Genomic DNA, 1,031,957 nt, shown 5'->3' on the forward strand with positions numbered 1-1,031,957 from the left:
CCGAAACTCTCTCCCACCGCCGACTCCGGCGTTACTAACACGACCGATGCCCACTCGTGTGGCCGCCCGCTGTTCCACTCCACGCACTCGATCCCCAACTCGTCGCAACGGTCCTTGATGTCGCCCCGCAACGATACCAACGGTACCACCACCACCGTCAAACCGCTTGAACAACCCGCCGGCAACATGAACAACATGCTCTTGCCGCCTCCTGTACCCATCACCACCACCACCGGACTCTCTTGTCGCATGATCGCCCGCAATGCCCCTTCTTGTACGCCCTGAATCTCGCCCCTTTCCCCAACATCTTCTCCAACTGCCCCTGAATGTCCACCTGCCTCATTGCCCTCCATCGCTTGTCCTCTTCCTCTGTCGCCTGCCCGCCTGTCTCCCGTATCTGCCGCCCCTCCCGCCTCCCTCTCTTATGGCCGAATCGAACATGCAAAACCTATGCCACTCCTGGCTAACCCGCCGGAACCCTAACCGCCTTGCTTCCGTACTAAACAACGACTCGCTGATTGACCGCCCATAAATCCCCTCTCCTATGCGTCCCCGTGCCCGCTCTGCCCGTGGAATGCGTCTCCTACATCTCCCGCGCCGTCTTTCTCCTCCCCGCCATCCGTCGCCCGCATCTGGCCGTGTCTGCGTTGTTGACAATATCCATAATCGACTTATCTTTGATGAACCGCCGGTAAATCGCCTTTACCGCATGCCTCCATACCATGATTCCTAATTTTTCTCCAATATAATCAATCCCACCCGTCCAATCTCTCTTCCTACCCGGTCCGTACCCCATCGCTCTGCCTGCCATAAATGATGATGCTGCTGGCTCATTTGCTGTATATCGTCGCCCGTTGTCTCTTCCCTGCTCCTTTCTTGCCCCTCTCGTCGCCATTCTCGCCCTCTCGTCGCCATTCTCGCCCCTCTCGTCGCCATTCTCGCTCCTCTTCCTGCCCGGCTCGTACAATACCCTCGGCCCCGGGTTGACCGCTCCCCTATTCTCCTCCTTTTCCCAACCGTACCTTGCGGTCGCCCTGCATCTGTTCGCTTCCTCTTCACCGCCATGGGGAACGCCCATGCGCTTTCTTTCTGCGGCTCCCATATGTACGGGCTGCCCCAATCCGACGACCCGCGGCTTGCGCCCCTGACCACTACCCTCCAAAACGGAACCGCCAACCACACGTAATACGCCACCAACTCGCCCACCTCCCGCGGTAAATACCGGTGGATCACCTTCGCCTTTGCGCTCATCCCCATCGTCTTGTTGTACATCGTCACGAATACCATCAACCCGTCCTCGACAAACAACCCACGCGTGTCCCCGTCCGCCCCGTTCTTATACTGGACCGTAACTAACTCGGTCCCCCGCGCCGGCTGCCCGCCGCTCATGTGCATCAATACCAACAACTGTGCCCGGAACGACTTCATCGCCTCGCCGAATTCTTGCACCCGGTCCATCTTCCACCGGATGCCCTTGCCCGACCCTGTCCGTTCCGCTTCTCCCCCCCGTCGCTCGCCTTCCTCCCGTCGCTCGCCTTCCTCCCGTCGCTCGCCTTCCTCCCGTCGCTCGCCTTCCTCCCGTCGCTCGCTGTCATCGATAAACTGGCCGCGTAACCGCTCCTCGCTCGCCACCCGCTTGGCCAACCACACCTTGCCGTCAATTCCGCCGAATGCCGCCGCGTTCCGCGCGTCCTCTATAAAACTCCAACCCGCCCTCGTCTCGGCCGCGTTGTCCACTAACCGGTCCCATTCGATTATCGGTATCGCCGTCGACTCTTTTACCACCTCGCCCTCGTCGTCCGTCTCCAACAACAACACTTCCCGCCGTAACTGTGCCCTTGCCGTGTGCAACAACCCGTGTATCATCATCCGCAACGACGACATGCTGATCTGCACATGCCCGTATAACAACTCGTCCCCGTGCCAATCCACCACGCCGTCTGCGTTTGTGTTTGCCCGGATCGCTTTGCCGTACGCCCGCAACCGCAATATCGAATCCATTGGCGACGGCCGGCCATTATACGCTATGATGGTCATGAAACGCTGCACCATCCCCTGGACGCGGTCAAAATGGCTCCGCGCCTTGCGCCTCGCCTCTTGCTCGCTCTCGCCGCTCGCCCGGATCCTGTTCTGGATTTCCTCCTCACGCCCCCGCTTGGCCGTATATAATACCAACATACGGGCCACCGTCACGATTGCCGACAACGTGGGCGTATATATCAACGCGCTCTTCCAACCGTGCCCGACGTGGATCCCCAACACGGCCAACCCGCTGTATAATGCGTTCTGATACTCGTTGTCGCCCACATCATGGTCTAATAATGAAATGAAAAATGCTAATACGCAACGCTCCAACTGTTGCGTATCGTCGCCGTCTTCGTCTTCTTCTTCGTCGCCGTCGCCGTTGCTGTCTTCCTCTAACCGCATATGCGCCATTGTCGCTATATACGCGGCTTCTTGCAATTGCGTGAACTTGTCTGCTTGGCGTTGCGTTAAATGGTATGCCGGTCGTTTGTTGCGGATTCCCCCTTCTTGGCTGGCGTCTGTGGAACCTGTATTATCATTTTGTTCCCGCGCGTCTATCGCTTCGCCCTCCTCTCCCTCGGCCTCTCCCTCCTCTCCCTCCTCTCCCTCGTCTCCCTCGTCTCCCTCGTCTCCCTCCTCTCCCTCCTCTCCCTCGGCCTCTCCTTCCTCGGCCACTGCTAAATGCTGCGTCCGCCACACGTACGCCATTATCGATTTCCACGACTCGCTATACCGCTCCATCGTTTGGCCTTTCTGGCCCGAATTGAACGGCTTCTCGTTCGACTGCCCCCCGGCTTCCCGCCTCTCGATATAATTCATTGCGGCCGACCCGACCACCTCGGCCCGCGATGCTTTTTGTGCCCGCCAAATTACCCTCTCGATGGCCAATAATACCCTGGCCAACGCTTTTTCTCGGGTTGCTTCGTCCCTACCTGATTCTCCCTGGGTTTCCCCCTCCCCGCCTGCTTCGTCGCCTGCTTCGTCGCCTGCTTCGTCGCCTACTTCATCGCCTGCTTCGTCCCCGCCCCCCTCTACACCCCCCCTTTTGTCGCCGTCTGCGTTTTGTCCACCGTCTGGGTCTGGCCGCCGCGTCGTTCCTGCCAACCACTCGCGATCGAACCCTCGTAAATGCCGGGGCCAACCCGTCCGCCGGATCCACATATTGGCTGACAACCTGGGCTGGTCGTGGATCAATGCTGCCGCTTTCTTGTCCCCTTCCTCTATTGCCTTGGCCAACTCTTCAAACTGCGTCATAATCACCTTATACCCCGTGGTGCCGACTGGGCCGCTTCCCCTGCCGACCCCGCCCTCCGTATCGGCCGCCGGCACAACCTCGAACAAACGCTGCAATGCTCCTGTTTGCCCGAACCGCTGGCAATACACGCCGTCTACCCACACCTCGCCCATGCCGCCTGCTGCTCTCGCCCCGGCTTTCCCGCCCTGCCCCCGCGGGTTGACCCATCCATGCTCGTCTCGGCAATGCTTCTGAATATCTTGCTTGGTCCGCCGGATGTGTCCGCACCGCATGCACTTCTTGCCATCGCTCCAAACGGGCAACGGCCTGATCGCTGGCACAACTCCGGCCGGGAACTGGATCCCATGGACGTCGGCCGCCAACGTGCCACCCTTCTCTAACTCGCCCGCCTCCTCGACGATGCGTTGGCGCACTTTCTTGGCTATATGGCGGTGTTGCGAATGGACGTGATACGCGATCGATCCTGCCGTTACCGCACTACGATGTTCGCGGCAAATCGCCAAACGGTAATCGGGGGAATGTATAAACAAGTTATTAAACAACTCCATAATTCCGTTTAAATGCCGAATAACCTGAATTGGTGGGTACGTGGTCGGTTGGTTGGTATTGAATTGATTTTCTATTTTCCTTTTACCTTCCTTTCTTGAAATCTCACCTTTTATTTCGCCGGGGGTGGTTGGTTTTTTTGGGGGGTTTTTTTCCCTTCATTTCCCCTTTCTTTGCTTTTTTTCCCGCTTCCCTGTATGTTTTCAAATGGTCAACTACTTGGCTCGTGCATTACTGTCGCTGAACCTACTCGTGCATAACCAACCATATGTCTACGGGGCCAATGAACCATGTGTTTAACATCGCGGCCTTGGGTTCGACCGGTCTACCTACGCGCAGCGGGTTTTAACCATTATCTCCCTTCCTGACAAGTCAAACTAATTGACAGCCGGATGCTCGAGCAGTTGGACTTGACTTGGTCCGTGCACCTCGAATCAACCGACCAATCAGCGGCGGCCCATCAAGCAGTTCGACTCGAACTGCTTGGGGCACCGAGTTCGACTCGGATCGATTTCTTGTCGGCCGCTTGGCCCGTGCGTCACCGTCGCCAGAAACACACCTTCTGACCTTGAATCGTCGATGCACGACCAACCGTATGTCTACGGGGAAAATGGACGGCGGATTTGATATTGCCGCACTCGTTTTGGTCAATCTACGTGCGCGCAGCCACTTTTGCCCATCGTTTTCCCTATCAAAAAGTCGAACTGATTGACGGGCTCAATCCTCCACCAGTTCGACCAATCAGCGGCGGCCCATCAAGCAGTTCGACTCGAACTGCTTGGGGCACCAAGTTTGACTGGGGTCGACTTCTTATCAGCCGCTTGGCCCGTGTATCACCATCACCAAAAACACACCTTCTGACCTTTGAATCGTCGATGCACAACCAACCGTACGTCTACGGGGCAAATGGACAGCGGATTCGATATTGCCACACTCGATTTGGTCAATCTACGTGCGCGTAGCCACTTTTGCTCATCGTTTTCCCTATCAAAAAGTCGAACTGATTGACGGGCTCAATCCTCACCCAATTCGACCAATCAGCGGTGGCCCATCAAGCAGTTCGACTCGAACTGCTTGGGGCACCGAGTCCGACTCAGGTCAGCTTCTTGTCGGCCGCTTGGCCCGTGCATCACCATCACCAAAAACACACCTTCTGACCTTTGAATCGTCGATGCACAACCAACCGTACGTCTACGGAGCAAATGGACGGTGGATTCGATATTGCCGCACTCGATTTAGTCAATCTACATGCACGCAGCCACTTTTGCCCATCGTTTTCCCTATCAAAAAGTCGAACTGATTGACGGGCTCAATCCTCCACCAGTTCGACCAATCAGCGGCGGCCCATCAAGCAGTTCGACTCGAACTGGTTGGGGCACCGAGTTCGACTCGGATTGACTCCTTGTCGGCCGCTTGGCCCGTGCGTCACCGTCGCCAGAAACACACCTTCTGGCCTTGAATCGTCAATGCACAACCAACCATACGTCTACGGGGCAAATGGACGGCGGATTCGATATTGCCGCACTCGATTTGGTCAATCTACGTGCGCGCAGCCACTTTTGCCTATCGTTTTCCCTTTCAAAAAGTCGAACTGATTGACGGGCTCAATCCTCCACCAGTTCGACCAATCAGCGGCGGCCCATCAAGCAGTTCGACTCGAACTGCTTGGGGCACCAAGTTCGACTCGGATCGACTTCTTGTCAGCCGCTTGGCCCGTGAGTCGGCCGCTTGGCCCGTGCGTCACCATCGCCAAAAAACACACCTTCTGACCTAAATCGTCAATGCACGACCAACCATACATCTACGGGGCAAATGGACGGCGGATTCGAGATCGGCATGCTTGGTTTAGTCATTCTACGTGCGTGCAGCGGATTTTGCCCGTCGTTTTTCCGGTGAAAAAGTCGAACTGGTTGACAGCAAATCTTGAACCAGTTCGACTCAAATTCGTCCGTGCACGGGTTTTGGGCGACCAATCAGCGGGCGCGCATCAAGCAGTTCGACTCGAACTGGGTGTGGCATAACAGCCAGGAAGCGGGCGCCTCAGAAGAGAGTACGATCAGCATGGTCAGAGAGAGAAGAGAGAGAAGAGGACCCGTCCACCAAACTGGCCCTGAAGCAGAGCCGCCCAGAGAGGCATAACAGCCAGAGAGGCATAACAGCCAGACAAGGAAGAGAGAAGAGAAGAGAAGGCAGGTACGCCTGATCAAGGTGGTCACAATAGAGAGGTCCACGGGGCTAGGCCCGGCCTAGAGCAGAGAGAGAGAGAGAGATTGACAATAGGTTTTGAAGAGAGAAGAGAGAAGAAGAAGAAGGAAGAGAAGCCACCATGGCCACCGCCACCAGAAGGCAGAGTGAATTGCTTCTATTCTTCCGTTCCAGTCTTTCCACAAAAGACTCTCTCGTATACCTCCTCATGTGGCAATTACATGACGTATTCCAGTGGCGAAGATTACGCATCGTAGGTTCCAGCACCTTCTAGGCCATTCCATCTGACACAAACTCGCCTCCGTCACATCATATGTGACGTCAAGAGAATTGAACCTGTTGATCTTGCCTTCTTAAAGAAAACTACGTGAGTCATCTCGATATCAATGGAAAACGATAGAATTTCTATAGTTTCTATAAAGCAACCCATCCTCCCGGACCCTTCTGGTGTCAAGCTAGGAAAATGAAATAAAGAGGATGAAGTAGAGATAGCTAGAAGGTATTGTACTAAACATCTTGCGAAAAGCCAATTGTAAAGACTTGTCCTGATGAACAGCCGATAGACATCATCCTCCCGTGGACAGCAGAACAGGACGGGCGGTATTCTGGTGATAACCATACTACGTTCCGGCCGTTACAATTAATCCAAGTTTGGTCGTACCCCCAACTATATCCATTAATCCCTAGATTATCTGGCGAGAGGGCGGCTGACCGAACTGAGTCGCTGTGGCCTTCTAGCGTTTGCAGGCATTGCCCTGAGGCGGGATCCCAGATCTTGATGGTATTGTCATATGAACCCGATGCGAGCTGCTGGCCATCTGGTGAGAAGGCAACTGAATAAACCTCGGATCTGTGGCCTTCTAGCGTTTGCAGGCATTGCCCTGAGGCGGGATCCCAGATCTTGATGGTATTGTCGTATGAACCCGATGCGAGCTGCTGGCCATCTGGTGAGAAGGCAACTGACCGAACTGAGTGGCTGTGGCCTTCTAGCGTTTGCAGGCATTGCCCTGAGGCGGGATCCCAGATCTTGATGGTATCGTCGGCTGAACCCGATGCGAGCTGCTGGCCATCTGGTGAGAAGGCAACTGAATAAACATCGGATCTGTGGCCTTCTAGCGTTTTCAGGCTTTGCCCTGAGGCGGGATCCCAGATCTTGATGGTTTGGTCGGCTGAACCCGATGCGAGCTGCTGGCCATCTGGTGAGAAGGCAACTGAATAAACATCGGATCTGTGGCCTTCTAGCGTTTGCAGGCATTGCCCTGAGGCGGGATCCCAGATCTTGATGGTATCGTCGGCTGAACCCGATGCGAGCTGCTGGCCATCTGGTGAGAAGGCAACTGAATAAACATCGGATCTGTGGCCTTCTAGCGTTTGCAGGCATTGCCCTGAGGCGGGATCCCAGATCTTGATGATTTTGTCGTCTGAACCCGATGCGAGCTGCTGGCCATCTAGTGAGAAGGCAACTGAATAAACATCGGATCTGTGGCCTTCTAGCGTTTGCAGGCATTGCCCTGAGGCGGGATCCCAGATCTTGATGGTTCTGTATGAACCCGATGCGAGCTGCTGGCCATCTGGTGAGAAGGCAATTGAATAAACATCGGATCTGTGGCCTTCTAGCGTTTTCAGGCATTGCCCTGAGGCGGGATCCCAGATCTTGATGATTCTGTATGAACCCGATGCGAGCTGCTGGCCATCTGGTGAGAAGGCAACTGAATGAACCATATCGCTGTGGCCTTCTAGCGTTTGCAGGCATTGCCCTGAGGCGGGATCCCAGATCTTGATGATTCTGTATGAACCCGATGCGAGCTGCTGGCCATCTGGTGAGAAGGCAACTGAATATACTGAGGATCTGTGGCCTTCTAGCGTTTGCAGGCATGCATTCCAGTCCGCTTCTACTATTGGCTTCGTACTGATCCAGCTAGGTTCTTCCGCCTTAAATTTCTTTTTCACTAGACTGGAAGCTGGTGCAAATATGAGGGCTGATATGTACGCTTGGAGAGGAGCTTGCTCGATTATCCATCTGTTGTGGAGAGCGAACCGATGTGCATCTCGAACAAAAGCCGTTAGCTGCCTCTGATCCGTGTGTTCCTGCATCTCTATTAGTATAGCTCTCTGACGGTAGTAAGTTATACATACGAGTAGGAGCTTAAGCTGTCTTATGGCAATGACACCCTCCGACATAGCTTGGAGTAAGCTAAGAGCTTCGAGCCAGTAAAGGTACTTCTGCTCAAGGAAGGTCTGGATCGCATCCAGTATGTCGTTTTGCGGCACGTCCTTATCGGAAATTGAGTTGTAGAAATGGTCAACCCAGAAAACGCACGAGTACCGTACTGTGACTAGTGGGTCTGGAGATGGCGTTTGAACCTCGTCGATTGGGAATCCCGGTATACTTAAGCCGTATATGTCGCGTTGCAAGACCGTAGACATTGCAGTGAGCGACCTCGAGAAGATGATGTGGTTGATATCTTTTTCCCCAAAGGGGAAGACCCAGTTGAAAGCCTCTCGAGAAGCTTGGTGCGCGGCCTTTCCCTGTAGAAAGTCTTTAGCGGATTGGTGGATGAAATGAACAATTTGTCCCCGAAGGGTTAGGAATGAGCCGCAGATCCTGATAACTTCTTCTAGGGGCTTTAGATCATCTGAAATGTCGTCTGGTATCTTGATAAAAGTAGACTCTAGATTATCCGAAATGTCGTCCGGCATGTCGATAAGAGTGGAATCCAGATCATCCGAAATGTCGTCCGGCATCTCGATAAGTATAGTTAGTTCCCTAAGGCTGATAGGTCGGCGAACAATCGTAATAATGGCGAGAATTTGCTTGCAGAGGTCTGCATCTTCGGAGCAACGAATCTGTTCCATCATTCGCTCATATAGGGAATTTAACCCCTGGGGAAATGAGTGTAATTTTGCCCGGGTATGCCGCTTCTGAACCTCGTTCGCAAGTGCTTGACAGACCAAGGCCACCCAGAGAAATGTGCCGTTCGCATGAGAAGAGAGATAGGCCTGCACAGCCTTCTTCATTGTACTATTGTACTGTTTCCGGCGAGATAAATCGAGAACTTTGTGGCGGATGTATGTGTTGACGGCAGTGGCGACAGATTCGGCATTAAGCTCGAGGCTTAGCTTGGCGTTCTGCGCCGCCATCGCCAAATGTTCCTCAATCTGCGGCCAGTTGCGACTTGAGACTATCCACTTGACACGAGGAGATACACATGACATTTGGGCGACCAGGTCGAGAAGCCGCAGCAGGTCAGTGACGCACTCGTCAAGCGCGTCGATGATCAAATAAGTCGTCCTTAATCCCGGATCTTGCAGGATAGCGGTGAAGATCTCTCGCAAGACAACCCACGAGTTCGTGTCCTCAAATGCTCTTTTGCCAGCGACATTATACTGTCCCCGTACATGTGAGATGAGGGCTGGTTGTTCGCTGACAAGGAGGTAGATTAAGCCGCGAAGGACGGAGGTGGCGTTGTTGATACGTAAGTCGGTAGCCTGGCAGAAGAAGAATGACAGAAGGCAGGATGGGGTAGACATCTTTAGTTCGTCTATAATGCCGCAGAGCAACATAGTCTTGCCCTTACCGGGGTCACCTTTTATCCAGAGGAGCCGGCTTTCTTCGCCGTCGCGCCATTGTTGGAATTCGACGTTGCTGAGAACCCAGCGGTACGCGTCTTTCAGGAGTCCACCCTTTGCGGTTTCGATACGCCCCTTGTCGTGGCGGGGGTCGGTGACACGTAAGTCGGCCAGACAGCGGGTGTCGGCCTCATCCAACGTTGGTTCACTCCTTGAAACTTTAATAATCTCCTCTCGCAGCCGTCGAAATGCTTTATCTTCTCCTTCGCCGTACAGAAGTGGCAGCTGGACGTCGAAGATGCCGAAAAGCGAGTATGCCCTATCTTCTTCGCGTGTTGTATTGCGTTTCTCAATCCATGCCATTCGGTTATGGACACTGAAATCAGACAGACGGCCGCATCGGAGGGCCTCGAAAGGAATCCCCGTCATGTTATGAATAACTTGCTCCAGAGACCTCTTGTCTCCAAGACGCAATTCCTCTTTGGAGAAGAATTCGACTGATCCCGGAGCAATGAGCTCTTGGAGAGTCCACCCGCGGGTGAACCACCTACTCGCTCGAAAAGTCGCTTCCCAGACGGAGTTATCGTCAATGCCAAGAACAGGGGTCGAGACGTCCACCAAATAGGCGTAGCATTTAGCCGCATTACGGTACCACCGAAACATAGAGTTGATCGCCTCCTGTAGCTCGGCACTGCTTGACTTGTCGATGCAGCATGTGTCGACCCAAAAGAACTTCAACCCATCTCGAGAAGCCTGATCTCCGCAAAACTGAATCTTAGCATAGCCAGCCTTGTTCTTCCCTGTACCGTTCATCAAGTCGCTGAAGAGGACCTCTTCGTTACCCCATGTGTGCGAAAGTATCGCGTACGGCGGAATTTTGTCGATAAGATCCTCCGTTAGGCGGATCCCGCCTGTGTCGTCGCGTTCCAGCAAGCGCATCGCCCAAAGACTGCCGAGCTCTCAGTAACTATTGATAGGGATGTTCGTCGGCACAAAGGGGGAGCGGACGGACGGTGGGACGGCTCAAGGGTTCGCTGGATCTGTAGGTACAACAATCAGTAGCTGAGGCTGAGAAAGCTGCCTAATGCTAGACAAGAACTACCTACCGTGGAAAACTGTCGTAGTACTTAGCACGAAATCTCGATTGGGGGGTTGAAGCTCGAAGATTGCTGCTGCTGTTGTCACTCAGGCCCCAGGAGTTTCGATGTCCAAATCACAACCCCGCACGTCAGGCGTCTGATTGCGTGGCGCCTGAACGGCTGGCGCCGGCTGTGCACACTCGAAAGCATCGTGATTGGTACAGTGGGCAGCAAAAAGTTCTAATCTGCTAAGAAGTACCACGCTAACCTAACCAGGCAATCAAAGCCCCTCAGTTCTTGGTATACCATCCCTTTGCCTCCAAAACAGCTGCTACACGTTTAGGCATCGTAACCGATAATCTATATAGAACCTCCTGGTCAGTTGACCACCAGGACTCCTTTGTAGCTTGTATTAACTGCTGTAATGCCTCTTCCGTATCTGGTACTCGCTCAAGCTCTGGATATAACCTATAGATCTCAGCCTTCATAAGAGCCCAGAGGTTCTCAATTGGGTTAAGGTCTAGAGAGTATGGTGGCCATACCATAGCACGGATGCCTAGCCCAGTAAGAACAGCCCGTACTACCCTCGCAGTATGGACTGATGCATTGTCGTGCATAAAGGTATGTCTAGGTTGAATGAAGCCTGGAAGGTGGGCCGAATATAAGCAACTAATTACCCATCTAGATACTCCTTGCCTTGCAGAGAGAGGATCGCCATCAAGAGGAACCAGGCCAGTGCGTATATCGTGGCCAAATGATAGGGGATCTCGGAGGTCTCGTAAATATTTGTCAAAATGGTATGTAGAATTGATGGATGGGCGAGAGCGGAGCTCGCGCCCACGAAGCTAAACATGGAGCTTGTGAGAATTCCTTATCTAATCTACCTATGCATGGTCCAATCGATTCTCACGGCCCTTGCGCCGCCAGTAGGCCCTTTCTTCAGATGACGTGTTTCCGTCATCAAACCCGAAACGCGCTATGCCGTGACACTTCCACACTTCCAAAATGGAACCTTTCATACTGCTCCCTTTTTCCCTATCAGCTGCACTTGCTAAGTGCCCGCGCCACGACACCACGTGCCGTGACGGCAGTGATAAAGAAGAGTCTGAAAAGCTGGTAAAGAAAGTACTGGTGAAGGAGCCGCATGTTCGTGAGTCCCATAAGCGAGTTTATAATACACTAGCAATAGAAAGAAGAAGAAAGCAATGAGGAGGAAACATTTAGCAAAGAGGACAGAAGAATAATGAAATATTTTATCACGATTATTTCGGTAATCTGAAGATAAATATAACAGGGAAAGTACCCCAAGCACGGGTAATACAAGAGATTGATCCGGGAGTAAACCAGTCAATGAACTGTGTTGCTTACTTGGGTAGGCTAAGTTCTATCTGAATAAGCGTAACTATCTAAGGTTTATAAAATGCACGCAATTCACATAATGCTTCACCAACAACTTGTCATCGTTTGCGGAAGAATGAGCAAAGTACTCCAATCAGCGAAGATCCAAGGGACCAATCTTCGAGAGAGATAAAGTTTACTTGTCGCATAAAAAAATTCGGACAAACTGACTAAGCGACAAGCTCGACTACAAGAAGCTGGGACTATTCAAGATTCTAGGGAGAATTTCGACGTCTAACTGCAAGATTAACCTCCCCAGCATGCAGGAAAGGCAGGAGGAGGTTCCCGCCAAGGCCGCTGCCAGTTTCTCCACTCACGTAGACCGGCCTGAAGGGTGATCGTCACCTAGATCACGGAATGCGTGTGCAATACGTGAAAAGTAGGTAAAAGGATGATGATGAAAGGAAGCTCGGAAGCTCTGCCCCGCCAAGGATTTGTGAAAGCTCCTTCGGTGGGGCAGTGAGCGAGGCCCAAGCGCCTAGGCCTAAGCTCTGCTAATCTATGTACCTAGGTATCAAATTACACATGCCTAGTCATGTGACCCTCCGTTGCACTCTCCATGGCACAATCAGGCATCATGTGCCTTGGGTAGGCTCCCAGGTTTCTCCGTCTTTCAGGTGGTATAGCATGATGCCAAACCCACGCTGTGCGGAGGCATCAATCTGAAAAAAGAGCTGCTTGTTTGGGTCGTGATGGTGAATAATCGGGGCAGACTCGTTGCAGATGATGTCTTGCAGGGCTTGGAAGGAGAGCAATTCTTCTTCTGTAGGCTCGAACGTAGTGGCCTTGTAATAGTTTGCCCGTCTCTTCAGGTGCCCGTTAACGACTCTGCCTTCGTTCCTTCCCTCGGCCAGCAGGGCGACCTTTCGAAGCTGTAGAGGTCCGACTATTTTGGCATAATACGGAATGAGGTGACGCAGAAAACCTGTACTCCCTGTGACGGCGGTCCACAGCAACTAGGAAGAAGGTCGCTAGTATTGCTATACCATTGTCTAAGGATTCTAAGATAAGGAAAAGAAAGGAAGAAATTCTACAAAGGTGTGATCCCGGGCTCAGGGAAGTGGTGGTTGTGCCAATTGCGCCCCATCAGGTCCCCAGTCCCGATTGGGGATAGTGCCAGGTAGCGTCATGGCGGGGTTCAGTGCAGCTGGGCGCCGACCGTGACACTCCCGATATATGTCTCTAAATCCTTCAGTCTGGCTGGAAACTTGAGCTTCTTGAAGGCCTCAACTCGGTCCTTGGTGGTGGTGAGACCAAGGCCGTCGACGCGGAAACCGAGCAGCTCAACATTTGGGTAGCCCATGTATGACTTCGTTGGGGAGATCGCGATGTTCTTACTAAGGAAGAGCTTGAACAAGGTTCGTAGGTGGCGGAGGTGGTCTTCTCTGGTGTCTGAGAAGATCACTATGTCGTCTATGAAGGCTCTGCAGTAGGAGTGGTCGGTGAGAAGCCTGTCCATGAACCGTTGAGTGTAGGCGGGAGAGTTTCGATAACCCATGCCTCGAGGACTAATTAAGGTAAACCGGTCTCTGTGTGGTGGGTAAACTCCGAACTGGTAGAAGAATGAGGTTGCGTCTATGGCCGTGATGTATGTTTTGCCTCGTAACGAAGCTATCACTTCCGCCTGTAGGGGCAACGGGTAGTTGTCTAGGACAGAGACCCTATTCAGGGATCTCAAGGCGATGACAACTCGGCCTTTTTCTAACCCGTGAACAGTACGCCATACCACAAAAACGGGCGCTGCAAACGGTGTCGGTTCGTGAACGCATTCCATGCGGTTTTCCCTGTGGAGCTGATTGAATATAGTATCGAAAACCACTCTATCACCGCACAGTCAGCTAATTGAGGCAAGGCTGCAATATGGTCGCTGTATTCGTAGAATCTGAAGCTAAGGAAGAAAAAGAAGGAAGCAACCGAGCCCCGCACTAGGTGCGAGAAGTAGGTTGAGTGTGGGTCACGTGCCAAAGCTGTGCACGGACCACTGCCTAAAACAGGTGACAGGTGAGGCCTGCCGGACCCCACCGGACTGTAAAGGAAGAGCAACAACTGGCTAGGCCACTGCCGCTAGCACAAGCCACTAAGCCACGTTAAGGCGCCACAACCCACAAGCTTTCACAAGCACATGCAGGACTGAGCTCCTGAGCATGTATATAAATAAGTGGCCCTCGCCCCCTTCCTTTGCGAGGGCCAGGTTGAAGTCTTCCCCTAATACCAGTCATTGCTCGTAGTTCTTGTTACCTTCATTGTGACCACCTTGATCTGGCGTACCTGCCGTCTCTCACACGGACCTTGCCGTGACGGCGGCCTCGATAAGAGGCAGCCTGAAGCGTGTTGCCATACCTGCCACCCTGTGCATTCACATCGGCGCCCTTCTCGAGCAGCATCTGGACGATCTTATCGTAGCCTTCATAAGAGGCAGCCTGAAGCGCGTTGCCATACCTGCCACCCTGTGCATTCACATCGGCGCCCTTCTCGAGCAGCATCTGGACGATCTTGTTGCGGCCTCGATAAGAGGCGGCCTGAAGCGCGTTGCCGTACTCGCCACCCTGTGCATTCACATCGGCGCCCTTCTCGAGCAGCATCTGGACGATCTTATCGTGGCCGTCATAAGAGGCGGCCTGAAGCGCATTGCCGTACTCGCCACCCTGTGCATTCACATCAGCGCCCTTCTCGAGCAGCATCTGGACGATCTTGTTGCGGCCTCGATAAGAGGCGGCCTGAAGCGCGTTGCCGTAGTAGCCACCCTGTGCATTCATACCGGCGCCCTTCTCGAGCAGCATCTGGACGATCTTGTCGCAGCCTTGCTTAGAGGCGGCCTGAAGTGCGTTACCGTACCTGCCACCCTGTGCATTCACATCGGCGCCCTTCTCGAGCAGCATCTGGACGATCTTATCGTGGCCGTCATAAGAGGCGGCCTGAAGCGCATTGCCGTACTCGCCACCCTGTGCATTCACATCGGCGCCCTTCTCTAGCAGCATCTGGACGATCTTATCGTGACCTTCATAAGAGGCAGCCTGAAGCGGGTTACTGTACCTGCCACCCTGTGCATTCATATCGGCGCCCTTCTCGAGCAGCATCTGGACGATCATGTCGTGGCCTCTAGAAGAGGCGGCCTTAAGCGCGTTGCCGTAGTGGCCACCCTGTGCATTCACATCGGCGCCTTTCTCGAGGAGCATCTGGACGATCTTGTCGGAGCCTCGATAAGAGGCAGCCTGAAGCGCGTTGCCGTACATACCATTCTGTACATTCACATTGGCACCGTTCTCGAGCAGCATCTGGACGATCTTATCGTGGCCTCCATAAGAGGCAGCCTGAAGCGCGTTACTGTAGCGGTAATTCTGTGCATTCACATCAGCGCCCTTCTTGAGTAGCATCTGGACGATCATGTCATGGCCTCTAGAAGAGGCGGCCTGAAGCGCGTTGCCATACTCGCCACCCTTTGCATTCACATCGGCGCCCTTCTCGAGCAGCACCTGGGCGATCACGTCGTGGCCTCTAGAAGAGGCGGCCTGAAGCGCGTTGCCGTACTCGCCACCCTGTGCATTCACACGGGCGCCTTTCTCGAGCAGCATCTGGACGATCTTGTCGCGGCCTCGATGAGAGGCGGCCTGAAGTGCGTTACCGTACCTGCCACCCTTTGCATTCACACGGGCGCCCTTCTTGAGCAGCATCTGGACGATCTTATCGTGGCCTTCGGAAGAGGCAGCCTGAAGCGCGTTACCGTAGTGGCCACCCTGTGCATTCACATCGGCGCCTTTTTCAAGCAGCATCTCAATGATCTTGTCGTAGCCTTCAGAAGAGGCGGCCTGAAGCGCGTTGCCATACCTGCCACCCTGTACATTTATATCGGTGCCCTTCCCGAGCAGCGCCTGGACAACGGTATTGAGACCCTTTAGAGATGCGAAATAAAGTGGGCGAATTGTATTTGGTTCCGGGTGCTCATTCCAATAACATTCAGGGTTAAATAAACGACCCCAGGTCGTATATGCCGTATTATTTTGAAAGAAGTCCAAAATGCTTTGTATGACATTATTCAGGGTCTCCGCAGGTCTGGCATGGTCCATCCAGTACTTTGCCGAGTACCTCGCTAGCGGAAACTGGGTAGCGATATTGGTAATCGACTCTCCGGATTTGATACAAGCAAGGTAGGCTAAGCAACTCCGTGTTATGGAACCCCTAGAGTTTGGTTCGGAAAATTTATATCGAAATGATTCCGGGAGTTTCGTAGATATCAGGTACTCTTTAACGGAAAAATGGGCCAACTCGAGCTGTGTCACCGTTTCCCCAGCAAATCCCTTAGTTACGAGAGAAACTAGGCCTGAACAGAACCTCGTGATCTCGTTGGGACGTGGCAATCTGGAATTTTGGTCAAATTGGCCATGAGGGTCGAGGCGGATGGCTATTACATCCACAGCTTCTTCAACAGTCAAGGGCCGTTCTGAGTATATTAGAAATTGGAGAATTCGGACTGCCTTTTCTCTCCGGCCTTCGGGAATACTTGTGAGAATTCGAGAATATGTTTCATTCAAGTCTTGTGGCAGAGAATCAAGGGCGCTCTGCAGCTCATTGTAGTCCAGGCAGTGCTCGAGGCTATCCAGTTGACATACAGCCCATCGGAACCTGTTTATGAGTAAGCATATGCGGTGCTGCTAGACTCGCGAAGTAGAACAAAAAAGATAAACAAACTTACATTCCGTTAGATTTTCCCCCAATTACGGATTCGATCTCTTTCAACACATCAGGTCTCGAGGCCCATCGCATGAATTCGCTGCTTTGTCGGAGTCTTGCTTCAGTATAGGAGCGAATATCTGCATTGACGAGGTTACTATCCAGAGGGATCATATTTTCCTTATCCATCCATCTACCAAGACCAGACTCTAGCTCTTCCTCGCGCCTGCTTGTAGCGATAAAGTAGACGTTCGTTAGCTTAGAATCAGACAAGGTCTCTATCCAATTTAGCAGTTCGGATCTAGCGGTGCATTCATCCAAAGCATCCAATATGATCTTAAGCCTGTGAGGACGCTGCATCATAAGATGGACAGCTTTAGATAGCGACTCGGTTGTTGGTTGCTTTTTGCCGTCCTCGTGCGAGACAAATAGACTATTCAGCTCCTGTTGTGAATCGACGCATCGTGAATATAGCTGGAACGCAAGCGAACGTAAAAGGTTGTCAAGGTGCTGTTTGGCCTGGTCGCGAAAGTCGAAGAAGAAATCCAGGCACACATACGAGTCTTTCTGGATGTCCTGCAGATGGTCAAGAATGGTCGAGGTGAGGACCGTCTTGCCACAGCCCGCCAGCCCGTGCAGCCATAGGTGTCGGCGAGATCCCAACTTCCACTCAACAAAAGCGGCGCTATCGATAAACCAACCTCCAGTGCCTTCGTGGCGCTTCTCCTTTGCCGTATTAAGATTGGTTGAGGGATCGGGAGGAGAGAGCCACTTCTTGAGTTTGTCAAGATGACCGTCTGACTTGAGACTATCAACCCCCGCATATATACGGCTCGTCGTGGAGTGGATTTCCCGTACGTCGTTCTGAACTACATTACTGTTAACGAAGGTCTATTCCTCCCCTAGATGCGTGCCTGATATGAAGGTAATTGCACTACTTACGTTCTGCTAGTTTCCCTACCCATGACTCTAGCGTGGATACCTTCTGAGGTTTCAACTCATAAAGAAGCTCTCTCGCATATGCGGCAGCTGTCAGCGCTGCATATTTATGCCATTCATCATTTTTATGCGAGTCTGAATAATCGCAAACCCCTCGAATCACCAGGCACGGAAAGTTATTCATCAAGCCCGCGGCTTCCATCTCGAAGCATAGCACGTTAAGCTCTGGGTCTTGGGCGTATCGGTCTCTCTCCGCTGCATCTTTCATGACGGAATTAGCGGATGCAATAGTGCCGTAGTGGACAATGACTTCACGGCTGATAGAACGTAGCGGACGCTCCTCCAACCCGCTAACTTCGCAACTACTGCAGTTCTTCCCATCCTTATGGTCATAGTCGGCGCGAAACAATTGATCTTGGGCCGGACGCCGGTAGTCAGGCATATCATCCATGAGTTTTAGGTGCTCGGCGATTCTATCCGGCTTCCTTGGGTCATTGTGGTGACGTTTGATCCTGGGGAGCGCTCCTAGAAGTACCGTTGGGGGAGCGTTTAGCTGGCCGGTCCGCTGGAATCGACCGTCTGACTGCCGTTTTCCTAAATCATATTGCACCACGCCTCCGAACGCGCCCCGTGGTGCGCTGACCACAACATCACCGAGTCGAATGTCTCTTTCCCGTGTTGGAGCGCCTCCCCCAATGCCCACCATTAAGGCGAACTTCAAGTTGGGGAACGATCGGACCATATCTCTAGCGACGATCGCTGCAGAGCTGGCCCCATACACACCATCTGGTAGGCATCCAATGATCACACTATGTCCATCAATGCGGCCAAGAGTGTAGGTATTGTTATCATTGATCTCATTTGTCTCAGGACCATCAAATTCTTCGTCAAGCATCCGACATGCAGCCTCGTATTCTTCTTGTAGGGCACATATCCAACCAATCGTATAGTCTTCGATAGATGGTCCCGGGATGGGCATGGTCGTGGCTGTATTGAGGGTTTTCTTTTGTTCCGACATAGAGACTATGGTGGTATTGAATGGTCGTTGTTTGGACGGCCCCGGCATCGGGAAGGCCATGGATAGGAGATTTTGTCGGTGAGAAAAATTCCAGCGGCCGTAGCGACGACGATATTGAGCTGGAAGGAGCGAGAAATGCTTGGGAGTTTTGTGAGAGAGATCAAGATCGCCGGTAGGCTCAGACCGTCGAAGGTTTCGGTGAAGCCAAATCGCTATAACGCCATTCAGAAGAAGAACGGATTCTGGGGGTTCTCGACGAGCTATTATAATGTCTTCGGTAGATGGGCGCGTAACAGATGATGGCTAGCTGTGCAAAGATAAAGAAATCTGCGACCGACTTGTTTTTCGTTGCGCGGTTATCGCGGGATGATTGCGGGGTCGAGGAAGCTGACCGCTGTAATTGGCTTGCTTCGCTGCCAATAGCACTGACGTGGCGGAGCGGGACAGTGTCGGCCAGGCTTTCGTTGAGGCTTTCCACTTTCAACCCAAGTCTTGTCGGAAGAAGCCGTTAGGCTACATACATGGCGCACATACTAGACGTGGCGACCCAACAAAGAAATCGCCCCACAACGAAATTGGCCCACGCCATGCCCACACCCACTCCACGGGCGCAAATTATCCATTTCTACACAAAATAACTAGCAAAAAAATACTCAATCCTCTTCTTCGGCCTGTCTATATTGTTCGAGCCCACGGGCGATTATTTCCCGGGCTTCTTCGACTGCATGTGGCTGGCTTTCTGCCCGAGCCGTTTTTTTCCGCTTTGGGGGTATTTGACTAGCTTTTTGTGCCTTGGCGATGTCCTCTATACGTGCAAATCGCTCATTTCCATCTTCATATACCCTCTTACGCGTGCGAGGCTTTGAAGCCTCTAATTCGGTTGTGAGATGCGTAATTTGTGCCTTCAAAGACGCGATCTCTGTATTCTTCAGATCCAGGGACCTCCCGACCTTAGTAAACAAGGCCCGCACACGCCGCTGAGCCGGACTGAGGGCATTCCGAATACTGTCCTGGTACTTCTTGATGTCCTGACTGCCGTGCGGTGTTTTGAAGAGCCTGTCATCGTCGTTCGGGGCCGTCGGCGGCGGTGTTGAAGGCCGGGCCGGGAGTGCCTCATTGTCCTTGACCGCCTCAGGGTCATCAAGTAAACAAGCCGGGTTGAAGGGCCAAATCCCGGTTTTACTGAAGCCCGACATGATGTTACGGGCACTCATGCCTTTACCCGAGGCATCTCTGTAGCAGTAAAGGAACCGAACCTTGTTGACAGGAGCTGACGATGTGAAGCTCGCGAGGGCCTTGGTATTTTCCCTAAAATAGGTCTTTAAAGGTGAAAAGACCGAGCGATCGAGAGGCTGAGACTTGTGCAATGTATGAGAAGGTAAATAGACGAACTGGACCTTATTTTGGAAGGCCGCTAACATGAATTTTTCGTTCATATGGCTCGAATGTTCGTCAAGGATCAGTATACGCCATTCGCCCGGCCTTTGGGGCTTTGTTTGGATCAGGTAGACCTCTTTGAGCCATTTCAGCGCAATACTGGCGTTGCTCCAGCCTGTAATTGAGTAATCGTACTTCCATTCCCGGAATTCCTTCGTCAGGTTGAAGTTATCAGGAAAGTGTTGTCCTTGAAGACTGGCCCCGGTAAATATGATCACGGGCTTCAAACGAACGCCCTCAGCAGTGCCGCATTCGATAACTGAAACCCAGGTTGTTGCATCAGAGCTTTTCACGTAGGTTCGGTTCGTCAGGGAGCTTCCTATGACCTTTCCGGCCCAGGTCTCGAGCTCCTGCATGCCGTGCTCATCCATGTTAGCGATGTTGGCCGGGATGACCTTTTTATCCTTGATTTGGAAGGCCAGGCGCTTGAAGAAAGCTTCATAAGCTTCACGAGTAGATCCGCAGACTCGAGAGGATTCCAACAAGGTTGAATTCTTCATCTTTACCGCCGGGTTGCGGCGTAGGAAGCGGTCCACATATCGCTCCCCAATGGTCTTTTTCGTGCCGGCCTCATTGAGTATAGCTTGAGCGAATCTCTGCACCTGACGACGGCTAGGAGCCCTGCCTGCAGCCTCCTCATTGAGGCACCAGTCGGCTAGGAAGCTTTCCTGCGCATTGGAGAGGTTTCTTTCGGCTTGTTTACTTTGTGCTCGATTTTCTGCCCCGTGGATGCGTTTGCAGAGGGTAGAAGGAGGGATCCCGAAGTCATGCGCGGCCTGCTTCTGCGATGCGCCCTGTTCAACTGCAAGTATTGCAGATTAAATTAGCTGCTCTCGACGGTTCGACATGATGTATTTTGAAGCTATTCGAGCCTGAATTGATGAAGTTGTGTTGTGTTGAAGTTAAAGGGCGGGAAATTAGATGACAGGGGCAGAGATTTCGTTGTGGGGCGATTTCTTTGTTGGGTCGCCACGTCTAGCTAACAAAAATGAGAACAGCCCCCACGCAAGCCTCAAAAAATAGCCTAAGGTTTGATTAGAAAGGCTGTTGTCCTTATTAAGTCTAGGGGTGTATAGGTACCCCTAATGCCCATCAACGAGGGATTTGACAGAGGTTATCTATACTGATGACGGAAACACGTCATCTGAAGAAAGGGCCTACTGGCGGCGCAAGGGCCGTGAGAATCGATTGGACCATGCATAGGTAGATTAGATAAGGAATTCTCACAAGCTCCATGCTTAGCTTCGTGGGCGCGAGCTCCGCTCTCGCCCATCCATCAATTCTACATACCTTTTTGACGAAGATTTACGAGACCTACCAGATCCCCTATCATATACAGAGCGCGGACGACCGATGCTGATAAAGAGGGAATGGCGCCGGGGGAGATACAGAGACCAGATATCTCTATCATGGCAGGTACTATGGTGGGGGGCACGTGACAGGCGGTGGGCGAATGTGGGTCGTGAGCACGCAATCCTACTGATGCATGAAAAGTGTAAATAGCTTCATTACGTGGAGCGCTGGTGGGAGCCCCACTGATGGCGTTCGGCGCTACATCTGGCACGTGACATAGCGGGGTCTGTGGATTTCCAACCTCAGGGAAATCCGCCGCGCCCAACTAGCCTTAGAAAAATCATCACGTTTTATACCTTTTTATACCTTTTTTGCATCCCTCTCGGTATTACCGCTTTAAATGGTAGCTGCGACGCAAGAAAGAGTGATCTTACCACACCACAACTTACTCACGCAATTTGAGGCAGTAGTTTCCTCTACAACCTCAATTTTTCGCGAGCCCGCAGCCACGCGCGCGTGCAAGTGACATGTCAGGCACCTCCCGGTCAGAGGCCTAGCGAAACATCGCAAAGCCTTTGATCACCCCCACTATAGTACAAACCCGCACGCCCGGACCTGGATTAATTCAATCAATTGCAGATGCAAAGGGTTCGCACCTCAGCCGCTAATCTTTAGTAGGCCGCTGAGCATCTTCAAAACCCAAATATGTGGTGATCATTGGTAGCCGCGCAGAAAGGTCGCGAAGTCTAGCACTAGTTAATTGGCTGCTGATCCCCTTGGTAGGTAGCTGAGAGACGAAGGCTACCCCCTCACATTCGTTTTCCTTCATCTTATTCACAACACCTGTTGGCTTGCTGCACGCGACAGGTGTCGTCAATTGAGAATCCACCATGGCCAGCCAAGGAGGATCATCCAACTGATCTGATGCCATGACTGGCGGATTTCCTGAAGAATCGGACCCGGAATTATGCAATGAGGACCACTCTTCTGGACCCTTCTGGACCTCTTTTGGACAAAGGAAATCAGGTCCTTTGGCAGGAGTCGCACACAGCTTCTGCTGGACCATCCACGTACAGCTTTCTACCCCGAGCTCGTCCTGAACACATTGGCAGGAACAAGGAATCCATATTTTACTTGGAGACCGAGATCACGACCAGCCGCAATGATATCAGGAACCAGATCGCGGATTTGAAGAGACCCCTGGGCAGACGAGACGCCAAAACAGCAGCTCAGCTGGAAGACCTCGCCATCAAACAGACTTGCCTCACGGAACAACAATAGTTGGACATGAAGCACATCATCAACTTGCTCCAGACTAGCGAGAGACGTATAGCAGCTGAGCAAAAGAGAATCCGTCAATCCATTCAAGGACACCTCAAAACACAAGCTACGGACAGTCGTAACCATACATATGACACCATCATCAGCCATCTCAGCAATCAGCGTCAGCGTGCCATGCCTGACATTACAGAGGGAGACAAGTCTTTGAATCTGCTGAGGAGGATGATCAGCTAATTCATAGCCCTAAGGCTGACCAAAGCAACCCCAGATCGACTCCTGAACTACAGCCGATCCCCTAGATCATTCGAGGCAATCCCTGAATGTCCCTTCTATACAGCCAATCGTACGCACCTGTCAACACTGCTACTCAGCAGCAGGAACGACAATCCGCAGGCTCGGACAGACATTGCCGACGTCGAGTCACCATAGACCCCCGCCTAGAAGAGCTCGAGATACCAAGCTCCCCGATGATGCCTCGCTGACCTCCTTGGAATAGAAGAGCGAGTATGTCAAATTCCTACAGCGGTTTTACATCGTCAGTATCCCACGTTTTAAAGCTCAAAGACACTGGTTGGTTCTTGCTGGCCCGGGGATAGTCTAACATGATGTTCTCCCTCTACGCAGCCAAAATGGTTTTCTCCTGCTCGAGGTTGCCGACTATCTTTGGTTCTCCCCTGGGCAGAGCAAGTCGAGAGGCATGTGCAGCGACTGGCAAGTAGCCAGAAAACCTTAGAGGTGCAGCAGGCAGGGGCTTGAGAACGACTTTGTGCGACATTGTCAGGGCTGTTCTGTAAGGACTCCTTGTGCTGTTACGGGTGTCGAGTGTCGTGGCTTAGTTGAAGACTGCGTATGAGCGGCTGCGGTCGAGCGGATGCGGGTGAGTGTTTGGTGATGTACATGGAGAGGGTCAAGAAGCTGGAGGTCAACGGTGCCTTTTATACGCATTTTTGCACGCCAGTTCGGCGTGGTCATGGTCATCTCAACTCGCTCCATACTAGCCAAGGTATCTGCGCTTGGTAAGGGAAAATGGTTGGCCGTTGCTGAACTAGGTTGCCTCATGATACGAAACGGGCCAGCAACTTACGGTGAAGTGAGGCGCGGTGGTGGTTGAGTTTTTGAGATTCCTGCTCCTCCGGTGGGGGTTCAGCTCACGTTCGAACGCCTCGGCTAACCAAATCCTACATAACAAATGCAACCAGGGTGGGCGAAATATTTTCAATACAGAGATCAATCCATATCGCTTATCGGCCTTATCGATCGATTATTGATCAATATTGATTCAATACTGCTGACTCATCAAAATACTGCTTAGTCATCCACAATATTGACCTCGGCTCCCAATAGGTGTACGGGATCCCGTGCAATTACGTAAGCCTTCCTTTTTGGGATGCCCGCGCCGTTATCTGTCAGATTTGTTGTATCTGGATTCTCCTCTTTTTCCTTTTTTTTGTTTCTGGCTGACCCAGAGAGACTATATTATAGTACAGTGGGTGGCGATAATGGGTGGCGATAGTTGGTATAAGCATTCTAACAAACCCAATCTAGTTCTTTCTACCCCTTTCCATCTGACATTATCTATTCTCGCGAACGCGAACGCGTCCGCGTCGCGATGCACTCTCGCGATGCATTCAGTTCTTATTCTGTATAGTTGTAATGGCTAGTCTCTCATCGTTTCCCGATGACTGTCTCCCACCTGAGGGTGATTACGAGTCACGAGAGGCCCTATTCCAATCTATTAATAATTGGGCAGCAACACGGGGATATGCCTTTATTGTGGGGCGATCCACTAAGGAGAAATCAGGCAAATTGACGATTACCTGCATGTGTGATCGAGCTTGCCGACCCCCCAACTACATCGAAAGAACGGCAACGGAAAACAACTACCCGGCGAACCGACTGTAAATTCTCAGTCACAGCAAAGCAATCCTTGGATCAGAGCACTTGGACCTTGAAGCATCGACCTGTCTCGTCATTCCTATTGGCCGGCTCCACTTTCAGAGCTATGACTAGCCCAGAATGGGCGCGGTTCATCACAATTTGGCATTCCACTTTCAACGCTACATCGCCGTCGCCGCCGCAGAGCCACAATACGCCGCCTGGCTCACCGCTCGGCACAGCTCCTAGCCGATGATTAGGAAGCCTGCCTAGCGGGCTAGATTGTCCGAATGGCTTCAATTGGAAGCCCTCCCTCGTATAAAACGGTTAGGCATCTGGCGGGCCGTATCGCCCTCATCGCCGAGAAGGAAGAAAAGGTCGGAAAACAATGGACACAACGCTTTATCGCCAGGAACACTCAAATCGGCACCCAAAGAGCGAAGCGTGTTGACTCGGTGAGGCTCAACGGTGCAACCCGGGAAATAATAGAGGAATGGTTCAATTTCGACCTTCCCCCCGTCAGGGACATCAAGCCTGAGGACCGTTGAAATGAAGACGAGACAGGCCTGCAGGAAGGCTAGGGCAGCAACGGCATGGTCCTAGGATCTAAGGAATATAAGACTCTAATCAATAGATCGCCCAGGGCCCGCACCTAGACCCCCTTGATTGAATGCATCTCGGCCGCCGGGCAGGCACTTCGACCACGCGTTATTTTCAAGGGGAAGTAGTTCTCCGCGAGTTGATGAAGGCAAGTTCCGTGTTCATGTGTCTCAGCCTAATAGGTCCCCGAAAGGCCGCAGGAAAGGCGTTCTCAGTTCACCGACGCGATTATGCCATTTTTCCGGAAACCGAGAATGAGGCTTCCCAGGAGCTAGATACACAACCCGGTCAGAAAAGCAAACCCCCTTTCGCAGTGCCTCAATATCGAGACAGGTTATTTGGCCCTCACATTTGAGGACATTAACTCTGATGTAACGATTCATCATGTTTTCATTCTCAACTTAGTATAGCTATGGGACAGCGCTTCGTTACTAGTTCCCGACCCTTGATAAGGACCCGTTCCTTGCGACCGCCGTCAGACCAACTCAGCAAGCGATACGAAATGACTTCCACCTTCACAGCGATAGCCACCACTCTGCTTAATCCACTGGTACCCCATAGGGCAGCGTCCCATTGCCTCGAGCTTTGCACATAAGGCGGCTTCCTCCCTACGTCGCCGTTCCTCTTCTACCAGCCGCTGCACAATCTTTTCGCGCGCCTCAGCTGTGGCTCTGCGACTCGCTTCACGTAAGCGAATGTACTCGTCATCTCTCTCCTCTTCAGCCTGCCGATCTTGTTGCAGCTGTTCCCAGACTTCATCGCTCACCCCGGCATCCCTCTGAACACGGCGTCGCGAGCGTTGCTCTTGTGGTCCTGGGCTGTCACTCTGATCAGTAACTGTGGCCAATTGTTCGCTGTCGTCTGGTCCTGCGAACGCAGGCTCCTGGTCCTGCACCTGAGCTGTGTGGGCTGTTGTGGACATGTCGACCGGTGCTTGCGTGGCTGGCCCAAGGTGCTGTTGCAGCGCTTGATCAAGTGTCATGACGGGCGGTGGCGTGGCATGTTGGCTCCGAGACCTGCGATCGCCCAGCATTGCCTGCACTGCTTGGGTAATGATGGCTTCGCTCAGCACAACACACTTACGAGCAAGGTCCTCTTTGCATTGCAAAACCTTGTTGAACATGGCCTTTGCAAGTTCCTGCACGTCTCGCGCGTTGGCCCAGTCTTTTTGCTCGGTGAGATGCTGCAGCCCGTCGGCTAAAGACAGCCTGAATAGGTGGCTTGGCGTCTCCAGACAAGACAGGTTCAAATCCACGCCTTTCGACCTCAGAACTGTCCGCTGCCCTTGGAGCAAGGTCGTCAACAGTGATATGCATTCGTCCGTTGTCAGCGCCCGAGAGTCTACCACCGCTGGAAATCGCGACGTTAGGCCTGCGTTGACCGTCATCAGGCGATTGATGTCAGCTTCATAGCCCGCCAGGATAATGATGAGCTTCTTGAAGTATTTCTCCTTGGTGACAGAGTCGACGATTTCGTCCATCGCTTCCTTGGCAAAATGACCTTCGGCTAGCCGGTATGCCTCGTCGACAAAGAGGACTTTCCCGAGGGCCTTGTCCAGGAGGCTCTGGACTTTGGGTCCGGTCTGCCCAACATACTGCCCAACCAAGTCGCTCGCTGAGCATTCGATGACTTCGGCGGTAGCAAGGAATCCCATGTCGTAGAAAACCTTGCCCATCTTCCTAGCTGTCGTCGTCTTGCCGGTACCTGGGGGGCCGCGGAATAGGAAATTGAACGGGATGTTCTCCTTGGGGTCCATGTCAAACACCTTCATTGCGCGTACTGTCTCTTGGTACCCTTCAAGCAGTGCCACCGTCTGCTCACAACCAACCGTGCCCTCGAAAAGCTTCTTGACATTGGTTTCCGACCTATCAGCTCGGTCAAAGTTCTCGTCAAAGTGTTGCGCTTCGAGGAGGGTGCTTGACTTCGCCTCCCCCTTTGAGAAACTCCTCTGGTGGCGGGCCTTTGTTGAGTCAAGGAGGATGTCGATCTCTCCGGCGTTCCCAAAGTTAGGGCGGTTGCGAGCCCGCTTTAGCATCTCCATTGCAGTCTTGGCGGCCTGGCTGGTTGCCTGGTATCCTTGCTGTTTCATCTTCATGTCAAATATCTTGCGTAGGTCAGCGTCGGAGAAGTCCTCGAATGTAAAAGCGGACGACATGGGAAATCGTCGACTGAGACCTGGATTGACGTTCTGGAACATGGTCTCCATTTGGTCCTTATACCCGAGCAGGAGAACACAGCGGTCATCTCCGGGCACACTTTGCACCTCGGCCACGATAGTGTCGATGACGGCGGTCTTGTATGGGTCGCCGGTCGAACCTTGGCCTCCTCCGTAGAGCCCGTATGCTTCGTCAATCACAAGCACCTTCCCAACGGCTGCAGCGAGAATCCCTTTGGTCTGCTGCTCTGACTGGCCCAAAGCGGCACCAACAAAGTCCGATGGATTTCGAACAATAACTGAAAACCGTTAGCATTCGTAAGGTCCAAATATTAATTGCGCCAAAACTCACCTTCGCCTTTTGACAGCAGACCGAGTGCGACCAGGATCTCTCCGTACAGCTTCGCCACTGTCGTCTTTCCAGTGCCTGGATTACCAAGGAAGAGTTTGTTCAAGGAATATTGAATCGGCGGCTTCTCCTCGATCTCACGCTGGTAGTTTTGCTGGATGCTGTCCACTAAGGCCTTAATTGACTCTTTGACCGACTCGAGCCCAATGAGGGTCTCTTGCAATTTCTTCCAGGCTTTGCACTTGGCCAGCGCCCCAGATGGTTCCGGTCCAATTAGGTCTTCCTTGGTGAAGAAGAGATCATCTGGTTTTGCTCCGCCTTTGCGCTCCCTGCGTAACCGGTCTGCTTGACGCCGCGAAACAATGCCCAGGGTGTTCTCAACTGTCCGGGCGTTCCCGAATCCCTCCTTTCCGCGACCGAGACCAAGTCTCCTAGAAATGATTCTGCAGTAGAGGCCGCGGAGACCATCTTCGCACTGCATCATATTCCTGTACTTCTTGTTGACCTTCAGCTCAAAAATTCTGAGCAGCTCATCGTCTGAATAGTCCGCGAACTTCATGTCGATTGGAAACCTGCTGGGGAGGCCCGGATTATGCGCGTAAAAGCTCTCCATCTGTTTGTTGTAGCCAGCCAGGACAAAAACAATCTTTCCTCGGAGATTCTCAACTTCCGCCAGAAGGTAGTCAACGACACTAGCACCACCTGGGTTGTTCCCGGAAGTCAGTTGGTAAGCCTCGTCGATGAAGAGAACCCCACCACCGTCATCAAGAATCTCTTGCACCAGCTTCTTGCATCCGGAGACGCCTAGATTAGCCAGTCCTGACCCCGTTTGCTCTTTGAAGCAGGTTCCCGGGACTACTCCCACTTCGGTCATGAGTTTGGCGTACATGCGAGCCACGGTAGTTTTCCCTAAAATTTGTCAGTCATGACCGAGCCAAAGACCAAGGGAAGCTCACCTGTCCCTGGATTTCCAAGCATCGAACAGCTGAATCGTTCTGAGGCCAGAGATACTCCCTGTCGCAAAGCAGTGTCGACTTTTGACTTGATGGAAAGGAATTCCTGCTTGACTTCCTCCAGCCCGACCATGCCCATCAACTCGTCCAAGGCCTTGCTTCGCGCCAGCTCAACCTGCTTCAACTGGTCCCATTCTTCCTTGGCGGTATTGGGCAACGAGTCTCGGGCACTAGATGGGCTGACTTGGGACGCAGGATCCACGCCAGATGGTGCTGGTTCGGTTGCCTTTGATGCAACTCTGGCAGCCATCGCCGCTTGCCGCTCCTTTTGTTTCTGTATTCGTTGTTGGGTATCCTTCAATGCGTCGAGATCTGCACGATGCTGTTCGAGAACCTTTTTCTGTTCCTCCTCCTCAGCCTCGTACTTGTTGATGCGACGCTGGTGCTGAACCTCGTCCTGGATTTCTTGGAGCTGTCGGACATATGCCTCTTGTCGACGTTGGCGATCCTCCTCGAGCCGGATATCTCGCTTGATCAGTCTCTCTTGTTCCTTGTCTTCCAGGATACACGTTTGGCATTCCACTTTCTGTTGACCACAGAGAACGCGTGTCTTGTGCTGCCGCGCACATTCGCGATCGATGAGCTGATTACATTCGGTCCTGCTGTGGTCTGTCACTCGATGGCAACGCGACCTGCATTTGTGAACCCTGCATTTAAGCATGGCGCCGCTATCAAAATTGTTGTCAGCAGGAAGACATGTGACCATGCGCAGAGGGCTTGAATGCTGGGGACAAGGAACTATGGACATACCAGAGCTCAGTACAGCCGCCATCGGGACACGACTTGTCAAAGTCGATTGGTTCCTTCAGCAGCGCAGTCTTCTCTGGGTGCTTTTCGCATCTGATGGGCAGACCATCATACAGATGGTTTTTGGACTTGAGCAATTCAAAAAATGGGTGCCAAGTCGCTCTACCCTTCTTGCTTGCCATGAACGTATCCATGTTCCCGATCAGAACCAGGCAGTCGCGAGCCCTAGTAATGAGGACATTAAGGCGTTCTGGGGCCGACATGAAACCAATGTCACCAGATTCATTGCTGCGGGTAAGAGAGACAATCACGATATTGCTCTCCTCCCCTTGGTAGTTATCTATAAAGTGCAGTCAGCCCTGTTCAAACTCTTGCGAAAGTCGCGGGGATCTCTTACCAATCGTGGAAATTCGAACAGGCTGTTTGTCAACCTTTGACGCAGCTCTGCTAAGAAGCCCGGCTCGAATCAATTCAAACCTGTCCATCTCGCTGATCTCGGGATCATGTTGGTTCTTGACGAATAGGTCCTGCAAAACACGGAGCTGGCCGAGGTACGGCGTCAAGATCACGATCTGGTTCTCTGAGAACCCTTGTTGGCCGAGGTATTTGTAGATTCGCAGGATTACTTCAGCTTCGAACAGATTCTTCCTGCTCTCTTTCGTCCCTGGGTCACGTCGATCTTTGAGTGCTTTGTCGGACTCTTCCAGCTTACCGTGGTTGAAAAACACAACGCAGTCTTGAAGCCCACGAATTGGCGGCCGCCCCGCGGTATCGGGGCCATCTAGCAGGTCAGGGTAGGTTAAGTTGCGGGGGAAGATGGAAATCTCTGGAACCATTCGATGTTGCTTGCGCAGAGTTGTGTGAGATGCGCCTTGTATGATCAGTCGCTCAAACAGCGAGCGGTTCAGGTCGAACCCATCGCCTTTCTCGACAGACAGTGCATAGTTGTTGATTTTTGGACGCAGCTGTTTGTGATCACCAATAAGGATGAGCTGCTTGACACTTGGCGCGAGCGCCGTCAAGATGTGGCTCTCTAGAATCTCTCCGGCCTCCTCAACAAGGATCACATCTGGTGCAGCCGCACGGATCAGGCGAGAGTGAATGGCCGCCCCGGTTGTTGTACAGCCGACGACATGCTTCTGGCGTAGGATGTTTGCGTCTCCTTCGTTAAAGAGAACATCGAGTTGCTCTTGGGTTGTATTGCATTGATGAGCATACTCATAGATGGTTTGAAGGCGCTCATCAACAAGGGACTTGGTCCATCTCTGCACGTGGCTCATCCGAACGGAATTTGGCATGTCCCAGATTGCTCTCGACACCGCACTGACGTCTTTCGAGAAGATGCCAGGGCCATCACCCTTCACCCATCGGTCGTAGAGATAGTCGGGGCCGATCTGCTTCCTGCGCTTCCCAGCGCGACTCCAGTCGGGACTCTCTTCTGGTACAAGGAATGCTCCATAGAACAGCGGATCCTCGAATTCCAGGTGCTCCGAGATTTCCTGCCATTTAATGAGAGCCTGGCTTCTGAACTGTTGAAAGGCATTTCCGAGTTTCGACCCTGAGTGGTTGATATCCGATTTCAGGGAGTTGATTCTCGCCCAGGCGTCTGGGGAACGCCGGTAGCTCCCTTTCTGCGCAGAGAGGAGAAGCGGCAGTGTTCTTGGTGTGCACTTTCCCTTTGCGCCCATGCGAACCATTGCAGCAGGTGGAATCCCGACGTCTTGGAGGTCTTCCAAGAACTGATCGAGAGCGTGGTTGGTGTAACTAATGACGAGTATCCGTTGGCCGGCTTTGAACAGCTCATTGGCAATACGTGCCCCGATGAAAGACTTTCCCGTGCCTTGGAAACAATGTTAGCAAATATGCCAGATAGCCTTCATCGGTGATTCGACTTACCCGGTGGCCCCTGTATCAGACTCAGTGATCTTGTCAGGGCATGGATCAAGGAGTCCAGTTGCGAACTGTCAACTCGAATGTTGTCGGAAGACGGCAGGTTCACCATATCATCTGGGCCCAAGCCATGGCTGATACGCTTTAGGTCTTCAATCAAGCTGTGCAGTTCTGGTGCGACATTGCACTGGACGTCCGAGGCGACTGGGTTGGTAAGCACGTCTTGCAGCGGCATGTCTCGTATGGCTTGAAGTCCGAGAAGAATCGGCTCATATGCAAACACCGGTGTGTCGACGAGGATGAAGCGAATAAGGTCGGCATTTGGCGTTGCGAATGCACGTAAGGCGGTCCGAATAGCTTCTGCATCTGTAAACTGCAGGGAAACAATAGGCGGCGACTTTGCAAGAAGGTCAATGTTTCGGTCGACGAAAGCAAACCCAAAGATTTCCTTGTCTCGGCATAAAACGCCAAAGGCTTGGTGTCTGAGAATACTGGTCTGGTCCTGCAAATACCGCTTGCGGCTTTCGGGATCCTTGCGGTGAAGAAACTGGAGGCCGTCATAGCACTGAACCAGAAGAGTGCATTTCTTGAACCTGTTCCTTGACTCGTCTTCGAATTCAATTCCCACCGGAACAAGTTTGCCTAGCGGAGCAAACGACCTCTTCCCTTTCTTGATACCCGTATCGACTTGCAGATCCTCTCGGAGCCCGGCCAGCATATCTTCCCTGTTAAGACGGAATTGGTTGTCAAGAAGAACGAGGGGACGACTGTCAGGGTCGGCGTCCGAAACCTCCTTGGTGGTCCGGTAGAATGGCGGATGAGTGGAAAGGAATTCGTCTGTTGTCGGGTAAATGCAAATCTCACGAAAATCGGCATGGTCGTTGTCATGGCGGCCACCTGGTCCACCATGCTCAGCGTCCTGTTGAGGAGAGCGGCGAATTTTGAGGTCGTTGCTGATTCTGTAGCCAAGCTCGCGGGTTTCATGATTCTGGGCCTTCTGGAGACTGCCCTTCTCGTCAATGGCCTGAACGTCGGCCAAAACATCGACATCCGCCTTGGCAGGGAGTAAGAGAAGCTCTAGTGCAAGCCATGCAAAGGGGTGCAGAAGATCATCGGGGATTTGGTTGTCATGGAACAGTTTGATCATCGCATTCCAAGTGGTCGAGGGACTCACAATGACAAGAAGCACTTGCTGGAGAAGCTGACCGTCGACAAGGGTCTTGATATCTGGATTGGAAAGGTACTCTAAGAGGGGGAGGGTGTGCGAGAGAATGAACGGGGCGGAGAGATTGACACGGACAGAGATTCTGACGGCATCAAGACCCGGCTTGCTAGAAACCAAGGCCTCAATGCACGCACCAGGCGACTTCTGGGCCCGAATAGCTTCAAAAAATAGCTGGGCATCTTGAGCCAACGTCACTTGACGGTTTCCGGAGAGAACGTCGCGAAAGACGGTCTTGAGGCGCACAGCCCGGCGGTGGTCTTGCTGGTTCGTGGCCATGGTGAGTGTGTCCAACTTGTTTACTTGTCGACGAAAAGGTATGGCAGCGATTTGCAGTGATGGTGGGAGTTGCAATGGGCCTTGTGGAGGCTGTACTGGAGGCGGTATCGATGTGATTAATCAGGAAAGAAGTGGGTGGTCATATGGAAGCGGAACGAAGACACCGGGGACCGTGTCATCAGAAGACTTTCGTTTGCAGCCCTGAACATTCCTGCTCATTTATGGGCAATTTAGAATATGCCGGAAGCCGAGCTCGAGGGTCCAGGCGTTGTGCGACCATGTCAGCGACCCAAGATAAGGAATTGCTGGGACTGTACATAGCCCATAGCTGCCTAGCCCAAACCGCCCCGATGCCTCATTGGAGGCTTTCGGGTGATGAGCTGGCTTGTAGGCCTCCGTGCATGGTGCCACAGGCAGGTTTCAGTGACGAGTCCTCACCGGAATTTGGGCACCGGCCTCCAATCGTTGGGAGGTCGACAGCTGCAACTTGGCGCTGCAACGAATGAGCTACGCAGAGAGGCTCACGGCTGGTTCTGTTTGGTTGTGGAAATGTCCATGGGTCGCGCGCTGATGGATGCAGACGTTTCCGCGATCAGCCCGTGTTCGGGTGCCGTAGCAAATAAGGAAACGAAGTGCAGATTGAGGCCTACAGCCACACAGCCAAACCAGAGGAAAAGGCTCGCAGGTGAGAAAGAAGGACGGGACCGGCGATTCTGGCCTGCGTAGATAAGACACTTGAGAGGCAAACCTGTTCGTCTTCTTCACAGCTGCTCCTTGTCTCGACACGGTCGTCTAAGGAGTAGGTATTCCAGCATCGTGATTCCTAGCACACAGCCCTAGCACCTACTAGATCGACCGATCGGCCTTTCCTCGCTGCACATCCCTTGAGTTGTTAGCACATCGATATTTCTCAATCACTTATCAACCTCACTACAACATTTCATAATGTCATCTTGGTCTCACAAGCGTCGATTTTATCGCAACAGTGACGAACAGAATCGCTGGCAGAATGGTCACAAGACTCCCATTCCCGTTCCAACAACAACGCCTCCACCTCTGGGAAAACTCATACAAACGGTTCGGGTAAAGGACTTGGCGGGCGAATCCAAGAACTTCATCGACTCGGCTGCGATTCGCGATTGCGAGGCCATCGCTTCCTTCAACTGGCTCGATAAGAAAGGGTCCGAGTCCACGGTTCTGACTCCTGGTACGTTCTGCTTTCTGCCCTCTGCTCCGAAGTCCTTGGTCCTCCTGCTGCCGTTCGTTTCAAAGCTGGCTTGTCTTCTGACTTCGTCATAAACCAGGAAAACCGCCTTTGTGGACCCCTCCAGTCGCACCCACCGTGCTCAAGGAAGATAGCGGGACGTATTTCCGCGACAAGAACGCTGCACGATACCCCAAGCATCCCATGGAAGCAGCCATCGTGACCGCCCTTGGTGTCGATCGAGACCTCCCTGCTAAGCTGGACATTATGGCCTGCGGCAGCACACTAGGCAATCTGCTGCGCTTTGTGTGCGGACAAGACAAACCATTTCGTATGCTGGCAGAGAAGGTGGATAACACCGTCTTCTTCATCCGCCGCGAAAACTCGCCGACAGAGTTAATCCCCAACATTCGGGGATTTGGCCACGCTTTTCCAGAGGCATACACCACATGGGAGCTCGATGTCAAAGGCTCCGCATCGCACCAGCGCATCCTTCGCTACACTCTCGGCGGCCTCAAGATTGCCATCCGCTTCGAGGCTGACGGATATGTCAAGGCTCCTCTCGGCGAGCACCCTGTCGTGCCTCTGGCCAAAGCCACTCACCTTTCGTCGGAAGATTCCCTCGACACTCTAGTTGCGGCTCTGTCCGAGAACCAAGTCTCGCCGTCGTCCGTTGAGTTGTCGTCCATTGCGTCGTCGTGCGCTGTGAAAACCAAGCCCGGCGGCAGCTTCATCGGCCAGGAGTACGTATTCGACCTAAAGACTCGCAGCATTAAGACCAAGTTTGTCAAAGACCACCTCGGCGAGGAACTCCCCCGACTGTGGGTGTCGCAAATCCCAAAGTTTATCCTTGCCTTCCACGCCAGCGGCTTCTTCAAACCCCAGGAGATTGAGGTTAGAGACATCCGCGCCGAGGTCGCCAACTGGGAGAAGGAACATGTCGACGATTTGTCTCGTCTCGCCGCACTCGTGCACCGAATCATTGCGATGACCTCCTCTGCCCCCGGCGGAAAGCTTGAGTTGTGCCATCAGACCATTGGCGAGCTGCATGTCAGAGAGCAGCTGCCAGACGCGGGTGACGTCATGTCCACTGAGGTGAGGGCACGCTGGGGGAAGTCAGCGTCGGCCATTGCTGTGGGGATGGATTCTCCAGCTGTCGAGGATCGCTACGAGGACCACTCATCAGAGGAAGACTCAATCTCTGAACATCAAGTGGCCTCTGGGAATGATGGCACTGTTCGATATGAAGGCTGGGACTTTACTAGAAGTGAAGAGTTGGATTTTACCGCATGTTCTTTTGGTGACTGCGGATATTGTGGTCGATGCTCTTATTGAAGGATTTTTGGCCGGCCTAGACCTCTGCTGCCTTGGATATTACGTCCCTCGATGTTGGATACTCGCCGAATCGCCACGTGTCGGGCTATGCTAGGTTGGGCTTGGCCAAGGTGCAAGTTTGTCCAAAATTGTTGAATAACTGTTTTCTCTTTTTCTAATTCTCTACTTTTATTTTTCTCTTTTTCTAATTTCTACTTTTATTTTTCTCTTTTTCTAATTTCTACTTTCATTTTTCTCCGTCTTTTTTTCTTTTCCACTTTACATGAGCCTAACTCTACACCATTATCTTCCCTGGGACCTGCCCATCTTTATTTCACTACAAAACAAACGGAAGCCAGAGTACCTTGGTAAATGAAAAAGCCCAGAATATTAGACAAAGGAACAAGCGCATTGTAATGTGGATTATTCCACGATAATCAACATCCTCCAACATCTGCCAAAAAGATGTCTTCATGAGATCTGGACAATGGAGTAGTCACCTTGGACTGTGTCACCGCCGGTGAGGAAGGGGGTACAGCTCTCTTGATTTTCGACGACAGTGCCGTCGCACTGCGTCATGGAGCCCTTAGAACAGTGGTAGACAGGGGTGAAGCCGACGCGACCAGTAACGCCTGCCGGAACGCCGACGCTATACTGGATCTGCTTCGACGTCTGGTTGGCGAACTCAAAGCTAACGCCGAGATTGATAATGCCGAACGGGTCGCCGAGGGATACAGAGAATCCCGTAGTGGTTTCAAACCCGCTCGAGTAGGTGTTTGTAAATGTGTACGCTGAGTCATTTATTGGAACGTTGCCTGCGCTGACGAGCATGGTGTCCGTCGTCTTCAGGAAGTCGCCGTCCTCACCCGCGTTGGGCTTGTACGAGCCCTCCTGCCAGCCGTCGCATCGCCGCTGAACGGCAGCGGGAGAGGGAGAAGCGGCTGCGGAGGCCGGCGCAGAGGCCGTCTCGACGGGCGCGGCGGGTGCGGGGACCGGCTCGGAGGCCGGTGCGGAAGCGGGCGCGGAGGCTGCGTCGACAGGGCTCCCGACTTCGAGTGGCGTAATGATGGTTCCGTTGGCAAACGTCATATACATGCTCTGGAGGCCGGCAGCGGCACGAGAGCCGAGAATAGTGAGATTGCCAGACTGGCGCGGAGTATGCCCTCTAATTGGCATGCTGCTCCGCTTGATGGGAATGCCCAGGTTCAAGCACTCGGCACTACCGCAGCAGAACTGGACCATGAAGGTTTTCTGCAAGCTCAGCGGCGACGACTTGCACTGCGCCGTGTTGGAACTCGCAATCAGATTACCGCATCCCTGAGAAGTCAGACTGGCCGGCGACTTGATCATGATTGCGCCCTTCTCACCGTTTGGGCACAGAGCATCCGGTTCGGCGTATTTGGGAAACACGTCGAAGAGGATGTCGCCGGTGCCCTCTTCGAACCCCTGGCCGCCAAAAACTGTATTGGTGTCGTAGACCACACAGTCGGGATGTCCTGCACCGGCCGACGTGATACCCGAAGGACAGGAGGCGCACTTTTTGTCAATGCAGAAGTCCGCGACATCGCTAGCGCTCACAACCCCAACGGCTACCAGAGCCAAGGCGAGACGAGAAAACTGCTGCATAGCTGGTCTTTGTCGAGTGGCGTGAATATGAGGGTATCGGTAAGGATGGAAATTAAATGAGACGTGAAGGCTTCTAGTTAGTCCTGCTGAAGTCCTGCTGATGATGCCAACGTGGGAGTGATGATGGAGACAAAGGAATGGAGTAGAATCAGCGAACGAACTACTTACTTATACTAAAAGTGCCGGGATCGGGTAATAGTCAAAACTCGCTTCCCGAAATTCGAGTAGACACAAATTATAGCAACAACACAGTAACTGCCCTCGTCAACAAATTTATCCTCCATTGATTGTGCATTCCCTACCCGATTGGCCAACGGACTCGGTCCAGGGGTGATTGTCGGTCATCTTCATCGACGCTCAAGACGACAAACAGACACTAGCATAATGGCTCCCACGTGTCACAGGCTCGGTTGAGTGAGCCGCGGACCCGGAAGTTCGATAAGAGTGGCGCAGTGAACATAGCACAACAGCGAGCCGCAGTGAACGTAGCACAACAGCGAGCAAAACGCCGAGGTGAACTGAGGCTGGGGCTAGGTTTTACGATGAAAGATGATTGGATTGATTGCCAAGACCGCCGATTAGGGTGAACGCCAAGACGCGCCCACGCGGCGAACGTGGCTGTCAGGAGACACTGCGCCGGGCGCGTGAATTGGCCCATGATTTACGGAGATAGGCCGAAGGAATGAGCCGAGACGTCGCGCCTCACTTGGCAGGAAAGAAAGCACACTGTAGCAACGGAGAAAAGCTGTGGCAAAGGAGAGGCTCGACCCCTGGGCGGCCTAGTTTCATCGGCGGCACGCCTCGTCTCAGTCGCACGAACCACGCTGTGCAGTCGATGCATGGGCGTTCTTTGGCTGTTGCTCTGTCCAGCACAGACCGCGCACACCGGCAACTGTGTAAAAAAAAAGTATAGTGTGAATTCGCCGTGAAAAACTGCGTTATGCAAAACGGAGGTGGCAAGGAAGATCAAGAAGACAGGAGCGTGGCCGTGACGGGCCTGTCCAGAACATGTGTTCCGAAAGGATAGCGGGGGAGATGGCCGGTATTTTGAGTGGAAAGCCATTGCCGTCAACATCTATATAAGCTCTTGACCCGGTCGTGATCCAGGATTAAACAGAACATCATCCTCATCCTCAGCCTCAAGTCTCTTGACAAGCCTCCTCGTCACCCAACAGCCATCAACCAACCAGCCAGAGCCTACTCAACGGCTAAACAGAATTCGGCAGCGCAACAACATCAATCGACGGGGAACACCTTAAGATGGTCTCCTTCACCCATCTCGTTGCGCTCCTGCCCCTGCTCGGCGCCACGTCTGTCCTCGCAATTCCGTCCTCGGCCCAGGGCGAGAACAGCACGGTCCCCGCCGGGCAGAACTCGACAGCCCCAGCCGGTTCAGCCAACGAAACAGCAGCGCTCCCCGGCGGAAAGGTCGGCAAGCACGGTCCGAAGCCCGTCGAAGCCAGGAAGGCGCCGGCCAACGGCACTGCGGTGCTGCCGGGCGTGAAGGGCGGCCCGAAATCCATTGGTGCCAGAAAGGCGCCGGCCAACGGCACTGCGGTGCTGCCGAGCGTCAAGAGCGGCCCGAAACCCATTAGTGCCAGAAAGGCGCCGGCCAACGGCACCGCGGTGCTGCCGGGCGTCAAGGGCGGCCCGAAACCCATTGGTGCCAGAAAGGCGCCAGCCAACGGCACCGCGACGATTCCCGGCGGCAAGGGTGGTCTAAAGCCTATCAATGCAAGGATGGCGCCGGGAGGTATTCTTGAGGCCCGCAGGGGCAAAGGTAAAGGTAAAGGCAAGGGCAAGGGCGCCGGTGCTGGCGCGGGCGCTGGTGCTGGTGCGGGCGTTGGCGGGGCATCCGGAGCCAACGGCACTGCCGGAGCCCTTGGTGACGCGGCAGCGGCAGCCCCTGACACCGCTGCAGCGGCAACCCCTGACGACGCCGCGGCTGCCACTACTGACGACACTGCGGCGGCAGAGAAGCGGCAGGCGTCGGAAATCCCACCCAACAGCCTCTACTTGATCGAGTGGTGGCCGAGCGGGTGCGGCAACGGAGGGGGCGACACGCTCACGGGTGGCGAGGAGACGCTTGGCGCCTGCGTCAACACCGAGTCGCTGTGGGACACGGCGCCCACCACCGATGCCGCTGTCCGCTTCCTGTTTCCTTCCGACGGCCGCACCTATAAGTGGCAGATCTTTAGTACCAACAGCTGCAAGACCCAGATTGCCTCTGGCGAGGGCGGTGGCTGCCACAACGTGCCGACACTGAGTGGCCAGCATGTCGGCGCTGTTATTGTTTTCACCTGAGCGTGAGGTGGGTGCTTTCTCTGGACTAGACGAGACTGTTTAGAGGTAGCTAACCTCTGGAAAGACCACTAGACAATGGTGAAGTGTTCCATACCATGTGCTCTCCGGGAAAGAAAAACAGAGCTGCTCGATGCGGTTTATGAGGAGCCGGCTGGACCGTGGTGTGGTTAGTGACACATTTCCCGGCAGGGCCGGTTAGATTGGCACCGAAAGGGGATTAGACTGCAGCATTGGATTTGTTTGCTTCTAGGCTGTCGTTGCTCCCTTCTCAACTCTCCTTACTAATTAATTTGTATATATCCTTCTGATCATGCATGGGCATGGGATAATTTGGGCCTTTGTAATCGCCGTTGAAGCTGGGGTATAATCTTGCTCGTCCATGCTGGTTATGGCGGTCCTATCATTCTTTAAATACCTTACCCAGGCAGTTAGTTCAACTACAGTCATTACCTCTACAGTGAGTTCAACTACGGTCATTACCTCGCATAGATTCGGGTTATTCACGCTTTAGTGACTCGGTCGATTTGGTACGGGCGTTCTTGCGCGATAAGTACAGGGTATCCCGTCACTAATTTTTTAATTGAAAGGGTGGAAATGAATCTTTACGAATCGAGTTTTTTCTACATTTTCCCGGAGATATGAATCTTGTCATCTCATTGTATTTAATCCGTGGAAGGTCTCCTCTAGCACCCATATTTGCTCATTTTGGTTCCGGTCGTCCAGCTGTTGGCACCTGCCCGTATTCACTGACCTCGGACTCCTTAGAATATACATAGTTGCATAGTCGCATAAGCGATATCTAATACGGTAAGCTTTCCCTAATCCAACCCTATCAAATCAGAACACCCCATTCCTCACCAATCTGAGAAAGATGACCCACCGCCCGCACCGAATGTTTCCAGAAAGCCTCGAAAGCCGGATTCATACCTCTGGCCGCCGCGCGCTCCGTCCACTGCTCAATTGGAATTTGGTCGAGCGTGTCGCTTCTTCAATTCCCATGTGTCCCTTCGGTAATCCACGCCCGCAGGTCGTTCGTGGGCAACTCGACGTCTCCAAGATGATGCACAAACCGCACGTCGCTTGCGGCCCACCCTCTGCGCCATCCCGTCTCCTTCACTGCGTCCATGACGCCGCGCACCACCGTGTCGAGCGTGACCGAGTCCAACGAGCCTCGCGTCTTGCTGCCCAGGGCAGGCACAGCGCGCAGCTCGCGTGCATACCGCCGCACGTTGTGCACCAGGTCGAGCTGCGGGTCGTCGACACGCAAAATGTTCGAAGGCCGGTGCACCCACACGGGCTAGTCGCGGTACTTGGCCTTGAGCTTCTCCAGGAGCACCTCGCTTACCCACTTGCTGCTGGCGGAGCCTGGTGCCAGCTGCCCCGTTCAGCGTCGCGAAGCGCGGCACCAACGCTGGGCCAACGTGGCTACGCGCTGTCGCCGCCGCGAAACTGCACGCCCCACCGCTGGAGAAGTAGTGCAGCGGGACCCTCCTCACAAGCCCTAGGCAGGGTGGGCGGCGATATATTCGACGCCCCTGTACGAATATTTGGCGAATACGATACGCTGAAATGGACAGAAGTTCTAGTGGGTAAACGCTAAAAATTAGTGAGATGAATACTGTAACTTAGCGGGCCGGCGCTAGGCTACAGCGGGTATTTTCCCTTTACGTTTTGCTGCCTGCTTCGCCCCCTATGGTGCCCGCAACAGCAGTCCTCATCTCGCTAAGTTTTAGTGCGTCATATTCGCCAAATATTTGTACAGGGATATCGAATATATCGCCGCCCACCCTGGCCCCAGGGCCGCCAGATCCTTTGTCGCCTGCACGTTCGGGCGACGCAAAGACGCGGACGACTTTAGGTGCGACACGTCGGCGCCGTTGTGGATAATGACATCGGCAGCGTCAAAGACAGACCGAGCTTCGGCATCAGAGAGTCCGAGTTGCGGCAGGACCAGGTCGTCTTCGTGCACCTCGACCTTGTTAGACAGGCCTTGCAGGCGACGGCCGTCCCGAACGGCCAGGCAGTGGGTCCTCCGCGCGTCCGGATTGGCAATCAAGGCCGACAGGGTCCCGCGCCCGAGGTAGCCCGTCGCACCCGTGAGGACAACTGTAGTTTTGGACGAAATTCCAAAGGGCCTTTGCCACTGTTTGTAGATAGAGCGTGCGAGGATTAGTATAGGTCCGGCTGGAGGACGGACGTCAGTGCCGTTTCGTTTTCCCAGTCGATCTCGGCCGACAAAGACTCTGTGGTAGTTGTTTGGTCTCGGAGCTGGCAGCATCCCCCGTCCTTGCCACCAACCATCAGCGCTATGCTCGCTAGGGTGCTCGCGTTGAACATATCAATGAGTGAAAGCTCGATATTTGGTTGCGGAGCTTGCAGCTTGTCCACATGCTGCTCCGTGTCGTCATCTACTAGTAGCACGCTTGGCTCGCAGTCTTTTGCCTTGACAGCCAAGCGGTTCCACGGATTGCCCTGGCCCAGAGGCAAGTAAACAGCGCCAAGTCGCGTGGTGGCTGGGATGGACGCGATCCAGCCGCCGGTGGGCTCTTGGAGGACGGCAACTCGCGAACCTACATTGATGCCGCTGGCGAGCAACACCGTCGCGATGGTATCAACTCGGCCTCGTAGCTCCGAGTACGTGATTGCCTGTCGCCACCATCCTGCTCCCACGTGACCGCTGCATCGGTCGCCCTCGTCTCCATGATCTCATCAATCCTATAGACCATAGTTTCGGGCCAGTTACCACTGTCGACGTTGGGACGCCGGCTCGAGAGGCGACATGACGCGCCTCATGGCGGACCATCCACTCGCAGAGCGAGAGACCCAGACCGTGGCTGAGTCCCGCGAGCCAGTACGTTCTGGATTCGTCCAGAACCAACTACGCGTCCACGGGCTGCACTTGGACCTGCACATCTGAGTTGAGGGCCCAGGATCAGGTTCGCGCCCGCGGCGACAGCTACGCGCGAATAGCCGGTCCGCAGCTGCTGTGCGGCCTGGTGCACGGCGATCAGGCTCGAGCTGCAGGCCGTGTTCAACATCACGGACGGGCCGTGGTAGTACCCCTTGCTGCTCCACCGGTCGGCTGGGATGGCTGCTAACAGTTCTCGCGGCTCCTTCAGGAGCTCCCAGAGCTTGGAGGGCGAGCTGGTGTCGCCGGGGAAGCGACAGCCACTCCCGATGACGGCGATGGGCTTTGGCGGTGCTGCATTGGCCATGTCGAAAGGCTTTCGAAAGTGATTGAGTAACGATTCCACGCTGTGTTGATGACCAGTGGTGTGATAATCGTGCCATTAAGAGACTCTCTACCTTGGACTTGAAGGTACTTCGGCTACAATTATGTCACAATATTGGGATTAGTGAGCAAGAAAGATCTAGAAGCTGCTATGTGATTCTTCGCCACCAGCTTTTGTCAGTATTCATAACTATAAAAGAGAGACTTTGGCCCTGCCAAAGGAAACAAGAGATTAGACCTTTTCAGACAATTCAAGCCTTACCTCCCTGCATCAAATGCTTCATTTCCGTTGCCCTGTGAATGCGCGTGACAAATTATCTATAACTGCTCAATTAGACAGGAGTCCTAGTCATGTCTCTTCCCGGCCTTGGTCGACCGGCCCAGACCTAGACAAGGCGGCTCAATACAGCACCATGAAAGAATAGGAGCCTCCCCGGGTAGTTATCCAGCTGTATTTAAAGACTTTTGTGAACGTTGCCACTCTCTCCTCCCTTTTCAGATGAGTTGGGAGCCTTTTTTTCTTATTACAAATCACAAATACAAATCACAAATACAAAGCAAAAGCAAACTAAGGCGCAATGGCGCCACGCAACAGCCGCTTAGCCTTCTTCATATCACGGCGCAGCGACCGGATGCCGCCCTTGCCGTCCTCGGCCCGGCCGACGTCCTCCTTGCGTATGAAAGCCTCGGCAAGCTCGAGGAAGCGGTCGCTGGTCCTAAACAGCCCGCCGTCAATGCAGTCCACGCGGGTGCCGATGCGCAGCTCCCTCGGCAGACCGAGAAGCGTCTCGATGCGCTCCAGCATGTTGGTCACTAGGTGGATCACCATGGTGGACTGCAGATTGCCAGACTCTGTCTTGCGTGTCGGTAACTGATGCAGTCACGGGTGGACAGAATGTTGGCAAGTTCACTTACGTAGAGGAAAGTTGTCAAACCCGCACAACCCAGGGAGCGGCAGGATAGTGCGGTCATTGCTCTCCGAGATGATTTGAAAATACTGCCGGATGTGCGTAAAGAGGGCCACATGGAGTCTCAGGATGTGAAGGTAGCAAACGAGAATGAGAAGCAGAGTCGAGGTGTCTGGTTGGGCTGCGGCTGGCGAGGTCGCGATGCTCTCAGGCGCCGATGCTAGAGACGACGGCGAGGTGGCGTTGCTGCTGCCGCTGTCTTTGAGAGGGTCCGTCGAGGCCGAGGACGTGGAAGGGTTTGCCGAGGCACCCTGCGGAAGCGGAACATGGCCACCGAACCCGCCGAGGGAGGACGGTGTGTTAAAGTCGGACGACGATGCCAGGGAGGGAGAGCTGGCGATGGAGCTCAAGATGTTGAGATACTGGCGGGTCGTGTTCAGCATGTCCTCGAGCGGTGTCGTGAGGTCTCCCGAGGGGCTAGGGCGGGTGCAGTCTGGGACGATGATGCTCTTCAGACTCACATGGGGCGACCCTCGCACCATGCGCTTTACCTGGGTGGCCAAGTCGAGGTTGATTCTGGAAAGCTCATGGACGTGCCGGACTGGATCGTTGGCGGCGCTGGCGTCGTGCAGGATGCCAAGGTCCGGCGAGGTGAAACTGGCAAGAGGGTGAGTTTCGAAGACGTCTTCGTGGTAGGGCATCCACGGCATGACATTGGCGGCCGGGCCTTGGGGCTGGGTATGGTGCGGATCAGAAGAGGACGGGGAGGTGCCGGCGGGGTTGTCGCCAGATAGCATGTGCTCAAGGCCCAAGATACCACTGTCCCAGTTTGGGGGAGGAAAAACGGCGGCGGCGGCGGCGGCGGCGGCGGCAGCCATGGGGGCGACGTTAGCGACAGGTGGCTGCAGTGGGGGCGGCCTGTCAAACGACTTGGTGGAGACGGCAGAGCCGCTAGTGGACGGAGTCCAGCTTTGATGGTAGTCGGATTGCAGCTGCTGGTGGCGATCCGCGTGTGGTGCATTCGCCGACAGCGCGTCGCCTTCATTGTGCCGGCGACGACGTTTGTTAGACGAAGACCGCGAGACGGGGCTAGTGTCAACCTGACCGGGAACCAGGCCCGCATCGTATTCGGGCTGCCGAGAGCCCCGGCCCCAGCCCCGGCCCCGGCCCTGGTCCTGGCCCTGGATGGAGTAGTTGCGCATGTGGTAGATGGGGCTAGTCACGCATTGGGCATCGGCCTTTGCACAGCGGTCACAGCGGCCTTGGGGGTCAGCGCCTTTGCGGAGACATCGGAGCTTCTGCCCGCGGCAGCGGTCGCACGCAGACCGTCGCGATGACACGCCCAGTGTCAGGGGCTGTTCTCGTCGCATTCTGTACCTATTTTGTCGTCTTCGTGGGCTTGCAGTCTGCTATTAGTGTCGAACGTAGCGCGCGAGGTCTTTGATGGGTTGGGTACAGAGTGGGTGGGGATGACCCGCTACCTAGTGGATGGGGATGACCCGCTAACTACCTAACTAATGGGATCCAATATTATCTAAGCAGACGCTGACCTGCGGGACTACTACACTGCATGTATGTTGCCTAGGCGCATACTTGAGGATGGACTCGGCACAGGACCTTATCCAACAACATACGGCCGTTTACAACGCACCTAACTTGTTAGGCTCATTACTAATGACTCGGAAGGTTGAATTGAACGGCCCGGCAGGAGAGTGCGTCGAGCGCACAGTCCGAGACATCTCATCCCAGAGCATCTTCCTAGAACCAACCGCCTAACCGCATCGCCAACCGCCTAACCACCTCGTCAACTACCTAGGTAATGACGTAGACAACGGATTAACTGCCTGCCAACTACCTAGGCAATGAACCGACTACCTACATACTTACTGGCCTACCTAGGTATTATGCGGACCATTCGCGATACCGTCAGATGGGGCACCTACCTCTTCATCTTTGTGGAACACTCTTCGCATCAAAACGCGTATTTTGCGCATTTGCAGGACCGGGCTTTAGTGCCTTGCGCGTTGAACCCGCGAGCTTTATAATTTTTGTCACCATTTGCAACCCAATATTAACGCCCCATGCCAACTAGTGCCCACCTAGGCAATGGAAAAATAGATTGGTAAATTAATTCATTAGGCCTACCGGGGACATTTGCTCTCTAATTATGGAGCTACGGCTCGCCTGGCACGGGTCGCGCTTGACACGGGAGGGCAACCTGATGCAGCCCTGTAGCTCGAGGAAGCGGTTCTGTCCCGCACTGTATCAGGCCTGGCCCTCGAGCTGAGGCAGGAGGAGCTCGCAGCATTTAAACTTTGGTGGCTGCTACGCCGCAAAGCGCTCACGACATCTGTGGCGGGGTTGCCTTACACATGCCTTGGTCATGTGGGCCCTAGCCCCGCCGAGGAGTTCTCGCCCACACGTTTTGTAGGGAGATTTCCTCCTAGAATTAGTTTCCCAATTCACACATTGTCCATCCACACAACATCCATGACCCAAGCCACTCAAGCTGAGAAATACGGCTGCACCCCAAGCCCGCCGCCGTGTCAATATTAGCACCACCCTCTCCGATTCGACCAAATCTACGCCAAACAAGAGACGGCGGCGAAGTCGGCAGTTGCAGTGCCGTACCACCATCAATGCTGGCCTATCCAATCACGTCCTGGCCTCCGCCCTCTACGACTAGCTACACTTGGAGGAGCTACAAAACATCCATCTTGTCCCCCTGGGTCCGAACTTGGTCGGAAAGCCCACCGAACGCCAACGGGAAGGTAGCACACAATCCTTGGCCGGAGCTTGTCGGCTTATTCTTATGTTGGCAGTCTGGCATCAAGGTCATCCGCCTTCTTAAACTATGGAGCGAAGGAGGAAAGAGAAGGGGAAGCAAGCCGAGATATAATTATATCGTCAAGACTGTTGAGACCCCCGCGCTTTGACACCGGAGGCCGAACCAAGACATCCAACCCGTACTCTACCTGCTTAGGTGCCAGCCCGTGAGCAGGGGCTAGGATTTCCTGCAACCCAGCACGTGCCTCGACAACAAGGCTTCGGTAGCCGGCGCCGAATCCATCAACTCGGGCATCGACTTTGCCATGGTCGGTCTGGCCTGGTACATGATCCGCCCGCTGCGCACGTCGACGGCCACCACCTAGAGGTTGGGCATCATTTTTGCCGTTGGCGGCTTGTAAAAGCTTTCCTGTCCTGCGTGGCCGAGCCTACAAACGCTAACCGCATTATTTCCACCCGTGCCTAGCGTCTAGACCTTGATACAGATGGCGAGCAGCATCTTTTACTGTTGTCCGGCTACATTCATGCCCATCCTGCCCAGCGCGAAGACGCTCCGGCGCCTAGCAGCGCGCGTCACTAGCAGTTCGATGTCGTCCGCTTCTGACAAGACACCGTCGCATCCTTCGACCCGCCAATTCGCGACGACGCCCAGCCAACGAGGTGCGGGCGGCAGGATCCTCGATCAGCACCATACCCATCGGCCAGAACTGGATGAAACTCGACGACGGCGGCAAGCCGGGCGGCATCACCGCCTGGGCCGAGGCCAACTCCGAGAGCGTGCAGCGGAGTGTTTTTGTCGTGTAAGATGCGCGAGCTGAGGGCGGGTTTTGAGAAGAGTATTTGACCGATTTTGGGGATGTCTGCGATTTTTCTGACACGCTGGGCTGTCGTTACACCATTCAGATCACTCGGATTGCTGAAAGAACCATGGTTCGTGCTCTGTAGGAGTAACGTTATACGACATGTCAATGCATATCAACTAAAATTCAGCACGGCGGACCTAGTTCGACACATTTCTATATATACCCAAGCCAGTCATACCACCAGCAAAGCACTTTGAGAGAGTTATGAACTCACCCGTAGCTCTGGAATATAACCAGTGACTGCCAAGTTTTATATTGGTACACAGGGTCGTCTCCATGGGCAAGAGTGTCTGAGAATTGCCTGGTTGAGCAGACAACGAATCAGAGTGGTCAGGAATTATTCGACGTGAAATTCAGTCACTCTGCCGCTTAGTTCGCTCAGTGGAGATATCACGCAGATGGTGTACAGATCTCCTGTGTACCAAAACATTCCTTCCGGAGACGCCAAATTACGGGACGGACCGTCCATTGATCAACTTCGAAATTAAGCCAAACTTTGGATTTCCAAGACCCAAGAATCCTGGTATCGTTCTTGGCCATTCCTTCGGACATCTGCCTGTCAGCTCCGAATTTAGTGACTTCTTCGCTGCCAACTACAAGGGCTCGAGGCGGGTTTCAGATTCAGGCCCCTTTGGCCGGATTAGGCAAATTGGCTCCGAACGTGGGCGGAGTGCCGCCAACCCAGAGCCGGCCTCCGACTTAGGCGTCAAAACAAACGCAAACGGAGCAAGGCGTAGACACCTAGGGCTAACACGCGGCATCGAAACTGCCGAATATGGATGCGAAAGTCGCACAGCTGGGGTCCGAGCCGCGCATGCATTGATGCAACGCTAACAGGTACACGTGTAGCCCCTACAGTTCCTTGCCGAGGCAACAGAAAAGACAGAACGGCGACTTGGTACTTGCTTTACTTGCTCCAATAAAAATCCCTAAAGAATCTCCCCTCTGCCAGACGAGCTCCCGCGCAGCACACCCCCTTGACGCTTACTTACTTGACGTTTAGCTTCCATTTTGCCTTGTGCCAATGATAGTTATTGCGCCCGCCGTCCCCCTTCCTCCATTCCCTCCCCCTCCCCCTCCCCCTCCCCCTCCATTATCTTCCCAGCCCGCCGCGCAATCTTCCTGTCGTCTTTTCCGGGCTAGGTGTTAGTGTCGCACCGGACTGTACAGTACACCCTGAGTGTAAACACGGCACGATGGGCTTACTAGATTTTGGCTTCGGTGTGAGGTCATGGGCGGCGTCACTTGTCTAGCTGGCGCCGTTGAGCGGTGTCATCTACGTCATCGCAAGCTCCGTTTACCTCCTCTACTTCCATCCAGCCTCCAAGTTCCCCGGCTCAAAATTCTCGGCCGTCTCGTATGTCCTGTACTGCTCCGCCTCGTGAGTTCGCATTTGTTTATTTGCTTCGTTTGGTTGGAATGGCTGCTAACTGAACTGCTTGGTCGACTAAAGGATACATGGGCGGTATCCATAGTACCAAGAGGACATGATCCACAGATTTAGCGATGTAGTCCGCATTCCCCCAACGAGGTGCTCTTCTACACGCCACAGGCGGCCATGGACATTTACAGCCCCGCCGTACGCAACCAGGAGCTGTTTGTCAAGACAGACCTCATGGACTTTGGGGCTGGTGACCTGGGGTTCATTTGGGAGTCGGACCCGGCCAAGCGCAAAGCTATGGCCAAGAAGATCTTGCCGGCCTTTAGTGCCAAGGCCATCAAGGAGAAGGAGCCCCTCGTTCACCAGTACCTGGACCTGTTCATCGCCAAGATGAAGGAGCGCAGCAGCGGGCCCAACGACCTGCTGATGGACGACTAGCTGCTCTGACTGAGTATTGACATGGCTGCTCTGACTGGGTATTGACATGGCTGCTGATCTGGCCTACAGCCAAGAGCTGACCAAGGTCAAGGACGGCAAGACGTCCGATGCTGTCGAGATGATCCGCCAGTCCAGCTTCGCCGGCAACCTTTTCCAGCTGTCGCAAGAAATCCCTATCATCGCGCTCGCGGCCACCTCCTTCGTGCCGCTGCGAGTGCTTCGGCTGATCCTGGCAGTGCTGAGGGCCAACGCGGCCGAGGTCAAGGCGCGCATCGACAAACGCGGCAAAGCCAAGCACCGTGACTTTATGGACCACACGATTGAACCAGAGGGTCCGCCACCGGCAACCGAGAAGGAGCTCGTGCACGTCGAGCAGGTGACGTTCCAGATGTTCATCGCCAGCTTCGACCCCGTGCAGATTACCTTCCACGCCGTGCTCTCCTTTACTCTCAAGCATCCCAAGACGTATGCCATCCTGACCAAGGAGATTCGCGACGCCTTCGCCACCTATGACGACATGACCCCGGAGACTCTCACCCACCTCAAGCACCTGCACGCCTTCATCTACGAGACTCTGCGCTTTCATCTGACCACACCCACTGGCATGCCTCACATCAGTCCGGGAGCTACTGTCGACGGCGTCTACGTGCCCAAGGTTGTAAGCACGGTCGTCTCCCTCTTGGCTTCATCAACGCGTACTGGCCCAACTAAAAACACAGGTCGTCGTACAGCTAAGCAACTTTACAGCGACGCGCCACGAACGCCACTTTGCCGACCCGCTTGACTTCCGCCCAGAGCGCTGGCTGCCGTCAGACCACGCATTATATGACAAGCGATACGCGGGTGACAACCTCGAGGCATTCTTCCCCTTCAGCTTAGGCCCGCGCCAGTGCTCCGGGCAGGCCATCGCGTGGTCGCAGACGCGCATGTTTCTGGGCAAGGTGCTGTGGACGTTTGATCTCGAGGGCGTGCGCGGGCACGAGTTTTCGTTTGATCGGGATTTCTCCGTGCATATGTTGTGGAATAGACCCGAAGTGGGGCCAAGGTTTCTTCCTCGCCGTTGACTAGTATTTGCAGAGTGTGTGAAGGGCCGTCGGGAAACACAAGGTAGCCTTGGCTAGATAGTCGTCTCTTCTGTCCTTCTGTACTGCCAACCACAACCTTGCCAAGTCGTGAGAACTTCAAAAATTACCCAAGGTTTTTGACTACTATACACAGACTGGAGACAGCAAAAGCGAATTATTAACAGGCCTCAGTCGGTTGGTTATACCAGGTCTAGGTACGAAAACAGCCTTTGACTGATGTGAAAATCAACGAACCAGACTCGCCGCGACATGCAAAATAAGCTAGATGCCTACATTCCTTGCTCAGGTGCAAGTCTCTATTGAGTATACAGAAACGGAATTAAACAAAACTAGTCGTAATTATTTAACGATTTGCATGTCTCGCACTAAAATATCATGGATATAACATCACAAATGCCCATCCCCTAGGAACCCAACTTTCGGCATCGGTAAAACACCACATCAAAACCCACCTCTTTTTGAAGCCTAGCCAACGAAAGATAACTTGGTCCCTAGGCCCGTCTCACTAACCATTTTCTGTTCAAAATCTTGAGCTCTTATTTGCTCAAATTTTTGGGCGACAAGGAAGTTTTACCGACGCCGAAAGTTAGGTCCTTAGGGGATGGTTGAAGAATTTTATGAGGTCAGAGTTAGGGTTATAGATTGACAGGTGAAGGCGAAGTTCGCGGGATTAGCTTGAATCCCATGGGTCGGGGTCTGGAGCCGTTGAGGCGGGTGACTTGGGCCCTAAACAGTAAAACAAGTCCGAACCCGAACACAGCACTATTCCCAAAAGGGAAAAACGACGCCGAATTGCACGACCTACCAGCGTCCGCGGATTGCACATGCCAACAAGCCACTCCATTCAAGCCTCCCATAAAAGGGAAGCCTCCCATCAAAGGAAAGAGCTTCAAAATATGCACCAAGATGCACGACTATTTCCTCGCTGTAGACTGTTTTCCACAGAAGAAAATCTTTTTTTTACACAATTCCTTGGAGCCACCCTTGGGCCGAGTCTGAGCCCGACGATAAACATTGACCTTTGGCGTCCTGGGGTGCAAATACCTTACACAAGAACCTTGCCGACACCCAAAAGGTATCGTACACGTCTTGCCATCCTCCAGGGTCGAGCACCATACGCATACGCATCACCGCAAGTGGCCTGCCATGGCTTCCGACGCGCTCGTCGACGGCCGCAAGCCAGCTGGCGGCCCTGGTGAGACGGTGGATAAATCGTCGTCGGCGGCCGAAGGCGTTCCTGCTGCCACCGCCGCCGCCGCCGACGTGGAAAAGCCCGAGGAGGAGGAAGAATTTGAGCGCGGCTTCCGTTTCTGGACCATAATCATCGGCCTAGGCATTACTACACTACTGGCCTCGCTCGAGCACACGGTCGTCACGACGGCGGGCCCCTACATCCTGCAGGACTTGGAGCTGAGGGAGAACTTTATCTGGATTTCCAATGCCTTTTTTATTTGCAGGTGTGTCTCCTCCCAATCTGACCCCCGTGTCTCTCTCAATCGCCATCATTTTCAGGGAACAATCAAGCTAACTCGGCTGCTCTGACAGCACCGCCTTTACGCCCCTCTTTGGTCAGCTCTGCAACATCTTCGGCCGGCGCTGGGTGTTCCTCGCCATCGTTTCCATCTTCACGTTGGGCAGCGGCATCTGCGGCGGCGCGACGACGGGCGGCATGTTGATCGCCGGGCGGGCGGTGCAGGGCGTTGGGTCCGGGGGTATCGTGCTGACGGTCAACATCTTGGTCTCGGACCTCTGCCCGCTGCGCAAGCGCGGCCAGTACATGGCTGTGATCCTGGCCATCTTTGGAATCGGCATGGCCATCGGCCCCTTTGTCGGCGGAGCCGTCGCCGAGCACTCGACGTGGCGCTGGGTCTTTTATGTCAACCTGCCCATCGGCGGTGTGTCGCTCGTCACCATGTTCTTGTTCCTGCACGTCTCGTACCACGACGACCGGCCCCTGGGCGAGAAGCTGCGGCGCATTGATCTCGTTGGCAATCTTATTCTCATAGCCGGCACTGTGGCCATCCTGTACTCGCTCACGTACGCCGGTACCATCTACGCGTGGGACTCGTGGCACACGCTGGTGCCGCTGCTGCTGGGGTTCCTGGGATTGGGCCTGTTCGCGGCGTTCGAGGCAAGTGGCATCGCGCCTGAGCCCGTCATGCCGGTGCGCCTTTTTGCCAACCGCACGTCCATTGTCGTACTCATCAACACATTCCTCAACTCGGTCGTCTACTTTTGGTGCCTATACTTCTTGCCCGTCTACTTTCAGTCGGTGGCCCTGTACTCGCCCGAGCGCGCGGGCTATTCACTGCTCCCTCAAGCCGTTGCGGGCATCCCGGGGGCCATGATCGCGGCCATATCGCTGTCGCGCTGGGGCAAGTTCAAGCCGATCCACCTGAGCGGCTTCGCTCTGACGACACTGGGCCTGTGCCTGCTGTCATTGCAGGACGCCGACACGTCCATACCCGAGTGGGCCGTGTTCCAGATTGTGATCGCGCTGGGCATCGGCATGGTCATCGACACGCTGCTGCCGGCCTTCCAGGCGCCCGTGTCCGAAGCCGACCAGGCGGCCGCCACTTCTACTTGGGGCTTTATCCGCGCCTTCGGTGCCATCTGGGGCGTCGCCATCCCCGCCGTCGTCTTCAACAACCGCATCGACGAAATCCTGGATTCCGTGTCCGACCCCAGGGCCCGCGGCCTCTTGGGTGGCGGCGGCGCCTTCCAGCAGGCCTCTGCCACGTTCGTCGAGCAGTTTCCGCCCAACGTGCAGACAGAGATCCGCTCCCTGTATGCGAATGCCCTGCACCGCGTCTTCTGGATTGGCGCTATATTTGCCGGGGTCGCCACTGCCCTCGTCCTCATCGAGCGCGAGGTCCCGCTTAGGAAGCAGCTCGAGACGGAGTACGGGCTGAAGAAGGATGTCGGCAAGGGTGCGCAGCCCGACGCCGAGAAAGGCATCAACTCGGGCGACTGAGTTTGTTCATGGGGTGTTGGCGCCAATGAAGAACCAGTCTTACCGAGCTTGGAGGCTAAATCAGGAGATAGGGATCAATCGGCGTTGTCATTGAGAACATTTCCTCCACAACGTGCCTACCTTAATTCCTAGTTGCATGTAGATAGATGTTCGGTGTTCGCCACATTGCCGGCTTGGCGCATGCGATTCCTGCTCGAATTGTTCGTAGTCAGCTTGCCAGTTTTGGCGTTTCGGTTTGTGCGCCCCTGAGCTCTCCAGGGATTTGTTCCCAGCCGAGCCCACAACATGCATCCTATTATTCTTAATCCCGTTCAATTACTACCTCGGTGATTCAGCCGCAGACTCAGTGTTAGTATTGTTGTTGGCATTTTTCATGTTTCATTGATCATCAGTCGTTACCACGATGCCTTCAATCTCAGCTGACCCTGCTCTGCTCTTAGCCTGTGGGTGGGGAATTTCTGGCGTCGCGGTGAAATATCCCGGCTAGACACATTCAGCAATTAATTAGACCAGATACCATAGTTACTGCAAGTTGCTCCGGGTAGAATCATTTTACGGTATTCAGAGAAACGAAAGTGTGAACATTTACTCCTCATTAACTCGTGTTGAATTAGATAAGGCAAGCAACAGATCGACCCCGGCCCCAGGAATGCCAAGCTTGAAGAATGCGGAGAATCAGGGATATCACCATGCTTTCCAAGATCGCACGTTCCTGGGTCGGCGGGCCGCGACCTCCAATTGTTCGTGCCCCTCCTGGAAGCCTCACACAAAAGTCTGCAAAGTCCCTCGGGTTTCTCAAGCTTCACATCAGACTCGTTGATGTTTGTTTAAAATGGGTTAAGTCGACAGGAACGCTTAGACAGGCCTGGCCCATGACGGTCATACCGCACAGGGTGCTCTGTTTGCGCTTGACATCCTAAGGACTTGGCAGCATTTTTGTTGCCCGCCCGGTGACTTGGTGAAATTATTATGAAGCCAAGCGACTGACGTTTCCAGTTTTTATGGCGAGCGGCTAGTGTCCCGTTCGTTTAACTTTCCCAGCTCCTCGTCTTGGAAAGAAGGCGAGCGTGACTTTGTGTACCATTTATGATATGCTTAGCTTGTACTTGCGTAGCTGATCTGGTCGATCGACGAGCGCGGGAGATCTATTTATCGTCTCTAGGCTCTCCAATATTGGCTTCGTGGCTGGCGGTGAGCATCACCCCACCTTTTGAGCTTCTCTCACGACGGAGCCTCGGCTCCACGCGTTGAGGCCAAACTGGCTTTCCAATGTGTGCGTGATATGGTACTCGGCTGCTTGCGACTTTACGCTTTCTCTCTTGCCCTGAGCTGTCATCTGGGAGCTGCAGATGAAGAAAAAGGAGGAGCTTGGCGTTGGGATTGCCATGAGCATGGGAATTGTGTACTTAGTGGGCCGTTCCTAGCACCCCTGGTTCAGAGTTTGCACAGCTTTCTTGCTAACACGCGACTAGACAGCGCCGGAATTGTGGCTTCAATCAAGATGTCCCAGTTAAGCAAGACGTTGTTAACCAAGACGTCCCAGTTAAGCAAATTTGCAAGCAAAGATTCATGTTTGTAACCTCCATCCTACACTCCCTACAGGCACTTGCACAGCCGATTCTAGACTAGACGGGCTAACAAGAGTCAAATCCAGGGGATGCAGCCTAGCTTATTATCTGGGACACGGCTGAGATCTCGGTGACCATGGCAGCGTCGATTCCGTCAATGCGGGTCCTCTTTGGCGAAGTCAGAACGTCAGCAGCGCGGTACGGCTCAAGCGGGAACTCGGGGGATAGAAGGACATCGATTGTCAAGCCGACGTTTGAGCACCGCACCTTCGAAGTCAATAGTGGCTCCAAAGACGACGACAGCGATAGGGAGATTTTAGGCGCGACGGGTAAGATATACCACGTCGATGAAGTCGACATTGAGTCGCGGAGTGCAAATGACTACGAGATGCCGCCAGCGTCGACAAAGGCCTCAAGCTGATTGATCGGGGTAGTCACGCGGACAGCGAGGCTATGGTTACCTTGGTTATGAAATAAGATACCTAATTGATTACAGTACTGGGTACGGATGCCTCGTGCCTTTTCTGTGCTTTTGGTCCAGGAACCTCCGTGTGGGTTGCGCAACTGAACTGACAACTTAATTATGTGAATGAGCGACTCGGTCGCACCGAGCAGGCCATCGGCTGCTGTCACATACATCGCTGCATTAATTGAGGGCAAAAAGGTGCTTGTATTCGGAAGGTTCAGAAAGGTGGACATAGCCTGAATACCGTAGTATGCGGCATTCGGCTGACACAACCTAGGCTGTAAATGGTCTAGCATGTGCGCCACCTGCGCCCATATGTGGCTTAGATGCGCCCCTTCCGACAGCTGCCGACTGGGCTGACTTGATGATGCGCCCCTGAGCCGAATTAGTATCAAAGAGGAAAAGGAGTTGTCGGGGTCGCTTGAGACTTAATTGGACTCGGATATCGAATTCGAAATACCGTCCGCAAATGTCAACGGCGGTCGTCCCAGCAGGGGCGGCGGCCTGTTTCGTTGAGCCTGCTCTGCGGCACGGGGTCCGACAGGGCCGGCCAGGGCGATTTTTAGTGTTGAGCATTGCGCTGAACGGCCCCCATGACTGCGGCGCAGATGGCAGCCGTCGGCACAGAAGCACGCCTGCTTTGCCCCGCGGGCCGAGCGACGGGGCCTCAAGCAGAGACCCGATTTCAAGTCGGGCGGCGTCAAACTCGGCCGTTTCAAGCCCGCCCTTTCCACCACCGCATTGGCACATTGGATTGCTCGACACATGGCTGCTGCCGCCCATTCCACCGTTTTTACGTCAAAACTGTCACGTTCCCCTCCGCACTGGTTCGTACCAGCCTTTGTTCGTACCAGCCTGCCAAACATTGGCGAAATTGTTTCAGGCCCGACAAGTGCCGACGACACTGGAAACATGTGTAGGTTGCGGGGGAAAGCGTCGCCATCATGGTCGCCCCCAGGTGCGCAGCGATGGCAGAACCTGCCCCTTCGCCTGCCGATATAAACAAAGCATCGCTCATCCGCGGGAGATCGACGGCGATCCTTTTGAGACTTTCCCTGGCTCTGCACCATAGCTTCTCGACCGACTCCCCTCGGCTGTCTGGCCGATCCGACATCATCACCTTCTCTCTCGCCCTCACCCTCGCCCTCCCCTTCGCCTTTGCCCTCGCCCTCGCCCTCGCCCTCCCCCTCGCCTCCACGGCTTTGGCAGCCTCGGGTTAGAGCCTCGGAAGCATCAGACCCAACTCCGGGGACCACTCGTTATCCGGGGACCACTCGTTTGCTAGATTGCATCAAGGACAAGACTCAACATGGAGTTTCCACAACAGGACCCAAATGACTCGGTCACCAGCGAGACGGCGCCGCTGATCGAGCCCATCGACTGCGACAGCGACCACGGCCTCTTCCAGGTCCCTCTCAAGCGGAGGACAGGCTCACCTCTGGGGCCGAGTCAGCTGTTCAAGTCGCCGCCTCTCACGTCGGCCGAGACAATCTCTACGAGGCTGCGCTCGAGCACAAATGACAGCCCACCGCAGCAGCACACAGACTCCCCCATAATCATGTCCCCGGCCTCGTCCGTCTACGACGCGCCAGCGCTGCATGATCTCCAGTCCCCGATCCACGACATACGAGACGGGAGGACCGGTGCCAGCGGCATCATATCGCCCGCCCGTGCCGCGCCGCCCATCCCGCCGCTGGCAGCCGGGCGGCATCACCACCAGCAGTACCAGCAAAGAGCCAACAACAACAGGCAGCCGGACGTGTTCCCGACGCCGCCTGTGTACGACGACTGGGTGGTCCCAGACTCGCCGCGGGAGCGGCTGTCGCAGATGCGTGCGACGCCCGACTCGGCCTACGACCGCGCGCGCAACATGGAGATACACCGCAGCGAGTGGAAGAACGTCGTCTACCGCTTCCCCGTCAAGGGCAAAGGCCACTGGGTCGTCGACTGCGACCTCACCGAGTCGTCGCACGCGCGCCTGTCCGACGTCGCTCGCCGGTCCAGCGAGGGCTTCGAGTGGAACGGCGACTACGATCTGGCCAACATTTACCGCGTCCTCTCCATCGTCCACAAGAAGCTCATGGACGAGATGCGCGCAGAGCGGCTCAGGCCTAGTAATAGTGGCCAAACCCAGGCTGCTGCTGGTGGTCCCGGTGGCGGTAGCGGTAGCGGTGGCGGTGGTGCTGGTGTCCGTGTGGCCTGAGCCGTGTGGTCTAAGCCAATGACAGAAATGTGATTCGTTATTTCTTCAACACTCATGAAACCACGAGCGCCAGCAACTCTACGCGTGACAGTATTAATATATATATCTTTTTACGTTCTTTGTCCTTTACTCTTGCAGTCACTAGGTATGTGGGCGGCGTGAAAAGTCGACTGCGTTGTCAACATCAGCATTAACGGGAGTTGTGGTTCAACATCGTTGGAAACAAACGTCATGTGCCATGTTTTAGTATCTCAATATTGGCTTAGTCTAGAATTAATTATATAGGACCAATCATATAGGGTTGAGTCACGGTGAGGGCCTAGGTAAACTTCCTTTCCAACAAGATCGTTGCATAGTAACCATTTTGAAGCTTTTACTCTGACTCATTCCGTTATTCTTTCTTGACAAAATATTTACCAACCTTTTAAGGTGTGGCTCGGAATTTGCTGAGTAGGTACCTACTTATTAAGTTATCTGTACCAACTCCCCGTGTCCCGCATCTTCCCACTGTAAGTTTCCTCCTTGAAGGATTCTAGATAAGTTGGTCTGTTGGTGTGTTGGTGTGTTGCAGAGGCGCTCCCTTCATTACAAATCCGATATTCGTATCAATATCGGGAACAATGCGGCTGGAGCGCGGATAGCTGGCGTTAAAATCCTCCCAATCCTATTCCGGCGGTGAAAGCAGAAACCCGGTCAACGCTGACCATACTTGGTATGTATGTATGTACAGAATCTTCAAGCCCTGGGATTCGGGATTATCGACGATTGCCCACCAGAGCGGCGCGAGTTTCGTTCTGGACAAACTTCCAATTGTCCCTTTCATTTTCTCATTGAACGTCTTATAAATACAGAAAACAGGGTTCACAAAGGCCAGGAAAGGTCGAAAGTCTCGCCTGTGCCCTGCAGCTCAGCTGAAGTTGCAGCCAGAATTTCGGCTCGCTGTAGGCTGCACCCCTGCATTCGTAGCCAAAAAAAAAAATTGAATCTGTGCAATTGGCCGGCTCGGCAAAGACTGGGCGTATCGGTCTCTACGATCCCGGATCAAACACTTTTGTCAAGAACTCGCTGATCTGATTCGCTCGCTCGCCACGATATTCTCATGTTCCGGGCTGATAAGCCACGTGTTAGGTAGCATTGCTAGGAATATCCGATTCCTGGGGTCTGAACAGAACAAAACAGTTCATAGGCAATCCGTGGCGGTCTGTGGGCGGCGTTGAGGCGTATTACCACCTCGGATGTCAGGCTGCTTGATCCTCCAAGTCTGCTTTGTCATTTCTCAGGGCCAAGGTGGTGTTTGATATTTGTAATCGGCCCTCGCACTTTCTGGTTTACCGCGCGGGTGTCAGCCTGGGGAATTGGTACAGCCCCCTTACATGGGTCTGCTGCCAAGTGCGTAGGGCGCAGGTGAAAGTGAAACAAGCCTACATTAGACGAAGCTTGTCAACGCCGACTTCCGAGCACCGACAATACGCTGCATGACGCACACGGCTACATCACTGCACACGCACAACAGCAAATTACACCTCGCACTCGCATGATCTGTTAGTACCGACAGCTTCATTGCATTGACTGTCTTGGATTCCCTATTGGAAATGGAGATAAATATGTCGGCCGTTCTTGGCCCCATTGTCTTGCTCTCTCTCTCTGTATTCCTCATCAACTCTCGCCTAGCAATTTTACCCCGTTATTTTCGCGCCACCTTCACCCTTGTCCTCATACTTTACCTGCTCCCACCACGCGCCATAGATACCATGTCGTCGCCCTCAGCCTCAACCCTCGCACTCGCCGAGGCCTTCAAGAACCGGCGGTCGACTCACACGCTGTCGGACGACATCACTCTGCCCGACGCACGGATCCAGGAGATCATCCACGACGCCGTAAAACACTCCCCAAGCCCCTTCAACTACCAGGGCAGCCGTGTCGTGCTGCTCCTCAAGGCCGAGCACCACAAGTTTTGGGACATTGCACGCGAGGTTGCCCAGGCCAAGATACCCGCTCAGGTGTTCAAGGAACGCTACGAGGCGCGCATCAACATGTTTCGTGCGGCGTACGGCACAGTGAGTTTCCCCTTTCCTCTGGCAAAGACAACATCGCTAACACTGAGACCACTTAGGTCCTGTTCTTTGCTTCCGGTTCCAAGTTGAAGGATTTGCAGACCCAGTATCCGCTCCTCGTGGACCATCTCCCCCAGTGTGAGCATTCAGAGCCCCCTTGGAGTTGCATAAAGGCTGGCGGGCGCTAAACAAACTTGCACCCAAATAGGGGAAGAACACATGAGCGGGATGCTGCAGTATGCCGGTAGGACACCCCCCCTCGTCCCTCGCTTGTATGATCGCGACTGACATGCAACATGCAATCAAAAGTCTGGAACATGCTCACATCCGAGGGCCTTGGGTGCAACCTCCAGCACTACAATCCCATGGTCAACACACGCGTCGCTGAGGAGTGGAAGCTCCCCGCCGACTGGAGTCTGAAGGCGCAGATGGTGTTCGGCAAGCCGGTAGGCGAGCTGCGGGAGAAGACTTTTGAGCCGGTTGAGGGGACGCGGTTTTTTGTTCACGGCGTGTGAAGCGAGGATATAGGCCCTCCCCCCCCCCCGCGACCAGCAGCATTGCCTTTGACACATTAAAGTTTGCACTTCCGTTTATATAGCGACCTGGCTTTTAGATTATGAGAAACACAAAAGATGCATTGGGAACCGCACACATCATTCAATTATCTAAGCTTTCGTATACTGCTGCCGGTGTGTTCGTTCTCCGTCTCAAACAATCCCCCTCATCCCAACGTAGCACCGCAACAGCCCTTCAGGCAGGCATCAACCCGCCTTTCCCCTCCCCATCACAACCGCCGCAAGTTTCGACCACGTCCCGCATCTCATGTCTCCGCCGTCTAGGAGACGGCCAAACCAGCCCCCTCACCGCAGACAACCAAACCCACAGGACCATCGCAACAACCATCCCAAATACCACCCACACAGCGAGCGCGAGCCACCACGCCACAGCCGGTGGGTCGCTGTCCGTCAGCCCCATCCCCGTGGCCATAAACAGCCCCACTGAGAAGAAGAACAGTCCCAGTAATGCAACAGAGGTCACCAGCACTAGCAACGCCGCGTGCACTCTATTTTCGCGCGGGAGAGAACTGCTAGCCGCGTTGTGAGAGTCGCGCAGCCGGTGGCGCTGGATCCCGGCACGGATCTTTGCGGAGAGGAACCAGCCGACCACAGCCTCGAAGATGAGCCACGGGACGATGAACGTGGCGTATCCGCTGGTGAAGAATTCAGCTACCGAGTTGGTGATGAGTTGGTTCAACGTTGCGGCCAGGGTGCAAAACGAGAGGGGAACGAGGAGGAGCGCCCAGAAGCATGCGAGGAAGAGTGAGAAGTCCATTTTGCCTCTTTCCCTTTTTCTTTCAGGGCGCGTTGCCGTCTGTAATTCTGGCAATTAATTGTCGCAGGTTACTTGTCTGGCCAGTCTTTAGTCCTACTAGCGCAGCTCGGAAGGGGTGAGGACTGAGGAGGTAGATTTCGCCGCAATTGGTCTAGGGTTTTTAAGAAAAATCCCCCCTGGATTGCATTTTGAGAGAAAGGGGAAGAGGAGAATCGTGCTGATGGGGCGAGGGCCAGGCGTCCTAATTAACCTGGCTTGCTCCGTCCTTAGCCCGACGGGGGTCGTAGGGCTGAAGTCGGCAGAACTTGGCACTGTTCCGGCGGCTGAGAGGTTGTCGAAGAGCCGTTGGATGTCCGCGTTCGGGTCTCTGGCTGCGCCTCCACATGGACGCCGAGCCAATTCTGCCAACCAGTAATGATTGGAACGAAGCAATTATCATGCCAATGCCTGATAGGGGTGGGCTCAAAAGATGTTAAATGTTCAACCAATCAAGAAGCAGACCTGAAAACACGCTGAAACTGACTTGGAAACTAGCTATTTGGGCGAGGGTCCTAAGCAACTCTAACCCTTTTTCAGAGAATGAACTTTTTGCCCTGGGCAAGTTTAGGAGTTAGCAATGTCAAGTTCATTTTCAGAACAAAGAGTGCTATTATTTAACAATCGTTACGTTAGGCTCATGCGTGGTTTAAATCTGCCATTCCTGTCCTGGGCTGCATCTGTTGAAACTTTAAGCGAACACTAGCTGCGGACGTTCTCAATGCGCGCATGCACCTGGCTGCTGGTCATATGCAAAAGCTCACTGCCGATTTCTAAATCTGCCTTGACCGTGTTAACCCGAGATCGTACCTAGGAAGCCGAAGCTCGGAAGTTAGGGGTCGCATAGCAGCAGAATGCGTCACTAATTCTTTCCCACCGGTACGCGCATCGGCATTCTCTACGGCTGACGCACTGGTCAGACTTTTACCTATTTGTAATTATGACCACCACCCGTTACAATTCTTCACTGCTTGCCGAGTGCAGCCCCGGGGTTCGGACTACCGCGCGCTTGAACTAGGCTAACTAGGTATTTATGTCCCGCTTCATCACCACCAGCTCAGTATCTTCCCGGGAAAAGGGCCGGGATGCCGTCTGGGACGCCGGCGACAATGTGCACGTTGCAAGGGACTACAAATATTGGCCGGGGCGACAGCACACTAGTCCGGGGTCTATGTCAGGGGTGGCCGCCCTGCGACCTATGCGTTTAACGATAAAGCTCTGATCCGGGGCCCTCTTCTTTCCAGGAACATCGATCTTTACCGACACCCTCATTCTGAGCCTACGGCTCGGTCGCCCTGATCCTGCTATTGTTGTTGTTCCTCTTGTGTTATTGCGCCTTTTCGCCGCTTCAATATACGAAAAGATTAAATCCAGAAAAATACTAATCATGGTGCTTACTTGTCGAATGTGTACAAATACAATATAGAAACAGCCCTACAACAATATCCTCACATATTACACGACATCAAGCTGGTCCCAAGGCTGCTGGACCAGCTGTTCAAGCGAAGTGACCACGTCGTCGAGCAACTTCACTGCATGGTCCTTCCACGACTCAAATGTGACGACTTCGAGGGTGAGCGTGTCGCCGTCGTGGAATGCCTGGATCTTCCACTCCCTCAGTGGTTCTTCGTAAGGGTAGAGCGTCTCGAACTTTGCTGTTTGGCCGACAAACGACAGCGTCTCGACGTGGGCGACGTCTTGGTGAACAACTGTGTCGAACCAAGTCGTCGTTTCCGGGTCCCAGTCGGTGCATTGGCGCACGATCTCGTCGAGGCCCATGCTGTCGTGCGACGACGTTGTCATGTGCTGGTGCTGGAGAGTGGCCAGGAGGTCGTGGCCCGTTTTGATGGGCGGCTCGCTGTCGAACCGCACGCGAGTCGGCACGTACTGCCAGCAGGGGCCCGCGATAACATTCGCGTCGGGCACGCCGGGAATGTCAACGCTTCGGCCAGATGCCACCTCGCCAAAGACGACGTCAGAAACACGCAGACGACGGGCCAGTGTGAGTGCCCAGGCGGCCGAAGGTAGTGTTGCCACCGTGACGTCGCGGCTGCGGGCCGAGATGTTGACAGAGCGGTGGATGGCGAAATGGCGGCGTGACGTTACCGGTATGCCCGGGAGAAGTACCGATATCCCGCGAGACCCGGCGAGGAGATCGCGCCAGTAGGGAATCGCACGGGGTATGCTATCCCGCAGTGTGTAGTTGACAAATGCGGAGAAGGGAAATGAGGGGGACACTGTCTTGGGGTCCTGGTATAGCTGGTGGAGCTGATTGAGGAAGATGGGAAGGCAGATCTCGTCGTACTGGGCATGTGAGAGCCTGAAGGCGAGACTGCATTGATTCCCATTTGTGATGAAAAACCACTTGACAAAAGAAGAGCCGTACGGGATGCGGGTCTGGGCGTCGACTCGGCAGAGCTGGCTGGTGAATTCCTCGGTACTGTCGCCGTCGATCTCGTACTCGATCACAGGGATTGGCAGACTGTCCAGCACGACACCGTAACATGTGCCGTCCACCCGGACGAAGACAGTGCGCAGGATCTCGTTTTGCGACACTAGCTCCTGGCACGCCGTGAAAAGTCGCATCTTGTCCACCATGCCATTGAAGTGCAGTAGTTCATATCGCAGGGAGAACCGAGGCAGCTCGACGGTGCCGCGCACAGCAATCTCCTGAAGCGGCCGCGTGGGGATCACGTCGGAGATCTTCCACGTCTTGTCGGCGAGCTGATCTCGGAAGCGACCCATGAAGTACGAGAGGAACAGGGCCATCGGCTGGTACTCGGCCGCCCTCCCTGCCACGGTTGCCAATCCGGTTGCAGCTGCCTCTGAAGAACCCGACGTCGCGGGTGTGGACTTGGGCGTGGGCGTGGGGGCATTTTGTAAGACCTTGGCCATGTCATAGAGCGTCCTATTCGCGAAGACAAGTGCCACGGTGATGTGCATGCCCTGTTGGCGCGCCTCGGAAACCAGCTTCATGGCGGTGATAGAGTCGCCGCCGCGCGCAAAGAAGCTGTCGCCCAAGTAGATGCTATCTTCGTCGACGTTGAGAAGGCGCGCCCAGATGGCGCGGAGCGTCTTCTGCTTGGCCGAGGTGGCCGTGACGGCAGGAGCTGTCGCTGTTGGGCGCTTCAAGTTGCGGGCTGCGACTGCTGCCTTGGGCTGAGACGTCTTGAGTAAGACACGGAAGGTGGGGCAGTCAGCGCTACTGAAGTCGAATCTCGCCAGGCGACTGGCTCGGTAGAATCGCGACTGCCTCGCGAGCTGCTCGCTGTCCACGCGCTTGGCCCAGTCTGGCCTGGCGACAGCCACGGCGGGCGCAGGCAGCTGACTTCTTGTCTCGATAAGCAGCTCCCCGACCGCTCCGCTTGGCACCAAACGCTGGCTGTCAGCAGCGTCGACGATCCACAGCGACTCGAGCCCATCTGCAAACTCAAACTCAAACGTGTCCGAGTCGGCACTTGGCATCTTGACTTGGTTGCCCAAGAGCTGGAGCTCGTGCATGTCGGCCTCTGTCAGACACTGCACGTCCCCGATCCTCCGCTGCCTTGCGTCTTGGTCGCAAAGCTGCAACACAACGATGCGCAATTGCCCGAGCACGCGCTGGACCGTGTCCTTGTCGACTGTGTGCGAATCGAAGCTCGCCATGACGAGAAATCCGTCGGCCGAGAGCGCGCACACCAGCATGAGGGCGTACGTGTTGAACTTGAGTGCTTCCTGGGCAGCCTCGGCGTCGCCCGCAGGTACCAGCCCGTTCGCCGGCGTGTTCTCGTCGACGGCCACCTCGCCGGCAGCAGGGTGCAGCACCAGACCGGTGCGCAGCTCACACGCCTGCAGCGCGTCGTCGCTCAGCCGCCGGATGTGCTGCAGTCCCGCGTGCTCGTAGGGGATCTGGTTGATCATTTGCTCGGCAATGGACTGGAGGTATTGCTCGACCGTGGCATCGTGGTCAATCGACACGCGGACGGGCACCGTCGTGATCATGGGCCCCTCGATCTCATCGGCGCCAACAATGGGCGCATTCCGACCTGTCAAAGTCTCGCCGAAAACCATGTCGCGGTTGCCGCTGCAGTACTGCGATGCAACAAGCGCCCACGCTGCGCGAATCACAGTGGCAAGCGTGACGGTCGCATTCGTGCAAGCCGGCGGTCTTCGGCCGTCCAACTGGACTTCCAGCTCCAGCAGCGAGTCGGCCTGGGTCTGGTAGCCCTCAAAGGGGAGACGGGGAAACTGCACGCCTGTGGCACCGGCAAGCTGATCGCGCCAGTACGCATCACATGCAGTCCGGTCCAAGCTGTGATTCAGGTAGTGGATAAAGTCCTTGAAGTCGGCAGCCGGTTGCTGCAGTGATAGACCCTGATACAACCGGTTCACGCGGTCGACAACCAGGGGCATGGACCATCCATCATATAAGGCGTGATGCATGCTGAGCACGAAGTGAGCATTTCCACCCTCCATGATCATGGCGTATCGCACCAGCGGCTTGCCGAGATCCATCTGCTCCTCGCGGTCTTTCTTGAGGTACTCTGCCAGCGAACCAGCCGAGCGCCAGACGACAGGCCCCTTGACCAGAACTTGCATCAGCCCATGCTTTGATACCTGAATGATACGCGTGCGCATGATTGAGCTGTCGGCCGAAATGGCCCCAAAGGCTGTCTTCAGGCGCTTTGCTGACTCCATGTTGTCCATTTTCAGGACCCGCTGGGCGACATACGCCTCCCTGACTTTGGCTGAGAGAGCCATAAGCGCCTCTTGAAGTGGTGTGCAGGGGTAAACATCCTCAATGTCGGCCTCGTCCACGTCACAGAGCCTGCTCACCTCACTCCGCGCGTCCTCCGCATTCCAGTCAGCCTCGAGCAGTGAGAATGGTGCAACTGGGTGCTGAGAATTCGAGTCCTCTCCAGAAGAGGGTATCTTGGTGGCCACGACTGCCATGTCTCGCAGCACCGGGTACCGGAAAACATCGGCGACAGTTATCGCGATTCCTTCAGAACGTGCTAACGAGACGAGCTTCATAGCCCTAAGAGAATCGCCGCCCAGAGCAAAGAAGCTGTCCTGGACGGAAATTTCGACTCCGTCTCCGAGCAACGCCTGCCAGACGCGGCACAGTGCACGCTCTGTGTCTGTCTCGGGATGTTTGGACCCCCCCTTTTTGTTCCTCCGGTTGCTGGTGGCTAGTTCCTCGCGAGTCAAAGTAGCCCCAAGTTCACGCAGTTTCTTGCGATCGATCTTTCCTGACACGAGAGATGGCATCTCGTGAAGAGGGATGTAGGCGGCCGGTACCATGTACCGAGGAAGGTCGGCAGCAAGGGACTCGTCGATGCTGGCCAGGGCTTCTACCATTTCCGCCGAAAATTCCAAGGGCTCTACATCGACGTCACTCGCCGCCTCTCTTGGGGAGCCGGGAGCAGAATTGGGGTCGCAAGCAAAGACGACCAGCGTTGGTTCACCACCAATCGGCTTGATGACCTCGGCCGCGATCTTTACTCCGCCTAGGAGTCTACTGCCCAAATGGTGTTCAATCTCAACCAGTTCGACACGTTGTCCCCGAAGCTTGACTTGAGCATCCTTTCGTCCAACAAAAATGATGTCTCCAGACCCATCGGCGTCATAGCGGACGAGATCGCCTGTCTTGTAGAGACGACCGCGCCTGCCAGGAGTGGCGCCGTGCCCGGCCACAAGCCACGCAGGATCATCGATGAAGACCTCGGCCGTCTTTTCTAGCTCGCCGAGATATCCCAAACCCACAACAGGGCCCTCTATCAGCAGCTCGCCCACTGCACCAACCGGAACTAGGCGCTCAGAATCTTGGGGATCTGTAATCCAGCCAACGCCGCCAACGCCCTTGCCAATGTTGCCAGTAGTGAACAGCTTCCTCTCGTCGTCGCCTCTGCCGTGAGCGAATGTGTTGTTCACCGTGCAACCAACGGTGCACTCGGAGGGGCCATAGGCAATGATGACGCTGGTCTTTCCTTTGCTCCAAGCCGCCGCATCAGCTGCCGAGACAGCCTCGCCGCCCAGGCCGAGGACATCAAGCCCAGAAATGACCTTTGGATCGAGGACGCGTGCTACACTGGGTGTCATGTGCGCCATGTTCGCACCGCTGGCCGCAATTGCGCCACCGAGGTCGTTCATGCGATCTGCGTCTGAAGGAATGCAGATTGTGCCTCCCATTGCGAGCGTGCATAGCATGCAGTCAATACTCACATCAAATGCGTAGCTTGCAAACTCAAACACCCGCGATGTTGAGGTGTACCCCACCGCGGCTGCTCGCGGAATCGCGCCGCTGGTGTAGTTGGAGTGTGAAACTACAACGCCCTTCGGTCGCCCGGTGCTTCCCGAGGTGAACTGGATATAGAGTGGTGTTGTCAAGGCCGGGATGAGCGGCAAGGATGCCGATGTGCCTTCGATTCCGTTTCTCAACGTGGCGAACAATTCGTCAGAAACGGTGACAACCTGGCCATTCTGCGGCACGATCTGTCGCGCCAAGTCAGACTGTCCTTGAGAAGCCACAATCAAGCTGCCGCCTGTTTGCTCAACCATCGCCTTCAATCTGGCTTCGGGTTGACTAGTCGGGTCCGTGAGGGCAAAACCACCGCCTGCCTTTATAACGGCCAGCAGTGCAACAATCGTCCAGCGGCTCTTCTCAAAACACAGGGGAACAATAGTTCCGACAACGATGCCTTGGGCGACCAAATAGAGAGCCAGCCGGGTTGACATCAATTCTACTTCGGCATACGTGAAACGGCCATCCCAAGAAGAAACGGCGACTTGCTCTGGTCTTGTCCCAGCTTGGTCGGAGATGATGTCGTGAATGCAGCGGTCGATGGTCGGCGGCAGCTCTGCGTTCCATTTCCAGATTTGGTCCGAGTCGCAGCCGAGAGGGTCGAAAAGGACCGCGATTGGTTTCTCGGGGGTCTTCGTAATGACGCCCAGGATCTCACCCAGCGCTTCCAATTTGCCGAGTGCTTGTTTCCCTGCCGAGGAGCCGTCCGTGTCATTCCGCAGAATTCTCAGGGTGAGATTCTGTCCGTCTCGTACGGCTTCTAGCTGGGACAGCCATGTCTGGTTTATGTTAATCCGGGCCGCCATTGACGGGAAGAAAAACCGGGCAACGCACCTGTCCTTCGTGATCCGGTTGGTGTTTCTGCGACGACAGTCGTGTGACTTTCCCTTCATTGAAGTAAAATGTCTTGCACTGATCTGAAGCAACACCAGTTTGTGTTGATCTGCTTAGGGCGTTCAATATTTCCGAGATGGGTTTGCTTTGTGTGCGGCTCAACTGCAAGCCCGACACGGAAAGTGGGAATTCGGAAGCCGCTCCGGCTCCGTCGGCAGTCCTTCGACCCCAAGATGCCTGCTCTATCCGGTCTTCTTCGCTCCTCCCCCTCTGCTCAAGAACTATGCAGGCCAGAAGCAGTGAATTTTGCAGTTTGGCATCAATGCTGCCGTCGGTCGAAGTCGCGTCGACGGCGAGGCACGGGGCCGGTATGGTTGCTATCGCCACCTCTATGATTGAATTTGCCGCAGTGCGGCGGGAGCCATTCCCGACGCCCCCATAAGGGGGTGCGTCCCGCGCGAGATGCATCCTGCGGTCGCGTGGAGCAGGTTCCGGAGCCTGTGCCGCTTGATTCCGCCCGCGAGTGTGCCTGGATATGCCGTTGTCGTATTGGATGGATGGTGAGGGTGGAGGACGGGTCAACGCATATGGGCATCAAGTGGGCGCCCCAGGCATTGGCTGAAAAGAGCTCTGCGCACAGCTGCGTGTCTCTGGTTCTCCGTGGGTAAAGAGATAGATAACTGCCCCTCACCTTTTGCATGCATGGGTAAAGGAGAAAAGCGAGGCGTCGCGATTCTTTCTACTCCAGAGAACTACCACAACAACCCTGGACTGAGGGCAAGCTAACCAAGCCCAGACGAAACATTCCCACCCGCTCCTGATCCGACCATAATGGCCACCCCCACTCCGTTCATCGGAAGTGGGACTCGCTTGAGGGCTTGCGTGTCTGAGGCCATGGGTGCTGCTTCCCAAGGTCGGTCAAGGGCATCCATGTGCAGCCACCACCTGGAGGATAGCCCCGATTTGGTTAGGGCAGAGGATGGCGACATGCCGCGGTCAGTGAGGAAGTTCTGCTTCCCTCTTGCCTGTTACGGGTCCATCACGGGAGCCAAGAACTGAGGGCAGGGATCAAGAATGTGTGCGATGACTACTACCAATACTGGTTCAGTGGTTCGCCCCGCCCAGTGACCTGCAGCCATCTGCCAGAACAATGCAGTCGCGGGGGTTGATGGGAGGGCGCGCGTCGATACTGGAGAACTATCCATCTTTGGCGCTCTAAAAAAGGTACGGGGCACGGCTTAGGCAGGCGAACCAGGTTAGCGCTTGCTGCCATGTGATGAAATGAAGTGGTCGACCAACCAGCCGGCAACCGGAAGTGGAGAGACGGTTGAACAGGGGGTGCGGATCTGATAACTTTAATGGGCCAATTGCCGGTGGGGCTTGTGGGGGCTGCAATAGGGATATGCCCGTCACGTTGTTTGGCTCTTCTTTTTTTCTTACCCCCTTCCGGCACCTCCGGCTTCGGGACACGGGAAGGAGGGGTTGGTGGAGAGAGGAACAGGACCCGCATGGGAAAGGTTGCGGCAGTGCGGTGCTTTGTCAAAATGAAACACCACGAATGCGTCATCTAGGGTGTAATATGGACACATACTGGTGATCGGCATTGTTGATGCCTTGTTGACCATCTAGGTCTATGTGATCGCTAGGCGTGCGCGTACTGTAAAGTTCCCGTGTGGATATTTCTTATTATATTTTATGGGAACTGGCTTGAAGAGGAAGCTCGTGTAGATTGCTTTGAAAAGTGTCAGTGTCCTAGGTGGCTGGTGAGATGTTTACTTTACAAGTAACCCGCTGGCCATTGTGAATACGCATTTCCTGGTCTCAATCCATTATATCTCGGCCGTTTCCAGACTCATATTCACTTTGCCACCCCAAGCTAAAGACAGAAGATACGAGAAATTCGTTATAAATTCTTTATTCAAAATGCCGTTCGCCGTCCTTCCCGCCCTGATTCCGGACATCCAGGCCGTGTACGACGTTTACTTTGAAGCCTTCGCCGCAGACCCCGATGGCCACGGGCTCCTCGACATTCTGTTCCCGAGCGGCTTCACCTCGGCAGAGTTCCGCACCGCGCACGCCGACGCCACGCTGGCGTGGTGGCACCGTGCCGACAACGACACCCCACAATACACGTTCAAGTGCGTCGACACGGCATCGGGCGACGTCGTCGGCATGGCCATCGCGTACCTCTACACAACCCCGCGCAAGGACGCCGAGCCCTTCAAGGCCGAGTGGCTGGAGGGCGGCCAGCGGGACAAGGCCGAGCGAGTGCTGGCGCCACTGTGCGAGACCAGGGAGCGACTGTGGAAGGGGAAGGCTTACATATGTGGGTCATATTTCACGTTCATTTTTGCTCTTGTCATTGTAATCAATGCTGTAGTTGCTGACATCATGACCAAAAAAAGACATCGAGGTATGTGCTGTGCATCCCAAGCACCAAGGCCGCGGCGCTGGCACGGCGCTCGTGCAGGCCCTTACGAGCCTCGGCGACAGCTGCAACCTGCCCGTCTACCTCGAGTCGTCGCGCACGGCCGTAGGCCTGTACACCAAGTCGGGGTTCCACCGGATTCCACCCGCCGAGGCACGCGTCGTGCACCCGGCGGCCGTGCTGGATAGCAGCGTTGACGTCGAGGTGCCTCTCATGGCGAGGCTGCCTGGGACCAGCACTACAAGTTACACCGCGGCCGGTTCTACTTCGACAGCAGACGACGAGACGTCCTCGGTCCCATGGCTCCTGTCGGAAAATACAGCCGCCTTGGCGGGTGTCGTCGCCATGACGCTGGCTGCCATAGCGTACCGGGGTCTCAAAGTACTACAGCTATAGACTTCCTAGATCAACAAACATATGGCAAAAAAATACGACAAGCTCGTGCGGGAGTTGGAAGGACGGCGGGTTAGGTTTGACAGCTAGGACAGGGGTCGTGGGTGGTGAAAAGGGAGTTCTAGGCGCCACGGAGAAATCAACGTTAAAAAGGGACCAAACAAATTTACTACGGCATCGTACGCACATAAAGACGAATTCAAGGAATGAGTGAATTAGCCTCTGAGTTGCACAGAGAAAGCCATGCAAACTTGTCGCGGGAGAGTCGCGGCCGAGAGTCGGCGGTTGCGTTCGTGTTCGCGTATTCCAACGTCCCACTGGACGATCCTGGTGGGCACGCAGAGATTTTATCAGATCATCAGATAATGCACAACGGGCGGGTGGACAACGGCTAGTAGGGGGCCGAATCCCGGCATACGTTCGGGATGTGTTGCCTGTACGTAATCGCCCGCCCGCTAGTGAAGTGGGTAGATAGTGGGACGTCACGCACGAACCGCCCAGGATCGGATGGCCGAATGGTGGGGATGCCGTTAATGGTTCCACAACGAGCTCGTTTCCTAGCTTGGGAGCTCTCCGAGCTGCTAATGCGTGTGTGTGCGTGTGTGTGTGCGTGTGTGTGTGTGTTTGTGTGAATGTGTGTGCCAGTGTCTGGGCATGGGTGTGAGCGTGCCTGCGGATGCAACGCAGTAACGCGCCAATGCCCTCAGTCCTTGATTAGCGAATGCGAGACGGCACACAGAGAACCACGTGGATGATATTAAAACCGGGTTGAGTCAATCTTCTGTACTGGAAGAGAAGTCGGGTCGGTGTAGAGATGGAGGCAAACTGGCCACGAAAGGCGTCAAAGCGATGCCGCGATGCGGTATCGGGAAGGTGACCCCAACGACAACCCCCAGGATTCCCGACTCAGGGGTCGATAACGCGCCATCAGGCGCCAAGTTTGATCTGATAGCTTTAAACCGGTGACCCTCCAAACCCGTTGTCGCCAGCTTCCCTCCAGAATGGCGACATACTCGAGACTACCTCATGGGGTGCTAGCCGTCGTCACGAAAAGACGGCGAACAGAAGGGTGGCCCGGATTACCAAAGAAGATGCATCTCCGCTGTGGACCGAGGGATTAATTAATTAGACGAAAACTGAAAATGGAGAGGGAATCCTGGATGGGTGACATCGCGCTGCAGCGTGCTTCATAGTGAAGGCTTGGGGCCGTCCATGGCGGGGCTTTCGGAGGGGCATCAGATGAGAATTTTTTATCAGATCCGACCCCTGTCGTCCCTTTTCGTTATCAGATCCGTCCTCGCCAAGCCCGGCATCGGGCATCGCCAGTCGCCAAAGCACTGAGCTTCTCGGTGACTAATGGAATGGTGAAATTTGAAGCCGACCGGCGCAGGCAAATCAGAGCGATATGGGGCATAATGTACTGTCGCCCGGGAAGAAATCGTAGGTAGCATCTTTCAGTCCTCTTAAGCAAACACACCACTCGCGCCTTTCTTGTCGGGTGTTTCCAGCCCGCAGCCGAGATCGAGTCGGACTGGGACTGCTTACCTAAGGTGTGTATTGCATCGTGCCTGCTGCCGTTGCCTGCAGGTCAAGTCAATCGTCCTGGCGCCTGCCGTGCGTGGAATTTGAGCCTTGAGGGAGCTGCAATCCGAGCTGGCAACAATGGCGGTCGAATCTCTTGGAGAGAAGCGGCCCTCAAGTGCGGCGAGCACGGGATTGGCAACACAAACACCAGAACAAGAGACGGCAAGTCAATGTCAATCGACACTACCGGCAACATCGCCGGCGAAGCCAGAGGCGCAACCCAAGCCAAACGCACCCGTCAGTACCCATCTCAGCCGTTGTTCCCTTTAATTTCCGAATAGCGAGCGCGCAGTCTTTTCCAGAACTCGAGGCCCCTTGCTGACACTGGCTTGCGCTTCCCACAGTTCTACGCGCCCCTCTTCTCGTACCTGCGCATCTTCACCGCCGTCGATCCGACATGGTTGGACTACTTACTTCTCTTCACGGGCACCGTGGCGGCCGCTGCGGCCGGTGTGCCGTTCCCGCTAATGGGCATTCTGTTCGGCGAGCTGGTCGACGACATGAACGGTGCGACGTGTGCTGTTGACGCCGAGGCCGATCCATATGCCTTCAAGGACGTCATCAACGACAAGGTTCTGCAGCTCGTCTACATTGCCATCGCCGCCTTCGTCGTCATCTACGTCTACATCTTGTCGTGGAGCCTGGTCAGCCAGCGCCTCGCCCAGCGCCTCCGTGCACGCTATGTCGCTGCTCTGCTGCGGCAGCCGCCCGCATTCTTCGATGCCCGCCTGGCCGCCGGCGAGGTCAGCAGTCGGCTGCACGGCGACATGACAGCCGTGCAGACTGGCACCTCGGAGAAAGTCGGCATCTTGATCGCCAGCATCAGCTTCTTCATCACTGCCTACGTTGTTGCCTTCATCAAGCAGCCGCGCCTGGCCGGTATGCTCATTTCCCTCGTCCCCGCCTTCTTGCTCATGGCCATAATCGGTGGCTTCTTTCTCAACAAGTACCTCCAGAGGTCGTCCGAAGCCACTTCTCGGGCCTCGTCGATTGCCTCCGAGGCTCTCTCCCATATCACCGTCGTACAGGCTTTCAGCGCGGGCCCGAGGCTCGAGGCCAGGTTTGCCAGCCATGTTGCCACAGCCCGTGCTGCGGGAATCCGGAAAAGCATCGCATCGGCTGCTCAGGCGGGCTTTCTATATTTCATTGCCTACTCGGCCAACGCGCTTGCTTTCTGGCAGGGCAGCATCATGGTTGTCGATACCATGATGGGCCGCGGCGATGACTCGGTTGGCCAGATCTACACCGTCGTATTTCTGCTCGTCGACGGTAAGCCTTCCTCGACCGTTATTGCCAGCCCTTGGATGGCGATTCTAACTTGCCGATCTAGCATGTGTGGTCCTTGGCAGCATTGCGCCCTTGTTGCCCCTGTTGAGCGGCGCTTCGGCCGCCTTCCAGCGGCTGATCGATGACATTGACGCTCCCTCGGCCATCGACGGCACCTCAGATGTAGGCACCGTGCTACCGTTTGACACGCCAGGCGCAATTGAGTTCCAAAATGTGTCGTTCTCATATCCTTCACGCCCTGAACAAACTGTGCTCCGCAACGTCAACTTGACATTCCCGGCTGGGAAGTACACTGCCATTGTTGGGCTCTCTGGAAGCGGCAAGTCAACCATTGCATCGCTCGTGGCCCGTCTCCAGGATCCTACCGAGGGTACCATTACCCTCGATGGCTGCGATATCCGCGAACTCAATGTCCGCGGCCTCCGCAGCTTCATCAGCCTCGTCCAGCAAGAGCCATCGCTGCTCGACCGGTCCATCCTCGAAAACATTGCTCTTGGTCTCATCAACTCACCCAAGCCGGAACACCAGCATTTCAAGGAGGCCCTGCATGGGCACCAGCTTGCTGAGCTGGCAGAAAAGGGCAAAGATGCCATCACACCTTCGGTGGCTAACAGTTTTGGCCCCCTCGTCGCCGAGATCGTCCGACTCGCCCAAGACGCCGCCGATCAGGCCGATGCAGCTGTCTTTGTTGAGCGCCTTGAGAGGGGCTATGGAACGTCTGCCGGTCCCAGTGGTTCGCTCGTTAGCGGTGGACAGCGCCAGCGCGTTGCCCTCGCGAGAGCCATGATCCGAGACCCCAAGATTCTCGTTCTAGACGAAGCCACCTCTGCCCTGGATTCGGCAAGCGAACAGCGCATTAAGGAGGCAGTCGAGCGAGCAGCGAAACACCGAACCGTCATCTCAATTGCGCACCGCCTGTCAACGATCCGAAATGCCGACAACATCATTGTGCTCGAGGCCGGCCAAGTCGTCGAGCAAGGCACCTACGAAGAGCTCATGACCCGCGAGGGCGGGGCTTTTGCCCGCATGGCCAACCTACAGTCTGTAGGCGCAACTGGCCAGGGCGAGAGCGGTTCTCGTTCGTCGGTATCGGGAGACTCCATCGAAGCCTCTTCGCTGAAGGGCGAGGTGCTTCTGACGGAAAAGCCCGAGGCTGCAAGCGCCGTGACTCTGAGGAAGATGGCCAGCAAGTCGAAAGACGAAACAAAAGGCGATGCAAAGCTGGATCAGCCAAGACCCTGGGGAACGGTACTTAGAGGGATGGCTCGGCTGGTCCGCCCTTCGCTTGGGTGGCTGGTGGTTGCCGTCATTGCGGCTGTCATCGTAGGCGGCACCTTTTCGGGCTCAGGTCTGATATTTGGATTCACCGTGGGCGGTCTCAACCCGTGCCAAAACAGCGCCGACCGCATCTTGTATCTCGGCAAATTCTTTGGCGGCCTCCTCTTCATGCTGGCCATCATTGAGCTCGTAGCCAACTTCTTTGCATGGTCGTGCTTCGGACTCTTGGCAGAGAGGCTGCTGTACTCGGTACGAGTCTTGTCGTTCCGCTGTCTACTCGAGCAGGGCGTGCAGTGGCACCAGTCGGAAGGTCGCAGCCCGTCGAAGCTGCTGGCCATCATCACAAAAGACAGCGCGGCTATTGGAGCCTTTGGCGGCTCGACCATCGGCACCGTCTTTTCCATCGTCGTCAACTTCATCATCGCCATTATTCTGTCTCACATTATCGCCTGGAAGATTGCCATAGTGTGCTTGGTAACAATCCCCATCCTGCTCGGCGCCGGCTTCATGCAGCTGCGCATGCTTGCGCGCTACGAGGAAAGACACGCCGAGGCGTTCTCGCGGGCCACCTCTGTGGCTGTCGAGGCTGTCGAGTCGATCCGCACGGTAGCCGCTCTCTCGCTTGAGAGTGAGGTGTCGGGATCATACTCGCGGTTGTTGCGCAGCACACGCGACGAGATGGTGCGGGCCGCCGCGTTCACCAACGTGTGGCTGGCGTTATCCAACAGCACCAGCTTCTTGATCTACGCCTTTGCATACTGGTGGGGTTCCCAGCGCATCATAGCAGGCGAGAACAACCAGACCCAGTTCTTCATCATCCTAGTGTCCATGCTGGTCAGCGCTCAGCTGTGGGGTCAGATGTTCTCGCTGGCGCCCGAGTTTTCGCGGGCCCGCACGGCATTCTCGCGCATCCTTGCTATCATGAGCCTTGGGTCTGATCATACACTCGTGGAGAAGAAGGGGGGTGATTCGAGTCCGTCTGACGGCACAGGCAAAAACGAGACCCAAGGCAGTCCAGACGTCGAAGCGGTCGCGGAGACAAACGCCGGCCAGCTCAACGCCGAGAAGAGAGAGGGTGTCAAAATCACATTCGACAACGTTTCTTTTGCCTACCCGGCCCGCCCGGATGTGCCCGTCCTGGACGGTGTGTCGTTTACAATCCACCCAGGCCAGTTTGTGGGACTCGTCGGGCCTTCGGGCGCCGGCAAGTCGACCATCATGAGTCTCGTACAGCGGCTATACACGCCAACGAGTGGGGCCGTGTCGCTGGACGGCGTTGACCTCGCACGCGCGTCGACCTCGTTCAGAGACGCTGTTGCGCTTGTCCCACAAGAGCCGGCCCTCTTTGATGGCAGTGTCAGCTTCAACGTGGGCCTTGGCGCACGGCCAGGCCACGACGCCACAGATGGCGAGATCGAGACTGCCTGCAGACTAGCGAGCATCCACGACACCATCGCCGAGATGCCCGACGGCTACGCGACGGAGTGCGGTGCGTCTGCGTCGCGGCTGTCTGGTGGGCAGCGGCAACGGCTCGCGATTGCCCGCGCCCTCGTTCGCCGCCCGCGTCTGCTGCTGCTGGACGAAAGCACGAGCGCGCTCGACGCGGCAAGCGAGGCGGCGCTGCAGGAGGGCCTCGAGCGAGCCGCGCGGGACACGACAGTCTTGGCCATTACGCATCGGCTGCACACTGTTCAGAAGGCGGACGTCATCCTGGTGGTCGAGGGCGGCCGTGTTGTGGACAGCGGCACGCACGCTGAGTTGATGGAACGGAGGGAGAGCTATCGCGTCAACGCCATGCAGCAAATGCTGCAATGAGCAACTGTCGTGGAAGGCCGCTGTAAAAACTCGGGTTGTCAATATTGTAATAATTAGTTTGGTTGGTTAGATAGGTATTAAAAGTGTGCATGGTTTTTCAACGGAGTTGGAGGTTTAAAAACATGAAAATAGGCGTCGCGATATTCCCGCATAATTCCCGGTCTTGTGTTTTGTGATAAAACGACAAGAACAACAAGGATAATAGATTAGAGGTCGACAGATGAATCGCGTACCTAGCTAGACTCGTAAAGGAACCTGGAAGAGGTTATTCCGAACTTTGCTGAGAGTGTAAAAAGAAGACGCAAAAGTAAAACGACCGCGTTGGGACTCGAACCCAAAGCCTTTACCAACTGAGAGATGAGGAACCGGAAAGTAACGCGCTGCCATTGCGCCACGCAGCCATTGGATTAGGTAATTGTTAAGACTTGCAAGTGAATTATGCCCTATAACCTAGGTAGCTCAGATGTTTCGATTCCCGTTCGATCAGCCGCTCTCCCAACTTTGCAAAACCCACATCAGCACTCAGTTTCCAAGAGGATGAATTAATCGTATTGTTTTGCTTGGGCTCGACTCCCAACCTTTAGATCCCGCGTCTAGTTGTAAAACATGACCGTACTAGTCCTTCCCAGCCACCCCATCTAATTAGCAGCAGCCAGGGCCTGGATGAAAGATGAGGTGTGAGTAGGATTGTCGCGGCTCCCTGTCAACGTCGAGCCATCATGTCCTAACTACTATCAGTTATAAGTGGTGGGCTGATCGACACAACTTAGCTCCAACCTGGATGTGCTGCAGCCGCATTTGACGGTGTAGAAATGTGGGGATCATGAGTGGGCCAGGTCAGGCCATAAAGACAAGACAACGCAGTGGAGGAATCACAAGGTCAAGATGGAAGAAAAAAGAAGAGAAAAAAAAAAGGAGGATGGAGTTGCAGCAGTGAAGCCGAAGCTCCATGGAAAGTCTGTCGCCGTCGGGGTGCCATGGACGACGGCCACGGGAAAGTCAACGAGGCGCCATGTGGGTCGGGAACGCCGCCAAGCAAGAGCGGAGGCAACGGGTAAGCCGCCGACGACAACCAAAAGCAGCAAACAAAGGATTAATGATGACGCTGGGATCACTGACAATGCCTGAAGGAGCCGCCTAGAGGCGCCACCCCCGGATTTCGTGTCGACTGAAGATGAAGATGCGGGGCTACGTCACAAATGGCACTTTTTGGGGTCTTGGCGCCGCCCATTGGACGGTGCCGCAGCTCTGGGCCGTGGTTGACAGCAGGGATCGGGGGCCATGTGCCCGTAACAAAGCTTGGTATCGATTGCTTCTTCGCTCCATCTGGCTCACTGTTCAGTGTGACATCATCGGCCCTCAACAGCAGACCTCTTTGCAGATCACCACCAACAAGCAATAAAGTGTCTATTTAATCGCACCGCCATGGACCGACCGCCCCGACCTTTGTTTCTTCCCCGCAGTTCCCCAGGTCGTCAATCTGGATCGGACCGAGCGAGGAATAAACCATAATTAAGACTAAACCACACTCACACGCACACGACAAGCCGTCGAGATGGTTTTCGGCAGAAGGTAAGCCACAGACACCTGCACCACCTGCACCACCTGCACCACTTTGCAGATCATCTAGCTATGCCGGGCCCGTGCTAACTTTGTCTCCGGCAGGTCAATCCGCATCAATGGCGCCGACTGCGGCGTTGAGGCGCTGCTCCTCGGAGCTATTACGTCTGTCGGCGGGTTCCTGTTCGGCTACGACACAGGCCAGATCTCGGGCATGCTGCTGTTCACCGACTTCAAAAACCGCTTCGGGCAGGTCGACAATGGCGACGGAACCAAGGACTTTGAGCCCATCATCCAGTCGCTCATCGTCTCGCTCATGAGCATTGGCACCATGCTTGGCGCCCTGGGCTCGTCCTACACGGCCGACTGGCTGGGCCGGCGGAAGAATCTCAGCTTTGGCACCGTTTTGTTTATCATCGGCAGTATCATCCAGCTCACGGCCGTCAGCAGCTGGGTGCACCTCATGATGGGCCGTTTCGTGGCGGGGCTTGGCATCGGTGTCTTGTCTGTGGGCGTGCCCATGTTCCAGTCCGAGTGCGCGCCGCGTGAGATCCGTGGCGCCGTTGTCGCCACATACCAGCTCATGATCACGTTTGGCATTCTCATCTCCAACATCGTCAACTACGGCACGCGCGAGATCGAGGACGAGCCCGCCTCGTGGCGCATCGTCGTTGGCCTGGGCATCGCATTCTCGCTACCGCTGGGCTTGGGCGTGTTCATGGTGCCCGAGTCGCCGCGCTGGCTGGCGGCCCGCGAGGACTGGACAGGGGCGCGGTGCGCCTTAGCGAGGCTGCGCGGCATGAAGGACGATCTGAGCCACGGGCTCGTCGAGGACGACATGCGCGAGATGCGCGAGATGATCGAGAAGGAGCGCAACGTCGCTGTCGGCACCTGGAAAGAATGCGTCATCCCAAAGAAGAACGGTGTGCCCAAGCAGGTTTACCGCACCTTTCTGGGCATGGCGCTGCAGTTCCTGCAGCAGTACACGGGCGTCAACTACTTCTTCTACTATGGCGCGACCATTTTCCAGTCGGCCGGCGTCGATGACCCGATCCGCGTCCAGCTCATCCTCGGCGCCATCAACGTCGCCATGACCTTTTACGGCCTGTACATCGTCGAGCGCTACGGCCGCCGCATGCCCCTGTTCATCGGCGCCATCTGGCAGGCCGCGTGGCTGGCCGTGTTTGCCGCCATCGGCACCGCCCTCCCCCCCGAGAACAACAAGGCCGCCGGCATCGTCATGATTGTAGCCGCCGCCATGTTCATCGCCTCGTTTGCCTGTACCTGGGGCCCAATAATCTGGGTCGTCATCGGCGAGACCTTCCCGCTGCGCACCCGCGCCAAGCAGGCATCTCTGGCCACGGCGACCAACTGGCTTGGAAACTGTAAGCTCCTCCCCTCCTATCCCGTCACCAGCACTTGCAAAGTGCACCTCAGTACTGACCGTCCGAAACAGTCATGATCTCGTTCCTCACGCCGCTCGCAACCAGCGGCATCTCGTATTCGTACGGCTTTGTGTTCGTCGGCACCAACATCGTGGCGGCCCTGGCCGTGTGGTTCTTCCTGTACGAGTCGGTCAGCCTCAGCCTCGAGAACGTCGACTCCATGTACGGGCAGAGCAGCCTCAAGCCGTGGACGTCACGCAAGTGGGTACCCCCTGGCTATCTATCGCGCATGCAGCGCGACGACGAGTACTTCAACCGCCACGGCAACGGCCATGCCACTGGTGTCGATGATGACGAGCAGACCGTCGTGCCGAGCAGTCGGCCCAGTGCTGCCGTGGATGCCGAGAAGATCAGCCACGGTGTTCACAAGGGGTCGAACGAAGACATTCCTCGTGAATCCCACGAGGAGAAGGTCAACAAGGTTGTGTGATCGAAGACAAATGCCAAGTCGCAACGAAAAGGCGGTTTGTATGATATGGCTGGTGTCGCTTGTAAATTATGCCCGGCGTTGATGAGCGTTGGACTATCTGCATTTTTATCTCTTCTTTTTTGGGTAGGGTGCATCGGAGCAGGTTCATCGGAGCAGGTGTATTTATGCTACAGGAAAATAAAGCTCAAGATCATACCACTATCCTCTAATATTCTTCAACCTATCCGAGACATGACCAGTCGCCAATCAGCTTCTTGATTGCCGTCTTTACGATCCCTCTTCCATCTGTTCCTTCAGGGGCTGCTCTTCGGCCTCTATCTACGTTGCCACCATAGTGTTACGCTCTATTCTATGCTGATTTCGAAACAGACTATGTAAGTTGGGAGCCATCATCCGTCGAGTGACCGACGAACGCCACCCGCGAATATAATTATTACGGCAAACTAATTATGGGATTTCCACATCGGCCATAACCGATCCCAGAGGTTAAGATATAATTAACAGCCAAAGGCAGTCCACACGCGAATGAAGCCCCAGTGAGCTAGTTTTAGAGCTAGTTTTAGAGCTAATTAATTGTTACATTTCGATTGAAAATGCTGGCCGTTCAATTACTTTGTTCGATTTCAGAAAACTGGTAACTATCACAGCTTTGCTCTTCTCTTACAGCGCGGTGTCTGTCCCAAAGCCGGCGAACTGTGACTGCCATTGGTCGCTGCGAATTTGTTTCGTTCAATCCAACTCAACTGACTTGATTCACCATGCGACAGACAAGCAGTCGACGGATGGCTTCTGAAACCTCTGCACAGCCCAAAGTGACGCTCGCGCCGTCTCTGGGCCCGATAATGTGGCTTCACTTCCCGTTCAACGGAAGTTCGGCAAAGCAAACCAAGAGTGCAGAGAAGCATCTTGTCGCGTTTCGCTGCTGGCACGACGACCCTGCAGCTAATTTTACGGAGCGACCGCACGACTCCTGGATCCGACGGTCGATCCCCCGGAATGCTATCGCAAGGTCCAGCACCCGGGTCGGTCCAGCGGGCGGTTCATGCAAGGCACGGTGCAGAAGCTGGCGCCGCTGCTACGCTAGAGGCCCAACCACACAATGCTCCATCGCATCCCTCTGTGTCAGCCAGGTTTTGGCGGCACCCGCATGCAGGCCTGCCGTCACCCATCACGAGGGATATTAGACGGGCAGAAGAGGTCGGACACGATCGCCTCGAGCGTGCCGAAACAGCCTCCACCAGTCGAAGAATATCTAATGGCGAGAGCTCACCTCATTACGCAGCCCCTTGTCTTCATTCTCTATCCGATTGCTGACCCAACTTGAGCGCCACCATGAAGAGCAGATTTCCTCATTATGGGTGCGGTAGCCGCTGGGTGACATGTCTTACCGCCGTCGCCCTCTTGCAAGGCGTCGCCCAGGGCGCAGTCCAGCGAGATGTCTTCATCCAGCAGCAGTATCTCATCGACTACCTGGGACGGCCGTACAACCTACCCGCCGACACTTTCACCCAGGCATTCAAGTCGTCCGCCCTCGCCACCGCCAACTCCTCTTCATACCCCATCCCCGGGTACAACGTCTTTGCGCGGGCCGGCAACAAGGACAATCATACGGGGCTAAGTGCGGATGATGCCTTGGCCACTGACGGATTCCAACTCGTCGTTCAGGTTGCGGCCGACGTGTCGCTGCAGGGTGCCAACCCGGCAGACCCCTCGTCCTTTTGGGCTGCCGGCGTCGACACGGCCGCCAAGGTGTTTGACGCGGCGCTCATTTCACTGTCGGCCCCTGCCAGCGTTGGCAGCGGCAACAGTTTGAACGCCTCCATAAGTAATGTTGCCAGCCTCGGCAGCGGTAACGGCGACAGTGGCTGGACGGTGTGCGCCGCCGTGTGGCTGCTGGGGCTGTCGGACGCGGCGCTGGCGAACACCACGTCGTCCTCGGCGCCGCCCGTGTTGGACGGGTCGTGCCGTGGCTTGCTCCCGCCAGATTGTGTCGCTGACATGGCGGCCGGGTTTGATGCCGCTGATGGCAACTGCCAGAACCAGACAGTGCCGCAGAGCTGCCGCGGGTTCTTGGCCGGTGGGCTGGACGGGGGCGCTGCATTCAACGTGCCGCAGAGTGAGTCTCGCTGGGTGCCAATGTCCCAGCTATCAAAGTCAACCCGCTGATCATCAAACCATTTCCAGCTCTTCCCAGCTCGCTCTTCACAGCCGGGAACGGAACAAACACCAGCAACCCATTTTTCATCGCCTCGACGCCCCCGCTAGACAGAGGCAACGAGACTGCCCTAGACGCCGTCCGTAACTGGGTCTTCCCTGTCGTCCTGTCATGGACGCACAGCGACCAACAGGGCGTCGACAACGGCACGGCACCCGCCACGCACTCACACGTCGCATGCGTCAGCGCTAGTAAACTGCTCTCGTCCTCTTCGTCATCTGCGGCGACAGGCGCAGAGAATGGAGGAGGGGCTGTCGCTGGGCTTGGAGACATTACCAGCACCGGCTCCTTGTCGAGGCCCGCGCAGAATGGCTGGGCAATGTTGTCGGCTATCGTTATTGTTGTGCTGCTTGGCCAATTATTTGCTCATTGAGACTGTGGAGTTGGATCTGGCTATACGTGCAGTCGTGTAATGATTGTTGTATGATGTATCGTTGCTCGGTTCATATCCTGGCGTTTTCTCTTTATTTTTCTTGTACTTATAGTCAGGGAAACAAAAGTTTTGTTTTCAAATCTATGATGCGTCAAGGCCATCCGTTCATCCATGGGCCGGAATCAAAAAGAAATCTGTGGGCTGAGCCGCTGACCGAGATATTACGGAGCCTACGTCTGTGGCTCGCCAATTCTTTACAGTACGATGAGTCCCACCGGCCGTGTAGGTAACTAACTGGTCAGACTCGAAAGAAGAGAGGTTGCAGTTGTGCTAATGTTGGCTCGCAGCCATCTATGGCAATTGCATCGCCGCCAAGCGAGTTTTAAATCATGACGACAACAAAACCACAAGCGCGGAGTGAGTGTCGTCGGCTCTGATCTTCAATCAGTACGTACCCCGTCACGAGACCAGCAAATATAGCAACATGCAGCGCACAATGCACGCTTTGCTTCCAATCGGATGATCTACCACAGGATGGATTGCCTAAATGGCTACATGCACCGTTTACAACTCTTGTATTGGCCAAGGCGACGGAATATCCTCCGAGCCGCTTCAGGGTTCGATTGCGTGCCTCGGTACTTTGGGGGTTCGTATATCTGAACAAGGCAGGAGGCCATCAACCCCGAGATGCATGAGGCGCGGCATGTAGATTGCGTGCTGGAGTGCCGCGCATCCAGAGAGCCTCCGAGGCTATCTGCGTAGGTACCAAGTAGAGAAGGTGGCCATACATATAATATCGTGTAATATGTCATGCAATGACCACATCTGCAAACACAACCAACGTCCCGAGCCTGCCAAGCTTGTTTCTGCAAATCTGTTTATGGAAAATGTCTCTGGGGTTACAATGGTTGCCTTCGATGACTCGAGGACTAAATTACCTTGCACCTGGGGAATGGAATTATTCCGAAAATGAAAGGGGCAAGGCAAGATCACAGTCCACGGATAAACCACCTCCTTAGTCTGGGAAGAGCTGATACCTGGATTGGGTAGGAACGCGGTGTTAATACGATGCCCCTTATATCATCAGGTGGGGCTTTGGGCACTCACCTTGACTTCCTCCCGCTTTCACAATCCTCACCTCCTTTCCCTCCCGTGACGCGCCCTGTAATACTCGAAAATTTGAACAAGTGCAACGCAATACAAGCGCAATTGTCTCCAGAGACGAGTCCCCCGGCGTAGCTGGTCATGGTCAGTACTGCCGAAGAGATGCGGCTGGGCTGCTTTCTGCACACCTGCCTGATGCAAGGCCGTCAGCTACCAGTTGGGACTTGCCCCTTTGAGGCGGCCCACCCGCCGGCGCTGAGGCTTTAAAACGCAGTTACTGCAGCGCGAACTTCGGCTAAAGTCGGATTATGGTTAGGGTAGCATGGACCAAGCCTCCATCTGCCGGGCTCAATTAATTACTTTCGAGGGCACACATGGTTCTTTGGGCAAACCATGGGGCCAAGTCGCGGGAGCTAAGGTCGCTCCTGTGGAACGGCGCATTCCGGCATTCCTGCAAGGGCTCAAACTTGGTCGGTCGGCATGTGGTCCCCTCCATCGAGAAATTGGAATTGGGTACAAGGAGTACCGCGACTACTTCCTTCCTGATTTGGAAGGAATCATGGGGATACAAGCAAGCTCCTGGGCACCAACCCGGTCCCTCCGCCCGTTGTCTTGGATCTCGACAGTCAAAACCCTTCAGCTATCTAAACAGCCATACGCCCTCTCAAGGTTTTGAGACAGCGAGCTATGGACACTAATTGCATCTAGTCTTACCGCCAGCAACGCCTTTTACAAGGCACAAGGTCAATATACTTCGAGCCTAAGCCGGTTGTGTTGGCGATCTGTTCCAGCCAAAGTTACTTTTGGCATGTGCCTCCCGACTTGACCTTGCCAGCCTGTCAAAAATTTCTTGACCTTGCCAGCCTGTCAAAAATTTCCTGACCTTGCGTTCCAGCGGCTTCTCCTTACAGGCTGACGGCTCTCATTGCGCATCTGCAATTCTCGACTAGGCCGCGCGGCGATTAGTTCGGAGCCCATCGTCGCCATGCTTCTGTCTCTGCTATTCGCGGCCGTGGCGTCGGCCCGCGTCATGGACAGGCTTGCCGCGGTGCCCAAAGACTGGAGGACGCTCGGGCAAGCGGCGCTCGACGAGCCCGTCTCCCTTCGCATCGCTCTCAAGCAGCAGCACACCGAGGCGCTGGAGCAGGCCGTGCTCGAGATGTCCACACCAGGGCACCCAAACTACGGACTGCACATGACACGCGACGAGGTGCGGTCCTATACGGCTCCCTCAGGCCAGGCCACGGCGGTTGTTTCTGAGTGGCTTCGGAAACACGGCGTCGAGCCTCTGGTGGACAACGACTGGGTCTCTTTCACGACGACAGTCGGCACCGCGAACGGGCTGCTCGGCACAAAGTTCGGCTGGTACGAGTACGTAGGGGGCGGCGGCCCCAAGCTCCGGACGCTCTCGTATGCGGTGCCTGAGGACGTGGCCGTCCATGTCGACCTGGTGCAGCCAACGACCCGCTTCGGCCAGCTCGGCGCCAAGAAGTCGACCATCTTTGAGATGCGCCGCCTGGAAACCGTCGACAAGACCCCTACCGCGACGACAAATGCCAACTTTGTCGCCCAGGCCGGCGCTGCCGTTTGCGGTTCCACAATCACGCCGGATTGCTTGAAGTCGTTGTACAACATCAACTACACGGCATCTGCTTCTGCCGACAACAAGGTGGCCTTCGCATCCTACCTCGAGGAGTACGCAAGATACGCAGACTTGCAGACGTTCGAAGAGCGCTACGCACCAGCCGCTAAGGGGCAGAACTTTACGGTCCAGCTAGCCAACGGAGGGCTGGACGACCAAAAGAGCTCCAGCGACAGCGGTAGGCTACCCACCCCTTATCTCCACGTGGTCCACTGGACAGCTAAGCAATTGAACAATGTGCTGAGAAAACGGCTGTAGGCGAGGCAAATCTCGACATCCAGTACATTCTCGGCATCAGCCACCCAATTCCCATCCTCGAATACAGCACTGGTGGCCGCGGGCCCCTGGTGCCGACACGCGACCAGCCGCGCCCCCCGGGAAGCAACGAGCCGTACCTTGAGTGGCTCACGTTTGTGCTCGGGCAGCCCGACTCGGAGCTCCCGCAGACAATCTCGACGTCGTACGGAGAGGAGGAGCAGTCGGTACCGCAAGACTACGCGGTCAAGGTGTGCAACTTGTTCATGCAGCTGGGGGCGCGGGGCGTATCGGTGCTGTTCTCTTCGGGCGACTCGGGGCCGGGCAACTCGTGCGTGCGCAACACCAACAACAAGACCTTCTTCGAGCCCACGTTCCCGGCGGGGTGCCCGTGGGTGACGTCGGTGGGCGCGACAACTGGCACGGCGCCGGAGCGCGCTGTGGGCTTCTCTAGCGGCGGTTTCAGCATCTACCACGCGCAGCCGAGCTACCAGGCAGGCGCCGTCGGCGCGTACCTGCAGGGCATCGGCTCGACGTACGCAGCCTACTTCAACAGTTCCGGGCGCGCCATCCCCGACGTGGCTGCGCAGGGCTCCAACTTTGCCGTCATCGACAAGGGCTTCAACGCGCTGCTGTCGGGCACCAGCGCGTCCAGCCCTGTATTTGCCGGTGTTGTCGCCCTGCTCAACGCCGCCCGCAAGTCGCAGGGCCAACCGCCCCTCGGCTTCCTCAACCCTTGGCTGTATAACAACACGGCGGCGTTCAACGATGTCACCACAGGCTCCGGAGTCGGCTGCTATGGCAGCAAGGACCTTAAGAACGGCGCGCGGTGGAATGCCACCGTCGGCTGGGATCCCGTCACGGGGTTGGGCACCCCCAAGTTCGACAAGCTGCTCGAGGCGGCCGCGCCGGGCGTACCGAATGCCTAAGAGGGGAAAGGGGAAAGGGGAAAGGGGCAAGGTTGGGGGGAAAAGTTGCCCGAAGTAAAGAGTGTCCGGTTGTTAAACGCCGTTGATGCTGCTGGATCAGTAAATTGAACGAAAAAGAATAAAACATAACGAATGCGGAATAAAAAGTAACGAAACCTACGGGGCCACATACCGCGACAGCAAAGCGTTCCGAGTTGTGCAAACCACATGTGCCTGGTTTGAAGTGGATTTGCCGTTTCCCACAAGCTGCGGCGTGCGATGGAAAGAAATCGCGGCAATTGCGTCGTGTAACCATCAAGAGAGTACAGGAGGACAACCGCACGTCAGTTGGTGGGCTGGATCTTGTGTAGAACGAATGTGCATGCTGCGAGTGACGTCCGAGGAATGAAAATGGCGGGAGGAAGTTGTCGGCCTTGTGCTACATAAGGCACGGAAAGATTGACGAAGGATGGATGTTGCGTGCAATCTCGGTCGAGTTGCGGACTCGAGTATGAGCTCTGAACGACCTCCACGGCTTTCAGCAGAGGCCCGCGGAATTAATAACGTTGGAACCATTGGGAAGATATGGATACTGCTTGGCGAGATGTGATTGATGGACGATCCAGGGCGTTCGTGTCCAGGGTGGCTTCAGATAGGAGGCTAAAGTTAAAGTAGACAACGCGTTGAAGAACCCTTCATCGCAGCATGTCGATAGACTCCGCGGCGCCAATAGCAGAGGCCGCGGCCCCCGGGCGCGTGACAGTAGAAGTCGTCCCTCAATGTGCAACCGCACGGCGGTATGCTACCGCTGTCTGAGAGGAACACGGTTGTGTTTCAGGCGACAGCATTTCGGCGGGTGTCGTTGCGTTTGTGCGCGAACCTGTGACTCGGCGTTTGTGAAGTTGAATGGACCCCCCCACCCTGCATCGGGCCCGTCAGCTGCCCCTGTTGATGCGCCGAAATTTACTTGCGCAAGCCAATCACGCTCGAGGCAAGCCACCACCGGCGCAACTGAGGCTAGAAATGTAATTTGTCCACCGAGTCTGGGTCCCTCCCCGACGCGGGGATCTGTCCTGGGTTGCGGGAGCAGCCAGGAACAAGGCGCGCTGCCCCCAGCTCGTAATTTGCAGCCTGAGCCTCTCCACACCTTCAGGGCTTGGATCCAACCGTCGCTGGCTGCCGCAGCAGTGGTGCTGACTCGCTCTGGGGTCTCCTTGGCATCTCGATCACAATCGGCATGCAGATCCTAGAAGGCTGCCTACCGCTTGGGTGGCACAGGAGGCGTGCTGCAACGACTCGTCGGGTTGTTGTAACCTGTAGCACCTACTATGTCTGTATGCACATACGGCTCGCCCAGGACGAGCCGGCAATCCTTTAATGATGAATACGATCAGAAGGTGCATGACAGGGGGAAGGAAGAGCGGGGCACCGTGCGACCCCACAACACGGCAGTGGGCTGGTCACATTCGGTGCTTTTTCTCCAGGCTCAAGTGTTATCCGACATTGTCCAAGGTTTCTAGACGGCCGTCTCTGCTTTCCATACCAAATGGCTTTGTTACGCATGTACAACAAACCGCTTGATGGGCGCACCGTCGGACGCCTTGAACCGACGAGTCACGACAGGCGGGGCGCTGGGAACCGGGTGGCAGAGGCACCAAGCGCTTTCCTTAAGGTAACCGAAGGTATCAGGTTGGAGGGGAAAGCCAAAGGATGGAACAAGCTTTAACCTGCTGGCGTCCTGTTGATGGCGCGCCAAACCCCGCCTCACTTGCCATCCCGACGGCTCATCCCCTCATCAGCCGCCGCCGCTCCCTGCCGCTGCTGCCCGCTGCTGCGCACGCCTGCCATAGTCCTCCAACCTACCAAGATGCTTAGATGCGATGCCGCTAAGGCCGCGGATGCTGATTCTAGATATTGCTGCCTCCCTTGCGCACACCCCGTGTATGTACGTACAATATACATGGAATTAAGTTGGGCGATCGTAGCGATGGCCTGCGCCGCGCCTTACCCGTCCGCTTTGCTTACATCTGCTCGTTAGCTCACGTGGCCGTTCGTCTGGTGTTAATTTTTGTCTCCTTTCCTCTTGAACCCCCGGTTTGCGCCAAGCCAGCTGCACCCAGAGCAAGTCTGTACCGATTGAATCGAGAATAACGAGAATATTCCATGACAGGTGCTTCAGTGGGGTGATAAGGTATGCCTGCGGTTTACGTGGTTTCGAAGTCGTCTAAAGACTAATGGACAGCTGAGATGCAAGCTTTGGTGGCGATCGTGCAAGCCACACCCTCACACAAGCAGCGCTAATCTTCAGCCATCAGACCCCCCTGGTTGTTAAACAGCACTAGCGCTAACTCGCATCCCTGTCCATTTGGCTTCTGGCCCCATCCTTTCTCGCGGCCCTCTCGCGGCCCCTGGCCACTCCACCCAACCCCTAGCGCGCTTTTCCGTCGGCAGCAAGCTACCTTAGCTCGGACCACCTCCAGTCCCACTGGAGCTGGCACCAAGACCCTACAGCTTGGGCGGTCACGCAGCAGCGGCCTTCCCCAGACGGCCCTGCCGACGCAAGACGCAAAATTTATGCTCTCCCGCATTCACGCCTCGCACACCCTTCTTCCCTCCTCCAAACCTTGAATCCCGGGGCCCAGACATAAAAAAGCCGGCATCGCGACATTCCTCGACACGCTCTACCGGGCATTTTGCCTCGTGTGCCGGCGCGCTGTCGAGAAAAGGACTGCTGAGAGGCCAAGCCCCTGGGCGCAAGGGGGAAGAAAAAATTTCGACAACCATCGTCATTGTTTTGGACAACGCAGACCCGGCACCCGCCAGACTACTCGCCACCATGGATCCAAGACAACAGCCCCAACTTCCCTTTGCGCGGAACGCTGCATCGCCATTTAGTCGCCCATCGTTCCCGCCAGTGCCTGCATCGACGCAGCAGCCGTATCCTTCGACTGCTCCCCATGCTCCCTCGACAAATCCTGCATACTCAGATCTCCATTCGCGGAAGCCCTCCGATCCACCGCCCTACTACCCAGCTTCGCGAGCATACCCTCCCGATCCTGGCCCCGGCCCCGGCCACCTGCCGCCGTCGACCCACTCGCGCCACCAGAGCGCGTCGTCGATACCGTCCGGCTCTGCTATGAACCGTGGCATGCCACGTTCGGCCTCGCCGTCGCTGCAGCACCAACATCCGCAACAACAGGGCCAGGGTCAAGGGCCAAGTTCGCACTCGATGGGCGGTCCGTATGGGCTGCCACCTCCGCGACCGCCCCCCGTCTCTGTTGGACCGCCCACCGCATTTCCCCGAGGCCGTGAGCTGCCCGCGCTCGAATCACTGCCGAGGACGGGGGGCTCTGGCAGTAGCATGTCAATCTCCTCGATGCTAGGCGGTCCCTCTCCTTCTAGAGACCAGCCTCCGCCACCTCAATACCCGGGGCCTCCTCCAGGCGTCTCTGCGCCGTCGTATAGAGAGTCGATGCACGCATCTCCCCGCATGCATTCTACAGCCGGGCCCGAATACGTGGCTTTTCGGCGGCCGCAAACACCCGAGCGCCACCGATTATACGATAGCCGAGATCCGAGAGGGCCCGCAGCTGGATCGCCCCAGGGCTTCCACTCGGCCCCTGAAGTTCAGCGATATGGTACACCACAGGCATACCCCCAGAGAGGCCCCCCGCTGACCGCTGCAGAGCAAGCGAGAGAACAAGCGCGCATGGCCGGCAACACGGTGCCTCCACGTCCGAGCAGTCAGCCGAAAGCATTTTCGAATGTTGCTCCTCCCCAGCGGCCGATGGAGATGGGCAGGCCACCACCAACAGACATGTATGCGCGTAGGGAGGACTTGCGACAGTCGGATGAGTACAACCCAGAGCGCCCAATAAGAGTAATGAAATTCGAAGATCAGAGATACATGTCGGAGAGGGAGCGCCAGGAGCGAGAGCGTCAAGAGCGCGACCTTCAGGAGCGAGACCGCCAGGAGCGAGACCGCCAGGAGCGAGACCGCCAGGAGCGGGACCGACAAGAACGGGAGATGGAATTCCGGGAACGGGAGCGCCGGGAGAGGACCATGTCAGGGGGCGATATAGGGCGAGTGCACCCTATGCACCAGCAAGAGTATGCGCGGCAGATGGAACAGAGACCGCCACAGTTTAGTCGGCCTCCAGATCCGAGAGAGCAAGGGATTTGGCCGAGACCGGGATACGAGCAGGCCAGAGCACCTTATGACCCTGCCGCTCATCTTCCTCGGCATCAGGAGTACCCGCCGGCTACAGCGCCGCACTACAACGGCCACCCTCCCTACGCTCCAGTCCCAATCGAGCGCCATCCTCCACCCCTACCCTCATCTCACCAGCACGGTATCCCCCCGGCCAGCCTCTGGGGCAATCCTACGAGTCTCCAGATCGCCAGAGGATGAACCTTATGCATCTCGAACGCCAGCAGCAGCAGCAGCAGCAGCTTCAACCGCGCGGCCGAGAGGAGCCACCCGTGCCGCCCCAACCAGTTGCTTATGGGAATCCAGGAGCGCCTGCCATGTTTGATTCGGCAAGGCTTCGCACCATGGAAGACATGGCTACGCCATCTGGCCACCAGCGTACTCTGCTTGGAGTCCAGGAGATGAATCGCAAGGGTCGCATATCCCCTCTCCCCCAAGCAGTGCAAGGAGCGCAACCCCAACTTGCGGGCCCCGCTGGCGAGCCGGGGATCAAGAGCGAGTTCGGCCGCATGTTCTCGGGCATCGGCACAGGAGTTGGCACAATACCCAGCCCGATCTTGCCATCTGGCGCACAGCCGCCATTCGCGCCCACCGGGTTGCTGAGGCGCGAGGATTCCGACGGTGCCCCACCAGAGGCCAGCGTTGATCCGTCGGTCAAGGTTAAAGGCGAGCTGCCGGCGCGAGGCAAACGAAGGAAGCTCAAGGAAGAGGAGGCCAGGAATGACGACGAAAGCACAGGCAGACGGACCCCTGTCGGTGGCCGCGCCAAGAAGCCAAAGACCCATGGTCACCACCATCACCAGTACGTTGCAACTCCAGTGGGCTCGTCCAGTGCTAACATGTTCAGCCACCACCACCACCATCACCATCACAATCTCGAACAGACAGCGTCCCCTACCGTCCCGGGTAACACGACATTCAAAAACATAAAAGGATCAACCCCAGTTCCATCGCCAACGTCTGCCCTCGCAAGGGAGCTGCCAACCACCCATCACCATGCCGTCCCCCGCAACGCCCCGCTGTCTGCCCACAACGCCAAACCGGCTGCGCCGCCGCCTCCAAGTCCTCCCCCCGTAGTGATCGAAAAGCCCAGGCAGTTTGTCTTTTCGAAAGAAGTTCTAGACAAAGTAGCGGACCGCCCGCGGATCCATCTCGGTGATATTGTTTATGACCCCATTCTTAAGCCGGCTAGGCTCCAAGACCCGCGCACTGGTCGCCCCCCTCGAAGTGGATATTCGTCGACTCCTCGGCCTCTTCCATGGGATCTGATCGAGGGAAAAGAAAACTGCACACTGACAGTCAAGATCGGCAAGGAACACCTCACCCCTGCCGCGCGAGAGGAGATCACGTCTCGGAGGGCCCTGTGGGGAACCGACGTCTACACAGACGACTCTGATGTGATTGCGGCTTGCATCCATGCTGGCTGGATTAGGGGCGAGTGGCCCGAGGACGTGGCTGTGAACCTACTCGGCCTCGACGAGGGGTTTGAAGTATCCGACTTGGCTGGGTTGAATGGACATGGGAGTGCCGTCAGCAACGGCAAAGGCCGCGCGGTTTCGCAACCGGAGGAGCCGGACGATGTTCTGACAGAGCCCCCAGCAGACGGCCCAGCCATCGTCAAGGAAAACCGGGATCTCCACGTCGATCTCCTCATCCTTCCTACCCTGGAGAAGTACTCGTCGACAACCCGGTTTGGGATAAAGAGCCGGGAATTCGGCGGCTTACTCGGGGATATGGAAGAATCGGGCCACCAATCCGGCCAGCGCGCAAGGCATGACGGAATCAGTTTTATGATTACTGGGCTCCGCTGGGTCATCAATGGCGGCACATCGCAGAACCGCCTCAGGGGCAAGGTCCGGCGCGAGAGGATACGCAAAGCGCTGCGAGAGGTGGAGCTTACCCCTTCGTGGGCGGGCGGGCCGAGGAACAGCAGCTTCCACGAAGACGGCACGCTAGAGGTCGCGGGACAGCCGGGAGAGGCCTCTAGCGCCTGGTGGAAGCAGCAGCCTAGCAAACCTCCAAGTGAAGGCGACAAGGAGAACCGGCCCGCTAGAGAGAAATCGGCTCGGCCTGATGGGGAGCGGAACGAGAGCGACCAGGCTGAGGCTGTGAAGCAAAACGGCGCGACGGAAAAGATCGAAGCGGAGGCCCAACCCCAGCCCCCTTCTGAGTTGGAGAAGGCCGCGCCAAAAAAGGACGGGGAGACTACTGAACCGCCGGTGGAAGCACAGGCAGCAGTGGTTGCCGAAGAGGCAGGGGCAAAAGAAGCAGCGGCGGTCGAAGGATGAGCTTGTTCGGGCTGCTTCTCGTACGGCACACCAGGTTTGCTGAGTTTACGGTTGTTTGAAGGGTTCGTTGACTGCGCTAAATACCTTTGCTCTAGCTCTGGCTTCATGTTTTGTTCACCCCTCCTTGCATAGCAGGAAGGCGTTTCGGTGCGGTGGTATTCTTTTCTTTTTATTTATCAACTTTGCTTTCCCGCCCTCTATGTAAGCCTAATACTTGTAAGAACACCACCGCCTTATATATACATTATCCCATAGACATGGGTATATACCTAATCACGCGCCCAGCCGCCCGGGAAGCGCTCGGACATGTGGCTTCGAGTGATTCTCATTCGTTTCTGCGTGTTCCACTTCCGTGAGAAATCTCTCGTCTGATTGCTTAGATGGTTTCTTTGTCTTGTTTTTATACATTGCATTATACAGCTGGCCTCTCTTTCTCATCACCCAACACACGCCTCGGGCCCGTTTGTGTGTTTGCTTGTTTAAAAGTCCGTGACGCGGCCGTTGTAGCTCCAGTCGCCGGCGCTGCCCCACCGCAGCGGCTCATTCTTGGGCCCTCCGACCTCGCCCGTCTTGGGGTTTTTGGGGCCGTAGAACTCGGGCGGCGCGCCCTGCCGCATGCCCGAGCTGAATGTGGTCTCCTCCTTTTCCTGTTCTTGTTCTTGTTCTTGTTCTCGTTCCACTGCTGGTGGCGCCGTCGCCCCGTCGTGGGGTTGCGTCGGCGCTGCTGCGGAGGGTGACGAGACGTGGCGCGACGTCGCGAGCGGGAGCGCTGCTGTTGTGATCGTGTGCGAGTTCAGCGCCGCTTCGGCCGCCCGCTGCAGCCGCTCAAACTCGGCCTGCTGCTCGGCAGGCAGCCGCGGCGGCGCTGGCTGATCCTGCAGGAAGCTGCTTGCCTGGCGGAGGCCCTTGGGGAGTATAGAGGGAGTAGCGGTAATAGTGAGGGTCGGCCGGAGCGCTGTCCGCCGGAGGAGGGCAGCGGTTGCGGAAGCGGCGAATCGCGCAGACATGTTGTCGTTTCTCGGCGGTTTGAGGCTCGGCGCAATGGGGCGGGATCTGAGAGACGGGTGAATGCGTTTGTAATTTTGTATGGCAAAGTTGGCTGCACTCTTCGATTATCTGGGGCGGTCATCGGCGGGCGAACTGTCACGAGAAGGGAGGCGAAATCTGTTCGTCAAGGTCCCACCCAGCAAACCTCGGCCGACGTTTCTCCTGATGACGAAAAGTCGCAAATCGCCCAGCAGCGGCTCAAGGGCCAAGTGGGTTAAGTGGCCCCGATCGCTAGAATAGGTTTGGCGCTTTTCTCCCAGCCCAGAGCTGGCCTGTGCTCTCCTGGCCGGGGTCTCCCTCTCCTCGGCTCCACTCCAACAACAGCTGTTCAGCGAGTTCAGAGGAACTCCCATCCGGTTACGTCCATCAGCAAATGGAATGTTGGTCTTTCTTCTCGTTAACTAACGGCTGTCAATCGGACTGAAAATGTCGCTTCAAACTTGTTCTGGTGGGAGGCAATGGCTTTCATATTTTATGATGCACCTCGACGCCCAATTCGGCTCAAGAACCGCCACTACCCGAGCTGCCTAGAAATGGAATTTGGCACAGCCTTCCCTTCCTGTCGTGTCGTATTTCCATGGAGACTGGCCCGACGTTCGACTCCAGACTCGACATGACGCGACACAACCGATGAGGACGGGTCGGGGAATGCCGGCCCATTGCAGAGACAATGGTGCCATCCACAACGTCTCGAGATCAGAAGCATCTCTAAGATGTTCTCTGCCCGCGCTTGCCGACCTCGCGCAGTATTTCCCCTAACGACTGACAGCAACGTCGACGTGATCTCGACGAGCGCCGACTTCCCGCTTCCTTACTCACAAAGTGGGCTTCGTGCATATTCGTTCTCACTCGCTCCGGCCTGCCATTGTTGGGTGCTACCTTCTGCCGAGCCGAGATGCAGGCGGCGACAACAATGGAATTTCCAAACGCCAGTTCAATCCACAGGTTGCATTTGGGCCCAACACTCCGGCCTTGAGGCCTGAAAGAGAGATCCTCGCCACCTCGTGATTGGCTAGAACACCATTAGGCCACCCCGGCGCAGCATCAGGCCCGCGACGTGGAGCCTTGCCCAGCCATGCTCCAGCGCGTGTGTCCAGCGTAGGACAGCGGCGTGGTCGCCATCCAGACTGCTCCGCCCAAATCGCGGCACGCTGTGGTCATGCCGAGTCGCCGACTTGCCTGCCCCAGCCAATGGACGCAGCACCTCTTACTGGGCTTATCATCCGCCTCCTCTGCCGCGTGCCTGGAAGCTTCCAGGTTGCCTGCGAGCGCTGCGCTGCTGTACATACCGTGTACAGTAAGTGAAGCCAGCGGGAGCCAGCGGGAGCCAGCGACGAGAGCCTGCTGCAAGGTGGCCTGGCCCAGACGACGAGACGGGACCGAAAGGGAACTTTGCGGCGTCCCCCGCACCCCCCTTAGCTGCGCTGATGACACAAAGACATTGGATGCCAGCTTTTTGGCTTTTGCAGTCTTCCACGCGTCTAGCACGCCCCTCGCTTCCCCAGCGACATCTTGCAGTGGTTATGATCAGCAACCAACCACACAAGCCATCGACGACACCTCTCGGCCCCGCCACAGAACGCAGCGTCCATCCGATACTAGCTCGACCCTTCGCTCTCTCCTTAGATCTCTTCTGATCTACCGGTTGCTGCTTTTTTTTCTCTGAGATAGAACAAGACGGAAACAGAACACGAGGCGCAGAAGGAGATATTCATGGCACCGCTCGCGCCGCTGACCTCGTCTATGCAAACCTGCAGCCCCGCATCTGCGTTCCCTTGATGTACCCCGCCAACCATGGACGACGAGCCATACGATGACGACGCCGGCGGCGGCGGCAGCGCGCAGACGGCGATGCCACCCAAGTTCGTACTCGCGCCGCTGAACACGGCGGCGAGGAAGGCGACCGAGCACTTTAGGAACAAGTACTACCAGTACCAGCTCGACAGCCACAATAATACGTTTGGTCTGTGGATAGACTTCTCAGACCCGGCAAAGCAGTCCTTCACCCTGGGCCGCGCCGACACCGACATCTTCCTGCCCGAGCTGCGGTCGGCCAAGGGCGCTTCCCAGATCTCGGACCTGCACGCGTCCTTCCAGGTCGTTGCCGACACGGGCGCCGTTTTGCTCTTCGATCATTCCGACCTCGGCACCACCGAGCCCTTCTCCGGCACCACCACCGGCCACGGCTTTACCGTCAAGTTTCGCAACAACGCCAAGTCGGTGCTTGTCGCGCGCGGCATCAACTCGCGCATCGCCTTTGGCCGCGACAAGTGGTACCAATTCGAGATACAGTGGCGCTCTGACGGCCTGTACGACTTCCCCAGCAAGGACGAGCCATACACCGTGGGGCCCAGGAATTCGAGGGCGAAGAAATACGTGCAGGGGGAAAAGGTGGGCGGCGGCGCATACGGCAATGTGTGGTGGGCCATGGACGTCACGGATGGGAAGCTCATGGCGGTGAAGAAGTTTCACAGCCTGTCAGGCAAGAATCTCGAGTTTGCGACACGCGAGGTTGCCAACCTCTTTAAGATCAACAAAGATACATCTATACAACATGTGAGGACATTTCCACTACACTAATCTTGCTGTCTTGTTGGCCGCCTTGCAGTCCAGAACACTTCGCGTCGGCGAAAGCCGGTTCTGTTGCTGACATGATTTCTTTTCAAAAACAGGAGCACATCCTCCAGATCATTGATTCGGCGGGCGGCGGAGAGAACGACAACTGGGGCGAGATATTCATGCCTCTCAAGTTGGGCAATTTGAAAACCCTGGTCGAGAAAACGCCCGGAATAGACGAACAGTCGCTGGGCGAGACCGTCTTGCGGCAGATGCTGCTGGCTCTGCAGTGCATTTCCAAGCACAACATCGTCCACCGCGACATCAAGCCCGAGAACATATTATGGGAGTACGACGCGGACAACAAGTACCACTTCTGCTTGGGCGATTTCGGGCTCTCCAACGATCCCAAGATCGCCAAGACGGTCGCAGGCACCGAGCCGTTCATGGCGCCAGAGGTGTTCCACAGGCAGGCACAGACGACCAAGGTCGACATATGGTCCCTCTTCGCCACCGTGGTCTGGGTGCGCAATGCCCAGTTCCGCGCCTCGTGCTCCCAGCTCGGGGCCCCGCAAATCCACGCGTGGCTCGTGCACATCGCGATGTCACCCGAATACGCGAGCATCCACACCATGGCGCAAATGAATCCCAAGAAGCGGCCTTCAGCTACGCGACAGCTCGCTATTCTCGACGGGACCGTCGACAACTATGGCGATCCGGCAGCGACGGGCTACGGCGCCGACGTGGGTGCGGACCCTGGGGTGGCGGCGGACGAGAGCCACGTTGGCGAAGAGCTCGGGACTCAGTTTGCGCGGGCCATGAGGCTCCACGATAGCAGTAATCCAGGCATGAGCTACGGGTCAGGCAGCTCGGACATGGTCACGTCGCCCGAAATTCCGTACTACGAGCCCTACACGTCCGGGATAATGGACAATTACCCGTGGGGGGAGTCGGGCGAGGCAGGGCCAAGCAAGGACTACGTGCCTCCTCCGGCAGGCGACTCGAATGCGCCACGTGACCAGCGAGTAAGAATTTTGCACGATTCTATTTGACCGGCCCCTAGTGATCTCAATTGTCGAATGCCATGAACAAATAAGAGCCAAAATCTAATCACTCTTTCCTATATCACAGGTGTGGGTTGCCCCATACGACAATGCCTATGGGCCGCCCGAAGACCCCGATAGCGGCGGAAGCGGCACCGCCGTGCCCGAGCTTTGGACTGCTCGCCCGCTCGTCACCGAGGAGGAACCCGCCCACCGCGAGGCGGCGCGGCGGAAAGCAAGGAACAAGAAGACTTGATACAGACATGCTTCTTCCTGGCCAGCCAAATACCACCACCCACCATCCATGATCTCCGCTCGTTTCTCTGTATGCTTCGCAGCTGTGGTTGGGGAGATTCATATCGTCCGTGGCGCATTACGATGGTAACAATTAACAAAAGAGATTCAACATGGACGTGGAAGTTCATTTGAAAGTTGCATTGGTTTTGGATGGTTCTTCCTTCATCTGCATAGTTCTCCAGGTTGTATGTTGGTCACGGCGTCACTGTGGTCGAGTCGGGAGTCAGAAGTGCTTGACCGAAGCTGGGGACCCTTTGGCGTAATGCGACGTGTGTGTGCGTTTTCTCTTCTGTTATTTTTCGTCGCCATGCTGAGATCGCGGTGGTCTCGGCTGGGATGGGTTCACGAGCGTAGCGGGTGGGTGATATCCTAGGTCTAGAGGGTGGGCAAAAACCGAATGCATAATTGGGTACTGGCGGAGCGCAAAGGAAATGATACCTAAATTCACTTCGAGTCTTCTTCCCGTGCTTAGCCGTAGTAGTCATAGCAATCGATCATATAGGTAGGCGGAAGCGACTAGGTAAGGATGGAAAGAGTTCGAATGGGCGAAGGCGCATGGGGCTTGTTGGGATCCTTTTCAGACTCACCGCTTCATTCTCATTTTCCTCCAGCCAAATAATTTCCCTCGGGCGGCCGAGCCGAAGCGTTTCCGTCTAGGTCTTTCCTGCCCCGCTGGCCGTTCGACGTCACCTCGTTGAACTCGCCGGGGATTTGAAACTGGGTCAGATCCAACGCCACCCCCAAAAGATTTAAAGTGTTACAACAAGAAATGTCCTCAACTAACCAACCCAGAACAATTCAAGTTGGATAAAACTCGGCAGTGAAGTGGAGATTCGGACCAAACCCCCCTTTTCCTGGGCCACTTATCCCCGAGTCAGCAGGTCCGTTGCAGCAGTGTTGCTGGGATCAGACAGTTGCCCGATGCTGCCCAGTGCCAGGGCAATTGCAATAGCGTTGCCGTCGTTAGGCAGTTGCCTAGGTGCTACCTAGGTAGGGCCGTTGCCGCAATGCTGCCCTCGTCAGAAAGTTACCTTATCTACGTGCCGCCCTAGCAGGGCAGTTGTAGCCGTGTTGCGGGCGTTAGGCAGTCGTCTCCCCCCCCTGCCTCAGCGAAAGGGCTTGTTGCAGCCTAGCTATCCATTTTGATTTCTTATCCATACATACGCCTGTACCACAAGATGGCTAACACTGACACTCTTCCTACCGCCTTGGATCTGCTCAAGCGTGAGAGGCATGTCGGATTGCTGCGCGATACAATGGCTCGTTTGTCGAACGACGACGCCCGCACAAAAGAGTACGAGAATATTTTACGCTACTACAGCAACGGACCGCGCCCACAGTTCCCAGAAGGGATTGTCTTGGTTTGGTCAATTAAGGGCAAGGCCGGGCACGGCGGCATAAGCGAGTACCTGCAGCAAAGCTCCGAGAGCAACGATTCAAGCGTTCTGGACGTATTTTTGACATTTCTCCTCAATCTAATCGTCCTCTAATTAATCACGGGCCTCTCCTTGCTGAACTCGCGACTTCATACGTGTCATACTTTAGATGCAGGCCAGGTCGTTCGGAGAACACTTTGTTCCACTCGCACCGGCCCCGGCCCTCGTGATAGTCGAGATGAATTCAACTTATAGGTATGTAGAGTAGGCGCCAAAGATAGGAGACCAAATACAGCTCATCGATCACTAGGCCGTCTTGGCCACTGCCGGTGCCGCTGAAGAGAACGTCTACTAAGTTCGTATTTCTCCCCTTCTCACTCCGTTCCCGATACGAGTTCCCGAGTAATCACGGGGTATTTATACACGGCTCATACTAAATGACACCGCAAGCAGATTGCAATTCAGTTCCGCGCCATTGAAGAACCGCCACCAGCTTAACATGTGAAGGGAGGGTGCACCATAGGTACATGAGGCTCGCTGATAGAAATCAGTACCCAGGGAGTTTATAATGGCCCAAGACGACAACGGACACGGCCTGTTACGACTAGCCAGCCTCCTTAAGAATGGCCCCCTTCAGCCGTCTGTAACAGCTATGGGGAGTTTAATTATCTTATATTGCGCTTATTGTTCGTGGTACTCAAACTACGTAGAAATCCTACAGGTCGAAGGGTTGGTAGATCTACCGGGGGTAATCTTGTGTCTATTCTCCCTCTCTCTCTCTGCGGAACCAAGGTAGGTTCTGCGTGCGACCGGGGTTTTTGTGTGTGTGTGTGAGAGAGGTCCGCGCGCCGCACGTGCCTACTTGCACGTGCGTACTCGCGCGATCTCTGCTTCCTCCCTGCTAGTGTGCGGTCACTAGTATCGCTATTCCAACACTTATTGACCTAGGTAATTAGGTAGCTGGTATATCTAGTTTAAGTTTTACCCCTTTTGGAACCCGGCGTTCTGGAAAATAAAATCCTCGACAGGGAAACCATTTCTCTTTCTGGAGCCTATGCGCCGGGACTTGACAGCGCTGGATAGAGAGCTCCCGTTGTGCCCTGTCAGCCTTCTTCTCCATATTGAATTTGGCTGCGAGGTCCAGGTGCGGGCCCCGGGCCATCTCTTAATCAGAGTCCTGTATTCCTCGGATCTTAGGACCATGCCGTTTCTGCCCTAGCTTTCCTGCAGGCCTGTCTCGTCTTTATTCAACGCTTCTCGGACTTGATGTCCTTGACGGCAGGGAGGTCGAAATGCTTGAACCAAGCCTCTATTATTTCCTTCGTAGCACCGTTGAGCCTCACCGAGTTAATACGCTTCGCTCTTAAGTGGCGATTTGAGAGTTTCTGGTGGTAAAGCGTTGTGTCCATTAGCGTTGTGTCTACTGTTTTCCGACGTTTTCTTCCTTCCCGGCAATGAAGTGTTGTAAGTGAAATGCTATACCTCTATTCCTGGGTAGCCCGGCGCAAAGAGACGCCATTTTTGACCATTTCGAGCGTATTCTATACGCATTCTTCTCCGTAGTCGCACATGATGATGCCGTCGCACATGATGATGATGCCTAGTTAACTCTGCGTCGAATATAGTAGAAAAGAAGGAATTTGGAAAAGAATTGAACAAGTTGTGCGTGTTGAAGCCGTGTGGGCGCGGGTGAAGGAAGTGGTGCCGTTGGTGGCTTACACGCCATGTTCCGCTTCTAGCGTGTTCCGCTTTTGGCATAGTCGACTTAGCCCGTCACAGATAGGTAGTCTCGAATCATACACATAGCCTTAGCCTGTGCTCAGGTTGCAATGAGGAAACCTACGAAACCCCAAAGCAGGGCGGTGCGAAACGCTGCACCTACTCAGTGCTCAGCCATCTCCCTTCTCCTCTACGCTAGTTGCCCAGAGGCACTGGTTCCGCATACGTGATTAAGCTCAGGTGGCCGTCGAGATTTGCATTTGATTCAATCTAAAATCACGTCGCGTACAAACCATCCATCTGCAAACGTCCGCCGTACGAACGATTCTTTTTCACCCGACTAGCAACATTTCATTATACGGCGTAAGTATAACGACGATTCATCGCTCCGCCCGCGTAGTATATACTCTCTATCAACTACGTATCATTAGTTTACCAATCCTCGGGGTTTTTTTTTCGATACGTAGCCCAGCATACGCTAACTACTGATTAGGAAATAGTTCAGCATGTCGTCCACCGCTATAGCCGAGCCCGAGGCTTTCGGCAAGTAACGATATCGGCGCTGCCCAGCTCAAATGCTAACACTCAATAGATAACGTGGCGGTGGCAAACGCGGCCAACACGTCTATTCGCGGGTACCACCATAGTATATAGCCACTACATGCTTCTAGCACATACTCTGAGCTAACACACTAGCAAGCCCTATCCCTTATAACAACCGTGGTGGTGAGCGTGAGTGTAACCACTTTCTAGCACATACTGAGCTATAGTTTAATCCTAGAATTTCTAAGAAAGAGACGGGCCTCTAGGACCCCATAATAGATATCGTTTTAGCTATGGCCGCAGCGAAAAACCTTTAAGGTGGACCGTAATATATTAAGGCCTTTCAAATCTGGAAACTTGGAAAGTCACCCGAAAAGAGACCACATCCCTTTGCGAGATTTAGGGTTCCGAATCGGATTGGTAGGTAGGCACCTAATTAACACACTTTCTGAGCCGTCCTGCAAGGATCTATCTAGCTATAGCTGGTGCTACGAACCAGAGGGATAATCCACGGACCAGAGGGATAATCCACGGACCAGAGGGATAATCCACGGACCACAGGATTTGCTGTTTCCTGATGGAACCTTGAGATTGGAATGAAATGTCTGGCTCAAACGCCAGGCACGTCAACGGAGTCACGAACTGTACACAGTGGGCGCTTCGGAGAAATTTTATCTCTATTCATTTCCCCGATGGGCTTATCAACTCTAGTTAATCTCGGTCATGATCCCCGGCAGGTGAAATCCGGCCCCCAACCACACCCTGGCCGTGAATTTGGTCATAGAAAACATTGCGCACGGGTCACGCGAGGTCAAGAAAAGACCGCTGCTGCCTGTCCTGCTGCCTGTGCCGAGTCCGTTGTACCAGGTTTAACACGCGTCGTGGGCAGGGGTGGGGTCCAAAATGCCAATTTTGTTTTGCTTGGGCCTACGAGACCAGGTAACACTCGTGTACTACTAAAGCTCTCGGCTCGACGACAAAATTGAATCGTCTGTCCTTTGTTGATGATTTAAGCAGGCCGCGTGTCGCCGAAAGCCGAGCCTCTAGCCCATTCATTGCCACCTCGCTCATCGCCCCCTCGCTCATCGCCCCCTCGCTCATCGCCCCTACCTAAAGGGAAAAAAGACGGCAAAAAGATGGTGACATTCGAGAAGCCCTCGGGCCCTCCCGAGCCGACCCCCAACCCCAGTTCCGGCGGCAGCGGCAGCAACGGCTCCGTCTCGTCGGCCTCGGTCGCAGTCCGCCAGTTCTCGTCCCTCGTCCTAGTCGCACTCCTCTACACGGCCGCAACCCCGTTCGAGCCCTTCTCGTGGCTGCTAGGCCCCATGGCGACGAGCGGCAGCTTCCTGTTCGACAGGCTGCTGGCGGGCTTGCTCCTGTTCTGCGCCTTCTACTTCCAGTGGCGCGTGGCGTCGCTGCGCCGCGACCTCGTGGTCAGCCTGCCGCTGCCCGCCGGCGGCGGCACGCAGATCCGCAACGGCCGCATCGAGACGACCACCAGCCGGAGCGCCCAGCTCTGGCTCTGGCAGCCGCGCGACTACTGGCCCTTCGCCGTCAGCGAGGCGGCCCTGCTCATCGTCGCCGAGTTCGTCGCGCCCGAACTGCTGCGCAGGGCCATTGTCGCCGTGGTTCTGGCCGGCCTGTGGGTGCTTGGCTGGTCGGCCACGCCGCAGAGCTACAAGCGCTGGGCCTGGGAACACATCAAGGTCTACCTGTTTGTGTTGGTACTGGACGAGATTCGGCGCATTGGGTGGAGCGGTGGCGGTGGCGGTGGCGGCGGCAGGCGAGCTGCGAGAGGACGGGGGCGGTGGTGAGTATGCAGCCTCACCTACACAAGATGCAATTGGGTGGGATATGCGAGGCACCGGCCTGCGTTCCCTATTCAGGGACCTTGGGTAAAAGATGGGGGGGCGGGGGGACTGTAAGCGAACGTGGGTCATGTTTTGCAGTTGGTTGGGTTCGGGATCCTGTTACTGTGCTACGGTTCGGAATCTTGTCACCCGCCTGTTGGTTGAACCGTTGAAGTCTGGGTCTGGTTAAACAACTACACGAGTAGTGTAGGTAATAAACGCACATGTCTTTTGTTCTTTCAGCCGTAGCAGTAGTTCATACCACCACTTGCCCGGTAGGTACACCGCCATAGTGCCTTGCAAGGTTTCAAGCTATACGGATAGACGAGGCGTGCCAAGCTCGCCAACACGATGTGCGCTTAGCCCTCCCTACTACTTTGTCTGCGCCCTAAAGTCTATACTTATTACATAACCATTAGATTTTAGAGAAGTATCATCGCCTAAGCAGGCAAAGTATCATCCCCTAAGCGGTGCTCTTTGTGGGGGGCAATATTGGTTGCAGGGGCGAGTTTCTGCTGCTCAAGCTTCTAGAAACTGACCAGCTATTGACTGCGCGACCGTCCACCAAAACGCCACACTATGCATCCCACGAAATGACTAAGCTGAGAAAAACAAGTATCAAAGGCGGGGCACTATAAGTGTGTGGCATTCTTCGGCTTACGATTCTTGAACATACCGTCCGACAGCGGCCAGCACCAGAAATTCGCGTCCCGGTCGAGACGAGGTATAGTCCTCGTGATGGCAAACTGGTGTGAATTTTGGGGGATAAATTGGCGGCCCCGATCGTCTCTCATGCTCTGTCTCTCTCTCTCTCTCTCTCTCTCTCTCTCTCTCTCTCTCTCTCTCTCTCTCTCTCTCTCTTCCCTAATCCTCTTCATATACTTATCAGACCTCAAGTCATCATCATACACCATCACCGGAACGATTTCGACCTGACGGAACCTCACAACTTACTCATAGGTTGCCATTCGTCAAAATGCTCACCAAAGTCTTTGCCGCCCTCATGCTCTCGTCCATTGCCGCCTTCGTCTCGGCGGAGGAATAATTAAGTTCCAGTTTTGTCTAGTCTGCGGTTCGTTCTTTTGTCAAAATCCGAATGGGACAGCGTGGCACTTGGCGTGTTGTCGTGACCGGCTCGGGCCGCGGGGGCACTACCCGATACTGCCTTGAGCTCGAGCACTAGTATTAACTACTGGGGTTGGATGCATGAGAAGCTAGTAATGGAGGTGCCACGCGAATTACCTTTTTTCTTTTGCGTTGCTCTTTTCCTTTTTACAGCCTCTTTCTTCTTGTTTACTTGGCACACCTGACTGCAAATGGGTCCACAGTAATTAACTCTGCAAAATCACAACACAATACATCGTTGTTGATATCGCCAAAAAGTCAAATTAACCAGGCGTTGCTTTCAATCTCAAGGTGAGAACTTTACATGAGTCGCGGGACAGTTCTTCGAAACTCCTATTCGGCGATTGAATGTGCTTTGGAACTAGTTCTAGATTAGTATGTGGGGTCTTGGCGTAAATACGAGACGCCGAACGGAGCCGATGTGCTATTCGTCATTGCTCCTTTCGTCAATCGTCTATTTCCGCTCTCGGTACGCGCCCGCGCTATTTCCAGCCACTTGTGATCGTGTCCGATTGACGGCTTTCTATTTTTATTTTTACCTTAACGTTACTTTTACTTTTTCAACAACCACATTCAGCCCCCAGGCGTGTCGTAATTGATTGACATTCTCTAACCTTCAGCCTTGGTAATTGCCTTCCCACACAGCACAGCATGATAACAGCGCTGGGCAAGTCCCTTTTCTACGAATCGGGGCTACGATCGGTCTTCACGACGGGCCGCGATGCGTGGTCAGTCCCCGATGACGTTCTTATTGGCCCCCATACGGAGGTATAAGTGATGGGACAAGATAGAAAAACTAACGCTCTCAATGCAGGCTCATAATCTTCTCGCGCAGCTGCCGCATGATTGCGTACGGGGCCAGCTCGCTCATGCTGGCTCTCTTCTTCGCCGAGCTCGACGTCTCGGACTCGCGCATCGGCCTCTTCATGTCGCTGACGCTGCTCGGCGACGTCGTGCTGGGACTCGTGCTAACCCTTATCGCAGACGGCGTGGGCCGCCGCCGCACCCTCATTGCCGGGTCGGCGCTCATGATATTCTCGGGCGCCACCTTTGCCCTGTGCGAAAACTACTGGGTTCTCCTGATTGCAGCCGTCGTGGGCGTCATCAGCGCCACGGGTGGCGACTTTGGGCCCTTCCGCGCCATCGAGCAGTCCACAATCTCGGAGCTCACCAGCCCGGCTACCCGCGCCGACGTCCTGGTGTGGTATGTGACAGCCTCGAGCCTGGGGTCGTCCCTCGGCACCGAGCTGGCCGGCAGGATCATCGAGGAGCTGCACGCGAGAGAAGGCTGGACACTCCTCGACGCATACCACGCCTGCTTCTGGCTATACGTGGTCATGGGGCTGGTCAACATGCTGAGTTGCAGCTTGCTGTCGGACAGTTGCGAGCTCAAGAAACCGGCCCGAGAAACGGCCCAAGAGACCGAGCCGCTGCTTGCCTCGGCCGAGGGCCCCACAGCCGAAGAGCCCAAGCCGCCAGCGACCAGCCGGATAACTCAGATCTCGAGCGAGACGCGGTCTCTCATGGCCCTTCTCTGGGTCTTTTTCATGATCGATTCGCTGGCGGATGGCATGGTCAGCATGTCGTGGACGACGTACTACATGGACCAAAAGTTCCACCTCCCCCAGTCCGCGCTCGGCGACATTCTGTCGGCCAGCTACTTCCTCGCGACGTGCTCGACCATCTTTGCCGGGCCGCTCGCCCGCCACATTGGCCTTGTGAACACGATGGTGTTTACGCACATCCCGTCGTCGGCGGCGGTGCTGTTCTTCCCGCTGCCCCAGAGCGTCCCGGTCACGGTGGCGCTGCTGCTGCTGCGCGTGGGGCTCAACAACATGGACCAGGCGCCGCGGACGGCGCTGATCGCGGCTGTGGTCCGCCCCGAGGAGCGCACCGCCGTCATGGGCATCACGGGCATGCTGCGGACGCTGGCGTCGACCACGGGCCCCAGCATCACGGGCGTGCTGGCGGGCAACGGGAGGTTCTGGATCGCCTTTGTGGCGGCCGGCGCCCTAAGGCTGGCCTACGACCTCGGGCTGTTCGCCATGTTTATCAACATCAAGCTTCACAGGCACGAGCAGGAGCACGAGCCGCTTCCGGCGTCGTCGGACGAGGAGCAGCACGGCGCAGCCCCCGACCCATCACGCAGGAGTGACGAGAGCTCGTGATTCTGACCTGGGCCTGTCGGAGTCAAGAAATATCATAACAAATAATGCCATTGTTAGAGACGAGACATGACCCTCGCATCTTGATAGAGACGTGCTGTATTCTAGATAGGTCAAGAGCACAGGGACAGGGTTAGGGTTATACTCAGGAAATACTCCTTTTTGTTTCTGTCAAGAACAGGCGAAGGCTCGCCCGTCATGTGCTTCATAGTTCAGGCAGTAACTCAATCTGAGGTGCTCGAGAAATGAAGGCGCCAGTTGCGATTGTTTCCAACACTTGGCGACTGTTCCTCCAGGATTTACAGGTCCCTGTCCCAGGCAGTCGCGTGCCTTGTTGGCCATCCGTTCATGTGGGGCGGCGGGTGTGTTCATCCGTCACGGGGGCTGTTGCTGTTGGCTGTTGCTGTTGGCCGGGGCTGACCTTCCCATCACAGCTAAACTCCAGCGCATAAACTCCAGCGCAATTCATGCAGCGGGCAGAGACAGAACTGCAGCTGCCATGACCAACACCGGCATCTTCAGCGGCGACGGCGCACCGGGGTTGCGCGGGCCGCTGCTGGTGGCGGAGATCACGGCCGTGTGCAGCGCGGGGTTCCTGCTCTTCGGCTACGACCAGGGCGTCATGTCGGGCGTCGTCATCTCGGAATCCTGGCTCGACGCCATGGGCCGCCCCTCGGAGCTCGTCGTCGGCACCATCACGGCCCTCTACGACATTGGCGCCATCATCGGCGCCCTGCTCGCCGCAGTTACCGCCGAGTCGCTGGGCCGCAAGCGCACACTGCTTCTGGGCGCCCTCGTTGTCGCCGCCGGCGGCCTGCTGATGGGCGCCGCCCCCTCGCGCGCCCCCTTCATGGCCGCCCGCGTGGTTGTCGGCGTCGGCGTCGGCTATACGACGAGTGTGACGCCCGTCTACCAGAGCGAGATCAGCGCTCATGCCCAGCGCGGCTGGCACGTGTGCTGCCAGCTCACCACCATGCTGGTCGGCCTTGCGCTCGCCTACGTGATCAACTACGGCCTCTACTTCCGCCCGGGCTCGGCGCAGTGGCGCCTCCCGCTCATCTTCCAGTGCGCGTTCGCCCTCTTCATCTTGGTCTTGACGCCCTTCCTGCCCGACACCCCGCGCTGGCTGGTGCGCCACCGGGCCGACGAGGGAGGGGCCACTGCCTCGCGCGGGCTCGCCGTGCTGGCGCGGCTTAGGGGCAAGCTTGAGGATGACGAGGGTATCCGCCGCGAGATGGCCGAGATTCAGGACGCCATCGCCCGCGAGTCCAAGGAGCGCGCGGCATGGGCCGATTTGTTCCGGTCCCACGGCGTCAAGGCCGACAAGCGCCTCTACCTGGCCGTGGGCATCCAGTTGATGCAGCAGGCCTCGGGCATAAACATCATCACGTAAGAGCCGCCATCTTGCCCCACTGTCACCGAAAAGCCTAACCTTTCCTTTCCAGATACTACGCGCCGACGCTGTTCACAGCCAGTCTCGGCATGAGCCAGGAGCGAGCGCTGTTCCTGGGATGCTTCACGCAGATATGGTACGTCTTCGCATCGCTCGTGACATGGTACACCATCGACCGCATTGGGCGGCGCAAGCTGTTCATCACCATGGCGCTGGCCATGAGCATCATCCTGGTCGGCGAGGCGCTCGCTACGGCGACGGGGACCCGTGCAGGCGCCGTGGCGGCTGTTGTCTGCCTGCTTCTGTTCGAGGCCTGCTTCTCGTGGGGTTGGATGGCCTGCGTGTGGATCTACCCGCCCGAGATCCTGCCGCTGAGCATCCGCGCCAAGGGCTCCGCGCTGGCGACGGCGGCCGACTTCCTCGGCAACTGGTTCGTCGTGCAGGTGACGCCAGTCGGCATCGCCAAGATGGGCTGGCGGTTCTATCTCATTTGGGCCGCGTTCAACCTCGTCAACGCCGTCGTGGTGTGCATCTTCTACCCCGAGACGGGCGGGCTCCAGCTCGAGGCCGTCGACCACGTCTTTACCGAGCAGCTGGAGCGCACTGCATCGTCGCCTGCCACGGGTTTGGGGCTGCTGGTGGAAAAGTTGCAGTGGGCGCCGGTCAGGGTTGCTGCGCAGGCCGTCGAGGAGAGCAAGGCTCGTGCTCGTAGACTTGGAGAGGAACAGGGTCTCCTAGAGGATGAGAGCACCGCAGACTACGGCATATAGTGGCGATTAGTTGAAAATTACGGTGGGGTTTACATCAAATTCTTCCAGGTACGGATTACTGTACACAGACCGAGGAAGTGGATCGCTGCTTGTCAATTTTGGCGTAATTACCTACCTACCTACCTACCTGTACGGATACAGCCTGTCAGGCAGACCACAGCAGCCCAGAAGGGAATAGCTCAGTACACCCCGGCCATCTCCCGTCCCCGTGCTACGAAATGCTTGGCAAAGGCAAGTGGCTCCTGCCGTCTGGGGAAGATTGGAGAAAACAGGGCAAACCTGGTCCGCAGGCCCCCAAGCCACCACTGACGACATCAGCCATTGCTGTGCGCCAACAATCTGGGGGTTCATTCTGGCTTTTAGACGCGACCCAACTCAGCAACACACCCAGCTTTACAATAGGCAAGTTTTTAACCTACCGACAATGGTCACTGGCAATTCGGCAGCAGTAACCAAGTAGCCATATTCTTGCCGCGGTCGCAAATCGTGGAAAGCGAGCATGGCCGACAACAGCGACGAGCTGTCACGGCAGCAGCCAGAGCGAATCCGCCATCTCCCAGGATGGGAAACGCCATCGCACCCCCCCAAGCGCTCGCTGTTCTCGCGCTTGACATCGAACCCGGCCTCGCCATGGAACAGCCACCGCCAATCCACCAGTATTTCGGCGCCCCCGCTCGCGACAGCCTCGGCGCTGCCGTCCAGCCACGTAATAACATTTGAGCCGGCGGCGCAAAAGGAGGAATTCGCGCTCGGCGAACGCAGCGATACCGACGACCCCACCCTCTCGTCTTCCTTTGCCCCTCTCCCATCCGGGGCACCGAACAACCACAGCCCGTACCTGCCGCAGCCGGCGACGCGCAGCAACCGTCTCAGCTCGCGCTTCGACGCCCTCCTGCCGCCATATCGGAGATACTTTGGCGACCGGCTCTCACGGCGCTCGCTGCTGCTCTTTGTGGTCCTCCCAATAGCACTGCTACTCATTCTCGCGCTCGCTCTGGGCCTGGGCCTCGGGCTGCGGAACCGCGGCAGCGGCGGCAGCAACAGCACCGGCGACCCTGCACCGGGCGACCTGCCGCTTCCGAACAAGGGCACGGACAAGATATACACGGGCGACATCACGTACTACGGCACGGGGCTGGGGGCGTGCGGGATCACGAGCAGCGACAGCGACATGATCACGGCGGTGGCGCACTCGGTGTTCGACGCGGCCATGCCGGCGGGGGTGACGAACCCCAACGCCAACCCGCTGTGCGGCAAGCGCATCCGCGTCACGCGCGACTACAGCGAGGCCGGCAAGGGCCTCTTGAGTGTTGATGTTGTCGTCGTCGACCGCTGCGTCGGCTGCCAGCCCACCGACCTCGACCTGGCCCCCGCCGTGTTTCTGCGCCTCGCCCCCGAAAGCAAGGGCAGGGTCCTGGCCAGCTGGCATTGGCTGGACTGACCTGGCCACAGGCAGCGCCTTTGTTGAGTTTCTGGTCAAATGCCCTTTGAGTAATATCGGTTCAGGCGGTGTCTCGACGGCACGGCCGTTGTTTTCTAGCTGGCGTAGCTAGCGGTTCTACTAACTATACATATTACCTCTATCCCGATAGCTTGGTTAGTGACAAACCAAGTCACGGGCTGTGTTTAAACATTGCTGTATTATACCAACATCGCGCACGCGGGCGATGTGGAAGCGAGAGTTCTAGAGATACCCAAAGAGGCGGGAGGCAAAGAAGGGCATCAGCAAGCGAAAGAAATTGTTGTATCATAGCTGTACTATCGTTCCCACATGAGAACCACGGCACTAGTATCATAGCTTCGTGTCATATGGAATACAGAATTATCGTTTGTGGTCCCAGTTATTTCACCTCCGTCTAACCTTCCCACTAGGCACTGAAGTCTGAAGATTAAACGCGACTGAACTTGTCAAGAAAGAGGCTTCTTCACTCCAAGTCGCACAAGCACGGCACTGAGAGTTGCGGTGCTTCATGAAATCGAGTAGATGATATCATTATGGATCTGGCTCCATCTAAGCCCAGCGATCCGCATCGACACCCCAACGCGATCTTTAAACGACTGTTTACAATCACTGGTTTCGCCCCAGGTTATATACACCCATGCCACATCCTGCAGCGATTTTCCACGTCCTTGTCCGTTCACACCCATCCAAAGGAATACAGGAAACGCCTCGTGCATCATGGACCTAGGCGCACTGCCATAGGCCACCGCTAATATTGTGAACCCCGTCTGACCCTAGATAATAGGAATAAAACAAGAAAAGAATAAGAATAAGGACAGCAATTGCGGAGCTCAAGTCTAAAGAGAAACTCTGCATCTTGTCTTTGTACACCATAACCGGGAAAACATCTCGTTCGCGCCTCGCTGAAAAGAAATGAGGGTAAATCCAAACACGACGGAATCACAGATATCTACAAGAAAACTTCCACGCCGACAATGAGCCCGACGCTTGATAACAGCAACAACCAGGGAGGCGGCTTGCCTCCTACCGCTGGTTGACGAGAGAGACGTCGACTGTTTGCCTCTCTGGGAAAACAGAGTCAAGGTAGTAAGACATGCAAGCGTTGCAGGTGCGCCGCGTGCGTGCATGCGTGTGGAGGGAGAACGGGGACAGCTGGCCCGTCTATCCACGCCTGGATGTGCTGATGGCACGGGTTTCACTCGCATGCCCATCCTGGCCACGAAAAGCCCGAGACTTAGTCCCCATCGACTGGATGAAAAAAGAGTGAAGAGGGCGAGGGGGTCGTGAGATATCGACGAAAGCAAGTGACAAAAGAAGATTAAAACAAAATAAGAGATACCAAGTGACAGTGACAGAAGAGATAAGATTCTCTCGGAATAACACAGTGCCGAGGATTCTAGGCGCCTCGACGCTCTTGTAATGTGAACTTGGATGTTTTTTATTTCTGTCGGTGCGACGCAAAGAAAGACGCAACAGTCGGCAGTGATGAAATGGGGGGGGCGACACTCAAGTTACAGCAACGTGCGCGGGAGAGCCGTCAATGGGCCGCAGTAACAAAAGTGAGGTCAAATGACATCTCAGCCAACTCGTCGCGAGAATGAGGCACAAAGACACCATTCTGTGTGATTGTCGCAGCTGAAGAGACTGGCGACGTGTACGCGTGGCTATCCATGCTCATCATTGACGAAGCCATGCCGTGCTCTTGGAGCTGGTCGGGGTAGCCAAAGTTGGACGACGAAATCGGCATATTATGCAAAGACGAAGGTGCGTACATGGAAGTGTTGATGTACAAGTCGGACGCCTGTGCACCAAGGTCACCCTGCAGGCTCTGGAACGAAGGGTCAATGCCGTCAAGATCGCCGGCAAACCCTCCCCCAACGCCGGCAAAGGCGGCGGCCATGTCGTACGTGTTGGGTCCGAGGCACCGAAGGCTAGCTTCGGCGTCATAAGCCAGCTCGTTTTCGATGTCTTCGGGGTCGAGGCAACCGACCGATTCAACACCGTTAAGCGCGAATGCACCTTCCTGGTCCATTGGCACAACCTGCTCGACCATCCAGAGCTTGAGTTCTGCCATGGGCGGCCAGTCGCCACCGCCTTTGCCGCCACGCTTCTCTTCGTCTACTTTGGAGGCAGAGTTGGATCCCTTGGAGCCGTTCTTGGAGCTGGAGCCGCCCTTGCGAGCTGGCTTGACCTTGAAGTGAGTACGCCTCAGGTGGGCGGCGGCATTGTAGTAGGCACCGTACTGCTTGGACTGCAAGCATTGCTTGCAATCACTCAGCGGCTTGACAGCGGACTCGTGATGGGGGACGCCTGCGAGTTCTGGATCACGACATATCCACTTCTTGACTACGCTCTTGTGCCGCGCTTCAGTGTGTCGCCGCAACTCGTGCTCACCTCTAAAGCCCTCGGGGTTTTCGTTGCACTGGAAGCACTTGACCTTTGGGTGCTTGGGGCGTTCGTACTTGGCCTTTGCAATCACGGCCTTTCCGTCCCCATTGGAGGCCGTGTTCGCGGCAGGCTCCTTCTTGATGATCTCGGCAGCTGGCTTGGGCTGAATGTGGGGAGCCTTTGACGCGTTGACATTTTGGCGAACGAGGGCCTCCTTGGCTCGGTGCTTCAGCGACTGGGCTGACTTGATGCTGTCCTTGGACATTGACCGCTCCATGGAAAGATGGTCGGCGAGGAAGGCGTCATCGGGGTCCTCGTCGGAGGGCAGGCCAGCCGACGACGAGGATCTCGTGCTCGACTGTGAATCCGACCTCTCCATTGCGTGTTCGTGCTGTTGCATGAGGGAGGCTGCGGGAGCCGAAGACGGGTAGGCGTCGGGGAAGGGCCCCTGAGGGCTGATGCCGAGGGCAAACAGGTCCGAGTCAACTGCAGACCGTTTTCGGTGTAGAGAATGGCTGAAGCTGTCCTGGCGCACATGGCCGCTTGTCGACCGCTGGGATTGTATCCGGACCATTTCGCTAAACTGTCCCGAGATGGACGCACTGTCGTTCATGGTGCTGTTGGACCTGGTCATGGGCGCTGTCTCCAAGGTCGGGCCCGAAGTCATGGATCCGCAGGCGGATGGAATGTTGGAGTGGTTGGAAAACTGCATGGCATCGTGCGGGGACAGGTGGTTGGCCGAAGAGATCCCAATAGGGGATGCTGTTGCCATGGCGTCGCCGCCAACGCCGATCATGGTGAGGTACTCGGCCACGCCCATCTCTTTGCCTACCGGGGCCAGGGACTCCAGGGTGAGACGCTGGGGCTGTCCAGAGAAGAGCGAGTCGCCGTGGATAAAGGCGTTTGCGGGCTGCTGCAGCTGAGTCTGGTTGAGGTAGTCATCTAGCATGCCGGGCCCGGTATGGGGGAGGCTGTTTCGTGCGGGGGGGGGTTGGTGGAACGGCGGGGCAACAGGGCCCGGCCCCCTCGTCACGAAGGGATTGGATTTTGTCACTGCCATGGCGGTGGAGGCGCTCGAGCTGGACCTCATCATCTTTACTGTTGACGAGGACCCTATAGGGTGAGTGGTCTTTGAACGCTTCATGGGACGCGCCTGGTCCTAACGCGGCATGAGTGGGGCTATCCACGGTCATTTCAGATGGGAAGATGAGGACCTTACCAGTTGTTGGAGATGCTCGACCTTGAGGTCAATGCTTGCAGCCATGCCGACGGGCAGGGCACTGCGGGGGACTGTGTTGCTTCTGGAGCGCACATTTTCGTTCGGTGCCGGCCGCGAGAAGACTTGGTAGTCGCCTGGTCCGGCGTCGAACTCGACATTGGCCGTCGTGGCAGACGAGCGAGCGCGGTTCAGCGCAACCTCGAGCGCGCGGGTCTCTTCGGCCTTTTGGCGCAGCAGTGCTTCGAGCCTCTGAACATTGTCCAGGTTCTGCTGGCTCATGTTGAACCGAGAAGCGGCAAGAAAAGGGCAGGGCAAGACGGAGAAGTCGGCTGGCGATCTCTCAGAGACGGGCAGCTGCGGAGCGATAGAAGACGAGTCGAACACTGCAGCCTCGTCGATTCTTGACTGGGACCAGAAGCGTGCTTGCCAACGGCGAGCAGTGGAGGAGCTCTGTGATTCTCCAAGAAGCCTCGTGTGAGTCAAGGCAGGTTTCGCTTGCAGCAGCGGGCAAGCAAACGAATAACAATGGAAAAGCGGATGTTGCAGGAGGAAATGATTTGGCAGTTGACGGCGAGCAAATGATACTTATCCAGTCGTCTTCCACGAGGCTTCGAGATGCAAGCGCAGGCCCACGGCTCGTGTCGATTCGCAGCGGGCGGTTTTGGAACCAAGAGAGACGGACGGACGACAAACAGCGGAGCTTGGGTCGATATGCAAGCTGCACTGCAGCACTGCACACCAGATCAAAAGGGTGGGATTCGATACTTGGGGGAACATGGATGGATGCGGACGTGGAGGGCGTGGAGGCGTGGGCTGGGCGTGGGCGTGGAGGGCAGGGAGGGGTGTGCGTGGTTGAAAGGGGCACACCACTCCCAGGCCACGCCCACCCACACCGACGATGCCAGCCTGTTTAAAGGCCGATAGCATCCCGCATGGATTCGTACTCCATATGGCGCCGGGGACGAATTCGTTTGAGGACTGCGTCCAAGTGTGTTTTCCACGCTTGATTGCCCTGACGTATCCTGCGTGTATGTAGGAGACTGTTTAATCTCGAGCCCGACTCTCAGTGGTTGGCCGTGGCACTGCCGCACCGACGCCGGAATGGCTTCGTCTCGGCGCGTCGCGCTGAAAGTGCAGTAGTGGACAGCCTTCTGGCGTGCACTGTGTGACGAATCCGAGAGCCTGCTGTGGAACGCCTGGGATGCGCTAGAAATGCACGCTGGAAGGAAGATCTCGTCCCCGATTAGCGGATCCGGGCGGGCCCTCTGCCAGACCGGCCGGCTGCTGTCCATCTGCCACGACTCCCCTGCCCACCGTGCTCCCCCGTGCATACCCTTGTTGCGACCGACTGCAAGCACGCCGGTTTACCGCAGCACAGGGACTACCGTGCGAGAATGGCTGAACTTTTGTCTTGCCACATGCGACGCCCGGTATTGCCCGTCAAGCGTCTGCCACTTGCACTATTGGCAGGCCTGTAAGTTGGCCTGTGGCTTAGGTAGTTGCCGGCCGACCTCTGCGTTCCCCATCCGGCTGGGCTTGGGTTGCGGATTTGCGCAAGTCGCCGGCAGGACAGAGCATCTCTTGCAGACCTGACAGAGCTTGCAGCGGAGAGCTTTTGGTGGGATGTCCGGAGGTAGCCGCAGCAGTCTTGAGCACGGGGCGCACTTGTCGAGTCTGATCAGATCTGTTGCTGCTCGCGAGCGAACTGGGCATCCATGGAAGCTTGGGTGAGGTGGGATTTCCATTTCAGCGTCCAGGGTTCTGGGTGCTGACGTCTTTGCCAAATCAGTGCCAGTGCCGGTGCCGGTGCCTGCTGATGCGCCGGTTAGCGCGCAAAGTCTCACGGGGTGTTCTCAAAAGGTTTTAGGGGATCCGTGTCGGCCAGACTGTCTACCTTTCTGGATTCGATTGCCTCAATCGGACAGTTGGAAGTTGAGTGGTTGAAACTGGCTGCAGCGCTTTTGCGAGCTGTGAGTGGGTGGGTGTGATGCGGAGAGGATGGCAATGAGGGGTCAGGTTAGATGGAATTCTTGCTGATTACTCGGGAGGCTGCATTGAGCGACTGCCACTGCATTGCTTTGGTGCTCCCCTGCTCCTGCCTAGATCCAAGTTCAACTCAAGCGGAGGTCAAGTTGAGCTGTTTCCGCTCTTGGCCGCCCTTGCCTGCTCTTTCGTCTGGGCTGATAGGTTGTTGGAGTCTAGAACAACTGTACGAGTGACCTTAGGTTGGCTGAGGTAATGCGGGCTACCTACGGTGCTTCGTACTTCGCATCCCCTCATCGTCTTCAAACCTGGCCTTTCAGACTCGTCAGTTTCGACATGTACACATGTACAATCAAGTCTTCCGCCTGGCCAGCTGTCTTGCCTCCCGTCCTGCACCGCCAGATCGAACGCTCCCCGCTTGGATCAGAATTTCCCGGCAGTCGTGGCCCAACGGGAACGGACCTCGGATTGGGCACCATTCCCCAGACTTCAAAGACCTGGCTGGCCCGGGATCGAGGTGAGCGGGCGTCAGGACATCTCGTGTTAATTAACTGTCGCAGCGCTAAAGAGCCGGCCGACACACCACCACCATCATCATCACCATCACCATCACCACACTCTCCCCCCTAAAGCGTGGCTTGAGAGGATTGTGGCAGAAGAGCCCGGCGAACACAAACGCTTTTCCGTCAATCATTTGACCAGGGCGGGGGATGTGCATCGCTGCGTACGACTGCACCACGGTAGCTTTTCAGTGCGTGTTGCACTGGGCCTGTGCTGCACGTTAGATAGGGGTGAAGCAGGCAGCCAATTGTGGCTATTGGGAATTGCTGGACTTGCATGCGTCGCCTCGCTGTCAAGGGGGTGCATCAGTCACCCAGCCTGCTTGATTGGCCAAAAGCCCTCCAGAAAGTGAGGCGATGCCCTGACGGCTGTTGACTGGCTGAAAAAGCTGCTGCTGCCACCCTTCGGGCGGCGTTGCGAGCCAGTTTTCCCAAGCTAGCCGTTGACCTCCTAGCCCTCCGCTTCCGTCGAGCAGCCAGGCCAGCCTGGTCGCGTCTTCTAGCGGGCCTGTGCACCTGATTGTCTGCCTCTCTTGGCGGAGCTGGCGGAGCCGGCGGATTGGGCAGGCAGACTTGGGTGGATTGGGCTCGGCTGCAGCAGCCCAAGCTCCATCTCGTCCGGTGGCCGTCTCACCTTGCCATCTCACCTCGGGCTCTGGACGCCCGGTGCAATTGTCCAAGTTGCGGTGCTTAGCGTTGCGCTGCTTAGCGTTGCCCGTGCTGCTGTTGGACCAAAACCTCCGACTTGCAGCCAGACTCCTGCAGGTGATTTCTGGGGATCTCGGGGTTGCTTGCGCCCTCGATTTGAAGTTTCCATTGGTGTTGGATGGTTGAAGGACAAGATGGACATTGGAGGAGACAGAGACATGGAGGAGACAGAGACAGGGAGTCGGAAGTTCAAGCACCGCGGTGGCAGGCCGTTCGCCGGCCCTCGCCCGGACTCTACCGCACCGGTAGGGGGTCGACATCTTGGCTTGCTAGGGAGTGGGCAGAAGTGCGTACGCTGCTTCTGTCTGCTCGCCCTGGCAGTATGTTGTGATACAAAATCCGGGTCATACAGTAGTCGTTCGATTCCTCGGACCCCACCCCGCCGGCGCCGCGTCTCCGGCTTCCCAGTCTACGGGGCACCCTCAATCTGCTTCGTCCCTACAAGGCAAATATTTTGCGGCCTAGCCTTGCCCTGAAATCCGTGCACTGATGTGAAGCAGAAGCCAAGGTGCATCGGAGAATTCACTCTTGAGACTCTTCCAGCTATCCCGACCCAGCCTCCAGGCCGCACTCGAGGCCGGCAGGGCGCACAGTCGTTGGTGTAACAAACAGATGGCCCGGTCTTGGCTTCCGATCGGACCCGAAGACATCTTAGTGCTGTTTTGAGCGAATGGCGCCCAGCGGGAGTCGCCCGAGACCCGTGCCCCTCCCACCCCGACTTTCCGCCCCTTTTGCACCGCCAAAATTCCCCGTACTGTGCATATGCGGTCTTCTCCTGCATATCACGCCTCTCACGACTTTTGTCGCTGATCAGCACTTTGTATTTCAATTTTGGTTGGGCTAGATGCACGCTCAATAAAGGGTGATAATAAATATCCCAGTCAAGTGCGGCCACCTTTGTAACCCCTCCTTCTATTAGGTCCATCCTTTACCGCGGACGACTCGGGGCAAACACATTGGTTCATGCAAATACAGCCCCACCATGACCGCGAGCGAGGGTCCAGAGGAAGCCCGATATCATCTGATTGATGAGTAGATTTTTTTTTCGTGCGGGCTAAGGTGCCGATCGTGGCCGTTCCCTCTGGAGTTTACTGAATACATTGCTAACCAAGCCACCGCTATGGGGTTTTGGTTCGAGGACGTGGCTTAATACGTATCGGCGACAGTCTGGCCGAGTTTGGTAGGGATGGGATAGTTGATCGTCGCTCAAAGATCCCGGGCATGATCCCCGAAGCTGAATGGTGGCCTAGCCCTTCTCATATAGAGAGAGAAAGAAAGCCGAGGAAAAAGGGGAAAGGAGATAGCGAGCGACACGAGAGAGGCCAGCCGACGGGGACTATCCTGTGCCAATCCTACTTTTATTGGAGAAAGGTCGAAGTTTTATCTTTAAGCTGGGTTGATGCTCAATTCGGTGGCCAGATATTCCGTACTTTACCTAATCGCCCAGAAGCAGAAACAGCAGGAGCCGTGCTGCGAGTCCAGGCTCAAATAGAAACGACCGCATACTGCAACGCTGGCAATTTGTGCTTCATCAACAAGCAAGGACATTATAGCCACAATTAAATGTTGTTACTCCGTATAGTGACGATGGCGGAAAGCAGATGCCATCCGTCAAGTGGTATCTGTGTCCGTATCCCGCCCGTAGAGCCAGGAACAAAGCGGGCAGGCACAACCTGTAGCCAACCGACGTGATGACATAATCGGAAAGCGCGCAGTCGATAAAGCCACCTTATCAAGTTGGACGTGCGGCACGGCCCATCTGCAACGTCAAGCCAACACCACCAACATTACTGTCAAGACGACTTGCGCGAGAGGCAGAATGCCACTAACGGCACAATGCGCCGTCTCTCTCTGGTCCTCATAGCCTCGCTGCGGCTTTGTGCTGCGCGACAGCCCGGCTTCAGCATCCACGATGATCTGTTGGCCCACCCCCAGGTACGTAGCTGCAGCTCCTTCTCGCTCAATGGGCCCCTCCACAGCCGAACGCCACCGCTGCCGCGTCGCTGTCGCTGTTGCTGTTGCTGTTGTTGTCGCTGTCCACCGACTAACCACCTTTGTAGTTCGAGGTCATCTTCTCAGACACGTACATTTCCGAATCCGACGCTCTCGCTCTTCTCGAGTCGCCCCGCGCACCCCATGCCACGTACTCCGATGCTTCCTCGCAGACCGACCTGACTAGGAACGTCCGCGAGTCCGCCGCCGCCGATGCGGCCACCGGACGAAGCGATGATTCCGACGAAAATGATGCCGGCCGCCAGGTCTCGGAGACGTACGAGATTATCACAACCCCGCCATCGCGCTACCTTTGCTCCGTCCCTATCATCGCACCGCCCCCGGCCCTCAACCAGACGGCAACGGAGCTCGCCAAGGCGGAGGAGGCACGCGAGCTGACTAGGGCATCGGCTAAAGGCTGGGAGCTGATGAACGGTCTCGACGGGCATTGCCTCTACTTCATGTCGGGATGGTGGAGCTACAGCTTCTGCTATGGCAAAGCTATCGTACAGTTCCATGCTCTACCAAACGCTAAGGGCGGGCCACCTGCCAAGGGCCCGGGGGATCAGGAGTACGTGCTAGGCACAACCTACCCCACCAGCGACGAGATGCAAAGGGCTTCCAAACCGCGACAGCGTGCAGACTCGAACCAAAACCAGAAAGAGCCGCTGGGCAAAGAAGACGTGACTGCTGCGGCTCCTGTCGACGGACAAGGTGCAGAACAGAACAAGGGCGCCGCGCCTCCCAACACGGAGCTCGCGGTCAAGGGCGACCAGCGCTATCTTGTGCAGCGCCTCGGCGGCGGCACCGTGTGCGATCTGACGGGCCGCCCCCGTACCATTGAGGTCCAGTACCACTGCGACCCTGGCTCCAACGTCGACAGGATTGGATATATCAAGGAGGTTACGATTTGCACGTACCTGATGGTGGTGCACACTCCCCGGCTCTGCGCCGATGTTGCCTTCCTGCCGCCCAAAGAGACGCGAGCCCACCCGATCAGCTGCCAGCACATTATCGGAAGCGAGGAGGAGGAGGCCGCTTGGCACAAGCGCAAGACGATTGAGGCGGCCGAGGCCATGGGCGTTGCCGGAGCGCACCGAGAAGCAGCCGCCCAGTCGTCCAAAGAGGCTTCTCAGAACCAGCACGCCGGCATGACGATAGGCGGAGTCGTCGTGGGTGGCCGTCGGGTGTTGGGGTCCGGCGAGGACGGGATGCCGCCAGCCAGGCTCCCATCTCCAAGACACCAGGTAGGTGGAAAGCTAGCCGGGGCCCCGGTAGTCGAAATAGTTGCCGCGGCCCAGAACAAAGAAGATGGAGGCAAGGTCGAGATGATGACCCGAGAGCAGCTAGAGAAGCTAAACCTAGATCCCAAGAAGGTCGAGCAATTTAGGCAAGAGATCGAGCAGTACGCCGAAGGCAACGCCTGGCGACTCGAAGTAGTCGAGATGCCGGGCGAGGTACCCGAGATTGTCGGCGTGGTCGACGTCGACGACGAAGAGGGTGCCAGCCCAGCGACGCGAAAGGACGGAAGGAAATCCGGGGGGGCGGGGACTGGTGGTGGCAGTGGTAAAACAACTGGAAGAGGGAACGAGGACGAGGACGACGAAGGCTCCCAGGAGACCTTCTTCAAGGAGGAGCTGTAAAAAAGCGCACACATTGTATATGCACGGTATGATATGGGATGATACAGCGTTGTTTTTTTTAGGTTATTCTTAGACATTTCGGTATTCTTTTCGATTTCGAGCGTGCGTGCTCCCTGTGCCTGCGGGAGTCTAGATCAATGTGATGCGTGCCCAAGTACACACACCCCTGCATCCCAAGGCCATGTCAAATCCTTACATGCCATACTGTTCACATTATCTTGGCTTTGTAGTGTATTTTATGCCAACTCTTCTGCTCCTGTCGATCAAGACGCAGAGGTGAGCTGCACCAAGAACACAAGGAGGGAACTCCAGTATGGCCCGCACAGTGTCAACATTGCGGAGCCAAGGCGGCACTGGGTAGCTCCTGGCAGGCACATCCGGCATGGCATTCGTGCGTTCGGATCGATCAGGAAACCGTCTGCCGTTCATCCTTTCGTCTAATTACCTACCTACTAAAGTCTTATCAGAGGTGATCTGGTTGTCCGGAAGGGTGTCTTTGCAATCGTACGGCAAATTGGGTACCTTGGCTAACGCGCCTACTCAGGAACGCGTCCAGAACGGTGCTGGGACACTGCTGAGTGGGAAGCCGATTGTCGACGTCGCACACCATGGAAACCTAGGAGAAGAATCAGGGCCGACAACGGGGTCCCGGCCCCGGATCTGGGCCCCCCTGCACCCATAACATTCACAACCCCAACAACGCCAATAACGTCAGCCTAGCCCGGCCTATCGGCCACGCCTCGGTGACTGATTCCATCACGCCTACTGCGGAATTGATTGCCTGTGATCATTATTTAAAAGAGGGTCTATTATCCCATCCTTTGCCTTTCCAACCTCTCATATACACGCACTCATGCCAGTGTTCAAGAATGCTGACTTTCTCTTCACAAGGACGTCACTGCGACCTCCAGTCACCCTTTGTGCCATGCCAGTCAGCAAATCTGGCCTGCACGAGGTATCATGTTCTCAATAGACAAGAACCCAAGCTTAGAGCGCAGGGTTGGGACCGCGAGAAACGCGCCACCCCACATCGTGATGAGGCGAGCGCCAAGTAAGCTCCATATTCCGCAGCCCAGTGACCCGCTTCTCACACGCTTTCCAGATTCAATGTAGGCACCGATTATGGGCCACCTTCGGCCACTATCTCAGCTGCCTCCCCCACCCTGGAATCTTCCTGGCCCAAACCAGGGGCGGACCCCAGCCAGGCTTTCCACGGCAACAGCGTTGTCCCTCCAGGTCGGGGCCAACCAACAACCAGAAATTATCACTACCTCATACCGGAGTGTGTGAACCTCTACTACAAGCACATCTATCCCGTCATGCCGCTGCTGTACATGCCGGAGGTTTGGGCTGTGACGCGCGTGTGTTTCAATGTTTCAGACCTAAACCCTACAAGCCAGAGCCTTTTCTACGCTCTTTCAGCTTTAACGTGTTTCCACATGTCTAGCAATGGTCTGCAAGCCGAGGGCGTTGAACCGCCGGATTCGTGGGACAGCGCCGGGCGCTACTTCTTAGACGAGTGTATCCATGTGAGGAAGTTGTATGGTCTTGTTCAAGACCTCTCAGCAATCACAGTCGTGACGTCCTTTTGGCTATCGGTATCATCATTCGAGATTGGTGAGGCCCGAAATCATGGGGTTATCTTCAAGAAGCCTTGAATTCGGCTCTGGAGCTCGGCCTCCAGAAGAACTCCTCGTACGTTGGCATGTCCTCGGAGGCAATACTTTGGCACCAACGCTGCTTCTGGCAGCTTTTTATGGCCGAGCGGTAAGGCTCTCCGCAAGGTCGATTCCCTTCGCTTATTTGCTAACAAGTTCGGCGAAGCTCCTTTACGCTTTTGCGCGGCAAGTCAATCGTGCCGAGGACGGCAATCATGCTAAAGAAGACGCTCGAGCCTCCCACTGGGCGGTATCTATACGAGTCTCGAGATATCTCTTTGCGATTCCTTCAGCTCGTATCATTGTATCTTCCGCTGGACGAACCTTCTGTCACAGCATGGAACGGCTCGTCTGCCCCTCGCGTCAGCCCTGAGACCAATCTCGCTCCACAGCACCATCTAGCGATTTCGCCAGCGTTAACACTGCAATCTCCAGTGGCAGGATATCTTTTAGAGACGGTACACACTACTGACGCAGATGTCGCCGCATCCTCCGAATCAGTAGAGGGAGCACCCGCCAATCCGCCCGTCGATGAGCACGGCCATAATTGCAACACCAGCAATAAGCAGAACAGAGACGGCCCCCAGAGCTCTGAGCCAGCCGATATACAGACAGTTAATCTGCTCATCACACAACAGTGGCTACGCCTCATCGTGTGGCAGAGCTCCCTCCGGCAGGGGCTGATCAGCTGGAGAGCTCGCGACAAAACGTTGCACTTCGCGTTCCCGCTGACCATTGCCTGCCGCACAGCATCCCTACTGGCGGCACTGCCACGTTCGGCTGTCCAAGTTCCCGGCACGAGCATATTTGAGAAGATATTTCAGATCGGCATATCGTGCATCAACTTTCTCGACGCCTGCGACGCCAACCTTGCTAAAAATGGTGTTTCAGTTACGAATGTAACGGCTAGGTTTCTAGATGGCATAGAGTGGAGGAATGGCGCCGTGACCATCGACCCGGTAGAGTTATTCGTCAAGGCCTTGAGCTCCAACCCCAACAGCCGCACCCAGTTCGCCCGGGACCTGCGGCTGTTTACGAGCATGCGACCACTTGGTATGAAGATAACGCTGACGCCGCTGGTATTAACGCCGGCTCTTCGTAACAGGAGTGGCTATACGCGAGCGCACCTGAGAATGCCTCCAACTTTGCCGGCTGCCCGCGGAGATAATTTTGGGACGGGCGGTGTGGTCCGGTTTCAGGCTGACGAACAGATGATGGGAACAAGTCAAGACGCTGAAGCCAATATTCCATTCTCGACGGGCCGGAGCAGTAATGTATTTGGTATTCCTCCACCTGCGCCGGGAGCCGAAAGCAATTACGTGCCTACGGGTGGTTCTTCCACTGCGGTGGGCACGCCCCTACCGTCGCTCAGACCGACGCAGCAGATGGCGACCACCCACTCCCTGCCGATGAACCGGGGAGAAACCGAAGATAGAGAGGTTGAGTATGGCGGCGGCGGCGGCGAGGCCACAGTGTTCAGCCCTGACGTGCAGCAGCCTGTTTGCTGGTGCGGTCGTTATTGCCTTGACCATCAGCCACGCCCGGGTGATGGGGCCCAGATGCGGTATTTTCCGAACACGGGATAAAGCCCATTTTCTATGCACCTTTATGGCTTGGTAGATCTTCAAAGCACGGTGGAAGATGTAATCAGCGGACTTTAACGAGTGTTCATGTTTCTAGCGGACCAGCTAAGGTACCGGAAGTAGGTACCGGTTCATCAGCGTTGACTGTATTTCAGAGGATTTTAGCAGTTGAGAATATTCGCGAATAATGCTGCATTGCGTCCGATGATATCATTATGGAAGGACTGGGCCCATGTATGCAAGAGCGTTGAGATTCATTCAACAACACATGTTCAAGAATCCTTGACACTTGGTGGGAGAGGCAGTCTCTGTTGCTCGAGGCACCTCAAGTCCATCAGATCCGGCGAGAGCAGCGGCGGGATACAAGTACATTCCCCGGTCAAGTGATATATTGGAACTTGCCATTGCCACAATTGCAACGGGAGGGTTCGTGAAATTCGGCCTTTCTGGGATCTCTGTGACAGACGACAAGTGAGCGTCTGGGTCGTCATTGGCCCCAGGTATCACGAACCATCATCTCCCGTGCCACCACATTGAACACCACGGTAAGAGCTGGTTCATGTGGTCTGGCCATAGTGTGCTTTTGGAAACTACGGCCGAGCACTGGTTGCTGTCGAGAGGAAACAGCGAGTGGAAGCCCACGGATAAACTAGTGGTCAAGAGGGCAGGCTTGTTGCGAGACTTGGGCACGATGGTCGATTTAGAGATGGGAATGAGGCATTGTCATGGCGAATGACATTGCCCCAGAACTTAATACGGCTGTCCGTGAGTGAGAAAGAGTCACATCGTTTGAGATGTAATTACGACGAACAAGATACCATGGAGGCGAATAAGTTGGCAAATATTATGTTGTCTATTCTACACCTAGTCCTCGCCGCCTAGCTCGCCTCCAATTTTAACACCCCAGTGCCACCAATGCCACCACCTCAATATCACCACCCAGCCATCCAACCCTTCCCGCCGAGCCCAGCAAAGCGTTGCCGCAGTAATATTGTCGATAGTCTGTGGTCCCGCCGCCACCCGGAGGCATGACATTGGTGATCATCACGAATGACGACAAGCCAAGCCCACCCTCCGCCACAGCGACCCCCCAGTGCCCAAATTGCCCACAGTTGGAGGCCCACCTCATACCCGGGGTCGAGAAGACCCCCCTCCAAGTCACACCCGTCAATGAGAAGACACCCGAGCCCACGATACCTAGAACGAAGCCTATGGTCCCCCAGTACCCAAAGATGCCCCCAGTTGGAGGCCCACCACATACCCGAGATCTATGCAAGGCGTTTAACCTGAGACCCCCCTCCAAGTCAAAATCCGCCAAGAGAAAGCCCCCAGATCCCACGATCCCCCAGAGCAACAAGCCTGTGGTCCCGCCACCACCCGGAGGCACGACTTGGCGTTCAATCCCGCAGGAGATTCCAAGCCCACCCTCCGCCACAGATTCCCCCCCCAGTGCCCACGATTGCCCCGTCAAGAGAAAACCCCCCAGAGTCCACATTGCCCTCCGTTGGAGGCCCACCACGTACCCGAGGTCTATGCAAGGCGTTTAACCTGAGACCCCCCTCCAAGATGATCCCCCAGTGCGCACATTTGGAGGCCCACCATCACTCCCGGAATCCATGCAAGGCGTTTAACCTGAGACCCCCCTCCAAGTTGCCGATGCGTCGATGCTGGCGATGCTGGCGATGCTGGCGATGACGGCGATGATGGTGATAACAGTGACGCTAGCGATGTTGGTGACGATGGTGAAGTGTCGATGTGTCGATTACGGCGAAGTTGTCGATTACGGCGATGATGGCGATGTGTCGATGTGTTGATGTGTCGATTTAAAAAGGAAGAAGTGTTGGAGGGAGAAAGTGAGCCGGAGGAGGGGAGGGCGGGAGTTTAAATACATTTTGTGGGTGGTCCTTGCACGACGCGAAATTTCGAGAGTGGGGCACCGCGAGGGCAATGGCGGGCGCTGTGTGTGTGACTCACGCGAGTGCAAAATGCGAGGGGAAGAAGCAGAATCAGTGAATGTGAGGGCGTGTCCTATTGTCTGGTGGAGACGCCGGGCAGGCGTCGAGTTGAGGTGTGGAGCCGCCGATTAGGGTCTGCGCTGTCATTGGTGTGATTTAAAAGAGTTGGAAGGCCGGGGAATGCTCTGGAAGAAGGCGGGAAGGGAGTTTCTGCGGGTAGTAGGTTTATTGCGTTAGAAAGTTGAAAGCAAAAGTGAAAGTAAGGTGAGGTGGTCGTGATATTCAAACGCGGGTACGCGGTGCGGCTCAAAACCGTCAAAATCGGTCACTTACACGCTAGGCGACCCATCCGCCCCACCCAATGGTTGCTGCAGCACAGAGAAGTGGGGCTTCCTGCATGGCAACCGTCCTATCAGCCCTACAACCGTTCCCTCCACACTCTGATTAAACCTTGACCGTTCGCGCACTTCAGCTGGTCGCCCCACCCCATCAGTGGCCCTGCCCCATTTACGAACGGGCTGGCGTGACTCTTCGAGGTCCGGCTTTTCTCGAGCTTAACCACTCATTAGAAGCACCTTCGATTAGACTTGCGCTTCATCAAATTACCCCACCTTGCTCGCGGCGTTTGGCCGGTGTGTCTGCCAAGACCACTCGCCTGCTCACCTCCTGTCCCACCTTTCAGCCCTTCCCCGCACAAGATTTCGACACTTGCATTGTGAAGGAAAGAACGTCATTTCGCACCAGTCCTGCGAGCCAACAACCCTTCAGCAGGCGGGACACCACTTCACGGGCAAAACGAAGCGTCCCGGCACAAGCCTAATCATTACAGCTTTGGTCTAAAGCTTCAGCATTCCTAGTCTTTGGAGTTACGTGGAATCCATCTTGGCCTCCTTGCCAACCCGAAGGCCTCCTCCAAGACCCACCTTTCAGCCCTTCCCTGAAGTCGGGTACCCCCAAAGCATCCACGAAAGTCAAGGTAACTTCCCGATAAGAAGCGTCTTCGAAATACGAGATTCCCTTTCGTAATTCGTCCCCGGATTAATAAACTTCCCGACAAGAAAGCATCTTCGATTCACAAAATTTTCTTTCATCATCCATCCCCGACGCAATTCTTTCGCCCTTCATCTCCGATCTCCGAACCAGCCTAATTCCATGCGCGATCTTCGAGGTACCAAAACAAATTCAATTAGTACCTACTCGGTATGTCGATACCTCTGGGCTATTAAATAAGCTGGAAAATACTTGCTAATTAGTTTCATATGTAGCCAACCTCAACATGTCCGAAAGCGGTACAATTCTCGCACCTCTCGATTTCGAGGACCTGAAAGCCAAAGGCTTGGTGTCTCCGGAGAGCGCGGCGGGGTTCTGCCGTATTCACAAGCGCCGGCTAAACCGATCGAGCGACGAGGAGCATCGTAATATTTCCTTCGACGTTTCACTCGAATCATCAGTCGCATTTTCCACAATTCCCGACGTCCTAATATCTCGGGAAACTATGATTCACAATGGGCTATCTACTGAAAAGGCCGATGAATTATGGCAGCAGTGGGATAACTGGCCCCACGATGGGCCCCGCCGTGAGGTTGACCCCGACGACGGAGGTTTACAAGTCTCGTTTCTTGACTTTGTTCTTGGACGCGTTCTACATAAGTCCGATGCTATAGGGGAAAACGATGTCGAATGGCGGGTGTGTTTAGACGCTTGCGGTCTTGCCCCTGCTACTCAGGATGCCATCATGGATCGTCACTTCACCTATCTCCGGCAATCCAATTCTTGTCAATATTGGGTCAGGGATACAATCGAGATGCGCTATGCTGGATTGCAAGAAATTCAGAGATCATCGCGTAGTCGTGAGATGGAACTACGGCGAAGAGCATCACGGCCAGGCGGGCATCCGAGGGACGACGGTACAATTCAAGGAGATATTGAAACGAGTTCAGGCTTGTCTTCGACTCCAACTGGTCAATAGCGACTTTCAGCCCCTGGTCTTCAGCAGCAAAGTACGCCCGGAATGGCCTACGACATTTGGAGCTCGGCGAGCGCCATCGCGTCCCGCAATGCGCCTTCATACACTACACTCTTCAAAGGAATGGACCAGGGTGGCATAGGTGGACTTTTCGACGACGCCAGAACGCTGTCCAATATTGGGACACTTCGAAGTCGAGCGCCGTCGGATTTTAGCGCCACACGATCCCTCTTCTACTTCTCCCCGGACATGAAAGTCGCAGAATATTATGCCAGCTACGCCAAAAGACGCAGCAATTCCGAGTCCGTCGTGATCATCTGCTTACGAATCCCCAACGCTTCGATAGAGACACTATCTAAACCAGATATCCGACGTCTATGTTGGCCGGATGATGCCTGGATAGAACTTGTCTGGCGTTGTCGTACCGGCCAGTCTCTCCCTACCCGTTTACGGACATATCAGGACACCATTCTTATCATTGGCACTATATCGCGGAAACCGGATGCCCAATATCATGCGCTGAGCTCTTGAGAGGATATTACGGAAAGCTATCTACTGAAGGTGGGAGTAGATGGGAGTGGCGATACCGCTGTCCAGTATTTTTTCAATGGGGAGGATGAAGGTTGTGAGTGGCTGGAGGAGAATGGTGCTCGGGATATCAAAATTTTGCCCTACTCTTTACAAGATTTTGAATCGTGGATTGCGGCGAACCCTGTGAGCCACTCGTAGTAATTATGCCGCTGGGTGGTGTTTCTGGGGGAGATATGGGCCTCTAGGATCTAATAACGGAATTCTAATAGCCGTTAATCCTTCGGCAAAATCAGGGCAACTCCACCAAACGGTTTGCTGCGTGCCAAGGCGCAAACTCCTTGCTGCATGACATGACTCGATACCAACCCACTCCTTCAATAAACAAGCATCAAGCAAGATAGCCGAGCGGTCTAAGGCGCCACATTGAGGAATACATCCCTTAATTCACGAGCGAGGGATCCCCCCCGCTCATATGATTCCGTGGTTCGAAAGGGCGTGGGTTCGAATCCCACTCTTGTCAAGCAGTATATCTTTGACTCCCCAGGCGTCATAGGACAGTTCCTTTCTGTATCATTCAAAAGGCCGAAACTAAAGCGACTGCCATTAATTCTGCGTGTATTGGACAAATCTGGTGTAGTAACAAACGGTGGAAGCCTTAATCACGAGAGCTTGTCTCAGTTTCGTTAACTTTTGGTGCTGGGAACTTTATTGATTCAACCTTTCTCGGGCCAAGAGATTATTTCTGGGAAGCGGTTACTGCTAGACACTACACTCTATTTTCACGAGGCGTGTCTAGTTCAGTCCATCTCTCGCTATATCATGACTAGATACTTTCCGAAATATGAAAGGACCCAGGACCCCTACAAACATTTCTTCAAGGGAGGCGGTGGGTTTTGTAGCTCCCGGCACGTAACCATCGAGATTACTTCTCCTCGCCAATTTCTTTCCCATAAGCCTGAATCTTCCCAAGTAACTCGCCAATAAACATTCAGGGACTAGACTGTGGATTTTGCTCTCATGGAGCAAGTGAAAAGATGGATGCAATGTCGAAACCGAAGGCGTTGTAGAAGGAGCCATTTAATTTACGGGGAAAAACTGCAATTGCTTCGTCGAGCATTGTGACCGAGTACCCGGCAAAGTAAAGAATGTCTCACATACGGCCTCTTGTCTCTCGGGTGCTGCACTTGACAAGTTGACATATCAATCTCTCGGCATCGAGCAAGTTGGGACAGGCACGGGATCCCAAAACAGCCCTAGATCCGTGCAATCGCTAGCTACGCGCCACGGTCTAGTCGAGGGTTAGGATGTGGGAACTCTTCACGGTTGTGGCTATCGCCGTCATCAACACGTCATCCATTAGTCGTGGACTGCTAGCTTATATGAAGATGGGATAGTAATTGAGGAGATTGCAACGTTCGCAAAATAGTAAAAAATCACATACACAGACAAATTCAGTGCTTAGAAAATTCAGTGCCTAGATACTAGATGGCAAGCAGATCTGTTGCACAGTGTGGCCGCAGTCCTAGGGCAATCGGGGGCGCCGTGAGAATCGCGAGCATCGGGTCTGCTCTTCCCCGATCACCGGCACAGGCTAGACAGTCCCAAAGAACGTTGTGCACTACCAGACCGCTTCTGGCAGGAATCCCAAACATGCAGACAATCAAGGTGCGCAGCCCAAACGGTGCTGCTTGCTCGTGTGCTGATGCAGTCGCAGAACACGCTCGCCGAGAACTTTGGCGGCCCCATGTCGAAGCTGGGGTCGAACCAGTTCAGCCTCGACGAGTGCCCAGACCTGACGGGAAAGGTTGCCATTGTGACAGGCGGAAGCCGCGGCATCGGCTACGGCATCGCGCACACACTGCTCAAGCACAACATCTCAAAGCTCTACATCCTGTCCATTACCAAGGAAGCGGGCGACGCGGCAAAGGAGGCGATCGCAAAGGACCTCGGACAGGATACGGCCGACCGGGTGACGTGGGTGCACTGCGACCTGGCCGACTGGAAGCAGGTGGAGCGGGTGGCGGCGGCGATCCGGAAAGAGACAGACCGACTCGACATTCTGGTCAACAACAGCGGATGGGGGATCATGACACCGTCGCTGACGAGCTACGGCGTCGACAAGCACATGGCGGTCAACCACATGGGCCACGTGGTGCTGACGAGCCATCTGCTGCCGCTGATGAAGAAGACGGCGGACCGCGGTGATACGGTGCGTATTAGCAACCAGGCCAGCAACGCTCACCAAGGCGCCCCGTCCGACACGCAGTTTGCGAGCCTCGACGAGATCAACAGCGACGCGGGACCCAACGGCCAGTACGGCCGGAGCAAGCTGGCGAACATCCTCTTCACGCGCTACTTCAACCGCAATGTCACCAAGAACGGCTACCCTAACATCCTCATGAACGCCACGCACCCGGGGTTTGTCAGCACCAAGCAGAGCACCCAAGACATCCACGAGCCGTGAGTGCCCTCCCCAGAATCGGGGCGAGAGCCACGAGAGAGCGTGTTGTGCGTGTGACGTTTGGGCTGACACGTCCTGTCCTTCACAGGTACCCCATTGCCGGCTACGCCATGTCGTACGGCATGGACCCGATCAAGAAGGACCAGTTCCAGGGCGCAGTGCCGAGCGTGTACGCGGCGACCATGGCCGAGGACTCTGGCCAGTTCATCTGCGCGCCCGCCATTCCGGAGCCGGGCAGCGAGATGTCGCAGAGCGATGAGTTGGCGGACAAGTTGATGGATCTAACGAGGCAGGTTGTCAGCGAGAGGTCGGGTGTGATCATCTGACGGCTGTCTGAAAAGGGGGGGCCGGCATGCGCGTATTCCCGCACAAAACATTGGCCCCCTCAACCAGCGGAGGAAGGAAGATCTGATTTAGTTGTAGATATCACCTATCCCGATCTCTTGCATCGCTTGCCAAGGGCCATGTCTGCTTATTACACACCTCTTCACCTGAGGATTTGGAGTGCACTCCAGCGATGGCTCTAAGCTCAGTTTAAAGTTGGTGGCCTCTCTCTCTTGATAATCAATGCATTTCCGGCTCAAGTTAGTTACACACTCTTCCCCTGGAGATGAGCTGTATGCCGTGTGATCCTACACGTAATTACATGTCGGATGCGCAGCTGTACGTTGCTGCTGCCGAGGATAGCGTCACGTATCTCCCGTGCAAAGACCAAGGTCTGTGCCCGGGTACGCACGCCGACGCGTGCTTGCAATCTTGCCCAAAGACTCTTGCCGCCCCTGTTACCGTGCAAAGAACCCATCGTGTGCAAGTCTCAAGTCGCGGGTCCTGCACCAAGTGTCTGCATCGCCGCCGGCCCTGTGCCCGGCGGTCGGGACGCGCGAAAGCTTTCTACCCACGCACCGCTGATAGCATCAGACCGCGCCGCGCTCGTCGACGACCGCCTCCTTGACCCTCGACGCGTCGAGAGGAGGTCGGGATAGCCGGGTCCCCGCCCGTGCCGCGGCCCCATCAGCGCCTCGGTGTTATCATCATCGAGACGCGTCGATGCGACGAGGTACCAGACGCGCTGTCACAACTCGGCGTTCGCCAGCTCTGCGACGAGCCACTCGTGCGAATGCTGCACGCGCACATTGCTTGCTGCGGGACTTCTAGAGAGATTGCTGATGCCCAGTGGGCAGGGTCAGAATAGTTACACTCCTCATACACTTGTGTTTGTCGAGACGGAATATCCACAGTAAAGAGCCGCCTGGGCGTCGGTTGGGTATCACTGCAAAGTGTTGTGAGCCTAACTTGGTGATGGTGGCATTGGCTCTGGCTAGGAACTGAGCTACGAGTTACACGACTGGAGAGGGTTGAGGAGAATCCTTGGCCACAGCTGCAATTCACCGAAACTGTCTCGGCATGGGCGGTGATATTTCCGTGGCGTTTTCGTGCGATTCCAGTTCGCGCGAGACTTTTGTAAAAGTGTTTGCTGCCACTGCTGTTCAGCCATCGCAATTGCCCGAGACAGACATGCACAACTCATCACAGGCGAGGAACGAGAGGGGCGAAATTGACCGCTTTGAGGCTTGCTGGACTGGCTTGCTGTATGTGCAGATGCACTGCACGTGGTGCAGGACGCAAGGGATGCCGATTGCCAACCATTTTGCATTGCGCTAGCTTGTGCATTCAATCGTGGGCGGCCGCTGGCCAAACGGTGTGCTTCGTGGAGTGTTGCACATGACGTTGACTTGACAAGCCCAAATGGCTGTGAGCGTCTGCAGCGGCACATCAAGTTCGAGCCGGCTCGAAGTGAGGCCTGGAATTGGATCTGGGCAGCGCTAACCCGTACGGACACAGAAGAAAGGAAAGGGATGAAGGCCCATCCGCGCCAGACCGGGGAAGGTTTCCGTCAAGGCCCGAGAGCTTTGGCCCCTGACCAAGCCAAAAACACGCCGGTTGGACCGTTGGATGGGCGGGAAGAGGGGTCGAGGACTTCCACGCCTTTCGCTGCACTAGCACATGGGAGTCGACGTTGGACTATCAGCTTCTAGCCTTTGACCGAGGCCACGGCAGAATCGAAGACGTATACATTCAACCTTAATTAAGCACCATAGGTGAAGCACCACGGCGCAGATTATGCATGCAGTCGCGAGGTGATGTGACTTTGGCCCACGCCGCTCTCAGAGAGAGTGAGGGGAAGCTGTGCCTGCAAAGTGCCGGCGTCACTGCTCTGTATCGACAAGAACACCGCAGTGACCCGACGGTGCGGACAAACCGGGATGGGTGCAGCCCACCAGAAGCCAGTGTGATCTGGAATCCAGATGCATAACTCGTTGGGCCGACTGGGTTGTTTTTAACGAAACGCTCTAGAGGGCAAGGGGTTTGCCGAATTTTGCAAATTCCTCAGCGAAAAGGTGCCCTTTCAATTCCTCACGACAGCCAGAACGAAGTGTTGTGAATTCGAATTAAAAACCTTCCCGCGTGGGCCCCTTTTCTGACCTATTTCAGTGCCGTCTTGGGATGGCCCCACTCACTCCTTCCAGGTCACAGCGGAACCGGGCTGCCTGCATCCAGGACTCTGGGTTGGAGTGACGAAGCCCGTGATTGGCTGTCAGCCGTGATGCCCCGGGAGCGGGAAATTGTTAGAGGGTTGCAGAGGCCACCCCTGGCCACCCACTGGCCGCCCACTGGCCGCCCACTGGAGGGGCCGAACCCGCTCCTCTCAAGTTCCTTGGCCCACAGTGGCAGCAAAATGATGACACGAGTGACTTCATGGCAATCTGCTCGAAGAGAGACAACAATCCGGCATCAAGGTGCATTGCGGTCTTTGGGCATCGCCGAGTGTTCGGTCTCAATGGTGTGACGACGAAATAGGTGGTTAGCCCTGCTCAGGTGTGAACAGAAAGCAAATGGAAGACGACGGCTATCTGCTGTTAGAGCACTTAAGCGAATGTCACTGTCGAGTGACGCACCCAAAAAGAAAGTACGCTTGTGCCTTCCTGCAGGTGCCAGTGCCAATCAGCTGCAAGGCAGGGACGCTAGCCACATGGAGTAAGCCCAAGCTTCCAATCCTCTCGAATCAAAAAGTTTCTCCTGCGTGCTTGCCTCGTTTGATGCACGCTGATGCACTGTCGCCGCTCGCAGGGTCCCCACGCCTGCCAGTGCTGCCGTGGAGTTCCTTTCCTGTGGTGTCGTTTGGTGGCTCGGCCGGGCTGCTTCGTTTCCGAGCTCCTCCGCTGACATGATCTCCTTTTCCTGCTTTCCTCCTAGATTTGCTGCCTGAACTTCACTGTTTTCAGTGGCCACGATCTCTCGCGTCGCTGCACGTCTGTCTTTTTTACGCATGTCCGCGGATGGTAGCAGTACTCCGTTGGAACACCACTCGCTCCTCCGATTCTCGTTCCTCGCTCCTTGAACCGAGACATCTGACGAAACCACAACGACGCAATATCCTTCCGTTCCTCGCATCCCCTCGGCCGTTCCCTTGCTGACCGCCTATTCCAATTGGCCGCTGGCCCTTTGCTTCGAAGCCTGCCGCTCTCCCTGTTCCGAAGATAAATCTGCAAACGCCTTGTCCGCTGAAAAGTGACAACAACACGCTGCCGGTTTCAATAGCAACGAAAAAAAACGACTGGCGGCATCGACGTCGACCATGATTCCGGTTCCGCTCTTGCCCCTCACATTTCCGTGACTTGACGTATTTGCGACGGACGCTTGCTGTGTGGTAGATCGCCGGATCCCCGCTGCAAGCCGGGTTGTGCCCCTTGACGACTGTCGATATTTACTCAGTTAAGGGCGAACGAGTCTCAGCTAGAAGCGGCCGGCCGTGTTGCGTATCCTCGTTCCTATACAGTGTTGTCAGGTCCAGTAACCCTTGCCTAAGGAGTCTTCACGCCACTTTTTACAGGCATCATCCCTTGACCTTGGCATTCCATTCTTATCCTCTTTGCCTGGCCGGCCTCCGACTCCGTGCGACATTCGACTGCCAGCTAGCCAATCGCTACGGCTGCGACCGGCTGACGTGTGGCTGACGACTTCTTTCTGACGTCTATGCTGCATCCACAAGCAGACGGCGTTTGTCACTGCCCAACATGGAGGGCCTCGGTGCACAAAGTCAATCCGGCGACCGCCCCCGACCCCCCCCCTTCCCCCGAACCGCCTCCAGGTCCAGCACCAGTTCGACCCGGACCAGGATGAGCAACAACAGCTCGTCCTCATCGCAAGTTGCCCCTCCGCACGGACACCGATTCCACCACAACCGGTGCGCCCGAACGCCAACGTCGGAACGATCCAAATCACAACTGTCACGCGAGGCCTCGGAGCAATCCTTGCCCCCCATGTCAACCTTCCTGCAGGAGCGACTAGAACGGGAGCGCAAGGTCGAGAGCGAGCGCTCATTAAGCCGGGCGAGCAACGAGGCCATGAGTGCCTCAGCAGACCTCAGAGCCGTGCAGAGCTCACCCGCCAGAAACAACCCCCCCGAAACCCGGCGGCCTGGGTCGAGTAATGGCCCCGCAGAGCCTTCCAAGAAGAAGGGCCTCGGGCTCAAGGAGATGGAACAGACTCTCTCGACGCTACACAAGCAGAACTTCGACCTCAAGCTCGAGCTATTCCATCGGCGCGAGAGGCAGAATGTTCTTGAGGAGCGCGTCGAGAGGCTCGAGACGATGGAGAGGGAGAAGGCGCAGACCGACGAGATGAACGACCAATTGATACAGGAGCTGGAGAAGCGAGACAAGGCAGTCGAAGAGGCGGTTGCCATGATCGTGGTTCTCGAGGCGCGGGTAGAGCAGCTGCTGCGAGAGCGCGAGATGGTTAGGCAGGTCGAACAGGACGGGCTGTTCTACACGCGGGCAAGCACACCGGTCTCCACCGCCGCACCCTCTAAGTCGAAGATGCTCGACTTGCCCAACAGTACTAAGGCCCTCAACCGGATGCCGAGTTTTCTTTCCGACTTCAGCGAGAACACCGAGAACCTGCGCAATGTCTATCTTGGCGTGCGTGGAAGCGTACTCAGTCTGCCGCGGATGACCGAGGACTCGCACGAGGCGGAGCGCGCTGCCCATAACGGGGTCAGCAGCCCGACCTTGAGTGTTCTCAGCGAGAGCTCGTTCTTGAGCGTGTACGGCCAGAAGAGGCTGGATGGTAGGTCGTCGCCTCCGCCAGACAGCCCGCCGTCCCTGGACGGTGCCGCTGCGAACCAGCCAACGGTGATGCCCGGGTCTCCGGCAATGTCCGCCTCCGCGACGCCAACAAAGCCACGTCGCCAATCTTCCTCTCGGAGCGCCTCCAGCGGGCTGACCCCATTCCAGAATATTAGCGATATCCTGGACATGGGCGGATCGCCTCTCCAGCGGCTGGAGAAGCTCGAGCTGACGCTGAACGCGATGCGCGAGCAATCGAGACCATCCACCTCGAATCCAGAAAAGGACCAGACTCTTTCGGCTCCTGCCCCCCCAATTCACACGCAGCCCAAAACGAAGCAAGAGAAGCGAGAAGCCTTGCAGAAGGTGCTCACGCAGGGCCACTTGCGCCGGGAACTACACGGGCTACCGCCGACCCCGGACACGATCTCAACTTCGACGCTGCGCCGCTACCAAAATTCGGATGACACTTTGGCAAAGGACCGAAACCTAGTTTATGAGCGCAGCTACCTCGCCCTTTCGGAGACGACTGCCTCGCAAAGCTCTTTTAGCGAGGGTGGTGGTCAACAAGATTCGCACAACCCGACTCCACAGTCTGGGACGATTCCCACCTTTGACAATCTCAAGCACCTTCCTAACAACGGAGGTCCCTTTGACAGCCACTTTGCCATGTCTCAGCTCCAACGGCCCCGTTCCGCTAGCGAAACTACAGTGTCGTACCGGCCGGGTAAGAACGGCTGGGACAGCGACAGCTCGGACGAGTTTGTAGATGGGATGGAGTCCGTAGTCAGCTTCGACCCCTGGATGCGGGAGAGCATGAAACCCAACCAAGCGGGTGCGTTGGACCCAATGAGCTCAGTGTCCCAGGCTGGCCCGAACAAGAACGGGGGCCGCATATCACCCGACCTCTTCTCCTTTCCGATCAGCACCGACGGCTGGGCCACACACGCTATGTTCGGTACGCTTGGTGGAGCCGGCTACGTAGGTGCCGGTGGCCAGAGCACTTCTCCCACGCCGATGGCAGATGCACTGGATGCCCTCGGCGAGTCGTTGCCGGCGCCACTGTTTGGCTCTGGTATTATGGCCCCGGCCCTTGCGGGCAATGCCCCCCCGCCGCCTCCCAACAGGCGCTCCAGCCTACATGCAAAGACTGGATCGACTTCTGCATTGGTCATAACGTCTGGTACCGGCAGCATCCCGCCATCGCCTGCACGACCGTCGCCGATGAGCTCAAAGGTCAAGAAGAGTCCAGCCCGGGGTAGCAGAACCCGCAGTAACAGCATCGACGCGCGACCGCATTCTGCTCAACCAGACTTGACAGAAGCAGGTCTGAGGCAGAGCCGGGCTAAGACGGTCCCACCGAAACAGCTGCATTTGCCTCCACCGCAGCCGCAGGAGCCGCAGGAGAAGTCCCCATCGCAGACCATTCCGAAGCAGCGGCACTACCCCCCGACAGCGAGCCAAGCGCCTCGCACCCGGGGATTTAACAACCTCTTCCGGCGCTCGACCGGATCGGCAGAGCAACACCAGCTCGCTGCGCCCTCCAGTGCTGCGGCCACCGAGACGTCGTTTAGCAACGTCCCGGCCCCGATGATGGGTGCCCCGTCGTGGGGCAAGCGGACCTCTCTTGTAGACGACGAGCGAGCCAGCGCAACGCCGCCTCCGATCCTCAGGAATAAGGGTCCTGGGCGATACGAAAACGACGACGGCGGTGTGCCTCTGGACTCCCCGGGCGGCGGCGGGGTGCTAATAGGAAACATTCCCGGGTCAGCGGCGCAGGGTCCCGGCTCCGCAGAAAATGGGGTGGCCCTAGGTGTCAATGGCTCCGTCCCCGCTGGCGGAGGCGGCAAGCGCAAGTGGCTGGGTCTTGGCCGGGTGGGTAGCCTGCGCAACCGTGGGGCCTAGGGGCGCATACGAAAGTATAGCAGGTGACTCGGGTGGGCATTCGCATTCGCCATTTTTACATTTCTTTTTTGAACTGGACGGAGTGGAGATTTTGCTTTCGGCGTTTTCGTAGGCTTGAGTTTAGGCATTTGGGCAGGCTTTTTGCGATTCTTTTCTAGTTCCGTGATCACGAACTCGTCTGCAGTGTAGTTAAATTGAGCATGTCTTTGGGACAGCCCGAGTTGGCATTGCGTTGTTTTGAGGCAATTTACTGGCTCTACAGCCGAGAACGGATGAAAATCCCCTTCTATTGGAGAACAAGAGCAAGACAGGCGAAGTCTCGGCCTGAAGAAGATCTGGGAGTGAGGGATGGGTGTGGCCGTGGTGTGGATGTTGGAATGCTTTTGAGCCCGGGCTACACGAAGGGTTGAGAAAAGGTGAAAGAAGGGAACAGCGCAAGTCAACAGGGCGGTTTAGGATACGTGTATATACTTTAGCGGGACGGTCGTGAATCTCAACGATGGATATTCTTGTATTGCATTACTTTGCTTACACCGTCTCTGAGTCTGAGTTTATCCGTGGTGCGACCTAGCTAATCACCCGGAGCGTTACGTGTTACACCAATTCTATCAGTGCTAGAGAAGAGCAGAGCTCTACGTTTGTGGAAAAGAGTGATTCAGCAGTCTAGGCACCTAAGCAGCGCAAAGAGTGTTCCAAGATCCCAACCCTCCAAAAGTCTCATCTATCCAATTCCACCATTCCCAGTCCAATCAGCAAGAGTGTTCAGGCCTACAGTCCCCCAGAATGTCCCTCGGCTTCGAGCGAGTAGCTCCAACTCAGCCCCATTCTCCATCCTGTCTAGGGCGAAGAAAGTGTCATCAGTTCACCCAGCCGCGGAAGCGGTTGGCGATGTCGCTGACATAGGACGGAGTCGCACCCTGGCCATCGCTGAGGTTGTCAGGGTTCACGGAGCCCGAGTTGTACTCTCGCAGGGCCGGGTAGATGGACTCGCCGCTCCACTTGTTGCCCCAGGTCTTCAGGTTCTCCTTGTAGTGCTTCGTGCCGCCCTTGATCATTCTCGTGATTTGGGCCTGTTCATATATGGTTAGACCTATTGAAGGTGGGAGTGTGTAGGGTAGAGACGAAGGCAAGAAGAGAGAGTTACCTGAGTCAGTCCTTTCTTGCCCGGGAAGCCATCGCAGCCAGTGCACTGCATCAGCCCGGCGGTCGGGACGCCGTCGGGGCTGATGGTGGTCTGGACGCCCACATAGCCGTGGCTCTCCTGCATGATGATGCCGAGGATGACGCGCTCGTCGACGCCGAGCTTAGCCGCGTCGATGATGGCCACCTTGATCTTGGTGATGTCGGCCGAGGTGCTGCCCGACGCGCTCATCGAACCCCGGTTGCACTCGAACAGGTCATCGAACGTGAGCCACGTGTCAATGTCTGGGAATTTCCTCCAGTTCCCGGAGTACGACTTCTTGCCCGTGTTGCACGCCGCGCTCTTGGTCAGCTCACCGCGAGTCTCGAGACCGACCATGGGCGAGGCCAGGACCAGGGGGAGAGCCGCGAGGAGTGCAGTGAGGAGGGGAGTCATGGAAACCATTGTTGCAGTGTTGGGGTGGTGGTGTTTGTGGTGTAGAGCAGGTTGAGGCTGGCTGAGTTGCTTGGATCTGACTGAGTGCTGGTGATGATGATGGGGATATCACAACCTCCAACGGCGCTGTCCATTGCTCTTTTTATGTTTCTATTGACCTTCACACGGTAGACTCTGTCAGTCTGACTCTCTCCTCGTACGACATTGCCAGACACACTCAGCGAATGAGATGCGTTCGCAAGGCGTATTTCGAATCGACACGGCTTACCTGCTCTTGAGAGAGGAGACGTTGCATGGGCAGACGTGTTCGTGATAATGTAAGCTGAGATTATCGTGCAGCGGTTGAACTAAAGTATGAGGTCCTCGTCGACGGCCTCCATTACTGGAAGCTGTAAAGACTTCGCGTCTGTGGCAATATCGGTTTAATCTTTCTGTGGATTGGTCAGAGGATGAGTAACGACCGTCAAGCATAAGCTTACCAGGCAATTTGGTGTATTGGGGCAATGATCCGGATCCGGGGAAGTCTCCTTGTGGAATGTGCAGGTGGCTGGACCAGCACCTAGTACTGAGCCGGGTTTTCTCGTGAAGATTTTAATTTTCACCTTCAATTCTTTTTGCATTTGCGCGTACTTGACGATATCAGGAGATCTGTAGAACCCTTTCAATCTTTAACTGGCGTAGTGCAGATGATTGGTAGCGTAGGTATAAAGATCTTGGGACAGAGAGCCTCAAATTGTTTAATCTGTAGGTAATTAGTACATTCCAGCCGAACTCGGGACCCGGATAAGATGGATGCTGATGTTGACGATGACACCCTCCCAGTCTTGACGGGACAACACTGGCTGTGTTGCGAAGTGCCCGATATTACAGCCGAAGAGAACAGATGGGCCGTGCTTGCGGTGTGCCTGTCTGACATCGAGGAGAATAGCGATTAGCGGGTAAACGGGTTATCGGTTCTTCCTAGCACCTGCATGCGGCCGTCCCAAGCAGCGACCGAGCCATCTGTCACAGACTGCCTCTGCATCGGCAGACAAAATAGACGATCGATGCCTCTTACTCCAAGCAACGGCAGCAATATGGTCGCAACTCCCGCCACACCGTCCGAGTTATTATTTAAATAGACCAGCAGGCAAATGTAACATCCGTGCTTCGCATTTAAAACCCGGAATGGAACGAGTTACACTATCAGGGCCAACCCAGGTAGTCACGGGACACAGAATGCGGTAGCGAAAGACGCTGAAGATGCAGTCTAATTATAATTACAGCCTCGTCTATATTCGCCCAATGCTGATGCTCGCAATACACGAACCGGGCAATGCTGATGCTACGTAGCAATATATACACGGGGGGCAAGGCTGATTTTGGCAATATATACAGAGGTCACTCTCGCCGACATGTCGCCACGATTAACCAGCTAACGTTAAAAAGAATATAGGGGTCGGCTTGGCGTAAGCTATTGTACAACCAGAATGTAATTAATTGACCCTCGCTTTCTATCTCTCTGGCCGGCAGTCAAATATGGCACCTATTCCGCCCCCATTCCACTATTGTCAATCTGGTAGTAGGTAAGTCCATACAATAATAAAAATAGGGAGAGTTTCTATAGACTCTGGACTGATAAAAGCGATCGTGAGATACTCCGTACAGAGGTCTAGCCGTCTCGCATATGCAGTCAGAATGGTGTATGTTGTTTATGGATTAACGTATGCTGTTGGACAGCTGGAGTAGGCGAGTAGATCAGGAGTAGAAAGACGTTGTTTTATATGGCGTTACGAGGAGGAGCCAAAGCCTGGAGCGGGTATGAATGAGGTAGAGGCTGTGATAGTCGCTCCGCTCGGATCTTTGCGGGCGTAGGGCGGACGAAGTTGAGAGATTTACGTGTGCGTGTGGACAGCGCACGTAGTAATACGTCAGGCATTGACTTAGCATACAGAATTAACACATTACCGTTCCATATATTTGTTTTGCTGTTTTTCTTGGAACACCAACACGGTGGGCAGTGTTGGCGCTGGTGTTGGCCTGGATGTGGGCTAAGCCAGGTGCAAGCCACTTAGTCCCCGGGATTAGGGGCACGAAGCCGGCCTGTTTCACTCGAGAGGCTGGGCAAGAAAATAAGACTAACAGCCCAATCATTAACGCTGAGCTCAAGTCAGCTGGCATGGATTGATCAACCAGCGCCAGCTGTCAGCAAGTCATGCCAGCTGCAGCAAACCGACACGCACTGCAAAGCACCTGACACAGCTCGATGAACCAGATGCTATGAAAGACCACAACACAACAGCAAACCGGCAGTAAGGCGAGGCGAAGCTAGCCTCACAAGGCACTGACACAGGCAGTCACATGTAGCTAGGTAGGTCGGGCAAGAAAAAAGGAAGACCTCTACGGAGTACAATATGCCCATATAGTTTTTCGAACACTAACCACCCCAACGACACTGACAAGATCGAGCTGCAGCTTCTAAGCAACTGTTCGGCGTTCGAAAAATTTGCTCATATGTTGGTACGTATGCGCCCACGCGTGCCTGAGTTCGGCGGTAGTAGAGAATGGCGCGACTCGGCCGCAACTGATGAGCTGAGCCTGCCATGTTGCACAACTCTCCGAGAAGTGAAAGGCAGCCAAAAAGGCATATGCAGAGGGCCAATCAATTCGCTCCGATCTCAATGAACCTGCGCTCTGCAAGCCAAGCGCAAGCCACAGTGCAACACAAACGATGTCGTGCCAGGAGCCTTGTTGAATGGGTTGCACTGTTTGGAAAGGCTGGGCCGTTAGTCAATTCGCCGTCGTACCCAGGTTTGGTTCTGCACTGCTCGTCTCGAGGGCCCGAAAGAGTTGAGGTGTGCCCTGGGCCATGGAACCACTGGTCAGTGACTGACTGGCACTTGCAGCTGGTCATCGGTCGGCGACTCGGAATTTGCTGATTGAGGGGGGGAGGGCCGCGCCTTCCTGCCAAAAGTGCAGCCGTGACAGTGTCAATTCGGAAAGACACTCAGCACACATCGCAGCACGCGGCAATTTCCTGTATTGGCGTCTCGGACCGCCCTCCCTTTCCCCGCTCTGCGCTCGTTTCTTGTGCCTGGAAGCAGACACGAACCAATTGCGCCGACTCTAGTTCAATCGGCAGCCTCGAGGATGAAGGGGGGGCATCCATGACCCTTCCCGCCACCAATGGACCGAGCCGACGGCGTCAATCTTCTCTGGGAACTGGGACGGCGCAGAGCCTCATGCTGAGGTCTGTGCCACACACCCAATTTACCATCGGTGCACAATTGGGATTGATTCGACTATGGCCGCTAGCACTATGTAGCCGAGTCAATTCTCGGCTGCGCCGCTCCGGGGCTGATTTGCCCTAGGATCCTGCAGATTGATCGCGAACCTGGGCCATTTCATTCGCTGCCGCGCCCGCCAGGCTGGACGCAACCCTCCCAAATCGGAACAGAGCTGCTCCATGTTTGCCCCCTCTTACTCGCCTGTGGTCGCGCTGGAGCATAAAGAGTCGAGCTGCCAGAGCCTGGTGGTTTCCAGGTAAACCAGGCTCCTAGGTCCCTAGAATGACGCGCCAACATGTCGCTCCGTCCAAATCAGCCGACACGGCCGTCCCTGAACCAAGGTCACCGATCGAATACCTGGGTCGTGACACCTGCAAAGCCACTGACCCATGTTGATCAAGACCTCGCCCCTCCGGCCTGTCTTTCGGCCGAGCCGCATGGCCCTGAGGCCGTTCGAGACCCCCTCCAGCACTATTTTGGATGCATTGAAATTTCCGAGCGCCGTAACTTTCTCGACTTGGAGATTACAGCCGAAGACGGTTCAAAGATCAAGAATCCAATATGGGAGTACGAAGCGGAGCTAGAGCGCCAGAAGCTCAAGGCGCAGGTCAAGACTCCGAACGAAAGCGGTCAGCGTGAAGAAAAAGAGGCGGCCAGGATTGCACAAGAACAAGAGGTGGCAATTCGCGTGGACAAGAAGATTGGGAGTATAGCAGTCGCTATCGATGCCCAATACAAGAGGACGTTGATACTGCGAGAGGCTCTCCGCAACGCACCCGACCCAGGAGCTTCGGCGCCCAGTAACGCCTCCCAGGCCACCACGGCCCCTCCGCCCGAGGTGAAATGTGGCCATCTGGTTCTCCGCGTCGAGGAAAGCTCCAAGGCCTGGAGGGAGTCAAAAGAGTACGAAGATGGGATTCTAAAGGTCCAGGCTTGGAAGGAGAGAGAAGAGTACAGAGGTTGGATGGGAAAGTTTGGGCCATTCCGCAGTGCCTGCAAGAAGAGAGTCGTTGATCGAAACATGCCAGACTCGGCAATGGACCCGAACCGTGAAAAGATCAGAGAAGTGGTCAAGAAACACCGGAATGTCCAGAAACTTGACTCGGAAGTCGGCGACTACGATCTTTTGAGAGATGTCAACGCATATCTGATACAATACACGGGTACGAAAGGCGACAAATCAGTCAATTCTGTTGCATCCACCTTAACTGCCACTAGGGACGTCCCCCCAACAACAGATTCTTTCTCGCTGCCTATGGATAGCTCGGCATCTGCCCGGCAGAGCATGCAAGACGACCATTTCAAGCCCACCGACGAGGAGCTAACAGACATTCGATTCAAGGGCAGGTTTCCCGACCAGCGGTTGTCTATGAGTCTACTCCTCGACGACACACCGGAGCCGGGCAGTAATATCCTCTGGAAAGGGCTCTACACAGAGAAGGATCCGAAGCGCATACGATATTTCCACATTCCGTCTAACAATATGGAGGTAAGAGCTTAGCCGTCTGCCAACATGCCAAATTCCATTCCAGTCAATGTATAGCTGACTTGTCTTGTCTATCAGTGGATAGAGGTAACGAAGAGCTCCAGGTTTCTTGCACTGGACTAAGCTCACGTGTTTCAGCAAGTAATTGCCGGGTACTACGGCGAGAAACGCCCAGACCTCGGGAGCAGCCATCGGGAGCCGCTAGTGAAGACCCAAACTCGAATGCTTCTCAGGCCCCAGTTTTGGCGTGGCCAGCAGAACGGCACACGCAGCGGCGTCGTTCACGCAAGGCATATGCGACCCCTCTGCGAGCGAATATCTTCAGGCAAGTCCACTAGTTTAAAAGTGGTGCTTTACTAACTCGAACAGAGATCAATGAAATCGAAGACAACCCAAAAAACATCGTTCTTTTTGTACGTCAGCCTCGACTTCGGGAAACGAAAAAATTGTTACTAACTACGCTCACTAGATGCCGTATCTGCACTGGGAGACGGACAGAATGAGAAGCTCAGTAGCGAGAATGATTGACTTTGAGTCACAGAAACAGCGTGTGAAGACAGAATCATACAACTTGGAGAAGAGAAAGGAGCGCAAGAAGATCCGGGAACATCTGGTGTCTGGCGCAAGAAAAACAACACACGGAAACGAGCATCCAAACCAGCAGATTATCGACAGGCTCAGTCGTAGCGAAGCACCAGCAAAGAAGGATGACATCCGGATCGAGAGATCAATGTCCCAACTCTTCAAAGATGTTGCTATACACATTGACACTGACCGCCACGGCCGACTGAAACTCAAGAACATGAATCGCCTGGGCCAGTATCTTCTTGACGCTGCACGGCTTTACGAGGGCATGTCGACCTGGCGAGACCAGAATATGCTGGAGAAGTATCTGTACCACGAGCCCCCCCTTCACCCTCGACGGACATTGGACCAATCATACTACTGGACCTTGAAGACAACGAAGGTTCGTGACCGGGATCAGGTCGTTTACCGCGGAACCAACATGGATCTTGAGTTCCGCCACAAGCTACACAAAAAAGAGCCAGAGAAGAAGGAAACAATCTTATCTAAATGGATGCGGGCTAGACCCGCCACACTAAGCCCCGACAGCCCAAAGTCGGAGAATGAGTACCAATGGACGGACCACTGGAGCCGAACAGACGAGCACGGGTGCGACCATTGTAAGAACGACATCAAAAAGGTTTCACAACTTATTATGGTGGACCAGCTGTGGATGTGGGTCCTTGACGAGCAGACCATTGTCACGTCATTTCCGAGGCGATACGGTTACAACAAACATGACCTTTCTGGAATCCACAAGTCGATCCGAACCCGGCTGAAGTCTGCCCGCAACAACCAGATACGATCGGTCTACGACCTTGCCCTCATAATCCTAGACGAGTGCTCCAATACTTTCTTTGATCGAACCAAGACCGAGGTAGGCCGACTCCCGAGTTGTGCGGTTCGACTACTAATACGGCGCAGGACAGTCAACCTCAGGTCATGGATATTTTCTCCGAGGCGATTGGCAATGTGGTTAGTACCGCTGCAAACAACCCACGCTGTAGCGGATGCCTAACCGAGACGCAGACAAACCAACACACCATTTCATTCCAGCACGTATGGCATTGGACGCAGAAGGCGTCGCACGTGTATCGGTCCAAGTCCAAGTTTGTTGACTCATCCCAACTCCATGTCCCCTTGCTCGATATCCACCCCGAAGGTAAGCTGCAGCGCGAAGTCAAGGACATTATCGACGAGCTTGATATCATGATCCACATCCACCGGAAGCAGAGGGAGGTGATCAGGAGATTCTGCAAGCATGTCGAACATATCTTGGACCCCGAGGGCCAGTGGAAAGATGGGCCATGGGATCAGCGACATAATGAACACATGGATTTGCACCGACCAAATCGTTTGCATAACGATCCTGGCAGGGAGCGCGACAGGGCCACGAAAAAGGACCAGCTGTCCTGGTTCCGCATGCAGTCTCAAGAGCTGCTTTCCGAGGTGGACGACCGGGTTGACGAGCTCGAGGGGCTGAGGAAAGGGGCCGAGAGCACGGCCACAAGTGTAAGTCGGATTGCCCGCGCCAGATTCCCAGACCAAATGCTGACACTTCCCAAGGTCAACGATCTTCTGTCGTTGAAGCAACAGCAAGCTAGCGTCGTGCAGGCCTGGGAGTCGGTCAACCAAGCCGAAGAGGCAGTCCGCCAAGGACGGTCAATCATGATGTTCACCACTATCACTATCGTTTTCGTGAGTCGCTTCCAGCAGCCTGCATGGACACACTCTGGTCATTTCAGATATTAACGCACGAGTAGCTGCCTCTTTCCTTTATGACGAGCTTCTTTGGCATGAACAATATCGAGTTTGGAAGCAGTGGCACGTACTGGACCATCGCCGAGCAGATAAAGCTTATGCGTAAGTCTCCAGGTATCCTCTTTATAGCGGTTGTATAGTAACACACTCAGTCCCCATATCCTTTGGAATTGTCCTTATTTCTATCATCGTCACATTCAGCAACCTGTTGCGGGCCAGTGTATGGTCCGTGTACACCTACGTCGTTACCTGGCTCATGGTCAAACTCGGCCTCTACAGGGTCTGGCTTACGTTCAGCGATGAGTGGCACGCGCAACGACTCATGCAAAAAACTGAAGAGGAGGTGCGGAAGATGAAGGACGAGATCCGCAAAGCCAAGAAGATCAGAAGGTCAGAACGGCCCTTTTGCAAAAAGGACAAGGACAACGAGAACAAGGAGGGAGAGGGCACCGAGAACGAGGCAAAGAACGAGCACCGCAGTAGTCGTCCGAGTTTCTTTTCAATCGAGTTGAACAATATTGAAGATGGCCATCCAAACCCGGGTACACAACGCAAACGCACCGCTGACACTGTCGCGAATGGGAACGGTACGGGGAATCACGCAGACACTTCATCCCGAGACCATTTCGCACCGCCAAACGGCCAGAGACCACCCAGTGCAAGCTCGTCGCAGCCCGTCGAGGAGCGAGTGTCAAGGGTCGATGTTCCGAGTGCGCCGGCAGTCCAGATGCAGCCAGAGCATATGGTATGACTAATGTAACATTACTTTTCTTTCTTTTCCTGTTGTTGCGACACTGTTAGGCTATGTTTGTCTCGGGAGTTTCAGAGAGCAGATGAGGACAAGATTCGTGTTCAGTGTCATGTTTGTTTGTGAGTCAGGCGGCGTTTTGACAGCTCTGGCAGGAGGTTTCTGGTGGGGTTCTATCGTCTCATCAAAGACGTTGTTCACACAATAGCTTTTCTATTTTACGGAGAACGGCCCTAGGCCCCTTTGGATTATGATTGTGGGAGCCGAAGCTTCGCGCGGATTTTATTAGCTCAATATTTGACGGCCAACTTCCATGCCGCTGTCTTTCCTGTTTCCCACACCAAATTTGACGCGCCACATTCTATCAACGCGCCCTGAGCGAGGCGAACGACGCGCATCCTTTTTCGGCAATCTCTCATCTCTCAAGCAAAACCGCGCTGTAGTTCCACGCAGGGAAAATGGCGCAAAATTCACTCTGCCGTTTCACGGCGCCGTATCGCGTATCCTCCGGGCCCATGCGAGTCAGCACTGTCAACGAGCACCGCATCTCCTGGAAGAATGACCACGATACGGGCATACTGGAAGCGACATGGCCGCGAGAGGTCGACATGGAGGCTGCGCGCAAGCTGGCCGTTGCTCATCTCCCAGCAGACACCTACAGCGATGCCACCATCGAGCCCTTCGCAAAGGGCGGTTTCCACGTCCTCTTTCTCATGTCGTCCGCCACAGACTCGGCAGCCCCAAAATACCTGATGCGCATACCCCTCCCGGTCGACCCCTTCTTCAAGACGGAGAGCGAGGTGGCGACTGTCAGAAAGAAGGCCATTTCGGTGACCATCGACGGCCGCCTCGGTGACCATCGACGGCCACCTCGGCGAGCATTACGGCCACCTCGGTGACACTAAACAACAAGTATAAGAATAAGGTGTCTGGCATGCCACAAAAGACAGATCAATCAATCTACATCGTTTTCTCCCCATATCACATGCAGTGCAGTACGTCTGACAGCGACCATGGAATATGTTCGGAAGCATACAGCAATTCCAGTGCCCCAGGTGGTGGCATACGCATCCAGCGCCTCCAACGAGCTGGGTTACGAATGGATTCTCATGGAAAAAATGCCTGGCGTCTCGGGTTCGGAGTTCTGGGATGAGACTATGCCATTTGACGCTAAGAAGCGTCTTGCCATCGACATTGCAGGCTACATGAAGACCCTGTTGCAGCTTCGCTTCCTGCTGCTGGGTAACCCGTACTTTTCCGACATCTGGCTCCAGGTTAACTACACGCCCGTGACGTGGCAGGAGCACGACCCAGACTGCAAGCTGTCTGACCCCGACGACAATCTCGGCCTTGACCCCGCCTTCGTCGCCGGTCGCATGGTGTCGCCCAGCTTCTACAGCGGCAAGCGTTTTTTCTTGCAAGCGCATCGCGGTTCCTACGGCACAGCACGCGACCCCATCGTCGCCAAGATCGACCTACTCGGCCAGCGAATTCACCGCCTCACACCCAAGCCCGGCACCGAGTACTATTGCAACACCGATGAGAGCCTGGCTGAGGGTGGACCCGAGGCGCTCGAGGCTTTCGACGAGCTGCGCCAGGTTGCGCCGCGCATCTTTAGCGACGCCGAAGGCCCCGAAGATGCCAAGGTGCTGTAGCACAGCGACTTGTCGGCGAACAACGTGCTCGTCCACCCAGACACCTTCGCGCTCACCGGCGTCATCGACTGGGAGTCGGCAGGCATCTGTTATGCGTGGGATATGGATCAGGCTATGCCGTACTTTCTGAAGGGCATCGAGCTCTTCTAGGAGCCGCCGCCGCGCGGAAGCCTGACCGAGGAGGATGAGGAGAATCTTACCGAGGCCCGCCAGGACTAGGACCAACAGGTGCTGCGCGGCATCTACGCCAAGGCACTAGGGGACGCCCTATTCGACAACTCGCTACATTCCAAGGATGAGGTGAATCTCAAGAAGAAAGTGCGTCATTTGGTGGAGATATTTGAAGATCGGTGGGAGAGCGTGACCTCCTGGCTGAATAACGAGATCGACAGAGAGAAGTATGGCCTGAGTGCTGCCGAGGATAGTGGGGAGGAGAGTGACGAGGAGGCTATCGAGGGAAGCGAAGACGATGACATGAACGAAGGTGGCGAAACCAGCCAAGAGCCTCAGGGTGTGGTCATGAGGGTTATCCTCCGTTTGAAGAGAATGGCGTTAGGGCGTCTGAGTGTGCTGGGATTGTATTAAGGCAATCAGACCACCACCCGTTTACACAAACAGGTCTCATGAGTCAAAACACCACGACATTGGCTTCTATAGTCACTGAAGGGCAGACGTCTGGAGGTTTAAAGGGACCCTGAGTTGGGCTTCTCCAACCCCACCCCAACCCAGCCATCCACAGCAACTTCTTCTCACCAAGGCACATAGCTGGTTAACCACATCGCAATACAAGACAACATAGCACACCCGCTCATCTCAGACAATTTGCTTACATGAGTATCAATGCCTAAGCGCACTTTCCTAGCCTTCCTCGAAACCATCCCGGCCGAAAAGCTGGAGGGCTTCCCGCCATGCAACGGTATGGCTACTATTTATAAGCAGCCAGCCAAGCAGGGAGGGAACTATCGCTTAGAGAAGCAATGTGTAAGCTTACCCAGACCCAGATGAGGAAGCATGTGTATGACTAACCGCACCTTTCTTGATAGTTCACGGCGGATGGGTACCACAACCTGCAGATCCAGGCCAACCGAAAGGCCAAGCTTGCCAGGGTGAGGTCGTTTGAGGCTCCGAACGCGGTGGCCACCGTACTGCTACTCGAGGGCGCCGAACCGGCCGTATCTGCAGAGGAGGTCCGGAATGCCTTCCTTGCCTCGTGGAACGACGAGGGTAAGGCTGTCCATCTCGGCACAAAGCCGGCCGGCCGCCTCGGCTCGGAGCTGGAGCTGGAGCTGGAGCAAGGTCCGAAGCCCGACAAGCGGGGCTGGCGAGGTAGCGTAGCTAGCCTGAGGCGCTGAAAGCTTAATTATGTCACGGTCGGTGATCGAACTCAGGGAGGGAATTGACTGATTCTCGGTCGTCCTTAATCCCGAAACAGCAATCACTTTCTATGGCCTTGCCACGCAAGCAATCATTCCCTATGTCGTGGCACGCAAACAAGTCAGTCGCAGCAGCTATCTAGCCGAGGATGATCTCCCTCCACTCCGCCCTGGACCGATCAAACGCGGCCTTGAACACCTTCCCCAGGCCAACACGGCGGCAGAAACCTTCAAACGGTGACCCCTCGACGAGCAGCACATAGAACAGGTCCCACTCCGACTCTTCCCGCTCGCTCGGAATGTAGTAGCCCCAGTGCGGGAACTCGGCCGCCGTGAACGACTTTGCGTCGGATATGGCAACAAAGTCAAACTCGGTTCTCTGCTCCCCGCCACCCCGTGCCCCCGCATGCCCGTGAGTGTGGTTATGCCCATTCCCTGCGTTGTTCTCGTGATTAGCTGTTCCCTCTGACGGGGAATCTCCAACCAGCGTCACTTGACTTTGGTCTGTATTTCTCCTTGGCACTGCCCCCACTCCATCCACCTCTGCCTCCTTCTTCATCCTGTGGCACTTGCACTCGCAGTCGGCCTCTTTGTCCTTCTCGACCGGCGGCTCCTCCTCCTCGTCGTACCTCCTGGGGTTGAAATCTTCGAGGGGCTTTTTCTGCCTCGCGAACCACTCCGGGTCCAGCAGGATCGACCCGCACTTGTCGCCGCGCCGATCTATGATGTCGAACCGTGCAAGACCCTCCTCGACCTCCTCGTGATCGGAGACGCAGTGGCCCGACGGAGCGACGTCGGCGGGCACGACGCGGAACGAGGCCCGCCACGAAAAGAACTGCAGGAAGATCTGGTCGGGAAACTCCTGCACTGTGCCCCGCGCCCGGAAGGTCCCGTCGACGGGCACATTGTACGGGTCCTCGGGCAGCGTCAGCGAAAACTCGGCGTCGGCGCTCACTCTGCGCACCGCGGCCCGCCCCGGCGAATCGCGATGGCGGCCGTATGCGTCGTACTGAGGGTCTGCTACAGGGCTGCCCATGATATCGTCCGAGTGCACGCCTAGGTTTTGATTGTTATGCACCATGTCCAAGTCGTCCGAGTCGTCCGACTTCCCGATAAGGGCGTCCAAAGACAAGGAGGACCGAGTTGAGCGATCTGATCCGTCCCACTTCGGCACGCGGCGCGAGAATTTTTCCCTCGTCAGGGGCTGTCTGCTGACTCCGTCGTATTTCCTTCCCGTTCTCGGACGAGGCGTTGTGAATTTATTCTCTCTTCTCCGCATGTCGTGTGTCATGTCGACTGGGTTGACTCTGTCATGTCTAGTCCTTGATTCTAAATGAGCAAATGTATTCGCCCTCTCCCGACTGATTTCAGTGCGCACCGACCTGCCCCGTCTGTCCAATTCGCTGCCCGACGACTGCTGATTCTCAATAGACGGGGCGATCGAGCCCGTTTCCACCTCCATGGCGCGGCCATAGCCTCTCCATCTTGGCTGCTGCGTGTCGTCTTCGTCGGAAGGCTGCTTCCGGCGCGACTGGCGCTGACCCCAGACCCTCTTCAGCGTGCCCTGGCCGTCCCGGATACGCCAGTCGATCCAGGTATGGTCCAGGAGCCACTCGTGGACGTCCTCGAGACACCCGCCGACCATCTCGGGCCGGTACGCCATCCCATTGCTCGCCCAGCCGGACCAGGACCAGCTCGGAAACTTCATCTCCTTGTACTTGGGCTCCTTGGTGTGCACGGGCTTGACCAGCCTGGAGGACCGGCCGACGGGCTGCCACAGCAGCGCAAAGTCGAAGTGAGAAGTCGGGAGGCCGAAGAGGAACGGGCACTTCATGGTGTACTCCATCAGCTCGGACATGCCGCTGAAAGCCGCGAGGATGTCGAACGGCTCGGAAAAGTTCCGCTGCGTGTAGAGCTTGACGCAGTGGACGTAGAACCACAGGCTGCGGCGCTTCAGCTGTGACAGCATCTGCAGCGGCGACCGTACCATGTCCAGCGACCAGCCGCGGCCCCTGCGGTCGGCAAACACATCCTCGCACATGCCCGTGGACCGGCACTGGAAGTAGATGCGGCCGCCGGTAAAGATGAGGCAGCGCCGCGACAACAGTCGCTCTTGGAACGTCCACGCCCGCGTGTTCCACTTGGACGCCTCGATACTGGCCTCTGGCGGCTCGTGCAGGAACAGGCGCACCCCGAGCGCGCACGTCTCCGTGTGCTGGGTGCGCTTGAGCCTGTTGTCCAGCGCCCGCAGGCCGTCCCGTGCGTCCTCGCCGTCGGCCGCGCAGAGCGTGATGGTCGCGTTTCCGTATATCAAGTGCATGGCCCGGGCGTTGAGATTCCACGAGTGCGTGCTGTCCTGGACAATGCACAGGGCGTCGATCCAGATGTATTTGATTCCCAGCGAGTGGACTAGCTGGATGCTCTGCTGCAGGGCAAGGGGGAGCTGCGCCATGACGGATGCCAGGCCGCCCGACTTGCGCCTCTTTTGCACGTTTCGCATGTTGGTTTTGTAGTGGCGGTTAGCGCTTTTGCCCCAGACGTAGCTTACGGCCGCGTAAGGGAGGAAGCGGATGTTGCCTTTCTTGTCTGTCTCCTGCGGCAGGGGAACTAGTCGCTTGTTTTCAATGTCGAAGACGCCAAAGTACGGCTCAGTCAAGATGCGGAGAAAGTCCTGCTCGACCCCGAGGTTCCTTGTGCACAGCTTGCCGTGGTTTGACTCACAGAGCCTCATGAACTCTCGGATGATGTTGCCCTTGTACTCTGTCGGGCCGACGCGCCTTCCCAGGAACTGGGTCTCGTCGTTCAGGAGCTGTCGGTAGCCTACATTCGCCGGATCGTATCTGGCCGGAGCCGCGAGGATCAGGTAGGCCACGTAGTCTTTGATGGCCTTCCGGGCCGCGGGATCGAGATCACCGTGGGCGGGAGCCGTCCAGCACACGCGAAGCCTCCGGCTGCGTTTCTGTGGCTTCGCCGAGTCCATCGAGAGGCGGCCGTCAACCTCCCAAAGAACATGGCACGTCGAATCATCGGGTAGCTCGTGATGGTCTGGAACGGCTAGGGAGACGAGGCTGCACAGCTTGCAGTCGTTGTTCGCCCTGTCCCTGATGCGCTTCCAATTGCCCAATTCGAATCGCCTGTTGCAAAGCTGCAGTAGTTCGACAGTCGGATTTGCGTCGACTGCTGCGTCGTCCGAAATTATAAACGTTGCCGGGGTGAGGTTCAGTTTGGCACACCACTTGCAGGTTGGAACAGCCATGCTGAGAGATGGAGTGTGGTGATGGCAACAAGACACGGTGTAAGGTGGCGATCACGATTTGAATGCGAATGGCCAGTGCTCTCTGCCTTTATGGAGATGAAGGTGACGTGGTTTTATTCTACATGACACGCTGCTAAGAAAAGAAGCAGAAAATACAACAACGCCCAAGTCGGAAGAAAACCTCACGTCTGCTAGATGTAACGTTCCCTATCGCACCGGATCGGAAGTTGCCTTTTCGCATTACAAATGCTCTTTGTTTAGTTTAGCTCTTGCATCTCGGTCTGCGAGATAGGTATGAACTCGATGAAGCGGTGAGCCTCAAACACTGAAGCACTCAGCACGGTTTGTCCAGCCTTGTTGAGTCTCGGAGCAGTCCAAGTCCACGATGTAACCCACACACCCCCGACTTCTACCGCACAGAGTGTCAGTCCAAATTGGGTGCAGAATGAGGAGCAAGACGGCCTGTCCAATTGGTAGTCGTACGCCCAGCGTGGGCGCATCTTTGCTCGATTGGGCACCAGGGAGAGGAAACCAAGGGACGCATGCAGCCGGCTGCAACTCGCTCATCGGCAACTGCGCCATTGGTTCCGTGCTTGATGCAGCTGTTATCGCAACCCGAGGTGAGTGCATCATGCACGGCAAGACTGAGCCACTTAGTCTGCATGCTGCAGTGTAATTCTGTCACCAGCCACGCTGGCACCAGCCCTATTTCGGGCTCTCGGATCCCACGGCCCCTTTGTAAGCTATCGACTTTGATCGTAAGCATCCTCACACTGGCTACACTCCTTGCCACAGACTCCTTGCCACAGACGACACGTCGACCGAGGCCCTCAATCTTGTCTCATTGTGTACGCGAGTTTGCCACAAATCAGCACAATGTCTCCTAGCCCTCATGCAGAGACCCTCCCAATGTGGGAGTGCCACCGAGAGACGATTACCCGCTTGTACCTGGTCGAGGACCGACCGCTCGATGAGGTGCGGAGGATTATGGCCGCCCAATTCGGCTTCAAGGCCACGTGAGTTGCCCTCTTGGGTGTAAACACCGAGATCAAGACTTGACGCTGAGCCTGGCGTGCAGTAAGCGAATGTACACGTTCCGCGTCAAGAAATGGGGCATCAAAAAGAACTACACGGCCGACGAGAAGGATGAGATCGCCCTGCAGATAGCCGACGCCCTGGCCAAGAACCAGGAGCTGTCCGGCCTGGTCTTCAACAACCGACCCATTAAGCATCACCGAATCGTAAGACATGTGAGGTCCAAGGAGCCAGGGGCCACTCCTTGCACCCCCCAGCTGTGGGCCCAGTACCGGGGGCGTAAGGACGCCGCACATCAAGTCCCGGGTCAGCCAACCGATCACATTGGTGCGACGCTGCCTTTCTCCCAGACCAGATCTGCCGAGATCATTCTTCAAGCCACCCACAGTTTCGTCAGCTCGATTGCAGACATCACGTCCTGCAGGCCCAGCTGCAATGCAGCAGCGGGTGATCAGTCCGGCTCAGTCAAATCCGGGCCGTCCAATCCCGCAGTCCGGGGCTTCTGGGCTGACTTGGGCAGCGCTCTGTACCTGCTGCGCGTGGGGGCGTTCAAGCTGGGCTGGGAGAACTTCCACGTGGCGTGGCAAAAGGCGCCTGAGGCCGCCGTCTCCGACCCTGCAACTCTGCTGAGGAGGATCTTGACCATCGCCGTGCCCGCTTACCTGGGCCACCTCCCCGGTTTGTGCGGGCTCATCTTGAAGTTCATGGCCGAGCTGCTCCAGATCAGACTCGGTGCAGCCCACCCGCTCGTTCGAGTCTGCGCCCAGATCCAGCGCGACGGCGAGACCCGCAAGACCCTAGACGCCGCCCTCGGTCTCGTGAGAGACTTGTTTGAAGAACGGCTGGGCCCAGAGCATTCCGAGACGTTCAAGAGCCACCTCGCGCTGGTCGTGTGCCAGCGACGGAACTTGGACCTGGCAGCCGCGGAGAAATCCGCCGTGGGGCTGATCCAGCGGTGTCGAACGTGCCCCGGCCTCCACTCCCAGCTCACAGACGCAGTGCTGATGCACGCCTACATACTCAAGGACCAGCGCCGCTTCGGCGAGGCCATCGCGCTGCACCATCAGATCCTCAGCGAGTTCCACGGTATGGGTCTGGTGCGCGACGGGCAGCGCATCGGCTCCAGGGAGTGCCTCGCCGAGCTGTACCGTTTCCAGGGCCACCTCGCGGTGGAAAGCTGGCACCTTGCCGAGGCGCTGAAGGACGCAGAGAGGGTGTATGGGCAACGCGCCGCAGAGACGCAGCATGTCCGGGACAAGTTGAGACGGTCGCTGAAGGAGCGGGGCCGTCTTGATGAAGAGGCGTGACAAGAGCCAGGAATGGCCCGCCGCCTTGTATCCCACCATGAAAGCCATGTATGACCAAAGAGCGTTAGCAGGGTCGCAGTATTCATCTCCAACGAGTGGTAAGCTGCTGTGCTTCATTGTCTGGCGATGCATCTACAACAGCCCATTGCGGGTTTACGATACTCCAGTCTCGTGTTCCCTGCTAGGCTTGCTATTCACAAATGCTGACGGTTAGCAAACATTGGCAGAACAAGAAACAACAAAGACAACGAGGACGCGCATGCCTAAGGGGGGTAGCTCTTTGCTCCTTTGGTACCGGCAGGGCGCCGCGGCCGCCATGGCGATGGCCTTGATTAGAATTATATTTGTCATTTCAAAGCCGTCGAAACAGCGGGAAGTAGGGGAACTAGATTGCTAATTCCTTGCTAGAAGTGTAAACACCTATATTGAATAGCTAGCAAACTCATCGTGATATGTGTCGTCTTGATCGCCGCCCAAAGGCGCTCTCCTATATCTCGCCTATATTCTTGTCGTATTAGGTCTGTCTGCGCTTAGGAGTTGGGTTGGGGGACGGGAAGCCCTGCTTCCGCTTCTGCAAAGCCGAAGAGGCGCTCGTTTCTGACGCTGAACCCAAGCCTCCAAAATCTTGCCGGCCATTGGGTCAGCAAGCAATACGAGGCAGCGGCTTGAGGTGGAAGTTAATCACATACCTTCTTGGATAGACTGGAGAGGCATAGCGACGGTCGGAGCACGGGCAGCCACATTGGGTCCGGAGGGAAGCCCATTCGCTAGCTCTGTAAAGTTTCTGGGATACCAGTGACCCTGTGCGTCCGTGCCTGTGTTAGTAGGCGGGGGGGCATGCGTCGTCATGGTGCGATCCAAATTCGTGTCTGGCTCAGCTTTGATGGGCCTCAAAGCCTGGGGATTGCGGGGGGGATTCCAATTCGAAGGGCCCTTGGGAATTGGTCTCAGGTTCATGGGAGGAGGCTTGATATGGCGACGATTACGATTTGTGTCGGAGGCTGGAGTCGCAGCGACGGGAGCCGGCGTGCTCGGAGGCGACGTGACAGCCATTGCTGAACACCCAGGGTCAGACCAGTATCAAGAACAAGGGTTAGAGTTACTTACCAGCGTCAATGATAGACTGGATCCTCACTCTCGAGATGCCTGAGAGCATTGCCTCATCGATGGTATCGTAAATGGCGCGGAGTTTCTTGCCATCCCCCTCCATAGATCCGTTTCCGGGCCGAGAGGTGTTGGGCTGGTTGTCTGCTAAGAGTTAACCGTTGCACCATATAGTCTAGTGGGAATGTAGTGAAGGGGAAGGAAAGGGAAAGGAAATCAGGCGATGAGGTCAACCGTCGACTTTCAGGTGAAGGAGGTGTGCGACGGCACTTGTGGAATGTGGACACGGGCGGGATCAGGGGCAAACTTTTATAGCAGTTATTGCGACCTTTCGCCATGATCTTCCAAGTGTGCGGTAGCGAAAGCTACCCGTAAGCTCGGATGTCGACGGTCAGTGAGGTTGATTAGCAACGCGCAGGCCCGCCGTCGATTTCTGGAAGGAGGTTGTGGAGGGGAGGTGTGCGCTGTGCGAGATGCGTTATATCAAAGATGCGTATGGAGAGAAGTGTTACGGCAGGAACGCGTTATATCAGAGACGCGAGAAAGGAGGATCAGGCGACTGCCAGCTGCACACTGCCTAACAACGCCAGTCACACGCGGCGCAAAGGCTCATCGCAAGGCAACCGACAGACTTGGGATGAAAATCGAGTAAAATATAGAGAATGACGAATTCGTTCGGGTAGGGAGAAATAGGGTTGGCTGAATTTTTCGTGCAAAGTTTGAAATTTCGGAAGGGTTGCGGAAAGTTCATGAAAAAAATCAATCGTTTTTTCAGTCCGTGCGTTGAGCCCCACTTTTCCTCCAATCTGGCCAATCTAGTTATTTAGCTCTCAACCAACTCGAGCCGGGCGGGGGTGGGGGGAGGATATTTTGTCATATATAACCCTAACCCGAAACATACGACTTTTCATGAATTTCATGAAAAGTGAGATTTCATGAAAAATTCGTATTTTTTCCGAAATATGCCAACACCGGGTAGAAAGGAGAAAGAAAGCGCCGAAGCCGACGGGATGCAGCGGGCAGGGGAATTTTGGGCATTTCAGCAAGGCATGGCCAATCAGATACGTATAGATACGGAAACGTTGAGACCTGGTCGGGCCTTCCTTTCAGGTCAGGAAGGCGCAACGCAGCCTGGCTACTCTTCCTCCCCACCTTCCCCTCTGAGTGGTGCTCTGGGATTCTAGCCCAGCACCGGTCACCACAGCTTCTTGAACCGAATCTTCATCTAGCGGTCGGGCGGCATCGTAGCCGCGCCGGCATAGCGCTCATCCATCGCTATGAGCCTCCCTGTCCGACTTGGTGCCATCGAGCTTAGTCCACTCGACAAACTCGATGTCGAACCGTGTGCTTATCGCAGCCGTGACGATTATTATTTCTTGCTTGGTAAAGTGCCTGCTAGGACACATTTCGCTTCCGCCGCCTAGTCGCAAATCAGTTAATTAACCATTGTTTGTCAGGATCCACGAACGGACAGCCGACGAAGCATATCTTACCGTACGGATACCAGGCACCCGTCCTGCCAGCCATCGAGGTCGCGTACTCGGGTTTGTAGCTCTTGGGCCACCGACTGCCAGTTCTTCAGCTCCGACGTAGCCATAATCTTCACTGGTTGGTATTTTTCACGGCGACAGTCGCGAAACAGAGCGAATTGGACAGGAAGAAACACTCAAGGCACTAGTCCATTTTAGGGTGCTCCTAGTAGGAGCACCCTAAAATGGACTACTTGGGCTTTCTTAAAATCGTACACAGGGGTCCTGCTCCGGCCATCTGGATGACCACCGCTAGTGGCCAGGTCTATATAGAGGCTTGTATGAACGGGGACTAGCTCCCACCAACGGAATGCCAACGAGTGAGCTGAGTTGGTAAATATTGCGTTTTGATTCGAGAATCTGACAAACTGGAAAACTCCCTTACATTGCTCGCAAAGTCAGAGATAATACAGTCCCTACGGGCTGGAGTTCTCCTACCGGGTGGGTGCACATATTTCTGGCAGCCCAGCACATTCAAACTGCACTTTCCTATAAGGTACGACGGGTGCCTCGCTACGTCACTTAGTTATTAGGAATATTCTCAAGCCATATCTAGTTGCCTTATCTCTTGCCTGCCATATAGATTGGCTGTATTATTCTAGTACTGTCACAGCTTCCTGACCGGCTTGGTTTGTTGCAGGTTTGAGCCGTATTTTGTTACCTTATTGCCCGTCGATTGCCTTCTCTAGCTCTTCCTATTTGTGGAATTGGAAATTTTTACTGGGCCGCGGCCGCTGGTGTTTGGCAGTCACACTCTTTTGAAGTACCGCTTGGGGCCCAGAACCTCGCACATCATCCGTGGGCAGCGGAACATTCAGGCACTATTACGACCCAGACAGGACATCGCATCTGAAGGATTCATCTCGTATTCCAAGCGAAGTTCGTGGGTCGGCGTGAACTTGCTAGAGTTCTTGAAACGGGACATGGGAGAGAGCGCGTGGGGGTCGTTCCAGGGCCCAAGGAGCCTCGAGCTGGACCCCAACATGGTTGGTGCGCTTTGGGATTTCGACATGGTCGCCTTCAGCCTGCTGTACGGCCTGCCCAGGTGGATGATGGCGAGTAAGTGGCGCGTGCGGGAAAAGTTATTTGCCCCTACGACCACCGCGGTACTTAGACGCAGCTCGGAAGAACTTCGACTGGGATGGCCTAGATGCCGAGCCGGACTGGGAAGAGCACTTTGGCGCTCGCACCTCAGGCAAGTTGACCAAGTATTTGAAGGAGGCCGGATTCACAGACCGTTCCATCGCCTGCTACATTTCTATCATTGCTCGGTGCCGTAATGACGTGCCATGCTTGTCTGCTGACTACGACAGGATCAACACGAACACGATCCCGATGAAAGCGTGAATGCTTATGTACCTCATCCGAGACCCGGCCCTCCACCAAGCAGCCCGCAAAGAGGCAGTGCATGCACTCGTCACCGATGCAGCCACCGGGGCCCGGACAATTGACGCCGCCAAGCTCGTCGCCCTCTCGCTTTTCTAGCCCATTTATGTCGAGACTCTCCGGTTGCACTTCTCGATGCCCATCACTCGCGAGACTCCGGTTGCACTTCTCGATGGCTATCACTCGCGAGACCACGGCTTCGGTCGTGCTCGAGGGGCACAAGATTCCAAAGGGCTCCTTCGTGCAGGACTTCACGGGGGCCATCTCCCATCTCGACGAGACTATCTGGGCCAAGGGCGGACACCCTGCGGCGGAGTTCTGGGGCGGGCGCCACTTCCGGAGCTACCCGACACTTCCTATACGATAGCCTCGGCGACCGGGTGAAATTACCTTCGTTTTAGAGACGCCAGAGGATCAACCAGTCCGGAGAGCCCTTCAAGTAGACAGTTTTGTCGCCCAAGCACCGCGGACCGAAGATGCCTGGCTGAAGAGAAGAGAATATCGTGGGCTTTCTGACTCAAGATCATCCATCCAGACCTTACAATTCGTCAACTATACGGTACCGTCCATCCGATCCTCGTCCATAAAACCAGATGGAAGTCCTGGTATACAAGCTCTCTTACAAACTTACCAGTACTAGGGGGGATGCCGTGATTTTCAGCAGAGCTACGGAGTAAGCCGGTTTCTGCATACTCTGCCAGCGCATTCTGCAAATCCAACTAAGTATATCGCTTCATCTTTCATTTCTCAATTGAATGGAGAAAAGAAGATAAGTATTGAAGCAGAATTGGTCGAGTTGCAAGCGATTGAAATAGGTGAGTTGGGTGGCGAGCGGCAAGTCCTTGATGACAAGCCTTGTTCCAAATCCAGGGGTGTTCCATAAGCAGACCACCTGACTTACTGATCGGCAATAAGCGAGATTAAATATTTCAAATATTTCCAATCGAATATTTTTTGCCCACCCTGGATCTAGGTGGACCTCCAATCAGGAAGTACAAGATACTCTGGAATGAGTCTACGCATCGGAAGAAGGCGTCAGAAGACACACCGGAGGACATATCAGAAGACGAGCCGGAACACATATCGGGAGATGCTGTGGAACACGCATCAGCCCTTGTAGGCAAAATGAGAAAAGGTTATAACCTTGAGCCCAAATAAGACTGCATCTCATTCTCGGTGCCGTTCCTGATCGTGTTAATAGGTTTTGAGATATTCAGGTAAGCCACTATCATATGCATGGAAGAGGTTCTTTGCTAACTGTATTGTAGGTTACCTGAAATAAACGAAGACTTTAAAATGAAGATATCTCAGGAAGAAATCGATAAGTCAATTTACACCTTGTAGTCTACCGAGCGCATATTGGGAATCAGGCATCTACCAGTTGAGGGCCAAGATATATCGTCAGGTACGTTCTATATATCTATCATCGACCGAGGGACCAACACTTATCCGTTACCAACAGGCCAGAGAGGCGACAAGAGCGCGGGTTATACGCCACACCAACGGAGAACGCGATTTCTCGCCAGTACTGTCGCTGGCTTCTCGGATTTATCGAATGCTTTACAGAGCCAGGAGCCTGGAAATACGAGAACACATACCAGTAAGAGAAATCCTTGGTTTAAGCGCGATAGATAAGGTCAGTTGAGTTCTCCGCCTAACAGTCACGGACAAGGTCTACTAGTTCCTTCTCTCTCCAGCATCGAGTAGACGACCCGCAAGGTGGTGACGGGAGAAGCGCACAGCCCGCATTAGAGACAACACACGGGCAAGCGATCTCTGGCGTATTCAGCACGCAATTTACAGCAATCAACCATAGTCCGGGCACCCTCAAGAAGCGGCACGGGGACGTTAGGCCCCCCCACCAACCTGGCAAAAAACGACCGAGACGCGCAGATCATCGTGCGGATAATCCTCTACCCGCATCCCAACCTCAGAGTCAGCCAGATGCGCTTTTGCCAACGCTTCAGTCGGGGAGCGCACCCAACGGCGCCACGATTCATGACACCCTCCCTTCCAGCGACACGCGCCATTCGTCGCCGAGCGGACCCGATATCGAGGATCTAGGACCCCATGCACCGCCTATCAATCCCACTCAGCAATCGCCAAGCGGAGCCGGTGCTGAGCCGAGAGTTTCTGACAATCAGCCTCTATTACTACCAGCCTTACGAGTTCAGCCATTGCGGGGTATCCAGGTACGAACATCTAACGACAATGGCGCCAATTTGCTGGCACCCCTAAGCAGTGATAATACCGCCCGAGAGCGAAATATGCAAGAGAGAGGCATACGGTTCGTATCTATTAGCTCCTCGTCAATAGCCGGCATATATCTACACAATAGCGGTGGCATTCGTGATGTACTACCTCCCAACGAAGCGCGCCGCTTGGAGTCCGAAATTTATAATGGTGTAACCGCATCATCGAGTACAAGGCACAACGCCAACCCGTCGCTCTGGGGCGCCGATGACGGGACCGGGGGAGCAAATCTACAGGCTCGACCTACCAATGCCGCCGAATAAGCGACCTCGCTACTAGACAATACCGAGCAAGGAGTGCACGGTGTGAGATGCGTCAACCCTACGTCCTTGAGTCAGACCTCAATCTAATCTGCGCCTGGTTTCGAGGGCGATTTATTGATGGAAATCACTAGGCCCGAAGACGGGAACACCTCGTCGGGTACAAGCTACAACGCACATTCCGTACCAGACCTCTCGGTGCAGCAGGAATACGGATCCCGCGTAGTATTATTCTTAATATTAATGTTTTGACTTGCAACCCATTCCTTTAATACCGGCCCCTTGATTGCTTTATTAGAATATGTTATTAATCGGAGATGTATATAACGTATTTGATGAGCGAGTTAGCCATGATAAGCAAGTTGGCCACCTTAACGAGACCGGGTAGCGTGCGCAGCCAAATGCGATAAGAAATTGATAAGATCACTAACAATTTACTAACATCTTTTTGCTTGTGCCCCACCAAATCTCGTTAAGGTGGCCAACTCGCTTATCATGGCTAACTCGCATATCATGAACGTTACTGATATGTTCATTTTTGACCGCTTTATAGATCTGCCGGTGTAAATCGATAGGATGGTACTCGTATATTTCTCCCGGCGTATTTTTTATTTGCTCCTATATCTCCTGTTTCCGCCCGGCTTCCTTATACAGCTATGTAAGGACGCTTTCCTGTTTTTTCTCAGCGATCGATGTTGGGAATAGCTACCTCAAATCCATGGCTATTTGCGACGTAAGGCTTTGGGGATAGGAAAAGGAAAAAAAGTCACTTGAGAAGGGCCCAAACTGCCATTTAAGCTAGAGACCGGCCTCTCGTATTACTACTTGTGAAAATATTGGGTACCAGGTTAGGTTGGAGCCTCAAATGGTGGGGAAACTCAGCAGACTGAAATTACTAAGCAAATATCTAACTCCAATAAACTACAAAAGCACGGACCAGGTTATTGACGTCATTGATATGAAACATCGCCGGCTTCTAGTGCCCGTTTCTTTTTCTAAGACGACTTATTCAAGGAAGTCATCGCGGGGCCAGAAAGCAGACGACCTCAACTTGCTAACTTCATCATACCTATCAGTACCATTTGGCACGCCGCTGGCTGACTCGTCGGCGGCTGCGTCAGGCGTAGATTCAGTTTCCTCCTACGCCCCATTATTAGCAAAATTATTCACTAACGTGTGTGATAAGCGAGATGAACAGACAAGCGAGTTGAACACTTTTGACGCGACGCGCCTCCTCTCTACAAAACACCAAATTCCTCAACAAACTCAAATGTCTCTTCCTTCATACGAAGCTAGGGTGAATTTGGCCCTCAGGGCTATTCAAAACGACCCAAAACTCAGTATTCGAGCTGCAGCAACAACATATCAAGTCACGGTAAATACTATACGCAACCGACGCGACGGCAAACCTGCACGACGTGATACTCCAGCCAATTCGCGTAAGCTTACGGATTTGGAAGAGAAAACGATTGTTCAGTACATCATTGAGCTATGTGCGCGCGCATTTCATCCCCGGCTTTCGTACGTAGAAGATATGGCCAATCGATTGCTACGCGAACGCGACGCGCCCTCTGTCGGTACACGCTGGGCTCACAACTTCGTCAAGCGCCAGCCAGAACTTCGGACGCGTTTTACGCGTAAATACGACTACCAGAGGGCCAAATGCGAAGATCCAAAAGTTATTCGCGAGTGGTTTGCGCTTGTGCACAACACGAAGGCCAAGTACGGTATCCTTGACGAAGATTTGTACAATTTCGACGAGACCGGCTTTATGATGGGCATTATCATCCCCGCTATGGTAGTTACTACCTCTGATGGCCGTGGTAGGGCTAAGCAAGCCCAGCCTGGTAATCGAGAGTGGGCTACAGTCATCCAAGGAGTGAATGCTCTAGGCTGGACTATCCCACCATTCATTATCTTAGCTGGGCAATATCACCTTGCTAACTGGTATCAAGAGTGCAACCTTCCGGGTACCTGGCGTATCGCAACAACCGACAATGGCTGGACTACTAATGAGAAAGGCATGGATTGGATTCGGCACTTCGATTTCCACACAGCATCTCGTACGAAGGGAATATACCGACTGTTAATTCTCGACGGCCACGATAGCCACCACTCCGAAGAATTCGAGACTTACTGCCGGGAGCACAACATCATCACACTCTGTATGCCTCCGCACTCTTCACACCTACTTCAGCCATTGGATGTTGGTTGCTTTGGGCCGTTGAAGAAGGCGTACGGCTGTCAGATTGAGCAGCTGATGCGGATGAACATCACACATATTAGCAAGCTGGAGTTTCTTTGTGGGTTTAGAGAGGCGTTTTTTGCTTCGGTTACGGAAAGGAATATCCAGGGGGGGGTTGCTGGAGCCGGCCTTGTGCCGTACGATCCAGAGAGGGTGATATCCAAGCTGGATGTGCGTATTCGGACTCCAACACCCCCAGCTACAAGCCCAACTACATCGCTACCTTGGGTCTCCCAAACGCCACAAAACCCGAGAGAGGCTGCCTCACAGTCAGCGTTCATCAAAACTCGAATTTCCAACCATCAGGGCAGCTCTCCAACACCAATGCTGACTGCTGTGGATCGATTAGCTAAAGGTACGATAGCTATAATGCACGAGGTGGCTCTTTTGCGTACAGAGGTCTCAGCACTTCGGAAGGCCAATGAGGGGCTTAGTAAGCGACGGAGAGCCAAGAAAACACGTGTTCGGCTTGGAGGATCACTTACTGTACAAGAGGCACAGGATCTACTGGATCAGAAGGCTGTGGGTGGGCAGTTGGTCCAGGAAACACGACAAAATGGTGGTGGTGCAGGGGGGTCTCGTACGAAGATTCGATGCTGTGGCGTATGCGGCAAGCCTGGCCATAATGCACGTACGTGCAAGGAGGCTGCAGAATCGTCTGATTCATCTGTTTCCGATTCAGTTATTGTTATTTCCTAGTGTTGTGGTTGTGTAATTGAGGGTAGTTGTGGTGAGGTTGTGGAAATTGTTCAACTCGCTTGTCTGTTCATCTCGCTTATCACACACGTTACTAGGTTTTGGTGTCAGTGCTTACCTATCCTGAGTCCTGTCCTGAGTCCTCCGGAGCCTTGTTTCGAGTCCTCATCTGGCTTATTGGCAGTGTCGTCAGTACCTTCCTGTTCCGAGTTGCTGTCTAAACTATCGTGAGTTTTAGCCTCTTAAGACGGCATATCAGCCAAATGTTTGTCTATACTGATACCAGTACTTACCCGTTGCTGTAATTCATTCTGCTCATCTGTAGTATCATCTGTTGATAGCCCGGGTTCCACCCTAGTCTTCTCAAGTCAGCTAGTGTCATGTATGGGGTGCTGGTATTTACCGCGTAATTGGGTTACCAATAGACCTCCTCGCCTGATGTTATCGTAAGAGGTATTATAAAGTCAGTGGGGCGCCCTCACTATCCCCAAGGGGAGGCACCCGAAGAATAATCGCTGGAGGTTAGCGTAGCTTATAAACGGGCCATTAAATTGTATCGAGGATCGTTGGTAGTCCGAGCAGAGGTAGTAAGAAAGGTCTATGAAACTTATAATTCCCAGGCTACACCGTATCCGAAGCAAGAGGGCTACAATCAACCAACCCACGTAAGGAAATTACGATAGTGAAGAATTTTGATGCCGAATAGGGCCCGCAGCCGTAGTTGTGATTGTAAACTAGGAAGTGATTTTGGAGGACAAATTGTGTGAACAAGTGAAGAGGGTGAAGAAACGGGCCGGTGTGTCGCCACCAAGGATGCCATTCTGACGTAGAGAGTGCGATAGATGAATAGTTTGAATACCGGGTATCCCAAGAATCCAGAGCCGAGACGTTGCTCAGGACGGTTGAACGGACAAAGACTGATGTCGTAATGCCTCTGTTTGTGATTGTAGTACTATGTGCAAAGCCCCAAAAAGCAGACTCGTATACCGGAACTAGCACGAGTAGACTAGATTGTAAACTGCGAGGTGACCTTGGGCGTCAGAGCGAGTGACATCTCGGAAGGGCCCTTCAGGAGAATCTCGATACGGAGGGCTCGGCAGAAGGTATTAAATTGGTCGCAATCGGCTGCTGTGGAGAGCGGCACTGCTGGTGTAGGTTGCTCAAGCGCGTTTGAGGCTGTTTCCAGTTGGGTTACAGCTTCCCGTATGTGACTGCTAGAACTTGCTTGTCTCTTTAATCTACCTGGGTAGATCACACCACTAGCTCGTTTCTGTTGGCGCTATAGCCCCAGCTCTTCTCTCATAACATCGCGTATTTGTGCACACTGTTTCTTATAGCTGATTCGGTTGCTCTGGTCCTGGTAGTTGTGATTCATGTACTTTTTCGCTTGTTTGAAGGTAATGTTGCAGCAGGTCTTGTTAATACAGTAATCTGCGCGCTGTAAGTTAGCCATTCTATCGAAAACCGACGGAGGATTGGGGCCGTACGTATGGCATAATGCCGCAAAAGGTCCTGTTCCCTCGAAAATTCATTCTCACAATCCTTGAACGGGCATTTGAGCATTGTCCCATCGGTTCCCGGGTGATTCCTGTTGATGGGATCTGCGACGTCGTTGCTGGCGTTGTCGTCCATTTCCAGCCCACAGTATGATACCAGTATATTAATTCGAGCAACTAATAACTCAACTTCCCTCTGTCGACTATGTTCTCCGTGCGAGACAAGCAAGCTGGGCCAGTCTGTCGAGTGCTGTCCTAATTTCGTCCTTAGAGAGTGGTTAGACGGCTTTTGAACAGACCACGAGGCTCGAGTCCAAACTTGTTGTTTCTGATCAGCCAAAACCGGAGCGTACACTTGATTCTTGAGCATGGGGTGGGCATCTCTGGCAGGCTGACGGCGGTGGTTATTTTCAGCACCACCCTTCAATGCTTCGTCATGGAGCTCTTTGACGGCACGCCGTGTGCTCTGTTCTGAACCGCTGCCGCGCCAACACAGGCGGACGCGGTCGTCCCGATTCGGTGCAGCATAAGTGGCAACGTCGACCGGCGCGCTGCATCGTCATTGAGGTGCCAGAGCAGCCACTGGGCAGTGTTGCTCCGTGCGCCGCGCCTGCGACATGTGCGCAACTGCGAGGCTTGCAAGCGCATCGATCCTGTGGCCCTCGACCTCGATAGCAAGCAGGCTGATGAGGCCGGACCCTGGGGTCGTTCCTGTCTTCGGCAGGCTCACAACGATGCTAGCGCTAAGGCTCGCGACGTTTAAAAGGCATCCAGCCCTACCATGTGGTTAGTGGCCACAAGCGCGCAGGACGCCGACGTCTACTCCATCGCTGTGTTCATCGCCGCCTGGTTTGGGACATTGGGCCCCGCACCTCTAGCCGGCTCGGTCCGCGCTGGCGGGCCGAGCGAGACGTGGCTGGCGCGTCCTGGGCCCCTGGGGGAGCTGCGAGCCATGTTCAGGAATGACCTGAGTGAGCCACTAGCGGTGCACTTCTTTGCACCCTGTGTGGTCTTGGCCGAATGAAGTCCTTCGGGGTCGGCGGCTTTAAGGGAGAAGAGGGAAGCGGCAGCGGAGACGCAAATAAGCCACTTTCGCCAAGTGGCGAGCGAGCCACTCGCATCGTCAATCTCATGCTCCACCTGGGTGACCGGCCGGCTGTGGATCGGATCGTCTGCTGGGATGGGAAGGGCCAGGCCAGCTGGGTGGGAACGAGTGCGAGGCACAGTCTACGATAGGTGCGGTGCTCCGGATCCCAGCCGGACTCCCACCCCGAAAACTACTTAAGACAGGACCCGCCGCCGGTTGGTTAAAGTCGTGCTGCGCCAGACGCTACCAAGACAATCCCTGCGGCGCGTATAAGGGCAGCCTGACAGCCTGACAGCCTGCCTAGACTTCCCCGCCAGCAAGTCTGCGGATAGATGCATATCAGATTTTAAACTGTCCATCAGGGGAGCGATTGGCTGCCGGAAATGAAATGCCGTCCAACTCAGCTGCCCCGGTCCGAATGCGACAGAAAGCCGCCGTGCGGTGACATCGGCGCCGATTCTGCCCTGCACCATTGGCGCGCTAAGCCCCTTTGTCGAACGAGCCAAGCCGAAACCCGATCCCGAGGCCGAACACGAATATTCAAGCTAGCCGAGCCCACAGCTCCCAGTGGCGCAAGGCGGGGCGACAGAGGCTTGAAACAGCGAGCAAAAACCTCCGAATCACATGCCGGGCACGAAGGGTCTCAGGTGCCATACCCTGCTGAGCGGTGCACACAGCGGTGGCACTCACCAGGTGGCACTCACCAGGAGCAGATCTCGGCGGTAGCACAACGTCCAGCAGGAAGCTCGTGTTGGCTCCAAGGGCAACCCTTACGAAACTGAGAGAGCACTAATTCGGCTATAGGTGCAGGCGTTGGGCCGGAATTCCGAGTTGCTGTTGTTACACAGTTGGTTCGTCGTCCACAGTTGGTTCGTGCCCGCGGTCTCTCCTGCACCGCTGTGTCACACAACCTCTCGAGGCTCGCTCTCCGTAGGAGGTCTGCTTTCCGCAAGAGGTCTGCCCAGGAGGCGTGATCTACTCCCAAATCCACAACGGCGGCCAGGTCTCCACACATATCCACCCCTTCGTTCAGGGCGGGCCACCCCCCTGGCGCTATTGGCGCTGTGAGTGGAGTTACCCCAGACCGTGAGCAGCTTTTCCGCCGATGTATACAATGTGGCCCTCGCCTCACTCTCTTACCTGGCCGGGCACAGTCCCAACCCAACGCTGCAGTAAGGCGCGATGTACTCGCCGACTGCACGTCGGGCGGCGACCGTCAGCTACTCGAAAATGGTAGCAATGTCGCTGCGGCGCAGGCGCAGGCGGCAGCCCTCGAGATATAAACGCACCGGCCCTCTGGCCATCTGCTCGCCCAGACCCCCCCTCGAGCCGCCACAGCACACAACCTCCAACCATGGGCCATCCTAGTCCGAGAACCGTCGCCGCCGTGAGGGCCGAGGAGGCCGTGTCTCCGGTGCTGCTGCTCAGTGAGAAGGGCTCCGGCTCTGCAAGCCTCGACGGCGCCCTCGCGCAGCAGTACGGCGGCAAGCATGTCGGCGGCTGGGTATCACGCCTGCCGGCATCGTGGGTGCCGTACGTGCAACTGACACGGCTCAGCCCGCCGGCTGCCCTGGCCCTCATCTATTTCCCCCATTTCTTCGGCGCGCTGTTGGCCGCCATCCTGCGTGGCTCCCCGGTCGCCGCGGTCCTGCGGGCTTGTGCCGTGCTGCTCGTCGGCAGCTTCTTCTTCTCCAACGCCGCACACGCGTGGAACGACCTCGTCGACGCGCCGCTCGACGCGGCCGTGGCCCGCACGCGCACCCGGCCGATCCCACGCGGCGCCATATCACCCCGAGCCGCCTTCGTCTTCACCGCCACCCAGGCCGTCGGCGCCGCCGCCGTGCTGCTGCTCTTCCCAGACCCTGCCGGGGCCGCTTGCTACGCCCTGCCCAACATGCTCGCAACCGCCTACTACCCCTGGGCTAAGCGTCATACCCACTTTGCCCAGCTCGTGCTCGGCGCCTGCCTGGCCTGGGGCGTCGTTGTAGGGTGTGTGGCCATGGGCTACGAACCCTTCGCGGCGTCCCCCGTGTTCGCGCTGCGGCTACCAGCAGGCCATCCCAGCCCGCGGGCTAGCACCCCTAGCGTTGCCGTGTGGGTGGCTTCGCTGCTGGGCACTGATGTGCAGCTGGGCGTGTCGGTGCTGTGCCTGTGGGTGGCGTGCATGCTGTGGAGCGCCATATACGATACCATCTACGCGCACCAGGACGTTAAGGACGACGCCGCCCTCGGGCTCAAGAGCCTCGCCGTGCTGTTCCGCCGCCGCACCAAGCCCGTGCTGTGGCTGGCCCAGGCCGCCATGGGCGGCCTGCTGGCGGCGTGCGGTGTGTCTGCGGCCATGGCCGTTCCGTACTACATCGTCGCCCTCGGCGGATGCGCCCTCTCGCTTGGCGCCATGGTGGCCTGCGTGGACCTCGCGGACCCCGCCAGCTGCTGGTGGTGGTTTCGCTATGGGTTCTGGGGGGCGGGGTTGTCCATCGCTGGGGGCCTGCTGTCTGAGTATCTGGTGCGCATCGCCTAGGGGTGGTAGCTCAAGCATGGGTTGCTGTATCGTAGTTCTGTAGCAGATGGCTCTTAAAAGGGGACTTTGTCCTAATGAGTCGGTTTGACTTTAACGTTGTCGCCTTGAATTGATCTTGGACATATTTAACTTGCTCTTTGCGTTGGACATGTTGCTTGATCAATAAGACGTGTTCAGCAATACTGTCGGCACCCGGGGGGCATTCGACACCCGGGAGGCATTTGACGAAGGCCTGCTCGAATGCTCCTTGTGACATTGGACTTGTCTTCAACCCTCTGTGGCTCGAGTGACCGCACCCGAGAATGCATGCGCGCTCCCGCAGACCACCCGGCGCTGTGCTGACGTCTGGACAGAGTAAGAATACAGAAGACTGCTCTCAGCCTCGTGCCTTTCGGCGTCGTTTCCCAAAAAGGGGATGCGGCATCCGCACACCACCTCATGCACGTCGCTGCACGTGGTCAGCACTTTGTGCAATTGCCGGTAACAGCGCTGGTCAATCGTTTGCCGGCTAGGTCAACTCCTGTTTCGCTAGGGCGGCTAGGATTGGCTAGTGCCTCCAGACACCATAGTGACACCGTTGTTAAACGCACGACAGTCTGTTTTGGGCTGGCGCCCGCTTCATATTCCAAGGAAACGTTGCACTGGAATTCTGCGATTACCCTCATCTGGCCAAGAATCGTTGTTCACGGTTTCCAGAACCCAAGGGATCGCTACCCATGCTGTGCAAGCACCAACACGGGAGACAGCATCCAGTCGCTGTGGCAGGTTATCTGCAGTTGGTTGTGAACTTTCAACGAACAACCAACCAGTCTCGACAAGATGGTCACAGATTAGCTTCCAGTCTACCAGAGTTCATAGTCACCAGCCGGCGACCCTTCAAAATTCCAGCCTTCTGGCAATGCCTAGTAGCGTGGTTAGACTCTTAGATTCAAGATCCACCTGCCGAGGACCATACTGAACAGGAGGAGAACCGAACAGGAGGAGAACCGAACAGTAGGAGGACCGAACAGGATGAGAACCAAACAGGAGGAGAACTGAACAGAAGGAGAACCGAACAGCAGAGACGGCTTGCAGGCACCTGAGGCCCAGTGGATGCCTGCCGCTTGTTTCAACGAATGGAATGGAACTTCAGACGCCGCGGACTGCCAGGGTAGGGAAACTACGGTACCAGCGCGGAGCGGGAGCTATCCCACACTAGAAGACAGATGGGTGTGGAGGAGGCCTGGAATCGCGGGAGCCTATCTGGTTGGGCGACTGGCTCAGTGGCGGCTAGGGTTTCCGCTGCATTACCGCATTTCCAACACTTCATACTGCGCCTGCAGTGGACTTTGGCCTGGCAGAGGCCACTGAGGGCCTGTTCCAACTAGGGCCTAGCTCCAACAAGAGTGCTGCTGACGCCGCTGTCCGCCGCCGAACCAGGCTGCTGCTAAAGTTGAGCGCCTCCCTCGTTCCGCGTACCTCTCGATTCTCCGACCAACAGTCTTGCTTTGAGTCCTGATTTGGGCGCCATTACCGCAGACTAGACGTGTCCAGGCCACACGCGCACCATGGGCACAATCATCATCACCAGAGCCAACGGCTCTCTGGCCGTCCCGGCAGTAGAGCACCTTCTTACGAATGCGTCAGACTCGACTCTAGTGCTGAAGGTGCGTAACGATAGCGACAGTGACGCCAACACCAAGGCACTACGGGACGTGATTGCCAAGCACCCGACGCGCGCGTGTCGATTCGAGCCCTCGGCCTCGCCCACCTCGACGCTGCCTACACGTTTGTGCGAGCCATCGCGACCGAGGTGGCCCAGGGCACGCTGCCGCCGCTACAGAGCATCGTCTGCAACGCCTACTACTGGAACCTCGCCCGCCACCAGGAACAGAACAGTGCTTCTCTGGCCGGGAAAGGACGGGGTGATGTATTATCTCAAGAGCCTGCTTGGTCGAGCTTGAGCGGTGGCAGCTGACTCCTGTAGGGTTGAAGGTGTCCTGACTATCACCGACCGGGTGGATGTTGAGAGACGGTGTGCGTGGTGGAATTTTGAGATAGCTGAAAACATGCCCGAGCTGATGAGTTTGAGCCGCCGGCTGCTCAATTGCGCGTTTCAAGTGTTGATTGACCAGCCACTGTTGAGAACATTGATTGAATTGCCACTGAATTCAGACTGAGACGGAAGTGAACAAAATTTAGGCTGCACTGCCGGCAGCTTCAACCAGCTGAAACTTGTCCAATTCGAGACATCGTGGTGAGGCACAATCCCGAGACCAACAGTTACCAGCTCACGGGCATCGACGGCTGGGGGCGCGCTGGCTTCCTGTCCGAGTACGCCGAGCGCCCTGCTTGAGGTCGCATTCAGCTAGGACACCAAGTGCCTCAACTTCATGTGCCTCAACTTCATGGGAGGTCGCGCCCAAGGGAGCAGTCTCCGACAGGGGGCCCAAGGTCAGGGCCGACTTGACGAGACTTTTGAAAGCCGTGGAGTGGTGAGCGGGTTGATCATTATGATGGGCTGCGCGCTGCAGTGACTGAGTCGAACTGATTTTCAATTGCTGAAATCCTGCTTCTGTCCTGCTCACGTGTCGCGGACACGCTCCTCCGCAGCTGCTTCCAGCTGGCTGGCGCAGTGTCGTTGGCCTGCTGTTGGCGTTGGCGTTGGCGTTGGCGTTGGCGTTGGCGTTGGCGTTTCACAACAGGGGCACAGCCGATTTCTTTCGCGTGAAATGGCCTGGCCTTGGCGGTACCTGGAGAGACTTGACGTGCAATCTCTCCACGGTCGTAAAATGGCATTTATGATCTTTCCAGCCTGAAACTAATCGGTGAATTGATTTGGAGGGAGTGAAGATATTTCGTGAAATTCCAACACATTCTCGCATTCGATTTTCACATCCGGATTTTGCATTCCGCTCGGGGGTCAAGTCACTGCAAGTCCCGCTATTCGAGAGGAGGACTCCTGATTGGCTGTCGCAGCTTCAGGCCCCGGCCCGCAAAGGCCGTCGAGGACCGCAAGCAGACGACCCTGTCGGACACTGCACATAAGACTGCGTCCCGTCCACCGAACTCTTCATCTCGCAACTGACGTCATCTCGCACAGCACGTCTTCAGAGATCGCCATGGCAGCCGACACGAGCGCGGAAGCAGAGGCGCTCTGGGACTCCAAAATCTTTCCCGTCTTCTCGGGCGGCTTCCACACCCCGGAGCAGAAATGGATGGACGCGGCCATCGAGCACTTGCGGCGGCGCCACGACGTCATGGGCGAGTATGTTCGGCCCTGCGATGAGATCGGCGAGCTCGTGGCGATAAAGAACATGCCGTATCACGCCGAGGGCGGCTTCGCCATGGACATTGTCACCCGCAAGAGGCCGGAGGCGACGCCAGCCCATCTCCCCGAATACACAGAAGAGGAGTACACCGTCACGATCAACACCGAATTGGAACACGACATCTCGACTTCCGTGGCCAGAGCCATGAAGACCGACCCCCTGGCACTCGAGGTTCTGAATTTCGCCATGGACTCGCAGCCGACCGACACGGCGTTTCATGGCCACTTCCTCCAAGCCACCCGCCGTTTCGAGGGCGAGACGCTCGAAAAGGTGTGGAAGTCAAAGACAGACACGGGGGAGCTGGCCGAGTTCACGCAAGAGATAGCCCCCCTACTCGCCGCCGCCCTGAAGCGCCTGCACGAGTCGGCGACCTGCCACTACATCGGCGTGCCGGGCGAGCTCAAGGCACGGCTGCTAATGCAAAACGTCTTCTCCGACGGGCGCGAGCCGGACATGGGGCCGTTCGAGCGGGCGGGCGTGGTCGATGCTGAGGAGGCGTTTGACGAGTGGGCGCTGGGACATCTCACCCTCGTCGAGCAGGACAGGTGGCGGCCGCTGCTCGCCCAGGACAGGAAGGAGAGGATACAGAGGCGCCGCAGCAAGTATACACCGTTTGTCGCGACGCACACCATGCTAGCAAAGCAAAACATCTTGCTGCAGGCAGACGAGTCGGGTAAGTACGCCGTCAAGGCATTCCTGAACTGGCGGCGTGGCGGCTACATGCCCGACTATGTCGAGCGCGCCCTGGTCGAGACAACCTTCAAGGACGACAGGGTGTGGTTGGAAATCCTGAGGAAAGTGGTGCCGGCGGGCGGGATCTCGACTGCTCAGCTCGAGAAACGGATCGAGTTCACGGCCCTTTTGGTGGAAGAGGGGAGTTGGGGTTGCCCTTGATGGCTGGTGCTGCGGGGAGTGGGTTTGTGTGCTCTGGAGTTGGTGCGTTGACTTTGTCGAGATACTCTGAATGGATAGTTGACAGTCTAATGCCGAACTCTTCCTTTCCGTTCCTTTGTCTTGTTACCTTTGTCTTGTTACCTAGCTTTTATCCTTACTTCCGCGGCTGGCGAAGTTTTTGATCTGAGCCGTGATTCCAAGAGGCCATTCAACAATAGGATTTGCATGCAGCGGAATTGGGTGCCTGCGTGCTTGCCGGCCGGTGTGTACTCGTTCTCTAGGCAAACGGTATGGCGATCTATGAATCCCGTCTTTGCGGAAAAACACTCGCGTCAACGATCCGGGGTAGCTATGGCTCGTTCTGACCGAACAAGTTTGGCATGGCTTGCGAGAACACGTCGTGGACGCGCCGCTAGGTCGCTCCTCGGATGGCATGGAGTATTCCTGCAGACGCCGCGGTTTAATTAGCAGCTCGCAAACACAAATTTGACGCTTGGTGCAAATGTATTGGGCGGGAGTCGCCTACTAGACTGCGAGGGCGTTAAGCATGCGAATGCTTGGATATCAATGTACCGTGCCATGGCGTTTGCTGTGCGGCAAGCTGCTGGCTTCATGGCAACCACAAGCTCGAGTGCCTTGAGCGTTGCATGTATGCAGCTCAGTCCGTTGTTCTCGAGTGGCTGCCTTGTGTGCAAGCTCTGCTGCTTTTCATCCAACTCAGTGTCGATGCCGATTGCTCGTTGGGCGTGTCGCTTTCGTCGACTTGGCGCTGGCTGGTCAACAAAGTATAGGAACGACTGTTGGATACGTTTTTGGCCCTTCGAAATGTCCAATAGATTACGTGCCCGAGTTGGTTCCGACGTCTGGCACGATGGCGATGTAAAGATGGGAAGGTGTAAGTGTTGTTCATTTTTGCGGACGCTCGGTTACGGTTAGGGTTGGGCTTGCTATGTGGGGCACGCATGCCTGGGCTCCGACTGCGCGGCCCGGTGGGCTATTCGTGCCTCTAGTTTCTGTAAGCCTTCCGTCTTCCAAAATCTTCATCAAACCGACCTCTACGGATTTCTGCAAACCACAAACACGAAATATCGCACACAAATGAGGAAAATGGCTACGAGCACCTCCTAGACGACATTATGAAGGTGTGGCTCATGGTATCTACTTGGTGGCAGGAGGACACGGCATGCTTCCGGCTGGTGGTGCGCTCAAGCGCATCGACGAGTCATTTACGCAGCAGCATGAAATATTCAGGATCAAGACAATCAATAGGTCTCGGCTGGCCCAGATGAGGGAGCTGTGGCGCGGGACCTCTAGTTAAACATCCGGGGCAGCTGGGAGGGGAGGGCGGCGGTCTGTAGACCAGCCCTGAGGATTTCAGTTAGGAGAGGCCGAATTAGAGATGGGACCTGTGGGCCGCGATAAAGACGTGGCAGGAGTGAGAACAATAATGAAAATCCTTGTGGTGGACAGAGCCGGATCCGTCTTGTCCAGTTCCCCAGGACAAAGACCGCACCTCCAATACCCCGCACATCCAATGGCAATGGACCTCTACGCAGTGCTGAATTTCAGTGTCTACTCTGAGAAAAGTCTAAACTGCTGTCAATCCCTAAATGTCCAAAGCTTGCAGCACAGTCATTATTTGCCAGCATTAAATTGCCAGCCTCTCACAATGTCAAACCCGCAGGCGCCGCAGCGGGCGCAGTCGCCGTGGAGGGCCAAATACGACAGCGTCGCGCCGTACTTCGACACGCCCAGGATGGGCAACATCAGCCACTCGGGCCTCGCGCCGACGATGCCGGCGTGCGTGCAGCCGTTCGGCATCGATTGGGCCCTGCCGAAAGCCCCGTACCCGAAGATCCCAAACAATTCTATCTGGCTCGACAACATCTTTTACGCCGAGGAGGAGCAGCTCCAGGCCAATTGTGGTATCAAGGGCTGGCAGGTTGGGTCCCTGAATCGGGGTGTTAACTGCGAACCTGTGGTGCAGCCTGGGGGTGGTGGTGGTGATGATGATGACGATGTTGAAGAGGAATACTCGAGCCGAATGGTAAGTGAGACTGGACATATTACTTTGTCTATGCTGATGACATGCAATCCACAGACCAGATCAATGGCACGGGGCAAGAGGAGAGAGGCAGCGACGGAGGGACGATCTGCAAAGCGCCGCCGTGGCGCCGGCCGTGCTGCTGCCGCTGCTGCTGCTGCTGCCGCCGCCGACTCCGCGCCCATCAACCCGTTTCGCTTCGTCGAGGTTAAGGAGGACCTGTGGCACCCTGTCTTCCGTAAGAACCGCTGGTACGACTGGGAGTACCCCATCGACGATAGAGCGGGCCAGCCCATCCAGCCGCCGCAGGTGCGGAGCGTCGACTACCCCGAGCTTTGGAAGGAGCTGCGCATCTGCATCGAGATGGCGGATAAGTTCCTCGAGGTCTCGCTGCATGCTGACTGGTATGTTCTCTTTTCCTGTCCAGTTCTTCGTCATGTGCTGGAGCTGACTTGATGCGGAAAGGCTTCACCACGTGCTCTTTTCTCCGAGAACCAAGGAGGAGCATAATCGAGATGATCTGGGTCCGGGCTTCTAATTCCAGAAACAAGACTTTGACCAGATGCCCCACCGCATTCAAATCGCGCCCAACGGGGATGGAGATGGAGATGGAGATGGACGAGTGGAGGTCGAAGTGAAAGTGGTAGATGACGACGGAATTGATGTAGACGTGAATGAAGAAGACGCGGACGAAGCAGAACACGCGGGAGACCAAATGGATGTGGACGTGGAAAAGGGTGAGGGCGAGGGCGAGGGCGAGGGCAAGGGCGAGGGCAAAGACGAGGAAAACAAAAAGTACAACGATTCACAGCAACGGATCGAGGACTACACCAAGTACATCGTGTGGAGCTTCTACAACTTTGACGACGCGGCGGGCTGGAGCAACATCATGGGCCCCGACGAGTGGCAGACCCGCGGCGTGACGGACTGCGAGAAAAACAAGAACGGAATACCTGAGGGCCTGGAGCACGAAAACTTTGTATCCATCATGCTGAACACGGCCCTGCTGCGGCCCCTTCTGGAACTCCCAGACTCGCGCGAGGGCGTGGCGGAACGGTGCATTATCCGGTATCAGGTGGCGAACTTGGTACGTGACCCCTTGCGACTGCTCCTCCGCCATGGTGCCTGGCTGATCATGACCTCAACAGCTCGTCCACGACCTGATGGTAGGTCAACTCCCGACTGTCGATGCGAAGCTAACCTGGCAAGCACGCCATCCACAGGGTCATGTTTATATTAGACTACGAACATATTTCGGCGTGCGAACCGGTAAGCAGCTATCCTTTGTCCTATTACAGATTCTGTCTAAGCAGCTCTAGCTCTACGACGCCGAGAATGCATCGGAGCTGGGCAGCAGCTGGGAGCAGGCGCACTTTGGCGGCTCGATAAACTCGACGCCATACTTGGAGACGCAGGCGCATCTCGCCGGCTATGTGCTCACGTCTAGACCCTAGCCAGCCGCAGCCATACACGCTAAGCCCTTTAGCATTCTCGACTGCGACGGTGACGGTAAAAGAACCACAGAGTGGAAAAGCTCGCTACTCCCGACGCTGTGGGCGTCGAATTTTGCGTCCCAAGACTACTGGGATGCCGAGCATGCCAGGTACGGCGTTGGCGCGATGAAGGTGACTCCGGTGTTGCAAGCCAACCATACGCAGACGCGTGGAGGCCCCGGCCAAACCAAAGAGGCGACGGATCAAGACTTGGGCCCTCCAGGCTCGAACGTAGCACTGCAATCTGTCCACGACGACCTCGCAATGCGGAAGGACCGTCTGGATCGCCTCCGCCCGTGGTTCGAGAGCGAACTCGGCGTGTGGTCGCGCATCCCGTTCGAGTGGACCATGTTCCGCACCGCCCTCGACCGTTTTTCCGAGGCGGTCGCCATCCGCGACGAGGCGGCGGCGAGCGCGGCGTACGGGACCGTGGCCATCTGGCTCGATAACGTGCGCACGTACCCGGCAGAGATGAGGAGCCGCGCCTTGTACCGCGCACTCTCTGAAATGATGGACGCCGCAAGGCCATTTCGGGACAAGCCGCACACGACCGACGACAACCGGCCGTCCACCGACGTGCAATACAGGCCCAGCCAGGCGGCGCGCGCCAGTGGCGTGCCGTGGGAGTTCACGTCCCCGCTCGGCCGCACCCTTCGCCCGGAAGGACGCCCCCTAATCCCCCAGGACGTGCCGGAAAAACACAATACGCCCCCAAGGAAAGCCAGGCTTATCCTGCTCGACCGGGCCGGCCGCGCCATTGAGAGAGCCCGCAACTACCGCCCCAGTATGGCAGACTCGACGCTGCTGCAGCGCGTCGCCGAGCTCCAGATCCACCTCCGCAGCGAGGTCGAAGACTACAAGCGGGACGACGAGTGGCTGTCGTGGAACTTTAGCTTTCCCGACTACAGAACCAGCGAGGCTGATCCCTGCGACAACCTCGAGCCCGACGACGACGAGAGTGAGGGTGACAGGGCTGGCGAGAGCAAAGAGAGGTGCGATGACGATGCCAACGATGACAACAACAACAATGACAACGACAACAATGACAACGACAACAATGACAACGACAACAATGACAACGACAACGACAGCGACTTGCCCCCTGAAAGCTCGTCGAGCAGCGGATCAGGCTCGGGCGACGACTACCGAGAAATTTATGGCGTAAGGAAGCGGCGGGAACTGAAAGGCCGAGAACAGCCATCCAACACGCTGCCAGGCGGCCGCCGTGTCAAGTACTGGACCATCTCGGAAGTCGCCGGCCACTGGTCCCTGCAAGGTCGCTGGGTGATAGTGGAGACGCGCAGACACCACGGGTACGGCGTCTTCTCCGTTCCAGGTAAGTCGGCTGCCTTGCTCTGCCATCTCCGTAATTTAACTACAAACACTGATCAACCCAGACTCTGCAATGAACAAGAAGCCGTTCCAGAGCCTTGCCAACTTCGAAAGGCAAGTCGTGCACACGCCCTACGGAAAAAAAATTGACACGTTGAAGAATAGCTTGCTCGTGCGCGCGATCCGCGGCAGCGCGTCTGTCGGCAGGCTGCTGCTGCCGCGGCCGCACGCCGACGTCGAGGAGATGAACGGCTTAGACGGCCGCCCAAAGTGGATCTACTTTGGCCAGGACGTCTACGACATCACCAGTGGGCCTCCCACTCCATACTCCATCTTCACACGGAATTACTAACGACACGGAACTACTAACGAAAATGCGCAGAGTTCCCCTTTGCCGACGCGGACGAGGGGCGGTATCTAAAAGGGCCACACGGAGGCAACGTCGCGCTGTCACTGTACGACCGCTGCAGCACCATCGACGTGCCAGACCTGCTGAAGCGGCTGGCGCCGTACCGCTGCGCGACCATCAAGCCGCCACTCCCCAACCCGCTGCCCCGGCCCCGAAGCCAGCTGCCCGTGTACACGATGCGCGAGGTCAGCCGCCACGTGTACCGCGAGACGCGCGTCTAGGTCGTGATTGGGCGGCTCGTGTACGACTTTATGGGTGGGTCCCCCCTTTTCACTCTTGTCGTTTCTCCTGGCCTGACACCCCCTTGCGGGCGGGGCAGACTACGCGGATCACCACCCCGGCGTGGGCGACATAATCTGGCAATGTGCCGGACAGGACGCGACCGGCCTCTTCTTCGGCAACCACGGCAACCGGGCCAAGGCGAAGGCGATTCTCGGGAACTTCGCACACCTGCGCGTCGGGCGCATGGTGGAGGAGTACATCGAGGCCTACGGGCTTCACGCTTTTCAGATCCGCATCGGCAACTACGTGTACAACTACCAGCATAAGTGGCCCAGTCTGTTCCGTCTACATCCTCCCCGTTCACAAGAAGCTCGTGCTAACGGCCACAGGCCTCGTGGAGAGCCAAGCCGGCCGCGCCCAGTGGGGCGGCCTGGGAACGTACAGCCAGAAAGACGCGACCGCGGACGCGGACGCGCGGCAGTACGGCGCCGGCCCAGACCTGCTGCACGCCCTGCAGCAGCGCCGCGAACCGATCTCGGGCAAGATCCGCCGCGCCATCAAAAACGTCGTCTCGCGCGACGAGCTGGCGCGTCACAACCGTATGCGCTCGCTGCAGCATCTGCTGGCCGACTGGCCGTCCGTGTGGGGGTCGTCCGAGGAGCCGCCCAGCGCCGAAGCTTATCGTGGCGGTGGCGACGTTTGGGGGCAGGGGCCCGCGGCGGGCGGTGGTCCGGGCCAGCTGCCGCCGAGGACGTTTGATCCCGGCGACGTCATTTCCGACTCGGTGTATGTCAGTCTTGAAGGGCTGGTGTACAACGTCACGGGCCAGTGTTTCTTTTTCCTCTTTCCATCAATCGCCCCCAGCATGCTCCCAAATGGAAGTGATAAACGACAAGAATTGCTGACGACACCACAGACATGATGCGGTACGGCGACGACGACATGCAGAACGATCTCACCCACTTCGCCGGCGCCGAGATAGACCGCCGACTAGCCCACCAGCTCGAGGTGAAAGACAAGTGTCCGATCGTGGGCCGTCTCGGGCCCGAGCCAAGGTACTCGAGCCAGGAGGAAAAGCGTAGCGAAGACGAGAAGCATGGCTGGCCGAAGAAGCAGTCTCGAAGACGCGAGGGTAGGTGGCCCTTTGCCCCCTTTCCCGTGGATCTGTCATGATGTCATCGGACTGCTTGCTAACTGGCGCATCACGCGGATGCAGATATCAACTACCGACGGCTCAAGCGTGATAATAAGAGGCGGCGGATGGCGCGTCATAACACGCTAAAGATCGGTAGCGGCTCGTGCGGTACCGTGAGGAGGATCAATGTGCGCCTCGAGCTGGAGAGGGAGTATAGGGAAGAACTGGACGACGAGGCGCAGGGCATGGCTGGGTTGTCTGGGGAGGAGCCTACGGATGAGTCTGGGGATGTGATAGTTGTTCAAGGGTGTCATGGCGGTGATTGATAACTACATAGTTGGATATCTGTAGCTTCCGTGCACCCTCTTCGGTCAGAAAATAGCCAAGATTTATCGTTGGAAATAGGCATTGTTCCGTATTAGGACCATTGTTGATTGTGGTAATTTCAACCTTGGGCTCTGGGCTGAGCCAGGGGTTGTGTGTATGTGCAGGGGTTGTATGTATGTGAGGGATGTGTGTATGTGCAGGGATTGTTGTTTGTGTCACACAACATTCTTCGGTCACAAGAGTGCTTGTATTTGGAAGAAGGAAGAACGGCGGGTATATCCTAGGTGCCCTGCTTTATAGGGAAAAATGAGGTCTTTTGTCCTTGAGTGTAGACCCGGAAATGGTCAGCCGGGTCACGTGGCTCGGCTTCTTCCGACAGTTTGTGAGTTGCATGTCTGCCTAGAGCTGACTTCGGCTGCTTACTGTTGGGAAAATTTTATCCTCAGCTCTGCATCTCTCTTTTCATTCTTCCTCGCCATGGTCATCTCAGGCAGACTTCATGGCTGATCCACTCATCATCGTCGGTACGGCTGGGGCCGTCACTGGTCTCGTTGAGGCTCTAGGCAGGATCATTGAGGCAGTGTCGGCGCTTCGCAGCCAGTGGAAGGACGCCAATCTAATCGCGCTAGCGTTTGAGACGCAGCTAGTTGCAATGCGAGCTGCCCTGGCCAAAATTGAGCAGTGGGCCAGCATAGCCAGCGAGCCTCACCACCAGCTCGTCATAGATCTTGGCCGATGCGTATCCTGCTGTCGGCTACTCGTCGACAAGCTAGACGTCGAGGTCGCTCGATTCACCAATTTAGGTGGCGCCTTGAATACGTCAGACAAGCTCCAATTGATCTTCAAATCGAAGGGACTCCAACATGTCCAAAAGTCGATTGAGATTCAGACCACGGCCTTGACGCTGCTCCTCACCGCGTGCAACAGGTGAGCATCTGGTTCTGGCTCGGGCATGGACCAAGACTGACTCCCGCCAGCAACACCCTTGCAGAGCAGAGCGCGCTCCTCCAAAGGCCATCGCCCCGAAAGACCTTCAAGAAGATGGAGGCCGACGCAGCATCCATTATTGTGCTGCGAGACGTCGACTCTATTCTCAGCGGCTACACCGCGACCTCCATCAACTCCTCCAAAAGATCGCTAGTCTTTGAATTCGACCAAGACCTTCTTACCTCGCGCATCTATCAGAAGTGGATTCGCGGGTCTGTTAGGGGTAGTTTGCTAAAACAACAGGGTACTACCCAGACGAGGCCCCCCGGACCGGCTTTGAAACTACTTTCGGATCGAGCGCTTCGCTACTCTTGTGGCTACTATTCCTGCCCGTTCTTGATAACTGGTACTGAAACGCCACCCACGATGGACATGCTGAAGAGAATGAAAGCAAAGTTTCCGAGGATCTACACCAAACGGGACGAGGTTCGAAACCGGGCACTCGTCTTGAGTGCCGTCATTGCTAGTGCACGATCGGTCGCGCGTGCATTATTGAAACTCTTCGACGTTGAGCTAGGAATCCAGCATGGCATCGAGTACACAGACTTGCTGTTCCTAGAAAACTTTGGGTCTGGCAGCACCCAGGGTCTTACCTTCGACTCCAGGTTTCCAAACGCGGTTGAGTCACTGAGAAAATGCAACTGCTTCCAGAGGCTTGAGGATGCTCAAGTCGAGGCTCCCGAGGATGTCTACCCTTGCATCGAGTCCGCAGAATAGTGAGTCCCTACCTGCTAATTGCCTAATATGCTTCCCATGTTGACCTTAAGCTTGTGCCCAGCCTATTCCTGGAGGTTCGGAGAATATGGAGGCCGGACTACATACCCAACGACCTGGATATTTTCAGGTGCGGAAGTAAGCCAAAATGGGCCGGGCAAACGGCCCTGCAGATCAGGATAACACTCGACAAACATTTTTTGACCATCTATGACATACCCTTTGAGGTCTTCGACATGAACTATCCCCCAAACCCTATCATCTTCGTGGTTGACCTGGACCATTACGACCGACCAAACGTGGCCAAGGCGTTGGACTTTTTGAGAGACGATGCCGCACGCCGGTCCAATTTTTGGCGACACGGTAAGGAAGTAATGATCGTGCTCTACAACTCGATACTTTTCAGATCTAAGCTCGCCGCCGTGCCGCTGAGCAAAACGTTTCCAGATTACACTGGTGGGAGCGATGTCGATCAGGCCTTTGCATACCTACTTGAAACTTTCAGCGCTTTCGGCGGACCGTATTACACCTGTAAGTTTGATCCGACCAATCCAACAGGAGATGAGGAAGTTCTCTTGCACATCAAATTCTTTATTTCGGAAGCAATCAATAAAAAGATATTGAGAGACTCGGGTTTCCTGTAACAATTAGCAGCGAATCAGTACACGCCGGGGCCCAAACCGTTCAAGCCGCAATCTTTTGAACCGACAATAGTTACCTAGCATTCGTGATGTGGCGTGACTCTAGAACCACCCCAGGGGACGTAATGATGTGATCCGGTATCTAGAAGATAAATGTAGGAACATATTCGTAGCTACCTAGATGTAGCGGGGGTTGCGACTGTATAATTAGACGCTGTTGCTAGAGTGCCAGGCAGCAGGTATATCTAGTTTTTCTGCTAGTGGAACGGCACACCATTACACTAGATGTATTGAGATTGGACAAAAACGGCGTTCATTCGTAATCTCCACTGGCTGGATACAATTTTACCAACATCACAAAATAGGTACCCAACCTAGGCATAGATTAGGTCAACTAATGCCTTCCTCATCTCCATTCAAACCAAGATGCTTAGTCCCGGCCGAGCTGGCTTTCCGTCTGTGTTCCTGTTAGACGCATAGCCATATTCCAAATCAAGGTTTAGTCCCGCATGGTTGGTCTTGAGAGGTCTGTGCAGGGCTCTGAACACGGCGCCCTGGCGACCTGCCATAAATTCTAGAAGACTTGATTATTAAAGATGTAACCCACCCCTCCGGCTGCGACAACCACTCTCAAGCACCATTAGTTTTATAAGCATTTCCTCGAGTCCGGGAACTAGATCTCTGGTGCTTGTTGTTATCTGACGCGCATGTTCTTTTTTCTTACCATTTTGGAGCGTGGACGTGTCGAAAGATCTGACGTACATTGCTTTTTCCTTTCAACTATTCTATCTTCGGACACGTGCCGGCGGAAATTAGGTAACGGGACAGGGGTCCTGGCAAAAAGAAGCCGATTTTTTTCCTGTCCCCTTGCCCCCAACCAGAACGCGATTCACCACCCACACCCACACACTCTCTTAGGAATCCTCCCACAATGTCGACACAACGAAAGAGGTACGCGGCCGATGCGCCCCAGATCGGCGCCAAGCGACTGAAGAAAATCTGGGATGGCAACAACCGGGCCGAGACACTAGAGGACGCCCTGGAAGAGATTGCCTTTCTCAAAGCCCAGCTGAGCGACGCGCTGCCTTCATTGGCGTGGCAGTGGGTGGGTGAATGAGTGCAAGTTCCGTATTGAATCTGTCCTGTCCTCTCGCCCACCAGACGCATCCCCCGCCTCCCTTCGGCGTGGGGAGAGCCCGCGGCGGCTCAGGCCTGTACTCGGCCACATCAACGACAACAGTTTGACCATTGGAGCTGACCGTCTCGAAACACTTGACTAGTGGCGGGGGCAGCAGAAACTCGCCCTCGCCACGCGCCTTCTCAAACACGCGGTCCTCAACGGCGCCGTCCCAACCCGCCCAGGACCAGATGGGGAACTGCCGGTCCGGATCCCCCAGCGTGGACTGCAAAGAGGTAGGCAGCTCGGTACCGCGGCGCGGTAGTCTTGCGGCGGGTGTCCACAGCAGCGTGTGGCTAAAGACGGCCGCCGACAGCCCGTGCAGCGTGGTGCTATGGAGGTGCTCGTCCAGCACGGCGAACATTCCTGCGAAGCCGCGCAAGATGTCAGCCTTGAACGAGAAGCTGCGCTGGCTGTACGATTCAACCAACTTCCTGTAGATATGAAAGGCCCTGCCGAGCCGTGCACGCGGCGTCATGTCATACAGCGTAGCGAGGTTGAGGAGCGGGTTGTCGCGGCTGGCGCTGCTAACAAGCTGCCCGTCCGAGGGTGCCGCGTCGCTGTCAGGTAAATCTCGGTGTTGCTTGCATCACCCTGTGACGTGTCGTAGTCGAGATCCGGCAACCGTTTCGACACGGTCAGCGTCTCGACTGGCTGAGGTGCTCTAGTTAGTGCCCGGTATGACTCCCGGGAGGCCGGCGTCGGGGCCGTTCCCGTGCAGACCTACGACGGTGGCAAACGCCTGCCCGTAGACAATGAATGTCCGTGTTGGGGATATCGCGGGCCATCTCCTCGCCATTGTCCTGCACCATTCAGAAGGTATCAACCCAGAGAAACCGCTCGCCGAGTTCTCAAACCCTGGCGGAGCGTTTCCTGCGTCGATACAATCTGGACCACTGCACGGTTTGTTTCGGCTGGGTCTGCCATGTCTTGCTGCTTTGCGTGCTATCTGTTCAAGGGCTACCGAGTATGATGCGAAGTGCATGAGCGGGAGAAACAGGAGTATTGTTCGTGATCGAGAGCTGCAAAGACTGGAGAGGGGAAGGTAGCTGCCAAGACGTTCACTCACCGAGAAATGTACAGCTTCCCCTCCAATTAAATGGTTGGCCAGTGAGATGGGAAGTCATGCCTTTCTTGGCGCGCAACGATATCACGAGCCGACTTGGCGTGGCTATCCTAGATAACCCTCGAGTCTGAGTGGGAGAACACCGTTGGTAGTGAGGGAGAGAAAAATTTACATACAGCACCTACGGTTTGAGGATCGACTGGAAGCGATGGTGCAACACCATGGCTAGGATTCGGGCATTGCCAAATTGTGCCCATCTCGTAACCACAAAGCGAGTGGCTAAATTGGTCACAGACTCATCGGTGAAATATTATCTAAAAAAATATATTCCGAGGATTATTGAGTTGAAATACTAGTTTATGGCGTTGTCGTGGGACCGGGGAGTAAGCCGTAGTGTAATAGCCATGTAAACCGCATTCAGCACAAAATGCTTCCTCCAGAATTTCCCGCGGGTTTCGTGTGATGGCGGGTAGTAGATGCTGTGCAAGCGGCAAAAGAGCCACCCAAGGTCTTCCCCGGATTCGCCGCACGCTAACTGATATTTCGTTGGCTTTTTCTCAGCCCATCAAACACCACATCCTTTAGGAGTTCTTAGGCTCAGTTTCCAGCTTCAATTATTGGCCGCAGTGATAACGGCAGTGCCATTCTGCGCAATGACTAGCCTAAACTGCCGCCTCGACAAAGCCTCGACGTGCGGAGTTACAACAATACACCTCACTATCATCTTGTAGAGTGCTTGTGGTTAAGATAGATGAGACGTGGGGGCTTTTAATCGGAATCGGCACATAGGCGAGAAGAATAGGATAAAAGGCGCCCCCTCCCTGACGTGTCTCATTCCAACATCAGCAACCGTAACTGAGCGTTCCCGATCTTGTCAGGCATCGCTACCCAAAGACTCAGTAGTCCACCATGCCGACTTCCTTGACAGAAGCCATGTCCATCTTCGAGGGAAACGTCTTTTGGCCCGCCGCGGTTGAATTCCTGGTGGCGCTTGCGGCTTCTCTTGGCTTTCCCAGGTCCATGGACGGTGACGGCCCTGTTGTCATCGCCGAGAAGATACCTTTTGTCTCCAATATATACATGGTCTTGACAGACATGGGGAGCTTCGTTCGCCGAGTAGGGTACGAACAGGTACTGGTCCCGTTGTCAGTGAGTGGTCCCATTGTCAGTGAGTGCTCGCTAACGGGTAGCACCGCGCTACAGAGACCTATTAAAACTACTTAAAAGTGACACCATATGCTCTGCCTCTTGTGGTCGCCATCTTCCCCCTCTCCCTCCCTGCTACCTGCTGGCCGGTGTTTGCCCCCCCTTGTCTTGTGCTCGTTCCGTGGCCCGGAATGATGGACTTCGGCGCAGGTGGCCTCGTTTCCCTCTGGCCGCACGCACATGAGCTTGACCCTGGAAGCGGAATCCCGCTTCTCACCATGTTCAGATTCTACTTCGCGCGCTACTCTGCGGCATCCGCCATGCCCCAAAGCCCACCGCAAACCTCTGCCCTGGTCTGTTCCTGGGGAGGGCAGCCCATACACTCCGAGTCTGGCGGTCTCGCACCAGGGTAATAGTCATCCCTTGACAGGGTTCACTTTGGGATGCTGGCTGGGCCTAGACGGACAACTGAACGCCGAAAAGTATTACTTTTTTCATATTGGAGAAATGATTCCGCACTGCTCGCGATATGTGGGAGATTGCAGTACAATAGGGCTGATTGGCCACCGACTCAGATGCTCTAATCTCTCCAGCCCACCCCTACTAAACTCGATCAACACGGGAGTGCTAGAACTTTCCTAGCTGGGAGCGCGCTACTCGGATCTGCTGAATTATCCATCCCTCTTTCCTGCGTTCCGCGTCCCCGCGCTCTGGTGCTGGACCTAAGGAGGCGTTCGAAGGCGTTGGTGTTGGGGCCAATGCCTCGTCTCGGGCAATGGGAGCAGGGATCCCGCTTCGATATTACTCGTTTCCTATGTTCTCCCCATATACCCCCTGCGGTTCCCATGTCGTTATATTGGGGTGATCCGGGCACAGACGAACAGGTCCGAAGCCGAACCCGGGGAATATTGCTTTTTTTCGCGTAAACGGAGAGAATCATCCCCCGTTACTTGTGGTAAAGCTCCCAATCTTTGTAATATAAAGGCTAGCTGGTTTCTTTGTCCTGTGGGTGAATATAGGCCACCCAGGTTTCCTCAAACTGCACTTTCCTGTAGAAGCCATGATGCCTGTCTTGCCTCACCTTATCTCCCTTGTACTCGTTTATCCAAGATGTGGGACAACACTACTACCGATCGATCCATCGACGACCAGCTTCCAGAGGCAATTGCCGGCTATACATTATCCTGCCTCCCTCAAGGGCTATTGCTCTTCACCTCCCGGCGAATCATTCAGCAGTCGTTTTCCAAAAAGCGGAAGATGCTATTACAATCCCTGCCAAAAAGTCTGTGTGCATTGACCACCCCACCATCAAATCTCGCGACGCGTCAAAAACACCCTCTTTCTTCAACCACCCATAACTTTCCACAATGGCGCTCAATTCCAGAGCTTTTGGCACAGAAATAAGCGGAAATCGCGGCCCTAACCAGGAGCTATCGAAAGAATCGCTTTCTTCCATTGTCACGGCAGTTATGGCCGGTACAACTAAGGCCCAGGTTGCGCGCGCGACCATCGCGTCCACCGCAACACTATTGACAGGACCTTAGAACGTTTACTAGACCACAAAACCTTATTCGCTCCCTAGAAGTGGCTGCCCCATGAAGTTCAGTGCCGCGGATAAGCGTAATGTGCTTCGTTACGTTCGAAAGGATCCCAAAATCAAGTGGAAAACTCTCCGCCGTCTTTTAGGCCAAGATGGCGTCTCTATCTCTATCAACGCACTCCGACTCATTATCGACGCGTCCAGCATAGGGCACTGGCGTTCCCCAGAGATGCCAAAGCTTACAGAAAACGATGCACGCCGCAGATTTGGCCATTGCCGCTCCTGGCTCCCGCGAGAGACCGAGCTTATAGAGGCAATTTATACCGACGAATGCTCGATCCAGAACGACCCAGATAAAGGTTCTGGGTGGGTTTTTCGTTACAACCACGAGAAATTTGATAGGCGCATGGTCCAGAAGACCCAACAAGCTGCCTCTTTTGGCTTTATGGTATGGGCAGCGATTTGGATGACTGGAAAACCCGAGCTTATCTTTATGGAGAGGGATCTAGGCTCCCTCCGAGGAGGATATAGCTCTATGAGCTATATTTGGGCGCTGGAGGAAGGTCTGCTTCCTCACCTGCAGTCCGGCGAGGCTGAGGGAAGGTTATTTCAACAAGATAATGCTTCCATCCACACTTCTCGCGATTCCAAGGCGTACCTCGCAGGGCACAGCATCGAGCTGATCGACTAGCCACCTCACAGCCCAGATTTGAACCCAATCGAGCATATTTGGAAGCGTTTGAAGGACCTGGTGTATGAAATGCACCCTGAATTTGAGGACCTGAAGGATAACGAGGCTGACAGAGCTCTTGCGATTATGTGGATTAAGGAGGCGTGGGTAGCTATAGATCAGGAGTTTATTCGGGCGCTCTTGGAGTCTGTGCCCCGCTGGCGCCTTGCAGTGCGCCGGGCCAGGGGCTGGTATACCAAATATTAAAGATCTGTCTTTAGGCTTCATTTCGATATTGTTTTTATCTCGGTAGCTAGCAAGTTGAGTAAGAAATGGATGGTTGAAGAATGAAGTGTCAGATCGTGGAAGTTAGTGGGGTGGCCTGTGCACACAGACTTTTTGTGTGGGGGTGTACTACGAGCTCGAGTTCCATTCATTTGCTCAACTGTTCTCTTGGTCCTTTTAGTTGGTTTTGCTGTTGTTTTTGGCCTCGCCCGGAAGGCGGTTTACATTCCCCATCATTATATATACCCGCTCTTTGTCGCTTGGAAATTTTTTCACTTTTGTCTATTCAGGTATCTATGGTATTCTCCACCAACCCCCCCTCCGTTCTCGAATATTATTGACATACTGTAGGTTACCGGCCGCCTCTATACATTCTATATCAAGCATCCGGTGGACGGCCAGAAATTAATACTGGCAGCTTTCGTTATATTTGCGACCTTATATAGCGCTTATATTGTTATGTGGATCGTGCTACTTGTTTATCCGTAGTTCGCTAATAAGCGGTTTATTAACAAGCCACTTCCGGAGTTCTTGTGGTCTTCACCGGCCTATATCCAGTTTGCCATTGGCATTGCCGGCATTGATACGCTCACCCGATTACGTCTACAACGAAGTAACGGCGGGATATGGAAGAACCTTCGGCTAGGCTTTGGGAAGGGTATGGCATTCTGGAGGGTAGTGTTATGGGCATTTACCGGACTAGGGCTGTATTTATTTTCGATAGTAGCTGCGGTATATGGTTTGCCGTATATGGTTCAGCACTCGTCCTGTGTGGCCTCTTGGCTTGAGTTTGAGCTATGGAATTGGTTGACAAAGCTGTTGAGATCGAAGGAAACGCAACCCGGTACTATGAGTCGGCCCAGTACCATGCCGAGTTCCGTAGGCAATTTCTACGCAAAGGATTTAGATAGCGGAGACTCCGTCGAAGAATGGTATAACTACGACTGTAGGAGCCGCCTCGAGTCTGGAGGCAGTGGAGAGTTCGGGGCCAGCCAAGTTTTCCACCTCCCTTTCGAGGCCCAATAGTTGAGGGAGTTGTTTCGAATTAGTGACCACGGTAGATCTCGTACTGTTCCGCCAACTTTCTGCGCCAACTTCCTGCTCCAGGATGAGCGTGGCTGCATGTGTCGGGCGGCAATGCAACTCCGCTTTTTGTGGGCGTGATAAAGAGCAGGGGAGGAGACGAGGCCGGGAAAAGTCCAGTGGTATTCAAAGAGTCGGACGATCTCTAAGGAGATTTCTTGAGCATAGAGGAACCGATTCGCACTTGTTGTTTTTTAATTATACTATGGAGAGATTTCGGGAGTACTTCTTAGCTAATTGGCAGGAGAACCTTATCAGTATAGGTACCTCCGCTCTCCTCGTCTTCCCAGTCATCCAAGCGCATTAGTCGGGATACTCTATACTCGTCAAAATCTCAATTTATTTTCTGGTCTTCTTTTTTACATTTATATCTTGGCCAAGGCTTAGCTATTGGGTATCGGCTGGCCGAAGCCTATGGGACTCGTCGCCTGACGTAAGCATATCTAATACTTGGGTGGTTTTATATTCGTATTCTCTTTTCCTTTCTCCTTCACTTCTATTGGTATTTTCCCCAGGAACGAATTCTCAACCTGTCACAGTTTTACGCGACATAGAATTTCCCTGACCTCAATCCCGGCAAGGGTGCCGCCCCCAGTAATACGACGTCTTCGTCGCGCTCTCGCTCGTCTCTTTCTTTACTTCTTTCCTTGATGCTACATTTACATAACATTCTTCGTACCTATCTTTCTCTCAGGTTCTCGCTCCGCTCTCTCCATTCTTTCCTATTCCCCGAAGCGGGGCTTTGCCCATCTACCCACCGCGCTGCGCCAAGAGCCGAAGAAACTGCCTGCCTACCTGCCTCCTGGCCATTTTTTTTTTCGATAAGGAGGAAGATAGGAAGCGGAGAGGACGGAAATACTCGTGAGTTAACTTGTAACGTATGGCGCCTAATCTGGCCGATAGAGTGCTAATTAATATACGCCTATATAGTACTAGACTATTGCAATACCCGTATAATCTTATCGGTGGCTCTTAGCAATCCTTAGGCACAGGCCTCGTTTACAGCACCGCATCTTCCTCAAACAAACATTCTTAATAACCCTGACCCTTTTATTAGCACTATTATGGAAACCATAGAGGGCTCCCTCTCTCCCTCACCGCCATCATTCTAGAGCCCCTATCCCTCCTATCCCCTTAGCGCGTAGTCGAACTTATAATACACCCTCGACGTTTCGCTTCCGCCCAAATCCGATCAACTACTACGAGGCCAGAGTAGTTTATCCCTTCAGGATGTCAATACGCCACAAAAGGGAGAAATGAATCGGCAGATGGCGCAGGAGCAAGGGAGCACAGCTAATGAGTCGCCGCTCTACGTCAACGCGAAGGAATACAAACGCATCCTAAAGAGGAGGAGAAACTGTACTGGGGAGGGCACCGGCGAGCGCGCAAGAAGCAAGAGGAAGCTACACGAAAGGTAGATGAGGAACGGCAGCCAACTTCCTAGAACGCTGGAGCCGATCGTTGGGGCAAGGTAATACTAACTTTGTAGATTTATTACTTAATATGTCAATTAGAGTTATTAGCCTGGCGTAATTTCTATTCGTTAAACTGAGGCGACCGAGGTCAGGACCAGTTACGTCTTCTATCTATATACTGTCGATGGCCCAGCAATGGAGTCGTCATTTAGATTGGGGTCCACGGAAAATCCTGGGGCAGTCCATTTCCTTGCCGCGACAGACAGATATAGGGATGGGTATAAGAGGGTCCAAGAGTAGAAGCCGGGCAGGGTGGGACCTCAATCCCACGGGGCGTCCACCGCTTTTTCGGTGCCTTAGACGTCTGACTCGGCATTGTAGTGTCGTATGTCTCACTGTGTACTCTCTGCTTGGCCACCCGTATGCCGTCATGGACGGGCATCTTGTCATCAAAGCCCAACTACACAGTCATCCGCGGGCCCATGTATACGCAGCCGACTGCCAACTTCATCCGCAAGATGAAGAAACTCCAGGCTGTCAACCTGGATGATCATGAGGAGGACCCATGTGAAGAGGTGAGGACCTGGGATCCACAGCCTGCCAACAGGTGCTCAAGCCGAGCTTCGGCGGCGGGCCGAGGGGGCGATAAGTCGCGGCTTTCTCGAATGTATTGCATGGCTGTCTATGTGTCGCGTCGTATACTGGACGAGATTGGGCTTCGTTGGCATGGGTTCGCGTATCACGCATCCGGGAGATCTTATGTGCCGTGTTTTTGGCTCCGATATGCTGGTATTACTACGCCAGATTCGACACTTTGGCTCGGATCTAGGGATATTATACTACCTATTCGTCGCCCTAGCCGTTGTGCCGGTTTGCATGAATAGAAAAAGAGTCTGACGAAGGTGCCGTCCGGTTCCGGATCAGCTGATGGGTCGGCGGCTATTCTGAGGGATCCGCGATAGTATTGGGCAACATAAAAAAGGTGATGGATTCGATGATGATTCTGGCCGAGGAAAATCTCTGGCCCTCTCTTGTGGGTAGACCACGCCAGAACCACGCTAAGCTATCTACCAAATCAGGAGGCGGCTACCACCTTCTAGAAGGCTTATCCCTTCCAATAGATAGTTGTACAAGAAAGTGAATTGACATGAGGTGCAAAGAGGCCCTTATCCTTATCTCCTAGCAGCGTCTCACGCTACAATGTGTGCCAAGTCTACTAATACCAAGCGGGGTCGGATGACTATCCTCACTTAAGCCGAACCAGACTCCGAACCAGACGAGGAGGGTCGTCGAATGATGTTCTATCTGGGCTCGACGTCTCGACAGCCGTGTACTGAGGGTTAGCTTCTCTCTGACGCTGACGGGCCAAAGCAACGCGTGCTTGGATGTCACCGATATCGATGGCGTATGTGTTGTGGTCCTGGGGCTGCGATTCAAAGCAGTAATGCATATACCCAGGGCTGTAGACTCGCTTTGGCGGCCCCGATGTTATATGTGAGGACCAAAAGTAGTCTTGGTCATTACAAACGCCCAAGAACTTCCATGTCGTGAATACCAACAATCGCGCCTCGGGCCAGCCCGGAATGGAATCGGATACGACGCTGACGGTGTAGTCGGTATGGCAGCGTGGACAGCTCCGAATGGCGTTGAACGGGATACTGTCGAGACACGTGCAGGACGCTTTGTGGAACAGCGCACACCGAAGTCGTTTGTGTATGTGGGCCGTCTCCGCCGACAAGGGGGTAACTTGCCTGTTCAATGCTGTTATGGGTTGCGAGAAATCGGCGACTTGGTGGGCTTCTTGTTCGGTAAGATGCTGGTCGAGACCGGATCTGGCCATCTGCAGGACGAGAAAGGGGTACTCGTCACTCCACCGAAGGTGTCCACAGATAGGGTCGGCGCTTGTTACGATATGACTGATCTCGTAGAGCGTCCGCGGCGTGATGGCACGGCCGGGCCTAATCCGGGGTGCAAAAAAGTCTTGTTAGCACATGATGAGCGATCGGTAGTAGTTGCTCATCTTGAATCGTGTGAGGGAGAAGCCACGCCCGGTTGATTGGCCAAAGGGTCTTGTGAGATCGGCTGCCAGTTTCTTAGCGGTAGAAGCGTCGACTTCGGGTGATAGACTCATGCGTCTTCCAGGCTTTCGCGACGGATGCCAGTTTAGGCAGCCGACAACCTCCAGTTTGGGCAGAGCGCCTGAGGGGACCTGGCTCTGAGCCTCGGGGACATTCTTGTAATTCCACGTACGCGCTATCTTGTCGCCAGCGTTCGTCGCCGTCTAGTTGCCTGCATATTGAGGCCAGAATGCTCTGCATCTTGAGCTTTATCAATTTCCACGTAGCATGGACGGTGGACATGATGGATGATGGTAATGGATGATGGTGATGGATTACAAAGAAAGGTGGTGTTCTGTCGGAGGAAGCGGAAATTTTGTAGTCAGGCGACAACCCATTTTGCGTAAAATCATACGGCCGAGCTGTATAAAGTTCCGGCTAGTTATCTTTGCCGGAGCGGTGGATTATATTCGCCTCGTGTCCCCAGGAAACGTCCATCTGGCCACTAATTAGCTTTCAGAAGCCGTAGTCGGTAAAGTACGTACCATTTTGCTTCGCCACGAACTTAAATCTCGTCGCAGATACAATCAACGAACCGCCTGCCAATCGCCGCGTTGGTGGTTGGAAAAGAAAACGGACAACATCGAAGTCCCAGGATGTTGCTGCCACGCCAGCGCGTAGAGGTGGAATCCGGACCGGCTGTCGATAGTCATGTATATTCTAGGAGAGGAACGTCGAAAACTTCGAAGTTCGAGAACTGCGGCTTGAGTGGTGATTTGCGCAGACGAGACCGGCCGCTGATAGCCCTGTTGATCCTGGGAGAGGTGTGCTGAGATAGAACCTCGACGCCAAAGATCTGTGACTAGATCTTAACTTTCGGTAGACCGCCTGTTTGTGAAGCTTGGATCGCCGATAGCCGGGTCGATTGATCCGAGAGAAATACCGCTTCCTATGATGAGTGATGCTACTGGTGGGTGATGCCGCTGATAGATGATACCGTTGATGGATGATACCGTTGATGGATGATACCCTGGACCGCCAATGGAAGATGCCGCTGATTGATGCCCAATGTCTGGATGATGCCGCCCATAGATGACACCGCCTATGGATGATGCCGTTGGTGGGTGATGCTGTTCATGGATGGCACCCCGGACAGGATGGATGGTTTCAGAAACAATGTATTCCAGAATGTAGCCAAATGAGGCACAAAATAGGGCCTTCAACCGTGATCCACTGATTGATGTGTAGGAAGAAAAAGGCCTGCCGCAGGTAGGTCCGGGGACCTGTATTGACCCCGTGGAAAAGTTGTTTAATTACAGTGGCCTGTGCAGGCCCTGCCGGGCCCCTGCACCATACCCGATTTGGGTAGGTCTTTCTGACACACCCCCTCAGTTGAAGCCATTCCCAGATTCGACTGCCAAAGTAAACAAAGACCCGACAATGAGAGTATTTCCAAGCCGCTGGTAAGCCCTGTAGTCAACTGAGGTTCCTTCCTTTTCTGCGCCTGTGTTCTTTCTTCCCTTCTCCATGCCTGGTTTTTCCATGCCTGTATTCCTCACTTACGCAGTATATGCGCTGAGTCAATGCGGTGTGCTTCCAATGCAGTACGCTTCCAACGCGGTACGCTTCCAATGCGTGTTGGTGATGATTTCCTTGGTGTTTTTGCTATAGACCTTCATGGTCTGGCCACCCTGTGACTCTGTAGCTCCCTGAGTGGCTCCTGCCTTCCGTCTTTCCGGCTCAGGGGCTTCCTTTTTCCGAATGATCGGGCCTTGTAGTGTAAGTGCTCGCCTCTTGCCGGGCCCTGAGTGGCTCATGCCGTCTGCTCAGGGCCTCACGATGTAAATAGATGGCCTTGAGGTGGTTCCAGGCCTCTGACCGGACCCTTAGTGGCTCATGCCGTCAGTCTTCCTGCTCAAGGCCCCTAATGAAGTAAATGAATGACTGGTATGCCCACAAGCCGGGCTTCCACCCCTGAGTTCAAGGGTATGACAGTATAATGTCATGAAGGTAATAGACAACAGGGTCGCTGACCCCCGTGCCACCTGCATGCCGGCCCATCTGGATCTCTCTCTTGATGTGGGCCTATGTCCCCCTGTTTGTCGGCGCTTCGCAAAGAGCTCTGCTCCGACCTGCAGCCCCACCTCTTCTAATTGGGACTAGCGCAGCTGCCTCTCTTACAAAACTACTGCCTGCAGGCTTCTTTTCCTTTTCCTTTCTTTAGCTTAGTTATTTAAGAATTCAGCCATTCCTTACTTGCAGCCTTGCCTCTTGTATTTGCCTGCTTTACAGGGAGCTCTTTCCTTATGCGATAGAACTTCTATTACTCGACGGTTGTTGTCGGATTGACTCTTTGTTCTTCTTATCTTGCTATATCTACGAACCGAGGTCTTTCGGGAAACGAGACTGTAAAGCTGGTAGGCTTTTCGCAGTCCTCTGACCTGGACGTCTATTTCTTTTTACCGTCGTAGGCCCAGCGAAGACAGATAATATGGGTTTATTATTATTATTCTTACCCCCCTATGCCCGTGGGCTTGTCGGAACTTCTACTGCTAAATACGCAGTAAAATCGTGCTCTGAGCTGATGTGGCCCAGCCCGGGTAAAAAACCTATATCTAAGTTTAAAATAGCTGTCTTGTTGTTTCCATCTTATACGTTGGGGGTATATCCGGCCTGGTTAGCTACCTTCCTGAGCTTCGCCTTCCTTTTCTAGGTCTTCTATAATCCTTACAGATAATCTATACTCAGTGAGCCTTCCCAGGCTAAGCAGCCAGGCTAGGATATCCCGTGTGTGCTGGTTCCCTGCAAGGGCTTGGTAGAGGTCGTTTCTGGTGCGTACTCTCTGGGCCCAGCGGCCTCTTGGTTTTGGCGGCTGTGTACACCACACTGCTATGTGTTCTACTGTTTCTTTTCCTGTACTCGCAAAAAGGAGTGCTGATCTCTGGAACACGGGTTCTGAAAAGGAAGTCTTTTAGGCCTATGGCCCCTGTGCGGGCTTGGACTAGCAGTGAGCTCTCTGCTTTAGTGAGGTCCTCGTGCTTTCTGAGAGCATTGTCACTGAAGATAGGTGCTGTATCCGCTGGTTGCGTGGCTCTCTCTGGGTCTGGTTGGAAGCTAATATGAGTTTATTTAGAATAATAATAATACGAGTGGCGAAGGGGAAATAAGTGGCGAAGGGGAAATAAGTGGCGAAGGGGAAATGAACGGCGAAGGGGAAATGAACGGCGAAGGGGAAATGAGGGACGAAGGGGAAATGAGGCCGTAACGAGGAAAGAGGGGGAGGGATAGCATAACCTAGTCCTTTCCATTCCCTGCTGGCCATATTTCTGGTTGGTCTTGTAAACGGTCGTCGTTGGTTGGTCTGAAGGATACGAAACGGGTGTGCCGTATGTCGCCGCATTTTTGATCGGTGGGCTTCAAGTTGCCAAAAACGGAGGGTACTAGGGGCCGAAAATGGGGACTTTTCAGTCCAAGAAATAAGAATATAGACCGCCAGACCAGTAGTTGGGTGGGTGACCACCAGCGAATCCCTGGTGCTGCATGTTTTTGGACTTTTTACCGTCTTCGCTCTCCGAGCATATAGCAAGCTCTTCTTCCCTGGCGTGCTCACCACTCTGAATTCGATCGATGTCTTGCTCGTCGGGAGACAGCTTAGGGAAGGCGTCAAGGGACATGCACCTCGACTGCAGTTCGGCATCCTGAGCCGATGGCATGAGCAAGAGGTACTAGCGCCGTTGCTTAGTCATATCTCACACGTCAGACACTCTTCAGTATGCAAGCTCGCTTCCACAGGACCCAATGCAAGCCCGCAATCCAGGCAGCCTCTGCATGATTTTCATTGGCTGCTACGGTAATGCTCTGCTTATGGGCATCCGATTCCAACCGGTTTGCCTCGGCGCTCGCAACAATGCAGCAAAATGAGGCCATATTTGAGCTTTTCCAACATGTATTTGAGTTAGTTAATTGTTTTATTTACAAATATTTGACCGGCGCTGAAAAACAATATTCCGGCCCGGGTAAACCCCGGCATAGAAAAAACCTGCCAGCCGAGACGCCGAAAGCTAGCCAAAGCCATGCCGAAGCTTCAAAACAGGCCATTTCGCCGCCAATTTAATAGGCACAATAGCTTGATGGTATCGCTACTGAGCCCGTGTCTCTGCAGTCCAACGATCAATTTGGCCATATAAAATGGGCCCACATATGTCAAGTATATTTACGGATCTACGGCTTCATATTTGTATTTAATTTGGTCTTTTTGCCCTAACGTGGTTTATCACCGAGCGGGCCACCCCACCGAGCGGGCCACTTTTCCTCGACTCCATGACTTCTAGACTCAATTACAACCGCACCACAATAAAAATTCAATCGGAATCCATCTCGTTGTCTTCACCCGATAGTTCTTCATCCACGGGACAGGTTCGTACATTATGCCCAGGCTTTCCGCATCGTCCACAGCACCGAATAGTCGCCGGCCCTGCCTGCAACAGACCCCTATCCTCGTCCTCTTTGCTCTTTTTCTGGCGACTAGAATCTATTTTGGCTATCAAACCGCGCGCATCTTCTACAGAAAGTGTACCGCCTTCTTGGAGTCTCGTACGCTTGGCCCGCCGGCGCTTTGCAAGGGCCTGATTGGCCTTCTGAGTCGTACGGAGCTCTGCCCGCAAGAGTGTCATCTCGTACGCGATTGCCTCCGTACCCTTTGCTAACTGCTTAATAGCGTTAAACATTGAAGTCGGCGAGCTCCCTTGATGGTCGCTAATCCTCTTCCGTACGAATTGGGATTGCGAAACAGCCTCGGCCGCCGTACGTGGCGTGTGGGAGGTCCAAGGGCTGGCGTCGGCGGAGGGGGGGCCAGTCGGTGTTGGCGTCCGAAGCTTAATATCTAGCTTCGATAAGACGGCTTCTGGGTCGAATGGCACTAATCTAGCACCGCGGAATCCAGCTATAATGTTATTAGGCGTTATAGTGTCCTAGTGGGCGGCGATAAAGGCGATCAAGAACTCGGGCTTAGTAATATGGTTGATATGAGCTCTAATGAAGTCTTCAAGTTGCTTGCCGTACGACCGTTTCAAGGCGCTAAAACAACCAATATCGAGAGGCTGGGTAAGGTGCGAGGAATGTGCAGGGAGACAGAGAGTAATGATGTTCTTCTCCTTGCAGTATTGCTCAAACTCGTACGAAAGATGGCTTTCATGACCGTCCAAAATAATCCTGCGATAACCACCCTTCCGCCGGGAAGTAGTATGCTTATCAAAGTGCCGAATCCAATCCATAGCCGTTTTATTATCAATCCAGCCGTTAGAGGAGGGCTTGATAACCCAGGAGGCTGGGAGATCGGTGTCTTCGTACCATGACTTGAGGTGGTTTTTGCCTTGTACGATGAGAAATGGCGGTACCACAAAGCCGCCGCTACTCACGCACTCAATTGCTGTCGCCCATTCTCGATTACCTGGCTGTAGTTGCTTGCCTCGTTCGCGACGGTCTGCACGTGTAACGACCATTGCAGCGCAAATAACGCCCATCATAAAGCCAGTCTCGTCGAAGTTGTAGAAATCGCAGTTTTGGATACTGTACTTCGTACGCATATTCTTTACCAGCTCGAACCACTTCCTGATAAGGTCTGGATCCTCGCAGAGGGCCCTCTGGAAGTCGTAGGCGCGAGAAAAACGCGTCTTTAGCTCTTGACGGCCTCGTACGAAGCGGTATGCCCAGTTCTTGCCGACGCGTTTCGCGCCACGCGTCGTACGAAGGAGATTCGCCATTTCCTCAACACCCTCAATCCGGGGTGGAAATCCTCGCGAATCTAGGTCGAGAACATATCGGACAATCGTTTCTTCTTCGACTTCGGTCAATTGATGGGCGGCGTTACGCGCTTCGCGTTTCATAACGCGGCCAGTCATTCTGGCCTGGAGAGTAGTTCTGGGTACGTCGTACATCTGTGCAGCGCTTCGGATTGACATTTTCTTAGATGTACGGATAGCCTCGATAGCAAGGATGATTTTGGCTTCTTGGGTTTGGTTAGACATTGTATTGGTTGTGGTGTGCGATAGTTTGAAGTGTGGAGGTTATGGAGCCGTGGAAAAGTGGCCCGCTCGGTGATAAACCACGTTATTTGTATTTGCCTATATTTGTATTTGCTTTGCTGCATCACCGTATTTGCATTGTTGCGAGTGCTGGTTTGCTTCTCCAGACTTTGATCTGTTGCTGAGACCGTTTGTATGCCCAACGGCATCCTCGACACCGGCCGGAACGCCATATCTCTTGGAACGGCAAACTGCAGAGCAGCCCTTAATCTCGGCCTACAACGGCGACAAAGGCGGAGACGACAAAAGGTGTCTTGGCAGAGTTCGCGGAGCGCGTGAGTGGCTGGCAAGATCACCGTCGTAAGTCTCTGTGGATACGGAACAAAACATTGCCCCTGCCTGGCCAGTCAATGACAAAAGCAGTGTACCGATCCACCCAGGACTCTAACCTGGAACATCCTGGTTAGTAGTTAGACGCCCTACCGATTGAGCTAGCGGACCTGTTTATATAGTTCCGGTACAGAAAGTTATGTTTTATGATGTCGTGTCACCTAGTTCAGCATTACGGCGACGAAATTCATCTACAGAATGGCTGATGTGCATTTAGAAGTGAAGCTTGTTGTATTCTGTTATCTAGACAGACCGTTCAACAAAGAAAGAGAAGTGAAAAACAAAAATAATAAAAGGCAAACAAACAAGGAGCATAACCAGCCCATTTTGTTCAGCTTCTTCAGCCATTTCCACCATCACCTCACCAGCCCCTAGTTCCTCGCCTAACGGCACATCAAACTCCCTTGGCCTTGCTGTTCAAATCCAGGCCTGAATGATTGGTATCCTCCCAACAAAGTTGTCGAGATACACCTGCCGTCTACACACGTCATTCAAGCACGAGCTGCCAGGCCCGTGGACCTGATTCAGCAGCCTGCTCACATCAAGTCTCACCGGCGGGGAGGCATGCAGACATCGCAGATGACGATCTTGGTCTCCAGTGCGCGGGCATCCAAGACCATCGTTGGGGGGAGGGTACTGTGGGCAAAGGCATTTCGGTGGCCCGAGCATAGGACGGCCGTGTACATTCGCGGGTCGTTCGCATCCATGACCTTCTTTCCGCAGTTTCTGCAGTTGAACGTGTACCGCCTGCATCCGCACCTGAGGGTATCGGCAAGTTCTGCGCCTGGTCCTTGTTTTGGAGGCCGCGGCGCTTGCTGACTCTTCCTCCTTTGATTAGGAACAGCCCATGATGATTTGGCAAGGGTGATGATTGGTTGTTTGAGATTTTGTTTGAAATCGCATCAAATGGAAGAGCTGTTTTGTGCGTTGGCCTTTGATTTCAAGAGACAAATTTGAGAGAATCTGTGAAGAGTCCAGACGTCAAAAAAGGAAAACTCTCACTGCATTTTATACTCCAGCTTGGTAGAGAACCAATCGCATGTAGAATCAGTGGCGGCATTGACCTGCTTGCTATCAAGACGACTCTTGCCCTTAGTCTTAACCTCGTTGAGGGCGCAGTGAATCAAGACGAGTCACCAGACCGACATCCAGAGGTTGTGTTGCTCAGTCCCCAAACATATATCGGCGTGTTTGCGCTATTCACGCCCACCGCAGCGAGGCTATCAACGTGTTTGTTGTCTTGGAAGTTATGATCCTGTAAAACACAACCCCTCGTCCACGACGAGATGGCAAAAGCAAATGCACCAATCCACCCAGGACTCGAACCTGGAACCTCCTGATTCGCAGTCAGACGCCCCACCGATTGAGCTAGCGGACCTGGTGAATTAGTTTAGATTTGGAAGGTGGCGTTTTATACACGCGCGTCCAACAGGAACCCAACACCATGTACTTTGATTCTGTCTGTTCTTATGTGTGTACACGCCATCTCTGCTTACTAGAGCTTTTATCAAAGCGCCGGCAGTTCCTATTTCGTGTGAAAAGGAAAAGTCGAGGTAGAACATACGCCTCGTTCTTATACGCCTCCTTTGAGCCCCAGGCGTCACCCATAACCCGGACACAAACCTCCCAGTCCGTACCACTCATGGAATGTCTGCAGTGATTGCCGATCGCATTTAAAAACGTTACTACATTCTGTTCCCGTACCCAAACTGCTGATCCAAAAAAAAAATAAGTTACATTTGGCCCATTTGGCTAGCTCCTTTACCCATCCCATCCCAACCCGTGGCTCCTCACTCCCATGCTCCTAGCCCGTATCTTCCTCCTACGGCTCAAAGTAGCTCGCGCCGGGTCCGGGCCACACGGTGACTGGCCGTGGCCGCACCTGTCCAGGGAATCAGTAATCTAGCATGGACACAAGGGCTGTTGAGTTGCTCACCCGGCGTTCCCTGCGCCGTCTTTGCTCTTGGCGCGCGCAGTGTACGCAGGTTATCTTCCGCGATTTGATCAGGGCCTTTTCGACATACGCCGAGGGGGGTGGGTTCGCAGGATCCGGCATTGCCTTGCACGTCATGCACTTGGCAATATCCAGTTTTTGGTTTTCTTCCTCGTCCTCGATCATGTGCCCGCACTCGCGGCACTTGAACGACCAAAGGGTGCAGCCGCAGGGCAGCCGGGTCGCCACTACCGCATATGGGTCGGTCGGCCACAGCGCAGGGTTTCTCTCCGGGGGCAGGAGAGTGTTGGGCCCCCCGACGAAAGCGCCGCCCCCGAGATGGTAGGCCCCGTCCGGCATCAGCCCCGGAGCTAGTTCTACGTCCTTTGATGGAAGACAGCCCATGACTGCAAGGTATCTGGAGTGTTAGAGAAGGACATGCAGGGTTGTTGTCCGTTTCTTTCAACAGGCAGAAGGGAGAGAAAGATGATGACATTTGGAACGAAATCTTTTCCTCTCCATCTTATACTCCCAACAACGAAGCCAGGCCGCGTACGTTGCCTTTGCTATAAAATGACGTAGACGCCATCGGACGTACGATGAATCTTGACGGAATGGAGGCAATGGGCCAGGAGCCATTCGGGTCGTGTTTGATCCGCTAGGTAAAGGCACAAATAGACTGTGCTGCGTAGCTCGACGCCTTGCGCCTCTTCAAGTGAAGCGCCCACTCCGGCGTCGTCATCAGGCTTAAGACATCGAGTCAAAGCCCGTTTGCGTTACACTCAGCTGGCAGGCTGGTTATGGCAGTAGGGTGCAGCAAAGTGCCATAAAAGGCGCCCTCAACCCGCCCTGATGCGCCGGCACCAGTCCCTCCCATGCTGCACCTGCCAGTCGCACAGCCAGACCTCCATGGCCATGCCGACGAAGCCAGCGACGCAGATGCCGCCGCTGTCGCTGACTGACGTGGCGCCCAGGCTGAACTCGCGGTCCTCGACCGGCACGTCCTCCATGATCTTGGCAAACGTGTTGACATAGACAGCACCGCCGAGCAGCCCCTCCCAGAAGACGACGGCAAACACAAGATACACCGAAGGGATGAAGTTGAGGAGGGCGTGGAGCGTCAGCAACACCAGGTTGACAACCTGTAGGATCGACGGCAGGTAGAGGTGGCGGATGCGGATGAACGGCGACGACGAGCGCGAGATGAAGACGCCTAGCTGGTACAGGAAGCCGTAGAAGGGGTAGAACTCCCTGAGATCGGCGAAGGGCGAGGCGTCAAGCGGGAACAACAGCGTGGGCGCGACGCCTTGGTTGATGGTGTACTCGGCAATGTACACTAGGAGCAGCGGCAGCATGTAGGGCACGAACAGCGATCTGGAGCGGCGAAGATTAGCCAGGAACGACATCCTGGCGTCGCCCGGGCGCGCAGAGTACGCCGTCGACGCAGCTGCCGGGACAGACGGGACCGACGACGCCGTTCCGGCAGGGGTGTCAAAACTTTCACTCTCCCCATCCCCCTCGTCGCTTGGTTCCTGCTCCGACAGCAGCGGCTCGTAGTCCCTCTGCACGGCGGCGCGCATCGGGCCGTGGGGCAGAACGAGAAAGAAGCTGACCAGCATGATGACGGGCAGGAAGGCCGAGGCGAGCAGGCTGGCCTTGATGCTGAAGCCGATCCAGTCCGTCATCAGCACGTACAGGCCTGCGCCGGCGAGGCCAGCGGCTCCCGTCCCGCTGCCCCACGCCGCCAAGCTCATGTGGCCATAGTAGTGTGTCAGGCCGAGAAAGCTCAGCTCGCCGCCGCCGCTGCTGAGGCTGGACAGGACGACGCCGACGAGCTTGACGGCGACGGGCTGTGACGGGGGAGTGAAGGCGACGAGCAGCATGCCGGCCGTCGACAGGGCGACAAAGACGAGAATGCGAACGGCATAGGGGACGCGGTGGATGAAGTAGGGGGCGACGAGCTTGGTCAGGAAGCTGGGCACGACGTCGGCAAGGAGGACGACGCCCTTGGGCACGTTGCCGACGAGGTCCTGGGCCGCCGACAGGATGATGACGTAGAGGACATTGTTAATGAGGCCTGGAGGTGTTAGAGGGTCAGGGGGTGGGAGGCGGGAGAGAAGGGGGGGGGGGGGGTCGCAGGCGCACCAAACAGCCAGAACGCGACCAGAACGGGTGTGTCCGACTTGTGGAAGAAGCTGGTGACGCGGGCGCGGAAGAGCGCCCACGACGACGACGGCGACCCGGGCAGTGGCAGTGGCAGCAGGCCTAGCGACGAGGGCGATCGGTTCATAGCTTGGTGTGGCGTTTTGTCGCGCGCATGCTGGTTGTGCAGTTGCTGCTCGGATGGTGACAGGCAGGCGGATGGTGACAGGCAGGCGGATGGTGACAGGCAGGCGGATGGTGACAGGCAGGCGGATGGTGACAGACGAAAGATTGACGACGTCCACTGCGGCTCAGGCGTTTAGGCTGCCAAGCAAACTGACAGGGGCTTGCATCACGCGTGCGCTAAGAGAGACCCCTAACCCAGACGCCAAGAGTTAAGCCTGGCACGGTCGGGTTGATGACGACGACATCAGAGACACCTCATCCTGCTGACAGCTTGATCCAAAAAAAAAAGGTTGCAGATTAATTCCAGACATTGTGCGGTTCTCGCTATCTACCAACACCCAAAGGAGCTATTTACAACGCGGCCATGTCAGACAGCGTAAGACACAGCCATAACAAGGTATCACCGTCACCATCACATGCCATCACCATACCCGTCACCGTACCCGTCACCGCCACCAGTTGGTAACCACGGCCCAAACTTCGTTCCATCACACAGCTCTTATTCCATCCCGCAGGCAGCACTAGCCTCTCCACGGCCCGTCGTGCGCCGCAGCACCCGTGGCCGCCGCCCAGTACGCCTCGACCTCACTGCGCCGCATCTCGGATGCCATCGCCTCGGTCCTCCACCCCGCCCGCCGTCTATGATTCAATACCGAACCCGCCCGCGCCGCCCCTCCCAAGACCAAGATCCAGCCCGCCGGAGACGCGGCGGCCACGAGTCAGCTGGCCCACGACGACGCGCCGCCGCTGGCTGCCCAGTTCGCCCGCAGCGTCTCGCCGCGGCGCACCATGGCGGCCGCGCGCCGGCCCAGGTCCGCCACGGCGCGCGACCCGACCTTGAAGGGCGTGAGGAACAGGTGCTGGTGCGGCGCCTCGCAGGGGGCGCCACCAAGAACACACGGCGTGCGCACGTGGCGGTACACTTCGGCCTCGGGCTGGGCGTTTGGGTTTGTGGTGTCAGCCATGCCGCCGTCGCGCAGCTGGCGCTCCACCACGGCGTCGAGCACGAGCCCGGCCTGGTCATGCAGGAAGGCGTCGCGCAGCGGGTACTTATTGCGGGAGGCGATGCGGTCGAGCAGCGACGCGGACGCGCTCGCGCTGGGCTCGTCTTGGCCCTGCGGTGTAGTGCGCCCGCCGCCCGGCCCGCGCACCCAGTCGTGCAGGTTCTCGGCCAGTCGCGAGTTCCACTTGCCCGTCAGCGCCGCCGCGTTGCGCAGCTGCTCGGCCTTGGAGTGGACCGCGGAGAGCGCCGGCCGCGCCAGGTCCCAGCCCGGCGTCAGTGACGGGTCGAACAGCGTCGGGATCATAATGGAGAACTGGTCGGCCCTGCGTCCTTTCATGTCCGTCTCTGGGTTGGTGTTGTCGGGGTAGGCGTTTCTTTTAGCCGTCGCGCCCCCGCCTCGCTGCTGGCCAGCTACGCCAGACCACGCCACCGAGCCCTCGTCCAGCGCGCTGTGGTACAACCGCTCCGCCTCGTCGAACACGCTATCGGCTAGCAGCTCGATGACGGTGCCGCTAATGTTTAGGGGCATCGACGCCAGCGCCCAGACGTCCCACGTGCCGAATGTGAACACCCACAGCGTCTCGTTGGGCCGTGTGCTGGGCGTGCGGGTCCCCAGGAACGCCGACACCTGCCTGCTCAGATCTGGCAGGCTGACCACGGGGAACTCGTCGGCCTGGAAGCCGTAATTCCCGCCGGGGCTGTGGTTGCCCCACGTCTCGTTCATCAGGTGCTCGACGGCGGCGTCGTAGATGCTGTTGGACACCATGGCGTGCGTGTTGTTGTCGGCGGCCGGGACGAACGACTGGTACTGCGAGCATTTGAGCTGCGCACGTTAGCGATGTCAAAACCCAGATGTGACATTGACACTACCTCTTGGCAGAGCACCTCTGTCCATGCCCGGCTCGTCTCCTTCTCGAGGCCGCGTACGGGTGCGGGCATTGCAATGTCGTCGGCTCCAAACACGACAATCCTCAACCCGGAAGCAGATCCGTCCTTGCTACTGCCGCCGTGAGCATATACGTCCGCTAGCGGCGATGCGGTGTGAGCTGTCGGCGTCGTCTCGTCGGGCGTTTTGTCCGTCGCCCAGCCGCGCCAAATGGTCTTTGTCGTTCCGGCTGCGACCGCCGACAGCCCCTGGTGCGGCACGAAGCGGATGATTAGGATGAAGACGACCAGACACGCGGCCAGGTGCAGTAGGATCTTGGGGCCGCCGCGGAGCACGCGCGTCGAGAAGAAGGCCAGCAGCGCGTGCACGCCAAACTTTTCCCGCGGCGAGAGCATGCCGCCTGGGAGCGACGGGATATTGCTGTCATGAGCGAGCATGCCGGCGCGGCGCGCGGCCTGCCGAAAAAAGTCTTGGCGCTCCGGGTGTGTAACAGAGGACGGTGAAAGCGAAGGTATGTTTGTTGTTCTGTTTGGATTTAGCACCCAACCAAGCCGTCACTTCTGGCCACGGAAGATGGAAAGCCCAGATTGTATCATGAAGTCTCGACGCGGTCGCTGCTCTGCGTAGCCTTGTAAAATGCGCCTTGCTGCCTTCGATAAGGCGAAAGAAGTAAGGAAGGACAAAAATAAGGTAAGGAATGGGGTCGGTGGAAAGCTCAAAGACTTTTAGGTATTTTGATCACGGCGTAGATTGAACACGGCCTAGATTGAAAACGTAAATTGAAGACGTAAAATGATGCAGGAACAGAGGATGCACCGGCGGCGAGTTTAACGGTTTAGTAGGCGACCGTTTTAGCTACGGAAGGAGAGATGGACAGACCAAGCCCGACGGCTTCCCGTGTCCTCCTGCCAGAGCGGGCCATGCTGCGGTTACTTTTTGTCTCCCAACCAAGTCCGTCCGTCGGGGTCTGGCAGCTCGGCCCTGGCCCAGCATCTCGCCTGGCGCTGCTTGGATAGTCCAAGCGGGACGCGTGGCCCGGCTGCCAAGACGGGGATGGGCTACATCGGAATGCGGAGATGAATGGTGAGGCGCCGGGATTGGCATGGGCCCAGTGTGTTTCGACGCCCGCCACAAGCGCTACTTCTGTGCTCAAGCAGCAAGTTGCCAGCTAGCAGTTTGCTAGCCCAGCCGCGCCGACAGAAGTGAAGGGCTGGTGGTGGGTTGTCTGGGAATGGTCAGGAGATAGCGACCATGCGCCGCGCGAACGGGAAGTAGCCGGGAATACGGTAGCAGTTGGTACCCTATTCTTATAAAGGGGCCGACAGCACCGCGCATGATACAATGGGCCGAGATAAGCAGAAGAAACAGAGAGATGGCATCCGAGGAAGGGCCTGCTTTCACACACATTCAGTCGTCCGTCTAGGCGAGGTACAATCCACCGCCTTCGTTGATCATCCACGGCCGGCCCTCCTCAACGATATTGGCTCGCTTACTAGTGTCTTGGTGATCCGCCTCGTTGTCTCGATGCTAATAATCGGATAGGTTCTCTTGTACCTCGTTACGACGCACGTCCAACATCAGGGGTGATGCCGGCCAGCTTTTGTCAACGTACACTTTCCAACGAGACATTGCGTACATAGCTTCGTAGCTTTACTCGACGACTGTCGTGTCGAGCCACTAACAGAAACGGCGATCCTCCCACCGTTGGTGCTTGAACGTCGACAGGGCCAGGCTCTAGAACAGCTATCAACACGATGCAGCAGAGCGAACAAGAGCCCAAACATCCAAGACAAACATGGCGTGGCGTCCGTGCATATCGATACGCAGAAACAAAGTTAAGGTTGGCGCGAACCGCCGGTCCAAGGCGCCAGGGGATTTGCAACCGACCGGACGATCCACATGTACGTATTTGCTAGTCGGTGAGCAAGCCTCCTGAAACATGCTGGTGGACCGACACGCGTCGTGCCCACATCCTACGCGTAGGCATTGCTTGCCCTGCGAGTTGGCTGACGACAACGTCAGAGAGGTGAGCGGCGTGATATATTGTCGCTGTCGTGTTCAATGATGTAAGACTCACTTTTTCTAGGTCTTGTTGCCAGGTTAAATATTTCCCATTCCTCTACTCTTCTTTTATTTTCCCTTCTCTCCTCATCAGTTTAGAGCTGCCGGCGCATGCCCGAGATTATATGGCGCCAGTAACTTTGCAAAGGCCACTGCAGATATCTCATCCTGTGAACGATGATTCATGTCATTGACTTCGTTGTAGGCTCTATAACAATTGCGGCCGTGACAAATTGCCGAGGCTGGGTTGATAGAAGAGGATAAATATCGAAAGAGACCGTTACAGTCTGCCAAATGTTAATTCAGCCGCAATGAACACCTAAACCCACGTCTCGTAAGCCCACCCCAGGACGCCGAGCGACGCAAACAGGGTAAAGAAGGGCATCTGCGGCCAGCCCGAGGGCCCGAATTCCGGGTCGACGCCGTCGACGCCGGGGAAGAGCGTGGCCACGAGGCCAGCTACCCAGTACAGGGTGCCGGCGATGACGGCCCGACCCAGGGCGTCTTCGACTCGCTGCGGCGTCGCGCCGTGCGGGAAGAGACTCGGCCACCACGTGTAGTACAGCGTCGCGACCCCCAGCATCACGGCTATGGTGATGGTCTGCGCGCCGTGGAACCTGTGTGCGGTCAGTCCGTGGTCCCAGAGCCCGGTAGCTTGCCAGGGCAGCGAGGAGGGTCAGACGTGCTTGGCATGGGGCGGCCACCGCGGGTTGAAGATGTGCGTGCAGCTGAAATAGTCTGCTTTGAGCGTGCCCGCGATCATGCCGACGGCATCGAGGGTGAGTAGGATCTTGCCCAGCATGTTGGCGTGTTGTGACAAGTCTGAGTCTCGACACGTCTTATCAGGAAGACTGAGGCTGTTTTCGAGAAGCGAACTAGAGGAGCAGCATTCGCAGTTCGCTTCAACGAATGCCTAGCAAGCTCAAATCCTCAGCACTGGAAGCAGACGTCCATGAGAAGATGTTATAGGTGTTGTATGTGCCGGTACAAGCAACATCTCGGCCGAGGGGCTGCATGTATACGGCCACACCCCTCATTTTCAGGCCGTTTTGTGGAGGACGGCAGCTTCGCTCCGGGTGGCCCGTCCGTTTCCTTGGCCAACCAGGCAGCTAGTTGTGGTTACATCACGGCCGGCTTTCGATGGTAGCGATCGCAGAATCCTGGATTGTATACAGAACGTTTGACGGACGTAGGATCGAGGTGGGACATGTTCCTGGTCTGCCACCGGAGACCGAGCAGCGGACCGAGAATTTGTCATGCTCGCTCTCAGCTCTTGCTGTGGCCTTGCAATCGCGAGTGACAGTCATGTATCCGTGGACCTGGCCAGACCGTGTTCTTGTATTACCTCGGTGCCTTTGGGGGCCATGGGCTGTCTCCAGACGATGCTGAGACGACAGGACCTGCCGCACTGTACAGCATGTCTGCGTGGTATAGTATCCGCACTTGGCTAGGAGGGACGTGACGAGCCGGCTTGCTCCGATTTCACCCCTTGAGTTCGTCAGCTTCGCACATGGCCGGTTGGATAAACGTTGGGACAAACGTTGGGACGAGCTGAGATGATAAGCCCGACCAGTCGATTGCCAGAGTTTGAAACGTACCAGTAGACATTGATGAATGACGGAGTGCAAGACAGCTTCCGTTGCTCGTCACGGCACCCGCTCCACACCGCCAGAGATGGCGCAAACCTTAAAAGCAAACCCCTAGCCGCAAACAGGCCAACTACAGTGGTCTGCTGTGGCACTGGTGGCCTGTGGCAGCAAAGAAAGCACCTACTGGACCAAGACAAATTTTGGGGCGGCGGCTCTCCACACACGGCCACCAACAGCCTAACCGGCCAGCCATCTGGGACCAACGCCCCGCCCATTCCATTCTTCTCCAAAATCACCTTCGAACTTTTGCCGCCCGCCCGCCCTGAGGCGTCCAGCTCCCGTCCTTCTTCAACCCACGGCACCCAGCCCTCCAGCAGCCTCTGCTGGGCAAGAAGACAGGGTTGCCCGTGTCGCAGAGACACGCATCAGCTCTTCTTATTTTTCACAACATTCCCACTACTCGGGATTAGATTATCCAATCTCGTCGACAGGTATGGCGTCTCCCAATTTTGTCTTGCCCCTCCGCCCGACGAAGCCTTTCAGCTGGCCTTCCCCACTGCTGTGCACCACCGCAGCCAGCCGACTCCGCTCTTCACCCAACCACTCAACCACGGCCAGACTGCTACCCGCTCCCCTTCAGCCTTGGTTCTCCCTTCGGCCTTGGTTCCTCCCTTCAGCCTTTGGCTCCATGCCCTCTGAAGAGTTTCAGAGGCCAGTGTCTCCAGCTCTAGCAGTTAAGAGTATGGATGCATAGTCGGCGCTTGAATGTTCGTTCGTTAACGTCTCTCATCATCACTAGGCCGAAGAAAGTCATGGCATTGCCCGACGTCCCAACCAACCAGTCCACAAAGCTGCAGGGACTCTGAGCCTAGTCCCGAGCTCTGCTCGCTAGACCGGCGACTCTTTCACGCTGTTCTTCGACACGATGGGGGCCGGCTGATCTCCACTGATCTCTCACAGAGGGCTGTAGATTGACTCAGTTCCCGCCAGCCCCGCCCAAGTAGACCTCGGACACGGCAGTCCGGGACAAGATAGGCAGGCATATCACACACAACAGATCACGCACAGAGATGTCAAAGAGACGGTTGCATATCACACATACGGCGGGAAGATATACCCGACAGTGTGGACAAATTCAACTCGACGGCGGGCAAGCCATATCAACAGACCCTAGCTCTAGTGCACCTGGTGGGAGCATGAAGAGACAAGGGCGCCCAGGGAGCGGCAACAAAAAGTATGGGTCTCGCGCCCGTCTCCGCCATCCAGCAGCTCCATCCAGCAGCTCCAAACCCTTTAGGATGTCAACTTCACACCGACATGGGACCAGCATGGCAATCATCTTGAAGCAAGTTTGCGGCAACCACAAGCCACGTTCACCAGGTTTAAAGCCAGCTGTACACGCACGCGGCATCGCCTTCACATGGGTTCAACAGCGGCATTACTCACCTCCGCAGCGACCTACGCCCGTCAACTTTAGCTCGTGCAGCTGGCCACCCGCCACATCAACAACTGAGCAGTTCGCATTACGTCATGCGACACAACACATGATTGGGAAGTAGGCTCCTATTCCTGTTATATCCATTGTCTTCTGTCTTCGCCGAATAGCGAGCTAGGCTCCTAGCCGAAGTGACCAAGCGCAAGGCGCGACGGCTAAAGACTGCTGGCGGCCGCCAGCCAAAATTGCCAAGGGCATTGTGCCATCCACCAAAGTACTTACCTAAACAAACGCTTCTCCCAACCCCGTAGTCCTTTAGCCCCTCATTTTCCTTATATCATGAGCAAGGCGCTCGTTCACCCGCAAAGCGGATCCCATCGCGCCTCGCTTCCCATCAAAATGCAATGCATGCTTCGTTCCCAGCCCCAGACTTTTAAAGGTACGCCTCGGCGGCAGTATCGGGCCCGTCCAAGGACAGGCCCAAGGTAGGGCTTCGTGTCGTTACGTTGCGAGTGTCGTCAACCAAGACCCGGGATATTTAATATGATACAGGCAAGTGCAAGTATTCCTACAAACAGAAAAAGATGTGGTGGTCTTGGCAGGTGGTGTATTATGGCGAGATTAGTGTCTGCTGGAGTACCGCAGTCCGAGGCTAAGTGTCGAGGATCGTCCGGCACGACCGGAGCAAAGGCTGCTTCAGACGAGCCAGCGAAGCGTAAAAGTGTTGATGCAAGACGGATCATACACGTTCATATAGGAGGCAAGCCAAGTGACCAGATAAGTCATGGTCGGACCAGTCGGAGCAGATGGAAGTGCTGAAGCGACGAGTCATCGAGATCTGTAGCCACGTGGAAGCTTATTCCTCTTCGGAGCTCTCCTCGTCTTCACTGTCGTGATCTGCTTGCGGTGTCGGGTCCGTTGACGCTCTGCCTGTGCCCTCGATCGACTCCATGGGCTCTTGGCTCCCTGAAGCCCGAGGCCCGGCCTGGGCACGCAGCTCGTTGAGCTGTGCAATGCGCCGCTCCTGCTCCATCTTGCTCATAGGTTTGTTCTTCTTAGTCTTGGCAGAAGTCTTGTTCCTAGGCGCAGCGACTTGCGGCGACGACTCGGCAAGCGTCGTCTCCTTCTCGGCACGGAGGTGGGGAAAGGTCTTGGTGACGAGGTCATACAGCTTGGTCAGTGCATCTTCGGTGAGCAGCTCGATATCTAGCTCGAGCTCGCCCGAGTCATTCTCGCCCTGTCCCGTGTCCTTCTTGATGATGTCAATAGCCTTCTCAAGCTGCTGTCCGTCGAGTTCGGCAATTCCGCCCGCAATGATTTCCTTCTCCAGCACGCCCATCTTCCGCTTCGTCGCCTTCTTCGTGCCGGACTTCTTCGGTGCTGCCTTGTTGTCGCTGGGGCCGGGGGCTGCTTTCTTGGAGCTGCCGCCGCCACCCCCCACGGAAGCCTTCTTGCTCTTGGCCGGCTTCGGCTTGGCTGCCTTCTTGGCCGGAGCGTTGGCCAGTTTTGACCGCTCCTGCAGGAGATTCTTTTGCAGCATGGCAACCACAGCCTGGGCAATCTCGACATCGTCGAGCGCGGCTGTGCCCGAGTTGACCATCTCCGTGATTTTCTTTTGTTCCTCCTCGAGGCGCCGTTGGATCGTAGCCAAACGAGACTGCGCCGCTTTCTGCTCTTCATCGAGTTCAGGCTCGGCCTCCGATTCGGCCTCGTCGTCCTCGGAGTCATCCTTGGGGCGGGGGCTCGTAGTGGCCTGCGAGGTTGCTGCTGCTGCAGGCGCGTGGCGCGCCATCCAGTCGTCCTTCTTGTTCATCTCGCGACGGAACTGTGTCTGGAGCCTCAGTGCCTGGCTGTAGACGAGGTGGTTTTCGCCGTTGAAGGTCTTGCAATTCTTCACTATAAGATCGAAGTCCTTCTCAAACTCCTTGAGAGAGGCGTATTCACCATTGCTCATTTTGTTGCTCATCGTCTGGAGGTCCATGGGCTTCTTGATGATCTTGTGGTACTGGGGGATGTTTAATTCGACGGGGTCCACCGGCTGCTGAAAGGGGCCGTTGTACTCAAAGTACTTGGGCTTCCGTATCTCGCCGAGGACCTCCTCGCAGAAACGAAGCTCGGGAGACATCTTCTTCCGTTTCGTCTCGTACACCAAATCTTTGGGGTGTGCGGGTTTCACCGGCCGCTTGGTGCGGCTGTCGGGCTTGGTCGAGTCGCGCCGAATGAGGGGCACGCCGTTGCTACTTGCAGGGATGGCGAACGCAGGAGAATCGACCACCGGTGCCTTTTGGGGCGGAGTCGCAGCGTCGTTGCTCTTAGCAGGACGCTGAGGGGGGGTGGAGGCGGATGTGAGCGTGGTTCTGTGTGGCGCGACGGATGTTGCTTGGCGGCCTCCTTCCGGTCCGCCTTGACTGGTTCGGCAGCAAGTTGCTGCGACATGCGCGAGAGTATGGCCTGGCGGGTCGACTTGGCTGCAATTGTGACATCATGGCCTTCGCCATTGAACAGCACCGAATTCGAAACCAAGAGGTCCAGGTCGCTCTTAAATTCGCCCATAGTTGCGTATTTGGGGCCGTCGCCCCGCAGTCGCTTCTCCATTGCGCTAATGTCGGTCGGGTTCGACACCCTCGCCGTATAGCCGGCCCATAGCTCAGGCCATAGATTCTCGACGGACGACTTGAACATTCCGCCGGCTTTAGTCTTCTTGACTCCAGCAAGCGTTATCCTAATCTGCTTGTTCTGCCAATCCGTGATGGGGTTGCCGTTTAGCGAATCATCTGTCAACGACTTTGGATTCCCGTTCTCGCCGTAGACAGACAACGTAGCGCCAGCTGCCTTATTGCGGTCCGCTCCGTCGTCCTTCTTTGCCATCTTGACCTCGACCTGGTCTGCCGCCGTGTCGACCCGCGCCCGCTTGGCGACAGGCTCGTCCTCGCTGTCGGCGTCGCGTTCCCGCGACACTTTTGCAGACACCTCCGACATGCTGTTGTCTGCAGTTGCAGGCACTGGCGGCGATTGAGCGTCGACGGTCAGACTTGGTTGAGTATCGGCAGCAATGCTTGATATCGGCACATCTACCGCCAGACTTGGCGGGGTGGCTACTTGGGTCTGGGAGTCAACTGGAGTGACTGGCGGCACGTCGCTAATGGCTGTGTCTTGCGTACTCTCAGCCTGGTCGGCAACAGACGGCTCGGCCTGCGACGGCGCATCGTCCATAACGACGTCTTCCTTCGCGGGCGCATCAGCGGTCGAGTCTGGCGCAGCCTCAGGCACTTTCCCAGATATGCTCGCATCAGGAGCTGGTGATTTTGTGGGCGCATCAACCATATCGACATCGCTGGGCAGGTCGGAGTCCATCTTCGCCGGAGTCACTGCAGGTTCGGCCTCTGACTTCTCCACGTCTCTAGTGTCGTCAGCTACTGCCTGGTTTGCGGAGAATGCGTCCTCGTTCTGGGCAATTGACGCGACGGTGGTCTTGGGCGAGACCGACTTCTCGGCCCTATGGATTGGAATGTCCTCCGCTAAAGACTCTGGTGTCGCAGTGCCGGGTGCCGGGTGACTATGGTGTGTTAGTGATTGATGCAGCAATAAGGCATTGCGCGCGACGAGTGCAACTGCGCGTGAGAAAGGTGTGGAATACCCGTTGGTCTCCGCAGTGCCATTGCGAGCCTCCTTATCGATCGCAGTGGCCATCTTCAACGGCTTCTCCTCGAGGAGCGAGCCTTCTGAATGCTGGGTCGTCATAACTGCCATTCGGAGGAGTGCGCAGTTTAAGCGAGATAATGCGACATGAAGCCGGCTGGGCGAGTCAGTACGACGGATGTGATAGAGAAGTTGACGCGGCGATGCGATCGGGCAGGTTGCGCAAATGCGAATGCGCCGGAATGTTCGCGATGGGGATGCGATGCACACGGTGATGGCCACAGACCACGTTGGCAGTCCCAATTGGCGCGAGGTGGGGATGGAGCGGAAGGGACGTGCGCACGCGTGGATCACAAAGAAAGAAAAAAAGAAAGAGAGAAAACTGCGACCACTCACAGTTTCGCGAGTTGCGGTAGAAGAGGCTGAGAATTAAAAGCCGCGGCCGGCAGCCAGCCTCGTGGAATGGAGAGGGTCGGGAATGGAAAAACTTGGGAAGGCGGTCGCAAATGGGGTGGCTGGGTCGATGACGGGCAGGCAGGGCCTAGGGAAGTAGGAAGGATCGCAGCGACCGAAAAGGCCGGGCTGGGTCGAGGGCCAAAAGTCAAAAGCGCGTCGCTGCCTGGTGCGCTGGCTCTGGTTGGTCCGTGGGGGGGGGCTTGTTTTCGTACCGCGTCGCTCTTTTTTTTGAAATCGAATTTCTGGGTGAGAACACATGTCAGTCCCGGTCGGCAGCTCGGGGCTATTTATGAGAGCTGTTTAGCTCCAGCGCGCCGCGGGTGGCTCCGCCTCTGACTGGCTGGCTGGTCTTATCGAGTGCCTTTGAGGGGCGTGGTTGGCCACAGCGTGCACAATGGTCCGTGCACGATTGACACAAGCGGCACTAGCCCGTCCTCACACCAAGTTCGAATTTTCTTCTCATTCCCTTCCTTCAAAGAGTGCCGCCTCCCAGCATCTGCAGCGCTGCTCCCGCCTTTCAGACGCAGTGCTAGAGAGTGCTAGATGCAGATGCTGACGCTTGCCTTGGCTGATGGAGCACAACGCCTGACGATCCGGTGACAACCGCATGCGAACGCTCCAGCCGGCACGAGCCTTCCAGCACAAAGACAGGAACGAAAGGAAAGACCTACTAGCAACTGGAATCCGCAAGGGAATCGCAGGGAACTGTGATGGCGGTTGCGATGCGATTGCAAAGGCCGCTACAAACCGCGACTGCACCGATTGCAGCGCGCCGTGCTAACAGCGATGAGGCAACAGCAGCAACGACCTCGGGGGCAGTGAGTGTCGAGGGGCGACGCGAAAACGACGCGATAAATGCGATGCGACAGCTCAACCACGGCCTAATCAAAGGATAATTAACCAACCGACGCGAATTCGTAGGCTGCTGCTGCGTGGCGCGCTTTAGTAAGAACGTAGAGCACGGATCTCGGGAGGGGTACTTGGCGAGGTACCTTAAGTCCGATGCGTGGAAGGACCGGAAGGCGGAAATCAAGACTTTTGGCGAGCAAAATTGGCGAAATTCTGGAATCGGGGCCAGTGTTATTTGTAGGTTGGTTGGTCGGTTTAGGAAGCCGCCAGCCCAAGCTTCACGGGGCCAGGGAGCACGCCGCAGGGATCTGGGTTCGCCCAGAGGCGGAACGGCCAATCAGCAGCCTCTGTGCCCCACCCTTCCCGCAGGGATGCATTTGCCCCGACCTGGAGTGCCTCCTTGGACGGCCACTTAGACGGCCAGTGAGGGCGACGAGACGAGAAAGAAGAGAGCCTCTGAAGCCTTAGTCAGTGAGCTAAACGGCTATAAGGTCGTTGAGAGAGCATCTAGAGACGAAAGAGCCCAGACGGCGTAGCAGTGTCAAATGCGCCGGTCCTGCCTTGCTGGAGCATCCTCTGGGCGCCTAGCCAATTAGCATGCATCGGCAGCAATTTCCCCCCGTATCCATCCATATTTGACGTCGGGTGCCTTAGGCAATTTCAGGCTCCCTACACAGCCACACTCAGCCGTCCTCTGGTGACTCATCATGCAGCCGTCAGGAGCCGGGGCGAGTCCGAGTCTCGTCACATGAGCAGTCACGGGGAGATTGCGAGTAGCTTATCTGGCCGCCAGCGCACGGGATCGGCCAAGACCGTTGAGGACGAATTGCGGGGCTCAGACAGAACAGAAAAAAAGTTTAGTTGCATCCTTAATTTTTTTCAGGGCTGCATTTTCAACTTCAACTTGTGAGAGCTGCACGGCCAGCCATTACAATTCAGCGGATGACCGAGTCAAAGTGCACTGTCTTCACCTCAGCCAATTCGTACGAGCATCATTGCTGTGGTCGAACTCCCGACTGGTATTCCGCCGATCACTTGGCGCTCAAGGCCGCCTCTCGCTCATTGCCGCAACTGCAACTGCAACTGCACCCGCGACCAGCACTCCCAGACACCATGTCGAGCAGGCGGAAACCGCCAACGATTCTGGCACGGCCCGTGGTCAAGCCTAGCGCCAAGACGCCCGTCATGACCAGGATCGACGAGACGCGGACGGCCGTGTCGACAGGGCTCTCGCCAAAGTCATTGTCGCAGCCCAAGGCCGACGCCATCGAGATCTCGAGCGACTGGTCCAGCCACGCCAGCGGTTCTGACAACGAGGAGGGCGAAACCGACGCTGCCCCCACAGCCGACCGCACAAGGCTCCCCAAGGAGGCCCGGCAGAAAGCCGCTGCCAAGTTAAAACCCGAAGACGGCGACGCCGAGATGACATCACCAAAGGCGGCTGGCGAGGGGGGCGACAATGACGGCGAAGAGGACGACGACGCCGCGGAACCGACCTTTGGCGACCTGGTGCGCGGCGGCAGCTCCACCATCGACGTGCCGGCGGCGCTAGCCGCGCAGCAGCTGCAGAACTCGCTGAGCAAGGCCGAGGGCAGACAAAAACAGCTGACGAGGACAACCGCGGGCGGGCCGCTGCTCAACTCGACGTCGCTCGGTACCGTGCTCAACCAGGCGCTGCGGACCGACGACGCGGACCTGCTCGAGTCGTGCCTGCAGACCAACGACGCCAAGATAATACAAAACACCATCAACCGCATGGACTCGGCGCTGGCGGGCGTGCTGCTCTCCAAGTTGGCCGGGCGCATGCACCGCCGCCCGGGCCGCGCCTTTGGGCTCATGAAGTGGATGCAGTGGACGCTGGTGGCGCACGGCGGCACGCTCGTGACGCAGCCCGACCTGGTCAACCGGCTGGGCGAGCTCAGCCGCGTGCTCGAGGAGCGGTCGCGCGGCTTGTCGAGCCTGCTAGCGCTCAAGGGCAAGCTCGACATGCTAGACGCGCAGATGCGCTTCCGCAAGTCGGTCAAGACGATCGGCAGCCGCGGCGGTGACGACGAGTCGGCCGAGTCCGACGATGAATCCGACGACGACGATGCCGATGAGCCGGGCGTTGTCTACGTCGAGGGCCAGGACGAGGCTGGCGGCGGCAAGACGCTAGCCAAGGGCACCGCCGCGGCCGTGGCGAGGGGCGCCGCGCTGCTGCTGGACGACGAGGACGACGACTTCCCGGTTATAGGCAACGGCGTCGCGGGCGACTCGGACGACGAGTCTGAGGAGGACGACGACGAAGACGTGGAGGAGCTAGAGTCGATCGACGAGGATGAGATCGACCACGACGACGTCGAGTCGGCCGAGGAGGACGAGAGCGACGGCGATGGGCCGCCGGCGAAGGTCCAAAAGGTGTCGTCCAAGTTCGCAAAGAGGAAGTGATTTCATGCTACTAGATGTCTATGCCAGATGGTGCTGCTAAATATGCATGCAAGTTGGTGTTGCTAGATGGCGCATGTAGAGGAGGATACAAAGTCATGTAAATGTACAGGTACCGTCAAGATAAAATAGAATTTGGCCGGTGTCGGCGTCCTGTGTTGATTCCAAATGTCTTACCGTGACTTATGCCTTGACGTGGCATATGCCTTGCAGTGGCTCTTGCCGTGATTGTGCCAGAGTCTGTCATCAACATTGTCACACTGGCCAACGAATGACACATGCTGAACTAGAACTAGAATCTCTTCGACTTCTAAAATGCTCTATCGCGACTTCTATCTCTCATATACATGTAAAAGGTCACGCCTTGTAGCCGCCATGTAGATATGTACCCCAAAGTCTTGTTTAAAACGTCTTGCCCCTCGCAATGCTATGCTATGATGATATGATTCAACTTGATTCCAAAAGCTGATCCAAGTGTCTTGAAGCCGTGACCAGACTCCGGTTCAAGCCCGACGCCTAAAGAAAAGGGTAGACCTGTATCCAAATCCACCCACAAATGAAACTTATCGAGGTGTATGTCCTGTAATCCTATGCCCCGATCAGGGCATGATGCTCCGACGCCAGCGCTCCACCATGTCGGCGTGGGCCTGGGGCGTGACCATCGGCATGCCGTAGGCGGTGCCATATGCCGCGGGGATGCCGTTCATGCCGTTGGTGTTGTACATGGCCACGCCGTTTGGCATGACGCCCGGGAAGGCCGGAGCGGCGTAGTTCATGGCAGGCGGCATCGCGACTGGCACGCCGTAGGCACTGGCGGCGCCGTTGTAGCCGCCAAACTGCGCACCTCCAGGCATGGCCTGCTGCGGAGTCCCGAAGATGGCGGCGTTGTTGTTGCCCCCGTAGGCCAGGCCGTTGGGGATCGTAGCGCCCCCGAGTCCGTTGTTAAATCGCCCGCCCATGTAGCCTCCCGGCTTGAGACCAGAGTTCGTCACGGGCAGGACGGTCGGCATCTGCGCCCTCACCGCTGCCATCCGTGCATCTTTTTCCTTCCTTATCCGGGCCGCCTCGGCCTCTTGCCTCATGCGGTCCACGTCCCGCGGGTCCACCATGCCTCGCGGGGCTTCAAGCGGGTGGCTGCCAAGCACGTCGGCCATTGACAGCCGGCGTGACAGGCGGTTGGCGTCGAGGTTGGCCCTAGCCTGCGCAAAGTTTGCGTTGGTGCCAAGAGGCGTCCCAGCCGGGATTGCGCCACCCGTGGCGAACTCGCGCTCGCGGGCCTCGCGCTCGGCCTGCAGCCTGCGCCGCCGCTGGCCGAGAGTTTCTTCTTCCTCGGGCAGGTCATTGCCAGGCGCCGCGTTCTCTTTGCCGCGGTCGGTTACGGTGTGCCCGTCAGAATCAGTCCCCTTACCCTTGTCTTTGGGGTCCTCGCCGTCGCCGCCAAAGTGGCTGAGAAGTTCGGACGTGAACAGGCCGCTGACGGGGCGAGCGCGGGGCAGGGGGTTTTCGGCGGCCAGGCGAGCCCTGCGAGCCGCGAGACTCTCGCCCTGAACCTCACCGTCGCTTTCCTCGCCTTCGCCAACTTCACCAGAGCCCACCACAGAGCTCCCGGATGGCTGCAGAGGTAGGGCCAGTCTGGACTGCGACCGCATGCCTGGCGAGCCAGCAGCCGGCGTCATTGTTAGCTGGCTCATGCGCTGCTGCATCACGCTCAGGGACAGCGGCATGTGGCCGTTATTTCCACCCCGGAGCCGGTCGCGACGGTGGCTCAGAGGCTCGTTGTCCTCCATCTCGCGGCGTTCCATCAGGCCGAGCGGCCGGTGCACCTCGTTCATGACAGCGGTGATGTCTATGGTTGACCGATTCACCCCGTTCGCAGCGGCGGCCGCCTTGGCCGTGAAGAGCATGCCAAGCGGCACGTCGTCGTCGTCCATGTCCTCGAGGTGGTCGAGGTTCGTGCTCGGGTCTTCCCAAGCGAGGTTGACACGCTTGGCCCCTCTAGCCTTGCGCTCCACCTCGGCGACCGCATCGAGCTCGAGCAGGGTGCTGTGCATTCCGTCCGGATAGGCCTGGGCAGTCGGACGGGTTCTCATCTTGTTGCGCTGTTTCCGCAGCTGCAGCTCTGCGAGCAGTGTTGTCGGAGGTCCGTCGTATGCCAGGTCCCCTTCCTCGGAGCTTTCTTCACTCCCATCTGGGTCTTCGTCCGAGTCGGGTGCGAGCTGGTTCGGAGAGAAGGGAGCGTGGTCCGTGGAAGGCGACGAGTCGTCGTGCATGCTCGAGGCGCGGCTGGCGCCATTGAGAATCCCAAGCGTCGTCCGTCGTTCGTTGGCTTCCGTGTCCGGGCTCCGATTGCCGAGCAGCGAGAGCTGGCTTGCCCGTTTTTTGGGTCCCTGCGGACTGAGAAAGTCGCTCGTAGAGTTCCTCATGATGATTGTCTTGCGGTCGCCCATGTCCTCGGTGAAGGGTCTCTTGCTCTTCCTCTTCTTTTCGCGGCCGTACACCTCGGATCCCAGATGACCGGCAAAGGCGTGGTCCGTAAACGCGCTAACGGGGGCATGTGCTGACGCGTCTAGAATGCTGTCGAGCGTCGCCATGGCGGAGCCGCCCTTTACCTCGATCTGCGGCGTGGTCGAGGGTAGGTCGAAAAAAGCACTCGCTCGCAGCTGGGGCGGCAGTCCTTCGAGAGCCGTAGCACGCGATTGGTGCTTGTCTGTCTTTGTAAGACGCTGCGGCCGGCGAATCTCGCGCTTTTCGGAGGGGATGGGGGGCTGTGGCGGCTGCGGGATGATGGTGCTTGTCTCAGACGGCTGTCTCACGTGCGACGGGTCTTGCTCGCGATCCACCCCGTCCAGCCCAGCGAGCTGTGGCGTCTGGTCCGCGCTCGAAGGCGCCGGGCCGAGGTCAACCTCTGAAAAGCCTGCCATGAATGGCAGGTTATCCTTGCTCCCATGCAGCCCTTCGATCGGGTCGGGCAACCACACGCGGGATTCGCGGGCTGCCAGCGGCATCGCGCTCATAACTTGGGAGCGACGTATGTTGTGTGCCGCCGCCGCTTTGGGCTTCTTTGACAGCTTGGGCGGCAGGTTCAGCATCGCAGGAACGCGCGCGGGATAGTAGACCATCTGCTGTCCCGTGCCCGTATCAAAGTACGTCGACGGTCGCTCCTTTGGAGGGGCGGGCGGTCGCTGTCGCTCCTTTCTGGGCTGTGGTTCTGGGACTGCCGGGGGCTCGTCGACATCGGGGTCGCAGTGGACGCCGTCAAAGTCACCAAAAGCTGTCTGCGCTTGGTCGTACGTCGCGGTGGTTCCCGAAGTAGTTGGCCTCTCCGTTCCGTCGCGGGACTGTGGGCGATAAGGCAAGTACTCGTCGGGCTGGTGAAGCTGTAGCCGAGGGGCCTGGTCGAATTCGTGGTCGAGCATTGGCTGCATGGCCTCCGTCTCAGGCGTGTACATGTCGTCGTCGTCTGCAAACTGCGCTTCAATGTGCTGGTGGGCCTGGGCCCTGATCATTTCGTCGTCATCGTCGTCCAGGCTTTCCCCTGAAGCGGCAGCACGGTCTGCTTCCTCGAGTGCTTCGAGGGTCAAGCCAGTCGGGTTGTTGTCGAGCTCGGCAATCTGGGCGAGAGAAAGTTTGCTCGCAGTGCTCCGTGTCGAGCTCTTGCCCGGGCCATGGCGGGCCACGAACGGAAAGTCTTCGCCGTTTCCAGCCTCGGACAGCAGGCCAGAGTTCTCGGCAACGCCTGTCCTGGGTGACGGCATGCCGGCAGAGCTCCCCTTGCTTCCCGAGCGCAGGAGCGCCGACGAGAGTGATAGAGAGTCTTGCGGGCTCATGAAATATCCTCCGGGCGAGTAGCCTCCTGATCGCGCCGCGTTGTTCGTGCCCAAGATGGAGCTGTTCCTGCTTATGACAGATAGGGGCTGGCTGAAGATGGAGCCGCTTTCCGACGAGACCTTCCTGTCGGCGTGGACGAGGATCGAGGAGCGGCGGCTGTCGCTACGCTTCAGTTCGTTGTGTTCGTCGCGTATGGCGTCCTCGATGGAACTTGTCATGGACAGGCGCTCGGCGGTGGCCTCGAGAGCAGCAATGTTGCCGAGGTAGGCGCCGGATCGGGACCGTTTGTTGAGGTCAGGGGTCGGGTGGCTGATTGACAGGCTAGCAGTCGAGGACGTGCGGACAAGGGGCTGCTCCGAATTGGGCAATGCAAAGGGCACGGGCCGGGTCAGTCTTGTGTCGCCAACAGTAGCGGATGGGAGCGAGGGGCCGACTGCAGAGTCAGAGTTGAGATGGGAGCCCGAAGGAGTTGATGGTAAAGGAGCGGCAGTGCGCGGCACAGGTCGTTGGATGCTGTGCGCTTCGGGGTTTTCCAGGCGCAGCGCGACGCCCTTGTCTCTGTCTCTATTTTCTCGATTTTCGTCGGCAGTGCGGGTAGCAATGTCTTGACTCGCTGTCGCCGTTGACCTACTCGCGTCCAAGACCGTTTTTGCAAGCGTTGCACCCGTAGCAGTAGCTCGAGACGGTGGCGGCGAGGGAGAAACCGTCAACGGGGGCGAGACGAGGCGCGCGTGCTGACTCTTGATTTTAATCGCCGATACGAATTTGTGTCCCCTGGCAGCTGCGGCGGAGTGCAATGCCTGGAGGGCCTCGAACGATTGGATCCTAGCGTTGACGCCGTGCGCTGGGGTGGGTGCAGGCGCTGGCGCTGGCGCTGGCGCGGGTGCCGCTAGGGCCGCTGGGGCCGTCCTGTAAAAGGCCCCTCCAGATTTGCCAATTCGATCGCGCATCTCCAGCTGCTGCAACAGACTGTGTTCTGATTTGGGGCTGCCGCCCACGTCTGACGGGCAATTGTCGCTGACCATGGACAGCGGCGTAAAGGTCTGCTCGGCCAGCGTCATGTACGTCGAGGGCGATGTCGAAGGTGAGAGCGAGAGCGAGAGTGAGGGCGACTGCACGGTCGCTGTGGGCCGCGACGTCGAAGTCGGCGATGACGGCGATGCGAAAGCGGTATGTGTAGGGACAGCGGGCCCTTGGCGGGCGTCGTCATGTGCATCGGCCTGGCCTAAGGCGCTGTACGGATACCTTGCTGCCATGTTTGTTGTCCCCTAGGCAGTGCAGGTTTGCCCGCGGGGGCAGATCGCAAGGGCAGATCCGGCGTCGATGGTTGAATCACGGCGGCATGGGAGCTGCTTCGCCGACCCGTGCTTCCTGGTTTGCCTGGCCTGGCCTGGCCTTCTTGCCGACCTTGCCTTTCCGGCCTGCCTTGGCCTTTACTTAAGGTTGCCGGCCGCGTGCCTAGGGCGTCTAGTGAGCGCTGATACTTCGTAGTGTAAGTCGAGGGAAGGAGGCGAGCAGCACATGGGGTGCGTCTAGATGTGCGGCGAATACTCGGTGGGCCAGTCGGTGTAAGGGAATGTGTCGCGTGCGTGTCGGGACAGACGGGCAGAGACAAACCTAGAGCTAGGGAGAGACAAACCTAGAGCTGGGCCGAGAGGCACGACCGAAGAATAAGGTATTAGGTTACATGTCAAGAGTCAAAGAGACGAGAACCGGGAGGGCCAAGGTGGCTACGGCTACCTTGTTTATCTAGCGAGCGAGACGGCCGGGAACCAGGAACGAAGCATCGGACTACATGTGCACCAGCGGCCAACACACGGTTGGCTGGACTTGTTAATCTCTGAAGGTGGTTGCTCTAGCTCTGCGATATCCGGGTTCCTGCCTGCAACAGGCTGAACGTTGACGTGTGGCACAGGGGGGCAAATCAGGGATGGGCCACAGCGCGGCCACAGCCAGCTGAGTGGCAGTGGCACTGATTGCGGCACCTCTTCCTTCAGTCGTTCGGTGTGGCTCGTGGCTGCTCTCACTGTCTCTCAGTTATCGTCGCGATCGATGCCCTCCACTATCTACCGCATCCACATCCGAGTGCACGCTAGACGACGATCTGCGCAACAGAACAAAAAGAGAGCCCTTGGGGCGGGCCTGACGATGCGGACTTGCGGTCGCATTGATCTGTCTGGTGCGGATATCGTGTGCAAGTTGCATTCCGAGCAATGCGAGACACGAGACACGAGACACGAGACTCTCTCTCCCCGTCGCGCTCCCCTCTGCTTAACTCTGCCTCTGCTCTCAATCGGCGGGCGCGAACTAGTCGGGCAAACAAAGCCAATTTCACAACCTGTCTCTGTCGCTGCCCCTGCAGGAGTGGTGGATGTTGCTGGCGCTGGAACCAAGAAAGTTGGAATCTCCCCACTCCACTAGCTCTCGGCAGCTAAACTTTAGCTCGCCCAGTTCAACCGAGCTGCCTTATCGTCGACCAGGTCATTACCGCGCCTAGCTGGATCTCGGATGCACTGCACCTAGTGGCTGAACCAGACTCCGTAGTCTGACGAATACCGCAGTAGATATCGTAGATAGACAACCTTATCGACCGGGACGCGGCCTGATATTGGCCAAATTGCCAGCGCGTGCACACAGCCATAAGAGGCGACATGTCAAAACACTGGAGTGCCAATATGGCTGCCAGACAAGCCGTAAGCTTTGGAATAGCCAAGAATGCTGCGAGCTGGGTCGTTGGATCCACCCGATCAAACGGCGAGATGCCTGCCACAGTGCCTGCCGAAGACTGCGGTTTACGATGCGCAGAGATCTGGAACCCACGCCCTGCGCCCACCTCGCCAGCAATCCAACCTGATGATGGCACAGGTCCTGACGAGAGCAGCAGCATGGCACAGCTAGGCACCACGGCCGAATGGCGACTCCCAGATACGGGTTAGTTGCCATGGACTCGTCCGCGAACCGGTCCCTGTGCCGCGTGCGCCTTGCAAGGGAACGGCGCCCCGTCGTCATCCAGCGGGACGGGGAGGAGAGCGCGACGACGCCGTGGCTCCTTGACGCGCACGTCTCCCGCGAAAAAAAAAAAAAAAAAGGCACAAACACGCTTGGGCCCTGGAGATCACGATCCAAGCTCACGTCTCCTGTCGCTTTACCAGGGCCATTGCATTCTCTCCCCGGATTCGGTCCCAACCAGACCAGAAGATGAGTGTCTCGTGCGCAGTTTCAACGCCGGCAATCGTCCATCGAGGCCTGCTGTTCGGCACTCTGCGACACCAGCAGTTGAGAAAGGTTGGAACAGGCCGTTGATGACACCCACCAGCATCATGGCCCCCAAGTCCCGGGCTCACCATGCCCGGCAGCCAGCCTCTGCAGGGGCAGATGACCACAGATTGCCCAGCGTGACCCCCATCGCCCCCAGGTTTAAGCTGCAGAAGGTTGGGGCCAGCCGAACTCTCGTCATTTGGGTTGACGTCTCACCGACCGCCCCGCCACGCAGTGCCAAAGCCGTCGCCGTTGCACTTCCAAGCTTCGGCTGCTCGGGCCAAGACGCGGGAGCGCATCCTGAACCCATCGTTGGTCTCGAAGCCAATACAAATGCCAAAAATTAATTAACGGGCAGCCCTCATCTCCATCAACGTTTCGTAGGGCGCTCCTTCGGCTGCCAGAGTCTTGGCTTCTATTTAGGTTCGCTGGCTGGGTGTTTGCGCTGCTCCACCGACTCGTCGAATACTGATTTCTGGAAGTCTGTACCCCGTCGCACCCGACGTGCTTGCCGACCCGTGATTCTGTGTTCTGTTCCTTGCATCTCTATCTCTGTTCCTTGCATCTCTGTTCCGACACTGCATCTGTTCCGACACTGCATCTGTTCGTACACTGCACCTGTTCCGACACTGCAGCTGTGTCGGGCGTGAATTGGCCGCGCACAAGTCTGCCGACGGAGGAGAGAGAAGGAGCATCCCCCCGCTGCACCCGCCGCCTGGGTGCTCGGTCTCGCCCAATGACCGCCCTGTAAACAGTAGGACGCTCCCCCCCTGCAATGCTCCCTACCCGATGGGATCGCTTCATCAGGCAGTCCGCTGAGGTGTTGACCGTGTGCTCCCTCATCCTCTCTTCATGAGATGCAGATGTCGGTTAAGCCAATTTAACGAAATAATGCACCCTCAACCGACGCGCTTCCGTACGCCCATCCCACTGGACCAAGCGGACGAAGACCGCCTATCTCGCAGCGCTGCGAGTGTGTGCGCAACAGGCAGCTGGAAGCCCAGCCCTTATCAGGCCCCCCACGACACCGCGCTAAGCGCAACCACCCCTCCCGTGGAACAACCCGGTCGGCCACAAGGCAGAGATAGTGCTGCGCTGAGCGGATGGCGGCTGGCTGGAGGGGCGATTCATGCAACAACCTAATATCCACGGCCACCACGACAGACAATTGCAACGTCCGGGTACTGGGGTCGTCGGCAAAGTCTTCATTCGTAGCAGACTTGCAACTGAGCTTCTTTGCGTGCAGAAGAAATAGGCCTGTGACACGGCTATGACGCGATTGAGATTACGGGAGGACCACGGGGGCTCGAGGTTGTGCGCAGTTTCAGAGCCACCTTGCTTGGCGACGTCGAGAGCGACAACCCAAGTTTGGGGTGGAACAGGGACACGTTGTATCCTATTGATATACTAATCAGCCAATTTATCTGTGGCGCAACTGAGGAAGACAACACCTCCCGTCCTCCACTCCCGAGTCTGCTTCGACCGCGCTGATATCCGTATCTTTCTGGTGTCGCCCAGAGTCGGCTTCTCGCGATCTCTTATCGTGCGAGTCGGGTTGCGTTGCCAGCCGTCGGTCCCATTGGTGGCGTCCGGTAACATTTAATTTGTTACAGAGGGCACTGGCTCAGATTGAGGTGAGGCTGTATCCGGGCTTTCGGGTGAAATTACGGCTCGTTTCTCTAGGTAGCGAATCACACGCTGTTGATAGCTGTTCCTACATTTCAGTGTCGTTAGCATTTCATTGTGTTGGATTCAGATAGCACCAATTTACAGCACTAGTTGGAATCTATCACAGTAAATACTTTTGGCCCCGACCTCCGTAAACGTTACCAAAGCTACCTTAAGCATCAACCTCATACCTTTGCTCTGAACGGCCTCGATATGTCATCGCCTAGACACACGTTTATCCCTCTCGAGCCTCAAGGTCTGCTTAGAGACGTCGAGGAACAGCTGGCAAGCCAGACACCAACACAGAAGAGAGGATTGCTATATACCTACGATTTACCAAGCTCTTACCGAAAGGTCTTCGATACGGTTGTAAAGCCAATGGTATGTCCACTATCATATTCACAAGACTTTAACTTATAAGCGCCGAAGGCCGACGATATGAAGAAATGGGCAGAGTCGCAACAGAAGGTTATCAACGACTTTGAACGTCCCCGCTATCAGCCGCAATTCTTCCAGCTTAAGAAAGGGGGCGATACGGTGTGGACGGATAATGGCTATGTCTGCCTGATAGTGCCTTTTTTCAACGGTACGATGGAGGTCTTGGTTCGGATTCTGGGTAGTAATAATGAGTATTCGATCAAATGGGAATCTGGGTCGGTTCTCCACCTTGATGAAGCGACGGGTATTCTGCCCTTGCAAGGAGATCTCATATTCCATTATAGCCTCTTCTGCGTGAGCGCAACGGGTGCGGTAGCAACAACTTCACAAGGAACACAGAGCAGCAGGAGGACAGAAGGGTAAAGCTGTGTTGTTACTCTCTTGGTGCTATTATACAACATCGAGAATACAATTGCCGCTTATGCCCCGACAAGATGTTTATAATGTACTATTCATCGCTTAGTTCCTGCATGGTGTCCATTATACTAGGCATAAAGAACTCAGCACCATATAATCCAAACAACTCTTCAGTGCCGCGAACTGGCGGAGAGTCGCCCTTATTGGGGCTAGGAAACAGAGGAGATTGCTCCGTGCCCATAGACGACCACATGACCGAAAGTGAAGGCCGGTCTGCAGCCTGTGGCGAAGCAGCAGCAGCAGCAACAAGCCTATGGGGATGCGACGGAGATTTGGTGCGTGAGATGTCTAAGAAAGTTGGATCAATGTACCCCGTGTTGGGCGAGGTAGGGTCAGTCAACGAAAGATGTGCAACGAGCCGACTTGAATATATAGGTGGTCCATCAGGTACTGGGATCCTTGAACTAAGTCCTGCCAATGAACTGGAAGCTACCATGGAATTTGAGGGGGCTGGTTCCCCGGGCCAGATAACACGGGAAAGTCCGCGTGATTTGATGTCATGGGCAACCGTCTCGTCCACCTGGGCACCCGATTTTCCGTGGTCGTTTTTGTCGTACAGATTTGATTATTCGATCCTATCCTGCGCCTGTTGAGCCGTAGCAGCAAGCCAGTAGAGAGGCAACGTATCTTGAACCAAAACCTTGCTGGAGTTGCCGTGGTGAGGGCCTCCACGGCGGCTGGAGTTGATAGCTTGGAACTCTCTGCTTGTTTCTCGCAAGTCCGTCCCTCTAGCGTCATTATCGGCGTCTAATGCTCGCGGGTCGGTGTTGTTGGTACCAAACGCATGTGTCGACATGCTTGGTTCTGCCTGCGACTGTAACATGGGTGTAGTGTTACCGGGGGAAAAGTTGGAAATATTAGAGGGGTCTGATTGTGTGGAACTGGAATGGACGCGTGAATCTAGGGTGGGAAATAACCTATTAGCATATTATCCCGACTTCCAACGAAGCACAAGACTCACCATCACCAGATCCCGGGCCCCCAATAGCCCGCTCTCCTCTCTTCACCCTCCTGACCAGACTAACGCCGTTATTATTGCTAGAAGTGGACTTCCATTTGGCAGAGAGGATATGATAGTTAGATCGGATTCCTAACAGGATATTAGTAAGTTCTCTTCTATATAATAGTAAGTTAGGCCCTACTGTAGTTATCCACTCGATCATTAGTAATGTAGGTGTTAATGAATGTAACAAAAGATTTGTCTGGTTGGGTGGTGGATAGGACCGAGAATAACTGTCTCTTCTCATCCCTAGAGAGACCATTTATTCGATCCAAGAATTTGGCTCGATGACCAGGGGAGACAACATAAAGAGCAACGATCGCTAACTTCCCCCCTTCTGCGTAAGCTACCATCTCGGTAGAGTCAGCATGCAACTCATTTCGTTTGCACTGAGCAATAGTAGTTAAGACCCGGCCCGTGGGAACATGCTTCTCGACCAACGGGACGGAGAGTATGTTGTGAAGTGTTTGCGCGCAACGGATTGTATCATTTGAAGGGTAGAGTTCGGGATGGTGTATGCGGAGAAACAGTAGACAAGCTCAGGGTGTTTTTGTCTCCGGGTGACGGGATTGATGGGGGGGAAATCCAGTAACATGGAGAGTATTCTCCGTACCAACGAATATGCCGAAAGGCATTAGAAATTTAACTACCTCAAGAACAATGAGGTTCGTGAAGAATGAGCTTGAGATTTCCAATATTACTGTGTATTGTGTGTTCCCACAAGCGTGGGAAAACAGGCCCAATTCTACACGCTATACCGAATTCGACGCAGGGGAGTCTCCCCTGCGTCGAATTCGGTATAGCGTGGAGCCGGCTCTGAAGATGGCGGAGGTGTCTTCGGCCTACCCCGCGTTCTGACCCTGATCCTTTCCACATACTATTTTCGTGATGGCCTGTAAGTACGTAGTCTTCAACTATGCATCGAAGCCGCCATTATCCGCTTTTCAGAGCCGTCTCGTGGAAAAAAGATCACAGCTATGAAACCATGAAAGAATAAGATACTGTCACGGTCGCCACAGGGCTCATGTGACAGGATTGATTCTATTGGCTGCATTGTGCTTAGGGTGTGGCCTGTGCGCACTGAGCACCACTACCTATTTCTCCGCGCCCTGCGCGGACCCCGCGATAGATTCCTTTCTCTTCCTTAGTTTTAAATCCACATTCGTTGCTGCCTTCAACCATTGACATCCCTACTGCGTAAGGCGGGCCGTCACAGGTACGTAATTATTATAGTGCGGAATGTGCACGCTTATCTAAGAGGCGATTGGATACGGAAGCCGCTACCAAAAGTCTTTTCTCACCGCTTTTAGTGTTTTTATGCCGGCAGAATTCCTCTAAAGGGGACTACAGGCGGCCACCCACTGTAAGCGACTGGCCCAGAGAGAGGTGCTCTATAAGCCACCAATAGCGCCGTTGCCAGAGCTGGCGCCACTACGGCGATCAAAGAGAAGAAAGAAGTAGATAGTCATTCTAATTAATAATTGGCTGCGATTGCGATTAATTGACTAGATAGGTGTATCTTAGTATTGAGTTCGTTGTTAGAATTGGTGGTGGGTGGAAATGACCAAGGTGCTGTATTTTTAGTAGGTTTAGTTGGGAAGCCCTGTAGCGGCTGGATTGCCAAGAAGGCGGTGAAAAAAGACTTTTGGTAGCGGCTTCCGCCGCACTAAGGTACCTATTGGTCTGTGGGATCTAATTTTGACAAACGACCAGCCCAAGTCAGTTGATCCACTCCAATTAACCAGAATCCTCTCCACGCCAGAGAGCATCGACAGCGTATGACGGAATTGGCGCCTCTTGTTTGAGATTTTTCCCGCGTCGTAACCCACGCGCTTCGACAGACCCTCCAGTCCACTTCAGTTATCGACATTATCGAGCTGCCACAAACCAACTCCCATCCTCGCCCAGACCCGGCCATCCAGCTACCAGCAGCCGCCTAGCTTCTTCGACCTTTGTTCAACCATTGCCTCTCTCCCGAGCTTACCGACTGTCGCCTTAAATAACGATTGGGGTCATCTCCGACTCCTTCTCCGATCCTGCCTCAGAAGAAGGCCTTGTCGTCCCATCGAACCCGCTCGGGATCTCCGATATACGCTTCCAGCTCGGGACGCGCCTCACAGTCGCAACCGCCTTCCTTATTGACCATATCAATATCTTCCGGCTACGTCTCTTGCCTAGCCCCACCGCGAGACTTAACGGCGCCCTTCTGGATCTCATTCCCCCAACGATACAAATATGGATGAGAACGCAATGGCCCGAGTGGTTACGCTCGCCGAACGTGGTCGAGTTTGTACGACGGACCTACAGACAATGGCCAGGCGAACCTCAGAAACGGTCACTTAGACTATTAGTACGGCGCCCGGACGTCAGGTGGCATGTTACCGTCACCTTCCAAGATGCACCAAAAGTGCCAGAGGGGACCCCGTCATCGCAGCAGAGAAGGGACCTCGAGGATCTCTGTCTCTGCATTGACTTCGACCGCGTACCGCTATCGCGCGACACCGTCACCGAACTCATTCTTTCCACTAAGGGCAACGCTGCGCTGCCGATGAAGGCGGAGCCTGATACGAACAGCTTATATGCGAGCATCGCTGGAAATCTACGTTTCTATACTCGGGAGGATCCGCTCCGGGTACGCTTCCCCCCCTCAACGCCAGCGGCGGGGCGTCGAGGGACATAACAGAAATCACCAAAGAGCAAGAAATAGCGCCGGGGATATGCGTGGTCCGCATTAGCGGAGACGAGAGGCTATACGTCTATAAGGAGGTAGATAGACCTCAATACCAACCTGAAGATTCCGAAATCCTACAACGGGAGCTGCGTAACCTGGAGCAGCTACCCCATTCGGAAGAAATCGTGCGTCTAGTTGCCACCGTCTCATCTATCAACCCGTACAGAACTGCCGTAGCGGACGCGGACAGTTCTGGTGCTTCCTTCCTCCGAGGTTTCCTCCTTGAGTACCACCCAAATGGCACTCTGCGGGACGCTCTACGATCAACGGACTCGGAGGCCGTCTGGCCCTGGCGCCGGTGGGCGCTTCAAATTGCATACGGGCTCAACCACCTCCACTGCCACAACGTAACCCACTTGGATTTAAAGTCGTCAAATATCGTCATCAGCGAAAACTCAAATGCTATTTTAATCGACATCGGAGGAGGCGGTTATACCCGTGAGTGGCTTGCGCCAAATATGATCGGCGTATCCAATCCGATGTGGGAACCCTTTGAAGCTTGGGTAAAGAATGACATATGGGCATTTGGGATGATACTATCAGAAATGGCAAGCGCCTCATACGATATTACAGAACAGAAACTGTTAAATGACGTTGCCTCGCGTACCGCCTCACGCACCTCCCATCCCATTCCTCTTAACCAAGCTATCTCTTTACTCGAGTAGTAAAATAACAACCTATTTGTCATTCAACCATCGTAATCATCCCAGTCAACGTCATAGGACTTGAACCCGCCATTAGAATGATCACCTTAAGCTAGAATTAGTCCGATTATTTAGAATAGTACGGTAGTTGAGCTTTGCAGCGAACCTGGACCCTCACCGAGGAGGTTGGGCTTTGTAAGAGAAGGCAGGTACGCCTGATCAAGATGGTCACAATAGGAGCAACAAGCAGGGCGAGCAATGACTGGTATTGGCGTAAGACTTCAACCTGGCCTGAGCTAAAGAGGTGTGCGAAGGCCATGGTCTATATACACGTGAAAGGGGTTACGAGTCATCCTTGCGTGGCCAGGGTGGTAGTGGCAATAGTGCGTGGCCCTGGTAGCGGTGGCGATAGTGGCGATGGTGGCGAGGGTGGCCCTGGTGGCGGTGGCCATGGTGGCTACGAGGGTGGTTTCCTTACAGGCTTTTTGTCACATCCTTTAATAGAACATGAAGTCCCAGTAGTACTCGAAACCTCTGATCCGCCGTCGTCACAAACTGTTCGGATTCTCTTTGCTTCGTTACAGGGCATTGTGAGGGACTTGGTGTAGTGCCCACACGTACCGACGTGAGTGGTGAACTTGCACATGACTATGTGGCTTACTGTTTTTTGTATTTATAGATTAGGAGATAGGAATATTGGGGGTAAGGGAAGAAGGGCTAGGGAGGAGGAAACTGGAGGCTTTTATCATTTTCCGTAATGTAACATCAATATTCCCCTATTCAAGCCCTTCCTCCATAATCCAATAAGCATGATTATCGCGACTTTATTAGTGGGCCAAAGGACGACGACGCTTTGAACCGCGAAGTCCATGATGAAGCACTCTGACTGGAAAGTATTAACGAGAAAAGCCGCGATTGACGTGCAGTAGGAAAGAAAAAAGCACTCAACCCCTCCTTCGGCAGCTGCACTTCTCTACCCCAAGCAAACAGCAGCACATCCACATTCTTGTAGGTAAAGGAACCAATCACTAGTCAGTAATTGTCAAGCAAAGCCCCAGTCAATGGAAGCCACGCGTCGCCACCCACATCTGCGAGAACGTCCGCAGTCAGCTCGGCGAGAATTAAATCAAGTCGACAAAGAAGCAGTAGGGGATGAGTGCCATCACAGCCATGAAGTTGGAGCACTAAATCTAAGGAAACCTGTGGTTAAAGGAACCATATCTTCTTGAATTACCATTTCTCTACGTTGAAGCCCGAGGAACTAGCGAGCTGAACCCTGTCAAATTCCAGACCCAGTAGGCGCAGGTTGATAAGGGGAGCTGGATAGGGTCCCTGCAGATACTGACCACCTCAGTCAACCGAAGGGGATATATTTGCCTCTAAGCAGCATGCTCTCCTCTGTCACCTGAACTTCGCCGACGAATGGGAGGACAAAGAGTCACTTTCCTGGCGGCCTATAATTTATAACGACGTGAGTTCTTAATAATAATCTTCATCTGCATCACGATGGTCGAGCCGCATTATATATCAAGCCAGGAACTACACTATCTTTCTGGACCAGTCAGATCTCATGATACGTCCCAACCATCGTAAGGTCACGTGCGCCCAATAGATACGTAAGCAGGGAACCCCGCACGAAAATGCTCCACAACCACAGCATTCTCAAATTCCATTTCTAGCATCATCAAGGGGGCAGCTCCACAGCGATTCCGTTACCAACCATGAAGTTGTGTATTATGTGCGGGCCTGTATATAACCCCAAGCCGCGTACGTTACAAAATATGCCCATAATCGCGGATTCTCGGCGCTCAGATCGCCAATAGACGACGACATGCCTATCATCCGCGCCGAGGATATCGTCCGTATCATGGTTGGGATAGGGCCGCTCAACGGACCGGCAACAGAGCCCTTCTGGGTGGTGGCCGAACGGATTATGGCCCACGTGCGGGAATTGGCTGAGCAGGTTGTCTGTCGTCCCGAGGAGATGCAATACGCGGGTGAGAGGAGCAACCTATTAACGTTGCCAATCTCGGCCTTGCCCCTATCGGCTCGAGCGCTGGGCAAAGGACTTTACGAGGACATGGTTGGTAATAACTTACACTTCAGGGTTAGATAATGCTAATGGAAGACAAGGAAAAACCCCTAGGCAAATGGTGCAAGGACAAGGAATTACGCATTGAACCGACACCATGCTATGGGCCAACTTTGCTCTGGCTCCAAGGTGGCGGTGTGGTGTGCCCAGACGATATGGTTGCGATACTCGTATTCGTTCACAGGCCTAGACCGGGCAGCGATAAAGGAGCCCCAGGAGGGATATCAGTACCGGAAGCAGGGTGGGCGACAATATATTGTTTGCTGACGAATCAATTATCGGATATTCGTCAATATTTGCTGACAAATATGCGATATTCGTCGATGCTGAGTAATCAATTTCAATCTCTGCTTAGTCATCCGCCCCCATCTCCCACGATTCAATATTTACAAGCCCTGACCTTATCCAATGCTTCGAACACTCAAGATATTCAACAGTATCTTCACCTAACTGCATCCTTTCCCAGGATATTGTACGGCGAGCCCCTGAAAACACTCTCTCCGGCTCAGCACTCATTGCTGGAATAGACAGGATGTTGATTGCTAGTTGAGATAGTCTTGGCCAGCGTTGTTGTTGTTGTATATTTAACCACCAGGATAATGCTGAAGATTGGATTGGAATTGCAGCCTCTGTGGTATATTCTTCGAATTCGTCCTTTGCTTGTATCATTGGAAGGATATCCAGATTTTGAGCAATGATATCGAATTGGTCGAGATTTTCATCAATTTGCATTGATGATGTTGTTGGAGGTGTAATCGCTGACTGGTCTTTATACTCATCCCAGAGTTTTTTGACAGAATTGATTGCTGGCCGTATCCATTTCTTGTCCCAATTGTGTTTGAGATATATAGTTCGTCGTGACGGATGAAAGATTACCGCTGCTGCATAGAACGGAGAGTCCTCTGTCTTCAGATAGTATTTATCGAAAACAGTCCAGCTTTTCTCGATCCGAGAAGATAGGAAAAGGTTTGATTTGTATGTCGAAAAGCTATTCTTGAAATGCTGAGCAAGAATATCCATGGTGAATAAAACCCGGTCAATAGTTGCTTGATCTCCTTCAGTCATTTTTGTTGCTCGGTAAAACGGTTGTAAAAAGGCCGATATTAATCGAAGATGTTCCCAATCGCCTGGAGAAAGATAATCCTTTTGGAGAGGCTCATACCACGATTTGATATATGAATCAATTGCACCGTCTTTTTCAAGTGCAACAAGGATCATCAAAAACCAACTGTTCCATCGTGTAGAATTATCCAAAGGTACCATTCGGCCGGCAAGTTGAATAAACTGATTCATTCGAGCAGGAGATCCTCGGATATGGGTGATAATGTTGTGGAGTTTGATAAGAGGACTGAGATCAAGAGAGATCTCAGCTTCCTCTATTTCGGTATTTTCACCCTGATCGTCTATTTTTTTGAAGAGAAATGCCTGGACAGCAAGATTGATGATGTGCCCATTACATCGTATTCGATTATTCGATGATGACCAAGAAATTCCCCTCTCACTAAGAGCTGTTTCGAAGATCTTGCAAAGGCTGTCGTTTGTTGAAGCATTGTCGCTAATAATTGTCCCAATGTTTGATAGAATGTTGTAGTCTTGAAGGACGCATGAAAGAGCTTCGTATTGAACTGCTGCATGGTGTGATGGGATAGATGGAAGGCCGATGAGTGCTTTTTGGAGGGTTTCTGATTCGAAATCCACAAAATGGGCACAAACTGCTAAGAATAGTTTCTTGTTCGGAGAAGTCCAGACATCGATCGAAAGGTGAACTTTTGAGTGAGATGATTGAAGTTTTTTCCGAACGATATCTTTGTAAAACAGCCAAGATTTTTTGATATGTTCTCTGATTGTTGAATGTGCTGAAACAACTTCGTTTGAGACTGATGGATTGAGGGCTTTGCAGAGCGTATGGAATCGAGGGCTTTCGACGACCCGGAAAGGAAGGTTGTCAACCACAATAAGCGAAACAATCGCCTGTGTGATAACTTCTTTATTTAATACTCGTTTGAGGATTTGAGCATCAAGTTCAGAAGTCTGGTTGATCGTCATTGCTTTCTCATATAGAGATTGCAATGCAGTATTGCTGAGCTCGTCAACCTTTCTTGCTTGGTTAGGAGCTACGATTCCGTGCTTGGATTGAAGGTGTTGCCGGAAGTTTGTTGTGTTTTGAGCACCCCATGCTAAGCAATATTTGCAATAATACATGCGGTTTTTGCCCTTTCGTGCTGGCTCTCCATCTTGAGGTGGTCGAGTATGTTCCAGAACCAGGCTTGGGGCTCGGCCTGTATCTGAAGAATCCTCAGAAACAAAAGACATCTTCCTTTGATGCGAAATAATGAGAATGAGAAGGATTTGGCAGATTTTGGTGGTCAGGTTGCGTTGGGCATCGAAATATTTGTTGGTTGTGCTAGCTGGCAATGCCAGCTGGCAAGCATGGCTATACAGCTGGTCAGTGTGACCATGCAGCCGTAAAGCCTGACTACCGGCCAGCTGACTAAGCAACGAATATCGTCAATATTTGCGATATTCCGAATACGAATACATCCGCTGACAAATACACGAATATTGTTATTCGTCGCCCACCCTGACCGGAAGAACCCCCTTTGATGGGGATTATCAAATATTCGATAGGCGGTCCTATCGTCATCCCATCACGGTTCGAATGTCAAGTGGGTGATATCATTATTCTTGAGGCAAAGGAGCAACTATTTGTAGGGGAGTGTGCAGGACCTCGTGACATTTGTATGTTTAGTGTTATGCATCGAACATTTCCAAGGAAAGACACGAGCGAAGGAGGGGGGTTTAATGCCTAATAACTATGACTACTCTGGCAAACTTGAAAACCTAAGGAAGTTGTCCAAGTTATCCGGCGAAACTTGATCGAGGCTAGAGGGTTGCTCCAAACCGTCTACTGTAGAAGCGACGTCCATAGTTCGGTAAATTGGAGCCGGAATATAGTTGTTGCCCGAGTGGTTTGCTACTGGCATAATCTGGTCAAGACGCGAGAGCTCGGAAGAGACTGCTGATGCTTCGTTAGTGATGTCGCTTGGTACTACTGGGATGCCTGTGCCCGTTCCGACTCTAATATCCCCTACCCAAACCACGTCTCCTTGGTTGAGCCCAAAACATCCGATTGGGAAATATGTCCAACCAGGGAGACTAAAGTTGCCCGCACCGGCGGGTCTAGAGTTGCTCGTGGTGATTCCCATCGACACATCGCCCACAAATTCGAGCCGCAAGGGGTTTAGCCGCATCACCTGCGGCCGCGTGACTCCAATTTCCCACATGCTTGGTCCGGTAGTTTTCCGGGAGCCATTGGGAAGCCGAGTATCCGGCTCCGTGGCCGCAGGACTTGTCGGGTCACTAGCAGACACCACGGCCGGCGGGTGCATGAGTTGGGCAGCAGATTGTGACCGTCCAGCCATATTCGCAAGCAACTGGAGAGGCGTGGCGTACTGGGCGGGATTTATAGGTGGCTTGGAGGATTCCTGGGTCTGGCCGCCTAGTCCAGCTCGGTCGGGCGGGTTGGGATGTGCAGTCACAGCTAACCAAGAATCTGGGCTAAGCTTCGTGACTGTACTCTGTGTTGAACTAAAACATTCTCTGGAATCGATGGAAGCCCCTGTCGTCGGATCTCTAGGCCAGCCAGCACTAAAAAGTGCTCGTGAGTTGGCGTCATGTCGCCACGTTGGTGGTGAAAGAAGAGGGCTGCCTGGATGAGACTCTGCGATGCGGCTCTGGTTGGTGCTGTTGCCTCCGTATCTCGCCTCGTAAGTGTTTCGACTTGGCTCGCGCTGGGGCCCCGGGCCCTCAGTAGGCATCAAACTTGCCGCTCGGCCTCGCTCTTTTGTAAGCTGTTGGCCATCCAAGCCGATGACTTGCGGATTGGCAATAGTGTCTGTCAAAAATTGAACGCCGTTCTTTTCGAAAGTCTGGAGCTCCCCAAGACCGCCTCTCTTCGCGATTAATATGGAAAGCGATACTTCCAACCCAACCTCTGCCAACTCCGAATTTGTGAAATCTAGGCCTTTGAAGTTGCCAAGCTTGAGGAACGAGCATACTTCTTGATACCTATCTCCCGATTAGTAGAGAATAGGAGGGGACTTGATAATAGCTAACATACTCAAGTTGGGTATAGCTAAGGTAGGCTGGAGGAAGTATCACCTGCGATTGCAGGCAAATCGTGATTGGAATATACCGTAACCCATCTAAAATCATCTCTAGCACCTTCTCTCTTCGTATTGTGCCGAGTTGTGAGCAGTTATGGAAGCCAAAATTTTTCACTGGTTAAGTTAGTGCTTGAAGCCAACGGGGTTTATCCATAATACATACGACAAGCGGCACGGTACACTACGAAAGCGAGCTCTTTCCGAAACCCATAGAGACGGTCCACAAGTTCATTAAGAAATTGACTCCCCCCTTCCCATCTTCGTTGCTGGACTTGCGTTGCATGATCTGGGTGTATTTCGACTTTTTCTTGCTTCATACGCTGGAGGTATCGATAGGATGAGAGCATATGCTTATGCTTCCATGCAGACCCCTTCCCTGGTTTCTCAATTGCATTAGCATTTTCCCGGAGCCGCATCTCCAGATTGTTCTCGTCGTTGATAAGACTCTGATTGTGGCGGTAAGTGACCAGGCGCTCATCGAGTGCGGCGGGGGTCGTTGGATTGGCGTCCTCTATTATTAACTCTTTGATACCAGTTACTAGCTTCTTTATTACGCTTTGAGCGGTGGACCGGTCTTTCGTATCATAACTCCTGGCCTCCGCGCTGGACCGCTCGCCGTTCGACCCGCCACCGCTTCTAGAGGACCTTTTCCGCTTGCCTCCGGCGTTAGACCTCCTAGAGGCTGCCTGTTGCAGTTTCGTTTCTCTCGTCATTCCACGTGGAGAATAGTCGCAAGCTTTTGAGTCTTCTCATCAAATGCTGCTTCTGGGTTATCGATAGGGTTGATGGCGCACTAATTACGTTGTTAGTCGTAGACCGGTAAGGCTCGCCTTATAACTAGAGATATGAAGGTTTCGAACCGCTCTTCTCACATAGCATCATTAGCATAGCTCTAACAACGGGTTTTGCTAGTACTGTATTGTAAAGGAGCAGGCGATAGGCTGGCTGCTGGTAGCGTTATGCTTCGGACACCAAATTTCGAGATCAGGAGCGACGCACGCGTCACGCCTCACAGAGGGGCCCCTAACAAGCCGCAATATAGGGGTGTTGCTCCGTACTTACCCCGCATAACCCATTTTCGCGGCGGGAATCTTCCGAGCGCCGTCCAGTTCCACCAGACCTGCGCGCTCCAACCGACTCGACTCGATTGAGCACACACACCCGCAACGGCGCGCCCGTCATTATTTTCCACCTTCCCCGCTTGCTTTTTTGGACGGATAATGGATAATTCTTCGCCGACGCCTACTATCTCTTTGACATGCGATGAATATGTCACGCTCATCCTTGCCCGACTGAGGACATACAAAAATGCGCCAAAAGGGTTAGCGCTATCATTTGCAAAGACCAAACAAGCCGAAAAGAACACCACAGGTAGAATCTTTCTAGAAACAGGCGGCTTCCAAACCTGGTTCGCTTATTTCCTTATTAAAAACTCCGCGGAGAACAATTTGCATTTCCACGGCAAGGCGAAGTGCCGCCATCTTATCGCCAGTCTTGAGGTCGAGTCCACCGAATTGCGGGCGCGCATCGCTAGAGGTCGCCGCTGCGATCCCATCTGCCCGAAAGGCTCCGTGCTACGGCCAATCAAGGCTCATGGGACCCACCCTGCGGGCAAACGCGGCCGGCAAAATATCGAGTCATCTGAATACAAAAACGCACCACCACCACCAGAGGAACAAATACGAACCTTATCCTATGCAACGATCAGCTTGAACCGGATTATTACGCATTTTCTCTTATAAAACCAGACGTGCCTGAAAATTCACCTTGTCCAGATTGCAAAGGCACTGGTATAGATAACGGGGCTATCTGTGGCGGTTGTAACGGGTTGGGGAAGAAGAGTAGCTAACTACTAGGATTCCTGCGGGTAAGTGTTCTGGCTCTCCTATCTCCTTATAGAAAGTACTCAATCTAAGAGCAGTTTTCTATCAGGTAGCCCATCTTTCTAACGCATCCATCGACCAGTCCTCGTATCACCAAAATCTGCGCCAGCGCACCATGCAGCGTACCCAAGCCCATTACCAAGCATCGTCAGAGCCGCGAGAAGGAGATGGCAAAGACAGCAGTGTCGACGAAGCTGTGGGGCCAGCCCCCGCCCGGAACGCCGATGGGTATTTAGAAGTTTAGGAGGTCGGGATATTAGCAAATGTGTTAGACGGGGAGGTTAACCCGGAGGATAAGTACGTACGAAACATCGCAGCTGTCCTTCCTACCGGGGATGACGAGCTGCGGCGGGTGGATGTGGACTTTGCGTCTTCGTGACGGCTCTGAGAGATGAAGGGCTCAGCCAGGTAGGCGGGGTAAGTGGGGTACTGTGAGTTGTAAGCGCCAGTATAGTATCCACTTTTGGCGCTAGGGAGGCTACCTTTGCACACTGCCTCGATGTCAACATTCCAACATACTGCATTTGGAAGTCTTACATAGTTCAAATCAGCTGTATACACAATAGATTTGTTGTTGTTCATGCATGGCAGTGCTCAAGTCCATTTTGAAGCGTTCAGGCATCCCGAAAAGTCCCAAAGTCCTGGATAGCCGGCGCCGAGCCCTTCGAACCACCGTCAAATTCGACATACCGATGCCTCCCAAAGGCACCAAACGAAGCCGAGCTCCTACGCTTGATGACCATGCTGTCACGGCGTTGCCTCGGAAAGGCCGAGCGAAGAAGCCCCCTGCAAAGGCCGTCGATGCCCTCAAGCAGACGAAGGCCAAGCCGGCTCCGAAGAAGCGTACTGCGCGCGGCGCGAAGAAGCCCACCGATGCCGCGACGATGCCTCTGACGATGCCTCGTCAGTTGACGAAGACGAGCCAGTTATTCGCGCAGAAAGAGAAGAGAAAATCGTCGTCATCTTCTGCAACCGAACCGGAGCTGAGGACGACGTCATGTACGCCGGCACCAGCGCCGTCATTAGCATCAAAGGGGGGCGAGGTCTTCCTCTACGGCCTTCTAGGCCGCGGAGTAAAAGAGCTTCTTGTGGTCGACACCGATACCCCTTCCGCCCGCTTGCTTCTGGATAAACAAGTGCACCCCTTCCATGTCGGCGTGTCGCTCCGTCCTTTGCCCAACATGTTCTCCAAAGATGGACGCCCCCGGGACAGTTTTCTACCTTGTCCCTAAAAACAACAACAAGCGTGCTACGGAGGCTGTTCGAGACCCCGCTAACAGCAATCGAAGATGCATTCTCCCCCACGTCGCAAAAACAAGCCATGCTTGCGAATTGGGCTGGATCAGCCAGTTAAAAAACCTCCCTACCTCGTGACCATCGATATACCGATGACGACGAAGCCGTTCTCGCGCGAACATGTTCAGGAAAGTAGAGACGTCTTTGCATGATCTGGCCGCACAGCTAGTGGCCACTGCGAACCATTGTCAGCTCCGCGAGACCGCCAGTTCACTATCTCCTGGATGATTTTATGGTATTGCTATGCAATGGTTGAACGGAATGAGAGTTTTAATTGTTAGATAAAAATTAACGGAGAGATCAAGCAACTCAATAATACAGCCTCTTCAACTCCCCACTACTAAGCCCCTAAACGCCGAGGATCTATCACCATTGGAGCGATGCCCAAATGCATTTGCCGGTCCTGGTCTGCTTGTTGCTCTGACGCCGCGCTAGCGAGCCTTCCTTTCTCCACCCCCCTCTTCCTCTTCCCCAGAACTCCCGCCTGCTCGGGAACCTTGGCCATTGTCTGTCCATCGCGTTTATGCACATCCGCGGTATGGTCCATCCAAGCTGCCCGGCTCTCGATTATAGCCTTTCGTCCTTGTCTCCCACATTCGAAGCATGCGAAGGGCTCCTGAAAGATACTCCCATGCTCTTTGTTGAGGTGTCGCGAGTGGCTGCTTCCTTCAAAGAACATGTTTTCACAGAAGAAGCAACGGGCGGACCTTTCTTTAGCGGGCTTTCGCTCGGCTGGTCTGACCTCCTTCCTGTGCCGTGGCGGCATCGGCGTGTACTTACGACCGTGGCACGTCTCCACATGGTTGCTCCAGTGCTCTGCCCCGTCCACGACGTGCATCTTTCCTTGACGGTCGCACTCGCCACACGGAAAGGGACGGTCGAAGGCACCTTTACTGAAATGATCGTTCTCGTTGTGCCTTGTCAAGCCGCCGCGGAAGGTAAAAGATTTTAGACAGAATAGGCATTGCCAGCGCTCGGTCTGTTTGGCGACGTCCTGCGTCTTATTATCTCCCAACGAGCTCATAATGGTCTCCACCTCAGTACCCCGGTTTCCCAGGTACGCAAGAAGTAGCTGTGAAAAGACCCGGGCTCGCCGGTATCCTCCCAGATCTTTCTCGCGAAGGAAGCGGCCAATATACGTAGCGACCTTATCGACAGCCGCGGTCCGAGTTAGCGGCTTATGTAGCTTTACCGTTGCCGTTGGCGTAGATAAGTCGTTAGTTGATTGCCCAAGGGCCCTTCGTCTATCCACCTCTTTGAGGTACTTCTATCGCTTATCCTGGACTATAAGCTCTATAAGTTCCTTTCGACGGTTCATGTACGTATTACGAGCCCGTGTCGAATCCCTATGGCCCCATCCTTTACATTCCCGTATTTCGTCGTACTCGTTCTTCACCTCCTGAACATAAAGATGCTTTGTAGCTCTCTTCACCTCGTCAACGGTCGGGTATATCGGAGCATTCTCGTCCCTCTTTAAAGTCGCGCTCCGTAATATTTCGTAAAGCTCGTCGCGTATCCCTGCCGTTTCTATACCAAATATGATCGGCATTACTTCTTTTCGGAGTGCTTCGGGAAGGTAGTTTTGTTGGAAGACAGTCTCGGAGTTGGCCATGAATTGTGACCGTAACGCCGGCGTGAAGACGCCTAGAAGAATATATAATATTAGGTAAATAGAATAACGTGTGTGATAAGCGAGATGAACAGACAAGCGAGTTGAACACTTTTGACGCGACGCGCCTCCTCTCTACAAAACACCAAATTCCTCAACAAACTCAAATGTCTCTTCCTTCATACGAAGCTAGGGTGAATTTGGCCCTCAGGGCTATTCAAAACGACCCAAAACTCAGTATTCGAGCTGCAGCAACAACATATCAAGTCACGGTAAATACTATACGCAACCGACGCGACGGCAAACCTGCACGACGTGATACTCCAGCCAATTCGCGTAAGCTTACGGATTTGGAAGAGAAAACGATTGTTCAGTACATCATTGAGCTATGTGCGCGCGCATTTCATCCCCGGCTTTCGTACGTAGAAGATATGGCCAATCGATTGCTACGCGAACGCGACGCGCCCTCTGTCGGTACACGCTGGGCTCACAACTTCGTCAAGCGCCAGCCAGAACTTCGGACGCGTTTTACGCGTAAATACGACTACCAGAGGGCCAAATGCGAAGATCCAAAAGTTATTCGCGAGTGGTTTGCGCTTGTGCACAACACGAAGGCCAAGTACGGTATCCTTGACGAAGATTTGTACAATTTCGACGAGACCGGCTTTATGATGGGCATTATCATCCCCGCTATGGTAGTTACTACCTCTGATGGCCGTGGTAGGGCTAAGCAAGCCCAGCCTGGTAATCGAGAGTGGGCTACAGTCATCCAAGGAGTGAATGCTCTAGGCTGGACTATCCCACCATTCATTATCTTAGCTGGGCAATATCACCTTGCTAACTGGTATCAAGAGTGCAACCTTCCGGGTACCTGGCGTATCGCAACAACCGACAATGGCTGGACTACTAATGAGAAAGGCATGGATTGGATTCGGCACTTCGATTTCCACACAGCATCTCGTACGAAGGGAATATACCGACTGTTAATTCTCGACGGCCACGATAGCCACCACTCCGAAGAATTCGAGACTTACTGCCGGGAGCACAACATCATCACACTCTGTATGCCTCCGCACTCTTCACACCTACTTCAGCCATTGGATGTTGGTTGCTTTGGGCCGTTGAAGAAGGCGTACGGCTGTCAGATTGAGCAGCTGATGCGGATGAACATCACACATATTAGCAAGCTGGAGTTTCTTTGTGGGTTTAGAGAGGCGTTTTTTGCTTCGGTTACGGAAAGGAATATCCAGGGGGGGGTTGCTGGAGCCGGCCTTGTGCCGTACGATCCAGAGAGGGTGATATCCAAGCTGGATGTGCGTATTCGGACTCCAACACCCCCAGCTACAAGCCCAACTACATCGCTACCTTGGGTCTCCCAAACGCCACAAAACCCGAGAGAGGCTGCCTCACAGTCAGCGTTCATCAAAACTCGAATTTCCAACCATCAGGGCAGCTCTCCAACACCAATGCTGACTGCTGTGGATCGATTAGCTAAAGGTACGATAGCTATAATGCACGAGGTGGCTCTTTTGCGTACAGAGGTCTCAGCACTTCGGAAGGCCAATGAGGGGCTTAGTAAGCGACGGAGAGCCAAGAAAACACGTGTTCGGCTTGGAGGATCACTTACTGTACAAGAGGCACAGGATCTACTGGATCAGAAGGCTGTGGGTGGGCAGTTGGTCCAGGAAACACGACAAAATGGTGGTGGTGCAGGGGGGTCTCGTACGAAGATTCGATGCTGTGGCGTATGCGGCAAGCCTGGCCATAATGCACGTACGTGCAAGGAGGCTGCAGAATCGTCTGATTCATCTGTTTCCGATTCAGTTATTGTTATTTCCTAGTGTTGTGGTTGTGTAATTGAGGGTAGTTGTGGTGAGGTTGTGGAAATTGTTCAACTCGCTTGTCTGTTCATCTCGCTTATCACACACGTTATCTCTTTACAAAAGGCTAACATACCGTCGAGTTTTGAACTAGCACCAACTCGGAGGGAATATGGTCGCCGATGCTCTCGGTTGCCAGATACCAGCCATAGGCGATGCCATGTTTTCCAAAAGAAGTCGTAGTTCATCGTAAATATTTCACGATTCATAAAATCATCCTTCCAGTGGAGCACTAAACTGCGGGTATATTCGAGGTTCGGCCGGCGGAGCATCTCATCGAGAGATTCGAAGGGGGTGTCAAAGGCACCGGCGGCGATGGCTTGGGTGGCGATGAGGCTGACAAGACAGACGAACTGGCAGGGAGCGAGGAAAACTTGAAAAGTTACGCTTTAAAGAAAATTAGTATACTAAAGATATCGAAGAAGGGAGTAATTATACCTTGCTTTTATAGTACCGGTCCCTTGCGCTCGGGCATCTGCCATTTGACGCTTCTCGTGGGTTACTGTGATTTTTGCCACTATCGTGTTCTGCGACGGGTTCTCTGGGTCCGGGACGACTATAAGACGGACATGCTTGTATTCGAACCTCATCAACGAACCCGGTCGGAATCCGAGGCCTGCGAGGACCAGCGTCCAGTGGAGCGCGACACGGGACTCAGGTTGACAAGGTACATCCTCAGCCAGCGTCCACAAGGTATCGAGGAGCATCAAAAGGTCTTCGGCTGTTGTCTCGGCCTTCTCGAATGAAAGCTCCGATTCGCGCCTTAAGTTGAACATTTCTGCAAGATCCGTCCGGATCCACTGAACGTATTAGCACGGGGAGGCCCTTTTATAAAGTCGGACTCTCCTTACATTACTGATATCAGCCACCGGGGTTTCTCTAGAGTCGCCTTTATCCCACCTCAATTTCCATAAACCACGATTGCTGGGGTCGTTGCGCCTCTTGTCTCTGAGGATCGTGTTGTCCGCCTCTGCAACCAAGCACTTCCAATGCATTATTACGGTCTTCGTATCAGTAATCGTCTGGATAGTCTCGTATTCGTCGTCCCCATCCCCGAGGACCGGGCGGGTAGTCTTCGACGACTCAATATAATCTCGAAAGTACGACTTTATTATAGTCTTTTCGCGTTCCGGTCGTTGCAAAGACCCAACCAAATCTGGTCAAAGCCTCCGCCCTTATACTTCTCAACGAATCTAATATCTTATCGTTAACGAGAACAAATAACATGACCTACGAGATCAGGTAGGTACTTACAGCCGCATCGCTTGCCATACGCGAAACCGCTCTTCTTGCAGACGAGGACATACTTTCCGCTTGCTATCGAAATTATCATCTGCGAGGAACTCATCGTCCTCGTCCGCTTTTCGTTGTCGCTCTTTATCGTCGCGCAGCTCGACAGGTTTACTGAGAACGATAACGCGGCGTCGGGACATTTTTGGCGCGACTCGGATGCTTTTTGCTCAATATCTGCGGCAGCGAGAGCTGCCAACAGGAGGGAGGCCCAGCTCCCCTCAAATAGACTTGCGCCGCCGCCGCAACGGCGAAGCTGGCGAAACGGTCATCTTAACAGCGTGCCGCAAATTCGACGGTGTTTTCGTCTCCCCGGCAGACAAACATTTCTCTGAATGTCTGTCGGCGTGGTACCTAGGTGGATACCGACAAATAGTAAAGATCACAATAAATAAATATGCCGGCTAGGAAAAGCCTTTAATTGGTATTTCTAGGATAGAGAAAGATCTCCAGGATTCTAAAATAGGGATTCTAATAGCCTTTAACTCCCTTAGCGAAAAACCTTTAGGGCTCGCCCTAAGTTATTAAGGTCTTTCAAATCTTAGAGAGTCCCCAACTAATAAGCATTCAGGGATTAGAGTGTACTCCGGCCATGCTTAATTGCTACTCGCTACCTATGATTCCCGGATGTGTCGTAAAGCCCATGGTCTTATCATTGATAGCAATTTATACAAACAAAATACGGCACCTGGTGCATCAGATATCGTTTTTTACGGACGAGATGAGGCACAAGGCAGATCCCATGAGATTTTTTAGGTTGGCAGTCATGTTCAAGTTGACTCGTCACTTCACTACCTCTACGTCCGCCTTGAAGGCGATCTTAATAGTACTACTAACTAACCAGCGGTGGGTAACATGATCTGGTATTAGGAGAACGAGGGAACCGCCGATAACCGGCTGGTCGAGCACGGGGACCCTTTTGCGTGTATATGTCCCAGTTGAAACGATCGCTAATGTTTCGTCTCCGGAGGCTATCGCCCTCTCTAGCCAGAACATCTGTTCGTATATGCTGAAGGTGTTGTTGGGATAGCCATTGTAGTTGGACGGAGGCCATACATTGCCCGCAGGCAGTCTAGCGTGATGAGGGATAAGCAGCTGTGTGCCCCTCGCGGACGCGCCGGCGCAGGAATTCGGCGGCTAGTGGTATACCTCTTGCCGTGGGTTGGCCGTTTGCTGGGACGTGGCGCGATTCTCGTCCCAAGACCCAAGTGGATTGTAGGTAAGACGAAGTTGATGTAGCTGCGCACCGAGTCGGGTAAGCTGTAGTTCTCGCATGATACGTGCAAGTCGCCATTGGCTTCAGCAGTGTAAATGTCGTGGCGAGTTTGAAGCAAGGCTTCTGCTTCTTCAACTGTGGCATCAAAAATTGCCCGGTTCGCATCATGAGAGCGGACAATGCGGCTGGCTGGGATGCCCGACTCGCTCGAACAAGCTCTAACGGTGACCCAAGACTCGCGTGCCGGTGCGTATCGGGCAATCACATCGGCTAGCTTGTAGTGGCGGCCAAATGTCGGTGATTGCGGCTCGGACACTTTGAGGACGTCGTCATTGGCAAGGTGCAGATTTTGTTGTTGAAGGGCAAGTTTGAAATGCAAGGGGGTGTCTCTGGGAGGCGGTTGCGACAGGTTTCTCTAACTAGACGTGTTTCCCGAACGCTTTTCGACAACGAAAATTCGTTTGCGGGCACACTCACTTGGCCATTCAATATGGCCGAAGCCAATTGAAACATTCTTTACTGGTTTCGCCAGTTCACGGCAGTGGTGCAACTCGAATGCTACAATGGTCGTGATATTTCCGGGCTACGCGATTCTACCTCGTCAGATGCTGTATTGCTTCCCCGTGATCAGCACCGGATTAACTCCCATTTAGTCATGGAAACTCCGTTTGGTCTGATATCTGACAGGGTATGCGGCTTGAGGGACTAATATCTCGAAATTACGCTGTCTGGTGAAGTATGAACAGCAGTTTCGAGAATGCCAAAAGGCTAAAAGTACGTGCGTCTGAACTCGTGGAATAGAAGGAGACCCTGTCTCTACACGATCATTGCACTGTAAAGCCGAGAAAAGCGCAACCAGAACAACATCGCGAATCTTACATCACTATGCAATTCTCAGCCATCACCGCCGCTCTCCTCTTCGGAGCCGTCGCCAAGGCCTACGAGATTGTCGTGTATAGCGACGTGGGATGGACGGGCGCTGAGGCATCCTTCGCCTATGACGGATGCCACTACCTTGAGTAAGCCTTGCCGAGCTGCTTCGACGAATAACTTGCCTTTTCTGCATCCAAAACTGACGAAAATGCTTCCTATGCAGCTTTGTGGGCCACTCTTGAGACTTTCTCTCACCCGGTGGAGATGGTTGCTGTGTCCGTACGTGCCACACCAACAAAACACTATCCTTCGCGTACGTTGGGAAAATGCACTGACATAACTTATGTAGGCTTCTGCTACGGGGGCGAGCCTGGTGGCTACCGTTGTAAGTTAACCCTATGCTGCCTCTTCTTCAAAGCTCCGGTGAAAATTCACTCTAGATATTAACTCAACGATAATTAAGGCAGCTAATCCTCCGACTATCGTAGCAGCTCTCCTATTGACGAAGTTATCACCGGCTGCGGCGACACGGAGCTGGACTGCTAAAGTACTCGAGTGATATTCTTTAGCGGTGGAAGCGGGGCGATCTTGCATGAGGTCTTCTTTAGTCATGGTGGAGGTGTCGCCCGGAAAACATTGTGAGGGCAGAGGGGACAAGGGAAAGCGACTGTTTACGGGGAGTGGATTCCACCAGATTAGGCTTCCAAGCGACAAAGGGCTGGTGTGGGCGGGAGCGCAGGTTGCCTGCTTCAGAAGACTGCCCTGCCAGGCAAGCATATCGCCTAGTTTCTGATTAGCATAGTTACGTAGCTGGGCGCATCGCTCTTCCTATAGAGATAGCTTGATGAAAAATCGGCTCTCCCTCCAGTGATGTTGGTTTTGGGTGGTGTAATTGGTGTGCGAATTGTCTTTCCTTTTTTTGCCTGTGCACTAACAGCAAGTTATCTGAGACGAATCCAGATGTCCATGATTCCGTAGTCGTGCATGACCCTGAGCTGATGCTGCCTTAGCCTGAGCTGCAGTGATCCTGGCGTGAGTGTTACTACCAGTCCCCAAGCCTCGTTTCTGGCCCCGGCTAGACTTGCTATTTATCAATGCAAAGAAGGGCGGTGCATACCGCTTCAGCAGAACCTTCTAGACTCCTGCCTTGGCATTTCCTCAAAATACCTTGCTACAGTTGGGCAGACACTTCCCCTGTTTAGGTACTAGTGAGCGAATTAACCTTGTCTGTTAACTTACCTCGTGGTAACCGGGAGAGCCTCTTGAAGCAGGCAACTTACGACTTCCCTGTCTTTCCTTCGAGGCTCAACTTCCCAGACCGCAACGAACTACAGCAACCCGTGCAGTTGCAGAAGGTGTCATTCGTCGCCACCGGTTACTTTCGACCTCAGCTAGCGAGACCCACCAGTCAGAGTTCACTGTCGTGAAGACGGACTTCTACAACAACTTGAAGAGCTATATAGCCGCGTGGACTGCAAACCCTTCGAAAATCAACAGCTTGAAAGACGTCGTCGCTCATAATAGGGAGCATGCCGAAGAAGAAGGTGGGATTCCTGGCCGGCATGGAGCGTGGTCGACTGGCCAGGACAATTTCGCGCGCAGCATGGCGTCCGTCCCATAGCATTGAAGGCAGCACATGTAACAATGCGCTCGTGTTTATACGGCAGAAGTCACGCGAGGAGGGTATAGACGCCGCGCTTTAGACTGGGGGTCCTCAGATAGATGGGCTACTAGTCTTAGTTCAGTCCGAAGGCGCCATCGCCTGTCTGGTTACAGCGGCAGGTCAGTTTTGCCACCACCCATCCCCCCGCCCCCTGCCACCATTACGGACTACTATGTTAACGTGACGAAGACTACCCGATAAACGATCCCTGTAGGTACTGACTTGAATAGTAAGTGTCACTCTCCTAAGCGGACTTGGAGCCCAAAGCTGATTCCAGTCGGGCAGGCGTCCCGCCTAGGCTAGCCATCATACAGTCAGCATGCAAAGGGGAGCTTCTCGTCAAGTACGGCTCCGCCATTAAGGATATTGCACGTAAAAGGATCAAGACCAGATTTCGGAATGTTAATATCAAAAACTACATGTATGTTGGCGTCAAGCCAGGGGCTCAGGGGCAAAATGACTTCGACCAAGGCTACATATGTGTACAGAAAGAACTTGTGCTGACGATCTACATATGCATGGTCAAGCTTCCCGGTTTTAACCGGACGTAGAAGAACACTATGTTCTCGTAGGACATGAACAGGTTTTTTCAAGAAGAAGAATTCTACCACGGAATCGCGCACTCTGCGTCGAGGCACAAGCCGTGCTCTTGGTCTTGCTCGTCATTCAAGAGCCAAACCATCGGCGCAGCCCCTAGCCGGTCGGCTTCGCAGTCGACCGTCTGGCAAGCGGTGATCATGAGGCGGCCGCTAGTCGCGTTCATGGGGATGTGGGTGGCTGGAAGTGGCGATTCGCAAGCTGCTACAACACAACCGCGTCGCGGATCCAGAGTTCTTCAAAGTCACCACTCGCTGGGATCTTGACAGCTCCTGCACACGCAAGAAATGGCTCCATTTGTTGCGCCCGGGCGACATCATCCAGATCATCCCGAAAGCCAACTCCCTGGGTTGGGTCAACATCGTCCGGGAAGCCAGCATCGAGATCGAATACCAGCCCGTCGAAGCAGGACCAAGTCCCCAAGCGGGTCATGGTCTACTAGGCCAATAATTGCCTACTAGTTCTAGCAGCTCCGTTACGAGAACCAGCAGATCCGCCTCCTCGTCGTGAAGCCCGGCGCGCCCGGAGACGCCATTCACGCTCGCTTTGAGCACACAAGCTTGGACGGAGCCGCCGAGGACGCGGCGGATTTTCACGCCCTTTCGTACTGCCGGGACAACTCAGCAGAGAGTGCGAATATCGTCTTGGAGACTGGTGCTGAGCTTGGAAGCGAGAACACTAGCGAAGCGCCCTTTAGCGTTTCCGGCGCGGTGGAAAGGGCAATCAGACGGCTCAGGAGCGAGCAAGAGCCATTGCGGATCTCAATCGATGCCCTTTGCATCAACTAGCACGACCTCGAGGAGAGGGCTCAACAAGTCGGCATCATGGGACACATATTCTCCCGCGCAGCAACCGTGCACGTCTGGCTCGACGAGGACGAGACTTCGGGCGTCGAAGTGGCGCTCCCAATCGTGCGAGACATATTCAACTTCGACCAGCGCCTCTGCTCCGGCGGGGAGTGCCGGTGTGCCGGTTCGAAGCACACTCTTCAGGTCGAGCACCTCGAGACTGCGAACCGCGGACTGGACTGGATATCCTTCGGTTCCATGTGGGAGATCTTCAATCGACACGCATCTGGCTTCAGCTCTTTGGCAGTGCAGGCTGCGGGCGGGGAAGGACACGCGCACCTGTCGTATCTCATGCAGAGCCTCTTCCAGCACCCCTGGTTCCAGCGCGTGTGGGTCGTCTAGGAAGCGATTCTCTCCCGGCGGACCCTGGTCCACTGCGGAAAGGAGACCATCGAGTGGCCGGAGCTGCTCATGGTCAACCGGCTGCTCGACATGCCTCAGTACAAGAGCCAGGCGCCAAACCTTCGAGGCCAGCTGACCATGCCCGCCATATGGACCACGCTAGCAGACGCCGGCAAGGTAAGGCAGGAACGCATCCGAGCGGACCACGGCAGGCCAGCCGCCGAGACGGCAGAGGGCGATCGACAGGAGCGGCAGACCATCTTGGACGTGTTCCTCGCGGCGCTGGATCTCAAGGCCACCGACCCCAGGGACAAACTCTTCGCGCTTCTTACCTTTGGCCGGGAGACCTGCGTTGCCAGCGCGATACCGGCGGCCCTGCGGCCAGACTACGGCAAGCCCGCGATTAACGTGGCTGCCGACTTCACGAGATGGTGGATCCGAGAGTACCGCTCCCTCGACATCTTGTCCTATGTTCACTGCACGCCGGCCAGGGCGTGGCAACGGACCCTCTGCGACGACAGCCCGCCCGCGGAGACGGCGGTTCCCCGAGCCGTACCCTCCTACTGTGCAACCCACCGGTAGCGGATCCTACGAGCAGCACCAGGCAAACGAGCTTCCCGCCTGTGTCGAGCCGTGTTTCTTTGTGGCCGCCAACGGCTTGTGCGGGCTCTGCCCTTGGACTGCAAGGGAGGGCGACGTTGTCACTCTGCTGAGCGGAGGTAGTGTCCCTTACCTGCTTCGGTTTGCGCCACAAGATGCGACGGGACGCGACGAGCAACGTTACGAGCTGTTGGCGAGTGCTTCGTTGAAGGCATCATGAACGGAGAGGACATGAAAACCTATGAAACCGAAGCGGCAACGATCACCCTAGTCTAGGAATATTGTGAGAAATTTTCCTGTACCTTGCAAAACAGAAACACTTCAATCTGGGGTCACCGAACCCAATTCTAAGCCACTGAGCCCAGTTCTGGGCCACACCCAATTATATATAGCTCACGGACCTCAGTTCTCGGCCACCGAACCCAGTTCTCGGTCACCGAACCCAGTTCTAGGTCACTGACCCCAACCCTAGATCGCCGAGTCTAATTCAAGGCCATGGACCCCACTTCTGGGCCGCTGACTTCAATTCTGGGCTACTGATTCCAGTTCTGGCCCGTTGACGCAGGTTCGTGGACCTAAGGCACCCAGTTTCTAGTTTCTGGTCATTATTGTGCGCCACTGATCCGAGTACAACCACTGCGCCGAGAGTCAAAGTTGCTGGCCTAGCTAGGTCTTGGGTTGTAGACTACTGGGCCCAATTCTGGGCGTTGATTCACCAAATCCTAAGAGCAGAGACGCTATGACGACTCAGCCAGGTTATTAGGGTGAGCAGAGGTGAGCAGCGCCTGAACAGGCCTGAGCAAAAAGCGGCGACGCATCACATGGGTCAGACCAGGGTGCAGTCGTCTGGATTCGTCTCATCTAACAATTTTACCACCACACAACGGGTATTCACGGGCTGCAACAGGCTTCCAAGGGCTGCAACAGGCTTCCAAGGCACTGCTAGGCCATGACGGTGTGGCTGTTAGTGCACAGGCAAAAAAAGGAAAGAGCAATTCGCACACTCCCACAGCCCCACAGTGGCAAGTGCGTATAGCTGTGGGGCGCACTCAAACTCCTGACAGCGGCCGCGCTTTTTGGGCTTATCCTCTGATTGGTTGGTGGAAGGGTTCTGGTAGTGGGGATCTGGTAGTGTGGATCTGGTAGTGGGGATCTGGTAGTGTGGGAATCTGGTAGTGTGGGGATCAGTAGTGTAGGGATCAGTACTCTAGTGTGCGTGCCCAAGATCGCGCGGTAACCGCTGTGGCTGAGATTCTGAGACTACAGTCATCGCCTTCCCAATCGTACCCAGTCAAAAGTTGCAAAATTGTCCACCGTCTTGTGGCGATATGGCTGAAGCTGCCCTTCAACAACAGCCTGAGCGGTGCAAACTCTGCAGCAACCTCGTAATTGATGACAACGAGCCGAGGGGCACAGGGCTCCATGGAGCGCCCTACGTCTCGTATCTTGAGGGGAGTCACAAGAACGGGTGTCGGTTCTGCGGCTACCTGCTACAGATCCAGCACCTTTTCGGCATCTTTGTACGGTGGAACTTCAACGGTGATAGCTACTCAGGTTACTGCGATCGTCCGACCTTTGAAACCCTCAAAATCAGTAACCCCACTTGTCCGACGTCCAGGGGGGAGCGAATCCTTGTCCGGCCATTCCAAGTACACCATAAAGCGCTCGAGATATATCGAGAGCACTCCGGTGAGAGCTCTTTGATAAGGACGGTATCACGCGGATTACTTACATTTTGAAAGGTCTGCCGAGCCCATTTGGCAAACCGATCGCCGTCGGTGAACGGACAGACTCGGCGTCCACCTGGATATTCCTCCAGGACTGCCTCACGTGGTGCGCAACACATGCATCCTGTGCTCAAGAGGGACCACTTCGCCTCCCCACCCGACTCTTGCACTTTGATTCATGTTCTGCAGGAGTCGTCTCTCTCGTGGAAACCAAGCAGGGTGATGCGATGCCCTATGTTGCACTTAGCCACTGCTGGGGCGGCGACCTTCCCGTCAAGCTCACGACCGCCAGCTACAAGTCCTTCCGGAGCGGACTGCCGCGGGAATGCCTCCCCAACACGTTCCAAGATGCCGCTACTGTCGCAGCTCGTTTCGACATCGCGTACATCTGGATCGATGCCCTCTGCATCATCCAAGACGACGCAGGTGACTGGGTCCAGGAAGCTGCGCAGATGGCTCATGTCTACAGCAATGCGCACTTCACCATATCCGCAGCGTCCTCGAAAGACGGCTCTATCTCATTTCTGAAGCAGCAGAGGACTATGCCACTGGTCCTTGGCTTAGAAGACGATACCGGCCACCTCGACAGTCCACCAGAGCAGCTCCTAGCACGGAAGCGGTTTGAGACGGGCATCCACTCGTATGGCAAGGCGTTCGACGCTACCCTCGATCCAACCGATCTCCGCGGCTGGATCATGCAAGAAAAAGTCCTCTCGCGACGCACAATGGTCTTCTCGTCGGATGAAGTCCAGTGGGAGTGTCGAAAAGCTCGAGTATGTGAATGCTCGGGCATCACGCCCTGGGACAGCAATATCGGCCAACCAATGCACGGGACGGCAAGGGAGGAGCCGCGCAAGGGGTCTCACGGACCAGGGTCGCTCGAGATCTGGCGCAGGTCTAGCCCCGGGCAGAGGCATGAGAGCTGGAACACTCTAATCTCGGATTATACGCTCCGGTCTCTGACCAAAGAGACGGATAAGCTGGTGGCATTCGCTGGCATGGCTAGGAAGTTTTCTTTGTACGAAAATTCAGCCTACTACGCCGGCATCTGGCAATCCACACTGCCGGCTGGATTGTCTTGGTACGTGTATCAGCACTACCGCGTCCGGAGCCTGCTGCCACAGAGCTACATTGCGCCTTCGTTTTCCTGGGCGTCTGTCAAGGGGAATGTCGACATCATGCCGGCGATAGCTTCTGAAAGCTTCAACGCTTGCGCCCTTATTAACAAGGTCGATGTATCCCTCGCCACAGCGGATCCATTTGGCGCAGTGCGGTCTGGATCGATCACGCTCGCTGGCATCCTCATGACCGGCGAGATGCGTTACAATTCCTCTTGGGCGGGGATACGGGTCAATCGCAAGTCCGGCAATCCCGGGGCCTACACGGTTAGCTTCAAGGGTACCGTGGCGTTTACGGACGACCAACAATTGCCTCAATTCTTCCACGACTGCGAGCTTGTCCCACGAGGCAGCAGTGCCGACGCGGACGGCGAACAAGCCACAGTCGGGCGGTCAATCGAAGCGAGCCCAACATCGTGGGGCCCAAGCACGGTATATTTGCTCCCGGTCTGCATGGCGGCGGTCTCGACTACGTCTCCATATGTCGGTATGCACGGCCTCGTGCTAGGGCGGCGGTCCGGCGGCAGCAGCTTCGAGAGGCTTGGACTGTTCCCGTTTGGCTTTGGGGGGTTGCAATTTGACGACATGACAACCTATCAAGAGCAAATTATCAGAAGCTTTGCCGCAGCGGGGACGTTTCAGGAGGTTGTCATCGAATAGGTAGGCAGATGCTTTAGTTATACGGCATCAATAAGTCTCGCGGACTAACTCCGTCTATATAAAGGGTCATACTTCAAGAGTTTGCCCGTCCTTCATTTCCCTCCAGAATGACGTCCGGCCTTAGACATCCATTAGACAGCTGTCAGCCCACTTCCTCGGTGTGATACCGCCCTTCATCCTACCTGGGCGCAGCACCCAGAGGAGGAGCCGGCTCCGGCTCCCTCCCGTAATCTTATATTGTTTGCGAATAGCTTCATTCTATAAGGCGTTGTTTAAGTTGCCACGTCCTACTTATATAGGGCACCACCGGAATTTTCCGTTGCCAGAGGTGTTCCGAATATTGGTTGACAAATTCGACCACGGCTACGTCCCTGTGGAGGTCGATAAGAAGAACTGGGAGGCCTGTTGAGTGTTCCCTACACCTCACGCACCTGAAGTACTAGCGAATTCTAGCCGTCAACACCTAGACGACCGGGGCCTACGACGGCGTACCAGCATCTATTCAAGTTCTCGGCGGACGCCTGTAGGAAGAGAAGCTCTTGGCCATCAGCGGCTAACCCATCACCAAGGCGCTCGACAAGCACCATCACGAGGCACAAACCCAGTCACCACCAGACGAGAGGAATGTAGGGACATTGCTGTCAGTTGACTTCTAGCCTGCATATGATGCCGGTTGCACGCACCACTAAGAACCTGGCACCTTGTCGGACTGCCAAATCATGAAGTCTCGGTTAACATGAGCCAATCGGTGGTTCGCTCGATAGCGCGGAGTACTTACCTATCTTAGGTAAAATAGTCGGACTGGGACAGCATTGAAGTTGACAAGAAAATTACACCCTATCTTCAGTCGAGTCCATGTGCACCAGTAATGCTTCGTTCAGCCCTCGGAATGCCCCCCATAAAGGTCTAGAAGACTACCAATAGTAGGGCGCACGCATGCATATGTAACTATGCCTGGAGGTGCGGGGTTTCGAGCTATGAAAAGCTACTTGGGTGATGCATGAAGGGAGAGGTGAATTGGGGGAATGCTAGTTGGGAGAGAACTTCAAACCTCTCCCTAGGCTGTGATTGGAGACGCGTGAACAAAGTGTTACGGGTTGATAGTGGAATACCCGCAGTTATGCCGTCTTAATAGTACTTTGCGTGTAAAATTCTGTTACGAATCTTCGGTACCGGTTAGCCGAAATCACGAGAACGTCCTATATCTATTTAAGCAACTACGTATTATAAGAATCTACACGTAGTAACCCAGGAAACCCTGACCTAGTACGGAGTACTGCAGGGAGATCCCGGCTACCTACGGAGGCACGTGTCTAACTAGCACAGACTGACATTGATCGGGAGAAAGATGGAGATTTGGAGAGAACAGACTTGCAAGATCAGTCACGGAAAACACAACAAGGGATGGCATTGAGAAAGCTTGTCTTTCAGTACGTAGTAAACAAAGGAAAAGACCAGTTTATGTACAAAACAAAGGTCGAGCAGTTGTGAGCACGCTAAGTAAGTGTGGGCATACCAGGGTATGCCGGTACGGGCTTGTTGAGTTGTTGAGAGCACGGGGCGAATGGCTTAAGCGCGTGAGCCACACCCGCGCGCCACGACATGTGTATTGATTCTTGCAACAAGAGAAAAAGGTGAGAGTGCAGCCGTCAAGTAGCACTAGAAAGGCAGCAATGCAGCTGCGAGACCTTTGACAGGCGCTGTCAACAAGCGTGAAAAAGCAAGTGTTGACAAGGGCTAATATCTAATGGGTCGAATCATAGGCCAGCATCCAGGCGGAGACAAAACATTGGTATATCGATAGCTCTGTTCAAGTTTGCCCGGTCCAACGCAGCCAAATTAAGATGGATAAATAATAAAGCCGACGATGAGGCTGTTTGAGAGTGCCCAGTTGAGGTGTGATGGACCACCTTATTAAGTCTGTTCAGTTTTACGCCACCCCGAAAGGCATCGGTACTTTACGGCTCTCCCTGAAGATTTTTCGCCGAAGGAGGTAAAATACATTTGAATACCTGGGTACTTTAGAATCCTAGAAGCCTGTCTCTTCTCTGCAACACGGCTTTTCCTGGCCAGTATATTCGCGAGGGCATAAAATTTGCTCTGCCCAAGCCACGCTAACAAAAATTCAGAGACTGGATTGCACGTTGTACACTAGCTTCTCAGCACTGACCGGCTTCATCCACTCCTCAGACCTCTGCACAGGACCAGGGCCCATCAACGCCAGCCCATCGGAGACAACCCGGTCCAGACCGCCAGGCATGCGGCGGACAGGGCTCGGTGCCAGCTCGCTCCCGACCGCTCCCGCCAGCCACTCGTAGAACGCCGCCGCGAACCGCCTGGCGTCCTCAGACGCGCGCACGACGATGCCACTGTGGTACTGCACGTCGGCGCCCAGGCCCTCCCACACGGCACCGTAGACGGGCTCGGTCGGCAGCTCGGCGCCGTCCCACGCCTTGCTCTGGCGCGAGCGCACCACGGCCACCCGCGGGCGGTCACCGGGGTTCTGGCGCAGTGTGCTGCACGCGCGCTGCACCGTGCTGCCCGTGGCGATGCAGTCGACGGCGAAGTCGACCCCCCCGGAAGCTAGCGCTGGCACCTGCTCCGCCCAGTCGGCGGCGCGGTAGTCGACCAGCGCGTCGTAGCCGTACGCCGCCTGCAGCAGGGCGAAGCGTGGGGGGCTCGCCGCGCCGAGCAGCGTCAGGGTCCGGCCGCTCGCCTGCGTGCTGCATCGTACTAGCTGCGCGGCGTACATGCCGACGGATGTCGAGGCGCCGTAGATGAAGACAGTCAGGGGTTTGGCCTTGTCATCGTCAGCCTCTGTCCCCTTGGACCACGCGAACGGCGCGGGCAGGCCGAGGCGGTAGAAGACCATCTGCGCAGCCGTGAGCGCGCACAGGCTGACGGCAGCGGCCTGATCGAGCGTGATAGAGTCTGGCACGCGCCACACCAGGTCCGCCGCGCACGTCAAGTACTCGGCGAAGGCGCCGGGCCGGTCGTTGGCGCTACAAGCGCCTTGCAGGAAGCCGGCCACGCGCTGCCCGATGGCGAGGATGTTGTTGGGCTTGGGCTTGGGCTTGGACGTCGGTCCCAACTCGACCACCGTCCCGGAAAAGTCGCTGCCGACGGTGCGGCCCGTCGCGCCCAGCGGGTGCAGCACGTACGTCGCGTCGACGGGGTTGAGGGCCACGGCCTCGACGCGGATCAAGACCTCGCCTGGCCTGGGGCGGGGCCGGGGGAGTTGCTGGACCGTGGCCGTCTTTTGCTCGGCGTTGAGGATGAGAGCTCGCATGGCCATTGTTGCGTGTTTCTTGTGGAGATTTCTTGTTGAACCAAAGTCTGCTTCGAGGTATGATCTGCTTGCATGGCGTCCGGTGTCCAGCCTGGGTGCCAGAATTGCAGCCTTTATGTCTTTCACACGTCCGAATGCGGTCGTATCAACGATGGCCCGCGGGTCAGCCTGCTATCATCCTGGTTGACTAAGGCACGCAGCAAGATGGTGTAAGTCCTGGCTGAATAATCGGCTCGCATGTGGGTGCTGGAATTGAACCAATGAACTCGCATTGTTGCGATGCGGCGGGCCAAGTAAGGCAAGGTATGATTGAGGCAGAATGTTGATCCTGCGGATTGCTGTTTGCGTGTTAGTCGTAGCCGAGGAAAGCGCGTGAAGCGAGCTGAAATCCCGACTAGACAGCAGGATGACACCGAAAATGGACAAAAGAGTTCGGCCCCGACTCGTTGTCTGCGTTGGACCGGGCGGCTTCTTGCGGTTAGAAAATGTTGAATTTTTCACGGTCTCATTCCCGGCGTCGATTGGCGACGATAAGGTACCTCACCTTAGTTGACCCCTCACTAGGTACCTAGCTACAGAGCTCCAGTTCACTGAATGTGCTGGCTCTGTGGTAACTTGTGACGCTGGCAGCCACCTGTTGCCCACTGCTTGCCTTCCAGGGCGCCCCTGCCAAAAAAGGGCTAGCCACTCCAAAATAGCCAAGGTACCTCACCTGCCTTTCTTGACAACCTGGAAATTTTCAAATTTTCTCACCTCCAACCTAAACGCGATCGGACGTGTGCCCAAAGTCGGAACCAAGCAAAGCTTCAGCACCGCCATGGCGGCCACGACAGAGAACCCGGCCGAGGACCCTGGAAAGTAAGATGATTACCACGCTCGCCCTTGGTCCTTTACGCTCGTACAACTGCGCTGCACTGGGTCCTAATCGTGGCTACACTGTACAAGATAGAATGCCAGCCCTGTCTTCTTATAAACGCCATTTCAAGGCTTCATCCGATTCACTCGCCAATAGGCAGCCCGTGCGGCCCCCAGAACCTCCGCTCAGTGCAAAACATGCAGGAGAAGCACGGTTTCTTTTGCGTCGCTGCTTCGAATGTCCTTGAGCACATGTATGCTTCCTGACATGCCTGTCGACTTTGAGCTTGTAGGTGACCATGTCGGCCGCGTAGTCAGGGGTTTCTCTCAGCAGGCTGTCAAACTCGTCCTTTCCGTGCTGCATTGCGCTTCTCAGTTTCGGGTGAGAAAGCCTGACGGCTAGGTCGCGCAGGACGCGGTCGGTTTTTGGGGGCGGCGACTCGGGCCCGTAAATTTCGGCTCAGCTAACCACGCCTGATAGATATTTCAATGCCAACAACTGGTTGTCTGACGTCGTCGTTGCTTCAATTGGGAAAAGCTCAAAGCCTACCGACTCGTCTTGTCTGCGCGCTCCGACGTCTTCAAGAAGATGTGTAATGCTCTGGGTCCCTGGAAAGTAATTACGACACTCCCGGCGTGCCCCAGACCGCCGCTAAACTAACACGTCAAAAGGAGAACAAGACCCGCCTCATCAAGCTGGAGGATGTCGACAGCGCTGCCGTGCAGGCCATGCTGTATTTTATGTACCGCTCCGACTACAATAAACCCAAGAACACGTCGGCCATGCTCTTTCACGCCCGCGTCTACGCCTTGGCCGACAGATACATGGTGCCCGACCTGAAGCTGATCGCCGCCAGCAAGTTCAAGGCCGCCTTCAACCAGTCTTGGTTGATAAAAGACTTCAGTACCGGTACCCAGATACATGCACGTACTTGGCCAAAGACTTCCCGAAGCTCTCCGACAGCGCTTCTGGCGCGGGCGACATTGTATTTGGTGCCGTCTTCGACACGTTGTTGATGGCGGCGCTGGTTCAGGACGCTTCCTCGACATGGATTATGAGCGGTGTACGGATGCTGCAGCCTTGCCAGATCACGGTCTGCCAACTTCCCAAGACTTCATGGCCTGGCCGTGAAATCAAAGTCCGTTGATTTTGCTTGCATCTGAATCATAAGTCCTGCGTTCCTCTCGCTTGGCAGTTGCTTTGCAGCTGCTATCAATCTTACCAATCCTGTGATCAAGCTACCGTCTGCCCCACATCAACCTCTGTTCGTCGAACAACCAACTGGTGGACGCAATGCAGGTCGCGCAGTTCCCAGAGGATCTGAGCCAGGCTTTCTCGGCCGTGAGTTGATGATGTACGACCTCTAGTCGTGTCTCACAGCTGCAGTCTGGTCTCCCTTCTCCTCTCTCGCTCGCCTTAGCCCACAACATCGCCCCGTCTGTGTGCCATATCCGCAACTTTGGCAAGGTAGTCGACGCGTTGAAGTTGGTAAGTCTATCCTGATTTATGCCACCTTGTCGCCGCTCTGACTGGGCACATACCAGGCCGCCAACAGAGCCTCGTCCACCCCCGGCCTGTCTCGTTACACGTCTGTCCACACCCTGCTCCTGCAATGGGAATTCGATGACCTTGGGGTCAGCGACGAAGTGCAGCGGCTCTCTGACGTGTTGCGTCTCAATTACGGCTTTGATGTCGAACACTGGAAGATCCCGTCAGCCAAGCCCGCCCTCAACCTGACGCAGACCATCAGCGATTGGATCGAGCGGTTCGATGGCAACCACAACCTGTTTGTCCTGTACTATGTCGGCCACGGGAGGATCGATGATGGCAGGCAGGTTTTTTTTGGCGCAAGTCAGTCAGTCCTTAAGCTTTCCATGAGAGTCGAGACCTTATTGACCAAACGACATGCAGCCTTCGCGATTCGAGCCACGACCAGTTTGCCGAAATCAAATGGTCCACCTGCGAAGACATCCTGCACAAGGCCGCATCTGACACGCTGTTCCTCCTGGACTACTGCTACTCTGCCGGCTCGGCGTCGCCGCCCCTCCGCGTCTTCTCCGAGACCATGGCGGCGAGCGGCTTCGACTCCGTCGCCCCGCCTCCCGGGCCCCGCTCCTTCACGACGACGCTGACTAGGGTCCTGCACCGCTAGGCGTCCGAGTCGAAGGCATTTTCGGTTGTGAAGCTGCACGCCGAGATCCTCGTCTCGCTCAAGGAGATGCCGCCCCGGCACATCTCCGAGGGCAGCCTGTTCGAGTGGAGGCGGACGCCAGTGCACTACATCCCGTCCAGCGACCTGTGTCCCCCGAGCATCGTCCTGTCTCTGCGGCCTAATTCGCTTCTATCCTCAGACGTCGTGACTCTACGACGTGGCGATGCAGACCCCAGCGAGGGCGCCTCTGTTGCAGAACGTCCGAGGTTGATCACGAGCATTACCCTCTCAGAGGACCTGCAGAGAGACGACGGCGACACCTGCCATCGGTGGCTGGCTTCGTCAGCGCTGGCACCAATCCAAATAAATGCCAAATCAATCAAATAAGGAAATCCGTATTTGCAGGCAAATAAGCCATTTTAGAGGTCAAATTCAGGCCAAATTGAGGGTCAGGTTAATTGGCATATTTGTAAATATTTCCCATTGGTTGAGCCATTTTTGGGCCCAATTTTCCGGGTTTTCCTGGCACCAGGGCAGTCCCTGACCAAGGCCAACCCTGCATTTTCTAGTCCCGGGAAAATCCTCGAATGCCCTGAATTCGAGTGCCGCCGTGCCGCTGCAATGCAACTATCGCCAACCGCTGTAAATAAACTGTCGAATCCTATCTTCCTGCAGCGATTTCCCTGCTTCCTTGGCTCCCGAGTCCTCGACAACATGCCTGCCTCCACCGTTGATGTCACGACCCTCTCGACAAGCCTCCCTACCGCCGAAAATCGTCCTCCTTCCCTTCGTCCGAAGCAATCACGAGTAGCTAGACAGTTCGATGCGCTCCTTGAAGAGGGAGTAGATCTCAAAGATCTAGCAGGAATTGAAGTCAAGGATTGGCCGAGGATAAAAATATCAAGAGGGTCCTTCATACCGGAAAAGTGGGCAGGAAAAACACCAAAAAGGACATCGTGGATTCGTGATCACGGCTACTAGGTCGCCCAAGTCATCAACAACGCCGTCATCGAGTGAGAATACTACTGGGCATACCACTATTGCGAGAAGCTGTTCAAGGCAGAGTCAACAAGCTCGGCGACTATACATTTGGAAAAAGACCACAAATTATACCTATCCAATTCCCAGTCTGGTATTGAGAGGCCAGGAAAAAGGCAACGTACGCTTGAAGTGGTCAATACGAAGCGCGCGAGGCATGTTTTACTACCTCACAAGCTCTCTATAGAAGAGAAGCTCATCGATCTAGTCGTCGGCTCGAACCTGCCTTTCAGCATCGTTGAGCATAAGGGATTTCGTGATTTTTGCATGAACCTGAATGCCGAGAAGACAGCCGCCCTGATTCCTTCCTCGCACAACACCATACGAGAGCATATTCGAAAGAGGTTTGAGGCTGAACAACAGGCCCTACGTGAGAGGTTAGCCGCATCGCCATACAAGAAGCATCTCTCATTCGATATTTGGACTTCCAACGCGACAGTTTCCTACCTAGCGGTCTTCGTGCATTACACCGATGTTAACAGCGCCGTACAACAAGACCTGCTTGGAATGCCGCACCTTCGAGGCTCTCACAGCGGCGAGAACCAGGCTCTCTACATCTCTCGGCTAGTCAACGACTACGGCTTCGCTAATAACGTTGGTTATTTTCAGTGTGACAACGTGGATTCGAACGACTGGGCAGTAAAATTTACCTTGGAGTCGTTAATTCCTGGCCTTGGCCGGTTTTCCCGGGATTCCTTAGCCACAAAGCGTCGTGTACGTTGCTTCGGCCACATCCTCAACCTAGCAGCGCAGGCCTTCATTCTCGGCAAGTCGACTGGCCTCGAAAGAACCTTTGACGATGACTTCATCGGCCAGTTACCGCCCGAGCAGGAAGAAGCGTTGTTGAAGATGTGGCGAAAGAGAGGGCCGGTTTGAAAGCTTCATAATGTCGTCCACTTTATTCGGAGGTCACCACAACGCCGGGATTCCTTCCTACAGGTCGCGCGCAATCAGCTCGGCGATGAAGATGCACAGGAATTCGGCACGGTTATATTTGACAGGTCAGTCGAAGGTTTACAGCTTTGTGGTGATAATTCCACGGGTTGGAATTCTGTTTTCTTCATGATCGAACGCGCGGTGCAATTACAGAGCCAAGTAGATTACTGGTGCCATAAAAATCAGAGCGAGAAGGACCCTCGGAAGCGTATGCCCGCCGCCGACCTGCTACAACCGAGTGACTGGCACCTACTTTCCCTTGTTTTGTCTATTCTTGAACCTTTCAAGAAGATTACAAAGTGGTTTGAAGGGCGCGCGGCTACCTTTCCTGAAGTCCTCGCTACACAGGAGTGGCTAATCGATCTGCTTGAGGATCGCCTTCGAACCCTACACCCGAACCTTGAAGCCATTACCGATTTTACCGGCGGCCCAGTACACACCCACCCAGAGATCACGGTCGCAAGCCAACAGCCTCTATCATTCGGCATAGACAACGACGATGACAACGGCGTGTTGTTTACTAGGGAAGCATCACAACGGTCGCAGCGTAACCGTCGTCTTCTTGCCCGGTTCGACGACTCGGTCATCGACCTACCCCGGCGCCTGCCGACCGGCCAGATCAGGCCGCCCTCCCTCGACCTTGTTGCCGACCTACCAAACAACCCTCCACCCTCCCCGCCGCCCTCAACACCTGATCTTGACGACGATCATCTATCCTTTCTTCGAACAAGCATTGGCCTAGCTATTCAGAAGCTCAGAGAATACGTTGGATTGATGGAGGAGAGCCCAGCATACTGGTCGGCCATGATACTACACCCAGGGCATAGGGAGAAGTGGGTAACCCAGTTCCTGGGCGGTGGGCGGGCCGAAGAAGCGATGAGGGCATTCCGGGGTCTCTACCAGGCCGAGTACGCCGTCATCCCTCTCCCGGTGCCGGTTCGTACGCCTCACGAAGGTCGAGGGAGTCATCTTATTACTCACGACTACCATAATGACCCTGATGACCCCAACCAGAAGGATGAACTAGCTGAATACCTTCACGAAAGCGTCAGGCGGGTGGATAATATACTGGCTTGGTGGAAGGAAAGAAGAGAGCGTTGGCCCCGGTTGTCAAAGATGGCTTTTGACTTGTTGTCAATACCGTCTATGTCAACAGAGTGCGAGAGGGCATTCAGCCAGGGAAAACCGGTCCTTGGCACACAGAGACATAGTATGGTCGACGAAGCCCTGAATTACCTCATGTGTACGAAGAATTGGGCAAGTAAATGAGGATCCTGAAGGTCAAGGGCTTTTTTCCGGTCTCAAAGTGCCATTCAGGGCTCGATTTCCTTGTTTTTTGGTGGAGCGGCAAATTCCGTCAATTAAGTCAAATAAAACCCACCCAATCAGAGAGAGCCTCTTACACAGATAAATACACCATTTTGGGCCTCAAATACAGTCAAATAAGGCTTCATATTTGGCCTGATTGAATTGATGCCAGCGCTGGGCTTCGTTTCCGCTGCTTACTACAGACGTCACCGTCGAAGGAGTCTACCGGGGCTTCTCGACAGTCGTCTTGGTGTCGCTGCCGGTAGCGGCGTGGGATCTCTTGCCGGACATACCGGGTTGCAATTTTGTCTGCTTTACATGCAGCGGTCTGCTTGACATGCAGCGGGAATCTGGCTTCTCTGTCTGAACATGACCCGTCTCTCTTAACCCGTAAGGAAGAGTCGAATACTGCTTCGATAAAATCTTAGTTAGATGACATTTTACAGCAACAAAGACTACTACACTTGTCGACCGAAGCTAACCTGAGCAAGTCTCATCTCCTATATTTCCTTATGGAGCAGATGAGTAAGTGCCAAGTCGCCCGAATTTAGTTCGACTACTTCATGCTCTGACTCCTAACAAGCAAATATATTGTACAGGCCTCAACACTACTAGTGGTCCTGCAGTCGGGCCCGCCGAAGAATACGCTCATCGTCCTGGTTATATGGCCGAAGACCTGCTAATGATTGTCGACGTCAGCCACCTTCATAGCAAAAGGGACGCCACTTACGTTTTGAACAACGGGCCTTCTATGTTTTCGCCTGAAGAAATGGAGCAGGTAGCCTCTAGGTCCATGGTCCCCTGAGTACTTGAGCTTCTGAGAAACGGTAGATCGGAAATCGTCAGCATTGACGGACACTTCGACCCAGCCCAGTTTGAAAATGCCAGCCCGCTCTCATACATATGCGCATTACTCTCGGATCTATTTCAGCAAGGCCGAATCCAAACCCCCACCAAAGGCTACCAAACGGGGTCCCGGGACTTGCCCTCGGCCGTCGTCCTAGAATACTACTGCGGGATGCATTCGGGAGAGGACGGCAGCCTATGTGGTCCCCAGGGCCTTGTTCGCTATCTGATCACACAGATGATCCTGTCTCTCGTGGTGGATCTCCGGATTGTCGAAGCCGAGCTGATAGTGCTGCCAGGCCTGTTCGAGGGCGACGAGGAGCGGGTGACGCAGGGGGACCTGGAAGCAAGCAATCTGCCGCCCGTTCAAGGAAATGTTCCATCTGGTTCCGCAAGGAACAACTGTCTATTGTATTGTCGACAACTGGTCCACGTATGAGAGATCGGGCGTGTGGGAACACGGCTACGGTGCAGTGCTGGACACCCTCCACTACGCTGTCAACGCCCCAGCCAGTCTTGCCAACATCATACTCATATCCACCAGTCCCACCTTCAGTAGCTGGCCGGCTAACTTGGGTAGCGTGGAGACAGCCCTGACAAGCTCAAACTGGCTGTGGTGGTTTTCGTCACGGGTATATGTTGCAGATAAGACCGACCGACGGAGCGATGGTTGTTCGGCTTTGTGAGGTATGACAGTCTGGACTAGCAAGAGTCCAAGAGTTGAGTTGCCGGCTTCTGAAATAACCCGGGTGACTCGTTGAGAGTCGAGACGGGTTTCTAGATATGGTAGTCAATGTTTCATTTTCATGTCGTTGGTGGCCTGCGACTTGACCTAAGCGAGCAGGATGGAAAGAAGAACGAAGGCGGGAATCTGAGGGCTCGGGCTGCGTGACCTGTCTTGATTGGTGGTGGAGCACGACAGACATTGACAACGCTTCGCACAGCCTCAATGCTACCAAGACGCCTCGTCTCTTCGACACATCGAACACTTTTGAAAGCTGGCCCGTATCACAGCAGAACCGCACAACTAACTCCCGAACACATCGCTCCTCGCAATCTGATTGTGCAAAGTACGGAGCACTGAAAGTCTCCGCGTCCAATCCGCTCCCGCACACGACAGACAATGGACGAGGCGGCGGATAGCCCGGCGCAAACCATTCCCGAGAGAGATAGCTATGCGTACTCGCCGCTGCCAGACCCCGACTCGTTCCGCACCGTCGAGGTCCTGCCCGGCGCCGGCGCCGACCCGGTGGTATGCAACCTGCGTGTGCACAGCACCAGCCCCGACGACAACGACAACAACGGAGCACCATGGCCCGAGTACGAGGCGCTGTCGTACGTGTGGGGCGACCCGGCGCCGAGCCAGCGCATCCGCATCCGCGACGCCGACGCCGACGGCGACTGCGACGAGACGATGGCCGTGACGGCCAACCTGCACGCGGCGCTGCGGCGGCTGCGCCAGCCTGACCAACCACGCACGCTCTGGGCCGACGGCATCTGCATCAACCAGGCCGACGCGGGCGAAAAGAGCCACCAGGTGCGGCAGATGGGCGCCTTTTACTCTCGCGCGCGCCGCGTAGTTGTGTTCCTGGGCGGCGAGGCCGACGGGAGCGCGCTGGTCCCGGGGCTGGTCGACCACATCCACGCCGCGCTGCAGCAGCACGACGACGGCAGCGGCATACCGCTGGCGCAGCGCATCCAGCCGCACACGTACCCGCTGGCGCCGGCGCCGGCGGCGATGCCGGAGCCGCACGACCCGGCGTGGCGCGCGCTGTCGGCGCTGTTCCTGCGGCCGTGGTGGTCGCGCACGTGGGTGATCCAGGAGGTGGTGCGGGGGGCGGTGGTTGAGCTGGTGTGCGGCGGCTGGGCGCTGGACTGGGAGCGCTTTGCCGAGGCGAACCGGGCGGTGCAGCACATGGTCCGGCCGACGGGCGACGGCGGCGACGACGACGACGGCGACCACCACCACCGCCGCCTGCACGTGCTCAAGCTCGCCGAGAAGAACTTTGTCAACATGGTCGTGCTGCGGCAGAGCCTGGTGCGCGAGCCTGCTGCAGGAGTGCGCAAGCTGGCGGACGGGACACGACGGGCAGCGAGGGCGCGCGTCCGCCACCGCCCGACGTGGCAGCTGATCGACCTACTGGAGCGGTGCCGGCACGCGCAGGCCACCGACCCGCGAGACTACGTGTACGCGCTGCTGGGGCTGTCGGTCGACGAGGCCGAGGGCCAGCTGCAGCGCACCGGCACCGCGGTTCCCGACTACACGGAGCCGGCGACGCAGACTTTTGTGCGCTACGCCGAGCACACGGTGATGATGGGCGGCGCCATCAAGCTGCTGTACAGCGCAGCAGCCAACATCGGCATCCGTGGCGGCGGCGGCGGTGTGCCGTCGTGGGTCCCGGATTGGTCCGTCCGTGGCGGACCGCTGCATGTGCTGTCGCCGCGTGATGACGGCGGCGTAAACAAGTACTACGCGGCAGGAAGCCTGGGCGCGTTGCCGGCACGGGTGCGTGTGAGTCCCGCCACCGGCTGGCTCGAGGTCGGGGGTGTCGTGGCTGGGCGCGTGGCACGCCTTGGCGCGGCGGCGGCCGAGCCCGGGCCCGCCGACCCGGCTCGGTTCAAGTCCGTGTACCACCGCGACCTGGACGCGGTGGCGCGGGGGGCCATGCAGCTCGAGGAGTTCCTCGCCTCAGACATGCGGACCAGCCCCCCGCACCTCGAGTACGTCTGGCGCACGCTCTGCTGCGATGTCGACCTGCACACGGGCGAAGACATACTGCGTGCCGCCCGGGGGGTGCCGGTTAACGAGGGTGGTAGGAGCGCCATGATTGATGGCTTTGATGCCGTGCGGCAGATCTGGCCGGCCTGGCGGGCTGTTTTTGGGAGTGGCGACGACGGCCCTTTGGACGGTTTAGATCAAGAAGACGAGGCGATCCTGGTGGAGCATATCGGACTGCTGCAGGGGCGGACGTCCGACTACCTGATGGCGACGGCGCCTCTGTGCCTTGGTCGGCGTGTGGCCGTGCTGGACGACGGCCGCCTGGCCCAGGTCCCGCCCGCCTCTGAGCCCGGCGACGTCGTGTTCGTGCCCTTCGGCTCAGCCGTCCCATTTGCGCTCCGCCCGTTCGGTCAGGATAGAGGCGGCAGGCCGCCATTCCGCCTCCTCGGCGAGTGCTATGTCCACAGCGTCATGAGAGGGGAGCTGCTGATCGAGGGGCGGAAGGCCGAAGACGTTGTCCTGGCTTGAAGGCTTGAATGCTTGGAATTGAAACGATACAACTTTTAGTACGGGTATATTGTTTGAATTGGCTTGAAATATTTCCCGTGCCTACCTGACCTACCTTTCATAGGACGCCGTTGAATACCTAATACCTCCCCCTACCTGGTATCATGTGTGTGTGGATGCGCAAAGCAGTTACTCATAACCCGAGTCGCTTGCCGAGAGCCATTGAAAGTTTCAAGCACACTCAACTCGACTTAAAGTATCAATAGGATATCCCCACCTGGCCTTCAATACGTAACCTCAGCTTTGCATTGAGCAGCCCGTGATAGCTCATGAAAGGCCATCAAGGTTAGCTATGAGCTGGAGCATTCGCTCCGCGGCAGCAGAGCCGAGACATAGGTGTGAGACAGGAGCCAATAACAGGTTCTGTCATCTGGAGCTCGTCCGCCGTTAGCCAAGGATCAACGTTTTCACGGCATCAGCGGACTGCCGGTCTCAAGGGATAAGTGCACGCCTGTGCTGTGCTGGGGTAGCCTACAGCCACTCAGCCTACAGCAGTATATAATACAGCCTACAGCAGTATATAATAAGTTGACTAGACTCCTAGGCACACAGATATCTGTTTTGTCTAGCTAGCACAGCGGCACCTATTACATGTGCTAGGCATGAGCTGTGCCCCTTGGGTCGTGATGACGTGGTGAGATCAGTTTGTAGTCCCGGATTCCCGGTTGGGTTGCTTGTGCGGCGCAATCTACGTGTAGCCAATCACGGGACGCGTAGCAATTGGAATCGGGAACCGACAGACGCGGGATGCAGCGGCACTCGTGTCTGCTGTGCCGTGCACTGTGACAGCTCATCTGGCCTCGAATAAATGAGCCCCAGAATTCGATTGCAGCGAGTATGCAAAGGTGGGATTCGAGATTCCACGGAAAGAATGCAACGTCGAAGTGGATGATGGGATCGACATACGGAAGCAGCCAAGATGGGCAACCGGAACACGGAGATAACAAGGCGAATCACCGCAACGAATAATCCTGGACCATAAGGACACTGCCACTTCCCCGCAAGATCCGGCTAAGAGTCCGGGGTTGCCTGGATGCCGCTGTACGCGGTGTTCTCGGTCCCCACCTCGGGACAGTCAAGGGCGCGGCCTTTTACGATGACGCAGAGACTCCCACGCGGCGACGCAGTTTTATATTGCCGCACTGGCAGTTCCCGTTTGAGAAAGTGCTCAGCTGACCAGTTTCCCAGAGCGATCATGCCTGCGAGGGCGGAATTGCCCAATGGCGGTTGCGAGCCGGCGTTGGAGACTGGAACGCGTCCTTTCGGGGATAGGCGGTCTGCAAATGCCGGCTGCCAGGGACCGCCTCGCCCAATCAGCCGGACGCGTTACGAAACGGGCATGACCAGGGAAGGGTGTGCTGCGTGTGGCGACGAGAATTTTGATGTGGGTTGCGTGCCGACAGATCTCTACTTTCGTGCTCCTTTGACATGGGAAACACGGCGAAGCATAACCAAATGCGAACACTGCGATTCATGTTGCGTAGTATGGTGATAGCCTGAACAAGCTAGCGACTGGCAAGCTGAGGCGACTGATCCAACACAACTCCACCAGTATCGCCAGTGCATCGCCAGTGCATCCATCGCCAGTGCATCGCCAGTGCATCCATCGCCAGTGCACCGGAGCAATTGGCGTGCCTCGATGGTCACCTGCTAACCGGGGCTAGCGAGCGGTGAGCGACTGTGGGGGGCCGGCGCCAACTGGGTGCTGATACGCAAGCTGGGCAGCGAGAGCCGTGCTAGCTGTGCCAACTGCAGCGCAGCACAATCAGCACAAAACGGAACAAACAGTGCATGTCGGTGCATAAGTAGTGTGACCGCGTCCGAAGAAGGGCTGGCTCAGTCTCCGAGACCCCCGCGTGGGTTACTCCGCGTTCGCTCGTGGGTCTCTCGGAGCCAGAGTCAGAGCCAGAGAGAAACTGCAGTCGAGGCAAGAAATGGGGAGACGAGATCATCGCAACACGAGCGGCAGGACTGAGGCGACTAAATATCATCCGCGTCTAGCCAGGGCTTGACCCACAGGCGGTAGAGATTGCGGCCATGTGCTCGCAGCGGGCCTCGACAGTGGGCTGGCAGCTCCTTGCTCGCAGCTCCTTGCTCGGGTGCTTCATCTCGGGCCAATATGTGGCTGGCGTTGTGGGTGCCGCTGATGGCGGCTTCGTAACTGTGGTAATTACGGGTCGGAGGGCTGAGTCCCTCGGCTCTCGAGAACTCGTCTCCCATCGAAAGTGGCAAACCACGCCGCCCACTCAAACTCCCCCTAAAATGCAATTCGGCGGGCCACAAACATCAGGCCGGGCTGAACGGCCTCGTAACAGCGTGGGCAGTGTCTGACATTTCCATTTCGTAAGGGAGTGACCGCTGAGGCTTAAGGGGATCCCGCGCCCGGACCGTCACTTGACCGAAAAGGCCACCTGGAGCGTGGCTGAATGTTGTTGCCCTGGCGTGAGGAGAGGCTCCGGCGCCAAGGGCAGGAGGACCCTGGGCTAACAACGGCGTGACCATTTTGGGAATCCATGGACGGGTCTGCACAAAGAAGCTCTCGACTCTGCGAAGCATCTTGCCGCCAGGCCAGAGATAGCAAATCTCGAGAAAGATAAGGTACGGAAGCCGACTTTGTGCACGCTTCGGATCTGCAACACACCCGCACTGCGCGGGCTTGAGAATTCAGGCAGTGTGATGATGATGTCAGTCAGGAGCAAATTGTCAAATGCACCCGGGCGCTGGGCTGCTCTATCCGACGCTCCCTCACTGGCAGTCAGGGCACAGCGGAGCCTTCGCGCCCACAGCATATCAGCACCCGACAAGAAGAGGCAAGCGCGGCCAACCCCCGCTTCAACCCTGCACGCAGGGTGACCAGAAAATCGTTGAGGGATTGTAGCGGCACAGTGCGGGGCTGACGGCTGAACAGTACGGCCCCAGAACCCGGTGCTCGTGTCTCCTCCTCGCCTCTCAATTCACAGCGAGCCCAAGTCACGCGGCCACAGGCTAAGCCGTGTTCGCCAATCCGCACGGTGCCGAGTACATACGCAGCCCACCCCTCCATCCCACGCCCACTTTCTGCCAGGCCCATGCCACTGCGTGGTGGGTTGGCCGCTGTTCGGCCCACGGACTTGGCTGCTAGTGATGCTGCAATAATAACCTACACGCCGTGCCACAGTATCCCCGACCCCCATCGCCCCTTTCCTCCCAGCCTCGACCGACGTACAAAAGTATCTCGAACTCTGCCGGTGCTGGTGCAGTGCTGGGCAGCCGCTTCATTTCTGCATGCCAGAGCGAGACATTCCAGAAGGTGGTTGCCCAGCTTGCCAGACCTAGCACTCGCTCAGCGTCCGTTCAGACAGCGTCACCAAGCCGACGCTCGGCCCCGACTGCCTGCTACTGTCGCAACCTACTACACCCACACACGACTTGAACTTGGAAGCCTCGCCGCTACTACGCCGTCCCGGTCCGCACTGCATGGTTGACGCCCCAATCGACAACTTGAAATGAGTAATTCGCGAGAGAGGCCTCGAGAGCGGCCCCGCCCGCGCTTTGCTCCCATACCCATTGAGACCACCTTCGAACGCTACCGCAAGACAGTCCCCCCCGGCGAGCTCACGCCCAGTCCCTCGCCGCGTTCCGCCTCGCCGCGGTCGCCCCGCGTGAAACGACGGTTTGCACCGCAGCTGGTCGAGTCGTCGGTCCGGAGATCTCGCCGAGCAGGAGACGAGGGGCCCGCCACCAGGCCGACGGACAAGACAGATATCACACCCTACACTAACCACATATACGCCCCAAAACCACGCAGGCGTCCCAGCCACGAGCCGAGCCATGATGTCGTGCCGGTCACGCCTTCGAGGCAGAAGGGCCACGCCCGGCGGGAGTCGTGCGATGACGAGATTGCAGGCGGCGTCTTCGACCTGGTGGCTCGCGATGCCCAGAGGAAGCTGCAGGAGGTGGCCATGAGCGCCTTCCCCAACAGCGGGCAGCGCATCGGGGGTGCCGAGCATTTCTACGTACGGGAGGGGTCCGACGATGACAGCCCCCGGGGGCGGACTACGGTCCGAGGCCCGTGGGCTCACCTGCAGTCGCGGCGGAACTCGTCCCAGGAAGACATCAGCTGGGCGTTCAAGGAGATGCAGGAGCATGCCCATCTGGTGAGCCGGGAAATGGAACGCATGTCCACGATGGATCTCGATAACATGAGCATGGACAGCCCGCCGTGCGACGCCATGGGCCTGACGAGAGGCCCCAGGGCGTCCATGTCCAGTTCTCCCATGTGGTCCTCGAGGATGTCGTCGGGCTCGCTGGTCCCGATCGGGGAGACGCACATGCCGCTGCTTCGTGCCGAGTCCCCCCTCGCCACGATCGGCGAGGCCGCCATGCCGTACCTGCCTCCCGAGTCTCCGCTGATGCGTCCCATCGGCGAGTCGTACATGCCCTACATCCCCTCGGCTCCGCCGGGCAAGTCGGCAAACATGCCATATGTCCCGGCCTCGCAGATACCGGCCGAGACCAACTTCCAGACCTACTCGTCGCCCTTTTACTCGTACGGCCAGGAGAGAGATCTGTCCCTGGAGCGGGCGCGCAACCAGCACCGCATGCGGATCAAGACCTCTCCGCCCATGCTGGGCGACGACCTGACGTTCCGCATGTGTCCGTCGCCTAAGATGACGAAGCTGGAGCCGGACCATCTGTGGGATCTGGAAAAGGGCCAGACGGCAGAGCAGCAGAACCGCGATCCTAGCGAACAGCGCGGTCTGTGGCGCGGGTATTGCTTCACAAACGACCAGACGGAAAAGCTCGCCCGCGTAGATCGACCGGCAATGCTGCACACGCCGCTGCCTCTCCGGTTAGCAGAGGACCCGTTTTCTCAGGCGTTTGGGGCCACCGCTCCCGTCGACCAGAGCGAGCAGACGTCACCCACCGGTAGCGCGACGCGGGCCGGCACCGTTCCGCTGCCTGGCAAGAACGACAACGGACCGCAACACATGCTGCGCCCAGGGCACCGGACACGCACGCAGGAGCCCAAGGGACTGCACATGCTGCAGGGGCTGCAGAACCTGGACGAGCGGCTGCGAAAGGAGAAGGCGGCGGCAGAGCTTGAGGAGAAGATTGCGGCCGAGTTTGACGACAAGTTCGTGACGCAGGTGTACAACTACCTGTCGCTGGGGTACCCGGCGCTCGCGCGGCAGTACGACGAGGAGCTGAGCAAGATCAACCGGATCAGCGTCGAAGAGCTCGAGCAGGACGACGACGCCATCATGGACCACCTGTGGGGCGGGGACGACAACCACGAAGTCTACGGCACCCGGTCGAACCCCGCCATCGCCACCAGCCCCGGCGGCAAGAAGACGCAGCCCACGGGGCACATCATGCTAGATAGCGAAGAGAAGGATGGCATCCGTGAGGAGGACCGCTGTCCGCGGTGGAAGGCGCTGAAACTGTACATCTACGAGTGGGCGCGGCAGCACCCCGATCTCAACGCCATCAGCCCGCTCGCGTGGGGTGTGCGAGAGCGGAGGGGGAGCTGGGGGATATAAGGGGCCGTCAGCATCGCGATGTTGGGTATCAGCACATATGCTTGCCCGCGTTCGCTGTATTTCTTTTGCGCATTATCGTCTGATTGGAATCACATTGGACGACAGTTTCGGGCGACAGTTCCTAACTCTTTTTATTCGTTTTCACTTTCGGCAAGAGCTATTATTTTGAGCTACTGACGACTTTACGACCTTTCCCGTTCTATTTTCCTCTTTGGAGACGGCGGAACTGGTACATATTATTTCCACGCCACGAGACGAGCTCTGGCCTGATTTTGACTCGGTGTGTTTCACTTTGCTTGGGCTTGGTTTTCACAGCACAGGGGCGCGGGAGAAGCTCCAGATGTGTTTGTCGAGCTAGAGAAAAGGTGAAGAGAAAAGGTTCTAGAAGAGGCACGCGGAGGGCTGTTGATAGAACTGGGACAGGACGCGGCGGCGGCAGGCGCGTGTAGGGGTATGGTGTAGACACTTTCTTAGCACCTGGCTAGTGCTCGTATTCTACTAAACAGGGTGTCCCGCGTGTACGAGTTGAGAGACGGACAGCGAAAGCACTGGGTTGGTACGACACAGCATGGCGTGGGCATAGCATGGGCCGTGGCGATACCCGCGTGGGTGAGGGTGGGGGGTGTGTACTGACTGAGTGTACTGACTGAGGGAATATCAGTTGACATGTCCATAGGTGCCCAAGAAGGGGTGAAGCTCTTGTAAGGCGAGAGTTTTGGATACTGGCGAGTGATAATGCATCTTAGCATGCGATGTGCGTCGAGAAGTGGCTTCCATCTTATAGTATTGCATGATAGCGCGCGTTCATTAGATTGACATTTCTGTGCTGATATGTATGTGTATGTGATGTGATGTGAAGGTGTTGCAGTGCTGTAGATTCGCCATTGTTCAAAGGGGTGGCTGTTGTCTCTCTCGTTGAGTGACAAAGGAGCTTCGCAGGGTAGCTCACTCGTGGTTGGCATGTGCACTGATGCTCTGTCTGCGAACGGCAAACAGACAGCAGGTTTCTGATTGTTGCTCGCTTATTGCCCATAGTTTCTTGCACTTTGAAACGGCATCACTTCCACTTGCTCCAAGCCCGTTGCAACTTGCAAGCCAATTCAAGGTCGAACCGCCGTTGCACCAGCTCCTCAGCCCTACGGAAAGCACGGCTGAAGCGCACCGTGTGAATACCACTAAACCTAGCGCCTGATCTGATCCGCGCACGGTGCGCTTTCGCTCCATGCTCTCTCCAGTCTGGGGGCAGGCAGCCCGACTCGCAGCGGCCGACGCGGGCGTCGCATTTCCCGAAAACCGCATCCCGTCAAAGCCAGATCGCCCAGCCCGAGCAAATGACCGGAATAATACACGAGACTATATGGAGCAATCCCCTCTCACCCACCAGCCTCGCCCCGAGGTCTTCCAGCAGAAGATAGTCCAGCTGTACGAGGCGCTTTTCAAGGTTTGCCCGCCCGCCCGTCCACCGCCCGCCAGCCCTTCGCTTGCCCCTTTCTGCAAAGCCTTTATTTTTTAAGCCGTTGCCGTCCGCTTCCGTGCCTCTGGCGCGGAATTCCTGTCGCATTTCCTCTGCGCATTTGCATTGCAGTTCCTAGTGTGCGCTGCTGTTGCTGTCGGAAGCTGTGCGAACAAACGCTGACGTGTCTGAACCTGACAAAAGGTAGGCATACTCTCGGTTCGACAACACTTCAAACCCTACGATCACAGACGGACTAGATTGCGGGCTAGCTGAGTAACGTTGCAAAAGAAGGAGAACAAAACCAACATGAATGGCACTGATTTCCCCCTGCCCCCGATAGGACGACCGCGACGATGGCGAGAAACCCGAGGGCTTCTGGCGCGAGTTCTTCCTGCTCCGCCCCGACCGGGCCTCGCTCCGGCGCATCCTCGACGACATAGGTCCGAACGACCTGCTCCACTACGAGCTGCAGACAGGGCAGCTCTTTGCGCGCGCCGTGGCGGCGCTGAAGAGCGGGCACGGCGTGGCGGATCTGCACGCGCTCGATGTAATTCCCTCTTGCTGCCTGCTTGCGCCGGAAGCGCTGGTCTGGGTGCTGATTGGCGATCCAGACACTGAGCATCTTCATGACGGCCGTGCTGGCCAAGAAGTACACCAACCCGAGCTCCGACATCATCGAGGTGCTGGCCGGCCTCGACCACGTCGACAGCGTGTTTACCGAGTTTGTCGGCGCGCTAGACTCGATCATTAGGAATGGCCGGACCTGTATGCACCCACACCACCCCGTCACTGGCAGCCCAACTGACACTCGCAGTGGAATTACGGCTCAAGGCGGTCGAGGTCGCCCTCTCGGTCACGTCCGGCGCATACCAGACCAGCTTGCTTACCTACTTTATTCAGCGGGACCTGTTCCCGTCCATCATGAAGGTGAGCCAGGAAGCCAACCGTGGAGGCACTGGTGGAGGCACCCAGGAAGAGACTGACAGGCTCAGTTGATACAAGACATCGACAACCCAGCTGCGATGGCGGCGCCGTTCACGCTGGTCGGGCTCCTAGCCAACTACAACAAGTTCGAGTTCCAGAATCCGTACCAGATGCGGCTGAACGATTTCGTCAACGAGGGCGTCATTAAGAAGATCATCAAAAGCGTCGGCTACACGTGCCAGACGATACGGGCTCACTACGTGGAAGTACAGGACGACCTGCCAGAGGGATGGACGCTAGCAAGCACGCTGAATCTGATTGGGCTGGGCGCCATTGCCCCTGGGGGAAAGGCGCCGCCGAAGCCGGCCTACGACGCCGAGACGGCCAAGAAGATGTTTGCCGAACTGTAAGTAAGCCTGTCAATCGTGCAAGCGCCTGCTGACCCCTAAAGGCCGGTCGAAGAGGCTGCGATTCTCCTCGCGACGTACGACTTCACGCACGCCAACAAGCTCTTTTGCTTCAACTTTGTCACGCTGCCGCCGGAAAAGGGCGAGGAGCAGCCGTTCGCAACCTTCATCTCGCTCACCTCGTACCTGCTCCAGCACGCGCACCTCTCGCAGCGCACCACGCTCTACTCGCATCTCAACCTCATGGTGTTCCGGCTGCTCGTCGAAGACCCCGTGCTGTGCAAGCGGATATGCAGCGACGAGAGCAAGGCGGCGGTGCGCCTCTGCCGGCAGCGGTCGCCGTACCTCCCGCTGGTGCGTGGCGAGCGCGTCATGGCCACGGCGGTCATGGACACGATGATCGACGCCATCAACCACAACCTGCGGCGGCGGCTCGACGTGGGGCTGTACACGCTCTGCGTGGGCATCTTGCTGCGCATCATCAGCTACCTGTCGCGGTCGCGCACGCGGCTGCAGTACCACTGGGCCGACCTGTTCCGGTCGCTGCTGGCGCTGGTGCGCTTTCTCACGACGTACGCAGGCGACCTGCGCGGGCTGCCGCAGATCGACGTGCTGCTCGACCACGTCGTCAACCTGCTCGCGCTCGGGCTGTCGGCCGGCGAGGCCTTCCTGCCTACGCCGGCCGCCTACGACGACCTCTTCTACAAGGTGGTCGAGTCGGGCGAGGTGCTGGTCAAGTTCCGCGACACGTACCGCCTGGTGCATCGGCCCAGCAACTCCATATCGACGCTGGTGAACGTCAGCACGCACTACAAGGAGATGCTGGCGGAGAGCGAGGGCGGCGTGGCCAAGCCCATCGCGGGGAAGCGCTCGGGGTCGCAGCTGACCAGCCTCCAGGTCGCCGAGGTCATCAAGCAGGGCTACGAGACGCTGAGCATCCAGACCAAGGAGGGCCTCGACAGCTGGGAGAACTACCGCGAGGCTGACGAGCGCACGCTGCTCAAGAAGATGGCCCGGGCGGCCGTGGCGGATGTGCGGATAATGGTGGCCGAGTACGCCTGGGTGAGGCTGGAGTGAGGCAAGGCTGGATGGAGTAAAGATGTTTGTTCTTCGGAAGGGCCCTGGAAGGAGACGTCGTGGTCTGCTTCTCTTTCACAGGGCAATAGATGATATCTCAGCCTTTGCGTGTTGGATGCGCGTCTTCCACGTATATAATTCTAGTCGTGATGGCCTGTCGCCTGTGTGGGAGCTTCGTTGTGGGTGTTTCGTTGCAATACGCACCGGGAGCTTCGATCTGAAATTGCGCAGTTGCAGGGGCATCCTGGCTCAGGCAATCCGAATGCAAAATTGGGATAGAAAAAGAGCAGGAAAAGAACCCGGAGTGGGAACCAGGCAGCCCAGGCAGTTTAAGTTTCTCAGTATAAATTGAAACCTAGCTTTTTCGTTGAACGGCGTTGCACCCCATGTTTGCGACCGGGCCGCCCGTCTGGTGTCGAGGCTCGAAAGGCCAAAGCGCCGATTCCTAATGTGCTGTCGCTGATTGGCCAGCGGAAACCGAGCGGCTCCCGAGGCTTGGCGTCATGTCATCGCTCGGCTGATCGAGCCAACGTTAGAAATCAAATTGCCGCTTTTTGCAATCGCCGACCGCAAGCAACCTCCAACCGCCCTCAGATCACCCCCCACAACGACCTTCAAAATGAGCGCACCGCGGATGCTCTCCAGGAGAGCCCTCCACGTGTGCCACTCGTGCCGCCGAAGCATACTGCAGTGGCGTGAGTTCTCGGCGACGCCCGCACCCTCCGCCGCCACCTTCCAGTCCTACTCGCTGCCCTCCCAGCCGCCGTCGCCACCGCGCAATTCCTCCGCGCTCGACACCTCGATCGCGCGCGCCACCCAGCAGCCGCCGTTCCCCCGAGTCTACGAGACACGGCCGCCCAGAAACCACCCGCCGACGCCGCTGACCAGCACGCCAGCGTCCCCGGTGTCAATCCCCGAGCGAGAAGCGCAGCAGCCGCGACCGAGCTTTGCGAGTCCAGCGCCAGCAGAGACAGATTCCGCTTCACAGAGCACACTTGCGGTAGCCACGCCGGTGGCACCAACTGCACCGGCAACCCCTGCAACAACATCTGCAGCCCCTACAGCTCAGGGGGCACTACCAGCCAAGCGCTCGCGGCTACGGACGCCGCGCCGGGCGGCCATGAAGCTAACGCCGGCGGCGGTCGACCACCTGCGCGCGCTGCTGGACCAGCCCGACCCCAAGCTGATCAAGGTGGGGGTGCGCAACCGCGGGTGCAGCGGGCTGGCGTACCACCTCGAGTTCGTCGACAAGGTGGGCTCGTTTGACGAGACGGTCGAGCAGGACGGCGTGCGCGTGCTCATCGACAGCAAGGCCCTGTTCAGCATCATCGGCAGCGAGATGGACTGGGTCGAGGACAAGCTGAGCCAGCGCTTTGTGTTTCGGAATCCGAACATCAGTGAGTTCATCTGCCTCCCTAAGTTACTTGACAGAAAGATAGGAAGCTAATCGCGTGTGCTTCAGAGGAGCAATGTGGCTGTGGCGAGTCGTTCATGGTATGACAGCGTGCGACTTGAGTTTGGCTGACGCAGCTGAGCGCCCAGCCCGGACGAGCCTAGACCAGGCTCTTGGCTCGTAGTTGTCTGGCGGCGGCTGCGCAGCATTGATCGTGGTGATGTAAACAAGGCATGCGAATGGCGTTTGGCTAGAAGTGCTCTGCAGGTGCATTGACTCTGTTTTTGTTTCGGAGCCCGTCTCCCTTTGCACATACATACCCGAAGTACCTACACCACACCACACTGTACATACTTAGAATAGAAGCCTGCATACCTAATTTCAGCAGAACGGAGTCACTGGGCCACCGTCGGCGAGCTTACGAGCGTAAGGTAGCGAAGAGAGGCCGTCTTTCGACTCCATTTTGCACCGAATGTTTCCGTTCCGAGGATTGGTGGGCCGGATTGACTACTCCAGGAAAGGTCCTCCGAGCGTAGCGAGCAGCCCGCCGCAGGCGCCCTCGGACGGAATAAAGACAACCTTGCTGATAAGCTCAGCCGAAACTTGTTAATTTTCCTAAGCTCCGAACAGCCTAGAAGCCAAGAGTTAGTTAGGTTCGAGCTGCTCGCGAAATGGGTCAGCAAAGCGGCCCGGAAGCTACCCCACACTCAGCCTGCCGAACCGTGGTGGCGGGACAGGGCTAAAGCACGGGCCCCACGTATTACAGGGGCTACAGTGACGAACGCGTCCTAAAATCCAGCAATAAACGATCGCCCCTCAACGCGTCTCCTAAATCGACGAAGAAAACAGCAATTCGCACCCGACCTACGAAGCAACCATATGCACAACAAAGCAGTATCATCTAGCGGCGGGAAAGAAGTAGCGCCCGATCTGGGCTGCGGTGGTCATGCCCGTGGTAATTTGCCCCATCTGCGACCGGGAGGTCAAGCCGCTCGACATCAACGCCCACATCGACTCGGGCTGCGAGACGTACCTCCTCGAGAAGATCAGCATAAATGACGACGCCAGCGCCAGCTCCAGCGCAGGTGGGGGTGGGAGCGGGCGTACGTCGACTCCCCCCAGCCAGACACAACCGCCGAGCTCGACACAGAAGAAGCGCTCCGCCTCGACCTTCTTCCAGACCCCGGCCGCAAAGCGACAGGCACCCTCAATCCCCGCTACGACGAGCACGACGGGCTCGACACCTTTCCAGTCGAGCTCCAGCGCTGGAGCAGGACCCAACACCGTCAAGGCGGCCGCCGGAGTGAAGCGCAGCTTCGAGGAAGGGCCGGGACAGAGCTCACCCCCGGTAGCAAAAACAGAACCAACCGGGCACTTAGCGGCTGAGGTAAATGGCAATCCCACAGAAATAAAACCCAACGGTATCGCGGCCATGCCCCCCGGCGCGAAGCGGACCAAGACCAGCCGGTCGACGCCGCTAGCAGAGCGCATGCGCCCGACCTCGCTCGACGATGTGTGCGGCCAGGACCTCGTCGGCCCGAACGGCGTGCTGCGCTCGCTAATCGAGTCGGACCGCGTGCCGTCCATGATCCTGTGGGGCAGCTCGGGCACGGGCAAGACGACCATCGCCCGCTGCATCGCGCGGCGCGTCGGCAGCCGCTTCATCGAGCTGAACGCCACCAGCACCGGCGTAGCCGAGTGCAAGAAGCTCTTCGGCGAGGCCGCCAGCGAGCTGGCGCTGACCGGCCGCAAGACCATCATCTTCTGCGACGAGATCCACCGCTTCTCCAAGTCGCAGCAGGACGTCTTCCTCAAGCCCGTCGAGGCCGGCACCATCACGCTCATCGGCGCGACGACGGAAAACCCGAGCTTCAAGATCCAGTCGGCGCTGCTCAGCCGCTGCCGCACCTTTACCCTGCAGGTGCTGTCCCTCGAGGACGTACAGCGCATCCTACTGCGGGCCCTGCAGCAAGAAACGGACGGCGCGGCCGCGCCAAGCCCCCTCGTCGACGACGAGCTGCTGCACTACCTCGCGGCGTTTGCCGACGGGGACGCGCGAACGGCGCTGAACCTGCTCGAGCTCGCGCTGTCGCTCGCCAACAACCCCACGCCGCCGGCGGACAGCGACCACCCGCTGACCAAGGACGACATCAAGGCGGCGCTGACCAAGACGCTCGTGTACGACCGGGCGGGCGACCAGCACTACGACACCATCTCGGCGTTCCACAAGGCGGTGCGCGGGTCCGACGCGGACGCGGCGCTGTACTACCTGGCGCGCATGCTGCAGTCGGGCGAGGACCCGCTGTTCGTGGCGCGGCGCATGGTAGTGATCGCGTCCGAGGACGTCGGGCTGGCCGACAACACGCTGCTGCCGCTGGCCACGGCCGCGTACACGGCGACGCAGCAGATCGGCATGCCCGAGGCGCGCATCCCGCTAGCCCACTGCGCCGTCGCCCTGTGCCTCGCCCCCAAGAGCACCCGCTCCTACCGCGGCCTCAACAACGCCTACTCGGCCCTGCAGGAGCCCGGCGTCGCCGGCCTGCCCGTGCCCCTGCACCTCCGCAATGCCCCGACCCGCCTCATGCGCGACCTGGGCTATGGCGCAGAGTACAAGTACCCCCCCAACTACAAGGACGGGAAAGTCAGGCAGACGTACCTACCCGATGCCCTGCTCGATCGCCGCTTCCTCGAGGATAGGGACCTCGGGACCGAGATCGATCCGGACGCCAACATGGCGGATTAGGGGAATGGAATGTATTCTTAATTTTACGGCCCATGGTTTGCGGTTCATGTCTCTCCCAGACCACTGGGGTCGGGTTTATTGGTTGGTTTGTTAGATATAATAGGGGTTTGGGCTTGGTTTGGCGCCCTTTGCTCTTTGGAGGAGTCACCTAGGATACCGAGGCAGTCGATTTAGTAATAGAGGCGATTAAGAGTTTCTTGTACAAGACGTACGAGGTTCCTGTATACCTCTACAAGCTCTCTGATACGGAGTATCTACCCAAGATTTCTAGATCATTTCTGATTCCCTTTGTAAGTTCTCTAATCCCTAGTACATACCCGGGATGGTTAGGTACCTGCGTGAGCTATGCTGTGATGCCGGACCGGGTACGGGGGGCTGGCCGGGACGCACTGCCCCATAGAATTGGGAGTCCTCCACGAACAGCGGTTCGGGAGGTGCTTCGACACGGAACCGGGAATTCGCTGCGATCGGGGGATCGGGACAGGATATAACACGGAACCGGGGACGTACTGCGGCCCCGGGTATGAGGGGCCGGCCGGGACGTACTGCGGTATCGAGCCCGGAGTCCTCTACGAACAACGGTTCGGAGCGTGCTTCGACACGGAACCGGGGATCCGGATCTGCTGCGACCTCGGGGCCAGCGTCTGCTGCCGCGGCCCGGCAGCCGATAGAGGGACCTTCCTCTGGCACCTCGGCAGAACGACACAGGCCCCACAATAGCACATCCCCTAAAGGTAGTCTTCCAAGGCCAAACGCCAATAGAGGAGACGAGTGGTACGAGACTGAGCGTTATTGTATAGATGAGACCAAGAAAGGGTGGAGAAAAGGATAGTAATAGATAGGACTAGAGTTGGTAAGAAGATGCCCCTTTAGTAAGTTGGAATAGGGAGGAGCAGATACATGGATTTTGACACCGATTGTGAAACAAGCCGTTGGTGTGAAAAGGCCGAGTTCAAACGGACCAGGGCTCCCGCATGTGATCAATCATCAACTATAGCGTTCAATTTACTCTCTCGTCTTGTGAAGTACCTTTTCTTCCTGGAACTAGCTCCTCTGCCATCTCCAAGGACTGTACTCCCACTGCTCCGATTACAGCTCCATTCCGCATAGCTCTGACTAGGCCACCTTTAGAAACCTTCGGTAGGTGTCTAGAAAGCTTTTATTGATGTCTAGAAATCTTAAGTACGCCTTTTTAATGTCTAAAAGGAGGTTACTTAATTTATCTAACACACACCCAAAGCGGTGAACAGACGCTTTACAGTAGCTGAATAGAACACAACTGAATATCGAAAAAACAGAATCACTCAAACACGAACTCTGCTTGATGTGCATTATTCCACGGCCAGGATACCTTCTAAATAACATCAGAACAAACACTAGTACGCAGCAGACTCGTAAACGCTGCCGCTGGATTCCTTCCGCCGCCTCGCCTGGGCTACGTGGGCGCCCCAGTCCGAGTGATGCCCGCCTACTATAGCAATATCCTGCTGGAGCTCTACAGACTCGCTCAGCACATCCAGCTTCTCGATAGCCTCGACTACCTCTCGCGGCGGCTCGGTGCCAAACACGGCCTGGATGTCGCCATACGGGTTGAGGCCAAAGTGCCAGGTGCGGCTGCTCGACTTGGCCATGATGCCGCGCGCCCAGACACGGCGGCGCTCGTAGCACGCAATGATGAGCAGCAGGGGCGCGTTGACGGTGCGGATGATGGCCACGTTGACATAGTGGAAGGCGGCCGGCCCTAGAATGAACTTGAGCGGCAGCATGACGGCCAGCGCGATCATGTTGAAGGGCGGCGGGTACGCAAAGATGGAGTCACTCTTGACGCCCTGGAACGTGAGCACCGCGCGTCGAAACTCAATCTCGGCCGCCGAATTGTCCATGATCTTAGAGAAGGTGTTGGTCAGAATGGCTACCAGGATGGTCAAGAAGAGCGTGTTGCCCAGAAACGCAAACGTGACTGCCAGTGTCGGGCCGAGAACCGCGTGGAAGTCGGCCGTCCGCTCGATGCCCGTGCCGTCCAGACCAAACCAGATCCAGAAGAGCCACTTGCCAATCGTCACATATGTCGGGCTGTTGGCCTGCCACGAGGGCGTGCTGGTGTCAAAGTTGGTCCGCATCAGCCACACCAGCCCGAGGAGAAACCCGGTGAAGCACCAGATGGCGATAAAGGTAAGGCGCATAAAGTCGCGCATCATGGCGTGCATGGCGATGAACACGATGTTGTCGGGCATCAAGTTGAAGGCAATCCGTGTAAGGAGGACGGGCGCAGCTGTGCAGAGGATAGGCAGCGCTAGGTTGATGTCAAAGCCAAGCAGGAGCTCGATTGCGCGGGCCGCGCCGTACATGGCGTAAATAAAGATGAACGTGATGTCGAGGAAAGACCACAGGTTCTGGGCGTGCACTTCCCAGCCATGCTCGATAATGGCAGCAAACTGTTCAAGCACCCAGCCGGCTGTGAAAATGCTAAAGGCGGCCTCGTAGATCCCAAGCTTGCGGGTCCCGTGCGTGTTGCCGTTGCAGTGTATCATGGTGAGTGCATACAGCGTCAGCAACACGGCAAAGTGCCAGAGCTCGATCAGGTTCCGCAGCCGGGGCACGATTAGGCGGCGGTGGTTGAGGATGGAAGCGCGGCGCGGGTCGTAGAGCGACACAGGGTGGTGTTTGTAGTGGTCGGGAAGGATGTCGACCAACGACACAGGGGTATACACGACCAGGCCGCGGTAGACAGCGTCGACGACGCGCTGACAAGCCAGCGACGCGACAAGAATCTTGCTCTCGGACAAAATGGCAAGCTCGAGCGCCGTTAGCTTGCGCTCGCGGCCGCCGCGTTCCTGGGCCGGCCACTGCGGGGAACGGCCCCGGCGGCGGACCTCGTCTGGGGCGGCATCAAACGGGTCAAAGCCCGAGACAAGCACGTTGGCGAGCAGCAGCAGGCCTGGGCGTCGAGGGTGGTCTTCGTGAAACCGACGCAGAATGCGAGCGGCGACGAGCTCGCAGAGGGTGGCGCGCGCAATGTTGACCGTGTAGTGGAGGGCTTCGTCCGACTGGGAGCGGAGAAACTGGACGCGGTTGGCGAGGAGGCAGTAGACGGTGGAGAGGTCGTCGGGGTTGTAGAGTCGGTCGACAAGGGGGCGCACGAGGAGGGACGTCATGCGAGGCGTCCGCAGTTCACCGAGCGTATACGGGTCATCTGTCAAGAGTCAGCCGAGAGCAAGGCGGAAGACGGGCAGGCAGGGACGGGCACCATACCAATGGCCGCGATCATCAGACGCCGAATGCTATTGGTGTCAGCTGTGGCCTAGTCCCGACTCTCCCATCGCCCATACCGATGAATTGACACGTAGACTGGTATTGTTTCTTGGTCACTACTTCCAGTGCCCGTTACGCCTTCATGTTCATGTTCGCGTTCCTGCCCACGGCCCTGTCGGCGGCGTGGAAAGAGAGGTACGGTGGTGTCTGTTTGAGGGGAGCAGGGAGCCGACCCGGGCCCGTATTCGTCGAGGTCGATGTCAGGATCGTGGCCGCGGCGCGGCAGGCTGGGACTGCGAATGCGGCCTTGTACAGCCATTTCGGCGGTGGCTGCGTTGGTCGAGGTTCATTGCGGGTTGGAGATGTCGATGGGTTGGCGAAATCGTGCAGCCAACCGCCGAGCCTCCGACGCTGCAGTGGGGCGCGGCTTGGGGGCTAGGCACGTAATCCTGGGCCAGCTTGGCATTGTGCGTGCCAGGGCATCATCATTGGGGCGTGTGGTGTTAAGTTGCTGGCATCGACGACCAAGGAACGAGCACGGCAACGATGGCCGCCGACGTGGTGTTGCCTCTGCAGACTCGAAACTTGCCATCCCTCCCGTATCGATGCATCGCGCTTTCTAGACGGTAAGGCGGACGGCAGGGGTCCGCACACGAAGCCCTCTCGGGGAAGGGTTCTCGGAGAAAAGCTGGATAGTGCCAGGTCAATTGCTCGCCTCAAGTGATGGACTGATCCGTCTATTAGACTTGATCAGATGTCGTGACAGACGGAGGTTGTTGCACTGAATGCCATGTGCTCCCGACCTGGTGCCCCGCATTCTGCAGTCGTTCGGGCCATCCAGCGCTAACCCTATTCGGCGAGGACGGTACCAATACTGTACGCGTTGGTTGATGCATTCACTTTCTTTCACTGCTTTGAGCCAGTTCGACTTGATTCAATTCGATCTGGATTCTGAAGTTACATTTCCCACTCATCAGACTGAATCCATTCCCCCCAATTAGAAAAACGTCCCATTGAACGCGGTGGCCACGGCCTGCGCCACTAGCTTCTGGATTGCAACGCCCGGGTGATAGCTGTTGAACCACAGACATGACTTGCCGTTGGAGTTTGTGCACGTCGCATCGGGCGCCCCGTATGCCTTTGGGTTGGCCAGCGCCGTCTCCCACGGGGGGCTGGTGTCGACTATGGTGAAGTTCGCCTCCGGGCTCGCCGTCTTGAACGCCGCGACGCGTGTCGGCAGCTCGTCGTTCCACTGCACGATCGCCGTCACCAGGTCGGCGACCTTGGCGTTGGATTTCATCTGCGGCGTCTTGTTGGTGGCTATGCGGCACGTCAGCTCGGCCCACCGGAAACATGTGAGAAACATACGAGGGATGCTGAGTAGCGCAAAGTTCCTGGCGCCGCCTGCGTAGAGCGTGCCCAACAGACTGAAATACCGGTCCAGGTCCTTGTTCAGACGAGCCGCCTCGCCCGACTGCGTGAACGAGTTGCCGACGTCGTTGACGCCAATGAAGACGCCAAAGAGGGCATTCTCAGCCGTCCAGGGGGCGTACGACGGCTTAGACTGCAGGTTTGACGTCCACGTTTTGACCTGGTCGGCGATGCTGGGAACGCTGGACATGTACGCCTGCACGATCGAGTTGTCGACTGTCGCGCCTGCCACGGCGAAGTTGAACGTGAGCGTCAGCGACGTGTTGAGTTGGCTTGCCAGGAAGCCCGCCCAGGTGAGTCCCCCGCTCTGCGTGTTGCCGGGCAGCGGCGGGTTGCCCATGGGGTTAGACGCCGACGGCTTAGCCCCGTTGATGTTGAAGCCGCTCGAGGTGTAGGAATCGCCGCTTTGAGATGTTAGCCGTGGCAATGCGTGTTGACGCGATTCAGGCCGGGTCTCACAATACGAAAAAGTATTTGGTCCCGGTGATTGCTGCCTGCGATATGGGAGCGGCGACGGCGGCCCCCGCGGCGACCAACAAGAAAGAAAGCCGTGCCAACATTTTCTACGATCTTGGCTCCGTTCGAATTACTTATCGTGGCCGTTTGATCACCCGTCGTGCCTTCACCTTTATAATGGTGTCTGGTGGGGAGGTGGTGCAAGCAACGTCCATTAGGCTAATAGGCGAATTGCAGCCCGAGGAAGAGTCCAGCAAAAAGTAGGACACGGAGTTAATTTGTTTAAACAAGTTCAATTCATCCATGGTGGTTTATTGATTGGCCTGCTGCCGACTTCCTGGTTGACAGAGAGCTCGTTTGTTTCTCGACTTGCAGCTTGACAACTTTACTATGTTAAATGTTCGGCTCGAATGAAAGTTGAGAGACCCAAGCTGTTGCAATAAGGGCAATCGTAAATCGTAATTGATTTGAAATGAGTCAAATTCGCATCGACGTGTGCTGGGACGGAGTCTTGCTTGCCGCTTGGTTTGGCGGAGGCTGTGGCCGCGATTAGAACTCTTCCCTGAATCCTCCTCTCGGTCAATGTATCAGGTTAACTGGAAATGCTGATTTACGCGAAGAGGCAGGTGAACTTGATTCTCTTTGGTCTAGTTGCGAGTTGACAGCATCTCAGGGGTAACCCTAACCCAGAAGCTTCTTATCTTATCGATTGCCGTCCCAACGTGGTGGAATGGTGGGGTGGCCCACCGGTGTCGGCAGCGCAGTGGCAGGAAAAGGATCGACCTAAAAATATTTTCACCGTTTTCTTATCGTAGACCGCCGTGCGCAACCATTTTTCACATTGATTGACTGAAGCCGTTGAAAGCACCTTCAGTTCGTCATGTCTGCCATACCCGGAGAGGCGATGCCTCACAAGGCCTTTGACACGGTCCTGGTCCTGGATTTCGGGTGAGCCGCTTCTCGTGCCCCGCCTTCGCGCGCATCGAAATTGAAATTGAAATTGAAGCTAACTCGCGGCCCTCGCAGATCTCAGTACACTCACTTGTATGTCACCGGTGCCAAGACACCCATGTCTCGTCTCTACCTGGACTCATAGCACCCAAGCCATCATCCCACCACCCCATCATCCCATCACCATATTATCCCATCATCCCATCACCCCATCACCCCGACCATCCACAACAATGGCATCCCTATGCTGCCGCCAGTTGAACTGACCATCCCAGAATCACGCGCCGTCTTCGCGAGCTCAATGTCTTCTCGGAGATGCTCCCGTGCACCACAAATATTGCAGACCTAGACTTCACCCCCAAGGGAATCATCCTCTCGGGCGGCCCCCACTCGGTATATGAGGAAGGAAGCCCCCATGTGGACCCTGCAGTCCTCGATCTGAGTATGCCCCCCGGCTCTTGGCGTGCGCCCTGTGCTGACATCTACTAGACGTTCCTATTCTTGGCATATGCTGTACGTCTACTGTCCTGTCCTAGCCACGCCCGCCGCAGCTAACCCAGACATGAATCGCAGATGGCATGCAGGAGATTGCGTACCGCGTAAACCCCGAAAACGTCATCGCCGGCACCCACCGCGAGTACGGCCATGCCAATCTCAAGGCGCAGACGGTCAACGGCCACGTCGACCGCCTGTTCCAGGGGCTCGAGGACTCGATGCGCGTCTGGATGAGCCACGGCGACAAGCTGGCGAACCTGCCCGAGGGCTTCCACACCGTGGCAACCTCGGACAACTCTGAGTATGCCGCCATTGCCCACGGCAGCAAGCACATCTACGGCCTGCAGTTCCACCCCGAGGTCACCCACACCGAGAACGGCACCAAGCTGCTCGAGAACTTTGCCGTCGGCATCTGCGGCTGCCAGAAAAACTGGACCATGGCTGCGTTTCTCGAGACGGAGCGGAAGCGGATCCGCGACATTGTCGGCGAGAAGGGCCAGGTGCTCGGAGCTGTTAGCGGCGGTGTCGATTCCACAGTAGCCGCCAAGCTCATGGTGCGTCTGATTGGCTGCTCCAAGCCCGTGACAATTTCCTCGTCACTTCCAAGTCACGAGGTCCGCTGACATCGAGTAGAAAGAGGCCATTGGCGACCGGTTCTGGGCGGTTCTCGTCAATAGTAGGTTGCCTGTTCGCTTCCAACACGTCTAATCCATTCCAATTTTGTGCTGTTTGAGGAAATGCTTACATATATCAGACGGCGTCATGCGGCTCAATGAGTGCGAGCAGGTTAAGAAGGATCTGACCGAGAACCTCGGAATCAACCTCACCGTTGTAGATGCCTCGCAGGTGTTCTTGGACGGGCTCAAGGGGATCTCGGATCCGGAAAAGAAGAGGAAGTTTATTGGTAAGGCTCTAAGCTCGGACTCTAGCATATTGATTGACAATTGATTCGTTGCAGGCGGCAAGTTCATCGACATCTTCGAGGAGGAGGCGCTCAAGATAGAGGCAGCGGCCGCCAACTCTGATCGGGCGGGCAAGATTGAATTCTTCCTCCAGTAGGTCCGGCAAAGCTACGTTGTGGCCACTTCGCTAACGACATGCACAGGGGCACTTTGTATCCGGACGTGATCGAGAGTCTCTCGTTCAAGGGCCCCTCCGCCACAATCAAGGTCAGTCGAGGTTGTCCCAACTGCATGGCAACAAGTACTGACAGCCTTTTAGACCCACCACAACGTGTATGTCGTCTTCGCCTCCTTGCAGAGCCGATGCTAACTGACCCAAGTGGTGGACTCCCTGAGCGGATGGCCAACGGTTCGGGCCTTCGCCTGATCGAGCCGCTTCGCAGCCTGTACAAGGACGAAGTGCGGGGTACGTCCTGGTCTCCTGGCTGTATATATTAAAGGTCCTTCGCTGATAGAGCTGGACAGAACTTGGCCGTGCTCTCGGAATTTCCGAAGAACTCGTCATGAGAGTACGTCTTTGAACCCCGCCCTGATCATTGACGAATGCTGACTTCCGCACAGCATCCCTTCCCAGGCCGTATGTGTCGCCGCACCCCTTACCCGCTGACATTTGCTAAATAACCCAGCCGGCATTGCTGTCCGGATCCTGGGAGAGGTGACGCCCGAGAAGGTCGAGATCGCTCGTCGCGCAGACAATGTCAGTTCCTTATCCCCTCTAAAACAGGGCAGTAACTAACAAAAGCCAGATCTTCATCACGGAGATCCGCAAGGCTGGCCTGTACAACCAGATCTCGCAGGCATACGCCGCCGTCGACCCCAGCCGCGCCGTCGGCGTCATGGGAGACAAGCGCGTGTACGGATACATAATCATCCTGCGCGCTGTCGTGACCATCGACTACATGACCGCCGAAGCTTGTGAGTGCCTGCACGCACCAAGAGCTAGGAATCGGTGAAAACAATGAATCTAACGAATTCGCAGTCGAGTTCCCATGGGCGGTCCTCCAGAAGGTCATGAACAGGATCATCAATGAGGTGGACGGGTATGTTTCTCCAGTCCCCGAGTGCCATTCGCAACGGCCCCACTAACGATGCTCTTGTGTAGTGTTTGCCGCGTCACCTACGATGTTACAAGCAAGCCGCCTGGAACGATTGAGATGGAGTAAGCCTGGGCAGTAAAAATGGCGTGTGGTGTCGCGGTGCGGCTGGTTTGGGTGGGTTTAAGGCGATGGAGAACATCAAGATCGGGTAAGGCTTATCAAGCCCATGAAGTCATTGGTTTCGGTAAATTCGGATAGATTGGCATAGACAATCAGCTTTCACGTTCCCAACGGCGTGGCGGGCTGTCGGCCCCACAAAAGCACGCCATACCGATTGCCGAAAGGCGTTCAACCACACAGTGAAGCCTTATTTGCCTTTTTCTATCTCGACAGGGACAGTCGCCTTGGCGTACGCTTTCCTCCTACGCCTGCAGCCTGCATTGTTGATTTGAAATTGAGGAGTGGATTTGCCGTGGAGCAGCGAGCCAATGGGATGGCGCCACGATGCTGACGTGATGCCAGGCAGCAGCCAACGACTTTCCAAAGCGATCAAGGCTCTCCTTTCATTCGCCCAACACCAATGTTGGCATCGACCATTGTCCAAGCCCTTGCCTCGATGCCCTCTCCTGGCCTTGCGATTGAAGCAAGCATGGCTGCCAGCGCCCCCAGACTCAAGTACACGGCCGTGACCGGCTTCTTCAAGCACAGCGACGAGCCCGCCATTCCGTCGTTTGAATCCGTGAGCCTCCGCATCATCCGGTTGTGCTGACCGGTCGAGCTTTGCTGACGGAATTTGTCACGACAAAGATCACGCTGCCGGGCCTGGGCCTCATTGACCGGGCCTACGAGACCGACGACACCTTTGACCCGCGGCGCGAGAAGCAGCCCTGGGAGCGCTTCGTGCACTACCTCGGCCACCTCAACAGCCAGGGCGCTACCGCCGACAAGGCTGTCGCGTACAAGCTCATCTATGCCGCCCGCCATGGCGAAGGCTACCACAACGTCATGGAGGCCAAGGTCGGCACTGTCGAGTGGGAGGTATTCCAAGCCACCCTTACGCATGAAGAAGAGCAATACTAACCCTAACAGGCCCACTGGGCGCGCCTCGACGGCGACGGCACGACTACCTGGTCCGACGCTAGCCTGACGCCCACGGGCATCAGCGAGGCGCGCGCTATACAGGTCTTCTGGGCCGACGCCGCGTCTAGCTTCAAGCTGCCGCTCGCGCCGCGGCACTACGTCAGCCCGCTTGCGCGCTGTCTCGAGACGTGCGAGCTGGCCTTTGCGGGGCTAACCGTCCCCGACACGCCAGTCCCGCCGTTCAAGCCCATCATCAAGGAGCTCGTGCGCGAGCGGCTGGGCGTGCACACGTGCGACCGCCGACGCTCGCGGACGTGGATCGCTGAGAACTACCCACTGTTTGCGTTCGAGGACGGCTTCGCCGAGGCCGACGAGCTGTGGAACCCCGACGTCCGCGAGACGCTGGAAGAGCACGCCGCGCGCGTCGAGGGGTTTCTCGATAACTTGTTCGCCAACGATAGGAGCGACATTGTCTCGCTGACGGCGCACTCGGGTACCATCCTGGCCCTGTACTTTGCCATTGGCCACCCCGAGGTCAGGCTTGCGCCGGGCACGGTCGTGCCGGTCTTGATCAAGGCCGAGGTGGTGGAGTAAGACGGTTGTCCGCCTGGTGTTCGTCCTGCCTTTCTCGTTAGAAAATTAGCCTATACGCCTGTTCCACATTTCTAAATGCTTGCTCAAGCTTTGAAACGCCTACTCGACCCACCCGAAGGCCTACTAATATATACGATTTGTTTTCTTCTGCCTACCTTACTCTAGGTCTTGAAGCGACTTTCAAGGTAGAGTAACATATAATGAACACCCTCCGACTTTGGTCGGATCCGGGCCCGGTCGTACGGCTTAACTCTACTACGGCCACACGGCGCCAGCGTCGGGTTCCAGGTGCCAAGCGTTGTTGCAGAGGCACTGACCCACTGACCTAGCAGCGAGCCAGCCATTCAGCTCTTCCGTCGTACTTCGATGCCGTCCCCGGCTGTGCCGTGCTTTGGCGAATACGCACTTGCATAAGAGCAAGTATCTACAACCTGGCCCAGGCCCGGGAAGCGGGGTTCGAATTTCGCACAATCGTGCGATTACAAACTACAGAGTGCGGTTGGAGAGCTTCAAGGCCTGGGCCTAACTTGGGTACCCAAGCGATGGTGGATGTATTATAATATGGCATTTTTAATCAGGCCCACGTCTCTTTACACTTTGACGGCATTCTTCGCCTTCAAATATTCATCTTCCAACGCTCCAACACAGACAGTATCAAGATATTGACTTCCATAGCTATGCCCCCTTATAGCGTCGAGACTGGCGCCGACCAGATCGTTGCCAACTTCGCTAGCGAGGTTAAGAGCAAAGCGGATCTGATCACGGGCGTGTCCCCCAACGGCCTAGGAGCCTTCTTCGCCGAGGCCATCGCCAAGGCATCTCCCAAGCTCATCATTCTCGCCACCCGAAACGTCGAGAGAGCGTCCGAGGTGGCTGCCAGCATCAAGGGCATCAACAGCACAGCCCAGACGCGCATCCTGCACCTGGACCTGGCGTCTTTAGCCTCGGTGCGCGCGGCCGCCCAGGAGGTCAACTCGTACGCCGAGGACATCCACGTCGGCGCCAACAACGCGGGCATCATGGCGGTGCGCTACTCGACAACCGTCGACGGCCACTAGAGCCCCTGGCAGTCTAATCACCTCGGCCACTCCCTCTTCACCAACCTGATTATGGCCATGCTGCTGCGCAGCGGGCCTGCCCCGCGCGTCGTCAACGTCAGCAGCAAGGGCTACCGGTTGGGCGGCGTGCGGCACTTTGACCACGGCTTCCACGGCGGCGCGTCCTACGACCCGTGGTTCGCGTACGCCGCCTCCAAGACGGCCAACATTCTCCACGCCGCCGATCTAGCCCGCCGCCTAGGTAGCAGTGGCCTCGTGGCCGTCAGCCTGAGCCCCGGCGTCATCTACACGAACCTGTCCACCCACGGCGCCATGGGCAAGTTTGACGACCTGTGGGCCTTGCTGCGGAAAGTTGGCGACCCGCTTCGATGGGCCGCCCCAACCTCCTTGGATTCAAATCACGGTGTCGCCATCCACGCCCATGCTGCGCTGGCCCCGGTGGTCAAGGGTAAGTGAACAAATCTCCGTAGTGGCGAGGACCTACTGTATTGAGCTAACCTGGTATGGCATTTTCAGACTTCAATGGCGGGTACATTCGCTCGCTCGACACACTGCCCGATCCGGTCGAGGGAATGTCGCCTTGGGCCATCGGCTACAAAAAATGAGTAAAAAGGAAAAGGAGTGGTGGGGCACGGCACTAACAGACCAGTGTTTAGCCTCAGGCAGCCACTGTTCAGGAGCTCACAGTCTATCTAGGATGTTAGTCTTCTCAGTACGCTCTCACAATTCTTTCACAAACTGAAGTTAATCACAGTAAACTCTATTGCCCTGAGAGCGGTTCTGCAGGGTTTCCTGAGTTCGCTACGCGTCCTTGCGTGCGTACCCAGCAGGTGTTTCCGGTTTGTATGAGAGAAAATCAAGTTCCATTACAAGCAGCAATCCCAGAGTCATATATATAATTAGAACGTTCGACTGTAGCTATGAAGCACCTCAAATCTTCCGGTCATTCCTCCACCCTCCCAACTCTCGTCCGTGGCTAAGCTCCCTCTACTCCTTCTCAAAATTAGCGAATGTAGTAGTCGACGACGGGGTCCTCGTTCCTTTGGCAATCGAACCCGAGCCCACCGCCGTCGTCATCCACATGACTACCAGGGCGAGGACCGCTACGACCGGCGCGGGAGCCGCAGTCTCATCGTGGTCGTTGGGAAACTCGAAGACACAGCACAGGCCTGTCAGGACTTGAAGGCCGGGAGCTGAGGATTCGGTGCCGTAGTCGGAATGCCATGATCTTTCGCACAGGGCTGTTAGGTCGGTAGTTTGAAGGACTGACTGCCTCGCAGGCGAAAGGGTGTGTTCGGACTGGCTATATTCCAACAGATCCATAATTGAAGTCTGTTCAATGCGACCCGATTGATCAGGTCGGTTTTTCTGTATGACGGGTGACAAGGTCGATCTTCCTGTCAGCGGTGTAGGCAGGCACCGTCTTTGTTGTGGATGATTTGGCTATCCGGGCGAAGCCATCACCGGTCGGGCGTTGAGTCTTGTTGCAGCAGATCAATGCTGTCAAGCAGAGCCTATCAATCCAGATCCAACGATTCTATCCTATATAGGTACCTGCGATCTTCCTACAAGAAGTCTACAACGCACCCTTTGATATAGCGAGCGCCCGCATGGGTTTCTCGTGTTTCGAGACGGATACGGTAAAATACATCTCGACTTCTGCGAATCTATTCACCGGCAAGGCGGATAACCTCGCGCGAGTGCTCGTCAAAGGTGCTAGACATGAACCCCAACATGGCTAAATTCCCCAGCCTGAGACAGCCCCGACTCGGCGGTGCTGTTGTTGCTACTTGTGTCGGTGTTGCTACTTGTGTCGGTGTTGCTACTTGTGTAGGTATTCTAGGTTTTCTTCTAGCCATAGAATCCGAACCCACCGCCGTCCTCATCCACGCGAGGAGCCGCAGGCTTGTTATAGTCGTCAGGAAACTCGAAGACACGGCCCCGTCAATCGTCGCAGTTACCGAGACTCGGTAACGTCATGTTTACCCAACGTAGTTGGCGTACCATCACGGCGCCGGCGCTCACTACCACGGCCACGGCCACCACCACCACCACGACTACTACTACCACGGCTTACACTACCACGACCGCGTCCACCGCCGCGTCCACCGCAGCCACGACCACCTCCGGCGATCTGCCCACTAGGTGCAGCAGAAACCACCGACGCCAACCTTACCACGGCGCCATCTTCTCCCGCGAGGACGTTGTTCAAGAGCCTTTTCGAGACGAGTATTTTGTCGTCGGTAGATCCCTTTCCAGACTTGACGACGCCCTTATCCTTGCCTGACGTTGCCCACCCATCAGTTCGGAGCTTTTTGCGTCGGGGTTCGCGATTCTTGCCCTCAGTCGGCGCTTGTGGCGCCGGCTCTTCCGCCTCGCCCAGCTTCCGCTTTTGCGGATTTAGTCTCCAGTCCTACGATGTCTTTATGCTGCTTTATTCACGCCGAGGTCGAACAAAGACGTCGTACTTTACCGACTGGCCGTGCAACTCCCGGCCCAGGACACGGAACACCTCTTGCTTGGTGGCGTTCCCGACCCACATGCTCCCATTGGCCATTGTCGTCTCCCAAGCCCCCGGTAGCAGCAGGCGTCTTCAGCCAGACACCGAAACCCATCTGCTCCACCGGTATCTTGACAGTGGCTTGGACGCTGTTGGATGGAACCATTTGGACGTTCCTACGGGTAGGCGTCTGTCCAAAACCTGCGGAAAAGGATTTTCCTGATACGGCTGGACTGGAATCTGTTCTTGGGCATCGCTTGAAATTGCGCCGAGCCCTCTACGGTTTGACCCGCAGCCACGGTCGCCCCCTCCGTCGCGATACCACAATATAGAGAGCGCGTAGGGTTTTGGGCGAGTAAAGAGGTTGGTGGGAGCCTTGGAGGGATGATTGAGCATGGATAGGTGGTCACGTTGGCTTTTGGGGGGCTTTTCGTCCGACGACAGCCTCACTTTCGACGGACCCACATGTGCAGACTCTAAATTTACCCATTTACCTACGTTACTATTGTTACTATTGTTCCTTCCTCGGAAGGTAGTTAAATTGAGGCCTTCCGTCAATGCCCCGAATCCCCTCTGGCTTCTTGTGATTAGATACTCACTCCTCAAAAAATTCTCCTCTTCACACTATTCATGACCTTCGGAGCCCCTTTCAACTATCCCGTGAGCCTCCCTGCATAGAATCTCCTCAGCTTCTGTAACAGGAGCCTCTGTTTCGATAACCCTCGGGTTGTTCACAATACACCCTCGACTTTTAAATCTCAAGAAGCCGACACCAAATCTCACAGCTTATTTTCTCTCCCCAAAAGTTACGCAACAACGAGCCGCAATGAGTGAGCTCGCAAATACCCCTGAGCCCATGGCCCACTATATCAACACTGGTGCTGTTTCTGAGCACACCAGCTCTGCGGAAAAAAGAAGACGCGAGGCGGGGTCGAACATTCTGGAGGACGAACCAGCGATTCACCAAGCCAAGAGATTGAAGATGTACGGCGAGGCCAACCTTGCTATTGAGCAAGAGTCCCAGCATGAGGATAGTAGTATCTCAGAGAACGGCGATATCTCAGAGGACAGCGATATCTCAGAGGGCAGTAATATCTGGGAGGATAGTGATACCCCGGAGGCCAGTGACACCGCCTCGGCCGAAGACACATCACCCGATCACAGTATTCTGGCTCTCATCATCGCCTGGGCTGTATCGCATCATGAAACCTGGTACTTCGTCGACTCGGCAGCCCTCGAGGCCAACAATGTCCCGGTCTTTGGATTGGGCGACTTCGACAAATTCATCATATGTCTCGAAATCGGCACAACTTGCTTTCTCGCTCAAGTCAACCCTGTCAGCGGAACGGTTTCCGTACTGCAATCTACAAAGTATAACCAAGACTTCAGGGACGCGAAAGCCCAAATTGCGGAATTCATATCGACGCATCTCGTCGGTCACAAATACCAGGAACCGGAAGACGTATGGACTGACTGGAACATTGCAACTCTGCCTTGTGCAAACCGCGATGCTGCTGCAAATCACGGTGCTGCTCATGACTACGACATGGTGTGTGCAGTGACCACGGCCTTTCGATTAGCCTGCGACATAGACTTGAAGACTCCGATTGACGAGAGTCTCGCTCGCCGTTTTCTCCCGCTCTTCATCGGCTTGAGCGCCGAGGTGTCCATCGCCGCCCGGGAGGACTCAAGCTGCCTCGAGTTCGATGCGAAGGAGATGTCATGGAATATGCTCGAGTCGGTACGGTCTTGGATCAGCTGGGTGAGAGACGCCAAGAATGCCGGCGTGTTTTTCCAGCCCTTCCTGGACGCCGTCAACAATTCGGGGCTGTCGATGCTAGATGCCTTGGAGACGCGTTGATATGCAGTTCATCTAGAGCACAAGACGCTACAAGAGATGGGCGAATGGCTGGAGGTCTTGAGCAAGAATGCGATAGGTGCAGAGGAGATCAGCGTAGGAACCTCGGCGGTCATCCGAGAAGAACAAAATGACTAGGCTGAGATGATGCAGAAATGGTCTGGTTCATAGAGCAGTCCGGAGATGTAATTCGTCAAGAACCAGCAAAATTCATTAGCCCTATTGTCTCAAAGCTGGGCAACACGCGCAGCGCATATGCGCAACTCGGTCGAACGAATTCCGGCGGTTCGACAACATGTCATGGAGCTGGCATCGGGGTCGAAGGTGAAGTTAGACTCCATCGATCAGTGTATCGACGAGATTGTAGCACTCGGCTTTGAGAACTAGTCTAATTTCGGCTCTCTAAAACTGTGTCTCGGAAATCACATTCACGTACACGTACAACCAGCATAGATAATTAGTGGTATTACTATTTTAAAGTGTGTGAAACTTCGTGACATGTTCTTTCTAATCCTGTTACGCTCATCCATATCCATCGCTGACCATTACTAGCTTGTCCTGGGCCTCCATTGGCTTATTAGGTTTCAAAGCTTCAGCACAACGTTGGAATTTATACTGCACCGTGTGAAGTCTTTCCCATCGTCTCTCCTCAACTATGTATGCATTCTATGTACCTGGTCCTCTGGCTATACCTACTGCTTTCGGGTGTCCACCTTGGCGACGAAGTTCATCGATACGCAGTGTTTGGACTAAGATGGCTCAGCCCCGAATAGACTTTGATTACGCTGAGATATATGCCGCCGGCCGTGCCTTGGGGATTTCTGCGAGTTTGATGTCAGTCTCTGTCAATCTCATACTTTCATTCGAGGCAGGGCCTGCAATCGACTTGGTTCATTGAGGCTGCCTGAGTGAGAGCACAGCTCCTTGGATGGGTCTAAAACAGGCTCAACTTGAAATCACAGGTGAGGACGTGAGTCAACACTGTTACGTTACTTCGTAATGGATGTTACGTCGATCCCTGTCTTGGTGGCGTTACGATTTGCGGGCCAATCCGCTGACAGGGCCCTAACGCAGCCCTACTGCAGAGCCCCTACTGCAGAGCCTCAAGCAACAACACACTGCCAGTTCTCCAGCACTCTCCGCAAACACCGACTCCCCACGAGTGCCAGATTGCATATTACTAGGTTCAGTGTAGTGGAAATAGCTTGCACGGGCCTTATATGTACATGTGCAAGACACTACGCTGTCAATCAAGTAGGGCTGCGATTGCATTGACAGTTGGTCAAATCAAGCCCAGGCCGCCCTGCCCCCGCCCCCGCCCCCGCCCCTGCATGATCCAATGCAACGCTCCACTTACACCGTTGAGCACAACGCCCGCCCGGATGGTCCATGCTAGTCGACTCGTAATGGATGCCAAACCGTCCCGCAAACTATCGCACAGTGGGCTGTGGCCCATAATCAAAATTCACTTTGCATGTTATTACGTTGGACAGTGACATGCGGCCGGAAGGTTAAGTTGGCTACAGAGTTCTCGCATTGATCCTCTACGTCAAGCGGCCTGGGTCGCCCGCTACACCAGACCGCGCCCTACCACCTCAGCTCTTCGTAATACCGAACTTTTCCAGTGTACCCGTGCCATAGCATTACCGATGTCATCAAACCCCGATCAGTTGTCCTTCTCAATCACAGCCCCGTCACTAGCCAAATCTCCCATCGCCTCGGTGCGGGGCCGAACGATAACGTCGTACTTTATATTCGCGCCATCTCCACCTTTCTCGCGAGCCAGGAGACCAGTCGCTTGCTCGGCTGTGGCGTTCTCGATGGTATGGTGTGCCTGTCTTCTCGATGCGTCCGGCAACCGTGGTGTCGCGTTTTGGCCGTAGAACCAGGCGGCTATTTGTCTCGCACGCCCGCTCGCGCGTTTCGCCGTTTAATTGCATTGTACTGGTTTGGAGAGATGGTTCGTGTGGGAGGTGGGCGTTGATTGCGGCAGATTTGGTGTTGAACTTGGAAAACCGTGACTGTAGGCTGTAGTTGCCCCGCTTCCCGAGATGGCAAGAATTCCAGTCCTGGAGGCAGGCGGGGGAGCGTTTTGGTGCGCGGAATTTTTACGTGTGGGGCTGTCCAAAATTGAGCTGATTTCAGATGAAAACTGGTAAAGATACATCAAGATACATCCATAGTTACGCAATCCTCCCTCCAACAGACCTTCACCCCCAAACCAACTCCGAGCTTCCCAAACCATCACAACAAAACCGCAAGAGAACCGGCCGCGGCAGCTCAAGGTTAGTGCCCCTTCCAGCGGCATTCTACAGTTGACCGTTTTAGTACGCCATTTTCTTTTCGGGGTGGCCGCCGGTGCGGCTGCGCGACGACGAGACCATCGAGTGCCTGCTGGCCGACGATTGACAGTTTTTTTAACAGTATATTATGTAGAGTGCGTCTACTCAGGAATTACATTACTGTGCAGAAAGCGCAGCATTTGCAATGGCTCATAACTTCGTACTCGTCCGATTCGATACTTCCAATCTGCTTCTGTTTGCCGGCTCTTTTCTTTCTCTGTTCGTTGCCCCCCTCGTTGCATGTCATAGGATTTGGCTCGATTGTGCAGGGGTGCGGTTGCAACTCGTCGAGAATGGCTCCCCATTCCGCGCCTTTGGAACACTGCTGCTCTTCGTGGACTTGCCTAGGGCTCTGGGAGGGCCCTGCTGGGGACTTGTGTTTGTTGTTGCTTTGCGCCACACCGCGTTTCTTGAACAACAGCAATTCCCGGACAGCCCTGTGGCTATTCTCTGATGCTACCGAGATGGGCGTGCGCTCGCGCTCGTCACTCGCGTCCAAATCAACTCCATCCTTGCGTAGGAGCTGTCTGACGACATCCGCGTGATCCACGGGAAGTGGTTCATCAGCCCGGCCACCTCCATCTCGAAGCAGAGCACGCCCTCGGCCGCGGCAAGGCGGTCCCGCACCAGCGCGTCCTTCATCAGGCTGTTCGGCCGATGCAACCGGCCCGTAGTGAATGGCCGGGCTTTCCTCGTGCTCTCCCCTCTCACCCCGTTCCTGGAGCAAACTGGGAGTTCTAACGCAGTCCGCTGCGCCGCGGCAGCCCGCCTCGCCGTCGTGCGTCATGTGCGCCCCGAACAGCCGGTCCGTGCCCGGGGCTGGCTTTCCATACCTGCTGGTGAGTCTGGGCTTCTTCAGGACCTCGTCGATGGCGGCTTGCAGCCCGTGGTCCTCGCTCTGGAACCTGGCCTCGAGGTCGTTGACAGCCGCCAGCAGCAGCGTCGGCGGCTGATTCAGGTTGCCCGTCATCCTGAACTAGATGTCGTGTCTTGGACATTAGACCTGTCCTGTGGCGGAGAACTTGCCGTGAGGCCCTGGTCGCCCGGGGCCCCTATGAGAGTCTTTGTGTGGGAAACAGGGCCGGAGACCGGCAGATGAGTCGGCAAAGGCGCGGACTGTGACACGGAATCTGGTAGCTGCTGTGCTGGGCGAGCACTGGAAAGCTGTTTGGCCCCGTCGGCATTCTCCGGACAACATGACTCGCAGCAACGGCGGCAGGGCCCGCAGCACGCGCTGCACATGACCTCTATGAATTGCTAGCTAATTTCTGTGGACAAAGATTTTTGTCAAGCGAACTCAAGCTGCGTTGATTTGATGGCATTAGAGGTTGAAGGGGTGTAAAGCACAGGGGTGTAAAGCACAGGTCTGGCCATTTCAGTATCGTGTCTGTATGACCGAGCAGGGAACATGAACTAGGGCGGTTGAGGACTGGTCGGGCCTTGACACTCCAGCGCCTCCCCGAAGGAGTCAACTACAACTAATTGGGCACGCACCGTACTTGACTCGCGCACTCCTCCAATGCCGCCCAAAGCATTGGATGCGGACACCTCACGTGCCACAGTGCCACGTAGGCACGACTTTGCATGCCCAAGCAGTTTAGGGGAAGCCAAGGTGGTTCGGCGTACATGCCGTTCATCCTCACCACCTCACCAGTGGCTGAAGCCGCTCTGACGAGGTGGGATCAGCCCCTCCAATGGTCGGCCGAGCGAGGCAAGAATTCTCCGATGAATACAGGTTGGGCTCCAATCAGCAGACACACCGACCCGAGTCTTCCCAACCAGACAGTCTAACGGAATTTGGAAAGACCAGGAAATTGCACTTCAACGCCGGTGATAGATGTCAGACGGCTATCAGCATCAGCACTCACCGCCGGTCTATGTCAGCAGACCTACGCAAATGAACCAATTCCGCTGCGTCTAGACGCGCCGTTGCATGTGCATTGCCAGAATAGCATCAACGTCCACCTGCCTCGCTGCCCTCAAAAACACACATTGACAAACCAAAAGGGCAGCACCACATAGGAGCACCTGGGTAAGCGACGGCGTGGTTCGGCCGCCTCCCGCTCTTCTAGTAGTTACCTCGCGTATTCATGTCTTTCCCGTTGAATTCTCCACGCATCTTATGCAATGAATACATGTCTGTATGATCATGAGACTGGGCCATCAGACGGTGTTTTGAATCTGCTGCTTACCCGCTCAGCCCTCGCCTGAGCCGCCGCTCGAAGCCGCCGCACGTGCAATCGCCGCATCTGCTCCGTGCTGGGCACGATCCACCACTAAGGCTGCGTTTGGTTGTGTGTGTAAGGATCGGTAAAAAGCCCACTTTTTAGGTTTAGGAAGACCGCTACCGGACCCCCTTCATATCCTCCGGTAGGCTTTACCAGCATGAACTGGGATTTTGAATCCAGTATAACTACCGGGCGAACCCTGGGCTATTATTGGCTGATTTTGGTGTGTGGAGCAATCTTCCTACCGGCTTTCGCCAAATGGATCCCGGTAAGGAAGCCAATTAACCCTGAAGGCCCTCTTTACTAGACCTTACACGAAGAACCAAACGCACCCTAACTGTACGGTCGGGGCATGGTGTCGACCTTGCTGACGAAGTCGAGGTCGCAGTGCATGCGCTTCGGCTGGCCGCGGCGGTACCGGTACGTGTACATCAGCTTCTTCTCGCGCTTGGTCTCGATCAGGAGACAGACGCGCGAGATTCCCGTCGGAGACGTCGTCGAACCGCACGCTGGCGAGCGCCGCGGCCGAGCTCGCCCGCACCGTCACCATGCCGATCCGTCGCGGCTCCCGCTCGGGCAGCTCGGACAGCTCGCATATCGAGTACGTCTGGCAGTGCGAGTACGCTATGTCGTTTCTGTGGCCGACGCCCTGTGCAGGTGTCTCCGGGACGGGCACGGCGCACTCGGCCGGCCAGTTCAGCCTGTGGAGCACGGGCTCCCAGAGGTTATGGCATCGAAGCGCGTCTCGACGACCTGGTCAAACTGAACTTTGTGTTCACGCAAGACACATCGGGAGAGCACTAGACACTCAAAGTATATCGAATTGCTGGCCAGCTAAGTCCAAGAGAATGAGGACGTGAAAGAATGTTAATCTAGACCAAGTTGCTCGTTCCACCCACACCTTTCCCTCTGGAGCCCACTCCCACCCTTTCCCTCTGGAGCCCACTCCCACCCCATCCAACCACTACACCTGCTCCACTGCTAACTACCAACCCTAGTGGCAGAACGAGTTGAAGGTGACAGGCGGCTGGCAGCCCGACGTGCACAACTGCTTCCAGATGATGGTGCCGTTGTCGCGGCAGCCGTACAGGCCGTTGTACAGCTGGCTAGTGGTAGGACTCTGGCCGGCAGCGGTGGCCGCCGCCTGCAGCGTGGCCTGGTCGTAGCCTGTTTCTAGAAGTTAGCTTGGTTCGGTTTCAGAAGCAGCTTTGGGCTCACGCACCGTAGACGCCGTTGGTCAGGATCCAGCCGCACACGTCGTACGGCGCGTTGCACGCCCGCGTGAAGGCGGCTTCGGTGCCGGCGATGGCGGCCGCGATGGCGAGGGCGATGTTGGCGAGCTTGACCATTTTGAATTTGGAGGTAGGCAGTGCTGCAAGGTTTCTTGAGTATTTGAGTTTGTGGGTTTGATGAGCCTGAGTTTGCGGATCGAGTTGCGAGGCGGGAGATTGACTTTGTACTTATAGACGCAGAGAGCATTGACTTTGGCTTCGGATTTCCAGCTAGTTGTAGTGCAACATTCGTCGACGTGCTGAAGCTTCACCAGTATACCTTGCGATCCCCTCGTACCTTGACTAGACATCGCGACCGGCAGCGGCCCGACCATCCGCCATGAAGCCAGCAACATTCAATATTTGGTTGCTGAGTAAGACTAGCCATCAACAAATGGAGCAGGTTGATGGCTTCCACGAAGGCGAGGCTGTCGGGTGCGTATACGTATGCGTATGGCAGTCAAGATGGCGGTCAACAGACGAACAGCGGTTGCTAAAGGTGGGTAGTATTTAGCGCAAGGCGGCGTACAATAAGTGCTGGTGCTGGCTGGCAGGATGCGCCAAGGCTCACTCTTTTCTCCCAAAACATTCACCACAGGCCTTGCATATACGAAGCCGGGTAAGGGCTGTAGTCTCCGTCGGCGAGACTAGCAAGCCACAGATCTCTGCGTTGAAGCGACCGCCACGTTCCAGGAATCTTTGTCTCGTGGCGTCGGTCAATATTTCATGTGGCTTCAGACACCGCCTGTGAAGGGGCTGGCACAGAGTACGTCCTGGTTGGTAGGACGTTATAAAATCTTTTTGGTGCAACCCACCGCTTCTCTTTGCCCAACTGGAAGCAACTGCAATGTACAGAGTCTATGAAGGCACATGCAAAGACTGAGGATGTGAAGTGCCAACTTTCATTCTGCAGAGCGAGATATCTCATTCTCACTGCAAGACGGAGCAATTTCAACCAGCAACTTCAACCACGTGTCTGTCACAGAGCCCTCAGCCTAGACCTCATTGCCGGGTTAAATGCTGACACAGGCGGCCCGATAGCCAGGTCCAGTTGTCATTGCAATGAGTAAGAGTTGATCTCGCCTCGGCCTATCAGGCAGAGGAGTGTCTGTGGGGGCAGCGGTCGGCGACTTGTCAGCTGTAGCAACGTCGCATTCCGGGGCGGCGGACGGGAATTCCCCTAAATCCTCGTCCCCGGTTCGCCAGGAAGATGCACGCACGCCCGAGAGGTCCGACTACCGAACTTGGGTTTACACGGTAGCCAACTACATTAGACAGCTTGCCAACCCCTATCCTCAACAATGAGTGACCGGGCTGTCGAATATACTGCGCCTCTGTGTCTGCATCTGTCGTCCCGACTTCCCGGCTCACTTCGTACGATGTCCAATAAGAGGCTGAGCAGTGTACTCGACAGCACATATGAACAGCACGTGTGAACAGCAAGGCTGAGGCAAAGCTTCACAGTAAGCACAAGATGCGCCGAAATGATGGACCAAGAATTTTTTCGGAAAGACGGCTGTTCAGCCGGAGCAATCTCCCTGAATCAACCACAGACTGACAGACTGGACGTGCGAGATGTTAGCCCCCCCCTCCCCCACCGACAATCTGTCGTAAGCTACCGCTGCACCAGCAGACAACAGGCGCGCATGTTGCTTGGAGGTCTGGGCAACAGTCCTTGTATCGGCTGTCGGCTGTAAGTGCAAGCTGTATTAGGCCACCGCAGCATCAAACATCAAACACCCCCCCGTGCTCCTTGTTCATATGACCATAGCACTCGTCGCCCATGTCAAACGTCGCCAGACACACCCAGCAGATATGCGTCGCGCAGCCGCCGCACGTGACGTGGTTGCAGCCGTCAATCTTCTCCATGGCGGTGCGGCAGCGCGGGCAGTCCTTGATGCCCAGCGCCTGCTTGACCCTGGCGACGGCAGCGCGCGCTCCCGATGTGTCGTCTCGATGCTCGGCACATGTCATGCCGGGGTGCAGGCCGTGGCAGGCCGTGCAGACGCAGACGAGGCACTTGGCGCACGTGAAGGTGTTCTGCGTCGCAGCGGCATCGGGCGACGATGGCGACGCGCGGTAGATCTGCCCGCAGTCGGGCGTAGGGCAGTAGCGAAAGCGCGCCGGGTGGCGGCTGATGAAGAACGCGAACGACGCTTCCAGCAGGTCTTCAAATGTTGCGGAGGGGAGCAGCTCCTGCAGCTCCGCGAGGGCGAGGACCTGCTTGCACTGCGCCGAGTTCCCGACGCAGGTGATGCAAAAGTCTGTCGGCGACGACTGCGCGTGGCAGAGCGCGACGAAGCAGTCGACGCAGTAGACGTGGCCGCAGGACGTGCGCACCGGCTGCTCTGCGTCGTTCCAGCAGACGGAGCAGTTTGTCTTGGTTGTGTCCGAGGCCGACATAACAGAAGAAGCCTCCCGGCGGGCGATGAGAGCTACGGCGAAGGCATGGTCCTGCTCAGATCCGGCGACGAGGATTCTCTTTGGCGTCGACACAATGTCGAATGTCACCATGTCGTCGCCGAGCCTGGCGCCGATTGTCCTGAATCCGCCGCGACAAGCCCACTCAAACTGGTCGGCGTCGAGCTCAACGACGTGCTGGTTGTCGCCGCCGGATTCATCCTTTACAAGCTGTTCAAGCGCCACTACCGCCCTACTACAGCGCTCCTCGGACCCAAATAGCCGGAGCTGCGACTTCCGGCGGTCGCGCACAATTGCGATGCCGTGCTCCTCCTCGATGCGCTTGAGGCCCTTGCATCCGGCGTCTCCGTTGCGCTGGAAGCTGGCGCTCCAGATTTCGCTGCCGTCGCTGCTAGCTACGACGCCGGCGATCACACGGTCGAGCGAGTCCTTTGCCCGCGCAACCAGGACGGGATCCTCAGCCTCGAGCTTCAGGACGCGGTAGCCGTGCTGGGGTGGATACGCGAGGAAGCGGACGAATTGGCGCTCCCAGACGGCCCTCTGCGACTCGAGCTGCTCACCCACGGCGTCGTAGACGCGGGCCAGCACTTTGACCTTGGACGACGTCATGAGCTGAATCGTGAGCCTCGCAGTCCTGCTGAACGACAGAAGCTTGTTGTTCAGCGTCAAGGCGGCCTCTCGCGCGTGCGACTCCTCGACGAAGCGGGCCTGGGCCTTGACGCGCTTGCCGCCCGAACTGCCCAGCTCCCACCATTCCAGCGGGCCAGCCTGGAGCAGCATTGACTTGACAATCGTGGCAGCCGTGTCGGCGTCGGCGGTGTAGCTGGGCAGTCCCAGCTCAATGTGGCGCGGCCTGGCGAAATCCGGGATCGACGTCATAATGTCCAGCTTGTCCGCCGTGCCGGGCATCTCCAGCATCACTGTCCAGACCCGCCGGTTCGACGGGTCCTTGGACACCGTGGGCGCTTTCGCCTTGACCTTGGTGCCGGCCACCCTGTAGATGCCTACGTCGAACTTTTGCTGAGCCTTCTGCGCCACCTTCTCGGAGCCAAAGTTCAGCCAGGCCGTGCGAATGGGCCGGTGCCATGAGCAGTGGACGCGTCGGCAGTCGACGCGATGCAGGCCGGACCCGCGCGGCATGGGGCTCGGGATAGGGGTGAAGGCGATCTGCGACGAGCCTGTGCGGAGTTTTAGTCTGCTGTACATGGCTTTGGCCAGCACGGGGTCGTCGACATGCACGTCAGCGCGGCTGTCTGTTGCCGTGACACGGACATCCCCCGCCACGTCCATGTCGGTGAGCAGCGCGGTAACGGTCTGTGGAGTGCTGTGTGGAGGAAGTCTGTCTAGGCGGACGCCAGCGATGTCTGAGGGGAGGGACACTTTGGCGACCACTGCGCCGTCTTCAAACTCGGCAAAGCCACCTCCAAGCTCACGGATCCAGGTGTCGCGGTGTTGGTCCTGTATCGATCAGCCACGTGCCTGGCCATACCGGACAGGTGCTTACGTCAAAGGCAGCGTCCTGCTCATTTTCAGACACTGGCGTGTCCGCCCCCGGCGTGTCCGTGCCCTCCGTGCCCTCCGTGTCCTTGTCCTTGGTGTGCTGAAACGGACAGCGGTCGCCGTTCCGGCAGCCCTTTGAAAAGAACTGGCATGGCAGCTGCGCTCTCGAATCGACAGTGGACTGGACAGACACAACGACACTGCCGGGCGCTGGCGATGGCGCTAGCTGGTGTGCAAAGTGGCATGCATCTCCCCGGGCGCAGTGCCCGGCTGCAAAATAGCGACACGGCGCCTTGGCCTCGGGCGAGCCCGACGTGGGCGTCGGAGGGGACGCAAGGCTGGAGGGGCCTGGATGCGCGAAAGCGCAGGCGCTGCCTTTGGCGCAGTGTCCGCGGGCGGCAAAGCGACAGGCAGCCTTGGGCTTGCGGGGGACTGGCTGCGACGACATGGTCAATGCTGGCTTCGTTGCAGAGCGATAGTTAGGTGCTGCGTACAAAGATGACTCGCCATCTTCTCGGTCTAGCTAATTTCGCTGGCAGATGAGGTTGGGCTTGGTTGGGTAGCGACGAAAGCGAGTGCATTCGGCTGTGTAACCGTCCCGACCAACGACTGTAACCGACCGTCCCCAACCGGCAGCGTGAGGCCTACCGGGCAAACTGTTCCAACATAGGCCCCTCGATCATGTTCTTCTTCTCGCCGCTAGTCTCTCTTCCTATGCGTCTTGATACTATTCTAGGCTAATCCTGGTCGTCGCCTGTCGCTCATTGGGTCGGAGAGGTCTACGAACTCGATGGTCCATTTAGCGCCTGGCAGTCGCTGGACCATGCGATCATAGTCGCTGGACCATGTGATTGTAGTCGCTGGGCCCCGTCTGTCGATGGTCCCTAACCATTCGGGGCTCCAGTGGGCAAATTTAGAACTAGATATTGAATAGCGCACAACAATCTTCTCGAGGGAGGGCATATCTGCAACGCCGCACTCGTCCAAAGTTTTGATTCTTTCAGTATGCCAATCACGAACAACCCCTAGGTATTTTTGATAGTGATATCTGCCGATCCTGAATGGGAGACTCCTACCATTAGACAGTATCTCGATGGTCCTCAAACGCGAGCACGTTGCCTGAATCATTCGAACAGCCCGAACACTCTCAGGGTCCGTCTCGATACGAAGCATGTTCGCAAAGCGGATATGCCGCACGAGACGCGCAATAGCCCCGATCTGTTGAAAGAAGGGCTCGACATAATAGCGCGAGAAGGTCGAGGGCAAGGGAGACAGAGGACGGCAAGTGTGTTTCTAGGGAACGGTCTCCAACGGCCAGGAATTGACGTCGCCGAACTCGAATCGGTTATGTGAGTAAAGAATGGGCGCGGCCTCGGCGTTCACGGTCATGCTGGCGCAGAGAAGGGCCGCGCCCCCGCGCTTGCTCTCCTGGATGACGCGCCGTTCGCCGTGGTAAATCCCGAAGCGAAGCTTGACGGCATCGTCCTGGACGAGCACGTCCGAGTAGATCTGGAGGCGGATCTCGGCCGGGAAGCTGAAGAAATGCATTGCGGGCTGTCTGTGCAGCGTTGGAGTGTCGGCGTGATGCGTGTGGTGAGGTGAGGAAGCTTAAGGCCAAGTGCGGGGCCGGTGTGCCTCCGCAGTAGGGTTAGGGCTTGTGCGTGCCGGAAAAAGGCAAGTTCTTGCCCGTGCTTCGCCCCACTTTATTTCGGATTCGTCAGGATTCACCAACCGAATGAGATGTGCAAGGCGGCACATGATGCCCAGCCCACCCACTCCCAAGTCTGAATCCTTCGAGTGCTAACATGTAGCAGGAGGCGGCCGAAACTCAGGCCACCAGCGCCTCCGCCCGTAATGCAATGCACCCAAGACAAAAGGCCTGAAGACAGACGTAGTGTTGCATAAATTCGCCGCAAAGGAGCAAGCAATGACCACGCCATATACCATGGCCCGTCTTATTGGTACAAGGCCCATGAAGTCGGACTTGGAGATATAAAAGAGGATCCGGGGCCCTTTAATTAGACGTCCAGAGACAGCTGGTGCAACTCAACTCGACTCTCTTCCATACAAGGTCGCCTACAAGCATCAAGCTAGCTTGCACAACGTCAAGGTTACGGAATCCCAGCTCGATTCTTTCCCGGATACATAATTTCCCTTAAGACGATGCGGGTGAGTAGATTCCTTGCTACCTTAACGCTGCAGAATCTGAGCTGATGGATCAAGCCGGAATACGTATTCTTCGTGCAAACGGTCGCTCTTCTTTTTACTAGTGCATTTGCCTCCTGTCCGAATGGGGGAGAGGACCTTGGGGTACCATGCAGTGTGGATTGGGATTGCCCCCAGGGTGCTGCATGTATCCGAGGCATGTGTTGTCGCTGAGTAGAGTGCACGTTCTGCGGTGCTAGCCTTCGTTGGAGATGCCGAAAGAATCGCGTGTTGGGCGGCAGAGCGGTGCTAGCTTGGCCCCAAGACGGCTTGCCAGTGATGCGCTGCGGCATTTCCGCGAGGCCCCAGACATCGTGGTACTCGTGGAGACATCGAGGTTGCGGCCGCTAGTTTGTAGCCCTAGAAAAATCTAGCCCTCACCACATTGCTTCGTCGTCCATGCCATGAGCTTGTGCATGTACAGTCTCGTGGTGATATTATCGAGCCATTTTGACGAGCCTTTGAGGTTGCGGCGGCTCGTCGTCTCGTCGTCTCGCTGATAGGCATTCGGTCTTTCGTCGCTGATCCTCGCCGCATACTTTCTCTTGTTTAGTCGTCAGCGACTGGTGGAGAACTGGGATCGGTCGACACCCTCTCGGGAGAGATACTTTCGCGCGGCGTCCTCCGTAGGCGGCCTACAGCTTAACTCGCCGCCGGCTCATCCGAGTCTTCATTTTCGACGACGGGAGGCTGTAGCGTAATGTCAAGTGCGGGGGCGGGTGCGTGTTTCCAGGAATGGAAGGCACCTTGAAGGTCCAAGAGGAAGGCGCGTTGGAGGACCCAACAGAATGACACTTCACAAGTGAATATTATTGACACGATCAGGCAGCCAGACGCATCGAATCACATTTCAGCTACGTGTAGCATTGGTGTTGCACTTAGCGCCGTTTTCTTCGTAGGTATCACATCGCCAGTCGCGATAGCTGTCAGATTTCTGTAGCTGTCAAACTCCACCCTACTGTCACACGAGACTCAACGTGTCTGCCCGAATGTAAAGAGCTCAGTAGACCATTTGCTAATCGGCATTTTGAGCATCAGATCATCGAGATTGGCCCTATCTTTGGCGTGAACGACGCGGAATAGCCTAAAGACTACAACCATCTTCTCCAGCGAGACGAAAGCCTTGATGTGCTTGTCGTCGAGCTCTTTCAGCTTCTCTGGTACCGCATCATCATCGGGCCTGGATATATGGGTGTATGCGTGCACCAGATCTTGACCGTCTTTAAACCAGGGCACGTTTGCTGGACAAATTGAAGGGCGTCGCGGTCCAGCTCGCCGACTGCGTCACGGAGGGGCAGGCGAAGATAGCCAAAGCCACGCAGATTCACTTTGCCGAAATAGTCGCCGAGCTTGTTGACTAGCTCCACCTCAATCTCCTCACCTCGCTCTCCCGCCTCACATTTCAAACGTCACCAGTCGAACTTCACCGTCAAACTTCACCACCAAACTCCGCCAAACCCAAAATCAACTCATCCAATGGGCATCATCCGCCCCGCCCCCGTCAAGGGCAAACCGAACGGGTTCATCGTGCGCAGCAACGACGTGCCGCACGGCATGTACAACGCGTACCACATTGAGCACGACCGGGCGAACGCGCCCAAGTTTCGCTACGGCGAGGTGCAGGTGCCGCCGCCGCGCGAGTGGTGCTACATCTGCTCTGGCAACGGCCGTGGAGGGCCGCGGCGCTGCGAGTTTGCGCGCGCGCGCGACAGGCCCCGCGTGCGGCGGCCGATTGCGTTCCGCGAGGCTGGAGGCGTGTATCCCGACGATGTGCCACAGGAAGATGTTGTTGAGCAGCCAATGGGCAGCGAGACGGAAGAAGTGGACATCACCTTTTGCAACGGCGGTTGCGAGGCGGGACCCGTTGCCCTGAGAGATGTGACGCCAGCGCCGGCGCCGGCGCGCCGCGCCAAGAGGCTGCCCAAGGCTCTCGCCGGGCCGCGCGGCGCCATCGCCGAGGGGCAGAAACTCGCGTGCGACGCGTCGGCGCTGCCCGTGGCGGCGGCGTGGCCGCGGGCCTTGCAGCCAGTTGCGAATGGCGTCACGAGCGAGGATAAGGAGGTGGCGGACCTGATCCGCATGGGCGTGATCCGGCGCGGCGACGGCGACGGCGAGGACATTGGCATGAACTGCATCCCCGCGCCCGAGACGCCGTACACGCTGCGCGTGGTGTCGGGACGGCGGAAGGGACGGCGGAAGGCGCAGGACTTGCAGCTGGGCGCGGACTGGTGGACGCCGGACGACGAGTCGGTTCTCTGGGATGACGGCGGGTGGGTTAGTCGGCTGGGGTCGGAGGCTAGCGACTTGTCGTCATTTGTTGAGGTTGACAGCGGGTTCGTGGGAGTGTGAGGTGTCGTGGTCTGAGTAATGTAAGCTGGTATGATCAAGAGCTTTGATGACGCACCCACCACTTTTTCCCTCGCACCTGCCTGGGGACCTTGGCAGCTGTTGGCAGTTGAGATACGCAGAGCCTATTTTAGGCCGGTAAAATCGTGAAATCGCCCATGCGCTTCCCATGTGCCAATCTAGCTGCCCGGCCGCCCGGGTCAACAACGTTGAAGCCATCAAAACCTTCAAAAGCCCTGAAAACGCGTTTACCGTGGCGTTTTCCATTTTGACGATTTCTTCGTTGCTGAGTCGGCCTCGGAATAAAGGTAACTTGCAAATGGCAACTCTGAGGCCCAGATTTGTACGTAAATTTGCCAAATTCATGGTAGACGCCCAGTTGCCTAAATGATCTATCTGTTCAATCCTGATTTGTTGACACGGTGATGCAATTCCTTGGTGTTGACTCTATCAATCTAGTAACCTAGTCTATGTCAACCTGGTCACCCTCGCCGCCCTTCCTACGAGGATAAGGGTCATCCTCACGGGACAGCGACAGCCAGCGCGAGGGAGCCGGGGACGGCGAGGGCGAGGGAGCTAGGGAGCTCGAATCGTCAGAGGAAATCTCGATAAAAGGCATGACGAAGACTGTGAGCGGAAAGGTGGGTTGATGTGTTCAAGGGTTGTTTGGCAAAGGAAAAGCCTGCAAAGGCCACCTGGCCGCTGCAGACCTTAAAACACCAACTGCGCACACAAATGCCGGCATGTGGAAGTTTTAATAGTGTCATTTTGACTTTGCCGGGCTTCCTTAATGCCCGGTAGGCCGTTGGGTGGCGGCCATGCAATACGGCATTTTACCATACAAAAAGCGGTCCCTGCGTTGCCAGCTGCTAATGACCCCTAGGTAGGTGCGAGGGAAAAGGTGGTGGGTGCGTGCATCAAAGCTCAGGACCAATACGATCGGTTGGGAAATATCTAAAGGCACCGAAAGGCCGCGTTGGTTGCGGTTGCGCACATACGGCCACCCGCGGCCTAGGCTCTGATGAGCTTAATTCTGTGTTTAATCAACTAGTGCATGTGGCACGCCTAGCTTCCTGTCTTCTTTCCAACATAAGCACTCCTTTTTTAGTCTTTTCTTCGTGCCGCTGTTTGTGACAGAAAGCATGTCTCATGGCAAAAATAGACAGACATCGTTTGCTTGTTTGTAAAGCACATGACGCAGCGTTTGAAACCCAAATTCTTCGCACACATAGACCAAACCCGCCCTCCAGCGTCACCCCTGACACGGCGTCCACAGCGTATCCAAAGCAGCTCGCACTTGCTGGCCCGGTCCATCACCGCCAACCGACCCGGCGTGCGGGAGGGTGTCGTCGAATTCAATCGCCTCGTGGGACAGCGAGATCCACAGCGCCACCGTGACCGCCGCGGTACCGTCTCTGGCAGAGCACCCCGACGTCGCGAGCGAAGACCGCGCGCCCTCGGGCGTCAGGGCCAGCGGCAGGCTGAACGCGCCGTCGTAGCCAACACCATACTTGCCATACGGGTTCTTGGCCGCCGCCTGGTCCGCACTCGACGGATTCTGGCAGATGTGAGCAAACCATAGCGACAGATTAGAACCGAAAGACACTCACCGACGCATACGCGACCCGAACCTGAATCTTGTCCACGAAGCTGCCCTTCTCCAGGCTCAGGTACCCAGCCACGGTCGCAGTCTGGATGGAAAACGCGTAGCCCGTGGGGAGCCCTGCAAACGCGAGGCGCGTCGTGCAGTCGATGTGTCCGGCCGGCGAGTGGCTGATCCGCGCACCGGGAAACACGAGGCTGCCGCTTGCGACGGTGAATGCGCAGCCCGAGGACGCAGCGCTCGAGCGCGTGTCGAGGTAGTCGAGGATGTTGGGCGAGGGGTCTCGGTCGGGTGATGGGGGGAGGACTGCAGACTGCGCGGCTTGTGCTAGGAGCAGCGGCAGCAGTGCGCCGTTGAGCAGCGTGTTGCAGCGCATCTTGGCGACTGCGGGTGCGCGTTCGTAACTGGTGATGCCAATTCGCAAGATTTAGTGAGAACGGGCGGTTATATAGCTGTGCACATTCGGTCGGCGAAACAGGCTAAACAGCCAGTGTATTACGGTTCCCCGAGATTGGGGTTGCATCGTGCCTGTGTAACCTCGGATCTAGGAGGTAGATGCGTATGCTGGCCGTGTTGATGCCGGTGGCTGCGGTGAACTTTGCGAGGGCGGAAGATGATGATGAAACTAGTCGCGATATTCGCCTAGGTCTAGTACTCCGGCGCGTCAACGAACTCCCCATCGTCTTCCTGCTCGTGCACATTGTCGCGCTCGCTCGAGTTGATGCCGTCGCTGCCGTCAAAGAGTATCCCCGTGTCGTAGTCCACAGACTCTCCCTCCAAATTGATTTCGTCAAACCAGTAATCATAGTCGTCGTCCCACTCATCATTGACCAACTCTGGGTTGTCGTAGAGCAGCTGCCACTGATAGCCCACCCAACGTCGGAGCTGTTCGTGTTGGCCATTCGCTTCCAGTCGCGATTTTGTTTCCAAGAATTGTCTCGAACCCTAGCTTCGTCTTCTAATCTCGAGGATCAGGGAGCAGAACGCGAGTGCCTCTGCCTGCGTCGGCCTCGATTGCACAATTTCCAACTCATCCACCAATCTTCTTGTGTATACACCCAGAGATATGTAGCGACTTTCATTACGATTGTCAGGATCCAATCCATCCATCTTGACTGATCGGAAGTATTGGATCTGAGCAAACGTGCCATAATAGGCTGTACAAAATAGTATGGACCTGCCCCAGTTATCGACAACGTCAAATTTTGTTCCAAGCTCGACGAGTTGCCTGATGGCTGCCATATTATTCCACGTGGAAGCCGCTATCAAAGGCGTCACGCCACTATAGTCTGTGAGGTTGATGTCGGCGCCAGCATCAAAAAGTTGGCGTATAATCTCGTCGACGTCGAAATAACCTAGGGCTGCATGTGAACCTATGGGAGTAACTCCCCAGTGATCGCGTGCGTCTGGATCGGCTCCGCCTTGGACCAAAGCTCTAACTTTTTGAGCGGAGCTCGCAAGGTGTAGAGACTGTATTCCGTTCCGGTTCCTGGCGTTGACGTCGGCTCCGTGTTGAAGAAGCAGTGTAATCATTGCAGTTGACACTGAACTGAGCTCAGCGGCGATATTCAATGGAGTAGCTCCATCGGTCTTACGTTTTTGATTGACGTTGGCTCCGTGCCGGATCAGAGTCTCGGCTGCTGAAAGGTTGTCCAGCCTCGCCGCCCAGTGCAGTGGTGAATGACCAGAACTGTCGAAGTCGCAGATTCGGGATGGATCCAAGGCTAGTGCAGCCTCTAGCGTGATGTTAGTATTGCCGAGAATAGCTTCGTGGATAATGGTCGATATTTCCGTCTCGTCCTCGTCACTTTCAGTGATTCGTTGAAAGGTCCGACGTGAGTCGACGGATAACCCCAGGTGGCTCGAACCAATCGCAGTGTGCATGCAGAGGGCCAATCGAGTCACAGAGAACGGGGTCCTTGCCGTAGGTTAGCGGGGACGGTCGGGTCGAGTTGGATTCAATGACGACTCTTACCAGCCATGGGGGTCTGGGAATGAAGTGTCGGGAACTTGCCGAGTACAGCGCCGGCCAGGTCATATCTGTCCATGTAGACCAAGAGCTACATGAATTTGATCACATGTCATGATTATTAGCTTTCATCATTGTGCGCCAGTGAATGAGTGTATTGAGAATGTAACAAAGACATCAAATACTTGAGTTCGCGTTCATTCAATATGCTTTCACCCCTATCGTCGATATCTGTGGAAAGAAGCTCTTTCCTGGCTATCATGTCTCGCAACCAATCAACAAGGTTTAGAAATACAGCGTCCCAGACATTCCGCATGTTTTTGACCCTCGGTACTCGGAGATGTAGTGAAGCACCGGCGTCTGTTAGGGACCCCCAGACTGCAGTGGCACATATGGCGCGGCTGATGAGCCAGTTCGGGAAGCTGTAGGTCATTGTCATGGACTTCCGGGAGGTTGATCGACACGAAGAGATGTTGCAGGTCCTCCGATCAAAAAGTGGAATGCTGTTGTATTGGACGAAAAACGAGCCGACAAGAGACCTCGCCCAGCGTGGAGTTCGGACGGCAGACGACGTGTGGCATTGGCAATTGCAGTACAGGCTGCACTTTTGGCGGACAGACGTTTGAATGTGGACCACGGAAGATGGCTGGCTGGCCACGTACGTCGAAGCATCTTCTGGCCTGGCGTGGGTAATCTGTGATTCCAGGGCATCGAACCGGCTGTGGACGGAATTGAGCCGGTGGTCGACAAGATTGGTTAGTTGCTCTAGGTTCTGCTGCATCCTGTCGAAGCCCCCCTCGACAGTGCTCGTGGATGTTGCTAGGATTCCATGCACTTCCACCAGGAGCCGGCCTTGGTGAATCTGGTGGGAGAATCCGAGAAGGTCGATGCAGGCGGACAGGTTGTCGCGGCAGCGTCTTGCTTTCTCGCGCAGGTCGACAAGCCTTTGCCGCCTCGGCTGCCATCGCAACACTGATATCTTTTGCTGGCCCTTTTTGTTAACACCATTGCTTTTGCGCGCGATGTCTCTGGAGATAGCATCAATCTCGTTGACGATTTGGCTGAGCTCTAGCTGAATTTTGGTTACGGGCTCGACGGCGCGCTGGGGGAGCAGGAATCCAGGCTCGGCCGCGGCTTCCATAGTTCCTCGCAGCTGATAGAGCAGCGCCCGGAGCGAGGACAGCTCGTTGAGCATGTCGCAGAATTCTGCCGACGTGTTTTGTAGGGTTTTTAGCGAGTCGATTCCAGCCCCGATCGCCCCCACGGCCTGGGCAAGGGCGATGGCCGACGCGGCAACGGAGAGAGGGTCCATTATAGACGTTGTCGGCGTGCTGTAAGCTGTGGAAGGATGCGGCTTTTGGCCGAGCGACGGAGGTTGGGACGAGAAGAGCTGTGGAGACGAGAAGAGCTGTGATGGGTGGAGGGAAACTTGGAAAAGAAAGGGAAATGAGGGGGTGCTGTCGCCTCTGCGACGAGTCAGGCACTGCCACGCAGGGCATTTTGGTAGGCAACTCGCAGCCATCCATCTTCACAGAGGCTGAGGCGCGGGGGCCAAGGGCCGACTTTCCAACTTCTCCCGAGACCAAGGCACGCATAAGACCACCCGAAAACTGAACGCAAGGCTCCCGAGAAGCACCAGCCTTCCACTCCTGCAAGAAATCCACCCAGAATTTTCCGAACCATTCTCCCCAAGTCCCCTCACCTTCATCGCGTGTAACCTGACGCCATTCGCAACGCGCGCCCGAACTGAAGTTGGCCCCCCAAAGCTCACATGGTTCGTCTACCTCGTCTAGTAGGGTGCTCTGCACCTTGAGGTCGGAACCACACGCAACTGTTGCATCTGGAGAAGAGCGTACACATTCTGGCTGGCTGTATGCTCTGGGCAACATATCTACACGAACGACCAACAGCGCCCTGGTCTCAATGCCAAGTACAAGAAGTAGACCGTCACCACCCGCTCACGAGTCGGGCACCCTCCGCCCTATGGCGCGACACCAGGCCTCAAACTTGGCCCGCTCGATCATGCCCGAGCCGGCGCTCTCAGCAGCCCAAACATCCTTGGTCTCGACAATGGCCTTGGCAATCCAGCTGCTCTGCGACATGAACAGGCTCCCCACCAAACTCCCCGAGACGCGGCCGGCCGCCGGCTGCTGGTCCCCCAGCCGCATGACCCGGCCGGCGAGCTCCTGGCACTCGGCCTCGAGGTGGCGGAAGCGCGCCGGCGCCAGCGCCACCAGCAGCCGCGCCTTGAGGATGCGGCACGTCGTGTACGTGCCGCGCAGGGCCAAGTGCGTGCCGTCGTCTCCACTCTCGTCCTCGCCGGCCGGAAACGCAGACACGTCGCGCGCCATCTCGTCGTCGTCGTAGGACCCGTGCATCCGCAGCCCGATGCGCTGCTGCGCCATGCCAAGCCACACCAGTAGCCGCGTGCGGTCGCCTAGCAGCCGCTCGATGAGGTCGTCGACAGCTTGCTGCGGCGGCGGGCTCGGTGCGCACACCAGCGCCGTCGTCATCTCGAACACGTGCGGCCCGCCGACTAGGTGGCCCCACAGTGCGAGCACCAGGTCCACCTGCCGCGCCAGCGACGCGTCGCCGCTGATGGCGGCCCGCAGCACGCGCAGCCACGCGTCCTCGGCGAGGAAGCAGGATTTGTTGTTGAGGAACGCTTCGGTTACCTGGGCAGGTTAGTTGGCGCGGGGAGAAAAAATGGGAGGGGAGGAATGGGAGTGAAGGGGAAAGGAGGGAGGGGACGAGGAAAGGAGGAAGAGAGGGGACGAGGAAAGGGGGAAAGGGGGGAAGGGGGAAGGGGGAAGGAGGGAAGGAGGGAAGGGGGGAAGGAGGAAAGGGGGGAAGGGGAATGGGGGGAAGGGGAATGGGGGGAAGGAGGAAAGGGGGGAAGGAGGAAAGGAGGAAAGTGGGGAAGGAGGAAAGGAGGAAAGGAGGAAAGGAGGAAAGGAGGAATGGGGGAAGGGGGGAAGGAGGAAAGAGCTCACCGCCGGCCCGGCATGCGCCGTCAGCAGCGCCAGATCAAACTCGCTCTTGAACCTGTCGACGCCGCGCACCTCAATCAGGCGGGTCGCGCCGCCGACGTGGCGGATCCATGAGACCGGCTTGCCGTCTGCGCTGAGCAGCTGTTCAAGAGGTGTTAACAGATAAGCAATGTCGACGTGTCGTCATGTGTAATCAGGGAGTGTACCTCGTAGACGCCCAGCAGCTGCGTCGCACACAGCGTCTCAGGGGTAAACCGCTGCTCCTCATCATCCAGGGCCACCTGCAGGGCCCGCAGCGCTTTGGTATAATGGCCCAGCACATCCGCTTCCCCTCCCCACTGGCCTACCATCATGTGGCGCAGCTTGGCTACGACGCAGTCGGTGGCATGCGTGAGCGTGGCCACCTGGCCGTAGCGGCTGGGGATAAAGGCCAGCAGCTTGCTGCTCCCTAGCCGCGGCGCCGACAGGAAACTCGGGTCAGGCCCGCGGTTCCTCACCTCCCACGGCGAGGGCGCCAGGCTGGCCAGCCCCAGCCGCAGCCCCGTCAGCGGGGCGAGACTCATTAGCATCGACAGGTCCGACGCCGTCACTAGCCTTGCGCCGCTCTGTGGAACGGGGCGGAAGAGCTGCAGCCTGGTGGCGGCGTCGGTGGGCGGCGACGGGCTGGCCAGAAAGCCGCAGTCTCGCTCGCGCAGTGGGAGGGTCTGATAGGCCTGCTCGTACTTGGTGATGCTGTGGGCGGAAGTGGCCGTCTCGATGCATCTCGGCGTTGGTGTGCCATCGTCGTCGCTGGCGCCGTCTAGGGGGGTTGCGTCGTCCCTGGGCTCGGCCTTGACGAACTCGCCCACGAACACGGGGAACTGGCGCAGGTTGTGCTTGCCGTAGTCGCCGCGCTGCCGCCGCGACGCGGCTACGTCTTTCATGGCGCGCCGCCGGATCAGGCTGCGCGTCTTTGCGTCGCGCGGGAGCCTGGGGCCGTCATAGCTGACAAAGGCGAAGTGCTGCGCGTGCTCGGGGTCCAGCATGGCCATGACTTGCAGGCGAGACTGGGTCGATTTGTCGCTGCTGTCAGTGGTCGTCGGCAGGCCTTCTTTTCTTTCCCAAAGAGGGCAGCGAACGCAAATCACTGAATACTAGCTCTGAGCAGCAAAGTCCGGCTGCAACGCTGCGTCATGATAAGGTTGGGTGAGCCAGGGCTCTAGTGTCCGTCTTAAGTAACCGCTAAGTCGTTGACGTGCGTCAGCCAGGGGCCGCTGCTGCTGTACCGCAGCGGCACGTCCAACGCGGCCCAGACAGTACAGTACAGTCAGCCAGGATACCACGGCCCTAAAGGGGCTTAGTTTCGGCCGTGACACCGAGCTAGCTCTTAGGGGGCGCGCTGATTGGCGGCGGCGCCCTTTCTTGTGACATGGTGCAGACGCTGCCTCAGTGCCTGCCAAGTGCCCTCTCGGCAGGATCTGACGCTGAGGTGCGCGCACTGCAGATTCCCCGTGGCCCGGGCAGGCAAGAAGTCTTGGTCTGTTGGTCATCACCGCCAAACGTCACTCATGTAAGCATGCGCCGGTGCACATCGCCAACTAGATTGCGAATCGCCGCCTCATGTGCCCCGTTTTGGGCACTAGAACCCCGGCAGGCGGAGACGAGATGCCCCAATGTTGCAGACTCAACGTTGCAGGCTCAATGTCGCGATCCGAGGCGTCCGGCCGAGTCTCTCGAACCGTGTTGGCAGATGTCGGTTTAGTAGAGATTGAAACAAGTACATAAAGTCAATCAACCGCCGGAAAGATGAGTCCAAGTCGCAGAGCAGAGCAGAAGCATCAACTCCAGTTTTGAGGATCTCAACACGGCAACAAACGTCTCCGAAACCGCAAATCAAAAAACCCCATCAAAATGGCTCCCACCATTGCTGATCTGACCGAGCGCAACAAGTCTGTCCACCTCCCAGAGCAGCTGCAACGCGCGACTGACAGAACAGGGCGACTCTGGCCGAACACACGCCCATTCCGACCTTTGGCGAGATCCAGGCCGCCAACGGGCCGCTGCCCACGACGCTCATCGGTGCGTAATCGGAAAGAATCCGACTTTCAAACTTCCCCAGCTGACAACCCAGTGACGTGCATGGACCCGCGGTGCATTCCCGAGCGCTACTTCAACCTCGGCGTGGGCGGTAAGTCCATCCGCCCCTAATTCCCCCCCCCTCCCCCGTCAGGACTGACACGCAGGCAGAGGTGGTCGTGCACCGCAACGCGGGCGGCAACGTGCGGCACGCGCTGCGCGACATTGGCATCGTCGAGGAGCTGTTCCACGTGGCCGAGCTGGCCATTGTGCATCACACCGACTGCGGCACGCTGGCCTTTACCGAGGACCAGGTGCGCGGCGGCGTCAAGGCGCGCGTCGCCCGCGAGCACTGGGCCGACGTTGACCGCATCACGTTTGGGGCGAATGCCGAGTGCGTGTCTCTCTCCCCTCTATCTCTTTTGTGGGTGTCGCTAATTAGCTGTGTGCAGCCTCGTCGAGAGCGTCAAGGGCGACGTCGCGTGGGTCCGCGCCCACCCGCTCATCAGCGACCGGCTCAAGCAGGGCTGCCAGGGCTTTGTGTTCGACATCAAGACGGGCGAGATCGAAAAGGTCAACGTCTGATTCGGAGGAGGCGTGCAGGTGGATGGGGTTGGAGGTCTGTAGTTCTAAGCGTGATGTTCCTGTTGGATGTTCCTATTGGAATCACCAGGTACCGGTACTGGAAACAACAGGGCGTGCTGCACGCCGAAAGCTGGTGGTTCAAGTGATGGTCATTGTTGTCTATGTGTATCTAGAAGAAAGAGGTGGCCGTAGGCCACTTATATGGAATCTGGGACCCCTACGCCTCCACCGCCGCCTGTCTGGCTGATGAATGCGTTGCTACAGCCACCTCTATGTGGCTGGAATGCGCGTTGTTCCAACAGTTCCTGTTGAAATGAATCAAATTCTACTCCGTTGCCAAACCAAGCCTAGGCCTCGCTCCAGAGGGACACAGCAAGGTGTTGTTGTTGAATTCAATTCACAATATTGAATAGAGCTGTGATCAGCGTACCCGCCCAAATCTAAATTAGGGATCTTGCCGAATGTACAAGGTATAGAGAATGGCCTTGCAATGTCAGCTGCCGGCAGCCCCATGGGGGAAACGTGGGACGGGGGCTTAGGCTAGAAAAAGGGTCACCCTTCACAGTGATTCAGGTTTGAAATCCCACGGTACAGCTGCCGTCCTATTCCTACGGATCTTCCCACACTGTGAAGGTAGGTGGCTTGGCTTGTTCACTGGGCAGCTGGTCTAATTAACACCTTTCAAGATTGGGGCGATCTCCTATTCACAATACAGGAAGGAAATTCAGCTCGACTCTTAATTGGTCAACTTCACCCCGAATTGTTCAACGGAGGGCCCCGCGGTCGTAGGGAGGTATTCAAGGGGGGCCGTGGAATCCTGAGCGAGAGAACACTGACAAGCAAAGCGTCTTGCAACCACCCATTACATCCCACTTCGAGCACGCTGTGTGACAGACCCCCTGCGAGCACCCGACCCGACGCCGAGTTACAGGCCCATTCCAGCGCTCTCGGGACAACCCAACCTAATAACACGCGGGCCCAGCCTACCTTACCTGGTATTCCCGTCATCCAGCTGACACGCAGCAATTGGAACCTCGAGTCCTTAATCTCGCCGCCTCCACTTGTATCCATGGAGACTCTATCCAGAAGAGTCCTCCCAGACTCCACCCCCCAACTTGTCGACAGCGCCAACGGCAGCGCCAGTGCCAGCGCCAATACCAACGCCATGGCGAACCCGACTGGCCATGATTCGGATGCGGTACCGGCAGGTGGAGACGGTTCCGTGTCCCACTCTGGCTCCGGCTCCGGCTCCGACGACGGCTCCGACGACGGCTCCGACTCCTCGACGGCGGACTCCTCGACGGCGACTCAGACTGCACCCCGACGCGCATCATATTTCGTCGCCGCAGACGAGCTCCCCGAGCCGCTGCCGACCGACGCCGCCATCGCGGCACCCACGCAGGTCCTCAAAGACGTCTTCGGCTGCATGGTGGTCCGCGTCGGCGAGCACTACGTCGCCAAGTACGGCACCCGCGTCAGCCTGACCGAGGGCGAGAACATGCTCTTCGCCCGCGACACGTGCGGCCTGCCCGAGGGCTCTTGGCACCAGGCAAACGAAAGGACGGCCAATCAGAGGTGGCCCGGTGCCAAGAAGGGTCTTGGCACCAGGCAAATGGCCCGGCACGCTAGCAGTGCCCAGCGCCAGGCAGCTCCTTCCTGCCGGGCAAGTAAGAGCTGCGCTCTTACTGGCCCGCCATAATTAAATAAATACGATGACCGTGTCCACGGTCTTAGATAGTTCTTGCTTGGTTCTTCAAGCAAGCAATACACATTCGCTGCACTCATACACTTTGAGTGGCATTCCGATTTGACTGTATTACCCGTGCGATAGGAGCTTGCCCTTTGTTCTATCTTCATAATTACCAACCCCAGCATTCTGTGGAGCCCGTGCTCCCTTACAGACAGACGACCCTAACAGTCGAGTGGTTTGTAATGGTAGAACGACTGTAATAATTTTAAAAACGAAGCTGAAATTCTTAAGGGAAGTATCTTCCAAGCTAAGCTTAGGTTTATACTAAACCGAGATAGTAATAATACGTCGTTAAACTCCGCCTAGCACATGGCTTATAAGTATATAGGAGTGAGGGTGTGTGGAGCAGCTGCTAAGGATATTCTGACTCCGTGCCTAGCGTTCGACAAAGTGAAGTTAAGCTTGCTTGCTGACCTCCCAAAACGACAACAGCGTGGGGACGTTAATGGGTCAAATTTGACCGAGGCTGTAAAAACTATAATAGAAAAGTAAGTAAACACTTTTAATTTTGTTCTAGCTTAAGTTTAACGTATATATAGTACTTACCAGGGTTATTATAATACTTGGAAGAATAAAGGGGATTACCCTTGCAAGAATCGAGCTGGGTTGGAGAGGTGCCCGGGGCAAGATATGACAATATTTACTCGAAATAAGGTAAGCAACTACTCGAGGTCGACTCGGCAGTTGCTAACACCGTCTAGACGCTTTTTGTGGGTTGCCCTCGAAGCTCGGATTCGGAGTCATGGCACACTTTATGGCCTATTATTAATATACTGTACGATTTAATATTGAATAGTTCAGATCATTATGTTAGCGTAGTATAGATTTAGTCGTAGTGCATGCGTGAGCCGATCGCAGAACGCCAAGTCACCTAATACGGGCTCAGCATATGCCGAACACTGGAAAATATAAAAACATATTATTACTTAGCCACCAAAGTATGACTCAGTTTACACTCTATCTTGCTTTCTTTAATAGTTTAGACAAATTAATTTATTGTACATCTTGCTTTAATTGACTTTTTATACTACTTTATTTGCCTTGTACTGAGTTATATATTTTTTATTGGGGCTGCTCAGCATATGCTATGTGGCATGCCGGGTCTCTGCCTGAAGCCGAATGTTCTCGCTGAATGCCAGCTAGCCATCCATCCGACCGACATAGTGTACTGTGGCAACCATCTTTAGCAACGATGGGTATGCAGGCGAGCTATCAACAAACCGCGATAGGGTAGTCGGGCGGCTGAATGCTTGCTCCTGAAAGCCAGGAGGATGGCTTGCTACGCTGCATGTCTTGTGCGATCTCTGGCAGCCCGGTCAAGCACTTTAGGGGCCTGCCACACTTTGCTTGGGTTGGGCTTTGTTACACGGCAGTCGTGTGTTTGCTCCCCGCTTCACGGCTAGCCCGCCTGCACCATGTTCACCGAGAGGTCGACTGACTGTTTGCATGTTGTCGATGGTGCGGTCCAGAGCCAGGGTGCGAGTTCCAGACAGTCTCACCGTGGGCCGTCTCCTGCCTGAACAGGACACGGCCCTGCCGGGCTACTCGCAGGTTTGCGGCGGTCGCAGCTCGCACGTGTACGACGGCGCTATATATTCGGTATTGCCAGGCTGTAGGTTTCAGCTGCTTGGTTGGCCCACCCGTGTTGGACTGTGGATCACAGACCATGGTCCATGGTCTCTTGGGCTGCCGGGCGGGCGCGGGCACTTGTTGGGGCGGGGGCTCAAAGCTAGCTGGGCTTCTGTTTGTTGGGGTTCTCGCGTCCACACCACCATGAGTCCAACTTCGGGTTCCACGGCGTCCGGGTATCTGCTGGAACCCCCCCCCCCCCTTTGGCCACCAAAGGGGCTTAGCCCGGGAAATCCCGCTTTTTGGAGGGCAAGAAAGCCCCCTCCGTAGGGAGGTCCCCAGGAAGGTCCCCAGGAAGGTCCCCAGGACTTTGGTCTTTCCAGGCAACGGAACACAAACCTGTGATTAGACCGAATCCAGCCTCCTCTGCGCCCTGCTTTCCAACACCATCCGGCATCTACGCTCTGTCTCGAATGGCTCCGAGCTAGTTAGCAAATGACGACGCTGGATGAGGGCTGCCATGCCACATACGGACAAAGCGAGACCACTACGAAATTCAAAACAGGGTGCCTGTCTGGGTGGCAGAATACTTCATTCTGCACATACATCGAGCACTTGGTGACCCTAGAAAAGGGCTCGCTTTGCATCTTCTTTTCTCGAAACGTAATATTTCAGATCTGGCAGGTTATGCTACTCTCGCACAAAGCTTTCGTGACGCCATCTCTGACCCGACGACCGGCGTCTCCAAGTACTGAACCGTGCGGTTGCTGCTACGGCGCATTGGCGGTGGCAGGTCTAATTACATAGATAGGTAGCTAGGCGCGATAGTTCAAGGTACCTCGATGCCCCTTTTGTACCTACCTACCCATGGACCACGGCGTGGGATGATATTTCTACGGTCCGTACGGACATGCTCATCAAAATACGATGCCCAAAACGCGTTCTTTCATTTAGCCTAATTAATTTGAGGCCGAGTGAAGGTCTGCATTCTCCGCGCCCAACATTGCACCCAGAGAATCCTGCCACGAGATGCCGCCGCCGGCCGGCGGGCTGGGCGCGCTCTAGAGTCTACAGGCAGGTAGCATGAACAGCGCGTCAAAGACTGTATGTTCTTCAATGCAACTACACACGGTGCTCATGTCCCCTTTATCGGGGTCGTTTGTTGATCGTTGGCATTGTCTCATGCTGCGCCTCACCTTGTCCCCACACCTATTGTAACACGGCAAACGTACCCCTATCAAGGCGCAGTAGTGTGGCTCCCAAGCATTTGAGCACATGCCTCTATGCTCACAGCCACCCTACCGTGCTCACATTGCCCTATAAAGGGTACCCTTCCCCCTATGCTCTCTCTTTTGTATAAATAACTAGACCCTTTCCTTTACAAATGCCTTCAATCTACATCCTTTTCTCAATACAGTTCCCCGGCTCTATTTTCTAGGTCACAGCTCTTCTCAACAACACATCAGAACCCGACTACCCATATATACGAGCAGAGCAAGCAGGGCAGGAGGGTCAAATAGCGCCGTTAGGCTCTAGTCGGCTCGCTAAAGCTGTAGGGGTAATTCCTACGACATCTTAGGTGCTATGTCATTTTATCTTGGTTCCCCTAAGGACTAGGTAGGTCGTCGAGTGCATGTATTCAAATTGAAGATTTACAGCACAAAACGTGGTCCCTAAGATGACAGGTGTCAAGGACCCCGAGGTCAAAGCCTCATACATACTTATATTCAAAAATGAAATATCCCGTGGAGAACTACGTCGTTTCCCTTACCCTTATCCTTCCTCTCCTACTGTTGCTGCTGCTGCTGCTGCTGCTGCTGCTGCTGCTGCTGGTCTCCCGTGGCCTGCTCGCGCGCGCATGCCGCAACGGAGAAGCACAACCAGGAAGCGCGGCGCAGTGCGTTGGCCCAGCATGGATATCGCGCTGCCGTTTGTGCTCCCTCCCCAGACGGAAATGAGCTACGAGCACGGTTTCTTTGCGTAGCCAGGCCTCAGCCACATGGCATAATCACGTGCCGGCGAAAGAAAAAACATCCATCAGACGCCTTAAACAGTAAAACAGAAATCAACGCCCAACCGCCTCCAGATCCTGCGGCCACGGAAAGACAGCAAGCCGCCTCTCCACGCCCCTGAAGAAACACACCCCCGGCAGCCACCGCCTGATGCGCAGCTCGGGTGCCACCACTCGCCCCCCAGCAGCAGCAACAACAGCCCCCTCCTTCCCGACCTCGACCTCGAACGAGACGTGCCGGTCGAGGTCGCTGGCGTCGCACTCATCATCACCTCCTTCGCAATCATCCCGCGACTTCCAACCACCGCTGCCGCCGTCCTCAGGCCGCGACGTGGTGAACGCCCACGACGGCTCGCCGCCCTCCCACGTGCCACCACCACCATCGCCACCGGTCCCATTATCCCACACAAACACAGCCATGTACGGCGTCGTCGCCGCACCACAACCGCCCCAAAGACACGCGAGCCGCAGGGCGCCGCCGCCGCGCGCGACGGCGTCGGCGACCTCAGCCGCCATGACGAGCATGTATCGCTCAGAAAACAGCAATTCGCTTCTGCTCCTCGCGAGCTGCGCGTCGCGGCAGAGAAGCGCGTCTAACTCGTCCGCGAGCGAGACGTAGCCGTGCCGTGCAAGGTATTCCACGAGACAGGCGAGGCTCCAGCGTCCCGGCCAGGCCGTCGACCCATGTGCCTTCTGGCCGCCAGTGGCGCGTGTCGATCGTCTTGTGCAGCCGCCACAGGTGGCCCGACATAGCGATGCCGCGCTCGCCGAGCGCGGGGTCGATGAAGCGGCAGCTTTTGTTGAATGTCAGGCTGTGCGGCGCGCTGGCTGGGGTCTGAAAGTCGCGGAAGAGACGCGACGTGAGGTACTGCGTCGCTGTCATGTCGGTTGCTGCGGCGGTCGCCGGGTGCCCGTTGTGCAGGACCTCGCCGTTGAGCAGGCACAACGCGAGCATCGACAGGCTGAGGCTGGCTGCGGCGCTGCGCTGGAGATGCTGGACGTCCAGGCGTTGTGAATATTGGCAGCAATTGGCGGTGATGGCCAGCCGGTTCCAGCGGTCTTTCATGGTCCGCCGCTCAATGTCGTGGACGATGCGCGGCGTCATGAGGCCGGACGGCGGGACGATGAGCTGGTACCTGCCGGCGGCGGCGAGGATCCGGTCGATGGTCGTTTTTTTCCTTGTTGCCCAGGCCGACGAGGGGCCTCGGTAGCGGGCGATCTGGTGCTGGCAGGCTAGGCAGAGACGGGTGGCCTCCTCCATGAAGTCGACTGACCGGATGCACAGCTCCCCGCGCAGGGTGCCAAAGACGGGATGGCGCTGCTTGACGGGTTCGAGGTGTTCGGCGTGTCGGATGAGGAGAGTCATCCGCGTGCCTCCCTTGTAGTTCTCCTGAAAGACCCAGCCGCGCTGCCACCACTTGTCTGCGGTAATTCGGCCAAGTAACTCGAGAGCGTGCCACACGTGCTTTGAGCTTTTGTGATGCGACAGCCGGATTTTGTCTCCATGCCCCCTGATCAACTCGCCCTGGATGGTGTTCGCGAGGAGCCCCAGCTCGTACGCTGATGTGATCGGCCGCCCCAGCAGCCCGACTGGATGCTTACTGCGCTGGTAGACGAGGTCCATGACCTATATGGCCTTCCGATTCTCGATGCAGTTTTCGTGATCACACCCAGGGTCCGTGCAGTTGGGATCGCCTTGGACAATACTGTGCCAGTCAATTCACAGGAGGTCGACCCTGACTGCTCGCATATAGTTGAAAACGCGGTCCAGGACCAGGTTGCGGACCTGGGACGGTTCCCACCCGGCGCCGTCTCTTCTTTGGAGAGTACAGCCCTGCCGTGGGGCTCTCGTGTGCAGAGGCGGCCCACGTGTACGACAGTGCTACATAGTCGTGGCTAGGCTGGAGGGCGTCTATTTGGTGTCGGTCTACTCGTGTTGAAGCATGACCGCCTAGGCAGCTGGGCAGGCGCAGGCACTCGAGATTTCGGAGAAACCGCAGAAGCCTGGGCTGGGTTGCCCCTGGGGTTTCCGCAATGTCGGCCAGCAGAGAAACAATGGACTGCCGCGCGCACGCGCAATTTCAGACAGAGACTGCCTTCTGTCGTCAAGTTTCGCCATACTTGGTCACCGGTTCTGTCAGTTTGTGTTACTGAATGGTGGTAGCTGAATGGTGGTGCGACTCACTCGAGCTTATTTTGACGCTCAAATCGTGAGTCAACGCTCACGTTACACGGCATCTAGTTGCTCCCGACTGGTTGGTTACTAATCACAATGTTAATTCGAATCATGATGTGCTTGTACTAGGTACATGAGCAGAACAAGACTGCTATCTCCAATCATCGATACGTGCAATTAATTGTTTTAATTTCAAGTGGAACGAAGTTCCACGCTTTTAACTCACCCAATAATTAAAGTAAAATAAGCTACCTGACCAGTCAGGAAGGGGTCAGCTGAACGGATGCCTCCGGCGGCGCCTGCCGCGGGCTGTCCTCGTTTCGCTCGAGGGAATGGGTGACTGGGCCATTTTACTAAGAAATTAGTAAGGACAGCCCCGCTTTGTGGCACAACTCGCCAAACTGTGTCAACTGTGTCAACTGTTAAAACTAAAAAACACAGGAGAGTCATCACAACGTAAACAGCATGGTGTTGAGGCAGAAAAAGTCGATTCCGCCATCTAGGCTACACCCGGAACCAACACCTCGCCAGCGTCAACACGGCGCTGGCAATCCGCCGCACGCAAGGCGCTTGTGACGTCGTTCTTGACCTGGATTTGGTCCAGGGCAAAAGGAACGTCAAACATTAAGCCCTGTAGACTAGTAATGCGTGAGACAGCCATATAAGTAAGCCCTAAAGAGAAATCCCGCTCAGAGATATCAAGCACAGCCCTGTCAAGCGTAGCTCCCTGTGACTTGTGAGCCGTGATGGCGTACGCAATAGCAACGAGGAACTGACGGCGAGAGCATGCCGCATTACCGCTCTGGAAGTCCCGCAAGGACTGGAAGATCGGCACCACATTTCTCGGAATAGCCTCATCGTTAGGGAAGCAAGCCGGGCCGTCATACATGTCCATCTTAACAAGCAGAACAAAGGGAGCCTCGCGGCGAGCGTCTTCCACGTCGGCAGCCCAAGCGATATCATAAAACTTCGGAAGTAAGGACTCTACCCAGCTGAACTTCGGGACAACGGATTTACAGCTATTCTAGCCCTCAATACCAGAATAAATTCTCATAATAATTCGATATTTCGATATTCATGGTCTAATTGTTGGATTTCTAGGGGCAAGCCCCTAGGACCCCTAGTGCCTGCAGCGCTCTTAGCCTACAGCGCTTTCCTTCATACAACTTACGCGTTATATCTACTAATTGGGAAATTGCTCCTTCCTGACACAACCAAGACACAGCAAAGCCGCATTTCACGGCTTAACCTGTCCGAGGTTCATCCGATCGACCAGTCCTCGAGTCCATTTCGACACGGACGAAAACTGGCCAATCGCTGTGCGAGAAACTTTCGGCACCCTCACGGTAACATAGAATACAGCCTCTCTACGCCACCTCCGGCTCGCAAGCTCGCCTACGGTGGCTCCGTTCAGCTGAACAACATGTTACACGTCACCCCAACCACTCACGCCGCAACAACCGACCACAACTCGGCCGCAAACGCGAGCTCGCCGCGCTGGCGCATGCTCTCGGGGTCGACCAGCACGCGCAGGCCGACGGCGTCCGCCCCGAGATTGAAGACGCGGAAGACGACATACAGGGCGTCCGTCTGGCGGTCGTTGGCGTTGTTGTTGGACACGTTTTGCATCTGTTCAAAGTCAGTCAATCAGTCAGTCAGTCAATCAGTCAGTCAGTCAGGCAGTCAGTCAGTCAGTCAGTCAGTCAGGCAGTCAGTCAGTCAGCAGCCCGCCTTCTCAAATTAGTTAGAGAGTACTCACCCGCTTATACTGGCCCTTACTCATGTAGAACGGCGTGTTACACGGCCCCGTGGTCGCCTTGACCTCGACGAAGCACTGCAGGCCTTTGACGCCCGCCCAGACGCGCGCGTCGAGGTAGCCGGCGCCGACGAGCAGGCGCGCCAGCGAGCCGTCGGCGTCGGCGTACGTGATGTCGGCCGTCTCGCGGCCCGTCCACGGCGCCAGGTCTGCGAACTCTGGGTGCGCGGCTGCGTAGCTGCGGATCGTGCTCTGCCAGTTGGCGCGCGAGAAGCCGGGCAGGCGTAGGCGCGAGAGCAGCTCAAAGACCTAGTTTTTAAGCACAGGGTTAATTAGACACGAGATGGTATGGGATAGATGGTATGGGATAGATGGTATGGGATGGATGGTATGGGATGGGATGAGACGAGATGGAAACTCACAAACAGCTCGCCCGCGGCGCCGATGCGCTTGTCGCGCTCCAGCTGGCTCGTCGACCGTAGCCGGTACCGGTCCGCTGCGCCGCCGCCGGCCTCCTCGCCTGCCACATCCAGCAGCGCTGCCTGCACGCCCGGCATGTCGAACGCACCGCCAGACGGGAATGTGGTCCGGCGGGCGGCGGCGACGACCTGGTGCAGTAACGCCAGGTAGTCGCTGTCGGGCCCGGCGACAATCGCATCTGGTTCGGCCTCGTGTGGTGCAGCCGCGACTGGCTGCGGTCTTGATGGCGATGCTCGCTGGGCTGCTGCTTGCGATGCATTCGCGACGGGTACGGCCCCGCGCTGGGTGGCAATGCCTGGCTGACGGAAGAGCTGCGGCCGCGGTGCGGATGCTGCGGAGTGAACCGCCGCCGTGTAAGTGGGAGTGTGCTGCCGGGCCGTCGCCGACGATGACGATCTTTCGTCCCGTCCAGCCTAAAACGAACGGCCGGAAGCCCGCGAGTCGACCGACGACGGCGGCGTCTCAACATCGACCAGCGTCTCGCTGCCACTGCTCGCGGTACTGCTCGAATCGCTGCGCTGACGGCGGGGCGTCGGCGTGCGCGGCGGGCTAACAACTTCCACCGCCTCAGCCTCCTCCACCTTTTCCACCTCGTCCATGGTGCAGTCGAGCACGGCGGCGAGGGGAGCAAAGTCTTCGCCGAGGTTGCGGCGGTCGAGCAGAACAAAGGCGTCGGTGCCGCGCGCGAGCCTGAGGCGGCCGCCCGGCAGGCGCACGGGGAAGACGGCATTATCAACAACGAGGCCCGGCGCGAAGGCGGCGCCGCGGTCGCGCCGCGCGGCCAGGAACGCGCTGAAGACCAGCAGCACCTCCTTGGCCTCGGCAGCCGGCAGCTCCTGCTCGCCCGCGAGCTTGCCGTACACAAGCTCCGCTGTCACGGTGCCGACGCCGAGCATGTCAGTGAAGAAGGCCTTGAGCCCGTGCGCGCCGTCGTACAGTGCGTCGAGGACGTGCATGCCACGTATCGGCGTCGCGCTCGACCAGAGGCACTCGGCGGCGCTGTGCCAGGACACGACGCTATCGCTGTCGGCGGCGAGGACGCAGATGAGCGCCTCGGCGTGGAAGATGTCTCTCATGTTGGCTGCCGCGCTGCTGTCGCCCGCCACCGTGTCGGCCAGGCACTTGTATAGCTTACGCATGTGGTCGAGCTTGGCCTCGGTCTTGTAGACGCGCGCGACGTGCCGGACCTCGTCGACGAGGTGCTCCCGCGTGCAGTCGGGGACGCCCAGCGTGCGCGTGAAGAAGCCGGCGAGCGAGGCCAAGTCGTTCGGCGCCCTCGTATGCTTCCACGTGTCCGCGTACGCGTTCTGCAGCGAGCACTTCTCCCACAGATACACGGGCGCCTCCCACACGCAGTCCTCAAGTTTGGTCCACTCGTGCGTGCCGTCGGCCAGGGGGTACAGGATGCACGGCTCCAAGCGCATTGCTTTCCTACCGACACGTCAGCACCCAGACAAGCACAACTGACAGCTCACACTCACCTGATGCGCTCCCGGCACGGCTCGGGGCTGCCCGACTCGCCGACCTTGGCATCGAGGTACTCGTACAATTCAAGAACACGCTGCTGCTCTACCATAGCCGTCTGCTTGGGGTTGCTCTCGACCACACGCCGCAGCACGGCGAGCCCAAACCCAACCAGGTCCCGCTCAAAACCCAACCCAAACTCGGCCCCCAGCGCCTCCCACTCGAGCGGCCTGGTACCATGGCTCAGCGGCGCGTCGAGCGCGAGCCATGGGAAGAAGTCGCCGCGGCGCAGGAACTGGTCGCCCAGCGCAACGAGGTCTGCCAGCGGCAGGAACGCTTCGCCAAGCGGCCGCAACCCCGTCACATCGCCCGACCGGCACGGCACGCTCACGGCGCGCAGCTCGCGCGCCATGGCCTCGGCCTCGCCCGAGATCATTTTTCCGTATGCGCCCTCCCAGCCCTCGCGCAGCACGCCCACGAACTTGTCCGGCCGGTGTGCCGCCACGTACCGGCACGCGGCCGACAGCACCACGCCGTCGCTGTCCGCAATGGGCACGTGCCGCTGCACGCTGAAGCGCGCAGCCAGCCAGTCGGTCCAGGACATGTTGTCGTTGATGTCGTCATTGACCGGCGGCGGGCGCTGCAGGTACGCGTCGTGCAGGAACAGCGCGTCAAACCCCGGCGCACCTGCGCCTGCGCCTGCGCCTGAGCCGGCGGCGGTGGGCTAGAACAAGATTGCTGGGCCGTACGCGTCGGCCTCGTCGCGTAGGTACACAACGTCGGCGGCGGCGGCGGCGGCGGCGGCGGGGTCGGTGGGCGTGCCGCGGTGTGTGAAAAGGCGGATGGCTCGCGTGTCGTCCGCGGACATGGGCTTCGCCACGAGGTGCTCTGTCAAGTACAGGAAGCGGACGTGCTGCACGGCGCGGGCGAGCGCGACGGGGTGCCGGCGATCTTTGTGGCGCCTGACGATGGCGTCGCGGACGAGGTTGGCTGAGGCGGTCTTGGCGCCCAGCGCGTCGAAGAGTTTCCTGCGGTCGGCGTTGGCTGCGGCCTCGAGGGAGATGACGTTGAGCGCGAGGTCGAGTGGGATGGCGAGGTCGGTGAGCGCGACTTGCGGGAAGTAGACGTCTGCAGGCGCCGCTGCGGCTCCGAAGGGCGGCGGGGCCTTGGCCAACGTTCAGTCGCCGCTTCGTAGCGGGATCAGGGGCAGGTCTGCCACCTCTTTGCAGCGCTGCGCCCAGTTGTTCCGGAAAGGCAGGTGCAGCAGCCGTGCGGCACGAGAGTGCCAGTCCTCGTCGGTGGCCGGGGACTTGAACCTTGACGACGCCGACGCCAGGTCGTGCTTGGCGCGCTCGATGTCATGCTCCATGCACACCTTGGTGAGCCCGAACGGCTGCAGCCGGTCAAGGTCGGCCTGTTTGTAGTGCAGCGACAGGTAGATCTCGGGCTCGACGTCGCGGAACAAAGGCGCGCCGTGCCGGTCGAGCTCCAGGGCCGTGTGCGCGCGCGAGCTGCGCGGATCAGGCGCAGCGGGCGGGCCGGGGCGGCCGGCCGGAGCACGGGAGTCGCCTTGACTCGCTCCTCGATCTTGCCGATGACGTCCCCCCAGAAACTGTCTCAGGGATAGCCGTTCTTGTCGGGGACGTAGCGCATCCACCTGTACTGCAGCGTCTCGTGGTCGCACATCTGCAGCACGCCGCGCACAAACGCCTCGGCGATGCCCGCGGCCAGGCTCACAACGCGCAGCTGGTCGCAGCTGCGGGGGGAACACACCTTGAAGCCCATCTGCTGCACGGGCAGGAACGCAAACGTCCACTAGTTCTCCAGCACCGGCACCGACACCGCCGTCAACGGGAACGCCAGCACGACCTCGCCCCGCTTGTAGGCCCCCGACGCCTCCTCGGCCGCCGAGTAGGTCCGGTGTTCATTCTTGGGCAGGCTCGTGGCCACGTGCCGCGTGGTGTGGTAGTACTTGACCTGCTGCCGGGTCTCGCCGTGCTCGCACGTGGACTTGGTGACGGCGACGCGCGTGTCTGTCTGGCGGTCGATCGAGTACGTAATTTCCGTCTCAGGCTCATCCTCGTCGTCCTCGTCGTCCCCGTAGAGAGCGATCTTGATGCGCTGCAGCTTTTTCATGAACAGCAGGATGGTGTCGTGAATCTCGAGGAACTGCTGACGGATCTCGCCACGGGCCTTTGCGCGCTCGGCATCGGTGCCGTCGTCGTGCAGCAGCAGCGTGATGCGCGTGCGGCACGCGCCAAGGGACTTGCCTTCGTCCTCCCACACGGGCATGATCATGCCCATGCCCGAGTCGCCCGTGCGGTGCTGGAAGAAAAACGAGAAGTGCCCCGACTGGATGTGCGCGCGGTACGCCGTCATAAACACCGACTTGAAGCCGATGCCCTTCTCGCCAATGTAGCCCTGCGCCCCCGTCTTGGAGCTCTTGCCCACGTTGCAGATGGCCGCCAGGTTCTCCGCCGTGAACCCGTCCTCGTTGCACTCGACCACCACGTGGTCCGGGTACACGCCGAACGACACCTCGGGCACCTCGCCGCACCCCAGCGCCTGCGCGTAGTGGTTGTCCTCGGCATTCTGCAGCAGCTCAAAGACGAACCGCGCGTTGCTGGTGTACAGGTTGCGCGCCAGCCTGCTCGGGTTACTACGAGCGCGTTTGAGGGGGAGCGGCAGGGCTTACGTTGTCACCGAGGACGCGATCAGCGTGTCCTTCATCTTCATGGCGTTCTCTACCTCAATTCGGTCTTCCTCCGGTATGCGCTCCAGGATCTCGGTCGGATGTAGCCGTGTTTCTTGGAGATGCCCTCGACCAGCCGGTGTGCCTCCTCGCGGGACGGCGGGTTTGATGCCGGCATCTTTGATTGCTGTCGTCAGCGACTCGAGCCAGTTGAGAAGCTGATGCGGAACAGGCTGAACGTAGGCGATCAAAACATGAATTGATGTTTGGCAACTCGCCTGCCTTTCCAAGAGGTCGAGCTTGATTTAAAGACTGCCGTGCTGACGGCGGTGATCGAAGCTTATATATTCTCCACGGTAAATTGAGATGGTTGTCCCCTTCGGGCGTGGCTAAGCCCCAAACACCAAATGTGCAAGGTGACAGGGGCTATTGAGCTTCACCGACGGCCTCGTTGCGCTCGCGCGCGGCTACAAGAAAAACAAGAAAAAATAATACGAAGCCCTGAAGCAAAAAGATTAATCGTATTTATGAAACGGCAGCAGTCGGTTCATTCTCCTTCTTTTCTTTTATTCGATTCTTTCCCGGCGTGGGTGTTGATCGTCGACATCGCCGTGTGCTGCGCCTCACATTCAGAGTTTGGTAAGCTCCGTTACGACTCCTGAGCTCCTGCTTCTGGTGACACACCACACCTCTTCAGTACATCAACTCCTACTCCTCCTTCAGCGCCTCATTGGCGGCTCCTCCCTGCTGCGAATCTGAAACTATGTGTTTAGGTTCCTCACAGCATATCGTCGGCCGGCCCACGCATCCCGAAGAGGAAATGCGCCCACCGGGCCGGTCCCCAATTGGCCAAAACAGAAACACGGATTGATGCTGGTAAATCAGCGGGCGATTGCCAGCTTGGGCGATGCAGTGATCAAACGCACATGAAAGCGCTTGAAAAAAGGGAGAAAAGGGCGCATTGAAAACTCCAGCTCTTCTGTAGAGGCGTGATGCCATCAGAAGAGAAGATGATGTATTTAGGAAGCTAATTAGGTTGCAGGACGGTCTCTAGCTCGATATGTGTCTCAAAGGGCTATGCGTTGCTAACGTAACAAGCTCTGTTGATGAAATCTTTTCGGAGCAAAGGGTCCATGAATTTGGGTGCATGCGCGGTGATGAGTGTAAGCCATCTCACTTTAGTGGCAAATCTGGCTGTGGAAATTGCTCCTTGAGAAGACGAGAAAAGGAAAAGGGGCGATGAAGCTAAGCTGATGTTTCTATTCCTAATCCTCCGCAATTGAACAAATGAAAAACAAAGAGAGTGAAGCCATATCAATCTGTTCGACTGCTGGTAAAAAGTGATAAGGCGGTGGCCGAGGCAGTCTGCCGTCTGCAAAGCACAACGAGACCTTATCAACCTGTCGGCAGGCAAGTTAAACAGGCGCATGGGTATGGTCAAGCCAAGTCCAGCTACGACTAACGGGCCTGGGTCGTACTTGGTCTATGTGCTCGTTCATAATTGCCTCGGCTTCTTCAAACAGGGTGTGTCACACTTCATGATTTTCCCAGTCGTCTGCCCCCTCAAAGTTCTCAGTGACCCAAGGGTGCCAGTTCAGGTTCCCCATCTGATCCATGGTTTGTGTCTGGTAGCCGGCTGACTGCATAGGGGGCTCGTACGTCAAAGGCCACTGCGGGCTGTCGGAAAACTGGTCGGGAAAGCCGAACGGCAGCGGTTGCGCGTCGGGCAGCTCCGTCTTCTGGACCAGCAGCTGTTGGTGCAGCTGCGCCGCTTTCTCTCTGTACTGGCTCAGCTGTATTTGCAGATGAAAAATATGGTTTTGCACAGCGTTCGGGTCTGAGAGGTCGCTGATCATGTCTATTCCCAGGCCTTGGTTCTGACCCAGCATTTGCCACTGGAGCTGGAACCTATTATCCTCTACCCCTGAATCCGGAGCCGCTAGCGGCGTGTGGAACCTTAGTCGGCTTGCATCAAGCGCCGAGCAGGACGCGTCGCTGCTGCTGGAAGACACAGACGAGGTCTTGCCCCATATTTGTGAGCGCGCCTTGAGGGAGAATCTGGGAGTTGCTGATGTTATGTTTGGGATGGGGGGCTTCGCTGCTGAGCAGGGAGGAGGCTCGGGCTGGGCTGAAGTCGGGTTTGGACCGTCCGCGCCCCCCTTGCACCGGATCTTGCGGTCAAACTGGTCCGTTACTTCGTTGAACAGCTCCACCAGGAGGCTGTCCAATTTAAGAGGGTCCTCGACTGCGGCGTGCCGCGATCTTGCCTCAAGGAAGCGAGGGATGATTTCAGAGCCCTGGGCCGTAAAAAAGTCACGCAGCATGCCCATCGTCTCCTCCACCACGTCCCCGAGAAACGGCCTCGCCGGCCTGGGGGCGTCCTCACCAAATATAATGTGATAGACGGCATACCACTGGTCTTCGGGCGAGAGGGTTCTGTCCACCTTTCGCCTCAAGAGCGCCTGCGCCTTTTCCGACACGACTTTGGGCTTCTTTTCGGCTGCCGTGGGCTTCTGGAGCTGGCAGAGCTGAGAACGGATGTGATCGTCTCGCTGCTGGTCAGACGAGAACTTCTTGAAGCAGATGGGGCACTGGCAGGGCGGCGTGTAGTGCCGCCGCTGGAGGTGCTGCTTCAGGTCGCGGATCCGGCTCAGGTTGAAGTTGCCACAGTCCTTGTGCGCGTCCGGGTCCGATCTGTAGAAGGGGCACGCAAACCTCGGCGTTGCATCGTCTGATCGGTCGCTTGGACGGTCTTTTATCCGTTTGCTCATTGAGCAGTCGCTGTCGTCGGAGCCCTCCTCCTCTCCGTGCTCAGTTATAAAGTCACGGGCAAGGCCTGTCCATTTACGTTTCCTTTTCCCCCCTGATGCTTGGTCTCCCTGTATTAACGGACTGGGGAAGCTTGTGGGTAGTACTCTTGTTGGGATGGCATCATGGCCAGGACTTGAGAAAACAGAGCTCCCGGCCGGACAGTAGCTAGTGGGCTCCTTAGCCAGGGGCCTAGGGGAGGCAACGATTGCATGGCTCCCGCTCCTTCCCAACGGCCCTGGACATAACCCCAGTCTTTCCACGCTTGAGGCTAATATGAATGAATGTGGGTAGTTGGGCGATACTAAAGCTCGACGTGCGGTCTCCTCTTGATCTAAACTGCTCCCACAGCCATGCATCTCAGCGGGTATTATCTTCACATCTATATTGTTTCTTACAAGCTGTTCGCTCGATTGGCCGATATAACCTGGATTGCGGTCCACGTCGTCATGTGGCCCTGTCGTCATGGTCAGCTGTTGCTCACAGACGAATGCTTGTGACATACCCCAGCCAACTATCTCGGGGCTTTGATCAGAGTCAAGCGATGAAGTGGAAATGACGTCGCCGTTGCTGAAGACAGGCGCAACCTCGCCCATGCTGTGGGCTTGCTGCCCGCAGTCCATGTCTCGATGTGCCGCCATTGCAAGGACAATTAGTGGATGTTGCTAGGATACCGAAGTCATCGCGGGCCTGACGCGGCTCTGCGACATGGACACCAATCCTGGACAGTCTTGCCACGGTTCGCGATATTTTCAAAATACAGAGTTTGGACGGTCTTGGCAGTTGGAATTTCGGTGAGATTCTCGCCTTTCAGCAAATGTTGGGGAGTCTGCCTTGTCCTAGGGGCGTGGCGCACATTTGTGTCGGCGTTTTTGCGAACCTGAAACAGCCCCCTGTTAGGGTGTGGGCGTATCAATCAGTCCAGGCCCAACAACAACAAATACCGGATTCGGAGACTGCATTGCGCTGCAGTATAAAGCTGAAATATCCGCACTCTACCAACTGATTGCGCTTTGATATGAAACTCACATGTGCGTTAAATCTGTAAGCCATTGTTGAGTCTCACTCTCTGCCTTTCAATGTGATAGGTAGGTACCTATGGCCATAGACTATTTGACAGGAATCTTGGATAGCTGGGAAAGTTTAGTGACATGGCCGTACCGTCACTTGGAGAGATGGTACTTAGCAACAGCCTAGATTGACAGCCAAGCGAGACAACTCACCTCTAGTGTAGAAGAATTTCCTAAGCCCTTGGGAATTAACAGTTCTGCATCGTGATTTGAAGCGTTGCTGATTCATACCCACAACTCTGTCATCCATTGGCCAATAGCATGGCCAATGGCCCGCTAGACACACCCCAGGGTCGAGTTTGGGGTCCTAAACAGCGCCTTGGGGATAGCCTCACATTTGTGCGACCCCGAGGCGCGCAATTGTACCAGGCTGGGGAGGCCTCGGAGCGTCCCCGTGCACGGCCATGTTTACCAAAACGGCCCATCCTCCCTGCCCTCCGATGGTGCCAGACCTGCGCCAGTCATTTTGCGGAGTAATAATATACCTCCGCGACTATCACATACAGCTCCGTCGACTGTCTAGACACCTACCTCCCGTGTCTCAATTACTGCCGTCACCTTAGCTGTCATGGGTTTCAGCAACTTCTTCGTGATGTTGAGGGCCAAGAGCCGCTCAAGCAATAGGCTTCAGAAAAAAGAGCACTTGTCTCTGGCTCTTTCATCCAATGCCTGCAATGCGCTCAAAGGTACGCGCACGACTTCGCACAATTAGTCGCTGTTGACAATAGAGCCTAACTCCTTTATTACAGAGACTATTGCGGTTGTGGGCACTCAAGGGTCGCAGCTGAAGAACTCCCCCGCGTCCCAGTGGACGCTCACTGTGCCGCCTACTATCCCAATCGCATCAGCCGCAGGATGCGCAGGTTCGGCAGAGACCGCCTTGGCGCTGCTGCACCACTCCAGCGGCAACGCACCGCATGTCCAGGTCTTCTCGGATGGCAAGGTCGTCGCCATCTGGATTTTGCAGGCGGCTGGAGTCTCCGGCTTGTCTCTCCCGGGCGGCTACCAACTCCCCCGGGCTCCGGGCCGGGCTCCGGGCCGGCCACAGGCACTCCCCGCCGCGGCCGCAGCAAAAGCCACGGGCGCTCGCAGCAGGAAAGCAGCCAAGACGCGCAAGAGAAAGGCACGTCATCCCGGCGAGCCTCAAGACGACAAAGACAGCGACGACAGCGATAGAGAGCCTGACGACCCCCAAGACCCCGAGGGCCCCGAGGATGCTGCCGACGAGCCCCGGCGTGGCCGGAACTTCGCCTGCCCCTTCTACAAGCTGAACCCGCACGAGTACGCGGACTGCTGTAGGAAGAAGCTTAACACGATCTCGCGCGTCATGCAGCACTTCAGGCGGTGCCACGCCATGCCCGCCGAGACGCGGGGGTACTTCCACTACTGTGCACGCTGCTTCACGCAGTTCAGGGATGACGAGGAGAGCATCTGGCGAGAGCACTGCGTCGCCTGCGTCACCGTGGAGCCGGCTCCGGACGACCTGTTCAACAACGAACTCGAGGAGCTGCACCGCCTGTTCGAGACCAACTCGCGGCTCCCGCCACCAAGACGGTGGTACGAGCTGTGGGACCAGGCCTTTGGCGTGTTCGGACATGCCCGCCCCTCCTCCCCATACGTTGAGCACGGCGTCGCCGAGGTGATTGGACTGATCCGCTCCCAGGGCGTGGCCAGGCTTGCCGCTCAGATAGATACCGTGCTTCAGAACCACTGCGTCTTGCCGGGCCTCGCCCCAATGTTCCGGCGGTTTGCGCAGGACGTTGTCGACATCATCTTGACGCCGCCGGCCCTTGTAACCAGGCGAACCACCCGGCCGGCCGCTGCGGCCGGGCAAGCCCCCCCGCGCCTACCTTCGCCCGCCACCGCCTTTGTCGATAGGCCCGAGGGCTCCGAGCAGCTCCAAGATGCCAGGCTATATGACGACAGGCTGCATGACATCGTGTCGTATGGCGACGAGCTGCCCATCGACCCCGCACTTGATGACGCCGTGCTAGGCCTGCAAGGGCATCCCGATGGGGCTGGTGCCCATCTCGACAACAGCGGCGAGGCATCAGGTCCGTCCTCTGCGCCGTAGATGATGTCTACTGCCCTATGCCAGTCACCCGAACGCCTTTGACCCAGCCTCGTATGCTCCAGGTCTAGCCTCAGATGCATCAGACCCAGCCACAAACGATTGAGGTGAGATCGCTTACCCTTCCCGCCACTCCAATGGCACTGAGCTAACACACCAGCGCCGAGTTAGATTGACTTAGCCCTGTTTGTTCCTGTTCGTATGCCCCTTTGTCAGCGCGGCTGTCCGGTTTCCTTTTACGTTTCTGTTTTTATCGTAGCGACGGAGCGTGTCAATTTGGTACGAGTAAAAGCCTACATGCACGGCGTCTTGCCTTTACTCAGCTGGGCAGCAGTATATCCAGTGTTCACAACCATAGACTGGGCCGGCGATCAGGGCCATGACTTGACCTACGGCGATAGACTTAACAAGAAAGACTTTATTGGATAGGTATATAGTGATCCGAGATGAGAATAAAAGGATGGAGGCAATAACTGCCGCATTAATCAACCCAAGAAATGAGAAGAGAGGTCGTTGGACTGACTCTCAACTCTCTGTCCCACTTGGAAGCCAGCCACATGTACGTCTCAATCAAGAAGAATAACAATGGTTGCCGAAGAGTAACAAGAGCGTCCAGCAGCCACATCCTCACGACATCAAGGTCAGGTATTCTCGAATAACTGCCGCCGGAGGATGACATACGCAGGGATTCGTATGTCGAAAGTGAAAGGTCGCCAACGCGCTAGCATTCTATAGTCGGAAAAGGAGAAGATATAGTTCGTCACGAAATGAAGGTGACGATGCCTGGACGGTGAGAGAAAAGTGCCACAAGGGAAACGAAGCTTTCGAACTGGCTTCTGTAAAGGCTACGCACTGCTTAACGCAGGCCTAAAGTAACACAATAGGGAATGGTTCTGAACAGTTCCCATTCAGCTAGGTACTATGCTTCCCCATGAAGACCTCTGGCGCGTACGCACTTCAGCTATGTGGCTGATGGAAAGAGGGAGAGAATGGCAAAGAGGTGGCTTGTCGGTTAGGTCGGAGCGTACACCAAAAAAACATTGCCAACGCCGTCACCGCCACAGAAAGGCGAGTGAAAAGCCCAAAGCCACTTAAGCTTTCAGTGCTATGTATGCTCTTGATTGATCCTTTCTGAAGCGGCGATGGTCGACCTGAGGTTACGCCTTCCACAGCAAAACAGAAAGCATCCGATAGAAAGATAAGAGGCGGCGGGCACTAGTGGGCCAAAGGCTTTAGGAAAAACGGGATGGGGAGATATGGATGTTCTAGAAAACAATTGTCAGCGGGAGATTGAAGTTGGTCACAAAAAAAGCCAATACCATACCCCACCCCCCAACGGATCAACCTAGCAGTGGATTACCCTTTTACACCAAGACACTCCCTTTTTGAACAACAATAACGTAGCCAATTTTGAAGCTGTTCGCAAGTAGACACTTGAGCTAGTCACGTAATTGAATTTAGTTTAATCTTTGTATGAATTTGTCAGCCCAGAAGCCGTACTTCTTTTGCTACATTATCGCAAAGTAACTCCAAATTAACTCCAAATTAGCTTCCTGACATTCTTCTCCCCTACCTTTGAGTGTGAATTGCGTCTTGTACTACCACAATGTCTGAACAAAGTGATAATATGGTCAATGCGTACCTAGACGTCACAGACAATCAGCTTCCTATTCGTCAATTGGCTCAAAAGCATGGAGTTCCTTATATAACGTTGAACCGACGACTCAACAGTATCTAGCATTGCTTCAAGACTCTGTAAACTGAGTGTAAAGAAGCAGGGCAAAAAGACCCTGTAGGGAAAAACTGGATTTCTCGCTTCAAAGCTAGAAAGCCGACATTCGAGCCAAAGTAAGCAAGAGAATGGAAGGCGCTCGCTTTCACGGGTTTACTCCCAAAGCCGCCAACTGGTGCTTCAATATAAGGGAGAAAGAATACGACTGGATCAGGCCTAAGCTCACCTTCAACGTCGATAAGGCCGGCATTATAGCGGGCTTTGGTGAGTAAATAATGCCTAGTTATATTATCTATTACTTATACTATATAGGGCTTGATTCATTGGTCTTAGGGGATGTAAGGAAACCACCCTCGTAACCACCATGGCCACCGCCACCAGGGCCACCCTCGCCACCATCGCCACTATCGCCACCGCTAACAGGGCCACGCACTAACGCCACTACCACCCTGGCCACGCAAGGATGACTCGTAACCCCTTTCACGTGTATATAGACCATGGCCTTCGCACACCTCTTTAGCTCAGTGTTACGATCCTGGTTCAAAGGTGCAGAGGGCGCTGCCCGCCTTCTCTGGATTGGCTGGAACAGCATTTAAGGTGGGGGGCTCTCGCTCAAGGGTGCATCCAATGAGGGAGTGCTCAGTGGGGCCATTGCCGAGACCCACTGAGCGCACTAAGCGGGGAGCTCAGTAGGATCAGTGCCGAGACCCACTGAGCGCACTGAGCGGGGAGCTCAGTAGGGATCAGTGCGTCTAGGACTGAGCACGACTGAGCATGTGAGTCAGGAACTCTGATTGGTCCTCCTTAGATAGATATATACGACGACCGTAGCCACGGTCCTAGATAGTTCTTGCTTGGTTCTTCAAGCAAGCAATACACATTCATTGCACTCATACACTTTGAGTGGCATTCCGATTTGACTGTATTACCCGTACGAAAGGAGCTTGCCCTTTGTTCTATCTTCATAATTACCAACCCCAGCATCCTGTGGAGCCCGTGCTCCCTTACAGACAAACGACCCTAACAGTCGAGTGGTTTGTAATACTCAGGCCAGGTTGAAGTCTTACGCCAATACCAGTCATTGCTCGCCCTGCTTGTTGCTCCTATTGTGACCACCTTGATCAGGCGTACCTACCTTCTCTTACAGGGGACATCAGAGACGAAGAAAGCCTACCTAAAAAGCGACCAAGGTCGAGGCTGGTCTCCACCATCATCGAATGCATCAGTGCCGGGGGCCTCGTACTCGACCCGGGCATCATTTTTAAAGGGAAAGGCCTTCAAACATCGTAGTTTGAAGAGGAAATGTAGAAAATCTGCAACTGGCGCTTCTTTACTACAGAAAAGGGCTGGACTGATAACCACATAGCGATCAGCTAGCTCGAGGATATTTTCATTCCACAAACCGACAGGCTCCTGGACTACGAGAATGAGGCTCGGCTGCTTATTCTTGATGGCCACGGTAGCCATATAACTCTAAGAGATAAGTCCCGTACGCTCTTTCATCCAGTAATCTCACAATATATATATATAGGACGACTTCATGACGATATGCGGCCTGAATAATGTACATCTTTGCTTCGTACCGGCCCACACCTTTCACGGCTTACTATTACAAACCACTCGACTGTTAGGGTCGTCTGTCTGTAAGGGAGCACGGGCTCCAAAGGATGCTGGGGTTGGTGTTACGATCCTGGTTCAAAGGTGCAGAGGGCGCTGCCCGCCTTCTGTGGATTGGCTGGAACAGCATTTAAGGTGGGGGGCTCTCGCTCGAAGATGCATCCAATGAGGGAGTGCTCAGTGGGGCCATTGCCGAGAGCCACCGAGCGCACTAAGCGGGGAGCTCAGTAGGATCAGTGCCGAGACCCACTGAGCGCACTGAGCGGAGAGCTCAGTGTGACGAACCTGGTTCGTACTGGACCAGCTGCAGGAAGCGGGCGCCTCAGGCATGACTGGGGACCCCGCCCGTCAGTTGAGCCAGTCAGACGGTGCCCGGTGCCAAGAGGGCCCTTGGCACCAGGCAAACGGAAGGACGGCCAATCAGAGGTGGCCCGGTGCCAAGAAGGGCCTTGGCACCAGGCAAATGGCCCGGCACGCTAGCAGTGCCCGGTGCCAGGCAGCTCCTTTCTGCCGGGCAAGTAAGAGCTGTGCTCTTACTGGCCCGCCACAATTAGATAAATACGATAACCGTGTCCACGGTCTTAGATAGTTCTTGCTTGGTTCTCCAAGCAAGCAATACACATTCACTGCACTCATACACTTTGAGTGGCATTCCGATTTGACTGTATTACCCGTGCGATAGGAGCTTGCCCTTTGTTCTATCTTCATAATTACCAACCCCAGCATCCTGTGGAGCCCGTGCTCCCTTACAGACAGACGACCCTAACAGTCGAGTGGTTTGTAATACTCAGTAGGGATCAGTGCATCTAGGACTGAGCACGACTGAGCATGTGAGTCAGGAACTCTGATTGGTCCTCCTTAGATAGATATATACGACGACCGTAGCCACGGTCCCAGATAGTTCTTGCTTGGTTCTTCAAGCAAGCAATACACATTCATTGCACTCATACACTTTGAGTGGCATTACGATTTGACTGTATTACCCGTGCGATAGGAGCTTGCCCTTTGTTCTATCTTCATAATTACCAACCCCAGCATTCTGTGGAGCCCGTGCTCCCTTACAGACAGACGACCTTAACAGTCGAGTGGTTTGTAATAGTTGGTAATTATGAAGATAGAACAAAGGGCAAGCTCCTATCGCACGGGTAATACAGTCAAATCGGAATGCCACTCAAAGTATATGAGTGCAGTGAATGTGTATTGCTTGCTTGAAGAACCAAGCAAGAACTATCTAAGACCGTGGGTACGGTCATCGTATATATCTAACTGTGTAACCAATAACAATGGTCCCACTGGCCCGTGGTCCCGAGACTTGCGGTCTCGGGACGCCGGGCGCGCGGGACACTGTCCCGCGTCCCCGACCTTAAGTGGTCCCGAACCTCGGGACCCAGGGACACTCCTAATTGGTTCTTTCCATGGGACGCTCCTGATAGGTCCACACCAAACTGAGCGTGCCCCACTATTGCGCATTTCGACAAGGATTCGTACAGCACCGTATTGAAGCCCTGGAGGCTCAACTGGAACGTATTAGGCCCCGAAAACGAAGGAAAATTCCTAATCCTAACAAGCGGTTTATGGACCTAGGGACTATACTACTAGGCGGTGAGGTTCCCGCAGGGCCTCAAGCAGAGCCTCAAATTGAAGAGGTGGATGATGAAGATGAGGCTGAAGAAGAGTTGCTTGCAAGACTGACAAGATCTGGCCGTGCACTTCGTGTGCTAGCAAAATATATAGATTGAACAGTCAACTAGCTACATTGTGCCATATTTAGCTTGTAAATAGCTTCACAATTGAGTGCGCTGTTGTTGTTCAAAGATGTAGTGTTTTGGTGTAAAAGGTGATCCACTGCAGGGTGATCCACTGCTAGGGTGATCCAGTGCTAGGGTGATCCAGTGCTAGGGTGATCCAGTGCTAGGGTGATCCAGTGCTAGGGTGATCCACTGCTAGGGTGATCCGTTGGGGGGTGGGGCATGGTACCCAGCCGAAGCACGAAGCACAAGTCCAACACGAAAGGTTCTCGGATCCGGCTGAGATTTAGTGCACTATTCGCCACTCACTCCCCGGACTCGTCGACCACCTTGGCCATCAAATCCTGGAAAACGTGAGAATATAGTGCGGCAAACGCGTCGCTGTCCGGCTCGACGTGCCAACCACTGCTAGCCAGGTACTCGGCGATACACCTGTAGCCGTGAGTGGACCAGTAGTCGCGCAGAAGGGACACTGTGCGTTCCAGGCCCTCGGTGAGGTACGGCGAGCAGCCGTACTCGTCGGCGTCGGGACAAACGGTGGCAAAGACGCGGCGCCAGCGGTCCTCCTCGGTGGGTGCGGTGGCGGCCGAGCTGGCGGCGCGCTTCTGCTGCCTGGCCAGCGCGGCCATCTGGGCCCTGGTAACGCCCTCGATAGCGACGGGCGGTAGCGGCGTACAGACGCGGGCGCGCACGTGCGCGTCTCGTCCCGTCGCCGACACGAACACGCCGTTGCAGAGGGGGCAGTATTCTGGCTGCCGATGGTGGCGCTGCAGGTGGCGCACCACGCCGCGGATGCTCTGCAATCCCCTCCCGCTTCGGTGAGAGGGCGCGAAGAGGCACGCTCCGTGCCGTGCCGGGTTGGCGCGGTAGAACGGGCACGCCAGGTGGTGGTAGCCGTCGATGGGCGAGAGGATGTAAAAATTCGGGTTGCTCGGGTCGGGGGCCTCGACGTAGCGGCGCGTCGTTGTTGCGGCGATCCTGGTGTTGCGGCTCCTCCGTCGTGCGCGCTGACGGACGCGCTGTTCGGGGGGGACCATGTAGCGTGCCGAAGCCATCCAGACGCGAAACTTTAAGTGGGCAAACAGCACAATGGCGAGGCGCAACTGGGCGTAGTCGTGGTCTGACAAGCCCAGAGCTTGCGCGGTTGCGGCGCTGGAATCTTGGAGAAGGGAGTCGCCATTATCACTTTCCGAGTTTGAGTCTGATTCCGAATCCAAGTCGCTGTCACCGCTCGAAGAAAAGGTGCTGGTGCTGCTTTCCGAATCTGATGCCGCCTGGAAGCGCTTTGCGGGGCTGCTGTGGGGTGCTCTGCGATGCTCAGATCTGCCCCGCTTGGGTCGACTTGGCGGGACATGGTAGAAGTCGTCGTCCGAGGAGCCCTGCGTACCCTGATCTCGAACTGGCGGTCCAAGTAGTGGACTGGAACTGCCTCCCTCGCCGCTGCTTGGCTTGTTTTTAGGGGATCGGGCATGGGTGCGGCTCGAATAGGTCTCGGTGTGCCGTGGCTTGCTCGATGGGCGTATGGCATCTTGTCGAACGGATGGTCCGTCGGGTTGCAGGGATGGTAGTTGTTTGGGTTTATTGCTGCAAATTGGAAGACGCCGCTGTAGCGTGGGTGCATCGTGGTCACAGTGGCCAGTGATCTCGGACATATTGAAAAAGCCCTTTCTGCAAACGCACTGAAGAGGGTCAGCGTGATCCCCCCGAATCTTGGGGAGTTTGGAGCAACCCTAACCCTAGTTGGGCGAGCCGTTCGAGACTGCGGTGGAGGAAACTGCGTTTGACGGTGCGAAGATGCTAACTTGCGCCTCAATTTTACAAGAAAGCATTGCAGAGAAGATAGCGAGATGACCGGTCGGTTTTATTCATTAGATCCTCCGATGACCGAACGCGAAGAACGAAGACGGCCTTCCTTGTCCAGCGCTGAACCCTGGCGCTCCCTGATTGGCTGCGCTCAACGTGACACTGACATCGGGCGACGGCGCGTCAAGCGCACAGCACAATTGTGCTCTTCATCATCGAAAGACAGCAGCGCGGCACTGGTATCCCATCAACGCCACTGTCTCACAGTGCGTTAGGATTTAGTTTGCTCACCCCTTCATTGCCCAAGCACAACTGCGGAAATTTCGCGGCCAGGCAGCGCTGAGGATCCCACCATTGCTGTCATCAAGGCCTCTCGGTTTGTCCAACTCCGAAACATGCGAGGCAAGAAATACAAATGCCAATGGCAGAGGTAGGCCGAAACTATAAATGCACAGGAATGGGGCACTGAAACGTCAGCGGCTCAGCTGACCGAGCCGCGGCTAGGCCTCTGGAAGCTTGATGTTGGAGTCGACACAAATGTGCAGACGCAAGATCCTTTCGCTTTTTGCGACATTGGCAATTCGACATCCACACGTTTGGAAATTACCCTGCCTAATTAGTTCCAATCTGCCCTTAACTAGGCAATGCCTGCGCTCGAAAGTCCCATTTTCTCAAATCTTCCCATCCTCTTCCTCGGTCTACGTCCCCATCCACGATTGAGCCATGTGCCGCCCCGTCCCAACACTTACCGAAAACAGGCAAAATCAGCGAGGTTCAGCCCTCGTGTTCCTCATGATCCCACCGTTCTTGCTCATCTACTCGGGTCTCACCAATGCGCATTTGCGATTTCATTTTTGACTCCCAGTGGCTTGCTGCCTTGAGCATGTCACCGGTAGGCCTAGTGACGAATATTCGCCTGCTAGATTTGCCAGCCAATTACCTCAGCATCTCACCAAACTTGACTCATAGCGAGTGAAATTCCCTGACATCATCACGACCGACGACCTCAGATGCACTCACTCATCTCGACACTTGGGTCTTTGCTTCCTCCGTAGTGCTTGATTTGAACTCGAATCAGCGACTTTGCAATCTCTGTTCACTCTCTGTGTCATTAGGTTTACTTCTGCGACGGGACCGTCTCGGTGCACCACTTTTGCGTTGTTCTGTTTGGGACTGGCATCAACGTAGACAGCCATCTTTTGAGCGTTACTTCTTTTCATGGCAGCGTGAGGACAGACACAACGATGCAGCTCGTATAATGCTTAAAACACCTCTCAAGACTGTAATACTTGAAGAAAATGACATGTTGACGCCTCTACATCGCGATGCATTTATCACCTTGTTTTTTTTCCGCCTTCGGTGCATTTCGTTCCCGGATCCCTGCCAGTATGTGCTCGTAGTCATTGGGATGGTGGTTGCCTAGCTACAAGGCACCCCCGTAGGCGATGCTTGCCCTGGATCACCGTCTCCGACTGTCGAAAGCGGTAGGCTTTTGGCCAGGGCTCTTTTCAGGGCCTTCAGACTGGGTGTTTTCACCGTCCCGGTGCTTTGTTTGCATCTCGGGTTCGACAACGACGGCAGAGTCGCCGTGTACTGTCTCCGTCTCGTCGCTCCCTGGTCCTAGCTTGACGGCAAAGCCGGCGGGTTCCAATCTCCATGCCGCGTCGATGTCTTGGATCACGATTTCAGACCCAATCCCGAGCTCGATGACGCACTTGGGCCGCCAGCGGCTCGTAAAGAGGTCGAGTATTTCCGCGTACGAAGCGGCGCCGCTTTGCAGCGGCTGGACAGCCGTTAAAGCATAACGTACATCAACAGTTCCCGGAAAACGATACTATAGACTTTCTCTCAGTGGGTTTCTCGATTAGTCTCCGAAAGGCAAGCTGCAAGTATAGTCATCCAAAGGTGGACTTTGATGGGCTCAACTCACCAAACTCTGTGATGCACGGATAGTATTTGGCGGCCAGTCTTTGAACCCGCCTTCTGGCCAGTCCTCAGAGCATGACATATTGGACATTAAATCGCACTCTGCGCTGGCATATAAAGGCTGTATGAAGAGGAAATCCACATCCATGTGACCCCGGCGGTTTGCACTCGTCAAATCCTTGCGAGAGCCTTTAAGTTTACTTGCCTGTTCCACAAAGGAATCCGTCAATCTCTCAATGCTCAGCCCTATTCTTCCTACTGCCGACCCAGGATACACTACCTCGGAGTTGGGGTAGGCAGGAGGCCAATACATGTGGATAAGAACACTGTCCGTTGAGTTAACTCTTCCGCGCCGCCATTGTCATGGCGTGTGTAGCGATTGTATCCGCTCAACGGCATCCCCGCGCTTATAGTACTCCCTAGAAGGTGGTTTGGAAGCGGAGGTGGTTGATTGGGCCTCTTCTGTATTAAATTCGTAAGTCACTTTCCAATAGGGTTCCTGTGGCGTTGCAACATCCTGTGGCGGTGTAGTACTTTGTGGTTGTGTGATATTGTTAGACGGAGGCTGACCCCCTCCCGGCGATCCCTTATCATCGTGAGTTTCGGGCGGTTCCGGAGCCTCGACCGACGAGTCGCTTTTCGAGGCAACTGACTAGAGCTCTATTTCAGTGTAGCGGTCTTTCAGCTCCTCAAGATATCTGTGCAGAATAATGTTTGAGCTAGCCGAGTCAGACCCAGGGCTGTTTCCCGGCAGTTGCGCTATGAGTGTTTCGATCTGCTCTAGGATGTTAGCCGTGTCTTCCTTGATAATAGCGGTATCGCTCAGCAGCATGCTAGTGTTGACGTTTGTGTCCTTTGTGAGGTGCCTAACGCATGTAAGTGCTGTGAACAACGGCATGAAAGCCACGACCTATAGTTGTAGCATATCTAGCCCTAGCTCTAGCGCCGACTTGTAAGATTCAAGTTCTCTCAGCAGCTTAGCAATGTCGTCCCGGCCGCTAGCGACCCAGGAAATTCTCCGTGATAGCGAGTCTTGCTTGTACTTGGCAAGGCATTTCTCAGTATCGAGGACCACGATGTCGCAGTTGCTGAGGATCCCGGAGACATGCGTGGCCATGGACTCGGGGAGAATGACTGTCGGCGTCTTATCATCCTCGAGCAGGAGCTCGAGGATGGTCTTGAGCGACGTGAGCTCGCGCGACACGTTATCGAGGTCGCGGCGTGTCTGGCGCAAGTCTTTGACGAAGGCCGTGATAGATGTCGAGACCTTTGTGATGGTAGCCACCAGCCCCAAGCAACCCGCTGAGATGGAAAACGGATCCATCTTGGTCAGTGTTTAGACTTTGCTGGGATAGTGAGATGAGACAGAGTCAGATAACGACCAGATGAGCGGGGTCAGCTCAGCCTCACTGCAGACGTGGGAGTGTGCCTCGCCAGTGTCTGCATGCATGGTGGCGCCTAATGGATTCACGAGCAACGCGAGCTCTCCATCAACCCGAACCCTCTATGTATTCGTTGATGGTTGCGTGGCATGTTACACACAACCATGGCTCGTTCATTTTTCACTCGTTCTCTTACTTTCTTTCCCAATTCATTTTCACTTTCTTTCCTAATTCATTTTCAGTTTCATTCTCACGTTCTTTTCCACGATCATTTTCCTTTCCATTCTTCTTTTCCATTCTTCTTTTCCATTCTTCTTTTCTTTATTTAAAGTCTCTTTTTAAATCTAGCAAATGCCTGATCATTCACCCCGAGAACGAATTTGGCCTACGATATGGCTGCACATGTCTCTGCTCACCACTATAGGAGTTAAGATAAACCTTGAAACCACATTCTCACGCAACTTAGCCACCCCTATTCAAACATCTCCATCCCAGCGTCCCCCAACAGCACCCCGCCAATCCCAGCCTCAACCACCACCCAGTCCAACCACGCCCGCCACTCGCCCTCGGCACCCTCCAGGTCTCGCCACACGGCCCTCAACACCCGCTCGCAGCAGCCCTGCATATACCAACACACCCCCTCAGCGGCCCCATCCCGCTCCAACGGCCCCAGCAGCACACAGTAGTGCGCAAGCAAGACCAGCGCGGCGGGTTCGCGGGCGCGCAGCAGGGTCACAAACGGCGGCTCTCCCACCGCGCCCCGGATCCGCGCCGGCCAGAGCCGGATGGCCGCCCAGGGCGTCAGCGCCGGCGCCGGCAGGGCGCGCACCGCCATGCCCAGCAGGACCAGAGCGCCAAAGTACGCGGGCCGCCGCGGCAGCGGCACCAGCAGGTTCAGCAGCTGGGCGAAGCGCGCGGCGTGGTGCGGCGCGCCGGCCGGCAGCGCGGTTCCGGTTCCTGTCGGCGGCAAACTGCCTCTCGCGTCCTCGAGCAGCGCGCGGGTGAGGTCTGATGTTTGCCCGCCGCCGCCGCCGCCGCCCAGAGACGCCGCCGCGAACTGCAGCACGGCGTGGCTGTTGCGGAGCGTGGCGAGCCAGGCCGCGAGGTCCGGGACTTCAGTACTGACTTCAGTGCTGCCGTCGCACTGCGCGTACACGTCGGTGGCGAAGCAGTAAACGGCGAGCAGGTGGGCGGACGCCAGCAGCGCGTCGCGCGTCGTGGCCGACAGGGCGGTGCTGGGCCCGGCAAGCAGGGCGCGGCATCCTGCCAAGGCGCGCGCGTGGTGCCGCGCGGCCAGCACGACGTAGCCGCGGCGCAGCGTGGGCTGAAGATGTGCGATGTGCAGCGCGGCGCAGGCCAGCACGCCCTGCTTGAGGACGTCGTGGCCGAGGGCGAGGGCCGGGACGGCGGCGCGCCAGACGCGCTTGCTCTGCGCGCTGCGGCCGAGCGTCTGGTACGTGTCCTGCGTGAAGTGGATGAACAGCGCCAGGTCGCTGGAGGTCCAGCTCGGCGGCAGCGCGATGTCTTCGAGCGGGTACTTGTGGCCGGGGGGCGTTTCGGAGGCTGGGGCGGCCACGACAAAGTACCGCAGCTGGTTGCCGCGGAAGAAGGTCTGCAGGGTCACGGGGCGCCAGTGCGGGCTAGTGTTGCCGCCGTCGCTGGCGCTGTGCGCGGCCGCCCAGTGGCTCTTCATGCGCTTCGCCGTGACGCAGAGGTGGAAGCAGCCGGCGTGCTCGCAGGCGAGGCCCTGCTCGGTGGGCAGCAGCGGGATCGGCGCGTGGTCGGGCAGCGGGAAGAGCACGGCGCCGGTGTCCGCGAGCTGCAGGCCGGCTGCGTACTCAACCAGGCCGCGGCGGGCGTTGCAGCACATGTGGTGGATGTCCTTGAAGTGTCGGGCCACCGCCTTGGGCTGGATGGCGTAGCGGCACTCGGTGCAGATGACGACCTGGTAGTCTGCTAGGTAACGCAACAGCCCAGGCTCGGGCCACTCGGAGGAGGCCATGCCAGACTTGAATTGGTTTCAGTCGAGGCGTGCCAGGGTGAAGACACCGACTTGATTCCATAATCACGACGGCTTTGGATCCGACGTGATGTCTGTTCCGTGTCCGTTGGGGTGGACGACAAATGTCAGCAAGACGAGGATTCCCCGACGGGACTAGCGGCAGACGGTGCCGTTCTCGCTGCTGGTTGGCTGCCGTTGCCGCGGTGGGCCGGCCGACCGAAGATGGCTGTAGATATATGTCCCTGACTTACACTGGATGTTGACGAGGGCACAGGATTCACGCCTCAAGTTACAAAGCAGATTTCAAACCAGGGCAGTTGTGCTGTTTTCCCTGCCTTGTCTGGTCGCTGACGGACGCATATAAGGTAAATAGTATTTCTGTCGAACTAAATCAAACACATCTCAAGTTGTCCAATCTCGGCATCTCAGCCACTCAACTCTAACTCTTAACCACCAACCAACAGCCATGGTGCTTAAAATCTACGGCACGAAGACGTCGACGTGCACGAAGCGCGTGCTCGCCGTGCTGTACGAGAAGAAGGCTGGCTTAGTGTTTGCCGAGATCGACTGGCTCAAGGGCGAGCACAAGTCGGCCAGCCACTTGTAGCTGCACCCGTTCGGCAAGGTGCCGGTGCTGGAAGACGACGGCTTCGTGCTGTTCGAGAGCCGGGCCATTGCCAACTACATCGCCCGCAAGTTCGCCGGCCAGGGGACCCCGCTGCTGCCTGCCGACGACGACGTGAAGGCGCGCGCGCTGTTTGACCGGGTGCGTCCCCTTGCCATGGCTTCAAAGACGATTCGCTGACAGCTGCAGGCCGCCTCCCTCGAGGCCTTCTACTATGACCCGGCTGTGTCGACGCTCGTCACTGAGAAAGTCTTCAAAAAGGGCTACCTCGAGACGTTTGAGAAATACCCGCACGTCGAGAAGTGGTTTGCGGGGCTGCTGGCGCTCAAGAGCTGGTAGAAGGCGTCGACGGGGGCGTAGATGTTGATGCTGGCTCAATGCAGCCCTGGCCGTGGTTGGGGATGACGAGGTCATGAAGTGGGGAGCCTGAGAAGAGAGGTCCGATAGTGCGACATGATAGTAGCTTGAATGAGTGACAGACCAATGTGACAACTGTAGCAAAGAGTGAAGTCGAGTCAATTGCCGAGTTCCCATTTCCTTGCGATTGGCCTTCATTTCGGGTTTCATGCACGGCGCCCCAGATTGGGGGATTGGCTGGCGCGTTGGCGGTTGGTGGGCAGACGGTTGGCGGGCAGACGGTTGGCCCGACAACAGCTTGTTGACAGCACCCCACCGCCTGTCACCGCGCACCAGTCGGAGCGGCCCGCCGACAAAACAATCTGCACAGCGCCTGACAGCAACGAGCCAGCGCATCGCTCAGTTGCAGCTCTAATTGGCGTCTGGTTGCCAGGAGCGTCACTCTCAGCGCCACAGCGCCTCGAACAAACAGATACAAAACTCAAACCCACCACTACTCCCGCGAACCTTCCGAGCTCGCTCCATCATGGCTCGAAAAACAGCGCAGCCCGAGGATTTAGACTTTCAGATTTTTGTGGACCCGTCGTGCCTGAGCGAGCCCATGGAAGACCCAACTGCAGCTCCCGAGCCTTCCCAGGCGGCCCTCGATGAGCTGGGTGCCGTGCTCGACACCGCGCTGCAAGAGAACGAGGGCCAGCACGACGACACAGCCGACGCAGAGGCAGCCGACGCAGAGGCAGCCGACGCAGAGGCAGCCGACGCACAGGCAGCCGACGCAGAATCAGCCCAAAGAGTCGGTGAGGAGAGTGAGGCCGCGGACACGGCTGCAAGCAATGCCCAAGATGTCCAAGAACAAGAGCTGCCGCAGCTACAAGAGCAGGAAGCGTTAGTCGAGGCAGAGCCATGGACAATTGACCCTGGGGCCGTCGAGCAACCAGACGTTGAGCAACCAGGCGTCGGGAAAGACGGGTAAAAAGAACCGATGGGTGACATACGACAGCTGCTAACTGAAGATAGCCCGACTCTCGACCCGTCTCCGATCGATGCAGCACCAGCCGACGCATCACCAGCCGACGCATTGCCAGCCGACGCAGCACTAGCCGACGCAGCACTAGCCGACGCAGCACCAGACAACGCAGCACCAGCCCACACGACTCCGAGTGTCGAAGAGCCTTGCGAAGACGCCACACCCGAAGAACCCTCTACAAATGAAGCACAGGGCGAAGTTGAAGTCCTTGAGGACACGACCAGTGACGAAACCCACGATGCCACTGCCGACGATGGGACCCACGAGGCAGACGCCGACCAAGTACCGCTCGACACCGAACATATCGAGGTCAGTGGCGTTGCTGAGGATTTGGACGCAGACATTTCCGCAGATGTCACCGAGGTCCACAGCGCGCCCGATGAGCATGATATCCCCACAGCAGAAACAGAACACGGCCAAGAAGAGGCACGAGACAACGACCTGAAAGCAGACGACGCCGACACGCCGCGGCCCGCAGAGACCCCAGACTCGGAATACGCAGATGACGAGGCGTACGCTGACCGAGGGACCGACAGAAAGACGTCGCTGCGGACCGAGGCGCTGATCCACGCGGCGGCGCTGGCCGTGGTGGCCGAGATTGAAGGCCTGCGCGCGACGCAACACGACGACGCCGAGCAGGAGCAGGAGCAGGAGCAGGAGCAGGAGCACTCTGTGCTCAGCACGGACACACGCAACGATGAGGAGGAGGAGCAAGAGCAAGAACACTCGCTGCTGAGCACAGGCACACACGATGACGCCGAGGACTCGCTGCTCAACATAGACACATATGACGTGGGTGGCGAGGACGAGGCCGCAGACAGCCGGCGGCAGTCGAGCGAGTCGCAGGTACACCACGAGATCGCCTCGCGCTCGGTATCGGGCGACGAAGGCGGCGACAGCAGCTCGCAACACGAGGGCGAAGCGGACGACGACGACGACGACGACGACGACGACGGCGTGTTCAGCGAGCACGGACGCAGCCACAGCGCGCGGAGCTCCGTCGGCTCGTTTGACGGCGTCACTCCCAACAACCACGCAATCGCCGAGGACGAGACAGAGACCAAGACGCCACAGGCCAGCCCGCACCCCACGGGCCGTCGCTCGCCGCGGCTGTCAGGCGTATCAGCCATCTCGGGACTGTCGCAGTACGAGCACGACGGCGAGACGTTCGTGCCGGCGAGCCGCGAGACGCCGCGCGTGCCGTTCCGCACGCCGTCGGCGGTGCGCGCGCTGCAGATGCGGGCGTCGCCGACGCCGTCCGTGTACGATGACGAGGGCGGGTCTCCGCGGTCGTCCAATACCAAGAAGCGCAGCCAACACACGCACACGCACACGCCCAGCATGCTCCCGGCAGCCTCGCGGCTCGGCAGCCCGGTGCAGTACTCGCCCAAGGGCCGGGCGACGCCGCCGCGGTTCAGGCGGGCGCGCGCCGAGGCGCCGCTAGTCCTACTACACGTGACGCTGCTGCCGCTGCGGTGGGCGTGGGGTGACGTGCTCAACGGGCTGGACGCGGTTGGCGGCAAGGCTATGGCCGACGAGCAGACGGGCGCGCTGTACGAGGCGTCGGAGCCCCTGAAGGCGCTGCGCGACGCGTGGCGCGAGCTGCAGGACCGCGTCGGCGACACGGTGCTCGAACGAGGCATCCTGCTGCCGCACCCGCAGAACGACTACGAGGTGCTCGAGGAGCGGTTGCTGGATGCGCTGGAGCTGCCCGTGCGCCGCCGCGCCCGCATCCTCGAGTGCGGCCACTACCTGGGGCCGGCCGACGAGATGCTGGCCGACGACGACAGCGAGGATGAGGACGACGACGGGACAGAGACTCGCCGCCACTGGTGCACGACGTGCCGCGGCGACATCCAATTCCAGAACCTGGGTGCGGCCGCCCGCGTGTTCCGCGTCAAGGTGTACGCGAGCAACGGGCTGATGAAGGCGGGCGCGTGGGAGGCGTGCTGGCGCGAGATGGAGCGCGTCGACGCCGAGGTCGAGCCCGTGGTCGACGTGGTCCTGCAGGGCGAGCTCGAGCGCCTCGCCACGCTGCAGCTCGAGCACGACGACCGTGTGCGCCGCCAGCGCGAGCGCGACGCCGAGACGGCGGCTGCTGCGGCGGCTGCTGCTGCTGCTGCGGCTGCCGCTGCGGCTGATGCCCAGCTGCTGCACGAAGCTGAACTCGCTGCCGCAGAGGCTCAGGCTCAGGCTCAGGCTCAGGCTCAAGCTCAAGCTCAAGCTCAAGCTCAAGCTCAAGCTCAAGCTCAAGCTCAAGCTCAGGCTCAAGCTCAGGCTCATGCTCAGGCCGAGACTGAACTCGCCGCTGCACAGGCCGAGGCACAGGCACAGGCCGAGGCACTGGCACAGGCCGAGGCACTGGCACAGGCCGAGGCACTGGCACAGGCACAGGCTGGGGCGACAAGAGAACAACATACGCCCGATGTCGCCGACCGCAGGTTCAGCGTTGATATAGACCCGGTGGTGGAGCTGCCGCGGCTGCTGCCCGACAGCCGGGCGGTGGTGATGGCATCGCCGGCGGCCCACGCATCACCGCCCCTCCCGAACTCGGTGCTGCGCGTGCGGTCGCCACCCAGCGGCGGCAGCTCACCACCGACACCGACGCTGCGGCTTAGCCGGCGCCGGCGCGAGCGCGACGGGCGGTCGTCGCGCTCCTCGGCGCGCTCGGCCGCCCAGGAGCCCATCGACACCTCCGACGAGCGCAAGCGCCGCGATGCCGAGCGGCTGCGCGAGATCTACGGGGAAGTGGCGCCGCCTGATTCGGTGCTGCAGGGTGCGGATGTGGGTGTGGACATGGTCCCGGCTGCGCCGTCGCCGTCGCTGTCGGAGAGCACCATCCGCCCGTCGGTATCGTATGCAATCCCGCCGTCGCCGTCACAGGACGCACACGCCCGCCGTGAGGAACTCCGTTCACGGTCTGCGTCTGCGTCCGTGCAACAGCAGCAGCAGCAGCAGCAGCAGCAGCAGCAGCAGCAGCAGCAGCAACAACAGCAACAGCAACAGCAACGGCAGCAGCTGCAGCAACAGCAACAGCACCAGCAACAGCACCAGCAGCAACACCACCCTCAACAAGGCCAGCACCAGCACCAGCAACAACACCACCCGCAACAACAACACCACCAACAACACAACCCCCAACACCCATCCCCAGGCAGTCACAGGAGTAACCTCGACAACGCATCCTTCGCTGAACTACTCCTCGAGGCCTTCAAAGTCCTGCTGCGCGACCCCAAGAACGTGGCCATCATCGTGCTGTGCGTGTTCCTGTGGGGCTTCATGGCGCGGCCGGCGCCGGTGCCTGCCGTCGTGCCGGGGTTTGCTGTCGACGCTGTGCCGTATGCGTACCGTGCTGCTGTCGACGGGGTGAAGCAGCAGCCTGGTCGTGTTTCTGCTGCTGTTTCTCATGTGCAGGGGCAGGTGCAGACGCGTGACGATGCCGTGGCTGCTGTTGTGGTTGAGGCCGTGGCTGCTGTTGTGGTTGAGGCCGTGGCGGGGTTGGGCGTGCCGTCTGCGGCTGGTTTGGACAGCGGCGTTGCTGTGCGGGATGTTGTTGGTGTGGATGGGGACGTGCTTGCCGTGGACGGCTCGGCGCCGGCTGCAATGGACGTCGAGGTTGGTCCCGTCGTGCATGTCGCTGAGGTCGATGCGACTGCTTTCGTCGTGGAGAGCCCCGCGTTTGAAGCAGAGATCGCAGACCCGCAGATCACCGAGGAGACTCGTCCCTCGCTTGACGATGTCTTGGACGCTCACGACGAAGAGCATCCAGGCGCCATTGACGACGAGACCGAGCCGGCCCCGGCAGTCGAGCCAGCAGACCTCGCCTCGCCGCCCACCACCCCGGACACGAGAAGCAACATGCCAGCCGACAGCGACGGCCCGCAGCGCAAAACCGTGCGCGTGTTCGAGACCGTCACCGAGACGGTGCGCGTGCAGCTAGCCACCGCGAGTGGTGCGGCCGAGACATGGACAGCCACAGCGTCGACATCGGCTGCCGTGAAGACGACCGTGCCCGCTGTAGACGGGGTCCACGACGAGCCGTCAGAGACGGTCACCGTGACGGTCACCGTGTCAGTACCTGCGGCGTTTTGAGGCAGTCTCTCACAGGCCGTATCGGCACAGGTGGGATGATGTCTGTCTGTCTGTCTGTCTGTCTGTCTGTCTGTCTGTCTGTCGACATACGTGTGTGGCGAGATGAGCGCCTCGAGAATTGATGTTTACAACGAACCGGATCTATCGGTCGGTCGATGACGGATGCATGGATGAAATTTGGATTTTGGGTTAAGCATATGAGGATTTCTGAGCGAGCGAGCGAGCGAGCGGAGCGATCGAGCATGGTTGGTTGCAAGAGTTTGTTTACTGTCACCAGTTTGTATGGCTTCATTTCCTGTCTGGGAAACACCTCCTTATCGTAATTACACTGAGCGACTTGGATGCAAGTTGGTACATACATAGCAGTCGAATTCTTTTATCTGATCATCGCCGTTCCCAGCGTGTGCAATCGTTACACCGGCTCTTTGGCTGGTGTCTCATCAAAATCATTCAGCTGAACGGAGCTACCTTAGGCGAGCTTGCGAGCCCGAGGTGGCGTATAGAGGCTGTATTCTATATTACCGTGGGGGTGCCGAATGTTTCTCGAATGGGAACTGGTTAGGTTACTGTGTCAAAATGGGAGGTAGGAGGTAGGAATTGGTCGATCGGATGAACCTGGGACAGGTTAAGCCGTGAAATGCCGCTTTGCTGTGTCGTGGTTGTGTCAGGAAGGAGCGCTGCAGGCTCAGCGCCGCAGGCCAAGAGCGCCGCAGGCACTGGGGGTTCTGGGGGGCTTGCCCCCTAGAAATCCAACAATTCGACCATGAGCATCGAAATATAGAATTATCACGAGAATTTGTTTTGGTGGTAGAATGGCTGTCAATCCGTTGTAGGTGGTCCGTACTGTACCTTCAACTTTCTAGCCAGCCCCCCCGCTGAAATAAACCACTTTCCTCATCAACCTCGTAATACAACCAACTTCAGTCAATCGCACGTACGATTTATCGCTTTCTAGCTATGAACAGGCACCCCGAATACTTTACGATTATTACCCTATTAATCTCTACTAATATATTACCAGGAGCGCGTGTTTTTCGAGCCGCCGCGATGGCTACAGTAGGGTCTCTCAACCGCAGCCCCCACGGCCCGATGCGCTAAATCCAGGCGGCCGTGGCTAGCCTCCCGACGGCCCGATCCTACTAAAAGAGACCCCGAACGACCAGATTCCTCCGAGGGCAGCCCGCCGCAGGCGCCGCCAGAGGCAAAAAACAAGAAGAAAAGAGGCTCCGTTCAGCTGACCCCTTCCTGACTAGTCAGGTAACCTAATTTAACTAGCAATTCTTCCAATCCGAACAGCAGCACAGCAGCACGGCAGACCAAACACTCAAATCATAAACCGCAACAAGCACTCCATCACACATCACACTTCTACACAACCTACTCCTCGCGTACTTGCAGCCCCAAACTAACCAGATACTCCCCCATGTCATGCATGGGCGGGTTGCCAAAGACCATGCCGCCCAGACTACCCACGCTCCCGGGCGGCGCAAAGCGGAACAGCTCGACGGGGCCTTGCGGCGGCGTGCTCGACCGTAGCAGCAGCGGCTCGCCGGCGTTGAGCAGCTCGCGCGCCGGCATGGGCGCGAGGTTGCGCGCGCCAAGGCCCACTGCTGCCAGCCACTGCATATACGGCACGTCGCCGCGGGGGATAGGGTCGCCCTCGTGGATCACCGCGAGGAACAGGCCGCCCACATCGGCCGCCGGCGCTGTGAGGGCCGGAGCCGTCACGGGCGGCGCCGCGAAGGTGATGGCGTGCACGCTGCGGAAGGCTGGCCCTGTGTCAGCACCGGCGTCTTTACGTGTGAGGAGATGAGAAGAGGGCTTACACTCTCTGACCCCCGCCAGGCCGTTCCGCTCGTTGCCAGCGGGCTTCATCATGTGCGCGTACAGCAGCGCTGCGACGGCCGCGCCGGCCGAGTGGCCCGTGAACAAGAGGTCAATCGGGCCGCCGACGTCGTGTCTCTCCCGCACCGCCTTGATGAGCTCGGCGATCTTGGGCGCCATGGCGCGCGCGCACTCGAGAAATCCGCCGTGCACCCTGTACGACTGGCCCGGCGAGGGCACGCCCTGTGCCCCCTGCTGTCAGCATGGGTATCTCGTCTTGTCTGCGAGGTCGGCCTACCAGGAAGTTATCAGCCGCACCCGCTGCGTCCTTGTAGTTGGCGTTGACGGCCCAGTCGTGCTTGGCCTTGGAGCCCCTGATGGCGACGATCACGGTCGGCACCCACGCAGCGTCGCGGGCATGCTCGGCGGGCGACGTGACCAGGGTTACAGTCGTCGCCTTAACCATGTTGTCCCTGGACCATTCCCTGAGCCATTTCCCGCCGGCAGCGAGGTCGGGCTTGGGCTCGGTGTAGACCCGCTTGGCGGCCCAGGCGCCCTGTTCGACCAGCCACTTGCCGAAGCCGCTCAGGTGGAGAGCATCGAGATCAATGTCCTTGAAGGACGAGTTGTCGAGGTCTTCGGTTCGCCGGATCAACAGGCTGACGTTCAGCCCGCCGTCGTAGCCGTCTGGACGAGTCAGTTCTGGCCATCCATAACTTGACTCGGCGCATGTATGTACACACCTCCATCGGGCAAGTCCAGTGTTTGGAGGTATTCGGTGACCTCGACAAGGTTGCGCGAGACGGCTGGTAAGTTTTTGCTACCTGACGAGGCACCTGAGGGGGCTACGACTGATAGCCCAGCTTTGAGCGACTCGATCTTCGGTCCGCCTTGCTTGACTAGGTCAAGGTACCAGTTGGCCCGGTCCATCATCTTGTCCGCCATGGTCGTGTTATGTTGTTGTCGTCGTCGTTGTCGTTGTCGTTGTCGTCGTCGTTGTCGTTGTCGTCGTCGTTGTCGTTGTCGTCGTCGTTGTCGTTGTCGTTGTCGTCGTCGTTGTCGTTGTCGTCGTCGTTGTCGTCGTCGTTGTCGTACCGTCGTTGCTGATGCTCTTGCTTTCCTCGTCAACAAAGAGCGGACAAATGTGCCACCAAGAGCTCTTGAGAAGGTCAGGACGAGGATGACGAGCTGCATGTGACAATGGCTGAGCTCCCCGGACCTGTGGCTGCCGCCGTTTGACTGCATGGCAGGGCTGCATGAAGCTTGGCATTCGACAGCCAATGGGGATATGTAGCCCCCTGTTAGGGGTCCAGCCGCCCGCCAGTGACATCCCACGACCCCTCAGCAACCCCGGTAACTGGCTCGTGCCTGGTGCCTGGTGCCTGGTGCCTGGCTGGTGGCTGTTCCAGACCTGGTTCCATGAGCGACTGCGGCTTTCCGTCGTCATGTGTCGCCAGCTTGGTACTCTGCCCGTCTCAGCCTCTGTACTCCGTACCTCTCTGCCTCTGTACTCCGTACCTCTCTGCCTCTGCCGCCTGTGCCCCTGCCGCTGTGCCTCTGCCGCTGTGCGTCTTTGCCTCTGTATCCCTGTACCTCTCAACCTCCATACCCCTCCACCTCAGCGCTTCCACTCAACCCCCCAATCCCTCAACCTCTGTACCTCTCTGTCTCTATGTCGCTCTACCTACCTCACCTCTACCTCTTACCCTACCTCTTACCGTTCGACCTCTACGTGGCTCAACCTCAGCCACGACTCCACCTCGACCTCACCTCTGCGCTAGGATAGCCTGCAGCTACAGCTTATACAGGTACCCTTGCCCAGACCTCCACGTAACAGGTGTTGTCTGCTGGTGCAGCGGTAGCTTACGACAACTTCGACATCTTTCCCCCCCCTCCCGAAGCACGCATGGTTAGCACATCCTCCAAACCGGCCGGCCGCGCCGGGTACCGGTCGAGATGGGCCCAAGTGAAGGACCCGCTCCTCGACGTGCTTCAGCGCATGTACTGGGACGGGGTGGCGCGCGAGATGGCCTCGGCACTCGTCGCCTTTGCCAAAATATGTCAGCTCCACCCCGAGAGCCTGCCAGAGGAGACAGTGTCCACCCGCGAACTCGTGTCGGCGCGGCTGCCTAAGCTGCAGAGCCTGTGGGACCCGACCATCGGTAGGGAGATTCAGGAGAGCGGCAACATCAGGTACGGGCCCTCGACCATACGACGGAGCCGGACCGGCGTCGAGAACCTCGGAGTCTTTGAGCGCGACGCCCCCAACCTGACCCGCCGCGTGGCCCACGCCATGCGCATCGACCCGCGCGAGAAGCGGGCGCGGGCGCTGCTGCAGGCAACAGGCCTGCTGGACGTCGACATTGCCAGCGAATACCGCGACCCCGTCTTGTCGTGCCTGGCGCCGCCGCCGCAGTTCGACGCCCTGCCCCACGTGCTGATCACCCGCCAGTGCTCCGAGTGCCGCTGGCCGATCCGGTCGTACAGCTTCTACGAGTGCGCCGAGGGCTGCACCGACACCAAGGGCTGCACGTCTGACCGGGCGCCAGCCGACGCCGACGCCGAAGCCCCAGACGCATCCTTGCAGCGCAACCAGTTCATGCTGCTCGGGCACAGCGAGGCCGGGCGCAAGGCCGTCGAGCGCAGCCTCAGGCAGCCGACGCCCTTCCGGCTCTGTCCGGCCTGCCTGCACAACACCGAGCGGCCCGTCGACCACCTGCGCGAGGTCGTGGCGTTTCCCGACACGGACAGCGACGACGCCAAGGCGTTTGCGCGAGAGCTCGATGCGTGGGAGGACCGCAAGCGCGGCCAGACAGCGCACGGGCGCTCGCTGCAGAGCGTCGACGGCGCGGGCGCCGTGGCGCTGCAGAGAGAGACTCGGACACCGTCGAGGCGCGTCTTCCCCGACGGTAACACGCACGCGACGCTCATGTTCGGGCCGCTGCTGATCGAGAACGGCGCAAGCGCGGGCGCGCTCATCTCGCTGCGCAGCCCGCCGGCGCTCGGCGTCGACACGGCGCCCGAGATGGACCGCTACCTGGCGCGCGACGACGACTTGGAAAAGGTCAAGCATGGGGTCGTCGTCACCTCGGTCGAGTACAAGCTGGCCGAGGACAGGGCGCTGTTCACGCGGCGGCGGAGCAAGCCGCGGCACCGGCTGGTGCGGTGCGAGAAGCAGATCGCCGGGGGGCTCTTCACGGGCCACGACGACACGTGCGTCGATGAGGAGGACGAAATTGTGCGCTGCTTCCTAACGCGCGCCAACGACTGGCGAGCCGTTACAAAGTCCCGCCGCCCCACCCAGAAGCAGCGCCTCGAGAAGCTGCACGCGTTTGCCGCCGAGATCCGCGACATGATCAGAGCCGGCTTCGAGCACCGCGCCGACCACTACCTCGGCACGTTTGCGCGGCGACTGTCCGACACGGCCATCAAGCTCAACTCTAGCCTGATACTCAATAACTGCCAGATGTTCTGCAACAACATGGTGTTTCGCAACGACACGGACTCGATATACTTTCACCGGCAGTTCCCGTTCATGATGCCGATGGGCCGGAGGGACCTGAGGCTGCCGGCGTACCTGATGAGCTTTGCGCGCGACGCGCCGCACGGGGCCGTGGACATGGCCAACCGCGGCATCGCGCGGCTGGGCCGGCTGCAGTCGAGCATGCAGCTGCACGGATGCATGGCGCACAACCCCGCCGACGCCATCGACCACGCCGCGAGCGTGCGCTACAAGATCGACGCGGCCGGCCGCTCCGTATGGGCGTCGTCGTCAGCCTCCAACACGTGCCACGACGACATCCTGCTCAAGGCCCCCAACACGACGTGCACGACCGAGCCTCGGGGCACCGGCGGTCACGCCTGCACTCTCGCCGATCATCTGCTCGACTGCCCGTTTGACAACCTGTGCGTGCTGACGCTGCATACGCACCGCGACATGCGGTACTATGCCTCCGCGCCGAGTCAGGACCGCGATGGCACCGTGCAGCAGGGGAGGCAGCTGACGAGCGCGACAGCGGGCGAGCGCAGGGAGTGGTTGGCGAACCGCTTGCGGGTGTTGCACCGGACGTACGCGCTCAATACGTTCCTCGCCGAGATAGTGCGGGCATACGGCGCCATGTTGCGCGATTCGCTACCAAACGACGGGCGGTGGTTGCCGCCCCTCATCGCGCGCATGTACTGGGAGCCAGGCAGCGGCGCCGAGCATGGGCGGGCGTGGTGGTACCAGAAGGCCTCCGGGCCCAGCGTGTATACTAGGAACACGGAAGACGCGTGGCCCGCGTGGACGCATCTCAAGCCTAAGGAGCGCGCCCGCGCGCTGGAGCTGACCGTAGTCCGCGACGGGCTGGCGCGGGACAGCGCGCTGCGGGCCGCATGGCGGCGTGTTGCTGCGGCGGTGCGGCGCGGCGCGGCGACGCCCGAGGCGGCTGGGTCGTGCTGCTGCGAGGTGTGTCTAGGCATCGAGGGCGAGGTTGTGTGTCGGCGGGCGCTCGGCGCTGAGGCCGTGGCCGCGGCGGCTGCCGTGGCGGTGGCGGCCAGTGACGCGCCCTCCCGAGACTCGCTAAAGCAAGGAGTCCAGGGGCTGCAGAGCTGGCTGCGGTCCGAGGCGGGTCTGGCAGCGGACGGGTCTGGCGAGTTGGAGGACCTCGTCCGGCGGGCGACCGAGTTGCTCAACAATAAGAATAAGCAGGTTGGGGAGGGGCGGGATGGCCGGGTGCCTGCCAAAGCAGACACTCGAGGGGGGCGAGGGATTGTGCAGACTGGCCGTCTGCCAGAGGAACATAAGACGTGGATCTGACTGAGGCAAGGACAACCAACATGTCAGGTCACGACCCATGTGGACAACAGCCGTGTGCACAAAGCCGTGTGCACACCAACCGTAGCGGCGGCATCTTTTTGGTGGTGCCGAACTGACACGTCGTTCAAGGCTGTGAACGAATAATGTTTGATATAAGAGCAAAAGATACAATGATCAAAATATGCTATGATCAAAAACGGCGGTCCAGCTCCATGGTGAAAGAATAGCTGCGAACTGGGTTGGTTGTTTCCTTTAGTTTGAGGACCGGAGGCCCGAAGCCTACACGTAAGAAGACATTCCTCAACTGTTGGGTAAACCCTAACCCTAGTCGTACCCGTCTACAGCATTCGCCAGAACGATAACAGGAAAGAGCGCAACTGAAGCCAGAAGGAACGAGAACAGGAAAGAGTGATCCGCCTCGGTCAACCTAAGCAGCGGAAACGACAACAGGAAAGAGTGCATCGGTTGTGCAACGCAAACTCAAAGTGAACATGCAACAGCCGAGCTGACATCCACATGCAACTCCACACCAACACCTCGGCAACCCGCCCTCGGCAGCTAATAAGGCCACGTAGGTGGGCCAGTCTCCATCAAATCCTGACAGCAGCTCAGGACAGCAGGGATGATAGTATAGTGGTCAGTATCTCTCGTTGTGGCTTCGTGGCTCTTGCAAGAGATGCCAACAATACCCGAGAAGACCCAGGTTCGATTCCTGGTTATCCCAGAACCAGTGCAGGCATTATTTTGCAGGTTGTGTCCATTCCATGGGGATTTTTATTTTTATATTCATTTTTCATTCTCGCCTTCTTTCTCTCTCTAACGCCTTCTTTCTCTCTCTAACGCCTTCTTTCTCTCTCTAACACCTTCTTTCTCTCTCTAACGCCTTCTTTCTCTCCAAATCTCTTCACTTCCTTGTTCTCCTTTCATTCACTTCGAGTCTACCTGCTTGTTCTTTTTTCCACTCCCTGCAAGGCGCAAGACTCTTTGACATGTTGTTTTCCAGACGTCCTGTCAACACATCAGACACATCACATAGACACTCAGTCAGACACGGGCACATCAGACACAGGCACGGGTATCAAGCATCTATTACTTTTATCTATCGCATCACACGCGTCACAGGCTCCCCGCATCCTCTGTCACGCCGTTCCCCGCCGGCTTGGCCGACGCCAGCGTCTGCTGCAGCGGCGGCAGCAGGCTCTTGGCCGTGTGGCGGGCCTGCTGGGCGAGCACGGCGTCCATGACGACCAGCGCGGCCATGGCCTCGACGATGGGGATGGCGCGCGGCACCACGCACGGGTCGTGGCGGCCCTTGGCGGCGAGGATCCCCTCGGCCGACCCGTCGTACGTAGCCGTCGTCTGCTCCTGGCCGATCGTGGCCGCCGGCTTGAAGGCGACGCGGAAGTAGATGGGCGCGCCGTTGGAGATGCCGCCCTGGATGCCGCCCGAGAAGTTGGTCTTGGTCGTCAGCTTGGGCCGCGGGTGCCCGGTGCGCGCGGCGCCGCTCTCGGCCACGCCCGACGGCAGCTCTGCCGTGGACGACACGAACGGGTCGTTGTGCGTCGACCCCGGCACCTCGCACCCCGCGAAGCCCGAGCCGATCTCGAAGCCCTTGGTGGCGGGGATGCTCAGCATGGCGTGTGCCAGCATGGCCTCGAGCTTGTCGAAGCACGGCTCGCCCAGGCCGCTCGGGGCGTTGCGGATGACGCACGTCACTGTGCCGCCGATGCTATCGTTGCGCTCCTTGAAGTCGGAGATGTACTCGACCATCTTGGTGGATGCGGCCGCGTCGGGGCAGCGCACGGGCAGGAAGCTGTCGACCGTCTTGCGGTCGATGGACTCGACCAGCGACAGGAAGGCGGGGTTCGTGCTCGGGCTCGGGTGCTCGGCGGTGGGCGGGAACAGGTGGACGGCGCCGACCGAGGTGGTGAAGGCGACAATCTCGACGCCGTAGGCCAGGCGCAGGTACTTCTCGGCGATGGAGCCAGCGGCCACGCGGCCAATCGTCTCGCGCGCGCTGCTGCGGCCGCCGCCGCTGCTGGCCTTGACACCGTACTTTTCGAGGTAGGTCCAGTCGGCGTGGCTGGGGCGGGGGAACCTGTCCATGGTCGAGTTTCCGTAGTCTGCTCCAGTCGCCCGTCAGCCAAGTTCTCTGTCGGGGGCGTCAAATAGCAGACGCACCCTTGGGGCGCTGGTCTTCGTTGAGGACCATCATGCCGATGGGGGTGCCCAGCGTGACGCCGAACTCGGTGCCCGACTGGATCAGCACGCGGTCCTTTTCGTTGCGGGGCGTGGTGATGTTGCTCTGGCCGGGGCGGCGGCGCGTCATCTGCGGCTGGATGTCGTCCTCGGTGAGCTCCATGCCGGGCGGGCAGCCGTCGACAATGCAGCCGACGGAGCGGCAGTGCGACTCGCCATAGCTGCCATTGTGTCAGTTGTCAGTCTTGGCCTGGGCTTTGCAATCACGAGGGAGCGTACGTGGTGACCCGGAAGTAGTCCCCGAAAGTCGACATTGCGTGGTGGTTGTTCGGATTGTCGTTGAGTCAGAGACAACAATGTGGCATGATCGGTCGTAAAATTTAGTGAGCAATTGAATTGGGCCCCTCCATGCCGCCCGGTCATCGGCACACCCACCCCGCGAAACGGCGGGGCAGCGGCGGTGAGTCCACACTAGTAGTGTAGGTAACCCTGAGCTCCACTACCGGACCCCTGCCACTGCCCTGTCCACGCTAACGCAGAGCTGGGAGCGAACCTCTACTGCGGATGGAACCTTGACAGACCCGACGAATGCAGGCTCAACTGCAACCTCAATTCACGTCTGCAGCTGCGGCGTCGGGGTTGTCCTGTTCGGGATGAAGGCTACTCGGTAAAGACACAACCACCAGGCACTCTAGACTGGATGCATGCAAGCACGTGAGCCATGTCGCTCATAGCACAGTGCAAGCCGCGGGCATTAAGAGCCTGTAGCTGGGCTCCTCGGCTTCACCTTCACCTTCACCTTCACTTCAACCTCGCGCCCAGCTCCGTCTCAGCAACTCGCCGGCGCATCTCGACCAACCACGACCGGGACGCACTGCTAGCACGGCCAGTGCAAGTATACCGGTCGACCTCATCCGACCCGTACGTCAACCTGTCGATCGAGCACTTCCTGCTGCAGCGCACGCACGCCGCAGCGACGGTACTCTTCCAGTACGTGAACCGGCCGTGCGTCGTCGTCGGCCGCAACCAGAACCCGTGGCTGGAGGCGAACCTGCAGCAGGTGCGGCGGGGCCTTGGCCCCGATGAACCCGTGCCAGTGGACCTCGTGCGGCGGCGGTCGGGCGGCGGCGCCGTGTTCCACGACGCCGGCAACGTCAACTGGGCCGTCGTGTGCCCAGCCGCCGCCTTCGACCGCGACCGCCACGCCGAGATGGTCGTGCGCGCGCTGCAGGCGCTCTCTCCCGGCACCGGCACCCCGCGCGTCAACGCGCGCCACGACATCGTCCTCGACACCCCCGGCAGCGGCGGCGGCTCGTTCAAGATCTCTGGCTCCGCGTACAAGCTGACGCGGCTGCGCGCGCTGCACCACGGCACGTGCCTGCTGGCGTCGCCGCACCTGGGCGCCATCTCGGCGCTGCTGCGGTCGCCGGCCGCGCCGTTCGTCAAGGCGCGCGGCGTCGAGAGCGTGCGGTCGCCCGTGCGCAACGCCGGCGCCGACCCCGGGGCTTTCATGGCGGCCGTGGTAGCCAAGTTCCGCCACATGTATGGCGATGCGGGGGACGAGGTCATGGTCGGCGCGGACGCGCTGGACGCGGTGCCTGAGATCAGGGCCGGTGTTGCTGAGTTGATGGCGAGTTGCCTTGCCTTTCATTCCATTCCATTCCGTTTCACTCTCGTCTATAAGGAGCCACGAACATGGACTGACAAGAACCAGTCTCCGGAATGGATCTACGACCAGACGCCGCAGTTCACCTTGTCGTCCCACCCGACCGACGACGACCCGCGCCCGCGGCCCGCGCTCCCCCCCAACCTTCCGCCGAACGTAAGCCCACTTTCTCCCACTCTTTTCCATCAGTCCTAACACGCACCGTACAGCTACGCATCCACCTGACGGTGCGGCACGGCGAGATTCAGACAGCCGCCGTGTCCGGGCTGCGGTACGTGGCCCTGTCCCGCGCAGACGAGTCGGCGGCCCACGACGCCGCGCTGAGCACATCGCTGGCGGGGCAGCGGCTGCACGACATCCGCGACTGGCACGCGGTGCTGGAGAGGGCGGCGCCGGTGAGCGCGGCGGACCGGCTGCACGTGGGCGGGTGGCTCAACGGCATGTTTGGGCTTGAGACGAGTGCGTAGCCTGCAAACCTCAAGCACGACATGTGAAAGCCTGTGGATTACATGTGTAAATAATGTATGTATGTAACACCATGTATTAATATTGCCGCATGATTTCTCAAGAGTTTGATTTAGGTGTAGTGTTTCCCTTGTTGCAGTTGCCTTTGCTGTGTTTCTGCCACTTTCGATACGATGTGGCGTGAGATGGAATGTTCCCAGCAGTCCTTGAAAACACGACAAACACGACCAGGAAACGCATGCACAGGCTGAATCATCTCTCCATTCACTTTTCATTCACCACGCTATATAAATATGACTTGCAAACGCACACCCCCACGGCAGCTACTCCAGACTCTGCGCCGTCATGACACCCCGGCCAAACCACTCGGCGACGGTCCTAAACTTGTCTTCGCTGCGGTCGAGATCGTCACGGAACAGCTCGTGGCGCTCGGCGTTCTCGTCCTGGCTCTTCTTGAGTGCGCGGATCGTCGCATTGTCCCTATCACAGAGCGGGCACTCACCGTCAACGCCGGTGCCGCCGCGCAGGCAGCGCTGGTGGAATGAGTGCTTGCACAGAAAGTGCACGGCGGGCAGCTCGAGCGGCAGCGCGCACTGGTGGCAGCGCGTGGCCTGGAACACGGCCGGCTTGCTGCCGAGGTCGGCGATCTCGGCGCGGCGCTGGTCCGTTTCGGCGCGGAAGGCCGCCACGTCGCGCCGGTTCTCGGCAATGTCGCGCCGCTCGCGCTCGATGCGCCTCGCCAGGTACGGCTTAATCATGCCCATGGTGGCCACGGCGTTCTGGCTCAGCGCCTGCACCACCTGCAGCGGCGCCATCAGCCCGTCGCGGTCGATGCGGTCGAGGATGCCCGCAAGCTCGTCGGGCCCCGCCTCGTCCAGCACGCGCGCGTCCGACGTCAGGTACGACAGCGCCGCCGGGTACAGCTGCGGCGCCTCGGGCCCGTACTTGCGCAGCGCCTTGATGGCCCCGCGCGTGTCCTTGGCCGATGTGTACGACCGGAAGATGTCGAACAGCAGCCCCGACTGCTCCTTGACGAGCGTCGTGCCGTCGCGGAAGTCGGACAGGTGCGACAGCAGCAGCACGTTGGAGTTCTCGATCGGCCGCTTCTCGTGGCCCGTGCCTTCGATGAGCGCCTTTGCCTTCTGCTCCCACTCCTCACGGTGCTGCGCCCCCTTCTTCTCGTTAGACTTGTGCAGGTACATCTCGAAGAGGGTCGTGTATACGTCGGTCTTGTCAGCCTCTGGAAGCGTGTCTTCCTTCGCGAGGGCTTCTAGAAAGACGATGAACTCGTCGGGGTGGTCGATGAACGACGAGAATGCCGTGCGCGGGCGGGGCGGCGTGTAGCTGGGCACCGGCACATCCTCTGGCTTGAGGACAAAGGGGGCCTCGCCGACAGCTGTCAGCTTGGCGCTCTGTGGCGCGACCGGCGCTATCGCCGACGTGTTCATGTACGGCAGCGGCAGCAGATTGCTGAGGTTCTGGACCGCATTTGCAGCGCCGGCCGCAAACCCGCCGTTGACCACGGGGGGGTTGGGGTCGACGGGGGACGGGATGTCGACCCTGGCACGGTAGTTGCCCGTGTAGTAGTCGATGAACACCTTCGTGGCGCTCTTGGGGCAGTGCTCGATGAGCACGCGGGCGTACTTCATCAGACACGGGTAGGCCTGGATCGGTTAGCTTAGCTTAGAGGGCAAGTAGTTCGGTCAACTGGAAGGGGCAGACTGACAGTCTTGGGATCCAAGTGGCAGATAAAGTCGAGCGCCTCGTCGTACGCCTTGGAGTCCTCTATCAGAATGTCGACAACTAGGTCGTTTTCGCCGTGCTTCTTGGCGAGGTACGCCGCCTGCTCGTAGTAGCCGCCCTGGCGGCACATGGAGATGGCCGTGTCCAGGTCGAACTTGAGGTCCCCCGGAGACTTGATGAACTTTTCTAGCTTGTCAATGTCCTTGAGCTTGGCGTAGCAGTTGAGCAGCAGCGTCGTGTGGTCCGACGTCGCCTTGTGGCGGTCGTGCAGCTGCTCGAGGTACTCGATGAGGTTGTGTATCCGCTGCGTGTCCAGGAACTTCCTGATCACCTGCGACGGCTCTGTGCTGTCGATGGCCTTGATGTACTGGGTCATGGCTTCGTCATACGCGCCCTTTTGGTAAAGGTAGTCGCCGTACTTGCGAAAGATAATGCTCTGCTGTGGGCCGTCCATGCCGGACTTCTGGGCCAGCTCGACGGCCAGCGTGTAGAGGTTGCGCTGGTAAAGCATCTCGAGACGCTGCGCCAGCGGCTTCTCGTGGTAGCGGAACACCTGGACGGGTCAGCTCTGCCTACAGCGGCAGGGTGACCAAACTGCAAGGGACTTGCTTACCTTGCCATCCTGCGTCAGGGTGTAGAGATCGCCCCAGAGCTGGAAGACGTGCTTCACGTCGGCCAGCACAGTCTCGCTGTGGGCGACGATCCTGAGGTCTGGGTGTATCAGCGTAAAGGTGAAGATGCTGTCGGCGGCAGCGCCCCAGAACCGCCGCCGGGTGTCGGATTCGGCCGACGGCGTGGGCGGCGAGACCAGCGCAATGTAGTCCTGGTAGACGGCGATCAGCTTCTTCTGCGCCTCGTATGCGATGGGCGGACCGCGGCCGTCGAGTGTGTACGTGTAGATGGCGTCGTCGCGGCCGACCACGATCTCGCCCGTCGCCCTGTCGACCGCCATGCACCCGACACCGCAGCCAATGTCTTCGACGGTGCGCGGGGGCAGGCCGTGGCCCTTGCCGGAGATGACCAGCTTGAGGATGCGGGACGTGGTCGCGATGAACAGGGTCGTAAGGGCCGCGTCGACATGCAGCTCGACGCCCGTGACGGGCTCGTCCGACTCGTAGATGATGCGCTGCTTGGTGCCGAGGTCGTGGATCAGGTCGCCGCGGATGGCGGTGACGGCGCCGTTGGCGAACCCGACCGCCAGCTGCGTCAGGTCCTCGGTCATAGTTAAGGCCGATATCTGCCCCGTCAGAGCAGGATCAATTAAACAACACAGGCAACACGTACCGGAAAGGGCTTCTTGCCATTGTTGATGGTGACGGTGCTGAGGCAGGTGGGGATGCCCGTCTTCTTGACGGGCTTGTCCAGCGCCCACACCTTGAGGACGGGCGCGTTGCTCGAGTCACCGGTGCTCAGCTCTTCCTAGATGGCTGTCAGATGCTGTCGGAAGACAACGGGGCTCGACGTACTGCGATGGTGACCAGCAGGCTTGTGCCGTCGACCTGGCGCATGTGGGTGATGGGGCCCGTCTCGTAGGCCTGAAAGGTGCGGACGACCTTCCAGCTGGCGCCGACGATGCGCACGTGGCCATCGTAGCTGCCGAGGAACAGGCTGTCGGAGCCCGAGCAAATGCTGGAAATGTCGTTGCTCTCGAAGAAGGCGCGCGTGTCGTCGTCTGCGATTTTGATCTGCGTTGCGTCGAAGAAGTCAAACGACCTCCACTGCGTCGCATTGCATTAGTCCCCGCACAAAGCTCGAGGTTCAAGACATATCAATCCTACCGTCAGCGCCATGGTCGCATCTTGTTCCGGCGTGCCGATTTGCTGTGCCCTGGCGTCGTGTCTGTCTGGTGTCTGGTGTTGGTTGGTGAGCCCGGCGCTGTGCCTGCGCTGGTGACGACTGACCGACCCACTAGAGCTTGAGCTCCCGCCCCGCCGTGGCTTGTCAGAACGCGGCAACCCTAACCCTGGGGATCAAGTCAAAGTCGAGGTCGAGGCAGCAGCCTGGGTTCAGGAATGTTTTAAACACCAATGATGAGAGGATAAATGTTCTAGATGATACATTGTCTAAATACGGGGAGGGGCTTGGCGATCGTTGATATCGTCTATCCCAGCATGGACCTTGCCATGTGCTTGTGCTTATCACTCCTGCCCCCTGCCCCCTGCCCCTGCCCACCGCCCGACGTCTCCCCACAAACCATCATCTTCTTCTCCTCGCAGCCGAAAGTCAGGTCAAGGAGCGGGACCATCGACGGCCGCCCGTGCGCACACTGAAACGGGAACGCGCACCCGGCAAGGCGCTGGACCAGGTCTGAGCATTCATCCAAGGTCAACGCGTCGTTGAACATGATGGCGCCTATAGTGTTAGCCACGGCTCGTCTAGGGCAGATCTGGCGAGGGGACTCACTTCGGCAAGACCGCGAGTTGATGAGGTCCAAGATTCCCTCTGGGCAATCGTGGAACCTCAGAACCCAGTCGTGCTCTGCATCGGCGGAAGTCATCGAGCCGCCAGCCATCGAGCCGCTAGCCATCGAGCCGCCAGCCATACCACTGCCGGCCAGCCCCACATGGTCGTCGTAGAGCTTCCACACCTGCTTCCGAAGCAGCTCGACGACAAGTCTCGGTTCCACGCGGCACCTCTCCAGGATGCTCGGCGGCAGGCTCTGGACCTCCACGGTGGCCGCGCCATCCTCTGACACTGCCGACGCCGCACGGGACACGCCATAGAATATGCCCCAGTGCCGGAAATGCTTCGTGAAGCGGCCAAGGAGCTCGCCTTCCTGTCTGGGTAAATCAAAGCGCAGTGGCTTTTCCAACGTTTCGCTCTGCGCCACCGGATTGCCGTCTGCAGTGTTGTCCGGAGCGAAATACCCCTTCATCAGCCCTTCCACTCGGCACCTCTCGTCGGCGGCATGCTGGTCGATGAGGACAAGAACGCATTGCTGCTGGCCGTCTTGTCGCTCGGTCTTCCCAGCGCAAGCCCCCAAGTCAGAGTGCGCCGTAAATATCTTTGCCAAAATGAACTTGCGGTCGACTTGGCCAATGACCTCGGCTCTTCGGAGCGAGCCTTTGGAGATCCTCCCCGAAAGGGCCAGCGAGACGCCGCTGTTGGGGAGGTCGACGTTGATGCCCTCGACACCGCAGCAGTCGTGTCCTGCCTGCTCAATTCCAAGCAGCTCGGAAACCTGGGGAGCACAAGGGATGGGGGGCTCGGTGGGTGCAAAAACCAGGCTGCTGCGGACCTCCATTGGTGGTTTTGAGCTGCGGCTGGGCACCGTCTTTACCTGCGCACGTCGAGGGATACCTTCACCCTCAATGTCCCCCCGATTCACCATGAAGCCCGTCCGCGAGTTTATAAGCGACGAGTTTATAAGCGACTTGATCTTGGTTGCTCGGTCGATCCAGACTATAGTGTCGTCCGTATCGGGGCCCTCTTTCTCGGTAGGCTGGTCGGCAATTTGTTCCTGCGACTGGGCAGAGGGAGTTGCCGCTACGTCGTCGTCGTCGTCGTCGTCAAATGGCTTCCGCAAGAGACCCCCTGGCCGGCCAAACAGGGGATTCGCAGTGCTGTGGCGCGGCTCCGATGTTGTCTGGGCAGAGTCTTCACTGTCTAGTGAGGATGTGCCTGAGCCAAGATATTTTAGCTCTGCACTTTCTGGGCGTCTAGACTTCACTCTAGACCAGGACGCGAATGGCGACGCACTTCTCGTGTCAGGCCCTCCAGCTTTCCTCGCCGCAGGCTTGTGTGATTTCGGCGTATCTACTCTTGGAGATGGCCGTCTTGCCTGCCTTTTAGTTGCCAAGGATGTCGAAGACGGGACAGACGCTTGACTTGCCAAAGCCGAGCTACCGTTTGACGCTCCGAGTCTGTCCAACGCATTGACAGCCCTGGGGCGGAACTGGTGTTTCTTCAAAAACTCGTGCGCAATCACCTGGAGTAGATTTGCGATTGTCGCCAGCTTCTGATGGCTCTCGTCAAACAACGATTCAATATCACAGGTCTCCATTTCGCCCTCCAGTGTTATCTGCAAGACGAACATGGGCCAACGATCAATGGCGCGTTTTGGCCGCAGCTCTTTCCCCGTGAATCCGGAGGTCTTCCGGGGAAGCCCCTCTTCAAAGTCAAGGTCCTCCACCACGCCAAAGGTCGAGTTGGCAAAGGCCCGGTTGAAGTCTTCGTAGAAAAAGTTTGAATTTGCTTCGTTGTCCAGCGGCTGGACGCCAAGAGCAATGAACTGCACGCGCTTCGTGGCCACAGGGAGTAAAGAGATGCAGCCGTTTACAGAAACGCCATCGGCAGAGGCTCCAACAGATATCCACGACTCTGGCCTCCGTGGTTCTGCCAAGGGAGTTTGTCCAAGAAGCCTCGTGGTCCGCGCAACCATCCTATCAGATGCCTGAGAGCTCCTGGTCTGGTCTGCAGGCTCAGGCGTGGAAAGCGAAACTGCGCGGCGGGAATGTGCATCACGAAGAGAGACAGTCGCTTCTCGAGGCCACGCAAGCAACAGAGCAACAACAGCGTGAGCCAGCTGGTCAAAGTTCTTAACGGTGCCCAGCCGTTCCGCTTCGAGAGCGCGATGCTTGACGCGAACGGGCATAGAGCCAAAGAGATCACGCACGGTGACACGCGTGCCACTCGGGAAAGCCAATATCTGCTGCTCAGGCAGGGCGGGCATGTTGCGGGCTATTACCTTGGCATTGTGGGTGGTCAGGGAGTTGTGCGACCGATACTCGTGGTGGTGGGACGTGATGGACAGCAGCGAGAGCGCCGCCAGAGACGCCACGAGCTCGCCATGCTTGCCATGGCAGTCCGCTTTGGGCGGATATCGTGAAGTGTCTGCACCAGTGCACGCTGTTGGCAATCCAGAATAGACAAAACATAGGTAGAAATAAAACCGAAACGAAATAAAATTAAAAGAGGCAAGACTTGGACTTACAGTGAAGCTTGCCAAGACCTCCGTCTTCTCCAAAGTCGGCCGGGGGGATCCCTAACCCGTTGTCTTCGACGTGGCAGTTGCCCCGGCTGTAGTCGACCGAAACATTGATTTTTGAGGCGCCCGCATCCAGCGAGTTGCGGATCAGGCCGCACACGGCGTCGTTTAGGGTGGTAATGGCGCTGGAGGACCTGATCTGCGCGACGACATCACCGGGGAGCGGCCGGATTGACATGGCGTGCCCGACCTGACATGTCGCCAGTCGCTTCCAGCAGTATCCAGGCGCTTGTTTCAAGCTGTGAGTGTTGTGCCGTGTTTTTGCAGTGTTCTTGCAGGCGTTCTGGGGTGTGTTGCTAGCGCCTGAAGACTCGGCTCCAGCTCCGCTCCGCTTCAGTCAGGTACCAGACCCCAGGTGAACCACCCACCAGGCAGTGCGTAGTAGATGGCCTGGCCTCAAACTGAAATTAGCAAAGCAACAAGGAGCACCGGAAGTTTGGAAAGTTTAGCAAAGGCAGATACGCGTGCGCGACACGATCGCACGGCCAGGACTCAACTGCGCAGAGAACGAAGAACGGAGATTCGGTCTAGCCAAGCCTAACCCTAAGCCAAACCCTACCACTAACCCGCTGAGCACAGCACTCGTGACCCCACACGTGCAGCTATAGGCCTGCCCAGGCCCAAAGCCCTGGCCTGGACCCAGCTTCCTTCATGTTCACACGGGTTCTCCGAAGATCACCCTGGTTGCCTGGCTTCGTCATTGACCGACCTGACCCCGGCATCCGAACGCTTGGGACACATCTGGTTAGTGCAACCTGGTGATCTGGACGGCGTCTGACTGCTTGCTTGCGCTGGACGACCGACGGCATTCCCACCCCAACGTGCGACACCGAGACATCCATTTGACAAAGCGCGCTACAGCAGCACGCAATCCCAACTTCAACACCATACCACACCAGCATCAACCCCGGCGAGCAAGACGATACAGGTATAATACATATAAACATTCCGCCCGACATTCCACCTGCCCACCGACCAGCGCTGTGGCTTCCTGCACGAACCAAATCCACCGTTGATTCTGGCCTTGCTGCTCCAACAAACGTTGACCGTCCTGGACCACGGCAGCCGAAGAACTGAAACTTACGCCGCACGACTACCCAATTAGCCACTGCCCGCTCTCGTTGTTCCTCCACGTCCTCCGACCCAACCATGGCCATGACTGAAACAGCGCCTCAACCGCACGGTACTGTTCCCCTCTTTTAAGCCTACACTTCTGCGCAATCGCGCTTCCATTACGCCTCGCCGCAGACTGACCACACTCCCTTCATGCCTCATTTCCCAAGCACCTTCCGAAGCAGACGCAACTCGGCACCGCCGCTGAGTCCGTTCGACACCGCTGACACCATGCCAGATCGCGCAGGCCGCACCGGCCGCCGCCGGCCCTTCTCGACGCTGATGAAGAAATTGGCCAACCTGAAGGGCTCGGCTGGCGATGGCACGAAGCAGGCGAACGCGAAGCACGGCGCCGACGCCAAAAATCGGCAGTCCAAGAACAACAGCAACAACCCATACCCCCAGTCTGGCCCAGTCGGGCTCGGCGTTCCCATCCAGGACAGCCACTACTCCGTCTCTACATCTCGCAGCGGCAGGTCGTCGAGCATCACATCCATCGATCAGGAGAGCGGGTCAGTCAGGTTATCCACAGATGGGCTCCCACCGCCGACCGCAGGAGGGCGCTCGATGGCGCCGACCGTTTCGACGGACCACACGTCGACGGCGCTCTCGCACGGCGCGTCGTCGCTCGCCGGCACCAGCCGCACAGCCAACGGCGGCATCGATTCGCGCCGCGGCGGTGACAGCACCTTCTCGTCCCCGGCGCCGTCTGTGCGGTCCCTGACCACGACCCTGACCACGATACAGTCTATGGCGCCCAACGGCGCGGCGCCCCCCCAGGCCAACGGCGGCAACAGCAACAGCAGCAGCACGAGCCCGAACCAGTACGCGCACCAGTCGCAGTCCAACTCGCAGATCATCCACTTCAACCAGCCGTTCCCCACCAGCTCGCCCGCGTCGGCCATCCCTGCACACCTGACGCCCGTCATCAGCGGCGGCGGCGGCGGCGGCGCGGCCTCGACGACGGGGCACCCGACGACGTACGCTAGCGCGACAGCCAACAACCTGCTGACGGACAACGCGTCGATCCTAACGCTGGCGTCATCGTCGAAGCGCCGGCGCCGGCGCTCCTTCGACACGGACGCGTCGGTGCGCGCCCTCGCGCCGTCGTCGCTGTTTGGCGGCAGCCGCGAGTCGCTGCCCCTCAGTATCCTTAGCGCCAACATGGACGCAGCGCCCGGCGGCGCGGCGCCCACCACGCCCGGCCTGCACCGCGGCCCCAGCGGCATCGCCAACGAGCGTACCAGCATCTACTCAGCCACGGGAATCCTAGCAAGCGAGCGCAACAGCTTTTACGCGAAGCCGACCATCGGCGGGAGCACAGCGGCAGGGGCAGGGGTAGGAGCAACGGGAGGCGACGCCGCGAGCGTGCGCAGCGGCCTGCTCGGTCACGGCCGCCCTGATAGCGTCAGCGGCAGCATCGGCGGCGGGCTCGTCACGGCCACGAGCCCGCTGGCCAGCCCGCGCGACAAGAGCGGCGGGAGCGCCAACGGGAGCGGCGGCGCCGACGAAAAGGACGGCAGCGCTGGGACGAGGGTGTGACCATGTGTCGCGTCTCTGCACTTTGCGGCGCAGCACGGTGTGGGCGCCTGCCGCCTTGTTTGCGCCCGCATGGCACCCAGCCCCCTTTGGGTTCTACGTTTTCTTATGCGTCGGCGTTCTGCGTTTTCATTGGGGTTTACGGATCACCTCTTCTCGTCTATCATCTCATCCCTTCATCGACAGGAGACGGACAGGCTACACGGCGCTCTCTTTTTTTAGTCTGGATAGGCGGCGGGCGGGCAGGACGTGGCGGACAGGTGCGGACATGGAAGTGGGTGTCTTTGGTCTGGTTGTATTCCATGCACGTGTTGGGGGGGTGGGAGGGAAGGGATGGAAGCTACGAGGCTTTGTGTCTGCCGTATGTGGTCAAGTATGCTCAGTTTCATTTTCACTACGACTAGCCCAGAGGACTCACTACCGGGGACAATGCAGGGCTTGCGAGGGGGAAAGAAAAGACAAAAAAAAGTCATCGGACGACAAAGGCGGGTAAATGGCTGGCTGTCCACGTCCACACACAGCCCCCCGTCCATATGGGGCGCAGGCATTTCCGCGGGGGTTCGTTATTCACATCTTGTTTTATTAGGGGTGGAGCAGGACTACCTAGGCATGTACATTACAGACGAGCCCCTCCAGTGATGGGCTGGGAGGGAGACACCTGAGCGGTGTGTCTGAGCAGACGGGGCCGTTGCAGAGCGTGAGCATGTGTACGGCGGCGTCGGCGCCAGAAATAATGGGCAGAAATATATCTCGTGTGATACCCAGCTGCGGCGATCTACTTTTGGACCCGGCATGTGTTGCGTGTTGTCGCCATGTGCATGCATGGAATGGTCACTGGAGGTGTGGCTGTAGATCGATGGCAAGGCTGCGTGTCAATTGCGGCGGTATATTCGTATACAAGTGCGTGTCGTTCGTGGCTAATACGGCAGCGGCGTCAGGTCGAGGCCTTCGACGGAGAACTTGAACGAGTCGTTTCTTGCGGTCGGAATGTTAGCTTGTCGATGAGGTGGGGACTGGATGGGAATAATACGTGGGTGCGTGGGTGGAATCGGATCATGGGATGGAGTGTTTTCAACGAACAGGGGGACAGGGGATGGATGGAAAGCCAGGCAGAGAGACAGCATCAACACAAATCAGAGGCCTACCTCGAATAGCTCCCCGCCGTGTCCAGGTCCAGCCTGCCGCGGATGCAGTCGTCAAAGTCGACATCTGCATAGATGATGCCCTCGTCGTCCTCCCACTGCGGACCAGCTAGCACCTCGCCGAACGGCGAGACAATAGCGGAGCCGCCGCGCGAGACGAATTTAGTGTCGGACGACGCGGACGCGGCAGGCTGGTGCCCGTTTGCCACTGACAGACGCTGCGCCTTCGGGCCGTCCCCGCACAGCACGATCTCGTTGCCGTCCTCGTCAAACACCGACTGCCGGCGTTTTGTCTGCGACGCTGGGCGGCGCGGCTGCTGCTGCTGCTGCTGCGGCGGCGGCGGCGGCGGCGGCGGCGATGGTAGTGCGATCTCGAAGCCCTCTTCGGTCACGCACGAGCTGCGGCGGTTGCCGCTGCCAAAGTGGTCTGGGTCCGGGAGTTCGTCGACCGCGTCGCCGTTGCTGCTGTCGTGGGTGACGTTTGCAGCGGGGTGCGTGGCGGTTGGTTTGCGCACGCACATGTTGGCGGTCACGACGAAGCAGCGGCCCTCGATGGCCGCCGTGCGCATCAATGGCAGCCACGTGTCGCGGCCGTCGGCGGTCGGGGCAAGGTACAGGTTGATGTTCTGCGCGTACAGCGACTGGCGCACGAGCGGCATGTAGTTCTCCCAGCAGATGGCCGCCGCCAGGTTGATGCGCACGCCGCGGATGATAGTGGTCACGGCGCGGAGCGTCGCGGGTGAGCCCTGCGCCCACACCAGTCTCTCGGTGCCGGTCTGTGGGAGTCGGTGTTAGCGATTCAGTCTGCACACAAAGGGACGCACGCTCGCGAGACGTACGGGCATGACCTTTCGGCGCTTCCCGATGACGCCGAGGCGCGGACACACGTAGACGACGGCGCAGTACATGCTGCCGCCGGCCTTCTCGATGCAGCCCGTGACGACGAGCACGCCCGTCTGGCGGGCAATCAGCTCGAGCTGTTCCCGGGTGCCGTCGCCGCGCGTCTTGGCGTCGGGGCTGCCGTCCAGGCTGGCTCTCGGCGGAGTGGCGTCTCCTGGCCCGCCCAGCTCCCTCCTCAGCCACGCCGCGCCGGCGCCGGCGCCCCCCTCACCCACCGAGTCGCCCAGGTCGACGGCGCTCTGGAAGTAGCGCAGGTACTCGTCGCGGCCCTCGCGCGAGCGGGAGCCCATGACGCAGCCAAAGGCGGTTCCGGACGGGTAGCCTCCGATGTAGGCCTCGGGCAGCAGCAGCACGTCGATCCCCTTGACCGCGGCCCGCCGTGTGATCTGCGCCAGCTGTGCCAGCGTCTCGGCTGTTGTGGCCGCGGTGCCGGGCGAGGCCGCCCCCAGCCGGATTCGTGCGGGCGGTGCCATGTTTCAATCGAGTCAGTGACGAGCAGACGGTGGACGGGATTTGCACGAGTTAGCAATTGGCCAGGGAAAGTATATACGGTTAGCCCAGAAATATACAGGCAGTGCCAGGCCAAGATTCCAGGGCAGCCCCCGAGACAGAGCACATGACCAAGCTAAATAGGAAACTTCTGGTGCTCTGTGTCAACGAGGAGATGCACAACAATGATGACAGCAGGGGTCACACCACCAACGGCGATGCGGGGTAGCCCGTCTGCAGCGCCCCTACCCCGCACCGGGCCCTGATCCGAGATTGAAAACAGTGGGGGTCCAGTGTGGCGGTCCGCCGCTGGCGTAACAAGAAGCACGGGAACGGGCCCTCCCACTCTTGTTCCCGAGCACCGAGCACCATCTGAGGTGAATCGGTCACGAAACAAGTTGACAGAATTCCAATTACAAAAAGACCCCATAGCAAATACATAGACTGTGCGAGGCTAGCCCTCGTTCACATAATCTCCTCGGCTAGGTCCATGAGATCCATCTTCCTGACACGCTTGTACGTGGGGAGCAGCTCTCGCGGAAACCAGTCGTACAGCTTGCCGCCGGGTCGGCCAGGCACCGCCGCGAGCTCTTCCTCGTCAGATCCCATGATCATCACGCCCAGCGCCGTGCCCGACAGCCACGCCCAGACCATGCCGTCGCCGATAAACGCCGCCGCGATCCACTCGGCCGCGTCGTCATGTTCGCTGTCCGTCCTGCGCGCCGGCTTTGCCTTGCGCCCGGCCACGCGGGGGTCCAGCTTCCCGACCAGGGGGATCGCGTCGGCCGAGATGGCGACGATGCCGCTCCAGACGTAGTTCTTGCCGCCCTGGTCGTCAGCGGGCGGCGGGCCCCAGTTGGGCTCGAAGATGGCGGCCATGATGCCCAGGTTGTGCGCGTTGGCGAGAGCGCCCATCTTGCTGTCGTCGTACACGGCGATGTTCTCCATGCCCTGTTTCGGGCCGAGGCTGAAGCCGCCGCCGAGCAGCACGTGGCCGGGCACGCCGGCGGGCGACGTCGGCCGCTGCGTCGCGTAGTCGAAGCCCGAGCCGTAGATGACGGACCACGACCGCCGGCCGTCGAGGTCGGGAAAGTCCCTGCCGGGCCGCTGCGCCGTCATCTGCGCGAGGATCCCGATGGCCTTGCCGCGCAGCCCCGGCACCAGGTGCGGCGCAAACCCGTTGGTCGCGTGCACCACGTGCCGCGCGCGGATGGTGCCGCGGCTGGTCGACACGGCGTACGGGAAGTCTGCCGCGCTGCCCGGCTCGATGCCCTCGACGGCCGTCATGGTCTCGAGCGAGAGCGACTTGGGAAAGTCGGACAGCAGCTTGTTCCAGATGGACGTCACAAAGCGGTACGGCCATAGGGCGCCGGCCTTGTACGCGAGCGCGCCCTTGACCTGTTCGTTGACGGAGAATTTCTAGACGCGGGCTGTGTGAGAAGACCGGCGACTAGCATGCTAGCATATCCAGTCAGGATCACTCGTGCTCACCTCGCGGGCCTCGGCGGCCGTCAACACGGATACGTCGTGCTCGGGGACCCATTTCCTCAACTCCTCGACCTGACCCACCGCCTTGGAAAAGTCGTCGTCGTCGAGGAAGAAGTCGGCCGTCTCGACCTCGCGGCACTCAGCAATGTCGATGTGCTCGGCCCGGCACAGCTCGACGAACGTGTCGAGGTGGCGCAGCTGGAAGCGGATGAGCTCGGCAGCCCGCTGGGGGCTCATGCGCTTGCACAGGCGCGCAAAGCTCTCGTAGGCCGACGGTTTGATGTGCCCGCCGTTGCGGCCCGTGGCACCGCTGCACAGCGAGCGCGCCTCGCAGACGACGATGCGGCGTGCCGGCTCCCCCGTGCGGCGGCTCTCGTGCAGCACGCTCCGGGCGATAGCCGCGGCGGCGATGCCCGAGCCGACGATGACGATGTCGGCCGTCTGCGGCAGCTCGGGCGACCGCACGTTAACCAGCCCAGGGAACGGCGGGTCCTCCTGCCAGAAGGCGACGGTGGGGTTAGCGACAGGCAGGCCGGGCGACTTGTTGGCGCGCGCGAGCACTTCGTTGTAGTCGGCTGACAGCCCGCGGATGACACCGATAACACTCTTGACGCCCTTGACGGCGCCGACGAGGCCCGAGATGACGGCGCCCATGTCGCTGTTGGTTGTTGTTGTTACAGGTTGGTTCCTCTAGACAGGACTCGGCTGAGTCGGGTCAAGTGCGTGGGCGGTGTTGCATCCTTCTTCGGACTCTCTTGGCAATTAGGTCCAGGCCCAGCTCGGAAACGAAATGGTTACGTAGCATCGGCGGAATGAGGTGCTGTACGGAATAGACAGCGTTAGAATTGCCAACAGTGTATCCCGGAATAATCTCAGTTCAGTTGGTCAATTGAGTTCTGTTGCGGGTGTCAGGTCGGCATCGTGCTGTAGGTTCGACTCTAGTTTCCAGACAGAATTGTTTCCAGACAGAATGGTTTCCGGGCAGAATGGTTCAAGACAGAACGTGGGGGGCGGCCTCGAACGAGACGGGAAGCGGTGCGGAGGCTGTAAATACAGTACCCTCGAGGTCAATCCAAGCTTGGACCGCCATCCCAAGCCAGCCATTGGGTGGGATGAATTCGGCCCCTCCCGTCTCACTGCGACTCGACTGCAACTCAACTGCAACTCGACTGCAACTAACTGCGACCTGCAACCTAACTGTCTGTCGACCGTGCATCGCCGCCCATCAACACGGCACGAACATTGGTCATCTTGGGGCAGACGCCTGCCATCGCTACCATGGACAGCATGGTCATGGCTCTGCAGCAGGTGCAGGCTTTTGTGGCCGTGGACGAGAACGCGGCCCACGGCAGCGCGACTGCCCACGCAGCCCAAGCCCAGGCCCAGGCCCAGGCCCAGGTGCCCGGCGCGCCTCCACCTCACGTCGAGATGCAGCCACAGCACCAGCCACAGCACCAGCAACACCACCAGCAACACCACCAGCAACACCACTAGCAACACCACCAGCACCAACACCAGCAACAGCACCATCACAACCACGAAATCTTCCAGCAAAACCCCCAGTACCAGCAGCCCTAAGAGCCGCGTCCGCGTCATCCGCCGCCACCGCAGCCCAAAACGCGGCGCAAGAGGAAAAACCACGTCCCTCGCGAGCCCACGCCGCCGCCCGGCACCAAGCGCCCCAGAATCAGTCGGGCCTGCGACTAGTGTCGCGGCAAGACCAAGAAATGCCAGGGCTACCAACCGTGCGCAAACTGTACGTCGTCTTCACCAGGCGATGGCATCTCCCGTCTCGCCCCCCCGACACCTCACGTGGTCACGTGTTAGGCACGGGGATGGGCCGGAGCTGCACCTACGAGATGCCCTTCCTCAAGGGCCGCCCCAAAACGCCGCCTCCGCCGCCCGAGAACCCGGTAAGCCGCAACGTGCGTCGCGACCTCGACGCGCCCAAATCGTCACGCCAACGCGGCTGGGCTGCCCGGGCTTGTGACCGCTGCCGCGAACTCCGCAGCGGCTGCTCGGGCAAGTTCCCCTGCGATAACTGTTTTGAAGACAGAGTCACCTGCACTATCAGGCTGTAAGACACTCTCTCTCATCTCATCGGGCGCCGCTCACAGATGGCAGCCGAAACACCACCCCGCCGCCGCCCCTTGGTTCGGCTAAACGGCCCGATGGCGAACGGCCCGATGGCGAACAGCCCGATGGCGAACAGCCCGATGGCGAACAGCCCGATGGCGAGGAGGACGACGACGACAGCGAGGGCCATTCCGAGTCGTACGAGTCAGACGCTGGCCCTCGCCGCCGAGGGGTCGCACCGGCTGCTATTACGGCCGATATTTCCGGCCTCCAGCTAGCCCAGCGATATGCGAACGAAGAGCCACCGCCCCTCTTGTCCCTCTTCAGAGCCTGGCACAAACTCACCCTGGCACAAACTCACCCTGGCACAAACTCACCCTGGCCCCCAGTACCTCTGTCTCCCAGTGCCCGCCCGGCCGCCCCGTCCGCCCCGTCGGCAGAGTGCCCCTGGCCGGTGACCTGCCCTTCAACAATTCGGCCCTCATGACCTTTCCGGACCGAAGCGTGTGGTTTATCCTGCACCAGCAGTGCATCACCGCCTGGACTGGCACCTTTCACTTCCTCCACACGCCCACCGTCAACGCGTGGCTCGAGAGGGTCCAGAGAAATGCTAGCGCCGGCTTTGAGCTCGGCGAGGCATCGGCCACTCGAAAGCCGCCATCGCACTCATGACCATGGCTCTAGGGTCCATCGTCCCCGCCAAGGGCATCGAACACAAAAAGTCTCACAAGTTCCCCGCGGCCTGGACTCTGCACAACGGGGACAACTTCTTCTCGTCTGCCCTCAACCTGACCGACTCGGACCCCGCCGAGCCGTCGCTAGAATCCGTGCAGGCCCGCCTTCTCCAGTCTCTGTATTTCCTGTCCACGTGTCGCTTCACCCAGGCCCGGTACACATTCAGCAGCACCGTCCAGATGATTTTTGCCATCGGGCTTCACCGTCGGCTCGGCAGAAACAGAGGCCTCGGCTCCAACGTCTTCTTCCGCCCCGACTATGCAAGCATTCAGTGCCAGAGGCGGACGTTTTGGTCTGCAGTTGTCCTTGACAGACAGCTCAGCATGTTCTTCGGTCGGCCCGGCCACTTTACCGCCGACACCATCGACCAGGACCTACCCGACTGCGTCAACGACGAGGATATGGGCAACGAAGGGCCCATCCGCCCGTCACAGGGCGATTGCTATATCGACGGCCTCGTCTCCTTCACCAAGTGAGTCCCACCGAGTCCCACCGAGTCCCACTAGGTGCGGCAGGCTTAGCTAACATTCTCGACTCAATGCCATCCTCGACAGGATACGAAGCGAGGTCTACGCATTGCGAGACATACCGGAAACCGTCAGGTTTGATGTCGCCACGGAGCTCGCCAAGGAGCTCGACGACTGGAAGGTCCATGTGCCTGGCATCTTGAACACGTACAAGCCTTCGATGCTGCACACCATATTCCGCCGACAGGCCACCCTGCTTGGCTTGGCACACTGCCACGCCCAGATCCTCCTCCGCCGCCCCTTTCTCACAGCGCCGTATCCCAAGGATGACAAGGCGCAGAAGATCCGCGATCCCCAGATACGGACCTGCATCGTCGCCTGCCGGGATTCTCTCCAGCAAATCATTGGGCTCGCTCGTGATTTGGATAGCGTCTAGTTCTAGTCTCTGTGGTATGTCCATCACATTGCCTACTGCGCCGCCGCATGCATCCTGGTTCTTCCTCATATTCGACAGCGCCAAAAGGTCCTCTTCGCCGGGGCCCGTTTCCGGCCAAACGACATCACTGATGCCAGGTTGCTAGAGCTTGCTGAGAAGCCCATCAAAATGCTCACCGAAGACACGAACCAGCATTCCTCGGGTCGCAAGTGGGCCGTGATCCTGCAGAAGCTGAGAGCCGAGACCGAGCGGCAGGTCACCGTAGTTCGAGAAGGGAGCCTTGCGGCCATGGTTGGCGGTGAACAAGTCGTCATCAACAGTGACGACGACGACGACGACGACGACGACGACGACGACGACGAGAGCGGCGACGAGGACGAGTCGCCCAACGCACAGCTAATGGGGGATGCGCTACGGGCCCATTGGGAGGTGGCTGCCAACGCTCCTCTCCGTCCACCTCCGCCTCCACCTCCACCTCAACATTCACGGTCGCACACACATGCCCCGGCAGCCGCCACGGCAGGTAATACCCCGGCCGACAAGGCCGACAAAGAACGCATCCAGCCAGTCCTCGTAGCCGGCCTGTGGGACAAGTGGATACTCACCGACTGGATTGACCTTGATTCTGCGGTAGGTGCCACGTCTTTGCTTTCTCAGCTGGAGCTAACCTTGTGTGTCTGGCAGGCGTTTGGGCCAATATCCGATTTCGAGCACATCCCCGTTGCCCCCCTTCCTAATCACCAGTTCACAACTTCACTTCAGATACACATAACACAGGCTCTTGACTGATAATACTTCTAATCCCGCCCAGACATTTACTCCCGACATATGGCACAGGCTCTTCACTGATAATACTTCTAATCCCGCCCAGACATTTACTCCCGACATCTAGCCCGACAAATATCCATACCCAATCGTACACATCACCTCTGCCGGCCTTGGTCGAACAGTAATCTCCATCTCACGATAAACCCGATATCTGCTTCATAAGCAGGTCCACACTGTCTACCACCTTGTCGAAGCGCTTCATGACATCACTGCCCCCCACGAGCCGCTCAGCAACCGACCCATCATCACTCTCGAGATATTTCTCAACCGCGTAGGACAGTCCCTCGCTTTGTGTCTGCCTATTCTTCATTAGCCTTGCTCTACTCTTGAGTCTGGCTCACTTACTCGTCTCCTGAGATCTTGAACGCTGAAGTGTCTTGCTGAGGCATGCTAGATGTCGACGTGATATTTGGCCCAAGCACGTTGTTCTGCAGTGTATCGGTACTTGCGGTTTCAGTGTCTGAGTTTGAAGCTGTTTGTCATGGACACCCAATTGAACAATTCCCATAGCAAAGATGCACATCTCGCTTTTATATTGAATCTCTACAACCGAATCTCTGCAAACAACACCGCGGATCCGTGGTTCCAACTCGCGATTGAGCGTTTCCAGGCATGGCGTCACCTGCACACGGCGTTGTCCAAGTCTCCATTCAGGCACGAGGCTGAGTCCACCTCACCGAGCTCTCGTGGTGTTTTTCGTGTCAAAAATGATCGTCCCGGCAGCCCGGTATCCGCATTTGCGCCATAGAGTCGGGTTGGAGCCTCAGTCGTAGCTGTCTCTGCAAAGCATCAACGCTGTCCCGCGGGACATTGCCAAATCAGCTGGGCTCTTGGACCAATTCCCAGCTGCATTAAACCCCCAGCAATCCCGAAGCGGAATGGAATGGCTCGGGATACATGTACATCCGTACATGGCCGCCCCGCCCCCACAGCCTTATCTGCAAGACGCAATGTTTCCAGAGAGAGCAGGTACATTAGGCAAGTACAGCACCTTGCTCGTCGCATCCGAGCACTCCATTCGCGCACGCGCACACGGATACCCCTCCCGTGTTCCCAAGCTGGCTTGTGCCCTCATGCGTGTCATCGCTGGCACGTCCAATACCCCGTCGGGCTAGGTATGACTGCGCAACTGCGTGCTCCTCGCGCTCTCTGCACACTTGAAACACGTCATTGGCGAATTGCTCTGCTTCTAGGCGTGTGCCATTACACCAGAGCTCGATTCTCCGCATCTGCGCAAAGCATATTGGGTATAAAATTCCCTCTGGATTCCGTTACGATGCCCTGAAGCCTAGTCCTTTTCTCTCCTCGAATCAATCTTTATGGACAGACGAGTCTCTTGCTCAACTGCCGCTCTATTCAATCCGAAGCTTTGATCAAGCAACACAAGACAATTTACTTGTAAGCTCTTGTCATCTGAGCCCCGCAGCCTTGTCCCACAGACAAGACATCGCCGCCACCTGTGAGCTCTTGCTACCTTCAGCTCCCAAATTTTCCAACACCCATCAACCAACAGTCTTGCACGCCAGCAACGCTTCACTCCACGGTATCCCCTTGCCGAGAGCGTGCATCTCATGTCTCGGGATCCACGGTCTCCATTCAGATACGGATCGATTTGATGATTGTTCCGGCCCTCTCATGGACTCTTCCGACAGAGGCTTTCCGTCATCAGCAGAGAGCCTCCTAAGTAGACGGAAGAAGGAGATCGTCGAGAGATCTTTGAGTATGGTTAAACGGCAGCTGGATGAATGGGTTTCCGGCAACGTCTCGGAGTCAGGCGAGGGGCCGAAGAAGCGCGCGCGATACGGCCGGGCAAGGACAGAGAACGCTCTCAGTCCCGAGCCCGGCAAGACACAGGCCAAACAAGATGCAGACGGCCCTCGATTCGCGTGCCCCTTCTACAAGCACAACCCGAAGAAGTACAAGGCCGTCAAGACCTGCTGCGGCCCTGGCTGGACCGACGTCCATCGCGTCAAGTATGTCCCACTCTTTGTCTGTGTTGTCGGCATAATCTAACAGGGACCCAGAGAACATGTGTACCGACGGCACACGCCCAAGGGCTTCTGCCTCCGCTGCCTGACCCCGTTCGAAAAGGACGAAGACCTGAAGATTCATCAGCGCCAAGCTGTCGCTTGCGAGGTTGTGGAGCCCAGCACCACAACCCTGGAAGCCATTGATGAGGATCAGGAGAGGAAACTCCGTGCCAGGGCCAAGGCAAACCAGACGAACGAGGAAAAGTGGAAGGAGACGTTCAAGATCATTTTCCCTGGCGAGAAAGTCCCGTCCCCATGTATGTCTATCCCCCCTTTTTTTGGTTAGCACCATGCACGGGAGCTAACGATACGGCTAGACTACGATTCTGCCGGAGGAGCCAATGACCAACCTCGAGGGAGTCGGTTCCAGAGTGTCGACGAGCTGAAAGCCTGGCTTCACAGCGAAGTGACTCGACGCATCAAGCCCGTGCTAGAGCTAGAAGTCGAGAAGCATCTACAGGTTGTCCAGAAGGCAATGGACAAGAAGGCCGTCGCCATTGTCCAAGACGTTAAGGACCAGGTCCTGCGAATGTATCACTGGACTAAACAATGTGCCTCGCCCAGCTTCGAGGACGAGTCTGAAGAGAGCCGCCCGCCAAGCCCTAGTCCGTCGGGGCTAATCGACTTTGACCAGATCTTCGAAGAGCTCGGGAACGAATCGCTCGTCCCTGGACTGTTCGATAACGCAGGAAGCCTTGACTTGAATGCGTGCATGCCGCAGGGCTTCCCTGGCGAGTCTTTCACTGACTCTGGCTACAACTCCCATCCGTGGACGGTAGACGGCAGTGCCGGATATGAAGTCCAGCCTTACCACACGTAGAACCACGCGAGCTCGTCCTCGTTTTTATTCTGTGTCTATGATCATGTCGGTATCTTGACTTTACGCCCATTCAACCCGGAGTCCAGCCGCTGTCCTCTACACCTGTTCTTATTTTATTGTATCGCGGACTTCTGATTTAATGGCCTTTTACTTTTCTTGGGATCAGTGCCTGGTGCGAATGGGAGGCACACTGGCTTGCAATTGCCAAGACTCGTTGGCTTAGCTATCTTGGATTCGGCAATATCACTTTCACTCTAGATTTGCGGGCCACGTCTCTGCTCAGATTGTACTTGCTTGAACGGTTGCAATTGATCGGGCTCGACCTGAACGGCATCAAGTGGCATGCTGTGACACGAGGCACAGAGCAGACTTCCCGACTTCTTCCCGACATCGGCTCAAGCCGTTTCTCGCCGTGTCTCGCCGCGGCTTCGTCTGATCTTGGGGGCCAACGCCATTCCCTTCCCCCCCCTTCTTCCCCTCGCTGTCTGCCCGACGCCCCAATCCCGCCTGCCCTCTCCCCCACACTTTCTCTCCCACCCTCTGCCATCCATCCTCCACACTCGTTACTCCTCACGCATGCATTCGGGGAAAGGAGGGAGTGGCTGTCGGGCCAGCAATCGACGCTTATTAGTCGTCTTGGGAGCTATCTCGGTGGGAGTGCTGGTTTTGACTCGCCCGTCGGAGTCGCCCACTCACCAGCCTGGCTTGCCCGTGTCTCGCTCTGGCTTGTCTCGTTGGCTGCAGAAAGCAGCACATGCCCTGCCTCTGCGCGTGCCGACATGCTTGCGAATGTAGCTGATGCTCCTCTTCCTGCACGGCACGGCATCACGCATATGCAGAGCAGAGGCAGAGAGCATCAGGTCTCGCGCGTTTCAGCTCTTGGCTGCGCAGCCTCCTCTCTCTCTCGCTCTCTATTGTGCTCTCTTTCCCCCGCGTCTGCCGCTTGCCTGCTTACTTACCTGCTTGCTTGCCCACATGAGGATGGATGGAGGAGAGTCTGCCTTGCTCGGTGCCCAACAGCGGCACACCTCCGGCCTGACCGGACCCAAGCCGATGCCTGGCTTTGCTATTGTCGTCCTCTCGGGCCTTTGGCATCTGTGGGTGAGCAATTGGCTGCGCATGCGAGCCGCTGCCGCCCACCCTCTTGCCCTCTGGGTGGGTGACCTGGCGTTGGCTGGTGGCTTGGGTGGCTTGACAGGTGTCAATTGGGCCGGCCTGGCCGGGTGAGGAGCAACTTGCAGCTCGGTGATTGTGCGCATCGGCGCGCAGGTCGAGAGTAGCAGAATGCCGCGTCTCAAGTCGGGGACTGACCTGGTGGGTGGTGTCTATGGACGCACCATTATGTCATTAGCACCGTGTTCTCCTGGTTCCCTACTTGGACTGACTGGTGCCCGTCCCTTGAGTGCACTGAGACGGCGAACGGTCTGCGAGTGTGAACATGGCGGCTACATGTGAAAATGGCTGACATTGGGGAGCATTGAGCAAGTCAAGGTCCTTTTCTCTCGACTATCGTACAGGCTCGTCTACCAGTCGCCCCCCTGGTGCCCCATCCCCTCCGTCTCCGGGTCCCAGTCCCGCTCGAGCTGCCAGGCGTCGTCAGCGCGGATGCCGATGCGCGCAATGTCACACCCGCGGTGGCCCCATTTCTCGGCGAATACGCTGCGCCCCGTGTCAATCATCATGCGCAGGCCCGTCTCGAAGCCCTCGGCGTCGCGCGCAAACGGCTCGCCCTGCCCACCCGTCTGCCGCAGCTGCCACGTGTTGCGCCACCCGCCGCCGTCGGCGTACTTGGCCTCCTCCATGCGGTACCCCACGGCCACGAGGTGCTCCCACGTCTCGCCGCGCCGCTCGACGAGCCGCCGCCGCGCCTCGTCATCGTCCTCGTGCACCACCGTCACGAGCCGCTGCTGCTGCACCGCGTCGTCCGCCTGCTCCGGCTCCGGCTCCGGCCCCGGGTCGCCCGCAAACGCCGCGTGAATCCCCGGCACGCGCAGCAGCGCGCCGACGTCGTCCAGCACTGTGGCCACGTCCAGGATCAGCCCCACCGTCGTCTCGCCCTGCCAGTACCCGGCCCACATCAGCCGCACGTACATGTCGCAGTCGCCCGCGTAGTAGGGGATGTGCGTGTCCCAGCCGCCGACAGCCAGGATCGCGTCGCGGTTGACCAGCGTCAGGTGGTCGTACGCGAAGAAGTGGTGCGCCCACTTGGGGATCCCCGCCTGCCGCAGGTACTGCAGCACGCCCACGCACCGCTCGTACAGCGTGTAGTACGTCTGGCTCGAGTCTGAAGCGTCGGTGGCTTCGTTCTCGAGCGAGAACACGATCAGGTCCTGGTGTGACCAGAAGTACTCGGTCCAGTTTCGCTCGAGCGCCGCCCTAGGCCGTATCAGTGCCGGCTGGTGTGTGTGTAGAAAGGGGCAGGATAGGGTAGCTTACCAGGCGAAGTAGTTTTGCAGCTGCGCAAACGTCAACAGCGTGGGAGTCTAGGCAAGCCGGCCTGTCAGCTTCTTCCGCATCTCACTCAAGGCACTCGAGATGAAAGGCAGACCCACCACTAGCACGTTCACTCCCAGCATGCCCAGCTGCGTGTGGTTGAGGTAGAAGGGATTCTGCAGCGTCAGGCGGCCCTCGGCGTTTGCGCGCATGGCGCCCGTGTTCTCGACCACGTAGATGTCGCCCGGCGGCCAGCCCGCCGCCACGTAGCTGACCACGCACTGCAGCAGCTGCGGCCAGTTGCGCGTGAAGCCGATCAGCAGCGGCGTCGCCTCGGGATAGTGCCCCTGGTCTGCGCCGCCCCGGTTCACCGCCGGCGCCCGCAGCACGTCTGCTGCCGGGTGCGCCGACAGCAGAGGGAACGGGTCCGGCACCGGCGGCCCTGCCGGGTACGCTGGCTTGCGCGCCGGCTTCGGCCGCGGCTGCGACGAGGCCGGCTTGTCGGTGTTCCACGTGAAGAAGTCGTTCTCGAGCGACTCGGCGGGGACTTGCTGCTGCTGCTGTGGCTGCACGGGGCCGGGGGCGGGGGCGGGGGCGGAAGCCTGGTCATGTTTGGATGACGCGCCTTTGCCGCTCCGGAACTCGCTCTTGAGTTTGTCCTTGTGCTTCTTCATGCGGTTGGCCTTTTCTTTGGCGACCTTGGGATCCTCGGGCGGCGGCGGCGGCGTGACGGCGTCCGGTTCAAAGTCTTCCCACGCGCCGTCCACGTCGCTATCGCTGTCGGTATCGGCGCCACGCAGCGGCGGCAGCCGCCGCTGGCCCAGCCCCGCCGACCATTCCATTACAGCAGCGGGCGAGATGGAGAAGCGCCGGTTGCGGGCTTGGGTGTTGCTGCCCGCCGCGCCGCGCCCGAGCGGCGAGATGTACACGAAGACGGCCGCCGCGAGCGCCAGCACCAGAAGCCGGTACCGCGCGCGCACCGCCAGGTGCACCACCCTCGCCATAGCGGCGCTCTGTTAGGCACGTTGCGCTTTGAATCGCTGAGAGACGAGGAAAGAAGCAGCGTGTGCGAGAATGTTGTCTTTCCGTCGGCAGCTGAGACGACAGCAGAGGATCCAGGCCAGAGACGGGCGCGGGGCGCAGGATGCAGGCAATATAAATTAAATCATCTCTATACAGACGTGCATGCACTACTCCCGGCTGGAGAGATCAACACGCACGGCCAGAACCGGGGCGAGTTTCTGCACCACTCAGTCGTCGGTTCCTATCGCCACCAGCGCGGCGGGTCTCAACGCGAAACAAGGACAAGCCAAAACGGCGCGCGAGCGTTGCGCTGGGCTGGGCTCGTGGGTGGGGTTTAAACGTCATCCCACGGCCGAGCTGTTCCGGTTGCTGGGCTGGTTGCGCCTGGGCTAAGACGTGGTGCGGCAGACGGCTGATGTCGCAGGCAAATTAACTCCGCGCTGCCCGTCTTGTGCATCCTCGCCGTCTTTGTACATCTTTTGTTGCGTTTTGTGTCTGCAATCACGTAGATACATCGCATAGGTCCAAGTAGTTCACATATTCGCGATGTAAATACCTAATCTGGTCGTAAGCCCAGTTCGCGTGCTTTGCCAAACAAACATACATAGACACATTCTATCTCATCAGCACATATCTCGCCGAAGAAACCAGAGTCAACAACGCCTTCACACCGCGATACATTGAATAGTAGCATGGATGGCCCATCACATGAACGAAACTGCACTTGGCCTCGGAAGGTTCAGAGACGAAGCGTGCAAAACCTTGTCCTGTACGCGTTCCAAAAATAAACCAGATGAGAAAAGGAGAGGGTTCACGCCGTCGTGTCTAAGGTTGCATCGCTAGGCTAAAGTATCCTATCCCCCAACGGTGCGGGGGGCGGGTTGAAGCGAGGAAGTAGTGCAGGCAACAGGCAGGCAGGGGAGGAACGGTTGGGGAATCAGGGGGTGAAAGAAAGATGAGGATATATTCAAAAGGAAAAGACGTTCCCAAATGCCATGTTTACAAGTGCGGTTCAGGACTTGGTGTAAGCATGTCATACTGTCCAAGACTACAAATTCAAAATTTAGAATAGAGATATTAATCTAGCTAAACTACCTCCCCACCTTTTCCAGAGTCGCCATCGAGTTTTAGTTCTCAGCTACCTTCCCATATGCAACCTCAGGTCACGAGGTGAAGATCAATATATTTAGAGAGATTTAACGATCATCGCTCTTGTCTCACTCGAGCTTAAGCACTGAAGTGAACACGGCGATAGAAACCATTTGCTACATTCCAACTCGATACTCTTTGATCATATTCATTGACTTTTCCATTGTGCAAATCCTCAGACAAAGCCTTACGCCTCGTCAGATAACCCAAGTTCATATCACCTCACACATCACATCACATAACCACTTCACCCCACATGACCACTTCACCTCACATGACTACTTCACCTCCCATCATCTCACCATCTCACCCATCACCTCCATGGACACTCATACACACGAGTTTTGAGTTTCATTTTATTTTTCTCTTTATGTAGCCTCCCCGCAGGGCTCGGCAAGCAACCCTATTGACAGGATATACACAACCACCACAACCACAGTCCACAACCACAGTCCACAACCACACAACCTCCACCACCCCTACAACGAACACAACAACAACACCGCCAGCATCCCGTGTCACCACGGCCCGTCTTTGATTCGTTTTACTATTCAACAAAGAAAAACGGCAACCTGCCAGCAAAAGAAAGAGGGGGGGATCTATCGCCCCGCCTGCCCTCGTAGGGCACGCAGGTAGGTATGTAACGCAATGCAACGCAACGCAGCCGTAAAAAGAACAAGAACAAGAAGTAGAAAGAAATGAGGGGCGGAGGTTATCCAGAACACCCACCACCCACCCGATCCCCAGCCCGTCCGTCCGTCCGCGACACGGGCCAGAGGCAAATTAAACAACCCCGTGGCATGTATGTAACCGCAAGAACAAGCAACAAGAAGCTAAGGGGAAGAGAAGACAAGAAGACAAAAAGGTGGTATATCCTGAAGCAAAAACACAAACTTAAACAGACGTAAACTAAAACGACGAGAAGTCTCCCACACCACTGCTCAAACCCAAGCTCCGTCTCCTTCATGGCCTACCCTAGGCAGACACAACGGCTACTCCTCGTCTAAGCTCGTCATCAGCCCATTCCCTCTGCTGCTCTTCTTGCCTAGACGCAGGATGCTCAGCCTCTTCTTGACGCTACCGACGTTGAGTAGCACGACGTTGCTCGCGTGGTCCGTAGCGCGTTCCTTTTCCCTACCGAGAGACGTAGCGGCGGCGGTTGAGGCGTCGGAGTTCTCGTGGGCACCACCAGCACTAGCGCCCGAGTCCGTGACCCAGTCCAGGCCGCTGGCGCCGCCGCTCATGTCCGCCGCGCCGTTGATGTGGAGGCTGGGCCGCGTGTTGTCTGGCGACGAGTGGGAGGCGCGGAAGAAGCTGCGCCGGTTCGGGTTGTCCTTGCTGCGGCTTGTCGAGGCCGAGTTCTCCTCGAACGCGTGGTGTGCGCCGTCCCCGTTAATTAGGAGCGGGGGAAGTATCGGCGGATGGGGGCGCTGCTGCTGTTGCGGCTGCTCCTTGGGCTGCTCCTTCTTACGGCCGCCCAGGAAGCTGAGGCGGGCGCCGCGGCCCTGTCGCACCGGCTGCACGGCGACGTCGTCGGCGCCAAGGCCGTTGGCTGCCAAGGGCGCGGCCCCGGCCAGATTCTGCGGGTGCACTGTGCCCCCGAGGGTCGACGGCGGCGAGCGGGGCCACGTCGGCGACGGGCTGGCATTGCCGTCGCGCGCTGGCTGCGCCGGAGTGAAGACGGCAATCTCTGGCGCAAAGGTACTTTCAAAGTCTTGGTAGAGTAAGTACGGACCACGGAAAGGAAACGCCAGAAAATCAGACTCACATCGCTGAAGATCCTCGAGGTGCCGGTTGAGGATCGAGTTTGAACTCCGGCCAAATGTCATTAGACACCGCTTGATCAGGATCGCATGGTCCACCAGCGCCATCTTGATTGCGTTCTCTTGGGCGTCGAGCTCGGGCGGCTCGGGGTCCATGCCGTCGTCGCTGCCCGCCTCTGGCGAGTCGCCCGCTCGGGACATTCCCGGGATCAGCTCGCGGTAGCACATGACGCTGCTCTCAGAGTTGGGATTCACGCTGATGCTGACGGCGTCCAGGAGCAGCTGCGCCGCTTCGTCGCCGCCATCGCCCTCGGCCACCTTGCGCTCGACAGTCGCCATCTCTGCCGTCTTGCGCACAATGCGCTCCAGCGCCGTCTCCTTTGGCGACAGACGCACCTCGTGCGTCGAAACGACCTCGCTGCGCCGCAGAATGGTCGGGAACGACTCGGCCGTGCTGTAGACAATCTTCTCCGCGTAGTGCTCCGTGACCGGGCCGCTCGTGTTCCGCCGGGAGCTGACAGAGAAGGCCTGGGGGTGGTTGGACACGAGATAGTCTCGGATGACCTGCGGCACGCGTGCGCGCTGGTAGACGTGGTGGCTCAGGTCGCGGTGGGGGCTGAGGGCCGAGATGACCAGGAACTGGCCCTCCAGGTCGTCAATGTGCTCGCTCGCGACAATCTGCGCAGACGGGTACATCTCCTGGATGCGGTCGGTAAAGGCCGACGTGCGCTCGGTGGGCGAGCCCTCAAAGACAAAGTCCTTGTCGCGCACGCTAGTCGGGAAGCCCAGCCCCTTGTACGTCACCTTGAAGTACTTGGGCACCAGCTTATCGCTCTTAGCGATGATCTCGTAGATGTTGGCAATGGCGCGCTCCGTGCGGGCCAGTTTGGAAAAGTCAAAGATGTTGGTCTCGTACTGCACCTGCAGTTCCTTGTAGGCCGAGAGCGCACGGCTCCATGCCTCCCCGTCCTCAAAGTGCTTGATCATGTCAAAGTAGATCCTCTCCTTGCGCTCAAAGTGGGACTGCGTGGGAAACTCGGGATCGTGGAGAGCAGGCGTCGCCCTGTTAGGGTCCCAGTCGTAGAGGTCTGCGTGCAGCCGGAGCGCGAGACCGGCCTCGGCGTGGTTCCGGGCGTCGGCCTGCAGGTTCGCCAGCTGGTGCACGTAGCGGACAAAGATCTCCTCCTTCTGCATGTCGCGCAGGAACTCCATCAGCCTCAGGCGGTGGATGAGATGCGACGCCTCCCCGGACCCGTCTCCGCTGTGGACTGCCACCAGCAGGTCGAGGAACTCGTTAACCGTGCCCATGAGCTCGCGGAGAGCTAGGTGTAGTGGTCCGTCCGGGGTCCGTGATAGCGGCTCGAAGCGGCTCAGCAGCTCGTTGACAAATAGCTTCTGTAGTATGCTCTCGGTCAGGGGTTTGGTTTTGAAGTAGACGTCGAGGCAGTCGATCATCTCGGTTTGTATGACCGACAGGTCCTCGCTCAGCGTCCACTCGCTGACAATCATTGTCTGCAGCACCTCGACCGCCATGCGCCGGAGCCCCTCGTGCACGCTGAGGCAGAGCTCGACAATGGGGCCGACAAGCGTCGGCACGTACTGGACCTGGTAGCCGCCCATCTTGGAGAGGCCGTATCTGCTCCTTTCCTCGAGGCTGGTCTCCCAGCCGATGGCCTCCCAGGTCCTCCGCAGAAGATCGGCCCCGTGCTCTCTGACGTCGCCGGCAATCTTCCAGACGGCCCGCCTTTTTTGCTCGGGAAACGTTTCCAGCGCGAGCGACGGGCTCCCGACCAGCTTGAGCAGCGTGGTGAAGAACAGCTTCCACAGCTCCGTGTTGAAGTTCTCGGCCTCGTCGGGGTGGGGAAGGAAGGACTCGAGCAGGATGCCGGCGAGATACTGCAGGGTCCGCATGGTTGATTTGTGATGGAAGATGTGCACGCTGAGCCAGTTGGCCGGGAAGGTCTCGCCCTGCAGGATGCTCATGTGGGCGCGCAGCGAGTTCTCGACAATAATGTTGAGGTCGTCTTCGGCCAGCTCGAGCTGCATCCCGCTCGGGGAGTTGGACAGCGCAGATAGCACGGCCGAGAGCTCGATGAGGGCCTCGTCGAACAGCTCCGGCGCGGCGGTTGGCTTCGTGGGGAAGGGGTACGAGTTGGGAAAGAGAAGCGAGAGACGCGTCTTTGGCTTTTGTTCGACGGCGCGGATGGCCAGGTACGACTGGATGATCTTGGGGATGTAGTCAGGGATCTCGGGGCCGAGGTGGTCGACCTGGCTCGCAAGGACCGAGCAGCACAGGCGGACCTGCTCCTTCCAGGGCTCCGTTACCTCGTCCGTCTGGCCCCAGTGCGGTGCAATCCACCTGACAGTATTAGCGCTCAGGGCGGATCGCTGCTCAGGGTGCGAGAAGATTTCGAGTTTGGCGTAGTTGATGATCAGAACCAACTTGTACAGGACGAGCTTCCCTTTGACGCTGGAGCAGGAATCCATAAAGTCAATAGCAATATGCAGTATCTCCTCCGTCGTCAACAGCCCGGCCAGCTCTGGGAGCCACGTGTGGAAGTGCTGGACGGCCAGTGTCTGGCTGCCGACCAGCACAGGCGCGGTGCTGCGCATCATGGCGTCGAGGGCCTTGAATATGCTCCGCAGGTGGCGCGTGAAGCCCGGGCTCGTGCTCGTAATTCCGATCCCGGCCTCCTTGGCCTTTTGCTGGCCTCGGGCGTGCGTGATGAACTTGAGGATGTGCCGCGCGACTTTGAAGGTGGCGCGCAGCTTCCTAGCCGCCTCAGGCTCGGTGGGTCTGGACAGCAACCGGGTAAAGGACCGGACCAGGCAGGCCGTGGCGTAGGGGTAGTTGAACTTGCTCTCGGCGTACTGGTCCACAAGAGGCGAAAGGTTGAACCGGCGGTCGTGGACAATGTCCAGAACCCTCACGAGAGCCGTAAACACCAGATCCTCGTAGTCGTCGTTGCCCGAATACTCGACGAGAATGCCAAACAGCGCGTCCAGGACGTCGTTCAGCAGCTTGACGACTTCGATCTCGGCGACAAAGATGAATTGCTTAAGGAGGTCCGGGATGCCTTCGCGGGACGACTCTTTCCACCCCAGGAGCCCTAGCACCACCCTGTCTTGAGAGAACCTCGTGCTGCAGAGATACGTCTCGACACGCAGCATGGCAAGAGGACCCGTCACCTCGTCCTGCACCCCCTCTCTGCTTTTGGTTGTAAACGGTAAGCTCATATAACCGCCCCTGCCCTGCGCGCCCGACTGGGGAGCAGAAGTGTTCTCGTCCATCTTGTACAGCAAGAGGCCGTGGGGCCCGTCGTGGATAAAGGCCTGCTGGTCCCAGAGCGGCATGTAGGCGATGGCGAACGGGTGGCTCGGCGCGTCTGCAATGTGCAGCACGGCATGTGCCGAGTACACGTCTTGCGGCGCGAGCACCAGTTTGATCGTCTGCCGCCACGGGTCTCCGCGCTCGGTGGCGACCGTCCTCCACGTGCTGATGCCCTCGGTGTTTGACGAAGGGTAGATGCAGTTGTCGATGCGCTCGCCCGTCGACCTCCTCACCTCGAGCGTGACCTGGAGGTTGTGACCGTGGATGCTGCTCGGGACTGACGTTGCGCTCCCGCCATACCGCGACAGCAGGGTGTGCCGGTTCAAGATGGCTTCGTCGACGGTCAGGTAGATGTCGGACCTGGGCTTGGTCGGCGCGCCAGTGAAGCCCATCTTGTTGGTCTTGCAGACGCCCGACAGGATGGTCGGGGTGGCCTTGATAAGCGCATCGGCATCGGGGTTATTGAAGGCCTTGAGATGGACGTGTAACCGTTCGGCGCGCCTCGACTTTTCGTAGTGGCCCGTCTTGCTCTCCATGATTTCGCGTATTATCGGGTCCCAGTCCTCGCTGTCCTCCTGTCTCTCCGACGACAGCCGCGCCGACGGCGCCCATATGCTCACGACATGCTCGACGTCCTCGTCCTGCTTCATGATGGAGCTCAGCTTCAGGACGCCAATGCCGAGGGTCCTATCTGCCGTCGTCTGCGTGGGCTGAACATCCACCGAGGCTCGGCCGCTTTTGGAGTTTGCCGTGCTCGGGGGCAGGCCGTCTCTGCTCTCGGCGCCCGCCGTGGTCTGGTGGTCCTCGACCTGCTCCGACAAGACATCCAGCTTCGGGTTCCCCCTCGAGAAGGCCGACCGCGTGCTCTTCCCCCACATGAGGCTCCTTCGCATGGATTTGTTGCCGGCCGACAGCGGAGGCTTCGACGATTCCTTGGACGAGAACTGCGACAGACCCTGCGCCATGGAGCCAGACCGCGAGCTGGGCTTAACCGCCACGACCTGCTGGGGCGCGTGGATCTTGACCACGAGAAACAGCTCCGACTCGATCGAGGGAATGTCGCCAATGTCGGCGGCAGAGAGGTCGGCGAACAGGGCGCGCATCTGCGTGTTCCGGGCCAGCTGTCCCATCTGCCCGCCCGCAGGGACCTCGACGATGTAACTCTCCGAGAGGGGCGTCAGAGTGCCTCCCGCCGGCTTTGTTGCAAGGTATATGACCAGTGTCGTCGACTCGGTTGACGCGCCGGCGAAGCCTTTGATGTCCACCATGAGGTGGTGCAGGGCCGTCAGCTCGACCGTGTGTGTCGGAGGCTCGTCCAGGAGGCTCATGACGGACTGCAGCCTCGTTATTTCCACCACAGAGTCGTCCCCGGTCAAGACGCGCCCTCGTTCGTGCGGGTCGCGCACGATGACCTCGCCCCCGCAGAGCTTGTTGACGCGCACCAGGTCCCATACCGTCTTCTCGCGGAGGTTGTTGAACTCCCAGGCCGTGAGCACGTCGTGAAGGAACTGCTGCCTCGAAAAGTTCAGGTTCATGATGAGCTGCGACAGCGTGTCGAGCTTCGCGTACTGGCGAGAGAGGAGCAGCTCGTGGAGGTTGGTCGAGTGCCACTCGCGCAGGCAGGAGGCGATCTCGTCGATGAGCGGCTCCGAGGCCGACGTGGGAGTCTCGTCGCCGATCTTGAGCATGGGCACGGGGGCGGGCGGCCGCGGCACGTTGGGGTCGCGCTTCACGGGCACCGAGAGCCGTCCCAGCGTCCCGTTGGGCAGGCTCCTTCCCTTAGAGTCAAGCCCGCCGAGAGAGAGCTCAAGCCCCTTGGCCCTGTCCCGGTGCCGCCTCTTCTCTGCGTTCCCCAGCCCGCTCTTGGCCGAGTCGCTGCCGACATTCTGGGCCTCGGCGGCGCCATCGTCGGTCTCGTTGTCGTTGTCGTCGGTTTCGTCGGTCTCGCCCAGCACCTCGCGGACCTCGACGCAGCTGCGCGGGAAGATGCCGCTGAAGACGCGGGCCTCTAGCGTCTGGCCCTTGACGCTGGTGAGGCCGGCCAGCAGGCTGGGGGGCGCGACCAGGTATCCGCGGAGCCAATTGCCATCGGGGGTCTCCTCGATGATGTACAGCTCATCGCCAAGCTCGAGGGGCAGGTCGGCGGGGCTCGAGGCTGTAAAGGGGTATGTCGCTACGGCGAAGGCGATGCGAGGCAAGGGTTGCCAGGGCATTGTGTCCAGGAATGCATCTATCGAGCAGGGCGGGAGGGAGGAATGAGGTGAGGGTCGGAGGGGGATCGGGTCCGAGGATCGAGGATCAAGGTTCGCGCTCTTTCCTCGCGTTGCGTCGTCCCCCGAAAAACCTCCTCGGCTGCGAGGCGAAAAGCTCGTGTCACGTTGGAGCGCGTCGTTTGCCGGCTGCGATGCGCGCGCTATAACACTGTGTGCTGTGCTTGTGTTGCTCGTGATTCCGCAGTCATGGGAATGGCTCAGGTCGGTCGGCGACTGGTTCGGTGCTCCGCTCTCTACCGCTCTCTATCGTCTAATCGGGTGGGGATATTTCATGTGTCGGGGAGCTTGGACGTGCCTCGTGCCTCGTGCTTGATCGGACGGCTGCAGGATGTAGGGAACGTGCCTGCCAGATTGAGCAGCGGATGCAGGCGCAAATGCAAGATGTCAAGTCAAGTCAAGGTGAGGTTTCCGGCCGAGTAACCAAAAGAATTCGTGCCGGATCGCGTGCAAATTTTTACAGAATAAGCAGATGGTTAGACTCTAAACGCAACGCTTGCGCACCCATGAATGCAGGTCGGTCGGTCTGGTAGTGGTGGTGGTGGTGGTGCTTGCGGGTTGGAGTTAAAAATTTCCGTGAGGGCGGGTAGGGTTCGTGCCAAGGCCTCCTACTCGCTATTCTCTTAATCGATATCGGTACACGGCTTTTTGCAACTCTTCTGGCCGCTTCTCGCCACAACAGGATCGAGAGCCGTGGGATGTGCCTTGGAGTTTGCGCTTACGAATGTCTGCGCGTTCAGGACCTTCACAAGAGATGCACACTGCAGATGCGCTGGTGCTGACCCAAAAAGTGTCCTTCCCCGCCGGCTTGAATCCAGCAGTTGAGCGGACCTGGGGCTTGGCGCTCCAACAACACCCGAGCAGTACTTTCAATGTGAACTGCGCATATGCGGCGGAGGTGTCTACGCGGTGCAGGTCTCTCTTCTGCTCCGTTTTGTCCGCATCAGTTGTTTCCATTGTTCTTTACTGTCACTTCTAGAAAGCTTTGGAAGAAGCTACGGCAAGAGAGAGGCATCATGCCGTGGTCGCAATGGCACTGCAACTCGTAGCGTGGCGCTGGAGCACACTCGGCCCTGGGATGCCCGACCAGCCATTTGCCGTGCTGTGGCTCCAGAGCCAGGGGACTTGGACCTGGGCAGATCCTGTTGAAGATTGTCTAGTGCCCTGCTTGGCAGCACCGTTGAGCGATTTGTTGCTGCCGTCTCCTCAACTGCGAGAAAAAGATTTGCGGGCGCTCAGGCCTCGCGGCCAGTGTCTGTGGGTGTGCTGAAGTCCACCGCCAGCATCCGTGCTCCCACCATTGGCACAGCTCATGCCACCGACTGGCTGGGCCGCTGGGCCGCCATCCCACGTCGATGGGCACGGTCCACTGAGCGGCGAAGGAGTCGAGGAAGCCGCACGTCCCAGCACAGCTCTCGGGCTGAAGAGGGCATGAAGGGCCGGTGTGGTGCGTGTGCGCTGCTCCCATTTTAATATGGAGCCGCCCGCTTGTGCCACGGTGCCCTGGCCCTCTCCGCAATCCGCGTGCAATTAGCTCCTCTGCCGGGCAGATAGCGCGCGACGTTGGTCGTCAACAGCTGTATGTCGACATGTGGCCCGCGGTCAAGCCCCTTTCCGTTCTGGTCGGCTGGGGTCCGTCATTCAATGTGACCGGGTTTCTCTTCGGCATATCACGGCTGACACGTCCAGCCGGCTCTCTCCTTTATGCTTGGGAGGAGGATCAATCGATGTCGTGGGCGCTGTGCTGGTAGCCTGACGATTGAGGCCGCGGCCCCAATTCCCGACACCGACTTGCCATGGCGCGCTGTACTCGGCGACTTGCGAGAGAAAATGTCTCCTTCAAGAGCTGTGATCCGATGCTTCTGCTCGACAGGATGCAGGTGCAACAGCTCCCGTCAAGGGTTTCGTTGGCCAATGCACCCCCAACATGTCCCTGGCGGGGCAGCTGCACCGCGAGCACCCGCTGATTGGAGCCCACCCTGCGAGTTCCTGCATTGTGGATGCAGGGATTGGGTGCGTCTGCCCGAGGTTCGCAGTCGCAGCACGCCAGGAACATCCTTCTGGAAATTTGCAGTCACGGCAGATCGAATCCATGACATCTCCAGATTCACAACTCCACTTTCGGTTCTTTGACAGCCATTATGGCCGCCATCCCTTGTGGCGATCACATGACGAGAGTTAGGGTTGTAACGTCGGATTCCTTTCCGTTCAAGAGACTATTAGACGACTAGGCACGATCACGAGTGAGCCAACCAACCAGCATTGACAATACATCGGTTTTGGAACAGACCTGGCCAGCTACTACAAACTGGCTGCCCTGTCAAACAGAGTGTTCCGGCATAGGCATGTGACGGATTCCCGTCGAACCTTCATCTCAGTCTCATCGCGTTTCTGGCACAATGCCGACTGAGAACCGCTGGAGGACTGACACAATACTCGGCGTAGCTGTCTAAGGAAGAGCAGCGAAAACAAAACCGCATCTGGTGCAACGGATGGCACAAACATTGAGAAAGGGCGCCAAGTTGAAATGAAATAAGGAAACCAACCCCCGAAATCCATTCAGCTCCTTGTTCGATTGCTCAAAGTCTGTTGTCGTGTAGACAACCGATTTGAAAAGTTTAGGGCTTCAAGCGGGGTTCCAAGGCTCTCGTTGAGCACCGTACGGATCCGTAAGTCGAAATTGAAATACACCTTATAAGACAATAATTACCAAACACGCCCATTGGAACTCAGAATATCTGTTCAAACTTCAACGCCTATACATACTACCTCTAATCCTCCCCTCATAGACAATCTTTTTGGGTGCGAGGAAGCATGTTCTCGCCCTCTTTAGTCGGCGATAGCTGGATCTCGGAGAGCTGCGTCGTCGGATGCTTCTTGGGCGCGAGGAAGCATGTTCTCGCTCTCTTTAGACCCGATTGGCGAGTGACTATGCTCTTGGCTGAGCCTGCTGGTTGGAGTTCCCGGTCCCTCGAAATGAAACCTCGAGGGCGAACCGCAAGTCGGCGAGGCCGTTCACTTTCTGGACCGCGCCTAATTTAGGCAACAGAAGGGACAGGCAGTCGAGCCAAGACCCTCACAGCGCGACGCAGCGCCCACTCAACCTCGAGGACCGTGGTCTCGACCCTGTCAGGGCCGGGGGCGCGGCCGGCCTCCAGCTCGAGGAAGCACGTCTCGACGACCTCGCGCATGTACAGGTTGAAGGTGCGTTCACTGCCCCTGAGCCGCGCGCGCACCGTGTCGTGCGCTGCGCGCATCTCGGCCACCGTCGTCACGGCGGCAGCCTCGGGCATCTCGTAGCGTGATTCTAGCTGGTACAGCAGCAGGCCCAGCTCGGCCGTCGGGTCGAGGTTGGTCGCCGCGAACTCGTCGTCGCCCGGGATCTCGCCGCCGTGCGCGTCCTGCTCGCGCCCGAGCCCGAACTCGGCGTACAGCGGCCGCGGTGTCACCACGGTCCAATTCAGTTGGTGCTGCTGGGGGTGCGCGGCGTTGGTTGGTTGCTGCGGCTGCGGCTGCGGCTGCGGCTGCGGCTTCGGCAGCTCCTGTGGCAGCTCCTGCGGGCCGCAGAGGTGGAAGCTACGCAGACGGCGGGCGCCCGCAGTGCTTTTGAACGGCAGAAAGTGCTGGTGGGCCAGGGCTATCTGGGACGCCAGAAACACGCGCTGCTCGTGCTGGAGCGCCGCGTGAGAGATGAGGGCTGATAGGTTCTGCGCCACCACCGTGTCGAGCGGGCTCCTGACCCGCTGTAGGTGGAAGATGAGCTGGCCGTTCACGGCGACCGTCCCGATGGTGCGGTACGAGGGAGGGTTGGTGATCAGGACTGCCAGCTTCTGCGGCAGGCTCTGGATGTCGCCGTCGGCGCTTCCGTTGCGGCCCGACAGCGTCGTCACGAAAATGAGCCCCTCTTCTGGGTGCCCGTTGTCCGTCTGCGACGTCTCCATGGTCAAGAGGTACATGGGGTTCGGTCCCAGGTTCAGCCCGCGCACGTACCGCGTTCCCTGCATCTTGCTCTTGGTGTCGCTGGGGTCCTCGATTTTCACGGCCAAGACGACGGGCTGCCCCCCATCGGGCGAGTTGACTCGCCGGAGAGCCTGGTCCAGGTTTTCGAGGTCGGTCCTGAGCTTTCTTACGTCGTCCGAGAGCTTCGGCCGCTCTGTGGACTGGCGGATCTTGAGAAAGGGGTCCTTTTCGACGAGGCTCGGGATGAGGTCTCCCAGTTTCTCGTTGGCGTCCCTGAGCTCCCGGAGGTTCTTTTCGAACTCGTCTTTTCCGTTCGCCGCCCAGAGCAGGAGGCTGCGGAGCCCGGCGCGTTTCTGGGCGGCTTCGATGTCCGCCTCGAGTCTTTCCAGGTGCTCTTCGGCCGTCGCCGGCGCGTTCGCTGGACCCGGTTGAGCAGTGATCTGGTCGTCCCCTATGCGGATCATGAACTGGGCCTTCTTCTCTTCAGCGATCATGGCCAGCCTCTTGGCCAGGGCCCTGTGCATGATGTCTCCCCAGGCTGCCATGGCCGACTCTTCTTCTCGGGTCTTGGCCAGCTCTGTCTCTTCCTTTTGGTCTGAGGCATCGTTAGCAGGTAAGCGGGTGCGAGGCATCGGGGGCTCGGGCACGCACAGTCACGATTGTATTTCCGTATGATGTCGTAGCACTTGTTGAACAACTTGACCATGGACGCAATCTTCTTTCCTACCTCCTTGGCCGTGTTGGACCTTCCCCCGAGCGGCGACGAGACCCACACATTGTACTGCTTCAAGTAGCCGGCGAAGGTCCACTCCTGGCAGCGCAGGTCGAGTTGGGAGCTGTCAAAGTCGCGGCCAAAGTTCTTTGATGTTTGGTAGAATTCCCAGGCAAGCCTCCCGGCCTTGTAGGCCGCCGGAATGGCCTGCAACGCAGGTCTGACCACATCGACCATGGTATTGGTATCACCGTACGCCTGAAAATAATATGGGCAGGCCTTAACAATATGGGCAGGCCTAAACAATATGGGCAGGCCTGAGGATATTTCGGTGACGCATGATCCAGGTTCCAGAGCCTCGAGGTTCGCCCCGAAATGACACCCTCAAGCGGGCACGCATCGGACTTTCATTCTGCCATGCCGATGCCGTATTTATTGGCTGCCCATTGGACGGCTGAAACCATCGTGCATGAGGGCGCTTAAACTGGGGCTCTTTACCAGGATTCCTGTGGGTGTGGAGAGAAACATCACATGAAGTAATCAAATATGTGAGAGATAAAGACTTGCTCTGTAGTTTCTATAGCCCTGGCTATCCTAAAATTGTATTCTCTGCGTCGCACCTGGCGCTCTCGGACACCAACCACCTGGCGCTTTTTAACACAGGCCAACCAGGCTTCCATCTTTCAGTCACCTTGGCACTGTCTTTTCCAATACGGGCCTGTTATACCGTTCAACAACCTCGACCAAGCATATCGACACGTGGCGAAATGGAGGTGACGTTCAAAGATGAGCCTCATAAGCCTACTGACGGCAGCAGTCGTGCGTTGGACATTTCGGCCGACCTCAACATCAAGCTCGCAAGTGTCATCGCAGAGCTAAGAGAGCTCGAGGGCACCCCCCAACGCCAAGGGATCCGAGATTATATTACTCGCCGCCTCCACGCCCGAGATTCTGATGCACATTTGGCCAAGCTAGCGACGATTCTGAACGAGTGCCGGATGCTCAACGGCCAGCTAGCCGATCAGCTGGCCGATCAGCTGGCCCGGAGCACCACCGAAACCAGTGGCGCGCAGCTGGACAAGATCACAGCCAAGCTGGACGACGTCATGCAGACGCTCCGCAGTCGTGAATCCAATCCCACCACGCTCCAAGCCACCGAAGACCCTCTGCACGCCGAGGAGGCGCCGGGCACTTTGAAGATACTACACTGGCTCTCCGTTCAGGGGCTGTGCATCCTCGCCGACGAGTTCAATTTTGAGGAGCTCAGCGAGCTGGTCAGCCGCCTGCGCATGTGGGGGCTCGGCATCCTCGACGGGCCGCTGTCGTTGGACCACATCTTGGCCCCGATGGCCCCGATGCCCGACCAAGGCAACGACGAGAATGCCGACGCGGCGTTGCGCGCCGCTGGCTTCTCGCTGCTGGCCGCCTCCTTTCTTCGCATACTCTTCAGCATAAGTACGTCGCCATGGGCCGGCATGAATCTAACGACAGTTACACGCTGTAGCTAGGCACATATGCTTGATGCTGACAGACTCTCCTGTACAGAATATCTGCTCGTCTGCACAGGATCAAACGCGAACTGCGTGGTATGCTACTTGGACCAGCTGGTAGACGCGCTCGACGCGGCATGCCTCCGAAACGAGATCGGCGGGCTCGACGGTTTTGCAGCGCAGCTGGTGGAGCCCAGGATCGGCAACACAGAGAACAGCTTCAAGCTCTGTTCGTCGGAGCTCTGGTCTGGGGTGGACGCCCTGTACGACGCGGTGCCGGCCATTCGCACGATGCGACACGTGTGCGCCTCCACTTCCACAACTGCACCAGCCCCCGCAACCACGCCGGCAAAAGCGGACGACAGCGCGGAGAAAGAAAGCGAGGGCAAGTCTCTTTTCGAAACCAACTTGGCACTGGCCAGGAGCCTCATATACGAGATGAACCGAGGCGTCCTGATGAAGGGCTTTACGGCCCACCAGGACCGGAGGCTCGTCAACGAGCTAGAGCAGGAGAACAAAATCCTCGCCGGGCTGGGAGCAGAGGCCAAGTGGCCTCCCAGATCAACTGACTACATGAAGATGGTCCTGGAAGAGCGCATCGTAATGCTCAAGAGTGAGTCCCCATGCTTATCGAGAATGCGCGCACATCTGGTCTTCCTAACAGTGTGGACCAGGCATCCTAAACTACATTGGAATTTATGAAAAAGCTCTGAAGGTGCAGTCCGAGGGAGAGGACCGCGAAGACCTTGAGGCGATGCTGAAGATGATCCGCTACCAGCAGGGGAGCTATCAGGAGCGCCACTTTGGCGATATTTTTAAAAGCTCTCTCTTCCGGAAGGCTCAATAGTTACTTGTAATCACGAGAGGCCGGCTGGACGCTGGAGCCACGTAATTTAGCGAAGGACTTGGAGTTTAGATCCTCACGAACACAACGGCTATGAAAAGCCTTTAACTGCCAGGCAGCTACTTTTGGATAAGAGATAGGCCTCTGGGATTCTAAAATAGATATTTCCATGGTTTTTACCTCCCTCGGCGAAAAATCTTTAGGGAGAGCCGTAAAGTATTGAGGCCTTTCGAATCTTGCAAAGTCCCCTACTAGCAAGTATTCAGGAATATGTTTGTCTGCAGGGTAGACGAAAACACCGTTGAATTTGCGGCACACTGTTAACATGACCGTTTCGCCAGCTTCACCGTTGCGGCGGCGGCGCAGTCTATTTAAGGGGAGCTGGGCCTCCCTGTCTGTTGGCAGCTCTCGCTATCGCAAACATTTCGCAACGCGTGCATTTCGCAAAAAGCATCCTTGCCGAGTCGTCGCGCTAAACTGTCCCGACGCCCCGTCATTGTTCTCAGTAAACCTATCAAGTTGCACGGCCACAAAGAGCGACAACGAAAAGCGGACGAGGACGATGAGTTACTCGTAGATGACAATATCGATAGCAAGCGGAAAGTATGTTTTCGTCTGCAAGAGCGGTTTCGCGCATGGCAAACGATGCGGCTGTAAGTAATCTCGCGGATTATATTATTTGCTCTCGTTAACGATAAAATATTAGATTCGTTGACAAATACAAGGGCGAGAACTTTGACTGGATTTGGTTGGGTCTTGTCGCCTGTTCCCCAATTCGCCGAGTATGCAGTCCCGTAAGGAGGACTGTGGAACTTTTTGCCATAGTCTCCGTGGTAGCCCCCGAATTAGCATCCCAGCCCGGCATCATGTCCTCGGAGGCGAGTCTGGTGCCCAGCCCGAAACCGATAGCTCTTCGTTGCAGTGAATGGTTAGTAACGAGGCCTTTCAAACACATAAGGCATCATGCGGTAGGCTACGTAAGGTGGACATATGGACTTACCCTGTCGAACCCTCTTCGAGGATTTGTATCTTAAACACTAAGCTGCCCACCGGAGGGATGGGGTAATCTGATCGAAGCAAGCTCGGCCTATGGTGGGAACCCTGCGGCATCCCGAACCGACCCCGCTCCGAGAAGGACAAGATTAACTTGTCGTCACCATCATGGGACAGTGAAAACCCGCTCCAAGACCCGGGCTCTTGCCACTGGGTGGGGGCCTTGAAATCGAACCCCGAAGCGTCAGGGGCTATCTTTTGAACGGTATTGTTATTACCCGCGGGCCCGTTATCCGGGGATGCGAGACTGTTGACGTATCGGATCCAGGCCAGGGACCAGCCATTGCCATCCACCAGCTCGCTGAGGTCGGGGCGGATGTCTATAAACACATTGATGAGTTCATTGTCATCTAGTGATGTTGCGATATCGAAGAGCAGGTGGCCTTCCAGCTCCTTGATTAAGTCTGGCTTGGTCTTTGCCAAGTACTTGACAAGCTTTATCACGAAACCCGGGTCCGTGACGAAAATTTCACGAAGAAACGCATCGTCGGTTGAGTCGGCAATAGCCAGGTCGAGCTTGGTGAGCCTGGGGTCGTTTATGAGATCATTGACCATCTCGATATGTTTGTTTGCGATAGCCTGCCGGAGCAACGATGCGCCGGTCCTATCTCTCTGGTTGATGTCGACATCTCGTCTCTGGAGCAGCAGCTTAACCACTTCAACTTGGCCGGAAATAACGGCCAAGGACAGCAGTGTACGGCCGTCCATGTCCGTGTCCGCCAAGTCCGGCGTAGTGCGGCCAGCGTCAAGTGCGGCTGCGACAAAAGGCGTCAGATCAGACCAAGCTGGTGTCCTGCAAGCCGCGTGAAGAGGAGTGTCTTTGTCAGACTTGGAGGTAACGGGACTCGCGCCAGCTTCCAGAAGGGTCATGGCTACGCTCACGAAGCCTCTAGATACGGCCAGGTGCAGTGGCGTCTCGTCATCCTTATTCTTGGCGTCGGGCTCGGCCTTTGCCTTGAGGAGCTTCTAGACGACCGATGTCGAGTTATACGCCGCATGGAGTGGTCTCCACCCTTCCTCGTCGGCGTTTTCGATGTCTGCATGATATTCGCTGACGAGGAGGTCGACCATGTCATCGTCCGCGTTCCAAGCCGCGGTGAAGAGCGCGGTGCGCCCGTTGGAATCCCTGGAATTGAGATACGAGTTGTTGGTCTCTAGCAGGAATCTGCACATATCTCGATCGCGCCGGTTCACTGCGATGTGCAGCGGGCTCGACCCTATAAAGACAACGCCTTCGAGAGCTGCGCCATGTTTGAGGAAGAGTTTGGCCACATCCAGCTGGCCGTTTTCCACCGCGATCCCGAGGGCTTTATTCTTGGCCTCGGTATCTATCGCCCGATAGCTCCCCGAGACCGCTGGACTGGTCTCAGTCAGGAGGAACTCGACAATCTTGACATGGCCGGCCTCGCAGGTTTGCTGTAAAGCCTCAACACGAGCATCGTAGCCGACGGGTGTCTGGTTCTCGCAAAGCCGCATCAAGAGAGGTAGATGTCCACATTTGGCTGCCTTTAGAACGCTGTGCTCGTCCCGGGTCATATGCTGGACCCGATCTGACAGCCAACTCCGCATCCTTTACCACATAATCCGAGGCTACAATCAACGCAGTTGGATAGACCCGACAGATCTCTTCGGCGAGAGCTTTAAGGCTATGGTTTGTAATATCTATTTTGTTGCTTTCAGAGATCAGCGTCATGAAGCGGTAGCAGATTGGAAGGGATGAGACGCACATTATTCTTTCAGCCACATCTGTAAACGTGGTTAGCAAGAGTGGGTATCGCCCGGGAAGGGTAGCCCAGCGATTGCTCAGACGTGTAAGTTCGTGGACTTCCTCCCTGTTCGTTCTTCCAGTGGCACTAAGGTAAAGATTAATGGCGATGGTGGCATCCCGTTGGCTACGCTTGCCAACAATCAGTCCGTGTCGTCGGTCGTTTCTTATCTTCTCTTTGAGACCGTTCATCATCCGTGCTAGTTGTACGTAGGCAATTCTTAAGTCAATATTATTCTCTGGGCATTCAATGATGTTGTCCAAGGCCCTAATCGTGTCTGCCACACGGCTGTCTGTGTATTTAGTACTGTCTGGCAGTGTTGTCTTATCTAACAACAATGCCCAACCCTTGTGTATAATTTCACAACTTTCTGCGAAGCATTGTATGGCATCGGTTCTGATTAGGGCATGCGCGACCCTATCAACTTGGAAGGGAGCTGTGTTCATGTTTTACACCGAGACTCGGTCGACATACAATAGCAATATCCAGGTCTGATAGCAGCGCAATCTGAGTGGGTACTTGTGTGCAACGTTAGCGTGAGATTGGCGTCCCTTAGAAACAAGCGTAGCGCAACAGCCGTGTTCGTTCCGCTGAAGAGAGTTTGTATATATATTGAACCTGAGACTGTTGGAATGAGTAGTATATGTTTCGGTTTCCAGAAGCCAGGTTTACGGATACCAGGGACCGCTGCTCACTAATGGAATAAAGATGGTTGCCTTAGCCCTGGTAGTGGCGGATGAACCGGGATCGTGGGCGGCTGCCCTAGATCGGGACCCCATGGAGGGGGATCCCATGGAGGGGGATCCCATGGGTCCCATGGAGGGGGTTCCCATGAATTGGGGACACCATGGAAGGGGTTCCCATGGATTGGGGGCACCATTGATATGGCTTCAATGGACATGGCTTCCCTGAACGGCAGTTCCCTCTGATGTGGCTCCCCGGGGCCGGTTACCCTGGATGCGGCTGCCATGGATCCGGCTTCCCCGGATGCGGCTGCCATGGAACCGGCTTCCCTGGATGCGGCCAAATCGCGTTAGTGCGTATGTCAAGATCGAGTATATGTATTTAGCATAACCTATGACTCATATACTGAGCTTACCCGGAACTCCAGCTACTCATCCTGAAGAACCACGACCTTGTAGGATTCGGGTAGAATTTCGCCTTCATTTCGCGCTCCATTTGAGACGTGGCAATGATGTGATGCGAGAGCATTCCTCGCTTCCCCTCTCTTTCGTTTTCTCCGCCCTCGACTCCCTCCCCGCCCAACTCCGGCCTAGTACTGGCGAGGGAGCTAGTTCTAATTGGACCGATCGGCCATGATCCGCGTGGAAGATAACTCGACTTGGTTAGTACATCGAAGCTACGAGCAAGACGTGTCGGCACACTCGTAGTCAGGGGGCGGACGCTTCCTGCGTCGTTGGGGGTGACCAAGTTTCCTGGTATCTATCGATGGTGGCTGTATATCTGGCTTCATCAATACGATTACCAACTTGGTGACAAGCGGGCATTCTTCGGCAGCTTTGCCGGTTGAAGGCCTGCTTGGTGTCCATAATCTCCTAAGCGCGTCACGACGCCCAGAGCACTACGACACCGCCTCGTAGCTCGTCGGGACCAGACCTTGGCTCAAGGACCAGAATTTGGCGTATGGGGACGAGAACTAGGTCTCAAAGAGAACTGAGCGTGTGAATCCAACTCCTGTCCCCAACGATGACAAGACAAATTGCGGGCAAGCGAGCAAGGGCCTTTATCGCCATCGAGAACGGCGCGGCGAACTACGTAAAGAAGGTTGTTTCAATCTAGAGATACATGCGTATTTCGAGTGTAAGTCCTAGGCATTGTTTGTGCCAAGGTCGATCATCCTGCTCGAGATTCCGGCCTCTTCGCTGCAATTCAACTCGGCTTCATAAAAAGGATTTGGTCCAAGATCCACGGAAGCAGGATGTGATACCGTGCTGTAGCCCCCTTGGCACTTTTTAAGAACGTTGGTGGAGGGTTGTGGCGCCCTTATCGCGAGTGCGTCGGCTAGATGTGGAATCTATACTTCTCATCGCGAGTCGAGATGCGAAATACGGCAAAGAATGTACAGCTTTACGTCTCGAGAGACCCAAACGTACACATATTTCTCCAAAAGTCGGTAACGTGAGCTGCCAGGATACTGCTGACGCCGTTCATGATTGTTCTGCTTCTCGCTCCAGTCATTAGTTACAGCTTCGTCGGCAGTCCAATACCGCAGCCAGAGGTACTCGTTGTGTCGATATCGACCTTGCCTATGCCAAGCATCCAACACCTTCGTGCCCGTTCTCGGCGGGTCATAACAGCGGTGTCTGGCATATCTCATCCTTAATATTAATTTCTCTAGGAATACATCTCGCCCAGGTCTAAGAGCGACAGATCCGTCTCCAAGAAGCGTGTTACGTCGTGAACCGGATTGCCGACAGTACGGCGTTTCCTCCTCCCAGCGCCCTCGTAGTGGTAGGAAGCAGACAAGGCGACCTCGGTGCTGTCCTTACTCCCCAGCACCTCGGTAGCGATCTGCGAGCGACGTTGTTAGACTGCGGGGACATGCGCGATCGGACGCTGTTGCGGCTGCCAGCGTACGGGCTAGAGTTGGAGATGCTATAATGCAACAGAAATTGCGAGCACGAGTAACAGGAGCTGCTCAAGGATCGGATCGAGAATGCGTCAGCACCATCAGCGTCAGTCTTCGAGAACTGGATGGGAAAGGAACCGACTACGCGTACACTGTTAGCGGACGATAGCCATGAAGAGACACTGGACTCCATTGTCTTACCATTTGTCCTCCGTTCAAGAATTCTCCGTCTTCTTATGTGGATGCGATCGGGAGCAGCCAGAGACACGTCGACCCCCGTGATCGACGCGACCTGGCGCTGTTGACGAATCTGTTAGATGGGTTCGAGTTTCGCCCAGGAGAGTTCGTCAACGTGCGCGAACGCCGCAGTCTGCGTGGCAGTAGCGCTGCGACCAGGGATGTGGCAGCCTACCTTGACAGGCTTGGAAATGAGAGTACTTGGTCATCACTTCCAGCCATTCCCGCGACAGGATGTAGATAACGGCATGCCAGATAGCCGAAAGTCTGAGTCCCTTCACCATGAATCAATCCTGCCAATGTTCAGGTCCTTCCCTATGGAGACATTGCTAGACCCCGAGTTTTGAACGCCCTGGCCGCGGAAGATGTGTTGCGCAGCTGGACGGTTGTGTCACGGCACGGCGGTAGGCGCTGAGGCCCTACGGGTGCGTGACCATACTATAACCCACTATAGAATTGCAGCCTGACGGCTTGTAATTCTGGCACCCTTCTGGAAGGTGTGGTGCAGCGGTAGTGGGTGTTGCTAAACGCCGTCACAGGTTGCCCATAGACGAGTCGAATCCATGCTGACCGACGGCTGCTGTCGTCGTGGAAGGCTGCGGCAGGTCCACATATGAAAGGAGCTCCTTAGCGTACCCCGCAGCCGCAGCCGCAGCATAATACTGCCAGACGTCGTTCTTGTGTGAGTCTGCGTAATCCGAGACGCCCCGGACGGCGATGCACGAGTACTGGGTCGCCATGCCCGCCGCCTCCATCTCGAAACACAGGACATCGCCAACCACCCTCCCATCCATTTCGGCCGCGTTCGGGGCGATCCGCATGACTTAGTCTCCAGACGCAATAAGCCCATAATAAATCTTGGGGGTCGGTTCACGCAGCGGACGCTGGACCCGTTTTGTCTTGTCACAGAGCTGACAGGTGGCTTGGTTGGGGACATGACGATATCCCAACTGGAAGAGCTCATCCGGCTCTACAGGCTGCTGGTACGAGACGCGAAGGTCGTCGCTTTTCTGAAACATGGCCGACAGGAACTCAGGGATCTTGTTTTGCGAGACCCTGTGGTCGGATCGTATAATACCCACAGCACTCCTCAAAATCTCGGGTGGCGGCCAAAGGAATCCTTTCATGATGAAGCCGTCGTCCATGTTCTTGCCCAGATCGTACTGAACCACGCCACCATGCTCGCCGTCGGGCACACTCACCACAACGTCGCCCAAGCGAATGTCATTCTTTCCGCTCGGCACGCCTCCTCCGATACCGACCATTAACCGAAGCTCGATCGACGGAAACGTACGCGCCATATCCTTTGCCACCGCCGCTACCGCGCCCTTCCCCTAGCTACCGAGAAGGCTGGCAAGGACCACGTTGTGGCCGCTGAGCTCTCCGAGGACATACAGAATCGAGTCGCCTAGCTTTCTGGGCAAACGGGCATATTCTTTGTCCAGCATGTAGCGGACAGCGCTCATCTCGAATTCTAGCGCGCACACGATACCGACAGTGTAGGCTTCGAAGCCAAGCGACTGGACACGCTCTGCACGCCTAGTTAGGGCCCGGTGTTTCTCGGTTGGGCTGACGTAGCTCGTCTACCTTCCATCTTAGTAATTGTCACGGCACAGCGCATTTCGGGTTCCTTATCGCATTGCCGTGTGACGTCACTTCCCGATAAGCCCAGTTAGGTCTAGCGCATTGGTCACGTGGTTGCAAGCTACCCCGCCCACAACCTTTCCTACTGATCGCACAATTCGCGATTCGTCTTCTTTTTCCTTTTTTTTCTTCCTTAGCTTAGTTTTACACTAAAACAATACGGTATATTGTTGGCAACAGTCCTTCAAAACCTATTAACCGTGACAGTAATTTCATTTCGTACGACTTGGTTCGGGGGTGATCTAGGCTTCAGGACCCTAGAGAGATTGACGCCAGCAATGACGCGCAGGATAGCAGTTGCTGTAGTTGATGGGTAAAAGTTAAAGTTAAAACCGAGCATCTCATTCCACGAGAGTTCCAGCCGGTGTAAAAAGTGGAGAACTGATGTGGTCTGTGCACTGCTGTATGTGGTCTGTGCGCCACCGTAGGAAATGCCCCGCAGTTTCAATTGGCGCCCAACACTCAATCCCGTTCAGCCTTTCCTTCAGAATTCTCAATGACTTAACGTCTTTGTACTTGACTACTGCGAAGAGCTCGAGGAAAACCACTCATGGATACCAAATCCAACAAGCGCCGGGTTACCGAGGAATCTCTGGCAGAAAACAGACCCTCAAAGCGGCCCACAATAGCGGCGGATACTGCTCAATCTTTCTTCGATGGACACGGATTCCAAAACAGTGGAAGTGGGGATATCAAGGTGACTGGGAATGTGACCATAGGTACGGGGTATGGTCTTGCCTACATTTGTAAGCCTGCTGCTAACGAACTGCCAAGGCGCTTGGACGGAGAAGCCCGGGGACTGTCTACGCGACCTCTTCGTGACTGATCCGCTCGAGGACAAGAACGCATTGAAGCAGAAGAAAGGAGACCGTGCTCTCGGAACCTGCGAGTGGATACTCCGCACGGAAGAGCTCACTGCCTGGCTTGGTTCCGGCCAGACAGCGGGCCAGGAGAGCGAGACGACCCACGTCCTATGGCTCCATGGGAATCCAGGGACTGGGAAATCGACCATGGCCATATACCTTACCGAGGAGCTATCGACAGCTTTCTCTAAAACGGACAGAAAAACGCTAGCCTACTTTTTCTGTGACTCTGGCTTCGCGACACGGAGGGAAGCGACCTCGGTTATCAGAGGACTTCTCTACCAGCTCGTAAAACAGCACCCACAGCTTCTCGATTACCTCTTACCAAAATATAATGAGCGTGGGGCAGAGTTGTTCAAATCCTTCAACGCTCTCTGGACCATATTCATGGCCGCCGCTGCGGATCAGAGCACCGGTCGAAAATACTGCATCATTGACGCGCTGGATGAATGCGATCGAGAATCGCAAAATACCCTGTTGCAACAGCTTGAACGATCCTTTCAGAGCCAAGATGTCTCGTCAAATATCCGGATTTTGGTCACCAGTCGGCCATATTCCGAGATACGCGAATACTTAAAAGGGTTCCCGAACAAAGATTTGGCTTCTTTCTCCGAGAGACAGCAGGACATTGATCTGTTCATCAAGGAAAAAGTGGCAGACCTTGCCCAGAGAAAAGAATACACCGACAAGGTCAAAGGGCAAGTTAGCGATATCCTCAGAGACAAGGCCAAAGGTACTTTCCTCTGGGTTGGCTTAGCCTGCGAGGAGCTCAAGGGTACCGTTTCGCAACGCGCCGTCCAAATCTTACAAAGCATGCCCAAAGAACTTGATTCGCTCTACAAGAAGCTTCTTGACACAGCTCTTAACCAGGATGAGATCAGCCGCGATGACATCCGACGCATCCTGAGCTATGTGGCTATATGTTCGCGGCCACTGACCGTGTTGGAGCTCTCTGAAGCATGCCGCCTGCACCAGGATGAAGAGGACGTTGAGACCCGGGTCCAGTTCACACGCGAGCACATCGCGTCCTGCCGCCTAATGGTCATCATTCAGGACGACAAGGTGCTCCTGCTGCATCAGTCTGTGAAGGACTATGTATTTAGGGCTCTTGCTGACTATTTCCCTGACGAGCGCGAGGCTCATGCCAACCTTGCCTATCGCTGCGTTGATCTCCTTACCGACCCGGATCAGTCGCGTAACAGCTTCTTGGACTATGCGACTCTGAATTGGCCTCATCACGCACTCATGGCGCAGTCGACATTCAAGGTCGGCTCGCGAGCCGAGTTTTTCCGAATTGATTCTGCGCTACGTGAGCAGTGGCTACAGCACCTAAGATCGAAAGGGCTTCCATATTCTAAGATTCCACAGCGATTCTCCATTTTGCATGTGGCTGCACAGTGGGGAGTCTCCGCTCTAGTAGAATATATCTCTCATCCGGATGGTCAGGAACATGTTGATTTTGTCGACGGCTCAGGTATGACGGCACTTGAGATAGCTGCTCGGTCCAAATACCCAGACGTAGTTTCTGCCTTGCTAGGGCTTGGGGGGAAGGTGACTATGCCGGTAGTAGAGGCTGCAGCTAGAAATTACATGAACGGCAAGGAAATAATAACACTGCTTCTCGACCAGCGGGGAGACCAGATCACCATCACCGAAAAGGTGGTGTCTATGATTGCCAGGAGGTTTGATAAAAAAGTAATGGCACTGCTTCTTGACCGGCGAGGAGACCAGATCGCCATCACCGAAGAGGTGGTGAAGGCTGCGGCTAGAAATTACGGGGATGGCAAGGAAGTAATGGCACTGCTTCTCGACCGGCGGGGAGACCAGATCACCATCACCGAAGAGGTGGTGAAGGCTGCGGCTGGAAATTATCGGAATGGCAAGGAAGTAATGGCACTGCTTCTCGACCGGCGGGGAGACCAGATCACCATCACCGAAGAGGTGGTGAAGGCTGCGGCTGGAAATTACCAGAATGGCAAGGAAGTGATGGCACTGCTTCTCGACCGGCGGGGAGACCAGATCACCATCACCGAAGAGGTGGTGAAGGCTGCGGCTGGAAATTACCAGAATGGCAAGGAAGTGATGGCACTGCTTCTCGACCGGCGGGGAGACCAGATCACCATCACCGAAGAGGTGGTGAAGGCTGCGGCTGGAAATTACGGGAATGGCAAGGAAGTGATGGCACTGCTTCTCGACCGGCGGGGAGACCAGATCACCATCACCGAAGAGGTGGTGAAGGCTGCGGCTGGAAATTACGGGAACGGCAAGGAAGTGATGGCACTGCTTCTCGACCGGCGGGGAGACCAGATCACCATCACCGAAGAGGTTGTGAAGGCTGCGGCTGGAAATTACCAGAATGGCAAGGAAGTGATGGCACTGCTTCTCGACCGGCGGGGAGACCAGATCACCATCACCGAAGAGGTGGTGAAGGCTGCGGCTGGAAATTACGGGAACGGCAAGGAAGTAATGGCACTGCTTCTCGACCGGCGGGGAGACCAGATTACCATCACTGAAGAGGCGTGTCTATGATTGCCAGGAGGTTTGATAAAAAAGTAATGGCACTACTTCTCGACCGGCGGGGAGACCAGATCACCATCACCGAAGAGGTGGTGAAGGCTGCGGCTGGAAATTATCGGAATGGCAAGGAAGTGATGGCACTGCTTCTCGACCGGCGGGGAGACCAGATCGCCATCACCGAAGAGGTGGTGAAGGCTGCGGCTAGAAACTACCAGAATGGCAGGGAAGTAATGGCACTGCTTCTCGACCGGCGGGGAGACCAGATCACCATCACTGAAGAGGTGGTGTCTATGATTGCCGGGAGGTTTGATAAAGAAGTAATGGCACTGCTTCTCGACCGGCGGGGAGACCAGATCACCATCACCGAAGAGGTGGTGAAGGCTGCGGCTGGAAATTACTGGAATGGCAGGGAAGTAATGGCACTGCTTCTCGACCGGCGGGGAGACCAGATCACCATCACCGAAGAGGTGGTGAAGGCTGCGGCTAGAAATGAAGGGAATGGCAAGGAAGTAATGGCACTGCTTCTCGACCGGCGGGGAGACCAGGTAACTATCACCGAGGATGTGGTGGAGGCTGCGGCCGGAAATGAAGGGAATGACAAAGCGTAGCTGAGTGAGATGTTGAAGGATTCGCCGTGAAGGAGCGACTGTCTCAGAGTAGACTTGGTGTCTGTCTGTTCCACTCGAGAGGGAGATGTCTATAGTCCGGGAAAACTAGTAATCTTTTAAGAAAGTGTATTCGAAGTTCCTTTCAAGGCTTTTCCTTCGGTATTGTTTCTCTCATAATGAAGAAATATATTGTTATGAGGGACCCGTGAATCTAACACTCTTGTCCACGATATGAGGTTGTCGGAACCAGAACCTGTTGAGGGACAGGCAGATGCTGGGACACATTCCAGCCGAGGTAGTACGGCCGAGCACATTTCCAGCGCTAGCCGCTGGAATAGAAGGGACCGGAGATGTGACAGTGAAGGACATGTATTTTGCTGGTGTGTGATCAGAGGTCTCTCCACACACATGTTTCGCTCAATTCCCTTGTGCGGAGGAGTACGAAGACGTTCGACTTGAAGGATATAATCTCTAGACTCTGTTTTCCCGAACTATTTGGCAGCTTCTGCAATCTAACCTCGCTGTCCATTCGTAGCGATAGCAACCGTCTGCTATGATAAACAGATCTTTGACGTTACCCTATCGCTAGCGGGCCCAAAGCTCACGAGACGCAGTGTCTTTCCACACAATAGGGACATTTCTGGGGCCTCTTCATTTTTACATAACCATCCCCTTAATTCACCGTAGCTGTAGGATGCACAGGATACTCGATATGGTGGTCCTGGGGGCCCACTGGATGACGCAGTCCTAGGCAGCGATGGAGAGTCTAACCGCGGCCATTTCGATGACAGCCGATTGGACACCGCATTCCCGCCACTCGAGGTGACTCCGACTGCTCCACGGAATGTAGCCGTGTCCATCTGCAGGGCTTCACTTAGATTGAACAAGAAAGCATGAGCAAGGACAACGGTATGCGGCCCTACGCCACCGCCGTCGAGGCCCCGGTCGAGGCGAAGATCGAGGGCGGCGAGGTGAAAACGACACCCGAGGCCGAGCTGTCCTTTAGCGAGGTCGTCCACCTGCTGGCCGTGCTCTAGCGCTCGGTCGCTGCGGCTAAGCAGGACCTCTTTCGTCTTGATCTCGTCGTTGATGGCGCTTCTCCTCAGCAGCGACATGGCAATCTCTGTCACGGCACGGCGGTAGGCGCTGAGGCCCTACGGGTGCGTGACCATACTATAACCCACTATAGAATTGCAGCCTGACGGCTTGTAATTCTGGCATCCTTTTGGAAAGTGTGGTGCAGCGGTAGTGGGTGTTGCTAAACGCCGTCACAATCTCGGTCCAGCCATGCTCGGCTGCCTCATCGAGGGCCAGCCGCCTCTGTTCTTCAAAGGGACCGTCTTCATCTTTTCCGACCGGCAGCTTCACCAGGTCCTCAACAACCTCACTAACACCCTTTTGCGCTACCAGAAGCAGGACACGTCCGTGTTTGGCCGTGTTCTAAGGCCCAATTTCGGAAATAAGGGAAAACAGTTCCTGGAAAATCTCGCGGTTGGCACTATACTGCTTGGATTCCTTATCTTTCGGCTCGGATTCCTCGTCGCTTGGCTAGTTGGGGATGGCTTCCAGAAGCTTTATGACCGTCGCCAGATCAGCCCAGTCATTGCCTTCTGCCGAAAGCTGCTTGATTCTCTTGATCAAAAAACGCACCATGTCCTGGTTTCGGAGAGCGATGCTCAGAGGAGATTTGTTGTTGTGATTCGGCACCGCGAGGGACTTGGCATCGAGATCCCCGAAATTCAAAAGGGCACGTATGGCTAAATTCTGGGCTTTGACGGCCCTGTGAAGAGCCGAGTGGCCTCGCGAGTCCCGGTAAAAGGGGTCTGACCCAGCGGCCAGGAGGAGAGCCATCATGTCCATTTCCCCCTTCTCGTACGTAAAATGAAGCGGCGTCTTGGACTCGTCGTCGCTGACGTTGGGCTCAGCGCCCTGCTCGAGGGTATCGGCGGTATCGACGAGTCTGTATCGCGCCGCCAAGTGCAAGGGGGTTTGAGCCTAGTCGTCGAACAGGTCCAGGCTCTCATTGCTCCGCTTGTGTTCCCGGCAGAGCTTTTGCACCATTTCAAAGTTCCCGCTCAGAACGGCGAGGTGGATGGGCATCTTGCCATTCACGTCATCCATTTCGACCCCCGAGTAAAATACGACCCCCCGTTTCCTCTGCTCCTCTTCCGTGAAGCCTGTCGACTCTTGGGCTTGGCCTGTGAGCACGTCCACCAAGTCGCAAGCCTCCCGTCTGGTAGCGAAATGGAGCGGTGCGTTTCGCCTAAGAGTCAAATGATATAGAGCAGTGAGTACCTACCTACCAAGCCCGACCTTGTCTCCCCCCCAAACTTGTCCCTGTATTCTTACACTAAGCGCATCATCGCAGGCTGGAACTCATCCAAAAGCTGCAAGCCTGCCACAACTTTCTCACAACTATGGCCAAAAGAAAGGAGCATCTACGCCACACCAAGAACTTCGAACGGCTCCGCGAGCCAAACGCGAAAGAAGGCGAGGACGACCCGCAGCTCAGGTGGCCATCATCGACAACGGGGCCGACAAGTTCCGGCAGCGCATCTACGACTGCATTGAGCGAGGCGTGTCTTAGTCAAGGCCGACATGAGCCCGGCTGATAGCACCGCGGCCGAGCGCATCCTCCCGTGGTGGATGGTCTCGGACCCGCACGGCACGCAGATGGCGTCGCTTGTGTCGGCGGTCAACCCGTGGTGCCGGCTGTACATTGCTCGCGTCGGCAAGGGCCGCCGCGACATCCTGCCCGAGGGCGCGGTGCGGGCCGTCGAGTGGGCCGTCGAGCAAAAGGTCGACACCATCTCCATCAGCTGGGTGACCAAGTCGGTGGTGCCCGCTCTCAAAATGGTCATTGAGAAGGCCGCCAAGCACACGCTCATCTTCTGCTCGACCGCCGACCGCGGCACCGGTTTGGGCCCGGCCTATCCGGCCGATTACGACGGCACCGTCCGCATCTCGGCCACCGACAAGTATGGTAACCTGATGCCCGCGTCCGACAAGACGGGGTCCCACGCTATCAACATCCCCGTGCCCGGCGAGGACATTCCCGCGCTCGGCCCCTCGTACATGAGCGAGGGCATCGCCTCCTTGACGCTTATGATGCTCCTGGTCTTTAATGATACCGACAAGGACGTGCTAAGAGTAAACGGCCTGTACACCAACAATAAGGCCGCTATCAGCCCCGGTGCGTAGGTCGACCCGCTGTTCTCCGTCGTCTTAAAGATCAAGGAGCTGCCCGAGAAGTGGAACCTCGATGCCATCATGGCTCGGCCCGGGATGGATGTGTGAAATTGCTTGGCGTACTATTAATAGTTCTGTCACGGCGCGCAACGGCCGTAGCACACTATAACCCACTACAGGTTGCAAGTCGTCGACTTGCAATTCTGGCATCCTTTTGGGGGTTCTAGCGCAGTGGTAGTGGGTGCTGTGAGCTGGCGCCGTCACAAGTTCCATGATTTCTATCGCTCTGGATGGAGCTTTCCGAGACAATGACGCACAAGCAGCCAAAAGACGCTTTCTAAGTCGAGAAGAAGGTAAAACAAATACATCGTCAGTGGTTCAGTGGTAAAATCCATCGTTGCCATTGATGGGCCTCGCGTTCGATTCGCGGCTGACGCAAGCATATTCACTATCCATGCGACTAAAATGTTCCATTGTTACTTTCAAACACCAGGACACTCCCCACTCTTTGGGGGGTGGGGGAGGGCCAGCGCGCACCTGCCCGGAGCAGTCGAGGCACAATTGCGCAGGACCAAATCAGCCGCTTCGGCGTGCGCGTAACTAGAAATCTAGATTATAGTAAAAATTCAGTACGTAGATTACAACTATCAGATTGGATTTTGCGAGCACGCTCTGCGCGAGATGGAATTTGCGCTGCAAATTTTCGCCTGTCTGCGATGCTGGCAAAAATTTAGACGCGCAAGGGCGTGCCCGTCAGTACTGATTTTTTACAAATCTTGGCAAATCTTGGCAAATACCTCAGGCATTTGGTCTCTGTATTTCTTCTGGAATATCTCAGCGCGCAGAGCAACTAGAGAAAATCCGAAAGAAGATCTATATTCGCTGCGAGGAGAGCAATGCCTCAACCGTGCTGCAGCTGCGCGCATTTACGGCGCGTTGTGCGATAAGGGGTTGAAGTTTTGGGTGAAATGCTAAAAAAGCCTGTAATGAGGCCGCTAACCATGAACCTGTCGTACACCAGCGAAGAGGCAGTGCGTATAAAGTAGCAACTACCTACCTACCCAACAGTTTAACGTACAAAAGCCTATTCACGGCTTGCTTGCACACCCCATTTTTGCAGGCAGTCGGGTGGGTAGGTAGACAAGGTGGGTAGACAAGGAGTCTTAGATGCTACGCAAGAACCACATTAACAGCGGCAAGCCACTGGCATTGACCTAATACTCTAGCGCTGGCCAAGTCGCCGCGAGTGATTTGTATTCAACTGCCTCTAATTGCTCGCGCGACGATTGTTACGGCACGGCCGAACTATGGTCCGTGGTGCCGTAATCATGCGCTAAGGCTACAAGCCCCACTTGCAACCGATTAGACGACGCTTGAATTTCGCTCGAAGCGAGAACATAGCGGTGCGCCACAAAGGAAAGGCATGCACGCTGAGGCCCGTATTCCGACCGAGCCGGTTAGCTATCAATTTGGCTTATCGCGAGGTCACTTTCAGCGGGGCATAGGGTGGGAGGCAGCCTGTTCGAAAACGGAAGTCACCGTTTTATAATGGTCAATTTTACACAGGTCCGTGGGTCACTAACAGAGGGAAAGAGGGACCCGTTTTTGGATCCCAAGTACCCCGGTTTTTGACCCCCTCTACCTCGTAGGGCAAGCTTCTAGGGATTGGATTGTAGTCTTGATTTGGTTGCCCATGAATGACATAGGATCTGGCTGATCACTTGTAGTTAACAATCTACGGCTGACAGAGGCCGCGCTAGACGGTAGATAAAGAGCTCATCCCGAAAGCTCAATTCATACTTCGCATTTCACAGTTGGAGCTAGATATCTGCAGATATTTTCGGTCGCCAGCCCATCAAACCTCACCCACCGGCTCACCGGCTCACCGGCTCACCGGCTCACCAGCTCACTAGATCACCGGCCTACCCGCTCACTCACTACTACCCACTCACTCACCACCACCCACCCACTCACTACCACCCACCCACTCACTACCTACCCACTGACTCACCTAATTAATTAGGTAGCCTACTAACTTGCCACTCCCTCACCTACCACTCACCCTACAGTCCCTCAAATCTACCTCAAACAAGCCTTAGCACCTCCAACGGCACGCCCCTAGCCTCGAGCGCCGCAGGCGCCATGCGTGGGTCATGGTTCGCCGTTTCGCCTGTAGCGCGGTTGACGAAGCGCTCGAAGATGGCCGGGTCGCCGGCGCAGCGCTCGTACAGAGCGCGTTCCCACCCCTCACCATCTTCACTATTACCGTCACCCGGCAATAGGGGCTGTAGCCGCGGGTCGTCGACCGTTAGCTCGCCCGTGGCCTGATTGGCGAACCACTGGCGCGGGCGGCCGAGGGAGTCGCCGCGCAGCACGGCGCGCCACGGCGCCGGCACGGGCCCCAGCAGCCCGGCGGCGTCGGACAGGCCGTGCACGAAGCTCTCGCCGACGACTTGGCAGTAGGAGTGGTCGGGGGTGTTTGGTGTTGTGGATGGGACGGCGCGGAGGATCAGCGGCGCGTACGTGCCGAGGACTAGGGCGACGGTGTCACCTGGAATTTTGGAATCAATGAAATCAGTTCATGCCGTTCATGGTCTGGGCTAGAATAGAAAAGGCAGACGAAGGCTACATACCGACCTGCACGCCCGCGGGCGCAGTCCCAAAGAGCCCGTCGGCCGTCCTGAAGAATCGTCGGCCGCGGACCTTCTGGATCGTGTTGGCAATCTCGCGCTCGGCGTAGAGCGCCGCCGCGTCCTCGCCCTCCCCTAATCGCACGATGCGCCTCAGCATGGCGACCCACTGGGCCTCGTCGAGGTTGTGGTTCCCCGGGTTGCGCTCGCGCGTGCGGTCCATGCACAGCGCGAGCACAAACGCCTGGTCGAGGGTCTCACCCGTCAGGGGGTACGTGCCCGAAGCAGGAGAGCAGAACTGCTCGCGCCACTCCCTGACCACGCACAGCGTCTTGTCCTCGACCTTGGCGGCCGCGCGGCTGCTCACGGCGGCGACGGTGGCGTGGCGCACGCCCAGCACCTCGAGCACGTCCCCGCGGTGCGTGAACCACGCGCGCGATATGCCCGTGGCCAGCTGCTCGCTCAGCACGGGGGCCGCGAACTCGGTGCGCGACCAGTCAGGGACCCACGAGGGTGACGGCGCGTCGGACGACTCCACATCATGGGCGGCGAGGTCGCAGTGCTTGAGCAGGTCGAGACGGAGGGTGGCGCGCGAGTGCGCGAGAAAGGCGTCGCGGTAAACGTCGGGCGCAGGACGGCGATAGTCGACAACAACGGCGGTGCCGGCGCGGAAGTAGGGCGGCGTGATGCCGAGCAGGCCGAAAATCTTGTCGCGCGGGTCGGCGCAGCCCTTGCTGCGCGCCACGTCGAGCAGGTTGGCCAGCGACTGCGTCTCGCCGCCGTGCTGTAGGAACACGATGTGGCGGCACCGCTCGCGGAACCGCAGCAGCTCGACCGGCGGCAGCTCGGCGGGTAGCGATGTCAGCAGCGCGGCGTTCTTGTTGTTGAGGCACAACACGGCGAGCCAGAAGTCGTGCCACGCCACGCTGGCACCGCCGCACTGCAGCACCGCGTCGCGGCCGGCGCCGGCGGTACCGAGCTTGATCTCCTGCCAGGTCCAGATGCGGTAGAACCAGGGGCGCTCGGCCAGGGCCATGACGGCGCGCCAGGCGCGGGCGTCGAGGGGCGGCGGGTAGTCGTTGCGCCACAGCCGGGGCTCGGCGGCGGCGGGCGCGGCGATGACGCGGCCGCTGCGCGTGATGCGCAGCTGGCGGCCGAGGTGCTGCAGCGTGGCCACGGCGTGGTCGCTGTCGTGGGCGGCGTCGCCGAGCCAGGCCACGACGCGGCGCGCCAGCGCGTACACGTCGGTCATGCGCTTGACCTGCTCGTTGCGCTCGTCGACGTCGGCCTGGTTGATGCACAGCGCGTCGATCCACAGCACGCGGGGGCTGTCTGCGGCGGCCGGCAGCCCGCGCCGGAAGTGCCGGAGGCACGACGCCAGGTTGGGCCGCAGGCCCAGCGTGCCGACGACTGCTGCCCCGTCGTCGACAATCTCGGCGAGTTCCGACACCTCGGCGGCTCCCCAAGTGTAGGACAAGGCTTCGAACTGCGGCTCGTATGGTGGTGTCTGTTCCGGCTGCGGCTCGCTGGATGCAAGGAGTAATGGGCGGGTTTCGCCCGTGGCGAAGTTGAAGGCTAGTAGGTCGCCGTTGTTGGTCTCTTCGATTGTCCAGGGCATGGACACCATGGCCCGCAGCGCTTCGTGGAGCTGTTCGTCGGTTTCTTTTGGCGGCGGCGTGGGCGGCACGGGAAAGGGTACGTGGACGATGCGCAGTTTGATGGTGTCCTCGGGCCTGCCGTGCAGGAGATGGACTAACCGGATCTCTTGCTGCGCGCTCCTCAGTGGTCGGTATTGATATGCGACTGGTGCCATGGCCGACTGCTTGATTGGCGGCCTGGCCAGAAGTCGTTTGAGCAAGTCCCGCATCAGAAGGTGGCACGAAGCAAGAGGTTGGGGAGTAGGACTCTTGGATTCGAGCTAAAATGTGTGGGGAAGTAGTCTCAGCTCCGATGCAACACACACCGCAGCGGCCAAGGGATGCCCACCGCCCACGAAATGATGTTGTGTGAAGCTTTGAACGTTGATCCGAGTCGTGGCGGTCCCAGTCTCTTGCCCAGTTCAATCGACATCCAAGTCCTGTCATCTTGAACCACAGCCTACCTCTTGCACATCACTACCGTCCTATGATTCGGTTGAAAACAAATCGACTTCATTCGGTTGAAAATAAATCGACTTGATTCGGTTGAAAATAAATCGACTCGGGACTGCAACTCGAAATGTATCCTTGCGTAATCTCTCTCCTTCTCTCCCAGTTTGATCCTCCTAAATCTCCAGCCTTGAATATGTCCTTCAAACCCTCCCTCCTACGGCTCACCACTTGTGCAACAGCTTAATCTCCCTGTTGAGTGCCGATCTCAGCTCACTCCGTGGCCCAAGGACTGTGAGGAGCCGACTCGACTCTCGGGGCAGCATCATAGCCGTTCTCGCTCGCCCCACGCCTTCCATCGCTGTCGTCATCTCTGTATACCTCCTCGTCGCCCTCCTCGGCCCCATCGACAGCGACACCCACCAACACCGGTTCTCTAGCTGGAAGAAGCCTCGCCCTCCCGTCAATGTAGCCATGCCCACCCGGGGTATGCTCCTGGGGACCCAGAGCAGAAAGCACCCGACGCCACCACGGCTCACCACTGCCAGCAGTAGCCCTGCCACGCGCACCACAGAACACGCGCGGCAATAGCACACTCGCTAGCTGCACTAGCGCGACCGCCAGCACGACGGCAAAGTCGGCCCCGGCGGCCTGCTGCAGCGCGCCCTCCCACGGCGCGGCGCAGGCGGCCTTGCGCCCGAAACGCTCCGCGCAGCCGGCCGCGTCGCCGGGGTGGCTGCCCTGGGGGAAGGGCCAGGCCATGTCCTTGAGGGTGCGGAAGCCGCAGCAATCGAAAGCGTCCTGGACGGCGCGGATGCGCGACGCGTCGTGTGCTGTCCAGAAGCCCTTCCACTCGCTCTCGAGCAGGCACTGGCGGACTGGGGAAGGGATCATGTCCGACGCGAGGCGCGTGGCGAGGACGGTGCTGAACACGAGTTGTGCCGTCTGCAGCGCGGCGGGGACAAGCTTGGATTTGGTGCCGGCGGCAGGTTTCGGCAGGCGCAGCTGGGAGCGGGTCGTCGAGGCGAAAAAGTAGAGGGCATTGGCGCCGGCGACGAGAGGCAGCAGGATGGTCGCGAATGTCAGGCCCGACGAGATGGGAAGGGAGAGGCTTGTCGCTTTGACGTGTGCGTATCTAGCAAGAGGTCGGTTACCCGTCACAGGAGACAACGTGTGCGGTGGACTTACATGGCAATGCCGCTGAGTGCCAAGAGAAGCTACAGCTGGTCAGCCAACGCACGCGAAGTAATTGGAGAAGGATCGCACCAGAGGGAAGAGCACGATCCAGGACGCCATGTTGGGCGTGTTCGAGAATGAGACTGGTTTGGTGGAGTTGCTCTGTCGAACTTGGCGCCGCCGGAATGAGACGGGAAGAGTTGGGGATGGGGAGACTTCGTTTGGAAGAGCTGCAAATTAAATACCAGAAAGGCTCAGCCAGGTCCACGGCCCATTCTCTGCCCCGAGTGGAAGCCGCAACCGGTCAAACAGTTGGGCAGGAAGCAGCCAGCCGAGCTGCAGAAGGCCTCGCTGCAGGCGCGCCTGCCTCGAACAAGCGATTCGCCGATTGCCTCTGTCACGCTGCAGTCTGCCCCTCCATTTCGCGCACGCGGCAGTCGAGGACTGGCAAATCGGCTCCCAGCTTCATGCCGACCACTGCATCTGGGGCTGATGCTGACCTTGCCATCTTTGCACGCCGCTCATCACTCTCAACCTCGACCTCTCCGGGCCGCCGTTTCAGCGTGGTCTCGTGAACCGGCGACCGACTCTCGCCGTCCAAATCCACACCCAGCCTCGCCACGATCCCACGATAAATGCGCGTGGGGAAGACGTCTCTCAAGCTTGCGACTGACGAGTACTTCCTGGTGATCCCCTGCGCCTTCTCAGCGTTGAGAAGCTTCTCGAGCACTGTGGCTTGAAATGGCCGTCTTTCCGCCACCACGTCGTCCGAGGGGTGCGCCGACGTGGCGAGCCCCAGAGCAGAGCTGGTGAGCTGCAATGCCGGCATGCTGAGCTGCGCGATGAAGTCTGACACGAGATGGCAGCACCCGAGCTCGCTAAAGTCTAGTCCGGCCGCGACAAAGCCGTCTAGTGTCTGCAGAAACAGGACCTGGGAGGCTGGCTGCCAGGTGGTGTGGACACAGCTGGCCAAGAAGCTCGACTTGAGCCAGTCGACTGCAAACACTCTGTTTACGTGGGCGCCGTGCTTGAGCAGCAGAGGCAACACGCCGCTGCGGAAGGCCGTATAGTGCTCGATCTTGTCCTTGGTTAGCTTGCCCAACAGCTCCTTCCACGGTGTTGTGAGCGTGCGCGCACTTCCCCGGATAAGGTGGCCTTCGTTGGGGTCGCAGCCGTGCTCCAGCAGATATCGAAGAATCTCCATTTGCTTGTCGCGTTCTTGAGCCGACAGGTTCTGGGAAAAGAGGGTTACAACGTGCGAAATTATTGGCTTGCCGAAGCCCGAGAAGTAGTCAGGCTGCGCCGGGAACACGCGGTGGACGTATTCAACGAGCCCGGCCTTGATCATAGGTTCGCGGAAGAAGAGATAGGTCGGCGTGGGGCTGTTTGCCCACGGTTGTAGCGTCGCCTGGCCGTCGTTGTGCATCTGCGGAATGCAGCGCTCTAGCTCGCCGACAAGATCAAGGACGTCACTAGTCGGCCCGGCCTCGCTGGCGTGTGTGAGGGCTTCTTGGACCGATTCCATCAGCATCTGGCTGGTTTGATGGGGACAGGAGAGCTCGCTGGACTGCAGTCTGTGCTTGGCAAACCCCATCCTGGATATCGTCCCGTAATAGCGTGTTGTTTTGATGCATGCGACATAGGCTTTCAAAAGGACGAGGCTTGCATCGAAGCCGCGTGCCGACTTTTCACGCAGAAAATTGGTCATGTCGTTAGTTCTTAAGAAATCGACGACGGTCCGATGGAGAAACTCGACTCGACGGGTCGTGCTATTCACCTCGAGCAGCCCGCGGCATCTGCCTGCCAATTGCCGAGACACCCTTTCCTGTCGAGCAGAGGCTTCGTCGTCTCCGAGTGGTCGAAGCGGCATCTTGAGGGCATAGTGTTGATCTTCATGTTCAAGGTCCTGGAACGCGTAGAGTTCGACAGACGCCGACTTTCGAGCTGCAAGGGCCATGAGTAGCGTTGTGGCCATTTTACCATGATAGAATGGTTCCACAGACTCGAGAATCTGGCGAAAGAAGACTTCAAGGTCTGTCGGGATGGCTTCGAGCCTACGCTCCAGATCCGAAAAGCTGTCGTACTCGGTTAGGCCGCTCCGAAGCTCTTTGGTGACCAGAAACACCCAAAGAAACACGCCGGCTGCCCTCTCGGTAATCTGGTCCACCAGCCACGTCCTGTGCTCAGGTGGGACTTCGAGGTACTGCCACCTCGGGTGCTCCTGGAGACGCCGTCTGGCGTAGGACCGAATATCGCCCCGGGTAAGCTCATGGATATACAGCTTAGACGACGTGGCGCGGCCAAATGAGTCTTCAAATACATTCCACGGCCTGCTCGAGATGCACAGCTTTAGACTCGGCGATGCGGATAGGTCCTTCAAGATGGTACAAAAGTCGACGTGATCCCCTTCGTACTCGTCCAAGCCGTCGATGAAGAAGCACATCTTAACACGGAGCGATCCCCGATCGCCAATGTGCTGCAAGATGCGATGCAGTTCCGGTACGGTCCACGGCTTGTACATGAGCGCCTCGGGTGATTCCGACCAGCGCCCAGCACATGCGAGCTCCATGAGATCTGGCTGCTGGCGAAAAATGTCGTGGAGGAGAGTCTGCAGCAACCCCTGCAGCGACTTCTGCATTGATGTGCCGGCGCTCCAGAAATAATGGCAGGCGATGATGGGCGGCTTTGGAGAGGACCAAGCCGTGAGTGCTTGGACAGTGCTGTCGTGGTCCGCGACAAACTTCATCAGGGTCGATTTCCCCGAGCCCGGCTTGCCAGAGATCCAAAAGGTACCTTTGCCGTGCTTCAGCCAGGCGATCAAGTCGCCAGTGGCCGTTTGCGTGTTAGGGAAGTGGCTGTTCTCCTTGAAGACCCATTGGAATGTTTCGCGGTGGGCTTCCCGGATAGCGTTGTGCCGTGCCGGGAGGCTATCAAATGCAAAGCTCCTGAGGATACAGTGTTCCCTGGCCACGTCTGTGGTTGATACGGAGAGTTGAGACATCTTGCTCTGGATGAAGACAAGGTCGTCGGCGATCAGAGGCTTCTCCGCAGTCTGGGCAGCCACTGCAATTCGCGAACTCAGTTCGTGGAGTGTTTGAGCCATGGCATCTAGCTTGGCAGACCTCTCCGATTCCAGAAGCACACTCTCCTTGAGGAGGTGCTTGAGCTGCTGTTGATAGAGGCTCTGCCAGAAACTGAAGCAGCTTCTTGATCAGCTTCATGTGCAAGGCAGTGCTTTGATTTTGAGGTGATGCAGCAGGGACTCGCCTCGTCAGCCCATTTACCTGGAGCGTGAGCGTCATCTGGGTGTGATGCAGCCGCTGCTCGAGGTCTGCGATCTCGTTGCCTTTCCAGACCGTCTTTAGGGCTAGTCGGAAGCTCTGCCAGTGGCGCTTGGTCACACTCCCGCCTTTGAGGCTCTGGACAATGTCCAAGAGCCTGTCGCAATCCTCCTTGCACACCCGCGCCAGCTCGGTGATGGCCAGAGCCTGCGTCGGGACGTGGCTGTCGACCTGCGCTGCGAGCTGCGCGTCGAGCTGCGATGCCAGACCCAACTCGGCGCTGAAGCGGCTCAGCTCCCCGTACACTGTCTCGAGCGTGGCAACCTGTCGGGTCGAGCCGCTTGCGGACGCGTGGATTTCCCTCGTCTTTGAAATCAGCCCCGAGGCGAAGCCTACGAACTGCATGACACTCGCCGAGAGCCCAAAGGCTGTCACGGGATCCATGGCTGCGCTGCCGTGGCCTGACTACCCAGACGGCGATGCAAACTACGAGATCCAATTCAATCTGAGCAGGTCAGCTTGGTTGGAGATGGGAGGTGGACAGCCGTCAAACCGTCGGTGCCGTCTCTGGACGGAAGGCAGCTGGCGGCCAAATGAGCCTGAGGGCCAGGCTCCAGAGCGGGCAAGCACAGCCCCAATACGTCGGGGGGGCAGAGCTGCACAGCCAGTTTTACGTGATTATAACAAGCAAGCATTGGACGCCACTCAATGTTCATTTACGTATTTCGCTTTCTAATATCCATACTCCGCACTGTGCCCGTGAAGGCAACTCTTCGCTAAATGTGGCGGAATGGAAAAGCAAACCACGCGTTCCTTTTCCAAAGCAGACCCTCCTACACACTAATGTCAAGCTGTCACCCGTGCTTGACCCATGCCATCTGCAGTATCGCCCTCAGCTCGTCAATCATGATTTTGCGGAAGATTTTGCAGTTTTTCCGAATCACAATCGCGAGCAGGACGTAATACTTCATGGCGTAGACGGCGTTCCGGCCGTCAAAGTCGGCTCTGGGCGCGGATATTGGCACTAGGTTCTGGTACTCGTCGATGCACGGCTTTCCCAGCTTGTACCGCGGATTCCGGCACACGCCGAGGTCAGCTAGACAGGTCAGCACAGCGCAGGCTTCAGGAACTCCTGCGAGAGGAGCAACACACCTTCGTTGTGCCCCCAGTACGCACAGGCGTCAAAGATACATAGATCACCACCCGACGCGGCCGTCAACAGCCGCACATTCCCCAGACACAGGTCCGAGTGCAGCAGGCAGGGCACGACGGACCGGCCGTTGCGCTCCAGCGGGCCCAGATACCGCGGGATGGCCTTCTCGAAGTAGGCCTTGCGGAGGCGCGTCAGCTCCTCGTCGGGGCCGTTGAGGCGCTCCTCCCGCTCGAAGAGGCCGCGCATCTGCTGCGCCCAGAAGGCCTCCCACGACGCGTTCCACGTGTTGTCGACGGGTACATCGGCCAGGAACGTCGGCACGCCGAACCCGAAGTGGTTTGGGACCGGCGACTTGCCCATGCTCTGCAGGTGTAGCTGTGCTGCAGCCGATGCCCAGTCGTACGGCGGCGGCGGGATCTCGTGGTTGAGCATGTGCGCGAACTCGCATAGGTAGAAATGCCTGTCGGGGTCGTTCGCGAACGAACCCCGCGCCATCGGCCGCGGCACCTGTGCCGGCAGGAACGTCGCCACGGCCGTCTCCGACTCGAACGCCGAGTCCATCAGCGCAGCCCCGGCGGCTCCGGCGGCGCTCTGTGGACGCCGCGTCAGCGGTGCTTCCGGACAGGACAGAGCTTTGGGTGTAACGTGTGCATACCTTCATGAAGAACTCGGCCGTCGTCTCGCCATCCTCGAGCTGGACGACAATCTTGACCGCCTCGATTGGAGTCTCGGGCTTTTTCTCTATCGCCAGTACGGTAGCCTCGAGGACTGCTTTGTGGGGTGGGAGTTCTGCCACGCACGATGTTAGTCAACGTGCCCAGGAGTCGAAGTGGCGATGGGGAAGGCACAGCACTGACGGGCGATGACGTTCGGGTCGAGCTGCACCTGTGCGCCGCCCGCGCAACTGTCCAAAACGTCCGTCATGCTGAGGACGCTCGTGGAGGATCAATCCTGGCAATGGAACGATAGGAGAATGAGCAGAGAGGTGAGAGAGAAAGAAAAAAAAATTGCAGCAACGCGGGTGGAGCGGGTGCAAGCGGAAGGTTCAACAGCGTGATAAATGCTTGCAGCGTGCGCCGCGCAGAGGAAGGAAACGGGAAAAGCGTGCAAACGAACGCAGTGCCTTTTATTGGGCCCCAAAAAACAGCAGCGGGCACGGCTGGCCTCCCAGCGGGCAAGAGCGTTCGTTGGGTGTTAGCTTAACTGTGAGACACGTCGGCGGTCTGCGTGTCGGGTGGGCGGGTGTCGTCCGGCCCGGCCCGGCCCCGGCCCTGGCCCGCGGGACGCCACGTCCGCACGTGATGACTGCAGCGGTGCACCTCGGCTCTCGGCCCACTGCAAATTGGCGGACTGCTTTCCCGGTCGGGCTTGGTGGCCGCCGGGCAATTGAATTCGCGACTGAGAGAATGCGTTGAAAAACTTGATCTGAGCATATCGAGGATGCAAGTCGCCGTGCTCGCGGATTGCACGTGTTGACAGATTTGGAGGATTCCAGAACCTGGACGGCTGGTGCCGTGATCACATGCGCGCACTGGGTTAAGGTGCTCCAAGGGCTGGCTAGGATGAGCTTGGATTCCTGGCCTTTTGCCTTTGGAAGTAAAGAAGAAGGCCGAAGCAGGTAGACCGGATTACCACTGCAAAATGGATGACACCAAAGTGGCAAGAGATACCTTTGCATCCCGCGAAACTAGACCCCGCCAACGGTCTACGAAAAAATAAGGATTAGGTTCAGCAATCAGACTATTGAGCGCATTGCACAGAAGAATACCTGCAAGAGACAGATCCAGATGGAACAGCGTGTCCTTGCTTTCAGCGGGCGAAAGAGTACATCCATAGCCTAGACGATCTGGCACAGGCAGAGAATGAAGGATCAAAGGCGGGTCGGTGAATCTGCTGCGGGAAACTCAAAAAGTGCTTGACTAGAACTGAAGCTGACCTGCCAGCAGCCTCCTATTGAAAACAAGGTCTCGCAACTTCAAACTTGGGCTGGATTAGGCAGCATGTTTCTCTTTGTCTGGAAACAAGCAGTTAATTATCTGTACTCTGTTTCTTTTCACCCATACTTTTTGTTCAACAGAATTCGGATATATAGCGGAGGAGAGCCGTGGTCCGTCATACTGACCTTGCAGGCTCGGCAACCGATCTTGCGACTCTCTCTTGCACCGTCCAGTGTGCCACCACAGTAGACTTCGCCATGGCCGCGGCCTCAAGCCAGCAGATCACCCTGCGACTCTTTCGCTTCTTGAGCCTTCCTCCCGAAGTCCGGAACATGATCTACGAATACTACCTTGCCCCACGAAAGTGGGTGGCCTTTGACAAGATCAGGTCCTTACCGGAATATTTACAGACCGATATTCAGCATATCGAGCGCCTTCCCGATTTAATGCGCACGTACAAGCAGCTATACCGAGAGATGCGGACACAAGTCCACCACGAGTTGCTAGGGGCGAGGAGGTGGAAGTCTGGAAGAGAGCCATTCGAACGCCCGTCTTGACTAGACCTGGCAGAATTTGGCTTAAAACAAGTATGATTTCACATGAGTCGGCGTCTCCTTCTCGGCCGACTTGACTAGCTCTCTCAGAAAGCAAATCATCATGACTCCGCCGTTTTGCTTCAGTTTGTCCAATATCCTGTCGCTGGTGTTTCGTGGATGGGGGCACGGAGTATAGCTTGTTTGTGGTTAGTCACATGAGAGAAACAAAAGAGACATCATCTTAGAAGTTACTACTACGACGAGTGAGAGAAGATCACTGGCGCCTATCTAGTAGCCAAAACCTGCGACTGCACTTCCTCGCTGCTGGGAGATATATCTGCTATTCTTGGGATTGTTAGTCAGGGGCATCCGTGACCCAAAATATGAGCAAGTGACATACAGCCCAACGCGATTCATTTCCCTGACCACGGCCCGCCCGCGCTCCGATAGCCCGCCGCGGGCTTGTGTTTCCGCTGTCTGTTGGACCTTTCTCAGCATAATTTTGGTGAACATAATTATAAGAAAAGAAGCAATGAACTCGCTTATGTATAGTCTGAGAATGGTGCCCTTAAAGTATACATAGCTCTAAAATTCTCGCATTCCGCTTCGCTTGAGTTTCGGTGACCGATCGGGGCGTTTAATGAGATTTTTTAAGCTGCCGGCGTGCGACTGAGCACCCCGACTGAGCACCCCTTTAGCCCAATTTCCCCCAACACGGCAGAACCCAACCTCTTACCCAAGTTCGCTGTCGCCACCCATTCCGTTCTGTCTTGTTGTCTTGCCGTCTTGGATCCCAAGGACGAACTCTTCAGGCGGTTTGGGATTCTACAGCAGCACGGTATCATCTTAACTGCTCCAGAGTATCAGAAACCTCTGTCAACGCTTTACAAACAGGCAGCACATGCCGCCATCATCGTGCATGATTTGGAAGTCAAGCTTTTGCACTGTTCCTCCGCCGGGGTTTGGGGCTGCCCATGATGTGTGAGTGAGCCACCCATGGTCTTTGAAATGCGGTTGCTGTAAGCTCCCAGCAAGCACGGTCCTTGCGCGAGCACGCACATAACATACCCCCTGAATGCTTTGTTGTTCAGGCTTCAGGGGTTGACGCTATGTCAAGTGTGCACAAACGCGGCACAGGTAGACTTCAGACGAGTGGATGAGACTAAGAGAAGAGTTGTCCCTTGTCTGTGATTCAAACCAAGCCTTTTCATAATAGCCGTTCTTGCGTTTCCTTATCGCTCTTTCTGCAGAAAATTTATCCACTCGCGGACTCTGTAATTGCCAATAACGGTGCCTTCAGACCAGGAGGTAATATCCTAAAGGGACCGACGAGAGTGGAGTGCAACTATGTCAAAAGTGCACCTCTACACATTTATTATGTCACGATCCAAAGTCCTGTTAGGTGCGAAGTAGATCTGAAAGTAATTTCGTGTCGGAGTAAGTTGAAGATGCACATTTGAACTGAAAGTGCGTGACTTATGACTTGGTGTCTCTTCAAAGTGAATCACGAAATGAACCTGGAGATAATTAGCACTGTCACGTTTTTTCTTGAATACTTGACACACCGCGCAAACGCTGTCAATTTACAACCAGCATTTCAAATGCCTGCTTTGCCTGAGTGGTCGAGACGGCAAGACACGAGTCACACATCACCGTTAAAAGAGACGACTCAAAAAGCAGGCCTTGTGCCTATGGACATATCATTAACATCTCTAAGGATGGTCTATGTATCATTCATATCAAGCAGAGCCATGCTCTCTCCCCCACCCCTCGCTCACAGGGGAAAGGTAGTTTCGGGGCCAATCCTCTATATCTCCCGCACACCCCCAACATTCACGTTTACCAGGGGTTGGTGGCACCGTCGTGGTTCTGGAAGGTGCCGCCGATGTCGCGGGTGGCGGCATCAATGGTCTTGGTCATGCCGGCAACGCTCGTCTCGACGGAGATGGCGCCGAGGTCCTTGAGGCTGAGGCCGGTGCCGGTGATGGAGCTGGCAGCGAGGTCCGTCTCCACCAGGCCGGGGTGGAAGACGAAGCTGGTGAGCCAGGGCTCCTCGAAGTGGAGACGGCGGACGAACCAGTTGAGGGCCGCCTTGCTGCCGCCGTAGGGGCTGGCGGTGTTGGGGAAGTTGAGGGCAACGAGGGCATCGATGGTGCCGATTGAGCCGATGAGGGTGGAGATGGCGATGAACTTGGGGTTGCCGGTCTTGCTGGCCTGGAGGAGGTCGGCGGTGGCCTGGAAGAGGAGGATGGGGGCAATGGTGTTAACGTTGAAGTGCTCGATGGCGTTGGCGGAAGTAGTCTCGCGGATGGGGGCACCGCCGGCGGCGATACCGGCGTTGGCGACGACGACGTCGATGGCGGTGATGTCGTGGTTCTTCTTGAGGGTGGCTACGGCGTCGGCGGCGGCAGACGTGACGGAGGAGTCGAGCTTGACGGTGATAAGCTTGGAGCCAGCGGCCTTGGGTAGGTCGGAGAGGGCCCGGGAGGTGGCGTGAGACGGGTCACGGACGGCCGCGATGACGGTAGTCGAGGGCCTGGACAGCAAGGTTGAGACAAAGCCCTTACCGATGCCGCGGTTGGCGCCGGTGATGAGGTAGGTGGTCTGGGTGCTCATCTTGTCTTCAGTGTTGCTCTTCGAGTTCTACAAGTTGAAGGCCTGCTGGGTGGTGGATGGCGAGTGTCTAGGCCGATGCGAAGCGAGGGAAGGAAGATGTGAAGAGTGAGGATCTAAGACACGACAAAGAGCAGCTTTGACGGGATTATTTAACTTCCTGCCGTGATTGATCGGTGCATCTACAGTATATTCCGTCCAGTCTTTGCAACGCGCCATTACCTGCTTGATTTGACGCCTTAGGCTCCCCGACGCACGACTGCTCGCTCAGGTCTCCAGGACAAGCCCACAATAGTGCCGAGCTATGTGTGCTAGCTGTTGCCGCACATGGTGCGGTGATATCTTCTAGCCCCGGGCTATTCCGTGATCGATGGACCCGAGTAGGGGGGCAAAGGGGAAAGGGGGAGGAATCTGGATGACAAATGGCCGACGTAGTGAAGGAATACGCCAGGCGTGGGTGGGTATGTACATCATAGTGCCGTAGTGACGGAAAGATTACTGAACAACTGTTTTATTCTTATTGTTAATCACGCCATGGACAGAAACGGAATCTTACTAATCCCAGGCCACGGTTAGGACATGCCACTCTTTTTAAATGACTAGGGTGGAAGTGCTAAATGGTGGTCTCTCGGGGTCGGGTCAACTATCGTGCCATTGCAGTTGCCCACTTAATTAGCTTCAAATGTCTAGGCCTAGCCTCGCGTATGAGGACCGGAAGCATTTTTACATCAGCTAATGTCTCGGTCTTCACGATGGGTCATTGTTGTCGCCGTCTGTACGGGCCATCGTTGTCGCCGTCTGTACGGGCCATCGTTTTCGCCGTCTGTACGGGCCATTGTTGTCGCCGTCTGTACGGGGTAGAGCCAAGCTGGGGGATCCGACTCGGGGTTTGCCACAACGATCGTCTGCTCAGTACACTCCGGTTCTGGCCCCGGCCGTGTTGATTCTGAGCAGCAAGCCTCTGGCTGGAAGAAGCATACTGTAGTTGTCAACCTGCTACAAGCATTGCGGGTGCGATTAGCCCGTCACTAGCCTGGCCTCGTTTCCTCAGCTCTCGGAGTTTAAGCTCTGTCCCGCTATGAGGCTGAATGGGAGTCACAATTCCAAGCGATGGAAGGAACTAAATCTTTTAACACGGGGGTAATTGCAAATCTATTACATGGCATCATCATGTCGGCTAAAACGAGCAACTCGAGAGTAGGAATCCGGTATTCTATTGACCCAACCTCATTACGCCTACAACTTGACAACCAGCTTGCCACCGGACACCTTACCCGACCGCAGCTTGTCTAAGCCGGTCAAGATACCATCCCAGCTACCCTCCTCGAGCGTTATCGGGGGGGGCCTAACCGTCTTGTTGCTGACAAGCTCCGGTAGGGAGGCGTAGAAGCGCGCAAGCGCCTTACGATCGTCGGGGAGCGCGGGGAACTTGGGCCCAAAGGGCGCCAGCCACTGGAAGGATCTACCAAAGAGCGTGTAGGCCATGACGAGCTCGTGCTCGACACCGGGGTACTTGGGCTTAGCAGGAGGCAGTAGGGTGATGAGTCTACCGCCCTTATTCTTCAGGACGGCGTCGCAGATGCCGAAGGACTTGCCCTCGGAGAAGCAGTCGACGGCGACGCGGATATCTGGGTACTCCTTGACGATGGCATCAGCGACGTTGTCGTCGCGGTAGTTAAAAACGGCGTTAGCGCCATAGCTCTTGACGAGGTCAAAGGAGTGCGGCGAGGCGGTGGTAACGACGGTGTAGCCGGCAAGCCTAGCGAGCTGGATAGTAAAGAGGCCGGCGGACGTAGAGCCAGCGTAGATGAAGATGGCGGGGGCAGACTGCTGCTGCTCCTGGCCGACCTTGCACTCTTCGGCCCAGGGGAGGTGGAGGCGCACATTAAGGGTGAGCATGGCGGTCACGGCCGAGACACCAAAGGTGGCAGCGGCGGCATCGTCGATGTCGGCGGGGATCTTCCAGGCCAGGTCGCTGTCGGTCTTGAGGTACTCGGCAAAGGCGCCGCGGTCGGGGAAGAGGCCGCCGTGGACGGCGCCGGCGACACGGTCGCCTACTGCCCAGGTCTTAGCGGCGTTGCCACCGACCTGTGCGACCTCGCCGGCATAGTCGCAGCCGATAACGCAGCCGGGCGGGGAGACGGCGTCGATGTGCTTATAATCAGTTGGGTTGAGGGCGACAGCGCGCACCCTGACGAGGATCTCGTCGGGAGAGATGGTCGGCTCCGGGTGGTCCTGGATAGATGCGCCGGGGCCACCGATAGTCTTGCCAAGGGTGATGGAGGCTATCCTGGAGAGGAGGTGAGGCTTCGATACGACGGCCCTCATGTTAGCGACAGTGACGGTGAGGCAACTGGTGCTGATACAGTGATAAGGGGAAGGATCAGTTGAAGTGGTAATAAGTGGTAGGCACAGTCGTGCCGTGGATGTGGAGAAAGAAGGAACTGCAGGTGCACCGCGCGAAGCAATTGGTGGGTCAGATGAGCTTGACAAAGAAGGAAGTGGACATGCCGTTTTCTAATGCAATCATTCCATCATTCCACTATTGCTCCCACCAAGGCAAAGCAGCCAGGCCAGGCCGAGAGCGGCAAGTGTCAATGGCTCCGCAGATTGCCTTCCATGCTTAATCAGTAGTCGGAACATCGTCCAGTTGCATTGCCTCCCGTCAAGTTTTGTGCCGGCCCCTTTCGCATGAGCGGCCCAACCATCCCTCCGTCGGGCCTCCTGGGTATATTTGGGCGGGTACTTGGCACACCGGCCGATGCAGCGGGGCACTCATCGAGGCCATCCAAATGACTCGGCCACCTGACAGCGGTGGACCCTCCTTGCCTTCAAGTTCCGCCCTTGTAAAGTTCGACCGGCGCTAAACCGTATCAAATGACGATCCCCAGCTGCTCTCTTGCGAGCCTCGGCAAAAGCGACTTGGCTACTTTGGTGATTAGTATACGTGTATACTGGCTGCGCACGGCTCCAGCAGAGGAGAACGCACGCAGACGTTCCAGGCCACGTTCCAGGCCACGTTCCAGACCCCTGCCACGATGCTGATGTAAACTAAGACAGGATACGGGGTGCGGAGCCACAATCATGGCGGCACTAAGTTTGATGGTTTCGTCCGACTCTCAGCTACAGTGCTGTATAGAAACTAGTAGGCATTAGAAATCGTGCCGTCGCCCGGCAGCGTTTCCGTGATGCTGGCGGTGCTATCTACCTGACTTACTTTAAGCTCCGAACTCTTGTTCTAGAATTTCACCATCTCCTCACCGCACCTCACCATGTCTTCATCACTGGGTTGCGTGACGTACTCCCAAGTTTAATGACGTCAGTCTCAGCAGCGATTTGCGTCGTAAACCCCTCTTACATTGGAGTAACCGACTAACACGGCAAGCACGGGTATCTGTATGTAGCACCTCCCCAAGGTGGTGCCGGCCATGCTCGAGCCATGCCCGAGCCTCGAGTTCGCCTCCAGGGGCGTGCAGGTTCTTGCGACCGCTCGTTCTACCAAGTCGCTCGTCGGTTTCGAGGAGAAGGGCGTTGGGACCCTAACACTCGACGTCACCAACGCTGGATGTGCGCTAAGTGTACAGCCGGTGTTTAGCACCAGTGCAGGTCGCGTGGAATAAGCCGAAGTAAGCCGGGAGAACAAGTCTCGGTTCCTCCCTTGATGAACCCCATCGACCCCAATCCTCCTTTCCCTCGACTTTCCCTCGAAAGTACAACCATCTTGCCAAACGTGTGCCTCTTGCGAAGCAAACTCACTCGAGCGCCACACTCCATCCTCGACAACCAGCCATCCCCTTGAAATCACAAAGCATAGGCGAGTCACAAACATCGTAAATCCTCCCGGCGAGCGTGCAGGGATCTACAGTCATCTGCGGATACCTCACGAAGATGGCCCCGTACAACAGCACAGCATTCACGGAGCCTAGACATGCTACTACCATCCACGCGCATGCCGAATGGGTCTCCTACGTCTGTGATGGGCTGAAGGGTATGGTTGACAGTTAACGTTGGCGTGAACTTGGACAAGACCGCCACGAGCCCTACGATCGTGGTGAACATCTCCCGTCGCATGACGGCTCCGCTCAGGCCAGTGAAAACAGTTGTCGGCGGCGTGGTTAGGATCGAGGTCTGGGTTGATTGCGGTCTTGCGGAGAGGCGGCGGTATGGCTCCATTAAGGAGACTCCTGTTGTTAAAAGGGGAAATAGTTAGGAGGAGCTGCAATGAATGGGAAATGGGCAGAGAAGTGAGACTTGGGTGAAAAGTAGTAACCCCAGAAAATGGAGATTGCTACACCGAGCCCTGTGAACAAGATGCGCACGCCAAAGTTCTGGTCGTCCATGAACCTCTCAAATGATGTGTCCAGTAGTGTGCTTTCGTAGCATCCTACGAAGGCGATCAGTCCGAGAAGAAAGAAGATGGCGGAAATGGCGATGATGCGGTCGGATGTTGGCTTGCGGTTTGTCGACTTGGCTATCCTCTGGGGCGTCCTCAGACGTTTCATCCGCCTCGGTATCCTCCGGTGCGTTCATGGACGCCTGTTGGTCTCGGATTTCCTGTCCACTAAAGAAGTTCAAGTTAGCAACGTTCCAGGTCGTTTATCTATAGGCATCATGGACGAAAGCTCACAGGTATTAAGCTCTGCTGAAAGAGTCTGGGCGTCAGAGCTCCCTGATTTCCGCAGCGAGGAAGTTGCCTGAGTAGGGTTCTGTCCGCGGTTCTGGGCGGGCACTGCAATACGGCGACGAGACATTGCGGCTGGCGCCGCAGCCCGGGAGGTCCGAGGATTCTTGACAGAGTTCTCGAGGGCGTCGTCAGACTCGTCAGCCGCAGCACTAGCCTTTTGCAATTTAAATTAGGGGAGCTACTCGGACTGTAAAAAACATCACTATGCTGTAGGCACACCAAAAAGGTACAGTTGGCCATCACGCCAAGCCACTAGCCTAGTAAAAATCGGAGTTCTGCACCTAAAAAGGCCTAGCTCAATGGCTAGCACGCTTTTTCAGATGTTAGCCGCTTCATCCGCCTGCCCCGCCAGTTGGCTGCATGTAGGCTGCCTGCCGCCAAATATTTCCCTGTAATTGAAGCCATCGCCAAGTCCACTAAACTACCCAAAATACCGGTAATTGAGCCACAATGATATCCTCGCGAGAAATGGCCGTATATATCGATTTATCCGATTCCGACGATCCTTTTTGAACTTAGCGACCGTAAAGATGACCGCGCGCCGCGTCCCCCGCCGGATTATAAGATTCTTAACTGTGAGGACCCGTCCACCAAACTGGCCCTCAAGCGGCCAGAGCCGCCCAGAACCCACAGACCTATCAGAAGCCTCCTCGAGGCCCCACCTACCCCACTGATAGATGCAAACTTGTTCGCGCGCACACGACGCGTTATTGGACTTTTCCTTCTTTCCCTCCTTAGTTTAGAATCTTCGTCGATAGCACCCAATGGACTGAGTTCACCTCAATGCCTTGCCCTGGTCGTGACATTAACCATAAATACGACTCCCTCGAATAGTTAATATGGGACCTTCAAGCCTAGGTATAATTTAGGCTTTTCCGTTAAGAAAGCTTGTATTAGTAACTATAGTAAGGACTTCGGCGCTTTGCGAGTCGATATTTCCTACCTATGAGATAAAATCCGGCGTTTAGAGGCGTATTCGAGAGCTATAAGTACTATAAAGCGTGATGAAAAGTGCCTAAAAGGCGGTATTGTGGTAGAATTTTCGACTCTATATGTCACGGCCGGCTTGGAATGAGGGCGGAACTCCTCTATTGGGCGCTATAGACGAAGATTCTAAACTAAAGGGAAAAGGGAAAAGAAGCTCAAAAGCCTCCCCTCGCGAGATTCTTCCAGGGCGTCTCAAGGTGGGGCTCTGGCTGGTCGGGTGGATCCACCCAACTGGCGTCTGATTAGTCAGAGCGTCTGGGAGGCCTGGAGGACCAGGCCCTCACACTATACATAGAAGAATGGGAGTGCAAGTCGAGGAAGAAGATTTGTTAAAGTCGAGGACTTTGAGTGGGAATTGTAGGCCCCACAGTAATCATAGGCCTAAGCCAATGATACCGTTGGAGAGGGCGGCTAGAATTATATGAAGGAAGTGTTAGTTAAAGATATGGTGGATACGTTTGTAAGGCACGCCGATCGCACGGCGCGGTTTGGCGGCGTCGTTGGCACAGTCACGGGAGAGGACCAGCTGTGGTGGGTTGATTGGTGGGTTGTTGGATGTTGTTTTTATTGATTATTGATGTTGTCGTTGGTCGTTGCTTGGGTAAAAAAGGGCTCGTGCTACTATGCATATGTTACAGTGTTCTTTTTCGCCTTGCTTTCTAAGTGCTCCGCTGTCTGGACAAAGGCACTTCAGACTCACGAAGCAGACTCATGAAGTAGGTTGGATCAAGGCGAACAACGCCTCAACAGAGATGTAGCTATGGCTAATGTGAGATCTCAACTTATTAAACTGTACAGTTGTACTGATGCCATGAGTGACAGCTGATGTTGACTTCTTTCGCTAGCTAATCTCACAATTCTACCTTGTTTCTCTTGATTGCTGGTTTGAACTCTTTAGACGTGGCGACCCAACAAAGAAATCGCCCCACAACGAAATCTCTGCCCCTGTCATCTAATTTCCCGCCCTTCAACTTCAACACAACACAACTTCATCAATTCAGGCTCGAATAGCTTCAAAATACATCATGTCGAACCGTCGAGAGCAGCTAATTCAATCTGCAATACTTGCAGTTGAACAGGGCGCATCGCAGAAGCAGGCCGCGCATGACTTCGGGATCCCTCCTTCTACCCTCTGCAAACGCATCCACGGGGCAGAAAATCGAGCACAAAGTAAACAAGCCGAAAGAAACCTCTCCAATGCGCAGGAAAGCTTCCTAGCCGACTGGTGCCTCAATGAGGAGGCTGCAGGCAGGGCTCCTAGCCGTCGTCAGGTGCAGAGATTCGCTCAAGCTATACTCAATGAGGCCGGCACGAAAAAGACCATTGGGGAGCGATATGTGGACCGCTTCCTACGCCGCAACCCGGCGGTAAAGATGAAGAATTCAACCTTGTTGGAATCCTCTCGAGTCTGCGGATCTACTCGTGAAGCTTATGAAGCTTTCTTCAAGCGCCTGGCCTTCCAAATCAAGGATAAAAAGGTCATCCCGGCCAACATCGCTAACATGGATGAGCACGGCATGCAGGAGCTCGAGACCCGGGCCGGAAAGGTCATAGGAAGCTCCCTGACGAACCGAACCTACGTGAAAAGCTCTGATGCAACAACCTGGGTTTCAGTTATCGAATGCGGCACTGCTGAGGGCGTTCGTTTGAAGCCCGTGATCATATTTACCGGGGCCAGTCTTCAAGGACAACACTTTCCTGATAACTTCAACCTGACGAAGGAATTCCGGGAATGGAAGTACGATTACTCAATTACAGGCTGGAGCAACGCCAGTATTGCGCTGAAATGGCTCAAAGAGGTCTACCTGATCCAAACAAAGCCCCAAAGGCCGGGCGAATGGCGTATACTGATCCTTGACGAACATTCGAGCCATATGAACGAAAAATTCATGTTAGCGGCCTTCCAAAATAAGGTCCAGTTCGTCTATTTACCTTCTCATACATCGCACAAGTCTCAGCCTCTCGATCGCTCGGTCTTTTCACCTTTAAAGACCTATTTTAGGGAAAATACCAAGGCCCTCGCGAGCTTCACATCGTCAGCTCCTGTCAACAAGGTTCGGTTCCTTTACTGCTACAGAGATGCCTCGGGTAAAGGCATGAGTGCCCGTAACATCATGTCGGGCTTCAGTAAAACCGGGATTTGGCCCTTCAACCCGGCTTGTTTACTTGATGACCCTGAGGCGGTCAAGGACAATGAGGCACTCCCGGCCCGGCCTTCAACACCGCCGCCGACGGCCCCGAACGACGATGACAGGCTCTTCAAAACACCGCACGGCAGTCAGGACATCAAGAAGTACCAGGACAGTATTCGGAATGCCCTCAGTCCGGCTCAGCGGCGTGTGCGGGCCTTGTTTACTAAGGTCGGGAGGTCCCTGGATCTGAAGAATACAGAGATCGCGTCTTTGAAGGCACAAATTACGCATCTCACAACCGAATTAGAGGCTTCAAAGCCTCGCACGCGTAAGAGGGTATATGAAGATGGAAATGAGCGATTTGCACGTATAGAGGACATCGCCAAGGCACAAAAAGCTAGTCAAATACCCCCAAAGCGGAAAAAAACGGCTCGGGCAGAAAGCCAGCCACATGCAGTCGAAGAAGCCCGGGAAATAATCGCCCGTGGGCTCGAACAATATAGACAGGCCGAAGAAGAGGATTGAGTATTTTTTTGCTAGTTATTTTGTGTAGAAATGGATAATTTGCGCCCGTGGAGTGGGTGTGGGCATGGCGTGGGCCAATTTCGTTGTGGGGCGATTTCTTTGTTGGGTCGCCACGTCTACTTGTATCCTTCTCTCGATCCCAAATGAAACCTACACGCAGCGTGACCGCGGCTTGCTTGCACCACACGTTTGTGCAACCGATCCGTCCTTTGCTACTCGTTGTACTCTGACCCGTCCTCGTCTTCGTCATCTTCGTCGTCCTCATCTTCGTCGTCCTCATCTTCATCCTCATCGAATTCATCTTCGTCAAGCTCGTCCTCGAATTCATCTTCGTCAGGCTCGTCCTCGAATTCATCACTCTCATTACTCATTGGGCCCCCGGCAGCACGGAGCCGCAGCAGGTGGTAGCCGAAGTTGCTCGGGTTGCTGACGGCGTCGCCAGCGGCCGCCTGCTTGGCCGAGTCGCTGACGGTGCCGCCGAGGCGCTCGACGACGCGCCGGGGGCGGAAGACGACGGTGGCGATGTAGTAGTCGACCAAGCCGGGGGCGGACTCGTCGCGCTCCCAGCGGCGGCCGTTCCAGGTGCTCGCGCCGGACCAGCGGCTGATTTCCACGGCCTTGCCCGTGGCGTCGGGGTACAGCACTTCGCCATCGATGCGGGGGAACAGCCAGCGGTCGGCCATCTGCTTGGCGATGCCGTCGACCTGGTCCTTCTTGCGCTCGAGCGACTCGAGCTCGATGCGTAGCTCGCGCACGCTCGCGGGCAGGACCTTGGCGACGGCGCCGATCCAGCCACTCTCGAAGCGCAGCGGCTTGTCCTGCTCCCACCACCACCAGTCGGCGTGGCGGATAGTCAGGGTTAGGCGGCGCGGGTGCAGGTGCGGCGTGTGCAGCAGGCGGGCCAGGGCGTAGTCTTCGAGGGCCCACATCTGGGCGAAGACGCGCAGGCTCTCGATCTCGACCTTTTCGCCGCCGTGCTGGGCCGTGATGCGGGCGAGGGTGATGCCTAGGCGCGACAGCTGTACGTGCTGCACGTACTCGGGCGGAGCCCGCTCCTGGCTTGTCAGCCAGTGCGTCTGCTCGCGCATGGTAAAAGGAAGGAACCAGGCCTCGTGGTAGACGGCGCGGCAGGTTCGCAGCAGGCGGGTGTCGGTCTTGCGCGGGGCAAAGTAGGCCGGCCGCGTGAAGCACGTCTCGGCTTCGTAATGGGCGTCGGGCGACGGGTCGGCGTAGTCGGCCAGCGCGAACGCGAAGATGTCGCTGCGCACCTCGGGCGGGATCATACTGAACAACGGCGACTGCGCCTGCGCCTGGATGGGCGTCGACAGGATGCGGACGTGCAGCGGGCCTCCTGCCGCCGCCACCTCGTCTGTCGCCATCTCGTCTGCTATTTCAGGCATTCTTGGCTCCACAAGAGAAGTCAAACCCACCCTCGGAATTCGAAAGAATGCCGTCTGGGAGGAAAGCGTCAAAGTCAAAATCCTTGACCTCGTTTAACTCTACCGCGACCTCAGCTGCCTCTCCTTCCACCAAATAAGCGTCAAAGTCGAAATCCTCCAAAATATTGTCTCCGCCTAGCGGGGGGTAACGCGTAGCCGTCGCAGTTGATGTTGTAGTCGATCTGAAGCGGGTTCATTATACTGCGGAGGACATTCGTAGGATCGCTGATGATGGTTGGGCCAGAGGCGGGGTCGAAGTGAGTCTCCAGCCCACGCCGCACGCACGCCGAGCGAAACAAGCCGGGTCGCTTTCGTCTGATATATATAGGAGTTGGAGATTCGCACTATCCAGAAGCCGTGATTGGCCGTTGCGCCTTCTTGGTCTATCGGGTTTCAGGGAAGCGTGCAGGCAGCAATCGCAGGCAGCAATCGCAGGCAGCAGCGGCAAAGCTTGACCCCAACAACGGTTGTAACGGCTCTGCACGCCGGGTTGCTCCACTCTCCGTTCAACGGTGTTGGAGTCACCTGCCCACTTCTTGGGGCCGTGGAACAGACTTCGATGTAGCATTATAATTAGATCACAACCATGTCGAGAATTGTGGAGGAATTTTGAAATAATTGCAAGCTCTTCAAACATGCATATCACGCTCTGAATGCCTTGATGCTACAATGCCTTGATGCTACTTGATATTAGATGACATGACACGGTGGCAATGGACCTCGGCGGTTAAGAGATATCAAACGTTGACGTTAACTCAGTGTTGCTCGCTGGTTGCAAGACTGTAAGACAGGTCGTCTCTGGTTGCAAGTTTCAAGCCAAATCTGACCCAGTGACTCTTCCCTTGTTCCAACCGGACTTTATTCGAGTTTCAAAGAGCAAGGACATGTACAAAAGACATGTATGGTGAGTCTTGAAAATCTTGCCCGGAAGCGAATGGTGGTCATTTTATTCAATTTGCGACGACTGCCTATTACTCCGTGTACCGATCGATTCAAGGTAAATAAGATGAGATTGGTCGCACGCCTTTGGACTATGTATACAATCATTCGTTCATCCCCAACGATGTGCCAACAGCCTCTCAAACACGCAGTGTTACCTACCATGAGCACCTTAAGTCGTAACGTCGTGTTTCCGCAGCTCCCGCTCACAGCCACGCGAGGCAGAGCACCACCGCGCCCAGACCCGACGCCACGGCGCAATACGCCTCCAGCAGCCGTCGATCTGCCGCTCTGCCGATGCCGCTCTTCGTCGACGTCGTCGCAGCAGCCACCGAGGACGACGCGGACGACGAAACAGACAACCCCGTGATCGTCTGGCCACCACTGCACGCGCCTCCCACCGGCGCCGTCTCCGTGGGCGCAACCGACGCCGACACAGTCGAACTCACACCCGCAGCGCCCGTCCTAGAGCTTGTCCCTGTCCCCGTTCCCGTCCCCGTCCCCGTTCCCGTCCCCATCCCCGTCCCCGTCCCCGTCCCCGCAGCCCCCGGAACATAGCATCTAGCCGTATCGCCCGGCAAGCCCGACCAACACGCTAGGCATCAGAGACACCAACAGTCGCCCACGTAGCACATTTAGCGCGCCACGCGACGAGCAAGTCGGTCGACGCGAACGAGCCCCCGCCGCCGCTTCCGCCAATATCATAATCTTGCGTCAACACAAATACCCAGCATCTTGCAAGACGCTGGCTCCCGAGTCCAGACTTCAAGATGCGGCCTTCAGCTCGCTTATCAATGACGTGTATGGTTGGAATGTGGCTAGCATTTTTCCTAATACAACGTCTTTGCTGTGAAACTATTGAATGGGGGTTTGTTTTTCCGAAATCCTCATTGGCCTTTTCCGATATGGACGGACAACTGATTGGGTGGTGGGGCCAGGTTCGAGACCCGACAATCACCGCCCGTTGTCACTCGACTTCCGGGTGGCAATTTTGCACCTGTCTAAATTAATTATACTCGACGACGGGATGGCTGATCACACAGCATAGTCGATCCCAACGTCCACGCGCACACCAGGTGCGCGTCCCAGGTCAGCGTGGACCGGAACGGGATGTTGGATAGGAAGATGGGTGCTGCTTTGGATAGGATGGTTGCGCTTGCGATCGCGCTGCCCAGGATGTCGCGCTGCCGTACGGCACGCCATAGTCCCGTCACGGGTTCGGCTGCGCGCGGCGTGAGGATGGCGGCGGTGGCATACGAAGGCGCTTGTTGGCGGCGGGAAAGATGACGGTAGGGCTCCAGCATTGCCATGTCTTTATGACCGATTTTGGTTGTCAGCGATTCTTCCTTTCTATTCTTTTTACTTGTTGTGGGGGGTCATGGGTATGTGTGATATGCAGTGAGGTTGTGAGGTAATATCAGGTTTGTAATTAAAGAACAGATAGGTGGGCACGCCGAGGTCGCAAGAAAGGAGAAAAAACAGGCAGGCCCACAAGAGAAAAATTAGCCCCAGAAAAAGGCAATAGTCACGCCAAAGCTGGTGAAAATAAACCTGGCCCCGAAGCTCTCATTGTTCATAAACCGGTCCAAGGGCGCGTTTCGCGCGGTGGCCTCGTAGTACAGGATTATGCCTAGAAAGCTACACAGTAGGGCCACGAACAACACGAGAGTGACAGACTCCGTGGAGATGGCGCGTGGCCGTTTCTTGATCGTCTCTCGTTTTCGACAAGTGGTGTTCGTTTTGCTTGTTCTGGGTGTGCGTTCTTGTTCTGGGTATGCGTTCTTGTTCTACAGGCGTTGGGCTTTCGTCCTCGACGATGAAGATGCCGTACTAGCCGGTCCCCTTTTCTCCCGCCGTGTAAAAACCAAGGGCAAACCTCTTCCCTGACAGCGCTACTCCAAGCCTTTTTTTTGTAATTGCTCCCATTTGGTTTCACCTCGACGGGATTAGCGCAGACCGAAGCAACTTCTTGGCCGGACTCCCCTCGAGCAGCGACGCGGCGCCAATGACGCTCCAGGGGGCCGAGGCCAGCCCGGTACGCCAGCGAGCCAGACACACGCCAACAGGCACATGATGACCAGGAGCCCTTCGGTGATCTTAGCGGTCATCTCGACAACCGTGAGGCTTATCGGGCAGTATCCCGCAATGAAAATGGGGAAGGGGATGTGGTCGCGGCACTTCCCATACGGATACATTCCCACAGACTCGGTCGACAGAGTGGTGAGCAGGGCCGAGCACAGCACAAGAAATATTCCGAGAAGCGGCAGCGGCTCGTAGTGCTGCCAGAGCAATTTGAAACTCGTCACGATGCCGTCAATGCCGTCAATGCAGCCGGGTGCCAAGAGCAGCGACTGCTGCTGCTGCCCCTTCAGGCTTTGATGATCCCCGCCGCCGCCTGGTGAGGGCATGAAACGGCAAGAGGTTTTGGATGTGTGTGCTAAGGATCTGGATGTGTGTGTTGAGGATCTGGATGGGAATCGAGACCAGCTTGCTCAAGATGACGGGCAGAAACGAGCCAACAAAATAGTCCTTCGACATCGGTTCGATCAGAATTGTCCTTGGCAACACTGGCAACAAGTCTGGCTCCACTGAAGAAATGGAGTCGGCGTTTGCCACGTACCCCATTGTAGTTGCCGTCATGACACCGTTGGAGTCTGCCAGCGGAATTTTCACGGTGGTTACAGGCGCATCCGTGGTGATGGTGCTAGTCGGCATCCCTCCACTTCCCCTAACATACATTGAAGTCAATCGCCGCGTACCTGTTAGCTGCCCTAGAGAATCTGTGAGCGTAATGAGCTGTGATGCGGCCAGTCACCCTGGCAATGTTGCATTGTTGCTCATCGCCACGTAGCCAGTCGTTGTCGTGGTCACCCCACCCGAGCCTGTAAGTGTCAACACTGTGGTGGCCACTGGCGCGTCGGTGAGCATGATTTCCGTCGTAACTCCCATTTGATCGACAAGAAATGTCAGCACGATTTAGCGAACGACGGTAGTCCGGCCAAGCTTGAGGGTCGTAAGCTGAGACGGGTCCAGAAGCCTCGGGCTGTCAGTCGGTGAAATATTCATTTGGGTATTTTCGTAGGGGAGGATTGTCCTCCTGCGAATCTCGTCCAAAAAGCAGTCCGATGTCACACCTGGGTCTTGAACGCCCGTACAAGAGCCACCGTCCTGATCCCTCAGGTCAGCAGCAACCCCCCTGAAGCCAGTGGTTACACGGGCGCGAGAACTGCCTGGATAAAGGTCATAGAAGAACATAGCACACCATATTTCGCAATAATTAGGGTTGTTCGTAATCCACTTGGCCCAGTAATAGGCATCGCAACGGTCGCCGACATCTTGGCCCTCGGGGACAGGAGTGGGAGACAAGTCAGGCCCGTGTGTCCGTACGGACTTGAAAACAAAATTTGATAAGCTATATTCCTAGCCGTGGGGATAGTCGCGAGCGACTGGATGACGCTCGGGACTGGATGACGCTAGGGACTGGATGACGCTGGAGAAGGGGATGTATCGCGTAGTTGGATCTGATTGCTGTAGAGCTGACGACGAGACTCGGCGTCGCAGTGGGAGTAGTCGAGTTGGCATAAGGTGAGGATGGTTCTTGGACTGCAATGACCTGTTGGACTTGTGCTTCCAATTTCTCAGTCGACGTTGATTGTAAGGAATACGATTGGGCCCTATTCGCAGGCACTATTGAGAGAAATCCTCGGCCGGGTTCAACCGGAAGGGTACGTCTCGCATAGTCCAGGAGAACCGAGAGACCACAAATCGACAAGAATAAAAAGGTCAAGAATGGCCATCGAAGGGGAACCGGCTTATAATTTGGGAGCCCTGGGTGGGCGACAGTCCGATGCTGCGGCATCTCGAAGGCGTTGGGTAGGCGAGTAGGCGATTAGCACCTAAGTCGGTGTAGATAGGTAATCCTATTTTCACAATGATTTAAGGAGTTCCATAGGCTACCCCACGAGGGTTTAAGCGACCAAATATACTGGCATTCACGCATCAAATCTCTTTGGGGTGATCGTTAATTAGATGCGCCTGTCTGCCTTTATCAAGGTAGAGGCGCAGCGCTAATTCGAACGAGTCACCGGGTGTCTACTTCAGCAGTGTTGGTGTTTGATTATGGGTGTTACTGGAACACAGGCGACGCAGGGCTGCAGTCCTGCATTGTAAATATACATGAAAGAGTTGCGGCGCAGCCTGTATCAGGACACACATTTCCGACCGAGTTGTGATGCTGAAGTACCTAGGCAGCGGGAAATTGAGGGCGGAGAGCCCGTCTGAAATTAATCCAATTACAAGCATTGACGAAGTGGTAAAGGGGCCACTACAGGAATTCGCAGATGTGAACACGACAGCGAGAGAACCCCTCCACCCTAGCCCTCCAGTGCATGCTTGAGGTGAACTTAGCAAAGAGCGTGACGTGGCGACAGTGGCAGCCTGGCACGCTGGTGAGGTTATTGATTACGAGTCTTCCAGCAGAGCCGCGATCCGAATCCGGTTGGCATACAATCACACCTGTCCCAGGAATCTTGGGTATGTCAGGGACTAACGCAACCATTTCAAAAACCCCGCTCTTTCCCGGGAATCCAAGTTGCTGGCTTCTGGGAGATGAGCATCGTCACGCCGCGGTTGGCTGGCAAGACCTCAAATCTCTGCTGCCTACTCGCATCGCCCAACTAGCTACAGCCTAATAACCAGCAAAATATACCGCCTTTGGCGCCCTGGTCAGGCGAGGCAGCGTGACAGACAACCCTCGACCTCGCCACGCAGCGGGACGGACACCGCCCCTGAGCAGACAGAATCTGCCGGCAATAAGCAAGCCGCCCCGCAGGCCCAGCGTTGCGATATACGACGTGGCACACCAGCCGAGGCATGGAAGTTCTCGAACGACGCAGCAGACTAGAGCTGATTGGCCGTGCGAGCCCAGACGCCGCCGTATCTGCACTCCGAACCCCGGTCTTGGCTGGCAGGCGCTCGGCGCCAGAGGTCGGCAGTCAGTGACCTGCACGCTGTTGCGGTCTGCTTCCAGGTTACCGCCCAACACGGCCCGCAGCCGGCAGACATGTCTCTGCGGAGTCCCTCACTGCCGTGGCCAAGGCCAAGGAAGGCCCTGCAATACAAAGCAATACTTGGGTGCTGTCTGGCCCGGGCGGGGACATGTCGTCAAGGGTCTGAAAATAGATGGCCCACCTCCAAGCTGCCAACTTGTAGTCAACCGTTTACCTGGTCAGCGTGGGGCAAGCTGTCGTGAAAGATGTTTGGACTCTGCGAACCGCATTTCACCCACCGCATCCTTTGAAAATTAATTAACTGGTTGGTTGTTGATCCTGTTGGAGCACCAACACGACAGGTCCAACAGCGTAAATAAAGACAGTGGTTCAGACGCCAGCATATTCATCTCCGTCCTTCTTCTCGCCCGGTGGCGACCAACGTGCGTCTACCCACAGGTGAGAAGCAAGTAAACATGACACTTGCAGGGCAAACAAAGCTTCTCGAATAATTCCGTGGCGGCTTCCGCCACACCTTCCAGACTGGCCCCTCGCGCGGGTCGGCGCCGTCGAATGGGAGCGCCAATGGCTGTTGACGTGCCGGTTTTAGGCGGAATCGTGGGCACAAGACTTTTTAATACGGGGGAAATGAAAAAGGCTCAGCACCGGGCCTCCTGACCCCCGCATTTTATATGGACGACGGACGTCGACAGGCGTCGTGGCGGCTAACAGGCGCCAAGCCGCTTTCTGCCCGTGGGATAATAACAGGCAGTCATCAGGGAGGGCCTTGGCGTTGGGAGCAACAGACTTTTATATCTTTGGGCCCGCCATGGTCTAGACCTTTTGGGGGGGACAGGTCTCGCATCGCTCGCTTCGCTTCTTCGAACCCGGCCAAGACGAACAGCAACCCAGCAAAGATGAAGTGGCTTTCTATCGCGCTCGCGCTCGCGGGCCCGTCGCAGGCGGCGCTGCGGTTCGGGTGCTCGACGCTGACGATCCAGCGGCTCGACCCGCTGGTCGAGCCGGGCAGCGTGCCGTCGGCGCATCTGCACCAGATCGTGGGCGGCAACGCCTTCAACGCCAGCATGACGGGCGACATTGGCGAGCAGGGGACCTGCACGACGTGCACGTTCAGCGAGGACTTTTCCAACTACTGGACGGCCGTCATGTTCTTCAAGCACTCCAACGGGTCGTACAAGCGCGTGCCCATCATGCAGAACACGGCCCTGCCCAACGGCATCAACGGCGGCATGACCGTCTACTACACGCAGCTCGACTTTAACGGGAATGGCAAGGACAAGATCACGTCGTTCAAGCCCGTAGGTGCCCTTCTACTCCTCTCCAGACAGCACTGACAAAAGAGACAGGGCTTCCGCATGACCGTCGGCAGCCCGACGGCAAACTCCAACACGTGGAAGGGCCTCAAGTTCGTCTGCCTGGCGGACAAGGGCACGCGCTTCCCGGAGCTGGACGACTTCCCGACCAAGTCGTGCAAGGGCGGCATAATGACGGTGCACCACTTGTAAGCGCCCCCCCCCCCTTCTCTAACCTCTCTCAAGCTACCAAATCTCACAACCCACAAACAGCCCCAGCTGCTGGGACGGCAAGAACCTCGACTCACCGGACCACCAGTCGCACATGTACAACACTGTCAAGGACGCGTTCACGCCGTCAGGGCCGTGCCCGGCGTCGCACCCGGTCAAGATGCCACAAGTCGCCTACGAGACGCTGTGGGACACGACGCAGTTCAACGGCATGTGGCCGGCGGACGGGTCGAACCCGTTCGTGCTGAGCTTCGGCGACGGCAAGGGCTACGGCACGCACGCCGATTATTTGTTTGGCTGGAAGGGCGACTCGCTGCAGCGCGCCATGGACTCGAGCTGCATGTTCCAGGGCTGCGAGAACGGCAAGCCGCTCAAGTCGCAGGCCGTCGCGCCCATGAACAAGTGCGCCGTCAAGAGCCTGGTCAAGGAGGACATTGATGGCTGTGAGTTTCTCTCTCTCCGGCGCCGTGAGGACAAATGCTGACATTCGCAAACAGGGCTGCCGCACCTCCCCGGCATGAAGATGTAAAGGCCGCTTGGCTTGGGCATTGGTTTGGGCACTGGTTTCAAGTATTTTGTTAGCGGCAGAGACGGTGGCGTGATAAGATGGGTGCTTGAGTGCATTGTTTTAGTTATAATACTTTGAGACATTCAGTAGCAAGACTTACCAGATCTGTGAAGTTCAGTGCAAAGTGGCAGGCCTGTAAGACCAGAGATCCTTAGGCGGTTGACATTTCTTTTTTTGGATGCCAGAGCATGCGTCTGAGATAGTTTCGGCGGGTCTTTGGCGGACGGTTTGAAACAGAGAAAGAAAAAAACAAAGATTGGTAGACGGGATCAGACAATCTATGTACATCACAAATTCACCGCGCCTTAGCAAGCTCGAGCGGGCCGCCTGGCTTCGTCGCCGTAATGGCCACATACCGCCAGCGGCCGCGGCCACGATACGACTCGACCCCGGCGATGGTGTTAATAAAATACCGCTCCAGCCCGAGCAGGCGGACAAAGACGTAGGGCACAATGGCCAAGACGAAAAAGAGGCGCGTCATAGGCTTGATATTCTCGGAAAAATCGCGGACGACGACGTCCTCGAACCCGGCCTCCTCGAGCATCTGCTTGAACACGCCCGGGTGCGAGCGGTGGTTGGTCGGCATGGCGGCGTACTGGTTGATCTTGCGCATCGAGGCCGCCATGTCCTCGGGCGCGTCGCCAACGAGCTCGTGGTCATATTCAAAGTGCGCGACCCGGCCGCCCGGCCGCAGGAGACGGTAGAAGCCGGCGAGGACCGCTTCGGGATCCGTCGCGTGTACAAAGGTCTCCATGGTGTAGGCCCCGTCGAGAGACTCGTCGGCGAGGCTCTCGAGGTGGTGATAATCCATCTTGTGCACCGCGATGGTGTTGTTTGGCAGGCCCGAACGGCTAATGTTGCGGCGCGCCTTGGTGATATGGTGGTCGACAATGTCGATGGCCGAGATACGGAGCCCGTGGGCCTGGGCCATGCGAAGCGCAACGTGGCCGACTCCGCAGCCAGCGTCAAGCACGTGAGCGCCGCGGGGTAGGGCGAGAGCTTCAGCTAGCTTGTCTTCCATCGCCCTCAGCGACGTTGAGAGTGGGAATGGCCAGTATGTGCCGCGGTTCCAGTACCCGAAATGGCGGGTGCCGCCGAGAAGCAGGCGGTACCCGATGCGGGATTCAAACGAGTGGTAGTACGTTTGGAGCTGGGGGTTTGAATTCACCAGTGAGGGTGTGTCGGACGGCTCGGGCAACAAGGCTGCCATGGTGGATTTTGGTTGGTTTGGTTCGTAGTTGTCGCGCAGAGCAACTCAGGAAACAGGACGCAGAGAGTGTGGAGGTGGAGAAGCGGTTGGTCGGTTTTCGCATTTGGTGGCGGGGGCAAACCCCTCCTCGGACTCGTGGGCGGAAATCCATGCTGCACGGTACTCCTCAGAGTCCTCACACCGTACTAGGGGCACGAAACCGGGGCCTAGATTGAAATTAGAATCGATGCGTCGCCAAGACCGAAGGCTCCCTGGTCTCAAGTCCATCTACAGACACAAGCAACGGGATCCAGCCGGAGATGGAGAGAGCAGCTCCCGAGACGCGTAGTAGTGCAGCTAGACTGACTTGTCAGGAGATGCGACGCACAGCTAGATCGCATCCGGAATATTTCCGCCGACGGGAACCCGGAAAATGGCCCTGCCGCTCTGCGTCATTGTGCCGGCCACGGTTGTGTGTGCGCTTTAAGTACACCGTTTGCCGCGTCTATTTCTACGTTGAGGATTTCACGTCTCTCCAAACCTAGCCCGTTAGCATCTTTGTGACGGTGAGCCAATCTGTATCTTTCTGGGGAAATGCGTAGATATTACCGGCAATTGTGTTTCTCTGTTTGGCGTTGCAGGGAAGGCTTTTCAATTTTCGGGTTTATTCATGTCCGATACTACCAGCCGGGATGTTTATCTCAATGATTTATGATTCAATGGGCTTCTACCGAGGTGCCTAACTCGAAGTTGATCACGTCCACTTTTGCGCATCACGCTTTGCAACATGAACATCAACCAGATGGAGTGAAAGTAGTTCACAGGGCATCATTTGTCCCTATGAAGTAGAGCAAATTAACGGTCGTTCGCCCACCGTCCTCTGCGAAGCGCCGAAGAATCTTCACCTCCATAGACTCCGGTAAACTGCATCGCCCAGTGGTTGGCTCTCTCCGTTCAGTCGGCTCACAGGTTATCCCCCTGATTCTTCCTTAATCCATAGATCTAGTGAGACCTACCTCCGGGGTTCCAGCTTGAGCAAGTTACATATCGAATACCAATCCTGAATCGCTAGTCCGAGCGCCTTTCGCCGGTTTTCTATCCGTTCTATGTGGTTGGGTTTCAAGATATCCTTCAAAAGTTGGACCCCAATGTCAATTTTGACCTCCTCAAACTCGGCCGCCGGCGAACAATCTGCGTGGCCTTCGAGGCAATCCAATTCAATCTTATGGAAAATATTGTTAAGAACACCTAGCAGCATTTCAGGTCTTCCCGATATGTCGCTCGCGTTTTCAGAGAGACTTCCGTTGGAAGATTCCATCAGTCCCCGGTAGATACCGCTAAGGATAAGCATATCGCATCTCTTTCTTTCTGACACGGAGTCAGAATCGAGCTGCCGCTTCTTCTTCACAGACACAGAGCATGCAGAATTATTCCCTGCCCGCAGACTGATTTGTTTGTGGAAGAAATCGAGTGCTCGTTGAATCATGTTGAGTCGGGCCTGTTGAATGACCTCTATGCGTTAACTAGGTCAGTAAAATGCCGTGCGATGGAGTAACCAGAGACCTTACCGATCAGATCCGGGGGTCCAAAGTGGTCCCTGTTTATAAGTGCAAAGTTGGTTTTGGAGGACTCATAGACGAGCCCGCCGCTACGGCCATCCACACATGGCCGAAAGACAGCGGCAATTAGATCTTTGGGGTAGCGCCAGTGGTTCCCAAGTTCCCAAGCCACATGTATCCTTGCGGCGCGATCTGAAGCAGGGATCTTGGTTACACTCTCTAGTGTCTTCGTCCATTCCTTGACGCAGGGTCTAATGACGTGAACTACGTCGTACTTGTCCACGAGGATAAGAATTTGGTAGATCTGGGTGAGGGAAGGCGTGAAGGTGTTAGGCAGACACTGGAAGCGTGCGTGGATGATATCCAATATGACTTCCAGCGCCGTCGATGGATCATCTGGGAGAGAGACGACCCACTGTCCTTCTTTGGGCTTTGCTTCGGCCCACAGGCCAAACAGCATCTTCTTCCAGACCGGGGAGGCACGTCGCAGCGCCGAGGAACAGACGCGAAAGAGGCGGTGTTCGGATTCCTCAAGCTCTGATCCAACTCGCAGAAGAAGGTCGCCGTCTTCGTCTATGTTGACGTTCATATTCACAATTTCTTCCAAAAGCGATTTCTTGATGCGCGCGCTAGATTCCATGATGGGCTCGTCGGCCATGGCTAGGGCAGCCCAAACACGAGTAGTTAATTTGCAGCAGGTATGCGCGGGCGTGAGAAGGAGCAGGTGCTTGGTTATATGATGGAACGAGCCGTCCGAATGCCTCCCTTTTCCAGCGCGTGCGATGGATTGGAACGTACCGGTTGTGCCAGTTGGGCCGCCTCAAGTATATTTGGTTGTGGTTGATTTGGTTGATTTGATGGATTTGGTTGATCTGGTGGATTTGGGTGAGGACTAGAAAGTGTGTGCAAGGGCAAGACCCTTTCGTCAATTGCAGCATTCTTGTTCTGTTTGTCCTCGTGCCGGCCGATTGAGTTTGACACCACGGCACGGGCGCGAGTCTTCTTAGTCTACGTGTCATCGGGTAGCAAATCCATGGTTGTGCCGAACCTTGACGGCTCCGGGCCCTTCAAAGTCCAGGTGTGTGGAGCGGAGCGACCGGCATGTGATGCGCCAGTTGTAGCCGGATCCGAGAACCTTTCGTGTTGGACTTGTGCTTCGTGCTTCCGCCGGGTATTGGCTTTTTTTTTTGACCAACGTTTATATATCACATGATGGAACAAGTTGAAAACTCGGCTCCTGTGGTGTGTTGCAATTAAAGTTTGTTAACGAGCAAAAGAACCGGCCTCTACCTAGTGGCGGCAGCAATGAGGAAGGAACGAGGCAGGGTCGATTGATTTTACCACACTCCATGGGTAGTTGCCTGAGGAAACTCGGAGAGCGGTGGGATGAAATTAAGGTATATATGGCTCAATGGGATGAATGGCTTTTTAAGGCTTCCATGTCAGATTGTCGTGAGCTGTGCTCCCAGGTGCAATCCTTGCCGTTCGTTGCACCACCAAGACATCAACCCGGGCCCTCGTTGCTAAAAGACGAGACTGCATGTAACTAGAACACCACTAGAGGAGCTGATACTAAAGTGTCTGCTTTCGCTAAAACCAGCCTCGCTAGACGGTGCATTTTCAACATCCAATTGATCTCAAATAAAATCCAACACCAAAACGCCTACCAATACTGCCTCCCCCTCCTCACCATCCGTTCCGTCTCGAACGCCTTGCCCTGCCTGGCCCCCGTCGCGCCCGTGAGCGCAATATACCCTACATCGTCGCGGGGCGCGACATCCGCAATCTGCACGCGCAGGCCTCTTAGCCTGCGCGCGCGCTCAGCGCCGCCCATGGCCGTCCCGCCCGGCGGCACGCAGTCGGGCGGCAGGTGGGGGTTCTCGCGCGTGAGGCTGCTAGCGTAGTCCAAGATGTCAGGCGCAGCAGTAACAGCGCGCAGCACGAGCCCGAGCACGGCCAGCACCATCAATATCCCTGTCGACGCGAGCAGCACGCCGGCCCACGCGCGGTTGAGGCGGTAGACGTCGGTCGCGGTGGCCACGGTGGCTGTGGCAGTGCGCATGTCGGCGCCCGAGTCTTGTGAGGGGCCGGGCAGCTGCGGGTCGGCGGTCACGCTGGCGTTGGTCGCCTGCAGCGGGTCGAGCGACGCGAGGAAGAAGGTGTTGAAGGCGGTCGTGAGGCGGCGCGAGACGTCTGCCAGCGGCACGCCCGCCCACGCGCTCGGATACCACGTCGCGTACGGGAACTCGGTCGATCCGCGCACGAAGTTGTCGGTTGGTGACGCCGAGTAGCGGTCCGTGAACCCGGCCGCCAGCGGGAACGCGCTGAGCAGGTTCGTGATGCCTGGGTTGGCCTGCGTCCACGCCATGAGTGTCGGCGGCGACCAGGTTGCGTTTTGTGAGAGGCGTAGCCGTGTCACGCCGCAGCCGTCTGCTGCCGAGCAGCCGATGTTGAGCTCCACCGCCACGTTGTGCACCGTGCAGTTGAAGAGCGAGTATACGTCGTTGGCGTTGGTCGACTTGGAGCCGTAGACGACGTGCAGCGCGCTGTCGAGGCGGCCCGCCCGGTTCCACCGCCACACGTCGGCCGCCATGAAGAAGCTGGAGCGCTCCGTCGCGTTGGGCTGCTTCGGGACGAACATGTTGGCCCGCAGCGTCGGCTCGTAGTCGCTTACGTTGAGAAAGGTCAGGATGCTGGCGTTGATAGGCATGTCGTGCCCGACCAGAGCGCAGTCAAAGTCTGCGTACGACGCCTCGGCCGTGAAGTTGTAGTAGTTGTTTTGCGCTGCCAGGTCCCGCATCCCCTGGACCTTGATGCCGAGCAGCGAGGCGTAGCTGTCAGCTTGCATGGCGGCGGCGTCGACGTGCTGCCACGTGTACTCGGTGGTACTGTTGCGCGGGAACCGGTACGCCGGCAGCAGGTGCGGGATCTTGGGCCGCGACCACATGTCGGATCGCGACTGCTTCTGCAGCCCCGACGCCAGGAGACTCGCAGAGTAGAGCGTGTTGACTGCTGCCTGGTTCACCGCCTTGTCGGACGCGGAAATCAGCGCCGTCAGGCCGTCGGTCGACGAGTGGTAGATTGTTGCCGTGTCCGTCGTCACGTTGCTCGCCGTCTCGATCAGCCGTGACGAGCTTTGCCCGCCGACCGGGGACAGCGCCCATGTTGAAAAGATGAGAAGGCCCAGGATGATATGCGTCCGTACCTCGAGGAGCCGCACAACCGTCCCTGCAAAGCTCTGACTCCCCAAAAGCTGTTCGAGGGCGCCGATGCTGATGCCGCGGGGCCGCGCCGCGGTCCACAGCGCAACGCTTCGGTAGAAACGGCTGGCTACCGCGGTGAAGATGATGGGGTAGATCGAGGGGCCGAGCCGTGTTGCGTCGACCACGTTCTGACCGTAGTTCGAGAGCGGCTGGCCATCGAGCTTGGCCGCGAGGATTGCTAGTACTGTTGTGCGTGAGTAGGGCAAGACGTCGCCTTGGGCATGTCGGGACTCACTGATGAAGCTGATGGGGAGGATGGTGAGGGCCAGTTCGCCGGCGAAGCGGAGATACCAGCCTAGTCGCCTCTTTTCAATCTGGCTGGGGCCAGTGGGCCATTCGTCTTTTGTGCCCAGGATTTCTCCAACGAGTATTCTTCCCCTCAACAGCAGTCCCATGATCACAAAAGGCTCCAAGCTGGCTGCAAGATTCAAAGGGCGACGTCATGATGGACAAAATTTAGAGTAAACTCAAGCAGTGCGAGTCCGGTTCCGAGTATTAATAGGAAATTGTACGTAAATGGGGAAAAAAGAGCTATCCGTAGAGCTGAGCTCTCAACTCCGAGCCGACGAATGAAATTCGGGGGCCGAATCCTAGGCTCAGGGGCAGTGCAGCTCTCCGGTAGGCAGCCGAGTTCTCAGCGAATAGCAACGCCAATGCCCCCTGAAGCCAGCAAACCGACCTTTCCCCTGCACAGCACCCGTGGCGGTTTCACTGCCACGTTGTTTATTATTAGCTGACGGGAAGGGTGCTTACCAGATGCTCGGGACAGATGCAAGATGCAGCTTTTTCAGCTATCAGCCATCCAATCGCACCTCTTCAAAGGACCGTCGCTGCTAGTTTTCGAAGAATGAAATACGCTTTGAATGTCTTGGATAATTCTCACCCTGCAAATGTTCTTCACACCCCGAGAAGCCTTTCCACTTCTCATGTCTTTGTCCATGCTGTATTGCCCAATATCGCATGCGGTTCTCCCCTTCTTTCGCCTAGGTTGACTGAGTTGATGATGGGCGCGAGGGGCAGATAATTCGGTAGCAAAATCCCTATATCAATCCTTCCAGTCAACGGTATTTCCGTCTTGTTTTCTTTTCGCTTTTCTGTTGCCTACCAACGAGGCCACTGTATCAGGCGATTTCCAACGCCATTCGAAGAGAATGAAGATAGAAAACTCGTGACAGTAGGAATTGGGGAGGCTGTCGAGACCCTTGCTCAATCACAACAGCAGTAAGCACTGGCCCTAAAAACGGGTTCTTGGCTCTATCATGGTTTGGTTAGTGACGCCATGCTGCAGAGGCAGTGGCACAGTCATCCATCCCCGCACCGCCCAGAGGGGAGGGGATGCATGGCTGGCCGTCATCCGTGGATTCGATTTGTTCAAGGCAATCTCACTATCGCGCCCTCGCAATTGGCCACGCCATCTGCTGTTAACCGACCCATAGCAACAGGCACCCATATGCGACCCATAGCAACAGGCACTCGCATATAACCAAGGCACGTCTTGCATCAGTAACTGCCCTACAATCGACATGGCGGCGACGACCAGCCACCCCGGTTCAAAACCGGAACTCATTATTAACCCCAGCCCGTACCTGCAGGCGTAATACGCCCTCTAGAGTCTCGCATCGGCTACCGCTTCGTCCTCGGCGGCACGAAGCACTTTAGTTTCTATGAGAAGGAAATCTCCTGGCCAGTACCCATCGGGAGGGCCCTGCGCGCCATGGAGGACAAGCTGTTCGACGCCCTAGGCCTGCCCGCCGGGTCGCAGGTGATGGATGCCGGGTGCGGCGTCGGCCAAGTGGCTCTACACATGGCGCGGCGCGGGCTGCGCGTTACGGGTATTGACGTGGTCGACCACCACATCGCCAAGACCCGGCAGAACGTGGCCCGCTCGGCGCTCCCGCCCGGCCAGGTCACGGTCCAGAAGATGGACTAGCACCACCTCGAGTCCGTCGCCGACGGCTCGCTCGACGGCGCCTACACCATGGAGACGTTCGTGCACGCCACAGACCCCGAGGCGGTGCTCGCTGGCTTCCACCGCATCCTGCGGCCCGGCGGCCGGCTAGTCCTCTTCTAGTACGACCCTGCGATTCGGGGGACCGCCCGGACGGCGACGACGCGCAGGCTGTGGCCGAGGCCCTGGGCTACCGCGACGTGGTCAACAAGTACGCGGCCATGCCGGCCAACCAGCGGTCGCAACCGGGCGTGTTCAAGCGCATGCTCGAGGGCGTCGGCTTCGACGACGTCGTGGTCCGCGACTACTCGCCGCACATCCGCCCCATGCTGCGCCTGTTCTGGCTGCTGGCCGCCGTGCCCAACTTCTTCATCCCCCTGCTCCGCCTCGAGCGCTTATTCATCAACACGTTCGCCGGCGCCCAGGCCTACCGCTACCACACCCTCTGGCGCTACGTCGCCATCTCGGCCACCAAGCCTCGGGAGATATTCGCGGCCGAGAGCGCCAAGACGAAGTGAGCTTCATTTCCAGAAGGATGTTTCGGTTTTACACATCTGTTGCATGAAGTCTTTGGGCGGGCCTTTTGGCTCTTGCCGAGGAAGCCCACATGGATGGTGCGGCAGGGCGCAAGGAGCTAAAGTAGATGTCTCAGGCAAGCTTGTCGTATCTTTCATAGAGGTGGCTGGTGGATAGAAGGTTTACAAGAAATAGCACAGCCGAGTTTTGCACTTGGTTTCCACCATGACACCGCCAAACCATTCCCACCTCTAGTTATGGCCTCCATCTCGTGTGAGAGAAGCTCCCCTCAACCTACCAAGACAGAGCCACCTAATAGCAGCATTGCACATCGTCCCCGCCTCCGCAGCGATTTCTTCACCGTCTCACATGTTAGTTGACCTAGCAACCAAGAGGGAAAGATCCCCGGAGCCGAAGCTCAAGAGATCGGATCGACACTTACGCGATCCGCTTCCCGTTCGTCGCGTCGCAGTGCGTCGTCGTCGTACACACGCCCGTCTGGCCCGAGGGGCCCTTGCAGAGCTGGAACACGCAGCAGCGGTTGTTTGATCCGCCTGTGGCCGCCGGAGTCCGTCAGCACGCCGTCCACTTGGGGCTGTTTACAACGAGAAGCCTAGACAGCCAAACGCACCCGAGCAGAGCCCCGAAACCCAGTAGCCAAAGTTGTCATTGACGCATGTGGTCGGGTTCCGGCAGGTCCCGTCAAAGTCCTGGTGCAGACAGAATATCAGCCGAAGCGTCGTTATTTGAATTGAAAGACCCCCGCGCATCCCCCGTAGTCGTATAGAGTGAGCGTGACATGTTTGCAGGTATACGTCTTGTTTCTCCGTGAAAATGGGGCCGACTTACACCGTACTTGCTGCTATGATAGGTGCAGCCCTCGCTCGCAACGAGTGCGGCATACAGGGAGAGCATGACGGTGTTGAGAAGCTTCATTGCGAACAAAAACGACTGTTGCCGGTGTCTGGGTCTGGTTTTGGCCTCTGGTCTAGTCACAAGAATCGCTCGAGACCGAGACTCCCCCTCTTAAATACCCCTTTGCTTATCCCCCAGCCACATTCACTTGCCTGCCTGCCTGTTTGAACACCAACAAGCCCTCATTCTCCTCGCAGGAACATCCCTCGGGAGAACTATACGGCGGTCTTACTCTTTTATTCAAACGCCTTTGCGTGCCTACTGCGACGCTGCCATCGCCGGCTGCATGGGTATGTTGGAACATCCAGAGTCTCATTGGCTGGTCGCCCTAGGCTCAGCCTCCAGACCACACCCAAACACCAGACTATTTTGAGGTTGCGTCCCAAAGTCACATCGGTGCGGGGCGGGTGTAACTGCACCTTCCGTTCTAGACTCTTGTTCCTGGCTTCTTATCTGGGCTTTGCGTAGCGTGCAGGGCAGCCGTCGTTCAAATGAGTGTAACGCTGCTCTCGAGACTGTATCGTTCGGTGGTGGCAAGTTCTAGGCTGAAGTGACACCCGCCCCTGTCCAGCATTGTTTACCAAAGGTAAGTAGTAGGTCATACGATCCGAGAGTCATGTCTGGAGCAATGTCTCTAAGTCTTCCTTACGGCTCGCCCTGGATGTTTCTCGCCGAGGGAGGTAATAGCTAGTAGAGTCCTCATTACTGAATCCTAGAGGCCTATCTCTCTCCTATAAATACCTATTACAGGCCTTTCGTAGCCGGCAAAAAGCGGAGAAAACAAAATCCGCCCATCTTGCCTCAAACCAATGTCACTGGCTCCATCACCGGATTCCAGTTGACCGGACCATCATCGCCCGTCCCATCTTCACTCTTACGCCACAGCTCCCCTTGCACCACAGCTCCCCTTGCATGATGCCGTGAACGTACGCGTCGCCAAGGAGACTGAACTCGCCAGGCACGTCTGTCTGTCTCAAGACATGTGGGACACGCGCGCCACCCAGGGCGAAGACCTCATCTCTAGGACGCAAATTACCAGGCTCCAAGCCGAGGAGGCCGCTCTCCGTGACAAACAAGCATCTGCGTTTGCAGATAGTCAGCATGGGCCGGCAGCTCTCCATCACTAAGCACACACGCATAGTCTCGGGGTCTAGTGGAAGATCATAGCTTGGCTGCCAAGACCACACGAGCGCGGCAGCAGCCTGGTTGGCTGCGTCACCGTCAATAGCACCAACGAGAGGCGGGGACGAAGCTCGGGTCTCCTTAAAGAGGAGCGTGTAGACGGCGACTAGGCCGTCGTGATTCCCAACCCAGTCCCGCCTGTTTACAAGGCCAGTTAGCTCATCCTGTTTTCTTAAGTCGAAATAAGCTTCGTTTACCGCTGGTCCGTGTTGGTTGGATCCGCGCGACTGCAAACATTTATCGACTAGGTTTCTACGGTTGTGCCATATGAGATATCGGACTTGGTTCCTCGTTTCATTTTGGCGCTTAGCGGAGTCACATCGCTGCACAGTGTTCGAAATGTGGCTATTTTAGCCGCTTCCCTAGTGAATCGATAGTGGCGATCGATGCGTATTTGAGAAACGAGGTCGCCAATTTCTCGAATCTGGGGATTCCAACTTCCCCTCTTTCCAGTACGTCTTATCGTTCTCAAGCGATGCTCCAGCGGCAAAGCGCGTTTGAGTAGGCCGATTTGTGCGCCATGCAGTCCGAGTTTTCGGGGTTCGACAGTACAATCGACAGAAGTCTGTTCATTCCTTCCACGGTTGAGGCGGTACAGAGCAGTTATATAATCCATACCGGCTATGGCTGAAGATTTTGGATTTTCTCTCCAGTCCGAAACCCATGAGGGCGGATCGAGGCTGGGCAACTCACGTTGCACGTCGGCCAAGATGTCGAGTGTTTTGCTGTCTTCAATAATGGCCCTAGTGTACGTAATACATGTATCTTCTGTTGAAGTGATGTAGCATGGGCAGATTTCGGGGCCAGTGCTTCCTTTGACAATGCCGAGTAAGGCCAAGATTTTATCTCGAGGATTCGAAGCGACTCTTTGTCTTGTTCTTCCTAGTAGCCAGGTCAGGTTCCGTATTGTTTGGTCGTGGTCGACCCGTTGTCCATAACGGATCATATCCCATGCCCATAACAAGTGACTAGTTTGTGCAGAATAGCGACAGTAGACAACCGAGTTGGCTTTTTTTGCTGCGTCGTAAGCGGCAGAAACTGCGGAAAAGTCAATCTTTGTAGTTCCGCATATCAGCTAGCCATGACTGGCCAGAGTTATTTCTTGAAAAGTCCAGGCTCTACTGAGCCATGACCGGTAAAAAAAGAATGTCCTTAAAGAGCAGCAGCGCTTGAGCATATTCTCGGAATCTCGTTCATGCTCTGCCATGTTATCTGGGGCGTTGCTCCACTCTGCCCACTTCTTGAGGGTTGACATGGCAAGTCGCGAGTCTTCGTCTTCCTCCCTAAGCCAGACCAAGACTCGAACGGCATCGGAATAGATGTGTTTTATGAGTTGAACTTGGTGGCCTCTCTCGTCCAGGTCTGCCTGGTTGAAGCATATCGCGTCGATTCACAGGACTCGAGAACTCTGTCCATCCCGGAGATACTGCAAGGCCGTATGCAGCACTTTGGTGACCATGATGGCTGCTCCTGCACAAGACACTGAGACTCAGCGAGATCCAGTGCCCCAAGCATAGGACAGCCCTCAAACCCCAGCAAGGTGGCTGCAGACAAGTTATAGGCCTCAAGCGAGACATGAATAGGGCCCTAAAGTTCGCCTGTTTGGAGGGTAAGGAGACGAGTAGAAGTGGTGGCTTGGAGGGGAACATATTGGTACATGAGACCCGCCGCAGGCTGACAGGCCTCAACGGGTCCCATATCCTGTACAGCGCAGCTCAACATCTGGTCGCTTCGGAAACCTTGGTATCGGCACTTTCTACCGATTACCTAGAAAATAAAAGGACAATTATATAGGTTGAATGATTGCAATGGCAGGCAGATACTGGGCAAGTGTAGATGGCGGCAACGGTGAGATCGAGAGAACGATGACCGAGGGAACGATGACCGAGAGAGTGAAAACATAATTGAAGATTGGGCGCCTTCACAGTCTGCCTTAGGTACTACAGTCGATACCGTACGGCGGCCATGCGGCTGCCTTGCTCAGCCGCCAACTCTCGCCTTTGCACAGGGGCTCCATTCCTTAAACTTGGGGAGGAAAAGAAGTTGAAGATCGTGGGTTTGCCTCTGCTGTGGGTAACAAGGCCGCAAGAACTCGGACAGTTCGGCAAAGGTTTTAAACAACCCGAACAGGACTCAAAGCAAAAATGCATGATCTGAGCCAGATTAATAACGCATGGCGAAATAGCAGCGCATGCAATTGCACAGATTGTTTGGCAGAGGTTGAGCCTACCTAGCCTGGCATCTGTCCCAATCAAGACCCATCCATCCCCCACCCCTAACGTACCCAGGAATATACTACATTTGTTATACCATACGCGCCTGATATCATGTTGATACAATGAACGGCGTAGAATCACTTCTCTGACCTTACTTGGCGAAGAAAGGCGGCACAAGGGCCAAATATCCGGACCAGCACTCCTTCCGCCGCGACCACCTACTCTCCGTAGTCGCCGACTGGCATGCTGAGATCAATCCCGAGCTCGTCACGGAAGAGCTGGTTTATGGTCGAGTTGTCGCGCAGGTACAGCCACTCGCCACAAGCCGTGTCCTGCTTCTCGTGCTGGCCGTCGCCCATAACGACGTAGTCGTAGCGCTTCGGACCCGACTTGGGGGACGACAGCCAGATCTGCTTGTTGGGCGGTTGCTTGTTGATGACGTAGGTGCCAATGTCTCCCCCGAAGCGGAGGGTCAAGACGCCAGCCTAAATCCAGTTAGTCGAATGTTGCAAGCAAAGGCGGAGAGCCAAAGCGGGACGGTATACTCACGGAATACTCAACATCAACATCCTCTCTCGTGTCCTGGATATCCTCCAGATGCGAGACAAGCCTCTCCAGGTACTCGTCTGCAACGGAATGGTACTCGGAGTCGGTTATAACAGCCGGCGTCTTGATGACCGGGGGGAGGTCCACGTCTTTCGGCTGGGGAGGCTTGTCGTCGGGTGTGATGCCTTTGCGCTGGGGGCTGTTGGAGATGAGCCTAGGAGTCACAACGGCGGACGGGAACCGGGCCACAGGGTGGGGGAAAGACGGAGCTGCCGTGAGGCTCGGGGAGCCGAAACGCACGAGTCGAGATGTCCGGAGACCTCGCGAGGCCGCTCGAGCAACGAGTCCTAGACCTTGAGATGCCATGCTGCCGTGACAAAAGAATGCAACAAGACGCAATGCAGGCTCGTGCAACCGAAAGGTCCAATCGAGCGCCGGATTGGGGGGGCACACGTCGGTGACGGCAGCAAGAAATCAAGACTTCACGAAGAGCTGAAAGATTGCTCAAAGTCGTGCGTCTTGGGAGGAAAAGAACCACCCAGGAATGTCATCGGGCGATGGAGCTCGTATGTTTGGAGCTCGAAACCACCCCACTCAAGCTTTCTTTCAGTCAAGCCGGCAGGCAGGGAAACCCTGTCGTTTCAAGTGCGCTAATAAGGCGCTACCCAGCAGGTGGCAGAGACCCTGCGCAGAGACTCTGCGCAGATGCAAGTACCGGCCTAACACCCCTGTCCACTGGCGTCATTTTCCCCCGCAGCCCACAGCACAATGCAGTGACCAGGACGCGGCCAAACTTCGCGGGCTAGCACACCTTGGTCCTAGATATTATTTGACGTTGACCCTGCGAACACGAAATAGTGACAGCCTGCTCGGAACATGATCAACGCATTTCTAGTCTTCAACGGCCAAGGCCAGCCGCGACTGACCAAATTCTACACCCAACTGGTGAGTTGGTCCCTGATTCCGTTCTGCGCGACCATGCACCGGATCTGACAGCAGTCGCGTGGGCGGCCTCGATGACAGGACACGAGCATACAGCAGCGGCTGATATCGGAGATCTTCACGCTCGTCTCAAACCGGCCGCCCGGGTCGTGCAACTTCCTGCCGCTGCCACCGCTGCTCGCCGCCTCGGGCACTTCGCACTCGGCCTCGGAGCCGCACAACGACGTGCCGTCGCTCGTGACGTACCGCAACTACGCGACGCTCTACTTCATCATCATCTCGACGTCGACCGAGTCCCCGCTGGCGCTCATCGACCTGATACAAGTCTATGTAGAGGCGCTGGACCGGCTCTTTGAAAATGTCTGCGAGCTAGACCTCATCTTCAACTTTGAGACGCTGCATGCCACGCTGGGCGAGATGATTGTCGGCGGAGTGGTCATCGAGACCAACATGGACCGCATAGTGGCTGGTGTCAGGGCACAGGGAACAGTGGCGAAGAGACCGGTCAACGAGTCACGGTCAACCGGGCTGGGAGCTGGGCTTGGGATGGGCGGGAACTTTGTCTGGCATGGCCGATGACACGGCAGCACACCACCCTCTCGTCGCCCAGCCGCCCGAATCCCACTTGCCTGCTGAGCCGGCACAACAACCGGAATTATGATATACTTCCCTCCCTGGCATTCGCGCATATCCTCCGAGCCGCCGCTAGTAGAAACATAGAAAGAGCCGTGTCGGGGTTCAGGCCATGAACATTGGTTGGTCCATCTACACCACCATTCCGGCCGCGATGCCACTGCCCCGGGTATTCAAACGCCATGTAAACTCCAAAAGGCGGATCACATATTGTACAGGAGGTGGGACAGCAATTACTACATAGAATTGTTGCATTGTGGTCACTTTGAGGCCGTTGGCTCGACAGACGCATCCTCTCTCCTCTCGTGTCTTTGCTCGGGGGAGAAGACGCCCAAAGCGCCCCAGAACTTCGCTCGGAGCTGTCGGGCCAGTTAGACTTGTAATTCGAAAGCAGGAGAGCCTATATCCTACCCCTTCGAACGGCTGATGCTCGTTTTTCGCGTCCATAAATAGAACGCTGTACACAAGCACGACTTAACACACAGTCAGCCCAAGATCTGGCTGGTCTGTCCCAATTGCGCATCCCCTTACATGATATTGTGAAGTACTGCGTGAGCTTGACGATTTTGTTCCACCGCGGCCGCTGCGCCATGTGTGCCAGCCTCCTCTTGTATCGCTTCTCGAACCGCAGCTGCTCCTGGGGCGTCATCTTGGTGAAGTCGGGTGGCCAGACTTTCTTGAGCTTCGACGGCGCTGTGGCCGATTCGAATATCTGAGGCTTGGGCGCTTGCGCCAATCGGCGTACCAGTGTTGGGAACATTGTCGGCGGAGGGAAAGCGGCTTCCCGTCTCGAGATCAAAGGGTCGAGGAAAAGTTGAAGCGTCTCGCGATGACGCGAAGCATTGGCGCGGGAAGCCACAGGGCTAGCAGTGGCTTGGCCCGCTACGCTACGCTAGTTGCGCCACATCCTGAGACCCTAGGCCCCAGCCCAGGCCCTGGCCCAGGCCCCACATCGCAGTGCATAGGTTGGACCCCGCGGCTGTTACTTACCCCTCCAAACGGCGGCAGGAGTCAATAGAAAATTCACCCCCCTCTGACTCAAAACAGTTGGACACATCGAAAAAGTTCCGACTTGCGAAAACAGCTTCTCTCGAGAGCAGTCTACCCGACAAGCCCAATGCGCAAGGTCTGCAACCCGGCGCATACATAACCTCGGTTGTCGACCGTCTGAGCACCAACACGTACCTGGAATCCGAGATCTGAACCCGAAAAGACGACATGGCCGACACGTCGGTGCCCAAGGCCCTCGAGGCTCTCACCCTCTCAAAGACGAAGGAGCTGAAGGGCACGGAAAAGCGAGACACCTTGGTTGAGATTGAAAAGGTCCGTCCCGTCTTATTCGTCCGGTGTCTTCTTGTGTGCTAACACGTCCCATAGAAATACCAGCTGAAATGGGAGGAAGACCACATCTTCGAGGTCGACGCCCCCTCGACGACCGAGATCCCCCTCGACTCGATCACGGCCGATGAGCTGCGCGAGAAGTACGTACATGCGCCGGCCCGAGATAATTCTTGAAATTCTACAACACGGCAGGGAGAGGGGCGGTCACGCCCCGGAAAAGAGGCTGCTAGCTTCGCGCTGGCCCGCTTCGTCTTCACCTGCGCGTCCAAGCCCTTAGACATGGATTGCTGACTTTGTTTTGCGTCTCTAGATACCCGAAGTTCTTCGGAACTATTGCGTACCGTATGCGCTCACGCCCCGCGAATGTTTGCCCTCAACGAACGACTAGCTGACTTGTTTCCGCAGCATACATGAATGGCCGTCTCCATGCCGGGCATGCCTTCAGCTTCAGCAAGAGTATGGGATATTCTGCTCCGGGGCGCCTCGCCCACACCGTCTGCGCTTGCGAGTCGGAATGCAACGGTTGCTAACCGTGTCTTCGTACAGTCGAGTTCCACACTGGATTCGCCAGGATGCAGGGGAAACGATGCCTGTTCCCCCTCGGATACCACTGCACTGGTATGTTGTCGGCGCCCGGGCGTTCCTGCTCAGCCTAGTTTGGTTATGGTTCAGGCACTGACTTCTCCAGGACTTCCGATCAAGGCGTCGGCGGACAAGCTAGTCAAGGAGGTCGAGATGTTCGGCCGCGACTTCCAGCGCTACAAGGAGGACGACGAGGAAGATGCCGCGCCCGTAGTCCCTAAAGGGGCAAAGGACGATGTGACCAAGTTCAACGCAAAGAAGGGGAAGGCTGCCGCAAAGACAGTCAAAGCGAAATACCAATTCCAGATCCTGCAGTCCATCGGAATTCCGACGGAGGAGATCCATCTTTTTGCCGATCCTCAGTACTGGTGCGTCATTCTGTTGGCTCTGAGCGCTCGTAGTCCATAAGCTAACAAGCATCCCAACAGGCTGCAGTTTTTCCCTCCTGAGTGCAAGAAGGACCTGACCAACTTCGGCGCCCGGATCGACTGGCGGCGGCAGTTTGTGACGACCGAGGCAAACCCGTACTACGATGCGTTCGTGCGCTGGCAGATGATTCGCCTGAAGGAGCTGAACAAGATCAAGTTCGGCAAGCGGTATGTCGTAGCAACACGCGCTTCGTGTTTATGACCCACTTACAACGTTTAGGTACACAATTTACTCCATCAAGGATGGCCAGCCCTGCATGGACCACGACCGCAGTGAAGGTAGGCTATTTCTGTTACTTGGCAAGCATTGACGGCTGACATCCATGCTACAGGCGAGGGTGTTCTTCCCCAGGAATACACGGCTCTGAAGTTGAAGGTTCTTGAATGGGCCCCCAAGGCCGCAGAAAAGCTGAAGGGCAAGCTTCCCGAAGGCGCTAACGTCTTCTTGGTGCCCGCCACTTTGAGGCCTGAGACCATGTATGGCCAGACGTGCTGCTTTGTCGGCCCCAGTCTGAGCTACGGAGTATTCAAGGCCGCGGAGAACGAGTACTACGTGATAACTGAGAGGGCCGCCAAAAACATGGCCTTCCAGGACGTCTTTGCGCAAGAGGGCGTCATCGAAAAGGCAGCCGATGTCCTAGGTTCCGATTTGATTGGAACTTTGATCAATGCGCCCCTAAGCTTCCATCCCCAAGTCCGCGTTCTCCCCATGGACACCGTCCTGGCCACGAAGGGCACTGGTGTTGTGACCTCGGTTCCGTCTGATTCGCCAGGTAGGTTCATGTCCTTTGTGAATAGACTTCGCCAGCTTACCTTGATTAGATGACTTTGCCATGGTCACGGAACTCGCCAAGAAGGCCGATTTCTACGGCATCAAGAAGGAGTGGGCTGAACTGGAGGTCATTCCGATTATCCAAACGCCCACATCTGACTTGTTGGCCCCCTATTTGGTCAAGAAGCTGAAGATTTCGTCTCCCAAAGACACCAAGCAGCTTCTGGAAGCAAAAGAGCTTGCGTACAAGGAAGGCTTCTACCAGGGCGTTCTCACGGTCGGCGACTTTAAGGGCGAGAAGGTCGAAGTCGCAAAGCCGAAAGTAAGGGAGCAGCTGATCAAAGCCGGCGAGGCCTTCGCATACTGTGAGCCTGAAAACAAAGTAGTGTCGAGATCCGGCGACGAGTGCTCCGTGGCCCTCCTCGACCAATGGTATATCGACTACGGCGAGGAGTCCTGGAGAGCCATTGCCTACGACTATGTTGAGAACAAGGACGGCACTGGCCTCAACACGTATTCCTCCGATACCCAGCACGCGTTCAAGGGAGTCGTCGACTGGCTGAGGCAGTGGGCTTGCGCTCGCACCTACGGCCTGGGATCGAAAATACCCTGGGATCCCCACTTCCTCGTTGAGAGTCTGAGCGACTCGACCGTTTACATGGCCTACTATACCGTAGCCCAATGGCTGCACAAGGACCTGTTTGGCCGAGAGAAGGGCAACGGCGATATCGCGCCCGAGCAGATGATTGACGAGGTCTGGGACTACATCTTCTGCCGGGCACCGCTGACGGACGATGTCATCACCAAGTCCAAGATCCCCAAGGCAACTCTGGAGGGCATGAGGAGAGAGTTTGAGTACTTTTACCCGCTGGATCTCCGCGTCAGCGGCAAGGACCTTATCCCCAACCATCTCACCTTCTTCCTGTACAACCACATCGGTATGTTCTCGGTGTCTGTTGAGCAGATATAGTGTTTGTGCGTTTTGCTAACAGTCGAAGCTCTCTTTCCCCGCGAGTATTGGCCCCGTTCTGTTCGTGCCAACGGGCATCTCCAGCTGAACGGAGAGAAGAGTAAGCCAACCTTAAGCCACCAGGCTGAGCTAGCGCTGACCTGTTGCAGTGAGCAAATCGACCGGAAATTTCATGACTCTGGACGACGTAAGACATCCATTCCGTCAAGCGCTGGCCTGTAAGTACTAACTTGGAACAGGTTGTCAAGAAGTACGGCGCCGACGCTGCGCGAGTTGCCCTTGCAGATGTAAGAACGGCCCTTGGTTATCCTTGACGCACACCTATGCAAACACTAACCCCTTGTCGTTCAGGCCGGTGATGGTATCTCCGACTCAAACTTTGTCGAGGATGTGGCAGACAACACGATCCTGCGCTTGTCAGTCTATTCTACTCCTTATTTGTATGAGCTATGCTAACTTCTTGCAGCTGTATGTGCCCTTGCTCTTCGTATTTTTGTGAATGCTAACATAAAATAAGACAACAACAAGGAGTGGATTGAGGAGACTGTCAAGGGTGTCGACCAACTACGGGCCGGGGAACTCAACTCGTTCCAAGATGCGCTCTTCGACAACGAGATGAACGGGCTTGTGAACGATGCCAAGAAGTACTACGAGGAGACGTCGTACAAGCTTGCTCTCAAGGCCGGCCACTACGATTTCCTGAATGCGCGAGACTCGTACAGGTTTGTGCTTTCCCGTTCAGTCCCGGTGTACATAAACAAAACAGACGGGCCGCTGTCGTCGCACTCATCTTTGGTAACTGACATGGTCTGCAGAGAGGCATGCAACGCTGCTGGAATTGCGCTCCAGAAGGACTTGGTATTCAAGTATATCAGACTCCAGGTATGCTCTGTTGGGACTTGGCCCCAGCTGACTCGACTCACTGCGGTATTCGGGCTTTATTGACACTACCTGCTCTAGGCCCTGATATTGACTCCCATTGCGCCGCATTGGGCCGAATACGTCTGGCAGGAGGTCCTCGGAGAGAAGACGTCGATCCAGTCTGCCAGATACCCCGACGTGCCGGCTGCTGACCCGATCCTGACTGCGGCTCGCGAGTACGTTCGGCAAACGGCGTCGAGCGTCAACTCGGCCGAGGCAGCGCAGCTGAAGCGGATGGCCAAGGGCAAGACGAGCGACTTTGACCCTAAGAAGCTCAAAAAGCTTACGGTCTTTGTGACTGAGTCCTTCCCGGCGTGGCAGGCAAAGTACATCGAGCTACTGCAAGAGGTTTGGGATCCGGCGACAAACACGCTGAAGGTTGATGAAAAGGAGCTGAATGGCCGGATCGGTAAGATGGGAGAGATGAAGAAGGCCATGCCCTTCGTGCAGTCTTTGAAGAAGCGCCTGCGCGATGGAGAGCCCGCCGATGCGGTCTTCTCGCGCAAGCTGGCATTCGATGAAAAGACAACTCTTTTGGTAAGTCCCAATCCCCATATCTATGCCTGTAGAGGATGATGTCTGACTGTTTTTCAGGCAATGGTTCCGGGCTTGAAGAGGACAGCCGGTCTGGAGTCGGTCCAGATTGTAGCCGTGGCGGAGGGCAGCAAGAAGGGCAAAAACCTGGCCAACGGCGGTGAGGAGGTCGATATTAAGACGCCTGTCGCTGACTCGGCCATACCCGGCCAGCCGAGCTTCCTGTTTCAGAATGTTTGATCGATTACGAAAAGAAATAAAAAGGACGTGGGAGCGATGGGTGATTCTGTTTGGTGAACACCGATGAATGAATAGACTTTGACCACATCATGCTGTGTTCATTGCTGGAGGAAGTCATTTACCCGCATGCCGTGACATGTTTCTTCGGCGCTTGCAGCTTCATCAGAGGTTGTCTCTCGCAGGCCCAGTTTTCCGGAGCTGACAGCTTAGGGCTGCGAATGGACGGAGAACAGTGTGCGTGTGGCTGCGACGTCCTGGTGAGGTCATTCTTTCCTAATACCTGCCTCCCCTTCCTATATCCCTGCCTCATTTCTAGGGTAGTTTTGCAAGTATTGTTCACATCACCAGGGACTCTCACATGTGTCTCGAGTGCTTGGTGGCTGCAGCCTACACCCGAATGATATTGTCGAGTCAAGCCCTAGCATCAGGACGAGGTTCTAGGATCAAACCCTCATCGCCTAATCGCAACAGCATCATCCATGTCTGGCTCCTCCTTGGTGAGCTGTAGTGGGAATAGATGACGCACCTGCTAAGCCATTCTCACAGCATTGATGTTGATGACCCAGCTCTTGCGAGCACTCGCAATGGGCATCATCACATGGCGGTTCGTTGTGAATCACTTGTATCGTTGAGGTAATTGTGGGAGTTCATATAGACCTGTCCCCCCGAGTCTGGCAGAGGCTGTGATGTTGTTCCCCAGTCCGCCATTCTATAACCAAATCGGCTGTCTGTCCTGGCCACTGCCGTCCGCATCTTAACTTCCGCCCGGAATCCATAACATATACCTTTCATATTCCCCTTTGCCAGGTAGCCCAGCTATCTTCCTTCCTGCCCGCCTCCGACCCGCAGATACACAACACCGCCGCCATGCGCTTCTCCCACATCGTCACAGGCCTCGCAGCTAGCTCGCTCGGTGTTGCTCAGACCCTCCCGTCCGGCGACAGCGTCACCGTCATCACGTCGACGTACACCCCCTCGTCGACGGCCACCTTCTCCAGCGCCGTGTCGGGCATCACGGGAGGGCCCGTCACGCCATGTGAGTTATGTACTTGACAGACGAGTACAGTGCATCATCCTCTTGACGCGCACACGCTGCATCCCAGCCATACCATACCATCCCATCTCGCATCCCCCATCATCACCCATCCCAGGAAGTTGATACTGACGCCGCCGTTTATCAACAACAGCAACGACAGTCACGTCGGGCACGTCCACCGTGACGTCGACGGCCATGCCGTCCGTGGTCAGCAGCGGCGGGGACCACCACCTGGCGGCCCTCGGCGAGCCCATGGCCGGGCTCGTGGTGTTTTGCGTGCTGAGTCTGATGATGCTTTGAGGATTGTTTGCCTCCGAGATCCTGTGAGAAATAAAGTAACGATTGGCTAGAGTGTTGTTGCTGCTGCTGCTTCTCTTCTCCGTAGCTCTCTTGCCTTTTCCCCAGGATGGATGGATGGACGTCGATCAGTTCTCTGGACGGAGGTGAAGGCAGGACACTCGAGGGATTAGAAACCAAGAAACATGTGTAAATCAGCTTCTCTTTGTATTGTACAATACATGGAATGCCGGACGTATATATGTCTGCTGCATATAAAAACGGAAGAAAAACAAAACATCGCTTCTCTACCACCTACACCGTTGGCGAGCATCTGATATCTACTGCTTGCACAACCTGGCTGCCTCGCGGCAAAGGACTAAATCTTCATCTTTTAAATTACCCTGTACATACATACATACGACCTCCCTCTACAACGCAGGCTCGATCCAAACCTCAGACTCTAGTGCCTTCTTTTAGGTTGGCCCAAACAATCAACGCGTCCCGCGGCGCAGCGGCAGTTCACTGGTTCGACCTGGCCGGCGCGGAGTGTGATATCTACGAGCTTCACATCGCGTGCGAGCCGTAGATGTACGCCAGCCAAGAGAGAACTCAAACAGACCCATCTTCTCCTGCTGCCTGATCTTGCCCTGTCGTCGCCATGTGATTGACGGCTACGCGGTTGACTGCGTGCCGCAATGACCTTTCGGACCCGGCAATGACGGGTTCCTCCGGCCAGGTTATGCTCAAGCCAGACAGGCCACTCTCTCCCCATTATAAGTGAGCCATTCCCCTCGGCCATCAAGATGTCAGGTGGAGAAGCACGCCTTGTCGCGCTAGCACAGCATCGGCGAATTCCCGTCGTGTCGTGTCGGAGAGGGAGCGCATTGCATCGCATCGCAAGGCATCGCGTCGTAACAGCTGAGCAGCTTGTTTAAGCAGCAGCAGCAGCAACCGGAGCCTTGGTGACCGCAGCAGCGTCCGGGCCCGGAGGAGGCTCGGGCAAGTTATCCTAAGTGGGCATTCCCGTCAGCACACACACGCACGCACACAAAACCATCGACGCAAAAAAACAGAGACATAGTACAACATACCACCTCGAAAATGACGCGGATCATCAGGCTGCAGCTCGGACACACGGCAATGTCGGCAGCGTCCTGCAGGTCGGCGAGGGCGATCTCAAAGCGGTCGCCGCATGGGCAGGGGTAGTGGTACAGCTGGCGGGCGTCGTCGTACGTCATGTCCTCGATTTCGACCTCGTCGTAGATGGCGAGCTGGTCGTCGTCGTCGGCCATTTTTGTCTCTCTGTATGTCTGTCTGACACGCACGCAGTCGGGCTCCTCGGCTGCTGGTGGTGGTGGCAGATAAAAATGGTGGAGCGGGTGGCGATGTGAAGAGTGCGTGCGGCGCCGACCCAACACAAACGGATATTACTATGCTGCGTACTTCTAATCCCTGTCCGCGTAATGGGGTAAGATAGATGATACGGTCTTGGAGTGTTCCTGGTAGCGCGACACCGTCGTCTGTGTTCCTCGGCGAGAGCTATTGGGACCTTGATGAGCCTGGGGATAAAAAAGTTGGAGGGGTCAAAGTTTTGGCGGGGTATCCGTTTGCCACTATTGGCAAATTGTTAGTGGCTACACGCCACGGGCACACGTCTACAAAGCATACTTCGGTACACATTAGATGGCACATTAGATGGCACATTAGACAGCAGGCGTTCACAAATAGATATTCTCTACAGCAGCAAACGCACAAGATGATAGACGAGAAGGTTGTATTTACGCTCCAGGCAAAGGATGGACATCGCCAAGGTACAATACATACGTATTATACATTATACCGGCCATGCTGGCTTGGACGGATGATTGAGACGGGGCTCGAGACGTAGACGTAGGGGTGGATGGGCTGAATTAGGTATAGAAGAGAAAACAAATAAAAGTACGAGACAACACTCGGTAGGCTCCCCCAGACAATGCAAACTTATCAAAAAAGGTATCAACCGTGAAGAAATAAATGCCACAATCTGCTCGCCGTCGTGTCTTTTGGTCATCCCACTCATCCAAAGGTCTTCCTCTCCTTCTCTCCGAGATATCACTGTTCGATGCTATGCCATACCCGTTGTCACAGCTAAGACTGGCTAGCAAGGTAGTTGGCCGCCTAAACCCGTCAGTGAAACAGTCCAGCCTCACATCGACCCCAATCATTACCAACTTACCCTTTCCAAGTTGTAGTCGTACTTCTCGAGCGCCGCCAGTCCATCGGCTCTCGAGTAGCCCATGCTCGTCAAGTTCTTCAGCATCGGGTCGTCGTGCTCTCCTGCCTCGGTCAACGCCCGGCCGGATGCATTCGGCCGCGCGGCTTCCTTTGCGCTGCCATTTCCACTGCCAAGCGGCGGGGACGACGGGGTCGGGGTGTCGTCAAGGCTGGCAAAGATGGCATCCCAGTCCTGCGACTCGGGCGGTGCGGGGCCCTTAGCTTGGCCAGGCCCGGAGCTGGACGGCGCTGCGCCAGTGCTGCCGGCCACCGACGCGGTCGAGAGCGAGGCAAAGTCAAAGCTGCTCTCAGCGCCGAATGCGGTATTGGCGTTGACCGATTCGCTCTTTGCCTGGCTGGGTGGCGGGCTGCTGTCAAAGACCGGGTTGAAGTCGTCCAGACCGGATCGTGAAATGTTGGCAAAGTCATCGTCAGCAGAGCCTTCCTTGGCATCCTCGAGTCCCTCAAAGTCGTCGTCGAGGTCGTCGAATGCGCCCTTCGGAGGCGGCGGCGGAGCTGAGGGCTGGCTCGCAGCAGCCGCTGCAGGGGCGGGCGGAGGGGAAGCCGCAGTGCCAAATATGTCATCAACACTCGACCCCGTGAACCTCTTGTTAGTGGCGGCGACGGGGGGCGAGCTAGATCTCTCGCTGTAAGCGAATACAGGTTAGCGTCCATGCAACATACAACAAGAGCAGACATGAAAGGTATCAGAGGGCATACTTCACAGCTGACTGCTCGGGTCCTGAAGTGTTGAGGCCAGCGGCCGGGATCTCCAAGGCAGCCTTGGTAATGGTCGGGGAGACCGACTTCGTTTCCGGGCTCTTTTCGACAGTTGCCTTCGGCGGAGGGGATGCCGGTGCAAAATCATCATCGAAACCCCGGTCGCTGTCCGAGTCCGTATCATCGTCACGCTCCAGCTCGGAGATGGGAGGGAACTCTGAGTGGAATGCAGAGAAGACGGTATCGTTATTCGAGCTTGCCGGGGCCTTGGCGTGGGAATTCTTGAAGCTCGCAAAGGCCGACTCAAAGTCTTCCTTGGCCTTTGCCTGGTCCACAGCTGGGAACGGTTCAAGCTCAGCCTGGGCTGCAGCCTTCTTCGAGTCATCTCCCGACGAGCTAGTCAGGGGATGTGTTCCATTAGCACTGGCTCTAGTCTCGGTTGGCGATGCCGGAGAGGCGGCCTTGGGGGCATCCGAGCCTGATCCAGAGGCAAGACTCTGTCCAGTCTGCGCCGGTTCGATGGGTGCGGCCACGGGATGTGCCAGCGCCTGGGACGGCGTCTCGGGCAGGCTGAACCGGCTTTGCGGGGGCGAGGCCTGGCGAGAGGTGCTCAGAGAGTCGCTAGTGTCTCCAAACGGCAGGTAGCTGGGATTGAGCTGTCTCGGTTCTGGAGCCGGCGGCTCAGCTGCGAGAGTGGCCTGGCGGCTGACAGTTGGGCTGGTGGAGCCTGGCGTAGCAAAGGACCCGACACTGCCAGTGGACGTGCCCGTGTTTTGCGGCTTGAACATTGAGATTGCAGCAGGCGGCGGCGGCGTGCCGCTCTGGCTACTTGGTGCGGCCGGCCCAAAGACGTCGTCAAAGGACTTGTCATTGAAGGACCTGATGGGGGGGGGGCTGTAGGTGGCGGTGATGTCGGTGCTAGCGGTCCGTCTGAAGAAGGGGTTATTAGCACTCGCCGTGGACAGCGCGGGGCTGGCGACCTGGGTGAGGACGGGAGAGTTGTTGGAGCTGATCTGACGCGCCAGCTCCTCGTTGCTCTTGGTAAGGTCTTCGGCCTCCGTCTTGAGCTTCTCTCGCTCGTTCTCGTTGGTGGTCAGTTGCTTCTTGTTGATAGCAACGAGACCCTTTTGCTGCCGAGCTTCCAGCTTGAGCTTCTCAATCTGCGGCTTCAGCTGGGCAATCTCGGCATTCACAGCCCGGATCTTGTCCTTCAGGCTGGAGTTCTCCTGCTGGTCGGCTTGGAGAGCTGACAAGGTCTGGCGGTGCTGGTTCTGCAGGTCTAGCTGGCTGGCTTCGATCATGGCCATCTCGGCCTGCAGCTTCTTGGTTTCGGTCTTCGAGACGTTGAGCTGCGCCTCGAGAGAGCGCACATCCTGCGCCTCCTTCTCGTACATGGCGCGGAGTTGGGCAAGTCGCTGCTCAAAGTTCTTCTTCTGGGCGCTGGCTTGGTTCAGCTCGTTCTGCGTCGCAGTGCGCTGGCCCTGTACGTCCTGCATCTGCTTAGAAAGAGACCCGATTTGGTTGGAGAGGTTTGCAAGCTCAGTAGTCTCGCTGTTGAGGCTCTTGTTGATCTCAGGCTCGGTATCTCCAAGCAGGTCGTCTTCCACGGCCGTCGGGAGCGGGGCGGGCCTAGCGAAGCTGGATCCCGAGTTGTTCGAGCCCCCAGTAGCCTGTGCGGTAAGACCGCGGCCGAAAGAGGATGAAGGGACAAAGGGCTTGAAGCCTGATGCCACAGGCGGAGGTCTCACGGGCGAAGACGGCGCCGGCGGGCTGATGCTGGTTCCAAAGGGGTCGGTAGCAGCAGATCCGCCCGTGCCGAGCGCGACTTGAGTCGGCGCCGGCGGCGGAGGGTCATCTAAGCCAAACAGATCATCCAAAGCAGAGGGCTTTGGTTGGGGTAGTGGAGGCCGCGGCGGTGGGGGTGGTTCGAACGCCGAGGTCGCTGTTGGGGGGCGTACTGGGCCGCGCAGGCTCGGGGGGATGAGGTTGGGCGGCAGGGTGGCGGGTAGCGGGCTCTGTTTGGTTCTCTGTTGCCTAATAAGATACATGGCAATCGCAAACTCGTCTTTGGTCAGCCGCCCCTCGGAGTGAACGTCGGCAAGGTCCCAGATCTGGGCGAGCGCAGCCTCGGGAAGCTTGGACTGGCTGAAGAAGGGCACGGCTTCCTCGCCAGTGATGAACCCCTTCTTTGTCTTGTCGAGCTCGTCGTAGAACTGGTCGAATTTAACCTTCTCAGCGGCCGTCACCAGCCAGTCTCCCGTGGTCTGTGGCGCTAACGGTTGACGCCCGAGCGGGCTGCCCGTCCGCAGCTGCTGCACCGACGTTTGGCCGGTGAGCTGGCGCGGCACGGCCGAGACGGGAGGCGTAGCGGTGGTGGGCGACTGCTGCCTGGGAACGGCACCCACGACGGAAGCGCGCCGGGTGGCAGCCTCATAGAGAGCGGCAGGCAGGATGTTGGGCAGGCCGCGCAGTGTCCCTGTCTTCATGGACGTGAGCAGGTGCATGGCGATGACGAATTCGGTCAAGACCAGAGCGCCGCGCTGCTCCGTGTCGGCAAGCATCCAGATGCGAACCAGCAGGTCGTTTGGCAGACCCGATTTTTCAAAGATCTGCTTGGCCTGCTCGCCGGGGAGCATGTTGCCGTTCTGGAGCGTTTGCCGCTCAAAGAGGCCAGCATACTGGGCCACTTTCTCGGGTGTCAGGGCCGGGATGCGAATGGGTCCTCCCGCGCCCGTCCCCTGGGCCTGCAGCACAGGCGGCTGCGGCGGCGGCGGTGGCAGCGGCGCGGGGGTCGGGGTGAAGCCATCGAACCGCGGCATAGGGCCCTGACTGAGCGCTATTTCGGGGCTGGGTTCGCGGCCGGCTTGCGCATGGCCAATAAGGCGGAGGACGATACCAAAGCCGGCGGGCGTGAGGAAACCGCGGTTCTCCTTGTCGGCGATCTGCCATATCTGTGTTGAATAAGATGCATGTCAGTGCCAACCCCCAAGCAGCGCACGCTCTTAGCTTATTTATCTCTAGCACTGACCTCTCCCAGGACCCTAGAATCCAGTCTCGTCTTCTCGAAGAACTTGACGGCAATCTCGCCCGTGACGACGCCGACACCATCGGTATCGGCCTGTCGAAACAGCTGTCCGTACACTCGTTTCTCTTCGGGGGTGAGGTTCAAGTTCGGCACATCTTGGGAGCGGATTCAACGTCAGCTTTGGTCTCTTCAAATTTCAGGCAAAACGGCCGCTGCATCCGTTGGACACCGTGTCGGCATCTCGCGGCGCGCGAAACGGCCGCAGGGAAAGGGCAAAAGAACTCACTCGCGTCGACTGATGACTCGGAAGCCATGATGACGGTACTACACCCTCTGTGGGCAGCCGAGGGCGGGTGCGGCGCTGCGATGGTTCGAGGAATTTAGTGGCCGCCGGGTAAGGCCGGAACAGGTGCAGCGAGCCTTAAATCGAAATGCGTAGTCGGTGTGAATGCTGCGTTGGGATGAGCGGAGCCCTGGCGAGAGGAGAAAGCAAGGCAGCTTTACACATGCGGAGATGCAGTGCGCTGGGGAGGAAATTGGCGTTGTTGCTCCCTTGTGCGCTACTTTGGAGGTTGGGAATGCGACCCCCAAGCTCCCTCTGGGCGATGAGGAACCCAAACAGCTCGCGGGTGGTTTGGGTGCCGCTGAATGGTCGTCAGCCCGCCGTGTGCGGGCTCTGATTGGTCGCTGGGATCCGTCGCCCATGCAGGCATCTGCACTCCAGACTGTCGAATAAGCACAGACGGTCCACCGAATTATTGGCACTGCACTGCGTATAAGCAAAACTTCCAGAGCCCTCCATACCACGAGAATAAAGGTTGCATATGCACTCTACTGTCGGCCTGAGCTGCGTCTTCCATGCGACGCACCAAGGTTCAACGTCTAGAGTTGGGACGTAATTTAACCTAAGCGCTAATGCCACGCCTTGACCGGTCCCGTCGCATCAAGACCACAGTCTACATAGTATCACGTACAAAGAACGCGCATAGAGCCAGATGTCCCTCCGAATAAATGGGCTTGTTCTGATTAAAATCGACTATTACTTCAGTCTAACATAGAAAAACCAAGGTCCTGTGCTTGCCAAGGAAGAATACCTATCATCTCAGAGCAAGACAGCTACCAACGGAGGCTGTAGCCTAACCGCTGCGAACCAGAGAGTCGACGACTGGGGGTGTCCCATCAAAGTACTCAGACAACGTCGTCATACCATCACCATCACCAGACAACTCTACCAAGTCTAGTACTCGGCCTCAACCTCCTCGCCCTCCATCGAGTCGGCAGCAACCTCCTCGTAGTCGCGCTCCAGAGCTGCGAGATCCTCGCGAGCCTCGGAGAACTCGCCTTCCTCCATACCCTCGCCAACGTACCAGTGGACGAACGCACGCTTGGAGTACATGAGGTCGAACTTGGCCGACAGGGCAGACCATGCCTCAGCGATGGCGGTGGTGTTGGACAGCATGCAGCTATTTTCGTCGCGTTAGTTTCAAGCCAAGAGCAGTGAAGGGGGGCAACGTACACAGCGCGGTTGACCTTGGCGAGATCGCCGTTGGGCACCTGGTGGGGGGGCTGGTAGCAGATACCGAGCTTGAAGCCTGTGGGGCACCAGTCGACGAACTGGATGGTCCGCTTAGTCTTGAGAGTGGCCACAGCAGCGTGAGCGTCGTTGGGTACGACATCACCGCGATACAGCAGGCAAGTAGCCATATACTTTCCATGACGAGGATCGCACTTGACCATCTGGTTGTTGGGCTCGAAGCACGACATGGTCATCTCCTGAACCGAGTTGGCCTCGTGGGCAGCCTTAGCAGCCGAGATGACCGGTGCGTAAGCCACCAGAGGGAAGTGGATGCGAGGATAGGGGACAAGGTTGGTCTGGAACTCGTTCAGATCGACGTTGAGGGATCCATCAAAGCGGAGCGAGGCAGTAATGGAAGAAACGACTAGACAAAAAATTAGCAACACGAAGCATCAACAGTAGCGTCAGAGCTTACCCTGGGCAATCAGGCGGTTCAGGTTCTCGTAGTTGGGGCGCTCAAGGCCAAGGTTGCGACGGCAAATGTCATAGATGGCCTCATTGTCGACCATGAAGGAGCAGTCGGCGTGCTCGAGAGTCGTGTGCGTCGTCAGGATGGAGTTGTACGGCTCGACGACCGACGTGGCCGTCTGGGGAGCGGGGTAGACGCAGAACTCGAGCTTGCTCTTCTTGCCGTAGTCGACCGAGAGACGCTCCATCAACAGAGCACCGAATCCGGATCCGGTACCGCCACCAAACGAGTGGAACACCAGGAAGCCCTGGAGACCACTGCAGTTGTCGGCCACGCGGCGGACCTTGTCGAGCACTTGATCAATAAGCTCCTTGCCCACGGTATAGTGCCCCCGTGCGTAGTTGTTGGAGGCGTCCTCCTTTCCAGTAATCATGTGCTCGGGGTGGAAAAGCCCGCGGTAGGGTCCAGTGCGGACCTCGTCGACGACATTAGGCTCGAGGTCGCAATAGATCGTCCGGGGGACGTATTTTCCATTTCCTATGCAGTGCACCTGGTTAGAAGTGTCCCACAGGAAGCTTCGGGTTATCTCAGTGGGGACGCCGTACCGGTCTCAGAAAAGAAGGTGCTGAAGCCGTGGTCGGGGTCAGCGGCCTTGCGCTCCTCGGTGAGGAAGCCATCGGGCTAGCGAAGAGCAAGTCAGTGACGGGTCGTCAGAGGTCAGAGTAGGGGAAACTCAACGCACCTGGATTCCATGCTCGAGGCAGTAGAGCTGTGACAGTTAGCATCGCGCCACAAGGGCTAGAGGCATTGGGTGCGGCCCAGAGGCCTGGACGGGCGTGAGATCCTACCTCCCAGCACGAATTGGCAATCTGGCAACCAGCCTGGCCGACTAGATAGCAAGCAACGTTAGCACGGCGTGGTCGGGAAGCGCTGGGTGGCGGCCTGCAGCTTCGCCGACGTCGAATGGCGGACGATGCGGTGAAGGAAAGACGCGGGAGCCGAGGCCACAGGATTCAGGGACGCCACGCACCGTTGAGACTGATGATTTCACGCATCTTGATCGAATGCTGCGAGTGGTGTGCAAGTTGATAATGGATAAATGAGAAGAGTCCAGGCGTCAGTTGGCCAAAGACAGACTGCTTGACGGTCGGGAAGTTGAAAATTGTGGTTTCTGCGGAAGCCTGGCTTCTGTCTTGGGTAGTGGGGAAATTTGATTGTTGACAACCAGCGATCCCAATCAAGGAAAGCGCGGGCTGTCGTGGGTGTCCCAGCCAGTCGTGGCCGAGAGCTGCTTAGCCGCGCCTTCCCGGGGTTGAGGCGGGGCGCTCGTGGCACAAACTGGTCTGTGCTTAAGCCACTGTAGGGGAAAGGGGTCCAAGGGAGAAGCTTGTGCTCGGTGCGCTGGGATTGCTTGGACCCCCATTCGATCACTGTGACGGCGACGACTTCTTTGCCACACCGCCTACACGTGTCCCTACAGTGGCCGTATCACGCGAGGTTCGGTTCTAGACAAGGGCCTCTTTGCGCGACTAAATAGGACTAAAGCATACTTATAAATGCGATAGCGTTGAAAACTTTTCGCGCTGCCAGTCTGCCAGACTGCCACACTCGTTGCTCGGAGCAATTACCCTTTGCAAGTCATTTCTTTCGCTGTGGATCCTGCTATGGGCCGAGAGAAGGCCATGTTGGATTGCTTTATTACTTGGCGGTTCCCGTGTCTGTCTAAACTCGCGATGCACAGAAGGTGTATGCACAGAAGATCCGTATCACCTCTGCATACTCCGTGTTCCCAGATCTATCATATTCGTATTCCACATGTACGCGCGAGCGACAATGGCGAGCTAGTCGCCTTCCTAGGCTTTTTCTACATTCCCGCCTCCTTTTTAGCCTCATAGACAGGATCTATGGAGTTTCTTGCCTCGTTCTCAAACACCTAGCGGTATTCTGTACTTTGACATTGACACGAGTTGTACATGTGAGTTGTGTATCTTGCGCATCCGCCGTCCGCCGGCTTCAAGCAATCCACTTCCATCCCCTGCCCTTTCCATCGGCCCACCGCACCCCAACGCAGCAGGCCGTTGCCCCCATCAACAAGGCCCCGTCCCAGTACGCGATGCTAGCATACGCCGCCGTGCTCTGGTCTGACGTCCCCAGCAGCTGCCCGCCCACTGGGCTCCCAAACATGGTGCCCAGCCCCCGCACCAAGAGGATGAAGGCGTTGACGGCCGCATACTGCCGGATGCCAAAGACCTCGGCGATCAGCGCCGGGAACAGCCCGTAATACCCGCCGGCGGAGAAGCTGTAGAGCACGATGAAGGCCAGCCAGAGCGGGAGCGAGGCCGACGACGTCGTCGCCAGCAGGCTGCTGAGCCAAAAGGCAAACACGCTGGTCGCCGCCAGGAGCAGCGTCAACACCAGCGTGTTCTGCCGCCCGAAGCGGTCGCCGGCGTACCCCGTCAGGATGCGTGACACGGCGTTGATGGCGTTGCTGGCCGCGAGGAGCGTCGCGCCCTTGGAGGCGTCGAGCCCGAGCACTACCGTGTAAGACGGGATGAAGGAGAGGGGCAGCTGGGCGCCGGCGGCCTGAGTGGTTTTAGGGTCAGTCGTTCATTGACACAAGGATGCATGGACCATGGACCATGGACCACTGACCTGGAGAAACGCGGCCACGGCAGAGAAGATAAAGGTCGCTCTTGAGGCCAGCGCGCGGGACACGTGTGTGTTGCGTCTCTCGGGTCCTTCCGCGGTCGAAGCGGCTGCAAAGCGGCTCTTGGGCACAGCCCAGGCGATTGGTAGCCCCGCAACGAGGTTGAAGGCCGCGTAGATCCTGAGAGTCCAGCGCCCTCCAACGGAGCTGAGGAGCGCCCGGATCACGGGTGAGAAGATGAGACCGCCGGTGCCGCCGCCGGCCAGTATCTTGGAGAATTAGCAACCATAACCTGGGGGTAGGGGGTGCGGGACGCAACACGTACAAAGCCCATGGCCGTGGCGCGGTGGTTCGTAAAGTACTCTGGGGCGGGGGCCAGGAGCGGAAAGTACAGCATCGACATGCCCAGGCCGACGAGGAAGCCCTGCGTGAGCAGCAGCTGCCAGATGGACGTGCTGAGAGACGCCAGCGCGAAGCCGGCCGCGATCAGCACCACCCCAGAGATGGTGATTGTCCTCTGGCTCAGCAGCTTGCGCAGGATCCTGCGGCGCCACAGCCTGTGGGTCGAGGGAGTGGCCGGGTCCCAGGTCCCGTGCTCTATCTGCGATATGACGGGATTCACGAGGATGCCGCCTGCCCACGTCAGCCCGTAGCACAGCGTGCCGACAAAGGCGAGCAGCGCCGTCGGCGGCGAAACCCGTGAAGCCGGCGCCGGCTCTAGCACGTCCTGGCTGGCCGAGAGGTAGTACTCCTGGAACACGCCGTAGCACTGGTTGTAGCCGATGGTGAGGGCTATCGTCATAAAGGCGGACAGGAGCACTGCGGCTTGCTTCTTGCGCGGGATCGGAGGCAGGGCCGGCGGCGCTCGGGTCGAGTCCAAGTCAGATCCGAGTCCGGACCTGGGCTGCCGGGCTGCGAGCGGGATTGCGTGCGTCTGCGTTGCCATTGCCACTGATCACTGGTCAATTGATTGTATATATGATCCTTTGAAGCCGCAAGCGGCGAACAAGAACGAGAGGGGTAAGTTAGGCGATGGACTCGGAGTCCGAGTAATGGAGAAAACCGGAAGGAAGATGCACCTCAGCAAGCAGGCTTTTACCCCCCACATTTCCTCACTCGTGGTCATACGTAGTGCAACGCCATTCGCACTAATAGGCCTTTGGGATTTTAACGCCCAACGGTTTGGGGGATTACTGCCTTTCTATTCACGGCCCTAACTATAGCCAAGGTTTTCTTGATTCGACGACTCATCTTGGATTCCGCCCTTCTTGCGTCCAAAGTGTGAGTGTCATCCTGCCAAAGTCTAGGAATATGAGAATTGGTCCTTGAACTAACTACGTTGAGAATTTTTTACCTTAGTAGCTGGAGTGGTGGCGTCTCCTTTTCCTCTCTTCTCGTGTTATACAGAAAGACTCATAGCTCGCAACTTAAAAATAAAAGGCGAATGGACGTACAGAATATATTTTCAAATCGGGGTTTATTTGCTTGTACAACCGCCCTCGGATCAATTATCATTCAGATATTGCTTCGTCACAAGGATCGACATTACAGATGACCAAGTCGGCGAGTAACTGACGCTGCCAAATATCAACCCTAAGCTGCGGCTCAACTAGGATTCGGCATGGATAAAGATAGAAATAAGTTCTTCAGAACTCTCAATGCGTCCCAGATTGGCATCCATTGATCGACTCGGTGGCAGGCTCTTCTTCTGATGTGTAACACTTTCTTGCCATCGAGTTCTGCTCAGCGAAATCACCATAAAGGGTATGAAATCAGACACACCTAAAGAATTAAAAATCATTGTTTATTTTGTACTTTCCATTCAAATCTTCAGTTTTGAAAGTCTTCGAAAAACAATTATAATTATTCAAACTCTTAATCGAGAAATTGACAACCGATTATCATCGACAACGGCAACCACTAAACAGCACACAGTCGCCTCCAGCCAACAGGACCCCATCAGCACCCTCCAAGCATTTCACTAGATTTTAACCCTCAGACGACTTCCCCAGGCGCTTCACGCGCCCTTTTGCCCACCGCCAGCCTTTGAGGATAAAAAAGATCTGCTGTCCGAGCTTCCCTCTGCCCCGTTCGTCACCGTCATAGACATGCCCCTGGACTTCCTGCTGTTGTGCTTCTGCCTGCCGCTCAATCTCCCAGAGCTGAGCAGCGCCTTTTCCTCGTCTTTTGCTGCCAGCACCGTGCTCTGAGCGAGGGCGTAGCCCGGTGCCAGGGCGTCGTGCTCGTCAATGTCGGGCGAATCAACTACGCGAAAGCGGGGCCAGACCACGATGATGCCTGATATCATCAGATCGGCTGACGTGTCCACCTGAAGTTTGGCCTGGGCCGCCGTCTTCTTGTTAATAGGGCCATTGTCGCCGCCGCCGGAACCGGGGCCAGACCCGTTTCGGTTCCCGGCCTGGTTCTTTGGAGGCGGGCTCAAAGACGGGAAAACGACTGGATTCCAGTCCGGGTCGTTAGGATCGGGGTCGGCAACGTCGGGCTCGATTTTCTTATCCAGCGCCTGCATGTGCTGCCAGAGCTCGGAGGCCTGGGAACACAGGTCGGTCAACGCGTCAGAGAGCTTGTCTCTCTGCTCGGCAGAGCTCAAGACGTCCTTAAAGCATGACATCACGGTATTCACGACGCTCTGGACATATTTCTGGGCTGTCAACCTGTGGTCGTCCGGCGCTGTGGCCAGAAGCACGGAGCGTAGATACGCCTCCCGCCTCGGGTCCTTCTCGGCTAGGCCCGAGAGCAGATCGGAGAGGGGCCTACCGTCTTCTCCCAGAAGGTAGGTCGGCTGGAAAAGCTTCTCTGACAGCTCCACCGAGAGGATGGCCAGGAAGGCAGCCATGCGCATTTGCTTGGCGGGAGGCGTGTTGGACAGGGGCAGAGGAAGTATTGCTCGCCTGACCGTTTCGTGATCCTTTATCCAGCTCCAGATGGAATGGTCTTCAAGAATGGTCGAACTAAAGTCCACCCCAAAGTATGCTTCGGCAACTTTGCGCGCCTTGAGGAAGAGATTGTTCAGCCAGGACGCTCTAATTACTCAAAATGCGGTTGTCAGCATGTATTATTCAATTATCACTGAGAAGCCGAGCCATTGAAAACTAAAGAGCAGGAATCAGGCGGACTTACATATCCTCGGGCGACAACGGGATCAGCTTGATTGCAAAGCCCTCCAGTCCCTCGAGCTCGCGCTTCTTGGCGTCGAGTTCTTCGGTGGCCGATTTGAGCTTCTTCCTCGCCTCAGCAACTTCCCGATCCAAAGCCAGCTTCTTCTTGAGATGATCCTCCAGCTCAGCTTTTTTGTCGCTGTACTGATCCCTCAGGCTATTCAGTTTTGCCCTGAGTTCTGCATTCCTGTCTTGGTTCACATCGTTTGCGTCCTTGAGCCTCTCGATGTTCTTCTGAAGGCTGCCGTTTTCAGCTAAGATGTCGCTTAGATGCTTTACCGAGGGGTTTGCCAGGACGTTGTTCAACAACGCTGCCACATTCTCGGCATGATTATTTGAAGAGGACATGTTTCGTTGGCCTAGGTCGGGTTGCGACTTGATGCCCTGGCGCCTTAGTTGATGAGGAGTCGGTTGGAAATATGAATACGGCAGGACAAGATGTTAGCAGCGAGGCCGGATCGCTGAAGGAGAAAAGAGGGGAAGAAGAGGACCGACTCGAGTCAGAGTTTGCCTCCCTTTTCATTCCGTTTACATATTCCCTGGCCAGCCATAGACAGCAACGATAAACGACGCCATCCTGCAAGCCGGGTGCATTGTTTGCTGCGATAACACCACCAAATTCCCGTAACGGCTCCGTGCTTCAATCGAGGCAAGGCAACAATCAGCGTCTTGGCCAGTCAAAGCGCTCGGGGCGGGATGTGCAGTCCCGACTGAAGGCCTCGTGCAGGTTGTCCAGTTAAATCCGGCCAGCCATGCCACCACACCATTGTCTTGCAGCTCTATGCGGCTTCGTACAGCAATGATATGATTCACCGAGGACGGGATGCGACAATCACCGCGGGGCATCTCCATGTTCAAATGCGTGCGAAGACGCAAGTGGCCAGCTGCTATCGGCATCTCGTGAGCCGACCCTGCAGTGTGTTAATGAGGCGTGCGGTTGATACCGTGTGAACGTGAATTCCTACTCCGTGGTGAGCATTATCTCCTTTTCTCCCATTGGGCCTTGTGTCGCCCAAAGCATTACTATCAATGGGTTTTCACGTCCCATCGTGGACACGAACATTTGGCGCACAAATCACCCGAAAATCTTACACCCAGAACTCCGCGCTAGCAGGATTCTCGAATTCACGGTTTGTTCCTTTGCGGCGGTCTCCGTAGACATCAGACGGCAATGGCAGACAGCATGCATGCACGTTGCATAACTGGTGATACGAGAGCATCACGGAGCTGTAGCTGAAGGCTGCCTCTTGTCGTACAAGGCGCGTCTCCAATTGGACATAACCTCGAATGAACATACTATGTAGGCGAGCAGCTGAGCTGAGCACACCGCACGCTTCACCGCACTTCTCGCGAGAGCCAGCCTTGTGAGACGCCAGCCTTGTGAGAAAAGAGGCCTCAGGTATGTGGTCTCAAGGACGTCAGTCCAGCCCCGGGGCCTACAAAAACAGCATACCAGCGTTGTTTTGCAGGCGGTGTGGAGCAACCTCGGCCCGGCCTTTGCTGTGCGGACGCTTGTCCGGCTGGCAATGTGTAGTTCCGCCTCACTGTCCATGCCGTAGCTGACCGCATACCAGAGCCGAGCGGGAGAAGCACTGTTCGCAATTGGCGGCGGTGTGGGGTCCCATCATGAGAGGTCGCCAACGGTCCCGCCTAGCTTGTTCGCAAAGTCAGATCTGACAAGCTGCTGCCGTGCCGCACAAGCCAGGCCAGAGTCCCGATTGAGGGGTCGAAATGGACACTGTCCATGCCATTGCTAACCGAAAGCGGCAAAGGTACACCTGCCCAGCGCCGTGCACGTGCTGCAGAGGCAGGGACTGCCCGGACGCTGGAGGAAAAAACGTTAGCGGGCTTCGCTTGCCCTTCTAGCGCTCGCGCCACCAGCCACTCGGCCTGGCCGTGTGGATCCCGTGCCAAGGCTAGAGGACGACCTGCAAGAGCAACCCTAAGTAATTGCAATTAGAGAGCTCGCGCCAGCGGTGGCTGCAGCACGCTGTAGTAGCCCAGATTTCATCCAAGTTACCGAGCCTTCCACGGGGAATATGCGGAAGGGCGGCAACCCTCCCCTGTTGCTGACATATTGAAAGCTTCAACTGATTTTCAGAGGGACAAGTTGGGCCATGAATCGTCATCTTCCCTCTGCCCTACATTCCATCCGAGCTTAATAACTGCCTGCCTGTCTGTACCTGACCTCAGACCGCCAGCCACACCACAACTCAACTCTCAATAGAATCCCAGCCGTGACAAGAAAACCCTTGACGACGACGACGACGCGAGACGAAAACGATGAATGACCGCGTCTGCCCGACACAGCACCACACAATTGCGCACTCCCAAAGTCGCAACGTCAGCAGCCATGGCCATGGCCACCCTAGGCGACGGTAGGCCCGCCACCGCTAAACACGTTCAGAGGGGCGTGCATCAGCAACCACGCCAGCACCAACACCAGCACCCGCACATGCAGCAACAGCAACAGCAACAGCAACAGCAACAGCAACAGCAACAGCAACTCCAACAGCAGCAGCACGACGACGACGACGACGACGACGATGACGACACGGAGTCGCCAAACCTCCACAGCCCGCACATCCCCAAGATCCTGCCTCATGAGCGGGTTTTCCCCATCCAGATAGGCACCGAGCTGTTCAAGCTCTCGGGCGCATCTCTCTCATCCGACGGTGAGTGCTCATGTCACTAGCGCTAATTTCAGCTTGGATTCCATCCCTTTCCCATCCTTTTCCCCTGACCGTGAGGGATCGAGCTGGCGACTGACTAGCCCCAGCGCCCTCATACTTCTCCCAGTACTTCCACTGCCAGATCAAGGGCGCCGAGGAAAACGGAGACGACATAGGACCCGTTATCCGGACCCTCTACATCGACAGAGACCCCGTCACCTTCAGAGACATATCGCTCCATCTCCAGGGCTACCATGTCAGGCCTCGTGACAGCACACACTTTGTGCGCCTCTTTGCCGATGCCCAGTTCTACAACCGTGAGTCTCAACCCGCGCCTAGTCGTCTCATGGCCTGCTAATAGTCCCGCTAGTCCCAAAGCTTATATCACAACTCTACGAAGAGTCCATCTTCACTTCCGTTGGCAACCGGGAATTCCAAGTCTCGCGTGAGCTATTCGCGGGCCCGGGCAACTCGCCAAACTTCTTTACCCTCAACCAAGCCCTCTACTTCTCCAACAACACCGACGAGTTGTTCCCCGGCCTGGAACGAGTGAAGCTTTTGCGGCCACCTTCCATCATGCCACCCTCAGTCCCCCATCGCAGCCCCGAAATCTTTGCCGAGATTTTGCATCTGCTGCGTGGGTATCCGCTGGCAATACGTGACGAGACTCATCGCGCCGAACTGATCCGCGACTGCAAATATTTTAACTTTAAGGGTTTGGAGCAGCACTTGGTACCGCACTCCATTTCGTTCAACCTGGCCCGTCAGCGCAACGAGATTGTAATGCGCCTCCGAGACATCCTCAAGAGCGGCATCTCGATCGGCCCGGAGCACAACTCAGCCGACCCGCTCGCCGCCTGGGTCATGTACGCGCGGCCCTGGGTCGACGACGGCGCGCGGCCCTGCGAGCTGGTGCTCGAGATTGGCGACGAGAACACGCGCCTGCGCTTCAGCCCCAGCGTCGGCGGGGGCACCAGCGTCCGCGCCGAGTTCGTGCGTGATGCCAACTCCCGCATCGCCAAACTCTTCGAGACCATCGCCACCAAGCTGAACCTGCCGCCCACCACGCAGCCACTGGGTCTGCTGATGGCCAAGGGCGGCGCCAGCAGCCAGCCGCCGACGCCCGGCAACACGCCCCTGAGCGAGGACCTGGTGCGCGTCATCCTCGACCCCGAGGCCAGCGTCGTGCTCGACGGCAAGCCCTGGACCGCAGCCGACGAAGATTTCGGCCACGTCTATGCCGCCGCCGCCAACAGTTCGGCGCCGTCGTCGGCAGGCGGGCCAGGGGGCGGCGACCTGGAGTCTCCCATATCAAGCACCGCGCCGCCTTTCAAGCGCAGGCGGGTGGAATCGCACGCCCGCGGCGGGGGCGTTGCATTCGGCGCCGCTGGCGGTAATGGAGGGGCCGCGGTAGGGGCCGCGGGAGCGGACGAGTGGATTGTGAGGGCGGGCCAGTGGCGCCTGCGCATCCAGGGGGCCAAGCACGGCAAGTCGGCGGTCGAATGCGTGCTGGTGGCGGTCAAGCTGGACGCCCTAAGCTCGGAGCACGCAAGGAATTCCCAGCGAGCGTTTCTGGGCACCAGCTGACGCGGATGCCTGCCGCAAACACACAAGAGCTTGGGGAGGCAGGTGACGTTCAAGGCTGGAAATTTGACTGTTTAGGAACTGAAAGGGATAGTGATAGGTGTTTTAGAATGCGGCAGGGCTTTTTAAGTTTCACCTCTGCCGCACTTCCATTTATAAGGGTGCATTAGAAGGACGCGGAGGATACATATATGGGTGCCTTGACAATCACGGTTTGTTTATATCTGTTTGTTTTTATTCCCCATAGCGGCGTTTAGATGGTGCCTCTCAGTACAATGTATATATGCATTTACGCGCAACGAGCAGGAGCAGTGAGTTGTTGACCTTTCGCCCATGGACTTGTCCGTGGCAGATGGGCAGCCCGGGATGAGAAAACGATGAGAAGGTTAATTGTGATATTTAAAGATTGCCAAATTTGCCCATGACAGACATTGTGGAGGCAAGGCTGTCTCAAATTGGGATGACGCTCCGGGGCTCGAGCATGTATGTAGATGGCACGGGTCTCTTCTCATTCGTCTTGGCTTACGACATGCACACACACACACCACCACACCGGGCAAGCGAATAAAAGTGTCAACGCACATAGCTTCCGGAGGGTTGGGCGGCGGAGCACAACACCGCGCTGAGGAAGTTGTCCCCGAACTTGGCGGCTCTCGCCTGCTGCCTGCACGGAACTTGTGCCAACCAGCCCCCTGCCGAATGGATTTTGTTCTTCTTTTCGAGGACATGCACACCCACACGACACACTCCCGTTCGTGTACTACCCGAGTCTCACTCTATTGTTTTCTGCTTTAGGAAATATTGTTGCGACGAGACGCCAGCTCGCTCGCTCTGCTTTGGGCTATGCATGGAAAATATGCACAATGCGAACGGGATGTATGTTCTTTTCTTGTGCAGGTCGTGGTGTGGTGTGGGATGAAATGGGGTTTCGGTTCGCACACACACCTAGGTGAGGTGAGATGAGGTTGGCCGTGAGACGTTGTCAGCGACACTCCGGTTGTTGTCATGTTCGCCTTTTCTGTCTGCTGAAGAAGAGTCTGTTGGGCGTTTGGTTGCATTGTGATACTTTCGTTCTGTCGTTGGTAGAGACACGATATCCCGCCTGGCATGCTCTCTGTAGGCCTGATATCAACACACAAGATGCGCCACTGCTGGGTTGCGACTTACACATAGTACATACGGAGCACGCACCCCAGCAAGAACCCTACAGGCCGGTGGCGTCCCTGTTGGACCGAACCCACCCGGCGGCGGAGATTCCGTCGGTGGCGGCGAGCTAGGATCTATCACGATCCACTGCCGGGCGCGCACAGAAAGGTAATAAGGGCAAATAGAGAGTGCCCTTTCAACAATAATAGGTTACAGCTGCGACAGTGGTTTAGTGGTAAAATCCATCGTTGCCATCGATGGGCCCCGCGTTCGATTCGCGGCTGTCGCAAATCCGGGCTCTTCGGAGCGTTGTCCGTCTTCTTGTCTTGTCTTTGCTTTTTATTCTTTTTATTTTTACCCTTTTATTTTCTCGCAAGAATCTACCTTTTTGCACAGAGAGACAGACAACCCATTCTGCCAATTTCTATTAGGCAAAATTATCCACATACATCTCTCGCCATCTTATGAACCAGAGTCGATGAGAAAAATGTTTTTAAAGTCTCTGCCCTAGATACGGCCGACAATAAATATTTTATCACTCACTGCCGAGGAGAGCAAATCATAGTACGCGAAAAATATCAGTGTAGCCAAAATCTCTACCAACTTTAACAATAGACCGAGCGGGATTCCCTCGTCTCGCCTTTTAATCCTCAACCAAAACCACTGAGCAATGAATAGCAATCGCAACAGTAACAGTGACAAACCATACGATTGCTAACAAATAAATGAAGTACGTAGGATTAACACATAAGTAGTAATGATAAAAATAAATATATAGCAAGCGGACGAGGGCAACGTAAGATAGGTGGTTAATGATATAAAATATTTGCTTCCATTTTACCCATGAACATCCTTTCCACCCCTTTCATAGACAATCTCTATTGACCCCTTCCTTGCGGATCAAAATATACAAGCAAGCCTATTAATGAGAAGGACAAAAAGGAGGCAGCAGTAGCACCGCCAACCAATGCAGCAGAGGCCAAAAAGCCCAACGTTTTCCTGATTTTTTCCCTCTTTTCCCCGGAAGAAAAAATACAGACATAGAAACTGGGAGGTGAGAGAGTGGTAAAGTACTGCGTGCCAACCCGCCCAAACAGGGAGGCAGGCAGACCAAGTATTAAAGGACATAAATATGCAGCTAGAGCAGGACAGACAAGAGGCGGCGCGGCGGCGAGTTTAGTAAGGAGGCCGTAGTTCAGGACAAGGGAAAAAATAATAATAAGTAGGGTAGGGTAGGTAGGTAATAGTGGTAGTGGTTAGTAATCGTCCCAGTCATTATGAACCCAGCCTAACCCATCCATCCATCCATAACGATCCAACCCAATTCTTCACTCCTGAACCCCCCGATTTTTCATAGTCCAAAGGTTAAATTTGCCTGTCCGCAGTCATGCTATGTCGTTTCCCAGAAAGGAAAAAGGAAAAAAGACGAGAAAATAATAATAATAATAATAATAATAGCGATAGAAAAACAAAAGTGACTCCGGTACTCCGTGCTTTCCTTCCCCTACCTGCAGCGGGAAAAATAAACACGAAAAAAAGGAATAATTAGACAACACACTCACACACACAAACTCAGTGTCTCCCTTTTTTCTCTCACTCAAGACCTCGCCCGCCTCGCCACGCTCGGAACGCCCATGACCCTCTTAGCCGGTGCGCTAACGTCCCTGCGCTGGTCTTTAGCCAGAGCAACAGCAGCGGCGCCGTCAACGAGCTGTCTGCGGGGAGTGACGGCCGGGAGGACAGTGGCGGACTGCGAGCTGCGGACCGAAGAGGTCAACGAAGACGCCGAACCAGCGCCAGCACCGGCGGCGACGCTGCGGGCACGGCCGCGGCGCTCTCTAATCTGGGCCAGGGCCTGCTCGCGCGTCATGGTGGGCGTCAGGGCAGGGTTGTTGACGTCGAACGACGGTGTGTCGCCTGCGGCGCCGCCGGCGCGTGAGGGCGTGCGCTGCAGCTTCATGAGCCGCGCCGCCAGGTTCGGGTCCTTGTTCTCGTTACGAAGAGGCACTTTGGTCGTCGTGGTGGCGATGGTGTAGCACGCGGCCGCCGTGTGCGGGCGGGCGATGGCCGCGGCCGGCGGGGCCTTTGCGCGCGTTGCCGTTCGCGATGGCTCGCTGCGGTGCCCGGCGTGTTGGTATTGTTCTTGGTCGTCGTAAGCTTGCTCCTCGCTCGCCGGCGGCGCCGCGGCGGGGGGCTGTTGTTGTAATGGTGTGACGGATGCGTCGTCCTCGTCAGGCTGCTCTCCGGCGGACGAGTCCCGTGTCTCGGTGTCGAGACCGGGTCCAGGGGTGGTGGGGATGTTGAAGAGCATCGGGCGGGATGCTTGTTGGTGGGGTGCGTCGAGCAGGGAGAGGAGCGAGGTGCGCTGGTGTGCCAGCATGGCAAAGCCGGGAGGCTCAACTGACGGCGTGCGCGCGTACACGGGAGGGTTTGCGTCTGACGAGGGCGTGGCGGGATCGCTCGATGGCGATCCGGCCGAGGGAGAAGACGGGTCAACTGCTATCTTTGCAGTCGTCATGGTTTTCGGCGAGACTGCCGTCGTAGGAGAGATCGTCTTGAGCGTAGTTTCGGCCTCAAACTGCGAGACAGTCCGGAAGATGCCCTCGGCCGGGATGAAGATGGTGCTCCGTCTGGGCTGTTCTCGCTCCTCGCGGAGCATCTCCGTCTTTGACCGCTTTGGCGAAGGGGCGGCTGCTTCTATTGCTACTCCAGATGCTGCCGGCGCATAGGTCTCACTAAGAATGACCAGATCTCCAGCATCCGCAATCTTCAAGGGGCTAGCTCGACTCCGGCGCGGTCCATTGCTCGTGAGGCTCCGCCGCCCGGAGCGGGAGAAGGATTGGGCGGCAGGGCAGCACTTCATGTTGCACTCAACCTCGAGGAACTCGACAAGGTCGAGGGCGCGGTCGGCCCGCTGCCTCTCCCACTGCCAGAGCCGGGAAAGCTCTTCGACCTCGGCCTCGCTCGTGGCCGAGGACTTGATGTCAACTATGCTGGCTGACGATACGCGGGGTCGCTTCTTGGGGGACGCGAGGTAGTCGTCCTCGCTTCCCTCGCTGCTGGGCTCGGATGGCGGCAGGGGAATCCTGCCCTCGGCGGCAATGCGCGCAACGTCTTCCTCGTTCTTGGCGAGCATCTTGAATGCGTCCCGCTCCTGCTCAACCATCTTGATGCGCTCCAGGGCTTGGTCGAGCTGCTCCTGGAGACCAACGAGGCTGTAGCGCGCCGAGAACGCCTCTTGCTCGCGCGCCTTGCTGCGCTCCTTTTCGCGGTCCAACTCCTCCTCGGCAGCCTTCTGAGCTGTCCGGCACGACTTGAGTTCTTCCTGCATCTTCACCAACGAGCTCTGCGCCTTGAACGTCTCTTTGCGTGCGCGGCGGATCTCCTTCTCCCACAGGGCTTGTGTGTGAGCATGCGTCTCTTTGGCGCGGCCGTAGTTCTCCTGTATCGTTATTGATTAGCAAATCGCTAGTTAATGTGTCTCAGAGGGTTGTAACGCACCATGACCGTCTCGAGCCTCTCGCCCACGCGGCGCTCGCGCTCCTTGCCCTCGTCCACCTGCTTCTTGAGGGCTCTGGCTTCGTCGCGGTAGCGGCGCATCTCGCTCTCTGCCTCCTCACGCCCGAGCATAGCCCGCTTCAGGGCGGCGTCGGCCGTCTTGCGCTCAAGCTGCTTGGACTGCATTGCGAGAGAGTTGAACTGGTTGATCTTTTCGTGCACGGAGCTGTCGCGTGCATCGTCGGCGCCAGGGGCGGCGCGGCGGAGGGTGACATCTCGTTGCGCATTGTGCGAGACTGATTGCAGAGGTGTGTTGGCGCCGCCGCCCGGTGACCCGGGCAGACTCGACGAGAAACTCATTGTTGTCTTGTCGTCCACCAAGTTGCGTGTCGTTTGTTAGGTTCAGTCCGGGGGGGGGAGGGGGAGGGTAGAGAAAGGGTTATTGGGTGAGGCGTCGTCGCCGTAATAATGTCATGTAACTCGAGACTTCGGTGGATGGGCGCGGTGGTGCGCCAGATATTGAGTTCGTGCCGAAGACCTTATTTGCGCGCAGATCGGCGTGCTGATGACGGCAACACAGCATAAACACACGAATTGTGCAGCCGAAAAATAAAATAAAAAACAAGATTCGTCTTTGTTCGGACAAGCTGCCGCTCGGTGGGCAGAAGGTGCTCGGCCTAGTGTTCGCGTCGTGACGCGCGACTGTTCTTTAGAATAGCTGTTCAATTAATGATTCAGGGTTTCGGTACGCGGTTGAGATTGATGTATTTACCCTTCCTCTTGCGTGGTGGATCTGTGGTGGGGGCCACCAGGGAATGGGCTTGCAGGCGTCGCGGTGCCCAGGCCCTGAGTTGCTAGGGGCGACGCGCCCGCGAACCTAACCAGCACGCCGCAAGCGTTCTCGGGTAGCCCGAGCTTCTTTTGAGGGCGGGACAGCCTTGCGTTGACGAACCCTGCACGGTCCAATCAGCGGGCAGCATGGCTTCTGCAACGTCGTCAGCGGGGTGGTGCTCGATTGGGGAAGACGGAGCTCCGTTCCAGCATCCCACTTTCAGCCTCGCATACCTTACCTTAGCCGTTGTGTTGTGAGACATCTGGCAAATACGCCCCAATACGCTCTCGCTTGTCTTTGCTCGTCCTTTTCTTTTCTTCTATTTGTCTTGTTGCCGGCAGCTGGACTGTACAGTACACCCCGCGCGCACGCCTGTGTCCACTGCACTGTTCCAATCTTGCTTATTTCTCTATTCCGGTCCCGTCAACCGGTCCTCCCGCCATGGCCAACGACTCTTCGGCGGTCCGACGCAGAACGCCAGAAGAGACTGCGCTGTCCAAGGTGCCCGACGCTGCCGGACCTGTCGAGCCGGAGGACGAGAAGACAACAGCGTCGAAAGCAGCCATAAAGAAGAGCAAGCCTCGGCGTCCCAAGGCCAAGATCGAAGACGAAGACGACTACACCCCCTGGCTCGACGTGCTGCGCGTCATTACCTTTTTGTTCTTTGCCTCGTGCGGCTTGAGCTATTTGATCTCGAGCGGCGAGACCTTTTTCTGGGGCATGAAAGAGTCGCCCAATTATATGAAGCTGGACTGGTGGAAGAGCAAATTGGTGTGTTTCGCCTTTTGCATCCTCTTCTGTTGCGCCAGACACAAATCCAGAGAGAGTGACATTTAGGCCGCCGGCTAACCACTCCTTCTGATAATAGCGCGGCCCACTGTACCTGACGCCGGCCGAGCTGGCGGCGTTCGACGGTAGCGACCCGAGCAAACCCATCTACCTGGCCATCAACGGGACCATCTACGACGTGTCGGCAAACGCGCGCACGTACGGGCCGGGGGGCTCGTACCAGTACTTTGCGGGGTGCGACGCTAGTCGGGCGTACGTGACGGGGTGCTTCGCCGAGGACCGCACGCCGGACATGCGCGGCGTCGAGGACATGTACCTGCCGCTCGACGACCCGGCCGTCGACCGGCACTGGACGAAAGCGCAGCTCAACGAGCTGCGCGCCGCCGAGCGCGAAGAGGCCCTGCGCCGCGTCTACGAGGGCCTGCTGCACTGGGTCAACTTCTTCGCCAACAACAAGAAGTACCCCTTTGTCGGCTACGTCCGCCGCCCCGACGGCTGGCCCGGCACCGAGCCCGTGCGCCGCCTGTGCGACGTCGCCGCGAGCCAGCGGAAGCCGCGCGAGATTCCTAGAAAGGAGACGGAAGGTGCATGATTGTGCGTAAATAGACGAATCTGGTAGCAGGAGATGGGTTATTGGGGGTTTTTTTTTCATGTGAATAAAAGTTGGAAGTATTGCGCTGGCTATTTGCGGTCCCGTAGTTGCTCTTTCGATTAGACTAGGACACTTGTCGAAGCACATATTATAGGTGTATGGCTCTGTTGGAGCATTGTCGTTCAATTGTTTGACTTTTCGCTGTATCGCGGTGTGTACATGGTGATAGGTTCGCATTAGTGAGATCGAACTATGGAAGTCGATCCTCGAGTAGACGAAAGAGAAAACATGTCATAAGGTTTGTATGCACCTCCCAGTGCCTCTTCACCGAATGTTGTCTGGTACTTTTTCCCTCCACCCAGATGCCGAATAAAGCGAAAAGACGGAAAAGTTAATAACAAAATCAGTCAACTGAAATTTCATTTTATGTTCCTTGACATGGTAAAAATAGATAAGGTATAGTATAATATGTATAACACACGCTCCCCTCCCCGGTTTTTGTCCTTGGGTTTAAAAAGGAGGGGGGCGGATGGAAGTTGAGGGGGAGGAGCAACGTGAAATCATGTACAGGATGTCGTCGTTTCGAAGAAGAGAAAAAAGAATATAAAAAAAGCGAAGGAGACAACAAACGCCGCTATCAAGCCGCCACACATCCTCTTGTCGGTCGCTCGCAACCAAATACACACCCACGCGACCAGAGACAGAACCCCCACGGTGGTTTTTTTTACATCTCATAGAGCCCACCAGGCTCACTGCTCCCGTCTCTAAATAAACGAGGGAGCAGATGCAGCCGTCATCCAGCGGGACACACTGCTCAAGGCATCCGCCTGGCACTAGATTAAGATTTTCCCTTATTTTCTGCTGTCGCCCTGCTTCCCAGACAGGCAGAAAAACCGACAGGAGAAAAAGGCAGCTCAGTTGACCCCCACACCACTACTGCTGGTTGTCGTTCGCTCAGCTGATCACGCCCCACACGCCCCCGTCCATGCCGCGCTGGGCGTTTACAGGAAGAGGCTGGCACCAGCTGCCGCCGCGAGGAGCATATAGACGCTGGGCGCCGAGAGGAAGCCGGCGGCGCTGGTGGGCTGGCCTGTGGTGGCGCTGTCGGTGGTCGAGCCGGTACCAGTGCCGCCGGTCGTGGTGCCAGTAGTGCCGCCAGTCGTGGAGCCGGTGCCTCCAGTAGTGGAGCCAGTGGAGCCGGTGCCAGTTCCAGCGGAGCCGCCGGGCACGACGGTGGTCGCGCCCGCTGCAAGAGCCTTGTAGTTGGTAAGAGAGCGGCTCGAGTTGGCAGCGGTGCTGATTTGTATGTTAGCAATGATTTTCTTTCATCTAGTAATCCGGGGGAAAGATAAACTCACTTCTCGTTGATGACCATGGACATTCCCGACTCGCAATGCTTGCCCTGAGCGCAGTAGACCCAGATGGGGTTCGTGTTGTTGAGCATGATGGTGTAGGTGGGGATCATGCCCGTGGCGACGCTGGCGGCCGCGGGCTGGAAGCCCGAGTGGAAGCCCGTTATGTTGGAGTGCTGCGAGATGGGCTGGCACGGCGCATCAAAAGTCGACTGCGTCACCGTGTGGTTGCCGGCCACGAACTGGAACTGCACCATCTCGCCCACGAGAGCCGTGATAGTGCTCGGTGAGAAAGTCAGAGTGCCGTTCATACCGACTGTTACTCTGTGGATCACTTTTTCGCCGGTTGTTTGGGCTGTGCGAGTGGGTTAGTTAGATCGATCCCTCTTCTCCCATCTATCCAGTGACAGAGATTTCCATCAGCCGTGTCCATTTGAACATACCAGATGCCAAGCTCGCAAGAGCGGCAAGAGCGAGTGTTGAGAACTGCATCTTGAAGTGTGTGTGGTGTTTTTTTTTTATTTAATTTCCCTTTTTCCTTATTTCACTCCTGACAGAGATGGCGGACAACAGAGAAGCGGTCTCGGCGGAAATCGAGTGAGCGACAGTGTGAAGACAAAAGCGACTGGCGCTGTTCGAACAAGATAGCAAGCAGGACTAGCCTGGCGAAGATGAAAATAAAGCGAGACGACGAGCACCAAGAAGGAGAGAAAGGAAGGAAAGGCGTATCTGACGACGAGCGGGAGAATGGGAAAAGACGACTGGAAATGGAAGGACAAGAAAAAGAAGGCCAGGCCCGAGGTCTGGGAAACGGCATGAATATAAGTCGAGACGTCGAGACATGCCGGAGAGTAGGGATCGTCCAATGTTGCATGTAGCATTGCCCCCCTGTCGAAGCACCCGGAAGGGGAGGCTCTTGAGGGCCGGGGTGCGGAGGGCGACTTTGGAGAGGGTCCTTGAAACATGGCGACGTTTTGGCCACGCACCCCAGCGTCTGCGTCCTTGGCACGGGCACTCTGGCTGCAGCAGATCGTAAAAACGGGACTAGACAGACTACTGTAAAAGGAAAAGATGACTGTAAGACGGCTATCGTCTCCCTGCCCTCAGCAGCACTTCTGTTGCAGGGTCAACTCGCCCGAGCCCGAAGCCATACCGGCTCCAGCCTGTGTCTCCGTCTTGGGTCTCTGGGCAGTTTTTGCGGGTACGCATCACAGCTGTGGAGAAAAGAACTGCTATCACCTTACCTTCTAGCACCTATCCCTATCAATGAACAAGATTGACATGGACACGTACAAGGGCGGCCTCGCTCGCTCCACCTGGGGTAACCGCGTCGGGACGTTTCACCAAAATACTCCCTTTTACTTGGACAAAGCGAACTGCAGAGGAGCGAAGCCCGCGAGTCGTAGCCGCCCGGAAGACATGGCAATCCGTGCGTCCGGGCCGTTTTGGGGGGCGTGTAGGATGATGGCTTGGGGCTTGGGAGTTGAGATGGGACGTCAACAAGACGAGTAACCTGAGGTTCACACAGCAGTTAATACCTAACGTAAGCTGCGGACGGCCACGGCCATTTTAGCAGCCAGACGCGACACGACAGCGTTCCCCAGAAAATGCCAGGGCGGAAAGCCGGTGCGCAGCCGCTGACGCCGCAGCCACTGTTTTTTTTGTTTAGCTTTCGTCCAGTGCCCTGGGGCAGCCGGTGACAAGCCCGCGTCGACTGTAACCATCGTGGGCCGCAATCGAGGTTGGGTGGGCCGTTCGCGACGGTGGCCAAGGCAAATGGGCCGACGAGATTGGAGCAGCGCCGGCTTGGGGGAAGGGCTGGTGCACCGGACGAAGCTGAAGCCGAATTAAGGTTTGCGGTTGCAGGTGCTGCGCCGTCGCGGGCTCACTGGGTTCGCCAGGGCGGGCACGCGAGGGGACCAGGGAGGGGCAGGGGTTGAGCACAGGCGTCTGCGGCAAGCTGTGACGGCTATCAAACGGCAGCCGGTTTCAGCCCCTAGCCGAACCTGTTGCCGAACAAAAAGAACCCGGGTAGGCATGTCGCTGAAAGCCTCCCTCCACAAACGGCACTGACACCGACAGTCTCAGTAGAGCCTCTGGCGCCTGCCACGCAATTATTGTGCGACACAATCGCTGCCACGGTTCGGAGTAAAAGTAGCAGTCACACCACCTCGATGGATGGGTTTCCGCGCATCCATGTCCCTTGTTTCTCCAGGAACCCAGAACCTGCAGCTGACGACGGCGACGAGGGCTGTCCGTGCTCGAAACGATCTTGACGAAGTCTGCATGCACGATTGGAAGGCTAGCGATACACGCTATTCGCTGCTGGCGTTCATTTTAGCTGGTTTTATGCCAAGCCGTGACGTGCAGATGGAAGCCCGAAATGTCTGCTTCCCGCAAATGCATTCTGGCGTGGCGGGAGTGGAGATTCCCAAAATGCACTACTGTGTAATTCAGAGACGCTGCACTCCGCCAAACGCTACGCTGTCTCGGCCCTTCATCTCCATCGGCACGCGCCCAGGAGTCATGAGCTGTGTCGACTCGGCATGCTACGAAACAGGAGTCGACCTGATCAGGGGACTAGATGAATCTGAAGGTTGTTCGCTGAATCTAATCGTAGAATCAGGTCTAGCTCTAGTCGAGCTGGCTTCCTGGAGGAGACCGTTGTTGCTCTCCAGAGAAGTTGAAGAGCACAACCTAACCATATCCGAGATGCAGGAGTTTGGATGGTGAACCGAACTCGATGCTGGACTAGATAGCCACCCACCAGTGTCTCCGGCATAGTTGTCTTCGTCTTTGCTTGGCCTTTAGTCCAAGTTTACCAAAGACAGCAAACCGCAACCTCAACGTACATGCCACGTGCAGATCTCCCCGTTCCTTGTCCGGCCAAAGGCGAGCCCCAGATACCAGAACATCACAGTCTTGGCAAGTGCAAACACGTAGAGACGTTGTAAACGTTGTTTTCTGCCAAGAGATGATTTCCCTCGCTTCTTTTTTCTCCCCGCCGTGGGTCGTTCAAGTGTCAATGACAGAGGCAAAGCACCTGTCGGCACAATACTGCCGTTGGTAAATGGGCCCGTCCCTTGTACCGCATTGCATGCAGAGTCCATCAAACGCGATCTCCCCATGCCCCATGCCTGTGGGAATCAGCCGATGGCCCAAGAAGAGGCCAGAGGCCCACCGAGATGGAAAGGAGGAGTGGCTCGCTGGACGGGCGTACGGTTATCCGTTGACTGCGTGCCAAGTGAAGAGATCGCATCCCGATGGCACTGACGGTCGGGTGATTGATCTACGCGCGGCCAACCAACCCACTCCCGAACCACTGTTTCGAGGCTGAGCACGACGAGATGCGGAATAGAAGAACAGCGTTTCTTCCGAGACTCTGCCGTCGTCAGCTCCTCTGGTGACTTCTGGACTTTATTTCGCCCATTCCTATAATATGACCGAGTGACGCGTATACGATACAACGGAATATTCGCTGCTATGCCATGTCGACAGCAACGCGTCCGCCTCTCGAGTGAATGCCGAGGGCCGTATGATAATGCCGCCCATTTTCGAAGGCGTCGGCCATGTCCGCACTCTCTTTGAGGCACAATAACACCACCCTACCTGCAAACATTGTGTCTCGTTCATAGATCGAGTAGAAGCTGCGGCGCAACCTTCTCCAGATCCTCGACCTAATCAACAGCAAAAGCCACGTCAGCCAGCTGTCCATCTATGGGGAAAGCGGTTCCCCCGCGTGCACAGAGTAGAGCAGAGAGGAGCAGAAGGAGAAGCACAGGAAAGCAAAACTAACCTCCAAGAAACCGCTCGCTCTCTCGACAGCCGAGCGCGCTATGGCCTCGCGCACAAAGACGTCCATGTACTTTGCCACGGCCGAGTTGGCGTCTTTGGTGATGCGAGTGCCGTCGGCAGTGAAGAACTCGTGGAGCAGGCGCGTGAGCAGCTCCGGCGGAACAGTAGCAGGCTTGTCTTCCTCCTCATCGTCGTCTTCGTCATCTTGCCCGTCTTCCTCCTCTACATCCTCTTCTTGGTCTTCCTCGCGTGTCTCATTATCGTCGTCGTCGCCAGGTGCAATTTCAATGGGTGCTTCCGCCTGCTTGCTGGTCCTACTTCGCTTATTGGTCGCCGCTCCAGCAGATGCCCTTTCGCGAGAGGTGACAGAACCACCGCGGCTGGTAGCACCAGAAGTAGCTGAGCGCTTCGGATTGCTCCCTGCTTGCCCTCTCGAGGACTTTGTCACTGGTGGTCGAGGCATAGTTTGGTCAAACAAACGACGAATCCCTTTGGCCGTCAGGAGGGTAAATATGCCACGCGATACACTAGAATTGCAGAAGTGATCAGTGCATGGAGATCCGAGGTGTAAAGGTGAATTTCGAGGCAAAAGGTACCGGAGACGGAGACGCGACGCGAATGCCAAAGTTAATGCACGTCATTACGTAATTGCGCGCCTTCGCAATATCTAACCAACAAAGGCGCTTCAAGACAAGGAAAATACAAGCAGGCACATCATTGGCAAGAACGAGTTCTGGATGAGAATTAGAGTCTAAATAAGCATTCCCATTGATGTGTTGTACCCGTCATGGGGGTCTATCGAGTCGCATGCAAACAAGGAAACGGCCAGAGACAATCGTTCAAGGAAACCACCGAGAATGGCTCAACAGAATAAATTACAGCGGATGCCCGTGGCTTATTCAGCGTCCCAGAAACGCCAAACGTGCCCATGACCAACCCGCAACTACCACCACCACCCAACAGGCACGTAACCAGTGCCGGCGGCAGCAAACCCACACCGTCTATCTCCACTCCCAAGCTATCAGCCAAGCCCAGACAACCTGTTAACCGCCATTAACCTCCGACTTCCTCCAATTTTGTGGATTTTGTACAGTGGTTGAACAGATTTAGCCGGAGCCGCCCTTGAAGGCCTTGCCGAAGACAAGGACCTGGAGCTGATCATAGATGGAGAGCACACCAGCACCGGCAACACCACGAAGAATATTGGCACCGGCACCCTTGAAGAGAGACTTGACACCCTCCTTAGCAACAATCTGCTGGAAAGCATCGAACGAGCCCTTGTACTTGACGGCCTCGCCGGAGGTCATCATCATGCGACGGCGGACGGTGTCGAGAGGGTAAGAAGCGATACCGGCACCGGTGGTGACGAGCCAGCCGAGAGCAAAAGAGGCGAGGAAGTTGTTGGCGAGGGGACCGACGAGGACGACAGGCTTGATCGAATCGTACATGCCGAAGTAGAGACCACGGTAGACGATGATACCAGCGACGGAGGGACCGAAACCACGGTACAGACCGGCAATGCCATCAGAGGCGATGGTCTTGCGGTAGACATCAACAAGTCCGTTGAACTGGCGCTCGCCACCCTTCTTGGAAGACTTGGCGTCGTTGGCGAGACGGGTACGGGCGTAATCTAGAGAGTAGACGAAGAGGAGCGAAGTGGCACCAGCGGCCTACAGAAAGATCAGCTATGATATCGAGACGACCGCGACACGAGAAAACTTACACCACCGGAGGCGAGATTACCAGCCATCCACTTGGCGTAACCATCTCTCTCCTTCTTGTAGCCGAACATCTGCTTGAACTTGTCACGGAAAGCGAAGTTCAGGGCTTGGGTAGGGAAGTAACGGATGACGTTGGCGGTGTTGCCACGCCACAAGGCCATGACACCCTCGTCGGCAGTCGTGCGGCGGAAGCAGTCGGCGATGCCATTGTAGCGGCGGTCAAGACGGCCGGCCTTGATCATCTCATCCTGTGTGATTGTTAGCGGCCATATCGCAGCAGAAACATTAAGCGAAGGGAGGCGCGGTGCCAATTGCACGTGACAATGTGCAACGCAGTTGGTTGCACGGCGCGGCTCGAGCGCTGGAAGAGCTCTATCCCCTAGGGGAGCTAGAAAATTGATACTGAGATGCTTGGAAAACGTACCTGGTTCTGGACGAGGAGCTTGATGCGCTCGATGGGAGCAGCGGCAGTCTTGGAGACAGCGGCCGAGACACCGCCCACTAGAGTCCACAATCAGCACATGATATCATCATCGAAAGGCCGACAGCCGGTGCGAGCGAACAGCCGCGCATCAATCGCCGGGATGATCGCGTCGAGACTGGAAGCCGCAGAGCGAGCGATAATGGTTCACGTACTCAAGAAATCAATCACGAAGGGCTGTGCGAAGAAACGGTTAGCTCGTTGTCCAAGATTGCCGTGCCGTGGGGGATGAGCAAATTTTTCTACCGTGTCCGGAGCTTGCAATCGTGCCAACAGGCGCCAACATCATCACGACAACCATCGACAATAGCGATTAAGGCCAATTGAAGACAGCGATGGTGTTGACGCGGCATAGCAAGCTCCGAGACAGGTGTCGCGATGTTGATGATGGAGCGAGGGAATTAGGAGCTGGGTGTTGGCAATTGCTTACCGGCATCCCCATGATTCTAATGTCATCGCGGTTGGCCATTGTGCCTTTCTTGGTGATCGAATACGATCGTGAAATATAAAGAAGGGAGTGGAGATGTGAAGATGGCCAAGCTCTGCGGACGAGAGTCTGGGAGAGATGGAGGAAGTCGAGAGAAATAAACTCTTGACGGTTTTGGGGAGAGGGAAAAAAATTCGCAGTGTTAAGGAAAGAGACCAGCTTTTGAGGAGCGACTCTTCCCGGCCCTTGTCGCGCTAGCGCACGGACTCCACGGCAACAGCTGGACGTTGGCTTTTCCGGCCTGGGCTCCCAGCGACTTTTGCAGTGCTTGACGGCACGGGCTGTGGCGCTAAAAGATTTCTGCACCGCAGCACTGGCCTCAGTTGCCGGAAAAGCCCGAGGCGTCTCCAGCACCCTGCGGCTTGACAAGAACATCGGCCTGGCGGCCAGATTGCAGCGGGATTGCACCAACGAAAAAAAGCCGCTCACATGCTTGCAGGTGTCACTCGTAACTTTAATTTATTTGCGATGCGACATCCGCGCATCGCACCCGCCGTTTTCGATGGCATCCTCGTGATGCATTTGGCTGCGCTGGAATCAAATTCCGCATCATTCCATGAATGCTTCAATTCCCATTCAAGACCCCCCACACTTGAAGTCTTTGTGTGACAGAAACCGATCCCGACCCTGATGCGTAAACCTCGGTGGATCGCCGCCAACCTGGAACTTTTCTAGCCTCGCTCGGCTGAAAGAAAGGTTCCATGGTTCACTTCCCGGGCCCTTTTTTGTCATTAGCCTCGTGTCCAGTGGGGACGGGCTCCATTGCGAAAACTTTTTGATACTCTGTTGACTCCAACTCCGGGGCAACCAGTGTTTTGCAACCGCCGTTGAAGGCCAGGGAGCCCCTATTCAAGGAGTAATGGCATTGCTGTTCCACTGTGCCCTGTGGCTGCGAGATTGGATTTCGGAGCCATTGCCGGGGCGAAAGGCGAGTCGCGACAGAATTGTTTGCCAAGTCTCTCCTCCGGGTTTTGTTCTCGGGTGCCAAGGGTCACGAAGCAACCGCGGCAGCAAGGTATAACTCTCCGAGCCAGTCCCCGAGTTGTTGATATCAGCTCCCAGTTATGCATCTTGGTTGTCACTGCATTCCTCGCCTCAAAATGACAAAATAGAACCTCCCTAAAGAACAGGCCGTGCCTAAACTACAGCACCTGCTCTTTAGTCGGCGTAAACCATTCACCTTTGACCCTAAACATTCTAAAAGTGCTTGGTTTGTCGGTGATCTACCAGAATTCTCTGAAAGTCTCGAGAGCCGGTCAGAAGCATGTTGCGGATAATAATCAAGACCATGCCATTCAGCTTCTGTTCCATTGAAAGATATCAGTTTGTTCTATTGCTATTGCTTCCCCGTGCCTAGAGGGTGAATATGAAGGAAACCATAATATAAACAGTCAAACCGTCGTTGCTAGCTACTACCCTAGCCAAACATTGCACTTGTCTTGTCATTGATGGAGTCTCAACTGACTATGCATAAAGACTCGCTGTACGGAGTATCTCTGCAGCACAGCACTCTGTGGAATGGCTTTGCAAGGACGCAAAATTGACAAAGCACGATGCCTGGCATGGACAAGGTCTATTTCTACCTCACTGGATGGATGCCACGTCCCGAAGCGAGAACGTATGGCCACACTCAAAGACAAAGGAGCTGTGCACTGGGGCCGGTAGTGGTCTTGATGAATGCCCATTTGGAGGGACGAGGAACCCAAAGGTTCGTCTTTGCTATCGCAGACCAAGCCAGGCGCGGATACGGGTCTGGCATCGTACTCGGCACGCCCAGCAGCAGGCGGTTCGGGCCGTCTTGGTTCGTTATCTTGATGCCATTCCAGTTCTTCAGAGAATATGGAGCACTTCCGATCCCTATGCTACACCTGTGCGGAGAAAATGATCATTCCCAGAGACGCAGACCCATTGTCCGAATTCCAACCGTAAACCCCAGCAAACCGCCATCACAAACATTGCAATCCTGCCCTGGCCATGTCCGACCAAGATTTTGCGGGATGATGAGTTTTATTTAGTCGGCTTGGGCAATGGCACGAGCTATCAATGCATGTTAGCATGTCCTATGCGCTCCTGCTGGCCTCTGCAGCGGTGTAGAAGACAGAACGTACTGTAGATCTTCATCTTGCTGTGCCCGATAACTTGCTTGATCTGTCCTTTCTCCTCGAGGTCCTTGAGGCACTGGCGTGCGAGCGAGCCGTTGATCTTGAGTCTGTCGACGAGCGTGGCGACCGTTACGAGGCGGTAGGACTGGACATCCTTGTAGAGCTTGTCGGAAGTGGCCTTGTCAAGGAGGACGGCGTGTTGCGCCTTGTCCTTCACTTTAAGAGAGCCAAAGTCAGCGATTCTGCACACCTGGCCGAACCGTTTGGGCGTATGCAAATTGGGCGAGCAATTCCTTACCCTTTCCCTTGGACCACTTCTTCTTCTGCTTCTTCGCACCAGCTGCTGCGGGTGCCATTTTCGATGATTGCTCTGGCGGTTTGATAGAGGTTGCGTACCGGTGGTCTCTGCTGCGAAGGCGGGGAGATTTTTCTGACGAAGTCGCGCTGCACGGAGCTTAGGTCAACCGAGCCCTAAGAAAATGCCGCGCTGTGAGTGGTCGGGTGGCAGCCCTGCCCATTTCCTGCGGGGCCACCAAAAAATTCACGAACACCAGAACACACTGACACTGTGAGCTACTCGACTTTCCGCCAACTTCAATCCACCACAGCCTCACGGTTTCGCAATCAGTCACTAATCTCAAAATGTCTGACGGCGAAGTCGAAGTCGCGGCCTCTGGCTACGAGGTCCTCCCCAAGGAGGTGAGCGTTGAGATTGGTAGCGTCAAGCTCTTCAGTATGTCCGACTCGTTTTCCGAACCCGTGCACCGAGGCCGTGAATGGCTGCATCGCCGCCAAACGCACCAGAAAAGAATTCGCAAAATACCCGCTGCACGAGCTAGTTGCTGACCGAGTTGCAATTACAGACCGTTGGAGCTATGAGGACGTGGAGATTCGCGATATCTCCTTGACGTAAGGCCGCCCTTCCTGGAGATATATCGAAGCCTGGCAATTACAGAGGAAACTTAGGAAGCCGGAACTTGCTGGGATAGGAGGCTAACGGTCTTCTGCTGCAGCGATTACATCCAGATCCGCTCCCCCGTATACATTCCTCACTCCGCCGGTCGCTATGCCGTCAAGCGCTTCCGCAAGGCCAACTGCCCCATCATTGAGCGTCTCACCAACTCTCTGATGATGCACGGCCGCAACAACGGCAAGAAGTTGATGGCCGTCCGCATCGTTGCCCACTCCTTCGAGATTGTGAGCTGCATTCCTTGCTGCGACGCTTAACCAACCGAGTAGCAAACAGTGGAAGTGTCTCGTCTCTAACTCTGTTGCAGATCCACCTCATGACCGACCAGAACCCCATCCAGATTGCCGTTGACGCCATTGTCAACTGCGGACCCCGCGAAGACAGCACCCGTATCGGTTCCGCCGGTACCGTCCGGAGACAGGCCGTCGATGTGTCGCCTCTACGCCGCGTCAACCAGGCCATTGCCCTGCTCACAACCGGTGCCCGCGAGGCGTCGTTCCGCAACGTCAAGTCGATTGCCGAGTGCCTTGCTGAGGAGCTGATCAACGCTGCCAAGGGAAGCAGCAACTCGTACGCTATCAAGAAGAAGGACGAGTTGGAGCGTGTCGCTAAGAGCAATCGGTAAAGGGTTGTTTTGGAAAGCTTGCCGCGGCTGCTTGGCAGCGGTGGTGGAAGATGTCTTTTCGTCGGGTCGGGGCGGGAAGCACACGGTTTTTTACAAAGGCATGTTTTTCAAGGGTGCATCTGCGCGTTACGGAACTGGTGGAATCGGTTTCCACACGGCATTCTTGTCAAACAGGCACGAGGGCTCTCGCTAAATTGAGAGAAAACCTGCAAATTCTTTCGACACAAGCGAGGAATACCGCCCATATCATGATGTTGTGACGGGATGGTGAATGTGTCATGCTCACGTCTTTTCTAGTCTGCTTTGAGATACCGGCCGTCGTGATTCCATGACGAGACCTAAAATTTCGCGGTACGCGGTGCTATGTCCCTTTTCCCGTCCTGTCTATCATCTCTATGACCTGTACGGGTTATGTACCGAATGGAAAACAACCGAATGAGATGTCATGCCAATGAGGTCTAGGCTTGCTTTCCTCTCTCTCAGCCCTGCTCTCTCAGATCTGGGGTGGACTCGGCTCCAGGGTAAGGCGCTGGAACATGCCAACATGGGGGATACCATCCTCAAGCCACCTGCCCATCTTCTTGTCGACGGCGAAGCCGGCCTTCTCCCAGAACTTAACGGCGTCCTCTTGGGCGTGGCAGCACAGCAACCCCCGCCACTTGAGCATGGGCACCTCGCCGCTCATCTCGCCGCCTAGGTGGTCTAGCCCCAGCGCCGCTACGCTCGGGTTGAAGTAGTTGCCGTGCTGTGCGGCCCACCCCAAGGCCGCCCGCACCAGCTGCCCCGCGATCCCCCGCCCGCGGAACTCTTTGAGGACGGCCAGCCGCCCCAGCTTCACGTACAGCTCCGCCCCGTCGTGGAACTCGGTCGCCTGGTCCCGCCCGAACAGCGGCCGCGCGTGCCGCTCCAGCTCGTTGGCCGTCAGCGGCGCCACGGTCTCCCCGTCGTTACCGTTGCCGTTGGCGGCTGACGGGTCCCGCTGACCTTCTTTGGAGACGGGCGCCCCCGCGTTGGTCAGCTTCCAGTCCGCGTACACGCCGCCGTTGCGCGGGTGCGGCGGGTGCGGGAACGGCACTAGCCGGATCGTCCCGATCGGCAGCGTGCGCGTCTCGCTGCGCTGCCGCCCGCTGCGGTTGAGCTCGGGCAGCCCGTTGTCCTGCTGGTGGTGGTGCTGCTGTTCTTCTGCAGCTTGGTCTTTGCTTGGTGTTGGCGGGCTGTCGTGGGCGGGCACCTTGATGTTGACCGAGGCATAGATCACCCAGTGGCTGGAGGGGTGTTAGTCAATTTTTCTTTGTTTTCGATTTACTTCCCTTCATCTCTACGTAGCTGGTAGGGTGTGTGCTATACCGTTGGAGAAGGTTGTGGTGTGGCTAGAGGTGACGGGCAGACAGGCAGGTGGGGAGGACAAAAAGGGGGGACGTACCATGACCGGCTGTCGTCGAGATCAAACTCGTTCTCCTGGGGCACGCCCTGTTCGGTGACGTAGACCTGCTCACGCACTTCCATGGCATCGAGGAAGGTCCGGGGGAGCGAAGCGCTGGCGGGCTGCTGCGACGAGGGCAGCGACCTGTCCCAGTTGAGCAGCGTGGGCTCTAGGAGGGAGATGAAGGGTGTTCCCATTTTGTTCTCTGTGATATGTGTTTAAGTGTGGTTTGGCTTGATGGATCTTGGATTCTGGATTTTGGTGATATTATGCCAACCTTTATGGCGATGCAAACAGTGATGGCGGGGCTTGGTGGTTGCCGGTGGAGGTGCGTAGACGGCACCTGTAGTGCGGCGCCGGTTGGAGATTACCTTGGATACCGGCTAGCGAGAAGGTGCAGGTAACGAGAAACTTGTGGCCACGGCCGTATTTCGTTTTGTCTTGGACGCCTTTCTGTTCCGTGTTGAAGACACAATTATACGAATATCTTGGCGGGGGTGGAGGCCGATGAGGCGAGCAAGTGAGTCAAGTTAGTTGAATCAGAGGAGGCTCGGAGTCACCGGACCGTGCGATGCAGTGCAGATCTGTCAGCCAACCAGGGCAGCGCTGTCTCATGTACTGAGAACGAAAAGCGGAATTCTGCAAGAATGTCGACGCTGGAGTGAGACAGGATGCAGTTGGCAGCTTGGCTTGTTGCGCGGCCAGACAAAGACACAGGACGCCGTGCTGATCTTTGGCCTCGTCGGTTCGTGCCGATCCGCCCCGGGCCTGACAGTCGTTCGAAAGATGGGGCAAGGTCGGCGGTGTCGGGTGTGCTGGTGGGGTTGCCTTGTGCGGTTGTTCGGGTGGATATCCGAGTGCTGGGGCTCCATTCCAGGCTGACTCCCGGGCGGGTGTCGACGGCACAGGGCTTCAAGATAGGGGGTCGAGCTCGGAATTACAGGGCACTAGGTTGATGACCGCTGTGGCTGGCACTTACACGGCTGCTGTGCGTAATTTCCCCAATTTAAGGTTGCTGTCGTTTTCCCGACCCCTCCATCCACACCACCAAACACAACACAGCGTCTGTCTTGGACGCCACCCTGGACGCCACCCTGCAAAGAATGATCGCCCGAGCACAAGTACGGTATGTACGGGATGAGGGTAGGCAAATGCGATGTCTTACTTAACTTCAAAATGACAATCCCCGGCCGAGTCTAACATAACTTTATGATACTTGAACGGCGTTTCGTAGGTTCGAGTACGAGAACCGATACCATACCCCACCCCCCAACGGATCACCCTGGCAGTGGATCACCCTTTTACACTAAAACACTACATCTTTTAACAATAATAGCGCACTCAATTGTAAAGATATTTACAAGCCAAATATAACAAAATGTAGAAAATTGACTATTCAATCCATATATCTTGCTGGCATACGAAGTGTACGGCCAGATCTTGTCAGCCTTGTAGGTAACTCCTCTTCTTCAGCCTCTTCGTTAGCCTCATCTTCATCATCCACCTCTTCAATCTGAGGCTCTGCTTGAGGCTCTGCTTGAGGCTCTAGGTACATGCCGCCCCGTTTCGAACCTGGATGGAGAGGACTTCGCAACCAATAAGCCTGGATTCAGAGCTGCAGATCTAAATATACTACAAGCTCTATCTTTGCCACCTGCCCCAAAAAAGAGCCCTAGTCTGGGATTCAATCGCTATTCTAGTCGCTAAGCTTGCTCTCTCTTGACTCTTTTCTCGGTTGCTGGGATATGATGGCCGTCCCGGTCGCGAAGCTTCCTCTTGATTCTTTCCTCGGCTACCCCAAACCGCGCCTCGTCTAATATTGTGAGTTCCTCCGGTGGTGACCGATCCTTTGGCCGCTTCGGAAGATTCTCATGCTATATCTCCCCGCGATCCTACATCTTACAATCACAGAGCCCCGCTCTAGCCTCAGCCTCCTGTACCATTTCGTAAAGTTGAGAAAACGAAATAGTAATCTCCCCGGGGACGTCATCGGTTCCGGGGCAATTAGGCCAGTGCCCAAAATCTTTGAGCCCGATACGAAGGATCCGTTCCCCATCGACCAAACTACCATCCGCTGCCCGAAAGATAGCTGTTTCCGTCTTAGCTACTTCAAGTGCGGCTTCCCCATCTTCCTCAATATATCTTGGTCGCCATACAGTAATGCTGGCCTCTTTTCCCTTCTCCTCCCGGTTTTCAATATCAACCCCAATAACGACGTTAGTCTGCCCATTTAAACCTAGGATATACTCATCTACAAGGAATGGCAAATCATATCGTTCTTATGAATAAGAGACCTCCAAGATACACATATTTCCCCCGTATCTTCGTACGTAAACGACCCGTCTGGGCAATGGGAACCATCATTCCTCTTAATCTTGAGACTTCCTACTGGGTATACGCCCCGAGCGAAATCGGCAGCGACTTGGTCGTTACCTCGCCGTATATCGATCAACTACTCTATAACTAGGCTTTTGAATGCTTCGACAACCCCTTCGTGGATAGTGCCCGCCATTCATAAGACGAACTTGGCGAGCTAAGGGAAGTAGTCGTACCTAATCAGACGTTAGCCAATGTAATGCTGGATAAGGGGTAGCTGGACGAAGAGGGGTAGAGAGATAGGGGGATAAAGGGATAGGCTACCTACTCTGGCTAGCGGTAGTCCCCTTCGGCTTTGAAACGCGCCTCGAAAGCCTTGAACTCGTCGGGATTGGGGAAGACGCACGACCACTCCTCTTCGACCTTGACCCGGCCACAGATGCGATTGCGAATTTCGGCGATAATCTTATCGACACGAGAGGCCGGTAAGCTCACGGATGGTTTGAGGGGGAGCCGATCGAACTGGGCGGCGATTGCTTTCTTGCTATCCATATAGGCGGATGGATGGCTGATGGAGATGGAATGTTGGTGTAGAGCGATTAGTGTTTTGGGGTGCCGAGGTTAGGGGGTCCAAATTGACTACGGTATTGTTGTTTAAAAAGGGAGAGTTTTGATCCGTTGGGGGCCAAACCTAAACCCAAAATTTGAAGCGGCACAGGGAAATTATATCTCCCGGTGGTGTAGAGCGATTAGTGTTTTGGGGTGCCGAGGTTAGCGGGTCCAAATTGACTACGGTATTATTGTTCGAAAAGGGAGAGTTTTGGTGTAAAAGGGTGATCGTGATCCGTTGGGGGGGGGGATTTTCTACACTACAAGGCGCCAACACGGACACCATACCCCTAACCCCTATTTGGGCCTCGTGGCGGTCCCTACGTGTGATCGCTACCCAAACATCGAGTCTCCCATTTCCGAGGGCACATACGACGCAAGCACGGTGCCTAGCTCGTCGTCAGCCTCGGCCTCGGTCTCCCAGTCGGAGTCGGGCTTCCACTTGAGGTAGTCCTCGGCAGACTGCTCCTCGTCCTCGGCCGGCTCTGGAAACGCGCCCGGGGCCGACACACGCACCATGCCGTTGTTAGAATCCGCTCCTCGTCGGCTGTCTAGTGATGGCAGCGCAGTCACAGGCGACAGCCCCGACCGCACAGCGACAGGCGCCCCCTTGTCGCTGTCGTTGTCATCATTGTGCTTGTCGTCGCCGTCGTCGTCAGGCAGCGGCGCCGCCAGCGCGCGGCCGAGGGGGTGTGTGAGGATGCGGCGGGCGTCGAGCACGGAGAAGGGGACGCCGGTGACGGGGTTGCGCATGGTCACGCCGTCGTCATCACTCTCACCATTCCCATTGTCGTCAGCACTGCTCACCTCGGCATCGGCCTCGAGCTGCGCCACCAGTTCCGCCATGTCCCACGCGAACCCGTCCTCCGACGCCAGGAACCGCTCGCGCGGGATCAAGGCCACGGGCGCCTCGCCGCGGAACGTGAGCGTATTGACGTACTGCCACCACTTCCGCGGCTGCTGTCGCCTCTTCCTTCTCTGCTGCTGTGCAGTGTAGTCCTCCTCCTCGTCGTCCTCCGCCTCATCCCAGTCCTCCCACTCTTCACCGGCACCACCATCCCCAGCACCACCATCCCCAGCACCACCATCCCCAGCACCACCATCCCCAGCACCACCATCCCCAGCACCACCATCCCCAGCACCCCCCACAGAGCCAACACCAGAAACAGAAGAGACCAGGGACGACGCTAGTGGGAACAACGTCTCGTGCTCAAAGTGCATGACGGCGTTCCCGCACGCGTCAGTCAGCGCGGCAGGCAGCGCCGCCGCCAGCAGCTCGGCGCGGTCCAGCACGCACTGCCGCAGCGACGAGACAGGCTCTTTCGGCGCGCCTTGCCGTGCCTGCGGAGATGATGCCCGCGCCCACGCCAGCGCCGCGTCCAGGTCCGCTATCAGCGCCGCCTGCACCGCAGCGTCCCTTCCAATCTGCGCCTTACTGTCTTCAGCAAGTGAAAATAGCGGTGATGACAGGGCGGCCACCTCGCGCGCCACGGCTCGCGCTGCCCTCAGCGCCTTGCTATCGCTGCTGCTGCTGCTGTCGCCGCCGCCGCCGTTGTTGTTATTGGTGGTCCCAGTATTGCTGCCGCCGCCCAGCTGCCCTGCTAGCAGCCCTTGTAGCGCGGCGATTGCTGCCTTGTCGTCTTCGTCGTCGTCTTCAGCCCCCTGGCCGCTGCCCTGTAGCACTTGAATCTCGGCCAGCAGCGACCGGGCGCGCGCCTGCAGCTCGCCGTGGCGCGCGGCGAACTGGCGCTCGACGCTGGCGCGGTAGTCATCGCTGCCGATGCTGGATTCTTGCTGTTGCTGCGGCGGCTGGGACGGCGACCAGGGGATATCAGTGCCGGCGGTAGTGGAGGAGGCGGTCGGCGACCGCGCTCCGGCTGCTGATCCTAGTCCTGACCCTCCCGGTGAGCGCGGACTCTGCTGGCGGACGGGCAGAGGCACGAGCATGGGCACGGGGTAGCGGGCCGAGTTGCCTGTGGCGGTTGTGGCGGTCGTGGCCGTGCGCGTCGGGGTGAGGTGTACGCCGCCGCCGCCGCCAAGGCGGGTCGAGGCCGACGTGGAGGCTGTCGAGGCTGACAGCAGCGACGACGCCGCCGAGATGCGCCGGCTCTGGTGCGACGACGACGTGTGTCGCGTTGGTAGGTCGTGCTGCTGCAGAGAGAACGGCCGCGCCGAGGCCGGGTGCAGCGACGAGGGCGATGATAGTGACGCGGTTGACAGTGGCGCCGGCGGGCGCCAGCCGGGGTCGTCAAAAGGCGACGCCAGCGGCGGCAGGTTGACGCTGCTGCTCCGGGTGCTCCCGGTGGTACTGTTGCGCGCAGGGTACGGGGAGGCCATTTTGGTCTTTTGGCCCCTTTTTGATTTCTTATTGAAGCGTCCTGCAACGAGTTGTTAATGTCGCTCCCGTCATGCCAAATGACCACACACTCCAAGTCAGGGGTGTGATACCAGCTCAAAGCACAACTCACAAGATCTGATGTGAATCAATCCCCAGCTCAGCTCACCCTGCAGCCTTGCGATGCGATGCGATGCGTTGTCTAGTGTGTCGGTTCCCGAGCACGACAAAAAGGGGCATATAAACTCGGCAAAAGTCAATGAGCATCACCTCAACACCGCGGGTGTGAGAGGATTGCTACTGGCTTTTCAACACGGAGAGCCATGGATGGGGATTGAAGGCTGGCATCCCCATGTTGTTAAAGCTGAAGCTAAAGCTGCAGCTGCAGCGGCGGGGGTCGGGTCGGCATAGTTGGCCGCCACCAAAGTAGGCAAGGCAGGCTGTCAGAGCCTCGCGCAGAACGACAAAAATATGCCCAACTCCTCGCTGCGATAACTCACTAGCGAGTGGGCTGAGCATTGGGTCATCTCTTGACTTGCAGTGCAGCTCAGCTTTTTCTTTCGGCCATTGAGGATTGCGCCATATCAGCTTTGACTTTTTACTTGTCTTGTTCATACTTCTTTTTCTGCTTTCAGTTTCTTGCTCGGACCGCTCTGCGAGCCCATCCATCCAGTGATGTCAAGGGGAAACCCCGCCGCAGCCACTGCAGTGTCCCCCCTCCACACGAGTCCTTTTGTCGCCCCTTGTTCCACAGCAGTTCTCACCGCTGCATCTTGTGAAGCGTTGTACGGCAGGTGCAGGCTCGGACGATATCTCGAGTTGCGAGTTGCGAGTTGTCACTTTTTCGCTAGCATCACCTTTCTTCTTTCGACTTTGTGCATCATCGTGATCAGTCAATTCTCATATATCATTTTCGATATATATCAACAAGAGCTTTCTAGCAATACACGAGAATATACGGATGACCTGACTCCTCCCAGTCTTTTTCTTTTTTTTACCTTTTGTCTCACGCGAGCTCGGCCTCGATGAGACCCTCTTCGGCGGGGCCGTGAGTGTGGAACTTGATGGCCTTGAGCCCGGCGGCGGCCAGCAGGGCGCGCCACTCGTCCTCGGTGCGCTCGCGGCCGTTGAGCAGCGCCATCATGTTGACGTCGAGCAGCGCCGGATACAGGGGCACGTCGCGCGGGACGAGCACCCACTCGAAGATGAGCAGCTTGGAGTAGCCGGGCGCCATGGCGGCGGCGATGCGCTTCATGATGTCGACGCAGCGGTCGTTGGGCCAGTCGTGGAAGATGTTGCGCATGTAGTAGGCGCGCGCGCCCTTGACGGGCTGCTCGTCGAACATGTCGTGCGGCTGGCGCACCACCTTGGCGTCGAGCTGCTTGATGTTGGCAATCACGGGCGGCAGGTCCTGCAGCACTAGCTTACCGGGCGCGTCGGGGAAGGCGCGGCCAAACGCCTGCACGTCGTGGCCCTCGCCGCCGGCAATGTCGATCAGCAGCGCGGCGTCCGGGTCGTCGGCCCGGGCGCCGTCGAGCACGATGCTCTGGGCGTCGAACTTGCGGAACCAGTCCTCACGCGTCTCGAGCGAGCCGGCCATGAAGGCGTTGAAGTTGGTCATCATGGCCGGGTGCTTCATCAGGTACGGGAACATGAGTTCGTCGGTGGCGTTGCTGTCCTGGAACGGGCCCGGCGGCCCGTCGACGTGCTGGAACCCCGTCTTCTCGAGGAAGCGCGGCATGTTGGCCAGCGACCGCGTCGCCAGGTCGAACATGAACTGGTAGCCGCCGATGAGGGGTGGCGCCGTCAGCAGCTGCGAGATTGGCGCCGACTCGTACGTCGACACGCCGACCTCGCGGAAGATGCCCAGCGCCGTCAGCGGCCGCATCATGCGGATGATGAGCGTCTCCGACGCCCCCGTGCTCTCGGCCAGCTGCTTGGCCGTCTTGGCCTTGCCAGCCGCCACGAGGTCCGTCAGGACGCCGCTGCGGATCATCACCATCAGAGCGGCGGGCGCGTGGGGCTGTAAGAGTCGTGTTAGACATGTCTCCCGGATTAGACTGCTCAGGGGCTAACTTGCAGACATGATCATCCTCCAGATGGTGTCCATGGGCGTCTCGACCTTGCCCATGGCGCCCTGGATGACGTTGAAGAGCTCCTTGCGCGAGCGCTCGTCATTGGCCACTTCCTTGTAGATGGCGTCGATCTCTTGGGCAAGAGAAGCGATGCGGGCCTCCGCAGTGGGAGCTGGAACACTACCCATCTTGGCGGTTTTCAGGTGGTAACGAGCTGGGGGGGGAGGTGGTAAGCGGTTCTAACCGGCGCGGCGGGTAAGCACTCTGTTCTGTATAAGCGGCGGGGGACTAGGGATGATGATGATGATGATGATGATGATGACAGTCTCGGGAGTTGTGAATGGGCCTAGCCTTGCTAGAGACCAAGAGTTGAGAGGATTCCTGTTGCGGCGCAGAGCACGAGCTTATAACCAAGTTGCGCTACTGACGCGGCAAGCCCGGACAACTACGCTCCAAGACAAAACACAAATGTTGCGAGAAAATACGACCAAACCGGCCATGAAAGCGAGTGGCATGTCCGCCGTTCGGCTCACCTTCTCTGGTTTGTCCTACGCCATAATCTCTATTGCGCCGCATGTTCCGTGTTTTGACAGATAACCACCTACCCGATCGAGACGGCGCCGGTCGGTGACCGCAGCCAACAAGTCCGATCTGAACATGCGTTATGTGCATTATCAACAGTGTCTGCCCATCGAACCACGGCCGGAGCTACTGATAGCTGCCTCGCCACATGCAGGCCTGGGGCGTCTTGGCTGTTTATTCGTCATTGACGACCAGTCGTAGGATTCGTGTGTGGCGCATTTGCCCCGGATATATAACGGCGGCAGCCCGGCAAATGTGCTGGCGGGTGCTGCCTTGGCTGCGGTGCCGCGAGCCTACATGCGGTACTCTATAACGACCCCCATATCTCGGGCCCGAGGCTGGACCGGTTTCCGGCGTGTGCTGCTGCAGTTGCCGTATGCAATTGCAGGTTGCAGTACCTACCCTCCCCCCTACACAACAGCCCCAGCGTGCTGTCCTTTCGTACTGTACATACATACAACTGGCCGGGAGCCTCGTAAACAACCGCCCCCATCAAAAGACAGCTAAACATGTTAGTCCGTCCACCCGGTCAGCAGTCAGCCGTTCAACCAACCCCCTGGCACCCGGCCACCCGGCCACCCTCACTCGGTGCTTTTGATACAGTAGATATGTAATACCCCCCAAAACCCCCCAAATACCCCCCAAACACCCCCCCAAAGGAACGCCGTTGTATATTTATTTATATCATCTGCCCACACACCCGTCCATCCGAGGATCTCACTCATACACATCTGGGCCCTGAAACCCGCCGAGCCGCAACCAGCGCACGTCCCTGGCACAGCAGTCCCTTGCCAAAGTGCACGTTGCCTGGTTTTTATATGGCGAGATACATTATCGTTGTGTATTTGTCGTTTCGTGCCGAGCAAAGGAGCGAGGATGATCCGAGGGAGAAGACGGTAGTATATTGGCCGGAGGAGGGACACGGTGAGATCAGGTAAACGAGTCGGACGGATTATCCGGCGGCGTCGGTCGGTCGATCGACCTGCCTAAGAAGGCAGCGAGGTAGCGAGGAGAGGCAGAGAGGCAGGCAGAGAGGTAGGCAGAGAGGCAAAAGGCAGAGAGGGGAGAGCAGAAGCATATATTCCCCGGCCCACGCCGCCAGCTTAGTTGATCCCATTCTGGGATCGGATCCGCAGGCTGCAAACCGCATTCACTCACCTCTTGGACCCCAGGCTCCTTCACTGTGAAGTCTCGTCTGTGACCTCGCCAAACTCTGAGCGTGTACATACATCTCTGCCTCCCTGCCCAAACAAGCAAACAAACAAACAACATGGCGTCTCAAGGCCCTCTCCCCCCGTATGTTGACCACGGCCCCGGCCTCCTCGCCGTGACCTGGGTCGAAGCTAGTCTCGGGCTCCTCCTGCTCGGCGCCCGCATGTACACCCGAGCGAGGATCGTGAGAAAGGTGGGATGGGATGATTGGACCATGGTCTTTGCCGCCGTAAGCTTCCAGTCTGCCTCTACAAACAAGCCGCCATTCCCTAACCAGAGCCATCGCATGTGTACAGGTCCTGGCTATCATCACATCGGTCGTCGTGACCATGGAGGTGCACTACGGCGTGGGCAAGCACGCGGCGTACATCGCGCCGCCGGACCTGATCAAGGCGGTCGAGTGGATCTGGATCTCGGCGCCCTTCTCGACCATGAGCGCGTGCTTCGGCAAGATCTCCATCGCGCTGCTCATCATGCGCATGATCAACCGCAACCGCGCCTTCTCGGCCTTTCTGTGGACGCTCATCGTGCTGCTCTTCCTCATCAACTTGTTCCTGACCGTCATCACCTTCGCCCAGTGCACGCCCGTCACCTGGCTGTGGGACCAGCTGAACCCCTTCGCCGGCTACCAGGGCTCGTGCTGGGACCCGAATATTCAGAAGAATTATGGGTATTTCCAGGGCGGTATGTTATGTCGTTCTCCTCTCTCCCTCCCTTCTAATCCAGCCCATTCTAACCCGTCGCGCCTGACTCTAGCATTCTCGGCCTTCTCCGACCTGGTCCTCGCGCTCTTCCCGATCCTCGTCATCAAGGACCTCAAGATCGACGCCAAGCTCAAGGTCGGGCTGTGCACGGTGATGGGGCTGGGCATCATCGCGACAGTCGCAGCAATCGTCAAGACGGTTGAGCTCAAGAACCTGTCGACGCCCGACTTCACGTACAACGCCATCGTGCTCGTGTACTGGTACATCACGGAGAACTGGGTCATCGTCATCGCGGCCTGCATCCCTACGCTGGGCCCGCTGTACTTCATCGTGACGGGCCAGCGCACGGCCGAGAGCTTCGCGGCGTCGGGCGGGCGGCCGGGTGGTATTGGTGGTATCGGTGGCGGCGGCTCGAGCAAGCGCTCGTGGAAGCTGCGGTCGCCGCTTGTCCGGACTAGCGACGCATCTAGCAGCAGTGGAGGAAGTAGCAAGTACTCGCGCATGGAGAAGGGGTTGATCAGCACGCAGAACTCGCAGACCAGCGCCAGCTACCCGGAGCCGCCGTATCCGGCGCACCGGGGCGTGGCCGTCGGCGCGGCGGCGGGCCGGGGGAGCGAGTCGGACTTCATGCCGGTGGGCAAGCACGGGTGGACGGCGACAAACATCATGAAGACGACCCATGTGTCGGTCCAGGGCCGGGCGATCTGAGGGCCCGAGCAGGTGGGTAGGTATCTGTATGCTAAGATGGTCACTGTGTTAACCTGGGAGGACGAGCGATGTATTTTTAACCGCCTCAAACACTCACCAGTGGTTGCCACCAGTTGGTTGGTGGCTGTCGGGCCCCCTTTTCGCTGGCCGAGGTGTCCGGAAGGCCCTCACACATTCATTAGTCGTGCAGAACTGTAGCCATCTCCTCATTTCTATAGGTACCTAAATAGTAAAATAATCACAGTTCAAAAAATGCGAAAGCAAATTGTGGTATCTCAAGCCAAAACTACTAGAAGCAAGCAACTAGACCCAACAACTACCTTGGATTATTACACGGAATCCTTCACCTTGAACACGGCCCCCGAGCGCATCGCCGCATACGTGGTCCGCAGCGCGTCGCCGATGACGCGCATCTGCGGCGGCACGAAGCCCTCGGGACACAGCAGGACGTAGCGCACGGCGACGCGGCTGGCGTCGCCGACGACGTGGGTGCCCTGCTGCGAGTGCTGCGTGAGCTCGCAGGCGAGCAGCACGGTGCGGTTTTGGAACGCGCTGTTGCGCCACGCCGTGCCCGTCGACCCGCAGTAGGGGAGCGCAGCCTCCGGCTCGTCGACCAAGCAGATGCCGGCGGCATCGTCTGGTTTGGCGTTTGCGGCGTATTCGGTCCGGCTCATGTTGCGGAGGCCCTCGGTGAGGATGCGCCACATGCGCTGCACCGTCGTGCCGTGGAAGGTCACGCCGCCGGCGTTCCCGGCCGCCAGCGCGGCAGTCTTGGAGAAAGCCTGCTCGCGGTCGGGGTCCGAGTTGAGCAGCATGAACTGGACGACCTTCGGCACCGCCGGGATGCGCCGGCGCGCCGGCGCCGGCACCAAACATGCGCGGAAGCGGGTGCACATGTACGACAGAAGCAGTCCGCGGTCGACCGAAAGCGGTTCGCCGCCGCCGCGGATTTGCGAAAGCAGCTCGGGGAAGGACGCATTGGCAGGCAGGGGCGGGAACGAGTCGATGACTTCGCGGAGCCGGGCTTTCGGTATCGGGCAGTTGGGCAAGAGGTCCAGAGCCGAGGTGTCGCCGGCAGCAGAATAGACGCATGCAAGGAGGAAGTCCAGCACCGGAGGGTCGCCGACAAGACTCCCGAGCTGCACCTCGAGGGGGGCCTGCTGGAACACTTCGCCGCAGCCGCCCAAGCACACTGTTGGCTTCCACAGCTGGCAGCCCATGGTCCGACAGCACACCAGACAGCCGGCGGCGGGGGCTCGGAGAACTGACGACACGATGTCGTGGATGAAATGCAAATCGCGTTTGCCTTGAGAGAGATGTGTACAGAGCACGCGACTGAGGAGGTAGACAAACACGGTCGGTTTAGTCCAGCACACCACGCCGTCAGGCGGTTGTCCATTGACAGACCACAGGCCGTGGCTCCGGTTGCCGGCATCATCGTTAGGGTGGAGGTGTATACAGAAAGCCGGTCGTTGCTTCAGGTACGAGATTCTCACCAGAAGCAGACGAGATGTGTCGTCAATGCCCAGCGCCTGCCTGGTCTGCGCAGGGAGACGGCTTAATGCAAAAGACAGCTCCCATTGCTGCTCCCCGACGCTCTCTACGGAGCCGCTCAGCCTGTCGGGTATGCCTAGTTCCGTCCTAGGCACTTCATCCTCGACGCCGAGTTTCTGCAAAAAGGCCGACGTCTTTGAACGGTCGTGGTTCACTAGTTGCGACCGCATTCTCTCCAAGTGTCGGGCTACAGCCATGAGTTTCGCATGCTCCGCCATCAGCAGTGTTTTTGCCATTTGCCGCCCATTGCCTTGGGGCACTATACTGAGGCCCATGAGACCACCCACTGCCCACAACGCCTCGCGGTCGCTGCTAGTCATAGCTCGCGACTGCCCCCACGCCACCATGAGCGCTCCCGTCGCGGGCTGAGACCAACCCCCAGAGGCTCCCTGCTCGTGCCGAGCATAAAGGCTTGCAAAGGCCGTCCAGAGACTCGGGGTAGCTCGCTTGAGGGCCGAGAGTGACGCGCAGACCAGCCGGATGACACGGATTGACGGCTGGAGACACGACATGACAAAGGTGTCGACGGACGACGACCGCTGGTCTTTCCGCTGAAAGCGGTCCAGCAGGGCGACGGTCTCTGGGACTTCCTGGAACCAGAGCCAGCGGAGGTTCCCCCCTCGCTTGTGGAGGTCCTCAAGCTGGCCTAGGGCGTCCCTATATTTCGACGCCAACAAGTCCCACCACCTGTACTTTTCCGGAGTAAACCCCAGTTCCGACAGGGAGAACTGCCCGCCTCTCGGGAAGAGGACCCTCAGGTCGTCAAGCCAGCGGAACCACTGGCCCACCGGGAGCTCCTCCGCCGACCACACCAGGAGGTCGTCGGCTCGCAGCAGCAGGAGGCAGAATAGGAAGTCGTACCAGCAGTCGTCGACCTTGTGGCCCAGTATTACTCGGCGGGCGAAGAGACGGGCAATCTCCACGCAGCAGTGGTTGCTATCTGTGCCCATGACGGGGGAGAGAGCCCGCACCAAGACCAAGTCCTCGACCAGGACGCGCTGCAGGCAGTCTTCGCTGACCTGGGCTTCGATGCCGTCCATGTTGCTGATGGCTAGGGCGAGATGGGCCCGGTCCGAGTCGACGTCCTTCCCCCAGAACCTGATGTTCCTCTGGATCGTAGCCAGCATAGCCGCCGCATCCCCGTCTCCCCCGGCAAGTGCTACCCTTAGATAGGATTTTATCAGTGCCGTCGGGGCCTGCGGGGTCTGGAGCGAGTCGAATATGTCGTGGAGTGTCTCCTGCGGCGGGAGGCGCCTCAGAGTTGGGACCAAATCTGGCGGCAAGCTCGGCCATAGCCAAGTCGCCCAGACAATAGCCTTGCCCAGAGCGTGAATGTTCATGGCCAAGTTCTCTGCCACGCCCGTGTCGAGCATGGCCCCGTATTCCGACTGTGCCGACAGCATGACCTCGACTACGTCGTTGCTAAGCTCGCCCGCGAGCATGCTCTGGAGGTCAAGGCTGGACCCTAGCACGGGCAGGACCTTTGTCAATGCCACCATCCGGTTGTTGAAGCCTGTCAAATTCGATAGCCATTGCAGGATGGCATGGATTCCGTCGTCGCTCCCCGTGTCAAGGATGGTGTCGGTGAGGGACAGGAGATTTCCATCAACAGGGTCACGGTTATCGACGCAGAGGTAGATGAATAGATCTACGGCGTGGGACCCGGAGATGCCTTGGGCCTTGTCCAGGAGACGCAGCAGACGGTCTAGGAGACTGGGATCCTGGTCGAGGACACGGACGAACTCGAAGCAGCCCGGCACCGATTCTTTGAGACAGCCATGGCCATGGCCTGTGGTGTCGGGGCCTTCGAGATCGAATACGGGGCCGAGCCGCTGCTTCTGGGCCTCGGTGAACCGCCCCCCTTCCCACTTCATGAGCCGGAGATAGTCGGGTCTCCACTCCGTGTATCCCTCCCAGACGGCCAGGTTCCTTGCAACCAGCGTCCTCGCCAACGAGCCGCTGGGTAGATTGTAGACGGCACCCAGCCAGGACAGGGCATTGTGAAGCTTCATATATCTGCGCTCTTGTCTGAGCGTGTCTATCTGAAGTTCAAACGACTGCCCGATTTGTATTTTCTGCAAGATGAAGCCGAGGTAGACCACCGAGAGAACGGAAGAGTTGGCCACGGCATCCAAGCTCTCAAAGAACAGCTTGACGGAGCCAAGGAAGTCGGGGCCGGTCAGCAGCCGCATGAGAGCCTCGGCGGCCCGGCATTCGCCAGCATGGATCTGCGAGGGGTTTGCAAAGTGAGCGAGGACCAGACATTGCAGGAACCGCAGGTCGGCCGACATCGCAGTGCACTCTTCCCTGAAGGCTACGAGCACCCTGTTCCCCGCCGAGAGGGACAGGACATGGAGGCAAGCCAATATCGCGACCTCTTTGGCCCCGTCTTGGCTTTGGACATGCTCCCACATCATATCGACGAGTTTGCCATCGCACAGCGATGTGAGGGCTACTAGCTTCTTCTTTGCGAGATATTGGTCGGTTGCCTGCCTCAGGACATCGAGCGGGAATGCTTCGAGGGGCTGCCCGCCCGAGAGAGAGGGCTTAGCGCCGCTGGCGATGAGTTGCCGATGCCAGACTTCCCGCGGTGACCGCGAGAAAGGAGCCATCTTGGAATCGGGTCAAGCGATGGGACTTGTCGGTGGCAAGATCTGGTTCGTGACGGGGAGCGCTGCACCGAAAGTTGGAGACGCATTGCCATGCGTGGGTTGAGCAGAAGTCGCTGTAAGGCTGTAAGTCGTGTCTTGTTCGCGCTGGGAGGGGGAGTATCTCGGCTTCTCGTTTCCCCTCCCTCGTGAAAGACCATTGAAATCTACGGAGAGCACTGTTGGATCATCACCAAGAGGCAACAAGTGGACTGTTCGACAAAGTCATGGCACAATGGCCTGAGCGAGCCAGGACCTTTGGCAAGGTGGAAACTTGCAGGTTCAAGGCAGGTGGGCGCCTGGGGCGGGACGACAGGACAGGCACATACGATAGCCCATACGAATACCTATGACATTGGGCCATCCGCTCTACGACGTGAGGCGTCTCCATGGCTGCATCCAACGGCTGCTGGCTGCAAGAGTCGCTCGCCCATGACATCTGACATCCATGACATGACGGTCTGCCTTGTCCTTGTTCACAGCCTTCTCGGTCGTCGTGTCGTGCGAGTTAGGGATGCCGCGTATCCGTCCGCCGCTTGGTCACCGTCACTTGAACGGCGCCGCCTCGCTTGAGAGTCGACAAATCTAGTAATGTAGTAGGCGGGCATGCCGGGGGGCCGGCTTCCCGCGTGTTTGTGGGATTTTGGGGAGGGGAGGGGATTAGCATCCAAGGTGCATGCATGGCTGTTGCAGCAGTCTGGCGTGGGACAATCGCGCAAGGCTCTGGCGACGAGACCAGAAGACCAAGTACCTTTTCTCGACCGACCGAGAAACATGTCGGCCTGCGCACTGTGTCCCCCCAACCATTCCCTCCAGCGCCAGGTGCGCCTTTTAGGCCGCCTAATTCGACAGAGCCTCGCCCTCAATAGTCTGATGCAGCCCGTGATGTGATGGGATGCAGCTGAACGCCACGGAAGAGGGGTTTCCCAGCCGTCAATCGTCCCAACGGTCCAGACTCCAGGCCTCGCAGGTTCCAAAATTTCCACTGTCATCGCCGCCACTGGAAAAGAATTGACTGTCCATCGGAACCAGGGGTAAGGAGTTGCTCAGCTGTGCTTGGCATCGGATTTTTGGGGAACTGAAGTCCGATGTTGAATTTCCATGGAAAGGCTGGAGCGGGCATGGAGGCGAGACTCTCGAGACAGAGCCCAGCCAAGCCCTGGTTGCTTGTGGGGCCCGGCCGCCTGGGGACCAGGGTGGTAGGCGGCTTTTGGAGGACCCACCCATCCGAGAGAGCGTTTGGAAGTCGGAGAAACTCAAAAAATACAGAGTGCGGTGTACATATGCGCTATAAATTACTAGTGTAGATTACGGCCAAATCTTTTAGCAGCCATTCATGTACTGGAAAGTCGGGTTTCTACACTCTCTTCTGGACTAACATGCACAGGAACAGGAACAAAAATTCCTTGAAATTGCGACTGTGATCTTCTTCAAGAGCTCATACTTTCTTGCAAAGCTCATCCTTAACAGCCGTAGTGGATTCCTTCCACAGCGTGACTGGCCATATTCGAAGACAACAATTCCATTACAATGCTTTGTTCAAAAGTCTGTGACAGGATATACATAAGTAATCCGAGTCAAGCAATATCGAGACAATTTCCCCTTAGAGTAGACCAAAACGCTAGCTTCAGCAAATGTGTAGAACAAGGAACATGTAAAGAGAAAGTAAGAAATCCGAACAAACCCCACTCTTACAGACCCCGTGGTTAGGTCTTGGTCAGTCTTGACCTGTCGCTCGCCCAAGGTTCAAGATCGAAGGGGGTATATCTCGCCGGCCACAATGGTCTTGCGTGTCGTGAGATCGTTCCTCCCGTCGCCGATCCGGTACAGCTTTGGTGAGATGGCAAGATCAACCTCCTCGATCGTCCCGTGTGTCCCCGCCCCGTCCTCGCAGTCCTCAAAGTCGGGCCCCATCTGGATCGACTCGCCCCTGTTGGGCATCTGCAGGCCCAGCTGTGCTCTCTGCGACCCAAACTCGAGCGCGAGCTCACTCGCCAAACTCACAATCGTGTCGACCTTGATCTCAAGCTCTTCAGCCGCGCCCCTGCCAATGACCTTGACGAACAAGTCGAGAATCTCGCTTTGCACTCTGTTACAGTTATCCGCGTAGGGACGTACTGCTTCCGCCCCTGACACACCCTTCTTCTGGCCCTTGGGATGCACCGTCATGAGAATGGACTGGAATGTAGACGACCTCCACTTGTTGGCTTCCTTGTCAGTGCGGAAACGCTCGAAAATCTGCTCCCGGGGGTAAGAATCCGGCGCTAAGCGGTGCTGTTAGTAAAGAGAACCAAGGGGGTGCGTTACACTGGAGTGCTTACCGGCGAGCGATGCCGCATCAAACAGCCTCCGCCACGACGAGTAAAGTGCGACCAGCATTCTCGCCCCATCCCCGGTCCCAAGGGCACCAAATCCAAAGGGGGACGAGAAAAAACCGTCAACGAGCTTACTCCAAACGATACTTCTCAGCAAGAAACAAAGCTTGCTTTTGCTCTCGCGGACCAAGAACCCGTCCGGATCAACACCCTCTGGGATGGTGGTGGCGCGAATGTTGAAGGGGGACGTGATAGTCTCGATGGTGAGCTTGATGTCCTTGAACCGGACCTTGAGAGCGTCGTCCGAGGCCGGCCGGAAATCGTCCGAGTTATCCACCAAGTCGCCCTCGAGATTCTTTACCGTAGCTCGCAAATCCACCAAGTTCCTCTTGTGTTCGTTCTCCTGTCTTAGGAGCTCTCTCTTGTGGGCAGCGCGTTGCCCTTCCATCTCCTTTTCATGGACAACCCGTTCTTGCTCGATCAGCTTCCCCAGCTCGCCTTCTCTCTCGTCCAATTCGGCCTCGAATTGGCTCTGCTGAGCTGCGAGCCTGTCCTCCAGCTTCTGCCTGTCTCTGTTGTAGGAGTCAAGGTGCTGTTTGATCTTCTGGGCAAGGTCCTCTTTCTGCGTGTCGAGTTCATTTTGGAGATCTCGAACTCGTCTGCTCAAGGCCTGTGTTTGAGCCTCATGCTGTTGTTGCACTTCTGACTGCCGAGCTGCGGACTTTTGCTTCTGCCTGTCCAGTCGGGTTTCCAACTCGACAACTTTTGTTTCACGCTGGTTGATCTCGTTCCGACTCTCCGCTATCGTTATCTCAGCTTTTCCTAGAACCTCCCGCAGGTCATCAATTTCGCGCTTAAGAGGCGATAGATTGTCCTCTGCCGTCCGCAGTTCCTTTCTAGTTCGTAACAGATCTCTATCGACAGTCTGACGCCGCTCGTATTCCAACTTAAAGTCACGGTGGCTTGTCTCTGCAATAGCCAAATTGTCAATCGCGTTCTTATAGAACTCCCTGCAGGTTTGATCAAGCAGAGTTACCGGATCGTCTCTGAGTCGGTCGAATGCTGTCTCTGGCTTCACGTCTTTGAGGCATTTGAACATGATGTCGTCCGCCCTATTCTTCTTTTCCTCGGCCAGGGCGTTTTGCGTCTTTAGGGTCAGCACTTCATTCCGAAGTCCATTGGAGTCGCTTAGCAACTGAGCAATATAGAGATCTTTGCCCTTGATTTCGCCGCTCAGGTCCGCCAAGCGATCAGTAGAGCCATTTCCACCGTTGAAATCAGCCCTCCCGTCGTTCACAGCCCTGATAATGTCTGGCGTTCGTCTTGTCTCGTCCTGCAGCTGGACTGACTCGTTTGACATTCCTCTTGGCATGCCCGGGAGCGTTTTGGCTTGATTTTGACTCATCACATCGTGAGAGTCTCTGCGCCCTGTTCCACGTTTGCTCGACGTCCGGTTCAGATAGGACTCACGTCCGACCGAAGGGTTGGAAAGAGGGCTGGGCGGCGCGGTCCATTCGGCATGTCTGCTGCTGTTTTGGGTGTCCCAAGCTGTCGGGGGACCTTCCCTATTGCCACCTTGTGCCTGACGAGCTTGTCTTGGGGGCATGATGGATCGTTCTGGAATGTGCTCATTGTTGACAAGGGGCTGCTCGAAGTCTAGAGGCGGTATTGAGGGACCTGGAATGACCCGGGTTTCATATGGCGATGTTAATGCAGAGTCAGCGGGCATTTTGGGAAGTGGTGCGGGTGCAACTAGGCGGCGGATTCTTTCGATGCCATCTTGGTTGTATCTACTCAGCACATGTGGGGATATTTGGAGGAAGATATCGTTTCTAAGTTGCTTGGGGAACTGGTTCAGAATGTCGATGCGAATATCGCGGGCACTTTCCTCGGATATTTCGCACAAGGCCAACGCGAGAACGTCTGTTCTGATTTTTTTCACAGCGTCTAACTCCAGATATGGAATGGCTGGTGCAATAAGCTTGGGCGGCAACTTCTGGAGGTTTTTGATGTCCAACGTGCTCAGGGTCCGGGGTGGCACCCGTTGGAAAGCTTCGATAGAAGGAAGTCTGGCCAGAGTTTGTGGGAGTAGCCGGGCAAGAAGGTCTGGAGGTAAGGATTCGAGTCGTTTGGTGGACAGTTTGTTCAGAGCCTCTGGAGGCAGAAACTCAAGTCTGTCGTCGGGAAGCTGCTCGATAGTTTCGGCTGGCAGGTTATTGATGGCATCAACAGGTAGCTGGCGTATGTCAGGCGGCGGGACATATCTGGTGCCTTTGTTGTTGCGGAAGATCTTCTTCATGGCGTATCGTGACAAGCATGAGCAGCCGTTGAGACGGCGGCTATCTCGGCTGTGAGGGCCACCCTAGGTCAGGTTCCTTGAAAAATACCCAAGTGAGAGCAGTAAGAGCAACGGGACCTCTTTCACGGGCGTTGCTTCGACGGGCGTTGCTCGACAACGGCCCAATTCGCGCCGAAATGTTGGGAGGAGAGAGCCCAAACTTTTGCGGCTGGTTTGCAGGATAAGGAGAGAGCCTCAATCCGGGTATCTTCGTTTTCGGCATGTCGCAGCACAGCCTGGTCGCGTCCCCAAGCATTTCTGCGTCGTTGGAACCCATGCACCTAGGTTAGGCAGGCCGGCGCAGAGCACCCCGCAGCTGAACCGCCGCCCTCTCCCTCTAGCACTCAGTAGCTGCATGCGCAGCAATCTGTCTCGCACGCACGCACACCACTCGCCATCCAGTCTACGCGGCCACGTCGCGCCGGTATCTCTTCCTCGAGCTTGATAGCACACAGTGCCACAGAACGTGCAGTGTCCCGGGCAGCTTCTCTGTTCCCCCATACCATACCTCATTTGGGCCTGAAGCGACGCGGCCGGTTTAGCTGACGCCACCTCGAAGCATTTCGACTGGAGGCCAAACTAGCCCGGCTTCCCACGCCTGCTTTGGCGTGCCGTAGCGGAAATGTACGTACGAAGCGCTGCATAGGATTTCGTGCACACTGTCTGTACTAGAGACAGCAAAGGGTGGGGTCGCTTGAGCAAGCTCCCGCGAGGAGCTGCTCAGCCTCGCCAATGGAACGGTCACGCACTTGGGGCAGGACCACCTCAGCCATCCCCCTAGGTGCCCCCTCACCCAAATGTACCTTCCGGAGGCGATGTGAGGTTCGCAAGTGGGAAGGAGCCTGAGCTGGGTGCTTGCTTCGAGTCTCGAGTCTTGGCGGCCTCGACTGACTAAAAACTTCACCACGGCACTCATATGCTCCTTCTTTGAACACCCTGAAATCCCCTGGGCTTTGCTGCATGTGTACCTTCCCTCCCTGGGAACAGGTGTAAACGAACCTGCCGAGCTTGTACGTGCTTGCCAATTCGTTCCTGGCATCCATCATGGCCTCTCCGCCGCCTCCTCCCCCAAAGTCGCCGACACCGTTTAGCAGCATCCCGCGGCGGCACTTCACGCCCGCGTCGCGAGCCGAGCCCGTCTCTCCGCGGTCGTCAACCGGCTCCCTGCCACAAGCCACCGAACTGTCGACGGCGCCTCCAAGCCCGTCTCCCGATGCTGCACCAACGGGCGAGACGCGCATGATAATTGCCTTGGACTACGGCACAACCTTTACCGGTAAGTTGAGTCTCGTGCTGTAACTGCCTTATAGAGCTGCGTCCTATGGGCTGGGCTGCGATACTCAGACGACAATTAGGCATCGCGTACCTGTCCATTGCGTCCGGGCGCAAGGAAAACGACCTCGAGCTGCTTGCCGACGACATCCGCGTAATCCAGTCATTCAAGAAGACCGAGTCCCAGAAAGTCCCCTCGGAAATATCCTACTCACCCTCTCCCAAAGGCTGTGAACAATGGGGTTATGACATTGACGACAACTCTCGAGTCCTCAAGTGGACTAAGCTCGACCTTGAAGAGACTAAGAACCGCACTACAGAGCTGCGTACCCTTGCCGAGACGTTGTACGGTCTTAGGACCTTGAACTTGAGTGAAGATGAGGTCATCAAAAACAACATTCCCCGACATCTAGCAAAGGAGCCCGAGGACATCGTCAAGGACTATCTCGACCACATCGCCGAGAAGACACACGACGCGATTAGCAACGAAGTCGGAAGGCTTGTCTTGGCCAAATTCCCCATCGACATGGTTGTCACTCACCCAGCGGTGCGTCCTAGACTCTGTCGCGCCGCCTAGGAATACGCTTAGCTAACTCGCTGGGCAGCAATGGTCGGATCGGGCACTTAATTCAACATACCGCGCCGTTCGTGCAGCATTCAACCACGATTTGTTTCCTAAGATCCGAGATATTGCATTTGTGAGCGAGCCGGAAGCATGCGCCCACTACACGCTGCGCGAAGCATGGCGGAAGGACCACTTGCGGTTTAGAAGAGTTCGTCAGAACCCATATGCCCTCCGCCCCCAGCCGGTTCCTCACTAACTAATGGCCGTTAGAACGACTGCTTCATTGTTGTCGACGCCGGCGGTGGAACTGTGGTAAGTCCCTGGAGAACCACATTCCATGAATGTGGGCGTAACTAAGAACTCGCAGGATTTGGCTTCGTACAAAGTTGTAAATATGGACTACGATACCAGGCAGATCAGCCTGGAACAAGTGGGCCGTCCGATAGGTACGCGACTTTCCTCCGAAGTAGACAGCTCGCGAAACGAAACTAATCGAATTTCAGGTGATAAATGTGGCGCTACAGAAATCGATAAAGCTTTTGACAGGTTCGTCGAGGAGCGGTTAGGTCCAGAAGACTGGGACAAGTTGACGGATGCCGACGCCCAAGACCACGCCACCGGAGGACACTCTATTGTCAAGCCGAAGCTCCGGACATTACACGACCGTTTTGAGCCTATCAAGCACCAATACGACGGCAAAGACCAAAAACTCGCATGGCCGGTTCAGCTACCGCGAGGGGTTGGCACGGTTGACAAGGAGGAAATGGGCATCTTGAACGGAGCCATCAAGATCACGGCGTAAGCTATCCGTCTCTGCGTTCAAAGAGCTGGCCAAGACATTCTCTAACTTCTCCACAGGGACGACCTAAAAGGAATGTTTAATTATTCTGTCTCTAGAACTTTGGTCCTTATCGGTCAGGCGGCAGCTCAGATCGAGATTGGCCAGCGACTCAAGGTCAAGGTGAGCTCCATGCCGACCAGCCAGTGTTCGCCAACCCCTCTAATATTTAAACAGAAAATCTTTCTCTCTGGCGGTTTTGCCCGAAACCAATATCTGTATGACAGAGTCAATCAGTTTGGTCTTACCCGACGGATTGAGGTCGAGAGAGGCGACGACTGGTGAGTTGAGGCGATATCCGCCCTTCCTTGGATATTTATGCCTACTAACACGGCGGGCGTAGCTGGATCGCTGTTGCAAAGGGGGCCATAATAAAGTCGTTGGGCGTCTACACCGAGAAGCCAGCACTGGTAAAGAGCTGTCCCCGGCATTATGGCATCAAAGTTCGGACACAGTTTGCATCATACAAGCACCAGCAAGGCGATGCTGAGGTCGATGTTGAGGGCATCCAGTGGGCGACAGACCAGATCCGCTGGTTCATCCTGAAGGGAGATGCTCTTTTCCCAAACAAGCCCATCGTGGCTACCTACGACTGCCACTGGTCCATGAAGGCCACCGAATTCCCCTCTCCCCAGAACAAACGGTCCTCGCATTTGCCGCTGTCGTCAACGGAGGTTTATAGAGATGTTGTTTTCGTTGCTTCATCGCGAGACGAAGCGCCCACGCGCTTCGCATCAATCAGCACAGGTACGTTGCTCCAGCCCTCTCGCACATGTTCCTGGCTGACAATCTTGGAAATGCAGCTCAAGACCAGGTTGTTACGCTGAGATGCGACTTGACTAAAGTGCCGCCGAACAAGACGGGCGAATTCACGAACAAGCAAGTCGGCAAGTACCTGAAGTTCTGGGTCAAGGTGGAGATACATGTCTCGGACAAGGTTGAAGTCAAAATCACGAGCGGCGACAAAACACTGGCATCCAAAGAGTTACCCCTTGGGTCTCTGTGATAGAGCTACTGCGACGTTACGCATTGGGGTTTTGAAATAAGAGCACTTCTGAGACGTTCGAGAAAGGCGGAGCCGAGCGTGTGGACTGTAGAATGCACAATAAATTATTGCTACGGCCATCCCATGAGTTCGAGGCGGAAGGGTGGCGAGTAACGTGAGATGGCATTTCAGCCTGGTCCTTGGTCTAGATAGAGATCGCCAAAGACTATCGGTTGACGGGTGCATTTGATCGGCGATTGCGCTGTGGCGCTGTTTTCTTCAACTTTTTCCCACGTTATTGGAGCTTGTCAGTTCCGATTGTCTGATGCACTGCAAGCACAAATGGTGTTCGAAAACGGCAAATGCCTTGCGGAAAGACTGGGGCTGCGCTTGGTCGCGGAGCCTGACACCTTCACCCACCACCAATCAGACCCGTCGCAACACTACATGGCGCTTATGCAAGCCTCGACCTCAGGTCGCAGGGGTCCCAACGAACAGCAACTCGCACGGCCTACCTTGAACCCAGGTACACACAGTGTCAAGGACGGCCCAAGTCTTTTGCCCATTGGGGGCGGGTTAATTGACCTGAAATGCTGGCCCGTCGGATGGCCTTCTCAGGCAAGGCTCTCTGCTGTGTGAACAAGCCGAAGGGAACAGCGGGGGCAGATTGACTGCGACTGCGGCTCGATGCGCTCAAGTGAACGAGGCTCTGTTCATTTTCCAACCTTCCTTTCCCTCGGCTGTTTCTGCCACTCTCCTCTTGCACTGCATTTGGGGATCACGAGACTCGCGTTGAGGCTGGGCTGTAAAGGAAATTGTTGTTTGCCATCGCACCCTTTGCGCCTTGTAGCTCTCTCTTTTTTTCCAATACGCCTTTTGAACGGGGTTTATTCCTACAGCCCTCTGCTGTTCCCACTACACCCAAAGCCGTCCCACCTCAGACTTGAAACCTCTTTCAATTATAGGACAGAGCTGGCGCTCTACTAGAGCCTCGTTCTACTCGGTCTAAACCCCAGTTCGGCATCTCTATCCTGAGTTAAACTCGGCTTCTCCTCGTTCCTCGTTCCCAGCTAGGGAACTACCTGTCACCATGGGGAAGCTCAAGAAGATGTTCGGCATCAAGGAGAAGGAAGAAGTAGCCTTTCCGCGCGCCATGGAGCAACCCGGCGGCGGCTATATGCCAAATTACGGACCCGGGTACAACCCAAACAGGAGTAACTACGGCGGGTTCAACGACAGCACTGCGACCTTTTCGACCACGGACACGCGGGGGACGTACTCGACGCTGAATCCGATCCCCGAGTTCACGACGCCGCGCCAGATGCCGAACCAGACGCACCAGATGCCACTGCGTCCGGCCCCGCAACCCCAGCTGCAGCCGCAGGCGAAGCCCGACCAGAGGAGCGCCAGCGGCGGCAGCTACGGCGCGGGCAACAGCTTCGCCAGCTTCGCCGGCAGCACGGGCAGCGCCAGCACGGGGTTCCGCAGCGTTAGCACGGGCAGCACCAAGTCGACGGCGACCAGCGCGACCGGGCCAGCAGCGGCGGCCGACTCCCTCGAACCGACCGTCGTGGCGGCCGACGTGCGGCGGTGCACACGGCTGGTGCGGCGCATGTTCGAGGCGCACCTGCAGATGTGGACGTACGCCAACGTCTACGAGTCGGACGACGATCTCAAGATGCAGAAGAAGCGCGAGGTCGATGCCATCCTCCTCGAAATCCACCAGCTCGTCGCCACCTGGCGCTCCGTCCCGCCCTCCACGTGGAGCGACGAGGAGTTCGACCAGGTCAAGTGGATCTCCACGACCCTCGACGATCCTTACTGGCATCTATAACAACTAGGGCTAGAAAAGGAAGCCGACTGCCGTTGCCCTGTGGCCTTCGTCTCTCTCGCCTCCTTTACTTTAGCCCGGACGCCTTTTAGCCTGCTGCGCAGGAAACTGCTCCCTGCCCGGCCGGTATCGAGTGGTTAGGGGCCAAAATACCATGTCTAAACCGAAACTACACGTATATCTCATTCTGTATGTTTTTTCTTTGGCGTTGAATCGCATTTCCCTTGGTGCATTTTCTGTCATGGCTCTACGATGGAATTTTCGTCGAATGGCGAGGACGAACGGGAACAACGAACACTCATGACAACCTCCCAAGAAAAAGATTGGATATTTAGATAGGCCGAAGCCAGCCGGAGGTGGGAGAAGATTCGAAAAATACCCTGAATAAAATCGACACAGTCAGCGTGTTTCTATCTGACATGTTCTCATTTCCTTTCCTTTTTACCCCTGGCTGAAAGATACCAAGCATTTTTTCGCACCGCATCCTTGTGGGCGAGATGGTGGTGTGTCGTTTCGGATTTATATAAATATATACGTATCTACTTTACCTACGTACTGCCACTTTATGACGAATATACAAAACTTATCCTGCTGCCACGGAGAACAAGAATATACGAGAACGTCTTAGTAAAAAAGAACAACACTCAGTGCATCTGGACTACAGAAAGACAAGAGGCCACAGCTGGATCACTTTTCCTTTCCTCGTGACCCTCGTAGCCCAGCAATTGACACCAATCTAAGACACCCTAAGACACAAGTTTCCACGGAAACGCGGCGGAATTCACGTCACAGAGAAAATTCGCAACGCAAAGTTGTTTATTTTATTCATGAGACGTGTGTGGTATTGCTCTACGTCATACAGAGCCGGCGGCCAGCCTCAGGGAAAATGCTTAGACGAGACCTCACCAGGTGCAAACCACTTCCTGCATGACACTACGACTCTAACAAAACACCGCCTTTGGTGTCTCCTCTCTATACGACGAGAATTCTTGTCTAGCGCACGGATGCCGAGAACAAGGTCGGGGGCTGACAGTGATAAGCCAGAACCCCCCACTGCCGATGATGATTTCGCGTAATTATGCCCCCGTCGCCCCCAATGGCGAAAATAATTCTAATTATGAGCAAAGCGCCGCCCCTTTAGTTAATAGCTGTTAATCTTCTTTCCGTCCGTCCCATCCCAACTCCATCCCAGCATCAATTCCAAGCGCTATCTGTAGGCAAAAGCCAAAAAAGAAAAGCCAATTCGAGTAAACACCCACTCGTAGTTATGACGCGTGAGCATGCTTCTCTTCAGATTATACTCAACCTCGTGTCGTCCTTCGCCTTTTTACCACGTTGCCCACGGCCTCTGCCTCGGCCGCTGGCGTCTGTGGCTCCTCGGCAGCCTCCTCTTTAACGGACGAGGAACCCTCGTCGTAAGACATGGAGACGTCGCGTGCGTTGCCGGCGGCGACACTAGCTTGCCGAGTACTGGTGCCCGTGGTGGCGCCGGGGCGCGCGCCTTTACGCACCTCTGCAGAGCGCAGCTCGCTAAGCAGCTTCTCTACTTCGACGAACATGGCGCGGGTATCGTTGACGACGCCGAACTCGTCTACCTTGTAGCCGAGCACGTGCTCTCCGCCTTCTTCCCCGTCGCCTTGTACCTCGTCGAGGTTACGCAGGAACGTGGGGCCAGGCCCGTGGCCGGGGTCAGGGTTGTACATGATGGCATTGGCAAACATGTGAGCCAGCTCGCGGTCTAGCTGGCTGCTGTTGACGATGCCCTTGGGGGGTCTCAATTCTTCAGTCGTAGGGAGATAGAGCGTTTTGTTGCCGGGATCGCCACCGGGTAAAGAAGCAGCCACTTGAGCCGCTGCCCTGTTACCATGATTGATGGCGACGCGTATACTCTTGAGATCTTGGGGCTGCAGGATCACTTTATGATATCCTGGCGCATCCCTATCTCGAATGGGTACCGAAAACATACTCCCGGTTCGGTGGTGTATGATCTGCTCCATAGCCGAGCCGCTCACCTTGTTGAAAGCGCGAGTCCATAGAACCTCGCCTTCGACAGGTTTCTTGCCCTCGTCGGGCTCCTCAGGCGGTTGCTCGTGTTCTGCAGAAGGCTGCATAGGGGTTGGAGAGTCCTCACCCCGCTTTCTCTTGGTAAGGCGGGAAGCCTTGTGCTGGCTGGGCGTGCTCTCGTCTGCAATTGTGTCACCTGCTTCGAAATGTGGCCTTGGAGTAGTCACTTCGTCCTTAACGACGGACGACCCAGGCTTGTCCATAGACTGCGATACTTCCTTTGCGGGAGAGCTTACTCTCGGTGTTGGCTGCGTGGGAAGAGCTGGCAGATCGGCTGCAGAATCGGATGGCACTGTGACCGGCGGAATGGATAGAGGAGAAGGCGTGACGGCATCCGGTGCGCGCTGCGAGAGACGTGGTCGCCCTTTACGTTTTGGTCCCACGCTTTCAGTCGGTTGTCCTGGCGTGGACACCGGGACCTGGACTGGAGCTGGAGTAGGCGCCTTCACCGGCGTCTGGACAGCTGGTTGTACTGGTGTTTTGGCCACGGGCTGCACCGGGATCTGCGTTGGCGACTTTCTAGTTGATTCTTGCCGTTGAGCAACGAGCGGTTCTGCCTCTGGCAAAACGGGGCTCAGAGGCTCGAATGCGGGGCTAGCTATTTCTTCGTACCCGGTGCGAGAATCAGCTCCAGGTTTGGGGGTAGATGGGGTAGCATTTAATCCCCATCTGGTACCACTGCCAGAAACTAATCTCATGGGGAAAGTCGGAGCAGGCGTCATGGGAGGAAGGCTAGGAGCAGGGCCCAGTGTAGGACCAGGGCCGGGACCAGGACCAGAACCAGGATCAACACCGGAAGCAGAAGCAGGACCTTTCCTAGCCAGCGGAGATGGGGTTGTGACGCCATACGGCTGTTGGGTTTGAAGATGACCCGCGGGGTCGGGCCTCCGATACGGTGAGTTGTAAGGTACCTTTACGGACTCTGACTGAACAAACGGTAAGCTTGGCTGGCCATATGACGGCGGCGCTTGTAGGTTCTGAGTTTGTACCCAAGGCTGAGGTGGTGCAGCGAGTCCAGGGCTAGGCCTCGGAGGAATCATGGCTGGAGGGGTAGGGGGCACTGTCGGAGCGGTTGGTGATGACACCGGTGTGTTGCGAGCCGGGGGGTGGCCTGGGGATGGGACCGGTTGCTGGTAGGGTGACTGTGAAGTTCTGATCAACGGCGAGATTGGCGCAATAGGCTGGTGGTGTCCATTTCTCCCTGCACCCGCAGTGGGTTCCAGTGCCGGTCTTATTGGCGCCGGTTGTATGGAATGTGCGTATTGATGCTGGCCGGCATTCTGAGGAGCAAGCAGAACTTGCTGCGGGGCTGTCTTGTTTGTCTGCGGCTGCAGTTGGCGTGGCGTGGGGTGAGGTGCTTGTTGCTGGGGGGTCCGCGGGTACAAAGGTTGTGAAGTTTGTAGAGGTTGTGAAGTTTGTAGAGGTTGTGAAGTTTGTAGAGGTTGTGAAGTCTGTAGAGGTTGTGAAGTTTGTAGAGGTTGTGAGGTTTGTAGAGGTTGCGAAGGTTGCGAAGGTTGCAGGGGTTGTATAAAGTTCTGGGCGGGTTGCTGCAGAGTCGCATATGGTTGTTGTCGGGAATTGGGTGTACTGGGTTGATAAGGAGGTTCCCATTTCAGCTGCCCCTGAGCCGCCGGTTGAGCAAGAGTCGGTTGGGGAGCTGGAGACTGCCGAGATCTTGCAACCCCCTCAGGCCTTTGAAGACCTTCAGCCACGACTGGCGGTGCTGGCGGGTAGGATGGCTGCGAGGATGGAGGAAGCCCTTGTGGTGGCTGAAGAACTTGAGGGGTTACGTTTGTATGTTTCGGTCCTTCTTGGGGACGAGCTGCAAGAGCTTGAGGGGTCGTCTGTGGTCCTAGACGTGGCGAACGCGCAGCCTGTGGCTGAATGAGAGCCTCTGCTACAGGCGCCGCAGTTGAAGCAAGGAGTACAGGGCGCGGGGGAATCTGGGAGCCCGAAAGAGGTTGAGCAGCCGAGGGAGCAGAAAGAACCGGGAGAGTCGGTGGGGCTGGGGTAGCTGGGGGTACTGGGACCGTTAGGGGTGCCATGGATGTCGCGACAGCTGGGACAGCTGGAGCAGCCGGAGCAGCCGGAGCAGCCGGAGCAGCCGGAGCAGCCGGAGCAGCCGGAGCGAGCTCGGGCTTCGCAGGTGAAGGCTGCCGGGGCCGAGGGCCATTTCGGATGCCCTGCGGGGCCGAAAACTGGGGCGGTTGCGGAGGCAGTACTGGAGCAGCCACCTTGGGTGACGTCGCCGGGGACGGACCATTGCCGTTAGGTAACCCGTTCTCAGGTTTGACGGCGAGTGCCTGGGTGGCCTCGTGACTCTTGTGCGTGGGCTGTCCAACATCCTGCTCGGCGCCAATTTTCTCGAGCTCATCAATATCCTCCTTTACCTCATAATACCGGCATTCCATCTCTTTTATTTCCTCAATGGTGCTTCGCACATAGACATTCTCTACCTTGACATAGGTGGCCTCAATCTTGTCGACATGGCGGAAGGCATCCTTGATGGTCAGAGGCAGAGGGAGCTGCAACCCGCGCTTCTTGGACGTAGGCGACAGAGGGCCATCGACGCGCGAGGCGGCGTCGCCCTCTAGCTTCAGCTCGTCGGCGACAAGGCGCAGAAAGTGGTCCTGTAGAGGCTCAGGTCTAAGTCTTGCGGGATCGAAAGTCGATCCATTCTTGATTTGGCTGATGCCCTGAAGCGTCTCCGAGATGCGGACAAAGGCGGCGGGGTCGGGGCCGTACTGGGCAATTCCGCGAAATAGCAGGAGGGACTCGAGAGGTGTGTAGGGCGCCGCCGTAGTATTCATTCCCCTGACTCCACCTCGCCAGGGACCGAGGGGACCGTCTCGCCGCTGAAGAGGATGAATCGGCGCCACGATCTGCGACGAAATAGGCAATTAAATGTTAGCAAACGGCGCCGCTACGAATGAAAGGTCGAACGCGCTCGCAGTCGCGCGCCCTCGCCGTGTCGCGTCCAAAATCCGTCGAGACGTACCGGCAGCCTGAGCCTGAGACTCGGTTGACAACGGGTAAGGCGGCGCGCTGAGTCTAGTAGGTGGCATGGGGCTATTTGACCCTCTCGTCCTTCGCCGCCCGTGGTCTGCCGAAATGTCGTGAAATGATTTTTTTTCGTTCGCGATAGGCTTAAGTCACGTGAAATGCGGTTTGCGCCGGTTGATTCATATGGTCGGGTCGGGTTTTGATGGACGCCAGTCTGAGATGCAGCGAGCAAATGGTAGCATTGATTTTGGCTTGGTAGCTGAAGGCCAAGACAGGGCAAAGCTGGTCATTTTGGACGTGTCGGCACTCGGCGCACGTGATCTTGACTTACCTCAGTAGGTTTTGTCTGCCTCGGATAGCTCCACGGCAAGCTTTTCCCCAGCGGTCTATCTACTTTCAAGGGCAAGGGCATTCCAAGCAGAACTTGGGCCCCGCGGTTTTGACACCGGCTCTAAACTGGTACCTAATGATTTTACGTCCTGTCAAGCCGTATGCTAGCTCGCGCAGGCAGCCGCAAACGACCGACGGTTTATTTACACATGTAAACCCGCAGCCCCGTCAGGCGAGACAAAATTGATGCTCAGCTGAAGCCACAGCATCGTGGGGATGTAGGTACGGAAGCTGGCTGTTATCCGTGATGACAACTCGACCACGGTACTTAGACCAGACCGTAAAGCAAGATGGAAGAGGAAGAGTGGGTTCTTATTGCGCAGCACGCCTAGCTGCAGCTTCCAGATTAGTCTTTGGCCCAAGCTCAAGATTTAACAGAGATTGCATTTTATACCACTTGCATCGTGACGAGCTCACTGGCGATGTGGCTACCAGGTGAGCTCTGGTCATTTGCAGTCATTTAGTCACCAGTGACCCAGTCTGTCTGGGGCACGCCGCAACATCTCGCGTCTCTGGTGCGGGCCGGCCCTCAGCGGCCAGGACACTCTGAACCCGGACCCTGTGGAGCCCTTCTTCCCCGCCTGGAATTACCAAGCTCCAGGTATTACAAATTTACAAGTTAGCGCCCCTACCGCCACCACTTGCTAGATTAACTTCCTCAAAGGGGTCGTCTGCGAGACCATAAGGTCTTCTGCAAGCCCGGAAAGAAATGCCAGGAAAGGGGTTTGCACTTTGCAGGGTAATGAGGTAGTGGCCGCCCGTTTGTGGGTAGCCAACGGAATCGCTCGTGGGAAATACGTGGAAAGTACGTACGGAATACTCAGTATGTGACAGACGTGCGCAGTACCACAGCAGACGCAGGCGGGTTTCATGATTTGCAGTTGCTCAGATGATGCAGAGGGGTCCGTTATGCCGATCCGCTGAGACACTGTTGACAGGCCTGACCCGGATATTTGGATCATCTCTCTCGGCGGCTACTCGAGTACTGTACTTATTAGAACAGTCTAACTCCAGAAACTCTAGCTCGTCTGCCTCGTGAGCAGCCTTACAGGCAGTTTGCGGTGCGGTTTGGTCGGCGGATAGAGTCAGGAGGGCTATTAGCAATTCCGATGGAGTGCTCTCTTGCCTAGCCAGGCAATGAAGGCATCTGTGGACGGACGGTTGGTGAGGTCACAGACGGTTGCGAGGCGGACAAAGACAGGCAGCCCGCGGGCCTTCGTAGTATAGATTGAGCGCACCGCATTGTTGCCTTCCACCTCTCTGTACAGGTCGGCAGCATGTGTGTATCTGTTGCACCAGGGAAGGAAGGGAAGGTAGGGAAGGTAGGCAGACAGGTAGTTGCCTACAAATAGTTCCGCATTCCTCAGAGTCTGGAACAGGCCCCATCCGTCATCCACCTCATGCCGGACGCGAGGTTCAGCTTCGTTAACATCCATCCATCCATCTATTTAACGGCGGCTCGCTCGCATTCTCAAACCGATACGCAGCACAGCGTAATTACCGTGCATTTCTGCATTACCTCCCTTTCCCTCCTCCGCCCCTCAGCCCCTGTCGCTAGTGTGGACTAGGCCCCGGCTGGTAGTGGTCTAGCGACAAATATCCATCCCGAATTAGGGCGCCAGTGGGTGCCAACCTTCCTCCAGGCCTGTCAGGAGTTCGTCGCAGACTTCGGCCCAGCTTGCCGCTTGCCAACAGCTGGAACGGGGCCTGCTCTTCAGTTATTGCATTTGGCTGCCACCACCAGGCTACCTGCAACTCGCAACCCTCCAAAGCTCGATAACCACGCCCCAGAAACCATAACCATTCCTCGCACCTTCGCAAAAGTCTACGCCCGCCTCGTCGTCACCGATTGCCCAACATGAACATGACAGACGAGGAGCTTGATCGCGACTGGAAGCCGAGCGGCCGCCGCCCGCAATCGTGCGTTGCCCCCTCTCTCTTGCCCCCCTCTCCATCCCGCCGCCCCCTATCTTCCAGCCCAACTTTGGAGCCGACAAGACAATGCCCGAGATGAATCCCACGCCGGTGAGGTCGCATCGTGAGCAGCAGCGGCTAACATTACTCTCGCCTGCCGCAGAACGATTGCCAGGTCCTTTTCGCAGGAGCTGGTCGACATCTTCCGCATCGAAAACAGTGTCGCAGACCTGGACGAACAAGTGAACAAGCGGTCAGTCTCCCAGCAGACGGAAGGCCGTCTCCTCCCAGTCTCGTTCGGCGCGCCAAGCTTGGCAACTGCACCTGAGCCGCCAGACTGGTTCCGGCGATCGGTTGGCTGATTTGGAAGCTTTGACGTGCTTGCAGAAAACAGCAAATCAATACCCAGACGTCGGAGCTCGAGCAGCTCGAAGCCCGCATCCGCGAGATGGAGAAGCGCCTCAAGACCCAGGTGCCCGCCGGCGCTGAAAACCAGAACGGGAGGCCGAGCGGTAGTCCGCGAACACAGCGGCCGTCCTTGGCAAACGCATTCGACGACCCGAATGCTCCCCCAGCGCCCCCAGTCAAGGACCACCCTGCCAACCCGCGGGGCCAGCAGGGGCAGCAGCAAAACCAGAAGTACAGTGGCCGGCCACTCGCGACAAGGCAGAGCCAACAGGCGGTCCCGGGAGCACTTCCGCCAACCCCCGTGGGCAGCGAAGGTGAATGCGAACTTGTTACCCGCCCCCGAGTCCCCCGGCCGCCAACACAGTCCCAATCCCGCTTGGGCGCATCCCCCTCTGCCGGCACTGCGATCACCACCTCTTCCTCCTCCACTGCACGAGTCAAACGGGCTGACCGAGACGATTCAGCGTCTACGAAGTCCATGTCCGAGAGCCTGAGTTTTGCTGACTATGTAATGGTTGCTGGGCCAGACGGTGACCTTGAGCAGGACGCCTAGCTTTCTCCGACAACATTTTCGCAGTCTCCCCTTTTCCTCGCAACCTCAGCGACAGCCGGCAGCCTCTCCAACCAACCCTATATCTGCCGTCCATTGATCGCAGGACCTAGCTGTAAAGAGTACGCTCCTTTTTCAAGTCGGGCGATTGTGCAGACATGCTCTCTTTGCTGGCAGCACTTTCGTTTCCTATAGACGGCGTAACGATTACGACGATGGCTTTCTCCATTTACAAGCTAGACTTGTTTAATTTCCCACATGAAGCAGCAGCAGCAACCCACAGTCATCAGCAAACAGGTCTTTGTTTGCGGATAATAACTGGCTTGCCGCTCAGCTACCTATCTCAGCTCCGCCGAGTAGGCTCCTGCGGTTTGTTACCCCTGACCCAGACCCTTCCCAGCAAATGATCGACAAAATGAGGGGGCGGGATGCGACAGGCCGAAAAAGGGACAATGGCCACAAAAGACTTTGCATACAGCCCATTCCATCATACTTTGCAACACCGCATCGTCATACATTTTGTGTATCGTCGTCATCATCACCACCGTCAATTGTCGGGCTCTGGCTGTTGATTACTGTCTCCCTTTTCTTGCTGTCGGGCTTTCCCTGGCATGAGAGACATGTTTTATTCTTTTCTTTCCTGCTCTTTCAGTACTGCTGCTCATTCTACGGCGTGAGAGCAGGCAGTCATGTTATTCTGATGGTTAATTACTGTTGGCGTTTTTTTATTGTCAAACATTCTCTTTTTCCTTGCACCGGGGGGATCGGGATTTGCATTTGAGGAGAATCGTCTATGCTTGTCTATTTCTGTGTTTCTGCGTCATGTGTGCGTAGGTTTGAGAGTGGTTGTCAGTGACACAGGATATGCGCGCATGCCGAGGGGCGGCTCGTCAACAATTGAGTTGCTTTTGTTGTTTGGCAGCGGATGAGTGAAGAGGCAGAAGGGGAAGCATCTCCCTCGGCCTAGTCAACTCTGCGGTGGATGAATCTCTACGGCGTACTGTACATAATATAATATGGGCTTGAGTCTATGCATATGCGGACTGCTGCCTGCCCAACCTGCCGCCATCTGCGTGTTGGAAATAATACCCTAGAAGTCATCATTCTTCTACAGAGTCTCATCGTTTTGTCTTTACGTGTACGGAGTAGACGGCAGCACGAGGAAGTAGAAAGAGCGAATACGGTCGTCTTGAAAAGACTTGTGTGGACCGCATATCTGTGCTCGGGAGACTGGTGTAAATCTGAAAAAGGGTTACGTTGCCAGCTCTAAGTCTGAGCTTTTATTTAACGGGCATCAGAATCTCACATCACTTTTACTTGCGGCCATCAGCAAAAAGAAAGACAACGGCTCTCTTGTGTTTATGTCCGTTCTTTACCTCCGCGAAAAGTGGCCTTCCACAAGGAAGCAGTTGGTCAAAGGAATGAAGGAATCGGGGCGGGGGGATCAACTGGAAGTTTGATTCGCAAAGTCTCGACGTTTGAAGGGGGCTCCCTACCGCCTGCTCTCCCTGTCCCTGTCTTCCCCATGCCTCGCCTGCTCTCCCCATGCCTCGCCTGCTCTGGGCTCCGCTACACCTTATACCTCACAGTAAACCGAGCAGTAGATAGACAAGGGCTACCCACAGGGACCTTTTTTTTCTTTCTTGGGGAAGAGAAATGGGAAAGGGGAATCACAGCGCATAGTCCGGCTATTTGCAAACTGGCAAGCTGATAGCCGGGTCGGCGCCCGCCGGCATAATGGCCTCTGCTGCAACGCTGCGGCTGCGGCTGCGCGGCATGAACGTCCAGAAAAGCCCCAAAAATCATGCGGGTCTAGGTGCGAGTGCGGCTCTGCTGCAGTCGGAATGGCAATGCCTTTTTTCTTCTTTTTTGCTTTCTCACCCCCGCAAGAGAATACACATCATCAATTAACTCGATAGGTAGGCCAGGTAGGTTATTGCCAGCCCAAATTGTCATTTTTTGAGATTCTGAATCTTCATGAACCAAGAGTTATTATGGCGAGTAAGACGCCCCCCTTCTATTCCGTCGTTCCCACTTTACCCCCTTTTCGCTGGCGAACGCACCCGGCTTACGGGCCACCACCGCCACCAAAGCAAAAGGAAGAACGCCGACAGACAAAAGTACACATACAAAGAAGAGAGTTAGGTCCCCGAATTAGAAAAGGAAAATATCAGAAAGAAAGAAAGCCCACCCAAACTTGCTCCCAGAACCCCTTCCCACACACGCCGCCCGTGAGAAAGAAAAAAAAGATGCACACTGCATATATGCTCCCTCCTCTTTTTTTTGTCGATGTGCTCGTGCCGCCGCAGCCTCGTAGAAAGCTAGAAAGGAATGGGGGAAGTCGAGAAGGCTGATAGAAAAGGAAAGAAAAGAAAAGAAAAAAGATGGATCTCCCCCCCTTTCTCTTTATGTTCTTTCTCAAAAGACACACACGCAAGATTAGACCCTAGTGGCGTAGATTCTGTTTATTGTCCCGGTTTTCTTTTTACTCTTCTTTGTGATCGGTTTTCTTTTTTCCTGTTTGATCTCTTCACAGCGTCTTGCGGGCGAAGCCCACGCGCTTGTTGCCGACGTCGAAGACGGCGTAGACGGCCTTGAGGAAGACGTCGCCGAGGATGCCGAACTCAGAGCCCGCTGGCACGATCTGCAGGGCGCCCATGCAGCTGGACGGCTCAGCCGAGTGCCGTTCCGACTCTGGCTCCGCCTCTGGCGGCAGGACCGAGTAGTTCAAGAAGCGGCCCGGGATGGTGGCGAACCAGTCGTTGTCGAAGCCGATGCTGAAGTCGGGCAGCTCGTTTGACGTCACGTTGCTGTTGAGGCGGAGGTTGCAGGGGTAGCTCCAGTACCCGTCGCCCTGCTCGTCGACCGTGGTGAAAACGGCGCCGGGGACCTGCGAGTAATACTGGTTGACGACGTCGGGAGACAGCAGCATAAACGTGGTGCCCGTGTCGGCGATGACCTTCCAGTGCGAAAGGTACCAGTACCCCTGGCCGGCGACGTGGTAGCCGGTGAACATAAACTCCCAGAAGCGCGCGTCGTCCGACAGGGGCACGTAGTGCAGCTGATCCTCGGCCGCGTACACCGCCGTGTCGATGCTGCCGAACAGGTAGCGGCCGTCGGCGTGCCAGCACAGGTCGACCGAGAACAGCGGCTGGTCGAGCAGCGGCAGCAGAGTCGAGAGAACCGTTGGGCGCTGCGGGCGCACGTGGCTCGGCAGCGCGAAAGCGAGCCCGAAGATGCCCGTCAGCTGCGCGTCTTCGAGGAGCGACTCGGACGCGAACGTGGCCGACTCGACCACGGCGTTGGGCACCGTCACTCCCCCGACATTGACGACGTCGGTCCACGCCGTGCCCAAAGCCTCGCTGCCGTCTCCTTTCGCACAGATTCGCGTCAGCGATTTTGTTTACAAAGATATGTGCCCTCCGACATCATCCACGGCCATCGAGCTGTATGGGAGAGGCGGAGACATTGACTCACCGTATGTGATCACCCAGCTGCTGTCGTTCAGCCTCTGCGCAGTTGAAGACTGCGAGATGTTCCAGTACGGGTGGGTCGGCATATCAACTAGATTTGTCTCGGACGTGAACAGCCACCTGTAGTAACAACGAGCCGTGTCAGTCGTTAGCCAGAGTGTCTTTTAGCTGCCCCCATCTCCTCGTCATCAACTCATAATAGACAGCGGTATTACACGGGGACAGCCTCGCCAAATGGAACATGACATGCATTCTGGGAACGAATCCACGCCTCCCAGAAAAAGGCAAAACAGCAACAGGGGCGCTCAAGGGACAGAAAGACTCACACATCAGCCGAACCAGTGTCCATGTCGACGGAGAAGTTCTGGAGAGGCGTGCCGAAACCGACGTGGCTCAGATATTCGCGGTCATTGTTCACGCTAAAGGCATCGGTAGCGCCGACTAGAGAGAGCCAGGCGGCCAGTTAGCAACTGTTTCTCTTTTCCTATATTTCCTGTTTCCTTCTTCTCTTATATCCCAGCTCACCCCCTGCTGCACACATAGCAAGGTGGCAACATGGTTGAACGGCAAGTGCCACCATGACACCACAGCAGAAACGAAAAGCCAGTTGTCCAGGCAACCACTCGAGAGAAAATATATCCAACACCACCGCCAAAAGCGCAAAAGAATTAAAAGCACGCAAACGCGAGACAGATGGGGGGACTCTGCTTACTTGCTCCCTTGTTTGACACCAGCTTCGAAATGCCCTCGGGGACGCTGGAACCGTACTTGGCGCGGGCGCGCATGTACTGGGCGGGGCCGTTGGGGTTGTAGTTTGGGTTGCGAACGACGGAGATGGCGAAGGCGCCGGCGCTGTTGTCGTTCTCTTTGGCATTGGTTCCTCCCACCATGCTGCTTCCGCTACCACTTCCAGCTCCTCCGTGGTGGCCGAGGCCGAAGAGATTGAGCGGGAAGGCCTGGGCGACGAGGGCCGCGGCCAGCAGCAGGGCGATGAGGCACATGTTCGAAGAACCGCCCGTCATCGTGTTTTCTCGTCGGCCAGTCTAGTGAACCAAACAATAACGCGATATTTTATTGCGATATTCCTTTGTGTGCTACGATCAGCGCTGTCCTGCTCTACCCGGGACGCAGTTCAGATAGCTGGCGGATGGATAAATTCTCCTATATCGGACCGCGGGAAGGGAGAGGTCAAGAAGAGGAAAAAGAATGAAACGAGTGAATGTGCGCCAGAGGATCAAAAGCCGGAAAGAATGTGGTGTCTGGCCGCCGGGTCGACTCACGGACTGACACCCTAGGAGCGGGCGAAGATGAAGCTGTGAGGCGGGTCTGCGTGAGAATTTGTTAGGAGCGCACCAATAACCTAGCACCATGTGGAAGGCCGGGCCGAGTAGAGGGAGGGAAAGAACAAGGCGGTTTGGGTACCTTCCGGGCTGGAAGACAGAGGCGGGGTGGGGGTGGGGGTGGGATAAGGTAAGGTATTACTTCGCGAACGTTTCCTTGGGAATTACCTGTGGAGGGGAGGGTTAGGGGGACAGGCAGGCAGATAGACAAGTGGGAGAGGGAAGGTGGAAGGTGGAAGGGGGAAGGTGGAAGGGGGAAGGTGGAAGGGGGAAGGTGGAAGGGGGAAGGTGGAAGGGGGAAGGTGGAAGGTGGAAGGTGGAAGGTGCGCACAAGGAAGGTATTCTACGCAGCGCGGGGTACTCTGCCGTGAAGTGAAATTAAAATGACGGCGGCGAGGTGAAGCGCGTGGCAGGCCGGGTCTGGCGCGTGGGGGTGGGTGGTAGACCGAGGACTCTCGCTCTCGTGGCAAAGGGCGGAGGGGGAAGGAACGGCTCGAGGGGCAAGCGCAGCAGCAGGTAAGCGGCAAGAAATACGTCAAGAAAAGGACCATCGCCCAGACCAGATAAACATGAGATGAGGGGAAGGAGAAGGAGAAGGGGACAGCTTGAACCACGACGCACTCACTCACTCACTCACCTACCTACCTACCTACTAGTCTTGGTATCCACCGACCACGCCGACGAGCCCGACGAAGCACATACAGACAGAGAGAGGGAAACAAGACAGACCAACCGGCTACGAGAAGAGACAACAAGCAGGACGAACGGGAGGATCTTCGCGTGTTGGCAGGCGTAAGTGCGTGCTTTGGCGGGGCGACGTTGGAAGAAGAAGGATACCTAAGCAGGGCAGTCTCGCGCGGGTGCAAACGGGAGCGGGAAGGGCAGGGACACAGCAAAATCTCCGGCTTGGGGCCGTTCCCGGGACCTTACACTACCCCCCCCCCCCCCTTCTTTAGATAATATCTACTCTCTGGCTCCAGCTGCGTCGGCCCACCCGCGGGGCAGCAGCCAGCGCACGATACGAACACCGGTGACCGTTTGGAGTGTAACGTGACGGGGCTGTGGGTTTCTACCGACCTACGGTCTGGGACGGGATGAGAACGAAGGAAGGCAGGGGATGGGATGGGATGGATGGCGAGGAAGGAAGGGGAAAAAAACAAGTCTTGGGGTCGTCGTTGTTCCTCCATGGGCACACACGAGTCTGGTGGACTGGTGACTGACGTGCGGAGCTTGTGCCACCCACCCAGCCGCCCTGGCTCATTTCCTGCCTCGAACATATCAGATGAAAGGAGAAGAAGCAGGAAGTAAAATAAAAAAGAGATGAAAAAGAATCTGCCACGGCCCAGCTGCTTGCTTGCTGTTCGCTCGGACCCGGGGCCAAAACCAACCCTCCCTCGGAGACTTCCGCGCAGTTGGCCAGCGATGCGTACTAGGGAAGACGTCGAGGGCGGAATGGGACTAAAGCAAAGCCCCTTTTCTCTACACGGCACTTTGTTTCCTAGATCTCCGGGGGAGGGAGGGGGTCATGACACACAGCTTAGTTTGCGCGCCGGGTAGCCACAGGCGGCATGCGCAGCACGAGTGTTTACACAAACATTGGCAGTAGCCGCCATCGTACATACATACCATACCTACCTTACCTTGCCTTAGGTACAGTACCTTACATATGAACAGGAAGGTACCGCCCATGAGCTGAGTGTCAGTATTAGTCGTAGTCTCGGGCGGGAGAAGCCGGACGGAGACGCCTGTCCCGGTCTGTCTCAGTCTGTCTCTCGTTAGCCACGGCAGCGCATGTTTGGCAGATGAAAAAAAAGGTACTTACTCTAGTCTATATCTCTTCGGGGCCCCTTGTCGAGACTGCCTGCGTCAAGTCCTCTGGACAGACAGCTCCAAGGAACCACGACTCCTTGGGACCGGCTGTCACCCGCTCGATCCTTCAGCTCGTGGCACCTTGCAGCGCGAATCTGGCGCCTCCTTTGTTGGCACGACGGGGCCGTCTATTTGGGCCACGCTGCTGTCCTCTCTGTACGTATCTGTATGCAAGCTGCCGTGACACCTGTGCGTGATACCACCGGCCGGGGAACAGTGCATCGCGGATCTCAACGTCCCTTCCGTGCCAGTAGATAGCCATTCGCAAACGAGAGCAGTATTATATAAGTTCTGACAACCATTCTTACCTGTTCCAAGCTTGCTCGGTGCCATCTGGAATCGGGCCAACACAGCAACTTAACCACCGCCCACATACGAGACAAGAATATACATGTATATATATACGTATTACATACCATGTCCTCGTTCCATTTGTATTGTATGGATCTACATTTTCACCCAAAACTCCATAACCAAAGCAGCCGAAATGCATCCGTCATCTCTATAGCTCCTCATGCTTGCGCGGGGTCTCCTCTCCGGTATCCTTTTCCTTGTCCGCACTCTGAGCCTTGGACGCCTGTTCTGCCGCCTCCGGATGCTCCTTCATGAACTTCTTGAGCATCTCATCAATCTCTTCCTGCGTGGGCATCTTGCCGTCTTCGCCCGGCGAGAGCTTGATTGTCTGCGCCGGCTTGGCTGGCTTTGTCTTCTCCTTGCTCAGCTTGGGCTTCTTGCCGCCAGCGCCCTTTGGCTTGTTCTTCTCAAAGTTGCGCACCCCCTTCATCGCAAGGTCGATTCCGGCCTTGTCCAGCTTCTCTCGCTTGTCTGTGAGGTCCTTTATAAGCAGGACCGGGTCTTGGGTGACTCCGAGCTTGTCTTGCGCAACCACCTTCTCTTCCAGCCAGGTAGAGATGGAGACGTACAGGTCCTCGCTCTCCTTTAGATCGTCCAGAGTGTACAGAGGCGGGACTGGTCCCCGCTCTTTCTCTAGGTCCTCCATCTCCAAAGTCTTAGTTGTCGAGGCAGCCGCTTCCTCATCCTCGAGTCCGTCAAAGTCTCCAGAGGGAGCTGCAGTCGTCGCGGATTCGCTGCTGGTGGAAGTAGCTGAGCTCGACGACGCAGCCTGAGATGACACAAATTCTTCATGGTCGGCAATCTTTTTCTTGATGTCATCCACGAATTCCTTGGTCTTGACTAGCGCGTCCTTGAGATCCTTGACAAGCTCGGGCCTCTTGGACGCTTCCTCAATTCTCTTTTGCACCGGGTTTACGATGTCCTGGAGGTCCTTTAGGCGTTTCTTGAGCTGATCTCGTGTGGCGTCTGCCCCCTCGCCGTAAAGCCAATCGCTGGTCTCGCTGGTCTTCTTCTCCAGCTTTTCTCTCTCGGCGGCTGTGGAGGCAGCGATGAAGTCTTCGTTCTCAACCACGTCTCTGATCTTGTAGGTATATGCTTCCAGCTGATTCAGCGCATCCTCCCGCTGCCTCCGGGACCGGTCTGACGCTTCAAACGACTTGAGGCGGTCCTTGATAGAGAGTAAATCGGCCTTAGGCAGTTGAGGAATGCCAGACTTCTCAACTGTGAACTTGACTGGGATGACGATGAGCTGCTTCTTCTTGCTGGCCGACTTGGCATCTGCCGATTCGGATGCAGATCCCGAGGATGATGATGTTGTCGAGGTTGAGGTCGAGGTCGAGGTTGTCTCGGATGTGGAAGACGAAGATGGAGACGGAGACGAAGACGAAGACGAAGTTGAAGCGCCTGCTTCTGGAGCCTCGGCCCCGTCGTCCTTGAGAGGTTGCTGCTCTTTCTTGCCGAAGCCGAACAGGTTCTTGACCCCGTCAACAAAACCTTCCTTTTCTGGCTCGTCGGCCTCGCATTCCACAGCAGCCTTGGTCACATCCACCTCACCGTTTTCAGTGGCAAGGCGAACGCTGACCTTGAGGCGGATATCCGACTTTTCGCACTTGAACTTCTCAACGAGCTCAGCCACAGTGGCAGTCAGGTTCGTGGTGGTCAGGACTTTGGTATCCGCCTCCACGGACTCGGAAGTGAGCTGGTAGAAGTTGACAGACAAATCCTCGTGGTTAGAGAAGGTCAGCTCCTTGGCAGGGGCGCCGAGATGCGACGCAGCAGTCCAGAGACGCTGGTGCTTGGGCTTTCCCTCGTCATTCTTCCACTTCATGCCGGCGGGATACACGGCGGCTTCAGAAACCCGGATCTCCTTGACACGAAAACTGGGGCTGATCTCTGCCGCCCTGAAGCCTGCGCCGAAAACAGCAGCCTCGTCTGAGTTGACATTGGTGCGTATCTTTTCACCGCCGCCGAGGATGTTCTCGAGCTCCCTCTGGACGAACGGAGTGCGTGAGGCCCCGCCGTGCAGGATCACAGAGTCGAGATCCTTAATCTGGAGGCTAGCTGCGTCAAGCGCATTCTGAGCGACCGCGCCAACCCTAGAAACGTACGCCGCCGCCACCATGTCCTCAAATTCGCCGCGGGTGATCTTGTACTTGAAATCCACATCGTCGTAGAGACCCTCGAAGCTTGTCTGCGTTGCCTGGTTGGCGCTGAGAACATGACGCAACCGCTCCGCCTCCTTGGTCAGCTTGGCGATGGCACGGCCATGGGCCTTGACGCTCTCGGCGGCCACAGCCGCCTTCTTCGCCTTGGGGGACTCGACAAACTTAGCCACCATGTCATCCACAATCAGGTAGTTGAGCGCATCGCCGCCGAGGGACCGGTCCCAGCCGCTGCCGAGAACCTGAACCTCCTGCACCGTCTTGTTGAACTTGCCAATGTCCTTGACCGTGCGGCTCTGGAACTTGAGAACTGTGGCCTTGGTCGAGCCAGCACCCATGTCGAAAACCATGTGGTGTTCGGGCTTGCCTCCTTCGTTGATGTTGGGGAATTGCCTGCTCGTTGCGTAGTTCAAGCCGACGGCCAGCCCATCGCTGATCAACGACAGGACCTTGAACCCTGCCAACTCGGCCGCCAACTCCACCGACCGCCTCTCTTCGACCGTGTAGAAGGGCGGGACGGTCAGGACGACAGAGCGGACCGAGCTTCCGGCACCGGCTAGTGCCTCGGCGTTGCTCCGGATGCTCTGCAGCTCCATGGCCAGCAATTCCTCGACCAGCCAAGCCTCCTCCTCGGGGGTGAATGCGCCGGCGCTCTTGAGGGCGGCCGTGTTCCGCAACTTGTGAGCTTCCAATTGCAGTGCCGGGTGACGCGCGGCGTACTCCTTCACGGCTTTATGGTCGGCAGGCAGGCCCAGGAGGGTCTTGAGGTTCGGGTAGACGTCGCCGGGAAAGCGGCCGACGAGAGCCATAGCATCGGAGCCGTAGACCCTCTCGGGGTAGGCGCCTGATCTAGGGCCATTGGACGCAGGCTTGAACGTGACAGCCGATATCTCTTTCCGGCGCGAGTCCTTGGTGAGGACAATCTCGAGGGGGATGCCGGGCTTGACGAGGGCTGCCTTTATGTACTCGGTCCCGAGGTCGACGCCCAAGACGGCCGACACTGCGAAGACATGGGCGGAGAACAAGACGGCCGAAAGGAATATGGACAAGGCCGATAGCGTTGGCCGCGCCATCGTCGGCGGGTGTGGTGGGTTGTCTGTCGGGATTCGAGGGTTGAGGACGGAATAGTATGGAGGGGTATCGACAGCGTGGGTGTAGTTAAGGGACGGTGCCCCGTTGAATGCAAGCTTGCCACGGCCTAGCCGTAGTCTAGGAAGGACTGCAATGGAAGAACACGAGGCAAGCAAAGAACGCTATGCGTCGCAGGAAGTTCAAAAGGGACGCCCCGAAGGAAACAAAAAAAATACGGTAATTACTTTCTTATGGTAGAGACAGACCAGCTAGCAAGAGCACGAATCTGGCCTCAACTGGTGAGCTTGGTGCTGTGCTGGCCCCGCAGTGTATTGGATGTCCTCTTTGAATCTGGCAACCTGTTCTCACAAAAGGACAAGTTGGAGAAAAGTATAACCCTTGTCCGCTGATGTAACGCCAGAGAACCGAGCCGCTGCGGCCAATCAAATGCCGTTTCTCCAATAATAAGGCGGATGGCTTCCCGTCTGTGCAGGACAAGGGCCTAAGTGCGGCTGCTTACATAACTTAGGATGTTCTCACCGATCTTGGTTCCCGTCTACATCTTTATCCACAGCAGCTTTCTCTTTGAAGCATAGTCATTTTCGGTCACATTATGATAGTCAGTCGTATAGTCAAGCCTGGTTTAGTAAGATTCCCGGCTATTTTGTGAGCTTCTTGACTATCAAGCCTCGGGCCGGAGATTGTGTCAAGCTCTGATTCCCTGACGTACTCGGAACCTGAGTTGAAGTGGACATGGCACGGTGCTGTTGGATGCTCACATTAAATCGTATAGCCAACAAAACCCTTCCTTTCCTTTCCTTTCTTTTCTTTCTTTCCCTTTTGGGTTCATTTGTATTCCAACGTTATGGCCTCTTTCACTCCCCGGCCTCTTGCCGCAGCTGCTCCAGCGCAGCTTCGTAATGCTTGATCCGCTCCTCGCTAAACTTACCACCGTCCTTGTCGCTGCCGCTGACTCTGACACGCTCAATTTTCCCACTCCGCACAATGCTTGTTGTAGCATCTTTGCCTTCGCCGGCAAATTCGCGCCAGAACCAGCGTGCCTCAGCGTGCTCAACGAACGTCCAGGCGTGTCCTGCCCGGCCGGCACGAGCAGTGCGGCCAACACGGTGGATATATGATGTCTCGTTGATGGGCACATCATAGTTGACCACGTGGTCGAGATTCAAGAGATCAATACCACGCGATACGAGATCTGATGCGACAAGAATCTGGAGCTTTCCCTGGGAAAATGCGCGCAGAGTCTGTGCGCGCTTCGACGTCTTTGTCGTCGATGTGAGTGTACCAATAAGGGGCCCGAGATCTGGTACGAGGATCGCTAGGAGGCGCGACAGGCGCAGGGCAGCCTCGTTGGACTTTGTGAAGACGAGAACAGACGCATTGGAGTTCTTTCCCTTGGCTAGTAGAGTGCGCGTCGTCTTGGCGGAGCGGGCTTTATCCCCGCCTTCAGATGAAGCGCTAGAGGAAGAGATAGACGACGAGCTATCAGAGTCTTCATCAGAGGAAGACGAGGAGTCCGAATCGCTAGTCTCGTCAGAAGAGGACGCGCTTTCAGCATCTTGTTGCGACTCCGTAGGTTTGGCGACTGCGGCTGCGTCGGGACTGGAAGCAACCAGTCTTCCGCTGTCGAGCAAGTCGACCAGATAGAGCGGTTTGAGACTTAGTTCATGAACCTTAATGACCGACTCTCTGAGAAGGCTGGGGAGGGTGTGCTCGCCAGCCTTCGCGCCTTCGAGTACTATCAACCGGGGCCTTGACAGCTTAAGTCCGTTTAGTAGACTTAGGTCTCGCGTCATTGTGGCGCTGAGGATAACCTTGCGGACGCCACTCTTGTTCGATCCTGGAAAGTCTCGGGCACCCGGCCTTTCGACACTCAGCTTCTCCATCACCGTGTTGAGCCACTGCTGGAAGTCCTGGGCGAGCAGCTTATCTGCCTCATCCACAACCAGCCAGCGGACGTAATCGAGAGTGAAACCAGATGTCTTGTTAATGTGTTCCACGAGTCTTCCGGGTGTACAAATGAGGATATCAACCTTGGATGCATGGGTGACGACATGATAAGGTAGCGGCTTGGAGCTGCCCAGGCCTAGGTCGTCTTCTTCCGTGTCCGAGTCATCTAGGCTGACGTACTGTCGTTGCTTCACGAGATACCTCTCATATCCCTGGGGATCGTATCTCTGTTCCTGCTCCATAATAGTCGATTGTTCTTCTTTGAACGCCCTGTTGCCCATTGCGGTTCCGACCTTGACTCTCTTGCCCCTGCCTATGGCGAACGCAGGGACACAGACATCACAAGCCGCCTGTACCTGCTGAACGAGGTCTCTGGTGGGCAGCACAATGATTCCCCTGAGCTTGGTTGTCTGGGCTTGGCTGATATCGCGGATCATTGGAAGCGCATATGCCATTGTCTTTCCGGACCCGGTTGGGGCAGCGACAACGACATCGCCTTGCCTGTCCGCCGATGGGAATAAGAGAGGAAGCACGGTGGTCTGCACGGCAAACGCATCCTTGAATCCTTTGGACTCGAGAACCTTGGTCGACTCCTGGCTAATTCCCAACTCTGAGAACGGACGCCGCATGTCGGCAGTGACACGCACAGGAGAAGCAAGCCAAGGAGGCAGCGTCTCGTAGTTCAACTTGGATGCATCGAACACCGCTGGTGCGGGTTGTGGGAGCGGCTCGAGGCCATGCACCTCCTCGGGTTCTAGCGTCTCTTTGTCCGAGTCGCCCTCTCCTGCTTCGACTGCGCTGCTCGCCTGGAGAGCCTTCCCGATCTTTTCAAAGACAGACTTGTGTCTTTTACGAACATCATCGCCGTCAGCTCCAGCCGCGTCGGCCTCCGAGGCACCCTCCTTCAACTTCTTTTTCCTCTTATCCTTCTTTTTCTCCTTCTTCGGCTCCTGGTCAGGCTGTAGGGCTCGGTCCACGGGTGATTCGGACTTTCTGCCAGCAGCATTCTCCTCATACACGTCTTGTTGAATGTTCGCTGTTTCCCGGTTCTCGCCTTTGCTCTTGCGCTTCTTGGAGGCCAATTGTTTTGGTTCGCTCAATGGGGGCTCCTCCTCCAGAATCTCGGCCCTGCTTTTCTTCCGCCGTTTTGCAGGACTCTCAACTGGATCCGATATATCTGCGATCGGGTTTGCCCGTTTTGCCTGGTTCCCCTCTATCCTGCCGGCCACTTGGTCGTCTATTTGCTGAGTTCCATTTGTCGCAGTCGGGGCGGAGATGTCCGCTTCGCCAAATACGATTTTTTTTGGCTGCGCAAGTGTTGATGGCTCTGGCTCCTTGCTCTTAGGAGGCGGGATGTAGCGGGCGTATGGAGGCATCGCAAAACAAGAGTAAGGCCAAATACGAGGCGGCGAATCTGGAAACCCGGAATTTCCGAACCTTAGACGAAAGCTCTAAGGTGTACGGGGGTATCTTGCTGGAGAAAGATCACGGGCTTCAACTCGATGTTTCCTTCAGGGGACGCGACAGCGCTGCGGCCGCCGTCTCCAGGCGAGATGTGGGGTCAATCGACGGAACGACAACTTTTTTCGCTGGGTCCTTAATTGCCAGAGCTTACCGCCTTCCCAAAGAGCTCTTATGTTATCAACTCGACCATCAAACTCAAGTGCACCTTACCTACTTAGGTTAGCGCTATGGATGCTTTGAAGCTCCAACTGAACACTGCCTGTGAAACACCGCCCGAAGTCGCGACGCTGCCGCGTCTCTCGACACAAAGACTAGGCTGTCCAGCAGCGTCTAGTCAACGCCGTAGCCCAGATATAATAAAAATGAGGGCGTGCGAGCCAGCACACCCGCAGCAACAGCAGCAATGGCGCCGACCTATAATATCGCCATGGTCAGCGACTTTTTCTTTCCGCAGCCTGGCGGCATTGAGAGCCACATCTATCAGCTGTCGACCAAGCTGAGGGACAGGGGCCACAAGGTTATCGTCGTCACCCATGCATACGAGGGTAGGACCGGCGTGCGCTACCTAACCAACGGCATCAAGGTCTACCATGTCCCGTTCCTGGTCATCTACCGCTCGGCCAGCTTCCCGACCGTCTTCTCCTTTTTCCCCGTCTTCCGCAACATCATGCTGCGCGAGCGCATCGACATTGTGCACGGCCATGCCAGCCTGAGCAGCCTGTGTCACGAGGCCATCTTCCATGCCCGCACCATGGGCTTGCGCACCGTCTACACCGATCACTCCCTATTTGGCTTCGCCGATGCTGCGAGCATCATGGCCAACAAACTGCTCAAGTTCAGTCTGAGTGACGTGGACCATGTTATCTGCGTGAGCCACACCTGGTACGCCCCCCTGCCACGACAACCCCTCAGCCCCTCGCCCCTCAGCCCCTGAACCCCTGAACTAACACTCCGATATAGCAAAGAAAACACCGTCTTAAGAGCCTCGCTAGATCCGCTCATGGTATCTGTGATCCCCAATGCTGTAGTGGCAGAAAACTTCAAGCCATTGCATAGCCGGCCCGAAGTATCTGCCAACTCGTTCGGCCACAGCCCCCCGCCTGTCCGCCAGCTGGGCCCCCATGACACGATAACCATTGTTGTCATCTCTCGCCTGTTCTACAACAAGGGCACAGACCTCCTGACAGCCGCCATTCCCCGCATCATCCAGAACCACCCCAACACGCGCTTCATCATTGCTGGCTCCGGACCCAAGGCCATCGATCTAGAGCAGATGATTGAGCAGAATGTCCTGCAAGACCGTGTCGAGATGCTCGGCCCTGTCCGCCATGAAGAGGTCCGCGACGTCATGGTGCGCGGCCACATCTACCTCCACCCGAGCCTGACGGAGGCGTTCGGCACCGTCATCGTCGAGGCCGCCAGCTGCGGGCTCTACGTCGTGTGTACCCAGGTGGGCGGGATCCCCGAGGTGCTGCCCTCGCACATGACTGTCTTCGCCAAGCCTGAGGAGGAAGACCTAGTGGCAGCCACGGGCAAGGCTATCGCTGCGCTGCGCGCGAATAAGGTTCGCACCGAGCTGTTCCACGAGCAGGTCAAGACCATGTACTCGTGGACCAACGTGGCCACGCGTACCGAGCGCGTCTACAACGGCATCTCGGGCGCCATCAGCGAGGCCGAGTTCTACGGTTACGACGCCGCCAACGCCGCCAGCTGGAGCGCCACCCGTGGCCGCTCCGGCGTCCAGAGCTTCGCCCTCATCGACCGCCTCAAGCGCTACTACGGCTGCGGTATCTGGGCGGGCAAGCTGTTCTGCATTTGCGTCATCGTCGATTACCTCCTCTTTGTTTTCCTGGAGCTCTGGTTTCCGAGAGAAAAGATCGACATATGTCCGGACTGGCCAAGAAAAACCATCAACGAGCAGAAAGAGACCGTAAAAGACGCGCGTAGCAGGTGGTGATCAGGCGATTCTCCATATCTAGCCACGCGTGCTAATTACAGCGGGCAACCGCTCTCATAAATCTCTCTGCCGCTTTATCCCGGATTTTTACCGGTTACCGAAAGCTAGAAAGGGGTAAATGAGCAAGATAAATCCCAACTCGCCCCGAGATTGAGGGATTGGAAACATATACAACGCAAACCATTACAACTATGTTGACGTCAAACAATGACAGCAACAGCTATCTGCCGCCGGTAGCAAACACGATGCAAATACCTAGAGTCATTAAGCGATGTCGCGCTAGCTGTGACACAAAGGGGACTGATGGCATCTATGGCCCAGGTGGCCCGCTAACTCATGAAGGAGATAAAGTCAGGCTTAATGAAAGGCGAATTACTATGTAACCCTTTCTCCATTCCGGGTAGAATTCAGGCTCAAGCTTAGTCTCGAATATGATATACCGAATATGAATCTAATAATAATTTTTCTGTATTACTCAGTAAAGGCGTAGACGAGATGCTCGCTTCAATTTCCAGCGGCAAGGCAAAACCGAACCAAATAAATGCGATTGCGGTTGCGATAAGTGTATAAATACGGGACCTTGGTTGCGAAGCCCGCTTACTAGCGCTGTGCTTGAACAGAAATAGGTTATGGAGTACAGATTCTAATAAATGAAACTGACGAGGAGAGGCCTTTGCCAGGGATCAGTAGGAGGGAGATAGGTTTGCGGGTTTTTTACGAGCGGTCACTGCCTGCCTCGGAAAAGTCATTCAAGTCGAGCTATCCCGCAACCTAGACCTAAAATCTTTAAAAGCCACACGGCGACTGATCATCCAGAGACTAGGTTGCAGTGAATACAGTTGTTGGCGTGAGAAAATAGAGGCTTGCAGGTCTGCGGCTAGAAATCATCACAGGTACTAACTACAGAGCAAAATCAACGTTGTATGTTCCCCCCTCAAGGTGTTCAAATTTCGAAAGAAATCTGACCGCCATCCAAACGACGCTACCAGTCCAGCAAATGCCATAGTATTTCCTTGTCGATACCAGTGCCACTAGACGTACTCGGTCGTGACAGAATTGTATCTCTGGCCGTTAAATAGCAGAGTATATTGGGTGGATGCGGAGAGATCTGAGACAGGAGAAATTAATTAGTATAGAACACATCGGGGCTGGGTGGTTGGTTAGACTATGAACATACAGACTGCCTCGATCTTGCAACTAAGCTCATAGTATAACTGTAGGGGAACGCTGTTAGCGGGGTGGTCCGTGACGAGTGGCTGTCGGGAGAGCTGCTTACTTGGCCATCGACACCCTTGCGACGTGCGAACTGGCTCTCGGGGATGTGGCTGATGTCGGCCTCAACGTGGCAAAGCAGTGACACATCTCCGTCCCGCGCAATGGGGGCATCTCTGGCCGTGCGGTCGGTGTAGATATCCATCTTGATCTTGCGGATCTTGCCCTGGCTCACGGAGCCGGTCCACACAAACGAAGTGAAGAAAGGCTCGTTCTCCGAAATGTCGTCTCCTCTCTTGATGAACCACTCCATCGTGTAGACCTTGTAGCAGCCGTCTAGCCCGCACCAGTGTTTCTTGATGTTGCCGTGGAGAAGAGGGTCATATTGGGTGCGCCACTCAGTTCCATAGTGTTTGCGACCCTTGCGTTTCCCAACCCTGACTAGCTTGTTATTCTCGGGCATGCTTAAGGCAAGACCTTTCATAACGGCACCATGCACGACAGCGAGCCACGCATTCGGCGGTTGCATGATGTGGATATTATTGCCGATGGCATTGCGCAATCGCTCCTTCAGGTAGTTGGATGAGCCGAAGCCCCCAACCAACAACACGGCTCGGATCGGGACCTTGCTCGTTCTGATCTGGTCCATGACAAGCTGGATAACTTCCCTTATAACAGGTTCAAAAATTTCGCGTATATCCCTGCCCTTGTGTGGTGTTAGCCAACGCATATCACATTTGCCAAATCGCTCAGTCAACCCACCCTCAACGCAAAGCGGCCTCGATTGATACCCAGTTCACTGTTGTTTGCCATTCCGCCAACAGGAATGGGGAATGTATCGTCTGGAGAGGCACCCAGTGTGTATTGGCGTTTAATCTAAATCAGGTCATTGGTATCATGTGTGGGCGTAAAGAGACGATTGGAGTGTAGACGCTCTGGCTTACCGTCTTCTCAAACTTTTCCATTGCCTCAGCCAGCACTTCGTCGTCAAACCCCTCCTCTCCCCCGAGCTTGCGTTTAAGAAAGTTTCTGAACCTCATGTTGATGTAGGTTGAACCGCAGAGAGCACCCGTCCCGGGAGCGGTCTCCCGAACCTCTAGGGCTGGTTTGAGATTGACGATGGTGTAAGTAATGAGATCAACAGTTCCACCGCCGGCATCGCAGATCACGAAGCTGCCCCCAGTCAGTTCATTCGCCCTGCTCATCGCCTTAGATATGGATGCTCACCTGTCACCAATCAGGAGGTTATGGGGATCCAGGCCCTGGAGAGCATACATGGCAGCGGCCTCAGGTTCCGAAACGAGGTGAATAGTGGACTTGGTTAGCGAGAGACCGCGTGCGCGCTGGCATGCCTGTTTTGTTCTTTCTTTCGCCTGCTCACTCCAGATTGCCGGAACGGTAACGACAAGCTCCAATGGTGTGTTTTTCACAACACCTTCGCCGAGCTTCTCACGCAACGTGTACATGAGGTGATCACCGAGAGCTGAGATATAGTCGGTGATGACCTTATCGACATCGCCAATATTTGCACTCGCCTTTTTGCCTAGCTCGCCACCGATGGAATCGAGGCAACCGTCGAGGCCACTAGTGCGATCAGCAACCATGCCAGACACAATCAGACACGAGGTAGTGTTGCCGTCCTCAGACGTGAACTTACAGCTTAAACCACTCAATCACCTCTTCCGTAGGGGCGGTGACGGGAATCGAGAATCCCCATTCAACGTCCTTCCCCGAGTAGCGGAGCTTACTCGGGACTTTGTCTGAAGACTCCCCCTCGCGGATCGTCTTGGAGATTGGCCAGGATGTAATGGCTACTCGGCGATCCGGACGCTGCGTTTCCGCCCAAGCTACCCCCGAGTATGTGGTGCCAAAGTCGATTCCAACGATAATCTTGCGCTCCAAAATAGAGAGCTTGTCGAAATCCATTTCGGCTGATTCTGTATTAGCGTGGTTAGGAGGTTAGGTTCTCGCCTCAGTGACGGTGGATGAGATGCGAGATGCCTCGGTGACAGTAGGCGGACAGGCCAGTTGTAGAATGATGTTCGCGGCAGAAAACAAGGTACGCCAAAGGAAAAGAGAAGATCGCCTGAGCCTAAATCGAGAGGGACACAGTGCTGTGGTACACGGGGCGGTCTGAGAGAGGAAGCCAAAGTAAACCTTGATTTGGAAAACTAAACGTGATAAGACGGGAGTGGTCCAGGTGGCAACGCGGAAGGTTCAATCCTACCAAGGGAATGCCCATAAGGTCATGCTGCAACCCGCTCTACTGACCTGGAATTATCTGTCCAGTCCGCTCTCAAGTTAATGTGAATGAGCTGTGCGGTTTGTACCTGAAGTGGAGACGATGGAAGGAGACTGTTCAGCACAGGTGGCGCTTTCCCTCGCTGGCAATGGAAGCGGTCATGAGGCCTCGATCGTAACTGCCTATAACAGTCGAAGGCATCACAGGACCTGACAGCCCTGCTCAGTTGTACCCGACAGCATCCAAGACGTGCTGAGACTTTCCAAGACGTCAAAGGCATAGTACTAGTACCTTGCCAGTACGGGCAGGAATAGTGCCATGACAACGTCTTTTAACGGCCAGATGGACAATGGTTGTCTTTATCTCAGTTAGCAAGGGTAGGCATTCAAGACGAAGTCCGGGAGCCAGACATCCCAGGGTATTTTGCGACTACATCTGTTATTTCGAGGGCAACTCTGCCCCGAAGTCACCCAAAGTGTCGTTCTCTCGTGTCAAGTATGCCCAACCAGCTCAGCGCTGCAGTAACCTCTCAAGTTCTAATTCGCCAAATGATTCCCTTCCATTAAGCATTAATTGCAGAGCTGTACCCAAGAACAGCAAACAATTGGATGTTGGCATTCTTATAGGATTTTGCTGGATGGTAGTGAGGTACCGTCCAGGTTGGTTTGCGTCCAACAGCTTGCCCAATGTCACAAGTACATGTACCTCTTGCCATATTGCATTGCGTAAACCTACGGTAGGCCCCTGGCCAATAAGGTGGAGTGGGCCAAGTTGACACGCTGCCAGGTGGGGGAGAGCAATGTTCGGGGATTTCCCCCCATCCCTTGAAGGTTTTCGTGATCTGTGATCCGGAGCCTCGGATTTAAATCAGGATGAGACACGGACGTTCTCACAGGGAAGTTGGAAATAAATGTAGGGCTGGGGTTAGTCTAGTTCTAGAGTCAACGGCGGTGCACTTGCCGTGTGGACTGCACGCAGTGTGCTCCGTTCTATCGATTTGGGGATTGCAATGGAAACTGAGAGGGATTGATTGCCACCAACTTCACAACCTCCAGTCCACCAAGTATAAAGGCCTGCATTCGCTCACGGATGGCACGAATCTGACCCGAACCTAGGTACCCGGCATAGTGTGACTGCCTTTGGTACCTTAATCTTGGTACCTTACCACGCGGTTTAGATAGGAAGATACCTTGGGCAGCCGTACTTGCCCTTGATGTTCAACGTCACCACCTTCCTTCCTCGCCTCTCTATTTTAAATCCCAACCTAAGTCTAGTTCAGACATTTAACTTCCCTACCTGCTGCTTTCCATCCCTTCCTTGCAGCTTCCAACACCCACAGTTCTCCTTACGCCAGTGTCCAGCCCTTGCTTCCCCGGGTGTCGGTACTGGAACCTACGGTACCATCCACTTTCAGAACCTTTTCAGTCAAATCTTCAATTCCGACCTCGGCCGGGGAATCCGCATCTCAGAGCAGCCTACTTGCTCTACGGACAATGAGACTGCGCCCTCGATTTGCCCATATTCGTGGAGGTGCGAGAGCTTACATTGGTCGGCCCCTTTCCAACCCTGGCATTCCCAGAATTTAGTTTCACCAGCCAATTTCCGCACATCTAGCTTGCAGCTTACACTATGGAAGACCTCAGAGCTGCCTTTGGGGGCGGGTCGGCAAAGATGCCACAGTCGCAAGAGACTTTCAGACGCCAGGATAAGATCCCTATCAACCCCAATCCAGGAACGGTTGCGATTTCCATAGATAACCCGACGAGACAGCAGGGCCAAGACCTACGGGTGATCAACTATACCAATATTCACGACATCGCATTCAGTCAGGATGGTGCAGATGCCGCCATTTCGGGAGTTTCCCGGCTAGAGATAAAGCAGAATGGAAGATCGGAAATGGTTCCGCCAACACGGCCAGATGACCCCCCGACTTCTCTCCGCGAAGAAGACTATATCAATATGCTCAAACGAGAGGTTGAGTTGCGGAAGCCCAGATATACAGGCCATCACGCAGAGGAAGCGGATCAAGCAGCTGAAGCACTTGTGAGGGAGCAAGAGAAGCTCATCCACCGTGCCGAGACTCGAAATGATGCTCTTGTTCAGGAACTGGAGAGGCTACAGGCAGAGAACAGAGGCTTGAAGGCAGACCTAGATGATGCTCGGTCACATATCTTCAGTTTGCAGCCTTACCGGAAGGATCTCACGCCTGATGAAGTCGGACGGGTAGGTTTACTGAACATGATGCATGGACAAGGCTGACTCCCACTAGGAATATGACGATCTGGTGAACGGAATCACCGACTGGGTGACCCGATTCGCCGAACCTGTCCTGGAACACCCCAAAAAGATGGAGGAGGTCTTGGCGGCAGCAAAGAAACGGTCTCCTGAAATTCACATTCTTCGAAAATGGCTGCAGACCCACGTTGATCTTATGCACGGTTCCTTGTTTCCAGAAACCGACATTGACATAATTATTGCCATCATCATGCGGTATCTTGAGGTTCATATTTTCCGCAAGATATTGTGCGGAGTCGTTCCCGGCTTTGTGGAGGTTCTTAGCTCTGTGGAAACGTCGATGCAGAACAACGTTGAGCCGAAGAGAGGTAATCGGTCCTTGCGACGAACCCACACACGCCCTCTACCATCTTCGTGTCCTTCTTCGGTTTTCGCTTTATAGGTTTTTTTTCTAGCTGCTAATAAGAAATATCTACAGATCTCTTCGCGATGAGAACGTGGCGAGCTGAAGCACTGAATGCCGTTATTTGCTCCCCCGAGTACCAAAAGGGCCGAGCAGATTGGATCAGGGAACTGACTTTAAACTTGGCATCAACTTTCAAGATTTTTTCCAAAGATATTCAGAAGTTCTGCGTTATCTGGCAAGACACTGTCATCAAGCCGGCCGTGGCACTGCACGAGAAAATGGCCACATCAACGCACCATTTTTATACCGATCTGAATACATATATGATGTGGAATCCACACCACGAGCTAGCGCAGAATCCTAACTTCCTGGACGACTTACACAAGTTGCGATGCGAGAACATCCTGCAGCACCGCAAGACATTCAACATTGCCAAGTTGAGCCCAAAGCCCACGAGAGAGCAGCTTTCTGCCAAACTCACAAACGTGATGGCGGTGGTTCCAGCGCTCTACATGCGGCAGGTTGGCAGGAGTGACATCATCAAGGAGCCGAGGCTCATTCGCCCGCAGCAGATGCTTGTGGCCTGGGGCGGACAGGAGGCGCGAGAGAAGTTCGTTGCTAACAAGGAGCGCACCTTGATGAATGGGGTTTTATACCCAAAAGAGAAGGACCGGGCACATGAAGGCGGGTGGCTAGGATGGAGTTAGAGGCGTCTGGGCCAGATGCTGCAGAATTCGATCTTTTGGAACGTCCTGGGAGGCTACGATATATACATCAAAGACGGAATTACGGTCTCGGGGCGCACAACGAGCCACACGCGTGGAAAGACTAGGCATTGCATTAACGAGATATACCAGCGAAGGCTTGTCACCAAAGGCCCAAGTCAGCAGGCTTGAGCAACAAAAATACGACCACTACAGCAAAATAGAACTGTGATGTCCAGTTGGCTGGACTCTGGAATGCGGCTAAAGTGGATCGAACACTTGACCTTCAGATAGAGGATTGAAGTTGGACTTCAGTCTGACGCTCTCCCAGCTGAGCTATACCCGCATCGGATTTGTTGAAGTGGAACAGCAGTATTAACGTTGATGCTGCCAGGGCGGGCCCTGAACGAGAGACAGATTCTTCTGGGTGGATGTGGGTTGTGCAGTTGTGGATATGACATCCATCCACATCCACCATGACCTGTTCAAACATACGTAACCGGTCGGTGGTTCCACGACTGGAGGTCAGCCACGCACATCCACGCCATCTCTGCGGTTCTCCTGCATCGACGCCTTCGGAGCGTTGACGATGTACCGGTACATGCAATACGGAAGTCGGGTATATCCGAATGGATGCGACACTGGACCAGCTCAGCGATGAGCGTCTTGACGTGCTTGGGTCAGCCGCCCAGGAACAGGGCGGACCGTAGGGCGGGATTGGGTGTGGGGACTGGGGAACCCCCTGGTTGGCAGGTGTTAAACTTCAGAGGAGGCTCCACATACATGTGGGGCTGCTTGGGTGCACTTGGACATTAGGGTTCGCAGCCTGACCTCCAGGAAGACGCCGCCCATGTGGCCGCCACGTACTCGAATGAGTGAACGAGAGGTTGCCGCGTCGGGCGGGCAGGAAGGAACCCAAGATGAAAACCAAGAAGGTCTTTGCGCCCTGTGCTCGCGGAAGACTAGGTGTGGTGCAAAGCTCCACTGTACCCGTGGACGCCGCCTCGGGAATGTCAACCAGACGGAACTCACGACGCCACGCCTCTATATGCCGGACGGGTGGTGTCTGAGAAAGCGCCTATGCGATTTGACTGTCCCTGTCTTAGTAGACTTAGGATGCCGAATGCACGGTGAAAGGCTTTTGGTGGGCCAGCCACTTGGGTTGCTGAGCCAGGTGAACCGGCGGTGTCTGTCGGTCATTCACTCCCCAATCGTCTATTCTCTCGGTAACCCATGGCTGTCTCGTGGCATATTTCACTCTGTGTTGCCTTACAATTGTTCGCCACCGCTGCTCTGGTCCTCCCCGCTGTTCAGGTTCTTCCCTATTGTCCAGACCCCTCCCTGTTGTTCAAGCAATTTTACCATTGTTCGGCACACCCGGTAACCTTACTGGAGGCGCATAGTGGCTCTTCTAATTCGTGTCAGAGTTCTGCATCTTCTTTCCCGGAACCTTCACAGACACATCGCAGAGTCTTATCACCACCGAGAAGAACCCGCCTTATCTTCGCGAATATTGTTGCTTCATTTACGAGTAATACCTCCAAGTGGGATACTTACCTGAAGCCTTACTTCAGTGCCCAATCTCAACACCAGCAGGTGAGTTCCAGTCACAGTCTACCCATGTGGCCCATCGCAATTCGACACATCACCGTTTGATACAATCCAATCCCCGAGGTGAACCAGAGTTAGTGTGGGACTTTCCAAGATGCGAAAGACCTAATTGCTTTACACCACGCCCCGAACTGGAACCCCAATACAGAATCCCGAGGCCCATCTCCTTCCTACACATACTTTTTCATTCGTCAGAGTATCTGTCAAGGCTCTTTTATCCATCCATGGATGTATGGCGCTAACAATCATCCAGGGTTGTATTGAGTTTGGAGCAGAAGAACTCCTTTGCGACTACATATCCCCGCCCTTACTAGACACTCGACCACCATGTTTTCCTCGCAGATGCCTTTGCGTTCAATCTACGGGCAAGTCAGCCCTGAAATTCAGGAGGAGTACGACTGGCGCACCGGGAGAACCACTCGCCGACCCCAGCAGTCGCAATACAGTACGAGCCGGGCTGCGATGCCCTCCTCGTCCGCGACTCCGAGGCCAACCTACAGGCCAACCAACCCCGAAATCCTCGAAGACTACGACTGGCGCACCGGGGAAGTTACTCACCGACCTCAATGGGGGGAATATTCCGATCGGGCTAGGATGCCCTCCTCTTTCACGACCCCAAGGGGACATTACGGGCCAGTTAGCCCAACGATCCTGGACGATTCCGATTGGCGCACCGGGGAAGCGATTCATCAATCTCAACAGACACAGTGGGAATCTCGGGGTCGAAACGCGACACCCCCCGCGGTGAGCTCTTCGGCAAATGGCTCATACCGAGTGGTTCCCGGCCTTCTGGAAGACTTCGACGACGAGTTTTCGAGCAGGCCATATTCTGGCAGCGGGCGGGGATCAGTATCGCTCGACATCCCGGACATCATTGCTGAGTTCGGCGAGTTCGGCATCGAGTTTCCGAGAGGGCCATCTTCTAGCCCCCGAAGATATCCCCCGGTATCGTCCTCAATCTGGGCTGGCTACGAGGATGGGGCGCCTGCTGTCTCGCGGAGAACACCCCCGCAATCCCTGGGTCCTGAGCCACACAGCATTACACCGGCTGCTCTTCCCGGATTCTTCTTCCCAGAGGTTAGGTAAGTATTTGTCCCCCTAGGCTCCATGGCCGTATGATCCTTGTTTCTAAGTCTCGATTGCAAGATTCGGGCAACGATACCAGGCGGCGGAAGGCAGCGCCCCGGCTGTGCTCACGAATCAGCACACAACAGCCGAGGTTGTGAGCCGGACTCGAGAGTGCATAGTCTGCACCGATTCGAAGGCAGCATCTGAATTTCCGGCATCCACGGTCACCAAGGCATGCAAACACGCGCCATCAACATGCCTTGAGTGTATCGCAATATCAATCAGATCGGACCTGAACAACCGTCTCTGGAACGAGATTGGGTGCCCGGAGTGTCGGGAACGTCTTCAGTATGAAGATGTTCAGAAGTTTGCAGATCCCGCAACAAAAGAGCGGTAAGATTGCCAAGTGTTATGCAGTTCCCTAATAACAAAAATATTCAGTCTAACTCTGGACTCTAGGTATCAAACCCTGTCTTTCCGGTCTGCCGTCTCCGAGGCAGATAATTTTGTCTGGTGTCCTTCTGGCTGTGGACATGGTCAAGTACATGATGGTGGGCTTGACCAACCAATTGTTGTTTGCATGCACTGTAACGTCCGATCATGCTTCCACCATAAAGTTGCGTGGCACGAGAATTTGACTTGCGAGGAATACGACTCTCTCCAGGCCGACCCTTTAAACTTCCGCAGCCGGTTCGATATCGAAAACGAGACGGCTGAGATGGAGGCAGAAGCTCGTCGAATTCAAGAAGACCGGGACCGCGCTTTTGCTCAGAGTTTAATGGCTCAAGAAGAGCAAATAGTGCGAGAAACGGCGAAGCGGGAGCGGGAGAGAGCCCGAGAAGAGAAAGAGAGAGCCCGGGAAGAGCGGCAGAGACAGGCAAGAGAGTCCAAGGAGCGGAAAGCGCGGGAAGAGAGAGAGAGGAAGGCTCGGCAAGCTCGAGAGGCCGCCGCGAAGCGCAAGGCCGAGGAAGACGCGAGCAATAAAATCGTCAAGAAGACGACGAAGCCGTGTCCTGGCTGTGGGTCGCCGATCGAGAAAAATCGCGGTTGGTGAGCATCCCCCTTTCATTGCCTCGCATCTCAATACACTGCTGACTGATTTTCTGTAGTGCGCACATGACATGTAAGTAGCAACCCCTTTTCTTAACACCCCAATCCCCAGCTGCACCAAAAGCACACTGCAACAGAACTGGAATGCCGCCTTCAAAACGGTCCGTTGACTGGTTTGGCGTTTCTCAGGCACCCGGTGCAGATATGAGTTCTGCTGGGGCTGCAATAAAGACTGGGACCTAGACCACAACATTCGCTGCGGCGGCCGCTGGGCTTGACTGCTTCTACGCTGCAGATTATGCACTCCAAGTTCAAATGTTCGAAGACCCTTTCAGTCACTTTTGGCCACGATTACTCGTGTTCCTCCAGAATTGCTAACGTTTTGCGACGATGTAGGCACAAGGTGTAATTTCCAATTTTGCTGGGAGTGTCTCGCCGACCATCAGGTGATAGTGAGGGAGGACAACACTCAACACAGGAGGACTTGTCGGTACCACCCATTAAACCTTGGAAACTGAACGCTGGACTTTTGTATCGGGTTGTGGGATAGAGATGGATTTCACGGACTGACACCGACACGATGGTCAGGTCCTGGGCTTAAATGTGCTGCATGCATCGTATATCACAATGGATTGTTTTGGGAGCTTTTGAGGAACGGTTTCGCTAGGTTGACGGTTTACATAAGAAATATCGTACATAATAACTAAATAATAGGAACGGTCTAATCCGTGTATCATGATATATTGTTGCTGTGACATTCATATTTGCATCTTCCGGGATTGTGCTACGATCGATCTCCTTCATGTAAGTCAATCTTGGGGCTCTAAGAGACAGGTATACGTGGAACGTCTTGTAAACCCGTTTAGCTCTCTGTCTGTTCTTCCTGGCGACTTGAACCCGGTTCGAAGTGCATACAGCAAATCTAATTATTTCTGGCTCAGCTGGGAAACTCTTTCGTCTTTTCTCATGTTTTCTTTTTTTCCCTTTTGTCTTTGGCATCGTACATGTGCTGCGTACGGGGTGGGAGGGGGGGGGGGTGGGGGGGGGGGGTGAGACTTGGGCCTTTCGGCTGCTGGCAGAGCCCCACAACGCAACCAAATCGTCTCCACAAAACTAACCCCAAAACTCGACTTTAGCACCCCCTCCTTCAGCATCCGTCCATCCTCCACAATTCTTATCTTCCTTGGCAGGCATCTTGGTCGTGGTTCTTGACTGCCCGCCGTAGTATGATGCATACTACTTGATACCCTAAGCATGCGGCGATAATGCGTCTCTTCTTCATTCGACACGGCGAAACCGTGCACAACGTGGCCGGCCTCTAGTGCGTTCGTTCCCAGCGACGAGGTCTCTCCCCTCTCGGCCCTTGCCTACTAACCGTCTTTCCCAGTGCCGGTGTTTGCGACTCGCAGCTGACGGCCCATGGGGTCCTCCAGGCCCAGCGCCTAGGTGCCCACCTCGCCGCGCGGTCGGCCTCCGTCGGCCCTGTCGTCCGCATCTTCTCTTCGGACCTGCAACGGGCCGCGATCACGGCGCAAGCCATCATCGACGCCCAGACACCCAACCGGAGTAGCGGCAGCGGGGCCGGCGGTGGATATAGCTATGGAATCCCGGACCAAGAGCGGGCCGTCCGCCTCGTGAAGCTGCCCGACCTCCGCGAGCGTGACTTCCGATCGGCCGAGGGGAAACCCTACGGCACGCCCCGTACAGACGCTGAGACGCACCAGGAGATGGCTGCGCGTTCGGACCGCTTCGTGCGCACCCATTTGGCCCCGGTGCTGTGCGACCGGAATCTGCTGGAGTCACCGACCGAGGTCTCGGTGATGGTTGTCGCTCACGGGCTGATTCTGAATTTCCTCTTGCGGTCGCTTCTGTCGAGGTTCGCGCCCGCAGAGCTCGCGCAGTTAGAGGGGCCTGGGACGGAATACCTGTCCGCCTGGGGCAACACCGGCTACATGGAGGCTACTGTCGGGTTGGCTCCACAGGACCCGACTGTTGTTCCGACGGGGGTGGATAGCAAGTTCGAAGATGCCGTGTCCACCATCAGCACGACCCGGCCGAAGCGAAGGATCAAGCTAAATGTGCTGCGGCTAAACTCCTTGGACCACCTCGATGGCTTGAAAAAGACCCGGGGAGGTATTGGCAGTGCCCAGTTTGACAAAAACCAGAAGACGCTCGATTCGTTTGTTCGTCCGAGTCCTAAAAAGCGAAAGCTTGGGGAGTGAAGTGGTCTTGTTGGGCTGGAGAGCCAGCTACCCACGCTGCATTTGCACAATTTCAGCAGGGTATGTCGATCCCCCCATCTTCAGCGCATGCCTGAATTCCAGCACCGTCATATGATGAGAGACACAAGTTCACAGACCTGTACCGAAATACCTCATGTGGATGCAATTGTTCAACCGCTATCTGAGACGTCATTTCCACCCTTCGAGTCAAAGTTTGCTTGGGTGGTCTTGGAGCTAACTGAAATCGCCGAGTTTGCCCAGGTTCTTCCTGGTGGATGCTGTCGGGCTAGCCCGGGTGCTTTTTAGGTGAATATTTCTCGTGTCTTAGTAGATGCTCCTGTAGGGTCCGTTCCCTCGAAGAACTGAGGCGTTAGGCATAGCAGGATGTGACAGTGATATCTATATCCATAGCGAATATGGCATGGCTGTAGCCGGCCGCGACTTTTAGAGATACAGTGACAAGCAACGATGATCGTGCCACTACTATGACGCTTCGTCGTCGCCACACCGAATAGCCGCAGTGAAAGACGTATCCTGTTGATGTAGCCATCTAGGTCAAGATCTCTACTTCTTTCAACGCATTGAGGCTTGCCCAGGCCGATAGTATAGCGTAAATGCTTCCCGACAGCACCAGCAAGAAGTCATCGTCGCCACTGCCTGCTTATAACAAAGACCTATTCATCATCCTCATCATCATCCTCATCATCGTCGCTATCCTGAGGCACCAAGCCCGCCGCCTCCTCGGACGGCAGCTGCCGCGGAAACCATCCAAATTCGCCAAGGTCCACCGACAGCTCGCCCAGCGCCCCCGCCGTCACCACCACGCCCTCGGCCTCGAGCGCCGCCGCCTGGTTGAGCGTCCCCGAGGGCTGGGATCTAGTGAACACGGCAGGGTATGAACAGCCAATATTTAGTTTGAGGACTTTGTTTCTTTGCATTTTTGGGGGGTCGTTTGTTGTGATAGGGGCGTGGGGGTAGTAGGTAGGGACAGTCAGGTAAGGCCAATGAGCTATGGGCAAGTGAACTTGACATGACATGCTAGACGTATTTTGACGTATTTTGAGCATGGGTAAGATAGAAGCGATTAATGGAAAAAAAACTTTTTGAGGAAATAATGGATGCCAATCATGCTAAGACGCACCGTGGAGAAATGACGCCCTTGGCGTTGATGACGCGCTGCCACGGCACGTTGGCGTGGTTGAAGCGCGCGGCGGTGTCCGAGGGGAGGTGTTTGAGGCACACGCCGACCTGTCGGGGACGCTGTGCTGTTTGGTGTGTTTGTTCTTGTCAATAACGCGACTGTTTCTTGTTTCTTTTTAAAGACGTAGACCGATGGGGGTTTGCCACTCACGGGTGCCGACCAGCTTCGCTATGTGGCCGTAGCTAGTGACCTTGCCGTGCGGAATCTCCTGCACGGCGCTGTACACGGCGTGGAAAAACGCGGCCGCCTCGTCGGATCGCGCCATCGGACTGCGTCGGGTTGTTGCTTGTAATTACAGTGGGCTTGCTAAGTGTGCGAGTTGTTGTTTGCTATACTAAGAGAAGATACATTTGAGGAGACGTCAGGCTCTAGGGGGCAGCATGCTGAACAAAGGGCGCAGATCGCCGCAATAGCGCCTGGTGAGCGGCCATAACCTCAGTACCACAACTCTCGGGGTATTCGACTCAAAAGAAGAAAAAAGAGAGGGATAAACCACAATGGGTTTTATTTACTCATGCGATACGTCTTGATTACTTATACGATACGTCTTGAGAAGAGCCCAAAAGAAATACCCTACTTGCTGAAAATTGGCAAAAGGAATGGATACACCCGGGATCGAACCGGGGACCTTTCACAGTAGCGCATCTACGTCAATGCGAAGCGAAAATCATACCACTAGACCATGTACCCGAGCTCAGTTCGAGTTGATTTATTGGAGGGTTAAGCTAGCTTCTCGCGTTATCACAGCTACACGACACGGAAATTTGAGCAGTGATTATTTCTTCCTTTCATTCAAAATAATCCATTTCATACGAGAAATACTCAGGTAGTATGCTGTTTGCAGGCATCTTTTATCTTACACTCTACTCTAAAATATCTCTGAATGTCAATTAATTATTACACAATGAAGACTCAACCTTTTCTTCACATAAACTCTATGACATGGCAATCTAACACCTTCCCCAGTCCGGTCTATCTCATTTGGTTATCTCACAAGATTTCGATCAGTTTGTCGACCTGCAACTGGGAGGTCGTTCAGTTCCTGAAACGGGGGGCTTCCTTTCTTGTCGCGGAAGAAGATTCCAAACGTCAAAATTGACCCGGCCTTGGCCAGCATGGGCCGCTCGTCGCGCCCCTTATCCCCCTGAATCTCCGTCCTACCGTCCCGCGCTAGGTAGATGTGGTGGTCGCTGGGCAGATAGCGGCCCGGGTTCCAGACGTTCCAGATGACCGAGTTGACGAGCATGAGCGTCGCCTCGAAGACCCAGAAGAACCACTCGTAGCGCAGGATCGGGCTCAGGCTCCGGAGCGCCTGGATGTCCTTGAGCCGCACCGTCGTGTTGCCCAGGTGCTCGACCAGCCGGTAGATGCAGCGGACCAGGATCAGCGCCATGCTCGCATACAGGGTAGCCAGCGGAGTCGACACCGCCCGGCTATGCAGCCCGGCCTTGGCGCACCGCCGGTGGAAGAGCGCTGCGAGGACGACGAAGGTGACGATGACGGCGAGCTGGATTGCGAGCGCGACGATCGTCAAGTTCTGTCCCATGTCCTGTCGGCTCTGCGACGCCGACGGGTTGGCCGAGAACGACACACCGAGAGAGTTCAAGACCTCTACTATCATCATCAGGCCGCCGAAGGTCGAGAGAACCCTGCCGGCGGGGAGGGGCGCAAAGTAGGGCATGTAGTGGAATATCCGGCCGAGGACGTGGTAGTTGGCAAGTTCGAGGAGCGGGCTGTTTGCAACACCCAATCAGTCATCTGCCCAGGGAAGTTTCCAACTGCAAGTTTCACTCACGGGCATACGAATATAAAGACCTGGCTGAAGATGAAGACGAGCAGGTTCCGGGTGCTGTACATGTAGTTGAAGGCGCCGTACTCCCGCAACATATAGCCGACAGAAAACACCACTGCACAGACGGGATGCAGTCCAATCATTCTGAAGCATTTGTAACGGCTTTCTAAACGTCAGAGGGATGAAAAGCAGCATGGCACAGAAGAGGGGCACTCACTAGCATTGCCGGATATGGCCAGCCGCCGAGGCAGCAAAGGCAGCAGCGAAGATGACAGGCGCTACCTTGTTCGGAGCATATATAAAGAGGCTTCCCAAGACTAGGGCATCGTGTCAATAACGATAGGGCATGAGAGGAGGGACTCGAGGTCTTACTGGGCTCTCCATCCTCCATCGTTAGTTCTGTAAGTCTGGGGTTGTACAGGAAGAGTTTAGCAAAAATAAACGAAAATAAACAAAAGAGCGAGATTACCAAGAAAGGAAGGACAGAATACAGGTGAATGAAAAGTACAAAACAAGAGAAAGTAAACAGGAAGTAAATGGAAAACCACATCGTCGTCGCTGGGAAATGCTACCTCTTTTGCCTACTCTCTTAACACGGAGCGGAAGAAGCCGAACACGCGTGTTATCTAAGCCAGGGTGAAGCGACACGGTGATCTGGCGCGGCCCAGCTCCGCCCCATGCGGCTGCGCTGCGGTCTGATTCGCCAGCCCACCTCGCATTACAACTTCCCATCTCGGCTCTTCTTAGGGGAGGGGGAGGTCAACAAATCGGGCAGTCTGACTTGTTGGGAATGGGAGGAAGAGGCCCAGCCAGGAAATCTAGTCGCTTTGTAGGGCTGTAGGTATGCATGGCGACTCGCTTTCCATGACGCGTCCCCATTTCCAAGCTTCCTCGGACGTGTGAACGCCGCCTTGGCCTCTTCTATTTGACTAGGTGGGGACGCAACTCGGGGCATTCGGCGAAAGGAAAATAGAGTCAGATACTGTCCCAAGAATATGGTTAATTAAGTTCTGGAAAAGCATTGAAATAATTACATGGCATCGCTAAACGCAGTCTTTCGGTTTCTTTGGTGCAGTTGGGCATCGCTTTTCGTCGCTACAGACAGCAGAAATTTTTAAGGCGAACGAACACGTATTGAGAAGAATCTAATTATAGGAAATTATATAGCACTCTTTACAGAGGGATATTTGTCTTGACACAATTCAGAGGTGATCAAGAAGACGGTGGTATGCATGTTGAAGATCAATTATTAAACTTCATTTTGAAGAAATGTAAGCAAAGAACAAAGTAATAAACCAAGTGTAGATAGAATTGAAGTGATAACCCAGAACGAACATTCCGTGAGGATTCAACTGATGAGTTTAAATATCAGAAATACCTTTCTAGCTCCGTCTTGACGGGTTCGCGTCAACTTCATCACGGTGAATCAAGCACTCGAGCTAATTGAAATGTCATTCAACATGCACTATACAGCAGTTACTAGTGTTTCTATCTTAGCTATCAAGCTCTCTAGTTCTTGTGGACAAAGCCATGTTCAGTTGGTTCTACCCTGAAGGAGGCTGAAAATCCACACATCATCTCTAAGACAGTTCTTGAGTCCTAAATGTTAAATAGCAGGGATGCCGTTCCGCAAAGAGTGAGCAAGCTATCTACCCTATTGCGTAGTACGCATTGTAAAGAGGTCGAAATCCTTGGCCGGCAACTCACCTAACTACCAATAAGATAAAAAGCGTATATTCACGTATTAGGCTTTTACACTTCAAGGTCACAGCAATTGACATGAATAAGTATCAAGCTCCCCCGTATTCGTTCAAGAGATTCTCATGTAATGCTCATTCGCCTCGATTGTACAACCCTAGCCACATGGCACGACGACGTAGTTGTAGAACACCAGAGTAGGGGGCGGGCACACATTCACGCATCACAAATTCCAGAAGCCACGGAGGACATGCAGACCAGTACTTCACCCAGAGAGCAGTCAGTCGTCCCGTCTTGGACTCTAGAGAAAGCAGCGGGAGGACCAGCAGCAGCGGCAGCAGCAGCAGAGACCAAGGAGGGAGGAATGCGCATTGACACGGACTCGCTTGTGCTCCAGACACCTACTTACATTGTATCCATGTGATATGCACCTACACGGTCCAGACAAGAAAGCCAACCGGATAGCCAGCCTGGCAACCCGCGCCACCACCTACCCACACAGACACACCTCAAGATGGTGTGTACTATAGGCATATATCACCGCAACTGCTTGCCATAACAGCAGTCTCCGCAGATGGCGATCTCTCGCCGTGTAAGCAAAAAACTGGGAACCCGTTCCTTCTGACGTGGGGGGAGGGAAAGGCCGGCGGAAGAGAAGAGGTGGGGTTCCGGAAGTATTCCCCGCATTGACAGCTGGGAACGGGGGGGTCGATAGAGGAGAGAGGGGGTGGGTGTGTGTGATGAGAAAGAAGAAAAAAAGGTATTGAGAATGCGTAGTACGGCGAGAGAACCACCCCACCTTAAGGAAACCCACTAACGACGAAGGAAGACCAAGAGACGAGAGAGGATGGGATTGACCGGCAGGCACAAAACGGGGCCCGGTCCCGTCCCTCCCATTACCACCCACCTGCGGGGGACTGAGAGAGAGACGGTGGTTGCTTGCTTGCGCATGGGCTGAGGCCCGAGCTCAACAAGCCGAGACACCGGGCGCACGGACGGAGGGGAGGGGGAGGAGGAGGAGGGGGGGTGTGAGAGAGAGGGGGGATGAGTAGGGATGAGGGGGCTTGACTATGGCTTCTTCTTTTTTTCTTTTTTTCTTTCCTTGCTTGATTATTTTCGTCTTGTGAAACAAGCGCCTGCCAAATTTCAGACGAAGGGAGTTGTTGGGGGAGTAGGCATTTACGGCGCAAGTCGGAGAAATCGGAAGTCGAGAGCGAGGCAGACACATAATTACGCATCTTGCATCCGCTCTAAAAAGCCGGATGTCTCTCGAGCCTTTTATTTTTTGACTGTGGCCGAGTCGCTGCCGCCCGGGCTCCGGGGAGGCATTTTGTGTCTTGTTGGGAGAGTAATGAGTGTTGCACCACCGCCGTGGTGGCGTTTCGAAGGGTGACGCCCGCTCGGGTCTGGCTGGGTTGAGCGTTGGCATGAGCCGAGACAAACATGTCTCCGAAAACGCCGGTGGCCGCGCCATTTCTCTGTCTGTCTCTCCACGCTCGTCCCAAGATTTTATCTTGTCTCGTGTCCTTGCAGTAGCCCAACGGGGTTTTATTTTTACTTATTTCTGGCCGCCCAGGACACCACTAGACGACGCTAGTTTCGCGGAAATAGTCAGCCAGACAGCTGCGAACTCTCGTCGTTAACTGCATGAACGTGATCTGGGGGACAAGCGAGCAGAACGCCCACCGTGGGCGCTAGCACTAGCATCAGGGGTCAAGGCAAATGCGCTGGGGTGTGTTTGCGCGACTTTCAACGCGCCGGTGCGGCTGCGGTGCGATGCGGTGCGAATGTGTGAGCGAATGCATTGCGTCGTGGCTCGAGGCCGTATGCGGCAGCAGAAGCAGCAGCAACGTATATATCACGAGAATATATCACCAGACGCCCAACCCCTCTCTCACTCGCGAGGGCAGCACTCGGTAATCAACTCTCTCTCGTTACCCCTCACTCGCATCAGCAACTTCTGGCAACAAGGATATCTGAGTCGTGGAAGAAGCAATTCTGAGCAATGCATGTCTGCGCTATCACAGTGGCGTCTGCGTGTTTGCTGGGCTTGTGTTTGCCTGATGACCGAAATATGGCTTTGGATTGTGGACCTGGGATCCAGGGCAAGCAGCTTGGTCTACTAGGTCGAGGGTGGTGAAACTTTTTCGTGATCATCCGAAGACCGAATGTTTCGAACACGATCGCTTCTCGTCTATATCGAGCGATCGGCCTCTTGCATGTCGTCCACATTAGCGAGAGACGTGGTAAGCTCAGGCCTAGGTCTAGGTCTAAGGCTAGGTCTGAGGTAGGCAGCTAGTGAACAATCGGGAGGGCAGTCTCCCAGGCGGTGTCCAAACGGAGGATGCTCGGATCAGTGTGTGATCTCCCAGTTGCCGACTCTGCGACCTGGTGACGAAGAAGCTATTCTGGGCCTTAACGCATTAATGCCAACTTCGCACCCATCGCAACTGGCACCCGGATTATGGCTCACCCGGCTGGGTGCGTACCACGAAGCCCTGTAGGGAGCGGCCAGGGGGTTTGGAGGCTGAGACGGAGTTAGTCTGATGTTCTTCCTATCACGCCGACGTTTGGTTTCGACCACAGCGATGCAGCTTTCGCGCCTATCTGTGGGGCCGTGTATGCAGTTATCCAGATTAATTGGGTCTGCGACGTGCTTGGGGGAGATGTTGTGTAAAGAGAGTCAGGGATGCACAGAATACTGGGCACTATGCCGAGAGGAGTTGCTGGATGCACCTCACGAAAACGTCGTGATTAAAGGAGATACAAGACGCGAGTAGCAAAGAGCAATAAGATCAATAGCTAATGGCCCTCCACGGCCGTGAAAGTCTCTGCACAGCAACCCAATCGGCGTAGCTGAAACAAGGCATCTCGCCTTCCTTCCAGTGGAGATGTATACTTGGGAAGCCCGAAAAATACTTTCACGGCGGGTCAAAGTCTGAATCCTGGACACAGAATCCTGTATGTCTCTTGACTCCCGAAAAGTGCCGTTGGCTCGAAGTCCGCCTAGGGATCTAGTGCAAACAGCAAAGCCCGAGAGCGACATGTGATAGAGGTGAGTTATGACGACGGGCAAGTTTGCGATTTGTGGCGTTTGCGTCAAGCTATTCCCACATGTCTTGGATTGCAAACCCGAGGGGCGTCATGTCTCGGGAGGAGGTGGGGAACATAATGGACATCTTAACGAGTATTGCCATTTCAACTGGCACACCGGGCAGACCTGGCAATCGGAGGTCGGAGGTGTGCCGGTCCAAGTGGGCACCCGGGGCAAACAGCTGATCTCGAGGTCCGTCGGTATCTGGATTAGCATATGTTCTAGCTTGACTTGGAAGCAGTCAATTAGGTATGTGGTAGTATGGGGACGACGGCCGTCGCGATGCTCCCTTGCGCTACCGAGATTGTGCTTTGTAACATCGCGCCGGACCCCGTATCTCGGCGCCGGGCATTCGTCACATGCGGCAACCAAAACCCGGCGCGATGTGTACATACATTTATCCGTTAATCTGGCAACTCGACCGAATGGATGTCCAACGTCGTAGCATACGCGTCCTAGAGATGCCACTGAGAACATGTTAAGGAGAGCGCGCCGCAGTATTGTGATGGCCAAGGTCGTGGTGTTTGTGAGGCGAAAATCGGCTGCCAATCATCAGAATGAAGCTCCTCCGTAGCCTCGAGGCCGCGCTTTCGACTGCATTGCTGGTTGATGTAGCACTCGCCGCAACAGCTGGGAAGCTTAGCATTCTCTCCATGAATGTGGCAGGCCTCCCAGCGATCCTCAACTCCAATGACGTCCCGGGAGACAAGACCACAAACGCAGAGACAATCGGATCCAAGTTTGCAGAATATGACTACGACGTCATCCATGTCCAGGAGGTAATGTCGCTTGCCCATGCGGTGGCGCTGTGGGACCGAAATGCAGAGAAAGACGAGATCCTTCTGGAACGGCCACCCACAGCTCCGGCGCAGCATGAAACGGGGCATTTTCGTCCGTGGCACGAACCTCGCTGACTTGTGTGGCGTCCGCCCCCTTGAGCAGGACTTCAACTACCATGCAGCCATATATCGGACGGACAACCACCCGTTCAGGACCGCCACGTCAGGCGGCGTACCGTTCGGGTCTGGTCTGAACACACTGTCCAAGCTGGACTGGGTACAATTTGAGCGTGTCAAGTGGGCGACGTGCTCCGATGCGTCCTCTAGCGACTGCCTCACGCCAAAGGGCTTCACGTTCATGCGCGCAGCCATCTCGGCCGGCGCCGCCGACAATACCACGGCGGTATATGTGGATTTTTATAACCTCCACGCCGACGCGGGAACCGAGAGTGGCGACAACGTCGCTCGCCAAGCCAACATCAACCAAGTGGCCAGCTATATTGCCGCGTCTAGCCAAGGCAATGCAGTGCTGATCTACGGCGACACGAACAGTCGGTACAGCCGTGCGGCCGACACGGCGATCCGGTCCCTGGTCGCGAGCACCAGCGGCACGAGCTTTGGCATGCGGGACGCCTGGGTTGAGCTCCAGCGCGGCGGGGTCGTTCCTAGTGAAGAAAGCCTGTGTGCTAACCCGAGCTCTAACTACTTGTGTGAGACAGTCGACAAGGTCTTTTACCGCTCCAGCCCGCTGGTAACGTTGAAGGCTGAGACATTCCAATATGTCAGCTCGCTGTTCCTGCAGGCCGACGGGAACGTGCTGTCAGACCACAACCCCGTCAGTGTAAACATTACGTGGTCCTCTGGCCCGTCTCTACGGCAGAGCGCGTTTTGGGGCGGTCCGCATGGCACCTGGTTCAGTGATGTGTCGGCACTGGCAAACGTGAAGAAACCCAAACCTTCAGTGTTGAGCTTCCGTGGCGGGGCTCGTCTCGATAGTGTCAGCCTGACTTTAACAGACGGCACGAGGTTGACGCATGGTGGCACCGGCGGCTCGGCGACATCCATCACGCTGGGAGCTTCCGAGTACTGGGTCGAGGCGAGGCTGTGTCAGGGGCAGCGGAGCGGCCAGACCCGGAACTTCTACATCCAGGCGAGCACAACCTCCGGCCGGACCCTGGCTGCCGGAACGGCGACGCAGGACTGCGCGACCTTCTCGGCGCCGAGCGGTTGGCATATTGTAGGGTTCCTCGGACAGGCCGGTGACGAGTTGGACCAGCTAGCATTTGTTTACGCGCCAAAGTGACGAAGGAATGTGATGAGGGGGGGGGGGTGGCAAAAGGGCGGAAACTGAAAGTCCCTTGGAGCGGGCCACTCGGCTCCAACCAAGGCGGCGTTGCGGTGAACGGAGTAACTCGGGTGAAGGATCACGAGAGAGCCTTCGCTGCTTGGCAACGGTAGCGTTGCCGATCTGGCGTTGTCTCAACCGTCGCGGCACCGCGGGTGTATATACTTGACCGGCCGGCGGTCTATCCGCAAATATCTTCGGTGCCCGTTGACGACGGCATGTGGGGTCGACGCTGGCTCGGGCGACGGGAAGAGGTTGGCCCCTCGTGAACGCTGAATACATACCTGGTTATAAGCATCTTGGAAAAAGCAGAAACCGAGATTTTAGGGGTAAAGGAGCCCAGCCCACGCAAAAGGCGGAGCCGGTGAATGAAAGGCAGATTTGTCGAGGCTACTTCGTCCCTCCGCTATGCTGATGACAGCAGTGATCGGCCCTCTCGCGATGTTTGACATGGGCTAGAGATGACAAAAGTTTGTGACCACGGCAGGCCATCCCGGTTCAGCGACGGCGGTGTCGATCAGGGGGCCTGGCCCATGCAATGCGGCAGGGGCGTTGTGGGGTCGCCTGGCTGGATTTTGTCGGGTTCCTAGAAGCTACTCCGTTGGTCAGTGACGCGTTTTAGAGCAAAGTTTACTACTGCGTACTATGTAAGTGTAGCCTCGCCGATCTCTTGTCGAAGGAGGGATACTTCCTGGGAAGCAATCTGCACAGGTCCACGGCAAACGGAGCTGCTGTAAACAATGACAACATAACGGCATGTTATGTTAGGTTTGACTTGTGCCGTGTTGAAATCTTGAGGGAATATGGCCCGATGCTCGTCACCAGAGCAATCGAGACCCCAATGTTAGCTGTCGATCCCCCAAGAGCCGCAGCCACCGAAACCTCGGCAGATTCAACACAGTCTACCATTCGGCTCTTGACGCTGACTGTGTCACGGCTTACTTCACTTCAAAAACGGAAACAAAGGCTTACTTGCCTGCGGAGACCATCAGACTAGAAGAAGGAAAGAAAAAAAAAAGAAAGAAGATGACTGAATGGTGCGGTAAAGGGCCGAATGTGCTTTCCCTCAATGGCAGGCGCAACCCTCTGTGGACGGGTCTGGGCAGCGCTCCTAGCCAGTGGACCGTCAATGGTCACATCTCCGAATAACAACAGCTTCTCGTTGGAGGACTGCGCTGATTAGCAGAATAAGCAACGGGCCCCGTCTGGCCTGGCCGCCCGGCTTCCGAGTTTCGATCATCTCTATCCGCGCATTGGGATTCGTAGGTTTGAGCCGGCCTTGCACTTGACCCAGCCATCAGGTGCACTGTTGGCCGAGGCGAAAGTCAATCGAGCTGAAGAACGTATTGTTCCGCTCGGGTCATTCGCAGAGCATCCACCGAGTGGTCGGAAGGACGGGTTTTCTTCAACCTGGCTGAAGCCACTCGGAACGCTCGCCCTTCTTTTGCGGGAGCGGTTGCGGGAAGCAACAGTCGGCGCTACACACGTGTTCAGCCATGTGGTGGCACAACTTACAAGACACCCCGCGACAGTCTTCCTTACTTGCCTGCCTCAAGCGTTTCCTTCCCCTCCTTACCCGACCCTGGAGGAATTGATCCGAACGGCTCGCGCAGGAAAGAAAAGGCGTGTTTGCTGCAGTGTAAAGTGTATATCACTCGGCAACGCGGCACCACCCGAAAAGAATTAACTCTCAGTGGGGGTCGGAAGGCTGAAGTCGTGTGGAGGTTGCCAAGTGCAAGTGCAGCCTCGATGTGAATGAATGTGGGCAGAACTCAGCGCAGTTTGTATTCTTTCCTAGCTCCTGTCCCGCCCTGAAGATCTCTGCCGCTTCTAGATTTGGCTGGCGGCAGTGGCGGCCTCGTTTCCAGCCTAAGAGGGAAATGGACCGTGATATTGACTTCCGTCGTGCTATGACCACGAGAAGACGGGAAAGGCTGTTATTTGTCGTGCCATATGCCGTGGCTGCAGATATTTGTCTTGGAAAACCCGTCGGCAATCGACTCAGCACCCGCGGCATCTTGACACATTAGGAAGGCACGAAGCCCGGTAAAAATGAGAAAACCTCACGAGACGCCGAATGCAGAAGCCTTTGGTTTGCTATTTTTGCGTCTTTTTCTCCATTGGAAGAGCCAATTCCAGATCCCCACAGCCTGAGGTCGCGACTGGGGTCTCTCTCGGGCACCTTGAAGCAGATAAGCCCGGGCCCGGGGACTTGTGCTCCGATTAAACTCCTGTGATTCCTACGAATTACAGTGCTTATTGCGGAGAACAAAAGTAAACACGCCCAAACCCCGTTCCCTTGGACTAGACTGTCCTGGGCAGGAGAGACCAGGCAAGAATCCTTTGGCCTCGAGTCTAACCAATTTCCTGGCCCGAGGAGCGGGTGGAGTCAAGCCCAGAGGCTCGTCTAGCGCTTATTAGCGTCTTTAACCCGTAAGCGATCGCGTCGGCGACGATCCGCCGCCAAAAGGAAAAAGAAGGTTTTCCCACAGGCCACACCGCTCACGACGGCGAGGGGGTCGTGGCGGGAGTCGGGATCGCGCGGACCGCGCCCTGAACACGGCGTGTTGAAGGTGGCGGGGTTCTCTCCATGGGTGCCGTGCTTTTCGTCTCCAGCCCACCAAAATAGTAAAATCACCCTGCCGGTTGTTCACGCTGGGCACCCTGATGTCAGATTTCTTTTTTTTTCTGCCGCAAAATCTTCCCCATTTTTCGCGTCGCCATTCGCGCCGGCGGCGCGCCAATCACTCGACGTGTCGTTCAAAGACGGCTCGTTGGGACACGTGCACTGTCGTATGGAAGCAACCCACCATAAACCGTTATTGCGACAAAGACAGCTGCCAAACCAAACGTCTAACGTCTGTCGGGCTGGGAAATAAAATGAGAACCACCAAATAAGAACGCGACGAAGGAACCTGTCCAAATTCGATAGCGTGTAGGTTGGTGGCGCGCCGGTGTATGGGTGTGTGCTAGTCGCGTCAAGGAAATGTTCTCCTCTGGAAGCCGTCGAAGGCAGCCAATTTCCAGGAATAGAGTTGACTGCATGCGGCGCGAGCTTCGGATTACCGACCGGTCGGCCGGCCCTGGGCCGTGCTCAATCCTTATGCTCTGTGCTCTCCGCGGCACCTGCCACGAGAGGCTACTCGTACTCAGTAAGTTGTCGCCTGGTACTCCTTACAGTGTCGTTCATCGTTATCGGGTTGTCGAGCGAGCAAGCCGCGCTTGCGAGTTGCAATAGCCGATGTCGCAGTTGGGAGGCGCCAGGGGAAAGATTCCTTTGCGAAACAGGCGCCAAATATTATTCGTACCTGATTGCGTATTTCGCTCGTTTTTTTCTTTCTACCCTGACCGTCAAGTCCTTGGCAGTGTGAATCGGGCTGCAGGAGTACGACGACATCGGTTGGCGACCTATCCGCAGGGACAATGATCCCATATGCAGCTAACAGAAACTTGGTCGGTATCCAAGGTAGCCTATCGTGTTTCCCCAGGTCGTCCACGTCCGTGGGACTCCGAGGGCTTGGGCCAAGAGGTTCCCGAAGTGGACTCGAATACGGTCTTTCCCTATCTCCCCGCCTCGAATGCGCAAACCCAGACAACTTTTACTGTGAAGCCTCACAGAGACAATATTCTTATTCCTTAACTAGGTAAACTTGACTCAGGATCGCTGCCGGCAAACTGTCCCTGAATGAAACGCTTGGGATTGAGCATTGGCATTCGTGAAACCTTTGGAGCGTCGACGTCAAAAGTCGGGACCGCCTTGTGGCTCTGCTGTTCTTTGCAGGAACCGGGGAGGCTCGAGAACAATTCTGGGAGAACCAATGGGGGATCGAACGGGGGTGTGGCTGCGTTGCAGAAGCTGAAATGGGGGTCAAGAGGGGTACACACCACGATGTCCTAGTGCGAAGACCCTGAAAACCAGTCTGCCTGTCAAAGGGGCAATTCTTTTCCGTCCTTATCGATATCCAAGAGCAGTGCTAATGACACTAATTACTAGAGATTCTTAGCGTAAAACTGAGGCTGCCTCGATTCGTCCCATCGTTGCGTCCAAGTTAGGCGATGCTGTCATGGCTCGATAGAGTAATGGGGCAGGTGTTCGCAATATCAGTAATAAGCCCCCGCAGGTGGAGGGCGAGTGGTGCGCCCCCAAGGCTCCCCCACAACGGTTGCCCTCGACGACAGCAGGCTTGCGGCAGCCATTCAAGCTGGGGGCGTGAATTGAGTTGGGCAGATGAGGGGCGTGAAACTAGGAAAATTACAGAGTGGCAAGAGTTCATCCCGAGATTTGGTGCAAGTGACTCGACCAACGTGGCCTGTTTTTGCTTAGATGAGCTTTACAACGACGAGAATAAAGGCTGGCTTGCTGCGAGGGAGCTGATTATCTGATTATTCGGGACTGTGGGAGGACAGCGAAGTGGTGGTGTGAGGGCTAGAATGGAGAAAGTATGGAATAAGATGTGATATCTTCTGCAGTCGGCAGCCACTATTTTGCGCTACCAATTTTAGTCCATCAAGGTCGAGGACGGATGTGGGAGCTGCGCGAACTGTGTATTTATCATGGATCCATACTGTACGGCAAATATCTCAACCTCCGCTCTGCTCCTATGATCGGCGTAAACCGACACAGTCGAACTTCTTCTGAGTGGGAGCATCTGGCCAGGAAAAAAGAAACACGGCAGCGTGGTGGATTTGGTCTTTGCATAGATGAGCCATCCCACCCACAACCACCTGGAGCCATGGAAGCGGGATGAAGGCCACAATCCCGTCGCACGTGCTTGGAAAACTGGAATTTGTTAGTGGGCTTTCGACAACGTGGGTGGTGTTATGAAATAAAAACGCCTGCCTGTCAAAGCACGAGGAAAGAAGACAAGCTCTGCGAGGGTACCTTGCAGAGTCTCTAGCCCAACAAGGCTAGTCAATATTGGCCCCTGCATTCCCCAATCTTCAGCATCATCCAGGAGTCTGGCGCAATCCAGATTCCAGACCCATGGTGTATGTACCAGAGTGGTACTAGGCCACCAGCAGGCTCTTGCCCACGGCCTGACGTGGACAGCAAGAGCCCACCAAATAAAGCGAAACGAAGAGGGGGATCGAGATCTTTCAGAACCCTAAACTTTCCCAGTGCGCGGCCCGCTTCCGCCTTTGGTGGGGGATCGTGAGATTTCCTTGGGCTTATCACGCTACTTGCGGCTGAGTATTCCTTGCTTCTACGCGGCAAGTTGTCTTGAATCTGGGTTGGGGGGAGTCTGAAGTTAAGCCCCCGTAGCCACGAGTGCAATACTCGCGGTTTTACGTACATAGTAGTGCGTTTTTGCTAGTTTGCCCGCTCTGAGGCTGGACTACGTCAGACTCGAGTTGCCATCCTAAGCATTGCCACAATCAATACGGGATTCTCAGTGCGATGCTGACGAAAGGAAGCGCGCGGAGGGAAAATGACCGCAATTCGCTTCTTACAGCGAATGCCACGTCGCGTCGTGGTTGGTGGTTGAGGAGCGTTGGAATCTTGGACGGATGAGTGCGGCGTGGACACGGGATGGCGTCGTCTTGGTACGCTACCTTCCTCATCAGAGTCAGATCCCCATATCAACGAATCTGCCCTATAACGGCTAGTCAGGGGCATTGTGGGATGTGAGCGAAGCAATGGAAGGCGCTGGAGCTGGAGCAAGCAAGAACTGCTCCTTCGTCTGCGCTCTCCCGTGCAAGCTGTGCAACCCCAAAAGGCTTTCGTGGGGAGCCGTCTGTCGGCGAGCGGTGCTGAAGCATCAAATCTACCGTTGCGCCTCTGGCGAGTCTGGCTCTGGCTCCCTCGGAGTTGCACGCCTCAACTATGACAACTAAAGAGTCTCGTCCGCCTCAACTTTTTAACCCGCGGGTGCAGGCGCCTCGCACGCTGTTGTGGCCATGGACCTGATAGCCTGAAAAAGACAGAAATGTCTTGAAACTCAATGGCTCCGTCGCCGTCTTGCAGTCGCCTTGGAAGAGGGTGCCACAAACACAAACAAGGGGCATTGCCTCAGGTTTTGAGCCCCTTCTTCGAGTCCCGAGTTCTCAACTCTGTGACGCCGACAGGCCCCGGGATTCTCTGAAACGAGAATGCCAGTTGACTCCGACTGTTGTCGAGTGCCCTTTTGTTCGACGATCTCCAGCACCGGAAGCCGAGGCAGGATTGCAAACAGAAGGATGTAATTGCGACGTTGACATCTATACTACAGTGGACACTGGACACTGGTTTGTTCTTTCCCAGGACCTCTCAACAAGCGACGGGGGCCAGTTTAATCCCACGTCCAGCGGGTTTTGGTCTGAATTTGCGGTTTCCCGCCTGTTCCGTGGCTCCCGAGGTTCACGCCACGGCGCGGCGCTAGCAGAAAGAGCATGTTGCCCCGCTAAGCTCACTGGCTGGTCCTGGCGGTGCTGGTGGGCAGGGGGTGGCCCGTCCCCACCACACGAGCATCCAAACGTCTGCCCGACTTTTCAACTGAGCTTTGAGCTTTGAGCTTTGAGCCTTTGGCGGCGTGCTTTGGGCCATTGGCCGCCAACCGGGGCAGGCAGGCCCAAGAACCCTCAGGCTCTGGTTGGCTGTTACTAGCGTGTGCTGGGGTGCACCCGCAATGTACCCCAACGGGTAATAGCGACGAAAAATATTGCAGCAAACCCTGTCAGAGCACCGGCCAGCCCGCTTGGAGGGAGTGGAGACACATGCCGGCCAGGGAGGTGCAATCGAGAGCTCAAGCACCGCTAGCAACAAGCACCTGCCCGGGCAGGGCAACATCCATCGTATGGCAGCAGACAGCCAGCATGCGGCCGAGCCTGTTCAGTTCTAGCACCCTGCCTCTGGGCTCCTTCCTCGTTGCCTCCCCCAAAAGCATGGAGAACCCGCGGAGGAGAATCTAAACCTCTCGGGTCGCAGCTTTGCAGTCTGAGAGCAGAAACAAGAGCATGCATTGATGTCTGATGCCACCACGCCCCGCTGGGTGAATAACACGTACGTACTCGGTGCTGCCCACCACGACAGCACCTCGGTCCGCCCACGATAGGTGGACGACCACGAGACTCGACCGACGGACGGCTTAGTCGTCTTTCAGGGCGAGCGCCCAATTCGGCTGTGGCCTTTGCCATCTGGTCGCTCCCAGGTTCAACTCGCCAGCCATTGACCCGATCGTGCTTCTCCTCGCCCTCGTACACTGCAGTGCTCCCTTTGCGCCCTGCCATATTGTTATCAACCCTCCCTCCCCGACCTTGCTGCTCGAAACACTATCCGTACCTACCCAGCTACAAATCCACGAGAGAACCAAGAGCTCTGCCGTATCGTCGGCCGGCACTGTGGGGCCAAGGTACGAAAACATTGGCCTTGTCGCCGTTCAATTCCTTCTGTATCGTATCTCTCTCTGGAGGCCGAAGAACAAACTGGGTCTGGTGGCACTCGTGTGTAAAGCAGAGCTAAGAGCTGGCTGCATTGTCCACAGGCGCAGGGCCCAGGGTCTCCCCTGGTATGCAGCTATCCAGTGTTGCGACCCCATTGCGACATCCTTGACATTCCTCCGCTTCCCATAGACCTCCCTCCCTGCATTCCTCCCATACTCAAGTGCGGTGCTCTCCCACCTGTCATAACAACCCAGCGTCTCTGTGAGATCAACTTCGCTTCGACCTCTCGGCTAACTACACGATCTTCAGCCTTGATCAACAAACACTCGCCCCTGTGGACCAGACGCCCTCGACCAGCTTCAAGAAGACGCTCCAAGTAAACTACCTAGACTGGGACCTCGCCGTCCTGTCTTGACTATCCGCGAAGGCGACGAGGCGGAGTTTATTCCGCCTTTTTTTTTTTTTTGGAGAGGCCATCTTCGCCGACGCCAACATCAACCCGTACTGCTGGGAAGGGAAACTCGCTTTGGACTGCTGGCTGGCCGACTTGACCCGGGTCCGGTCGCCACCGTTCGGCCTATGTTTCTCTTCACACACATATCCGCGCAGCAATGGCGGCAATGCTGAGTAGCCAGCCCACGCGGTCGAGCCTACAGGTGGCTCCACTCGCTATCCAGAAGTCAAGGGAAGACCTGTTTGGCAGCGGCCGCGAACTGTCTGTCTCTTCCAAAGGCTACGCCCAGTCGCACATGACTCCACCAACAACGCCAAATGGCTCCGAGGAAGACCTCAGCGCCCCTGACCGTCCCCCGAGCCCGTCTCCGGTATTCCACAACTTTCTACGGGCCTTTTATCCATTCCACCCCAGCTATACGGTCAGCGACTCAACCGTGACTTTGCCGCTTAACGAGGGAGATGTCATCCTGGTGCACTCGATACACACGAATGGTTGGGCCGACGGTACTTTGCTGGTGTCGGGAGCAAGAGGGTGGCTTCCGACCAATTATTGCGAGGCGTACGACCCGGAAGAGATGAGGAACCTTCTCAAGGCGTTGCTTAATTTCTGGGACCTGATGCGGAGCACCTCGGTTAATGACAGCGAGATGTTTGGCAACCAGGAGTTCATGAAGGGTATCATTGCCGGCGTTCGTTATCTCTTGGTAGGTTTAGGTGCTACCGTGATTCCTCGTCTGAACCATGTCGGCTAATGCGTGTGCACAGGAGCGTACCAACTGTCTGACAAGAGAGTCGGCTATTGTTCAAAGACATGACGGGCTGCGGCGGAGCCGAAAGTCCCTTTTGTCGGAGCTGTCGTCGCTGGTTAAGACCGCGAAGCGACTGCAAGAGGCGCAGAGGCTGGCCGAACCGGACGAGGAAGTTAATAACATCGTCGACGAGATGATTCTCAAGGCGTTCAGGATTATCACCAAGGGCGTGAGGTTTCTGGACATTCTCGACGACGACAGGAGGTCGCGGGCGCCGGCAGTTGCGGTCATGGCGACGCTAATAGAGGAGATCTACGTCCCGCCGACGCCACCAGCTGACTCAACTGCCTTCGACGCCAACCAAGCCCAGGACAATGATGCAGCATCCCGTACCGACGAAAACACAGACGCTGCCGAGCAGGCCCCGTCCGAAATACGCGAGGTAGCACCAGAGCATACTCCCGCCAACAGGCGTTTGTCGTCCGTTTACTCGCCAGGTACAAATGTGCGCCGATCATTGAATGGCACCCCGCAGGTGAACCGGCTTTCGTCCACAATCTCGCATCGCGTCAGTTTGGCCGGTCACTCGCCCCTTTCACGGCCGCAAAACCTTGTTTCGGAGCGCCTCGGCTCGTGCCATGACGTCTTCCTGTCACACCTAGGGTCCTTTATCGGACGCCTTCAACTCCAGTCGCCCTCGCGGCCGCATCTCGCCCTCGCCATCAAGCAGTCAGCCTCGTCGGGGGGAGAGTTGCTCGTGGTTGTTGACGTAGTCTGCGCCCACAACTCGATCAGCGTCGCAGCTCTCGACCAATCCCGTGCGGCAATGTACGACCACATACAAAACCTCGTGCACACAGCACGCGACATCCTCACCAATGCGGGGCCGGAGATGGAAGACGTGATTGTCGCGCAAGACAACCATCGTTTGTTGGGGGCGGCGACCGGCTGTGTTAAGGCCACAGGCGAGTGCGTCGCGAAGACAAAATGGATCATCGAGCGTATCGGCGACTTTGAGTTCGAGTTTGATAACGGCGACCTTGGTATCGATCTCGATCTCTCCGGTCTGGACTTTGTGTCGTATGAGAAGGAGAGGTCGATTGCAGCTGAATCCGCAAGCATCGCCGAGTCAAGCGTGTCGGAGGCGCCGACTACGTCCACTGCCCATTCCAACACGTCGTCCCTCGCCGTGCGCCCCACGTTCCTTTCTATCGACAAGCCGTTGCCCGAAGTTCCCCAGGTTTCGGAAGTCAGCGACGATATCCCAGAAACACACTACCCGCTTCCGGAATCGCGACCGGAATCGCTTGTTGTTGACGATAATGCTCTAAACATGGTTTCCTCCGCAGCTTCCCTTCGAACCTCCCTGCCCCCGCTTCCCAAGATATCCACCTCGTCGCTTCCCACAGAAGACTACAGCCCAACGGAACAGTCTGCGCCACATGGTAGCGGGTTCCGTTCGTTTAGAACGGACAGCCTAACCGCCTCGAGTTCGGGCTCCGGTAGTACATACCTCAGCCGAGACTCGGAGTCGAGTATTGTCTCTCAATCCTCGACCCGCGCTACTACACCTGACATTACGATAGTACCAAGGAACCAGCCATCTCTATCCGACCTGAGTGTGACTGGGAGCTTGGTACAGACCGAGGAAGTGGACGACGTGGAGTCCAAGCTTCTCGAGAAGACCTTTGCCCATGAGCTGATGTTCAACAAAGAAGGCCAGGTTACAGGGGGCTCCCTGGCAGCCCTGGTTGAACGCCTTACCACACACGAATCGACACCCGATGCTATGTTTGTGTCAACATTTTATCTCACTTTCCGGCTATTCTGCACACCAATCGCACTTGCCGAGGCCCTTATTTACCGTTTCGACTACGTCGGCGAGACACCTCAGGTGGCGAGCCCGGTACGCCTAAGGACGTACAACGTCTTCAAGGGATGGCTCGAGTCGCATTGGCGAGAGGAGGCCGACCACGAAGCGCTTGATCTGATCAAGCAGTTTGCCGAGACCAAGCTCACCCCCGTCTTGCCGTCAGCAGGCAAGCGCCTTCTCGACCTGACCGAGAAAGTGTCGTCAATCGATGGAGCATTGGTGCCACGCTATATCTCGTCCATGGGCAAGACCAACACTCCCGGAGTTTATCAGTACATACCAGCTGAGACACCCTTGCCTCCGCCCGTCATTACCAGGAGCCAGACGAATGCGTTGGCGCACTGGAAGACAGGCTCGGGTTCCCCCTCGATCCTCGATTTTGACCCGTTAGAAGTTGCCCGCCAACTGACAATGAAGCAAATGTCGCTGTTCTGCTCCATCCTCCCGGACGAACTTCTAGGCTCTAAATGGACAAAGTTTGGTGGTGCCGGGGCGCCAAACGTGAAGGCAATGTCGGCTTTCACCACTGGATTGTCAAACCTGGTCGCCGATACCATTCTGCACTTTGACGAGGCCAAGAAAAGGGCCCTGGTCATCAAGCAATGGATCAAGATCGCGAACCAATGCCTAAGCCTCAACAACTACGATGCTCTCATGGCAATTACCTGCGCTCTCACCGATACGAGCATCAAGCGTCTCAAGTTCACGTGGGATGCCGTCAGTGCCAAGCGCAAGGACATGCTCAAGTCCCTGCAGTCAATTGTCGACTTCAACCAGAACTACAAGGTGCTGCGAAATCGGCTCCACGACCATGTGCCACCATGCCTGCCGTTTCTGGGCATGTTCCTGACCGACCTCACGTTCGTCGATGTCGGCAACCCGGCAACCAAGACTAGCGACACGGGCTTGACTGTCGTCAACTTTGACAAACATAGCCGCACTGCAAAGAGCATTGGAGAGCTGCAGCGTTTCCAGATTCCCTACCGCCTCACAGAGTTGCCAGACCTCCAGGAATGGCTCTCGGCACAGATCAACCGCGTCAAGGAGAAGGACAGAGCTGGCACCAATGCGCAGGCCTCTCACTACCGCAAGAGCCTTCTTCTCGAGCCCCGGGAAGCTCAGCAGCTGCGAGCTCCAATTGAGGGGCTGCCCAGCTCCGCCGCTGTCAGCACTGCCATGTTTGGGTGGATAAGGAATAACAGCACGAGCCACGGCCTTGCTGCTACTCAGGTCTAATCTGAGTCATGTTGCCGGCACCCATCGCCGCTACTATTTTGCCAGCGAAACACAAAATTCCGCATTAGCATTCTTTACCGATTAACTGCATTTGGCCGCCCTGTCGCCATTATTTTCGGACCATGTTTGCAAACACACTCGGCTCCGAAGTTTACTCGATTCTTTTGATACCCATATCTGCATTCTCGTCATTTGCAGTTGTTACGCCATAATGACCTTCAGGAGTTTTTATTTACACTTACGGCCGGACCCTCATTTGGGCCTATCGTATCCCTCGCTTACCATGCCCGGCCTAATGTCCGTTGACACTTGCATGCTGAAGCGTTCAAACACACTAGGCAACAAGGTTCCCTCACCTCGTCTCTTGCGAAAGAGCTGTTGCATCATCACATGGGCCAAGACAAAACCATACACACAAAGACCAGTTCATCTGCGGGCCCGCGCCCTACACTATTGCTACGGCATGCTTCGCATGTCTTCATTTCGATACCTTTATACCATATTTGTCGCTGCCCGCAGCGGCAGTTTGACAGTGCCTCTAGCAGACTCACCTTCTCTTCGCCTATTGGGAATTCCGGTTATTCAATCTTTTCAGGATTTGGGGTGCGAGTGGATATCATTCAGAAAGGGAACAGGAAAACGGAGTTGGAGGCTTATTGACGCCCATGCCGCACTCGCTATTTGCCAGAGGGTTTTACGAGAGTGCTTTGGAAGGGTCGTTTCTTTGCATATGTTTGGTGTCCTTTTTTGACACCCAGAGTGGGCATCGGCGGATACCCAGGGCCATTTGCTTTAGGGCGGGTTGGGTTCATGTCTGAAGAGACGGCGTCTTTGGCCCATACACAGGCAGCCCGGGGTGGGCGGATGGTAGATGCCATTATGTAGATGGACGGAAGGACTGCAAACGGTCCCATTATTTTTGTGTATAATTTGTATAGGCTCCCGGCAGCATGAAGCCTCGCGAGGGGTCTTGGTGCGATGCACGGGTCCTCTGACCATCTGGATTGAGCTGGTTGGATGTGTATAGCACAACAAAGAAGTAACCAAGTCAAGCGATCGTGGAGTTGCGTGAGTGCCATAGAGGCAGCCAGTTGCAACCAGATTCTTCTTGATGTTGATGCGGCCCTTTTGTGTTTGTTCCTCTCCTTGTCAGCTCGGTCCGGCCTCATGGCATCTTGGACGTGTATTTGTAGTGAGTGTGTTGACAGAACCACAAAGGGGCTGAGGTTGGAGGCCGTTATTTGACTACAAAGTTCTCTCCTGATTCGCCTTTGGTCTACAGCAAGGTGCTTTTAGTTGCCTCTAGATCAAGTCAAGTTACCAACCCAAAGATAATACGTCCTTCGCATCGTTTTGTTCCCCTGAAATACAGACCTTTCTTTCACGCATCCGGCCCAAAGAAGGTCCTCGGCCAGATGTTCATGGCCGTCTTGACGCCGCCCGCGATCGGCAGACCCGCGTGCACCGTCCGCGCGTCGCCCGACCCGTTATGCGGAAACAGGTTCACCCAGAACGCCGCGTTGCCCGGCACCGGCCGGAACGCGAGCCCACCCGACGCGTGCTCGTACCATTCCCTCCTCCCATCACCATCACCAGCACCCAGAGAAGATGCATGACCGTGGATCGGCCGCACGCGCGGAAACCACGTCTCGCCCGACCCCGCCGGCACCCCGTCCGCCTGCAGCACCACAAACAGCGTCGCCGCGCGGTTGTACATGCGCCGACGGCCGGCCGCCGCGTCCTCCGCCAGCACCCGCGGCCGCGCGAACCAGTCCGCGTGCACGTCGTACTTTTGCCCCGCCGTGTACCGCACCAGCTGCGCAGTCCCCATGTCGTCGCGCCCGTCTGCGAGTAGCGTGCCCAGGAACGCTGCGCCGCGGGCGAGCACGCATCGGACGACGTCGGCGGAGGGCGGGAGTGGTGCGCTGCTTGATGTGCGTGCCGATGTGCCGGTCGAGTCTTGACCTTCCCCTATTCCGGTGATGGGCGAGGGTTGCAGGAGCGGCTCGCCGGCGGCAATCAGGGCCGCGGATTCTGCGGCGGACACGAATGATCGGATGTAGATCACCAGCGGGTCTAGCGAGACTAGCTGTGTCGTGTAGTTGTGTGCGGGACACGCAGCGGTGGGCGGGGAGGTGTTGCTGTGGTTGTTAAGGGGTGTGGTGGACGGAAAGAGGAGTAGGGGGTAGAGAAAGGGGGCGGCCAGGTCGTGCAGCCTTGCGGCTGTTTCGGCGACTGCTGCAGAGGAAGAATAGGTGTGTACGAGATACGCGAGCGCCAGAGGGCCGAGATAGGCGCCGGCGGCGACGGCGACAGTGAGGGCGAGGATCTGGAGCGGCCCAGCCATGGTCGTTTTGATGGCAGCCGGGGGGCTTTCTTCGAGATTCCTATTCTAGCACAAAATCCTGTTCGGATCGAGATGTGAGCTTCTTGTTTGGTTCGTTCGTCTAGGTAATGGGTGGCTGACGGCCGGCGTCGCAACACCTCTCCACCCACATCCGCCGCAGACACGCCAGCCGAGTTGGGATGTGTTTTCCAGAGCTAGCTACTGGGCGGGCTGTATAGCTTGAGAATTCTGAGATAGGAATGTAAATGTCTTCTTCTCTGCTCACACCGCATATGTGCGCTGGCGTGCCGGCGTGCTGGCGTGGTCGAGTATACGTGTTGCGTTTCCGGCGAGCTGCATGGCAAGCAGCCGGGTAAATAGACATACGGCGGTCCAGGCCAAGAGAGCAAGTAATGTCGGTACGTATCTTCCATTATTTCTTTATATATAGATGTGTGTGTGTCTGTGTTTATTAGCCTGATGTGTCCTTCCCGGCCTGGCAGTTGGCAACTTCTGTCTACGCTCCGTTACTGACGGTGTGAATATGAATATGCCGAGATAAGATGGCCCAATCTGCAAGATAAAGCTTGTTATCTGTCTCTGGGCTGATAATGGCCATATGTTAAAACGCTAAGGGAATCTGTAGATGGTTTTCTATCCTGCCGGCTCTAGACCAAGACAGCCGTCTGCCCCCCGGATTCCACAGCCATGGGCGTGATGATACCTTGGCATCTACGACTTGGCCATGAAACTTCCCGGAAGGTCTTCATCTCTTGGTGAGAAATGTCGAGTTCCTTGAGCCGAGGAGACTCCTTACCTTGCAAACAAAACCCTGGGATCGACAGAACATGATGGAAATTGTCCACTCTCGACTCCATCGAAGCTTGACAAGGATATCCGGTCAAGATCAAGATGGCCCGCTGGCGTAATGGTAGCGCGTCTGACTACGATATTGCAATCCAAAGGCTTCAGGTTCAAGACCTGGGCGGGTCGTGCATCTATTTTTGCCCTTTGCTGTGTCGTTGTCGTGGTGTTTCTTTTGGGGGGAGACAAGCAGCAATGTAGCCGGCCGATCCCGCTCACTTTCGTCCCGAACTTCTAGACAACGCATCATTTGAACGTGAAGCTGGGAGTCGTAGATGCATCGATCCAACCGAGTCTACCAAAAGCTCACAATTAAATAGAATAGATAAGAGAAATAATTGGTATCATAGAGATTCTCGGGAAGACTCAGGCAGGAACTAAATGCGTAGTAGTAAACAGAATGCGCAACGTTGTGCAATAAATCCCAGACCCGCAAAGTCTAGGCCCTGTCAGATTCGTTGCTAAATAAAAACCCACTGTCCCCTAGGCTTCCACCTCCTTGGACAGACCCAAAGCCTCGATCTCCTTGGTCGGTGCGACATCCTGGATGGTCTCGTCGCTGAACTTCAGATCATCCTCAATAGGGACAGTATCCTTCACCATCAACCAGATCACAGGGGTAGCAAAGACAAGCGAGGCAGCCAAGAGACCCCACTAAGGCAAAAGTTAGCGATAGTATACCATCATATCGGGCTCAGATATAACTCACGGTTGCGCCAAAAATGACATCGTGCGGCTTCTCAAGGCTGTCCAACCTCCAGAAGATGGCGGCTCCGGCTGACTGGATGCCCTTGTAGAAGCCGGTAAGGTTGGCGGCTTTCCGGCCCGAGTTGCTGAGGGCGCCCATATACCTGCAGGCGAGTTAGTGGGTGCCACGAGGACATATGTGCTGAAGGCTCTGTAACGGAGGCTTACCAGTAGACGCATGTTTGCCAGGCGGCGTCGTAGAAGCCGTAGAACATGAAGAGGAACATGGGTCCAATGTACTTTTCGCCGCCATCGGTCCAGTCATACAATCCCGCGTAGCCAGGCGCACTCGTCACCTCACGGGGGTCCTGCTTCCTCTGCCAGGCCCAGCCGCCTCCAAAGATAATGAAGGTCAGAGCAGCGAGAGCAATCAAGCTCGCCTTGGCACGGATAGAACGGCGGGCCTTTCCATAATCCAGGGCATAGCCAAAGACAATGGCGCCAAAGATCTGGCTGGTATAGTACAGGACCGAGTTCAGTGCGCGCGTGCGCGTGTTGAAGTGGGCGCCGTTCATGATGTTGAGCTGGTAGGTGTAGAAGGTGTTGGAGGCGAAGAACATCGGGAAAAGCAGAATAACCCATGGCGCCTGCGTGATGGTCTCAACTAGGCCCATGATCTCGGTCTTCCAGCTGGGGTTCTTCATGAGAATCACCTTGCTGCCGTCGTCGCGCACCACGTTCGTGGCGTTGGAAAGAGCCAGGGCAAGGAGGGCACCGAGCAACATCAGCACGATGAAGCCGATGTAGGTGCCGTCGGTGACGGGTCCGGCCTTGCTGTTGATGTTCTGACCGAGGGGGACCAAGCCACCAATAACGGCGCCTAGGTTGAAGATGATCCAGAAGTACGAGATGTAGCGACCCTTTTCGTGCTCGCGGGGGTAGCTCATCATGATGGTCCCCTGGGCGGTCCAGAGCAGGCCGGCGCAGACACCGAGAAAGGCGCCGGCAAAGATGACGAAGCCAAAGTTCTCGTTGTGGTTGTAGCTCAGGAAGCTGGCGGCATAGATGCAGTATCCGAGACCGCCAAATGAGAGGGTCAAGCGGACACCGAGCCTGTTGGCGATGGTACCCGAGAAGAAACCGACAACGGCAAAGGTGCTGTACAGGGCCGTGCTCGCATCGGCTTGGGCCTTGGAGTTGACCTGGCCACCGGCGCCGAGACCGCTGATGGCGTTGAACATGCCGGGGCACAGGAAACAAACGAAGGACACGAGAAGGAGCTGGACAATTGGCGACGCGTACCACACCTCATGCTTTCCGACCTTGAAGCCCTTGTACATCCAGCCAGAGGGCCGGGCGGGGCCAGTAACAGTCTCCGAGGGAGCGGGGGAGACGCCCGCCTCGACGGGCGCCGATTTCTGCTCATCAGCCATGGCTGACAACAGTGGCTTCTGGTTGACGTCTCGGTCGAGGACTGGAGAGAGAGAAGTGGACGCGACTCAACGGCCTCGAGGCTTGATGGCAGCAGCAACAGAAGCACCAAGCTAGCTAGCTAGGAAGCAAACGGACATGCAAGGCGGGGAAGGGCGAGAACGCCTGACAAGATCGGCGGCAGCACGACCCCGATGTAATAAGGGATCAGATCAGGAATGGGTCTTGCTCCGTACCACAAAAAGGGATCAAGGGCAGGTGGTTCGGTCGGTCTCTCACGGCTAAAGATTGGTTGGGGCGGGAGGGTGCAGGGGATTAATGTAGGTGGCATTCAAAGCCGAGATAGGCAGACGGGCGACGGGTGGGATTGGGAGGAGGCAAAGATTAGACCAAAGTAACTACCTTAAGGTCAGGTAGTAAGGTAGGTAGTGGGACGGATGCACTCGTCTGGTTGAGAAAGAGCACGATAAACGGTACATACGAGCCAAATGCAACTTGACCTCGCCAGAGACCCTAGTCGAGGTGGTAGGTTGTAACACTGACTGACAGTCGAAGTGCACCTACCTTAGCGGTGGTGGCGGTAGCTTCAGCAATAACAGCAACGAGCAGCACCAGTTCCCGTTCCATGTTATCTTGGAGCTGGCTGGCTGGCCACTCCAGGCCCCCGAGCGTCGCCGTGCATGCGGTGCTGTACATGCCCCAAGCTACGTGACAGCTCGGACAACGTGCGAACCCCCCGGGCCCAAGTTAAACCGAGCGACCATGGTAACACGAGACAATCGGGCACCTGTGTCTGTGGCACATAGCTCCGGGCTTGAGGGCGGTGGTTGGAATCGACGCGGCCTGGGGTAGGAGAGACCTACGGGAATGGGCCTCTATTGCCCCGACAGCGTCCCGACCTGGTGACATGTCGGGTGTCAAGACTCCAGGCATGGACTCGAGAAAGCTCCCGTAGTTCAAGCGAAGAAGGAATCGACAATCTCAAGCGACACTTGCTCACATGGCCTGTCGCAGGAAGCAGAATGAACCCATATCCAGTTCGTCCAGTACGTCCAGTACTATACCGTACATGGGGAGCGAATAGAGCAAGAGGCGGGCATTGTGTCCACTGCGCCGTCAACGCGCCGTCGCGCACAGGCTTGATAAGACGGGAAGACACGCGGGGGAAGTCTAAATCCCAGCAGCAAACGAGACGAGAAAAGCTTGAGCAAGGTCGAAGTGGCGGGGATTCCTTGGGGGATTGACATTTGATAGCATGACACCGGACCGAATGCAGCGGTGGGGGGCCGTTGATTGGCACCGTTAGCCGTACAAACGCAAAAATCACGAGCGAGGACCACTGAGGGCAGCATAGCAATTGGACGAGAGCGTGCTGGAGCGTCTGTTTAGGAAGGAGCCCAACGGCAGTGGTGGGTAGCAGACGGAAGAGCTTGGGCCACGTCTCCACAATTGACCCCGGCTGTCCAAGAGCTAAGAGTTAGGGAGCCAAGACGGCCTGCATAACCGTCCAGAGTGCGCGTTGCGGAGCGGGCATGTAACGTTCCCTAGATTTGACTGCAAACCTTGTTCGGCCAGCGAATCAAGTCGACCAACACGACCACCCACAAAATCGTCCGTTGCTGCTTCTTAGGTAGGTAGCTTGCACACCTAGCTTCACCTCGTCTCCAGGCTGCAAACTCACTAGGGAAAAAGAGCGACGCTGCGTGTGGACGACCCAAAGTCACTGGATTCGAGGCCGGGGGAGAGGACACCACCTCCAGCCCACCAGGGCTACCAGTCGCTAGCTGTGCTGCCATGTTACACGACCGTCTGCCAGGAGTAACACCACCAAAACCTATCTCCGCACCAGTATCACCAACTTCGCACGCCAAGGCACGCATGTAGATAATAAGGGTACCACGAACCTGAGACAATAAACCCCAAAGAGCGGCAAGGATGCAGCAACCGGGGACCCGGTCAGTAGTAGCCATTGGATCCTTCCCAGCAGGATTGTAGACTTATCCACTGCGTATCGGGCACCAGATTGTTCGGGTCTGTACTCTGTGATGCAGTGGTCTTCTCGCATCTATCTCGAGTCCGTGTCTGCCATCCCAGCTCCATACGTTGCTCTAGGGATTACATGTTGCATCTGCACACAGGCAGCCCGTCACGTTCTGGCATACGAGACAGAACGATAAACTCTGTCTCGCGTCGGTTTCCCCTGAGGCCTTGCTTGCCCTGTACCACAAAAGTGTAGCATGGCGATGGGCAACAAGGCACGAAGCTCGCGAGCTACCCGCCAGCGTGGCAACCAAACGCAGCGGCTGCGGGCGGCCACCAAGTACCTTACGTAATCGTGGTTCACCACGGCGGCACTAGCCGGGCTCCCGGGTCCCAGCATCGCCCGATTATTTATTACCATGCGTTGTATCCGTACACAGGCGAACGTCTGTGTCTCCGCCCTGCCTACCTAGCCAATTTAATCCTAATGCGGACAGGCACAGTTCCTGGGGAACGCACGCCCGCCGTGCGGCTCTTGGGACTGCGGGGCGGGAGAAACCCAAGGCGGCTTTGCTAAACAATAGGTGGTTCGCTAGACTGCCGAATACGTGAGAAACACATGGGAGGTCGGTTAGCGTGTACGTATTACAAGGACAAACTCGCGTGTATATGAGAACAGCGATTCGCACCAGTTGGCACAAAAACGACAAACCCGCCTGACTTTGTATGTGTGTTTGCAATCCGTATTGGCTGTGCCTCAAGACACGAACGGCTCGATGCCCGGTTGCGGCCAGGCGAGAACGTCGTCAACAACGGGAGATGCGCCGGCCCCTTGCGCATGCGCTTATGGCACCCGTCAACCCTTCATAACGGTTTTGATGTCGAGAAGACCAAGGGGGGCCGCGAGGTCTCTACTTTAATGCCATTGTCCTACTCTAGGTAAGGTATTCGTGTTTTGTTTCTATGCAAAAAATAGCAGCGTGCCTGAAGTTGTGTTAGCAAACGATGACCGAGAAACCTTGGTACACGTGTAGGCCGGCTTTGACGCAGATGGTGCGCATCGGCCGTGGCGACCGCTTCGATCGGCTTGCAGAATCCTAAGTTCTAGGAGACCGGTTGGGTTCAGTTCATTGTTGGTCGACGCGTCCTTGGGCGGGGGAAGGAGGCAAATAAAGAAGCGTGCATTCGGCAAATGCTCAGGTTGGCGACACTTAAACAGCCAAGCTTGGGCCTCCGTAGTGCGGCTGAGCGGAAGTTGCGGAAGCGGCGCGAACGGAAGGGGGCGCGGAAGGCCGAGTTTCGGCCGTCGCCGTTGATCCCGAGTCCCCTAGTCGCTTTTCTCTTCGTCCCGTTTTTCAGCGCATTACCTAGACGAGACGAGTGGGCCCACCCGGGGCAAGGTGGGGCTCACGAAGGAGCTGCCCCCTAATTGGTCAATGCGGTGCAACCTGTGATGACATCATTCTTCTCCAACCCGAGTGGCATGATAAAAAACAGTCGGCTGAGTTGAACCTCGAACTACCCTTAAGCTGTGGAGCAAGAGACTGTGGAATATCACAACTCGCCAGCTTCTCTGTGCCTCTTGGGAGAAATCGGTGTATTTGGTCAGAGTCGGCATTTTGAGACTGGAAATGAATCGCGCTAGCTCTTGAAACCGCTTGTGGATGGTGAAAGTGGGTAGTTGGTGGGGAGCAAGACCCCGCTAAGGGCGCCGAGTGCCGGAGCCCCCGAGCCGCGAAATCGCGATGTTCTCCAGGGCTGTCCACCGCCCAACGATTTAAAGACCCCAAGCCCCGCCACCTGCTGTAGCCGTTGATGGGGTCTAGTGTAGAATACTGAATACTAGGGTTGTCAATTGATTACTGTAGCGGCTTTTTTTTTAATTTTTCAATCGTTTGATCCATCTCCTTTGGGGCTCTCTGTCTGGGGTTGGACCGCGGGGTTGGCTAAGTGATTTTGTCTGCTGTTGGCCCTCTTTTCTTCTTCCTCGTCTTTTCCACTTTCTCTCTCGGCCCACTTTCTCGCCCACCTCTCGACAACCGCCCCAGGAGAGCTCCTCAGCCGAGCAATCTGCAGACATTGCATTGCGCTTTCCCGACGACATGGCGTCCCCGATCGCATCCGCCGCGCTCAAGGCGCGCGTCAAGCGGCCTTCGATGCTGAAGCAGCTTTGCCAGCCCAAGGACCTGTTGCACCACTTCCCCAACGGCTCGTATATCGGATGGTCGGGATTTACGGGCGTCGGCTATCCCAAGTTTGTCCCCCTGCCCTCTCCCCTCGCCGTCCTCTCCTGGCTGGCGCGCATGCGGCTGCTGACTGGTGGCGTGCAGGAAGATGCCAACATACCTAGCCGACCACGTCGAGCAGAACAATCTCCAGGGGAAGCTGCGCTACAGCCTCTTCGTGGGGGCTTCGTCGGGCGCCGAGACGGAAAACAGATGGGCTAGCCTAGACATGATCGAGAGGCGGACTCCTCACCAGGTCGGAAAGTCCATCGCTAAGGGCATCAACGAGGGCCGCATCAACTTCTTCGACAAGCACCTGTCCATGTTCCCCGTCGACCTCGTATACGTACGAATCCCCTCTGAATGAAGTCAACACGTTCGCAACGAATAACCAGAGACATAGGGGTTCTATACCAAAGACAAGCCCGGCAACAAGCTGGATGTGGTTGTCGTGGAGGCGACCGAGATCTTAGAGGACGGGAGCATTGTGCCTGGCGCGTCCGTCGGTGCCACTCCCGAGCTCATTCAGATGGCGGATAAGGTAAGCCCGAGATTCTCAGCTCTAACCAAATGGAGGATAAAAATTGACCGCTCCAGATCATCATCGAGGTCAACACGGCGATCCCGAGCTTCAAGGGTCTGCACGACATCACAATGACGGATCTGCCTCCCCGGCGGAAACCGTACCTGATCATGGGAGTCGAGGACCGCATCGGGAAAACCTCGATCCCCATCGACACAGAGAAGGTTGTCGGCGTCATTGAGTCCGACTATCAGGACCAGACCCTGCCCAACTCGCCTGCCGACGACACCTCCAAGGCCATTGCTGGCCACCTTATCGAATTCTTCGAGCACGAGGTGCGCCACGGCCGCCTGCCCGCCAACCTGCTGCCGCTGCAGTCCGGCATCGGCAACATTGCCAATGCTGTCATCGGCGGGCTGGCCGACTCCAGCTTCAAGAACCTCAACGTCTGGACCGAAGTCATTCAGGACACCTTCCTGGATCTGTTTGACTCGGGCCGCCTGGACTTCGCTACGGCTACGTCGATCCGGTTCTCGCCTACGGGTTTTGAGCGCTTCTACAGCAACTGGGAGAGCTACGAGAACAAGCTGCTCCTGCGCTCGCAGCAGGTCAGCAACTCGCCCGAGATCATCCGCCGGTTGGGCGTCATCGGCATGAACACGCCAGTCGAGGTGGACATGTACGCGCACGCCAACTCGACCTGCGTCATGGGCAGCCGAATGCTCAACGGGCTCGGCGGCTCGGCCGACTTCCTGCGCAGCTCAAAGTACAGCATCATGCACACGCCGTCGACGCGCCCGACCAAGACGGACCCCCACGGCGTCAGCTGCATCGTGCCCATGTGCACCCACGTCGACCAGACCGAGCACGATCTCGACGTCATCGTCACCGAGAACGGCCTCGCCGACGTCCGCGGACTCAGCCCCCGCGAGCGCGCCCGCGTCATCATCGACAAGTGCGCCCACGACGTCTACAAGCCCATCCTCACCGCATACTTCGACAAGGCCGAGTACGAATGCCTGCGCAAGGGCATGGGCCACGAGCCCCACCTCCTGTGGCAGGCGTTCGACATGCACCGCGCCCTGAGCGAGGAGGGAAGCATGCAGAAGGTGAAGCCCTGGTAGATTATAGACGGACGGGCCCAGGGAAATTCTGGATACCTAGGGTCGGAGTTGGTCGTGCATTATAGTGCGCATCTTTCTGGTCTCGGAAAAAGGAAATCAAAGAACTCTTGTAGCATCACTGCTGGTTGGTGGGAGCATGTCATGTCAGGCCGGGTTTGGGCCAGGTTCAGGTCATTCTGGATGGCGAGTTAAGTCCCAGGCGGGCGTGATGGACGAAATGTGTGTGGCGGCGTGCGTGTGTTGAAAGCAGCAGGGGGGGCGAGCGATCTTTATCTTTTCCCTTTTTTTTTTTTTTTTGCTTTTAGTCTTCTAACCCTATTTTTGCTGTGTATATGCTTCATATGTAGGTACCTAGGTTAGGTAGTTGGGTCACGTTCGCCCGACGGCGTTGGTGAGGAATAAAAAGCATATATGCATACACAGAAGAACTTGGTGCCTTGGAAAGTTTGGATGGGGAAGAGTTGTCTTCTGCATGCTCGGAAGCCTGGAGTTGGTCTTGTCGGTTTCTGTTTGCTAGCGGTAATGGTGGTAGTGGCAGTGGCGGCTGTGTAAGTCACCCGAGCAAAGTAGAGTTTTATGTGGGGATTTGTTTTTTCAGATGGCCCCCCTACGTTAACCTCGGGCCAGAGAGACAGCATATTATCCAATTTGTCCGTTAGTATTGGCGGTGGTGGTGTACCTGGGTCTTTTTCTGTACCGGACCTGGGCGGTGGGTTTTGTTCCCCTTTTTCCTTAGCGTATTTATTAGGGACTTAGCTCTGGGGAACAGGTCCCTGAATTGTAGAGAATGAGAATGGCCAACCATAATTCCAGCTACCCCTTTGTTCAATTCCTCTGTTCTTCCCTCGCAACCCACCCTCTTTCATCTATCTTGTCTCGCGGTCACGGGGGATTTCCTGTCTCGGCAATAAGAGTTAGGATTGGCAATAAAATGCAACTTGCAACGAGAGGAACCTTCCATTGAGGTACGCTTCGTCTCTTAAACCAACTCCGAGGCAAAATCTAGACTTGCTAACAGTCTGCCGCCTTTAACGTTTTCGACAGCCGATCCTTGAACCACGAAGAAAGGGTAATTAGGAGGGCCAGGGGAGCAAGGTCCAAGCACGACATAAAGCTTTGCCGAGGGGATTTACTTTGAACAGAAAACAGGTGGAAATCCAAATGCCATACGGCTTTGTTCCACCGAGGTTCATCGGCGCTTATTCTTATACCACCCTACGTTGTCCATCGCTGTCACAGATAGCCAAAGCAACCAACGTCTTTATGTTTCCGCTTGACCCTCCAGATGTATTTCGATGAGACTTGAACGCCGTTGTCTCTGGAGGCAAACGGCTTGGCCAAGCTGTCTAGCGGTGGAGTGTGCCCATGAGAAAAAGCATAGAATGTCAGTCTAATTAGATTCGCGATAGCCGTGGAGCGGGTCACGAGAGAAGTCGAAGAGCAAGGGAAATATGCACCACTAGCAAACCTTCGAGTAGCCGAGTCGGTCTCGCAACCTTCTTTTGCCCAACTGTGAGCTTACGCTCATTCATGGAAGGTTGTCCAATGCCCCTCACGGCGCATAAAGACGCTCGTCTTCCCTCTTCCTGCCGGTTCACTTTTTCTCTCTTTCCCCTTGGCCGAGACATTTTTCCGGCAAAGAGCATAGGGCAGGCAAGCTAGTTCCCGCGTCACAACAACATCGCTAGCGCACAACAGAGGCACAATCGATTCCTCCCAGAAATCGCCTTCCATGGCCAAGACAGGGTTAAGCCAGGACGTGGAAACGAAGGAGAGATTCCACAGCGTTGACCTAGAGGATGGCACCCGAAACAACCAGAACGACAAAAGCAAAATGACAACCCGCAGGCGGCCCAACATGTGCCCGTTCTATACAGTTGGACTGATTCTTTCATGTCTCGGCCTGTGCCTTGCTTTCTCGGGCATTGCTATTAGCTTGGCCCGCACTACTGCCCGGGCCGGACTCGACGCAACCCAGGCCCATATCTCGGCATCGACAGCAAGACCGAGGTCAACCACCACGACCACAGTTACGGGCGCGCACACCGTCACCGTGACGACAACCATGTTTGTGTCTCCCACCACGCCCCTTGCGCAGGCTAAGCGGGATGGCACCATCGCCCAGCAACTCAACGCCTATCCGTCGTGGCTGATTGGCGCGGGGCCAGTGGTTCCGGACCCGACGGCCAAGCCGGCGCTGTCGATAGACGGCCTAGAGACACCGCTAATGGCGGCCAAGCTGAACGATCTCGAATCGGCCGCACGTCACGGCGGGTACCCGTTTGAGTGGCGTGGGCGCGCGTTTGCCGAGCCCGACCATGGCGAGGCCAATATGAACCTGGCGCAGCTCGGCCAGCAGCCCACCGCTGTAGCTGAGGCAGAGGCCGTGATAACCGTTACCCCCTTGCCGGCTGTCCTCGACTCCGGCGACTTTTTGAAGAAACGGCAGCCCGGCAGTTGGACTTATTGGGACCGGAACCGGAACACGCGCGATCCTCACAAATCGACGCGGACAATCAAACGTCCCGAGGGGCCAAGTCCGCTAAGCGACTACTTGGGCGTGCAGCATGTCCCTGGTTCCCGCGGCAACCGCAAAATCGACAAGCTAGGCCATATGAGCTGGCCGGAAGTTGCCAATAGGCCAGATCCGTGCAAGCGGGGCGAGGGAGAGGACGATTGCAATCACTGAGTTAGCCTCGCTCGTTCTTTGAATCCTTGTCTTGGTCCTTTTCTCGTAGGTTGTCGGTGTTGTTGTCGTTCTATAGCAACTGTTCAAGGTGTGGGTTTGGCGAGGACTGGCACAAGTCCTGGAACACTTCGGTTTTCAACGAGCTTCTTCCTTTTCAGATAACAAGTCTGGAGCTGCAAATTCTGGAACTGGTTAGGTTATTTAACATACTTTTTGCTTTGTAATCAATCGGTTGGCTGTTTATAAAGAAAGTGCTAACGCAGTTGAGAGAAAAGAGGTAGGATGATGACAAAGGCGGCCTCTGTAGGTTCAGGAATTATTTCTATCAAACAAAAGTCCGTGTTTGTTCCCACATATTGCACAATTGCCAGTGAAAAGGAAGCTTCTCATGACTTTTGTTTGTAATTACCCTTCCACACATAAAACAACCCAGTTTGTAAGAAAAAAAGGTGGTATCCTGAGATGCCGTACCAACGCAATGCTTGGCTAGTTGACGACTGCAAATGGGGTGTTATTTAGGATGTAGAAAAAAAAGAATGCAGTTGGCGAAGGGGAAAAAGAAAGTCTACTAGGACCGTAGGCAACGTCTACGCTTTCTCATATCATGAACTCCGGCGGCCGTAGGGCTCAAAAGGGAACGCGGTGCTCACTACGCTCATGGCCACAAGGAGCGCGCCGCAGATGAAGATGGGCGCGGTCGTTGACGTATCGGACGCCGTGGCGATGACAGAAGATATTATGCCCATGGTGCGACTGCATGCCACCGCCACACCATTGCCAGTGGCTCTATGAGCACTGGGAAGCACTTCAGGCGTATATGCGTACAGCGTACTGTAGTAGACGTTGAGGCAGAAGCCTATGGCACAGGAGAAGCCGACGTCCTGGGAACCTGTCCGCACCGCTGTATAGGCAAAGAAGAATGCGGCCGTCACTAGTGCTCCAATGACCATGGTGTACTTGCGTCCCAAAATGGGTGTTTCGCACATCCACGCCGCCAGAATAGGCCCGAAGATGGAGCTAATGTTGGTCAGGGCATAGTTTCGCCAGGAATCGAACGACGACACGTTGAGATTCGCACCACACGACGCGAGGTAGCTGGGGAGGAAGACGTAGAACAAAGGGTATGCCAAGCCTACCATGGCCCACGAGACCCAGACCAAAAGGGTCGATGTTGAGATTTTTGGGGTGGCGAACAGACCACGGAGGTGGATTAGCGTCTCATCGAGTGAGAACCTTTTTCTGCTGTGGGCGCCTGTCACGACACCGCATGCATCGAGCTTCTCGAGGGTCAGACTGCACGAGCGGCCGTGTTTAGTCGCCAAGAATTGCAACGTCTCGACAACCTTTGCATCTTCACCCACGCCAAGAAGGTACTTCGGTGTTTCTTTTAGACGGATGACGGTGACCCGAAGGATCGACATGACGAGGACGATGGCGCCGCTTGTGAACATGACGTATCTCCAGCCCATATTGCTATACTTGGTGCATGTCTCGACCGAGGCGCAATTCCACTTCTCCGGAACTGGAGAAGAATTCTGTCAGCTTGGTTCTGGCCCTGTGCGAAGACGAGAGCGACTTACCCAAGAAGCCCCAGGCGATAAACCCCATGATTGCTTGACCGAGACCCCACCAGGCAGCCATGAGGATCAGCGCCCACTGCTTACTTCCGGGGAGGTATTCCAAGAAGACGGTAGTGTCAAGAATCAGGTTCCCGCCTGCACCCAACCCAATACAGGCGACGAAGAATCCCAAGGATGCCCAGTTTGGCATCCCACCAGCAATTATCGTGGCGGCCGAGCATATCAGGAGCGTGACGTTGAAGGCTAGGCGGCGGCCAATGATGTCGGCGCCGAAGCCCCAGACGAGAGCGCCAATAAGCATGCCAACGTAGGCGGAGACGGTCAGCCCTTTCTCGTATCCGACGCGGCCAAACTCGCGGAAAGCCGGTCCAGCAACGACCGATTGTAGTAGCAAGACGAGAGAGTCGACCGCATATCTGCAGTAGCACATTAGCGGGTTGTCTCGGCAGAAAGGGGTAGGAGCACACATGCCTAAAACCGTTCAGGAAAAAGAGTTTGGTGTGGTAACGCGTCCAGCCGAGCTCCTCGATAGCCTAGTTGGAACAAAGAGATTGTATTAGCCAGAAGGCACAAGGCGCCGCGCATCTAGGTACCACACGTGGAATTTCTGGGTCAGATTAGTAACCCACGTTGTTCACCAGGTGCATCTTGCGGTTCAGAGCTGGATCCAAATCCTGGAGACCCAGGACGTCCTCAGATTTGGAGGAGTGATCATCGACCAAGCCGCCCTTTGGCGCCATCTCCACGTCGTGAGGACTGACCTCTGCACAGCTCCCTGTTGACTGGTGTTGAAGTCGCAGTTTCAGGAATATGGCAATGGGCTGTTCTGTCGGACCACGAGCGGGAGAGATGCGGGTGTAGAGGGTCTAGAGCACCGTTTCTAGATGGAATTCGGATCCGGTTTGGCGTGGCGAGCGAGATGGGCTCGGGGCTCGGGGCTTAAGACTGATCAGGAAAAGTAAGATGGATAGAAGGTAGCAAACCGCCGCAAGAAAAATAAAGTGTCTTCTTGACGAACTGGCAGCCAAATTGGTCTGGGAGACGACTGCTGGGTTGGCCCGCCCGTTGGATGGAGATTGCGTCTAGCGTTTGGGCTGCCTGTAAAAATGTGGCATGGTGTGGGGTGTTGTCCACGACAGAGGCTTGGGAAGGAGCGAAGGTTCACAGTCCCAAGCGGTCCCCCCAGTTGACCTCCTGCCTATGAGGGTGGGTTTGTATTGGTCCGACAAAAGAAGTACTAAGAAGACCTCGTTGAAGTGCTGTGAAATCTCGTGCTTGCATGCTAAACGGTGATGGACTGTATCCCTAAACACTATAGGTGTTGAGTGTGAACTGTGGGGAAACTTTGTTGAGGTTTTGACTGCTAGAGACCAGTCGACTGCGATTAAGTTTGTAGATTCAGCAGGGACTGGCCATCTTGATGTTGGATCTTCTATCAATTGGTTCGATCTTGGTTATTGTCTGTGTGGCGTTGACATTCCCCCGTCTGCCGACTTCCTGCCATTGCCGCAAGGGAACGCTGAAAGGAGATGATCACGAAACCTGAATTGCCTCGTGTTGTTGTTGTTGTTGTCGGTCCGTCACGTTGACAAAAGCACGTAAACTGACTCCAGATGGTCATGTCGCGCGTCTCTGAGCAAATGAGGACAGAAACGTCAAGGAGGACGGACAGCAAGCTATAGGACCAATCAATTAACTAATCGTGACTCTGATTCCCTAGAATTTATTCCTTGCCTCGCCCCAAACTCCGGAATCCGATCAACGACAATGCTCTCTTCCTTTCCCAGCAAATCTTAACCCTGACCCCCAAGTCCCGATCCCTCGGAAACCCGCGTGAAGTACCACTCTACCAGCAAGCCACTCCCAGAGCTGACGAGATGTGAAATGTCAAAAAGGCGTGCCCGTGTGCCGGCGTCTCTCCACCATGTCGCTCTCTCTTCACCACGGGTGAGGCGGGAAGCTTAGGTCGGGGGTGACCACGATACTGGCGTCGAGCTGCTGGTCCGTGTAGGCGGGGAAGGCGGCAAGCTTCCAGCCGAGGTCCACCAGTGAGAGCGTCGTGAAGCCATTCAACTCGCCGAACTGTCCGTTCCAGCCGGTCGAGACGCGAAACGGGCCGCACTCCCAGCCCTCTGAAGGCGAACGGCTTGCTTTCTGCCCGTTGACGCTGCGCACCGTGAATTCGCAGGGCGTGGGCGCAATCCATCCCACGTTTTTGTTGACCACGAACGACCAGTTGCACGTGGTGTCCGCGCCGTCACAGACGCGGAGCATCCTCTCGACTGTCCAAAGCTGTTCGTTGGCTTGAACCGACTCAACCACGTCGGCAGGGGCTGGAGCCGCCCCATCGGCTGGGATGGGACTGGCAAAGGCAAGGGCCGAAGCGAGGCCTGCGAGAATGGCGGTGGAAAACTGCATTGTGATGAATGCTCTGATTTGCTCTCGTGTCTGCGAGGAGAATGATGAGAGACCGTAAGAAGGCAAAGATGCGGCGGACTTCCTCGGAGATTGGGTAGGGCTCCAAAAAGGCCTGAAAATGATGTATGTGTCTTATTGCGGTATCTGGGAGCAATAATTGCGGATGTAGAAGAGATGAAGCGACGGAAAATTTCTCTCGTGAACAGAGACTGGGCGTGTTAAAAGCTGCTCGGTGCCCGACAGGCAGAAAGGCCACTGCGCCTTCCTTTTGGTACTGGGAAAGTGTAGCTGGAGTTCTTGAAGGTTAGCTGAGAGTGGCGGGGTTCTCGGCTCACCGTGGCTGGCTCTTGCGTTTAACCTGGCACTGGCAGCCGGGAATTGGCGACTCGTTCCTTCCTCGTATGGCCGTTGGCCGGAATTCGCTGGGCAAAAACTTGGACTCGAAAGAACATGCTCAAGATGGAAGGCACAGGCGGTGAACATGAGACGCTGGTACCGCGCCAGATCAAGCTGACAGGATCCACGGGAAAGCACGACGTGGTGCTCGGCTCGGCCTCAATCTAGGCTTCGCTCCCGAAGTCCAGCTCGAGGCCGGCACCCACCCGAAAGCGCAGGAATTTTGCGTCACGACCCGAACGGCCTAGGGTGGAGTTGAGCGCGGTTCAACGAGCAGGTCAGGGATATGATAACCTTGCATACTATGGATCGGAAACTACCGATATGCGGAAAGAAAGAAGTGTGGACGAGAAGAATTGAAGTGTCTATTTACATGATGTGTACTAGTTGACGACGACAAAACATTGTTATAGGCATTGAGAGTACCAGTCATTCGAGTACTTGCACTTGTATGGCGACGCACATGATGTGCAGCCACTGAAACCATTGCCACCACATTGAGCCCACTGAGACGCTGTGCAACCGCTGCTGGAAGTTGTGGTGGCCGGTGCAGAGCTGCTAGTGGTTATTACCTGAGTCTTGCTAGATGTCGTAGTGACCGGTGTAGAGCTGCTAATGGCTGTTACTTGAGTCTTGCTGGATGTCGATGTAATGAGGGTTGTGGGGGTTGAGGATATGGAACTCGTGGTGCTCGATTTGATGCTAGTGCTGGAACTGGAGCTTCCACCATTGTCGACCGGTGGTGCGCCTGTTGGACCAAAGTTAGTCTCTCTTGTAAGTCCTATTATTTTCGGAATTCACTAACCAGGGCCAGCAACAGATGTGGTCAAGCTTCCGCTCTCGATATAAACACCCGACCAGAAATAGTCCTCGGTGGAATCTGGGTAGCCATCTCGAGGCAACTCCAAGACACCAACGTGCCAATCAGCTCCGTTGCTGCTAGTGCTCGCCTTCACTGGGGCCACTGTCTGGGCTAGAGCATCACCGCCGGTGGAGTGCCAGAAACCAACAGTGCCAGCGGCGAAGTCAATCTCATAGGCAACGTTGTGCCAGACGCCGGCGCTCCATTCGGTGCTCCACTGCGTTTGGCCGCCGATGCACCATCGCAGCAGCGGATCAGAGATGCCGACAGCGCCGGACAGCCACCCCGACTTGAGTTCGGTGAAGTGGCTCTCGAAGAAAGCGATCTGGTGCTCGCGCGTGGTTGCTGGCGCGTTAACGTCTTTGCGCATCAAGGAGAAGTGGTAGTAGACCTTGCCCTGATTGATGGCAGCGGTGGTCTGTGGAATTAGCTCTGTTCGCCTCATGTTTTGGCCATTCCAGTACGCCGTGTTGTCCAGCGTGATCTTGGCGCCCTGCTTGGAGCCCGAGTCGGCCGGGTTCTTGAACGAAGGGGACAGGTTGACGTAGGATGCGACGGCAGACGACCCGTGGATATAATACTGGTATGGCCCGACCTGATTTCCCCATGACCATTTTTCCAGGTCGGTCGACGCTGTGAAGTCGTTGAACCTGCCATCCCAAAGCACCGTCCCAGCAGAGACGGCCGCAACGTGGGCGGTGAGGCCAAAGAGAGCTGTGCACTTCATCTTGACGAAAAGAGCGACGCGATGGAAAATCTAGAGATTTGGCTGTGGTGTCCTGGAAGGAGGCAACTTCTTATAGACAAGCCGGGAGCAGGCCCATTCTCCAGGCATCGCCATCCTGACAACCCGCGCTTCGAACGGACGGATGGTCATATGTGGGAAATCTGGAAGCACCATGTGGTGCCTGGCAGAGGAAAGATATTCTGTTCTCGCGATGGCGGCCCGATCTTGGCTAAGGTTGCAATGTTGCGGAAGCAGAGCTCGAATTGTCCTGTTCAAGCCATAGTCTGGTGTTGGGGGAAGGTTCAGAGTGGATCGATCGGCTGTGTTCCCGGGCGCCGGGCCGTTTTACACGACTGGGATCTGCAATTTCCAGACAGCTGCTATTCCCACAGTGATCTTCGAAATCACCAACTACTACCAAAGATCCACAGAAGCTAATCAGTAGTATATAACTATATTACTAAATGAAATCCATGTCAATAACCCATTGGCTTTTTTCATTTTGACGGAAGACCCCGGAATACTTACTGCTTCCCGGTCACTTGCCCCTGGTGGATTTCCCAAATCGGCTAGACTTAGTCCAAATACGTTACCAAGTATTAAATTGGCCGCTAAACCCAAAAACAGAAGGTGGGGGTCTTTCCCCAGCAGAATGACAACGGCGCCGGGCACAACACTTTCTCCAAGGTTGAGATTGCAACCCAAAATGCTTCCGACTTCCGCGCCGGATCCTGGCCAGATATATTAGCAGTCCGATTGCAACCAGGATTGACTTTCAGCCTCCCGCTGCATTAACAAATCGCAGCGCTAATTTTTCACTTCGTGCGGTTTTCCTTTCAGATGGGAACAGCGGCCAGGTTCGCAGCTACTACAAGGGATTTGGGTTCGTCAGTGAGTGCTCCTTCAAGTTGCGACCTGGTGGTCGCCTTTCAACTCACCTCCTTCCGAATCACAGGCCTCCCGTCCTCTTGGGCAGGCACCCGCCTGCTATTTTCAGTATTAAGGAACATCCCAAAGGAACCTTGCCCATGAAGGTTCTTTCAGTATTGGTACGTACTATTTTTCCATTTCGCCCCCTCCTGCCTTCGCGTCCTGTCACGCAGCCCTCACTGGCATGCTTGCTCTGCTTCTAGCCACCCAGATCTTTCGACGTTCTTTCCCTTTCAATATGGATGCTGCTTCGAGTTTTGTATCTTACCATCAGCCCCTTCTGCTCTGTTCATGCCATGGCGTCCCACTCGACCTGGCGTCTCTGCTTGCCCTCGACCTGGCGTCTCTGCTTCCCCTAGACAACCTTCCAAGCCGTTGATGTCAAGTGGGAAACTGGGGCCGAACAAGCGAGCGATTTTACAGCCCTGCAGCAATTCCTGTTCCCTCCAAGCCGCCCCGAGTTTACCCATGTTTCTTCAACTCTTTGCAAGGCAGAGACCAGCTCGGCTCTTCCAGCTTACCATCTCCGGCCAATTTTGCCCTTCTCGGGTCAAGGAGTTCCTATCTCTACAACCATTCCTCGAACGTTCTTCCAATCGCCCTGAGAAATTTATCTGACGAGATGGAGCGTCGCCGTAGCAGCCATCGGCAAAACGCCTTTCCGTCCTTCATCCCGTTGGACACCACCAGTCACGATGCAGCCCAGGGACAGCGCAGCCCTGAAAGCACAACCACGGATCATCAACTAGATCAGGTCAACCCGCTCGTAGCGCAGTGCTATCAACTTGAAGACGAAGTACGACAGCTCTCTGAACAAGTCCGAAGGCTGTCCGAGTCGCTCGCCACTTCGCCGCCGGAGCGGCGGGACCAAGCCAACACATTGGCAGCGGACCATGATCCGGTCTCGGAGCCACAGCCATACCCGGAGGCCTTAAAAGAATCTGGAGAGGCCTCGAGAGAATCCAGGACGGCCTCGAGGGAATCCGGAACGGTCTCGGGAGACTCGAGAACGGCTTCAGAAGAATCTAGAAGGACTTCAAAGGAGTCTAGAAGACAGTCAGGACAACCGGATCATGCCTCAATTCCGCAATCGGGACATCCAGAGCACGCCCCCATTCAACAATCAGGACTTCTAGAGCATGCATCTCTTCAGCAAGAGGCGCAAGCAGCTCAGGCATACCGTCGACCAAGCTTCAACATCCCATACGCCCTGAACCTTTACGACCGCGGCTTTTCAGACCTACGCGTCGGCGTGCATCAAAGCTGCTTGGGCGAGGACTTTTGCGTCGATCTGACCCCGTCTGATGTACCTGGGATGAGTCTCCTTTATGGCTTCATTCGTCAACACTCTTCAGCATTGGCCAGAGTTGAACTTACTCGCCATGGACGATACGCCATCACCGTCCCTTTACTACCATGTCGGCCAAACGGTTCCAGCAACCCGACAGACCTCCCCCATACCTTCCGATTTCCGGACGAGTACGGCGTGTTTGGCTTTGTTGCGGAAGTTCAAGACCCCAGCGGCACTGGATTGCTACTAGAACGTTTCAGGTGGCAGCAGATTGACTGGCCCAACCTTGAATGGATAACAGACTGGAAGTCCCATCACGGGTGGTGTTTGATTGGCGATGTAGTCTCTGGCCAGAGCTCATCGCCCCCCGGTGTGAGAGACGTCGTGGCTTGTTACGCAAGCAACCGCGCGTGGACGGCATCCAGAGAGACGCTGTCTTTGGCCAGGAGTAGCTCCAAGGTTGGGAGAATCAGGTTCTTAGATAGTGTTGACATGGGAAGATTTGATGAGCGCTGGGTCACGTTGGCAATGGTGTCTGCAATGGCAATTTATGGGTTAGAGGAATGGATGGATGATCAACTGCGGCCGAAGTATGGAGGATCATCGGCTCAACAATCATCGGGGTTTCCACCACACATGTTGATGACTCCTTCTGCACCTCCACCTGCGGCTGTTGCTCCTGACCCTTTTTTCCCTCCACGTCGCATAGTATAAATTCCTTTAGTATTAGACAGTAGATACGCCCTAAAAACAAACATTACGCCTCTAAATTTGTCTTTTGGGCCTCCCCGTGAACAATAAGGCCTCCTGTACAAAAGCAACAGCTCTTGGTATTTTGGGCGTGTACGCAAAGTGATCAAAGACATGTCCTCGCCACGAAGTAGGCGCCTAGCACTAGCGCGGCTAACAAAAGAAACAGGTTGACAAAGGCACGCTCGACCCATCGCTTGTTGCACTGCTCCTCGCGGGCCTTCCAGCCGCCGCTGACCGCGTTGGCGTGCGGGAACTCGGCCTCGGGCACCGGCTTGCCCAGGAATCGGCACAGCGGCTCCCAGCCGTCCTCGATCTGCCACTCGAGCAGCCGCTCCTTGGGCACGAGGCCGCGGATCATGCTGCTGTGCTCTTTTGGGGGGTTAGCTTTCAAGGGTTCGTTTTTGGGACCTGCTTGTTGTGATGGGTTTGTGCAGCGTTGTTTGTGAGGGGTGGGGTTTGTCCCGCTGCTAGGGGGGAAGTGCACTGTGGAAAGGGGGAAAAGGGGGTAAAGCGTGCACCCCGACAAGCTACACGCCCTCACGCCCGAACGCCCGAAACAAAAGATAAAGGGAAAGCACAGAAAACGCAAATGCAAAATAAAAGCTCACCCTGATGAACCCACGCGGCGTTCCCGCGTATCGCCTTGGCCATGTCGCCGTCGGGGGCGCGGAACAGCAGCGGCCAGAGGAAGCGCTCGAAGACGTGCCAGGCCCAGAAGCACTCGCGGTCGAGCCACGACGCGACATAGAAGGCCCAGCTGGCGTTGGCGTGCACCAGCGTGGCCTCGAGGCTGCGGCGCCACGCCGCCCCGTCGCGCCGCGTGTTGAGCACCACCTTGGCCGACGGGTACGCCGCGATCATGTCCGCCGCGAACACGCTGGCCGCTGCGTCGGTGACGGCTACCGCGTGCCCCAGCAGCGCGTCGAAGTCCGCCGCTGTGAGCGTTGCTGGCGGGGTTCGTTTGGAGGAGGGGGATGATGAGGGCGACGAGTACCATTTTTTTCGTGCTAGGCGCACCCAGCCCGGCGAGTGGCATTCGTCGTCGTAGACTATATCCCTTTTTGGGGTGGAGTTGTGGTGAGCTCAATTGTCGTTTTTTGATTTTGTCATTTCTTCTTCCCTCCTTTTTAAAGACCCCCCTTTTCCACCTCTTTTTTTCCTTCCCCATTTTGGCGTGCATTCCATTCCGACTGTATTTATTTGCGTTGCGACAACAAAGGCAAAAAAAGGGGGGCGGGGCAATTAAAAAACTCACCAGCCGTGGTACGTGTAGTCGTAGCCGAGCATTAGCAGGGCCTGCTGCAGCGACTCGGTGCCGGACCGCGGTAGGCCGACGCAGATGACCTCCATGGGCCGGGTGCGCTTGCGCGGCGACGGCGGGTTCGGCAGCTGGTACAGCCGCTCGATGGCGCGCCACAGCCAGCTGTCGAGGCTGATGTGCACCGACGACGGCGCGAGCCAGGCGAGGCTCACTGCCTGTGCGGCACCTTCATTCCCTTTGTGCGAGCGCGGCTGCCCGTCCTGCGGTTTGATGTGGCCCATTTGTGTGTGTGTTTCGGGTCCTTCTCCCTGGGGCTCCCGGGCCTTGGCTTGGCTGCGTCTGCGATGCACTGTGGGAGAAAGTCTGGGGAAACGCTTGGCGACGGGACTGCGGTGGTTAGCGAGCGATAACACCAAACTACCCTGCGATGAGGTGATCTGCCTCTGGGAGGCTCTGCTTTTTATACAAGCGGATCTCGGATGTGTGTGTGCACTGGTTGACCTTGTCAAGGGTGGCAGTCCGGTTCCTGCATTGCCTTGCCGCGTCCAAAAACCTCCGGCGCTTTATAAACTCTACGGTTTCCCCTGCCATGACAGCCTCTTCCTCACTTCCATTCCCCCAGGCCTTACCGAGCGCGGCTATCATTGGCGACAAAAAGTCCAAGAAACGTCCATGCCATGCCGTTATATCCGTGCTGTTCACTCCCAATAATACGAGAAGTCCAAGGCAATCCCCTAAAATCCCATGCGGCTTCCCCAATGCCGTTATACCCGTTCGTCACCCCCCTGAGACGATCGAGCGTCCCCCGACCTGGCTGGCTCAACCAATGCCGATCAGCGGCGCGTAGCGTGGTAGAGGCATGTTTATTTTGCCTGCCTGTCTTGTTGGGGTACAGACATGACAGACGAGCGAGCATTGTTTGTACGCGCGTCTCCACCCGTTCAGAGGTTTTATTTCGCCCGACATGTCGTGTAAAGACGGCTTGTGCAATAGCAATATGGAAGCCTGGCCATAGTCGTATAACTGAGAGAAGGAATGATAGGCTGATGGGGGGATTTGGGGGAGAGATGGCGGCTAATGCCAACAGTTTCCAACATTTTTCCTTTTTGCGGTGGCTGCTTTGTTGCTATTTTGTTGCTATCCCTTTTTACACATGGCTTCTCCGTCGGGAAATGGCGTTACTTGCTCCCGAGCACAAGTACCGGCCGGAAAAGGCTACACCGAAATCCCAAACCCGGGTGTCGGCAGCGGCACCTTCCCCACAGTCCCACTGGGGGATATGGAGGGCAGCGCCTTCCCCGTGGGGTAAATCGGGGACTTTGCCCTGCATGCCAGCCCCGGCTGCGATTTCGGATGCTCGTTTCGTCCCGCTTCTTTGGTTCTGCATCTTCTGGCTATTGTTGCGCTGTGTAATATCCGCAAGCCTTGATGGCTAGATACATCCATGTCTAGACAGAGATGATTGTCTGTCGAAATGGCTCTTGGCCGGGCGTAGTGACGTAGCCCTCCTTTTTTCCCCCTTTCCTGCCTGTGTCTACTCTGCTGTGCGACCTCGTAATGTACCTCGACTTCGACGCCGCCCGGAAAGGGGGTTCAATGTTAGGGGGAGATGAGGGGAAGAAGGGGGATTACCTGTCCTCACTTCCCGTTTGGGTGCAGTGCCGTATCAAATTAAGCGCTACCATAAATGGCGACACACGGCTCGGCTGAAGTTCGCCTATGGATGCTGCCGGATCAGCTGCCGTGCCTGTCTTGACACGCCTATTAACACGGACTGCTGTGGAGATATTTGCGTCTCGCGGCGAGCAGAGAGGACCCGGGTCATTGACAATCTTGCGTTCGGATGTCGCCCTCGGCTACCTGGAGGGTAGGGAGCTCTTGCCTCGTACGACTTCCGTGTACGTGTTGGTCACTCTTTCCTCAGCTTTACAGGCCTCGACATGACATTCCGAGCAGCTCCGAGAGGGGTACCCGCTCCGTTAGAGACAGCCAGAGGTGCATCGTCTCTGCCTGCGGGCAGAAGCCACAGCACGAGGTAGGAACACGACCGATCGACAAACACGCTTCATTGCTTTCATTACTCTAAAATTACTTCTTCAAGCTGTCGACGTACTCCTCGACCAGCCCATCGACCGATTCGTCGACGACGAGCCCGAGGCGCAGGGGCGTGCTGATGTCAAAGTCCTGGGGCCAGCTGCGAAGGATGGCCTCCTGAGCGGGGTCCGTCTCCTCGCGCAGCAGCTTCAGCCGGTCCTCGCCGCCGTGCCGCGCCAGCGCGTCCATCAGCTCCTGCACAGACGCCGAGATGCCCGGGAAGTTGATGTGGCGACGGTGCGTCGGCAGCGCCGCGCTGTTCATGCGCAGCACGCGTACTAGGTTCTCGGCGATGGTGCTCGGCGACGATAGGAACGACTTGAAGCCGCGGTCCGCGACGGGGATCACGCACTCCTGCCCGTGCATGGGCTCGCGGATCATGCCCGATAGGAACGACGACGCCGCCTGCGTTGGCTTGCCCGGCCGCACCGAGATGGTCGGGAAGCGCACGATGAAGGCGTCGAGCAGGCCCTTGCGGTGCAGGTCGTTGAGGAAGATCTCCGTCATGAGCTTGTGCGCGCCATAGGTGCCATGGGGAGTGGGAGCGACGTCGTCGGTGACGCGGGCGGGCAGGGGCTGCCCGTAGACGGCCTGGGAGCTGGCGTAGACGACGCGCACGCCTGGGTTAGAGCGTCGGAGAGCGTCGAGCAGGCCGCGCACGCTGTCGAGGTTGACGGCGAGCGAGAGGTCCAAGTTGGCCTCGGACCCGGCCGACATGATGCCGTGGAAGATGAAGACGGCGCCGAGGGGCTGGGCAGCGGCGATGACGGACCGCACAAAGGCTGGGTCTGTAATGTCGCCCTTGATGCACGTGGCATGCTCGGGATACTTGACGCCCTCGGGCACGATGAGGTCGGCGAGATCGGTCAGCACAAGGCGGTAATGCGGCTCGTTGAGCAGACGCGAGGCCAGCAGAGGGCCGACGAGACCGCTGGCGCCCGTGATAATGATGTTGATGCGCTCGGAGTCCATGTTGCCGTCGTTACGTCTCTCTTTGTCTTCTAATATGATGCTTCATATGATGGAGAAACTCGATCGAGAGACGAGAGGGAGATGGCACAGATAACGGTCGCGGGGCTTTCCATCGCACATCTGGCGCCCCTTGCCCCTCGTCGTGGCGACGCATCACCTGCTGCGAATGCGGGGGTAGAGGCTAACGTGTGTATGCACCTTCCATGGATTCTGAGGTGGATGCCCATGGTTGGAGATGGTAGGGGCGCCGCCGCGCTAACACTGTACAGCGGCGTTCTGCAGAGGTAGCGGTTGTTAGTGAGTTCGGAGCAGGCTTGCTGCAGCTACTCCGTATCGCCGACCGGTGCTGTGTATGCGCCGGCGCCTAACTTCTCGGCACATTTTGACCAGCTCATCAGATGCATGTATTTTTTCTCATCTCTCTTTTCTTGTTTTCTAACTTCCTCTCAACTATTTCCACCTCCTAAAATTACTTTAGTTAGACGAAGCCGCTCATACCGCTGGCAATAGAGGAGACTAATACCACCGGGTCCTCATAAAACTAATCTCCTCTACCCTAGCGTTCCTCCTTTCTCTTTTTCTTAGCTAACCAACTTATACAAGTTGGCTAGACTACCCTCCCTCATCTAACGGGGGCACATTGGGGCTCCTTAGTCCACATGGAGCAGCGACCGCGATATGGAAATAAATAGGTATATACCGGCAGTTTCTTTTCTCCTCCTTTCCCTACCTAGGTCACTATAGAACGATTGTAAATCTACAATCTTTCTATAGTGGCCTAAGTCTTCCGGGCTTGCGCACGGGTCTATGCTCTTCTTCGATATATTGACGGCCTGGTATGACTACTTTCTCCCTTTGAGTCTTACCTTGTGCTTGTTTTGATGCCTTGTGGAAGATAGAGCTTCTACCGCTTCACTAAGAATTGTCGGGACTGCTTTCTGCTTTAGCTGACAGACCGAACGTGGGAACTTAGCCCAAGGGGGGTCGTCTTGCGCAAGCCTATCTCATCGCCAAGCATACAGCACGGGATAGGGCCAGTGAGGCAGCTGATAATCTTGGCCTCAGTGCCCGCCATTAAGAAGAATAAAGTCGGGGCTCCTTGGTCCAGGTGGAGCAGGGAACAGGACGGGGAGAAAATACAAACTGCCAATTTGGTGGGGGAGGAGGGTGAATGCCTCCATCACTGTCCGGCGCTCCAGCGACCGGAGCCTTACCTCTAATTGTCATGGCAAAGATTTTAATACGCCGTGCTGCGTTGGACAGATTGCGGACGGCCTTTTTGCTGATGCGAGTATTCCTACTTAATAAAAAGAATCGGGAGAGTCGATTGCTACCAGGAACTGTCAGTCGATTGAGAAACAAATCGGGACTGTCGATTGCTGTCGGGAAAGTCGATTACTGCTAGGAACTGTGAGTCGATTGCCATCAGGAGAGTACAATCCAATCCCTGAAGTTTGTTGGCAGTGGACTTTCTAACATTTAAAAGGCCTTAATACCTTACGGCTCGCTCGAAAGATTTTTCGCCGAGCCGTAAGGTATTGACTATCGATTGGAAACCCTTGGGCATAATTACTCTGCCTAGTCTACAGCGGTATTCTCGCCGTCAAAGTCTGGGCCCTTTGTCACACACTTTAAAGCTCGGTACATATAGAGGACTGTTGTTACAGCCATGCAAACTTCGCGGCTTTGGTCGAGAATATCGAGTAGCGGAGACGAGGGGTTGAGCATCCTTGATAGGACCAATTACGTGTAGGAACGAGATCTGTCGATTTTGCCGATCAAGGCTACGAAATAATTATCCGGGGGTTGCTGGTTAACAAGATCGAAAATTTATTACAACGGGAAGAAGAAGTGGCGAGCTTCTCTCCAACTCGGTTGGACAATTTTACCTATAATGTGCTAAAGAGCTCCAACTCTACAGCAAATATTAGCTAGCATCCTAACCACGATCAAGGCTCCCAGTCCACATGATGTAACACATCCAGTCAAGACGAGCCAACACTGCGTGGGAATTCAGGATATACCCTCTGTTAGAGCAAAACAAATGCAGGTAATGTACTGTGGTCAGGAAATCCAAAATATGTCACAAGTTATGCCGGATTGAGTTCCGATATCTTTGGGGTGATGGGGTTTCTCAAACCCCCATGACCTTCGTTGTGCTTTTCGACTACCTTCGGTAAATTTTGTAGCGTAGTTCATCGTCTTGTCTGCTCGCCGTCTGTTCTTTTGTGCCCGCCATAGGAACCGGCTCTGATAAGCTTCTTCGCAAGCCGCTTATCTTATCGCGGAAGTAGAGGTCCCCAAACAAGAGTAGCCCAAGACGGGCGTGGCCGAATTCGTTCCTCTTGAAGACCCGAAGGGCCGGCTTGCCAAATGGCCTCCACCCACGGCCAAAAACGCAAGCAGAACTTTTTCCGCCAGTACTGGGCGAGCCGAGAGACTGGCGAGGTGCTGCGGAAAGTGGAAAATCGCGAGAAGGAGGAGAGGGCCAAGCGCCGGGCGAATTTCCTGAGGCTAGGTGTGTCGGGACATCTAAAGCCGCCTGGTGTTGGGGGAGAAATCGCAAACACATTGCTGGCCGTTATGTCAGATAATTAGTTTGGACGCCTCAGCCATCGGAGAATTGCAAAACGGAAGACCAGTCATGCCTGGAGCGCTATGGTGTGTACATGTCACATCCGGCAGCACCGATCACCTCTTCGCCTCGCTCCGCAAGTCGGCCAGGGATACGTCGTGGACATCAAGCACAAAGTGGAGGGCATATCCGTTTCACGCTGTTGGCGAGCCGCGGAAGTCGGTTTCGGTCGCTAGTATCGCCTTTGCCGTGATGCAGGGCGGCCGGCGGCATATCTTTGTCGATATCGACTGTGAGGCTGGCTACCACGTCGACCCGTCCCGAGAGACGGGGAGGTAATGGGTGGCGCGCTAACGTGCTAACGATCCTGAGCTTAGGAATTATCAGAGCTTAGGAATTATCAGAGTTTAGGAATTATCAGAGCTTAGGAATTATCAGAGCTTAGGAATTATCAGAGCTTCATGGGAGGGCTACGATTTGATTATAAGCCGCGGCTGCGAGAGTGTAAGCACCACTCCTGGAGACTTTCAGATATTTCTAGGTAAAGTCGGTAATCTTCACCCAAGTTGCCGTTTGAGCCTCACAATAGAGTAGGTACCTAACTATCAAGATACAACATGGCTGATCTTGAAAGCATGTAACAGGGTTGTCCGATTTGAGGGCTTTGGCTACTAGTCAGTCAACTTTTCATCTGATACTATACCTTGGGCCACGAACAATTCCGTTTGTGCTTTCAAGATCAAAATCAACGTTGCGTCTTGTTCTCTCCAGTCTCACCTGGACATGATGGGCAAGTCACTACAGATGTCTTGTCCGGGAGCCGTGTCCCTACACGAGCCATGAGCTGTGCAAGGAGAGCTCTATCTACACGTCCAATCGTATCGATGTGTATTAGGCAGAATTAACATTTCACGAATACGGGCTATTCAGGACTCACAAGGCAGTCACAAGCGCGGGTGCCGTCATAGAACATCAAGCAAAGATACCACCAAAGGTAAGAAAAAAAAATCCCGAAGTTACGGTCTGAATAGTTTTCTCAAGTACTAGGAAGACCTCCCAAAAAATAGAACGCAATCGAACTCCCCTCAACGCTGCCGAACCAAAAGACGAACAAAATGACAAGCCCAATCCCGTCCTTCCTTCGCGTCCAATGCGCCCGTTCAAAGCCCACCAAAAGCCAAAAGAAGCTGCCCATGTCAGATCCGCTCAGAGGCGCCATTGCTCGGCGCAAGATGTGAATGTCGGGGGCTTAGCGAGGGTCGAGATAGAGAGTCGTTGCTTGCTAGCAGAGCACTGCTGACGAGGGAGTGGCGGGCAACGAAAAAAAAGCCGCCCCAAAACAAAAAAGGTCTCAAAAAAGCGATATGGGCGCCGAATGCAGCAGCAGCAGCAGCAGCAGTTCCCACGGGTGGCGCATGGCACGGTATGCGCGCAACAAGCCGCCTTTGGTTGTTGCGAGTGCAATCCCGCCGTGTCAAATCACGACGCGCCGACTAGTTCTTCTTCTTCTTGGGGTAGCATTTCGTGCACCTATCTGGCCAAGGGCATTTTCCCGTCTGGGTCTCATACTTCATCGTGCAGTAACTCGACAACGTGCCCAGGGCCTCTGCCTTGGCGCATTTAGCGGGCAGCGTGGTCCGGTATTCGCCGCAAGGGAAGGTCTCGCGGATTGCCTCACACATGGTGATTGCTGGGGGTTTGCTGGCGACGAGAGGGAGGTGGCCGAGTTCAAGTATCGACAGGCGGTAAGCTGTCGACAGGTGGGGTTTTGCAGAGATGTGTGGGAGGCGGCGAGTGCGAGAAGCTTTTGCTGGTTTGGTGGATGTGGCTTGGGTCTGGATGCTGCTTGGTGGTGTTGAGAAGGCTTGGTGTGTGGTGGATTGATGGATGGTGAATTGATGGTGTAAAAATCGACTGGAGAGGTCGCGGAATCCAGATATATTTATACCCAAATTCTCTTTCGCCTTTTTGAGGCAATTTTACTCATACTGCAGGTTGACAATGCAAACGTGTTGATGACGGCAGGTGAGGCTGGTTTGACAGAACTGCGTGTCAAACATGGTCCGGTGGAAATGGCCGGTTTGTTGGGGTCGTAGGTAATGAATTACGTAGTCAGGTCAGGCGCATGAGAATCCGGCGGTTGGCAGAATAAGGAAGGACCGAAAGAGATGAAAAATGGGCAGGTCCGTGAACCTTCAAAATTGACGTCTTCCTTGACAGCGGCACCTGCATTGCAAAAATTGGCCGCGGCTAGTTGGACGATTGTCTTATGAGTGTCTCAACCAGCAATTATGAAAAAGAATGAGTAAAGCGGCAATGAAATGGACATGGAGAAGTCAAGAAATCTGCGATTACAAGGTCAGCAGTCAACATTGGGCTTACTGGTCCCAAGAGGTGTGTCCTACATCAGCCAAAAAAGACGCAGAAGGCATCTTGCAAACACGAGGGATGTATTACTTACTGACGTGAGCGACCGTCACCATTATCAATGCAATCAAACATCGAGTGAGCGAATATTGAGGCAAACGAACATAGAGGCAAGCGATGTCGAGGCTCTGAGCCAAACCCTAAGCATTGGACAACTGCAAGGAACCTATTTGGCCGGGAATCCCTGCCCTTCGCACTTTCCCTCATCCATCCCAAATTAAATCCTTCTTCCCGTCTGTTGGGCGCAGCCTCACCACGAGCTCCCCCATACGTCATCTTTCCAAACGGCACCCAACATGTACTAGAACTAGGGCGATGCAACAAGCCGTTGCTGATGGCAAAGTTCCTGGGTGAGGTCTGAATTTCTGAAAGCAGCTGGAAGTGGCAGCCAGCCATCGCCAACATCAAGTTGTTGAGTTGCGATTGGAGAGGGAAACTACGACTTGAGATAATTATCGAGGTCTTGAGGATGACGTTTGCCGCGTTGCCAGAAGCTCAACCTCGGGACTGTGTTGGGGATAATGAGGTTCCATAAATTACCTCTCAATGTATTAGGGTATATTTTTATGCTAGCCCCGTCTTGTCGCCTGCAAAGTCTTTTGCCGGTGTGTTGGTTAAGCTGGCATTGAGTCATTGAGATAGAAGCAACATCATTTAACCCTAACCCTTAGGCAAGCGGCAAAGAAGAACGGGACAAGAAGCAGCTGCAAGAAAGATGAAACAAATACAGTACCAGGGATTGACTAGAGGTAATTATCTATTTATCTACCATCTAGCTTGTGCTGGAAGGAAAACATGTTGGAACAACTGTATATAAAGGAATGCTGCTCAACCAAGAACACCTCGATTGCAATGAACAATCTCTTGCCGGTCTTTCCATTTGTCTGGGCGTGGTCAACTCGCCGTAATTCTCTTCTTAATGTTTCCGCAGCAGTTCTCGTGGCCGGTGCTTTCGGCGGATCAGTGGGCTGGAAAGTCCATGAAACCTGGAGAAACCCAGTCTGGACTCTCCCCGGAGCTCTGAGGAATATCAATCTGGACTGGGTTTTGTGCGCTGACAAACTCTCCCGTGAATAGCTTGCTAGAAGAGCCTCGGGGCCGCCGGCATTGCCTAGAGAAGCGCAAACGCGAGTAACAGGATGCCAGGCGTTAGCGTATGCTGCTATATTATCGACTACTGAGGCTTACTAGAGCGCTCTACGTTATTCAGCCCAACCCTGCCGCACATCAGCGTGCACAGCATCAACTGGGATCCCCCGTGTTATTATGTTTTCCCGTTGTGCCGTCCGACTTCCAAAAGACTAAGTCGAAACCGGCGTGGAATCCCCGAACGGGGCGATGGTCGGGGCGGCTCAGGTTCGAGCCGGAGCGGTCGTCCAACACATGGTGTTGTATTGGATTAATTAGTTAGGTCGTCGAGGCATCTTCGCGGCTGTTCGGGTGGGGCTGGAGGCGGAGGGCTCCTGAGGATTGTTGGATCTCGGGACTTAGACAGGCAGTACGGCGCCACTTCCGCAGACTCCAACCGCGGACTCTAATAACTGCGGAAGCTGAAACTTGAAAACAAGAGACGAAACAGGCTTATGTTGTTTCATCTTACACGGAACTCGATGGCAACAGGCCTGAGAGGCTTCTCGTCCGTCAACACAAAAGTTTCGAACCTGAGCTAACGATTAAAGAAATATTTAACCATAAAGCGTAGCCTTCCTCCACGTCTAGACCACCCCCACAACCTCGACCTCGACCTCATTGGGTCCTCTGGCCCTATTCCTTCTACTCCCCGGTGCCAGGACCCGATTGATCTTCACCGCCGCTCGTATGCGGTATTTTGGACAGGCTGGCCTCAATGGATGCCACCGTAATATCGACGGGATGGTTGTTTTACTGCAAACTGAGCTGAGAAAAGACTAGGCTTGAGATATCGGCGGCCTGTAACTCTGGCTGGTGTTCTTGTTACCAACGCACAACCATACGTGGCTTATAAAGGTTACTTGGCGCGCGGTAAGAGCTCTCAAGGTTAACCATCGGCCAATAAATTCTGGCCTCGGTATAGATTACCGCCCTTAATATCTCACCTGTTCTCGGTGCTGATATATCATTGCCCCCCACCCCACCAGAGTGTCACATCGTAACGATATAAGACGACAATTAGTTAGCTCAGCCATGTCGCTTACAAGAAGGCCCACTAGTGAAGCGTCCAAGGCATGGCTTTGTGAATAAAGGACCATGGGGGGAAGATATCAAACGCTGCCGTCCTAAGCTTGCCTCTGTCCTTGCTCTGAATTCCAATGTAAGTGAAACCAAGCTCGTATTAATTACTCGCTTCGATTCGCCTGGCGGGTGAAATGGTTGTTGTATTATCCACAGATGATTTACGGGTCAGAGTAGATAGCCTCTCGTGTCATACAATCACAATCTCAGATTCTTCGCATCCGGCCTTTTCCAAATCCTCGATGGTCCCATCCATCATGCACCCTTCGACGTAGGAGTCTCCAACCAGGTTGTATTTCGAATCTGTTCTTGCCCTAAGAATCAACGGAACCTGCACTCCCGCGAACACGCAGCAAACATCTCCAGATCGAGCAGGAGATGTCACGATAGCGAGCCTGCCGGACTCGGTTCTCGCTAGTCTCGTATTCCATAGATCTTCCAGCTCACTCAAGTACACGTACGCTTGACTAACCACCGTGTCATCAGGTTGCATATCATCCCCTGTGGCTGCGTCAAAGCCAGCCTGCTTCGCCCTGTGCCGAACAATATTGCGGTATGATGTAAAACGCGGTTGTAGATATTCCCAAGTGGAAACTCTGGCGTTGCTTGGGAATCCTCGCATAAGCGTAGTTGCGAACCGCTCTTCTAGGTCCTCCAATTCAGGCAAAGGTGTCACGGTCTAGCTTTCTTGTAGATCCCGCTAAAGTTGATCGATGAGAGTTTCGTTGCCTAGATGGTCCTTATCCCACTGGGCTGTCTCGAGACCAAAATTCCGCCACATAATTGCATCTGACGTCCAGACAATGCGGTCAAACAGAAACCCGTTGGCCACCACCGACCTTTTCGCGGAAACGACTGCATGAAACAACTTGTCGCGTCCCCCAGAGCAAAACGGAGTGAGTGGAGAGTTCATCGAGGAATTATTTCTAGGCTGATCCCATCGCGGCACCCAAGACGGAAGTCCCCGGAGCCCTGCGACGTCCTCGTCCGACTGGTGAGCCACAAATGAGAACAACCATCGGGCTTCCTTGGGATCTCGCAGAACCGCACAAGCAAGGTCGTAGAACACGTCGTTGGGTGTCTTACCATAATCAGGCTCGATTATCAACTCGCTTGCTCCGTCAGTACTAGCGTCGATCGGTCGTCGCGCAAGGGGATGCCCCAGAAACGCTTAGAGTCGATCAACCTCAAGGGTCGCTTGAAGTCTTCTCGATAGAGCGAGAACGTGGAGGAACGAGGTATTAGTATTTGATATGATCTTGTGGGTGTGTGCGATGTTCGGCAGGCTGTTCCTCATGTTGTTGTGTCTGTATAAGTGCAATGGCCAGTCAAAAACACATTGGCTATAAAGCCAGAGTTCGGTTGGCTACCGGTGGTTGCGGCCATGTCTTTTCGGTGTCCCAGCCAGTGGCATAACTCATAGAGCTCGGCAATATTCATCTGCTCTCGCCCCCATAGAGACACGCAGCTCTTAGCCAGAGCAGCTTCCTGCACGACCCACACCCGTTTGAACCAGGGCATATTCATAAGTGTCGCTACTTTTCTCCAGCGGCCACGATCGAGTGAAATAAGTTAGCTTACCCAGATTTGGCCAGGCCCCACTTTTGGCCCGGGCGCCGCCCGCACTTACACAACGCAACGCATGACATTTGAAGCTATAGAAAAAGGTCAAATCAACTAGTTACAATGCAACTTTCGTCTTCTTCTTCATCTTCCGAGCCCTCTGGTTCGTCTGAACTGTCAATATCGCGCCCAGCTGCCCTCTGTGCCTTGCGAATGTCCTCAATCGTAGCAAACTTGGAATTCGGGCTCAATTGGACCTTCTTCTTGCTGCCTTTCTTGTTCTCAATTTCGGCCTTGAGAGCTTCATTCTCACGTCGTAGCTTAGCCAATTCGAAGTCCTTGATGTTGAATGCCTTTTCGATCTTCCTGAATAGCGTACGGCGAGTGCGGCGAGCCGCCGAATGTATGTTCAATTTCGCCAGGGAGACCGTGAGCTCCGTGACCTTTTGAGGAGTCTTCCAGACGCCGTATTTATCATATACCTGTTGCTGCAGGTAAGCTAATGACCTGGCTTCCTCCAGGGCCTGTGAAGCTGTATTTGTGGTGCCTTGGTTCCTGTTTTCTAGCAACAACTTGCTTCGCAGGGGCTTTTGCTTGTTGACAGGCCACAACCCGGCGGCATGCCAACCTGCCTTGCAGTTGCTGGGCTGAAATGCGGTTTTCCGGGCTTTGAAATAACAAAGCAACATAAGCCGGCGCCCTAGAACCGTGCTGTGCGATAACGTCGGCCTGCTATTGAGCTCCTTCCTGTATGCCCTCTTCAGGACTGAGAAGACAGTCAAATCGAGAGGTTGAAGAACATGAGAAGCGTGTGGAGGTAAATAAAGAAGGTAGATGTTGTTTTGGAAGCATGACCACATATAATCATTGGTGGTATGACTGCCGTGGCCGTCAATAATAAGTAGTCGTTTTTCTCCGTTGGCTGGCCGGGTCCTAGGAATGAAGACCTTCTGAAGCCATTCCAATGCCCTTGCATCGTCAATCCAGCCTTTTTCCTGGCTTGTGAAGTGCCAACCAACGAAGCATTTGAGCTTTTCTGGGTAGTGTTGTTGTTGAACGGTCTTTCCTTTCATAATGACCGCAGGAGGTAGGGACTGGCCAGTTGCAGAGATACATTCCACGAAGGTAGTCCAGCTGCGAGATCCGGGTTGTTCCTTCATCAACACCTTGTTTTCTGAGCTTTCTATGACCTGGCCGTTGGAACCCTGGCCTTCAAGAATGCCTGTCTCATCTTTATTCCAACGGTGCTCGGGCTTGATGCCCCGAATAACCGGGAGGGCCAGGTATTCGAACCAGGCCGTCACGGCTGCCTTCGTAGCTCCGTTGAGGCGCACCGAGTCGATCCGCTGTGCTCTCTGGGTCCTAATGGTCGGGTTCCGGGCCATGAAATGCCGCACCCACTTCACCCCGATCTCGTCAGGCTTCCCGAGCTCCCGGGCCAGCCGGCGGGCGAATTCCCTAACCTACGCATGCGTAGGAGGCAGGCCGAGGGCACCCTGCATGACGATCCACTCGGTCAAACGCTCTTCCACAGGCTTATCTAGAGTCTGCATGTGTTCAAACGCAATGCAACGGGCTTTTGTGCCGGCCAGCCGGTGCCGAAGTGTACTCCTCGGCACACAATATTTTGCTGCCGCCTGACGCACACTGCCGCCGTCTCGCACAAACTTCATCGCGGTCAGCATCTCCAATTCGTCGTATTCAGGCATGGTAAATAGAGGATTGATTGAGCTCTCGATTAACCAAGAAATGGAAGAATTTGGTCTTGTTTTGAGGAAGTTGCGGTGTGATGAAGAAAAATCGGTCAATCACCCTTGGTGTAAGTGCATGGTGGCTTGCGCATGGGCCAAATGTAGGGCCTGGCCAAATCTGGGTTAGTTAACTTACGTCCGTAATATTGAGCTTTACTAAGAGTTAAAAAAACATACAGCACCAGGGACTCGCTGGTGGTCACACAACCAACTACTAGTCTGGCGGTTAGAAACCTTATCTCTGGGACTCAAAGCGGCCGAAAACGAGGGTATACAGGAGTCGAAAATGGGGCTCTGGAAGTACACCGAATAATAATGCGGCATCTTATCTCTTATCTTAATTAAAACTGATTCCATATCGAGTTTAGCGGATATAATATCGTTTTTTGAAACGCCTTAAAGAGAAGCGCAGGGCCGAGTTGAAGGCGCAAGAAGAGCTTAAGGGAGCCACCCCTAATACTAGCGATAATAAGGACTATATTGAAGCTAGAGCCAGTCTAGGGAAACCAGCGGCGGCACAAGACCGGCCACAGAGGCTACACCAAGTAGACTAGCTCGCGACACCACCAAGCTTAGACTTCTATCGCTCTAGTCGCAGGTTGACGACCAGAACCCACCCGTGGGGTTCAATCTCAGGTCAAGCTCCGGCGCCCTATCCCCTTATTTGCAAAGCGAGGTTCACTAGAGCGCCCAGCTGCGTCGACCCGTCCTCCCGTACTACCCCACCCTCCATGTCCTTAAGGATAACCTAGATATAGTCCCTAGCGCCTGAGAGGTGGAGTATATGCGCTACCTCGAGACCTCCATATTGGTTGCTACTATCGAGTAGATTTTCGTCATCGTCTCTAGCGGGAGGTTGCCTTAGCCGGTCTTTAAACTCCGCGCGGTCGAAGGTACGCGTGATAACGCAGCGGTGACTGTCGCTGGTAAGGCAGGAGCCCCGTAGAGCCGACAAATGCTCAGGTCTTCCCACAAAGTCTTGTACACGTTGCTGCTCCTCCTGCGTTTGGGTTCGCTGGATCGTAGCATAGTAAACGGGAGAGGGTCTTATTCGTAGCGGCGCGTACTGCTAAAGCTAGCCGTTAGAAAAAGAAGATTAGAGGTTAATGAGCCAAGAGATTAAAACATACGAGGGAGGAAGAAATTGGTAACAAGGTAGTCAGTCAGCAGAACTAAATAATAGTGAGTGAAAATTAGCTAATTCGCTGTCGTCGCTAAGGTCGATACTATTATCAAGCATTCCAAGGGCGAGAGATCGGAAAAAAGCCCCAAGAAGCCTATTCTGCGACTCCTGCGAACACGCATATTCGAATGTGAGACGAATGAGGGTCGGGCGATTGTAGCCTGAGCCGTATCTAGAAGCTGGCTGCTCAGCGGTTTCGAAGTGGTTGACGATACGACGGAACCTACCAACGGCCTGGGTACGCTGCTGCTCGTTTGCGAACAAAGGTTCGGCGGTGTAAAAGTCAATCACACTCTCCAGGGACGATTGGTGACGGTGCGACGGAGCCGTCATAATGGTGGTGTATCGGCTCAGAACAAGGACCGTAGGATGGCGCGGTAGGATGTCAATGCCTTTGGGACAGTCGGTCGACGTGTTCAAGGATAAATGGTCCAGCTCCGAACCGCCTGCCTAGAGGGACGCCGTACTGCTCCACGACATCCGTAGGCTCGTGCAATATACCATTAATACATCCAAGTCGATGGGAGTGAGGACAGCAATAGTGGAGAGACAGGCAGAGCGCGGGGTCGCTGCGTGGGCGCGGAAGGGCAGCGTGTCCGTGAGCCCTGTTCACCCGATGATATAAATGAATGGATTCCGACTCCCTAGAGCGGCGCAACAGGTCGAAACGGGACAGGAGGCTGGATGCTGTTAGTGCGCGATGAGTTGAGAAGAATTTAGAACGGGATGGAAAAGGCTAGGGGGTGCGCCCTGTTTCTGCCTTAAGGCCCTTTCAGGCAGTCCCTGGCTTTACCCATTTTTAGCAGTACCCCGCTAATCTGCTACTCATTACCGCCTTGTAGGCCACGTCTGCATCTCCTGTCGCATTCTGTTCTACCCCCACCCGAAAGCAGTTCCACCATATTCCCCCACCTTTTCTGGCCCTGACGCACGGAGCAACTGCTCAGGCTGCTGAAGGCACCTTCTTCTGTATGTGGCCTAGAGGTGACTACACACACAGCAAGGACAAGGCCTCGCTACTGCTTGAGGGTGCTAGGGAGGGCATGAACGTAGGGAAATTTTGCAGAAGCCGCATTTCTCCCTGGAGATTCTTCCCCGGGCGTATTTCCCAGGCGCACTTCTCCTTTTCTCCCAACCCTTGGGATTTACTCGTCTTTCGATTGCAGCTCATGGCATCCCCTAAATTGGGAGGTATGGTAAGGCAGTGAGTGGTCAAGTGTGTACAGACGGTGTATGAACGAGACCTCTCCGTAGTTCACACGGCCGCCGCTAATACATTTTCTTTCGCGTCAGATAAGTCCCTGCAAAATCTTCTCATTTCAATCCGTCTGCTCTCCGCCTTTCGCCGTTCGATCCAGGCACCTTGAAAGACATGTCCTTACCGCCTTTCAGCAACCGCCGAAGCCTGAAAAACGGGCGCTCTAAAAGATACGTTAGAGCACAGGTTTTTCGAGACCGGAGAGCAAAAGTTTTTTGAGGCTGGAGAACGTACTCTCACCGCACTCTTTGCTGTAACAACCGACAACAAGGCGTTAGTGCCCAACCTAAAAGAGCTTTCCGACAGTGAAGTCTACGAATTAGTATACTACATTAGCACCTCAAAGGCAGCGGAGATTTCGACGACATCATCGGAAGCTTCACAGAGGTTTTTTTTTTTTTTTTTTTTTTTTTTTCGAAATGATAGCGAAATTGGTCAGTGTCCCTGGCGGCAAATCCCGACGCCGTCGACCTCGTTCAGATGCCGAGAGTGCTGAGGCTCCCACGTCTCAGGCAGTACCTGAAATGCTAAATCTCCGTCAACCAGCGCTGTGCTTTGGGCCGACGACCAAGACAATCCGGAATCGGGCCCTCGCTAGAACCGGCCGCATTGTGGAGATCGTGAGCTTGCTTTGGCTCTCGCCGAGTTAATAACCCGTGAGATGTTCTCGACGTTCCTTTCCTCAACATAGCGCGCGTTGCGGTAATCTCGTTGCGCAAGTAACACGCAGTGCCGTGGTATCTGCAGCGTCGACACCCGCACCCCACTAAGCTCGGGGCCCTGCGTGCAGCGTCGTTCAGCCGGCACGTCCAGGTGGTGGGAGAACCGACCTCCCGCGATCTAGGCTCATTCTTTTCGCCGGCGTTGCCGCTGGCGTTGCCGCTGCCGCATTCCTGTGGCTGTCGGCGAAACAGAAACCTCTGGCAACAGAGCGGCCGCCTGCTGTCGAGGAGGAGCAAACTTTCGGGTTGCCATCGGAGAGCCAACAGGTATGTCGACCCTGCCTTGCTTCTACTGCATGCTCATACCGTGGTAGTGTCGTTCTCGGCAACCTTTCGACATCGTTTATCCTGGCCCTACCGACGGAGAAGCCGACGTTGAGTATGCCTCCGAGCCCTTGGCCAAGACGAACGATCTAACCAAGGTAGCGTTGTGGCCGTCCATGGCCTCGGCGCCGACGCCGACTGGTCGTGGACATGGAAGGATGGCGACAGGCCCGTCAAGTGGCTCGAAGACCTCAATATGCTCCCTACGAAGGTGTCCAAGACGAGGATCCTCGTGTACAATTACGAGTCAAAATGGCACGCAGACGCTCCGAGTACGCGCCTCCAGCTGTGTGGAGAGGAACTTGTGCACAGCATCCACTCGTTCCGCCGCGATAAGGACCGTCCACTTGTCTTTGTCGGCCATAGCCTAGGTGGAAATGTCATCGCTCATGTGAGCCGGCTTCCCTCACATGCAGTGCATTGCTAACCAGGTCAAGGCTCTCGTATACGCCAACTCCGGAGACGAGTACCGGTATTTGCCAGAAGTGACGGCGGGTCTCGTATTCCTAGGCACCCCTTTCCGAGGCACGAAGATGCAGTCCTTACTCGACTACCTAGCATGTGTAATGCAATCAGCAGGCTCGCACCGCGGAATTACCAAGGAGCTTGGGTACGACGAACCGGCCCTGTTGGACATCTTGCAGAAATTCTGCCGGCAGTGTAACAAACTGTCTACGCCTGTCTGTTGTTGCTTTGAGCTCTATGAAACGGACTACGGGGGGCGGTTTGGGGTTCTAGGCATAGCAAAAGGAAAGGTACGTGAGAAATGACAAACGACAAGACCCCGCTGACGTCTCTAGGTCGTCGAAGAGGCGTCTGCTTGCATCCCCGGCTACGACAGATGTGCCCTCCAGACCGATCACTTGAAGATCAACAAATATGTCGGCCCGACCGACCGCTCCTTCTTAACCGTTTCTGGGAAGATTTCCGAGATGTGTGCGAATGCGCGCAGCGTTGTCCAACGCCGGCGAACACGTGCGCGACTCCGCCCCTATTCAACGTACCTTACTAACTTCTTTGACAGCTAGCAATATCATTACCAACAGAGATTGTAAGTCTCTCGCCAGATTCGTGGAACCCTGCTAACGGACGGCCAAGATGCACTGTCTGAGAAGCCCGAGGCCCGAGACTGTCTCCGCGACCTCTTCCTAACGGATCCATTCGAAGATAAGAACGCGCTGAAGCGGAAGGGAAATCGCGCTGCAGGCACCTGCGAGTGGATCCTGGGCACAGAGGAGCTCACCGCCTGGCTTAGGGCCGGCCAGACGGCCGAGCCCGAGAGTGGCACGGCCCATGTCCTGTGGCTCCATGGCAACCCTGGGACGGGGAAATCGACCCTGGCCATCTTCCTTACCGAGGAACTGTCGAAGGACTTCTCGGCAACGGATGGCAAGACGCTTGCCTACTTTTTCTGTGACTCCGGCTTCGATAGGCGGAAGACAGCCACGTCAGTCGTCCGTAGTCTGCTCCTCCAGCTCGTCCAGCAGCACCCCCAGCTTCTTGACTATGTCTTACTCAAGTACAACGAACGCGGAGCGGAGCTATTCAAGTCGTTCGACGCCCTTTGGACGATCTTCATGGCTATAGCTGCGGATGTAAAGACGGGCCGGAAGTACTGCATCGTGGCTGCGCTGGATGAATGCAATCGAGAATCGCAAGAGATCCTACTACGGCAACTAGAAGAAACCTCTAAAACCAAAACGCCACGTCAAATATCCGGATACTTGTTACTAGTCGGCCGTATCCTGAGATAGACAGTTACCTAAAAGGATTCCCAAATAAGGACTTGGCGTCCTTCTCGGAAAGAAAGCAAGATACTGATCGATGTATCGAAGAACGAGTAGCGGATCTTGCCCGGAGACGCGACTACACAGACCCGGAGACGCGACTACACAGACCCGGAGACGCGACTACACAGACCCGGTGAAAGAACAAGTCAACGACATCCTCAGAGAGAAAGCCCAAGGTACTTTTCTCTGGGTTGGCTTACCCTATGAGGAGCTAGGGGATATTTTTTCAAAGGATGCCGTCCAAACTCTACAGACCATGCCACGTGGACTTGATGCGCTCTATGAGAAGTCTCTCGGCATAGCTCTCGGGCAGGATACGGCCAACGCCAATGCGGTTCGACGCATTCTCGCCTTTTTTACCGTGTGTCTACGGCCAATGAGCGTCCTGGAGCTTTCTGAAGCCTGCCAGTTACACCAAGAACAGGAAGATACGGAGACTCGGGTTCAGTTCACACGCGAGCAGATCGCGTCGTGCCGCCTGATAGTCATCATTCAAGACGACAAGGTGTCCTTTCTGCATCAATCCGTTAAGGATTATTGTCAGACTGCAACAGCACTTTTAGGATTGTGTGCATCATAGTGAATTGCTTCTGTTCTCCTCTTCCAGTCTTTCCACAAAAGACTCTCTCTTATACTTCCATATGTGGCAATTACATGACGAATCCCAGTGGCGAAGATTACGCATCGTAGGTTCCAGCACCTTCTAGGCCATTCCATCTGACAATTATCTAGTTACAGAGGGGGCTGAATATTTTATCAACGAGCACGAAGCACATGCCGACCTTGCATATCGCTGTGTTGATATTCTTATCGAGCAGTTCTACGTTAGCAAACAGCCGGGCACCAGACTCTCACACTATGCGACTCGGAACTGGGCCAATCACGCTCGCCTCGCTCAGTCTAGCTTCGAGGTCAGAGACTCTCAAGCCGAGTTCTTCGAAGTTGATTCTCCATGTCGAGAATCTTGGCTGGTATCACGGCTCAGTCAACGTAAAGAGACAGGGCTGCAGTAATCATCGCTGAATTCGTAGAATCTAAAGATGAAGAAGGAAGCTATGACGGGGACCGCGCAGGGCGCGGGGAAATGGGTAGTTGTGGGCCACGTGATACGTCAGGCACAGACCACACTCTAAACAGGAGCCTGTCCAGGCCATGCCGTGACAGCTGGACTATCTAAGGTTAGACCATAAAAATATGACCTACCCGGTGATTCCATTGCGATTCTCTATCTTTTACGTCACTGGGCGCTGAGGGATTCCCGCTCTGGTGCAATACGCCTCTCCCTCGGTTGACCGAAGTGAAACAGAGCTAACTCATATTACGAATCTGGATTGCCTCAATGAAAAAGGTAAATCACCACTCGAGGAGGCTATTTATTGGGCATATCTAGATGTTATTTCTATTCTTCTAGACCTCGACCGGCGAGGAGACCAGATCACGATCACAGAGGAGGTAGTGAACGTGGGGGCTGGGAATTATAGCAATGGCGAGAAGGTAATGGCGTTACTTCTCGACCGGCGAGGAGACCAGATTACGAATACAGAGGAGGTGGTGAAGGCGGCGGCTGGGAATAGCGGGAGTGGCGAGGAGGTGATGGCGCTACTTCTCGACCGGCGAGGAGACCAGACTACGATTACGGAGGAGGTGGTAAAGGCGGCGGCTGGGAATTGGACTAGTGGGGAGAAGATAATAGCGTTACTTCTCGACCAGCGAGGAGACCAGATTACGATTACGGAGGAGGTAGTGAAGGCGGCGGCTGAGAATGACGAGAGTGGCGAGATGATAATAGCGCTGCTTCTCGACCGGCGAGGAGACCAGATTGCGATTACGGAAGAGGTGGTGAAGGCGGTGGCGGTTGGGAAATACAATCGTATCAAGAAGGTAATGGCGGTACTTCTCGACTTGCAAGGAGATTAGATTATGATTACGGAGGAGTTATAAACGCGGCGGGGAATGAGGAGTAGTCGCCTTTGGGTTAGACGTGTCAGAGCCCTTACAAGAGGTGACCGGCTCGCTGTGCCGACATGACCTCTGTTGCGGAGGGTGCAGCTGACTGTAGCATCCCAGCTTTAGTGAGGCTTTCAATAACAGTTGGTGGTACTTACTTCAAGCATCCGTTTGCAGAGGGTTTTATCCCGTACGAAGCCTAGGAAATACCAGCAGGTGAGGCTGAGGTTGTAAGCATCGCAGATATCAGTTCGCTCGACGATGTTAGCAGTATCTCGTTTGGGAGGTTACAGAGAGGAGGAATCGCGGCGCAAAAGAAGGGCTCCCTCTCCTCCGGCCGAACTCTGCCTCGCTGATTTTGGGTCATGCTTTGGAAAGATGCATGAATAGTACTGAGGATTGGCCCCGGAGGGAATCTTGGCACGCCTGCCGAGCTGGAGAGAGGGTGTTAGGCAAGCAGTGACTGAGCATGATTTGACACAGTTATTTCGCCGTTTGTCGCCTTTCAGGGTGTCAGCCAGACATGGAACACCTCAGCTTGGCCCGGAGCCCATGAAGCACCAGTCATCGTGGTACATGGGGAACGCCTGCAAGAGAGATTACCAAATTCTCCGAGGTAGCTGGACGCCCTGGCCCCGGCATTCCCAGGCTGTATCTTGTCCTCCATTACTCTTGAGGCCTCTCTGTCATCGTGGCTAAAACCTAAATGGAAGTTTGCCATGTCAGCTCCCGGGCTAGCCATACAAGATGAGAACTAAAACTCCACCAGGACGTCTAGCCATGCTTTCACACTCATAAAACTCCCTGAGCAGCAGTAGTCTTATCACGATATTTTGAGGTCTCGCCTTGTTTGGAGCAATGTTGCTAGACAGCTGAGGTCTCCGTTTTTAGTGGTACAAGCCATCTATGCGCCTCCGTTGGCTCGCAATCTGCCGCACGATCTCGAAGGTGAAAGGTTGTTTTGAGGAGCTAGGCCCTCGGCGAGTCAAAGAATGCCGCTTCTTCGAAGAGCGCGCAGTCAGCGTAAAGCCCACCCGACGAGCAGAAGTCCTGGTTTTATTAGCCATCTTGATGCCCGAGGCGGCGGGCGCTACTAGCGGGAATGCCCGCCGCCGTGCTGAGCCGTCAGGTTAGTACACGCCAATTCTCTCGATGTGGGCAAGGACGGAGCGACGACGTCTCCGCTTGCGGTGTGCTTTCGGTGGCAAAGGTTTGACACCTACGCCACGACGATTCGCCCTCCCACATCGCCCCCGCGGCGATACCGATAGTCTCTTGTTCTTCGGCGAGTGTAGAGTTGTGAACTCGATATCCGCGGTGTTTGGGCGCCTAGGTTTGTCGACACCAACTGACACGAGCAACTCGGCCTGTGATGATTTAGGCGCATCTAGGCCAGGCGCCTGTGCCGGGGGGGGGAAAGACCGGGTCTCCATCCCTAGAATGCCAAAGCAGCCCAAGCTATAGAGCCCTAGGTCGATTTCCTCATTCGTGCTTTGGGTGTCGAGACAGCCGGGCTTCCAGAACGCCTCGGGCGTACTCCAGAGGTAAGCATACGGGTCGATGCTCTCCTCCAGGTAAGACGTTGGCTCGGCAGGGCTGTCATCTCTCAGGTCGCCTACACCCAAGAGTGTCCCATAGAATGACCGGAAGTCCGCATCGAAGTCATCTGATGATAGGAGGAAGCAGTTGTAGCCGAGAGGCTCAGCTCCAAGATCTCCAGAGGAGCCTGCCCAGGGTAAAGCATATCTTGGATTAAATGATGAGAGAAGAGACGAGCTTACGACGAGGCTTCGCTGGGACCTCTATTTGAATCATCCAGTCAACGAGTAAGCCTGATTGCTACTCAGGCATGAGATTGGCGATGTTGAGGGAGGGAAGGATAGCTGGAGAAGACGCAGTACGGTTCCACTGACGATCGAACCTCTCGGCGCACAGCTGTTCTCGGATGTGGGCCATCGTGGGTCCGTAGCGCATGGCGTTGCTCTACAGGTGGCTAGAGGCATTCCACCAGCAGAGGAGATAGACAGTGGCTCTGCTTCACTGTGGCGAAAGATGGCAATTGACATGTCTACAAAAGAGACCTCCCAAATCGCGGGAGACAGCGACGCCAGCGGCGGGCCATGTACGGAATGCATCCCAAGTCGCGAAGCTAGTGGAGGCAGCACAAGGCAGCATGGGCCGGTTAGGGCGCCAGGAAATGCGCCCTGGCAGAGCTCATGACGAGACGAACGACACGAAGCACAGCACACCGGCCGGTAGAGGAGTCGGCGAGGTTTGTAAATATCACTGGACCTGAGTACAATGTGCAGCAGGCGGTCACGGTGTGAGACTGTTCCACAAGTGTTGAAGAGGTTATATCGATAGAGTATTAATTGTATTTCAAAGCGTTTGAAGGAATGGTAGTTATGGAAAGGATTTGAAGAAGGTTAAACTTTGGAGCGTTGTTTGGCAGAAATGGAAAGCGGTTAAGGGCGGCAGAATGGCTGATTAGAAAGAGCAGGGAAAGTGGAGCAGAATGGTGGTTCGATTATTGTGATTTGTTGAAGACTTATAAAGATGATAATTTTCTAAATACAAACGTGGGAAAATGCCCCCTTATTATACCAGATTGAATTGGCTCAGTTAAACGGAGGTTTGCAGCCAGGTGGCAAAACCAACAACAAGTGAAAATGCAGACCGTTGCTTATCCTGCCGACTTGCTGATACCCGGACGCAGTATCCCAGGACCGGCTACCCCAATATAGACCAGTTCTTTGTTGCCGGAAGCGCCGTCGGCATCATTTCGCTGGGCCTCACAGTCACAGGGTCTCTCGTCGACTTTTACTCGGTCTACAAGAGCCAGAGATCGGATATCGCTCATACAGCCAAAAAGTTGGAACATCTTCGACGTGCTTGGGATTCTGCGCTCGACGACAGCCCTCGCGGGACGCACCGCAAAGATATGCTACAGGCCTTACGCGACCTGCGATCCTGGTCGGAGCCCAGCCTTCATGTCCTTGTCACAAGCCGAGACGAGCCCGACATTCGCGATGAACTGGATGCAGCAGAAGATGAGGCTATCTCGATGACGGAACAGCTCTGTGGACGGCGATATCAGATCCTATATCTCCGGCTCCTTAAAGGACGACCGTCGATTGCAAAAGTGGGCAAAGTATCACGACCAGATTGAGAAGGCGCTGACCGAAGGCGCAAAGGGCGTGTATGTTCTCAGTCTTCTACGAGAAGCTACTTGCTGACCCGATCAGGTTTCGCTGGGTTGAATGCCAGTTTACAGCATTAGACTCCTGTGCGAGAAGCCAGCGCCAACTGGATCTATTGCTGGCGTCCTTGCCTCGGTCTCTGGACAAAACATACGAGCGCATGCTCCTGGGCATTAGCGAAGAGCCCGCAGAGGATGCAAGGCCGGCCTTGACACTGCTTTGCTGCTCCAAGGAACCATTGACTGTGCCAGAGCTTATCGAGGCCATCGCTGTGAAGCTTAGGGATGTTCCGCGGCTCAATCCTGATGGTAGATTGGACGACGAAGAGGAAATACACCAGATCTGCCCTGGCCTCATCGAGCTGGACCGACACCCAGGAAGCACGCGTGTCACCGTTCGTATCGCGCATTTTTCCCTCTAGGAATATCTAGAACCGGATCGGGTAAGCGATAAGGTGGCACGCTTCAGTGTGAGAAGGCCGAAAGCTCACGCGGAGATAGCCTCTGTCTGCCTGACATATTTGCTGGAACCTGGGGTGAGCCAATGATGGAATATCCGCTCGCACTCTACGCTGTGAAGAGGTGGTACGATAATTTTCATGACAGAGAAAAGAGCATGCCTCTCCACCAAGTACGCAGGCTGTTTCAAAATACTAGAAACGTGTTTGAGAACTGGGTTCGAATCTGGAATATTGACGACTACTTTGGTCAATATCCTTCTGGAAGAATGCCATCACTTATCTATTCCGCTTCAAGTCTGGGGCTTGACTCAATTATAGCCGAGCTACTCTGTAGGAAGTCGCGAAAGAATTCATTCCCGGAGCTTAGCCCATCAGGAGTCTCTGAATTGATCAGCGCCCAGGGTGGAAAGTACGGCACTGCTCTCCAGGCGGCGTCGGCAGAAGGCCACGAAGTGACCGTCAGGCTGCTGCTCGACAAGGGGTGCCGACGTCCAGGCCCAGTGTGGATACTACGGCACTGCTCTCCGGGCGGCGTCGGCAGGAGGCCACGAAGCGACCGTCAGGCTGCTAAAATCACAAGGCGCGGAGTACGCCTAACTTCTTCCGGGCGGTTCACAGTGGGTAGCTGGAGGCGGCATACCGCTAACATCGGCGCGAGTGGGTGGGGCAAATGCAGACCCCAGCACTTACTCGACCTGTTCCGTGACGGAAAGGGTGTTGATGAATTTGCTCAGGGTGCCGGCTGTGGCTCCACTCTCTATCTGCTCGCACACTAGCTTAACCACCAGCGCCACCCAGAGAAATATACCATGGGACTTTTCCAAAATCTCTCTGACGAGGAGAACCTTGCGTTGGTGTCTTCGATGTGGTCTAGTTTATCTTCGACATATTTTTTCATATCGAATCTCTTCAGTTGGTGGAGACAAAGACGCGTGTCAGCTGGGAAGGCGTTCATGAAGACGTTATCCTCGCGGCTGTACACACATAGCTTCACGGCCCCAAGAGATGCTTTACGCCAATTTTTCAACAGATCGACCATGTGGCGCCGGTCGTGTTGCGCCGTTTCCTCATACTCGTCGAGACCGTCGATGAGGAAGCAGAAGCAGCGGCTGTCGTGGAGCGCTGTGTTGCGTTGCGTTGCGCGACACTAGCTGGTTAAAGGCTAACAAAATTACACTCGGTGGAATGGAAATTGGAGACCCGTCGTGCCAGGGCGTGCGTATTGTTGGCCGAACTCCATTGTTCAGGAAGAATGTCAAGGATTATCTCAGGGTAGCTGGTTAGGATACCGTGGAGGAGTGAACGCAAGAGTCCAGGCAAGACCTTTGCAGCTCTGAACCTGGTTTCCAAAAGAAGAAGGCGGCGGAAGCGAGTTTTCGATCTCCTTTGACAGGTTAATATCAGAAAAGAAGCGACCTAGGTGCTTGGAAATAATTACCTGCCCACATCTTCAATCTATCATTTGTTTCTGGGCATTGAGCTAGGAATTTCATGATGGTAGACTTCCCGGATCCTAGCTTGCCGGCTACATGGAGGACACCGTCCTGCGACCGAAGCTAGCTGGCGAAAGTCTGTCTGCCTGGCCATGGCACGCATATGTCTCTCTTCTTGGTCAAATTTTTCAGAGTTGGACCCCTCTCTCACAATCCAGTGAAAGGTTTCGGCATGTGGATCGTGACCGCATCATAACGCTGTCTCATGTCTCTGAATGATAGAGCCCGCACATCTTCGTGCAGGCCTAGCAGCCGCTGAAAATCGCCCAAGACTCTCTGGTCAACGGAGGTAACATGGAGACCCTGGCGTAGTTGGTCTAGGCCAGCTTGTAACTGCTGGAACATTGCGGCGTCCTTGGCAGATGCATTGGCCAGAGTGCCCAGCAGGGCTTCGGTCCGGCGGCCCATGTGATGGGTCGGCTCTAGGTGCAGCTGGCTGCGACATGCGTCTAGCCTCGCCTCGAGATCATTGATGCTGTCCTCGTGGATTTTGGTCCTGACGGCCGCCCGAATGGTTTGAACCCTGGAACTGGGGTCCTCAGGCTTAAGCCGCTCTAGAAGGTGAACTACTTAATCCGATACGGCGCGGCATTCGAAGGCTAAGTAGAGCAGGTCGCGGTCCTCAAGGACAACCGTTTCTGGCGCTGATAGGTGGTTGCGCAGACGGGAGGCGAATCGCTGCACTTGGGCGATGACAAACTCCCGGCTATGGCTCCCTGCTTCGTCGGAGCGGAGCGCACCGTGGATTTGGATTGCGCCCTTGACTAGGCTGGTGCTGAATGTGACGAAGGATAGAGCCGCGGAAACGATGCCGATGGCCGTGACTGGATCCATGGTGCGACTCTACTCTGAGATACGGTAGAGACAATTGGTTGACACTTGACACACAGTCACAGGACGAGTTGCGTTGGGCAGGTTGGGAGTCTACGGGGGATGTGCTAAGTCAAACTGCGCTCTTCTGTAGCCAGAGGCAATTTCCAAGTTCCAACTCAGCTGTAATCGCGCGTGATATTTTGGTTGGCTAACTACCTTCGCAGACGATGCGCCTGGCAAAATTGGACTATCTCATCGCGATTTATTGTCGAAGTGCGTTTCCCACAGGAAAGGAGTCGTGCAGTGCCCTGGGGCCGGGAACCCGCCAAGCTCCTTCCATGACGGGTCCTCCTGGGGCTGGATGATTCCCTGCATCTGTACTACCCGACCGCCAATTGATTGTAAACAGGGGTTAAAACTTACCAATTACGCCTTGCTACCACGTAATTACAACACTGGAATGTGACCCCTTGAGGCTATTATCTCGTCTTTCCGAATCATTCTCAAAGTTCATGTCTCTCAAAATTCATGTCAACGGAAAGAAAGGGATGACGGCCTCTGCAGCTATTACTCTGACGTGGTTCTTGCAAAGAAAGCCACCTAATTAGGTAAGGCAGGGTAGGTGATTGCTGACGGGACATTTCGTCGATTTTACAGCCGTTGACAGTGGGTGCATAATTACCGCTTATCGACCCCAAAGGCAAAGAGCCACCATGGGCATGATGTCAAAATATCACAAAAAATGCCGACGCGTGCTCTTTTTTTTATTCTGAAATTTAAAAACGAAATCAGTGCCACATTTGCTCCAGCAGCATGCCCCTCCCTGTTACGTCGCTAAGCAGCTCGCTAACCACATACGTATCCGCGGGCCGCGGCCATGTCCGGGAATGGGCCCGAGCACGTGACACGCGTCGGCAATACGGCCGGATTATCCCTGACTGCTTTTTTTTGCGCCGCACAGATTCTTTCCTTTCGACCTTCATTTCCCGCTCTGCGTAGATCGTAGAAGTCCACGTCAATGCCACGCAATTGCGCCAATTGCAGTGAATTGGCTTTCCAGCGGCGTTAGATTCAGCAGACCCAATTGGCCGTGCACTGGCAGACTCGGCTCGTGGTCTCGTCCTTCGCGAAAACGCCGCGAGGACTGCTCCAATTGCGACGCGGCCCCAAAAACTGAAAATTTAAAAAAGCAAGCGCCACGAGGTAATTTCGCCGCATAGCAGGCAATCCTTGACCGCCCACCACCATGACTGCTTCACAGAAGCGCCAGGGCGAGGAGCTGGAAGGCGACATCGCCTTCATCGCCACTCCCCCGGCTGTAGCCTCAAAGTTTGCGACGGGCGAGGACTGCGGCGTCGAAACCACCAATGTGAGCATCATGCGATTGACCGCTCCGTACCGCGTCAATTGGCACCAATTGATGGCCAGTTCGTCCATGCTGACCCCAATTGAAGTCCCCTGCCATCCATAATGCTCCCCTACCTGCCGAGGGCCCTGGCAGTGAGTCCTTCAACAACTACGTCTTCGCGGCGCTGCTCTTCGGCGTGCCCGTCTTTCTCGCCCGTAGCCTCGGCGGCGGCTTCAAGACGAGCATCTTCTTCATTCTCGTCCTGTTCGTGCCGATTGTGATCGCTGTCTGGTTTGTGAGCTCGCGTTTCTCGCCGCGCATCAACGACAAGGTCAAGCTGCCTAGCCGCCCCGTCGAGCACTACATCACCTTCAAGAAGGACGAGGACCGCCAGAAATGGAGAGGCCGCAACAAGATCCCCATCAAGACATTTTACGAAATGTACTTTGACGGCGAAGTCGAATTCAACGGTGACTGCCTCGATATTCTGGAGTACCGCCATGACTGGGCCAGCTTTGCCTTCACCTGGCCTCTGTTCCAGTTCATCTTCTTGACCTTTTTCGTCGACGTGCTCTTTCACTCGCGCAAGCAGGACGAGGAGCAGGTCCGCCCAAATTACGACCGCGGCAACGACCACTACTCATTCTTCCTTGGCCCCCGCATGGTATACACCAGCGGTGTCATCTCCGATACCACCCGCGAGGAGACGCTCGAGGAGATGCAGGACAACAAGATGGCCGTCGTTTGCGAGAAGCTTGGCCTCAAGAAGGGGGAGTCGCTTTTGGACATTGGCTGCGGCTGGGGCACCCTCGCTAGATTCGCCAGCGTCAACTACGGCGCCCACGTCACGGGCGCGACCCTCGCCCGCAACCAGGCAGCCTGGGGCAACGACGCCCTCCGCCGCGCCGGCATCCCTGAAAGCCAGAGCAACCTACTTTGCATGGACTACCGCGACATCCCGACCAGGAAATTCAACAAGATTTCCCAGCTCGAGATGGGCGAGCATGTGGGAATCCGCAGACTCTCGACCTTCTTCCGCCAGTGCTATGACATGCTCGAGGACGACGGCGCCATGTACGTCCAGCTCTCTGGTCTGCGGAAGGCGTGGCAGTACGAGGATTTTGTCTGGGGCCTTTTCCTGAACAAGTACATCTTCCCCGGCGCCGACGCCTCGACTCCGCTTGCCAATTACGTTGGCGCCCTCGAGAGCGCCGGATGGGAGATCAAGAGGTGAGTTTGGCCGCCCCAAAACGGGAAACAAGTTTTCGGTTACTAACCCCCGCTCGCTAGCATCGACACGGTTGGCGTGCACTACTCGGGCACTCTGTGGCGCTGGTACCGCAACTGGCTCGGCAACGGCGAGACCATCAAGGCCAAGTACGGCCTGCGCTGGTACCGCATCTGGGAGCTCTTCCTGGCCTGGTCCACTATCGCGTCGCGCCAGGGCAGCGCCACCTGCTACCAGATGCTTGTGGTCAAGAACTTGAACTCCACCCACCGCATCAACGGCGTCCCGTCCCAGTACGGTCTCCACGGCGCCCTTGCCGCAGCCCGCGCTGCCGGCAAGGCCATCCTGAAGCAGTAGAGTTGGATCTATGGGCGGCGGCTTGACAGGGACGGGAGACCGGAAGATTAATGTTTGAACAGCTTTTGGCGATTATCAACCCGAGTGTGTGTCATTCAATCCGGGGACCCAATACCTCACACACTCGATAGATTAAGAAAGGACTAATTAGAAAGCGGGGCTTTTTTACCGGGCGTTGATTCCCTCAGTTTAGCATGCGATTGATTAACTGAATGGGAACTTTGTTCTAATAATTACTTTCTGCATCCCGAATCTCTGTGACTTGATCTTCGCTGGTTCGGTTCTAACTTGAAATGTGTTGGAACTCCTAGGCGAGGATAGAGGTGGGCTGCAAACAAGGCGGAGTTGGCAAGCAAGCAATTTAACTTCACAAAGCGATCTCGGGTCTGACAGACGTCACGAGCTAGCGTTGCAACAGGATGCATCTACATATATGTCTCAACTTACCCCGCCTCTGTAGACAGTGTGGCCATTTGCGAACAAATGTTCACAGCCCTAACCAAAGTCCCTCCATCACAGACCTGAAATGGACCCCGCCGCGTCGTCGTATCTCATCGTCGGCTCCGGCGTTTTCGGGGCCTCGACGGCGCTGCACCTCGCCCGCAGATTCCCAGGAGCGCGCATCACGCTCGTCGATCGCGACCACTACGACGCCCCGCGGCGCGTCGCAGCATCGTGGGACTGGAACAAGGTCGTCCGCGCCGACTACAGCGACATCACGTACGCGCGGCTCGCGCTCGAGGCGCAGGGCCTCTGGCGCGCCGACCCCCTCTGGCAGCGCTTCTACCACGAAAGCGGCGTCGTGTGGATCTCGCCCGGCGCGTTCGCGCAGACGGTGCGTGACAACTTCGCCGCCCTGGGCGCGACCCCCGACGCGAGCGCGTGCTCGGTCGACGAGGCGCGCGGGATTTATGGCGGCTTGTTTGCCGGCGCCGACTACACCGCCGTGCGCGAGGTCCATGTCAACCGCAGCAGCGGCTGGGCCGAGGCCAAGGAGGCGCTGCAGAGCACCGTCGCCGCGGCCGTCGCGCTGGGCGTCGAGTATCGCGTTGCGCAGGTCGCGGCCGTCGCGTTTGATATGAACGAAGGCGCGAGGGGGCGGTGCTGCGGCGTCACGACGGCCGACGGCGCGCTCCTCGCTGCCGACCGCGTCGTCCTCTGCTCCGGCGCGTACACGCCCAAGCTGCTGATCGACAGCGACCCGACGTGGGGCGAACTGCATGCGGGCGGGCGCATCCTCGCTGCGGGCGTCACCGAGGCCACGGCGCCGCTGGACGAGGACGAGAGGGCTGTGCTGGAGGCCATGCCCATCGGCATCAACGAGAATCCCGTGCAACGCGGTGGGTATCTAGCGCATTCATTCATCTATTCTATGCATGCATGCGTTGTTAACTGGGGTTGGGTTGTGTGTGTGTGTGTGTGTGTTACTTGCTGATATTGTTCGTTTGAGTACCTTAGGTTGCGACGTCGGGTGTATGCCGCTGCCCAGCCTCGGCGCCTTCAAGTGCTGGGGCCAGGTCTTTGTCCGAAACACGGTGACACACCCAGTCACGAACGAGCAACTCTCGGCTCCGCCACTGCAGCCCGATTATAAGCAGTGGGATGTCCCCGCGGCGCTGCAGGAGGACGTGAGCTGGGCGCTCAAGTCGCTGTTTGGCGACAAGTTCCAAGGCAAGAAGATGGAGAACTTTAGGGTTTGCTGGTCAGTTCCTGTGAAAAGTCGCATTGCTAAATCTGCGGCTGACTGTGGCTGCGTGGGTTTGTACTGACTGGCCTGCATATCCCAGGGAGGCAGTGACGCCCAGCGACGACTTCATCGTGTCCCCGCACCCGGCCTGCGACGGCCTGTTCATCGCCACGTGCGGGTCCTTCCACGGGTTCAAGTTTCTCCCTGTCCTTGGAAAATACGTCGTGCAGATGCTGTGCGACGAACTCGCACCCGACCTGCAGAAGCAGTGGGCTTGGGACCGCGAGCTCTCTTCGACCGAGGGTAACAAGAAGTGGCCGTGCAAGGAGTTGGGAGACTTTATTGCGGAGGACAGCCGTGAATGAACAGACATAGGGTTTGCTGTATTGTGGATTCTACTCCTAGTTGAATTGTACGTTTGCTCATACCTCAAGGTGCCAACTGTGAAGAGTGCGAGAGTGGTGTGCCAAGTTCAAGCTCCGACTCGCGTGCGAATGTGTCGGTGGGATGGTGGTAAATGTAACACGAGCCTGTAAGGGTTGGGCAGACCCGCTTGTGCTTGCGGCCGTTGGGAGGCATACTCGTTTTGAAGATGTTATGTAGTAGGTTATCGGGCACTACACTGGGGGGGTTATTCACCCTCCCAACACCCTCTGGAGTCCCGCGTGTTAAGCCTTGTCGGGTTGCATCAATCGCATTGACCAAGGCAGAGATTCGGGATCTCGGTAGATTAGGCGCGAGTGATGTGGATCTTGAAATGGATCTAAGCGCAACGCTTAACCGGCTCGTTATAACGCCTTGGTCCGGGTAGTTGCTGATATACTGAGCCTTTGACTCAGCCACGCAAACGCTGAGGATTCCCTCCGCAATCCAGTCGTCGTCCATTTCCCATCTCAGCGCAATATCGCGTAATGCGCTGGACAGGAAACCAGGCACCGAGTGATGTGTAAACATTGCAATCTGCACCCCTTAGAATGTTCTAGCCTCGACAAGGCCTTTGCACCAGCTCTGCAGTCTTGAAACCATCTGTCGTTGCCGGTTACAATATTCCTTTTAGTCGACACAATTGGGAACTAAAAAGGCAATACGGCTGTTCCCATCGCCAGGCCTATCGCATTCAAAAGCGTCGAAGATGTGAGAGAGACCGAATATCGACGGTTCGCGGAGTGAGTCGATCTCCAGACAAATATCGCTGGAGAAATCACGACTGATGCAACAGCCACGCAGTCCTAGCATCACGGCAAAGACAAAATAAGCTCCTCTGGAATGGTGTTTGGGGATTATGTCCAAGACCCTCGCAAAGAACTGGTCCAGGTATTGTGGTGCTGTCTCGACAAGCTGCTGTAGCGTCGGGAACGACGACTCGATCGCGAGTTTCTCCTCCACTAGCTTCAACAGGAGAACAACCCACAGGAAGACACCTTCGGCATTGTCGACCACCGACGATTGAAATTCAAAGCTTGCAGTGAGAACTGACTGTGCTAGAATTTGGAAATGCTGGTTCGGTTCGATTCGATTCGAGCTTGTTGCGGACTACCACCCTGACATCCGAGCGGGTCAGCGTGTGGAGGGTGACGCGACGAACTAAAGGGAAGCTTTGATTGTCGGTGGCTCTTCGCGACTCGAGACGCAGAGCTTAACCTTGTCGCACTCGGCAGTTATGCAGCTTGCTGGATAAAGCCCACTTGCTGGATAAAGCCCAGAGAGATTCGGCCAGTTCATCAAACTCGTCAAGTCGGTCGATGAACAGGCAGATTTTGAAGCGGGCGAGTCTCTCCGCGCTGTTCAACAACCTATCATAAAGGCGGCCTTGACTTGGCCGTCGGAGATGCCGAGTCCTGGAATTTGAACCGGGAATCGCGAGGCGTACCGATTTGGGGCCCAGAGCTCCGGAAAAGCAAACTCTGCTACCTTGGGGTTGCCCTCAGTACATCATAGAGAATTCCCCTCTCCAGACCGCGCATCGTCTTTTGCTCATCGGTCCCCAGTTTCTAGGAGAAGAAGCGAGAGAAATCGAGCTGCTTCCCATCGCTGCTCGCCCATCGTTGCTCGCCCATCGTTGCTCGCCCGTCGTGTCAAGAGTGAGCGAGACGTGTCGTGGGCGGCCAAGTACTTCATCAAAGTTGACTGCCTGATCCGGGTTCCCCTATAATGGAAACACACCCGAGCCTGATTTCAGCCATTCCATAAACTCTAACGAAATTGTTGGAACAACGCGCATTCCAGCCACATAGAGGTGGCTGTGGAGGCGTAGGGGTCCCAGATTCCATATAAGTGGCCTACGGCCACCTCTTTCTTCTAGACAGACATAGACAATAATGACCATCACTTGAACCACCAGTTTTCGGCGTGCAGCACGCCCTGTTGTTTCCAGTACCGGTACCTGGTGATTCCAACAGAAATTTTGGACCTGAGCAAATAATCTACCGACACCGGGAATCCTGAACAGACGGATCTCCACGAGCGGACGAAGACACAAAGTCTACACTAGCAAGACTGTTTGTCTCATCACCGCGAAAGATCTAGGAAAATGTATCGGCGGCTGGATTATTTATCATGTCGAAGCGCTTGTCAGCGGTAGCTGGGTGCAGGGAGCCAAGAATTTCAGCATAATTCACTGCCTTCAAGGAATCTTCGGACAAGAAGATGGCCTCCTTGATTGTTTCAATCAGCTTCAAGCTCTCATCAAGCTTGGGCAGCTCGTCGCCGATCGCGTTAAGCTTAGTGGTCAGCTGTTTCTGGGTTCTGTCCGAGTGGTCTAGGAGCCGCGCCACTCGTGCTACGTTAGTTCTACTCGCGGTTAGAATGTAGCCGAGTATAAGAGGTCCTAAATCATGGCCATTATTTAAATGCCTTGTTGCTATTGCCAATGAAGTCTTATCCGGGACGTTGCTGATTCAAGGGTAGCCTGTAGGTCCTCAAGCTTTGCCTTGTGTGTGCTAGACACATACAAGCCCTTCATAGTAGCACGAAATGAGTGCGGCTTGGTGGGCCTGCCTTGGTCGACAAGAGCTTTAATGGCCTGTATCGTCTGGCTGCATTGTTTAGCCGCGTCTTCGATTCCCGAGCTCTGCGCGTTAGTAGGCTAGTTTTTTACAGCATTCAGGCCAACAAGCGCCTTCTCGGGTTCGCCGGGGGCCTGCACGAGCTCCCGTGTCTCCCTGGTAAAGCCCGAAGTTGTAGTAGATTCCCTGCATGGAAATGAGGGAGGAGCAAAGTTGGGCAGCCATGCAACCTGAAAGAAGGGGGCCACCCACCGAGTAGCCGCCAAAAGGGCAACTTGACTTGTGCAAGTGGGTGGCCTAGTTAGTTAAGCTGTGTGATACCGATGGCTGGCCCATGCGCACAACCCACGAATCATGATATTGCATATCAGCTAGTGTTTATACCCTAAGGCTAGCATCCGTAAAATCAGTTATCCCTAAGATACTCTGATTGGTAGTACTCCGTGGTGGACAAAGGTACAATCACTGAACCCTGAGGTGTTTGGGGGTGGGGGGTCCAATGATGACCCTCAAAGAAGCAAGGTGGGAAAGTGATCAGTATTCATCAATACTAAAACCAGGTAAACAACTCACCGCTAAAGAACATCTAAGTATGCGCCACTCCCACCCAGCCTTTTCCCAAACCCCGTTTTCTTGACCGAAAAAACACGAAAACAGAAGCCACTTAATTAACTGCTCCGCAGCGGATTCAGAGCAATGTTTATCTAGGAGGCGTTTTGAACGCTATACCTGAAACTTCGCCGTTCTCGGGGTATTGTTATATCCGCGTCGCTGTCAGTGGTCTCGGCGCTTTTGCGACTGCGAATCGCGATTTTCGCGTACTTGATCACTTTATCCCGCTTCCAAAATCCAGCTACGGCGACCAATACGCCGACACCCGAAACAATGACTCCAGCAATGCCGTCCTTGGTCAGGCCCAGCTTGTTGTCATTGTTACTGTTGCTATTGTTGTTGCTGCTCGAGTTATCATTGTTGCTGTTGTTATTGTTGTTGTTGTTCGAGTTGTTCGAGCTTTTGGTTGACGATGCCAAGCCTGGGGAAATGATCCAGTTGTCTGAATTGTTGGTTGACGATGTCAAGCCTGGGGAAATGGACGGTTCCGAGGATGTCTTGGTGTTGGGGCCGGTGCTGGTGCCAGCGGTTGCAACGGTAGTGCCGGCGTCAGTGGTTGTGGCCGTGGTTTTATGAGCATTTGAAGGCGGCGAGGCCTGGCTATTTAGGCCCAAAGGAGCGACTGGTATTGGAGTGTCTAACGCAGTGGCTACAGCCCCCGAGGGAGAGGGCGACGGTGGCGGCGAGGGGGATGGTGCGACTGGGGAAGGGGTTGGCACCTCCGCTACATGTGAAGACGGTGTGGAGCCTGTTGCGGTGGGAGACTGGCTGCTGCTTCTAAGCCTGACTTTCCACTTTGTGGCATCCGCCGGGCTGCTGGAACTATTGTCCATAAAGGCGACTAGGTCATGGGCAGCCGTCGTGGAAGTCATCAGCCAGCCCGGAAGTCCTCGGCTGCTAATCTTGTTGTATCCGGTCCCGAGATCCTTAAGACGAAAGGAAATAAGGGTTAGCAGTGCACATGTGGCGAAGATTATGCACACTTACCTAGATCTGCCACCACTGGTTGAGGTATGTGTCGTTTGAGGGTCCCATCCACATGATGCAATCCGCACCTAGCTTCTGGCAGTTGATGTCTAGCCTCCGCTCCACGTCTATCCAGGTCTTGTTGAAGATGTTGTACCCGCCGCTGCCGTGTAGGTCGAAGCGCCAGAGGGCGTCGTCGCGTAGCGGATTGCATGGCTCGAACCTGACGGGGTAGGGGACGGACCCGTCGACGCCGACCAGGGCGTAAAGGCAGTTGCCGTCGCCCTCGGCCGCCGTCGACATTGTGTACCACAGGCTTTTGTCGGGCACCCAGCTCCGACGCCGCACAGCGGGCAGGGGGGCGGTGGGGGCTGGTGGGGGAAGATCAACGCAGGCGACAGACACCTCGGCGAGAAGAAATACCGCGAAAGAGAACATAGTAGTCGACATCATATTGGCACGAGTGAACGGAAGGTCAAATTATGAAGATTAAAAGATACCGGTAGGGCGAGAAGGATCAAGCCCAAAAGATCAAGTACCAAAAAAATGACAAGGAAGAAGGATAAAGGCGAGTCGATGGCAGCATGGGGTGAACGAGTGAACCGGCACCTGACGGGGCATCCTGCGGGAAAGAGGTGTAATTATAAAGAGCTTTGATCTGGGCACCCCATCCAAAAATCGGCGTACCCCCTCGGGGATCCTTGCCAGCTGCTGGCAGTTGAGATACTCAGGGCCTATTATTATTGGCTGGTAAAATCGTGAAATACTATCCTACCACGCACGCGCTTCCATGTGCCAGCCCGGCCGCCCGGGCCAACAAGCTTTGAAGCCTTGAAAACGCGTTTGCCGTGGGTTCCCCATTTTAACGATTTCTTCGTTACCAAGTGCCTCAAAATAGGGGCAACTTTCAAATGGCAATTCTGAGGCCCTGATTTGTGCGCAAATTAGCTAAAAGTCATGGTTGGCGCTTAGTTGCCTGAGTAATCCGTTATATCCTGATTTGTTGATATGTTAATATACTTCCTTGGTATTGAGTCTATAAATCCACCTAGCCAGCAGGAAGGCCTATAAAGGCCACCTACCCTATACAGTCTTGAAGCCACCGGCATGTGAGACTGTGAATGGTGTTATTTTTACTTTGCCGGGCTTCCTTGGCGCCCTGTATGGCGTTGGGTGGCTGCTAGGAAATACGGCGTTTTACCATACAAAAAGCGGTCCCTGCGTTCGCAGCTGCTAATGGCCCCCGGGGGTAACGCCGATTTTAGATGGGGTACCCAGATCAAAGCTCATAAAGGCAAAACCACTGGAGAGGGCAGTGCGGGCGATGGCGGGCATCCATGGTGTGTGCTCCCGCCATTGCGAACAGATAAACAGGCACCTAAGCGGTTGCCCGTGGCGTCTGTTTTACTAGAGAAAGTTTACTCGGACCTTGGGAAACATCTATTCGGACCGTAATCTATAAAAAGGGCATTGAAATCCCCGCCAAGCCACTAGCCTCGCGCAATCCCCGTTTGCCCGCCAAAAACAATTTAATGGCCAACCCCACTCATCTTCAAATGGTCGGTACTGTACAATGCAGGCTCAACTGCGCCTTGCGCCCCCCCACCAAACCTAGCCAAATTTTCCCCTGCAATTGAAGCCATCGCCAAATCCACCACAACCACCAAAACCAACCAAATCATCGTCAATTGAGCCACAACAACAACAACGCGATTTTATCGCTGCGCAAGTAGGTGCATCGCTTCATATTCAATCCTCAAGGCCAACTAGCCATAGAATGGCCGCGCGCGCTGATTTGCCCGTCGACGAAGACCCTTTCTACCTCCCACCCGACATACCTGCTTGGTCAGTTGAACATTCCAACCATGCTGGCACCGTCTCTCGGCCTGGGGAGCTGGGGCAGCAACGTCTGAACCCAGCCGACAATCTGGGGGGCTTGGATCGAGATCCTGGGAGAGTGAGTAATTGCATTAGTAAATGGCAGAGCCGCAATGGACACGGCGTTGCTGGCACTTACTTGCATCCGGTAGCAGTGGACTGCATCTTGGTCTTGGAGTTGGACTTGGACTGGCTGCGCGACGCAGAGACTGCAAACGGGCCGTAGCCGACCGAGACGTTGGCCGAGGTCGACGACGCGGACACGGCGCTCTCCAGGGCCGACGTGTCGCCCGAGAACTTTGGCTCAGAGTCAGTACTCTTTGTACGTCAGCGGGCCAGAGAAAGAAGAAGAACGCACGCTCAGCTCGACATCAGCGGCAACAACAAACGCGGTCGGGTACGACGAGAACTGCTGGTAGTAGCCGGCAGGCACCTCCTCGTTCTCGTACATCTGCTTGAGGCGGGCCTCGCCGGGCGAGATGTCGAAGCGGCCCGAGTCGAGCTCGGCGTCGGCGAACAGCTCGGCGTGCAGCCACGGCCGCTCAATCTCGACCACCATGCAGTCCATGGTCATCTCCACGTCGAGGTTCGCCATCGACTGCATCGCCTTCGCCGAGCTCTCCGTGTGGCTCGCGCCGCCCGACGCCGAAAACAGGCACCAGTTCGCCTTGGCTGCGATGGAGCTGGCTGATTGCGACGTGGATGTCTCTCGGATGTCCGTGTTGGAAGACGCTTTGCACGAGATCTGGGGGAGGGTTAGTTTGGCCTTGAAGGGGGAAGAAAGACGCACTTTGGTCCAGGGATCGGCCTCCTCGCCGTCCTCGCCGACATTGGGGTTCTTCTTGCCTACGAGCTCGGGGTTGACGGCAATGTCGCTGTCGCTGATGACGATGCCCTCTTGGTTGACGACGGGCAGGGCCAGCATCTTGCCGGCCGTCCCCGAGGCGACGCTCAGCTGCTTCTCGAGGTCGGCAATGTCGCGGCTGAGCTGGCCGATGCGCGCGTCGAGCCACGACTTGGCTGTATCCTTAATGCTCGCCTCGCCGCTGCGCACCGCCTGCGCGCTGCGCTTGGAACCCGCGTCGTTCCAGGCCGCCTGCGCTTTGACGAGCTTGGTGAGGGGGTCTGCAGATGGCGACTCGGTGGTGCCCTCGGCCGGATGGTCCTCGTTCTGCCCCTGGCCGTTGGTAGTAGTGGAGCCCCTGTACCCACTCAGCCACGCTGTCTTGTCGGTCCTGGTGCCCTGGAGCTGCGCATAGTTCTTGTCGTCCATGTTGGCATACACCTCGGCATATGCCCGCTTCAGGTTGTCGTCGGCTGTGTTCGAACTGGTCATGGCCACAGGGAAGAAGGCATCTTGCTCGATTCCCTGTATCCCGTTATTAATTGCTTGTCACTCCTCTTCTTGCAACTTCTCCCGTCGAGCGTGGCTCACCTGTTTCAGAGTCTCGTGGGACGCCAGCAAGTTCTGCAGCCGGCGAAGTTCTACTCGAATCTCCGCGGGCATGGGTTTGTCGTTGCGCTTCTTCCAGCCCCGGACCTTGTCGCGGATGATGGTGGCCCAGTGGCTCGGGGTGAGGACGACTCCGTTGTACTCGCTCGCGCCGTCATCAGCAACGATGGTGAGGTTTCGGTACGCCTCCTTGCTGTTCTCGATACGCTTCATGCCAGAGCTGATGTCGACGACGCCAAAGTGGAAGTCGACCATGAACTTGTACCCGTGCACCACCCAGTCCATGTACTTGGCCTGGATGTTGTTTTTGTACTGCGCGCGCACTACAGTCAGCTAGACTTGTCTAAAGATGATGGCGTTGATGGGATGCACTCACTGCGCGGGCATTCTCTTGAAGCCACTGCATGTACTTCTCGCGCGACTCTTTGACCTGAGCCGTGCTGGAACCCTGGGGTGGTGCAAAGTCCTTCAGCGCCTGTCCTTGGGCATGGTCGTAGGCGGCTACCTCCTTTGCCCAAGCCGACTGTTTCGCTACGTAAGTTTCGACCTTGCTCTTTCCCGCGGAGCCGGGGCTGTCATCGCCAGACTTGAGATAGTCCATTGACGCCTTGTAGCGGTCCCGAATGACCTTCAGTCGGTCGTCCGTCACCTGAGTTGCCGCGTTCCCAATGACTCCAGAAACAGAGGCCTCAATGGGGACGAGGAGATCTAGGGCTGCAAGATAGCTGCGTGCAACACTCTTGCCCGTCTTACCAGCGGTGAACTTGGACAGCGGGATCATGCCGTCGGCCAGTCGGGCTTCCTGGGCCCGGACAGCTGTCGGAGTCTTGATTTGTTCGTCGGCGTCGTAGTAAAAATCTCTGGAGACCAGAGGTCAGCAATTGTGCCGCGCTGTAGCGTCGCGAGGAAAATAGAATCTCCTTACTTCCAGTTGATAATGGTACCAGGGACAGCGACGGTCAAAACCTGGTTCGAGGCAACCGGGATGGCATTGGCGATAGCCTCCCGCACAGTCTGTGGTTTGGTCTGTCAACAACCTTGAATCAGCCAAGGGTAAGATGCAACTGCACTCACGTTGGAGGCGATTTTCATCGCCTTCAGCACCTTCTTGGCCTGATCTTCCTGTGAAGGCGTCGACATTTTGGCGATCAATGAGTGTCAAGTGGAATTGATGGGAAAGAGTTGGGGGAAATCAGAAGTGATCTGTGGTCTGTGGTCTGAAGCGTGGCTACTAGGCACTTGCGTTTGCTTTGGTCGAGAGATGTTGAAGTGGTTGTTTGCTTGTATTTATTCTCTTCGTCTTCAGTCTCGTTGCAGTCCTCCATGGCATCTCCTGGGATATGTCTCTTGGCATGGCCCCCTACCGCATACACCTCTCAACACTGCTGGGCGTGGGATATCGAGGAGGCGTGTTGCCGAACTTGGCAATCGGTTTTGATTACTGTGGCGTGCGCAGTCATCCATGGTCGGGGCGCTATTTGGTCGGGAGCTCCCAATCGGGAACACAGTGAGTCAACACCTACACCCGTCCAACTGTACTGTTTTTGACGGCTAATATTATCCCATAAACCCATACAGCTAGACTTATACGGGTTAGCTACTTTTATTGCTGGGGCTGAAGTCCAATCACTTCACTCCAGCTCCCCGAACGTTTCAATTGGTCAGTGGGACACGGGCTCTATTGAACATCTTCTTTGGAATAGCCAGAAGGGCAGCTCTCTGAACCGTGAGTCATATTTGCCTGCACCCGATCATGATATAGGGTCACAAATAAGATTAGTCGGGAACATTGCCCAAGTGAGCGTTTGGCAGACCTGGCCCGACTCCAGACCGGGTGATGATCAGCAGTTATAGCTTGCAACCGCCACGGAAGTTTATTCCTAATAGCTCGAAATCCCTTAGGTACTAACCAAACTAATACATCCCTCTTATTGAAAACCACCCAAAAAATCGCTGCTAATTCTGCTACCACCCGTTGAGCATCTTGATCCTCATATCATACAGCGGCGGTGGCGTGTCGGGCATATACGTCTTCCAGCCCTCGTCGGCCAGCACCTCGACGGCGCCCGTGCCTGGGCTCCTACGCACGTGCACCGAGAACGCCATGTTCCAGAACTGGCAGCGGTCGTCAAAGAGGCGGCGGGGGAATCGCAGCTCGAGGTGCGTGAGCGCCGCCGGCGGTGCTGCTGCCTGCTCTTGTTCTGAGCCTGGCTGTGTCTGCTGAGAGAATTGGTCGAAGATCTTGCGCGCCAAGTCCTGACACGCTTGCTTGTTCGGTTCCGGAAAGACTGAGCTGCCCATTATGGTCCACTTGTGCTCCCCTGCAAAGGAAGATGCCGCGTCTTCCAGGCTGACGTTGATGCGGATGGACTCTAGGCCGTGGAGTTTCGTGGCGGCGTCGAGGACCCAGTCTTTCTGCTCGTTCGCGGTCGACGGGGCCTGGTCCTCCTCCTCTTTGGGAGGCGGGGACGGAATGTCGGCGACAGGCAACGTGTCCTTCTTCATTGGCGACAACAGTGACTTTGGCGACAGGTGCGCCTTGATCGATGACAGGCGGCGCCAGATGTTGCTGCTAGTGTTGGCCAAGTAGAACTCGGCCTCGGCTGGACTGGCGTCCAGTTCGAGGTGCTTCAGCAGCGGCAGGCGGTCGGCGAGGACTTGGACAGCATCGTGTGTCCACAAGCCGGCGGGCATGGAGCTGCAGGTGGGAGTGTGGATGGCCAAGCTGCGCAGGCTGTGGCCGTGGTGGAAGATAGCTTCCCAGAGAGCGGGCACGTCGCGCTCGTAGTTATAGATTGTTAGCTCCTCGAGCCCATCGATGGCCGTGATGAAGCTGTTGACGGGGCGCAGGTCAGTGCTCCACAGGTCGCACTGGTAGGCTTTTTGCGTCGACGAGTACGATGTCTGCAGCGTCTTGATCTTGGCCACCTGTTCCGGTTCGTCGTGCTGCAGGTCCCGCATCACCGTGCCTGGGCACGTTATGCCAAAGTCCACATTCCCGGAGCTGATGTCAAAGATCCCCATGGCTGTTGTGTTGTTGTTGTTGTTGTTGTTGTTGTTGTTGTTGTTGTGCTGGAATGATGTGATGATGGGTGAGATAGGAATTAGGAAACTGACTCTGATCAATCTCGAGGGCGACTTATACTCATTTATTACATGTCCAAATTGTTCATGAAACACCTACTCCCTCAACGGCAGCCGTTGGATAATTGTACTCCGCCCGGCGTGCGTGGGCCTCGATTAAGCCTGACATTAAGCCTGACAAGGAGCCTCTGTCCAAGGCTGGTTCAGGAGGCGGAAGCCTGAGACTGCGCCACCCCCAACATCCACCAAGGCATTTGGGAGACGCCTAACAAGCAACAATACGACCCTACCTAGGCTGCAAGTCTCACTCGCCAGTGCCTTATTCACTAATCCTACAGCACACATATTACCCGTTGTACATCTATCGTTGAGCCTCGGCGGAGTTCCGTGATGAAACGTCGACGCTAAAAGATCAACTTACTGAACACTCTGTTTCTGAGGCCGCCAATGGACCACTCAACATGCACTCACTCAAACAAGGCAATATCATCAAGACAGGCACGATCACACGAAAGTCCGAAACAAGTTGTAAAAGTCGAGGTGAATTATTATACCCCTGAGGGTCTGTCTCCTCTCATGCAGTTGGCTCGATGCGATCCACCCACGCATGAATATTACCAAGAGCAAATCCGACGCCCTAGGGAAAAAAGTGATGCCGATTGCGCCGTCCCTCTCAGAACTGAGCCAATGCTAATAAATGCCAATGCCAATGCAATCCTCCCAATTGTTATGTTCCATGATCATATCCGTCGCGCCAATCCCATCTCCATTGTCGAAAGGCGAGTACCTTAGTTGATAGCAATGCGGCGAGCCTCGTGCTTCTTAGCCTTGGGCACCGAGACCGTCAGGATGCCGTTGTTGAGGCCGGCCGACACTGCCTCCTGGTCGACGCGGCCCGGGAAGCTGAAGGTGCGCGAGAACTCGCCGATGGAGCGCTCGTAGACCCAATACTTGTGGCCGGGGGCGGCCTTCTGGACCTCGGCGCCGGCCGTCTTGTCGACCTGCGTCTCGGGCGACGTGGTGCTGTGCGTCTCCTCCGGGTCGTCCTCGACCGTGGCCTTGTGCGAGGTCACGCTGTGGTTGTCGTAGTCGTCGGCGGTGTTGGCGCCGGAGTGCTCCTCGGGCTTGTTCTCGTAGGTGCGCTCGACGCGGCCGCGCACGACAATGGTCTGCGGGTCCGTGAACTCGATGGTCAGGTTCTCGCGCTCAATGCCCGGCAGCTCGCCGTGCAGCTCGTACGTCTTCTCGGTCTCGCGCACGTCGAACTTGGGCTTGAACGTGACGACCTTGGATCGGCGGCCCGAGGCGGCGCTGCCCTGCTGGTCGCCCTGGACTTCGCGGCTGTACGTGTCAAAGTCGTTGAGGAGTCGGAAGAGAGGAGTGAAGGTGGGCTCCGAGGGAGCAGAGTAGAGCGGGCTCGACAGGAAAGACATCATTGTGGCTTTTTGGTCGTGGGCTGCAAAGATGTGAGTGAGAATGTTGGTTGTTGAGCAGCCTTGAAGGCGTGAGGTTTTGCAGGCAGAAGCTGAAGCTGGAAGCTGATGTTGCCGATTGATCTGTGTTGTGATCTGGGAATGAGAATGAGAAGCAGGCCATGAATATATAGGCCTGAAGGTGGTTGTCTAGAGGCTTCGTGCAAATTCCTGAAACTGCCTGTTTGGCAATTACGCGGCCTTGTGGCAGCTTCCCGGAGTTGCTGGACACTTCTGGATGGCGGCTTTGTAAGTCGGAATGCTGCTTTGTGGTTCGCTGATGGTCGCGAATTTGCGGGAAGATTCCAGAAGAAACCAACACTTCTTGGCAGGGTTAGGGTTTTACATGAACGCGCCACCACCTGCCTTCTCAGTCCTTCGGTGCGACGTAATTTCCTGAGCAACAGGACAAGCCCGAATCAATTACGTCAATCAGAAAATTCTAGATACACCAAAAATGGTAGGAACAGAGCAAAGGCCAATTGCATTGTAGCGGAACCATGCGACGAGAAACTTCTCCCAGCTCATCGAAATTCGAAATTGCGTAACAATCGCGGACCGGCGGCAGCGCTGGCAGCGCACTGATGACCCCCAAAAAAAACCCCAGAAAACCCCAAAGTAACCTCCCAACGGACTGACTGCACTTTAGCCCCTGAATCTCACTGTGTACTTGTCGATCGAAAATTCTAGAAGGCCATCGGCTTCCATCTGAACGGGGTCGACGTAGAGCCTGACGTCGACCTCGGCCTTGTACAGGTTAAACACGCGGAAAATGATGTAGACCGAGTCGTCGGTTGCCAGTTTCTTCATCTGCTTCTGCAGTGTTAGTGTATGCTAGTTTTGCATCCGTCGTGTCTCTGTCTCACCTTGTTATACTGGGCGCTACTCATGAAGAATGGCGCGTTGCACAGGAGCGGGGTCGACTTAACTTCGAAATGGTACTTAGGCGTTCGACCCTGCCACGTCGCCGACGCCAAGTACCCCTTGTAGATAAGCAGGTCGGTAAAGGCACCGTCGACGTCTTGGTACTCGAAATCTGCCTTTTCACGGCCTCGCCAGTGGGGCATTGACTGATGGTCGGGATGGACAGCAGCATGCTTTCTGATGTTGCTTGTCCAGTTTTCGCGCGAGAATCCGGGCAGAGCGGGCTTGAGTGCAGATAAGAGCTCGAATACCTGGTCGGGAAGATTTGTCAGCGAAGGAGCGCTTTTCAGACCAAGTAGGATTTCAGGCCAAGTAGGATCGTAAACTTACGAACAATTCGCCAGCGGCCCCAACCATGCTGTCTCGTTTGGACAAGAGGCCAGGAGCCCCAAACAGAGAATTTTCGGTGTAGTCTATGAACTGTTGGTCTGGTATTTCTAGCTCCAGCAATGCACGCAAAAGTGTGTCCATCTCGAAAGTGCTGTCGCTGGCGACTTTGTTGGGGAACGGGACGCTCCGCCCAGCCGTTATTATCTGGCCCAAGAGACTGCGATACTTGGCCAAGGGGTCTTGGGGCGCTGGTGTAGGTGAGCGCACGGGGCTGTGTGAATCTTCAGGGGAAAACTCTGAATCGAGTCTGTCTTCTTGTTCTGGGCTGCGTGGCTCGGGGATACTGGCAGTTGCATCTACAGGGCTGGATGGGCCCGCCGAGAAGTGCGTTGCATGGTCGTCGTCGTCATGCGGTTCGGGATTTGACAGATCTTCTCGACTCAACGATCTTGCTGAGGAGTTCTCTGCAACTGCCTCGTCTTCTGGTGAACCTGAACTTGGTGAGTCTAGCAGAGAATCGTTCGCGGTGTCGTTTTGGGCCTCTGGACTCAACGAACGTTCCGAAGGCGGAGCATCCACAGCATCAAATAACAGCTCTAGGGAGAAGTCTGCTTCACTTTGAGCCAGGCCTGGAGAATCTAGTGGGGAGCCGGTTTCGGTTTCAGGTCGAGGCTCTGGACCCAATGAATGTGGTGAAGGAGGCGCCTCCACATCGACGACGGGCTCTTCTGCAGAGGAGTCTACTTCATCTGGTCCTGGGCTTGGCGAGTCTGGTAAAGAGCCATCGGTGGCTCCCATCATGACATACACTTGGAGGGCTCGCTGGCTCATCGGGAGAGCCTCCAAGAACTGCCTCCTCAATGGCTGGGCTATTTGCACCCGTCCGAGAGTCCGTTTCGGTTTCTCCGAGGCCTTCCGGCTCTGGGCTGAAATGGCGCGAGACGGATGCCGATTCTGCAGGGCTCGATGCATCTGGGACAACGTCCTCTGGGTCCGATTCAGCGTATCCTAGCTCTGATTCGGCGTCCTCTGGCTCCGACTTTGCTGGAGTACGGTATGGGGCCGCCTCCTCGGGTGCTAGGCTTGTTGAGCGTGCTAAAAATGAAGCTGCGGCTTCGTACTGCTGGCCTAGGCTAGACCGGCCGGGACTAGACCGATTTACCTGACTGGGTGGTCCAGCTGGATTAGATGAACCTTTCGGGCTGTCGCGCTCCACTGGAAAGTACTCTGGACTCATGGGTTGAAATACCGGCGCTTCCACCAGCGGGCTAGGGGTCTGAAACGACAAAAGGTCGGTTCCCAGTGTAAGTTGCATTCCATCGCTAAGACTCGACACTGTCCTCAATTCGAGGACTGGTGATCCGACGTCAAAGACAGATTCCTCTGCAATGAGTGGCGAGCTTGGGATGGGCTGCACTTCTGGTACAGAAACAGCCTCTTCAGCCTCTTCAAGGTCCGCATTTCGAGTTTCGACATCAATTATCCCCTCTTCTTCTAGGAGTTTTTCGACCGATGCAATCCTGGCATTTAGGAGCCCCTTCAAGACTCCCACTGCAGCGCGGTCCACTGGGCGCGGAAATTGCGTGCCAGGCTCCGTCATTATCCACTCCCCCAGCTTCTCCGGCAAAGAGTGTTGTATGCACAAGTCCTGCCGTATTTGATCGCGAGGGATGTATATCTTTAGTGTGGTGTGGCTGTCATCGATGTGGACCTCTGTATGGCCAACAGTGACACTGAAGTCTTGGCCATTCATTGAAATGGACATTTTGTTGATGATGCCGTTGGTTTCCCAGGTCTCCGCCCCTCGCAGCAGCGCATATAAAGCCCACTCGTCCCTTTGCACTCGTGGACTTTTGAAGTGTGCGAAAACCCTGAAAGTGTATGCAGTGAATCAGCAACAGACCTATGCGCCTCCCGAATGTTGCCCTCAGTAATTACCACAGGCAGGCATGGCCCTGAGCCGCCGCTGCTTTACCCTGAGTTGTGGTGAGCGAGGTGTGTACTGCACAGCCCCTGTGCCGCGTTTCTGGCCACCCCGGCTAAAGTTGCCATTTACCAAAATAAAAAAAAGACTTCCTGTTTTCCTATAGACCTATATCTGGGTACATACGATCGGACTACTATTGTAGAGAGTATTCGTTGAAAACCTTTCAAAGGCTCTAGTATCGGTATAGTGGATGTTTATAAAGAGGCATTGTCACGGCACAGCGCATTTCGGGTTCCTTATCGCATTGCCGTGTGACGTCACTTCCCGATAAGCCCAGCTAGGTCTAGCGCATTAGTCACGTGGTTGCGAGCCACCCCGCCCACAACCTTTTCTACTGATCGCACAATTCGCGATTCTTTTTCTTTTCCCTTTTTTCTTCTTTAGCTTAGTTTTACACTAAATCAATACGGTATATTGTTGGCAACAGTCCTTCAAAACCTATTAACCGTGACAGGCATTACCATTATTTATAGGGCTATATTCGTGTTTTAAGGATGTTGAAATAACTAGTTTAAATAAGCTAATTGTAAGATAAGGCAGGTACGCCTGATCAAGGTGGTCAACTGGAAGCAACGTAGTAAGGCGAGCAAGAACTGGTTTTGGTGTAAGATGTCACGACCAGGGCAAGGCATTGAGGTTAACTCAGTCCATTGGGTGCTATCGACGAAGATTCTAAACTGAGGAGGGAAAGAAAGAAAAGTCCGACAACGCGTCGCGTGCTCGCGAATAAGTTTTCATCTATCAGTGGGGTAGGTGGGGCCTCGAGGAGGCTTCTGATAGGCCCGGGGGTTCTGGGCGGCTCTGGCTGCTTGAGGGCCAGTTTGGTGGACGGGTCCTCACAAGTGCTGCAGGCTGGCGCCGTCACACTGCAGGTAGTAAGCTCTTATTATATAAACACTGAGCCTCTTACGCTCGTAATAGCTGGGAGTCTGTCTCACCGCTCAAGCCCACCGGTTGTGGGAGTTCTTTTTGAAGCTTTGGGCATGGATTTCTTGCTATCGGCGAAGCATTCCTCTTCTTTCCTTGTTTGGCAGGCAAAGCCCGGCCTGGATTATGCCCATTGGGCTCTTCTTGCGGTTACCTTATTTTCCAGACTTTTTGGGTGCCGGCGGCCCTGTTACGGGGGCATAAATGGCCCGAAAATAATGCACAAAACAAATCTACAACTTCCATGGCGTCTTGAATGTGATATTCCTCATGGCGTTTAGTTGAGATGTATGAGGTTCCTTAGCTGTGACTGGGGAGCTTGGAAGTTCGCAAACTACACGAACTAGGTAGGTCCTGTGTTGAGGGTGAACCCCACGGAGCTGGATATACGGGTATCGGAGCTGAGGTATATAACATCTTCCGACATTTTCCATTCTTCTTTCCTTTTTGTTATTGACATGTTACTCTTTTTATAGATGCTGGATCCTATCTCTGGTCTCGGGGATCCGACCTTTTATGTGCACCTCACCTGGCTGGATAAGATATGGTGGGAGTGGCAGCGGCTTGGCTTATCCATCTGGTTTAAGGACATGGGAGGCATCAACAGGGTCAACCTCAGTGCTTCAGTCGGTGGCAGTTGTCCGCCGCCAGGTGTCCCCATGCCCTCAGAGGGTGGAAGTTGAATGGGTTTGTTACAGCAAAACTAACGCGCCCGTGGATTGTGCCGTAAGTAACCGATCTAGAGGGCTAGACAGTGGAAGATTGAAGGATGGCAGTTAGGCTAACTGATGCGCAATTTTAGTGAGCCCACGATTTATGGAGACCTAGCCAACATTAAGACGCCAAATCACCTGCTCCACTTGTATGGGATTGTGATAAACAGGACGGTTACCGAGGTCATGGGCATACTTTTGCTTTAAGTTCGAGTGAGCGGAATGGTAGTTAAAAGTCTGTTCTTTTTAGCAACCACAAACCATCCAAATGCAGATAGAAATTCGGGTAATTGGCATTTATCACTGACGAGGACACTTCCGGATACCCAGGTAATTAATTTCTTGGTGCAATACAACTCTGGTGACCTAGTGAAGATGTGTTACGTACCTTAGTCACCAGTAGAACCTCCGATAGTCTCGGGGTCTTCGTTCCTGACCGCTCGAATACGGTATTCATGTAGTATCGTGCCGGGAGGGGTCATTCCGGTGCTGCGGCGGTCGGGTTTGGATCATCACGATCCACATCCGATAGCAGCTTAAGGCTAAGAACTCAGGTGAAGCAGCCCAAAAATCTTACGGCGGGGGCAGAGCGGTGCTGACATTTCTTCCCATCCACTCATAATTTCACTCTTACACCGGCGAATGCCAGTGAGGTGGAGGAGTCAGTGAAAACCAGGGCTGCACCTCTGGTCGTTATTTGCAAGCAACCGTCTTGGCGCAATATATCCTCCCCTAAAAATAGGTCAAATACCCCGTGCATGATATAATGCGGGCATCTGGACGCCGTCGAATTTGCTACTCTACCTTTTGTCGAAAATGTTGGTACATCGTGGTGCAAACCTACAAGTACAAGTATTTAATTCACACGATGCCCTAACGACACCGTGATTTAAACCTCACCCACATGTAAATCCCTAACTTAGATAACAACCACAACAAAACCAATCATCCACCAAAAAAACCTCTTAAAAATGCATCTCCCCACCCTCCTCCTCACTCTCGCCGCCCTAACCCTCACCACCGCCACCCACGACAAAACCCCCTGCGGCTTCAAGATCGCGCCCTGCCCGCCAGGCAACATCTGCCGCGCGAACGACCCAGCCTGCACACGGGGAGAAAACTGTCTCGGCACCTGCGTGGGCGAGCGCTCCCCACCCGTCACCGAGACTCCTCCCCCGCCGACATTTACCACCTCCACCAGAGCACCACCGCCGTCAACGACAACCAAGACCCGCGCGCCGCCGCGGCCGACGTACCAACCCTGCGGGGGGTTCCGCGTGGATCCCGCGCGGACGTGCGGCGAGGGCTACGCGTGCGTGGATAACCCGTTCGTGTCCGGGTGCGGCATGGCGTGCGACTGGCCGGGGATCTGTGTCAAGGTGAAGGGGGCGCCGTTTTGTGCTGGGTTTGTCGGGAAGATGTGTCCAGGTATTTTATCCTCCCTAATCATTTCGCACTCGGACGAGGTGTTGTGATGGTGTGGGCTGGTTTGAGGCTAACAGGGCTGATAGATAACATGTACTGCATCGATTTCCCGGACGATGGGTGTTCGGTTGATGAGGGCGGTGCTGATTGTATGGGCTTGTGTATCTGATGGGAAGGGCAATGGCGTGGAACAAGGGCAATCTCGGTCTAGAGAGGAGTGGTGATATATTGGCGTAATTGTTGGAGCTGTCCTCCCAGTAGGTAACTCTATTGACTAGTAAGGCTTAGGTACGACGTCATATATAGTTTCATCATCACCTCCAGAGTATGAAAGGCGCATCGAGGAGGATGCATCTTGTTTCAATTCCGCGTAGACTAGCGACGACGGAGCCACGGCGGTGGCCTGGCATTTTCTCCTTAAAAAAGAAACTGACCCAATTTTAAAGAGGCAGTCTATTCGTACGGTAGGAAGCGTCTTTTTGTACGGTAGGGTACAAAAAGTGACATGCGCGCCAAGCCGCCAAGCCACTAGCCCAGCCAAAAGTCGGATTTTTACACCTTAAAAAGACTAGTTGAATAGATTGAACGCTTCTTCGGATGGCTTGCCCGGCACCCTGCGCCCGGCACCCTACGCCCGGGCCACTTTTTTACCTACAATTGAAGCCATCGCCAAATCCACCACCTGCGCCCGGCACCCTGCGCCCGGGCCACTCAGGCCAAATTTTACCTACAATTAAGGGCATCCGCCAATTCCACCAAAACCTTCCACCTTCAACAACCACAACACCACAACACCACAATACCGTCAATTGAGCTATACCAACAATAACGCGATTTTATGGCCGCGTAAGTAGGTGCGCAGCTTCATTTTGCATCTACAAGACTAACAAGCGATAGAAATGGCCGCGCGCGCGCCTTCGCCCGGCGAAAATGATGATGCGCACCCCGCGCCCGCACCGGTGCCTCTCTCAATGCCTCCGCCAGACCACAAGCTTTTTACCCACAAATACGACTTTCTCGTTGACTTGATGGATGACTTGGAAGAATGGTCCGCTTCAGCGCTCTTTTGCGTACGAAAGCTTCGTGCGTCGAACAAGATCAAGGACTTCGGGCATTCCTGCGTTGAGATTTCCTGCCAGAGAGGCAAGATTCGACTTAGCGAGGCAACCACACAAAAGAGTCAACAGAGGACTATAAAGTGCGACTGTCCTCAAGCTTGTGGCTAAGGCGCTCGCGAAAGACGAGCGTAAATGGACCCTACACATCGTCAACAGCACACATAACCACCCGCCCGCCGAGTCCCGTGCCAATTTGGTCGGTAAATTCCTCCCTAAGCACAAGGCTTTTGTGGCGACCTATTCCGACAGGCCCGCGATCTCGAATCGGGAGATCGCTAGGGATTTGCGCACCAAGTTCCCCGGCTTCGTCTTCAACCGTAGGCAACTTCGAAACCTTCGATATACGCAGCGACAAGAGACCCTTGACGGGCACACACCGTTCCAGGCCACGATGAAGTTACTTGACGATAAAAAGATCAAGTATGATGTGCTTTGGTCCGCCGGGAACGACAAGAAGCCAGAGGGTCTTTTTTGGACTACTGAGTGGTGCGAGGAGCAGTGGAAGCTTCATCCTTGGGTGCAGATGTACGACAATACGTACAAAACCAACAACAAAGGACTGGCATTCTTCCAAGTCGTCAGCGTCAACAACCTTGGCCAGTGCTTCAGCTGTGCGTTCGGGCTGATGAACAACGAACGGCAGGAAGGCTTTGACTGGCTGATGGATAAGGTCAATGAGAATCGTAAATGGATCAAGGCCAACAAACCAACTATCACAATTTCCGACTTTGACGTGGCGATGAGGGCTTCAATTATACGTGTTTACCCTGACGCAGACCCTCAACTCTGCATCTTTCACATCAATAAGAATATGGTGTTGCACATCCACAAGAAGTGGGATAAAAAGGCTGTAGCAGAGGTCGCCGCCGCACATGCCGCGGCACAGCCGGCTCAGGGCGACCAAGCGGGTGGAAGTCGGGACAACAACAACAATAATAATGAAGCCGAGGGCCCCGGAGATGACGATGCGGCTGCCGGAGTTGTGAATCGCCTCAACCGCATCGCGGTCGACGAAGTCCCTGTTAGTCGCGTGCCTGATGAAGTCGAGTACTCCCGAGCCGGGGTCTACAAGATTTGGGAGCATATGCTCTATGCCCTGACTCTTGATGACTTCAACGCTGCATATGAGAAGCTCAAGGCATTCTTTCCTCAACAAGAGGAAATACTGGCTTACGTCGAGAGCATGATGCCTTTACGCGAGCAGTGGGCAACGTGTTACACCAACAAGCGCCTCAACTTTGGCCACCGCACCACGTCCCCAGTTGAGGCTCTCAACCGTTACCTGAAGAGCTTTGTTATCAACGGGAATAGTGACATTCTTCAGCTTATTGAACAGTCGTTCAGAATGCTTGAGGAAATGCAGAGGTCTATTAGCGAGGCTCGCCACTCCGCGATGACTCGTATAAAGCGGTCATATATAGGCAGAGTGTGGCTCGGTGAGGCTCCGTACAACATCGTTGAGAGGGCCGTGGATCGGGTCGTCAAACAATTCCGCATTGCACTCCGTGCCTGTCCGACCGAAAAGGACCCGAACCCGGGCCCCCTGCCGGAGTGTACGGGCCAGTTTACCGCCCAGTTCGGCATCCCTTGCAGCCACAACCTTCTGCATAGAATGATCGAGGGAGATTTGAGGCTCACGAAGCTAGATTTCCACCCATATTAGTGGTTGGGTAGATCTCTTACTGACGAAGACCGGTATCTACAATATCATGAGTTTGACCGTGTTGAGCGCCTCCGAGGAAGACCCCGAGGCTCTGCGGCGGTTGCTCCTGACCCCCGGGCACCCCGATCAACAGTCCCGATCTTAACGGCATCACCGGCGGCGACAGCGTCTCTAACGCCGGTGGTAATAGTAGCATCGACGACGACGTCAACCGGCAGGGCTTCGGGCGTCATGCCTTCCATTCGCCGTAATGCCTCACAATGGGAGGGCGTCAGCTTGGAGCAGGAAGACAACAGGGATAACAGGACTCAGGAAAACACCAGCGAAAACGCCCCTGCGCAAGCACAACGAACTGTGAATGACCTCACTATCCCTCGCGGCGGCGCCCGCTTCGGTGCGGCGAAGAGAGGCCCGAGCAGCCGGGGCGGCCGGGGCGGTCGTGGTGCAAAGGCAACATCAACACCACGCGCATCATCAGGGGTATTACGAACCCCGGCTTCATCTGGAGCACAGGCTTCAACCACCAGGGCGCGCGGGTCTCGAGGAGGCATTACAAAGGCATCAACACGCGGTGCATCGACTCGTCGCACTACGAGGGCTTTGGCTGCAGCATTTGAGGCACAACAAAGCGATGAACTTGACGATGCGTAGGCAGGGCAGGTTTTTATTGCATTTTTAGGCATGTTATGTAAGCAACAACACAGGTTAAGCCTTCGGGTTTTATTGCAGAAATGAACGATTGAGCGCATCTACGGCCCTGAGCATATATTACTGCATTTGGAAGCATATTGACGTTGGCGACGGCGGCGTGGTGTAATTGCGATGCGATTGCGATTGATCCGAAGATTTCTTACGCTGGTATCGTCCCAGGAATTAGCGTTATTTTTAGTGCGAAAAGTGGGTTTTTAATGGGCGGGTCCTAGCGCGCATGTCACTTTTTGTACCCTACCGTACAAAAAGACGCTTCCTACCGTACGAATAGACTGCCTCTTTTAAAAATGGAAAATATTGTAAACCGTCAAACGAAATCACCTTTCATTGGTCACAGAATAGATAGCAAAATAGCCGGAGGATATAGCCCCCCGTCGTGCCGAGGCTTGTAGAGCTGAACAGCCCGATAGATATATTTGCCGTCTCCGACGTCCGAGACGTTTGGCTATAATTAGGCTGTCTACTATCTTCAAACGACTGGTCTGAGGCTTTCCAAGCGATTCCATCATTGTCATGAAGAGAACACCTCTTCATGACTTGCATCTATCGACACCAGGATCGTGTGGTAATCAATTCTCGCGCACTCTCTACCGTTCTTAGTATTAGCCATACCCACAACAAAGTTATTGCCCTCAATCTCGAACGCTGGCATCTATGGTGGAGGCATTCCCAACAGGCTCCACGTCGCCCGTGACGGCCCATGTAACATTAGCCCAACTATTTTCCCGAGAATTCACTCAATATTGACCACGATACCGTTCGATCATCTATAAACTATAAGTAACAGAGCTACGCTCACAGGCCCGTCCCGACCCACCCACCCGTCTCGAGGATTTGGTCTTCCAGGGCTTTGACACCATCCAGCAGCACATGGTGTGCTAATTACCTCGCAACACCCAGTCACTACAGAAACGCAGTTTCACTAACATTTCATGTTTACAGTGCATCATGAACGTCAACATAAGGGACGTCTTCACAAAGGCCACCTGTGGAAAGGCGCTTGACCCGTCGTATAACGCATTTTGTACGGTCTAGGGGTCATGAGAGTGCGGGTTTGCTTTGGCAAGGAAGGAGACCCTGGTTACGTTTGAGACGGGGAGTGTATCTTCCTTATATGTTACACGACGGTGTTCCTCCATACCTGTGCCCCCTGTAGTCACGGACAGTCTCGGGTCCTGACACACCCTCCATTTCAGAAGTGGGCAGTTACCAGTAGTCGATAGCGTCAATCTTATCTTTGCCAATTGGTGGAAACTTTGGCATCGGAAGGTGCATAACCGTGAGACGTTGCCCGACAACCGAGGGAGAACGAGTCACAACAAGACTACAAAAAGCGGAAGGACGACGCCTAGATGGAGTTCGAGGCTTTGGGGCCGCCCAAGCAGAACAGGAAGAATATCAAGGGAAAAAAACCGGAATCGGATTCGAGAAGCTATTAATTGAGCAGAGAGATGTTGCTGAAACGAACAGAAAGGAGGTAAATCGAGGGCGCGGTGGAAAAGCGCAAGGGGCACAGGCACAGGGATGTGATAAAAACGTTCAGGAAGAGTCTTGGGATTTCCCAAAGCAGTGGCCAAAGTAGTGTGAGCGGGCTCATCTTGGACTGATCTGGTAGACCGTTGATCAATACACATGGTGTTTTGATCAGAGCTCATGATATGATCCGACAACTCTTTGAATGGAAGCCAATACTAGCCCTATTTGCACTTGGCACGGCCATTTCACCGGATAGCGCATCTCCGGTTCAATCTTGTCTCGGCTAATAGTTGCAAGCATGTATATCTATCCTGCAGTGCGTCACAGACGGCACCGATTCACTCGACATTTCGCTCGTCTCGTTCAACCCGACGGTCTCGCCGACGCCCTACGACGAAGTGCCCTTCCACGACGTCCTTCCACGACGACCCGCAGCGTCACTCAGGGTGCTCGAGTGACCTCGAAGCCGGGGTACGAGAAGCTGCTGGGATGTTGCCTGCAGGCTGTTGCAGACGGCTACTCCTACGTCTGGTCGACACGTGCTGCATCGACAAGAGCAGCAGCGCCGAGCTGTCCGACCACAGCATGGTCGGCACCGCCGACGCCACCCGGATCGACACGGAGCCCTATGGATGTCCATCTCCGAGGACCGCTGGCCGCTGCTCTGGCACCCGACGACGACGACACAACACAAACAGCAACAGCAACCACAAGCAAGCCGCCCCCTGACCCCGAAAAAACACTCTCGCTAATCCTCGGCACGCACCAGAGCATCGAGATCAGCGACGTGTTCCCCCGCGACGCCGTGACCAACGGTAACGAGGTCCTGCTGACATCCCTGAAGGGGAAGAACAACTGGGTCATGAAGCTCACAACAGCAGACAGCAGCGGCGACTCATCTCCAGACGACAACCTACCACAAAAGCCGCTCGTGGAAACATTCCAAACCTGACCGAGCTGGCAATGCACGCAATCTCTTTCCTTAGCAGTGTCGTTTTGTGGCGTGTCGCGTGAAAGTGTGTTGAAGGCACGAAACCGCGCAGCCAATTACAAGGTGAGTGCCGCAGGGCGGAGCATTTTAGTGCGTGTGATCCTGTTGGAAAGCTGGCACCAAAGTAGGCCCAAAATCGGTTCAATGCTACGGTCTGATTCCCATTTTACCCCTGCCAGTGTCAGAAATCACGGCTCGCTTCGTTCTCGGTGGGAGATTTGGGCGAAGCTGAAATATGCTTACATGTAGGTACGGCCTACCTTCCACCCACCATCCCCGAACCTTGGTTTTTACTTGGCACAGGAGGACGAAAGTCCAGCCGAGACGTCGGCTATCTTACAAGTCTTCACAAAATAGCATTCAAGGGTTGCCAAAACAGAAAAAGGCATTTAAGAATGCTCTTATTTCCTCCAAATTCCCAACTGTGCTGTCGCTTAGCTTTACGCAAAGCAAAGACAAGAAAGCTTCCCCCATACAGCCAGCTCAAAATGGTCTCCATTAAGCTCATTATCGTCGCCATCGCGACTTTTGTCGCCGCCACCGTCTCGGCACACCCTCTCTTCGGACGCAGTGACTCCGTATCTGCCTCCGCTACGCGTGCAGGTCTCGCCAGAGGCACCTGCTGGTGGCGTTTCCACAAGTCGAATGTGATTGACCAGGCGCATTGCGCCGTGGAGGACCTGTCCGGCAACAGTCATTCCGTCTTTGCGCGCATTGTCTATGCAGATCCGGTCGGCGAGAGCAAGAACTTTGCGCAATGGGGCAACAAGAACGGTGCTGGAACCGGGATGTCGGTACACATTCCCCCCCCCTCCCCCTTTTTTTTTTCCCCTCCTGCTGCTGTCGAATGAGAGCACCCCGCTGATATGGACGGGAATTAGTATGATCAAAAGTTCCATTCGACTGGCGAGCTTCGGTTTGTCGCCTGGAATGCACGGGTTCAAGTGTGCGATAATGGGCCGGTTGATCGGTGTATGTACAGTAATATTATCGCCAATCCGCATTAGTTTCTGTTGGAATCTGTCAAGCAGAAGGGCCTCGAAGGTTCTAGATAGAGACTTCGCCACCCACTTCGCCACCACAATAGTAGTATAAGAACGGGCTTGAACCACCAGTTTTCGGCGTGCAGCCACGCCCTGTTGAGTCCAGTACCGGTACCCTGGTGAATCCAACAGTTTCATCTGAGGCAGCTGGGGACACGGACTTTGGAACAACACCAGGGGCTTGAAAGGTTGTATATGTATCTTACATGTCATGGAATGGGTCAGAGGGAATATTGGCATCTTTTTGAAGCAGAAAGACCATAGGAATAGGAGTGCGCTTGACACTGGAGTGGACGGTGTGGAGTGATGCATTCCCAATAAAACATGATTGTTGGATGTGTAAAAGAAGCAAATTCACGCTTCTCTCTCAAAATGTGTTGCGCTCGACAAAATCTTGATATACGCATGGATAACCTCGCAACTATCCCCCTTGCGTGTAAACCGCGCGCTCGATGGCGCCATAGTCACTTTGAGAGCGTCTGAACTTTCGAACATGATAGTCTCTCGGGAAGTCTGCCGCTGCCCCATGGCATCTGCGTATAGTATGCCTCGTAGGTATTCGCGCTCTCCTAAATCGCCCTCCAACTCCTTGGCTTGGTTATCGGACTTCCCGGTAGGCGGAAAAGCTGAGCCCGTAGACCCTCCGCTTGCGGTAGCCGCTACGATTCCAGAGAAAAAGAAAGAAAGGCGAATGAGTCGAACCGTTGTTGTAGCCATGGTCAACAACAGCTTGTCGAAGGCAGTTCACGAGAAGCTTGTCGCTCGTAACTGGAACACTCGAGAGCAGAACCCGAAGGTTACCTACGATCTAATCAAGGAAGTCATCCCTCGAGTCACGCAAGAAGCCGTGATAGATTTCGTCTTCGAACTCGCTATGATCGAGCGCAAGTCTTTCACAACAATGTCAGCCTTCCTTACTAGACTTCGATTCCTGCACACCAAGATCACAGACCTGAAGGCAGGGGTAACCGAACAATTCCACCTCGACCTTCTTATCGCCAAGCTCAAGAAATCCTACCCTAAACGCCATCTCTTCTGGGTCAACAGCCTCAAAGAGCATACAATGACCTGGAACAAGCTGAATCAAGAGCTGGAAGAGATCGCTGCAAGCGGACAACAGCGAAGTTCGCGAAGATCACGGTGCCTACACAGAACAAGAAAGAAAACAAAGGCGACAATGGAGTCCGGAGAGGTGTGGAGAAGCCCTGTGACAAGTGCTCTGGGAACATCTACGAGAACTACGAGCATAGAACTTGTGGTCATCACGGTCCAAAGGGAAAGACTGCCTGGAGTAAAAACGAGGAAAAAAAAGTAGGCGCAAAATTGCCACTGCGGGTATTTCGTCTTTGAGATGGGATTGTTCGAGATACGAGAAGTTTACTAATGCAATTGCAGCATCTGTTACAAAAAGGGGTATCTCTGGGTACGCCCTACGCCCAACCCTTCCTAGCCAAGAAGTGAGACGAGAAGTCCCTGGCCATATACACTTTCGGCCCCGGGAACACACTGCACAAGTTTTGCTCAAAATCTGCAACCCTTCTCATGCACGCCGCTACGCCTGACATGGAGCGTGTTATCAAGGGGAGGATCTCGAAAGTACCATCCTGTACTATTCTGATACTCTGCAAGACTCGTATCATCCAGCAATTGGACATTCGAGAGCCAAGCGGCATACCGTACGTTTCGTAGCACAAAATTTCATCATCATCACTAAGGTCAGTGTGGCCAACAACACTATCAACCAATAACAACAGGTTGATAACGTTGTCAAAAATTATCAACAGAACCCCTGCCACTATTCGGACCCCTGTACGCCGCCGTCCCCCCCCACCTCCTCCCCCCCCTCTCCCTCCTCCCCCTCAGAAATAATCCCTGAAGCAAACCAGCTCTTCAAGCATTGCGTCTTCTCAATAGTAGACACTCCTAGCTGCATTCGATCCCATGAAATCGTCCTCCGTGCACCTGAAAAGACCCTTTCAGGTTCGTCGCTCATCGCAGGGATCGATAAGATATCAATCGCCATTTGCGATAACCTTGGCCAAGTTGTACGTCGCTCCTCCGCTAGCCACCAGTTGAGTGCAGACATCTGAATTGGGATCGCTTTCTCTCGTGTGTACGATTCGTACTCGTTGCTGTCTTGCATATCAATAGCCTCGAGCTTTCTTGCGATCTGGTCGTACTCATCGAGATCAGGTTCGTCAATCTGAGGATTTTCGATGACATCCCGGTCTTCGTACAACTCCCAAAGCTTCTTGACCCCTGTGAACGCTGGCTTCTGCCACTCCTTCTTCCAGTTCTTCTTGATGTATATAAGTCGACGAGATGGATGAAGGATAAGTGCAGCAGCATACACCACAACTGCTTCCGTCTTCGCGTAATACTTGTCAAATAGTTGCCAACTTCGTACGATATTTGACTGAAGTGGTGACTTCGCAAAACGCTTGAGGGATTTGTCGTAATGCTGAACCAGAATATCCATCGAGAGAAGCACACCATCAAGTGTTCCGCTGTGGCCTTGAGTCGCGAGTGTTGCGCGATGAAAAGGAGCGAGGAATGCTGCAATGTCCTTGAGATAGCCCCAGTCGTCCAAGTCGAGATAATCGTCGCGAAGGTCGTCAAGCCACTTCTCCAGATACGTATGAATTGAGCCAGAGATCTCGATTGCAACCTTGAGCATGGTATACCAGCTATTCCATCGGGTCTCGTTATCGAGAGGGAGACCTCGACCAGCAAGTAGACCGAATTCTCGACTTCGAGCAGGAGAGCCACGGATATGCACAGCGATGTTGTGCAGCTTGCCGAGAGGGCCTCGCTGCCTCCATTGTGTTTGCCGATCGCTGTCGCTGTCGTCATCGAAAGTCTCAAAGAGAAAGGCCTGTACAGCAAGGTTGATGACATGGCCGGTACATCGAAGCCGGTGTTGTGAAGCATTCCATGGCAAGGCGAATTTCGATTCAAGCGATCGGCAGAGAACGTCATTCGATGGGTGATTATCTCCAATGAAATACCCAATCTTGTTGACGATCCCAAAGCTTTCGAAGACCTGGAAGATTTCCGCCGCTTGTTCGTCTCCACGATGGGTGAGAATTGGCCGGAGGCCAAGAAGGACTCGTGCTAGTTGAGATGTCTCTCGGTCAATAAAATGGACACAGATGCCGAGGAAAAGATGGCGATTTGGTGAGGTCCAGATATCAGCCGCGAAATGGATCATCGAGATAGACGATTGGAGGCGCATTCGTAGGTCGTCTTTCGCAGACAGCCAGAGAGAGTCAATCTTGTTCGAGACCGATGAATGACTGGAGATAACCCCTTTCTCAACCTCAGGATGTCCCAGAGACAAAACTGCGCGCATCGCTGGCCATTCGACAGCTCGAAAAGGGAGGTTGTGCCGTACAATGAGTTGGAGAAGAGCTTTGTTGGTTCGCTCTTGTAGCTGATGTAGCTGATGAACGGAGGAGGCCGAGGGTATCGAAGCCGGACTGGGTAGCTGCTGATCTCGTTCAACCTTGTCGACTAGAATACCATGATGTGACACAAGATGGCCTCGTGCTGCAGTTGTGCTTATACAGCGGTATTCAGGGCAGTATTTGCAATACCACACAAGATGCTTGCCGATGTGTTTGGGTTCGTCCGGCTTTGGTGGTCGAGAATGGTCCCATGTGGCGACAGCCCTCTTCTGACGGCCTTTGGTCCTGATCCCGGTCCCAGTCCCGGTACTAGAGGGAAAATTCGTCGAACCATTCGATAGAATAGAGTCTGACATCTTGAACGAAAAGACTAAGGGTTTGATGCTGTAGATATAGGAAAAATGACAGGAGTAATGAGGGATGGAGGGGGGAGGGGTAAAAAAGTGGGTCTGTGAGCCTCTGTTGATAGTGTTGATAACCGTTGTTATCGTTATCGATTGATAGCTTATCAATGTTGATTGTTGTTGGCCACACTGACTAAGGTTTCTCGAGCTTATGTGGTGATAGCTTCGATGGTGCAGCAAAGGGGTCTTCCTGCCAGCCTCCGGATTACTCGGGCCCGATGCCGTCGGCGGACATAGAGAACGCAGCGATGTACTACTTGCGGGGTGAATATTACTAGTACTGCCGCTAACCTTGACGAAGAGCAGATATCGATGCTCGATGACAACTTCAAGAGACTCCATCGGCGCATCATGGCGCTTACTCCTCTCAACTTGAGGGCCGTGAACCAATTCAATATTGCCAGCATCAAGCAACCCGAGAAAGGTACTCGGGGGGGTTGAGATCAGCCGTATACGGATCCCTGAGGTTTCACGGGACACACAATGCTCGATATATAGATAACTCTAAGTCCTCGGTCTTGAGAGATTATACCGAATTATTTAACAATGCAAGTTCTCCATCCTTCTAGCGCTACCACGTTGCTAATATTATAGGTAGTAATATATCATGAACCTCCACCCACGCTGGTACCCACGAAGACAACAAGAACCGCAGCATATGTTGCCGTCGACACAAGAGTCTCAACATTGGTCAGCCGAATTGCAAACGACAAAATAAGCGCAAAAACAATGACTGATATCGACACAGTAACCAAGCTCTTCACCTGCGATGATTGGATCGCCATGATGAGCATCGGTATAACGAGAAATGTCCCACCCGTGATAGAAACCGAGAACCGGACAAGTTTATCAACAAACTGGGACACTCGCAACGGGGGCTTCCCCTCTGCATATTCCCTACTCCTCTGTCTTCGTTCCTCGTCTGAATATGCAAGCCGTGCGGGGAGATATCGCATCAATGCCCGGCGAACAGGGTCGATCTGCTTCTCGCCGTGCTTGAAGAAAGCGTAGTGGGAGTGAAAGGGGTCGTTGAAGTCGTTTTCGGACTGAAAAAAGCGCTGGAGCAGGAGTTTACGCTTCTTGGTTTCAGCATTGTCAATGCCTCTTGCTGATCTGAGTTCCCTGTAGTCGCGGATTGCAGTTGCTGACAAAATCAGCTATCGGTCTAGATATCTAAGACTAGACCAGAGCATGCAATGACATCAAGAACGCTCACCATATGCAGCAAGAGTAGTTTGGAGTGTCTCCAAGTCTGCCGGCGATGCCTTGCCGCTCTTTTGGAATTGGCTCTTTGTCCGCACAAGCTTCACCTGTAGCTGGGCGAGATTCAGTCGCTGCAGGAACTCGAACCGCAGAAAGTGGAAGTCTTCCTCCTCGTCTAACGACCTGTTGACGTATTGGACAAAGTTTTCGCCGTCTGAATCTAGTAGCATTGTGTCAGTTTATTGAGAATATGTCGTCGCTGACGACGTTGAAGGAGGGATGCATCCGGTCGATGTCGGCGGGGCTCCGAAGCAGTGATGCTGTGATAGGAGGAACGCGCAATGCCAACACAGCCCCTCCGTTGAGGCTGTGTGATACCGCCCCAGCTAGCGACAGCCAATCGAGGGTCTCACAGCGAAACGCCCACACCAGGCTGTTCCCAGCTCCGCCACAGCACCCCGCAAATCCTTGTCAATGAAGCACTTAACGTCGAGCTCACCCATATCTTGTAGACTCACAACCAGCACTGCCTTACTTGCCCAAAGCTCACCGAGGCAACCTTCACCAACTTCTCAGACGCCCTCCCTCAGGTCACAATGCCTGGCTGGGATCGATTCCGCTTCTCCATCAAGCGGAAAAGATCCGCCCGATCCGCCTCATCAGCCGGCAGTGCCGTCTCCGCCCGAACCCTCGGCTCCCAGGTTTCTGACGACGCAAACGGCCCTATTTACAGCACGCTCCAGGCGCTACTCGACATGCTATGGGATTTTCCACGGAGTTTCTCCAAGGACACCCGATTTGGCAACATCAATTTATCTCTTGAGACTTTTCGCGATCAGGTTGCCCAGGCCCAGAGCTGCATTTATGATGCGGCGGAGAGCGTTGTAGGAGGAAGCAAGTTAACTACTTCAAAGGACGCATATATGTATCTCACCGTCGTGAACGCTGACAGTGTTGGTGTAGATTACGTTCACTCGCAGTTAGTCATACTGTACGACGACACACGATTACTCCTCAAAGAGTTCTCTCCAGATGCGGTTCAACAGGGAATCGGAAAACGCCAGCAGTTGTCCCGAGACGAAGCATACGATGAGTTTGCTCAGAAAGTCGCGTCACTACGGCAACGATTCGAGGGCTGGTCGAGCCGCCACCTCTCAATCCCATCTCAGCTGTCACCGTCGGCACTCCAAGCTGCTTCGTCACCAAACAGTATTCCTCAGATATACGGAAGCGCCTTCGGCCTCATTCCCAACCCAATCGCCCGACTTCCGCCACACCACATTTTCCACATTATCGTCTTTAAAAACGAGCGCCCTGGACTCTTTTACACCTCACCCACTGAAGACTCCATAGCCATTAAGCGAGGGGACCAAGTCGTCGTCTCAACCGACGATACAGGCGGCGAGGACTTCGGTCTGGCGTTTCGGTGCGACATAGCACCAGACACAGCCAGGGACGTCCTCCACCGCCACGTCATCAACCACCAACAACTCCTCGCAAGGCTATCATCGCTCACCTGGGCGAGTATCCCGCAGACGCCGGGGCGCGAGGACTTTGTTCTCACCGAGGCGGACCGGCCGAGGCGGGTATTGCGGCTTGCGAGCGAGGACGAGATTGCGGACGCCGAGACGGGGAAGAAGAAACGGGAGGAAGAGGTAATGAAATATTTCAAGGGGTATGACACGACGCGGACGATGGCCTCTGACCCCAGCGGACGACTCGCGACGTTGGGTTTCGAGGTGCTGGATGCGGAGTTTCAAAGTGATTACAAAAAGCTCCGTCTGTATTGCGTCCGTAACCAAGGCTGCTATGGCCTTCAGAACTTCGCGGCTGGGCTTTGCGAGAAGTATAACGTGGCGGTCGAGTTGCGGGAGTTTCTTCATCTGGGATCGGACCTACCTGTTAGTAGCCAGGTTGCAGACAGCACGCTTGGGAGCACTGGGCGAGGCGCTCGAAGGAGGAAACTCAGCGGTTTGAGCTGGTTCGGCTAGTGGGGGTAGAAGAGTAGTATCGAGTTGGTTGACCGTCTGTCGCTCTCAAGTGAAACACGGATCAAATTGCCTCTATCCTGGTGTCTAAATGATTGCTATATATAGTTGATGTGTGTGATGCGGATGGAACCCATAAGGTTTTCTGCTTCGTCCATCCAGACTTGACTGAGACTAAGTACATTTCGGCTTTGGCTAATGAACGTTGTGTGTGATTTAGCTAGATGCAATGAGATTTACGCTGAGCACACACACCATAAGTATCAGCAAGAGAGATTTCTGTGGAGAATTTCCTGTTGTGATGATTGTGGTGATGTTGTTGGCAATATTTAACTTGGCGCTAATCACCGTCAACCACGATTTCCGTCTCGAGAATGGCGCTGATGGCCACCATATATTAGGTCGATTCGAGATGGGACTCAGGCATGGCTGAGATACCTCGAAATGGCGAAGGTCCTTATCGCATTCGCTATGGAGGCAGAATTCACGAGGTATTCAGAGCCTATGAGAATGGCAAGCGCGCAAACACTAAAAATCGGTATGTGTCTACTATTCCAGACGACGTTGCCAGACTGGTGAAGATGATCCGGGAATCGCGCTTATAGAACTAATATAGCCCTCCCGCTCTACGTGCTTTTTGCTGGCATAACGGCTCACCCTTACAGAAGTCGTAAAGCCGGTCGAAGCGTTCTATTAGGTAAGGTACATGTCTTTAAGACGTAATAGATACTTGGAATTATAATTAACTCTTCTGCAGCAGCGGAAACCAGAACATGGACAGCAGGACACACACGACGGCGAACGGGATCGACGCGTTCTGCCAGTCGTCGCCGTGCCCCAGTTTGGTCTGCCACACGACCCAAAACGCAAACGGCCCGGCCAGCGCCAGCACGTGGTACGCAAACACCCTGGCCAGCGACGGGCACTCGACGGCCACCAGCCCCCAGACGACCTCGCGGTCGGGCGCGCGCGTGCTGAGCGGCGCGTCGCGCTTGGGGATGCGGCCCAGCGCGCCGCTCACGCCCGTGTACCGTGCGCACGTGTGCCCGCTGCCGGGCAGGTAACGGATGTGGGGGTCGAGACGCGGGCATGCGTAGAAGCGCCGCTTGAACTCGTGCGCGTTGATGGGCGGGACCGGCTTCGGCGGCTTGGGCGCGAAGGCGTAGGCCGCGTCGCTCGGGTCCGGGAAAGACGGCCGGAGGTCGCTGGGGACGTAGGCGTCGACGCCGATTCGCTCGACCTGGGGGGACACTTCTGTCAGTATCGGTATAAACAGTGGAGTTTTTGTTTTGTTTTTCTTTCTTCTTCCTTCCTTCCTTCCTTTCTCTCCTGTAAACATGATTGAGTCACTTACGTGAGCAAACTCGCAGTGGTGGTACACGCGGAAACTGAACAGGCGACGAAACCACCCTCGCATCTGGCAGTATGTAGCTCGCAAGGCCTGGAAGAACTCCTCGTCGCTGATTTTGGTCACTGGAATTTGGGCGAGCTGGTAATCGCCCTATACGTCGACGGCAAGGAAGACCCATAGCGAACTTGAAAGTGGAGGTGCTGAGATCCCGGATGCGGAACCCGTGGGCTGCGTTTGTGTCTGACCTGCCGAGCTTCCTTGGACCGCGCCCGGTAATGGCGGTGGAGCAACGCCTTGGGCCTGTCTAAGGTGCGCAGGTGGCGGCGGACTGGGCCGTGATCCCTGTGGTGCCGGCCGCGTCGAGCTGTTGGGAGGCCGGGTGTTGAATTTGCCGCCGCCTCTCGTAGTCCCAAACTTGTTAACGAGACGCTTGAGCGGTATTGCAAGGTCCGGGGGGACCTCGCGGAACCGTCTTTCCCCACAGGCCTGTACGGTGTGTTAGTCCCTTAATTGACGGCACGGTAACTAGTAATTAGACTCTTACGCAAATCCAATGGATGCAGGCCTTTTGGGCATTTGTAGGGGGGTGGGGGTTTGCGAGAGGCCACCAGTCCCATTTCTCCTGTGTAGCCCGTTCGACAGTCCGTTTCGCCGTATCCAAATAGCTCGATACCTTGTGATAATGTAGCTCAAAGGCGACGATATCGTCCATACCTAGGTCTAGCTCCAGTTTACTGAGGTAGAGTAGTCGAGCCTCTCGGTACGGCGAGGCGGTTGCTGGAGCTTTCGAGACCTCGTTCTGAACCAACTTCCGAACCTCAGATGGAAATGTGGGAGAGAGGAGGTCATAAAGCCGAGTTTGAAGGGTTTGGAAAGCGGTGCTCCTCAAAATGAACTGCTTCATTGCTTCCAAGGCTAGTAGTTCATCGTTGTCAGCTTCCTAGTACTCGTCCTTGTTATCTATCTCGTCCTCGGAAGAGACCGTGTCTATCTCGTCTCCTTTAATAGCCTCATCCGCGCCAGCCGGGCTCGGCTCGAGATTCTGCAGGAAGTCTTCGACGAGGCGCCGTTTATCGACCTTCGTCCTATCAAGGAAGTCTCCATACAGCTACGTCGATGTTTTTAGGGCGGACGACTGTCCAGACCTCTCCTGAATAGCCTGTGAGATTTGGGATGCTCGGGATCTCACCAGCTTGGCGGCGACAATATCGCTAGCATTGCTCGCCTCTGCTTTCAGTTCGCCCCCAAAGCGTCTTAACAACTTTCTCAAGCTACGGCCCAGCTTTTCTGGGCCAATAGTGCCGGATTCCAAGGCGTCTTTACAAAGGCCTCCGATGAGTTGCTGCTCTATAAATATCTCGGCAAACTACTCAGCTGCGGCAGCCGCGACAATATTCGCCGGCGCAGAGGAGCCAATCTATGTGATAGAGGAGTCGGGACTAGGTAAGCCTTCAACGGTCTCAGCGTAACTAGAAAGCTCATCCAAATAACGCTCCAATATGAGGTTCCGCGGCGATTCGCTTGCCTTTCCTTTCACCTTCGCCTGCAAATTTCTAATCTCCTGAAGGAGTTGGTCCGTGTCGTGTCTAATGTCCCCGGAGTTTACCACATTCTCTTGGGAATCTATCCCGTCCTGAAACTGAATCCCGAAAAAAAAAGTCAGTAGATGTACCCAAAGTGGCGATGCTTGTCGAGGCATAAATCAAACTCACGCGGTTATTACGCTGAGGATAATGTTGAATGTGGTAACGTGTGCGGCGAGTGTCGATTGAAGTTTTTCCATTTCGGTCTTCCAGGTCATGGCCCAGGACGTGCCGTATGAAGTACCGAAGAACCGATCATGGTATTTATCGACACATACTTGGACTTGGTCGACCACGACGGAGCAGTTGTCGATGGCGGACTTAATTTGGCTCTGGAAGCTGTCGGGGATGACTGCCCTCTCGCCGCTCCCAGTCGAGAATTCAACATCTATCAACTGTAGCACCAACTGAAGCGAACTCAAGTCCCTCAAGATGTCGGCCACGTCGGCCCGCGCAGCGCGCACATCGCGCACGAATCTCTCGAGGGTGACCGTGAGATGATTGATGGCTGACGGCTGACGCAAGCTCTAGGTAGCCGATCGCGTTGGATCTGGTAGCAGATCATGGCGGTTCCTCACGTAGTTAGTTAGGCCGAGTGCTTGAGATGATGACTTGACAACGAGGAAGCGGCAACCCACAGAGGATCGGCCATGACAATCAATACGCGCTTTTGCTGATAAACAAGCTCGCGTCGCGCTGCGAAAATATTCTCCTGGGCCTTGGAGTGGAACGCGACGGGTCCAAGTTCCGTGATAAAGATCAAAGGTGGGGTTCGATATCGGCCCCGGCGTAGCGCTTCTATGCCTTTTGCTTGCTCGCTGCGGCCATGCAAGTTGTCATTGGACACATATTTGGAATTTCGGTTCAGTAGGCCAGGCTCTAGGCACACCCATAGGGTGCCACGAAAGACGCCACCGTGCTGCGCCCCGAGTAGAAACTGCGGCTGAGTTCTCGATAAGAGTGCTGCAAGACAGATCACGCGCCGCCTCTTATCTTGCGCGAGAGACTATGCCTAGCCATTGCTCCTCACATATTTCCGTCAAGCAGTCTTATCGCGAAACAGAGGCCTAGGAACTTTGCCGGGCGTTGGCTCGTCATTCGATATATAATCAACCAACGAAGATACCCTACTACAGGCTAATTAAGAAGTAAACAACATATGCCAAGGCAACAGTCCCTATCGTAATAGGAAAAAAAAGCAGATACAGCTTAACAACGTAATCAGCTGAAAGCCTTTTAGACATCGGATATGGCGTGTTTTTGTAGTGCTAAGAGCAGACGCCTTGGTATTGAGGGGCTACGGCCTGCATTAGTTGATTCTGTAATTGTTGAATGAGTGGATAAGGTCCCTTGGTATTCTACCCACCACCGCCGGCGGGCAATAATACCCCCTAATTACGACACAATTATTTCACTCAAAATAGAACTTAAAGGGACCTCGCACAAAACTGTCCGCTGTGACTTTCCAACGCCGTGTTCAGTGCCCAGGCTTGGGTATCTGAAATGTTTTGAAACGCCCGGTTTGTTGCCTATGACACAGTCCCCATGAATCTTCACTTTGAACCTCCTGGCATCATATTTTTGCTCGCAGGCCAAAAAGGCGAGATCGGCATTCTACGAAGCCTTGAGTCGACACGTGACGGCTGCCTAAAAGGCGCCTGACGGGCTTTCCCGAAGGCTCCGACGCCAGCTGCGGGATGGCTGCGTGGATTAATTAGCCAACTGAAACCGAGTGGCGCTGCACAGCCCGACAGGGCGCTCCCCCAGGCTTTTCGCCCCTCCTTCGCTGCTGCAGATTTTGAGAGTTCAGAACGCGGCTTTTCCACTGCGTCTCATGATCTTCCCTTCTTCCCTCCCTCCCCCTATTTCGGCGTTCGTACTCAGCCGGTTCCCAGCGGGAAAGGCACACCGACACAAGATGGACCCGCTCAGTATTGCGGCTAGCATCTTTGCGGTGATCCAGATCGCCGACAGGGTAATATCGCTCTGCAAATTCTATCTTGAACTTGCCAGCGATGCTCCATCGGATCTTCGAGTCATTTTGATCGAGGCGTCGGCCCTGAAAGCGATCTTGGACAACATACAATTCCTCGCGTCCAATGGACACGGGCCAGTCTCTCTTAACACGCTGATCGGAAAGGAAGGTCCCGTCGAAGGCTGTCGCAAAGCACTCCACCATATGAGTGCACTGTTCCCGGCCGAGTCTGCGCAGGGCACGTTGGGCATCAAATCCAAGCGGCAGAAAGTGGCGGAGATGCTGCACACCCTCGGCTGGTCTTTCAAAGAGACTAAGGCTAGGAGACTGTTAGCGGAAGTGGTGCAACACAAGACTACTCTCAATCTGGCACTTACGGTAGACATCAGGTGCACTCGGACTCTTTCCGTGCCGCGTTTTCTGTGCTGACACGGAGACAGCCATGACATCAAGAAAATTAAAGGCAAAGCGGGCGAGATCCAGACGGCCCTTTCGGGTAAGTACGACTTCCTTGGAGAATTTACTTTCAAGACCAGGTATTGACTGACTGATGGCACGGTAACTTGAAGGCATTGAGCGGCGCGATGTTTACAAGTGGCTTGAGGGCATCGATCCGTCATCTCTCCATCATCGAGCTTGTAGCCAATATGAGCCGGGGACTGGCGGCTGGGTACTTCGATCCGATGATTGGAAGGCTTGGATCTCAGGCCCGAACCGCGCTCTGTGGATCCACGGCATACCGGGGGCCGGGAAAACAGTGCTCGCGTCTCATTTGATCGAAAACGTCAAGACGCGCTGCAACGCTGGTGACGCGGCGAAAAGCAGGAACGCATACGTCTACTACTACTGCTATTTTGGCCACAACACAGACGAAGCATTGCACTTCTTGCGGTGGATAATTCGTCAACTCGGTCGGGCGGCAGACACTATGCCTGCCAACTTGTACAAGCTTTACAGGCGCGGCGAGGGACCTAGCCTATCGGACCTGTTCTATGTGCTGGAAGAGATGATGGAAGCGTTCGACTGTGTCTATGTCATCCTGGACGCCATCGACGAGAGTATGCCTAGGACGAATCTCCTGAAAGTCTTACGAGATCTCATCACCGACCCGAGATTTTCGAAGACGCGGGTTTTGGCAACTAGTCGCGAGTACCTCGATATCGAAGAATCCATGAAAGGGATCTCGACGTCGATTTCCATGAGGAATCCTTTGCTTGACGAAGATATACGACTATTTGTCCAAGCACAACTTAAGACGCACCCCAAATTAAGGCTCTGGCCTGCTAGCGTGCAAGACGAGGCTTTGGAGGCACTGTCCGCAAAAGCGAAAGGAATGTGAGTTATTCTGAAATCTGTGTCGATCTCTGTCAGCCTTCTAATTATATGATTAGGTTTCGCTGGGTCGTGTGTCAGATCGATATCCTGCAGCGTCTGAAAGGCGACAAGGCCACTATATTAAAGGCATTGGTCTGCCTGCCGCGGACTCTGGACGAAACCTACGAGCGGATATTCCTCCAAATACCCCATGAGTCCAGGCTGGTTGTCCATCATGCGCTGAAATGGATTTACGCCCATGATGACTTGCGCGTCGACAACATACCCGCTTCCAATCTTATCCAGGCCATACAAAGGAGCACCGCTCTGCTCGGCTCTAGTGGATACGACTATGATTACAACGTGGATCTTCTCCGCGACCTCTGTGGGTGCCTGATATCGCTGTCACCCCAAGAGCGTGACAACGACGATGTAAAATTCCAGCCTACGACTGCTGTAGCTTTTGCACATTACACGGTCTTGGAATTCCTGGATTCGACGAGAATACGAAATGGGCCTGCTTCTTTCTTTGCTATCGACGAAGAGTTGGTCAAGCTCGAGTTTGCAAAGATGGTTATGCTGGAAGCGCTCGACACCGAACCGAATGACATCTGGGACACAGAAGACATCTACCTTGGGAATGAAAAGATCGCTGATGCCATAGAAGAATCCTTCAATCTTTATAGTATTGTATCATCAATACTTGCCGTGAAGTGTTGGGGCCAAACACTCGCCTCGGACACCACTTTGTGCGAGCTAGCATTTGCAATGCTCAATGCGACGAGCCAGCATTTCGAACACCTCGCACATACTGCAGCATGTATCGAGAATGCCACCCATGTCTTTTCGAGTGACTTGCTCTATGAAGATGAGCAATTCTGGAATCTGTCATGGAGGCAGCTACCGACAAATGATGCGGTGCGAACACTCATCAACTTGTTATTCACAGATGAAAGTTCTGAGCTCGGGCGGAAGTTCGTCCAAAGCATCCGCGCAGGAAGCTGGCTACAAAGCAGTGTCGATCTGAGCCTTCCGATATGGCATCCGATAAGTGAAGAGGCCATAGAACTGTGCCAATTTGAAGGGACACTTGTAGAGCTCTTTGCCCTGTTCAGCAACGGAAGGTCAGACGCTTTGAAACTGTTCCTTGAACTTGTAATAGGTTACTTCGACCCTTCGAAAATCCTGTTGCATTTGGTTGGTTGGCACACTCACGACGGGAATGATGGCAGCTGCAACGGCAGTTGTATTTTGGCCCGTCAGCTGCAGCTTGGAGCAGATCCTGACGGCCCTGGATATAGAATCTGTCCGTTACAAATTGCAGCTAGGATGCGGGACTTGAAAGGAGTCAGGTTGTTGCTCGAGGCTGGGGCGAACCCAAACCACACCGGAGACCAGAAGGGCGAAGTGTGGAAAGAGGGCACCGTTCTCGCTCGGTTCAACAACATCCTGGATTGCAGCCCTCTCAACATCGTGCAAACGATGGGCTGCTATTTTGTGGGCGACCAACTTGACAAGAGAAAAGAAGATGTGCCAAAGATAGTAGCACTGATGCGCGAGTATGGGGCGAGGAGTTTCACGAGAACTGAGGCTGAATCCTAGGCACTGGCGCCAGACCCTCGAGGTCGGGTAACCTGGGCAGCGAGCTGTCGAGGTAGAAGCAAGACGGCGATACGTGAGGCGTCTTTAGAAGATCCAACTTTCTATATTTCAACATCAGTAGTATATCGCATGCGGGTGACTGTCGAGGTAAGTTGACTGCATAAATTAACCCAACTCCCCAACCCCAACTCCCCAACTCCCCAACTCCCTAACCCCAACTCCCCAATTCCTAACCACATCACCCAGGTAACAAAGCCTAGTCAAGGCCGCTTCAACCTCGTAACCAACGCCTCCAGGTCCCTGACCGCGAGTCCCTCAGCCTCGGCACCCTGGTAGAACCCCTTCAGCTCCGCAATCGCCTTCCGGGCATACTTCGCCGCGCCCTCGGCGTCTCCAGCAGCCAGACACAGGCGGGCCATGACGTCGAAGTGGTCGCCGAGGTGGGGCACGAGCTTCTCCTCGGCAACGGCGGCCACGAGGGCGCCGTTGAGCGCAACGGCGGCGGCAAAGTCGCCCGCCTCAACGCGCTGCAGCACGCGCTGCCCCGTGGCGCGCATCTCGGTGCGCCGCGCGTCTGACGCTGCTAGTGTGTCTGCGTCGGCGGAGCACAGGGCGCAGCTGCACTGGAAGCCCCATTTCTGGAGAAGGATGCGCTTTCTCTCGGTAGAGGCGAGGCCGAAGTCGGAGTCTGTAGCGTGGCGGCGTCAGAGGGACTGGGTTAGGGGGACTGGGTTTAGGGGGACTGGTTTAGGGGGACTGGGTATAGGGGGACTGGGCTTAGGGGGGCTTGGTTTAGGGGGACTGGGTTTAGGGGGACTTAGTTTAGGGGGACTTGGCTTAGGGGGACTGGGTCTAGGGGTTTGGTTGGGGTGCGTATAGTTGGTGGGCACTGGGGTTAGGGGTTTGGTTGGGGTGCGTAGAGTTGGTGGGCACTGGAGATGGGAAAGTCAGGGTAAAGAAACATCACACATACAGCTGATGGTAATCTCTTCGCCGACGTCAATGTCGCGAAACGCTGTCACGGTGTTGGCGAGGGTGGATTCGTTAAAATTGGTGAGTGCACTGCATTGCGCAAGTTAGTAAACCAAAGCTTCTTTCAACCGTGGCAGTGTGATAGTTCTGCAGCGTGGTGTGGTTGATGAGTCTCAAACGATTCTCGATTGACTCAAAGCCAAAGTTGTGGCGGCTGCAGTCCTCCCCACCAGCCCGTCGACGGCGTGTTGAAACAGAAATGAACGAACCTTGGGTTGCAGGCGTGGTTTATCCTCTGCGCTTAATTAGCAGGTGCAAGATTATACAACACACCACGAGGGAAAAAAATGTAATCCGACGAAAGCACGAGAGGAAGGAAAACTCACCGCAATCCTTGGAAACAAAGCCATGACTGCGACGCCGCCAACCTCAACACTGAACGAATTCGTCTTGACCACATCCTCGGCCACCCGCACATCCACATCCACATTTCGCCCCACCGCATCAGCACCAGCACCTCCAGCATAGTCCCTGCTCCTCGCGAGACCTAGCACCTCTTCTGGGCTTGACAGCCTGTCTATTGCCGCAGCCAACAGCTCCTGACCCGTCGCGCGGCGCACGCGGCCCGGGAACGCCGCGCCGGCGAGCACGGCCGCGCCGTCGACCATCAGCACGCTGCCGCGGCGGATGCGGCGCGTGGCGACGAGACCGAGGCCTTTGCCCGGGATGGGCTGGACGGCGTAGGGTGCGGGGGTGTCTCCGTTCTCTTCGCTATAGTCACTCGCGCTGGCGCGGGCGGAGGATGCGGTGGCAGCGGCCAGGGCTTGTCCCACGGCCCGCGCGAGTCCCGAATCTGTTGCCGCGGTGCCTGTGTCCGGCCCCGGCGCAGGCGCAATTACGCTCAGCCCGCGGCCTCGGCGGAACGTGGCGTCGGTAAAGACGCAGTAGGCGGTCGTCTTGTGCTCAGCGTCAGGCTCGGGGTCGGGGCAGTACGGACGGTGCGTCCAGGGCTCGCTGGCAGACTCGGACTGTGCGCCGTTGCTCTCGAGGTGAAAAGTGGCCGGACACGGCGGGTGCGCGGCGTGCTGTAGCGGCCCCGGCAGACACCCGCCGGCTTCCCACGCAGGTATTGCTGCATCGTTGTGGGGAAGGGTGTTGGGAGGCACAGACGGTTCTGCAGTGCACTGTGCAGCAAGCAGACATGAGATGATCGCAAATGCTGTCCTTACTGGTCTCGACATGGTGGACACTGGACAGGGTAGCCGTGTTGTGTTTTCGGGAAAAGGGGGCCGCAAAGCCCACGACGAAGAACATGTCTAGCCATATTCACCCAGGATGGAAAAAGCAATGCCATATCTGGCCTTGACGGCCTTGGTTTGTCTCGCGTATTGTGCTACCATGAACATGCCAAACCGTCCCGTCCTGTTCCGTATAGCTCCGGCTCAGCCGTCTTGACATTTAGGTTGCGGGTTAGTAGCTTGTAGGTTACTCGCCCAACCCATCGAGTCCTCGCCCAACCCATCGAGTCCTCGCCCAACCCATCGTGTCATACTTGGTCACTCGACGGCGCCCAGCTTGGAGTCTACATTAGCCGACTGGGCGTGTTTTCTCTCGCACGGCCGTCCGCAGTCTGCTTACATTCTCAGACCGTCGGAAGATGGTGCAGCGGCGCCAAGGTGCTGGGCAGTGGGTTTAGTTCCTGGGCAGTGGGTTTAGTTCCTGGGCAGTGGGTTTAGTTCCTGGGCAGTGGGTTTAGTTCCTGGGCGGATGCTGGGCACGCGGGCCGGAGCCGCTCCGGCTCGCAGAAAGACGGCCAATCCTACCTTTTTCTGCTTGACAGCCGGCAGCATGTTTCGGGTATATTATCTTGTTCGAATTCTTGATAGTTCACTAAACTGATCCACTTGGCAACCCGCGATAGGAACAATGGAGGTCTATCCTTTTTGTTGCGGCTCGAATTGACCAAATAAGAGAGGAGGCTCTTACATAACCGCCTATTCCCGCCTGCAAAGGCTTTAATACTACGTGTTATAGAGACGCGGCAACTTATATTGCGCCCCGCCGCCCAGCAACCAACTTCCCGGGTGGGATCCCCAACGGCTGTGCGTATTTGTGTGCAATGTGGCTAAAAGCTGATCGGTGGATCCGGGGTTTGTCGACGTGTGGGCTGCGTGCCGATAACCGTAGCATGCCGTGCGTGTGACATGCGCACCCAAACGGTCACTTTGGTCTTCAGAGCACCCTGGGTGATTGGAACAGTGCAGTGTCAAGATATCCAACTTTTCTTTTCCTACTGGACATGACCAGGGCTAGGTTTTACAGTCTTTTCCCAGCAAATGTTCTATCGCCCATTACCTCGTCCTAACTACAACCCCAGATCCAACTCCTTCTCCAGCTCCAGCACGAGCGGCATCTTGACGCCGCCGACGCGGACCTTGGTGGCGTCCGCGTCGTACCCGTCAACCTCAACATCCGGCCAAGGGCCCATGGGGGTGATGCCGCGCGGGTTGATGTCGGCGTGCGACTTTGTGTAGTTCTCCTTGATGTGGCGGAAGTCGGTCGTGTCGCGGAAGGCGGGGACGCGCTCGTACAAAAAGGCCAGCCAGTTGCGCAGCTGCGGGTAGTCGTGGCGGATGGTGCCGAGGTTGCACTTGAAGTGCTGCACGTAGACGACGTCGAAGCGCACCACGGTCGCGTACGCACGCACGTCGAGCTCCGTCAGCGCCGCGCCCAGCAGGTACGGCCCCGCGGCGGCCGAGGCCCCGCGCAGCCGCTCGAGCGCGTTGAGCGCCGCGAACACGTGCGGCACCGCCTTGTCGTAGTCCTCCTGGGTCTGGGCGAACCCGGCGCGGTAGACGCCAGAGTTGAGGTCGCGCTGAATCCAGGGCGTGATGGTGTCGATCTGGGCCCGCAGCGCGGCCGGGTACAGGTCGACGGCGGTCGACGCCGAGGCGAAGCCGGCCGAGGGCAGGTCGTGCATCAGCTCGGCCGACTCGTTGTTCACGATGGTGTTGGTGTGCGTGTCCCACAGCACGGGCACCGAGTAACGGCCCTGATACTCGGGGTCAGCGCGGAAATACAGCTCGTGCAGATAACTCGAGTTGAACAGCGGATCGGGGTTGGCGCCGGGGTACTCGGTCGCGCTAGACGGAAAGGCCCAGCCGGGCCACCCCTTGTCGTTGCCCTTGGGGTACGGCTTGACCACGGTGACGGGGATGTCGGCCTGCAGCCCCAGCAGGTGGCGCACAATGTTGACGCGGTGGGCAAAGGGGCAGAAGAGGCCTGCTCGCGTCAACTCACGTCCCCCAGTCTAATATGGGCTAAATACCGACCAATATAGAGACGGTACCGGCCGCTCTCGGGGGGAAAGACGGTGCCCGGAGCGACCTTGCCGTGCCAAGCTTGGTTGGAGCCGGCGAGGTGCTGCGCCACGGTCAACGGCTTGGGTTTCGTAGGAGCCATATTGTCCGTACGGCTTGCAGTTCGAGCGAAGTTGGTTACGGTAATGTTGGGTGGTAAGGGGTGTGCATTGGGGGTGAAAGCTGTGTCTGGAGACTGGAAATCATGACTTGAAGCACATGACATGATGCATCATCCCACATCCGTCGACCCCGCACGCCCGGGCAGTCCGACCAGTTGCGTAAGAGCGAACGGATTGGTTTGCTCGGATTGGTGGCTAGGCACCTCTCCAAGGGGCTAGTTTCCCGAAAATCCACCTACCTTTCCGAGTAGCTTTAGTGTGGCCCAAAACTCTCCCACACCTTTAACCCTAACTTTTAGTCAGGGCCCCCTTCTCACTAATGTAGACAAAGAATTCGCAGTATTACAATCGGGGTCTACTCCTATTCTGTTGTGCTCTGCCTGGCTACCACGCCGAAGTAGGTGGAATGATAATCTATATTCTTGGGGGCGTCTCCGGCTACTGTAAAGTGGTCCCCATCCACGGTCCGCCACGTAATTTACCACTTTTTACCGCAACCCAACCTAATTACGCTGCAGCCTTCGTATTCCACTATAACCTTCCTTTTGCACTGCAACCTTTCTTTCCAACCAAACCACCACCAAAATCATCGCTGGGCCGCCCGCGCCGCCACCATCACCACTTTCCAACCCGCCGGCCAACCACAAGCTTTTCACCTTCAAATACGACACCCTCGACCATCTAGTCGTCGATTTGAACGAATGGGCTACTCCTATACGCTTTGGCGTATTCAAGCTACGCGGCGCCAATCATGCCAAAGACTTCGGGCCAAGAAGAGTGGATTTTGGCTGTTACCGAGGGAAAGTCGTGAAGTCCAAGGCAACGAAGAACATCACCACCGATCACGGGGACTGCCCCTGGCAGGGCGTAGCCAAAGCGCTTGTTTTTATCGACCGGAAATAGACCTTTGAGCTTCTTCCCAAGCATACCAACTATGCAAATCATCCGCCTATCGAGAGAGACTTCAACAAGTTGAAGCACAGAGTCATCTTTGGCCCTGAGTACAAGGTATTTATTGCTGTATATATCAACCGGCCAGCTGTCCCTAATAGGGAGATTTCTAAAGACTTGCGAAGAGCTTTTCCGGACCTGGATTTCGATCATAGTCACCTACGAGAATGCCGCACTCGTACTAGCAATAAAGGCCTGGCTCTCTTCCAAATCGTCCACAAGAACCACCTCGGTAAATCAGTTAGTTATGCGTTCGGCCTAATCGACAACGAACGTGAAGAAGGCTTTAACTTGCTGATGGGTGAGGTCAACGAGTATCGTGAAGAAATCGGCGTATAACGTCCTACGGTTATAATTACCGACTTTGAGAAGGCTATGAGGTCTGCAATTGCGCGTATTTACCCTGACGCTTACCCATAACTCTGTATTTTCCGTATTAGTAAGAATATAGTCCTGAGCTTTAAGAAGACTTTGTGATGGACAGGAAATCAATATTGAAGGCCTACCGGCCGCAGTACCAAGAGTTTGATAGAGTCAGAAACCTTCGGGGCAGGCAGCGCAACTCGAATGCCTTCGCCGCCGAGCCGATCCCGACTACACAGCCGAGAGCCACACAGCCGGCCGGGCAGCCGGGTAGGCAGTCCGGGCTTATGCCTTCTATTCGCCGGCATGCTTCACGATGGGAGGGGGTCACCCTTGACGATGACGACGATATCGACGACGACAATGTTGATGAGCTCAGCTAACTTGTGGAACCTCCTCGCCGTACTGTCAACATCCTTAATGTAGCTCGGAGTAGCCGGGGCACAGGAACCCGGGGCACACAGCGCGGTGGCCGGGGCGGCACAGCATCACAAGCTTCACAATACCAAGGCACACAACGCGGTGGCCGGGGAGGCACAACATCATGAGCTTCACGTGGCCCTGCAGCCTCTGCAGTTGTGAGCAGTTGAGAGTAGTTGTAAGTAGGTATACAGTTTTTTATTGCAATTTTGGCCCCGTCATGTAAGCGAATTCAACCAAGTCAGCTTCGCTTTTTATTGCAGATTTGAACGATTTGAGCGAATCTACGGTCAGGAGGTTTAATTACCGTATTTGGAAGTTGTTGACGTTGGCGACGGCGGCGAGGTGCAATGGCGGTACAATTACGATGCCAGCGCTTAGGGCGGGGCAGCCAGCGAATGTGGTAATTTTGGCTGTAAAATGTGGTATTTTCCTGGGCGGTGAGTTGTAACACCTGGGGGCCTATGTACCTACAGTGGATGGGGAGGATTTTACAGTAGCCGGAGACACCCCCATATTCTTTGCCTTGCGCTTCATCGACTAGAACAGTCTCTCAAACTGAGGTGCCAAGGATCGTGCCAACAACTAGGCGTAGAACTATGTTGTTCCGGGGCTGCTTTATAACTCGATAGTAAGGAGACAAGGCCTAGGCAGGCCAGGGCGGATCAGGCAGACGGCGGAACTTGGTCGCAGCAGGGAACAGGCGAGGCAAAACTCCCGACTTTAACAAGGGCCTCAGAGTATCTACGTGAATGTAGGGAACAGTTTCGGGCAAACTAAAATTCCTTGCAAATTGTTCGGGGTAGTTGCTGTTAGGCCCTTTCAATCCGACCACTGGGTTACAATTCGCCAGGGTATCAAAATAGTCCAACAAAGCATAAGAGGTATAAAATTGTAAAGAGTGTTGCACGTGGAAGGTCGCGGAACTTGAGTCTGATGTTTCCGTGTCATCTTATTGTCCAGCTCTCGACTATTTAAATCAGTGCATTGCGGGCGCTAGCACCTTGGACTTTATTGTTTTAACCGCACGGTCAGTCTTCAACACCAGTTCTCGGCAAGGATTTCGCAGTGAAGCACCGGCAATGGCACACCGAGATCGGCGTCTTTGCTCGGAGTGGGTGATATCCAACTTCTCTGATGTCAACGTTGCCAAGGACCGCGGCTGGTTCGTCGAGTACTGGCCATATAGCTCGTTCATACACTGCGGCCGCAGGAAGGAAGTGATCGGAATTGGCACTGTCGAACTACCCGTCATGATGTCCTGGCACGAGGGGACCGGCTTATCCCACGGCCACGGCACCCTGCGTCTCTAGTACGTCCTCCACTGCCCCGACTCGCTCTGCAACGTCATTGGCGGCAGTATCTACGGCGGCATGCGCTCTCACGATGGCAGCACCTCGGGAGTTCTCCTGGGCCGCGACGAGCGCGCCATGGCCTGCTACACGACGAAGCTGCACATTAAACACTGGTGGACCGTTGTGCTCCGTAACTCTCCCGACGGCTACTTTTTTGGCTCTTCGGCGTTTTGCAGCACGGACGTCTCAGTCGACACGTCCTGGCCCCCTGACGAGCGAGAGAAATTTGAGCTGTCTCTAGAGCCGCGAGACCGAGAGAATATTCTGGCATATCTAGGGGTAGAGAGGGTGGAAGAAGAAACGGTAACTCTGTCGAACGACGCCACGATTAGAGAGTCTGGCGATCACACCGGTTGCGAAAAACAGAACGACGGGCAGAAACAGGCACAGGACGAAGGCGAAGACGAGAAGATGGGGAACATTTCTGCCCAGCCGGACTCGGCACCGAGTCACCCCGTGGAGAGCCGGCCGCCTAGTCACAGCAGCGGCAGCAGCTACACCATAGATACCGATTACGAACCTTCGGAATGTAGTCATTCTTCCTCCTACTCGGGCAGCAGCGGCGCCATGTATGTCGATTACTAACATAGCCACGCCTCTTCCGACTCATCCGGCTGCAGAGGGGCCAATGCTAAGACTAGCTTGGCCTTGTTGTCGGGAACAACTCGAGTGCACTGCGCATTCTACAGGGTGGAAAGTATGCGAGGCACGGCGATGTATGAAAGGTCATGAATTGCTTGGGGAAGCTAAAATCTATCGGCCCGCAGGCGGGAAATCTATGTGGTATGGATAGGGTGGATCCGTAGGGGCCATTTGGTGGATCCGGCTGGGCTAGGTTTGGCCTGTGCCAGCACAGAAAGGAGGCGGAAGGCGATCGGGGGCTGTAGGAGGGGGTTTTCTTGGGGAATTAGTGGCCATTCCATTCAGCACTTTGATGGTCTCACTGCCTAACCTCTCTATTCACGTATGTTCGGCGCATGGGAATTGTTTTTTGAGCAAATGCAGTAATGCACGGAGTATTGGTTTTAGAGTCTAAATGAGGTAGACAACCCCTTCAGTCTCGAGACGCGTATGTCCGGCATAAGCCAAGTGGAGTCCGCCATTTGAACCCAAACACGGTTCTTTTCTCTTCCATTGCCAGACGCGACAAGGGCACTGCAGACCGCAAAGACGAGCGAATCAAAACCCATTACACCGTAATTTTACTGCAGATTTAATACCGTCCCTATCGATAATTAGCGAATATGGCCCCCGGGCAGCCGTGGCGCCATAGCACCCACCCCTCAGTCCCGACTGAGTAGTGCACGAGGCGACCAATCCAGACCTTTACAGCAGGGTCAGGGTCAGGGTCAGGGTCAGAGCAGCAGGCCATCGGAGTTGGCGTCGTCGAATTGCCAGTCAAGCGCAGAAAGGGCGCCAGAGCCCACGGCACCCTTCGCCTCCAGACAGTCCTGCACATTCCTTCAGCGTCATGCAATGTCTTTTGCCCTTCTTCTGACGGCTATTCTGTCTCCATAAACCTTGCCAACCGACTTCAGGGCAGATCCAGAAGCGTCAAAGACCACCGCGGTGGACGCTTGGCATTCTTTGCCTCTCATTCGCCTAGATCCCTTGCCTAACTGAGACTGAGTGGTCCTCCCGTCGGCCCCGTCTTAGAACCCTCCCACTTGGGCCTGTACAGCCCGTCCACGCTTAACGCAGTCTGGCCTGTCTCCGAGGAGGAGAGGTGGCTTGCCCAGAAGGCCAGCACCTTGTCCTCGCATCACGTGGCTGCTAAACCATAGATCATCAAGGTTGAGGAAGACTAAGGCGAGCATAACTCAGCTAGGAGTGGCTAGCAACTCACATGCCCATTGGCAGGGGGCTAAGGAGAGAATGTCTAAGCCACAGAAAGCCAGCCACAGAAAGCCAGCCACAGAACGGCCGCAGCGATATAAGCGGCAGCAGTCGCCTGGCCTACACTGAAGCGGAGAAGGCCATGATACAGAAAATGTTTAGCAGCGAGTTCATATTCCATGAGTTGTTCAATTTGAACGCTTATGGACATGGTCCAGACGGCTTAGACGCCCGCGTCAGAGAAGGCCGCGAGCTCCTGCGCGCGATACAAAAGGCCAAGAGCGACAACTGCGACATCTCAGACGACGAGATAAACAAGAGCCGGCTGCAGCACGTCGCCGACAGCGCCTTCGCCGCAGACGAGAGGGAAGGGATCCAACTAAACTACAGGTGCAGCTTTCGGTTCATGTTGATCCACGGGCTCATGTTCTACGACGATGAGGACGTGCAGGAAGCCCGAGCTCCAGTGCGGGACCAGATGCGAGGCTCAAGTGTTGGTCGAAAATAAATAACGTGTCGGTCCGGAATGATAGGCACTTAACGAAGAGAGAAATTCCGGTAAGCCCGCACTCCGCCAGATGATGTGGCATCAGCGACGTTGGGCAAGCTGCAGCTCCATGGCCTTGAGCAGTTCGCCGACAACCTAAGCGTGCGAGGAAGATGATTCATGTCAGCCCATCGAAGGGTGCCATTGTTCAACCAAACCAAAGGAGAACAAAAAAAGGGCAAGCAATCATGAAGACACGTACCCAACCCGTATAGTGGTCAACATTGTCATTCAGGTCGGCCAGCTTGTTGTCGAGCCGGTCCTCCGAGTAAAGCACCATGTCGTTAATGTCAGCGTTGCGGTTGAGCGACTTGAGGGACTCGGCCGCGGTCGCGTCGTTGCCCACACGGCAGACGAGGAACAGCACGGCCGGGCCTGGGTAGTGCTGGCGCACGACCGTCTTGAACTTGGCGAGGGCTTTGCCAAAGTCGGCCACGTCGCCGGTCTACAGATACCGATTTGCGTTATCAGAGGCCGGAAGGGAGAAAAGAAAGGGGAAGTTGGGAAGGGGAATTTAATTTAAATTCGCGTCTCAAGCGGGCCTAGTGCCGGGGACCCGCGCTGGTAGACCATCCTGCCCAGCACCTCGTTGACGGCTGCGAGGCTCGAGAGTTGCTTGTGCTCCGCGCCGGTGAAGGGCACGAGCGAGAAGGGCTGTGCAGAGCCGAGGGCCCGCAAGACGGAGAACAGGCCCCAGACCGTGGCTTCTTGGGTCGCCTTGCGCGGCTCCGTCTTGTCCTCTGATTCCCCACTGCCGGCGGCGGCAGCAGCCTGGCGAGTCAAGAGCTCGATGCTGGGCGCCAGCAGCTGGCCGATCCTTGGGGCGACTCGCGAGGCCGTCTCCTCGGCGACCTTCTCGGCGACGAGGCGGGCATGCTCCAGGCTCGCTTTCTCGGCCCGGCCTCTCTCCTCGGCCCGAGACGCCTGGTCGCGGAGAAGAATGGTCTCAAGCGAGGACAGGATGGACGGCCCGGCCTCTCGCGCCGCAGCGTCGATGCAGCAGGCGCCAAACTTGCTGAGGGCTCCTTCGGCTAGGGACCGATCGATTGCGGCCCCGTGCGGACTGTTGGGGGAAGCGAGGACATAGGACAGCTGCGATGCGACGGTGCCGAGGATGGCTGTCGAGGAGGGCGAGTGCACGGCAATAGTGTCATGGATGCTTCGGGAGTTCAAGCATTGGGGGCATGGTGTAGCAACTGCGCTATGGTGGTGGCAGAGAGACATGGTGATCTTTGTGTCTTACCTCTTTGTGTCTTACCTAGTTGTTGGGTGAGCTGTGTGTCTTACCTAGTTGTTGGGTGATCTGTGTGAACTTGAAGGTTTCCGGCTAGGAATGTGCTTTGGTAGACACTTCAAGCCGATGACCAACTCAACAAGCAACTTGAAGATTTGGGCAGAGATTAAAGGGAAAGGAGGGCTTTGTCTAGAAGAGAACGCCTGATTGACTTGTTCTCGTGTGCGTTTCCAAAGCGTCCGGGCTGGGAAGTGGAAGAAGTGGAACACGGCGAAAACAATGGTTACGAACGCATGACACGAAATGACTCAAACTCAACCCGTTGGGCAGCGATGAAGCTCATGAGGTTGACGAGATGGTTACCGAAATCTTGCCCCACGGATTGATCCGGCGGGGCGGCAGGCGACGGACGTGTACCTCGAGGCTCCCTACAGTGTCGAGCACCCACGATCGTGATTGGCGGGAGGACAAGTGTGAGGAGGAGAAAACTGCTAACGCGCATAACGCGCATGGGGCCTCACCCCCACCCCCAACTACCAGCCCGATGGCTAGTCATGAAAGTTCAACCACTCCAACCCCGCCTACAAAGAGAAAAGGGGTAACTCCGAGGCTCTGGTGGATACCCAAACTAAACCCCGCGTCTTGAGCTGTCCCGGCCGCCCGTCGTCGATCCGCTTCTCGTCCTGCCCGACACACGGCATTGCCTCGTTGTCCAAAGTTCATGACGAGCTGCTTCAAAGCACTGCGATTTTCCAACCTAATTATCTCTCAGACAGTCCATTAGCCTCGAAATCATGGTTATGGTTCGTGGTCTTCCATTACTCCTCCCTCGTATTGGGTCGAAGGCATTTCTGACTCGAACCTTGAGCTGTTGCAGAATCTGGTCTACCCTGGGGACAGCCTAGTTACTGTTGAGTTGGTCTTTTAATGTCTTCTTCCACCCCGCGATCCTCCGCATGAGTCCTCTTGCTGATCAGCTACGTCTGTAATACGCGTCAAGTCTTGTCCTCGTCCACGACCTTTCGGGTGACGTCACCGCCTCATGGGAATCGCCCACGTCGAACGTTGTCTGGCCCAAGCACCTGCTACCGCTCTCCCAGGAGGTCCGCCAGGAGAGCTTTCGGGTCCTGAGCTTTGAATACAATGGCAACACGGCCGTTGCGGGCAACGCGGCCCCGGCCGGAGGCAACACAGTTGATGAGAACGCATCCGACCTCCTCTCCGAACTTGGGTCGCAACGTCGAGGACAACCTGTACGTGCGCAGTTAGGCTAGACAAGACAATAGAATAACCAGAAGCTGACCCTGAGGTAGGCTGATCGTCCCATCATCTTTGTTGCTCATGGCTATGGCGGACTCATTGTCAAGGCGGTTAGTGCACCTCTCTCTATGCTCCCTTGTGCGAGACCGAAAGGGTTGATATAGGCTACAGACACTGAGCAGGTCCCGCGAACTAGCCACCAGCAACATCAACCAAGCCGCCATCGGCGTGGTGTTCCTCGCAACTCCATACAATGGTTCCCACATTGGGAATTGGCAAGATGTCGAAACCCCCTCGACGGGGCTCGCTCCCAAGACCTACAGCGCTCAGATCGCCGCCGACCTCAATCTGGGGTCGTCTACAGTTTCTAGGCTGGCACGCGAGTTCACCAACATCGCCAATGACGGACTGCAGATTGTGTCCTTTGCCGAATCGCTTCCAAGCCGCTGCATATCCGGCGGCACTAAGTTTGTATGTCGGGCATCAGCGCAGCAAAACCTCATCTCAGCATAGCACCGTACTGACTCCACCAGCTTGTCTCGGCCACCAACACCAGAATCAACCATTTTAACGAGACTACGCGCAGTTTCGCGGCCAAACACTACGACATGACATTCGCCGACAACATGAACGACCCCAGGTTCCTGAGCCTGGCTGGGGAAATCGGGCGAATTCTCAAAACGTACAGAGACGGTGTGTTCCATTCCCTGTCTCAACCGGTTACTTGTAGGCAAATAAGCCATTTTGGAGGCCAAATTTAGGCCAAATTGAGAGTCAGGTTAATTAGCATATTTGTAAATATTCCCCATTAGTTGAGCCATTTTTGGGCCCAATTTTCCGGGTTTTCCTGGCACCAGGGCAGTCCCTTACCAAGGCCAACCCTGCATTTTCTGGTCCCGGGAAAATCCTCGAATGCCCTGAATTCGAGTGCCGCCGTGCCGCTACAGTGCAACTATCGCCAACCGCTGTAAACAAACTGCCGAATCCTACCTCCTGCAGCGATTTCCCTGCTTCCTTGGCTCCCGAGTCCTCGACAACATGCCTACCTCCACCGTTGATGTCACGCCCCTCTTGACAAGCCTCCCTACTGCCGAAAATCGTCCTTGGGCGAGTAAATGAGGATCCTGAAGGTCAAGGGCTTTTTTCCGGTCTCAGGGTGCCATTCGGGGCTCGATTTCCTTGTTTTTTAGTAGAGCGGTAAATTCCGTTAATTGAGTCAAATAAAACCCACCCAATCAGAGAGAGCCTCTTGCACAGATAAATACACCATTTTGAGCCTCATATACAGTCAAATAAGGCTTTATATTTGGCCTGATTGAATTCATGCTAGCGCTGCCCGAAAACACCTGAAACCGGGGTAACCGGGGTAATGCTGTTTTCCTTTCTTTTCTTCAGTCCACCCCTTGTTCTAACCCCCGGCTGACGATGATGGCTTGAACAGCCCGACCAGCCGGTGCAACCGGGCTAGCTCACCGCCGATCAGCTTTGAATCCTCTACCAAGCGGCCTTTAAGAGGTTCGACATTGGCAGTGCGCTCTATTATAACGAGCAGCTCATCAGCTCCTGTCAAGCACCAAAGGAATCAACGACCCCGAGGCGCTCAGGGAGCGCGAGAACTGGAAGGTGCTCCGTTCCTATCAGGGGTACAAGTGAAGCCGGAGGGACGCAGTCTAGCGATAGAATTGTGCCTAGACTGGTTGAACAAAGCCGACATATAGCTTGGCTCATGACGATCGGACTTGGGTCCCATCTCGTTCGTACCGCCTAATAATGTCTCATGTTCCCAAAGGTCTGCTGCTGCTTGACGTCGTGCGTGCTGCAATTGTGCCTTGGCCCCTGCCGCTCCTCATCCTTCCTTAGCTCGCTGAATGCCTGCCTCGCTATCGGGATGTAACCTGCGAGCCGCATATCCCTCGCCGTCCGACTACTAGCGATGACGTCAAGGCCTAGAATAGTTCTAATAGAGAAGTGCAAAGCGATAATATCGAAATCTAAAGGTCTTAAAATAGAAATCTAAGGGTCTTAAAATAAAAATCTAAAGGTCTTAAAATATATACTAGGGGCCTGCTAGAAACTAGGGGCCTAGACGTGGCGACCCAACAAAGAAATCGCCCCACAACGAAATCTCTGCCCCTGTCATCTAATTTCCCGCCCTTCAACTTCAACACAACACAACTTCATCAATTCAGGCTCGAATAGCTTCAAAATACATCATGTCGAACCGTCGAGAGCAGCTAATTCAATCTGCAATACTTGCAGTTGAACAGGGCGCATCGCAGAAGCAGGCCGCGCATGACTTCGGGATCCCTCCTTCTACCCTCTGCAAACGCATCCACGGGGCAGAAAATCGAGCACAAAGTAAACAAGCCGAAAGAAACCTCTCCAATGCGCAGGAAAGCTTCCTAGCCGACTGGTGCCTCAATGAGGAGGCTGCAGGCAGGGCTCCTAGCCGTCGTCAGGTGCAGAGATTCGCTCAAGCTATACTCAATGAGGCCGGCACGAAAAAGACCATTGGGGAGCGATATGTAGACCGCTTCCTACGCCGCAACCCGGCGGTAAAGATGAAGAATTCAACCTTGTTGGAATCCTCTCGAGTCTGCGGATCTACTCGTGAAGCTTATGAAGCTTTCTTCAAGCGCCTGGCCTTCCAAATCAAGGATAAAAAGGTCATCCCGGCCAACATCGCTAACATGGATGAGCACGGCATGCAGGAGCTCGAGACCCGGGCCGGAAAGGTCATAGGAAGCTCCCTGACGAACCGAACCTACGTGAAAAGCTCTGATGCAACAACCTGGGTTTCAGTTATCGAATGCGGCACTGCTGAGGGCGTTCGTTTGAAGCCCGTGATCATATTTACCGGGGCCAGTCTTCAAGGACAACACTTTCCTGATAACTTCAACCTGACGAAGGAATTCCGGGAATGGAAGTATGATTACTCAATTACAGGCTGGAGCAACGCCAGTATTGCGCTGAAATGGCTCAAAGAGGTCTACCTGATCCAAACAAAGCCCCAAAGGCCGGGCGAATGGCGTATACTGATCCTTGACGAACATTCGAGCCATATGAACGAAAAATTCATGTTAGCGGCCTTCCAAAATAAGGTCCAGTTCGTCTATTTACCTTCTCATACATCGCACAAGTCTCAGCCTCTCGATCGCTCGGTCTTTTCACCTTTAAAGACCTATTTTAGGGAAAATACCAAGGCCCTCGCGAGCTTCACATCGTCAACTCCTGTCAACAAGGTTCGGTTCCTTTACTGCTACAGAGATGCCTCGGGTAAAGGCATGAGTGCCCGTAACATCATGTCGGGCTTCAGTAAAACCGGGATTTGGCCCTTCAACCCGGCTTGTTTACTTGATGACCCTGAGGCGGTCAAGGACAATGAGGCACTCCCGGCCCGGCCTTCAACACCGCCGCCGACGGCCCCGAACGACGATGACAGGCTCTTCAAAACACCGCACGGCAGTCAGGACATCAAGAAGTACCAGGACAGTATTCGGAATGCCCTCAGTCCGGCTCAGCGGCGTGTGCGGGCCTTGTTTACTAAGGTCGGGAGGTCCCTGGATCTGAAGAATACAGAGATCGCGTCTTTGAAGGCACAAATTACGCATCTCACAACCGAATTAGAGGCTTCAAAGCCTCGCACGCGTAAGAGGGTATATGAAGATGGAAATGAGCGATTTGCACGTATAGAGGACATCGCCAAGGCACAAAAAGCTAGTCAAATACCCCCAAAGCGGAAAAAAACGGCTCGGGCAGAAAGCCAGCCACATGCAGTCGAAGAAGCCCGGGAAATAATCGCCCGTGGGCTCGAACAATATAGACAGGCCGAAGAAGAGGATTGAGTATTTTTTTGCTAGTTATTTTGTGTAGAAATGGATAATTTGCGCCCGTGGAGTGGGTGTGGGCATGGCGTGGGCCAATTTCGTTGTGGGGCGATTTCTTTGTTGGGTCGCCACGTCTAGTAGAGAATGCTGAAGCCCTGGCCCCTGTCACGGCGGGTGTCGTGGTGGTGTCAATGACGTATACTGCGCCCTGATTGGATGCATCCTTTTTTAGAGTGTGGTCTGTGCGCACTCGGCTTCCTTACGTCAGCCCTGCAGCCCACACCTATTTCCCCGCGCCCTGCGCCCGCGAATTGCTTCCTTCCTCTTTTCCTTCCTTAGCTTTAGATTCCACAATACAGGTTACGGTTATATTGAGCGTTATGCCAGTCGAATCCTCTCCTTCGTGACAGCCCCTATCCCCTTAGCATCTAGTGGTATTGCTTGTCAAAACTATATTGGGTTCTAATTTTTTATCTATCATAGATAGATACCTAAGCGGGCGTTTTAGATCGTCCGAATAGACTTTCTTCATTATTTCATTCGGGAATAGTTTAGCGCGTCACGCCATCAGTCTTTAGACACCCAGGGTTTGCTTTGACCTGGTTACCCAGCTGCATTGTCCCAAGCGGTCATATAGAAACAAACCCCGTCTCTGTCACTTGGCACAACAATCGCAGCCTTGTCAGGTAGCAGAAATGGGCAGACATGGTGCGCGGCCGCAGCGGTCTGCTCTCTTCAACCTGTTACTGGCTGCTTCCATTATCGAGACTGAAAATGCCTGTCCTTGCGACGCTGCTGGGACATTGGTTGGGCTTGAGGGTGGGTGATATCGGCGGAAGGAGTCTCGGGGAAAGTTCTTACTCCTGCCGGCCGCAGCCAAGGTTGTACATGATTGGAGGCCATTGCCCGAACAGGCATGGACTTTCGTTGCTCCTCACTGCTCCTCAGTGCTACCCAACCTGCATCAGTATGTGCTCATCTTCTGTGGCTAGCTGAAAGCTCCATTGCCTTGATGCATCGGTAATTCGTCCACTTTACGACCTCAAGGAAGCTGATAGAAGTGATTGAGGGGCAGACGCTTCTAGCCTTCTAAAGTGGTGTGGTATCTGCAGGTTTCGCCCACGTCCAGCTGAGGAGGATTTGCCAAAGTACACAGTGGAAAGTGAAATAGGGGTGCACTGTTTCTTCGTCTGAGGCGGGACTCGCTTGGCTTGCCATTTTGTGGCCCAGGATGACCCACGTGGTTTACATCGAGGATAATGAGGCTGACGATAGTACGCTCCCCGCTGAATTGTGTTTATTTTCGTGGGTGCATAGTGATCGACAATCGACTTCACTTTCACGATAGATCCAGCTGCAGGACTCACTCCTTGAGTGAACGACAGATAATACGCCCTCCCACCCCCAAATTCCCTCCTCTCTAACAGTATTCAGGATCTCAGAGCCTCGAAACTCGGGGTCAAATATTGTCCAGCAATCAATCCATCAAGTTTTCATCTCCTCTCACGCTTCTCTCCTCTCACGCTTCTCTCCTCTCACGCTTCTCTCTCACGCTTCTCTCCTCACGCTTCTCTCCTCACGCTTCTCTCCTCTCACGCTTCTCTCTTGTCATAACACCACTTTGATATCCATCAGTCACCTTGACAGACATATCTACAACTATCATCATCCCTGCTTACAAGACAACAATAGTTTTGTTTCCCATCACCCAACATGTCTGAGAATAAGACCCAAGCCCCCACGGCCGCGTACACCAAGTTCAACTTAGCGGCAGTCACCTTCGTGCATCCGCGCAGCCCCCCCGATATCAAGCAGTGCCCTTGCGAGCACGTGGACGCGCCCCAGGCCGCTCAATCCGCCAGCAAGTTCATCCGCGTCTACCATACCGAGCGGTCCGGGTATCCCTACAACCGAGATTTGTGGCTCATCCGCGAGACTCGGTACAGCACTGAAAAGGGCTGGCACCCACCTAATGATGACCTAGTCGCCGACGACGCCGCGCCAGGGTCTCCGGTTGCCGCTGTTGGGTGGTGGTTGGAGAACGAGGAAGGCGCCCCAGACGTTTGGGAGGTCAGTTGTAGTCGCTTCCTCCATCAAGGATACATTCTCTTACTAACATTACTCTCCTCACAGACGCGAGTGTACTACATCGACAAGCTGGGGAAAATTCGCGAGGTAGGTTTACCGCAGGGACTACGAGTGCGCGAGTCTTGTTTGCTGACCACCTCTGCGTCACACAGCGGACCAACCACACCTCGTTCGGCCCTTCGGGAATCAAGGATGACTTCGACTCGACTCTTCCCGAGCCCGCCAACCTCGTTCTTCCCACGCCCGGGTGGAAATCAACCCCTCTTGCGAATGGCACCGACGATGCTCTAGAAGAAGCAGCCGCCGCTGCCGACCTGGTCCCCTTCCCCATGACCACCCCACTGCCGAGCTCGAAGCTTGGAGCCTTCAAGGTGGACAGCGGGGCCCTCGAAGTTTTTTACCAGGCCTCTGACGAGTCGATCAAGGTCCTTGAATATGTCCCGGGGAATACGAAGTGGAATGCCGGGGAAAAGATCGTCGTCGGCGTGGGCAAGGTCAAGGCCGGCACGCCCCTGGCTGCGTTGGTGGGCGGCTGGTTGGAGCATAGGCTCTTCTACGTCACACCCGAGAATAAACTGGCGGGCTTCTACGGAGACGGGCACACCCAATGGCGGGCCAGTAAGTGACCTTTTCCCCGAGCCATGCATTTTTTCCTCAAGCCACTAACCAACCACGACCGCAGTCGAAGAGACCCTGAGCTACCAGATCCCCCCCTCGGCCATGATCTCGGCAGTGGCGTGGAACTACGGCACCAGGTTCTTCGAGATCCGCATCTACACCACCGATGACAACGACGCCCTGTACGAAATATCGTACTCGCGTCACCTGGACGGCTGGAAGCCCCACGCCGAGTCTGTGGCGCCCGTTCTGGGCCCGGCGTCCAAGTCTCTGGCCCCCGGCGGCATCGACAGTCCGCCGCTGTCTGCCGTCGCCGCCATCCTGCTGGAGGGTGACTGGAAGACCAAGGTATACTTCCACCCGCGCCGCACCATTGGCGAGTGGGACGTCTGCGCCAAGGCGCCCGCGTTTAGCGGCATCCCCAAGGCGAGTGCGGCCGCGGCGGAGAGGCGCGAGCTTGAGGAGAAGACCAGAGCCTTGATCAAGGCGGACGAGGAGCGCAGGGCCAAGGAAGAAGAGGAGCGCAAGGAGAAAGAGCGTAAGGAAAGGGAGGAGGCCGAGAGAAGGGCCGAACAGGAGGCGGCGGCGGCGGCGGCGGCGGCGGCCCGGCGAGGAGAGCCTCAGCCCAAGCCCGCTCCCGCACTGGTGAGTCTCGGAAAACACCTGGCGTCTATCATATGGCCCTCACGATACTAAACATATCCCTCCTTGCAGATGCTCACCAGGCCCACCATCGTCATGGGCGACCCGGCGTCGGCGCCGGACAACGTCGACGACGTGTACAAGCGCGTTAGCCTGCCGTTCGATGTGTCGCTCTTCGAGAGCATGACGACCCGGACGATCTGGATCAGCGACAACGGCATCATCAGCATCGAAGGGGTCAGCCCGGAGAGCAAGTACTACACCCACGACCTGGCGCAAAAGTACAAGGACGCGCGGCGCCTGCCGTTCAACGCCGCCGCCGACTTCTCTAAGCACGCGCTGTTCCCACTGTGGGCCGACCTGCTGATCTGCAAGGGCAGCAAGCACGGGGTCTTCTACCAGGTGTCGGGTGACGCGCCCGCTAGGATTTTGACTGTTGAGTGGCTCGTCACCCAGTACGGCGCCACACAGGACTACTACCACTTCAGCGTGACCCTCTACGAGGCCCGCCGCGGCGTCGCCACGTTCAAGTACAATGCCGTCGACGGCGACGCCGGGTCCAAGTGCACTGTCGGCGCGCAGGGAGGGGCTCGTGAGTTTCCCAGTTCTGTCTCTATTAATCAAGGCCATCTAGAGTCGTCTTCTAACCTGAACCCCTCTCTTGTTCCAGGCTTCTTGCAATTCTCGTACAATGACAGCACGTCCAAGATCGCGCCGGGTGTGCAGGTCGAGCTTGACACGGCCAGGGGTACGGTTACCCCGACAACCTTCACGCCCACCGCACGTGGGTAAGTGAGTGTGTCGTGAGTGTGTCGCACACAAGCAGTTGGCCGGGAATGGTACCATATCCACTCGGGGGTATAACACAGAATCAACTAATGCAGGCCAGGCCATAGGCCTTCAATCACAAGGCGTCTACCCTCATCTTCATAAAAGCGTGGGGGTCGCCTTGGCGTACGCTTTTTTCTTCTAGATCTATGATAGCTTGTATTAGTTGGTTCCGTATTGAATGGTTTGGATATGGTATGCTCACGCGGTCCGCGCCAAGTCTTGTTCCCCACCCCCTATCTGGGCGTCTTGCGGTCTTTGTGGGTGCTTTCGGCTCAATATCACTCCCGCAGGGGCTTCCTATTCAACCCCTCCTACTCAACCCCTTGACTCGCAGACATATAGTACAACGATTTGCAAGCGTACTCCCGCTCCGTGTTACATTTTTGCACCATCTTGGTGAGCCTGGCATGCGCTTCGTTGATGCTGAGCCTTCCCTTGAACGGCTTCGGATTCTTGATTACCAACAGCCCCGTTTCGATCAGGTCCAGAAAGTCGAGAATGAATGGCGTACACCTCCTGTCGGAGCGGAGTCTCTTGATGAACTGCATATCGCGCAAATGAGTACTCTTGATCGGCAGCTTCATCTCGGCATCCGGAGACTCACCGCTGTAACCGATCGCTTGACGGCCGCGTAGAGTTCCTTCGTTTCGGGGTCCTTATGCAGGTGGAAGAACGTGTCCGTGTCAATCTCGTACCATGCCATGTCCATGGACAACCGTTCACGTACGAACTCGTCGAGCAGCGCCGTGCCTCCAACCAGCCAGGTGACGAACTCGAGATACAGGCATCCCAGCGTCCACATGTCGTACTGCCGTCCCTTTCCGCCCTGGTTGGGCAAGTCGCACTCGGGGGCGCGGTAGTTGCAGGTCACGGCGACGTTGCTGTGGAACCGCCTGGATGCGGTCCGGCGGGAGCTGGAGTCGGCGAGGCCGAAGTCGGACAGCTTGAGCGTCCCGCGACCGCCGCCGCCGCCGGACTGGCCGCCGCCCCGCGCCTCTGTGTTGTCGCAGAACCAGAGCACGTTCTCCGGTTTGATGTCGCCGTGGTTCCCCACGATTCTCTTCAGGTCGTGGGGCTGTAGTCGGGCGTTGCCCGAATCGTCCTCGTGGATCTTAAGCACCCCTTTCGCAATCCCCAGGCACTGCTCCGCCGCCCAGCGCACGCCGCCGGTATCCCCGGCGGGAGGGGGGGGCATCTTCTTCCAGTAGGTTTGCAGGTCGTCGTCGGCGCACGGGAAGATGAGGAAGAAGGTTCCATTTTGTTCGTACGTGGCGAGCAGGGAGATGAGATTCGGGTGTGCATTGTTGCTGAATTTCTTGAGCATGTCGACTTCCTTCTTGAAGCTCTCCTTGTCCTGCGAGTGAAGGCATTTGATGGCGAAAACGCAGGTGCATCCGGGGCTCTCATCACCATGGTCTGACGGGGATGCGGCGCGAGGGCAGTCGAAGAAGGCGTGAAAGTTATGATGGTCGGGGTGGATGCCGGTTTTGAACACGCGGCCGCCGCCGCCGAGCAGTTCCTGGTTTACTTCGTCCTGTTTCTTGTTTGGGGAGAAGGGCAGTATCACGCGATCTTGGAGCGGGTAATGGCGAACCTCTTTGCGTTCTTCGCTATTGGAAAAGAATGGAGCCAGGGTCGTCCACTGATAGTCCACGAAGTTGCGGATTTGGATCCCCGTCCATCCGCTCCGGAAGCACTTCAGCTCTTTATCGAGGGCCCGAGACCTTCGCATGCCTTTCCCGGTTCCTGACCTAACTAGCGGCAAGTCTGAGTCGTTGACCCCCTCTCTGATGAACTGGCGAATGGCTGGCGCCTTGTCGATTAGCACGAGGATGGCGAATACTCTGCGGTAGGTTCTGATTCTTGGCTTCATGCTTGATGTCCCATCCTCTTCAAAGCTGTTGACCCGTTTTTCAGAGCAGATCTTTCGCGCGTATTTCGTACTCTTGTCGCCGTAGTGTTTGTTGAGCTCCTCGGACACAGACTGCTCCGTGAGCAGAAGTGGAAGCAAGTTTACGGGAAAGAAACCTTTTTTGCTCTTCTCTTCGGTCGGCGCGAGGGCTTTCCAGAGCCGATCCTGCAAGGTATGGTGGCCGCTTGGTTTTGATCGACTGTCCTTGCGTTGCCTCGACTGTCGGTGATTATAGTGCAACTCGGCGCCAAAATCCGTGATTTCGCTCTGCTGTTCTGACAGAGGTGGAAACACTGGTCTGTAAACAAGATTCGGGAGAGGGCTATCTTCTCTGCTGAAAGTTGCTCTGGCTGCTTGGTTGACATCTAATGCGAGTGCCTGGCGGCTTGGGCCACTCGGAGCGAGGTCCAACCCCTCCCTGGTCAATTCGTCGTCGGATTGCCCAATCTCCTCATATTCCGGCCCCGTCGCTCCCAAAACGACGATTTCCGGCAACTGTTGGTCGTCTTCTCTACTTAAAAGCGACCCAAAGCTACTGCAGGATGTCGTGCAGTCTGATTTGTTGTCAGGCTCTGTCGCTGGGTCGGGCGAGCTTCCGTGGCTCGCGCTGGGCAGGCCTGGGCTTCCGCTGTCTAGCGTAAGTCTGCTATGGGGAGTTGATTGCCAGCCGTTGTCGGAAAACGGGGTCGCTGCGGATTCAGTCTGACCCAAGTCCCCGTATTGCTCGCTGTTGGGTGTAGCGTGTGTTGTGTTGGTGGCTATTATGAGGGGCGCTCTAGTGGTCTCGGAGCGCGACCTCTCGCTTCGCCCTGGGTGATTTGGCGGCAAACGCATGGGTGAGTTGCTTGTATCGTCTGCCGATGAGGCCATTACTTACCCTTGGGTTAGTTGGTGAGTGACGATAAGGCTGCGCTGTTTCATGACGAGTTAAGAAAGGAACTGGTGAATATTATGCACGATGCTCGGGCTGCGCGCCTAACCTGAATATTGTCGAAGAATATGTGAGAGGGTGAGTTCGGCTTGTCGAGGCTCAAGGCGTTGCTAAGCGCGGGGCGTCTCCCAGAAAGGCGTTCTTTGTCTGGGGTTGTGTCGGGCACCATGCATGCCACCGGGCGGCGGGTAGGTGAGAAAGCCTGGACCGCACTGCGCACCATCTTACGAGACGCGCTGTGGGGGCACCATGAGCACAATATGGAGGCTCAGGACAAAAAAAGGGGGTACTCTTCACAACGGTCAGGTGCCGTCCTTCACCGAAGGATCCGTTCAAGCTTCGTTGAAGCCCCCGTGTGAAAGATTGACTTGTTGACCACTGAGGTTACCACTGAGGTTAACCACTGAGGCAGCTGTTGAATCCAACCTCTTATCTAGGTAATCCCTTTAGGGATGCATGTGGCATTTTAGTCCTCGCGCTGGGGAGGGTGACCCATTTCTTGGCCCCACGGGAGCCTCGTATATACCGCACCGTCAGCGAACCAAAAAAAATGGCATTCTGGGACTACACCGACCCTATATTTACTGGAAAGAATGTGGAGGCTACTTTCAGACACTGGGTGGGTCACGCGGCGTGGAGAGTGGAGGAAGGTGCGATGGAATTTGCGACTTTGATTGGCTTTGTCGGCCCTTTATCAGGAGACCGGGTTGGCCGCAGGGAAGGATCGCCCGGCGGGAGGCAACCTTAGGCAACCACCCTCGCCCCTCCGGTTTCAATGTCGGTCAACCTTGCCCTCCTACATCCAATGGCGCAATGCCCGGACAAAGAGCCTCGGGAGACAGTGCCACACGGTCTCGGTCAGACGCCTTGCGGCAGCTTGACTGGCCGCCGACCGACCAACATCGGATTTGGGGGCCGGTGGATGTGTCAATCGGAATGCCACTTTCGCACCAGGCTCCGCTGCGGCAAAATGCCTCGTAAAATGCCTCGTCTACATAAACGAAGGAAGGCGCCAGCGGGCAGCTCTATAAGTACCTACGCGAGCGCTGTCGAGCTCCACGGCCTTCTTCTCGATCTCTATCACCATTAGCTGGACTGTAATTTCGTGTTGAAGCGACATGGAGGCGCTAGAGAAGCAGCTTGCGTCGTTGCAAGAGCTTCCGGCACGGAACACGAACCCCTTGAAGTTAATCGCGCTCCTGCGCGAGCAGTTTGGGCTTGGTCAGTACAGAATATCAGTGAGCATCAGCAACCGCTTCCGAAACGCCAATCGGGCTGTCGCTGTGCAGGAGCTGATTGGCGCGACAGATGATCCGAGGCGTCTACAACATCCGCACCCCACGACGGCTCTCCCTCGACGAAATCGCACAGTGCAAAGGGTTCTAGCCGACCGATGAGCTGGAAGGTGCATGTCGGCTCCTCACAAATCGCTCGACGAGGCTCTGATCCGCCCACCAAATTCTAGGTGATGGAGGGGGGCATGCTTCGACTGGCACAATGTCACAGGGCACTAAACTGTCTTTGGCCGAGCTGAGTCCGGAGGGGGCGGTCTGCGACCCAATAGTGTAGCCTACCGATGTTTTGTATTATTAGAGGCGGCGGCAGCTCGCCCAGAACAATGGTGCACGGAATTTTCTCCGCCTGTCTTGTGCTCCCAATTTCACCCGCATTCAAAGCTCTACCTCATCCCTTAGCCGACACGTTCGAGGCCCTCTTTCGCCGGCTGCTGTCCGTGGCTTCGAGCTCGAAAATGTTTACGAGAGTTCCCTGTACCGTCAGCGAGGACGAGTCTGAGTCCAGCGAGTCGTCAACTTCGCTGATCTCGGAGTCGAGAGACAATGTCCCGACCCCCACGAGCTTGGCTGATTTGATTGAGAGTCATTTAGCGACAAGCAGCTACGACAATAAAGACTTCCTTCCCGAAGGGTTGATCGAGCAGTTGGTCACCGAAGAGGCTGTCCGAGAACAACTGGGCTGCCCCGAAGACAAGAAGAAGGATGAAGATTCCATCGTCAAGTATATTTTTCATCAAAAGAAATGCGCCAAGAAAGTCTTCGTGGTTGCCCTTCTCTGCGGCATGGACAAGAGCGACCGAAAGCTTCTCAAGGCAATGGCTTGCTTCAAAAAAGCCAAGACTCATGACAGCCACTTGCCTCTCAAGCCAGATACCTGCCCTGGTAGCTCAGGTCTAGAACTTGATATTAAGGGGACTGTCACCTTCTCCTTTTACAAAAACCTCAAGATTGGCAACTTCGGCGAGAAACAGTGGGCTGTCCTTGCCCCTGTCTTCACAGACAAGAACACCAAATTGACACTAGACCCTGGCTCCATCTTGCCCGTTGTGGGTGAGATGCGAGGAATGGATAGCGGCGCTTTCGGCGAGGTGTCTCAGGTAGCCATCCATGAAAATCACTGGTCCAAGCCCATCCTGAGAGTACGTACACAGGCCATCCCATCGCGTGTGCTGTGGAGACACTAAAATGCATCCAGTATGATGGCCTGCGAGCCGACATCGCCATCAAAAAGATCAAAGGATTTGGGAGAGAGATCACGGACACTCAAAAACTCGACCAGTTACAGAAAGAGTGGGACCGGGAGGTTGGAGCACACATCGCCATGCGCGACGCCCAGCACAAGCACATCATCGAATTCATTACAGCGGTGGAGAGGGGCTACGATCGGTTCTTGATGTTCCGCTGGGCTGAGGAAGGTAACCTCCGAACCTTCTGGGGGAATAACAACCACCCGGCCCTCACGAGCGCCCTGGTAAAGGATGTTGTTTACCAGATCCGAGGCCTTGCAGACGCACTTCACAAGCTCCATACTGGAAACAAGGTCGGGGGCGAGTCGTTTCGGCACGGGGACCTCAAGCCCGAAAACATTCTTTGCGTCACTCTCACGCCTCCCCAAGACGACCATGGCACCACCAGCATCCCAGAACTGAAAATCTCAGACATGGGCCTGGCCAAACGCCACAATGTTGCCACTGAGCTCCGCCCACAAACCAGCATGCGCTACACAACTGCCAGGTACGAACCTCCGGAAGTGATCTTGCCGGAACTCGGGCAGGGCCGTTCCAGGAGATACGATATGTGGTCGTTTGGGTGCGTCATCCTCGAGATGATCATCTGGCTCTTCTATAGCAACGACGAGTTGGAGGATTTCAACAAGCAAATCGTGGACGAAATGGGCCATGGGAGTCACTGGTTCGAGAAGAGTCAGGGCCAGGCCGCAGTTGTGCATCTTCACGTGCGGAATATCATGCACAAGCTACGGACCGAGGACCACGAGTGCGCCACCGAGACGGCTATGCGAGATCTCCTTGACATTGTGGAGACGAAACTTTTAGTGGTGAGGCTTGGAGTCGGCACTGCCACTGCTGGCGGGGAGTCGGGCCCCAGGTCGAGCCCTGGATCTCGGATCTACACAGAGGAGCTCTTGGTGGATTTGGACGGAATGGTAAGGAAAGGCGAGAGGAATGAGCGCTACTGGTTTACAGGCACGAGCCGGGAAGGGATCGGCAAGCTCAGTGAAGCCACCAAAGATTCACAAATCCCGATACGGCAGGCCCTGCTCTCTCCGGAAGCAGCGCTGGCTCCCGGGCAACGGCCCCTACCGGCAATTCGAGGGCCCGATGACTATCTCGCACGCGAAGAGCACGAACACATCATCAGCGTTCAGGTTCCAACCGCATCTGAGATAAGAACGAGAAAAGTAAGTTGTTCTTCAGGAGCTGCGCGCCGATTTACTGACCGCTTCACTGCAGAATGTATGCTTCTCCTCTCTCCAGCTCGTGGATTTATATCTCTTTCTTGGCTGTGCGTTTCTATGACTAACCCAGATGGTTCCGATGCCTAACAAATCACAGGAAGTAAGTTCCCCGCATGACGAATCTCAAACCCAGTGAAAAGAGCGTGGCGCTGATATCACTCCTTCTGCAGTATGTAAGTGTAACCCATGATAATCTTCAGCAGCCTAAACCAAGGTTGACGGTTCAAAAGCGCGTAAGGCTCCCCATGCGTCCCCATGCGATGAATTAATGCCGGTCGCAGAAGTGACTGGCAACTCGAAATTGACAAACTTTTGCTTCGCAGAATGTGAGTACTGTCCTCTGTCACACCCACCAACACAACCTACTTCAGACCTCCCCGCTCACCTAATCGGACACATCAGGCCGTAAGTCTCTCCCCCAATCCATCTGGCCGCTTCTGCAGAATCTAACAGGAATATTTAGATACAGGTATGACGACCTCGAGGGAATGAAGTTTCAGATGTTTAATGTTCCTCCTAGGTCTACAAGGTCGAGTTCCCAGTCGACAACAAGTTTGCGACTGAGCTTCTTCAACCGCTGGCAAACAACGATCTGTTTCCGATGTCCACCCCATCAGCGCGGCTGTGCGACCGATGCCAAGGGTTTGATGTCGGCAAGCCCTTCTTCAACATCATCGATACTTTATCAGACCTCGAGTCCAGCCGGAGCTCGTGTGACTTTTGCAAAATGCGGTGGGAGGTTTGCCACAGCCCCAACGGGGAACCAGTGCAAAGCATCCGCTTCGATCGTGACCAGTCGACTCTGAAACTCAACGAGAGCCTTCTTCCCGTCATCTCCATCTGCCGTAGCCCAGGTAGAGCACCTCCTCGCGGCATTCTCGCCGGGATCCACTAAACGCTGACTTTTTCAGATCTCGCCAGCCCCCACGCCAACGCCATCCAGATCGGCCTGCCCCAGATCGCCGAGGCCGCCAGCCGCCAGCACTTCAGCACTCTCCGACGCTGGCTTTCAGACTGTGACAAAAACCACCCGAAATGCCACCCCGTCGAGAGGAGCCGGCCCGCCCCCCGCCCGCCAACCCGCCTCATCGACGTGGGCACCGTCGCCATGCCGCTCGCGCGACTTTTGGACACCCAAGCCTCCTTCCCGGCATCCGCCCCTTACAAATACGCCGCGCTCTCGCACCCGTGGGGTCCCGAGCCTCACTTCTGCACCTTCTCGTCCACGCTGGATCAGCACAAGCAGCGCATTCCCGTCGAGCGCAGCGACTTCCCGGCCACGTTCCGCGACGCCATCGCCACGACGCGCGAGCTCGGCCTGCGCCACCTGTGGATCGATTCCATCTGCATCGTCCAGGGCCCGGACGGAGACTTTGGCGTCGAGTCGAAGCGCATGGAGGACGTGTTCAGCTCGGCGTACTGCGTCATTGCCGCCAGCCGTGCCAGGGGCCAGACGGATGGGTTTCAGGGCCCGAGGAAGCAGCGGCAGTTCCTGGAGCTTCCCGTCAAGAACGCGGGGGCCGCCGCCGGCGGGCAAGGAGGCACGGGGAGGTTGTTTGTGTGTCAGTTCATTGACAACTTCGGCGAGCATGTGCTCAACAGCCCGCTCAGCAGGAGAGGGTGGGTGCTGCAAGAGAGGGCGCTCGCGCGGAGGAGCATCTACTTTACAGACTGGCAGGCGTACTGGGAATGCGGCGAGGGAGTGCGTTGTGAGACGCTGAGCATGGTAAACGAGTGAGCCGTCCGTTCTTTTCGCTTCCCTGGGTACCCACTTGCTGCTGCCTTTCCCTTGGCTAGGATTAACTAGACACCACTAACGGATGGCGTTTCAGCAAGCTCGCCTCCTTCTTGGGCGACCCACACTTTCCCTCCAAACTCTCCAGCAACCTGACCGACCGCGGCGAGAAGATCCGTTTCTACGAAGACATCTACAAGCGGTACTCGCGCCTGGACTTCAGCCGCATCACCGACCGCGCCGTGGCCATCGCGGGGCTCGAGCGGCGCATGCTCACCGATCTCAACGCTCGCGGCGGGTTCGGCATCTTCGACGACGGCCGCAGCCTGCTGCCGCGCACGCTGCTGTGGCGGCGCGGGGAGGGGGTTGCGGCCCTGCAGCGCATTCCTCCCGACCAGGACGCCGCCGCGGCCAGTCGTCGGGCTCGGCCGCCCAGCTGGTCGTGGGCCGCATACGACGGCGCAATCGACTTCCTGGCTCTGCCGCTCGGCGAGGTCGACTGGTGCGAGGACCAGATCCACAGCCCCTGGAAAGACCGTGGGGGGGAGAGAAGAGGGGAAGAGGCGGCGGCGAACGGGCTGCGTGCTGTCGCCTACCCGTTCGTAAAGCAACCGCTTCGACCACTCCTCGATCCTGGCCAGGGCGATTTCGAGGTCGTTCTCGACGCGGGCGAGAGCGTAGTTATTGAGGGGTGGGAGGACTGGAGATGCGTTGTCGTTGGGACGAAGAGGGTGCCCAGTCACCAGCAAACGCCCGTCAAGGAGAGGACGCACTATCTGCTGATCATCACCACGGCAGGGGGTGGGGCTTACACTCGAATCGGGGTTGGTACAATAGTAGGGGGTTTCATCGGAGAGCGCATGGCTTCAACAGTTGTGGTGCATTGAGTCATAGGTCCTAACAGTGCCTTGCTGGGTATCTTACATGTACCTACCCAATGATGACTGTACATATACTCTAATGCCTGAATGTTTATTAGCGTACTTGGGCAGAGTAAATACCATGGCCTAGTAAATAAAACGGTTAGGAAAACCATTGGGTATCTGTAGGAATCACCAGGGTACCGGTACTGGAAACAGCATGGCGCGCTGCGCGCCGTAAGGTGGTGGTTCAAGTGATGGATTCGTTTGTGTCTGTCTTTCTTCTCTATCTGAACAGGTGGGCGTAGGCCAATATATATGCATCTGTCAGGCCCGCTCCTCCATAGATGTTGCTGTGGCCAGGAATGCGGAGCCGCATTCCTTGGATCAGCGCGTCATTCCAGTATGTTATTCCAACAGTATCTTAAAGAAGAGATAGGCCTCTAGGAATCCAAAATAAGGATAATAATAGCGCTGATACCCATCAGCGGAAATCTTGTAGGGCAAGTAGTAACAAATTGAGGCCTTTCAAACTAAATCTTAGAAACCCCCGATGCTGTGGAACTGGCGTCAAGAGGCTCTCTTGAACCGAATATCTGGTTGGAAACTATTCAATCGGGGAACTTGTCCCTCCTGCTGTCCGCGTTGATACATGCCCCTTATTGTCCCCAGGAGAAGGGTTCGTCTTACACCTGATGATTACCATTTGGGCATCTATCTCCGTTGTGTCAAGCCACTCCACAAGTCCACCGTATTGCCCCTATCATCTTGTGGGACACGGAGTGCCAAGTTTATAATAGGTAGTGAATCCTTGAGTGCCATATTGGACGTGGCCGTGCTAAGGGAATGATTGTCTGGCCTTCAATCACATGCCCGTTGTGGCCAAATATTAATATTGATTGTTTCTATTCTGCTACGATGTAATATGGGACAGGGGCAAAGTCTTCGTAGCACTAGTGATAATGGGCGCTAATCTGCAGCACCGACTCGAGCCTTTTAAAGACCCAACATCCACCGATCACATATATAATTTGATGGACGCCCGACAGCTCCCTTCTAAAACGTCAAAGATTCTTTTTCTGATAGAGCTATACTAATTATTGCTCCTTTTTGACTAATTATTGCTCCTTTTTGTTCCGTACAAGCAAAAACGACCAATGGTGACACTTGCTTCATCTTTGACACCAACGAGATCGTGAAGCCTACCTCCTGTTGGGGATCAAAGGCTTTGCTGCCCGGCAAGTTCCGGATTCTTAGTCAGATTTCACTGTTGGAATATTTCCTATAGACACATCTTTCTTTATTTCATAGATATATCAGCTGTGAGGGCCTGGTCCTCCAGGCCTCCCAGACGCTCTGACTAATCAGACGCCAGTTGGGTGGATCCACCCGACCAGCCAGAGCCCCACCTTGAGACGCCCTGGAAGAATCTCGCGACGGGAGGCTTTTGAGCTTCTTTTCCCTTTTCCCTTTAGTTTAGAATCTTCGTCTATAGCGCCCAATAGAGGAGTTCCGCCCTCATTCCAAGCCGGCCGTGACATCAGCTATCCGTACACATGCAGTTCACGGCAGCAGAACATTTTCACGCTCGGGCAATGTCAATACATATATTCTTCCTTTCGGATTGCCTTTGATTAACTCTACTCCTGGCTAGGATCCTCACAGCTGGTGATGCAAGCCGCCTCACAGCTTTCCCACTTACCTCATCAACTTTAATCACCGACACCGGTAGCATTCTACTGATGAGTGTTTCCCCTGCTCCAACTAACAGCACAGGTTCAAGTTCCTTCGATAAGATGACTTCGGGTGACTTGACAAAAGTTAACAGAGTTGCAAAAATCGTTCCCCTGGGGGCATTAGTAATAGCTGCACCTTAGGTCACGTTCTCTACACGAATAAAATCGGAACAAAGAGAAGGCTGCTGCGCATAACACTCAAAATCTCGCGCGAGAGGTTACAGGGAACCGGCCGTGCACAGCGTCGCAGGCTTTTTAAGCCGGATATGTGGTGTTAGAAATGGAATCTGGCACACCAAGGGCACAACGTCAACGACGGAATAGTGCCAAAGCTGCCCCATGCCACCCACGTCAAAAAACCCACGTCAGCACATCTTGACCGTGATACCTGGAAATCGTCAAGTCCGCTCGCGTAGGTAGTGAAAATATCAAATCGTCGGGTAGATGCCTACAGAGAGGATCTAAATACTGGCTGATTAGTAATACTTGTTAGTTACCTTCTCTTCCGATTCATAAATTTTTCCCGCGTTCACACGTTTATAAATGTGCATGGTTTTTTTTGGAATAGCGGCATTCATAACCGTACTTCAGGGGAAGAAGGGATGTGGCGTAAGCCACGTGCCTACCCACGTGCCCGCTTGATGGGCCACGTATTCGCACGGGCCTCGCGTCAACATCCCCAAACCAGAGTCGCACGGCCATTCCCTTTCTAGCATAGACATATACAGCATACAGAACAGAACCAATCAATTACCCCACTTGTAATACGACTCATAGATAGGCAAGCCATTAGTGGTATGACATGAATACAGATTACCACGAACAGCTTTAGTTGTTCATCTTATTAGGTAGAGTAGCTCGTATTGCTCTTTCCATAGTACTTCTCACCGTTCTTTTTCAGCTTTATGGTGTGATAGTAACTTTACCCACTCCCGCACACCTGTCTTGGGTAAGAAGCACTTTAAAGGGCGTTGTCACGGCAGGTGCCAAGACAGGAGCTAGAAAGCACGTGCCGACTGGCTGCAGCAACTTGGGACGTGGTCTCTCGATCATCCGCGGCAATCCCGCGGCTTGGAATGGGTCGGAGCCTTGTCGGTTCTCAGCCCACCGCCTTAATTGATCCTGTGGCTGGGGGTATGCAGGTTGTGGAGCAGCGGTAAACCAGGATCGGCTTGTTCTCATAGGCCACCGCGCCAAGGCCAAGAGGGCCAAGATTTCCGACGCGGTTTCAGTGCGCTTTCAAGTGCGACTTTTCATTGGGTAATCAATCCGCCGATGGGCTTGGCAAAGGATCAACTGCAAGCTTCCCTCCTTTGCGGCGCTGCTCTCCCCCTTTTGTAGCAGTGCTGTGGTAGCAGTGCTGTGCACAAGGCTGTGGCCCCCGCCAATCATGATTTACCGCGGGTGGCCAGCCACGGGAGCTCCAGGAAGCTTGCACACTTTCGCCGCTCCTCGGCTACCTTGACTTCTTCTTTCATCATTTTTCTTTTCGCCCCATGCCACAGTGCAGCGTTTTGTCCTGTGGGGGGGCTTGACGCTCAGTTCGTCATCCATTCAACGACGTCCTAAATGCCCGATGGCAGGCCGCCCTCTGCTGTCCTCCGCTAGGAAGGCTGTCTTACTTGCCGGAGTTGCCCACCTCCTCGCGGTTTCTTTCGCCCAGACTAGCGAAATCACCTGCTTTGGCATCAGCGGCCGCGGATATACAAACAACACACGATGCCCCGGCTCTAATGCTTGCTGCGGCGCTACCGCGACATGCCTATCGAACAGGCTCTGTCATAATGCTGGCGATCCCCCAGATTTATGGATTCGCGGGCCATGCGCCGTGGAAGGATGGGATGGCATGTGTGGCGAGATCTGCCTCTACAGTAAAATTCCGAACCCCCCTGCCAACTCAAAAGCACAATTCCGGTAAAATTATTTAATACGGACGGCGACTCACATTTTGAACTTACTATTAGACGAGACAGAACAAGGAGGAGGCAGGTTCCCGCGTGTGACGCCATGCGAGAACGGGAGCCTCTGCTGCAATAACGACCCGGGATGCTGCTCTAACGGTCGCGGCATCTTTCTCGACGAAAGCGGCGACATTGTCTCCAGTCATGTGACAGCAGCCACGACGAGCTATCCCCCCGTTAACGGGACCGGACCTGCAAGATTCACGGAAACGCCGAGCACCTCGAAATCGTCATCAACATCAGCGTCTTCTTCGACAACCCAGACATCTACATCAAGCTCTACAGCCACCTCAACAGCAGCCACCTCAACGGCAGCCACCTCAACGGCAGCCACCTCCACGGCAGCCACCTCCACGGCAGCCACCTCCACGGCAGCCACCTCCACGGCAGCCACCTCCACGGCAGCCACCTCAACGACAACCACCTCAACGGCAGCCACCTCAACAGCAGCCAGCAGCTCTTCAACATCGTCGTCCACCTCCATTCCCATCAGCGAACTAAAAGACGCCTCTGCGTCGGGATCAGACGTGGGGTTGAAAGTCGGGCTCGGGCTGGGTATCCCACTAGCTGCATTGCTAGCAGGGGGTCTGGTATACTGGTTCTTGCGGTGGCGGCGGAAAGAGGACTCCGTGTCCTCTACCGGCCGCGGCCAGGATTGGTCATCGGGAGACGGGGGGACAAGAACTTACGCTGCAGCTTATAGCAGGGGCACGCCGGAGTACATGTCCGCGGGAGGCGAGCCGGCCAAATATATATACACAGGATCGGCGCCCCTGGTGGAGATGGGGGATGCCAGGCCATCAGAGCTTGACACCGCTCCGAGGCCGCGCCATGAGCTTGGCTAGGGATATTCTCAGCACTGAGAAGCTACCAGTAATCCTCATCCTGGTCCTCCTTCCAGGCACTCTCTAGGTTCTTGTTCATCTAGAGCAGCTTTGCTTGGGTGTTTGACTCTATGCTGCTCACAAACAAAAAAAAAGTCGGTCATTGCAGCTACAGTGTGGACGGGATGCTTCAGGGTTTGGTGTTTTGCATACTTGATGAGTATTGGGCAAGAAGTTTCTGGACTACGGCGGGTCTCTTGGTTGATGGATGATATGTTGGGGTGGAGAGCAGCAGATACTTGCGGGGAGTTGCTTTCATTTATACCTGAACAAGTAACCAGGTAATACAGTTCACCGTCCACATCCTGTTATGAACTTCTCCGCAAAGGAGAACAGAACCACTTCGGCCACAGAAATCAGGACGCTAGCCCGGCAGGGTCAAGTCCGTCCTACCGCTAAAAATTGAGATGGCGGGAAAGCTCGCAGCACCCATACATCAATCACATCGGTTCGAGCATCACGACAAACAGTTGTCCCGAAGATTTGATACTTCACTCAACTGAGTGGGGAAGAGAGGCGCGCAACAAGAATAAGACTGATCTCAGCCAGCCTCGGATCGATATATACCAGCGCTGCTAGAGCCATAGGGAGTTCGAGGCCCAGATTGTTCTGGGCCCCTAAAGGGGTTACAAAGTTCACTGCAGAGTCTGGCTTGAGAACGAGGAGTGTTCTCAAGGTGTAGATTGACTGGAACTGGAGTTCATGAAGTTTAATTGGAGAGTCTTGAAAGTGTGCCGGTTCACTGCAGCTTCTGGTCCTAGTATCTCCCTAGCCCTGTGTAGCCCCACTCCATTTTCACGAGACACCGCTCTCTCTCTCTCTCTCTCTCTCTCTCTCTGCAATAAACTCCTCACTTGCAGGTTAATCTGCACTAGGGGGTTGCAGATTCGTGGCTGGCGGTTAATGTTCTTGGCAGCTGAAACGTGGCCTGCAATTCCTCCAGCCAACAATCCGTAATAGGGTCAGCTGCAGGCTGCAAGACGCACGAGCTTGCGACCATGTTAAGCAACGTCTCTGTGACTTGAATTGGCGATTGCTGTTTTTGCGGCTAGCTAGCTAGCTAGCTGACTTTGATGTTTGTTAAATGATACTTTAGAACGAATTGCGTCTTAGTATGCTACCGTTTTGATGCTCAGTTGCGGCTGGCTGAACTTGCTGGTTGTCGGGCGGGCGCCTTTAGCGGGAGTTGTGGTTGGGGGTCGAGACTGTGAAAGTCTCCCGGCCGTGCAGGTAGACATCTATGTCACGGTAATTAAGAAGCGATGGCGACGTTGAATAGTAACCATGAGTAATTTGGGATGTCGGAATTAGTACTTTAACAGCAGAGCAGGATTAATAATCAGGCAGCAGATGAGTGGGAGGATCTGTTTCCGAGCCCCCGGAGCAAGGCAGTTCCATCCCTATTAACAAAAGTGAGAACACCAGCGAAGAGTTCTATCTACTTATTAGTAGACACCACGAATCCTTGAGTCGCGGTTCACCTCACCCTCGGGTGCAAGACCCAAACGACTCCGGTCTGCACCTGATCATCCGTCAGTTCCACGTCGCAGCCCGCACTCTCCTGAAAAACATCTTCATTGCAGGTGACGGCTCAATCAAGATGTGCTCGGGGGAAACCCCCAAGCGTTCGGCAGTGTCGATACTGCCATCGGCGCATCCATGAGAGAGCCAGACCACTATTCTCATCTCTGTCACAAAACAATGAACGCTAGTATATGTCTTTCATTCTGCTGTTGTTAGGATTCCTCCGAAGACATGATATCCTCGCCATCGTAGTGAGCCCGAGAGGCGGTAATGATCCCATCAGCTGCGGCGTCCGGCAGCTGATAACACGATGGGCCGGTGCCAATCTCACCGAGCTCAGACCCCGTAACCGACAACAAGAATCCGTCACCCTCTCCGCCAATGTGGCGTTTTCTGCGTTCTGCGACCCCCGATGCCAAGTATAGGCAATGGCCGGGGTTTCGCACCCGGCAATCCGTAGCCCTTCGTTTTCGTTTGTAGATCCCATCGTATCCGCGTGCAAAAGGGAGGCTGGAACAGTTGAGGAAGCCATGACTGAGCATTTGGCAAGACGCGTGCCTAGACGCGTGCCTAGAGGCGGTAGATGATATTCAGTAACTTGGTTGAGGAGATGATGTCTTTGATGACCCCTTTGGAGATGAGGAGCGGGTCCTTCTCGTGGTCCGTGGCAGTCTTGTTGTCTTTCGCCAGGTCTGCGACAGCGAAGATGGCAGGCATCTCGGGGATTCCGGCAGTTGAACGTCGGCAGGTATGAAACAAGACTTTCGAGGGAGCATAGAATTTTAGGATCTTAGTGTCCCGGCCGCTTTTCACACGATCTAGTTCAGAGCTGCAACGAGGGAGTCTACTCCTGCACTAGAATAGTGATTGTATTTGCCCGCCGCCCACCCTCACCAGATTTTCCAACAAGAACATATCGGTCGAGAGAAATGCAAAAATTACTAGCCTAATTATAGCGGCGGTTTGAAGGTATATACGTCATAGATAAAATATATATCCAGTCCACTTCAGAATTATTTCTTCCACGACTTGTCCAGCATCTCCTTCACCCCTAGCGGCTTGAGCTCCGGGAAAGTCTCGTTCAAGAAGCTTGCGGGTTTCATGTCCAAGACACCGCCCTCGAACCACAGACCGAAAGCGGCGGCCATGCCATGCAGGGCTGGCTTGGGAAAGAAGGCGTACAGCGGCACCTGACCAGGAAGTTCAGTCGTCTGGCCCAGCTTGAGTTTCTCCTCGTTGTCGTAGGCGACGTTGAACTTGGTTCCTGTGCCGTGTCAGCAAGCATGCATGCATGCATGGAGAAATTTGCTGGCAACCAGCGGGATCTATTACCTTTAGCCTCCTCGGCCAAGTGAAGAAACTCATTCCACGTCACTCTGTCGCCGTAGACGAATGTATCGGGTTCCCATTTGGGGAGGTCCAGGCTGGCAGCAACAAACTTGCCGACATCGGAGGTGTGGGTGAAAATGATGGGCGTGTTGCCGGATCCGGGGATGGCGGCCGCGTTGTTGACCATGTCCAGCCAGAACACCAGCGGCATTCGGGCCATGTAGGACTTGACACCAGGGAAGCCCCAGTAGTCCATAAAGTAACCGACGTGGAAGACGGTATGCTCGAGGTTCTTGGTCTTCTGCAACTCTTTCTTGGCATTGATCTTGTGCAGTGTCGACGTGATCGTGCCGGTGCGTCTGCGAAACAGCTTGTGTGAGTCATCAACCATATCGACATGGGGGGAAAAAAAGCCAATCACTTACTCGTCCTCCACAGGCACGCCCCACCCGCTCGAGACCAGTCGCTTGGTGGTTTTGGATAGATCGGCAGCTCGGATCAGTTCGACCTCGCTTGGCCTAGTTCCGTCGGCGCTGTGCATGGCGATTCCCGATACCACGGTGTCGATGTTGTTGTCTTCGAGGACTCTGGCGAGGGCATCGACGTCGGAATAGTCGACGGGGATAATGGGCACGCCGATTTCTGCCTCAAGATCGGGATTGGCCTAATTGTCAGATAATTAGCGCAATTATGATAATTAACGCGTAGCCCTCGGGACGGAAGCTCAGTAATTAATTAATACCTTTCGGGCAAGGACCTTAACTTGATGCTTGCCGGTGGCCACAATTGCATCAACAACGGCGCGGCCCACGTTACCGGTACCTCCTGCGACTGCGACGATTGCCATGATCTGAGTTGGTAGTTCGGTTGGCTTTAGATATGACCCTAGTATTATTTAGTCCTGAAAGTTTGATGTGACTGTCTCTGTCTCTCTGCTGCAAAGAAGAAAAAAAAGAGTCGAGGAATTTATGGTTGTTTTTATAGCTGCTTCTGTCGGCGGTAATGCTATATCCTTCCTCACTTACACGTCATGGCTTATCCAGCCGATTGCCTCGAAGGAGCGAGACAATCCTGTCCGGATGCAGATTGGTTCCGGGCCGGTCTGCCTTGCTGCTTATTAACAGCATTGGGCAGGCTACTGCGACCCCGCTTGGCCATTTCTCAGCTAATTATATGTTAAATTCCGTCATGACGACCCGCTTACTGTCTCCACCTGGAGAAATTTGGATCCGTCAAACCAGTGAGCCAGCACTGCAGATTCGTCGTTCTGCTTCCGGTCTTAAACAGCACGCATCTCGAGTTCCACATATCTGTTCAGCTCGGATTTTTACTCCACCATAATTACAAACTCAACTCGTCATGCCTCGCCGTCAATCCCCCCCGCCCGGGCTTTCCGGGGCCGAAATGGCAAACAATTCCCCGAGCCCACTATCGAAAAGAACACGAGGGCAACGCGTCTCTAAGGCAAGTATCGTTAGTGTCTCATTACTAATAGTTTGTGATTAGACCTCGCTGTTTTCTGACAGTATCTCGCAGGCATGCACGCGATGTCGGACTGGAAAGATGCGGTGCGATGGGCAGTCACCCACCTGTTCCGCCTGTTCTGATCGGGGCCATGTTTGTGCCTACCCTGCCACCCAGAAAATCCGCGGGCCGGGAAAAAGGTACCAAGATCTAATGCCGCTCTCGAAGAATTTGGAAATTTTAGAATTAATTAACCTTGCGTAGCAAACAGCGAATTGAGGCGCTCGAGGCGCGCTTGGCGAAGATGGAGTCCAAGTTTCGACACGAGTCGACAAAGGATTCGTCATCCGATGATACAGTTCCGAGATCGCTGGAGGAGCCGCAGTCAGTTGCCCACGCCAGCCCGCCGCGTATCGACCATATCGATGCTGGGTCTTTATCAGACCTCAGTGATGTCGCGTTTCCCTTCCACCGCCAGATATCCCAGCGTTTCACCCTCTGGCAGGGAGAAGAATGCACCAAAAGACTCGAGAGGGCAGCCCTTTCGCCCTTGACCGCTGAAGCGCCCGAAATGTGGCTGGCGGAGCGGTTTCTCAATGATGTGTGCGCAGAGCTTCCGTTCCTCCACACACCCTGGTTCGTCGACCAAATCAAGCACCCAGATGCAGCCAATAACCCCGACGCTGGGTGGCAGGGCGTCATGAACGCCATCATCGCCAGCACCGTACACTTCAAGACGCTCAACAGCTCTTTTCGCGAGGTCGCCGTGTATTCATGGTGTTTCTTTCGAAACGCCTACGCCGTCTTACCAGAGCTCATCGTCCACGGAGATGGCCTCGGAGCAGCACAAGCCGCCATGGCCATGGCCCTGTTTATGCGGCAGTCAGCAGACACACGAACAACGTCGCGGCTGTTATCCATGGCTGTCCACATGCAGCAATCGGCTAGTCCTCGTGTCATCACGACCGCAGCGTACCACATCCCATCGCTAGGCGAAAGAGAGAATCGGAGCCGGCTTTTCTGGGCAGCCTTCGTTCTCGACATGGAGATGACAGTAAACACCGGACTGCTACCCGTGCATCATCACGCCGAACAGGGTGCTACGGCAGGCCTGCCAATAGAGTCGGGTCAGCGTAATATGGTCTTCAGACTCAGGGCCGAGCTCGCCAGAATTCAGCAACGGATTGGAACCGTGGTCCAGCTGAACACCCCCAAACTCGCAGACCTCTTCGCCCTCGAGTCAGAGGTTGAGGCATGGTGCCTTCGAGTGCCACTCGAGTTTCGTCCACGCTGGTTTTCTGACCAACTCGAAAGTGCTGGTAGCGACGAGTCGCCCATAGACGTGTCCGTCGCCATGCTACACTTGGTCTACTACAACAGCCTGTCCTTGGTGAGTTGGGTTTCTGTGCGGCAAAGCACTGCGGAAATGCTGCCAGTTGAATCACCTCGCGACATTGATTCCATCAACCAACGGACAAGTCGACATAAAAGCGTCTCAAGGGCAGCCGCCAGAGCCGCCATACGCTCCATGGCACGATTCCCCACTCAGTCATTTACAGAGCTCTGGTAAGTACTACACTCCTGCCATTCTGGTCATTCTCGTTTATTAACCTTGGTCCCCAGGAGAGCCTTGTGCTACCCCGTAGCCGCCAGCATTGCTCTCTTAGCCGTCATATGCAAGGAGCCAACACATGCCGAGGCACAGGGTGACTTGTCGTTGCTATCCTGTTTCGTGGGGTTTCTAAACAGGATGGTGCGTGATGAAGGTTGTGACCTTGAGAGAATGCGAGACGGGATGTCCAAGTTCGAAAAAGTCGCGGCGGACGCTGTCGGCGTGGCCTTGGCCTCTGCCATGCCCGTGAACCCGGCGCTGTGGCCCTTGAGTATCGCGTCAGGCCATACTAGCAAGGTGAGTACATAAACCCCTGAACCATTAAACCGCCCACTGCTAAATTCTTGAATCCCAGACCATTGCGACTCTCTTGACGTGCTCATGCTACCATCCCATGTATGCTGCCCAAGCCTTGATGGGGAACACGCCTAATCGTGATACTGAAGTTGCCAAGCAGCTCGCTGAGATTCTTGGCCTGTCGTGGGGCGACACTGGATATGGCCCCTTTGTCCCAGATTGTGTAATACCAGCCACTTATGGATTTAGGTACAGCTCTATATAGAAAGAGTCAAATAAAGTGCCATGTCCTTCATAGTCCGACGTAGCAGCTTATCCAGCTTGTTTATCTTCCCTAATCGTCTTAGCCGTAAAACCTTTCTCCTCTTAGCCAGCACACGTTGATTTTGAGGGCTTGCTAATCCTGATTCTGCGGTACTGCGAATAGTAGTAGCATTACCAGTATTTGCATCATGTTACGATCCCCGACTGTACCTCGGTGAGTCCCGGTGTCTGGAGTAACCAATCAGGAAAAGGGGTGTATAGGGATGGCGCGGAGCGGCGTCGCTGAACCATCGGGTCTGGCCCGAGGCGCGAAGAGACAGCTACCGGGCCCAGGGCTTTTCATAATTGGACCAGTACGCTGGCAGGGGCACGAGGAGCCAATAGCGTACCACCTGGGACTAGACATCTCCACAGCGGGTTCCGTAGAACCCGCTCTCGAGGTACTGACCATCGAGTTCAGGATGGCTCTAATTAGCTACTCAATATAGATAAATTCAATAACTAAAACTATGGTCCTCGATTGAGCGTACTTACTTCTTCAGGCAAGTAATATACATTTACTGTACTCATACACTTTGAGTAGCAATCCTATTCACTGTATAACTCGTGTATCAGGAGTTTGCCCTCTGTTCGTATCAAAATCCCACCTAGAGCGTCACCCCTGGGCGTCCAGCCCTTACAGACAGATTAACCCACACAGTCGAGCGGTTTGTAGTACATTACTGCCGCTGATTAGTTCGGCGAGGATGGGCTGCAGATTCGCGAGGGTGTTATTTCACCGTAATAGCAAAACCTTGAGCTCTTCTAGCGTTGTGCCTCTAGCTGGGGAATCTCGAAGACCGCTGGGCGACGAGTTGATGAAGCCGCCGTCTTGCACCATAGGATCCGTCTTGTACTATAGGATCCGTCTTGAACTACAGGATCCGTCTTGCACTATAGGATCCGTCTTGCACTATAGGATCCGTAGTCTAGAGCATCACCTTCGTATATATCGTTCGCCGTAGCCTAGATATATTCCTTCCTTTAAGCAATACGGACCCTAGTTCCGTCTCTAAACCTTTGGCCTATCTACCTTCCCAACATGTGAACGACCTCCATTGGCCATGCAACCCAAGCCACCCATGCCAGGCCGATGGATTGGCCAATCAGCTTTACCATATGCCTTGGCTTGTTCTGCCACCACCAAAACTTGTTCTTAACCACACGTATGATTAATTCGACTGCCGCATAATAGTGCGCCAAGACGGCCAAGGCAATCGGATCTTGTTCGTTGGTCGCAGCGACGAACGCAGCTGGACAAAACGCCTGCCATCTAAAGCATGCCAAAAGCAACTCTTCGGCTACCTCAGCCCCGATATCTTGCCTCGTAGCTGCAGAGAGATATGATGTGAGAGACTCAATCCGCTCGACATATAGCTCTCTTTTTTCTCGAAAGGGAGAGCTAGCAGCCAGTCCGTCAAGAAGTCCCATCAGGGCTGCACCAGGTCCGACGACCGGGACGGCTCGTGGAAAGAGGGTCGGTAACAAGAGGGGCGGCGCAACCAAAGTCTTGAACAGGCCGCTATGGGCAACAGAAGAGCTGTTGGCGACAAGTGTCTGAATGCCGCGAAGGAATGTAAAAGAGGCGTCCTCGCAGGCCTGTGCCGGGGGTTGATCGGCATTGCAGGCTGCGCTGGCGTAAAAAAAGAGGACGAATGACGTGGCGAGGCCTGCATCTTGGGTTGAATGAGTGCCGCTATTGAACCCGTTGCTGAAGCCTGACAGAGCTCTCTGGAAATGATGTGCCTCGAGCATACTATAGTCATAAGATGGGCAGTTCTGAGATAGGAGGGGTGCCGCCTCTTGCAGGTGGCGAGCTGAGAGAGCAAGTATTGCATGCATGAGGAAATTGTGCTGAAGCAAATGATCAGCATCAGCAAAAAAGTCCTACATCGATTCGATTGGAGCTGGTTCGTACCTGGAACGCGAGCTGCATTGCATCTTTAGCCCAGAGCTTTTGACTTCCAAGCAGGTCGAAGCTAGTAGTTGACGTGAAATGAACCAAGAGGAAAACGTCTCGAGTGTCGAAAGATTTGCTGGAGTCTGTCATCACCAGAGACAGATAGCTCTGGTGCATTGCCGATTCAGCATTTGGGGCGGTAGCGATGTTGTCGTGTTCGCTCTGGGGGAGAATATTGCTCTGGTCATCGGTTCTTGCGACCCAGGCAGGCATCTCGGGAACATTCGGTAGAAGGAAGGTGATGACTTGATTGTTCCATCTCGGCACGCTGACGGATGGATAGGCGCAGAGATGGGGGTGAGCAGTACACCGCGAGCACGCCGGGCGCACCTCGTCACACTACCTACGGTCAGTAGTCGTCGTTTACTAGTCGTCGTTTGCTGGTCGCCAAGCATAATCGCCGACGTACCTTGACTCTCCGTTTCTTGCACAGCGAACAGCCCAACCGAGACTTTCCTCTTGATTTTCGCGCCTTTTTCGGCTCTCTCGGAGAGTTGCAACACGGCTCGTTCACTGGCCTCGATTCCGGCATGGTTGACGACACTGCCCAAAGGGGCAAGGTGTTATCTCTGCAACAGAACGGGGTGTCGCAGCCGTCAATCGAGTTGGTCTCTGGCGGGATTTATGGATGGATCCGGCAATTGACCATTGTGGCGGCCCAGGAGAGCATGAGAGTTAGCCCTACTAATTAAGCAAGCCCCCTTATTAGGCAGCAGGTCGATCTCAGACATGGGGCCTTTCCCAAAGAGGGATCTTACGAGGCCGGTTTGCAGGGATACGCATCCTCCCACTGGCGCTTCGCCATTTCTTAAGCGAGATGTCGCAGCTCCGATCCCCATGCCTTCGGCGGAATTACCAAGGGCCTCGAATTACTAAGGACCTCGTAGCTCGTAATGCCGTGTATTTCCCGTAAAGGAAATATTCGACAGCGTCTGAATAAGTCATAGTGTGGCCCTCTCCCATCCTGTTCGCCTCATTCCAGACTAAGTAACTAGCGAAGAACAGCATACGCAGCCTCTGAGCCACCAAGATGGCGACCTCTGTGACGTACGATACGCATCGTTCCTATATATATGAGGAGGCTTCACCACCTTCGTCGTTCCCGAATTCTCACCACTCACGCTGCATCTCAACCTAGTTTAATCGTTTTCCCTCGTCGACCCAGCACTTGAACCCTACTCAATATGCCTTCGATCTCCATTCTCTCGATTTTTGTAGTGGCGGCTACTGCGGCTGCGACCAGCTGCATACGTAACTGTTGCTCCAACAATACCCACGCCGCTGGTGCGTACGTCAACGGAACGGTTCATATGAAGGACAGTCCGTGGACTCCCTTCGATGCGCCCATGACCGAAGGCTTCAATCTGACCAACGGCGAAGACTGGTCGTTCGAGGGGGTGTCCGCCGACGGCCAGTCCGGGATGGGATTCACGTTCAGCCGAGGCACCGTTGCCGGGCATGCCCTGGCTCAGCGGATGTTCTTGGCGGTTGTCTGGCCAAACGGAACAAGATTCATCGAGTCGACTTTTGCGGACGTCTCGACGATTCAGGCCTGCAAAGACGCGACCAAGGGGATCTGGTACAACGGAACGTCCGGCATGAACTGGACCTTCGAGGCAACTAACGACTACTCGCGCACGCTTGTCAAGGTTGAGTCGGCCACGGTGCGAGGCACGTTCACGCTGGACGCCATCTCGCCCGCCGTCTACCCCAATGGACTCGTCTACCCACACCCGCTTGGCGACAACTGGTTCGCGCCCTACCTCTACTGGGTCGAGAACGTGCCCGTCGGGGTCGCCGAAGCCAATCTCACCATCCGTGGCACGCCGTTCATCCTGGGAGGGATTGGAGGTCGCGAGCGCAACTGGAACTCTTTTGCCTGGGCTGAGATCAGCGCCAGCTGGGACATGGTCAGGGGAAAGGTTGGACCTTACACGCTCATGGCGTGGAGATTCGAATCCAAGATCGACGGCCAGACATACTTCAGCAGCATGCTCATGAAGGAAAAAGAGGTTATTTTCCGTACCTTGGCCCAGCATGTCTCGAGAACCGAGCCCTATGGGTCGCTCGAACTGGACAACAATGGAACAGTTCGTTTGTCGTCTGATCCAAGCGCCGCAACGTCTCTACCGGAGTCGAGGCACACAGGTTATGTGCTTGAAATGGTGGCTCCAGCGACGGGGAAGCGATGGAGGTTCGAAGTCGACTACACGAAGTGCGTATACTGGTTCGCAGCAGGCTCAGACGGTAGGCTAGGCGGCTTTGTCGGTGCCATCAAAGGAGGGTCAGTCGGTGGACGTCAATACAGCGGTCTTGCCAGTGGGACAGCCATGGAGAAGAACTGAAGAGGGCACCCGCGCTTTTTTCTAGACGGCGGCCAAGCTACAACATCCCGCACGCTGTCGAGATAAAGATTCGCAATAGAATAGCTCAGTGTACCCTAGAAAATCCATGCTGCCTCCCATCAGTTGCGCTTTGATGACCGTGTTAAAAAATGGCAGGTAAAGCGTAAAGACTACGACTATTGATAGCCAAGCCACAGCTATCTTTGGGCAATATCGTTTAGATAGGAAACTGATGTCCCACTTATTCGCAGCAATCACACCCCCGATCCCCACCGTCAAGACCACCACAATCGCCATGGCCAGCGCCACTTCCACCCACCAGAACCCATCCACCACCGCCTTGCCACTTCGAACGCACTCAACCAACGCATCCAGCCATGTGCGGCCAATAACAGCGGACCCCTCCTTCTTGACCTCTCCGGTCTTCTTGTCACGGCCATCAACGCCGCCGCTTCCACCCGTGTCCTCGCCGTCACTTCTACCACGTTCGAGGTCAGAGATGCGACGCTTCTGCGTGCACCTAAACTTGTTAGCTTAAATGAACTAGCAACGGACCATGGACAAGGCTAGGTTTGAGAGAGAATGAAATAGGGTAGGAGTGGCTTACGCTGATCAGACGGGGCTTGGGCGGGAGCCCGGGGGAAGCGGCGCTTTTTTGGGGGGGGATTTGTGGTCGGGGAGGGAGGCGTGGTCTGAACTGTTGCTGGCTTCGAATGACTGGATACGTTGGCCGAGAGGTTCTAAAGTGGCAAGACGGCGTGAATGGTAGAGTTCTGGTGGTTGGAATTGGCCATGGCCACAGTGATGGTGGTGATGGGACGGTGGCTGATCGAGAGTGGTTGCTGCGAAAAAGTGGGTTGACGACTGGACGGATTGGGATGGTCTCGTAATGGCTAATCAAACAATTATGTATGATGGCAATTATGTATGATGGATCTGACGATGTTCGGGTGAAAATTTTTAAAAAAGAAAACAACCCTCCAGCCTGCACCGCGCCGTAAATCAATTGCCTGGTGGCCGTAGAGCTCTTTCCTCTAATTTTATCACACCTGAGATTGATCTTGTTATCCACTAACTGCTCTTTCCTCAAATAGTCTATTTCGTCTAATCCTCCCAGCTCCGCACATTTTTGACCAGGTCCCTCGAGTCGTTCCACTCGTTCCACTCGTTTCCCCTCATTTCTTGCACCATTCCTTCCTTCCTATTGAGTGCCCACTGGACACTGTTTTCGTCTTTCCTCTTTCTCTTGCCCCTGCCTATCTTGGCAAAACAAACAACAGAGCGATTGCTGGGACTCGATTGTCTCGGGCCATCCACGATGCAGCCTCGACAGTGCAAGTGTGAGCGAACAGTGCGCGTGTGGGCTCAAAAGCGGCTAGTCTACTCCCTCATCGATGTAGAAGCGACCGCCCATTACTTCAATGCCACTTGTGCCGGCTTGAAAGCGCCCCTGCCTGTCCCCCTCGTCTGCGACGACGACGCCGCCATCCTCTCTGCCACGCCGTCCACCCTTGCCAACGGCGCTACGTCCTGGGCCTTGAGGGTCACGTCAACTTTAACGCCCTGGCCGTCCTTGGCCTTGTGGAGTGTCAATGCGAGTGCAGCCGACGTCCCCTCCATCTCAGACATCGTTTCCGCCCTCCAACAACAAGCCCCTTCCGTGTCAGAGAGCAGCACGACAGTGACTGGCTAGGGTCTCTGTCGTAGTAAACATACCCGTCCCGGCGCAGCAGTGTAGCTCCCTGAGCCTACAGCCACCTGCAGGCATGCTCGCACCTACGGTGCCGTGCTCATATTTACCCTGCGCACTCTCTTTGTATAAATAAGTAGCCTTTTTCCTTTGTAAAATAGCTTCTACTCTACATGATTTTCTCAATGGCCTTCCCCAGCCCTATTTTACCTGTGACAGTCTCCCATCTCCCAACACGCAAACCCCGATGGCAGCCACCGCTAGCGGCGGGACGACCATGACGGTATACCAGACCATCTCACCGACACCGGTAATAGCCGAGCAAGACGCCAGGCTCAGCGCGGGCGCGAGAGCAGGCACAGAGCAGGCATCGGTGCGGGCGTTCCAGCGGGTATGCTCGCGGCGGCGGCGGCGGGCGCGACTGCCGGCAGGTCGGATCTCGGGGACAATGCATGCACAGCTGTTCGAGAAGGAAGCCGCCCCCGCCGTCATTCTTCTGTCGTGGAAGTTTCGCGGGGCGAGCCTGCACGAGCTCCCGCTAGACGCCCCTAGGAGATGCCCATGACGCATCCGCCGCCGCCGCCGCGCGTGCACGAGCTGCCCTGACAGAAGAGAGGAGAGGGGAAGTCGAACTGTAATTTACGACGGCAGTGCATGGGCTGGCGCTAGTTAATCATGAGCATCGAACACTGGAAATGTGGCCAGAAATCGGCGTCGGACTTGAAATCTAATTAGGCCCGAAAACCGAGTACTGGATGGGTTTCACAGTTGCATCGCGTTTGTTGCCACAAGAACTGAGCTTCTGATTTTATTATGCAAATATTGACAATTCTAGAGGCCCGTCTCTCTCTTGGAAATAAATGGGTGATTTACCTATCAAAAAATATCTTTTTCCTAGCTAGTTTCGTTGCTGAAAAATCACAACAACCTACCTTAGGTACTCCGTACCGCGTGTTACCAGGGAACAAGGAGAAGATTATCGCAAATGCACCGGCAGAAATGGCCTTTAATAGGTACTTTTAGAGAAGAGATAGGCGTCTGGGGTTCTAGAATAGGAGTTCTAATAATTATTACCTCCCTCGGTAAAAGAATTCAGAGGGCGAGTAGTAAGGAACTGAGGGCTTTCAATTCTTGGAAAGTTCCCCGCTAATAAACATGCAGGGATTGGAGCACTAAACAAGGCGTTAATTACCAAGAGCCTGTACAAGGAAGGTCTTTGGCGCCTGTGGCGTCCCGAGCAGGCGCACGTGCCTTGGGCCCATTCGGAACCACCACTAGTGCCATTTAGGAATCATTTTTAGCGAGGCCCTTAACCGAAGCGGCGAAGGTACATACATGCAGTACAATCCAATCCCTGAATACTTATTAGCGGGGGACTTTCCCAGATTGGAAAGGCCTCAATACCTTACGGCTCCCCCTCAAGACGTTTCACCGAGGGAGGTAAGATCTATTAAACTACCTAGTCTAGAATGCTCGAGGCCTGTCTCTAAAATACTTAGGTCCTAGGTATCAAGACTTTTCCTAGCCGTTGCATTGATGAGGGTCAACATTTATTCTGCCCAGGTACCACGCCAACAAACATTCAGGGATTAGATTGTATGCCGATTTTCCCTTTTTGGCATAGACTCATGCAAGCCATCGGGGGAGCCTCGTGCGGCTGAGGCGGCTCCGGGAATCGCTTGTCTTTTCCTGCAACATTTAAAGGCGCCAAGCACGCCAAGCGAAATTGAACTGACCCAGGCCACTTTTCTGTTGGTTGATAGCTGGTGTTCGTCCATGATGACGGACTCACAAGCCATAAAGGCCCGTGGCAGCACGGATGCAGTCAGCACTCACAACAAACATGACAGCCTCATGCACCCCATTTCCCAGTCGCACGCCGACCTTGACCAGGAGCATAAACACGAACAACCGCAAGGCATTTCAACGTCGTCCGATGCACCAAGAACAAACGACTCGACGCAACAGCGCCTGCCCTTGCAGCCGCTGCAGCTTGGTCATGACCCTGGCCAAATAAAAGCTCATGCAGAGGCAAATGGCTCTAACGACACCGAACAGGTCAAAGTGAAGGAAATCGATGTGGTTGATGGTCCTACGCTACGTCGGCTGTCCTGGAGGGAAAAGCTCGGGCTCTTTGCCCTTCTTCTCTTTCCCATCGGCACCGTCATCCTCCTGGTCTGTCTCGGCATCCTTTGGTTCCTGTGGCTGGGCGGCAGTGCCGGGAGTGGACTATGGCATGAGATCACGGCGCGGGACCGGCTGAGCGAGATAGTCAATATCATTGCCGAGGTCATCAAGGTCACCGTCAACTTCCAGGTCGGAACTGAGGTCGCCATGATCGCAAGTCTCGCCATGGAGCGCTTTGACGTGCTGCTCCCACACGCCGCTTCGCTCTCTATGATGAAGGCGTGCGCCAGCAGCGGCACCGTCTTGGTGCTGCTCAAGTACCAGTTCAGAGCAATGACCAAGAGCACTGGCGGAGCCGGGACGACAGTCTCCGTCTTCGTAATGACCGCCACCCTATCGGTGGTGTTCGGTGTCACCCAGGTGTTCTCCATTCTACTCATCAGCGACACCGCCGTCCTGGCTATCCCTGGCATTCCCGCGACGGCCAGTCTAACCGTCGGAAGCAGCGACGCCCGCGCCGTTGCGATAAGAATTCTCCAGAATATGGACAACACGTGGCTGCGCTCCCCCGCTCGATATCCCACCTTTGCCGAATACTCGGAGCCGCCGTACGCGGCTGACGGCGTCCTAGACACGGGCGTCACGCTCCGGGCATTTCTGCCCTTTTCGGGCGCCGGAAATCGGCAGCTCCTCCAGTCCTACACCGGCACGGCTACTGTGCTGGACGCGCGCGTCACTTGCCAGCGGCCGAGGTTTTCAAATCTAACGGTAGACGCCTCGAAGCAGCCCGGCTACCTTCGGCTGAGCGGCTGGGTCTCGCCCACGGTGATTACGCCGCGGATGGTGCCCCTCGATATATTCACAGACGGCCGAGGTGGCAACCAGACCTTCAACGGCACGATTTACTTCCCGGGGGCGGTGGTGCCGCTGCAAAACAATGACGACGACTTCGCGGCTCTATCCATCTCCAGTCTCGACGTCGATCTGTTGATCAGCGAGTTCAGCGAGCTCACAGGAGTGAACACGAACCCCTACTACGCGGGAGTTGGTTATCTCGTGCTCAACGTCTCGCAGGGAACCATGCACGACTGGTCGTTTGATTTCCCCTACAACGACACGGCCGCTAGGCTACACCCGACCCTGACGAACCGGTCCGAGTGGCTCGACATCGGCTTCGCAGACGACTCGCTGGTCGTCAGCGCCTCGCTCTGCTACAGCCCCTGGGACCAAGCCAACGTGCCCGTGCAAATCTCCAGCAAGCACAACAACAGGTCCGAGTCGGCGCCGAGCTACGACTGGGCCACCGGCGCCTACACATTTGACTTCCTGCGCAAGCTCTACGGGCAGAACGGCATGCTGAAGCCCTACCAGCGCGGGATCCTGGAGATGCAGAACCAGTCCTGGACGCAGAACCAGGACACAGCCACGGTTCAAAGTGATAATACATCGGCCCCTACCACCGCCTCCACATCGGCGTCGCTGCGGGCACTCTCGAAACTGCTCGGCTCCGCCATGCTGGGCGGCATCTACAACTTCGTAGACCTTACCCAATCGCACCAATTCCTCGCGCCCTTTGACAGCATGGTCTTCCCGCTCGACACCTACGTGTCACTTGCGCACGAGATTATCAAGACCACCCAAGGAGGAGGCGGCGGCAGTGGCATCGCGTTCATGCTGCAGAGCTTGATCACGCTCATGAGCAGCATGACGTACTACGACATCCTCAACGCTTACGACCTACAGGAACCGGTCCAGGTCACCTACTTCGTGCCGGCGACGATGCCGGACGTGGGCGCGGGCCTATGGACCGTGACAGCGGTGCTGGGCGTGCACCTGGCACTCATGGCCGTCGTGCTGTGGCTGTTCCTGCGCCGGACCACGCACTCGCGGCTGGGCGCCACGTGGGCGGCCGTGGCCGCGCACATGCAGGGACTGGGATCCGCGTCGGAAGGAGAGGGAGAATTAGGAGGAGGAGTTGGAGCTGTGGTGGGCAGGTGTTTGGAGGATGCGGCTCGCGGCGAGGACGATGACTGTGTCGAGCGGCGGATGCGGAGCGAGGGGGTGGCGAATAGGAGAGTCGGGACGAGAGTGGTGGGCTGCAAGATCGAGGTCGCCCTAAAGGAGGACTGATGATTCGGTCCCATGATAGTGATGGCACGTGGTGAGTTATACGGGTATAGAGGGAACGAAACTACGTACCTAGGTAAGTGACGGCGCCCTTCACTATATAGGTAGTCTATTTTTCTTTGGCTCGACGACAGGAGATAGGAAATCACCAAGGGAGGAAGACCAACTCATCCCCCTTTCCAATCCAAGATAGACGAGACATATAACCTCAGGGCAACACCGACTAACCGGTAATTAGATGAGACAGGTGCTTGAATCAGGCCAACAAGGCTGGAGGATGAAATCTCAACGAGTGCTGCGGCCTTGGCGCGGCGTGGCGTGGCGTGGCGAACCAACTCGCCTTCCTTTCCAGACCAACACAGGCGAGAGGCGTGGCGGCCCCCGGCAGTACTGACCGAACTTGAGGATGAGAGAGATGTTTCGAACTGAACCAGCGACCGAGAGGCACGGCGCTGCGGTCCTGTGGGGGTGGAAGTTTTGGTTGGGCTTCAGACGCCGACACGGCGCCGCTGTTGGGATGGTCACGAGGCCCAGTCTCAGGTGGGACGAGCGATGCTCCAGGCGGAAAAAAGATGGCTGACGACGCGTACGGAGAGGCGAGGTCGACTAGCCGGGAAGGGGCATGTGATGTAAGACGAGACGAGAAGAGACAAGACGAGAAGAGACAAGACGGGAAGGGGAAGGGGCTGCTACGACAGATCGACGGGAGTGTCCATGGAAGATCGGCACTAGTGTGTGTGTGTGTGTATGTGCCGCTGTAAATAGTGGGTATGTAGTTAAGGAAATAACGGTGTCATGTTAATGGAGTGTTGGTCAGGAGAGGACAGGTGAGGCTTAGAGGCGTAATATTAGGTAGTGGGCCGCCTCTACATTAAACTTGAAGGTGCCCTGTAGGCGCCTATGCTGTGCCGCTGCTAAGATGGGAGGTCCCGAAGATCATGATTTGCATCAGATATGACCCGCGGTGAGGAAGGACATGGGCCAATTGTGCTATGCAGTGCACGGAGCGGGCCGGCACGGTTTTGCCAACAAGCACATACGTCATGGCTCGCTTTTCCAGTCTGTTGGGCGGCTGGTGGTCACACAGACATGGCACCACAAGACGAATACCGCGTCTACTCAGCGAGTTTGGCTTTGAACTAGCCGGGGACTCGGCCCACTTTTGATCAATCCGCCCTGCCTTATCGGTGTTGTTGATCTCTTGCTCGTTCTCGCATAGATAAGGTCTCGTGGCCATTTGATCGCGATTACCGATAGTGGCTAGGCCAATAAAGGTGGCAACCAGAAAAGAAAAGGTGGGACGTGGACCAGGGACCCCGGCTAGTTCAAATCCTACTTCGCTGAGTAGAAGCGGTAATATCAACAGTATTGCCACAAGGCTCGCCGCGAGGGCGAGGTGGCCGCAGACGTCGCAAATTGCATCCATCTCGCTTAGACAGGGTTCAGACATGTCGTGAAAAATAATAGATAGCGATAATTAGCAGGTGAACGATTCTATATAGAGACGGCAACCCCGGGAGAAACGGGAATTTTACCAAACTGGACTGTCAGACCTACATTGACAGCCCTGGCCAGCTGACAACTTCGACCTGCTGGACAGTTGAACCCGAAACGCCCGGATTTCGGAATGGGGTAGCGTCACGGCATGGCCTGGACAGGTGCCTGACGGCTGGACTGGATTGATGCGCCCTGATTGGTTGCATTCTATTTAGACTACTGGCCCGTGCGTAGACCTGACACGTGGCCCGCCGCACCATCACCTATTTCACCGCGCCCTGCGCGGAGCCTGCGATAGCTTCCTCTTCTTTCTTTATCTCTAGACTCTACGAATTAAGCGATGATTACTGCAACCCTGTTTCCTCAGGTTGACTGGGCCGTGATATGGCGCAAGACATTTTGCTCCCATTGTACGCCGACTTTTGGTTGGGGTACCCAGATCAAAGCTCTTAAACAATGCCTCTTTACTAGCCTTCTCGCGCGCTGTAAGTAGAGCCTGGCCTAGAGATTTTACCCCATTCCCCATGTCTAGAACCTTCTGTAATGGAAAGTGAAACTGTAGGTTGGACATTAGCGCATTAAGATTTGAAATAAGGTTGCTGAGCGAAAAACGCCTTGCGCAGCTGCCTGGACTAACAGGGCAGGGTCAATAATAGGTGGCTCAAAGAGGGGCAACTGACAGAACACGCCGTTGATATTTCGGGAGTGGCGGATCTTGAATAAGAGGTCGTCAATCTTCTTCACCGTGGGTCGCACGGGATAATAGCAAACATGAGACTGCCCAGTGCCCACGGAACCGAAAAAAATGGTTTGGGGAATCATGGCTTCTGCCTCGCCGGCTCGCGATGGCGGTGTGTGCATACTGGACGGGATCGTTTCCTCGAACCGCACGATGACCATGATGGAAAAGGCATCAATCTCAGCTGCGAGCATGTTGTACGTCCATTGCTTTGTTGATCTCCGCTGAATCTTTTCCTTTTTTCCTGCTTTTATCGTCTGAATTTCATGCCAAAACCACAATACCGGTCGGGCCGGGTCCTCGCTCCATATTTGCTGAACTTGAAAACGTTCCACTACAACCTTATTCGTCGCCGCTCGCGAGCTGATTTTCCATCGTATTTTACTTTGTGGACCAGAAAATCCTAACCGCCACCAGAAACTGGCGACCGCCTGACCGTGCACAAGCCATCTCTCTTGGAGTTAAATAAGGTGGCCTTTTCCAGCTTCCCCTCCCCTCTTCCCCTCTTTCTCTTCTTCTCCTTCTTGCTTTCTCCACAGGCTTTTACCACAACGCTTCTGTCTCGCATCCCCATTGAGTTAACCCCCCCTGAAGATGGTGGCGGTAGCCCAAGCAAACGCCGCTACCAGCAACGGAGCTCGGGGGAGGATTCGGTTCGCTCGACCGATTCGGGTGATGTCGATTACGGTCACGGATTTATCTTTGCCCAATTGGGACCTCTCTACGCCTTCACTGGGCCCCGTGACTGGGAAGAAGCGCGAAAAGCCATGACCTATGACGATATCATCGAGATGGGACACTGGACTGCCACTGGGTTTGGCTTGTGACAGAAATCGACAAGAACAGCCGTTCGGGCGCCATCTGGCTGATCTACAACTTCTACCAAGATAACTATACAGATGTTGGCCCAATAACGTGCACTCACAAACCCGTCTTCGACCAGGAGACAATGCAACAGCTCCCGGAGATAGGTCGCCTAGTTAAAGGGTGCACGACGACCTTCACAGTAGCAAAGATTGCCGAGAACCTAGGGCAGTTGGGAGCAAAGAAGAGCTTCAAAATCGACCTCAGGGAGTTCGATGAGCGACAGCTAGTATGGGTGAAGATATTGGCGGCCGGGCAGGGTTCACATCTTGTACGACAGTTCATTAAGCAATAGGTTGCTGTCTTGTCCGAGGGCCCCAATTGGCCATCGAAGCGAAATTACCAGGTTTGAAATTAGGTTCTGTGGGAAGAAGTTTGATCGCCGTTTACCAGAGGCGGGAACTAACTCCTTCCTGGCAAGCATAATAAAGCTGTCCTCATCATTAATGTACTTGGGAAAAGCATCCACCGTCTTGCGTTCAATCGAGGGCAGTCCGACTAAATCCTAACCCAGGCTAAAGGCGCCATTTCCGTCGCCAGAATCATACTCTAAGGTTAGGCCAGGTGTGCCTCAGTGAGAGCATCGAGAAGAAGAAACCAGTATCTTCGAGGCCAAAGTGCCAGATACAATATCGACGTCCAAGTCTTCATTCATTCCCTTGATAGCTCCCCCACCGCTTGGCGGTGACGTATGGACCCGGGCTGCTTTCGGTGGTGTCTAAATTGCCCCTTTCATACGCCACGACGACCCCGGCGTAGTCATTGTGTTAGCTCTGATTCGAACCATCAGCGGATATTGGCCCGTCTGGAACACACAGAGCCAAACTTGACGATCAATGCGTTAGATTTGCGAATCAGAGATACGTATTGTTGTATCTTTGTGCCGCATTAATCGCCCAATGACGTTGAGAGACATACTAACGCTGTTTCAGTTAGCCCGAACCCAAAATGCGACTTGGTGCCGAACAATCGAGGGCGAGCACCCATCCAGTGTGTTGAACCGCTGGCGACACAGGTTTTGTGGCGGGAGCTAGGACGCATCACGACCAACTTCGGTACTCCTTGTTCAGCGTCTTGTTCGTTGTGGGGGCAATCGTTATTGACACGCTCTCAGTATCCACGCCCGCCGCGGCAGCTGTTGCTCTGGGGCGACCCCCTCCATAGCAAGCTGTGGTGGTTGGCCACAAGTTGAAGGTGCTACAGCGCATCGATGTTCTTGCCCCCGTGCGCAGAGCTGTGACCTACCTAGCCGACCCACGAATGATCAGTCAATCTGTCACCAATGTGCCGCAGTCTTCGTTTGTGGCCAGCTTCGATGGTCACCTTAACCCCCCCGTGGCTGCGCAGGTTCACAGCACTGCCGCAAGCACGGTTGTCCGCAACAATCTGCCGCGATGCATGTCTTTGAACAACTCAGAGACAGCGGCCTAGCAGTAATTGACGGAGCTACAGATCGAAATGCGCGCATTGTACAGGTGCGGTGATGGCTCGTAGGCCGCGGCGTTAGCCTGAACTTCGAGTCCCTCTTCGGAAGCATGGATTAGGCAGTCATAGTTGAGTTAGCGTCCGTCTAGACCGCCTATTTAGTTGATATTTTGGAGTACCTCCGCTGTAAGAACCTCGATCCTCAGGCGGCCACACCTGGCATGCCGGTGGCCGACGAAGCACCCAGCCTGGAAGGAACTGTACTTGGATACCTCTTCCATCACCGACCTAACCCTGGCAACCTCAGGCTGTCCCCGGAGAATACTAATACCACGCTTCTATACGTGGATATCGTTAATGAAGTGATGGAGTCCTTCATTGACCACCTCGAGACCTATAACGACGATAGCAACCAGCCTAAGCAGACCGTAACTGATGCGTACAATATGCCGTTCGAGACTTCCGACGAATTGCTCTCCCAACCCCGACACCACAAGAGTGGGGCGCATTTCAAGCTCGAAGCGGTCACCACCTTATCTCTCTACCCTCCCACCGGCCCCTGGATGACTAGAGGGCCTTCCTCCGCCTTTTGAAGATTGAGCATGTGGAGCTCATTGATATGTTCCGCTCAGAGCATCCACTCCAGATTCGAACAGCGGCTGGGGGGGTTCGGGCTACCGAGTACATCAAACCTCTGAAGCGAAAGGAGCTCCAGGATATCTCCAGGACACTGCCGAAACCGGTGCAGTGAACTGCGAAGGACTAGATCTGTTTCAGGAGGAATACCGTATCTTGATCAAATGTGCCTTCTGGCCTAGGGGCTCCTTTGAGATTCTGAAAGCTAGACCGCTCACCGATACTGGAGGCTAGTAAGTTTTTGAGGGCGATTAGATGTAATTTTTTTTAGAAAAGGCTGCGACTCCAACCCCTCGAATTATTGCGCCTGGTTTATTGAGTACCGATTGTGAGGGCCTGGTCCTCCAGGCCTCCCAGACGCTCTGACTAATCAGACGCCAGTTGGGTGGATCCACCCGACCAGCCAGAGCCCCACCTTGAGACGCCCTGGAAGAATCTCGCGAGGGGAGGCTTTTGAGCTTCTTTTCCCTTTTCCCTTTAGTTTGGAATCTTCGTCTATAGCTGTGAGGACCCGTCCACCAAACTGGCCCTCAAGCAGCCAGAGCCGCCCAGAACCCCGGGTCTATCAGAAGCCGCCTCGAGGCCCCACCTACCCCACTGATAGATGAAAACTTATTCGCGAGCACGCGACGCGTTGTTGGACTTTTCCTTCTTTCCTTCCTCAGTTTAGAATCTTCGTCGATAGCACCCAATGGACTGAGTTCACCTCAATGCCTTGCCCTGGTCGTGACAATAGCGCCCAATAGAGGAGTTCCGCCCTCATTCCAAGCCGGCCGTGACACCGATGGCCGTATTGCGGGGCCTAACGGGACCGAGTACGGAGAAGGTATTGTGGGGTGAATTGTACTAAATGACATAATCTGGGACTAATGTTCTTTATCCCTTGTCTCTGTATCTGATTTCTTCATAATAGCGGTGGAGATCAGGACGAAATGATCTATTGTATTCCCCACCTTCCCCTTAGTGGATCCTGTGAGGGTTTGGCCTTCCGGACCCTCCCAAACGCACTGACCAATCAGATGCCAGCTAGAGGGATCCACCTGACTGACCAATGAGCTCGACCAGAGCCCCACCTCGAGACACCCTGGAAGAGTCTTGTCAGAAGCACTGCACATTGCACTGCACACTGGATTCAGTGGAAAAGATGGAGTTCAAAGTGATTTTCATCGAGATCTCTACTCGTCCCGTGCTCTTTGGCTCAGTCAGAGAACCTCTATTATAGTTATGAACGGTGGCAAACAGTAGTCGTTGCTAGCTGAACTGACTACGTAAAGTTCAGCTCGCATAAGCACTTTTTCAGCTTGGTTGACCACACCACTTGGTGTTCTGGCACGCAGTGCCAGAACCCCCTTCTTTCTGACAAGTCTCGCGAGGGGAGGAGGCTTTTGAGTTTCTTTTCCCTTTTCCCTTTAGTTTAGAATCTTCGTCTATAGCGCCCAATAGAGGAGTTCCGCCCTCATTCCAAGCCGGCCGTGACAGATCCCTCAATTAAATACCCCTCGTCACCCTGTCGTTCTCCTCTCCGCCACTCCTTTTTCTACCTCTGCCTCCCTCTTCGACCTTCCTCTCTCTCTCTCTATCCCTCTCTTTCCATCTCTACCCCCCTCTCTCCCCCTCTCTCTCCTCTCCCCCTCTCTCTCCCTCTCTCCCCCTCTCTCTCCCTCTCTCCCCCTCTCTCCCTCTCCCTTTCCGAGGAGCTGGCCCCTTCTTTGCCTTTTCTTACTCGACATCCCTCTCAGAAAAGGCACCATCGGAACTATGGCTACTACCGCGTTGTGCGAGCCCGTTACGCCCCGATGGCCAAAGGTCAACCTTACTACCGACCAAGGCCGGAGAATTGCAGTAAGCTAGATAACCAGCGTCCTTACCACTATCCACGTTTGCGTCCTGTTCCTCCGTACCGATCTACGCATATTCGAGAATTCTCAATATTAGTGTGACGGCGGTCAACAGCAGCTAGGAAGAAGGTCGCTAGTATTGCTATACCATTGTCTAAGGATTCTAAGATAAGGAAAAGAAAGGAAGAAATTCTACGACGGTGTGATCCCGGGCGCGGGGAAGTGGTGGTTGTGCCAATCGCGCACGGACCAAGAGTTCGCGCCCCACCAGGGCCCTAGTCCAGATTGGAGATAGTGCCGGGTAGCGTCATGGCGGGGTTCGGTTGTCACCGCACTGTGAGGACCCGTCCACCAAACTGGCCCTCAAGCAGCCAGAGCCGCCCAGAACCCCGGGCCTATCAGAAGCCGCCTCGAGGCCCCACCTACCCCACTGATAGATGAAAACTTATTCGCGAGCACGCGACGCGCTGTTGGACTTTTCCTTCTTTCCTTCCTCAGTTTAGAATCTTCGTCGATAGCACCCAATGGACTGAGTTCACCTCAATGCCTTGCCCTGGTCGTGACACGCACAGTCAACTAATTCGAGACAGGACTGCAATATGGTCGCTGTATTCGTAGAATCTAAAGCTAAGGAAAGAAAAAGGAAAGAAAGTTCCAAAGGCTGCGCGGGGCGCAGAGAAATAGGTTGAGTTGGTGAGGTTATGCACTGACCACATCCTAAACCAGGATGTCTGGTCGGGGTGTGCCAGCTCTTACCACCTGTCTGGCACCTGCCGTGACATCCGTGCAGCTGGGCGCCGACCGTGACAATTAGGAAGAATATAAAAAGGGTGCTAGCTATTACCTAAAGTATTATATTACGATCCTTCGCTATTATATTAATAGCGTGTTCTTGCCTACTATAACTTGGATTGGCGAGAAGAATGCGGCCCATCCTGTGGGTTTATGATTGAGATTTGCTCCGTCAGGTCTCGGATCCTGTAAGGAAAGAACCCCAACCCACGTCTACACGCACACGACTAACTCACACGCGTACCGAGCGGGCCAATATGTATATATACTACAAACCACTCAACTGTTAGGGCCGTCTGTCTGTAAGGGAGCACGGGCTCCACAGGATGCTAGGGTTAGTAATTATGAAGATAGAACAAAGGGCAAGCTCCTATCGCACGGGTAATACAGTCAAATTGGAATGCCACTCAAAGTGTATGAGTTGTAAGGAAACCACCCTCGTAACCACCATGGCCACCGCCACCAGGGCCACCCTCGCCACCGTCGCCACTATCGCCACCGCTAACAGGGCCACGCACTATCGCCACTACCACCCTGGCTACGCAAGGATGACTCGTAACCCCTTTCACGTGTATATAGACCATGGCCTTCGCACACCTCTTTAGCTCAGGCCAGGTTGAAGTCTTACGCCAATACCAGTCATTGCTCGCCCTGCTTGTTGCTCCTATTGTGACCACCTTGATCAGGCGTACCTGCCTTCTCTTACAGAGTGCAGTGAATGTGTATTGCTTGCTTGAGAGATCAAGCAAGAGCTATCTAAAACCGTGGGTACGGTTGTTGTATATATCTATCTACTGGACCAATAACAATGGTCCCACTGTCCCGTGGTCCCGCGTCCGGGACGCCCGTCCTCCGGGGCTGTCCCGTGTCCCCGGGCCCAAGTGCTCGGGACCCTGGGACACCTCTGATTGGTCCACACCAACCAGGGAGTGCCCCACCTTCACGCATTTCCGTAGGGATTCGTAATAGTGGGTGTCGAAGGTAGATAGGTGGGTGTCGAGGGTAGATAGGTGGGTGTCGAGGGTAGATAGGTGGGTGTCGAGGGTAGATAGGTTGGTGTCGAGGGTAGATAGGTGGGTGTCGAGGGTAGATCTCTGGACGTCGAGGGTCCGGCACCAGGCAAAGCTGCAAGCGGATGAGGCACCCAGTCGATGGCGCGATTGTACACGAACTTTGCCTCGATCGGCAGAGGCGCGTAATCGGCAGCCTTCGGCGGCATGGTAACAACCTATAAAGAATTAGGCATCAATCTCTCGTGCGCACGCGTGGGGGTTATTACCGGATCGCTTGTGAGAATTGACGAGGTTTGGAGATTTTGGGAAGAGGCGTTGTGCTACGGGCAGGCAGTTAACTTGGTTAGTGATGTAGAAGAAGAGGAGGAAGTTTTCTATAAATTTCGGTGCTAATAAATAGAAGAAAGTCGGGGGCCCTGAGCTGTAGGTCTTTTGTCCCGTGCCTCGCCCTACTCTTTTTACGCCTGACCGTTTGAGGGGGATATCTTTACCGAGATCTCGAAGTGAAGCACGGCGCTGTCGGAGGCAAGGGATGCGATCAAGGCCAATTGCTTCCGAAGCCGTATCAGCGTTCGGCGATCTAAGATCTCCTAAGAGCTCCTCGCTCGTGACCGCCTCTGAACTCCTGAAGATGTGCAAGGCACATTTTCTGAAAGGGAAGTTTGAGGGGCGCATATGCAGAGAGTATCCGCCTCACCGCACGTGCATCCAACCTGTCCTAGGTTGCTAGAATGCCGGTGGTATTTCTAGTGGGCAAAATCGCCCTTGTTGTGGACTTGCTGTGCTGAGCGGCCTGGGCTGGCGGCAGGTGGTTCGACGGCTTCCTCCTCTGTCGACGTAGTATCCGAGATGCCCTCCGAGGCACCGCCCAAACCCGAATTTGGAAAGCCGAGCCCCGCCAAAGGTCTAGGCGGACACCAGACCATAAGCCCGAATTGGCCGAAAACGAAACCAGGAGGAAGATGTTCGCGAGTGAGGTCGACAAACTACAGCTGGACCTCGTCTGGATCGCCTTCTTTAACAAACAGTCCTTCGTCCCTCCACCTCGCTAAGTTTTGCAGGTCTAGACTACTGGCTCGATAGCGGCCGTTTGCGCTATTTCCTCCCTCTATACGTAAGACATTTGGCCAACATAACATGCTCGAAGGCAGCCAGCCGGAGAACCAGTCTGCCGCTTTCGTCGAGTAGCTAGCTCATCGCGTTTCTGCACGCACTTGTCGAATTTCCCGTATCAGTTTCGCCACTACGGATACCCTGGCGAAACTCGTCGACTAGCTTGGCTTCGTGAGCGGTCAAGAGAAGATCAACTTTGTATTCGACGGCAGAGGCATAGGCAAAGGCAGGTGCGGTTGAGCCTGTGGCCAGCGGTGATTGATAATAGGCTGCTTCCTCAAAGTAGCTTCTCGCATCCTGATCAGCTATGACTGATGTCGCGTATGCTGATTGCTCTAAGGGGGGGTAGTCCCTTGGCTCTCACGCTTGGCACACCATCACCACCACCACCACGACGGCTTCATAATAAATCATTCCATCTATTTATTCGGGGCGCGGGTTCAACCTAGCCCTCGAAAAGGAAGGGGCGATGGCCACTGCTTATATACATGACAGAGTGCAGGGCTAGCGGGCGAGAGGTCATGACAAAGGAGTGAGGTCTTGGCCCGCTCGGTACGCGTGAGTTGGTCATTTGTGTGGGCTGGGGCTCTTTCCTTATAGTCACGCCCATCACCACGTACACATTAATATAGTTCGGTAGTCGGCCGGCGTAACTCTAATTATCGGTAGTGGGGGTTATTATATAACTTTCTGCTTCACCGCGGTAAATACTTAATTATAAGTGTACCCCTCCACAAGGGCCGCAAAATCGCTCATGCCGGTCCACACAGAAGTAAAAGGTTATCCTATCCAACAGGAGCTCAGCTTTCCAAACTCTTCACCCTTTCTTTCCCTCTTCACCCCTTCTTTCCCTCTTCACCCTTTCTTTCCCTCTTCCCTAAACACAGTAATATTCCACTTCGACTTCAGCCTCTCCGCCCCGCACGATCTTCCTTACTCGCAACCGCCATCTGTGCACAATGGCGTGGCATAAACTGCCCGCAGAGATTCGGTTGATGATTTGGAAACTTGTCGCGAAGTCACACAAAGCAGAGTTTTGCCAGAAAGAGAGGTATGCCCTCGTTGTCTATGCGAGCGTTTGCCAAGAGTGGCAATGGTTTTTCGAACCCATCATCTTCAGAAGCGTTGTCGTCGACCAGGATCGCATCTCAGAGTTTGACAAATCTATAAAGTGAGTCCCGCGCAGACGGCAATGTGTCAAACAGATCCACCTCCGTATCAGGCTCGCAGACTATGACTGCAGCGTCTGCCAGACGGAGGAGGACTTGGAGTCGCGAAAGCAAAACAATCTCACTTTCACCAGGACTGTCAAGGACCTGCTTTCTGTCCTCTCTGAGTGGCCTTGGAGGAGAACCAAACCAGATACGACAATGGTGATGATGGGAGGGCTTTCCCTGGAAATTAGCACCTTCTCCCCAAGCGATTACCAGCACGGCTTCAGGGACTTTAGGCTCCAGGACGACTATCCGATCTCCTTTAATTTCGATGCGTGGTCAGACAGATACATGGACTGGCCTGCAGAGAGGGAGCGAGCCGAACAGATGAAGCTGGAGCAACACCACGACCCAGTTCATGGAGGGAGAAAGGTCGACAAGGCCCAGTCAGCTTGGGGGCGCGGAAGCGGATTACCGAAGAGCTAACGCTGCAGGGTGAGAATGATGCGAGTGGCAAAGACTCTCAGCTCCCCAAGGTAGTCGCCATCACAGCCTTTACTGCTAGAAGGCAGTCGTACCGGGGCATCAACACCCCGTCGCTCGAGAAGATTCTCAGGGCATTTCCCTACCTCAACTACTTTATACACGAGCCGTGGCATAATGTCACCCCCGAGCGGCAGCAGCTTTTCGAGTCGGAGCATCTCAAACTGATAAAGGCCCTCCCCAAGACCAACCGCAAGCTCCGAAACCTCAACCTATTCCAAAACTCTTCCAAGACGTTGAACCCTGAGATGCCCACAGACGGACGCGGGTGGCACCGGGGAGCAAAAACGAGACGCCCCCTTGGCCGGGCCCTGGCTAAAACCACGCGGCTGTTGGAAACGGAATTCGTGTCTGCCGCGTTCCTGATTAATGCCTTTAACTTCTTCCACGAGTTCAGAGCCGCCCTCCCGCCGCAGCCCGGCGGCCACGATCCCCGAGTCTGGGGCAACCTCAAAGAGCTGCATCTGATATCGGCCCGTCTCAACCCCCATGTCGCATCGTGGAAGCGGCAGGACGTCCTCTGTAGGGCAGGCCGCGCGGCCGCGCTGATGCCGAGTCTCGACAACATGATCCTCTGGAACGGCGGTGAGGGATTCTCTTACGTCATGTGCTACATCCGCTGTTCCATCAATAAAGAGCCGGGACTAGCATTGGGGTCTACTATGGATGACGCAGTACAATCGGATTTCCCGCCCCAGGTGCTGGCGACCTGGCGGTTGGTCCCGCTGAGCGCGCGGGATCCGCCTCACGGCAATCTGGCTATCAAAATTGATAAGACCGGTATGCCGACGGCGTCCATTAGATCTTTTGCTAGGACTTTGTCGTTTCTTGTCCATTTAGACATTGCGCATGGGGTTTCGGCCCACCAATGATCGCGGAAGAGAAGTTCTTCCTTCCATTGACGGATGGGAGCTTGGAGTGAGCAGTGTCAGCAGAAGGAGGTTCATGAGTTGCATAACGACTAAATCGAGAAACTGTAAGCGACAGAGGGAGGACCATGACACCTAGACACATTTGCATCCATTGCCTACCTACCTGCATTACTTACTTTCGTCTCGAATCCTACGCACCTCTCCCCCGTCTCACGCAATATTTCTGACCAAAGTCCCCTTTTCCTAGTCACTCTTGATCAATGGGTTTAGCTTGAGTGTCCAGTTGCTACGAGAATCCGTTATGCAACCAATGCAGCTGTACGTGCCTGATCTGGACTGTCAAGTTGATCTCGTTGCCGCCTTGTTAGCGCGTCCTGCTATCCTAATGATGGGCGTGGCTGCCGCATTTGCGCCAACCAACCACCAATTGAGGGAGAAAAGAACATGCACCTATCTTAATTTACATGTTCAGGTAGGCACGTACAAAAATGCTCGCGGTGAACACCACCATCCGTGCTCTCAAGCCTGCGCCATCCTAGTTCCTTTGTTTACGAGTTATCAAAGAAGACGAAGACACGCAACCACCACCGCAGTAGGTCCACAACCGCACCCACTGCAGCAACAACAAAAACAACAGCAACAGCACCAAAATCGCTGACGACAACGACACAGAGTGGACGTTTGGCCTTGGCAGCTGCGCGGCGGCGCGTGAGGCTCTCGCCTTGTTTCCGGAGCCTCCGCACATATCATACTCGCTGCCCCGGCGTCAACGACGGCCGCTGGCGCCATATACGCTAGCATAAGGGGGGACAAAAACGATAACGACGACGATAACGATAACGATAATGATAATGACGAAGAGGACGAGGATGAGGAAGAGGAAGAGTAGGTCGTAACTCGTAAGTACCCATCCGAGCTACTTTTACTTTGTCCTATCTCCTCCTTATTACCTTATAATACGGAGCTTTGATCTACGCACCCACCTACTTTTTCATCGCACCTACATCTGGGTCCTTGGCAACTGCTGGTAGTTGAGATACCCAAACGCTAATTACCATCCAGCTGCCCTAGCCCGGCCGCCCAGGTCAACAAGGTTGAAGCTGTCAAAACAACCAAGCCTTTGGGCACTTGCAAAGGGCAGCTCTGGGGCCTAGATTTGTACGTAAAATTGCCAAAGGTCATGGTGACCGCCAGCGGGCTATGTGGTCTATTGAATAAGGGTTTGTTGGCATGGTGATGTATTTCCGTGATATTGAGTCTAGTCTAGGCAAGGAGATCGAAGTCGACCTGGCCGCTGCAGACCTCAAATCACCAACTGCGCGTAGAAAGCCCGGCATATGAAAGTCTAAATAGTTTCATTTTGGATTTAACGAGCTTCCTTGGTGCCCGGTAGACCTTGGGTGGCTGCCATGGAATACAGCATTTTACAATAATTACAAAAGAGCTTCGATCAGGGCTTATACAAAAAGCGACCCCTACGTTGGCAGTTGCCAAGGACCCACGTGTAGGTGCAATGAAAAAGTAGGTGGGTGCGTGGATCAAAGCTCATAATAAGACTCTCCGGTTCAAAGAGCGATAATTTGCCAATAATCCTATTATTATATAATAGGCCGTCGAAGATGATTACGACCCCGATTATGATTATGATGAGCACGACTATAACTACGAAAGGGAGGTGGACACTACCACCTCCATTGCTCTTTGTATCCTAATCAATAACTCTGCACTCCAATCTCTGTATGTTTGTTGGCCTGGTGCATGGGAATGGGGAGAAGATTATCGTAAATAAACCGGCAGGAAGCTCCTTAAATATGTATTTTGAGAGACGAGATATACCTCTAGGTCTAGGATTCTAAAATAGGGGTTCTAATAGTTATTGTTTCTCGTGGCAAAAACCTTTAGGGCTCGCCATAAGAAATTGAGGCTTTCGTTTCTTGGAAAGTCCCCCGCTAACAAACATTTAAGGATTGGATTGTACACTTGTCCCCAGACTGATATAGAAATTACCTAGTTACGAGCCGACCAACGCCTACCTATCGCCAGGGTAAACTTATCTTATCTCACTATACCAACTTCCCGTGACGGATGGGGTCAACCCTCTGGGTAACCAGAGGGGCGAACGGGTATCGCCATCGAGATTGACTACTGATGTCCATCAGCCACAAACCCCGACTGAAGCACAATAAGGCTTTCAAATAATCAGTCCATCAGCATCATCATCATCATCATCATCATCATCATCATCATCATCATCATCATCATCATCATCATCATCACCACCTTAATCCCAAAATCTCCCCCTCACGTCCACAGGAATAGCCGCCACGCCCTGCGCGAGCGGATGGACCGCAACGACACGAGTCCCGGCATCCTTGTCATAAATCGCCGCGCAGCCACGGCCACCGTGTCTCTCTACCGCGTCGCGCAACTCGGCCAGCAGCGCCGCCAGCCGGCGGAGCTCGCCCTGGTGGTCTGCCTCCCAGCGTGCAAAGCTGTCCTCGACATTGGTGATCCTAATTTGGGTGACGGTGCCCTCGTTGTGCGACCCCACAATCAGCCACGGCGTGCGCCCGAACCAGAGCTGTGGCAGGTACGCGCTGATGCCGGTCCTGGATTTCCCACCGGATGACTTGATCTCGGCGGCCGTCGACTGCGGCATCGTGCGTTCCTTGGCGGTAATACCGGAAGGGGAAGCCGCTTGTGGAGCTAAGTGGTTGCCCAAGGCCAGAGCGTACATACCGGCGCGCATCGTCTTGAGCGCATCATCAACCGTCGCGCCGTCCCCTGACCCATTCCCATTTCTCTCTCTGTAGCATGCGTCAACCTCGAAGCCTACGATACAATTTAGCCCTCCGATTGCATAGCGCAGGAAGCGGTCGTGCGAGGTGCTGGCCTCGAGCCCGGGAGGGAACGCAGTGAAGGCGCGCTCGAAGCTGTGGCCCCAGCCGGCGGACTGGAACGCCATGAAGGCGCTGTCGTACTGCTCGACGAACAGCGTGCCGTGCACGACCGACACGGTCACGCGGAAGCTCTGCTGGCTGCGGCGCGCGCACAGGTCGAGCAGTTTGCGCAGGCTGTTGCGCGTGACGACGACGTCGACGTCGCTGAACCGGAACCCAGGGCTCATGAACTCGGCGGCCTGGAAGACCTGCTGGAACGGGTACTGTGAGATCTGCCATGCCGGAACGCGTGCCGACGTGCTTCGGTTATCTTTGGGGAGGGTTACAGGGAGGGCGAGGTCTTGCCATACCGGCGCGTGGCCTGCGATGGTTGTATCGTTAGAGGGATGGGTCCCTTGGCACGCACTCTTGTAAGGCAGAGTACGTCGGGCGCTTACCAGGAACGTGGAACCCTGCAGAGCCCTGCCAGTTGTAGCTGCACACTAGCTCAGGGGGTGTCGTGCTGGAGACGGGAATGGCTGAGGGCTCTAGGACTGCGGGATCGATGATCTGGGCCGGCACTGGGCTCCGTAGTCCTCTCCACATCCGAGCCTCGCGAGGAGAACGGCGGCCGCGAACATTTGCCCTGGGATTCGGTGGTGTTGGCTGAAGGTTTGCATTGTTGAGTGGGGTGGTGGAGCCGTGTTTGTCTGTTTGATGCTGCATCAACCCCGCTTGAGAGCCAAAACTGCGCTGGCAGTGACAAACATGCATTGCCGAGTGAGTGGTTGTGCCTGGTGAAACTCAACGAAGGAAAGGGCGATCCGAAGAAAGTTAAAAAAAACTGGACTGGGCATGTGATTTGGACAAGCGTCGACGGGCAGCGGGTTGTTAAGTGGGGGAGTGTTGGTGCCCAACATCTTTAAGCCTAGGTAGGACAAACAGTCGACTGCTCCTTCCTTGTTATGCCATGTCCCGATTTTGAGTGGGCACGTGATGATCCATTAAGCTCTCCACGGCCGTTTCCGAGGTTTCCAGGAGCTTTGACACCGATTTAACGCCCTTTTGGGGCGAATAATGTGCTAGCAATCGTCCTTTTGTATTACGTGACCCACGCTCAGTTACACCACTTGAGACGCGAGTTTGCACGGAACGCCAAACCTGGATCCATTCAAATGTTGCGAAGCCGGCCAACCTGGCTTCCGGATGCTACTGTGAACTCCCCGACGTCGCGCTCGCTGACCTGAGAGACGGGTTCAAAGTAGACCCATATTTCCACCCACTCATTCGGCGACAAGTCTACGTGTAAGTAAAAAATACGCCTCTGTCAAAGACATCAATACTCACCCGCGCTGTGGCGGGGTCACCCTTGTAATCCACGACACGCAGCTCGACAACCAACTTCCTCGACTCAACACGTTGCGGGGGGATGGGGATTTTGTACTCGAGCACGTCGCCGCGGCCGACCTCGGCGCCGGCGACCTCCCAGACCATTCTGGCCGGATCAACGGGGCGCTGGCGATCGTCGTAGGCCTCGCCGTGCAGCGCAATCGTCTCGCCGTCCTGGTAGCGCCGGCCGGCCTCGGGGCTGCGCATGAACACGGATGGCGCCACGCCCTTGTGCCCAAAGACGTCGCCCAGCGCCACCGACTCGCTGAAGCCGTCGGACACGCGCAGCCGCAGCTGGCCCTCGGGGTTGTACGGGAAGAAGGACTCGGGAATCTCGGTCGTGATGTCGCTGCTGTCGTCTGATGGCTCCGCCGCGCCGAGGTACACGAGCTTCCACTGCTGTTTTCCAGCGCCTGCGGCGTCACCGTCTCCCTCTTGCCCTTCCTCTTCATGGTCGCTCGGCGGCAACAGGTAATCGATCTTGACTTCGAGGGGCAGCCCCAGTTCGTGCCGGGCCGAGTAGATGACTTGGATGACGCGCAGACCGCCACGGCGGTACCAGGAGAGCTTGGGCGACGAGACGATGGGCCCTTTGGCCGGGCGGTCCTTTTTGAGAATCGGCTGGCGCGTCTCAGTGTCGAACAGCTCGACGCGATGGACGGATGTGAAGTCGGTGCCCTCGGCCATCATAGGGATGCGGGCCATCAGAAGCACGTCTTGGTCAGGGGAGGTGTCTCTCAGTGATGTCGTGCCGTCACCGCCACTTGCTGGCCCATCCCCAGCCTCCTCAATGACGCTGACTGCCAGGCCGCGACCGAGCTCGACACCCCGAGCGTCGGTGAGCAGGAACTCGTATTTGCTTTCTCCGCTCACTCCTCCTAGCTCTGTGGCATTCTCAAGGGGCCCAATCTTGGTGAACTCGGCGTGACCCGAGGCATCAATGATGGCATGCACGACCGTGACAGGGCGACGGCGGATGGCGCGGGCAACAGTAGTTGCAGTTGCTGCTGGACCGTCGCTGCTGCTGCTGCCGCTGCTGCTGCTGCTGCCGCTGCTGCCGCTGCTGCCACCAGCGGCCAATGCGTGACCGCCCGTGCCAAACCACTTGATGGTGGCGTCCCAGCCGCGCGTCGAGATCCAGTGCTCTGGGTCGGTCCCGCCGACGTTGCCGCTGTAGCTCATAAAGTCGTAGTACCTCGGGTGCGTCGTGTCGGCAGTAGAGCGAGCGCAGAAGCGGACAGTGGCACCGCCAGTTCGGCGATCGACCCCGACGCCCTGGATCAAACCGATGTTGTCGGGTGGCCAGTCCTCAACCGCGCCGCCGTCACGGGCGTTGTTGGCCGGGCTCGCGTGCTTGCGCCCGCACAGGTGGCCGACCTCGTGCGCGGCGCTCGTCAGCCCGCGCTTGGGCGCCTCAACCATGGCCACCTTGGGCACACCCAGCGCGTCGCTCTTGCGCCCGCCGATGCGGTACTCGACATCGTTGGCTTCGCTCGAGTAGACGCCAACGAGAAAATAGTAATCGTTGCTGTCAAAGTTCCAGTCGTCGACGGCGTTGCGCAGCCGCGACGAGATCTTGCCCGTGCGCTTCTTGTAGTCCCAGTCGTCGCGCCGGAAGATGTCGGTGATGTCGATGACGTTGCCGTACGGCGGCGTCGAGAGCTGGTTCGCGCCCAGCGGCAGCAGGTTCCGCGCCTCGGCGAACACGGTGGGCGGCGGCGGCAAGATGTAGCGCTGGTAGTTGGGCGGGTCTTGGATCCGCAGCTGGAAGGACTGGATCGTGAGAGGCAGCGTCTTGGTGAAGTAGATGTTCTGCACCTCGAACACGTTGTTGCCGGCGTTGACGTCGAACGTCTTCTGCGGGCCGAGTGCGAGAGACGGCCGCAGCTCGGCCCTGAGGGATACCAGCCCCGCCGCCCACGAGTTCGGGACTTCGATGTCGGTCGCCATCGACTCGCGCATCATGTCCGTCACCACGTCGCTCGTCATCGTGGTGCTGAAGCGGACGGAGCCGTAGTTGCGCACGGGACTGCCGGGCAGCGTGATGTTGTTTAGCGTCTTGCCGTGCAGCAGCACCTCGAACCCGTGGCTCTGGGTCGGCGGGATCCGCGGGAGCGACTTGTACGCGACGAAGACGCGCGCGAGCGTGCGGCCCTTCTCGACGAGCCGCACGCCGCGGTACTGCACCGGCTCGGTGACGTCGAGGTCGCGCAGCGTCGGCAGCTCATACGTCTGGATCCCCTGCGTGACCTCCATGCCCACGATGCGGAGGTCGTACGGCTCGCGCACTGTCGTGTACACGGTGACGGACTGACTGCTCGTGCCGGTGGCTCCCGAGCCCGGTCGCCCCGTCACTACCAACGCCCACCGGTCGATGAGCCACATGCTCGGCCGCCTCTCGAGGGCGCGAAGCGAGATGCGCACGACCTCGTCCGGGCGCGCATTCGATGGCTGCGGGTCGATGCGTACGACCTCCAGCCCGTACGGCACATTGGTCACGTCAAGATTGATGGGGCCCGTGGACCCAAAGAGCCGAGTCACGCGCACGGGAACCGACAGCACCTCGAGAGGGTTCATGTAGACATCGTTAACAGGCTCAAGCCGGAAGGTGGGGATCTGCGGCGCGCCGAGGTCGTCAAAGGTCAGATTGTCAAGGTAAAAGTACTCGCCGCGGCCCTCGACGGTGCGGCGGACGTCGAGGCGAGCAATGTTTCCAGCCGCATACACGGTGCCCGTCGTCCACTGCCGGCCGGCCGGCAGCACGACGTAGTTGGTGAAGCCGATCTGCGTGCCCGCGGCGTCCCAGATGCGCGCCCGGAAGCCGATGTTGTGCGTGGCCGTGTACGGCAGCCCGACGCTGAAGCTGACGGTCGAGTGACGCGGATCCGTGAAGCGCAGCGACAGGTACGCGTCGGGAAACTCGACGCTGCCCTGGAAGGAGCATGTGAGCACGTTGGCGGGCGACGGCGCCGAGGCCTCGTAGCGGATCGTCGGCTGCCACGGCCGCTCGTCTGTGAAGACGACGCCGCGCGAGGCGAACTGGTTGGTGACTTCTGTCCCTGCGGGGAGGGTGTCGAAGTTGATGACGGTTGTCATTTTTGTTGTTTCGCTGCCCTACCCCAAGTAATTAGGTGAGACGGAATAGTATCCTAGCACGGTCGGCCGCTTATGAGTCGCTTTTCTGACGGAATAAAGGCTTCCTTACAACATCTTCAAGGAGGTGGCTTCTCTCAGGCGCTTTATAGTCAATTGCCCGCCATGGAGCTTATCGCTTTCTCCGCATCGAAGAGAGCACCCATGGCGAGCTCGATACCCCTTTGGTGAGGAAAACTCCACCGCAGCACATCGTCGCATCGTCACTGGACAGCAGCACCGAGGTCAAGACTTGTGCCGAGTTCCTAGCTTAGTTCCAAGGTCGCCTCTCGTCCATACAAGCGCGACAGCTGCAGCGGATCCTGGTAGCAGGATGGTCTTGGCTCTTGGCCACGTTCAGCTCCGATTCAGCCGCAAATACAATCCGATCTCTGTACGTTTGTTGGCGTGGCACTCCATATTTGGCAGAATAATTATTGTATCCCAGTAAATAAACCAGCTAGGGAAACTCTTTAATAGATCTTTTTGGCGAAGAGATACGCCTCGAGGATTCTAAAATAGGGAGTCTAATAGATTTTACCTCCCTGGGCGAAAAACCTTTACGGCTCGCCGTAAGGAATCGAGGCCTTATAAACCTTGGAAAGTCCCCCACTAACAAACATTCAGGGATTGGATTGTATAGAATAAGTATTCAACACTGAACCATTAGTCTAAGTTCTAATAATTAAACGACATCTTTCCTACTTATAGATCTATTGAGAAAAAGAAACTTGAATCTTGAGACCGAAAGACGTCGCCTCAAGGCATATGAACGATATCCTGAAGGCTATAGATGCTTTCTTAGGACCCCCGGATAATTAGGCGTCCGGATACATTGCCGTGTGTATTCTAATTAGCAAGCTGTTTCCCTCGGTGAGGGTCGAATTTGGGGATCCTGACGGTAAATCCGTCATAGCCATACCTCCGGCAACGACCCGCAGGAAAATACCCTCCAATAGTTGTCTGTTGTCGGAAATCAGTATCACCGAGCTTACCTTATGGTATCTTTTGCATGCCTTCTAGAAACTGTACCTTAGCACGACCCCGACGTCCGAAGCAATAAACTATATGCCGCCCCGTCGCGTGCTCCCACAAGTTACAACAGTACAACTCGATTAGTGAGCAGTCAGGGACTAGTCACAGTACCTGAGAAATACCACACAGACCATTACATGATACGCAACCATGGATATGCCTTCTATCTGCATGCGGCGTAACATCACTGAATGCGATCGCGGCCACCCACTCGCCTCCTCAATTGTCGGCAGCAAGACATCATGTCCGGTCCTGCGAACGCGACAGCGACGGGGCTGGTTCCGCTCCTGCCCCCGACCGAGATAAATGATACGCACAAAGTCTACAGCATGGCCCAGTCGTTTCTGGTCATGATGTTTCTTGCCACGGGCGTCTGTGTGTGGCGGCTGGTCGCGAGGTTCCGGGCGGGCAACTTTGGTCTCGACGATTACACGGCCGTCGTGGCGCTGGTATGTCCTCATACGGCATTGTCTCAGAAATCCCCCCTTTTGGTGGTCTGTGTTTGTTGACATTCGGGAAAACCCCTGAGCTCAGCTCGCATATATCGCCTGGTCGACACTAGCCGTGTACGCCAACTTGAACGCGGGCGTGGGCAAGCCGCTCTGGGAAATCACACTCGGCGAGTACACCATCTGGTTCAAGATCCTGATGGCGACCGCCTTTCTGTATCCCATCATGTCGACGCTGGTCCGGACATCCATCATCTTGTTCTACCAGCGCATCTTCGGCGTGCCGGGCTCGCGCTTCCGTGTGCTGTGCTGGGTCTTCATCGGTGTCAACGTCGCCTACATGGCCACGTTTGCCGTGCTGTCGGCGCTGATGTGCCGTGCTGCCGGTGGTGACGTGCCGTGCTGCCGGCGCTGACGTGCCGTGCTGCCGGCGCTGACGTGCCGTGCTGCCGGCGCTGACGTGCCGCCCGCTGTACGCCGCCTGGCAGCTCGACCTGTTCCCGCTCAAGTGCAACATCGAATACTCGCTCGACACCAACACGGCCATGCACGGCGTCGGGTTCGGTCTCGACGTCGTACTAACCGCGCTGCCCATCTATCCTGTCTTGCGCCTGCACATGCCACGCCGCCAGAAGGCGGGCATTGCGCTGCTGTTTCTGCTCGGCGCCAGCGCGACGGCTGCTGCGGGTGTCAAGTTTGTCCTCTAGCCTATGACTACGCATAAGTAGTGGGCTGGCGATCCGGAGTGTACGTACATTACATTTTGCCCCCTCCCCACTCGCCTGGCTCGTGTGTCCTGATTAAAAGCGCAACAGGGCGTGAATACCTCCTCGTCCCCGCCATCCCGGCAGCCTTCAATAACTACGCCCTCACGTTCTGGGTTCTATCTGTGGCGTTTTCGTTTATGAAGAGGGTGGCGAAGGGCTTGCGGGTGAAATGTGACGCGTTTGAGCTAACAAAGCCGACAAGAGCCCGATGTTGGTCGTTGCGTATTTCTCCCTTGAGATCCTTGACATGGTGTTTGAGAAGTTTCCCTTGTAAGAGGCAGTGATACCCGTTCGCCCCTCTAGTTATCCAGGGGTTGACCCTATCCGCCACGGGGAGGCCGGTATCTGGGGATAGGATAAGAATACACTGGAAATAGGTGTCACATACAACACTGCGTTGATTGAAGGCAAAAGAGTGCTTGCATTCGGAAGAAGTGAAAGAAGGAAGACAGGGCAGGTGCCCTTCTATATCCAGTGAGTTGGGGACAGGGACAGTGTGTGCCGCGGTCTTATTGACGAAGTCGACGTATGGGGTATTATTATGACATTATGCATTCTATTACAGTATGGCTATGCAGTAATGAACGACTTTGTACGCTGGATGTGGAGATGGGAGACCGGAAAGGGTCTCGTTGGGTGGCCCTGCAGAATGCCGCGACGGCATTTCCGCACAGTGGCATCCCGGGCTGTCGTTCCTTGTTCTCGGATCGGGGGGCTTCATGCGGCAAACTGGCAAGAGGGGGCGGCACCTTTGTTGGTGGGATATTTACAGGATCCTGCCTTGGCATCCAGGGCACCCTTGAAGTCGAAGTTGTGGCAACCATCGTCTGACTGCCAGTAGGTGGCTTTGAAAGTGTACCCGCCGGGACTGGTCTCGCAGCACCTGGTTAAATGAAAACAGAGCGGTCAGTTTCCAGACACTTCAAGGTTCGCACGTTGATCTTGGTTCAGGGGGCAACTATCTCACTCCACATTGCACTTGCAGCTCTTCTTGCACTCGCACGGAGGTTTTGTTGTGGCGCAAGCATAAGTTGACGTCGAATAGCTGTCGTAGATGGCAACATAGTTGAAATCGCCAATGTATGGGTTGGCGGCGCAGGGAGGGCCGGCGGGTTTGACGGCAGTGTGTGCGGTAATCCAGCCCTTGAATGCAGAGGCGCTGCCGCCGAAGAGGGCGATGCTGCCAAGGAGCGAGACGAAAGATGCGGTCTTCATCGTGAGAGGGTGAGAGGAGCGATTAAAATTTAAATGGTGTTTGAGATGGGCGGTGATGCTTTGGCTGGCTGATGGGCGGGAACTGGTTATAACCACAAGGCTGAACGGCGGCACTCTTTATACAGAAACAAAACCTCTTGTCGTCAACGAGGCAATGGGCTGCACCTGATGAGATGCACCAGGCCGGCACCAACTTGGTGCATCACCATGATCAACCCATGCCTAATTTCCAGGGGAGCGATGATCGAGGAAAGGCACAGCAACAGCCGCCGCTCGTTGGCAGTAATTGATTACGCTGATACGCAAGTTCTTTTTAACGTCTTGCGGGAGCCTGCCGTCAACATTGCCTCGTTGGGACACTAAGACGGCAATTCCTCGCTTCAACTCCTTGCTGCCCCTTGCTGCAGCTTTGCCTTTATTTATTTGTGGTGGTCAGTCGAGTAGGCACCCAGGAACAACATGGCAGCCCTGACCATTTTCAGGCATCGAAAGCCATTTGGCGCTGATTCTTGATGCGCCCGTGCGGCAATGTGCAACGGTCCAACGTGATCTGGAAGACTTCTGGGGATGCCTCAAGCAGAGAGCGGTTTAGCGTGTGTCCCAAGAGGGGAGGGTGGAATAAGCTTACTTGAGACTCAGCCACTCAGGATGGCGGCACGAGGGGAACAGCGCAGGCTGCTGCCCAGAGTTGGAGGGCATCCCGCCTCAATCGTATCGAAGAACTCTGTTTTCAGATTCCAGAATGCGCCAAGAGGCCATTGACCACTTGGTTCCCGTTTATGGGTATATCGCCAAAAGATGCTCTGTTCGACCTAAAGAAGGTTTCGTCTAGCAGCAGGTGGTTCTTTTGCCGACACTTTTAGTTAGTGTATTTTAGTGCACGGCGCGCCCACTTTATGGTCAAGCCGTCTCCCTTCAAGTTAGGTTGTCAGCTCAGCTTTCAAGCACAGCTTGTGCCCCTTTTGCAATCGTGGAATTCCCGGTCAATGAGCCCTAAAATCTGACGGGAGAAATATAAACACTTTACAGTAGGTTGTTAGTTCAGAATGCAGGAACCAACGTTGGGGGAAAAGGGAATAGACGTGATACTGGCATCGTGGTTCACAAGCGGCATTAGCAATAATATTGGTGCTGCATTTGTGCAGCTTCTCGCGTCAAAAGTTCAGGTTATGTAAGGAAGGAAACCTTATGTAACGCCCCAACGCCTTACTAAAAGAAAACTGAATGGGGCTCTCGACCCGAAAGCCACACAATAGCGCACGTGCCTCCAAGGCCCCCACCAAGGCCCCCGAAGGCGAATGGGGCCCCAGGTCTGAGGGGCGCAACGGGTGACTTTTGCGTCGCTGGCAATTAACAACACTTGCTGGGTTTGGCTGATCGGGATTCGACAGGCCACTTGCAAACACTCTTTCCAATCTCTGGTATTCTTGTCTATCTTTGATCAAACATTTACAAACTTCATGGGCCGATGCCCTTGCTACTCTTCTCGCATTGCCCGGTTCCCATTTGCTTCCCTTCTGCCTAGGTTTGCCTTAACGTGACGCACGCCGTATCGGATCAGACACGAACCAAACCGCGTAGCGTCGTCAATCGTCCATTTACGCCTCGATGCTCGTGGGCCACGCCCCCTTTGCCTCGGTCACCCCGAGCCAGGGCTTGCGCTGAACTGCTGAGCTGACCGCTTTTACTTGCTGCCCCTGAGCTGCGGCGCGGCAGACGCAGACGCAGACGGCAGACAGCGGCCTTCGCTGCCTTCTCGGCTCGGACCCGCCTAAGCCATGCTGTCGCATCTCCGATTCCATCGACGTGCGCCGTCGAACCCCCCGTCGCCTCTTCCCGATCAATCTCCCTCGTGGGAGACGGCGGCGCTTCACGAACACCCACAGACCGTGCAGGATGTCTCGCCGCGCCCGGAAACGCGGCCGCGGTCGGCCAATTCCTCGCAGATGCCGCCGACCCTGCCCCCAATCGCACGCGTAGCCTCGGCCGACCCCGATCTGTCTCCTCCTTTGCGAGACTCCTTCCGCGACGATACACGACCTGTCTCACAGGGATCGCGATTTTCCCCCACCCAGACTCCTTACGATAGCGGAAACACAGGCTTCATTGGCGGGGTAGCTCTCCAGAACTACCGCCGGAACACCCAAGGAGCCCAGCGGCCCGAGTCGACCGGAAACCAGGCCATGCAGCTACCCGAAAGCCACATTTCGCGAGCGAAGCCCCCACCGCCTCCCATAAATACGGGATTTGTCACGGCCCGGCCCGCTCTGGCGGCGAACAACAGGCCATCAAAGTCCACATCGTTTGTCGCGCCGACCGATCTGCAACAAAGTTATGTCGGGGCTGCGGGAAAGCGTCCTTCGGGGACAAGGCTGGCCAGCGAACCTGCTACAACCGCTGCTCCAACACCAGGCCCCGAGACGCAAAAGGGGAAAAAGGGCCTGCCGTTTCTGAAGAATCCAATGTCGACGCTGTTAATGAGGAGGCGGACGGGTCAGAACGCCCCCGACGTCCAGCCACTTCCAGTCCTGGCCGAGCCGAGCTACGACCCACGCATTAGGGGCACGAGGGTCCACGATTTCAGTGCCCCCCGACCAAAGAGGGTGACATCAAGCGCCGATGCCGTAGCCAGCTCTTTCACAAAGCCGGACCCGACACAGGACCCCGACAGGCGTCCAGCTGTGCCTGAACGCAGCGAACCAAATGGTCTCGCGCAACACGCTCCCTTTGATCCCAGCACCAAGCCCACCCCTGAGCCCACACTCGACCGGAAGGAGAGCTTTGCGAAAAGCTCGGATGGCAGCTACGGATCGACAGTGCAAGACGTTGTCAGTTTGGGCGGGGAAAGGCGTCCGGTAGAGCAACCAGTGCCGCCAGTACCCCCAAAGGATGCGTCTTCGTCAATTCGCAGCCCGTCCTCGGCCACGTCGCGTCCCACTTCGACAGCCCCGTCTGCTCGACTGCATTCGAGCGCTTCGGCAAGGACGAACAAGTCTCGATTCTCGGCCTCGGGGGTGTCGACACGCGATTCCGTTCTCTCTTCGGTCCCCAAGCACATGAAGAGCACGTCATCGCGATTCAGCTTCGACATGATTGGGTCCGCAAACCAAGAGAAGATCCTCGAGGAACGGCACAGACAGCGCGAACAAGACAAGAAAACAACCGACGTGGTGACAGGACAACGCGACTCTAGATTTGACGAGTTTGACGACGACGCTTTCGACTATGATGCAATGATGGACGATGACGGTCTGGAGGAGAGAATCCCTGGTGTTAATGCTGACCTCGAGGAGGAGGAGGAGGAGGAGGGAGACTACTTTGAAGAGGAGGCGGATCCGGATAATGACCAGGAGAACTTTGCTGGGTTCGTCTTCCAGCGGTCCAATCCTACGTCGTCGCTGGCAAGTCCGCACAGCCCTGGGATGCTGGCGACACCCCGCGACTCAAATGGCAAAGTGATAGGCTTTGCGATGACAAAAGATACAACCCCCGAACTGCCATCGTCTACTTCGCCCATATTCTTTCACGAGCATCCGGTGGCACCTGGAAGGCAGGACGATTCTGCCGTGTCCGGCCTTGGCATTCAGGGGCCAAGCGACGCAGCGCAAACAGTGCCCAATAGACGGTTGTTTCGACCAAGCTACCAAATATCGCCTGCAGACTCACAACCCGCAGCAAAGACGCGCCCCGACGACCTATATTTTGATGATGGTCTGGCCGACGAGCTTGCTTTCGTACACGATGGCACCGTCTTTGACGAGTCCATCTTTGATATCAACGACACGGATAAGTATGGACGTCCGATTCCCGGCGCCTTCGCTCAGGCCCAAGAGGCAATGCGCTCTGCTCAGCAGCAGAACCACAAACGCGATTCTGACGTCGGCTCCGGTTTGTCGCGACAGTCAGGTGTTTCCGAGTCTACTGCCCACACGTCAATAAGCGTCGGGCCTCAGCACCTGCAGACAGCTACCGAAGTTCAGAAGCTTGCCCTATCACCCAAGCAGGTCCCCGACGAGCCCGAGCCGGCAGCCTCAGTTCAAGGGCAAGATCTAATGTATCAGGCTGCCTTAGCCGAAGCTGCTCAGAAGGCCGCAGCCTCGGGCAAGTTCCGGCGGAGCTCCTCCCCGCCCCTGCCGGCCCAGCTCACCATCACATCGCCAACCGACTCGTCCGAGTCACTGAGGCACTCGCATCCCGACGATGATTTGGATAATTACGAGGATGACCCATTTGCGAACGATTTCGACGATTACGAATTAGACGACGAGGCCATCATTGCCGAGGCGAACGCCGATGCACTCGCTAGCGACGCGGATGGCTTTTATGGCCAGGAATTTGGCTTCTACTCGGCTCCTGCGCCCCAACCACACCATGGGCAGACCCATCACGGTTCGGCGCCGTCTGGCCCACCGGCCGCCCTGAGCGCCGAGAATCTCTATCAGTATGCCAACGGAGGCTACTTTGGCCCCGCGGGGCAGGGAGTGAATCGGAGCACGAGCGGGCGTGTTGTTTCTCGCGAGCCGAACCTGACTCCCATCACTGAGCGCTCAGAGTATTCTAACCGCAACTCTATCATGAGTCTCGCGCTGCCTCCTGCCATTGGCAGCGACGGTGGGAGGAACTCGGTGGGCATGCAAAGCCCTGGCCTCGCTCAGTTGGCCCTCATGTCGGATGACGACAACATGAGTCTTTCTGCCTTGCTCAAGCTGCGCTCCAAAGCTTGGGGCGGGTCGCAGGCGAGCTTACCAAACTCGCGCGAGGGCAGCCCGCGGTTAGACTTCGGAGGTGGTGCAGCGGCTGGAGACAGCGCGAGCCCACCACCCTACGGCCCAGGTTCTAGCATACTCGGGCCTCCGGCGAACATTATCAGCGGCACGGGCCACACGCGCAAGAACTCGGCCTTCTCCATTTGGACCAACTCGGACGCTGGCAGCGGTCCGGGAAGCCCGACGCTTACGATGAACATGACGCTGCCCATGTCATCGCCCGCCGCAGTGCCGCCTGTACCCCCAGTGCCCACCAATATCGGCGGTGTTGCGTCTCCCCAACTGCAGTCCATGTTTTCGCCGCCATTGAATATGTCGTCTCCCGGGCAGCAGCCGGGCGGCAACCCCTGCTCGCCCGTCTTCGAGGATGAAGAGGCCGATGCGGAGGAGGATCAGGGACTCCTCCCTCCACTCTCTCCAAGACCCATGTCTGCGTCGGGTGCCTTTGTGCAGAGCCCGACGCAGATGGGCAGGAGCGGTACTGACGAAGATGCCTCTGAGTCGCCCACTCAGCAGCATCATCGCCGGCCCAGCATACAGGGCCATCGCCACAAGGGCTCCGCCGACAGCATCTCGTACATCAAGGAGGAAGAGACGACGGGTGGCACGACGCGCTGGGTCATGGAGCGCCGCAGAACGGCGGAGACGGGCGAGGTGGAGATCTTGGAGAGGGAGATCGTGGAAGGCGGCCGCATCTAAGCCAGGTTAGACTCTGAGCGAGTGTGTGCAGGCGTGTTTTCACGCACGAGCCCCGCGATTTATGTGGGTTTCTTGCCTTTACGGGGGCAAAGCCTGGTGGTTAGCAGTCGAAGGAATTTTTTATCTTGGGCTTTGTACATATATATGGATATCCCTGTGTACACATAGTGCTTGGAGTCAGATTACGCGCTGGTTTACGACATGGCGGAAAGGAAACATGGTTTAATACAAAGACTCTGGGCTGCTGGGGGAGCGGGGAAACCTAGTGATACAATAGGATACGATACAAAGGGCGAAAAGGGCTTCAATGCTTAAATGACTGGACGCGAAGGAGCGAAGGAGCAAAAGGTTGCTTGTGTACATACACGCTTCGGAACTAGGGTCATATGTGTAGAAACAAGATGCGAAGTTTTTGATGAAGACTTTTTTAGATGCTTGTAGAGGAAGAGTCGGTTGTGACGTTGTTGGGGCGTGTCATAGAAGACCTACGTTAGTGATGATGGTGGGAAGTGGGGAGAGGTGGGGGTTGCCGCGCGCATAATATGAAGAGCCACCAACCAGCGCCACATCTACAATAAAAACATGGAAAAAGGAAATATTAAGTAGAGTAAGTAGTATTGAGTTCTACTACACAATAAACAAAAAGTCAAAAAAACATACAGCACCAGGGATTCGCTGTTGGTCACCCACCTGACTACTAGTCTGGCAGTTAGAAACCTTATCTCTGGGACTCTAAGCAGCCGAAAATGAGGGTATATAGGAGTCGAAAATGGGGCTCTATGTGACGGCGTTTAGCAACACCAACTACCACTGCGCCACACCTTCTAAAATGATGCCAGAATTACAAGCCGTCTGTTACGATCCTGGCCCTTTGTGCAGGATGCGTCACGGGCTCTTGCGTGGTTGGCCAGCAAGGAGTGGGGTTGGACCCATATTCTTGCTTAGGTGCATCCAATTAGGGAGTGCTCAGTGGGGCTGGCGCTAAGACACACTGAGCGCAACCAAGCACGGCCGAGCTGAGTGCTCAGTGGGGCCAGCGCCAAGGCACTCTGAGCGCGAGTGAGCACGGCTGAGCATGTAAAGGGAGGACTCTGATTGGCCCACCTCAGATAGAGATATACGACGGCCGTAGCCACGGTCTTAGATAGTTCTTGCTTGGTTCTTCAAGCAAGCAATACACATTCACTGCACTCATATATTTTGGGTGGCATTCCGATTTGGCTGTATTACCCGTGCGATAGGAGCTTGCCCTTTGTTCTATCTTCATAATTACCAACCCCAGCATCCTGTGGAGCCCTTGCTCCCTCACAGACAGACGACCCTAACAGTCGAGTGGTTTGTAATACGCTGCTCGCTTCCCTCTTTGGTACTGATTGAACAGAGTGCTCATCGCACACCGACAACCTGGCTACGCCTGGGGAGGACACGGTCCTGCCAGACACCCAGCCAGAGGGAGAACCCGGTTCGTCAAGTAGTGACGAGTCTGACGATAGTAGCATCGCTGGATCCATCCAGCCTGAGGATACGGAGATCAGAGACGCAGACACGGCTCCATCCCAGGATAACGCCAGTAACGAAGGAGTCACGGACCTTGCGCAGCAACTCGGACCTCTCTCGCTGAACGACAACATGGCGACCAACGAGCAGCTGGTGGCGGAAGTCACCCAGTTGAGAACGGATCTGACGGAGGCCGGAGACAGGATTCGGGACCTAGAAGCGGCCAAAACACCTCCCAAGAAGAAGCTGAAGATCCCCCACCCCGAACTCTACGACGGGGACAGAGACAAGTTCGAGACATGGAAAGATTCAGTGCTTTCCTACACGACATACAACGTCGACGAGTTTCCGTACCACAAGGATGGGGTGACGTACCTCGGTACTAGACTTGTTGGAAAGGCGGCCACTTGGTTCGAACCCTACCAGAAGGCGCTAGCGCTACAGATTGCGGACAGAAACCCGGAAGTCCACGCCGTCATCCAGAAGGGAGTCAGGGAGGTTCTTGCACGAATGGGAGAATTCTTCGCGGACCGTCACATCCAACGGAAGACGGAGGAACAGGTCAAAAAGTTGAGGCAGACTCGTTCAGTGGCTGAATATGCAGTGGACTTCCAGACCTGCATGTTGCACCTCGACTGGTCGGTTCAGGGGCAACTGCTTGCGTTCTACGATGGTCTCAAGGACCACGTCAAGGATGAGCTTTGCAAAACGCCCCCCCCCCCGGAAACACTGAGGGAGTACATTGACGCGGCAATCAACATTGACGACAGGTGGTTCCAGCGCGAGAATGAGAGGCGCAGAGAGAAAAAGGAGGGACGTTCGACAAGAGGCTATTACGGCAGTCAGGGCAACAAAGCCAATGACAAGAAAAAGAGGCACACTCCAAGCACCTCGTACGGCACTCACCCAGGACCGATGGATGAGAGCGTCGGCGCAATCTCTCAGGCACAGCCCAGGAACCAGGACCAGGGACAGCGCCCACCACCCGACAAGAAAAACGACACTTGCAACAATTGTGGTAAAATAGGTCACTGGGCTAGAGATTGCCGACAACCCAAGAAGCAGGGACAAGGAAGACCTCCGAACGACAGGAGGGCACGCTTCAACGATTCCCAGACCATTGGAATGGTACTGGAAGACGTCGACGATTCTCAGACCATTGGAATGGTGCTGGAAGATATCGACGAGGAAGAGAGTCCACCGGACTACAGAACCGCGGCACTTGCCTACGAACTCGCGGAAGTCTGGGGACCGGAAGTCCCGCAGGTCCCGGAGTCGCCTGAAGGAAGGAGCGACCGCGGAACCGGACCAGAAGACGAACTGGAAAACGAACCGGAAGACGAAGAGAGCCCTGACCATTGGCCCTTCAGCTCAGCCGCCGAAGAAAGACTGGCTGGTCAAGCGGCTACTCGACAAGAGATCAAGGACATCAGGCACTTTCTCGGAAAACTGAAGGAAAGACAGGACCAGATGATCGCGCTGATTGGCAGCGGCACTCAGTCGTCCCAGGGACGACAGCTCGCCCTTGATGAGCTAGCTAGAGTCACCCTTCAGAAGGCCGAGCTCTTGGAACAGCTCAATATCAAGACTGAAGGGTTTGAGGACGAGCCAGCACCACTTGAAAGCTGGATCAACCCAGAAGAGCGGGAGGAGGTCTGGTGTACCCAGAGGACCCTCGAGGATACCAGAATCGGGGAAGCATTCCTGGACCTCGTTGAAATCGAGGAAGCCGAAGAAGACGAAGAACCCGGAGACGCACACCAGCTACACCCCACGCATCCTCAGCACCAGGAAGTAGACTGGGCGAGTTGCGTTCACGATACTTCCCGGCCAGGAAATCAGGACAGGCGATTCCCAGGGTATATCGACATATACCTACCTGGCATACACGGGTCGGTACGGCTACGGAAGACCATCAGGGGGGGGCGGAGATCGTGATCGAACCCCTCTCGCCTAAACCTTGCCGAGAAGGCAAAACCGACTGGAGGACTTGTCGACAGCCAGGCTGCCAAGTCCACCAGAGGCAGAAGCTTGAGGACTGGCACAGAAAGAAGACCCAGCACCTCACCCACTCCAGAAACAGGAGGCTCAACAAGGCGCACCGTTCGTGGCCTTTGGTTGAGTACCGCCTGGGGGCAGAGACGATGAGGAGGATCGAGCCAGAAGAATCCACCTATCAAGGCCATGAAGAACGGCTCGTTAGGTTCCTCCATCGTCAGTACGAGAAGCGGTTGAGAAACGACTCGCAGGCCTCCAGCAGGCCCGAAGGAAGCGAGTAAAACCCACGCTTCAACGGACCGATACCGAAGATTGGAGGCATCTTGCGGTCGGGTCCTCAGAAAGCCCTCAACAACAGCCTTACCCGGATGAACAGATCATCGGCAGGGTAGAGGCAGATGCACGATTCCCACGTGGGCTACACGTTCAGGCCCAGTGCGAATGGAGGACGAAGAACCCTCAGGAGCCAGTCATACTCCTAGCGAAGATCGACGGCGGGAGTGACAGGAACGTCATCTCGGAAGATCTTGCTACGAGGCTCAGAATCCCATGGAGAATGAAGGCAGTACCGTTACGACTACGGACCTTCGAGGGAGAGCTTATGAAGCACAACGGGGGGCGTTGTACGAGAGAAACCCAAGAACTCTTGATCACGGTCGATGAACAATCTCTCAACGTCGTTTTCGACATCCTACCCTTGAGTAAGCAGGTCGATTATGATATACTGCTAGGGGACCCTTGGATGGAAGAATATAACCCCGATATTTGGTGGAAGAAGGGCAAGAAGTTCCTCGCCAGCCGCCAAAAGCACAGCCGAGGCTCGGGACGCCGAACTCGAGGAGAAAACCGCCAAGATAACGGCGAAGAGCCACCCAAGAATACGGGTAGGAGCCAAGATCGCCTTGCAGGCCAACGCAGGGATTGAAAACGGTCGACTGAGCAAGAGGAAGAGCAAGAAGAAAGGTTTATCATGCTTATTCACGCTAGCGAGCCAGATGAGGACGACTTGAGCAAGACACCGGATGGGTTCAAGGGCGTACCACACGAATACTTGAAGTACGACATCTTCAGAGAAAAGATGAGGGACGAATTACCCTCACACGGTCCATTTGACCATGAGATCAACCTCAAGGAGGGTGCGAGACTCAGGAAGCACAAGATCTACCATATGACCCCACAGCAAGATGAGGCTATGAAGGAATACCTGGATGAGAACCTGCCCAAAGGCTTCATCAGGCGTTCACGGTCACCAGTGGCGTATCCAGTGATCTTCGTACCGAAGAAGCATGGAAAACTACGCATGGTTGTGGACTATCGTTCACTAAACGAAGAGACGATCAAGAATCGTTACCCGCTTCCGTTGATTACCGAGATGAGAGATCGGCTTTCCGGAGCTCAGTGGTTTACGAAACTCACATCAGGATCAAGAAAGGAGATGAGTGGAAGACGGCTTTTTGAACGAGACACGGCCACTTTGAGTACCAAGTGATGCCGATGGGCCTGACCAACGCTCCAGCATCGTTTCAGGAGATGATTGACCATACTTTACGCCAAGCGATAGACGACTTCGCTATGGTCTACGTCGACGATATCTTGGTCTATAGCAAGACCCTCAAGGAGCACAAAAAGCACGTGCACCAGGTGCTGAAAGCTCTTGCGGGAAAGGGACTCTCGGTTAACCACCATAAGAGCGAGTTCCACACGCAGAAGACGACTTTTCTGGGATTTGAGATATCGCCAGGGGAAGTTCGAATCGACCCAGCAAAGATTGCGGCAGTTAGAGACTGGCCCGCATCAGAGAACCCCACAGACGTCAAGTCCTTTATTGGATTTGTAGGGTTCTGCCGGATGTTCATTAAGGGATTCGCGGCTATCGCGCGACCGCTTCATGAACTCACCACCAAAGATACCCCTTGGGTATGGGAGGAAAGGCACCAGCAAGCCTTCGACTTGCTTAGGCAGAGGATGATCGAGGAGCCTGTTCTGAAGCTCCCCGATTTCAGCAAGCCTTTCGAAGTCGAAACAGACGCTTCAGACTACGCTCTGGGGGCAGTACTCAAGCCGAAGCATGACGGCCACAAGCACCCAGTCGCCTACATCTCTAAGGCTCTCCACGGCGCCGAGCAGAGATGGCAGATTCACGATAAGGAGCTAAAGTCGATCATCTACGCTTTTGAAGACTGGCAGCCCTACCTCAGTGGAACAGAACACCCCGTACAGGTGTACACCGACCACCAGAACCTCCTCCAGCAATGGGCCAAGAAGCAGAAACTCAGCGGCAGACAGACACGTTGGGCAGAGTTTCTCGCGCCATTCAACTTCGAGATCCACCACATCAAAGGCACAGAGAACGCCAGGGCGGATGCTCTTAGCCGGAGACCAGACCACCGGGGCAAGGGCGAGCAAGTGGAATCTCCACCGCTTTTTGAGGAAGACGGAGATGTGCTGCGCCACCCGATCGAGGACTGGTACGACTGTTGCATGGTCTACAGAGTAGACTGGGCCAACGAAAAGGAATACTAGTTCCAGGTCACTACTCCAGAGGAAGAAGACCTTCCGTTCGGTACTACTACCGACGGCCTAGGCAAAGTCTGGTACGGAAACAAGATGTACGTCCACCCGGACGTCCAGGCGGAAATGATCAGGGAGCATCATAGCGCTAGGCTCAACGGACATCTTGGGCAAGCAAAGACGCTCGCCAGAATCCAGCAGTGGTACGACTTCCCCAAGATCAGATCTCGGGTGAAGGAATTACTAGAAGAATGCGAGGAGTGTAATAAGAGCAAGGCAAAACGGCACATGCCGTACGGACTCAAATATGCTCGGGCGTGGAGCATGTGACGCGTTGAGCCGGTCGCCCACTTGCCCATACAGAGATATTCGATTCCCCGTTCGCTTATCCCACTCCAGACTTGCGTACCGGCTCCTTATCAAGCTAGATGATTACTCCCGGGCCTATGAAATATTAGCATATGGGGCGCAAACGCCAATGTGTATCCGCCTCAAATACTATCCAGAGGACAGTTCTCTACTACACATCGCCATGCCCCGGTCAGCATCCCCCCCGGCCCCCCCGGGGGGAAATAGAGTGCCCCGTAGTTTTCCAGATAAAGAGACATCTTGGCTATGTCTCGAATTCAAAGACTATCCAAAATCTTGCAAATTCACGAACCCAACCTTGCCGCCTATCCACTCCCAAAGCATCCCCTCTCCAAAACTCGCATCCACCCCACCTCACCGCCTCACCCACTTCAAGTAAATAGCCTTCTTATCCCTTGGCCTCAGCGTAATAGTAGGCTGACTATCCTCCAGCACACCCAACAACCTCTTCCTCGCCTGCTCTAACGTCTCCCCCTCTTCGAGCGCCGGCAACACTGAGCACGTCCTAAGGAAAGTCGACAGCACCGCGGCAACCTCGACCTGCGCCATCTTCTGGCCGGGACAAACGCGCGGGCCAATCGACCAGGGGACATAGGCGCCCGGCCGCGGCGTGATGAAGGGGTTGGGTGCGCCGGGGGCGGCGCCGGGATCGAACCATCTCGTGGGGCGGAACTCGTCGACGTCAGGACCCCAAAAGCGCGCGTCGCGGTGGGGGATGGGTGTGCAGATGTAGGCGTCGACGGGGGCGACGAGTTCGTGGGAGACGCCGTTGGTGTCGGTGAGGATGGAGGATTCCTTGGACAGTTCGCGCGCCATGTGGACGATCATGGTGTAAAGGCGGAGGACTTCGAACTGGACGGAGGTTAGTCTCTGTCAAGAAGGGAGTCGGCTCAGGAGAGCGAGAGGGATCGGGAGCTGAATTTACCGTGAAAGCTTGGCAGCGGGTGAGTTTGGGGAAGATGGTGTTGTAATCGACCGGCGTGTCGTCTTTGGGGTCGATAGGTCCCAAGACGTCGTCCAACTCGGCCTGGATCCAGGTTTGCCATTCCGGATAGATGGCGAGCAGAGCGATCGAGTATGTCATGGTGAAAGCAGTCGTGTCGAGGCCGGCAAGCGTGAACTGAAACAGGTTGCCAAACATTTCATTTTGGGTCAGGTACTGCTTTCCGGCGGCGCCGTTGGACTTGGGTGCGTGACCGTTGGTGCTCCTAGCCTCGTCGGAAAGGCGGACGAGGATGCTGGCGATGGTCTCTCGAGGCTGGGATTCGTCGGCAGAGTGGCCCGAGGGGCGCTGGGCCGTCTGCGCCGCCCGCACGCTGTCGAGCAGCTTCTGAGCGAGAACAGGCATCTTGTCGAGCACATCTGCTACCATGTGGATCTGCTTGGGCATGAAACGGGACCGCAAGATGCTTTTTGGAACATGAGAGGCGGCGATGATGAACTCGGCCAGGAACGAGACGGCATCCGTGTACCCGATGTCGGCATCGGGGTCGCTAGGCAGCTCCAAGATTTTCCACGGTTGGGGTTGGCCGTAGGCGACGGCGCCGAGAACATGAGTGGCAATGGCGCGGACGCCGTCGGCGCCATCACGGGACTCCCCGCCCGGCTGGGCGAGCATGTACGATGCCATCTGGCGCGCCTGGAGGCTGCTCTCGTCCCATACGAGCTTACTGATGCGCTCATTGAGACTCGGGGCGACTATGCGGCGCTGGCGTTGCCATTGCTCGCCGTTTGACTACACAGGACATTGAGTAAGGATAAGGTCAGCCTCAAGCGATAGTTGATCACTGACCGACGACAGGTTTTGGCCGACGATGCCTAAGATGTTGATGGCCCGTTTCTCCTGCACCCAGACATTGGCGCGAGATAGAATACAGTGAATCATGGCGGCATCGCCACAGTGCAGACGAATCACGACAGGCGTGACGACGAGAAACGAGGGCCCGATGCGACGGGCAATGTTGGAACGGTTCCAAAACTCATATCCATATGTCGTCACGGTTAAGACGTCGCGAAGATAGCCGGGGCCTAGTCGACTTTCCCAGAACGGTCGCAAGGGATTGGCGAAAACAACATAGAAAGCCTGTTTGCCCAAGTACCATGGTGAGCAGCAATTCACGAGAAAATCTAGATGAAGTCTGCACCCTACACTGTCAATATTCCAGGGGATGACGATCATAGGGAGGCCGACTCGTTTGGCGACACGGTAATTGCGCAGCAGGCCCCAAGCCGACGTCACCATCCACCACAGAGGAATAAGCGCGAGGCCCGCGTATAGATATTGCATCATGTCGACGTTATATCCAGCCGTGTGGCTGGTTGGTGGTTGAAAAAGTTTGCGAAGGTGGGAGGTCAATTGAGCCCTGCAGATCAAGCCGGGAACGTCGGTCGAGGGCGCCAAGCTTTTACCCCTGCCCTCCGTGACATGTCAGCTCGGCATACCGCGTTGGCAGATACTGTTGTGGTCTGCACTTCGGATTCTCCGAAGAATTGATTGGTTATCACCAGGGGTACAAACCAAACTCCCTTGCATTGTTGGAATCTGCGCCTCACGCTAAAAGGACGCGTTCTGGATGGGGCTCGATGATTGCTTAGATAAGGCTAATAATCCCCAAGCGAGTACCACCCAATGCTGTTCCTGTAATGTTGAAGTGGAGGGCTTGCTGTCCCAAGTTTCCTGCGACGTTTGTATCTTGTGAATTGCTCCCCTTCGTTTATCAAGAAACGCTGTAGTCGAAGAGACGACTCATGGCCGCTGTGTCGACAGAAAGTACTCGTGCGATTTAGAGTCTGACACCACCTCAACTCGGCAATGGTCGCACAATCTCTCGAGCTCAGAGTGTGACATGGAATCACATGACAGCTTCCGTCGTCGATAAACTAATTATATAATTACTTCTCCCCAGCTTCTACGTAACCTTCGCCAGCACGACACCGACATCAAGCATCACAGACAACCGGACGTCAAACACAGACGGCGACAAGCCTCCAGGAGCCGCCTCTTTCATGACCGCTTCTCGCATTTCGCACTCTAGCACGCCCGTTATGATTATTCACCGGGCCGTCGTGCACTGCACACCATGAGTGGGTTAATCAAGTGGAAATGCTGTGCCTGCGGGAAAACAGACATCAACATCGAGGGCGAAAAATGTCCGGACTGCGGCCGCGAGATTTGCTGGACTCTGGAGGACACGGAAGGGGGCTGCAACTTGGTCGCACCGTAGTCGCCAGTCGCCACGGCTCTCACTCCCCAGGCTGGTGGCGACCACCCACCGGATTGTTTGCTCTGCACCACCTCACACGCCGCGCTGGCCGCCCCTCTGCCGCCACATCACGGAGACCAGAGTTGGAGTGCCGTCGCCAGTGTGGCGGTTGCGGTGGGGGCTGGAGACTGCAACCTACTGATCTACCTACCGAGCCTATCAGGTAGACCTTCCGAAACACGGAAGTGTTCAGCATGATTTCCGATGGGGGGACATCCAAGCATTTTTCTGGAATATTGTTTAGGACAAGCGCGAGGCGTATTTTCATTAGCTACAGCTCTTGTGGTTTACAGGACCATCTGGCTCTCTTGGCCTCGAAAGGCAGTAGTTCTTTAGACAAACCTAAGATGTTTAAAAGTCCTCAAGAGTCAAGCTGGAGCATAGGAAACACATGTGCAAAGATTAGTAGCGAAAAATCTAAAGTCGAGCTCCAACACTTCACCGCCGGCTTCCTAACCTACCAATAGTGCTGTACTTATAGCAAGCACTTTCACCAGCCCATTGCATAGAGGAACTTGAAAGCGAAGCGATGTTCCAAAAGGCTCTTCATCGCCGGCCTGACCAGACCCTACACAAAGCACTGACTAATATCTTCCTTCCGCATTCCCCGCTACAGTGTGCTTCTTGCAGCATGGCATCCTAGTTCTAAAACCACCTCTCGTGTCTGTAATCTCGTTTGAAGTGACGCCTGATCACAGTTGCGAAGATGCTCCGGTAAGTTCCCCATCCCAATCTTCGACACCACGGAGCCTTGAGCCAAGTCTGCAGCAGTTGCGCCGTATGTCCAATCTCATTTCTCATCGAGCTACACTGACACCACTTCAGCATTCTGCCGTCTCACCTATTGACTCAACAATGCCGCCGTCTCTTTCAGCTTTCCCACAACTTGGTCCCATTGGACAGCTGACAGAATCAAGACAAGAAACAACACCGGTAATGCAGTAGCAAAATACACCCAGAAATTCTCATGCCCCGGAGAGTAATTCTCAGACATGCTGAACACGCTGGCGACCCAAGATAGCGGCACAAACACTAGCGCGATAAAAGTCAGCCGGCTAACGTTGGCAGCCTCTAGCATCCAGCGCCGCGAGTCGAGCAGCTGCACCATCGATGTTGCCACTGGGACCGTGTGCTCGAGCGAGCGGTGATAATGCTCTATCTGTGACAACACGTGCTTGATATCCTTCCGTATCAGATTCCACGGCTGCTTGTCGGCTTCCTGCGGCAACCAGTAGTCGACGAACTCGGAAAGAAGAATCAGTTTGTGTTGGCTCTGCATACTCCGACGACGCCAACGCTGGAGGTCAATGATGTCGCTGTCATGCAATCGGTTCTCGATGCCGTGCAGAGTATATTCGTAGTATTTGAAGTAGCGGCTCATTAGGTGCGTGTAGAGGATCCACTCAGCTAAGACGATGCGTATTGGGTAGTAACCAAGGCTTAAGATGCTAGGTTCAGATGCTGCGAACCCGGGAGGCTGGTTGCGGAAGTAGTGGATTAAGCTGCTGAGTATCGACTCCTTATCCCATGAGCGATCGGTGGTGACAGATGTGAAGGATGCGAAGGACGCCGATTGTACAAAGTCTTCGAAACCCCCGTGTAAGAGCATACTTGGGTATGCTTTCTGGTCGCCTGAACGTAGTGTCTCAATAATCGTCTTGACGGCAGGGTCAACCAGGATTAGGCCTATTGATGTTAATGACAAGGTCAATACGTATAGTAACGATCGAAGAGGACTTACAAATCCATGAGCCCTTGATCTTTTTCACGAGAACAGAACAGCACGCCCGGGCAAGAGCAAGCTGTCGTTCCGATAGATGGGGTAGGCGTCTGATATTTCGCGGGATGTTGGAGTCCGATTTTAGACTGTACGAAGAAGATCGGAACGGATCTATGCTTCCCAAATCCAATACCTGCTGATAATGGAGATGAAGGTAGCCCCTCTCAGCAATCTGAGATGGAAACAACGCGAGAGACGGAGGTGGCGGGGCTTTCTCAATGTCCTTGAAGTCGGTGGTGATGTGGCCGGCGAAGAAGATCGGATCGATATCCAAGATCTCACCTAGAAGACTGATCAGATGGGGTCGAATGTTCTCTACGATCAGAATCCGCCCATGAATTGTAGAGGTGGCATAGATCAGCTCGGCCAAATTAGCCTCGGCTATCGTAAGAGGACTTGGAGCCGGGGGTCCGCTCTGAGGGTAGTCGAGAGTAACGATTGTACTGGCAGCCCCAGATCCACATCCTACATGTTCCGCTAATCCAATGATGCAAGGGTTGGTTTGGCATCGAGACTGGATAAAATGTCTGTACGATGGCTTTTCGTAATTCATACTACGTCTTTTGGACCGGTTTAGGGATGTTGACTTGAAATGAGAGTATGAGTGCGCAAAAGATTGTTCAAGATTTGCAATCTCTGTGCAGAAAGGTGATTCAAGTGTGAGAACTCAAAGCTTTAACTTATAGCTCTGGTTTAAGCTTTTCAGTCCCTATGTCACGGCACGGCGGTAGGCGCTGAGGCCCTACGGGTGCGTGACCATACTATAACCCACTATAGAATTGCAGCTTGACGGCTTGTAATTCTGGCATCCTTTCGGAAGGTGTGATGCAGCGGTAGTGGATGTTGCTAAACGCCGTCACAATTACAAGCCGCCCTACGGCTGCGGGTTCGAGCCCTGCAGTTGCAAATGAGTCCTTTTGTGAATAAGGGTAGCTTGGGGATCCCTATAGTTATGCATGCCCTAGCCCGCGTAGAGCTCCCGAACCGTAGTGCTCGAGGTTCCGGGGTAGTTAGACCTCTACGCGCCCCGCGGGGCCGAGGAGGGGTGATGTCACGGCACGGCGGTAGGCGCTGAGGCCCTACGGGTGCGTGACCATACTATAACCCACTATAGAATTGTAGCCTGACGGCTTGTAATTCTGGCATCCTTTTGGAAGGTGTGGTGCAGCGGTAGTGGGTGTTGCTAAACGCCGTCACACCCTAACTATTGATGCTAGTATGTCTTATCAAAATGCCATATGTGGTGCAATATAGACGTGACCAATTACATGGTTAACCACTCTCACACCATACCATTTGAGACTGCTGTGCAGTTCTCCGCCCTCGGCCGCCTCGCAAAATGCCTCTTTACGGCCAACCATTAGGTGCCGTGTAGCACAGCAGCGACTAAAACCCAGCACAGCCCCGAATTTCATCGTACTGCATCGTGATTGGCTCGTGCCAGCCAATGGACACATAACTGCAGAAATCGCAGCACTGCCTTGACGCCCAATGCAACGGTGGGAGAGCTGCCTGGTGAAAAATTCCCACGTCGTCGCTCCAGGAGCCTTTTGCTTTCCAACACCTTTCCAACCATCTGCTGTACTGTTACGCTCACCTACGAGCGCGTCATCTTTTAACACAAGGCTCCATCGTAACTTCAACACTGCATTCGCACCCTCTCCTACCGCATTCTCTGCTTCCTCTCAATTTGCACCGCCGTTACAGGTGGTTTTGCGAGCTTCATCACCCCACGATCGGCACTTTGTTTAGCCGATTACCATGGATTCACACTCGCCAGCTCCGGCCCAAGCAGGCGAAAGTGATGCTCCTGATCAATCACTGTGGGCGAAAATCAATCAGATGACTCAGGAGGCTGTTTGCCCGGATCCCAAAAGCACCTTCGTAAACGACATCTGGCCCATATTACAGGACGAATACGAAACCATGAAGGAGAGATTGCAAGAGTTTTGCAAAGACGCTCTCAAGCGCAACACCATCTGTTGCCAAGTCAAAAGCAGAACCAAGGAAGTTGCTTCAATCAAAAAGTCACTCGATCGGCGCGAGAAGGCACTCTGGGAGCAAAAGCAACAGCGGTTCGAGAGCCTCTCCGATATATTCCGTAAAATTCATGACCTCGTCGGACTCAGGATCATACTGGAATTCGCTGACGACATGGAGAGAGTCCTCTCTTTTATCGAGGAAAGTTTTCAGAAGGAAGAGGAGCCAGTTATTTTCCTCCCTGGCCGTGAGGTCGGCCGATCCTGGAAAACACTGTTTGGTGCCTACCAGACTCGCAATTATCGCGTCAGCTTACAAAACGGGAAATTCGGGGCCCTTTCTCGGTTTTACGGTGTGATGTTCGAGATACAGGTCACAACCATCGGGGAGGACCTGTACAACAAGCTTGCACACCCGCTCTTGTACAAGGGTTCATTTCTTACACGCCAGGATGAGATTCTGTTGGACATTGCGCATGGTAACGCTCTTTGTTATATGCTCAGCTTGGCGTACATGGAGGACAAACTGAAGAAGCGCGCAAGCGGGATTGGGGGTAGAGATGAAGTTGAAGCGGCAGCCGAAGAAATTACAAGAGATGGTACCAGATTTCGGGAGAGTCTGACGAAAGGGGCGTCCTTCGACGCCCCTGTCTCCCCGCAAGGTCTTCCGGGGGGCCTCGAGTTTCCGCCGGAGGAACACAGCTCCGTTGACGATCTTAAAGGGTGGATTAGCAAGAAGATAACGTATGTTCTACCCCTCAATCCCGAACGCGAAGGTTTCTAACCATTAGCAGTGCCGTTCTTGACGAGATACGCTCCACTTCACACACAATCCTCGATGCTACCTCGCCTAGATCTGTCCAAGAAGAGAAGAAGGTAGAGTGGCTCGAAAGGCTCTATTCTTGTCCCTATAGGGATCGCAAGGACGTAAATCCGCCACGAGTCGAAGGGACATGCGAATGGTTTACTAGCCATCCGCTGTTCCGAAATTGGCAGCAAAGCAACGTAACTAGCTTGTTATGGGTATCTGCGGACCCTGGCTGCGGAAAGTCGGTATTGGCTAGGTACTTGGCGGATGACGTTCTGCGTAGCACGGATACGAGAACGACCTGCTACTTCTTCTTCAAGGACGGCTTCGATGACTAGAAATCTTCGACTACTGCTCTGTGCTGTATCTTGCGTCAAATCTTCAAACAGCGTCCTGGCTGTTTCTTGGACCAAATCCTGAGAAAGCTCGAGGAGGACAAAAGGGTAGAAAAGGGCGAAAAAAAACCTCCGACGTCCTTCCGCGACCTCTGGGATTTGTTTATGGCTGCCGCGATTGGCCACGAGACGGGCGAGATTGTCTGCATCATCGATGCGCTCGACGAATGCGAGGACTCGGGGCGCAATCAGCTTATTGATGCTATCTCAAATTTCCAGTCTCACACAACGGCTCGCACTCCAGTCTTGAAGTTCCTCTTGACCAGCCGGCCCTACCGGGGTATTGAAAGGGAATTCTCCCAGCATCTAGAACCCGAACTACCGACGATCCACTTAAGCGGGGAAAGCGCGGAAGAAGCAAGCAAGATTTCTCGCGAGATTGACTTGGTGGTTAGAAACAGAATAGCGAACGATGGTAGAAAGCTAGGGCTTACCCAAGAGCAGCAAAACGTTCTGAGAGAGGAACTTACGCGGGTTCCAAACCACACCTACCTCTGGGTGTATCTCATCTTCGATATCATAAACAGGAGTATTGTCGACAGAGCAGAAGATATTCGATCGATAACTAATACGATTCCGAAAACGGTTGATGCAGCATACGACAGGATCTTGTCAAAGAGTCCAGATATTGGGCGCGCTAGAAAAATCCTCCATATCGTCGTCGCAGCAGCGAGACCGCTAACTCTGCAGGAGATGGACCTAGCTTTGGCGATAGGTCCTAAACATCAGTCATTCGGCGATCTGGAGCTGGTCCCAGAGACACGATTCCGCGAAAACATCAGGCAGCATTGTGGACTTTTCGTAGTGGTGGTCGATTCGAAAATCTACTTGCTCCATCAAACGGCCCGCGAATTTCTAGTGCCGTCGCTATCACCAAAGCTGCCAGGATCTCCTTCAAGTGGCTCGAAGCTATACTGGAAGTTCTCGCTTCATCCGGGAGAATCCAATCGAATCCTTGCCGAAATCTGCATGTGGCGGCTGTCATTATCGGACTTTAACCTCAAGACTTTTCAAGCAAGTAAAGAACGAGAACAGTACATTACAAAGCGCACGCTTCTGGGTTATTCAGCTCAGTACTGGGCTGAACACTTCCGCGAAGGTGATTGGAATAGCGGAGATTGGACGATCGAGAAGGCAATTGAGAAGGCGCTATCCTATCTAAATCCACAACCAGCTTCTTTAGCGTGGTATAAAATCTATCAATGGCTTACAATAACAATAACACCACAGAAACTTACACCACTAATGGTTGCATCCTATTTTGGACAAGACACGGTCGTGCAGCAGCTTCTCGAGGCCGGCGCCGATGCGAATGCCGAGGACGAGGATGGCTCGACACCGCTTCATTAGGCTTCTCTGAACGGCCACGATACGGTCGTACAGCAGCTTCTCGAGGCTGGCGCCGATACAAATTCCAAGGATAAGGATGGCTCGACGCCGCTTTACCAGGCTTCTAATAGCGGCTACGACACGGTCGTGCAGCAGCTTCTCGAGGCCGGCGCCGATGCGAATGCCGAGGACGATTATGGCTCGACACCGCTTCACCAAGCTTCTGAGTACGGCTATGGCACACTTGTACAGCAGCTTCTCGAGGCCGGCGCCGATACGAATACCAAGAATACGTATGGCTGGACGCCGCTTTACCAAGCTTCTAAGAACCGCCACGATACGGTCGTACAGCAGCTTCTCGAGGCCGGCGCCGATACTAATGCCGAGGACGAGGATGGCTGGACGCCGCTTCACCAGGCTTCTAGGAAGGGCTACGATACGGTCGTACAGCAGCTTCTCGAGGCCGGCGCCGATATAAATGCCAAGACTAAGTACGGCTGGACGCCGCTTGACTGGGTTTCTAGGACCGGCTACGATACGGTCGTACAGCAGCTTCTCGAGGCCGGCGCCGATACGAATACTAAGAATACGTATGGCTGGACGCCGCTTTACCAAGCTTCTGGGAACGGCCACGATACGGTCGTATAGCAGCTTCTCGAGGCCGGCGCCGATGCGAATGCCGAGGACGAGGATGGCTCGACGCCGCTTCACCAAGCTTCTGAGAACGGCCACGACATTGTTGTACAGCAGCTTCTCGAGGCCGGCGCCGATACGAATGCCAAGACTAAAGATAGCTAGGCGCCGCTTTACTTGGCTTCTAGGAACGGCCACAATACGGTCGTATAGTAGCTTCTCGAGGCCGGCGCCGATATGAATATCGAAGACAAGGATGGTTGGACGCCGCTTTACTGGGCTTCTTCGAACGGCCACGATACGGTCGTACAGCAGCTTCTTGAGGCCGGCGCTGATACGAATACCAAGAATAGGTATGGCTGGATGCTGTTACGATCCTGGTCCAAGACTGCAGGAGGCGCTGGAAGCCAATTGCCAATTGGGCCGCACAGGTGGGCGGGGTCGGGCCCCGCAAGTGTTCGACACAGCCAATCAGGAGGCGCTCGGTGCGACTGGTCTGCCAAGACCAGGCGAGCGCACCGAGCAGGGCGCTCGGTAGTCTCTGAGACGCTCGGTGTACCAAGCGTTAGGAGGAGCACTGAGCACGCAAAGGAAAAGTCCTGATTGGTTACCTGAATTAGATATATACGATGACCGTAGCCACGGTCTTAGACAGTTCTTGCTTGGTTCTTCAAGCAAGCAATACACATTCACTGCACTCATACACTTTGAGTGGCATTCCGATTTGACTGTATTACCCGTGCGATAAGAGCTTGCCCTTTGTTCTATCTTCATAATTACCAACCCCAGCATTCTGTGGAGCCCGTGCTCCCTTACAGACAGACGACCCTGACAGTCGAGTGGTGTGTAATAACAGGGTGCGCGCTCACCACCTGTTACCAACTGGCCGGAACACTGCCAGTTGGCACAAGCCACTACGCCACGCCATGGCGCCCCGGGCCTGAGCCCCTGAGCACGTATATAAACAGTGGCCCTCGCCCACCTTCCTTTGCGAGGGCCAGGTTGAAGTCTCACACCAATACTACTCATTGCTCGCCCACCTTCTTACCTGCATTGTGACCACCTTGATCCGGCGTACCTGCCTTCTCTTACACTAGCCTTCTAGATATCTATAGCTATATCTTATTTGTTTTCATAGCCGAGATCGACGCTCTCCTATATCTAGAAGGTCTGGCAGACAGAAGGTCTTGCTACTTATAAGTCTCTAACAGTATGTGTCACGACCAGGGCAAGGCACTGAGGTGAACTCAGTCCATTGGGTGCTATCGACGAAGATTCTAAACTGAGGAGGGAAAGAAGGAAAAGTCCTACAACGCGTCGCGTGCTCGCGAATAAGTTTTCATCTATCAGTGGGGTAGGTGGGGCCTCGAGGAGGCTTCTGATAGGCCCGGGGGTTCTGGGCGGCTCTGGCTGCTTGAGGGCCAGTTTGGTGGACGGGTCCTCACAACGAGTAGGTTAAAGACCACTCACAATTAGGTTAAAGACCACTCACAATTTCAGGACGACATTCCCGCCGATTAGCCCATACTAGTCTGATTCGGGAGGGGACTGTAAGAGAAGGCAGGTACGCCTGATTAAGGTGGTCACGATGGAGGTAGCGAAGAAGGCGAGCAATGAGTGGTATAATGGACAGAGGCTGGAGCGGAATTGATCGGAAGGATATTGGCTGAATGCGGATTGTCTGAAGACAAATTGGTCGAAGGCATACTGGCTGAAGATGGGCTGCCCGTAGGCGGGCACTGGTCACCATTGGACATCTTGCTGAGACAATTGAATGGCACGCAAGGGTGAAGAAACGGTCTAGTGTGCCGCGACCAAGGATCCGTTCAAACCAGTGTATTTATGAAGCGGCTGCTTAAGAACTCCATGGTAATCCTGCGATTGAACCTCCGACTGCATTTCGGACACGGATACCGGCCATCACGACCGACTGGGCTGCTTTTATTGTTATGATTATGGCGGTTCGGGCTGTTCAGGCTGGGAATGACGCCGGTCGCGACTTCATGGTCATGATGGATTACGACATGGGACTCGTCGCAGATCTTTCCTTCAAAGCAGATATATTAGAGAAAATATTAAGAACGTAATCCTGCTTACTAGCGACTTAGGTCGACGGACCGCCGTGCAACGGCCTAAGGCCTCCTCCTACCCAAGCTCCCGGCGGCCCGCATCCTCACATTCGAATTCAATCTATCGCCGTGAAATTGCTACTTGACTAATCGTCTAAATCTCGCGATTCAGCCTTCTCATATGCGGGATTTTCCGGGTCCGATAGTCTCCGTCTTTTCACATCTGCTCCGGACCCATCCTCCTGATAATTTGACCGTTTGAGTCCGCCAAGCTTAGTACATTTTCCATCTTGGATATCCGCTTTACCGCTATCCACCGACGTTTGGTACTGCTGGTCAACCGCACAATCCTGTGCAGCTGACAGTTGATCTCCTCCATCTGGAGAGTTGGGGATGGTAGAGAGACTTGACGGATAATCCTCTGGAGACTCCGCATGCATGTCTCCGAAAGCTGGCGTACCATCAGGCAGCTGTCCGTAGAAAGCCTTGTTGAGATTTCCATATTGCAAAGAGTGACCATCCTCGTGCAGTTGTGTAGTTTGTCGCGGATAATCTTCGAAGCAGTATATGTCAAATACGAGGGTTATCCGTCCGGTCTGAGGATTCGGAATGAAGGAGACCTCTATCCGCCCGTTTCTAGAATTATCGTCTAGTTTTTTGATGTATTCGAACTTCTCGTCACCCCAGCGTGCAGTTATGATACATCGAGTACCACGGAAATCCTTGAGTGCCGGCCTAAGGTTCTCCTGATCCTCTAAGATCGATACTTCATCTGGGTTAAGGCATCCAGTTTGTGCATGCTAATCAAGTTTGAGTTAACAATTCGTTAATGGTGAGGTCGCATGCTCAAACCTTAGTGGGCCGTTTAATCTCCGGAGGTACGGTCGAGGTCCCGGATTGGTTATCAGAAGCCATCAGTGGAAGAGTTGGCGATATGATCGGGAAATTGTGCTTGTCTGTGCTAGCGATGATGACCTGTGATGGGTTTTAAGAATAAGAATGTTCTCAAGTATGCAGGATGGGACAAATCGACAGTTAACTAAGGACTTAAGTATCACCCGCCAACAGCTTCGGCTCGAGAATCACCGACCCTAGTTATCATCAGCGCCGGCCTAGCATTCGGCTGTGCCTTTCATCAGGATCACCAGACTCTTCTGTTGGCGTATAACCACCCGGTATTAGACTTTCCGGAACTAGCATGCCCGTAGGATTTGCTCAGTCGAGCTACCCTTGCCTCTAATCCCGTATACTTTGCAAATTAAGCGTAATGCTCATCTCCGGGCTCCCTTGGTCCCCTAATGTAGAATATGCCTTGTAGTGATGCCGCCACTTCTCCGTCACATCTCCTAATAGACTGTGCCGCCCAAGAAAGTTAGCGGTGCCGGTTCCCGGACAGAGACTGTGTAACAGTGTGGTGATTTGATGGCTGACTCGCTGGAATACGAGCCCTCTGCCAACCGGTCTAGGATACGCAGTATAGGTACGTTAGGTGGGGGTGGAAGTTCATGGTTGACTTTAGGCGCGCGACTACTATTCTATATACCAAGTCGAGCTTGGTGTATGTCGTTCTATGGCAAATAGGGACTCATGACTACGTAGATACCATTAGTGACCAGCAGGCCCTGACATGCCTTGGATACAATCGGAAAGCTCCGAGATTCTCGACGCCTGACTGTCACTCCGGTGAAGGAGCCACGTCCAGCACCTGCTGGATGCGATCCAGGCAAAGAAGGTAGCCTTTGAAGTGGATTGCAAACACCACGATGAAGCCGAAGCGGGACTGCTGCAAAAAACCGAGGCACATAGAGCATTCCAAGAAAAGAAAAAAAGAGCAGATGGCAAGAGCAGCTAAACCGCGCCGTAAAATTAGGTCTAGGAGGCCGAGGAACAAAGGGTGGCCGACTTGAAGGGAAAGCGTAAAGCGACTAAGAGCAACGGCACATAGGTTTTGAGTATGCTCGGTCTCATAGTCTGTTTCGGCCGACACCTATAACTGGGGTGCTAATTTCATTCAGGGAATGACGATACAAGGAAGTGTAATTAACATAGTCTACTAGCGACGTACGAGTATGACGTTACGGATGAACTTACCGACCCTTGTTTATGAAGCTGAACTCGTAGGTGCGAGATTATGAGCAAATTTTCTGCTGGCGAAATAGATACATACCAAGCCCAGCACAGCCGTTTTGGGTTCGCATTCTTTCTGCCATTCGGTACGTACCATTTCTGCCGGCAGAAAATGTACAGCATCCCAGCGGCCCAATTCTCGTCCCTGGGCCTGGGTTTGGTCTCGCTAGGTACGTACCATTTATGTCAGCAGAAAATTTGCTTGTTGGCGCTAAATTTTTGTCCTTTGTGACCAGTTTTGCGGCGTGTGAGAAATGGACCAAAATCAGGCCTAAATAAGAGCTAGTGGTCGGCGAAAGGTAGCCTAGCAGAAAATCCACTTGTCACTATGAGAACAACAATTAGGTTCGAGAGGACTAAATTGGGTCGCCTGCCGTGACCCTAAATTGGATTATCCAACTTTCAGGCAGTAACCACAGAAAGGACACGCCTTACGCTGGCAGAAAAGATACTTAGCTATTACAAACCACTCGACTGTTAGGGTCGTCTGTCTGTAAGAGAGCACGGGCTCCACAGAATGCTGGGGTTGGTAATTATGAAGATAGAACAAAGGGCAAGCTCCTATCGCACGGGTAATACAGTCAAATCGGAATGCCACTCAAAGTGTATGAGTGCAGTGAATGTGTATTGCTTGCTTGAAGAACCAAGCAAGAACTATCTAAGACCGTGGATACGGTCATCGTATTTATCTAATTGCGCAACCAATCAGAGTTCTCCCTTACAGTGCTCAGTGCCTCCGGGGCGCTCAGTCTTCCAGGACGACTGAGCTCTCAATGGTAACTGAGCACTTTCCTAATTGGCTGTTCTTCCTGCTCAGTGGGTTTTCCCAATCTTGGCGGCCGAACGCACTGAGCGCCGCCTGATTGGCCGCACCGAGTTCATGTGGGGCCCGGCCCGCCCGCCAGTGCTGCCCAATCAGCAATCGGCTTCCAGCGCCTCCTGCAGACTTGAGCCAGGATCGTAACACGAATCCATCGCTTGAACCACCAGTTTTCGGGGTGCAGTTACACCCTGTTGCTTCCAGTACCTAGTGATTCCAACAAGTCGGTTAGTCAAGAGAGGTAGATACCTCAGATATTTCATTATCCTTCTGAAACTCGTTAATCTCCTTTATCTTTTTCCTCAATCTAGTTAGCCCTTCTGGGTTTTCGTGCTTGCTGGCAATCTTCAGAAAAACGTCCGTGTGTTCTAATTTCCAAGTGTTTAATTGAGACCCGTTCTTATACGTATGGATCTCGACTTCGTTTATGAAACGGGTAAGCTGGTTGCACGCTGTATTCTGAAGCTCGCTATAAGGCTCGATGTGAGGCTCATTATTAGTCCCAGAACTATTGATGACGTCGAGGCAGTGCTGGAGAACTTGAGCCGAGCGGGCGATGTGAAATTTTTTTTGGTATATGCCGTTATTAGCGTAGCCGTTTTCCCAGTATTTTGCATCTATCATCATTCCAGAATAGAATCTAAAGTCCTTCAATGGAATTTTTGATTCTACTCAACCCGAAGTCAGCTATGCATCCTAGATAACGTGACATTATAATATAGGGAGATTTAAATTTAAAAGAATACTCATACCCTGTGGCCACAGCAGGACAGGCACCGTATGCATAACGCCCATGCTGTTCTTGACGTGGACTTCGCAACGGATTGGTTGACCTTCGGTCCACTGCGTGGTAATAAGTTCGACTCTGACGTGGCTTGGGTCAGTGGGATCTATGGCAAAGCTGACAATTATTAGAGCAAGTCGCCCACCTCACGTCTTTCTCAGATCTAGTACAACGCCTTAGACATCTGAAAATAATTGGTCCGTACCAGTTAAGCTTGAATTCGATCTTAGTAAACGGGAAATCCCTTGCTTGACAGACATTGAGTGCGAGCGCGCCAACAATGAGCCAATCGAAGCGTCTGGCAGGCTCAGAGTGTAGCTTCTGTAGTTCTGGCGGGACGAAGCCGTTGAAACTATCTAGGGGGACATTTCCGGCCCTCATCAGCAAGCTGCATACCATCTCCAGAGTCTTCACGGTTAGCTCTTTAGATATTACAGGATCTTTTCGTGGGAATTATTGCTAGGCAGCGTTGAGCCCGGGAGTGGTGGCGGATGCTGAGGGAGAGACATGTCGTGGTATTCGCGGAATCTTGGTAATAACTATGGTATTCGTCGCTTGCTCCAAGAGGTTAGGACGGTACGTCTCCGATATGCCAGAAAGTGATGTAAAGAGAAAAACCGCAGGTTGTGTGCTATTGAGAGGAATGAAAAGACTTAGCTTTGAGGGGACGGGCCGCCTTTAAATAGATGATTGGTGTCTCGGGATATCCTGATAGCTCTTGTCGATGGGGTGGCACAAAGCCAAGGCCGAAACGGGGGCCAACTACGTGGCCGTATGAAAAGTGCGTAAATGGTTTGAAACTATGGTCTCAAACTGGACGGAATGCGTGTTGAATGCGTATAACCAGCGATGGGCGGATATCTGTGGAATGGGTGTATTGAGCGCGCGCGTTGAGCGCGTACAAAGGGGTGTTTCGTAAATCTGGAGCCTGGGGGCGGATGTGTCAAGTGGGCGTATTGAGCGCGCGCGCTGTGCCAGTATAAAGGCGTGTTTCATAAATTTTTCATAAATCTGGAGCCCGGGGGGCGGATATGTGTATTGAGCGCGCGTATTGCGCGTATAAAGGCGTGTTTCATGAATCTGGAGCCTGGGGAGCGGAGATTGTCGTTTTGGTCTGAACTTCGTATTTCGTTCCAGCGGGTTAAAACACAACAAGGTGAGACCGAGGCTGAGACCCAGCTGGGGCCACGATAGTCCCAAGATGAATCGGCCAACAATGCCGAGCTCATGGGAGACCTGGCACCACATACCTTAAGCTTCGGCCATTCGAGTGGAGCCCACCCTGCAATAAGAGATACTACTCCGCGTATGTGTAAATTTTGGATATTTAGGTGAGTGGAGAGCTGAGCCGCTGTTTTTCGAATTATTCGGAGGGGCATATTATTGCGTGTGCACCGCCAATGCGCTGAAAAATTGCACGCGGTGCTCAGCGTGCTGGGCTGGACCATGCCCTCGCACAGAATACACGCAACTCTACGCTAGTTGAACAAGAGAGAATTGGGGTGGCCGTGCTTCCATTTGGCTAGGGGTGGGAATGAGCATCAGAAACCAAAACAAGAGAGTCAAGAGCAAACTAGGGAACGGACTAGATTTTTCATTAATAATTATCAGCCCAAAATATCTCACAAGAGTTCCCAGATACACGTCTTCACGTAGAGGAAGCACGAGAGTAATGAAAACATCCCTTGTTACGTGGCCTCGGAGCTCCCCACAGAGATAGTACGGGAGATGTATTGAGCTTCTCCAGTCCTTGCACTTCAAAGTCAGTTCTTATCCCACCGACTTTAAACCGCTGCACTAATCACACCAAAGTTATGCGAGAGACACCAGCCTAGCCCGGTCCAAACCACCACAAAACGGCACCATTCCGCCCTATATATCATTTTGACCTTACTGCCTCAGGCTGCGTTGTAGTTTTGACTAAACGTATTATCGTTTCGAGAAGTCTATCAAACGGCAGATGGGCGGGCACCGGCCACAATTCGGGCGCCTGTGGAATTTTAGACGTTCGACTGACCGCCAGGTCATGACGCGGGATATATTCAACCACGTCATTGAAGAGGATAGAGCAAAATGCCTCATTTAGGCTCTCTATGGCAGTCCTTTGAGTTAGGTCATTGCTGCAATCAGGGGGGAAGCCCCGGCATTGAAACGGAGGGTGTTCGTACCAGGCCACGCCAGGATATGGACCTCCACCCAAACCTCGGAAGTTTCTTTGACGAGAACATCACAAACATAGCTAGTGGGGTGTGAGCGTGGGGGCGGCCTGTTTTCAATGCCATTAGAAATAGGTAATTAGTACGGTACCTGGGACGAGCGGGAAGCTTAGGGAAACCGGCTGAGGGACACCCATATCTTACTTAAGTCTTGTCGTGATTCCATGCTTGGGGAACTCGGCATCCAGCTTCCTATCTCTCTGCTGCAAATCCCTGAATAGACAGTTTGTTTGAAAACTAGCGTATTTGGGAATTGTTTTGGAAGGTTTTTGCAAACGCGCAATGTTAGCCATCTCACCGTCGATACAACACTTCAACCCAATGGTCTCAAGGATAGTCAAGACGATGCGGACAGCTTCTAGAAAATCGTCAATCGTTGCGTTCAATGTATTGGAATTCAAGTGGTTGTTGGACATGATGATTGCGTGATGCAAGTTATGAAAGTGAGAGAATGGGTTTCCAATTGTTAATAAAATGTGAGTGAGTGTGCGCTAGGAAGGAGAGCCCGAGAATGCGAAAATCTCGTCGAGCTTTATAGTGAGCGAGGGAAGGCCGAACCAGGCTTGTCTCGTTTGCAATGTCTTCACCCATATTTTCCATCCGCCGAAACATGGGATGTTGCATCACTGAGCCGGCTAGAACGCGGGCCACCGCGGTCTGACAGAAGTTCTGAAACACGGGCGCGCGAAGCCCAGGGATAGCCCCGCCCCACCAGTCAAACACGGACAGATTCACCGTCGGAGTTTCGCAATGTCCGCCAATACCCTCGCCTTCCAAACGCCTCACCAGGCAAAAGCTTAGATTAACCGGCCACATCAGGAACTCAACAGAGAGAGTCAATCAAGCACGAATTATATTGGAGCTTGCAGAGGTGCAAACTTTTGCCCTTAGCTTAGCTAGCCAACGGCCGTTGTTTTCTAATTACTTCAGACACCGAAGGTGTGCCGTGAATTGCCGCCAGGGGTTCTCACAGGGTGACGTTTTCTCTTGGCTTTGGTCATGAGAAGGTTGCTGTTTGGCCCAGCAATTAAGATTAGACTGAATTCCGACGGGCCTGGGAAACTGTCCCAGGACCCGTTAGTTGACTTTCTGTGCTTATTGCCTGTGCAGGCATCCAGCTTAAACACAACCGCGCTTTACCAGCCCACAAGAACTCATTGACTCTTTAATAAGAGGTCTTACTAGCGGATCGGCGAGCATATTTCCTACGTTTAGTTGACCCCATATTAACTAATGACATTCGCCTTGCACCTTGGCAAGACATATCAATGTACGGGGTAAATGTGTACGGGTCTCAAGGATTGACTGGATCAAAGATCCCGAGAGTCTTATTTAAATAACTCTATTACTCGGTCCCCTAGTACCGTGCATATCATTTCTTATCGTCGTAGTTATTGAGAACTTGCATGATTTTTTAGTATGATGGGTTGGCTTGCACTAGCAAAGATTTGGTAGGTACCGGCATACTTATATATTCGGTTGCTAATTCTCTGAAAGGGGTTTCGCCGTGTTTGTGTAGCAACAGTTTCTAGCTGGTTTTAGTCACACTTTTGACACCATGTACGTACTCACATACCACTAGATGAATGGCGCACAAGCTCTTTGACGCCATAACCCGATACTTTCGAAAACACTGCCGCCGAGCTCGATGATCTCAATGAGATAGGACATATTGGCCCTGCCACCTTCCTGCAGTTACTATCGTGTGATCTCTGGAGCTGTTAGAAGGAATCGGTAGAAGAACCAAAGGCGAGGCATCCACGACATGAGATTCATTGATCATAATGCGAAGCTCGCTTTAAATAAATTTTCAGTCCTCATTTTGAAACCAATAATTTAACTTTAGAGTAGATTGCTGAGTACAGTTTGATGATATGCCTCCACGTTCTGCAAGTTGATTAATGATTCGTTTCAAATATTTAACATGCAAAGTGAGACTGAAAGTGCCGATTGGGGGGAGAAATGGGGCTGGATCCCAATGTGTACTGAACTTGAGGTACTGTTTTGTTTTGATTTGTTTCGCGATATCCCCACACGGCCGGAAACTTGGGATGGCGAGGTGGTTAGAATGACCTTCTGAAACGCTGGGGGTCCGGCTCCGGTGACCAAGGCCCGGCGCCAGCGTTTCGTTCAAAGGGCTGTGCGGGCCCTGACATAGACCCGAAATACCACCATGGACACCTTTCAGCCGCGAAAAGCCCCAAACCACAACCACCACAAGCTGAACCAGGTGAAATCTCAAGCACGCCGCCCATTTACAGAAGTTCCATCTTTTTATTTCACCGTCTCAGCCTTGACGTACTCTCGGCTGACCCTTGATTAACCAAATACAACATCAAGCAAATGGCAACTCTGCCCTGACAGTAAGAGCACGTGCTAACGTAGGTGCCGCACTGGCACTCATTTGGACGCCTCTATTGCGGATGTGGGCACCTCGGCAGCGGCCTTGGCCTCGGAAGGATCGGGGTCGCACGAGAACACCTGCATAACGTGGGCGTACGACAAAGTGGATTTGATTACTGGCCACTCATTTTTAGGGAGAAGCCCCCCCATTGGTTCCGGCAAAGAGCTCGGAATGTGACTGGCCACCAATTTCAAGAAAAGGTGGCGTCGTGTGGCTGGAATTTTCTCTGCTCAGGGTTAATAGGTCTCTTCTGTTGACACACTGTAAAAGGCTGAGTGATGAAGGGCACACATACCCGGGAATACGAGGAGCATGACTTCCGCCTTCGTCGCCTGCGATTTGCCGACCTGAACAGAAAGTGTGTGACAAGGGGTCCTGTCTAGGTTCGGCCTATTAAACATGTTGAAATATAGTTAGCAGGTAGAAGTAGATGGCGTAATAGCCGGAGATGAAGTATCACACACGGTGTCTTGTTTTGGATTCTCAATTCCTCGTCAGAGGGAAATCGAGTCCTGAGTTTGGTATATATTTCTCTCGAGGTGGCGGTTGTTTGAAGAAGACCTAAGAAGTTCGGACGGAATGCGACATCATCTCTGTATGGCGGTGATAAGACGCCTACCATGTCGCCTACTACATAGGAGTCTATACCGACTTTCTTCAGGTCCGTGATGGTTTTCGAAAGAGCTTGTAGCACATGCGCCAGACTCGTCTCATTTCTGTCTCCTGCACCTGATTTCGAAGACTCTGGTGCAGTGGTCTTGAGCGACATGGTGAAATGTGCTGGGCTTTTATTAGCAGGATGTTTTGTTACCAATATACCAAAGCACGAATATTAACAGCTGGACAACGAGAATGTGAGTGCAAGACGGAAGTCGAAGGTGAGATGAAGTGAGGTCAGGCTTTGATTATAAAATGGAGGCGAGGTCCGTTTGCGCAAAGGGGGGGCAGAACCGAGCCCGCCGCTCGACATGTTGGACGGCCAGATCGGGCGGAAGCCGGGCCTGAATCATGAATCATCGTCTCAAGACAGGGCGGCGGCCTTAGGCGAGCGTTTCATCAGGACGGTGTTGGCCGAGCGATTGTTGGGCTGGTATTGGCCTCAGCCTTAGCGCAGCGAGCCTTGGCCGGCGGCGATTGGGGGACGTTGAGTCCCACATAGGCCCAGAAAAGGTTCTAACGACCAGCAAACACTCAGAAGCCAAATGCATGCAAAGCAATCAAGAATGAGGGTATTCGCAATGTGTGTATTAATTCATGTGAGGAAGAAGAGAAGGCATGCGCCCGCAGGTCGGGGACGTGTGTTGATCCTGTGTAACAGGTAGTCCAACTAGGTGCCCTGCCCGGGCTCCCTTAGACCATGCCGAAAACAGTATGGTCTTTCTGACACAAACCCTGACGGGAGTCCGGAGGGCCGGTTCTTGGTGGGCCGCTGCGGCCTGCTTAATTGACCCTGAAGGCGCAAATACTACTCACATCTCGACCCTTACCTCCCCTAGAAGGACACAAGATGCAAGTGCTTGGCTGAGAGAATAGTTGAAAATTACTTGGGCCGGTTGCAAATGATTCATCGGGATAAAAAACTCTAATTTTCACGTGGTATAATTACAGCCCCATTTCTATCACAAACTACTCTGCGGCGCGGGCTGCTGGGTGATACTGATCATGTGCGAGAAAAAACGGCCATTTAAGAATTGGGATTGGAACTGAAATTTATCGCTGTCCCACCGTCGCACACGGTCGCACAACGCCAGCCTAGAACCAACGTCATGATGACAAAACCGCAACCTGCAAATCAACCCACATGGCGATGTCGCATCGGCTCGTACACCGCGCCCCCGCCCCCGCCCCCGCCCCCGCTCTCGCCCCCCCGGTGCCGACAACGACCACAGCCAACGGCTCCATGGACTGCGCGCGCGACCGGGCCTGCACGAGATCGACCTGCGACGCGTATCGCAGGCTGTTGAGCTCGTCGCCGACGCCGTCGCCGGGCACTGACAGGTGATATACGAGGAGGTTTAGCGATAGCAACACACGGGCCAAGTGGTCGACCGTTTGAAAAAATAGGGGTTAACGTTACCCAAAAGTCTCCTGATTAAGACCTGGGAATAATTTGAATGCGATGAGAGTTTTCGGCATAATTTAGTAAGTAGAAGATCTGAAAAAGGATGAAGAATTAGAGAGAAATAATATCGGATCAAAGGAAAATAAAATTACTAAAATCTAACGTCGAATATGGGTGAGCCGCTGCTGAAATAGCGCTGATTTAGTATGCCGCCGCTAATGGCGCTGATGATGTGCCACTGAGGGCGCTGATAGTATGCCGCCGTAATGGCGCTGATGGTGTGCCGCCGCTAATGGCGCTGGTGATGTGCCGCCGCTAATGGCGCTGATAATGTGCCACTAAGGGCGTTGATAGTATACCGCTGCTAATGGCGCTGATGATCTGCCTTCGCTAATAACGAATACTGACGATATACAGCCGCGACTTATTTAATTACAAAAGACTTCTTCACTTCCTTTTATCCATTTTACTATACTCTAACCCTATTGTTTTATTAATTATTTCTTCTACGTTCTGTTGAACTATGTGAGGACCCGTCCACCAAACTGGCCCTCAAGCAGCCAGAGCCGCCCAGAACCCCCGGGCCTATCAGAAGCCTCCTCGAGGCCCCACCTACCCCACTGATAGATGAAAACTTATTCGCGAGCACGCGACGCGTTGTCGGACTTTTCCTTCTTTCCCTCCTCAGTTTAGAATCTTCGTCGATAGCACCCAATGGACTGAGTTCACCTCAATGCCTTGCCCTGGTCGTGACAAACTACGTGTTGCAGCCAGGCGGAGCGAAGCCGTAGTGTAGGCGGGGAGCCAAGTGCAAGGTAGGTCGTAGGGAACTGTGCCCTACGCCCCAGTGGGCTGCAGGGAACTATGCCCTACAGTCCAGTACAACAGTGCCTTATGGAAGACACTGAGGGAAGCAGCCTGACTGCTACAGGTCTGTAGAACTCTGCCACAGGCCTGCCACTTTGATGTGACGAACCCGGTTCGTACTGGACAGACTGCAGGAGCGGGGCGCCCCGAGGGGCCTGGGGATGCAGCCAATAGGAAGCTGCCTGGTGCCAAGCACGGACTTGGCACAGGGCAGGAAGGTTGCCCGGCGCGCTAGCAGTGCCCGGCACCAGGCATGGTCTCGGCACCTAGCAAGTGGGAGCTGCGCTCTTATTGGTCCACCTTAGATAGATACCCTACGATGACCGTGACCACGGTTCTAGATAGCTCTTGCTTGATTCTTCAAGCAAGCAATACACATTCGCTGCACTCATACACTTTGAGTGGTATTCCGATTTGACTGCATTACCCTGCGATAGGAGCTTGCCCTTTGTTATATCTTCATAATTACCAACCCCAGCATTCTGTGAAGCCCCTGCTCCCTTACAGACAGACGACCCTAACAGTCGAGTGGTTTGTAATAATAGCCCCATTCCACGCCGATAAGAAATTAGAATATATTGCTTGATCTCTATATATTATGAAGAAATTACAACTATCCAGAAACAACTCAACACCAAGGCCAGACCTCTTACGATGCCCAGGGATTAATGAATAGGTCGTCAAGATCCACCCTCCAGAATCGCCATTTCGGGCCTGTTTATTACTCGAGATAGTGACAGGCTCGGAATCCGATAGCTTACGTTTATGACTTATGGTTTCAGTCGAAGTCACATTTACCTCGGTAGAAAATGCCGGATAGTTCTAGGAGAGTTAGTAAATCTTGGTAGTGGCTTGATGGAGTTTTGCTTACCGAAAGTCCCTCCAGGCTCCAAGTCTCCTTGGTATTGTCAGTCAGGTAGACAGATTTGCTGTCGGACAATAAATCGGAATCATTGCCCTCAACCGCCTCCTCAGCCTCCTCCTCAACCGTCTCTCAAAAGTTCCTGGGGGCCTGAGGCGAACCGCCAGCACAGCAATAGTCGGACAGTTGCCTTGCGTTGGCGCAGTATCTCGGCCAAACCACCGCGCCTTTTTCGCCTTACATGCCGCCCTCTTGAGTCTCCCCTTCAAATTTTGCCCCAACCCCGACAATTCTCGAGGCCCCAGCGGCAACCCACACCATATCTAGCGGTCGGTCAAACAAACCTTTTTGCGATACTCCAGTACCTCGGAATCGATGGCTCCAACTGAAGTTACTGAGCAAACCATCGCAAATGGATTCTGGGCGTAGGAGTATTTACCTAAAAAATATAGTTGGAAAGTTATTGACCGAAGCCATTTAACCGGGAGGCTTGGTGGTAGTTCAAACAGCAATGGTGTAGTTCAGTCGACGAGGTCACTCTTTGTGGTGACGAGTAAAGGGGGACTGTGCCGGGGTCAGACCTGAATCGAGTGTATGGTCAGCTAAATTCCCTATATTGAGCTACACTTGTACCGATTTTCTTCTGCTCTCATCTCGGCCCTGGTGCCCTTTAGGTGGGTACCTTTCCCAGCTGAGTCCTGTTAAAACCCGTAGTAAATCTAAGGCTTTTCCCGCCTAATACTTCTTCATACCGCGGCATGCGCCCTCGACCCGAAAATGGCAGCAGATTTCCATTTCTTCTCGTGTCTCCCGTGGGAGCTCAGGGAGCAGATCCAGAAACTCGCAACCCGGCCGGCTCTCCTAGGAGCGCATGTGTTTAGAGAGTTTACAATGCCAACGAGTCAGAACACGCCGGCGGCCCGGAACACGAAACTTCTCGCGATGACTTTATATGGGACAGTTTCCCCAGTTTCAGTTTTCGTTGAGGAGACTAGGTGCAGGTACAATCACGATTCTATGCCACGGCTTTGGACAAATGTGACCGTCACATGGCCCTGTAATACGACCCCGCGTGGGATACGGTCGACCCCTGTAATTCCCGAGGACCCACGCGAGCGACCGCCGGTTTGTCGAAGTGAAGGAGAAGCAGCTTGGATATAGGGCTGGGCATGACCGCATGTGGGATGCCAGCTACCAAGTTCCAGTAGAGCATGCCATCGACCGGTGTGGCTCGCAGGAATTCGTCCGGCAGCTCAGCGACGCACTGGATGACAATTGGGACTACGAGGAGAGTGAATGGCATGGGGACCTCGACTTCAATTGAACCGAGTATGGGCTTCATGCTTGCGAGTACCTTTGACGATAGATCCTATCCGCTGTCGCAAATGAAGGAAACATGTTTCCACTCTTTAATCCAGAATCGAGTCTGGTCTGTTACTTCTGGCGGTCAATGTTGCTCTGGACTTTGCAATGAATAGTGTAGGCAGGAAGGGAATGACTAGATTGCTTGCAGGAAGTCTAGCTATCTGGGCCACGGCGGAATAATATGTGGAAATGATGGCCTGGACTGGTGGATCCCAGATCCACTTATGCCTGGGCTCGGGCGTATCAGGCCGGGTTCCGGCCTGATCCCTGTGATCCCAGCCTGATCCCTGCGATCCCAGCCACAAGCCTTGTTGCGCGACCAAGACGCGCAGGGCTTGATGAGACGGGACGATGGATGCTGGCCACTCGCTCGCTGTATGGGGAATGTCCTATAAGCATCATAAGCATTACGAGAGTCTCCAGAGTCCAGGCTTGCTATTTAAGCTCGGTTTTCTCTCGTCCCATGTCCATCCATCACAACATCCAGAGCATCTCAATATCATCTCATCTCGACATCCAGAGCAATCTCCTCGTCTCTTCAGTATCCTCCAAAACACACTCCAAAACACACCCACAACTCTCCCTTCCCACCAACAACCCTCAAAACGCGCGCCACCACCGCCATTAGCCTTCTCTCCCTCCTCGTGCCCCTTGTCTCGGGCTTCAAGGTCCCCAGAGACGCCGCAGATGGCGTCTACGCGGCTACTACGACGCGGCGGGCAACGAGATTCACGAGCGCATGACGTCGCCCATCGCCAGCGCTGACAAGCGGGACGCCGAGGCGGCAGGGCTCATCGCGACGCCGCCCAGCAGCGCGCAAGACCTGTTCGCGCAAGCAGACCAGCGCGTGTTCTGCAAGTGCAGCAGCGTGCTAGACCGCAGCGACTGCGACGCGGCCGTAGCCGTAGCCGACATGAAGAAGCAGATCCTCAACTACGGCGGCACCGTGCTGGTGCCGATCGGCAAGTCGTACTACTCTAAGCGCGGGGGTGTCGTGGCCTTTATCTGCACGCGCAAGGGCAACGCCGCCATCTCGACCCTCTCCGAGGCCGGCTTCGCCGACCTGCTCGGCGTCGCCACCCAGAAGTGCGGCCTCTACGTCCCCGGCACCTACAAGCACGGCAACCCCACCAACAGCGCCGCCTCGGACGTCGGCTACATCATGTCTTCCAAGGAAGGCTTTCGTGCCGATGCCGAGAGGTCAAACAAGGTTTGGAGGATGGTTGAGCTTTGGAGCGTTGCTAAGCGAGAATGGAAAGCGATGAAGAGCAAATAAGGGATAAAAATGAAGAGCAAAGAAGACGGTCCAGAATGGTATTTAGATTGTTGTGACTGGTCGAAGACTGATGACGTTATTCTAAATACAGAGGTGGGAAAAAGTCCCCTTATTATACCAGCTTGCATTGCCTCGGTTGATCGGAACTCAGCTTCGTTCAACAGTCCGATTGACAGTTGTTAGCTGCATCGAGGCAGGCCGCCTGCGCGCTAACCGTTTCGTGTGTGTGGAATGTACGTAGTTGTGAGGTAATTGGATCGGTGCCAAAGGAAGTCTACGCCGTCTTTGCCGCGGGCACGGGTCCTGACCCGGGGAGTCCGAAGTGCCAAAACCGTGCAGTCTTAGCGAGGAGGTGAGCAAGCGGGGCTGGTCTTGTGCCGCTTGTAAAATGGACCGTTGAGTACCGCACCTTTGGTGGGAGACGTGCCCCGGACCGCGGCGTAGGAATAGGCCGAGAAACCTAAAAGATGGCGTTTGGCAGCGGGAAGAGGCACGTGTTGTTGATTGCAGCGAAGTCAGTCAAAGTGCATGTATGGCGTCTGTCAGAAGTATTGCACTTCTAATGATAAAGATGATTTGGTTGAAGATCTTGTTCAATTCTGTCTTCTCTCTGGCTAATCCAGGCAGGGTGGGCGGCGATATATTCGTTCGCTGACAAATCAAATATCGCATATTCATCAATATTTGCTGACACATCAACGAATATTCGTCAAATCTGCTTAGTAATCATTTCAATATTCGCCAAGCCCACCAAATCCACTTAGTCATCAAGATCCATCTCCTCCAAGCCACTATTTACAAGCCCTGACTTCATCCAATGCTTCAAGCACTCAAGAAACTCAATAGTATCTTCACCTAGTTGCATTCTTTCCCAAGAGATTGTACGACGAGCCCCAGAAAACACTCGCTCTGGCTCAGCACTCATTGCCGGAATGGATAAAATGTTGATTGCCAGTTGAGATAGCCTTGGCCAGCGTTGTTGTTGTTGTGTATTCAGCCACCAGGATAATGCTGAAGTTTGGATCGAAATTGCAGCTTCTGAGATATAATCTTCGAATTCATCCTTTATTTGTTGTCATGGAAGAACATCAAGGTTTTGAGCAAGGATGTCGAATTCATCAAGATCATCAACCTGCATTGATGGCGGTGTTGGAGAGGCGTTTGCTGAGTGATCTTTATGCCTTTCCCAGAGATCTCTGACAGAGTTGATTGCTGGCCGTATCCATTTCTTATCCCAGTTTTGTTTGAGATATAAGGTTCGCCGTGATGGATGGAAAATTACTGCTGCTGCGTAATATGGAGAGTCCTCTGTCTTTAAATAATATTTGTCGAATATAGCCCAGCTATTTTCGATCCGAGAAGATAGAAGACTGTTTGACTGATGTGTTAAAAGGCTTTTCTTGAAATGCTGAATAAGGATGTCCATTGTGAATAGAACTCGGTCAATTGTCGCTTGATCTCCCTCTGTAGCCTTTGTTGCTCGATAAAACGGATGTAAGAAAGTCGATATCGCTCGAAGATATTCCCATTCTTCCGGAAAAAGAAAATCCTTCTGAAGATATTCATACCAGGACTTGGTATATGAATAAATTGAACCCTCATGCTCAATAGCAACTTGAACCATTAAATACCAACTGTTCCATCGTGTTGAATTATCTGAAGGGATCATTCGACCAGCAAGCTGAGTAAATTGGCGGATTCGAGCAGGAGATCCTCGGATATGGCGGACAATATTATGGAGTTTAATCAGAGGGTTTAGATCATCAGAGATCTGAGCCTCCTTATCTGCCCCTTTGTTGTGTTCATCGACTGCTTGAAATAGAAATGCCTGGATAGCAAGATTGATAATATGCCCATTACATCGGATTCGATTATCTGATGATAACCAAGGGACTGCCATTTCGCTGAAGGTTGCTTCGAGAATTTTGCAAAGACTGTCGTTGGTAGAAGCGTTATCGCTAATAATTGCCCTAGCTTTTGAACAGATATTGTAATCCTTAAGAATACAGATGAGGGCTTCGTATTGTGTTGCTGCATGATGTGACTGGATAGATGGAAGGCCGATAAGTGCTTTTTGAAGAGTTTCTGATTCGAAATCCACAAAATGAGCACAAACTGCAAGGAACAGTTTCTGGTTTGGAGAAGTCCAAACATCGAGGGAGAGGTGGATTGTTGAGCGGGATGATTGAAGTTTCTTCCGAATAAGATCCTTATTAAAAAGCCAGGATTTCTGATATGCTCTCTGATAGTCGAATGTGATGAAAGGATCTCGTTTGATGCCGTTGGATTAAGAGCTTTGCAAAGGGTGTGAAAATAGGGGCTTTCGACGATCCGGAAAGAAAGATTCTCAACAACAATAAGCGAAATAATCGCCTGTGTGATAACCTCTTTATTTAACGCTCGTTTCAAGATTTGAGCATCAAACTCAGAGGTCTGATTGATCACCATTGCTTTCTCATATAGAGATTGCAGTGTTGTATGGCTGGAATCGTCGGCTTTCCTCGATTGGCTGATAATTGCAATACCATGCTTGGATTGAATGTGTTGCCGGAAGTTCGATGTGTTTTGAGCACTCCATGATGGGCAATATTTGCAATAATACATGCGGTTTTTGCCTTTTCGTGCCGGTTCTTCGTCTTGGGGTGGTCGTGTGTGCTCTGTGATTGGGCTCAAAATTCGGCCCGTATCTCTGGATATTGAAGAATCCTCAGAGATGAAAGACATCTTTCCTGATGTGAATTGGAAGGATTTGGTAGAATTTGTGGTGGTTAGGTTAGGTTGGGCAGCCAAATATTTGTTGGCTGTGCTGGCAGATTAGGTAAGCAGACGAATATTCGTTGGCTGTTTTTGGGCACTTCTGGCAGGCTGACTAAGCGAACGAATATTCGTCAATATTTGCGATATTCCAAATACGGAATTATCCGCTGACAAATACGCGAATATTGTTATTCGTCGCCCACCCTGAATCCAGGGAGCCCATATAGTACAGTGGGTGGCGATAATAGGTGGCGGTAGTTGGTAAGCATGCTAACAAAATCCAGTCTAGTCCTTTTTACCCCTTTCCATCTGACAGCGTCAACTGAGTTCAATTCCGTTGACTCTTACGGCTAAACCTCGGCGTATCCCCTTGTGGTCCGTTTGGAGCACCCTTTCTACGTGACACAAGGCACGTGTTTCAAGTGCCCTGCGTGAGAGGCGCTTGCTTACCTGCTTCCTGCTCGTATACGAGCGCAGTGAGTAAGCATGCGAGGTTCTTTTTGCAGCTTAGTGATGCTGTCTAGAAAATCATGAGATTTTTATTTCCCGCATATCGGGTTTTGCCCCCCGCCCCCCGTAGATGGGCGACTCGGAAGGGTGTACTCGGAAGTCGAGGAGGGCGCACTCGGAAAGCATACTCGGCACAGCGTGCTCCGAAGGGCGTACGCGTACTCGCGCCTCATAAGGCCAGCTTCAAAAAGTTCATGCTCCTCACCCAAGCCAAGTCAAGGTCCATGTGGAGGACGCTGACGAAATTCCCCTCAAATAACCATTGCAGCCATAACAGGCCGTCGCAGCCATAACACGCCGTTTCAGCCTCAGGCACGGGAGGCTCAGCCCGGTGGATTCTGGACCATTCTCGACATCACACATCAGGGACTTGGTGCGGCGGCGGAGGAAAATCACCGAGTTGGTGTTGGGAAATTGACGGCGTTGGTCGAAACACCTCTGTTGGCTGACATGGCGCTGAGGCCTAGGAGGCGGCCGGTACGAGCAAGTCCAAGTTTCAAGCCTCATCGAGTATGTCTCGACGCTCGCCTCAAGGATATATAACCCATTCGTCTTGGGCCACTGACATCCAACTCAACAACACATCAACAACACTTCCTCACCCGCAACCATCAAGCACATACTCCCATCGGCCTCTACCAGACCGTCATAGCCAGCCTTTAATTCGCATCTGTCCACCACCCACTACCGCTTAGCCCACCATGAGCAGAGAGAGGTCCACCAGCAGCACTTCTTCTGAGGATGAAGTGCGTAAGCACGTCATTACTGACCTAGAGGATAAGAAGTCGAAGGCTGGGCCGACTACCTCGCTAGGCAAAGCCTACGAGGGGTTAGTCCAGTACTACAAGAACAAACAACCGATCCCTCATGGAAATAAACTTCTCGGTCATTTAGCGACGGGGCTGTCAAGATGGGAACTCCCGAGCAACGCGACGAGGCTGTTGCTAAACACAACACTGGGAAGGCCATAGCTGAGTGGGACTAGGGTGTTACTCATGTAAGGCCCCCTCGCCTGAGCATATTCTATTTGATTTCCGCCTTCTAATACGCAAGCTATCATCACGCCACAGAGGACTGCCAGTCAGGCGCCTCAGGCGGTCGTCTCCGGTACAGATAGCAAAGCTACACAACCTGCACCCCACGTTGTGAATGATGCAGACCTTGCCAAGATTGTAGCGGCGTCTGGTGAGGCGGGTCAGATAGCCAACTTCACGTCCCTGCCAGTCGCGCCGAACAACTATCACTTCGTAAGTGGATTAGTCACCATAAAAGTCTTGGGCAGCAAGATAACCAGATCGTCCATCATCAGATTAGCGCCCAGTTTAGAATCAACCCACTGTTTCTGGGCGGAGCAGCGCCTCTCGTCATCCAGACCACCAGTGAGTTTCACACCCCGCTGGCACAGGTACCCAAGGTTCTTATACCGGGCCACTAACTCATCTCGCCCTCTCACCCACCAAGTCATGAACGACACCGGATCCACCATCCAGACGCTCTACCAGCACGACTGGAACGCCATGAACCTCGGCCACAATCTCCCTACCCAGGTCACCCACATCACGACGGCCAACGGACAGGTGACGCAGACGCAGTCGGTCACGGCCCAGATCCGCATCGTCGCGGCCACCGGCAACGCGACCAACCCGTGGAAGATCCTCATGAACTGGACGGGCGAGAACTTTGTCATCCGGCCGTGGACCGCCACCACCGACCTCCTGTCCGGCCTGATGCCGCGTATGCACCTCTACTTCGCCACGTCACCTGGCAACCAGAACCTCTACATCTCGCAGAAGAAGAACGGCGTCGTCAGCCAGCTCCCGGTTGTCTAAGCTGGCAAACACACACACCCACGCATCGGTTGCGGTACCGGCAGGACTTCCGGAACCTCGTCAGGAACGAGGGCACTCTGGTAGTTGTGCTCCCCCTCTGCGGGAACGAGTACGGGCCTGTGGTGTGGCCGAGGGCGTGGGATCTCGAGACTATTCTAGCAGGGCTAGAGTTGAAAAGGGTTTTTATAATAGATAGATGGATGGGTGGATGGGTGCCGTGTTTGAGCTGGACTCCCGGATCTGATGGATTGGGAAACCTCATGTATGTACTCGACCTCTGTGAGGAGAAAATTAAAGTGGGAGACCCGCGCGCCTTGGGCGTTGAAACCTGCGTACTAGATGAAGCCTGAGTATGTGATGCCCCTGACGATGCCCGTGATGTTCATGTTGTCTTTGTAATACGGCCACCCCGGCTGCCCGGGCCTCCCTTCGTTGCCCGGGTTCCCTGCGCCTTACCGCCACGCCCGCCACGAGCAGGCGGGGGGACTGTGAGGCCATACACACGGCGTAGGGTGTAGGGCCAGATGGTGGATTTGGAGATGGCCTCAATTGCAGGTAAAAATTGTCCCGGGCGCAGGCGGGGTACAGGACAGGCTATCTAAAGAAGCATGCCTGCCATTGAACTGGGCTTTTTAGGTGTAAAAATCCGAAGTTGGCTGGGCTGGTGGCTTCTACGCATGTACCACTTCGTAGACTACTGTTTAAAAAGACGCTTTCTACTGTGCAAATAGACTGTCTCTTTTAATATCTACGAGCATCAGTTCCGCCTCGGCCTACTCACTCCTACGAATACCATCATAGCTATTATCGGCGGACCGCATCCTAATGACTTCCTGCCTCATCTTCATCTAGCTACGGAACTCCTCTTTAACAGCGCGAATTTCATAAGCTGTTACCGTGGAGTGTTTCCCTACTTTTGAGGAGGCTTCTTAGATGAACGTACATGCCGAGCACCTGCGTCAAGTTGTCAATCGCGATACCTTGGCCGTGAATGAAGCGTTGCATGAACTCAATTTCTTGCTTGCTCCAGACCCACACCGCTGGCACTCACCCAAGTCAAAAATTGCAAAGGACAGTTCCAAAAAGAACGCCAACCAGTCAGTCACAACTGCAGATAGGGGTACATCGGGACTCTTGTTCTTCTTTCCTTGGAGGCCGAACCCGTACGCCAGCTGCTTATGATTCAGGATAAGCTCAGATCCGCTCCGGCTTCTCTTCACCAGGTCTAGGAGAGCCGGCTCATTGAACGACATGCCACAGAAGACGTTCGAGCAGACCCAGCCGACAACAGCAAGTAGGCCGAGGGCCAGATCGAGTGGCTGATCGGAAAGGGAGAGCCAATATTTCCCAACGCAGACCGGCCACGCCACAAGCAGTGCCGTCTGGTGAGACGGTTCAGGGACCAGGATATCGGAGCGCGCTCAAGTGGTGTTTGTCAGGTGCGGCGACGACTCGGCTCCCACTCGGGTCCGGGACCTCAAGCCCGAAAGCCTTTGTGGCACTTCATTCTTCAGTATTTCGAGAATAGCGATGATGAATGTCAGCTCTGTTGTTGCTTGATTGTTTTAGCTAATTGGTTGCTACCCCTTCATAGGAAAAGGGCTTTTATACTGCGTCTCAATGGCTGAGGTAATTCCAACACCAGAGTCCATGCACAGAGTTTCTAGATAGAGCCCAACTTCGCAACTAGCAATGAGTTGTGTATGCCCCCCATGATCCACCAACGCTGCATGCTTCCAGTGACGAGATGTGTTCCCAGCCGAGCCCTTCATCCTTCCTGCCACAGGAGATGTGACGGTTTACCTTACGCCCACAGACAAAAAAGACGCCTGCTGCCTGACACTCTGAGCAATAGCAGCTATATGGTCGCAACCGCCACCACAGGAGACCTCTCAAGCCGCAAGGTCGCAGGGCACGCCCCCACAGCAGTGAGACAAAGGACTTAGCCTTCATGGCGCCTAGAGTGTAATTAAAGGAGGAAGAGCTGGTGAGTGGCTGTAGTGCTGGCGATGGTCTGATGAGTGGTGGGGCAGGATGAATGAGCAATGGGCTGGAGCGAGTGAGACTTTATACCTGTAATTGTAATTGTAATTGTTGTAGATATCGCTGAACCGGCCAGTCTTGCCCAAGGCGACGACGAGACTCCTGAGAGGGCAGTAAAGATGAGAAAACAGAAAATACGGCAAGAGGAGTAACTCCACAATTACAAGCCCTGTCGAAAAGGTCAGAATATGGACATCTCCCTCCAGCTTACTGACCATCCGAGTTCTAGCTAGCTCGGGCATTACACCTCGTAGGATTACAATGAGACAAATTCTAATCAGCGAGCTCCACTTGGTAACTTGTGGGTCTCACCAGTGGACTTCGCCATGTTTCCTCAAGTTTAAACCGCCAAGAGACTAAGGCAATGATAGAAAGCCGTGTAGCACGTAAAGTTTGTTTCGACGTGTCAGCGCCAGCTGCAGCAAAGCATTCGCGTGCCTAACTAGTTGGCGAGGAAAACAACACTCCCCGTGTAGAATTTAGTCTTCACCGGGTCTGCTGAGCAGTCTGATAGTATAACCAGGTGACATCGGTACCTAACTGTGGCCGACATGACAGGGTAGCATGCAGGCTCCGTATCGCCAAAGTTAATAATCACGCTGGCAAAACCCCGCAAGACTGCTCAGCTGCAGACTGCCTCGCCACTCGACGCGGGGCGTTCGTTCCACCCGGTTGGTTCCTTGTACGGAATCTGCATGGCTGCACATCTACCCCGTGAAGGGAACTAAAAACAAGCTCTTCCAAGACGGGCGGTGCATGTCAGGGACGGGCCGGGATGCTGGGATGCCGGGGGGCGAAGAACAGGCGACGCAGCCCAAGTGGAGGGATCACCATTACAAGGCACATGCATATCTGCATGTAAGAAACTAGGGATTAAGGCGGCACAGCAAAGCCAGGCAAAGTAAGCGTCTGCCTATATTCGTGCCTGAACTGGGTTGCTTAGAAGTTAGGGGCCTACCAACCAAATCAACGACCGAAAACCTTCTTATTCCCATCGCCCAGGCTTACTCTTGATCTAGCAACGTGGATCAAGTCAGCTCCCTCTCAACCCGCTCCAGCTCAGCCAGCACGTCCTCGAGCGCCGGCCGCCGGCGCACCAACGCCAGCAGCCCGCTCTCGTCGTCTTGCCGCTGCCCCTTTCCATGCGCCCGCCGAGCAGCGAGCAGCTCAGCCATGAACTCCCTGGCGCGGCGAACCTCAGCGGCCCACCACGTGGCCACCGCCAACCGGGTATCCCCGTCCGTAACATCACGTAGGGAACGATGAGCAGCAGCAGCGGGAACCAATCTCCCGCCGCGCAAAACAACACCAGCCAGCCGCCTCGCTGCCGCGCCGGGCTCCCACTCGGGTGCCCCCAGCGTGCAGGCGTGGATGAGCGCCCGGATATCAACGGGCGTGGCGCGAGTGAAAGCAGGGAACGCCGCTCCTGATTCCAGTGGGGGGGGATCGTTGTCCTGCAGCAGCTCGTGGTCAATGCCGCAGCGCACGCGTGGGCGGACTTCGAAGATGCACCACAGCAGCTTGCCGAGCATGAACACCTGCGCCTTGGCCAGCATGCTGCTACTGCTTTTGTTGGTGTTGTCAGTGCTACTGTCGCGCAGCAGTGCCAGCCACGGTGCGCTGAAGCCACCGGCGGTATTGCGGTAACGGTCGTGCTGCCGGCCGGGCGCCCAGCCGGGCATGTACTCGCCGAGCTGGGTGGTGAGGGTGTCTGCGAGCTCGGCTTCGTCAGCAGCCTCGGGCATTGCGGCAAGCAGCTCGAGGTACTCGACGTAGGCGACCTCGGGCGGGCTCCACGAGAACCACCCGCCGCGCTGCTCGAGGTCCAGCAGCACCGCGTCCGTCATCGTTGTCATCGGCTCCTCGCCGCTTTGGGAGGGCTGCACTAGCACCACGTTGTCCGGCTTCAGGTCCGGGTAGAAACCGGCCGAGTGTGCGTTGATGTGGACCAGCGCTTCGGCGACTTGGCGCGCCCAGCGGAAGCGCTGCGCGAGGGGGATCATGTTGCGCCCATTCTCGCCTGCGCTTGCAGCCGCAGCTGCAGCAGTGACGTCTGGGAGGTGCTCCTCCTCGTCGGCGTGCCGGAGCAGGCGCTCCTTGAGCGAGGCGAGCGGGTAGTACTGGAGGACGAAGCCGCAGACGCCGCGGCGGCCGCCAAAGCGTCCCTTCTTGGTGACGACGTAGGCCGGGCGTGGAATTACGTGGGCATGCGGTCGCAGCGTGAGCAGCATCCTGAGCTCGTTGTACATGTAGCGCTGGTCGCGGGTCAGCGACTTGAACACCATGTCAGGCGCATCGTCCCGCTCAAAATCGCCGCTATCGGCGCCATCGCGACGCCACGGCTGCTGTGCGACCCTGACCAGCGTGATGGCCTCGTGCAGCTGGCGGCGGAACCTTAGCTGCGCCCAGTCGACGACAGGCGGCCACGCGCCGGAAGGCAGCTGCCACATGGCCTGCAGGGCGTCGACACTGAGCATGGCCTGCTCGACGCCGTAGTCCGGGCAGAGGAGCATGTTGACGTCGCGCAGCTGCGCGGCCATGCTCGCCACAACAATCTGCGACCCGAACGGCGCGCTCCAGTACTGCGCCTCAAAGTCTCCGGCGGCGGCGGGCGTCGACGACGACCACGCCTCCAGCGCGCGGAGCAGGTGCTGGGCGATGGGCAGGCCCATCACCCCATCCCGCTTATTCTTGCGCCGTGCATAGATTGCTGCCTCGGGCTTCAATATATCGCGCAGCCCGGGCGGGTAGTCCTCGAACGGGGGCACGTAGACGTCGATGCGCAGCGGCGGGGCGTCAATGGCAAACGTGGGTACGGCAAAAAAGCGACGGCCGTCGACGTCGGCGCCGTCGAGCCTCCATTTGGGGCGGCTCAGGGGCTGCGTCAAGCTGTCGATCCGGTTCCGCGGGTTGACGAATGACGTCGCCCAGGAAGGACCGGGGCCAGGGTCACCAGCATGACGGGACTGGCAGCCTGGGCCATGTCCATGTGGCTCGGCTGGCGCTTCCGACTCGGGATTCCGAGGCCGTGTGGCGCTGAAGGCGGCGAGGGGGCTCAAGATATCTACAAAGACGGTGCTTGTCAGGTCCATCGGCGGCTCGAGGGCTGATCAATTAGTGCCAGCATATCACGATGATGCAGCCTAACGCCGGCGGCCCAATATTGTCACTAGTCTGTTAAATAGCGCCACGCCTCGGGGTTAGCGCGCGGTCCACAGGACGACTGAGCCGAGACAAACAGCTCCAAGCTCAGACGCAAGTTGGGACCCGGGACCGGAGATGTCAAGCCCTCGGAACGCAGAATGCCGAGATAGCCGGTTGTTTGGGGCCAAGCCAAGACGACACGGCCCAAGGCCAAGCCAAGATGACACGACCCCCAAGACCCAACCGGACGACAACTCCTCACCCGACGAGCGTGTCTGCTGCCATTGGGTGGAAGCGATGCTGCAGCGTGAACCGCAAGAAGCAGGCTACGTGCATTGGCCCCGGACATGCCACCGAATTGGAGCCGAGACTGGGCCACCCTCCCCACCGTTAGCCCTACGGGAACCCACTCGCGAATGCAATAGGGGACTAGGCCGACCCTGAATGGCCCAAACCCGCGCTTGCATGCGAGACTGCCGAATTGTGGAGGTTGCAATCGCTCGCCATTCCAAGTCAGGGTCTTGCGCCACTTCCCAATGCGACCTGTCCCGTCACTCTGCCATCATGGCCTCATCGTGAGAACACGCCGAGATGGCGCCTGTTCTGGTCGTTCTTTGCTGATATCAGGCGGTCGTGACAGACAAACAGGCGGGGAAGGAAGCAATCAAAAAAGCAAGCAGCCAAACAGGCAAACAGTTAGGCACACAAAAAATAGCAGCATTAACTCGCTGATTAGGTAGGTATGTACATATGTTATGAACGCAATGCAGGAAATCTGTGCTCCAAGCCGTGTCCAAAGTTCGGGTAATGTTTCCCGCGGTTGCTGGTCCCCCACCAAGCCCAAAATATTACAATGACGCTATTTCTGCGAGCATTAAAAAACACAGACTATTATCCGACTTCGTGAAAGTTGTTAGACTGGACCTAGGCCTAGGAAGTAAGCCTCTCGCTCAGGCGAAACTGGACTTTCGGCACGTCCACAATGTTCCATTGTTCTCCCAGCTCGTTGTCGCCGTAGATTCTCGAGCTGCCACCCTGGAGTGCGCGGGGCAATTTCCAAGCGAGGGTCGGGTTCCTCAGCCACATACGAACCAAGTAGCGAGAAGGGGCCTCTGGGGCGTCGGTAAAGGCCTCTCTCGAGTGGAGGACTCCGTGGTTGTTGATAAACAGCAAGTCGCCCGGCTCCGCGTCGAGCATGATCTGGCTCTGGCTGGCCATATTTTCGACGACATCAAGGGCCTCTCGCTGGGCCTGCGAGAGAACAGCCAGACCAACTGAGCGGCGGACGCCAGCCAGTCCCAATAGTGGTTCGCGGGCAAAGTTCATGATAATGCGCCCGCCATGGTAAAACAGCAATGGCCGCGTGCTGCACTCGAAAAACGCGCCACGGCTGAGTAAAAACCGTCAGCAAAATGCAATGGCATCGACATGTCGTCACTGAGCCATACCTGTCAAAGGGCCAGATAGGCTGGGCGAGCAACTGAACCACGTCTGGTCGCGATGCCATGAGGTTGTTGAAAATGGTCCACGATGACGACAAGATATTTCGTCCGCCTTCAGCAGCACGGACGCGCGTCTGCAGAGCCAAGATATCGCAGAAGGTATCAGTGTGAAATGTCTGCCGAGTGACTAGTTAGACAGAGTATGACAGGCAACTGGGATTAGAGGACAAACGCACTGATGCCCGGGCCGAATATCTGGTTGGTCTGTCGCTCTGCGGGGCCTTTGAGAGTTTTGCGTCACGAATGTGCACTGAGTGCCCAATAGTTAGTAAAATACCTTGGTTATGCAGGGAGCTGTATTAGGGTGGCACCACTCACTCAGCATGTTGCCGTCTTCATCTTGTCGCCCACGCTGGGCGCCAATGTAGCTGGAGATGCCCAGGAATATGAGAGTGTTGTCCTCGGGGGAGAAAGCATTGGGGTCGATGCCCCGTACCACGGCAAACCCCTTGCCACGATGAACATCGATTGCAGCTTTCAGGAGCCGAGGACCGAGTGTCGGGAGTGGAAAAGTGCTCGGAGAGACCTCATTCCCGTACAGCCCGAGGTCTTCAGAAGCGTGTCAGCAGGAAGTACTTGAGCCGTCTCGGCGGAATAAAAACATACCGTTGAAATGTTGCAATGCTGCTCGAACCTCGGATACATCGTCATCATTCAAGGTCAGAGCGTAGTCGTGTTCAGAGGCAAAACTTGTCGGTCCCCAGGCGAGATCTCCTCGCATCGGCTCCGGCCATTCTTGGGGATTGGGGACACGTGATAGTGTGCTCGTCTTCAGCTGGGGAGCTCCCCAGGCATTCCCCGCACCCTTGGGCAGAACTGTTTCCACGCCCATGTCGGACAAAGGATGCTGGCTGCGCAAGAAAAAGGATGTGAGCGTCCTGGTAACGTGGACACGGCAGCGGCTGGCGTTGGAGTTGGAGGTGTAGAAAGGCAGAAAAATGTTCGCTGAGTCAAATATCAACGTTCTGGAAGACGTCGGGGATTATATAGGCCGCAGATAGTCTATAGACTAGGTCCCGAGTTGGGACTAAGGCAGGGCGATAAGAGTCCCGGTCGTAAGTGTTACCACCTAGATCCCTGCCATCGCCAAAGTGCCACCACATCTACGGGCAAATAACAACCAATTTTCCCAAACAATGAATCCCGGATGAGGCTCTTGGTGCCGAATTTGTTCCAATATTGGTTTGGTGGCGCAAAGGGTCCTCCGCGTCGGGTTGAACGACAGGAGGGGTCTGCTGCAAGACGGCCCAAGCTACCAATAGGCCTTGCCGAATTTAGCCAGCCCCCCATTGTGGTGTGAGCACATGCAATGTGATAAGAGCACCCGCCCTCATTGGTGGGTCTTGGATTTCGTGTGGTAATTTGCCCAGGCCAGACTCTGACCGCAGGCGCCATATGAGGGGTCGTGTGTTCAGCTGGCATCCCGTACGAAAAAAGTGCGCCTCCAGAGCGCCTCCAGAGCGCTTCGAGAAATGCTCCGAGCAAACTCCATTCTAGACACGTGTCAAGTGTCAAGCTGTCAAAATCCGCGCAGGGGCGTGCTCGAGCGTCTCTCGAGGTGTCCAGTCGGGATCAAAAAGTTGGCTAGTGTACCAGTACGGATGGTGGTACGCGTGGGTGTGGTTGACCTGTTGGAACATTGGGGCTGTTGTGGTCGGGCAAAGTCAGCGTCCAGCCCGGTCAAGATGGCGAATACACAACAGTACTTACCCTTCTTTATCACGTTATCGCGACAATGCGCCATGAAATTCATCTGCTCGTCGTCCAGCCGAGCCATTTTCCGCACCTTCAGGGCACCCCAATCAAAACCCTTCGAGAAAAGCTTCTGCCCCTTGTAGCAATAGTGGAAGTGCGCAAGAATGGTCTTGGCCCCCGAATTGGTGGCTCGCACAAGCGACATATCCAAGTATTGGACCTGATCAGCCAGTCAGAATGGGTTACGAGGCCGACCGTCCAATTCCAAAAGGGAAACATACATCTGATTGCCGCCTTTCGGCAAACTCTTTCTGGAAGAGCATTTGAGTTTCGTAATTCTTGAGCAAAATAAATGATGTCAAGAACGTGACAAACCAATTTTCTGGGCTGTGGGCGTTGAAGGTGGCTTGAAGCTCTCGAAGTACCTCTTTGCGGAGAGGAGACAGGATGCGATGAATGATGATAGAAGCTAGCTGGTAGTCAAGGTAGGGTGGGAGGGATTCGGAATCGTGGAACGGATCCTTGGGGTTGGCTGCCAAGATGCTGTCATCCACCCAGCCGTTGTCGGCCCAGCACCGCCACTTGGATTCAAGAAAACGGCACGCCACCCACAGCCTGAGGGTTTTCTGGAGCATCCTATTCTGCGCACTGTAATGTCAGTTGTCAGCCTGGGGTGGCGGTGGTGTTTGAACCTACAGGGGTAGGGAAAACAGAGTATCTGTAGGCCGCTTCAAAGACATCCCAAACAAGTCCGTCCGTATCATCCAAGTACGTATACATGTATTTGGTGGTGCCACGGTCAATGTACTCGGTCATCGCGGTGACTACCGCATCCGGGTCGGCAATTGCCCAGGGAACGGCGTACATTGGTCGCCCCTTGAGATCTACGTCTGTCGTGTTTAGAGGGGGGAGAAACTCCTTCAGTTCTACTTGGAAATTCATGGCGCCGACCTGCCCCAGACGTAAGAACTTTGGCTGGGTGCCAGTCCATTGGCGCTCGAGATGGAAGTCGCCATAATTCGGTCCGAGCATGGGATGTGACTTATAAAAGTCCATGTAGTTTAGGTCTGTCCGGAACAACGTGCTGTCGGTCACCATGTAGCGGAGACAGGGCAAGCGACTCATTCGGACCATCTTGCGCTGGCATGTTATGCAGGGTCCTCGTGGATTTGTTGGGTCAGGGACACACTGGAGAATGCTTAGCTATGTGGCAAGGGGTATGAGACGAAATATCACCTACTCTGTTCCGCTGCATCCTGCACCTGACGCAAGCATGGACAGATCGAGTCAAGTTGGTATCCATCTTCTTGGCCTCAATATAACGACCCCTCTTCTTCCTGACCTTGCGGAGAGACGATTCCTCGGTGGACTGCGAATTGTGTCTGCTCGTCCTCGGGGCAATCGGGTGATATCGTTTGTCGATTGAACCTGTGGTGGCTGAGATTGGTGTTTGAAACGAGGATAGCGATTTGGGTGTAGAGACAAGTGCCCAATCTGTGCCAAGTTCGTCGGACTCTCTCTCCTTCCCTTTCCCACGAGCGGTGATGTGGCTGCCATCGTCTGATCCGGTGTGCGCAGTGGTTACGGGAACATACGACTCATCACCGTCATCTTCAAGCTGACTTATGTCGTCCACGGGGAAATCCTCGCCGGCGGCCTCGGCGTACCCCCACACCGACGCATTGCAGTCGTACCAGAGAGGGTTCAGGAGAATGACTTCGGTGCTTGAAGAGGGCAATGCTGCTGCTTCTGCTTCGGCTGGTTCGCTGCTTGAGTGGCTGGGTTCTGGTTCAAAGAGGTCGAGGTCCATGGGGTCAGCGTCATGCGAGACTTCAGGTTGGGGCCCGGCATCGGGCCTATCTTGTCGAAGTCCGTCTCCCGGTAATTGAGAGAGACTGTAGGTATCGGAGACGGCGGTGTGATGGATGCGTGCGTTGTCAGGGATATCACGCTTCTTGCTCGGTTCGCCAGCTCGTCGGCGCTGCTGGATCAGCTCGTCGACAGTGAGGTTCAGAAGACCAGCGACTCTTTGGATGTCTTCCAAATCCTTCCCTGAGAATTCCATGGCGGCGTCTGACATTGCGCGGATGCTGGCTGGGTCGAGAAGGATGAATGGGTTGTCGGCGTGACGGCGTTCGACCTGATATCTAAATGCGGCTCTAGACGATGAGAGGACCCTTCGTGTCTGGCATGCGACGTGACCAGAAGAGTCGCGGGGGAATGCGGCCATGGTGGGCCAATTAGAGGCCTCCATTGTCCGTGGCACAGCGAAACCGATCAAAAAAACAGCCAGTGATGTTGGCGCAGGTAACCGGAACAGAAAACAGCCATCCCTGGACGAAGCTGCAGCGTGCAGGCGCCCGAATTAGCGCCCAACCAATTGCGCTCCACGGCCCAAAGCCGCCTAAACCGCTGCGACGCAATGGTGCTTTAGAGGGTCAATAGCACCTATTCCTGCTCATCGACTTTTCTTGTGGTCGGGGAACACGGTTCACCAGTGCCGCCTAGGTTGGTCAAGTTCAGATTCATCCGATACCCTGTCAACCGAGTGCAATCGACGACCGGATTGGAGGCCGTGTTTCGTATTGTGGTTGGGCAGGAAGGCATCGGGGTTTCAGTTCTTGCATGTCGGACGGGTTGCCGGATGTTGAGGTATTGCAGGGACGAATCTAGTGGCTAATGCCTGTTGATCCAAGCCCCGACGGTGGCAAATTTCGGTCTTGCAGCGCTCCCGCTCAGCGGTCGGGTCATCAACCAATGCCAGATGGCCCTGCATTGCTGTTAGCAGGTTTCCTCAGCTCGCCAAGTCAGGATGGACGGATAGGGACAATTAGATCGCTTCTGCCCCCGCATCATGCATTCCATCCACAACGGTTACAAGCATCATTTTGGGGTAGAGCGGCGAACAAAACAGCGCTATTACCTAGCCGACGAGCCCAGAAGCCACGTTCCACGAACACGTCCAGCTTCCCCTCGGTTTGCCCGATCAACTGTCTTCTTTTCCCGGACCATTCTTGTTTGCGTGGTTCCACCTGTTAGTTCGGGTAACCAACTGGCACACTGAGCGGTCTTCTCGGTATCTTTTGCCGTCGCTTGACGGTCCGAGCGATCGCCGTCCTCGATCGCCGTCCTCGCCTCAATTTGAAATCCGACGGTCGGAGATGACTCGATCAGAAATGGGAGAATTTGAACACCACCAAGATTCTCGACTTCAAGGTGATAGCGACAACGGCGTCCGTCTTGAGTCCAGCGGCTGACGAAGGGAGTGAGGGATTCCAATTTGTCTTGAGTAGTTGAGTGGGAATCTTTTGTTGGGCAAAATGGAGGTTGAAAGTTCAACCTTTGCTCAGTCGCAACTGCCTTTGCACGGCAACTCCATTTGGCAAGGGCGTCCGGAGATTTGTGGAGGAAAGTGCCAATGCTATCATGGGCAGGCATGCCTTCTATCTTGGGAACTTTGCTTCACCGCAATAAAGGATTGCCTCCCGAACAAGCGCAACACAAGGAATGGTTGAACGGTAATCGGGGGCAGTTGACTGAAGAAATCTTGTACCCACATGCAAGTTGTCGTAGACCGGATCAAAATATCTCAGACTCAAATCCGGTCGCACACTCTACGTTAGCCATAATTAACGGCAGTCGAACATCGCGAGAGTTGCTGCCTGACAACTTGGGCCAGAAGTCCCAGGACCCAGCGCCTCGGAATCCGTGGGGTGCGTCGCCGTCAATTGACACGCACACGTGTGTTAGGCTCCCGATCGTCGACGGGACCCTGCATTCATCGGAATTCGGATCAAAAAGGTTGGAGAAAGGAATCCAACGAGGGAACACATCAGCAGCGAGTCGGCCCCTTTGCCTCACCTTTATTGCCACAGGCAATTGAAGCAACTGCTGTGGCACTGTGGCCCAGAATGCAATATAGGCGCGCCGCTTCCGGATAGCAAATCTCTAGCTATCGAGGGACCGTTCCCCCATCGTACGACTTTGCCTTTCTTCTCTGTTGATCCAAGGCCACGGGACACTGCCGAGTCGCATTATGACGTGCGGATGCTTACGGTTGGGATTCTAGATCGGATTGGTTTGGCCCAATCAAGAGCCTAGCCGCAGGCCAAATGCAGGGTCTGAACAACATAGCCTCTCACCCCCACACTTTGGCCTTGGCCCTAACCGGTGAGGGCTTCATCGTATTGATCCTTCCTGAGCCCCTGACTGCAGCGCAGTTGTAAAACTACGTCAGTGTTGATATCAAGCTCTCCCCTCCCTCCTCCTTTTTGCCGCTACGGAGGAGGCAGATTTGCTCTTTGACAGCTAGATATGCTGGCCGCATCCTCCATTGTGGTTCGCACCGGACTGAGTTTGCCTTGTGGGAACTTGCTGACCCACCAGCCCTGAATCCCTGAATTCGGGAGCCGTGTCAGCTGGACCCTGAATAGACCTCAGCTTCGCCAATTAGGCTCAAAACAGCCAATAATGGCCGTCGTCCTCCAGTCTTGGGCCCACGGGGAGGGCTTCTAAGCGTGGACGCGGACGCGGACGCGGACGCGGATGCTAGCGGGATGCCGCCATCAATCCCCCGCCTTGGACGCTTACCGGCCCCCATTCAATTCGGGACTCATCGGTCATGGGAGCTGCGAATGAGAGTCTGCTCTGGGTGTCGATCAGAGATCTTTTATGCCTCGGTGTTCACCGAAAAGGATCAGCGCTAGTTTAACCGTTTCACGGGCTAGTCGTCAACTCCTCGAGGGAGCTCGTGATTACCGTATCCGGAAACTACGCCCACCTCATTGCAATATCGTACGATTTCATTGACAGCCAGACCATGGTATCGCCAGAGCCCTGGATATAAAACCCACAGTCCGGAACCTCAAGATAGTGGTTAACCAGACTTGACAGAGTCAGCCCAAATATTCACCTTGGCTTCGATCGACCACAAATAACCCTGCGCCCTTACAAAGCTTCATCTCCTTTTTCTATTCTTCTTTCCACCGTCAGCTTAAAATGTCGAATGCACCAAGCTATCAGCCTTGTCAATTCAGCCACCACCGAATCGCTCTTCCAATTTTGGAGATGATGGAGGGGGTGACGGCTGAGATACCCAGAGGCTCATATACATCATTGCTGAGGAACAATGGTAGGTGTCTGCTCGCCCCTTCTGTCAACTTTCAGAAACATATTCTAACATTCAATAAGAGTTCAGCTGGTCAGAGGTGAACCGGTCGTCGCCGACAAATTCAAGGGAATTATGCGACAGCAAATATGGATGCGTGAGTGTCTTCTTGAACCATTCTCGCTCTTGACTATGGGGACTTATGCTTATCAACCCTATTCCTCAGCTTTCTCCATCAAGCAGTACAAGCACAGTCAAGTGTCTGACAGTTCTGCCCGTCGTAGCCTCCAAGTCTAAAATATGACACCGTGGGGGCTTCAACTTCGTTATTATTGTTTCAAGGTGTGTGTGGCTTCAGGAGGGTGTGGAATTAACTGGCAGGAAATGATGTGATTTGGTTGAAGTTCCCTGTAGCGGTTAGCTTGTTCGATTTTTATCTTGAAGGAGGCTTGTGGATCACGACTGAGATGACAATATTGAATGAATTTCAATAATTCAATCCAAAGTACCAATTTTAGGCAGGCGTCAATGCTGCTGGGGAAATGAGATGACGACATAAGGCAGACCCCGGTCAGATCGCCAAGTTCTTCTCGGGGTCTGGGCCAATGCCCGGGCAGGGCTCATGGGCATTTTAGCCACTCACGGCGTTGGACGTGAGCCCTAAAAGAGCCGCCAAGCTTTGGGGCACGGCCCAGCTGACAGGTGGGTGCCGCGCGCGATGACATCGTTGTCCCCGTCGGTACGTCATGGATTACAGGCGGTCTCCACTGCCACTTCTCCCCACTTCGCTGCTCGCCAGTGCCAAACAGATCTGGGATGGCCTTTCCAAGGCAAAAAGGGCCACCGCAGAGCCGTCCCGCCATTCCCCCAGGTCCCAGGTGGATAGGGTCTGGCGACGAAATTTGCCGGCTCGCAAATTTCGCTCGACAGATTCCCAGCCCTCCTCTTCTCTTTTTGGAGTCTGCGGTATAGTAGCCATTTTGTTCCTGTCTCTTTACTAGACCCTGTCATGTTTGAGACTCTGGAACTCTTTAGCAGCGATTTTGTCGTACAGGTACCCGGCACAGCAGCAACCCACAGAACCCCCATAACCCCTCCCCGCCCACCTAAAAAAGCCTCGGCCATGTCCACGTCGGTCAGGCTCGCCACGGCGTCGGACCTCGAGGCCATGACGTGGGTGCTCGTCGGGGCGTCGCCGCTCGACCCCGTGTACCCGTACCGGTTCCCGGACCGGCACCTGTACGCAGCCGAGTTTGCCGAGCTGTGCAGGCAAAAGTGCCGCGAGTACCTAGCCACGAGCGCCGTCGTGGTCTGCGAGACAGCGCCGCCCCACTGCAACCCCTCCGACAAGCAGCAGCTGCGGCGCCTAGTCGCTTTTAGCGCATGGGATGTACCTGCAAGGCATCGCTCCCGCATGTTGCTGCCGTCCGCCGTCCGAGGTACGTACGTTCGGTCCGTTGTGCGCGACCTTCTTGGACCTTTCCCCCCCAGTGCACGCACGCACGCACGCACGCACGACCCTGTCGTCCCATCACACCAAGCCTAACATTGCGCGCATGCCACCCCTGTTCAGCCTAATTCCGGCGAACTAACTGAAGACTAACAATGCACCTGCAGAGCCGCTCTCTCGGAGCTCCAACAACCCGGCGATGCCCGTCACGTTCGGGCACAGGCGGCGCATGGACGCGTTCCGCGAGGCGTGCGCGGCCAACAAGGTGGCCTTCTTCGACGGCCGCTACCCGCGCGGCCACGTGTTCCTCAAGATCCTGCTCTGCCACCCAGACTACCAGCGCCGCGGCGCCGGCCGCGCGCTCACCGCCTGGGGCGTCGACCTCGCCCGCCACCTCGGCCTCACCACCACCGTCTTCGCCTCCCCCATGGGCGCCCCACTGTACCGCAAGCTCGGCTTCCGCCAGATCGGCAACTTCCGCGTCCAGCTTGACGGCGACGACGCCTTCCTCGAGATCCCAGCCCTCATCCTCAAGCCCCAGCCCCTGCCGGCGGAAAACGGCGCTGCTGAGAAGAGCTGCGAGGGGGGTGTCACTGCTTGCGGTGGGCTGCAGATGGCGGCCAGGCACGAGACGTTTGAGCAGCCCGCGCAGCGAGAGGTGGGAGTGTTTGCAACGCCTACCGCAGCGATGGCATGTGTTTAAACTAGGTTTACCTGTGGGGGGTTCCTTTTCTCTAAACAACTGTGATATATCCTGGATGCGTAGTATTTGGACGGAGGCTTAATTTATCATATAGCATAAAGGAGCGCGTGTAATTCGGAGAGCAGTAGTGTCAGTGGCTTGATGAATAAAGATGATCTACGGACGCAGCATGGCAGTTTGAATTGCTTACTGTTATACCTCAGGGCTGACGTGTTGTCTTTTCTCATATCTTCAAATGCTGGCTGCCAGGCTAGAGGAAAGTCGCCTAATAGGTAGATCATCTAGCCCACAAACATGACGTCTTCTTCCGGCTCGAATGGCGTGGATTAGAAGATCATTTGGTAAATCTAATGCAGGGATGGCGAATCCGCCGTATCAGCGCCTACAGATGGGTGGGGAGCGAGGAGGGGCGAGGAAGGGGGGAAGGAAGGGCCTTGAAACTCGTCACCAATGCAGACGGGATGGTAGCCGCCGGCTTGCACTTGGCTAGATGCTCCTGGGTGCGGTGAATATTGCTGTTCAGGACGTAGGCGTCGAGAGGGTTGAGATCCATTTTTGATCCGTGTCGGCTGCTGGGTACGACTGGTAGTTGGAACCTGATGCTTATCCTTCGAAGCCATGAGCTTTGTTGGTTTACCCGTAGAGGCAATGGATGTGGTTTTGGTAAATTTGGCGGTCGTGCGCGTCTACCACAGTAGTGGGATCTTGTCCCAAGTGCGCAGCTTCATTGCATCTGTTTCAAACTGACTTTGTGAATTATGCTAGTTTAATGAAGTGCAAGGTAGACTAAGCTGACTCTAGGTTGACTATCATTTTGCAGTTGCATAGTCTCTTAGTATGCTGTAACATGTGAGTAGTTTATGTCTTTGAGTTTCTGACTTTTCGAGTCTTTATTATGCCCGAGAGTTGAGCGAACTGAAAGTTACAGTGAAAAGAGTGGACTCAGTTACCTACCTGACAACGAACTAAATTTGGCTACATTGACGACTGTTTGGAGCATTGATCGACATCCCTCCCCCCGCTTACACAGCCCACAACGACGTGTCCAGGCCATTCGTGGTAATTGCTTTAATTAATTGGTATTCCATATATTCTTCTTAACCTAAACGGGAATCGGCTACAGATACCAAACCCAGGTCTCTGGTTATATAGGTATAGACAATGAAATGTTAACCAAGATCAATGGTATCCTAGAGACCGCAAACCCCCAAACAGGGTGAAAGAAATCAATAACAAAAAGCCGCTCAAGGTTGTTATTGGGATCCTTGCATAATCGCAAAGTACAAATTGGTCAAGAGAAATGGGGAATGAACCCCGTCCACTCGACCTTCTCATAGGCGCTTGACGGCATAGCAGTGAAGCAATAAAACGTGACAACTAAGATGGCCAGCCGCGCAACGATGTAGGAAAGGCCCACGATAACAGCGTGGATCCAGAATAGCCATAGGGCTACGTCGTCGCCTACGACATCGACGAGCCTGACGAGGACAGATTGTAGAAAGGGCAGGAAGGAGGCAACGAGGGCGGTGACGGCAAACCACCTCCATAGGGACTGAACGAGGGGCGAGGGGAATTCCCAATTCCACGCGGCGAGGTGGATGGCGGCAAACGCCGTACCACTCAAATAGAGCCCCACGGTCGGCATCGAATTCTTACTGAGAACTTTGCCCTCGAGGATAGCGTCGTTCAAGAGCCCGAGGTTAAGAAAATCATCGAGGTCGATGTCCGGGACTCGTTCATCGAGGGGGCAAGCACCATCATAATACAGTGCCACGGGCGGGCCTCGGTGGACGCGCACAACCGTGTGCCGATGCTCGGTGCCGAACGGCTTGTGCCACCAGAAGCCGTACATCAGCATGGCGCAAAATACAAATGCCATAGTTGCGAGCTCGAGCTGCGTGATGGCTAATCTACGATAGACGCGCGCTATGCTCTGGACGACGAACTACGTGGACTGCACGACTGCGAATGCCTTGGTTAAGGCATCTGACCGGCTTTGGCACTTGATCTCCTCTTCGGTTAGTTCGTTGGTGATGCGCCCTCCGATGACGTCGCTTCCGTCCTGATCTGTGGGCGTGTGCTGTCGCCGTCTCCCTTTAGGTGCTCTTTCAATTCGGACGTGCCATAAGATTAGCTTCATCAATTTCAATAGGTGTTCTGACTTAACCCGAGGCTGGTCACAATCAGTCTCGGGGCCGAACTTGTCTCACTCACCAAGTTTACAAACAAAATCAATTGGCTGCGACAAAAGGTCTTCTTCGTCGGTAGTGGCCTCCGGGCCATGTTGAGATCCTGTAGGAGATTTGAAAGCTGTAATGGATGGCTCCATGGTCAAGTCGGCTTCTGGTTTTTCGTTCGTAACGTCCGGCTGCTCCGCTTTCTCACTCTGTGCTTTATGTCCGACATCAGGATGCGAGATGAAGATATTGCGCATAACGACGCCTCCCATGTTAGTCAAGAATGCGTGGGCCATGGTCAAGCGGCTGTCCTTATCTCTGCGTGTCGTTTCCTCGAGTGTGCTTCGTGCGTTGTGCCACTGTTTCATAGCCAGAGCCACGCCGACCTCGGGCGCAATGGATATGATGAGCATCCATACGAGCTTGCGGCGCCATTTGTCGAAGAGGTAACTCCTGGGACAGAATGGCACTCTCTTCTTGAATATCCGAACATGATGCCATTCGCCACGAGCCTCGGCGGGGGTTGGGACATTGAGGTGAACACACTTCCACGAGCAGACGAGGAAGATGGACAAGTAGCTCTAGATAATATCCTAGGTCGAACGGCGCGCGTTGGGCGAGACCTAGCCGACCATGCCATCCTTGGGCAAAGTCGCAGTGGTCACTGGGGTCGAGTCAGACTGATCGAGAGCTTTGCCCCATGCTAGGATAGCGACGGCCAAGGCAATGGCCCAAAGCGAATTCGACATGATAATTAGTTGCTGATATTGGAAAAGAGCAAGGACAGCGGGAAGAAAGTTGCCGGAAAACCACCGCAATGACGCAAGGCACCGAGTTCATTGGGCTCCGAGTCTCTCTAAGGTCTGGGATACCAGCGGCGTGAGGCTGTGGCCTAACTCGCACACCTCCATTAAAGACAGGAGGCCCCCTGCTGTTTGCCCCTAATTTGCTGAGCTTGGACGTGTTAAAACAGTGGCTGCATATTATATGCACATTGGAAGACCCCGCCCAATCGTTTCCAGCACAGCTCCCCTTCACACGTCTGGCCCTTGGAACTTATGCCCAATTAGGGTGCATTCGGCCAAGCCAATCCACTTGCGGATTTAAAAATGCAGTATCCGCGATCCGGTGGTGTCGGCGCGACTTGGAGTCCCTCAACCCGACTTATCAGTTGATTGAGTTGAGTGCAACATAGTCAGGGGTGCTAGACATGCTTGCGTTTATTATCCTTCAATGTATCCGTATGTACATACATACATACATACAGGCACGTCCCCGTCGAGCTGAAGAGCGCTTGTAAAACCTCGCATCTCAAGTGGTAGGTTGCAGGCTTGGAGATCACGTGAGGGTTAGCGGAGTTGCTTGGCGATGAGTGTTTACTGGCGATGAGTGTTTACACGAAAAAATGGCCTTGTTGAACTTAATGGGGCCGAGACTTTGTTTGTCGGAATGAAGTGGAGGAAGGACGAGAACTGGAGCTTTTTAGGGCTTAGGGGGCTCTCATGCGGTACAGTATCCGTCCATGTGCCGCGAGGGGCTAACACTGTACGGGGGAGATGCATTTCAGACTCTTATCTCCGCTGTCGTCATGGATTAAATCCGGAAGGCGCAACCATTGTCAAGCAAGCTAGGAAGCTATGCCTGAGTCTTCTCCAAGTTTTGTCGCCACGTTGGAAACTTCAAGCGAGAAAACAGCATCGCGTAATACTAGTAGTATGGCATCGACCGCACCATTTGTTTGCCGGGCATGCGCCCGTTCGCTGCATCGATCTGGTTGCCTACGAACCCTCCCGCCAACTTCGGCGCACGTTTTGGCTCGATCTCGGCAGCTTTCATCGCGCCCCGCGACCGCGGCCCAAGCATCGCCGCCGCCCCGCGATCCTGAGACGCCCCAGAACCACGATGCTCAGCAACACGATGCTGTCTCGACAAGCTCCACCTCTCTATCCAATGCGCCGCCTGCGCCCACCGAGCAAGGCCCAATGTCTCGACGCCTACAAGAAGCGACCGAGGAAGCCCTCCTAACCGGCGGCAGGGCGGGGAGACGTGCGGTCGAAGACGCCGGCTTTAGCCACGAGCTGAAGGCAAAATTGCTGGAGAAACTAGCCGACGCCCAATTCCGCACCGAGCATTTGGCAGCTTTCACCGAGGCCGGAATAACCGGGGACGTGCCCGAGGCCGCGGGGCATGGCACGCGCGCCCTTGCCTCGGCGCAGCCCTGGACCGGCGAGGAGACGCCCGAGGACGCCGTGCTACGGATGCTGGACGATGCGCGCAAGCCTCTGGCACCCAAGCTTCGGGGAAAGCCCAAGATCCCGTCGCCAGTGACAGTGGACATGCGACTTAGACCCGCCCAGAGACTTAGCCCGGGGCAGAGAGCAGCAAGCGCCAGGGACAAGGCACAGACGTATACGGGCATGGGCCTCGGCAAGGACGGCATAGGGCTAAGCAATAAAGAGAGGGAGGCTTTCAGGAAGGAGTACCGAGAGCGCTTCGCTCTAGGGGCGAGAGCCATGCCCAACACCATCACGGGCCTGGCAGCCCTGGCCAACGAGAGGTGCGTTGTTGATGCATCCAGCACTTGTCTCCCAGACAGAAGCGTTTGAAGGCCTAACTTTGGCGATCCCTGGCACAGGATCGAGGATGCTATTACTCGAGGACAGTTCAAGGTCCGCCGCCCCATATATACTGCCAAACACTCGATATTGCCCCGTGGCTAATTTTATTGAAGGACATACCGCGTGGCAAGAGCGTGGAGCGCGATACACGCGCAAATAACCCTTTCATCGACACTGTGAGTGCGCCTCAAATGCACCTTTCCTGTCGACCGACCTGACAAAACATTCTCCGCAGACCGAATACATCCTAAACAACATGATCAAGAGGCAAGAGATTGTGCCGCCCTGGATCGAGAAGCAGCAAGAGCTTTTGAAGGCGGCCACTGTCTTTCGGTCAAGACTGCGGAACGACTGGGAGAGGCACGCCGCGAGGATGATTGCTAGCCGAGGTGGGAGCCTGCAGGAGCAGACGGACAGAGCAAGGGCATATGCACAAGCCGAGGAAGTCCACAACCCGAGACGACGCAATATCGAGCAAACTTCGATACCTACAAACACTACCGACGACATTGTCATGGCTCGGATACGGCAAGAGGGTCTAGATTCGGCTACCACAGTCTCGATAAGCAACGGTGAGACACCACCAGCCGATGATGCTACCAACTCGTCGGCCGCCGCAACGGCTTTCGTCTCAACAAGACCGTATCGGGACCCTGACTGGGAAGCTGCCGAGCGTTCGTACATGGGGCTTGCCATCACCAATCTCAACGCCATCACACGATCCTACAACCTGATGGCGCCAGAGTTGGCCAAAAAGCCTTACTTCTCACTGCAGCGGGAGCTAAACAACTGCTACGCTGATGTGGCACCCAAGCTAGCCAGCGTCATCCAAGACCGTGCCACTAGGCCCACCAGGTCGCCCGTTGACGTAGTTGGAAAGCGCACCCGCACGAACAGCATCTTGGGCCGACTCGGAGGCGACGGCGTGGCCGTCGAGATTCGCGAATCCAAAGAACCGCACTACGGGCTCAAGGAAATGTGGCGCGATTTCTGGGCGAAGCCAAAGTAAAAACATGCCGGGCAAGCAATAAAGCACCCTGGCCGAGTGTAATGTTATCAGGTGCCTCCCCACTTTACCCTCTCTCGTCGATGTTTCTTGCGTATAATCGTGCTAGGTGTTATCGGATGTTGCTCTGACATCGCTTTCTTGCGAGACTTCCTTCCTGTCCTCGCTTGGTAATTATTGCCCTACCCGCGAGAGACCACGTATATTCGCCTTGCTCTCCATGTTCTCGGATTTTTCATCGTGGGCAGGACATCGCAATTGCGTCTAATTACTTACCAAGGAGGTTCGACATCATCACCCACCTCCACTTCTGCAATCGATATGCCGCCCCTCCATGCTCGTTTGATCGTATAACCTTCGCGCTGTATTCCACAAACCCAAAGAGTCATGCGTCATATGGACTTGCCCAACAAATCAAGTTTCATTTGCTACCGGAGGCAGCGGATCGCCTGGTGTCTGCATTTCAAACACAGCCATTTGGAAGTCTCAGCACGCCCGACTGATGTCTCCTGTGTAAGATTTGCATCGCTCGCACTTGCGTAGATCCACTGGTTTCCGGCTCCAGGTGTACCAGGCTCTGACCGCCGACGCTCGTTCGGGTATCGTGGCGGAATGATGCAGTGCCAGCGTGCAACATGCGGGCCAATGGAAAGCTGCAGCACCCGCAAGGGACCGCTTCACCAGCCAATCTCGTCGGCCATTGAGCCGTGCCAAAAGCAGAGTCAAGGCGTCGACAGCTCTGTTGATCCAATGGCTGGCCATGCTACCATCGCAGTTGCGTCGGCTCGCAAGTGGGAGACAAGCACATGAAGCCCTAGCATCCGGTCGACGCAGCCGAGGGCCCCTTGGAGAGGCCCACCACAACTGAAGGGCTCATAAGGGCCGCCACCCGCCGTTGCTAGGACAGGACCCTTTTGAGCCAAGGGACACGAGTGGCCTGCCCCATTGAAGGGCTGTTGTCGTTGCCGGCGCCGTCGTCAACATGCCTCAGCCCCCCTCAGCAGCAGTACAGGACGTCGAGGCAGCCTCGCACGCCCCGTGGTCTAGTCCTACGTACCATGACCTGCGTGTGACAAACTGGAAGGGCGTTGCCACGTCGGCGGCAGCGTCGCGGTCCCCGAGCCCTGCCACGACCCCGTCCGAGAGCTCAAACCATTACGCCGCCTCGACCACTAGCAGCTGGGCAACGTCGGCCGTGCGAACGCCAGAATGCGGCTATCCGGGCGACGAGGACTCGGAGCGGTGTGGGAACAGTAAATGGGACGACGAGTAAGGCCAATCCCTCTCTCCCCGCTGCACAAGCTGCAGAAAACTTGATTCTGCTTGTTTTGTGCTGCCTTCGGAAAAGAACTCAATTGGTTGCGTATTGGAGCTTTGGCGTGGAAATCAATCCCTCAAATTCTAATATGGGTCGAGTCAGGGTCCCCAAATGGGTGCCAGCCAGGGATCCCCCGCCCACGGCGGCCAATTTCTTTGCGCGGTCAGCCAGGGGTCTCCCGGGCGCGAGATCGGCAAGCAGACCGAGTTCGCTGAGAAACGCCGTGTCTGCACGCGACGCAGCCGAGCCGCCGCCGGCGTGCTACGAGCATGCCGACTCGGATTCGAGCGACAGCGAGTGCGGAACCGCGGGAGAGAGCGACATTGAAGAGGAAGAGGAAGATGGTGACGAAGACAATGAGTGGAGCGGCCAGAACGGAAATCTCGAGTCTGCCGTCATCTCGGCCGTCGACGGAGACCTGGCGCTGGCTGCTTTCCTGATACCTCTGCTGCACCGGGATGTCAGCCTGGCCCTGAAGAGCAAAGTGGAGTCCTGGCAGTGTACCACGACAACCCAGCACGGCGTGGGCGGTAATTCGGACGGATCCCCGGGCGAGGGCGGGAAAACGGTATACACGGACACGTCACCGGGCCAGGGGTCGTCGTCACGCGCGTCCAGGAAGCGCCGCCGTACGAGCTCCGATGGCGACAACGGGGGTGGCGGTGGTGATGACGGCGATGACCGTGATGACGAGGATAATAACAACAACCGCGGTAGCGGCGTAGGTCCGGCAGCCAATAGCCCCGACGACGGCGAGGAGCCGCAGTGGCTGCTGGCGTGTCCCTTCCACAAGCGAGACCCCGTCAAGTACGGAATTCAGCATGGCAACTCGGGAAATGGGAAGAAGCACCGGTACCGGGCGTGTATGGGCCCCGGTTTCAAGTCCGTCCAGCGGCTAAAGTGAGCAGCTCTCCTTCCCCTGATTGTTACCAGTAGAAAATCACGAATCCCGCCCTTTTGCTCTCCAGATGTCGGGTATTAGGGCGGTAATATTAACCGGCTGTAAAATCACAGGGAACACCTTAAGCGGGTGCACTCACCTATACAGTGCGAGCGCTGCTACGAAGTGTTTCCCGGGACGGACCGCGCCGTGTGCCTGAACAAGCTCGGCGAGCACCGCACCATGGACGTCTCATGCTCAAAGCTCGAGGACAGCTCGAAAAAGGAGGGCATCAGCGAGGCGCAGTGGGCCGCGCTCGACAAGCAGAACCGCAAAAAGAACCAGGAGATCCACCGCGTCGAGAAGTGGTTCGAGATCTGGGATGTCGTTTTCCCGGGCGTCGAGCGGCCTAAAAGCCCATGTGAGTGAACCTCTCCTAAAGCTTGTGCTATGATTATGAAAGCGAGCCGGAAGTTACTTCGGGACTGACGCAAAGTGAACAGGGCACGACATTGGGGCTCCGTACGGAGCAGCATCCTCGTCCCCATCGCGCGACGGCGAGGACTTTGCCAAGCTGTTCATCAACATTCTTGACCACAAGCACCAGCAGGGCGACATTGATTTCCCCGAGAACGCCCAAATGTTTCGGGACCGCCTCGAAAATGTGGTCAAGCAGACGTTCAAGGCATACATCAGCCTGCACGGCAAGCTGTCGCCCGACACGACGTCGTCGAGCGAGAGCCAGCACCGCCGGTCGCTGGCCGACGGCGGCTCCTCGACGCTGCTTTCGGCCCCCGCCACAACAGCCTCTCACCAGCTCACAGCAACAACGGCCGCCACATCCGTCATTGGCACCGGCGGCGGCGGCGGCGTACCAAACAACAACAATATCATCAGTCGACGACCGCCCCAACCCCCAACACCGCAGCAACAGCAGCAGCAGCAAAACGCATATACGTTGAACCCAACCGGCTACCACGGCATGGCGTCCATGTCGTCCATGGCCGCGCCGCCGACGATGGGGTCCCCCGTCGTCGTGCCCAGCGTACGAGCCCACATGCCCAGCTTCGCCGGCATCCACCAGGCCCACCACCACCCCCACCCCGACGACCCCAGCGGCAGCTTCTTCTACAGCTACATGTTTCAACCACCGCCGCCACCGCCGCCGCAGCCCTCGCCGCACACGCCCGCCGGCTCGTGGGGCGCGCCCCCCCACGCTCACGGCCAGCCCGTGCCGTTCGCCCACCTCGCGCCGCAGAACTACGGCATGCCGACGTCCGACTTTTATCACTCCGGCGAGGCGCAGAACTTTGGACCCGGGCCGGGAGAGTGAGGGTTTTTGTTTGTTTCTTTCTTTTTCCCCAAGTGCCCTCTCTTTCACTATGAAATCCGTGGTCGTGATTTCTGTGTACGGGGATGGAAGCGGAATCTCATTATTTATGGCTGTTGTTAAGATGGTTTCTAGTTTTTCCTCTCGTGATGTTGTATTTAACTTTAAAGCCCCGAATGCTCTTCCGTCGCGAGACGGCCAAAATCGCTGCTTTTTGCTCGATTTTCTCGTTTCGTTATTCATTTTTGTTCTTCCGCTTCGTTCACGTCGAACGTGGCATTGCTGTTGTTGCTTCTGAAATTCGCCTGCCGAGGGCATTTGCTATCTTCCTGCTTCAGTCTTAGTCTCCTATTTCTGCTTCCCTCTATTTGGTTACCTAAGCTCGCGAAAAGGCGGGATGAAAACAGCCTCGTCTCGTAGTCTGCTTCTCGGTGCCTCTGCTTCACCTAGCTTTTTGCCGAGGTAGTTAACTAGGTAGCTCAGATGATGCTGTAGCCGCCTTACAGTCGATACAAGAACCAGCTTGAACTTCAGTAACTTGCACAATATCTCTTTAGCTCATGTTGATAGCGGTGAAAATCTACTAGGCCGGCCGACTGTTGGCAAAATCACGCCGCATTGATCGCGCGGCACCGATGGTCAGCGAACCGCCACTCGATATCAAGGGCACGATGCCCGTCACGGCACCGGCTACAATAAGCCCGATGCCCGCGAGGACCCCGAATCCTTTCAAGGCCACCTGCAGCTTTTTCAGTCTCGTGCCCTCTTCCCGCAGCGACGCCAGCTCGCCGTCTCGGACGCGCTGCGCCACCTGCCTAGCCTTGAACTGCGCCAGGAACTCCCGGTAGCACTCGTCGACCCGCCGGTGCTCCTCGAGGGCCTTCTCCAGGTCTTCCTGCAGCCCAGTCGACCGGAGCTCGGCAATCTCTTGATCTAGCTTCTTCAGCCGTGCTTCGTTGTACTCGAGCTCGGTCTGGAACAGCTCCTCGAACTGGGGCTCCTCGCGGACGAATGCCGCGCTCTCGCGCTCCCTTTCCTGCACGGCTGCCTGCACCGTTGTGGCCTCGCGGTCAATTTTTTGCAACACCTCGTCGCACTCGGCCACTTTTTGGCGCAGCAGCTCGTCGTAGTCGACTTGCAGCGCGTCGCGCGCCTTCTCCGCCTCAGCCACCTGCCGCTCACACTCAGCCCTGACGGCGCTCACGGTAAGAGCCTGCGTGTTTCGGCGTCCCTCGTCTTCTTCCTGGAACTGGCGGTCGGCCTCGGCCATCTCGGCGCGGAACCTGTCGGCGAGCGCAGCAGCCTTGGCGCCGACCGTCCTGCCCGCCGCAGTGTCGGCAAGGTCCAGCCGCTGCCCTACCATCTCGCGCTGGATCTGCAACGCCATCGGGCCTTGCTCCGCCTGCAGGTCTTGAAGCCGGTCTACCATGGCCATGGCCGACGCCCGGCTGCCGTCCCACCGCGCCAGCCGGCTGCCGCCGCGGCACATGGCGCCCCAGAACTCGTCGGTGCGCCGCAGCTCCATCTCGTGCTGCACCGCCAGGTCGAACGCGGCCGGGTCGTTGCTGCCGAGCTCCTGCCACATGGTCGTGGCTAGCACGAGCCGCGGGAACGCTTCGGCTCCGCACATGTCACGGATCAGCTGCATCATGCGCTTGCCCGATCCGCCGACCCGCACGTCGGTGATGCGGTGCAGATACACGATGCCCGCCAGCCGCACGCCGACCTCGTACGTGCGCGCCAGCAGGAACGCGATGCTGCGCAGCACCTCGGCATCACCGAGCGTCGTGTCGTTAAACCCCGGCGTGTCGATCAGCCAGGCTCTCGTACCGTCGGGCTGCGTGAACGAATACGCCATGGGCATCGCCGTCACTGGAAATGTTTAATTGCTGTCGTGTTAGAGTGCGGCGCAGTTTTTTTTTTTTTTTTGGGGTGTTGGGTTTTGTCTGTCTGCCTCGGAAATTTGGGGGGTTTGCAGCCGTCGTTCGTCGCGTCCGTGAACTTACTCGACTTGAGCCCGTGGCCGATGCCGACCTCGTGCCCGACCAGCGTGGAGACAAAGGTGCTTTTCCCGCACCCCGTCGCGCCCATGACGGCGATGACCACATCGTGCGAACTGTGTGTGGATGCTCGTGTCAGTAATTACCTACTGGGGGAAAGATGTTGACATTTAATAGGAGGTGGACTTGCGATATGGTTGTGAAATCTTCTTCCTCCATTTTCTCTGCACGTGTCGCCAGCAGCCACACGGAAAATGAATGCTCTTTTCTCCCGACTCGAATTGTTGGAAACACTGCAGTTTCAAAATTCGTCAGGTGATTTTTGATTGGGGGAGAGGGAGGGGGAGGGGGCGGGGTCGTCCATTTTTGTGCTGTGCACTGGGCATCATTCCATGGTACGTACCCCTCTCTCAGCCTCATAGTCTCATGTCAATAGGAGACAAACGTAAGTTTTGCAGTCGCATATGAGGGAGGCAACCTAGCACCTGACTCATTCTGGATATGGTGTGTAGGTGTGTGTGTGTGTGTGTGTGTGTGTGTCGACTTTTGGCGTTTGCGAGCGAGAGCTGGCGGCCCTCGCTCCTCCGCGTCAGCTGCGCTGCATGGTGGCGTTTTCAGCACCGAGAATTACAGCCAGTGCCACCGGCTTGGTGGTGGCTCCGCAGAAATAGTCTTGGCGCCCGCATGAGACCACACTGCCCGCATGAGACCACACTGCCTATTCTAGCGTCGCCGCATTTCGCGCTGGAGCCCGATCACCCCAACGCTGGAAAGAAAAGGGGAATAGATGCCACCCCGAGTACCTAGTCCGTAACCTAATACTGGAACGCTTCTGTGTTTGCTGACATCAACCAATTCTTGTCATCTCTTATCCAATTAATTAATTAGCCGACAACGAGCTCTGTGTGTAAAGCCATGGATCAAAACGGTGCTGGTGAGTTGTGTCCATAATTAACAGAAACGAAGGAGAGGACTCAGATGACAGTTAAGAAAAGATAGAAAACATGCTAATCACTCGCCAGTGGTGATGGGCATGCCCAGCACGTGGAACGACGAGGCCGGCGCTCCGCTCGACCAGACAGTGTTCCGCAGTGGCTTTGAGGCCCGCAAGAGCGACATCTTCATTGCCGTCATGGGCGTGACGGGTTCAGGAAAGAGCACCTTCATCTCCATGCTTGCCAACGCAGGCGCTCCGGTCAAGATTGGACACGGCCTCCAAGGGTGTAAGCAGTGATGCAGTAATTCCTGTCCGCTGGTCTCAGACTCTGAACGTGTTCCCGTCGCAGGCACGCAGCTGGTGACGCCCCACATATACAAGTACAGCAAGGACGTCAATGTCTACCTGATCGACACGCCCGGCTTCGACGACACCAACCGGGACGATGCCAACGTGCTCAAGCAGATTGCCGTCTGGCTGTCCGACTCGCTCAAGAACGACGTCAAGCTGAGCGGCATCCTGTACATGCATCGCATCACCGACACGCGCATGGCCGGGTCGGCCAAGCGGAACCTCTTGATGTTTAAGAAGCTCTGCGGCAATGAGGCTCTCAAGAACGTCATCCTAGTCACCACCATGTGGGAGAGGGTCACGGCTGCCGAGGGCGCCGCGCGCGAGAAGGAGCTGATCGACACGGACGACTTCTGGGGCTTCATGGTCAAGAACAAGTCGCGCGTCGAGCGGCACTACAACAACCGCCACTCGGCCCGGGCGCTCGTGACCAAGTTCCTCAACGAGAAGAAGGTCGAGCTAACGATCCAGGACGAGATGGTGCGCAAGGACCGCCACCTGGACCAGACGGACGCCGGCAGGACGCTCGACAGCGAGCTCGCCAAGGAGAGAGACAAGTGGAAGGAAGAGGCGGCCCGGCAAAAGGCCGACAGGGAGGAGGCGCTCCGACAGCGCGACGAGCATCTCGCCCAGGTGCTGGAGGAGGAGCGCAAAAAGTCCGAGGCCAAGGCCAAGGACCTCCAGAAGCAGCGCGAGATGCTCCAGTTCAGCCTGGAGGAGCTCCGCAGGCAGGCCGACGAGAAGAGGCAGGAGATGCTGCTGGAGCAACAGCAGCGTCTCAAGGACCTCAAGGACGAGAACGACAAGATGCTGCTGGAGCAGCAGCAAAAGCTCAAGAACGAAAACGAGAAGCAGATGCTGAAGCTCTACGAGGATCAAAAAGTGCAACTCCGAGAGCTGCAGGCCATCCGCGACGGCGACCAGTCGGCCAGGCCGCTGGTCCGCTCGCACCCCGGAAAGAACCTCATCCACGAGTGCCGGTCCATCACCCTGGTCGACGACTCGTACTTTTTCTGCGGCCCGACGGTGAATAAAAGGTGTGTCTCTCTCTCTCCTGTCCTGCGGCGTCGACAATGATTTAATCAATGGACTGACTGGTTAATCGCCAGCAACCTGCCTCCCAAGGTGAAGCTCCGGCTGGGCAACCGAGACTTTGACGACACGGCCGAGCACGACAGCCGGGAGCTGAACGGCAAGCTGGAGACACTGCGCGTCAAGGCAGACGCGCTGCGCCTCAAGGCCCTGTCGCTCATGGGGTACAGCGGGGGCATCCGGGCGTTTGCGCTCGGGACGTCGGACTCGTACTACTGCCACTACCACCAGGACGGCCACTGCAAGGACGTGTCGTTCCTACCCGACTACCCGGAGCTCGCGCGGTGGCTGGCCAACCACCGGCAGGGAGCCAGCGGCAAGGACCAGACCGAGTCGGGGTGCCCACGGTACGTGTCGCTGGGGGCCAACGGGCACTTCTTCCTGGCCACCAACGCCAACAACTACGTGCGCAGCGTGGCGGCGGACCTAAACGAGCGGTGGTGGTGGCAGTACCTCTCGGACATCAAGGCCGTGTGGCTGGGCATGGACGACGCCTGGGTCGTGCAGCTCAAGAACGGCGAGAAGTACTTTGACCTCAAGGGCCACTACGGCGGCAACGACGGCGAGCTTGCCAATAAGATCAACTCGGGCTTCGGCAAGAAGCGCCCCGGCCAGCGCATCAAGGCCATGGCCCTCAACCTCGCGAACCCAAAATCCTTTGCCGCCGTCTGGGGCGACGGCGGCATCTTGTACGGCACCGGCGGCAAGTTTGATGCCTTCACGTTTGAGGAGTACGCCACCAAGAACTTTGGCACCAAGTTTCTGTGACTGGCGGCGCCCTGTCCAGCAATTAATTATTTGGGTATTGTTGCCCACCTTCGCAGTGTTTGTCAGAGCGGCGGCGAGATTCAACGGTTTGGATTTTTAACTCTCCCTCTTAAAGTTTATAACATGATTATTTTCCGTTTGCGCTCTCTGTGTCTTTGTATTCAAGTAACTCTGCCTGCATTTGTACGTACGATACCCTCAAAAATCAGAGAAAAGAACACCCCTGTGCTTTTGATCCCCCCCCCCAAGAGAACTACTTGGCGCAGCTCTTCTTGGAGCACACGGTGTTCTCGTGGATGTACTTGATCTGGCCGGCCTCGACGCGGAAGAAGTTGTTGGTCTCGGTGCCGGGGTCGCGGGCGATGGCCTTGTCGAGGAAGGGGAAGTTGTGGAAGACGTCGACGGCGCCGTACTGCTCGTCGATGGTGTACAGGCGGCGCGAGATGTTGAAGGGCGGCGGGAAGTTGAGCTTGCAGTTGCCCGTCAGGTAGGAGCCGCCCTCGAGGCGCGCGCACTGCTTGCTGAAGGGCGGGTTGACCTTGGAGTCGCCCCAGGCGTCGATGTAGGCGTCGCCGGCGGCCTTGATGACGTCGCGCGAGTCGCGCTTGGCCTCGGGGATCACATCCCACGCCTCCTGCTGGTTGTACTTGAGCGACCCGGCCGCGTTGAACAGCCAGTCGCCGTCGTCGCACACGTTGGTGTCGATCTTTGTGATCTTGCCGTCCGTCACGGCCAGCCGCGCGCCGATGACGTACGCGTGCTTGGAAGTCGCCACGACTTCCGTGTACGACGCGCACTGCGTCGTGTCGTAGATGGTGCGGTTGAAGTCGATCTTGATGCCCTGCGACAGCACGCCCTTGCTGATGTCCGTCTCGGCGTTGTTCTCCACGTACGCCACCGTGCCCGAGGGCAGCGCCGAGATGCCCGTCGGCTTCCCGGCGGCTAGTGCGGCCAGATATCCCGCTGTGATATCCTGCAGTGTCGCCCGCGTGCAGTCGGCCGTGGCCTGCGAGGCGAGGCCTGCAACCGCGAGGAGGACGGTCGAATACATGGCTTCTGGTTCGCGCGTCGTCGTCGTCGTCGGGATCGTAAGGTCAAGGTCGAGACTCGACGCCAGCTCAGCACTGCGGGCGTCGAGGCCCACGCCTCCCCATTTGTAGGCACGGGCCGGCGCGTGCAAGTGAGGGGCCTCGGCCATGGTGCTGGCCAATTTTCCCGGCTCAAGACATTTGCAGTTGCGGAGCTGGCTCGACCGACCCGCCGAAACTTTAGCCGTCATGTCGCCGAGAGCGGCAATTCCACCCACGAATCACCGCGTCGTGATTGGCAGCTATCAATGTGGGAGACAGTGCTGGTTACATGGTTGGTCGAGCCACGGGCCAACTGCCGTCGACTGGCAGAATGAGGCTGCCGAATCCTGTCCAGCCGGCTCCCCTCAGCCTCCGCCAAGGGCACGCCAAGTGAGGAGGTGCATCTTCAGTTGGTATAATTGCGTTGCAGCATGGTAGAGTGCTCATTAAATGCTCTGTGGCTATCCATAGTCCACCCCAGAGGCGGTAAACGTGATGGGCAGAACATCATCTCGGTATTGCATGAGCTCGGGGTAATTGGCGTGTCTTCGATTGAATTTTATTGTTCTACACGTCATCACGAAAGTCATGGTGATTCTTCTAAGAGCAACTTGAAGCAGCACCTCCCACTTGTTGCATGCGGCAGGCATGGTAAACAAAAACCTAAAGCATTGCAGTGGAAATATGGTCTGAATACGGAGACAGGGGGCATGGGTGTCTGGGATAACCTGCAATCGGCATTCTCACGGGTTCTTTACCAAGCTCAATTGGATATCTGATCTGAAGAAACATTGGTTGAACGGTTGAGAGTGGTTGAACGGTTGAGAGTGGTTGAACGGTTGATAGTGGTTGAACGAACGGTTGATAGTGGTTGAACGGTTGATAGTGGTTGAACGGTTGATAGTGACTAAACGGTTGATAGTGGTCGAACGGTTGATGGCTTGATTGAACGAGCAAGTGCACAACTTCAGACAAAATTCTGTTCTGGGTCATACCAGACGCAACAAGAAAATATTGACCATCGCACCCTTTTGCGCTTTATTGTTTTTAAATCTCAAGAACGTCAGACCGCTCTACAACAAGAAATAATTTCAGAAATTCTGTCCAAGCACAGCTCTTCAAAATCTTGGCCGGAACACGCTGTAGCCTGCGAGCCTGCCAAACGGAACAATAATTCAATGTCGTGAACAACGTCTTGGACACGCTAGTGCGAATCCAGTCCAGGCGTCTGCAGACACCTTCCGGTTTTAGCAACTGCGCCGCAGCTTGAGTCACGCTCTACTTAGCGTGGGAATCGATGTGCCGGAATGGCGTGGCGTGCAACGCCGAAAGCGGACCCGGCTGACGTGCCGTAGGATCGACTCCATACGGACTTATCCTTGCTGGGCGTCCATGTACGCACAAAACGAGACTAGCGATGGCCAGGCCCAACGACAGCCGCAAGAAAATCCCATCTGATAACGCGCACCCCGGTCTGTCGATCACATACCACGACGGCCTTGACACCCCGACTCGTATGCAGGAACATCTTGTTCCCTGAGACCAACACTGACCAACAACAGTGGCATCGAGAAAAGGCATATCCGGAGCCGTGAGTCACTGCGTCGCATTGAGCTCGGGGGCCGAACGGACAACACATTCAGGTCCTCGGAGTTAAATACGACTTTGATCATCATCGACATGTTCTGTATAAGAGCCAAGTTTACCTAACTCTAGACAAGCTCCGTCTCCAACTCAGTCAACACGACACAACCCTACAAAGACAATGGCCGTCTCAACCCCTACCCCCACCAAGGGCGCCGATGCCCACCCCACAACTGTCAATACAACCATCGACCTTGCCGCTGAGAAGCTCACCACCGGCCTCGGAGAGAAGGACGTCCCAACCACAGACGACACCACCGCCGGGACGAGAACCAGCAGCTGCGGCAGCGACGCCACCACGACAATCTTGTCGACCAGCGCCGTCCAGCTCGCGCGGCTGCAGCAGCTCAAGGACCGCTACGGCGTACGCCCTCCCGCCTAACCCCTGAAACACCCCTCTCATGCACCAGCTGACAACCACATCTCCAACGCAAACAGGCAACATGGTCCAGCCCGTCCGACCCGCGCGACCCGTACAACTGGCGCACATCCCGCAAAGTGTGCATCGGCATCCTCATCTCGGTGGGGCAGCTGGTGGCCATCATGTCGGCGAGCATGATCGCGGCGTCGCTGGACGACATCATGGCGGACCTGGGCGTCGGCGAGGCCGCCGCGCAGCTCGTGCTGTCGACGTACTTTCTGGGTCTCGGGCTCGGCCCATTTTTGGTAGCCGGCGTCGCCGAGATGCACGGCCGCAAGCACGTCTGGCTCGCGGCGCAGCTGTTTTTTGTGTTTTGGAACGCCTTGTGTCCCGTTGGCAACTCGACGGCGCTGATGATTGTCGGCCGCTTCTTGGCGGGCGCTGGGGCTAGTGCTGGCGTTACGGTATGTTCTCTGCGTCGGTTCTTGTGTACTTGCGCGGGTATATGCTCACGCTGTGCACCCAGCTCACGGGCCCCATCATGGCCGACATGTTCCGCGCCGAGGACCGCGGCATGTCCATCGCCATCGCGCAGGTACTACCATACCTGGGCCCGTCGCTCGGCCCCGTGGTCGGCGGCGTCGCCACGCAGTACGTGCGCTGGCAGTGGACGTTCTGGATCGTGTGCGTCTTCAGCGCCGTGCTGACGCTCGTGGTGCTGGCCGTCGTGCCCGAGTCGTACACGCCCGTGCTGCTGCGCCGGCTGAAGGAGGCGGCAGAGAGCGCACAGGCTGGTGGACCTGCGTCGACGGCGTCGCGCCTCGGCCCCTCGTGGCGCCGGCCGCGCCTCGCCCTACCCTCGGGCTACCTGGCGCTGCTCGGCACCAACCTCATGCGGCCGATCCGCATGCTCGTGCACCGGCCCATCATTCAGATCGTGTGCACCATTATTGCCTTTGACTTTGGCGTCTACAGCATCATGCTGTCTACGCTAGCTACGCTTTGGATCCACAGATACGGCCAGACCAAACTGGTGGCCTCGCTGCACTACATTTCCATCACCATTGGCTGCATCGCCGCCACCCAGAGCGGCGGCTACCTGATGGACTGGACGTACAAGAAGCTGGTGGGGCGCGAGCGGCGGCGCGTCGTGCAGGCCGCTCGCAGCAGCGGCGAGCCGGCTCCGACGCCCGAGCAGCTCGCAGCCGTGGGCGGCCAGCCCGAGTTCCGGCTGCCCAACTTCGTGCCGGGCATGATCTTGATGGCGGCGGGGCTGTTCTGGTACGGCTGGGCGGCCGAGGGCGTCGTGCACTGGGCCGTGGTGGACGCCGGGGTGCTCGTGTTCAACGCGGGCAGCTTCCTGCTCAGCCAGTCGCTGATGGCGTACCAACTCGACGAGTTCGGCGACCACGCGGCGTCCGCCGGCGCCGCCACCCGCCTCCCCATGTATACGCTCGCCTTCGTCTTTCCCATCTTCGCCCCCAAGCTGTACGACGCCCTGGGCTACGGCTGGGGTAACAGCCTACTCGGCTTCCTCTGGATCGTCCTCGCCTTCCCCATTCCACTGGTGCTGTGGGTCTGGGGCCCCAGGCTGCGCGCCATTGGCCGCAAGGACGGCGAGCACGGCGTTGCGAGCTTGTGATGGTCGTGTGCACGCACTATCAGGGGTGGGTGTTAAAGGTTGGTTTTCTTCAGGATGTAATTGGGCAAAAATACGGGATTCTGTTAGGTTGAGGTCCGGATTTGGGACAACACAGCACATGGTTGAAATAGCTGAATTATTTTTCCGATGATTTAGCCATATAAAAAAATATACGTCGTCTTATACTTCGTCTTATGGAGAGTCCAGTTCCAAGTTCAAATATGTACATGTCGATACAGTTGTTGTTCTCTGTAATTACCTGCTCATTCATATTGCCTTCCGCTTTGTTAAAGGCGGTCCCCTTTGACGGCGCAAAAACGCAGCTCTTTGGCAAAGGGCTAGTCATGATTCGTGAAACCAAGTTACCTAACCATCACGACACAAGAGGCGAAACATCAAGAGAAAAAAGAAACAAGCAAATCCTGTCCGTGACGGCCCTTTCACCGCCGATCCCAGCCTTACTGTGATTACATTGGAATCCGCGCACTTCAAACCGCCGAGTCACGTTAACATAATAACGCTAAGTAAGGGAGAGAACAAATTTCGCATGTCCCGTTCTCCATGTCTTCACAGTCAACTCCCTGCACGCTGTTGCCTGCATGCTGTTGCCTGTTGTTTTGTCGGCCGAAAGCCTGGAACTTGCCAAGCCGGCCGACCACGGCTCAATTCTTAGATCCGCCCTCGGCCATCCCGAAAGAGAACCTTGCACTCCTCCGTGTCTCGGCCCCACTCGTTCCTGCCTAGAAGTGCCTAGACTTTTTTATCAGATGGCGGACTACGCGCTGGTTGGTTAAACGAAAGAACCTTTTCCCGCGCTAGCCCCCACCCCTTTGCCGAGACTTTTTATCGGATGGCGCGTCGTGCTATAATTGGTTAAACGGCGGTGATCCTTTGCCCCACCCGCTGCCTAGACCTTTTATCAGATGACGGGCTGCATTCTGGTTGGTCAGAGGGAGATGGTCATAGGCCCTCTTCCAGACGACGCTAGCACGCGTGACGCACACGCGACAAGCTTTCCATGCCTAGACTTTTTATCAGATGGCGCGGAGCGTTGAGGTTGGTTAGGGTGCGGGGGAATCCTTCCCGGCGCTAACTAATTAGCACTGGCCTTGCTTTATCAGATGGAAATCCCTGTCACTTGCTGCTCCTTCATCCTTCGTTTCTTCTCTTCTCCACATGTCACGTCAGATGGGGTTATGCTGCATCCCATGGTTTTTATGCGTACTAGACCTGTTATGTTTCTGTTATGTTTCTTTTTCACCCTTCAAATAATTGTCTAGGGGCAAATAGAGATGTAGGATTGCGGGCTAGGTTAATTGCGGGCTAGGTTTGTAATCAATTCGTTTCAATTCTTTTTCTCTACTTATTAGCTAATGTATACTGGTAAACGGTAGATGGGTGCCCATGAGATCGCTTTTGGACAGTTGCACGTCGCTCGGGTGGAAGTTATGCAGCGCCGGCCAGCACAGCATCCAGAGCACCAGCGTCAGCCACATGCCTTCCGCCTCGAAGGGCCCAGTAAACTGCACATCCGCTCGTCGAATTCTGTCAGAGATTCTGCGAATGTCGAGGACGTGCTTCTAACTACGTTTGCCTTAATTTTGTCGAAGTAGGCTCCCATTAAGTTCAACTCGCGATTCTCTCCATATGTGCTGGGATCGTAAGCAAGATGGAGGCATGTCATCGTCACCAACCTTTATAACCAAATCCAACTCGCCGCATAAGATTTTCAGGTGGAGTCGTATAGCGTTCCGTGCGAGTTTGTTGTGTTTTAAGATGTGCTCATCACACCGTCTTACAAGGGTGTCGAGCTCGCCAAGCAAGTCGAGGCGTACGTCAAGGGCTTGGTTCACGCCGTCTACCTTCAGGCTATCAATCTTCGGGCAGTCTTTGATCCAGGTTTCTATCCCGAATGGCCCTATAACGCTACTGGGAGCTTTTCATGCTGAAGACACTTGATAGAGGCTAGAACCATCTTCGTGGGCGAGAGAAGTCTCGTGTCCCATCGGCAAGGCGTGGGATTTGGCAGCATACGAAATGGCGAACGGGGATAGCGCAGGCTGCGGCCGAGCATCCCCGCCAGCTCAAATACAACCTCTCAACCACCGGGAATAATTAGGGGAGACCAAAAAAAAATAGAAACACGTCCAGGCTACCAGTAATAACCTTGGTGCCTTGCGTCTCGTACTGTATCTAACTTAACTAATTCCAGCACCTACCAGGCCCAGAACTCCACCTCAATATCGTCACCGGAAGAGCAAGCTCAACTACCCATCACATATACGAACGACGACGAAAAGGTAACCGTCATGGAGGAGCGGAAGGAATTACTAACAGCGATCAAGGCATCAAAGGAGAAGCGCAAGGCAAGCCAGGCGGCCATCCAGGCCAAAGAGGAACGAGCTCGGCCCACAAGTCTGAAAGAGTATCTCCGGGCTTGTCATGAGCAAGTCTTTACCAAGCCCGCGATCACGACGGCCAATAACTTAACAACGCCTGTGTGGCCAACGCCAATTATGCCCGCCAGTCCTCTCGCCCTGGGAAGGCTTCCACGACGAACAGACGCATACCTTTAATGTCCTCTTTTCAACGTTCCCTAAGGAAATTCGGGCCTTTGAGCCCCAGTATTTCCTGCATGTCTTGGGCGACAGGGTTGCACAAACCAAAGTGGTCATCGAGAAAACTCTTGACAGAATCTAGATGTAAGTTAGGTGGGGGAGTAAGCGAACGCCACTGATCCAGAACATTCTAGATAAGCGAGGAACACAACCAACCCTCTTATATAAAAAGCCCATAACTCAACCAATTCTTTTCCAATTCTCTTCATCTTCAATTCGTTTTATTCTTCTCTTGACAATGGTTTCATATACAGAAGAAGACCTCCGCAAGGCTTGCGAGGAAGCCGTCAGAACACATCGATTACGCAAAGTCGCGCGAAAATGGAACGTTCCACCCTCCACCCCTTATGGCCGTCTACATGGCTCCCTACCTCGAAATGTTGCTCATCAAGATGAGCAAAGGCTTACACAGACCCAAGAGGATCGTTTAGTCGAATGGATTCTTCTTCAACAAGATTTAGGATTGCCCCCTACACATGCACAGATCAGGGAGCTTGCACGCCGTATTCTAGCTGAAAGGGGGGACTCCTTACCACTTGGAAAGGGGTGGTGCCGTGCCTTTCTTAACCGCAATCGAATTTTGAAGACTCAGAGGGCCAAGAGAGTCGATTCGGTCCGCGTCAACTGCGCTACAGAGTCAACAATTCGACCTTGGTTCAACCATTTCCAAACACCAGCTATCAAGGCGATTAAGCCAGAGAATCGCTGGAACAAGGACGAATCTGGTATTATGGAAGGCAGAGGAACCAACGGCCTTGTCATTGGAAGCCGTGCCTTTAAGGCGCTTCAAAAAAAACAGCCTGGAACCCGCACTTGGACCACTTTTGTCGAATGCATCTCAGCAGCTGGCTGTTGCCTTCCTCCTTTGGTCATTTTTAAGGGGAAAAGCGTTCAACAACTATGGTTTCCTTTGGATATGAAGCCATTTCAGGATTGGTTCTTTACAGCAACTGAGAAAGGATGGACTACCGATGAGACAAGCCTCAAATGGCTAAAAAATGTGTTCATTCCTCTCACCAAGCCAGCAAACTCCTCTGAGAAACGACTCCTTATTATTGATGGCCATGGCAGCCACACAACTGCCGATTATATGTGGGAGGCATTCACAAACAATATTCACATTATTTATCTGCCTCCCCATACTTCCCATGTCCTCCAACCCCTAGATTTGGCCATATTTGGCCCCCTAAAACGACTTTATCGCAGACGGCTTGAGGACCTTCTTGCTAACGCCTTTGACGACTCTTCTGTAGCCGGAAAACGTGCGTTTCTGGAATGCTACCAGATTTCACGCACAGAGGCAATTACTAAGAGTAATGCTAAGTCAGGATGGAAGGCATCAGGCCTTTGGCCCTTGAATGTCAACAAACCGCTAAGAAGCCCACTCCTCCTCAAGAATTCTAATACTTCACGCCCCTTAAGAACTACTATAGTTACCCCAGAGGTTCGCACACTCCGTATGCCAATCCTGGAGGATTATGGAGACGATCGGGTGCAGTGGAGGACTCCTAGAAAGGCACGTGATTACGTTGAGCAGGCAAAGAAGTTCGCACGCATCATCAAAGCAATGCCAGCGGATAAGCTCTTCCTCAGAAAGATTGGTAAGGCTTTGGATGAACAGGCCTTTGAACTGGCTATTAGGAAGCGAAAGATTGAAGGTCTAGAACACACTCTCGAATCAATAAGAGCCAGAAAGAAGAAGAAGGTTGAAGAAGATCCAAATACCACCTTTGCGAATATTCAGACTATTCGTGAGGCCCAGAGAGCTGTAGGGCGTGCAGCAGAGGTTTTAGAAGATGCGGAAGAAGCGGATGATTCAGAGGATATCAAAGATTGTATTGAAGTTTTGTAAATAAAAAGATCACCCTTTCTTTTGTTGGAGGGTTAGTTGGGACTCCTGCTTATACAGAATGTTCTAAATCAGTAGTGTTCGCTTACCCCCCCACCTAACTTACGCCATCAACCAGCCGCTGATATCCATACTCGACCGCCTCGCAGCCGAGGAGAGTGTCAGGCTAGAATTCGATATGCGTGGCAGGATTAGGTTCGAAACCCCAGCCCCGATAAATGACGACTCGGACGAGCTTGCGGAACGGCTCGCAACTTTCAACCCTTACTTGAATACCACCACCCGTCTAGACTAGAGCGAGATTGCGTCTACAAATATGACGACACTTCTTCGACACGGACCATCGCCTACATCTTCAAGTACAAGGCACCGTATGGATTGACCTTGCAGCAGCTCCGCAGGGGGCTGCGCAAATTGGACATCCACAAGGAAGTTGTCACCCGCTCAAGCCCTCCACCGAAGGAAGACTCCGAGGCCACCCTACAACACGTTGCCGACAAGGCGGTAGCAGCTTCTGTCATTGAAACATTTCAACACATAGTAGAAGCCGGCGTAGATCTGGGCTTCATCACAACCGGAGATGGAATGCTTTTTCTCAAGATCGGCTGGGACCGTCATCCAATGACTTTGCTCTACCACCTCGCCGAGCCCAAGTCAGAGGCTGAAGTACACCCAACCAGTATCCCTACTGTTCAGCTGTAAGCCAGATCCTAGTCTTTACACTTATGGCTCTCGGCTCGCCAGGACAATGCCCCGGGGCAATCAGGAGAAGCGCCACCAAGCCATCAAGCGGCTTCGGACTAGGGCGAGGCGCTCGACGACAAGTGCCCGATGTCGAACTGCACCAAGATACTCATAGTGGGACGGAAACCCCTTCCAAAACCCATCCCGTCGACCTGCGCGAGATCGGGCGCACGTACTACTACGGCTTCAAGGTCAGGATCGTCTACATGATGCGCCTTGCCTGGGTCGGGACCCGCGTCGACGTGTCGGCTGCTGCTGATGGGGGTGCTTCTCTGGATGGGCTGGGTGGGGAGACGCCTGAATGGGCTCTCGTTCAGTCGCCCAACATGCCGTGGAATTCGGAGACGGGCCGCATAATGACGATCGACTTTGAGCGTCGTGCCTCGTCACCCTCCGCAGCCGTTTTGCCACCGCTTCTTGGCGTCGGTGCGGGCGCGCCGGGCCGCGAGAACATCAAGACTGCGATGGCGAAGACAGCAAAGACTCTGGGAAATCTGTGGTTGGAAGAGAATTTCTCCCAACACCCACCCAGACTTAGAATGCTCTTCGCGGACGATATAGCGATGGTAAACAGGCTTCCCACAGGCGCTAATGAGAAATACTGAGGCGTCTCTTAATAGGGATAGGGCTTCGATTCTGGTTTTGGTCTAGGAAAAGGCCTTAATGAGAATAATCTGGGCATTTAATCGGCGGAGATAGGGCTTCGCCTTTTTATATTAGTCTAGAATTAGGCCTAGATGAGAAATATTCTTGCATTTACGTAATGAAGACGGGGCTTTTGCTTTCGGTATTTGTCTAGGACTAGGCCTTAATGAGTTGGGCTAAATTCTGAGCAGACGTTTTTGACTATCCGGATAGGCAGCCTTTCGATAGACGTTTGTTTTTAGTGTGCAAGCATTGGCATCTTTGACTGGAGGGGTCTTTTGATGGCGATTCTAGCCACGGATTGGGGGGGTGGAAAGACAATTCTAGGTTGGAAGCTAAAATTAGACGAGAAAATGTCTGCCTTATAGAGTCGATTCACACGTCGCCTTGTTCTAGTGCCGACAGGAAACATATGAGTTGTAGATAAAACCCTTCATCCCAATCCAGGTCTCCATGTATGAATCAAGGTGGTACAAGTTACTGGCATGGGGATGTGTATCCCGATAAGGATCCTAAATTTATTTCTAATTAATTACTGGCTAGTGGGCATGACAATTGGATTATTGGAAGGAACTGCTGGTATAGAGACTGGATGACACTTTGCTTGAAGAAATAAGGTTGGCGCACCTGGTCGTGCCTACCTGCCACCCTGCCACGGACCCACAGCATAGTTATAAGCTTTGATCTGGGTGCCCCATCCGAAAATCAGCGTACCCCCTCGGGGGCCCTTGCCAGCTGCTGGCAGTTGAGATACTCGGGGCTTATTTTCGGCCGGTAAAATCGTGAAATACTATCCTACCGCGCATGTGCTTCCATGTGCCAGCCCAGCCACCCGGCCGCCCGGGCTAACGAGGGTTGAAGCCTTGAAAACGCGTTTGCCGTGGTGTTTTCCATTTTGACGATTTCTTGGTTACCAAGCGCCTCAAAATAAGGGCAACTTGCAAATAGCAACTCCAAGGCCCTATTTTGTACGCAAATTAGCCAAATGTCATGGCCCAAGTCCCCATAGCTGTGTACATTAACTGGCTTTTTAGCTTTCGCTCGTATACAAACAACGTCATTAGATATGGTGACATTTGTAGGTAACCATGGCAGGGTCTTTTCCCTGACGGTAAATCGAAAAAAGCGATAGATAAAATCTCTGCAGCTCGCAAAATCACCCCTCAATGCCCTATATCATTTGCAAGCGCAGTAATGAACTCGACGGCCACATCTCTGCCAAGGCTGATGTCTTTCTCCGACTTGTCCTCGGGCACGTGCAGAAAGACGGCGTGTCCGCGCTCCGGGCGATCGCGGACGGCCGCCAGCGAGGTCAGCAGCTGGAACTCGCAAAAATACAGGCCGGCGTCGTCCGAGACAGTGATTTGGGCGCCCTACAAGATCCAATCCAATTAGAATGCAGCCGAATTGATCGATCTTCCAGCATGTATCCAAGGGTCGAGAGCAAGCACGAACAGAAGGAGAGCAAGAGAAGGACAGGAACAATGAACCGATGAGAAACCAACTCACCGGAACGCGCGCGACGACCTCGCCCCTGACGCGCAGCATATCGAACCCGGGGCGCAGCTCCGCCGGAAGATCCGCCCACTGGCCGCCCGGCGCAGTCAGCTCCTTGGGGAACGGCAGGCCGTCGTGGCCGAGGGCGGCGAAACCGTCGCGGCGCGCGCGCGTCTCGAAGTAAAACCCTGGGAATGGCGGATTCATGCCGATGTGCACGGCCAGGTCGACTTTTTTGTTGTTCGGGTGGTTCCACACGCTCTCGATGAGCTGCGTGCACGGCCCGTAGCTGCACTGCACGTTGTCCGGGTGCTTGGTGATCTTGATCGGTTCCGCGCCGGGGCGGGTGATGGCCGCTGGCAGCGCGTCGCGGATCATGGCTGATGTGTTGAAGTCCCATTCGAGGTATGGCTGTGATTAGAGGGGAGTGTTAGATCGGGTGGAGATTGTGGAAGGGGGGCGAGAAAGTTACTCCGCCGGCGGTGACGACGACGTGGATGAAGTCGTCGTTGTTGGTTGTGTCTGACATGTTGGGGGATGTTTTGGTTGGTTGTTTTGGGTGCGCAGTTGGATTGTACACAGTATGCCGTTAGCGACACAAAGAGGCCAGACAGACAAAAACAGGGAATGTGAAGCGAGAGATGTGAATTCTTGAAATCACAGAAATGAACAAGGAATTTTGCGTGTCTTTAATGAGTTGGGTAAACATTGATGCTGTCTCTTGGTGTTGGTGGCCTGGGCGTCGACGTTGGGTTGTTGGTGTTGGTTCTCCTCGCCGGGTTGTGTTTCACATAAGCAGCGCGGAGCTCCTTCCGCAGCACCCAGCCTGGCTTTTATGACGTTACTGTCTCCGACCCCGGGCTCCGAATTGCTAGTGTGCGGCACGGTACACAACCTTAAGTAAAGTGGATATGTTGAATTGAGACCAGGCACTTTCTAGGATTAACTCACAAATACGCGTATACGGGCATGACATCTTTGTTTAAATACAACATCATCAAACATTCTTCTTAATTAGATACGTAACTATCCGTACCCTCTCTTCACCAACTATCACCATGCACCCTCAAGGCCCTAATCCTATCAACAACACTCACAAACGCAGCTCAAAAACACGCCCAGATACCACCAGTACCAATAACCGCGCCGCCCGAGCAGGTGATCTTGTCCTTGGACCACTTGCAGTTGGAGTTGAAGGCGTGCGAGCGCTCGAGGGACAGACCGTTACCGCCGCAGCCCTGCAGCGTGAACGGGCCGTTGCTCCACCCGCTCTCCTGCACGTTGAAGTCGATGCCGCACGGGTTGCCGTCGCCCGTGCGGATCTGCGTGAACTGGCTGCACACATCGGGCGTGCCGTTGGACCTGATGGCTCGTTGTTAATGGCGGGGGTGATGTGGGAGGGAGTGGGGGTGCGAACCAGGCAACCTGCGACAGCGCCCCCTCGCGCGACTTGCGCGTCGCGTAGTAGACGGTGGCCGAGGCTAGGGGGAGGTACATGACGAGGGCGGCCGTGGTGGCCTCGGTGATGGTGGAGAAGCGCATGGCTTGATATGATGTTAGTGGCGGGAGTCTGCCGTGGGCGGAGGAGAGTGGGAACGTACTGGCTGGTTGATTTGATTAGGGAGACAGTGAGTAGAGTTGTTGAGTGTTGTTATGTACAGGGTCTGAAGAATCGCCTGCTCTGTGTCGGGTTCGTTGAGTGATGGAGCGAGCTGGATGTTTATATACAGCACTCTGCCACCTCTCTTCTCTCCAAGACTTCACTTCGAGTTCATTGCGGCGAGGCGCACTCCAGGCTGACTCGCGGCAAACAGAAGGCGTAAACTGCCGACATCACCTGTGCTCACCACATCATTCTCGTCCAAGACAATCGACTTTAATCTCGAGAAGGCCTCAGATAATTTTAGCGATTCGCCGACGAACGAGCTGTGCAGTCCCAATAGACCGTCAGTCTCGCTCAGCAGATTGGGCAATGAAAACACTCGCTTGTGAGAAGCTTGAACCTCCCACCTAGGCTCGGCTGCGGCCCAGCCGCAGCTAGGTGCTCAGGAAGGTGTAAAAAATGCGGCTCTGGTAATATGGCCGCTCGTAACCAATATACAATGCTGACATGACTAAGATCCAAAAATGGGCCGCGCAGTATCGGGGACCCTCAAGGGTCTCTGATTTGATTGCCGCTCGGCCCCGGGCCCATGTCTCCTGCAGCCCTGTAAAAGACTCTGCAGCAAGCAATTCAGCCTATAGGCGTCGGATAGGAAATTTGAGGCAATTACCTGGCCATCAGAAAGGTACACTCAGCGGCCTTCAGATAATCGGAAGGTACACTTTGCTGCTTTAGAGCATCGGATGGTTCTCACCGCCCTCTGCCCAGCGCATTGCCCAGCTGCTGCGCCAGGCGGCCGTCATCGAAGCGCTTGTCCCCCCTGGGCTGGCCAACCATGGACACGACGTCCTCGTCGGCGAACGCCTTCCAGACGGTGGCCGTGTCCGTCGGGCTGGTCAGCAGCACCTTGACGTGGGTCTGCACCCGCTCGTCGCGCGTCAGCTCCAGCAGCTCGTACAGCACGGGCTCGACCTGCAGGTCCTGCATGAACTCGGCATCGTCGTAGACGTTGATGCTGTCGAGCACGCACACCAGCGTGACCCTGCTCCGCAGCCGGAGCACCAGCCCGACGAGCAGCCGGCACAGCTGGTCGACTTCGTCGGGCCCGCCGCTCTCCAGGGCCGCCATGTCCACGTCGCGTGTCGCAAACGCAAGGTCCGCGCTGTCGAAGACGTACTGGCTCAGCAGCTGCGCAATCAGGCTTCTGGCCATGCCGGCGCCGCCCGCGAGCGGGTCGAGATGCGCGTCGCCGTGCTCGGCGCAGAAGAAGGCCAGCGTGCAGAAGCGCGCGTCCTGCCGCAGGCTCTGCACGACACCCGCGCTGAACAGTGACAGCGCCGACACGCTTGTGCGGCTTGGCTTCATGCGTCCGTGCACTAGCAGCTCTGTCGAGCTCGCCTGCACCATCCACTGCTGGAACTGCGGGTTGCCGACCAGCTGCTCCGCCCGCCCCTGGTCGCGCCGGTCTACCACGACGGCAGAGCTGGAGATTTTGGCTACGTCGTCGGTCGTCTCTGCTTCGTCGCTGGTGGGCGGTGGGAGGTTCATTGCCTGAAGCAGCTCGTCCTGCGTTATTGCTGGCGCGGGCTCGGCGTCGGCCCATGAGAGCCGGCCGCGGCTGCGCGACCGCTCCTCGCGCAGCGCCGACGTCAGGCGGTCGTTCTTGACCATGAGCTTGGCGTTCTTGCGCTCAAGTGCTGCTAGACAGTTGGGCGCAGCATTTGCGCACGTCAGCACACTGGCTCAACCAAGCATGGGCGGGTTCTAATTCAGTAGGAACGGAACAGGCTCACCGCTCTTGCCCGCGAAATAGTCCTCGAACATCTGGCGGATGCTGTTCACGGCCATGGACGAGATGGCGGCGTTTAGAGCGTTGGCAGCGGCGTTTTGCTCGTTGGCAGCGGCGTTGCGCTCGCTGGCCGCCGCCAGCTTGCGCTGCTGGACGGCGAGTGCCCGCTCGGCTTTGGCCATCTCGGCCTGCTTGTCGGCTAGCCGCTTCTGCTCTTTCTGCAGCTTGAGCTGACCGAGCTGCAAGCTCTTCAACTTTTCCAACCCTGGGAAACAGAAATGTCAGGTTGCGCGTTCCTTCCGTTGAAAAGATAATAAAGGTGCTGCCCGTGCTCACCTTCTGATGCCTTGAGGTCGACTGAGCGGGTGACGCGCATGTGGTCCAGCGTGGCCTTGTGCATCAGCCGCTTGCCGCTCGAGTCGATGCCGGCCAGGCAGTCGGACAGGTCGGCCTTGTAGTCGGTTGTTTTCCAGAGGACGGTCGCCGTCATTTTCAGCCCTTTGATAGTGTTAGGCGAGTATTCGCAGTCCTCAGACTTGATAAGGGGAGCAAGGTTGACATACCTCTTTTTGCCGAGTAGTAGAGCACAATGTCCTCGAGGGCCTGCAGCACCGACACGAGCACCGTCATAGCCGCGGGGATGAGGTAGTCGTCGTCGGGCGCGCAGAGCGCAACGACGCGCTCGACGTCGCCCAGCTTCTCCCGCATCTGACGTAGGCTCTGCTCGACTTCTTCGCGGATCTCGGCCGTCCTTTTGGCTGCCTGTCCCGTACTTTGTCAGGCAACGAACACCCATGCCCCAGACTAGAAGAAGCTAGGGAACAATGACAACTCACATCGAAGATGACGTCAAACACGCAGTGGATCAGCGACGTGTACTCCATGTCGGGCAGCAGCGAGAGCAGCGCCTTGGCGTCGCCGACGTGGTTCGAGAACTTGTCGCCCGCCTTCTTCCAGAACCCGACAAAGCCCTCGTACTTGTAGTACTTGGCACGCGCGGCCTCGAGCGTGGTGACCAACTCTGCCCAACCCATTGCGCCGCGGATGCTGTACTGAGTGCCGGCCAGAGCTGTCGGCTCGGCGCGCACCCCCGCCAGCTGCGCCATGGCCTGCGGGAACATCACATCCCAGAACGGCCGCCGCGCCGGCGTGCCCGGCGGGGTTGCCTTTGCGAGCTGCGAGGGCCGCGAGGGCAGCAGTTGCAGTTGCTGCTCCTGTTGCTGCTGCTGTAGTTGCTGCTCCTGTTGTTGCTGCGTCTGTTGTTGCTGCGCCTGTTGTTGCTGCGCCTGTTGTTGCTGCGCCTGTTGTTGCTGCTGTTGCTGCTGCTGCTTCTTGCTCTTTCTCAGGCCCATGTTGCCGTCGTCCTCCTTGTTTTGTGGGATCGTGATTGGCGCGTAGCGTCCGAGGGCCGTGTTGAAGCGCACTTGTGGGTTAGCAAAGGCCTCGTGGTATTCGGGTAGGCGGGTGTCAATGAAGTCCAAGCACGGTTGCTTTGTACTCAACGCCCGGGCGCCTGTCGACTCGTCCGCCATGAGGCTTTGGAATGTGGGGAGATTGAAGCTCGTGGCGACGGACTAGGGTTTTAAGGCGTCGACGAAGATGCGTACATACGCAGTGCATAATTAGCACATACAAGCCTCTGGGGCTGGAGGGCAGTGCAAATCCAATCACGGCAAGACCGGGGGCCTCGAGAGCAGTGCCAGCGCTGTTCGTCACGTCATCCAATTGCGAGGTGCGACGGAGGGCAGCGCGGGCGACGCTAATCGACGCAGAAGCTGTTGTGTCGCCTCTCTCATCGGGTAGCCATGCACCCTCTGGAAGAGCCCAAGCCCCGAAGAGGGGGGGAGCAGACGGAAGGGATGGGAGTGCAACGAGGCTCTGAGATACGGCTGTTGATTGGTGCACCCTAGGCGCAAGTCTCCACAATTGCTCCTCACTTATGCAGGGAGAACCCCACTTGCCTCAGCCGCTCTGAGATCAGCACATTACAACCAATCACATCCTAATTTGGCTTGGTAAGCAGGCCTCTAGCGTGATAACCACAGGCATGGTACTCCAACCCCGCTTGAAATCCCCGTCTGATCCATGCGCCGACTATCGAGAGTCTTGTCGCTCGACTGAGCAAGTTTTGACGACGCCGCTGTCCTTGTTTCAGTTGTTTAATCAATTACGGATCGGTTTTCTGCTGAGGAGCTGTGTGCGTGGTGAAAAGCATCCTTTCCTCCGTACTTTTTATTATTTACTTGGCCACTTCCACTTCCTCTGCTTTATGCCCTCAACTCTCAAACTCTTTCCACGGTGCCGAGTCGATCAATAATTATATGCACACTAAATAGGTGCTCCAACCGTTTGTGCTCCAACCGTTTGAGTCCCATCAAGCTTGACGCGCCGCAGTCATCATGGCTACTGAGCTACCACTGCATCTTGGGCCGCCGGTGGAGACGCTGCCAGTGCCAGCCCTGCCATCCGTTGAGCCAGTGAAGGAGGAGGTCCATCCAACCAAGACCACAGACGAGGAGCCAACGCAGCCCCCGAACCCGGAGAAGTCCGAAACGGACAGACTCCTTGAGGAAATTGCCCTGTTGACCGCCACCCAGAAAGGGTTGGAGCCAAAGTTGGACGGCGGCTCCGGCTCTGGCCCATCATCAAACGGCCCGCCCCCGCCCCCGCCACGGAAAGCATGGTCGTTCGGGACAGATCGCCGTGATAGAGCCCGTGGGGAGGTGACCTCTGTGCCTCCGCCAGGAGAAAAACCCGACGACATTCCGCCACCCCGGGTCTCCCAGATTAGCCGGGTACCCTGGGCGGCCTTCCAGCGCACCCGCCATAGCAGCCCATTTGCCATCGACGTCCTGGTCGGCGACCCCGATCCGAAAGTCGCCATACTCACCCGCTTTTCACAATTCAATGTTCCCGCGCCGGCTCGCCAGGTGGCAGAGGCGGCCGACGAAGCCGAAGCGGCTGAGGCGGCCGAGGGAGCGTGGGCTGAGGACGATCTAGACGACCTGGAAGATCACGATCACATCCCCATTAAAAAAGCGTCGACCGTTGTGGCCATGCCGCCCAGCCACACTCAGCGTACCAAGGTTCGGAGTCAGGCACCCCTGCCAGAGCGCATCCGCATCAACTCCCCAGCCATTATCGAGCTTCTCAACAACATAGTCGATATGGACGAGGACAAGGCCGAAACAGACGCCCCCCTTCTCATGATGCAGCCCTTCCGAGCTCTGGTCTACCATAAAGACGAAATCCGAAACGCCAAAAAGAGGCTCGAGGCCGAGATCAGGGACAAGGACAAAAACATGGCAAAAGCCAAGGCGCTAGTACAGACTGGACTATCTGGGGGAGAAAAGAAAAAGGACGACGACGATACGTCTGGTGACGGGGACAAAGCTGGGCTAAAGATTTACGGAGACGCGGAACCCGAGAGCCCGCCGGCATTCAAGGATGACGGACCCAGCTACATTGGCCCCCTGCTGAACAGCCAGAGAGACGTCGACGACATCCAGTGCCTCGTCGACTTCATCGACACGGAACTGGAGGGCAGGCTGGCGTACCTGGCGAGCATCGACTGCCAGCGTGTTGCCTTTAGCGACATCTGGCACCTGTTCAAGCCGGGCGACTGTGTGCTCGGCGCCGACGCCAAGCAGGCGTACCGCGTGCTCAACGTAGAATATTCCAAGCACAGCATGAAGCTGCCGTCGCCCCGCGACGTCTGGCGCCACGGTGCGAAGGCCCGACTCGAGGACTCGCCCATCACCATCCAGTGCATCTACATCGACTTTGACGGTGAGCAGATCGGCCCCGTCCTCAAGACGTTCGAGTTCCATCGCTTCGAGGGCGACAGAAACGTGCGTTCGCTCGACATCGTCCCGCTGCGCCTCGCCAAGGCAGACGGCGAGCTCGAGAAGACGCTGATCAAGCGCGGCTCGACCTTTATCGAAGCATGCGGCACGGGGCGCCGCGGCGTGCCGCTGCACTACTCGGGTCTTACGCTGGACACCAAGGAGGAGGTCAACAGCCAGGTCGTCATCGACTTCGAAGAAGCCTTTGCCGCCAACGGCGGGAACCGCAGGAACGAAAAGGGCGGCCTGACAACAGAGCAGGTCGTCCTCGAGCTGTTCGTCAGCATGCTGCGAGAAGAAGCACCCAAGGGGCAGAATCCCGTCTTCGTGCCCGACGCCATGGCGCAGAACTGGAAGCCCACCATCGAGAACATCGACACGCGGTACCAGGACGAGATCAAGAAGAAAGATGAAGAGGCCAGTAAGACAGCCCGACGCTCCGAGTACGCCACGGACTCGGACTCGGACCGGTCTAGGGGGTCTATAACGCGGCGGCGCAAGCTCAACAAGAAGCACTCGCGCAACCGGCAGTGCATCCCCGAGTGCTGCGGGACCGAGAACGTGCACGACGACACCTACGTTGAGCGCGGGCGCACCACTGACTTCATCCAGGGGCAGTTCCGCGAGCAGCGCGAGATAGGGCTGCGCCAGCGCGTGCCGTCGCTGGCCATCTCGCCGCAGCCGCTGAGCAGGGCCACCGAGGACGAGCACTTCATCACCGACGGCGAGCGGCTCATCGTTACGTATCGCGTCTTCGGCTTCATCATGCGCAGCCGCAAGTGGGCCCAGCTGGACCTCACGCACCTCGGCCCGCCCAAGGGTGAGAACACGTTCGACTTGCTCGTGCTGCCGCCCGGCCACCGCAACATGGTCGAGAGCTTGGTTACCCAGCACTACCTCGACAAGGCGTCGGCGTTGGACGAGACGGACGAGCGGGACATTGTTCACGGGAAAGGTAAGTAACTCGCATCCGCCTGCACGAGGACTGAGCTCACACGTGAATATAGGCAAGGGCTTGATCCTGCTCCTCCACGGGGCTCCGGGGGTAGGAAAGACGACCACAGCAGGTTAGTACCACTATTCCACCCTCGCGGTTCCCGCGTCTTGGGGCCAACTGACGGGGAAAAAAGAATGCGTTGCCACCTATTTCCACAAGCCCCTGTTCCAAATCACCTGTGGTGAGTGAAAGCCCTTGTTCAATGTACCGCGTCCAGTCCAGCGCCGGACCCGACACACTGACGCTGCTTCAGGAGACTTGGGGGCCACGGCCGAAGTGGTCGAACGGCGGCTGGAGACCAACTTTGCCCTAGCCAGTCGGTGGGGTTGCATTTTGCTCATTGACGAAGCCGACGTGTTCCTCGAGGCGAGGCAGACGGAGAACTTTGACCGAAACAGCCTCGTGGCGGGTGAGCTATTTTGCCCCTTTCCTTTCTTCTCAAAGTCTACAATCAGAGAGCGCCTCTTCTAACCCCAGCCAGTCTTCCTCCGCACCCTCGAGTACTACACGGGCATTTTATTCTTGACGACCAACCGCGTGGGCACGTTCGACGAGGCGTTTACATCACGCATCCACATCAGCCTGTACTACCCGCCACTGGATCAGGCGTCCACACTCGCCGTGTTCGAGGTCAACCTGAACCGGATCAAGGAGCGGTTCAACAAGAAAGAGGAGCGCGGCGTCGCGAAGCTATTGCTCCATGAGCGGTCCATCAAGGCCTTCGTGCTCAACTACTACAGCCGCAACAAGGAAGCGCGCTGGAATGGGCGCCAAATCCGCAACGCCTGTCAGACGGCGCTCGCGCTAGCCGAGTTCGAGGCGCACAAGAAGGTCGCCAAAGCGACAAACAGCGCTGCGGGAGGCGGCGGGGCCGGAATCGGCCGCACCGTCATGGACGTGGCCGCCACGTCGCGCACCATGGTCACGGTCAAGATGTCGGCCAAGCACTTTGGCGACGTGGCCGAGGCGTACCTGGCCTTTATGCGCTACCTGCGCGACGTGCACGGCGTCAGCGCCGCGCAGCAGGCCAAGAACTACCGCCTGCGCCACGACCGCTACGGGCTCGGCCGCGAGCCGCCGACCACGGCCGGCGGGCTGGGGCTTCTGGCGTCGCGGCAGCAGCACCAGCGGCCGCAGCAGACTCAGGCTCAGAGGGCGCCGCCAGTGCAGAAGCGGACGACCACTACCACGACCACCACCGTTGGGCGCGGCGCTGCTGCTGCGCGGACCCGGCAGCCGGTGCCGCAGCGGGCGGCGAGGCCGAAGCAGGTCGAGGTCGAGGTAGTAGAGGAAGAAGAGGGTCTCGGCGGGTATGGGTATGGCGAAGCAGAATTTTACGAAGAAGAGCAGGATGAAGATGAAGATGAAGATGCGCTGCTAGATGAGGAAGAGGAGGCGCTGGAGGGTGAGGAGGAAGAGGAAGGCGAGGAGGAAGAAGAAGAAGAAGCAGAAGAAAATGATGAAGAAGCACAGTTCGACGAGGATCTTGAGGACGAGCAAGAAGAGGTTGACGAGGAGGACGCAGAGGAAGACCTGGATGACGACGCCAATTTCGGCGCCCTGGACGACGAGCAACTTGGCGAAGTAGAAGAATTCTTAGAAGATGAGTTCCAGGAGGAGGGGGAATACTCTTACGAGCCGCCGCCCAAGGCCAGGCCCCAAGCTGCCGGCGGCGGCCGTGGTTTGACGCCCCGATCCCGGGGACAGTCCAAGGCGGCACCACCAGTGGCAAATTCGCGTGGTGGCGGTGTCGGCCGCGGAAAAGCGGCCGCCACTGCTGCCACCCCTGCCCCAGCGGGGAGACCACTGGGCAAGTCGCCGAGGGGAGGCCTTGCGCCGCGTGCGGGACAAGGACGCGGTAAGGCGCCGGCGGGCGCGGCAGTAGCTAGCCGAGGTCGTGGTCGTCGAGTGGTTCCGAAGCAGGAGTAGTATGCCTAAAGGCCGCTTGTCGTTCGGTGCAAAACCTGTTGTGGACGAGTTGGGGTTCTGGAGAGTAATTAAGGGCGGACAAGGTAAAATAGTCCCCACAGCTTTGGTTAGATCACACCAATTATCTAATAATGTACTCGATGTGATATGTGAGTGCCGAGGAGTATGCGAAATGCCGAGAACTCCAGGACCAATAAGACCCGCCTGTCCCTGCTTCTTCCACAATGCAACACTTTCCTGGACGTTTATGTCACCCTCTAAGGCGTAATTATTTTGCGCGGTAACGCTTGCACTTGTTCCTGCGGGTTCTAGTCCACGCCCTCTGATCCTCGCCGTGTGGGATGACGCAATATTGTGCCACGGCACGTCGTCCCCTCGCTCTGTTGGCCCTCCGTCGTTCGTCTATCTCCCATATCTTCTCAAAACTGCTTGACAAGTGTTTGCACGTACTGCCGTTTGGGTTTCTTTATTTTACTTTTAGAGAAGGAGGTGTGGGAGCTGTTAGGAAATGGAGATCAGTAGTGCCACCAGCCTCCCTTTTTGGAGCCTTTGTCATGTATGTATCATATCTAGCGAGCGTTGTGGGGGTTGCGACCATATAGCTGCTGTTGCCCAGAGTGCCAGGTAATAGGTGCCTATCTGTTTTGTCTGCTGGCGTGATTGCACATCGTTATATCGAGTGGGTAATATATAGACCGTACCAGGAGTTATTGGATCTGTGCGGCGTCCGGAAGCGCTAGCTGCCACGGGATCGGGCCTCTAGTTGGTTCGAGTCCTCTCTCGGCCTCCGAGCAAACATGCCGAGCTGGGTCGAGGGCTCAGTGTGATAATCAAGGCTAGGTTTGAATACAGGGAGGCGTGCTTGTATTCTGGTATCACACGTAACGTGGAAGCTGGCATTTAATTTACAGAGGCGAGTTATAATCAGTCAATCCAACCCCGTATTTCATTTTTTGATTCAAACGGCAAAGTGCATGGACAGGGGTTGGCAACTCAGTTTTGAATGGCAGCCGCCGCAATGAGTCACTGACGCCACCACATGTGCCCCCAACATCCTCATCTCACTCAGAGTCCGTCTAAATGGCAGTTGGTTGGTCGTTTTCGTATCTCATTGCAAATTTCTCGAGATGAACAGTTTCAAGTGCCGCTTTGATGACCGGCGTGACAAGTCTCCAGGCCCAGGCCCAGCTTTGATAACGGCCGATGAGGCTGAATCTGCTAATTTGTCGCTTTTCAAGCCAGACCAACCGGTATCAAGCTAGGTCTGCGCCTGGAGATGTGTTTTGCCCTTGCCGTCGGCCCATTCTTGAACTATCATCTACTCCGTTCACCACTCCGCGCCACGCTAGCCAACATCTCAACGAGAGACATTTCAGTCATCGCGCTCAGCCGCGAAACGATGCCATCTCCGACTCAACGCATGTCCTTTCATCTCAATCACATGCAATATCATTCTCGCCTCCAACTACACTACAGCCACACATTCCTTGAGTATATTCTTCTACCTCTCATTTTATCGTCTTCTACCGCTCCACACATCCAGCCCCGCTACCCGGAAAATAAAAAAAAGAAGAAGAAAAAGAGGGACCAGCCCGACAACATGTGTATGTTCGAACTTGTAACATTCTCGTGCAGCCACATCAAAATCTAGCAATTGGATTATTCCTGCGAGATAATGACAAGACACAAGGTCGCAACCTGTAAATATAACAAGAAAAACCCGCAGCACACGCTCATTCTTAGCTGGCTACCTAGGTATCTTCTAGTCCTCATTATCTGAGCTTTCAATAAATACATACTCTGGCCCATGCCCAGCAGCATACTACTCTCTCACGCTCCGATCCCGAGGATAGTCCAGAGCGAAAGCACCGGCGAGGAGTCAGGAGTAGGGCGCCCCTGACTATGGCATCTAATATCTGTTAAGAATGTAGGCTGAAAAAAGGGGGTTTCACAGGTCAACTAGAATAGGTATCATACCAATTTCGGCTGCGTTCTATTTAGTTCTAGGCCAAGAACCTCAACTTTTAGAATCCTTAGTTGACTCACACATGTTCAATATTTGATGCACACCATGTTGATGCCGCGAATAGTCCAAAAGAGGAAATATTGGGTGGCAAATATCTCCGAATCAGCCGCTTGCGCCGTCACCACGACAGCCCTTACCAACGCCACCACTTCCAGCGCTACCATCACGTCCGCCGTGTCGTCAGTCGCAACCACGGCGGACACAACCAACACCACTACGACGACCGCCACAACAAACACCACTACGACGACCGCCAAGACAGCCTCGGCCAGCACCACCACAACCATCAGCGCCGCCCCCTCGCAGACCGGCCACGTCGCCATCGTCGGCGGCGGCGCGTCCGACGGCTGGTGGTGTGTTCTTGTGTGGGATGGACGTGTACATGGCTGCTCCGAGCTTGAACTCGTCGGGCTGCGCGCCGGTCCCGCTCATATTCGTTTGATGTACCCACCGCATCGCGCGGATCCGGGAATATGTGAGGAGGATGCGTGGGTTGTTAGGTATCTCCGGGGGTGTGTCGAGTGCGCTAGGCCACTTTGACTGGCGTGTTTACACAAGGCGTTGTGATCTACACCAACAACCAGCGTGTCGCCAACAACAGCCTAGGGCTTAGGTACATGCTAGGAAGCACGGCACTGCGCCCTTTCTTCTTCAACAAACAATATATGCCTTTTTACCACCTTTTGTGACAAGGTTGTGCATGACGGTGTCGGATGGGTGAGGTGAGGTACAGTGGGCTGAGAGTGGCTTCCAGAGTGTCAAATCCTGGCAAATATAATATCAGTCAAGAAAGAAGAAAGAAGGGTTGAAGAGAAGTGGTGAAAAAAGGGGGGGAACTAGGTACCTTAGGTGGCTTCCCTGGGCCTAGGTGACTGAATTTGCAAGTGGTGTTGGTGCCGAGGGTGCATGGTACTGTGCCCAGGGTGATTAGGTACTGTACATACGGATACGTAACCGACCTATGCATACCGTATCCACTCATTCAGTTCAGGTTCAACTAATGCACAACACTTTTTAGCTCAGAGGCCTTGTTGTCCCACAAAATGCGGGATCAGATCCCACGAAGCCGGTGGGTCCAAAAGACTCAAGTTAGCCAACTACACGTTGTAATTTCCTGGATTGCGTGTATAAGTTGAATTTGAATTGGATGAGTGGACACGGTATGAACGCCGGTGGCAGCCTAGGCGAGGCATGGGAGGGGGCGGAAACGGGGTTAAGTTTGGGGGCGAGGGAGAATTGCCACAATAAGCAAGCAAGGCCGGATAGCGTTGCGTGGATACCTGCCCACTCCGTGCCTTACCCAAGCACCGACGGCCTCTTCAGACAGAGACAAATGGCGGAGAAGAGCAGGCGAAAGAAAGAGGCTTGAAACTAACTGCAATAGTTGGTAGTCTGCGACGGGGGTGCTTGGGCGCGTCTATTTCGGGAACGGGTACCTCCGTAACACTCTCGGCCTGGCCACGTGCCACAGGCTATGCATGGCCCATGGATGGATACGCGGGAGACATCCGCTCGGCTTGGGCCATGGATGTGATTACGGGGCAATGTGACTGTTGGCCGCCCACCCGCCGCAGGCGCGCGTTTTCCAACAAACCGGGCATGATTACCTAGATAATTACTGTACAGCACCTACATAATAATTAGTCTGATGACAGATGCTAATTAGGCTGTGAATGCCCTCAATTGTGCATTATTCTTGCTTATGATGGTAAACAGCGTGGTCACTGCTGAGAGCCATGAATTAGCGCCATGATAATTCCCAGAATATAATTGTCCTCTGTCTACGAAGTACAATACTTTTTCATCTTGCCGGGGCCGCTTTGTACAGTTGTCGGTGCTGGACGTATTGAATGAGAATCCGCGAGTTGGGGTTCGGAGATCGATCTTGAGAGGCAGAGCCGTCTGAACATGACAGGAGTTGGTTGTTGAGGTGTTCGGCGCCTGCGCCATGTATCCCGATTGCATGGTGGTTCCGCGGATCCGGGGACCACCCCGGCCCGGGCTGATTTGTTTTTGGCACTTGCGCCGTGGCGGTTTCCCGCCAGGATTGGATTAACTGTTCGTCTCTCATTCGCCAGCAATCGCCAACCGCCCCCCCCCTCTTTTACCCCTGTCCTAGCTTGTGCACCTGCGCATTCTGAAAACGGGCAATAAGTATCCGTACGCAGCCCCGCTTTCTATTTCATGGTTTCAACCTTGTGGCCCAGGACCACAGCTGAGTCGAAGGCTATGTCTGATAATTAAAGCGAGGTTCGAAAAGGGAAGGGCAAGAAACAAAGAATTTTAGGTACTTGGGAAGTTAATTATACATAATTGAGCCGCCCCCGTATCTTATTCTTATTTCAAACGGTGACGTACACGCACATGGCCATGTGTTGGTACCTCATTATCTTAGATTCTTAGTTACGGACGAGAGTGGAAATGGGTAACTGACGCCACCATATGTGCCCCATAACCATCGGCTGAACAGTAATTGGCCGTCGTCATCCCTCACTTTTCAGATTTCTTCCCGAGGATCAGTTTCAAGTGCCTCTATGGTGACCGGCAAAGACCGCCCACCCCAAGTCTGGCGGCCGAGTGCTGACGGCAGCCAAACCAACCGAGATAATTACTGGCTGTTGAGGATACAGGTGCAACTTCGCTGTACCTATTTCAAACCCAACTGACTGGTATCAAGCTAGATCCAGGCCTGGACCTTGTCAGTTGTCTTGCCTTGGCCGTTGGGCGTTGGCCCATTCTCGCACACCAACTGCTCCGCTCACCACTCCATGCATGGCGCTGACCAGCATGTCAGCAAGACAGCGGCAACATGTTCAGCTACGCCATCGCGTTTCAGCCGAGGCCAGAGCACAGCGGCGACTTCAGTCGTGAACGCCACCGGACTTTGGAGCTCAGATCACGGCCATCAGAACCTGTATAAAGACGTCGCCTCTCCGACTCGACATGTCCATCCATCCTAACATCACCACCATCACCTCCTCCTACAACCCAGTGCGCCATCGCCTCCTACTAGAACCCAGCGACACAGTCCTTGTTCATCTCCTCTTATCGGCCTCCACAGCTTCACTCGTCCAGCGCACCTACCTTGTAGAAGAAAGAAAAAGCAACAGCCCGGCATCATGTGCACATTCGAGCAAAAACACTTTAACTGCAACCACAAGGAAACCCCCACAAAGTCCGAATATTCATGCGATATATATAAAAACTTTGTTATTGGAGAATGCAAATATGATTACCCGAGCAACCATAAGCACAAGCCCAATATCGTAATCGTAGACAAAGTCTGCGACGATTGCAAAAAGGCCAAGGAGAAGGAGGAGAAGGAGAAGAAGGAGAAGGAGAAGAAGGAGAAGGAGAAGAAGGAGAAGGAGAAGAAGGAGAAGGAGAAGAAGGAGAAGGAGAAGAAGGAGAAGGAGAAGAAGGAGAAGGAGAAGAAGTAGAAGGAGACGGCCAGATAGAACGGGGGGTTTTCCGACCTTGACAAGCATGGCGGCGACGACAACGGTCACGGCAAAATCAAAAAGAAGCAAGTCGCAGCATGGCTGGCCACTGCGACGAGATAATTGATGGGGTTGTAGTCAGACAAGAGAGTGGGCCTTTCTTTGCCGGCTTTTGCGGGGATGACACTCTCTTCTCTCTTCTCTCTTCTCTCTTCTCTCTTCTCTCTTCTCTCTTCTCTCTTCTCTCTTCTCTCTTCTCTCTTCTCTCTTCTCTCTTCTCTCTTCTCTCTTCTCTCTTCTCTCTTCTCTCTTCTCTTTTCTCTTTTCTCGCTAGGATAACAGATCAATGGGGGCAGCGCCGGCGCTGTCTCGACAGACACGTTTTGAACAAAAGCGGGCGTCAATGAGGTGAGCGGGTTTTTGGACCTGGGAGAGTAGCGTATAATTCAAGTATACTCGTAGCTGGCTACCTAGATAGATACCTAGTCCTCATCTGAGCTTTCAGCAAATACGTACTGTGTACCAAACACCGGGAAATAGCAGTCTCTCACGGTCCCTCGTGCCTCCTGATCTCGCGGTTGATATCGCCCTGCTGCGCCGGGTGGCACTTGCGGGCCAGGAAGGCGACCTGGCCCTTGTGTAGCGTGGCCATGGCGCGGATGCGGACGACGGCGGGGTCCGTGTCGTTGTCGAGCACCTTCTGGTCGACTCTGAGCACGAAGCCGTGGACGACGGAGAAGCCCACGCCCGGGCCCCAGTCGAGATATGCCTTGACCTCGTCGCCGCTGACGCCGCGCTGGTCCGTCCAGTGCCCGGTGGCCAGGTCGAGCAGGGATCCGTCGCCGCAGATCTCGTTGCTCTCGAGCTTCTGCTTCAGCCACCCGGCCGTGATGCGGCCCGGGCGCGGGACCAGCTCGGACACGGGCGCGTCGGTGCCGAGGAGCTCGTACAGGGCGCCTGCCACTGCCGGACGCAGCGCCGCGAAGAGCTGTCTTTGGAACGGGGCATCGTCGACGCGGTGGTCGGGAGGGTAGTAGGGCAGCGGCGGGAGCTCGGGGCGCAGAAGCGACGGGAGCTCGATGGGGAAGGTGAACAAGAACCGGCACGGCGTGTCCGAGTCGACGCGAAAGTTGGTCTGTTTTATAACGGTGGCCGGGAAGTATTCTACCAGCGGCGAGGTGGCGGTTGAAGCAGATTCGGCCGACATGGTCAATGTTTGTATGACAGTTCAGTTCAGGGACGAAGTTACTTTCAAAGAAGAGCTGGCGTGGGAAATGGTCGCAGGGTGTAGACATCAAGAGAAGAGAAGATTTAGGGAGCAGCAGTCCTTGGTTTGCAGACCTAGGTACGGATACGTGGTAATTATATGCAAACAGCGGCAGACACGGACAAGGCGTGCCTGCCCCCAACCCAAGCAAGCCAACAAGTGACTGGGCGCCGGTCGCTGATGGTGCGCGTGGCCAATCATCAGCGGGCGTTGCCCGCCCTCTGGCACTCCCAATGCAGACTGGCGAACTACGCCTTTCGTCGGTAGGCATCTGTGTCGGGATGCAGGCCGTGCAGAAGTGAGACCCCTTTTGCTGTAAATCACCGTCTAGTTGCAAATAACCTCTGACAGCCACTAGATGCATCCCGCTTAGCCTGTCTGAATTGGTTGCTTAAGCAGGGGTCGCTCCCTCGACCGTCCCGAGATCGGGCCCAGCTGCAGCAGCACGCTGAGTCTTTTTCTGCCAGACTCCACCAACCCATATCGGGCAAGGCGCGCACCCCGGCCCCCCGCGCTTCCCCGTGGATGCAAGCCGTGACAGCTGAGCAAAGTCAATATTTGGCGCAAAAGCTTCAGAGTTCCACTTTTGCTCTCATAATCTGGCCTGATCCTGAGCGCCATCTCCCCGCCGCTGCCCACCGACCAAAACGTGCCTGCCGACCGCGTACTTCTCTCCCAGAACCCGACGTCTGGTTTCGTGCAGTCCTTCCTCTTCAATTCCCACGTCTGCGTCTACGTCTGCGTCTGCGTCTGCCGATCCACAGACCGACAATGCTTTCCTCGCTCAGAATTGCCTCGCGTGGCGTCGCCGCTGGCCGCAACCTTGCAGCCGTGCGCGCAGCTTCCACATGGGCCAACGTGCCCCAGGGTCCACCGGTATGTCATTGTCCCATGCCCTGCCGCGACGAACAAGCCATCGACGGGTGCAATTGACTAACCTGCGCAGGATGTACGTGCTGCCGCCCGACTCTAACGGCTCTCCATGCCCGACTGCCCGTTTGCTGACTGTAGCACCACGCCGTTGCCTCGCCGTCAGGCTATTCTTGGTACGCGGCCAACGCACGCCGAGCACCCCCCGCCGTCCTCACACTGACAATGGGCTTGCAGGCATCACGGAAGCCTTCAAGGCCGATTCCTTCGCCCAGAAGATCAACCTCGGTCCGTCTAATGCCACCTCCCCCCCTTCCTCGTCGCCGCTCCCGGAGCCACAACTAACCGACCTTTACAGGAGTGGGCGCCTACCGCGATGACCAGGGCAAGCCGTACGTGCTGCCGTCGGTGCGCAAGGCCGAGGACCAGGTGATCGCGTCGCGGCTCAACAAGGAGTACGCGGGCATCACGGGCGTGCCCGAGTTCACCAAGGCGGCGGCGGTGCTCGCCTACGGCAAGGACAGCTCGGCCCTCAACCGGCTGGCCATCACGCAGTCCATCTCGGGCACGGGGGCGCTGCGCATCGGCGGCGCGTTCCTGGCGCGCTTCTTCCCCGGCGCCAAGACCATCTACATCCCCGAGCCGTCGTGGGCCAACCACGCGGCCGTCTTCAAGGACTCGGGGCTCGAGGTGCGCAAGTACGCCTACTACAACAAGCAGACCATCGGCCTCGACTTTGACGGCCTGCTGGCCGACATCAAGGCGGCGCCCGCCGGCAGCGCGTTCCTGTTCCACGCCTGCGCCCACAACCCCACGGGCGTCGACCCGACGCCCGCGCAGTGGAAGGAGATCGAGGCGGCCGTCAAGGCGCAGGGCCACTACTCCTTCTTCGACATGGCGTACCAGGGGTTCGCCAGCGGCGACATCCACAAGGACGCGTTCGCGCTGCGGCACTTTGTCGCGCAGGGCCACAACGTGTGCCTGGCGCAGTCGTTCGCCAAGAACATGGGCTTGTACGGCGAGCGCATCGGCGCCTTCTCGGTCGTGTGCGCCGACGCGGCCGAGCGCGCGCGCGTAGACTCGCAGATCAAGATCCTGGTCAGGCCCATGTACTCGAACCCGCCGATCCACGGCGCGCGCATCGCCGCCGAGATCCTCAACACGCCGGCGCTCTACGACCAGTGGCTGGTCGAGGTCAAGGACATGGCCGACCGGATTATCACCATGCGCGCCCTGCTCAAGGACAACCTCGAGAAGCTCGGGTCCAAGCACGACTGGAGCCACATCACGAGTCAGATCGGCATGTTCGCCTACACGGGCCTGACGCCCGAGCAGATGGACGTGCTGGCCAAGGAGCACAGCGTCTACGCCACGCGCGACGGCCGCATCTCGGTCGCCGGCATCACCAGCGCCAACGTCGGCCGCCTGGCCGAGGCCATCTTCAAGGTGAAGGGCTAATTGCTAACTCTGTCGGGGTGTAGTTAAGTGATGTGAGGGATTTGTTTGCATGCATGTGGGAGGCAATTTTGCATTTACTCCAAGCCCCGTCGCGGAACAAGGAAACTCTATCACTCGCACAGCGCCCACCACGTGGCTGTTCATTTTGCAGCATTGTACAAAAAAAGAGAGTTGTTCTAGACTTTTACAGCATGTATGTACGTACGTATGGGGAGGGGGGGTAGAGAAAAGAGTGCAGATTGTCCCGAGCAGTTTCTCTGTCCCTGCTCTTTGCATGCGTGAATGTGAATGTGAATCTGAATGCCATTGCCCTCTGCTTGTTCATCTCGTGGTCATGAAACATTACCCGCAGTCATTTCGTCATCCACCGGCAGCCAGCCGGACATAGCCGGCTTAGCAAACCCGAATTGCGGCGGCGTGCAAAATCTCACGCCCTCCCCAACCTCTCCAAGTCCCCTCTTACATCGTCCGCCTGTTTGCCCATCTCGCGATACACGCGCGCCATCTCGCGCATGGTGCGCTCCTTGCCCGGCCTAGGCCCGGCCTCATCCCCGCCCTCCACACCATACTCCTCGAGCTCGCCCTGCCGCGAGCGGACGGCCTCGGCGAGCCGCGTCCTGGCGTCGCGCAGGTGCGCTGCGTAGTTGGCCAGCGCGCGCGCTGCGTCGGGCGAGTACGTGTCGCGCCGGGCGGTCCACAGCGCCGTCTCGGCGTCGGCGGCCTGCCGCTGCGCCACCAGCGCCGCCTCGCCGGCGCGGAACTCGAGCGACCGCGCCACGGGCCCGTGCTTGGCCTCGAGCGCGCGCACCAGCTGCGCCAGCACGTCCGCCTGCTTGTGGAGCAGCGCCGTCAGCGCCGTGGCGGCCGCCAGGCGCGCGCGCGTAACGGCTGCCGTGCGCTCAGCTGCGGCCTGTGCGAGCGATGTCGCGTGGCTGGGCAGCGCTGGGATCGTCCGGTGCACGAACGACGGGTTCGTCGTCGGGCTGACGATGCGCGCCAGGTGCACGGCCGAGGTGTGGAGGGTGCTGGATACCAGCGCGGCTAGCTGTGGGAGGAGTGAAGGGAAGTCGCTCAGCGGCGGGCTGGTCAGCAGCAGGGAGACTGACTCGGGCGGGAGGGACGGAGGTGGTGTGGCTAGTAGCGGTGGCAGGAGGAGGAGCAGGTCGAGGAGGGGCGCTGGGAGGTCTGCAGCGTTGCGATCTTGGCGGGTGGCCGCTGGCGGTTGTGATTTCGCGCGCCGACTGAGCGCGGGGACCGGGAGGGCAGGGCGTGCTTCGGGCGGTGTTGGCGTGGTGGTTGCGATGGCGTGGGCGAGGAGGTGCTGCTTGGCAGCCTGTAGTCGGTGTCGCTTGAGCTCCTGGCAGAAGCAAAGTCAGTCAAGTCAATTCGCACTCCCGTGTCTCAGCCCAACTTGTGCATGTACTGTATGTACCTCTTTCACGGTGGCGCTCTCCTTTGCGGCAGCGTCATTCTTGCTCGACCCGTCGGGGTTCAGCACGACCGTCGTCAGGGTACTATAGAGGGCCGCGAAATTCGGGTTGCTCTGTAGCACAGCATCGTCAACAGGGGGCAGCATGGCGGCGCCGGGTAATCATTGAGGAACGTGAGGATGTCGTCGGCGACGAGCGTCGTCGTGTCGTGTCGAGCAGCGCGCCCTGTAGCACCCTGGCGCCCTGAAAACAGGGGCTGCGGGCACAATAACCCCGCGAGGTCATGTGACTCTGGTTTCTCCAACCCTGCGGCGGCGGTTCCCACTGTCGGCCCTCGGCAGGTGTCAGCGCCTGGCTCTCGCTAGGATGCGAGTCTCGAAATTTTGGAGCTCCCAAACTCAACTGCAAGCAAGCTCTCCGACGGACGCTCTCAGCGAGAGGCACGAATTAACCTCACTGCCGACGATCACCGAGCGCCAATTGCTCCCAAAAGCACGCCTCGGCCGAACTACACGCCCATACTATAGAATCCAACTCAAATCATCGCCGTCCCGGCGCGGCCGTTCCCTTCGCGCCCCCCAGCAGCAGCAGCAGCAGCGCAGCAGCCGCCCGTCACACAATGGCGTCGTCACTTCTCTCCCTCGGGCCCTGCCTGCGATCATCCGCCCTCACCACAAGCACCACCACAGCACCGGGTGCCAGCGCTGGCCGCGCACTCTTCAGCACCACAAGCGCTGCCCTCCGGCGGTACGGCGACGGACGCAACAACAAGGGCTGGCGCAAGCAAAAAGTGTACGGCTCCACCCTGCCTCTCCCATCAGCCACCGCCGCCGAACTCACCATCCCACCATACCCGTACGGGCCGAACGCAGTCTACCGGCAGAGCAACGCAGGCTTGTACGGCGGGCAGCGGATCCAGTTCGGCAACAACGTGTCTGAAAAGCACGGGGTCAAGACGCGGCGCGACTGGCGCGTCAACGTGCAGCGGCACTCGCTGTTCAGCAGCGGGCTGGGCCAGATGGTGCGGGTGCGCACGACGACGCGCGTGCTGCGGACCGTCGACAAGGTCGGCGGGCTCGACGCGTACCTGCTGGGCATCAAGGCGGCGCGGCTCAAGGAGCTGGGGCCCTACGGCTGGCGCCTGCGGTGGCGCCTGATGCAGAGCCCGCGCATCGCGCAGCAGTACGAGGACCAGCGCCTGGCGCTGGGGTTGCCCGCTCGCGGCCTGCCAGCGTCTGCATTAGCGGAGTTGGAGATGGTGGACAAGAAGGCGGCGGCCGAGCAGCTGCTGGAGGAGACGGACGCGATGCTCGCGAACGGCGAGGAGTTCGCAATTGGCGAGGAGTTCGCAATTGTCGAGGATCAGGAGCTGCTGGCCGAGGCCGAGGCCGAGGTCCCGGCGGGCAACGGGTTCATGCACGAGGAGCCGGCGGACAAGTCACAGTCGCTGCGCCCCGAGTAGGATTGGTGTCATGGCGGCTACAAATGTATTATAACCGTGTATTCAAGTAGCTCATGGAATCGCTGAGAACTGGTTTGACAGACCCGCCCTTTGTGTCGAGCATATCATTTGGATTCAGCGGTGACGCTTAAAGCCCAACCAGTACAAGTTCAATTGGCATAAAAACAAGCCGACCATTCTCAGTTATGGTGCATCGTAGTATCGGTTATCATGCATCGGAGGACCACAAGTAGCTACAGCATTCACAGAAATCTCGCAAAAACTGGTAAACCGAGTTGCCTGGAACAGGTCTGTATTGCTCTATATTTGAGGCCATCATATCTGTGGCTGAAATAGAGTCGGGTTTAAACGGTCATATCGACGAATGTAATAATGTAGTCTTCAACCTCGCGGCGTCACCACCAACTCGCCCACCTCGCCCACCTCGCTCACCTCGCTCACTCCTCTCTCAGAAGCGCAGATCCCAGCCAATCTTGGGGCCCAGGGTCGGCAGCTCGTCGGCCACGCTCTGCACGTCCTTGTCGCCGCGGCCGCTGACGCAAATGACAATGTCCTGGTCCTTAGTCATGGTCTTGGCCAGTTCGATGGCCCCGTAGATGCCGTGGGCCGACTCGAGCGCCGGGATGATGCCTTCGAGCTGGCTCATCAGGCGGAAGCCGATAAAGGCGTCGGCGTCCGTGGCCGCCACGAACTTGGCGCGCTCCGAGTCCTTCCACTGCGACAGCTCCGGGCCCACGCCCGGGTAGTCGAGGCCGGCCGACACCGAGTGCGTGTCGTCGATCTGGCCGTGCTCGTTCTGCAGGATGTAGGTGCGCACGCCGTGCAGCACGCCCTTGGTGCCCGCCGTCAGCGTGGCGCTGTGGCGCGGCGTGTCGATGCCCTCGCCACCCGCCTCCACGCCCAGCAGCTTGACGCTCGGGTCGTTGCTGAACGGGTAGAACATGCCCACCGCGTTGCTGCCGCCGCCCACGCAGGCGACAACAGCATCGGGCAGCTTCCCGCGCTGCTCGAGCATCTGCGCCTTGGTCTCGTTGCCAATGACCGACTGGAACGTGCGCACAATGGTGGGGAACGGGTGAGGCCCGATGGCCGACCCGATGATGTAGTGCGTGTCCTCAAGGTTCACCACCCAGGCGCGGAGAGCCTCGTTGACGGCGTCGCGGAGCGTGCGGCTGCCCGCCTCGACCGCAATCACCTTGGCACCCAGCAGCTTCATGCGGAACACGTTAAGCGCCTGGCGGCGCACGTCCTCGGCGCCCATGTAGACGGTGCATTCCATGCCGAATTTGGCGCACACGGTGGCCGTGGCGACGCCGTGCTGGCCGGCGCCCGTCTCGGCAATGATCTTGGTCTTTCCGAGGCGCCGGGCCAGGAGCAGCTGGCCGACGGCGTTGTTGATCTTGTGCGATCCCGTGTGGTTGAGGTCCTCCCGCTTGAGCCAGATGTTCGCGCCGCCGGCATACTCCGTCAGCCGCTCGGCCTTGTGCAGGTGGCCGGGCCGCCCCATCCAGGGGTAGTGCGAGCGGTATTCCTCCCAAAAGGCCGGGTCGTCCTTGATCTTGTTGAAGCCCTCCTCCAGCTCCGACAGGCAGTCCATCAGCGACTCGGGCACGTACTGGCCGCCAAACTCGCCGAAGCGGTCCGGGATCTTGCCGTGGAGCGCCGCCAGCTGGGCGACAAAGTCTTCCGTCTCCTCGGTGACGACGTCGTCCACCGACACGTCGCCGTTCTGCCGGGCCCCCGAGATGGCCTCGACAATGCCGACCTCGCGCGTGGCCTCTTCCTCAGCGGTGCTGGTGCGCCCGCACAGGTACGAGCAAAACTCCTGCACGGACTTGGCCTCTTCGCCCTTGGCGGCCTTCTGCAGCGTCGTGACAATCATGCTGCCGACGACAACGCCGTCGGCAATCTGAGCGACCGACACAAAGTGCTCACGGGTGCTCACGCCGAACCCGACAACGGCGGGCATGTCCCCGCTGTACGACTTGACGCGGCTCAGCAGCTCCGGCAGGTTGGCATTGAGGGTACCCGTGGCGCCCGTCACGCCCTGGCGCGACACGACGTAGATGAACGAGTCGGCGAGCTTGCAGAGGAGGCGCATGCGCTTGTCCGAAGTGGCCGGCGCGATGAGCGGCACGTAGGATAGCCTACACAGCCAGTTAGCTAGGCGTAAGACGCCGGTATCAGAGATAGAATTCGGCAGCGTACCCTCCGCGCGTGCACATCTTGCGGAACGAGATGGCCTCCTCGGGCGGCAGGTCGACGACGATGAAGCCGTTGACGCCGGCGTCGTTGCAGTCGCGCAGCAGGCGGTCCTCGCCGTAGCTTAGCAGCGGGTTGTAGTAGCCCATGAGCAGGATGGGGGCGCGCAGGCCGCGCTTGCGGGAATCGCGCACCATCTGCAGCGTCGACTCGATCGTGACTCCATGTTGGAGGGCAATCTATGCAAGGCCGAGTCAGCAGGTTGGCACGGTTGGCGGTTGGTCTGGACTTGGCTTACCGTGTTGGAGGCCTGGATCGTCGGTCCGTCGGCAATGGGATCGGTGAAGGGAACGCCGAGCTCGATGATGTCTGCGAGATGGAGATGCCACGGTTAGAATGCGTCACCGCCAGACGGGGGATGCCTGGGCGTCTTACCTGCTCCACCCTTCTCCATGGCCAGGAGGACATCGGGAGTGGCCTGGGGGTTGGGGAACCCGGCCGTGACATAGGTGACGAGAGCAGCCTGCGTCGCGGCAGTCAGTACGAGTTCAATGGCTGGAAACGCCTCCTTCTTTCAAGGCGGCCATGGGTGGTCCGGGATCGGGATGGTGAGGAGGGACAGAGCGGGGCAGTGGCATACGCGGTTCTGCTCTTTGCAGCGCCGGAAAGTCTGCTTGAGGCCCTCCATGGTGGTGCGGGCAAGTCAATTGGATCAATTGGGTCAATTGGGTCGATTGGTTGTTTTCAGAGCAGCACAGCAAGTTGAGAGACAAGACTGGAAAAAAGACGGTGAAGGAGCAAAGACATTGGAGGACAGTTGTTCAAGTAAGGTAGGCACCTTCCCGTGGACCTGAGTCACCGATTTTTCCAATCCCAGGGACCCCGCCACGCCACCAACAACCCCTGCGGCCCGCACTGTTGCCACCCCGCCACGCCCCGACGGGCGCTTTATTTTAGCCCTTGTCCGCTCAGGATGACCCAAACGCGGTCCTCGGCGGCCAAGGCCCACAATCCTACGGAAGAGCATCACCTCACTTTGCTTGCTCACCACTCCGAGCACGACGGTAACGGGAGAATTAACAAGCCAGAGCATGTTTGTTTATTTTTGTAGTCGCCTAACTAAAAACGCCGTCCATGATGCACTTGTGGGATTAGGCCCTGACCTCACCCTCTCGGGTAACAAAATCCCTCTCGGGTAACAAAATCCACACGCGTAGACCGTTGCCATGTCCGCACGGCGAGTCGATAAAAATGGTAAAGAAAAGCAGCACGGTACTGAGTCATTGCCATCAAGCTACGTACCTTGATGGGATATTAATGCATCGGAAAAAAAGAAAAAAAACCACAACAAAAACGCCTACCCAGCTATGCCCGAGATCTGAATCGTTCAGATCAGTCTATCGCATACATGCACTCCCCCTGCCTCTCTTTGCGAGCCGCATCTAGTTTCAGTCCGATAAAATGCAGTAGACCATGTCGAAAGGAAAGAATGCATTCGGGCAGCCGGCCGAGCCGCCCCGCCTAAAAGGCATGTCCCTGCTCGTCGGGGTAGCTGCTCTTCCGGGCGTGTGACGGATACCTGCCGAGCCCTGCCTTGCCCTGTGGCACGGTGCCCGTGTACACCACGTCCTCTTCGTAGGGGTTCGCCTCGGGGTACGAGCTGGGATCGGGGTACGCGCCTTCGCGGAACGGGTTTTCGGGGTGGGAGTCTCCGAGATGGGGGTTCGGATAGGGGTTCGCCTCCTGGCCCATGTCCTCGCCATACCGCTGGCCGCCCTCGGCCCGCGTCTTCTCGGGGCCCATCATGCCGCACAGGGACCGGATGACGCCCGAGAGGACGATAATGACGTATACGAGGAGGAGACCCAGCGAAATAAGCAGTTCTTGGACGATGCCGTTCCGGAGAGCGACAACGACTTTGTCCACGGCCCCACTAAGTTCATCCGTAGTGACTGTCGCCGGTGTCGCAAGAAAACTCTTCAAGTCGCTGTCGCCATTGACACTATCATTGGCGCCCTGCGAAAACGTGTCGTTCTGGAACAGGGGGAGCGTGATGTGCGCATTGTCGTGCACCCACGTGAGGCCCTTCTGGACGGTTTCGACCTTCCTAGTGATCAGGCAGTTGACAATGTCGCGTGCGGGCTGCTCCAGGGGCGTGCCGCTGAAGATTGTCGTGATGCCCTTGCTGATCTCGTCGTCGAAGGCGTTCAGCGTGTTGTTGACAGCCGTGGTCGCGTTCAGGACCCAGCCGAACAGGTCGTCGTTGATGTCGTCCTGCGTCTTGACCATGACGCGGTTGGCGTCGACAGCCCAGTCCGTCGATACGTCCTGCAGCGTGTTCACGACGTCGCCGGCAAAGTCGCCAACCTGGCTGGCCAGCGCGGGGGCCTCCTTCTCGATCAGCCGCAGCACGATCCACTGGCAGAAGCACGACAGGAGCCCGGCCAGGGCCAGAGAGAGAACGAAGAGGGCGGGCAGAGACGTCGCGTACGCCATGGCCCAGCGAGCCCAGAGCTTTTTCCTGCCCTGCAGCCTAGAGCTGAGCTTGATGCCCAAGGTGGCGGTGAAGGGCCTCGAGGCGCTATAGATGATATCCATGGGGTCGTAGCCGTGCTCGACGAAGAACTTTGCACGCTTCCTCTCTCTGCGCCACCGCCGAACCTCGATCGCGCCCATGGCGACCATGGCCAGGATGGCCAAGATCGGAATCGCGACGAAGAAGGCTATCTTTGCCTTGTTGACGAGCTCAAACAGGGTGTTGAAGAAGTCGTTGAGAAAGGAGTTGTCGGAGCAGAAGGAGAGGGCTTTCTTCTCTGCAACCGGAAAAACGGTCCTATCGAATTGGTAGCTGGAGAAAGACGCGTTGACCATCTGCTTTACCAGGTTGAAGGGGATCCCAATGGCGTTCTTGGTGATGTTCTCGGCCTGGTCAAAGTTGGGAATTGTCTTGTTGAGGCTCGTGATTCCCTCCACGGCTTTGGTACCGTCGATGTGGATATTTTTCAGGTCGTTGAGATGTGAAGTAATGTCAATTTTGGGCGGACTGATATTTGAGCCGAAAAAGCCGGCCACGCCAGAGATTCCACTCGAGGCGCTGTTGATGACGTCCTGGACGGATGCGATATCCTTGGTGATGCCGTTTGTGATGGACGAGATCGCACTGTTCATGACGTCGGTGGCCTCTTGAACCACTGCCGTTGCCAGTTCGAGGCTGCCGTGGATCAGGGCGCTAGCCAGGCAAACATACGTCCCCACGTACATGTTGATGATGAAGAAAATCAGCTCTTGGACGCCCGTCAGGATCATCATGATGACCTGTGCCATGGCCGAGACGGCATGGTTCACGCCAGAGGCCGCGAGGTTGTTGACGCCGACCGACAGGTAGTGCGGCATCGACGCCACAGCGCTACCAATATCCTCAACCTTGGAACAAGCGGCCAAGGACTGGGCCTTGGCGTTGTCCAGATTGTCGTTGAGGCCCCCGGTGAGGATCAGCATGCGGATCAGAACCAGCACCAGCAGGACAGTCCACCGATTAAACCACACTTGCGACAGCCTCGCTCGGAGGCCAAGGTAGGGTGTAACGGCGGGGTCGGTGTCCGGGTAGGGCGGGGGTGGGAGCCCCTGCTCCGTCTTCTCGGACGGGCCGTCGATGTCGACCATCTCCCAGGCGTTGGTGTTGAGCTGCGAGGGCTGCGAGGGCTGCGCCCCCTTGTAGTCGCGCATGTAGTTGTCGTCCATGACGACGGATGCGAGAAGTCTTAGCCGGCCAAGACGGTTGGTAGGTATTATGAAGATGAGGAAGCTGCTCAGCAGGCTTCGGAGCTCGAGCGATTATTGTTGGAAATTAAAAGGTCGAGAGTTCTAGACCAGCTAGATAGCAGAGCGAGCAGAAAATGAGAAGAAAGGAAACGAAGAAACGTTTAGGAAAAGAGCCTAGCTCGAGAAAAGTATTAACGTGCGACGTCTAAGAATGCATGACTCTATGTGCGGCAACAATGAGATGAGAGAGAGAGGTGACGGGGTGTAGAGGTGACGGGTTGTAGAGGTGACGAGGTGAAAGAACAATAGGAAGGGAACATTAGGACAATAGGGTGGCGGTGGTGTCGCACAATAAGAGCGACAAGCGAACGGAGCACGGGCGCGCTCGGCAGCGTGTGAGAAACCGCAATTAGAAGCAGTCTTTCTTTGTCTGGCCGCCAAATTGAAGGGGATTGTTCTGGCATGGCTTTGTCGAGGCTCCTAGGCGCTGCGTGTTGTAAGCGCCGGGCGCCTCTCAGCCAGTCGTTTCTTTGTCTGGGCTTGTGTCAGGCGACCCGACTTGGTCTCGCCTGACGAAGGCCAAAATGGCGAGGCAAGCTTCATTCGACATCAGTGTAATGAACTCCCATGTCTCGTAGCGGGGCTGGGGCGCCTGGAGTCACCAAACCTCGATGGTTTGCTCATGTTGTCCGGTCAGCACAGGGAAAACGGTGACGATTGCTGCCAAGCACAACCGCGGAGACAGAATGACACCCTGAGAAAGGTCTGGAGCGGTGTAAAATTACAATTTCTCATTCTTCTTTCGCTATCCGTATACTTGTACTGCTCTCACTGTATGGCATGCGAGGGGATTCGGACAAGGCAGCGACATGGAGGCGACAGGTCAACGACGGAAGGCCCAAGCTGTGTTTCGCACGCGTCGCTAAAGAACGACTACCGACAGACACATCATCCGAAGCGTGCAGCTCTGCGACTGGTAACAACCGCAATATCGACAGACAAGAATCTGAAGCATGCGAAACGTCTCGTGGCTAAGAGCGAAACCAAAGGTTAGCGTTTGCTGTTTGACGCGAAGGCCAGCGGAGGACGAGGTGAGGGTGAAGTGAGGTGAAGTGAAATTACCAGGCGCCCAAAGTCCCGGTCCAGATTTTGGTCAGCACCCAATCAGAAGACGTCTGAGACCCCGCAAAATGAACGGCCATCTGCCCCACAACGCCAAGACAGGGCGAGCTGCCAGCTGCCAGCCGCCAGCTACCAGCCGCCAGCTACCAGACTCTTGCCGCGAGTGACTGGGTGTGCTCTGAAAGCCGTCGATTGCCCAAATCAGCAGGAACTTCTCAGAGAACGAAAGCGAACGGTGTCGCAATGCCAAGACCCAGGCGATTTGCTGTTGGCATCTCGGCTCCGGCTCCAAACGTAGCGTCGTCTCGAGAAGCAACGGCGACGTGGGGGTGATTGGATGTGGCGCTCTCAGACGCTGCAGCCGCCTGACAGAAGCGGGTCTCCCGTGTGGCCGTTAGCCGCCACACCACAACCCCTGCCATGTCCAAACAGCGGCAGGCAGTCGGGCACGAGCCACGTCCCGATCGCCAGAGGGCGGCGCCAGAAACAGAAACAAAGCTAAAATCCACCGCCTGGCACCAGTGGGACGCGCTGTTTCACCTTCAACAACGCGCTGCTCGACCAAGATAACTACAAGCTGCGCCCCATCGCCGAGCCCGAGCGGATGCCTCCCGCGTATCCATCCATGACTGAGTCTGAGCTAAGCTGTTCTCCAACCTAGCTACCCGTTCCCGAAATAGGACAGCACTTTTTCGGTTCTTGATTGACTGCCCAGGAAACCACCCGAGCCGGACCACTCTCGGTGGAGCCGCGATCAACCGCCCATCAAATCCGTCCGTTGCCGCCAGTGAGGAGTACAGAAAGCAACCTGGAAATAAATTACTGGTCAAATAACAGTGGAAGCCTAGGTCCCCTCCTCCGAGATGCCTCCGCTCCGAGCTAGACGATACGCACCACACGCACCTCGGCGCATCAAACAGCTCGACCCGGCCGTCCGTCTCGCAGAAGCCAATACGCTGGTAGATGCCGTCCTCCACGGACACGGGCGCAAGGGCAGGAAGTACTGTGGCGCGACCTCTCCCGGCTCAGCCTTGCGGCCGCCGAACAAGACACACAGAACGCGTTGCAGCAGGCAGACCGCCTGCGGGTCCTCTCCGGGCAATCAGCGGCGAACGGGATCTGCGCGACGGCAGTGCCGCCGTCGAGTCTATTGAGAGCTGAAGCGTGTTGCGCCCGTTCCACGACTGCTTGTCGAGCCCAGCAGCTCGCCGCCGACAGCTTGATCTGGCCGCCGCCCAGCGGCCTTCCGAAGGGGTTCCCTTGCTCCTAGTTGCAGAATGTGCCCGCGTCGTCAATCGCCAGCCGGCGGTCGGCCTGGAACTCGTGCTTCGCGACGTGCTTGTAACTTGTACTTGATGGCGCACATCGACGCGTACTCGAGCGGGTGGCAGGTGTGCGACATCCACGACCACGTAGGCACGCCGCCGCCAGGGCGCACGACTCTCCTACTCGGCTACGGCGCCCACAGCATCGCTCGCGGTAGGTCCCGCGCCCACAGCCCCGCGAGATACCTGTCCCCCGTCGGCATCTGGATGCGCTTGGCGATGCCCGCGAGCGCGAACGGCCGGCCCGTCTCGCGGCTCAGGAACAGGAACGAGAATTCCTGACAAGCGCGGAGCCAAAAGTCGAAGGGCGCCCGGGAGTCTCCCGGGCCCTCGCAGACGTCAGAGAACAGAACCTTTTTGGTCTGCACAAACCTGGCGACGGCGTCGGCGCCCCCTGTGACACTCCCACCAGTCTCCAGCCCAGAGCTACCTGGGTCGAGTTGATGTCCCTGACGCTGAGGCCGTGCGCGTTGGTGATGCGCATGCACTCGCAGAAGCAGCCCGTCCTGCACTCCCACAGCACCTCAAACGCGCCAAAGTGCAGCGTGCGCCGCGAGAGCAGTATCTCCTAAAACACCCACGCCCTTCCCAGCAGCGGCTCCATGGGCGTGCGGAAGAAGTCGAGGTCGCCGTACAGCACCTCGTGGCTCCGGTCGTGCGAGGTGCGCGCGAAGACGGCCCGCCCGTCCACCTCCCCGGCCTCGATCGACTCCAGCGACGGAACCGCCGAGTAGTCTGCACCGCCACCACCGCCGCCGCCCCCCCTGTCTGCCGACTTGCGGAGGCGGCGAAACCCCTGCCCGTGGGTCCTGTGCTGGAAGAGCCCGGCTGGCACGCTGCGCATCGACGTCGCGGCGATGTTCGGGTCAGCCTTGTTGTAGATCTCGGACATGTTGGCCGACTCCTCGACCCCGTCCTCGCCGTCGTCCTGGACGATGCACAGCGAGTCGATCCACACGTAGCGGCAGCCGAGCGCCCGGACCAGGTTGACCACGTCCCGGAACAGCCGCGGCAGCTGCTCCCACTGGATCTGCTCCCGGTGCTGCGCGAGCGTGCCGTGCGTCGTCCGCAGCAGCAGCGACGCCGTCTTGGGGTTGCCCCAGCAGTGGCTCGGCGTCATGTACGGCGCTGTAGCCGACACGTCCTCGTCGGCCGCCGTGTCCACGAGCCTGACGCCGCCCTGCACGTCGATGACCCACCGCCTCGGCAGTCTCGACGGGCCGGCGGAGTACTTTTGGTGCGAGGCGCCGCAGCGCCGCATCCACGCCGAAGCGAGCTCGGCCACCTGTTCAAGGGCGATGACCGCAGGAACATGTCTTGCAGGGCCAATGGTGTGGGACGCACTTTTGCGCTCAGTGCTCGTGCCCCTACATTGATATCAGCACTGTCCATCCAACCCCACAGCCGCCCACGGCATCGCGTAAAGTAAATAGATGCCTAGGCAGATGATAGACTCGATCCGGGCCGTCGGGTCGCGGATAGTCAGCCCGTGGATGAACGAGAGGTCGGGTACGTCTTCGTAGACCAGCGTCCTGAACAGGAGCAGGCTGCACCCAGGCTGCTGCACGAGGCAGAGCGCACGCCTCGACCGCCGGCCATCCTCGGTGGAGGCTTTGTACGAGCTGTACAGGTCCGGGCTGTCGTCCCAGAAGAAGCCCTGGCGCGGCCGAGGACGGAGCAGAACACGCAGCCGCCAGCAGCCGCGCCCATGACGTTGTCGAACTCGACCAGCCGGTACCTGGGAGGCGTCGTACCGCGTCTTTTTGGGTCCGGGCTGAGATGTGCCCCAAAGCTGCTATAGCTCGTGTAGTCGAGATCCCAGACACGCTGGGCACGCCGAGCGAGCTTGTGGCAGACGAGGAGCGGGGCTGCCGTCCTCAAGCGCATCGGTATCCACAGGCGAAGCATTGTCCGGCATGGCGTTGCCCGACGGCCGCGCAAATATCCTCTCCCCTGTTGCAGGACTCGTGTCGCGATGATGCCCACCTTATACGCCGCGCCTCTCTGCCATGTTGTCTGCTAACTAGAATCGGGGACGACTTTCTCAAGCGGCCTCCTTTTTTGGCGGTAGTTGAGAGCGACGTTGCGGCCGCGGCGGGTCAGCGCCCGATTGAGACCGCCAAGCCGTGGGTACATATCACCTCGGCAAATATACCTGAACTAGTTAATATCCCGTGAGGCAGGGGAGCCTATTTAAACGACGAGCCTTCTTAGAAACGCCCTTTGCTGGAGTCTATTTGTCTACAAGGCAGCCAAAGTGTCAGCGGGCCCGAACGACACGCGAACATGGTAGTAAGAGGCTTGTGACATGAAGCACATAGACGTCAGTCGAGATAAGATTTCCCATTTATAGAGGAGCCATTAAATATCCCGGGGGGGGAGGTAATTAAAGAGTTTTAGGTTGGGCTAGGGAGTGTTGAACCCAACGCCCTACCTTATCTAACCTTGAAACGGCTTTTGGCATGGATTTGACGGGTAACTCAGGTTGGTCCAACGGGTTTGAACCTTGATATAACCTTAAACCGACCCATCAAAGTATCACGGGTTTGAAGCAACGCAACTGGGCCGGGTTGAGAGGTGTGGAAGGTGCGGGAAATAGAGCATCTAAGCCACCACCCTCACGGAGTTGCCCGTCTGTGTGCGGCGGAGCTCGGAGCAGACTGCTGTCTAGTCCGCCATGCAGTCGGGGTCCGTCCTTAAGAGCCCCGCGTCTAGAATCCGAGCCTCGTTCCAAGTATCTTGCCATTTATCACCACCATCATCGTCAGCGCCATTTTCCATGCTGTCGTCATCCCTTTTTATTCTCGTCGTAACTACCGCTTATATACCCCGAGAGTCATCTAATTATTTATCGCATAATTAGATTGAACGAGTATATTAGGTACGTACGTTGTACAATTTGTCTTGTCTGTCCGCCTTGGTGATGATGGATGTGGTGTGGTGAGGACGAAAAGAAATACTGAGAAAGGGAATAAAAGGACGAAAAACAAGCCGGATAACAGCTTGCCTCCGTCCAGCTCTCTCCCAGCTATAGGTGCCCCGCAGAGGTTACCCTAGTTATCCCCTCAGTTGGGGTGATGAGACCCAACCCTCAGGACCCTGCCGCCCGGGTGCTGGTCGAGAGCCTTCCAGCTGAAGCCGAAACAGTCAGCCAAAGTGCGGGCTTAAATCAAGCGACTCGAGTGTGTTTTAACTGGGTAGACCTCGAAAACTTGGCTCCAGAACGTACTTGCAGCTCTTGCCTATTACACTACAGGCCGTCATCCGTTAGATACCCGGTACTGCAAACTGATTATAACCTAGTGCGTGCTCTCGTCCGAAGGCAATGGGGTCCGAAGACGATCCGTGCGATAGTTCAGATGAAAGTCAGGCGTGGGATGAAAGCTCCATGGAAGCTTGGGAATAGGGAATAGGAGTACGACGATGTTGGAAGCACGTGCCTGGACCCCTTCTGCACCCAGCGAGCTTTCCACCTCTCCGCTGGCGCTCTGACGTGCCTGACCTGTGGCTTCACGGACGGCGATCAAGCCACACTTGGAACGCCGTGGACGTACACCGACCGACCTGAGGCTGGAAACGGAGTTTCGTCTGTTATTGGTCAGGTCGCCAAGACCAGACCAGTACGGCGAGAGTGTCTGCTGCAGTCTCATCCACTAGAGGACCCAAGACCAGCTAGACTACAAGGCAATCTCGTACACGTGGGCGGACGAGTCCGGCAACGCCGCCGCCAAGGACCGCGAAATCTACCTCGGGGGTTTCACCCTGAAGATGACGACAAACTGCGAGGCGGCACCGAAGCCGGTCCGCCTAGAGTTAAGAGTCAGGGTAGTCTGGATCGATGCCGTGTCCATAAACTAGACCGATAAGACGGAGCAGGGCCACCAGGTACAGCTCATGCCAGGTACAGGCCATGCCAGACATATACTCGAGGGCAAAGCGAGAGTTCTCATTCACCTCGGAGAGGCAACAGAGCAAGAAGCCGAAGGCTTGCATTGCAATACCTACCTTTCCTAGACTATCGCAGCCTCTCAGCTGGGAGGCGCGAAAACGAGGGAGGAGCTCAAGAAGATTGTGTGGGAGAATGCGTCATGGCTTGTGTCTCCCGAAGAAAAAGACTTTCTCGGAAAAGAGCTGCTGGGGCTTGAGCAATTGCACCTGTTGAGAGAATGAGGGTTTCTTCCGGAATATTTGGGTAAGAATGCTTCTTCCTTTCTTGTGAACGGAAACTTTGGCGTCTTTTCATAGCTTCCAGGTTCAGTAGGTAGGGCATGTACGCACCACCAATCTCAGGTGATATTGGACTGTTCGTCCTAGATTGGAAGGAGCCATCTTCTGGGCCGAACTGACGACGAGGGGGACCGCAACTTCCATTAGCCGAAGAGAGGTTTATTCATTACAGGTACGTAATGTAGCTGCTGGTAGCAAAGGACTGCAGTTACCTTACCGAGACGTGGCTGGCAGTCGTGCATCTCGGACATGAGCCCCCTCCCGTACGGGTACATGGTGTCGGATATGACGGGCGTGTACACGTGTCGCAATTAATTACGAATCGCTACTACGGAGCTTTGTCGAGAAAGACGGCGAGGCGGCGGATTGGAGGGTCAAGCCGAAGCCGGGGAAGCTGGTCTTGTATGATTACGTCTAAAGAAAACCTGGTTTTGTATGATTACATCTAAAGAAAACCCGCGAGCAGGTCCCTTACAGATCCCTTACCTAAGGTAGGTTGCCGTTGGGACTGGCGGGACGACTCCTTAGAGGTTAGATACCTATGCCGAGCCCCTTTTGACACGCTATATATAGCAACTCGCTATGTATCACGTTACTGGGTGAAGGCCAAAATTGAGTTAAATCGACTCGTAGTGGCAGAAACCTCAGTCATTGTGGAGATAAAAGGGCTACCGGTAATTATTTCGAGAAGTCATCAAACACATGAACTATGGGAGCGCGAGGAGAATCGCACCAATAAAGATAGATAGACCCAGACTTGGCGCCCCTAGTTACTCCTCCACAACGTCAACAACAAGCCTCCGAATTCCCGGCATCAGCGTCTCGGGGTGCGGCCGAAGAAGGGTAATCCCAACCGCGCCAACCTTGTAGGCGGCAAACACCAACTTCCCATCCTCCTGCTCCTCGACGCTGGAAGTGCAGACCACTGCCGTCGGATCCGACACGTTCACCACGACGCGGTTGGAGCCTAGCTCTCCTCCTTGCTCGCCGAAAACGTTCTCGCCATTAATTCCGTTCCGCGCCGCAACATCATCACCAATTCCATTACCATGATACCAATCCGCGGCTCCTCCTCCATCAACCGGAGCCTTGGTCCGCAGCGTGAAGGTCGCGCCCCTCTTGACGCAAAGAGGCAACAGCGCCCCCGTCTTCCCCTTGAACTGCTCACCGTCCTCTGCTACAGCAGCAACAAGGTCCACGCCGCCGCGACGGACGGAAACGTCGTCAGCGACCAGCGCCGAGGCGATGTGCTTGTCGAGCCGCCGCGCGAGGCCAAACACGTCGACAGCAGGATAAGAAGCGTCGGGATTGTCGGACCGCAGGCTAACCGACACGTTGCCGCGGACGAAGCGGACGATGCCGGCGTCGGCTTGTTGGGATTGGGGCTGCGGGAGGTCGCCCAGCTGCCGCGTCTTGGTCTTTGTCTGGCGCGATGGAGAAGACTTGGGCGGTGCAGCAGCGTTATCGTCGTCGTCCTGGGTGGTGGTGGCGGCGGCTGCAGCGCGGTACAGGAGAGCCACGAGGGACTCGGCGCTGTCGCGCGCGACGCCGGCGCTCGAGTGGACTGTCAGCTCGAGGGTCAACTGAGGGACTTTGTCTTGTTCGTCGTCGTCGCCGCTGCGCAGAGCAAAGATCAGCTCCAGCGACGTGCGGTCGGTTGCCGGCCGCATGTCGTGATAGAGCAGATGCGCCGAATGGTTGGTTGACGGCTCGGAGAGCAGGCCGAGGATGGTCTCGGGGGTCAGAGAGGCGTTGTTGTACCGCTCTAGAGGGAACGGCAGCAGCTTGGCCTCTTTGAGCCCGGGGTCGACCCGGCCCGCGCCGATGGCGAGACTCATGTCGGGGAAGTATCCGTCAATTTCTGGCACGCCAGTGGCGAAGATTGGCGGGAGCGGGTAGGGTGGAGTGTCAAAGCTGGTACCAAGGACGCCGATGCGTTCTGTTCGAACGTTTGGGCTCTCGTCTGGCAAAGGAGAGCTCTGTCAGAGAAGGTTTTCGGAATCCCGTGGGGCGGGTTGAAATTCAGGGGGATCAATGGTGTGAGATTGAAAACTTACAGCAATCGCCCGTGTAACGGCCAAATTCCCAGTCCACTGCATTCCCCTTCACCCTGCCGAGGTGCTGAAAGGGTTGTAGGAATTCCTGCCCGTAAGGTGGGTATTCATCGTCTTTGTGGGCTGCCAGATAGGCCTGTCTCTTCTTGGTGCCAACCTCCGGCTCGGGCGCGAACGGGCCGGGAAGGGCGTGGGTAAGGTCGACGACATGATAAGCATTTCCGAAGCCCAAGTCAAGTTGGACCTCGATCCAGGTGTGGACAATGAAACCCGTGCGTAAAGTATTGTAAGGATCTCCAACGTTTGCATTGGAATCCCAATTGGGCACTGGACCAAGTCAGCATCAGCAGTACCCAAGGTAAGGGGAATACGGTTCACATACTGTTCCAATATGGGTTGTTACACCTTAGCGAGATTGTTTTCTGTCCAAACAGCTGTCCCGGCACGATGTAGCCGCATGGATACTGCACAACCCAGCGCGAGTTAAAGATCTCGTTGCCTGTGATGCCTATGGCCACGGCGCAGCCCAGCTGTACGACGGCGGCGAGGTCGTAGTCGTTGACGTAGTGGTTCGGGGGAGGTCTGATCCACGGGCCGAGGTTGAATACTCCACCAAAGGGACCCATGTGGTGGCCGCTGGTGAAGAACCGGCTCTGGAACCTGCCGCCGTCGGCCTGGCCATAACGCCAGACGTAATTGGCCAACCTCTGGATGTAGAAAATTTTGAGGTCGTTCCGCGTCCTGTCTAGGGCCAGTTCCAGGATGCCAGGATACGACCACCGTTGGACAGGGACAGGGTAGGAGCCCTGGAAGTCGGCATACGACGGCAAGAGCGGGCTTTGGGGATACACGACATCAATCCCGTCATCTTGTCCGTTCTTTGCAGGCCAGGCCACAAAGCTGAGCTCCATCTGAGTTGGCAGAGCCGCCGGAATGGGGGGAGAGGTAGCTGTCGTGGGACGTCGTGTCAGTGACCGACAGAAACTGAGAATAAAACATGCATGAGGGGACGAGACACGCGGGCAGTACACGTACCATCCGTTGCATCACTGATTGTCCAGACCCAGGGTCCGCTGGCGCGGAAGGGGACAGCGAACTCGTAGTCCATTCTGTTGGGGTTTATGAATGTCTGCTCACTGACAAAGCGGAATCCGGACAACGTGGCATACTGCGGCGCGTTCGGCGTAGCGGTGATGTCGAACGGGTCCCCTTTCAGGACAGGGACGAGCTGTCCATCCGAGTTGGCCAGGTTGCCGTAGACGACGCCTTGGTTGTCGTTCCGGGTGGGCGGGATGGTCCTGGTGAGGAGAAAGGTCACAGTCAGTGGTAGCCGCCACATGTTCGTGTAGCGGGGAGGTAGACGAATAGTGACAGGCAAAGCTGTCCCATCAGGGGTCACCACCGGGTCTGGAGGGGTGGGATTCGTCGCCTGCCAGATTTGCACACTGCCACCTGGAGCCAGCGGCACGATTCTGAAGCCGGACGAGTTGGTTGTGAACAGGCATGGGCCATTGACCGGATCGTATGGTCCGGCTGTGATGACCTGGACTGCAATCGCAAGGGCGGCCATTGTTGCGCTGTGGTATCTTCCAGGAGAGTAGAGTAGTGGGTAAGGCGATGATGGGACTTTGGTTTCTGTTTGATTGTTTCTGCCTGTCTTGTGTGCCAGACAGTCGACTTTTTATGCTTTCTCGGCGGATCCTTGACCTAATTGCCCTGACCTAATTGCCCTGACCTAATTGCCCCGACCTAATTGCCCTGACCTGATTGCCTTGACCTGGTTGTTGACGAGGAGTTGCAGGTTTGAGCCGCCGCCATGAAGTGGGCACACCAATACCATCGTCAACAACCAGACGCAAGCGCTCACGATATCCCCTTTTCAAGACCTTCGCCGACCAGACATGCCGTCGTTGAGTTCAGCAAGCCACGAGCGATCCTTCGCGTAGATCTTTTTCCGGCCTGGGAATATCATCTCGAATACGAAGCCGCACGAAGCCGACGACAGAGCGGCCAAGGCCCTGTGGCTACTCTCTACACTCGGTAGCGTTACCCTCGAGGGAACCTTTTGGGTTGTGGGTTGCACTTTTTGAAGAAATGAAGCGACCATGGCTCCATTCTATCAGATGGCTACGCTAGAGTCAACTTTCAGCCAGCCCTATATTGATATAATGCTGCATGATGCCGGCTGACTGCATTCTAAACCTCTCGCGTCTGAATGGTCCAACCAGGCGAACACCCAACCACATACAGCATCCAATGACACCCAACTCAACTCTGGCACAACCGCATGCGGCATCCAATGACACCCGACTCAACTCTGCCACGACCACATACCGACTGGGCTCGTATCCCGAGGTGGCTGCGCAGCCTCGCCGTGCGGTCTCGTCGTCACAGAGCGGACGAATAAAGCTGCCTACGGCTTGCTGCGGCTTTGCGGCTGTAGAGCTGGTGAAAGTTGACGGGATGGCCAACTTCCCCATCAGGCATGCTGATGCAACCCCGCAACCGAGTCTCAGCTCGCAATGGAGCATCTAGGCTATGCTAGATAAGTCTTATCGTCCCAATTCGTCGAGATGCCGACGCCATGGCATGACTTGTCGACAGCGAGATCACTAGTGTCGCTTCGGCTTCGCTTCGGGGGCGTGACATGGATGTCTTGTCTTCGATGGTTGGCCGTCGAACTCTGAGGGATCAGCAAGCCCAGAGGAATGCCGGCGCCGGTGGGAGTAAACTGGGAAACTAAACTTGGACCGCGATGCAATTGAAGCTCACAGCTGGAGAGGGTCTTTCCAAAAAAGGAAGTCTCCTATCTACTAGCTTGGATCGGTGGCTGAGGCATATAAGGAGGCCGCCTATCGCTCGCTTCAAAGACGGCTCCCTCCTCAGCAGACACCAAAACAACAAGCCAACCCATCTTGAACAAACACCTAGTCTCCCTTGAACCCATCTCCAAAGCCTCCCGCTTCTCAACCTCGCTCGAAGCTCTTTCAGTGTCATCTAGACTCTTATCTCGACCCTACCCTTTCGGCTTTTTGTCACAAAAGACCCACAGTCAAGCACGACCGCCAAAATGTCCACCACCTACAACATCTCCGTCATCAACACGTCGGGCAAGACGCAGAGCTACCTGCTCTTCGCCGTCGTGCCCAAGGTCAGCAGCGTCACGGGCTCGGTTTTCACTAACGTGTTCATGACGGCCCCGCCCATCGTCTCCAAGCCCAACCGGTCCAGCTCGACAACCTTCACCATCACGCGCGAGTTCTTCGCCATCTGCGGCACCTCGATCCGGAGCCTAGCCGCCGGAGTCCAGGTCGGCACGAGCGACTACGAGTCGGCCGTCCTCGGCACCAACCAAATTCCCGGCACCACCTTTTCGTTTACCACTGTCGATGGCGCCCACTTCATCCTCCCTTCCCCGGCCAAAACCGCACCCAACGGCGCCTACACCATTGCCACGGATTCCAGCTTTAGAATTCCCAATCCCAGTAAGTGGTCCCTCTCTCCAAAGCCCACATGCCCCATTTTTACAGTCCTCAAAACTGCCCCCAACAGAAAAAAAAAAGAAACTAACACCCCATAAAGACAACACCTTCGTTGGCCTCGGCGGCATGAGCACGGCCGGCAGTGTGGTGCCCATGGCCACCTTCCTGGCCTCGCCCTCGGACACGTACAACATCTTCCCGGTGGTCAAGTACTACATCGCCACGGGCAGCTACTCGCCGGGCGAGATCATCAACGTGCAGGAGATTGGCGTCACGCAGCTGGTCGACTTCACGGGCAGCCCGTACAACTCCAAGACGTACGTGCAGCTCGACAACGGCACGTACGAGGAGATCCCGCAGCTCCAGGCCAAGCAGTACAAGCTGCTGCGCCTGCGGTCCGAGAAGGCCGCCCTGCTCGGCTACGACGAGGCCAATGCCGACGAGGAGGAGGGCGACGCGACTCCCGCTGCTGGCGGCGGGCCGCTCGCCCGCGAGCTGCAGGACGTCTTCATCAAGTTGCTCAATGTCGTCGAGGCTGGCGCCCATGGCGGTAAGGCTGTCGCTGCTAAGCCCAAGGCTGTCAAGGGCAGGCTTGTTGGTAATGGACATGGGAACGGAGCCGCTCCGGTGGAGGAGGATGTTCTGTGAGCTTTGAGCTGACGACGAGGGTGGATGGCTGACGACGAGGGTGGATGAGGGTTGGAGAGGGGACGAGGTTTGAAGAGGTGACTGGTGTCTGTTATTTTTTTCCTTGGTTCGCTGTCTGGCTTCTGTCTTTCGTTTTTGGCTTTGAGACACACCACTCGTTTGGTTCGGCGACGGCGGGCCTGGCGGGCCTGGCGGGCCTGGTCCTTGTAATTCAATGCGTGCGCGATTGACCTTGATGCTGGGGGGTAAATTACCCAAGGTAAGTTTAGTTCTGTCATTCTTTGCGAGAATATGAACGCTCGCTCACTGCGGGTCAAGTGCTCCTTCTGTTGGCGAAAGCAGGCCCCAAGGATAATTAATCCAATCCGTGCCTGCCGTGTTCCCCTCCTGACATTTCCGTCTACTCACCGCGACGAAGAGCCGGCTGCAACCATGGCCGTGACATCAGCACACAGTGTGCCAAGGAGCTTCCGCGCACGCTCAAGCTTGGCTTGTGACGGCCCAAGCTGCTCGACACATTTAGAGACCTCTTGGGAAGTCGTAGGTTCCTTGAAGGTCTCGCCCTCCCTGACTTTGAGCACTTCAAACCTGGTGGCCGCTAATTACGGGCTGATTTCTGACACCTGTAACTCGTCCGTGCAACTTCTTCAGCTTTGCCTACCTAGGCTCTAAGCCTAATGTGGAGGGACCACCTACTTGGACTGTAGGCAACGTCTTCTGGACTGCAGGTACATTGCGCCCTGGCGCCAAGCCACTAATACCCCACTTTTCGCACCGAAAAAGAGGCTAATTCCAGGGACGAAGCCAGCGCAACCAAGTTCGGCTCAATCAGCCAATTAGCCACATATGTCGTCGAGCCCTGCGCGCCGTGGGCGTTGAAGCCTACGCACCAATGAAGCCCGTGATGATGATGCCATGCAAGCGGTTGGCAAAATAACACGAACTGCAAAGATGGATTGGTCTGTGCGGGTGGCTTTACACTAGCAGACAGCAGACACTACCAATTTTACAACATTCAATAGCATTCGACTCACACCACCACTATTAGCACCACACCGCCAGTCCATCACCACCATCACTGCCATCATGGCACCGCATTACCCAACGCCAGTGAAGGCGCACCTCATTAGAACAGCTGCATGCCTCGACCACCACCACGCCCAGTACTTCCACACTGATCTTTTCAAAGAGTTCGGCATCCGCAGTAAAACCCAGGGCTGGGAGATCCTACGCAATGCCGAAGACCAGAGGCATCCAGATCACGAAACACGGGGCCGGAAACATATCATCTCGGCCGAGGACCTACATCGAATGGAGGAAGTCATCTGGCAGTATGGCTTCCAGGCGCGCATCTTAACTTGGCAAGGTCTAGGCCTAATGACCGGTATCCACACATCCGCAAGGACGATTGAGCGAGCGATGGGGACCTTAAAATACCGAAAATGCATCGCTTACGAAAAAGGATTTGTTTCTCCATTAAGTACCAACCGCCGTATCCAAGCCGCCAAGCTCGCGCTTCAATATCGTATCGTCCTCGTCCAGAGGACTAGTACGATATCCGGTAGTCAGAGGAATACCATTTTAGACCCTTTTCCAAAGGAAAGATTCGGATTATCAGGAAGCCAGGGGAGCGTTATTGTCCAGATTATATTCACCACCATAAGCCTGAACCAGCGGTGGGAACCGAAATCCGAAGATATCACGTCTGGGGGGCCGTCGGATGGAACTTGAAGTCCGAGATGCATTTTTACGAAGTCCTAACAAATACCAATGGAAAGATGAGCTTACAGACCTATCGCGACGAGATTCTGGAGAAGGTTGTTAGTCCTCGGCTTCTCCGTGGCGATGCTTTCGTACTGGAAGAAGACGGAGATTCAGGGCATGGAGGTGGAAATTCGAAGCGTGGGAATATCGTGAAGCAGTGGAAGCAAGACCACGGATTGAAGCATTACTTCAATACCCCTGGCTCTCCAGATTTATCGCCAATCTTCGAATTGCTGGAGGGCTGTAAAGCAGTATATCCGTGCCAATCTTCGAATTGACGCGAATATTATGGGCCTGGCAGTTGAAGTATGGAGGCGACTGAGTCAAGCGAAAATCAATGAGGACGTAGATTCCATGGTAAGGCGGATGCAAGATGTGTTAGAGGGCGAAGGTCCTATGACAGGGTGGTAACAGCCACTATATAGAGATACCTAGATTTATATGTCCTAGATTTATGTGTAAATCTGGCCTCCAGGGATGTACCTTAAAGTAATGAGTTCGTCTTTTTTTGTCAACCGCTTGCCATGGTAACACGGCCACCCCGGCTGCTGGGACCTCCCTGCGTTGCCCTGCTACCGCCTCGACTACCGCGAGCAGGCTGGTGAGCCTCTGCCGTGACTGTGAGGTTATCCACAGTCCTCTGTCCCCGTGTAGGGCGCAGGGCGCAGAGGGTAGGGCAGTTCATCTGAGTGTACTACAGCGAGTGGCAAAAAGTTTGAATCCAGCACTAAGTACAATGTAAGCCGCTAGCCGTATACGCGGTACAAAATTTGGATTCAAACTTTTTGCCGCACACTGTATTACTGGGTAGACTGAAAAGCAAGCCAGCCATTGAACTATGCCTTTTTAGGTGTGAAAATCCATTTTTGGCTGGGCTAGTGGCTTGGCGCGATAGCCAAATGTACCCGTTTAATGTATCTACAGTCTAGAAGACGTTGCCTACAGTCCGGGTAGACGGCCTCAATAGAAAAGACCATCATGCGATGGACCCGCGCCTGCACTCCCAAGAGCGGCTTGCAATAGTCGCAGATTGCGGGGCCCGCCCAGTCGACAGATTGGAGCAGATAGGGGGCATAGGGGAACATGGTGGCCGACGACGCTTCAAGCTGGGCCGCGCCGTGTGCGAGCGTGTGATTGCCTGTCGACAACAGCATCAAGGTAGGCAACGTCTTGTCTGGCAACAAAATCTGTTTCTGGGCCAGCCCGGTCAGGGGTGACCGCAGCAGCTTTAGGGTTCATGCACGAGGACGGATGTCGGCTGCGAGCATACAAGCGGCATTGCCATTCGGTACCGAGCTTGGTCGCTCTGAAATTTGAATCCGAGGCCACCACCACAGGCTCCCGTCCTGGAAGCAAGCAATATTACAGCGGCCCATTCCCAGCCCATTCCCAGCCCCAACTTCTAAACAGTTCGGGTCCTAGCCTACTAGGTACGTGATAATTACGTCTGATTATCCAAAAAAATTGCAGAAACTTTTCGACGGCTTATGGGAAAGGGTCAACACGATTCGGCGGCTTGCGGTTCTGCTCCTCGCATCACTGCTTCGGCTGCCGGCGACGAATGTGGACGGGCATTCCATCTTTGACGTGCGGCGGCGAATCGGTCCCAACGTGATAGGCCCTATCCTGCCAGACGCTGCGTGCCTTCTTGTTTCCCCTGCACAGGAGGTCAGTATTGGACGTCTCTTGGACGTCAAATCACGACAAGGGTCGGGCACGTACGTCTTGCGGTCCCACTCGTCCCAGGCGCACTCAATGTCCAGCTGCCGCACAATGACGGCGAGGGCCAGTTTGATCTCGGTCAGGGCCAGGTACTGGCCGATGCAGTTCCTCGGCCCCATCTCGAAGAAGCGCCAGGCGTCCTTTTGCGGATGCAGCGGGTCGTTGTCGGCGACCAGAAACCGCTCGGGCAGGAACTCGTGCACGCGCGGCCACAGCTCGGGATCCCGGTGGTACGAGAACGGGTTGCTCCAAACGACGAAGCCGTAGGTGGGGAACTGCATGCCCTCGTAGCCCGACCCCTGCGGGCCCGCGATGAAGTAGCCCGGCTCGCCCCGCCGCATGGTGCCGACGTTGGGGTTTACGCGCGTCGTCTCCTTGATGACGGCGTTGGTGTACGTCAGCGTGTTGATCAGGTGCGGGTCGGCCCGGATGGCGGCGGCTGCCTGGGCCGGGTCGGGGCCCAGCACGGCGTCGTGCTCGGCGCGCATGCGGGCGAGGACGTCGGGATGTTGGGTCAGGAGGTGCAGCACCCAGCAGATGGCGCTCGCCGTCGTGTCGTGGCCGGCAAAGATGAAGGTGCCAATCTGGCCGACGGCGAGCTCGATGAAGTCGTCGTCGGAGGTGTTGGGCTCGCCGTTTTCCCGGTCGGCTTGAAAACCCTCGACGATGGCGTCGACGAGCGTGTCGGTGCGCTTCTCGTCGCCGCCCTGCCGTGTAAGCTCAGTCAAGCGCCGCTCGAGGACTGGTCCAAATCCGCTCATCATGGTCCGGTAGTTGCGCCACAGTTTGAAGCGCCGCCACGGACCCCAGTAGCTGAGGAAATTGCCAATGTGTATGAAAAACACCATGCGCTTTACGCTGTCCACGACGGCATTCTCGAGCTCGGCCTGTCTGCCGGCTAGCCGTGCCTGGACACGCGGGCCGCTGATTTGCAGCGAATGGCGAGTGTCAGCCACATGTCACGAGCATTCGAGGAGACATACAGAAGTGGACACGCGGGCGCACTCTACTCACAAGAAGAACCGGAAGATGATGGATAGGGCGAGCTTGATGGTCTCGGCCTCGAGCGGGAAAACGGCGCCCCAGGTCCAGTTGGGCCCGGCGTGCGACTCGAGGGCGGCATAGAACTTCTCGACCTCGTCCATGAGGTCTGGGATGCGGCCGGTGATGGTCTGGATGCTGAAGCCCGGGTTGAGGCGCTTGCGCCAGAGCCTCCACTCGGCGCCCTCCATGGACGAGAGGTCGCGGTTGCGGGTGAGAGGATACAGGATGTCCTTTTGCTCGCGTGCCTTGGTCAGCGAGCGCTCCTGGGTGACCTGGACGGCGACGGGGAGCGTCATGGGCAGAAGCAATGGCTGGGCGAATGGCCACATGTCGAGATAGACGACAGGCGGGCGCTGGGTGCAGTTTGGGAACAGGGTGCGCCAGTTCTCGAGGATCAACATGGGCAGGTAGTTTCCGTGGGCGTCGGACGGCATATCCTGCAGCAGCTTGCCGACAATCTCCAGATGGCCCAGCACCCACGAGTGCTCCATCACGGGCTTCCAATTGGGTCAGTGTCCGGTCCTTGATGCGCTGAACAGACGAGGACTCACGAATCCCTGCTTCTGGAGGGTGCGGTACATGCTGCGGACTTGGTAGCCTCTGTGCAGGAAGTGCACCACGACTGTCGCCAGCAGCAGCCCGGCGGCCCACGCGACATGGCGCCCGCTGAACGTGTCCGAGTCTATCGCCAGCATAGCCATGGTGTTGCCGTGCCGTGCCGTGCCGTGCAGTTGATGCGCGAGGCGAGACGTGACAAGACGACGGGATGCCGCGCTCGTTGGAGATGACAGGATGAAGTTGAGACTTGAGGTTGAGATGGCGGTCGGGAATTGCGGCAGGACACGCCTGATAAGGCACGGAAAAGACAAGGGGGTGCGCCCGGGCCGAGTGTCCCCACCCCTGAAAGCCCAGGACGACAAGGGCAACAGAGCCAACAGCAACAGCCAACAGCCAACGGGGTGGGGCGTCACTGTGATGTGATCCTGAACCATTTAACAGTGCACACAGAAAATCTCACCCAGGAATGCCGGACTGCAGGGGTTGCAATGGTCGAAGGAATACGATTGCGCGTCTCTAATCTGCGGCATACGGTTACGCGTCTCTAATCTGCGGCATACGGTTGCGCTTCTCTAATCTGCGGCATACGGAATACCGTAGATCGAGATGCTGCCGGGCAACTGCGCAGCATCGTTAATTACCAAGGAGGCACATATTACAGAATATTCTAGGTAAACAGTCCACCACGCTAGGAGAACTCGTGCAGCATAATACAACGTGACAGGCGCGAACTCGTCCACCTGCCTTTTCATTATACTATTACTAATTATATCATCGATTCTTTCAAGTCATTCCATCTCTTCTCTTGTTTAGGTACCCGGTAATTATTCATCAAGCCAGCCTTCACCCTCCCTTCTCTGACGGCAAACGCCCAAATCAATCTAATTGAATCTCGGAAGAAACGATACCCCAGACTCCTCGCTCAAGCGCTTCATTCCCACAAACCTAAACAACCATTCAAAATGAGACGGGCCATAACCCGAACATCATGGCGACAACCAATACCCCCGACTTGTTTATAAGCCAGCTCATCGCGCATGGCAGCACATGTACCAGGCCACGATGGCACCAATGATACTGAAAACGCCGACGGGCACGCCAATGCCCACGGCAATCTTGTCGCTCGTACTGAGCCCGCCACTGCCACCGCCTCCACCGTCGGTCTGCGGAGCCGGAGTCGGCGTCGGCGTCGGCGTCTGCCCCGGCGTAGCGGGCTTCGTCGACAAAGACACGATCGAAGTCGAAAACGTAGTCGGCGCGGACGACTGCGCATCGCCGGCATCGCTAGCCGCACCAGCAGCATTCCGCCACTCGGCCAGCGAGAAACTGATGGGCGTGCCGGTGGTAATGCACGCGGCCTTGAGCGTGCCGTAGACGACGTCGAGGTTGGCCGCGTCGCCGGCCTCGACGCACTGCGCCACGTTGACCACCCACCCGCCGCCGTTGCTGCACAGGCACGCGTTGAGCGCGTACGCATTCGCCCGGCTGCACCCGCTGTAGAATTCGTAGTACGCCAGGCACTGCTGCGACGCGATCGGGTACGCGCTCCAGTTGGGAACCAGCTGCGCGCGCGCGACCGTGGTTAACAATACTTGCGCGAGTGCCATTGATAGGCACGCCGTGAGCTGCGTCATACTCGTGGCGGCGGCGTGAGGCTCGGGATGGGATGCGAAGTGCTATTGCTGGGGGAAGAGCATGGCCGCGTATGTGGTTTGCGAAGGCTTCGTCGGGAGTTGTTATGCCAGGAACAGCGCCTGCAGGAGGCGACGGCCGCGACGATGGATATATATATATATATATGGCTGCCCTCAACAGGGCGCAGTCTCACACCGGGGGCGCAGGACCGACCAAAGCAGCACTGACCACGCTTGCGATGGGCTGGGAATGGTGGCGTCCCGAATTCTCTTGGCAGCTTGTCTTGTGCATGATATCTTTTCAGCTGGCGGGGTTTCCAGAGGCCGCTGCAGACGAGGGTGTGGTCTGATTTGGACAGTTTGGCACGCAGCCTTGTCCAAGCACCGCAACTGTCTGCAGTCGAGGGCGCCACACTGGCCAATATTATCTGCATGTGGCAAGGCCTGGTGGTTGCAGTGGGCAGGCAACATGAGGCTCTGGGTCTCGCTGCTGATTCGCTTGTCGACAGTCTGTCTCCATTGGTTCTCATGCATAGGAAATAGGACATGGTTCGTGGCTCTGACCAATTAATTCTGCTGCTGGGCCGGTGGAGGATAGCAACAGCCGTCCGCCCACATGCATTGGGTTCAATGAATGAATGCTAAGCCTTTGCCTGGCCTGGATTCAACCAAGCCAAGACAGCCGCATCGACACGGACCTGAACCTAGGGCCATGTTCACAGACAGCCGTCATCAAATATCCACCTGCAAATGAGTGTTATTGCGGGCCAACTAGAGCATGGGAATGAGATCATATTCATTGTGTTGGAATCATTACTCGTCCCCTATCGGCTTCGTTGTTTATATTTTCCATTCCCTGGGCGCTGGCCCCCCACGTCCCAGACCGATTGATACGAGAGATACGATAACGCCCTTGCCGAACTGGATAAGCTGATTTACAGCTTCTCCTGTAGGCGTCACGCGGGCAGCTTGCCGGCCTTCTGGGCGGTCCACGTGGCGATGGCGTCCATCAGGGGCGGGGAGAGGGCGTCGTAGGTCTCGAGGCCGACGCTCTTGAACTTGTCGCGCACCTCGGCGATGCCCTTGGGGTCGAACCCCTGCTCGATGATGGACGAGACGAAGGCGGCGAACTGCGGCTCCTGCCAGCCGGTCTCGTCCGACAGCTCGACGTGCACGAAGTCGAGGCCCTTGAACGGGTGCTCCTTCTCGATGCGGCCAAACAGGTGGGTGCCGCACTCCTTGCACGCGTTGCGCTGGATGGCCGCGCTGCTGTCGACCACGTACAGCTTGCCGCCGTTGGCCGTCACCGCCAGCTGGTCGCGCGGGATCACCGCCACCACCGAGAACAGCGCGCCCGCCGGCTTCCAGCACTTGGAGCACCCGCACGCGTGGTTGTGCAGCACGTTGCCCCCCAGCGTCACCTCGACCGGCTTGCTCGCGCACAGGCAGTGCAGCTTGCCGCCCGCGAACGACGCGCTGCCCTTTGTGATGCCGTTGTCGACAAGGGGGTGGAGTGAGGGCGCCATGTTGTGTATGTCTACTGGTTGCGGTCTAGTTTATGTGTGTGTGTGTGTGTGTGTGTGTGTGTGTGTGAGTGTGTGAGTGTGAGTGAAAGTGTGTGTGTGAGTGAATGTGTGTGTGTGAGTGTATGTGTGTGTGTTATATGTAAGCTGTGAGCGGTGATATCGAGCTGCCGCAAAGAGGGAGACAGACGGGAAAAGGACTACGGTTCCAGCCTGGGGGCGGCCGATATTATACACATTTACAACTCACCGCGCTGCCCACCCATCCCGCCCACCCGCCATACAATAATTACAAGAAAAAGGTAAATGGCCCCTGAGAAAGGTGGGCGGCGGGCGGCGGGCGGCGGGCAGCGGGCTGGAGCGCGGTCGGGGGAAACATCTAACTACCGACCCGTCAGGGGGGTTAGCGCGCGGTTGAATTACCCGGCACGTCAGCGTCTCCTCGCGGTTCTGTCCGCACACAGGCCGGCCCGCCGACTCTCCGCCCAGCCCACATCCATCTCCAACTAGTTTCCCCAACAACAAAACATCCCGAGCCCTCCCCGAATGCAATCGCATTTCCCGAAGTAATGAGGGCCCCCTCTCGGCAAAAATCGACGCCCGCTCCTCCCAGCCAGTGAGTGGCCAGAAGCCCCCTAATCTGTCTCGCGCGGTCACGCCATCGCCGGCCAGCCGTTCGTGTCGTCTGTACGCACCACGCTCAGCTTCTCCTCTTTTCTGCTCCCGTTTCTTCCCGGGAGCCCCCTGGCTGCAGACGTGCCAATGCAGGGGGCGCCGCGGCCCGGGCCCCGGGGATGGGGATAAGAGCGACGCAGAACCAAAAGAAACTAGAAGGGGGGGGGGGGAGAGGGGATAAATGTCATGTCTCCGATCGGGACCATGTCGGTCCCGTCAAGCTTGTTATAGAGCTGATTAGGGGTTGGGGGTCTTGGCACAGCTATAGTCGAAGCTAGGCATGCCCGACCGTTTTATTTTTGGAACGACCTTGGGGCTTGGCGAATGGCGTGAATGGTTTACTTTGCTTCTTTCATTGCACCCCTGTGAGGCTCATGTTTAGATGCAGTGACATGGCAGTATCTTTGAGTCGAGTTTGGATACCGTGCTCATACACACACACACTATATATATAATATATATATATGTATGTGTGTGTGTATGTGTGGGTGTGTACGACAACGAGGTCACTCAGTTGGACGCCCGCCGTCAGCAAGGGGATGAAACGTAAAAACTCTGGAGAAAGTTCTCGGTGGCGAGACCGCCGCCACAGCCGACCTCTTGGCCAAGCTGAAGGATCCAAACACGCGACAACAACACATGAAGGGTTAGTTTAATAGGGTCAGGGGAAGATGTCTGGGGCGTCTAGGATAACTACTGGAGTCGGCGACGTCGCCGATTTCATCCTGTCCGCCAAGGCAATGGTCGACATAGTTATCCAAAGTGTGCCACAAGCTGCGCCGGCTGCACTTCTATGGGCAGCTGTTTGCCTTGAGCTCTAGGTAAGGGATCGTCCTCCCACTGCTGTCTTAGATCTGTTAACAAACGCCCAGATTCTCCGGAACCTGCACAAGCGACAAGATCCAACCTTGCCAGCATCGCCTACGTTATCTCGAGAATGGATTGGTATCGCGCATTAAGCTAATTGAGCGAGAACAACATCGCTGCCAGCAACGACTTCCAGGGAGTCTTGCGCCAGTTGGAGGTTGGGGTCGTCGATCTTTACAAAGCCCTTCTCCTGTACAACATCACGGATATTCCTGGGATCGGTATACCGGTGGATAAGATACTTGGAGAGAAACCTGTGGGTGCTACCTTAACATTGCTCGTCTTATTCAGAACCGCCACAAATGAGATGCGAAGTGTATATCCGCCCACCGCGGCTCGTCATCCCCGGTAGGAGGGACAGCGGCGATGTTTGGCACATGCTTCTCCTCTGGTTTGACCTTCCCGTCCAACAAATTTGCTAATACCCCGGCCTCCTGAGCTTCCAATCACCTATCGGCGTTCCGGACGGGGCAAAGGGAATATGGCCAGGCAGCGGTATATTGTGGGAGAGAGCGTAGGGGGGTGGATTGTAGGTGTATAAAACCAGCTATATACGAGGAGTAGTCCACCTCCTGGCCGCCGCCATTAAGCTTCTGCTCCCGGGTGATGTTTCGCTCGGAAGGCATGTAGGCCATTAATATCGGCCACGATCCGTCCTGAGGATGAGGAAGGTGGGCAGGCAGCGGCCGAGGAAGCGCTAGAGCGTCGTCGATGGGCGATGTGCTGGTCGGCGGGTAACTGGCGTGGGCGTGCTTCGGGCGTACCGGCCATCAAGCACTGAGCGCAAAGATTGACCGGCTACCATCAACTCTGAAGATTGGACCAGTGCTGGTGGCGCCTGGAAGCGGACTACTTCATCAAAGTCAGCTAGACCGAAAATGCGATTGCAACGCCCGCAGCGCCTGCGATTCCTGTCTTATTGTGCCGCTTGCGGCGTCCTCGTCATCTCTGCCCGACCGTCCCTCCTGGGTTCTGGCTTGCTGAAGTTTCTGGGGGCAGCTTAAGTTGCGCTGCATCGCGGTGTGACGCGCGACACACTGCGAACTCCTCACCGCCACCGTTGTCACCATTTGGGCGCGGAAGAATTGGAGGGCGATAGAGTATTCCTAATAAGATTGTGAAATCTCCAAATCTGTCTTCCTGTGATCATTTTCGTAGGCGTATGGCTCTAAGAGCTAGGTGGGCTCTGAAGCAAGTGCGGGGTAGGGTGTACTTGGGTGGGGCATCAGTGTGGTTTCTGTCAGTAGAAGTGTGGTGATGGCCTGCTGGGACAAGTGACTGTAACGTGCTACCCCGCCCTCAACGACAGCGGCTACAGCGGCGTATGGTCTTGCTTCTCTACAGCACCAGCTACGCCCATGTTTTCACTGTTGTTGTGTCATCGTCGCCTTCATTGCCGTGGCTTTTGAAGTGTTCCCATCAACTACCGGTCTGCTTTGCCGCTCGGCTCCTTTTGCCCTGTACACCGTCAATGAGGGTCTTCGGCCGGGGAAGGCTTGCGTCACTTATACATTCCGTTCACTGCGACATGCGTGGATGTTGGAGTCAAAGGGTCTTGCGAGAGACGGTGCCGCCAGGCCCGATATTCTAGCAGTAGCCCCAAACGTGCCGCCATCGCGAGCAACGGCCACGGCAAGGAGACGATATGCTTCTGTGAGGTGGTCAGCGACTCACAAAAGAGACAGGTCACAGGAGAACTGACTGGTTGACTCGTTCCGATGACTACCTCCCTCTCTCACTAACTGTTGTTTGGTCTGCATCTTGGGCTGCTTGAGCGTACTGCTCGTCGGTGCTAACATTCCAGACGTGTTAGACTACCCCAAAGCTGCCCGAGCCTAGTTTCTTCCTCACCATCACGGACTTATCGGGGCCTAATGCGGGTGTCTGCGCCCAAGGTCAAGAAGCTGCTCGGCAACGGCCGTGCCCGCGCGGAATCTGTCCAAATGACCATGTGTAGCTATCGCGCTGCAGCTCGCCGCGCCGACGCCGGTCACCACGAGATTGTTACCCTCCTGCAAAGCGGCCATAACCCGCCCCGGAGGTGGCAACTTGATGCCGAGGGAGTTGGCGTATAGAGTGTCTGGTAAGCGCGATATCGGATGGAGAGGTGAAGGCGGTGGCAGGCTGGGCCAAGCGAGAACAGAGAAGCAGGCGATGGTGGCGAAGAAGACGGACTAGTTCGTATTCGGTCGGCCGGTGGCTCGCTGGCACGTCGGTGGGGTAGGTTATAGAAGCTAAACGAGGAAGAGGCAAGAAAGGTTCGAAGTAGAAGCGGCCGGCTAATGCGGATAGGTTCGGTCTATTTTATGCGCACTCGACTAGTATTTAGTGTTGTAGAATGAATTTGGTAATTGGAGGAGCCTCTAGACGTGGCGACCCAACAAAGAAATCGCCCCACAACGAAATCTCGCCCCTATCATCTAATTTCCCGCCCTTCAACTTCAACACAACACAACTTCATCAATTCAGGCCCGAATAGCTTCAAAATACATCAAGTCGAACCGTCGAGAGCAGTTAATTCAATTTGTAATACTTGCAGTTGAACAGGGCGCATCGCAGAAGCAGGCCGCGCATGACTTCGGGATCCCTCCTTCTACCCTCTGCAAACGCATCCACGGGGCAGAAAATCGAGCACAAAGTAAACAAGCTGAAAGAAACCTCTCTAATGCGCAGGAAAGCTTCCTAGCCGACTGGTGCCTCAATGAGGAAGCTGCAGGCCGGGCTCCTAGCCGTCGTCAGGTGCAGAGATTCGCTCAAGCTATACTCAATGAGGCCAGCACGAAAAAGACCATTGGGGAGCGATATGTGGACCGCTTCCTACGCCGCAACCCGGCGCTAAAGATGAAGAATTCAACCTTGTTGGAATTCTCTCAAGTCTGCGGATCTACTCGTGAGGCTTATGAAGCTTTCTTCAAACGCCTGGCCTTCCAAATCAAGGATAAAAAGGTCATCCCGGTCAACATCGCTAACATGGATGAGCACGGCATGCAGGAGCTCGAGACCCGGGCCGGAAAGGTCATAGGAAGCTCCCTGACGAACCGAACCTACGTGAAAAGCTCTGATGCAACAACCTGGGTTCCAGTTATCGAATGCGGCACTGCTGAGGGCGTTCGTTTGAAGCCCGTGATCATATTTACCGGGGCCAGTCTTCAAGAACAACACTTTCCTGATAACTTCAACCTGACGAAGGAATTCCCGGAATGGAAGTACGATTACTCAATTACAGGCTGGAGCAACGCCAGTATTGCGTTGAAATGGCTCAAGGAGGTCTACCTGATTCAAACCAAGCCCCAAAGGCCGGGCGAATGGCGTATACTGATCCTTGACGAACATTCGAGCCATATGAACGAAAAATTCATGTTAACGGCCTTCCAAAATAAGGTCCGGTTCGCCTATTTACCTTCTCATACATCGCACAAGTCTCAGCCTCTCGATCGCTCGGTCTTTTCACCTTTGAAGAACTATTTCAGGCAAAACACCAAGGCCCTCGCGAGCTTCACATCGTCAGCTCCTGTCAACAAGGTTCGGTTCCTTTACTGCTACAGAGATGCCTCGGGTAAAGGCATGAGTGCCCGTAACATCATGTCGGGCTTCAGGAAAACCGGGATTTGGCCCTTCAACCCGGCTTGTTTACTTGATGACCCCGAGGCGGTCAAGGACAATGAGGCACTCCCGACCCGGCCTTCAACACCGCCGACGACGGCCCCGAACGACGATGAAAGGCTCTTCAAAACACCGCACGGCAGTCAGGACATCAAGAAGTACCAAGGCAGTATTCGGAATGCCCTCAGTCCGGCTCAGCGGCGTGTGCGGGCTTTGTTTACTAAGGTCGGGAGGTCCCTGGATCTGAAGAATACAAGAGATCGCGTCTTTGAAGGCACAAATTACGCATCTCACAACCGAATTAGAGGCTTCAAAGCCTCGCACGCGTAAGAGGGTATATGAAGATGGAAATGAGCGATTTGCACGTATAGAGGACATCGCCAAGGCACAAAAAGCTAGTCAAATACCCCCAAAGCGGAAAAAAACGGCCCGGCCAGAAAGCCAGCCACATGCAGTCGAAGAAGCCCGGGAAATAATCGCCCGTGGGCTTGAACAATATAGACAGGCCGAAGAAGAGGATTGAGTATTTTTTTTGCTACTTATTTTGTGTAGAAATGGATGATTTGCGCCCGTGGGGCGGGTGTGGTGCATGGTGTGGGTCAATTTCGTTGATGGGCGATTTCGTTGTTGGGTCGGCTCTTTTAGATGTGATAGGCAAAGGCGGCATGAACGACGGAAAGGAGGTTTCCTACCAGTTGTGGTTTGGTGCCCTTGGTTGTTGCTTCGCGGCTCTGCATGTCAGTAAAGCCTTACTATTTTCTTATCGACAGTCTTATCGATAGGGGATTGCCGTGCATAAACTGCATCGGGCCCGCCGACGTTTTTGACCTCGACGATATCGCCCGTCTCGCCGCCGATGTCCGCGACCTGGCAGCCCGTCCCGCGCCTTCCTAACACCAAGCCGCCCGCTTTTGCGATCCGTGTCTCGCCGCTTGGATCACCGAGCGTCCTGATGGTCTCACTGACGATGAGTGGGCCGTCACGCGCCGTGCCTGCTGCGCCGACCGCAAAGCCAGCGGTACCTACATCCACCAAGCCTTGGCGCTGCCCTGCATTCACTTCCGAGCAAAAGCGGTCATGAATGGCAGTTTAGCGGGGTGATCCCAGCCTAGCTTTAGACCCTATTTTCTTTTCCAGGCAAAAGCATCGGTACCCAAAGGCAATTAGCTTGAACAAGCTCTTCTTGTGACCTCCTTAACGCGTCGACAACTACAAGGCTCACTCTTCCCATTACGGCTACCCTAGATACACTGCACTTGTCGCCTCTAGCTATGGGGAATTCCAATGCCCAACATAGACTCGGGAAGCCGAAGTAGGCAAAAAGGGTCAGACTGAAAGGGAGCTTTATTGACACCAAGACCTGAATTGCAGCGGCTTCTACTCAAGTCTACCCCGAGGCAACTAGCTCCCAAAACGCATTATGTCCATAACATGGTCCTGTACTCCCCGCTGCACATTATTAGCGAAGGCTCAGTAATGGTTAGATGGTCGATTATTTGTTGACACTTACGGTCGGCTTTGGTACGCTTAGGTTACTCGACTCTTTCCGCAGGTGGGGCATTCGCCCACTTGGAGGCCCTTATCACCACAAGTTTCGCAGGTGTTTTGGTCGAGCATCTTTTAGTTCCTAGCAAAAGCAGAGGATCGGGAGTGGAATAAGTGTAAAGCGATGACTGTCTAACATTCGCCGTTAAAAAAAAAAGCTGTTAAGTAGAGCGTGAGTGGAAAAGGCGTCGTTGACGCCCGAGATATTTATCTGTCCTGAAGCGACGGGCTTCGCCAATTACGGTCCACAGCACCCTACGACTTTGATTGGTTGCGCTTCAGCGGCAGCGGGACCAACTTGTCATCCGAAATTCACCATGGTCTCCCGCAGTCCCCACTACTGGTCAACTCCTCGGCAATTTGAACATGGAGAGTCAGTGGCAAGAGTGCGCTTGTTCTGCTTTGTTTCCATCACTCAGCGCATTGAACGATCATCTCGACGAATATAAGGTTAGAATCCGCCTACTTATATTTCATTTAAAATAAACTAATATTATCTAGTCTTTAAAGACGAACCTCGAAAAAACCATCGCTAGCGCGTCCCTAGCGCGCTCGAAAGCTGCAGAGCTCACTCAGCGGCATTTGAAGATGGCAATGAACAGAGCACTAAAGTGAGAAATTGTCCCTATAACGGCTGCAAACGAGTCCAAGCGTTTTCCAAGCTCAAGGAAGTTCGGATACACTATCGATGGCGTGAGTCTACTCCCGTTCCACCTGCCCATCGCCCTTCCTAAGTTCTAATAAGGTGTATGTAGATGTCGAATGTAACGAAGTATGTCTATGCTGTGGCGGACGATTTAGGTTGGCAAGCGCATTTTTAAGGCATATACCCGATGCATCACAGATGGATCGTATGATGGCCTATTACATGTCAACTAGACGCGAAAAGCTTGTACAGCGTGTCGATAAGGAGCTGTTTGAGGCAGAGGGGAGAAAGAATAAGACGCAAGAGGAGGATGAGGATCGAAGGCCACCAAAAAGGGTCAAGCTGACCGAGATTGATCCCACGGCCAGTAATGGTATGTGACGCGCTATACCTCTACACCTGTAAAGCTCAGCTCGTCTGCCAGATTGATGATGCGCTAATTCTTCCTATAATACCCCGTACATTAGCTTCCCAGAGCACCCAGTCGCTTCTTCTAGAGAACTCGTCAGAAATCGTTACGGCTATAGGAGCAGAGCGCAATGTCGACCTCAGCGCCCCAGTTCATGAAGCTGTTAACTTTACGGGCATCGCGACAGAGCATGAGTTGCGCCCCAATGCTCCGGTTCATGAAGTTATAAACTTTGCGGGCAACACAATAGAGTCTGACTTTGGCCTCCGCGTCTTGGGTCATGATCTTATGAGCTTTACGGACATCGCGACAGTGGCAGGGGAAGAGCGTGGTTTAAGCATCATCGCACCAATTCACAATATTATCAACTTTGGTACAGCTCACGGATTAGAACCAGGGATTCCACATTATTAGACTTAATAGTTATGTCTTGCTTTGTTCCTCAACGCTCTTGCCTCGCTTCCCGACATTGCTTCTTTGCTTTTCGACAAGCTCATAATTCACCCTAATCTTCTCACTCTCCATGCTTAGGACTTGCGGCTCTAGCTCGAGGGGGACTGGAATTTTGGGCCACTTTTTGTCGAGACTGTCACTCTTCACAAACTCGACCGCAATAGTGTACGCTTTCACTAGGACGTAGCGTAGTCTACCATCGAGAATGACTCTAAGAACATATCAGAACGAGCCTGTTAGAGTGAAGCGATTACTTACATGCCGCCATCGGGGAAAGGTTCTGCCTTAGCTATGCAGTTCACTTCAGAAAGGGCAGACGGCTCGGTTTCCCATAAAAACCGAGCACCCCTCTTCCTAGGCAGGTCGTGTATGTGCGAACCTTTGTAATATTCCACTTGCGCTCCTTTAGGGTGTAGATGAACCAGCAGAGAGTGCCGACCAACATTTGAGCCGCCCGCCCAGGACACTATATGATCAGGGTATGCTTCGTATCTCAACAAGTGTACGAGCGTGCATTCCCCAAGAATGGATTCGACAACGGCCTTAATATTCTAGAAAACTGTCAGATGGCTGTCATATCGAGGTCCTGCCGCACTCACTCTATCGTCGAGGACATATTTTCGGCAAAAGTCTAGTCCATATTTCGAGACCCAGGGAAAGCCTTTCTGTTCAAGATCTGATATATGTTCGCCTATCGATGGGTTATCTAGACGAAAGAAGCCGTCTTCATCGAGGCACCTCTCTGCCACTTCCAAGGAGAATGTACTTGACGCCATTGAGGTTTGTTTGCTAAACAGATTTCTCTGCGGACTCCTAATTGCGGGGTTCTCAGCATTCACTATCCCACGGCTAATCCGCGGAAACTTACGGATGAAGAGCGCCCAGCCATCGGCTGGTGGGTCAACTCTTTGATCCGCTGCATACGAGGGCACAATCGTAAACCCCTCCTACGTGACAAGGGTCACAATCTGTGATCCCCTCCACTACGCAACAAGGGTCCACCACGCGACAAGGGTCACAATTTGTGATCCGCTCCACTGCGCAACAAGGGTCACAATTTGTGATCCCCTCCCCTACGCGACAAGGGTCACAATTTGTGATCCGCTCCACTACGCAACAAGGGTCACAATCTGTGATCCCCTCCACTACGCAACAAGGGTCACAATTTGTGATCCCCTCCCCTACGCGACAGGGTCACAATTTGTATCCCCTCCACGACAGGGGTCAGCGCTGAACGTCTACATCTCCTTTGGCAAGCAGATTTTCGCATTTGAGAGCCTTATCGTGAGAGAGTAGACGACTATCCAGTTCAAAGGTAAAATTATCACGTCGAAAAAGACAAGCCTCATAAGCTCTGGGCTGTATCGGCAATCGCTTGAATACCTAATGGTTTGCCTCAGTTCTCTATAATTGCGCAGCAAGCCCCAGAGAATCATGGCGACTGGATCTATGGCTATAAGCTATAGGTACTGAGTACTATATAGTTGACAGTCGCATAGAGTTCCGGAGTTCAAAGCTCACGGTGTTCAAAGTTCGAACTTTCTACAAGCTTACTGTAAGTGAATTCTTGCGTATGAGATGCCGGCCGCCCGTTAAGGCCAAGTCAGGGGCAACGGAACATGCATTACCTCGACCATGCGTCTTGAACGTGGGGAACCAACTGGTCTTTCTGGTTGGTTCTCGCACTGACTGCTGCCCCGGGACTTGATGCCGGGCAGAGGGTAGCTGCTGCCGTTCGAGGTAGGGCGAAGCAGCGTCCTGAGATCATTCGCAAAGGTAGGCCGATATTAGACATAAGTGAGACCACGTCAATACCGATCTGCAGAACAGATGCCCGTATATTTCCGCTTCTCGTGCTAATGATGCTTGACTAGCCAATAGTTCTATAATAGTTCTATTTAAGATTTATAGCTGAGGCGGCAATTCATGTCGACTGGTGATGCATATCCCTAGCAGTTTCTAGCCTCATTCAGTTGCTTAAGGGGAAACTTACTACGTGGACGAGCCCCTAAAGGATCTACCTCATCAAGTGATCAATGGCTTCGATCTGGTGCATTGTGGTAGTAATATCCCTTTGACCGCGAGAAGACCCCACTCCAGGATTATTCCCGTACCAGACAGGGGTTTGAACCAACTAAAAGTCACGCATTCAAAGGTACATCAATTCCCTATCTATTTTGCTGGTGGAATAAGTACCAACAATCGTCCTTGTTACAAAGTGATACATTGCACTGTCGGCAGCCCGACCGGGCACAACAAAGGGCTCGAAGGTCGTGCCGGCCTCGGTGGTAGCCAGCTCGTCAGGCAGGTAGGTGCAGCCTCCAACAGCCTCGCGCTCGCATGCTGTAGTGCATGCATTAGTAAGGTTATCAGGTAGAATAGCAATAGTAATATAGTCTAGGATTGGGTCGGTTGAGCCTATTTGAAATGTAGGGGAGTGTCAATTATCGCCAAAACAATAGACGCGATGCTTCTCGGTGTTTTTATTGTACCCCTGCGATGATAGGGGTAGTGTGGGGTTGATACAACGTGGGGTTTTCTCGCGGTCAAAGGGATACCAGCTTGGACTGTATGACCGGCCGCAAACAAGACGAAGAAGGTGTAGCCGTGAAGAAATTGCCGACGGCAGAGTGAACTAGCCGGCTTCGGTTGTTGAATGGGGAGCAGAATGACGGCCGAGTGAATACGGGCTAGAGAAGCCACGTGGGCTCTGTGCCGCTCCGCAAGCATTTGAATGCGCAATGGTTTGTCCCAGCTCACTTGCAGCAAGCTCCATTGAATGGCTGTAGGTTGCTGAGTGCTGTATGGCCGAAAGCCACATGTGCTCGTGGCGTTCAATGGCTGTCTGCAGGTCTGCTGTGTACTCCGGGATGCCGGCCGCCCCTAGCCGCTCACGTCAACGCCAAACTAGGACAACGGATCATGCATCACCTCGGGCATAAGTCTCCATCGTGGGGAACCAAGCTGCATGACTTAACCTTGACCGGACATCTAATCCGTATGTCAATTCGCCGAGATTGCTCCACGTTAGAAACATGTAGTTGAAGCAACGATCCACGGCGATGCATGTCCGCAGAAGTCTCTAGCCAGTTTCGGTTCTGGAAGGGAAATCTACTACGTAGACGAGCCCCTGTAGCGTATCCTGCGTCCAGGTGGTAAAGACCTTGATCTCGTATATTCCGGAAGTGTGCCAGTTTAGACTGCATAACCAACTGCAGGAGGACGAGGAAGGAAGGTGTATCCGTATGAAGAGATTGTCACCAACCGTGAATACGGGATTCATCTCTGGGGCGATTATTCCTCCCATACAAAGAGGATCTGCTCACCAGAATTCGTTGCTTGACCGGCCTAGACCCGAACACGCCGGCCGGCAGGTATAAGAGTACCCTTCTCCCCCGCAAGAACACACCATGCTCTGAATACTGTCAAACAGATAGTCTATCCTCGTCGACCATTCAAACACCACCACATATTGAATCTGTGTAAGAAGACTCCCCAACGGGATGGCGGCCGATATCCTGGAATTTGACAGAACGAGGAGTGACATGCAACTTCCACGGGCTGACCCAACGTACTCCCATAGTCTCTTTGCCGCCCAATACCACCTCACAGTCAACAATCTCGCCTGGCCTCTAAACCTAGCCAGTACCGATTCACAATCATCTCGCATATGCGAGCTTCTAGGACGGGTTCAACACATCACGAGTCTGGTGTCCAGTTACCCGGACACGCTCATCCTCATTGGCCCTCGTCCAGGCAACTCCACACCTTGCTCTTCACGTAAGGGACTACCCAACCGGACGGCGGCCGATGTCCTAGGACTTCCAGAGAATAAAGACTAACATCACAAGCCTGCTCAACACTATCGTGAGAAGCTCATTGCAGGTTCGACTCTGTACGCGGTGTTACAGATGCCGATGGGCTGACGTGAACAACCTGTATCATCCTCATCCTCAGGTAAGTGAATCCTCTGGAGTATGAATGTTCTGGAACTCTACGGTTACTAATGATAGCTCCACAGACCAGAAGCTAGAGTCGGTTTGCAGCTTGTTCTCAGGAAACGAGATTCTTTCAACACTTTCGTGAGAGATCATTCGCCTCTGCCAGCCTCGGGTAGGCGGCATCGGTCTGTATCTTCGATCGTCAACATCGCGAGTCTCGCATTCGTTTACTCAGATACTGTCATTTCTCACTGGCGCCAAGTCTATCTTCATTCCACTGTCCAATAACTCCACATCTTGCTTCTCGTAAGGGACTATCTAACAGGACAGCGGCAATAGTCTGGGATTTCCATAGAATAAAGACTAATATGTCCACAGCTCCTACAGGCCTGCTCAACATCCATCATGTCGGGTGAAAGCGACGGCGACGCGGTACCCAAATCACCTCGCGAGAACGGCGAAAAGAGTGGGAGCGAAATCCTACTCCTGCTCCCAAACAAACGAATGGCGGCAAAGAGGGCGAGGAGCCCGCACCCACACCATCTGTAGATATGACCGACATTATGAGTCAAAATGCGATAAAGGGCTGAATGAAGGTAAGTCACTAGACGTACGTGTCGGTTTTTCGAGTTGGCAGTTGGCATTGATGTCTGCAGAATACTAACTAATTAGCCGGTGAATCGCAAACTGTTGGGGGCATCGGTCGCTTACTCATCAAGCTTGCCTGAACTTCCCTTTGTATTTTGGACGGCTGCGGGGATGTGGAGTCAGCCCAACGGTGCCTGATGGATGTAACTCACGTGCTTTGTCATATCGTCGCACAAGTTCGCAGCCAACCTTAAACAGTGCAACTGCTCTTATTGGGCTATCAGTCTCCCTCTCCTCTCTTCAAAGATATCAAAATCGAGACTCATTAATTATGTCTGAAGTTGTACCCCTTCTCCTTTCCGCGACGCTCGCAAAAGCCATCGCCGAGCTGCAGATTAATAACGATGACTTTGAAAGGCCTGAAGAATCTGCGCCTGAACTCGAGCTGTATCGCATGAAGAAGGGCCCAGTACAGAGGCTTAAGGCTCTCGTCAAACAGCTCGTCGAAGAGATAGTAAGTATATGTTAAACATGCCTATTCCTCTAGTAAGAGGAGGGAGCTGATGAGTTAGAAACCCGAAATCAACCGACGGAATGGGAGGAATCTAAGCGACGATATCAAGCATCGTGCCCAGGTTTTTGACTTTCGGAAGGGCGTGCTAAAATGCAACGATGGAATGAGCTTTATTTTACCCTTACCAAAAACACCGGCATCAGACACAGTGTCCAAGACACTAGAGATCATTTTCACGCGGGATGTGTCCCGCACAATCATTCCGGTCAGATGGCAGTGCTTCTCGGGGGAAAGGTGCCAAGGATACTTGCTTGAAACAGGCATTAGCACGAGATCTGTGGGCGGTGGAGAAACACCAATGATGATAATTATATTCTCTGAATCGGATGAAGGGGAAGCCTGAGACAATCTAGCATTACACTGAAGGGGGCTACTAAGACATTTATACATGATTTCCCCCAAATGTGCTTCCCAAGTCCATTGCCGCATCGTCCCAGTTCACCATATTATACCAGTCTAGCCTGAGATAGTTCTCGGGTTCACGGTCGTTGCTCATGCCTAAAGCAATGTTGTCAACTGGTGCATCAGTCAACAATCCTCCGATGTTGACAGCCGACGCGATGTTATTCACTAAAGGCTGGCTTTGAGGCTGCGATTCGGCTTGGAAAGGATTATAATCTGCGCGTTGGCTCAGATTGGCAATAATAAGCCGATTATCTGGTAAGCTGACGCTGGGGCCGGAGGCAAGAGAGTTTTCGGCCGACCCCGTGAATGGTTGTGGGTTATGTGTACGTGAGGCAACGGCCTGTGACTGGGGTGTGGCGAGAAGTGCGTCGAGTTGCTCGGTGTTGTCGGACGGCAAGACCGCATGTTCAACGACACTGGTAGGTCGGGGTGTCTCCTGCAAGTTTGCTCCTCTGATCCAGTCATCGGTGCCGCCAAAAGCCGAGTTGGCGTTGTTTTCGACTGGGTACGCTCAGTCGTTTGACCACGTTTGAGGCTGCGTCGCAAGCGGGGAAGGAGATGAACGTGGAGAGCCGTCCGGTTCAGATTCGCAGCCGCTACGGCCACACCTTCCATCAGCCTCTGACGTTGTGCCTTGCTCAGACCCGTGATTTGAGCGGTTGGTCATATGTTCTTCATTGGAAACTGGCTGGTCGATCGAGCTGCTGGGGCGAGTAATTTCGGGCTGACCGACTTGGAGCCCTGCTGCTCGGATGGAGTCGTTTGACGCTTTTGGGTTGACCCAATCTTGCGGGGTGGAGTTAATGGGTTGGAATCCTGATCGCCCGACGGCTGGCTGCACTGGTTCTGTTTCCTGGTGGCGCATAGTGCTTGCATCTCTGGGCTTCGAGTGCGACGCAGGTAGCGAAGGAAGTGCATCAAAAAGACCACTTTCATAGGGTTCGGGCTCCAAGCGGCGCGCGTTGTTAGATGGTAGGACATCATGAACCGTGCCGCCGCTATTGTGTGGATGTGTGAACTCTGTTGACGTAGAGCTGATAGATTGGAACTGTATGCCACTCTCTTGCATATTTTGCCCTCGGGCGGCATCATCATTGCCCAGGAGTGCCAGCGAACTGGCGTCATTGTCGTTGGATATTTGTGCCTGACTACTCTGTGATGGCTGAACTTGCAAGGTTGGCGGTAAAAGAGGCTGACTGTGAGAGAATCTCGGCTCAGCACCGGCTCCGCTTAACGATTGCTGAGTGGGATTAATAGGCGGTGTATGGGGTCCTGGATCCTCGACATCGGGTCCGATCGGCGACGAATGGCGCGTGTCGCTGCGTCTCGGTCGTTTCTTGCTAGGTTGGTGGGGGGGCCTACCGTCCCCGTGCCGCTTGTTGAGGGTGCCCCGACCATGGTTGATTGCTGTAAATTGCGTGCTAGGTACGCTAGGGGCCGCTTTCTCGTTTGTTGTCTCCGATGTACGCTGTGCGCCTCTCCCGCCGCCACCTTGCGGGTCGTCTGCCTCGATGTGGGAGAGAGAAGGATCTGGTAGACCTTGTTCGTGACTATTAGCCGGAGAACTCAACTGAACTAGTCCGTCACGCTCAAACAAAGGATTTCTCCTACTGGCTCTCGTATTTTCATAAGCTTGTAAAACATTGAAGACGTGAAGACGTTCGCGGAACTTGGGTTGCTGGGGTGCGGGCCTGGTGCTGGGCCAAAGTTCTGAAATAAAGAAACTCTTACCAGTGCGTGGTTTCTTTGGCGCATAGTTCCGACGCTTTTTCGATCGGTCTGGGAGCTTCGCTAGGGATACGCGAATTTGACAGCTTTCGAGGGTCCTCAAAGAGCGTATTTCCTGGAAATGTTGAAAGTCTTTCTCTTCGCTAAGAATAGACACCCCTAGTGCCTCGCAAACTGTTGAGTAGCTACAACTCTACTAGCTAAGAACGCTGTGCGTGTTCCGTGATCTTACCTCCATCGGTTGGCGAAGTTAGCCGCAACGAGAAATGGGATCCAAAATGGTAATGCAGCGGGAACATCACACATAGGGATCATGTTTGTGAACTCATTGTTTGCTCGAGAATCCCTTGGACAGTCCCTATAAAAATGTATGCTCCTACACTCTATAAAGATATTAGTTCTGTGAGAGACTATAAGAACAGTCCAAGTACTTACCAAGAAGAAACAATTCAAAGGCACGATGCTGAAGTCCGCGTTCGACTTGACGTTCCATTTCCTTAATAAGCCATAAAACTGTCGAACGGTTATTTGCGAGTGCGGGGCCTCCTCTGTCGCACTTCCCACGACTTGCTTCAAGGAAATCCCGCTGCGCAGCATCGACTGAATCTATCGAATGACCCTTGTAAATCGCCACAACGCATGCCGCTAGGAATACAAGGGATAGGAAATGGGAGGTAATAAGGCGAGTCTTTCCAGATTTTAGACTGGAACCGGCATTCTGCCCAAAGGCTGTCAATGCAACTTCCACAGTTGGTTTTTTGGTATGGTCGTCAAAGAAACTGTCATCATCGGGTCGGGCTGTTGATAGGTAGTCTACTGCGCGAAGAATGTCGTCTGGATCAGAAAGGTGAACATCCTCCCTTTTCTTAACCCAGTCATCCTCCGTCCTCGGCAGTTCCTTGAAGAACGCAGCTGTTAGTTCCTTCCACTTAGTAGGTACAAGACGACTTTTCGATGGTAAGATCTTCCCGGGTGACCAGATTTCAAAGGAAAGACCTGGCGAAGGCGACGGAATTTCGAGCTCGGTGCCGGGCAAACAGGAGGCATGGCGCTGACTTCGACGCGCCGTTACCTGTTCTTCAAGTTGACGAATACACTCAAGCAGAGGCTGCTCATTGAGAATCTCGTAGAGATACCCGGCGTAGGCGCGTTCATCGCCAATAAAGCCGTCGATTCGTATTGTTGGCATTATAGATACTCAAGAAGACTTTCTGAAAATCGCAAGTTTTCCCAAGTTTTCCTCAGTTTTCCTAAAGCGGTTCCAAATGCGCTAACCCTAATTAAATACCACCGGATCCGGTGGTATTTAATTAGAGTTAGCGCAGTACTCGACGGCAGTATATTCATGTTTGCTATTAGCACGTTAGATATAGTGTATTTTCGTTAGGTATAGAGCAAAAGTACTTGCAAAGCGCGAGATGGAGGGGCGTCGAATAACCACCTACGCTATCATCTCCCCCAATTACCTCGGCCATGAATAACGGTCTGCAACGGCAGGCCGTGAAGCACTTCGCGTTGATTTCAGCTCCATTCTCAATGAGATAGTTGACAATATCGCTATAGCCTTTTACACAAGCAGCATGTAAAGGGGATGTGAATTGAATCGTGTCGTTCGACTGGCGGCGGACTATAGGAGGCTTGAAGTCGGGTAAATTCCAGCGGTGGTTGACAAGTGCTTTATCGTACGAAACAAGAGATTGAAGAAAATCAAGTCGATTATTGTCCACCGCTATGCGCACAGCATCGTGGCTATACTGCGAGAATGGCATATGTTTTAGGGTGCCCTGACAGAGATGGTTTGTCCTCGATAGTGTGGATAGGCTTTGGCGGTCGAGATAGCCGCCAATCTCGAGGAGCAACTCCGGGGGGGAGGAGGAAAAAGAGTTCGCTTACCGGGGGATTCACTTCGAAGGCATTCGCTTGCTCTCCTTTGTTGACAAAAAACACAAAAACAAAAACACAGAAACACCGGCACACCGGCTAGACATCAGGTATTATACCAGCCAACCCGACCAACGAACACTTGCTCAGGAGGACAGTTGCCGCCGGCCCCCGCGATTGGAGGTGGGGTTCAGGCTCCCCTCCCCCCGGGCGTTAAATGCAAACAAACAAACAATCTCACCAGAAACCTCCTCCCCAATCCTCTGATACGCTTTCGGCAGGTTTACTGACTTTTTCTCCAGAATCTCCTTGTGGCGAAACTCAAATCCCTTCTCTGAAGATGGCAGATCAAATTGATAGAGCACACCCGACCGGTCGCGAAACCGAATTTTCCCGTTGTATCCTATACCCAATCTTACCTGCCTCTCCTCTCCCTCCGTCCTAAGGACCTCCCATTCTGTAGCGCCCACCAGTAACACCTGGATTACGTTTAGTCTGATATCCCACACTAACTCTTTGCCGAGATATGGTTGGAAGACGCGCGCTAGGTAACGTCAAATGTGACGGTACCCTTGTCACGTAGTTGCTGGAGCAATGCGGCGCGGGTTGCGTTAGTCAAGTAGACGGTAATAGTAGTTGTAGTGATCGAGAGAGGAGGCCATTAGGGAGCTTTGCTCGATGCTAAGCTTGATAATGCCCGAACGCTTCGGATTGCTTTCAACCATGCATGGACACTTTGATGAAACTCAGATAGAACATAAATCAATACACCATTGGCTGTTCTCCGCGTCGTTGTTTGCGCGCATGTATTAACTTTAGGGATTCCCCCGGCCTTAAGAGGCGCCACCTAGGTAACATTCCATACCGCCTTTGCATCTGCCTCGAAAATCTCTTCTCCAGCGTGTATTAGCGCACATTGTCATTCCATAGGCAGCTCTTTGTATCATATGCGGCGAGGGATACAGGGCACCGTCACTAGACGATGTTCAAATTGGGGTGCTTAGATGCATCCGCTCTTGTTTCTTGCTAGTTCAAGTAAATCTGGTAGTGGACTTGCTAGCCCGGCTTTTTCACCAGGTTCACCGACATCAATATGTCATAACCCGCGACGGAGATGCCGGTGCTCCCATCCGGCGCGCGAAAGAGATCCGAGAGACCATTCCCACGGAATCCAAGCTCCGTCCTGTTTACCCCTTTCCAAGCGTCTGCGCTGACGATGCGTGCCGAGAGCTTTCTCTGAACTTTTTTGTTCTCGTTACTTTGCACCTAGATAGCCAAGACGAGATACTTCAAATCGAGATTAGTCAAGTAGTTCCCAGGGGCGAACTAGATGTACATCTCGGGCCGCGGCCCGATCTGCAGTAGGAACTGGTTAGCGGCCATGTCCCAACTTACTCTTGGCTCCGCTGCTCGCACATGGTAGAACCGCCGGCCCGATTTTTCCCACAGCTTCCAGCACAGCCGCACGGAAAAGCGCTCCCAATGGGAGTGCCTCTCTGCCTGAACTATACTCTTGGGCACTCCATGGAGAATGCAGACAGGCTCATGAAACGGGCTACTGACGCCGAATTTGGTAAAGACTTTTTTGACGATCCTCTGAGTTCTGGATGCGAAGAAACAGGCTAGGCCTAATATTCTGCATGAGCAAATATCTCTGATGGTTCCTCTTGTCGTGGTAATGGAGGTCCACGATATACTGCTGACGGTACTCCGCATGGATAAGGATATTTGTTGCACGCGATCGAAGTTGACAGCGCATTGAATTGTCTGCTCAATAGGTTTAAAAGTACAGAAAAGAACGCTTCCTTATACTCATGGAGAGAGGGCAAGGGAGGCGTTGTAATCAGCCCGAAAGAGGGCATTCCGAATGAAATGAGGACATTCCGAGTCAAGAATGAAGGAAATAACAAAGAACGAAGGAAGCTCAGAGGCATGTCAACCAGGGCCTGTCCAATTCCATGAAAAGTGGGTCAATTCCAGACGACAATATTCGACGCTCGGTGATGTCACGTACTGGATGCCATGTATTGTGATGCCATGTACTGTTATATTAAATTCACTACGTTACCGTACTGTGATATTCACTGTTCTGTGGTGACATGTACCATCCCAAACCATGTTCTGTACTGACATATTCTGAGCCCAAATTCGGGACCCCTTGGCCTAAGATTCAGGCCGTTTTGCAGCATGCTTGGAACAACCGAACAGAATGGGTCTGGCGCAGGGTCCTGAGACTTTGGCCAATTTCAATGGCCGAACATTGTTCCGGGGTCCAGAATGCGGAAACATAAGGCGCGCGCACACGTATATGTGAGTCCAGTTCTGGGGGAATAGGTAGGGGTGTCTACATGTATTGAAAAGGCCGCATTGATGCCTAAGGCATCCTTGTATTTCAGTCGTTTCTCAACCCCGCCTTGATTCATTCCTTCTTCACCATTCCCCGACTCGACTCCCCTTCAACTCCCCAACACGTGTCTTTAGAGTCATTCGCCGCCTTTTATGATGGCATCTTATCACCATATCCAGATAGCCCCCTTCGGCGTTGGGTCTCACATGATGGCTACTGTAGACGGGGACGGCTTTTTGGAAGTACTCCCCCCTCCGCTAGCCATCGGTAGTACACCCAACGGGTTTGCATTACCGTAGTTTCCCCATCTTTGTGACCGATGTGGTTGGCGAGCAAGGTGGCTGTCAAGCAAGTTAGTCAAGGTCCCCGCACACGATCCGTATAGGCAGGAGAGAACCGAGGCGGTTGCGCAATTATGGAGCGGCTTCGACAACCCGACATGTTCGCTGTGTTTCCATATTACCTGGTTGGTCGAGCAGCAAGATGGTGTTTCGCACATTGAGCTGCCGAGAGGCACCCTAAGAATCTTCCCGGACATCGAGGAAAGCGGCATGGAGTTTTCGGTTGACATAATGCAATACACGCGGGGTCTGTATCAGGGGCTGCCGCGTCGAGACGGGCGTACGACATTCACGATTTGTCTTTCGCTGTATGCGGATGCAGGTATGCCGCCAGCCCATAGGGACATTGCATTTACAAAGATGCCAATTAGGTTTATTCTAACATGTTCTTAGATACAAGCGCTGCTTCGCGGATCTTTAGACGGCCGCTTCCACCAACGTATGATCATGCACCTTGGCAAAGGTTTTTTCGAAAGTGCTTAGAGAAGCATCAAGAATGCAAGACATCATTTCTAGGAGACGTCATCGACGAGGAAGCCAGCATGTTTCTCCCGACAAGGGTCATTGTGGTCAATCCCCCAGGCCTAGAAGGCGAAGGTTTAGTGCAGCTCGTCGAAACGACTGCAATCCACGTTGGATCCTACACCATCCTTAGTCACTGCTGGGTAGCCCGGAGCGACAACCCCTACGGACGACAAGCGAGAATATTGAGCGCCACATGAACGTCCTAGCCCTGGACTCTGCCCCCAACTTTCAGAGACGCCGTAATACTTACCCGGGATCTGGGAGCAGAGTATTTGTGGATCGACAGCCTTTGCATCGTGCAGGACGACCCTGCCGACTGGGAAAGGGAATCCGCCAAGATGGGGCTGTATTATCATTACGCCACTCTGGTCATCGCCGCGACTGGCGCCCAGGACTCGCATGGCGGCCTCTTTGAACCACGAAGGTTGTTCGCGCGGAAGACGGACATGCCAATATTTGACCTTCCGTCATTCACGGAGGATGGCGTCCAGGACGGGTGGTTTCACATGGCCACGATGCCTTCCCTGCAGGGCACTCACCCGGCACTTAGCAAGCTAGCTACCCGGGCGTGGTTCTACCAGGAGTGGGCACTAGCCAGGCGCGTTGCTTTCTTTACGCCCAGTCAGCTGGTGTGGAGGTGCCAAGGGGAATATCGAACAGAGGCTATCGCAGACGAGCACACCAGAGACGACTACTGGGAGGACGAGCCTGAGCAATGCCGCCATGCTTACGAGATTGTCAACACAAAGTGGGACATCGGCCATTTCGACAACGCCCAGTGGATGCGAGACATTAGCGAGTACAATTGCCGAGCTCTCACCTATGAATTGAACCGCGCCCATGCCTTCCAAGGCGTCGCGAACATGTTTTCGCAACGCTATAGGCCAAGCTACGCGTTTGGACACTGGGTCGAAGATATGCCATCCTCGTTGCTGTGGAGCAAACCTCGGAGCACAGGGCCGAATAGGTTTGAACGGCGCGCCGAGATCCCCACCTGGAGCTGTTTCTCGGTATCTGGGCCGATAGAAGTTGACTCGATCATCTTCAGAAACACCGAATACCTCAACGATGCGTCAAAAGAGACTGCGGAAGAATCAAGTGGAAGTTCTAGTCATACCAGAGAAGTGGCGTGGATTTCTCCTTACAAGGAGAAGATCATCGGCTCCGTCACTGCTGCCGAAAAGCAGCTAAATATCAAGAGTTCTGCTTTGCTGCTCGAGCGCGCAGTGGCCCCCACATCCAACGCTCTGTGCTACGTCCTGCGACCATTCAACCCCGATGCCACAATCCCAGCTTCTACGACTCCCGGTCCATCAGTCCTAGGACAGAGAGGACAAAATCCATACAACTATCGTCGTCTCGGTTTGCTAGACTACGACATCCGATGGGGGAATCCTGAATTGCCACGGGAGATTCTCCCTGGAGTGCTAAACGTGCCGAAACACGGTATTTGCTTGGACATTGCCCAAGAGGAGAGTCCTTCGCATATGCTGCTTGTCCTCATCCAAGAGGTAACTATCTTGACTGAACAGGTGGCCCCAATGCCGGAACCGTATATGGTTACTAGGCCGCAAACAGCAGCCCCCGAGTCTACTTCGTTAGCCCCGAAGGTCACTTCGACAAAACTACCCAAGATCTTGAGAAGGATATTTAAGCCCCGAGCACAACCCCAGCACGCCCCTTCCTCAGTGACTCCAGGACGTGGACCTGATCGCCGGCTAGGTCCTATCTCTCATGGGTATAGCTTGGGTTCCTGGGTTGAACGTCAACCGGCGAGATCTAGCGCCGGCGGTGCAGCCACCAATAAACATGCAAGGCACAACCCGCCCCATGGAATTCTACCTAGCTTTGCACCCAGTCATACCACGAACCTACCTCGCCATTCATCTTTGTCAGAAGAGTCGGAAGCCAATGAGCCTGAAACCCACCCATCTAGCTGGCCGCCCGGTCATCGTGAAGTTCTCGCCTTGCGGCAATCGCTACCAATTCCGGCGCCGAATCTCAGCGAGGTCTTCAAGGATACGATGTTTAAGCCATCAAGCATGTGGAAAGGCCTGGTGCTAGCGCCGGTACCTGAAGCTATCGATCGGTGGCGCAGGGTGGGGACGGGCCATATATTCGTCCCGGCCTGGACGACCGGAAATCACGAGGAGTGGTCGACAGCATTGGGTTTGGAAGGTATGCCGGTAGAGACGGAGGTGATTGTTGTGTAGATGAGAGGTCTGACGAGGTTTTAAGTTATCATCAGCGATGCAATAAGTTTAGTTCATCAGTGTCAGCGGCTCGATCGCAGAGTGAATAGCTACGTCAACTTCAGGTAACGTACTTGCATAGCGAATGACGCAACATAGCGGATCACGCACTCTCCACCACTCCACACTTCTTATAACGGCCATTACACAAACTACCACCCTTAATCAATCCAAACTACGTAGAATCCTCATCTTCAGAGGTCTCCCAAACTATCTGACAGGTTCATACATTATGGCCAGTCTTGCCGCAGTTCTTACAGCGCCGAACACGCGGTTCAGCCCCCCCCGTACGACCCCTGCCTCCACGCGCATTATCATCTCCCTCAACCACAAGACCCCTCTCTTCCTGGATTTTCTCGGCTTCCTGTTGCGAAAGTGATCCTCCATGCCTAAGACGTATTTTTTAGCCCTGCGGCGCTTGCTAAGCAGCTCATTTGCTGTTCGAAGGTCCAGGATCTCTTGCTCCATCAAAGCTATCTTTTGCATAACCTTAGTTGTACTCTTTGCTAGAAAGTCTAAATGGTTATAAATAGTTGTTGGTAAGCTATGTTGATGATAGGCAATCCTGCTTTTGATCAAAGTAGTCTGCGAAGCGGCTTCGGTTGGATTGTTTGGCGTCTGCCCAATCCAGGTAGAGGCTGTGCCAGAGCGGGAGTTCTGAGGTGTTGGCGTACGAAGTATAAACTCCAAGCGAGAAAGCACTTCGTCAGGATTAAATGGAACAAGGCCAGTCGCTCGGAAGCCAGCCTGGGCGTTTTGTGTAGTCATAGACTTATCGTATGCATCTTTAAATGCAAGAAAGAAGTCGTCCTTTGTGATGTGGGTAATTTGCATCCGCATCATCCGCTCAATTCCCCAACCGTATAAGTCTTTCAACGTGCTGAAACAGCCTATATCAACAGGCTGGAGCTTGTGAGAGGAGTGAGCAGGCATACAAAGCGTGATGATGTTATTTGCCTTGCAGTAATCCTCAAATTCGTTTGTGTGGTGGGAACCGTGGCCATCGAGAATCAGGAGCCGATATACGCCGGTTGTACGAGGTTTTGTAGCCCGTTCAAAGTGTGCCAGCCATTCAAGACTAATCTCATTTGTAGTCCAACCATTTGCGCTTGTACGAACTCTCCAACCTTTCGGAAACTTGCCATTAGTATACCAAGAGAGGAGGTGATATTGGCCCTTCACGATCAAGTATGGCGGCACTATCCAGCCATCCGAACTCATCGCCATAATTGCTGAAACATATTCCCAATTGCCAGGCTGCTTCGTACAAGGTCTGCCACGCCTTTCTGAGGACGTGACGACCTTTGCGTGCGAGAGCATACCCATCAGAATCCCAGTCTCATCAAAATTGTAGATATCCTTCTCTTGGATACCGTACTTTGCGATTGTGTTTCGTACGAGCGCAAACCGCTCTCCAATGACCACTGGATCTTCGCATTTAGCCCTTTGGTAATCGATTTGACGTCGAAAACGCGTAGTGAGCTCGTCGTGTCGTCGTACAAAGTGCTCTGCCCATCGGGGCCGACACCTGACGCGTCGCGTAACGCGAGCAGGCGATTGGCCATAGCTCGCACATCACAAAGCCGGGGCTGAAATCCTCGCGAATCTAGATCGAGAATGCGTTCAAGAAGCACGCCCTCTTCTGAATCGGTCAATTTCCTTGAGTTGGCTAAGATATCGCGTCGTGATGGTTTGCCAGCGCGTCGGCGTCGGAGGGTTGCCTCGGAGACGTCGTAGATATTAGCTGCAGCTCGTCCGGAGAGTTTGGAGTCTTTTTCAAGAGCTTGAATAGCAAGGATAATACTGGCTTCTTTTGACGCCGATTGCATTTTAATTGATGGAGAAAAGTGGTGGTAAAGGTGAAAGGTGGTAGGTGGGGCAGAAAGTGCGTCATCCGCTATGTTGCGTCATTCGCTATGCAAGTACGTTATAGCATTGAAATTATTTCCCCCTCTGCTTCCTGTTAGTGACACACACAAAGACTCCAAGCTAGTTTCCCACGTCGGCCTTGCTACGGGAAGAGCTTATCCTTCACCGCCTTTACATAGGCCTCGGTCGACACATTAGATCCGCCATCTTTCAATATCTTCCCCATCCAACTCTTCGCCAGGACGCTCGTAACATCCCATTCGGCTTTGCTATCTGCCTCTTTAGCCTCAAGATATGCCAACACCACCGCCGTCGCTAGTAGTCCCTTGTTTTCGGCAACCTTTGTCGTATCCGTTATAGTGACGTCTAGTAGACTCCCAGTACCTAATTCTTTAACTGCAGCCTCCGCATCGGTCTTCTTTGTCGCCTGGTTAGCGTCTTCAATTTCCATCGCCTTCAACAGCTCCGCATGCTTGTCCCAATCCCATCGCCACTCCCCATCCAACTTGTAGTCAAGGAGCTTAAGTATCTTGCTCCCGTTACGTATGCCAAAGGCTTTGGTGTCGTACTCGTCTCCGGCATGCCACGTCTCGAGTGACTCAGCCAAGGCGCCACCGCGCAGTACCTCGTGAAGCTGCAAATTGGCAATAATGACCTGCTGCTGGGCCTGTTGGAGTTGCCACCGGAGGTCCTGAATGATGTGGATGAGATTTTCGATGCGGGTTTTGGCGCCGGTAGCAGACTGAGGGATTGAGGTGCTGAGATCCCGGGACAGGCCCATCGTTGTCTGGTAGGCCGCCGCAACGGACTGGACGTATTCCGGCTTTCGGATCACATCGCCGAGTGGAACATCGCGGAAGCTTGTCGCCGTGAGGGTGCCGTTCTGGCTCTAGTTTGATCTTTAGTACCGGATACCTTAGAGACCGAGGTGTGTGGTGTAGAGTTGGTTGCTTACCATCTTGCCGGATTCAGGTGCCTTCCGCCGGTATGATAGGTAACAACTTGCAGTGTCGATTGGGTGTAAAGTGACAGTGAGGAGTGATAAGTTACGAGAGAGCAGCACAAGAGTGCATTTCGGATGATTCCCTCACACCAAGGGCCGTGTTTCCAGCCCGTGGCTTAAATGCGAGGGTTCGGCCACTGTCCTCGTCCCCTGAGAGTTCTGAGAGCACACCGACCGGTGCCGGGAACATCCATGTTTCTACGCTTCTCCGAGGGCGTACGGCTCAACAAGGTGCCCGACCGGCTGCCGTACACCTGCAAGGCGACCTAATAGTCGAGGCTTACCAGAACGATTGGAAGCGAGATTGGGAAACTTAAAGTTGCCTTATGCCCCTGAAGCCCATGTGATATATTGCTTCCATTCATTCCATCCACTGAAAACCGACCGAACTCCGATTACCCAGGCCACCCCATTGTTGTTCGAGCCACGTACGTCTGTAAGTCGCGTGGTTGTGTGCTTTGAGGTTTTGGAGCTCTCATGCCCGTTCCACATCTTGGGCATCGAGCAATGCCATCATGCACTGCATGCCAGAGACGCTTGTTTCGCGCCGATAGGGGCTGGGCGTGGTTGGGTTGGTGGGGCGAGCCTAAATTATTCTGCGAGTCTTCAGTGGACAGGACTCGGCTAGGTAAGCCATTCGATCTTGGGTATTGGGTTAGGGAAGTTGGGCGAACTGCATTTTTAGGCACCAGTTTCCGCCCGCAAGAGAGGGAGCTGGGATCTGAGGGGAAACATCATTCTATTGGGCAACCTGCTGCATCTCGTTTCCACCACTAGACAACGCGATTGCCGTCGTTCCTCGGCGCTCTTGCTTCATGCTCTGCCAGTTAAGAAGCCCGTCGAGTTCAGGCCTTAGAAACCCCCCTGGAGCTGCGGCGAATGGCCTTCCAGACTTGATTGAAACGCGGGTCATTGCCTCCGAACTTACACATCTCGCGGTGGTCACCGCCCATCATCGTCGCCTCCTCATTTGGTAGGTGGAGAACTGCCGACATTTTTCCAACAACCTAAAGAACTCAAGCGTCAGTCGAGTGCTCAAAGATGGCTAAGCGTCCGTCGCAAACCAAGCATCGAAAACATGCGAGAAATCCAAGAATTCGAAACCCAAACTTACCACCGTTCCAAGTCCCGTCATCGCATGTTGCTCATAGAAGCTTGTGATGGCGTATTGTGGTGTATAAGGTCGGAAATCCTCCGATATCTTGTGTAGATCGGGAGAGTGCCTCTCCAGCGTTCTGAGGAAGTTCGCTGGCGGTTGGTGCATAATCGCCTGCGCAATATTGGAGATATGGCGAGCCCATGTCGCTGCATCTGCACCTTTATGAGGGGTTCCAAAGAAGACCTATCTCGGTTTGGTCACTGAGTGAGAATGGCTTTGAAGTTATGTACGAGGCAGGGCTGACGCCCCTGTCGTTCTGTTAGAGTCAGGGGATTTGAGTGCTTACAATTCCCTTCGTGGACTCAGCGATATCCTTGTAGGCCTTCTTCTTGTTGGCGATTGTCAAGGCCTACAGCCGAATCTTGATTGTTAGCTACCAAGTCTCACCAGGATGAGAGGATGGTAAGTTATTGCATCTACCTGTTTGACAATAATGCCCCCTAAGCTGTGCGCTACGAAGACAATAGGACGCCCATTGAACCCAATAGGGCCATCCTGATCTCCATCTTCATCCTCGTCGTCCTGCACAAGTTAGCACCCAACCCACTACCTCCTCCCTTGTCCCACAGCAGCAGTGATATCTCGATCTCGGACACTTACATCTCCCTCGCGAAGATCTCTAAGCTCCGCCAGCAAGCTACCCGCATGGTTGCGGACCTTCTGCTCCGAGGTGTTGCCAAGAACTGTTGCATCGTATCCAAATGTCATAACGCGGACGCCAGGGAGCTTAGTGTGGAGCAAGTCCTTGAGCCATAGTGTAGACTCGCCCATTCCGGAAGTCTGCGTCCACGTTTCGATACGGTGTCCGTTGAGCCCGTGGACAGCGACGACACTTCATGAATAAATGAGTTAACGACAGACGAAGGTCTAGGGCAATTTGTCCTGATAAGGGTGTGACAACGACAGAACTTACTCAATGGGTCGGCGAGCGTCAATTGGTGATTCACGGAGGACTTTGAGCCCGAATTCCGTTGTTCTTCCCACAGCCTCGGTCATCGTATTGAGTGTCAAAGGCCGTTTACGCGCCGGTGAACCAAGTGTGTCCCAAGGAGTATCCGTGCCGAAACGTCGGGGAATGCCTCAAAATTCGTTGCGTAAAAAGGACAAGAAGAACGGAGGCTCCCTTGGGCCCAATATGACCCTGGGCAACTCCCACTCCAGCTTTGGCGGCGCCGGTCTGACCCCGTCCATGTTAGGCGCACATTAGGCCTTGGCCCCAGTGTGAGTGGGTGTGATCGCCCAAAAGGTCTGCCACTCCAAGCTGAGTTCAGTGCAGCCCAGAAAATTGGGCTTCTGGATGCGGCTGCCAATTGTTGGGACTGTCTGGTCTTGGGCAGCGTTGAAGAGACCCCCTCATATATTTGCTCGCTTCTCCCACAAATCATTGAGGTCCACCATTCTGTTGACTGGGAGTTTTCGGGCTGAGGGTCGGCTCATCGTGCCTGCCGCTCCCCAGAGAGCGCTGCCCCCAGGAAAGCGTAAGAACATTCAAATACATGGCCATTCCTCATGTAAAAACGTCCACCGGACCATGCGCCAAAAATCATCCTACTGATACTACTGTCCCATCCACTTCCGAAATGATAGAGAAACCACTAGAATCGAAAGAATTGTACGACCCAGAGAGAGCGGGATGTGGTGCCCCGGCTGTAGAGTAAGCTCTTCTCCTGTTCTGAGTCCCTTTTTTTAGCAAGCCTCCCTAACTTGACATCACCAAGTGTGATCCTCATCCACGGTCTCGATGGCGATCCCGTCGAGACATGGGCACATACGACAATAGACACCAAGCCACCTCGCCGCACCGTGTGGCCAGAGATTCTGCTCCCCAAGATCCTACCCCGTGCAAGAATTCTGTCATTCGGGTACAGCGGCGACATGTATCGAAACAAGTCTGTGGCGGGTATTAGGGGCAATGCCGGTGCTCTCCTTGACCACCTGAGGGCGCTTCGGTACGGTGTGGACCAGACGCGGCCTATCGTCTTCGTGGCACACTGCTTAGGGGGTCTCATCGTCAAGCAGGCGAGTCTTCCCTCCGTTGCTTTCCCATTTTTGGCACCAAACCTTTAGGTCTGATGCGTGTACTAATGGTTTGTTTCGGACACTTCAGGCCTTATGCTTCGCAAACGCAGACGAGCATCACAAGCTCATCGCCTCTGCGACGAAAACGATCGTGAGTCGACCCACTCCCCCAGGAATACCTACATAGGCCAGACCTGACACACTCCGTCACAAGATCTTCTTCGGAACACCCCACTTTGGTGCGGAAAAGAAGCAGTGGAATCACCTTGCACAGCGCTACTCTCAACTGTCTGGGTCCCGCGGGCAGGCGTCGTTACTGCTTGCGGCGATGATCCGAGACTCAGGTGACTTGGCCGAAATTAGTGAGGATTTCACCGAAGTCGCTCCCAAGTACAAGATTATTAGCTTCTTTGAGATGGTGACGTGGCAGAACACTGGAGAGTTGATCGTTGACATGACCAGCGCCCGCCTAGATATTCATGGAGAGCGAGTGGTAGGTGTCAATGCTGATCATCTTGGTATTTGCCGCTTCGCAGACGAGAACAACATGACTTTCATGTCAGTCTGGCAGGCAATCAAGGACGCAGCTCCCACCAGTGCAGAAGCCTTTCATGGTATCGGAAAGTTCGGCGAGAAGCAATGGGAGATAACCGTCAAAGAGGTCCCCAAAGACAAGGGTGTGAGTGGATTGGAGAAGATTCAGCAAACTTACACCCCTCTGAAGAGGATCGAAGATGGACGTTCAAACGTTTCTGAAGAGCTGTTCGTATCGCCAGGGTCATTTAACGAGCGCCCGAAGTTGGGCAAAGCATTTCCATGGCAGTCGAGGGAAAATGAGGCAGAGTCTCAGGGCAGTGACCCTGCCCTGAGCGAGCCGCCAAAGGTCGAAGTTCCTACCGTTGGAATCGAGAAGCAAGAGACAAGAACAAAGCAGAAACGAAGCCAGTCCGTCCGAGAAATGCTAGGCAGAGGTTTTCGGTGGCGAGGGACATAATGACTGATGTGTTTGTTCAGATGGAGGGAGCGCCGAATTCGCTCAATCTGTACTTAAAACTTCCTTTGCTATCGTATCAAAATGATTAGTGCTGCAGAGATACACCAAGGGTTTTGAACATACCTAATCCTTTTCCGGCCTTCTTCACCCGACCCCACCAAGTGAGTTTGGCCGCCCGTGTCTGTGCAGCTGTCTGAGGTGGTTGCACGGGTAATTCCTCTCCCGTCGTCTTTTTTGGCAAGACTTCATTCTTCTTCTCAACCCCCGCCGAGGTGCCTTTTGTTGGTGAGATGCCTGGCTGGACAGGCTCCGGTAGAGGGAGTTCGTTCTTTAGTGAAAGTATGTGGTCCTCCGGAACTGCCTCTACTCCCCGTGGCTCCACTGACTTGATTCGTGAAGGAATATCTCGAGCTGCTCTATCAGGGGGGGGCTTTCTATGCTGTAAATGCGAAGATCTTCGCTTTGGTATTGCCTGTTGTGGCAGTAGGTCTGGCGGGTGAGAGGCTACAGGGCGTTCCACCGCCACATTCCGGAACGGGGGTGATCTAGGGGTGGTAGGAAGCTGTTGCTGAACCTCATCCATCTGTTTGGCTGATGGCTTCCCAGCCGCCTCAGGGGTCTGCATTTCTTGGGTAGCTGGGGCTACCCCCTTAGGAGAATTTTGGTTTGTTGTCTCTGATTGCACGGAATTCCCCCTTTTTTGCGCACCCGGTGGTACTCCTGGTGATTCCCTCTCCGCGGGCGCCTCCTGCAGTTTCTTCTGTGTCGATGCCTCCTCTTGGGGCGGCTTTTCCCGTTCTTCCATGGGGGACTGGGCTGTAAATTCTGGAGAGGGCTGACGGGACGGGTGCTCCACTGAGATATCCGTCCTCTCTGTCGTTAGAGGCCGCTCCTGATCAACAGCCCGAGACATGTCAGTTATGGTGGTCTCGGGTGCCATTTGTGTAACCTCGGGCATATTAGCAGGGATTGACGTAGGTCTCTTGTCAAGTAAAGTAGGAGGATCCTCCGAATCGTACACGGGGATGAGATTCGCAGGACACTCTGAGGGATATTCTACAGTCGGTCCTCTGGTGCAAAACCACCAAACCTCGGCCCAAGATTTTGCACGTTCTGTGCTTCCATCCACCAGCCGTTTCTTTCTTTCCAGAGTTGCTTTATCATTTGCGCCTGGCCAAGAGACACTAGCCTTTGCCATGTGCTTGTGCCAGTTGAGCGCCGCGTAGCGAACGAAGGCGTGTTGCTTGATCCTTCTCCTGACTTTGGACTCCCACACATCCATAGTGGCAGCTGTCGGTGCCACTCCCGAATCCTTAAAATAATCCATGTTGAGGTATGCAATGCAGATGTTGGCAAGGACTGCGTGTGAGGTTCGCTCAACTTGATCAGAGTCCGAACCTCCAAAAAGCTTAGATCCAGCTTCTAAGAAAATCGACCGGAGGTCTCTTTGCGTAAACTCCAGGCGCTCATCCTGAAATTTGACAAGGTGCCCACAGCACATGTCTACCCTGATCTTTATGTTATCGTCGAGGGAGTTCTCAAATTTCTCAATATCCCCCAAGAGAATATCAACTTTCCTGGCGTCTGCTGAACCCTGCAAATCCGGTTCTATCACTATCCCCAGTGCTTGCGCGATATTGAACTCGGTGGGGTTTAATGGCGCATTCTGAAATAGAGCCCAGCGAATGACTTGCGCAAAAAGTACACTGAAATGCTGTTTCGAAACGAAATATCGTAGGATAAAACGGTAGGGATCCTCTATGTCGCGTAATAGGTCTCTCACCAGCCTAATCACATGGATCCTCCTAGCGTTGGGATCACGGCTCAGATAGTCCACCACTATAGTCGCGGACGAGTAGCAGCCCTTGGCGCGCTCCGCAATCTCCGTACACATGTCTTCCTAGTCTGAGGTGAACGATTGATCGGGTTTTTTGAGGAAGTCCCATAGCTTCCTGAGGCTAATTCTCACTATCTTCTTGAAATCTTCAGCGGTGTCCTCGGGGGTGACGGCGTACTGGTTGAATCCGCACACAGAAAGTTGCGTTCCCAGGTCTGACGCTTTCCGTGACAGTATCAAGATGCGAAACTTGGAGGACTTCGGTCTTGTATCGCTGTCAGATTTGTGTTTCTCGGGCTTCAACTCTTCAAGATTCTTCTCGAACTGTCGAATACACGTAAGGAATCCCGTCCTGCACTCATCCCGGAGTTCATCTAGCCCATCCACAACAAATGCCAGAGAATGGCGTGCTGCAACTTTGGCCATTGTCTCAGGCCAGTGAGTTGCGAGCAGACCTTGAGCCCACATCTTTGAGCCCAGGTGCAAAGACTGAGAAACTTTTGGCAGGAGGTCCCTGATTATCTCGGGTTCCAAACGCAAGGCTTGGTGAAGTGTGGCTCGCATCAAAGCTTGAAGATTGCCTCTTCCTGGGGTGGAATTGCTCATGAAGCAGTAGATAGCCTCATGAGGCGTTGAAGACATGGCGGCAATGATGTGTTTGGCGAGAAAGCTCTTGCCGCCGCCTGGTTGGCTGCTTACGCAGAGTTTGTGCCTCCCCGGTATGCCATCCAGCCAGTCTCTGAACTCGGGCCGCTGGGCGATCCACGTGCAAGTTCCCTCTGTCGACTCTCTGTTGAGAAAATATCGGTGGAATTCTTCTGGGCAAAGAGAATACAGCGCTTTCCTCTCCTGCAGGCTGAGTCGATCTGATAGGACAAGGATTGGTGACCCGATTAGCTGAGGTGGCACCACGAATGAATGCTAACTGATGGGTGGACGTACCGATTGGCTTTGGCATCTGACTGATCAGCCATTCCACTCCGCTCCACACCGGCCTGAACCTATCACCCTCGTTGTGCCCAAACTTGCACAACTCGAGATGGTCCCCAGACGTAAAGGAATGCCGCTCCCTTTCGATATCATGGATCAACCCCTGGGCCTCCGTGACGAGCTGGAGATTGTGTTGGCTGAGTAACGAACCGCTGCTAGCAAAGTAGACAAAGGGACTGGCTCAGATCGACGTACTACTTGTTTCGCACCATCCATGGGTACCTCTTCCACGAAGGACACAAATGCTAGGTTCTTCTGAACCGCCTTGAAGTCTTGGGATATTCTGTACATCATTTCGCTGTTCAGCTTGATGTCGTTCACCATCGTTTCTGTCGGGTCGACGTCCTTTTCTGGCGCATTTCGCCGCAGGACGCACTCGGCAAAGAAATCCCATGCGGCTTCGTCCATACCCCATTGTGGCGTCGCAAAGAACATCTAAGTGGTGGCTAATAAGTTAGATTTCCGCTCAGGGGCGGTTTCTTGGCACGGAAAGTTGGGACTTCTCTGCTTGCAATTCCTCGGCTTGCCTCCCACAGGGATTTAAATTTTTGCTTGTCACGGGCTAGTCGAATGGCCTGTTTGATTATGATCCCCCCAAGGCTGTGGCCGACGAAGATGATCGGGCGTATCATGGCAGCCTCATCCTCTTCCCGATCGTCGTACAGCTTAGAAAGTAAGTCGGTGGCGTGGGCCCTGATACCGGCCTTGCTCGTCGTACCATAGATGGTTGTGGTGTAGCGAAACGAGCGGACACGGATGTCGTGCACCTTGCTGGGCAGGAGATGCCAGGGCCAGGCGCATCCATCGGCGGCTTCCCAGCTTTTGATGTAGTGTCCGCCCAGACCAGCAACGAGGACGATGTCTGCTCTGACTCTTGCTGTTTCGTCCTCGGGATGGAAATGTTCGAGAACCGAGTAGGCTGTGTCGGCCGGGTGGATGTTGCTCGTCGCCATCTTGGCTCACTTGATCGTGTTGAGTATTGAGCAGCAGGACGTCGCGATACGCTTGGGTCCAGATCTTGGGTGGTCTCGGTAGCTTGGGCAGCGCGCGCATCTGGCTCTAGACCTCTACCCCACTTCTCGCGCAGTCTCCAATTATAACATGCCTTGCTCTTGCTAGATTCCTAGACCGCAACTGATCGACCCCGCCGCAAGCACTTGCTATCGAATCAAAATTTCCACAGCCTGTTGAGCACCAATCTAAGCTCCGGTCCATTCGCCGCGGCAGCGAGTAGGATCGGGCGCTAGACACACTAATCCCTAATCTACTCGCACAACCTCGAGGTACATGATATGGGAGACCCCGAACCCAGCAAGACAATAGCCGACTCGGACGGCCTTTTCGCAGCCCAAGCCGACTCGATCATCAAATCATACACCTTCGCTAACACCTCAATCAACTGGCATCCCGAAGACGAACCTAACAGTCTCGCCAAAGCCGACGCTCTCATAAAGTTCCACATCTTCGCCAACCCCCAAATCCACCCCGAGGACGCCCCCGACACCCTCACCTCAGCCGGCGAGCAACTCTCCTCCCTAGCGTCGACCTTGCTCAAGCTCCTCTCCCAAACCTCCTCCCGAGCCTGGGAGCGAGACCTCCAGTTCAATGACCTCACCGAAGAAGTCGCACGACTAAAAGACCAGCTCCGCGACAGCGTGACGCTCTGCGATCTAGCAAACCCGCCTAGACGACCCATGAGCGCGCTCGAAGTTGCCTACAAGAAGGCCGCCGAGGCGCGCAAGGATGATTTAGCTAAGTTAGACAAAAAGAATCAGGAGATAGAAGCAGAACTGGAAGCACTGAGGGCGGAGCTAGAACGCTTGAAAGCCGAGTTAGAAAGCCTGAGGGAGAAGCTTGCCAATGAGAGGTCGAAGAATTGGATGTTGAAGTACCAGTGGATGGACATGGGCGAGGAAGTTTGGAGGCTGAATGTGTGGTTGAGGAATAGTGTTGCGTTGTGCGATCTGGAGCATCCACCGAGGAAGCCGAAGGCGGCGATGGAGAGAGCGTTGGAGGAGAAGATTGCGAAGCTTGAGGCGCGGATTCGGAATCCGATTGGTAGAGGGAGATCAAAGTCTGTAACTTTTTGATGGCTGGTTCGGGGTCGGATGTTTGATTTCCAATGCATTGGGCAGTGAACAAGTTATGGGATATTTAAAAGGTTTGTATTATCTTGCTTGGTCTTCTTGGGTCTCTAGCAAAGCTAGGCACCCTTTCTAATAGTTTTGTGTGGTGGCAAGGCTGGTGGTTGGTGTGGCCTACACCAACTGAACTGTCTAACCACCTCACACTAGTGAAGGCTAAGGACATCCGTATAAAGAAATGGATGATCCCACGTTTACCAACTTTGTCTTTTCTTTTTTAGTGATTATTCGAGTTCAAACGCATTTTCTTCCTCTTCATGCCACCAAATATGCTCGCCATGCATCCATTCTTCCAGATATGCTTGGCCTAAAACGTGAAACCGTCCTGGCGTAGTAGATTTGCGGAGCACAATGGGGGTTCTCGAGCCATGGATAACACAGACAAGGTCGCCGGCTCTCGGTCGTAGCAGAGTAAAACTTTGACTAACCGGTGGTGGAGTGCCGCCCCGGACGTACTTTGGGTTGCCATATTATCCCATGGCTGACCAATCCACAGATTCGGCGTCATCTCGATGATCCATGGCCACTCCAGGTATCTCATCATGGTGAAGGGATCCCCGGTCTTTGAAAACTCGTTGCAAGAAGAAGTTGCACAAATCACATCAATCACATTGCCACGCACACGGAGAGCCCGCGCAAGCCCATGTCGCTCCAAGGGCATAGGGTTGTAGTCAAAGCCGCCGCTCGCACTAAAACTTGAACCAGCGCTCCTCGTCAGTCCGCTCCTCGTGCTGGGCAAATGCCACTCTATCGCCCACGAGGTCACCCTTAAGACTTTGCTACCATACCCGATGGGCGGATACCGCGTGTACGCAAAGATGTCCAGACCCTTACTCGCTGCCGCAAGCTCGGCCGAGGTTTTCATAAAGACTTCGTCGACCGTTAGTGAATAGTCCGCATTAAGCGCCCGTGGCTGATCTTGTAGGGATAGATAAGCGTAAACCCGGTCCCGGAGATCCGTGCAGTCCATAATCGCGCTCAGACGTCCCAGCAAGTGAAGGAAGTCGCCTCGTCGCACCTGTGCATTCTTGCTCGTCCACGTCCTCCTGCAGTATTGGATATGACGGATTGCAGCGGCGGCCGTCGTCTTGAGCACTGGCGCCCCCGACAGGATTCCTTCCCTCTTCTTAGTTATCGTTGCAAATGCGAGGATCGCTAGATCCATCGATTCCCATCGAAACACATCTTTGGAGACGCGGACCGTGCAGTCCGCCGCCAGGGCGACCTCCTGAATAACCCAAGCTCGCGTGAACCGGGTTGAGGTGTTAATTTGATGGCGCAGTGATGCTGTGAATAAGGGTCTTACCAAGCACGGTTCATCAAATCGAGCAGTCTGAGTTCAGTTCCGTCTCCCAGGACCCCTTTTCTGGAGTGCGGGGCAGATATATCACCAAGCCGTGCCTCTATATTCTCAACAACCGTCGGTAAGACTTGACGAAGGGGGTTTTCCCTAGTAGAACCTAACCGATCGATATCCCGGAGCAACTCAAGTGCCGCTGAGTCGCCATCACCAGCTTCCCCGAGCCACACTAAAGTTCTGCGGCTCTCACGGTATATCGAAGCCATCATGGCGACCTGGCTGTTTCGCTTAGGTACGTCCTTCTGGTTAATGCATACTTGAACAGCCCAGTACGTCGCTGTGTAGTCATTTGCGCGCTCGTCTTCGCGTAGGCGCTTGAGGAAGCTGTGCAAATTCGGCGTGATGGTCAGGATCTGGTCCCCTTCGACTCTAATAGGCGTTCTTTCAGTTGGATCCCCCCATGTGTATGAGAGCGCTTCAAAGCCGCCGCTTTCGAATAGCTGCGCCTCGATTAGTTGGATGGAAAGGAGATCGCTGTCATGAGCTGATGAGGGATCGACGAGCCAGAAGGTGGGTCACGGACAGCGCCGCAACAGCATCTAATCGTACACCGTCCTACACAGTTTCCTCGCCATCACGATAATTCCTACCTGAGGTAGCCATTCTTTTCCTATCCACGTCCAGTTAGCTGGGCTATAACCAAGGCTTATTCTCCATGTTGCTAGAAGAGTTCTGAAGGGTTCCTGCTCAAGAAGCGGCGACCTTGGTTAAAGGAACGCGATTCTCGTCCTCTTCGTAGGAGCAGGTCAGAAAGCGTGGCCCTGGCGAGTTGTGGCCGACCCATGCATCGAATTGGTCAGTATTGGTAACACACGTGTATGTGTGTATGTGTATGTGTGTGTGTGTATGTATGTATTTGTGTGTGCGTGTGTGTGTGTGTGTAACCATCGATACCGAGGGATCACCTTGCTAAATCAGCATACTGTTTACAGACACCTTGGGTCAAGGCTCGCCAACCTCTTTCTTGGTCTGCGCTGGCATGCCTCGGCAGGTAACGATACTGTATGTACAACTCACGGTCGTCTTGGCTCTACCATTGTGGGCGGCGGCAGCAAGACACCGTGGCATTTGGCCGAACCACGAATCTATAAATGTAGTGTATTTCCCCCTTTTCCACGCCAGCTGTTGGCTCGCTTTCCGCCCACTTCCGCCGTGGCACACGTCCGTCAATCTTTTAATCTTCTAATTTGAATACCCATGCTCACAAAGGATGCACCAGCAAGTTTCGACAGACAAGAAAAAACAACAGCGCTCAAGGTGCGAGGGACCTGGAAAAGAAAATTCATGAAACGCGCAAGAAGCCATCAACTCCACTCCGTAACCCCTATTTTCCCGGCACAAAGAACCAGAACCCATATCCAGTGCCACACGGTCCGGTCCGCTCGGGGCCGGCGCGAGTAAATGGCAAGATATCGCACGGCAAATCAGTATCCACACTCGGCAGTCCGCCGCATCAGACGCCGCCGTCGGGCCTGGGGTCCTCGTGCTTGGCGGTGCTGCCCTTGCCGCGCCAGGTGCTAACGGCTTTGATGTTAGCCTTGTACGTCTGCACCTCGGTGCCGTAGGCGCGCGGCGTCAGCTTCATCAGCGTGTGCAGCGGCACCGGCACCCAGGGGCTCTCCTCCTGCGTCTTCTGCATGAAGTAGGCGTAGATGCAGCGGATGACGGCCTGGTGCGAGATGATGAGAATGTCCTCGCTGCGCTCCAGCTCCATGATGATGGGCTCGAGCCGGATGACCACGTCGCGGTAGCTCTCGCCGCCGCGGTACCGGTAGTTGTACTTGTCCTCGTCGCGCGCCTGGAAGTCCTCGGGGTACATGTCGCTGATCTCCTGGTACGTCATGCCGTCGCACACGCCCGCGTCGAGCTCGTCCAGCGCCTTCCACTGCAGTTGGTTGTAGTGCTTGGGGAGGTGCCGCGCCGTGGCGATTGTGCGCTTGAGCGTTGATGTCCAGACAGTCAAGGGCCGGTCGCTCTGCAGGGTTGTCAGTGGCAAGTCCAGAACCAAGTCACGACCAGAGAAAGAGGTTGCGGGCTCCAAGCCGGTCGCAAGCGCCGGCTTGGCGCCCGCAACCTAGGCGTCACTTACGCCGACAGACTCGAGTACAAGCTCGGGAAGCTTGCGCGCGTATTCGTCGCCGCGATATGACAGTCCCGCATCCCCGCCGATGCGGCCTTCGAGATTGAGCAACGACTCGCCGTGCTGCAGCAAGGTTAGCACTGCACCGGCCAAAGCCAGACACGCACGAGAGCCCTTACGCGAGACAGCCACACAGACCGCGGCCGGATGTGCAGGTTCATCAGGTAGTAGACAACGCGGCTCTGCAGGTAGTCGCGGATGCGGTTGATGATGACCTGCTTCCCGACGTTCATGATCTTGAGGTACGTCAGGTCGTTCTCGTCGCCGTCGGCGTTGATGGTCTTGTAGACCTTCTCGTAGTTGCGGATGCGGTTGCGGAAGTCCTGAGCCGCCTCCTCCGGGTCTTGGCCCTTGTAGTCGGGGCTCGTGGTCTTGACGTCCCGGATGTTGGCCATGATCAACTCTTCGTCGTCGCACTTAGACTCAACGAAGATGACCTCGACGCCCTCCTTGGTCAGCCAGTCCAGCACCCACTTGCGGCGCTCCTTGGTGCTGTTGGTGGCATCCAGGATGCCGACCACGCCGCCGCCGTCGAACCACTTGAGCATGTCTTTTACGGCAGCCTCGGCGGCGGCCCGTCGCTTGCGCTCGCCCTCGGCATTTTTGGTATCGAAGAAGTCGGCCGACGGGTGGGGGGAGTCGTTGCGTCGATAGTTGCCGACGTTGAACGTGGCCGCGGGGATCGAGAGCCACTTCAGGTAGCGCTGCGCTGGAGGCGGGCACGACACACGAGGGTCAGCACGGAGAACTAGAAAGGGACCAGACTCGGACGGCTCACCCTTCTGGGCAATGTAGCTCTTCCCCCGAGCAGGGAGGCCAACCATGACGACGCAGATGCGAGTGTTCTCCACCTGGACGCCGATTCCGTTCATCTTGGGAGCCATTTTGGAGGCGCGTTGGCTATCGACGTAATGGCTTGGAGGCAGACGAGGACAGAAGCGATTGCAGAGACATGTAGCAGCCGGATTGGGTGCAAGACAGCAGATGGGCTCGTGGTGAAGGGCCTGGCAGGTGATCGCGTGAGCCTCGCCGGGAGCTTCTTGGCGAGTTGAAAGCTGCGATGATACCGAGTACGGTAGGTACCTACAGTGCAGTGCAGTGCAGTGCAGTGCAGTTGCGGGCTGCGTCTGTCTCGGCGTCGTCGCCCTCTCGCCGCTGCTTGTCGTTGTGTTGTACGAGAGACGGGGGAGCCAAAGCAAAACACAAACCTAGCAGGCACGAGGCAATGGATGGGCAGTTGCAGAGCAATCAATTGCAAGAAAACGACCTGACCTAGTGCGGCTGCCAACCCGGAACTGTGGCGGATTCGCTTTGCCGATGGAAAGCAGTGGCGGAGAAAAAGACACCCATCGCCCAATGCCAATGGAGCCCGCCAATGCTGGGCTGGCACGCAATTCAGGGTAGGTCTGCAGGACCTTCGGAATTCTCAGGGCTGGTTTCTAGCAGGCCCGGGGTTAGCGACAGGGGGTGCCAGCCCGGCTAGCGGGTAGCCACTCGTTGACGCACGGGCAGCTCCCGCCATACACCTCAGGTCACGTAATACGGCCCACGCTGAGGTGGACAGATTTGGGGGTGAGATGGGCGGCGAGCATCTCACCCCCAACTGCCCGGAAGGAAAGCGAGCGAGTCCATGATGCTGCCCGCTGAGGGCAGCACCCGACATGGAACAGCGCGAGGTTCAGACCGAGGCCAACAGCGGGCCAAGTCCGACCCACCCCGCCGGCCGGATGGGCTTGGTCAAGATACGAATACCTTCCATGGGTTATTGAGAATACGGTATGGAAAAGCCAGAAACCCGACGGCAAGCTTGGGCGAGTGTCGTGTCGTGCCGTGCTCCCTCGAGCCTCTCTCGGACAAGGTCCAGCCCAAGCTTCCATTAGGTTTAGGTTTTACTTTGCTCAAAGGAGGTCCCGAGACCCATCCCCATGTGCTCACCTGGCTGCGCCCTTCGCCGTGAACATTTCTTGCTGCCGTTCGCGTGGCGTGGCGTGATTTACAAATGCAGCCGAGTGTCAGAGTCTGTCCCCCTTGCGGCGGCAATAACTAACCAAGTCCCAGCCCTGACGTGCTCTCCCGCCCGCCCGAAGAGCCCCTTGGTCCCGGATTGTATGTATAAACCAACGTGACTTGGCCAAGACTTGGCTCCTCCCGAAGCCCGGGAGTGGCCGGCTGCCAGGAACCTCCAATCCACAATTCACGACAAATGCCAAACCAAAGCCAAGAGCCGCCGGCCAGTCCAAGCCAGCGAGTTGGGCCCGTGACCTTTTCAGCACTAACAGATTCCACTAGATCGGATGTCCTGACAGTCAGGGAGTCTTTCCGCGCTCTTGCTCTAGTGCTCCCGCTCTAGTTCTTCAGAGGAAACCCCCATCAATTGAGTAATGGTATCGCCGGGCTGCAAATCTCGCCGCAGCACCTCGGGGGGTTGAAAAGAGGCAAACCGCTTCGCTGGCAGCTTTCAGGGGCGGGCGCGAGGTGTCGGCTGACCGCCCGGAAGGCGAGGGCACCCCACCACCTCCGGGCCCTCTTGTCACCGCGAGAAACCCCCACAGGGGTCGGCGATAATGGAGCGATAGAGAAATTCTCGGAATGGGGAGTTCTGGCCACAATCCACAATCTGTCCCGCTGGTGAAGCCAAAAGGGCAGATCTGGCCCAGCGGGACGAGCCCAATATTCCCATTTTTAACCTTAGCTCCCGACGGACGGGCGGCGGTCCCTGGACTGGGACGCTAGACTGACGGCCAAGCCTAGCCTGCAAAAATTCACCGCCTGACAGGGAGAGGAGGCATCAGGTCATCTGACTTTGGAGTTTGCGCCAGGAGTCCACCAACGCGAAGCCAGTCAGTCCCCAGCCGACGAGATGCCTCCAAAGACCACATGACACCCAAGGCTTTAGGACGGATAAAAATATCCAGCTTTATCCGTAGCCCGGCATCGTATCGTTGCACAACTGTACCTTTTTTTCGCTTTTTTCTTCCCCTCGTTCTCGAATCCTTCTGCGTGGGGAACGGTTTTCCTGTCGATCGTTTGCTGCGCCAAAGAGGTTTACCTAACAGGAGTCAGCTCCAGCCACGATCGCGGGGTTTCGATCGGGACACGAAGAGAAAAGTTTCTGAAGTTGTGGGGAAGGCGGCTGTGACGTGACCACGTGAGACGCCTTTGCTCCTGCGGACCTGCCGCCCCGAAAAGGAAGACTTTGTCTCTAGTGAAGAAGCTGGAATGTATGCTTTTTTTCTTCATTCGTGACAGCTTCGCTGAACAAAGCGCGTCAGATCAAAATTGCCATGCGCTCATCAGCGAATGGATGATAAGATCAGATAAGATCCGATAAGCGATAAGATAAGCGATAAGATAAGCGATAAGCCCTACGAAGTGCCGCTGGGGATGAGGGAGGCAAAGCGTTCCATCGTTCGACCTGAGACATGCCATACTCAAAGAGAGATGGCGTGTGCGTATAATACTGTCTGCACGTGTTGGTCAACACCTCAAATGCATTTAGCGTTTTCCTGAACGTAAACTGTCTAGTCCAAAGATACTCGGCTACCCAGACCACAATAGTGCCTAGAAGGAAGGCAGAGGATCCGTGATGGGCATGGTTGGGATTCGCTTAGCTATGCTTGATACGCGCGCAGACCTAATATGCACGTATATTAATGAACCCTTACTCTCGCTTGGCCTCGTTTCTGCACGCAATTTTAATTACTACAACTAGGAAGGTGATGGCGACACTGATACAGTTCCGAACACAGGACAGTTACAAAGCCAAAAGCGAGGTTTCCATCGCGGAGTAGAGGAAAGGACTTGTCCGAAGTTCCCGATATAGCGTTGCATCGCATCTCAGAACTGGACGGTGCTTTGGCCGTGAGATGCCAACGCTTCCCGCCCTAGGCAAGCCTGATTTGCAAAGCCAACTCCGAACTCACTCTGCCCGCCCGTCTTTCCTCTAGCACACATCGTAGCTCGGCAGGCCACTGCCTGTGGTAACAAAGCCAGCGTCCCACTGCGGAGATTGATCGCTGACAATGGTACCCGCCTGGCCATTGGCCACGCACAACCCTTCGACCAGGTCGAGCTGGTTGCCGATAAAGTCTGTCGAGGTCTGCAAGGTGCCGCAGAGAGAGCAGAAGAAGCCCTGGCACGTCGCGAAACTGAAGGTGAGACACGCGTTCTGGGCCACCACGATGTCCTCGCTGGATGCCTTGAGCGAGTTCGCAATCACTTGGCAGTCGGCGTCGTTGGGAGCCGGGCTCTGATGCGCAAGGTTAGCTCTTGAACGGCCTGTCGTGTGGGATAACGTACCGTGGTTGAACACTCGTAAAAGTCGCTCGCAGAGACTTGTCTGCGCATTTGGCGAACAGCCGTGAGGCTCTCGCCCCGGCGGCGAACGACAGACTCGGCAGCATCCACCGGCACCCTCTGTAGCGCCGCCCTAGACTCCTGGCGAGTGGTCAGAGCAATGCCGCGAGCCAGGCGGCTGGTGAAGTCGCCAATGAGCTCGCTCGGCCTCGCGGTCCTCTTCAGGGGCTGCAGATGGCTGAGCTTGTCAGATTTGAGAGCGGCAACGATGCCAACGGCAAAAGAGAGAAGAATGGAGAGCTTCATTGCTGCAGTGGAGCTCTTGGGATGTGTGAGGTGAAAAGAGGTCGGTGACTGGAAGGCTGTTGGGTTGTGGATGATGTCTGGAGCCGATGTCGATCAACCATCCAGGCAGAAGGGAGTCGGGTATTTATATTGACTTCGTGGATCTCCATCATGATCTCTCAACCACCCATTGCCCACTACGTCGGTTCTTGACGCGGGCCAGCCACACAGGCTTCGCCCCGTTGCCCGTCACCCCGTCATGGTGTGAATATAGGGCCTCGAGATTGTCCGAGAGAAGGACCTCGGGCGTCGTAACTAGGAATAAATGATGCTCATCTCAAGAATCCTTGCCTTGTAAAAGGAGACGCAGCGCAGTTGGTGTCCGGCCAAGGACTCTTCACCAATCAAGGAAGGCCCGTGATGCCCACGATACTACCTGGCTCGGGTTGAGCCGTGTCTTCGCCTCTCCAGACGCCACTTGGTTGCATCAACTGTCCGAGGGAGGGAATGGGCGGGCTAGAGCGCAGGTTTGAACGCGGAGAAACGACACACTGATCTTATTTGTTCCCAAAACTGGGCTCCGAGATGCCGGATTGCCTTGCCGTCACCCCAGCTGCATAGGTACGCCGTCACCTCAGCTCCAGGTTACGTCGACGACCTGAACAGGCTAACGCAGTAGCATTGGTGGCAATACCAGGACTATCGACATCATCGCGAGTCGAAATCCTGACGACTGGCGCGATCGCAGGTTGTAGCAGGTTATGACAACCCAGATCGAGCGTCTGGAGCATCTGGTCAGACGCAGCCGAGGTGAATTCGGTCTGCTCGGTGGCAAACTTTCTTGTCAGCCCGGAAGCCAGATTCTCGACCATCACCGGACTTCTCCCAGATTCTGCACTTCACTCACGGTTCATCACCGGCACTGCCGTCTTGAGAGGGACAAAGGCTATTGTCACTTGAAAACCGATCCAGACCGAACCAAAGTTGATGTCTCACAGCGGTGGTTGCTTTTTAATGTCAACCAGATTAACTCGAGGCACTCCAACACAACAGAAAAGTAAGAGTAAAGAGCCACACTAACTGTGTCGATCAGCAAGGAGGTGTGCATGTTTAATCTTCATCTACAGCCTCACGCGTGAGGGTGACGATTGGAGCACAACATTAGAGTGAAATAAAGGACCCCGCTCGTAAAAGAGCAAAGCCCACGACATGGCACCATGTGCACCATGTGCCACGATGGAACATTAACCCAGCGCTCGCCGAGATGGCTCACGATCCTGCCACTTGACAGCGATGAGCTCCTCCTAGGCAGGACCGAGTGAGGACCACTGGCCGAGCGAGGCTGAGAGGCGGCAAGTAATTGTCTGTGTCGACAAGGCGACCTGTGATGGGAAGCTGGGAATTAGGGTTTCGATATCCTGATAAGCGCTAAGGTGGGCCGCCAAGGGGTCGGGTGAGTAAGGGAGCAAAGGATCGTCAGATGGGATGTATCTCAGTTTGCTGAGTACGGGGAAGACGGAAAACACGGGGATCGGTGCTGCGCCATCGGCGGGATGCCTTCGGGCTGCCCTGAAGTTAATTTACTCCAATCGAAGGTATATGTGATCTGGGCTGGAGCTGTAAGAAATGTCGGCTGCGAGGCGATGCGGAACAAGTGCCGACGTGTTGGGACCGACCACGAGAACAACAACTGCGAGGTCGGGCTCGGCCATGATCTGACCAAAGATGGCCAAAGACCAGACGGTGGACGAGGACGGGAAGGACCAAGGTTGGAGTGTTGGAGTGCAGCATGTTGGGTCGTACTTGAGACCAAGTGAGGAAGGTGCATGTGGTAGGAGCTGACACCGAGTTGAGTTGCTCACCAGTGTTGAAGTCAGTAAAGTGGGTCGCAGCCCTGCATACGCCCCACCTCATGCACCCCGCCGGAGCGGCAGAACCTGTTGCCGGCCATGAAAATCCCTGCAATCGCGTCGGCGATAAGCAGAAAAAAAGTCCAGGCAAATTCCAGGGCAATCCGAACTGTGGGCTCGACTCGAGGCGATCAATCAAGCAACCAAGCAACAGCACGATGGCCTCCGATCTCAGCAAAAAGCGGAAGCTTAAGGACGCCAAATCTGCCAAGGTCGAGGGTGCCGTGCGGAAATCCAAAAAGTCTAAGCGAGACCCGAGCCCCGAGGAAAGCGACGTCGAGGTCAACGATGCCCCCGAAGCCGTGACCGAGGAGGCGGCTGCGGTCTCCGACAATGCCTCCGTAGAAGCGGAGGAGGAAGTGGCTAGCGAGGCCATGGACCAGAACCAAGATCAAGACCAGGACGGCGACGAGATCAGGGCACCGAATGACTCTCTCCTCCCTCCTTCCATCGCCACCGACGCACAGGACTTTGCCGAGCTCAAACTCTCTGACAAGACCATGCAGGCAATTGGCGAGATGGGCTTCACAAAGATGACTGAGATCCAGAGGAGAGGCATCCCGCCCCTTCTCGCCGGCAAGGACGTGCTCGGGGCGGCCAAGACTGGCTCGGGAAAGACTCTCGCCTTCCTCATTCCGGCAATCGAGATGCTGCACTCGCTGCGCTTCAAGCCAAGGAACGGCACCGGCGTTATTATCGTCACACCAACCCGCGAATTGGCGCTGCAAATCTTTGGCGTTGCGCGTGAACTTATGGCCAACCACTCCCAGACATGTGCGTACCTTCCCCCAGGGTGTGGTTGACCCAGAAAACTAACCATATGCAGACGGCGTTGTCATTGGCGGCGCGAACCGCAGAGCCGAGGCGGACAAGCTTGGCAAGGGTGTGAATCTGCTTATTTCGACACCTGGCCGACTCCTAGACCGTGAGTTACAGGTCCCATATCGGTTGCTGTCCCGCTGGCAATGCTGACCTGCGAGCAGACCTCCAAAACACCCCCTTCGTCTTCAAGAACCTGCGATCCCTGATCATCGACGAGGCCGACCGGATATTGGAAACCGGCTTCGAGGACGAGATGCGCCAGATCGTCAAGATCCTGCCCAAGGAAGGCCGGCAGACAATGCTCTTCTCCGCGACGCAGACCACTAAAGTCGAAGACCTGGCGAGAATCTCGCTGCGGCCGGGGCCCCTCTACATCAACGTTGACGAGGAGAAGCAGTTCAGCACAGTGGAGGGTCTCGACCAGGGCTATGTCATCGTCGACGCCGACATGCGCTTCCTGCTGCTCTTTTCATTCCTCAAGAAGATGTCCAAGAAGAAGATCATCGTTTTCCTCTCCTCTTGTAACTCGGTTAAGTACTACAGTGAACTCCTGCAGTACATTGACTTGCAGGTTCTCGACCTCCACGGGAAACAAAAGCAGCAGAAGCGCACCAACACCTTCTTCGAGTTCTGCAACGCCAAGCAGGGGACGCTGATCTGCACAGATGTAGCCGCTCGCGGTCTTGACATCCCCCAAGTGGACTGGATCGTCCAGTTCGATCCGCCGGATGACCCGCGTGACTACATCCACCGCGTCGGCCGGACGGCAAGAGGCAACAACACCAAGGGCCGGTCGCTGCTCTTCCTGCAGCCGAATGAGATTGGATTCCTGGCCCATCTCAAGGCGGCCAAGGTGCCTGTCGTCGAGTACGACTTTCCCAAGAACAAGATCCTCAATGTGCAGTCTCAGCTCGAGAAGCTCATTGGGCAAAACTACTACCTTAATCAAAGCGCAAAGGACGGATACCGCTCGTATCTGCACGCCTACGCCTCTCACGGTCTCCGGAGCGTCTTTGACATTCACAAGCTCGACCTGCTCAAGGTCGCAAAGGTAAGTCCCCGCAGTTTGGGGCCACAGGCCAAGAGCCGAGCTAATTCGAGAGTAGAGTTTCGGGTTCACTCAGCCACCGCGAGTCGACATTACGCTGGCTGCTGGCATGAGCCGAGACAAGAAGACGCAGCCAAGGCGAGCATATGGCAGCCAGCCGCGGCAGGGTGGCGCGAGTGGCCGGCGCAATGATTAGACTTGCTAGATACCTAGCTAATGGCGGCTTGGCATGAGCTTTTGTGTCGTGGCGGTTTCTACGGCGTTGTTATAAATACCAATCCAGCTCTCGGTCATCTTCTGAGTTCGTGGGATTCCCCTCGGCGCCTTAAGCGTTGAAGTCCTATTCTCCCTTAATGTTGGTCAGGGTAGGAGAATCGGGGTTCCAATGGTGTACGGCGCCGGTGCGTTTACTTAGCTGGAACGGCAGACTTCCATCTCCAATGAATCCAGTTAAACTGCTAGTAAATTGAACGTTATATCACCCTGTGCCGTGCATGCAGTAGCTGAGGGGCCCAAGAACGGGCTTGTTCGCACTTTACAGTGTTGTGTTGTGTTGTGTTGTTTTGTTTTTCCAGGCCAACCACCACACGAATCACGAGTTACCTGAAATCCGAATGAGCCCGGGGCGCGGATCAGCTAGGGCATAGCCCTTCCGTCTCTCCGTCTCTTTGATTTCATAAAGTTGCCCTTGACACAATTCCTGCCTCGAGGGATGCCCTCTATAGAGAAGAAATGATTATAACCAAAGATTTAAGCTCTGGAACCAATATGGTCTTTGCGGCTGACCGCCGTGATGAAATGTGACCGCGAGACCCAAACTGTAGCCTAGTTATAAATGTGGTAGAAGTAGCAAGAATGTCGTTTCAAAGACGTTAATTCAAGGATAACACTGTAGTCACCCGCTAGATTAGAACCGGTAAAGTAAATTGGACTCCCAAAATAGAAAATGTGATATGCAATTCAACGATGTTGATACATTGAACATCGCCCTAACCACCATACGTGTAATCCGCTTGCATGTACTCACCTCGCTTTTGAATATAGCCGAGTTAGTTAAAGGAGTCTCGAACGCAGAGGATACGAAGAGGCATTTTCAGCTGGAATAGCGGGAGTTGGTGGGCCGATTCGGTACGATACGTAGACAGCACCCACGACTTCAAGTCGTCAACTCGGCTCTCACTTTCATCTCAACTTGACCTCACTTTCACCTGACCTTTACGACCCTGAAAAAGTATTGCAAGAGAAGTGCGAGACGCGAAGGCGCAAGGGCTACTTCCAAAGTCTGCCCTGAGGCTAAAAGGTAAACAACCTGCCACTGAGGTAACCGCGTCTTTTTCTTCGCACGCATCTCTGCACAAATTTCTTCAAGCCTTTCTCGCACAAAATTTCCGCAGACCTTCCTCCTACTTTCTCTGCACCCCTTCACACGAATTTCTCACACCTTTTGTACCCTTTCGCACACATCTCTCATGCGTCTCGTACCTTCTCGCACACCTTCATCACACCTTTCGTACACCCTGCAGACCTCGCGGGCCTTTTCTCGCAACCCTCTTTTAACTCGATTTCCTGTTCGTTAGTGCCCCCGAAGCTTCGCGAGCCGCCCGGTTCCGACGACGAAGAGCATCAGAGATCCAGTTCGTTGTCCTTGCCTCCTGTTTTTTCGGCAGCGAAGAAGCAGGAAATGGCTTCAGAGGAGATGGCTGGCCGGCCAACGTACAGCCGCCTTGTTAACGAGACGGCAAGTGATCGATGGAGAGAGTGGGATGTGTTTTGCACAGTGAGTATCAATCGTCCCCTCAAGCTTGAGCTTCACTAACCCCTTATCCAGTCGGAATGGGAGCTTGTCCAGCCAGAGGTGGTAGAGTGGTACGAGCACGAGCGAAAGAGTCGCCAAGAGCTGCCCGAGTGGCCTCTCCTGGTGTTTGGGAAGAAGCAGATCATCAAGGAGATCAGCAATTTTTGCCAAGACGTCATGGATGGTAAGTGTAAACCTCTCATGCATCTACCAGACACATTCTCTCATAGGCACATAGACACAAGGACAGACGGACGGACGAAAATCCGAAAAGTCTCACACACAACCCACATACAAACTTCACTCAGTCATTCACAGGTACACATCTCCAGCCTTGACACACATGGCCTAACCTACACGTACACACACTAGACATGCATCATCCAGAACTACTCACCCTTACCCCTCACAGATGGACTAAGCTGTAAATATATAGATGAATTGACCAAGTGCGAAACCGAGGGAGCCAAGATGAGAGCGGCTAAGAGGATTATGTTCCGCATATCGGCGGCGTGCGGGAAGTTTCTCGACACGGACTGGATGATGGCGGATCAGACATTCGACAGGGCCAGGTCCTACATCAAGGACCCGGCTAACACCCGGATGGTCCATGCAGCGGGCTTCCAGATGTGCATGGAGAAGATCAAGAGCGGGGCGGCCCCCGGCACGCCGTTCTTCATCGACAACATGCTCCGTTGCGTGCAGGGCAAGCCGTGGCTGACCACGATCTTGCCCGGCCCGCCGACGCCATACGCCGTGGCGGCCCATGTCGACCACCCCAGGCTCAATGCCCGCGCCATGCTCGTAGCCATGAACTTTGGCCAATGGAAAGCTGTCTGCCACGCGGGAGACATCGACTCATGCGTGGGCAAGGCTACCCAGATGGAGGCTGTCGAGATGAACCGATGCATAGAAGTGGCCAACAGGCTGGAACGCGAGGGATTCGTTCACATCATCACAGAGGGTATTGAGAAAGAGTGGATGATCGAGCACTTGTTTTTACATGCGCCCACGCCGCCTGCCACTGCAGAGATACCTGCTTGGTTCACGGCTCACTTGGGCCCTCCCGGCGACCTCGAGAATCTCGTCGGCGGCGCGAGTCAGTCTCCGGGCTCGCCGCACCAGGGCTCGCCGCACCTGGGCTCGCCGCACCTGGGCTCGCAGGTATCGGATGGGTCGGATTGCTCGGATGCCTTCCTGACGCCAACCTCCAGCGAGCTGGGCAAGCAGATCGACGGGGAGCCGGCGCGGCAGGCGGCCAACACGGACAAGGAAGAGCTGCGCAAAACTGTCCGAGAGAAGTGCGACATGCAGAAAAAGACAAACGACGAGCAGCAAGCAGCCAGAGCGGCCGCAGGGGCCGAAGTTCGCAAGGCCAAGAAGCCGGAGAAAAACAAACGGCAGAGGGAGGCGAGGCGGCGGCGTCAGCAAGAAGCGGCGCAAGAGGAGGTCCCCACATCGACGGCTGACGCAGAGGACCAACCGCCGCCGGTCCAACCCAACACGCCCGAGCCTGAGACGAAAGATGAGGCGAAGCAGCTCGAGAAGGAAAAGAAAAAGGCAAAACTGCAGCGAAGACACGACCGCCGGTGCGCGGAAATAGAACAGAAAGAAGCCGAAAAGCAGAAGCAGTTGGAGAAAATGGAGCGTGCGAAGCGTGCCAAGGAGCAGGCGGCGATGCAACAAGTCCACGCCTTTTTGGAGAAGCAGCGGCTGCAAGACGCCGAGCGGAGACGGCGCGACGACGAAGCAGCAGAGCGCCAGGCCGGCGAAGAGACCCAGGCCCTCATCGCAGCACAAGTCCGGGCCGAGGAGCAGCGCCAAGCCCAGGAAGCTGCTGCTGCTGCACGCCGACAAGCAGAGGCGGCCGGGCTGCTCCGTCAAGCCGAAGAGGCCCGCCAAGCCAAGGAAGCCGCTGCATGCCGACAGGCAGAGGAAGCCGAGCAGGCACGCAAGGCCCGGGAAGCTGCCGCACGCCGGCAGGCAGAGCAGGAGGCCGAAAAGCGCCGCCAACAGGCCGCCGAGGAAGCCGCACGCATCCGAGCCGCCGACGACGCCCGCAAGGCCGAAGAGGCCCGCAAGATCGAAGAGCTTCGACAGCAAGCCGAGGCAAAGGCCGAAGAGGCCCGCCGCGAGCAGGCCGAGCAATTGCGTCGCGAGCAGGAGACCGAGAAAGCACGACGCGCGCACGCCGAGCAATTGCAGCTGGAACAGGCCGCCGAGCAATTGCGTCGTGAGCAGACCGCCGAGCAGCTTCGACACGAGCAAGCCGACAGAGAGCGCCGCGACGCCGAAGACAAGGCGCGCGCCCGACACGGAGCGCACCGCCAGGCGCTCAACGCGCTCAACGCCCGCCTGGGCCAGGAAGCCCAGGCTCGAGCCCATGCACAAGCGCAAGCGCAGGCTCAAGCGCAGGCACAAGCATTAGCCGCCCAGCAAGAGGCTGCCCGCCGCCAGGTAGAGGACGACGCGCGCCAAAGGGAAGGGTACGAGCATCAGCAGCAGCAGGCGATGGCTGCAGCTGCATCATCGCCATTACCACCCCAGAGCGTCACCGGTGAGCGCACGCGCCGCATCACGGTCGGCGAGACGCGGCGGCTCGTCGAGCAGGCAGCGCGGCGGTCGGCGTCGCGCGGCAACAGCCCGTCGCTGGCGGCGTCGCTGGCCAACAGCCCCTCATCCTCGTCGTCGTCGCTCGCGGCAGCCGACTATCAGTACCAGCAGCAGCACATACAGTACCAGCAGCAGCAGCAGCGGACAGACTTGGCAGAGTACCACGACCGGCTCAGCAGCTTCGTCGCCGGGCGGCTCGTCGACGACGGCGGCTGGGACCCCGAGGCGCGGTACAACCGCCGCCACCGCGGCCGCGGCCGCTCGAGCTCGTACCCGCCGCTCGACAGGATCGCCATGACCGCCCCTAACGACGCCTGCGCCGACGCCTTTGTTCGCCGCTGGGGCGCGCTTTGATCGTTCGGTTCGATGATGACGATGAGAATGAGTGTGAGAGAGCGGCACGTATGCACGCATGTGCTTGAACATGTGGATGGATTGGGCTCATATGGCATGCATTGGGGTCAACCAGGAAACGGAGTTTGGGCAAGGGGATACAAAGTGCGCAGTTTTGTAAATTCTTTTTTTTTCTTTTCTCTTTGGGGGCGGAGTTGATGTATTTTTGGTTCGATTTAGGCATACTTTCCGATTTGCGGTTTCCATTGGGGGAGGCATTGGCGTTACAGGTTTGGATGGACGGCTCGACACGAGACAGGAAGACAGAGGCTGCGAGGCTAGCGTAATCAGACGGACGGACGGGACGGGCATTCGGCGGCGTTTGATGGAGCATCGTGGGAAGCATCATTACAAAACAATGCATTAGACCTGGAGGAGGAAAAATAGGGTTTTGAGTAGAGACTCCTCTGGAATCGGCTCGTCGTCAATAGACGAGGCCAGGTATTGTAGCAATAAAATCCTTCGCTGACCGAGTACGGAGTGCGGGCTTTTGTCCGCCCACGCGATTGCCGATGCCCCGAGCCGTGAAGCCTACCCTAGATTCGAGGGCGATGACGAGCTAGGTTCTTACACCCGACCTCCCCCGGGTTGTATAATGTTACCTAGTGCGGTGGCTGTTATAGGTGATTTTAACAGGGGATACAAGCCTGGAATACAGGGGGTTTGAAGTGCTTTTCTAGCAGGTTCTCACGAAAAAGTCACGTCGTGAGTTGATTGTATCGCGCTAACTTTTTAAACCCCAGGGGAGTCACGGTCCCCACAGCGCAGCGTCGTGCTGCCCGCTCCTGCCTGCCCCACCAAACATGCATCCCTTCTCTAGCGCGTCCCGCCGCTGCCTGGTTGGCGATCAGGACCCTAGCACAGGGATTGATGGGTGCATTGCAGTGCATCTGCATTGGGCTTGAATCACGTCCCTTTATTGACCTGTAAACTCGGGCTCTTGGATGGAAATGTGGTCGCCATCCGCGCAACGCACACCACGGGCGGGCAGATCGTTGCAGAATTGCTGTCGCTATTGGCCAAGCTCTAAGGTGCTCGTTGCTTCCATTTCTGCGTTATGCAATGCACAGGCTTGCCATGGTCACTACTAGCGCTCCCACACGCACACGTTGGTTGCCCTCGCTGTGGCCGGCGTTGCCACCTAACCTCAGCTCGAGTTGCTGGGCAGAGCGGTAAGCGCCCGACGCCGCGGCCACCAAGGACACTAACTGGACGCTGGGCTTGGCCGCGCAGAGTTGAAGCGGACGATACATAGGGATGGGACGATCGAATTACCCCGAGCTTGCAACGCCTCCCGCTTGCCAGCTCGTGTCCTCTTGCATCCATCGTTTCGTCTCGCCTGCCCGTTAACGTTCGCTCGTCGGCTGTATCGCCGCTATCGCCGCGACAGCCCGCCGACCAAAAGCGCAGTCAATCACAGCCGGCTGGCCTCCGAGTTGCCAATCATAACTACATACGGGGGGGCCGTCTTTGGGAAATGTCTGTCAGCAGTGGCTTTCATCGTGTCCCCTTGGAGAACAGCGGCTCAAAGACATTTGCGTGCTGAAACAAAGCACCCGATGTCTGCTGAAGCCGCCCTCTCCCAACATTACCACTGCCATACGCTGCCACGCGTCGCTACACGCTTTCGCCGAATCCCTTGTAACTAAAGGTACGAGATCGAGATCAAAGGTCTGGGGATTCACCCGATACAGCTAGAAATAACGGACTGGGGTGCTGTCGCCGACATGCCCAAAGGCTGATGACTAACACGGTTGCCTTCGCAGAACGCCCCCTACCCCTTTTACCGGCACACCAACGCCCGTCTCGAATTCCTGCTGGGCCTGCTAAGAGTGCGCTTTACAGACTGTCCGAGTAACGTGCGTCGCCATGTGCCGACACATTATTTTCAGCGGACAGTGCACCCAATGCCACGAACACTTTACGTGGCGCGAGTTCTCGCAGGAGCTGAGCTGCCTCGAGGCTAAGAACGCCGGCGTGTTTGGTCTGTGCCGGCGCGGCATCATGGAGGACGAGCAGCAGTTTGACCTGGAGTGCGCCATGTGCGAAGCCGCGATGGAGCGAGATGGAAGCAACCCGGACACTGAAGACGGGCAGGAGGGGGCGCAGAAGATCCAACCCGCTGCCGAGGCAGAGACCAGCGGCAAGACTAACGACAAGACGGATGCTAAGACGGATGCTAAGACGGAACGCAAACAGGCTGTCAGCGACGCCGAAAAGGACGGCCGACAGCACAAGAAGCGGCGGACTTCTTGATGGAGGCTGGGCCGGATGGGCAGCGACTTGGTGCTCGCTGAGCCGCCGCACGTCCACGCATCAACTCGCCACAAGGCCACGTTCAGTTCGCCGACAGGCGGTGAGGAAGGGCATCGCCAACACAAACTAGCAAGGAAACTGATTCAGACGGACATCTCAAGGGGCCGGGCGCCGAGACAGATGATGGCGGGCTCAACAGACCTCTCACGTCAGGGCCAGAGGATGGCCAGCAAGGTTGCGGAGGATAGTGGCAGATACCCTCTCTACAGCCTGCTACTCAAAGCCACAGTGACCCTATATGACTGACGCCAAACCAAGCTGCATGAACCAGAAAGTGTTCGAGAAAAGAGGCCAGAGCCGTTGGACGCGCAACGAGCCGAGGTCTAGGGAAGGGTATTCGGTCACATGGGGTTGCATAGAGCAAGACATGTCTCCTACGTAATTCGCAAAGGAAAAGTCTAGTTTCATGAAGAGAGCGGGGCTCACGTGCGTAGGGGTGGGCATAAGCAAACATGACCATGACCGCCTCAGATCCGGGACAGGATTACTGGTAGAGTGGATCTGTGGCTTGTCGATAGAGCCGCGAAAGGGGGCTATATTTGTAGTGAAAACTGGGGTACGGAAAAATAAAAAGGCAGAGACATTCGGAATTGGCTTATTTGGGTAAGCCATCTTTGGCCATCTTTTCCTGCTGGTGTGTAGAGAACATCGTGAACACAACTCGGTGTCCACGGACTTGCCAGCGAACGAAAAGAGTACATGCATGTACAGACCCACCATAGAGCTACCGTAAGTGATGCACGCGGCGACAGGGATATATCCTGCGACCGCGAGGCAAATCCAACGTCCTGCAAGAATGCGACAAGATATCGTCACGCCGCTGGAGGGTCGTCCAAGCTTGGCTTTGGCAGACAATGAGAGATGACAGGTCGACGTGGCGGCCACCACCATCCCAACTACCTCTTCCAGACCACTCCCATCGCCCCCCCCCCAACACACACACACACCGCTCACGCAACGCCCTCCCACGTCTCCTTGACGGCGCGCCAGTACCGGTCCTCGCCGCCGCGGACGTGAGCAACATGCGGCGTACCCTCGAACTTCTCGACGCGCACATCAAACCCCGCCTTTTCCGCATCAGCGATATGCTGCTCGACGTGCCGCGAGTCCACCAGCGCATCGACGTCGCTGTAGATGTACGTTCGGCGGACCTCGGCGGCGCGCCACTGCGCGCCGTTGTGCGCAGCGAACACGCGCGCCAGCGCCTCGGGCGCGACGCGCCCGAATAGCGCCTTCCACGCCACGAACAAGCCCGACAGCACGTGCAAGATGGGCAGCACCGCCCAGCGCGTCAGCCCGGTCAGCCCGGCCGCAAACGCCGCGATCGCCCCGTGGTATGTCAACTGCCCTGGCGCAGAGTCGAGGACTACTGTGTGTCGTGGGAACGAGGCTGCGCCGACGGCGGAGCGGAGTTGGAACAGCACCTTGCTGCCGCCGTTGGACCACGCGTGCACGAGCACCTCGGGTGGCGTGTCGGTTTTGGTGTCGGTGGGCGGCAGGACCGACTGCAGCGCCGTCTTGGCTGTCGCCGCCTCGGCCAGCCCGCCCCCCGGGACGAGGAACTGCATGGGCTCGGACCGCACCAGCAGGATCGGCGACGACGGGAACAGCGCCTGGTACGGCCGCACGTACTTGGCGATGTGCGCCTCGCGCGCGCCCATCCACGTCAGCAGTACGACGAGCTTTGGCGGCGCGGTGGTGTTGCTGTTGCTGCTGCTCGCGGGCGCCGGGGTCGTTGTGGGCGGGTGGTACATGTACACGTTAGGCGACAGCTTGGTCATGAACGACAGCGGCTTGGCGGCGTCGCGCGCCACGGGCGCGGTCGAGGCCATGGTTGCGGGGGCTTGCCGCTGGCGGTGCGATGCTTCTTTGCTAATTTCTTTTGGGATTTCTCAAGTTGCCGTTGACGAGAATGTGCGTGTTGTTCGAGTCCCTTTTATTTTGTCGTCGCTGATGTGGTAGGTTAAGATAGCGCTAGCTAGTCGGGAGAGAAATCGAAGTTCGCCCGTTATTTCTAGCTTGGGTTTGGGGACAAGGCAAGCCGTGCATCTCTAGCTTAGGGGCGGGCCCGTGGAATTAATAACGTTGTGCTCGGTCAGTACCGATATTACTTCCCTCTGCCATCTGCCATGTCAGTACGGAGCCAACAGGATCCTCCGTGCCCCCGATCCATGCCATGTTAACATTTGCTCAGACGCTAAAGTCTAGGCAGGGCATGGGCGGTGACGCTGGTCGGCCGAGGCACCCGAGCCTCGGCAAAACCTCAGGTCAACACGGCCACCCTAGTCATGCATGCAAATAGATGTTAAACCTTAACTTCGTCCTGCCTGTGCCTTTAGTCATCGCATCTTGTTGGGAAGTCACCACCGGCGGTGGGGCCATTTAAGTGTTCTGTATCCGTAGATTTGTGATCATGGCCCTTGCCCTACCCCGAACGGCTGCGCATCACGCCCACTTTTACAGCCCTATCCCGATCCTCCCCGCCAATTGGAAGCTCCACCGCAATTCATCAGTCTTGCCAAGACGGCACTTGGAGATAGCACCCCTGAAACTGGGCCAGCCCTCCGGACTGTCGTCCATTCGGCGACATGGGTGTCTTGAACGTAGGCTAGCAATGAATACGGTTGAATGCGAAGCAGCCGTTGACAAAGACCGAGCTGGCTAATGAAAAGGCATTCATTCTGCTAGCGCACTCCAGGGCTGAAACACCGCCACAGTTGACCTGTCTAACAGCTAATTAGGTGTTAGTGGCACCCAAGGCACCCCTTACCAGATCAGCCTCTCTATCTGCCTCCACATCCGCCTCTCCATTACCTCCACATCCGCCTCTCCATCTGCCCTACCCGAAATCCAGCTCAGGAAAGCATTTTGGTTCCCGATCCTGTCGTGAAGTATTTCCCAGCGCAGTTTCATGGCCATGTCCACAACATCCCCCGCTGCCTTCCCCGCCGCTGCGATATTTGCTGTCCCAGCCAGGCCCTCCTAGTTTTCCTATCCTGTCTCAAGGCTCATGGTCGAGCGGCTCGTGTAGATTCTGGTCGGGATCATAGAGTTGCTCGTCTGGGTCGTAGTCGCTGTGTTGTCCATCTAGGTCGTGGTCGTTGGGTTGCTCGTCTAGATCGTAGTTGTTGGGTTGCTCGTCTAGGTCGTAGTCGTAGGGTTGCCCTTCTATCAGGTTATCAGGACCAAGCCGGGTGAATTCAGACTCCCTATCTCATTGGGTCAGCGAATCAATCCAGTCGTTCACTCCTCCTGGTGGTAATTACGAACGACATACTTGGAGTCCGATGATGTAGGAACGATACACTCAGAACCGTTTGGCGGAGCGCCCGGAAAGTCGGCCGGCATGAGGTAGACGTAGTATTCGGGCTTCTTCATGAATTCTTTGACAGACCGGGGCCAATTGCGCGAATCATCTCCAACACGGGTCTGTGCCGAGTAGGGGTACGCCGAGTACATGATCTGTCGCGCTTCAAATGCAACTGCAGCTCGGCTGAGTTTCCTGGCTTCGGTGCTCCTCTTCCAGTAGACCCAATTGTTCCAGCCACGATCTCTCAGCAGACCTCTCGCCCAATCAGGGGCAAATTCCAGAGGATAGACAACCAGGTCGCTGATACGCATGATGGCCCCCGACGGGGGGGTGACGTCAAATGTAACACAGTCCGGTATACGCACCAGGCTGCCGCCGTCGCACTCGTGTCTCACTAAGCGGAAGTCGAAATGCACCTCACTCCCCCGTAGGCGTGCCAACGGCTTGGAAACTAAAACGGCTGTACCAAGTTTTCCGTTGCGGTAGTAGACGACCACATCGCCCTCCTGGAAAAGATATCGGATGCTGCCCAAATCCACCAGTCCCGCCTCGAAGAGAAGATCGCAGTTCTTGATTTCTTGCGCATACATCGCTTCATTCTCGATGTAGCCCAGCAGAGCAGCGATGTCGCGCCGGCTGTCGTCCTTGCTTAAAATCTCTTTGAGATGAGCCCTGTGGCGGTATATGAAATATCTGTCGTAGGTAGGCTGAGGTGGTAGGCCGATGTTAGTACCTTCGAGGTCTAGGACTTTGGGGCGCTGAGCCGCCATCGTCTCGAAGTCATCGATGAGCTGTCTCGAATAAAGCTGCACGCTTTTCTCCCACTGGATGGCATCGGCGTTGTTTGCCTGTTCGGTTAGGCAGAAATTGCAGAAGTGGCTTCGGATCGCGGCAAATGCGAGGTGTGGAAAGTTTTCACGCAACGTGCCCGCCATTGTTCTGGCGCTTCCGCTACCCAAGAAACCTCCATCGTGACTGTAATCGTCGCCCGAGATGGGTTTGGTGAGAAAAAGAGACATTTCTGGATGCAGATCGCAAAGAACATGGTAGAGGGTAATGTGCAGGTCCGGAAGGCCGAATTCGGCGGGCGTGCTTTCGCGCGATCGGTCATCATCCATTGTGGAATTGACCTAGCTGAGAAGGCGAGCTGGGGTTTTCTGAAGGACCGTCGCTGTGAGGGTATCGTGCGGTAGGTGGAGACTGAATTATCTGGCCTAGTCTTGGTGGAAGAAGGAGGAAGCGAAGGAAAAGGCAGCCTGAGTGGAAGTGAGGAAAGGTCGGCTGGCATATGCACAGAATTACCAGGTGCCCCGCACTGAACGTAAAATCAAGGCACATAATCCAGAATTAGGATGGATGAAAGGAGCTTGCGTTTCTCGAGGGGATCGACTAGGACACGTGAGAAAGTGTCACGCACCGCAGGCCGCAGAAACTGCGAGAAGACGTGATACTTCTTGTGAAGAGTTCATACACTTTAATGATGCCAGTCGATGTTTCCGACAGGCATAACTGTGTTTTTAGTAAGAGGCCATAAACTCTAATTAATCAGGCCTATAGAGTATGGAGTTGAGGAACCTGCCTTGGCAATATACAACGATATAAAATCCGAAGCAGATGGACGGAATAGTGGATACCTTGATCAGAGCTCTTTATTTTAATCAGACCGATAGTGATACCAAAGTCTGAGCTGATAATGAGAGGATGGTCACCTCTTAGTCATTTTAACAACAGAAATGTCCCGTAAAAGACATCTGACAGGAAGTGAAACAGATCCGGGCTTCTCTACTCGTATTTTTCTTTTCTTGCGAGTCGATCACGCCCGTGAGCTGCGTATTCCCGAATGGTCCCGGAATCTTAGAGCCAACTCTCATTCCCCAACGACAGCTTCATAAACGTTCCCATCCAATATCTAGGGACCTGGCCTCTTCACTGCCAGTGAGAAGGGCAACATGTGTAGACGATTCAGAAGACCATTTGATAAACAAGCACACGAACTAGCACTACTTTCAAAATCATCACGTGTAGATTTAATAGCGGTGACACTGCCTGCTATTCCTTTTGATTCTAGTATACAGATCATCATGATTTCGCTAGATTGCAACCTACCCGCCCGTCCAGACCGAAACATTTGCGCGGGAGTCGCGAATCCGAGAACGCCGTAAGGCGTCAGTGCGCATTGGCCAAAGGTATATGAGGGAAGACCACAGGAGAGAGATTAAAATAAAGAGAAAATAAGAAAAGGCTCGTCCTGAGCCGCAAGGCCGGGACGTCAAGTCATCAAAACACGGGCCACCAGTCATCAGCATGAGCCAACAGAACGACAGCTACGAGGCCTTGGAGGCACCGTGGACCCTCGGAGCTACGGGACCCCGGCGAGTGCACACACAGCAGTCCATGAACGAAGGGTAAGCTGGCCTGCACCATGCTTTGCGGCCAGTTGCAGGGCTAGATCAGACGTATGCAGCACCTTCACCCATAATCAGATCCAGCCGGTGATTCTTGCATGCGTGCGAGCCGGGAAAACGCACATGTCGACGCGTGCGGCAACTATCAACAAGGCGGACAGATCAGATCCAGGCGGCCAAAGCACGAGTCGTTGCTGACGTGGGCGATTGCAGGGTCGCCCGGGCACCGGCCCGAGGAGAAGTCGTACTGTACAGCATAAGAAATTTTGGGTTGCAGTTACGCCGAGAGCCAGAGGCTCACATATCCATGATCTGGTAGCATAAGAACGGCCAAGTCAAGTCAGACGATCAGCGAATATGCGGCGGCATTGTCAAGACGAGCAGCGCAGACCAACGGCCATGTCAACACGCATCAACGAGAAGCGAACGAGTCAACAGCAAGCGCATCAGAGAGTCTGAGAGCATGGCGACGACATCACGAGCTCCCGGCCGCGGGGCCTCCTTGACCTTGGGCCTGTTGCGCGAGCTGGGACTGCCACCACAAAGCAACATAGGCTTCGTACCCTCCATCTGTTCGGCGTTAGGGAGTGCAAAGTTGATGGAAGTAGAGATAGGCTTACACATGGCGTAGGGGTCAACTTCGCCGCCAGCCCCAGCAGGGGCCGCGTTACCAGGTGGCATAGTCTGCTGGGGTGCGCTGCTATGGTTAGAATGTTGCCCATATCCGGAGTTGTCGTAGTCACGCTGGGGCGGTCCACGACCGCGACCACCGCCACCACCACCACTCTTCTGCTTCTGTAGTTGCGTTAGCACGTTGCACGATGAGTTGGCTAGTCCGTAAATACGTACGGCCGCATCGACCTTGTCTTCGATAGCACGCTTGGCCCTAGTGATGGCGTCGCGGCTGCCGACAAGTCCAATTTCACGCTCGACCTCGCCGGGCCCTGAAGACTGCGAAACATTGATCTTGCAGCCCGTGGTGTTCTGCATCTCGCGAATCGTCTCGCCGCCCTTGCCGATGATCATGCCAACTGCATCCGAAGGGACGAAGATAGAGTCGTTGATCCGATCTCCGCCTCCCATGTTATCGCTCCGCCCTCCGCGAGGGTTGCCAGGCATGCCACCCTGCATGCCACCGCCACCCATGCCGCCCTGCATGCCGCCGGGATTGCCGCCGCCGGAGGGCGCACCCGGATTGCCGTTCCTGCTGTCGCTGTCGACAATCTCGAGGATCAGCTCTTTTGCATGTCGGGCAGCGGCGGGCGAGCCGATCAGGTTGACGGGCCGGAGGCCGTTGATGCTCTTGTTCTCAGCCACTATGTTAATATGGCAGCCGCTGCGCTCCTGAAGGTCACGAATTGTCTCGCCGCCACGACCGATAATCAGGCCCACGGTTCTATCGGGGACCATAATCTGGAGGCTGTCCTCGCCCTCTTTGAGGGCAGGAGGGGCGCCTGTCGGACCGCGGTTGGGGTCTCGGCCACCCTTGTTGGTAGGCGGAGCACCGCCTCGCATGCCGCTATCCTGAATGATGCGGTTGATCATCTCCTTCGCCTCCTCGCGCTGGGCTCGCGGGCCAGTGATCTTGCACAACCGGAAGGGCTCGTTCTGGCCAGTGGGGGGGACAAACTGCACGCGGCAGCGGCTGTCACCTTCGACTCTGCGCAGGTTCTCTCCCTGGCGGCCAATAATAAGACCGACAAGGGTCGACTCAATCTCGATCGTCTCGGTGTTGTCGTCTTTGCCTCTCAGGGGAGAGCGGTCGCGACCTCCACCGTTTGCGCCTCTGGGAGAAAAGTTTTGGCGACCGCGGCCGGGAGAGAAGGAGCGGTCTCGCTGGAAATCACGCGGCGGGCCGGCGTGTTCAGCCCTCCGCTCGTCACGGTAGGGGTTGAAGTTGTCGCGGAAGGCATCGCGTCCGCCCCGGGGGCTCTTGGAACGCGACCGCTGGTACTGGCGCCCGTCTGCAGGGCGAGCGTCTTGAGGGTAGCCGGCAGGGCGGTCGTAAGGTGTAAATCCCTGCTCCTGAGCATATGCTTTGGCCTTAGCTATGGCGTCGGCAAGGGGGACGGTGCCCGAGTTGACGGGTCGGATAGCGCTCAGGTCGATGTTGCCGCTCGCCGAGGGTTGAGGATAGTACCCGCCAGCAGCGGGGGGATAGGACTGGGGCTGCGCGTATGGGTTCTGGGGGGGCGCATACGATCCCATGGGGGGGCCAGTCGGGGCAGGCAGGCCGGGCTGGTTCTGCGTAGGGGTTGATGTCGCGGGGTGTTGGGTGGCATCTACAGCGTGTCAATTGACCATCATCGATCGGGTGGGTTGGCTACGGAGTTCTTTCTTACCTAGAAGCCGTAGGATCGAGTTGATGTCGGGTGGCGCTTGGTTCGCCATTTTGTGTCTTAGGTCGCGACGGAAAGATGCAGGCAGCTGTTGGCTCAAGAAATGCTCTGTAAAGGCAGCTGGCGGCAGGTCGCGAGTGGGAGCGACTCGAGGTCACTGGAGATGATCGAAAGCAAAGCCGATTCTGGACAGCGGGGCAAATTAAAACCTGTTTCGCAGCGCGCCTACGGGCACAATAGTAGGGTGCTGGCCAGACAAGTCCAAGGCCAATAGCGCTCGGTTACCTATTTACGGACAGACAAGGCGACGGGCGTAGTCAAAGAATCACGTCGTGGTCGGGGGCTCGGTGGATGCGATGCGATGCGTTCGATAAACAAAGAAGCTGCAGCGCACGAGGCAGACGACAGACAGCGGGAACAATCTGGACCAACCTGAGACAAAAAGAATTTGCGTAGAGTCACGGCGATTCTGGCTGCGCGTCTAGATCGTAAGTTTTCGGAGGCAGGTCCTCGACAAGCAAAATCCGGAGCGTGGTGAAGAATGAGAAAGAGCGGCGGGCTTCTCTTTAATTTGCGCTTGAGGGATGGAGAAAGCAAGTGGCCGCAAATTCGATTCGAGGCTGAGTTTGCCACAGCGCCACAACAATTTTGAGGGCTGGGTGGCTGTGTTTCCGGCCAGCTGGCTGTTCAAAGCCCTACCGGCCCGTTGCCAGCTGCATGGATTCCACAGACCTTCACCAGTCACGGAGCCGGACGACGGCTCATGTTCTACCTCTCTCATAGCCTCTCTCAGTATCTGGTGAGCTTCTGAGGTTGGAACATCTGTCGGGCATTTAAGACCGATGAGTGTGTACTCTATATCCCCATTATTTCATTCTTAAAGGGCGACGCATAACAAGATACAGGGATCCCCACGCCCACGGTTCCGATAATTGAGTTGCAACTTACCCTCGCTGAAACCTGAACGCTGATTTAATATGTATTATTTCGTCTGCTCCAATTAGGCTTGCTTAAGGAGGGACTTCCACAGTTAGATTTATCCCAAAAGTAAAATGGCCCATACGAACACATTAAAGGTTAACATACGCATTTGCCGCAGTATAGCAAAAAGTTAAACAATTGAGCGGCACTGCTGTGACTGTCGACAGGGTAATACAGGCCGCCATGCAAGATCAATGTTTTCGCCAGGGTGCATAGCTGATTTAATATGTATTCTGTTTTTCTCTTAGTAGGATATTGGTGTTTTCTTGGGCGATACTCTGTTGTTCGCCATATCGCTCACTGCTCTGTTACAAACATAAATTAATCAGCGTGGGTTCCGGCTGCCGGGTACACACTCTCACCCCAACAAGTCTGGATGGCGGCATGGCCCTCCTCGGCGCAGTCACAGTTCGGGATGACTGATGCTAGCGAGGCCGCACTAGCTTTCCGACCTCATTGGACTGCACACACTCGGGGATATGTGATAGATGATTGTGGCGAAAGCTCCGTGTCTTGTTCCAAGTGAATCAGTTATCTCAGCTTGGAAAGGTTTCTCCGGCTGCACAAGAGCCTTCCTGTGGTCGCTGCTACATGTACCCTACTCGTGCTACGCTCAGGCTTTACCTGAGGAGGAGGCAGATCCAAAGGACTGACCGTCGTTCCTGGCAAGTATCCACATTCTGTACACCATCCACGGCATCGTCGTACAAGCTTTTCGGGTTGCCAGCTGCACCTCAGCGGCGTTTGCAATAGAGGTTCCGAGGAATTGGCAGCGAGCACAAATGCATTCGTCACTACTTCGTACACGGCCTGGAGTGTTGGGCTTGATTTCCAAGAAACAACGTGGTTCAGAGAGATTGAAAGCCGTGCTTCGACCATATTGTTCCCTAGCTCTTGTGGAAGGAGACAAGAAAGTGGGATATTCATTTACAAGGATAGTTCTCCGGAACACAATGCTTTGCTGCTCTTATGTAATTAAGCAACGCATTCTGGATTGTAACAGGGCTGTATATCCAACCGTGAGAAAGTTGACGTCATAAGCCATTTCTGCGAAAGAATTGAGTCCGTAGAGAGTCCAGATTGAAGATTGGCTGTTTATATTGCCGCTTATTAGCGTGAGGAGAAGGCAGGTGGTAAACATGCACCACTGAACTTTCCGTCCAGGATTGGATATGCTTAAGAGCCAAGTCTCTACGAAATTGGTAGAGTACCATGTATCTAGTGCTGTATTCCAATCGTACCTGACCGTGCTTGCCTGGCCTTGCCATCGGTACAAATTCGAAGCGAGATCGCGATTTGAGCGCGTGTGTCGTCGCACTTCGTCTGCAGCCGTCCTTGGCCTTGAGTACTCGGATGCAAGATCCCGCATTTTCACGGCTGTCAAACACTCTTCGCATGTTAAGTACCGTCATAACCCCACTGCATGCAGGTACACACCAAGACAGCCGGACCGAAAACGTTGGGCTGCTCTCACATGGCACAAGAAAAAGAAGTCTAGAATAGACGCCAAACGGTCTTCAGGTCTGCAGGCATCACATTGCTTCTAGAATGCAGATAAAATTCTTCGGCCACAAGCCCGGCATGGCATGGTTTGTGTAGTAGAAAACTCCAGGATCCCACTTCCTCGCCCGTGCTTGATTGTAGGTTGGCCTCTGCTTCACGCTTCGCTTCAGTTCGAATTTGGTTCCAACAGCACTGGCAGTCGAAACCCTCGTATGCTCCTTCCCGATCCACAGCGGTTGGCTGACAACGACTCCACTCAGACCGTCCGGTTAGGCCTAGCCACTGCGCTTTCCTCCCACGGTACGCCTTCCGTGGTTAGATTAACTGCAAATTGCGTCTGCTCGATGGAAGCCTGTCCGGTGTCCACTCTTTGTGCCGCGGAAAGAGCGAAATGCGCATGTCCCCGTCTTAGACATCTTGACTCTGTGGTCTGTTTGTACGATTCTCGGCTAACTCGGGAACCAGCCTCGCACATCTCCCGACTTTTCACCCTAATAATTAAAGCTGCTTTTCAAATTGAACTTTCTGCCCCCTTCTCCCAACCTCCGCTCCTTTCCCTTCCTCAACATCTACTGGGACCCAGTCATTCATTTCTCCTTCGGCCTCCTTTTATCGTGTCTCCCACTCCAGCGACGGATTGACTAATCGTCAAACCTGAAAAGTGTTTCTACTATTCCTCGTCAATTCTCCCATAATTGCTCCTCCATTCTCGCGATGAAGATAGCCTTGGTAAACCTCCTCGCCTATGGCGCTGCTCTTGTCGGCGCCGTAGCTTTGATCCACCCACACCGAAACGTTCTCGAGGCTCCACCCCCGGGCTTCAGCTACAAGCTGCCCAAGGCTTTCCATCCCGGCAGTGCCTTCAGAGCGTCCCAGGCCAGCGACAATGTCCAGCGGCTTCGCGGAGTCCGCGGTACCAAGACCAACGTCAAGTCTGTGGCTGCCGTTCTAGGCGCCCACCAACGTCAGGTCGGCGGCTTCGGATACGAAAACATCACGACAACCACGGCGTATGGCACTCAGTACGCTACCGAGGCTGTCTGGGACGGGATTCACACGTGGTTGCTCTTGGACACGGGCAGCTCGGATACGTGGGCTGTGGGGAGCAACTTCACCTGTGTTGACTACGCTGGAGAGTTCCTTCCCCAAGGCGCCTGTGGTTTTGGCCCGCCTGGGCCGGAAAAGTTTGCCTATGGCTACACGCAGCCCGAGCAGCACATGTTCATCCAGTACGGCGATGGAGAAATCGTCAGCGGACCCATGGGATTTTCCGACATTGCCTTTGGAAACATCACAGTTCGGCAGCAGGAAGTGTGTCTGGCTAACACGACGTTCTGGTACGGCAACAATCTCACAAGCGGGCTCATGGGTCTTGGCTTTCCGTCTCTCACCAACGCCTACCTCGGCTCGAGTGACGACCATGATCCAGACAATCAGATTGAGTATTCGCCCGTGTTCACCAGCATGGTCAGCCAGGGTCAGGTCCCGCCAGTCTTTAGCATTGCCATTGACCGCAACTCATCGAGCGGCATTCTCGCCTGGGGTGGCATTGCACCAGCTGTTGGCGCGGACTTTAGCCAGATTGCCTCGCTGGACCTGATCATTGTGAGTTGCCATTAATTGCCGATGTGAATCAATAGTTAACTTTCATAGACCAACCTGATCGAACTTCCCGTCACTGCCTACGAGTACTCGTTTTACACCGTCATCCCAGACGGCTGGCTGTTTGACCAGAACACGAACACGAAGAAGTACCCATATATTGTCGACAGCGGGACGACCCTTTGCTATTTGCCTCCCCGTAGGTTTGCCCTCTTCCCTCGATTCACGCATGTATCTACTGACGCTCGACAGCTCTCGCCGAGGCCATCAACCTTGCATTCCAGCCTTCCGCCGTCTACTTGTGGATGTACGGTGCCTATTTCACATCATGCAATGCTGTTCCTCCCACCATTTCGGTCAAGCTGGGTGGAATCGACTTCTGGCTCAACCCCGTCGACCTTATTTATCGCAACATGGTGGATCCCCTAACTGGCCTCTGCATGACGGCAATCGCAAGCGGGGGTAGTGGCCCGTACATTCTGGGCGACGCCTTCATGCAGAATGCCGTGGTTGTTTTTGATGTCGGAGAAGCCAAGATGAGGTTTATTCCCCGTCCTTTCTACTGAGGCATCTGACTGCCATGCAATTGCATCTGCCGTTTAGACTTGACGTCGGGAACATTTTTGCGGGAAAAGTTGTTGATTTCTTTGGGGGCGGCTGCGGGCTGATCTTGGCAGTATTCTCATCATATAGTTGGCCGACTGCAGATAGATGCTGAATTATACTGGCCGCCTGCTGCTGCTGTCTACATGCATGCCTGGCGAGATTACATTGTGAGTGGCTCGTTGGACTTGATGCAGCTTCTGATGGGAGGCCAAGTTTTGCGTCTGCCTGTGCTGCGAGCCGGGCTATTGCCAAGAGACTATATTCGCTCGGTATTGGCAATGCCGACGACTAGACAGTCAAGTTGAGCTTAACTCACAGACTGCTCTAGAGCATATAGAGGTAGAAAGGTTGGCGAACAATTGTCGATCCTAGCGCTAGCCCTCGCTCAATAAATGCCAATCCAATCAATCCAAATGGCGTATTCTCAGCATTTTTGGGGGCCGAATTCAACCGAATAGGGGTCTAAAATTCATGGGCAACTGTCAAATATTCCCTATTGGGCGGGCCATTTTTGGGGCGGATTTTTCGGGTTTTCCTGGGGCGTATCACGTACACACTCAACTAACCGGCTTAACTGCCCGGCTTAACTCCCCGGCCTGACTGCCCGGCTTGACACCTACAGAACCCGGGCAACTCAATAACTGCAAACCGTACAGGTTGCCTGCAGGGCCCAGCCAGGTGAGCTTGCAATAAACCAGTTACGTGGCTGGCCGCTCGGGCCGGCAACTGGCTTACATGCAGAGAGCACAGGACGCAGGTGACTGGTCCGTGTACAGCATGTGCAGGTTGACAGGGTAGAAATCGACGAATTCGTCCGCTGGATCTCTCGCCGTCAATTCCCTTCCTTGATGCTTGGGCAGGGAGGGTTCTGTATGACGAAGGGAGGCCAGCTATTCTACTCGCTGTGTAGATAATGTAATTAGTCAGCTAGTCAGTTAGTATTTCTTATTGGGGATGCTTCTGTTATTCTTGCTGCCCGTGTTGCCAGCCAGTTCTTGCCAGCTTGAGAGGTGCTGACACATTAACGAACGATACAACACAACACCACACAACCCAAGCGGCAGCACCGAAGCAATAATTTAAGCTTGGCTGCATGGTGGGACTGCCCGATACGCATCTCATATTATTGGCAAGGGTTTTTTTTTTTTTTTTTTTTTTTTTTTTTTGGTGTTGCTTGCTGCTAGTGTAGACCGGAGCCAAGTGAGGTAATAGCTTCCATTGTTGCAAAAAAGTTGCAAAAAAGGTAAACGGTGCTGACACGCACTTGGTGCTTCTCCATACCCCGGACCACAGGAATACGCCGGGACTGGAGAAGGGGGCGAATTGTATGGAGAGTTCGGCGAGGGGGGGTGTGTGAATGGGGGGACAGGGATTTCCCCAGGAAACGGTTAGAGAAAAAGCAGGGCCATGACGAACGATACGAAAAAAAAAACATGGGAGACGATAAGACGGAAAGATGAGAAAAGCAGGAGTGGTAGTGTAGAAAAGCAGCGAAGACGATGGAAAGGCGACGGAAATCCTCCCGCACAGCTTTCCTTGCAAGCTGCAGCAGCCCCAAAATGCATCGAGGCGGACATTCACCCGGAGCTTACGCCCTGTCCGTACCCTGCATCGGGCCAGAGTACGCAGGCGCCCACAGATAAGCCGGCCCTTGATTGGGCAGATGGGGGGTGGACGCACGCAAATCTGGCCGCAGCCGGTGCGACAGGGCCGGCCCGGGATTTTTAGCTGGCAGTTAAGGTAGTAAGGCAAGGTAGTAGTCTCTTTCAGAAGCTTTCCAGCGAGATCGACATGGGAGCAGTAGCACGGAAGGAAACGGGGGGCAAAAAAGAAAGAAACATGACGGGAAACGAACATACCGGGGACAAAAAAGGTGCGGGGGGGACGAATAGAGAGAAGGAGAGAGAAACGTGGGGGTGGTGTTCGCTCGGGGATGCAGACCGGTGTCGAGCGGGCGGGCGGCGCCAAGGAAAGGGCCCGGCCGAGCACGCGATTGAAGGAAGGCAACATCGGTGCCCGAGAAATAATGACAAATCCCAACTTTCCGATGGTCGCTTGCCGTGGGCAAGGCAGGCATGTCCTGGACTTGCGTTTCCGGGTATTTGGTTGGGTAGGATGAAGTACCTTGGTTCCCCGACCCGCGACCTCTCCTTTCCTCGATGAAATGCTGAGAGGCTGGTGGTCATCGGAACTCGGGTTTCTACCACCAAAAGGTACTTACATATTTCAGTGCTGACCGGGGATAAGCTATGTACATACAAGCAGTCCTCGCGCTCGCTGGTGGACGGGCTCTGCGTATTAATAGCCTCCAGTTGCTTGCTTGCTGCTTCCTGTAAGCAGATACGTCAAAGCGCGGTGCATGCGGTGAACGGCGGCACAATACCGAGACCTGGCCGAACGGCAGCGTTTGCGAGATAGAGCAAGAGCGTGCCGTGGTCGGAAAATGAAAGGAACTGCTGTTGCAAGGCGCTCATAGCTGAAGAAAGACGCGTAGAGAAAGGCGACCTGGAGGGCGGCCTGGAGAATCCTAAATACGTGACAGGCACGGGGGGCGGAAAGGTCGATTGGGTGGCTGAACATACGCACGCCGAGGCTCCGAGAAACGTGTGTGGTGGCCGGTGTCGGGAAAGGGACCCGCTGTGGGCGGTGGGACCTGAGTAAACTTGTGAATTGTGGGAGCGCGGCGACAGACGAGGCGACGGTGGAGAATGACATTCCCGTTTGGGGACACCTGGGAATCGGGTAAGGTGAACATCAAGCAAGGATCTAGACGTTACCAAGACGGGGATCAAGACGGCAAGACGGAGTCGCGACTAATACGGGATAGAGACAGGGGGTCGAGACAGGCAGTCAATGGATAGAGTGACTCCGATAACCTTAGAGTAGCTACTTTTCTGCAGCCTCGGAGGATTGGATTCTTAGCGAGCGATGCTGTTGGAGGGGCGCTGCGGTTGCGGGGCTGGCTTCCTTGTGAAACGCCGTCATCATCTTCGCCCACCTTTATTCTTGAAGGCGCGAGCTCCCATGTCTACCTACCTGCCCAGACTTCCCAACACCCACCTGCCCAAGTTGGTTGTCAGTCGTACTCGTTTGCCGCGTCAGCCTGACATAAATGACTGCCTGCCTCGCCATTGACCGGGCCCTGACCACCAAACGCCGGGCAACTCAAGTCTAAACGAAAACATGCTAGGCACCTGGAGGCTAGACACCAAGAGCGAGAACTCCATGTTCATGCGTCAAGCCATCGACCCGGCCACCGCAAGGCCGGTCGTGCAGCAAGCATGCAACAGTTGCCGTGCAAAGAAGGTGAGCTAGCGTCTCTGTGCTCTCGCTCTCGCTTCCGCCCTACCCGAGACGTGGCTGACCTGGCTGACCTCTGCAAAGCTCAGGTGTAGCGGCGAGAAGACGGGCTGCGGCCGGTGCAAAAAAGTCTCGCGGCCGTGCGAATATGCCCAGCCGGTAGCCAAGGGGCCGGCAAGGCTCAAGCGGAGCAAGTCCGGCAAGGAGGCCAAGGACGGGCTGCCAAAGAGGAAACAAGGGCGGCCGACCACAACTCCCCAGACAGACCCACCATCGTTGAAGCTCTCGGTTGAAGTAGACGGCAGCCACGCAGAGCCCGGATCGCTCCCAACGCCGTCGCTAGACTTGACTATGGACCTGAGAGACCCTGGCCAAACCAGCGGCATCTCTCCTACGCTGCTCCAGCTCGACATGGCCGACGGCGCGGGGAAGGGGTGCGGGGCCGGCCCCGGCTCCCCCTGCAGCATCGAGCAGTGGCTCAAGTTCCCGTCGCACTCGCTGGACATGGACGAGGACATGGACATGTCCCTGTGGACCAACGAGGGCGTCGACCCGACGGCGCTCAGCCTGGTGACGCCGTCGGCGACCTCGGCGACCATGACGCCTGCGCTGTCTCCCGCGTCAACCGACCACAGCGTGCTGCTCTGGCCCAGCAACGGCATGCTCCCGACGCCGACCGACGACGGCAGCCCGCTGTCGGGGTCGTCCGACCTCGGCCTCAGCCTCGGCGAGGGGGCGAGCCCGGACGGCTCGGAGCCGTCCTTCGTCAAGACGCGGCCGCGCAGCAGCGCGACGTCGTCGGCCAACAGCAGCACGCCAGCGCGGCCGTGCCAGTGCCTCCAGCAGGTCGTGTTCCTGATCGACGAGCTCGAGTCGGCGCAGGGCGAGTCGGCCACGCAGCTGGACGCCGGCCTGGCGGCGCACAAGAAGGCGCTCCGCCACGGCGAGGCCATGGTGCGGTGCGGCCACTGCACCACGCGCCCCGAGAACATGACCATCCTGACCTTCCTCACGGATCGGCTCATGGGGCTGTGTGAGCGCATCGTGGCCAGCTACCACGAGCCCGTGTACTCCGAGAGCGGGGGAGAGTCGCCGCCTACTAACAGCGGCGCGGCCATGGCCAGCAGCACCACACGCGCCAAGACTGTGACAGTACCAGCACCAGCACCAGCAGCAACAGACGGCCAGGGCGCGACCATGCCGCTAGGCGTGTACTTTGGCGACTACGAGATCGACTGCCCGGGCGAGTGGCAGGCGTTGGTCAGGAACCTGATTGTGCTGCAGCTGCGGGCGCTGGGCGCGCTGATGGGCAGGGTCAAGGAGGTGTCGGAGCTCATGCCGTGCGACACGGCGTGGCGCAAGGTGGTGGGGGCCGAGACGCGCCTATCGGCACTGCTCGAGCAGGTTGGCGGAGGAGGAGGAGGAGGCGGAGGCGGTGTGTCGTGGAACTCGCTCGGCTGATGATTATTCTCACAGGGAGCAGAACGGGTTGTTGCCAACGGGACGTGGAATTTACGACGGGACAAATGGGCAAACCTGCCCTGCATCAGGCGTGCATCAGGCAGGCGGGCGACACAGAACTTTCGGTGTTTCGCTCGCCGCTGCTGAGGGGAAGGAGGAGAAAGCAGGAAGCGTGGGAGTGGTGTTCATCATGGTGGTAACCGTGGGTGATGGCTTGCTCAACATGAGCCCGCGCCGCGCCTTTGCGTTTAACCGTTCTCGAGAGCTCGTCTCGCGATATATGCCGGCGCCATCCAAACACCGCGCCGCGTCGCGGTGTTTCTGGTGGACGCGATGCTGATTGAAGCAGGCGGGTGCTGCCCTGGCGATTGTGGGGGGGAGGGGGCGACAGGCAGCCCCACCACCGAACCCAACCCCCCCGCCAGAGAAGCAGCCCCGCAATGAGCTCAACGCTCGCACCAAAGGACCCTCAACTGGCCTGTGCTTCAATCCACTCCCGGCCAAAGAATCAATCTGTGGGGGAAACGAGGAAAACCCACCAAAATTATTTTTATCTCAAGATGAAAAAAAGATCAAAACGAGACAGTCAAGTACAATCAAGCCAGCAAATGGCCTACGGCTTGCTGATGTCAATTGGCACAGTTCTCAAACGCGAGCTATTCTGACAACAAAGAATTATTTTTTTTGCTTTTTCACATGTGTCGATGCAACTATGCAGGCTCGGGCTTGATTGACTTCAATCGCTTACTTTTGCCAGTGTTCACATTGCATACTGCATGCAGTCTGGAGTCTGACTTCACCTCGCTTTGCCCACCCAAGCTGACTGTCCACTCCATTACTCTGCCACATCCAAATCCATCATCAGAACGGAATTGAGCGCATGCCGTCATGTCCGACGCTAATTATCGGTCTTGCCCCCGCCGCGGGCGGCAATCGGTGTCGGCTTCTCCGAGAGCCGCTGTCGGAGCCCGATATTTCGGAGGTGTCGGCAATCAGCCCGGAGCTTGTATGTCATCCGCCGCGCAAGTGCCTGGATAGTCCGCTCCGATCGATGGCTGTCCGAACCCACATGATCCGATGTGTGCCTCTCTCATTGGCTGGCGGTAAACGACAATTAGTGCATCGCGCAATTACGCTCCGTGCTTTCGAGATTAGCATCACGTGTGGGCGCTGGAGACGGGAATAGTTTGCTGCGACCCTCAGACTCGCGACACTTTTTTTTCCGGATTTTGGAAGGCCGCGACCGCTTCTCGATCAATATACCTAGATAATGCGGTTTTGTGACAGCTCCTGCACCGACGGGAGCCCTGCCACCTATTAGTTCATTTGCTGTTCTAGTTCTTAGTTTGTTCCGACGTTGAGCGCTCCCTAATGTTGCAATCATACGAGCGATTGAGCGAGAGTAGACGGTCATCGAGGGCCTTCAGACATCTTCCCACGCCATTGATTTGTTAACAAACCGAAGAGGGGAGGAGCGCTCAGCGTTGCTATGGCCTTGATTCGACTTCCTCATCAGCTTGTCATATTCATCAGCTTATCATATTCATCATCTTATCATATCGCACTGCGCAGCGCGGCGATGACGCTTACCAACCGAGTATCAAGATTTTGTAATCATGGTAATCCAGACCATCGAAGTTACTGGGAGGACGACTGTCCCTGAGTCGTGCGACGTGTTGATGAAAAGCATGGAGGTCCAAGGCGGGCGGGGGTGCTGGCTGGCCTACTCTAAAGGACAAAACAATACTTGCTTAGAGAGATTTGAAGACTGGGAGCTGGGAGATTGGTGGTGGCAACAGACTTGATAAAGGCTCTTAGAACTGATACTTGATCTGCAGGTTTACGCCGCGGCTTAGTGAATTTAATGAATTGGATAATACAGAGTTACAGACCGCATTATAATGGGGACAAGTGTTTCGAATCACCTGCCCTGTTGCCGCCCGGATGAGCAGCAGCAAAGCTCGAGTAGCTGGATTTGGTTGATTCCGTTGGCATCTTCTCTCAGTCTGCCCCTGGTATGGACCGCAGGAGAAATGGCCGGAGGTATACCTTCCTTATCCGTACTAAGACGAATAAGCTCTCGTGAGCATAAAGGGGGGTCGAATTCGAAGATTGCTGTCTAGACGGGGTCTGAATTTGCGAGCCACCTCTGAGCGACCATGCTGGAGTCTGATACGGGCCATTGGGTGCTGCCCGGGGTGTGCTAGCCATTCGGGGAGGTTGCGGCTGTGCTGGAGGGTGACACAAAGGGGGGAGGGGGAGAAGGGGGGCGGCAGATCACAATCAGAGAGTGGCTAGTCACAGTGGATGTATCTATACAATTTGCTGTAGTGGCTTGGCTGCGGCATATATAGACATGTTTGTAGACTCGTGAGTCGGGGCGAGTAGAAGAGGCTCATGCCGAGGCTGAGACTGTGTGGGCACGACGTTGAGCGGATTCGACTGAAATTACCTACACAAAAGGTATTCGCCCGGGGGGGTTCACTCCGACCTGATGCACATACAAGAGTTGCCGCCTGATCCAGGCCATAGGAGACTAGAGGCCAACCCGGAGAGGCGACCCCAGTATGAATGGCACTCCGAATCTCAGCCAGGGCTGAGGCTTTTTCTCTTGGGGCGCGTCGAGAAGGCTCTAGGGCTGAAGTTCTGAACTCGTGGGGTTGGTTCCATTGATCTGAGACACGAAGACAACCAAGCGGGGGAAATGGGGTGCACTCGGGACTCGAGGCTGCATGGAAAGACCAGCCTAGATAGGCTGTGCCCCTGATACGCTCCTCTGCGGCCTGCCCAAGTCGGTCCCGGTTGCCTTTCTCGACCTTGCCCGATTGCAAAGCATGATTGATTAATTAATTAATTGGCATTTGTTTGCAATGGTAAGCACGGAATTTGGCCAAGCAGCATGTTTGCCTCTCCACCGTCCCATCACACCACCAGCCCGTTGGGGAAAATTCGGCACATTTTGGTGGCGCTGGGTCACGACGAGAGCGGCCTGCTGGGTGGTCAGAGTGGTGACTGCCGAGGGTGCCCGGTGGGGATTTTCTCTGCAGCGGGAATCGGCTGCCCACTTCCCGTCCAGCCTGGCCGTCCAGAACTGACCAAAACAGCAGCAGCAGACGAATGACATCAGAGCCGGCATCCACTCCTTCTGGAATGCCAAACGATAGGAAACCAGCGCAGGCGGGAACAGAGCTCGAATGAAGGCGCCGATAGCGCGGTTGCCAGGCGCGTAATCCTTAGAGGGGTTGGAGGGGCAAGGGGCAGCGGGCCCATCACAGCGCAGAGGCGGGGTCTTGGCAGCCGGGCCTGCTTTTGAGGCGCTGTTCGCGACCCCGGTCCCCCCACAATCCTTTCTGCAACCTCTCGCCGTCGCGGGCTCCTGCCGATTCGATTGGCCCGACACGATGATTTTGCATCCAATCCGGCACCACGGCCAGGGCAGCAACGTGTTGACAGGGACAATGTTTGCAGGGCAGCCCGGAAATAGGCCTCGAAGGCCGCCTCTTGATTCGCTGCCAGGACTCAGAGTAAGGCCTCTCTCTCGTAGCCAGCCAGTCGCATCCCGCGGCCCGATGCTTTATTTACCAGAACCCACTCACTGGGCTTGGCTTGGCTTGGATCGGCCTGTCCTGTCTGGTCTCGATGCTCCATGGATGATCGAGTGATCGGGGGCAGGCCGCAGAACAAAACTGGCAACATCCCAATCGCGAATCGGCCCCGGAGTCTGGTGACTGCCTCTTCAAGACTCCCGTCACCCTGGACGAACCTGCAATCCGTCACCCTGGACGAGCCTCCAATGTTTCGTCTGTGCCCCTGCGGGCGTGTGACATAGTTGGAAGCAGTGCTACTGCCACTGCCACTGCCGAGCAAGTCAAGATGCACGCCGGACTGTCCCTGGCCGTCACCGTGTGGGTCCTGACGGGCATCTCCCTCTTGCTCCTCGCTCTACGCCTCTACACGCGCCTGCGCATCGTGCGCTTCGTCGGCGCCGAGGACTACCTCTACGTCTGCACCGGCGTCTTCCTGCTCGCCTTTGCCGGCTGCCTGCAGGTCGCCGTCTACTATGGCCTGGGCCGCAGCTTTTGGACCCTGTCGGTGGACGACTCGTCGCGCGCCATCTTCTGGACTTATGTGGCGAACACATTCGCCATCGCCGGCAACGCCATGGCCAAGCTGTCCATGGGCTTCTTCCTGCTGCGCGTCGTCCAGCTGCGCGGCCAAAAGGCCGCCCTGTGGCTGCTCATCGTCGTCACCGCTGGCACCTCCTTCGCCCTGGTCGTCATGCTCTGGAACCAGACCACGCCGAGGAAAGCGAGCTGGGATCCGCTGCGCACCCCCGGCAAGTGGAACATTCAAATACAGCCCATGAGCGTGGGGCTCGGGGGTAAGTAGTCGTACACGTGCTCGGCTCTTGTCTGGTGATCGATTGCTAACTAGTGCGTGTCAGGTTGGTCGAGCGCCTGCGATTTCTTCTTTGCCATTTTCCCCTGGATATTCATCTGGTCGCTTCGGATGCCCCGGCGAGACAAGATCATGTTGGCTGGCGGCATGAGTCTCGGCGTCATGTAAGGCCGTCTTCACTCTGCAGCTGTCTAGAGTTGGGTTGGCTAACACTGCCTGACTAGCGCTGGAGCGTGTGGGATTATCAGAACGGTGGTGTTATCGCGGTTAGACATCATGGACTACACACGTGGGTTGCATCCTATCGAGGCCCAAGGCGATCGCTGACGGAGTCATAGTCAACTTTGCACCCTATTTTGTATGGGCTGGTGCCGAGATTGCCGTCGCAATGGTGTGTCTCGGAATCCCAACCCTACGCCCCCTCTATCTCAAGCACCGCGGCCGGAGCATCGGGTACGGCGACAGGCAGCACAGCCACGCCAGTGACCCAGAGCTGCCTCAGTTCGACATGGTCGACCAGAAACACGCCGGCCCGTCACAGGGGCCGCAACTCGGGGAGCAGGGCCCAATCCCGCACGACCACAAGCGGCAAGATCACAAGCAGGATCACAAACAACAAATCATTCTCCCCGCCAGCCCGCCTCCTAGCTACGTCCGGGACTCTACATCGTCACACACCGTGGTAGAGCCGGAGCCGAGCCCGGAGCCTCTGCCAGAATTAGCGAAGCCCCTGAATGTCTACTCGAGGGGGCGCGACAGCGTCGACGACATACTCGGCCTGTACGACGCCGAGCGCAGCCGGAGCCGGGGGCGGACAGTGAGCAGGGGCAACCACAGCAACAAAAGCAGTAGCAGCAACAACAGCAAGACGAGCCTCTACGCTCCGGGCGTGATATGGGTCAGGAACGAAGTCTTGGTCGAGGTGGAGCACGACTACAGGAACTGGCCCCTGAAGAACTAATTAGACAGACTCTTCTTAGACGAGACCACACCTCAGTCACCGATCGCCACACGGCGAGACGGTGTTGTGCCGGACAGATGGATTATTTTTGGAGTTTTGGAACTGGCATACATTGGAAACGGATACCCTGTCGCTTGTCGAGTCTGAAGCCTGTCGTCTGTTTGCTATTTCTCTCTGATTTGGACAATTAGTTCATTACATCTAATCACAGCGACAGCAACCGCGGCGCAGTTGAGTCGGCGATGACATTTTTGGACGGCTTTCCATGTGGCGTTATACCCGGTTGCAGTGTTTCGAGTCCCTCACCGAGTTTCCAAATGTCTGGGAGTGCATGACAGCTGAAAAGGTGGCGCTGGCCTGAAGCAAGGAAGAGGCTCAACCACCAATGAAATCACCAGTCTTGGCGCGGAAAATGCCTCGTGGCAAAGCAAAGACGCCTAGTGCGGCTCTCGTGCAAAGCAAGCATTGCGAAGCCGGCATTCCACCGTATATAATGGTCTTGGCGCGCCCGTCCGTCTCGGGACCCAACTTGCTATCTCGGGACCCAGCTTGCCCCAACTTGCTATCTCGGCAACTCAACTTGACACCTCCCGCGTGTCTCGCCGCAACCATGGCGCACCTATTCCTCGCCGTCAGCGGCATGTGCATGTTGCTGCTGCTACTGCTGCCGCCGACAACATTGGCCCTCCAGCCCCCGCACCTGCACCCGCTGGCGCCGCGGATCACGGCGGCCCCCGCCGTCGTCCGGCGGCAGTCGGGGCTCACGCCGCAGTGCGCGCTGTCGTGCATCGAGGACGCGCGCACCCAGTCGACCGACTGCTCCTACGGCGACCTCAACTGCCTCTGCACGGGCGAGAACGGCGCCGACGTGGCCCTCGGCAGCACGCCGTGCATGTTCAGCGCCTGCGGCCGCATCGCCGCGTTGAGTGCGCCGTTCCCTCGATTCATTTTTGTAATACTTACTGACAAGCTGGCTGACGGTTTCTTTCTGTGCGCAGGCGTCTTCACCCAGAACTTCTTCGCCTGCTCCTCGTTCCTCTACTCCGAGGCCAGCCAGCTCGGCCAGACCGTTTCGATCCTGAGCACGATCCACACCTCTATCAGCGGCATCCCCGTCGCCTTCCCCATCGTCGCCCCGCTCAAGACGGACGGCGCGGCCGTTGCTACTGCTGCCGGCGCCGTCGCGAGGACCACAGCCGGAGGCAAGGCCACTGCCGCCAGCACCGTCGCGAGGACCACAGCCGGGGGCAAGGCCACTGCCGCCGCCACCGTCCCAGGCGCTGGTTCTGACAGTGGGTCAGGGTCAGGGACTGGGACTGGGACTGGGACTGGGACTGGGTCTGGGTCTGGGTCTGGGTCTGGGTCTGGGGATGGGGATGGGTCAGGTAGCGGATCGGATAGTGGCTCTGGAAACACCTTCGGCGGCGTTGGCGACGGCGCTGGCGGCACTAGCGGCTCCTCGTCTACCGACGGCGGCGACAGCTCGTCCGCGCTGCCGACCAGCGCAATAGCTGGAATCGTCGTCGGGTGTGTCGTGGGCACGCTCGCGTGCTCGGCCGTCGTGTTTGCCGTCCTGTGGCGCCAGAGAAAGGCCAAGAAGGCTGCCGCTGCGGCGGCCGACGAGATTGCTGCTGCCGCTCCTGGCCCTGTTCCCGGCAGCACCAAGTCAGAGCTCGAGAGCCGCAGCGTCGCCTCGGGTCCTCCGCCGGGATACCCTGGCCCGGGAAGCGTGTCGCCGCTGCCCCACGGAAACACATGGTACCAGCCCCCAGCTGCTGCGCAGGGAGCATACATGGGCGAGGGCCAAGTCGCGCCGGCTTCCCCGCCGCCGAGCGTCGCGGTGGTTTCGGAGGTGTCGGGAGCGGATGTGGGGCCACGGGAACTGGGCGGTGCGCCACAGCCTGGAACCGAGTTGCCGGCCCAGCCGCATGGCTACGCGCCGTACGAGATGCCGCCGGGTAGCGGGAGATGATCAACCACCCGTATGCCATGACGGGCTGGTTGGGATTCGGATAGGTTCTGAGGTCTTGACTGGAGGAGAAAATACGTGTTTAATGTCAATACTTTATTCCCATGTCCATCCAATGACCCATATTCCAGGCCTATTTCCAGTCTGGACTCGACTGGCCCCTGGGGACGTATTCGCTTGATCGCCAAGCACTGGACCTAGCCCCCGGCAATGTTCCGGACTGTGGGGCCCGACCAACGGCCGAAGGAGCAACTGCTGATTAATCCACGGACCAATGTCGCAACGGCTGCCAAGTCGACATGGCATTTTCCTCAGCTTTGCCAAATGCGCCTTCTGTGCTTGGCCTGCCTGATTAACAGCCAAAATGGAATCTACAAGGGCCACTGAGACTAGCCTAGTGGCGTCTTCGTGGTACTTTTGCTCCGTCTGTGAGAAGCCGTTCAACGAAGGTGACAATCCGACGAGATAATGTTCCCCCGTCCCCCTGTCCTCTTTCCTGCTTGCTCCGGATCCTCCCGGGCTTAGCTAACTCGTCCCCTGGGAGCAGAATCGTCGTACGCACGCCATGTAAAGTACTGCCGGCGGCGAGCGTCTAACCGGCAGCCCCTGCGGCAGAGGGCGTGCGAGGCGTGCCGCAAGACCAAGAACAAGTGCGATTTCAAGTCACCTTGCTCGCGCTGCGCCGCTAAGCACACGCCCTGCTCATACGTCAAGGGCTACTACCGCGCCTCGGTCCCCGCGTCGGCTTCTGCTCCTGGTCCGAGTCGCCGTGGTGCCATCGCCAATCCAGACCCACATGACAGCCCCGTCTCTGCTGCCGAGCCCCCGAGCACTGCCGTCGTCCCAACCACGTCCGCCGTGCTCTCCGAGCCTATAGTCCCACCGCTGGATCTGGCCCCCGAAACTGAACTCGGACTGGACCAGCTCAACCAGAGCCTCACGCAGGGCCCCGCCCCAGACAACCACACAGCCGAGAATGACGCCCTCTTCAACGATTCCGGCGGCTCCTCCTCTCTCGTCCAGAGCTCCTTCGCCTTCACAGGCGACCAGTACGCGTCCATGTTCTACGCGAGCCAGTCGGCCGTGGTTAACCTGCACCTCGGCCGGCCCATCAGCGGGGGGTTCCGGTACGCCGACGTGACCGAGCTGGACTTGCTGCCGTCGCCGGACCACCACGACGGCGACGTGTTGCTGGGCCTGCTGCCCAAGAGGCCAACGGCATCAGACCTCGTCCCGCGGCCGCACGACTCGGCGCGGCTGTTCGACCACGGCCGCGTGTTCCCCCACGACGCCCACCAGCCGACGCCGCGCACCATGTCCAACGGATGCCGGCAGCTCATCGTGTCCATCCTGCGCACCTTCCCGCGCATGCTGGTGCGCGCGCCCACTGGCCTGCCGCCCTTTATCCACCCACTCGGCTGCGGCCTGCACTTTGCCCAGGGCCCCGACGCCGGCGGCCTTGACGACGGCTGGGCCGCCGTGCAGCAGTTCGAGGCGGCGCCCAACGGCGCCGGCTTCATCCCGCTCCGCCCGCTGGCCGCGTGTATTGGTGTAGCGCACATCTTTGTCGCGCGCACGGCTAACTCGGATGAATTTCTGTGGCAGACCATCGAGGCTGAGCACAGACGGATCCGTGCCGAGGTGAGGATTCCCTTCTGCAATGATTAATATGGCCGAGGGATTCCTCTGCTGATTTGGATGTCGCGCCAGATGCACCAGTTCACCCCCGGCGAGACCCTCGCCGCCACCCAGGCCATGATGCTCTACACCACCATGCGCCTGATGGTGTCGGGCTACGAGTACTTCCAGGCCAACCGCGGCGGGCTGATGACCTTGAATGTGAGTTTCTCTGTCTCTCTCATGCTTAATTTTCCGCTGTGATTATCTGACACTTGGATTTAAACCCGCCAGGACCTCTCGCGCCGCTTCTCGGAGCTGTGTCCCGGCCCGTTTAGTCCTGCGCACGTGCGGCTGCACCGGCCGACGTGGGAGGAGTGGATATTCGAAGAGACACGGCGACGGTGAGTTCCCCCCCCCCCCTCCCCCTCCCACACGCACACACCATCCCTCTATTTCTCCTCAACAGCTAACCCACCGTTTCCCCAGCATGGCCGTCGTGTGCTTCCTCATGACTCTCGTCGTCGGGTCCGAGGCGTGCCTGGCCATCCTCGACCCGCCATCACTACTACTGCCCAGCAGCCGCGCGCTGTGGGAGGCAAAAGACCGCTGGTCCTGGGAGCGCGAGTTCGACGCCGCCTGGGCCGAGCTCGGCACCGTCGCCCGCCACCACCAGCACGCCGGCCCCCGCCTCGACACCATCGGCGACCTGGCCGTCGTCAAGAACGGCCTCTCCGACCCGCGCTTCGGCGCCGGCCGCGCGGGCGCCGCTGCCGCTGCCGCGTCCGACGTCCTCGATAGCTGGCATGCCGGGCTGGATGGCTTGGGCATTATGCTGGCGGCCGTGTTGGCGGATCATTAGTCGCGGAGGTGTAGTCGGCATGTCCCTTGGCTTCAGGGTTATTTTCCTTGCTATTCGGGTTGGGATGGGAGTTGCGTTAATGCTATGGAGATATGGGAACTTAAATATAGGGTTTGGACTTGGTCAAGTAAGGTGCCTTAACCACGAAGGAAGCTATATGCTAATGACAAAACTTCGAATAGAATTGGAATAATTTGGTAGTTATGCCAGTTGTCCCTTGCTAAACCTGTCTCTTTGGCCCTAGGCAAATACCCCAGGCACCCGTCTTCAGCGCTATTCGCCAAACAGGAACGGCCTTGCGCCGTCACCCAGCCGCGTGCGCATCTCAGCCAAGGCGTCAAGATCGTTCTGCAGCCGAGCCGTGCCAACCCGCTCGTCGTACCGCTCGTACGTGCGGCTAGCGCCCTCCAGGCTCTCACCCACCCGCTTGCAGGAGCCAAAGTCGATGATGACGGCCTCGCCGCGGCCGTCGAGCATGACGTCGCTCGATGCCGGCTAGTATGTGGCTGTAGTCGTTGCTTTCCTGGCGGCCCGACCGCAGCCTCCTCTTCATCAGACTGCCCGGTTGACTTGTGGCATCAGCGTGCACTGGTATGCCGCAAAACAGAGACCCGTGATTCTTCCTTGCGAGACCTGGCAGCCGAGGTAGGCGGCAATGTTGGGGTGCGGATGTTTTACGAGAAGCTCGCAGACGGCGGCTTGTAGGAGAACAGCCTCTACGATGGCATTTAGCTGGGTCCCTTGGCGGATTCGATCATACCAGATCAGCCGGGGTTTTTTGATGTGACAGTTCTGGGGCAGGGGATCGGGGGCACGGGGCAGGCCAGGCGGGAAGGCCTCGTTCATCTCGATCACCACTGCACGCTCTCTGTGTGGTTCAGAATAAGGGGACGTCATTGTTTCCCGTCTTCAACCAGGGGGTAGCTCTGCAATATGGCTGACGGCCCCGCCGGAAAAGCCACGAGCAGCACTGGAAGCTCCCGGTCGCCTTTTCTATGTCTGATCTTGATTACACTTCCTGACTCTGCCAAGAGCTTGAACAGGTGATATGGATAAGGGTGCCATTTCGGGGTCTCGTGGATGTTGAGAAACCCAGCCACGTCGATGCTAGGGTGTTTCCGAACTCCAATAGACACTGATGAAACCACGGCGAATGCGGGCCAGGACCGGGGCCTCCAGGATTGCTAGGCCAAGAGCAGCCAATGAGAAGCAAAGGGAAAGTGATGGAGCCCCGAGACTCATGTGGTTGCATCCATGATAACACAAATCCTTTTCGTACGCAGGGGGTTCCTGTCTCCTACTCTCAGCAGTCCGAGGACCTTGTCGTCGTCGTAGAATCCGACCCACCAGCCCCTGTGCAGCCCCAACACACGATTAAAGTACCAGACGTATGAGCGCGAAGCGCGGTAGACACCTTTGTGTCGAGCCGCCAATGTTTCTGTGGTGCACTTCCATTTCGCAGCAGACAGGGGCAGAGACGAGACGTATTGCCTCGGGCGGCCAGCGGCTCAGCGCCATATGGACTGTGTCCCATTTATTTGCCCACTTCGAGTCTCCACTATTCGATTCGCATTGCGAGACTCATGATCATGTGTTGTCGGTTGTGAGCCGCAGCGCGCGAGGTCGATATGTCTCGTTGGAGCGAGACCATGCGAGCTTCGAGTGAGTCTAATCTGGTGTGTACCATGCCGAATCCGAAAATGAGCATGCTATGGATTTGGTCGGGGGTGAAGTTGAGCAGGTGCGCGGCATCCGGCCTGTCGGTTCGGGGGGCAATGCCACTCATGATCCGAAGTGGGTCGGGTAGCTGTGGATTTTGTTGGATAATTATTGGAGATCGGCAAAGAGTGCTCTAATAGGTGTTGATCTGCAACTCTAGCCTGGTGTGCGTAGGTGGGTTGATAAATGTTGAATCAAGGAGCTACCTGTTCGTGAGGTATGGTGATGCGAAGAGAAAATTCTGTGCGGCCAGAGATTTGGGAGGAATTTATACACCCCTTGCGAAAATTTGATTCCATATCGCAGCAGTAAAGTTCATCATTCGACCCTATCATTCTGCCAATAGTACGTCTCACCTATTGAGCTCTTTCTTTGACCTCGGTAATGTCGCTAGTGTTCTCATGACAGGAAAGGGCCAACCTAAAAACCACTTGCAGCTAGCACCAAGTACGACTTCCCTCAATAAATACGGGCCGCTCACGTCATAGCCGAGAGATAGATGGCTGTCTTTTTGATCATTGTGGCCCTTTTTAAGAGCTTTGATCTGGGTACCCCATCTAAAAATCGGCGTACCCCCCCGAGGGCGCCAAGGAACCCCGGCAAAGTAAAAATAACCCTACTTACACTCTCACATGCCGGTGGCTTCAAGTCCGTATAGGGCAGGTGGCCTTGGCAGGCCTTCCTGCTGGCTAGGCAGATTTATGGACCCAACACCAACTCAACACTAAGGAAGTGTATTAACATGTCAATAAATCAGGGATTTACGGATGACTCAGGCAACTGGGCGCCGGCCATGACTTATGGCTAATTTGCGTACAAAAATTAGGGCCTCAGAGTTGCCATTTGCAAGTTGCCCTTATTTTGAGGCACTCGGCAACGAAGAAATCGTCAAAATGGAAAACACTACGGCAAATGCGTTTTCAAGGCTTCAATCCTCGTTGGCCCGGGCGGGCGGGCGGCCGGGCTAGTACAAGGAAGCCATGCGCGGTAGGATAGTATTTCACGATTTTACTGGCCGAAAATAAGCCCCGAGTATCTCAACTGCCAGCAGCTGGCAAGGACCCCGAGGGGGTACGCAGATCAAAGCTCCTTTTTGACTTGAACTGCAAAGCTAAAGTTGGCCTGATACTAGTATATATCGAGGACGAGAGAAATGGCATTGATAGCGTTATCGTATTACCAAGTCGCCCATAGACGGCGATTTTGGCCGTGGCGCTGTGCACTTTGGGCGTACCATCAAGTCGCCCACAGATGGCAACTTTGGCCGCGGCCTCTGCGCACTTCGGCCAAATTGGCCGGAGCTCGGTCTCGCGCCAACCCACCGCTGGCTGCCTAGAGATGCGAGCCTTGGAGGTTATTCGGTGCAGCGGCCGGACATTGGAGTTGGGACTTCAAAATGGCATGTTTCTACGCCTGCATCACGGCCAAACTGGCCGACGGACTGTGACAGCGCGGGAGCAGGACGATCGGAACCGCTGGCATAAATACTGCAGACCTTGCCGTACGCAGAACCAAGTTGCGCTTTGAACAAAGAGCCCATCGACCGGCATCTTCAATCTTCGGCATCTTTAATCTTCGGCATCTTCAATCTTCACCCTACAGTCAAGCACACGAAACAGATAATCTTGCGTCGTTACATCATGACAGACAAGGTCAACGTTGCGGCAGTCCTGCCCGCTCCCAAGGCCGATCTGGTCCTGCAGGAGCGCCCCGTCTCGTCGCCTGGCCCGGATGAAGTCTTGATCCGCAACCACGCCATCGCGCTGAACCCCATCGACTGGAAGAGGCAGGAATTGGGTTTGATGGTCAACTCGTACCCGGCGGGCCTTGGTGCAGGTGACTACCCACAACTCGGAGCCGGACAGGTTTGATGTCGTTGCTGACAAGGCTCGACACCACGCAGATCTCTCGGGCATTGTAGCCGAGGTCGGGTCGTCTGTGACAGGTTTCAAGCCGGGCGACCGCGTGTTCGGATTCGGCAACTGGGTCTCGAAAGGCCTGGACCATGTCGCGTACCAGGCCTACACCCTCGTTGAGTCTGCCTCAGCCTCGCTGGTGCCGCCGTCCACGAGCCTGCTGCAGGCCGCCACCCTCCCGACAGCCATCGGCACCGCGACCATGGGTTTATTCTCTGTGCTCGACCTGCCCCGGCCTGGGACCGCTGTCACGTCTTCACCTCTGGCGCTCCGGTCCATTCTGATCTGGGGCGGCGCCAGCACCGTCGCGTCCATGGCGATCCAGTTTGCGCGCTTGGCCGGCCTCACAGTCTTCACCACGGCCAGCAAAAAGCACCATGCCTACCTGCGCTCGCTCGGCGCGAGCGTCGTGGTCGACTACAACTCGCCCACGGCTGTCGAGGAGCTCGTCGCGGCGGCCGCCAGCGCCGGTACCGAGATCGCCATCGCCCTCGACTGCATCTCGCTTCCCCACACCCTCACCCCCACAATCAAGGTTCTCTCCAGCTTCACCGGCGGCGGCCCCAAGAAGCTGGCCCATCTGGTGCCGTGGTCTCCGGACTTTGCCAAGCCCGACGCCGGCATCGAAGTCGAATGGGTCCCTGGGGAGGATCTGTGGGACGAGAAAGAGGAGTTGCTGAATTGGCTGCTGAGAGAATCCTTGCCGAAATGGCTCGAAGAGGGCGCCGTTGTGCCGCTGCAGTACCGCGTCATTCCGGGGGGGCTGAGCGGGCTGCAGAATGGATTGAACGAGCTCAAGAAGGGCGCCAGCGGCGAGAAGTTGGTTGTTGAGCTGTAGGGGGTATTGAGATTGTCATGTCGGAGATATTCTTTCTCACTTCCTGGCCCTGTTTTTGTGCAAAATCCCCGAGCAAAGTCATCCTAAGTCTAATTCCACTTGAATATGACTCGTGTGGCGGATGAAAACCTGTTTTTAGGAGTTGTGATTCGAACTGGTAAACCTGGGGTCAAACCGAGATGAAATGATCGAGGTAGTCCAGAAATCTTCTCGGCAGATGGTTTTGGGCCAAACTGTTTGCCGGATACTACCCTTCCTGTTTTACGGGCGAGCGTCGATAGCTTCGATAGTCCAAAACCTAGAGCTCATTCGGGCTGGGCTCATGCATGGTCATGCATTGTCAGCAAGGTTGCTGTGGGCTCCTGTTGCCCCTCCCGCGCCTCCCGCCAACTCGCCGAAGTTCCCGGTGGATCCGACCGCTGATGTTCTGCAGCCGAATGCAGACGAGTACGTAGGTAGCTGCTGTGCCAGAGGGCTACGTCGGCCGCACACTTGCACCTTCCCTTTCAGTCGGGACGTTGCTGACTGGATCATGCAAGTCTTTGTCTCGGTCCTCGGGGCCATTTCCCCTCTCTTTCCCCCAACCCCAAACTCTAAATTCCGATAGACTTTTCTGTTGAAAGGTCTGAACGAAGGGAGAGAAAAAGAGCGCTGGCTGCCTCCAGCACGCCATGGCTTCCGTTCTGCGGACGACGCTCCTCACGCTGCTTGTGACGGCGCCGTTTGTCGCGGCCGGCCGGGCACAGTACTGTCGCTTCGACCACGAGAATGGCGATGTCCTCGACTTCTGCATGGCCGTCACCAGCCGCCGAAACGACACCACCGCCGCCCATGATCTGTATTTGGCCATGCAGGTAGCGCGGTCGTCGGCGAACGGGTGGAGCGCCTTCGGCACCGGCCCCACCATGGCCGGCGCCATCATGTTCATCGTCTACGGCGACCCCACATCGGGCCGCGATCCCGTCCTCAGCGTCCGCACTGCTGACGGCCACCATCAGCCGCACGCCATCGACGCCGCGGCGGCAGGCGGTGCCGAGGTCCACGTCCTGCAGACCACCTGGGAGCCCATCAGTACCGCCGCACACGGCTCGCCGCTACTGCGCCGGCACGACGACCACGACGACAGCAAGGACGAGCCGCACACCCCGCCCACGCACATCGCCAACGTCTCCGCCGTGTGCTACGGCTGCGACCGCTGGCCCGGGTCGCCCATAAACGCGGCGGCGACGTCGCAGCCGTGGCTGTGGGCACGCAACATGCGACAGGAGTTCAGCGGCGCCAACGACAGCGCCTACGCCGCCGATGCGCGCCTCGAAATGCACAAGCACCACGCCTCGAGCGGTGGCTGGGGCCGTTTCTATGTCAATATGTTTGAGGCGGCAGCTACTGCCGAGTCCGAGCCGGCGGTGGCGGCCAGCCCGTTGTCGCTAGTGCCACCCATCGTACTGAGCGTGGGCAGCTTTTCTGCGACGGACGATGCGCCAGGAAGCGGCTTTCTGGCGGGGCTGTGGGAGCGGCCGGCGGCGAGCGCACACGGCTTCCTCATGGGCACGGCGTTCATGGCGCTGTTCCCGCTCGGCGCCGTGCTGATGCGGACGGCGTCGGGAAACTCGTTCAAGCGGCACTGGGTCGTCCAGCTGGTAGCGACAGGGCTCGCGTGGACGGGCGCCGCCGTCGGCCTGGTCATGACGCGCTTCCGTTTTCCTACGACACTGCACCAGTGGCTCGGCATCGCAATCGTCTCGGCGCTCGCTGTGCAGGCTGTCTTGGGCTGGCGCCACCATGTCGTCTTCTTGCGGCTGCGGCGGCGCACTTGGATCTCGCACGCGCACATCTGGCTGGGGCGGTCGGGGATCGTGGCCGGCTGGGTGAATATCTTGCTAGGCATGGTGCTGTCGGGCTACGGGGGCCTTCGCGTTGGGTTAGTCGCCGCTATGGTCGCCGTGGAAGCCGCGGGCGTCGGGGTTTGGCTGTGGACTGCACAGCGGAGGGCTGCGGCGTATGGCGGAGTTGGCCAGGCAGAGGCCCACGCGTTGATGCCGAGGGGAGGCCCGGCGGATGACTACTTTACGTTGGAAATGAGCGATGACGAGAACGACGATGACGAAGACGATGGTGTAGATGGCGGTGACAAGGAGGAGAGGGAGAGGCTGCGGCGCAAGTCGGGCGCTGACGACGTCTACATCTCGCAGAGAAACGTGGACAGCGATGTCGTAAAGAGTTGAGGCAGCGACTCATAGAGGTTTGGTCCTTGGTTGCTCTCTTAGGGTTGGAGTAGTCAAGATAAATTCATGTAGAATTTTCGTTCCAGTGTTGATTCGATCTTGGCAATCAATGCTTGGCACTGAATGTGGCTGTGTGCACATTTCTCACGTGCTCAGCCAGCCGACCTGCATGCATTCAGCTTTTCATCAGGCAAGCAGTGAGACGGCTCCCGCCTTGCACCTTCCGGCCTTCCAGGCTTGCTCAGCAGGGATGGACCGCTCCGATCAAACCCGGCAACATACCAGCCCTCGTCGTGTTAATAGCTGAGAACGCCCCCCGAAGACATGCCTAGGAGACTGCAAGCCTTTTTGGCGAAGGCAAGGATCCGTCAGGGACACGGGGCTGGACAAGACTCTGGGCCGTCGCAAATCACAAGTCAGGCTCGCTCCAAACCTGAATCATCAGACCATGTCATCGCTCCTTCCCCCCTGGAATTGAAAGGGCGAGAAGATGACGACGACGGGTAGGCAGACCGACTCACAGCATATAGCGGAATCGGAATCGAAAGGGCTGAAAGTCGATGTGAAGAGGATGGAGCGACACAAGTAGCAACACAAGTAGCACCGCAGAAACCCCTCATCGAGAAATTTGGCCTATTTCCCTTCCCTCCCAGGCCTGGCAGCGACGCGCCCGTTACCCAAGCTCAAGAACAGGACGAATCGGCTGAGCACGTCGAGTAAGCTCGCACATTTTCATGATGTAGCAATTCCTCCTCAACAGATGATGGCCGCTTCAGTACAAATGTTGACCTATTCGGAACAGCATCATTGCCGTCCACGGCCTGATCGGGCACTGGACAGGAACGTGGCAGGCCCCGGATAGTGCCATCTGGCTGCGAGACCGAATCCCCCGTCTCCTTGCAGACGCCAACGTCGTGTGCCGCGTGAGGTCATTTGGTTACAACTCCGCCTTTGCTTTCACAAAGGGCGAGACGGACATTGCAGGCTGTGCCAAGACCTGATTGACAGGATCTCCATGATGAGAAGGACAGATCCGGAGCACGTAGCCCGACCGATCATCTTTGTTGCGCATAGCCTTGGACGCTTAGTCGTGAAAGAGGTGTGTTCGACTGTCAATAATAGACTAGCCCTTGCCCAACGCTAACTTGACTGTCGTGTATGCTCTCAACATCGCCTGGGTAAGGCAAAGCATCTACGACGACATCCTCGCAAATGTCAAGGGTTGCGTGTTCATGGGCGTTCCCCATCATGGAGCTGGCATTGCTCGTTGGGCCAAGCATGCCACGCAAATCTTGCGGATCGCTTCACTAGGGTTTGCCGGCAATGCAAACTTCCTGGCCACCCTCGAGCCCATGTCGCCTGAATGACTGCGTATCTCCAGCGACTTTGTCGAAAGGGGGCAAGGAGATTTCGTTTCGGACGTTCTATGAGACGGAGCGGACTGGCAATATCTTGGCTGGTGCTCTGACTTTAAACTCTTTGCTTCTGTGATTGACGTCTCGTAAGGTTGTGGATAAAGTGTCCGCGGCAACGCATGTACCGAATGAACAGGTGTTTGCCGTCCCAGGCTCTGATCACCGGACGATATGCCAATTCTCTGATCTGGGCAATGAGAGACTCTCTCTCGTGGCGACGCCGTTCTTGGGCTTGTCCAGACACCACGGAAAGGTAATTATGCCTCTTCCAGAAGAGAGCGTGCCACGATAATTCCTGACGTCTAACATATATAACGGCAGGTAGGGAAGGAACGCGATGTTATTGCCAGTTCAGTATTGGTGTCCGATCTACCTTCAGCTACTGCGACCTTCTTTGGCCGATCGGAGGAGCTCGCTTTGATGCGAGACCACCTCGATCCTCTCAAGCCTGGCAGAAAGGGCATGGTGCTCTTTGGTCTGGCAGGCTCTGGCAAAACACAGCTGGCCCTCAAATTTGTACAGGTCTTCGGAAATCGCTACTCGGCGATCATTTGGATCAATGCTTCGAGCTCACCGCAACTATCCCAGTCGCTCACAGAGGCAGCGGATTTTATCAAGGCATCATTGTGGCCATCCAAGGACCACCCTAATACATACTATGGCAAAGAAACGGCAAAGATAGTAACCCCACGCCTTCGCTCGACGGTTCATAATCGATGGCTCCTGGTGATTGATAGTGTCGATGATATTGAGTCGACCGATTTCAGAAATCTGATACCGGAGTGCAAGCATGGCTCTACCATCATAACCAGCACTCGTCGCACGGCAGCCGAGCTATTCGAGGCGGTCGGGTTTTCTTCCCGTGATATCGACAGCCTAGACGATCTGAGCGCGACTCAACTCCTTCTTGCAAGCTCAAGTCCCCTGGTAGGCGCCAGTAACCAAAACTTTGCAGGTAAGACTGTCTTTCCCAATACAGCCCTCTCTTAATTGATCTAACACCCCAAGCGTACCATGAAGAGCCTGGAAAAATTGCCCGGGAGCTATACGGTATTCCACTTGCGCTCGAACAAGCCGGTGCTCTGATTCGCAAGCGCATCGTTAGCCTCGAAAGCTTCGTCGAAAGATACCGCACACACTATAAAGCCCTCATGGCAAAGAGACCAGCCCGTGGCGCCACCTCGTATGAGAAAGGACACTCGGTACTTTCGGTCATGTCGTTGCTATTCTTGAGTATCCAAAATGAATCTCCTGAATCCGCCCACCTTCTCGTCGTCTTAACCGTCCTCAGCCTACGGAAGATTCCGCTAAGCCTTCTAAAAGAAACCTATGTCGCAGTTACCGTCGGACAAACAGGCAATTAGATTGCGCATCTTGCACCGCCAGATTCAGATGAAACAATTCTGAGGCTTAACGTTTCTGACTTGGTTGATGTATGCCTTGTGAAGCTCGAAGAGGCTCAAGGTCAAAAAGACGAGTTTCTCTCGGTCCACGGCCTTGTTTGTCAATGGATTGTGGACATGCTATTGCCAGATCACGAAGTGGACCTGGCCCGCGTTATTGAAGGCGTGATCAGATATATATTGACATCTGAGGACAGGTTAGTTCCCCGTGCGATTGCTATATTTTGTTATGACCTCTCTACACGTTCCCTAATCCCTCAACCCCGCTAACGTATCCTTGTCTAAGCCACATGGCTCCATATCGGCCAAAGTACGAGCCGGTCAAGCAAGCATACTATCCCGTCCTATGCCGAAGCATCAGAATTGCCGACAAGCTCATGGGTGCTGATATCACGTCGCCTGAGAGCCCATTTCGCAGAATAAATCAGGACTTGGCGTTTATATTTCTATGCAGAGGCTACATCGAGGAAGAAACTAAAATTTTTCAGCAATGCGTCGAGTCGGAAAGACTCCGAGAGGGTGATGCGTGGCCCTGAGGAACCGAGATGGCGACATGCCTCTCAACATTGGAGTGCGTGCGCAACGACCTGACAGTGTTGAAAGACTCGTCGCCCTGGGTCATGAAATAGACATTAATGCCAGATCATCAAACTTCGTACCAGTCTTACACCTCGCGATTATTTTAATCAAGGACAATAGAGACAGGTCTGTGACTGTTGCTCTGCTCTTGAGGTGCGAGAACATCGACGTTAACGCCTGAAGCGCGAGAGGCGACACGGCCCTGATGATCGCATTCTTCAAAAGTGACTACGATATATTGACGAGCCTTCTTGCCGTACCAGAATTGGATACGAGTTTTCGAGAGGCGGGGAATTTGTCGCTGCTTTTTCTGGCGATCAGGCGGAGCAACTTGGGAATGGTTTCATTCCTGGTCGACAATGGCTATTGCGACGCTTCTGAACAAGGGGAAGGCGTGAATGCCATCTTGCTTGCGGCCAGGCTCACTAGCGGAGCGGCGATACTAAAATACTTGGTTCAGAAAGCACCCGAGGGGGCACGCACGGCCTACAAACGGGCGCGGAAAAGTGGACGGCAGAGTGGCCAGGAAGATTCACAATGTCGGTGGATTCCTGGCTGAAACCGCCTAACGACTCCTCTTCCAAGGGTGAGGCCAGCACGCATCGGAAATGGAAGACACTATATGGTACAACATGGGCAACAGAGAATTCGGATACACAAGGGCTACCGGAGGGTGAGTTACCAAAGTATGAGCCATGGGAGGGTGAACTACTCCGCATCGGCGATAGACTGATTGGTGGATGAGGGATGAATCGAACAATTCTTGGTGGTTCGAGAGGGATGGCCCCCTATGGAGTACTGATATTTATTTCAGGTCAAGACCCAATATGGGTTTTGGGATAAAATTGACCCGCGGACCCTCTCATGATTGGAAAATCAGGTAAAATACATCCCCGAGAGTTACGCACGCCGCACTAGACCCTGATCAAACGAATATCAGATCAAACGAATGTCACATGCTCTTGTATACCCTTGGGCTAGTTATGCCCCATCTTGACTCGGCAAGACGTCGCAGGGGCGCCAGCCTCCAAGAAGCTGGCTGCATGGGACTTTGGGGGCTATCCGCCCATCTCACCAAGCTGCGCCGTTCGTTACATGCCCGGCTCCAACGCCAGGACCTCGTGGGCATAGCTATTGCTCATCCGTCGTCAAGATATCGGGCAAGATTCCGCTGCCCACATGTCTCGGCTAGTCTTAGCTCGATCCATGCCGGTATGTATGTCTCTTCTCACCGAGTTTCACTCCACGAGTTTCACACCCCGATACCAAAGGCGTTCAACCCATTAGCTCGACGCCGTTGCGTATGGCGCCGACGACGGCGCCCGTCTGGATGGCCTCGCCGCCGCCGCTGGCCACGCGGTGCTCGACGTCGGCCAGCGCGTCGAGCCACGTGATCATGACCTCGGGCCGCACCTCGAGCTTGGCCAGCTCCTCGGACAGTGCGGTGATGATGTCGGCCAGCGCCAGCCCCTGCGCCGCCTTGAGCGTGTTGATGGTCGACAGGCACGACGTCACGTCGGACGTGTTGAGGAGGGTGTGCATGATCTTCTTGATCGCGTCCGGCGGCGGCGCGGCCACGCATGTGTAGATCGTCTCCGTCGTGATGGTCTCGCGCACGATGTCCTTTTCGGCTGTCTTGGGCTTGCCGAGCTCGTGCAGCGGTGTGCCTGTTTTGACCGAGTGTTAGTGGTAAAGTCGTTGACGTTGGATTGGGGGTGGGGGACGCACTTGACGCGTGGCACGCCTGCAGCACGTTGAGCGCGCGGCGCATGTCGCCGCGGCTGAGGCGCACGAGCGACTCGGTGGCCTCGGGTAGGATGTTGACGTTCTCTTCCTCGACGACCTTGTCGACGAGGACGCGGATGTCCTGCTCCTTGAGCGGGCTGAAGCGGAAGCGCGTGCAGCGCGACAGCAGCGCCGGGCTGAGCTTGTGCGAGTAGTTGGCGATGATGCAGAAGCGCGTGTTGGCCGTGTACTTCTCCATGATGCGGCGCAGCGCCATCTGCGCCGTGTTGGTCATGGCGTCGGCCTCGTCGAGGATGATGAGCTTGTACGACGCCACGCCGCCGGAGCGGCCGGCCGCGGCCGGCGACGGGTTCACGGTGAAGATTTGTTTGGTGGAGGCGAAGGTCTTGATCTGCTCGCGCACCACGTCGATGCCGCGGTCGTCGGACGCGTTGAGCTCCAGCACCATCTGCCGCATGTTGTCGGTGCCGTAGATGCGCCGCGCGAGCGCGAGGATGGTCGACGTCTTACCCGTGCCGGGCGGCCCGTACAGCAGCAGATGGGGGAGCCGGTTCGAGTCGACGAACTTATTTATTGTTGCGAGAATGTCCTGGTGGCCAGACACGTCGTCGAGCGTTGCCGGGCGGTACTTTTCGACCCTGTGTGCGTGCATCAATCGTGTCAGTGGAATTCCCGATTCGGCGGGAAGGCGGTGGCTGCTACCATGGAAGGCTGTCTTCGGCCTCGACGGGCAGATTGGCGGCGCTGCGCTTGCCCTTGGCCGTGTTGTCGCCCGAGAACATAACATCCTTGGGTTGCGCCACAGCGTCAATGTCCATCTCATCTTCAAAGTCTGACATTTCGGGCAGTATTTTGTGGTGTGTGGTGTTTGGTAGGGCGGCTTGTGGTTTTTGGTCAGAGATCTGAAGACGTTACGTTGTCGCGGCGGTGACAAGACGACGCGTCAGGATGCGAAATTCCCGACGCGTTCTAAAGCCAGGCATTGCTTGCTAAAGTGGTTCGCCGAAAGAGCACTAGCCTGGCCAGGCCCCGCAATGACCAGGTTCAGCCACATCTAGCCCAGCCGTCAGCCCAGCCGTCAGCCACTGCCTGTCAAGCCACATTTGTCTTGGCTCTGTGTCCACACTGTACGACGACAAGCTGTCATTGACGGCAACCGCGCCCGGCATGGCCCTGCCAGAATTGTCATGAAATCTGGCACGTCTGTGCTGTGACTGCCGTTTACCGACGCTCCAATGTCACAGTCACGGCGTTATCTGGCAATTGATCTTCCGCCTCTCGCTTTTTCGCTTTTCATGCCAAACAGCGGAACGTTGCTGCTCTCACTAGCTCGGCCCCCGGACGCTGGTGGATTCGGGCCTCGGATGCCGAAGTGTGCGGCCCATCATCATTCGGCAGCTGGTTCCAGGCCGCGCATCCAGTCGTACGCCGTAGCTCGCTGAAGCCGCAGTCGGCAATCCAATCAGGCCCCAAAGCAAGCAGGCGGCAATCGCTCTGTCCTCACCCGCCACGCCTGCACTTTGCCCTGCGTTCTGTGAACCCCCCTCCCATGATCCATCCTAGATGCTGGAAGAGCACTGCTCTGTCCTTATTTCGGGAGGCCACTTGCCGAACATCTCGGCTTTACTTCAACCCCGAGTGCCCGCTGCATCATTCATCTCTCCTCTCTCTGTTTCTAATTTGCTCGCTTTTAGGTGCGTCGCCCGTGCTTGATTGCCTAGGTGCTGGTAGTTGGATAAGCTGATTGAGACCCTGTTGTCACTCGAGTTCGATCGGCTCCGTTGATCACCTCGGCTTCTGACTGGTACCTTCTTACCGAGTTCGATAGCGTGCCGAGTTGCGCCGTGTAACCCTTCAGCTGTTGTGGGGTTGTGCGGAGGACTGCGGTGCATTCACGGACGGTGCAGCGGCCCCCCTGCCCCGGGACCTGCTGCGTGCAGGTACAGGCTGGAACGTCCCACAGTCACATTGGACACCTTCGGGCGCCGGACGAGCGTCGACATCTAGCCCTCTACCGCCTCAACATACATGGTTATTGATCAATGAAGGAACCATTTCAAAGCATTTCGAGATGTCTATCACGGCGGAGTACATACTATTACATGCAGCCGAATGCTCAAACTCTAGGCGTGGCATTGGCCCCTCCTTGCCCCCCTCCCTCTTTCGTACAAGTGTTTGCGGCCTAGCTGCTCTTGGTCTGCAGGCCACAATGCAGCCGTCCTCAGTCTGCATTTGTGTATGGCCGTGTCTTACTGCTGGTCCGGATCCGCAGGCCGAGTCGTGGTTCGTGCCCAATGCCCCCGCGTATTTATTACGCCTACCGCCCTCCGCGCTCGGCCGTCAGCATGTCAAGCTCCTCCTCATGTCGTCACACGTCTCAATCTATCCCCCACCCTCCAAGACCCTACTAGAGTAGTTCTCTTTGTCCAGATATCTCCAAATCTTGATCTACCATGGGCAGCGTCTCCAACGGGACCCTGAACGGCTTTGCCGACCGTGCCAACCATGCCGCAAAGGAGAAGCCCATCATTCTTGGCCTCGCTTTTCCCTCTCCGGGACACATCCAAGGCATGGTGCAAGTGTCGACCCATCTCGTCTCCAAGGGCTACAAAGTCTTCCTCATCGGCTACGAGGACTACCAGACCTCTATCGAGAAAGGGGGCGCCGAGTTTATTCGCCACCCATGGCGCTGGGTCTTACCTGATCCCAAATCCACCGAGGGAATGAGTCTCCACGACAAGCTCGTCAGCAACCTGAAGTTTGTCTTTGTCGACGCGACACCGGCCGCCTTCTCCATTCTCAAAGACACTCTCGAGCGACTTCGCGTCGAGTATCCGGGTCGCCAGGTCATCGTACTCTACGAATCGCTGGCGCAGGGCGTCCTGCCCTTCATGTATGGCGCCCCGCTCCCCAAGGGCTTCGGCTCGATGCCCAAGGTCATCAACTTCAGCACCACCATGGACCTTTCGAGCGACCCCCTCGTTCCGCCTTTCGGCCCCGGGCTTCCATATAACCCGACCGAAGAGAACATTCAGGTCTGGAAAAACATCTACGACGCGAGGGTTCCGAGCGAGAAGGCTCTGAACAAGCACTACGATGACACCATGCGTCCTCTGGGCGCAACAATTAGCATGGAGGGTTGGCTCTGGGACACCTCGATGCGCGTTGGCGACATCACCCTCCTTCCCACAAGCGCGAGCACCGACTACCCTCGGCAAACTAAGAATCCCAAAATCCGCTACATCGGCGGCTTGCCCCTGAAGCCCATGAACCCCGACTTTGTATACCCGGGGTGGTGGTCAGAGATTACTAGCAACGCCGCACTCCCGGCGTCGTCTTCCGAGAAAAAGAAGGTCGTCATGGTCGCCCAGGGCACGGCCATGCTCGACTACAGCGAGCTCATCGTCCCAACCATCAAGGCGCTTGCCTCCCGAGACAACGTTATTCTGGTAGCGACACTAGGAAAGCGCGGTGCCTCAATCGCCCTAGGCGAAGGTGAGGATCCCCTCGCCGAGATCCCCGCCAACACAAAGGTCATCGACTACCTGCCCTACGACGCCCTGCTGCCGTACGCTGACGTGTTCATCTGCAACGCCGGCTACGGCGGCTTCATGCACGGTGTCATGAACGGCGTGCCAATGGTGCTGGCGGGCACCCAGGCAGACAAGGCCGAGGTGGCCGCGCGCGCCGAGTACGTGGGCGTGGCTGTCAACCTGCGCGCGACGAGTCCTACCCCCGGAGCGCTGCGTGCGGGAATCGACAAGGTGCTGAGCAACGAGTCGTACAAGAACAAGGCGGTCGAGCTCAAGGCAGAGAACGAGGCCATGGATGCCATGGGGCAGATTGAAAAGATTGTCGACGAGTTCACCGAGTAGTATCGCTCGGCGCGGTGGGAATAGGCCGAGAGCTTGAATATGTCTGTAGGTTGTGGTTGCGGTTGCGGGCGCACGCAAATGTCAGCGAGGCAAACAAGTAGACGACGGCCAGGTTAGGCTGGGCATTTATCGGGTCCAGGTAGGCCTGGTAGGATCTCGGAGGGGGGCTTTGATTGAAGTGTCCACATGTAATCGAATATAGTCTCTTTGAATTGAAGACGGCCTTATGCCCATTACATGGTAGTAGTTTGTGGTCATACATTCGGTTTATTAACCTAGGTCTAGTCCAAAAGGTAAGTAGCCGTGTCGTGGCCGAGTAGGTGCCTCTAAGTGCTTTTCCAATAACCAATCGTTAGAGAAGTGGGATGCTAAAGGCTGCTGCCAATTCTGCAAGGAGAGTCAACCAAACATATTGTCCAAGTCCTGCTCCGTGTATTCGTGTATTGAGGACTTATCGGCGTTTCCAAAAAAAAAAAAAAAAAAAAAAGGAGGGGGGGAGGGGAAGAGAATATAGTTATGCCGTGGCCGTGTGGGTGCCCCCAAATGCTTTTCACATTCCTAACCGCTAGGGAAATGAGATACTGACACGAAAGGCTGTTGCCAATCGCGCAGGAAGACTCCACCACACCCAAAGTTCAGGTCCTGCTCCATGTATCGAGGACCTATCGGCGTTTCCAAAAGAAGGGAGGGGGGAGACAGAAATCGGGGCCAGGCCCAACTTTCCATCCACAATCATGCAGATACCAACCGGAATTCCCATATCCTACAAAACGGGCCACAGGACGTGCCATTATCGTCTGTGTCTTCTTCTGTTCCTGGTTTCGGCTCGCTGTCGTTCCCGCTGGCCATATGCTACACTTGATCGCGGCATGTTGTCCCCCCTGAGTAACTCTGCAGCAAGCTCCCCGCCGGCGTCGAATGGCGGCAGCCGGCTATTTGGGTCCCTCTGCGCCTCTAGCCGCGCCTCTCGCTGTACTGCGCTCCAATTCCCACCGAGAGTTCTAAACGCTTGGATATCATCCCATGAACTGCGCCGACAACGGTTAGCCGCTGTCCTCTTCGCTTGATGCAGTTGTGTTCCTTGTTTCTTGGTTACTTGTTGCACTTACGTGTCAATTATCTGACCAGCAGCACGTGCAGGAACCACGTGGTTGGTGTGGACCCATTAACTGAAGTCATCCAGATCCCACATCTGGAAGACTACAACTCGCCGAGCCTTGGTATACCAGATGTTTGTGTGTATGACTCTTGGCATGTGTAGTGCAATGTAAGCGTCGAACTGGAGCGTTCCGGCGTCCGTGTTTTGAGCAAAGAAGGCGTCTAGGTGGAGAATTTTCTAGACCAGCTGACAAACGACATGCCGCCTCTCGTGGAATAGGTTTAGATCGTCTTCATCAAACTCCGGGGGGCTGAGAGCCGGCGTTACCGCTCGCTCGGGTCTTGGTTTGGCCCAGTTGGGGACAATGACGAGTGGTTGTTAGCTACTGCTGCTCGCCATACTAATTATATTCAGATCAGCCCAGCTGGGCCATAGGGTCATAGAAGTAGCAAGAAGTCTCGAGGGTTTACCTTGATCATTGACTGGTGTGTCTCTCAGAAAGTCGTTCTGGTTGGGCAGGTAGTCTTCAGGGAGACCACAATCTGCTGGCTTCGCGAACGGCTTCGGATCCAGATATTCTGACTGTAAGAGTGGAGGAGTTCTCGTCAATGGCTCTCGCAGTTTGAAAATTCAATAGCTTGGTTCTCGGTATTTTTGTATATTTTATATTGGTACTAGACAGGTCTAGTGGGCACGTGGAAAGTTGCCCTCAGGAAGTATGGCCCATCATTGGATCTGCACATATGACCTTCAAGAGCCACATGCTGTTGCCCCTCAAGCTTCAAGGGTACTGATGATGGTAGAAATCTGTTTCTATATCTGTACTCCAATCAACATTGAAGAGTACAGGGTAAGGTCTTCAGATCAACGTGTCAGAGAGTCTTGTAGAAGACTACACTGACTGTGTCACCGGGTTCTTTGAAACAAGTAGTGAATAGAGAAGAGATTTGAAGCAGAAGTGATGCGATCAGTCATGAAACTGCGAGGCTCTTGGGCATTTGATAAGGCAGTATGATGTCTCTTCAGACGGCAGAACCACAGCTTAACCACGGGTGCTAACACGCATTGCCTGAAAGGCACGGCCAAGTTTGGCACCAAGTTTCAGTTGTTACGCGGAAGATTACTCGGAAACTACCCTCGATCAATTCAAGTGTTAAATCTAGGAGTTTAACTTTTTCCATTACAATTTCGGGGCAGTCGAGTTGCGCTCTTTGCCAAAACCAGATATCCAACTCGTCGGCTGGGTAGTAGAAAGGGGGCGGGTAGTCGGCGTGCGTGCCGTCCCAGACATGCAGCTCGTACTCGTCGTTCTCAGCCGCCCCCGTAAACCGAAGAGTTGACACGGCATGTGGCAACAATTCCCTTGCCGTCATCCAGTCATCACTGTCGGCAGACGTAAATATCTGGCTTACGGCCTCCCGTGCCTCGGACAGCAGCGGGTGGGCACTGGAGCGCGACTCGCGAACGAGATGTGAGAAAGACTCTTCCAAGGTCCAGAGCAGCGGTCTAGGGACATGGGCGGTTTTTTCCCTGGCGACTGTCGCAACGGATGACGACGAATATGCTTGGCCCGGCTGGATCTCTGAATTACGTCGAGACTGAATGCCAGCCAAATACCCAGATACAGCCGACTGAGTGCGGTTGATCAGCGCAGCAGCGTGCGCGAGTGCAAGGGAATGTCCCTCGAGGAGCTCGACAAGCTCGGCCGCCACCGACTCCTCCCACTGGACTCCTCCCACTGGACTTGCACCGTTATTCTCGCTCGCAAAAACGCAAATTGCCAGCACCGTCGACATGGATCCCACTTCAATGGTCACAGCCGAGACTCGATTCCGCACGAGCTTGGCCACGGCAGTTGTCGTACGGGAGGTGACCAAGATTCGGCCGCTGCGAGGTATCATGGTAGCTATGGCCGCCGTCTCATCAGTGTCATTCACATGGTCCAGGACTACGACCCAGTCCCGGTGGCCGCGAAGCCAGCAGCAGACGAGAGCGACAACGTCGACCCGCTCGGACGGTCCCTAAAAACGGTGCTCGACCGCCGGCTTGGCCTATGGCGTGGCGTGAAGTGGGTCTACTAGCGTGCGTTTTTGATGCTACCTGGCTACCTGTGAGTGTTTCGCTGTTTTTTCTTTTGTTCCCAGTCGGATGACTGGTTTTACTTTAGCCGGTGCGCTCCAAAAAGTATGTTGAGCAGGCCACTGTCTGGTCGTCACAGCGCCACTAATGATGATTAGAGGGGCGCAAGTAACAGAGATCGGGGGTTTTGCTTCATAACAGAACATGCGGGTGATCATCCGGTAACAATGAGGAGTAATGATTTGGTAACGGACTCAACGGTATTGCTTCGACGTACCATACCTCACCCCCCAACGGATCACCCTAGCAGCGGATCACCTGTTTACACCAAAACACCAAATATTTGAACAACCACAACGTAGTCAATTGTGAAGCTATTCACAAGCAGAGAATTGAACTAGTTAGGTAATTGCATGTAGTTTAATTTTAACGTGGATTTGTCAATCCAAAGACCCTACTCTTTTTGCTGCATTACTGCGAATGAACTTGAAATTGACTCCAAATTAGCTTCCTTACATTTTTCCGCCCCTACATTTGAGTGTGAACAACTTCTTGTATAACTACTATGTCTCAATATACTAAAGATACTATAGTCAATGCGTTCCTAGACGTCACTGAAAACAAGCTTTCTATTCGTCAATCGGCTTAAAAGCATGGAGTTCCCTATACAACGCTCAACAGGCGGCTCAACGGCGTCCCTACCAGAGAAGAGGTTCTACAGGAACAACGGAGGCTCACAGAGCCTCAAGAAAAGCGACTAATTGAGTGGACCGTCAACCAAGAAAGACTGGGCTTTGCACCGAGCTACTCAACAGTAGCTAGTATAGCTACAAAGCTCTGTCAACTTGCAGGGGAACCAGACCCTGTAGGAAAGAACTGGATTTCCAGCTTCAAAGCCCGACATCCCGACATCCAAGCCAATGTAATCAAGAGAATGGAAGCCGCTCGTTTTAACGGGTTCACTCCCAAAGCCGTCAACTGGTATTTTGATATCAGGGAGAAAGAATACAACTGGATCAGGCCGGAGCTCACCCTCAACGTTGATCGAATGCATTAGTGCCGGGGGTCTTGCCCTTGATCTAGGTATTATTTTTAAAGGAAAAGACCTTCAAACATCCCGGTCTCAACAGGAGATGCAGAAGATCTGCAATTGGCGCTTTGTTTCTACAGAAAAGGGGTGGACTGACAACAAAATAGCAATCTCCTAGCTTGAGGATATTTTTATTCCACAAACTGACAGGCTCCTGAACTACGCATATGAGGCTCGTCTCATTATTCGTGATGGCAACAGCAGCCACACAACTGTAAGAGATAAGTCCCTTGCACCCTTTGGTCCAGTTATCTCACAATATATGTACAGGACGACTTCATGACGATATGCGGCATGAACAATATATATCTCTGCTTTCTACCGGCCCACTCCTCTCACGGCTTACAGCCTCTCGACAACGGGCCCTTTAACTCTGTTAAAGCCCTCTATAGACGTGAGCTAGCTAAGTTGGCTAGTCTGATCGATGCAGCACCTGTCGACAAGATCAACTTCATTCGTTGCTCTAAGGTAGCCAGAGAGGAAGCATTGACAGAAAGAACCATCAAATCGTCATTTAGGACCACTAGAAACTGGCCTGTCAATAGAAAAAAGGCCCTGAACCACCCAGAGATTCAGCAAGACAGAGCGAGGACCCCTGAGAAGGTTGTCAGCTTAGGGACCCCTAATACACCGAGTACAGGGCGTCAAATCCGGGATTTTAGCAAAGGAAGTAGTCCCCGGACTAGATGGAAGTTCCAGAAGGCTGCCAATGCCGTTGAGAAGCTTCAGACCGAATTGGTTCTCAAGCAGAACCGCATTGAAGCCCTTGAGGCTGAATTGGAACGCCCGAGGCCAAAGAAACGAAGGAAAATTCTGAACCCAAATAAGCGGTTCATGGGCCTCAATACTATATTATTAGGTGGTGAGGTTCCCGTTGAGCTTCAGGTTGAGCTTCAAGCAGAGCCGGAACCTGAAGAGATTGAAGATGAAGATGAGGACGAAGATGACGACGATGACGAGATTCCGGCTGCGCGAAGGACCCGATCTGACCGTAAAACACGCAAGCCAGCTCGCTACAATAATTGAAAATTTAACTAGCTACATTTTACTGTATTTTGCTTGCAAATAGCTTCAAAATTGACTATGCAGTCGTTGTTCAAAGCTGTAGTGTTTTGGTGCAAAAAGGTGATCCGCTTCTGGGGTGATCCGTTGGGGGGTGGGTTATGGTATACTATTCAGGACGCAACGCAAACGACAACGGCAAGTTCATATCAGAAGTAGAAGAGCGAAACAGCCTGGTACTTGATGAGGCTGGCACGAAAAAGATGGTGGGCGAGCGATATGTGGATCGCTTCCTACGCCGCAACCCGGCGGTAAAAATGAAGAATTCGGCCTTGTCGGAATCCTCTCGCGTCAGAGGCTCTACTCGTGAGGCTTACGAAGACTTCTATAAGCGCCTGGACTTCCAGATCAAGGACAAAAAGGTCAAACCGGCCAACATCGCCAATACGGACGAGCACGGTATGTAGGAGCTTGAGACCCGGGCCGGAAAGGTCATCGGAAGCTCCCTAACGAACCGAACCTACCTATAAAGCTCTAATGTAACTGCCTGGGTCATAGTTATCGAATGCGGCACTGTAGGGGGTATTCGTTTAAAGCCCATAATTATATTTACCAGGGCTAGTCTTCTGTAAGAGAAGGCAGGTACGCCGGATCAAGGTGGTCACAATGCAGGTAAGAAGGTGGGCGAGCAACGAGTAGTATTGGTGTGAGACTTCAACCTGGCCCTCGCAAAGGAAGGTGGGCGAGGGCCACTGTTTATATACGTGCTCAGGGGCTCAGGCCCGGGGCGCCATGGCGTGGCGTAGTGGCTTGTGCCAACTGGCAGTGTTCCAGCCAGTTGGTAACAGGTGGTGAGCGCGCACCCTGTGCGCGCGGCTGGTGTTTGGGTTGTCCTTTCCTTACATCTTCAAGGGTAATACTTTCCCGATGACTTCAGCCTGGAAGCCGAACTCCCGGATTGGAAGTATGACTACTTAATAATAGGCTGGAGCAACGCCAAAATCGCTTCAAAATGGCTCAAGGAGGTCTACCTGATCCAAACAAAGCCCCAAACGCCGGGCGAATAGCGTCTATTAATCCTTGACGAACATTCGAGCAATGTAGACGAAGAATTCATATTGACGGTATAGAGAAACAAGGTCCAGTTTGTCTTTCTGCCCTCATATACATCGCAAAAGTCCCAGCCTCTCGATCGCTCAGTCTTTTCACCTTTGAAGAACTATTTTAGGCAAAACACCAAGGCCCTCGCGGGCTTCACTTCGTCGGCGCCTATCAACAAGCAACGGTTCCTTTTTTGCTATAGAGATGCCTTGGCCCGGGACATGAACGCCCGTAACATTATCTCGGGCTTTAGGAATACGGGGATCTCGCCGTACAACCCGGCCCGTATACTGGATGATCCCGAGGCGTTCGTCAACGAAGATGCCCTCCCGGCCAGGCCTTCAACGCCGCCGACGGCGGCCCCGAACGACGACGACAAGCTCCTCAAAACGCCGCATGGTAGTCAGGACATTAAGAAGTACCAGGATAGTATTCGGAATGCCCTCAGTCCGGCTTACCGGCGTGTGAGGGCCTTATTTACCAAGGTAGGGAGGTCCCTGGATCTGAAGAATACGGAGATCGCGTCTTTGAAGGCACAAATTACGCATCTCACGACAGAATTAGAGGCTTTAAAGCCTCGCACGCGTAAGAGGGTATACAAAGATGGAAATGAGAAATTTGTACGTATTTAGGACATTGAAAACGCCCAAAAAGCCTGGCAGATGCCCCAAAGCGAAAAAGACCGGCCCGGGCACCAAATCAGCCACATGCAGTCGAAGATGCCCGGGAAATAATCGCCCCTTGGCTCAAGCGATACAGAGAGGCTGAAGAAGAGGATTGAGTACTTTTTGGCTAGTTATTTTCTGCAGAAATGGATGATTTGCGCCCGTGGAGTGGGTATGGGCATGGTGTGGGTCAATTTCGTTGATGGGTGATTTCGTTGTTGGGTCAGCTCTTCTAGTAACAAAGTTGAGATGGTATTTAGTCTAGTATGCTAGTAATATTATGGTACATAATATATGCCAGCACCCAGAATATACCGGTACATGTGAGATCAATGAACACAAGGAAATGGTGGCAACAATTGTTGATTATTCTACACAAGTTCCGGAAGTCTAATCACCATTTTTTTCTGTCGCATCTAACATATGCCCATTTCCGCTTTTCCCTCTCTGATCATACGATATCTAACACCTGTGCCTCCAGTCCATTCACCCACTCAACCCGCTTTTGCCTATGACTATTTTCAAACTTGCTGATCCTCCTGAACTGCTTCGTCGGCATCCACTCCAAAACCAGGCCCCAGACAAACGATCCCTGAGCGTCCCACATGAGCGGAACAACAACCATGTCGCCTGACCTCGGCTCGTCCGCATCCAATTTGGCGATGCCAATCTCTTCCTTGTCCTCATCACCTCTACCCGCCAAAATTGGACCGTACAAGCCCTTGCCCTGGAATGCAACCTCCGTCTTCACCAAGGCCCTAATCCGCAACGACGCACACCTCACCTCGCTAAACGGTGCTTCGTCCGCTGCAAGCGCCACCCAACAGCCTACTACCCCTCTCTACCTGCTTCAAATTTGCCCCCGCCGCGGCAGCGGTCTCTTCTAGCCAACTTGCCTCAATCAAGCCATCAACGCTGGCCCACGACCAAGACGGCGCGCGGTACCCACGCTCCAAAGCAGATCGAACAACAAGCTTCCCCTCCACAGCCTAGCCAAGTACTGATCGCCCGTCACGCTCGCATACTGCTCTGCCACACCGCCCACCGCCGGGAGCTTATCGTCCTCGCGCGAGATCTGCCGGAGCGTGTACATGAACACGATGCTCACCAAGCCTGTCTCGCCAAGCTGGTGGGCCTTGTCGGCTTCCGAGTCCTGCAGAATGCAAAGGGCATCGATCCACAGTAGCGCTGCCCTAGGGAGCGGGTCACGGTGATGGCGTCGCGGACGGTGGGCGGGAGGATGGAGAGGGGAATGCCGTTGCTGACGTGGGCGGGAGGATGGAGAGGGTAATGCTGTTGCTGACATAGTTGTCGATGTTGGACCTGTTCGTCATCGGCTGCGAGCTGCTCAGACGTAGCTCAGAGCGAGGTAGGGGGTGCGTTGCTCCCCACCGGTGAGCGTGAGGCGAGGGTTGTTCGTATCCGAGCAGTCGATCACGCAGTCCGGAAGGAGCGTGGTCGCGCTAGGTTGGGGGCAGCTCTCAGGTGTTGAGACATCTGTGATGCGTTCCCGCGCTGCGATGTACTTGGCTGCTAGATCGCAGGCTGTGGTGTAGAGGATGCAGCTCTGCGTAGAGAGAAGCCGCAGCAATCGCCTTTGACTTTGACGCTCAGTTTCCTTTCCCCGTGAGGCGTGCAGTCGGACACCTTCCCTCGCGATACTTGAATTGTTACCTTCCCTCGCGATACTTGAAAATTGTTACCTTCCCCGTGGTACACTTCCGAAGGAGGATCAGATGGCACCAGTTGCAGCCTTGCTTCGCAGCCGCGTGAACCGCCTCCCAAGTTGTCGTATAACAAAACTGCTTGATGTGGGGTTGGATTCCATCCGAAGCTGTTGCGGCCCCAAGCAGCGCCTCCCAACTCCGTGGCGAGAAAACCGTTTCCCAGTCGGCCTGGCAGACAAGCGATGCAGGATCTAGAGTGGCCTCCATGCTTCGCGAAATGCTTGCGGATTTTGCGTCTGCCTGAGTTCAAAGCATCTGCGGTTGGCCTGACGCTGCTTTCTCTCTGCGGCTGTATTCATTTAAAAAGCTCAACACTACCTAACGTTAATAAATACCTTGAGAGACGCGAACGGCGGTGGAGTGACACACTAATGGCAAAAGTTTCAGCCCGCCTTGACAGCTTCCTCCCACTCGAATGCCGACTAGGGGCAAAAAACGTGCAGGGTGTTTAAGCTCGTCGCCAACCCTGAAGCGGGGTTAGAGGTGGCATGGGGTTGGCCGCACACAACCACTCAAACACCTGTCCCAAAAAGTCCATCCGCAACACCTCCTTCTGCCCATCCACTACACCGCCATAGCCCCCAACCCAACCACCACCACTCCGCGGCCCCGGCCGCACAAACAATGACAACCACCAACCCATTCAACACCACCAACCCATCCAACACCACCACCTGCAGCCTCTTCCTCGGCGGTGACGGCTCATCTACCACCATCGGAGTGACAATAGTGGCAAAGAGCAAGAAATTGGTAGTGGTGCAAGACTTCAGACTGGCCTGAGCCGAAGAGGTGTCTGAGGGCCGTGGTCTACATGCGTTGAGCTTGTCCCCAACCGACATGCCGCGTTACTCTTCCTTTCGCAGCACGGCATAGCTGACCGCTCTGGAGCTACTGTAGGCGGCGTAGAGAGGCTGTATTCTATATTACCGTGAGAGTGCCGAAAGTTTCTCGAACAGCGATTAGCCAGTTTGCGTTCGTGTCGAAATGGACTCGAGGGACTGGTCGATCGGATGAACCTCGGACAGGTTAAGCCGTGAAATGCCTCTTTGCTCTGTCGTGGTTGTGTCAGGAAGGAGCAATTTCCCAATTAGTAGATATAACGCGTAAGCTGTATAAGGAAAGCGCCGCAGGCCAAGAGCGTCGCAGGCACTAGGGGCCCCAGGGGGCTTGCCCCCTAGAAATCCAACAATTAGACCATGAACATCAGAACATTAAATTATCATGAGAATTTTTCTGGTATTGAGGGGCTAGAATAGCTGTAAATCCGTTGTCCCGAAGTTCAGCCAGGTAGAGTCCTTACTTCCGAAGTTTTATTATATCGCTCAGGCTACCGAAGTAGAAGACCCTCGCCGCGAGGCTCCCTTTGTCCTGCTTGTCAAAATAGACAAGCATGACGGCCCAGCTTGCTTCCCTAAAGATGAGGCTATTCCGAGAAATTCGGCGCCGATCTTCCAGTCCTTGCAAGACTCCCAGAGCGGTAATGCGGCCTGCTCTCGCCGTCAGTTCCCCGTTACTATTACGTACATCACAGTTCACAAGTCACAAGGAGCTACGCTTGACAGGGCTATGCTTGATATCTTTGAGCGGGATTTCTCTTTGGGGCTTACTTATATAGCTACCTAACGCGTTACTAGTAGTCTACAGGGCTTAATGTTTGACGTTCCTTTTGCCCTGGACTAAATCTAGGTCAAGAATGACGTCACAAGTGCCTTGCGTGCGGCGGATTACTAGCGCCGTGTTGACTAGCAGAATCGGCTTTTTCTGCTTCAATACCATGCTGTTTACGTTGTAATGACTCTTCTGTGTTTTTTACTTTCAACACAGTTGACACAGTTGATATAGTTGACACAGGCGAGTCAACCTTTGGCTACGAGTTATGGCACAAAGCGGGGTTGCCCTTACTAATTTCTTAGTAAAATGGCCCAGCCACCCTTTCCCTCGAGCGAAGCGAGGACAGCCCGCGGCAGGCGCCGCCGGAGGCATCCGTTCAGCTGACCCCTTCCTGACTGGTCAGGCAGCTTATTTTACCCGGCGTATCTTGACTGGCTCTCGTCGACGTGCATGCCTCGAGGGTCACAAAGCCTTGGCCAATGTCGCCGCTCAAGTCCACTGTGAGATTCGTGAACAGCATAAGCCCCGGTCTGGCCGCCGTCGCCGCCAGCATTAAGCATGATCATTGTGGTTCTCCGTCAGTCCGCCTTCACTTTTAAGGGGAGGGGGCGACGATGTCAGAAGGAGAAGAAATGGTATTTGCGATCTTCTCAACACAGCGCGTCAATCGTCGTGCAACGGGGCAGAGGGAAAGAAATGCGGGGTTCCCTGTCCATCCTCTGCTAGAGCCTTCCCTTCCACACCGAGAGCCTCGCTGTCGCGAATCTCCCCGTGGCTGAGTGCAAGCAGTGGTTGGTCTTGGCATGAATCTAATTCGTTCCAATATCGCCACCTACCACCCCCTTTATGCCACCGCCCGACAGCCATATCAATACATTTTCGGGAGAGGTCCATGTCCCCTCCCAGCCAGAGGATCAGGTCATCTTGCAGGTGTGGGAAGTTAGTGTTGATGCTGATTGTCTGGTTTGGTTGGCGGTTTCTTGGTCCGGGTAGCGCCGGCGCCGGTCGCGGTGGCAGAGTTGGAGGACGGCGCACTTGATTTCGACTCGGACTTGGCAGACAGCCCCAGATGACGATGTGTGTTTATTGTTCCGTCCAGGCTGGGTGGCAACCGAGGTCTAGTCCAAGCTGAGAAGGAGGTCCGGGGAAAGCGGGCTACGCCGAGAGGGGCCCCGGAGCGCCAAGCCGCGCCCAGCATTTAGCCCCTGGACCGCGGCTCAACGCGCTCCGTCGGTCAATGAGGCAATGGCACGGCTGGCAATAAAAGCGCCTGCGCGCGACCGCGTCGTCGTCTTGTTTGTGTTTCTGCAGTTCAACTCGTCTTGTCTTCAGCTTCTTGTCTTCAGCTGAGACATCGGAATGCGTCTCGCTGCCCAGCTCCTCCCCCTTGCGGCGCTCGCCGCCGTCACCACGGCTAGCCCGCGCCACCACCAAGTCCCCGCGGGCTTCGTCACGGTCGAGGGCGAAAAGTTCAAGCTGGACGGCAGAGACTTTTACTTTGCAGGCAGCAACGCCTACTACTTCCCCTTCAGCGGCGTGCGTAACTCTTGCTCGCCGGCACATCCCTCGGCCACGCACTAACAAGCACTGTCGAACTGCAGGACCAAGGCGATGTCGAGAAGGGCCTGACGGCGGCCAAGGACGCCGGCCTGACCGTGTTCCGCACGTGGGGCTTCAACGACAAGAACACGACGCACGACCCCAAGGGCCTGCCCAACTACGGCGGAGAGGGCGCTGGAGGCACCGAGGTTGTCTTTCAGTGGTTCGCCAACGGCACGTCGACCATTGACGTGTCGCCGTTCGACAAGGTGGTCAGCGCGGCCACCAAGGTCGGCACCAAGCTGCTGGTCGCGCTGACCAACAACTGGGCCGACTACGGCGGCATGGACGTGTACACGGTGAATCTGGGGGGCAAGTACCACGACGACGTGAGTTTCTGTCCTGAGGCATTGTTGATTTGGAAATCAATGCTGACAGCGAGGCAGTTCTACACGGTACCAAAGATCAAGGACGCCTTCAAGCGCTACGTCAAAGCGATGGTGACCCGCTACAAGGACTCGCCGGCCATCTTCGCGTGGGAGCTGGCCAACGAGCCGCGGTGCGGGGCCGACGGGACGCGCAACCTGCCGCGCAGCGCCAGCGGCTGCGACTCGGCGGTGCTGGGGGCCTGGATCGCCGAGATGAGCGCGTACATCAAGAGCCTCGACGCTAACCACCTGGTGACGTGGGGCGGCGAGGGCGAGTTCAACCTGGCCGGGGGGTCGGCCGACTGGGCGTACAGCGGCAAGGACGGCGGCGACTTCGACCGCGAGATTGCCTTGGCGTCTATCGACTTTGGCGTCTTCCACTCGTACCCGGACTGGTGGACCAAGACGGTCGAGTGGACCAACCAGTGGATCCGCGACCACGCAGCGGCTGGCCGTAGAGCCGGCAAGCCCGTGGTCCACGAGGAGTACGGCTGGCTGACGCCCGAGGCGCGGCTGCAGAACCTCGGCACCGTCAACAATGCCAGCCGCGTCGATGTCGTTGGCGGCTGGCAGAACATCAGCCTGGCCGAGAAGCTCGCCGGCGACATGTACTGGCAGTTTGGCTTCTCGGGCTTCTCGTACGGCCGCAACAATAATGATGGTTTCACCATCTACCTCGACGACCCCGAGGCCCAGCCGCTCGTCTACCAGCACGCCAAGGCCGTGCAGAGCCTGAACCGCCGTCGCTGTGTCGGGGACAAGTGAGGCGGGTGCGGATCTGTACTGTAGACAGTTGTGATCAGCGGAATCCAGAAGAATTTGAGTTGAGCTAGGACACTTGAAGTCTTGTGACTCTTGCCGCTAATCAACCAAGGGCTGGTCGTCGATAAGAGAAGAATAACACGAAGCGCCGTTGTCTATGCGTCACTGTCCTGCGGCTTGCACGTCTCCGCGCCACGAACCAACTCAAGTGATGCTGCGCCGAGTTATAAACATGCTTGTAGCTGAAAGTGAAAGCAATGCAAGATAAATCGCTCTTAAGTCCTAAGCTAATGCGCGCATCAAGCACCCATTGGCTGCCATTACCTCCGCATTATGTGACGCGTATAAAGCCAAGCCGGCCCAAGCCGGGGAGATGGCTGATGTGCCGTTCCACACACGATTCAAAAACGAGATTCCCATGCAGATGGCCCAGATGGACGCGGCGCTTCCCGGCAGCCAAGCAGCTCACCGGGAAGTTGCTGTCTAAACACCCACTTGGCGGCCCCGCGAGTGCGACGCGGAGGCGCTCGTGATAGGCCTCGCATCCCGCGTTCGGGCGCGGCGCCAACTTGGCAAGCGGGCAGTGCCTGCGCAACAGGGCACAAGCCGGAAAGGGAAAAAAAAAGAAGGAAAATACAAAAGGACACACTCTTCTCCTCCGCCGCGAGAGGGGCTGCGTTTTCTTTTGCACTCTGGCGGTCCGGTCTTGTCTTGTCTTGCTCGCTCAACACCAGACTAGGCACCTCACGACAAGCACGACACCACCAGACAGGCACCCCACAACAAGTCACGACACTACTAGCCCTACCCGAGCACCATGTGGTCCAAGGTCCTCACGCTGTCGCTCTGCGCGTTCGCGGCTCTCGCGTCGGCACAGTACACGGGGCCGTGCTCGCAGTCCAACTGCGGCGCGTCGGGCCAGGTGTGTCCGCGGGGATATCTCTGCGTGCCGTGGCCTAGCTTCGATCCCGCGCTGCGCAAGGGCTGCACTTGCAGCACTGCTTAGGATGGGGTTGGTGATGGATGAGGTGAGAATTAAACTGAGTGGTGGCTGTTGGCTGTGATGAGAAGTGCTGACAGTGGCGAAGGGAGCAGCGTCGACACGTCGTCAGGGCTTTGGATGGGGTGGGCTGGGAGATGATGGACGTTGCACAACATGTGGGATATGTCTATGGACACGGGCATGGCTATTTGCTTGTTTGTTTGCTCTGTTACCTTGGTTCACGACCACGCCGGCCGTCTGTATATAGAGCCGCTCCCGTCTCTTCCCACCCCTTGCCCGAGTTGAGGAAGACATTCCTGAACTGCCTTAATTCTTGGCGTGAATTCAGAGTTTTTCTCGGGATGTCGACTGCATGTTCCTAATACCCATTCCTCATCTTCTGACGACTCTACTATTCTTTGGACAGACAAGGCTGGAGGAATGCACCCTGCAGAGGATGATCGGTGTGGGTCTCCGACTCTACATGCACCCCCGCCGTGGTGTAAACATACCCGCGATGCGCCCCCTTTTCGGAGCCTGGCTGAGCAGATATAACCCGTAGAGCCCCCTCTAGCCAGCTTCGCCCTCCGCCCCCCCGAGTCACCCCTCAAGCAACCAGTCATCCAGCTGTCCCCCGAGTCACCTCTTAAGCAACTAGTCATCTAGCTGTACCCCGAGTCACCCCTCAAGCAACCAGTCATCCAGCTGTCCCCCGAGTCCCCCCTCAAGCAGCCACTCATCCAGCTATCCCCCGAGTCCCCCCCCTACCCCCGAGTCACCCCTCAAGCAACCACTCTTCCACCTGTCCCCATGGCATCACCCCCCAGCACCCTGACCACAGGCCACGCCGTCCGGCTCGCGGCACGCTCGAAAGCCTTGACGGGGCCAACAGCGGGACTCGCGCCATCATACTTGCAAGCCAATCTGATCGTGCTCCCATCGCAGTACGCAGCCGACTTCCGGCTGCTGTGCGCGCGCAACCCGGTCCCGTGCCCGCTGCTCGCCGAGTCGTCCCGTCCGGGCGCCTTCCGCTCGCTGCGGTCGTACGTCTACCCACCTGATAACACCAACGCCCCCTCCCCGTCTCCACGGCCGCTAGTCCTCGCAAAAGACATCGACCTGCGCACCGACGCGCCGGCCTACCGCGTCTTCCGCGACGGCCACCTCGTTGCCCCCACGGACACGGACCCGACCGACATCACCGCCGCCTGGCACGCCACCGACCACGTCGCCTTCCTGATCGGATGCAGCTTCAGCTTCGACGCGGCGCTGCACACCGCCGGCCTCGCGCCGCGCCACGTCGCACAGAACCGCAACGTGCCCATGTACCGCGCGGCGCGCACCCCGCTGCTCCCCGCGGGCGTGTTTGTCGGCGGCGTGCACGTCGTCAGCATGCGGCCGTACCGCGCAAGCGAGATTGAGCGAGTGCGCGCCGTCACGCGGCGGTTCGGGGCTGCGCACGGCGAGCCGCTGGCCTGGGGGTGGGGTGCGGTTCAGGCGTTGGGGATTAAGGATATGCAGTGCCCGGAGTGGGGGGATGCGCCGTTGACGGGCGGTGGGAGCAGGGTTTTTGGGGAGGGCGTTGAGGAGGACGGGGAGAAGTACGTGCCCGTGTTTTGGGGGTGTGGCGTCACGCCGCAGGAGGCGGTGGTGTGTGCGAATTTGAGCGGGACGGTCATGGGGCATGCGCCGGGGTGCATGGTTGTGTTGGATGTAACAGACGAGGAGGTGTTTGCTGTGAAAGGGATGTAAAGGGGGGTTTAGGACGTTGTTGGTGTAGCAAGTTGCCCACTCTTCAACAGGTAGCATATAGGTTCGTCACTGGGCGCATCGCTGGGAATCGCCGGAATCGCTCGAATCGCTGAAGTTCAAGATCGGGCATTTCTGAAGCCAAGTTAGCACAGCCGCGATGATAAACAATGAAGGAAATGAAGCCTTACTAATGCATCGATTGATTGAAGCTGTTGGCGATGATTTTGGTGGTGGTTTGGTTGACAAGGAAGGTGGCAGTGGAATACGAAGTTGCAGCGGAATTAGGTTGCGTTCTGGTAAAAAGTGGAAAATTATTCCGTACGTAGCGGCAGAATTTTTGTTGTACAAATATTTCTAGGATTAGGGTTATGTATGGAGGAATACAGTGGATGGGGACGATTTTACAGTGGCCGGAGACGCCCCCTTTTTTTTGAGAGCGTTTCTATACACTGTCAAATCGTTGCCGTGCACTGTAGTTCACCATATATAACCCTAACCCTGGTCGCTCCCTCCAGTACATCCAACATTCTGCTGCGCAGTAATTTACCACTTTTTACCACAACGCAACCGAACCTTACCTTTCCACTGTAACCGACCTTCCACAACCACTAAACAACATCGTCGGCACTACATTCAATCAATGCATCGGTATGGCTTCATTTCTTCATCGTTTACTTCCTCGCGTAGCACTAACTAGCGATAGGAATGGCCACAGTTGAAGATTTGAGCGACCTGGGCGACCTCAACGATCTCAGCGGTGCGCCCGATGAAAATGCGCCGCCGCCGCCGCCACTCTCAAACCCACCGGCCGGCCACAAGCTTTTGAACACCAAATATGACACCCTCGATGATCTGGTTGACGATTTGAACGAATGGGCCGTTTCTGCGCAGTTTAATACGTCTAAGCTACGAAGCGCCAACTATGCCAAAGACTTCGGGGCAACCAGGGTTGATTTTGGCTGTCATCGAGGCAAAATTCGTAAATCCTGGGCTACAACGAACAACACCATCGCCGACCGGCGAGACTGCGCGTGGCAGGCAGTAGCCAAAGCGCTTAATGCTAACGACCGGAAATGGACCTTTGAGCTTCTTCCTGAGCATGCTAGTTATATAAATTATCCTCCTGTTGACTATGACACCTTTTAGTGAAGCCGAGAAAGATCTTTGGCCCTTAGTATAAGGCCGTTATTGCGAGCTATATTGACAGGCCATCGGTCCTCAATCGCGATATTGCAAAGGAGCTTCGTAAGCAATTTCCTAACCTTATTTTCACCCGTACACAGCTACGGCACTGCCGCTGGCGCTTTCGGAAGCTTGTGACTAAGGGATATACGCCATTCCACGCCACGATGAAGTTGTTTGACGATGATGGGGTCAATTACGATATCAAATGGTCGGGCCCCGGCCGAACCAAGCTAGAGGGACTTTTTTGGGTTCCTAAGTAGTGTGAAGAGCAGTGGATACGCTCCTATTGGGTCTAGTTATATAATAACACATACGAAACAAATAATAAGGGCCTCGCTCTTTTCTAGGTAGTTATTAAGAACAACCTGGGTAAAGTAGTCAGCTGTGCCTTCAGTTTGATTAATAACGAACGTGACGAAGGCTTCAACTGGCTGATGGAGCGGGTCAACGCATATCGCCAAAGAATCGGCGCGCCACCTCCCCAGGTCATAATTACCGACTTCGAGGCTGCGATGAGGAATGTAATTGCCCGGGCTCAGGCGCAGGCTCAGGGCCAGGGAGGGCGATAATAAGCGGAAAATAACGAGGAGGATAATGACGATGATGAAGAGAATAACGATAATAATGGGGAAGAAAACCAGGTTTTTTTCCGTACGAGAAGACTTCATGATGGTCAACAAGTTGGCTTGGGCCCCCTGCCAGCCGAGGCCCCGTACACAAAGGCGGGAATGTACCTGCTTTGGGAGCATATGATGTACGCGCCTGGCCTTGATGGCTTCAATCAAGCCTGAGAGATAATGAAAGCCGTTTTTTCCGCCCAAAAAGCCATCCTAAAGTATCTTGACGATACTTACATGCCACTCGCCAGGGAATGGACGACTTGTTATACTAATAACATCCTCGACTTCGGTCAACGCACCACATCACCAGTTGAGTCGGTAAACAAGCTTCTCAAGACTTTTGTGGTTACCGGCAGTAGCACTACTTATCAGACTGTACAATAGAGCTTCAATATGGTACAGGGTATGAAGGAAGCCTGTGATGAGGAGACTTATGCGCAAAAGAATCGCATTCGCTTTGACTACCTAGGAAAGGAGTGGCTTGGTGAGGCTCTACAACATTTGTTATGAAGCCTTAAACCGCATTACGCAACAACACCGGAAGATGTAAAATGCTCTCAGCGATCACCCCCGGGCCCCCCTCGAGCCCTGCACCGGTCAGTTCCGGGCGTAGTATGGCATTCCTTACGCTCATGAGATTCTTCAACGCCACAGGGCAGGTACTCTAAAGCTTCAGAAGGTTGATTTCCATCCATATTAGTACCTGGAGAAGTCATTACTTGACGAAGACAACTACTTGAAGTACCAAGAGTATGATAGGGTTGAACACCTTCGAGGCAGGCCGCGCAACACTACTGCCTTTGCGGCCGAGTCGAACGCTCCACGGGTCCCGACTACTCAGCCGGGCAGGCAGTCCGGGCTAATGCCTTCCATTCAACAGACTCTCTCGCAGTGGGAGGACGCCACCCTTGACGATGACGACGACGATGTTGACGACGGCGACGTCGACGAGGTTGCCAGGCCCCTGCGCAGCCTCCCCGCCGTACCGTCAACAACCTTGATGCGGCGAGCCGGTAACCGGGGTTCAGGGAGCCGGGGTTCCCGAGCAACAAGCTCCCGGGCAACAAGCACTCCGGCAACAAGCACTCGGGGTTCAGGGAGCCGGGGCGCCCGGGCAACATCACGGGCTTCACGTGGCCCTGCAGCTTCTGCAGTAGCTGAGGGTCGCATTGTCAAGCCTACACGGAGTGGAAGGGTCCCGCAGCCTACTGCCCGGGCATTGGAAGGCATGGATCAGTAGGGCTGTCAGTTGTGAGCAGGTGTAAGTAGTTGTAAGCAGGTGCAGTTTTTATTGCACTTTTGGCCCTGTTACGTGATCAGAATCAACGGAGCCGGCTTCGCTTTTCATTACAGATTTGAACGATTTGAGCGAATCTACGGTCCTGAGCTTCAATTACCGCATTTGGAAGTATGTTGACGCTGGAGACGGCGGCGGGGTGCGATTGCGGTACAACTGCGTTGCCAGCGCTTGGGGCGGGGCAGCCAGCGAATGCGGCAATTTTGGCTGTAAAATGTGGCATTTTCCTGGGCGGTGAGCGTAAGGCCTTGGCGCCGATGTACCTACAGTGCACGGCAACCATTTGACAGTGTATAGAAACGCTCTCTTTTTTTTGATGACACGCTTTGTTGCGTAAAGTACCCAAATGTCGGATCAACCGCAGGGCAAAGAAAGTTTGGTTAAAGTTGGAGATTGGAAATGAGGAGGCGGGCGTGAAGGAAGTCAGGCTAAAAGACACCTCGATAGAGGACACGTTCCTTCAAGCCCATGAAAGCCACGCAGTATAGTAGAAATAGTATTACAATTTTCAACTACAGCCGCCATTATCGTTTATATCATAAGCCCCTTCTACCCTCGCCCCGCCAGACCCAGCCCACCCTCGCGCCATCAGAAGCACGCCTTGACCACCGTCTTGACCGCCTTCACCACAGACTTGGCCGCGCCCCACGCGCGGCGGATGCGGCTCTTCTTCTTCTTCGGCCGCAGCAGGTCGGGGTGTTTCGGGGGCGGCGGGAACTCGAGCTTGGGTGGCTTGTGGTCCTGGTTTAGGGGCGGCTTGTGGTCCTGGTTCAGGGGCGGCCTGTGGTCCTGCTTCAACGGCCTGTGCTTCTCGTCAAAGTCGTACGGCGGCGGATCCGTCGGGCGCTTCTGCAGCTTCTGCGGCGGCGGCTTAGGCCCGCCGACGTACTTCAGCCCGGCGAAGCTGAGGCTGGGCGACGCGTGCACGCGGCCGTGGTGCCACGCGTATTGCTTGCCGTCGTTGCCCTTGTACGGCCCGCGGATGAAGAAGGTGCTGGTCGGCCCCTGGTCCGGGTGCGCGTAGTTGTTGAGGATGGTGATAGACTCCATGTTGATGTTCTGGATGTGGTGTATGCGCGTAACCGCCTTCCGGATGTTGCTCGCGATGGACATGGCAATGTAGTGCCACATGGCGTTGCGCACGCCGTAGCCGTTGGCGACGAAGACTTGGCTGCCAGTGGCTATTTGCCCGGCTATCCAGTCGTAGTCGGACTTGAAGAGAATGCATTTCTTGGCGTGGAGGAAGGACATGCGCTTCGTCTCTTTTTTGTAGATCACCACGGCGCAGCTCTCCACCATGTTTTTGGTCCACAGGCCCAGCGTGCGCGAACCATTGACGGATATTCTAGACACTCGGTGTCCCTCCTCGACGAGAGTGTACTTGGAGAAGTCGATCGGGACGGGCGGGTCGATGTGCGGCGCCCATATATCGGGCCGGGCAGCCGCGCGATGGGCTGGGCGGTGTTGTGCCATTGCGGCGATGCAGTTCTGCCGGCACGAGCCTTGTCTGATTCCTGCACCAAGCAATGGACCCGAGTGCGAGCTCGAGAAACGTCTTTCGCGCAAGCCGTGGCTTGCTAGTGACGAAAGGTAGTAGCGAACGGGACGTGCTACGCCAGGATCATCTTACATCTTATGGTGGCTGTTTCCCAAACATTGACTGATGGCAACGTTTTGGCCCTTGGCCTCGGCCAATTTCAGGGCCGGGCCGCGGCGGCCATTATAGCGGCGATGCCCAAAACACCGCTTTCCGCGGCCCGGGCGCACGACTGACCGCGGCACAGCACTTCGGCGGACCACGAGTGGCACAGCTGCACGCGCAGAGAAGGGCAGATGTCTCAAGGCGAGACAGCCTTTTCTGTACTCGATGAAGGTCATAAGCTACATTCACCAGTGCAGAAACCCGTCTTTGTGCCAACAAGCGATTCCGGCGCAGACCGCAGCCGGGAGATGATGACACCATCACGGGCCGGGGGGGTTTGGAGACGTCTGAGCGTTGGCCCCCGGGGATACGGCCCTGCGGCGTAAGAACTCTAAACCGGGTGTCAGGTAGCGAGGTCTGAGACTCGGGCCAACATGGGCACAGACGAATCAATCCCTAGAGTCCCCTGTGTTCGACTCGGTCTAGCCGGCGTCTAGCCGTCGAGAAAACACGGACGCGGGGTGTTGTTTCAGGCTTGACGGGATTAATATTATTTCCTCGGATTGAATTGACAAGTTTGGCGGCGCAGAAACTTGCCGGAAATCATATGATCTAGCCACGTCGAAACGTCCGCGCACATCCGCGCCAAGTAAACAAACAGCCATCAAATGGAAACACAGCTGCACCTAAAACGTGACACTCCTTTGTTTCCCAACTTCGTCAAGGAGCGACTTCCGCATGAACATCTCACAATATGAAACATGACATGATGACCCACCAGCAGAGCAGAGAAAGAGGCACAATCCAAACGCCGTCGTCACATTCATCCCAAGCAACCAGAGTCTGGCAGCAATTCACGCACCCTGCGTCCACTGCGTCAAATCATACCCCGCATCGAGCGCCGGGTTCGCGAAGCCCTCCTCCCAGAGCATGAAATCGGTGCCGTTGCCCATATCGTCGAGGAACGGCTCGTCGGGCAGCGGGCCCCTGGCAGCGTCGGCCATGACGAACATTGCCATGTCGTCGGCAGCAGCAGCGGCAGCCGCAGTATAGTCGCCGTGGCCCGCCAGCGCCAGGCCGAAGCTGGCAGTGCTGTCGCGCTTGCCGTGCGCCGACGTCACGCCAAACAATGATGCCGCCGGCGAGGTAAACGCCGCCGCCGGCGTCGCGGGCATCATGGCGGCGGCCTGCGCGGCGACCAGGCTCACGGTCATGGGCGCCTGGACGGCGGACCACGGGGCGCCGGCCGCGTTGGCAGTACTGCCAGCGGGCGAGAACCCCGCGGCTGGGGACGAGCAGTACAACAACCCCGGGGGGTGCGGGGACGGGTCGGCCGCGGGCATGAACACGGAGCGCAGGTGGGCGAGCAGCTCGTAGCGGGTGCCCATGTGGCTGTTGCCGCGCTCGGCCATGGCGCGCAGCAGGCCGAGGCCGGCGTTCATGGCGCGCGTGCTGGTGGCGTTGGGCGGCAGCGCGGCGCACGCGAGCACCAGCACGATGGCCGCCGAGAAGACGTGCTCGCCGTCCATGTAGCCGTACGTCGCTACCAGGTCGCGCTGCGCCGCCAGCACCATCATGTGGATGGTGTCGTGGGCGGCTGCCACGCACATGTCGATGACGCGCACCGTCGTCTGCGACAGCCCGTCCTTCCAGTCGGCGCGCTCCATGGCGGCTGGGTCCGCACGGATCGCGCGCAGCCGGCGCTGCACCACGTGGAACAGGAGGGGCCGCGCCGTCATGTTGATGCACTGGTAGTAGTGCGAGAAGGTGCTGACGCTCTCGCGGCTGACGGCCAGCTTGGCCGGGTTGAAGCGCAGCTCGTCGGGCAGGTCGCGGTCCCAGCGCGACAGCGCCTGGATGATGCGCTGCACCGACGCCATCAGCCGGCGGCCCGATCTGGGAGTGGCGGCCGGGCCCTTGCGGTAGATGGCCGTGGTGATGTCGCCCAGGATGCGTGACAGCTGCGTGTAGTGCCGCAGCACCACGGCCGGGCAGTAGGTAGGCTCGCTGGGCAGCTGGGAGGGGAGCTGCACGCCGATGTCGTCGTCCTGGATCGTCGTCGGGTTGCCCGACTTGACCGACAGGATCCGGTCGAGGCTGTAAATGCTCCACCACACGCGCCGGCGGTGCTCGCGCGCGGCCGCGTCGAGGGCCGTGCCGCCTGCGCCGTCGGATGGTGATGAGGTGCTGCTGCTGCTGACCTCTTGGTGCAGCCCCAGCGAGATGGCCATGCGCAGGGCCATGCCGATGTAGAGAAACGCAGCGTCGCGGCGGTTCATGTTCTGCATGAAGTAGCCGACGAGGGCCAGCGTCTCGACGCAGAGGATGGAGCCCTCCTCGTGGGCGTCGGGCAGCAGCTGCAGGGCGTGGGTGAAGTACTCGAAGCCGGGCGGGCCCTTGAAGTCGATCCACTGGTTGACCGAGTACAGCTGGCCAAAGGCCAGAGTGGCGAGCACCTTGGCGTAGGCGAGGCAGGCGTCCTTGTCGGCCGGGTCCGGCTGCCCGCGGTAGGCGGCTAGGAGCTCGAGGTCGAAGGCGGCGGGGTCGTTGAAGGCGAAGATGGTGCCGATGTACGTGTACTGGGCGGCGAACAGGCGGCGCGCAATGTCGAAGGGGGGCAGGCGCACGTGGTTTCTGACGGAAAGGCGGCGCGACGGGAGGGCGCCGGGGTCGTAGAAGTTGGGGTTGAGGTCGAGGCTGCTGTCGTCGCCGGGTACGCCCGACAGCTCCCTCACGTTGCGCAGGAAGTAGTCGGACGAGCCGGGGCCCTTGAAGCTAGTCGAGGGCTTGTCGATGCTCAGCTGGGTGAAGGGGCCGAGGAGGACGTGGTCGTCCTCCGCCTCAAGCTCTTCGTCGTTGTCATCGGCCATGCTGCGGTCTCGGGTGGGCACGGCGTGTGCGCTGGCGCGTGTTTTGCCCACATCTGGTGTTGTTAGGTCGTCAGAGGTGAGAGGGGGATACAGGATACAGGGGAAACGAACGAACCCTCGTATGCCTTGACCTTTGCTTCCAGTGCTCTCAGATATCTGGGCAGACATAAGAGCTACGGTTAGTTCCAGTTGACATGACATGATTACTCGTAAGCGAGCTGGCAACGCACGACTCGCTGACGGCAATCTTGCGCGCCTCTTCGTAGATGCACTCAAAGGCGCCATCGCGGCACCTCGAGCACTTGGGCTTCTCCTTGGAGCAGTAAGACCGCCGGTTGCGGCAGCGCAGACACCTGGTCTGACGTCAGCTTAAAGCGTCTTCTCGTTGCACACGTCGAGTTTAGAGTAACAGAACTGGACTTTATCGGCGAAGTGGAACAAAACTCACGCGATAGGTCTCGCAGCGGCCTGCTCGGGCGAGGACGGAGGCGAGGACGGAGGCGAGGCCGAGATGCTTTGGGTAGCCATGAACAGGTTTCATCCAGATTAATCCTGCTAGTAAGCGGCAGGATAGGCTGCAGACAAGAAAATAAATGTCGGACAAAGCGGGTGACAATTGACAGGCGAACCCGAATGAGAATCTGGAGAACTCTAGCTCCAGCACTTGAGACCTATGAAGAAGGTGAGATGGCACGGAATCCGCATTTAGTGGTTAATGATTTGAGGAGGATCCCTCGGGTCAACCACTATAAGTAATTAGCTGCTGGCTGTAGTGGAGACGGGCATCGTTATCGTCGCTCAGCCTCATCCACGCATCCATTTTTGCGCCGTAAATCGAAACCCCGCCAAGTTCAGGCGCCTGACCTGCCCAGATAGCCCAGAGTAATAATAAGCCACTGCCGGTGCGCTGTGCAGGTGCCGGTGCGCTGTGCAGGTGCCGGTGCGCTGTGCTGGTGCCGTCGCGCGTCGTGCTTGATGCCCTGCTGCAGGCTACGGCCAGTGTGCGGGGACAGCGCCGTCACAGCGATCGCAGCGCCCCAACCCCGAGCCCTCGCGCGTTCGGCCCGTGGGACAGTGAAAGTGGGCTAGCCGTTACAGGACAAGCGTCAGTAACCAAACCAACCCTGCTGGAAGCCTGCTTGTCGCAGTGCTTTCCACGCGTGGCTGTGTTCCATCGCACCTGTGCGCTGAAAAACTGTCGATAGAACGGGTTGTCTTTTCAAGTTCCCAGGCCGAGGGCCAGAGGCTACGAATGCTAGATCAATCTCCCAATGTGGGGTCAACCCTAACCCTACACTAACTCCCCTGGTGGGGCTTTCAGCGCGCCTCTTCTGCTAGAAGCCCGATCACTCCATTCCATCACTCATTCCATCACTCATCCCATCACTCATTGCATCACTGAAATGGACGCGAGGCTCTCCAGGACAGTTGTGGCAGCCTGCCTAACCCAAAGCGAAGCCCCGCATCCGCATGTATTGGTCGCAAACCGAAAGCCCGGGCCGCTGCAACGTCGACGCTGATGCCAGGCCGCTGCAACGTCGACGCTAATGCCATGCCGCCTGGGCGATAAACGATAACGGCACTAATTAGTGCGTCGGTGGACGACCCCGATCACAAACCCACACTGTAGACACCTCATCTTCACCCGGCTCGCCGCTATTCCCGTTTGGGCCTCGTGATCGGCTGCTATGATGCACTGCCTGCAGCAACACAGCAGCTCGCCGCACCCCGCCATGGCACGCTGGCCGCCAATGATCAGCGTCCTCTGCACTCACTGTCTCTGGCCTTTGACGCTGCACCTGCTTATCTCGCCGCCATGAGGTCAACCGTGTCGTTCTCCCTTGCAGAATGGCAAATGGCGACGAAGGCGTCCACCGTCCACCGTCTACCTCTCAGTTTCCCAGATCACCAAATTCGGCATCCCTTCCCAGCAGGGCAAACCACGGCGTGAGTCCATTTGCATATTAACCTTGAGTGGACTGAGCCGGAGCCCTTGCAGCCAGCAGCACCAGCACCAGCACCAGCAAGCATGCCTTCTGTTGCCTCTTTCAAAGAGCGGCCCCCGGCCCTCGCCGAAAAGGCTGGCTGCTCGTCTGAGTCTGGGTCCGGGTCCGACGCCGCCGAGTCCCTTGCCGCGCTGGCCGCCGAGGTGCTGGACCCCGCCAAAGAGCGCAAGCTCCTCCTCAAACTCGACTCGGTGTTTGTGCCCATCGTCATGATGGTCTACCTGTCGTGCTTCCTCGACCGCAGCAACATCGGCAACGTCAAGGTGGCCGGCATGCCCGCCGACATTGGCGCCTCGCCCGCCGAGTTCTCCACGGCCGTGTCCATCTTCTACGCCACCTACGTCGCCTTCGAGGCCCCGTGGGCCATCCTGCTCAAGAAGCTGACCCCGCGCTTCCTGCTGACCGCCCTGTGCGTCGTCTGGTCCATGGCCACGGTCTTCTCGGGCTTCATCACGT

At 55.8% G+C, this 1,031,957-nt stretch overlaps 340 protein-coding genes and 10 non-coding genes across 350 annotated transcripts in view; 165 read left to right on the forward strand and 185 right to left on the reverse strand.

Moving 5' to 3' along the window:
- Nucleotides 1-9,413: 9,413 nt before the first annotated feature.
- B0T26DRAFT_679638 (uncharacterized protein) lies at nucleotides 9,414-10,540 on the reverse strand (the record flags this gene model as incomplete). The annotated part of the gene is made up of 2 exons (XM_060440378.1): nucleotides 9,414-9,418; nucleotides 9,610-10,540. The coding sequence occupies 2 exons, from the start codon at nucleotides 10,538-10,540 to the stop codon at nucleotides 9,414-9,416; spliced, it is 936 nt and encodes a 311-aa protein (XP_060290948.1).
- Nucleotides 10,541-13,012: 2,472 nt separating this feature from the next.
- On the reverse strand, nucleotides 13,013-13,386 carry B0T26DRAFT_724749 (uncharacterized protein). Its single transcript, XM_060442709.1, has one exon. The coding sequence runs from the start codon at nucleotides 13,379-13,381 to the stop codon at nucleotides 13,217-13,219; it is 165 nt and encodes a 54-aa protein (XP_060290949.1). The 5' UTR covers nucleotides 13,382-13,386; the 3' UTR covers nucleotides 13,013-13,216.
- Nucleotides 13,387-14,267: 881 nt separating this feature from the next.
- B0T26DRAFT_437053 (ankyrin repeat-containing domain protein) lies at nucleotides 14,268-18,881 on the reverse strand. Its single transcript, XM_060435019.1, has 4 exons — nucleotides 17,689-18,881; nucleotides 16,769-17,615; nucleotides 14,837-16,698; nucleotides 14,268-14,723 (listed from the first exon to the last, which is right to left on the reverse strand). The coding sequence occupies exons 1-4, from the start codon at nucleotides 18,761-18,763 to the stop codon at nucleotides 14,683-14,685; spliced, it is 3,825 nt and encodes a 1,274-aa protein (XP_060290950.1). The 5' UTR covers nucleotides 18,764-18,881; the 3' UTR covers nucleotides 14,268-14,682.
- Nucleotides 18,882-25,321: 6,440 nt separating this feature from the next.
- Nucleotides 25,322-32,844, reverse strand: B0T26DRAFT_861733 (P-loop containing nucleoside triphosphate hydrolase protein; the record flags this gene model as incomplete). Its single annotated transcript, XM_060447756.1, has 6 exons — nucleotides 25,322-27,643; nucleotides 27,697-28,602; nucleotides 28,650-29,374; nucleotides 29,457-29,793; nucleotides 29,851-31,293; nucleotides 31,350-32,844. 6 exons carry the CDS (start codon nucleotides 32,842-32,844, stop codon nucleotides 25,665-25,667), a joined length of 6,885 nt encoding a protein of 2,294 aa, XP_060290951.1. The 3' UTR covers nucleotides 25,322-25,664.
- A 945-nt stretch (nucleotides 32,845-33,789) lies between these two features.
- On the forward strand, nucleotides 33,790-35,383 carry B0T26DRAFT_655827 (uncharacterized protein; the record flags this gene model as incomplete). Its single annotated transcript, XM_060438657.1, has 3 exons — nucleotides 33,790-34,051; nucleotides 34,149-35,260; nucleotides 35,324-35,383. The coding sequence occupies 3 exons, from the start codon at nucleotides 33,790-33,792 to the stop codon at nucleotides 35,381-35,383; spliced, it is 1,434 nt and encodes a 477-aa protein (XP_060290952.1).
- Nucleotides 35,384-35,744: 361 nt separating this feature from the next.
- B0T26DRAFT_787953 (uncharacterized protein) lies at nucleotides 35,745-36,712 on the reverse strand (the record flags this gene model as incomplete). Its single annotated transcript, XM_060446809.1, has 2 exons — nucleotides 35,745-36,328; nucleotides 36,401-36,712. The coding sequence occupies 2 exons, from the start codon at nucleotides 36,710-36,712 to the stop codon at nucleotides 35,834-35,836; spliced, it is 807 nt and encodes a 268-aa protein (XP_060290953.1). The 3' UTR covers nucleotides 35,745-35,833.
- Nucleotides 36,713-38,728: 2,016 nt separating this feature from the next.
- Nucleotides 38,729-39,653, forward strand: B0T26DRAFT_861735 (uncharacterized protein; the record flags this gene model as incomplete). Its single annotated transcript, XM_060447757.1, has 2 exons — nucleotides 38,729-39,299; nucleotides 39,357-39,653. The coding sequence occupies one exon, from the start codon at nucleotides 38,729-38,731 to the stop codon at nucleotides 39,290-39,292; it is 564 nt and encodes a 187-aa protein (XP_060290954.1). The 3' UTR covers nucleotides 39,293-39,299; nucleotides 39,357-39,653.
- Nucleotides 39,654-40,158: 505 nt separating this feature from the next.
- Nucleotides 40,159-41,736, reverse strand: B0T26DRAFT_437122 (male sterility protein-domain-containing protein). Its single transcript, XM_060435020.1, has 2 exons — nucleotides 41,080-41,736; nucleotides 40,159-40,783 (listed from the first exon to the last, which is right to left on the reverse strand). Exons 1-2 carry the CDS (start codon nucleotides 41,568-41,570, stop codon nucleotides 40,249-40,251), a joined length of 1,026 nt encoding a protein of 341 aa, XP_060290955.1. The 5' UTR covers nucleotides 41,571-41,736; the 3' UTR covers nucleotides 40,159-40,248.
- A 1,033-nt stretch (nucleotides 41,737-42,769) lies between these two features.
- On the reverse strand, nucleotides 42,770-44,893 carry B0T26DRAFT_724769 (uncharacterized protein). The gene is made up of 2 exons (XM_060442710.1): nucleotides 43,440-44,893; nucleotides 42,770-43,376 (listed from the first exon to the last, which is right to left on the reverse strand). Exons 1-2 carry the CDS (start codon nucleotides 44,800-44,802, stop codon nucleotides 43,093-43,095), a joined length of 1,647 nt encoding a protein of 548 aa, XP_060290956.1. The 5' UTR covers nucleotides 44,803-44,893; the 3' UTR covers nucleotides 42,770-43,092.
- Nucleotides 44,894-48,278: 3,385 nt separating this feature from the next.
- Nucleotides 48,279-50,255, forward strand: B0T26DRAFT_805812 (cytochrome P450; the record flags this gene model as incomplete). The annotated part of the gene is made up of 6 exons (XM_060447166.1): nucleotides 48,279-48,305; nucleotides 48,336-48,463; nucleotides 48,536-48,556; nucleotides 48,595-48,828; nucleotides 48,971-49,559; nucleotides 49,621-50,255. The coding sequence occupies 6 exons, from the start codon at nucleotides 48,279-48,281 to the stop codon at nucleotides 49,963-49,965; spliced, it is 1,344 nt and encodes a 447-aa protein (XP_060290957.1). The 3' UTR covers nucleotides 49,966-50,255.
- A 587-nt stretch (nucleotides 50,256-50,842) lies between these two features.
- On the forward strand, nucleotides 50,843-53,360 carry B0T26DRAFT_861736 (major facilitator superfamily domain-containing protein). The gene is made up of 2 exons (XM_060447758.1): nucleotides 50,843-51,443; nucleotides 51,532-53,360. The coding sequence occupies exons 1-2, from the start codon at nucleotides 51,133-51,135 to the stop codon at nucleotides 52,958-52,960; spliced, it is 1,740 nt and encodes a 579-aa protein (XP_060290958.1). The 5' UTR covers nucleotides 50,843-51,132; the 3' UTR covers nucleotides 52,961-53,360.
- Nucleotides 53,361-55,313: 1,953 nt separating this feature from the next.
- Nucleotides 55,314-56,184, reverse strand: B0T26DRAFT_437177 (uncharacterized protein). Its single transcript, XM_060435021.1, has one exon. It carries the CDS (start codon nucleotides 56,062-56,064, stop codon nucleotides 55,423-55,425), a length of 642 nt encoding a protein of 213 aa, XP_060290959.1. The 5' UTR covers nucleotides 56,065-56,184; the 3' UTR covers nucleotides 55,314-55,422.
- Nucleotides 56,185-56,303: 119 nt separating this feature from the next.
- B0T26DRAFT_679648 (uncharacterized protein) lies at nucleotides 56,304-57,197 on the forward strand (the record flags this gene model as incomplete). Its single annotated transcript, XM_060440379.1, has 1 exon — nucleotides 56,304-57,197. One exon carries the CDS (start codon nucleotides 56,304-56,306, stop codon nucleotides 57,195-57,197), a length of 894 nt encoding a protein of 297 aa, XP_060290960.1.
- Nucleotides 57,198-58,656: 1,459 nt separating this feature from the next.
- Nucleotides 58,657-59,899, forward strand: B0T26DRAFT_724784 (Nitroreductase-like protein). The gene is made up of 4 exons (XM_060442711.1): nucleotides 58,657-59,254; nucleotides 59,311-59,389; nucleotides 59,460-59,495; nucleotides 59,561-59,899. Exons 1-4 carry the CDS (start codon nucleotides 58,790-58,792, stop codon nucleotides 59,764-59,766), a joined length of 786 nt encoding a protein of 261 aa, XP_060290961.1. The 5' UTR covers nucleotides 58,657-58,789; the 3' UTR covers nucleotides 59,767-59,899.
- Nucleotides 59,891-60,762, reverse strand: B0T26DRAFT_724786 (uncharacterized protein). Its single transcript, XM_060442712.1, has one exon. It carries the CDS (start codon nucleotides 60,581-60,583, stop codon nucleotides 60,002-60,004), a length of 582 nt encoding a protein of 193 aa, XP_060290962.1. The 5' UTR covers nucleotides 60,584-60,762; the 3' UTR covers nucleotides 59,891-60,001.
- Nucleotides 60,763-62,074: 1,312 nt separating this feature from the next.
- On the reverse strand, nucleotides 62,075-67,708 carry B0T26DRAFT_755445 (uncharacterized protein; the record flags this gene model as incomplete). Its single annotated transcript, XM_060445958.1, has 1 exon — nucleotides 62,075-67,708. The coding sequence occupies one exon, from the start codon at nucleotides 67,706-67,708 to the stop codon at nucleotides 62,075-62,077; it is 5,634 nt and encodes a 1,877-aa protein (XP_060290963.1).
- Nucleotides 67,709-69,659: 1,951 nt separating this feature from the next.
- On the forward strand, nucleotides 69,660-70,662 carry B0T26DRAFT_836678 (acyl-CoA N-acyltransferase; the record flags this gene model as incomplete). The annotated part of the gene is made up of 2 exons (XM_060447517.1): nucleotides 69,660-70,062; nucleotides 70,142-70,662. The coding sequence occupies 2 exons, from the start codon at nucleotides 69,660-69,662 to the stop codon at nucleotides 70,558-70,560; spliced, it is 822 nt and encodes a 273-aa protein (XP_060290964.1). The 3' UTR covers nucleotides 70,561-70,662.
- A 1,557-nt stretch (nucleotides 70,663-72,219) lies between these two features.
- Nucleotides 72,220-76,521, forward strand: B0T26DRAFT_679653 (P-loop containing nucleoside triphosphate hydrolase protein; the record flags this gene model as incomplete). Its single annotated transcript, XM_060440380.1, has 3 exons — nucleotides 72,220-72,378; nucleotides 72,486-73,410; nucleotides 73,472-76,521. 3 exons carry the CDS (start codon nucleotides 72,220-72,222, stop codon nucleotides 76,519-76,521), a joined length of 4,134 nt encoding a protein of 1,377 aa, XP_060290965.1.
- Nucleotides 76,522-76,834: 313 nt separating this feature from the next.
- Nucleotides 76,835-76,922, reverse strand: B0T26DRAFT_t242. The gene has a single exon. It is a non-coding gene; the product is annotated as a tRNA-Arg (tRNA).
- A 793-nt stretch (nucleotides 76,923-77,715) lies between these two features.
- B0T26DRAFT_836685 (general substrate transporter) lies at nucleotides 77,716-80,110 on the forward strand. Its single transcript, XM_060447518.1, has 3 exons — nucleotides 77,716-78,093; nucleotides 78,187-79,466; nucleotides 79,538-80,110. The coding sequence occupies exons 1-3, from the start codon at nucleotides 78,077-78,079 to the stop codon at nucleotides 79,954-79,956; spliced, it is 1,716 nt and encodes a 571-aa protein (XP_060290966.1). The 5' UTR covers nucleotides 77,716-78,076; the 3' UTR covers nucleotides 79,957-80,110.
- A 1,178-nt stretch (nucleotides 80,111-81,288) lies between these two features.
- On the forward strand, nucleotides 81,289-82,544 carry B0T26DRAFT_755448 (uncharacterized protein; the record flags this gene model as incomplete). The annotated part of the gene is made up of 2 exons (XM_060445959.1): nucleotides 81,289-82,072; nucleotides 82,141-82,544. The coding sequence occupies 2 exons, from the start codon at nucleotides 81,289-81,291 to the stop codon at nucleotides 82,542-82,544; spliced, it is 1,188 nt and encodes a 395-aa protein (XP_060290967.1).
- Nucleotides 82,545-84,633: 2,089 nt separating this feature from the next.
- B0T26DRAFT_656270 (peptidase S8/S53 domain-containing protein) lies at nucleotides 84,634-86,474 on the forward strand (the record flags this gene model as incomplete). Its single annotated transcript, XM_060438698.1, has 2 exons — nucleotides 84,634-85,468; nucleotides 85,549-86,474. The coding sequence occupies 2 exons, from the start codon at nucleotides 84,634-84,636 to the stop codon at nucleotides 86,472-86,474; spliced, it is 1,761 nt and encodes a 586-aa protein (XP_060290968.1).
- Nucleotides 86,475-89,289: 2,815 nt separating this feature from the next.
- B0T26DRAFT_743431 (histone deacetylation protein Rxt3-domain-containing protein) lies at nucleotides 89,290-92,951 on the forward strand (the record flags this gene model as incomplete). Its single annotated transcript, XM_060444254.1, has 4 exons — nucleotides 89,290-89,659; nucleotides 89,837-90,805; nucleotides 90,850-91,465; nucleotides 91,511-92,951. The coding sequence occupies 4 exons, from the start codon at nucleotides 89,290-89,292 to the stop codon at nucleotides 92,949-92,951; spliced, it is 3,396 nt and encodes a 1,131-aa protein (XP_060290969.1).
- A 479-nt stretch (nucleotides 92,952-93,430) lies between these two features.
- B0T26DRAFT_602880 (uncharacterized protein) lies at nucleotides 93,431-93,844 on the reverse strand (the record flags this gene model as incomplete). The annotated part of the gene is made up of 2 exons (XM_060435771.1): nucleotides 93,431-93,592; nucleotides 93,632-93,844. Coding segments are annotated over 2 exons (375 nt in total), but the record flags the coding sequence as incomplete, so codon positions are not given.
- Nucleotides 93,845-95,849: 2,005 nt separating this feature from the next.
- B0T26DRAFT_656716 (kinase-like domain-containing protein) lies at nucleotides 95,850-97,606 on the forward strand (the record flags this gene model as incomplete). Its single annotated transcript, XM_060438732.1, has 2 exons — nucleotides 95,850-96,554; nucleotides 96,671-97,606. The coding sequence occupies 2 exons, from the start codon at nucleotides 95,850-95,852 to the stop codon at nucleotides 97,604-97,606; spliced, it is 1,641 nt and encodes a 546-aa protein (XP_060290971.1).
- A 4,696-nt stretch (nucleotides 97,607-102,302) lies between these two features.
- On the forward strand, nucleotides 102,303-103,352 carry B0T26DRAFT_724810 (uncharacterized protein). Its single transcript, XM_060442713.1, has one exon. The coding sequence runs from the start codon at nucleotides 102,669-102,671 to the stop codon at nucleotides 103,344-103,346; it is 678 nt and encodes a 225-aa protein (XP_060290972.1). The 5' UTR covers nucleotides 102,303-102,668; the 3' UTR covers nucleotides 103,347-103,352.
- Nucleotides 103,353-105,158: 1,806 nt separating this feature from the next.
- Nucleotides 105,159-106,809, forward strand: B0T26DRAFT_743435 (major facilitator superfamily domain-containing protein; the record flags this gene model as incomplete). The annotated part of the gene is made up of 3 exons (XM_060444255.1): nucleotides 105,159-105,235; nucleotides 105,322-106,608; nucleotides 106,785-106,809. 3 exons carry the CDS (start codon nucleotides 105,159-105,161, stop codon nucleotides 106,807-106,809), a joined length of 1,389 nt encoding a protein of 462 aa, XP_060290973.1.
- Nucleotides 106,810-107,171: 362 nt separating this feature from the next.
- On the forward strand, nucleotides 107,172-108,835 carry B0T26DRAFT_657004 (general substrate transporter; the record flags this gene model as incomplete). Its single annotated transcript, XM_060438749.1, has 2 exons — nucleotides 107,172-108,061; nucleotides 108,118-108,835. 2 exons carry the CDS (start codon nucleotides 107,172-107,174, stop codon nucleotides 108,833-108,835), a joined length of 1,608 nt encoding a protein of 535 aa, XP_060290974.1.
- Nucleotides 108,836-109,937: 1,102 nt separating this feature from the next.
- Nucleotides 109,938-110,276, forward strand: B0T26DRAFT_655124 (RlpA-like double-psi beta-barrel-protein domain-containing protein-containing protein; the record flags this gene model as incomplete). Its single annotated transcript, XM_060438600.1, has 1 exon — nucleotides 109,938-110,276. A coding segment is annotated over one exon (339 nt), but the record flags the coding sequence as incomplete, so codon positions are not given.
- A 1,558-nt stretch (nucleotides 110,277-111,834) lies between these two features.
- On the reverse strand, nucleotides 111,835-114,183 carry B0T26DRAFT_655606 (uncharacterized protein; the record flags this gene model as incomplete). The annotated part of the gene is made up of 2 exons (XM_060438638.1): nucleotides 111,835-113,844; nucleotides 113,905-114,183. The coding sequence occupies 2 exons, from the start codon at nucleotides 114,181-114,183 to the stop codon at nucleotides 111,835-111,837; spliced, it is 2,289 nt and encodes a 762-aa protein (XP_060290976.1).
- A 2,248-nt stretch (nucleotides 114,184-116,431) lies between these two features.
- Nucleotides 116,432-117,556, reverse strand: B0T26DRAFT_437476 (uncharacterized protein). The gene has a single exon (XM_060435022.1). The coding sequence runs from the start codon at nucleotides 117,413-117,415 to the stop codon at nucleotides 116,741-116,743; it is 675 nt and encodes a 224-aa protein (XP_060290977.1). The 5' UTR covers nucleotides 117,416-117,556; the 3' UTR covers nucleotides 116,432-116,740.
- Nucleotides 117,557-118,906: 1,350 nt separating this feature from the next.
- On the forward strand, nucleotides 118,907-120,890 carry B0T26DRAFT_724821 (glucosidase II beta subunit-like protein-domain-containing protein). The gene is made up of 2 exons (XM_060442714.1): nucleotides 118,907-119,090; nucleotides 119,216-120,890. The coding sequence occupies exons 1-2, from the start codon at nucleotides 118,992-118,994 to the stop codon at nucleotides 120,788-120,790; spliced, it is 1,674 nt and encodes a 557-aa protein (XP_060290978.1). The 5' UTR covers nucleotides 118,907-118,991; the 3' UTR covers nucleotides 120,791-120,890.
- Nucleotides 120,891-122,170: 1,280 nt separating this feature from the next.
- B0T26DRAFT_437730 (uncharacterized protein) lies at nucleotides 122,171-124,135 on the forward strand. Its single transcript, XM_060435023.1, has 2 exons — nucleotides 122,171-122,557; nucleotides 122,615-124,135. Exons 1-2 carry the CDS (start codon nucleotides 122,496-122,498, stop codon nucleotides 124,032-124,034), a joined length of 1,482 nt encoding a protein of 493 aa, XP_060290979.1. The 5' UTR covers nucleotides 122,171-122,495; the 3' UTR covers nucleotides 124,035-124,135.
- Nucleotides 124,136-124,882: 747 nt separating this feature from the next.
- Nucleotides 124,883-125,109, reverse strand: B0T26DRAFT_724827 (uncharacterized protein). Its single transcript, XM_060442715.1, has one exon. It carries the CDS (start codon nucleotides 125,064-125,066, stop codon nucleotides 124,896-124,898), a length of 171 nt encoding a protein of 56 aa, XP_060290980.1. The 5' UTR covers nucleotides 125,067-125,109; the 3' UTR covers nucleotides 124,883-124,895.
- B0T26DRAFT_437741 (uncharacterized protein) lies at nucleotides 124,883-125,894 on the forward strand. The gene is made up of 2 exons (XM_060435024.1): nucleotides 124,883-125,541; nucleotides 125,625-125,894. Exons 1-2 carry the CDS (start codon nucleotides 125,060-125,062, stop codon nucleotides 125,665-125,667), a joined length of 525 nt encoding a protein of 174 aa, XP_060290981.1. The 5' UTR covers nucleotides 124,883-125,059; the 3' UTR covers nucleotides 125,668-125,894.
- Nucleotides 125,895-127,262: 1,368 nt separating this feature from the next.
- On the forward strand, nucleotides 127,263-128,866 carry B0T26DRAFT_788018 (uncharacterized protein; the record flags this gene model as incomplete). The annotated part of the gene is given in 2 exon segments (XM_060446810.1): nucleotides 127,263-127,947; nucleotides 127,966-128,866. The coding sequence occupies 2 exon segments, from the start codon at nucleotides 127,263-127,265 to the stop codon at nucleotides 128,481-128,483; spliced, it is 1,203 nt and encodes a 400-aa protein (XP_060290982.1). The 3' UTR covers nucleotides 128,484-128,866.
- An 8-nt stretch (nucleotides 128,867-128,874) lies between these two features.
- On the forward strand, nucleotides 128,875-129,003 carry B0T26DRAFT_t219. The gene has a single exon. It is a non-coding gene; the product is annotated as a tRNA-Leu (tRNA).
- A 940-nt stretch (nucleotides 129,004-129,943) lies between these two features.
- Nucleotides 129,944-131,270, forward strand: B0T26DRAFT_861774 (oxidoreductase bli-4; the record flags this gene model as incomplete). Its single annotated transcript, XM_060447759.1, has 2 exons — nucleotides 129,944-130,943; nucleotides 131,033-131,270. The coding sequence occupies exons 1-2, from the start codon at nucleotides 130,186-130,188 to the stop codon at nucleotides 131,268-131,270; spliced, it is 996 nt and encodes a 331-aa protein (XP_060290983.1). The 5' UTR covers nucleotides 129,944-130,185.
- Nucleotides 131,271-135,122: 3,852 nt separating this feature from the next.
- Nucleotides 135,123-137,978, forward strand: B0T26DRAFT_755464 (uncharacterized protein; the record flags this gene model as incomplete). The annotated part of the gene is made up of 1 exon (XM_060445960.1): nucleotides 135,123-137,978. The coding sequence occupies one exon, from the start codon at nucleotides 135,123-135,125 to the stop codon at nucleotides 137,976-137,978; it is 2,856 nt and encodes a 951-aa protein (XP_060290984.1).
- Nucleotides 137,979-138,835: 857 nt separating this feature from the next.
- Nucleotides 138,836-139,497, reverse strand: B0T26DRAFT_656140 (uncharacterized protein; the record flags this gene model as incomplete). The annotated part of the gene is made up of 2 exons (XM_060438688.1): nucleotides 138,836-139,048; nucleotides 139,123-139,497. 2 exons carry the CDS (start codon nucleotides 139,495-139,497, stop codon nucleotides 138,836-138,838), a joined length of 588 nt encoding a protein of 195 aa, XP_060290985.1.
- A 3,139-nt stretch (nucleotides 139,498-142,636) lies between these two features.
- Nucleotides 142,637-147,685, forward strand: B0T26DRAFT_836713 (uncharacterized protein). Its single transcript, XM_060447519.1, has 10 exons — nucleotides 142,637-144,309; nucleotides 144,385-144,393; nucleotides 144,445-144,631; nucleotides 144,676-144,719; nucleotides 144,776-145,747; nucleotides 145,795-145,845; nucleotides 145,900-146,382; nucleotides 146,437-146,568; nucleotides 146,634-146,733; nucleotides 146,784-147,685. Exons 1-10 carry the CDS (start codon nucleotides 143,116-143,118, stop codon nucleotides 147,380-147,382), a joined length of 3,771 nt encoding a protein of 1,256 aa, XP_060290986.1. The 5' UTR covers nucleotides 142,637-143,115; the 3' UTR covers nucleotides 147,383-147,685.
- Nucleotides 147,686-147,709: 24 nt separating this feature from the next.
- On the forward strand, nucleotides 147,710-148,211 carry B0T26DRAFT_724839 (uncharacterized protein). Its single transcript, XM_060442716.1, has one exon. It carries the CDS (start codon nucleotides 147,938-147,940, stop codon nucleotides 148,130-148,132), a length of 195 nt encoding a protein of 64 aa, XP_060290987.1. The 5' UTR covers nucleotides 147,710-147,937; the 3' UTR covers nucleotides 148,133-148,211.
- Nucleotides 148,212-148,392: 181 nt separating this feature from the next.
- On the forward strand, nucleotides 148,393-149,946 carry B0T26DRAFT_805835 (uncharacterized protein; the record flags this gene model as incomplete). The annotated part of the gene is made up of 2 exons (XM_060447167.1): nucleotides 148,393-149,025; nucleotides 149,263-149,946. The coding sequence occupies 2 exons, from the start codon at nucleotides 148,393-148,395 to the stop codon at nucleotides 149,617-149,619; spliced, it is 990 nt and encodes a 329-aa protein (XP_060290988.1). The 3' UTR covers nucleotides 149,620-149,946.
- A 600-nt stretch (nucleotides 149,947-150,546) lies between these two features.
- Nucleotides 150,547-153,387, reverse strand: B0T26DRAFT_788039 (heterokaryon incompatibility protein-domain-containing protein; the record flags this gene model as incomplete). The annotated part of the gene is made up of 3 exons (XM_060446811.1): nucleotides 150,547-150,784; nucleotides 151,037-151,357; nucleotides 151,538-153,387. The coding sequence occupies 3 exons, from the start codon at nucleotides 153,385-153,387 to the stop codon at nucleotides 150,547-150,549; spliced, it is 2,409 nt and encodes an 802-aa protein (XP_060290989.1).
- Nucleotides 153,388-154,572: 1,185 nt separating this feature from the next.
- B0T26DRAFT_788046 (Clr5 domain-containing protein) lies at nucleotides 154,573-156,005 on the forward strand (the record flags this gene model as incomplete). Its single annotated transcript, XM_060446812.1, has 3 exons — nucleotides 154,573-154,679; nucleotides 154,742-155,189; nucleotides 155,253-156,005. 3 exons carry the CDS (start codon nucleotides 154,573-154,575, stop codon nucleotides 156,003-156,005), a joined length of 1,308 nt encoding a protein of 435 aa, XP_060290990.1.
- A 514-nt stretch (nucleotides 156,006-156,519) lies between these two features.
- B0T26DRAFT_755469 (uncharacterized protein) lies at nucleotides 156,520-157,058 on the reverse strand (the record flags this gene model as incomplete). The annotated part of the gene is made up of 2 exons (XM_060445961.1): nucleotides 156,520-156,629; nucleotides 156,695-157,058. The coding sequence occupies 2 exons, from the start codon at nucleotides 157,056-157,058 to the stop codon at nucleotides 156,520-156,522; spliced, it is 474 nt and encodes a 157-aa protein (XP_060290991.1).
- A 2,503-nt stretch (nucleotides 157,059-159,561) lies between these two features.
- B0T26DRAFT_755470 (uncharacterized protein) lies at nucleotides 159,562-160,391 on the forward strand (the record flags this gene model as incomplete). The annotated part of the gene is made up of 3 exons (XM_060445962.1): nucleotides 159,562-159,697; nucleotides 159,753-159,909; nucleotides 160,178-160,391. The coding sequence occupies 3 exons, from the start codon at nucleotides 159,562-159,564 to the stop codon at nucleotides 160,389-160,391; spliced, it is 507 nt and encodes a 168-aa protein (XP_060290992.1).
- A 6,136-nt stretch (nucleotides 160,392-166,527) lies between these two features.
- B0T26DRAFT_437833 (uncharacterized protein) lies at nucleotides 166,528-167,549 on the reverse strand. The gene is made up of 2 exons (XM_060435025.1): nucleotides 166,966-167,549; nucleotides 166,528-166,909 (listed from the first exon to the last, which is right to left on the reverse strand). Exons 1-2 carry the CDS (start codon nucleotides 167,342-167,344, stop codon nucleotides 166,758-166,760), a joined length of 531 nt encoding a protein of 176 aa, XP_060290993.1. The 5' UTR covers nucleotides 167,345-167,549; the 3' UTR covers nucleotides 166,528-166,757.
- Nucleotides 167,550-168,307: 758 nt separating this feature from the next.
- On the forward strand, nucleotides 168,308-169,259 carry B0T26DRAFT_437966 (uncharacterized protein). The gene is made up of 3 exons (XM_060435026.1): nucleotides 168,308-168,811; nucleotides 168,866-169,147; nucleotides 169,216-169,259. The coding sequence occupies exons 1-2, from the start codon at nucleotides 168,445-168,447 to the stop codon at nucleotides 169,033-169,035; spliced, it is 537 nt and encodes a 178-aa protein (XP_060290994.1). The 5' UTR covers nucleotides 168,308-168,444; the 3' UTR covers nucleotides 169,036-169,147; nucleotides 169,216-169,259.
- Nucleotides 169,260-169,415: 156 nt separating this feature from the next.
- Nucleotides 169,416-170,582, forward strand: B0T26DRAFT_743445 (UbiA prenyltransferase family-domain-containing protein; the record flags this gene model as incomplete). Its single annotated transcript, XM_060444256.1, has 3 exons — nucleotides 169,416-169,468; nucleotides 169,514-170,090; nucleotides 170,190-170,582. The coding sequence occupies 3 exons, from the start codon at nucleotides 169,416-169,418 to the stop codon at nucleotides 170,580-170,582; spliced, it is 1,023 nt and encodes a 340-aa protein (XP_060290995.1).
- Nucleotides 170,583-172,129: 1,547 nt separating this feature from the next.
- On the forward strand, nucleotides 172,130-172,539 carry B0T26DRAFT_679679 (uncharacterized protein; the record flags this gene model as incomplete). The annotated part of the gene is made up of 2 exons (XM_060440381.1): nucleotides 172,130-172,232; nucleotides 172,265-172,539. 2 exons carry the CDS (start codon nucleotides 172,130-172,132, stop codon nucleotides 172,537-172,539), a joined length of 378 nt encoding a protein of 125 aa, XP_060290996.1.
- Nucleotides 172,540-173,617: 1,078 nt separating this feature from the next.
- On the forward strand, nucleotides 173,618-174,931 carry B0T26DRAFT_724860 (uncharacterized protein). The gene has a single exon (XM_060442717.1). It carries the CDS (start codon nucleotides 173,684-173,686, stop codon nucleotides 174,785-174,787), a length of 1,104 nt encoding a protein of 367 aa, XP_060290997.1. The 5' UTR covers nucleotides 173,618-173,683; the 3' UTR covers nucleotides 174,788-174,931.
- A 5,009-nt stretch (nucleotides 174,932-179,940) lies between these two features.
- On the reverse strand, nucleotides 179,941-180,911 carry B0T26DRAFT_724868 (uncharacterized protein). The gene is made up of 3 exons (XM_060442718.1): nucleotides 180,677-180,911; nucleotides 180,385-180,621; nucleotides 179,941-180,320 (listed from the first exon to the last, which is right to left on the reverse strand). The coding sequence occupies exons 1-3, from the start codon at nucleotides 180,904-180,906 to the stop codon at nucleotides 180,107-180,109; spliced, it is 681 nt and encodes a 226-aa protein (XP_060290998.1). The 5' UTR covers nucleotides 180,907-180,911; the 3' UTR covers nucleotides 179,941-180,106.
- Nucleotides 180,751-181,808, forward strand: B0T26DRAFT_438043 (uncharacterized protein). The gene is made up of 3 exons (XM_060435027.1): nucleotides 180,751-181,111; nucleotides 181,204-181,419; nucleotides 181,504-181,808. The coding sequence occupies exons 1-3, from the start codon at nucleotides 180,889-180,891 to the stop codon at nucleotides 181,746-181,748; spliced, it is 684 nt and encodes a 227-aa protein (XP_060290999.1). The 5' UTR covers nucleotides 180,751-180,888; the 3' UTR covers nucleotides 181,749-181,808.
- A 391-nt stretch (nucleotides 181,809-182,199) lies between these two features.
- B0T26DRAFT_836721 (uncharacterized protein) lies at nucleotides 182,200-184,373 on the forward strand. The gene is made up of 3 exons (XM_060447520.1): nucleotides 182,200-182,676; nucleotides 182,727-183,452; nucleotides 183,515-184,373. The coding sequence occupies exons 1-3, from the start codon at nucleotides 182,249-182,251 to the stop codon at nucleotides 184,092-184,094; spliced, it is 1,734 nt and encodes a 577-aa protein (XP_060291000.1). The 5' UTR covers nucleotides 182,200-182,248; the 3' UTR covers nucleotides 184,095-184,373.
- Nucleotides 184,374-185,118: 745 nt separating this feature from the next.
- Nucleotides 185,119-186,067, reverse strand: B0T26DRAFT_755476 (uncharacterized protein; the record flags this gene model as incomplete). The annotated part of the gene is made up of 4 exons (XM_060445963.1): nucleotides 185,119-185,176; nucleotides 185,250-185,828; nucleotides 185,894-185,922; nucleotides 185,996-186,067. 4 exons carry the CDS (start codon nucleotides 186,065-186,067, stop codon nucleotides 185,119-185,121), a joined length of 738 nt encoding a protein of 245 aa, XP_060291001.1.
- A 6,828-nt stretch (nucleotides 186,068-192,895) lies between these two features.
- On the forward strand, nucleotides 192,896-193,122 carry B0T26DRAFT_755477 (uncharacterized protein; the record flags this gene model as incomplete). The annotated part of the gene is made up of 2 exons (XM_060445964.1): nucleotides 192,896-193,048; nucleotides 193,090-193,122. 2 exons carry the CDS (start codon nucleotides 192,896-192,898, stop codon nucleotides 193,120-193,122), a joined length of 186 nt encoding a protein of 61 aa, XP_060291002.1.
- Nucleotides 193,123-193,612: 490 nt separating this feature from the next.
- B0T26DRAFT_788058 (uncharacterized protein) lies at nucleotides 193,613-195,078 on the reverse strand (the record flags this gene model as incomplete). Its single annotated transcript, XM_060446813.1, has 3 exons — nucleotides 193,613-194,431; nucleotides 194,465-194,730; nucleotides 195,076-195,078. 3 exons carry the CDS (start codon nucleotides 195,076-195,078, stop codon nucleotides 193,720-193,722), a joined length of 981 nt encoding a protein of 326 aa, XP_060291003.1. The 3' UTR covers nucleotides 193,613-193,719.
- A 5,903-nt stretch (nucleotides 195,079-200,981) lies between these two features.
- B0T26DRAFT_t241 lies at nucleotides 200,982-201,054 on the reverse strand. Its single transcript has one exon. It is a non-coding gene; the product is annotated as a tRNA-Ser (tRNA).
- Nucleotides 201,055-202,248: 1,194 nt separating this feature from the next.
- B0T26DRAFT_t240 lies at nucleotides 202,249-202,321 on the reverse strand. Its single transcript has one exon. It is a non-coding gene; the product is annotated as a tRNA-Arg (tRNA).
- Nucleotides 202,322-202,687: 366 nt separating this feature from the next.
- Nucleotides 202,688-203,504, reverse strand: B0T26DRAFT_438119 (uncharacterized protein). Its single transcript, XM_060435028.1, has 2 exons — nucleotides 202,880-203,504; nucleotides 202,688-202,825 (listed from the first exon to the last, which is right to left on the reverse strand). Exons 1-2 carry the CDS (start codon nucleotides 203,370-203,372, stop codon nucleotides 202,773-202,775), a joined length of 546 nt encoding a protein of 181 aa, XP_060291004.1. The 5' UTR covers nucleotides 203,373-203,504; the 3' UTR covers nucleotides 202,688-202,772.
- A 211-nt stretch (nucleotides 203,505-203,715) lies between these two features.
- On the reverse strand, nucleotides 203,716-205,166 carry B0T26DRAFT_755480 (batten's disease protein Cln3; the record flags this gene model as incomplete). The annotated part of the gene is made up of 2 exons (XM_060445965.1): nucleotides 203,716-204,953; nucleotides 205,022-205,166. The coding sequence occupies 2 exons, from the start codon at nucleotides 205,164-205,166 to the stop codon at nucleotides 203,716-203,718; spliced, it is 1,383 nt and encodes a 460-aa protein (XP_060291005.1).
- Nucleotides 205,167-205,923: 757 nt separating this feature from the next.
- Nucleotides 205,924-207,488, reverse strand: B0T26DRAFT_656510 (uncharacterized protein; the record flags this gene model as incomplete). The annotated part of the gene is made up of 3 exons (XM_060438713.1): nucleotides 205,924-207,030; nucleotides 207,078-207,266; nucleotides 207,354-207,488. 3 exons carry the CDS (start codon nucleotides 207,486-207,488, stop codon nucleotides 205,924-205,926), a joined length of 1,431 nt encoding a protein of 476 aa, XP_060291006.1.
- A 1,985-nt stretch (nucleotides 207,489-209,473) lies between these two features.
- B0T26DRAFT_743447 (uncharacterized protein) lies at nucleotides 209,474-209,956 on the reverse strand (the record flags this gene model as incomplete). Its single annotated transcript, XM_060444257.1, has 2 exons — nucleotides 209,474-209,771; nucleotides 209,841-209,956. 2 exons carry the CDS (start codon nucleotides 209,954-209,956, stop codon nucleotides 209,474-209,476), a joined length of 414 nt encoding a protein of 137 aa, XP_060291007.1.
- A 3,078-nt stretch (nucleotides 209,957-213,034) lies between these two features.
- B0T26DRAFT_743448 (uncharacterized protein) lies at nucleotides 213,035-215,919 on the reverse strand (the record flags this gene model as incomplete). Its single annotated transcript, XM_060444258.1, has 5 exons — nucleotides 213,035-214,501; nucleotides 214,588-215,180; nucleotides 215,211-215,283; nucleotides 215,314-215,734; nucleotides 215,816-215,919. The coding sequence occupies 5 exons, from the start codon at nucleotides 215,917-215,919 to the stop codon at nucleotides 213,035-213,037; spliced, it is 2,658 nt and encodes an 885-aa protein (XP_060291008.1).
- A 2,316-nt stretch (nucleotides 215,920-218,235) lies between these two features.
- On the forward strand, nucleotides 218,236-219,549 carry B0T26DRAFT_656350 (Dip2/Utp12 family-domain-containing protein; the record flags this gene model as incomplete). The annotated part of the gene is made up of 2 exons (XM_060438702.1): nucleotides 218,236-219,297; nucleotides 219,334-219,549. The coding sequence occupies 2 exons, from the start codon at nucleotides 218,236-218,238 to the stop codon at nucleotides 219,547-219,549; spliced, it is 1,278 nt and encodes a 425-aa protein (XP_060291009.1).
- A 596-nt stretch (nucleotides 219,550-220,145) lies between these two features.
- On the reverse strand, nucleotides 220,146-224,630 carry B0T26DRAFT_743450 (uncharacterized protein; the record flags this gene model as incomplete). Its single annotated transcript, XM_060444259.1, has 5 exons — nucleotides 220,146-221,111; nucleotides 221,142-223,197; nucleotides 223,228-223,724; nucleotides 223,755-224,330; nucleotides 224,373-224,630. The coding sequence occupies 5 exons, from the start codon at nucleotides 224,628-224,630 to the stop codon at nucleotides 220,146-220,148; spliced, it is 4,353 nt and encodes a 1,450-aa protein (XP_060291010.1).
- A 3,788-nt stretch (nucleotides 224,631-228,418) lies between these two features.
- B0T26DRAFT_724936 (uncharacterized protein) lies at nucleotides 228,419-229,116 on the forward strand. Its single transcript, XM_060442719.1, has 2 exons — nucleotides 228,419-228,681; nucleotides 228,730-229,116. Exons 1-2 carry the CDS (start codon nucleotides 228,514-228,516, stop codon nucleotides 229,099-229,101), a joined length of 540 nt encoding a protein of 179 aa, XP_060291011.1. The 5' UTR covers nucleotides 228,419-228,513; the 3' UTR covers nucleotides 229,102-229,116.
- Nucleotides 229,117-229,410: 294 nt separating this feature from the next.
- Nucleotides 229,411-230,642, reverse strand: B0T26DRAFT_438501 (uncharacterized protein). The gene is made up of 3 exons (XM_060435029.1): nucleotides 230,298-230,642; nucleotides 230,117-230,245; nucleotides 229,411-230,055 (listed from the first exon to the last, which is right to left on the reverse strand). Exons 1-3 carry the CDS (start codon nucleotides 230,506-230,508, stop codon nucleotides 229,721-229,723), a joined length of 675 nt encoding a protein of 224 aa, XP_060291012.1. The 5' UTR covers nucleotides 230,509-230,642; the 3' UTR covers nucleotides 229,411-229,720.
- Nucleotides 230,643-232,405: 1,763 nt separating this feature from the next.
- Nucleotides 232,406-233,551, forward strand: B0T26DRAFT_743451 (kinase-like domain-containing protein; the record flags this gene model as incomplete). Its single annotated transcript, XM_060444260.1, has 3 exons — nucleotides 232,406-232,445; nucleotides 232,507-232,787; nucleotides 232,853-233,551. 3 exons carry the CDS (start codon nucleotides 232,406-232,408, stop codon nucleotides 233,549-233,551), a joined length of 1,020 nt encoding a protein of 339 aa, XP_060291013.1.
- A 23-nt stretch (nucleotides 233,552-233,574) lies between these two features.
- On the reverse strand, nucleotides 233,575-233,982 carry B0T26DRAFT_755486 (uncharacterized protein; the record flags this gene model as incomplete). The annotated part of the gene is made up of 2 exons (XM_060445966.1): nucleotides 233,575-233,636; nucleotides 233,877-233,982. 2 exons carry the CDS (start codon nucleotides 233,980-233,982, stop codon nucleotides 233,575-233,577), a joined length of 168 nt encoding a protein of 55 aa, XP_060291014.1.
- A 4,386-nt stretch (nucleotides 233,983-238,368) lies between these two features.
- B0T26DRAFT_438729 (uncharacterized protein) lies at nucleotides 238,369-240,789 on the reverse strand. Its single transcript, XM_060435030.1, has 4 exons — nucleotides 240,652-240,789; nucleotides 239,952-240,581; nucleotides 239,743-239,902; nucleotides 238,369-239,690 (listed from the first exon to the last, which is right to left on the reverse strand). The coding sequence occupies exons 2-4, from the start codon at nucleotides 240,499-240,501 to the stop codon at nucleotides 238,442-238,444; spliced, it is 1,959 nt and encodes a 652-aa protein (XP_060291015.1). The 5' UTR covers nucleotides 240,502-240,581; nucleotides 240,652-240,789; the 3' UTR covers nucleotides 238,369-238,441.
- Nucleotides 240,790-242,224: 1,435 nt separating this feature from the next.
- Nucleotides 242,225-243,304, forward strand: B0T26DRAFT_724965 (uncharacterized protein). The gene has a single exon (XM_060442720.1). The coding sequence runs from the start codon at nucleotides 242,256-242,258 to the stop codon at nucleotides 242,901-242,903; it is 648 nt and encodes a 215-aa protein (XP_060291016.1). The 5' UTR covers nucleotides 242,225-242,255; the 3' UTR covers nucleotides 242,904-243,304.
- Nucleotides 243,305-243,315: 11 nt separating this feature from the next.
- B0T26DRAFT_743452 (uncharacterized protein) lies at nucleotides 243,316-244,579 on the reverse strand (the record flags this gene model as incomplete). Its single annotated transcript, XM_060444261.1, has 4 exons — nucleotides 243,316-243,330; nucleotides 243,446-244,114; nucleotides 244,160-244,221; nucleotides 244,279-244,579. 4 exons carry the CDS (start codon nucleotides 244,577-244,579, stop codon nucleotides 243,316-243,318), a joined length of 1,047 nt encoding a protein of 348 aa, XP_060291017.1.
- Nucleotides 244,580-247,045: 2,466 nt separating this feature from the next.
- B0T26DRAFT_755488 (uncharacterized protein) lies at nucleotides 247,046-247,889 on the reverse strand (the record flags this gene model as incomplete). Its single annotated transcript, XM_060445967.1, has 3 exons — nucleotides 247,046-247,072; nucleotides 247,128-247,256; nucleotides 247,764-247,889. 3 exons carry the CDS (start codon nucleotides 247,887-247,889, stop codon nucleotides 247,046-247,048), a joined length of 282 nt encoding a protein of 93 aa, XP_060291018.1.
- Nucleotides 247,890-248,729: 840 nt separating this feature from the next.
- B0T26DRAFT_654931 (Pro-kumamolisin, activation domain-containing protein) lies at nucleotides 248,730-249,323 on the reverse strand (the record flags this gene model as incomplete). Its single annotated transcript, XM_060438590.1, has 1 exon — nucleotides 248,730-249,323. A coding segment is annotated over one exon (594 nt), but the record flags the coding sequence as incomplete, so codon positions are not given.
- Nucleotides 249,324-251,364: 2,041 nt separating this feature from the next.
- Nucleotides 251,365-253,867, forward strand: B0T26DRAFT_679693 (uncharacterized protein; the record flags this gene model as incomplete). The annotated part of the gene is made up of 9 exons (XM_060440382.1): nucleotides 251,365-251,518; nucleotides 251,570-251,617; nucleotides 251,688-251,708; nucleotides 251,766-251,919; nucleotides 252,082-252,267; nucleotides 252,365-252,494; nucleotides 252,566-252,805; nucleotides 252,884-253,276; nucleotides 253,328-253,867. The coding sequence occupies 9 exons, from the start codon at nucleotides 251,365-251,367 to the stop codon at nucleotides 253,865-253,867; spliced, it is 1,866 nt and encodes a 621-aa protein (XP_060291020.1).
- Nucleotides 253,868-255,129: 1,262 nt separating this feature from the next.
- Nucleotides 255,130-257,903, forward strand: B0T26DRAFT_875230 (heterokaryon incompatibility protein-domain-containing protein). The gene is made up of 3 exons (XM_060448061.1): nucleotides 255,130-255,574; nucleotides 255,628-257,390; nucleotides 257,455-257,903. The coding sequence occupies exons 1-2, from the start codon at nucleotides 255,214-255,216 to the stop codon at nucleotides 257,388-257,390; spliced, it is 2,124 nt and encodes a 707-aa protein (XP_060291021.1). The 5' UTR covers nucleotides 255,130-255,213; the 3' UTR covers nucleotides 257,455-257,903.
- Nucleotides 257,904-258,624: 721 nt separating this feature from the next.
- On the reverse strand, nucleotides 258,625-260,835 carry B0T26DRAFT_805852 (chaperonin 10-like protein; the record flags this gene model as incomplete). Its single annotated transcript, XM_060447168.1, has 3 exons — nucleotides 259,561-260,835; nucleotides 258,907-259,005; nucleotides 258,625-258,687 (listed from the first exon to the last, which is right to left on the reverse strand). Exons 1-3 carry the CDS (start codon nucleotides 260,683-260,685, stop codon nucleotides 258,625-258,627), a joined length of 1,287 nt encoding a protein of 428 aa, XP_060291022.1. The 5' UTR covers nucleotides 260,686-260,835.
- Nucleotides 260,836-261,496: 661 nt separating this feature from the next.
- B0T26DRAFT_679696 (uncharacterized protein) lies at nucleotides 261,497-263,958 on the forward strand (the record flags this gene model as incomplete). The annotated part of the gene is made up of 10 exons (XM_060440383.1): nucleotides 261,497-261,537; nucleotides 261,666-261,788; nucleotides 262,152-262,421; nucleotides 262,499-262,673; nucleotides 262,835-262,876; nucleotides 262,916-263,023; nucleotides 263,080-263,390; nucleotides 263,447-263,672; nucleotides 263,703-263,849; nucleotides 263,917-263,958. 10 exons carry the CDS (start codon nucleotides 261,497-261,499, stop codon nucleotides 263,956-263,958), a joined length of 1,485 nt encoding a protein of 494 aa, XP_060291023.1.
- A 4,980-nt stretch (nucleotides 263,959-268,938) lies between these two features.
- B0T26DRAFT_655187 (heterokaryon incompatibility protein-domain-containing protein) lies at nucleotides 268,939-269,400 on the forward strand (the record flags this gene model as incomplete). Its single annotated transcript, XM_060438605.1, has 1 exon — nucleotides 268,939-269,400. A coding segment is annotated over one exon (462 nt), but the record flags the coding sequence as incomplete, so codon positions are not given.
- Nucleotides 269,401-269,816: 416 nt separating this feature from the next.
- B0T26DRAFT_724989 (uncharacterized protein) lies at nucleotides 269,817-271,352 on the forward strand. The gene has a single exon (XM_060442721.1). It carries the CDS (start codon nucleotides 269,830-269,832, stop codon nucleotides 271,060-271,062), a length of 1,233 nt encoding a protein of 410 aa, XP_060291025.1. The 5' UTR covers nucleotides 269,817-269,829; the 3' UTR covers nucleotides 271,063-271,352.
- A 3,234-nt stretch (nucleotides 271,353-274,586) lies between these two features.
- On the forward strand, nucleotides 274,587-276,623 carry B0T26DRAFT_655826 (uncharacterized protein; the record flags this gene model as incomplete). Its single annotated transcript, XM_060438656.1, has 2 exons — nucleotides 274,587-276,355; nucleotides 276,419-276,623. 2 exons carry the CDS (start codon nucleotides 274,587-274,589, stop codon nucleotides 276,621-276,623), a joined length of 1,974 nt encoding a protein of 657 aa, XP_060291026.1.
- A 1,070-nt stretch (nucleotides 276,624-277,693) lies between these two features.
- Nucleotides 277,694-280,859, forward strand: B0T26DRAFT_724995 (uncharacterized protein). Its single transcript, XM_060442722.1, has 6 exons — nucleotides 277,694-278,064; nucleotides 278,420-278,626; nucleotides 278,691-278,844; nucleotides 278,894-279,006; nucleotides 279,072-279,409; nucleotides 279,455-280,859. Exons 1-6 carry the CDS (start codon nucleotides 277,846-277,848, stop codon nucleotides 280,485-280,487), a joined length of 2,064 nt encoding a protein of 687 aa, XP_060291027.1. The 5' UTR covers nucleotides 277,694-277,845; the 3' UTR covers nucleotides 280,488-280,859.
- A 247-nt stretch (nucleotides 280,860-281,106) lies between these two features.
- Nucleotides 281,107-281,987, forward strand: B0T26DRAFT_656956 (uncharacterized protein; the record flags this gene model as incomplete). The annotated part of the gene is made up of 3 exons (XM_060438745.1): nucleotides 281,107-281,440; nucleotides 281,552-281,884; nucleotides 281,950-281,987. The coding sequence occupies 3 exons, from the start codon at nucleotides 281,107-281,109 to the stop codon at nucleotides 281,985-281,987; spliced, it is 705 nt and encodes a 234-aa protein (XP_060291028.1).
- A 682-nt stretch (nucleotides 281,988-282,669) lies between these two features.
- Nucleotides 282,670-284,880, forward strand: B0T26DRAFT_725006 (uncharacterized protein). Its single transcript, XM_060442723.1, has one exon. It carries the CDS (start codon nucleotides 282,827-282,829, stop codon nucleotides 284,621-284,623), a length of 1,797 nt encoding a protein of 598 aa, XP_060291029.1. The 5' UTR covers nucleotides 282,670-282,826; the 3' UTR covers nucleotides 284,624-284,880.
- A 1,014-nt stretch (nucleotides 284,881-285,894) lies between these two features.
- Nucleotides 285,895-288,011, reverse strand: B0T26DRAFT_439097 (uncharacterized protein). The gene is made up of 2 exons (XM_060435031.1): nucleotides 287,876-288,011; nucleotides 285,895-287,816 (listed from the first exon to the last, which is right to left on the reverse strand). Exons 1-2 carry the CDS (start codon nucleotides 287,889-287,891, stop codon nucleotides 286,000-286,002), a joined length of 1,833 nt encoding a protein of 610 aa, XP_060291030.1. The 5' UTR covers nucleotides 287,892-288,011; the 3' UTR covers nucleotides 285,895-285,999.
- Nucleotides 288,012-288,803: 792 nt separating this feature from the next.
- B0T26DRAFT_725012 (uncharacterized protein) lies at nucleotides 288,804-290,359 on the reverse strand. Its single transcript, XM_060442724.1, has 3 exons — nucleotides 289,766-290,359; nucleotides 289,244-289,710; nucleotides 288,804-289,195 (listed from the first exon to the last, which is right to left on the reverse strand). The coding sequence occupies exons 1-3, from the start codon at nucleotides 289,864-289,866 to the stop codon at nucleotides 288,873-288,875; spliced, it is 891 nt and encodes a 296-aa protein (XP_060291031.1). The 5' UTR covers nucleotides 289,867-290,359; the 3' UTR covers nucleotides 288,804-288,872.
- A 179-nt stretch (nucleotides 290,360-290,538) lies between these two features.
- B0T26DRAFT_725015 (GMP synthase) lies at nucleotides 290,539-293,505 on the forward strand. Its single transcript, XM_060442725.1, has 17 exons — nucleotides 290,539-290,710; nucleotides 290,789-290,806; nucleotides 290,989-291,155; nucleotides 291,203-291,226; nucleotides 291,287-291,762; nucleotides 291,842-291,884; nucleotides 291,963-292,112; nucleotides 292,167-292,263; nucleotides 292,314-292,377; nucleotides 292,430-292,443; nucleotides 292,491-292,576; nucleotides 292,636-292,679; nucleotides 292,732-292,747; nucleotides 292,797-292,867; nucleotides 292,917-293,085; nucleotides 293,150-293,210; nucleotides 293,273-293,505. Exons 1-17 carry the CDS (start codon nucleotides 290,643-290,645, stop codon nucleotides 293,331-293,333), a joined length of 1,629 nt encoding a protein of 542 aa, XP_060291032.1. The 5' UTR covers nucleotides 290,539-290,642; the 3' UTR covers nucleotides 293,334-293,505.
- Nucleotides 293,506-293,856: 351 nt separating this feature from the next.
- B0T26DRAFT_743462 (histidine phosphatase superfamily) lies at nucleotides 293,857-294,881 on the forward strand (the record flags this gene model as incomplete). Its single annotated transcript, XM_060444262.1, has 3 exons — nucleotides 293,857-293,946; nucleotides 294,015-294,245; nucleotides 294,297-294,881. The coding sequence occupies 3 exons, from the start codon at nucleotides 293,857-293,859 to the stop codon at nucleotides 294,879-294,881; spliced, it is 906 nt and encodes a 301-aa protein (XP_060291033.1).
- Nucleotides 294,882-295,558: 677 nt separating this feature from the next.
- On the forward strand, nucleotides 295,559-296,544 carry B0T26DRAFT_679706 (short-chain dehydrogenase/ reductase; the record flags this gene model as incomplete). The annotated part of the gene is made up of 3 exons (XM_060440384.1): nucleotides 295,559-295,906; nucleotides 295,952-296,387; nucleotides 296,456-296,544. 3 exons carry the CDS (start codon nucleotides 295,559-295,561, stop codon nucleotides 296,542-296,544), a joined length of 873 nt encoding a protein of 290 aa, XP_060291034.1.
- Nucleotides 296,545-296,926: 382 nt separating this feature from the next.
- On the reverse strand, nucleotides 296,927-298,558 carry B0T26DRAFT_805864 (uncharacterized protein; the record flags this gene model as incomplete). Its single annotated transcript, XM_060447169.1, has 6 exons — nucleotides 298,413-298,558; nucleotides 298,116-298,328; nucleotides 298,017-298,073; nucleotides 297,814-297,844; nucleotides 297,527-297,655; nucleotides 296,927-297,336 (listed from the first exon to the last, which is right to left on the reverse strand). The coding sequence occupies exons 1-6, from the start codon at nucleotides 298,494-298,496 to the stop codon at nucleotides 296,927-296,929; spliced, it is 924 nt and encodes a 307-aa protein (XP_060291035.1). The 5' UTR covers nucleotides 298,497-298,558.
- A 707-nt stretch (nucleotides 298,559-299,265) lies between these two features.
- Nucleotides 299,266-300,300, forward strand: B0T26DRAFT_679708 (uncharacterized protein; the record flags this gene model as incomplete). The annotated part of the gene is made up of 1 exon (XM_060440385.1): nucleotides 299,266-300,300. The coding sequence occupies one exon, from the start codon at nucleotides 299,266-299,268 to the stop codon at nucleotides 300,298-300,300; it is 1,035 nt and encodes a 344-aa protein (XP_060291036.1).
- Nucleotides 300,301-303,095: 2,795 nt separating this feature from the next.
- Nucleotides 303,096-303,609, reverse strand: B0T26DRAFT_755504 (uncharacterized protein; the record flags this gene model as incomplete). Its single annotated transcript, XM_060445968.1, has 2 exons — nucleotides 303,096-303,275; nucleotides 303,382-303,609. 2 exons carry the CDS (start codon nucleotides 303,607-303,609, stop codon nucleotides 303,096-303,098), a joined length of 408 nt encoding a protein of 135 aa, XP_060291037.1.
- A 2,191-nt stretch (nucleotides 303,610-305,800) lies between these two features.
- On the reverse strand, nucleotides 305,801-306,387 carry B0T26DRAFT_439324 (uncharacterized protein). Its single transcript, XM_060435032.1, has 3 exons — nucleotides 306,321-306,387; nucleotides 306,090-306,239; nucleotides 305,801-306,034 (listed from the first exon to the last, which is right to left on the reverse strand). The coding sequence occupies exons 2-3, from the start codon at nucleotides 306,214-306,216 to the stop codon at nucleotides 305,862-305,864; spliced, it is 300 nt and encodes a 99-aa protein (XP_060291038.1). The 5' UTR covers nucleotides 306,217-306,239; nucleotides 306,321-306,387; the 3' UTR covers nucleotides 305,801-305,861.
- On the reverse strand, nucleotides 306,388-307,240 carry B0T26DRAFT_439344 (uncharacterized protein). The gene is made up of 3 exons (XM_060435033.1): nucleotides 306,954-307,240; nucleotides 306,710-306,835; nucleotides 306,388-306,631 (listed from the first exon to the last, which is right to left on the reverse strand). Exons 1-3 carry the CDS (start codon nucleotides 307,064-307,066, stop codon nucleotides 306,526-306,528), a joined length of 345 nt encoding a protein of 114 aa, XP_060291039.1. The 5' UTR covers nucleotides 307,067-307,240; the 3' UTR covers nucleotides 306,388-306,525.
- Nucleotides 307,241-307,863: 623 nt separating this feature from the next.
- On the reverse strand, nucleotides 307,864-310,507 carry B0T26DRAFT_656138 (uncharacterized protein; the record flags this gene model as incomplete). The annotated part of the gene is made up of 2 exons (XM_060438687.1): nucleotides 307,864-310,017; nucleotides 310,235-310,507. The coding sequence occupies 2 exons, from the start codon at nucleotides 310,505-310,507 to the stop codon at nucleotides 307,864-307,866; spliced, it is 2,427 nt and encodes an 808-aa protein (XP_060291040.1).
- A 284-nt stretch (nucleotides 310,508-310,791) lies between these two features.
- B0T26DRAFT_755507 (uncharacterized protein) lies at nucleotides 310,792-311,607 on the reverse strand (the record flags this gene model as incomplete). Its single annotated transcript, XM_060445969.1, has 3 exons — nucleotides 310,792-311,024; nucleotides 311,136-311,277; nucleotides 311,362-311,607. 3 exons carry the CDS (start codon nucleotides 311,605-311,607, stop codon nucleotides 310,792-310,794), a joined length of 621 nt encoding a protein of 206 aa, XP_060291041.1.
- A 2,133-nt stretch (nucleotides 311,608-313,740) lies between these two features.
- B0T26DRAFT_755508 (uncharacterized protein) lies at nucleotides 313,741-314,613 on the forward strand (the record flags this gene model as incomplete). Its single annotated transcript, XM_060445970.1, has 1 exon — nucleotides 313,741-314,613. One exon carries the CDS (start codon nucleotides 313,741-313,743, stop codon nucleotides 314,611-314,613), a length of 873 nt encoding a protein of 290 aa, XP_060291042.1.
- A 460-nt stretch (nucleotides 314,614-315,073) lies between these two features.
- Nucleotides 315,074-316,683, reverse strand: B0T26DRAFT_875247 (uncharacterized protein; the record flags this gene model as incomplete). Its single annotated transcript, XM_060448062.1, has 3 exons — nucleotides 316,221-316,683; nucleotides 315,874-316,168; nucleotides 315,074-315,237 (listed from the first exon to the last, which is right to left on the reverse strand). The coding sequence occupies exons 1-3, from the start codon at nucleotides 316,587-316,589 to the stop codon at nucleotides 315,074-315,076; spliced, it is 828 nt and encodes a 275-aa protein (XP_060291043.1). The 5' UTR covers nucleotides 316,590-316,683.
- A 427-nt stretch (nucleotides 316,684-317,110) lies between these two features.
- Nucleotides 317,111-317,800, reverse strand: B0T26DRAFT_725041 (ankyrin repeat-containing domain protein). The gene has a single exon (XM_060442726.1). It carries the CDS (start codon nucleotides 317,744-317,746, stop codon nucleotides 317,159-317,161), a length of 588 nt encoding a protein of 195 aa, XP_060291044.1. The 5' UTR covers nucleotides 317,747-317,800; the 3' UTR covers nucleotides 317,111-317,158.
- A 451-nt stretch (nucleotides 317,801-318,251) lies between these two features.
- B0T26DRAFT_439381 (uncharacterized protein) lies at nucleotides 318,252-319,953 on the reverse strand. The gene has a single exon (XM_060435034.1). It carries the CDS (start codon nucleotides 319,702-319,704, stop codon nucleotides 318,304-318,306), a length of 1,401 nt encoding a protein of 466 aa, XP_060291045.1. The 5' UTR covers nucleotides 319,705-319,953; the 3' UTR covers nucleotides 318,252-318,303.
- Nucleotides 319,954-320,140: 187 nt separating this feature from the next.
- Nucleotides 320,141-322,203, reverse strand: B0T26DRAFT_755511 (uncharacterized protein; the record flags this gene model as incomplete). Its single annotated transcript, XM_060445971.1, has 3 exons — nucleotides 320,141-320,857; nucleotides 321,176-321,313; nucleotides 321,379-322,203. The coding sequence occupies 3 exons, from the start codon at nucleotides 322,201-322,203 to the stop codon at nucleotides 320,141-320,143; spliced, it is 1,680 nt and encodes a 559-aa protein (XP_060291046.1).
- Nucleotides 322,204-322,582: 379 nt separating this feature from the next.
- Nucleotides 322,583-323,008, forward strand: B0T26DRAFT_725044 (uncharacterized protein). Its single transcript, XM_060442727.1, has one exon. The coding sequence runs from the start codon at nucleotides 322,728-322,730 to the stop codon at nucleotides 322,911-322,913; it is 186 nt and encodes a 61-aa protein (XP_060291047.1). The 5' UTR covers nucleotides 322,583-322,727; the 3' UTR covers nucleotides 322,914-323,008.
- Nucleotides 323,009-323,290: 282 nt separating this feature from the next.
- On the forward strand, nucleotides 323,291-323,812 carry B0T26DRAFT_743466 (carbonic anhydrase; the record flags this gene model as incomplete). The annotated part of the gene is made up of 3 exons (XM_060444263.1): nucleotides 323,291-323,339; nucleotides 323,399-323,621; nucleotides 323,680-323,812. The coding sequence occupies 3 exons, from the start codon at nucleotides 323,291-323,293 to the stop codon at nucleotides 323,810-323,812; spliced, it is 405 nt and encodes a 134-aa protein (XP_060291048.1).
- Nucleotides 323,813-324,881: 1,069 nt separating this feature from the next.
- Nucleotides 324,882-325,511, forward strand: B0T26DRAFT_755513 (uncharacterized protein; the record flags this gene model as incomplete). Its single annotated transcript, XM_060445972.1, has 1 exon — nucleotides 324,882-325,511. One exon carries the CDS (start codon nucleotides 324,882-324,884, stop codon nucleotides 325,509-325,511), a length of 630 nt encoding a protein of 209 aa, XP_060291049.1.
- Nucleotides 325,512-328,926: 3,415 nt separating this feature from the next.
- On the reverse strand, nucleotides 328,927-332,106 carry B0T26DRAFT_814645 (uncharacterized protein; the record flags this gene model as incomplete). Its single annotated transcript, XM_060447353.1, has 4 exons — nucleotides 328,927-329,739; nucleotides 329,825-330,769; nucleotides 330,945-331,043; nucleotides 332,053-332,106. The coding sequence occupies 4 exons, from the start codon at nucleotides 332,104-332,106 to the stop codon at nucleotides 329,197-329,199; spliced, it is 1,641 nt and encodes a 546-aa protein (XP_060291050.1). The 3' UTR covers nucleotides 328,927-329,196.
- Nucleotides 332,107-332,764: 658 nt separating this feature from the next.
- On the reverse strand, nucleotides 332,765-337,754 carry B0T26DRAFT_679718 (uncharacterized protein; the record flags this gene model as incomplete). Its single annotated transcript, XM_060440386.1, has 11 exons — nucleotides 332,765-332,947; nucleotides 333,078-333,383; nucleotides 333,497-333,885; nucleotides 333,979-334,985; nucleotides 335,036-335,658; nucleotides 335,706-335,742; nucleotides 335,792-336,183; nucleotides 336,238-336,529; nucleotides 336,676-336,774; nucleotides 336,835-337,677; nucleotides 337,714-337,754. 11 exons carry the CDS (start codon nucleotides 337,752-337,754, stop codon nucleotides 332,765-332,767), a joined length of 4,212 nt encoding a protein of 1,403 aa, XP_060291051.1.
- Nucleotides 337,755-339,239: 1,485 nt separating this feature from the next.
- B0T26DRAFT_788181 (uncharacterized protein) lies at nucleotides 339,240-341,235 on the reverse strand (the record flags this gene model as incomplete). The annotated part of the gene is made up of 3 exons (XM_060446814.1): nucleotides 341,024-341,235; nucleotides 340,917-340,975; nucleotides 339,240-340,520 (listed from the first exon to the last, which is right to left on the reverse strand). Exons 1-3 carry the CDS (start codon nucleotides 341,157-341,159, stop codon nucleotides 339,240-339,242), a joined length of 1,476 nt encoding a protein of 491 aa, XP_060291052.1. The 5' UTR covers nucleotides 341,160-341,235.
- A 921-nt stretch (nucleotides 341,236-342,156) lies between these two features.
- B0T26DRAFT_805874 (uncharacterized protein) lies at nucleotides 342,157-343,760 on the forward strand (the record flags this gene model as incomplete). Its single annotated transcript, XM_060447170.1, has 2 exons — nucleotides 342,157-342,274; nucleotides 342,338-343,760. 2 exons carry the CDS (start codon nucleotides 342,157-342,159, stop codon nucleotides 343,660-343,662), a joined length of 1,443 nt encoding a protein of 480 aa, XP_060291053.1. The 3' UTR covers nucleotides 343,663-343,760.
- A 1,343-nt stretch (nucleotides 343,761-345,103) lies between these two features.
- On the forward strand, nucleotides 345,104-346,867 carry B0T26DRAFT_788191 (uncharacterized protein). The gene is made up of 2 exons (XM_060446815.1): nucleotides 345,104-345,659; nucleotides 346,517-346,867. Exons 1-2 carry the CDS (start codon nucleotides 345,520-345,522, stop codon nucleotides 346,755-346,757), a joined length of 381 nt encoding a protein of 126 aa, XP_060291054.1. The 5' UTR covers nucleotides 345,104-345,519; the 3' UTR covers nucleotides 346,758-346,867.
- A 1,386-nt stretch (nucleotides 346,868-348,253) lies between these two features.
- B0T26DRAFT_725074 (uncharacterized protein) lies at nucleotides 348,254-348,480 on the reverse strand (the record flags this gene model as incomplete). Its single annotated transcript, XM_060442728.1, has 1 exon — nucleotides 348,254-348,480. A coding segment is annotated over one exon (203 nt), but the record flags the coding sequence as incomplete, so codon positions are not given.
- Nucleotides 348,481-348,737: 257 nt separating this feature from the next.
- Nucleotides 348,738-350,557, reverse strand: B0T26DRAFT_439494 (uncharacterized protein). Its single transcript, XM_060435035.1, has 3 exons — nucleotides 350,492-350,557; nucleotides 348,950-350,435; nucleotides 348,738-348,853 (listed from the first exon to the last, which is right to left on the reverse strand). Exon 2 carries the CDS (start codon nucleotides 350,406-350,408, stop codon nucleotides 349,062-349,064), a length of 1,347 nt encoding a protein of 448 aa, XP_060291056.1. The 5' UTR covers nucleotides 350,409-350,435; nucleotides 350,492-350,557; the 3' UTR covers nucleotides 348,738-348,853; nucleotides 348,950-349,061.
- A 2,838-nt stretch (nucleotides 350,558-353,395) lies between these two features.
- On the reverse strand, nucleotides 353,396-353,809 carry B0T26DRAFT_679723 (uncharacterized protein; the record flags this gene model as incomplete). The annotated part of the gene is made up of 1 exon (XM_060440387.1): nucleotides 353,396-353,809. The coding sequence occupies one exon, from the start codon at nucleotides 353,807-353,809 to the stop codon at nucleotides 353,396-353,398; it is 414 nt and encodes a 137-aa protein (XP_060291057.1).
- Nucleotides 353,810-354,017: 208 nt separating this feature from the next.
- On the forward strand, nucleotides 354,018-354,658 carry B0T26DRAFT_725082 (uncharacterized protein). The gene has a single exon (XM_060442729.1). It carries the CDS (start codon nucleotides 354,032-354,034, stop codon nucleotides 354,194-354,196), a length of 165 nt encoding a protein of 54 aa, XP_060291058.1. The 5' UTR covers nucleotides 354,018-354,031; the 3' UTR covers nucleotides 354,197-354,658.
- A 374-nt stretch (nucleotides 354,659-355,032) lies between these two features.
- B0T26DRAFT_656833 (uncharacterized protein) lies at nucleotides 355,033-355,869 on the reverse strand (the record flags this gene model as incomplete). Its single annotated transcript, XM_060438738.1, has 1 exon — nucleotides 355,033-355,869. A coding segment is annotated over one exon (837 nt), but the record flags the coding sequence as incomplete, so codon positions are not given.
- Nucleotides 355,870-356,335: 466 nt separating this feature from the next.
- On the forward strand, nucleotides 356,336-356,833 carry B0T26DRAFT_679725 (uncharacterized protein; the record flags this gene model as incomplete). The annotated part of the gene is made up of 3 exons (XM_060440388.1): nucleotides 356,336-356,419; nucleotides 356,477-356,635; nucleotides 356,678-356,833. The coding sequence occupies 3 exons, from the start codon at nucleotides 356,336-356,338 to the stop codon at nucleotides 356,831-356,833; spliced, it is 399 nt and encodes a 132-aa protein (XP_060291060.1).
- A 1,121-nt stretch (nucleotides 356,834-357,954) lies between these two features.
- Nucleotides 357,955-358,602, reverse strand: B0T26DRAFT_725087 (uncharacterized protein; the record flags this gene model as incomplete). The annotated part of the gene is made up of 1 exon (XM_060442730.1): nucleotides 357,955-358,602. A coding segment is annotated over one exon (309 nt), but the record flags the coding sequence as incomplete, so codon positions are not given.
- A 2,714-nt stretch (nucleotides 358,603-361,316) lies between these two features.
- B0T26DRAFT_725090 (uncharacterized protein) lies at nucleotides 361,317-362,614 on the reverse strand. Its single transcript, XM_060442731.1, has 2 exons — nucleotides 362,054-362,614; nucleotides 361,317-362,033 (listed from the first exon to the last, which is right to left on the reverse strand). The coding sequence occupies exons 1-2, from the start codon at nucleotides 362,329-362,331 to the stop codon at nucleotides 361,628-361,630; spliced, it is 684 nt and encodes a 227-aa protein (XP_060291062.1). The 5' UTR covers nucleotides 362,332-362,614; the 3' UTR covers nucleotides 361,317-361,627.
- Nucleotides 362,615-363,108: 494 nt separating this feature from the next.
- B0T26DRAFT_725094 (Alpha/Beta hydrolase protein) lies at nucleotides 363,109-364,777 on the reverse strand. The gene is made up of 4 exons (XM_060442732.1): nucleotides 364,538-364,777; nucleotides 364,093-364,481; nucleotides 363,797-364,037; nucleotides 363,109-363,739 (listed from the first exon to the last, which is right to left on the reverse strand). Exons 1-4 carry the CDS (start codon nucleotides 364,737-364,739, stop codon nucleotides 363,348-363,350), a joined length of 1,224 nt encoding a protein of 407 aa, XP_060291063.1. The 5' UTR covers nucleotides 364,740-364,777; the 3' UTR covers nucleotides 363,109-363,347.
- B0T26DRAFT_439560 (uncharacterized protein) lies at nucleotides 364,504-365,550 on the reverse strand. The gene is made up of 2 exons (XM_060435036.1): nucleotides 365,313-365,550; nucleotides 364,504-365,260 (listed from the first exon to the last, which is right to left on the reverse strand). The coding sequence occupies exons 1-2, from the start codon at nucleotides 365,399-365,401 to the stop codon at nucleotides 364,747-364,749; spliced, it is 603 nt and encodes a 200-aa protein (XP_060291064.1). The 5' UTR covers nucleotides 365,402-365,550; the 3' UTR covers nucleotides 364,504-364,746.
- A 150-nt stretch (nucleotides 365,551-365,700) lies between these two features.
- Nucleotides 365,701-368,592, forward strand: B0T26DRAFT_679728 (uncharacterized protein; the record flags this gene model as incomplete). The annotated part of the gene is made up of 1 exon (XM_060440389.1): nucleotides 365,701-368,592. One exon carries the CDS (start codon nucleotides 365,701-365,703, stop codon nucleotides 368,590-368,592), a length of 2,892 nt encoding a protein of 963 aa, XP_060291065.1.
- Nucleotides 368,593-369,211: 619 nt separating this feature from the next.
- Nucleotides 369,212-369,316, forward strand: B0T26DRAFT_t220. Its single transcript has one exon. It is a non-coding gene; the product is annotated as a tRNA-His (tRNA).
- A 77-nt stretch (nucleotides 369,317-369,393) lies between these two features.
- On the reverse strand, nucleotides 369,394-371,165 carry B0T26DRAFT_725100 (chorismate synthase). Its single transcript, XM_060442733.1, has 3 exons — nucleotides 371,071-371,165; nucleotides 370,774-371,012; nucleotides 369,394-370,715 (listed from the first exon to the last, which is right to left on the reverse strand). The coding sequence occupies exons 1-3, from the start codon at nucleotides 371,103-371,105 to the stop codon at nucleotides 369,709-369,711; spliced, it is 1,281 nt and encodes a 426-aa protein (XP_060291066.1). The 5' UTR covers nucleotides 371,106-371,165; the 3' UTR covers nucleotides 369,394-369,708.
- Nucleotides 371,166-371,512: 347 nt separating this feature from the next.
- Nucleotides 371,513-372,924, forward strand: B0T26DRAFT_814647 (uncharacterized protein; the record flags this gene model as incomplete). Its single annotated transcript, XM_060447354.1, has 4 exons — nucleotides 371,513-371,555; nucleotides 371,673-372,421; nucleotides 372,506-372,613; nucleotides 372,667-372,924. 4 exons carry the CDS (start codon nucleotides 371,513-371,515, stop codon nucleotides 372,922-372,924), a joined length of 1,158 nt encoding a protein of 385 aa, XP_060291067.1.
- A 92-nt stretch (nucleotides 372,925-373,016) lies between these two features.
- B0T26DRAFT_439643 (uncharacterized protein) lies at nucleotides 373,017-376,610 on the reverse strand. The gene is made up of 6 exons (XM_060435037.1): nucleotides 376,444-376,610; nucleotides 376,132-376,383; nucleotides 375,950-376,084; nucleotides 375,279-375,902; nucleotides 374,649-375,218; nucleotides 373,017-374,586 (listed from the first exon to the last, which is right to left on the reverse strand). Exons 1-6 carry the CDS (start codon nucleotides 376,453-376,455, stop codon nucleotides 373,246-373,248), a joined length of 2,934 nt encoding a protein of 977 aa, XP_060291068.1. The 5' UTR covers nucleotides 376,456-376,610; the 3' UTR covers nucleotides 373,017-373,245.
- Nucleotides 376,565-380,163, reverse strand: B0T26DRAFT_725120 (uncharacterized protein). Its single transcript, XM_060442734.1, has 3 exons — nucleotides 379,599-380,163; nucleotides 377,069-379,498; nucleotides 376,565-377,017 (listed from the first exon to the last, which is right to left on the reverse strand). Exons 1-3 carry the CDS (start codon nucleotides 379,828-379,830, stop codon nucleotides 376,767-376,769), a joined length of 2,913 nt encoding a protein of 970 aa, XP_060291069.1. The 5' UTR covers nucleotides 379,831-380,163; the 3' UTR covers nucleotides 376,565-376,766.
- Nucleotides 380,164-380,918: 755 nt separating this feature from the next.
- On the forward strand, nucleotides 380,919-382,307 carry B0T26DRAFT_743471 (uncharacterized protein; the record flags this gene model as incomplete). Its single annotated transcript, XM_060444264.1, has 1 exon — nucleotides 380,919-382,307. One exon carries the CDS (start codon nucleotides 380,919-380,921, stop codon nucleotides 382,305-382,307), a length of 1,389 nt encoding a protein of 462 aa, XP_060291070.1.
- Nucleotides 382,308-383,221: 914 nt separating this feature from the next.
- On the reverse strand, nucleotides 383,222-384,819 carry B0T26DRAFT_655735 (carbon-nitrogen hydrolase; the record flags this gene model as incomplete). Its single annotated transcript, XM_060438646.1, has 3 exons — nucleotides 383,222-383,279; nucleotides 383,450-384,222; nucleotides 384,286-384,819. 3 exons carry the CDS (start codon nucleotides 384,817-384,819, stop codon nucleotides 383,222-383,224), a joined length of 1,365 nt encoding a protein of 454 aa, XP_060291071.1.
- A 147-nt stretch (nucleotides 384,820-384,966) lies between these two features.
- On the reverse strand, nucleotides 384,967-387,435 carry B0T26DRAFT_725130 (FAD dependent oxidoreductase-domain-containing protein). Its single transcript, XM_060442735.1, has 2 exons — nucleotides 386,327-387,435; nucleotides 384,967-386,254 (listed from the first exon to the last, which is right to left on the reverse strand). The coding sequence occupies exons 1-2, from the start codon at nucleotides 386,975-386,977 to the stop codon at nucleotides 385,301-385,303; spliced, it is 1,605 nt and encodes a 534-aa protein (XP_060291072.1). The 5' UTR covers nucleotides 386,978-387,435; the 3' UTR covers nucleotides 384,967-385,300.
- A 332-nt stretch (nucleotides 387,436-387,767) lies between these two features.
- Nucleotides 387,768-388,528, forward strand: B0T26DRAFT_725132 (uncharacterized protein). Its single transcript, XM_060442736.1, has 2 exons — nucleotides 387,768-388,400; nucleotides 388,448-388,528. Exon 1 carries the CDS (start codon nucleotides 388,101-388,103, stop codon nucleotides 388,311-388,313), a length of 213 nt encoding a protein of 70 aa, XP_060291073.1. The 5' UTR covers nucleotides 387,768-388,100; the 3' UTR covers nucleotides 388,314-388,400; nucleotides 388,448-388,528.
- A 230-nt stretch (nucleotides 388,529-388,758) lies between these two features.
- On the forward strand, nucleotides 388,759-390,336 carry B0T26DRAFT_725134 (fungal-specific transcription factor domain-containing protein). The gene is made up of 3 exons (XM_060442737.1): nucleotides 388,759-389,606; nucleotides 389,689-390,051; nucleotides 390,183-390,336. The coding sequence occupies exons 1-2, from the start codon at nucleotides 389,068-389,070 to the stop codon at nucleotides 390,035-390,037; spliced, it is 888 nt and encodes a 295-aa protein (XP_060291074.1). The 5' UTR covers nucleotides 388,759-389,067; the 3' UTR covers nucleotides 390,038-390,051; nucleotides 390,183-390,336.
- B0T26DRAFT_440022 (uncharacterized protein) lies at nucleotides 390,005-391,014 on the forward strand. Its single transcript, XM_060435039.1, has one exon. It carries the CDS (start codon nucleotides 390,206-390,208, stop codon nucleotides 390,824-390,826), a length of 621 nt encoding a protein of 206 aa, XP_060291075.1. The 5' UTR covers nucleotides 390,005-390,205; the 3' UTR covers nucleotides 390,827-391,014.
- Nucleotides 391,015-392,325: 1,311 nt separating this feature from the next.
- On the forward strand, nucleotides 392,326-393,827 carry B0T26DRAFT_439975 (uncharacterized protein). Its single transcript, XM_060435038.1, has 3 exons — nucleotides 392,326-392,838; nucleotides 392,890-393,152; nucleotides 393,213-393,827. The coding sequence occupies exons 1-3, from the start codon at nucleotides 392,501-392,503 to the stop codon at nucleotides 393,713-393,715; spliced, it is 1,104 nt and encodes a 367-aa protein (XP_060291076.1). The 5' UTR covers nucleotides 392,326-392,500; the 3' UTR covers nucleotides 393,716-393,827.
- A 547-nt stretch (nucleotides 393,828-394,374) lies between these two features.
- Nucleotides 394,375-395,090, forward strand: B0T26DRAFT_440071 (uncharacterized protein). Its single transcript, XM_060435040.1, has one exon. It carries the CDS (start codon nucleotides 394,514-394,516, stop codon nucleotides 394,940-394,942), a length of 429 nt encoding a protein of 142 aa, XP_060291077.1. The 5' UTR covers nucleotides 394,375-394,513; the 3' UTR covers nucleotides 394,943-395,090.
- A 148-nt stretch (nucleotides 395,091-395,238) lies between these two features.
- Nucleotides 395,239-396,822, reverse strand: B0T26DRAFT_655905 (uncharacterized protein; the record flags this gene model as incomplete). The annotated part of the gene is made up of 4 exons (XM_060438667.1): nucleotides 395,239-395,595; nucleotides 395,632-396,091; nucleotides 396,152-396,198; nucleotides 396,268-396,822. The coding sequence occupies 4 exons, from the start codon at nucleotides 396,820-396,822 to the stop codon at nucleotides 395,239-395,241; spliced, it is 1,419 nt and encodes a 472-aa protein (XP_060291078.1).
- Nucleotides 396,823-399,312: 2,490 nt separating this feature from the next.
- On the reverse strand, nucleotides 399,313-405,627 carry B0T26DRAFT_655315 (uncharacterized protein; the record flags this gene model as incomplete). Its single annotated transcript, XM_060438616.1, has 2 exons — nucleotides 399,313-400,034; nucleotides 400,089-405,627. 2 exons carry the CDS (start codon nucleotides 405,625-405,627, stop codon nucleotides 399,313-399,315), a joined length of 6,261 nt encoding a protein of 2,086 aa, XP_060291079.1.
- Nucleotides 405,628-408,722: 3,095 nt separating this feature from the next.
- On the reverse strand, nucleotides 408,723-410,593 carry B0T26DRAFT_755535 (uncharacterized protein; the record flags this gene model as incomplete). Its single annotated transcript, XM_060445973.1, has 2 exons — nucleotides 408,723-410,239; nucleotides 410,296-410,593. 2 exons carry the CDS (start codon nucleotides 410,591-410,593, stop codon nucleotides 408,723-408,725), a joined length of 1,815 nt encoding a protein of 604 aa, XP_060291080.1.
- A 241-nt stretch (nucleotides 410,594-410,834) lies between these two features.
- Nucleotides 410,835-412,869, forward strand: B0T26DRAFT_805893 (uncharacterized protein). Its single transcript, XM_060447171.1, has 3 exons — nucleotides 410,835-411,811; nucleotides 411,902-412,459; nucleotides 412,521-412,869. The coding sequence occupies exons 1-3, from the start codon at nucleotides 411,124-411,126 to the stop codon at nucleotides 412,691-412,693; spliced, it is 1,419 nt and encodes a 472-aa protein (XP_060291081.1). The 5' UTR covers nucleotides 410,835-411,123; the 3' UTR covers nucleotides 412,694-412,869.
- A 1,507-nt stretch (nucleotides 412,870-414,376) lies between these two features.
- Nucleotides 414,377-415,219, reverse strand: B0T26DRAFT_655384 (ankyrin repeat-containing domain protein; the record flags this gene model as incomplete). Its single annotated transcript, XM_060438623.1, has 2 exons — nucleotides 414,377-414,706; nucleotides 414,800-415,219. Coding segments are annotated over 2 exons (750 nt in total), but the record flags the coding sequence as incomplete, so codon positions are not given.
- Nucleotides 415,220-418,789: 3,570 nt separating this feature from the next.
- Nucleotides 418,790-420,437, reverse strand: B0T26DRAFT_814656 (nucleoside phosphorylase domain-containing protein). Its single transcript, XM_060447355.1, has 5 exons — nucleotides 420,186-420,437; nucleotides 419,924-419,933; nucleotides 419,701-419,867; nucleotides 419,174-419,670; nucleotides 418,790-419,119 (listed from the first exon to the last, which is right to left on the reverse strand). Exons 1-5 carry the CDS (start codon nucleotides 420,318-420,320, stop codon nucleotides 418,870-418,872), a joined length of 1,059 nt encoding a protein of 352 aa, XP_060291083.1. The 5' UTR covers nucleotides 420,321-420,437; the 3' UTR covers nucleotides 418,790-418,869.
- Nucleotides 420,408-423,388, forward strand: B0T26DRAFT_440243 (uncharacterized protein). Its single transcript, XM_060435041.1, has 2 exons — nucleotides 420,408-420,699; nucleotides 420,755-423,388. Exons 1-2 carry the CDS (start codon nucleotides 420,531-420,533, stop codon nucleotides 423,370-423,372), a joined length of 2,787 nt encoding a protein of 928 aa, XP_060291084.1. The 5' UTR covers nucleotides 420,408-420,530; the 3' UTR covers nucleotides 423,373-423,388.
- B0T26DRAFT_725160 (uncharacterized protein) lies at nucleotides 423,173-424,026 on the forward strand. Its single transcript, XM_060442738.1, has one exon. It carries the CDS (start codon nucleotides 423,369-423,371, stop codon nucleotides 423,966-423,968), a length of 600 nt encoding a protein of 199 aa, XP_060291085.1. The 5' UTR covers nucleotides 423,173-423,368; the 3' UTR covers nucleotides 423,969-424,026.
- Nucleotides 424,027-424,646: 620 nt separating this feature from the next.
- B0T26DRAFT_755541 (ankyrin repeat-containing domain protein) lies at nucleotides 424,647-426,089 on the reverse strand (the record flags this gene model as incomplete). The annotated part of the gene is made up of 5 exons (XM_060445974.1): nucleotides 424,647-424,715; nucleotides 424,802-425,122; nucleotides 425,241-425,408; nucleotides 425,619-425,928; nucleotides 425,977-426,089. 5 exons carry the CDS (start codon nucleotides 426,087-426,089, stop codon nucleotides 424,647-424,649), a joined length of 981 nt encoding a protein of 326 aa, XP_060291086.1.
- Nucleotides 426,090-426,712: 623 nt separating this feature from the next.
- Nucleotides 426,713-427,364, forward strand: B0T26DRAFT_725163 (uncharacterized protein). The gene has a single exon (XM_060442739.1). The coding sequence runs from the start codon at nucleotides 426,822-426,824 to the stop codon at nucleotides 427,167-427,169; it is 348 nt and encodes a 115-aa protein (XP_060291087.1). The 5' UTR covers nucleotides 426,713-426,821; the 3' UTR covers nucleotides 427,170-427,364.
- A 147-nt stretch (nucleotides 427,365-427,511) lies between these two features.
- On the forward strand, nucleotides 427,512-428,394 carry B0T26DRAFT_725164 (uncharacterized protein). Its single transcript, XM_060442740.1, has 2 exons — nucleotides 427,512-427,617; nucleotides 427,695-428,394. The coding sequence occupies exon 2, from the start codon at nucleotides 427,839-427,841 to the stop codon at nucleotides 428,130-428,132; it is 294 nt and encodes a 97-aa protein (XP_060291088.1). The 5' UTR covers nucleotides 427,512-427,617; nucleotides 427,695-427,838; the 3' UTR covers nucleotides 428,133-428,394.
- On the forward strand, nucleotides 427,525-427,595 carry B0T26DRAFT_t221. The gene has a single exon. It is a non-coding gene; the product is annotated as a tRNA-Gly (tRNA).
- Nucleotides 428,386-428,822, forward strand: B0T26DRAFT_725166 (uncharacterized protein; the record flags this gene model as incomplete). The annotated part of the gene is made up of 2 exons (XM_060442741.1): nucleotides 428,386-428,445; nucleotides 428,504-428,822. Coding segments are annotated over 2 exons (219 nt in total), but the record flags the coding sequence as incomplete, so codon positions are not given.
- A 727-nt stretch (nucleotides 428,823-429,549) lies between these two features.
- On the reverse strand, nucleotides 429,550-431,002 carry B0T26DRAFT_725169 (uncharacterized protein). The gene has a single exon (XM_060442742.1). It carries the CDS (start codon nucleotides 430,821-430,823, stop codon nucleotides 429,783-429,785), a length of 1,041 nt encoding a protein of 346 aa, XP_060291090.1. The 5' UTR covers nucleotides 430,824-431,002; the 3' UTR covers nucleotides 429,550-429,782.
- A 1,457-nt stretch (nucleotides 431,003-432,459) lies between these two features.
- B0T26DRAFT_597344 (uncharacterized protein) lies at nucleotides 432,460-433,017 on the reverse strand (the record flags this gene model as incomplete). The annotated part of the gene is made up of 1 exon (XM_060435643.1): nucleotides 432,460-433,017. A coding segment is annotated over one exon (558 nt), but the record flags the coding sequence as incomplete, so codon positions are not given.
- Nucleotides 433,018-434,674: 1,657 nt separating this feature from the next.
- Nucleotides 434,675-435,862, reverse strand: B0T26DRAFT_603900 (uncharacterized protein; the record flags this gene model as incomplete). The annotated part of the gene is made up of 1 exon (XM_060435792.1): nucleotides 434,675-435,862. A coding segment is annotated over one exon (1,188 nt), but the record flags the coding sequence as incomplete, so codon positions are not given.
- Nucleotides 435,863-437,073: 1,211 nt separating this feature from the next.
- Nucleotides 437,074-437,984, reverse strand: B0T26DRAFT_725183 (uncharacterized protein). The gene has a single exon (XM_060442743.1). The coding sequence runs from the start codon at nucleotides 437,977-437,979 to the stop codon at nucleotides 437,437-437,439; it is 543 nt and encodes a 180-aa protein (XP_060291093.1). The 5' UTR covers nucleotides 437,980-437,984; the 3' UTR covers nucleotides 437,074-437,436.
- Nucleotides 437,985-438,575: 591 nt separating this feature from the next.
- On the reverse strand, nucleotides 438,576-439,420 carry B0T26DRAFT_440338 (uncharacterized protein). The gene has a single exon (XM_060435043.1). The coding sequence runs from the start codon at nucleotides 439,160-439,162 to the stop codon at nucleotides 438,611-438,613; it is 552 nt and encodes a 183-aa protein (XP_060291094.1). The 5' UTR covers nucleotides 439,163-439,420; the 3' UTR covers nucleotides 438,576-438,610.
- B0T26DRAFT_725186 (uncharacterized protein) lies at nucleotides 439,338-440,190 on the forward strand. The gene is made up of 2 exons (XM_060442744.1): nucleotides 439,338-439,360; nucleotides 439,431-440,190. Exon 2 carries the CDS (start codon nucleotides 439,679-439,681, stop codon nucleotides 439,976-439,978), a length of 300 nt encoding a protein of 99 aa, XP_060291095.1. The 5' UTR covers nucleotides 439,338-439,360; nucleotides 439,431-439,678; the 3' UTR covers nucleotides 439,979-440,190.
- Nucleotides 440,112-440,534, reverse strand: B0T26DRAFT_440336 (uncharacterized protein). The gene has a single exon (XM_060435042.1). It carries the CDS (start codon nucleotides 440,468-440,470, stop codon nucleotides 440,246-440,248), a length of 225 nt encoding a protein of 74 aa, XP_060291096.1. The 5' UTR covers nucleotides 440,471-440,534; the 3' UTR covers nucleotides 440,112-440,245.
- A 1,262-nt stretch (nucleotides 440,535-441,796) lies between these two features.
- On the reverse strand, nucleotides 441,797-442,573 carry B0T26DRAFT_655478 (short chain dehydrogenase; the record flags this gene model as incomplete). The annotated part of the gene is made up of 1 exon (XM_060438628.1): nucleotides 441,797-442,573. One exon carries the CDS (start codon nucleotides 442,571-442,573, stop codon nucleotides 441,797-441,799), a length of 777 nt encoding a protein of 258 aa, XP_060291097.1.
- Nucleotides 442,574-443,197: 624 nt separating this feature from the next.
- Nucleotides 443,198-443,644, forward strand: B0T26DRAFT_440380 (uncharacterized protein). Its single transcript, XM_060435044.1, has one exon. It carries the CDS (start codon nucleotides 443,275-443,277, stop codon nucleotides 443,512-443,514), a length of 240 nt encoding a protein of 79 aa, XP_060291098.1. The 5' UTR covers nucleotides 443,198-443,274; the 3' UTR covers nucleotides 443,515-443,644.
- A 66-nt stretch (nucleotides 443,645-443,710) lies between these two features.
- On the reverse strand, nucleotides 443,711-445,123 carry B0T26DRAFT_725189 (chaperonin 10-like protein). The gene has a single exon (XM_060442745.1). It carries the CDS (start codon nucleotides 444,896-444,898, stop codon nucleotides 443,807-443,809), a length of 1,092 nt encoding a protein of 363 aa, XP_060291099.1. The 5' UTR covers nucleotides 444,899-445,123; the 3' UTR covers nucleotides 443,711-443,806.
- Nucleotides 445,124-446,580: 1,457 nt separating this feature from the next.
- On the reverse strand, nucleotides 446,581-447,197 carry B0T26DRAFT_440393 (uncharacterized protein). Its single transcript, XM_060435045.1, has one exon. The coding sequence runs from the start codon at nucleotides 447,070-447,072 to the stop codon at nucleotides 446,761-446,763; it is 312 nt and encodes a 103-aa protein (XP_060291100.1). The 5' UTR covers nucleotides 447,073-447,197; the 3' UTR covers nucleotides 446,581-446,760.
- A 3,668-nt stretch (nucleotides 447,198-450,865) lies between these two features.
- B0T26DRAFT_725198 (uncharacterized protein) lies at nucleotides 450,866-452,788 on the reverse strand. Its single transcript, XM_060442746.1, has one exon. It carries the CDS (start codon nucleotides 452,296-452,298, stop codon nucleotides 451,111-451,113), a length of 1,188 nt encoding a protein of 395 aa, XP_060291101.1. The 5' UTR covers nucleotides 452,299-452,788; the 3' UTR covers nucleotides 450,866-451,110.
- Nucleotides 452,789-452,923: 135 nt separating this feature from the next.
- Nucleotides 452,924-453,834, forward strand: B0T26DRAFT_755551 (uncharacterized protein; the record flags this gene model as incomplete). The annotated part of the gene is made up of 2 exons (XM_060445975.1): nucleotides 452,924-452,935; nucleotides 453,502-453,834. The coding sequence occupies 2 exons, from the start codon at nucleotides 452,924-452,926 to the stop codon at nucleotides 453,832-453,834; spliced, it is 345 nt and encodes a 114-aa protein (XP_060291102.1).
- Nucleotides 453,835-454,230: 396 nt separating this feature from the next.
- B0T26DRAFT_755552 (uncharacterized protein) lies at nucleotides 454,231-454,586 on the reverse strand (the record flags this gene model as incomplete). The annotated part of the gene is made up of 2 exons (XM_060445976.1): nucleotides 454,231-454,273; nucleotides 454,336-454,586. The coding sequence occupies 2 exons, from the start codon at nucleotides 454,584-454,586 to the stop codon at nucleotides 454,231-454,233; spliced, it is 294 nt and encodes a 97-aa protein (XP_060291103.1).
- Nucleotides 454,587-454,778: 192 nt separating this feature from the next.
- Nucleotides 454,779-455,684, reverse strand: B0T26DRAFT_755553 (uncharacterized protein; the record flags this gene model as incomplete). Its single annotated transcript, XM_060445977.1, has 2 exons — nucleotides 454,779-454,914; nucleotides 455,335-455,684. 2 exons carry the CDS (start codon nucleotides 455,682-455,684, stop codon nucleotides 454,779-454,781), a joined length of 486 nt encoding a protein of 161 aa, XP_060291104.1.
- A 3,497-nt stretch (nucleotides 455,685-459,181) lies between these two features.
- On the forward strand, nucleotides 459,182-460,337 carry B0T26DRAFT_743485 (uncharacterized protein; the record flags this gene model as incomplete). Its single annotated transcript, XM_060444265.1, has 4 exons — nucleotides 459,182-459,583; nucleotides 459,632-459,786; nucleotides 459,851-460,251; nucleotides 460,306-460,337. The coding sequence occupies 4 exons, from the start codon at nucleotides 459,182-459,184 to the stop codon at nucleotides 460,335-460,337; spliced, it is 990 nt and encodes a 329-aa protein (XP_060291105.1).
- On the reverse strand, nucleotides 460,335-461,735 carry B0T26DRAFT_440444 (S-adenosyl-L-methionine-dependent methyltransferase). Its single transcript, XM_060435046.1, has 2 exons — nucleotides 460,663-461,735; nucleotides 460,335-460,368 (listed from the first exon to the last, which is right to left on the reverse strand). The coding sequence occupies exon 1, from the start codon at nucleotides 461,584-461,586 to the stop codon at nucleotides 460,672-460,674; it is 915 nt and encodes a 304-aa protein (XP_060291106.1). The 5' UTR covers nucleotides 461,587-461,735; the 3' UTR covers nucleotides 460,335-460,368; nucleotides 460,663-460,671.
- Nucleotides 461,736-462,736: 1,001 nt separating this feature from the next.
- On the reverse strand, nucleotides 462,737-463,713 carry B0T26DRAFT_861902 (uncharacterized protein; the record flags this gene model as incomplete). Its single annotated transcript, XM_060447760.1, has 2 exons — nucleotides 462,737-463,077; nucleotides 463,134-463,713. Coding segments are annotated over 2 exons (921 nt in total), but the record flags the coding sequence as incomplete, so codon positions are not given.
- A 1,568-nt stretch (nucleotides 463,714-465,281) lies between these two features.
- On the reverse strand, nucleotides 465,282-466,996 carry B0T26DRAFT_836843 (uncharacterized protein; the record flags this gene model as incomplete). Its single annotated transcript, XM_060447521.1, has 2 exons — nucleotides 466,623-466,996; nucleotides 465,282-466,571 (listed from the first exon to the last, which is right to left on the reverse strand). Coding segments are annotated over exons 1-2 (1,449 nt in total), but the record flags the coding sequence as incomplete, so codon positions are not given.
- Nucleotides 466,997-467,678: 682 nt separating this feature from the next.
- On the forward strand, nucleotides 467,679-468,853 carry B0T26DRAFT_814663 (S-adenosyl-L-methionine-dependent methyltransferase; the record flags this gene model as incomplete). The annotated part of the gene is made up of 4 exons (XM_060447356.1): nucleotides 467,679-467,935; nucleotides 467,998-468,299; nucleotides 468,330-468,446; nucleotides 468,506-468,853. The coding sequence occupies exons 1-4, from the start codon at nucleotides 467,911-467,913 to the stop codon at nucleotides 468,851-468,853; spliced, it is 792 nt and encodes a 263-aa protein (XP_060291109.1). The 5' UTR covers nucleotides 467,679-467,910.
- A 436-nt stretch (nucleotides 468,854-469,289) lies between these two features.
- On the reverse strand, nucleotides 469,290-469,787 carry B0T26DRAFT_755559 (uncharacterized protein; the record flags this gene model as incomplete). Its single annotated transcript, XM_060445978.1, has 3 exons — nucleotides 469,290-469,405; nucleotides 469,483-469,561; nucleotides 469,701-469,787. The coding sequence occupies 3 exons, from the start codon at nucleotides 469,785-469,787 to the stop codon at nucleotides 469,290-469,292; spliced, it is 282 nt and encodes a 93-aa protein (XP_060291110.1).
- Nucleotides 469,788-470,454: 667 nt separating this feature from the next.
- Nucleotides 470,455-471,613, reverse strand: B0T26DRAFT_788303 (uncharacterized protein; the record flags this gene model as incomplete). Its single annotated transcript, XM_060446816.1, has 2 exons — nucleotides 470,455-471,086; nucleotides 471,567-471,613. The coding sequence occupies 2 exons, from the start codon at nucleotides 471,611-471,613 to the stop codon at nucleotides 470,591-470,593; spliced, it is 543 nt and encodes a 180-aa protein (XP_060291111.1). The 3' UTR covers nucleotides 470,455-470,590.
- A 410-nt stretch (nucleotides 471,614-472,023) lies between these two features.
- Nucleotides 472,024-472,338, reverse strand: B0T26DRAFT_654993 (heterokaryon incompatibility; the record flags this gene model as incomplete). Its single annotated transcript, XM_060438597.1, has 1 exon — nucleotides 472,024-472,338. A coding segment is annotated over one exon (315 nt), but the record flags the coding sequence as incomplete, so codon positions are not given.
- A 1,044-nt stretch (nucleotides 472,339-473,382) lies between these two features.
- B0T26DRAFT_657038 (uncharacterized protein) lies at nucleotides 473,383-474,076 on the reverse strand (the record flags this gene model as incomplete). The annotated part of the gene is made up of 2 exons (XM_060438752.1): nucleotides 473,383-473,649; nucleotides 473,714-474,076. 2 exons carry the CDS (start codon nucleotides 474,074-474,076, stop codon nucleotides 473,383-473,385), a joined length of 630 nt encoding a protein of 209 aa, XP_060291113.1.
- Nucleotides 474,077-474,499: 423 nt separating this feature from the next.
- B0T26DRAFT_814665 (clathrin adaptor complex small chain) lies at nucleotides 474,500-475,231 on the forward strand (the record flags this gene model as incomplete). The annotated part of the gene is made up of 2 exons (XM_060447357.1): nucleotides 474,500-474,655; nucleotides 474,734-475,231. Exons 1-2 carry the CDS (start codon nucleotides 474,587-474,589, stop codon nucleotides 475,229-475,231), a joined length of 567 nt encoding a protein of 188 aa, XP_060291114.1. The 5' UTR covers nucleotides 474,500-474,586.
- Nucleotides 475,232-475,622: 391 nt separating this feature from the next.
- B0T26DRAFT_725214 (uncharacterized protein) lies at nucleotides 475,623-476,165 on the reverse strand. The gene has a single exon (XM_060442747.1). It carries the CDS (start codon nucleotides 476,043-476,045, stop codon nucleotides 475,686-475,688), a length of 360 nt encoding a protein of 119 aa, XP_060291115.1. The 5' UTR covers nucleotides 476,046-476,165; the 3' UTR covers nucleotides 475,623-475,685.
- A 338-nt stretch (nucleotides 476,166-476,503) lies between these two features.
- On the forward strand, nucleotides 476,504-481,073 carry B0T26DRAFT_679758 (leucyl tRNA synthetase-like protein; the record flags this gene model as incomplete). Its single annotated transcript, XM_060440390.1, has 19 exons — nucleotides 476,504-476,608; nucleotides 476,663-476,766; nucleotides 476,937-476,968; nucleotides 477,032-477,082; nucleotides 477,173-477,244; nucleotides 477,315-477,576; nucleotides 477,637-477,804; nucleotides 477,857-477,915; nucleotides 477,969-478,409; nucleotides 478,459-479,346; nucleotides 479,401-479,478; nucleotides 479,528-479,565; nucleotides 479,618-479,665; nucleotides 479,730-479,794; nucleotides 479,845-479,846; nucleotides 479,896-480,100; nucleotides 480,194-480,260; nucleotides 480,339-480,836; nucleotides 480,894-481,073. The coding sequence occupies 19 exons, from the start codon at nucleotides 476,504-476,506 to the stop codon at nucleotides 481,071-481,073; spliced, it is 3,363 nt and encodes a 1,120-aa protein (XP_060291116.1).
- Nucleotides 481,074-481,940: 867 nt separating this feature from the next.
- B0T26DRAFT_679759 (uncharacterized protein) lies at nucleotides 481,941-482,409 on the forward strand (the record flags this gene model as incomplete). The annotated part of the gene is made up of 2 exons (XM_060440391.1): nucleotides 481,941-482,109; nucleotides 482,261-482,409. 2 exons carry the CDS (start codon nucleotides 481,941-481,943, stop codon nucleotides 482,407-482,409), a joined length of 318 nt encoding a protein of 105 aa, XP_060291117.1.
- Nucleotides 482,410-483,319: 910 nt separating this feature from the next.
- On the reverse strand, nucleotides 483,320-483,680 carry B0T26DRAFT_656481 (zinc finger domain-containing protein, DPH-type; the record flags this gene model as incomplete). Its single annotated transcript, XM_060438712.1, has 2 exons — nucleotides 483,320-483,397; nucleotides 483,480-483,680. 2 exons carry the CDS (start codon nucleotides 483,678-483,680, stop codon nucleotides 483,320-483,322), a joined length of 279 nt encoding a protein of 92 aa, XP_060291118.1.
- Nucleotides 483,681-484,145: 465 nt separating this feature from the next.
- B0T26DRAFT_725220 (uncharacterized protein) lies at nucleotides 484,146-488,983 on the reverse strand. Its single transcript, XM_060442748.1, has 5 exons — nucleotides 488,673-488,983; nucleotides 488,390-488,541; nucleotides 485,362-488,312; nucleotides 484,604-485,288; nucleotides 484,146-484,545 (listed from the first exon to the last, which is right to left on the reverse strand). The coding sequence occupies exons 1-5, from the start codon at nucleotides 488,698-488,700 to the stop codon at nucleotides 484,516-484,518; spliced, it is 3,846 nt and encodes a 1,281-aa protein (XP_060291119.1). The 5' UTR covers nucleotides 488,701-488,983; the 3' UTR covers nucleotides 484,146-484,515.
- Nucleotides 488,984-489,159: 176 nt separating this feature from the next.
- Nucleotides 489,160-491,781, reverse strand: B0T26DRAFT_725223 (Tubulin/FtsZ, GTPase domain-containing protein). The gene is made up of 7 exons (XM_060442749.1): nucleotides 491,402-491,781; nucleotides 491,220-491,260; nucleotides 491,114-491,140; nucleotides 490,977-491,052; nucleotides 490,378-490,908; nucleotides 489,903-490,326; nucleotides 489,160-489,849 (listed from the first exon to the last, which is right to left on the reverse strand). The coding sequence occupies exons 1-7, from the start codon at nucleotides 491,424-491,426 to the stop codon at nucleotides 489,624-489,626; spliced, it is 1,350 nt and encodes a 449-aa protein (XP_060291120.1). The 5' UTR covers nucleotides 491,427-491,781; the 3' UTR covers nucleotides 489,160-489,623.
- A 544-nt stretch (nucleotides 491,782-492,325) lies between these two features.
- B0T26DRAFT_440852 (major facilitator superfamily domain-containing protein) lies at nucleotides 492,326-494,295 on the reverse strand. Its single transcript, XM_060435047.1, has 3 exons — nucleotides 493,344-494,295; nucleotides 493,024-493,281; nucleotides 492,326-492,954 (listed from the first exon to the last, which is right to left on the reverse strand). The coding sequence occupies exons 1-3, from the start codon at nucleotides 493,962-493,964 to the stop codon at nucleotides 492,385-492,387; spliced, it is 1,449 nt and encodes a 482-aa protein (XP_060291121.1). The 5' UTR covers nucleotides 493,965-494,295; the 3' UTR covers nucleotides 492,326-492,384.
- A 740-nt stretch (nucleotides 494,296-495,035) lies between these two features.
- B0T26DRAFT_755569 (uncharacterized protein) lies at nucleotides 495,036-496,545 on the reverse strand (the record flags this gene model as incomplete). The annotated part of the gene is made up of 2 exons (XM_060445979.1): nucleotides 495,036-496,062; nucleotides 496,160-496,545. The coding sequence occupies 2 exons, from the start codon at nucleotides 496,543-496,545 to the stop codon at nucleotides 495,036-495,038; spliced, it is 1,413 nt and encodes a 470-aa protein (XP_060291122.1).
- Nucleotides 496,546-498,652: 2,107 nt separating this feature from the next.
- B0T26DRAFT_655272 (uncharacterized protein) lies at nucleotides 498,653-500,456 on the forward strand (the record flags this gene model as incomplete). The annotated part of the gene is made up of 3 exons (XM_060438612.1): nucleotides 498,653-498,872; nucleotides 498,977-499,186; nucleotides 499,240-500,456. 3 exons carry the CDS (start codon nucleotides 498,653-498,655, stop codon nucleotides 500,454-500,456), a joined length of 1,647 nt encoding a protein of 548 aa, XP_060291123.1.
- A 1,361-nt stretch (nucleotides 500,457-501,817) lies between these two features.
- Nucleotides 501,818-501,888, forward strand: B0T26DRAFT_t222. Its single transcript has one exon. It is a non-coding gene; the product is annotated as a tRNA-Gly (tRNA).
- A 1,308-nt stretch (nucleotides 501,889-503,196) lies between these two features.
- Nucleotides 503,197-505,457, reverse strand: B0T26DRAFT_755571 (uncharacterized protein; the record flags this gene model as incomplete). Its single annotated transcript, XM_060445980.1, has 2 exons — nucleotides 503,197-505,041; nucleotides 505,101-505,457. The coding sequence occupies 2 exons, from the start codon at nucleotides 505,455-505,457 to the stop codon at nucleotides 503,197-503,199; spliced, it is 2,202 nt and encodes a 733-aa protein (XP_060291124.1).
- Nucleotides 505,458-506,079: 622 nt separating this feature from the next.
- On the forward strand, nucleotides 506,080-507,496 carry B0T26DRAFT_725240 (uncharacterized protein). The gene is made up of 2 exons (XM_060442750.1): nucleotides 506,080-506,700; nucleotides 506,798-507,496. Exons 1-2 carry the CDS (start codon nucleotides 506,371-506,373, stop codon nucleotides 507,308-507,310), a joined length of 843 nt encoding a protein of 280 aa, XP_060291125.1. The 5' UTR covers nucleotides 506,080-506,370; the 3' UTR covers nucleotides 507,311-507,496.
- Nucleotides 507,497-508,311: 815 nt separating this feature from the next.
- B0T26DRAFT_743498 (Cupredoxin) lies at nucleotides 508,312-509,154 on the reverse strand (the record flags this gene model as incomplete). Its single annotated transcript, XM_060444266.1, has 3 exons — nucleotides 508,312-508,606; nucleotides 508,669-509,017; nucleotides 509,106-509,154. The coding sequence occupies 3 exons, from the start codon at nucleotides 509,152-509,154 to the stop codon at nucleotides 508,312-508,314; spliced, it is 693 nt and encodes a 230-aa protein (XP_060291126.1).
- A 471-nt stretch (nucleotides 509,155-509,625) lies between these two features.
- On the forward strand, nucleotides 509,626-510,513 carry B0T26DRAFT_679768 (uncharacterized protein; the record flags this gene model as incomplete). Its single annotated transcript, XM_060440392.1, has 4 exons — nucleotides 509,626-509,694; nucleotides 509,734-509,739; nucleotides 509,914-510,091; nucleotides 510,332-510,513. The coding sequence occupies 4 exons, from the start codon at nucleotides 509,626-509,628 to the stop codon at nucleotides 510,511-510,513; spliced, it is 435 nt and encodes a 144-aa protein (XP_060291127.1).
- A 1,778-nt stretch (nucleotides 510,514-512,291) lies between these two features.
- Nucleotides 512,292-512,701, reverse strand: B0T26DRAFT_597375 (CENP-S associating centromere protein X-domain-containing protein; the record flags this gene model as incomplete). Its single annotated transcript, XM_060435646.1, has 2 exons — nucleotides 512,292-512,339; nucleotides 512,459-512,701. Coding segments are annotated over 2 exons (291 nt in total), but the record flags the coding sequence as incomplete, so codon positions are not given.
- A 470-nt stretch (nucleotides 512,702-513,171) lies between these two features.
- On the reverse strand, nucleotides 513,172-515,330 carry B0T26DRAFT_725248 (mitochondrial carrier domain-containing protein). Its single transcript, XM_060442751.1, has 5 exons — nucleotides 515,090-515,330; nucleotides 514,815-514,836; nucleotides 514,603-514,679; nucleotides 514,181-514,426; nucleotides 513,172-514,127 (listed from the first exon to the last, which is right to left on the reverse strand). The coding sequence occupies exons 1-5, from the start codon at nucleotides 515,126-515,128 to the stop codon at nucleotides 513,564-513,566; spliced, it is 948 nt and encodes a 315-aa protein (XP_060291129.1). The 5' UTR covers nucleotides 515,129-515,330; the 3' UTR covers nucleotides 513,172-513,563.
- A 1,827-nt stretch (nucleotides 515,331-517,157) lies between these two features.
- Nucleotides 517,158-517,604, reverse strand: B0T26DRAFT_755576 (ribosomal protein S25; the record flags this gene model as incomplete). The annotated part of the gene is made up of 3 exons (XM_060445981.1): nucleotides 517,158-517,183; nucleotides 517,255-517,464; nucleotides 517,547-517,604. 3 exons carry the CDS (start codon nucleotides 517,602-517,604, stop codon nucleotides 517,158-517,160), a joined length of 294 nt encoding a protein of 97 aa, XP_060291130.1.
- Nucleotides 517,605-517,890: 286 nt separating this feature from the next.
- B0T26DRAFT_655508 (ribosomal protein S7 domain-containing protein) lies at nucleotides 517,891-518,843 on the forward strand (the record flags this gene model as incomplete). Its single annotated transcript, XM_060438632.1, has 4 exons — nucleotides 517,891-517,981; nucleotides 518,112-518,157; nucleotides 518,262-518,445; nucleotides 518,526-518,843. 4 exons carry the CDS (start codon nucleotides 517,891-517,893, stop codon nucleotides 518,841-518,843), a joined length of 639 nt encoding a protein of 212 aa, XP_060291131.1.
- A 493-nt stretch (nucleotides 518,844-519,336) lies between these two features.
- B0T26DRAFT_657056 (uncharacterized protein) lies at nucleotides 519,337-520,463 on the reverse strand (the record flags this gene model as incomplete). Its single annotated transcript, XM_060438754.1, has 3 exons — nucleotides 519,337-520,017; nucleotides 520,075-520,108; nucleotides 520,267-520,463. 3 exons carry the CDS (start codon nucleotides 520,461-520,463, stop codon nucleotides 519,337-519,339), a joined length of 912 nt encoding a protein of 303 aa, XP_060291132.1.
- A 1,374-nt stretch (nucleotides 520,464-521,837) lies between these two features.
- Nucleotides 521,838-522,349, reverse strand: B0T26DRAFT_725261 (uncharacterized protein). Its single transcript, XM_060442752.1, has one exon. The coding sequence runs from the start codon at nucleotides 522,320-522,322 to the stop codon at nucleotides 522,080-522,082; it is 243 nt and encodes an 80-aa protein (XP_060291133.1). The 5' UTR covers nucleotides 522,323-522,349; the 3' UTR covers nucleotides 521,838-522,079.
- Nucleotides 522,350-526,532: 4,183 nt separating this feature from the next.
- B0T26DRAFT_755580 (S-adenosyl-L-methionine-dependent methyltransferase) lies at nucleotides 526,533-527,789 on the reverse strand (the record flags this gene model as incomplete). The annotated part of the gene is made up of 2 exons (XM_060445982.1): nucleotides 526,533-527,549; nucleotides 527,649-527,789. 2 exons carry the CDS (start codon nucleotides 527,787-527,789, stop codon nucleotides 526,533-526,535), a joined length of 1,158 nt encoding a protein of 385 aa, XP_060291134.1.
- A 1,703-nt stretch (nucleotides 527,790-529,492) lies between these two features.
- On the forward strand, nucleotides 529,493-530,441 carry B0T26DRAFT_625829 (uncharacterized protein; the record flags this gene model as incomplete). Its single annotated transcript, XM_060436173.1, has 3 exons — nucleotides 529,493-529,635; nucleotides 529,673-530,079; nucleotides 530,152-530,441. Coding segments are annotated over 3 exons (840 nt in total), but the record flags the coding sequence as incomplete, so codon positions are not given.
- Nucleotides 530,442-530,958: 517 nt separating this feature from the next.
- Nucleotides 530,959-535,086, reverse strand: B0T26DRAFT_788369 (uncharacterized protein). The gene has a single exon (XM_060446817.1). The coding sequence runs from the start codon at nucleotides 534,971-534,973 to the stop codon at nucleotides 531,137-531,139; it is 3,837 nt and encodes a 1,278-aa protein (XP_060291136.1). The 5' UTR covers nucleotides 534,974-535,086; the 3' UTR covers nucleotides 530,959-531,136.
- A 1,669-nt stretch (nucleotides 535,087-536,755) lies between these two features.
- B0T26DRAFT_656663 (uncharacterized protein) lies at nucleotides 536,756-537,904 on the reverse strand (the record flags this gene model as incomplete). The annotated part of the gene is made up of 2 exons (XM_060438730.1): nucleotides 536,756-537,273; nucleotides 537,331-537,904. Coding segments are annotated over 2 exons (1,092 nt in total), but the record flags the coding sequence as incomplete, so codon positions are not given.
- A 2,537-nt stretch (nucleotides 537,905-540,441) lies between these two features.
- B0T26DRAFT_441995 (uncharacterized protein) lies at nucleotides 540,442-543,495 on the forward strand. The gene is made up of 10 exons (XM_060435048.1): nucleotides 540,442-540,938; nucleotides 541,018-541,481; nucleotides 541,540-541,707; nucleotides 541,770-541,811; nucleotides 541,867-541,945; nucleotides 542,003-542,297; nucleotides 542,358-542,460; nucleotides 542,515-542,618; nucleotides 542,681-543,084; nucleotides 543,141-543,495. Exons 1-10 carry the CDS (start codon nucleotides 540,707-540,709, stop codon nucleotides 543,341-543,343), a joined length of 2,094 nt encoding a protein of 697 aa, XP_060291138.1. The 5' UTR covers nucleotides 540,442-540,706; the 3' UTR covers nucleotides 543,344-543,495.
- Nucleotides 543,496-544,412: 917 nt separating this feature from the next.
- Nucleotides 544,413-545,156, forward strand: B0T26DRAFT_679778 (uncharacterized protein; the record flags this gene model as incomplete). The annotated part of the gene is made up of 1 exon (XM_060440393.1): nucleotides 544,413-545,156. The coding sequence occupies one exon, from the start codon at nucleotides 544,413-544,415 to the stop codon at nucleotides 545,154-545,156; it is 744 nt and encodes a 247-aa protein (XP_060291139.1).
- A 1,298-nt stretch (nucleotides 545,157-546,454) lies between these two features.
- Nucleotides 546,455-550,027, reverse strand: B0T26DRAFT_743505 (uncharacterized protein; the record flags this gene model as incomplete). Its single annotated transcript, XM_060444267.1, has 9 exons — nucleotides 546,455-546,543; nucleotides 546,610-547,248; nucleotides 547,285-547,423; nucleotides 547,454-547,601; nucleotides 547,734-548,102; nucleotides 548,154-548,668; nucleotides 548,900-549,061; nucleotides 549,242-549,438; nucleotides 549,478-550,027. 9 exons carry the CDS (start codon nucleotides 550,025-550,027, stop codon nucleotides 546,455-546,457), a joined length of 2,808 nt encoding a protein of 935 aa, XP_060291140.1.
- A 2,205-nt stretch (nucleotides 550,028-552,232) lies between these two features.
- B0T26DRAFT_442059 (uncharacterized protein) lies at nucleotides 552,233-553,685 on the forward strand. The gene is made up of 4 exons (XM_060435049.1): nucleotides 552,233-552,530; nucleotides 552,688-552,777; nucleotides 552,912-553,246; nucleotides 553,460-553,685. Exons 1-4 carry the CDS (start codon nucleotides 552,469-552,471, stop codon nucleotides 553,483-553,485), a joined length of 513 nt encoding a protein of 170 aa, XP_060291141.1. The 5' UTR covers nucleotides 552,233-552,468; the 3' UTR covers nucleotides 553,486-553,685.
- A 2,327-nt stretch (nucleotides 553,686-556,012) lies between these two features.
- Nucleotides 556,013-557,845, reverse strand: B0T26DRAFT_656592 (aspartic peptidase domain-containing protein; the record flags this gene model as incomplete). Its single annotated transcript, XM_060438722.1, has 4 exons — nucleotides 556,013-556,844; nucleotides 556,950-557,075; nucleotides 557,282-557,396; nucleotides 557,659-557,845. 4 exons carry the CDS (start codon nucleotides 557,843-557,845, stop codon nucleotides 556,013-556,015), a joined length of 1,260 nt encoding a protein of 419 aa, XP_060291142.1.
- A 2,394-nt stretch (nucleotides 557,846-560,239) lies between these two features.
- Nucleotides 560,240-564,096, reverse strand: B0T26DRAFT_725305 (Hsp70 protein-domain-containing protein). Its single transcript, XM_060442753.1, has one exon. It carries the CDS (start codon nucleotides 563,751-563,753, stop codon nucleotides 560,667-560,669), a length of 3,087 nt encoding a protein of 1,028 aa, XP_060291143.1. The 5' UTR covers nucleotides 563,754-564,096; the 3' UTR covers nucleotides 560,240-560,666.
- Nucleotides 564,097-564,301: 205 nt separating this feature from the next.
- Nucleotides 564,302-567,259, reverse strand: B0T26DRAFT_725306 (P-loop containing nucleoside triphosphate hydrolase protein). Its single transcript, XM_060442754.1, has one exon. The coding sequence runs from the start codon at nucleotides 567,093-567,095 to the stop codon at nucleotides 564,627-564,629; it is 2,469 nt and encodes an 822-aa protein (XP_060291144.1). The 5' UTR covers nucleotides 567,096-567,259; the 3' UTR covers nucleotides 564,302-564,626.
- Nucleotides 567,260-567,450: 191 nt separating this feature from the next.
- Nucleotides 567,451-569,597, forward strand: B0T26DRAFT_875320 (glycosyltransferase family 4 protein). Its single transcript, XM_060448063.1, has 2 exons — nucleotides 567,451-568,065; nucleotides 568,144-569,597. Exons 1-2 carry the CDS (start codon nucleotides 567,587-567,589, stop codon nucleotides 569,138-569,140), a joined length of 1,476 nt encoding a protein of 491 aa, XP_060291145.1. The 5' UTR covers nucleotides 567,451-567,586; the 3' UTR covers nucleotides 569,141-569,597.
- Nucleotides 569,598-570,171: 574 nt separating this feature from the next.
- Nucleotides 570,172-572,278, reverse strand: B0T26DRAFT_655976 (uncharacterized protein; the record flags this gene model as incomplete). The annotated part of the gene is made up of 7 exons (XM_060438677.1): nucleotides 570,172-570,248; nucleotides 570,318-570,354; nucleotides 570,417-571,058; nucleotides 571,115-571,228; nucleotides 571,297-571,525; nucleotides 571,580-571,936; nucleotides 572,010-572,278. The coding sequence occupies 7 exons, from the start codon at nucleotides 572,276-572,278 to the stop codon at nucleotides 570,172-570,174; spliced, it is 1,725 nt and encodes a 574-aa protein (XP_060291146.1).
- A 2,275-nt stretch (nucleotides 572,279-574,553) lies between these two features.
- On the forward strand, nucleotides 574,554-575,942 carry B0T26DRAFT_654715 (uncharacterized protein; the record flags this gene model as incomplete). The annotated part of the gene is made up of 3 exons (XM_060438568.1): nucleotides 574,554-574,817; nucleotides 574,864-575,197; nucleotides 575,308-575,942. The coding sequence occupies 3 exons, from the start codon at nucleotides 574,554-574,556 to the stop codon at nucleotides 575,940-575,942; spliced, it is 1,233 nt and encodes a 410-aa protein (XP_060291147.1).
- Nucleotides 575,943-576,195: 253 nt separating this feature from the next.
- B0T26DRAFT_t239 lies at nucleotides 576,196-576,285 on the reverse strand. Its single transcript has one exon. It is a non-coding gene; the product is annotated as a tRNA-Phe (tRNA).
- A 2,412-nt stretch (nucleotides 576,286-578,697) lies between these two features.
- B0T26DRAFT_655949 (uncharacterized protein) lies at nucleotides 578,698-579,672 on the forward strand (the record flags this gene model as incomplete). Its single annotated transcript, XM_060438674.1, has 2 exons — nucleotides 578,698-579,011; nucleotides 579,078-579,672. Coding segments are annotated over 2 exons (909 nt in total), but the record flags the coding sequence as incomplete, so codon positions are not given.
- Nucleotides 579,673-580,933: 1,261 nt separating this feature from the next.
- B0T26DRAFT_755595 (histidine phosphatase superfamily) lies at nucleotides 580,934-581,890 on the forward strand (the record flags this gene model as incomplete). The annotated part of the gene is made up of 2 exons (XM_060445983.1): nucleotides 580,934-580,989; nucleotides 581,056-581,890. 2 exons carry the CDS (start codon nucleotides 580,934-580,936, stop codon nucleotides 581,888-581,890), a joined length of 891 nt encoding a protein of 296 aa, XP_060291149.1.
- A 1,125-nt stretch (nucleotides 581,891-583,015) lies between these two features.
- Nucleotides 583,016-583,356, reverse strand: B0T26DRAFT_656235 (DNA binding methylated-DNA--cysteine S-methyltransferase; the record flags this gene model as incomplete). Its single annotated transcript, XM_060438695.1, has 2 exons — nucleotides 583,016-583,155; nucleotides 583,242-583,356. 2 exons carry the CDS (start codon nucleotides 583,354-583,356, stop codon nucleotides 583,016-583,018), a joined length of 255 nt encoding a protein of 84 aa, XP_060291150.1.
- Nucleotides 583,357-583,691: 335 nt separating this feature from the next.
- On the reverse strand, nucleotides 583,692-583,781 carry B0T26DRAFT_t238. Its single transcript has one exon. It is a non-coding gene; the product is annotated as a tRNA-Ala (tRNA).
- A 234-nt stretch (nucleotides 583,782-584,015) lies between these two features.
- B0T26DRAFT_743513 (putative RTA1 domain protein) lies at nucleotides 584,016-585,274 on the reverse strand (the record flags this gene model as incomplete). The annotated part of the gene is made up of 5 exons (XM_060444268.1): nucleotides 584,016-584,041; nucleotides 584,109-584,824; nucleotides 584,887-585,045; nucleotides 585,101-585,200; nucleotides 585,256-585,274. 5 exons carry the CDS (start codon nucleotides 585,272-585,274, stop codon nucleotides 584,016-584,018), a joined length of 1,020 nt encoding a protein of 339 aa, XP_060291151.1.
- Nucleotides 585,275-590,232: 4,958 nt separating this feature from the next.
- B0T26DRAFT_655206 (Endonuclease/exonuclease/phosphatase) lies at nucleotides 590,233-591,757 on the forward strand (the record flags this gene model as incomplete). The annotated part of the gene is made up of 2 exons (XM_060438608.1): nucleotides 590,233-590,454; nucleotides 590,618-591,757. The coding sequence occupies 2 exons, from the start codon at nucleotides 590,233-590,235 to the stop codon at nucleotides 591,755-591,757; spliced, it is 1,362 nt and encodes a 453-aa protein (XP_060291152.1).
- A 4,428-nt stretch (nucleotides 591,758-596,185) lies between these two features.
- B0T26DRAFT_442426 (uncharacterized protein) lies at nucleotides 596,186-596,855 on the reverse strand. Its single transcript, XM_060435050.1, has 2 exons — nucleotides 596,640-596,855; nucleotides 596,186-596,579 (listed from the first exon to the last, which is right to left on the reverse strand). The coding sequence occupies exons 1-2, from the start codon at nucleotides 596,728-596,730 to the stop codon at nucleotides 596,299-596,301; spliced, it is 372 nt and encodes a 123-aa protein (XP_060291153.1). The 5' UTR covers nucleotides 596,731-596,855; the 3' UTR covers nucleotides 596,186-596,298.
- Nucleotides 596,856-599,479: 2,624 nt separating this feature from the next.
- Nucleotides 599,480-603,578, forward strand: B0T26DRAFT_442479 (ras guanine nucleotide exchange factor domain-containing protein). The gene is made up of 2 exons (XM_060435051.1): nucleotides 599,480-600,318; nucleotides 600,380-603,578. The coding sequence occupies exons 1-2, from the start codon at nucleotides 599,770-599,772 to the stop codon at nucleotides 603,470-603,472; spliced, it is 3,642 nt and encodes a 1,213-aa protein (XP_060291154.1). The 5' UTR covers nucleotides 599,480-599,769; the 3' UTR covers nucleotides 603,473-603,578.
- A 1,290-nt stretch (nucleotides 603,579-604,868) lies between these two features.
- Nucleotides 604,869-605,669, reverse strand: B0T26DRAFT_612791 (uncharacterized protein; the record flags this gene model as incomplete). The annotated part of the gene is made up of 1 exon (XM_060435924.1): nucleotides 604,869-605,669. A coding segment is annotated over one exon (801 nt), but the record flags the coding sequence as incomplete, so codon positions are not given.
- A 1,043-nt stretch (nucleotides 605,670-606,712) lies between these two features.
- On the forward strand, nucleotides 606,713-606,791 carry B0T26DRAFT_t223. Its single transcript has one exon. It is a non-coding gene; the product is annotated as a tRNA-Arg (tRNA).
- Nucleotides 606,792-606,930: 139 nt separating this feature from the next.
- On the reverse strand, nucleotides 606,931-608,344 carry B0T26DRAFT_725345 (uncharacterized protein). The gene is made up of 3 exons (XM_060442755.1): nucleotides 607,578-608,344; nucleotides 607,372-607,513; nucleotides 606,931-607,316 (listed from the first exon to the last, which is right to left on the reverse strand). The coding sequence occupies exons 1-3, from the start codon at nucleotides 608,297-608,299 to the stop codon at nucleotides 607,146-607,148; spliced, it is 1,035 nt and encodes a 344-aa protein (XP_060291156.1). The 5' UTR covers nucleotides 608,300-608,344; the 3' UTR covers nucleotides 606,931-607,145.
- Nucleotides 608,345-611,017: 2,673 nt separating this feature from the next.
- Nucleotides 611,018-611,861, forward strand: B0T26DRAFT_679795 (uncharacterized protein; the record flags this gene model as incomplete). The annotated part of the gene is made up of 5 exons (XM_060440394.1): nucleotides 611,018-611,109; nucleotides 611,264-611,368; nucleotides 611,413-611,484; nucleotides 611,523-611,699; nucleotides 611,795-611,861. The coding sequence occupies 5 exons, from the start codon at nucleotides 611,018-611,020 to the stop codon at nucleotides 611,859-611,861; spliced, it is 513 nt and encodes a 170-aa protein (XP_060291157.1).
- Nucleotides 611,862-612,558: 697 nt separating this feature from the next.
- Nucleotides 612,559-614,913, forward strand: B0T26DRAFT_725353 (uncharacterized protein). Its single transcript, XM_060442756.1, has 4 exons — nucleotides 612,559-613,014; nucleotides 613,091-613,331; nucleotides 613,389-613,526; nucleotides 613,583-614,913. Exons 1-4 carry the CDS (start codon nucleotides 612,863-612,865, stop codon nucleotides 614,630-614,632), a joined length of 1,581 nt encoding a protein of 526 aa, XP_060291158.1. The 5' UTR covers nucleotides 612,559-612,862; the 3' UTR covers nucleotides 614,633-614,913.
- Nucleotides 614,914-616,466: 1,553 nt separating this feature from the next.
- B0T26DRAFT_755603 (uncharacterized protein) lies at nucleotides 616,467-617,321 on the forward strand (the record flags this gene model as incomplete). Its single annotated transcript, XM_060445984.1, has 1 exon — nucleotides 616,467-617,321. One exon carries the CDS (start codon nucleotides 616,467-616,469, stop codon nucleotides 617,319-617,321), a length of 855 nt encoding a protein of 284 aa, XP_060291159.1.
- A 216-nt stretch (nucleotides 617,322-617,537) lies between these two features.
- Nucleotides 617,538-619,641, reverse strand: B0T26DRAFT_788406 (major facilitator superfamily domain-containing protein; the record flags this gene model as incomplete). The annotated part of the gene is made up of 4 exons (XM_060446818.1): nucleotides 617,538-618,843; nucleotides 618,902-619,317; nucleotides 619,367-619,434; nucleotides 619,531-619,641. The coding sequence occupies 4 exons, from the start codon at nucleotides 619,639-619,641 to the stop codon at nucleotides 617,924-617,926; spliced, it is 1,515 nt and encodes a 504-aa protein (XP_060291160.1). The 3' UTR covers nucleotides 617,538-617,923.
- Nucleotides 619,642-620,851: 1,210 nt separating this feature from the next.
- Nucleotides 620,852-621,244, reverse strand: B0T26DRAFT_598564 (surface protein 1; the record flags this gene model as incomplete). Its single annotated transcript, XM_060435671.1, has 1 exon — nucleotides 620,852-621,244. A coding segment is annotated over one exon (393 nt), but the record flags the coding sequence as incomplete, so codon positions are not given.
- A 476-nt stretch (nucleotides 621,245-621,720) lies between these two features.
- B0T26DRAFT_442614 (uncharacterized protein) lies at nucleotides 621,721-623,605 on the reverse strand. The gene is made up of 2 exons (XM_060435052.1): nucleotides 622,521-623,605; nucleotides 621,721-622,463 (listed from the first exon to the last, which is right to left on the reverse strand). The coding sequence occupies exons 1-2, from the start codon at nucleotides 623,302-623,304 to the stop codon at nucleotides 622,123-622,125; spliced, it is 1,125 nt and encodes a 374-aa protein (XP_060291162.1). The 5' UTR covers nucleotides 623,305-623,605; the 3' UTR covers nucleotides 621,721-622,122.
- A 1,041-nt stretch (nucleotides 623,606-624,646) lies between these two features.
- On the forward strand, nucleotides 624,647-626,310 carry B0T26DRAFT_442655 (uncharacterized protein). Its single transcript, XM_060435053.1, has one exon. The coding sequence runs from the start codon at nucleotides 624,857-624,859 to the stop codon at nucleotides 626,237-626,239; it is 1,383 nt and encodes a 460-aa protein (XP_060291163.1). The 5' UTR covers nucleotides 624,647-624,856; the 3' UTR covers nucleotides 626,240-626,310.
- B0T26DRAFT_788410 (uncharacterized protein) lies at nucleotides 626,311-627,820 on the reverse strand (the record flags this gene model as incomplete). The annotated part of the gene is made up of 3 exons (XM_060446819.1): nucleotides 626,311-626,647; nucleotides 626,887-627,335; nucleotides 627,534-627,820. The coding sequence occupies 3 exons, from the start codon at nucleotides 627,818-627,820 to the stop codon at nucleotides 626,382-626,384; spliced, it is 1,002 nt and encodes a 333-aa protein (XP_060291164.1). The 3' UTR covers nucleotides 626,311-626,381.
- Nucleotides 627,821-628,018: 198 nt separating this feature from the next.
- B0T26DRAFT_442660 (uncharacterized protein) lies at nucleotides 628,019-629,116 on the forward strand. Its single transcript, XM_060435054.1, has one exon. The coding sequence runs from the start codon at nucleotides 628,217-628,219 to the stop codon at nucleotides 628,973-628,975; it is 759 nt and encodes a 252-aa protein (XP_060291165.1). The 5' UTR covers nucleotides 628,019-628,216; the 3' UTR covers nucleotides 628,976-629,116.
- A 511-nt stretch (nucleotides 629,117-629,627) lies between these two features.
- B0T26DRAFT_655777 (uncharacterized protein) lies at nucleotides 629,628-630,605 on the reverse strand (the record flags this gene model as incomplete). Its single annotated transcript, XM_060438653.1, has 1 exon — nucleotides 629,628-630,605. One exon carries the CDS (start codon nucleotides 630,603-630,605, stop codon nucleotides 629,628-629,630), a length of 978 nt encoding a protein of 325 aa, XP_060291166.1.
- A 2,373-nt stretch (nucleotides 630,606-632,978) lies between these two features.
- On the forward strand, nucleotides 632,979-633,519 carry B0T26DRAFT_679803 (uncharacterized protein; the record flags this gene model as incomplete). Its single annotated transcript, XM_060440395.1, has 2 exons — nucleotides 632,979-633,123; nucleotides 633,227-633,519. The coding sequence occupies 2 exons, from the start codon at nucleotides 632,979-632,981 to the stop codon at nucleotides 633,517-633,519; spliced, it is 438 nt and encodes a 145-aa protein (XP_060291167.1).
- A 4,999-nt stretch (nucleotides 633,520-638,518) lies between these two features.
- Nucleotides 638,519-639,339, reverse strand: B0T26DRAFT_679804 (uncharacterized protein; the record flags this gene model as incomplete). Its single annotated transcript, XM_060440396.1, has 2 exons — nucleotides 638,519-638,673; nucleotides 639,189-639,339. 2 exons carry the CDS (start codon nucleotides 639,337-639,339, stop codon nucleotides 638,519-638,521), a joined length of 306 nt encoding a protein of 101 aa, XP_060291168.1.
- Nucleotides 639,340-643,992: 4,653 nt separating this feature from the next.
- B0T26DRAFT_743524 (pfs domain-containing protein) lies at nucleotides 643,993-648,060 on the forward strand (the record flags this gene model as incomplete). Its single annotated transcript, XM_060444269.1, has 9 exons — nucleotides 643,993-644,218; nucleotides 644,718-645,010; nucleotides 645,051-645,374; nucleotides 645,420-645,594; nucleotides 645,718-646,326; nucleotides 646,374-646,459; nucleotides 646,516-646,948; nucleotides 647,142-647,233; nucleotides 648,028-648,060. 9 exons carry the CDS (start codon nucleotides 643,993-643,995, stop codon nucleotides 648,058-648,060), a joined length of 2,271 nt encoding a protein of 756 aa, XP_060291169.1.
- A 1,399-nt stretch (nucleotides 648,061-649,459) lies between these two features.
- Nucleotides 649,460-650,312, reverse strand: B0T26DRAFT_788431 (uncharacterized protein; the record flags this gene model as incomplete). The annotated part of the gene is made up of 3 exons (XM_060446820.1): nucleotides 649,460-650,082; nucleotides 650,138-650,158; nucleotides 650,270-650,312. The coding sequence occupies 3 exons, from the start codon at nucleotides 650,310-650,312 to the stop codon at nucleotides 649,487-649,489; spliced, it is 660 nt and encodes a 219-aa protein (XP_060291170.1). The 3' UTR covers nucleotides 649,460-649,486.
- A 1,085-nt stretch (nucleotides 650,313-651,397) lies between these two features.
- Nucleotides 651,398-652,066, forward strand: B0T26DRAFT_442813 (uncharacterized protein). Its single transcript, XM_060435055.1, has one exon. The coding sequence runs from the start codon at nucleotides 651,558-651,560 to the stop codon at nucleotides 651,975-651,977; it is 420 nt and encodes a 139-aa protein (XP_060291171.1). The 5' UTR covers nucleotides 651,398-651,557; the 3' UTR covers nucleotides 651,978-652,066.
- B0T26DRAFT_788441 (uncharacterized protein) lies at nucleotides 652,007-652,604 on the forward strand (the record flags this gene model as incomplete). The annotated part of the gene is made up of 1 exon (XM_060446821.1): nucleotides 652,007-652,604. A coding segment is annotated over exon 1 (505 nt), but the record flags the coding sequence as incomplete, so codon positions are not given.
- A 98-nt stretch (nucleotides 652,605-652,702) lies between these two features.
- On the reverse strand, nucleotides 652,703-654,351 carry B0T26DRAFT_814697 (uncharacterized protein; the record flags this gene model as incomplete). The annotated part of the gene is made up of 6 exons (XM_060447358.1): nucleotides 653,696-654,351; nucleotides 653,609-653,653; nucleotides 653,455-653,572; nucleotides 653,321-653,400; nucleotides 652,903-653,163; nucleotides 652,703-652,861 (listed from the first exon to the last, which is right to left on the reverse strand). Exons 1-6 carry the CDS (start codon nucleotides 653,915-653,917, stop codon nucleotides 652,703-652,705), a joined length of 885 nt encoding a protein of 294 aa, XP_060291173.1. The 5' UTR covers nucleotides 653,918-654,351.
- On the reverse strand, nucleotides 653,598-654,351 carry B0T26DRAFT_725381 (uncharacterized protein). The gene has a single exon (XM_060442757.1). The coding sequence runs from the start codon at nucleotides 654,341-654,343 to the stop codon at nucleotides 654,080-654,082; it is 264 nt and encodes an 87-aa protein (XP_060291174.1). The 5' UTR covers nucleotides 654,344-654,351; the 3' UTR covers nucleotides 653,598-654,079.
- An 823-nt stretch (nucleotides 654,352-655,174) lies between these two features.
- B0T26DRAFT_725382 (cyclopropane-fatty-acyl-phospholipid synthase) lies at nucleotides 655,175-657,695 on the forward strand. Its single transcript, XM_060442758.1, has 3 exons — nucleotides 655,175-655,691; nucleotides 655,777-656,900; nucleotides 656,961-657,695. Exons 1-3 carry the CDS (start codon nucleotides 655,569-655,571, stop codon nucleotides 657,253-657,255), a joined length of 1,542 nt encoding a protein of 513 aa, XP_060291175.1. The 5' UTR covers nucleotides 655,175-655,568; the 3' UTR covers nucleotides 657,256-657,695.
- Nucleotides 657,696-657,709: 14 nt separating this feature from the next.
- B0T26DRAFT_725385 (FAD dependent oxidoreductase) lies at nucleotides 657,710-659,622 on the forward strand. The gene is made up of 3 exons (XM_060442759.1): nucleotides 657,710-658,595; nucleotides 658,714-658,957; nucleotides 659,043-659,622. The coding sequence occupies exons 1-3, from the start codon at nucleotides 657,782-657,784 to the stop codon at nucleotides 659,305-659,307; spliced, it is 1,323 nt and encodes a 440-aa protein (XP_060291176.1). The 5' UTR covers nucleotides 657,710-657,781; the 3' UTR covers nucleotides 659,308-659,622.
- A 1,696-nt stretch (nucleotides 659,623-661,318) lies between these two features.
- On the reverse strand, nucleotides 661,319-663,978 carry B0T26DRAFT_805955 (uncharacterized protein; the record flags this gene model as incomplete). The annotated part of the gene is made up of 6 exons (XM_060447172.1): nucleotides 661,319-661,687; nucleotides 661,894-662,012; nucleotides 662,200-662,221; nucleotides 662,677-663,181; nucleotides 663,547-663,561; nucleotides 663,615-663,978. 6 exons carry the CDS (start codon nucleotides 663,976-663,978, stop codon nucleotides 661,465-661,467), a joined length of 1,248 nt encoding a protein of 415 aa, XP_060291177.1. The 3' UTR covers nucleotides 661,319-661,464.
- Nucleotides 663,979-665,371: 1,393 nt separating this feature from the next.
- Nucleotides 665,372-667,996, reverse strand: B0T26DRAFT_755616 (uncharacterized protein; the record flags this gene model as incomplete). The annotated part of the gene is made up of 8 exons (XM_060445985.1): nucleotides 665,372-665,474; nucleotides 665,543-665,700; nucleotides 665,762-666,148; nucleotides 666,194-666,772; nucleotides 666,839-667,168; nucleotides 667,233-667,716; nucleotides 667,782-667,870; nucleotides 667,931-667,996. The coding sequence occupies 8 exons, from the start codon at nucleotides 667,994-667,996 to the stop codon at nucleotides 665,372-665,374; spliced, it is 2,196 nt and encodes a 731-aa protein (XP_060291178.1).
- Nucleotides 667,997-668,821: 825 nt separating this feature from the next.
- On the reverse strand, nucleotides 668,822-669,880 carry B0T26DRAFT_679814 (uncharacterized protein; the record flags this gene model as incomplete). Its single annotated transcript, XM_060440397.1, has 1 exon — nucleotides 668,822-669,880. The coding sequence occupies one exon, from the start codon at nucleotides 669,878-669,880 to the stop codon at nucleotides 668,822-668,824; it is 1,059 nt and encodes a 352-aa protein (XP_060291179.1).
- Nucleotides 669,881-670,728: 848 nt separating this feature from the next.
- Nucleotides 670,729-671,662, reverse strand: B0T26DRAFT_862034 (hsp20-like protein; the record flags this gene model as incomplete). The annotated part of the gene is made up of 1 exon (XM_060447761.1): nucleotides 670,729-671,662. The coding sequence occupies exon 1, from the start codon at nucleotides 671,374-671,376 to the stop codon at nucleotides 670,729-670,731; it is 648 nt and encodes a 215-aa protein (XP_060291180.1). The 5' UTR covers nucleotides 671,377-671,662.
- A 395-nt stretch (nucleotides 671,663-672,057) lies between these two features.
- On the reverse strand, nucleotides 672,058-672,693 carry B0T26DRAFT_755619 (uncharacterized protein; the record flags this gene model as incomplete). The annotated part of the gene is made up of 3 exons (XM_060445986.1): nucleotides 672,058-672,222; nucleotides 672,279-672,587; nucleotides 672,667-672,693. 3 exons carry the CDS (start codon nucleotides 672,691-672,693, stop codon nucleotides 672,058-672,060), a joined length of 501 nt encoding a protein of 166 aa, XP_060291181.1.
- Nucleotides 672,694-677,336: 4,643 nt separating this feature from the next.
- B0T26DRAFT_625529 (Kazal domain-containing protein) lies at nucleotides 677,337-677,887 on the forward strand (the record flags this gene model as incomplete). Its single annotated transcript, XM_060436168.1, has 3 exons — nucleotides 677,337-677,429; nucleotides 677,523-677,721; nucleotides 677,805-677,887. Coding segments are annotated over 3 exons (375 nt in total), but the record flags the coding sequence as incomplete, so codon positions are not given.
- Nucleotides 677,888-678,617: 730 nt separating this feature from the next.
- Nucleotides 678,618-679,202, forward strand: B0T26DRAFT_679817 (uncharacterized protein; the record flags this gene model as incomplete). The annotated part of the gene is made up of 3 exons (XM_060440398.1): nucleotides 678,618-678,788; nucleotides 678,934-679,153; nucleotides 679,186-679,202. 3 exons carry the CDS (start codon nucleotides 678,618-678,620, stop codon nucleotides 679,200-679,202), a joined length of 408 nt encoding a protein of 135 aa, XP_060291183.1.
- Nucleotides 679,203-681,864: 2,662 nt separating this feature from the next.
- Nucleotides 681,865-683,673, forward strand: B0T26DRAFT_875346 (uncharacterized protein; the record flags this gene model as incomplete). The annotated part of the gene is made up of 6 exons (XM_060448064.1): nucleotides 681,865-681,912; nucleotides 682,012-682,083; nucleotides 682,153-682,234; nucleotides 683,014-683,140; nucleotides 683,199-683,320; nucleotides 683,385-683,673. 6 exons carry the CDS (start codon nucleotides 681,865-681,867, stop codon nucleotides 683,636-683,638), a joined length of 705 nt encoding a protein of 234 aa, XP_060291184.1. The 3' UTR covers nucleotides 683,639-683,673.
- Nucleotides 683,674-683,867: 194 nt separating this feature from the next.
- On the forward strand, nucleotides 683,868-686,181 carry B0T26DRAFT_875347 (uncharacterized protein; the record flags this gene model as incomplete). The annotated part of the gene is made up of 3 exons (XM_060448065.1): nucleotides 683,868-684,451; nucleotides 685,434-685,844; nucleotides 686,171-686,181. The coding sequence occupies exons 1-3, from the start codon at nucleotides 684,073-684,075 to the stop codon at nucleotides 686,179-686,181; spliced, it is 801 nt and encodes a 266-aa protein (XP_060291185.1). The 5' UTR covers nucleotides 683,868-684,072.
- Nucleotides 686,182-689,002: 2,821 nt separating this feature from the next.
- B0T26DRAFT_725412 (uncharacterized protein) lies at nucleotides 689,003-690,013 on the reverse strand. Its single transcript, XM_060442760.1, has 2 exons — nucleotides 689,748-690,013; nucleotides 689,003-689,675 (listed from the first exon to the last, which is right to left on the reverse strand). Exons 1-2 carry the CDS (start codon nucleotides 689,962-689,964, stop codon nucleotides 689,137-689,139), a joined length of 756 nt encoding a protein of 251 aa, XP_060291186.1. The 5' UTR covers nucleotides 689,965-690,013; the 3' UTR covers nucleotides 689,003-689,136.
- A 249-nt stretch (nucleotides 690,014-690,262) lies between these two features.
- On the forward strand, nucleotides 690,263-691,980 carry B0T26DRAFT_725414 (uncharacterized protein). Its single transcript, XM_060442761.1, has one exon. The coding sequence runs from the start codon at nucleotides 690,331-690,333 to the stop codon at nucleotides 691,723-691,725; it is 1,395 nt and encodes a 464-aa protein (XP_060291187.1). The 5' UTR covers nucleotides 690,263-690,330; the 3' UTR covers nucleotides 691,726-691,980.
- Nucleotides 691,981-692,464: 484 nt separating this feature from the next.
- B0T26DRAFT_788486 (uncharacterized protein) lies at nucleotides 692,465-693,184 on the reverse strand (the record flags this gene model as incomplete). The annotated part of the gene is made up of 2 exons (XM_060446822.1): nucleotides 692,465-692,962; nucleotides 693,077-693,184. Coding segments are annotated over 2 exons (606 nt in total), but the record flags the coding sequence as incomplete, so codon positions are not given.
- Nucleotides 693,185-696,418: 3,234 nt separating this feature from the next.
- B0T26DRAFT_725418 (uncharacterized protein) lies at nucleotides 696,419-699,984 on the forward strand. Its single transcript, XM_060442762.1, has 5 exons — nucleotides 696,419-697,020; nucleotides 697,072-697,127; nucleotides 697,201-697,966; nucleotides 698,023-699,694; nucleotides 699,794-699,984. The coding sequence occupies exons 1-4, from the start codon at nucleotides 696,491-696,493 to the stop codon at nucleotides 699,545-699,547; spliced, it is 2,877 nt and encodes a 958-aa protein (XP_060291189.1). The 5' UTR covers nucleotides 696,419-696,490; the 3' UTR covers nucleotides 699,548-699,694; nucleotides 699,794-699,984.
- Nucleotides 699,808-702,369, reverse strand: B0T26DRAFT_679823 (uncharacterized protein; the record flags this gene model as incomplete). The annotated part of the gene is made up of 7 exons (XM_060440399.1): nucleotides 699,808-700,235; nucleotides 700,521-700,609; nucleotides 700,789-700,814; nucleotides 700,906-701,693; nucleotides 701,749-701,768; nucleotides 702,158-702,198; nucleotides 702,343-702,369. The coding sequence occupies 7 exons, from the start codon at nucleotides 702,367-702,369 to the stop codon at nucleotides 699,808-699,810; spliced, it is 1,419 nt and encodes a 472-aa protein (XP_060291190.1).
- A 127-nt stretch (nucleotides 702,370-702,496) lies between these two features.
- Nucleotides 702,497-704,109, reverse strand: B0T26DRAFT_725420 (glutathione S-transferase). Its single transcript, XM_060442763.1, has 2 exons — nucleotides 703,852-704,109; nucleotides 702,497-703,801 (listed from the first exon to the last, which is right to left on the reverse strand). Exons 1-2 carry the CDS (start codon nucleotides 704,102-704,104, stop codon nucleotides 702,885-702,887), a joined length of 1,170 nt encoding a protein of 389 aa, XP_060291191.1. The 5' UTR covers nucleotides 704,105-704,109; the 3' UTR covers nucleotides 702,497-702,884.
- A 2,707-nt stretch (nucleotides 704,110-706,816) lies between these two features.
- B0T26DRAFT_875352 (uncharacterized protein) lies at nucleotides 706,817-709,716 on the forward strand (the record flags this gene model as incomplete). Its single annotated transcript, XM_060448066.1, has 3 exons — nucleotides 706,817-706,954; nucleotides 707,048-707,658; nucleotides 709,019-709,716. The coding sequence occupies 3 exons, from the start codon at nucleotides 706,817-706,819 to the stop codon at nucleotides 709,431-709,433; spliced, it is 1,164 nt and encodes a 387-aa protein (XP_060291192.1). The 3' UTR covers nucleotides 709,434-709,716.
- A 237-nt stretch (nucleotides 709,717-709,953) lies between these two features.
- B0T26DRAFT_725424 (uncharacterized protein) lies at nucleotides 709,954-710,773 on the reverse strand. The gene has a single exon (XM_060442764.1). The coding sequence runs from the start codon at nucleotides 710,694-710,696 to the stop codon at nucleotides 709,992-709,994; it is 705 nt and encodes a 234-aa protein (XP_060291193.1). The 5' UTR covers nucleotides 710,697-710,773; the 3' UTR covers nucleotides 709,954-709,991.
- Nucleotides 710,774-711,313: 540 nt separating this feature from the next.
- B0T26DRAFT_805967 (uncharacterized protein) lies at nucleotides 711,314-713,619 on the forward strand (the record flags this gene model as incomplete). The annotated part of the gene is made up of 7 exons (XM_060447173.1): nucleotides 711,314-711,509; nucleotides 711,584-711,621; nucleotides 711,707-711,959; nucleotides 712,020-712,076; nucleotides 712,138-712,437; nucleotides 712,500-712,659; nucleotides 713,519-713,619. Exons 1-7 carry the CDS (start codon nucleotides 711,501-711,503, stop codon nucleotides 713,617-713,619), a joined length of 918 nt encoding a protein of 305 aa, XP_060291194.1. The 5' UTR covers nucleotides 711,314-711,500.
- A 4,849-nt stretch (nucleotides 713,620-718,468) lies between these two features.
- B0T26DRAFT_725431 (uncharacterized protein) lies at nucleotides 718,469-719,487 on the forward strand (the record flags this gene model as incomplete). Its single annotated transcript, XM_060442765.1, is given in 2 exon segments — nucleotides 718,469-719,077; nucleotides 719,093-719,487. A coding segment is annotated over 1 exon segment (471 nt), but the record flags the coding sequence as incomplete, so codon positions are not given.
- Nucleotides 719,488-720,283: 796 nt separating this feature from the next.
- On the reverse strand, nucleotides 720,284-722,913 carry B0T26DRAFT_788510 (uncharacterized protein; the record flags this gene model as incomplete). The annotated part of the gene is made up of 2 exons (XM_060446823.1): nucleotides 720,577-722,913; nucleotides 720,284-720,514 (listed from the first exon to the last, which is right to left on the reverse strand). Exons 1-2 carry the CDS (start codon nucleotides 722,752-722,754, stop codon nucleotides 720,284-720,286), a joined length of 2,409 nt encoding a protein of 802 aa, XP_060291196.1. The 5' UTR covers nucleotides 722,755-722,913.
- Nucleotides 722,914-723,933: 1,020 nt separating this feature from the next.
- On the forward strand, nucleotides 723,934-724,201 carry B0T26DRAFT_654844 (uncharacterized protein; the record flags this gene model as incomplete). The annotated part of the gene is made up of 2 exons (XM_060438582.1): nucleotides 723,934-724,053; nucleotides 724,124-724,201. 2 exons carry the CDS (start codon nucleotides 723,934-723,936, stop codon nucleotides 724,199-724,201), a joined length of 198 nt encoding a protein of 65 aa, XP_060291197.1.
- Nucleotides 724,202-724,828: 627 nt separating this feature from the next.
- On the forward strand, nucleotides 724,829-729,288 carry B0T26DRAFT_862047 (uncharacterized protein). Its single transcript, XM_060447762.1, has 5 exons — nucleotides 724,829-725,249; nucleotides 725,306-726,529; nucleotides 727,116-727,440; nucleotides 727,498-728,320; nucleotides 728,419-729,288. Exons 1-5 carry the CDS (start codon nucleotides 724,893-724,895, stop codon nucleotides 729,206-729,208), a joined length of 3,519 nt encoding a protein of 1,172 aa, XP_060291198.1. The 5' UTR covers nucleotides 724,829-724,892; the 3' UTR covers nucleotides 729,209-729,288.
- A 2,967-nt stretch (nucleotides 729,289-732,255) lies between these two features.
- B0T26DRAFT_725445 (uncharacterized protein) lies at nucleotides 732,256-733,210 on the forward strand. Its single transcript, XM_060442766.1, has one exon. The coding sequence runs from the start codon at nucleotides 732,494-732,496 to the stop codon at nucleotides 732,833-732,835; it is 342 nt and encodes a 113-aa protein (XP_060291199.1). The 5' UTR covers nucleotides 732,256-732,493; the 3' UTR covers nucleotides 732,836-733,210.
- A 3,089-nt stretch (nucleotides 733,211-736,299) lies between these two features.
- B0T26DRAFT_656567 (uncharacterized protein) lies at nucleotides 736,300-737,462 on the reverse strand (the record flags this gene model as incomplete). The annotated part of the gene is made up of 4 exons (XM_060438718.1): nucleotides 736,300-736,550; nucleotides 736,619-736,974; nucleotides 737,041-737,279; nucleotides 737,358-737,462. The coding sequence occupies 4 exons, from the start codon at nucleotides 737,460-737,462 to the stop codon at nucleotides 736,300-736,302; spliced, it is 951 nt and encodes a 316-aa protein (XP_060291200.1).
- Nucleotides 737,463-737,762: 300 nt separating this feature from the next.
- B0T26DRAFT_443344 (uncharacterized protein) lies at nucleotides 737,763-740,479 on the forward strand. Its single transcript, XM_060435057.1, has 5 exons — nucleotides 737,763-738,079; nucleotides 738,152-738,279; nucleotides 738,344-739,645; nucleotides 739,703-739,988; nucleotides 740,047-740,479. The coding sequence occupies exons 1-5, from the start codon at nucleotides 737,975-737,977 to the stop codon at nucleotides 740,251-740,253; spliced, it is 2,028 nt and encodes a 675-aa protein (XP_060291201.1). The 5' UTR covers nucleotides 737,763-737,974; the 3' UTR covers nucleotides 740,254-740,479.
- Nucleotides 740,480-741,010: 531 nt separating this feature from the next.
- On the reverse strand, nucleotides 741,011-742,907 carry B0T26DRAFT_443398 (uncharacterized protein). The gene is made up of 3 exons (XM_060435058.1): nucleotides 742,661-742,907; nucleotides 742,210-742,590; nucleotides 741,011-742,145 (listed from the first exon to the last, which is right to left on the reverse strand). Exons 1-3 carry the CDS (start codon nucleotides 742,781-742,783, stop codon nucleotides 741,321-741,323), a joined length of 1,329 nt encoding a protein of 442 aa, XP_060291202.1. The 5' UTR covers nucleotides 742,784-742,907; the 3' UTR covers nucleotides 741,011-741,320.
- Nucleotides 742,908-742,991: 84 nt separating this feature from the next.
- Nucleotides 742,992-744,714, forward strand: B0T26DRAFT_725459 (uncharacterized protein). The gene is given in 2 exon segments (XM_060442767.1): nucleotides 742,992-743,108; nucleotides 743,126-744,714. 1 exon segment carries the CDS (start codon nucleotides 743,436-743,438, stop codon nucleotides 744,594-744,596), a length of 1,161 nt encoding a protein of 386 aa, XP_060291203.1. The 5' UTR covers nucleotides 742,992-743,108; nucleotides 743,126-743,435; the 3' UTR covers nucleotides 744,597-744,714.
- A 1-nt stretch (nucleotide 744,715) lies between these two features.
- B0T26DRAFT_755639 (uncharacterized protein) lies at nucleotides 744,716-746,225 on the reverse strand (the record flags this gene model as incomplete). Its single annotated transcript, XM_060445987.1, has 3 exons — nucleotides 744,716-744,724; nucleotides 744,870-745,116; nucleotides 746,014-746,225. The coding sequence occupies 3 exons, from the start codon at nucleotides 746,223-746,225 to the stop codon at nucleotides 744,716-744,718; spliced, it is 468 nt and encodes a 155-aa protein (XP_060291204.1).
- A 1,840-nt stretch (nucleotides 746,226-748,065) lies between these two features.
- On the forward strand, nucleotides 748,066-750,543 carry B0T26DRAFT_679836 (uncharacterized protein; the record flags this gene model as incomplete). The annotated part of the gene is made up of 1 exon (XM_060440400.1): nucleotides 748,066-750,543. The coding sequence occupies one exon, from the start codon at nucleotides 748,066-748,068 to the stop codon at nucleotides 750,541-750,543; it is 2,478 nt and encodes an 825-aa protein (XP_060291205.1).
- A 1,821-nt stretch (nucleotides 750,544-752,364) lies between these two features.
- Nucleotides 752,365-753,284, reverse strand: B0T26DRAFT_725467 (uncharacterized protein). Its single transcript, XM_060442768.1, has 2 exons — nucleotides 753,194-753,284; nucleotides 752,365-752,973 (listed from the first exon to the last, which is right to left on the reverse strand). The coding sequence occupies exons 1-2, from the start codon at nucleotides 753,224-753,226 to the stop codon at nucleotides 752,608-752,610; spliced, it is 399 nt and encodes a 132-aa protein (XP_060291206.1). The 5' UTR covers nucleotides 753,227-753,284; the 3' UTR covers nucleotides 752,365-752,607.
- A 5,755-nt stretch (nucleotides 753,285-759,039) lies between these two features.
- Nucleotides 759,040-759,284, reverse strand: B0T26DRAFT_725477 (uncharacterized protein). Its single transcript, XM_060442769.1, has one exon. The coding sequence runs from the start codon at nucleotides 759,277-759,279 to the stop codon at nucleotides 759,088-759,090; it is 192 nt and encodes a 63-aa protein (XP_060291207.1). The 5' UTR covers nucleotides 759,280-759,284; the 3' UTR covers nucleotides 759,040-759,087.
- Nucleotides 759,285-761,416: 2,132 nt separating this feature from the next.
- B0T26DRAFT_755643 (uncharacterized protein) lies at nucleotides 761,417-763,829 on the forward strand (the record flags this gene model as incomplete). The annotated part of the gene is made up of 4 exons (XM_060445988.1): nucleotides 761,417-761,628; nucleotides 761,701-762,043; nucleotides 762,106-762,934; nucleotides 763,699-763,829. The coding sequence occupies 4 exons, from the start codon at nucleotides 761,417-761,419 to the stop codon at nucleotides 763,827-763,829; spliced, it is 1,515 nt and encodes a 504-aa protein (XP_060291208.1).
- A 1,454-nt stretch (nucleotides 763,830-765,283) lies between these two features.
- On the reverse strand, nucleotides 765,284-766,823 carry B0T26DRAFT_837000 (uncharacterized protein). Its single transcript, XM_060447522.1, has 2 exons — nucleotides 766,364-766,823; nucleotides 765,284-766,287 (listed from the first exon to the last, which is right to left on the reverse strand). Exons 1-2 carry the CDS (start codon nucleotides 766,677-766,679, stop codon nucleotides 765,308-765,310), a joined length of 1,296 nt encoding a protein of 431 aa, XP_060291209.1. The 5' UTR covers nucleotides 766,680-766,823; the 3' UTR covers nucleotides 765,284-765,307.
- Nucleotides 766,824-771,703: 4,880 nt separating this feature from the next.
- Nucleotides 771,704-772,617, forward strand: B0T26DRAFT_755646 (uncharacterized protein; the record flags this gene model as incomplete). The annotated part of the gene is made up of 3 exons (XM_060445989.1): nucleotides 771,704-771,910; nucleotides 771,996-772,304; nucleotides 772,399-772,617. The coding sequence occupies 3 exons, from the start codon at nucleotides 771,704-771,706 to the stop codon at nucleotides 772,615-772,617; spliced, it is 735 nt and encodes a 244-aa protein (XP_060291210.1).
- Nucleotides 772,618-773,394: 777 nt separating this feature from the next.
- On the reverse strand, nucleotides 773,395-773,892 carry B0T26DRAFT_679841 (uncharacterized protein; the record flags this gene model as incomplete). Its single annotated transcript, XM_060440401.1, has 2 exons — nucleotides 773,395-773,560; nucleotides 773,645-773,892. 2 exons carry the CDS (start codon nucleotides 773,890-773,892, stop codon nucleotides 773,395-773,397), a joined length of 414 nt encoding a protein of 137 aa, XP_060291211.1.
- Nucleotides 773,893-775,180: 1,288 nt separating this feature from the next.
- Nucleotides 775,181-779,777, forward strand: B0T26DRAFT_725490 (uncharacterized protein). Its single transcript, XM_060442770.1, has one exon. The coding sequence runs from the start codon at nucleotides 775,671-775,673 to the stop codon at nucleotides 779,355-779,357; it is 3,687 nt and encodes a 1,228-aa protein (XP_060291212.1). The 5' UTR covers nucleotides 775,181-775,670; the 3' UTR covers nucleotides 779,358-779,777.
- A 5,899-nt stretch (nucleotides 779,778-785,676) lies between these two features.
- Nucleotides 785,677-788,232, reverse strand: B0T26DRAFT_725499 (cytochrome P450). Its single transcript, XM_060442771.1, has 4 exons — nucleotides 787,882-788,232; nucleotides 787,525-787,815; nucleotides 786,658-787,467; nucleotides 785,677-786,584 (listed from the first exon to the last, which is right to left on the reverse strand). The coding sequence occupies exons 1-4, from the start codon at nucleotides 788,020-788,022 to the stop codon at nucleotides 786,087-786,089; spliced, it is 1,740 nt and encodes a 579-aa protein (XP_060291213.1). The 5' UTR covers nucleotides 788,023-788,232; the 3' UTR covers nucleotides 785,677-786,086.
- Nucleotides 788,233-789,836: 1,604 nt separating this feature from the next.
- On the reverse strand, nucleotides 789,837-791,328 carry B0T26DRAFT_655760 (uncharacterized protein; the record flags this gene model as incomplete). The annotated part of the gene is made up of 2 exons (XM_060438649.1): nucleotides 789,837-790,681; nucleotides 790,737-791,328. 2 exons carry the CDS (start codon nucleotides 791,326-791,328, stop codon nucleotides 789,837-789,839), a joined length of 1,437 nt encoding a protein of 478 aa, XP_060291214.1.
- Nucleotides 791,329-793,609: 2,281 nt separating this feature from the next.
- B0T26DRAFT_788578 (uncharacterized protein) lies at nucleotides 793,610-795,535 on the forward strand. Its single transcript, XM_060446824.1, has one exon. It carries the CDS (start codon nucleotides 794,063-794,065, stop codon nucleotides 795,305-795,307), a length of 1,245 nt encoding a protein of 414 aa, XP_060291215.1. The 5' UTR covers nucleotides 793,610-794,062; the 3' UTR covers nucleotides 795,308-795,535.
- Nucleotides 795,470-795,934, forward strand: B0T26DRAFT_654968 (ankyrin repeat protein; the record flags this gene model as incomplete). The annotated part of the gene is made up of 1 exon (XM_060438593.1): nucleotides 795,470-795,934. A coding segment is annotated over one exon (465 nt), but the record flags the coding sequence as incomplete, so codon positions are not given.
- Nucleotides 795,935-810,741: 14,807 nt separating this feature from the next.
- On the reverse strand, nucleotides 810,742-811,472 carry B0T26DRAFT_679847 (uncharacterized protein; the record flags this gene model as incomplete). The annotated part of the gene is made up of 3 exons (XM_060440402.1): nucleotides 810,742-810,828; nucleotides 810,883-810,991; nucleotides 811,180-811,472. The coding sequence occupies 3 exons, from the start codon at nucleotides 811,470-811,472 to the stop codon at nucleotides 810,742-810,744; spliced, it is 489 nt and encodes a 162-aa protein (XP_060291217.1).
- A 762-nt stretch (nucleotides 811,473-812,234) lies between these two features.
- On the forward strand, nucleotides 812,235-812,771 carry B0T26DRAFT_679848 (uncharacterized protein; the record flags this gene model as incomplete). The annotated part of the gene is made up of 1 exon (XM_060440403.1): nucleotides 812,235-812,771. One exon carries the CDS (start codon nucleotides 812,235-812,237, stop codon nucleotides 812,769-812,771), a length of 537 nt encoding a protein of 178 aa, XP_060291218.1.
- Nucleotides 812,772-817,012: 4,241 nt separating this feature from the next.
- B0T26DRAFT_725523 (uncharacterized protein) lies at nucleotides 817,013-818,169 on the forward strand. The gene has a single exon (XM_060442772.1). The coding sequence runs from the start codon at nucleotides 817,502-817,504 to the stop codon at nucleotides 817,865-817,867; it is 366 nt and encodes a 121-aa protein (XP_060291219.1). The 5' UTR covers nucleotides 817,013-817,501; the 3' UTR covers nucleotides 817,868-818,169.
- Nucleotides 818,170-820,778: 2,609 nt separating this feature from the next.
- On the reverse strand, nucleotides 820,779-823,288 carry B0T26DRAFT_443632 (uncharacterized protein). The gene has a single exon (XM_060435059.1). The coding sequence runs from the start codon at nucleotides 823,000-823,002 to the stop codon at nucleotides 820,939-820,941; it is 2,064 nt and encodes a 687-aa protein (XP_060291220.1). The 5' UTR covers nucleotides 823,003-823,288; the 3' UTR covers nucleotides 820,779-820,938.
- A 696-nt stretch (nucleotides 823,289-823,984) lies between these two features.
- B0T26DRAFT_654883 (uncharacterized protein) lies at nucleotides 823,985-828,331 on the reverse strand (the record flags this gene model as incomplete). The annotated part of the gene is made up of 9 exons (XM_060438586.1): nucleotides 823,985-824,444; nucleotides 824,503-824,672; nucleotides 824,733-824,806; nucleotides 824,875-825,105; nucleotides 825,163-825,407; nucleotides 826,263-826,378; nucleotides 826,533-826,892; nucleotides 826,948-827,439; nucleotides 827,492-828,331. 9 exons carry the CDS (start codon nucleotides 828,329-828,331, stop codon nucleotides 823,985-823,987), a joined length of 2,988 nt encoding a protein of 995 aa, XP_060291221.1.
- Nucleotides 828,332-829,128: 797 nt separating this feature from the next.
- B0T26DRAFT_443675 (uncharacterized protein) lies at nucleotides 829,129-830,043 on the reverse strand. The gene has a single exon (XM_060435060.1). The coding sequence runs from the start codon at nucleotides 829,687-829,689 to the stop codon at nucleotides 829,171-829,173; it is 519 nt and encodes a 172-aa protein (XP_060291222.1). The 5' UTR covers nucleotides 829,690-830,043; the 3' UTR covers nucleotides 829,129-829,170.
- A 2,119-nt stretch (nucleotides 830,044-832,162) lies between these two features.
- B0T26DRAFT_725535 (uncharacterized protein) lies at nucleotides 832,163-833,823 on the forward strand. Its single transcript, XM_060442773.1, has 2 exons — nucleotides 832,163-832,797; nucleotides 832,976-833,823. The coding sequence occupies exons 1-2, from the start codon at nucleotides 832,368-832,370 to the stop codon at nucleotides 833,509-833,511; spliced, it is 966 nt and encodes a 321-aa protein (XP_060291223.1). The 5' UTR covers nucleotides 832,163-832,367; the 3' UTR covers nucleotides 833,512-833,823.
- Nucleotides 833,824-834,802: 979 nt separating this feature from the next.
- B0T26DRAFT_679854 (uncharacterized protein) lies at nucleotides 834,803-836,437 on the reverse strand (the record flags this gene model as incomplete). Its single annotated transcript, XM_060440404.1, has 4 exons — nucleotides 834,803-835,421; nucleotides 835,461-835,578; nucleotides 835,726-836,269; nucleotides 836,321-836,437. The coding sequence occupies 4 exons, from the start codon at nucleotides 836,435-836,437 to the stop codon at nucleotides 834,803-834,805; spliced, it is 1,398 nt and encodes a 465-aa protein (XP_060291224.1).
- A 966-nt stretch (nucleotides 836,438-837,403) lies between these two features.
- B0T26DRAFT_655778 (uncharacterized protein) lies at nucleotides 837,404-839,315 on the forward strand (the record flags this gene model as incomplete). Its single annotated transcript, XM_060438654.1, has 4 exons — nucleotides 837,404-838,245; nucleotides 838,324-838,357; nucleotides 838,420-838,482; nucleotides 838,542-839,315. 4 exons carry the CDS (start codon nucleotides 837,404-837,406, stop codon nucleotides 839,313-839,315), a joined length of 1,713 nt encoding a protein of 570 aa, XP_060291225.1.
- A 979-nt stretch (nucleotides 839,316-840,294) lies between these two features.
- On the forward strand, nucleotides 840,295-842,843 carry B0T26DRAFT_755662 (uncharacterized protein; the record flags this gene model as incomplete). The annotated part of the gene is made up of 4 exons (XM_060445990.1): nucleotides 840,295-840,581; nucleotides 840,733-841,530; nucleotides 841,645-841,931; nucleotides 842,014-842,843. 4 exons carry the CDS (start codon nucleotides 840,295-840,297, stop codon nucleotides 842,841-842,843), a joined length of 2,202 nt encoding a protein of 733 aa, XP_060291226.1.
- A 580-nt stretch (nucleotides 842,844-843,423) lies between these two features.
- Nucleotides 843,424-844,958, reverse strand: B0T26DRAFT_656556 (uncharacterized protein; the record flags this gene model as incomplete). Its single annotated transcript, XM_060438716.1, has 2 exons — nucleotides 843,424-844,663; nucleotides 844,852-844,958. Coding segments are annotated over 2 exons (1,347 nt in total), but the record flags the coding sequence as incomplete, so codon positions are not given.
- Nucleotides 844,959-845,317: 359 nt separating this feature from the next.
- B0T26DRAFT_725554 (uncharacterized protein) lies at nucleotides 845,318-848,236 on the forward strand. Its single transcript, XM_060442774.1, has 4 exons — nucleotides 845,318-845,774; nucleotides 845,863-846,063; nucleotides 846,127-847,165; nucleotides 847,238-848,236. The coding sequence occupies exons 1-4, from the start codon at nucleotides 845,756-845,758 to the stop codon at nucleotides 847,986-847,988; spliced, it is 2,010 nt and encodes a 669-aa protein (XP_060291228.1). The 5' UTR covers nucleotides 845,318-845,755; the 3' UTR covers nucleotides 847,989-848,236.
- A 5-nt stretch (nucleotides 848,237-848,241) lies between these two features.
- On the reverse strand, nucleotides 848,242-849,039 carry B0T26DRAFT_656985 (uncharacterized protein; the record flags this gene model as incomplete). The annotated part of the gene is made up of 1 exon (XM_060438747.1): nucleotides 848,242-849,039. The coding sequence occupies one exon, from the start codon at nucleotides 849,037-849,039 to the stop codon at nucleotides 848,242-848,244; it is 798 nt and encodes a 265-aa protein (XP_060291229.1).
- A 1,408-nt stretch (nucleotides 849,040-850,447) lies between these two features.
- On the forward strand, nucleotides 850,448-852,894 carry B0T26DRAFT_837041 (major facilitator superfamily domain-containing protein). The gene is made up of 4 exons (XM_060447523.1): nucleotides 850,448-851,066; nucleotides 851,141-851,527; nucleotides 851,590-852,213; nucleotides 852,259-852,894. The coding sequence occupies exons 1-4, from the start codon at nucleotides 850,824-850,826 to the stop codon at nucleotides 852,703-852,705; spliced, it is 1,701 nt and encodes a 566-aa protein (XP_060291230.1). The 5' UTR covers nucleotides 850,448-850,823; the 3' UTR covers nucleotides 852,706-852,894.
- A 4,692-nt stretch (nucleotides 852,895-857,586) lies between these two features.
- On the forward strand, nucleotides 857,587-857,874 carry B0T26DRAFT_655676 (uncharacterized protein; the record flags this gene model as incomplete). The annotated part of the gene is made up of 1 exon (XM_060438642.1): nucleotides 857,587-857,874. A coding segment is annotated over one exon (288 nt), but the record flags the coding sequence as incomplete, so codon positions are not given.
- Nucleotides 857,875-859,584: 1,710 nt separating this feature from the next.
- On the reverse strand, nucleotides 859,585-860,835 carry B0T26DRAFT_862104 (uncharacterized protein). The gene is made up of 3 exons (XM_060447764.1): nucleotides 860,531-860,835; nucleotides 860,077-860,469; nucleotides 859,585-859,934 (listed from the first exon to the last, which is right to left on the reverse strand). Exons 1-3 carry the CDS (start codon nucleotides 860,585-860,587, stop codon nucleotides 859,725-859,727), a joined length of 660 nt encoding a protein of 219 aa, XP_060291232.1. The 5' UTR covers nucleotides 860,588-860,835; the 3' UTR covers nucleotides 859,585-859,724.
- Nucleotides 860,836-861,118: 283 nt separating this feature from the next.
- B0T26DRAFT_443864 (uncharacterized protein) lies at nucleotides 861,119-861,912 on the reverse strand. The gene is made up of 3 exons (XM_060435061.1): nucleotides 861,660-861,912; nucleotides 861,476-861,602; nucleotides 861,119-861,420 (listed from the first exon to the last, which is right to left on the reverse strand). Exons 2-3 carry the CDS (start codon nucleotides 861,598-861,600, stop codon nucleotides 861,165-861,167), a joined length of 381 nt encoding a protein of 126 aa, XP_060291233.1. The 5' UTR covers nucleotides 861,601-861,602; nucleotides 861,660-861,912; the 3' UTR covers nucleotides 861,119-861,164.
- A 499-nt stretch (nucleotides 861,913-862,411) lies between these two features.
- On the reverse strand, nucleotides 862,412-864,982 carry B0T26DRAFT_679864 (uncharacterized protein; the record flags this gene model as incomplete). The annotated part of the gene is made up of 5 exons (XM_060440405.1): nucleotides 862,412-863,358; nucleotides 863,455-863,715; nucleotides 863,787-863,948; nucleotides 864,014-864,212; nucleotides 864,287-864,982. 5 exons carry the CDS (start codon nucleotides 864,980-864,982, stop codon nucleotides 862,412-862,414), a joined length of 2,265 nt encoding a protein of 754 aa, XP_060291234.1.
- Nucleotides 864,983-865,849: 867 nt separating this feature from the next.
- On the forward strand, nucleotides 865,850-870,221 carry B0T26DRAFT_755671 (uncharacterized protein; the record flags this gene model as incomplete). Its single annotated transcript, XM_060445991.1, has 5 exons — nucleotides 865,850-868,250; nucleotides 868,303-868,362; nucleotides 868,426-868,473; nucleotides 868,546-868,701; nucleotides 868,774-870,221. The coding sequence occupies 5 exons, from the start codon at nucleotides 865,850-865,852 to the stop codon at nucleotides 870,219-870,221; spliced, it is 4,113 nt and encodes a 1,370-aa protein (XP_060291235.1).
- Nucleotides 870,222-871,960: 1,739 nt separating this feature from the next.
- On the reverse strand, nucleotides 871,961-872,602 carry B0T26DRAFT_805998 (uncharacterized protein; the record flags this gene model as incomplete). The annotated part of the gene is made up of 3 exons (XM_060447174.1): nucleotides 872,292-872,602; nucleotides 872,021-872,137; nucleotides 871,961-871,972 (listed from the first exon to the last, which is right to left on the reverse strand). Exons 1-3 carry the CDS (start codon nucleotides 872,568-872,570, stop codon nucleotides 871,961-871,963), a joined length of 408 nt encoding a protein of 135 aa, XP_060291236.1. The 5' UTR covers nucleotides 872,571-872,602.
- A 2,711-nt stretch (nucleotides 872,603-875,313) lies between these two features.
- On the forward strand, nucleotides 875,314-875,687 carry B0T26DRAFT_805999 (uncharacterized protein; the record flags this gene model as incomplete). The annotated part of the gene is made up of 1 exon (XM_060447175.1): nucleotides 875,314-875,687. Exon 1 carries the CDS (start codon nucleotides 875,367-875,369, stop codon nucleotides 875,685-875,687), a length of 321 nt encoding a protein of 106 aa, XP_060291237.1. The 5' UTR covers nucleotides 875,314-875,366.
- Nucleotides 875,688-876,123: 436 nt separating this feature from the next.
- Nucleotides 876,124-877,323, reverse strand: B0T26DRAFT_725577 (uncharacterized protein). The gene has a single exon (XM_060442775.1). It carries the CDS (start codon nucleotides 877,316-877,318, stop codon nucleotides 876,170-876,172), a length of 1,149 nt encoding a protein of 382 aa, XP_060291238.1. The 5' UTR covers nucleotides 877,319-877,323; the 3' UTR covers nucleotides 876,124-876,169.
- Nucleotides 877,324-877,422: 99 nt separating this feature from the next.
- B0T26DRAFT_725581 (pyridoxal phosphate-dependent transferase) lies at nucleotides 877,423-879,535 on the forward strand. Its single transcript, XM_060442776.1, has 5 exons — nucleotides 877,423-877,488; nucleotides 877,531-877,618; nucleotides 877,658-877,834; nucleotides 878,062-878,112; nucleotides 878,183-879,535. Exons 1-5 carry the CDS (start codon nucleotides 877,480-877,482, stop codon nucleotides 879,280-879,282), a joined length of 1,425 nt encoding a protein of 474 aa, XP_060291239.1. The 5' UTR covers nucleotides 877,423-877,479; the 3' UTR covers nucleotides 879,283-879,535.
- A 174-nt stretch (nucleotides 879,536-879,709) lies between these two features.
- On the reverse strand, nucleotides 879,710-880,858 carry B0T26DRAFT_755675 (uncharacterized protein; the record flags this gene model as incomplete). Its single annotated transcript, XM_060445992.1, has 2 exons — nucleotides 879,710-880,639; nucleotides 880,715-880,858. 2 exons carry the CDS (start codon nucleotides 880,856-880,858, stop codon nucleotides 879,710-879,712), a joined length of 1,074 nt encoding a protein of 357 aa, XP_060291240.1.
- A 149-nt stretch (nucleotides 880,859-881,007) lies between these two features.
- On the forward strand, nucleotides 881,008-882,346 carry B0T26DRAFT_725587 (ribosomal L28 family-domain-containing protein). The gene has a single exon (XM_060442777.1). The coding sequence runs from the start codon at nucleotides 881,332-881,334 to the stop codon at nucleotides 882,172-882,174; it is 843 nt and encodes a 280-aa protein (XP_060291241.1). The 5' UTR covers nucleotides 881,008-881,331; the 3' UTR covers nucleotides 882,175-882,346.
- A 103-nt stretch (nucleotides 882,347-882,449) lies between these two features.
- B0T26DRAFT_725589 (tryptophan synthase beta subunit-like PLP-dependent enzyme) lies at nucleotides 882,450-885,277 on the reverse strand. The gene is made up of 5 exons (XM_060442778.1): nucleotides 885,017-885,277; nucleotides 884,812-884,899; nucleotides 884,675-884,745; nucleotides 884,383-884,615; nucleotides 882,450-884,321 (listed from the first exon to the last, which is right to left on the reverse strand). The coding sequence occupies exons 1-5, from the start codon at nucleotides 885,062-885,064 to the stop codon at nucleotides 882,623-882,625; spliced, it is 2,139 nt and encodes a 712-aa protein (XP_060291242.1). The 5' UTR covers nucleotides 885,065-885,277; the 3' UTR covers nucleotides 882,450-882,622.
- A 620-nt stretch (nucleotides 885,278-885,897) lies between these two features.
- Nucleotides 885,898-888,117, reverse strand: B0T26DRAFT_679872 (plasma membrane fusion protein PRM1; the record flags this gene model as incomplete). The annotated part of the gene is made up of 1 exon (XM_060440406.1): nucleotides 885,898-888,117. One exon carries the CDS (start codon nucleotides 888,115-888,117, stop codon nucleotides 885,898-885,900), a length of 2,220 nt encoding a protein of 739 aa, XP_060291243.1.
- Nucleotides 888,118-889,371: 1,254 nt separating this feature from the next.
- On the reverse strand, nucleotides 889,372-890,004 carry B0T26DRAFT_725595 (uncharacterized protein). Its single transcript, XM_060442779.1, has one exon. The coding sequence runs from the start codon at nucleotides 889,680-889,682 to the stop codon at nucleotides 889,476-889,478; it is 207 nt and encodes a 68-aa protein (XP_060291244.1). The 5' UTR covers nucleotides 889,683-890,004; the 3' UTR covers nucleotides 889,372-889,475.
- A 522-nt stretch (nucleotides 890,005-890,526) lies between these two features.
- Nucleotides 890,527-892,493, reverse strand: B0T26DRAFT_755679 (heterokaryon incompatibility protein-domain-containing protein; the record flags this gene model as incomplete). The annotated part of the gene is made up of 6 exons (XM_060445993.1): nucleotides 890,527-890,605; nucleotides 890,718-890,947; nucleotides 891,016-891,091; nucleotides 891,167-891,952; nucleotides 892,040-892,242; nucleotides 892,299-892,493. The coding sequence occupies 6 exons, from the start codon at nucleotides 892,491-892,493 to the stop codon at nucleotides 890,527-890,529; spliced, it is 1,569 nt and encodes a 522-aa protein (XP_060291245.1).
- Nucleotides 892,494-893,262: 769 nt separating this feature from the next.
- B0T26DRAFT_679874 (uncharacterized protein) lies at nucleotides 893,263-894,443 on the forward strand (the record flags this gene model as incomplete). The annotated part of the gene is made up of 6 exons (XM_060440407.1): nucleotides 893,263-893,319; nucleotides 893,467-893,470; nucleotides 893,655-893,741; nucleotides 893,889-893,950; nucleotides 893,999-894,205; nucleotides 894,258-894,443. The coding sequence occupies 6 exons, from the start codon at nucleotides 893,263-893,265 to the stop codon at nucleotides 894,441-894,443; spliced, it is 603 nt and encodes a 200-aa protein (XP_060291246.1).
- Nucleotides 894,444-895,582: 1,139 nt separating this feature from the next.
- B0T26DRAFT_755681 (uncharacterized protein) lies at nucleotides 895,583-898,436 on the reverse strand (the record flags this gene model as incomplete). Its single annotated transcript, XM_060445994.1, has 4 exons — nucleotides 895,583-896,775; nucleotides 896,870-897,193; nucleotides 897,249-897,815; nucleotides 897,902-898,436. 4 exons carry the CDS (start codon nucleotides 898,434-898,436, stop codon nucleotides 895,583-895,585), a joined length of 2,619 nt encoding a protein of 872 aa, XP_060291247.1.
- Nucleotides 898,437-899,577: 1,141 nt separating this feature from the next.
- Nucleotides 899,578-900,648, forward strand: B0T26DRAFT_837077 (uncharacterized protein; the record flags this gene model as incomplete). Its single annotated transcript, XM_060447524.1, has 2 exons — nucleotides 899,578-900,351; nucleotides 900,449-900,648. Coding segments are annotated over exons 1-2 (615 nt in total), but the record flags the coding sequence as incomplete, so codon positions are not given.
- A 3,239-nt stretch (nucleotides 900,649-903,887) lies between these two features.
- B0T26DRAFT_725607 (cytochrome P450) lies at nucleotides 903,888-906,325 on the reverse strand. Its single transcript, XM_060442780.1, has 3 exons — nucleotides 905,497-906,325; nucleotides 904,483-905,406; nucleotides 903,888-904,417 (listed from the first exon to the last, which is right to left on the reverse strand). Exons 1-3 carry the CDS (start codon nucleotides 906,015-906,017, stop codon nucleotides 904,297-904,299), a joined length of 1,566 nt encoding a protein of 521 aa, XP_060291249.1. The 5' UTR covers nucleotides 906,018-906,325; the 3' UTR covers nucleotides 903,888-904,296.
- Nucleotides 906,326-907,112: 787 nt separating this feature from the next.
- On the reverse strand, nucleotides 907,113-907,718 carry B0T26DRAFT_755685 (uncharacterized protein; the record flags this gene model as incomplete). Its single annotated transcript, XM_060445995.1, has 1 exon — nucleotides 907,113-907,718. One exon carries the CDS (start codon nucleotides 907,716-907,718, stop codon nucleotides 907,113-907,115), a length of 606 nt encoding a protein of 201 aa, XP_060291250.1.
- Nucleotides 907,719-908,674: 956 nt separating this feature from the next.
- B0T26DRAFT_743558 (S-glutathione synthase) lies at nucleotides 908,675-909,244 on the reverse strand (the record flags this gene model as incomplete). The annotated part of the gene is made up of 1 exon (XM_060444270.1): nucleotides 908,675-909,244. One exon carries the CDS (start codon nucleotides 909,242-909,244, stop codon nucleotides 908,675-908,677), a length of 570 nt encoding a protein of 189 aa, XP_060291251.1.
- Nucleotides 909,245-910,578: 1,334 nt separating this feature from the next.
- On the forward strand, nucleotides 910,579-910,880 carry B0T26DRAFT_655498 (uncharacterized protein; the record flags this gene model as incomplete). The annotated part of the gene is made up of 2 exons (XM_060438631.1): nucleotides 910,579-910,719; nucleotides 910,743-910,880. Coding segments are annotated over 2 exons (279 nt in total), but the record flags the coding sequence as incomplete, so codon positions are not given.
- Nucleotides 910,881-917,386: 6,506 nt separating this feature from the next.
- B0T26DRAFT_725630 (uncharacterized protein) lies at nucleotides 917,387-918,289 on the reverse strand. The gene is made up of 2 exons (XM_060442781.1): nucleotides 918,039-918,289; nucleotides 917,387-917,990 (listed from the first exon to the last, which is right to left on the reverse strand). Exons 1-2 carry the CDS (start codon nucleotides 918,213-918,215, stop codon nucleotides 917,694-917,696), a joined length of 474 nt encoding a protein of 157 aa, XP_060291253.1. The 5' UTR covers nucleotides 918,216-918,289; the 3' UTR covers nucleotides 917,387-917,693.
- A 10,476-nt stretch (nucleotides 918,290-928,765) lies between these two features.
- Nucleotides 928,766-931,423, forward strand: B0T26DRAFT_679882 (heterokaryon incompatibility protein-domain-containing protein; the record flags this gene model as incomplete). Its single annotated transcript, XM_060440408.1, has 5 exons — nucleotides 928,766-928,866; nucleotides 929,241-929,566; nucleotides 929,761-929,909; nucleotides 929,976-931,280; nucleotides 931,337-931,423. 5 exons carry the CDS (start codon nucleotides 928,766-928,768, stop codon nucleotides 931,421-931,423), a joined length of 1,968 nt encoding a protein of 655 aa, XP_060291254.1.
- Nucleotides 931,424-933,948: 2,525 nt separating this feature from the next.
- B0T26DRAFT_725635 (uncharacterized protein) lies at nucleotides 933,949-935,060 on the reverse strand. Its single transcript, XM_060442782.1, has 2 exons — nucleotides 934,846-935,060; nucleotides 933,949-934,779 (listed from the first exon to the last, which is right to left on the reverse strand). Exons 1-2 carry the CDS (start codon nucleotides 934,846-934,848, stop codon nucleotides 934,033-934,035), a joined length of 750 nt encoding a protein of 249 aa, XP_060291255.1. The 5' UTR covers nucleotides 934,849-935,060; the 3' UTR covers nucleotides 933,949-934,032.
- Nucleotides 935,061-935,738: 678 nt separating this feature from the next.
- On the reverse strand, nucleotides 935,739-936,886 carry B0T26DRAFT_654881 (Alpha/Beta hydrolase protein; the record flags this gene model as incomplete). The annotated part of the gene is made up of 5 exons (XM_060438585.1): nucleotides 935,739-935,900; nucleotides 936,008-936,235; nucleotides 936,339-936,401; nucleotides 936,473-936,547; nucleotides 936,653-936,886. Coding segments are annotated over 5 exons (762 nt in total), but the record flags the coding sequence as incomplete, so codon positions are not given.
- Nucleotides 936,887-937,771: 885 nt separating this feature from the next.
- On the forward strand, nucleotides 937,772-938,627 carry B0T26DRAFT_602542 (uncharacterized protein; the record flags this gene model as incomplete). The annotated part of the gene is made up of 3 exons (XM_060435764.1): nucleotides 937,772-938,086; nucleotides 938,160-938,222; nucleotides 938,286-938,627. Coding segments are annotated over 3 exons (720 nt in total), but the record flags the coding sequence as incomplete, so codon positions are not given.
- Nucleotides 938,628-940,965: 2,338 nt separating this feature from the next.
- Nucleotides 940,966-942,845, reverse strand: B0T26DRAFT_788792 (uncharacterized protein; the record flags this gene model as incomplete). Its single annotated transcript, XM_060446825.1, has 4 exons — nucleotides 940,966-941,768; nucleotides 941,845-942,013; nucleotides 942,088-942,327; nucleotides 942,393-942,845. The coding sequence occupies 4 exons, from the start codon at nucleotides 942,843-942,845 to the stop codon at nucleotides 940,966-940,968; spliced, it is 1,665 nt and encodes a 554-aa protein (XP_060291258.1).
- A 179-nt stretch (nucleotides 942,846-943,024) lies between these two features.
- B0T26DRAFT_725649 (uncharacterized protein) lies at nucleotides 943,025-944,234 on the forward strand. The gene has a single exon (XM_060442783.1). The coding sequence runs from the start codon at nucleotides 943,185-943,187 to the stop codon at nucleotides 943,980-943,982; it is 798 nt and encodes a 265-aa protein (XP_060291259.1). The 5' UTR covers nucleotides 943,025-943,184; the 3' UTR covers nucleotides 943,983-944,234.
- A 225-nt stretch (nucleotides 944,235-944,459) lies between these two features.
- Nucleotides 944,460-946,433, reverse strand: B0T26DRAFT_679886 (uncharacterized protein; the record flags this gene model as incomplete). The annotated part of the gene is made up of 5 exons (XM_060440409.1): nucleotides 944,460-944,491; nucleotides 944,523-944,607; nucleotides 944,659-945,323; nucleotides 945,587-945,765; nucleotides 946,414-946,433. 5 exons carry the CDS (start codon nucleotides 946,431-946,433, stop codon nucleotides 944,460-944,462), a joined length of 981 nt encoding a protein of 326 aa, XP_060291260.1.
- A 416-nt stretch (nucleotides 946,434-946,849) lies between these two features.
- On the reverse strand, nucleotides 946,850-948,420 carry B0T26DRAFT_656084 (6-phosphofructo-2-kinase-domain-containing protein; the record flags this gene model as incomplete). Its single annotated transcript, XM_060438683.1, has 4 exons — nucleotides 946,850-947,371; nucleotides 947,486-947,599; nucleotides 947,656-948,245; nucleotides 948,315-948,420. 4 exons carry the CDS (start codon nucleotides 948,418-948,420, stop codon nucleotides 946,850-946,852), a joined length of 1,332 nt encoding a protein of 443 aa, XP_060291261.1.
- Nucleotides 948,421-951,479: 3,059 nt separating this feature from the next.
- On the reverse strand, nucleotides 951,480-952,138 carry B0T26DRAFT_655911 (uncharacterized protein; the record flags this gene model as incomplete). The annotated part of the gene is made up of 2 exons (XM_060438669.1): nucleotides 951,480-951,785; nucleotides 951,836-952,138. 2 exons carry the CDS (start codon nucleotides 952,136-952,138, stop codon nucleotides 951,480-951,482), a joined length of 609 nt encoding a protein of 202 aa, XP_060291262.1.
- A 1,990-nt stretch (nucleotides 952,139-954,128) lies between these two features.
- Nucleotides 954,129-956,384, forward strand: B0T26DRAFT_725683 (ATP-dependent RNA helicase has-1). Its single transcript, XM_060442784.1, has 4 exons — nucleotides 954,129-954,801; nucleotides 954,854-954,952; nucleotides 955,011-955,900; nucleotides 955,956-956,384. Exons 1-4 carry the CDS (start codon nucleotides 954,186-954,188, stop codon nucleotides 956,091-956,093), a joined length of 1,743 nt encoding a protein of 580 aa, XP_060291263.1. The 5' UTR covers nucleotides 954,129-954,185; the 3' UTR covers nucleotides 956,094-956,384.
- A 6,183-nt stretch (nucleotides 956,385-962,567) lies between these two features.
- Nucleotides 962,568-962,954, forward strand: B0T26DRAFT_655642 (uncharacterized protein; the record flags this gene model as incomplete). Its single annotated transcript, XM_060438640.1, has 1 exon — nucleotides 962,568-962,954. One exon carries the CDS (start codon nucleotides 962,568-962,570, stop codon nucleotides 962,952-962,954), a length of 387 nt encoding a protein of 128 aa, XP_060291264.1.
- Nucleotides 962,955-963,964: 1,010 nt separating this feature from the next.
- On the reverse strand, nucleotides 963,965-964,795 carry B0T26DRAFT_657043 (uncharacterized protein; the record flags this gene model as incomplete). Its single annotated transcript, XM_060438753.1, has 1 exon — nucleotides 963,965-964,795. One exon carries the CDS (start codon nucleotides 964,793-964,795, stop codon nucleotides 963,965-963,967), a length of 831 nt encoding a protein of 276 aa, XP_060291265.1.
- A 1,220-nt stretch (nucleotides 964,796-966,015) lies between these two features.
- On the reverse strand, nucleotides 966,016-967,442 carry B0T26DRAFT_679893 (uncharacterized protein; the record flags this gene model as incomplete). Its single annotated transcript, XM_060440410.1, has 2 exons — nucleotides 966,016-966,223; nucleotides 966,292-967,442. 2 exons carry the CDS (start codon nucleotides 967,440-967,442, stop codon nucleotides 966,016-966,018), a joined length of 1,359 nt encoding a protein of 452 aa, XP_060291266.1.
- A 1,438-nt stretch (nucleotides 967,443-968,880) lies between these two features.
- Nucleotides 968,881-971,236, reverse strand: B0T26DRAFT_444728 (uncharacterized protein). The gene is made up of 3 exons (XM_060435062.1): nucleotides 971,072-971,236; nucleotides 969,579-971,011; nucleotides 968,881-969,524 (listed from the first exon to the last, which is right to left on the reverse strand). The coding sequence occupies exons 1-3, from the start codon at nucleotides 971,118-971,120 to the stop codon at nucleotides 969,132-969,134; spliced, it is 1,875 nt and encodes a 624-aa protein (XP_060291267.1). The 5' UTR covers nucleotides 971,121-971,236; the 3' UTR covers nucleotides 968,881-969,131.
- Nucleotides 971,237-974,266: 3,030 nt separating this feature from the next.
- Nucleotides 974,267-975,720, forward strand: B0T26DRAFT_743564 (aspartic-type endopeptidase-like protein; the record flags this gene model as incomplete). The annotated part of the gene is made up of 3 exons (XM_060444272.1): nucleotides 974,267-975,157; nucleotides 975,206-975,353; nucleotides 975,407-975,720. 3 exons carry the CDS (start codon nucleotides 974,267-974,269, stop codon nucleotides 975,718-975,720), a joined length of 1,353 nt encoding a protein of 450 aa, XP_060291268.1.
- A 3,223-nt stretch (nucleotides 975,721-978,943) lies between these two features.
- B0T26DRAFT_755701 (uncharacterized protein) lies at nucleotides 978,944-980,521 on the forward strand (the record flags this gene model as incomplete). Its single annotated transcript, XM_060445996.1, has 2 exons — nucleotides 978,944-979,066; nucleotides 979,145-980,521. The coding sequence occupies 2 exons, from the start codon at nucleotides 978,944-978,946 to the stop codon at nucleotides 980,519-980,521; spliced, it is 1,500 nt and encodes a 499-aa protein (XP_060291269.1).
- Nucleotides 980,522-983,267: 2,746 nt separating this feature from the next.
- B0T26DRAFT_444750 (uncharacterized protein) lies at nucleotides 983,268-983,793 on the reverse strand. The gene has a single exon (XM_060435063.1). It carries the CDS (start codon nucleotides 983,655-983,657, stop codon nucleotides 983,364-983,366), a length of 294 nt encoding a protein of 97 aa, XP_060291270.1. The 5' UTR covers nucleotides 983,658-983,793; the 3' UTR covers nucleotides 983,268-983,363.
- A 496-nt stretch (nucleotides 983,794-984,289) lies between these two features.
- On the forward strand, nucleotides 984,290-986,073 carry B0T26DRAFT_444813 (uncharacterized protein). The gene is made up of 4 exons (XM_060435064.1): nucleotides 984,290-984,902; nucleotides 984,966-985,083; nucleotides 985,144-985,208; nucleotides 985,258-986,073. The coding sequence occupies exons 1-4, from the start codon at nucleotides 984,395-984,397 to the stop codon at nucleotides 985,878-985,880; spliced, it is 1,314 nt and encodes a 437-aa protein (XP_060291271.1). The 5' UTR covers nucleotides 984,290-984,394; the 3' UTR covers nucleotides 985,881-986,073.
- A 573-nt stretch (nucleotides 986,074-986,646) lies between these two features.
- Nucleotides 986,647-986,820, forward strand: B0T26DRAFT_607477 (uncharacterized protein; the record flags this gene model as incomplete). Its single annotated transcript, XM_060435840.1, has 1 exon — nucleotides 986,647-986,820. A coding segment is annotated over one exon (174 nt), but the record flags the coding sequence as incomplete, so codon positions are not given.
- A 1,393-nt stretch (nucleotides 986,821-988,213) lies between these two features.
- Nucleotides 988,214-990,328, forward strand: B0T26DRAFT_755704 (uncharacterized protein; the record flags this gene model as incomplete). The annotated part of the gene is made up of 5 exons (XM_060445997.1): nucleotides 988,214-988,298; nucleotides 988,397-989,490; nucleotides 989,560-989,688; nucleotides 989,761-989,870; nucleotides 989,956-990,328. 5 exons carry the CDS (start codon nucleotides 988,214-988,216, stop codon nucleotides 990,326-990,328), a joined length of 1,791 nt encoding a protein of 596 aa, XP_060291273.1.
- A 273-nt stretch (nucleotides 990,329-990,601) lies between these two features.
- On the reverse strand, nucleotides 990,602-991,174 carry B0T26DRAFT_755705 (uncharacterized protein; the record flags this gene model as incomplete). The annotated part of the gene is made up of 2 exons (XM_060445998.1): nucleotides 990,602-990,823; nucleotides 990,887-991,174. 2 exons carry the CDS (start codon nucleotides 991,172-991,174, stop codon nucleotides 990,602-990,604), a joined length of 510 nt encoding a protein of 169 aa, XP_060291274.1.
- Nucleotides 991,175-993,687: 2,513 nt separating this feature from the next.
- Nucleotides 993,688-994,801, forward strand: B0T26DRAFT_655254 (chaperonin 10-like protein; the record flags this gene model as incomplete). Its single annotated transcript, XM_060438611.1, has 2 exons — nucleotides 993,688-993,883; nucleotides 993,951-994,801. The coding sequence occupies 2 exons, from the start codon at nucleotides 993,688-993,690 to the stop codon at nucleotides 994,799-994,801; spliced, it is 1,047 nt and encodes a 348-aa protein (XP_060291275.1).
- Nucleotides 994,802-995,472: 671 nt separating this feature from the next.
- B0T26DRAFT_679900 (uncharacterized protein) lies at nucleotides 995,473-998,027 on the forward strand (the record flags this gene model as incomplete). Its single annotated transcript, XM_060440411.1, has 4 exons — nucleotides 995,473-997,014; nucleotides 997,330-997,529; nucleotides 997,680-997,742; nucleotides 997,829-998,027. The coding sequence occupies 4 exons, from the start codon at nucleotides 995,473-995,475 to the stop codon at nucleotides 998,025-998,027; spliced, it is 2,004 nt and encodes a 667-aa protein (XP_060291276.1).
- Nucleotides 998,028-998,655: 628 nt separating this feature from the next.
- On the forward strand, nucleotides 998,656-1,000,261 carry B0T26DRAFT_444961 (P-loop containing nucleoside triphosphate hydrolase protein). The gene is made up of 4 exons (XM_060435065.1): nucleotides 998,656-998,694; nucleotides 998,763-999,396; nucleotides 999,450-1,000,041; nucleotides 1,000,131-1,000,261. Exons 2-3 carry the CDS (start codon nucleotides 998,862-998,864, stop codon nucleotides 999,803-999,805), a joined length of 891 nt encoding a protein of 296 aa, XP_060291277.1. The 5' UTR covers nucleotides 998,656-998,694; nucleotides 998,763-998,861; the 3' UTR covers nucleotides 999,806-1,000,041; nucleotides 1,000,131-1,000,261.
- Nucleotides 1,000,262-1,001,698: 1,437 nt separating this feature from the next.
- On the reverse strand, nucleotides 1,001,699-1,003,008 carry B0T26DRAFT_656629 (P-loop containing nucleoside triphosphate hydrolase protein; the record flags this gene model as incomplete). Its single annotated transcript, XM_060438725.1, has 3 exons — nucleotides 1,001,699-1,002,090; nucleotides 1,002,152-1,002,807; nucleotides 1,002,872-1,003,008. The coding sequence occupies 3 exons, from the start codon at nucleotides 1,003,006-1,003,008 to the stop codon at nucleotides 1,001,699-1,001,701; spliced, it is 1,185 nt and encodes a 394-aa protein (XP_060291278.1).
- A 1,614-nt stretch (nucleotides 1,003,009-1,004,622) lies between these two features.
- Nucleotides 1,004,623-1,006,044, forward strand: B0T26DRAFT_743570 (glycosyltransferase family 1 protein; the record flags this gene model as incomplete). The annotated part of the gene is made up of 1 exon (XM_060444273.1): nucleotides 1,004,623-1,006,044. One exon carries the CDS (start codon nucleotides 1,004,623-1,004,625, stop codon nucleotides 1,006,042-1,006,044), a length of 1,422 nt encoding a protein of 473 aa, XP_060291279.1.
- A 1,165-nt stretch (nucleotides 1,006,045-1,007,209) lies between these two features.
- Nucleotides 1,007,210-1,009,114, reverse strand: B0T26DRAFT_875420 (uncharacterized protein; the record flags this gene model as incomplete). Its single annotated transcript, XM_060448067.1, has 3 exons — nucleotides 1,008,328-1,009,114; nucleotides 1,007,614-1,007,725; nucleotides 1,007,210-1,007,364 (listed from the first exon to the last, which is right to left on the reverse strand). The coding sequence occupies exons 1-3, from the start codon at nucleotides 1,009,042-1,009,044 to the stop codon at nucleotides 1,007,210-1,007,212; spliced, it is 984 nt and encodes a 327-aa protein (XP_060291280.1). The 5' UTR covers nucleotides 1,009,045-1,009,114.
- A 4,417-nt stretch (nucleotides 1,009,115-1,013,531) lies between these two features.
- Nucleotides 1,013,532-1,015,014, reverse strand: B0T26DRAFT_806030 (uncharacterized protein; the record flags this gene model as incomplete). Its single annotated transcript, XM_060447176.1, has 5 exons — nucleotides 1,013,532-1,013,887; nucleotides 1,014,026-1,014,233; nucleotides 1,014,290-1,014,373; nucleotides 1,014,435-1,014,647; nucleotides 1,014,784-1,015,014. The coding sequence occupies 5 exons, from the start codon at nucleotides 1,015,012-1,015,014 to the stop codon at nucleotides 1,013,532-1,013,534; spliced, it is 1,092 nt and encodes a 363-aa protein (XP_060291281.1).
- Nucleotides 1,015,015-1,017,545: 2,531 nt separating this feature from the next.
- B0T26DRAFT_445067 (glycoside hydrolase superfamily) lies at nucleotides 1,017,546-1,019,277 on the forward strand. Its single transcript, XM_060435066.1, has 3 exons — nucleotides 1,017,546-1,017,954; nucleotides 1,018,020-1,018,346; nucleotides 1,018,404-1,019,277. Exons 1-3 carry the CDS (start codon nucleotides 1,017,778-1,017,780, stop codon nucleotides 1,019,148-1,019,150), a joined length of 1,251 nt encoding a protein of 416 aa, XP_060291282.1. The 5' UTR covers nucleotides 1,017,546-1,017,777; the 3' UTR covers nucleotides 1,019,151-1,019,277.
- A 720-nt stretch (nucleotides 1,019,278-1,019,997) lies between these two features.
- On the forward strand, nucleotides 1,019,998-1,020,153 carry B0T26DRAFT_629645 (uncharacterized protein; the record flags this gene model as incomplete). Its single annotated transcript, XM_060436258.1, has 1 exon — nucleotides 1,019,998-1,020,153. A coding segment is annotated over one exon (156 nt), but the record flags the coding sequence as incomplete, so codon positions are not given.
- Nucleotides 1,020,154-1,020,734: 581 nt separating this feature from the next.
- B0T26DRAFT_725739 (uncharacterized protein) lies at nucleotides 1,020,735-1,022,143 on the forward strand. Its single transcript, XM_060442785.1, has 3 exons — nucleotides 1,020,735-1,020,772; nucleotides 1,020,909-1,022,016; nucleotides 1,022,072-1,022,143. Exon 2 carries the CDS (start codon nucleotides 1,020,940-1,020,942, stop codon nucleotides 1,021,879-1,021,881), a length of 942 nt encoding a protein of 313 aa, XP_060291284.1. The 5' UTR covers nucleotides 1,020,735-1,020,772; nucleotides 1,020,909-1,020,939; the 3' UTR covers nucleotides 1,021,882-1,022,016; nucleotides 1,022,072-1,022,143.
- Nucleotides 1,022,144-1,025,571: 3,428 nt separating this feature from the next.
- B0T26DRAFT_755717 (uncharacterized protein) lies at nucleotides 1,025,572-1,026,456 on the reverse strand (the record flags this gene model as incomplete). Its single annotated transcript, XM_060445999.1, has 1 exon — nucleotides 1,025,572-1,026,456. The coding sequence occupies one exon, from the start codon at nucleotides 1,026,454-1,026,456 to the stop codon at nucleotides 1,025,572-1,025,574; it is 885 nt and encodes a 294-aa protein (XP_060291285.1).
- Nucleotides 1,026,457-1,027,479: 1,023 nt separating this feature from the next.
- Nucleotides 1,027,480-1,030,023, reverse strand: B0T26DRAFT_743573 (fungal-specific transcription factor; the record flags this gene model as incomplete). Its single annotated transcript, XM_060444274.1, has 5 exons — nucleotides 1,027,480-1,027,812; nucleotides 1,027,975-1,029,496; nucleotides 1,029,607-1,029,651; nucleotides 1,029,726-1,029,848; nucleotides 1,029,944-1,030,023. The coding sequence occupies 5 exons, from the start codon at nucleotides 1,030,021-1,030,023 to the stop codon at nucleotides 1,027,480-1,027,482; spliced, it is 2,103 nt and encodes a 700-aa protein (XP_060291286.1).
- A 1,501-nt stretch (nucleotides 1,030,024-1,031,524) lies between these two features.
- B0T26DRAFT_655837 (major facilitator superfamily domain-containing protein) overlaps nucleotides 1,031,525-1,031,957 on the forward strand; it is a gene marked incomplete at both ends in the record, with an annotated part of 1,550 nt that continues 1,117 nt past the window's right edge. Inside the window, one exon of the mRNA XM_060438659.1 lies at nucleotides 1,031,525-1,031,957. This exon is cut by the window's right edge and continues 436 nt beyond it. Within this exon, the coding sequence (XP_060291287.1) occupies nucleotides 1,031,525-1,031,957 (433 nt within the window).

The sequence above is a fragment of the Lasiosphaeria miniovina genome (genome assembly GCF_030549165.1).
Source record: "Lasiosphaeria miniovina strain SMH2392-1A chromosome Unknown B0T26scaffold_7, whole genome shotgun sequence".
In the NCBI taxonomy this organism is placed as follows: domain Eukaryota; kingdom Fungi; phylum Ascomycota; class Sordariomycetes; order Sordariales; family Lasiosphaeriaceae; genus Lasiosphaeria; species Lasiosphaeria miniovina.

Excerpts from the sequence above, each read along its gene's own strand:
- B0T26DRAFT_725134 (XM_060442737.1), top strand. The coding sequence starts at position 389,068 with ATGACCATGGCTCTAGGGTCCATCGTCCCCGCCAAGGGCATCGAACAC. Across the intron at positions 389,607-389,688 it reads GGCCTCGTCTCCTTCACCAA|GATACGAAGCGAGGTCTACG; the intron begins GTGAGTCCCACC and ends CATCCTCGACAG.
- B0T26DRAFT_836721 (XM_060447520.1), top strand. The coding sequence starts at position 182,249 with ATGGCTGATCCACTCATCATCGTCGGTACGGCTGGGGCCGTCACTGGT. Across the intron at positions 182,677-182,726 it reads CTCCTCACCGCGTGCAACAG|CAACACCCTTGCAGAGCAGA; the intron begins GTGAGCATCTGG and ends GACTCCCGCCAG. Across the intron at positions 183,453-183,514 it reads TGCATCGAGTCCGCAGAATA|CCTATTCCTGGAGGTTCGGA; the intron begins GTGAGTCCCTAC and ends GCTTGTGCCCAG.
- B0T26DRAFT_837041 (XM_060447523.1), top strand. The coding sequence starts at position 850,824 with ATGGCCGTCTCAACCCCTACCCCCACCAAGGGCGCCGATGCCCACCCC. Across the intron at positions 851,067-851,140 it reads AGCTCAAGGACCGCTACGGC|GCAACATGGTCCAGCCCGTC; the intron begins GTACGCCCTCCC and ends CAACGCAAACAG. Across the intron at positions 851,528-851,589 it reads GGGCTAGTGCTGGCGTTACG|CTCACGGGCCCCATCATGGC; the intron begins GTATGTTCTCTG and ends CTGTGCACCCAG.
- B0T26DRAFT_725006 (XM_060442723.1), top strand. The coding sequence starts at position 282,827 with ATGCCCGTGGTAATTTGCCCCATCTGCGACCGGGAGGTCAAGCCGCTC.
- B0T26DRAFT_725381 (XM_060442757.1), bottom strand. The coding sequence starts at position 654,343 with ATGGATCCAGTCACGGCCATCGGCATCGTTTCCGCGGCTCTATCCTTC.
- B0T26DRAFT_442813 (XM_060435055.1), top strand. The coding sequence starts at position 651,558 with ATGTTCTCAGTCTTCTACGAGAAGCTACTTGCTGACCCGATCAGGTTT.
- B0T26DRAFT_724821 (XM_060442714.1), top strand. The coding sequence starts at position 118,992 with ATGCGCCGTCTCTCTCTGGTCCTCATAGCCTCGCTGCGGCTTTGTGCT. Across the intron at positions 119,091-119,215 it reads ATCTGTTGGCCCACCCCCAG|TTCGAGGTCATCTTCTCAGA; the intron begins GTACGTAGCTGC and ends CCACCTTTGTAG.
- B0T26DRAFT_725220 (XM_060442748.1), bottom strand. The coding sequence starts at position 488,700 with ATGGCTTCCGAGTCATCAGTCGACGCGA. Across the intron at positions 488,542-488,672 it reads CGAGTCATCAGTCGACGCGA|ATGTGCCGAACTTGAACCTC; the intron begins GTGAGTTCTTTT and ends TCCGCTCCCAAG. Across the intron at positions 488,313-488,389 it reads ATTCTAGGGTCCTGGGAGAG|ATATGGCAGATCGCCGACAA; the intron begins GTCAGTGCTAGA and ends TATTCAACACAG.
- B0T26DRAFT_725198 (XM_060442746.1), bottom strand. The coding sequence starts at position 452,298 with ATGCCTGAAATAGCAGACGAGATGGCGACAGACGAGGTGGCGGCGGCA.
- B0T26DRAFT_438501 (XM_060435029.1), bottom strand. The coding sequence starts at position 230,508 with ATGGTAGCTTACGCAGAAGGGGGGAAGTTAGCGATCGTTGCTCTTTAT. Across the intron at positions 230,246-230,297 it reads TGATCGAGTGGATAACTACA|GAATCCGATCTAACTATCAT; the intron begins GTAGGGCCTAAC and ends ATATCCTGTTAG. Across the intron at positions 230,056-230,116 it reads GGGCCCGGGATCTGGTGATG|ATTCACGCGTCCATTCCAGT; the intron begins GTGAGTCTTGTG and ends TTCCCACCCTAG.
- B0T26DRAFT_724936 (XM_060442719.1), top strand. The coding sequence starts at position 228,514 with ATGTCATCGCCTAGACACACGTTTATCCCTCTCGAGCCTCAAGGTCTG. Across the intron at positions 228,682-228,729 it reads ATACGGTTGTAAAGCCAATG|GCCGACGATATGAAGAAATG; the intron begins GTATGTCCACTA and ends TAAGCGCCGAAG.
- B0T26DRAFT_805893 (XM_060447171.1), top strand. The coding sequence starts at position 411,124 with ATGGAGGTGACGTTCAAAGATGAGCCTCATAAGCCTACTGACGGCAGC. Across the intron at positions 411,812-411,901 it reads TCGCATACTCTTCAGCATAA|AATATCTGCTCGTCTGCACA; the intron begins GTACGTCGCCAT and ends TCTCCTGTACAG. Across the intron at positions 412,460-412,520 it reads GCGCATCGTAATGCTCAAGA|GCATCCTAAACTACATTGGA; the intron begins GTGAGTCCCCAT and ends AGTGTGGACCAG.
- B0T26DRAFT_724786 (XM_060442712.1), bottom strand. The coding sequence starts at position 60,583 with ATGGACTTCTCACTCTTCCTCGCATGCTTCTGGGCGCTCCTCCTCGTT.
- B0T26DRAFT_837000 (XM_060447522.1), bottom strand. The coding sequence starts at position 766,679 with ATGCATGTTTGTCACTGCCAGCGCAGTTTTGGCTCTCAAGCGGGGTTG. Across the intron at positions 766,288-766,363 it reads TGCAGGGTTCCACGTTCCTG|GCCACGCGCCGGTATGGCAA; the intron begins GTAAGCGCCCGA and ends CAACCATCGCAG.
- B0T26DRAFT_788191 (XM_060446815.1), top strand. The coding sequence starts at position 345,520 with ATGGAAGGCGCTCGCTTTCACGGGTTTACTCCCAAAGCCGCCAACTGG. Across the intron at positions 345,660-346,516 it reads ATTATAGCGGGCTTTGGTGA|GCGTACCTACCTTCTCTTAC; the intron begins GTAAATAATGCC and ends CACCTTGATCAG.
- B0T26DRAFT_725261 (XM_060442752.1), bottom strand. The coding sequence starts at position 522,322 with ATGGGGAACGGATCCTTCGTATCGGGCTCAAAGATTTTGGGCACTGGC.
- B0T26DRAFT_437741 (XM_060435024.1), top strand. The coding sequence starts at position 125,060 with ATGACATTGGTGATCATCACGAATGACGACAAGCCAAGCCCACCCTCC. Across the intron at positions 125,542-125,624 it reads CACATTGCCCTCCGTTGGAG|GCCCACCATCACTCCCGGAA; the intron begins GCCCACCACGTA and ends GCACATTTGGAG.
- B0T26DRAFT_725418 (XM_060442762.1), top strand. The coding sequence starts at position 696,491 with ATGATCTTCCCTTCTTCCCTCCCTCCCCCTATTTCGGCGTTCGTACTC. Across the intron at positions 697,128-697,200 it reads GATCCAGACGGCCCTTTCGG|GCATTGAGCGGCGCGATGTT; the intron begins GTAAGTACGACT and ends GGTAACTTGAAG. Across the intron at positions 697,967-698,022 it reads TCCGCAAAAGCGAAAGGAAT|GTTTCGCTGGGTCGTGTGTC; the intron begins GTGAGTTATTCT and ends TTATATGATTAG.
- B0T26DRAFT_442614 (XM_060435052.1), bottom strand. The coding sequence starts at position 623,304 with ATGAAGTGCACAGCTCTCTTTGGCCTCACCGCCCACGTTGCGGCCGTC. Across the intron at positions 622,464-622,520 it reads CACATCTGTTGCTGGCCCTG|GCGCACCACCGGTCGACAAT; the intron begins GTTAGTGAATTC and ends TTGGTCCAACAG.
- B0T26DRAFT_725523 (XM_060442772.1), top strand. The coding sequence starts at position 817,502 with ATGAACGACACCGGATCCACCATCCAGACGCTCTACCAGCACGACTGG.
- B0T26DRAFT_438119 (XM_060435028.1), bottom strand. The coding sequence starts at position 203,372 with ATGTCATCATCTTTCTCTCCCTTCTGCCTGTTGAAAGAAACGGACAAC. Across the intron at positions 202,826-202,879 it reads GACGGCGCAGGGAACGCCGG|GTGCGGCCACGGCCAGTCAC; the intron begins GTGAGCAACTCA and ends TTCCCTGGACAG.
- B0T26DRAFT_861736 (XM_060447758.1), top strand. The coding sequence starts at position 51,133 with ATGGCTTCCGACGCGCTCGTCGACGGCCGCAAGCCAGCTGGCGGCCCT. Across the intron at positions 51,444-51,531 it reads AATGCCTTTTTTATTTGCAG|CACCGCCTTTACGCCCCTCT; the intron begins GTGTGTCTCCTC and ends CTGCTCTGACAG.
- B0T26DRAFT_725186 (XM_060442744.1), top strand. The coding sequence starts at position 439,679 with ATGGCCGCGGCCTCAAGCCAGCAGATCACCCTGCGACTCTTTCGCTTC.
- B0T26DRAFT_725183 (XM_060442743.1), bottom strand. The coding sequence starts at position 437,979 with ATGGCGCGGGGTTCGTTCGCGAACGACCCCGACAGGCATTTCTACCTA.
- B0T26DRAFT_725214 (XM_060442747.1), bottom strand. The coding sequence starts at position 476,045 with ATGTTCCCAACACTGGTACGCCGATTGGCGCAAGCGCCCAAGCCTCAG.
- B0T26DRAFT_725164 (XM_060442740.1), top strand. The coding sequence starts at position 427,839 with ATGGAATTTGCGCTGCAAATTTTCGCCTGTCTGCGATGCTGGCAAAAA.
- B0T26DRAFT_725649 (XM_060442783.1), top strand. The coding sequence starts at position 943,185 with ATGGGAGACCCCGAACCCAGCAAGACAATAGCCGACTCGGACGGCCTT.
- B0T26DRAFT_724860 (XM_060442717.1), top strand. The coding sequence starts at position 173,684 with ATGGCAGCCGACACGAGCGCGGAAGCAGAGGCGCTCTGGGACTCCAAA.
- B0T26DRAFT_725248 (XM_060442751.1), bottom strand. The coding sequence starts at position 515,128 with ATGGCCAACCGCGATGACATTAGAATCATGGGGATGCCG. Across the intron at positions 514,680-514,814 it reads CTTCGTGATTGATTTCTTGA|TGGGCGGTGTCTCGGCCGCT; the intron begins GTACGTGAACCA and ends TGTGGACTCTAG. Across the intron at positions 514,128-514,180 it reads GTAATCTCGCCTCCGGTGGT|GCCGCTGGTGCCACTTCGCT; the intron begins GTAAGTTTTCTC and ends ATCTTTCTGTAG.
- B0T26DRAFT_437122 (XM_060435020.1), bottom strand. The coding sequence starts at position 41,570 with ATGCTGCCAGCTCCGAGACCAAACAACTACCACAGAGTCTTTGTCGGC. Across the intron at positions 40,784-41,079 it reads CTGGCGGCCCTGGGGCCAGG|GAGGGTCCCGCTGCACTACT; the intron begins GTGGGCGGCGAT and ends AGGGCTTGTGAG.
- B0T26DRAFT_443864 (XM_060435061.1), bottom strand. The coding sequence starts at position 861,600 with ATGCGCTTCTCCACCATCACCGAGGCCACCACGGCCGCCCTCGTCATG. Across the intron at positions 861,421-861,475 it reads GCGCTGTCGCAGGTTGCCTG|GTCCAACGGCACGCCCGATG; the intron begins GTTCGCACCCCC and ends ACGAGCCATCAG.
- B0T26DRAFT_725445 (XM_060442766.1), top strand. The coding sequence starts at position 732,494 with ATGGCAGGCCGCCCTCTGCTGTCCTCCGCTAGGAAGGCTGTCTTACTT.
- B0T26DRAFT_437833 (XM_060435025.1), bottom strand. The coding sequence starts at position 167,344 with ATGCTCAAGAATCAAGTGTACGCTCCGGTTTTGGCTGATCAGAAACAA. Across the intron at positions 166,910-166,965 it reads TTTGCGGCATTATGCCATAC|ATTACTGTATTAACAAGACC; the intron begins GTACGGCCCCAA and ends TACAGCGCGCAG.
- B0T26DRAFT_725082 (XM_060442729.1), top strand. The coding sequence starts at position 354,032 with ATGGCTCGTTCATTTTTCACTCGTTCTCTTACTTTCTTTCCCAATTCA.
- B0T26DRAFT_437966 (XM_060435026.1), top strand. The coding sequence starts at position 168,445 with ATGAAATGCCGTCCAACTCAGCTGCCCCGGTCCGAATGCGACAGAAAG. Across the intron at positions 168,812-168,865 it reads ACGTCCAGCAGGAAGCTCGT|GTGCAGGCGTTGGGCCGGAA; the intron begins GTTGGCTCCAAG and ends ATTCGGCTATAG.
- B0T26DRAFT_440852 (XM_060435047.1), bottom strand. The coding sequence starts at position 493,964 with ATGGCAACGCAGACGCACGCAATCCCGCTCGCAGCCCGGCAGCCCAGG. Across the intron at positions 493,282-493,343 it reads GCGCCACGGCCATGGGCTTT|GCCGGCGGCGGCACCGGCGG; the intron begins GTACGTGTTGCG and ends TCCAAGATACTG. Across the intron at positions 492,955-493,023 it reads CCGTGGCCGCGTTTCTCCAG|GCCGCCGGCGCCCAGCTGCC; the intron begins GTCAGTGGTCCA and ends AAAACCACTCAG.
- B0T26DRAFT_725120 (XM_060442734.1), bottom strand. The coding sequence starts at position 379,830 with ATGTCAATCCGGCCGCTCCCCGGTGATGTCGTCGCGCAGATCAGGTCC. Across the intron at positions 379,499-379,598 it reads AGGTCTTGGCAAGCTTCACT|ACACTTCACGATATCCGCCC; the intron begins GTAAGTCCAAGT and ends GCACTGGTGCAG. Across the intron at positions 377,018-377,068 it reads CAACTCGCGGTCTTGCCGAA|GCGCCATCATGTTCAACGAC; the intron begins GTGAGTCCCCTC and ends CTAACACTATAG.
- B0T26DRAFT_724839 (XM_060442716.1), top strand. The coding sequence starts at position 147,938 with ATGACCACGATACGGGCATACTGGAAGCGACATGGCCGCGAGAGGTCG.
- B0T26DRAFT_442655 (XM_060435053.1), top strand. The coding sequence starts at position 624,857 with ATGGAGCGTCGCCGTAGCAGCCATCGGCAAAACGCCTTTCCGTCCTTC.
- B0T26DRAFT_440380 (XM_060435044.1), top strand. The coding sequence starts at position 443,275 with ATGAGGACCGGAAGCATTTTTACATCAGCTAATGTCTCGGTCTTCACG.
- B0T26DRAFT_442660 (XM_060435054.1), top strand. The coding sequence starts at position 628,217 with ATGCCGTTATATCCGTGCTGTTCACTCCCAATAATACGAGAAGTCCAA.
- B0T26DRAFT_440243 (XM_060435041.1), top strand. The coding sequence starts at position 420,531 with ATGGATACCAAATCCAACAAGCGCCGGGTTACCGAGGAATCTCTGGCA. Across the intron at positions 420,700-420,754 it reads GACTGGGAATGTGACCATAG|GCGCTTGGACGGAGAAGCCC; the intron begins GTACGGGGTATG and ends CGAACTGCCAAG.
- B0T26DRAFT_725607 (XM_060442780.1), bottom strand. The coding sequence starts at position 906,017 with ATGGAGCACTCGTGGGTGCTGGGCCATCTGGAGATTGTCGGCAAGCTG. Across the intron at positions 905,407-905,496 it reads ATCATCTTCCGGTTCTTCTT|CGGCCCGCGTGTCCAGGCAC; the intron begins GTGAGTAGAGTG and ends GCTGCAAATCAG. Across the intron at positions 904,418-904,482 it reads GACGAGTGGGACCGCAAGAC|GGGAAACAAGAAGGCACGCA; the intron begins GTACGTGCCCGA and ends CCTCCTGTGCAG.
- B0T26DRAFT_725499 (XM_060442771.1), bottom strand. The coding sequence starts at position 788,022 with ATGATGCAATATCTATACGCGGGCCTCGCGCTTATTCCTCTGTGGTGG. Across the intron at positions 787,816-787,881 it reads TCCCCTGGAATATTGACAGT|GCTTTCTATGTTGTTTTCGC; the intron begins GTAGGGTGCAGA and ends TTGGGCAAACAG. Across the intron at positions 787,468-787,524 it reads TCGGCCAAAACCTGTCGTCG|TCAAACGGCGAGCAATGGCA; the intron begins GTCAGTGATCAA and ends TGTCCTGTGTAG.
- B0T26DRAFT_788578 (XM_060446824.1), top strand. The coding sequence starts at position 794,063 with ATGGCTGCCGCGATTGGCCACGAGACGGGCGAGATTGTCTGCATCATC.
- B0T26DRAFT_724827 (XM_060442715.1), bottom strand. The coding sequence starts at position 125,066 with ATGTCATGCCTCCGGGTGGCGGCGGGACCACAGACTATCGACAATATT.
- B0T26DRAFT_439975 (XM_060435038.1), top strand. The coding sequence starts at position 392,501 with ATGGACTCTTCCGACAGAGGCTTTCCGTCATCAGCAGAGAGCCTCCTA. Across the intron at positions 392,839-392,889 it reads ACCGACGTCCATCGCGTCAA|AGAACATGTGTACCGACGGC; the intron begins GTATGTCCCACT and ends ACAGGGACCCAG. Across the intron at positions 393,153-393,212 it reads CGAGAAAGTCCCGTCCCCAT|ACTACGATTCTGCCGGAGGA; the intron begins GTATGTCTATCC and ends CGATACGGCTAG.
- B0T26DRAFT_725630 (XM_060442781.1), bottom strand. The coding sequence starts at position 918,215 with ATGGCGTCAAGTACATTCTCCTTGGAAGTGGCAGAGAGGTGCCTCGAT. Across the intron at positions 917,991-918,038 it reads AATATGTCCTCGACGATAGA|AATATTAAGGCCGTTGTCGA; the intron begins GTGAGTGCGGCA and ends ACAGTTTTCTAG.
- B0T26DRAFT_725490 (XM_060442770.1), top strand. The coding sequence starts at position 775,671 with ATGCTGTCGCATCTCCGATTCCATCGACGTGCGCCGTCGAACCCCCCG.
- B0T26DRAFT_725739 (XM_060442785.1), top strand. The coding sequence starts at position 1,020,940 with ATGGCATCACCCCCCAGCACCCTGACCACAGGCCACGCCGTCCGGCTC.
- B0T26DRAFT_440071 (XM_060435040.1), top strand. The coding sequence starts at position 394,514 with ATGCTCCTCTTCCTGCACGGCACGGCATCACGCATATGCAGAGCAGAG.
- B0T26DRAFT_725189 (XM_060442745.1), bottom strand. The coding sequence starts at position 444,898 with ATGAGGGCCGTCGTATCGAAGCCTCACCTCCTCTCCAGGATAGCCTCC.
- B0T26DRAFT_836713 (XM_060447519.1), top strand. The coding sequence starts at position 143,116 with ATGTCGCTCCGTCCAAATCAGCCGACACGGCCGTCCCTGAACCAAGGT. Across the intron at positions 145,846-145,899 it reads CCGAGGCGATTGGCAATGTG|ACAAACCAACACACCATTTC; the intron begins GTTAGTACCGCT and ends ACCGAGACGCAG. Across the intron at positions 146,569-146,633 it reads CCACTATCACTATCGTTTTC|CTGCCTCTTTCCTTTATGAC; the intron begins GTGAGTCGCTTC and ends ACGCACGAGTAG.
- B0T26DRAFT_725044 (XM_060442727.1), top strand. The coding sequence starts at position 322,728 with ATGCGCCGGTGCACATCGCCAACTAGATTGCGAATCGCCGCCTCATGT.
- B0T26DRAFT_440022 (XM_060435039.1), top strand. The coding sequence starts at position 390,206 with ATGCTCACCGAAGACACGAACCAGCATTCCTCGGGTCGCAAGTGGGCC.
- B0T26DRAFT_725169 (XM_060442742.1), bottom strand. The coding sequence starts at position 430,823 with ATGGCCCTGGCCGAGCGCCCCTGGTTCTACCGCATCTGGACCTGGCAG.
- B0T26DRAFT_725163 (XM_060442739.1), top strand. The coding sequence starts at position 426,822 with ATGGTCATTGAGAAGGCCGCCAAGCACACGCTCATCTTCTGCTCGACC.
- B0T26DRAFT_724749 (XM_060442709.1), bottom strand. The coding sequence starts at position 13,381 with ATGGGCTACCCAAATGTTGAGCTGCTCGGTTTCCGCGTCGACGGCCTT.
- B0T26DRAFT_725041 (XM_060442726.1), bottom strand. The coding sequence starts at position 317,746 with ATGATTACACTGCTTCTTCAACACGGAGCCGACGTCAACGCCAGGAAC.
- B0T26DRAFT_437177 (XM_060435021.1), bottom strand. The coding sequence starts at position 56,064 with ATGGTGCAGAGCCAGGGAAAGTCTCAAAAGGATCGCCGTCGATCTCCC.
- B0T26DRAFT_875320 (XM_060448063.1), top strand. The coding sequence starts at position 567,587 with ATGGCGCCGACCTATAATATCGCCATGGTCAGCGACTTTTTCTTTCCG. Across the intron at positions 568,066-568,143 it reads ATCTGCGTGAGCCACACCTG|CAAAGAAAACACCGTCTTAA; the intron begins GTACGCCCCCCT and ends ACTCCGATATAG.
- B0T26DRAFT_439643 (XM_060435037.1), bottom strand. Across the intron at positions 375,903-375,949 it reads ATGGCAAGAAGCCCTTTCCG|ATATCGGCCTTAACTATGAC; the intron begins GTACGTGTTGCC and ends CTGACGGGGCAG. Across the intron at positions 375,219-375,278 it reads CCCTGACGCAGGATGGCAAG|GTGTTCCGCTACCACGAGAA; the intron begins GTAAGCAAGTCC and ends TGACCCGTCCAG.
- B0T26DRAFT_444961 (XM_060435065.1), top strand. The coding sequence starts at position 998,862 with ATGCGAGACCACCTCGATCCTCTCAAGCCTGGCAGAAAGGGCATGGTG. Across the intron at positions 999,397-999,449 it reads CAGTAACCAAAACTTTGCAG|CGTACCATGAAGAGCCTGGA; the intron begins GTAAGACTGTCT and ends TAACACCCCAAG.
- B0T26DRAFT_725382 (XM_060442758.1), top strand. The coding sequence starts at position 655,569 with ATGACTGCTTCACAGAAGCGCCAGGGCGAGGAGCTGGAAGGCGACATC. Across the intron at positions 655,692-655,776 it reads GCGGCGTCGAAACCACCAAT|TCCCCTGCCATCCATAATGC; the intron begins GTGAGCATCATG and ends CCCCAATTGAAG. Across the intron at positions 656,901-656,960 it reads GCCGGATGGGAGATCAAGAG|CATCGACACGGTTGGCGTGC; the intron begins GTGAGTTTGGCC and ends CCCGCTCGCTAG.
- B0T26DRAFT_444728 (XM_060435062.1), bottom strand. The coding sequence starts at position 971,120 with ATGGCGAACCAAGCGCCACCCGACATCAACTCGATCCTACGGCTTCTA. Across the intron at positions 971,012-971,071 it reads CTCGATCCTACGGCTTCTAG|ATGCCACCCAACACCCCGCG; the intron begins GTAAGAAAGAAC and ends GACACGCTGTAG. Across the intron at positions 969,525-969,578 it reads AAGACAAGGTCGATGCGGCC|AAGCAGAAGAGTGGTGGTGG; the intron begins GTACGTATTTAC and ends ACGCAACTACAG.
- B0T26DRAFT_438043 (XM_060435027.1), top strand. The coding sequence starts at position 180,889 with ATGCGCTCGCTGCAGCATCTGCTGGCCGACTGGCCGTCCGTGTGGGGG. Across the intron at positions 181,112-181,203 it reads GCTGGTGTACAACGTCACGG|ACATGATGCGGTACGGCGAC; the intron begins GCCAGTGTTTCT and ends ACGACACCACAG. Across the intron at positions 181,420-181,503 it reads GCAGTCTCGAAGACGCGAGG|ATATCAACTACCGACGGCTC; the intron begins GTAGGTGGCCCT and ends ACGCGGATGCAG.
- B0T26DRAFT_724769 (XM_060442710.1), bottom strand. The coding sequence starts at position 44,802 with ATGCGACGAGAACAGCCCCTGACACTGGGCGTGTCATCGCGACGGTCT. Across the intron at positions 43,377-43,439 it reads GTTTGACAACTTTCCTCTAC|AGTCTGGCAATCTGCAGTCC; the intron begins GTAAGTGAACTT and ends CACGCAAGACAG.
- B0T26DRAFT_440338 (XM_060435043.1), bottom strand. The coding sequence starts at position 439,162 with ATGCAAAGGTATCTCTTGCCACTTTGGTGTCATCCATTTTGCAGTGGT.
- B0T26DRAFT_443632 (XM_060435059.1), bottom strand. The coding sequence starts at position 823,002 with ATGGACCTGACAAGCACCGTCTTTGTAGATATCTTGAGCCCCCTCGCC.
- B0T26DRAFT_725345 (XM_060442755.1), bottom strand. The coding sequence starts at position 608,299 with ATGATGAGCTACCCCCGCGAGCACGAAAAGGGTCGCTACATCTCGTAC. Across the intron at positions 607,514-607,577 it reads TGGCAAACATGCGTCTACTG|GTATATGGGCGCCCTCAGCA; the intron begins GTAAGCCTCCGT and ends ACTCGCCTGCAG. Across the intron at positions 607,317-607,371 it reads ATGTCATTTTTGGCGCAACC|TGGGGTCTCTTGGCTGCCTC; the intron begins GTGAGTTATATC and ends CTTTTGCCTTAG.
- B0T26DRAFT_439381 (XM_060435034.1), bottom strand. The coding sequence starts at position 319,704 with ATGGCTGCGAGTTGCCTACCAAAATGCCCTGCGTGGCAGTGCCTGACT.
- B0T26DRAFT_724810 (XM_060442713.1), top strand. The coding sequence starts at position 102,669 with ATGGTGACATTCGAGAAGCCCTCGGGCCCTCCCGAGCCGACCCCCAAC.
- B0T26DRAFT_788369 (XM_060446817.1), bottom strand. The coding sequence starts at position 534,973 with ATGGCTCCTTTCTCGCGGTCACCGCGGGAAGTCTGGCATCGGCAACTC.
- B0T26DRAFT_437476 (XM_060435022.1), bottom strand. The coding sequence starts at position 117,415 with ATGTCGACCCCCTACCGGTGCGGTAGAGTCCGGGCGAGGGCCGGCGAA.
- B0T26DRAFT_438729 (XM_060435030.1), bottom strand. The coding sequence starts at position 240,501 with ATGACGAGAGAAACGAAACTGCAACAGGCAGCCTCTAGGAGGTCTAAC. Across the intron at positions 239,903-239,951 it reads AGTGTACCGTGCCGCTTGTC|TGAAAAATTTTGGCTTCCAT; the intron begins GTATGTATTATG and ends TAACTTAACCAG. Across the intron at positions 239,691-239,742 it reads CTTAGCTATACCCAACTTGA|GTATCAAGAAGTATGCTCGT; the intron begins GTATGTTAGCTA and ends ATCGGGAGATAG.
- B0T26DRAFT_725130 (XM_060442735.1), bottom strand. The coding sequence starts at position 386,977 with ATGGGCGCCGTCATCTCGGGCCTCGTCGGCGCCGTCAAGGGCGTCAAG. Across the intron at positions 386,255-386,326 it reads CGGCCGCCGAGGCCCGCGAG|AAATTCTCCGTCAACGAACA; the intron begins GTGAGCACGAGT and ends GCCCGCGTCTAG.
- B0T26DRAFT_725100 (XM_060442733.1), bottom strand. The coding sequence starts at position 371,105 with ATGTCGACTTTCGGGGACTACTTCCGGGTCACCAC. Across the intron at positions 371,013-371,070 it reads GACTACTTCCGGGTCACCAC|CTATGGCGAGTCGCACTGCC; the intron begins GTACGCTCCCTC and ends ACACAATGGCAG. Across the intron at positions 370,716-370,773 it reads CGAAGACCAGCGCCCCAAGG|ACTACGGAAACTCGACCATG; the intron begins GTGCGTCTGCTA and ends CGACTGGAGCAG.
- B0T26DRAFT_725683 (XM_060442784.1), top strand. The coding sequence starts at position 954,186 with ATGGCCTCCGATCTCAGCAAAAAGCGGAAGCTTAAGGACGCCAAATCT. Across the intron at positions 954,802-954,853 it reads GGCCAACCACTCCCAGACAT|ACGGCGTTGTCATTGGCGGC; the intron begins GTGCGTACCTTC and ends AACCATATGCAG. Across the intron at positions 955,901-955,955 it reads ACCTGCTCAAGGTCGCAAAG|AGTTTCGGGTTCACTCAGCC; the intron begins GTAAGTCCCCGC and ends ATTCGAGAGTAG.
- B0T26DRAFT_725587 (XM_060442777.1), top strand. The coding sequence starts at position 881,332 with ATGGCGTCGTCACTTCTCTCCCTCGGGCCCTGCCTGCGATCATCCGCC.
- B0T26DRAFT_725090 (XM_060442731.1), bottom strand. The coding sequence starts at position 362,331 with ATGTATGTACCAACTTGCATCCAAGTCGCTCAGTGTAATTACGATAAG.
- B0T26DRAFT_725595 (XM_060442779.1), bottom strand. The coding sequence starts at position 889,682 with ATGGCAGGGGTTGTGGTGTGGCGGCTAACGGCCACACGGGAGACCCGC.
- B0T26DRAFT_725420 (XM_060442763.1), bottom strand. The coding sequence starts at position 704,104 with ATGTCATGTGCTTCAAGTCATGATTTCCAGTCTCCAGACACAGCTTTC. Across the intron at positions 703,802-703,851 it reads CCGGTACCGTCTCTATATTG|GCCTCTTCTGCCCCTTTGCC; the intron begins GTCGGTATTTAG and ends TGACGCGAGCAG.
- B0T26DRAFT_443344 (XM_060435057.1), top strand. The coding sequence starts at position 737,975 with ATGCCTCGCCGTCAATCCCCCCCGCCCGGGCTTTCCGGGGCCGAAATG. Across the intron at positions 738,080-738,151 it reads GAGGGCAACGCGTCTCTAAG|GCATGCACGCGATGTCGGAC; the intron begins GCAAGTATCGTT and ends AGTATCTCGCAG. Across the intron at positions 739,646-739,702 it reads CAGTCATTTACAGAGCTCTG|GAGAGCCTTGTGCTACCCCG; the intron begins GTAAGTACTACA and ends CTTGGTCCCCAG.
- B0T26DRAFT_725132 (XM_060442736.1), top strand. The coding sequence starts at position 388,101 with ATGGCATCTCCCGTCTCGCCCCCCCGACACCTCACGTGGTCACGTGTT.
- B0T26DRAFT_444813 (XM_060435064.1), top strand. The coding sequence starts at position 984,395 with ATGCACGCCGGACTGTCCCTGGCCGTCACCGTGTGGGTCCTGACGGGC. Across the intron at positions 984,903-984,965 it reads CATGAGCGTGGGGCTCGGGG|GTTGGTCGAGCGCCTGCGAT; the intron begins GTAAGTAGTCGT and ends AGTGCGTGTCAG. Across the intron at positions 985,084-985,143 it reads GGCATGAGTCTCGGCGTCAT|CGCTGGAGCGTGTGGGATTA; the intron begins GTAAGGCCGTCT and ends CTGCCTGACTAG.
- B0T26DRAFT_440393 (XM_060435045.1), bottom strand. The coding sequence starts at position 447,072 with ATGAAACGTCTGAGGACGCCCCAGAGGATAGCCAAGTCGACAAACCGC.
- B0T26DRAFT_724965 (XM_060442720.1), top strand. The coding sequence starts at position 242,256 with ATGGCAGTGCTCAAGTCCATTTTGAAGCGTTCAGGCATCCCGAAAAGT.
- B0T26DRAFT_836685 (XM_060447518.1), top strand. Across the intron at positions 79,467-79,537 it reads GACCAACTGGCTTGGAAACT|TCATGATCTCGTTCCTCACG; the intron begins GTAAGCTCCTCC and ends CGTCCGAAACAG.
- B0T26DRAFT_724868 (XM_060442718.1), bottom strand. The coding sequence starts at position 180,906 with ATGCTGCAGCGAGCGCATACGGTTGTGACGCGCCAGCTCGTCGCGCGA. Across the intron at positions 180,622-180,676 it reads GGCTTGGCTCTCCACGAGGC|TGGGCCACTTATGCTGGTAG; the intron begins CTGTGGCCGTTA and ends GACGGAACAGAC. Across the intron at positions 180,321-180,384 it reads GGGGTGGTGATCCGCGTAGT|CCATAAAGTCGTACACGAGC; the intron begins CTGCCCCGCCCG and ends GGGGGGACCCAC.
- B0T26DRAFT_725412 (XM_060442760.1), bottom strand. The coding sequence starts at position 689,964 with ATGCTACTAGATTCAGACGGCGAAAACTTTGTCCAATACGTCAACAGG. Across the intron at positions 689,676-689,747 it reads AACTACTCTTGCTGCATATG|CAACTGCAATCCGCGACTAC; the intron begins GTGAGCGTTCTT and ends TGATTTTGTCAG.
- B0T26DRAFT_442059 (XM_060435049.1), top strand. The coding sequence starts at position 552,469 with ATGAACATGACAGACGAGGAGCTTGATCGCGACTGGAAGCCGAGCGGC. Across the intron at positions 552,778-552,911 it reads GACGAACAAGTGAACAAGCG|AAAACAGCAAATCAATACCC; the intron begins GTCAGTCTCCCA and ends ACGTGCTTGCAG. Across the intron at positions 553,247-553,459 it reads AACCCCCGTGGGCAGCGAAG|ACGGTGACCTTGAGCAGGAC; the intron begins GTGAATGCGAAC and ends TTGCTGGGCCAG.
- B0T26DRAFT_725577 (XM_060442775.1), bottom strand. The coding sequence starts at position 877,318 with ATGCATCTAGTGGCTGTCAGAGGTTATTTGCAACTAGACGGTGATTTA.
- B0T26DRAFT_442426 (XM_060435050.1), bottom strand. The coding sequence starts at position 596,730 with ATGCAGGGGCCAATATTGACTAGCCTTGTTGGGCTAGAGACTCTGCAA. Across the intron at positions 596,580-596,639 it reads CTTTCCTCGTGCTTTGACAG|TTTTCCAAGCACGTGCGACG; the intron begins GCAGGCGTTTTT and ends AACAAATTCCAG.
- B0T26DRAFT_725353 (XM_060442756.1), top strand. The coding sequence starts at position 612,863 with ATGGCGTCCCCGATCGCATCCGCCGCGCTCAAGGCGCGCGTCAAGCGG. Across the intron at positions 613,332-613,388 it reads TCCCCGTCGACCTCGTATAC|GGGTTCTATACCAAAGACAA; the intron begins GTACGAATCCCC and ends CCAGAGACATAG. Across the intron at positions 613,527-613,582 it reads TCATTCAGATGGCGGATAAG|ATCATCATCGAGGTCAACAC; the intron begins GTAAGCCCGAGA and ends TGACCGCTCCAG.
- B0T26DRAFT_437053 (XM_060435019.1), bottom strand. The coding sequence starts at position 18,763 with ATGGCCTTCCCGATGCCGGGGCCGTCCAAACAACGACCATTCAATACC. Across the intron at positions 16,699-16,768 it reads GGGGGAAAATCTAACGGAAT|GTTCCGATGGGCTGTATGTC; the intron begins GTAAGTTTGTTT and ends ACTCATAAACAG. Across the intron at positions 14,724-14,836 it reads GCTGCTCGAGAAGGGCGCCG|GGTGGCGAGTACGGCAATGC; the intron begins GTATGAATGCAC and ends GTGAATGCACAG.
- B0T26DRAFT_725467 (XM_060442768.1), bottom strand. The coding sequence starts at position 753,226 with ATGGCTTGTGCACGGTCAGGCGGTCGCCAGTTT. Across the intron at positions 752,974-753,193 it reads GGTCAGGCGGTCGCCAGTTT|AACATGCTCGCAGCTGAGAT; the intron begins CTGGTGGCGGTT and ends CAATGGACGTAC.
- B0T26DRAFT_862047 (XM_060447762.1), top strand. The coding sequence starts at position 724,893 with ATGGACAAGAGCGACCGAAAGCTTCTCAAGGCAATGGCTTGCTTCAAA. Across the intron at positions 726,530-727,115 it reads CTGAGATAAGAACGAGAAAA|GTCGAGTTCCCAGTCGACAA; the intron begins GTAAGTTGTTCT and ends TAGGTCTACAAG. Across the intron at positions 728,321-728,418 it reads ACGCTGAGCATGGTAAACGA|CAAGCTCGCCTCCTTCTTGG; the intron begins GTGAGCCGTCCG and ends ATGGCGTTTCAG.
- B0T26DRAFT_725414 (XM_060442761.1), top strand. The coding sequence starts at position 690,331 with ATGCCTGGCTGGGATCGATTCCGCTTCTCCATCAAGCGGAAAAGATCC.
- B0T26DRAFT_724989 (XM_060442721.1), top strand. The coding sequence starts at position 269,830 with ATGGTCGTGCTGCGGCAGAGCCTGGTGCGCGAGCCTGCTGCAGGAGTG.
- B0T26DRAFT_725581 (XM_060442776.1), top strand. Across the intron at positions 877,619-877,657 it reads AAAACGTGCCTGCCGACCGC|TCCTTCCTCTTCAATTCCCA; the intron begins GTACTTCTCTCC and ends GGTTTCGTGCAG. Across the intron at positions 877,835-878,061 it reads GCCCCAGGGTCCACCGGTAT|GCATCACGGAAGCCTTCAAG; the intron begins GTCATTGTCCCA and ends ATGGGCTTGCAG.
- B0T26DRAFT_443675 (XM_060435060.1), bottom strand. The coding sequence starts at position 829,689 with ATGCCTGCCCATGATAGCATTGGCACTTTCCTCCACAAATCTCCGGAC.
- B0T26DRAFT_442479 (XM_060435051.1), top strand. The coding sequence starts at position 599,770 with ATGGCGGCAATGCTGAGTAGCCAGCCCACGCGGTCGAGCCTACAGGTG. Across the intron at positions 600,319-600,379 it reads CCGGCGTTCGTTATCTCTTG|GAGCGTACCAACTGTCTGAC; the intron begins GTAGGTTTAGGT and ends GCGTGTGCACAG.
- B0T26DRAFT_441995 (XM_060435048.1), top strand. The coding sequence starts at position 540,707 with ATGGCCTCTCCGCCGCCTCCTCCCCCAAAGTCGCCGACACCGTTTAGC. Across the intron at positions 541,482-541,539 it reads TGGTTGTCACTCACCCAGCG|CAATGGTCGGATCGGGCACT; the intron begins GTGCGTCCTAGA and ends CTCGCTGGGCAG. Across the intron at positions 543,085-543,140 it reads CTTCGCATCAATCAGCACAG|CTCAAGACCAGGTTGTTACG; the intron begins GTACGTTGCTCC and ends TTGGAAATGCAG.
- B0T26DRAFT_445067 (XM_060435066.1), top strand. The coding sequence starts at position 1,017,778 with ATGCGTCTCGCTGCCCAGCTCCTCCCCCTTGCGGCGCTCGCCGCCGTC. Across the intron at positions 1,017,955-1,018,019 it reads ACTACTTCCCCTTCAGCGGC|GACCAAGGCGATGTCGAGAA; the intron begins GTGCGTAACTCT and ends GTCGAACTGCAG. Across the intron at positions 1,018,347-1,018,403 it reads GGGGCAAGTACCACGACGAC|TTCTACACGGTACCAAAGAT; the intron begins GTGAGTTTCTGT and ends ACAGCGAGGCAG.
- B0T26DRAFT_440444 (XM_060435046.1), bottom strand. The coding sequence starts at position 461,586 with ATGGCAGCCTTGTTGCCCGAGCCGTCCGACACACCCTCACTGGTGAAT.
- B0T26DRAFT_725306 (XM_060442754.1), bottom strand. The coding sequence starts at position 567,095 with ATGCCTCCATACGCCCGCTACATCCCGCCTCCTAAGAGCAAGGAGCCA.
- B0T26DRAFT_725477 (XM_060442769.1), bottom strand. The coding sequence starts at position 759,279 with ATGCGTGAAGGTGGGGCACTCCCTGGTTGGTGTGGACCAATCAGAGGT.
- B0T26DRAFT_814656 (XM_060447355.1), bottom strand. The coding sequence starts at position 420,320 with ATGCTCGGTTTTAACTTTAACTTTTACCCATCAACTACAGCAACTGCT. Across the intron at positions 419,671-419,700 it reads GAGAGCTCAGCGGCCACAAC|GGGAAGGGCGCGGTAGCGGC; the intron begins GTGGTCCTTGCC and ends CTCGGTAGCTAG. Across the intron at positions 419,120-419,173 it reads ATTTATTATGGGCTTATTGC|GGTGGTTGGCGATGTCCTGT; the intron begins GTCTGGAGACTA and ends AATGGATGGGAG.
- B0T26DRAFT_439324 (XM_060435032.1), bottom strand. The coding sequence starts at position 306,216 with ATGGTCAAGCTCGCCAACATCGCCCTCGCCATCGCGGCCGCCATCGCC. Across the intron at positions 306,035-306,089 it reads CCTGACCAACGGCGTCTACG|GCTACGACCAGGCCACGCTG; the intron begins GTGCGTGAGCCC and ends TTCTAGAAACAG.
- B0T26DRAFT_724995 (XM_060442722.1), top strand. The coding sequence starts at position 277,846 with ATGCTCTCTCCAGTCTGGGGGCAGGCAGCCCGACTCGCAGCGGCCGAC. Across the intron at positions 278,845-278,893 it reads CATTAGGAATGGCCGGACCT|TGGAATTACGGCTCAAGGCG; the intron begins GTATGCACCCAC and ends TGACACTCGCAG. Across the intron at positions 279,007-279,071 it reads TGTTCCCGTCCATCATGAAG|TTGATACAAGACATCGACAA; the intron begins GTGAGCCAGGAA and ends TGACAGGCTCAG.
- B0T26DRAFT_725459 (XM_060442767.1), top strand. The coding sequence starts at position 743,436 with ATGCCTTCGATCTCCATTCTCTCGATTTTTGTAGTGGCGGCTACTGCG.
- B0T26DRAFT_725223 (XM_060442749.1), bottom strand. The coding sequence starts at position 491,426 with ATGCGTGAAATCATCAGTCTCAACG. Across the intron at positions 491,053-491,113 it reads GCCTCGAGCATGGAATCCAG|CCCGATGGCTTCCTCACCGA; the intron begins GTGCGTTGAGTT and ends GCTCTTCGCTAG. Across the intron at positions 490,327-490,377 it reads GAACCGCCTGATTGCCCAGG|TCGTTTCTTCCATTACTGCC; the intron begins GTAAGCTCTGAC and ends TTTTTTGTCTAG.
- B0T26DRAFT_725015 (XM_060442725.1), top strand. The coding sequence starts at position 290,643 with ATGTCTGCCATACCCGGAGAGGCGATGCCTCACAAGGCCTTTGACACG. Across the intron at positions 291,885-291,962 it reads CTGGGCGGTTCTCGTCAATA|ACGGCGTCATGCGGCTCAAT; the intron begins GTAGGTTGCCTG and ends TACATATATCAG. Across the intron at positions 293,211-293,272 it reads ATCATCAATGAGGTGGACGG|TGTTTGCCGCGTCACCTACG; the intron begins GTATGTTTCTCC and ends GCTCTTGTGTAG.
- B0T26DRAFT_862104 (XM_060447764.1), bottom strand. The coding sequence starts at position 860,587 with ATGTCAGACACAACCAACAACGACGACTTCATCCACGTCGTCGTCACC. Across the intron at positions 860,470-860,530 it reads TCGTCGTCACCGCCGGCGGA|CCATACCTCGAATGGGACTT; the intron begins GTAACTTTCTCG and ends CTCTAATCACAG. Across the intron at positions 859,935-860,076 it reads GGGGCGAGGTCGTCGCGCGC|GGCGCCCAAATCACTGTCTC; the intron begins GTTCCGGTGAGT and ends TGGATCTTGTAG.
- B0T26DRAFT_725424 (XM_060442764.1), bottom strand. The coding sequence starts at position 710,696 with ATGTCTCTCTGCCACCACCATAGCGCAGTTGCTACACCATGCCCCCAA.
- B0T26DRAFT_724784 (XM_060442711.1), top strand. The coding sequence starts at position 58,790 with ATGGAGATAAATATGTCGGCCGTTCTTGGCCCCATTGTCTTGCTCTCT. Across the intron at positions 59,390-59,459 it reads CGTGGACCATCTCCCCCAGT|GGGAAGAACACATGAGCGGG; the intron begins GTGAGCATTCAG and ends GCACCCAAATAG. Across the intron at positions 59,496-59,560 it reads CGGGATGCTGCAGTATGCCG|TCTGGAACATGCTCACATCC; the intron begins GTAGGACACCCC and ends TGCAATCAAAAG.
- B0T26DRAFT_439560 (XM_060435036.1), bottom strand. The coding sequence starts at position 365,401 with ATGGAGGTTGAGAGGTACAGGGATACAGAGGCAAAGACGCACAGCGGC. Across the intron at positions 365,261-365,312 it reads CAGGCGGCAGAGGCAGAGAG|AGTACCAAGCTGGCGACACA; the intron begins GTACGGAGTACA and ends TGAGACGGGCAG.
- B0T26DRAFT_725240 (XM_060442750.1), top strand. The coding sequence starts at position 506,371 with ATGGCCAACGACTCTTCGGCGGTCCGACGCAGAACGCCAGAAGAGACT. Across the intron at positions 506,701-506,797 it reads ACTGGTGGAAGAGCAAATTG|CGCGGCCCACTGTACCTGAC; the intron begins GTGTGTTTCGCC and ends TTCTGATAATAG.
- B0T26DRAFT_725589 (XM_060442778.1), bottom strand. The coding sequence starts at position 885,064 with ATGGAGGGCCTCAAGCAGACTTTCCGGCGCTGCAAAGAGCAGAACCGC. Across the intron at positions 884,746-884,811 it reads CATGGAGAAGGGTGGAGCAG|ACATCATCGAGCTCGGCGTT; the intron begins GTAAGACGCCCA and ends TCCATCTCGCAG. Across the intron at positions 884,616-884,674 it reads CGATCCAGGCCTCCAACACG|ATTGCCCTCCAACATGGAGT; the intron begins GTAAGCCAAGTC and ends GGCCTTGCATAG.
- B0T26DRAFT_725305 (XM_060442753.1), bottom strand. The coding sequence starts at position 563,753 with ATGGCGCGGCCAACGCTATCGGCCTTGTCCATATTCCTTTCGGCCGTC.
- B0T26DRAFT_725385 (XM_060442759.1), top strand. The coding sequence starts at position 657,782 with ATGGACCCCGCCGCGTCGTCGTATCTCATCGTCGGCTCCGGCGTTTTC. Across the intron at positions 658,596-658,713 it reads CGAGAATCCCGTGCAACGCG|GTTGCGACGTCGGGTGTATG; the intron begins GTGGGTATCTAG and ends TGAGTACCTTAG. Across the intron at positions 658,958-659,042 it reads GAGAACTTTAGGGTTTGCTG|GGAGGCAGTGACGCCCAGCG; the intron begins GTCAGTTCCTGT and ends TGCATATCCCAG.
- B0T26DRAFT_439494 (XM_060435035.1), bottom strand. The coding sequence starts at position 350,408 with ATGTCCGAGATCACTGGCCACTGTGACCACGATGCACCCACGCTACAG.
- B0T26DRAFT_444750 (XM_060435063.1), bottom strand. The coding sequence starts at position 983,657 with ATGCCGGCTCTGATGTCATTCGTCTGCTGCTGCTGTTTTGGTCAGTTC.
- B0T26DRAFT_443398 (XM_060435058.1), bottom strand. The coding sequence starts at position 742,783 with ATGCCGGAATCGAGGCCAGTGAACGAGCCGTGTTGCAACTCTCCGAGA. Across the intron at positions 742,591-742,660 it reads GCAAGAAACGGAGAGTCAAG|TGTGACGAGGTGCGCCCGGC; the intron begins GTACGTCGGCGA and ends GACCGTAGGTAG. Across the intron at positions 742,146-742,209 it reads CAATGCAGCTCGCGTTCCAG|CACAATTTCCTCATGCATGC; the intron begins GTACGAACCAGC and ends CATTTGCTTCAG.
- B0T26DRAFT_440336 (XM_060435042.1), bottom strand. The coding sequence starts at position 440,470 with ATGTTCACCAAAATTATGCTGAGAAAGGTCCAACAGACAGCGGAAACA.
- B0T26DRAFT_439344 (XM_060435033.1), bottom strand. The coding sequence starts at position 307,066 with ATGAGATATCTCGCTCTGCAGAATGAAAGTTGGCACTTCACATCCTCA. Across the intron at positions 306,836-306,953 it reads CAGTTGGGCAAAGAGAAGCG|ATTCCTGGAACGTGGCGGTC; the intron begins GTGGGTTGCACC and ends CACGAGACAAAG. Across the intron at positions 306,632-306,709 it reads GAATGTTTTGGGAGAAAAGA|CAACCGCTGTTCGTCTGTTG; the intron begins GTGAGCCTTGGC and ends ACCCACCTTTAG.
- B0T26DRAFT_725554 (XM_060442774.1), top strand. Across the intron at positions 846,064-846,126 it reads TGGACACGGCCTCCAAGGGT|GCACGCAGCTGGTGACGCCC; the intron begins GTAAGCAGTGAT and ends TTCCCGTCGCAG. Across the intron at positions 847,166-847,237 it reads GGCCCGACGGTGAATAAAAG|CAACCTGCCTCCCAAGGTGA; the intron begins GTGTGTCTCTCT and ends GTTAATCGCCAG.
- B0T26DRAFT_725160 (XM_060442738.1), top strand. The coding sequence starts at position 423,369 with ATGATTGCCAGGAGGTTTGATAAAAAAGTAATGGCACTACTTCTCGAC.
- B0T26DRAFT_875230 (XM_060448061.1), top strand. The coding sequence starts at position 255,214 with ATGGCTGAAGCTGCCCTTCAACAACAGCCTGAGCGGTGCAAACTCTGC. Across the intron at positions 255,575-255,627 it reads GATATATCGAGAGCACTCCG|GTCTGCCGAGCCCATTTGGC; the intron begins GTGAGAGCTCTT and ends ACATTTTGAAAG.
- B0T26DRAFT_725094 (XM_060442732.1), bottom strand. The coding sequence starts at position 364,739 with ATGGCGGACAAGATGATGGACCGGGCCAACTGGTACCTTGACCTAGTC. Across the intron at positions 364,482-364,537 it reads ACTGGACTTGCCCGATGGAG|ACGGCTACGACGGCGGGCTG; the intron begins GTGTGTACATAC and ends TGACTCGTCCAG. Across the intron at positions 364,038-364,092 it reads GTGCGGCTGATAACTTCCTG|GGCGTGCCCTCGCCGGGCCA; the intron begins GTAGGCCGACCT and ends CAGGGGGCACAG.
- B0T26DRAFT_725012 (XM_060442724.1), bottom strand. The coding sequence starts at position 289,866 with ATGTTGGCACGGCTTTCTTTCTTGTTGGTCGCCGCGGGGGCCGCCGTC. Across the intron at positions 289,711-289,765 it reads ACCAAATACTTTTTCGTATT|CGGCGATTCCTACACCTCGA; the intron begins GTGAGACCCGGC and ends AACATCTCAAAG. Across the intron at positions 289,196-289,243 it reads TGCGCTACTCAGCATCCCTC|CCACCAACAAGACGCCGCAG; the intron begins GTATGTTTCTCA and ends CGTGCCGCATAG.
- B0T26DRAFT_725535 (XM_060442773.1), top strand. The coding sequence starts at position 832,368 with ATGTTTGAGACTCTGGAACTCTTTAGCAGCGATTTTGTCGTACAGGTA. Across the intron at positions 832,798-832,975 it reads GCTGCCGTCCGCCGTCCGAG|AGCCGCTCTCTCGGAGCTCC; the intron begins GTACGTACGTTC and ends ATGCACCTGCAG.
- B0T26DRAFT_437730 (XM_060435023.1), top strand. The coding sequence starts at position 122,496 with ATGTCCTCGGAGGCAATACTTTGGCACCAACGCTGCTTCTGGCAGCTT. Across the intron at positions 122,558-122,614 it reads CAGCTTTTTATGGCCGAGCG|CTCCTTTACGCTTTTGCGCG; the intron begins GTAAGGCTCTCC and ends AGTTCGGCGAAG.